General features: G+C 35.8%; 1 protein-coding gene, 1 non-coding gene and 2 pseudogenes across 2 annotated transcripts; 3 read left to right on the top strand and 1 right to left on the bottom strand.

Moving 5' to 3' along the window:
• Positions 1-211,077: 211,077 nt before the first annotated feature.
• On the bottom strand, positions 211,078-212,269 carry LOC104659923 (annotated as a pseudogene).
• Positions 212,270-323,467: 111,198 nt separating this feature from the next.
• Positions 323,468-929,012, top strand: GALNT13 (polypeptide N-acetylgalactosaminyltransferase 13). Its single transcript, XM_030917104.1, has 13 exons — positions 323,468-323,853; positions 351,787-351,858; positions 403,767-404,012; positions 611,183-611,351; positions 717,621-717,787; positions 718,273-718,480; positions 721,402-721,572; positions 734,797-734,914; positions 776,611-776,791; positions 874,411-874,550; positions 887,388-887,486; positions 913,644-913,778; positions 925,444-929,012. The coding sequence occupies exons 3-13, from the start codon at positions 403,871-403,873 to the stop codon at positions 925,582-925,584; spliced, it is 1,671 nt and encodes a 556-aa protein (XP_030772964.1). The 5' UTR covers positions 323,468-323,853; positions 351,787-351,858; positions 403,767-403,870; the 3' UTR covers positions 925,585-929,012.
• LOC115893426 lies at positions 378,831-378,937 on the top strand. The gene has a single exon (XR_004053423.1). It is a non-coding gene; the product is annotated as a U6 spliceosomal RNA (small nuclear RNA).
• Positions 762,831-771,429, top strand: LOC115893248 (annotated as a pseudogene).
• Positions 929,013-1,153,433: the final 224,421 nt, after the last annotated feature.

Here is a 1,153,433-nt window from a genome sequence, read left to right as displayed (position 1 = left end):
TGCAAAAATAAATTTATAAATATATTACAAGGTCATAAAGCTTTATTAAAGCATTTGTGACCTTGTAATGTAAATTATATAAATTTATAATTATACATAAGAACACATTCTGCATTCTTAATGGACTGTGTGTTTATACATGTTAGGGAGATGGAATGCTTCAGAAAGTTTCTCAGAAGAGGTGGTGGCTCAACTGAGCCTCCCAAGGTTGAGCAGGAGTTAGGTAGAGAAAGCTTAAGAAAACTCAGTAAATGCCTGTGACTCAGATCTTACAGGAAAACGAAATTGTCAAAACAGTACAAGAAACCATCTTCCTGCTATAGGCCACCTCACAAATACATGCAAGTACTGGCTCATTTATATTCCTGAGGGGTATTACATTATTGCAAATTGTTACAGATAACAGTACTCACATTTAAATGAGAACTTTTAAATACCTTTCTCTATTTATAGCAGGAAAATAGTTCCCCATTTCTGCTCCCTGGAGGCGTTCATTAGGTGAAGTGTAATGAAGCAGGCAAACAGGTGCTTTTTATGTGCCGTTTATAAAGGGCTGCAGCAGTGCTCTTACCATCCCTTCGGATTCCAACTAGGAGCACACGTCATCAGCTGAGCTAATAGCTCACAGCAGGGACCTTTCCTGTGCTCCACATAAATATTCAGTTTTATCTTCCTCTGCCTGGTGATCGATCATCAGCACAATGTACAGAGAAAGATGGAAAAAATAAATACAGAAATGTGTGATTTCTGGGTCATAAATCCAAAGAAGTTTTGGCATAGTAAGATTTAAGAAATAAACACTGAATATAGGGTTGCTGCATGAGTTATAAAACCTCTGCTGATTGTTATTATTAAGAATTTCCCTAAATCCTCAATATCTAGGGAAAAATAATTCTATCCAATGGCCATAGCTTTTTTCCATTGCTTCTTGATCTCTCCTTGCTAACAACTCATGTCTGTAGGAACTGGTAACATTTACACAACCATTCTTAACAGGTTGATCATAATATAAGCATTGCATGAAGTCTTTGTTCATTTCACTTGTCAGGAATTTAATGTTTTAACTACTTGAATACTTGAACACATTTCAATTTGGTATATTATTTCCTTCTAACATCCACAAAGTGGAGAATCAATTTAATTCTCAAAAGATCGCTTACAAAATGATCTGAATGAGGCAAATTGAGGGAAACTAAGAAAAATTATTGTCCGATTTAGATAGCAACCCATGATTCAGGTAAGAGTTCTCTATTTAGAATTGCCTTGGAAAACTATTCTTAACAATTTTTAATATGATACAAGAATACAGTGTTCTGTAGTTGAGAACTCAATGTTTTAATCATGGTAGAGATTATACAATACTGAAGTATGTAGTTATTCTTAAATGGTCAGCAATTGTTACCTTTTTGCAGAAAAGGAATGGAATCTTAAGTTAACAAAATCAGTTATAATCATTTTAAGTATGGTAAAATAAAGCCATGACAGAATGCAAACATTGAGGGACATCCTCTGCCAACAGCTTAAGAGCGAACATTCATAAGGGAGGGGTAGAAATGAAAAGAGGTCTTGGAGTTGGATCAATGATCTCTGAATAAGGACTAGTAGTGAGTGAAATAGCATAACATCAGATTATGTTTTTTCTCCTAATTTTAGGATTATGATTTGGCTTTGAGTAGCAAAGACTCAGGGAAAAAAAGGGAGAGCTTAACCCAGTTAAGATGTGTGTGTCTTTCTCTTAAGTCTGGTGGTGGCAGTCCACAGCTGGTGAGGCGAAAACTTAATTTGTTAAGCTTCTGCTCAACCATTTCTAAGATATGGCCCTTCTTCTGAAGGTTCAAATAACAACATCTGGAGCTCCAGATTTTACATCCGTGTTCTCCACAGCAGAAGGAAAGAGCAAGGAGAATAAGGTAGAGGATGTTCACACATGTTGATTCCATGTGTACATCTTAGCCATGACTCAATCACACAGCATACTCAGCTTGCAAGGCTGATGGAGAAAATGCCTGCTTTGTCTTGGTCCACAGCTGAAAGTTGAGAGTTCTATTATTATTAAACAAGAGGAGGGCAAGCCGCAGTCTGTACCCTGGCTGCTTCTACAGAAAGGATGTGTGAAGTAAGCAGGTCTAGGATATACGCAGTATGCAAGGCCCAGCAGCCCGAGGGACAGATTCTAGGCTATTAACTTTCCCATCACCTGGTACTCTGGACCCCACTTGACCACAGGGGCCACCTTGACCCCAGAGAGAGTGTGGGTATAGCAAGGGTTGAGGTTATACCCCAATATCTAGGGAGAGGGTCATAGTGGTATCCGTCCCAGCTCTGGTCTGGTCACGCTACAGAAGTCTCTTACCCACCCCCAATCCAGGCACCCAGCATGGAGGTTGCAATGCCCCTGGCAAGAGGATATGCCTAGCTCAACTTCTCCGCCCTGGTCAGGGCAAAGTATATGGAGCCAGTGGCTGACAGGAAATGGAACCCAGCTGTAGTCAGGTTCCAGAGCCCTGTGATGTGGGGAGGGCCCTCAGCAGCCCTGTGGTTCTGCACATGCCCTATGAGTATTCCAAGCTGACCTTGGAAGACACTATCTTCCTCATTCCCACCATCCGGAATCTGGGTTATGTTTTTCTCTGCTGGCCAGCTCCTTGCACCCTCAGGAGATAAGCTACAAAATACATAATCTCAATTTTTCAGTGATTCCTAATAGGATCTGATAATTGGATTTAAAACTGGCACTTCATCATATAAAGACAAATGATAGCATTCTTGCCAATTTAAAATTGATAAGTAATTATTTTCTTAGAATGAAATTAAATTAAAAACATAAAAAATTTGTGACAAGTTGGAAGAATGATTATAGAAGAGAGGAAAACATTGTATTTCTGTACTTTTAAAATCATTTTCATCCCTTGGATTCTGAAAAAGGCCTCACATTTTCATTTTGCACTGGGCCCTGCAAATTATGTAGCTGGTCTTGTAGGTGTTTTCCTACTGAAATATGAGCATATATTGTATTTGAGATATTGGAAGTAAGTTTGTAAAATTTTATGAAGGGATTAATTAGAATATCTACCTTTTGTGTGTACAAGTGTGCCCCCCTTCTTGTCAGGTGTCAAACAAGATTAGATGCTCTACTTCACCTCATTATCTACTTAGTCACCGTCCACAGTCAAGTATGATATCAATATGATATTAATGCCAATAAGACTGTGTGCAGATCAAGTTTTGTATTAGCATTAGATGCAAAATACCTTGTCAATAAATCTGTGTGTATATTGCCTCAATAACTACAATGTAATTTTCAGCATGTCTGATATAGATTTATATACTTCCACTGTATTAAAGAAATGCTGAAGGTCTTCTGTGTTTTCCTAAGTCTTTTTGAATAATTGCCCCTTTCCTACTTCTGTCTAATTCTGACAGTTCCTCTATATATAAATAGAAAAGGCAATTTCAACCCTAAAAGGTGAGATTATATAAATGAATGTATTCTCTTGTTTTCCTCTGGCTATGGCCCACCTACTCTGAGTTCTATTTATAAAGCTAGCTTGGCAAGTAATTTGGTTGCCTGATGGAATGGAGGTGAATAACAAGTGGTTCCACTGTAAAATAATCATGTACAAGATGGATGAAGTAGAATGTATGGTTTCAAGAATTTCCTGCACTATTAGCCCTTTGAGAAATACATCTTAACTTTTCTCAATGCATATTTTGCCACCATTATATCACACATTTTCAGTTCTTACAAAATGCACCCATGTGCTAGGCCCAAAATAATGTTTCCAGACCATTGTTTTCTAATAAAACAGCAACTGACAAGATACATTTTTAGCCACAAATACATCTCCTTCAAGGTTGTACTATGTCAAAACACTCTGTGATAAGATGGTATTCTGAGGAGTTACTGCTGATGTATAACACCATATTATTTCTATTTTCATTGAAGATAAATTCATCAGTGCCACAGCAAACCAGCCATTAGCATTCATATTACAGGTAAAATCCAAGGCTGAGAAATTGGAAGAGAAATCAGTAAAGATGAAATTTTATTCATTTTCATAAGCCACAGGTAGGATCTTAATATATAAACTAATTTTTTCATTCAATAAAATTAATGACAGCTTATTATGTATTGATCTAGATAGTGAAGATATACCAGTGAAAATGTCAAAAATTCCCACCCTCTTGGAGCTTATGTTCTCATGAATAGGTAAGAACCCATGTAATTAGTTAAGTAAGTTTAGATGTCATATAGAGTAGATCTTGTTTTCTTTTTCATGAATTAGATTATGAGGATGCTATTTGCAAATATTACTGGGCAAGATAAGATAGTGTTAAGGACCTTGGGCTCTAAAATTAGGCAAACTGGGGTTTGACTCCTGGCTCCTACTCTTAAAAGAGCTTACTCTTGACTTTTGGCAAATAGCTTGAGTTTTGAGTCCTGCTTTTGATATCCATAAGTGGGGCAAAAAATACTTGATTGCCATAAAAATGGAAAGAGATAATGCTTGGAAAGCACTTGGCATAGTTCCTGAAATGTAGTTGACATCCAATAATTGCTTTCTGTGTATTATTGGTGATAATATTATTTAGTGTCCATATTCTCACAGGAAGATTTTGATTAAATGTCTGATCCTCCAGCTTTAAATTCTGTAGCAGCTCGCTGAATTAAGATTGCTATATGGCATTGCCTTTCAAATTTTTCTGTGCACAAAAATCCTTGGGGAGTTTGTTAAAATGCATGTTCTTATTCAGTAGATCTGGAGTGGGGCCTGACACCCTGCATTTCTAAGAAGCTCACAGGTGATGCCAGCAATGTGGATCTGCTCTGTGGATCATAATAAAACACCATGCTTTGACAATAGCAAGCAAAATAGTAAGACTTGCCACTACCGGCCAATATTAAGCAAAATGCGTGTCTCCAAACAATAGGAGATGTTAGCTATCTCAATTGATGTGGTATATTAATAATCCAAAGGATAGTAAGGGAAATACTTTGTTTATTGTAAAATAAACTTACGTGAGTAGTAGAGTGTGCAGAGCTTTGAGAAACACCTGAACAGGAGTAACTGTCTTCCGGCTTTTTCATCCAGAGAATCTTTCTGACCTAACTACCTAGACTTACAGTGATGAATTTAAGCTTTTTGGTATAAAGGCCCCTGAAACTTGTCATCTGACCTACCCTACCAGAAACGTATACCAAAACTGACTTATTCTGGTCTCTTTATCCAAGTGTATGAAAAACACATTAGTATGGTTCCGTCAGACATGCACATCATGAAAAATCCTGGATATATAATAGTATATCAACACTCAGCGATCCCACTGCCAAGCGTATACCCATGAAAACTGAAAATGTATGTTCACATGAAAACTTGTACACAAATATTCATAAAAGAATCATTCATGACACCCCCAAAGTGGAAACAACCCAAATGTCTGTGGATTGAGTAGATTACAAGTTTGGTGTGTTCATACAGTGAAATATTACTCACAGAAATAAAGTACTTATACATGCTATAATATGAATGACCTTTGAAAATGAATGTGCCAAGTAAAAGAAGCCACACACAAGAGGCTACATAGTATACAACTTAATTTATATAAAATGTCCAGAAAAGGGAAATCCATAGAGACAGAAAATAGATTAGTGGTTGCCAGGGGTTAAGGAAAGAGGAGAATATGGAGTAACTGATAATGGGTAGGGATTTCTTTTTGGGGTGATAATAATGTTCTAAAATTAGATAGTGATGATGTTTGCACAATCATGTGATTATACTAAAAAACTACTGAACTGCACACGTTAAAATGGGAACTTCAAAAAAAGTATATCAAGTGCTCCATGCTTCAGTAGCTTGCAATCTTTAAACAAAATACTTGAGAATAGTAAAGTTCCTGTATTATTTAACTGCTTTTTAAAAGAATGCAGTTTTAAAGGATAGGTCAATGGTAGATTGAAAGCAGAAATAAATTATTTGTGATTCCTCACCTCGAGAGGTAGAGCCTATTTCCTTTCTCCTTGAAACTGAGATGGCCTCATGACTTTCTTTGACCCACAGAATTGGTAGATTGGATGCGTGAGAGCTCCAAGAAAAATTGTGGCTTGCATTCTCACTTTCTTATAAAACTATAGCCATATGACCAAGTATGGTAAGAGAGACCATGGTGAGTCTCAGCTTCCCTAATCCTCACAGTGTCTCAGCCAGAGGCCAAATACAAGAATGGACTTAGCAACAAGCTTTTCATGCAGAGCCTAGTATAAATTGCCTACCCACAGGATCCTGAGCAAATAAATGATTCTATTAAATGACTAAGTTCTGTGATTGCTGGTTATACAGTAAGGTCCTATTTAGTGGACTAGATGCCATTTTCAGTGGGATTTTGCTGATGACCACGTTAAAAATAAGGAAGAGTAAAATATCTGGCAGTATCTGATCAGAGCTTTCTTTTTATCTTCTTTATATCCTCCTTTTCATCTCCATTCTTGGTTTTTTTTTTTTTTTAAGATCTTTCTAGCTTGGTTTTCTTCTGAATTAATAAAAGCCTGGCCTCTAAGATACCGTAGCAATATCTAAGAGACTTTATGGGATAGGTCCAAACGCACACCTGATCTTGTGCCAGAGAGGAAGATACTGACTGAAAGACCTAGAGGTCTTCCTTTCTGTTCCCTGTTTCCTAGAATACCATTTAAGAGCCTGGCTTCACAAGATGGCAGCTATCTAGCAGCAAAGAGATTTCTTATTCTATTATCTGTATTGTTTCCTACATATTTGCATGTTGACATGTAAAAACAATCTTGGTAACTGAATGGTCACTTTTTATTTTTATTTTTTATTTTTATTTTTTGAGACGGAGTCTCGCTCTGTCACCCAGGCTGGAGTGCAGTGGCCGGATCTCAGCTCACTGCAAGCTCCACCTCCCGGGTTTACCCCATTCTCCTGCCTCAGCCTCCGGAGTAGCTGAGACTACAGGTACCCGCCACCTCGCCCGGCTAGTTTTTTGTATTTTTTTTTAGTAGAGACGGGGTTTCACCATGTTAGCCAGGATGGTCTCGATCTCCTGACCTCGTGATCTGCCCTTCTCGGCCTCCCAGAGTGCTGGGATTACAGGCTTGAGTCACTGTGCCTGGCCCACGTTTTATTTTTGATTTTTGGAAACAGTCTCACTCTGACATCCAGGCTGGAGTGTAGTGGCACCATCTCGCCTTACTACAACCTCTGCCTCCCAAGTTGAAGTGATTCTCATGCCTCAGCCTGCTGAGTAGCTGGGATTACAGACGTGCACCACCACACCCAGCTAATTTTTTTTTTTTTTTTTTTTTTTTTTTTTTTTTTAAGTAGAGATGAGGTTTCATCATGTTGGCCAGGCTGGTCTCAAACTCCTGGCTTCAAGTGACCCACCTACCCGGGCCTCCCAAAGTGCTGGGATTACAGGCTTGAGCCACCGTGCCCAGCCTTAAGTCTTGATTTAGCTGTCACAGTCTGGAGAGCACTGTTCCCTGGCCTCTGTGGCATTCTGTAGGTATCACTGTTCATCACTATTGCTATCACCAACAACAGCCACATCTTGTGTGCCTACTGAGTATAATGAGCCATATTTTATATCCAGACTAATCCTCAAATACTTGCCTGTTTGGTAATGCTTAACTTTATGCAATAGTAACAATGATTATTAGATAAGTAAGTTAAATAGTGATTCATTTCATATAATATTTATTGAATGGCTAATAGGTCTTAGCAATTTTCTAGACATTGGTGATACAGCAAACAAGTCCTGGCTTTATAGAGTATATATTTTAGTGGAGGGACAATAAAAACCTATAGATTATGAGGTGTGTCCAACAGTGATAAATACAATGGAGAAAAATTAAGCTGAGGGTGGTTTGAGAGGGCTGTTGTGTAGGACATTACTATTTAAATAGAGAAGTCAAATTGTAATTCAAGTCCAAAAAAAATCCTTAACCAATACAGTGGGGGGGTCTCTGGAGAAAATGTTGCCCTTTAAAGTTGTCCTACATCAGGAAAAATTGACTGGAAGTTTACACACCTGCCTTGTTTAGTCATTGGATGTAGGTTATCGCCTGGGGGGAGGTGGCTTTTATGCTCAAGGAAGATCCTGAGAAAGTGACAGTGTGAGACTCTGCTGACCACACTCCTACATTTGGGCAGCAATTTCTTATGAAAGAGGATCTGGATGGAGTATCTTCATGCCTACGACAGGAACCAATAGAGCATTTTGAGCTGAGGAGTGACATGATATGATGGACATTAGACAATCACTCTGGTTGCTGTGTCGTGAATAGACTATGGAGACCAGGGCAGGACTGAGGAAGACAAAGGCAACATTAATGGAGACAAAGGCAGAATGAAGGAGACACTGTAGAAGACTGTCTTAACACAGATAACAGATGATTATGGCTTGAACCAGAGTAGTGGCAATGGTGGTGGTAGAAAAGACAAATTCTGACCGTACTTTAAAGCTTAGACTAACAATTCTTATTGATGAATGTTGGATGTGAGAATAGGAGAGCAATAAACAATAACTTTAAATTTTGTGGGACTGAGCAACTAAAAATGTTGTTACTACTACTGAGATAAGGAAGTTTGTGAGAGGGATATCAGGAATTTGGTTTGAGATCTGTAAAATTGTGATGTCCATTCTATGTCAGAGCATAGATGTTGAATAGATAGTTGGAGGATACAAATCTGTAAGTCAGGGCATAATTCTAGGCTACAGATGTAAGTTTTAGAGTCATTAACATACAGATGACAAAAACCTGAATTGACTGAATCATTCAACTGTTAGTGTAGACAGGAAAGAAAAGTGAACTGAGCCCTGGGACTGCACCACAATGATTGTGGAGTGAGTAAAACAGCAATGGAACCTCAAAAGGACAGGTTGGTATGGTAAGAAAAAAATCCAGGAGAGCTGGGTGTCCTAAGGGCCAAACAAATTGTTTCAAGGAGGAGAAATGGTCAAATGTCACATGTTTCTGATAGGTCAAGATCAAAAATTGACCCCTGGATTTAGCAACATGCAGGCTATTTGTGGACACTGAAAAGAGAAGTTTCAGTGGAGTGGTAGACAAATAACTGTTTAAATGGATTCAGGAAAGACTGGGGTTAAAAGGCTTTAGTATAGTGAATGAGACAACTCTTCTGAGGAGATTTGCTATAAAGGATAGAAGAGAAACAGCATTAAGGAAGGGAAAAGTGGGTTTAAAAATATGTTGATGAGAATGATCCAGGAGAGAGGAACAAAAGTGAAGATGCAGAAGAGAGGACAATTGCAAGGGCGATGTTCTTGAGCAGGGTAGGAGAGATTGAATCAGATGCACAGTGTGGACGTTGAGAGTAGCCCTGCCAATTCCACCTTAATGTGAGGAGGGTAGTCAGGGTTTACAAACACAGATGTAGATAGGTGAGCAATTGTGGAATGAGACTGGTGAAGATTGTCTTCTGCCTGCTGCTGCTGCTTTTTTTTCTTTTTTTTGGCAGCACAATTGGAATCAAAGGCATCACTGAAAATTAGGAAAATAGGAAGGATGTGTTGGCAGTTGATAAAAGAAGCAATGGTATGAAATTGTTTTCTAGAACAGTGGTCCCCAACCTTTTTGGCACCAGGGACCAGTTTCATGGAAGACAAGTTTTTTTAAGAGATGGTGGTTGGGGGGATGGTTTTTGGATGAAACTGTTCCACCTCAGATCATCAGGCATTAGATTCTCATAAGGAGTGTGCAACCTAGATCCTTTGCATACACAGTTCATAACAGGGTTCCCCCTCCTAAGAGAATCTAATGCTGCCGCTGATCTGACAGGAGGTGGAGCTCAGGCAGTAATGCTTGCTTGCCTGCAGCTCACCTCCTGCTGTGTGACCCTCTTCCTAACAGGCCACAGACTGGTATCGGCATGTGGCTGGTGGGTTGGGGACCCCTTTTCTAGATCATAGAGAAACTATGGTTGAATAATTGTTGAACAGGAGTTATTAACAAGAGTGAACTAGAAAAATAAACAGTGGTCATCGAGTAGGATGTCAGAAACTAAGATATGGAGTGGATATATTTATTGGTAATATCAAATCTAGCTCATAATCATATGTATGAAATTAGATGTTGGCCACACGTGGTGGCTCACACCTGTAATCCCAGTCCTTTGAGAGGTTGAGGCGGGTGGATTATTTGTGCCAAGGAGTTCGTAATCAGCCTGGGCAACGTGGTGAAACTCCATCTCTACAGAAAAAAAACATAGCTGAGTGTGGTGGCCTGTGCCTGTACTCCCAGCTACTCAGGAGGCTGAGGTGGGAGGATTGCTTGAGCCTGGGAAGTTAAGGCTGCAGTGAGCCATGGTTGCACCACTGCACTCCAGCCTGGATGACAGAGTGAGATCCTATCTCAAAACAAAATGAATGTAAAGATTATTGGATGAGAGCAGGTCAATGAATGATTGAACCATTGGAACCATGTTAAAATCATCAAGAAATATGATAAGAACGTTTCTAAGAAGGAATATTCCTGCGGTAGTGTTTAAAGATAAAAAATTAAAAACTGTGAGTTTTAGAGAGTAGAAAGTGAAAAGGTCTAGAAATGGTGATGAGGAGCCAGCATGACAACTCCCCATCTCCAGGAATGAGGGAACGAGGGCTATGAGGACGAAGAGGCAACACTTGAGTGGGCTCAGGTGAAGCCAAGTCTTCAGGAGAGAAATAGACTTCAGACAGGGCGGGCAGCTGAAGGGAGTTTCCAAAGATGCTGAGGCTATAAGGGGCTCTGCAGAGGATGGGCTGTAAATTCCTTGGAGAGTTTTGAGTCTCCACAGGCTTTTCACGTGGAAGGGTGGTTGTGTGGATGTGAGTCCTGGGGATAAGGGTTCCCCTGAGTATCTTGAGTGTCTTGTGTTTGGCACAAACTGGGATACAGGAATAAAGAGAACTAGCTGCCTTGTATCATAACAAGTTTGCCCCAGCATTTTGGGAAGGCGAGGCGGGTGGATCATGAGGTCAGGAGATTGAGACTATCCTGGCTAATACGGTGAAACCCTGTCTCTACTAAAAATACAAAAAAAAAAAAAAAAAAAAAAAAAAAAAAAAAAAATGTTGGGCATGGTGGCAGGTGCTTGTAGGCCCAGCTACTTGGGAGGCTGAGGCAGGAGAATGGCGTGAACCCAGGAGGCGGAGCTTGCAGGGAGCCGAGATCTTGCCACTGTACTCCAGCATGGGCGACAGAGTGAGACTCTGTCTCAAGAAAAAAAAAAAAAAGAACAAGTTTGCAAATTCTAAGTTTTGTGATATGCTCTAGTTAAAAGGAAACAACACTTGGTCAGTTGCCTTAGATATGGCATTTGGTATTACACAAATGAGAAAGCCAGTAGTGACAGAAATATTTAGATCTGATTGTGTCATGCAGTTTCATCTCTCCTTAACTCAGCATTTTTCTGATGAATTTTTCCAAAGTATATTTGAAAGACATGCATCTGGAATTTAAACCAGTTTCTTAAGTTGTAGACCAAGCACTGTTGAATCAAATATTAGTGTCTCAGAAAAGTTCTGTTACCAAATTCAGAAACCTGGGATGCTGTGCACATGTGGGTGTGTATGTGTACATGCACATAAGTGTGCCACATAAACTTTGTACTTTCATTGTCCTTTTTGTGTGCCTTACTGGAGAATTGAAGTGACAATCATTTTTCACCCTATGTTAATGTCTAATTTAAGTTGGATTCTCCTAATATACTCACATATGCCCTTTACTTTCTTTTTATATCCTTTTAAAAAATACGAAAATTATTGTATGTGTATGAGAGAAACTTCTTTTAGTGTAATATCGCTTTGTCATTAGAATACAAACTGTCTCTTTTTTTTCTTTTTTTTTAATTATACTTTTATGTTCTAGGGTGCATGTGCAAAACGTGCAGGTTTGTTACATATGTATACATGTGCCATATTGGTGTGCTGCACACATTAACTCATCATTTACATTAGGTATATCTCCTAATGCTATCCCTCCGCACTCCCCTCACCCCACAACAGACCCTGGTGTGAGATGTTCCCCTTCCTGTGTCCAAGTGATCTCATTGTTCAGTTCCCACCTATGAGTGAGAACATGCAGTGTTTGGTTTTCTGTTCTTGCGATAGTTTGCTGAGAATGATGGTTTCCAGTTGCATCCATGTCCCTACAAAGGACATGAACTCATCCTTTTTTATGACTGCATAATATTCCATAGTGTATATGTGCTATATTTTCTTGATCCAGTTGGTCATTGATGGACATTTGGATTGGTTCCAAGTCTTTGCTATTGTGAATAATGCCACAATAAACATACGTGTGCATGTGTCTTTATAGCAGCATGATTTATAATCCTTTGGGTATATACCCAGTAATGGGATGGCCGGGTCAAATGATATTTCTAGTTGTAGATCCTTGAGGAATCGCCACACTGTCTTCCACAATGGTTGAACTAGTTTACATTCCCACCAACAGTGTAAAAGCGTTCCTATTTCTCCATATGCTCTCCAGCACCTGTTGTTTCCTGACTTTTTAATGATTGCCCTTCTAACTGGTGTGAGATGGTATCTCATTGTGGTTTTGATTTGCATTTCTCTGATGGCTAGTGATGATGAGCATTTTTTCATGCGTCTGTTTGCTGCATAAATGTCTTGTTTTGAGAAGTGTCTGTTCATATCCTTTGCCCACTTTTTGATAGGGTTGTTGCTATAAAGACACATGCACATATATGTTTATTGTGGCACTATTCACAATAGCAAAGACTTGGAATCAACCCAAATGACCATCAATGACCGACTGGATTAAGAAAATGTGGCACATATACACCATGGAATACTGTGTAGTCATAAAAATGGATGAGTTCATGTCCTTTGTAGGGACATGGATGCAACTGGAAACCATCATTCTCTGCAAACTATCGCAAGAACAGAAAACCAAATACTGCATGTTCTCACTCATAGGTGGGAATTGAACAATGAGATCACTTGGACACAGGAAGGGGATCATCACACACCAGATCCTATTGTGGGAAGGGGGTATGGAGGAGGGATAGCATTAGGAGATATACCTAATGTAAATGACGAGTTAATGGGTACAGCACACCAACATGGCACATGTATACATATGTAACAAACCTGCACGTTGTGCACATGTACCCTAGAACTTAAAGTATAATAAAAGAAATTGTTTACGTTCTTTGTAGGTTCTGAATATTAGCCCTTTGTCTGATGAGGAGACTGCAAAATTTTTCTCCCATTATGTATGTGGCCTGTTCACTCTGATGGTAGTTTCTTTTGCTGTGCAGAAGCTCTTTAGTTTAATTAGATCCCATTTGTCAATTCTGGCTTTTGTTGCCGTTGCTTTTGGTGTTTTAGACATGAAGTCCTTGCCCATGCCTATGTCCTGAATGGTATTGCCTAGGTTTTCTTCTAGGGTTTTATATGGCTTTAGGTCTATTATTTAAGTCTCTAATCCATCTTGAATTAATTTTTGTATAAGGTGTAAGGAAGGTATCCAGTTTCAGCTTTCTACTTGTGGCTAGCCAGTTTTCCCAGCACCTTTTCTTAAATAGGGAATGTTTTCCCCATTTCTTGTTTTTGTCAGGTTTGTCAAAGATCAGATGGTTGTAGATGTGTGGTATTATTTCTGAGGGCTCTGTTCTGTTCCATTGGTCTATATCTCTGTTTTGGTACCAGTACCATGCTGTTTCGGTTACTGTAGCCTTGTAGTATAGTTTGAAGTCAGGTAGCATGATGCCTCCAGCTTTGTTCTTTTGACTTAGGATTGTCTTGGCAATGCGGGCTCTTTTTTGGTTCCATATGAACTTTAAAGTAGGTTTTTTCCAATTCTGTAAAGAAAGTCATTGGTAGCTTAATGGGGATGGCAATGAATCTACAAATTACCTTGGGCAGTATGGCCATTTTCACGATATTGATTCTTCCTATCCATGAGCATGTAATGTTCTTCCATTTGTCTGTGTCCTCTTTTATTTCACTGAGCAGTGGTTTGTAGTTATCCTTGAAGAGGTCCTTCACATCCCTTGTAAGTTGGATTCCTAGGTATTTTATTCTCTTTGAAGCAATTGTGAATGGGAGTTCACTCATTATTTGGCTCTCTGTCCGTTATTGGTGTATAAGAATGCTTTTGATTTTTGCACATTGATTTTGTATCCTGAGACTTTGCTGAAGTTGCTTATCAGCTTAAGGAGATTTTGGGCTGAGAAAATGGGGTTTTCTGAATATACAATCATGTCATCTGCAAACAGGGACAATTCGAGGTCTTCTTTTCCTAACTGAATACCCTTGATTTCTTTCTCTTGCCTGATTGTCCTAGCCAGAACTTCCAACACTATGTTGAATAGGAGTGGTGAGAGAGGGCATCCCTGTCTTGTGCCAGTTTTCAAAGGGAATGCTTCCAGTTTTTGCCCATTCAGTATGATATTGGCTGTGGGTTTGTCATAAATAGCTCTTATTATTTTGAGATATTTTCCATCAATACCGAATTTATTGAGAGTTTTTAGCATGAAGGGCTGTTGAATTTGGTCAAAGGCCTTTTCTGTATCTATTGAGATAATCATGTGGTTTTTGTCTTTGGTTCTGTTTATATGCTCGATTATGTTTATTGATTTGCGTATATTGAACCAGCCTTGCATCCCAGGGATGAAGCCCACTTGATCATGGTGGATAAGCTTTTTGATGTGCTGCTGGTTTTGGTTTGCCAGTATTTTATTGAGGATTTTTGCATCGATGTTCATCAGGGATATTCGTCTAAAATTCTCTTTTTTTTGTTATGTCTCTGCCAGGCTTTGTATCAGGATGATGTTGGCCTCATAAAATGAGTTAGGAAGGGTTCCCTCTTTTTCTATTGATTGGAATAGTTTCAGAAGGAATGGTACCAGCTCCTCCTTGTACCTCTGGTAGAATTCAGCTGTGAGTCTGTCTGGTCCTGGACGTTTTTTGGTTGGTAGGCTATTAATTATTGCCTCAATTTCAGAGCCTGTTATTGGTCTATTCAGGGATTCAACTTCTTCCTGGTTTAGACACTGTATGTGTCTAGGAATTTATCCATTTCTTCTAGGTTTTCTAGTTTACTTGCATAGAGGTATTTATAGTATTCTCTAATGGTAGTTGGTATTTCTATGGGGTCAGTGGTGATATCCCCTTTCTCATTTTTTATTGAATCTATTTGATTCTTCTCTCTTTTCTTCTTTATTAGTCTTGCTAGTGGTCTATTTTGCTCATCTTCTCAAAAAACCAACTCCTGGATTCATTGATTTTTTGAAGGGTTTTTGTGTCTCTATCTCCTTCAGTTCTGCTCTGATCTTAGTTATTTGTTGCCTTCTGCTAGCTTTTGAATGTATTTGCTCTTGTTTCTCTAGTTCTTTTAATTGTGATGTTAGGCTGTCAATTTTAGATCTTTCCTGCTTTCTCTTGTGGGCATTTAGTGCTATAAATTTCCTCTACACGCTGCTTTAAATGTGTGCTAGAGATTCTGGTATATTGTATCTTTGTTCTCATTGGTTTCAAAGAACATCTTTATTTCTGCCTTCATTTCGTTATTTACCCAGTAGTCATTCAGGAGCAGGTTGTTCAGTTTCCATGTAGTTGAGCGGTTTTGATTGAATTTCTTTATCCTGAGTTCTCGTTTGATTGCACTGTGGTCTAGAGACAGTTTGTTATCATTTCTGTTCTTTTACATTTGCTGAGGAGTGCTTTACTTCCAACTATGTGGTTAATTTTGGAATAAGTTTGATGTGCTGAGAAGAATGTATATTCTGTTGATTTGGGGTGGAGAGTTCTGTATATGTCTATTAGGTCCGCTTGGTGCAGAGTTGAGTTCAATTCCTGGATATCCTTGTTAACCGTCTGTCTCGTTGATCTGTCTAATGTTGACAGTGGGGTGCTGAAATCTCTCGTTATTATTGTGTGGGAGTCTAAGTCTCTTTGTAGGTCTCTAAGGACTTGCTTTATGAATCTGGGTGCTCCTGTATTAGGTGCATATATATTTAGGATAGTTAGCTGTTCTTGTTGAATTGATCCCTTTTCCATTATGTAATGGCCTTCTTTGTCTCTTTTGATCTTTGTTGGTTTAAAGTCTGTTTTATCAGAGGCTAGGATTGCAACCCCTGCTTTTTTTTGTTTTCCATTTGCTTGGTAGATCTTCCTCCATCCCTTTATTTTGAGCCTATGTGTGTCTCTGCATGTGAGATGGGTCTCCTGAATACAGCAAACTGATGGGTCTTGACTCTATCCAATTTGCCAGTCTGTGTCTTTAAATTGGAGCATTTAGCCCATTTACATTTAAGGTTAATATTGTTATGTGTGAATTTGATCCTGTCATTATGATGTTACCTGGTTATTTTGCTCGTTAGTTGATGCAGTTTCTTCCTAGCCTCGATGGTCTTTACATTTTGGCATGTTTTTGCAATGACTGGTACCAGTTGTTCCTTTCCAGGTTTAGTGTTTCCTTCAGGAGTTCTTGTAGGGCAGGCCTGGTGGTGACAAAATCTCTAAGCATTTGCTTATCTGTAAAGGATTTTATTTTTCCTTCACTTATGAAACTTAGTTTGGCTGGATATGAAATTCTGGGTTTAAAATTCTTTTCTTTAAGAATGTTGAATATTGGCCCCCACTCTCTTCTGGCTTGTAGAGTTTCTGCCGAGAGATCTGCTGTTAGTCTGATGGGCTTCCCTTTGTGGGTAACCCAACCTTTCTCTCTGGCTGCCCTTAACATTTTTTCCTTCATTTCAACTTTGGTGAATTTGAAAACTATGTGTCTTGGAGTTGCGTGTGAAGTCTGTCTGCCCCTAGTCAGGGGTGTCTCCCAGTTAGGCTGCTCAGGGGTCAGAGACCCACTTGAGGAGGCAGTCTGTCCATTCTCAGATCTCGAACTCTGTGCTTGGAGAACCACTACTCTCTTCAAAGCTGTCAGACAGGGACATTTAAATCTGCAGAGGTTTCTGCTGCCTTTTGTTTGGCTGTGCCCTGTCCCCAGAGTTGGAGTCTACAGAGGCAGGCAGGCCTCCTTGAGCTTCATTTGGCTCCACCCACTTGGAGCTTCCAGGCCACTTTGTTTACCTACGCAAGCCTCAGCAATGGCGGGTGCCCCTCCCACAGCCTCCCTGCCACCTTGCAGTTAGATCTCAGACTGCTGTGCTAGCAATGAGGGAGGCTCTGTGGGTGTGGGACCATCCGAGCCAGGTGCGGGATATAATCTCCTGGCATGTCATTTGCTAAGACTCTTGGTAAAGTGCAGTACTAGGGTGGGAGTGACCTGATTTTCCAGGTGCTGTGTCACAGTCTCCCTTGGCTAGGAAAGGGAATTCCCTTCCCCCTTGTGCTTCCCAGGTGAGGCAATGTCTCGCCCTGCTTTGGCTCTCACTCGGTGGGCTGCACCCACTGTCCTGCGCCTACTGTCCGACACGCCCCAGTGAGATGAACCCGGTACCTCAGTTGGAAATGCAGAAATCACCCATCTTCTGTGTCGCTCATGCTGGGAGCTGGAGGCTGAAGCTGTTTCTATTCAGCCATCTTGGACAGAATACAAACTCTCTTAGAGCAGGTAGACAGAGTTTGGTCTGCATCCCCAGGCCTAATGTATCACCTAGCACATAATAGACACTCAAAACTATTTTGTTCGATAAATGAAAAAATTGAACTCTGAGGTACCTTTCAAAAAACAATTCATTTTCTGTTTCTATAACCTATATGAGTGGTGTGGAGAGAAACCTACATTGTTTCCCCCAAATACAATTTAGTATTATTTTGATTAGAATTTTGTTAATGTGAAACAGAAGCTTTACTTTTAAATAAAAATAAAAATAGTTATAAAAGCCTGGATAGGTGTTACGTGCTAGGCATTATTCTAACATCTTGTAGTGATTAATTTCATCCTCATGACAATCTTGTGAGGTAGTTACCCTTATCCCATTTTACACATGGGGAGACTGAAATGTAAAATATTAAGTGTCATACCATTGAAATGTGGCAGAATTGAACATCTAAATCCAGCCTGTCTGGACCCAGAGTCCATGCTTTTAATTGCTGTGTTATACTGCTTCTAAATGATTGTTCGTAAGAATATGATCTTTTAAAAAATATGTAATTTAGCCTATTAACGTATTGAAAGTAATGGAGAAAGATGACATTACAGAAGATTATGAGAAGATTATTAGCAAATAACTTATTTCAGTTTTCATTAATTTGATACATTAAACACAGCATCATGCTTTTGCCTAAAGCCAGGGAAAAACATTTGTTGTGAAAGGACAAACGCCACCGTAAGTTTTTATTATAATGGTTGCAAATGGATGATGATTTTTTTTGTCATCCTAAGATCTCTTTCTGCAATTATAGCAAAATAACTTTTTTCAGTCAAGTGCTTTCAGGCATTTTAAATATTTTTCATTCATTTTTCTTTTTTCATAGACGGTGATGCTTGAAATTATATAATGACTTCCACTTTTTCAAAATCAGACCTTGTAGGAATAAAGAATTACATATGATAGCCCAGTGAAACACTTTGTATCATATTTAAGGTTTGGACTATTTTAAAGAAAAAAATGCCAGTAAGATGCAGTTTAAATTAAGAGAAATTTTGTATATCATTTATATGTTTATTTCCACTTAAGTCTATAAACTTGACATCCTTTACACATCAGAAAAAATCTTATAAAATTAAAAACTGATATTGTATGTTCACAGACTATAAAACATATCTTTAAGTAAATTTTATTTTCACATACTTTTATAGATTTTCTATTGAAGATATAATACTTTAGAAAAAGATTTCCTTGCTAATCCTTAGCACATCAGCTGTTTTCACAATTTTCTGGCTTCATCTTTTGCTACCCAAATGTACAATACATAATGAAATTGCTCGAGTATCCTAAATTATCTTCTTTTTCAAGCCATATTCTGAAAACTCAAATGTCTTCAAAGCCAGCAGGTAATACAAATGTGTTAAGTAGCCTGGTAGAAAAGGGGGAAAATTGTTTAACTGGAAAATGCAAGCCATACCTAAATATTCTTAAATTCAAAACACTTGTCACAAACACTCAACCTTCCCTGCTAGCTTGATGCAGACTGAGGCCCTGTTCTCTGATGGATTCAGCTTGAAGTCCTTTAGGAAATCCCATCTACTTCACTGGCCTCATATCACCCGACTAAGGACTTATTATATTTCTATAACTTTCTTTGTGCTACATATTTTTACATTTATCTGCTCACCTGACATTTCCAATAGGATGTCCTAAATTCAGTGTATCTCAGGCCAAACATCTCCTTCAAATCTAGTTTACTTTAAATATTCCCCATCCCCACAAATTTGATGCCCACTTCCATTCAGTTACAGTCATGCATCGCATAATGACATTTCCATCAACAGCAGACCACATATATGATGGTGGTCACATAAGATTGTAAAACTGCATTTTTGCTGTACCTTTTCTATGTTCAGATATGTTTAGATCCACAGATACTTAGCATTGTGTTACAGCTGCCTGCAGTGTTCAGTACAGTAACATGTACAGATTTGTAGCCTAGGAGCAGCAAGTCATACCATAAAGCCGAGGTGTGTATTAGGCTGTGCCATCTAGGTTTGTGTAACTACACTCTATGATATTTTCACAAATACGAAATCACCTAACGATTCATCTATTTTTAAAGTGACTCATGACTGTACACAAACAAGAAATAAAGGGGTTTCCTTGACAACTCTCTCTGCCTTACCTCACTTCCATCCTCCCTCGTCCTTTAATTAATCCCTCACCAAGGCTATGAGTTACACCTTAACACATCTCAACCTTCTATTCACCTGCAGGTTACCAACATCGTTTCATTTACTATCGTCTCTTGCTTGAATATTTGCAACACCAGTTTGCAATCTTTCTATCTATTCAGCCTTGCCTACAATCTATTCTTCATACTAAAATTATAGTGTTCTAAAGACATAAATCATGTTACTCCTCTGCTTAACATCCTTCAATTGACTGTCAGTGGCTTCACTTGCTCTTAAAATTTGAACACCTTAATGTGGCTACAGAGTTCTTTAAGATCAGGCCTGCCTCATTCTCAAACTTCATCTGGCTTCATTCTCCCTCTAGTCTTTGTACTATAACCTATCTGACCTCCTTTAGCTGCGCCTTTATTTCCACAATCCCTTCTGCCTGGGAAATTTTTGCTCTACTAACTGTGCCCAGAGCATACCTTTTCTTCCTTCAAGCATCAGGTAAGTGGCATACCCTAGGAAAGCCTTTCCTGACCCTGCCAGACTAAAGAAACGATTCCTTTGATATAGACACAGGAAGAAACTGTTCCTTTCCTTATCACTATTTATAATTAGTGTTCATCACTGTGACTATGTGGTGAAAGTCTGCCTCCTTCTCTTGACTGGAAGCTCCTTTACAGCAGAGTTTTCTACTTTTGCTCAGAGATTACATGCATCGTAAATATTTTTAAGTGAACAGATGTTTAAATACATTAGAGTATAACCTAACTCTCAGGGCAAACAGCACTCTTCAATTTAGAAAGACTAAAGATACCTAACAAGCATCTGCACTCCTTGGGCATTTACTGTTTGGGGATGCTGTTATTTTCCACTGCTCTGCTTCAGCCTCAGGCCACTCCATATAACCTTAGTGGGCAGATCTAACTGGGGTGCACCGAGAACAGAGGCAGCAGCAGCTTAAGAAGAGTGGTTCTGTCATTTGAAATAGCCTCTCCAGCTGTATCCCACATATCTTAGCGATGGCATCATAAACATCTGCAGCTGACCTCCTCAGTGTGGTTTATAACAGTGGTTTGTACTTGAAGTAGCAAATTGAGCTTTGCTGTCTTCTCCTTTCCAAGGTCCTTTGTAGGCTGACATTTATAAGTCCATATATAGTGCTATTTTTTTTTTTTTTTTTTTTTTTTTTTTTACCAATAATCCTGAGACAGGAGCAGGAGTGATCAATTGCTTTCATTCACATAATGACCCTCCCCAAAGGGGAAAATAATTCTACAGTGTTCCCAGACATGGATAACTTCTGTTAAAATTTATTAGTTGGATGTTTCTCTGAAAGTGTTCAGATTATGTGCTATAGCTCCACTGAAAAATCATAAACTCTTATGGGTCAGAGGATAGTATCTTTCACTTTGTTTCTTTTCAACAGACAAATGCTGTGTTGCGGACACTGGAAATTTCATAAATATCACACTCTGGAAAGCCAGGAATATTGGCCAATTGCAAAAATAAGATATGGCAGTTTTTCTGGAAAGTTGGATACTTGGTGCATAGAAATGTTATTATATTTTGGTGATAAAAATGAATATTAGCAACTCTGAAAATCCAACATGTATTACCTTGTTTTTTGGGAGTATATTAAAGAAAATTCTAAAGATTATGTTATTTCAGCCATATATACATGAGTATGGACCACTAATAAAAACATTTATTTTTGTAATATAAGCATCGTTATAATAGCTAACAAAATTAGCAACAATTACCTAATTCTACATAATACCCAGTTTGTATTGAAAATTTCTAATTGTCTGAAAGAGTCTTTTTGTAGTTGATTTGAATAAGGATTGAAACAAAATACCACATTGCATTTGACATTTGTGTCTCTTAAATGTCTTGATGTCCTAACGGCCTCCCTTCTATTTTTCACCATACCACAGTTTAGTTGAAGAAATGGAATCTTTTAGCCTGCCGAATGTCAGTACCTTGGCTTTGGCTTATTATTTCCTTATGGTATCATTTACCTTGTCTCTCTATCCCCTATATTTCTTGAATAACTATAGTAATCTATATACAGAGAGGACTGGACTGATATCCAGTTCTTTGACATCCTGATTGTGCTCTGTACTTCCTAGTGTATCACATCAGGAGGCACATAATGTCTGCTTGTTTCACTTCTGTTAATTCTTCAATTGACCAGTGCATTTAAGTAGTATCAGCCTGATCCCTCTATTAAGAGATTTCTATTAACTTTTGACCTGATTAGTTAAAAGTTTATTGGTTATTATCCCTATCTGTTATTTAGAGTTTGGAAAATAGCAAATTTTATTTAGAATTTTATTCTAATTTTACCATTTTATCTGTACTTGTTCGCTGTAGCTCTTCTGTCAAGAGGAGTTTTATTTGGCTGACTTTTTCAGTAAGAAAAATAGGGTAAGTTTTTTTTAATTTTTCTCTTTTCTTAAAAAGATTTGTTTTAAAGATAATAAATTGTATTCTAGCACATGTTAATGGTATCTAATCAATGTTAAAAATATTATTTCTTACAGGTTGCACTATATCAGATGTTTCAGTGCATTGCAATCTCTATGCTCTTTGAAGTTCAATTTCATCTAATTTAGGCCAGTAGGAGTCCCATCAAATTGGTTCCAATAGCCTTTAGACATGGTATCCTAGGATCATCTTTTGCATTTTGCACCCCAGACCTGGTATCAGTCATGTCTCCATAAAGTACTGTCCCTTTAGTGGGAAATAATATTTAGAAACCATGATCTGGGCTCTAATGGTATTCTTTACCAGTGGGTTAACATTGTTTCTAGGCCTTTCCAATGGAACAGAGCTAGGAAATATATACATTTTTCAAGGAAATGTTTTTGAAGGTACATACATGTTTTATATTCGAATGTAAAATTACCAGGTTAATACTTCTATGATTTTTCTTATACCTGATTACTTAATGCTAGACGAATAGAGCAGTAGGAATGAAAGTGTTTTCCTCTCCCAGGTTAAAAGATAAATTTATCCATGTTTTCTACTTCTTTTAGAATTTTAATTTTTATATTTAAATCTTAGACTCATTTGCAATTTATCCTAGTACATGATAGAAAGAATGTATCAAATTCTATGCATTTCCACATGCTTATCCAGTTGTTCTGATATCATTTATTAAAAATGTATCTTTCTCTACTGATTTGAGATGACACTTTTATCATGACTGAATTCTATACATATTTGAGCCTATTTTTGATATTCTACTTATTTTCACTGCTCTTTCAGTTTATTAAATAATACTATGCTGTTTTAATTAGGGAGGCCTTAAAGTATTTTAATATGAGATATGATAGTTCCCCCACCACATACTCTTCAGCCTTTCTCTTGTTAATTTTTTCATACTTATTCTTTTTTAAAAACTTCATCACCAACTTGTCTTGTTCCAAGGAAGAACATTATGGGACTTTTATTTGAATTAATTACATTTACAAAATTAACTTAGAATTAACACCTTTATGAAGTTGAATATTCATATTCAAGCAATACATTTCCATTTGGTCACATATCCTTTGCACCTTTAATGAGTCTTTATATTTTTCCTTATATCTCTTATTGTAGTTTTTCAAGTTTATTGCTATATAATTTATTATTACTTTATTGTAAATAAAACCTTCCCTTCCATTATATCTTGCTAAGTCTATTGGTTTAGAGATGTTAATTATATTTCTAGCCAGTTTACTAAACTCTTACTGTTTGCAGTACACTCTTACTGATTTTCTGGGGTTTTCCAGTTATAATATCTCAGCATATGAAAATAATATTCTTTTAAAATTTTTTGCTATCTATATATGAATATGACATATATAAATATACAGGTTGACTATCCTATATATGAAATGCTTGGGACCAGACGTGTTTCAGATTTCAATTTTTTCTGATTTTTGAATAATGACATATATGTAATGAGATATCTTGGGAATGGGACCCAAATCTAAACATAAAATCCATTTATGTTTTATGTGCATCTTATACATATAGCCTGAAGGTAATTTTATACAATATTTTTAAATATTTTGGGCACAAAATAATATTTTTACCGTGGTTTGACTGTGACCCATCACGTGAGGTCAGGTGTAGAGTTTCCCACTTGTGATGTCACATTGGTGCTCAAAAATTTCAGATTTTGGAGCATTTTGCATTTCAGATTTTTGGATTCTGGATTAGAGATGTTCAACCTGTGTGTGTGTGTGGTGTGTATTAATCACCACTTAGGTAATACCTCCAATTTATTGTGAAATACAATTGAAGATGCTAGGTACATTTGTTTTGTTATAGACTTTAAAGGTAATGGTGCTAGGGTGCCCTCGTTAGTTAACTGTTGGCTTTTGAATTGGAGTAATACAAATTTTATTAAGAAAATTTCCATTTGTAAATGTTTTTATCCTAGAATTATTAATGTGTATTTTGTCAATAAATTTCCAAATTTAGAATTAAACATGCAGAATAATAGTTTCAGCAATTATTCAAGAAACTGTTATTTCTTCTTTACCAATTTTCATCAATGTTTCACACTTTTGCCCCTTTTGTTTACCATTCTCCCTCCCTCTCCTCTCTCTCTCTTTATCTCTCTCTCTCTCTCTCTCTCTCTCTCTCTCTCTCTCTCTCTGTGTGTGTGTGTGTGTGTGTGTGTGGTGTAGGCATGTGAGTGTGTCTTGTGGGGAAGAATACACATATATTTTTTTCTGAACCATTTGTGACTAAATTGGAGGTATTATGGCCATTTACTAAAAAAAAAAAAGTCCAGTGTGTACTGAAGGCTTGTGCTTTTTTCCTAATAGTTACTTTAACATACACTTAGTTCATTTTTTATCAGTACTGTCTACCACCCTTATAATGTAACAATAATAAAATTAGCTAGTAACATTTTCACTCTTTTATCCCTTTCCTCCAGGATTTTATTTGATATTTACAATCACACCAATTCACACCCTATGGAGGAGTGAACTTATATAATTCATACATTGTGTCTGTCTTATTTATTAGTTGTTGGCTGTAATAGACTTCTTTTGTAAAAAAAAAAAAAAATCCACCATGTTTATACTCTATTTTGTTATGTCATCTCCATTAATTGGTATTAGCTTTAAATTTATATAAATTCAATTTACTTTAGTCAAAGTTTTACAGCAAAGTTGCTAAAACTTACCTTGAATTCTTGGTGGTCTTCCTCTCTGATAGATTCTCAGAAAATGGACCTTGTGTTCAATATTCTTGCAAATTTATAACAGTAATTGAAAATTAATTTGGCTCAATTCAAAATCCTGAGTTCATACTTTTGAAGTATTTGTCTCTGTCATTCTATCTTATGAAGTGTTGCTGTGATGTTTGTTGCCAATGAAATTATCTTTTCCTTCCCTTTACACTGCTTTGGTATTTTTGCCTAGTGCTAAATAATTCTTTAAGTCCAGTAGTTTTACTAGAAATTGTCTTAGTGTGGCTATTCTCTGATACTTTTCCCAGTTGCATGATGTCCCTTTGCAAATGTGTAGGTTCAAGCCCTTTTAAAAATGTATTGTACGAATTATTGTTACTATTTATGCTGATCATATTTTTTTGTCTTCTTAGGATTACCTATTATATCTATGTTGTTCCTTCTTTTTTTTATTGTCCAAACTGTTTTTATCTATGTATCTATTTGTGTAATTTCTGTTTGATGTTTTTCCTCCTTGATATCCTTTGTTTTTCTTACCTTCCATAATATCTCTTCAAGTTTATTCCAGTTGAACTTTCCTTATTATTTTTTTCTCTTTAAAAGAAAATTCTGTCCTTAGTTCTGAAAGGTCTATTTTCCAGTATTTCTCTTATTTTGTAATCTCATTTTGAGATTTTTCTTTGCTTAGCACTTTTAATTAATCACTTTAGAGTTTTCTATATTGCATTTGCTGTTTTCTTATATTTATGCACTATATTACAGTTTACTTCTAATTTATCATCAGATTTTTAGTGGATCTTCAGGTTTTTGTATTAAGTTATTTTCTTCCAATATATATTTATATGAGGTTTGGTCACAATGCATTTCTTTTGTTCATATCGAATGAACAAAAGATTTTCTTATACTGTGAGGGGAACAGTCCTGCTGTGTGGAGTGGGTCAGGGTAGTTTCACTACTTGAGAGCTTCCTGTTTTGTTATAATTATAAAGTATTTTTATATAAAGTATATAAGTATTTTTATATAAAGTATATTTATATAACTTCTTTGTTTAGCCATGTCCAAAAGTTCTAAGATCTGCTCCCTTAGCACCTCCCCTCATCTACTACCCAGAATATGAAAATTATTTCTCCTTCACTCCTAGGGTTTTTTTCCTATTAAGCTTACCATTTATTCATAGAAGTTTTCCTCCCCCAGTTCAGAGGAGATCTCCATCTTTCCAAAACACGAGTTTTTGATCAATAATTCCAAAATCTTTCATGGGTCGACTTAACTAGTGCCCTCGAATATTTTCCCTAGTAGGTCTTCATGGGTTTTTGGCCCTCTCCTTCACATTGGAGCCAGTGTATCCTTATTCGATTTTCACAAATTGTTCTTAGCTCTGCAAGGTTGAGGATTTCAAAATGAGAGTACTCCACTTTTGTGTGTGAATTTGGTGGATTTTTGATACTTTTGGTATCACAGAGTGCTCCTTTCTCTACCCTACCCTATCTTTGTCTTGCGCAGGTCATCTTGCTAGTGGTGGTATGACATCACCAACTTCTATTCTCAAGAAGTTGATGGGATATTTCATCACTAGATTTTTTTGCAAATGTCCGTGGATTTTATATATATTTATGTATATATATGAATATGTATATATGTGTATGTATTTTTTTACTATTTTTATTTAATGAGAGAATTGAAGAGATTTTAAAAGTACACCTATACATTTCTTCCCAGCATACTACCTGCACTCTGAACTCTATCTTCTCCATTTTCACAATTTGCTGAAAATATTTATACTATACTAAAATTACAGTTATTTTGGCTTTTAAAAGACATAGAGGAGAAGTGTATTTTGAGTGTCATTATAAAGAAAACAAAATTTTCATTATGAATTTATAACACATATAGTAATATTGTCTTGAGAATCACACTGTTTTGACATCAATACTTTATAAAGTGCTTGTCAATTAAATATGTGAAAACAGCTCATATGAATGTTTAAATGACCCTGTGGAGATAAAGGTCAAGTGGGGTCAACATATGAGAATTAGTTTTGTTTTTGTTTTTGTTTTTTTGGAGTTAAAAACATTGTTGTTTCTGATTTATAAAAAATCTCAATGAAGTCTGAACCAAGCCTGAAGGTCATTAGTGTGGTAAATTTAAAGTGGTCTTTGGAGAATAATTCTTACAAAATTACTATCATACAGAATGGCAGACACATCCTAGCTTGACTGCCTGTGTTGAAAGTCACTCTCTTCATTCAGTTACATTGTGTTGCAAAGGTAATGGAATGTTGTTCCATTGCCTTATATTGTGTAAAGTTATGTTTTAGCAGAATAGAGTCAGAGGTTCTTCTGTGGGTCTTGAAGAAACAAAGAGCCAAGTTGTAAACTGCCTATGGAGCAGGCCACATGGTAGAAAACTATAGGCAGCCTTAGCACCTGAGGGTGTCTTCTTCAGCCAGGAGGAAATGCATTCTTCTAACATCCTAAATGGACTTAGGATGCAGATTTCTACTTCAGTGGGTCTTCAGATGAGGACATGGGAAAGCTGAAGCAGAGGACCCATCTGTCAGTTGTGCTTTGACTACTGACCTACAGAAGCCTGAGATTGTAGATGTGCATTGTTTTAAGCTGCTAAGTTTTGGGTTATTTATTGTGCATCCATAGAAAACAAATACAGCATTATAAAAAGAAAGTGAAGGTGCGGGGAGAGGAAAAAGGAGAAAAGGAAGGAAAAACATGTTGAGGCAGGTGCTTTGACTATGTGATCTCAGTAATGGCTGGAATCTTTCAAACTCACAGGCTTTTTTCCAAATACATTAAAAAATGACATTATACTTTTAGAATTAACATTTATTTCTGGGTGGTTGGCAAATCTTGTGTGTAATATCTTTTGTTCCCAAATTATCTTTTAGCAAGGCTTATTGTCTTAAAATCGTGTGTGTGTGTGTGTGTGTGTGTGTATATAAGAGCATACTGCATCTCCTCACTTAACGTCATCCACAAGTTCTTGGAAACTATGACTACAGGCAAAACAATGTGTTATGAAACCATTTTTTTCTCTTAAGTGTTATAAAGAAATAATGTTGGAGAAAATGATGTTATTTGAGGACCTGCTGTTTATAATTTCACTTAAAGTCACAGTTTCCAAGAATGTATTGATGACATTAAGTGAGGACTTACTGTATATTTATGCCTCTAAATATATACCCAGGTGTTCATGTACTTGTGCATACACATACCCCTCATGCATATACATAAACGGAAATTATTTGACATTAAATTCTTTCATGTCTTATAATGAAAATTCCCCTCTCTGTTTGATTTATTAATTACTTTCAGCAAAAATTAATGAAAAAAATATAAGTTCAAAATAACGACTGGTACATAAAAAATGTGTAGTGAAATAAATACAATCTCGTGTTCTACTGACGCTTTTGATATAGTTGTATTTCTGTCTTAGTTATGTAATATCTAAGGTAATAATGTAATTTTAATGAGAAGATAAATCTTTTAATTTAAATAAAAGCATTGAATCAACTTAGAAGAAAGGCATGGTAAATAGAAAATTCAAAATATGGTAAATAATATTTTTTTTTTTTTTTTTTTTTTTGAGACGGAGTCTCGCTCTGTCGCCCAGGCTGGAGTGCAGTGGCCAGATCTCAGCTCACTGCAAGAGCTCCGCCTCCCGGGTTCCCGCCATTCTCCTGCCTCAGCCTCCCTAGTAGCTGGGACTACAGGCGCCCGCCACCACGCCCGGCTAGTTTTTTTTGTATTTTTAGTAGAGACGGGGTTTCACCATGTTAGCCAGGATGGTCTCGATCTCCTGACCTCGTGATCTGCCCGTCTCGGCCTCCCAAAGTGCTGGGATTACAGGCTTGAGCCACCGCGCCCGGCCTGTAAGTAATATTTCAAAACAGAATTTTTTATTTGGAAAATATTTCATGATAACATTTGATCCTGGAGTTCTTATGATATGGCATGGTGTAAACTATAGTAAGGTAAGGCTCAGCTGGTATTGAGACCTACAGATATATAAAGACTTAAAAATATAATAGGTGTATTAGATGTTTGTTACATGTTAGAAATACCTTTAAAATCTTTTAATCACATTTTATCAGTGAGGAATGTCAGGTTAAGTCACTCATTCAAAGTACCATAGTAGGCAAATGGACAAACCAGGGTTTGAAACTATGCCCTGACTTATTTGTAGTTCATTGTTCTTCCCATTATTCTACAGTGCCAGTAGATCTTAAAGTATATGCCTATAGTGGCAAATATTTGAGTACTTTTTATGTTATGTATTGAGTCATAACAACCCTATGGAGTCAACCCTTTTGTTATCCACATTTTAAGGAAGAGGAGACTGAAGCTAATTTAATTTATGTAATTGCCCAATGTCATATTACTGGAAAATGGGGAAGTGAGAATTCGAACTCCATAACATAAACTATTGACATATCTTTCCTTTTATACTCTTCTTACTGGTTGATTCTTTCACTTTTCTTGGTTTTTCCCATCTCTTAAGTCCATCTCAATGCCCAAGTGGGGCAGGATATGGTAAAGATTGTCAAGGATGGGAAATTCCAGGCTGTTTCTCATCTCGTGGCATGCTGAGCATGACTGAGACCAAAAAATACATATTCTGTTCTTAATTTCCACCTTCTTCTCACTGGAGTTGTCAGAAGGGCCAGGTTGAGATGGTTAAGATGCAGAGATGAAAAAGATCCACCGAAGTTAGAATGCTCTTCAGAAATCAGCAGTGTGAGGAATTCTGGATAGACAGATGCATAATGAATGCCAGACTGAGAATATCTTCCCAAGGGAGGGGAGGTAGTTGGAAAGCAATTACCATTGGTGGAAGTTCAAGTAGGGACACAAAATCCTGGTGAGGAGTGAGTGACAGGTGAATACCCTGGTTTTCGGGCAGAGCATGGTTTCAGAAAATCTTAAGAGGAACAACCAACCGGCTATTGTCCAGAGAAATAGGCTAATAACACCAAGCAAATCTAGTGAGAATCAACCGACTAAAGTCCATGAGTAAATAGGAAAGAAACACAGATTTCTGTCCAGACAGTGCATGGAAGTGAGATAGGACACCAAACAGAATACTCCTGGAGAAATCACTCAAATAGAAACTTGGTAATGAGAACTGAGTGGTTGGGCAAAAATTGCGGAAAACGCAAGAGGTGATTATGAAAACAGGTTATGTACAAAAAAGAGCTGATTATTTAAAAAATAACATTAATCTACAGGAATCAGGTACTGCAGGACTAATGTTATCATACCACTGAATTCCTTGATATAATTTTTTTAAACGTTTTCCTAGCTATTTGATTCCAAAATCTGTGGTACGGCTGAGCATGTACATTAAGCTTACTTAACATTTGGTTTGAGATTCTGGGGAATGCAAGACAGAGAAACATGTTAGCTTCTTGAGGCTTCTTTTGAGTTCTTTTCCTCTCATTCTGGTCAGGTGATTTCTATTATTTCTGCCATTTCCTTTTATAAATTCACAGAAAGAAATTCTCAAATAATAGACTGAACCTGAAATTCTAGTTTTGGATTTATTCTTACAAAGGAAAAGTTTGTTTAACATTAAACTTCAAATGTTAACATATGAGGCCATAGTATCATGATTTTTTGTTTCTTTGAAGCTGCTATTTTTTGTTTGTTTGTTTTTTGAGACAGGGTCTCGCTCTGGCACCCAGGCTGGAGTACAGTGGGTCAAACATGGCTTGCTGCAACCTGGACCTCCTGTACTCACGTGATTCTCTCATGTCAACCTCCCAAAGTGCTAGGATTACAGGCATGAGCTACCACACCTGGCACAAAGCTGCTATTCTGTATATTGAAACTTAAATATTTCATCAGTTTTTATTAATGTCAGAAAACCTGAAACTGTTACTTAGATACATGGCCATCAAGTGATACTGGTTTGTTAGAATGAAATAGAAAGTATTTTTTAAAAAGATTTATATACGTCCTCTACAATAGTACAATTTTTATGCTTCACTGAATAAAAGTACAATTTTTTAATATACTCATTTTATAGATGACATTTTTTCTACCCATTAAGTTGTGATACACATGTGTAACAATGCAAATATCACAAGTATACAGCTCAATATATTTCCAAAAGTTGAATACACCTGCATAACCACAGCTCAAATTGTTATGAAAAAAGGGAAGCTCTAAATAATACCAGCCCCTAGCACATACACACCTCCCAAAAGTTACCATACTCCTAATTTGTGGTATTGTGGATTAGTTAATGGATTAGTTTTGTTGTGGGAAATATATGTAGATATGTATGAAATCATGGACACAGAGTATGTCTAAATTTATTTCCCAACATTGTTTTAAAATTCACCTGCGATATTAAAAGAGGTTTGTAGCCCATTTAATCTTGTGTCATATTTCATTTGGTATATATTCCACAGTGCATTTATCCTAATGAACATCTGGGTGGTTTCAGATTCAGGACTATTATCAATAGTGCTGCTATGAACGTTTTATTACATGTCTTTTGGAAAACAGGTATTTTTTTGGGGGGTGCAGTGGAATTTCTGGGCCATAGAGTATACTTATGTTAAACGTTAGTGGAAGCTGCCAAATAAGCAGGGCTTCAGAATTTAACTTACTCTATATTCTTGTCAATACTTATTACTTTCTATTATCATAATTTTAGCATTCCAGCCTTTACGTTCATGTTATTTTGGATTCCAACTTTCGTTTTTCTGATGGCTGATGAAGCTGAGCAGCTTTTGATATATTTATTAAATACTTGAATATACTCTTTTAAAAGTTAAAAATTATCTGCTCAGGCCTTTTGTGCGTTTTTCTGTTTTGTTTCCCGTTTTGTAAAATTGGTTTTGGGTTCTTGATGTAATTTTATAGAAGTCCTCAGTTGAATATATGTGACATGAACGTCTTCTCCAACTCTCTGGGTTTTCTTTTTATTCTTTTTCTTTAAAAAATTTTTATTTTTAATAATTGTGGATACATAGTAGGTGTATATATTTATGGAGTACATGAGATGTTTTGATGCAGGCATGTAATATGAAAATGGGATATCCATCCCTTCAAGCATTTATCCATCCTTTGTGTTACAAACAATCTAATATCATTCCTTTAGTTATTTGAAAATGAACAATGAAATTATTATTGACTATAGTTACCCTGTTGTATTATCAAATAGTAGGTCTTATTGATTCTTTTTAAATTTTTGCACCTATTAACCTTGCTCACCTTTCCACCAATCCCACACTACCCTTCCCAGCCTGCACTCTCTATGTCCTTCTGCTCTCTATGTCCATGAGTTCAACTGTTTTGATTTTTAGATCCCACAGATAAGTGAGAACACGCGATGTTTGTCTTTCTGTGTCTGCCTTATTTCACTTAACAAAATGTTTTTTGAAGAGCATCCCAACTATTATTCATAGTGGTTGTCCAAATTTGCATTCTTACAAATTTACATTCTTACCAACAGTGTGCAAGGGTTCCCTTTTCTCCACATCCTCAGCAGTATTAGTTATTGCCTGTCTTTTGGATAAAAGCCATTTTAACTGGGGAGATATGATATCTCATTTTAGTTTTGATTTGCATTTCTCTGATGATCAGTGATGTTGAGCACCTTTTTATAAGCCTGTTTGCCATTTGGATGTCTTCTTGTCTTGATAAATGTTTATGCAAGTCTTTGCCCATTTTTTATCAGATTATTACATTTTTCTCTATAGTGTTGTTTAAGCTGTTTAGATATTCTGGTTGTCAATCCCTTGTTAGACGGATAGTTTGTGAATATTTTCCCCATTCTGTGGGTTTATTTAAACAAGCAATAACTTTGTTTATTGTTTCCTTTGCTGTGCAGAAGCTTTTTTAAAGTGATGTGACCCATTTGTTCATTTGTGCTTTGGTTGCCTATGCTTGTGAAGTATTGCTCAAGACATTTTTACTCAGACCAATGTCCTGGAGATATTCCCCAGTGTTTTCTTGTAGTTCTTTCATAGGCTGAGGTCATAAATTTAAGTCTTTAATCATTTTGATTTGATTTTTGTATATGGCGAGAGATAGGGGTCCTGTTTAATTTTTCTCCATGTGGAGATCCAGTTTCCCCCAGTTTCCAGATCCAGTCTTTTCCTCAGTGTAGGTTATTGGCACCTTTGTGGAAAATGAGTTCATTGTAGGTATGTGGATTTGTTTTCGGGTTCTCTATTCTGTTCCATTGTTGTATGTGTTTTTATGCCAGTATCATGTTTTAGTTACTATAGCTCTGTAGTATAATTTGAAGTCAGGTAATGTCATTCCTCCAGTTTTGTTTTTTGCTTAGGGTAGTTTTGGCTATTCTGAGACTTTCGTGGTTGCATATAAATTTTAGCATTTTTTTCTATTTCTGTGAAGAATGTGATTGGTATTTTGATAGGAATTGCATTCAATTTGTAGATTGCCTTGGGTAGTATAGACATTTTAACAATATTGATTCTTCCAATTCATGAACATAGAATATTATTCCATTTTTTGGTGTCCCCTTCAACTTCTTTCATCAGTATTTTACAGTTTTAATTGTAGAGGTCTTTTATTTCTTTGGTTAACTTAATTTCTAGTATTTAATTTTATGTGTGGCTATTTTAAATGGGATTACTTTTTACATTTCTTTTTCAGATTGTTCACTGTTGGGATATAGAAATGCTACCAATTTTTGTATTTGGTACTGTATGCTGCAACTTTAATAAACTTGTTTATCAGATGTAATAGTTTTCTTGTGTAATCTTTAGGTTTTTCCAAATATAAGATCACATAATTTGCAAACAAGGGTAATTTGACTTCTTTCAAATTTGATGCCTTTTATTTCTTTTGTCTGAATTGCTCTTGCTAAAACTTCCAGAACTATGTTGAATAACAGTGATGAAAGTGAGCATCCTTGTCATGTTCCAGATATTAGAGGAAAGGCTTTCAGTTTTTCCCCATTCAGTGTGATACTACCTGTGGGTGTGCCATATATGGCTTTTATCATATTGAGATATGTTCCTTCTATACCCCGTTTTTTGAGGGTTTTTATCATGAAGGGATGTTCAATTTTATCAAGTGCTCTTTCAGCAATAATTGAACACATCATATAGTTTTTATCCTTCATTTTGTTGCTACAATGTATCACATTGACTAATTTGCAAATGTTGAAGCATCTTTGCATCCCAGGGACAAATCCCATTTAGTCATGATGAATGTTCTTTCTAATGCATTGTTGTATTTGGTTTGCTAGTATTTCGTTGAGGATTATGGCTTCAATATTCATCAGATATTGGCCTGTAGTTTTCTTTTTTTGATGTGTGTTTGTTAGGTTTTGGTATCAGGGTAATACTTGCCTCATAGAATGAGTTTGGAAATACTCTCTCCTTCTCTATTTTTTAGAACAGTTGAGTAGGATTAGTATTAGTTCTCTTTAAGATTTAGGTATAATTCAGCAGTGAAACCATTGAGTCCTAGGCTTTTCTTTACTGGGAGACTTTGTTATCCCTTCAATCTCACTACTAGAAATTGCTATTTTCAGGTTTCAGAGTTCTTCATGGTTCAATCCTTCTGGTTGTGTATTTCTAAGTATTTATTTCTTACTGATTTTCCAATTTGTTGACCTATAGTTGCTCATAGTAACCACTACTGATCCTTTGCATATCTGCGATATCAGTTGCAATGTCTCCTTTTTCTCTCTTTTATCAACTCTGATCTTATTTATTTGTCTTTTTTCTCTTTTTTTTTTAGTCTGGTTAAAGTTTTGTTAATATTGTTTAACGTTTCAAAAAAAACAACATTTTGTTTTATTGATCTTTTGTACTTTCAGTGTTATTTATTTCTGCCCTGGTCTTTATTATTTATTTTCTTCTCATAATTTTGGGATTTGATTTGCTCTCGCTTTTAAGTCCTTTAAGATGTATCATTAGATTGTCTATTCAAAGTTTCTCCCCCTCTTCGATGGAGGCAGTTATAACTCTAAGTTTCCCTCTCAGTATTGCTTTTGCTGTATCCCATAGGTTTTGGTATGTTGTGTGTCTATTGTCATTTGTTTCAAGAAATATTTCAGTTTTCTTCTTAATTTCTTCATTGACCCGCTGGTCATTCAGAAGCATATGTCTAATTTCTACGTATTTGTATCGTTTCCAAAACTCCTATTGTTATTGTGGACAAGTAAGGAGTTATTTCTGCCATTTTGTTACTCGTATTCTGGTTGTTTGGTCTTTGTTATTTCCTTCCTGTCTTTCATTAATGGAGATAATTTTCTCTGGTGATATGATTTAATTTCTCACGTTTTATTTTTTGTGTATCCATTGCATGTTGTTTGGTTTGAGGTTGCCATGAGGCTTTCAAATACTATCTGATAACCTGTCATTTTAACCTTGTGACAACTTAACACTATTTATATAAACAAGCAAAAAAGAGAACTATAACAACTCTATGCCTTAATTTCATCCCCCAACTTTTTAACTTTTTGTTATTTCTCTTAGTATTTTATTATACTGTCTATAACTTGAAAAGTCATTGTAGTTATTATTTTTGATTGGTTCATCGTTTTGTCTTTCTACTTACGATAAGTGTAGTTTACACACCACAGTTACAATGTTAATAATATTCTGTGTTTTTCTGTGTACTTAGCATTACCAATAAATTTTGTACTTTCAGGTGATTATTTATTGCTCATTAATGTACTTTTCTTTCTGATTAAAGTGCTCCCTTTAGTATTTCTTGCAGGATAGGTCTGGTGTTGATAAAATCTCTCAGCTTTTGTTTGTCTGGGAAAGTTTTTATTTCTCCTTCATATTTGAAGCATATCTTTGCTAGATATCCTTTGTAAGGTAAAGTTTTTTTTTTTTTACTTTAGCACTTTAAATATGTCAGGTCATTGTCTCCCGGCCTGTAAGATTTCCACTGAAAAGCATTTTTCCAAAGGTATTAGAAGTCTATTATATGTTATTTATTTCTTTTCTCTTGTTGCTTTTAATATCCTTTCTTTATCCTTGACCTTTATCCTTTAATAATCAAATGTCAAATGACCTTGACATTTGATTATTAAATGGTTGAGATAGTCTTCTTTGGGTGAAATCTACTTGGTGTTCTATAACCTTCTTGCAGATATTGATATCTGTCTCTAGATTTGGGGAGTTCTCTGTTATTCCTTTGAATAAACTTTCTACTTTCATCTCTTTCACTACCTCATCTTTAAGGCCATCTTTAAGACCTTACATTTGCCCTTTTAAGGCTATTTTTCTAGATTCTGTAGGCATGCTTCATTGCTTTTCATTCTTTTTTCCTTAACCTCCTATGTGTATTTGAAAATAGCCTGTCTTCAAGCTCAGTAATTCTTTCCTCTGCCTTATTGATGTCACCATTAACAGACTGAGGCATTCTTCAGTATGCCAATTGCATTCTTTTCGCTCCAGAATTTCTGTTTGATACTTTATAATTATTTCAACCTTTTTTTCCAGTTTGTCTGGTGAAATTCTGAATTCCTTCTATGTGTCATCTTGAATTTCTTTGAGTTTTTTCAACACAGCTATTTTAAAGCCTCTGTCTGAAGGGTTGCATATCTCTGTTTTGCTTGGATTGGGCCCTGCTGGCTTATTATTTTATCTGGTGAGTTTATGTTTTCCTGTATGGCATTGATGCTAGTAGTTGCTCCTTAATGTTGAGTATTAAAGGGTTAGTCATTTATTGTAGTCTTCACTGCCTGGGCTTGTATGTACCTGTCCTACTTAGGAAAGCTTTTCAGATATTTGAAAGGACTTGAGTGGTGTGAACTAAGCTGTAGTAATGCTGTGGTTCTTGTAACCTTGCAGAGGTACCACTTTGATGGTCTTTGACATAATCCGGGAGAAGTCTCTGGATTACCAGTCAGAGACTCTTGTTCTCTTTCTGTGCTTTCTGCCAAACAAACAACATCTCTTCGTCTCTTTACTGAGACACCTAAAGCTGCAGGTGAAATGGCAAAAACACTCCTGTGGTCCCCACCACTAGAACTGCGCTGGGTTAGACCTATAGCCAGCACAGCACTTGTCCTCACCCAAGACCTGCTGTAACCACGCCTTGACTACTACTATGTTTGCTCAGGGCCTTGGAGCTCTACAATCAGAATGTGTCACAGCCAGCTAGGCCTGTATCTTTCCCTTCAAGGTGGTGAGTTCCCCAAGGTCCCATGTAGGTCCAGAGGACCTGTGTGTGAGTCAAAGGCTATAGTCAAAAAACTTAGAAGTCTACCTGGTATTCTATTGTACTGCAGCTGAGTTGGTGTTCAAACCACAAGATGCAGTTTTTACCACTCTTCACTCCCCTTTCTAAAGGCAGGGAACCTTATCCAGTAGCCACTGTCACCACAGGCCACAGGGAGTACTGACAGACTACCACTAATATTTCCCTAAGGCCCAAGGTCTCTTAAGTTAGGGCCTGGGACTCACCCTTTGGGACAGTGGGCTCCCCTCTGGCCCAGGGCAGGTCCAGAAATGCCGTCTGAGTCAAGTTCTGGAATAGAGGACCCCAATAGCCTGCTTGGTGCTCTACTTTCCTGTGTCCATGCAGGTACTTGAAGGCAGCCCATCTCAACTGGTGCCTTATCCTGCTGTGGCTGAGTTGGTGTCCAAGATGCTAGACAGTGTCCCCCCGACTCTTTCCTCTCCTCTCCTCTCCTCAAGTGGAAAGAAGGGTCCTTTTTTGAAGCCTTGAGCTATGCAGCCTGTGATTAGGAGAGGAGTGATCCTAAGACTCCCTTAGCTGCCCCAGCTGGTGTCTCAGTAGGTTGAGTGCCCCCCATCCACAGTCTGTGGTCCCAGTTCAATACTAGGACTCACCTAAGAGCTGCAGTTCTTCTGTACTGCCTTTCAAGGTTTCTTCAAGACCCAGAGCACTTTGGCCCTTGTTGGTAAGGTTTGCAGAAGCTCAAGATCCAACAGCTGAGATCTGGGGATTTTCCTCTGGCTAGGACTAGTTTAAATGCTCCCTCCATGGGCAGTTGTTAGGTTAGTTTGGTTCATTTTTCCTCTTTCCTCTATTAGGACAGCAGTGAGTTTAATGCCTCATAATTGCTGTACTTTCCTTCACCCAGCACCCAGTGATGCTCTCTGCACCATGCAGCCCCTGGGAAAGGGGTGGCACCTGCAATTCAATACTTTTTCTCTATCTCTTCAGTGCCTCTTTCAGTGATAGGGGATAAAACTAGGTACTACAAGGGCTCCTCTGATTTTTAGTTCTTATGAAGGTGATTTTTCAGTGTAGATAGTTGTTAAATCAGTGCGGAGGTTACAATTAATGGATCCTTCTATTCTGACTCTTGTTCTACCATGCCTTTTTATTCTCAGTGGTCTCTTTTGATAAACAGAAGTAGCATAGATAAATGTAGAATTTCTTAAAGTCATTGTTAGTGTTTTTTATATCTTGTTTTAAAATCTTTATTTATTTCAAGCTGCAAAGATGTTCCCTGATTTTTCTCTATTTCATTGTTTTACCTTTCATATTTAAACCTGAAAACCATACAGAAGTGGAATTGATGTGTGTATGTGTGTCTGTGTATGGCATGTGAAGTAGGAGGTCAAGATATTTCCCTGCTCCTCTAATGGAAATGAATTGCCCTAGACCAAGTTTCTAAAGAGGCTATCTTTTCCCCTGTGCATTGTAGTCTTTTAGCATGACATTTTTAGAGAAATTTTCAAAAGAATGAAATGTTTAAAGTATAATTTATTACCTTTCTTTTTGATATATAAACTTTTCTTTGGCTTATACTAAATTTTAGATTGCAATTTTTAAAACAGTTTGCTAACAGTCTAAAATGTTTAGAAATTTTAAGACTAGGAGAGTCAGAGTGTTATTGGATTGTTTACCTTTTAGAAACCAAGCATCATCCCTTTCTCAAACAAAGGCAGTCTACTAATGCACCGCTTTTCCTCCAATTAATTAAAAAAATCCCCTTAGTTTGCCTTTCTGGCTTATAGAAGAGCTGTTTCCTTTATCGGAAGCAGAAAAATTAATAAATATATAAGTATCAAGGTTAGGCCCTTGAGAACATAAAATTCATCATATCTGTTTTCTCCATCAGAAAGAAAAGCTTGCTTTTTAAATGCTCCTTCTCTTAATTTTCTTTATTGGATTCTATAGGTTCATACACATATATTTACAAAAGGTACTCTTATTGTTTCAAAAGTCTCAGACAAAAATGGACTGTTGGCTTTAGTCCACTATTTCATGCAAAATATTTCTTTCACAAAACACTGTGTTCTTGTGATTAGAAAAAATATTCTGAATTATATAAAATATTTTAAGAATAAACATATTCTATTTCTATATATGAATAAAATATTTTAATTATATTCAATAAATGGCTATTGAATGAAATGTATTCTATATTTTAAACACTGACAGTTTATGTCTTTATATACATATATATTTTTAAACACATGTAGTCACACACAAACACATAAAAACTGTTTTATTCAAGGAGTTTTTAATCAAAATATCCATGTATATATTTAATTATACTTTTATGCACATGCATATTTTTTCTAAGTATTTATATGCCCTCAGAATTTTTTTAATGTCTTAAACTCTGCATTCCTAAGGAAACCTGTCTTTAAAACAGTTTCCTTTACATGATTACCATCACAACATGTATGTGATAAGTGATTTTTTTAGTTCAGTGCGTTAGGGTAAACTTCAAGGTAAAGTCTGTAACTATGTCAATAAAACATTCCTTGCTTTTGTGTTGGATTGTTATATTTCAATTTTATCTTAGGCAAAATAGCATATACAAAATGAATTTTAACCTTAAGGTTTCTCCTGGTATAGCCTAAAATTTAAAGGTATAAGCTATAGCTTCAACATATTTAGTATAGAGTCATAGTAATATTGGCCTAAGACAGTTGTTATCATTAGGCCGTGGAAAAATTAATTTACCCCGAGTAAAAAATGATGCTTTGCTTTTTAAGTCACACTTCTTCTCTGTGTTGAAAATTCACAAAAAGAAACTAATGTGCATGAAGACTGATTGGCAGCCACCTTGACTGTAGACCCATCAAAAGATGGAAATAAAGAGCTTAAGATCTGAAGGCACAAAGCCAGTAGCTTTGGTAGTTTAAATGTAGAGAGAAGACACAAAATGAGAACAAAACCTTCAAGGGCTATGATTTTTATCTCTGAAGGTGAGAACCATTTTGCCTGTAGAACTGCAGAGTTCCAGGGACTGAAAGTTGGCCGAGCAGTATGAATGTTCTGTGGTCTGTAGCAATGGTCAGTTAGCAATATTTTATGCAGTTAACCTCATAAATGCTAAGATTAATCAAGTGTGCAAAACACATTGGCATCACTCCTGGGATTGTTAGCAGTCACCTACAACTTAAAAAGGCATCGCACAGAGGACCATAAAAAAACTATAAATGCTGTAAGCACTTATGTAATCATGGCATTCAGACAATGAACACAGGGCTCTTGGTTGGGCTAGTTATCTGGCTAACAAATTCTAGGCAATTCCCAGTAAGAACTTTAACTTGACAAAGATTCTAATGTCTCCAAGGCATATTGATTTGCATTGCGGAAAACTAGCTTTCCCAGAAATTTAGCTCATCCAATGGGAAAACCTGAAACTCCTATTGTTGCATGGTGGATTTTTGTGTCCTTCTCTCTACCTAGAGATTAAAAACTATCCTGAGTAGCTGGTCCCAAGATTTATTGGCGGATCTAACCAGGACATCAAAGGGTTGCCCAGGAATCTTCTGGCCTAGAAACCAGGAAGACATGGCAGATTTTTTTCTAGCATGTATTCCAAATTTTCATTAGTTAATACCGGCTTTGAGGTCTTATGACATTTTATTTGTAACCAAGATGGCTATAAAACTTATTGTTAAGCCATCAGTCGAAGTGAAGTCAATCAGAGAAAGTCATATGTCTTTGGAGGAACATTTTGGGAAAGGAAAATGTTGTTGTGATTGTAATGTTATTTTGATTTAAAAAAATTTTTAATTTATAAAATAACCACACACTTGGTTTAATGATCCCTAAGGCATAATATGAAGATAATTGAGCATAATTTGAGAAAACAGAGAGAATAGCATGAATGTTTCCAAAAATATTCCTTACAGCAGGGGTCCCCAACCCCTGGGCTACAGACCAGTTACTGGTCTGTGCCCTGTTAGAAACCGGGTTGCACAGCAGGGGATGAGGAGGCACAAGGTGTTACTGCCTGAGCTCCATTTCACATCATCTCAGAAGTGGCATTACCTTCTCATAGGAGCATGAACTCTATTGTGAATTGAGCAAGTAAGGGATCTAGGTTGTGCATGCCTTATGATAATCTAATACCTGATGACCTGAGGTGGAACAGTTTCATCCCAAAACAATCCTTCACCCCTACCTTCTGTGGAAAAATTGTCTTCCACAAAACCGGTCCCTGGTGTCAAAAATGTTGGGGACCGGTGTCTTACAGATTTTGTGTAATTCAACGGCTTGAATATGGTGAATTGCAGCCTAATTCTATTTTTGTGATTTCACCAGATGAAGAAAACACCTAATCTAGAGCACCTAAAAAAAGTTTCCATGAGAGTTTGCCTAGCTTGGGTACTCTAATTTTTACTATTTTCTCCTCTTCTCGGGGAAACAAAGTGTCATAGTTATGCAAAACACTGGTCCGGAGGTAAAAATTCACCATTTATGTGGATCCTAGGTTTTTCTCCAAAGTAATGAATCTTTCATACAGTTTAGTCCTCTGCAGTTTACTTTTTCTGTAGAAAATTGCATGGTTATAGAGAAATTTCTAGAATACCCAACTTGAACATTTTCTATGCCAAAATCCATTTGACCAAAAAAAGTGATGCTAAGCCATGTCATGTCGTTTCCAGCTGTCTCTGAAGTGCTGAATGATAATCAATAGGCCCACCTGGAAACTCACTTTTTGCTGAGGGAGTTCAGAATATCTACTTGTATGCCAGGCGAGAATGCCAAGACAATGTAATATGAGAAGTAAGTTTTTTCTAGAAAAATCTACACTGCAGTGAACAAGTGATGCATTAGGATTGAGAGAGGACAGAAGAGAATATAATTTAGGGGACTACAGAGAAGAAAGAAATGAAAATTTATGAAAATAGGGGAAAGGAGTTTTGCTTTATCTTGTGAGGGAAACAAGCATGGATATAAAAACTATGAGTAAAAAAATGTTACTTGCCTCTATTATATAGATGTTTATAACAATTGCTTGAAAAGAAACAACTATTGGCAAAGAAATTACTCTTAATGTAAGGTCTAAAGTGAAATGTCCATTGTAGAAGTAATAGCAGTTGAAGTACCAACATATACTCCAGTCATCTCTCTCAGGTACATTCTTGGTTGTGTATAAAGGAATTATTTCAATTATTTTTTCCCCTGATCTTTAGATATTGGTGTTCATACGTAAAATTCCTATTCGTTTTTCAAGATGAAATTCCAGATGATACTTCTCTTGACTTCAGTGGTATAATCCAGATTCCTCCTGCTTAAAGATACTTATACATGTTCTATTATAGTGCTCAACTTATTGTGTTATATGTAATTGTAAGTCTCTATCTTTTTCATGTCTTATATCCTGTCTTCATGTCTTGCTTGTACCTTAGTTTTGGACAGTATGTGGTACATATACTCATTGCCCTATAAGTGAGTATTGGATTACTAAATATAGAGGAAAAGCACTCTTTCTCTAGACTGACACCTGAGTTATAAAATAATTCCCTTCTTGACCCCAGACTCCAACAAAATATTCATTTGTTCAGTCAATGAATATTGATTAAGTACCTAGAATGATCGAGCACACAGCTACTTCTAGTGTGTTCACCATTGTTATATTTTATTTTTTCTCATCTCATCTGTTTCTTTTTTTTCATGGTTACTTTATTAGCAAATATGGGGTGTTCATTTTTACTTTGTCTTCATCTTCATATTTATTTACAAGTTTGTAGAATGCAAATATTTTCGAAACGAAAATAAAAGCCACCTAATATATATTTTTTCAAATTGGCATTAGTTTATAAAATTTCCTTGCTATTATCTTCTGTGTGTGTGTATATATGTGTGCACATTTGTGTTTGCCTATTTTATCCTGTAGTACTCATAAGAACTGAATCTGCCTATTGTTATAAGGAAGTGTATGGATGTTCTTTTGATAAGAGTAAAACTTGATGTATAAGGGGAAAAAGACACATAGCCATTAATTAATTAATTAATCTATGTATTTACTTATTCAATAAAGATTTACTGATGTCTTACTGTTTATAGAGGAGTTTAAGCATGCAAAAGACCTAGATTTTGCTCTCAGAGAGCATTTTGATTCTCTGCCACTTCCTGTTTTTGCCAAAATGGGATATTCAATAATTTTGGTTACATTTATTTCTTTTCTTATTTGACTACACACTAATGATCAAGGTCCTTTGAACTTTATGCATCTCTTTGTAAATGGATGATGCTTATAATTTATTGTTTCCAAAACGCATTCCTGGATGTAACCTTATACCTTCTTTTCAACCATCACTTATAAGGCAAAGCAGAGATTCAAGCAATTCCTGTAAGAAGAGGGAAGTGCATTCTGTAAACCTTCTGTTACATGTCTATTTGGTAAGAACTTCTCGAATATCTGGGAAAATGCTTGTTGTTTCTGGATATTTATTTACCTAAATATTACTGATTTCATAGCATGTTTACCATGGAAATGCAGAATCAGACATTTTTCAGTTTAGTCGAGAAAATATTTGTAATTCCTAAGCCATTAATTGCATTCAATTTTCACTTGGCTTGATTAATGTTCTGTATTGATGACAATCTCAAGAGTAAATTCAGACTTGCTTTGTAATTTCTAAGGGATTTTTTATCCGTGTAAAAAATTATCCTGTTATATGTGTTATTGAATGTTGAATCATTCAAATACCTGAGCTGAATGTTTTTTATATTAGTTTATAAGAATTGATTATAACTTGGTAATGCGTAAAATTCTGGTTATACAGCAATTCAGTGATTTCAGGTGCCATAAGTCATTTAAACTTTTGGCCAAAAGATATATATCTCTCACATTTTAATTCAATGAAAACCTTATTTTAGGAACTAAAATTCTATTTAAATGTTTTTTGCTTTCTACCATTTTAATTATTTTTAAAATATCTATAAAATTATGGTTGCTTCTTTCAAAATTATTTGTCCCTGTAGAGCTCCTATCTTTGATAACAGGATCTATAATTCACCCACTATTATTCAAAGAGTCAGATCTGTTATACATCTCTTTGAAATAAAAATTAATGGCCTGAAAAATTAAGCATCCGTTTTCAAGGACTATGAGATTTTAGTCTATGGGATGCCTCTAGCTTTTTAAATGTTATATTGTAACATTACTGGCTGTAGGTTTGCAAGTGCAAAGTGCCCTTATTACATATGAAAACATTTTATTTTTTAGGCTCATTTACTTCATGTAGCACATAAATAATTATTTGGCATATAGATGTAGAGCTAGGTACTGGAGATAAAATGATAAGCAAAAACAGGCAAGTTTCTATTCTTGTGTTGCTTAGTCTGGTGGGTAAGTCAGGCATTAATTAATCACAAACATTGTAAATGCAACTGTGACACATACTATAAAGGAGGTGTACATGATAATCCACATGAGAGATTTCACCTGGCGTGGAGGTCAAGGAGGACTTCTAGGAGGAAGCATCACTTAAGCTGAGATGCCAGGAATAAATAAGATTTTAATCCATGAAGAAAGAAGAAAGAAAACTTACAGGCTGAGCAACAAATGTTTCAACATGTGTGCTAAGAAATAATGGAAATGAAATTATAATTGTCTATTAATGAAGGACGTGGTTTTCTTTTCCAAGATGGTTGACTAGAAGAATTTTCAGGATAAGTTATCCACTTAGAAGAACCAAAGTAATGTGTAGACAATCACACTTTTAATACATTATTCAAGCAGGAACATGGGAGCTCAACAGAAAAGCAAAAAGAAACTTTAAAATCTAGGAAGAAGGGGGGGCGGAGCAAGATGGCCGAATAGCAACAGCTCCAGTCTCCAACTCCCAGCACGAGTGACACAGAAGACCGGTGATTTCTGCATTTTCAACTGAGGTACTGGGGTCATCTCACTAGGGAGTGCCGGACAATCGGTGCTGGTCAGCTGCTGTAGCCTGACCAGCGAGAGCTGAAGCAGGGCGAGGCATCGCCTCACCTGGAAGCGCAAGGGGGAAGGGAATCCGTTTTCCTAGCCAGGGGAAATGAGACACACAACACCTGGAAAATCGGGTAACTCCCACCCCAATACTGTGCCTTAAGCAAACAGGCACACCAGGAGAATATATCCCACACATGGCCGGGAGGGTCCCACGCCCACGGAGCCTCCCTCACTGCTAACACAGCAGTCTGCGGCAATCTATCCGCAAGGCAGCAGCGAGGCTGGGGGAGGGGCGCCCCCCATTGCTGAGGCTTAAGTAGGTAAACAAAGCCGCTGGGAAGCTCGAACTGGGTGGAGCTCACAGCAGCGCAAGGAAGCCTGCCTGTCTCTGTAGACTCCACCTCTGGGGACAGCGCACAGCTGAAGACCAACAGGGGAAGCAGCGGGGGCCTGTGCAGACGCGATCGACTCTGTCTGACAGCTTTGGGGAGAGCCATGGATCTCCCAATGCAGAGGTTGAGATATGAGAACAGACAGACTGCCTGCTCAGGTGGGTCCCTGACCCCTGAGTAGCCTAGCTGGGAGACATCCCCCACTAGGGGCAGTCTGACACCCCACACCTCACAGGGTGGAGTACACCCCTGAGAGGAAACTTCCAAAGGAAGAATCAGACAGGTACACTCGCTGTTCAGCAATATTCTATCTTCTGCAACCTCTGCTGCTGATACCCAGGCAAACAGGGTCTGGAGTGAACCTCAAGCAATCTCCAACAGACCAACAGACAGTCCTTCTGACTGTCAGAAGGAAAACTATCAAACAGGAAGGACACCTATACTAAAACCCCATCAGTACGTCACCATCATCAAAGACCAGAGACAGATAAAACCACAAAGATGGGGAAGAAGCAGGGCAGAAAAGCTGGAAATTCAAAAAATAAGAGCACATCTCCCCCTGCAAAGGAGCGCAGCCCATCGCCAGCAACGGATCAAAGCTGGTCAGAGAATGACTTTGATGAGATGAGAGAAGAAGGCTTCAGTCCATCAGACTTCTCAGAGCTAAAGGAGGAATTACGTACCCAGCGCAAAGAAACTAAAAATCTTGAAAAAAGAGTGGAAGAATTGACAGCTAGAAAAATTAATGCAGAGAAGCTCATAAACGAAATGACAGAGATGAAAACCATGACATGAGAAATACGTGACAAATGCACAAGCTTCAGTAACCGACTCAATCAACTGGAAGAAAGAGTATCAGTGATTGAAGATCAAATGAATGAAATGAAGCGAGAAGAGAAACCAAAAGAAAAAAGAAGAAAAATAAATGAACAAAGCCTGCAAGAAGTATGGGATTATGTAAAAAGACCAAATCTACGTCTGATTGGGGTGCCTGAAAGTCAGGGGGAAAATGGAACCAAGTTGGAAAACACTCTTCAGGATATCATCCAGGAGAACTTCCCCAACCTAGTAGGGCAGGCCAACATTCAAATTCAGGAAATACAGAGAACACCACAAAGATACTCCTCGAGAAGAGCAACTCCAAGACACATAATTGCCAGATTCACCAAAGTTGAAATGAAGGAAAAAATCTTAAGGGCAGCCAGAGAGAAAGGTCGGGTTACCCACAAAGGGAAGCCCATCAGACTAACAGCAGATCTCTTGGCAGAAACTCTACAAGCCAGAAGAGAGTGGGGGCCAATATTCAACGTTCTTAAAGAAAAGAATTTTAAACCCAGAATTTCATATCCAGCCAAACTAAGTTTCATAAGTGAAGGAAAAATAAAATCTTTTACAGATAAGCAAATGCTTAGAGATTTTGTCACCACAGGCCTGCCTTACAAGAGACCCTGAAGGAAGCCCTAAACATGGAAAGGAACAACCGGTACCAGCCATTGCAAAAACATGCCAAAATGTAAAGACCATCGAGGCTAGGAAGAAACTGCATCAACTAACGAGCAAAATAACCAGTTAATATCATAATGACAGGATCAAGTTCACACATAACAATATTAACCTTAAATGTAAATGGACTAAATGCTCCAATTAAAAGACACAGACTGGCAAACTGGATAAAGAGTCAAGACCCATTAGTCTGCTGTATTCAGGAGACCCATCTCACATGCAGAGACATACATAGGCTCAAAATAAAGGGTTGGAGGAAGATCTACCAAGCAAATGGAGAACAAAAAAAAGCAGGGGTTGCAATCCTAGTCTCTGATAAAATAGACTTTAAACCATCAAAGATCAAAAGAGACAAAGAAGGCCATTACATAATGGTAAAGGGATCAATTCAACAGGAAGAGCTAACTCTCCTAAATATATATGCACCCAATACAGGAGCACCCAGATTCATAAAGCAAGTCCTTAGAGACTTACAAGGAGACTTAGACTCCCATACAATAATAATGGGAGACTTCAACACTCCACTGTCAACATTAGGCAGATCAACGAGACAGAAAGTTAACAAGGATATCCAGGAAATGAACTCATCTCTGCACCAAGCGGACCTAATATACATCTATAGAACTCTCCACCCCAAGTCAACAGAATATACATTCTTCTCAGCACCACATCGCACTTATTCCAAAATTGACCACATAATTGGAAGTAAAGCACTCCTCAGCAAATGTACAAGAACAGAAATTATAACAAACTGTCTCTCAGACCACAGTGCAATCAAACTAGAACTCAGGACTAAGAAACTCAATCAAAACCGCTCAACTACATGGAAACTGAACAACCTGCTCCTGAATGACTACTGGGTACATAACGAAATGAAAGCAGAAATAAAGATGTTCTTTGAAACCAATGAGAACAAAGATACAACATACCAGAATCTCTGGGACACATTTAAAGCAATGTGTAGAGGGAAATTTATAGCACTAAATGCCCACAAGAGAAAGCAGGAAAGATCTAAAATTGACACTCTAACATCACAATTAAAAGAACTAGAGAGGCAAGAGCAAACATATTCAAAAGCTAGCAGAAGGCAAGAAATAACTAAGATCAGAGCAGAACTGAAGGAGATAGAGACACAAAAAACCCTCCAAAAAATCAATGAATCCAGGAGTTGGTTTTTTGAAAAGATCAACAAAATTGACAGACCGCTAGCAAGGCTAATAAAGAAGAAAAGAGAGAGGAATCAAATAGATGCAATAAAAAATGATAAAGGGGATATCACCACTGACACCACAGAAATACAAACAACCATCAGAGAATAATATAAACGCCTCTACGCAAATCAACTAGAAAATCTAGAAGAAATGGATAATTTCCTGGACACTTACACTCTCCCAAGACTAAACCAGGAAGAAGTTGAATCCCTGAATAGACCAATAGCAGGCTCTGAAATTGAGGCAACAATTCATAGCCTACCCACCAAAAAAAGTCCAGGACCAGATGGATTCACAGTTGAATTCTACCAGAGGTACAAGGAGGAGCTGGTACCATTCCTTCTGAAACTATTCCAATCAATAGAAAAAGAGGGAATCCTCCCGAACTCATTTTATGAGGCCAACATCATCCTGATACCAAAGCCTGGCAGAAACACAACAAAAAAAGAGAATTTTAGACCAATATCCCTGATGAACATCGATGCAAAAATCCTCAATAAAATACTGGCAAACTGAAACCAGCAGCACATCAAAAAGCTTATCCACCATGATCAAGTGGGCTTCATCCCTGGGATGCAAGGCTGGTTCAACATTCGCAAATCAATAAACGTAATCCAGCATATAAACAGAACCAAAGACAAAAACCACATGATTATCTCAAGAGATGCGGAAAAGGCTTTTGACAAAATTCAACAGCCTTTCATGCTAAAAACGCTCAAAAAATTCGGTATTGATGGAACATACCTCAAAATAATAAGAGCTATTTATGACAAACCCACAGCTAATATCATACTGAATGGGCAAAAACTGGAAAAATTCCCTTTGAAAACTGGTACAAGACAGGGATGCCCTCTCTCACCACTCCTATTCAACATAGTGTTGGAAGTTCTGACTAGGGCAATCAGGCAAGAGAAAGAAATCAAGGGTATCCAGTTAGGAAAAGAAGAAGTCAAATTGTCCCTGTTTGCAGATGACATGATTGTATATTTAGAAAACCCCATCGTCTCAGCCCAAAATCTCCTTAAGCTGATAAGCAACTTCAGCAAAGTCTCAGGATACAAAATTAATGTGCAGAAATCACAAGCATTCTTATACACCAGTAACAGACAAGCAGAGAGCCAAATCAGGAACGAACTTCCATTCACAATTGCTTCAAAGAGAATAAAATACCTAGGAATCCAGCTTACAAGGGATGTAAAAGACCTCTTCAAGGAGAACTACAAACCACTGCTCAGTGAAATAAAAGAGGACACAAACAAATGGAAGAACATACCATGCTCATGGATAGGAAGAATCAATATCGTGAAAATGGCCATACTGCCCAAGGTTATTTATAGATTCAATGCCATTCCCATCAAGCTACCAATGAGTTTCTTCACAGAATTGGAAAAAACTGCTTTAAAGTTCATATGGAACCAAAAAAGAGCCCGCATTGCCAAGACAATCCTAAGCCAAAAGAACAAAGCTGGAGGCATCACGCTACCTGACTTCAAACTATACTACAAGGCTACAGTCACCAAAACAGCATGGTACTGGTACCAAAACAGAGCTATAGACCAATGGAACAGAACAGAGTCCTCAGAAATAATACCACACATCTACAGCCATCTGATCTTTGACAAACCTGAGAGAAACAAGAAATGGGGAAAGGATTCCCTATTTAATAAATGGTGCTGGGAAAATTGGCTAGCCATAAGTAGAAAGCTGAAACTGGATCCTTTCCTTACCCCTTATACGAAGATTAATTCAAGATGGATTAGAGACTTAAATGTTAGACCTAATACCATAGAAACCCTAGAAGAAAATCTAGGTAGTACCATTCAGGACATAGGCATGAGCAAGGACTTCATGTCTAAAACACCAAAAGCAACGGCAGCAAAAGCAAAAATTGACAAATGGGATCTAATTAAACTAAAGAGCTTTTGCACAGCAAAAGAAACTACCATCAGAGTGAACAGGCAACCTACAGAATGGGAGAAAATTTTGCAACCTACTCATCTGACAAAGGGCTAATATCCAGAATCTACAAAGAACTCAAACAAATATACAGGAAAAAAACAAACAACCCCATCAAAAAGTGGGCAAAGGATATGAACAGACATTTCTCAAAAGAAGACATTCATACAGCCAACAGACACATGAAAAAATGCTCATCATCACTCGCCATCAGAGAAATGCAAATCCAAACCACAATGAGATACCATCTCACACCAGTTAGAATGGCAATCATTAAGAAGTCAGGAAACAACAGGTGTTGGAGAGGATGTGGAGAAATAGGAACACTTTTACACTGTTGGTGGGATTGTAAACTAGTTCAACCATTATGGAAAACAGTATGGTAATTCCTCAAGGATCTAGAACTAGATGTACCATATGACCCAGCCATCCCACTACTGGGTATATACCCAAAGGATTATAAATTATTCTACTACAAAGACACATGCACACGTATGTTTATTGCAGCACTATTCACAATAGCAAAGACTTGGAATCAACCCAAATGTCCATCTGTGACAGACTGGATTAAGAAAATGTGGCACATATACACCATGGAATACTATGCAGCCATGAAAAAGGCTGCGTTTGCGTCCTTTGTAGGGACATGGATGCAGCTGGAAACCATCATTCTTAGCAAACTATCACAAGAACAGAAAACCAAACACCGCATGTTCTCACTCATAGGTGGGAACTGAACAATGAGATCACTTGGACTCGGGAGGGGGAACATCACACACTGGGGCCTATCATGGGGAGGGGGGAGGAGGCAGGGATTGCATTGGGGAGTTATACATGATATAAATGATGAATTGATGGGTGCTGACGAGTTGATGGGTGCAGCACACCAACATGGCATCAGTATACATATGTAACAAACCTGCACGTTATGCACACGTACCCTAGAACTTAAAGTATAAAAAAAAAAAAAAAAAATCTAGGAAGAAGAAAGTAAACAAGCAGCTTGTGTGTGGTCCAGGAACTGGGAATGGATTCCCGATATGGGAGAGGGTGAATGAATGCCTTTTTGTGGTCCACTTTCTCACTGGGGAGTCATGCAATCTGGGCCACTCTTCCTTATAAAAGCATCAAATCCCCAGGCACAGTGGCCACACCTGTAATCCCAGAACTTTGGGAGGCCAAGGCAGGTGGATCATGAGGTCAGGAGATCAAGACCATTCTGGCCAACATGGGGATACCCCGTCTCTACTAAAACTACAAAAAATTAGCCAGGCATGGTGGCGCACGCCTGCAGTCCCAGCTACGCGGGAGGCTGAGGCAGCAGAATGGCGTGAACCCGGGAGGCGGAGCTTGCAGTGAGCCGAGATTGCACCACTGCACTCCTGCCTGGGTGACACAGTGAGACTCCATCTCAAAAATAAATAAATAAATAAATAAATGAAACTGATAAATGGTTAACTAGAGTAACCAAGAAAAGACCCAAATAATTACAATGAGAAATAAAAAGGAGGCATTACAATTGTCAGTTTGGTTATAGAAAACATTATCAGAGACTATTATGAACATATATACACTTATAAACTAGAAAACTTAGAGGAAATTGATAAATTTCTGGGAACATACAACCTCTCAAGATTGAAACAAAAGTAAATAGAAAATTATAAGAGACTGATAACAAATAGTGAGACTGAATTAGTAATACATCTCCCAACAAAGTGAAGCCCATGACCAAATGGATTTACAGCCAAATTCTACCAGATATACAAAGGAGAACTAATACAAATCCTCTTGAGACTGCTCTAAGAAATCAAGGAAGAGAGAATTCTAATTCATTCTATGAGGCCAGTATTACACTGATACAAAAACCAGACAAGGACAGAGAAGCAACAACAAAAACTACAGACCAATATCACTGATGAACATATATGCAAACTTTCTCAAAAAAATACTAGAAAACCAAATTCAACAAAACATTTAAACACAATAAAGTAAGTTTTATACAGCAATGCAAGGATTGTTAAACATATGCAAATCAATAAATTTGGTACATACATCAATCAACAGAATGAAGGACAAACCCATGTAATCATCTCAATAGATGCAAAAAAGTATTTGATAAAATTCAACATCTCTTTGTGATAAAAACCCTTAGCAAACCAGATATAGAAGGATCGTATCTCAAAATAATAATTGCCGTATATGACAAACCCATAGCCAATATAACATTGAAGGGAGAAAAGTTGAAAACATTCCCTTTAGAAACTAGAATGAGACAAGGATACTAATTTTCACCACTCCTGTTCAACATTGTAGTAGAAGTCTTAGTCAGAGAAATGCAGTAAGGAAAACAAAAAAAAGGCATCCAAGTTGAAAAAGATAAGGTCAGATTATTCTTGTTTGCTGATGGTATAATCTTATGTCTAGAATACCCCTATGATTTCACCAAGAAAACTCTTGGCTTTGATCACTGAATTCAGTAAAGTTGCAAGATAAAAATTAACATATAGAAGTCAGTAATGTTTCTATATACCAGTAATCTAGCTGACAAGATCAAGAAAGCAATCACATTTACAACAGCTATGAAAAAATTACCTAGGAATATATTTAACCAAGGAGATAAAAGACCTCTAAGAGGAAAATTACAAAACATTGATGAAAGAAATAGTAGGTGACACAAACTGAAAAACATCCCAAGCTTATGAGTCAGAAGAGTTAGTATCATCAAAATGACCATAACATCCAAAGTAATAGCTTCAATGCAATCCCTGTCAAAATACTATCATTTTTCCTCAGAATTAGAAAAACAGAAATGTAACATTTATATGGAACCAAAAAGGATTCCAAATAGCCAAAGGAATCCCAAGCAAGAAAAACAAAGTTGGAGGCATTACATTACCTGACTTCAAGTTATATTGCAAAGCTATAATAACCAAAACAGCATGGCACTGCTATAAAATAAACACATATCGACAGAACAAAATAAATTGTCATGGGGAAAGAATAAAGCTATATTCCTGTCTCTCACCATATACAAAAATCAACTCAATATGGATTAAAGATTTAAATGTAAGACCCCAAACTATAAAAATGCTGGAAGTAAACACAGGGAAAACTCTTTTGGATATTAGGCAAACAATTTATGATGAAGATTTCAAAAGCACAGGCAATAAAAATAAAAATAGACAAATGGGACTTAAACTAAAAAAACTTCTGCACAGTAAAAGAAATAATCAACAGGGTAAACAGATAACCTGCAGAATGAGATAAAATATTTGCAAACTGTTCCCAAGATAGGTGACTAATATCCAGAATTTACAAGAAACTCAAACAACTCAACAACAACAACAAATAGTACCCTTAGAAAGTGGGCAAAGGACATGAATAGAATGTTTTCAAAAGCAAACTGACAAATGGTTAACAGATTATATATATATATATATATATATAAAATGCTCAACATTACTAACTACTAGAGTAAAGCAAATTAAAGCAAATTAAAGCTACAATTAAAGATCATCTTATAACAGTAAGAATGGCTAGCATTAAAGTCAAGAAACAACAGGTGTTGGTGAGGATGCAGAGAAAAGGGAACTCTCATATATTGTTGGGAGGAATGTGAATTAGTACAACCTCTATGCAAAACAGTATAGAGATTTCTCAAAGAATAAAAAAAATTAACTATAACTCAATCCAGCAATTTCACTACTTGTCTTCTACTCAAAGGAAAATAAATCAGTATATTAAAATGATACTTGCATTGGAATGTTTATCACAGCACTATTCACAGTAGGAAAGATATGAAGTCAATGAAATCAACCTAAGTGTTTATCAATGTATGATTGGATAAAGAAAATGTGGCATATATCCACTATGGATTACTATTCAGCCATAAAAGAATGAAATTATGTCTTTTGCAGCACCATGAGTGGAACTGGAGGTCATTATTTTAAGTGAAACAAGCCAGACACAGAAATACAAATATCCTATGTTCTCACTCATAAATGGGTGCTAGAAAATGTACAAACATGGATGTAAAGGGTGGAATGATAGACAATGGAGGAGGACCCACAGACCCTCTGAAGGAAATGGACTTTTCCTGAAGGACCTGGGAGAGACCCAAATACTGTGAGTGCCCCAACTGCAGAAGTGAGAAAGGGAGACCCTCCTCTCCCAAACACACACCCCCAGTGGAGAAAGTGAAGGTCTGTTTGCAAGAGAAACTTCTGACCTTACCTTGAGATGAGTAAATTTAGAGAGCTGAGTAAAATACAGGGGCAGAAGAAGCAGCAGAGAGGCCCTGGGAACTCACTGGTTCCCCCAGACAGTTCACTTCACTCCTGCCTGGCATCACAAGGATCCATCGGGAGGGAAGCCAGAGGAGCAGGGGGTAAAACTCCACAGGAAGAAGGAAATCTCTAGCTGAACTTCATAAAAATTTGAACAGGGTGAAAACGGGGTGAGAAACCTCATGGCCAGAACTCGGGGGAGGGTGCAAATCCGGTGTGCAGACTTTACAGCCCTTTTCTTTCGCAACTAGGAGGTGGGTAGCCTGGGGCAAGTTCTCAAGCCCATCTCACCCACTACCTGTAAACAGACTTGGGGCTGTTGGGGGTGCCCAGTGAGAGTGAGACCAGCCCTTCGGTTTGTGTGGGAGCTGAGTGAGGCCTGTAACTGCTGGCTTTCCCCACTTCCCTGACAACCTGCATGACTCAGCAGAGGCAGCCATAATCCTCCCAGGTACACAACTCCAGTGACCTGGGAATCTCACCCCTGTCCCCCACAGCAGCCACAGCAAGACCCATTCAAGGAGAGTCTGAGCTCAGACACACCTAGCCCTGCCCCAACCTGATGGTCCTTCCCTACCCACTCTGGTAGGGGAAGATAAAAGGCAACAATCGTAATAATCCTGTTGCTTTTCTTGAGATTCTTTGCTAAGTACTTCCTATCTCAACAAACTTGTTCATTTGCCATCTTTGTAAACAATCTCTACATGGTGGAATGAGGTGTACCAGTTTAGGAAAGATGGTATCAGGATTGGTGGGAGATACACTAGAGGAATCATATCTTTTATTCTTACACCATAAATTCCTAAGAAAAATTATGCTTCAGTGTTTTAATGTTCAATGTTCCACACCAAATGTTTACATTAAAATGTAGCATAAAATATCATTGGACTTGATAAACCACTGACCCATTTTTTGTGGTGTAAGAACCCTCCTAGGAGCTGGTGGCCTTTCTACTGTGAAATCTTGTGCAGAGAGTAATGTTCCAGATGTCAATGAAGACTGAAGCTTCATGAAAAGGGCTTATTTTTAACTCAATAACTTACCAGAAAATAATCTGACCCCATTGACAATATGCATCATAGATATTCTATACTTGGTAATTATCCAGTAATGATAGGCAATTTACATTAATTAGGGTAATTATTGTTAATTTTATAAAATCAAACCAAACTTTTTGTTTACCTTTTCTTTGGTAATTTTCTGAAATCTAAAAGTTAAATGAATGTTAAAAGCATTTCCCCTGAATGTTTATGTATTTTACTTTTCTCATGCTCTCTTATACACACAGCTGCTAGATATTAATTCCCATTATAAGCCACAATTTTGCCCACAGCACTCTTCTAAAACTGTTCTAATAAAGGTTACCAATGACTAAAACTAACCAAAGAAGGTTTATATTTTGATTAAAAATTCTAGGACTTAATTACTGTTTATATAATATTTGCCTTAGGTGATTGTACTTGGTTTTTGGAAACATTTTTTCTTGACTTGTCTTCCATGACACTGATATCTTCTGAATTTCTTCCTAGTTCTGATTATGTTTTCTAGTCATGATCTCCCTTTCACTTGCCTTTAAGTGATCATACTGCACTGAAATCTTTCAATTATCTTCATGGTTTTTTTTTTTTTTTTTGGTAATCTTATCTCTTTTAATACATTCAACGTGCACCTATATGCTGAAACTCTAATACCTTTACCTTTCAGTTCTGATATTTCTTAACTGAAGACCTATATTTCCCTTTGAACATATCAAGTATATGCTGAAGGTAAATATATTTGTTCAAAACTTATCTCATTATGTTTTTTTACTCAAGCTGGTCCCCTGACTGTTTTTCTAAGTACAAATTGTAAACACAATAGTTTTATAAGTTAAAAGCAACATGAAATGTAATCTTTCATTATCCGTTTTGCTAATCGCTTCTGCCCTCATCCAGCTAAGAATAAATACATTCTCAAGCATTAAAAATCTCAAGTATATAGCACTTATGCGTCCTTGGAAAATAAAACTATTTGGCTATAAATTTCAGCCAACCAATAAACAGATCAAAATCACAGTCTCAGGAACGATGAAGCCATGTGAAAGAACACTAAAATTCAATCTAAATCTAAGTAATTATTAAAAATCTTGGATGCATAAGAAATATAACTGACATAATTCTAGACAACATATAAAATGTTCATATAATGTGGCATGGAGAGAGTAAAAAAATAGGAGAAAATGTACTTTTTGTAGTATTATGTTTAAATATTTCAGAGTTGGTAATAAATACAGGTTTACTTATATGATTTGAAGTGTTAATAGTATCCATTACAAAATCAAAAGAAGAAAATAAAACTTCAATGTAATTTGATGGGGAAAAAAATCACACTCAAAGTAAATAATAGAGACCATGTGCCAAATAATAGGAAAAAATGAAGATTAAAAATTAAAAAAACAAAATGATCTAATTTAAATCAGATGTTTGTTTATAACAGTAAATGGAAATAAAATATTATCTGTTAAAAGAAAAAGGCACTCAGTTTGTATAACAAAACAAAATTTTATGCTATAAAAAACTCAGAAATAAAATTATTTCAATATAAGGAAGATCTTTAAAAATTTGTTAAATCTTTGTATTGATTCCTTATTTTATAAAGCCATTAAATTCTAATCAAAATAAGAATGAATGGAAATTTTGCTACAGCGATTTTTATAATAAAAACTAATTATATGTTATAAAAAGGTTCATCAGAAATAAAATTATTACAAAATGAGCAAGATGCTTAAAAAATTTGTTAAACTTTAATATCTATTACTTATTTTTAAAAAGGCCCTTGAAAAACTCTAAATAAAATATGAACAGATGAATATTGTCCTACCATGACTTTGTTTAAAAATCAGATGAACCACTAGAATCATTTTCATTAAAATCAGCCAAAATATGTGCCCAATATTGCCTCTGTAGTTTAATCTTGTTCTGAATGTTCCAAACAATGCAATTAGACATGTAACTAAAATAAGTGGTATAAATATTGAATGGCTTAAAAGAACACATTTCTTATTATATTTTGTGATCCTAAGTGGCTCGGCTGAGTGGTTCTTGCATGCATTTCTTCACCCAGGTAAGATTAGTTCTTGGCTGGGTGTATAACCATCTGAAGGCTCAGCTGGGCTGAAAGATGGCAAGACTCACAAGGCTGGCAGTTGAAGCTGACCATTGGTTGGAAGCCTAGCTGTGGCTAACAGCCAGAAAGCTTACATCTCAGATTTCATAAGCTTCTCACAGTGTCGTGGTTGAGTTCTGAGAGGGAGTGTCCTAAGTGTGAGTGTTCCAAATCACAGAGGTAGAAGCTGCTAAGCCAAATAATGTGTCTGTGCCTATAACCAACACAGTATGAATTTGTTACATTCTTTTGATGAAATCAGTCACAGAGCCTAACCAGCATCAGGAAGTGGAGACATAAACTCCACTTCTTAATGCAGACAACTTAATAAAGACAACTCACAGAAGAGCTTGTTATATAGAGATGTTTTTTGCAGCTTCCTTTGAAAACGCAATCTATTACTCTTAGTAATAAACCTAGCATGACATTTGCAACATCTAAATTATAAAATGTTGGAGACCATGCTGAGGATCACCAAAAAAATCTTTAAATGGAAAGATTTAAGTGGAAAGATATTTTCCTTAGATAGGAAAATTCAATATTATAAACATGGCAATAGTTTCTAAATTAATCTGTAACCTCAGTTTAATCTCTCTGTTTAATTAAAATAGCATATTTTCAACTTGACAGGATTAAAGTTCATGTAGAAAAATATGCACATAATAAATGCTGGAAAAAAACTCTAAAAGGAAGAAAACTGAGAATAAAATCAGTAATTAAAATGATTAACATATATACGCATATGTATGTATGTGTGTACATATGCATGCAAATAAAGACTGATCAGTGGGAAAATGATACAATTCTGTTTTAGAATTCTAGGATATATTGAAATCTAATTATTTCAAAGCAGTAGTTAAAATATGCTTTTCAACAAATGATGTAGGAAGACTAAAAAGCAAATTGGGGTACAAATTTTAATCATCTGTTATATGGAAAATATCCATAAACAAAATGCAATGACAAACAGAAAAATGAGAAAAATATTTGCTGTGCACAGGACAACAATCTAAATGTTAGAAAAATTCAAAGAATTCTTTTCTCATTTAGATTCTACAACAGTTTTTATTAAAAAGTTTCTAGGCTTCTACTCTGGCCTCCTTTGTTTTTCCCATAACAGACTGCCTACATAATTTTCAGGCACAGTGCAAAATGAAAATGTGGAACTTTTGTTAATAAATTATTTTGTATTTCAGTACAGCCACAGCAGAGCATTAAACCTAGTACAGGGCACTTCCAAGCACAGGACTCAGAGCAACTGCACAGATCACACAAGCATGAAGATGATCCTGTCCCACAATATCTTTTAAAAGTATAAATCATCTGACAAGTGTGTCGTGACATTAAATGGTAGAAAGCATGATCTTTTCAACAAATGGTACTGGACAACTGGATACCCACATGCAAAAAAAAAACAACAACAATAATAATAAAGTTAGACACTTGCCTTACATCTTTAAAAAAATTCACTCAAAATGAATTATAAAACTAAATGAAGAGCTAAACTTGGAAAATTCTTAGAAGAAACAGAGGAGTAAATCTTTATGAGCTTGAGTTAGAGTATGTTTTCTTAGATATGATACCAAAAGCACAAACAGCAAAAAAAGAATAAATTGGACTTTATCATAATTAAGAAAAAATATGCTGCAAATGATACTATCAAGAAAGTAAACAGACAGAATGGGAGAAAATGTTTGCAAATCATATATATGATAAGCACCTTGTATCCAGAATATATGTTCTTAAAGCTCACTAATAGAAAGACAACCCAATTTCAAAATGAGCAACTCTAAAAAAGTAAAGAAATGGCCAATAGGCACATGGAAGGATGTTTAACACATTATTCATTAGGGAAATTCAAATTAAATAAAGAGATATAACTTGATATCCACTAAGGTGGCTACAATAAAAAAAGACGATAGCAAGCATTGGCGAGGCTGTGGAAAAATTAGAACCCTCATATACTACTAGTATAAATGTAAAATAGTACAGCTACTTTAGAAAAACAGCTCCACAGTTCTTAAAATGTTAAATATAGAGTTTATAAATATGAAGTGTAAAACTGTTAAGTACCAGTACCTGTGCATGTGTGTGTATGTAGACCCAAAACAGATAATACCACTGTTGTGCTCAAAGCCCTCTAATGGCTTCCTATTGCACTTTGCATAAAATTCAAACTTTCCTTCTATAAATTTTAATATGACCAGATATCTGCCTAATTTCTCCAGTCCAATCTCCTACTATTCTCCATCTGGATCTGCTGCTGCAGCTACTCTGACATCCTTGTTTTCCCTTAAGACAGCAAGTTCTTTCCTGCCTCAGGGCCTTTGTATTTACATTTCCCCTTCTTCAAAAATCTTTTACCCAGATCTTTGCATGGCTCCATCTCTCCCTTTATTCAGGTAGGTCTCTTCTTCAATTATCATCCTATCTAAAGCAAACTCCTGTCTTATTCTTCTCCTGCTTTATTTTTTCTCATTGCACTTTTCACTACATGATGCTAAATGTTCTATTTTTATTTATATGATGCCTGCATTTCCACTAAAGGCAGTTTCATGAAGGCAAGGATTTTGTCTGTTTCTTCCACTGCTAACAATATCTACAGCTCCTGCAACAGTGCCTGGCACATTGTAAGTATACAGTACTACTGATTGAATCAGAGCAAAATCAGTTTTTATAAATTTTTAGGAAAAAAGACAAACTATACAATAATACTGTATTCCTGTGTGAGTTATGTCATTATGAGAATGTTAGCAATATCTATTTAAATTTCTTTGTTTTTAAATAGGCTGTGAGGACGCCAAGGGCAGAAAGAGGGTTTTATTCGATGATTTGCCCTCTGTGAGTGGCACATTGTGGTATCTCAAAAATTCTTTCAGTGAAAGGCAGGAAACTTTCATAGCCAGACTTAAAAAGTCACTGTTCTCTATCTAGTGGCTCAGGTTTGTGTCTTCTTTTTTTTTCCACACCCATTTCCCTTCTAAGCAATGTCTTTTTGAATAGTACTGTCAGTAGCCTGTAGGAAACTCAATCTTCTGTGATATTAGTTCTTAAAACTTAAAAGCAGCAAAAGCAGTGAGGCTTGAATCAATAGCAACTATGATAATGTTATAGCAAATAGTAATTGACTGTATGCCACGCATCTGGCAGAGTATAAAGCCTCAAAATTTGTTTCCAGCCTAGTTGGGATATCCATTATCTTAAATTAATTATTTATCTCTATGATAGCAACATTTGAATTTTTCTCTTCTAGCTATTTCAGAATGTATACTAGGTTAATGTTAGCTATAGTTATCCTACTGATCTAATGAAAACAGGTCTTATTTCTTCTATCTAACTGTATAATTGTAACCATTAATCAATCTCTCTTCATCTTTCCCTCCCGTTTCCTTTCTTGGTCTCTGGTAAGCACCATTTTGCTGTATATCTTCCTGAGATCCATGTTTATAGCAGCCACTTGTGAATGAGAACAATCACTTTGTATACGGTAAGTGCAAATTTTGTCCATTGTACTGCTTAACCCAAGAGGGTATATTTAGTAGATGGTGAGGCTGGGATTTGAACCCAAGGTCAGACCTTATAACTACTAATCTCTCAGGCCTCATAGCTGTTTCACCACATTCATTACCACATTTTGAGAAGATAAAGAGCAAGGCACAACTCCCCAAGAGACACCTGGATATAGTCAGAGAAAGGTTTGGAGTAGCTGGACGTATTATCATAATGTATGATATTTACATTATTGTGACTCTGTTGTTTTTAGTTCCTAGACTGGTATAAATGAGAAAGCATAATTTATGCATCTCCTTGTTATTCCATAAATCACTTGTATATATATTTTTGAGTAAGATATTTTTCCCCTCTTCTCAGAGCTGCCACTAAACCACCAAAGCTGTGTCAAGAACTTCCACATTATCAAGATGGCTGCTGGGTATGACTCCACCAGTCTTAACAAGGCAGCAGAACTGACTTCATGCAAATGTTCACCTATCCTCATCTTCACTCTACTGCCATCCAAATCTCCCGAGGCAGAGAGGATTAGAGAAACTGCCCTAGTTACTTAAAAATATATTTGCCTTTCAGCTAACTCTGGAAGACCAGAACCATAGAGGCCAGGGGGCAGAGCAGAGGTGTGTCATCCGTTTGCTTAGCTCATGCCATGTACATGCAGCCTCCGTTTGTCATTTCTCCCATTTTTTGTCTATCTTGGATTAACTGTTGAGTAAAACATTTCTTATTTCATGCTATCCGAACATGATATTTTGTTATTCAAATATAACATGCAATTTTATTATTTTTCAAAACCCCACTCTACCTTTTGCACCTAAGTTAGCTGAAAAATTATTCATTTTGCTTTTTGTAAATATCTAAACATATCAATTAGCACTTTTGTTGCAAATGTCAGAAAATCCAGCTGGAGTGGATGTAGGCTTAAAAGGAAGTGTTTGACTTATATAACTCAATATGACAGGATAGTGCCATATCGAGAGAGGGCATGATCTAAATACTTATGCAAGGGTTCATTTTCCAACTAGTGCAGTGGGTCTGCACTAGTGCATTTGTGCTTGCTTTCTATGAGATCCTGATTGATCAAGCTTTACATCCTCCCAACCCCATATTTTCCATAATTTCTCTTCCAGTCTTTCACAACTGAGATTCATTTCAGAGCTTTAAATCCTGATGCCTTAAGACATTCATAGATGCAGCTATGTAAAGAATTAACTTTCTCAGTATTTTGGGTGGTAAAATTTGGGTACTATCTTGGGGAAAGCAGTTGCTGAAATCATTTTCTGTGCTGTAATTCAGATGAGGATCCCTGGCTGAGATAGACTGAGAGAGTTCTAAATATATCTGTGTCTAGCACTTAATGGTTTGAATGATGTGAAATAATCCTCCCTAATTCAATCATTGTGGCCAGAAGGACAAAATGTACAGAGAGGCACGTCCTAACTCATAAACACACATGAGAATCAGGGAAAGAGTTAAATCTAATTTCATATGTATATTATGACTGGAGGAATAGTGGTTCCAGGAAAGAAATTCAAGACATTACTAACCAAAGATGTTCATGGTTAAAGAGAATAATAAATGTTTACCACAGTATATTCAAATATACATACATTGTTTTAATTTCATTATTTAGTATGCTTTTTTATGCCCTGTCAATTTAAGCACGGTATTGGTTAGAAACTTATTTTCTGAATTTATTTTCTATTTTAAGCGCCTTAATCATTGATGAGTTTTTCTTTCATAATTTGATGTTACATATTCGTGAAACAGAGTTTGTCCTAGTAATGATGGCAAAATATTGTCTTCAGTGATTTGAGACTTTACAACATAATGAACATAAACTATACAAAGCAAACTATAATAAGAAAGAACTTGTAAATGATGCCAATACTTTTAATTGGTAAGGAATATGATAATATTTTTCCCTGAGGAGAGAAGCAAAGAATGTTATTTTACCCTCTGACAAATTTCACCATTTTTCTTTTTTTTCAACATTCTCACGTATTTCCTTTTGTTTCATGTCAGATGCAATTTCTCAAGCTGAACAAGGGCAAACTCTTTTCATTTCCACATTGTCACTCCTGTTCAGTGTGGTTATAAATGAAATGAAAGCATATTGTACAATAGGACCCCACATGTACTGTAATACCAGAAAATGATTTTGATACACGGAAACAAATGTTATGTATATCTAGGCCTTCTATGACTTTTTAGTCTCACATGGACACACAAAAGAAGATGTTCCTCACGCTAAGGAAAATGCTAAAAAAGACACTACCAAATGGCAGGCAGAATTTAAATTCAAAGATAATATATACACCAAGAAATCTTAAATATCTAGAAAGAAAGAGTGCTAAAATACTGTATTATCCCCATGTAGTCAAATGGGATTTAGCCATGGTGAATCACTTGACTCATTCAGCCATGTGTAATAGGCCAATTAAAATGCTTAAACTGGCAAATTCTCAAAAGAGCAAATATTTAGTCCAATGTGGATTCTCATCCAACTTATCTGTGATACCGCATAAATAGAACAAAAATAGGAAAAATCTAAGAGCAAATGGGATGTAAAGATCAACAAGCCTCTATTGTGTATCTGGCTTAGCAAACAAAATAGCAGGTAAGAAGAGTTCACATGGATCATGCTTTATGTTTCCAGGCTTAGATATAACATGTTTTTAATTTATTTAACAAATACTTATTATGCATCTACTATATTGTTAGTACTATTTTAGGCACTAAGTTTGTAGTGAGCAAAAATGCTCCAAATCCCTGCTTTCACAGTGTTTGTGAAAGACAGAAATTAAAGCAAATATGTCATGTCAATAGTAGTGGTAGTTGGTGAAAAGGACTCTAGAGAAAAATAAAGCCAGAAAGCAAGATTTAGTTTGGTGTGTGTGTGTGGGCGGGGGTGGGTGGTTAAGTTTAACTAGGAGATCAGATAATACCCTACTGGGAAGGAGTGATTTGAGAGAGACATGAAAAAGATGAGGGAATTAGCCATGTGGACATATGGGCAAGACGTGTTAAGGAAGAAGAAACAAGTGCAGAATCCTTGGGTTAAGAGAGCTCTTGGTGTAAAAAAGGAATAGCAAATAAAATATTTCTGGCTTGCCTGAAGTGAGCAAAGGGAGACAGTTAGAAAATGAGGGCAACCAGATTTCATAAGACTTTGGAGATCATAGTAGGGAATGATTCTTTGAGCAAAAGAAGGAGGTATTGGAAAGTTTCCATCATAGGAGTGAATGATCTGCTTAGGTTTTAATAAATTTCTCTGGCACCATGTGAAGATAGACTCTGGCAGGGGTAATGGCAGAGAAATGGGAAAGGAAAAAAGTAAGCCGTAAAGGTCAGCAAGTTTTCCTAACTGTCCAGCAAACCAAAGTAGAAATGATAGTGACTTGGGAGAAGATACAAGATGGGTCTCAATTCAACACAACTTGATTGCAACAGCTGTGAGGTTAATATTTCTTCTGTACTTTTAACAACAGTATATATTGACTATTCATCTAAAAAATAATGTTGTGTTATAGTCCTCTACTATCCCACTGTATCCTATATATTGACAAGGATATATAGCTGCTTACAATAAAGACATTTTTCCATCTTCTCTTGCTGTCGGGTATCATCTCATAACTAAGTTTCAGTTATGGAACATGAGAAGTACTTGTGCATCTTCTGGGAAGTATGTTTTAAGGAGGGAAGTACTTTCTCTTTTCTTTCCATATGGGCATAATGACTAGAGCAAAAGAAGCCATTTGGGAACATCATGTAACCTCAGGAATAGCAGCCACTCATGTCAGAGAAACAACAGGAAAATAACTAGGCCCCAAAGGAATTTATAAATCAGAACTTCCATATGCAAACAGACTATATCAGGACTAATTCTAATTGAATTAGATTCATTCTGGAACAGATACCCAGATGTTACCATATACTTGTCTTTATCATTTGGTTTGGAAACAAACAGTGATTTGACTTAAGGTGATAATGCTCTATTCTTTTCATGTTGGAGAAGATGGGACCACAGTATTATCTACAGACTAATAATTTTCAAGGTTTCATTCACTTTCAGTGTTTGCTGTTTTAAGATACTATAGACTTTGCTGTGAAAATAATTAATCCTCAAATTTTCCTATTAGCACAGAGAGGAATGTGTCTTTTGTTATATTTTATTGAGGTTTTACAAACAAAATTCCCCTTTAGGGTATCTTAATATTTTGGACAATACAAGTTCAACATTAGATTTTCTTGATGATGTAGAAATGGTAAAACCCCATGAAAAGAGCCCAAGGCTTAGCTGTCAAGAAAGTTACTATGTGGCTTGAAGAGTCTTTGTTTTAACTTCTAGGCTCATATTGAAAACTCTGGCTATAGGAAAATTCAAAAGAAGTCCTTATGTTTTCTGTGTGTATGTCATTATCTGCTGTACCTTGGTTAGGAGAGCTTCTTCCCCACAAATACCTTCTGTGTTTGTTTTCAGTGTTCTGTTTCATTTATCAAATGGTTGACTGGTGAATGGTTGATTCACCAGGAAATGCATTACTTACCATGTAAAGATGGCTAGTCGAGATATTGGTAACCAGGGAAAGCACTTAAATGAAGCTGTGGCATTTCCAAAGATTTTTTCTTTTCTTACACCATAGTCTCCTCCTGCCAAGTTATATTCTGACAACTTCTGGGGCTATCACCCTCTGGCCACAACATTTTGGTTGATAGCCAGGTTCGTAAGTGTTTTCAACCATACCGTATCCCATCTCTTTGAAAGGGGTGTGAATGTAACCTGTAACTTCATGGAAAATAAATGGCATGGTAATCACAGGCATGTGGAAATTTTACGTAAATAGAGCTGTTGCCAATCTCCGTCTCTCTGTCTCTGTAGCTCTTTCTAGTGTCTAGATGAGGCCTTTAAAAAATGCAATTAGATTTCACTGCGGCCAATAATCTGGTCTCCTCCCTCAGTTATTTGGCTTTCAATCATTTTTATCATTAAGGTTTCAACTAAAACAAAACTTGCTTCCTGAGCAATATCCTATTTAAATTGCTATCTAGATAAACCTGCTGGAAAATATTGGACATACTTATTAGTTGGATTATATGTCAAAGTGCTATTTTAATTAAGCTTAATAGTTTGAGTTCTGTGTGGTTCCTTCAGTTATCTAACTAGATATTCTTATCACTCAATGTGTATCATTGTTATCTTTTATGAATTATTTTAGTCTCTATGCATATCTGTGAATATGACTTTATTTTATTAAGAGAAATTTAACCAATTGTTTTTCTATTTACATGAAGGAATACCTATTGGATGCTTTCTGTGTGCCATGCCCTCTGCTAGCTATTGAGGCTAACAAGAAACACATAGTTCTGATTTTCCTGAAGCTCACAGACTAGAGCATAGTGTCGATCTAGTTCAATTATTCAATTGATGGGTGAGAAATATAGGGCCCAGGGAAGGTAAATGCCTTTTTTGGGATCATGCAACTGAAATCCAGCCAGGACCAAAATTTGTATCTCCTGACCATCTGTCTGTCCAGTTTGATTTCCAGTTTGACAACTTTCTGACACCCCCTATCCAACCTGGTTATTTTAAAGGAAAGCACAGGAAATGAAAAGCCTATGTGCTCAGTCTATTTCCCTTCCTTCTGAAAATTCCAAATAGCTTTTTGGCGGCCTTCTATTCTAAGCCTAAATCCTGTTCTTTTTGCTATCAGTAGCAAGTAATAGATAGGCTCTTTACACAGAGCTGGTAATCACTTCTTGATTGACCCCAGACCAAAATTAAACTCACTCTTGCTAAGCAAGCTCATCGGCTTTATGAACAGAGACTTTTCAGTTATCCAAGACCATTATACCTGCTTCTAAAATGTCCTGTTTTCTCTGTTATTATGAACTGCTTCAGCATACTGCAGTGAACTATTAGCATTCAGGAAAAAAAAAAAAAAACACAACAATTCTTTAACTTCTTAAATGTAAGGATGTCTTTGAGAGACCATGGCATATTTGATGAAAATTTTTTTTGTAGAAATTTTTTCTTTTTCGTCCAGATTTAAACAGTCTAAAATCAATTCCTCTGGAGCTACTTGTCATTTCTTATCTTCATTTTTTGCAGTGTGTGTGAACTCATGTCAGACTTTACTTTTACCCAGAGTAAAAAGAAAATGGTTATCAGTTCTTGGTCTTGCTTCTACTGCTGTATAAAAATAAGCCGACTTGTTTCCATACATGTAAGCAAAACTGTCTCCAAAAGGGGTTGGTCAGAGTTTTGAAAATAATGTAAGCAAATACCATTGCTATGTTTGAAGAATCTGTGAAATGTTCTGAGTTAAACCATTTTGAAAGGAGAATCTCAGAAGAGAATAGGGAGTCGAATTAGCTTTCATACTGAGATTTCATGCAGTGTCTGTTGTGGACATCAGGAATTTTGGCAGGGAGCGTCTGTGAGATGCTGTGAGCGTCCTCATGATTAGAGCAATAGTGAGGAGAAGGAGGCCAGAAGGCTAGATTCCAAACTAGGCAATATTGAGTTCTCCATATTTATACTCTTTAGTATATCCATCTATAGAGGACAATGATAGTGAAGGAATTTCATGCAAGAGCAGCAAGTACCCATTAGGTCCAAAGCAGGGCAGGGTTAACAAACATATATCATCATCAAATATATATATGTATGTGTGTGTGTGTGTATCTATTTGTATGTATATATATTTGTATGTGTATATATATGTATATACACACACATACACATACATAGTGCTCTGCATGTGCTGAAAACTTGGGGGCCCATTGAAGATGTCATTTCTGTAGCCTATTTCTGGCTATTAGAAACATAGACTTTATGAGAACTCTGCAGCATTAGCTAATAAACCCTAAACAAAGATTGTCCAATCTGCGGACCACAGGATGCATGTGGCTCAGGACGGCTTTACATGCGACCCAATACAAATTCATAAACCTTCTTAAAACATTATTTTTTTGTCATTTTTAAATCTCATCAGCTATTGTTAGTGTTAGTGTATTTTATGTGTGGCTCAAGACAGTTCTCCTTCTTCCAGTGTGGCCCGGGGAGGCCAAAAGATTGGATATACCTGCCCTCAACCGTGATAATACTTAGGAGACCAAGAAGACATAACCTTGAACTCTGAGGCCAAATTATATGCCCCTGATGAATTTCCCATTTTGAAACTTAAAGTAGTGTGACAAGCCACATGGCCCAGAGTGAAGCCTTTTATGTCTTTCTAAAGGTGACATTCTGGCCCTGCTTGCCTCTCCTGTCTCTCCTCTCTCCTCCACATTCTCTTCCCCTGACTTACTGAGTTTCTCTCAGTTCCGTAAAAGCTCTGTGTCATGTCTTCAGGATTATTTTTGTCATGTACACTTTCCTCTGTTTGATGCTCTATCTCCACACTCCCTATCAATCACTTCCATTCTTCATCTCTTTTCACATTTCAGTATATAGATGCACTTTTCTTTGGGAAAATGTTCCTTAAAGTCCGCAGACCATGTGAGATACCCCTCAGCCTGATCCCACAGCCCTCAGTGTTATCTCAGTGTGAGCAGTCATTGAAGTTGTTTGTCAAAATTTCTTCTGCTAGGATCCCCAGCAACCCGAATACCATGACTTCTCTGCCACTGAAACCCTGGATTGATACATTGTATGTAGATGCCCAGTAATTACTTGGCGAGTGACACAAAAGTTAGGCAAGCTCCTCGGAAGAGATATAAGGGCGACTGCATTCCTTCATCCTTTCATTGTTGAATAATATTTATTGGTGCCTTCTACATGCAAAGAACCATTCTAGGCACTTGGTAAACAATAAACAAAAGTTAAAGTCAGACAGACACTAAGCTGACCACCATCATGATATAGGTAGTCTTGTTTTCTAAATGTGTTATCAGAGAAAATCCATATTGAATGAATTATTCTGTGGTTTAAGACAATATAAAAAATACAGTAAGGACTCAAGTGTCAGTAAAGGGAGGAAGTATTCAATTAAGAATCCTTTGTAATCATAACCTTTAATACCTCCAAAAGAAGACTAACACAATTATCAATATCTTCCATTTCAGTTGAAAGATTATAACTTTTACCTAAATCTTTTTTAAAAACTATAATTTTCATAGAAAGTACGAAAGTGAAGACAGAGGCTAAATTGAATGTATGTGTTTACCTTGAAATAAACAAGGTTCTATTTTTCTTTTTTTTTTTTTAAACTTAATAAACTCAGCCATAAAGTACTTTTAGTGAGAAGAGGTGATGGTGTTTGTCCCACCCTTAACAGAGTCTTCCGGAAATAGACAATCATGGACACTTACCAGAAAAAGAAGACAAGAAGAATTTAATGCCATTGTTTAATTTTCATCAGGATAAATTTTCATCTAGCCACACATAGTTAGCTAGATTCCCTACAGTTTTCTTTTGCTTGTAGCGTATATATGTGTGTGTGTATAAAAAATATATATATTTTTTCCCCTTTAAAAATGTTTCCCTTCAGTAGCCTACCACCAACTTTCTCTCTGTTTTTCAAGTGCCAAAACTGGCCACTGGAAGGATCAAGAATTTTTCTGAATACGCATCAGGGACTTTAATCTGAAATGTTTGCGGCAGAGGTGTCAGACTCTGAAAGCCTTCCAGATTGTTCTTTGTCAGTGACAACTCCCTGCAGAGGAGGTTAAGAGATTAATAGTGGATGAATCACATTTTAAATATCTTCTAACCAACTGTGTTTAAGCTTATATCTGATACAATAACATATTTAAAGGTGTTTCGTTTCTTTGAGGGCTTAATATAAGCCATGAGGACAAGTGTCATTTTTTTTAAGTCCCATAGCTTTTCTCTCTTATATCCCACCCACGGTGGCAGAGTGGGTTGAGAAAGCAATAAGATTGTGTGGCAATTTCAAAACAGATAGAAGATTAAAAAGAGAAATATTTTGTTGGTTTTCTTTTTTAAAATACACTCGCCACCGTGTATGGTTTAGTTAACAAAATTCTAAAATAGCACATGAGTATCCATCATGATAATATTGCTTTATGCTGTTAACAGCTGCTGTTGCCTGATAATATCAAAAGGATTTGGAGATGGTTGCTTTAGTGCCTTCTTATTCATTATATACACATATATACATATATATACACATATTGTTCTCTTTCATACATATATAGACAAACTAATATATAAATATATCATATATTTATAAAATATATTCATATATAAATATGTAAATGTATATATAAATTATATAAATGTTTTTATAAGTAAACAATTTTATATCTGATATATAAACTATGAATTATATATTTTATTACATATAATATATACCATACAGAATAAATTTATATAATTTTAAAAATATTTTAATATGATTTACATATATATATATGAGAGAAATAGTGGAAGCAAAAATTTAGAGTACAATTTTTTTTACTTCCTTTTTTTTTTTTTGGAAGTAGGATCTCCCTCTGTTGCCCAGGCTAGAGTGCAGTGGCGAAATCTTGGCTCACTGCAACTTCCGCCTTCAGGGCTCAGGCCAAGCTCCCCACTCAGTCACCAGAGTAGTTGGGACTATAGGTGTGCACCACCATGCCCAGCTAATTTTTTTTTTTTTTTTTTTTTTTTTTTTTAGTATTTTTTATAGAACTGGGGTTTCTGGGCATGTTGCCCAGGCTGGTCTTGAACTTGTGAGCTCAACCATGTTGCCCAGGCTGGTCTTGAACTTGTGAGCTCAAGTGATCTGCCTGCCTCAGCCCCCGCCAAAGTGCTGCAATTATAGGCATGAGCCACCATGCCTGGTCAATATTTTTTCCTTCTAATCTTGTATTTTGAAGTATAATTTTTTAAATCAACCTCTACCTTTTTCTGACAAAGGATGTTTGTATCTATGTTAAACTCTAAAATGCTTTAAACTATAATAATTATTTTAGTTCATAATGACTTCTGAACATATCTGACAATAACTATTTTAAGTGTTTGAGAGAACCCAGCCACCCCTGTTGACTTCCCTGCTCCTCTTACACCCGTTTCCCTCATTTCTCTGCTTAAAGGTAACTTTTAAAGTACATTTGTTCTGATACGAGAACTTACCCTGTATCAGGGCTTTCCTCAGCCAGTAAAATGTCTCCTTTTGTCTCCAGATCCTTTCCTCATGAAAGTAGCCCTTTGTTTCTCATTTAAACCACCCTATCAACTAGAGAGCAGTTTTAGGTATTCACTTGTTGAAGTAAGCCACTTCCTTTGACAGAGATACAAAACATGATAACAATGAAGCAAACCTTATTTGCTCTCAAATATAATTGCTTTAACTCTTCTGCCCTTTCTGATCACAGAGCCCTAATGCAAACATCTAGTATAACTGCACAGCAAATGAATAAGCAGATTCAAACCAGCTGGAGTCTTACACCATTATACTATCCAGGCATAAAACTGAGCCTTTACGTAGAAACCAAGTCACAATGCAGCACATGACATCCTAAGCTAGGAAAGTGAGCTAAAGGGACCTTGGCAGCCTTCTTGGTATGTTTATTTGTGCACTACACAGATAAGCTCAGAGGAAGGGTTGGCTCTGTGCTGGAGCTAGAAGTGTGGCCAACCTTCTGCTCTACTGGCTGTTGACTAATAGGAGTGGGAGGAAAGTCCCAGAGAATGTGCTCATATCCCATCATTCATAGAGAAGACATATCAACAGCCGTTACCAAAGGTGGTGAATACAGAAATTGGATTTTTAGCTTATTATATAAAGTTAGTGATATAGCCAGTAGAACTGAAACAACAAACTATCATATGCACATATATATACAAATACACAGAAAACAAAGCAAAAGCTTCATTTATTGAAAAAAGAATTAAAAACAGAAAACAGGATGCAAAATAGGAACCTCAAGGAAACATTTCAGTATTTGCAAATGGGTTATATGCATATATTTATTAAAATAAATAGATTGGGCTGGGCGCTGTGGCTCACACCTGTAATCTCAGCACTTTGGGAGGCCAAGGTGGGCGTATCACCTGATATCAAGAGTTGGAGACTAGTCTGTTCAACATGGCGAAACTCCGTATCTACTGAAAGTACAAAAATTAGCCGGGCTTGATGGCGGGCACCTGTAATCACAGCTACTTGGGAGGCTGAGGCAGGAGAATTGCTTGAACCCAGGAGCCAGAGGTTGCAGTGAGCCAAGATTGCACCACTGCACTCTAGCCTGGGGGATAGAACGAGATTCTGTCTCCAAAAATAAAAATAAAAAACAGATTGGGTTAAAAACCAAAGCCCAAGTTATAGGCTGTATATAATAAATGTAGCTATAATATTTCAGACATGTGGAAGGTAAAAAACTAAAGTGAGAACAAAGATATATTAGGAAAGTGCCAACAATAAGAAGATATGATTTGTATTAATATTAGAAAATTTTGATTGGCAAGGCAAATTGTTTCAATGAAAGAAAGAAGGAAAGAAATTTTTTAAAATATTAAAGTCCAACCGATAATTTCTTGGACCAAGAAGCACAGTATTAAAATAAAGATAAAATTAAAGGAAATACAAGGAAATGTGACAAAATAGAAAACCTAGGAACACACAAATCAGGTAAGAAATATAGTTATGATAAAGATCACATTTCAAATCAGCAAAAAAGAATTATTTGACTTAAATGGCTTTGAGCCAACTGGCTAACCATTTGAAAATTTAAAGTGCACTCTATAAGTTGTGATGTGTGAAATTAAATGCAAATGGTTTGAAATTTCAAAAAGTTAATATGTATAATAAAAGTATTAGACTAGTCAAGTATTTGGATTCTAAGTAATTTAAATGTATTGTCACAAAGAATTAATTAAATTGCCCAACTCAGCATACCTAATACATGACAGACTAGGATTTGAACCAAGTAAGCCTGCAAGGCCCCACCCTGCCTTTTTTTCTCTCTCTCTCTTTTTCTTTGAGACAGAGTCTTGCTTTGTAGTTCAGGCTGGAGTCCAGTGGTGTGATCTTGGCTCACAGCTACCTCTGACTCCCAGGTTCAAGCAATTCTCCGGCCTCAGCCTCCTGAATAGCTGCGACTACAGGCACCTGCCACCATGCCTGGCTAATTTTTAGTAACGATGGGGTTTCACCATATTGGCCAGGCTGGTCTTGAACTCGTGACCTCAAGTAATCTGCCCTCCTCAGCCTCCCAAAGTGCTGGGATTACAGGTGTGAGCCACCATGACTGACCAAGCAGCACATTTTTACCTTTTATTTTATTTAAGTTCTGGAATACATGTGCTGAATGTGCAGGTTTGTTACATAGGTATACACGTGCCGGTGGTTTGCTGCACCTATCAATCTGTCTTCTAGGTTTTAAGCCATTCATGTATTAGGTATTTGTCTTAATGCTCTCCCTCCCCTTGTCCCCGAACTCCCAACAGTCCCTGGTGTGTGATGTTCCCCTCCTTGTGTCCATGTTTTCTCATTGTTCAACTCCCACTTATGAGTGAGAGCATGTGGTGTTTGGTTTTCTGTTCCTGTGTTAGTTTGCTGAGGTTGTTGGTTTCCAGCTTTATCCATGTCCCTGCAAAGAACATGAACTCATCTTTTTTTATGGTGACATAGTATTCCATGGTGTCTATGTGCCACATTTTCTTTTTCCAGTCTGTCATTGATGGGCATTTGGGATGGTTCCAAGTCTTTGATATTGTTTCATGCCAGTCAGAATGGTGATCATTAAAAAGTCAGGAAACAACTGATATCATCAAGCATGTGGAGAAATTGGAATGTTTTACACTATTGATGGGAGTGTAAATTAGTTCAACCATTGTGGAAGACTGTGTGGCGATTCCTCAAGGATCTAGAACCAGAAATACCATTTGACCCAGCAATCCCATTACTGGGTATATACCCAAAGGATATGTTGTACTATTGTACTATGTAGACGCATGACACATATGTTTATTGCAGCAGTATTTACAAGCATTACATTTTGAAAGTAACAAAGATGAGTTCTAAAAGGAAAATTTGATGGATTTGACTACATGAAAATTACAATCCTTTCAATGTGAAAAAATGGAAACAAAATCTAAAGTCATCTGATAAACTGAGAAAATAGTTACAAGACATATATCATATAAACATTGTTGACATCTCTAGTACATTCGAGGTTTGTATCAATAAGAAAACAAAAAAAGGCAAAGAACACACAGGAAAATGTATAAGTGGTTAATTATTTTGACATCCACAAAATTAAGTACCATTCAATTAGTAAAAACAAGCTTTTAGAAATATATTCTTTATAATGGCTAAAGTGAGAACAACCTATTATCAAAATAAATTGACAGATTATAGAAACAATATGACAATATAACATTTGTGTATTAATACTTTTCATTACATATATATGGTAATGTATGATTCTTTGTAACCTTATTTCTCTTTATCTTTGTTTTGGTGTAAGAATATTTTTTGGAATTGTTTCAACCATTTCATTACCATAAAAGGAAAACAAACAAACAAAAAAATTACAGAATGACCAAACTGAAGGCCTCACTTTGTTAAGCTGCCAAATAACTGTCCTGGACTCACCTTGCCTTTACCTTTCTTATGTAAGAAGATAAACTCCTCATTATTCCTATGACTTTTGTTTGAACAGGCATTGTTTTACTTGTAGCTGAAAGCACCCTAACTGATACAGACAGGGAGATACTTGTGGAAAAAAATAATTTGACCATACAATGGAAGAGGAAATTTTAAAGAAGAAAATAGAATCAGTGCATATTTAAGATTTTTCTAAGGCATTTTGAGGGCAAGAGACCAAAGAGATTTTTGAGATGATTGCGAATTTGGCCTAGTATATCAACAGGGTATCCAGATTTTACAGACAATTTTGCTGTAAGTTAATATAATTACTCCTCGCTTGCTACCTATTTTAGAGAGCTCCATAAATATGTGCATTTTTTCTGGATATTATGTTTGAATTTGTCTTTCTGTCAGATGCAAATGTGCTATCCATATAACTGTATTGTATTAGAGCTTTATATGAGACAGGAAGAGAGTTTCCCCTTGAGTAATAAGACCAAAATATTTTCTAAAGAGGCAGATTCTGTGTGCAAATGTTCTCAGGAGCATAATATATACTACTAATTTCTCAGAATTATAAAATGTCAATATTTTAGAAAATAAAATGAAGAATCCTGATATAAGAAAAGTGTTTTGTTGAGTATTTCCCAAACTGAAGAATGCTATTACTGGAAGGAACTATAAACTGAGTGGCTTCTAGGTAGAGGCGGATTATAAATGAATGATATTTTCTTGACAGTGAACTCTAAAAACCCAATGTCTAGGAATACTCTAGGGATTACCCACACCAAATCAATAATAACATTAGAGTGAGTCACAGCTCATCTTTAAAGATATTATGAGTAAAATGGAGTTTATACAATACTTACCTTACAGTATTGTTGTAAGAATTAAATTGTAATACTGTAATGATTAAGGAAAATATTTCATTTTGAAGGTTCTTGGTATATTATTAGTATGATTATAATTATTATTAATATGACTTGCCATTATAATGATCATTATTTCATGAAGATTACAGTAGGAGAGGTAATGACTGGATTTCTCCACAGCATTGGGGAGGTGGTCTAACATCTCTAGCATAAGTGAGTCAACTCTTTGAGTCAGAGAAGGTGGGTCAGCTTCCTATCTTTAGCTGAGCTAAAGCACAGGTATAGAATTTGAACAGTGACTGGGGTACCAAAGACTCGTTGGAACTTTCTTTCTACTTTCCTATAGTTTTGTATTAATGATATTGCTATCTTCTCAAAATATGTTTAAAATTTCGATTGTGGAATTCATATTAATCTGTGAGACACACTGATTTTGGTTTTATGATTTATTTTTCATTTTTAATTATTGTGGGTACATGAGATGTTTTGATATAGGCATGCAATATAAAGTAAGCACACCATGGAGTATTGGGCATCCATCCCCTCAAGCACTTATCCTTTTAGTTAGAAACAATCCAATTACACTCTTTATTTTAAAATATACAATTATTATTGACTATAGTCAACCTGTTGTGTTATCAAATACTAGGTCTTATTCCTTCCAACTATTTTTTGTTGCCATTAACCATCACCACCTCCCTAACACCTTTTCACTATCAATCCCAGCATCTGGTAACTATCCTTCTACCCTCTCTCTCCATGAGTTCAGTTGCTTTAATTCCTAGAACCCACACATAAGTGAAAACACACCATGTTTGTCTTTCTGTGCTTGGCTTATTTGACTTAATAATCTTCAGTTCTATCCATGTTGTTGCAAATGACTGGATCTTATTCTTTTTTATGGCTGAGTAGTACTCCATTGTGTGTATGTACCACATTTTCTTCATTCCAATCCATTTTCTTAATCCGTAAGTGTCTATTGATAGACGCTTAGGCTGTTTTCAAATCTCAACTATTGTAAACAGTGCTGCAACAAACGTGGGAGTGCAGATAATCTCTTCCATATACGATTTTCCTTTATTTTGCATCTATACCCAGTAGTGAGATTCCTGGATCAAATGGTAGCTCAATTTTTAGTTTTTCGAGGAACCTTCAAACTGCTCTCTATAGAAGTTATACTAATTTACATTCCCACCAACCATGTACAAGGGTTGTCTTTTCTTTATGTCCTCACCAGCTTTCTTATTGCCTGTCTTTGGAATATAAGCCATTTTAACAGAGGTGAGACAATATTTCACTGTAGCTTTGATCTGCATTTATCTAATGACTAATGATGTTGAACACCTTTTCATATGCCTGTTTTCCATTTGTGAGTCTTTGTTTGAGAAATGTCTACTCAAATCTTTTGTCCATTAAAAATGTCAAATTATTAGATTTTTTTCTATAGAGTTGTTTGAGCTCCTTATATATTCTGGTTATTAATCCCTGTCAGATGACCAGTTTGCAAATATTTTCTCCCATTCTATGGGCTGTCTCATAACTTTGTTGTTTCCTTTGCTGTGCAGAAGCTTTTCAACTTGATGTGATTCCATTTGTCCATTTTTACTTTTGTTGCCTGTGCTTGTGGGGTATTTCAATAAATTCTTGCTCAGACCAATATCCTGGAGATAGTCCGCAGGGTTATCTTGTAGTATTTTCATAGGCTGAGGTCTTATATTTAAGTCTTTAATCCATTTTAATTAGATTTTTGTATATGGTGAGAGATAGGGGTCTAGTTTCCTCTTTTTTTTTTTTTTTTTTTTTTTTCCTGCATGTGGATATCCAGTTTTCTTAGCGCCATTTATTGAAGAGCCAGTCTTTTCCCAAGAGTATGTTCTTGGCACCTTCTTAGTTTACTGTAGGGATGTGAATTTGTTTCTGGGTTGTCTATTCTGTTCCATTGGTTTATGTGTCTGTTTTTATGCCACTACCTGCTATTTTGGTTACTATAGCTCTAGTATTATTTGAAGTCAGAGAATGGGATTTTTCCAGTTTTGTTCTTTTTGCTTAGGATTGTTTTGGCTATTCTGTGTCTTATGTGGTTCCATATACATTTTAGGATTCTTTTTCTATTTCTGTGAAGAATGTCATTGGTATTTTGATAGGGGTTTCATTGAATCTATAGAGTGCTTTGGGTATTAACATTTTAACAATATTGATTCTTCCAATTCATGAATAGGGAATATTTTTCCATTTTTTTGTTTTCTCTTCAATTAAAAGAGGATCTTTTATCAGTGTTTTATAGTTTTTATTGTAGAGATCTTTTACTTCTTTGCTTAATTTCTAGATATTTAATTATATTTGTGGCTATTGTAAATGGGATTACATTTTAAATTTATCTTTCTGATTGTTCACTATTGACATACAGAAATTCTACTGATCTTTGTATTTGGTATGATATTCTGCAATATGAATGAATTTGTTTATCAGTTCTAATAGTTTGCTTGTGGAGTCTTTAGATTTTTCCAAATATATTTCTATATCATCTACAAACAAGGATAATTTGACTTCTTTCTTTCCTATTTGGATGCCCTTTATATATGCACCCGATATATATGCACCCAACATGGGAGTACCCAGATATATAAAGCAAATATCATTACAGCGAAAGAGAGAGATAGGCCTCAAAACAATAATGGCTGAAGACTTAAACATGTCACTTTCAGCATTGGACAGATCTTCTGTAAAAAATATCTTATCTTTCTCTTTTCTGATTTCTCTAGCTAGGACTTCCAGTGCTACACTGAATAACAGTGGTGACGGTGGGCAAACTTGTCATGTTCCAGATTTTAAAGAAAAGACTTTCAGCTTTTCTCCCTTTAGTATGATACTACTGTGAGTGTGTCATAATTGGCTTTTATTATGTTGAGATATGTTCCTTCTGTACCCAGTTTTTTGAGGGTTTTCATTATGAAGGTATGATAAATTTTATCAACTGCTTTTCAGCATCTGTTGAAATGATCATATGGTTTTATCTTTCATTCTGTTGATATGATATATTACCTTGGTTGATTTGCATACATTGAACCATTGTTGCATCCCAGGGATAAATACCATTTGGTCATGATAAATGTTCTTTTAATGTATTGTTGGATTTGGCTTTCTAGTATTTTGTTGATGATTATTGCTTCAGTATTAATCAGATATTGGCTTGTAGTTTTCTTTTATTGATGTGTGTTTGTCTGGTTTTGGTATCAGAGTAATACTGGCCTCATACCAGTTTCGAAGTATTCCCTCCTCTTTTATTTTTGGAATAGTTTGGGTAGGATTGCTATTAATTCTTTAAATATTTGGTAAAATTCAGCAATAAAGCTATCGGGTCCCAGGCTTTTTATCCTGGGAGATTATTTATTAAAGCTTCAATCTTGTTACCTGTTACTGGTCAGTTCAAGTTTTGGATTTCTTCATAGTTCAATACTGGTAGGCTGTATGTGTCTAGAAAATTGTCTATTTCTTCTAGATTTTTCGATTTATTGGCATGTAGTTGCCATAGTAGCTAGTAACAATTCTTTGAATTTCTGTGATATCAATTGTAATGTCTCCTTATTCATCTTTTTTCATCTCTGATTTTAGTTATTTGGGTTTGTCAATTTTGTTTACATTTTTAAAAAACAACTTTTTGTTTAATTAATCCTCTGTATTATTTTCTTTATTTCAATGTCATTTATTTCTACTGTGATCTTTATTGTTTCTTTTCTTCCACTAACTCTGGGTTTGGTTTGCTTTTGATTTTCTAGTTCTTTAAGATATATTGTTGATTGTTTATTTGAAAGTTTTTCTCTTTTTTTGATGTAGGCTCTTTTACCTATAAACTTCCCTCTGAGTGCTGCTTTTGCTATATCCCATAGACTTTGGTATGTTGTGATCCCATTATCGTTTGTTTCAGGAATTTTTCAGTTTCCTTCTTAATTTCTTCATTGACCCACTGGTCACTCAGAAGCATGTGGTCTTATTTCCATGTATTTGTATAGTTTCCAAAGTTCCTCCTGTTATTAATTTCTAGTTTTATTACATTGTGGTCATAGAAGATGTTTGACATTATTCCTTTTTTTGAATGTTTTAAGACATATTTTATTACCTAACATATGATCTGTCCTTAAGAATAATCCATGTGTTGAGGAAAATAATGTGTATTCTGCAGCTCTTGGAAAAAATGCTCTGTAAATATCTCTTAGAGCCACTTAATCCATAGTGAAGATTAAGTCCAATGCGTGTTTGTTGATTTTCTGTCTGGAAGATCTGTCCTACGCTGAAAGTGGCATGTTGAAGTCTTCTGCAATTATTGTTCTGGTGCCTCTCTCTTTAGCTCTAATGATATTTCCTTTATATAGCTAAGTGCTCCAGTGTTGGGTGCATATATATTTAAAACTATTTTGTCTCTTTGCTGAATTGACCCTTTTATTATTATATAATGACCTTCTTTGTCGCTTTTTATAGTTTTTGTCTTGAAACTTATTTTATTTGATATAAGTGTAGCAACTTCTGCTCATTTCTTGGTTTCAATTGGCATGGAATATATTTTTCTGTTCCTTTATTTTTAGTCTATGGTGTGTCTTTATAGGTGAAGTGTGTTTCTTGTAGACAACAGATCAATGGTTCTTGTTTTTTCATCCATTTAGCCAGTCTATCTTTTGATTGGAGAGTTTAGTCCATTTACATTCAATATTTTTATTGGTAAATATGGAGCTAATCTTACCATTTTGTTATATTTCTGGTTATTTTGTGGTCTTCTCTTCCTTGTTTCTTTCCTTCCTGTCTTTTTTCTAGGGAAGGTGAATTTCTCTGGTGAAATGATTTCGTTTCTTGCTTTTTATTTTCTGTGTATCCATTGTATGTTTTTTGGTTTGAGGTTACCATGAGGCTTATTAATACTATTTTGTAACCCATTATTTTAACCAGATAATGAGCTAACACTATTTGCTTAAACAAACAAGCAAAAAGACTCTAGTAAAAACTCGATGCCTTAAATTCATCTTCCTGCTTTAAAACTATTTATTGTTTCTATTTATGTCTTCAAAAGTTGTTGCAGCTATTATTTTGCATTGGTTCATCAATTAGTCTTTCTAATTGGGGTATGAGTAGTTATATACCACAGTTACAGTGTTAGAATATTCTGAGCTTTTTTCTGTGTATTTACCATTACCAGTGATTTTACCTTCAAGTGATTATTTATTGTTCATTAATGTCCTTTTCTTTCTTATTAAAGTACCCCATTTAGCATTTCTTATAGGACAGGCCTTGTAGAATGACTTTGGAAGTATCCCATCTGGTATTAATGAAAGCCTTCAGCTTTTGTTTGTCTGGGAGTGTCTTTATTTCTTCTTCATGTTTGAAAGATATTTTCACCAGATATACTATTGTAAGGTAGAAATCTTTTTTCTTCAGCACTTTATATGTGTCATACCACCCTCTCCTGGCCTGTAAGATTTTTACTGAAAAGTCTGTTGCCAAACATATTGGATCTCTATTATAGGTTATTTCTTTCCTTTCTCTTGCTGCTTTTACAACCTTTTTTTTTTTTTTTTAAATCATTGATCTTTGGGGGAGTTTGATTATTAAATGCCTTCAGGTAGTTTTCTTTGGGTTAAATCTGCTTGGTGTTCTATAACCTTCTTGTAATTAGATATTGAAATCTTTCTCTAGATTTAGGAAGTTCTCTATTATTATCCCTTGGAATAAACTTCCTAGTCCTTTATCTTTATCTCTTCTTTAAGGGAAATCTCTCTTAGATTTTCCCCTTTGAAGCTATTTTTTTAATATCCTGTAGGCATTTATTTTTATTTTTTGAGACAGAGTCTCATTCTGTTACCCAAACTGGAGTGCAGTGGCATGATCTTGGCTTACTGAAACCTCCACCTCCCAGGTTCAAGTGATTCTTGTGCTTCAGCCTCCTGAGTAGCTGGGATTATAGGAGTGCACCACCACACCTGGCTACTTTTTGTATTTATAGTAGAGATAGAATCTCACCATGTTGGTCAGGCTGGTCTTGAACTCCTGGTATCAAGCGATCCACCCATCTCGGCCTCCCAAAATGCTGGGATTACAGGTGTGAACCACCGTGCCTAGCCCTGTAGGCATTCTTAATTGTTTTTTATTCTTTTTTCTTTTGTCTTCTCTGACTTTCTATTTTCAAATAGCCTGCATTCAAGCTTACGAATTATTTCTTCTGCTTGATCAATTCTGCTATTAAAAGACTCCGAGGCATTCTTCAGTTTGCCAATTGTATTTTTTAGCTCCAGAATTTCTGCTTGATTCTTTTTAATTATTTCAATTTCTGTTAAATTTATCTGATAAAATTTTGAATTCTGTGTAGGTTTTATCTTGAATTTTTTTCAGTTTCCTCAACACAGCTATTTTAAATTCTCTCTATGAAAAGTCATATATCTCTGTTTCTTCTGGATTGATCACTGGTGCCTTATTTAGTTCATTTGATGAGGTTAAGTTTTCCTGGATGTTGTTGATGTTATTAGATATTCTTCACTGTCTGGACTTTGAAGAGTTAGGCACTTAATGTAGTCTTCACTGTGGTGTGCTGATTTGTAGCCAACCTTCTTGGGAAGACTTTCCAGATATTTGAAAAGACTTGGGTGTTGCGATCTAAGCTATATTGCTTTATGGGACATTCCAAGCCAGTAACACTGTGTTTCTTGCAGACTTGTAGAGATATCATCTTGATGGTCTTAGATAAGATCCAAGAGAATTCTCTGGATTACCAGAGACTCTTATTCTCTTCTTGTACTTTATCCCAAACAAAAAGAGTCTGTCTCTCTTTCTCTGCCTCTCTCTCTCTCTCTCTTTTCTGAGCCACCTAATTTATAGCTAACATGCTCAAACCTACATATTTATGAAATGTTGTTACTCAGTTATCCCCATGGAAAACTTTAAGTGTATTCCAATGATGTTACCTCTCAAAACACTACAGCTATTAGTACAAATACTCACCAGTTTGGGACTTTCCTTATAGTCATACTTTACATTTAATAAAAATAATATGACCTGAAAAGATTATACAAGGACCATCTCAATGACTGTATTGAGTCAGATATGAAGCCAGCACAGCACGGGGTCCTGCCCAAGGTTTGCTGTAACCACTCCCTGGTTACTGCCAATGTTCATTCAAGTATCTGGAACCCTACAATCTGCAAATGGCAAAGCCAGCCATACCTGTGTCCTTCCCTCCAGGGCAGCAAGGCTCCCCAGACCCCGGATGGGCCCAAAGGTGCTGTCTGGGAGTCAGGGACAACAGTCAAAAACCTTAGAAGTCTATTTGGTATTCTGTTGTATTGCAGTTGAGGTGACACTCAAACCCCAACACAGTCCTTCCCACTCTTCCCTCACCTTTCTAAAGGCAGAGGGGCCCACCCAGTACCCACCACCACCTTAAGCCACAGAGAGTACTGCCAGATTACCAGCCAGTGTTATGACCCAAGCTCCTTCAAGTCAGCTTGTGTTGGATGCTTGCCTGGCCTGGGACTCACCCTTTAGGTCAGTGGCCTCCCCTCTGGCTGAGGGCAGGTCCAGAAGAAGGCACATTGATTTTGGATGGTAATACAGAGTGAAACTTGCAGAATGACCTCAATTTTTGGAAGCAGCTTTACATTAATTAGAAGTTAGTTCAGTAAAAAAAACGTGTAATCCTTTTGTGTCATATTATTTTTTCTTAAACATAAGGTATGACTATAAAGGAAGCCCCAAACTGGTAAGTATTTATGCTGACAGCTATGGTGTTTTGAGAGGTAACATCATTGGAATGCTCTTAAAGTGTTCCAAGGTGATAACTTTGAATAACAGCATTTCATAAATATGAAGGTTCTAGCATGTTAGCTATGAATAATTCTTACTATATTATAGTTCTCTCTCACACACACATACCCAGTGAACTTTATACTGATATTTTGTATAAAATATACTGATACTATATGTAATTTAAATTTCACAGAGATCAAAAGGTTTTATTTACAAAGATCTTAAGTGATATTGACAGGAAATTAGTCATATTCATTTATAACTAAGAGGCAGGAATAAGGTTATATTTTGAGATATTCCTGAGATCTGCTAAAGTAGTTTCTTGAATCATGAAGCATTAAAATAGCCACAATAGCACATTTTTGGCATTTCTTTAGAAATTGAGGGAGTCTGCCCTCTCAAGGTTGAGGTAAGGCAAAGATGATTTGTGTATTTAATTTATGGTCTGGCCAGAGGGCAAGGAACTGTGATTATTGGTTCCTCAGGCACACATAATAGATATGAAAATGGACATTTCATATTTTTTTCTAGAAAAAGAGTTCAGATATTTCAGTAAACTATAAACATTATATCCTTTATTACCCAGTTCGTGTTAATATTTATTATGTGTGTCCAGAATTGTACACAATTTTAAAAACAACCAAATTTGTATTAATAAAATTTAACTTTTAATAAGAAAGAAACATTTATCATTTTTACAAGCTTCCATAATGAGCTCACTGGTAACTGTGTTTTGCTTTTATCTTTATTACCAATATTATGATTACATTAAATGGTAGATAAATAATAATATGGATTATTAACCCTATATGTAAATGTAACACATATGTTCTCTGGACGGAGAATGATTTCTAGGTGAATAAACAAATGATTGTAGCCACCCTTGTTGAAAATAGAAGAGCTTAGGGTAGTCTTGTAAGGTCTGTGATAATACACATTTTCTAGTTTTTGTGCTTTGTGTGTGCATTGAAATGATATGGATATTGTGACTCTTCTTTATTAATTCTGATGCTTAGCTATTTATTTTTGTGTTCTCCATTGAAATAGACTCCTGAGACAGAGGCTGTTTTTCCTGCAGTAGAAATGCTATGATATGAGTGAGTGGTTTATAATTTCTATAATTCTCTTTTCACTGTAACCTATTAGGGCTGCATTCCAAGATCTACTTCTGACTCCTTTGACATTGGGAAAATTACTGTATACCCTTCCTAAACCTGCTTTCCCTCATCTGTAGAATGAGAATACTTAGCTCTACTTATCTCAATGGGAAATGTGTTTTATTAAAGGCCTATTAGCTTCCTGAAGTATACAATTGTAGTTTTGGTGGTGTTTCCTTTACTGTGGCACTTGGCATCAAATCTTCTTTTGAAATCTTTATAAATGCTGCTCTATATAAGTGTGCTTTGCAAGGACAAGTGGAAAGTAGTTTGCTCTGCTACAAAAGAAGAAACTGCCTTTATTCTAATAACAGCTAAACCCAAGCAAGTTCTTTCCAAATGATGGCAAATATTTTTTAAGCTTTTAAAATACAATAAAAATGGCATAACTATACATAGAGAATGGAACTAAATATAATTATTATGGGACTATTGTGAAATATTTATTTTATATATATAATGCTTCAGTTTATTTAAATTTTTTAGCTTGAGAATTTATATAAATGAAAACATTCAAATTTATAGGGACAAATATATCAGAGGTAAAATTTTACAAATTATTAAAAATGTTGAGTTTCCTCCTTTTTTTTTTTATACCTTCACCACTGAATTCCTATTTAAGTAAGCAGATACTTGTTTTACAAGTGAAGAATTAAAGAATGTTTTTTAGGGATGGTACACTCCATGGAGACAACAAATGAATTGGCTTAAATACCAAATTTTCTGCCCATCTCATGCACATGTTGTTTAGAAAAGCACTTTCCCATCATAGGCCCCAAACTTTTTGTTCTAACCATGAACATGCCTATATTTTCTTTAACAATAAAGATGGTGTACAGAGTGGGTGAGGGAGTTGGTTATGAGAGTGGAAGAAGAAAATGAGATATCCAGACTCTTTGTTGATTATTTGAATATATGATCCTTAAGGATTCCAAAGTTAACTGAAAAGTGGAAAGGCTTATTTGATTCCTTATATCCTACTTGAATGCTTATTATGATCTCAGAGTATCTGATTCATGAACTGTAATCTCTAGGAGACTATTTCTGTGTGACATTTGTCTTAAACTGCATTACTGGGCATGTGGTCACTCCCTCCATAGTAAGAGGTCTTTACCTCTCCACGCATTGTCCTGTGACCTGTAGTCCCTCTTTCTGGTGGAGGCTATTTTCCTGCCTTTTGGATAATGGAATACAAACAAATGTGACATATATCACATCCAAACAGAATATTTGAAGGAGATTGCTTGATACACCTTGGCCTCTTGCTTTTGACCCCACCATAAAAACAGCATGTCCCAGACAGCACCTTCACACTGCGTCCTAGAATGGGAAGACATGCAACAGAGCCAAGTAGAGTCCAACAGTGTCTCAGCAGCCACAGCCTGAGCACAGCTTACATGTAGTGTAAGAGAAATTTTTGAGGCAATTCACTAGCTATATGGGTTGTAACAGCAATAAAAGTACCCACTTTAGAAAATAGCTTTCAAGCCTTGTGGTCTGCTCTAACAAAGATATCTAATAAGATTTTGCTAGGCACCAGGAAGAAGAGAGACTTTTTTTTTTTTTTTGAAACTGGAAAACTGTTTTTATAGAGTGGCAAAACATTTTGCAATATTTTGTTTGAGATAGTTCAGAAGACAGTTGATATACTATAAAATGTGGCTTCAGACAAAAAAGTTTCAAGACAGTACAATACTGGCATTTTGAGTTGATTGTTATTTGTTGCACTTGAGAAGGCACTATGAGAAGACTGAGGTCAGAAAAGAATTGATGTATTTGAAAGTAGGAATGAAAGGAAATAGAGATCCTAGCAATTCTAAACTTTGCAAAATTAAAAAATGAAATGATTTTTCAATTTTAGTCAGTAAAAAATTAAATTAGAAAGGCTTTTGAACTACAGTCTCAAGGTAAATAGTAAACATAGCCATGCTATGCTCCAGATTTCCTCATAGATTAAGGTGGTCTTCCAGATGAACAAAATAGCTTGGAGGAGGGCGGGGGGAATGGGGCAATTCCGTAAAACCTGATAGATGAATTACCTAAAATTAAGAGTTATCTATGTTCAAATACAAACAATGGAGGTAATGATTGCATATGGTACTGACTATAATAAATATGACAAACAAATAAACACTTTTTTGAGAAATTTATGTTAGCAGAAGTAACAAAAGCCTGTAACATAAACACTGTGACGGTTTGAGATATCAGTAAGTCCTTGGACTCCCGTTACTGACAGAGAGAAGAAAGAATTTGAAGCTCAAAAAAGTCACACATGCCACAGAATTTGAAAATCGGGGAAAATGCTGTAAGAACTGCTTACCACAAAGTAGGCAATGATATTTTACGGAGTCTCTGTTCTGTTCTGTTCATTGTTCCCCATGCATTTTGGCTCCATGCTCCAAGAAGTTCTTTCTTTTCTATTATCCTCCTTGACTGTTGCTGAAGAGAAAAACGGAGAATCTTTATTATGGTTGCTTGATTCATCTCAGTCTTTTTTTTTTTTTTTTTTTTCCTGTTCTCTGCCATAAGAACAAAATACCCCAGACAGGGGATCATTCTTCGTTCTTCAGTCTGTGTTCAGAATGAGGAGACGTTGGAGGGCTGGTCAGACCCATATCAGCCATTGCTGACCTACAGCTTGCATGTAATACAAATGAGAAATAAGTTATTGTTCGTTTCAGCTCCCTGCTGAAATGTTTGAGTTGTTCAAAACTGATCAAGGCAGAATTTTTCTTTTAAATATTCACAAACTTGTTACTAGTTGCTATTACTCTTTCCATTTTATAAATCATGAAACTTGCACTAAAATTAATGTGTAATATTAGTTCTTTCAAGAATATAAGATGCATACCCCATACTGTAAAAGATATCACCTTCACTGCTCCAATTTAATAATCCAGTTTCTAACTTTCACATAAACCATTGGTTCCCAGATGCAGACAAGAAGCTTTGTCCAACTCAATGAAGAAATATAAATTTACTCATGGGGTACATATAAAGTGAAAGGTAGAAAGAGGAAGAACCCAACATAAAGAGGAGAAACTCAACCTAAATATTAAATAGCGACACAAAAATGTTCAAAAAATCTTGTATATGAAGATAATCAAGAAAAATAGTAATTCAAAAGGAGAGATGAATACAAAATGTATTTTTCTGAATATGGGCTTTTAAGAATGCAGGATTTCTGGATGCTATGTTGTGTTTTATAATGAAACTTTCTGTAAGGATTTACTATATCTTTTGACTGCCCCTGATTATATAATCTTTTCTCAGTTCACTTCTTCTCTGAATAGGAACATGCACTATTTATTTGTAGCTCTACTTTTCATGCTTGGCACATAAGAGGTGCTCAGTAAATATTTGTTGAATTGAACTGGACTTACGATACAAACTTTTAAATACTGTATAGTTTAGCATCATCACTGTTGCTGAAAAATAATTGGCTAAATCAGGGGTTGACAAGCTACTGCCTGCGTGCCAGTTTCAACATGCACCCAGTTTTTGTACAGCCCTTAAGCTAGGAATGATTAAAACAAAACAAAAACAAGAATGTGAAATAGAGACTCTATGATGCCTGCCAAACCTGAGATATGTCCTTGCTGGCATTGTATAGCCAATTTTTGTTGAGCCCTGGTTTGAATTCAAATAATATTTCCTGGACTTAATCCCAGACATGTGGAATTTATGCAATAACATATGTAATAGTATTTCAGATTAAAGAACAACATTATAAACAGGAAAATGCACATGGTAAGAGGAAATTTGCCGGGAACTTCTGGGAAAATTATTTTCGGTTTCAAAAAGGGATAAGAAAGAAGTGCAGCATTTTTCTCCTTTGTAGTCTTTGGGCATCGTTGTGTGGGAATGTAATGCCTGACGGTGCTTGCAGCTATCTTGAGACTATAAAGGGACAAGCCTGATTGTAAAAGCCAACACATTGAGGATTGTATACTGAAAAGGTGGAAAAAGCCTTGGTCCTTAGTGATGTCATTAAGCATCAGAATTTCCAAAACTAGAAGTATCATAATTATGTATCTTTCTATAAGTGATAATATTAAAATTTTCTGGTATTTTTAAGTCAATTGATTCAAATGTTATATTCCTTGCATGTGAAAACATCCTTAGAGTTTGATTGCAAAGTAGAATAAGTAGATATTCTTTGAAATATCTGTCTTGGGTTTGTAAACTGCTTAGAAAATGAGAGGACAACTGGACAAACGAGCTTCTTCTGTGGACTTGGCATGATTTATTTAATTGCTATATTATTATGGTAAACAAGTTAAAAAGAGTCTTAGAAAAATCTAAGCCATAATGTTCCCAACTCAACATAAATGAACATGAAGTAAAAGTATAAATTGGTGCAAAAATAATTGTGGTTTCTACCATCGAAAGTAATGGCATAAAACTGCAATTACTTTTGCACCAGCCGAATAATACTCAGACAATACGATTGTGCAGCCATGTTTGGGAAGACAGAAGGAGACTTTTCTCAACTATAAACATGCCTCAAACACTGTCTGACAAAATTTTAGGCTTTTAAACCAATCATATCAGTAGTCCTGCTTTAATCCCCCACCTCTTAGGATAAAAATTCAGATATTCATTGTTCTGACCTTTGACAGCATTCAAGGCAAAACAGCATCCCTCATCCCTCTTAAGAATTTTCAAGCTCAAATCTGAATCCTCTAAGAAACCTCTCCCAAGTCCCTCTTACCGATATGCTTCCAGAGTTCCTCTGGGTTATGTTTTTCCTGCTGTAAAAAGCTAAAGAAACCTAACATTCTTTACTACAAGTATTTTCCTGGTGATTAAAAAAATTTAATAGACATTAAAAAAATCAATTTTAAACTTATAGAACAATTCTGAAGAAAGTACAGAGTTCCCATATACTTTGTCCCTAGCCCGCCTCAGCTTCCCCATTACTAACAACTCACATTACTGTGGTAGATTTGTTACAATTGATAAACTAATATTGATAGACGGCTATTAACTAAAGTCTGTAGTTTACATTCCTTAGTGTCGTGGCATTTTATGGACTATGCCAAATGCAAAATGTCACAAATTCATCCATCATCGCAGTATCATATACAAGAGTTTCACTGCCTGAAAAATTCCCTGTGCTCCACCTGTTCATCCCTCCCAAACCCCACCCCTAATGCCCTGGAAACTACTGATTCTTGCACTCCCTCTGTAGTTTTACTGTCTCATATAGTTTTGCCTTTTTTATAAAATAAAATATATAGGATACAGTTTGAGTCATATAGTATGTAGCCTTTTCAGAATGGTTTCCTTTATTTGATAATATGCATTAAAGATTTCTGTGTTTTTTCATGATTTGATAACTCATTTATCTTTATTTATTTTTTATTTTATTTATTTATTTCTTTTTGAGATGGAGTCTCACTCTTTTTGCCCAGACTAGAGTGCAGTGGTGCAATCTCGGCTCATTGCAACCTCCACCTCCTGGGTTCAAGTAATTTTCCTGTCTCAGTCTCCCAAGTAGCTGGGATTACAGGTACGCATCAACATGCCCAGCTCATTTGTTTGGTACTTTTTTTAGTAGAGATGTGGTTTCACCATGTTGGCCAGGCTGGTCTCGAACTCCTGACCTCAAGTATTCCACCCACCTCGGCCTCCCAAAGTGCTGGGATTATAGGCGTGAGCCACCATACCCAGTGCCATTTATTTTTATATTAATAAATAATATTTCACTGCATGGTATACGATAGTTTGTTTATCCCTTTATACCTATACAAAGCATCTTGGTTGCTTCCCAGTTTGGGGAACTGAAATTCAAGGAAATGACTAAGCATACTTTTAATTTCCAACATATACGAAATAGAAAATATAATCTATATTTCCCCTATCCCTCAGGTTGTATTTGTGTACAGTTCAATTCATATTTCTGAATTACACAGCTGAGGATATAAAGTATTCTTCTTAGAAGAAATAAATATCTTAAGCTAGACATAAAATAAGACGTTATCTCACCAGGTAGTCTTTTTTTTTTTCCATTCAATTTATTCCCTTTCACCATTGTAGATGATAATAAAGTTGAGTAAATATTAGGTTTTTTCCTTTCGAGGTTTTAAGAATGTTTCATATAGATAGATTCTAGACATATATTATTTATAGACATTCTGAAACCATCACCTCTTCCAAGAAATGCCTTCTCTTTGTTTGTCTACTACAATATTTTTCACCATAGGACACATTTATCACCTGGTGATGAATTACCTGTTGTAGTTTACCAACTTGTTCCTCTTTGCCGTATTTTTAAGGAGTGGCTAGCTAAGGGGTCCAGTGAGTGATCTCTTTCCAAGGATAGTGTTCCTAGCATATTTTCAGAATTCCCCAATCTTTGGAACTCTGATGCTGGAGATTTATGAAAGCCTTTACCATGCCTTTGGCGTCCTGCATAAAAGCCTCTGAATTTTTCATAGTAAAACATTTATAGTGCTTTTTTCTCTAGCGTTATGGTTTTATAAATATCTTATTATAATCAATAAAGTCTGTGAACAGAACTGTCAATCTTTTCTTTTAATAATTTCCGATGTCTGACTTTTAAATTCTACAGACCCTAAAGATTTAAAAATCTGATTAGCTACCTTTTGAGTGCTGTTGACTTAAAGATCATCATTTTCCATCATCTCATTGAAAGATGTCAGCTGTAATGCAGAAGAATTTCCATAACTTTGTGTGACATATTGATGAATTGTCAGGAAAACAAACAGAAGTTATACAGGGACTCAGTAGTCCAGAACCACCAGGAAAATTATTTAGTAAATGAGTCACACATAATTTTAAGTTTTATGATTTTATGCAGAAAAAACACTTGAACATAACTAAAAAATAAGCATAAGTAATTAACCAAATTAGAACTCTTAACTTTTATGTAACCTACACATATATTCAGAAGAGCATTTTTGTTGAAAGTCATATGAATCATGAAAGTAATAGAATGTAGTACATGTCTATTCAACTCACACTGTTCTCTGATAATACACTGATGGGACATTTTATAATTGTTCTTGATGACATCGACTCTGAGAGGTAAAGACATGAAACCCTTACTCCTAGAGACTCTCTTCTTCATCCACACATCCTTGGGAGAAGTGGTTCATTATGTTACTACCTTTTGAGTTTGACTTAATTATTGAAAAAAAGAAGTTGAATTTTTTTTTTTTGAGATGGACTCTTGCTCTGTCACCCAGGCTGGAGTGCAGTGGCCTGATCTGCTCACTGCAACCTCCACCTCCTGGGTCCAAATGATTCTTCTGCCTCAGCCTCCCAAGTAGCTGGGACTACAGGTGTGCACCACCATACCCGGCTAATTTTTGTATTTTTAGTAGAGACGGGGTTTCACCATATTGGTCAGGCTGGTCTCAAACTCCTGACCTCATGATCCGCCTGCCTCGGCCTCCCAAAGTGCTGGGATTACAGGCGTGAACCACGATGCCCAGCTGAAAATCTTTATTGAGCACAAATTACACACTAAGCACTGCTATAGTTTTTTCTCTTTTTTTAATTGCTTGTCTCATCTTGTGGTTCTGTCTTACCTCTGGGAGGCAGGCATCTTGATCTCCAATCTGGGAATGTGAAAACTGAAGTTGAGAAAAATTAGGTGCTAAACAGAGTGATTTTACAAAGCAATAGTTTCTAAGAAGTGTGGAACTGACAACTACTTTAGAGGAAATTTGTTCTTGAAAGCAGGGGAAAAGAAAACACGTTCTAAGAAAGGGAAGTGGAGGTGAGACTCTTGAAGCAAAGCATATGCTTTATTATTTTCCTTTGTTCCTTTGGAAGACCCAGTTTAGGCTACCTGCCCAGCTGACACATATTTTTTTCCGAGAAATTTTGCCATCCCTCAAGTGACAATCATAAAAGATAGTATACTACCTTTCCACAATACATTTTCTTTTGCTTCAGGTAATTTGAAGGGAGTTCCTGGTATTTACAACCAAGAAACTTTAAACAGATTTTTTTCTAGAACTCTCTACTCATAGTACAGTAAATATATATATACACACACATATATATGTATATGTGTATATACATTTGTTTTTAACTTACCTTTCAGTCTTCAAGATTTAAGAAAACAATTATTTGGATGACTGTAAGAAATTTCATGATACTAAAGTAAATTAGGGCAAGAAGTTGGAAATGTAGATATTTAAAAGTTGATAGCAGGTGTTTAGCCTAGGATGAATTCTGCAGAGTTGAAGAGGCACCACCCATTGTCTTGGAACTCATTCATATCTTTGGATATGTGAAGGTCAGGTGGTTCTGTGTCCACAACTGCTTTGTGTAACTCTACTAATTTTATGCTATTGACTGGAAATATTCAAATATTGCACATCTGTGGTTTTCCTGTAGTGTAAGTCAGTAAACTTCAAAGACTTCACAGATTAGTTTGAGGTTTTAAGTTCTTTCTAGTATCATATGTTTTGTACATGTTTAAGAAAAGGGTTTTTGAAAGTTCAGATGCTTTGAGGCAGGGGTAAAAAGAAACAAGAGAAAATGCCTTGTTTGAATGATATATTCAATAGAAACTAAATGTGTAGACTTGAAGGATGTATGTCTGTTGATGTGGGATGGGGAGAACACTGAAGAGGAAATTCCAAACTCCATGCATTTCTATTTCACATTTGGTGATTACATTTTTAGCATGCTGGGAAAGAAATCAGACACAAAGCACCCGTTATATAAAAAGATGTTTTCTGTCTAATTCCCCTCTTCGCCAGGCTAACTACATACCCACTTCCACACATTTAATTCCACACATTCAAAATGCAGTCACATTTTGAAGGGGAAAACAGTTTAAACTAAGACCAACAATTACCTAGTTATTTTTTAATATTCCCCTCTGCTCCCTATTACTGACTTTAATGACAACCAGAACAGCACATTCTACATTTTAAAAAATTAAATATGTCCCAGTAAACAGGTGCAGAATCATACTTTATTTAATAGTTTTCAACTCTTTTGAAAACAGAAAGGCGGTATTCTCAATAGATATTAATGTGTAAAAAGGCTTCTTCTAGTTTTTATTTAATAGGCAGAATTTCGTTTTTGACTATGGTTAGCAGGAAATAAAACAATAATAGTTGTAGTTACAAAATGCTTTGAATTCAAACATTCTCCTACCCCAATCAAAGACCTTGTTAGATAAAATAGGATATTTCTGGTTTTTAAATTTGGAGAAATTGAAGCTCAGTTTTGTAATCTCAAGAAACCTCTGATCAATCATCAGAATAGTGCTGGAATCCAGGCTTCTCTTCCTTTCAGTAGGGCCAGGACTCTTGCTGCTTTCCTAATGCTGTGTACCATTTAAACCCTCTTAAATAACATGTTCAAATATTTGCTCCTACATTGCTAGGAATTTAGGGGAAAATAGAGAAGACTTAAAGAAATTATTACAGCAAGAAAGTAGAATCTGTGAAGGCAAGATAAATCAGTTGACATAGTTTAGCCTGGAGAGGATAAGGTTAGAAGGTGACTTGATACATGTCTTTAAGTAAAATGATCCTGTGAAGAGTTACTCTGTATCTCTGTCAAGGTGATAGTATGAATTACAGTGACGAACTACTGGGTCAAATATAAGATAACTTTTATTGACAGGGGCTGCATTAAATTCAATAACAGGCACCAAAAAAAGGTGAAATGTCCTTTTACAAAGAAATAAGGAAAATAAGCTCCGAGGCTCCATTTTACCTGATTTAATTATAACATCATTTATGGTTATTCAAGCTTGTAATTGTGTATCTCTGGTCATATACCAAACTCCTGAATTTCTAAAATGCTCAAATCTTATGAATGAGCATATCTATATGATGTGTTAATTCCCTTTGAAGTCCACATTGCCTCATTTCAATTGAATTGAATATTCTAACTGGAAGGAAGCACAAGATACTGCAATCTATCACATGATCTTTAATTAACTGACAATACCTCAGGGGAAATCCAAAAGCTGTTCTTATACAGTGGAAATTCCAATTCTGGCTTCCTTTTCCTGCCTTTTTTTTTCTTTTTTCTTCAGTTATTCTTCATCTACATTTTGTTACTGATAAGCACATCTCTGGATAGCAGGATAGAATAAAGAAGAACTGAGAATTCAAAGTTTCCTAACATTATTACTTCTTATCAGGCTTGTTTTTAAAAAAAGAACACAGGGAGGAGAGAGAAATACACTGGCAAGTTTGTTGCATTTTCTTGGAGCATTTAGATGCTTGCTATCAATGAGTATTTTATTCTATATGCAGAATTTTATGAACACCTGTCAGAAATTGTGTGCTATTAAAGTACTGTGTGGAGTGTGAAATAAATCTAGAATATAATCTGTATATGTGTGGAGTTTATAGTAGCCATTGATAAAAATAACTGTATGTAATTAGGTGCCAACTGACATGATACAGACTTTAAGTATTGTAGAAGCTCACAAGAGAAAATGATTGATTCAGTCATTCAACACAAATTGAGCAAATATTATGTTTATTCATTTATTTCTGCAGAAATAAAACTTTGTACAGTGCCTACCAAGTACCAGACATGGAAAACAGAGCTGTGAATTCTTCCCATTATGGAGCTGAAGTTTTAGCAAGGGTTGGGGATAAGAAGACAGACAATAAATAAATAGGCAAATAAATAGAGAGTCATATGTTGGTGAGTGCTATGAAGGCAATTAAACCAAATTAAGCACGGGAGGGATTAACATGAGATGTGGAAAAGGGTTTATTTGATGCAGGTGGCCAAGGAGGCCTCACTGATTTCCCAAAGAAGCTGAAGGAGTAAACCTTTCAGATACACTGGAAAGGGCATTCCAAGAAGAGGGAGGGGAATGGCAAAATCCTGGAGGTATAATGTACGTTTGGGGTGGCTGGAATAGAGTGAGTTGGGATCAGAGGAGATCGGAGAGGTAGTGATAGGCAGATCATTTGGCACCTTATATGTCATTGTAAAGATATTCATTGGATCTCCAGGAAAGCAAATCATTGGAGGAATTTCAACAGAAAATTAACATAATCTGACTTGCTTGTAAACAAAATTTCTTTGGATGCTCCCTTGAGAATGGGCAATATGAGGGCAATAGGGTAAGCAGAGGGACACAGGAGATATTGCAAAAATCCAGGCGGGATACACTGGTTGCCTGGATACCAGGGACAGTAATATAAATAGTAAAAAAGTATTACAGTTAAGGATATATTTTAAAGGTAGAACATGCAGCAGTGCTGATAAAGAACTGATGAAGTAGGGGTATAGAAGAATTGCTAGAATAGTATATCTTTGAATAGGTGAAGGGGGATGCAATCTAGTACACAAGGAGAGGGAGTGATTGTGAGTAGGAAAATGAAGAGTTTCTCCATAGTAACAATAGCCAAGGAATAGTACATAGCCCAACCCTAATCCTGACCTTAAATCTAATTTATATGGCCACAGTCACAGGTAGGTAGGTAGATACACTGATAGAAATTTGGTGGGGCGCGGAGGGTGTGTTCCCTTTTGATACCTCCATTTTCTCAGTGGAAGAGGAATAAATGTCATTGGCTAAGAGTGAAGATAGGCAAGAGAGCCTAGTGATTTAAAGAAAATGAAAAAAGTGTCAATTTTTATTAAAGAGAATAGGAGAGTAAATGGACTAAAACAATGAGGAAGGATTGCTGAGCAGGACTAAGAGTCCCTTGAGCTCATAAAATGTCAACCAGGGAACACATGTGGTTTTCTCCAGTCATGTTCAATTGTATAGGTCTAGATAAAGAATAGTTGGAGAATTAGATTCAATTAGAATTTTTTTTTGGTCAGGCACTGCTGTGAAGAGAGGGATGGTAAAGAGATCAATAAATACAAGAGGGTGATTGCAATGATGGTACATGTTTTTTAATGGATGAAGAGAGAAGGAAAGGTATGAGGTATGTTAGGTTCAGTGAAAAGGAGTTAAGATTAATTGTTTGATATATTGGTGTAATTAAACATTTATTGAAGTTAAAGAACAAAATGGGTGGGCTGGAAGGAAAGAAACTGGTGAGTGGAAGGATTAAGATGCAAGAAATTATAATTTTGGAGGGAATACAATAATTGATAATGCCAAGGTTTTTAAGAATATAATTATGAGTGTCTATGGCAAAATGAACATCAGAATTTTGGGAAAAGAGGAATTCAAGGAACTGGGTGGCCAAGAATTGGAAAGACCATGTACACAAACATGAAAGTCACCAAGAATAAAACAGGGGTATTGTTGACAAGAGTGATAGCAGTGTGCAATAATTCAGTGAGTGAAAGAACGTGACTATGATATCATTGGCAAAAGAGTCAAAGGTAGGATAAAGTAGGAAAGGAAGAATTCTCTGAAAGTGCCAATGAGGACCAATCCATTCCATCTCAAGAACTCATGATAGAGGAGGATGCAAGTGTAAACATTCTCCACTTGTGAAGACTATAGTTTTAAATTGATTTTAGTTAAAAAACTAAAGGGAAGGAAAATTGTATTGAGGAATTTGAGAATGTAGGACATTTTACTGATCACTGATCATGAGTTCAGAGCATACAGCTGTGAAAACGTTTCAGGAGCTGGACAGGTTTTGGAAATGGAGTCAGAAGAGTTCATGTAGAAGGCAATCTGAGGACGAGAGTCTTCATGATAAGGGATGACCTGGAAATTCTCGGCTTCCTGTAGTGATATGTTCAGGGATCAAGGGAATAATGGGATTTGTCCTGATAGTCTCTGTGCAAATGCTCATAGAGGGGCTGTGAGAGCTAGTAGGAAGGTAGGGTGAAGCAGTTGCCAATTCCATTCATTTCTGGAGGCCTGACTTGACCTAGTAATGGTGACATGGAGGTTGGAAAAAGAAGTTTGGTCTTAAATAAAGCACCAAGATCTCTGTGGATCCTTTTTGTCTCTACCTCTGGAAGATGAGTAAGCTGGAGAATGATAGTTTTTATGAAGCTCAAAGAATACCAGTATTCCATCCTGGCTCCTTCCAATGGAAACCTGGTTGTCAGCATAAGACTATTCATCCAGAGGTAATTGATTACTCCAAGTGTGGAGATTGGAGGCCGTATGAGAAGTATCTAAGAAAGAGTGGTGGTCCATACTGTCATTGAGAAAGATTTTATTGTGGAATTACAACTGAGCTCAAATGATCACTACATTTGGATCATAAAAATACAGTATAATTCAATGAGGAGACTAGAGTCAAAGACATTGCTTGGGGTATAAAAAGTTTGTCAGGGCCTGACATAGTGGCTCATACCTGTAATCCTAGCACTTTGAAAGGGTGAGTTGGGAGGATCACTTAAACCCATGAGTTCGAGAACTAGCCTGGGCAATATAATGAGACGTCATTTCTACAAAAAATTTAAAAATTAGCTGAATGTGGTGGCACATGACTGTAGTCTCAGCTTCTCAGGAGGCTGAGGTGGGAGGTTCACCTGAGCCTGGGAGGCAAAGGGTGCAGTGAGCCCAGATAATGACACAGCACTGCAGCCTAGGAGACAGAGTGAGACTGTGTTGTTGCAGGAAGTCAGGGACCCCGAACAGAGGGACCTTCTGAAGCTGTGGCAGAAGAACATAAATTGTGAAGATTTCATGGACATTTATTATTTCCCCAAATTAATACTTTTATAATTTCTTATGCCTGTCTTTACTGCAGTCTCTGAACATAAATTGTGAAGATTTCATGGACATTTATCACTTCCCCAGTCAATACTCTTATAATTTCCAATGCCTGTCTTTAATCTCTTAATCCCGTCATCTTCATAAACTGAGGATGTATGTCACCTCAGGATCCTGTGATGATTGTGTTATCTGCACAAATTGCACAAATTGTTTGTAGAGCATGTGTGTTTGAACAATATGAAATCTGGGCATCCAAAAGGAACAGGATGGCTGCGATTTTCAGGGAACAAGGGAGATAACCATTGGGCATGACTGCCTGCAGGGCCAGACAGAACAGAGTCATATTTCTCTTCTTACAAAAGTGAATAGGAGAAATATCGTTGAATTCTTTTTCTCAGCAAGGACAGCCCTGAGAAAGAGAATGCATTCCCGGGGTCTGTCTCTAAAATGGCCGATCTGGGAGTGTTTGTCTTATACGGTTGCAAATAAGGGAGGGATGAAATAAGCCCCTGTCTCCTGTAGCACCCCCAAGCTTATTAGGATTAGGAAATTCCTGCCTAGTAAATTTTAGTTGAACCAGTTGTCTGCTCTCAAACCCTGTCTCCTGATAAGATGTTATCAAGGATAATGTGTGCCCAGTGGGACATGAAACTTCATCAGCAATTCTAATTTCGCCCTGGTCCTGTGATCTCTCTCTGCCCCCATTTGCCTTGTGATATTTTATTGCCCTTGAAGCATGTGATCTTTGTGACCTACACCCTATTCGTACACTCCCTCCCCTTTGAAAATTGCTAATAAAAACTTGCTGGTTTTGCAGCTCAGGGGGCATGATGGAACCTGCCGACATGTGATGTCCCCCTGGACATCCAGCTTTAAAATTTCTCTCTTTTGTACTCTTTCCCTTTATTTCTCAGACTAGCCGACACTTAGGGAAAACAGAAAAGAACCTACATTGAATAGTGGGGGCTGGTTCCCTCATTACTGTGTCTCAAAAAAAAGTTTGTCAGATGGGAGGTGGTCTGCTGTAGTGGAGACACACATTGGGAAATAGTAGAGAATAATGTTAGCTTAAAAAGTGGCAACTTTCTTACTAATTTTGGGAAATTGTAAGGTACAAAGATAATAAAATAGAATTTTGTTTTCAGTTATTCATCTTGGCAGGAGACCAAAGACTGAAGGGGAAATCTCTTTGTGGAGTCTAAATGGTATGTCTTTCAGTAGTTTTAATATAGGAACTGAAATATATAAAACAGCAATCGTTCAGGCATTCTTTGGTGAAAAAATCTTTTCTTGTATCTAACTTTGTATTAAAGTAACTATTCCTTATGAAACTACTCAATGATAATAGGCACTTCAAACATTATTTCCTTTAAATCTCTCCCTAATTCTATGAGTTATTGTACAGGCTGGGAAATGAAGGATCTACTCTAATGTAAGCATAAGAGCCACCCTCTTGTTCATGATACCACATCCTGTATCAAACACTGTCTCACAGTTGGTAGGTCCTTTAGAAATATTTCTTAAGTGGTTATGTAGCAGGACGAGCCACAGACAAAACTCCTCAGACACGAAGTTAAAGAACAAAGGGGTTTATTGGGCCGGAAGCATTGACAAGACTCCTGTCTCAAGAGCCAAGCTCCCCAAGTGAGCAATTCCTGTCGCTTTTAAGGGCTCACAACTCTAAGGGGGTCCGTGTGAGAGGGTCGTGATCGATTGAGCAAGCAGGGGGTACGTGACTAGGGGCTGCAGGTACTGGTAATCAGAAGGAAACAGAACAGGACAGGGATTTTTACAATGCTTTTCCATACAATGTCTGGAATCTATAGATAACATAACCAATTAGGTCAGGGGTCGATCTTTAACTACCAGGCTTTTGGTATATATTTTCTATTTTCTTCAATAGATTAGGGTCCTGTGTCTGGGGGAAGTACTAAGCTATTTAAATTGTTTTATCTTCATACTCTACCTTAAAACCTGGATTTTCGAGCCCTCACTCATTGTCATTATTTTCTAATATGTTCTTTGCTATATTCGTCTATTTATTCTAGGCTACTTAAAAATGTGTTGATTTTTATTAATTCTTAATAAGTATTTAATTCTTTTCCAAGGTTCTTAATATATTCAGGTGGTCTTCTTTGCTTGTGTGTGTGCAGGTGCACTTGTGCACATGTGTGTGAGTTACTTTTCAAAGCATTTTATTCTAATACTATATTTTATTTGTAAGAGACATTTAATATATAAGAACATGGAAAAGTTTAAAAAAGAAAAAAATAGATACAACAGACAAATACTATGAAAATAGTAGGATGCACCTATTTTAATCAGACAAAATAAATATCAACAACAGTCATTTTACTACATATTGATGAAAGGTATAATTACCCAAAAAGATACAGAAATTCTAAAATTGTGTGTATCTATATTTTAAAAAACACATAAAGCAGAGCTTCACAAGACTACAGGTCTTGTGAAGGCAGAAAATACAAATTCACCATTATAAAGAGAGACTTCATAGCACTTTGCAATTTATTGACAGTGCAAAACTCAGCAATTATCGAGCAACAAAATAACAATCTTTCCTTAATTGAAAAATTATAAAATTTGAACCCACAATTAAAGCACATCTGATTTTATTGTAACCTTTACAAAACTTGTCCATGAACTAGGTAATAAAGCAATTTTCAACAAATTTAAAGTGTAGATGTGATTAGACCAGTTCTTCAATAAAATTTATTTATATTAGAACTTGAAACATTTATAAAAACCCATATATTTTAAATTAAGAAACACACATCTAAATAATTGATGTGTCAAGATAATTTAATAAAGAAAACAAAAATCATTATACTTGACTAGTTATTTAAATGCCACTTAATATAACCTGTGGGGTGTAGTATCCTTAGAAAAATGTACACATATTAAATTTTGTATCAGAAAAATAGTTAATATACAAAAGTTTGAAAAATATAAGTAAATGCAAAACTGAGAAGATATGCAAAATCAAGAGCAAGAATTAATAAAATGGAATATAACAATGTAAAGTGAATTCACAAAGAGAAAACATTTCTCTGTAATGACTAGTAAAATACACAAATTTCTAGTAAATGTGATGTACAAAACACGGAAAAAGCAAAAATAAGCAATACTTTAGGGTTTTAAACATGGCTATAACTGCATATACAGCAGAAAATAAAGGATCAATAAAAGAATATAATAAATAGCCACATGGCAACAAACATTAAAATAGTAAATAGAAAAATTTCTGAAAAATATAATTTAAGAAAACCAATTCTAGATTTGTAAAACTAAAAATAGTTCTATAAACACTAAATAAATGGAATTTCATTTAAAATCTGAGTTCAAATAAACCACCAGATTCATATTCTACCAAATTCTCAAAAAATAATTTAATACAATGTCCACAAAATTTCCATATTATAAAAATAGTAACAGTCTAAGAATTATTCTAAGATATTATCATCATCTAACAACAGTTAGAAAAAAAGAGTAGACGTGTAAGTCTGATCTCATTTAGCAATGTAGATGAAAAAATTTAAAAGTATTCACAAACTGTGTTCAGAGTATATCAGAAACTACATATATCACAATAAATTTTAGTTTACCCTAAAAATGGAGTGGTGGTTTGATATTATAAAACCATTTAATGTAACTTATTGTATTACCATATCACCTCAATCTATGCAGAAAATCTTTTTGATAAAGAGTCATTTGCTATAAAAAATTTTGGCGAAGTGGCAATGGAAATTTTCTTAACTTCATAAAGAATACCAAAAATCTGTAACAATCATTCTTAGCTATTCTCTTTAACATTCTCTTTAATATCAGGAAGAAAGCAAGGCTATCTAACTGTCATCATTTCTTTTCAACACTGCTCAGGAAATCTTACTAGTATAGTAAAACAAGAAAAGTAATAAAAACTATGATGAATAGAAAGGAGGGACACTATTTATAGGTGATATGATTGCTTAAATAGGAAACCAAAGTATCTACAAATATATTATTGAAATAAAAATGCTGGCTGTAAGAACAATATATAAAATAAATTACATTTGATATATAAGTAATGCAAATTTTTGTTCATTAAGGCTGAAAGCATCCTATCTAATAAATATAAAATACAGGAAATAAAATATATTCTGAATAAGAGAGTTCCTTAACTATTTTTCCTCCTGAATAATGAAAATGCATTCTTCTGTGGCCCTTTCACCATTCAGTTTGGTTTTGTTAAAATATTCCCCTCATCTCTGAAGTTTAACGGCTGGGTAATGTAAGATCATCAGACGAGTTCAGTTATTGCTGTCTCAGGACTGTGGGAAGGAAACTGGAGCTGTTAGCAGTACTAGTAGAGGGATCTCAGATTTTTGTTTTTTCTTGTGATTATTGATTCCCATGATTCAGGATATTCAACATACTACTTGTCCTGGCCCCTACTCTAGCTATAAGGTATGGAACTGTCTGACACTCCCCAGCCTCGCCCTACCCCTACCCCTCCACCAACCCACCCTACTTCTTGATTCACTGACTTTGACTATCAGTCTTATTGTAAATTTGTAAATTCCTACTACATTGGAATTCCGACAACTTATACAAATGCATTTTCAAGATCAAGTAAAGTGTATAAAAATTCTAGCTTCAGATAGGTCGGAGCTAATGATGGGACCTATTTGTCACCATTAAGATTCTCTTCTTTGGCTTTTTATATGTTCTTTCTGTCCATTATGCTTCACAAACTAATATGTCTATGGGGCAAAATCTGTCAGTATGATAGCCTACATATGCCTTCTCTGTGCTTACAGTCTTGTTTTTACTATTTCAACATTACGATGAAACATTTGTCAGTGTTTCTTCTTTTAAAATTCATATAAGAGAAAACTATCTGCATATGGCAAGTCCCCAGATCCTCACTATTGTGAAACATTTTCCCTAATTAAAAACATTCATAAAAATTAACTGCAAAGAGTTAGAGGCAAGGTTACTTAAGATTACATCTTATAAGAATATGAAGAAAAATGTGCACTTCATGGTATAACGCTCTCTGCTGAGCAAGAGACTGGATGTGGCTTTGCTCAAGGCTTGAGTTATATACTTAATTTTATACATTAAAATTTAATGACATTTTAAATGTAATATGCCTTTAACAAACAGCATTTTTTTCTTTTCCAATAGCATAATTTCCCAGTATTGTAGAAATAATAGTTTAGAACATAGTTGATTTTTTTCTGTATATATTTAACTATTTTTATTAATTTTAAAAAGGTTTTTCTTTAATGGCACTGTCGTTTTTTCCAGTTCTGACAAAATTCTGAGATAAAATGATTTAAAACATAATACATTTCTCTTGGCTTAGAGAAAAATTAAAATTATGCAAATAGAATATTTTTTATTGACTCGTTAAGTCTATCATTACATGTGCATACAGAGCTGTTTTTTCACTCATGATTTATGGATTTTGTATATTAAGATGAACTTGGATTAGAGAAAGTGTATTTTGAAATATGTCTCAAGAGGCTTTCAGGGACAACTAAAATAGAAAAAAAGCATTTTTTATGTGGGAGAAATGCTTGTTTCACAATGCACTTCTTCCCAAATATTCCTGGCAAGCTTTCACAGGATCTTAATTTTACATTCCTTTTTCCTGTGCAATTTTTTATTTCCCAGCCAAAAAATGAAGTAGTGAAAAGGGATTATAGAGCAGCAGGGAGACCTGTTGTTATACCAGGTAGCTAGGCAACCAGCACCCATTCTAGTATTTTACACAAAATGTTACTAAAATTTTACATCTGTGGAGAGTGTTTTACATTTTACAAAATGAGTTCATGCTTACATGATCTCACTTGACCCCTGCTTTGTGAGGTATGCAGAAAAACTAATATCATTATTTCTATTTTGGTGTAATAATGGCAAAGATAGAGTAGATTGAGGCTATTTTGGATATTATAGTAAATGGTGAAGATACAACTTAACTCAGAAATTCTGATTTTATATTTATTATTCTTCCTCTGTACCCTGCTACACACAGTGAAATTTCAAATAGCTGACTAACTGAACACAAACAATATTTTCCCAAAGTTCAAAAGCCTTTATAAGTAATCTTAAGAATATTAGAGACCCCTGAAAAATATTAATATTATTTACTAAGATTATAGTTTTAAGACCTTGAAGACATCTGTATCTGCATTTCTATTTCTAAATGGTGATTTACTCCAATTATGAAGGAAAAAGTTCAGCAACTAAGATAAAAAAAGTTGTGAACTCTGTGCAAGTATTAAAGTTACAATTTTTTTAACTAATGACTGTTTTAAATTACTTTAAACAAAATGCACTTTCATCCAAGTTTAGGAAGTATAAGATTGAAACTTGGCTGTAATGTACATTCATATCTTTTATAAATAAACCTGTAACTTTAGGACTAGCTTTACTGATGTCTGCAGTGGGAGTGTTTATCTGATTGCTGTGAGATAACAAAATCAAGGGTACAAGTAAGTGCAAAAGGTCGCAGACCAATGGGCATAAAGTCTAACTTATTCAAGATGAATAGCTTATAGAGATTTACTGTATGGCATTGTCCCTATAGTTGGCAATACTGCATTGTATACTTAAAGTTCTTTAAGAGGGTAGATCTCATTTTAAGTGTTCTTACCACAATAAAGTAACATTTGAAAAGGAGGGATTGGGGAAGAAGCAGAAGTGTTGAGGTATAGAATATTAAACAAGAGTCTGGGGAATTGATAGGGACCAGAAGAGAGAATCAAAGTCATAGAATAAAGTCTGAATCCAGGATGAGAAAATAATTGATAAATATGAATGAGAACAAATTTGGTGAAAGAAGCCAGAAGCCAGGGTTCATACCTAATTATATGAAGCAACTGTTGCTACTTGTAACATTGTGATTGAATGAACAAAAGTAGCTCAGTGGCCTGGGGCAGAATAGACAGTATCATGTCCATTGTTCTTTCAATATCTCAGCTGCATTCTCCTTCTCTAGTGGAAGATATCCTGAGCCCACCTGCACACAGCAATTAAATAATTTTTTTTATCATTCCTAAGTAGGCAATATTCTTGAAATACAAAGTATTCTAAGCATGGGAAGGACAAATCTTCATCACAGTAGTTGATTGGCACTGAAGCTGACCATAGTGCTGGTGGAATGTACAGTTTCTAATAATGTATTATTTTTTCTTATAGTAACAGATCTGGGCAGAGGTTGAGAAATGGTGATGTGTTAGGAATGCAGGATCCTGATAAGATTAGCAGAAAAGCAAAATGCCATTGGATTCACTATTCATTTCCTAAAATATATTAGGTGATGATCTTACAGTTTTCATCAAGCAAGAGGATGTGGTATATTTGTTCTATCTGTTATTTTTATATATAATTCTGGTTACCAACTTCAACACAACGTTTGCATGAATTTTTCAGTACCAGTGGATGTTTCTTAAGTGAATGAACTGTAAGCTTCCCGGGTACTATCTAGCTGGTGGAATTCTGAGTGGTAAATAAGTGACTGTTAGAACTCAGGATGGAGCAGCAAGAGTCATCATCATTTCCAAAGTTTTTTCCACCTAACCTTAATCTAGTCCGCTCTAATCTACATATAAATAAAACTATTTGTATATGTTGCATAGGTCATGCATAAAGTTTGGCTAATTAAATTTTTATTTCAGTAATGTATCTTAGGGTTTAAACAAATATATTTTATAATACATTAGTACATTCAACTAATATTTGAACCTATTCTAAACATTGTGAAAGTATTTTACAATTAACTTAAACTTGATAATTTTATGAAACAAATGGACTTTTAAATTTAGTGGCAGAGGCTGCAGACGGTGGCTCATGCCTGTAATCCCAGCACTTTGGGAGGCTGAGGCGGGAGGATCACCTGAGGTCAGGAGATCAGCCTGCCCAACATGACAAAACCCTGTCTCTACTAAAAATATAAAAATTAGTTGGGCGTGGTGGTGTCTGCCTGTAATCCCAGCTACTCGTGAGGCTGTGACAGGAGAATCGCTTGAACCCAGGAGGCGGAGGTTGCGGTGAGCTGAAATTGCACCACTGCACTCCAGTCTGGGCAACAGAGTGAGACTCTGTCTCAAAAAAAGAAAAAAATTTAGAGGCAGAAAGATCAGCAACCACGATTGACATTCATCTCTCCACCCTTGCCATTAGTTTGAAAATAAAACGCAAAATCTCACCAGTTTGTCCAAATGTAATTGTCTTCATATGTATTTAGAAATTCTTTCTAGTTTCTTCACCATCTGATGCAGAATTTCTGCCTCAGCTCTAAAATAAAAACAGCTATATTCAGATTATTACTAAATTATCAAATAATTTATAGGTGAATCAGTAAAAAGTTCATAGAAAATACAAAAATGTTCCCTTCTTTTCTTCCTTTTTAAAAAAACTTAGATGTAGCTCTTCATAATAAAAATGAGGTAGTATAAGATATATATATACACACACACACATATGTATATGAATATATATATGGATTTGTATAGAATAAATACATACCTTAGGTGGCAGATAATCTTGAGAGATTATGCTTGCAATTGAGTCAGGCAGTCAGGTAATTTGAGTTCCAAATTTATTTACTATTTTTGCTATAAGTTGGTTTCTCTGGAACAGATGCTGAAATAACAATTGGGATAAAATATGTTTGTTAGGGATCAACACATGTCAAGAGAAGGAAGGGAAGCAGAATTGGATAGAAGAAGTAGTCAAGTGATTCAAGCTCAACAAAGCTTCGGCTAATCCACTAGGGAGCTTTCGAGAGAGAACTGCCCTTTAGAGAGTCCTACCCTGAGATTAAAATGGCAAGACCTTCACAAACCTTTCTCATTCAATCATCAGGTATGGGCTTCCCTGGGAAAACCATGACCTTGAGTGAGAAATTATTGTAAGATTATTTAATTGTTCTAAGGGTTGTGCTTCTGTTTGAAAAGGAATCACATTTTTTAGAATACTTACTAAAATATTAATGGATATAATTAGATGTTGTGTGAGATAAAGTTAAAAAAACAAAAACAAGAAAAGGACCAAATTGTAAGTGGTATCCAATGACCAAAGATGGGACAATTTGAGTATGCTCTGGCTCCCCAGAAAAAGAATACAAAGTATCAAAACACCTAAAATATAGACTATACATGAGTTCATAATAACATTTGAAAATAACATCATATTAAGTGGTTGCTTTAACATCTAATTGGTTACTTTGAAAATAAATAAAAGGAACACCCTAGCACTTTTTCTGCCTATCTTATACAAATATATTTTGGAGTAATCAAATATTTGAAAAAAATTTATGCAAGAATTTCATGTATAAATAGAGAATAAATGTTAGAATAGAAAAATTTTAACAACCCTTAATAAAATAATGGATTTAGGCAATGATCATCAAAGGATGCTTAAACATTAGGTAAAATATTGATGTAAAAACTAATTGATGAACCAGGTTGAAGCTACTGAACCACTTGTCCCTTTGGGACATTCATATATATTATGTACCTTCTTGATAAGATGCATTAAGATACACATGGCCCCCCCCCCCCATGTAAATTAGTGTATCAAGCCTCTTGATCTAACTGTGAGTAGGAAATATGGCGGAGAAGAAATATGAATAGCTGCCAAATCCAAATCCTAAACAAATGCAGAAAACATTACAATACACAGTTTTTTTCAACAAATAATTGATGGGAAAAATATAAGGATGAAGAATTTAATTTATTTTAAATTTAAATAGTCTTATAAGACATACTAACCAAATGCAATTGTGTGGATCTTACTTGGATTCTGATTTGAGCAAATCAACTATATAGAAAAATCATATCATGGAAAAAGTATTAGATGATATTATGAAAATATCATGAATTTTGTAGGTGAGATAATGTCATTGTGGTTATGTTAAAAGGTTTTGTTTGGAATGTACACTGAGTTATTTGCGGGTGAAGTATTTACAATATACAGAAATCCACATTTTTAAATTGTGTACCACCTAAAATAATCTTGCTTACTTCTACCAGCAATACTTTAGTGTAGTATAGTTCTCTCCATCCACACAGTCCACATCTGAAGATTCAACCAACTGAGGATCAAAAATATTTGAAAAAAATTGACAATACAACAATAAAAATAATACAAATAAAAATACAACATAATTATTTATATAGTATTCACATTATATTCATTATTATAAGTAATCTAGATATTATTTAAAATATCCAGGAGCATGTATGTGAGTCATATGCAAATACTATGCCGTTTACAAAAAGGACTTGAGAATTTGTGGATATTGGTATAGGGAGCAGGTGATCTTGGAGCCAATTCTCCATGGATATCAAAGAATAACTCTGTCTATGTGGCACCTGAATCCTTGCCACTTCCACACTAGATATAAGTTCCTGATGTCAGAGAGATTTTGCTGTTCTGGTTCCTCATCCCCTAGCATAGCACCTAACTTATGTTAAGTATTAAGTAAATGTTTCTTAAATGAATAAACACATGTAACCAGTATAACTTGCAAATTCATATTATCAATTTTGATCAACTTTTAGATTAAGGAGTGGTATTATTGAAGTAACTGCCTTTTACACCAAATTCTCTGAATTCTGCATTAGTCAGCACTGCTCTGATTTTTCTTAAGGAAAAACACAGGTTTAGATTGTAGAGTTGATTTATTTATTACACATCATTTATCCACCCCCAAATGCTTGAGATATTAAACATTTTTCTGTTTTTTAGTTGATAGAATGTAACAGTGCTACCAAACAGATAATTTCATCATTATTAAAAATGTTTGATGTAAAACATGATTTTACAGGTGCATTCTCCCTGTATAAATTGTTCTTAAATTTTAGTGTCCCTGACAACCACTTTTGATCCTGTCAAAATAATGTTGAAATGCTCTAAACTGAGAGACATACATATTTGTGATTTCTAAAAAATAGATCCAAATCAATGAACATGAGAATCATGGATAGCTATCGGTTTGAAAACTGTTAACTATCAAGAAGAATGGTTCACATGATGACAGGGCAGGTCATGAAAGTCATTCAGAATTCTTGATAACTTGAAAATATGAGAATAGAGTATTTATGCATTTATGTTCAGAAGAAAACTGAAATCTGGCATTTTATAGAAGCTGGGACATATAGAAACTGATATACCTTGTATAGCTTATTTATTTCATGTAAGAAAAAATCTCACTATTATCACTAGAATATTTGAGAAATCCTTATTTCCTTGTTTGTTATTGCTTGGGAGGGGAAGAGTGGTTGAAAATTAGAAAGTGAGACTAAGTTAGATGTTACAAAGTGAGTAAATTTATAGCCAACAAACATAATATGATCTGAAACATATCTAAAAGTAAATCCTTTAATAGGTATAATGTCTTCACATATAAAAAATTCCTACTAGTATTTCACTTTTTATCATTTGAAAGCTTGCTCACTTTGTTATGCAAACAGTGAGTGGTATGTCTCCATAATGAAACATTTTAATTGGCTTTTGAATTAAGCTCAAAATGTCTTAGTCCTAACTAATTTTAAAATGCTGTCAATAGGCTTGTTAATTCTGCATGTATTTACTTAGCACCTATTCTGTAGAAGATGTACTGTCAGATAATGAGGAATAAAGTGAATAAAACAAAAGACAATGAGCACACATTTAAACTATGGTGATTATCCCAGTACATTGTGATTGCTTTGTTATATGTTTGATCACTTTTGGTTTACTTATAGAAGTGTGTGTGTATGTATATGTGTGTGTGTGTGTGTGTGTGCACATGCATGTGTGCGTGCATTCTAAATTACGATGTAGAAATTATTTCAATTGTGATAATAAAAAAAAGTTTGAAAAATACTACACTTAGCTGTGAGTCACCTGAGAATAGAGACTATTTCAGCTATTTTATCTGTTTTTCTTGAAACCAACACTAGAACTGGGATGTTGTAGGTACTCAGCATTTGTTGAATCTTAGGTAAAAGAAAGAAGGAAATGTTGTTGTTAGTATAGTGATAAAGTTCTTGTAGTCATTAAACCTCAAGACAAAGACGTTAGAGGAATAAGGTTGGGTTATTTTTGTTGTAAATGCCATCTATGTTATTTTCCCTTTAGGGAAAAGAAATGTCAAGAAAAAGTTCTATCATGGAGAGTTGTTATTGGGAGGTGCTAGGTGAGCATGTCAGCTAGAGCTGAGCAGGGGAACTGGGACATCAAATCTGGTTTGAAATTTTTTGAGGAAGTGGGAAACAGTCACACATTGGGATGAAGTCTAAAAAGTGAGGTTACAAGCACTAAGGTGCAAGAGGAATAGGAGGTGCAACCCAGCTTTTAGGAGTTGGGGGTTTGGCACGTATAGCAATGGGAAAGAAAAATTAAGAAGGCAAAAGCAGGATCCTAGATCTTCAGCTGGCTGAGTGACCAGATGATGATGAAAGAAATGGAAAAAAATGGAAAGAGGATGACTGAGTCTTACAGTGGGGTTAGGCATAGCAGTGAGTATCAGACAGATCTCTATGAAGTTTTGGGCTCTACCGTAGTAAACAAAGGGCATATTGCGATAATGTGAAATCCATTTAGTCTGGCTCAAACAAAGAGATAGTCTGGGACAATACAAAGAAAAGACAGTTTTTCAATAGGAAATCCGAGGTGAGGAAGGGAGGGTGTTATTTATAGGTATGGGGGAAGCTATTAAATTTTCTGAATGGGAGAGTTAGAAAATGATATGTATGCATTATGGCAGTGTCCAGAATGAGCAGAAGAGGGAAGAGAATGAAGATAGAAAACAGTAAGGAACTATTGCAACAGATAGTAGAAATGATAACCTTTGCTATATGACAGGCATAGTACTTAGCATTTATGTGCCTTACCCACATCTAATCTACAATAATCTTATGAATTAGATACTGATTTCACCCCCATTTTACAGTTGAAGGATCTGAAACACAGGAAGACTACATGACTTGTTAAGGTAAAAGAAGCTGGAAGGCAGGAGGGTAGAGTCAGGAAGTAATGCCTGAGGGTATAAACTGAGCCCTCAATTACCAGGCCACATTATCTCTATAGATATAATTCTACATCCAGTATTAAATTTCTCATACATTTTAGAACAAAATAGCTCTTTGAATGAAGTTTTTCAAGTTTAAGTTAACTTCTTTTTAAATCTCCAATTAGCCTCTTGTAGCATAAACCAATTAGGCATATGTTTGAGAATAACTTGGCAGATTTCACTACAATATAGCAAGCCTGGGCTCTTATTATCCCTTCCATGTGTGTCCTTTAGAGCCTTAGACACAGTCTTTGGCTGACTTTGGGTATTGATTCCATTTTGCTGCCAACATTCTTCAATTGATGTAGAAAATCCAGGCTGATCTATTAATATACCTAAGTCTGCCTTCTGCAGCACAGGGTTGAAGCAAATTTTTAAAGAACATGTTTATAGTCAGCTGTATTTCTAGGACCTTTTCACATAGGATCACCGACAATAAGGTCCAAAAAATAGATGTCTGACTCATTCAAGACCCCTCCTCAGGGTTCTGAATTCTCATTCAGAATTTTGTGTTATAAAACCTCTGCAGCCACAGCTTTCCTATTATTGTACATAAACCATTCATTCTACCTTCTGGCCAAGTTATCCTCTATTCTTTAAAATGCTTGACTTCCATGCTTCCTTTTTCATATATTTACTGCTTGTCTGAATTCTATTCATTGTTCAAAGCCAGCATCACATCCCACTTCTGCCAAGGGCCAATGACTGAGCTCTGGTGTTATTTCTTATTCACTTCCATAGCACTGATTAGAAGTAGCACTCATTAGTAAGCCTATCTTTGACTCCCTTATGTGGTTAAGTATATTTTTATGTGACCACGTTAGTTTTAGTTCAGTAGGTGATAGACACTCCCAAACTATAGCAAGGTCTTGGCCTTAGCATTAATTTATATTTCTCATTACCATATACCATTTTACTTCACACACTGCAAATATACCAGTACTTTTAATTTATTTAGCATTTTAAAAAATTATCAAATAATGCTTATTTTCTTATGATTAAGTACAATAGTATATATAACATATTATAGGAGTTCTAAACTCAGGGAAAAGATAGATAATAATTTAGCAAGTCATTTGGAGATTACATATGTTGTATAAAATGGAAAAAAACAATACTGCAGTGTAGGACTGCAGGTGTAAAACTGCCAGACTTTGCTTCCTTTTTTTTTTTTCTTTAAGACAATCCAGAAATTCACATTTTCTTGTAAAATTTCTTCAATGTTCAATATTTGCTGAAACAAGTTTTAAATACTATGCAAGAAAAAGTAAACACATCTGTTGACCCATTTATCAGCCCACGTTTGTGCCTTCTAATGTATATATATTTGTCATTTCAATATAATATTTAGAACATTGTACTCACAAGCATGAAAAAATAATTGAATGTATTAACATACACTATTTGTTTCTATAAACCATAATGTAATACAAAATAAAAAGAACTGAGAACTATTACAAAATTTTTATTCCATACATGTATTTCAACAAGATTTTATGAACAATTTTGTACTGCACAGAAATGCAGTACTTCTGGGAAATTCAACCATCAATTATAGCATGAATTACTGTCTCATTTATAGAAGTATTAATATAGACATTTTTCAGGGCCTAATAGCAGTTGCCAGATTCTATATCTGCAAGAATCGAACATTTCCGTGAAGACTCAAAGAAGTGTGATCATTGCATTTCCCCCCACCTCGTGAGATTAGATTTCAGTTCAATTCAACCAGCATATATTAAATGTCTGCTTTGAGTAAGACCTCCTGGTAGATGCTGCAGATAACACAAAAATGAGTAATATACTTTACCTTCTCTGTGCCTGTGTTCATATCTTTGCCTATCTAAATTCTTCCTGTTCCTTCAAAGCTTAAGTCTTATTTAAACTTTCCTAAATCTAGTTGATGGGCAAAACACATAATCAAATAAGTATAGTACGAAATACACTATGACAAGTTCTTTAAAGAAGACATCTAAAAAATTATCTGGGTGCACAAAAGTTGTAAAGTAAACCTCTACTAGTTTTACCACAATTCAAACTGACTCATTCAAATTATCAGTTGCAATCACATGCAAAGAAAGCATATCCCTACAAAGACAATGGAAAGCAGCTTTCTGCTGACTCTGAGCGCACTGCCTATGCGTTAGCCCTGCTCCACAACGAGCAGTAAATAATAATAAATGTTTTAAAAGAGAAGAAGAAAAGCAGCTTTCTACTAATGGGATGATGAGGCTTGTGATAGAATATGAATAACTAGGCCAACAACCAGCTCAGGAGATAGTCTAAAGTATTCTAATTGGCATTTCAATATGTTAGAGATGAAATATATTGTTATTCAATCATCTATTAAAAATACTGATTGTCTTCCATGGGCCTTACACTATTCTAGATGCTGAAGATGCAGCTGTAAATAATACTGTCAAGGTTCCCTCTTCCTGGTACTTATATTACAGTGACAAAGACAGATAAGCAAGAATGATAATTTCAGCTGGAAAGAAATGCTTTGGTGAAAATAACACAGCATAACGTAATAGAAAGTGACCAGTAGGAACGGAAAGCAAACTTAGTTAGTTGTCCTTAGGTATTTACGACAACCTTAGTTAGGTTGTCCATTAAATTTCTCTTTGAGGAAATGATATTTGATCAGAGTCCTAGTGATGAGAGGTAACAAGAATGTGACTATCAAGGGGCCAGGCAGACTTGACATTCTCTATGCAGAGAAGTGTGACAAGATCCAGAGTGAGAAAGAAGAGGAATCGTGGGAAAAGAAAGCACATCACACCTGGATTTGTTAACCAACATAAGGACTTCGGAACTCGTCTGAAATATAATGAGCAACCATTGAAAAATTTTGAGCAAGGAACTGATACTGTATGATTTCTGTATTGAAAGATTACTTTGGCCTAAGTGGACTGGGTTGATAGAAAAGCTTAGGAAGGGGAGCAATAGGATAGGAGGAGATAATATAATATATAATATATATTATTATATGATTATATTTTATTATGGATAATATAATAATATATAATTATAATTATATATAATATAGTATAATTATAGAAATATATAATATAATATATAATTATAATATAAAACATAGTATATTATATAAATTAAATTTATATTATATATTAAATATATATTATATTATATATTAAATATATATAATTATACATATTATATATGTAATAAGAATAGGAAGGGGAGCAATAGAATTGGAGGATATATATTGTATATGATAGAATAGAATATATATAATAGAATAGAATATATTATATATATTATAGAAATAGGAATATAAATAGGAATATAATATAAATAGGAAGGGGAGCAATAAGATTGGAGGATATGTAAAAAAATAGATTACATATATTATTTATATATTATTAATGTAATATATAATATATATAATAGTATATTTTATATGTATCCTCTAATCCTATTGTTCCCCTTCCTATTTACATATAATATATGATATGTATTATATTTATAATTATATAATATAATATATGATATATTTATAATTATATGATATTATATTTATAATTATTAATATAACATATATATATTATATTTATAATTATATAATATATAATTAAAATATATAAACATATATATTATATGTATTATATATATAAACAACCCCTGAAATATCTATGGCTTACAAGACCATTTTTCACTCAGGTTACCTGTCAGCTGCTACAGTTCAACCACTGTAGATGTGCTCTGTTTGTCATTTTAACCCAAGGCCACATTGAAGGAGCAGCCCCTATTTGGGATGTATTATCCTCATGGCAGAGACAAAAGAGCAAGAGATAGAGCCTTATGTTGAAATTGTTCTTAAAGTTTCTGCCAGATATGACATAGTCACATTTATTGCCATTGGCCAAGGCAAGTCACATGACCAAGCATAGCAATGGGACAGCATTGGAGGCACTGCCAGTGAAGCAGCAACATGCTAATGTGCACAGTACTTCACAGAGGAGGGAGTGCATAGCTGGAGGTGATATAATCTATCAGGATAGGTATAAATGGGGGAAAAATTGTTGATGAAAATGTCTTCAGCAGAGTACAAATATCCAGCACTGGATTCCGGTTACAGGTGAAAGAATTATCTAGTATCTAACCTGGCTTTGCCGCTAGCAAACTTGTAATCCTGTCCAGTTCACTTAACCTACTTGAGCATCCTTTTTATCAGTAAAATAATAAGTTTATACTAGAATAATGGAATATTATCTTGGCTTTCAAGAGTTCTTGGTTAACATTGGGTTCACCTAATGCTATATAAAAATTTTATATGATATCTGAGTAGGTACATTTTCTGGAGAAAGGATGCTTAGCTGCTCAAAATCACTGAGACCTGAAGATAACAAATAACTTAAAAACAATAAATGATTTCTAAGATTCACAGTGAGCTTTAAATGTCCAGAATCATACCTGCAAGGCATATCACATCCGCAAGTTTAATGAATCTTTTTTCCAATTCCATCTTTTTTTTTTTTTTAGTGAAAGTATACTAATTGTAAGAAGAAAAACAATACAAAGGAAAAATTAGTAGTCTCCAAACACCATCTAAATAATTGATATCAACTCCCTGGTATGATTTATTCTATGTTATTTTCCATGAACATACAGGCATATATGGCCACTTATATAATGCATAATTTAAATCTTGCTTGCTTCATACAAAATGGATAATGCAAATGAGTTTGGACCAGACATTATTTTCTGCAACTTATTTCTCCACATAATATATCATCAATATCCTTCCAACATAGTATATATAGATTGAATTTATCTTCAGTACCTTTATATTTGTTCATGGTGTGTATATTTGTAATACTTTTTGACCATTTACCTGTTAAAGGACATTAAGATTTTCTTCGTAACATTTTCATCATAAGCATGTTGATAGAAATACGTTTGCCCATGCATCTTTACACATGTCTCTGTATCTTATGATAGATTCTTTCAAGTGCGATTGCTGTGCCAAGAAAATGTGTACTCTTAGTTTTGTTGGCATAGTAGATGTAGATGGTGCACTGCACAGATCTTCCCTTTGGGTTTGTGGCATTCATTTCCAAACTGCTGGGAATGTTGACGTCCGACATCTCTCAGCTGAATTCTTCTCTGGTACTTGGGTTGTAATCTTTTCTTGGGGGCATCCCACTCCTAAAGATTGGTTGATGCAAGGGTACAAAGGTCTCATTTTTCCTCCAAATTGGGATAACTCTAAAGGGCTATCCCATCTCCAGATCTCCTGATATGATTGGCTAGGCTTTTGTTGCAACTGCAGCCAAACTCAACCTATCTTTCTGCCCACTTCCGTTTCCTTCATTCTCCCATATATGCTTATACAAAGATTATTTTCCAATAGACTTGTTGCACATTAATCCCAGTCATCGCCATCTCTGCTCCCCATCTCTGCTATCCAGTGACGGTGGCAGATTCATTTCGGTAATTACTGCTCAGACTTTCTCTGGCAATCAGGGAGTCAAACCTAACAGCATAAGTCTTGAGACTTATCAACATAGGATAGTTTCTATAGGATGAAGCATCCTATCACACAGATTTTCTCAGCACCAACTTGTCTGATTGAAATGAGTCTTCTATAATGAAAATCCACTACAGTGAATAATTTGTTTACAATCAAAGTTCCTCTCTCTAGGACATTTATATAATACTTGATATGAATTTTTTTCTTCAGTGAACTGTGGGTTTACTGTTTACTGTGAATGAAGCAAACATGCTTACAAAGTACTTACGAAGCCAGAAGTTCTGTTTACTAAGTATGGAAAACCAAAAGTCAATGTCTTTAAGATTACTCTCAATTTCTATGCACAGCTAGTTTTCCACCATTTTGTCTAAAACCTCAATCTATTCATTCATCAGTGTTAGACAATTAAGTAGAAACTTTCCAGGCAATCCATTCCTGTGGCAGCCTTTTCAAGGTGCTCCCCTACTCTTCTGTGAATGCAACATACAGACTCCACAAAGGAGACTTGTAAGAGGAAGGAAGAAGAAAGGAAAATAACAAGGATTGGAAGAAGAAACTCTTTTGAAAGCAGTAGTAAAAATAAACTCCAGTTGCTTTCTTTGTGAGTAGCTGAATATCCAGTGGTAAATTTGTCAGAATATTTGATGTTTCAGTAGACATACTTAATTTAAAAAACTTCTATAACTACAAAATATTACCTTTAAAAATGTAAAAAAAAAAAAATACAAAATAGACGTATCCAGAAGCATGTGAAATGTGCTCAGTAAAATCGACAAAGCAGTATGGCATAATAACTCTAATGTTATAAAACTAGGCTTTTTGAGATTTACTTTAAGTGGGTAAGAGGAGGCCAATGTTGAAAGAATGTACTTTAAGTTGATAAGCTTCCTTGTAATGGCTGTTAATAAATCACTATTTAATTTTGCCCATGTCAGAAAAAAAAGTGAAAAGAAAATCTTTACTGAGCTTTAAGCTATTCCATATGCTGCACAGAAATACAGTATATCGATTTCATTACCTTAAAGTCAGTGATTGACATTTTGTGTGTCAGTTTGAAATATGACTGTGACAAACCTCATCCAATTAAAGAATATTCCCACCCCCAAAGAACAATTTTCTGCAGCTCCATACTGGGGAACATCATGCGCTTATGATAAAGTCCATGGCAGTAGCTGACATTAGAGTTCTCCTTTATTGTCTACATAGTGCCTTGCTAATTAGCTCAACTTCACTCTGGGAAGAGCTGTCTATTCCAAGTAGGAGAAGTTATTCTTTCTCAGTGCCAGCTTGCTCCTAATTCCTTCCTGAAAAGAAAGTGTCAGTCATGCTTAATTGTATTAAATTAGGTGTGATGTTTTAAAACAGCACAGCCTCCTTAAAGCTCAGCTAAATCATGCAAATTCTCACTTCTTTCATGAGCCTGGGGATAGGGTTTTAAGTCATATCTGAGAAGTGTCACTGTAGGGAATTAAATGGCATGTGTGTCCAAGGTCACCTAACTTAATTTTCTGGCACAAGTTATAATCATTGTCAAGAGGAATTAAATGCTACCATGTGTATGGAGCTCTCCTAGGAACAAGCCAGAACAACAGAGGCTTGGCATGGTACTTTAGTAGAATTCTGAGGTAGACAATTTGGTTGATCAAACACATGAGTGTGGGGATTAAATGTAAAGTCTTTATTAATTTGAATTTGACCCATTTGGAATAGCTAGTAATTCATGCCATGGACTCATTTGGAATAGCTAGTAATTTATGTTCTTTCATGACCTGGCTTTGGAAATCACCTATCATTAATTCTATGTACTCTATTGATCAAAGCAGTCACAAGCTTTCCATGTTACTAGAAGATGGTGTATAGATTATAACTTTTGATGGAGGATTGTTGAAAGGCCTATGGTCATATTTTCTTTAACTGTCTTAATAGTCTTTGATTCCCCTCACATTTTCCATACTCCTATTAATCTAGACCATATACAGTTTCCTAATCACCTTGTATTTTCTTAGCTAAATATAAGGAGTACTGCTTACATTTATTTGTCTTCTTAAAATGTGTAAGTCTTCATCTGTTCCTATAAAGTTTCTCCTATTTTAAGATTTTCTGTTTAAGTTGTAACTCATTTATTTTTTATTCACTTATTCAAGAAATCTTTATTTTGATGATTTAGATTCTGTAAAGTATATAGAAATACCCTATCCTAGAGATGATTTTTTTTTTCTTTTCCTGGAAAGTCAAATTATAGGTATATTTTTAAAATGTATTTGACATGACCACAAACTCACCTTCCCTACCACCCCAGTTCATGCATGTGTGTGCACCCCACCATGACATTGCTTGCCAGTGTAAGTGCACTACTCCCCACAGACACACTGCTGTCTATTGTGTATTATGCTTATTACTTTGGCGATGAAATAATCTTTACACCAAACACTCATGACACAGAATTTACCTATATAGCAAACCTGCACATGTATCCCTAAAACCAAAATAGAAGTTAAAATAAATAAATTAAATTGAAAAAAGAAGACTAGGGGTTGTTTCCAAGATGGCGGAATAGGAAAAGCTCCAGTCTACAGCTCCCAGTGAGATTGATGCAGAAGACAGGTGATTTCTGCATTTCTAACTGCAGTACCTGGTTCATCTCACTGGGACTGGTAGGACAGCGGGTATAGCCCATGGAGGGAGAGCCAAAGCAGGGTGGGGCATTGCCTCACCCAGGAAGCACAAGGGGTCAGGGGATTTCCCTTTCATAGCCAAGGGAAGCCATGAGTGATTGTACCTGGAGGAATGGTACAATTCTGCCCAAATACTGCACTTTTCCCATGGTCTTTCCAACTAGCAGACCAGGAGATCCCTCCCGTGCCTGACTCAGCAGGTCCCCCATGCACAGAGCCTTGCTTGCTGCTAGCGCAGCAGTCTGAGATCAACCTGGGACTCTGGAGCTTGGGGAGGGGTGAGGGGTGTCTGCCATTGCTGAGGCTTGAATAGGTCATTCTACGCTCACAGAGTAAACAAAGTGGCAGGGGTACTCAAACTGGTCAGAGCCCACCGCAGTTCAGCAAGACGTAGTGCCACACTAGATTCCACCTCTGGGGGCAGGGCATATCTGAACAAAAGGCAGCAGACAGCTTCTGCAGACTTGAATGTCCCTGCCTGACAGTCCTGAAGAGAGCAGTGGTTCTTCCAGCATGGTGTTTGATCTCCGATAATGGACAAACTGCCTCCTCAAGTGGGTCCCTGACCCCCTGTGTAGCCTGGCTGGGAGACACCTCCCAGTAGGGCCTGACAGACACTTCATACAGGCGGGTTCCCCTCTGGGACGAAGCTTCCAGAGGAAGGGTCAGACAGCAATATTTGCTGTTTGGCAGCCTCTGCTGATGATACCCAGGCAAACAGATTATGGAGTGGACCTCCAGCAAACTCCAACAGACCTGCAGCTGAGGGATCTGTCTGTTAGAAGGAAAACTAACAAACAGAAAGGAATAGCATCAACATCAACAAAAAGGAGATCCACACCAAAACCCCATTCGTATGTCACCAACATCAAAGACCAAAGGTAGATAAAGCCACAAAGATGGGGAGAAACCAGAGCAGAAAGGCTGAAAATTCTAAAAAGCAGAATGCCTCTTCTCCAAAGGAACACAACTCCTCGCCAACAAAACGATGAAACTGGATGGAGAATGAGTTTGACGAGTTGACAGAAGTAGGCTTCAGAAGGTCTGTAATAACAAACTTCTCTGAGCTAAAGAAGCATGTTCTAACCCATTGCAAGGAAGCTAAAAACCTTGAAAGAAGGTTAGAGGAATGGCTAAATAGAATAACCAGTGTAGAGAAGAGCTTAAATGACCTGATGGAGCTGAATACCACAGTACAAGAAATTTGTGAAGCATACACAAGCTTCAATAGCTGATTCAATTAAGTGGAAGAAAGGATATCAGTGATTGAAGATCAAATTAATGAAATAAAGCAAGAAGACAAGAATAGAGAAAAAAGTGAAAAGAAATGAACAAAGCCTCCAAGAAATATGGGGCTATGTGAAAAGACCAAATCTGCATCTGATTGTTGTACCTGAAAGTGATGGGGAGAATGGAACCAAGTTGGAAAACACTCTTCAGGATATTATCCAGGAGAACTTCCCCAACCTAGCAAGGCAGGCCAACATTCAAATTCAGGAAATACAGGGAACACCACAAAGATACTCCTTGAGAAGAGCAACCCGAAGACACATAATTGTTAGCTTCACTGAGGCTGAAAAGAAGGAAAACATGTTAAAAGCAGCCAGAGAGAAAGGTTGGGTTACCCACAAAGGGAAGCCCATCAGACTAACAGTGGATCTCTCTGCAGAAAACCTACAAGGCAGAAGAGAGTGGGGGCCAATATTCAACATTCTTAAAGAAAGGAATTTTCAACCCAGAGTTTCATATCCAGCCAAACTAGGCTTCATAAGTGAAGGAGAAATAAAATCCTTTACAAACAAATGTTGAGAGATTTTGTCACCACCAGGCCTGCCCTACAAGAGCTCCTGAAGGAAGCACTAAACATGGAAAGGAACAACAGGTACCAGCCACTGCAAAAACATGCCAAATTGTAAAGACCATTGATGCTATGAAGAAACTGCATCAATTAATGGGAAAAATAAACAGCTAGCATCATAATGACAGGATCAAATTCACACATAACAATATTAACCTTAAATGTAAATGGGTTAAATGCCCCAATTAAAAGACACAGACTAGCAGATTGGAAGAGTCAAGATCCATTGGTGTGCTGTATTCAGAAGACCTATCTCACGTGCAGAGACACACATAGGCTCAAAATAAAGGAATGGAGGAAGATCTACCAAGCAAATGGAAAGCAAAAACAAACAAACAAACAAACAAAAAAAGCAGGGGTTGCAATCCTAGTCTCTGATAAAACAGACTTTAAACCAAGAAAGATCAAAAGAGACAAAGAAGGCCATTACATAATGGTAAAGGGACCAATTCAACAAGAACAGCTAACTATCCTAAATATATACGCACCCAATACAGGAGCACCCAGATTCATAAAGCAAATTCGTAGAGACCTACAAAAAGACTTAGAATCCCACACAATAATAATGGGAGACTTTAACACCCCACTGTCAATATCAGACAGATCAAAGAGACAGAAAATTAACAAGGATATCCAGGAGTTGAACTCAGCCATGGACCAAGCGGACCTAGTAGACATTTACAGAACTCTCTACCCCAAATCAATAGAATATACATTCTTCTCAGCACCACATTGCACTTATTCTAAAATTGACCACATAATTGGAAGTAAAACACTCCTCAGCAAATGTGAAAGAACAGAAATCACAACAAACTCTTTCTCAGACCACAGTGCAATCAAATTAGAACTCAGCATTAAGAAACTCACTCAAAACTGTACAACTACATGGAAACTGAACAACCTGCTCCTGAATGACTACTGGGTAAATAATGAAATTAAGGTGGAAATAAAGATGTTCTTTGAAACCAATGAGAACAAAGGCACAAAGTACCAGAATCTCTAGGACACAGCTAAAGCAGTGTGTAGTGGGAAATTTGTAGCACTAAATGCCCACAAGAGAAAGCTGGAAAGATCTAAAATTGGCACCCTAACATCATAATTAAAAGAAATAGAGAAGCAAGAGCAAACAAAGTCAACAGCTAGCAGAAGACAAGAAATAACTAAGATCAGAGCAGAACTGAAGGGGATAGAGACACAAAAAATTAATGAATTCAGGAGCTGTTTTTTTTTTTTTTTTTTTTTTTTGAAGAGATGAACAAAATTGATAGACCACTAGCAAGACTAATAAAGAAGAAAAGAGAGAAGAATCAAATAGAAACAATAAAAAATGATAAAGGGGATATCACTACTCATCCCACAGAAATATAAACTACCATCAGAGAATACTATAATCACCTCTACGAAAATAAACTAGAAAATATAGAAGAAATTGATAAATTCCTGGACACATACACCCTCCCAAGACTAAACCAGGAAGAAGTTGAATCCCTGAATAGACCAATAACAGGTTCTGAAATTGAGGCAATAATTAATGGCCTACCAACCAAAAAAAGTCCAGGATCAGGTGGATTCACAGCCAAATTCTACCAGAGGTACAAAGAAGAGCTGGTACCATTCCTTCTGAAACTACTCCAATGAATAGAAAAAGAGGGAACCCTCCCTAACTCATTTTATGAAGCCCGTATCATCCTGATACCAAAGCCTGGCAGAGGCACAACAAAAAAAGAGAATTTTAGAACAATATCCCTGATGAACATCAATGCAAAAATCCTCGATAAAATACTGGCAAAACAAAACAAATCCAGCAGAACAACAAAAAGCTTATCCACCATGATCAAGATAGCTTCATCTGTGGGATGCAAGGCTGGTTCAACATATGCAAATCAATAAACATAATCCATCACATAAACAGAAACAACAACAAAAACCACATGATTGTCTCAATAGATGCAGAAAAGACCTTTGACAAAATTCAACAGCCTTTCATGCTAAAAACTCTCAATAAACTAGGTATTGATGGAAGGAATCTCAAAACAATCATAGGTATTTAGGATGAACCGACAGCCAATATCATACTGTATGGGCAAAAACTAGAAGCATTCCCTTTGAAAACCAGCACAAGACAAGGATGCCCTCTCTCACCACTCGTATTCGACTTAGTGTTGGAAGTTCTGGCTAGGGCATTCAGGCAAGAGAAAGAAATAAAGGTTATTCAATTAGGAAAAGAGGAGGTCAAATTGTCCCTGTATGCAGATGACATGATTGTATATTTAGAAAACCCCATCATCTCAGCCTAAAATCTCAAGCTGATAAGCAACTTCAGCAAAGTCTCATGATACAAAATCACTGTGTAAAAATCAAAAGCATTGTTATACACCAAGAACAGACAAACAGAGAGCCAAGTCATGAGTGAACTCCCATTCACAATTACTATGAAGAGAATAAAATACCTAGGAATCCAACTTAAAAGGAATGTGAAGGTCCTCTTTAAGGAGAACTACAAACCACTGTTCAATGAAATAAAAGAGGATACAAACAAATAGAAGAACATTCCATGCTCATGGATAGGAAGAATCAATATCATGAAAATGGCCATACTGCCCAAAGTAATTTATAGATTCAATGCTATTCCCAACAAGCTACCACTGACTTTCTTCACAGAATTGGAAAAAACTAGCTTAAAATTCATATGGAACCAAAAAAGACCCCACATGTCCAAGACAATCCTAAGCCAAAGAACAAAGCTGAAGGCATCATGCTACCTGACTTCAAATTATACTACAAGACTACAGTAACCAAAACAGCATGGTACTGGTACCAAAACAGATATATAGACCAATGGAACAGAACAGAGGCCTAAGAAATAACACCACACATCTACAACCATCTGATCTTTGACAAACACGACAAAAAAGGCAATGGAGAAAGGATTCTCTATTTAATAAATGGTGCTGGAAAAACTGGCTAGCCAAATGTAGAAATCTGAAACTGGATCCATTCCTTACACTATACAAAAATTAACTCTAGATGGATTAAAGACTGAAATGTAAGACCTAAAACCACAAAACCCTAGAAGAAAACCTAGGCAATACCATTCAGGACATAGTTATGGGCAAAGACTTCATGACTAAAACACCAAAAGCAATGGCAACAAAAGCCAAAATTGACAAATAGGATCTAATTAAACTAAAGAGCTTCTGCACAGCAAAAGAAACTATCATGAGAGTGAACAGGCAACCTACAGAGTGGGAGAAAATTTTTACAATCTGTCCATCTGACAAAGGGCTAATATCCATAATCTACAAAGAACTTAAATAAATTTACAAGAAAAAAAAAGCAAATCCATCAAAAATTGAAAAGGATATGAACAGACACGTCTCAAAGAAGACATTTTTGCAGCCAACAGACATATGAAAAAATGCTTATTATCACTGGTCATCAGAGAAATGCAAATCCAAACCACAATGAGATACCATCTCACACCAGTTAGAATGGCAATCATTAAAAAGTCAGGAAACAACAGATGCTGGAGAGGATGTGGAGAAATAGGAACGCTTTTACACTGTTTGTGGGAGTGTAAATTAGTTCAACCATTGTGGAAGACTGTGTGGTGATTCCTCAAGGATCTAGAACTAGAAATACCATTTGACCCAGCCATCCCATTACTGGGTATATACCCAAAGGATTATAAATCATACTACTATGAAAACACATGCACATGTATGTTTATTGCTGGACTGTTCACAATAGCAAAGATTTGGAATCAACCCACATGTCCATCAGTGACAGACTGGATTAGGAAAATGTGGCACATATACACCATGGAATACTATGCAGCCATAAAGAAAGGATGAGTTCATGTCCTTTGCAGGGACATGGATGCGGCTGGAAACCATCATTCTCAGCAAACTATTACAAGGACAGAAAATCAAACACCTCGTTCTCATTCATTAGTGGGAGTTAGATAATGAGAACACATGGACACAGGGAGGGGAACATCATACACTGCGGGCTGTTGAGGGGTGCTGGGCTGGGGGAGGGATAGAGTTAGGAGAAATACCCAGTGTAAATGAGAGTTGATGGGTGGAGCAAAACAACATGGCACACGTATACCTATGTAACATACCTGCACGTTGTGCACATGTACCCTAGAACTTAAAGTATAATAATAATAAAAGAAGACTATATCTCAAAACTATACAATTACATGGAAATTAAACAAGCTGCTCCTGGATGACTGTTGGGTAAACAGTGAAATTAGGGCAGAAATCAAGAAATTCTTCAAAACTAATGAAATCAAAGACACAATTTACCAAAATATTTGGGACACGGTTAAAGCAGTGTTAAGAGGAAAATGTATAGTGCTAAACACCCACATCAAAAAGTTAGAAAGATCTCATATTAACAACCTAATATCACACCTAGAGGAACTAGAAAAACAGGAGCAAATCAGTCTCAAAGCTAACAGAAGAAAAGTAACAACTATAATCAGAGATGAACTGCATGAAACTGAGACCCAAAAAACTTGAAAAGATCAATGAAATCAAAAGTTAGTTTTTTGAAAGGTCAAATAAGATTGTAGACCATTATCTAGATTAATAATGAAAAAAGGTAAAAAGAACCAAGTAAACACAGTCATAAATGACCAAAAGGACATTACCATCAATCCACCAGAAATACAAAAAAACCTCAGAGATTATAATGAACATCTTTATGCATACAAATTAGAAAATCTAGAAGAAATGTATATATTCCTGGAAATATACAACCTCCCAAGATTGAACCAGGAAGAAATTGAAACCCTGAGCAGACCAATAATGAACTCCAAAATTGAATCAGTAAGACAAAGCAAACCAACCAAAAAAAGTCCAGGACCAGAAAGATTTATAACTGAATTCTACCAGATGTATAAAGAAGAGTAGATACCACTCTGACTGAAAGCATTCCAAAAAAATTGAAGAGGAGGAATTCCTCCCTAGCTCATTCTGTAAGGCCAGCATTATGCTGATACCAAAACCTGGCAGAAACACAACTGTGAAAAATATCAGGCCAATATTGCTGATAAACATAGAGGCAAAAATCCTCAACAAAATAGTAACAAACTGAATCCAGCAGCACATCAAAAAGCTAATCCACTGTGATCATAGTGGATACTTTATCAAGTAGGCTTCATCCATGGATGCAAGGATGGTTCCACATATGCAAATGAATAGATGTGATTCATCACATTAACAGAACTAGAAACAAAAACCACATCTTTATCTCAGTAGATGTAGAAAAGGCTTTAAATAAAAATTCAACATCCTTTCATATTAAATATCCTCAATGACCTAAGCATTGAAGGAACATAACTCAAAATAATAAAAACCATCTATGAAAAAAATACAGCTGTAATCATACTGAATGGGCAAAAGTCAGAGACATTTGCTGGAGTCTGGAACAAGACAAGTATGCCCACTCTCATCACTCCTATTTAACATAGCACTGGAAATCCTGGCCAGAGAATTCAGGCAAGATAAAGAAATAAAAGGCCTTTAAATTGGAAAAGAAGAAGTCAAACTATCTCTCTTCAAAAACAATATAATTCTATACCTAGAAAACCCTATAGTCTCTTCCCAAAGGCTCCTAGATGTGGTAAACAACTTCACCAAAGTTTCAGGCTACAAAATCAATGTATAAAAATAGGTAGCATTTCTACATATGAATAACGTTTGAGCTTGAAACCAAATCAAGGATGCAATCCCATTCACAATAGACATACAGACAGACAGACACACACACACACACACACACACACACACACAATATCTATGACTACAGCTAACTAAGGAGGCAAAAGATATCCACAGTGAGAATTTTAAAACACTGCTTAAATAAATCAGAATTGACTCAAACAAATGGAAAAACATTACATATTCATGAATAAAAAGAATCAATATTGTTAGAATGGTCATACTACCCAAAGCAATCTACAGATTCACTGCTATTCCTATAAAATGACCAATGGCATTCTTCACAGAATTAGAAAAGAAAAACTATTTTAAAATTTATATGGAATCAAAAAAATTCCTGAATATCCAAGACAATCCTAAACAAGTGGATGAAGCCGGAGATATCACGTTACTCAACTTCAGACTATGCTATGAGTCTACAGTAATCCAAACAGCATGGTACTCTTACAAAAATAGACACAGACCAATAAAGCTGCACACTTACAACCATCTGATCTTCAACAGAATCAAAAACAAACAATGTGGAAAGGACTTCCTGTTCAATAAATGGTGATAGTGTAACTGGATAGTCAAATACATAAGATTGAAACTGGACCCCTTCCTTTTGCCATATAAAACAATCAACTCAAGATGCATTAAAGCCTTAAACATAAAACCTAAAACTATAAAACCGTGGAAGAAAACCTAGAAAATACTATTCTGGACATAGGTCCTGACAAAGATTTAATGACAGGCTCCAAAATCACTTGCAACAAAAACGTTAATTGACAAATGGGAGCAAATTAAACTAAAGATCTTCTGTGAAGCATACAAACAAAAAAGAAACTCTGAACAGAGTAAACACACAACCTACAGAATGGGAGAAAATATTTGCATCTATGCATCTGACAAAGGAATATATATATATGTGTGTGTGTGTATATACACACACACACACACATATATATATTTATCTCCAATATATCAAAAGGAATATAAATGATTCTACCATAAAGGCACATGCACACATATGTTCATTGCAGCACTATACACAATAGCAAAGACATGGAATCAACATAGATGTCCATCAGTGGAAAAGTAGATAGATAAAATGTGGTACATATACCCATGGAATTCTATGTAGCTCTAAAAAAGAACAAGATCATGTCTTCCTCAGCAACATGAATGGAACTGGAGGCCATTATTGTACGTGAATTAATGCAAGAACAGAAAACCAAATACTGCATGTCCTAACTTATATGCAGGAGCTAAACATTGAGTACACATGGACACAAAGAAGGAAACAGTAGACATGGGGGCATACTTGAAGGTGAGGCATAGAAGGAGGGTGAGGATTGAAAAACTGATCAGGACTATGCTCATTACCTGGGTGACAAAATAATCTGTAGGCCAAACCTCCATGCAATTTACTCAGGTAACAAACCTACACGTGTACCTCTGAACCTAATATAAAAGTTGGAAAGGGGGAAAAAAGATGGAGAAACGGACTTGCATTGTGTCAAATGGAAGCACAGTTGGCTATTGTATTTATTTATAAGCTTTAAGGATGGTTAAAAGAGTATGGTTTAAATATGATTCAAGTAAGTTGTCAAGGGACGGACAGGGGTAGGTTTGTACTATGTCAACTTAGCTAAATTGGAACTATATATCCCAGAATTCCCTCCCTATATGCTTCCCAGTAGGCCACAGAAAACAATAATAGTTGAGAGCGTGGAAAATGGAAGTCATGTCTTTATTCCATTGGATCTCTCTTTCCTCAGCTTCTGTGGGCCAGAAGCATGAGCAGTCAGGTTATTGTGCCTCCTACCTATGTTACCATGATTGAGGCTGTGAGAGACAAGCATGAGTACTAGCTAGTTTTCAGGGGTTCTTGTTTGTCCTCATGGATTCCAGCTGTTCCTTGCTTCCTACTACATATTTCCTTCCCAACAGCCAGCCTATTGACTTCTGGAAAGTACCAGATACACAGATAACAGCATTACACTAGACTGCCTAAGCAGCTCCCACAAGTACATAAAGTCTAATTCCTATAATAAATTCCTTATTCTGTAATACTCACAGTGATTATGTTTCTCTGATCAAACCTTGACTGATACAACTTCAAAAATTTATAATAGTAGTTTGATAAAGAGAATTCTGGACTTATGTTTCTCCTCTGTCTGTCTAATTCACCCACTATATCATGGCAAATGTCTTTGCCTGAGTTTCTTCATTTTAAAAATGACAACATAAACTCAATCCATCTAAAAAATGTACATGCATTATGCATACTACATGTCATTCATTTTTTCTATCATGAGTTTTGACAAATCTGTCCAATTACAGTCCTTTTCTGGGGATGTCTTCACCTTATTATCCTTCCTGAATCTTAAATACATCATATCCAAAAATAAATTAAAAATTTCTCCCACAAATCTTCCACCTTTTAAAAAACTGCCAACTGTATCACACTTTTACCAGTAATTTAGACCTTAACAAATTACTTTCATTCTGCAAATTATTATGTGCATCCTTTGAATTTGGGACACGATATAACAAATTATCTCATGTGCATTCTTTCTCCATTTTCTCCTCTCTCCAGAGGCCATCCTTTAATCTCAGTCCAAAGTCAGTTTCTTCAATGAATCCTGCTTAAACTTTCCTTGGCACTATTTCATACCTGCAAAACAATTTCATTTCAATAACATTTTTCATTATTCTGAATTCCATAGCATAGTTTTATCTTCAGTATAAAATTTATAATCTTCTTTACATTATATTGTTTTGTATATTTGTCACTTGTCCTTCTACCTTCATCCCACAAGACTAGGGTAGAGAGCATGCTTCATCTTCCATTAGGAAGACACTAAATGAATATGTGTTGAATAAATAGATAAATGAATAAATGAATGAATATAGGAGATGTGAATAAAGAAGAGAAATTTTAAAAATGAGTGGAGTACATTGTAAAGTGGGTAAATATTGTGTAATGCCATATGACAAATGAAGAATGGAGTTATGTAAATATACTGGCTATCTTATCTGTGGTTCCACAGAGAGAGAAAATAAATGAGTCTATTTCTACTACCCTATGGGAAATAAAAAATAATTTCCTCTCCCCTACCTGGAGAAAAAAATGATTAGAGTTTACAAAAACAGAAGACAATAAATAACAGGCATCACTGTACAAAAATATGTGGGAACTAGGATCAAATTGGAGTTTGCATAAAAGAGAATAAAAATAAACTCAATTTATAAGCGATGAGATACAGAAATTTTAGATCCACTCCCCTCATAAACTTGCACAAACAAATATATACCTTTAAGAAATTTTGAATTGCTCATAGGCTGTCTTCAACTTGATCACATCTGATTTAAACATGAATAAATGCATTTCCTAACTCCTGCTTACAGAGTCAGTAAGAAAGACCATGAAAATTCACAGTTGCCTGTGGGTGTTATTTTGCTACCTCTCTGTCCATATGGCCCACATTCAGTATGTTCCTGTGCCACAGTCCCTTTCTCTTACTCAAGACTATAATATTTGTCCATACTATAAGAGCTCTAAGAGGTGACTGTGTGTGACTAGTTTACTATTTTGTTATTTTCATCACGAGTTCACATAACTAAAACCAAGATCAGAAGTACACTGTACATAAAACTCAGATACCAGTCACTATTAGTTTTTCAGGGATAGCCTTAAGGAAGTTAGATAATGCCTTATTTTCTATCTTCAGGGCCGTAGGCCAAGACCTACCTCTGGGTCTGAGAAGACAAAGTTATAGAGGAGTCCTCCAACAAAATGATGCCAAGTCTGCCAAATTCCCTAATGACACCTGCACACTGCAATAATTCCTCCATGAGGCTAGAAAAGATGCCCCAATTTGTCTGGCAAGGCTATGAAACATTGTAAATGGAGAAATGAGGATAAAGCCCCAGTCCTGCAGGAATTACACCTGCCATAAATTGATGAAATTTCCTTAACATGTGATACCTTCCAGTAGTTAGTCCAAACCAAATAGATATTAGATCCTATACTGAAATGACACAATTGTGACCTTGGATTATGTCAGGATAATATTAATCTCAAAGATATCTGGTAAACTGGACCATTTCTACAACTACTTCTCTGAAGTTTTCTTGTGAACATTAATCTTTTCTGGAAAATTATTTTAATATTTAATACCCATTTTCTCTGTTTAATATTTCCATCTTGAATACTAACATCCTTTAAGTCTACAAATATGTTTATCTCCTCACTCTCTATCATTAAAATATGTGAACAGAATTTTAAAAAGCAACAGAAAGACAACCAAACTTTTCTCTTTATGCTATCACACCATTCTCAATTTCCCATCAGTATCTCTCTCCTCAGAGAAGTCTTTTGCTGTCTCTATTTCCTCATTCTTCCCCTGTATCACCCATTATTTGACACTTTGCATGTATCTTGTTTTCAAAATCCTATTTAAAAACACTTTTTTATCAATCAACATTATTTTCCCCGCAGTGGCCATGGGGAATAGCCTCATTCAAATAGTTCTGATTTAAAACATAAGTACCAAAGGCATAGTGTTGAGTTTTGCTGCTCAAGAGAAAATGTTCTAGGCTTAATGTGCTACAGAGCATAGAGTTCCTACGAAAATACACACAAGAAATTTACTATCACTCAATACTCAGTTTCAGGAAATTATTCTTGATTACCATCTTTAAGCTGTTTCTCCTATGTACCAAGCATAGATGGTGTGAATCTTTCTAATGAGTAAAATTATCACAATTCTTGTGCTGGCAACTAGTATTGCCCTGAATGTTCAATGTCGTGACATACACTGTATACTACTATGCACCATGTGCTACTTGACTTTGGAGAATTTTGTTGAGATCACCTGAGTACATATTTGGTGGCTTGCCTATAGATGCCCCATAAATTATTTTTCCCTGTATACTTTGCTCTTCTGTCATATTTATGGCATTTTTCTATCAGTTGAAAGGGTTACAACTCCCTTTTTTGAGTCTCCAATTTCTTTTCTTTAAACCCCCATGTTAATTTTAATTACTCAGACATCTTCTATAATATCCTAGTCATATTTTCTTCTTATTTTACTGTCCTTCCCCTATCATGTAACTTTGGCCCTCAAGTTTACAGATTCCTAAATGAATATCTTACAACAGGCTTTATTCTTGAACTCCAGCTCAGGCTTCCAACTGTTTACTTAATTTATTCACATGCATATATCACTCCCTCTGCAAACTATGCACACTTTTCTATCCTCACAAGACAGTCATAACACCTGCCCTTACATAAACAAATCTAAAACAGATAATGTAGTTCTTTGGAAAAGAATATTCAACATTTCATCAATGATTACATAAGACCATAAGTGACTTTGTCACGAAATTTGCAGATGAATAGATAGTATAGCATACTTGATGGCTTAGTTGTTATCTTGAAATATTTAGTAGATCAAAATTATTTGATGTTTGTAGTAATATGAAATATATTTGGGCAAAAAGTTAAGTCCTCCTCTTGGTCCTAACACATACACCCAACTACAGAAAATGTTGTAATGGCTGAACTGCATGGCTTAAGTGTTCTAAAGTAACAAGATTTACTTGTTTTATTTAGTTTAATTAGAAATGAAGTGACTAGCAGACCAGGCATACCTTTCTGGGTGCTAAATGGATTAGAATGCATCTGGATTATTATAGTTATTGTTTCTAAACATAGAGATCTTTTACAAATTTAAAGAAGGATGTTATGAAATCCAGGTGAATGATTAAGAAAAAAAGGAAAAACAAAATTGAGAATACCTGAAGCAGGAATAGGATACGGCTCCATTGATTAAGATACTTAAAAGGATTTTGTGCAGATCAGGAAGATATGTGGCACATAACTAATGTTCGAACTCTGATGTCGGACAAACTTGGGTTCAAATCTTGGCCATTACGTTCCACAGTCATGTGAAATTTGAACAAGTGATTTAACTCTCATCCTTCCATTTCCAGCACTTCATAAAGTGATTGAAAGAATTAAAATGAATAATACAGGCAAAGTGCTAGACACAGTGCCTAGCACATAATAAAATGGCAATAATTGTAAGTTATTATTATCAGTGAATGGAAATTAGAAAAGCAGATTTTAACTTAACAAAATTTTTTATAAAAAATTGTGGTTTGCATATATCTAAGTGGAAAGCCTCTCTTTAAAAAATTTATCTTGAGAAAGTTCAAGGTTAACTTCATCTCAACAACTTTTCAGTGATTTTGAGGGGATTAATTGTACTACACAATGTCTGATGTTTGTTATAATTAAAATCTATTATGATTCTTAAGTGTTAGATATCTAAGACAGCATATTTTATTGGAAGAAATTAGTAGATGAGATTAACATGAAGGCTAGTGAGGGACATGCCCTTGGACTTTTGATGCCTCTCAAATTGTACTGATGTCCCAAGGAGTCTCTCTCTGCCCCTGGATACAATCTGCTAACATAGGCTTTGAACTAAATGGTAAAAATATCTTTTGCCAGTTTCCATCATTTCTAATCTTTTGGGAGTAACTACTTTTTCTAGGATCTGTCTAGCTTCAACAGTAAATGCTTCGGTATTTCCTAGGAACTTTTGTGTTTTCATTTTAAACCAGTGATGACAGAAAGAAGCAAATCAATGGATAAAAGTGTGTGACAGGAAACAATTACCTCTCATCGCCAGCTATCACTGTCCTTCCGCAACTAGAAGGCAGCATTAAAAACTCACCTGATGGGAATTTCAGGGAAATTAGCAGCTCTCACTAAAGTCCTGTATCAATATTTCCTCTTCGTGACGAGAATACATATATATCCCAGGCCATGGGAATAGTCAATGCATTTATTTAAAAGATCCTACATCGTTTTACAGGTTGTCTGGGAGAAATTAAAATTTGATGTGAATAATACATAACAAGTGAGATTAGTAGAAGAATGAAATTTGTTATGACGATTATTGGTATGAATTTTTATGTATTTTCTTTATGTTATTTCCATATTGTTCCTAGCCTATTTCCATAATAGTTTCCTGGGTTAAAGTGTCTACATTTTGCCTCCTCTAACTGTCATTATGTATGAGCTCTTCATTGCTTCTTAAGGAAAGACAGTTTTTTATTCCAGCTGTATGCTACAAAAGGGATAATGTAACTATTTTTTTCTGCCTGGAAATCACATCACATTGCATATTAAAATATTTAACTTGAATATCAGGGAGGTCCACTAAGCATTCAGCTGTTGGGAATGGTGTCAGGTGATGTGAAATACCAGTAGAATACACATTTATTTGGCCACAGTGATTCCCTCAAATTATTTGTTTATTCCTGATTGATTTCCTTGTTGATCGTGTCAGAAGAAGAATTTTTTTTCTGTTTTAATTTTTTTTTTAACTTTTAAGTTCAGGGGTACATGTACAGGCTTGTTATACAGCTAAACTTGTGTCTTGGGGACTTGTCGTACAGATTATTTCATCACCCAGGTATGAAGCCCCGTATCCATTAGTTATTTTTCCTCATCCTCTACTCTCTCCCACCCTGCATCTTCCAAAAGGCCCTATTGTGTGTTGTTCCCTATATGTGTCCATGTGTTCTCATCATTTGGCTCCCACTTGTGAATGTGGACACGCAGTATTTGTATTTCAGTTCCTGTGTTAGTTTGCTAAGGATAATGGCCTCCAGCTCCATCCATGTCCCTGCAAAGATGTGATCTCTTTTTATTAAGCCTGCATAGTACCCATGATGTTTATGTATCAGATTTTCTTTATCCAGTCTATCATTACTGGGCTATCATTTAGGTTGATTCATGTCTTTGCTATTGTGAATAGTGCTGTAACAAACATATGTATGCATATCTCTTTATAATAGAATGATTTATATTCCTTTGGGTATATACCCAGTAATGGGATAGTTGGGTCAAACAGTATTTCTATCTTTAGGTCTTTGAGGAATTGCCACACTGTCTTCCACCATGGTTGAACTAAATTACATTCCCACCAACAGTATAAAAGTTTTTTCTTGTATACTCCTTTTCCTCCACAACCTCAACAGCATCTGCTATCTTTTGACTTTTTAATAATAACCATTCTGACTAGTGTGAGATGATATCTCATTGTGGTTTTGATTTGCATTTCTCTAATGATCAGTGAGGTTGAGGTTTTTCCATATGATTGCTGGCCACATGTATGTCTTCTTTTGAAGAGTGACTGTTTATGTTTCTTGCTCATTTTAAATGGGGTTGTTTATATTTTTCTTGTAAATTTAAGTTCCTTATAGATGCTGGATATTAGACCTTTGTTGGATGCATAGTTTGCAAAAATTCTCTCCCATTATTTATGTTTCCTGGTTATTCTGTGGATAGTTTCTTTGCTGTGCAGAAGTTCTTCAGTTTAATTAGATTCCATTTGTCAATTTTTGCTTTCATTGCAACTGCTTTCGGCAGTTTCATCAGGATATCTTTGCCCATGCTTATGCCCTGAATGGTATTGCCTAGTTTGTCTTCTAAGGTTTGTATGGTTTGGGGTTTTACATTTCAGTTTTCAATTCATCTTTATAAGGTATAAGGAAGGGGACTGGTTTCCATTTTCTGCATATAGTTAGCCAGCAGCATTTGTTGAACAAGGAATACTTTCCTCATTGCTTGTTTTTGTCAGGTTTGTCAAAGATCAGACAGTTGTAAGGGTATGGTCTTATTTCTGGGTTCTCTGTTCTGCTCCATTGGTCTATGTGTCTGTTTTTGTATCAGTACCATGCTGTTTCGGTTACTGTAGCCCTGTAGTATAATTTGAAGTCAGTTAGCATGATGTCTCCAGCTTTATTCTTTTTGCTTAGGATTTTCTTGGCTGTTTGAGCTCTTTTTTTGGTTCCCTATGAATTTGAAAATGATTTTTTTTTTCTAGTTCTGTGAAGATTGTCAATGGTAGTTTAATAGTCATAGCATTACATCTACAAATTGCTTCGGGCAGTATGACCATTTTCACAATATTGATTCTTCCTATCTAGGAGCATGGAAAGTTTTTCCATTCGGTTGTGTCATCTATGATTTCTTCAAGCGGTGGTTTGTAGTTCTCCTTGAAGAGATCTTTCACCTCCCTAGTTAGCTGTAATCCTAGGTATTTTATTATTTTTGTGGCAACTGTGAATGCTAGTTCATTCCTAATTTGGCTGTCAACTTGACTGTTGTCAAGGCATGTTTGTGGTTTTTACACATTGATTTTATATCCTGAGAGTTTGCTGAAGTTGTTTATCAGCTTAAGAAGCTTTTGGCCTCAGACTATGGATTTTTCTAGACATAGGAACATGTTGTCCACAAACAAGAATAGTTTGACATTTTCTCTTCCTATTTGAATGCCCTTTATTTATTTCTCTTGTCTGATTGCCCTGGCCAGGACGTACAATACTATGTTGAATGGGAGTGGTGAGAGAGGGCATCCTGGTCTTGTGCAGGTTTTCAAGGGGAATGCTTCTGGCTTTTGCCCATTCAGTATGATGTTAGCTGCGAGTTTGTCATATATGGCTTATTATGTTGAGTTATGTTCCCTTCAATACCTAGCTTATTGAGAGTTTTTAACATGAATGGATGTTCAATTTTATCAAAAGCTTTTTCTGCATCTATTGAGATAATTGTATGATTTTTGTCTTTAGTTCTGTTTTTGTGATGAATCACATTTATTAATTTGCTATATGTTAAGCCAACCTTGCATCCAGGGATAAAGCCTACTTGATCATGGTGGATAAGCCTTTTGATGTGTTGTTGAATTTGGTTTGCCAGTATTTTGCACAGGATTTTCTACATTGAAGTTTATCAAGAATATTAGCCTGAAGTTTTATTTTGTGTGTGTGTGTCTCTGCAAGTTTGGTATCAGGATGATGCTTTCCTCATCAAATGAGTTAGGGAGGACTCTCTCCTCCTCAATTTTTTGAAATAGTTTCTGTAGCAATGGTACCAGTTCTTCTTTGTACACCTGATAGAATTCAGCTGTGAATCCATCTGGCCCTGGGCTTTTTTTGATTGTTAAGCTATTTAATACTGCTCAGTTTCAGAGCTCGTTATTGGTCTGTTCAGGGATTCAATTTCTTCCTGGTTCAGTCTAGGGAGGAATGTATATGTCCAGGAATTAAGCCATTTCTTCTAGATTTTCTAGTTTATATGCATGGAGGTGTTCATAATATCCTCTGATGGTATTTGTATTTATGTGGAATCAGTGGTAATATCCTCCTTGTCATTTCTGATTGTGTTTATTTGAATAGAAGAGTAAATATTTATCTCTTCTCTAGAATGCATTTAATTTCTTTCCCATCTGTTAAAATTTTTTATTTAGCCTGTCACTTATTCATGTCAGTACAGTGTTTTCACAAGTATAACAATTAATAGTAATTTACTAAATCTATGATCCTGAGGGAGCTTCAATAACTCTCTTGTACAATAATGTAGACCCAAGTGGAACACACCAACCCCATCAAAAGAAAATGATGATATAGCCTATATTGAAGAAGCCTTCTGTCAGCTCCCAAATGTAAGTACCTTCAGGAATTAAAGACTTCAGACTGCCTTAACAAGTTACCAAAAATAAAAAAAAAGAAAGTAGCAAGAAAAGACAGTTTGTGGTATTTTCTTTAGATCTAGCCTTTCACATTTTAATTTATGAAAATTAATAATATTCAATATTTCATATTTACAAAATACCATAGGAAACAAGTAAATACTAGCATTAACCTCAAATATTTATAATATGTTAATGTAACTACACAGTTATTGTTGCTGTTAATTTCAGTAAAATTCTCGAATTATTTTTAGGTTGTGAACTTTAACTTAGCATAGAGGTCAGCAAATCATGGCCCACTTCCTGTTTTTGCAAATAAATTTTTACTGGAACATAGCCATGTCTATTCATTTACATATGGTCTATGGCTGCTATAAACTACAGTGACAGAGTTGAGTACTCATAAGAGACTGCATGACCTACAAAGCCTAAAATATTTGCTACCTGGTCTTTTACAGAAAAAGTTTGCAAATCTGGTCTTAGAAACTTCTTTTGGGAGAACACTTTCATAGAATATGAATAGCTTCAGAGGCTACTAAGTTCTGTGTGACTTTTACAAGTTGTTAGATTCTCAATATCACTAAATACTTTTACTACTTAATATTTTAAAACAAGATATTTTAGTAAAACCTCTTTTGAAATGTTTCCAGAAAGTACACACATCATTAGTATATACTGTATAGTTCAGTGAAATTTTACTTAGTGAACATATCTGTGTATTCTTCAGATTAAGATATATAGTATTACAAAATAGGTTTTTCTCTTATTCTTTGAGTCATTATCACCCAAAGGTATTCCCTCTTCTAAAATTCTGCCTTGACTCTCCATGGATAAGGTTTGCCGATATCAAACTTCATATAAAAGGAATAACACATTATGTTACTTATTTATATCTGGCTTCTTCATTAAACATGATGTTTGTAACACGCATTCATGTTGTTACATGCAACAGTGGTTTGTTTACCTTTTACTGACTTGTGTTCAATTTTATAGATATAATACAATGTATTAATTGTTTTATCTTGATGAATATTTAGGTTGTTACCAGTTTTGGTGTCTATCATCAATATTATTGTTATTACCTTTCTTGAGCATGTATTCTAGTGAACTTCTGCCGAGTTCCTGTTGAGTGTATACCAAAAGTGCAACTGTTAGGTTATAGGTAGAGGGGTGTGTGTGTGTGTGTGTGTGCGCGCGCGTGTGTGTGTTTAGTATTAGTCGATATTGCTAAACCATTTTCTAACATTAATGAACCAATTAATCTTCCTATCAGTGGTAGAAATGTTACTGATATGAAATATCAGTTAATCCACATTCATGCCAAAACTTTGTATTTCCATTTTCATTCAGATGTGTATGTCAAATAATATGGATTTAATTTATATTTTCCACATGACATACAAGATTAAGCACATTGTCATATATGCTTAATGTGCATATAGGCTATTTGGATATATTCTATTACTTCGTCCTTTTTCCTATTATCTATATTTTTCTACTGGATTTGAAGGCATTCTTTATATAATCTATTCTAGATATAAGTACTTTGCTGGTTATAATTATTATAAATAGCATTTTCCATTCTGTGGTTTGCCCTTAATAAATCCCGTTTTATATGTGTTTGCCTAATTCAAAATCATGAAGATATACTTTTTTATCTTCTAGCAATATTACATATTTTGTTCTTCAAATTTAAATCTATAACACTATGGATTAGATTTTTGTTTGTGGTGTCAGGTATTTTCATATCTTTCAGTCTTTTAAATGCGATTCCAGTGATTCTTCCTTTATATAATTTCTAATGAAGTCAGCAGTCATGCTTAATTTTTTTTTCCTTTGTAGATAATATGTATTTTTTTCTCTTACTCTTTAAGACTTTCACTTTGTCTTTGATTTCTGCCAGTTTTTCCACAGTTTGCTTAGATGTGTGTCCATGAGGAGTGGGAATGGTGGTGGGCTTAGTTTTCATTGAGAATCTTGAATCTGCTTTTTTCTAAAAGGGACATTCATTTTGTATCTCTTCAGATTTTTTTTTCTTATTCCCTCTCTCTTTTGTTGTCCTTGTAATTAACAAGTACTGGGCCTTTTAAACCAATTTTTATCCTCTTTACTATTTATGTTTCAGCATGGATTTGTTAGATTGACCTGTCTTGCAGTTTTCTAATTCTGTTTTCTGATATGTAAAATCTACAATTAAAGCTATCTATTGAATCTTTTAATTTCATCAGTTGCATTTTTCAAATCTACTATGCTCATTTGATTATTTCCTTATGGATTTCATCGCTTTGAAATACTTCAAATTTTCACATAGTTCTTGAATATATTACTGAGATATTCTGTGCCTTTCAATTGTCTACTTGTATTCTTGTTATTTGTCACTTATACTATTTCCTGAAATACCTGATAACTGCTGGATATTGTTTTGAAAAACTCATAGAGGATTTGATGATGCTATCTTTCTTCAAAAATATTTAATTGTCTTCATGCTGGTATTTATAGTCAAGCCTCTCTGATCCAATATAGAATAAACACAGTTTGAAGCTGGGTTCAAGATTTGTGAGAGATGGTGTGTTTCTGGTTTCAAGAATCTCAATTTAAAGCTCGAAATTATGATCAGGAGGAACCCCAAATGCTACCCTGGTCTACCAGAGTGGTGGGGACTTACAAAGGTCAGATGATAGATTTATAGATTAACTTATCTTACAGTGGACTTAACACATCCACAAAACTGTGTGACTCTTTCTTTAGTTCCTGAATACTTAATGGATATCTTTGGTGCAGAAATCCCATGAAATAAGAGCTTTTAAAATACAGAGACAAATCTCTCATGGTGTTGTGGTGAATGAGAAACAAATATTCCCCTAAAAAAGGAACCCAGTCTCAAAAACAGGCTTGGCTTCCTTTCAAGACATTGCCAAAATGTGCAGACATATACTGCAGGATGCTAAAGACATAACATGAAAGCACTTGGAGGGCAGAATAATACCCTCCAGACCTGTAGGAGGGTCCTACAGTCATTCAGGGGTAAAGAGAGCAAACAATCCATTAAGTCTCAATCAAATGTCCAGGAGAGCCATGCCTGAGGAAGATGGGTAGACTAGAATTGGATAGTCTTACTGCACTTGTAACGCAGCCCTGATCCAGTTCAGTCATGACTGACCAGCTTTCCACTCTTTTGGTATATTTACATTCCATGGCTTGTAGTATTGCTTGTGGAGTACTGTAAGCAATGGAATTGACCAATCTGCAACTATGCCCAATTTTATGAATGAATCTCCAAACATAATGTTGAGGCAAATAAGTCCGAGAAAAAATATTATGTATTGTATATTTTCACTTATATAAAGTATAAAAACTGACAAAAATATTTTTTTGCTATAAATCAGAATTAATTTACCTTTGCTGGGGAGACAGACTGCAAGATAGTGTGAGGGATATGCAGGATGCTCTTTCTTGATCTAGGTACTATTTACATGGTCATATTCAGTATGTGCACAATTAGTAGGCTTTTGATGTATGCTTTTTTCCCTATGCATATGATACTTCATTAAAAGGTTTTAAGTCCACTGGCAGTGTGAAAATATATTTTGATCCCTTTTTTTGCTAATAAATAACTTGTAACAAGAATGTATAAAAATTCCTATGTGTCAATCCGAAAAAGACAGATAACCATTAATTTAAAAAATGGGCAAAAGGTTTAATAGCCACTTCATGAAAAAATTAGCCAGAAGGCCAATAAACACAAGAAAAAAAAAACCCTCGATTTTATTTGTTATCTGAAAACCACAATACGATACCACTATACACATACCAGAGGTCTATACACGAAAAAATAGAAAATAAATTTTGTTAAGGATGTGAAACAACTAGAACTCTCATACACTACTGCTGGTACTGAAAATGGGCACAGCCACTTTGGGAAATAATTTTTGGCAATAAATAAATGTGTATATATACATGCTTTGTAAAAAATGTTATTTCTGGGAATATGCTCAACAGAAATCATACTGGTATTCTTAAAAAACATGGATTATAATGTTCAAAGCAATATTGTGTGAACTGGGGAGAAATGGAAACAGCCCAAACACCAATTTGGAGAACACTGGCTAAATGACATGTAATGTATTTATGTAATGGAATACTATACCACATGTGTATGGAAATGAACAATCTGTATCTCCACACACAATGATAGGAATGAATCTCACAAATAAATATTGAGCAAATGAAACAAGCACAAGGGAGTAAATGCTACATTATTATTTTCAGATAAATTATATAAACATATTGTTAGAAATGAGGCTAGGGTTCACGCTTGGGGTTGGTAGTGACTAGAAGGGAGAGTAAAGGGGGTTTCTGAGACACTAGTACTGTTCTGTTTACTTGGAAGCTGGTTTAATTTTGTGTTTGTTCTTAAAATTTTATCAAGCTGTACACTTAAGAGCATTGAAATTATGTATAATTAAAAAAAATGAATCCCTAAAAATATCATAGAAATTGGTGCCATCTTCAAAGACTTGAAAGATACATGTGTGATTATTCCTTTTGGTCAGTAGAGAAGACAAACAGGTCTTGGAAACTGACAGTGTGTTATCATAAAATTAATCATGTGTTGACTTCAGTTGTTGTTATTCCAGATATTGTTTCTTTAGTTGGAGTAAATCAACTCAGGTTCTAGTTCCTGTTAGGCAGTTATTGATCTGGTGAAAGCTATTTTTTCTATTGATTAGCAATGACCACTAGAAGTGATTTGCTTTCACCTAGCAGTGCAGTAGCATACTTTCATTGCCTTACCTCTGGTTCTTTGTTTTAATCTAGTACACAGCAACCTTGATCAACTTGTCATTCCACATATATTGAGGGCATATGTATTGTGCACTATATTGATGTTATTTTGTTATTTGAAAACAAACAGGTTTCCTGGATGCCTTCATAAGACTCATGTACCAGAAGGTGGAGAAGAGTAAGACTCATGAAAACTCATGGGGTTGCTATTATGGGGAGATTTCTAGAAATCCAGATAAAAGGCTCATGTTGAGTTATTACTTCCAAATGAAAACCAATATTTCACATTGTTCTCCCACCATTAAAAAAAGGCTCAAAGCTTTGTGGGACTTTTTAATACTAGAGGTAATAAATAGCAGAACCAAGTGTGTTCTACAATACGTTTTGTATTTAATCCAGCTTTGAGAGCATCCCAGAGAAAGAAAAGACTCTGAAGCTGGTACTAGAGAGAGTATAGATTACTTGGCAGTGGAATAGTTTAATCCAGCAGATCTCTGGCACTTGAAATTTATGTGGCAGTTAGGAGTGTTGTCTATGATTTCTTGCAAGCCCCAAAGGTAGAATCACAGTACAGACCCTTTGAATTTTGAAAAAAAGTCATGGCTTCTTTGACGAACTACTCATTTTGTGAAACATATTTGGATTTACCCCTGGGTCTATTATCGATGGGTTTTACCCTTCTTATCAAATCATAAAAATAGGTATATATAGCAGTATTCCTTTATCACATCATCTTAAATTGGGCTAAGCAGGATCTAAAGGTTGTAAACCAAAAAGTGACTGAGGCAGATCTCAATTGATTTAAAGGTTTATTTTGCCAAGGTTAAGAATGTGACTCAGGGGAAAAAAACACACATTACAATAGAATCCGTGGCCTGTGCTTTTTCCGAAGAAGGATTTAGAAACTTCAGTATTTAGAGGGGAAAGAGCAAGCAGGAGGATAAGGGGGAAAATGGGGAGAGAGGGTAGGTGATGAGCCAGGTGGTTACATTCTTGTGAGGCTTTGATTAGCTCTGTTCAGTGAATCCACATTTTACATGTAGAAAGAAGGGAGTTTGGGGAAAAGGCAATTATGCATTCATCTCACACTCAGTAAATCTATCTTTTACATCTAATAAAGCAATTGTCTGGGCACGGTGGCTCACTCCTGTAATTTCAGCACTTTGGGAGGCCGAGGTGGGAGGATCACGAGGTCGGGAGATCAAGACCATCCTGGTGAAACCCCGTCTCTACTAAAAATACAAAAAAAAAAAAAAAAAAAAAAAAAAATTAGCCGGGCGTGGTGGCGGGGTCCTGTAGTTCCAGCTACTCGGGAGGCTGAGGCAGGAGAATGGCGTGAACCCGGGAGGCGGAGCTTGCTGTGAGCCGAGATCGCGCCACCGCACTCCAGCCGGGGTGACAGAGTGAGACTCCATCTCAAAAAAAAAAAAAAAAAAAAAAAAAAGAAAGAAATGATGTGAAATTACAGCTATCCCGTTTGGGAACAAATGGAAGGTAGTTTTTTTGTGTAACTCAGTTACGAAGTGTAACTTTCCCTTTGGCATAGTGAGTTTGGGGTCCTGAGATTTTATTTTTCTTTCACTAGGTACAAGGAGGCTGTACGCATAGGTGACTCTAGGAATCCATGAATCTATGTTCATTATTTTGCCTATTCTCTCAAACTACATGTATTACATCATGAAGAATTTCCTGTGATCAATGAATAGAACAACTAAAAAGTTCAGGACTGGTTCATTATGTATGATGAAATATAGCAATTGAAAAACTAGTACTATACATAATAACATAGATAAATCTCACAGATATAATGAATGAAAGAAGCAAGACACAAAACAGGACATATGTATGATTCAATTTTCATGACTTTTAGGAACAGACACAACTAAGTTACAGTATTAGAAATCAGAATAGTGTTTACCTTTGGAAGAGTCTTAATAGAATGATACATGAGAAAACCATCTACAGTGTTAGAAATATTCGATATTTTGTTCTGGGTGAGTTGCACATATTTGGTAGAAGACATTGAGTTGCAACTTCAAATTTGATTTGCTTAAGTAAAAAAATGTTTAAACAATAATGCAAGATGAGAGAATTTTTACAAATCTGTTCTCCACTTCTATGTGAAGGGAATGTCTAAGATACTATGTCTGGACAATAAAGTTTTAAAATGTATGTTTTAAAATAAGGAAAAATTACAGCTACTGGTATGGGAGCCCCCAAAACAACTCCCAGATTAAATAAATTGCTAGGAGAATATACAGGACTCAGCATATAGTTTTACTTACATTTATTATAACAAAATTACATTTATTATAACAAGGAAAAATCAGCAAAGCGGAAAAGGTACATGGAATGAAGTCCAAAGAAAACCAGGCACAAGTTTCCAAGTGACTTATCCCAGAAAGTCACGAAGATAAACTAAACTCTTCCAGTGACAAGTTATAACAACACCTGTAAAATATTGCCTACTGCAGAAGCTCAACAGAGACTCAGCGCCCAGGGTTTTAATTGGGAGCTTTTCACTTAGGCACCATGTAGGCATGTATCAAAATTCTGGACTCGCAGAGAAAATTAGATATTCAGCATAAACAACATTGTTTATACAAATAATTTAGGGAAAGTGACTCACTCTTATCAGGGAATGGTGGGAACCCTCTCAAAAATACAAGTTTCTAGATACTAGTCAAGGGCCTAACTTGCGAGTAGGCCTTTCTAAATGTAAATCTTTCTAAGTTTTAGGCCTAATAGGTTACCTTTCTTCTGCACAGCAGCCACATGTAGGCAGGTCCACAACAAGCTCTAATATTTCAGGAATGATTATTTGATTTGGCCCATTAAGTAAGAAGCATGACCAGCAGAATTGATGGATGAAAGATTAAGGACACCCTAAATACATGTAGAGGAGAGAAGATACAACTATCAATTATGGCTTTATGATGAGTTTCACTTTCAGAAAGGAGGAAATCAGTAGTGGGTATTCTCTCCCTAACATTTTAATAAAATTATTGTTGATTTAATCTATAGATGAAATTATATTTTTATAAATGTTGATTGTAACTAAATTGGAAGAAATAAACATTACACAGAGGATGAGATTGGAGTCTCCTTTTGAAGAAGTAAGCACATTTTTATTTTACAAGAGTTAACTGTATCATGTTAGGCAGAAACACATCGTTCTAGATAATTTTTGTTTTGCAAGGATAATGGAAAAATACCCCCTTATCCACAGAAGCTATGCTTTAAAACCCCCAGTGGATGCCTGAAACCACAGATAGTATTGAATCCTCTACCTACTATATTAGGGTTCTCCAGAGGGATAGAACTAATAGGATAGATGTATATATAAGGGGAATTTATTAAGGAGTATTGACTCACACAATTACAAGGTAAAGTCCCACAATAGGCCATCTGAAACCTGAGGAGCAAGGAAGTCAGTCCACGTCCCAAAACTTCGAAAGTAGGGAAGCCAACAGTGCAGCCTTCAGTCTGTCGCTGAAATGGGAGAAAGATGAAGCCCAGAAGACTTAGCAAGTCTTCCATCTTCTCCTGCCTGCTTTATTCTAGCCAACCTGGCAGCTGATTAGATGGTGCCCACCTAGAATGGGGATGAGTCTGCCTCTCTCAGTCCACTGACTCAAATATTAATCTCCTTTGGTAACACCCTCACAGACACACCCAGGAACAATACATTGTATTCGTCAATCCAATCAAATTAACACTCAATATTAACCATCACACCTACTAAGTTTTTTCCTATACATACATGTCTATAAAAAAGTTTAATTTATAAATTAGGCACAATAAGAGATTACCAATAGTACTAATAATAGAATAATTAAAACAATATATTGTAATGAAAGTTACTCATGTATTTTGTAGTATGTAGTCATACTCTGTCTTCTGTATCAAAATACATGTGGACTGCAGTTGACCATGAATAACTGAAACTGCAGAATGCAAAACTGCAGATAAGTGGAGGGGTGGGCACTATTTTATGGTTAGAATATAGATGCTGAGTAGCCAACATAGGGAACTATGCTACCTTTTCTTTCTGGGAAACCCTGTCCCTTTCTTGTCTTCCCTCTTTTGATGGGTTGTAAATGTGAGATCTACATTTCTTAGACTCTCTTGTTTCTAATCTAAATTCTGCCACATTTTGCCAAGAAAATACACTCTCAAAGGAACTTATAGAAAAACAGGAGTCAAAGCCATTTTCTAAAAGTAATAACAGTTTTGTGAGCTCCTGAAACTCTGAGGGTTTGCAGAAGACTTTTTGTGTTTCCCTGCAGGTAACCTGCCCCATTGCTGCAGGGCATCTGTGATTTCAGAGGTAGTTCCCCACAGCTCTGACTAGTACAGTTGCAGCAATTTCTTTCTTATTAATACCACAGTGACTGTGTTGAGCCTCAAAGCTAGCAGTGGTCTCTTCTGTCTGTTGATCCTCTAGCACCTAATCCCTGATATTGAATTCTATATACAATGCCTCTGTGGTGTCTGCTTTATAAGACATTTAGTCTGTGTTTTCTTTGGTTATGAATTCTGCAATCTTGTCACTTCCCCAGATGAACACATTTCCATATTTACCACAGCCAGATAAGAGAGAGACAAGAGCATCCTGGCTTATTCCATAAGTGACATCCCTTTTTGTTCCTATAACTAGTCACATGGCCCCCCAAAATTTCAAGGGCCCTGGGATGTGTCACTTCCATTGGCTCAGAAAAAAATGGAAAACTAGATATTTCTGAGTGTGATGTGTGAATATGTAAGAGAAAAATATTCTAAACAAGGAAAGAAGTTAAACTGTAGGTTCTTGAGGCAGAAGACTATCTGTAATATTCAAGAACCAGTGATAATGCTGTGTGTCTGGAGCTTAGCAATTGAGGCTATGAGTAATATGTGATAAAGTCAGAGGTAATGGGGTAGAAGGGGAAAGCTGATCACAAAGCAATTGAAAAGGTCCTAGTAAGAATGCTGCCTTTCAATCTGAATGACATGTGAATGTACTGGAGAGTTTTGAACCTAGGGGTGACATGATCTGACTTGTATTTTAACACTGACTTGCATTTGCCTCTCTGGCGTTGAGAGAAGCAGTTCAGAGTTTATTGGCATAATCCAGGTAAAAGATAATAATGACTTAGGCCCAAGAAGAAAGTAGAGGCCAATAGTCAACATTCTTAAAGGAAAGAATTTAAAAGCCAGAATTTCATATCCGGCCAAACTAAGCTTCATAAGTGAAGGAGAAATAAAATCCTTATCAGACAAGCAAATGCTGAGGGATTTTGTCACCACCAGCCTTGCAAGAGCTCCTGAAGAAAGCGCTAAATATGGAAAGGAAAATCCAATTCCAGCCACTGCAAAAACATACCAAAATATAAAGAGAGATGACACTATGAAGAAACTGCATCAACTGGTGTGCAAAACAACCAGATAACATTATGATGACAGAATAAAATTCACACATAACAATATTAACCTTAAATGTAAATGGGCTAAATGCCCCAATTAAAAGACACAGGCCAGCATATTGGACAAAGATTCAAGACCCATTGGTGTGCTGTATTCAGGAAACCCATCTCATGTACAAAGTCATACATAGGCTCAAAATAAATGGATGGGGAGGAAAATTTACCAAGCAAATGGAAAGAAACAAAAAAAGGTGTCACAATCCTAGTCTCTGATAAAAGAGACTTTAAACTAGCAAAGATCAAAAAAGACAAAGACTGGCATCACATAATGGTAAAGGGATCAATTCAACAAGAAGTGCTAACTATCCTAAATGTATATGCACCAAATACAGGAGCACCCAGATTCATAAAATAAGCTCTTAGAGACCTAAAAAGAGACTTAGACTCCCAAACAATAATAGTGGGAGACTTTAACAGCCCACTCTCAATGTTAGATCAGTGAGACAAAAAATTAACAAGGGTAATCAAGACTTGAACTCAGCTCTGGATCAAGTGGGCTTAATAGACATCTACAGCACTCTCCACCCCAATCAACAGAATATACGTTCTTCTCAGTGCCACATGGCACTTATTCTAAAATCAACTACAATTATAATTGGAAGTGAAACATTCCTCAGCAAATGCAAAAGAACTGAAATCATAACAAAAAGTCTCTCAGACCACAGTGCAATCAAATTAGTACTCAGGATTAAGAAATTCATTCAAGGGGCCAGGCATGGTGGCTACGCCTGTAATCCTAGCACTTTGGGAGGCCGTGGCAGGAGGATAACGAGGTCGAGAGATCAAGACCATCCTAGCCAACATGGTGAAACCCCATCTCTACTAAAAATTACAAAAATTAGCCAGGCATGGTGGTGTGTGCCTGTAGTCCCAGCTACTCAGGAGGCTGAGGCAGGAGAATCGCTTGAACCAGGAGGCAGAGGTTGCAAAAAAAAAAAAAAAAAAAAAAGAAAAGAAAGAAAAGAAAAAAGAAATTCACTCAAAAATACACAACTACATGGAAATTCAACAATCTGCACCTGAATGACTCCTGGATAAATAACGAAATTAAGGCAGAAATCAAAAAGTTCTTTGAAACGAATGAGAACAAAGAGGTAACATACCAGTATCTCCGGGACACAGCTAAAGCAGTGTGTAGAAGGACATTTGTAGCACTAAATGCTCATGTCAGAAATCTAGAAACATCATAATTCGACACCCAAACATCACAATTAAAAGAATTAGAGAAGCAAGAGCAAACAAATCCAGAAGCTAGCAGAAGACAAGAAATAACTAAGGTAAGAGCAGAACTCACAGAGATAGAGGCATGAAAAACCCTTTAAAAAATCAGTGAATCCAGGAGCTGGATTTTTGAAAAAATTAACAAAATAGATAGACCACAAGCTAGACTAATAAAGAAGAAAAGAGAGAAGAATCAAATAGACACAATAAAAAATGATAAAGGGGATATTACCACTGACTCCACAGAAATACAAACTAACATCAGAGAATACTATAAACACCTCTATGCAAATAAACTAGAAAATCTAGAAGAAATGGTAAATTCCTGGACAGACACACCCTCCCAAGACTAAACCAGGAAGAAGTTGAATCCCTGAATAGACCAATAACAGGTTCTGAAATTGAAGCAGTGTTTAATAGCCTACCAACCAAAAAAGCCGAAGACTAGATGGATTCACAGCCGAATTCTGCCAGAGGTACAAAGAGGAGCCAGTACCATTTCTTCTGAAACTATTCAAAACAATTGAAAAGGAGAGACTCCTTTCTAACTCATTTTATGAGGCCAGCATCATCCTGACACCAAAATTTGGCAGAGACACAACAAAAAACCCCAAAACTTTAGGCCAATAACACTGATGGACACCAATGCAAAAATCCTCAATAAAATACTGGCAAACTGAAACCAGCAGCACATCAAAATGCTCATCCACCACAATTAAGTTGGCTTCATCCCTGAGGTGCAAGGCTGGTTCAACATATGCAAATCTATAAATGTAATCCATCACATAAACAGAACCAATGACAAAATCCGTGTGATTATCTCAATAGATGCAGAAAAGGCTTTCAATAAAATTCAACATCTCTTCATGTTAAAAACTCTCAAACTAGGTATTGATGGAACACAACTCAAAATAATAACAGTTGTTTATGACAAACCCACAGCCAATATCATACTGAATGAGCAAAAGCTGGAAGCATTCCCTTTGAAAACTGGCACTAGACAAGGATGCCCTCTCTCACCACTCCTATTAGACATAGTACTGGAAGTTCTGGCCAGGGCAATCAAGCAAGGGAAAGAAATAAAGGGTGTTCATGTAGGAAGAGAGGAAGTCAAATTGTCTCTGTTTACAGATGATATGATTCTATATTTAGAAAACCCCATAATCTCAGCCCAAAAACTCCCTAAGCTGATATAAGCAACCCCAGCAAAGTCTCAGGATACAAAGTCAATGTGCAAAAATCACAAGCATTCCTATATACCAAAAATAGACGAGCAGAGAGCCAAATCATGAACGAACTCCTATTCACAATTGCTTCAAAGAGAATAAGTTACCTAGGAATACACCTAACAAGGGACACGAAGGACCTCTTCAAGGAGAACTACAAACCTCTGCTCAAGGAAATAGAACATAAACCAATGGAAAAACATTCCATCCTCATGGGTAGGAAGAATCAATATTGTGAAAATGACAATACTGCCCAAAGTAATTTATAGATTCAATGCTATTCTCATCAAACTGCCATTGACATGCTTAACAGAATTAGAAAAAAAAACTGCTATACATTTCATATGGAACAACAACAAAAAAAGCCCATATAGGGAAGACAATCCTAAGCAAAATTAACAAAGCTAAAGGCATCATGCTATCTGACTTCAAACTATACCTCAAGGCTACAGTAACCAAAACAGCATGACGCTGGTTACCCAAACAGACATAAACACCAATGGAACAGAAAAGAGACCTCAGAAATAACACCACACATCTACAACTAGCTGATCTTCAACAGATTTGACAAAAACAAGCAATGGGGAAAGGATTCCCTATTTAATAAATGGTGCGGGGAAAACTGGCTAGCCATATGCAGAAAACTGAAACTGGACCACTTCCTCACACTTTATACAAAATTTAATTCAAGATGTTTTAAAGACTTAAATGTAAAACCCAAAACTACAAAAACCCTAGAAGAAAACCTAGGCAGTGCCATTCAGGACATAGGCATGGGCAAGGATGTCATGAAGAAAATGCCAAAAGCAGTTGCAACAAAAGCTAAAATTGACAAATGGGATCTAATTAAACTAAAGAGCTTCTGCACAGCAAAAGAAACTATCAACAGAGGGAACAGGCTACCTACTGAACAGGAGAATATTTTTGCAAGCTGACAAAGGTCTAATACCCAGAATCTACAAGGAACTTAAATTTATGAGGAAAGGACAAACAACCCCATCAAAAAATGGGCAAAGGATATGAACAGACACTTCTCAAAAGACATGTATATGGTCAACAAACATATGAAAAAACCTCAACATCTCTAATCATTAGAGAAATGCAAATCAAAACCACAGTGAGATACCATCTCATGCCAGTCAAAATGGCAATTATTAAAAAGTCAAGAAACAAAAGATGCTGGCAAGGCTGTGGAGAAATAGGAATGCTTTTTATACTGATGGTGGGAATCTAAATTAGTTCAACCATTGTGGAAGATAATGTGGCTATTCCTCAAGGATCTAGAACAAGAAATACCATTTGACCCAGCAATCCCATTACCGGGTATATACCCAAGGGAATATAAATTATTCTACTATAAATACACATGCACATGTATGTTTATTGCAACACTATTCACAATAGCAAAGACATGGAAACAAATGCCGATCACTGATAGACTGCATAAAGAAAATATCGTAAATATGCACCATGGAATACTATGCAACTGTAAAAAGGAATGAGATCATGTTCTTTGCAGGGATGATTGGCAAAGCTGGATGGATGAAGCTGGAAATCATCATCATCAGCAAACTAACACAGGAACAGAAAACCAAACACCACATATTCTCACTCACAAGTGGGAGTTGAACAATGAGAACACATGAACACAGGGAGGGGAGCAACATACACTTTGGTGCAGATTCTTCACAGTAAAATAGAAATATAAAGTTTGGTTATTTCCCAGATGAAAATTTCTATGTTTCTAATAACATTAACTTACTCCTCAGTCCTACAGAATACTCTATTTTTCCAATTCCACAAATGTTTTATTATATTTTTCAATATATCTTGAAGACACCAGTACATTTTATTCTTGTTAAAAATCTACCCTATAGATTTGTTAATATGGTAAGAATTAGAAAAAAAAGAGTGACCTTTATATATAAGGCATTACATTATTCAAAACTTTCTTTTTCTCATTAGCAGAACATTAAAAAACAAATATCACTCAACATTTTGACTCATAGAGAACAACTTTTGGTCCAGTTACAAAAAATGTATGATTAAGTGCTAAAAAACAAAAATTATAATTAAGGAAAATAAACCATTCACTGATTGACACTAAGCAAGGCTACATTATTTGAGCATCATATTAACTTTTCCTGAAATACTTTCAAACTACCTCTAATTTTATTCTAATTTTCACTGCAAAGTGAGGGGCATAACTATAAATTTCTCATTGAAAATATACTATACTTCTCTCTCAATGTACAAATACACCTCAGTTTTCAATGCAACAGTGAAAACCTTTCTTCTTAAAGCTTTAGAGCTTATTGCAATTATAATGAAATAAGAAAAGTGGCTACTGTTTGAGGGTGCATGTAATTTTAGATAACTGTTTTGGAATGAATGATATTTTCATTTTTCTGCTTTCTAACAGCTGCCTTCTTTCTGAGTCATCTGAACCCATGACTTATTTCCAATCAGATAGAAAATGCAGGCTGAAATCTTGCAGTTAGGTTAATAGAAACCCAAATATTTTCACACAGATTAATAACACAAAGAATGTATTGCAGCATGAGAACAGAGCATTACATTTCCAATATTTTTAATAAATGTAATAAACAGATCCCAGAGGACTGACATCAAGTAAGTTCTTAGATGCACTCCTCAGTCCTATGGTAAATATTAACAGTAAAGCTAGAAATATGGGGAAAATTCAATAACCTCATTTATACTGATAGTTAATTTTGGAATAGTCATGTCAAACACCACAACATTGCATACCTCAGCGTTCTTTAGAGCAGCCAAGTATATTTGATTGTACTAAATATTTTGCTGTGTGTGTAGATTTAGCAGCAGCTGTTGATTTGGTGCAGAAACTTGTACCATATATATAATGCAGATAATTGACAAATAATAGGATTTAAAAGAAAAACTTGAAGACAAAAGTTGATTTTTGAAATATGGCTCCACTGACTAGTCTTGAGTAAGTCACTTTTCTTCCTGAGTTTCCATTTTTTTCCTGTAAAATAAAGATGATAATACTTTCTGCCCTCTCTAGGTCATAAGGCTTTTAATGAGAGACATAGCAGCATTTTCAAGAGATTTTATAAAGAAGTTTCTGTTCATTGATGGAGGTACCACTGTTAAAAAAAAGTGACGAAACGATTGCATTTGATAGCAAACTGCTAGAAAACTCAGTGAGTCACAAAAACAGTTATTTATTTCTCTCTTATGTATCTGCAGTTGGCTGGAGTTCAGCTGATCTAGGCTGGGTTTGTTGGGTTTGGCTCCAAACTATAGGTTAAGTTCAGGTCGGTTTCACATGTCTCTCATTGTCCTTCGACAAACAGCTATCTGAAACATACTGTTCTCAAGGGAAAAGTTAGGCACACAAGAATACAAATTCAGTTGCACAAACACATTTCAGGCCTTTGATCCTGGCACTTCTGCTAACATTGTATTGTCAAAGCAAGTCACATGTTCCAGACAATCCACAATGGAACAAAGAAGTATTTTCTACTTCTTATGGGAGGAAGTGCAGAGTCACATGATAAAGGGCATGGATACAGAGGAGAGGAAAGAATTGAGAACAATATGCAGGTAACAATTGCAGGAATTTTGCTTAGCACTATTTCTCTTCAACATTTTTCTTAGAAATCTGTTTAAAATAGCATTTGTCAGAGTATCTTCCTCTTCAATTACCTTTTGCAAAATGTATATGCTTTGTATTGAGGAGTGTGTGTGTATATATATATTTTTTTTTTTTCTTTTTTTTTTTTTTTGAGACGGAGCCTCACACTGTCACCAGGCTGCAGTGCAGTGATGCGATCTTGGCTTAGTGCAACCCCTGCCTCCTGGGTTCAAGCAGTTCTCCTGCCTCAGCCTCCACATTAGCTGGGACTACAGGCACACCCCACCATGCCCAGCTAATTTTTGTATTTTTAGTAGAGACGGGGTTTCACCGTGTCGGCCAGGATGGTCTGGATCTCCTCACCTCGTGATCCACCCACCTCGGCCTTCCAAAGTGCTGGGACCACAGGTGTGAGCTATCGCGCCAGGCTGAGGACTATATCTTTTACTGCGGCCAATTATTTAAATCTATTTCAAAAGGCTACTACCCCATCTCCAAGACCACTGTGAAGAATGACCTTTAAAAATGAAAACGCACCACAAAGTTGTCTTGAAATTAAAACTGTGGGAATATTTCAACCAGAGATTAATGTATTAGACAATTTAAATTTATCATATGACTTCATTTTAACATTACACGACCAGTGAAATGGACAGAGCAAGGCCCCACTCCTCAATCATTTCCAGTAAAGTATCCATGTATGCACATGAATATGCACATGCATATGCAGGAACAGACTCATTTGGTTGCATCATGAAATAGGCCTTCACATTTCTGGACATATATTTCATATCTGTCTAGCTGAACCCCTTTCTTTGTTCTCTTCCCTATTATTTTTACTGTGCTTATTTTCAACTTCCATTTCAAATTGCAATTGTTCCTTTCCAATATGGCATAGTGGAAAACAAGAAAGGTTGTAGAATCAAGTCCTCTGCCACTTACTATTTCTTCAAAACTGAATAAACTACCTAGACTTTCTGAATTGGTTTCCTTAAAGTAAGTTGAGGAAAACAAGACTGATATGATTTGGCTGTCTCCCCACCCAAATCTCATTTTGAATTTGTATGTGTTGAGGGAGGGACCCTGTGGGAGGTAATTGAACCATGGGGGCAAGTCTTTCCTGTGCTGTTTTCATGGTAGTGAAGAAGCCTCACGAGATTTGATGGTTTTAGAAAGAGGAGTTCCCTTACACAATTTCTCTTTCTTTGCTTACTGCCATCCATATAAGATGTGACTTGCTCCTCCTTGCTTTCCACCATGATTGTGAGGCTTCCCCAGCCACATGGAACTGTAAGTCCAATTAAACCCCTTTCTTTTGTACATTGCCCAGTCTCGGGTATGTCTTTATCAGCAGCATGAAAACGGACTAATACGAAGACCTGGATTGTAGAGTTGTAAGAATAAATGTCTTGGTTTCTAGAATAGTTCCATTGGTCAAAGGTAAAAATGCCATATGCTTGATCTTTATTATTATACACATCATTAATCATAATATTGAAAAAAACCAAACCAACCTATAGAGAATCTTGATTATATTTGTGGTTTCTATGAAACATCCATATTTGCAAAGATATTTTGATGCACACCTCCTCAGATAAAAGCCAGAATTCCATTTCCTAGCTTCCTTTGTACATGGATACAAGCATGTGACCTGCATTCTACCAATCAGATGGAATAGCACAGTAGTTCAATGTATGTGCTAACCCATCTGTGACCCCCCTTGCCTCTCCACTGCTGTACTGCCTTGTACAAGATCACTTGAGAGAGTCACTTTCAAAGAGAAGCAAGTTCTCTTCATGCTCCTCCTCTACCACCTCTCGTTATCTCCAAACCTATCACTAGAGTCATAGCCCATCATGTTCTGTGGGGCCAATTACAAATTCAAACTTGAGAGGGGAACATATCCATAAATAAAACCTAGATTATATGTGTGAGTATGGAATCTGTGGGTGTTAGACCAGGGAGGAATATAATTTAGATCACGCTGAGGTTATTGATCTGAGTGTAGTTCTAGAAGGCTTCTGGACGGAATGCATGACCTCAAGCAAGTGGGACTACTATACCTTATTTTCGTTAATTAGACTGAGAAAATTAATTTTCTATGAACTCCATTAAATGATATTAAGAGTCCATAAATTCTTTGGAAGAACAGGGAGAATGGATTCATCATGTTAAAACGGTTCTTTCCATCCCCCCTACCCACAAGTCTTCCCTCACAGAGTGAGCTCTGGTTCACTTTTATTTCCGTCACTAATTTCTGTATTCTATATAGGGCACACCTTTGGCAATCTTCATTTGGAAATAAAAAAAAAGTATTTTACATCATAAGAGAGATGTAGACTAGAAGAAAACTACTGGTGTATGTTCCCTTTACATAAAAAGTCTGGATAATTATAGTAATATGAATCTCATAGTCTTCATAGGGACCTCAAAGCAGCTTCCTTCTCCCAGACAATTCTACTTCTGTGGAGTGTGTATGTGAGAGAGCAAGTGAAAGTTTATGACAGGGTGTAAAATAAAACTACCCTCTATTCTTAACTGTTATACAGAATAGTCATAATTATGCATTTGATTGGCTGTGTATCAGGTTAGCTTTATTTTATAGATATGCATCTCGAAACCTATCATGGCAATCAGTCTTTAAACTTTATCAGATAAACTAATCACCTTATGATAATCTTAAAAAAATTGAAAGGACTGTGGCTTTAGTGTAAATCGGTGGTTGTCAGGATTCCCTTGCAGTCCTGAAATATTTTGAGGACTCAAAGAGATTTTGTTTATACAGATTTATCTATTTGTATTTAACAATTAAAAATAAAACTCAAAAACAACAAAGCTGGAGGCATCACACAACCTGATTTCAATCTACTGTATACTACAAAGCAATAGTAATTAAAACAGCATGGTACTGCTGTTTTATAAACACAGGCACGTTGACCAATGGAATATAATAGGGAACCCAGAAATAAACCCGTATATGTTCTGTCCATTGACTCTGGCAAAGATTCCAAAGGGGAAAGGACAATCTCTTCAATAATTGGTGTGGGAAACACTGGTTATCCAAATGCAGAAGACTGAAATTGGGCCTTATCATACACAATATGCAAAAAAATCAACCCAAAACGGATTAAAGACTTAACATAAAACTTGAACCTTTAAAGCTACTGGAAGAAATCAGGGGAAAAACTACATGACATAGGTCTGGGCAATAATTTTTTAAATTTGACCCTGAAAACACAGGGAATGAAAGGAAACCTAGAAAAAATGGATTATATAAAACTAAAAAGATTTGTACAACAAAGAAAACAGCAGGATCAAGAAACAATTTACAAATTGGGAGAAAATATTTTCTAACTACTTACATCTGAATGCAAAATATCTAAGGGACTCAAACAAATGAATAGAAAACAAACAAAAAAAATGAAACAAAGAAACAAAACCCATCTAAAAGAAGGGCAAAAGATATGAATAGACTTTTCTCAAAAGAAAACATATAAATGGCTAACAGATATATTAAAAAGTGTTCCACATCACTTATCATTAGTGAAATCAAAATTGAAACCACAAGATATCACCTCACATCTATCAGAATTAGCTATTATTAAAAAGTCAAGTTACAACAAGTGTTCGTCAGGAGGTGGAGGAAAGGGAATTCTTGTACACTGTTGGTGGGGATTAAATTAGTGCAGCCATTATGGAAAACTCTATGGAAGTAACTCAAAGAAATAAAAACAAGAATTACCATATGATTCAGCAATCTCACTTCTGGGTATTTACCCAAAAGATTTGAAATAAGTATGTCGAAGAGATGTCTGCACTCCCATGTTCATTGCAGCTCCATTCACCATAGCCATGTTATAAAATCAACTTAAGTGCCCATCAACAAATGGATAAAGAAAATGTGGTATATATATGTAATGAAATAATATTCAGCCTTAAATAAGTTCTGTCATTGTGACAACATGGATGAACCTGGAGGACAGTATGCTAAGTGAAATAGCCTAGGCACAGAAAGACAAATACCACATGTCCTCACTTATAAATGGAATCTAAAACAATCAAATTCACGGAAGCAGAGAGTAAATTAGTGATTACCCGAGGCTGTGGGGTGGATGGAATGTGGAAATGATGGTCATAGGGTAAAAGCCTCAGGCAGAAGAAATAATTTTTTTCTTAGATCTATTGCACAGCATGGTGAATATATTCAATAATAATGTATTATACATTTCAAAACTGTGATGAGAATAAATTTCAAATGCTGTCACCACAAGAGATGATATGTATGTGAGGTGATAGATACATTAGTTAAGTTGATTTAATTATTACACATTGTATTCAAAATCAACACATAATTTTGTACCTAAAAAATCCATACAACTACGATTTGTCAATAAAAATAAAGTAAGCTGAGAACTTTTAAAACATGAAAATACAAAAGTAAACATTCCATTAGCTGTCAAAGGGATGATGTCATCACACATAATGTAACTTCTGGAAAACGTCACAGACACTCAGAAAATGAGAGTGAAAAAGTAAAATAATATCTTGATACTATTATGAAAATATTTTTGACCCTGTGGATCCCCAGAAGGATCTCAGTAAGTTCCAAGAGTTCAGGAGTTCCTGAACCACATATTGAGAACAACTGGTGTAAGTAATTTTTCTTCTGAACCCAAATATAATTACCATCCAAACTGCATACATTAACCTTTAAAGGAGAAGGAATGTATATTTTGATTTCCTTATTAGAATATAGCTCCTAGAGAGCTTATCTTTAAGTTTTTTCTCTACTGAACAATCATACAACCATCCAACAATCCTTGTTTGTTTCCTCCATATGTTGTTTTTTATAATATTACCCAGTTGTCAGTAAAGTAATTACCATATACATTGGGAACTATTTAACTGATAAATGAATATGTCATTGACACTAACTAGTTGATATATTTTCTTTCTTACAGATATTGTGTATTTGATTATTTTTAAACATCAAGTGGTCTTTGACAGTACAAATTTACAAAAGCAATGTATAACACAAAAGGTCACTATCCTTCAGTATATTTTTATTATTAACCTATTTTTTATGAATAAAAATTTTGTATGATTTGATGTTTTTAAAAACATAAGCAAATAACACTTGCCCTCCAAGTAAAAACATTTGACTTTAAAACATTTTAAGCCCCTTTTCTTTGAGCCTTGCCATAGGAACTTTGTTGTACAATTACTTAGCTCTAAATTCAGCTCTCCAAACCATTTTCAGTTACTACTAAAGCCAAGTTTTTGAAAGAGTCATTTATCAAAATTACTAAGCTCAGAATGCTGAAATGAATTTATAAAAATTGCTATTGTAATTTGGCCTAAATCTATGACTTTATAACATGTATAGTATATATGGGTTTACATTAGTGGAAACATTAACTAAAACCTGGCCTCAAGTTAGAACTTAAAGTCATCATAAGTAACTTGAAATAGCTCAAGCTATAGGCTTCTCTAGGAGATAATTATAATAAAAGCTACTGTATATTGCATAGCTCAATACCATGTGCTAGGAACTATGCCCAGCCCTTTACGTCTCTCATTGTAATCCATGCGGCCACATCTAGAAGCAGCTATGATAATCCCCATTTCATAGGTAGCTAAATGGAAATTCAGATAAGCTAAGAATCTTGCCAATGTCACCTGGATTTGCACCCAGGTTTGACATTAAAGCTGTGTGTTCTAATGCCTTAATACAAAGAACTTAAGTAATTATATGGATCAGAAGTTTAGTTAGTAAATATAGCTGAATTCACAACAAAGATCTGTAGCTCACTTGTGCTACATGTCCATCATGGGTCAGCTGTGGGCTCTCTTCCATGTTTTCCTTACTCAAAAATGCAAGTTAATAAGGGTCCATCCTCTCTATTATCAGTTGTTGCTGCAACAGGGAAAGAGGACATGGAGAATTGTGTGCTGGCTGTTAAAAGCGTCACGTTTATTCACATTTAATTTGCCAAGTCAAATGGCTAGTCCTACCTTCAAGAGGGTGAATCCTACCACATTCTGAGAAGAAAACAAATGATAATCAAAGCAGTCTTTTCAAAACTTTGAGTAAAATATGCTATCTCTCCAGATGTTAGTTCTTTTGATACAACCTGAAATAAAGAATAAAATTGTTTTGGGTTTGTGATTTTTTTTAATGAAAATAGACAATTATACCTGAAATTGTAATCATATTCCTTCTTTGGAAACTTCAAGGGTAACTAGTCATAAAACACCTGGAAAAATTATGGAAACTTGTTCTTATATTTCTAATCCTTTTTAGCAAGGTTAAAAATGTGCTTCAATTAGAAGTATAATGTTTATATTATTTCAATATGACAGTTATGCTATTAGATGTGACATTCTTAGAGATTACAGCTTGCCTTTTGAAAGAAGCTACGTATTTATTAGTCTGTCAAAGAAATAGCTCACTGAGATTTAAGATATTATATATATTTTTTGTCTCCTTTCTCAACCCTTAGCCAACATCAGTCCCCTCTTGCCCTAGGTTCTTATCAACATTGGAGAATCAGTATAACAGGATAAGCTTGTCATCTGCAAGAAAAAGAACCTCAGTATATTCTTAAATTTTTAGCTCATTTTTTAAAAAAAGTTAGCAAATAAGTTACTGGGTTTCAAGTAAATAGGTAGGACATTATGCTAGCATAGAAAAGTCTAGGGCCTTTTTCCTGGTGATCTGTGTTAAAACCTGTTTCTCTTGGACTTGCAGAGGTGAGACTAGAAAAAAAAGGTCTGCTACTCCCTTAAATGGTTATTTTTCAAATTCACAAGCAACTTTGAGGTATACTACATGGAAATGATCTTTTTAAGTATCACAGAGACATCTTTCAAGCCATGGCCATCTCATCTACCATCATTATGAAAGCCATCACTGGAGCAGGTAGTCAGTATCTAACCACTGAAGCTGACCTGTAGAGTCAACCCAGGCAAAGCCACCTGTGCCCCATAGAGATCAAAGCACGTATCAGTCCACCATTTTGAAAATCTAGTCATACCCTGCCCTACATGGGAATATTGAATGAATGGCTCTATTTCAGCCATTGTATTTTTTTTTTTTTTTTTTTTTTTTTTTTTGAGACGGAGTCTCGCTCTGTAGCCCGGGCTGGAGTGCAGTGGCCAGATCTCAGCTCACTGCAAGCTCCGCCTCCCGGGTTCACGCCATTCTCCTGCCTCAGCCTCCCGAGTAGCTGGGACTACAGACGCCCGCCACCTCGCCCGGCCAGCTTTTTGTATTTTTTTTAGTAGAGACGGGGTTTCACCGTGTTAGCCAGCATGGTCTCGATCTCCTGACCTCGTGATCCGCCCGCCTCGGCCTCCCAAAGTGCTGGGATTACAGGCTTGAGCCACCGCGCCCGGCCTCTCAGCCATTGTAAAAGGATAAGTGGAGTCCAATCAAATAAGCAATCTGTGCTGTGGGAACCTGTTGTCCACCTGTATAAAAACTACTTCCAAAGCCAAAATATAGGTTAGTCACTTCAGGCATTCTGTTAATGCCCTGAAACAAAGCGTATGGCAGATATGGAATTTAAATTGTAGAGAAGTTTATATATATGTTAAATATTAGCTGGAATAGTAATATTATTCCTAAAACTAGTACAAGTACCTCCACAAATACTTCTATTTTTTAGGTAAAAGAGAAAATACATTATAACACTTCCCTTTGTATAAAAAATAATACCCTTTTTCATTTCTCCTGGACAAACTAGCTTGAGAGCCAAGAAAGCATAAACAGCTCTCATAGTGCTATCAGACACAGGAATATCACTAAAGCTACAAACATCCCTATTCCAGGGTTTCCTTCCTCTTCACTGATATCTCTTACATTATGATTTCGCTGAAGTCAGTTCTTTTCTACTGGTGACTCTCATGGTTCCATGTTCTGCCATAAGGAGACTATGTCTTTTTTTTTTTTTTTTCTGAGATGGAGTCTCGCCTGTTGCCCAGGCTGGGTTGTAGTGGCATAATCTTGGCTCGCTGCAGCCTCCGCCAAGCGATTCTCCTGCCTCAGCCTCCTGAGTAGCTGAGACTACAGATGGACGCCACCACATCCAACTAACTTTTGTATTTTAAGTAGTTACAGGGTTTTGCCATATTGGCCAGGTCAGTCTTGAACTCCTGACCTCAAGTGATCCACTTTCCTCGGCCTCCCAAAATGTTATGTTGGGATTATAGGCGTGAGCCACTGTGCCCAGCCAGGCTATGTCTTTTAATACCTATGGAGCATTAAAATCAAACAAAAATCAAACATCAATCAAATAAAAACTGTCATCGGACAACTATTCTACTGCCACTTAGATCTCAAACTCCCCATCCTCCCAAAATGATACAATTTGCTGCCATTTTCATACCCTGGGTACCAACATCCCTGAAGTGTATAAAGAGTGACCCCACCTTCTCTAGCAATGAATACGAAATGCTAAATATCCTAAAGTCTTAGGGAAAGTTCTCAGGAGCTATGCTGAGGGCATTGGATGACCCTAGTGTTGTACTGAAACATCACATCTCCCTGCACAAATTCCTCAAATCTTTCCTGCATCATGGTGAGTTCTTTCTAACTTGGGACATTCCAGGTCCAGAGATATAGACATGTTTGTTGTCTTTTTCATTTAGAATTGATAGTCCCACTGAGACAGAACACATTTATCATTGCCATAATCATCATTACTTTTTCTCCTAGGAGGAGAAAAATTTCCTCCACATGTAAGAAAAATAAGCTAGAGACCTGTTCTATGTCAAAGAGTTCTCAAAGTCAGTTTTTAAATATACAATTAAATAAAATAACACAAAAGGCACGTATATGGATATCATGTTTTTGATTTTAATAAAGTCTACCTCTTTCTCACGTATTTTACTGCATGCTTTCAAAAATGCTCCCCACATTCAAGAAAACCATCTTCTAATATGTACCTTTAGGCTCTACCAACCATATTTCTCACTGTTCTAAATTAAATGAATATATCATAGCTACAGACCAATTTTTTTAATGGTGAAACACTGGAACTGTTAAGCTTAAACAATTTGCAATGTTATAATTAAGGTAGAGAAAAATGAGCAATTATGAAGTGTTAAAAACACAAAGTACTCAATGTACCTATTCAAGCTTCCAAGAGCTCCCACCAGCCTAAATGAAGCCAGGCAAAATGGAAATGGCAAAAGCTAAAATCATAGGTTTACACCCTTTGGGTTCTAATGCTTGTGTGTTATGTCATTCTAATAATTAGTCTGAATCTAGAGTATAGAGAAAAAGAAAACAGAGTAATATTACTTCATACTTAGCCCTTACCTCCTTTTCATTCATTTGAGTCTCAAAGAGTCTGAAATACCCGTGTTAGGGAATACTGCCAATAAGCTGTTGAGAGCTAATTATAATTCAAATGCTACTTGGAAATTTTACAATCTTTTTCTTTAGTTTATCCATAAATGTAAAATATGTGTCTGAAGTAGTTCACTCTCTCTGTGTCTGTTGTTCCATTGCACCATGGCTCTGGGGGCGTCATTCTTAGTGAACTATCAGCTTGCAAAGAATAGGACGCATCAGGATTTCACATTGACCTCACCTCAAAATCCTGCTGGCCTTACACAGCTTGGTTATTAACTTCACTGGGACATGTAGAATTTATTATTTATACTGACCTATTAGGGCTAATTGTAATCAGGGGTATTTTTGTGTGCCTACTAAGTGTTAATTGCTACCAGTAGCTGAGGTGGTAAGTGGATCGGGGAATGAAGTCTAGAACAAACTGTTTTCAGAAATACCCAGAGCTTCAGAGGTAGTGGCTGATTGCTTTGCAGCCCTCCAGTCTCCTGAGCTCCCGAGGGTTTCAACTGGCTTTGGCCCTTCCACAGTGTGTCAGCAGCTCTCTCAACTGTGACTGGTGCATTGCCTTTTAGCAGCTTTAAATGGTAGATGCTAATGGCTTTGCAGCCTTGCAGTTCTCCCAGCAGGTTTCTGTGCCTTGTATTACTTTAAACACAAAGCACTTTGAAAACATACATAAATTAAGGCTATAATTCCATCTCTAGTCTTTGGCATGTACTACTTGTCAACTTTTCAAAAAGCAAATGGCTGATATAAAGCATTCCAACAGGCTTGGCTCAGAGTATGCCTTCTCTCTGCCTCCCATTTAGGCTCTGGCCCTTCCATCTTTAATCCACCCGTTGCTCTCTCCTTATCATATATTAACATTCTCAATTCTCAGTTCACTTTTCTTTTGGGTTTACATGCTAGCTCACTCTTATCTTCTTTTTCTTCTTCTTCTTTTTTTTTTTTTTTTTTTTTTTTCTGATTCATGGCTTGGATGTCAGCGCTGTAACCAGCCACAAAAGCAAACTGATGTCTTTTCATTTTACATACATATAGGGAAGAGGGCCAGAACACAGTTTTCTGGGTTAAGGATTTTGGGATCCTGAGCTCTGTTTTTGTTTTCATATTGTTGAAAGGGTAATGATAAATGTTTCATTGGTAACAAAAGTTTGAGAATGAAGAACTAAGAGAGATACAATAACAACAAAAACCTTGCTTGTCTGAGTATCAGTTGAGCTGATTATTTTCTCATCTGTAGCAGGGCCTATCACTATACAGTAAAAGAGTGAGTTTGGGAGCCAGAGAGAAAATCGGATGAAACTGAATTCCATGGAAGAGCTTTAGTCACACTGAATATCTCAGATACTTGCCAGCTTGTCCAACCCACGGCCCACAGGCCACATATGGCCCAGGATGGCTTTGAATGCAGCCCTAACAAATTTGTAAACTTTCTTAAAACATTATGTGATTTTTGTGTGTGTGATTCTTTTTGTTTTGTTTGTTCATCAGCTATCATCAGTGTTAGTGTATTTTATGAGTGACTCAAGACAATTCTTCTCCTTCCAGTGTGGCCCAAGGAAACCTGAGACTGGACATCCCTGAAAAGCTCACTCAGTGGGAAATGATAGCTCCCAAGCAGCCAAGGCGGCTAGTAATGACATTTCATTCTGAAGTTCAGAAAAACCTCTATGAGTAAGCAATAATCTGAATTGCACACATCTCAGAGTAAAAATTTTAATTGTGTTGTTGTAGTCATATTGTAATGTAATCTTGCATTTAGGGATCATTCCAATGACCACCAGAGACCTTTCAATGGTTCACTAATGATTTGCTGAGTTTTGAACTACTTAATGCTTCAAACTAACTAGTTATTTCTAATAAACAGGCCTGTGAATGGTAAAACTGCTCTTAATCCCATAGAAAGTAAGCTAAAAAATAAACAACTTTAAGCTTTTTGGTTCCTAAAGCAACCTAATGGAAAGGCCCCTACTCAAAGCATGAAACAGAAGGGAAATATTTTCATGTTCTTCTTAAAGAGAATCTGTTCCTTTCAAGAGGAATCCTGAATCTTCCTAAAACCACTGACTCTAAACAACGTTAGTTTGCTTGCCTGTCATCTAGCATGCTCTGAACCACACCCTTCTCACTTCATCTATAGCAGGAAGGACTAAGGGATAAGAGATGTTTTCATAACCACACCCTTCTCACTTCATCTATAGCAGGAAGGACTAAGGGATAAGAGATGTTTTCATAACCTTTCAATATTGCTGGGGTGCTTTGGAAGCACTGTAGCTTCCCTGTCTGGGTGGCAGTGTTTATTCCCCTGACATAAGAGCATTTCCTGATGAACATCTCAAAATAGTAAACATTCTGCTTTGCCATTTTTCCCCCTTTTGTTGGCTGTTTGTGGTTCCTAATTGCTAGCAGTGTTGCCACATAATGAAAATAAAAGTGTATATTAGCAAGTTTCACTTCCATTCTGCAGGGACTTCATTCCATTTTCGTATTTTTTTAGACAGTAAGTGAAGCAGACTTTCTGCTACTGCTGTGGCATTTTTAGTAGAGATTTAAGCATCTATGGAGGAAATAACTTCTAAACTCCTGCAGGATTCCAATTTATGTACTTGTAGGTGGAATATTTTCTGAGGTATCACTACTAATTTTTTTTTTCAGAAAAAAACCTTGTACAAGGTATTACGTAGAGAATGAACACAACTCAAAAATTATGTCAACTTTATTACTTATATAAGACAGCACAAATTGAGTTCTTGTATTTTATGTTTATAGTTAATTTTAAATCTTCTACATATTTTAATCCTTTCTGGACTGGTAGTACATTTCATGCAAAAAAGAAAGAAGCACAAATATTTAATATTTCAATAACATGCTGAATTTTTAAGGACTGAGGCTTTTGTAATGACTGTTAAACCAATCTAACAGTAGTTGGTTAACTAGATTACTTTGAGTAAAAATTTAAAAGGCTGTAAAGCAACTAGCCAGAAGTCTTATTCAACCATGAGGTCAGAATTTTCTCAGCATTTGGTGCTTGGTCATCAATTATTTACAGCTAAATTTGCTTACCAAGTTATCAAACCTAGTAGAGAAAATAAATAAAAATATCTAAAAATTAGTAAGTTTTTTTTTACTCAAAGCCACAGGATGTCCACAAACCCTCTCCTTTGATGTTGCTCTGGAACCATTTGAAAATTCTGAGAATATGGCTCACCTCTTCTTTTAATTTAACTATGTCAAAAAAGGATTCACTAGTGTTCTTACTTAATTAAAAAGTCCACACTTCTTAGAATTTTGAAGATAGATTAAAAATACAGTTTCATCATTGTTACTATTAGAACATAAACCAAAAACATGCTTAAAAAAGAAGCTAGGACCATAAGAGAGATGAAACTGCTTTTTAATGGTCCAATGCAAAACACAGAAAACAAACAAACAAGCAAACAGAATGAAGATTGATCCAAAGCCAGGACACAAAGTAAGGTAGTGAAATTTGTCTTGGGTGCCCTTTAGTGTCTCTCTTAATCACCTGTGTCTTTTCCTGCTCAAAGGTATTCTGGGGTAAGCTTAAAGGATTTTTTTTCATGTTTTTGTTTTCTTTGGTTTTCAATTTTACAAGTTATTCTTTAAACATTGGGACGCCTTTAAACTCAACAGGAATAAATCCCTATTCTGGAGTTTGAGGCTCATAAAAGTAATAGAGGTGAAATTTGCAGCTGATGGGCCTTCTGGTGGCCCACAAGTCACCCATAGCCATCTTCATATTCTTCTAACGCAGTGACATGAGGAAGCAGCAGGTGTCAGGACGGAGCATTAGAAGAATTCTTGGATTGAGGGCTTTTTTCTACCCTCACCAGCTGTGAGAAGTTACAGAGAATACTGCTATGAACTCTAGCTTTCTCATCTACGTATTGTTAAGAACAATTCACATTCTGCTGACCTCACAGTGTTGTGAAGGTCAGGTCTACAATACACTTTGAAAATTAAAAGGCATTTTAGAAGTACAATGTGCTGCTATTGAATGGAGCATTTAAAGTTTGTATCCAAACCATATGGTTTTATACTACATGTCTAATTAAACACGGGGGTTCTCTGTTTATATAAGAAGAAATGCCATGAATATTACCCTGAAAGTCCAGAGAAGGATTTTCTATTGGTCATTTCTATTGGGTTAACTCCCACTGAGACCCCTACTCTGCTCTTCAACCACTGAATCTCTGATGACGATGGCAAGGCACCTAAAGCCTTGGTTTTCTGTCTTCACATTTAATGTTGATACTGTTAAGTTCATTACAACAACCATCTGATCAATAGTGGCTTGAAGAAGCTGAGGATGTGCAGCTTGGAAAAGGGAAGACCAGGAAAATCAGGTAGAAATTATGGCTTGGGAGTTACCAACTGTTTGAATCCTACTACATAAAGAGACTTAACTTATCTATAGTCTCCTCTAACTCACTAAATTGTATGTTCAATTTACAAATAACCTTTTTCTGAGGGCTACATTGACACTGACTGAAAGGTACCACTTCAATTTGTAATTGATCAGGTGTTTGCTTCCATATTTGTTCAAAGTCCCTTTGAAAAAAGCTAATATGACTAAGATGCAGGAGTTCTTCTTTTAACGTCCAAAATAATATAAAATAATGGGAAGGTTTCAAATGATAAATGGATAGGGAATAGTTGAGAAAATTTTAAGATTTTTTGGAAAAATGTAAAGTTGATGATATTCTACCCCATAGTGTCCAAAAATCTGGTCCCATGCCGCCAGCTTCACAGATGCTACTTCTGAGGAAGATGGATGCCACTGGCAGCTGCTTCCAAAAGTATAATTTGAAACTTTAATTGGCATTCCTAATGTACTGCACAGCTTAATCATATGAAAAAGGAAGTGTTTCATGAGTTTCCACGTTATGGAATATTCACATTGTGCTGAATGTTTAAATGATTTTTCCCCCCTCTTTGTGAAATAAATTATAAAACATTCTTTATACTATCTTTTGTGTGTGTATACAGTTATCTTAATTAGTACAATCATTTTTAATTATACTTTTAATTTTTCATATGAAGTGTTACTAGGAAATTCATAGGGTAGCTATTTCTTCTTTAACAATGATATTTGATTATTATATAAGTTATTATTCCATTGATGAGTATTTTAATGCCAACATAATCTTAAAATAGGGACTTCTGAAAAAACTTTAACATTTTCATGTATATTTGGAATGGCTTTTATAGTCCTTTCTAGAGGTACAAATACACATATTCACATGCATATACAGAAAAATTACAGAAATGTGGTAGACACCACTATATAAATGAGCTTTATATATTAGTTATTCAAAATTATAATTTGATATATTTGGACAATTTAATTCAAATGATTGACTGAAATGTTAAGTCAATGCTGTCTTTAGTAACTCTCATAGATGCAACTTGTGTCTTTTTATAAAAATTGCAAGTTTTTTTTCATGTGTAATCAGTACCTTAGGTCAATTTTTCTTTAACCATTCCTTCATGTACCCATAATTTGAATGTAATAAAATATTGCTTTGAGAGGCACATTTTAATAAAATTCCTGCAAAGTAAATTTGATAAAAGATACTCCATTCTAGGTGTTGATAGGCAAATAAAACACTTTCAGGCAATGAATGCCTAAACTTCTACCTGCTTATTTTCCACATAAGAAATCTCTTTATTTCTAAGATATATATACATGAATAAACCACGTCATTTAGCTCATGTACCTTTTTTTCCTTGTTAAGAAACACGTATGGCTGGCGCAGTTGTTCACGCCTGTAATCCTAGCACTTTGGGAGGTCGAGGGGGCCGATCATGAGGTCAGGAGATCAAGACCATCCTGGCTAACACAGTGAAATCCCTTCTCTCCTAAAAATACAAAAAATTAGCTGGGCATGGTGGTGGGCGCCTGTAGTCCCAGCTACTCAGGGGGCTGAGGCAGGAGAGTGGCTTGAACCCGGGAGGCAGAGCTTGCAGTGAGCCGAGATTGTGCCACTGCACTCCAGCCTGGGGGACAGAGTGTCAGTAAACCATTGGGTCCAAACTGATTATCTGAAATCACACAATCATAACTTCACATAGTAATATTGAAACCTATAAAACATTAATTACTATATAATTTTCAGTTATTGGATATAGACTTTAAAGCTTACCTCTTTTGGAAAGTTGTAGTTAAAAATAACAAAATCAAGGTTTTTCTGATTTCTCACATAATATATTGGTTTCGCCTGTTTGGGAGCTTTGCATGAATAGAATTGTTTAGTGTGGTTTCTGATTTATTTTGTTTAATAAAAGGTTTGTGAGATTTGTCCACATTTTTGTTTGTAGTTGTACATCATTCATTCTCATTGTTGTATATTTTGTTTTGTTAATAGGCCACAATTTATCCACTCTACTGCTGATGCATTTGGTATAGTTTTTTTATTCTTTGCTATAATAAATAGTGCTTTCATGAACATTCAAGTGTACACATTTCTGTTAGAATTGAGTGAGGTAGAGTTGCTAGATCATATAGTGTATAAATGGTCATCTTTAGTAGCTACTGTCAAAGAGTCTTGTAAAGTGACTTTACCAATTGCCATCCATACCACTCATCCATAAGAGTTCTAGTTGGTCTAGGCCGGGCGTGGTGGCTCATGAATTCCAACACTTTGGGAGGCCGACGCGGGCGGATCATGAGGTCAGGAGATCAAGACCATCCTGGCTAAGATGGTGAAACCCCATCTCTACTAAAAATACAAAAAAATTGTCCAGGCGAAGTGGCTCACACCTGTAGTCCGAGCCAAGATCGCGCCACTGCACTCCAGCCTGGGCGACGGAGTGAGACTCCGTTTCAAAAAGAAAAGAAAAGAGTTCTAATTGGTCTATAGCTTAACACTGGCTATTTTCTCCATTTTCTATTTTAGCTAAATTTTTAGTGTATAAAACAATTGCCTGTGATTTCACCTTATGTTTCTTAACTGATGAAGTCAAACAAGTCAAGCACTTTTTTTTCTTTTTTTTTTTAATTGTCACTTTAAGTTCTGGGATAAATGTGCTGAACATGCAGGTTTGTTACATAGGTATACTTGTGCCACGGTGGTTTGCTGCACCAATCAATCTGTCATTCAGGTTTTAAGCCTGCATGCATTAGGTGTTTGTCCTAATGCTTTCCCTCTACTTTCCCCTCACCCACTGATGGGTCCCTGGTGTGATGTTCCCCTCCCTGTGTCCATGTGTTCTCATTGTTCAACTCCCTCTTATGAGTGAGAACATGTGGTGTTTGGTTTTCTGTTCCCGTGTTAGTTTGCTGAGGATGATGGCTTCCACTTCCATCCATGTCCCTGCAAAGGAGATGAACTCATTCTTTTTTTCTGGTTGCATAGTATTCCATGGTGTGTATATGCCACATTTTCTTTATTCAGTCTATTATTCATGGCCATTTGGGTTGGTTCCAAATCCTTGCTCTTCTAAATAGTGCTGCAATAAACATACGCGTGCATATGTCTGCATAGTAGAATGTTTTATAATCCTTTGAGTATATACCTAGTAATGGGATTGCTGAGTCAAATGGTATTTCTGGTTCTAGATCCTTGAGGAATCACCACACTGTCTTCCACAATGGTTGAACTAATTTACACTCCCACCAACTGTGTAAAAGTGTTTCTACTTCTCAACATCCTCATCAGCATGTGATATTTCCTGACTTTTTAAAAATAAGTTCTTTGAAACCAGTAAGAACAAAGAGACAATGTATCAGAAATCTGGAACACAACAAAAGCAGTGTTACCAGGGAAATCTGTAGGGCTAAATGCCCATATCAGAAAGCCAGAAAGATAAAAAATCAACACCCTGACATCACAATCAAAAGAACTGGAGAAACAAGGGCAAACAAATCCAAAAGCTAGCAGACGACAAGAAATAACTAAGATCAGAGCAGAACTGAAGGAGATAGAGACACGAAAAACCCTTCAAAAAATCAATGAATCCCAGAGCTGGTGTTTTGAAGATTACCAAAATGGATCACTAGTCAGACTAATAAGAAAAGAGGGAAGAATCGAATAGACATAATAATAGTGATAAAGGGGTTATTTAACACTGATCCCACAGAAATACAAACTACCGTCAGAGAATACTATAAACACCTCTATGCAAGTAAACTAGAAAATCTAGAATAAATTGATAAATTCCTGGACACATTCACCCTCCCAAGAATAAACCAGGAAGAAGTCAAATCCCTCAATAGACCAATAACAAGTTATGAAATTGAGGCAGTAATTAATAGCCTACCAACCAAAAAAAGGCCCAGGACCAGATGGATTCATAGCTGAATTCTCTGAGAGGTACAAAGAAGAGCTGGTACCATTCCTTCTGAAACTGTTCCCAAGAATAGAAAAAGACGGGCTACTCCCTAACTTATCGCCAATATTGTACTGAATGGGCAAAAGCTGGAAGCATTCCCTTTGAAAACCAGATCATTGAGATGTCCTCTTTGTTGAGTATCTTTAAAACCCCTTTTCCATTGGATTTCTGACTTTCATTGATTTGAAAGTTATTTGGATATTTTAGATATGAATAAATGTCTTTTTAGATGTACATATGTTTAATATTTTTTCTTCTGTGGATTAAATGTTCATTCTCTTAATGCTGTATGTTAATAAACACATGCTTTTAATTTTAATATAATTTAATTTATCATTTAAATTTTTTTAAGGTACTGATTATTGTGTCATGTTAAGAAATGCTTGCCTATTCCATCACAAAGTTATTGTGCTGCGTTTTTTTACTAAAAGCTTTCTACTGTTACTTTTGTATTTATATCTGTAATCCCTCTGGAGTCAATTTTGATATAAGGGTTCGAGTCAAGATTTTCTTTGCCCACTTTCACTATTCCTATTTAACATAGAACTGGAAATCCTAGCTAGAGCAATTAAAGAGGAGAAAATGTAAAAATCATCCAGATAGAAAAAACAGGAAGTATTCTGATGACATGATCTTATACCTAAAAAATCCTAAAGAGTCATCCAAAAGATAACTGGATGTGATAAATGACTTCAGTAAAACTTCAGTATGCAAAACCAGCATTCAAAAATCAGTAGCAATTCTATACACCAAAAACAATCAAGCTGAGAACCAAATTAAGAACTCAACCCCATTTACAATAGCTACAAAAATAGTAAAATATCCAGAAAGAGAACTACAAAACACCAATGAATGAAAGTATAGATGACACAAACACATGGGAAAAAAATCCCATGTTTGTGGAATGGGAGAATCAATATTGTTAAAATAACCACACTGCCCAAAGCAGTCTACGGATTCAGTGCAACGCCTATCAAATTACCAATGCCATTTTTCACATGATTAGAAAAAATAATTCTAAAATTCATTTGGAACCAGAAAAAAAGTCTGAATCATCAAAACAACCTTAAGCAGAAAGAGCAAAGTGGGAGACATCACATTACCTGACTTCAAATTATACTACAAGACTATATAGTACCCAAAGAGCATGGTACTGGTTTAAAAATAGATACATAGATCAATTGCAGAGTAGGGAATCTAGAAATAAAGTCACACATCTATAACCAACTGATTTTTGACAAAATTGACAAAATAATACAAATATACACTGGAGAAAGGACACTCTATTCAATAATTGGTACTAGAAAAATTGGATAGCCATAAGTAGAAGACTGAAACTGGACTGCTTTCTGTCACCATATACAAAAATCAACTCAAATGAATTAACAAGTTAAATATAAGACTTGAAACTTTAAACATCCTATAAGAAGTCATAGGAATAATTTATGACTAAGATCTCAAAAGCAAATGTAACAAAATAGACAAATGGAACCTAATTAAAAAGCTTCTTCACAACAAAAGAAATTATCAACAAATAAACCTACAGAAGGGATAAAATATTTGCAAACTATGTATCTGAAAAAGAACTGCTCTCCAGAATCTATAGGGAACTCCAATAACTCAATAAGAAAAAAAGCAAATAAGCCCATTAAAAAGTTGGCAAAAAACATAAACAGACATTTCTCAAAAGAAGACATACAAGTGACTAACAAATAAAAATGCTCACCATCACTAATCATCAGAGAAATGTAAGTTCAAACCACAATGAGACATTATCTTACACCAGTCTGAATGACTATTATTAAAAAGTCAAAAGACAACATATGTTGATGGGGATTCAGAGAAAAGGGCACTGTCGTACACTGTTGGTGAGAATGTAAATTATAATAGAACAACCTCTATAGAAAACAGTATGGAGATTGCTTAAAGAGCTAAAACTATAACTACTATTTGATCTAGAAATCTCACTATGGGGCATCTAGTCAAAGGAATGTGTATATATATATACACACACACATATATACAGGATATATATATATATATATATATATCCTGCATCTCACACATTTATTGCAGTACTATTCTCAATAGCAAAGTCATGAAATCAACCCAAATGTCCATTATTAGGTGATTGGATAAAGAAACTATGATATATATAAGGATATATAGGGGTGTGTATATGTTTGTGTCTGTGTGTGTCATATATATAGTGTATTTATATATGTCATTTATATTTCACATATATGATGTATTATATAAAATATATTGTCATATATATGTTGCCTTTTGAAGCAACATGGATGAAACTGGAGGCCATAATCCCAAATAGAATAACTCAGAAAATCAAATACTACATGTTTTCATGTATAAGTGGAAGCCTAGTGATCTGTACACGTGGACATCCAGAGTGGAATAATAGACATTGGAGATTGCAAAAAGTGGGACGTGGGTAAGGGATGAGAAATTATCTACTAGGTACAACGTACACCATTTGGATGATGGGTACTCTAAAAGCCCAGACTTTACCTCTACATGATATATCCTTGTAACAAAACTGTACTTGTGCACCCTGAATCTATTAATGATAATATAATAATAATGTGTAGTGTGCATGGCTCCATTAACTCATTTTGCCACATCCTCATCCAACAGTGAAGCAGGATATTACTGATGCATATTAACTATGGCACAGGACTATAAACATAGGATTCAAACTTTACCTTATAGGAGGCATTGGTTGATTAAATATACTTTTTAGATAAGTATTAATTGTTATTGAAAAACTAAGGTTTCAAGCAAAAAATTGGCATAGGAAATATTTTCTATTTGCCAATTTTGTATTTTGACATCATTTTTTTCTGCAGGGCAGAGCTGCTATAAACTACTGTTGAGAAAGACGCTCTCTAAATAAAACTGGAGAACAGATCCTTGCCAGATATAAGACTAAATGCAGACAAGTGTTTTGTGTTGTTTGTTTTATATAAAGTAATATGTTCTACTGTGCTGTGTAGCACAATGACTGATGCTCATTGTGCTACATACTGCATATACAGTCACAATGACTGACTTTACAGTGATAAAGTCATGTGCTGCTTTTTTGAAATAAATATAATCCTCTCTTTTCTCATTTTAGAAAAAGGAACTACACTGTGAGTTTTTGAATTATCGGGTACTCTACAGGAGCCACACAATGAGTAGTGGATCTCAGAAAATTTAACGTTCAGACAAATTTTCTGGACTAAAACTATCATTAGGTTATATGTAAATTTAGATAAATTTATACATCCTAAATCCATAGTAAATCATTAAGTGGGGTTCAAGGATACATCTCTAACGTTTTGAGATGGGTCTCACAGAAAAAAAATGATACCTTCTTGTTTCCGTGTCTTTTGAGTTCACATTTAATAGTTTTGAATCATTTGCCTAACTGATGTGATTTTTAGTATTTGCCTAATTCGTGAGCATGTGAGTGTATAATACTAATAATATTAAAAGAATGCGAACAGACATTATATATTATAATTTTGTTTTGGATCAATTACCACCACAGTTGATTTTCATACGTGTTTAATGAGGCAGAGGGCATGGATTTAATTTTTGGTTAGAACAGATAGCTTTTGTGTTGTAATATAACCATGAACTCTACCCTAGCACCTTTAAGACTTAAAAATGTGTACAACAGCTGAGTAAAGGTCAAGACCCATGTAAGAAGGTAAAAATGTATCTGTTATACTAAGCATATAATTTCAAGTAAAAACAAATAACATATTCATGTAAGTTGAAGAATCTGCAAATGAGCATTAAAACATGTACAGAAACTATGATTGGTTATCCAAGTATTGTCTTATTAACTAACCCAACTCTGATTATTTTTTAGATAACAAGTTGGAAGACTTTGGATCCCAAGAAAAGTGGATTTGGCCTCTACCCTAGAGCTAGGTATGTAATCCAATACTAGGCAATAAAATGTAAGGAAATGCTTGTTAGTAGGAACTTATGGGATGTTTTGTTTTGTTTTGTAATAAAAATAGAGGCAGAGAAGAACTGCTTACTCTCTTAGCTTTTCTTGCTGCCTTTGAAGGTATCTGTGTTTCTTTTTTTTTTTTTTTTTGAGACAGAGTCTCCCTCTGTCGCCCAGGCTGGAGTGCAGTGGCCGAATCTCAGCTCACTGCAAGCTCCGCCTCCCGGGTTCACGCCATTTTCCTGCCTCAGCCTCCGGAGTAGCTGGGACTACAGGCGCCCGCCACCTCGCCTGGCTAGTTTTTTTGTATTTTTTAGTAGAGACGGGGTTTCACCGTGTTAGCCAGGATGGTCTCGATCTCCTGACCTCGTGATCCGCCCGTCTCGGCCTCCCAAAGTGCTGGGATTACAGGCTTGAGCCACCGCGCCCAGCCCAAAGGTAGCTGTGTTTCTATGAGTTGAAATAACCATATTACAAAAATGAGGCAACATATCTAAGGATAAAAATTCAACATGTAAAAATGTCAGAGAGGAAAAGTAGAAAGATGTTGAGATCTTGATGAATCATTGAGAAGATAAGCTAAGCCAACTACTACTTACCTTCATATTTCTTGTAATGCAAGGAAAAATAAACCCTTGTTTGTTTGTTTGTTTGTTTGTTTGAAAAACAAACCCATGTGCTTGTTATTATGGGTGAAAGTATTTTTACCAAATAAAACATTGGCATAATTGGGTTATAGATAATCTCACTTCATTTAGCATGTGTCCATTGACCTAGATTAGAATATGGAAGAAATTAAGCTACTGAAGTTAGCCTGCCCCTCAAGTTGTTCTGAACACTTCAAGATGGCAGCTGTATTTGTTTATTCATATGCAGCTACTAGCAACGTTTCTTAAAGCCTCAATAAATATATGTAGAATGATTTTCTTTGTGCCATACTGATAAAAATCAGTTGGATACAGCCCCTATTTTTCCTAATTGTCTCTCGCAATACCCTAATGCACACATATTTGCACATTCATCATGCCATGTTTCATGATGAACTCTCTATAAAAGGGCTATTTCCGGCAACCTTGTAATTCTGCCCTTTTTAGCAAAGACTTAGAATGAATGTTATTAGATCTTAAAGTGGCTTCCTCTCTGTGTAAGGCATTTAAATCTGCTGTTGGGCAAATGGTTATTGGCAGTAGCGTGATGGTGGAAAGTGGAAGCCACTGCAGGCACGTAGTGGTAGTATTCATTTCATAGCAGGTGAACATGTGGAGTAAGACTTAATCTAAGTCAAATAATTTTGAATAAAGCAAGAGTATGAACTCAGGGTCTTTAATGGATTTTCCAGCAGACTGTCCTTTTAAAACACCTAAATCCCCTCTGCTATGCAACAGTGTTCTCTTTCAGACTGCTGAATTCATCTTAAAGCCATCCCCTTTTTATTTCTTCAGTGTCTACATTGTGTTTCTCAGGAAAGCAGTCAGTTTGCTTGATTGTCTCAGAAACACTGGTACAGCTCAGGACCATGTTGGTTGTCTATTTCATTGCTTAAATCATTATGTCAGGTGACTGCCCTAAGACACATATGGTCAGAAGCCATGCTCCATGCAACTCAATTAAGTTTTCTGGCTTATGGGGCCTGCCGTGTGCACTCAGATGTGCTTGTTTTTCATGTTGCACTTTGAGGTCCTCTCTTCTACACTGTGAGACGTTGACCAGAAGAGGTTTTGCTTTTCAGTTTTCATGTGTTATAATGAATATCTCACATGATTGTTTTGACCTTTTCTCTCATGTGTGAACTCTTTGTAATAGTATTTACTAAGTAAATCATAGCTTTCAGTGGAAAAACAAAGAGGCAGTCACCTGAATTGTAATTGTTTTGACTTGTTGACTTTTACCAAAACAGAGATCTGATAAGTCTAACCTGAATTTAGTGTAGGCAAACAAGAATGGAGTGGAATCTGAAGAAACATAAACAAGGGATCAGGGATAAATTTGCATATACAAGCAGCCTTCTTAAACTGCAGGCCCTCTAATTATTAAGTGTTATGCATATGTATTAGGTTGGTACAAACATAATTGCAGATTTGCTATTAAAAGTAATACTAATATTTTCAATTGGCTGCAAAAGGGGTGGATTCTGCCCTGTAACTCAGAGCTACTTTTCCTTTTAGGAGAAGCAATGTGGCTTAAACCTGCATGGCATTGATTCCTCCCTAGGCTGTGACGCTAGATGCAAGTGTATCCTGTGATACTTTTGAAGTTAGAAATTATATTCTGATCACACTGACATTTTGGCCTAATTCATAGTTAAATATCTTGAGATATAAGTTATATTATTTTCCCATAATTGTTGGCATTCTGTTTTTTAACTGGAAATACCAGCTTTTGCATTTTGAAGAGTAACCTCCTAGAGGGCCACAATCAAGAGGTAGAGCTATCTTTTCTCTTGCACCTCCCTGAGTACCTGACAATGCAGCCTTGAACAGTGACAACTCCTTCAAAACCTGCAGCTTCCTGGCTGCCAGGCAAAGTGAAAGAACCACTGCTTGATATTACCCGAAGGACAAAACCTAAGTCACAGCTACAGGGCTTCCACTCTGCAGTGTTCCATGTCTTGTTTGGAGTTGCATTTCTAAATTTTTATTTTCAGAGAGTTTAATTAAAATACATGGGCATGCTCTACCTTATTTTATTTCTAAGAGCCAGTCTTATTCAACTGAATTTTTAAAGTAAAAAAACTTTGAATTTTGTCTCTAGGGCTTACTGTTTTTTTTTTTAATGGTTTTAGTTTGTTGTTCAGCAGAGAGAATATACCTTTTCCCACAAGATTTCCTGCATCAAAGGCATTAAGTTGTCACATACATAGATTTTTAGTGAGTAACACACAAAATAAGCTGCCTTTTTAAGGGGTTGCAATGAAAAATAGGTAAAATTCATATTACTGAAAAAATTTGTAAATATTCTTTTTAGCATGTTATGATGATACTGTTAGGCCATCTTGATATGGACAGGCACAATGAATTTGCTTTTGTAATAACTATGGTAAGCTAGATTACCACTATAATTCCACAGATCTTGCTCAAGCTTCCCCAGTTGTCCTAACAAGGGTCTTTATAGGTAACATATCCAATCCGGGATCATGTGCCACATTCCGTTGTCATATTTGTTGAGGCTCCTTCAATCTAGAAGTTACTCCCAGTTCCTCATTGACATTTAAGATCCCATTGTTGTTTAAGATTACAGAGCAATAATTTTGCAGAATATCCCTCAACCTGGTTTGTCTGCTTTCCAGGATTAGATTTGGGCAATTTATTTTGGACAGGAATATCACAGAAGTGATGCTGGGTTCATTCCATTGCTTTCTACCAGGTAGCGCATGATTTTAATTTGTCCCATTACTGGTGATGTTAACTCTGATCACTGATCACTTGATTTAAGTTGGTAGTTACCAAGTTTATCCTCTGTAAGATTATTTTCTTTTCCTCTTTGGAATAAATGTTTTGTGAAAGGGTACTCTGAAACTATGTAAACATTCCATTCCTTATCAAACTTTTATCCACTAATTCCAGTATCAGATAATGTTTTTTTTAGTTAAAACAACAGTCACCATGACAGTTACTAAATGACAACGATTCTTCGTTTCCCTCATTATTTCTTCTACATTTTTTCAGTTGGCACTCCATTGTAGATAAAAGCTTTGTTTCTTCCCTATTTACTTATTCATCCATTCATTTAAATCAGCATGCACTCATGGATTCTCACTCTTTTCCATGGGTTTTAGTCTGTTGCTACTGTTATTTTTATGTCCAAATTATCTCATATTTGGCCAATGGGAGCCCTTCAGGATAGCTCCTGTGTCCTTTTGACATGCTGCTTCAATCTTTAAGATGTTGCAAGTTCACCTGTGCTTTCCCTACTTCCCCAATGTAATCAAGTATTTCTTCCTCTCAAGAACTTTGGTTCCTTTTAATGGTGAATTCTGTTTAAAAACAAAGATCTAGGCACTAGATTTGTTTATTGTTGTTGGTATATTGCAGTTCCTTATGCCCTGTCAATGCACCATACTTAGGAACATGTATATGTTCATGTATATTAGCACCCAAATATCCACATTTTCATATGTTTTTCTCTATATCATTATCTATCTATCTATCTATCTATCTATCTATCTATCTATCTATCTATCTATCTATCTATCATTTATCCATCTAGTTCTCTATCATCTATTGTTAAAACTTTAGGTTCACACTGATACATCCAGTCTGAACCTAATACCAGAGAATTCATTTTACATTTTACCTTCCCAGGTATTCTTGTTTCTTCTTTCCTTCTTTGACATTATATTCAGTCTATTTTCATTTTCTTCAGTCTCCCTGAATACAACCTAGCTCCTGTGACTGCTGCCACCACCTCCCACCCCCGCCAAATGAATGCCCTCCTCATGTTGCCACCCACTTCGAGTGCAGTTGCCCTTTTCCATCAACCTCTGACATTCTCTGTAGAATTGCTACTGCCTTTCCCACTGCCACCATCACTCTTCTGGGAGGGCAGTCCTCTGCAATCCCACTTGGGATCCAATATTCTATGTTGTTCTATTATCGGGCTGGCACACACATCCACTTCATCCTGTTTATGTTCCAGCAGTCTACACTGGGCCATGCTGGGCCTTTCAAGCATGTGTGCCTGGTGGTTTATGAACCTAATTATTCAGGGAGGAAGAAAGGAGCACAGGCAGGCGGAAAGGGAGACAGGGTAATAGCAAAAAAGAGAATTTTAAATGATCAAGAAAGTCGGAATCTAAGAGGTCTTTATGAAAGTGTTATTATATTTTTTAATGGTTTGATTTTGAGGCTTTTTTATTCTTGTTTTCTCTAGTCTTATTACCTTTGTTCAAATATGTTGTTTTCCAACCTGTCTTGTATATATTTATTGGAATTGTGTTTTTTTTCCAATTTTTTAAAATTTTTGTGGCCTTGTGTATTATCAATTTTTGGACATTCCTTATGTTATTTTTAAAATAAAGCACATTTTCTGTTTTCATTGTGTAATATATATAAATATCTCCTAGGTTGCATACATTCATTATAATATCCAGATTTTCTTCTTCCTTACTTATGTTATCTACTCTATTTTTAAAAACTTAGGAAATGTATCAAAGTCTTCCTTACATAACAATTCTATTTCGATATCTCCTTCATCATCTAGTAGTTTTGTTTCATATATTATGAAAATATATTATTTAGCACGTAAAGTTTGGCAAGAGTTTAGCATAGTGTTTAAGAGCAGAAAACAGGAGTCAGACTTACCTATTGTGTTACTTAAACTACAGTTTCCTCACCTGTAGAATAATAATTATAATTACCTCATGAGTTTTTTTATTTGTATCTAATTGTTTTAAAGTTCCTAGAATAATGTCCAAGTTCTAATATAGGCTACTTGAGTTCTATTACAGAAATAAATGTAAGTAATATGTTTATGGGAATTATATATTTAACAAATATGCCAAACCATGTTAATCGTTTGCTGGTCTACTTAATATAGTCTATCTTGTGTTTAACTGTATCTAATGTTACTCTTTCTCTCTTGTTCTGTTTTGTTTTCTCTTGGTTCTCATTTCTCCAGCATATCTTTGTGAATATTTTTATTTTTCTGAATCTTTTTTTCCTCTTACTTAGAACATTATGTGGGTTTGTTTACTAATCATGTTAAACTCTTTGCTTTTAATACATGAATTGAATATACCTGTGCTTATTTTTATAACAAACTTTGAACTTTCTATTTTCATTGTAATTTACAGTTTCTGTTTTTATTCTTACTAGGTCTTTCTTGCCATTTCAAACTTTTACTGTATTTTTCCATGTTTTATTGAAAGTAGCTCCACGCTCCCCAAGCCCCAACATGGAAATTTGCAAGTTGTATAGTTCACATCTGTTAATTTCATGATTACTTTTAAAGCCTTACATATTTGGGTGTAAACTTACACTTTTTATTTAGCAGCTTCTGAAATCTTGCCTCCCTTATGAACTATTTAAAAAATTAATTTATATTTCTTCCTACTCTCTCTATCTGTGCCACCTCTGATTTCTTCACAATAGACAATGAGCTTTTTGTTTTACTCTGTTAGTATTGCTCTTTTATTTACATAGGTTTATGTGAAAGAGATCAAATGAAAAGACTAAAAGGCAGAAATGAAGTCCACAGGCAAACAGCCCGGGCAGCGCCCTGAGCCTAGTTAAAGATCGACCCCGGACCTAACCAATTAGGTTATCTATAGATTCCAGACGTTGTAAGGACAAGCGTTGTGAAAGTCCCTGTCCTGCTCTGTTCTGTTCTAATTACCGGTGTCTGCCATATATCTCAGTCCTGGGCCCAGTACAAATACATTCCTCTATTTGTCTCAAATTCCTGAGCCCAACACAAACACATCCCCCCATATATCTCAGAAACACCACCTAGAGAGCCCCCGATAAGGTCACAACCGTTTGTAGTTTTACTAAATGCGTGGGAACAAATAGAAAACTGTTAAATGTATAACTTAAAATATTAACCAATTGTGATGTTGCGACCAAAAGAATTCCTTTGTTCCTCTGTAACCTTACATATCCTGTATACATCAGGCTATAAAAAGCGGGCACATGCATCGTTCGGGGCCCTCTTGTATGTTGTGGAACGGAGGGACCAAGTTCGAACTTGCAGTAAAGATCCTTGCCGCTTGGCTTTAACTCTGGACTCTGGTGGTCTTCTTTGGGGAATAAACGGTCTGGGCGTAACATCTGCTTTTCAAATATTTTAGTATGTATATGTTATTTTACAATAAAAAATGTAAAAAATATGATATCTACACAACTTCCTTTTTTTCTATTGGTTGAAATATGTCTTCGAGTTGATTTTTTAGGACAAACACATAAGCAATAGAGTTCTTGGGCTCTTTAATATTTGAGCATGTGTATCTACTGCCTATACATGTTATAATAAATTTATCTTAGTATACAATCCTGGAGTCACCCACTACCCTAAAACATTATAGAAATTGCTCCATTGTCTTCTTTTTCCTTCAGTATTTTTAAAATTATAAAAATGTCCATATGTAGAGCAAAGTCAAAAGAATTTTACAATGAACACCCCAAAACTAACCAGTTATATTCTGCCATTAGCACTTTACCATCTGTGCATGATCACACATGCATCCATCTATACATCTGTGTATCATTCATCCATTTTATTTTGTGATTCTTTTGAAATAAATTCAATAGTGCATTTCTCCCTCCAAATACTTTACATTTATATAACTAACTGGACTGTAATGTGTCTATAACTTTTAAATCAATAAATTACATTCAATGACATGTATAAATCTTAAATCTGTATTTGCAACATTTTGGCAAGTGGATTTATCTGTGTTACCCAAACTCCTCTTTAGACACAGATAACTATTACCATCACAAAGAGTTCCCTAATACCTCTCCCAAGTCAATTCACATCCTAGTCCCCTAAGCTTATAATTAACAACTGCTTTTTTGTATAAATATATATTAATGCTATTTTTTTAGATTCCATGAAAAATGGAATTATGTACTCTGTATCCTTGTGTGTGAGGTTTTCTTCATTTTCCATACTTTGAAGATGCAGCTAGTTGTGAGTATTACTATGTGCTTTCATCTTTGGTCTTCTTGAATTAGATTTTTATTTTATTTATTTATTTTTTGAGCTTTAGTCTTTAAATAATGTACATTACATTAATTGATTTATCAATGTTATCACATAAACTTACTTTGGATAAATTTTACTTGGTCATGATAAATGATAATTCATATATGTTGTTCATTTTGATTTCTTAATATTTTGTTAAAAATTTTTACACCTGTAGTCATGAGGCATATTGGTGTATAATTCTCTTGTGCGTAATGTCTTTATCAGGTTTTGATTATAGGTTTAAGCTAGATTTATCTTCTAATACAGTTTGAGTAATGTCATTTTTCATTTATTAAATATTTAATAGAACTCAGCAATGAGAATATTTGTACTTGGAATTTTATTTGTGGAAACGTTTTTTCTTCATAAAAATTGTATTTCTTCAATAGGATGTAGAAGTATTCAAATTTTCTATGTGATCTTGTGTCAGTTCTGGTATTTTGCAAAGAATTGTCTATTTTATTTAAGTTCTAAGAATTCTTTGTGTAGAATTCTTCAAGCTTTTTGAATCTTTAAATTTGTCTTTTGCTATACTCATGAAATTATCTTCAAATATATTTTCAACCTGGCTACTTTTTTTCTCTTCTACTCGGACTCTGATTACATCTACACTATGTGGTTTGATATTGATGACACAAGTCCCTGAGGCACTGTTCATTCTTTATCAATGTTGTTTCTATTTTATTCATATTGGACCAATATTCAAGGTCACTGGTTATTTTCTCTTCTACTCTATTCTGGTATTAAACCTATCCAGTGAATTTTAAATTTTAGATATATTTTTAAGCTCTAAAATTTTTATTACATATTTCTACTCATACCTTGAACATTCTTACTTTTTCATTAATTGCAAGCATGTTTCCTATTACTAAATGGCTGCTTTTAAATTTTTGTGTGCCAATTCCAACATTAGTTCATTTTGGCATTCATCTTTTCTCTCTAGCCTTATTAAAATTTTCTGAACCATTATATGTATAATTTTGGATTTTATCCTGTACCTTATGAATGTTTGTTTGTCTGTTTCCTTTTTTTGTGTGGAGACTTGGGTCTGGTAATATTCCTTTGGAGTTTTCTGTGGTTTTAAAAGGCAGTTAACTTCATAACTCAAACTGCAAACACTGATTTCTGGGCGACAGCTCAAAAGTTGGCTGACGGTTGGGCTAGTTTGTGAATGCTCTGCATATATGCTTTGTTCATTTTCCATTAGATAGTTGAGCAGAGTTTATGCATATCATTTGTGGCAGACCCCTTTCAGCTCTCTCCTTTGCAATATTCCTCTTTCACTTTCCAGTGACTCGCCTCTTAAACTGTGAATTTTCTAACAGTGTTTTAGCCTTTCTGTGTAGTGTCTGCACTTAAGCTAAAAGTTACAAAAGTGGGAGTGTTAGCCACACTAGAAGCAGAAGTCCTACTCCACTGTTTTCTGTCATTAAATGTTGGTTAATAAATGAATACAAGTATCCTTTTTATTTCTCCAGCTTCTTCTATCCATATTTCCTAAGATTCTTTCTTTGATTTTGAAATTTGGTAAATTCAACAATGTAAGTCTCACTATCACATTTTTTTTTTTCTGGATCACTGTGAGCTATTTCAATCTATTTATTTATAAATACTATCTGTATTTTCTATCAAATATACTTTTCTATTTCATTATTTCAATTTTCTTCTTCAGTCATATCAGCTATCCATATATTAATATGCTTTGCTTTTCCATCCTATTAGCTCCTTTCTAAATCTTTCATATCTGTCTTTTCCTCTGCTCTTTAAGAGATTTTTCTTCAATCGCTGTCATGTAAAATTATACTCTGATTCCTACAGTTTTTAAATCTATTTTTGACACAATGGTTTTGCATATAATCTATGTTTATTTCCTTCATTTCTTGGTATTTCTTGATTCCTAATTACCAGGGAATATAAGTACTTAATACATCTTAGTTGCTAATACTCAAGAGTGGGTTTCCTTAATTATTTAATTTTATTTTAGTTTTTTTAATTTCAATTTTAATTTTTTATTTTGAACTGACTTTATTTCAAGGGCACTTTTTTTGAAGCTTTTGATTTATTTATCTATTTTTATTTTTTGCAGGCATATTGTAGAGGTATATATTTATGAGGTACATAAGAGGTTTTGATACAGGCATGCAAAGATAATAATCACACCATAGAAAAGGGGGTATCCATCTCTTCTAATATTGACCCTCTGTGTTTCAAAATATTCAATTCAATTATTTTAGTTATTCTAAAATGTACAATTAAGTTATTGACTATAGTCACCCTGTTTTGCAATCAAATAGTAAATCTTAGTCATTCTTTCTATTTTTCGTACCCATTAACCTTCCCCACTTCCCACCCCCCACAACACTCCATGACCCTTTCCAGCCTCTGGTAAGCATCTTTCTACTCTCTATCTCCATGAGTTCAATTCCTTTGGTTTTTAGATCCCACAAATAAGTAAGAATATGCCATGTCTGTCTTCCTGTGCCTGGCTTATTTCACTTAGCATCATGACCTCCAGTTCCATCTATGTTGCTGTGAATAACAGGATTGTATTCATTTTTACGGCTGAAGAATACTCCAATCCATTATTTATGTGTACAATTTGTTTTTAATAGAGAAAGAAAAGTGATCCCAGGGGACTGGTACTCAGCATGTGGAGGACCCACTGGTCTCTGAGTTCCCTCAGTATTTATTGATCATTATCTCTACTGTCTCAGAGAGTGGGATGTGGCAGGACAATAGGGTAATAGTGGGGAGAGGTTCAGCAGGAAAACATGTGAACAAAGATCTCTGTGTCATAAATCAGTTTAAGGAAAGGTGCTGCACCTTGATGTGCACTTATGCAAACATCTCAAACATCTCCGTGCATTAAAGAGCAGTATTGCCGCTAGCATGTCTCACCTCCAGCCCTAAGGTAGTTTTCTCCTATCTCAGTAAATAGAACATACAATCGGGTTTTACACGGAGACATTCCATTGCCCAGGGAGGAGCAGGAGACAGATGCCTTCCTCTTATCTCAACTGCAAAGAGGCCTTCCTCTTTCACTAATCCTCCTCAGCACAGACCCTTTATGGGTGTAGAGCTGGGGGACGCTCAGGTCTTTCCCTTCCCAGGAGGCCATAGCTCAGTCTATCACACGGGGAGAAACTTGGACAACACCTGGCTTTCCTAGGCAGAGGTGCCTGCGGCCTTCCACAGTGTATTGTGTCCCTGGGTACTTGAGATTAGAGAATGGCGATGACTTTCAACAAGCAAACTGCCTTCAAGCACTTTTTTTAACAAAGCATATCCTGCATAGCCCTAAATCCATTAAACCTTGAGTCAACACAGCACAAGTCTCTGGGAGCACAGGGTTGGGGCTAGGGTTACAGATTAACAGCATCTCAAGGCAGAAGAACTTCTCTTAGTACAGAACAAAATGGAGTCTTTTATGTCTACTTCTTTCTACATAGACATAGTAACAGTCTGATCTCTCTTTCTTTTCCCCACATTTCCCCCTTTTCTTTTCGACAAAATTGCCATCGTCATCATGGCCCGTTCTCGATGGTCGCTGTCTCTTCGGAGCTGCTGGGTACACCTGCAGACTAACAACAGACGGAACAGGCACATGAGGATTAATATGAAATTTACAATAGTAGTACTTCCGATGGTCTTAACCCAAGTGACAGTGTTAAGATTTGTGAGACCGTCAGAACTCCTGCTATTGCCTCAGTTCCTGGTACCAAATTTTAATGGGCTTTTGATGCTTTGAAAATTTGTTCTTTTAATTTGGAAATGTCTAATGTGAGATTATCTTCTCTTCCCTGTAGATGGCATTGAACCATGTCCCACTGATGCTCAGACTCAGTATAAACTCAGGGTTTAATACAAAAATCTGATGTATTCCAGTCACACTGTAACTGGAAACAATGTTCTAAGCTCATGAGCCTATCTCCCATCCAAATGACAGTTTGTCTAAGATTTGCCAATTTTTGATCAATACCAGATTATGAATTCCACAATCTTGTAGAATTCTTTTGCCAATTGTTAACAAAGTTTACTGTCTGAAAAGAAGAGTGCAATGCAACTCCTGCCACAGCGGCCGTAGCTGTGACTGCAATTAATTCCATAATCACTGCAATTAAAGTAAAAATGAATCTTTTGGATCCATTTAAAATGTCTTTTAATACTTCAGTCAAAATATGGACAGATGGCGAAACCTCCCACGGTCAGTCCCTGGACACAGGGATCCACACGCCTTCTCTTGCTCTCACTGCAGAATACTGTGCTGCCAATTAGAAGTCGAATCAATACAAGTAAACAATCTGCAATTTTCACAGGTTATAGTTTAGGAGTCTCGTTTAATAACTATATTTCCTACAACTAGCATATAAGGGGGCTTTACACAACTTTGCAAAGGAACTGTGAGACTGGAATTTTGGACAATATGTAAATTAGTACAACCACTATAGAGAACAGTTTGGAGGTTTCTCAAAACAACTAAAAATTGAGTTACCATATGATCCAGCACTCTCATTGCTGGGTATATAGCCAAAAGAAAGAAAATCAGTATATTGAATAGATGTCTATACTCCCATGTTTATTGCAACACTATTCAAAATAACCAAGTATGGAAGCAACCTAAGTGCCCATCAACAAGTGAATGGATAAAAAAAAATTGCGCAGAAGTTTTCTTTTCCTCTTGTTCTTGGCAGGTAATTTTTATTATTTCTGCAATTTCCATTTCTAAATTCACTGAAAGAAATTCTCAAATGATTGATTGAGCCTGAAATTCTAGTTTGGATTCATTCTTATTAAGCAAAAGTTTATTTAACATTAAACTTCAAATATTAAGCATAGGTTAATATAGGCCAAAATATCACAATTATTTGTTTGTTTAAAGCTCCTATTTTTGGTTGTTTGTTTTTTGAAACATAGTCACACTCTGTCACCCGGACTGGAGTGCAGTGGGGCAAACATGGCTCACTGTAGCCTGGACTTCCTGGATAATCAAGTGATTGTTCCACCTCAACCTCCCGAAGTGCTGGGATTACAGGCTTGAGCCACCAGGCTTTGCCTGAAGGTACTGTTCTGTATATTTCAGTTTAAATATTTCATCAGAGTTGTTATTAACATCAGAAAACCTGAAACTGCTACTTATGATACATGGCCATAATATGGTACTGGTTTCCTAGAATGTAATAGAAAGTACATTTTTAAAGATGTATATACCTGCCTTACAATAGTGATATGCTATGCTTCACTGAATAAAAGTAAAATTTCTTAATACACTCATTGTATAGATGACATTTTTTACTCATTGAATTGTGATATACATGCATAGCAGTGCAAATATCATAAGTGTACCGTTCAATATATTTCCCAAATCTGAACACACCTATATAACCAAAGCTCAAATTATTTTTTAAAAACAAAAATACCAAATAATACCAGCCCCTAGTAAGTATATCTTAGGTTACCACTAAGATATCAAAGGTTATCAAAGGTTACCACTATCCTAATTTGTGGTATCATGGATTAGTTAGCTAATGGATTGGTTTTTTTGTGAAATATTAATGGTTTTGTTGTGAAATATATATGTAGACATGTATGCAATTATTGAATCGTGTAGTGTGTCCAAATATTTCTCCCAATATTGTTTTAAAAGTCATCCATAATATGAAAGAGATTCATAGTTCATTTAATCTTGTGTAATATTTTATTTGGTATATTTTCCACAGTTCGTTTACAGTAATGAATATCTGGATGGTTTCTGATTCAGCACTATTCTGAATGGTGCTGCTATGAACATTTTAGTACATGTCTTTTGGAGAACTCATGTATTTCTATTGGATACAAATATCTTCTCCAGCTTTCTGGGTTGCCTTTTAATTTTTTTGTAATTTTTAAAATTTTTAATCTTTGTGGGTTCATAGTAAGTGTATATATTTATGGGATACATGAGATGTTTTGATACAAGCATGAAATGTGAAATAATCACCTCATGGAGAATGGGGTAGCCATCTGCTCAACCCTTTATCCTTTGTATTACAAACTATCCAATTACATTTCTATAGTGATTTTAAAATGTACAATTATCATTGACTATAGTCAACCTGTTTTACTATCAAATAGTAGGTCATATTCATTCCTTCTATTTTTTTGTACCCATTAACTTTCACCACATCCCACCCTCTGAAGCCCCCACTACCCTTCCCAGCCTCTAGTAATCATTCTTCTATTCTCAAATCTCCAAAAGTGCATTTTTTTTTTTTTTTTTTTGAGATATAGTCTCACTCTCGTCCAGGCTGGAGTGCGGTGGAGCAATCTTGGGTCACTGCAACCTCCACCTTCCAGGTTCAAGCAATTCTTCTGCCTCACACTCACTAGAAGCTGGGATTACAGGTGTGCGCCACCATGCCCAGCTAATTTTTGTGTTTTTAGTAGAGGCAGGGTTTCACTGTGTTGGTCAGGCTGGTCTTGAACGGCGGACCTCAGGTCATTTCCTGCCTCGGCCTCCCAAAGTGCTGGGATTACAGGCGTAAGCCACTGCACCTTACCCAATTGTTTTGGTTATTAGATCCCACAAATAAGTAAGAACATGGCATGTTTGTCTTTCTGTGCCTGGCTTATCTCACTTAACATAATGATCACCAGTTCCATCTATGTTGTTGCAAATGACAGGATCTCACTCTTTTTGTGGCTGAATAGTATTCCATTTTATATATGTACCATTGCATCTATGTATCTGTTGTTAGACACTTAGATTGCTTCCAAATCCTAGCTAATGTAAATAGCGCTGCAATAAACATGGGAATGCAGATATCTTTTTGATATACTGATTTACTTTCTTTCGGGTATATACATTATAAGTATATATAAAATATTAGTTTGGTGCAAAAGTAATTGTGGTTTTTGCCGTTAAAAGTAATGGCAATTTAATCTTGTTGTGTAATATTTCATTTGGTATATATTCCATAGTTCATTTATCCTAAGGAACATCTGAGTGGTTTCTGATTCAACACTATTATGAATCTGGAGATTCCTCAAAGAACTAGTTTTCTTTCTTTAGAACTTGTGTGAGCAACTTTCAAAATGTTTATTAAATGTATTCAAAAATTGCTCATACCCAGCAGTGGTATTGCTCGATCATATAGTAGATACAGTTTTAGTTCCTTTAGGAATCTCCAAATTGGTTTCCATAGTAGATGTAATAATTTATATTCTCACCAAAAGTGTACAAGGGTTCCCTTTTCTCCATATCCTCACCAACATTTGTTATTATCTGTCTTTTGGACAAGTCATTTTAACTGAGGTGAGATGATGTCTCATTATAGTTTTGATTTGCATTTCTCTGATAATCAATGATAAGTATCTTTTTCTATACCAATATGATATTTGTATGTCTTCTTTTGAGAAATGTCTGTTCAAATATTTTGCCAATTTTTTATTGGATTATTAGATTTTTTTCTATAGAGTTGTTTGAGCTCCTTATATACTCTGGTTGTTAATCTCTTGTCAGATGACTAGTTTGTAAATATTTTCTTCCATTTTGTGAACTGTCTCTTCCCTTTGTTGATTGTATCCCCTGCTGTGCAGAAGCTTTTTAACTTGATATGATCCCATTTGTCCATTTATGTTTTGGTTGCCTGTGCTTGTGAGGCATTACTCAAGAAACTTTTTTCACCCTTATTACAATGATACCTGAAAAAAAGAAAAGAAAAAGAAAGGAACATTTGCCTAGACCAATGTTCTGGATATTCTCCCCAGGGTTTTCTTGTAGTAGTTTCATCGTTTGAGGTCTTAGACTTAAGGCTGTAATTCATTTTGATTTGATTTTTGTATATGGTGAGGGGGAGAATTCTAGTTTCATTCTTCTGCATATGAATATCCAGTTTTCATAGCATTATTTATTGAAAAGACTGACTTTTCCCTAGTTTATGTTCTTGACATCTTGGTCAAAAATGAGTTGACTGTAGGGTATATGGATTTTTTTTCTGAGTTGTCTATTATGTTCCATTGGTCTATGTGTCTTTTTTCATGAGAGTACCACACTGTGTTGATGACTATAACTCTGTAGCATAATTTGAAGTCAGGTAATATAATTCCTCCAGTTTTTTTTTTTTTTTTTTTTTTTTTTTTTTTTTTTTACTGTGAAAGGCTTTATTCCTTTATGTGCTAGTATGATATGTCAAATGAGCTTTGAAGTGAATTTTTTTTTACCTTTTGTAAAACATGCAGCAATATACTAATCCATTAGTAAATGGCACACTTATGTTAAGCTTGTGATTATTCAAAAGAGAATACACCAGAAAAAAAAAAGAAGAGTGACAAATAGAGCATAAACCTTTGTCATTCTACAGAAATAACTTTGGAGATGTTGGTGAATCCTGAGAGCTAACAATACTACTAATCTTGATACCATCCTCTAAGCTCTCTAATTAAACTGTCTCACATAATACTATGTGATAATCCTATATGGTAAACAGCTGGCAAATCCATGAAATATCAGATTCTAGAGAATCAAGAGTAGAAGTTAATGGCAAGAGTGAGAACCTATTCCATACAGTTTTCACAAATGATATTGAATATAAGAAGTGCAGTGTAAAAGTACTAAATTACATGCAAGTTTCCCTGAACTGCCCTATGGAATTCACCATTTCTAAGAAGTCAGAGCTTCTGTTTTATACTTGACTCAAGTCATTTTTTCACATAACCAAATTATTGAAAAATTACTTTACACAGAACATTTAGATTTTAAGAACAGGTCAAGAATTATTGTTCTTGGAGATTTCTGTTAACTTTGTAATTTTCCCTTTTGATATTGAAGCAATAAAGTAGAATTTGTGATTATATTAATAAAATTAAATAGAAAAACTAGTGATTTCTAGTTGTTAATTCCAAAGATATATTACTATAATTATTGACTATATGTCAAAATAAAAATATATCTTGTTATATAATCATGTATCACAATTAAATATTTGAATAGAAAATGTATGTATTTTAATCCAGATAACTATTTTGACGATTGTTGAAGACATATGCACTCTAAATTGTAAGAGTGTATACCATAATTCAGAAGAAAGTACTACATTTTCAGAATTCTCCATTTCCTTTTAGTATAATTTTATTTAACGGGGTAGTGGAAGAAGTAATTACCTAAAAAAAAAATGAAATAATGATATAGATATTAAGGCGAAGCCAATGTATGAACTTAACTATTATATTTTTCATGTGAAAAGTGGAATGTTTAACCATATTGAATAGCACTTAGGCTGTTATAGCTGCAAGCACAATGCTTTGGAGTTAGCCACTCAACACATTTCATCAACAAACAGAAAACTGTTTAAAAGTTTGGACAACCTATGCCATTTGAAGCCATAACTTAGAAGGAAAATTTATAAAGCAAAGATGTAATGGAAATAACAAGCAAAAAGCAATGCTTCTCATCTCGCTAAAAACTGTTTTATCTAAATTCTAATTTTATGAAATATTGTATAGCATTCAACACTAATATATGATAAGAGTAGGATTTCAGCCTGGGAAAATCAAAAACCTTAAAACCTTATTGACTCTATGTCTAGGCATTATCTTTTACCATCTGTAGCATGAGAAGATTACTTTCTACCCTCTTATATATTTATTTTTAAATTTATTTTTATTATACTTTAAGTTCTAGGGTACATGTGAATAACGTGCAGGTTTGTTACATATGTATATTTGTTCCATGTTGGTGTGCTGCACCCATCAACTCGTCAGCACCCATCAATTCATCATTTATATCATGTATAACTCCCCAATGCAATCCCTCCCCCCTCCGCCCTCCCCATGATAGGCCCCAGTGTGTGATGTTCCCCTTCCCGAGTCCAAGTGATCTCATTGTTCAGTTCCCACCTATGAGTGAGAACATGCAGTGTTTGGTTTTCTCTTCTTGAGATAGTTTGCTAAGAATGATGGTTTCCAGCTGCATCCATGTCCCTACAAAGGACGCAAACTCATCCTTTTTTATGGCTGCATAATATTCCATGGTGTATAAGTGCCACAATTTCTTAATCCAGTCTGTCACAGATGGACATTTGGGTTGATTCCAAGTCTTTGCTATTGTGAATAGTGCTGCAATAAACATACGTGTGCATGTGTCTTTGTAGTAGGATAATTTATAATCCTTTGGGTATATACTCAGTAGTGGGATGGCTGGGTCATATGGTACATCTACTTCTAGATCCTTGAGGAATTGCCATACTGTTTTCCGAAATGGTTGAACTAGTTTACAATCCCACCAACAGTGTCAAAGTGTTCCTATTTCTCCACATCCTCTCCAACAACTGTTGTTTCCTGATTTTTTAATGATTGCCATTCTAACTGGTGTGAGATGGTATCTCATTGTGGTTTTGATTTGCATTTCTCTGATGGCGAGTGATGATGAGCATTTTTTCATGTGTCTGTTGGCTGTATGAATGTCTTCTTTTGAGAAATGTCTGTTCATATCCTTTCCCCACTTTTTAATGGGGTTGTTTGTTTTTTCTTGTATATTTGTTTGAGCTCTTTGTAGATTCTGGATATTAGCCCTTTGTCGGATGAGTAGATTGCAAAAATTTTCTCCCATTCTGTAGGTTGCCTGTTCACTCTGATGGTAGTTTCTTTTGCTGTGCAGAAGCTCTTTAGTTTAATTAGATCCCACTTGTCAATTTTGGCTTTTGCTGCCGTTGCTTTTGGTGTTTTAGACATGAAGTCCTTGCCCATGTGTATGTCCTGAATGGTACTACCTAGATTTTCTTCTAGGGTTTTTATGGTATTAGGTCTAACATTTAAGTCTCTAATCCACCTTGAATTAATCTTCGTATAAGGAGTAAGGAAAGGATCCAGCTTCAGCTTTCTACTTATGGCTAGCCAATTTTCCCAGCACCATTTATTAAATAGGGAATCCTTTCCCCATTTCTTGTTTCTCTCAGGTTTATCAAACATCAGATGGCTGTAGATGTGTGGTATTATTTCTGAGGACTCTGTTCTGTTCCATTGATCTATATCTCTGTTTGGTACCAGTACCATGCTGTTTTGGTTACTGTAGCCTTGTAGTATAGTTTGAAGTCAGATAGCGTGACGCCTCCAGCTTTGTCCTTTTGACTTAGGATTGTCTTGGCAATGCGGGCTCTTTTTTGGTTCCATATGAACTTTAAAGCAGTTTTTTCCAATTCTGTGAAGAAACTCATTGGTAGCTTGATGGGGATGGCATTGAATCTATAAATAACCTTGGGCAGTATGGCCATTTTCACGATATTGATTCTTCCTATCCATGAGCATGGTATGTTCTTCCATTTGTTTGTGTCCTCTTTGATTTCACTGAGCAGTGGTTTGTAGTTCTCCTTGAAGAGGTCCTTTACATCCCTTGTAAGTTGGATTCCTAGGTATTTTATTCTCTTTGAAGCAATTGTGAATGGAAGTTCATTCCTGATTTGGCTCTCTGCTTGTCTGTTACTGGTGTATAAGAATGCTTGTGATTTTTGCACATTAATTTTATATCCTGAGACTTTGCTGAAGTTGCTTATCAGCTTAAGGAGATTTTGGGCTGAGACGATGGGGTTTTCTAAATATACAATCATGTCATCTGCAAACAGGGACAATTTGACTTCTTCTTTTCCTAACTGGATACTGCCTTGATTTCTTTCTCTTGCCTGATTGCCCTAGCCAGAACTTCCAACAATATGTTGAATAGGAGTGGTGAGAGAGGGCATCCCTGTCTTGTACCAGTTTTCAAAGGGAATTTTTCCAGTTTTTGCCCATTCAGTATGATATTAGCTGTGGGTTTGTCATAAATAGCTCCTATTATTTTGAGGTACGTTCCATCAATACCGAATTTATTGAGAGTTTTTAGCATGAAGGGCTGTTGAATTTTGTCAAATGCCTTTCCTGCATCTATTGAGATAATCATGTGGTTCTTGACTTTGGTTCTCTTTATATGCTGGATTACGTTTATTGATTTGTGAATGTTGAACCAGCCTTGCATCCCAGGGATGAAGCCCACTTGATCATGGTGGATAAGCTTTTTGATGTGCTGCTGAATCCGGTTTGCCAGTATTTTATTGAGGATTTTTGCATCGATGTTCATCAGGGATATTGGTCTAAAATTCTCTTTTTTTGTTGTGTCTCTGCCAGGCTTTGGTATCAGGATGATGTTGGCCTCATAAAATGAGTTAGGGAGGATTCCCTCTTTTTCTATTGATTGGAATAGTTTCAGAAGGAATGGTACCAGCTCCTCCTTGTACCTCTGGTAGAATTCAGCTGTGAATCCATCTGGTCCTGGACTTTTTTTGGTGGGTAGGCTATTAATTGTTGCCTCAATTTCAAAGCCTACTATTGGTCTATTCAGGGATTCAACTTCTTCCTGCTTTAGTCTTGGGAGAGTGTAAGTGTCCAGGAAATTATCCATTTCTTCTAGATTTTCTAGTTGATTTGCGTAGAGTTGTTTATAGTATTCTCTGATGGTAGTTTGTATTTCTGTTGGGTCGGTGGTGATATCCCCTTTATCATTTTTTATTGCGTCTATTTGATTCCTCTCTCTTTTGTTCTTTATTAATCTTGCTAGCGGTCTGTCAATTTTGTTGATCTTTTCAAAAAACCAACTCCTGGATTCATTGATTTTTTGGAGGGTTTTTTGTGTCTCTATCCCCTTCAGTTCTGCTCTGATCTTAGTTATTTCTTGCCTTCTGCTAGCTTTTGAATGTGTTTGCTCTTGCCTCTCTAGTTCTTTTAATTGTGATGTTAGAGTGTCAATTTTAGATCTTTCCTGCTTTCTCTTGTGGGCATTTAGTGCTATAAATTTCCCTCTACACACTGCTTTAAATGTGTCCCAGAGATTCTGGTATGTTGTATCTTTGTTCTCATTGGTTTCAAAGAACATCTTTATTTCTGCTTTCATTTCGTTATGTACCCAGTAGTCATTCAGGAGCAGGTTGTTCAGTTTCCATGTAGTTGAGCGGTTTTGATTGAGTTTCTTAGTCCTGAGTTCTAGTTTGATTGCACTGTGGTCTGAGAGACAGTTTGTTATAATTTCTGTTCTTTTACATTTGCTGAGGAGTGCTTTACTTCCAATTATGTGGTCAATTTTGGAATAAGTGTGATGTGGTGCTGAGAAGAATGTATATTCTGTTGATTTGGGGTGGAGAGTTCTATAGATGTCTATTAGGTCTGCTTGGTGCAGAGACGAGTTCAATTCCTGGATATCCTTGTTAACTTTCTGTCTCGTTGATCTGTCTAATGTTGACAGTGGAGTGTTGAAGTCTCCCATTATTATTGTATGGGAGTCTAAGTCTCTTTGTAAGTCTCTAAGGACTTGCTTTATGAATCTCGGTGCTCCTGTGTTGGGTGCATATATATTTAGGATAGTTAGCTCTTCCTGTTGAATTGGTCCCTTTACCATTATGTAATGGCCTTCTTTGTCTCTTTTGATCTTTGATGGTTTAAAGTCTGTTTTATCAGAGACTAGGATTGCAACCCCTCCATTTTTTTGTTCTCCATTTGCTTGGTAGATCTTCCTCCATCCCTTTATTTTGAGCCTATGTATGTCTCTGCATGTGAGATGGGTCTCCTGAATACAGCAGACTGATGGGTGTTGACTCTTTATCCAGTTTGCCAGTCTGTGTCTTTTAATTGGAGCATTTAGCTCATTTACATTTAAGGTTAATATTGTTATGTGTGAACTTGATCCTGCCATTATGATATTAACTGGTTGTTTTGCTTGTTAGTTGATGCAGTTTCTTCCTAGCCTCGTGGTCTTTACATTTTGGCATGTTTTTGCAATGGCTGGTACCGGTTGTGCCTTTCCACGTTTAGGGCTTCCTTCAGGGTCTCTTGTAAGGCAGGCCCGGTGGTGACAAAATCTCTAAGCATTTGCTTATCTGTAAAGGATTTTATTTCTCCTTCACTGATGAAACTTAGTTTGGCTGGATATGAAATTCTGGGTTTAAAATTCTTTTCTTTAAGAACGTTGAATATTGGCCCCCACTCTCTTCTGGCTTGTAGAGTTTCTGCCGAGAGATCTGCTGTTAGTCTGATGGGCTTCCCTTTGTGAGTAACCTGACCTTTCTCTCTGGCTGCCCTTAAGATTTTTTCCTTCATTTCAACTTTGGTGAATCTGGCAATTATGTGTCTTGGAGTTGCTCTTCTGGAGGAGTATCTTTGTGGCGTTCTCTGTATTTCCTGAATTTGAATGTTGGCCTGCCCTACTAGGTTGGGGAAGTTCTCCTGGATGATATCCTGAAGAGTGTTTTCCAACTTGGTTCCATTTTCCCCCTCACTTTCAGGCACCCCAATCAGATGTAGATTTGGTCTTTTTACATAATCCCATACTTCTTGCAGGCTTTGTTCATTTCTTTTTCTTCTTTTTTCTTTTGGTTTCTCTTCTCGCTTCATTTCATTCATTTGATCCTCAATTGCTGATACTCTTTCTTCCAGTTGATCGAGTCAGTTACTGAAGCTTGTGCATTTGTCACGTATTTCTCGTGTCATGGTTTTCATCTCTGTGATTTCGTTTATGACCTTCTCTGCATTAATTAGTGTAGCTGTCAATTCTTCCACTCTTTTTTCAAGATTTTTAGTTTCTTTGCGCTGGGTACGTAATTCCTCCTTTAGCTCTGAGAAGTTTGATGGACTGAAGCCTTCTTGTCTCATCTCATCAAAGTCATTCTCTGACCAGCTTTGATCCGTTGCTGGCGATGGGCTGCGCTCCTTTGCAGGGGGAGATGCGCTCTTATTTTTTGAATTTCCAGCTTTTCTGCCCTGCTTCTTCCCCATCTTCATGGTTTTATCTGCCTCTGGTCTTTGATGATGGGGACGTACTTATGGGGTTTTGGTATAGGTCTTCTTCCTGTTTGATAGTTTTCCTTCTGACAGTCAGGACCCTCAGCTGTAGGTCTGCTGGAGATTGCTTGAGGTCCACTGCAGACCCTGTTTGCCTGGGTATCAGCAGCAGAGGTTGCAGAAGATAGAATATTGCTGAACAGCGAGTGTACCTGTCTGATTCTTACTTTGGAAGCTTCCTCTCAGGGGTGTACTCCACCCTGTGAGGTGTGGGGTGTCAGACTGCCCCTAGTGGGGGATGTCTCCCAGTTAGGCCTCTCAGGGGTCAGTGACCCACTTGAGCAGGCAGTCTGTCCATTCTCAGATCTCAACCTCCGTGTTGGGAGATCCACTGCTCTCTTCAATGCTGTCAGACAGAGTCGTTTGTGTCTGCTCAGGCCTCTGCTGCTTCCCCTGTTGTTTTTTTAGCTGTGCCCTGCCCCCAGAGGTGGAGTCTATAGAGACAGGCACGTTTCCTTGAGCTGCTGTGAGCTCCACCCAGTTCGAGCTTCCCAGCGGCTTTGTTTACCTACTTAAGCCTCAGCAATGGCGGGCGCCCCTCCCCCAGCCTCGCTGCTGCCGTGCGGTTAGATCGCTGCAGACTGCTGTGTTAGCAATGAGGGAGGCTCCGTGGGCGTGGGACCCTCCAGGCCAGGTGAGGGATATATTCTTCTGGTGTGCCCGTTTGCTTAAAGCACGGTATTGGGGTGGGAGTTACCCGATTTTCCAGGTGTTGTGTGTCTCAGTTCCCCTGGCTAGGAAAAGGGATTCCCTTCCCCCTTGCGCTTCCCAGGTGAGGTGATGCCTCACCCTGCTTCAGCTCTCGCTGGTCAGGCTACAGCAGCTGACCAGCACCGATTGTCCGGCACTCCCTAGTGAGATGACCCCAGTACCTCAGTTGAAAATGCAGAAATCACCGGTCTTCTGTGTCGCTCGCGCTGGGAGTTGGAGACTCTAGCTGTTCCTATTCGGCCATCTTGCTCCGCCCCCCAATTCCTCCAGTTTTGTTCTTTTTGCTCAGGATTGCTTTTACTCAAATTATTCTGAGTCTTTTATGGTTCCATATAAATTTTGGCATTTGCTTTTTCTACTTTGAAGTATGTCCTTGATATTTTGATAGAGGCTGTATTGAATTTGTTGATTTCTTTGCATAATATGGACATTTTAACAATATTGATTCTTCCAATCCATGAACATGGAACATATTTTCATTTTTTGCTATCCTCTTCAATTTCTTTCTTCTGTGTTTTATACTTTTCATTATAGAGATTTTTCACTTCTTTGGTTAAGTTAATTGCTCGGTATTTAACTTTATATGTGGCTATTGTAAATGAGATTCCTTTTTTATTTCTTTTTCAGATTGTTCACTGTTGGCATTTAGAAATGCTACTTATTTTTGTATGTTGATTTTGTATCTGGCAACTTTGGCAAGTTTTTCAGTTCTAATGCTTTTTTTGTGGCATCTTTAGATTTTTCCAAATATAAGATCATATCATCTGCAAACAAGGATAATTGTACTTTGTCCATTGCAGTTTGGATGCCCTTATTTCTTTTATCTGATTGTTTTAGCTAGGACAATCAACACTACATTGAATAAGAATGGTGTGCATGCATTCTTGTCATGTCCCAGATCTTAGAGGAAAGGCTTTCAGTTTTTCCCCGTCTATGATACTAGCTGTGGGCCTCTTTTATATGGCTTTTATGTGGAGATATGTTCCTTCTATCTTCAGTTTTTTATTTAGGGTATTTTATCATGAAAGGAAGTTGAATTTTATCAAATGCTTTTAATGAGCAATGAAAGAATCATATGATTTTTATCCTTCTTTCACTTGATACAATGTATCACATTGATTGATTTGCATATGTTGAATCATCTTTGCATTACAGGAATAATCTCCCTTGTTTATGATGGAAGATCTTTCTAATGTATTGATGAATTGGTTTGCCAGTGTTTTCTTCAGGACTTTTACATCAATATTCACTAGAGATATTGGCCGGTAGTTTTCTTTTTTTGATGTGTGTTTGTCTGGTTTTGGTATCACAGTAATACTGGTCTCATAGAATGAGTTTTAAAGTGTTCTGTCCTCCTCTATATTTTGGAATAATTTAAGTAGGACTAGTATTAGTTTTTCTTTAAATGTTTCATGGAATTTCAGCATTGAAACTAAGTCCTGGGCTTTTGTTTACTGGGAGAATTTTTATTACATTTTGATATAGTTACTTGTTATTGGTGTGTTCACATTTTGGATTTTTTTTATGGTTTAGTCTTTGTAGGTTGTATGTGTCTAGCAATTTTACTATTTCTTCTAGATTTTTCACTTTGTGGACTTACATTGCTCATAGAGGCCACAAATAATCCTTTGAATTTCTGGGATAGCAGTTGTAACATCTCCATTTTCATTTCTGATTTTATTTATTTGGACATTTTTTTCATTTTTTCGTTGGCTAAAATTTGTCAATTTTGTTTAATTTTTTAAAAAACAACTTTGTGTTTCATTGATTTTTTTCTTTTTGTTTTTTATTTCAATTTCATTTATTTCTGCTCTGATCTTTATTATTTATTTTCTTCTAATTTTGGGTTAGGTTTGCTCTTGCTTTTATAATTCTTTAAGGTTTAGAATTAGGTGTTATTTGAGGTTTTTAATCTTATTTGTTGTAGGCACTTAAAGCTATAAGCTTCCCTCTGAGTACTGCTTTTGCTGTATTCCATAGGTTTTGGTATGTTTTGTTTCCATTGTCATTTATTTCAAGACATTTTTTAGTTTCCTTCTTAATTTCTTCATTGACCCACTGGTCATTCAGGAGCATATAGTCTAATTTCAATGTATTTGTATCATTTCGAAAACTCCTATTGTTATTAATTGCTAGTTTTATTCCATGGTGGTTAGAGAAAATGCTTGATGTTATTTCAATTTTTTGTGAGTTTTAGGACTTCTTTTGTGACCTAACATATGGTCTATCCTTGAGAATGATCCTTGTGCTGAGGAAAAGAATGCATATTGTGCAGCTGTTGGATGAAATGTTCCGTAAATATCTATTAGATCTATTTGGTCTCTAATGCAGTTTAAGTCTCATTTTTCTTTTTTTTTTCCTGATGTTCTGTTTGGAAGATCTATCCAGTTTTGAGTGTGGGGTGTTGAAGTCTCCAGCTATTATTGTACTGGGGCCTGTCTCTCTCCTTGGCTTTAGTAATATTTACTTTATATGTCTATGTGTTCCCATGTTGGGTGCATATATATTAAAAATTGTTATATCCTTTTGCTGAATTGACCCTATTATTATTATATAGTGACCTTCTTTGTCTCTTCTTACAATTTTGTCTTGAAATCTATAATGTCTGACATAAGTATACCTACTTCTGTTCTTTTTTAGTTTCTGTTGGCATGGAATATCTTTTTCCATCCCTTTACTTTTAGTCTGTGTGTGTCTTTTCATGTAAAGTGTGTTTACTGTAGGCAACAGATCAATGGGTCTTGTTTTCTTTCATTTGCTCAGCTAGTTGATATCTTTTGACTGGAAAGTTTAGTCCACTTACATTCAATGTTATTATATATATGTAAGAACTTACTCCTGCCATTTTTTTATTTGTTTTCTGGTTGTCATGTGATTTTCTTTTCCTTCTTTCTTTCCTTCCTGTCTTTTTTTTAGTAGAGGTGATTTTCTCTGGTAACATAGTTTTCTTTCCTGCTTTTCATTTTTTTCTGTATTCATTGTATGTTTTTTGGTTTCAGTTCATGTCAAGGGTTGTACATACTGTCTTATAACCCATTATTTTAACCACATAACAATTTAACACTATTTGCATAAAAAACAAACAAAACTAATAAAAACTCTATGCCTTAACTTCATCCCCTTGCTTTTAAATTATTATTTCTAGTCATATCTTATTTTACAGTTGTGTCTTGTCAAGATGTTACAATTATTATTCTTGATTGGTTCATCATTTAGTCTTTCTACTTAGGATAAGAGTAGTTTACACACCACAGTTACTTTATTATAATTTCTGTGTGTGTGTGTGTGTGTGTGTGTACTTGCTATTACCAGTGAGTTTTGTACCTTTAGGTAACTACTTATTGTTCATTAATGTCCTTTTCTTTATGATTAAAGTAATACCTGTAACATTTCTTACAGGCAGGTCTGGTGTTGATGAAATCCCTCAGATTTTGTTTGTCTGGGAAAGTTTTTACTTCTCCTTCATGTTTTAAAAATATTTTCACCAGATATACAATTGTAGGGTAAAAGATCTTTTTGCCTTCAGCAACTTAAATATATCACGCCACTCTCTCTCTTCTGACCAGTAAGATTTCCACTGAAAAGTCTGTTGCCACACATATTGGATCCTCATTGTATGTTATTTGTTTCTTTTCTCTTGCTATTTTTAGAATCTTCTCTTTATACTTTATTTTTGGGAGTTTGATTATTAAATGCTTTCAGTTAGTCTTCCTTGGGTGAAATCTGGTGTTCTATAAGCTTCTTGTACTAGGATATTGATATCTTTCTCTAGGTTTGGGTCCTTTGTTATTACACACTGGAACAAACTTTGTACCTCTATCTCTTTCTCTGCCTCCTCTTTAAGGCGGATAACTCTTAGATTTGCCTTTTGAGGACATTTTCTAGATCTTATAGGCATATTTCATTGTTTTTTATTATTTTTCCTTTGAATTCCTTTGTGTATTTTCAAATAACCTGTCTTCAAGCTCATTAATTCTTTCTTCTGCTTTATCAATTCTACTATTAAAGGACTCTGATGCATTCTTCAGTATGCTAGTTGCATTTTTCAGGTCCTGAATTTCTGTTTGTTTCTTGTTAATTATTTCAATCTCCTCCTTAAATTTATCTGATAGAATCCTGAATTTCTTTTTTGTTGTCCTGAATTTCTTTAACTTTCCTCAACACAAGTATCTTGAATTACCTATACAATTGGTCACATTATTCTGTTTCTCCAGGATTGGTGGCTGTTGCTGTATTTGGCTTATTTGATGAGGTCATGTTTTCCTGGATGGTCTTGATACTTATAGATGTTCATCTGTGACTGGGCATTGAAGAGTTAGGTGTTTATCATAGTCTTCACAGCCTGGGCTTGTTTGTACCTGTCCATCTTGGGAAAGCTTTCCAGATATTTGAAATGACTTGAGTTTTGTGACCGGTTTTATGTATCGGTTTTATGGTGCATCCAAAGCCCAGTAACACTGTGATTCTTGTAGATGTACTGAGGTCCTACCTTAATAGTCTTGGACTAGACCCAGGATCATTCTCTGGATTACCAGGCAGAGATTCTTGTTTTCTTCTCTTACCTCCTCTCAAACAAATGGAGTCTCTCCCTCTCCCTCTGTTCTGACCCACCTGATCCTGGGGGGTGGAGTGACATGAGCACCCCTGTGGCCATTACCAATAGGACTGGGTCTTGCCTAAGGCTTGCTGTAACCACTTCCTGGCTACTGCCTATGTTCACTCAAGGCCATGAGGCTCTACAGTCAGCAGGTGGCAAAGCCTACCATGCCTGTTTCCTTCTCTTTAGGGCTGTGAGGTCCTGCAGGACCCAGGCAGGTTTAGAGGTGTCATCCAGTAGTTAGGGACTAGAGTCAAAAACTTTAAACATGTATTTGGCATTCTATTTTACTGCAGCTGAACTTGTATGCAAACTACAAGATAGAGCATTTCCCAGTCTTCTCTCCCTTTTCTAAAAACAGAGGAGAGTCAGCTCATGGCCTATGACACCACAGTTCCACTGTAAGACTACCATCAATGTTTCCTTCAGTGCCAAGGGCTCTTCAGTCAGCTTGTGGTAAATGCTGATGGCTGGGACACTCCCTTCAGGGCAGTGGACTCCCCTCTGGCCCAGTGCAGATTCAGAAATGCCATTCAATACCAAGTCCTGGAATCACAGATCCCAAGAGCCAACTTGGTATCTACCGACTTGTGCCCAGGCTAGTACCTAAGGAGCAAGACAAAGTCTCTTTCACTATTCCCTCTGCTTTTCTCAAGCTGGAGTCTCACATCAAAGCCAGCACAGCTGGGAATGTGCTCAGTCTCACCTGAAACCAGCAAGTCTCTGACCCTCAATGTAGTACCTGGGTATTATTGCTGGTTATTCAGAGCCCAAGGTCTCTTCAGTTTGCAAGTGATGAATCCTACCAGGACTGGATCCTTCCCTTCAAGACACTGTGTTCCCTTCTGGCCCAGAGTGTCTAGAAATGTTGCACAAGAACTAAGGCCTGAAATGGTGGCCTTGCAACTCTTCACCAGTGCCTATCGTGCTGTGGCTGAGTTGGCATCCAAAGTCCAAGACAGTCCCCTCACTCTTCCTGCTGCTCTGCTCAAGCAGTAGGAAGGAGTCTGTTTTGGAGCTGTGAGCTGTGCAGCCTGGGGTTAGAGGAGGGATGATGTCAGCACCGCCTTACTTTCCCTGGCTGGTGTCTTAGTAGTTTGTGTGCCCCCTGAGTCCTCTAGCTCTAGGCCCAGTTCAACACTGGGACTCACTTAAAAGTTGTAATCCTTGTTGTCTAAGCTGCCTTTCAAGTTTATCAGAGCCCCAGAGGAGAGGGTTAGCCCACAGTGGCAAGGCTTTCAGGAAGTCAAATTTTGCCTGCTGGAATTGGCAATTTTCCTCTGTCTAGGGCTTGTTTAAATGCTTAAATGCTCCCTGCATGGGTGAATGCCAGCTGAGTTTGGTCCAGTTTTGCTTTCTTTTGTAACAGGATAGCACTGTGTTCAATGCCTCAAAGTTGCTGCACTATCCCTGTCTCTATTGTGCAGAAACACTCCACACCACACTGCTGCTGCCAGAGGGTGAGGGAGGAGTGGTGTCTGTAATTTGAGACTGTTTTCTCTACCTCTTCAGTACCTCTTTCAGTTATATGAAGTTAAAACCAAGTAGTACTGTGATTGCTCATCTGACTTTTTGTTCTTATAAAGGTTTTTGTTTGTTTGTGTTTGTTTGTTTTTTAGTGTAGACAGTTGTTAAATTGGTATCCTTGTGGTTGAGATGATCAGGAGAGGTTTCTCTCTGCAATCTCACTCCATCCCTCTCCTTCCTTTTTAGTTTTTTGCGGAACTCTATACAGTTTTCCATAATGGCTGTACTAATTTGTATTCCTATCAACTGAGTAATCAATTTCCCATTTGTCCACATCCTGGCCAACACTGTTATCTTTCATCTTTTTCAAAATACTCATTCTGACAGGTACTAGATAATAACTTGTGGTTTCAATGGGCATTTCTGTAATGATTAGTGATGCTGGGCATTTTTAAATTTATCTATTGACCACTTGTATGTTTTCTTTTGAAAAATACCTATTCAGGTCCCTTGTCCACTTTTAAATTATGTTGTTTTCTTTCTATAGAGTGTTTTGAGTTACTTATATATTTTGTATATTAACCCCTTATCTGATGCATGACTTTCAGAAATTTTTCCTGAATCTTGTTTGTCTCTTCACTCTATTAATTGTTTCTTTTGTTGTGTATTTTAATTTTTTCTTTAACTAGACTACATTATTGTAGTTGGTTATTTAAAATATCTCCTTCAACATATTCACTAGTCCTCCAAATTATCATTACGATAAGTACCCAAATCTTTATCTTGAACATACCCTCCTCACCAGGCAAAAAGTAATGGACATTTTCTGTAGTCTTAAGTGATTATTCCTGATTAATGTTTACGCCATATTGATTTTGCAAGAAGTTACTTCTGTCATTCTCGGCAACATTTTCAACAAATAATGCCATTAAGTGGGCTATTGGAAAAATATATTCCTACAAAAGTGCTTCATCTCTAAGGTAAAAATAATTTATAAGATTATATAGTACAATTGAAGAAGTTTGGTAAGTATACATTCTGTCTTTCTTACCTTCTCTGATTTGATTGGAAAATAAATAACATTTAAGCATGCAAATAAAAAATATTGTCTTCAGAGGGTAATTATGTATAAGATCACATTTATGAATACTATACTAGGATCAATTTGATATCGTTTGTGGAAAAGCCAATTATTAAAATAAACATTTTACCTTATTTAGATTAAAAAGAGAAAAATGCTTTAGTGACAAAGTAAACATATTTATAAACCAAGTAAATAAATATGTGAATATAAGTGCTTATAAATTGTGCATTGCTCTGCTAAATGAACTATTTAAAGGAGACAGAACTAGTTGTCATAGCTATTTTATAAATCAAACGTAGATTTCAGTTTACTTTTGTATCCTTGTAGTAGAACTTCATAAGACCAATAGCTCACATTTTATCAGTTCAATTGATTTAAACTGGATTTTTGCTTTTAAATCACATGTTAAAATTGCTCTTAAAAAAACAGATGAAACTTGCTTCAAATGCCTTGTTTTATTTCTACTCATGTTGGGCATGAGTGCCTTTATCTTCTAATTATGAGAAACTTTTTTTTTTTTTTTTTTGGTGTGTATTTCAACATCCTTTCTGCTTTCCAGGTTTACCATTTTAAAATGTTCCATTGACTAGACTTTCCACTCCAAACTAGTATCTTCAAAATCTTCAGTGAAATTTATCAGTTCTATATCTTCAGGAACTACAGCTGGGCTTTCCTTGGCCAAAATGTAAACTACCTGTTCCAGTTCTCTAGGCTTTTTTTCCTATTCTATTTTTTTCAGGTGTTCTTGTTTGTTTTCTCATCCAACCAGTATACCTTTCACCCACTGAACACTTGTGTCACAAATGTAGAATCTCTTCCTTTTTTAGACAGTATTTTTTAAAGAAAATTTATTTATTTTTGTTAGCTATTGACAAATTATAATTGTATGCAGTTATGGAATACAAAGTGATGCTATAATATCTGTATACAATGTGGAATGATTGAATTGAGCTAATTAACATAACCATCACCTCAAAAACTTATTTATTTCTCTTGTCTAAATGAAACACTGTACTCTTTTATCAACATCCACCTATCACCCTCCCCCACAGTCACTGGTTTCTGGTAACCACAGTTCTGCTTTCTCCCATGTTAGCTTCTTAGCTTCCACATACAAGAACATGTGGCATTTGTCTTTTTATAGCTGGCTTATTTTACTTAGCATAATGTCCTCCACGCTCATATATGTTGTTGCAAGTGATATAATTTCCCTCTTTGTGAAGGCTGAATAGAATTTTATTCTGTGTGTATACTACATTTTTTGTCCATTACTTGACTGATGAAGGTTTATTCCAAAACTTGACAATTATAAATAAAGCTACAATAAACATGGAAGTGCAGGCATCACCTTGACATATTGATTTCAAATCCTTTAGATATACTGCTGAAATTGTATTTTTACTTTTTTGAGGAACCTTCATACAGTGTTCACCAATGGTTGTACCAAATAACATTCCCAAAAATAGTATAGTAGGGTTCTCTTTCTCCACACCCTCCCTGACACTTGTTATCTTTCATCTTTTTGATAATAGCTATACTGATAAGTGAAAGGACATACCTATTTGTGGTTTTAATAGGCATTTCCCCAATGATTAGAGATGCTGAACATTTTTTAAATGTATCTGTTGGCCATTTGAATGTCTTCTTTTAGGAAATATCTGCTCTGATCATTTGCCCATTTTTAAAATCAGGTTATTTGTTTGCTTTCTGTTGAATTGTTTGCATTTCATACATATTTTGAATATTAATTCCTTATTAGATATATGGTTTGCAAATATTTTCTCTCAATTCATAGGCTGTGTCTTCATTCTGTTAATTTTTTTCTTTACCCTATATAAGTTTTAAGTGTGATATAATTCTATTTCTCTATTTTTGGTTTTGTTCCCTGAGCTATCATGGTCAAATTAAAAACAAATTGTCTAGACAATTATTGTATAGTTTTCCCGTGTTCTGTTTCTCTTTTAGTAGTTTTACAGTTTCACTTTTTACATCAGTTTTTAACCCATTTTGAGTCAATTTTTGTATATGGCATGAGATGAGGGTTCAGTTTTATTCTTCTGCATGTGAATCTCCAAATTTCCCCATTTCCTTTATTGAAGAGGCTTTTTTCTATATTGTGTTTTAGACAACTTTATCAAAAATCAATTGACAGTAAATGAATGTTTTGTTTTTTCTTTTTTGGCTCTCTATTCTGTTCCATTGGTTGATGGATGTGTCTATTCTTATGCCAGTACCATGCTGTTTTAATTACTATCATTTTGTAATATATTTTGAATTCAGATAGTGTAATGCCTCCAGCTTTGTTTGTTTTGGTGTGCAAGATTGTCTTGGAAATTTGTGCTTTTTTGTGGTTTTATATAAATTTTAGTTATTTTTCCATGTCTGTGAAAAATGAATTTGCATTTTGGTAGAATTTTCATTCAATATGTAAATCACTTTGGGAAATAGGGACAGTTTGTTTATTTATCTACTGAGACAGAGTCTCACTTTGTCACCCAGGCTGGAGTGCATTGGCATGATCTTGGCTCACTGCAACCTTCGCCTCCCAGGTTCAAGCAATTCTCATACCTCAGCCTCCCAAGTAGCTGGGATTACAGGCCTGTGCCACTGCACCCAGCTAATTTTTTGTATTTTTAGTAGAGACGGGGTTTAATATGTTGGCAAGGCTGGTCTTGAACTCCTGTCCTCAAGTGATCCACCTATCTCTGCCTCCCAAAGTTCTGGGATTACAGGCATGAACCATCACACCTGGCTAATAGTGACATTTTAACAATATTAATTCTTCCAACCTATGAACATAAAATATCTTTACATTTACTTGTGTCATCAATTTCATCAGTTTTGAAAATTTTAGTCTGCAAATCCTTCACATCCTTGGTTAAATGTATTCCTAAGTACTTTTTATTCTTAGTAATTGTTGTAAATGAATTTTTTTTTATTTCTGTTTCAGATTTTTCATTGTTAGTGCACAGAAACACTACTGACTTTTACATGTTGATTTTTTTTTTTATCCTGCAAGTTTACTGTATTCATTAATTAGTTCTAACAGTTTTTTTGTGGAGTCTTTAGGTTTTCATACGTAAGATCATGTCATCACCAAACATGAACAATTTTCTTAACCTTTTCCCATTTGGAAGTATTTTATTTCTTTCTCTTACCTAATTTTTCTGTCAAGGAGCGCTATAGTCACTTTCAGTACTATAGTGAATAGAAGAGATGAAATTAGACATTTATGTCTTGTTCCTGATCTTATGGGGAAAGTTGCCATTGTTTTCATCATTAAGTATAATGTTAACTGTGGGCTTGTCATGCATGGCTTTCATTGTATTGAGTTACATTCCTTCTGTAGCTAATCCATTGGGAGATTTTTATCACGAAAGGATGCTGAATTTTGTCAAATCATTTTTCTGCCTCTAATGAGATTGATTATATGGTTTTTGCCCTTCATTCTATTAATGAAGTGTATCACACTTATAAATTTGGATTATGTTGAATCATCCTTACATCCCTGGGATAAATTCTACTTGATCATATTAAATCATTAAATGATTCATTTAGTACACTGTTGATTAGATATTGCTAACATTTTGTTGAGGATTTTTTGCATTTATTTTCATTTGGGATATTGGCCTGTAATTTTTCTTTCTTATAATGTCCTTGTCTGGCTTTGGTACCAGGATGATTCTGCCCTCATAAAAAAAAAAATTGTGAATACTCATTTTTGTAAGAGTTTGAGATGGATTTATATTAGTTCTCCTTTAAGTGGTAGAATTAAGTAAAACCATCAGATCCTGAACATTTACTTCATGGGAGACTTTTTATTACTCATTCTCCCTTTAATGGTTATTTTTTATGTATTTTCTATTTCTTCATGATTCAGACTGAATAGGTTGTATGTATCTACAAATTTATCCATTTCTTCTAATTTATTCATTGGTTGGCATACAATTATTCAAAGTAATCTCTTATGATGCTTATATAGCTATACTATCAGTTGTAATTTTTCTCTTTTTTCTGATTTTGGTTATTTGAATTGTCTCTCTTTTTTGTTATCCTAGGTGAAGTTTCATTGACTATGTTTATCTTCTCAAAGAAATTCTTGATTTCATGTATTTTCTTCTATTGTTTTTCTAGTCTCTATTTTATTTATTTCTCTTCTAACCTTTAATTTCTTATTTCTTCTAACTTTGGGCTTGTTTTTTTTTTCTGTTTCTTTTCTTTGAGGTATAGCATTAAGTTTTTCATTTGAGATTTTTAAATGTAGAACTGATTTTGCTGTATCCTGTAAGTTTTGGTATGTTGTGCTTCCATTATTGTTTGTCGCAAATTTTTAAAAATGTTCCTTTTGATTTTTTCTTGACCCATTGATTGTTCAAGAGTATGTTGTTTAATTTCCACATATTTGTGAATTTTCCAAGATTTCTTCTGTTTTTGATTTATAATTGCATACACTTGTGATTAGAAAAAATATTTGATATATTTTCAATTTCTTCAATCTGTTCAGACTTGTTTTGTAGCCTAACATGTAATCTATCCTGGAGAATGTTCCATGTTCCCTTGAAAAGAACATGTATTCTGTTAAATGAAAGGTTCTGTATATGTCTATTACATCTGCTTGGTCTAAGAATATTTCAAAGCTAATGTTTTCTTACTAATTTTCTGTCTGAATGATTTGTCCATTGTTGAAAGTAGGGAACTGAAATCCTCACTCTGATTGTATTGCATTTAATATCTCCCTTCAGATCCTTTAAGATTTCCTTCATATATTTAGGTGTTCCAATGTTGGGTGTATTATGTATTTACACTTGTTACATCTTCTTGATAGATTTATCCTTAAACATTATGTAATAACCTTCTTTATCTTTTTTACTGTTTTTGATTTAAAGCCTACTTTAAGTGTAGCTAACCTTGGTCTCTCTCTTTTGGGTTTCATTTACATAGAATATTATTTTTCATCCCCTCACGTTCAGTCTATGTGTGGCCTGAAATGTGAGTTGAGTCTATTTGGGTAGCATATAGTTGGGTCTTGTTTTTTAAATCAAGTCAGTAATTCTATGTCTTTTTATTGGACAATTTAATTCATTGACATTCAGAGTAATTAGTGATAGGTAAGAACCTACTACTACTATTTTGTAATTTATTTTCTGATTTTTTGAGCTTTTATATTTGTTTATTATTTAATTTTAAAAACATTATTATAGTTGAATTCTAAAACAAAAACAATAGCAGGTAGTGAACACATTATGATTACAATCCTTCACTCACTCACTCACTACTGCTCATCAAGTGCCAGGAGTGAGTGTTACTCATTGGTCCTTTTACGAATTTTGGCACTGAACACCACCTCTGGGATGATGTTTATCATCCTCATATGTTTCTCCATTGTAACAGTGCTGTCTTTCCTGATTTGAATCAAAGTTCTAACTTGATCCATTTCATCAATCTCTTCTATTTCCTTCCTGTCAGGTAGAAGTTTACCCAACTGAGAGAGCTTATCATGAGAGAGAAAACCATTCTCAGGAAAGTTTACCTTGAATTTGATGATTAGGTGATGCTTTTCAAATGGTCTATGAAAAATTGGCATGACTTCATTTAGCACACATTTGATATCTCCATGTTTGACAATCTGACCTGGGTGAGAGGTGATGACTAGTTCAGTAGTCAAGAGTGGATATTGGTTTTTGGAAACCACACAATATTTTAACCAGTTGTCTGTCCATAGACATAAACTAGTCTTCTTGTCAAGTAAAAACAGCATGGTCCTTTTCATCTAACTCAATTATAGTATCTCCTGGTTCCAATCCTGGTTCTTTGTCTCCTTCACTATGAAATGTTATCTTCTGACCATCTTTCATGCCTTTGTCAACATGAACTTCTAGAATCTTTTTCCTTCAAACTATCTTTCTTCCATTTCAGTTTTTACATCTATCTTTAGGACTGATTCATTCTCCATGACCCTGGCACTCCGTGCATGCATACAGACTAAGCATGCTGAACCATCCCAGGCCCTATCGCATGAATTCTTATTTGCAGTCCAGTAACTTGGCAATTGGGACAACATTATATATACTTCTCTCCTCTTTTTTTCCCCACTTCTGCCTTCACATTAGTCACAAATTACATTCTTGTGAAGTGCCAATTTTCTTGTTGTACTATCACAAACATTTTCTAAGGTTTTTGAGAGCTGATGCACAACCATGTTACTCCTTTTTTCTCTCTGCATTCTTCTTCCTCCATAAATAATTATATCAAAGATGTCCATAGGGGACCCAGAACTGCCACTTGCTCGGTCCTCTTATTTACCTGTCATCTTCCTTTGTTATGTAATTCCCTTTTCTTGGCATCAGAAATAATTTTGTGAGCTTGAGAAATCTGTTTAAACTTCTCTCCATTTGGATTTTTATCAGGTGGTACTTCAAGGCCAGTTTCCTATAAGCCTTTTTCAATTCTTCCTTAGTGGTACTTTCTTTGACCCTCTAAAAAATCATGGAAAGTGGTTTATTTCACCATTTTCTACAGCTACAGCTAGTGAGGGGGATGAGGCCAGTGTGAGAAAGCAGAAAGGACTGTAGTAGCTTTTTGAAGCTCAGGCAGCTGCCACTTCTCTGCATCTTATTGAGTCTTCTGGAAAGTTCTGCCTGGTGAACTGAAGCCCTTGTCTTTTGTCTTCTGCTTGTTTTTCATACACTTTTTTTCTTCCTCTATTGCCATTTGTGACTTAATGGTTTTCTGTAGTGAATTGTTTATATGTTTATATTTATATTTTTAAAATCTAGTATAGATTTATGCCTTTTTGTTATAAGACTTACATAAAACATACTTATAACAAACTATTTCAAGCTGATAACAATTTAACTTTGATTGCATTTGATTTTGTAGAGTTACAAAACTCTACACTTTTATTCTACCCACTACATTTTATGTTTTTGATGTCAAAACTTACATCATTTTATAATTTGTATTCCTTGAAAATTAAATTTTACGTATTGCTGTTTTGATGCATTTTTATTAACTATCATACTGAGATAAAATTGGTTTAAACATCACCATATCAGAGTATATTGAATACGATTCTGTATTACTTATACCATGAATTTTTTGTGCTTTTGTATGTTTAAGTTAATAATTAGTGGTCTTTGGTGCATTTTAAAGAATGTCCTCTAGTCATTCCTGTAGGGCAGGCTTAGTGTTAGTGAACTATCTTAGTGATATGGTTTGACTATGTCTTCACCCAAATCTCACCTTGAAGTGTAATAATCCTCATGTGTCAAGAGCAGGGCCAGGTGGAGATAATTGAATCATGGGGGCAGTTTTCCCCATACTGTTCTCATGATAGTGAATAAGTCTCATGAGATCTGATTGTTTTATAAATGGGAGTTCCCCTGCACATGCTCTCTTGCCTGCCACCATGTAAGACATGATTTTGCTCCTCCTTTGCCTTCTGCCATGATTGTGAGGCCTCCCCAGCCATGTGGAACTGTGAGTCAATTAAATCTCTTTTCTTTATAAATTACCCAGTCCATCATATGTCTTTATTAGCAGTGTGAGAACAGACTTAATACAGTAAATTGGTACCAGGAAGTAGTGGGGTCCTACTATAAGGATACCCAAAAATGTGGAAGAGACTTTGGAACTGGGTAACAGGAAGAGGTTGGAATACATCAGAGGGCTTCGAAGAAGACAGGAAAATGTGGGAAAGTTTAGAGCTTCCTAGAGACTTGGAGGTCTCAGAAGAGGAGAGGAAGATGTGGGAAAGTTTGGAACTTCCTAGAGACTTGGAGGGCTCAGAAGAAAAGAGGAAGGTATGGGAAAGTTTAGAACTTCCTACAGACTTGTTGAATGCCTTTGACCAAAATGCTGATAGTAATATGAACAATGAAGTCCAGGCTGAGGTGTTCTCAGATGGAGATGAGGAACTTGTTGGGAACTGGAGTAAAAGGTCACTGTTGCTGTGCATAGAGATTGGTGGCATTTTCCCCATGCCCTACAAGTCTGTGGGACATTGAACTTGAGAGAGATGATTTAGGGTATCTGGTGGGAGAAATTTCTGAGCAGCAAAGCATTAAAAAAAAAAAGCAGAGGCCAGACACAGCAGCTCATACCTGTAATCCCAGCACTTTGGGAGGCCAAGGAGGGCAGATCACCTGAGATTAGGAGTTTGAGACCAGCCTGACCAACATGGAGAAACCCCATCTCTAGTAAAAATACAAAATTAGCCACGCGTGTTGACACATGCCTGTAATCCCAGCTACTCAGAAGGCTGAGGCAGGAGAATTGCTTGAATCTGGGAGGCGGAAGTTGCAGTGAGCTGAGATCACACCATTGCATTCCAGCCTGGACAACAAGAACAAAATTCCATCTCAAAAATAAAATAAAATAAAATAAAAGCATAAATGATAAAAGCTGGAAAATTTTGCAGCCTGACGATGTGATAGAAAAAAACCCATTTTCATGGGAGAAATTCAATCTGGCTGCAGAAATTGGCATAAGTAAGGAAGAGCCAAATGTTAATCATTCCAAGACAATGGGGAAAATGTCTCCAGGGCATGTCAGAGACCTTCACCTGCAGCCCCTCCCATCATAGGTCCAGAGGCCTAGAAGTAATAAATGGTTTTGTGGGTTGAGCCCAGGGTCCCCCTGCTGTGTGCAGCCTAGGGACTTGGTGTCCTGCATCCCAACTGCTTTACATCCAGCCATAGCAAAAAGGGGCCAACATATGGCTCAGACCATTGCTTTAGAGGGTGCAAGTGCAACACCCATGCCTTGGCAAGTTATACATGGTGTTGGGCCTGCAGGTGCACAGAAGTCAAGAATTGAGGTTTGGAAATCTCCACCTAGAGTGCAGAAGATGTATGGAAATCCTGGATGTCCAGGAAGAGATGTGCTGCAGGGACAGAGTCCTCATGAAGAACCTTTGTGAGGGCAGTGCAGAAGGGAAAGTGGGGTGGGAGCCCCCACACAGAGTCCCCATTGGTGCACTGCCTAATGGAGCTGTGAGAAGAGGGCCACTGTCCTCCAAACATCAGAATGGTAGAGCCACTGACAGCTTTCACTGTGCACCTGGAAAAGCTGCAGACAATGCCAGCCTGTGAAAGCAGCTGGGAGGTGACTGTACTCTGCAAAGCCACAGGGGTGGCACTGCCTAAGCCCATGGGAGCCCAACTCTTGCACCATTGTGACCTGGATGTAAGACAAAGAGTCAAAGTAGATAATTTTGGAACTTTAAGGTGTAATGACTGCCCCATTGGATTTTGGACTTGCATGGGACCTGTAGCCCCTTCATTTTGGCCAATTTCTCCTATTTGAAATAGGTGTAATTATCCAATGCCTATACCCCAGTTGTATCTAAGAAGTAAGTAATTTTTTTTTTTATTTTACAGGCTCATAGGCAGAAGGGACTTGCCTTATGTCAGATGAGACTTTGGACTGTGGACTTTTGAGTTAGTGTTGAAATGAGATAAGACTTTGGGGGACTGTTGGGAAGGCATGATTGTGTTTTTAAATGTGAAAAGGGACATGAAATTTGGGAACGGTCAGGGGCAAAATGATATGGTTAGGTTGTGTCCTCATCCAAATCTCACCTTGAATTGCAATAATCCCCTCATGTCAAGGGTGGGGCCAGATAGAGATAATTGAATCATAGGGGCGGTTTCCTCCATATTGTTCTAATTGTAGTCCATAAGTCTCATGAGAGCTGATGGTTTTATAAGTGTGAGTCCCCCTTGACAAATTATCTTGCCTGCCACCATGTAAGACATGACTTTGCTCCTCCTTTGCCTTCTGCCATAATTGTGAGGCCTCCCCAAGCATGTGGAACTGTGAGTCAGTTAAACCACCTTTCTTTATAAATTACCTAATCTCAGTTATGTCTTCATTAGCAGCATGAGAACAGACTAATACACTTGGCTTTTGTTTATCTGGAAGTCATTATTTTTGTCTTATTTCTGAAAGACAACTTTGTTGGATAAAATATTCTTTGTTGGCGTTTTTTTTTTTTTTTTTTTCTCTCCCTTTAGCTGTTTGAATATATTACTTCAGTTTTGCCGGGCTTTGAGGTTTCTGCTGAACCATTCTCTTATAACCATATTGAGACTCTTTTGTATGTGATATGTTTCTTATCTCTTGCTATTTTCATAACTTTTTTCTATGTCTTTGATAGTTGATAGTTGGTTATTATGTGCCATGACGATCTCCTCTTTTGTTTGAATTTAATTGGAGAATTTTGGGATTCTTGCACATAGTTGTTGGCATTGTCACTTAGATTTGGGAAATTTACAGCTATTATTTCTTTAAACATGCTTTCTGGCCCTTTTATCCATCTTCTCCTTCTTAAAGTCCTATTATGCATGGATAAGGCCTCTTAATGATGTTCAGTAATATTCACAGACTTTATTCATTCTTATTTTTTTCTTGGCTTATTTTAATGGTTAATTTCAGATATTCTGTCTTCTAACGTACTGATTCTTTTCTCTGCCTGATCAACCCTGTTGAAGCTTTCTATTGCACTTTTCCTTACATCCATTATATTATTTATCTCTAGGATTTCTATTTGTTAGTTTTTTAATTTTTGAAACTTCTTTGTTAGTGTTCTCATTTTGTTCATTTATAACTTTTGAAATTCACTTAATATTTTATTATTTTTTACATGTATTCTTGAAGTTATTTAAACTTCTTTAAGAGGATTATTCTTAATTCTTTGTCTGCCACTTCATAGAACTCCATTTCTTTAGAGTCGTTGGAGTTTTCTTGTTTCTTTTCACTTTTCTATTTACTTTATTGTTAAATTTCTCTCATTATTTTTTTAAATGTACTTTATTTTAGATTTATGGGCTATATCTGTATGCTTTTTTACATAGGTATATTGTGTACTGGTGGGGATTGGGCTTCTGGTACATTCATTAACCAAATATTGAACATTGTACCCAAAAGGTAATTTTTCAAAACTCACTCCATGTCTATTATTTTGGAGTCCCTAGTGTCTATTTTTCTATCTATCTATCTGTCTATCTATCTATCTATCTATCTATCTATCTATCTACCTACCTATCTATCTATCTATCTATCTATCTATCCATCAATCCATGTGTACCCATTGTTTAGCGTCTACTTATAAGTGAGAACATGAGATATTTGGTTTACTGTTTCTGCATTATTTTGTTTAGAATAATGGCCTCTAGCTCTATCCATGTTTCTGCAAAGGACATGATTTTATTCTTTTTATGACTGGGTAGTATTCCATGGTGTATAGATACAATCTTTTCTTTATCCAGTCAATCTTTGATGGACACTTAGATTGGCTTCATGACTTCACTATTGTAAGTTGTACTGCAACGAATGTATGAGTGCAGATGCCTTTTAATATAATTATTTCTCTTCTTTTAGGTGCATACACACTCATAGGTTTGCTGGGTCAAATGGAAGTTATATTTTTAGTTCTACAAAAAATCTCTGTACTGTTTTCCATAGAAGTTGAACCTATTTACATTCCCATGAACAGTGTATCAGTGTTCCCTTTTCTCCACATCCATAACAACATATGCTGTCTTTTTACAGTTTAGCAGTAGCCATTTTGAATGGCTTTACATGATATTTCATTGTTGACTTAATTTGCATTTAACTGATCATTACTAATGTTGAGCATATTTTTATATGGTTGTTAACCACTTGTATGTCTTCCTTTGAAAATAGTGTAGTTCATGTTCTTTGCCCACTTTTTAATGGAGTCGTTTTTTTTTGTTTTGTTTTGTTTTGTTTTCCTGTTTAGTTGTTTGAGCTCTTTGTGGATACTGGATATTAGTTCCTTGTCAAATGCATAGTTTGCAAATATTTTCTCTGATTATTTAAGTGGTCTATTTACTCTATTGATAATTTCTTTTGCTGTGCAGACACTTTTGGTTTAATTAAATCCCATTTGTCTATTTTTGTTTTTGTTGCATTTGCTTGTAGGGTGTCATCACAAATTGTTTGTCTAGGGCAGTGTCCAGAAGAGTTTTTCCCAGTTTTTCTTCTATGTTTTTATGGTTTCAGGTCTTACTTTTAAGTCTTTAATACATTTTGGGTTTCAATTTTTTTTATCCATCCAAAAGACCAACAACTTAGTCCAAGAAAATATTTGTTATAATTTAGAGCTTTCTGAATTTATTAAGACTTGCTTTATGGCCAAGTATATGGTTAATTTTGGAGAATGTCCCATGCACAGATGAAAAGAATGTATATTCTGTGGTCGTTGGATGCAATGTTCTGTAAATGTCTTATAGGTACATTTGTTCTATAGTCCAGTTTACATCCAGAATGTCACTGTTGATTTTCTGCCTTGATGATCTGTGTAGTGATATCACTGGGGTGTTGAAGTCCCGTACGGTTATTGTATTGCTATCAGTTTGTTTTCTTAGGTCTAGTAGTATTTGTTTTTTGAATCTGGGTGCCCCTGTATTAGATGCATACATATTTAGAATAGTTAAATCTTCCTGTTCTATTGAACCGTTTATCATTATATAATGCATTTTTTGGGTGTGTTTTTACTATTATTTAAAATCTGTTTTATCTAATGTAAGAATGGCTACTCTGCCTCACTTCTGTTCTTCATTTGTGTTATATATATTTTTCTTTCCTTTTACTTTGAATCTGTAGCTGTCGTTAGTCATCACGCCTTTCTCTTGTACACAGCAAATGGCGGAGACTTATTTTTTAACCCAATTTGCCACTCTGTATCTGTTAGGAGTATTGAGGCCATTTACATTCCAGGTTAATATTATTATGTGGGATTTTGTTCTTGTCGTAGTGTTGTTAGCTAGTTGTTTTGATGTGTCAGTTGTGTAATGTTTTCTAGGATTTGTGATTTTTATACTTTAGTGTTCTTTTATGATGGTGAATACTATCCCTTCATTTCCATCTTTACAACCTCTTTGAGCCAGTCATGTGGTGACAAATTCCCTTAGCTTTTGTTTGTCTGAAAAATACTTTAAATAATTTTTCATTTATGAAGGTTAGTGTAGCAGGATACAAAGTTGTTGGCTAGCTTCCCCCACCACCACCCAGTGCTAAAAATGGCCTTCTAAGCTCTTCTGGCTTATAGAGTTTCTGCTGAGAAACCTGCTATTAGTCCGATAGAATTTCCTTTACAGATGATGCTTCTCTATTGCCACTCTTAGCATTTTTTCCTTCCTGTTGACTTTGGATAGTTTGATTACCATTGTGTTGGTGTGGTTCTTCTTGGATTGTATCTTGCAGGAGTTCTCTGAGCTTCTTGTATCTGAATATTTAAATATTTCCAAAGATCAGAAGATTTTTCCTGAATTATTTTCTAAAATATATCTTCCATACTTTTTACTTTTTTCTTCCTCCCCATCTGGAATACCTATAACTCATAAGTTTGAATACTTTACACAATCCCATATTTCTCAAAAGATTTACTCAGTTTTTAAAATTCTTCTTCATTTTTGTCTGAGTGAGTTAACTCCAAATGCTTCTCTTTCAGCTCTGAAATTCTTTCACTCAAGTTAGCCTATTGTTAAATATTTCAATTGTATTTTGTAATTCCTTTAATGGATTTTTCATTTCTAGGAGTTCTGTTTAGTTTTTTTTGTAATGATGTCAATCTCTTCTTTATATCCTGAATTGCTGTTGTGATCTATTTGTATTGTTTTCAGCTTTCTATTTGATCTCATTTAGCTTCTTTAAAATGCACATTTTGAGTTTTTTATGTGATATTTCAAACATTTCATTTTGGTTAAGATTCATTGCTGGAGAATTAATGTAGTGCCTTGAGGGCATTGTGACACTTTATTTTTTTCCTACTTTTAGAGTCTCCCCCCATCCCCCCGGCTGCCTCTCCTCCGGATAATCTATCTTCCCTTATTTTTTGAATTTGATTTCGTTTGGATGAAATACCCACCCTACCGCCTATTGTGGAGGTGTCTATAATATATGTTGTCTATGGTCCTTTGACTTTGGTCTGGTCGCTTTCAGTGACCAAGAGTCTGTTTTTAAGGTCCTTGGTTATAGATAGCCTTTTAATAGTGCCTTTTCTAAATTCTGGTTGTAGTAGCCATGTTCTAGGAATGTGAGCAGATTCACTGGCACCTGTGGGACTGAGGTGATATTGGTATCAGGAAACTTACCTTGCTACCCAGTGCTATGCACTGGTTTCAAAAGATTTCCTATTGTGTTGTGCTGTTCCTCCTCCAGGCCAGTGGGTGGTGCTCATGGGTAAGAGCCAGAGAACTTCTCCCAGTAAACAAGGATCAAGTATATATTCATTTGCATCAAGGATCAAGTATATACCCATCTACATCATCAGTCACAGCTGATACATATAGGTATATATACTTATTCCTTGTTAACTGGGAGAAATTTTCTATTTCATCAGACAATGGGCTGATCTGTGTAATGCACAGTAGTCTGAGCTCCCTGCTCAGCCCTGGAGGGAAGGACCAAGATGACTGGGGCTGAGCTGGGCAGACCCACCTACAGGTTCTCAAATGGTAGGCATAGGCACCATCTTTGAGGTATGGTCTTGTGGATAGCCATCAAGCACTTAGAGGTGTGTCTAGGCATGGAATTGGAAAACACACACTTCCCTAAGTTCTCTTCATGGGAAGGGGGGTGGCCTAAACTTCTAATCTAGAAGAGCTGGTGCTCCAAACACCTGGAGATATGTCTGAGTGTCAAGCGGAGAGAATGCCACTGCACTAAGATCTCTGCAACTGAAAGGAAAGGTAGCTCAGGCTCCTAATCCATGCAAGTAGATGTGCCTAATGCATGGAAATATGCCCCAGCAATGATTGGAAAAACTGCTGTTACATGGTATTTGCAGGGGATGGGAGAAACTACTTAAGTTCCTAATCTGGTGTGGGGGGCAGATGTGTCTCAAGGTGGGTGATATGTCCAGAGAAGGAGCAGAGAAACTGCCACCATAAGATCTTTGTGTAGGAAGGGCAGGGCAGCTCAAACACCTAATATGTGAGAGTGAGTGTGCTAAATGCTTGGAGTTACATCCAGGTGTGGAGCAGAAGAAGTGCCACTGCACCAAGTCCTTTGCATGGGAAGGAAATGGTGCCTCAGGCTCCTATTCCAGGAAGGGATGTACACCAAAAGCCTGGAGATATGTCCGGGTATGGAGCAAAAGGTTTAGCTTTGCACCAAGATTTCTGCAAAGGGGATTGTATAGTCTCCTAATCTAGGGTAGCTCAGTCTCCCAATCCAGGTGAGTGATTACTTCGATTGCCTGGAAAAATGTCCCTCTGTGAGAAGGGAAGTAATCACTGCTACAACAAAGATTTTGTAGGAAAAAGGAGGGGCACTGCAGGCTGATAATCCAGGTGACCAGGTGTGTGCTGAATGCCTGGAAACGTCTAGGCATAAAGCAGAGAGGGCTCCAGTGCCCCAAAATCTCTGTACAGAAAAAGAGCAAAAACTTACTTATCCCAGTGAGTGGGTGATCCAAATGCCTGGGAATATGCCTGGGGGTGAGGTGGAGAGAGGTTCTCTGCACACAGATGCAAGGGAAGGATTGATTGGACCGTACTCCCAATTCAGGGGAGCAGGACTAGGGTCTGCCTCGCTCTTGCTCCTCAAGACTGATGGGGCACTCTCCCCTGGTTGACTAAGGGAGCAGTCCAGGATACCTAGCAATGGCATATGCAGGCTGGTTCCAAGTGACAAACCTGTCCCTGGCTGCAAATCCCAGATTAAATCTTGGCTTCAGCAACTCTTCCTGCTGCAGTCCTGTGACTGGAGAGAGCGGATTCCAGTGCTTACCGCTGAGGTGCTCTCCACACTTGCCATTCAATTCTGGCTGTCAGCATTATTCCTCCAATGCAGAGCAACTACTCCAATCTCTGGCCCTTGACCAAAATGCCTGCAGTGGCTGCCGCTTCCAGGTTACCAAACAATGACTGACTTTCTATAAGCCTGGATTAAAAATGGTTTCTTCCTCTCATTTCTGGGCATGGGAAAATGCCTACAGTTTTCTCAATATCTTTTCCTCTGGCTGTCTCCTCAAGTTTTCTCCCGGGCTTCAGAGGAACTAGGTGCTCTCTCTTGGCCTGGGTTGCATGGAATCCTAGTGGAAAGGTGAATCATAGCAGGAGACTCTCCTTCCTCATGTACTGGAGCTTCTCTCACTTTTATCAGCTGAATGCCATCATGGAGGCTGCTTGCCCACTTTCTCCTCCCTGAGATCTGGGTTGTTGTTCACTATTCCAGTGAATTCTCATTTTCCTTCTTGAATTAAAGTTCAGAGAGTTTATCTTTATGCACTGTTTTGCTATTTCCAAGTGGTTGAGACATGCTAAAAGCCTCTAGTACACCATCCTGGGGAAAAAAAAAAGACTTTATTAGCTTTTTTTGGAGCCGTTGTGGTCTCCTGATCCCTTATAGTCTTCACGTCCTTGTCGTAATGTCGCATTTGTAGAGACAGCCACTCCTCTGGCTTTTATAGGTATTCTTTGGCAGAGATAGACCTTGCCTATTTAGTCTAGCCTATGATTCTAGATGGGCCAGATGGTAACAACCCTGGGAAAGCAGGGCTTGTTTTAGGCTCTCTACATGGCTGGGCTGCTGCCCCTGCTCTGATTTTAGGTGAGACTGTTCGCTGGACTCCCTCTGCAGTGAAACCACTGGCTGAGTTCTGCAATTGAGGAGAGCTGCTGGATGGCCACTGCAGTTGCCTTTGATTGGGCCAGGCCACAGAATGTGGCTCTGCAATTGACCACAGCTGCTGGATGGCCACTGCAGTTGCCTTTGATTGGGCCAGGCCACAGAATGTGGCTCTGCAATTGACCACAGCTGCTGGATGGCCACTGCAGTTGCCTTTGATTGGGCCAGGCCACAGAATGTGGCTCTGCAATTGACCACAGCTGCTGGATGTCCACTGCAAATGCCCTTGATTGAACCTGGCCAATCAGATCTCACTGGGTCTGGCCTGGTATTCCTTGACCAGGTAGTACTGCTATTTGATATTTGTAATTGGACAAGGTTGCAGACTGGGCCCTGAAACTAGGCAGAGTCACTGCTTGGGATGGATGGGACCAGTTTCTATGCTCAGTAGAAATGATAGGTTGAGGTTTGCTTCCCTACCTAGGTAGGGTAGGATTTGAGACTGAGCTGAGTACTGTTTAAGCTCCCAGTGTAACAGAACTAGTTCTGGCACTTGCTGTAATGTGCTGTGGCAAGTTGTCTACCTCTCTGGGCAGGTGACACTCTTCATTTATCAGACTAATTCTACTACAGTATTGGATACCAAGCCAGTAACATGCCACTTTAATTTGAATAATTTAGATCAGTGAGATTTTTGTAGTATTGTGTATCTGCATTTAAGCTCTATGTGAAATAGAATATAGATATCCCTTATTGAAGTCATTTTGGATGTCAGGAGGAAAGGATTTCCCTTCTTTTTCTAGATTTTTTTTTCTCTTTCCCTTACTTTTCAAGAGAAGAATGGTTGTCATAGCATTTACAGTCAATGTAATATAAGAGATTAACCTCTCTGGAGAAACAACTCACAGTTTAAAACAACTATATGTGGTCTGTCTCTTTCCTTTAACTCTTATCCCAAGACAATTATATATAGCTCAATTTGTAAAACTGACCCTAATCTTAACTCTACCTACAAATTCAACTGTAACTCTAACCATGAACACTATATTAATGTACATTGATGTGCATTCATTTATTTCTGACTGATATATATTGATATAATCAATTGGTGATTGATTAGTATAGAATGAGTCATACTTTGCTGAGGGGTATAAATTGAATTTTAAGAAACTATTTTTCTGGAAAAGTAGTTGAAATACATATTCATGTTTTTATATTATAGAAACTATGGTATATTTACAGACTTTTAATCATGTATGTAAAGAATTTTTATTGATTAAAGTAATCAATAAATGTAATACATGATAAATATATAAATCATAAATATCTTGAAAAACTCAAGAATAAATGCTTAGTAAATATTGCTAGATATTTATGGGCTTATTAGTGACATTTCTTTTCTCTCTCCCTTTACTCTTTTTTCCATATTTTTCTAATATGTACAAATTAATTTCATAATCAGAAAAATAATAGGAGAAGATGACATTGCAATTATGAAAAAAGTCGAAGCTAAATTATATATCCATTGGGTTTTATATAAAGAGAGAATGCAGAGTTCAAGTAAATGCAGAGTTTACTTGATTCATCAAACCATTTATATAGGTAGAAAATCTATATTTATACTTCCCCATAATACTTTTGACAAGAAAACTTTTTTTTTTGTAAACTTATTTTTGTTGAAATTTAGTGAAGAACAAAGATAGGCTGGGCATGATGGCTCACACCTGTAATCATAGAAGTTTGAGAGGCTGAGGCAGGAGGAGTGTTTGACTCCAGGAGTTCAGACCAGCCTGGGTAACAATGAAACCTCATCTCTACAAACATTTAAAAACAAAACAAAACAAAACAAAACAAAACAAAACAAAACAAAACAAAACAAAAAGCAGGCATGGTGGCATGGACCTGTAATCCTAGTTACTCAAGTGACTGAGGCAGGAGGATTGCTTGAACCCAGGAGGTCGAGGCTGGAGTGAGCTATCATCATGCTGCTGTGCTCCTGCCTGGGAAACAGAACGAGATCCTGTCTCTAAAAATTAAAATTAGAACAATAATTTATGCTGTTGTACTTCCGATCAAATACTGCACATGTCAAGCACATTCTCTGATGGTAGAAAACATCCAAATCGTGTCATTATTACAGAAGTAAAAATTAATTTGTCTGTCACTTTATTATAGAAAGATAAATATTGCCTTGACTCAAAAAGTAATGCAAATTTTCCTTTTTTAAGAATAAGTAGATAGGAGAGGATGGGGGAGGGCTTAGAGACAGAGGAGGAGGAAGTTTCTTTGCTCTTTAGGACACCTAATATATCACTAAAATAATGTCATACTGACTTACAAAAATAGATCACAAACGCTTTCACTTTCTAAAACTTAGGGCATTCATTTGGATACAATACATTGATAGAAGCAAAACCAAGTCAAATATTAACACAAAATACATTATTAAAAATTTATTCACTTATTAAGTCAATTTTGAAATTTAGTTTTTCAATATATTGCCGGAATTGATATAGAGGTTGCATAGTAACTCCTAACTGCCTCATTCATATGTTGATATATTCTACTTACTTTTCAGATTTCTATTGAGGGCAAAATGCCAAGTTATTAAATGGAAATCAGTCATGTTATCATGCAAACTATTCTCTTACTAAAAGTAACTGAAATTTTCTATAAACTTTCTTAATTTTTTTCGTTATAAAAGATACATAATTCCCAAGCAAGATTAGGGACACTAAGTCTAGTATCTTTTTCATTACGTACTCAGCTTATGTAATTTAAGTAATCTAATATATGTAAATATAAGTAATATGTCTTTATGCTGCCTTAAAAATATTCAAAGTTGTGCACTTATTTAAGAGCAAGAATCACATCATCTTTCTAGAGCCTTCTTTGGACACAATGCAACACACTGAATAATATTGAATGACTATGTCTTGTATAATTACTAGAAATTGGGCTTATACTAAATATACTCCTCCAAGATTTGTTTGAAATTTCATTCTTTCTTTTTTTTAATCTGCTTTCTACTTGTACCTTTATTAAAATTCTAAGATTATTCATTAGAAAATTTGTCCATAATAAATTACAAAATCACCTTTGAAATTAGGTGGTGATCTTCTCATTGCAAATACAAATGAATCAATAGGAAACTTCGAAGAAATATTTTAATGCAGATACTATAATAAACAATAAGAAAAACCTATTATATCTGTTCAAGCACTCTTTTAACTCAGAGATTTGACATAGATGTGAAATATTATTGTAGAAATAGATCAAAAAAATAATGAAATCTGCTCTTTCCTTTGTGGTTCGTTTTAAAAAGTGGTTGAAAGTAAAATATTTTTGAAAATTTTATCCAGAATTGTTTTAAAAAACGAAGACACAAAAGAGGGAGAGTTGTTTATGCTTCACCCTTCACAGTTGGTTGTGAATACATCTGTACAAAGCTGGTGTTCTTACTCTAACTCAGCTTTGAGAGGCCATAAAATTTCCCTTGAAATGTGTTCAATAAGGCCAAAGAGCACAATGCTTTAGATTTCCCTGTTTATCCTTCCCATAGCACCCTAGCTCTCTCCAAGGACAAAACATCTTTGGTGCTTCACTATAGCTATTAAGTTATTTTTTATAGCTTCAAAATGTCAATTCCAACAAAGCGTTAACATCCTAAAGGAGCTTCTTTCAATTTCTCAGTTGCCCATGTCTTTCATTCCCGATGCTCTCTACCCCAAAGATTTTTGAACTAGCTACCTATAAAGCACACATTTATGAAAACATTTGTAAAGTGAATGTTTTTTTAAAAAAAGACTGTCACCTTCTATAACAATCTTTGTAGCTTCTCTTCTCTGTGCAGCTCTGACATTTCAGTAATTGCTTCAACCTTAGTGCAGCCGGGCTTTGTACTTTTCCTAGATGAAACATTTCCTTGACTCCTTATTTTAGAACTTCTCTACTTTGATTATTAAGGCACTAAGTTTCTCTCCATTGGCCAAGGCTGCTTTTAGCCTGTCAACGTGTCTGAATCAAGTTTTCCCTCAGTGAACACGGAAACCCATGGTGAAAAGTGGTTCTACCATTTCTTGTCTTTTAAGGCTCATTCTGGATGAACTAAACACACCTGTGGAAGTGTTTTTCCTTTTTTTTTTAACTTAATGAAGTAGATTGACATTTTGTAACATCTACAAAGCTACTGAAAAGATATAGTTATAATATGCAGATCAGATGTTAGTGTCTTCTGTATGGTTTGTGGACAGTCAAGATTGTTTCAAATTGAAATAAAATCCTGCAAGGAAATGTAGATGCTTGAGGAGGAAATAAACCAAAACAAAGCAAATGAATAAGTCACTTCTATTATCTTTGTTTAGGGCAGCAGACACTTTCCAGTGTTTCTGTTATCTGTTTGAGAGGTGGGATGGGGTGGAAGTAGAGAAGACTTAGATGCAGTGCATTTCAAAGAGGACGCTATGGTCTGAATGTTTGTGGTCCTCAAAAAGCCATATGTTGAAACTTAATCAGCAATGCGATAGTTTAAGGAGGTGGGGCTGTTGGTTGGTGATCAGGTCATGAGGGCTCCACCAATCATTATGGCAGAAAAGAGGGAGCTAGGGGATTGAACAGACAGTTCATTGTGCCCATGTACAAAACTGACACATTTCTCTTCTACTCACATTTTACTGGCCAATGCAGTAATGCTGAAATGGGAAAAGCTCCCTTGTCCCCCTCGCAGGGTGTGCAATGGGAGTGTGCTTGCTTCTTCAGTGCCCCACTGTTCACACCTCTAGGGGAGCATACAGACGGGCAGGCTTTGGGGCTTTGACCCCACAGCAGTATCTAGAGGTGGATGTTTACAGCTCCTGGAGCCCCAGTGAGTGTGTGTTACGGGGTGCTCTTTTAGTTTAACCATCTGTAGGTGGCTTGGCTTAGTCAGCTCAATTAGACCCTCTACCTTGTTGCAAGGATGGAGGGCTTTCTGCATCCCGGGTTCTTGCCTTGGTGTACTGGAAGACTTGGATCACACATGGGCTTGGAGAATGAATGCAAGGTTTTATTGAGTGGAAGTAGTTCTCAGCCAGAAGGGAGATGGTTTTCCCCTGGAGTTGGGCTGCTTGGCTGCCCAATCTCTCCTCCGACTGTTCCGGCCACACTCTTCCTTGTTTCACCAGTCAATGGCCTGGTGGCATGCCGGTATGCTCCTATGCTGGTGTGCTCCTATCCTGGTATGCTTCTATGCTGGTGTGTTCCTCTCGATGTCTTGCTGTCTGTGTGTTCCTCTGCTGATGTGCTCCTGTCGACGTCCAGCCACGTGTGTGTCTGCCTGTTAGAGTCTCAGAGTATTTATAGGTACAGGATGGGGACGTGGCAGGCCAGGGTGGTTTTGGGAAATGCAGCATTTGGGCGCCAAGGCAGGAATGCCTGTATTCACTTAGGTTTGTAGACACAGGCCTGGGGTGGAGCCCTAGCCAAGGACCCCGCCCTCCTCTACCCAGCACTTCCCTTCACCCCTTCTCCACCATTTTAAGGGACCATGCCCTTCCTTTCCCAGAACTTCTGTATCAACATGACAGGCTAAATTAAAGAGGTGAGGAACTGCAATTCTCCATTCATAAAGAGAAGAGATAATGGAAACAGTAGAATTGTCTACTTCTTTTATCTAACCTACTAAACTCTATTTCCAAGTATCTTATGACTCATAATAGAAGACACTTAATACAAAAATGATCACATTAAAAGACTTTTAGCCCTATTCTCTCTGCTAAATAATCCCAACTCTTCTCAATCTCTATTATAATCTCAACTTCTAAACTTCTAAAAAAATTTGTACAAATTTAAGTGGTACAAGTGCAATTTTGTTACATGGGCATATTGTGTATTAGTAAAGTCTGGGCTTTTAGTGTAACCATCACCCAAATAGTTTTTCTTCATTATTTTTCTGTACTCCTCTTTGAAAGTTAGATGTTAATTTATACAACAAACTGAGAAAGTAGAAAAGCAGAATAATAGGAAGTCGGTAAGATTCATATTCAAATCTCAGCTCTAAAACTGACTAGCTGTGTGGTCTTCGACCCATTACTTAATCTCTTCAAACTCAGCTTCCTCAGCTGAAATTTAGGGTGATCTATTAAGGTTTTGCAGAGAACAATTAATGTTTGTGAGCTCCTAATCCAGTGCCTAGTATATAATAAGTACTGAATAAATGAACTAACTTCAGAGATGGGCACATATCCAGGACAATATATTTTTCCTTTTTTTTTCTTTGAAGAACTCTTGTTCTAGATGCAAAACATGTAATTTCATTTATGCTATTTGTTGAAAGTTTGACTTTTATTCTGAGCCTGTGAAGAGATGCTAATAAGTAATTAAAGTATTGGAAGTTGTGTGGTGTTTCTATTAAAAGCAGAGCCAATGGCACTAACACAGTTTTCAAGTTACAGACTTGACACGGTTACTACAAAGACATTGATTCTGCTTCTCAGGCACCTCATTTAACAATGCACTGTCGTGGTTTAATTATTAAAGTGCATATTCCATATTATACTTGGATTTTAAAACTTTGGTAAAAGTAAGTAAGATAGAATTCATATAAACTCTTTTAACTTCAACTACTGTGATCTACAAGATTTTTAAAATAGTATATTTATTATTTCATATTCTTATAAGCAGGAATTTCAATGTTAGTCCCAAATGCATTGCTATGTCCCACTTTTATATTATAAAAATAATATGGAAGGCAAAGCAGATCTGTGTATTTCTAGACTCACAATAAAAAGGTAATTTCTCATGAGTGATGGTTTTACTAGAGACCACAGTTTTCATAAAACATCTGGATAACAATAGCTAAACTGGTTCCAATTTTCCTTAGATGTAAATACAATATCCATATGTAGCACAACATGAAGATTTTCAGCTTTTCTTTCTTTTTGTCAGTCTCTGAAGTCTCAGAATAAATCAAGAACTGTTTACATTTTCTTCACTGTTCAGCTTCATTTCCATCTAGTTTAACATGTGTGGTGAACGTAATGTATTCATTTATTCAAGAAAGTTCTCTATTTTTCTGACACCTTGCATGATTCAGCAAGACACCATCAGAGTCAATAATAGCTCGGGTGAACTGCCTTCTTATCTCAGTTAGACTTCCTGAATATACTCATAAAGTAGCCTGTGCGTTTTCTCTCTCATGCCAATGATCAATTATATAATGGTTCCATACAGCTTATATCTTAAATCATCCCATCCTAGGTAACATAATCTTCTTTTGGAAAGAATTTGAAGATATACACACACACACACACACACACGTATATGTATGTGTATATATGTATATATATGTGTATGTATGTATATATGTGTGTGTGTATGTATATCTCAGAAGCTATCATTCTGTACATTTGACCTTAATATAATTCCTCTTAAGCCTCAGTTTAACCTACTTCTGGAAACACTAAAGTCCTTTAAACTATCAGGGTGGGCTGCTGATCCCTCAATGCCGTTCACTGTAATCACACAGGACAGTCCTTGCTTATGCCTAATCTCTGATTACTACAAATCTTGCTCAACTTCAAACCCTTGGTTGTGTATTTCCAAGTTTAATCATGTTTCTGGTTCTAAGGATTTAGTAGAAATCTTTGCTTTTGCTAGCAGACTCATATGAAAGAAACTCTTGCTCTATCTACCCATAATATCTTCTTGATGTTTACACAGTCATGCTCTAACACTAACCACTAGATCGTACCATGCAGGTATTACAAAATAAGACATCCACATGGGAGAACTACAGAATACACAATGAATATTTTTTGGGGGGAGATATGCCCCAAAATATATGATATGCCCAAAATAGTAGCCTACTTTCCACTCAAATTTGAGAACAGCAAAAATATTGCCTGCTCATTACGGCAATAAATTGAGGTATTATTATGTGCCAAGCACTGAGTTAAGTGCCAGGGATACAGTGATGGCTAAGAGAGATATGATTCCTGCCTCCCCAGGACTTACTTACAGTTTAATGGGTAAGATGGATAATTAAACATGCGGTTACAATGCTGTGTGATAAACTCTATGATAATTTGTTGGTGAATGCATGGAATGGTCGTGTGCCTGTTTCTAAAGGACAATTACATAAACTTGGACCTGAGAGGCAATTAGGTATTAACAGAGTGAAGTGGTGGGCTTATGGGAGAGGGTGACAGACGTGAACAATCCAGGCAGAGGGAACATCATTATGCGAAGGCACTAAAGATTTTGGTTCATCTGCTTCCATTGAATTGAAGTTTTGTTGCATAAGATACTGAAATTATCACATAGTCTTAATATTACATTTTGCCACTTTAAGATGTAGCATATTGGATTGAAAACAATTGTGATGTCAGAATCTATAAAATTGTTAGATTAGCTTTGCCACTGAGCAGGTACAGAGATGTGAAGTGACCTTCTATTGCCTCATTTTGCTCATCCTCACCCTGCCATCTTGTCCTGTTACAAGAAAATGCGCTTACATACTTTTTGGTGTCACAGAATTAGAATGAACACATCTGTTGAGAACTGATTTGTTTTCTTTCTAGTTGAGATGTACACCATGCACTGGATGATGAAGCTTTGATATGCATGCTGGACAAGAATAAGTAGTCAGCTACTCCCTGAAGTGTGAATTCCCCTCTCCATGGCAAGAAAAACTCTCTGCCATTAGAAGAGTGGGCTTTTGTGTATACAACATATAAATATTCTTTATTTTTACGTATCTCAGAAAAAGTACTAAAGATGAGGTACTTTTTAAAATTAAAAACTTGTCTTTGAGTTAAAAAAAAACACTGATATCTAAATATAGCAGATTTAACATTTTCTGTTGTTCCAGAATTAGTCAACAAAAATCAAAGTTGAGGAAAAGAGATGAGAATTACTCTAAATTCTATACAGAATTGCAAATGATTTGGATTAGATATCACTTCCAATTAATAAAATATGGAAAATGTCACTTCCAAGATTAGGTTATGAAAAAGTGCTGACTTTGTGTGCTTGCTCTCCTCATTATTTCTCTTACTTACTCTAAGCGAAACCAGCCACCATGTTTTGACCTGCCCTGTGGTCAGGCCCACGTAATAAAGAACTAATGTCTATAGTCAACAGCTCAAGAGAGAACTTGAGGCCTGCTATTGTGGGTTGAATTTCATCCCACCACCCCCTAAATTCATATGTTGAAGACTTAACTGCTAGTACCTCAGAATGTGACTGAATTTGGAGACTGAGTATTTACTGAGATATAGTCGTATATGGCTTAATGGTAGAGACACATCTGAGAAATGCCTTCGTTAGGTGATTTTGTCATTTTGTAAATATCATAGATCTTTCTATGTATCATAGATCAAATATTTCTCAGATATATCTTACACAAGCTAGATGATATAGCCTACTACACACCCGGGCTATATGGTATATCTTATTCCTCCTAGGGTACAAACTTGTACAGCCTCCTGTTCAGTTCCTGTAATGAGTACTGTAGGAAATTGTAACACAATGGTATTTGTGTATCTATACACATCTAAACATAAAAAAGATACCATAAAATACAATATTATAATTGTGTGGAACCTCTGTTGCTTATGTGGTCTGTTGTTGACCAAAATGTAGTTATGCAGTGAATGACCAATTAAGTTAAAATGAGGTTATTAGGGTGGGTTTAATCTAATATACCTGGTGTTTTTATAAGAAGAGAAAATTTGGACACAGACAAAGAGAAGACAATGTGAAGATATAGGAAGACAATGGCCATCTACAAGCCATGGAGCCTTGGAACAAATGCCTCTCTTATGGCTCTCAGAAGAAACCAATCCTACCAGCACCTTGATCATGGTCTTCTAGCCTTTGGGAATCATTAGAAAATAAATTTCTGTTGTTTAGACTACCCAGTCTGTGGACCTTGTTATAGCAACCCAAGCAGACTAATATATCTGCCAACAACCATGTGAGTGAGCTTGTTAGTGGTTCTTTTGAGGCCTGTCAACACCCAGGTGAGTGCGCTTGAAAGAAATTTCTCTCCCAAGTCGAACCTTGGGAAATGGTTACAGACATACTGGAAACAGGTAGGCCCCAAAAGGGAATCTAGAGTGAGTGAAAATTGAGGATGGTTTGGGCTTACTGTAAAGGTAGAAGTGAATTCATCCAAATATTTAAGATATTTAAGTCTAAAGTTTAAGAGTGAAGCCAGTTCATATTGATATAAAAATCTAAATTATGAGAATACATTACATTTCTGAGCCAGAAAATACATATCATGAAAATCAATGTGGCAGTAATAAAGCTTTGGAAAATATGCAGTTTGCAGTTTTAGTATTATACTGGGAGAGAGGAACCAGCAGGAAGCCAAGGAAAGAAAACTCCCAGAGGTTACTTATATCTTGAAACCAAGAGAAAATGACTTCATCTTAAAATTAACAAAATAAAAGAATCATCTAAGATATTTCTGTTTTTGATTTTTGTTTGTTTTTCCTAGATGAGAATGTATACCAGAAATAAACCTCATTTTCCTCACCTTCCATGTTTCATCAGTCACCTTCAATGGTACCATATTTCTTTCAGACTCCATTTTAATCTCAACCTGGACTTCAAACTCCTTTATCAGTTGTCCAAGGCCAAGCTGATAGGGTTTGACTGTGTCTCCACCCAGAATCTCATCTTGAATTTTAATAATCCCCATGTGTGAAGGGCGGGACCAGGTGGAGATAATTCCTTCTTGGGAACAGTTTCCTCCACACTGTTCTCATGATAGCGAGTGAGTTCTCATGAGATCTGATGGCTTTATAACGCGTTTTCCCCTTCATTCAGCTCTCATTCTTCTCCTTGATGCCTCTATTTGAAGAAGGACATGTTTGCTTCCCCTTCTACTGTGTTTGTAAGTTTCCTGAGGCCTTCCCAGCCATGCTGGACTGTGAGTCAATTAAACCTCTTTTCTTTATAAATTACCCAGTCTCAGGTATGTCTTTATTAGCAGCATGAGAATGGACTCATACAGTAAACTGGTACTGCAGAGAGTAGGGTGCTGCTATAAGGCTACTCAAAATGTGACCCAAAAATGTTCCAAAGCAACTTTGGAACTGGGTAACAGGCAGAGATTTTAAGAGTTTGGAGGGCTTAGAAGAAGATAGGAAGATGTGGGAAAGTTTGGAACTTCCTAGAGACTTTTTGAATGGCTTTGAGCAAAATGCTGATAGTAATGTGTCCAGGCTAAGGTGGTCTCATATGGAGATGAGGAACTTGTTGAGAACTGGAATAAAGGTAGCTCTTGCTATGCTTTAGTGAAGAGACTGGTGGCATTTTGCCCCTGCCCTAGAGATCTGTGGAACTTTGAACTTCAAAGTGATGATTTAGGGTATCTGGCAGAAGAAATTTCTAAGCAGCAAAGCATTCAAGAGGAAGCAGAGCAGAAAAGTTTAGAAAATTTGCAGGTTAATGATGCAATAGAAAAGAAAAACCCATTCTGGGGGTAGAAATCAAGCTGGCTGCAGAAATTTCACAAGTAATGAGAAGCCAAATGTTAATCACCAAGACAATGGGGACAATGTCTCCAGGGAATGTCAGAGACCTTCACAACAGCTCCTCTCATTACAAGCCCAGAGGCCTAGGAGGGAAACATGGTTTTGTGGGTTAGCCCCAGGGTCTCCCTAGTCTATGCAGCCTTGGGACATGATCCCCAGAGTCCTAGCTGCTTCAGCTCCAGCCAAGGCTAAAAGGAGCCAAGATACAGCTCAGGCCATTGCTTCCGAGGGTACAAGCCCTAAGCCTTGGCAGCTTCTACATAGTGTTGGGCCTGTGGGTTAACAGAAGTCAAGAATCAAGGTTTCGGAACCTCTGCTTAGATTTCAGAGGATGTATAGAAACACCTGGATGTACAGGTGGAAGCCTGTTGCATGCACAGAGGCCCCTTGGAGAACCTTTGCTAAGGCAGTGCAGAAGGGGAATGTAGGATTGGAGCCCCCATGCAGAGTCTCCACTAGGGCACTGCCTAGTAGAGGTGTGAGAAGAGAGCCACCATTTTCCAGACCCCAGAATAGTAGATTCACCAAAAACTTGCACCGTGCACCTGGATTATCCACAGACACTCAACATCAGCCTGTGAAAGCCAGGAGGCGGGCTGTACCCTGCAAAGCCACAGGGGTGGAGCTTCCCAAGGCCATGGGAACATACCTCTTGCATCAGCATGACCTGGATGTGACACGCAGAGTCAAAGGACATCATTTTGGAGCTTTAAGATTGGGCTGCCCCACTGGATTTTGGACTTGCATGGAGCCTGTAGCCCCTTTCGTTTAGGCCAGTTTTTCCCATTTGGAACAGGTGTATTTACCCAATGCCTGTACCTCCATTGTATTTAGGAAGTAACTAATTTGCTTTTGATTTTACAGGCTTATAGGTAGAAAGGACTTGTCTCAGATGAGACTTTGGACTGTGGACTTTTCAGTTAATGCTGAAATAAGACTTTGGGGGACTGTTGAATTGTGATTTGAAATGTGAGGACATGAAATTTGGGAGGGGTCAGAGGTGGAATGATATGTTTGGCTGTGTCCTCACCCAATATCTCATCTTTAATTGTAATAATCCCCACTTGTTAAAGGCAGGACCAGGTGGAGACAATTGAATCATGGGGTCCTGTGTTAAAGGCAGGAATAGGTGGAGATAATTGAATCATGAGGGCAGTTTCCCTCATACTGTTCTCATAAGAGTGAGTTCTCACAAGATCTGATGGCTCTATAAGGGGCTTCCCCCTTTGCTCGGCTCTCATTCTTCTTGCTGCTGCCATTTGAACAGGAACATGTTTGTTTCCCCTACTGCCATGATTGTAAGTTTCCTGAGGCATCCTCAGCTGAACTATGAGTCAATTAAACTTCTTTTCTTTATAAATCACCTGGTCTCCTGTATGTCTTTATTAGCAGCCTGAGAACTAACATACCAGCCTTATACCTGTCAAGCGTATATCATCTTCTCAGGGTAAGTCTTCTTCTTTGGCACCTCCTATCTCCTATCACAGCTTTCATACAGTTTGCTCTTCCTAATTCCTATCCCAAAAACCTAATATATGTTACATTTGAGTGGTATGCCATTTGTATTATTTTCTGTAATATCTATGTTTGAAATATTTCTTAACTTATAAACTAAACCAAAATAAAAGAATATTCAAAAGCCACATAACATTTTTTTTTTTTTAGTAAAAATTGTGGGCTGGCCAAAATGGCTGACTAGAAGCAGTTAGTGTGTACCACTCTCACAGAGGGAAATAGAAGGGGCAAGAAAATATAGCACCTCCAACTGAAACATCCAGTTACAAGCATTGGGATACATCAAGTAAACAACTTGAACCAGGAGAATGGAAGAAAGCAAGGCAGGATGACCACCACCCACCAGGAGGAGCCATCCCAACCCAGGGAATTCATGAGTGGGTGAATGACCCTGGGGACCCACACTTTTCCCATGAGTCTTTGTGACGCTCAGGTCAGGGGATCCCCTCATGAACCCACTCCACCAGGGCCTTCAGTCTGACATGCAGAGCTATGTGAAGTCTAGGCAGAGCAGCTACTCAGGCACACCCAGAGCCCCAGGAGCTTTAGATACCCAGGCTTCCCAGCAAAAGAGACTGCAACTTTGGCAAAGTAGAAGACTAAACCCACGTATAAACCCGTCGGGCTGAATCCAGGGGGCTGCACAGTGACGTCTATAGGTCCCACTTCCACAACACCTTGCGAGATAAGACACACTGGCTTGGAACTCCAACCAGCCATGGGTAGCTGCATTACACCTCCCTGAGGTGGTGCTCCAAGAGGGACAGGTGTTTTTTTTTTTTTCCTTTTGCTGTTTAACTGACAGCCATTGTTGCCCTGGGGCTCTGGGGAATATGAGACAACTAGGGACTGAAGTGGTCCCCTGTCACAGTACAGCAGCTCTGTGGAGAGACAGTCAGACTGCTTTTTAACTCTAGTCCTGGATCTTGGCTTTCTTCACTGAGTGAAGTCTCTAGACTGAGGTGAGGTCTACAACCACCCTCATCAATTTTTTCCAGCTAGCAGCAGTTCCAAACCCACCTTGGAATGGAGCTTCCAGAGGGAATGGCCAAGCTCCATCTTTGCTGTTTCTTAGCCTTAGATGCTGTTGCTTTAAGGCTTTGGAGAGTCTGAGGCAACTAGGGGCTGGAATGGACCCTCAACATAGCACAACTGCTCTCTAAAAAGTGGCCAGACTGCTTTTCTATGCAAGTCCCTGATCCTGTTTCTCCTCATTGGGCAGGACCTGCCAAATGGGGTCCCCAACCACCCTGGGCAGTGGATTCAGGTGGGTGACAGATTTGTGCCTCCCTGGAGTGGAGCTCCCAGAGGAAGGGGCAGGCTGCCATCTTTGCTGTTTCATAGCCATCACTGTAGATATAGCCTTTAGGTACTGGAAAATCTGAGGTGACTATGGACTGGAGCAGACTCCCAGTGTACTGCAGCAGCCCTAAGGAAGTGGCCAGACTCTTTGTTATGTGGGTCCCCAATCCAGTATCTCCTTACTGGGTGAGTTCTACCAGCCTGGGTCTCCAGCCACCCACTCCGGGGCTATTGAGCCTGTAGCAGTTCTGCAACTCCCTGTGACAGAGCTCCCAGTGTGGGCGTGGGGGATGCCATCTTTGCTGTTTCATAGCCCTGGTCCTTGCTGTCTCCAGGCTCCAGAGATCCAGGCTTTGGGGATCTCCAGGCTTTGGGGATCAGGCGTTGGTCCTGACCTCCAGCACAGAGCACCCACCTCACAGAAAAGTGGTCAGATTGTTCCCCACGCAGGCCTGAGTCCTCACTTCTCACTGGGCAGAGCTGCCTGATGTGGGACTCCATCACAACCACCCTGCTTGTAACTCAGCACTTCAATCAGAGGCAGCCCAGTATTTCTCTAAAGAGGAAACCCAGAGTCAACCAACAACCCTTCTGGCACTGCAGTTGCAGTGGTATTACCCTAATAGTCCTTGGGCTGGGGAAGGAACAAAGAACAAAGGGCCTAGTAACTATGCTGATACCTCCAGCACACTGCAGCCACCATGTGGAGAGGAGTCCAGCCCCTCCTCACCAGTTGGGACTCCTGGCTCATGACTGTGGAACAGTCACCCTACACAGCTGAGCATACTCACTTCTAGTGGCCCAGAGTTTTCCTGGGAAGAGACTCCCAGAGGCATTTGACAACTCCTCTGCCACTGCCATAGCAGCACTTTAATCCCTGCTGCCCTTGGGGAAGAAACAAAGAACCTAGGGCTACACTGAGCTTACAGCAACCCACAATTATGATATTGAGAGGAGATGAGTCTCTCCTCCTGGTGAGCCTTTGATCCCCTGCTCCCCAACAAGCAGGACCCCAAGCTTATGCCAGCAGTGTGGCTGCCCCACCCCACTGGTTGAACACTCCCAGTAACAGCAGCTCCAAATTCCTCGAAGGTGGAGCCCCCAGCGGCAATTGAAAGCCCCCCTTCCACTGCCACTGCAGTGGTACTACCCGTGCTACCCTCAGACTAACAAAGGAGCGAAGACCATGAGTATCTGTCCACACTTCCAACAAGTAGCAGTTGATCCAAGGAGAGGAGGCCGGTCCATCTTCCATGGGTAACACCCTCTCCCACTGTTCATAAATAGGCAGGGAACTGCTGGCTGTGTCCAAAGCACAGGAACCCCGTCTTGGGCTAATCACACTGAGTGATTGCTAACCTGAGTTTCCTGGGGTGGAACTCCCAGGAGACAAGTAAAAGACCTTCAGCCACAACCACTGCTAAGGTCCCTTCCTCTGCTGCCTCAAAGTTGGGGAGAAAACATAAACACCGAGATTATACCAGAGATATGATGGGAAGCCCAGGAGTACTAAGCTGTGATCTATGTCCAGCACTCAAATGAGAGGAGAGCTCACACTGTCAGAGCATCAAGAGGGAGAACAGCTGCAAATGTGAGGAAATATAGGGGAGCCACACAACTGAGCAAGAGCCTACCAACTGACCGCTACACTTAAGTGCCACCTACTGGATCACGGCCCAAAGCTTCAACACCAAAACTACCTCATTAGCATAACCCCCTGTGAAACCAAATATAAGTCAGCTACATGTAAAGACCCTGTACAAAGTCTCAGTCCTGTGAAGATTCAGAAAATAAGTCTACTGACTGTGCTCAATGTATACAACAGTTAAAGAAATACCCAAATTCAGAGATAAGAAACAAACCAATGCAAGAACTCCAGCAACTAATTGGCCAGAGTGTCTTATGTCCTCCAAACAACTGCACTAGTTCTCCAACAAGCATTCTTAACTAGGGTAAGTTTGCTGAAAATACAGAAATGGAATTCAGAATATGGATAAGAATAAAAATCATCAAAATTTGGGAGAATACTATAACATACTCCAAGGAAACTAAGAATCACAATAAAACAATACAGGAGCTGACAGACAAAATAGGTAGTATGAAAAAGAACCTAAATTATCTGATAGAACCGAAAACACACTACAAGAATTTTGCAATGCAACTGCAAATATTAACAGCAGAGTGAACCAAGCTGAGGAAGAATCTCAGAACTTGAAAGTTGGCTCTCTGAAATAATACAGTCAACAAAAATAAAGAAAAAAGAACAAAAGGGAACAAGCAAAACCTCTGAGAAATAGGAGATTATGTAAAGAAGCCAAATCTACAAATCATTAGCATCCCTGAAAGTGACAGGGAGAAAGCAAACAACTTGAAAAATGCATTTCAGGATATTATCCATGAAAACTTCCCAAACCTAGCTAGGGAGGCCAATATTCAAATTCAGGAAATGCAGAAAACCCCTGACTTGGGTCCATTAAAAAATAGATCATCCTGAAGACACATAATCATCAAATTCCCCAAGGTCAAAATGAAAGAAAAAAAAATAAAGGCAGCAAGAGAGAAAGGACAGGTCATCTGTAAAGGGAAGCTCATCGAACTAAAAGCAGACCTCTCAGCAGAAACCCTGTAAGACAGAAGAGATTGCAGGCCTATATTCAGCACTCTTAAAAAGAAAAGTAACTCCCACCAAAACTTTCATATCCAGCCAAACTAAACTTCATAACTGAAGAAAAAATTAGATCCTTTTCAGCCAAGTAAATGCTGAGGGAATTGTTTTTTATCACCAGATCTGCCTTATAAGAGCTTCTAAAAAATTACTAAATCTTGAAAGTAAGGACCATTACCAACCACTACAAAAACACACTTAAGTACACAGACCAGTGATACTATAAAGCAACCACACAAACAAGTTGGCATAATAAACAGCTAATAACACAATGACAGGATCAAATCCATACATATCAATATTAACCTTTAATGTAAACATGCTAAAAGCCCCAATTAATAGGTAGAGAATGGCAAGCTGGATAAAGAAGCAAGACCCAGTGGTAAGATGTCTTCAAGAGATCTAACTCACATGCAATGACACCCAGGCTCAAAACAAAGGGATAGAGGAAAATCTGCCAAGGAATGGGAATCAGAAAAAAAGCAGAGGTTGCAATCCTAACTTCAGACAAAACAGACTTGAAACTAACAAAGATCAAAAAAAGGCAAAAAGGGCATTACATAATGGTAAAGGATTCAATTCAACAGGAAGAGCTAACTATCCAAAATACATATATACCCAACACAAGAGCACCCAGATTCATAAAGTAAGTTCTAAGGACCTTCAAAGACACTTATATTCTCACACAATAATAGCAGGAGACTTTAACACCCCAATGACAATATTAGATCACTGAAGCAGAAAATTAACAAAGATATTCAGGATCTGAACTCAACATTGGACCAAATGGATATGATAGATGTCTACAGAACTCTCCACCCCAAGACAACAGAATATATATTCTTCTTATTGCCACATGACACGTACTCTAAAATTGACCACACAATGAAACATAAAACAATCCTCAACAAATGCAAAAGAACCAAACTGACACCAAACACACTCTCATATCACAGCAGAATGAAAATAAATTCAAGACTAAAAAATTAATCAAAACCATACAACTACAGGAAATTAAACAACCTGATCCAGATGAGTTTTGGGTAAATAATTAAATTAAGGCAGAAATCAAGAAGTTATTTGAAACTTATAGAACAAAAATGCAACCTGCCAGAATCTCTGGGATATAGCTAAGGCAGTATTAGTAGGAAAATTTACAGCACTAAATGCCCACATCAAAAAATCAGATCTCAAATTAACAGCCTACTATCACAAGTAGAAGAACTAGAGAACCAAGATCAAACCAACTCCAAAGCTAACAGAAGATGACAAATAACCCAAATCAGAGCTGAACCAAAGATCAAGGCACAAAAGTGTATTCAAAAATTCACCAAATCTAGGAGATGGTATTTTGAAAAAAATTAATAGATAGGCCACTTGCTAGACTAACGAAGAAAAGAGAGAAGATCCAAATAAACACAATCAGAAATGATAAAGGAGATTTTACCACTAACCTCCCAGAAAAATGCATAACCATTAAAGGCTGATATGAACACCTTCATGCACACAAACTAGAAAACCTAGCAAAGAAGGATAAATACCTGGACACATACACCCTCCTGAGACTGAAGCAAAAAGAAATTGATTCCCTGAGCAGAACAATAATGAGCTCCAAAATTGACTCAATTATAAATAGTCTACCAACCAAAAAAAGGTCCAGGACTAGGCAGATTAACAGTCAACTTCTACCAGATGTACAAAGAAGAGCTGGTAATATTCCTACTAAAACTTTTTCAAAAAATTGATGAGGAGGGACTGCTTCCCAACTCATTCTATGAGGCCAGCATCACCTTGATACCCAAACCTGGCAGAGACACAACAAAAAGGAAAACTTCAAGCCAATATACTTGATGAACATCTGTGCAAAAACTCTCAAGAAAATACTTGCAAACTGAATCCAGCAACACAACAAAATGCTAATCCACCACAATCAATTAGACTATCCCTGGGATGCAAGGTTGGTTCAACATACACAAATCGATAATGTGATTTATCACATGAACAGAACTAAAGATAAATATTACATGATCATCTCAATAGATGCAGAAAAGGCTTTCAATAAAATTGAACGCCCTTTATGTTAAAAAACTCTCAATAAACTAGGTATTGAAGGAACATACCTCAAAATAATAAAAGCCATTTATTAAAAACCCACAACCAACATCATACTGAATGCACAAAGGCTGGAAGTATTCCCTTTGAAAACTGGCACAAGACAAGGACGCTGTCTGTCACCACTCCTTTTCAACATAATATTGGAAGCCCTCGCCAGAGCAATCAGGCAAGAGGAAGAAATAAAAGGAATCTAAATAGGAAGAAAGGATGCCAAACTATATCCCTGTTTGCAGATGACATGATTCTCTAACTAGAAAACACAATAGTCTCAGTCCAAAAGCTCCTTAAAATGATAAACATGTCAACAAGGTTTCAGGAAACAAAATCAACACACAAAAATCACTGGCATTCCTAAACATCCACAAAAATAAATCTGAGTGCCAAATAAGGAATGCAATACCATTCACAATTGCCACAAAAAGAAATAAAATACCTAGGAATACAGCTAACTAGGGAGGTGAAATATCTCTAAAATGAGAATTACAAAACACTGCTCGAAGAAATAAGAGATGAGATAAACAAATGGAAAGATTTCGTGATGAAGACACCAAAAGAATGGCAACAAAAGCAAAAATTGGGGATCTAATTAAACCTAATTGTTTTCTGCATGGCAAAATAACTTATCAACAGAGTAAACAGGCATACTACAGAATGGAGAAAACATTTGCAAACTATCCATCTGACAATGGTCTAATAACCAGCATTTATAAGAAACAAACAATTTTACAAGAAAAAAAGCAAACAACCCTATTAAAACGTGGACATCCACTTCTCAAAAGAAGACATACCTGTGGCCAACAATATTATGAAATAAAAGCTCAACATCCCTGATCATTAGAGAAGTGCAAATCAAAACCATAATGTGATACCATCTCACACCAGTCTTAATGGCTATTAAGTTGGTGCAAAAGTACTTGCGGTTTTTGCCGTTATTTTTGCACCAACCTAATATTAAAAAGTCAAAAATTAACAGATGCTAGTGAGGTTGCGGAGAAAGGGAACACTTATACACTGTTGGTTGGAGTGTAAATTTGTTCAACCATTGTGGAAACCAACGTGGCAATTCCTCAAAGAGTTAGAACTATTCTACCCAGCAATCCTATTGCTGAGTATATACACAAAGGAGTATCAATTTTTCTACCATAAAGACACATACATGTGTATGTTCATTCTGGCACTATTTACGATAGCAAAGTATGGAATCAACCTAAATGCCCATCAGTGGTAGAGTGGATAAAGAAAATATGGTATGTCTACACCATGGAATACTATGCAGCCATAAAAAAGGACAAGCTCATATCTTCTGCAGGAACATGAATGGAGCTGAAGGCCATCATTTTTAGCAAACTAACACAGGAATAGAAAATCAAATATTGCATGTTCTCATTTATAAGTGGGAGCCAAATGATGAAAACACATGGACACAAAGTGATACTGGAGCCTACTTGAGGGTGGAAGGTGGAGGAGGGGGAGGATTAGAAAAAATAGGTATTGAGTATTAAGCTTAGTACCTGGGTGATGAAATAATCTACACAACTAACCCCAGTGACAAGAATTTATCTATATAACAAACGTTCACATGTACCCCTAAACCTAAAATAAAAGTTAAAAATAGAAAAAAAATATATTGTTTATAATCCTACTACATGTTGGTAACCGCCATAAACTTTTGGCCTTTATCTTTGCAGTAGTTTTCTATATGTATGTAATCACCATCAGTTCTCTGTATTTGGTGGGTTCTACACCCATGTATTCAGCCAACTGAGGATTGAAAGTATTTTAAAAAAAGATAGTTCCATGGTTGCATTTATACTGAAAATGTACAGGCTTTTTTTCTTGTCATTCTCCAAACAATATAACAACTATTTATATAGCATTTACATTGTTTTGTGTATTATAAATAATCTAGAGACAACTGAAAGTATACAAGAGAATGTGGTTGGGTTATATGCAAATACTACACAATTTTACATAAGGGACTTGAGCATTTATAGATTTTGGTATTCATAGGGGTTCCTGGAACCACTCCCTAAAGAAACTAATGACCAATGCTCTTGATTTTTTAAAATTATTTAATTTGGGATTATATTTTATATTGTATGATAACCTGCTTTTATCACTTAAAATTCATGCTGAAAATTTTACACCTTTTCACCTTTTTCCAGGCATGATTTTTAGCAGCTATGTAATAAATACTTGTACGGGTATATTCTAAATGATGTAATCTGTCTGCCACTATTGGCCACGAAGGTGATTTTCCTATATCATAGAAACCCTCATTTGTATTTTACCCTCTGTCACTGAGAGAAATTCCTAGAAGAGAATAGGAATATTCTTAAGGCATTTGATTTGTATTATCAAATTGTTCTCCTAAAAAGTTGTATTATCAATTTGGGAAGAACTGGGATATTTACAAAATGCATGTTTCCTAACAGAAACATACTAGGTCTCTCCATTTATTTAATTCAACTTTGGTGTTCTGAGGTAACTTTTTTTTTTTTTTTTTTTTGAGATGGAGTCTCACTCTGTCACCCAGGCTAGAGTGCAGTGGTGCTATCTCAGCTCACTGCAACCTCTGCCTCCTGGGTTCAAGTGATTCTCCTGCCTCAGCCTCCAGGGTAGCTGAGACTATAGGCGTGTGCCACCATGCCCAGCTGATTATTTTGTATTTTTAGTAGAGACAGGGTTTCACCATGTTGGCCGGGATGGTCTGGATTTCTTGACCTTGTGATCTGCCTGCCTCGGCCTCCCAAAGTGCTGGGATTACAGGTGTGAGCCACCATGCCCAGCCCTTTGGTAACATTTTATAGCTCTTATATGCTTTTAAAAAAATACAGGTTTTTCTACCTTTTGTGATAAGCTATGCATTTTTTATATTGTTCTTTGAGATAAAAATGTTCTTGCACTTTGTCTTTACAGTCCAAACCTAGGACATCTTTTAAAAACTGAGCATAATATTAGATACTCTAAAACTTAGCTTCTTAATCCTTTAATGGTTCAGTAGAGTTTCTCAACCCACAGCTCCTCAAATGACATGGGCAAACTGTATTATTTCTTACTGCTCCTTGTCTCTGTTCTCTCACTTCAGAAATCAGAGTTATAGAACTGAAACCTAATATTTTCAGTTAGAAAACACTCTTCTAAAGTTAGATAACACTGTTGTTATTTTGCTTTTTTTTAAAAAAAAAAAAAAACACTAGAAAACACCCTTCCCATACTACATGTTATGTATCAAAGGAAAATTCAAATCTTTGGATTTAAGGACTAGTAATCCACCCTGAAAGAGTAAAATGAAAGGAAAAGAGCATTTTCTTATACTTTATCCACACAATATTTCATTTTCCTCTATAATACCTATAATACTGCAAGCAAAACAGAAACACATGTTAAATGAATAAATACTCTAGAAAGTTGGTGGTCACAATGATGTAATCTCCCACAGTGTATGTAGATTTTCTCTTATAAGGGGGTTGGTCTTGTTAATGCTATATACAATATATTGTAGTTCCTCTTAGGGCAGGCTACTTTGAGTTTTCAGAAGGTAGAAGGATTGTTCTGTTTGCTATAAAGTATCTATTTTAGCTTTTAATATCAAAGAGTTTAGTTCCATTTTAAGTCTGAAAGCCAAGAAACAAAGCATGGGCAGTTTTAATCTTGAAATTCAAAACTATTCATCACAAATAACTTAAGTCTATTTTTGAGATCTAGGTTAATAAACTTTTAAATTAAACTTCACCTAAAATTTAAAAAATAGAAAAATTTTGATTTAAAAATTATAAACATTAAGTCATTACGTAAAGTCTGAAAGCCAAGAAACAAAGCATGGGCAGTTTTAATCTTGAAATTCAAAACTATTCATCACAAATAACTTAAGTCTATTTTTGAGATCTAGGTTAATAAACTTTTAAATTAAACTTCACCTAAAATTTAAAAAATAGAAAAATTTTGATTTAAAAATTATAAACATTAAGTCATTACGTAAGGTATTATTTTAGCGTTCTACTTTTTTTTTTAATTTAGGAAATTTTACCAGTGGTTCCCTTAAAATGTCTTTCTCCCAAGTCATTATCTTTTAGAGTTAGTTTATTATTAGTTATTCAGAAAAATGTACAGCACCATAAAAGAGCATTTCATATAGCAACCTGCAGCTAAACACAATTGTGGTTAACAATTTTAAAACAAATGAGTGTTGGCTTATTTTCCAAGAATACACTATGTTTGGTCGATTAGGATAATTTTTTTTTTTTTGAGATGGGATCTTGCTCTGTCACCCAGGCTAGAATGCAGTGGTGTGGTCTCAACTCACTGCAACCTCCACCTCCTGGGTTCAATTGATTCTCCTGCCTCAGCATCCCGAGTAGCTGGAATTACAGGCGCCCACCACTGCGCCTGACTAATTTTTGTATTTTTAGCACAGATGAGGTTTCACCATCTTGGCCAGGCCTGGTCTCAAACTCCTGACGTTGTGATCCACCCACCTCGGCCTCCCAAAGTGCTGGGATTACAGGCATGAGCCACCGCACCCAGCCTGGATAACTGTTTTATTAATGTGATACTTCAGCAATTTTTTGTAGCAGAAATAAAACAAATTTAAGCAATGATAAATATGGTTAGAAGAACTGTCATTCATATCTGGTAAAGAGATATTTTATTTATAGACAAAATAATGCTCCAGTAGAGTTAGTTCCATTTGTTTCTTTGCCATAGTTTCAAAACAAAAGTGACAGTTAATTAAAAAGAAAGAAACAAAAAGCTAAACAGGCCTCACAGGTTTGGCTTTCAGCTGAGCCAGGAAGGGTGGTTGTGGGTGCTCCAGATTTGTGACTTTTTCCTCACCATGTTAGTTTGCACTCATTTCTCTTTAAAATAATTGCACTAGAAATATCTTGCTAGCGACTGACAATTCATTTATAATATTCTAATTTTATAGACAAAATAATGCTCTCACATTATTTAAAGCATTTAATTTGATTGGAAATCTGCTGAAAATTGAGTCAAGTTTTGGAAAATAATTGTACCGTACATGATTTTGTAGACATTCCTTGACTAAGGTAGTGGAACATTCGCTCCCTGTTTACTTCCATCAAAGCTAAAAGGGACATTCTCAGTGGTGAAAACAGAGCTCAATTACTGGACCTTGGATCTCATACATACTTGCCAATGACCACATGAAAATACCTGATGACCTCCTGGGCCCAAATCAAGTGATTTATTTCGAAAAACAAATCCCAGCTAGGTACTTTTTTTGTTCCTTTTCTTTAGCTTTTGGAGGGAAAAATGTATCCTGTTTAAAAATAAAAAAGCTTTGTAAGTTTACTTTATGACCTCTACATAAAAGATGCTTAATTTACTCTTGGATTCTAATCAACTTTAGGTTACAATTGATTCCTTGAAGACAGATATTCATGAAAATTCACTGTTGAAAAAGATTATTTCACATTTTTACCATTAGTTCTGTTGACTTGTTTGTGTTTTCAATGGTAAAAGATTACTCTCAATTTGATAAGCTTCATACATGCTCCTACTATATCAAGGAAGAGAGAGCTGTGAACACAGGCAGTCCATTTACAATTATTTACTTAAGCTATCTGTGGCATATTTTACACCCATAATATGGTATGTATCTTGGAGTATTCTCTTAGATTTAGTACATGCTCTTGCCTCCATTCTTGAGTGTTTTCACCTGCAGATCAAATTGTGCCAGAATGCAAGTCGAGAAGAATGCCCTCACCTGCACCCTGTAGAGTGTTCTTAGTCCAGGTCAGAGAGTTCAAGCGTTCACTTCTACTTCTTTTCCACGCACTTGCTACTTTTGCAATGATGGTCTTTGTGTGCAGATGATGGGTTTTATATAGATGAAGTATTTAATACAGGAAAAGACCCATTATAATGCAACCACATCAGTATTGTCCACTTGACTCATTGCCCATGGTCAGGCTTCTGGGATGGCACAGACTGGGAGAATGTGGTGTCAATTATTGCAAGAAGAGAGAAGAGAAAACACAGAGTGGGGAGCATTTTCTCCCTACTGCAGTGTGTGCCACGCACAAAACATGCAAAAGGTGACCTGTGCTGGGATCCTGCATTATGCATTATTTAATAAAATGTATTATATCTGTCATAACTCAAATATTTAAATTCCAAAAGCAATCAGATGACTTAGTAAAAATGATCATGTCATATTGGAATAACTAATTTGAAGCTCTATTTTATCAATTGCCATGGTAAATAATCTTTTATAAAAATAAATATTACAGTAACATATAACAAAAATTATATCACAAATTTACTACATTGAGATTTAAAGAAAGCATTCTTGGCAGTATAGAATGTTTGAAATTCAATACATGTATCCAAGAAATAAACAATATTGCTATAAAATATGTTCTTTGGTCAAAATATTCTCTGTTTCTAATGTGGTAAAGTACCTATCCATAGAAGTTTATGTAGCATCTTAGGAAGGCAAAAGTAGACGTGTTGTTTCACAATACTTCCTTTGGTGTCATAAATTTAAAAATATATATAATGGCAGGTCTTCTCCTGCCAGTTTAGAGTTAACTCAGCTTTCCCATTATGGACAAAAAAACTGTATTTTATAATTTCCACGGATAAATGTAAATCATTAATGGGAGAAAATTAGAAAATTTATCTTCTCCCACATGTTTGATGCAGTAAGTTAAAGAGTTTATTTTTATCATGAATTTCACTTTAGTCACATTTTTTGGCAAATGGAAAAGAATGTTTAAAGCTTTAATTTTGTATGATCTGTATTATCAAAGGAAGAGTTAATAATGCATTTGATGAGTATTAACATGAAAGCTAGCACTCGGGCCACAATTAATGCCGATCATCAGCAGATGTAGAAGACAAGTAAATAACAGAGAGCCTAATGGCAAGTCTGTTAGATGTGTCATGGGCAGAAGCTTTTTGAAATTCAGTAAAAGCATCTAGTACTCAATTTCAATCTGAAAGAACAAATATCCGGAAGCATTGCAATTAGGCTATAAATAACTATTGGAAAGAGGTATGCCATATTTCCATAAATGGTTACAAAGAATGACTTGGTGATGCTCTTAGTCTTCTTTAAGGTGTTGTATTGTAATGTGAGCAAAGGCCCTTTTTGAACTACTCTCTGCACTGACAAAATAACATTCACTTTATATGGGTCATAGAAGCTCAACCATTCTAGAAATTAATCACATTGGCTCAACATGTTTAATCTCAAGGGATCCCTCGAGGACTCCTCCTGTCACTCTGCTTCCTATGTCACCTCCAGTCTGCATGGGTAGAGATCAGAGGCTTAATGTGTTTCCCTGAAGAACCCATCAACTACGTTTCTTTTGGTCACTGGAAGTGTGTTGTAAAAGAATTAGAAACCTCCCCTTGCGATCAGAGGCTGGTACTCCTGTGGGATTCAGTTACATCTTTAGACAAGAAGCTTTGAAGTAAAGATAAAATTATGATAAAGACAGGCAGTGCAGAAGCCTGCTGTTTGACCTTGCTGAGACTCACACTCCATGCTATTGCTGGCCTATGCCCACTGAAGTATACCCATAAGCAGGCTGGAAATACAATGACTTTTTGTCCAAAGGTGATGTGGAATGCCTTCTATATTTTACTGTGTTTTTCTGGAGTAACTCTGACATAAGCCCTACCATCATCTAGCACCCAGCTTTTCATGGGCCACAGCATCAGCATTACTTGGAAGCTTGTTAGAAATTAAGAATCTCAAGTTATTTCAGACCTACTGAAGCAGAATCTGCATTTTAAAAATATCCCCAGAATATATGTGTGCACGCTGAAATTTTAGAAGCCCTGCTCTACATTGCCCCTATTTGATTGAAGTCAACACACAACTTCTTTTGTGCTAGCCGGTAGCTTCTCTTGATCTTACAGTTCAGGATTTGCTGTGCTTACTCCCCTACTACCTTTTTCCTCTTCACTGGATAAATAGAAAATATTTGATGAGGGAACAGTTTAGCTTTTACTTAAACAAGTTATTTAGTTTCCAATTAAATATTTGAATAAATTTTACTATTGTATGTATAATATAGTTTGAGTAGGGCAATTAGAGGTAAAAAGAAATGTATAAGTGAATTGAATACTTTCTGAGTTTATTACTATATATGTTTGTGTTTGCATCACTGTCCAATCCTTGATGTTTTATGTGAGTGCTTCTACTAAGATAAATGCAATGTTGACTTATACTGACACAATAATTGCAAATTGAATTACAAAATATTTATATGCAAACTAGGAATTTTAACAGGTACAGCATAAAAATGTCCTGGTAAAGATACAACCAATTACCTCCTGTTTCCTAATGAATAGGGAATAATTAAAATAAAAACTCCCATGAAGAACCAGTTTTAATAAGAAAAGCTCATTCTAGTGTTGTATGTGGAGAAATTATTTTATCTAAGTTGTTATAACAGATGCATTAATTTTCAAATTGAACTCTTAAAAAAGTTGTCATACTTCTGGTATCTTTCCATGTTATAGTTTAATTAATTGCCAAGTTTTACTACCCTTTACTTAAAAGTAGTTAAACTGTTTTCCCCACATTTCTATCTGCATAACATTGAGCACTATTATTGCTGATATTTTCTAGGTGATGTTACAAATGTTTGTGTATAAGCATGTGTACCTGAGAAATACTGACATATTATTTTCACATCATCTAGATACAAACTCTGTATTTGTTTACTAGTTCTAATAGATTTTAAGGATTAAAATTTTACAGGAGATGAAATGCAAGCTCACAGGCTGCCTAACTGGGTGACTTAACAGGTGTTCATATGAAGAAAAAGTGGGCATTGTGACCCCCATAAGAAGAAACACAGATATAAATAAAAATCATGCCTTTTGGATATTTTCCATTAAGATTTAGTATTTGTTTTTTCTGTGGTTAGTGTTAAGTTTGTTCTCTTTGTGTGTTCTTGCTAAATGTAAAACATTCATCTTGCTTCATTGACCTGGAAAAAATGAAAAGGACAGCTGCATAGAGCAGGGATTCTTGGAACTTCTGAACACTTCTTCAAGTGCCTTCAGGCCCTGTCTACCTTCCCTAGCCTCCTCAACCAGAATGGCTCCTATAGTTGATAGAAATTGTATTCATTTATCTACATGCATACCCTGATAGTGTTTGTATATGCTAATAAAGCTGGGAGTAATGCAAAGGAATTGGACAAATACTCAGGAGTCTCAGCAATCACCATGTCAGGTCTCAGAGGCTGGAAAATCATCCAGAGCACAAGAATTGTCAAGTAGGTGTCCATTGCTTCCTATTCAAATGCTCTGCCATTAGAGTAACTATAGTCAGTTATATTATTGTCAGAAGTTATTTGCTATCCATCCCTATGAAATAATTGCATTGTCTTGGCCTATATCACCCTATCAGGTATGATTCTATGACTTAGTTTGGCCTATTAAATGTGTCAAAACACGTGACAAACAGCATTTCCAAACACAACCTCTAAGTGCTACCTGTCTTTTTCCTTAGCCATGGGAATGATATGTACCATAGAGTCCTGTCATTCAGTCGGCGTCCTGAAATGCAGGAATGGAACAAAGCTACAACTGAGCCACATTGGTATATATTTGAGGGAGAAATAAGCATTTGTTCTTGTTAGACATTGAACATTTGTGCCATTGGTTACTGCAGCATTATCTTGCCTAGAATGACTGGCGTGGTCATCAGCTATTCTATGTTGCTATCAACTGATTTCTTTTATGCTTATTCCATTTAGTTTGCTCGCTCTCTCTCTCTCTCTCTCTCTCTCTCTCTCTCTCTCTCTCTCTCTCTCTGTCTACACCCCACCCCACCACACACACACGCATATCTCAGAGAAATTGCAGATTTGTTTCCAGACCACTGCACACTGCAATAAAGCAAATATTGCAATAAATCAAGTCACACAAATTAGGGGGGCTTTCTCAGTACATATAAAAATTATATTTACCCTACACTGTATTCTCTTATGTGTGTGGTACTATGTCTATAAATGCACATACCTTAAAAAAATTTAATAAAATTTCTAATGATCATCTGAGCCTTCATTGAGTTGTAATCATACTGCTGGCAGAGGATCTTGCCTTGATATTGATGGCTGCTGACTGATCAGGGTGGTGGCTATGAAGCTTGGAGTGGCTGTGAAAATTTCTTAAAATAAGACAATAATGACGTTTGCCACATGGATTGACACTTTCTTTCATGAAAGATTTATCTGTAACAGGAGATGCTGTTTAAAAGCCTTTTACTCACAGTAGAATTTCCTTCAAACTTGGGTCAATCTTCTCAAAACCTGTAGCTACATTATCACGTAAGTTTATATAATATTAGGACATCATTTGTTGTCATTTCAATGATATTCACAAGTATCTTCACCAGAAGTAGAACCTAACTCAAGAAACCGCTTTCTTTGCTCATCCAAAAGAAGCAACTCATTCATTGAAGTTTTATTGTGACATTGCATCAATCCAGTCAGATCTTCAAGGTCTACTCCTAATTCTACTTGCTATTTCCATTACATCTGCAGTTACTTCCTCCACTGAGGTCTTGAATCGCTCAAAGTCACAATGCTATTACTTCTACATTGACAATCTGTTGTTAAGTATGTCCACTTTTACAAATTATTTTAGCTATATATTCCAGATAACTTGCTATGGCTTCTCCATCAGCACTTGCTACTTCACCATGTACTTTTATGTTATGGAGATGGCTTCTTTCCTTAAATCTCATGAACCAGTCTCTGCTAGCTTCCAACTTTTCTTTGGCAGCCTTCTCATCTCTCTCAGCTTTCATAGAATTAAGAAGAGTTAGGGGTGTGTTCTGGATTAAGCTTTGGCTTAAAGGAATGTTGTGTCTGGTTTGATCTTCTATCCAGATCACTCAAATTTTCTTGATATTAGCAAAAAGGCTGTTGTGCTTTCTTATCATTCCTGTGTTCTCTGGAGTAGATGTTTTAATTTTCTTCCATTTTTTTTTTCCTTTACATTCACATCTTGGCTGTTTGGCTCAAGATGCGTAGTTTTTGGCCTACCTTGCTTTTGACATGCTTTTTTTTTTCCTATGCTTAATCATTTCTCTCTTTTGATTTAAAGTGAGAGATGTGTGACACTTCCTTTCACTTGAACACTAAGAGGCCATTGTAGAGATATTAATTGGACTAATTTCAGTATTGTTTTACTCAGAGAATAGGGAGGCCTGAGGAGAGTGAGAGAGATGAATGAACAGCTGGTTGGTGGAGCAGTCAGAACACACACACATTTATCAATTAAGTTTTTCTCTTGCGTGGGCACAATTCATGGCACCCCAAAAGAGTTATGATAGTAACATCAAAGATTACTAATCACAGATCACCATTACAGATATAATAATGATGAAAAGTTTCAAATATTGTGAGAATAAACAAAATGTGACACAGAGACATGAACTGAGCACATATTGTTGGAAAATTAGTGCCAATAGGCTTGTTGGACTCAGGGTTGCCACAAACTGTCAATTTATAAAACACTCAATATCTGAAAAGCATAATAAACAAAGGTATGCTTGTATATGGCTTTTTTGTATTCATTGTTTCCACTTATGTATGGTATCGATTGCTTCGTGTATTCTTTCATGTGATTTTATTATTTTTGGTCTCCTATGTCTTTCTGCTTCTAATTCGTACTGTCTGTGCTCTAAATTTCTCATTAATATTCTCAAGAAAATTAGTCATTTTATCATCCTGGCTGAGCAGAGTGTTCATGCCTGTCCAGTTTATTGGCCATTAGTCAGCCATTATAGTTGTATATCTGAGGACTCTGTTGTGGCATGTCATTTACTACATGGAGAATATTTTGGTAACAATTTTCATGATAGGTAAAATGTCACATGCTCTTAAGTTTTCTTAGAAATCACGAATAGTATTAAAATATCTTTCTTCAAGACTTTCTCAAAATGTTAGCACCTATAAATGGAATAATTGTATTAGTGCCATGGATTCTATTCAGGAAATCAGATGCAATCAGAAGTTAAAATACAATTAAAAGAAAACTGAGTGTTTCTAATAAGCTTTCTCTTTATTACCTAAAATACATATTATAATGAAAATCACATTGACCTCTCATTTTAGGATATTTGGTTTGGTTCATTGTACTATTAGTCACTGTCTTAGTCATAGGAGATGAATGATGTCATTCTTTTCCATTTTCTCTGTTATCATTTTCTTGCAAACCTTATAGTAGAGAAAAAGAGTTCTATATAATCTCAAGGCTCTGCTCACTCTGCTGTGTTTATGAGTCCATCTAATCCTTACAACCACATTTCAGGTTGACAATTGTTAAGACATCAGTGGATATGGATGCCAATTTCATGAAATATCCCTGAGAATAATACACCCTGAGTTATTTTTGAAACTTAAGGTATTCATCCTGCAGAGGAGGAATAGCTTCAACATTCTTTCATTTCTGTTCAATCAATTTCCACAAATTTGTATTCCAATGCAAGCCTCTTTCATTTAGTCACAGCATTACGGAAACCAAAAGCTCAAAATACCTCTAAAACTACTGAATGGAATCCTGTCAAAATAGAAGCTCAGGCTCATGCCTTAGCATCTGCCCTCAGAAAAACTGTGAAGTTTTTAGTGGCAACAGAGGAAGAGAGGATGCATTAGAAATAGCATTTGGCCTCACATATTTTTAGAGGAAATCTTGATTCTGCTACTTTCTGGCTGTGTGATCTTCACAACTCAGTGCCCTTAACAAGAACACAAATTAGATTTAATATTCATTACATCCAACTGAAGATTCTTATTTTGATGCCATCCTGGATTCCTCTATTTTAATGCCTGTAATTTCAGGGTGGCACTGGTAAGCTCAGTATTCCCCTCAGGACCACAGTCTATGAGCCTCAAGCTCGTCTTACCCCATGTCCCAAATTCAGATGGATATTTTTATTGTTTTATTTCAAATAGTTTATTTCAGTGTATTAATGCTACAGACTGAATTGTGTCACCCAAAATTTATATGTTGAAGCCCTGGTCCCCAATATGATTACATTTGAAGATAGAGCTTTTCAGGAAGTAATTAAGCTTAAATGAGGTCAATAAGGGTCTGGTCATAATCCAATAGAATTGGTGGCCTTATAAGAAAAGGAACAGAGAGAGATTGATCTCTCTCTCCATGAGCACAAAGAGGTCATATGAGCACACAGCACAATGGGGGCCACCTGTAAGCCAAGAAAAAAGGCTTCAGAATGAAACCTATCTTGCTAGCACCTTAATCTTAGACTTCCAGCCTTTATAACTGTGAGAAATAAATTTCTGTTGTTTAAGCCATCCAGACCGTGGTATTCATTATGGCAGTCAAAATGAACAAATACAATTAATCCCTACCCTTTCATCCCTCAAACACTTAACCTGCTGCTGGAGTGACCACACCTGCATTTGTCAAGAGCCTCTTTAGACATTCTGAAACCAATGAAATGACATTAAAAGAAGAAAAGGAATGTTGGGATTGAGACATGACAATGCAATAGAAATTAGGGCTAATAAAAAGAAAAGACAGATATAAGTAAGATTTTTGTTGTTGATGTTTCTTTTTGAGATAGGGTCTGGCCCTGTGGCCGAGGCTCGAGTGGAGCAGTGTGGTCATGGCCCACTGTAGCTTTAACCTTCCTGGCTCGAGTGATCTTCCTACCTCAGCCTTTCCAGTAGCTGGATCACAGTCATGTACCATCATCAGCTAATTTTCTTTTTATGTTTTAATTTTTTGGTAGAGATGGAGTTTCACTAGGCTGCCCAGATTGGTCTCAAATTCCTAGGCTCAAACTATCCTCCCAAGTCAGCACCCCAAAGTGTCGGGATTGTAAGCATGAGCCACAGCACCTGGCCGGTAAAATTCTAGCAAAGGGGAATGAGTGGAAGGTGACAGAAGTTATTAGCGAAAACATTATATCTGATGGCTTTCCTGTTCTCTTTCCTTCATTTTCATAATAAAAACCTCATGACTAATTAAAAGGGAAAAGGAAGAGTGCATTTATTTTTCACCTCTTTAATTATTTTTTCTTTGCTCTGAAGAAGTTCAGAGTAAATAACATGGAAATCACTACACAAACAAATTGTAACTGATTTCATGTAAAAATGAATGACACTTAAGTGTAATGTAAAATCCTATACAGTTTATTACAATTAAAGAAAATAAAGAGCAGAATGATGTCTACATAAAATGAAAGCACACCAGACATGCTTACATAAAATACGCAATTTTACATTTTCTTTCTAAATTAGTAAGAAGGCAAAAAGGTTGTAAAATAAAGGAAATAATGTTAATAAGAATTAGAAAAGTTTAGAACATAAGTGGCAGAGCCTAAAAATTTATTACATAGAAAGTATTACTTAGAAATTAAATAAAACACAAGAGTAAATGAGCATAAATTATGAAATATATATGTAATTATGGTATACATAGATTGATATATATGAATTATTAGGTGGAATATAAATAATGTAAATTTTGAAATAGAATATTAAAATGAGAAAAATTAAAAATAAAGAAATGAAAAGGTTTGAGGAGGAAATGAGAACTATTGATAGTCAAAGAAAAGTCAACATTTGGATAATATGAATCTCTGAAGACAAAAAAAATCAAAGCAAGGGTATAGAAAAATACTAAAATACATTAAGTAACATATAATGAAAAGAATTATATTCTCATCAAAAATTTTAACACCAATAATTTATTCCAAAAGAAAATTGAGTAATAAAATACTCAAGAAATTAAAATGTGAGCCACTAATTTTGTGTCTAGGAAAGTTGATTTTCAAACATAAAGGTCACAGACAAACTTTTTGTGACATGTAAAAACTCAGTAAATTGTTTCCTTTTCTGAGGAATCTACTAAAGGGAATAAGTAGACAATCAAAATGACTAGAGAGACATTGACATAACTAGTGATGAACATTAACTATATAGTTACTTGTAGAATGAATCCTACGTCAGAGTTATGTTGGAGAGAATATAATATGCTGAGACCCTGTAGATATAGTTTAACTATAGCAAAAAGCAAGGTGGGGATTATAGGAATAATATATGTAAAAATAGTTTTGAGAGTTCTCAGTGGATGTGGTGGTATTAATATTGTTAGTCTAAAACTATGGTATTTGTAATGTGTGAAAAACTAGTACTTAGGAGATTTACTAATTCTGTAATTCATTGTCCTTTGAAAGTAGGATTCTGATTCTTTATGAAGAAGAAAGCAGATACAAGTGTAATACATGTGATTAATTTGAAAAGCCTCTAGTACTAAATTTGAAATGGAAGTATAAATATGGAATTAAGAGTATCCTGATTTATACCTATATAAACATATATAATATAGTGTGTGTATGTGTATATACAGTGTATGTATGTGTATATATTCCTAGCTTTCCTATCAAAGAGCCTAGAAACAATGACCAGCTCAGAAACAATGTATTTCCCTAGCATCTGACATCCAGGTAGTCTTAAAATACTATTTCTCATGAACATACTAGGGTTGCTTAAAAAAAGTCTGATGATATATCTGTGGCAGCAAATGTCCAAGCTAAGTCTAAAATATCTTGTTATACCAATCGGTAATAAAGCTATCAAAGTTTGCTAGAGTAATGTTAAAAATTACTAGATTTATGTCAGAAGGAGACCATTTGAAGAAGCTTCCACTAGCTAAAGATACAATAATTTGTACTTTAATAAGGATAATTGCAATTGACTTAAATCTATTACTATACTATATTGACAACAGATCAATAAGGGGAAATAAAAAGCATTTAGCTTATGCTACTGGGTGACTAAATAGTAGAGGAGAAGCGTGTCTCTTTATAATAATATTCTAACTAAAATATAGGCAAGAAATTATATAAATGAAATATCACTAATTTGCAATCCCCATTGAATTAATCAATTCAAGCATTGAATATCAACAGCTGCTAATGTCACAGAAAGAAAGGCAACCACACATTATGAGGGTCTCTAGGAAAGAAATCAGTATCATTATCATGATGTCAAAGGGGTTGAACATGAGTCTGATAAAGAGCCTGGATTTACCTGTCAACTTGTAAAAAAAAAAAAAATAGGCAGAAGAACATACAAAGCTTTACCATGAGTATAAAATCAGTAAACTTTAGACTCCTTAATGCTGTAGGCCAAATGATTCAGATTCTTCAACAGATAAATTGTAAGGGAAAGGAATAGAAGGGAACCTGTAGATTAAAGAACTTAACAACACACCAAATTTTAAAAAGTTAGTGCCACAGAGCTACAGTGTTTCAAGATGTACATGTTGGTGAAAAAAAAAAAAAAAACAACTATAATGAAACAAAGAAATGATTATCATAAAAGTTAAAAGCATAATTACTTTATGGGGAAGGGGGAAAAGTGATGGGGATTGGGAAGCAATAGGATTTCGGAGGTGGCTGGCAATGTTCTTGATCTGGGTGTTGGTTACAGGGGTACTTACCATCATCATTATTCATGCCCAATCTGTATATTAACAGCACAAAATAAAAAGTTAATTTCCTCTTTTAGCAACCCCATCCCTCTTCTCTCATAAGTTATCACTTATGACATACTCATGTATATCCTCCCAGATATTTTTCTAACCTTTTATATTAGATAGACATATATATATATACATGTACATATGCAATAATGTATAAATATAAACTTGAATAAAGTTTTTATGTATTTTTATAGAAATGCAATCAGCCTATATATATTATCCTTTGACTTCCTTTTCTCACTGAAAAATATATCTAAGCTACATTTTCTATTAGATAACTACCTTTGCCTCATCCTTTTGAATGGCTATATGATATTTCTTAGAATGGCCATAAAATTATTTAACTGTTTTATTAGATATTTTATATATATAAAATGTTTATAAAAATATGAAAAATATAAAGATCAGTGATAAAATGGAAACTCCCATCACATAGTTTAAAATACAGCTCAATATCTTTGAAGTTTGCTGTGTATACCTGACATTATCCCATCATCTTTCCTGAGTTATTTTACAGTATCAGGTTGATTATCCTCAAAGTTTCTTGTTTTGTATTCATATCTTCAAGCTTTTATTAATTTTTAAAAATGTGTTATATTTATTTTAATTCCACGTTTGATAATTTTGATATCCACAGTCTTGAGACCCTGGGATATTGTCTTGTATTTCATTTGTCCATGAAACTTTGTTTCCTTGTGCATTTTGTGACTTTCTGTTCACTGTGAGTTCATAACTTTTTGGATCTTTATTTATAGGAATTCAGTTTTAGGTATGGGTTAAAGCCTTCGGTTATTTTATTAGTGGTAATTTTCATGTGCTTTTGATAGATGCCTAGCTAAGTTACTAACCTGAAACCACTTTCAACTGAATTATCAGCTTCAGTTCAAACTTTGTAATCACTGGCTCTTTCATGTGTACTTAGGAGCACATGGAACAAAGTGCAAAGTCAGTGCAATAGACCAAAGCACTGTAGTTAATACTGTGATAGGCAGTTTAAAATATACGTTACAGAAATGTGACTATGTTTTCTCTTCTATAATACTGGCAGCTTTTGGGGGTTTTCTGTATTATTTCATTTTATACTCAAACTACACTAAAAAGTCAATATTAGCAATATTCTATAGTTCAGCAAACTGAAGTAAGTAAAATTAAGCTATTTTTTCCCCACGACATTTTCAACTGGTGCCTGTTTTATATACCACATTCCATACCCATACCATAAGCCTAGAGGTAGTATAATTGTCTTTCTTATTTCTCATTACCATTTTCAGCCCTTTTTTACTTTCTACTCTTCAAATCTTGGGTTCTTTGAAGTACCTGCTTGCAGACTAGATCTGCTATTAGTTCTCCTTTTTGCTGTCATCTAATCTCCAGGGTTCTCCCCTGGGTTTTTAGCTATCTTAATATCCAGCTCATTCCCTTTCTAACTTTATTCTTGTCATTATTTCTTGTGACTTCAGTCTCTTTTGTTGATGTTTCAGTACTTAGCTTCTCAGAAAATCTCATATATAAGATCCCTACTCTGACCACTACATGCTGTCTTTCAAATTCACATTAGCTTCTTCTCTCCATCAACTCTTTTGCCCGCATTGAAACATCCAGTGCTTTGGCCCAACCCATTTTTCACTGTCATCTGCCTTATCTTTTTTCTTAATTTTCTCTTTACTTATATTAGCCTCCATAATTAATCACTTTAACCACTCTCTTGCAGAGGTCCTCAATTCCTTGCCTTTCTTTAATGCTGTCAAAACTTGCCTGGCAAAATGCCAAGCCTGCTTAAACTCATAATTCTGCTTATTCTGTGCATATACCTGAATATCTGAACATTGGGTAGAGAGAAAGCACAACCACCCTGACTGTTTTACCCTTAAATTTATAGTCACTAATCTTTAGTGGGCACTCAGTAATGCTAAGCATTCGTTTTATATTTCCCTAGTAAATTGACTTGCTTTGTCATCAGAATTACTCTCATATTTTCTCTCTCTCAATCACTTTAAGCTCTCTTCACTGACAGTAAAATCTATTCTTGCTTCACTGATAACACAGATGCCACCAGGATAGAATGCTCTTGTCTTTTTATCATCAAATCTTTCAGCCTCCATTAATATGCACACATTATTCATTGAACCATTTAGGATGTTTTATCCAACAATCAGCAAAATACACTATGAAAATTGGTTTTAAAATGAGTTTTAAAATATCACATTAAAGAAAAACAGAGATGTGTGGTTTCAGTATTGATTAGTTCCATGCTTAAAAATATTACGGCTCTAGGTGGCTTCTCTGTGATTCTCTTGGCTATAAGATAGTTGCCACAACTCCAACATCATGTCCTAATACATCAAAACATAGATAGTAGGAATTTCTCTTTGCATGTGTCTCCTTTTAATCAAAGAACAAAACAATTTCCCAAACTTTTGAACAAACTATTGCCTATATATCTTTGAGCAATTTTAATCATATGCCCACCCCTAAACCAATCATAATCAAAAAGGAAATACGATTGGTTAGGTCCAGTCCATTGAAGTGGGTCTATTAATCCTAGGCATATATTAACATAATTTGAATCATTTTAGAAAAGATAAAGGAAGAAATAGCAATTTTGGAGACAGCCAATATTATATACTATACCTTTATATTTTGCTTTCTCTATTGTTATAATGGATGACTTGTCTCTATACTTTATTAAAGATCAACTTCACTTATGCACTCGATTCCATCTTCTCTTGCTTGCGCAACGATTTTGTCTCTCAACCCCTGTTTTCTCTGTATCAACAATTTCTCCCTTTCCAAACAATTGTTGCCATTAACATACAAATATGCTGCAACATTTATCTTTTTTTTTCTTTTTTTTTTTTTTGAGATGGAGTCTCACTCTGCAGCCCAGACTGGAGTGCAGTGGCGCTATCTCGGCTCACTGCAAGCTCCGCCTCCCGGGTTCATGCCATTCTCCTGTCTTAGCCTCCTGAGTAGCTGGGACTACAGGCACCTGCCACCACGCCTGGCTTTTTTTTTTTTTTTTTTTTTTTTTTTTTTGTATTTTTTTAGTAGAGACGGAGTTTAACCGTGTTAGCCAGGATGGTCTCAATCTCCTGACCTCGTGATCCACCCATCTTGGCCTCCCAAAGTACTGGGATTACAGCCGTGAGCCACCACTCCAGGCCAACATTTCTTAGCTAATTCTTTTGACTTGAAAATACCCTACAATTACGCCAGAGAAACAAAATTTTTTCAAAGTATTGTGTGTAATCATTGTCTACTTTTCCTTATTCTCCATAGTCAGATTAAATTACTGGTATCTATATTACATATTAAGAGGTTTTGTCTAATTAAAGTTATTATAATTATTGTGGTTTACTCTCATCACAAGTTCACTGAATGAATGTGTTTTTTTAGGTTCCATCAACTTTATTTTGTTGCTTATACATTTGTTATTTTACAATTGTACCCATTCTTTCAATTAATACCAAATAGAAAAAAATAAAGCTGGGGAGAGAGAATTGAAGAATAAAGAGATAAAGCAGCTCTAAACAATAGTAGCAAAAGGTTTGGAAAAGTATAGGAAAGGATGGGCTAAAGCGAAGACATATTTATTTGAAGATCTGTCAGGGCCATTGGCCTTAGAGAGTGGTAGTCTTTTATTAAATCAAGGAAGAATACCATATACGTTTTTGTGGATCCTCATTTATCTAACAAAATGCTGTGCTTATTAGTAAGTACAAGACACTTATTTGTCAAATTTAAGTTTTCAAATTGTAGAGTATTTTCAGAAAAACTAACAAAACATCACATGTGATTTGTACAATCACTTCGTGAGATAAAATAAAAAGGAATAATTATCATTGTTTTACTGTATTTGTGATTTCAGGCCAGTCATTTAACCTTTTTTAGACCAATGCCCCTATTACTAAGGCTGTAGTGAGAATTGAATTAATTCAGTACCCAGCACATAGCAAGCGTATTTGTGTTAGCTATTATTATTATTGTTATCATTATTATTTTAAAAACAGGGAAACCGAGGTTTAGAAAGGTTAGAACTACCTAACTGGAGAATGATGAGTTCTTGAGATCAAAATCCAGGTCTTTTTATTTCAATCTAATGATCTCTCTACCATATTGTTGGACAAAGTGGGTATCACTTAGTGTGGACTATAACATAAATTCAATTCCAGACAAATTTATTTCCCTTGGGAGACTGACATTTGTCTTCTCTTCGGACAATGGGAATTAAAACACTGATTAGCTTTACCTCTGTTTACTGGCTGCTGAGAAACTGAATCAAATTTAAAATATAATCATAGCAATTATCTGTCTTTATTGACTTTATCTTCATTTCCTTTATATATGTCTTATTTGTATTCTGATTTGTCTTGGTAATTACTTTTTACATATATTTTTGTATTAACTGTCCTCAATTTCTTAGGCGAATTGCTCAGCATTGTTGAACAAATAAATCTCCGCTACTACTGTTGTTGGGACTTGCAACATAGAGTTTGCCCATGTGAGAAGTAGAGAAATTGCAAGCCAAAGCCTACAGTTTGGAGCTTCCACCCTTGTGGCTCCTTATTTAGAGCTCACAATTGAAACCACTATTTGTTTTCTCTGTGATGTCTTAATATATGCAGAATGATTCTTTCAATTGTCAGTCACACAAGCCTCTTTTGATTTCTAAGCCTCAGCTGCTCTGGGGGACAACAGTCTTTCTTTTGAAGTGTTCACACTAGAGTTCTCCAAAATTAACACGTTTGCCTCAGAGCTTATATGTTGTCTCAATCTCTATCTCTTTCTAAATTGAGATATAATAAACATATAGCAAACTGTATAAAGTACATTACTCTTACTGAGGCAGTTTAAGAATTATTTGTATATGTTTGCATTCTTTTAACCATCACCTAGATCAAGATATAGAACATTTCCAGCATGCAATAAGGCTGTTTTGTGCCCTATCTTGTCCATACAACCTCCTCCAGGAGGTAACTTGTATTGTGACTTCTGTCATCAACAATTAGTTTTGCCTGTTCTTAAATTTTCTGTAAATAAAATCATGCATATTGTATGAACATTTTTGTGTGTCTCACTGACCTCTTCTTTTATTATTCAATACATCTAAGATTTATCCATGTTTTCTCTTGTACCTGTATTTTGCTGTTTTTTACTTTGTACATTCTATAATGGACATAAATCTACATGATGCAAGAAAAGGCAAAATTATGGAAGCAATTTGTTTTTGTTTCCTTCATTCCTAGGTTTCTATTGTTAATTTCCTTAATCCTTTATGTAAAATATGTGATAAATATGGAGGCCTTGCAAGGGAAAGAGAATGGAAACTAAAATACTTAAAATACCAGAGTTAGAGGATAGAAGAATTTCACTTACTATTAAAAAATACTTCTCTACACATTTATTCATAATAACAAAACTAGTAGAAATTTTAGTTTTTCTTTACGGCCCATTCTTACCTTATGTATTTTTCACCCACAACACAATAGAGGGAAGAGAATGCTTATTTAGCTGTGGCCATTCCCTCAGATTATATTTCTCCCAAATTCTAATTTATATTCCATTCCCTTTAATATTTTCCTCTCTTTCCTTTGTTTATCTCAGGTGGAGGGAAAGGATACCCAGAGCTCTTCCAACACTGATATTATCTGAACCACACTGGTGATTTCTCTCTACATAAATATCCTGCTTTCCCTATGCACACAAACTGTTTTCTTTCTAATCTTATGTAAATGGTGATATCTCATAGGAATGTTGACTGTAAAAGATCCTCCAGGGTTTCTTCTCTTACAAAATTATCTGAACCATTCTACATACAGGTTTTGTGTTATCTTTTTCACTGATATTGCTGAGAGATTAAAATGTATAAAAATCATCAAAGTGGTTTTGCCTTCACTTTATCTTTTATTTTTATCTATAGGCTTCATTTCTTATCAATTTTAGTAAAAATCCGATTTCTTGTTGGGTTCATCATTTCATTATCATTTCTCACTTAGGTTTGAGACCGTACATGAGTTTTGAATTCTTATCTGTTTTCAGTGATTCAGAATCTAAGTATACACTTTTCTATTAGAAATGAAAAATGAGTAAGCTAATATTACTGAGGTGGAGGTAGGGGTTTGGGGAAGAGTGAGCAAGTACAACATACTCTTGTTTAGGATTCCCTGGGACTGAATTTGCATGATTAAACAATCCTAAGATATAAAATATTTGCATTGGTAAGTTATTTAAATTATATTTTAAATATTGCTAGGCTATCAAAACAACTACAGATTGATGCATGTCGTTAATTTTCCTAAGTCTTGTAGCTATGCAGCTATAGGTCTCTTCTAGAATCAGAAAGTAGCAGATCACCCAGACCAATTCCCCATTATGAGTTATGGAGAGGATGGGAGGAAGACATACCTTATCTCATATTTTTTCTGTAATCAGAGGACCTGGAAAGGTATTCCTATAGTATTCAATTATTAGAAAAGACCTCAGAGGCCATCTGACCTGACCTGACCTATCCTATACTCATTTATTTTCTACAACTTCCCACAAATGATTACAGAATCTCTTCTTCAATACTGCCAGTGGCTGGAAATCTCAATCTGATATGACACATATGCTGATCATAAGCAGCTAGCATTTCAGAAATCTATTGATGTAGCATAAGACCATATCATGACTTTTAACAACTATAATTTATTATTTCTTGCAATTATATAGGTTAGGAATTTGGGCAAGAATTAATAGGGCTGTTTTTCTAGTTTGCATATTGCCAATAGGATCACTCGCTCAGCCAAATAGGGCCCAAAGATTCAAGATGGCTTTATACCTGGCACTTTGGTGCTACCCGATATAATCTCTCTCTTTCTCTGTAGTGTCTTATCCTTCAAGCTCTATGTGGCTCTATCTTCAGCATGAGAATCTGTAACTCCTTGTAGCATGACAGCTGGCTTCCAAGAGAGAACAAGAAAGTAGCAGGCATCTGAAAATCTAGGTTCAGATCAGTCACCTCATCACTGATCACTTATTTCATACTCTATTAGTTAAAACAATTCATGACCATCCCTGATTCGAGGCGTGATGAAACAGAAATAGACTCCACATTTTGAATAGTGTAGCCACAAAGCCTCACTGCCAAAAGTTGTAGGACGGGAGCTACAATTGCAGCTACCTTTGGAAATACGCTACCACATCCAGAAAGTAATGTATCACACAACACTGCCTCCTCTCCCTTACCTACTGCCAATCAATGCTCCTGATTGTTTTCATGCTGATGCTCCCTCCACCCATTTCAGCTATCTTCCAACTCAGGCCTTATAAACTGTAATCCTGATTTCTAATTCTAGCCTAACTGAATTTGATATACAGGTGTATTATTCTGAAATACAGTTTTGCTCATTCTTTTAAGTGTTGGAGGTAGAAAATTCCATATCCTAGAGCGAGGCAGGGAGGAAAATAATGCTCTTCATGTCATGTTGAGACATCTTTAACTGTCCAAAATTTTTTCTACACAGAGAACTACAATTCAAACCCCTGCAAATGTTATTGTTTCCTAGTTCCATGTGTAAGAGCTATTTAAATGCTAAATACAGCTACAGTGTTCTCAGACAAGCTATTGCCTACTTTTTGCTAAATATCCCTGTCTTCTGTCATTGTTTCCAAACCTTTTGCTAGTATAACAATTCTTTTTCAGATGGACTTCATTTGGCTAATATACATCTTAAAGCAGACACAGTTTACTTGGAGAGATGATGTCATTTATATTCTAGTTCTGGACACTATAAATCTGTTGCCACTGCTGTCTTATTTTGAGCCTGTGATGAAACAAAATCTTTAAATTTTGTTCATACTTTCTGTTCACTCATTTATCTCTCATTCTATAGTTAATATACTCACATGGTTGCATATAAACCTGATGTGTATGAACTCAGGTGAAGTCCCTGGAACATCTGGGGAATGTAAACTCACTTTATTCCATGCAGGTACAGCTCAATTACCAAATTAAGAAATATGCATATCTTCAGATGAAAATTTCTAGATGATACAATTACAATTTTTGATTTTCCTAAGATATACTCCTTTGGTATCCTTACTCTCCAAACATATAAATGTTGAACACTTTTAGGTTGTAGCTGTAAGCTACTTCATAATGGGAGGGGAGGTGCAGGTCTAGTCATTAGGCAGGATCATTAACTGCATGTCTTACAGTAAGAGTTTTTCCATTCTTAATATTTTTTTCTAAAAGTAATAAATCATTTAGAAAATGGTCTCAAATACTCACTTGTCATAATATCTTGAGGAAAGGTTTTCTTATAGGTCTCAATTTCTATTGTTTGGTTTCATTAAAATGTGCTCAAGATTTATTCTTTTGTGTTAAGAAGTCTTCACATCAGAAATTCTTCATTCTAATACTCACCCAAGGTTTTAAACCTACATCCTAGGATATGTATATTTATTCAGCTAACATGTCAGTCTCTTCTTTCTACAAGATGACTAACTGTGATTATTCCTTCAGTTTCTCAATTCACTCACTCAGCAAGTATGCTTGATGGAGGGTCTATACCTGAGAGTCAGAAAGGTCAGTTTCATGTTCTGTGAGGTTTACATTCTTATGGAAGAAAATAAATATGTAAACAAATAAATATGTACTGTGATTGTAGTTATAAGTTCTATAGAGAAACATAATTATAATAAGTAATCAAAAGCAAGGAAAAGTGAATGGGGTAGGAACTACTTTAAAGGCAGTCAGGGAGAAGAGCCCTCTGAATCTGAGGTCATGATGTTTGGACAGATATCTGACTCCTGGGCAGGAGTCAGTCTGAGGAGATGTGTGAGTGGAGTATTCAGCTCAGAGGTGCAGAAGGTGACATGGCTTCAGGATGGATCAACTTTTGTGTGTTACAGAAGCACCAGGAAAGTTATGGTAAGCAATGAGAAGTGGTAAGACATAAAGCAGAAGAAATAAGTGGGGAAGGGCAGTTCATGGAATAATTTTCATGCCATTGGACATATTTAGCTTTTAGCTTGAATGCAGTGAAAACTGTAGCAGGCACTGCTGCTGCCACATTTAGAAATATCTTCTGGAGTCTCCAGCTCCCAGTGTGAGCAACACAGAAGATGGGTGACTTCTGCATTTTCAACTGAGGTACTGGGTTCATCTCACTAGGGAGTGTCACAATCAGTGCTGGTCAGCTGCTGCAGCCCGAACAGCGAGAGCTGAAGCAGGGCAAGGCATCACCTCACCTGGGAAGTGCAAGGAGGAAGGGAATCCCTTTTCCTAGCCAGGGGAACTGAGACACAAAACACCTGGAAAATCGGGTAACTCCCACCCCCAATATTGTGCTTTACCAAGGGTCTTAGCAAATGGCACACCAGGAGATTATATCCCACACCTGGCCGGGAGGGTCCCATGCCCATGGAGCCTCCCTCATTGCTAGCACAGCAGTCTGCAATCTAACTGCAAGGCAGCAGTGAGGCTGGGGGAGGGGCGCCGACCATTGCTGAGGCTTAAGTAGGCAAACAAAGCCACTGGGAAGCTCAAACTGGGTGGAGCCCACAGCAGCTCAAGGAGGCTTGCCTGTCTCTGTAGACTCCACCTCTGGGGACAGGACACAGCTAAACAAAAAGCAGCAGAAACCTCTGCAGATGCAAACGACCATGTCTGACAGTTTGAAAGAGCAGTGGATCTCCCAACACGGAGGTTGATATCTGAGAACGGACAGACTGCCTGCTCAAGTGGGTCCCTGACCCCTGAGTAGCCTAACTGGGAGACATCCCCCACCAGGGGCAGACTGACACCCCACACCTCACATGGCGGGGTACACCGCTGAGATGAAGCTTCCAAAGCAAGAATAAGACAGGTACACTCGCTGTTCAGCAATATTCTATCTCCTGCAGCCTCTGCTGCTGATACCCAGACTCAATTGCTTGAGTCTGGAGTGGACCTCAAGCAATCTCCAACAGACCTACAGCTGAGGGTCCTGACTGTTAGAAGGAAAACTAACAAACAGGAAGGACACCCACACCAAAACCACATCAGTACATCACCATCATCAAAGACTAAAGGCAGATAAAACCACAAAGATGGGGAAAAAGCAGGACAGAAAAGCTGGAAATTCAAAAAATAAGAGCGCATTTCCCCCTCTAAAGGAACGCAGCTCATCACCAGCAACGGATCAAAGATGGACGGAGAATGACTGACGAGTTGAGAGAAGAAGCCTTCAGTCCATCAAACTTCTCAGAGCTAAAGGAGGAATTACGTACCCAGCACAAAGAAACTAAAAATCTTGAAAAAAGAATGGAAGAATGGATAACTAGAATAATCAATGCAGAGAAGGCCATAAATGAACTGACAGAGATAAGAACCATGACACGAGAAATACGTGACAAATGCACAAGCTTCAGTAACCGACTCGATCAACTGGAAGAAAGAGTATCAGCGATTGAGGATCAAATGAATGAAATGAGGCGAGAAGAGAAATCTAAAGAAAAAAGAAGAAAAAGAAATGAACAAAGCCTGCAAGAAGTATGGGATTATGTAAAAAGACCAAATCTGCGTATGATTGGGGTGCCTGAAAGTGAGGGGGAAAATGGAACCAAGTTGGAAAACACTTTTCAGAATATCATCCAGGAGAACTTCCCCAACCTAGTAAGGCAGGACAACATTCAAATTCAGGAAATACAGAGAAGGCCACAAAGATACTCCTCGAGAAGAGCAACTCCAAGACACATAATTGTCAGATTCACTAAAGTTGAAATGAAGGAAAAAATCTTAAGGGCAGTCAGAGAGAAAGGTCAGGTTACGCACAAAGGGAAGTCCATCAGACTAACAGCAGATCTCTCGGCAGAAACTCTACAAGCCAGAAGAGAGTGGGGGCCAATATTCAACATTCTTAAAGAAAAGAATTTTCAAGACAGAATTTCATATCCAGCCAAACTAAGTTTCATCAGTGAAGGAGAAATAAAATCCTTTACAGACAAGCAAATACTTAGAGATTTTGTCACCACCAGGCCTGCCCTACAAGAGACCCTGAAGGAAGCCCTAAACCTGGAAAGGAACAACCCGTACCAGCCATTGCAAAAACATGCCAAAATGTAAAGACCATTGATGCTAGGAAGAAACTGCATCAACTAACGAGCAAAATAACCAGCTAATATCATAATGACAGGATCAAGTTCACACATAACAATATTAACCTTAAATGTAAATGAACTAAATGGTCCAATTAAAAGACACAGACTGGCAAATTGGATAAAGAGTCAAGACCCATCAGTTTGCTGTATTCAGGAGACCCATCTCATATGCAGCGACACATGTAGGCTCAAAATAAAGGGATGGAGGAAGATCTACCAAGCAAATGGAGAACAAAAAAAAGGAGGGGTTGCAATCCTAGTCTCTGATAAAACAGGCTTTAAACCAGCAAAGATCAAAAGAGACAAAGAAGGTCATTACATAATGGTAAAAGGATCAATTCAACAGGAAGAGTTAACTATCCTAACTATATATGCACCCAATACAGGAGCACCCAGATTCATAAAGCAAGTCCTTAGAGACTTACAAAGAGACTTAGACTCCCATACAATAATAATGGGAGAATTCAAAACCCCACTGTCAACATTAGACAGATCAACGAGACAGACGGTTAACAAGGATATCCAGGAATTGAACTCAACTCTGCACCAAGCAGACCTAATAGACATCTACAGAACTCTTCACCCCAAATCAACAGAATATACATTCTTCTCAGCACCATATCGCACTTATTCCAAAATTGACCACATAATTGGAAGTAAAGCACTCCTCAGCAAATGTACAAGAACAGAAATTATAACAAACTGTCTCTCAGACCACAATGCAATCAAACTAGAACTCAGGACTAAAAACTCAATCAAAACTGCTCAACTACATGGAAACTGAATAACCTGCTCCTGAATGACTACTGGGTACATAACGAAATGAAGGCAGAAATAAAGATGTTCTTTGAAACCAATGAGAACAAAGATACAACATACCAGAATCTCTGGGATACATTTAAAGCAGTGTGTAGAGGGAAATTTATAGCACTAAATGCCCACAGGAGAAAGCTGGAAAGATCTAAAATGGACACTCTAACATCACAATTAAAAGAACTAGAGAAGCAAGAGCAAAGACATTCAAAAGCTGGCAGAAGGCAAGAAATAACTAAGATCAGAGCAGAACTGAAGGAGATAGAGACACAAAAACCCTCCAAAAAATCAATGAATCCAGGAGTTGGTTTTTTGAAAAGATCAACAAAATTGATAGACCGCTAGCAAGACTAATAAAGAAGAAAAAAGAGAAGAATCAAATAGAAGCAATAAAAAATGATAAAGGGGATATCACCACTGACCCCACAGAAATACAAACTACCATCAGGTGTTTATAGTAATAAACACCTCTATGCAAATAACCTAGAAAATCTAGAAGAAATGGATAATTTTCTGGACCCTTACACTCTCCCAAGACTAAACCAGGAAGAAGTTGAATCCCTGAATAGGGCAATAGCAGGCTCTGAAATTGAAGCAATAATTAATAGCCTACCAACCAAAAAAAGTCCAGGACCAGATGGATTCACAGCTGAATTCTACCAGAAGTATAAGGATGAACTAGTACCACTCCTTCTGAAACTATTCCAATCAGCAGAAAAAAAGGAAATCCTCCCTAACTCATTTTATGAGGCCAACATCATCCTGATACCAAAGCCTGGCAGAGACACAACAAAAAAAGAGAATTTTAGACCAATATCCCTGATGAACATCGATGCAAAAATCCTCAATAAAATACTGGCAAACTGAATCCAGCAGCACATCAAAAAGTTTATCCACCATGATCAAGTGGGCTTCATCCCTGGGATGCAAGGCGGGTTCAACATATGCAAATCAATAAATGTAATCCAGCATATAAACAGAACCAAAGACAAAAACCACATGATTATCTCAATAGATGCAGAAAAGGCATTTGACAAAATTCAACAGCCCGTCATGCTAAAAACTCTCAGTATACTAGGTATTGATGGAACGTATCTCAAAATAATAAGAGCTATTTATGGCAAACCCACAGCCAATATCATACTGAATGGGCAAAAACTGGAAGCATTCACCTTGAAAACGGGCACAAGACAGGGATGCCCTGTCTTACCGCTCCTATTCAACATAGTGTTGGAAGTTCTGGCTAGGGCAATCAGGCAAGAGAAAGAAATCAAGGTATTCAGTTAGGAAAAGAAGAAGTCAAATTGTCCCTGCTTGCAGATGACATGATTGTATATTTAGAAAACCCCATCATCTCAGCCCAAAATCTCCTTAAGCTGATAAGCAACTTCAGCAAAGTCTCAGGATACAAAATTAATGTGCAAAAATCACAAGCATTCTTATACACCAGTAACAGACAAACAGAGAGCCAAATCACGAATGAACTTCCATTCACAATTGCTTCAAAGAGAATAAAATACCTAGGAATCCAACTTACAAGGGATGTAAAGGACCTCTTCAAGGAGAACTACAAACCACTGCTCAGTGAAATCAAAGAGGACACAAACAAATGGAAGAACATACCATGCTCATGGATAGGAAGAATCAATATCGTGAAAATGGCCATACTGCTCAAGGTAATTTATAGATTCAATGCCGTCCCCATCAAGATACCAATGAGTTTCTTCACAGAATTCGAAAAAACTGCTTTAAAGTTTATATGGAACCAAAGAAGAGCCCGCATTGCCAAGACAATCCTAAGTCAAAAGAACAAAGCTGGAGGCATCATGCTACCTGACTTCAAACTATACTACAGGCTACAGTAACCAAAACAGCATGGTACTGGTACCAAAACAGAGATATAGACCAATGGAACAGAACAGAGTCCTCAGAAATAATATCACACATTTACAGCCATCTGATCCTTGACAAACCTGAGAAAAACAAGAAATGGGGAAAGGATTCCCTATTTAATAAATGGTGCTGGGAAAATTGGCTAGCCATAAGTAGAAAGCTGAAACTGGATCCTTTCCTTACCCCTTATACGAAAATTAATTCAAGATGGATTAGAGACTTAAATGTTAGACCTAATACCATAAAAACCCTAGAAGAAAACCTAGGAAATACCATTTAGGACCTAGGCATGGACAAGGGCTTCATGTGTAAAACACCAAAAGCAACAGCAACAAAAACCAAAATTGACAAATGGGATCTAATTAAACTAAAACTAACGAGCTTCTGCACAGCAAAAGAAACTACCATCAAAGTGAACCGGCAACCTACAGAATGGGAGAAAATGTTTGCAATCTACTCATCTGACAAAGGGCTAATATCCAGAACCTACAAAGAACTCAAACAAATTTACAAAAAAAAAAAAAACAACCCCATCAAAAAGTGGGCAAAGGATATGAACAGGAACAGGCATTTCTCAAAAGAAGACATGCATACAGCCTACAGACACATGAAAAAATGCTCATCATCACTGGCCATCAGAGAAATGCAAATCAAAACCACAATGAGATACCATCTCACACCAGTTAGAATGGCAATCATTAAAAAGTAAGGAAACAACAGCTGCTGGAGAGGATGTGGAGAAACAGGAACACTTTTACACTGTTGGTGGGACTGTAAACTAGTTCAACCATTATGGAAAACAGTATGGTGATTCCTCAAGGATCTAGAACTAGAAGTACCATATGACCCAGCCATCCCATTACTGGGTATATACCCAAAGGATTATAAATCATGCTGCTATAAAGACACATGCACACGTATGTTCATTGCGGCGCTATTCACAATAGCAAAGCCTTGGAATCAACCCAATTGTCCATCAGTGACAGACTGGATTAAGAAAATGTGGTACATATACACCATGGAATACTCTGCAGCCATAAAATATATGAGTTTGTGTCCTTTGTAGGGACATGGATGCAGCTAGAAACCATCATTCTCAGCAATCTATCGCAAGAACAGAAAACCAAACACCGCATGTTCTCACTCATAGGTGGGAATTGAACAATGAGATCACTTGGACTGGGGACGGGGAATATCACACACTGGGGCCTATTATGGGGAGGGGGGAGTGGGGAGGGATGGCACTGGGAGTTATACCTGATGTAAATGATGAGTTGATGGGTGCAGCACACCAATATGGCAGAAGTATACATATGTAACAACCCTGCACGTTGTGCACATGTACCCTAGAACTTAAAGTATAAAAAAAAAAAGAAATATTTTCTGATCCGTTTATCAGGTGTATTAGGGTTCTCCACAGAGACAGAACCAATAGGACGGATGGATGGATAGATTAGATAGATAGATTAGAAATGATTGATAATTAACTATCACATCAGATTACTTAGAAGGCTGCTACTTTTGAGTAGGATCTATAGCAAGAGACAAATTTGTGGCAAGGTCAGATCATAGGTCAGTCTTACTGCTTGGTCCGTATGACCCAGCAAATTCCAGAATTCTAAAAGTATCCATAGTAAATAATGGCAATACGTCACATCTCAGGCCAGCACCAATATGTGAGTTTCAGTTCAGACTCTTTGGGTTCTGAAACAAGGTCACACGTTATGCAGAAGAGAAATGTTCACTGTTTAAAAAGCTCTCTTGGAATGGCATTGGGCCCCCGTAGAGACAGTGCCTGACCATGGAACATCAAATGTCTCTGTAACCAGAGCCACCCATTTTAAGCTATTTTCATCCACCAAGTAATAAGGTGTGGTAGAAACAGCAACAGTGCATCATATAAAAGAAGTGCTACATTTACGATCAGCCCTAAGCAAACGGCTCAGAACTTCATGACATCTGTTGCACCAGTCGCTCTTCCTCAGTGTAATTACATGTGAGTTTTCATGGGATGTTCATCAGGACCATCTGATAGAGGAGGAAAAACCTGACCAAGTTCAGAGGTGGGTTTACCCACTGACAAAGACTGTTTGCTTGGCCAAACTTTAGTCAGGCTTTTGAACCTTCTAGGCCTATCTGCATACTTTCTCATAAAATTCAGTTTTAGCAAAGAACCCTGATAAATCAGTTTAGCTAGAAATCTCCACCCTTGATAACTGATAATCTTTCGTATCTGACTGGGTTTCTCATCCCCCACCATTTCCCAGGTGATGTCTGATCACCCTGACCTGTCTTCAGCAAAAATCCTGTTAGTATGGTTTAGCCAGAATCTCCCTTATTCCTGATGTTTCCTCTTAGTAATTTTCCATCCACTGACCCCTCCTGCTCTTTGGCTGTAAATTCCCACTTGCTGATACTGTTTTTGGAGTTGGACTGCACCTTTTTCCCCCATTGAAATATCTCTGTTACAGTGGTCCCTAAATTTATTACAAAGGTCCTGAGTAAAGTCTTCCTTAACATGCTTTAACAAGTGTCATTGAATTTTCTTTAACACCACATAAAATTTTGTACATAAATATTCATAGTAGCATTATTTATAATACCCAAAAAGTATAAGCAACCCAAATTTACACCAATTGATTAATAAGGAAAACGTGGTATAACCATAAATGGAATATTATTCAACTATGAAAATAAATTAAGGAGGGGGAGGTTCAAGCTGGCTGACTAAAAGCAGTTAATGTGCACTGCTCTCATGGAAAGGCAACAACGACCTTGAGTAAATACCACCTCTTCAGGTGTATCATCTAAGAGATCATGCTGGGATTTACCAAGGAAGTGACAGGACCTACAGAGAATGGAGAGGAATAAAGCTGGGCAGCTGCCCACTCAGAACTGGCATGGAACCAGGGGAAGCTCCCTAATACAGGGAAAAGGTTAGGCGAGTGAGAGACCCCAGAATATCCACACTTCCACCATGGATCTTCACAATTTTGGGAATGGGAGGACCCATGGTTTCCCCTGAGGGACTCCAGATCGACAAAGAAAGTCACCTAGAGGCTTTGTACAGTCTCTGCTATGTGGAGCCCCACAGGCCTTGGATCCCTGAGCAGCCTGGTGCCAGCTGCTGTAGCCCCAATAGAGGCCACAGCCACAGTGCTGAAGAGTGGCCAGATTGCCCTGACTACCCCACTGTTTCTCACCAGGCAAGGCTCCCTGTGCAGCAACCCTACCTCTGTCTGAACACTGGGGGGCAGTTCTGGCCCTGTGCTCCTCCAGGAAGTGCCCAGACAGCAGACTGTGTGACCCCTGTCCCAGCTTCACCTCGCCAGGCAGGGCTCGTAGGCTTGGGCTCCCAGCATAGTGACTCTGCCCCTGCCTGAACACTGTGGTCAGTCGTGGCTCTGCTTTCCTCTGGTACAAAACTCCAAGATAACAGGCAAGGCTTGGCACCTCCTTTGTGCGTCCACAACAGTGAAGTGGGAGAGAAATGCAAGTGTGTCACATGCCTAGCAGCCACTAGTCTCTATTAGCATAGCTAAAGGCCCACAGCACAGTCACCCTACCCCATCTGAGCATTTTACCTGCATCCCAGAGCCCCTCTGAAAACTCAACCCCATCGGTCTGTAATATTCCCTCAGGTTCCCACTACCTAAGTATCCTACTTAACAGTGCTTGAAAGTTCAGCCAGTGACCTGAGGACAAGTCCACCCCTCCCCATCATAGCCAGCACCTGAACTTTGAACCAGCCAGACTTGGTTCCAGCTCCTTCAGCACATATATACATTGCCCAGTGGGCCATATAGTGTGCTAGGGACTGAGAATCTCTCTACCCCATTCTAACTCTGCTAGCACCTGATCATTTCTCCCAGGGCCTGAGCTCAGGCCGACTCAACCATCCAATATCACCACACCATTACCAACCTATATGGATGCAAAGGTGGAGCCCCCCTTTAAAGAAGCAGTAGTACTGCTACATTTGAGAACAGATAAACCATAAAGCTATCTGTATCGGGCTGAGTGATGAGGTAATGCCCTAAAACCACAGCCATGGAGAGTTGCAAATTAGTCATTTCCCATGGCTCTCAATCACATTGTGGTCCAGGGATATGCTACAATGTGCATATGAACTAGGAGTTACAAGCCCTAGAACAAGGATGTGATAGGGAAACATCAAGTTGCTGCCTATCAAGGAAGGGGAACCAGTGCAGCTCCCTCACTCCCCACAGAGACTTCAGTGCACTTCACCAAGGCCTCCTCCAAGCCACCCTTGTCAGGGCTGGTACCTGCACTTGCCATCAGGACATTTGTTCTGCCCAGCTCTGTCCCCTCACCCACATGGTACAACACTGTCTAGCCCTTCACCTGAAACAGCAGAGAGCACCTCACAGTAAAAAAAAAAAGATCAGATACATACCCACCTGCTGTCCCACAGCTAGTTATTTCCTGCAAGCACCATCTACTGGCCTGTCCATCTAACCACACAGCCTAATATAAATCCTGCCAGCAGAAGTGCATAGGACTTTACAAGCAAAGTCAAAGATGCTGTCCAACACATTCCTCTCCAGATGGGAAGAAACCAGTATACGAATTATGTTATCATGAAGAATCTGAATGTTGCAACACCACCAAAGGATCACTGTAGCTCTTCAGCAATGGATCCTAATCAAAATGGAAACTCAGAAATGACAGATACAAAATTCAAAGCATGGATTGCAAGAAAGCTCAATGAGATCAAAGAAAAGGTTGAAAATTACACAAAGAAACTTCTGAAGCAATCCAGGAAATGAAGAAAGAGATAAACATTTTAAAAAGAAGCTGATTAGAGCTAGAGTTACTGGAATTGAAAAACTTACTTAAGGAATTTCAAAATACAGTTGAAAGCTAGACTAAGCAGAAGAAGCAATTTCAGAGCTTGAAGGCTGGTCTCTTTGAAAAACAAATATTCAAGAAAAAAATTTTAAAAAATGAACAAAGTCTTCAAGAAATATGGAATTAGTTAAAGTGCCAAACATACAAATCATTGGCATCCCTGGGAGAGGAGAAAAAGTAAACAACTTGAAAAACATATCTGAGAGAATAATTCAAGAAAATTTCCCTAATATGGTTAGAGAGATAGATATCAAGATACAAGAAACCTAGAGAACACCTGCCTGATAATATACAAAAGGGACATCACTAATGCAAATAGTCACTAGACTAAGGTCAATGCCAAAGAAAAAATCTTAAGGACAGTTGGAAAAAAGATCAGATCCCATATAAAGGCAACACCCTTAGACTAACGGCAGACTTCTCAGCAGATACCTGACAAAACAGAAGAGATTAAGGCCCTATTCTCAGCATTCACACACACACAAAAGAAATTTATATCCTACCAAACTAAGCTTCATAAGTGAAGAAGAAATAGAATCCTTTCTAGGCAAGCAAACACTTAGAAAATATGTTACCACTACACCAGCCTTACAAGAAATTCTTAAGGGAGTTCTAAACATAAAAGCAAAATAATAATACCTGCTACCACAAAAACACACTTAAGTACATAGCCAACATACCCTATAAAACATCTACACAATCAAGTCTACAAAACAACCAGCTACAAATATGACAAAAGGATCAAAACCTTATATATCAATATTAACCTTGAATGTAAACAGTCTTAACATCCCACTTAAAATGCACAAAGTAGTGAGTCAGATAGAAAAACAAGAGCCACCCATTCACTGTCTTCAAGACACCCATCTGACATGTAATGACACCCATATGATCAAAGTAAAGAGTTGGAGAAAGATCTATCATGCAAACAGAAGACTTAACTATCCTAAATATATATGAACCCAATATTGGAGCACCCAGATTCTTAAATACTTCTAGACTTATGAAAAGATTCATACAGCCACACAGTGGTAGTGGGGAGCTTCAGCACCCTACTGACAGCATTAGACAGATCATCAAGGCAAAAACCTAACAAGAAATTCTGAACTTAAATTCAACACTTTACCAGTTGGACCTCAGATATCTACAGAACACCCCACCCATTAACCACAGAATATAAATCTTCTCATCTGCACCTGGAAAATACTCTAAGATCAACCACATGCTTGGCCATAAATCAAGTGTCAATGAGTTCAAAAAAGTCAAAATCATACAAACCATACTTTTAGATCGCTATAGAATAAATAATACAAATCAATACCAAGAAGATATATCAAAACCACACAATTATGTGGAAATTAAACTTCTCCTGAATGACTTTTGGGTAAGCAAAAAAATTAAGGCAGAAATCAAAAATTTCGTCAAAGTTAATGAAAATAGAGACACAGCATACCAAAATCTCTGGGATGCAGCAAAAGCAATGTTAAGAGGAAACTTATAAATGCTAAATGCCTATGTCAAGAGGTTAGAAAGATGTCTGACAATCTAACATTATACCTAGAAGAAATAATAAAACAAGAACAAACTAACCCCAGAGCTAGTAGAAGAAAAGAAATAACTAAAATCAGAGCAGAGCTGAACAGAATTGTGACCCAAAAATCCATACAAAGGATGAATGAAACCAAAAGCTGATTCTCTTAAAGGCTAAATAAGACTGACAGACCACGATCTAAATTAACCATGAAAAAGAGAGAGAAAATGAACATAAGAACAACCAGAAATGACAAAGGTGACATCACAACTGATTCAACAGTAATACAAAAGATCCTCAGAGGCTAAGGAACTCAACTCTGTTCACACAAACTAGAAAATCTACAGAAAATGGATACATTTCTGGAAACACACAACCTCTCAAGACTGAATCAGGAAGAAATTGAAACCCTGAACAGACCAGTATCAGCTCCAAAATAGAATCAGTGACAAAAACAAAACAAAACAAAACAAACAAACAAACAAAAAAAAAAAACAGCCAAACAGAGCTCTGGATCAGATGGATTCACAGCCAAATTCTATCAGACATACAATCCTACTGAAACTCTTCTAAGAAACTGAGGAGGAGAGGCTCTTCTGTAACCCATTCTACAAAGCCATCATCCCTCTAGTATCAAAATCTGGCAAAGACACAACAATAAAAGAAAACAGGCAAATATCATTGATTAACATAGATGCCAAAATGCTCAACAAAATACTAGCAAGCCAAATCTAGCAGCACACCAATAAGTTAATTCACCATAATAAAGTAGGCTTTATTCTGGGGATATAGGGTTAGTTCAACATATACAAATAAATACATATGACTCACCACATAAACAGAATTAAAAATAAAGGCCATATGATTATTTCAATAGACATATAAAAAACTTTTGATAAAATCTCAAATCCCTTCATGATAAAAATCCTGAACAAACTAGGCATTAAAGGAACATACCTAAAATAATAAAAGTCATATATGACATACTCAAGCCAGCATGTACTGAATGGACAAAAGCTGGAGGCATTCCTCTTAAGGACTGGAACACTGAATGGGCAAAAGCTGGAAGCATTTCCCTTAAGGACTGAAACAATACAAGGATACTCTCTCTCACCACTCCTATTCAACATCATATGGGAAGTCTCAGCCAAGCAATCAGGCAATAGAAATAAGTAAAAGGCACCCAAATAGGAAAACAAGAAGTCAAATTATCTCTCTTCGTTGATATGATGCTATATCTAGAAAACCCTACAGACTCTGCCAAAAGGCTCTTAGAACTGATGAACAACTTCAGTAAAGTTTCTGATCACAAAATAAATGAGAAAAAATTAGTAGTATTTATATACATCAATAATGTTCAAGCTGAGAGTCAATTCAAGAACATATTCCCATTTACAATTGGCGCATACACAAAATAAAATACTTAGGGATACATCTAACCAAGGAAGTGAAAGTTCTGTACAAGGATAATTATAAAACACTGCTGAAAGAAATCATAAATGGCACAAACAAACGGAAAACCACTCCAAACTCATGAATTGGAAAAATCAGTATCTTTAAAATAGCCATATTGCCCAGGACAATATACAGATTCAAAGCTATTCCTATCAAGCTAACAATATCATTTTTCACAGAAATAGAAAAAATATGCCAAAATTCATATGGAACTCAAAAAGTGCCTGAATAGCCAAAGCAATCCAAAGTGAAAAGACCAAAACCAGAGATAGCAGATTACCAAACTTCAAGCTATGCTACAATGCTACAGTAATCAAAACAGCATGGTACTGGTACAAAACAGACACATAGACCTGTGAAAAAGGATAATGAACCCAGATACAAACCCTCACACTTACAACCATCTGATCCTTGACAGAGTTGACAAAAACAAACAATGGGGAAAAGACTCCCTATTCAATAAATGATGCTGGGATAACTGGCTAGCCATATGCAGAAAAATCAAATTAGACCGCCACCTTTCACGATATACATAAATTAACACAATATGGATTAAATACTTAAATGTAAGACATACCACTATAAAAATTTTTGAGAATACCTAGTTAATATCATTCTGGACATTTGATTTGCCACAAATGTATGACTAAGTCCTCAAAAGAAATTATGACAAAAACAAAAATTGACAAGTGGGATCTAATTAAACCAAAGAGCTTCTGTGCAGCCAAATAAACCATCACCAGAGTAAAAAGACAGCCTACACCATTGTAGAAAATTTCACAAACTATGAACCCAACAAGTTTTAATATCTTGAATCAGTAAGAACCTTAAACAATTCAACAAACAAAAACCAAATAATCCCATTAAAAAGTGGGCAAAGGATATAAAAAGATGCTTCTCAAAAGAAGGCATGCAAGTGAATAACAAACATGAAAAGAACGCTCCACATCACTAATCATCAGAAAAATGTAAGTCAAAACCACAATGAGACATTATCTGACACCAGTCAGAATGGCTGTTATTAAAAAGCCAAAAACAACAGATGCTAGTGAGGCTGCAGAGAAAAGGGAAGGCTTATTCACTGTTGGTGTATAACAGACACACAGTTGGTGAGTAACTAGTATAAATTTGTTCAATCACTGTGGAAGCAGTTTGGAGATTTCTCAAAGAACTTAAAAGAGGACTACCATTTTACCTAGCAATCCCATTACTGGGTATATACCCAAACAAAATAAATCATTTTACCAAAAAGACACATGCCCTTGTCTTTTTGGTAATTATATCCAGCATAATATCACCTTGGACCAAGGAATCCACATTTGTTCAGGGAGTTTTGACAATGGGCATATGACCATGGGGTCCACCACTCCTGTCTTCTAGGATATAATGAAAAAGCTAGTGGACCGACAGAGTAAACATTGGGATGATGTGGGAGGCAAAATTCTAAGATGGATCCCCAAGATTTCCAGTCCCTGGTGTTTTTTCATATCTGATATTATTTGAATCTGTATTCTTATCCAAATCTCATGTTCAGTTGTAATTCCTAATGTTGAAAGTGGGGCCTGGTGGGAGGCAATTGGATTGTGGGGGCAGATTTCCCCCTATTAGTGCTGTTCTTGTGATAGACTTCTCAAGAGATCTGATTGTTTAAAATCGTGTGGAACCTCCTCTACCTCTCTGTCCCTCCTACTCCAGCCATGTAAGATGTGCTTGCTTCTCCTTTGCTTTCGGCCATGATTGAGAGTTTCCTGAGGCCTCCCCAGCCATGCCTTCTATACAGCCTGTGGAAATATATAAATTACCAGTCTCAGATAGTTCTTTATAAATTACCCAGTTCTTTTCTTTATAAACTACCCAGTCTCAGGTAGTTCTTTATAGCAGTGTGAGAATGGACTAATATAACATCTTCCCCCAGGTATCCAACCAAACACTAATCTGGGTATTGCTGTGAAGGGGTATTACATATTTGGCAATATTTGAAGATGTTTTTGGTGATCAGAACTTAATGAGAACTGTGCTACTCACATCAGTGGGTTGAGGTCAAAGATGCTGCTTAATGCTCTATAATGCACAGGACATCCCTAATAATAAAGAATTTTATGGCTTAAAATGTTAATAGTACTGAGGTTGAATAACTTTTAGATCAACATAAATGCTAACCAGTTTTAAAGGGAATATACAAACAGTGGTAGGAAGGAGATTATAAGTAACAATTTCAGTGTTAGAATCAATTACAGCAATGGCTCCTGTTGTATGTGTGTATATAAAGGCTACGACAAGCCACTATCTTGAAATTAAGTAAGTTATTAATAGATTAGCACAGTGCAAAAGTTATACTGTCAGTTAGCTCTCAATGTCTCATCCTTGGTCTCTGGCCACTTAACTTTTTTAGGAATGCAGGTATGACTTGCAATTGCTAGTACCTGTGACTCTTTCCATGAGTGCTCTGTGTGTGTATGTGTGTGTGTGTGTGTGTGTGTGTATCCACTGAAGCCTGCTACACCTCAGTGTTGGGCAGACCAGAAATGTCAGGGAATTAACCCTGGCATTATATCCTATAATCCCCCAATGAAACCCTTTGCAAGAACAGCCTAAAAAACAACTAACAAGATCTGGCTTCTTTGCTCCTCCAGTGAGATGACTGAGATAACATATTCTACACTGCTTCTAGAATTTTGTATGAAATTCATTTCCACTTCCTCAAAGTGGTGGCTTGTTTGGTGTCTTAGTCTACTTTCTGTTGCTTATCGCAGATACTTGAAATTAGATAATGTATTTATCCTAGCCTCCTGGTACCTCTGCATCAGCAGCTTTCTCCTTCTCATTTTCTCTAGAACATGTCTAATTACTCATGCCAAATTCTGACACCCTTCTCTATCCCCAACTCTTTCATTAGTGTACTCAGTTTCTATCCAACACTACCAAATACATAAAATGTATTTTTTATACTTCTAGAGGCTGGGACGACCCAGGTCAAGGGCTTGCATCTGGTGAGGGCCTTCTTTCTGGTATAGACTCCTTGCAGAGTCCCAAGGTGGTGCATGGTATCACATGATGAGGGGACTGAACATAGTCTCTCAGGCCTCTCTTCCTCTTCTTATAAGTCCACCAATCCTACTGCCATGATTATAGCCCAGTAAGCCATTAAGTCAGTAAGCCATTAACCTATTACTACCTTATTGAGGGCAGAGTCATGTCTTCTCATGACCCAGTTATTAACACCTCTTGAGTGCCTCACCTCTCAATGCTGTCTCATTGTGGATTAAGTTTTAACATGAGTTTTGGAGAGGACAAACATTCAAACTCTAGCACTTGGTAATGTACAATTTATGACTTTATTCCTTTTACTGTCTTACTTCCCCTACAAGTGTTCCCTGGGATTACCTGTCGAATAAAGTCTTATACTTTAATCCTTATCAAGTCTGCCTCTGGAGAAACCCAAAGTAAGACAGAAAACTTTAAAGAGTTTTAAACCAGGAAATGACATGATCTAGTTGATATTTTTAATGACCCGTATAGCCATTTTATGACACCTGAATGTCTGGGAAAGAGTGTAATCAGAGAAACTAGACAAAACATTCTTTCAAATATTCAAGAGAGATACAGAGGGCTTGGACTCAGGTAGAAGCATCCGATGGGGTAGTAACTAGATATACTAATGCAAAAGTTGGGGATACAGAAAAGTGTCAGATTTTGGCAGTAGTAATTAGGTGTGTTCTAGAGAAAATAAGGAGGAGAAAGTTGCTGATGCAGAGTACCAGAGAGAGAGAATGAAATAGAAGGAAAACAAAAATTTTTTTTTGACGTGTTCATTTTGTGAACTCAGACTTTGTATTAGTCTGTTTTCACACTGCTGATAAAAACATACCCAAGACTGGACAATTTACAAAAGAAAGAGGTTTAATGGACTTAGAATCTCACATGATTGTAGAGGCCTTAAAATCATGGTGGAAGGCAAACAGAGGCAAGTCATATCTTACGTGGATATCAGCAGGCAAAGAGAGAGAGCTTGTGCAGGGGAACTCCCGCTTTTAAAACCATCAGATCTCCTGAGACTTATTCACTATCAAGAGAACAGCAAGGGAAAGACACACTGCCATGATTCAGTTACCCCCCACTGGGTTCCTCTGATGACACATGGGAATTGTGGGAGTTACAATTTAAGATAAGATTTGGGTGGGGGCCGGGCACAGTGGCTAATGCCCGTAATCCCAGCACTTCGGGAGGCCGAGGCTGGCGGACCACGAGGTCAGGAGATCGAGACCATCCTGGCTAACATGGTGAAACCCTGTCTCTACTAAAAATACAAAAAAATTAGCCAGGCGTGGTAGCAGGCGCCTGTAGTCCCAGCTACTCGTGACGCTGAAGTGGGAGAATGGCGTGAACCCGGGAGGCAGAGCTTACAGTGAGAGGAGATCGTGCCACGGCACTCCAGCCTGGGTGACAGAGCAAGACTCCATCGTAAAATAAAATAAAATAATAAAATAAAATAAAATAAAATAAAAATTTGGGTGAGAACACAGCCAAACTATATCATTCTGCCCCAGCTCCTCCCAAATCTCATGTCCTCACATTTCAAAACCAATCATTCCTTCCCAGGAGTCCTCAAAATTCTTAACTCATTTCAGCATTAAATCAAAGGTCCAAAGTCCAAAGTCCAATCTGACAAAGCAGAGTTCCTTTGTGAGCATAGGTGACAAAGCAGAGCATAGGTGACAAAGCAAGTTCCTTTCACCTATGAGCTGTAAAATCAAAAGCAAGTTAGTTATCTTCTAGATACAATGGGTATACAGGCACTGGGTAAATACATCTTTTCCAAATGGGAGAAATTGACCAAAACAAGGGGGCTACAGGCCCAGTGCAAGTCTGAAATCCAACAGGGCAGTCAAATCTTAAATCTCCAAAAGAATCTCATCTGACTCCATGTCTCACATCCAGGTCACGCTGATGCAAGAGGCAGGTTCCCATAGTCTTGGGAAGCCCCACCCCTGTCACTTTGCAGGGTACAGCCTCCTTCCCAGCTGACTTCATGTGCTGGCATTGAGAGTCTGCAGCTTTTCCAGGCATGCAGTGCAAGTTCTCAGTGGATCTACCATTCTGGGGTCTGAAGAATGGCGATGGGCCTCTTCTCACAGCCCCGCTGTGCCCCAGTAGGGACTCTGTGTTGGGGTTCCAACCCCACAGTTCCGTTCTGCACTGCCCTAGTAAAGGTTCTCCATGAGAGCCCCACCCCTGCAGCAAACTTCTGCCTGGGCATCCAGGAGTTTCCATACATCCTCTGAAATCCAGGTGTAGGTTCCCAAAGCTCAAATCTTAGCTTCCATGCATCCACAGGCTCAATACAATGTGAAAGCTGCCAAGGCTTGGGGCTTGCACCCTCTGAAGCCAGGGCCCAAGCTGTACCTTGGTCCCTTATAGCCATGGCTGGAGTGTCTGGGACACAGGGTACCAAGTCCCTAGACCACACACAGCATGGAGACCTTGAACCTGGTCAAAAAAACCATGTTTTCCTCCTAGGCCTCCAGGTGTGTGAAGGAAGGGGCTGCTGTGAAGAGCTGTGATATGCCCTGGAGATATTTTCCCCATTGTTTGGGGATTAATATTGGGCTCCTCGTTACTTACGCAAATTTCTGCAGCTGGGCTTGACTTTCTCCTCAGATAATGGAATTTTCTATTCTATTGTATTTTCAGGCCTCAATTTTTCTGAATTTTTATGCTCTGCTTCATTATAAAACTGAATGCCTTTAACAGCACCCAAGTCATCTCTTTAATGCTTTGCTGCTTAGAAATTTCTTCCACCAGATACCCTAAATCATCCCTCTCAAGTTTGAAGTTCCACAAATCCCTTGGGCAGGGCCAAAATGTCACCAGTCTCTTTGCTAAAACATAACAAGAGTCACCTTTCTCCAGTTCCCAGCAAGTTCCTCATCTCCATCTGAGACAACCTCAGCCTGGAATTCATTGTCCATATCATTATCAACACTTTGGTCAAAGCCATTCAACAAGTATCTAGGGAGTTCCAAACTTTCCCACATTTTCCTGTCTTTTTCTGAGCCCTCTAAACTGTTCCAACCTCTGCCTGTTACCCAATTCAAAAGTCACTTCCACATTTTAGTGTATCTTTTCAGCAGCATCCCACTCTACTGGTACCAATTTACTGTATTAGTCTTTTTTCATACTGCAGATAAAGACATACCCAAGACTGGGCCATTTACAAAAGAAAGAGGTTTAATGGACTTACAGTTCCACATGGCTGGGGAGGCCTCACAATCATGGCAGAAGGCAAGAAGGAGTAAGTCTCATCTTACATAGATAGCAGCTGGCAAAGAGATAGCTTGTGCAGGGAAACTTTCATTTTTAAAATGATCACATCTCATGAGACTTATTCACTATCACGAGAACAGCACCAAAAAGACCTGCCCCCATGATTCAATTACTTCCCACTGGGTTCTTCCCATGACACATGAGAATTGTGGGAGTTACAATTCAAGATGAGATTTGGGTGGGAACACAGTCAAACCATATCTGACTTCCATGGTTAGATGCCAAGTAGACAGTTAATTGTGTGTATATGGAGCTCAGGAAAGAGGTCAGAAAATATAGTTTAGAATAATTAACCTATAAATGGCATTTAACTGATTATTTAACCTAAAAAATGAAGTTTCAAAATTAATATTTGGCAAATTCTATTTGCTGTAAAATGCTTGCATGTTGAATTGAACAGAACTAGAAGCTGATATTTAGAAAAGACTTAATTCTTTTATTTTATTTGTTATTGCTATGGAAGTCTCAGTCTTTACATTTTGTTTTTGGGGAATAGTGGGAAGATCTATTTGCTCTGAGAATGATTTTCAAGTTCTGAGTATGTATGTCCTTTAAACAGATGTGCACTACAAATTGTATATCTTAGTGTTTCACTTTATGAACGGAAAATTTTAAAAGTATTTTTAGAAGTAAAACAATCATTCACTATTCTGAAATGATTATTATTTTTATATATTACCTAGACTCATACGAGAAACATTATTTTGTATTTTGCGTTTTAAAATTTTCATGTTTTGAAAAGTTTCCAAGTTTATCAGATGTACATTTTTAGAACATGATTTCAAAACCTGCATAATATTTCATCACATGGCTCTCCATATCTTTCTTATTGTTAGATATGTAATAAATTGACAATTTTCTTTATTATTATACAGACATTGAATTTCACATCCTCAAGACTTTGACTGTACCTTTGTTCATTTTCTTAGGTTAGATTCCTAGAAATGGGGAAATTCTTTAATTCTCAAAAATTTTTAAGGGTTTAGGACATATATTGCTATTTTGTCTACTAAACAAGCTGTGCACACTTACTACTGTCAGCTGAGCATGGGAATGCCTTTAATATTGCCAATATTAAGTAGTATTGCCTTTGTCAATTTCATACCAAAAAGGATGAATTTTTATTTTATTGATATCTCTCTAATTGCTAAAGAGGCTTAATTTTTATATGTTTTCTATCTTTAACTTTCTCTTTTACTGTTTGCTCCAATCTTTTGCTCATTTTTCTAAGGAGAAAGATTTGCATTTGTATTCATTTATAATTTTTTTGGCTGCTGAGAACTGTTATCTCTATTCGCACAAATTTGCAAAACTTGTTCCTAGGTATCATTATCCCTTTCATTTTTGCTTTAATAACGTTGCTTTCAGAATTATACATTATATCTAATCAATGTAACTCTTCCTTTAATGTTTCTCTTTATATGTGTTTTCATATTCTTTCCTCATGCTGAATTCAGTAAATAATAACCATTATTAATTTTTTATATTTTATTGTCTTCATTTTACACACTTGAAATCTTAATTCACTGAAAATAAAATTGGTTTGAAGCGTTACACCTAAGAAAAGAATGTCTCAAATTTCTAGCAGCATTGGTTGAAAATTATTTTACAATTTAAAGACATGATCGTCTGTTTCAATAATTTAATTAATTTACAGTACAATCCTGTTATGATTTGGAGTATCATTTCTCATACATTTTCATGTCCTTAATATAAAACTACTGTTATTATACTTGTTGACAAACTTTGCCTCTTTTTTTCCTTCAAATTTCAGTTCAAATTAAGTTATCATTATTCTATCACCCCAATCCACTTATATCTATTAACGTACTTAGGAAAAGTGGACGTTTAATATGCTATGCTACTGTTTCTCGGCCCCCAATTCTGCTCTTCTGTGCCCTGCTCTGAAAACTACATTTCCTTTAATAGTGTCTCTGTCTGAGTCTGCCAGTAAGGAGTGCTAGAAGGAGGCGGCAAGGACAGGATCATGGGGCTTGCTTCTTCTTATCGGCTTCCTGTGGGAGATGTGCTCTTCTGTTCCCATATCTTCCTAGAATGCTTGTTCCCTTTGGTAGCAGCAATTCCTTCTTGTAGCAGTCACTGTATCCATTTTGCAGATTTCCCAACCCTCACAGAATCAGCCTCATCATGCCTCAGCACCCAGAAACCCAGCACCATTGCCAATGCCCTCTCTTCACTCTGTGGGAGGCCCTCCTCGACTTCAAATTAACAATAAATCCAGCGTCTTCCCTCAGTTTCCTAAGCCTTAGCAGTGTTAACTGCTTCCGTTGTTGCTATCTCTGTGATTCTATAGTTCTCTTTTGAGTCACCCAGTTGGCAGTTTCCTACTTCTGCGTCCTGATTGGGTTCATTTGCTTTTCTGAGTGGACTCTCGCTAATAACTGGAAGCACAGCATCTCTCTTGATTTATTGTCTTCTTTGAACTTTGTTAATAGAAATTTATAGTTCTGGTTCTATATTCGTGTGACATATTTCTAGTTAATTATGAGGTACTTTATGTTTTGTTGTTTGTGAGTATGGGCTAGCTTTGTCATATATCTTCGAGCAGGTCGTTGCTGGAATAAAGGAAAACTTTTAATTTTCATGTTGATTTTAAGTAATTAATTTTTTCAGAAGTTTAATGATAGAAGAGAGCTGTATATTTGGGAGCATAATCACCGGAGATGTTTTTAACTATGTTAAAAGCTTATGCTAATAGCATAAATGAAGCCTACCTGTTCCATCAATGACTGAATAATCGGACTGTATCACAATTGACTTTCACTGGGAAAAAATGAAGAAGGCATAGTGGAGACTAACAAAGGACAGGGAAGATCACAGCAGACATTGCTAAAAATAAAAATTATTTCCAAAAGAAATGCTATTCATAGGGAATTACATATGTTATGGGTGATGATCTGTGAAGGCATAAAATAAAATTTCATTATTTTAGTATGAGAGTCTTGATAGGTCAATTTTGCCATAATCAAAACAAGTTCAAAAATAAATGGAGTTACTATGGGATTTAAGTTGTTCAGAGAATTAGGTATGTAGTTGTAAAAGATCTTTATTTTGACTCTAATGCTAATCCTGGGAGTGTGACCAACATAAAATAAAAGTTAGTAGTTTTAGTTACAAAATGGCAGAGTTGATTGTTTGCTAACAGATTTCAATATGAATAAATAAATATTATTAATGATATTGTTTTGTAGTACTTCATTTCAACCAAGGTCAAAATGAAGTAATTAAATTAAAGCTGCAGCAGGAGATTTTAGATCAGGTAGAAGGAGCACTTCTGCTACAAGGGCCATTTTGTAATGTATTTTGGGTACCTAGTTATGTTTTTCTTTAGAAAAGGGATAGACAAACTTTTTCTGTAAAGTGTCAGTAAATATTTTAGGCTCTAAAGCTGGTCAGTCTCTGTCACAGCTATGCAGTTCTGACTTTTTAATGCAAAAGCAGCCACAGGTAATACTAAACAAATAGGCATGGATGTGTCCCAACAAGGCTTTATATAGTAGTCCCCTTTTATCCTCTGTTTTGCTTTCCATGGCTTCAATTGCCCGTGGTCAAGCTTGGTCTGAAAATATTAAAAGGGAAATTCCAGAAATAAACAATTCATGAGTTTTAAGTTGCCCACCATTCTGAGTAGCCTGATGAAATCTTACATTGTCCCTCTCCATATTGTTCAGGATGCGAATTATTTCTCCAGCATCTCCACTGCTGACTACGCTCGCTGCCCCCTTGTCATTTAGTAGCTCTTTTGGTTATCAGATCACCTATCCTGGTATTGCAGTGTTTGAATTCATGTAATTCTTATTTTACTTAATAATGTTGCCAAAGCGCAAGCATAGTGATGGTGGCAATTCTGATACGATAAGTAGAAGTTATAATATACTTTTTAAAAAGCAGAAACATGAAAGTTCTAGACTTAATAAGAACAAAAATTGTATGCTGAGGTTGCTAAGATCTACAGTAAGAACAAATCTTCTATCTGTGAAATTGTGAAGAAATCTTACAGTGTAATGTTTTGTTCTATTTTATTATTAGTAATTGTTGATACATCTCTTAGTGTATCAAATTTGACTGAAACATTATCACAAGCATGTATGTATTGGGAAAAACATGATGTACATATGGTTCAGTACTACCAATGTTCTTAGGCATCCACTAGGCATCTTGAAATGAATGTTTCATAGATAAGGAAAAATTACTTTATATGAAACAAGCAGCCGGCCAGATTTGGGTCATAGATTGAATATTGCCAACCCCTGTTTCAGAAGACTGGAAACAGAAATTGTAAAATCAGTTCTCCAGGTAGAACCATTTGGGGAGATTTATATTTTTGCAGGTGTCAAAATACAGTGGTAGCTTAGGGATTCTATGCCACTAAGCTTTCTATTCCTTTTTGATTCCTTTCTTAGTATAATATTGGACAGCCATACCTTTCAGTCTTCAGAGTTATCACTCCGGAAAGAGTGGTGTGATTTCTTAGCAATGTTACTGATAAAAAATTAAATTTTGGTATTTTTCTTTGTGATTTAGGCATACTCAATTTTGTTTTTATCATATTAAATTGAAAAAGTTAATATACTGGCCTGCCTGTCCTCACCCCCTTGTAAGAAAATTTGGACCACTTGTAGTTGTTTGTAGTTAGGTAGATATATTTTCTGTTCTAAGGCCCTCTCACTCACAGGACCCAGAGAATGTGCTTAATTTAGGGAAGCCCTACCACAGGCTGGTCACCATGCTAAAATGAGACTGGAAGATATGCAAACTGGAAAGATAATATAAAAGACTGAAGGAGGCCAGATTAAACAGTAGTTCACTTTCTTCTGCTTAAAAGCTCTTCTCTAAAATATGCCAGGTCATAAAGACAAAGATAAAAGTCAAAGAATCTCAGCCTTATTGTAGGACAGAGTTGGGAATGGTGGCAACCTGGACAGCACAGGCTTTGTCCAGGGGACTGTAGCTAATTAGCGCCAAGTAATTGTTAGCATGAACAAAACGCCAAGTGTTGCCAGCTCTTGTTTCTTTCAAGGGATGGCAAAAATTAGGATTTTTGGTAAAAGTTACCAATTTATAAATATTGGGAGTTAATTCAGTTTTTAAAACTTTAGTGGAGGGGGGCAACAGTATGTATGCTTAAAACATATCTGAAAGTTTAAAATGACTATTAAGTCACCATTTACAACTTCTGTAGTACACATTGATTTTCTTTTTGGGGAACTTGAATTTGGAAAGATAATGAGGCATATAATAGGCTTATATAACAGGCATAATAAGAGGAAAGGAACTGACAAAAAATGAGGTGGAGTTGCAGCCATGGCAAGATGAAGCTCTCTGTACCTAGAACCTAGTCCTTGCCTTGTAAATATTTGCTTTTCAATGGGGATAAACATATTTTCAGCTTAAATATTTGAACTACCATAAAGTATGAGTAAGCAGAGTTAAGTCAATTGGCAGAAAATCAATTCAGAGAACAGCAGAAAAGACATGCAAAGAAAAATAGAAACTCAAGAAGAGGTAATTAAGTCTGTGAAAAAGAAGAGAAGAGAGTCTGGTCCTTGGAGTTGCCTCCTTTCATGGTACTTTTTCATTCTAGTTCTAGACTTTTTCCTCTTGTCACCTTAGAGCAGAACTTCTTATCCTGAGCTGACTTGGATGGATTTTTTTTTTTTTTTTTTTTTGATAATTAAAAGAACCCAAACCAAGCATATAACATTATAGCATATATCTGGTTGCTTTAGATAGTGAATACAGGGTCATTCATGGTGGTTAATCTTACATGTTGTGTCCCAAGAAAACTCACATGCAAGATAGATACAATTGCAAAACATAAGAATTATTTATGTCTAACAATGTAATTTCTTATTAATTCATTTAAGATTAAAATATTTGTTACCTGTCATTCAAAGCATCTGATTGAATATTTGGTACCAGTGATAGTTTGAGTAATAAAAAATAATTAGAATAAAGAATGCAGTAATTTAAAAAATACAAATTTAATGAAAGGGGTTTTGGTCCTATGATGAAATGGTTTTAATGTTATAGTTTCTGGGAAACTGGAATCTTGAGGGTTTTGCTTTAAAAAAATTCCTTTAAATTGAAATTAATAAATTTAAAACTTACTTTTAAAATAATAGAAATACTTTGATAAAACCCAATTTGTCTATGTTTCATAATATAAAGAGTGAATTTTATCTGCTTATCACATACATTTACATGATTATTTTAGTGCCATCACTTCATGTCATATTACAATACTTTAAATATACATTTCAATAACAAATTTTGGATTTATGGAAAACAGCAGATTAACTCTTATATTTTGATGGGTAATAAGTTCACTTGCTCCATATGACTTGAGTGATTTGGCCACTCTAAGACTGATTATCAGATTACTCTTCTCTAAGTAATATGTCCATTTTAGCTGTGCCATTTTGGGGGGAATAGTGAACCTATCAAAAGCATTGAGTTTGCCTTAATGTGCTGTATATTATGAAGCTAATATGAATTTATCTTGTCCCCTGATCTATGGTTAAGATAAAATAATTTTAGGAGTCCTTAATCCTAGACTGTCAATCCCAAATTGGCAAATTACCTAAATATATCTGGAAAAGATGCAATCTAGCTATGTCTTTGACATCTGAATGCAATGAAGGTGAAATAACACATGGGGCAATTTATTGATGTAATAAGACAAGGAGAAAATATTTTTATTGTATATATTTAAAATGTACAACCTGATATTTTGATATACCTATATCTAGGAAACATTATGCTAAGTGGAACAAGCCAAAAACAGAAAGGCAAATACTGCATAATCTCATTTAAATACATGGAATCTAAAAATGCTGAACTCATAGAAACAGAATAGAACAATGGTTGCCAGGTTATGGGACAGGAGAGGAAATAAGAGAATTTCTGTTGTACAGTACAAATTTTCTGTTATAAGATGAATATATTCTGAAGATCGTATGTGTGGCATGATGACAATAGTTAATAATGTATTGTGTACTTGAAATTTGCTAAAAGTAGATTTTAAGTATTCTAACCACAAGAAAATGCAATTGTATTAGATGATAGATGCTATTGAGGTTGATTCTACATCTCGGCTATTGGCAATAATGCTGCAATGCACATGGGAATGCAGAAATCTCTTCTAGATACTAATTTTACTTTCTTTGCATATATTCCCAGAAATAGGTTTGCTGGATCATATGGTAGTGATAATTTTAGTGTTTTAAGGAATCTCCATACTTTTTTCCATAATGGTTATACCAATTTATATAATAGTTTCAATAATGCACAAGTGTTCCCTTTTCTCCAATCCTCACCAACACTTACTATCATTTGACTTTTTAATAATAACCATACAGGTTAATAATAACCTGACTTAGAACATTTTTTTCAAAAGGTAATAGGATAGGAGATCTAGAAAGGTCCTCCTAGTAGGGAACTATACTTATTTTTCTTACTGCCAATTAATGTGGTTGGCACGTTGTAGTTATTGCATATTTTTCTATGTAATGTTGCTCCGATGCATTGAAGAACTTTGTTTACAAATAGAAAAATGAACAAACTAATACATAGTTCAACATAAAATTCATTGGCAATAGTATGTCATTGAACAGGTTTTGTTACACTGTTTTTCCTCTGGGTTTTGAAAATATTTGGTGTTATATTCCTATAATCTTAAAATATTCATTTATATAATTTGCTTTTACATTTAAAACTACATTTTAAGAGACAAAATGTTAATATATGACATGATGGCAAGCATGATAGACTTTATGAACATACTTGAGAAACAGGTCATTCTGTTTTAATCTACATAATAATGCAATAACCTTCTGGGCAGCAACAATATATTTATCATATTGAGAAGGAGAAAATGTTGACTAATAAACTACAAAATTCTGAGCTCCTTTAGTTTTTCCCATAGTAAAGATACGGTTTCTGTGTGCCTCAGGGTCCTGGCAGAAAAAAAGATGGCACATGCAATTGGGTAATTTAAGAAATGCATTATAAAAGGCAGAGCATAAGTAAACCACAAAGGATAGTAGAAAATACCCTCATGATTATAAAAGCATCTTTAAAAGCTATGTGGTTAGAATTGCCTGGCAGAAAATACAACCTTAAGCAAAAAAAGGGAATAAGCTAGAATGACCCTGGAGAGAGGCAACAGGGGGACTATATGCCCTATGCCCTAACTTGCCTGTAATCTCCTGCTAATGTTGCTCATTGGACAAACCCAACCAGAAATCTTTTTGAGCACAGCGTAGGATGCAAAGGTATGGCAAGTGCAATTGAAGACGTAAATTGAAGATATTCAGCACATATTCTAATCAGGTATTTCTCAGGCTTTTTTTTTTTTTTTTTTTTTTTTGGTATGTAACCTTGGAATGTTACTTAAGTATTCCAGATGTAAGAATTCTAAGATTTTAAATAAGATCTCTTACAGTTCTAAACCCCCCGATTCTCTGAAAAATATATTAGAGTCAGTCTTGTCAAAATTGGCAAGGTTTTATATTACTTAATGGAAAATATTTTAGTCTCATAACAATTTAAATATTTACTTTCAATTACTCTTAATTTTTAGATGCTCTTCAAAAAGAACTTTAGTTATTTAATATTTTTCTTTCTATAGAGGAATTCTTTTGAACTTCATATTATTGCACTATAGAAATTCATCATGTTTTATTTGTAAAAAAATTGCCACCTTTAAAAATATGTAGCTATTCAACTGAATCTATTCCTTTATAATTTTATAGCCAAACATTCCAGCATAATTTGAATTTATTTTTAGAAACTTTTACTTCACTGAGGAAATTACTGATAAAGAACATGAATGGGTGGCTGATACTGACTAAGCACTTTGGGTAAAGTTGACTTCGAGTTAAATATTTTATATACATATTTCATTAAAACATACACAATCATCATAATATATAAATATTATGATTTAACAGAAAAGAAAATTGAGGAGGAAAGATACTACATTCTTGTCACATAGCAAGTGGTCAAACCAGGATTTAAGCACATATCCATCTCATCTCAAAACTGAAGTACTTCCTGAAATAGACAGCATAATATTTCTGCTCTTCCCCTACTCTCATAGTTTTTATTATACAAAATGTACCTATGTTTTGAGAAAAATCACACTAGCATCTGTATTATGGTTAGATCTCAAGTTTAATGTATAACATCTGAAAGTATATAATTATTATAAGATCCTTCTTTATTAAGTGGTCTGTTTATAACAATATATTTTTGGTATCCAAAAGTAAAAGTCAACACTCAAGCAAAGTGCACAAAAGATGATGTTTACATTTCTGATTTGCACTGTTAGCAGTTATCATTGTTAGAGTTCAAGCTTGTTGGTCAAAAGGAAGACAAATGAGGCTAGTGCTAAAATTTTAGGGGTGTTCTTTCCTATACAAAACAAAGTACAGTGGGTGTTGGGAAGCATGGTGGAGGGTTGGGAGAGATCCTGTTTCCCATAATGGTGAAATTGTGTATTGTGGAACAATTCTGCTACCAAAAAAAAGTATAAAACTGGGGGTAGGGGGGTGGGGGTTGGGGGGCGGGAATAATCTCTCCTACAGCATCAGAGAACTACCAAGAGAGCCAGAATATGATGAAAAGGAAGTATACTGAAAAGAACCCAACGTTTTTTATCCCTTTCTTTTCAAAATTATTTGCCAACTAATGTCACTCAGAGTTGAGAGGCTAAAACATTGAACAAAAGAGAGGCACTTGATAAATAAGAAACAGTAGACATTTTGACAGCCCCACAGGCTGGTGACAAAAATATTGGTGATTAGGGAGTATCAAAGAGCAGAGGTCCTGGATGATTCTCAAGATGTACATTTAAGAACCTAGAAGTGCCATCACCTAAGAGTAAGGGTGAACTAGAAACACACAGTCTCTTACAAAAGACTAAAAAACAACTTCAAACCAACTCAGTCCTAAACTAAATGAAGGTCATCTATTTCTACACACACTGTCTGCTAAAGAGTAAAAATAGTTTTTTTTTTCCTGAAGAAAAATTAAACTATCCAGAATCTCAGTTTATCCTTCATTTTTTTAAAAAACACAAGAGCTAGAATGTAAAAATAAAAACTAAAGCATGCTGACAATGGGGCAAATTACAAAAGTATAACACACATACACACACACACTCACACACACACACACACGCCTACACCAGACCAACAGGTAATCCAGATGCTGTAATGACCACATATGAACTTTAAGATTAATATGTCTTAGAACAAATATGACAAGATTGAAGCATATCTGACAAGATTCCAGTTTTATCAAGAAACTGGCCTATATAAAATAGTATATACCTGACATTCTAGAACTCGAGAAAAAGATAATAGTTTCAGATTAAATGAAGAATTTAATACATGTGTTTAGCAGCAAATTAAATATAGTGAAAGAGAAGATTTGCAAACTGGAAAAATATATTATAGGAAATATCCTTACTGAAGCATAGGGGATTAAAAAAGACGGAAAATATATTTTTAAGAAGCTTAAGAGACATATTAGGCTATTTTTGCATTGCTACAAAGAAATACCTGACTGGGTAATTTAAAGAAGTATAATTGGCTCATGGGTCTGCAGGTTTTACAGGAAACATGGTGCTGACATCTTCTGGGCTTCTAGAAAGGCCTGAGGAAGCTTGTAATAATGGTAGAAGGTGAAGAAGGAGCAGGTTTGTCACATCAGAAATGTAAGAGCAAGAGAGGTGGGGAGTACCACACACTTTTAAATGACCAGATGTTGTGTGAACTCAGAGATAGAGTTCACTTATCACCAAAGGGATGGCCCAAGCCATTCATGAGGGATCTGCCACCGTGATCCAAACACCTCCCACCAGGCTACACCTCTAACACTGGTGATTACATCTCAACATGAGATTTATACAGAGACAAATATCCAAATGACATCATTCTACCCCTGCCCCTCCCCACAAATCTCGTGTCCTTCTCACACTGCAAAATACAATCATGCCTTCCCAATAGTCACCCAAAGTCTTAACTTAGTCCAGCATTAACTCAAAAAACATAAAATCCAAGGTTTCATGTGTAACAAGGCAAGTTTCTTCCACCTATAAGCCTGCAAAATCAGATGCAAGATACATACTTCCAAGATACAATGTGGTATAGGCATTGGGTAAACATCCCATTCCAAAAGTAAGAAATTGGCCAAAAGAAAAGGGCTACAGGCCCCATGCAAGTTTTATGGCTGACCCAGAAGGGCAATCATTAAACCTTAATGCTCCTAAATAATTTGCTTAGGCTCCATGTCCCACATCCAGAGCATACCAGTGTAAAGTGAGGGCTCCCAAGGCCTTGGGCAGCTGTACCCCTGTGGCTTTGCAGGGGCCCCCTATAACCTGTGGTTGCCCTCACAGGTTGTTTAGTGCCTACAGCTTTTCTAGGAACAAGTGCAACCTCCCTTTGGATCTACCATTCTAGTGTCTGGAGGGTAGCAGTCCCCTTCATACAGCTCCACTAGGCAGTGCTCCACTGGGGACTCTGTGGGGGCTCCAATCCCACATGTTCCCTCCACATTGCCCTTGTAGAGTGTCTCTGTGGGGGCTTCTCCCCTGCAGCATGCTTCTGCCTGGACACCCAGACTTTTTCATACATCCTGTAAAATCTAGGCAGAGGCTGTTCCTTCACTTTTGCATTCTGTGTACCTGCAGACTTAACACCACATGGAAGCTGCTAAGGCTTACAGCTTGCACCCTCTGAAGCTGAAGTGGCAGTTCGAGCTGTACACAGACCCCTTTAAGCCAAGGCTGGAGTCAGAGCAGCCAGAATGTGGAGAGCATTGTCCTGAGGCTGCAAAGGGTAGCAGGGCCCTGGGCCAGGGCAACAAAATCATTCTTCCCCACCGAGGCCTTTGGGTCTGTAATGGAAGGGGCTGCAGTGAAGGTCTCTGAAAGGCCTTCAAAGCCTTTTCCCATATTCTTGGATAAGAGTATTGGTTCCTTTTTAGTTGTACAAATTTCTCTATCAAGTGGTTGTTTTATAGCCTGCTTGTATTCTTCTGAAAAAGCTTTTCCTTTCTTTGTACATGGCTAGGCTGCAACTTTTCCAAACCTTCCTCTCTGCTTCCTGTTTAAACACAAATTCTAGCCTTATGTCATTTCTTTCCTCCCACATCTGAGCTTAGGCTGTTAGAAGCAGCCAGCCACATCCTGAATGCTTTGCTACTTAGAAATATTTTCCACCAGGTACGCTTGGTCATCACTATCAACTGCAAACTTTCAAATATCTCTAGGCATGAACACGTGTGCAGCCAACTCTTTGCTAAGGCATAACATATGTGACACTTGCTCCAGTTCCCAGTAAGTTCCTCATTTCTATCTGAGATCTTGTCAGCCTGGATTTTACTGACCATATTATTATCAGCATTTTGGTCACAGTCATTTAACCAGTCTCTAAGAATTTCAAACTTTTCCTCATCTTCCTGTCTTCTTCCAAGCCCTCGAAAGTCTTTCAACTTTGGCATGTTACCAAGTTTCAAAGTCGCTTCCATATTTTCAGGCATCTTTGTAGCAAGAACCTCCCCCCCCCCAGTACCATTTTTCTGTATTAAGTCATTCTTGCATTGGTATAAAGAAATACATGAAGAAATATCTGAGAATGGGTAATTTATGATGAATAGGGGATTAATTGGCTCATGGTTCTGCAAGCTTTACAGGAAGCATGCTGCTGATATCTGCTCAGCTTCTAGGGAGGCCTCAGAAAGCTTACAATCATGGTGGAAAGTGAAGGGGAGCAGGCATATCACATGGTAAAAGCAGGAGAGAGAGAGAGAGAGAGAAATAAGGAATGGGGGAAGGTGCCACACTCTTTTAAATCACCTGATCTTATGTGACTGAACTCAGACTGAGAACTCACTTATCACCAAGGGGACGGCCCAAGCCATTCATAAGGGATCTATCCCCATGATCCAAACACCTCTCACCAGGCTCCACCTGGTGATTATATTTTAACACGAGATTTGGATGGGAACAGATATTTAAACTATATCAAGAGACATGAAGAAAGATAAAACTTCAGTATTTTAGGGGTTCCCAGAAGGAGAAGAAAGAAAATGAGCAGAAGCAATATTTGAAGACATGGTGATACATATTTTCCAAAAGTGACAATAGATGTCAAACCACAAATTTATGAATTTCTTCAAAAATGAAGCAGGGTAAATGTAAAGTACCATACTTTTGTATATTACAAAAGTATATACCAAACACAAATTGTAAAAGTAAACAGGAAAAATGTGTATTATTTTCAAAAAAATAATAATAAGAGCAAGAGCTGGTTTCTCAACAGACATGAAGGAAAAACTAAGATAGTGAAATGACATCTTTAAAGTTCTGAGAGAAACTGCTAACCTAGGATTTTATGTCCAACAAAAGTAAAGTCAAAGTAATGTGAAGTATTTTCCAGAATAACAACAATTTGATACTTTTCTATTAGCAAATAAGCAGTAAACAGTAAAAAGAAGTACCAAAGAAAGTAGTTAGGCAGAAGCAAAATGATTCCTTATGAAAACATAAGAATACAAAAATAAATTTGAATACACAGAAAGGATAAATATATGGAAAATCAAAGTGGATTGTTCTTAAAACATTAATATTACTTAAAACATTAATACTACTTAAAACATTAATACTAATTGTTTCTGGTGTTTAAATATATGTAGAATTTAAATAGAGGACTGTAATATACACAAGGGAGAAAGTAAAGGGAGAAAAGTTTCCAAAAATACTGCCACTGCCATTTTCAGGAAAGAGACAAAGGTAGAATGTATACTGAATGTGTATAGGTATTCAAGAAATACTGAGCACATTTTTAAGCCAATGAGGGTTAAAAATAATGATAAATATTGTTGGTTCAATTAAAAGAAAAGGCAAACAAGTTGGGGGAATTAGGAAACATTTGTAAGATGTTAGATTTAAACTTAAGCAGAAATCACATTTAAATGTAAATGCTCTAACTAATATAATTTAAAGATCACATTAAAAGATAATATTCAGAGCAAGCAGATTTGTGACTCTCATAAAGATATGAAAATATACACTTGTTAAACTGTTTAACTCATGAGTGAACTTGACATATGTTACAAATTAGTTCAAAAGAAAATCCAAAAAACAGACTCATTTATAATTCAGGAATAATGAAATGAATATGTAGATAGAGGCAAAAATTTTTCCTACAGCGTATGAAGGAAGACAATTGCATCTGCACCAAACCAAGCAGGGCATAATTTGTATGTCTATAAATTTACAGTTACAACATAGCCTAAAGGAAAAAGGCTAGAATCAGATAACCTGAAGAGGTGTCCAAATTAAAACATATTTTTTCTCCAATAAATATTTCTAGAATGAACATACAAATAAAATGTAATTTAAGTTGTTTATAAGAGACACATCTTAAATATAAGATGTGTCTTATATTTAAATATAAGGACACCTAAAAGTTGAAAGTAAAAGGGTGGAAAAATGTATTCCCTACAAAAACTAATGGAAAAAGCTAGTGAAGTCAAATTAATAACGAAAAAAGCAGATTTCTAGGATAAACAACGTTACTCATGACAAAAAACACCTTTCACAATGACAAAGGGGTCTGTTTATCAGGATATATTATATAACAATTATAATTTTAATGCATCTAATATTACCTTCTCTTCAAATTATGTAAAAAGAATTATGAGATTTGAGTAAGTAGATAAAACTATGGGCAGTAATAAAGGATTCTGAATACAAATCTTTCAGTAACTCATATAAGAGACAAAAAGGTCATTCAGAATATAGAGATTGGAATAACATGTTTGACAAATATACATGCTCATACACACACACACACACACCATAATATTTCACCCTAAGCTAAAAAAGAGTGGAAATATAACATATTGCAATGTCTCAGCAAATTCTAAAACAAAACCAGAAAAAATGCATGCAGAGTTAATTATCTAATCAAATTGGGAATAAGTTTGGAATCAATTGCAAAGAGACAACATGAAAATTCCTAAATATTTGGAAATTAAAGAACACACATCTAAATAACCCAGGAGTAAAAAAAAAGTAATTATAATGGAAATTAGAAAATATTTTGAGTTAAGTGGTAATAAAAATAAGACATATGTCAAAATAATGTTACCCAGCTAGAGCAGTGCTTAGAGGAAAACATGTAGAATGTTCTAAGTTGGTTTATTCCAGAAGCACTCCTTAATTCAACAATGTATTGAGAAATGCTTCAGAAAGAAAGAACTAAAATATTGGAGATAACAGTTGGTGAAGTGTGAAAGTACAAAAAATATGGAATTTTACCGAAAGGTTCAGCTAAAATTTGATCCCATGGAGAGCTCTAGAACTAAAATTGCATCTCAATTTGAGTTCCATCTTGAGGCAAGAGAGCTGGCTTATGGAACTCTGAATCAGTCAGTAATTGATTATGGTCTGTTCCAGGGAGATGGAAATGTTCAGGCACTTCGAGCTCTCTCCAAATAATCAAGGCCATTCAAGTATTCCCAAGACAACTCTCTGAAAAAGCCCCAACTACAAGTTAGAAGCTGGAGGATGGGCCAAAGATACTGGAAAACAAGTATTTGGGGGAATCTGTGTGCCATACTGGGGGGATTTCAGCTTCCAAGCACTTACAGATTTTCATATTGGTGAGGCAGTTTTAGTGCCCTGTGGGTAATACTCTGAAGAAGTTTGAAGTTGCACACTGTTAGTAGCAAAGAACACAGAAACTGGGAATTAAGCACATAGCATGCTAAAAAGGGTACAAGGGAATTTACACAAGGCTTCAAAGGTGTTCACTTGGTAGTGTTAGGCTTGAATCAGTCTCTAAGATTCTGTCTCGAGAAGTCATAAAAATAAAAGTAAATTAAATGCAAAGAAGTACAAAGCAGAAAATAATAAATATGAGTAGAAATGAATGACTCAGAGGTAAACACAAAATAGAGAAAACCAACAATATCAAAAGTTGCATCTTTGAAAATACTAATTACTGTAGTAAAGTTGTCTGTCAAGAAATTAAAAGAAATACAAATTTCTCAAATCAGAAATTTTAGAAAAGGTGAATATCACTATAGATCTTCAGGTAATAGAAAGATAATATGAAAAATCAATGAAAAAATGTATGTTATTGATATGAAAATTTATAAAAATATACAAACTTTAAAAAAATCCAAATATGGAGACAAGACAAAATAGGCAATATGAAGCATTTATAGCTAATTAAGTAATTGAATCTATATTTGATTCAATATTGAAAACCTTTCCACAAATTATAAATCCAGATGGTTTTACTGGTGAATTCTACAATGTATGTATAAAGTAAATTGCACTAACATTGAAAACTCTTCCAGAGAATAGAAAATTATTTTATAATACAGTGATATCTTGATCCCAAAAAATGACAAGGACTTTACAAAAAAAAAAAAAAAAAAAAAAAAAAAAAAAGAAAATTACAGATCAACCTCTCTCATTAATCTAGCTGCAAAAGCATTTAAATAGAATTAATCCAAATTAATAAAACATGGAAAGATACTACATTAAGACTAAGTTGGATTTACCTCAGAAATGTAAGGAAGTTTTAATACTCAACAATGTAATTTACAAAACTAATAATAAGAGAGTAAAAACCACATTATCATTTCAATACATGCAAAAAACACATTTGAGAAAAGTTAAAGCATTTTAATGATAAAACTAGGAATAGAAGAAACTATCTTAAACTGAAAGATAAAATCCTACCAAAAAACATACTTAATAGTGAAATATCTAGTTTTTCCTTAGAGAATAGAAATAAGACTATAATGTCTGCTTTTGTACTTCTAATACTTGATAACGAACGGAATTCAATATTGTATTCTTGCCTAGCAAGGTGCAGCAATGACGCAGCAAAACAGAATAAAAAGAATTAAAATTCTTCTTCTAAAAAGTGTATGAAACAACAATTTTCAGATAATGATTATTCAGATAATAATTATTGGTCAATGGAATACAATGATTCTGAAAAAGGGGAAACAAACAAGATAATTCCTGCAATTGCCCCAGTTTGTGGCCATGAGAATATAGGGAGGGATAACCTAGGTGTCTCCCTGAGTTGAGGGGATTGAACCAGGAGTTCTCTCTGCAGTAGAACCCAGCAGTCTCCCTGAATAGAGGGGACAGAAGAAGAAGTCCAGGAAGGGCATGGTGGTACAGTTTGAAAAGCAGAGATGTGGACAGTAGAGAGCTGCAAACAAATCTTCAGAAATTTGCAGTGGGTTCCTAAGTATTCAGGTGAGTTACGTATGAGCATATGTGGCTGAGAAACTATCTGATGCTGGGATAAGAACCACTAAAAAGAAACATAGAGAACAACACTTGGCACTCACACCAGTCCAGGAATAGTTCCTGTTCCTACCCGTAAACACTGGATAGAATAATCAGAATGGTGGTTTCATCTCAGTAATAAAGAGAAAACCCTAGAATAAAGACTGATTTGTTCCTGCCTATTGAAGCCTACAAGCAGCTCTCAAAAAGATCAAACTATTTCCAAACAAATTAACTGTGTCTCAGAATATAGCCCAAGGCAATTTATAAAAACACAAGAAGTTTTCAGAACTCAAAAGGTAGAATTAACAATGTCTGCCAATCAATCAAAAATTATCAAGAAAGAATCAGAAAAATATAATTTAAATGTGTTGAACAATCGATCAGTTAAAACAAGTATAGAAAAGACATGAATGATAGTTACTAAACATGGGCACTGAAACAATTTTTAGAACTATATTCTATATATTTAAGATGGTAAAGATTGCGCATGCTTAATAAACACATAGAATATATAATAGACATCCCATCTAGAGACGGAAGCTAAAAGTTCTGGGATGAGAAAGGCACTGGATGAGATTAGCTGCAGACAATATAGAAGAAAAGATTAGTTAAGATGAAGAATAGCAACAGAAACTAAAAGTAATGATACCGAGAGGTAAAAGGGTGAGAAAACTGAAAAGAGCATTAGGATATGTGAGACATCTTCAAGTAGCCTTGCTGTAATTAGAAACTGAATAAGAGTGATAGTTCCAACACCCTTTTTTTCTGTCACCTCCAGAGAAATAAGGTGACAAAGAAAACGTTGAAGAAATAATGAAAGATTAACCAAATTTGATGAAAACTATAAGCCCATAGTTTAAGAATCTCAAAAACCTCAAGCACAAGGGAGAAGAAAACTATACCATAACTTATCATAATCAAATTGTTTAAGTGATAGAAAAATCTCAAATGTATCTGGAAAAAGAGGCCATATTACAAAGAAGGATAAAGATCAAACTTTCAACACAATTGTTGTCAGCAACAATTCAAGTCATAAGAAAGTGAAGCAACATATTAAAAATACTTACAACAGTCATTCTTGAATTCTACAAGGAAAATGCCTTTTAAAAAAGTAGGCAAAATAAGAATTTTTAGAGACACAGAAAAGCTAAAACAATTAGTTACCAGAAGACCTTCACTAAAGAAAATGGTATTGAAAGTCCTTTAGGTAGAAGGAAAATGATATCAGATAGAATTTTGCATTTACCTGTAACCCCTATGTTTTGGAAGGCTAAGGTTGAAGGATCACTTGAGGCCAGGAGTTCCTAGGCCATCCTGGAAAACATAGTGAGACCTAATGTTTCCAAGAAAAAAAAAGTAGCTTGTTGTGATGGCATGCACCTGTAATCCCAGCTACTTGGGAGGCTGAGGCAGGAGGATTGCTTGAGGCCAGGAGTTTGAAGCTATAGTGAGATCTGATTGCACCCCTGCACTTTAGCCTCCTTGACAGAGCACAACCCTGTCTCAAAGACAGAAGAAGAACAGAAAGAAATTACATCTATACAAATGAATGAATAGCACCAGAATTTGTAAATATATAGGTAAATATTGAAGATCATTTTCTCAGTTAAAAAAACTCTTAATAGACTGTTTAAAGGAACAAAAATGTATTGTGAAGTTAACAGCATTGAGGAAACAAAATGTATGACAAGACTAGCACAAAGGCTGGGAGGGGGAAATGAAGTATACTTTTGTAAGCTGTATACCATATGTGAATTGGTATAATATTACTTGAAGGTGAGACATGATAAGTTAATGATGTATGCTATTAACCTTAAATCATTTGCCAAAATAACAGAGCGTTGCAGTTAATAATCCAAAAAATGAGAAAAAATGGAGGCATAAAACTATGGAAATTGAAAGTAGACAGAAATAGAAGTAAAAAAAAAAACCATAATAGACTTGACAAATAGTAAACAAAAAAGATAGTACATTTAAACCCATATCTATAATTACATTAAATGTAAATGGCCTGAATGATTAAAGGCAGAGATTGCCAGATTGGATTTAAAAATATCACGAAACCCAACAATGTATACTGCCTACAAGAAACCACTTTAAATATATGCCAATCAAAAGAAGGCTACATTGCCTACATCAGGATTAGATAAAGTGGATTACCTAGTAAATGATATTTTCAAAGATAATAAGTAACAATTCTTAGTTAATGATATTTTCAAGAATAGTAAGTGATATAATGAGGTTAATTCATCTATAGGACATAATCCTAAAATGTTTATGTATTTAATAACAGAGATTCAAAATATATAAAGCAAAAATATATAGAACTAAATGAGAAAGAGACAAATTTACAAATAGTTGTATATTTCAATAATGCTCTCTCAATAACTGATAGAACATATGGAAAATCAGTAAGTGTATAAAAGACTTAAAGAACACTATCAAGCAGGGTGGGTTAAAAAAATCAAACACTCCATACAACAACAGCATAATACACAATGTAAGTGGTATAACCACTGAAGAAAACAATGTGACAGTTTCTTAAAGCTTTAAACATATAACAGCCATATAACCTAGCTATTTAACTGCTAGGTATTTAGTCAAGAGAAGTGAAAGTATATATCCATACAAACACTTGTTGTATTTGGGTTCTCTTGAGGGACAGGACTAATAGGATAGATGTATAAATGAAAGGGAGTTTATTACGGAGTATTGACTCACAGGATCACAAGGTAAAGGCCCACAATAGGCCATCTCTAAGCTGAGGAGCAAGGAAGTCAGTTTGAGTGCCAACATCTCAAAAGTGGGGAAGCCAGCAATGCTGCCTTCAGTCAGTGGCTGAAGGCTCAAGAGTCCCTGGCAAACCACTGGTGTAGGTCCAAGAGTTCAAAAGCTGAAGAACTTGGAGTCTGATCTTTGAGGGCAGGAAGCATCTAGCACAGGAGAAAGATGGAGGCCAAAAGTTTCAGGCAGTCTAGTCCTTCCATGTTCTTCTGCCTGCTTTATTCTAGACATGCTGACAGCTGATTAGATTGTGCCCACCCAGACTGGGGGTGGGTCTGTGTCTCACAGTTCACTGACTCAAACGTTATCTCCTTTGGCAACACCCTCACAGACACACCCAGAAACAATACTTTGTATCCTTCAATCTAATCAAGTCAACACTCAATATTAACCACCACACTTGTACACAAGTGTTAACAGCACCCTTATTTATAATAGTCAAAAACTGGAAACAACTCAAGTATCCAGCAACATGTGAATAAATAAATTGTCATATAAATTATATAGCTGAATATATGGATTAGATAGCTAGCTAGCTAGAAATAGAGATGATGGAATATCTCTAAGAAATTAAAAGAAATGAACATGCAGAGATACATAGATACATGCAACAACATGAGTGAATGTCAAAAAAATTATGCTGAGTAAAATAGGTTGGACAAAAGTAATATACATTGTGTGATTCAATTATATAAATATAATTATACAATTGCATAATATTGTATAATTGTATATTATACAATATAGTTACAAATTGTATAGTTACAAACTATACAATTGCATAATATAGTTATACAATTATATAAATATAATATACACTCTGTGATTCAATTATATAAAACTCTAGAACATACAGTTCTAGTGACAGGAAGCAGAATAATGGTTTCCTAGGAATGTAAATAGGGTTAGAAAAAGGGTATAAGAGAGGAATTATGAAAACACATGAGGAAATTTTGTGGGCTGATGGATTGGAGTAATGAACATATCCATCCATCACCCCACAGAATTTACCATCCATCAGCCCATAGGTATATACATATGCCAGATTCATCAAGTTATATACTTTAAATCTGTGAAGTCCATAGTATGTTAATTATACCTCAATATAACTGTAAAATGTAAGCATTGTAAAGAAATACAATTGTCATTATTGCTAATAACAAAATTAAGAACCTAAAAAACCCAAAGTAACCATGGATGAGCTATTAGAGATATGTTGCTAGACACAATGTTGCCAGATACAAAAATTCATATATAAAAAGCAAATCTTTCTGTAAATCAGAAATAATTAAGATATTATATATAAAAAGTATAATTTATATTATTTAAAAATCAGGCCGGGTGCAGAGGCCGAAGTGGGTGGATCACCTGAGTTCAGGAGTTCGACACCAGCCTGGCTAACATGGTGAAATCCTGTTTCTACTAAAAATACAAAAAATTAGCCAGGCGTGGGGGTGCACACCTGTAATCCCAGCTAGTTGGGAGGCTGAGACAGGAGAATTGCTTGAACCCAGGAGTTGGAGGTTGCAGTGAGCTGAGATCGCACCATTGCCATCCAGCTTGGGCAACAAGAGCAACACTCCATCTCAAAAAAAACCCCAAAATGTATCAGAATGTAACAAAAAAAATGACATCTTTTCAAAGACAACTTCAAATATAATTAATTTAAGGCAAGGAAACATAATAAATGGAAACGTATACTATGTGAAGTTAAAAGAGTCAATATTTTAAATATATCAACTCTCTACAAATTAATTTATGGTTTCAATATAAATAAAATCAAGCAAATTTTGTGGTGGAAACTGACACACTGCTTCTAAAATGTATACATAAATGCAAAGGGCCAAAATAGTCAGTTCAATTTTGGAGAAGAAGAGAAATGAACAACTTCCATTACAGAAACAAAAACATTATCATTCTACATTAATTTTGACAATGTGATATTGCAGCAAGCATAGAAAATTGATCTTGAAATGATATAAATTCCATAAATGAGCTGTTTATAAACAAGCCTACATGTATATAAATGTTATAGATTCCATAAACAAGCCTACATGTATATACATACTAGATTTGTGACAAAGTTGGAAATGTGGAACAGTAAGAAATAGAATAGTTTCCTAATGATGCTGCTGAATTAATTAAATATTCATGTGGAAAAAGTTAATCTTAACACACACCATACACAAAAATTAATTGCAAATTATTACAGATTCAAGTGTCAAAGGTAAATAAGTAATCTTTCTAGAAATTTAACATGGGAGAACATATTTATAACCTATAGGTAGGGGAAATATTATTTAAAGGACACCTACTGCATTAAACATAAAACAAAGAATTGAGAACTTTTATAACTCAATAATGAAAAGTAATCTGATTAAAAACAGGCAAAGTAAAAAACAAAACAACAATAAAAATGGGCAAAATACCTGGCTAGGCATTTCTCCAAAGAAGATTGCAAACGTCAATAAGCACATGGAAAAATGCTCAAATGCTTAACATTAGTCGTCAGAGAAATGCACATCAAAGCCAAATGAGACACCACTTTTCATCCATTAGGATGGCTATAGTCAAAAAGACATCATAATAAGTATTGTCCAGGATGTAAACAAATTGTAAACCTCATACATTGCTGGTGGGACTATAAAATGACACAGCTGCTTTGGAAATGAGTCTGGCAATTCTTCAGAATGTTAAATGAAGTTACCATATAACCCAGCAATTTCACTCCTAGGCAGTTACCCAAGAAAAATGAAGACATACGTCCACACAAATACTTATATGTGAATGTTCATAGCAGCATTTTTCATAACAACCAAAACAGTGGAAATAACCTAAATGTTGAATGAATGAATAAAATGTGGTATATTTATCTGATTAAATATTTTTCATCTATAAATGGAATAAGTGCTGATGCATAGTGCAACATGGATGAACCTTGAAAACATTATATTAAAGAAACCTCACAAATGACCGCATAGTGTTATGATTCCATTTATATGAAAAGTGCAGAATAGGCAAATATGTAGAGACAGAAAAAATATTTGTTGTTGTCTAAGCCTTGTGAGGCATGGAGGATATAGGGAGGGATTACAGATGAATATGGAATTTATTTGGGGGTGATGAAATGTTCTAGACATAGTTATGGTGATGGTTACACAGCTCAGTGAATATATTAAAAACTATTTTGCTATACAGTTTAAATGGGTGAGTTGCAAGTGTTATAAATTGTATCTCAATAAAGCTGTGATACGTAGGTAGACAGAAATACAGATGGATTGGTAGGCAGGTAGGTAAATAGATAGACAGTTGTTTTAAAGTGGGAAACTTCTGTTCATTAAGGATTTCCACTAAGAACATTAAAATACAAGGCCCAGAGTGGAAGATATTTTTAACACACGTCATCAATAAAGGTCTAGTATTCAGAATATATAAAAAACTGCAAACAACCAACATTAAAACATGGATCTAAGATTTGAATAGACCATTTTACAAAAGAGACTATCCAAATGTTTCAATAAGCATGTGAAAATACACTCAATCTCACCAGTCATCAGGAAAATGCAAATTGAAATCAAAATTAGGTAAATCAGAACTGAATGCATAAAATCTGAAAAGACAAAATTTCTTGTCTAGGTGAAGATATAGAGAAACTAGAATTTCCATGCACTCTGAACAATAGTAAACATTTATGCAATTACTTTTGAACAATAGTTGACAGTTTCTAATAACATTGATTTATCCTTTGATTGGGCAGGTCTTTTCCTAGGAATCTACACCACATAAATGAGTACATGTGTTAAAATAAGGACAAGCATAAGAATTTTTATAACAATATCATTGATAATAACCAATACTAGAAACAATCCAAATGATTGTCAACTCTAATGTGGATCTATAAATTATAGTACTGTATGGGATAGTATACTGCACTGAAAATGAACTACTGCAACATATGGATATATCTCATGAACACAGAATTGAGCAAAAAACAAGTATATGCAAAGGACTGTGAATAATTCCTTTATATTAAGTTCAAAATAGGTTTAGAAATTGGGATACTGTTACCTTTGGGAAACTGTGAAGGGAATTTTACGGTGGGACTTGGTTTTTAGTGATACGCTATAGCCAGCTTGCATCAATGTGTAAGGATTGTTGTTTTCAAATTTTGCAGGCTGATCGATGTCAACTTGGTAACTTGAAATTAGCCATACTGGGAGTATTCACACTGTGAAAATTGATTTTTTTCAATGCGGTGTGTTTTTCTTTTCCAGTGGAGGAGCTGGTTGTTATATATTTACCAGAGTACCACTGATACAAGGATTTATGCACATGTGATTTGTGAACTTTTCTCTATTTATGTTATAGTTCAAGACATAGGTTAATTCATGTTTTAAGGAAAGAAATAATGAAAGTCACTGTAATTTCAAAAAAAATCTGTATCTCATCATCTAACCCAAATCCAGGGAAAAAAGGGGCAGCACAACCAAGTAGGCAGCTATAAGATAAGCAACAGGGCCAAAGCACTCATAAAAAACCATTGATTCAATCTCTGCTTTAACCATTTAGATCAAAGGTCATGATCTTTTGTTTTTACAGAGGTCAGATGAGTTATAGAAACATCTTTGCATATTTATTCGCATAGGAATATTCTGCACTTCCATACATATATATTTTTTAATTTTTTCTTGAAAATCACATACCTCTTCTTGATATATTTGAAACTTGGTGATTAAAAGATTGAGAACTAGTGTTAGACTACCAGCGTTTAAATATAGGATTTTAATTTTTTTAGGTATATAATCCTGAGCAAACTATATAACTCTTGCTTCCAGTTTCCTCATTAGCCAAATGGGGAAAATAATCATGCCCATAACTTATTCATTGAGACCAATTTTCAGAGTAAGACTTATGTGCCAGGTATGAGTCTTAGAGCAGGGGATGTAGTAAGAAGTATAATATATGAAGATCTATTATGTTAATATAAAACTGTCTCTGTAATAGGGGGAACACAGAGAATAAATAGGATATATAAGTAAAATCTATAGGAGGTAATAACCATGGAGGAAAATCAACTAGGAAGGAGAGATAGGCATATCAAGGTATAAATTAGGTGATATTAAGTGGTTAGGTTTTACTGAGAAGATGACATTTAAGTCAAGTCTTGTATGAAGAGCAACTATGTGGGATAAGTGTGTCATAGGAAGAGGTGACAGAAAATGCAAAGGCCCTAAGGCACAAGTAGGCCCCAATGATTTGATAACTAGCATGGAGGCCTGTGTGATTGAAGCAGAGTAAGAAAGGGTCAGAGATAGGCCACTGATAGGACTCTGGTATTTACTCAGACTGAAATGTGGAGGTGTTCAGGGTTTTAAGCAGAGTGGTAACAAGATCTAACTTGGGTTTAAGAATAGATTCAAGGAGGGCAAATAGATTCAAGGAGAGAAACAAGGTGATTACAGTAGTCCCCTCTTATTTTTGGTTTCTGTTGCACATGCTTTCAGTTACCTCTGGTTCACTGCAGTCCAAAAGTAGATGAGTACAGTAAAATAAGACCATTCTGAGAGACAGAGAGAGATCATATTTATATAACTTTTATTTCAGTGTATTTTCATAAGTGTTCTAGTTATCAGTTTCTGCTGTTAATCACTTAATGTTCTTAATTTATAAATTAAACTTTATCATTGGTATGCATGTATAGAAAAAAACCTAGTTTATAGGTTATTTATTTATTAATATCATTTGAGACAGAGTCTCGCTTTGATGCCCAGGCTGGAGTGCTGTGGTGTGATCTCGGCTCACTGCAACCTCTGACTCCTGGGTTCAAAGCAATTCTCCTGCCTCAGCCTCCCTAGTAGCTGGGATTACAGGTGCCGGCCACCATGCCCAACTAATTTTTGTATTTTTTAGTAGAGATGGGATTTCGTCATGTTGGCCAGGCTGGTCTCGAACTCCTGGTCTCAGGTGATTTGCCCACCTCGGCCTCCCAAAGTGCTGGGATTACAGGCATGAGCCACGTGTCTGGTCAAGATCATGGGTTTTTATATGGCATAGGGTTAAGTACTACCTGCAGTTTCATGCATCCATTGGAGGTCTTGGAACTTCTTCCCTGGGAAGTGGGTGTACTACTATAGAATAATCCATGTGAGAAATGATGGCCCCTTGGTCCAGTTAGCTTCTTTTGCATTTGGCAAAGTAGGTTCAATTTTTCTAGATCTAATTTTAAGAGAAACCAAATATGTAGTTTATTTTAAAAATAAATATCCTAATTTTCTGATGTTGGATTAATTTTGTTTTCTAACACGCGAAGATACTCATATACACAATCTGTATCTACAGATTTTTAACTGGAATCAATTATGTTACTAGAATTCTGTTCCTAAGCCTTTTGACTGGTCTTTGTATTAAGCCTTTTCTTCATAAACAAATGAGTCTCAAACCAGGGTCTGGCTTGATTTCTCTCCTTACTTACTTCATACCTTTTGGTGCTGGCTTTCATTTTTCTGTCCTGAGTCTTAAAATATAACAAATTGTTTGATAAATATATCCCTTAGTAGAAAAGACAAATAGGAAACAAATAAGAAAAATAAGAAAAATAAATAGACAAGTATTACATTGTCCAACTTTTCTTTAACATTAGGAGGAAAAAAGTAAAAACATGTATTCACCCTGAACCACAGATGGTGGCTACGAAATACAAATTGGAGACAACTTTCTAGATGTAATTGAAATATCCACCTAAATTTTGATGTAAAGAATATATATTTACTTAAAAATCTAGAAGTCATCACTTCTATACTTTTTAATGGAAGACTTTACAAAGACTTATAGTAAATACTATAATAAATTCAGCATTAATAGTCACAATAATTGGCTGAGAATCCTATCCAAATAACTTTATAGGAAGGTATATCACAAGTGAGATTCAAAATTTACATGTATAATATTGGTTCCTCTTTTCACTGGTACTAATAACAAAAATGTCAATCATTAAAAGGTAGATTTTTTTTAAAGTTGAATAAAGAAGTCCTATATAATCCACTTCTCAATGAAGTAAGATAATTTGAAGTAAATTACTTTCATGTATTCATGTGTTTGAAAGTAAGTTACTTTCAAACACATGAATTTATTCAGACGTTTTGTACTTTCTTTTGAAACTCTGGAAATTGGGTTGCCAAAAGGCAAAATATTACGATAAGATAATGCTTTGTAAAGAAGAATTCTGAATTTTCAAACTGTTGAAGTTATTATCAAAGTGCTTTGAGTCCTGACGAACAGATCATGGTTCTATTCCTGTTCCTTCTTTTCCTTCTCTTTCATATATTAGGCACTTTAGGACATCTTTGTACTTGCCCTAGTGAGCTAAGCAAAGTTCAGAACAATCAAGGGATAGGGGATATAGTTGCTTGACTATTTAGGACCAAATTAGTTGACTTCTATCCTCTTTTACTATTTAGGACCAAATCAGTTGACTTCTATCCTCTTTTACTATACGCAAAACTTAAGGAGGGTTCAGCAGGTAGTTGTTGGGAAGACGGTCTTCTCCACAGAGAGGAGCATTCACTTCCTAACTATAAAATCATTAAAAATCTTGATAATGAAAATACTGCTTGAAAAAAGTCAGTTTCTTCTGATATTGAAGTGGTTATTTAGGAGACAAAAATATAGAACTATGTGATGACCCATGCTATTTATTGGGCTCTCATTATGTGGTAGGTACTCCATTCTATTAGGGATATTTCCATGACCAATGACAAAAATCCCTGGGGCTTACATTTTTAAGTGGGAATCTGTGTGCATATGTGTGCTGATGCATGATTGTGTGTATGATACTCACACAGAGGACAAATGCGAATGACAGGAGTAGTAATTAGGTCTAGGAGCAGGAGAAGGAGCTCTCATAGTACCAATGTTTATTCTGATTTTAAGTTAGGATCATTACTGAGTTTAAGGATTTGAGGAGGCATAAAGCAATGAGAGCAGTGATATGTATCCAAAGAGTTTTGATCACCTGGACTGCTATTTCTAAATTTTCCCCACAGCAAGGAGCATGAAACCTTCCTGGATCCAACTTAAGCCTCTTTTATATTTTAGAAATGACAGCAGTGCCTTTTAAAAATGCAAGGACTTAGAAATAGCTACCATTTACTGAGTACTTAGTCTAAGCAAGGTAACATACTAGGGAACCTCCATATACTGCATCATTTAATTCTCAAAACATCTATTATGCAGTGTATACTTATTTTACCAACAAAGTAACTACTTCTCAGAGGGGTACATACCCAATGTTGAATAGCTGTGAAATGGCAGAACTGGATATTTATTCCATGTCTGTTTTAAAGTCTACAGTTAGTTTGCGGACCCTTGACCTGAGAAGGAATGTGGTATTTAGACAATAAAATGACAACTTTGTGTAGACTGGTGAATGAAAATTAGAATAATTGTTCATTTACTATTTTCTATGCTTTGTGATGAAAATAAAAGTAGAAGATCTGCTTTTTAAAAGCTGATTCTAATACAGTTTACCTTTTTCTATGCTTTCCTTTTTTTTTTTTTTTTTCGATATGGAGTTTTGCTCTTGTTGCCCAGGCTGGGGTGCAATCATACGATCTTGGCTCACTGCAATCTCTGCCTCCCAGATTCAAGCGATTCTCCTGCCTCAGCTTCCTGAGTTGCTGGGATTACAGGTGCCTGCCACCAGGCCCGGCTAATTTTTGTGATTTTAGTAGAGATGGGGTTTCGCCATGTTGGCCAGGCTGGTCACGAACTCCAGACCTCAAGTGATCTGCCCGCCTCAACATCCCAAAGCACTGGGATTACAGGTGTGAGCCACTGTGCCCAGCCTCCTTTCTTTAATGGATGCCTAGAGGCCGTGACACTAGATCTTATATCAATTTTTAAAATTTAGCAAATGGTGGCTCACATGGTTTGCAGATTGGTGGGGAGGAAGTACTATTTTCAGATTTTACTTTTGACCACTCTAATCCCAAAAGATAATATAATAACATATGTGTCACATGACATATTTAGTCCTATTGTATGTTTTATGAGAGGTGGTTATAAAAGCGAACTTTTCAAATTCAATAATCTTATAGCAATTACACACTTAAAAAGATAGCTCTGGGTATTTGCTTAAAAATAAATTGTACTACAATTTAAAGATTCACACACACTTACACACATGCTTATATAATAACCTTTTGTTCAGAGAAGCAGCACAAAGGTGTCATTCAAGTTGATATAACTAAAGGCCTGGGAAAAAATCTTGCAGAACTGTTTCATATATCCTGGAGCAAAAATACACTTAAATGTTTTCAGTTCTATTTCTTTATAAATTTGAGTAACTCTGAATATCCTATACTATAAATTGTGAAGGGTGAATTCCCATGTTTATGGAATTCTTCATGGAGAGAATAATACTATGTTCTTTATGGCTAATAGATTTCATTGCTTTTGGATTATACTGATTACTATTTCAAGGCAATAGTACTTCAAAATACTGCTACATATTCCACCCTAATATTTCTTTCCTAACACTAATAAATGAGGCATATCATTTAAATATTTTATAATTTTTCCTTTTTTATGTGTTAAATTTTAATACTGTTCTTATTTTACTACACCTTACATTTGTAAAATGCTTTATATTTTCTAAAGAATTATACATATGATGTATTTTATAGCATATATATATTTGTATGGTTCTTTTTCATATACATATCAGATAATTACTACATACATCTGAATTAATGAACTCTTATGCATTCTAGGCCAATGAAAAATTCTAATATATTATATTATTATATTTAATCTGTACTATAATATGAACTTCTAATATTTTAAAATAAAGAATATCCCTTTATTTATTTAGCTAAGTTTCACAAAATTCTTCATAGTTAATGGTAGTCAACTTTTCCTGCTGGATGAGTCATTCCTTTTTCATTTAATATTGAGAAAATTGCCTCTTCACATCAATTTGGCCACATAGGTGAATTTAAAGTGAAACAGATGTTCTCCTTTTTATCCATATCCTAACCAGATATTTAGATGGGATGCAGGACCAAAATTTGTGACACTCCACTTAATACCTTCTACTTCCTCTTCTCTGTTAAAATTGAATAATGTATTAGTTTGTCTACTTAAAATGTTCTTGTCTGGTACACATAAGTTTTGTTTAGTACATTATGTTACGTATAAATAATTACTTTGAATGAGATAGGTGAAGCAAAATGAGGTTAATGATGAAAATCCAATATGATTCTTGGAATCCTTTTAAATATTTAAATTTAAAAAGAGGCTTTCATACTTTTCTTTGTTCCCCATATCTGACTCACTTTAACTCTATAAGTCATCAATGCACAAATGTAAAATTATTGTCTTAGGAAGTTAGAATGAGTCAGATATAAGCTATCTGTTGGATAGAAGATGTGGTTGTTACAGTTAGTATGCTGGAATTAAGAGTAAAGCCTCAAACAACTCATTAAAACACACTAGAAAGTCCTTCATATAATAGGGACATATTTTAAGTGTAGCTTTAAAATAAAGTCCAAATGAAAACCAATAAAATGTAGTATCTATTGAGCTATTTTTGATAAACATTCATGTTTAAAATTTAAATAGAGAAGTATTGGATTCTTAAACATGAAAACAGTTTTGCCATTCTAATGAATTATTCATAAGCTTTAATAAGCAATTGAAATGTGCTTGACATAATTATGCAATTTTATATATATATATATATATATATATATATATATATATATATATATATTTAATGAAAGAATAACCAGGTACTATGTGCCAGATATTGTACTCAGTCCTGTGAAGCAATGATACAGTCTTTGCCTTCCAAGGATTCACATTCAAAAAGAGGTATGACCATATGGTATATGTAAGTGAAAAAATCTTGAGAGACTGTGTATGTGTAATTGCTTCTTACATTGATTACTGATGGCACTTAACATTTTACTTCATATTTGCCTTCTGATTTGCAGAAATACATGGAAGTTACAAAGCAGCAAATCCACATTGCCATAACTGAATGCCAATACTTTTCCACATTGTCCCGATTTCTGCCTACTTACTTATCTCTGTTTATGAATTCTGGACTTATTATACATAAGTCTTTTCCATATTATCCTACTTTCTATGTAGTTACTTTTCTCTGTCAACGAATACTAAATAGCATACATAGTCAGGCTGGCAGTACCACAACTTTTGTTGGCAGTGATTTGTTGCTCTCCGCGGTACTGAAATATCATTGTGGGCTGAAAATTAGTTGTTTTTTACTAATTCTTTGACAGGAGTGATTACTGCCCAATCAAGAATTCAAAATATGGAGAGAAAAGGTCTGTTGGGGGAAAGGAAAGATCAAAAACAGAAAGTCTTAAAGGAAAGATTTAACTGTTCATGAATAAATGGTTGGATTCATTTATCCATTCAACAAGAGTTTACTGTACGAAAGGCACTGTGCTTTGAATAAAGGTACAATAACCACCTCCCCATATAAACAAATAAACCTATTTTTTTTGCTCTCATATATCCTACTGTATAGTGGAGAAAATATATACAAATCACCGTTATGGAAAAATGCAAATTTGCCACTGTGTTTGGTGCAAATGACAAATGATATAAGGCTTTATGGATCATAAGATAAACTAGAGCAAATTTGAGTGTATTAGTAGAAGGTTTAGCTTAAAACTATACTTTCTTCACATTATGAAATTATTATTACAAACCTATAGTAATAAGAAGATATATTGAATCATAAGACTTCCAAATAAAACTTTAAAACTTTTAATGAGATCTTGCTTTCATAAACTAAACAGTTTAACAAAAGATTTTATGCTTGAAGTAGCTATATTATTTACTGATTGTGACATTTTAAATGATTGCATAATAGTTTATCATCATAAATGATGAGAAAATTTGTTTGCACAAGTATAGGTGAGAAAGATTGTAAACATTTGCGTCTATGACCAAATATTTACAACAATTAAAATCTTACTTAAAATATATCATCTCTACTTTTCTTTCATTAATTGATTCACATTTTTTGTGGCTATACATGGATTTTATCATATCTATTCAACATAATGATAAAGCTGGAATATGAAGAATGCCCATGCATTATAAGAACAGCCAATCTGCAGCTGACATGGCTACCACTAAAATAACAAATCAACTATATATGAAATAGAATTACTTAATCTTTATGTTGCTAAATCTTTGGGTTATTAGCTGGAGCTATACCCACTAGCAGTTCCTGCCCAACCTCCTTGCTTTCCCACCCACAATGGGCTATACTTTGAACTGAACATGCAGGCCATTCTCTAAGAAGCCCTTATCAAATTTCTTATGACCAAGGCTATCTAATTATGGGCCCTAGCAACTTGAAGCTACACTAGTTGGCACTGCTGATGGGTGTAGTGATCGATATATTATGGCATATCTATAAACTATTTGTGGTACATGAGTTGAAAAGCTCAACTCTTAGCGTGTTTCAATTTTCATCTAGAATTTATTAGCACCTGACATAAATACACACCTACCTATTTATTTGGTTAGGACAGCACTCCCCAACCTTTTTGGCCCCAGGGACCAGTTTTGTGGAAGACATTTTCCACAGACTGGGAGAGGGGATGGTTTCAGGATGATTTAAGCACATTACATTTATTGGGTACTTTATTTCTATTATTATTACATTGAAATATATTATGAAATAATTATCTAACTCACCATAATGTAGAATCAGTGGGAGTCCTCGCCCTCAGCTTGTTTTCCTGCAACTAGATGGTCCCATCTGGGGGTGATGGGAGATAGTGACAGATCATCAGGCATTGGATTCTTATAAGGAGCACAACCTGGGTCCCTCACATGTGCAGTTCACAATAGGGTTCACACTCCTAAGAGAATCTAATGCTGCTGCTGATCTTACAGGAGATGGAGCTCAGGAAGTAATGTGAGCAACGAGGAGTGGCTATAAATACAGATGAAGCTTCACTGGCTTACCCGCCCCTCACCTCCTGCTGCGAGGCCCAGTTCCTAACAGGCCATGGACCAGTATAGGTCTGTGGTCCAGGGTCTGCAGACCTTTAGGTTAGGACATACCTCAGCAAAATGTAGTATTCATGAAGGCAGGATCTATATTTTTTTTCTTACTGCTAGACAGTGCTAGGCATTTTCTTCTACTCTCTGGTAGGCACTGGAAATACAGCAGTGAACCTTAGCCTTAGTTCACTGCTGTATTCCCAGTGCCTAGTAAATAACTGTCATTCTGTAAGCGCTCAATGTATATTCATGGGATGAATGACTGAACCCTAAGTTTTGTGCAGGCTGTCTTTACTTTCCTCTTTGTCTTCAACACCTACTGCAGTGCTTAGCTCACTGTAAGTACAAAGGAGGTAAGCAGAGCCCCAGAGTATAAAGGTTCTTATAGGGCATGTTACAGATTTTAGACAATTTCTTAAAATCAATGAAATGTTATAATTAGAAGAAATAATTAGATGAAAATATTACTAGATTTCATTTTAGAAATTAAAGTTATTGCTTTCAGTTTCCCTTAATAATGACATCTTCATCATCCTACTCATCCAATCTTAATCTCTTCAAGTTATATAATACATTTTCCTTTATCCATCATTCCTAATAATTTGCCAAAACCTGGTAATTTAATTTCAGCAAGATAAAACTATCTCACCCTTTATTTCCCTTTAGAATGAGGGCCTTGGTTAATCACATAATAGACAATTGTAGCTACTAAACTCATATCCCTGTCTTTAGTATACTCTGTAGCTAAGTCCTTTTGGCCTTGAATTGGCCAATAGACATTACTGGCCTGGTAGCCATTATATTGACCTTATAGCCAAGAATTGTACAATATTGGTCTTCCATTTATCTAAGCAAATACTTGCAATAGCTCCACTTTGATTAAAGATAAATTTCTAACTTTCTATTTGAAAAAATATGGCTTTTTAATAACTTTCAACACTCATTCAGATAAATTGTTATGGTTATTATTCTTGCGAGGTAAGTAATTATAACTACTTGATTTTTGAAAAAGTATTGAAACTTCAAGAAATATTGCAAAATTACTACGAAGAATTAACATATACCCTTCACCAAAATTTACCAATAGTGTTACAAAAGGTTGCCACATTTGCTTCATCATTCTCTCTAGAGGATTTCTGGACCTTACAACCTCTATGTTCTTTTTATTTCAAAATATTTTATTATTCTTTTTAAAGATCAAGGGCTTTCTCATGTATGATCACAGTACAATTAAATTAGGACATTTAATATTGATATAAAACTAATTTTATTATAAATAAAAGTCCTACAGTTCAGATGTTACAGTTTTTATTAATATTTTGAATTAGATTATCTCAATAATGCTCTTCATATTAATAGATATTATTCCCAGTTTGCTATCCAATTCTGGATTACACATTGCATTTAGTAGTCATAGTTTTTAAATCTCCATTAGTCTGGAATACTTCCTCAGCTTTTCTTTGACCTTCATCACAGTGACATTTTTGAAAAGTATAGGCAAGATATTTTGTAGAATTTTCCTTAATTTGAGCCTGTCTTTGCTTTCTCACGATTACATTCAATTATCTATTTTTTTGGTCTGGAATCCTAAATTCCAGATAATGTTACATACTTCTCAGTACATCATATCATGAGGTTCATGATATCACTTGGTCCCATTATTGGTGACTTTAACCTTGGTCAGTTGGTTAAGGTGATGTTTACCAGATTTATTCACTACATGCAATTTATTATTCCCTTGTAATTAAGGATCTATAGTATGTTATAAAAATGGCCTCAAGTTATTTTTATTTGTGTATGCATTCTCCTTGAAATATGGCATTATAGTTTCTCCCATCAAGACATGGACTATATTATCTATGTTTGGGTCATGTAACTTCCATGGCTAATGAGACAATAGCAAATGTACGTCCACAGATTCTCAGAGTGCTCCACATTGGAGCTTGCACTTCCTTGTTGCTTTTTGGAGCCCTGCAACTACGACTACCGCTAGCCTATTGAAGGATGATGGCCTAGATTAAACAAAAGACAAAGCATTGCAGCTGAGTCCCATACCCTCAAGACTAATAAGTATGCCACATCAGACAAGTGAGTGAGGCCATCCTAGGTCTCTAAACCCAACTGAGCTAGCCAGGGAAGACACCAACCTGACAACCCATAGAGCTTTGAGAAATTATAGATGTTTATGGGTTGGGGCTAATAAGTTTTGGAATGGTGTGTTATGCACCAAAAGCCAATACTTTCTAGGGTGATACTTTGGGACTATGTAAATATCCAATTACCCAAATAACTTCTACCAAGTTTATGATTCTTGCCTAAGTTAAATATTATCACAAAGATTGCAACATGGAATTGGGCCTTTTTTTTTTCTTTTTTTGGCGGAGTCTCACTCTGTCGCCCAGGCTGGAGTGCAGTGGCGCGATCTCGGCTCACTGCAAGCTCCGTCTCCTGGGTTCACGCCATTCTCCTGCCTCAGCCTCCTGAGTAGCTGGGACTACAGGCGCCCGCCACCACGCCCGGCTAATTTTTTTGTATTTTTAGTAGAGACGGGGTTTCACCGTGTTAGCCCGAGACCATCGAGGATGGTCTCGATCTCTTGACGTCGTGATTCACCCGCCTCGGCCTCCCAAAGTGCTGGGATTACAGGCGTGAGCCACCGCGCGCGGCCGCCTTTTTTTAAGAGATGAAAAACGTAAGAATGGGGGCTTGTCTTCAAAAAACATATGACTAGTAAGTAGCTGTATCAGCATTAGAACCTCAATCTTTTACCTGCTTCACAGTTTTTCTCAGTATGCCATGTAGAGGTAAGTGACCTGATGTTAGGACTGTCATTCACTAGAGGGAGCAGTAGAGAGAAATTCCAGAGTGTTGTGAGTGGGACCTTGTGTACTCACACATGCACAGAAGCATCTCTGGTAAATGCTCCATAATTGACAGTACGGCAGGATGGACAATGTAGGAGGAGACATTAATACAGTTATTAACATAGAAATTTAAATGATAATTGACTCATGAAAAGATATAAAGATAATATCTCTGGAAATTGCCTTTCATGAGTATCATCAAGAATGCCACTGACATACTAGATTATGATTAATAGTATCATATGTTTGTCAAATGTGGCTCTTAATATTTTTATGTAGCCGTTATATCCTCCCCCAATTCTGCCAAAAACATCCTATAAGACATGTGAAGTGACACTGTGAGAAGAAAGGACCCCTGTCAGCCGTTCTTACAGACAAGAAAACTGACACCCGAAGGGCCAAAACTAGCCAAGAGCCACAGCGAATAAAATGCCAAGCAGGCACTTGAACTCGGCAATCCCAATTTCCTAGAAAAGTTCCTCTCCCATGGCAGTGGGGGACAGGTCCCAAGTCTTTCAGATGCTGATAATGCCTGTGTCTTAGGTCTCTGCCTTGTGCCAGGCACTGTTCCAAAATCTTCACATGTATTTAAACTCAGTACCATGGGGGTGCTGGTACTACACATTAACTTAGACATGCAAATGTCCAGGTACTTCGGAGTGAGTGTGTGTTTAATACCATACCTAACTGCCTGAGAAAGGAATTCAAAGCCCCACTTTTTGCTTTACCGCTTCATAAAAATTTGAGAGCTACAAGGAAGCGCTCTGTGTTCCCAGTACTCTTACAGTGCGTTCGGTGGCAGTAGCCACCGCCAACCAGAACACTAGGATCCCCCCAGGGTGTAGATACTGTAACCAACAAGGGGCCAACCTCCGTCCTTTCTGCGGAGGGCGCGGAAGCCTCAAGTACCCCGCAGCATCTCTCCGCTGGAGAGCCGACGGCAAGGGTGGGGTTGCCGGCGCTTTCCCCGAGGGCAATCTCTGATCCTCCAGCTCCCCTCTAAGAGGCTTCCTGGTGCTTTGGGCGAACGCGGTGCACGCAGGCCGGCTTAGACGTTGTGCGGCCCCAAGGCGGCCAGGGGTCGCGAGGCGCCCTCCGGAGAGAGGAGTTGACCCCACGGTTGCTCTTGGGGGCCGTGCCTGCCAAGTATCGCGGGACTTGTGCACATCGCAGAAGCTCCTGCTCCAGGAGCAGCTGGAGCGCGCTCGGTGCGCACCGCCCCAGCCCGGGGAGGAGCGGGAGCAGGGAGGGAGGAGGCTGGGGGTGCTGGTTACGTAAATGATACTAGCCCAGTGAGAGGCCTCCAGGCTGGGGCTACGAGAGGGGGAGGGACCACGCGAGGAGGAGGGACCGGGAGGCGGCGGGCTGGGGTGGGAGGGGGGCGGGGGCCGGGGCGAAGTGACCAGGCGGCGGCGGCGGCGGCTCTGCTGAGGTGACAACGTGCTAGCAGCCCTCGCTCGCTCTCGGCGCCTCCTCGGCCTCGGCGTCCGCTCTGGCCGCGCTCGAGGAGCCTTTCAGCTCGCCGCTGCGCTATGAGGGCCCCTCTCTGGGGCTGGCCGAGGCCGGAGCCGGCTCCCTCTGCTCACGGGGAAGTGTGAAGAGAGGCGCGAGCGGGAGCCGGGGCTGAGCGCGGCGCTCGCGGACCGGCGCGGGTTCCAGGTGAGCGCGGGCTTGGCGCGCCCCGCACTCGGCGCGGCCGGCCGGCGCCTGCTGGGCTTGATCGGAGGCTGAATCCCGTGCGTGGACCGCCGTTCCCTCTTCGCGGGATCGTTGGCCACGATAGCAGGTCTCCGTCTCTTTCTCGCTTCCTCTCTTTTCCTCTTGATTGTCTGGGAGGAGCTCCCTCTGGGCTGCCGGAGTCCCGGGGCTAGGTACCGCAAAGTCCAGGCGGCGAGTGCCAGGGCGCGGAGGCGAGCGACCCGGGCCGGTCCCAGGGCAAAGGCAGGGGCGCGGGCGGACCTGGCGAGGCGGCCTCCCGGGAGCTCCGAGTGCTCTCGCCCTCGGCTGCAGGTGTTGCGGGAGGACCTCGTGGCGCGGAACTTTCTGCCTCCGCCCACCTTCTGCTCTGCTTTTCCGGCTACCCCGCTGAGTTGGGGGGGGCTTTGGCCCCCTCTGCGTTCTGGTGACGCTCCGCGGCGGAGGTGACTCGGCCCTCCAAGCCCAGGCAACTTTCTCGCACCAGCTGCAGGCAGCCCCGGTTGCGTTTCGGGCGTTTCTCCTCGACCCGACACCAGGCGCTCCCTAGGTCTTGGGTGTCTTCCTCGACGGTTGCCTTCCTATCTTGCCCCCTTTGCCTCGCTTTTTCAGAGTCCTCCTGCCTCTCATTCTCACCAAGTGTGTCTCTGCCTCTGTTTCTCTTTCTGAGCCTTGGTCCCCTCAGTCCACACTCTCCGGCCATGTAGCTGTTTTTTTTTTTTTTTTTTTCTCCCTTATTCTATATTTCCCCCTTTCTTAGGATGTCTGTGTCCCTGTTAATCTGTCTTTCCGCTTATCTCTCCGTCTTGCAGCATTTGTTCTCTTTCTGTGTCTGCTTCTCGCAGCTTGTCTCTGTCTCCCTCTGTCATCTCCCTGCCCCGTCTTCCCGAGCACGAGCCCCCTGATCCTGAAGCGTCTTGGTTAGGGGAGCATGCTCTGACCCAGCTAATGGGCATCTCCAGGTGCAGAGACTTTCCTGTTTGGGGTCAGCGGGGACGCGGAGGAGACGGCCTGCCCTTGTCTGGGCTGTTGTGGACCTGAATGAGGGACGCAAGGCGTAGAGTGGAGGGTGCCGCGGGAGGCTCCCCTCGCCGGGTCTGAGGGCGCTGCGCTGCAGGGAACCTGAGCGCACTGAGGCTGCTACTCCGGACAGCGAAAGCTGCGCAAGCCCCTCCCGCATACCCGATTCTTTGACTATGGTTAGTTGAATTTCCAGAAGCAGAGTCTACCTCCCCAACCTTTATAGCCAGCTGCAGGAGAACGGACAGTGGACAGGCTAACATAGATGCTCGAAAGGGTGGGAGCTTTCTTCAGGCAAAGGTGTTGCTAGCAGAGGAGAGGAGCTTTTGGGGACTGAGGTATGCCTGCCTTAAACTACTATGTATTCAGTGCTTAGGAAAGCGGTTTCCTTGGAGAGATCGTGGTCAGCCTTCCCTGAAACAGCATAACAACATAGAGGTTTTATTCGCAAGGCTAAAGGAACTTGGCTGCCAAAGTCCCCTTGAAATTTCAGATTTCCTTGAGTATTTTCAGCTTTATGTGAAAGCTGCCTTTCATCAGTCTGTCTCTCTCTCTCTCTCTCTCTCTCTCTCTCTCTCCCTCTTTCTGTGTCTCTCTTTCGCTGTCTCCCTGTCTCTCTCTCTGTCTCATTAGCGTTCATGCCCTCTAGTGTTAAAGAAACCTGCTGGTTCAAGAATATTGAAAAGTAAGGTCTACCTATTCGTTAATTACTTTTGGACCTCTCACCTTCCGGGATCATTCTCCTTGTGTTACCCGCATCCTTTCCTTTTCCTCAATGAATGACTTTTGCATTACGTTACTAATCTTTATTCCCCCCGCACCACCCTCCCGCGATCTCTATGTTTTTTTTTTCCCCTCGTTTCCTGCAGAGTAAGAACCTTCATATTGAAACCCTGTTCCTTTGATTTAGGAATTGGATAGATTTGGAGAATTTGCATAGCCTAAGGCAGACTTTGAACATTAAAAAGGTGCATTTTTCTGCACTGTTTGCTACAAACCAGGATTTCACGTCTTTCCTTTAGCCACTATCCACCTTCAATTCCATGGAGAATTTTCGTGACTGCTCCTGCTAGTTTAAATAAATGCTTTTATTTCACCATTTCTGTGATGCTTATCCCATTCCAGGGCTTAAGCTACTTGCTTAAGTAGCGGCACTATATCTCAGATCCGCTTTGGAGAGGAAGAATAGAAAGCTTTTCCAAAGGAATTATAGGGTGCTGTTGGTATAGATTAATTCTAGTTCAGAAAGTCCCGAGTGGGAATGTGAGAATGGAGGCTGTCTCAGATATGTAGTCCCTAGGACAGTGTCGGGAAACTAGTAAGCGCTTAATAAAAACTTGTTGGTTGATTGATTAGCATGCAGTGAATCATAGGCTTCCAAGTTACCAGCTGTGCTAAGGAGCCGACAGTTGAATTCCACGTCCCCACTCCTTTTTTGGGAAGTTTCATTTAGATTTTTTATGAATGATAATTGAGAACTAGTAGAAGGGTTCTTGAAACAGGAGTCTTCTGTTTCTTTGTAGTTCATGTTATTGCTTGAATTTGCCCCTTTTTGCAAGTTTACAACTTGGCTGGTGTTCTTTAACACAGTCATCGCGGAATTGAAGAAATGAGTGTAGAGACCCTGAAATGTGGCATCTCTCAACCTCCTTACCTGAAAGTAAATTGGGACATGGCATCATTTTTGGGTGAATACTTTCATGTGGTTTCTAACAAGTGAAAAGTTCTCTCTTTTAATATGAAGAACAGATATATCAGCTTAAAATACTTCGGGGCTATATTGATTTGTAAGCTGAATCACTTACCCTAAGTAGTTTATGGATTCCCCTACTGCTTCATATATGTGTGTGTGTGTGTGTGTGTGTGTGTGTATATATATATATATATATATGAGATGTGTGATACGCACGAATATGAGAATTTCCGAAAGTACCTGGAAACATAATGCCTCCTAATTCAAAGTAATAATAGGAATTCATGGGCAGCAGTACTACTTTTTTGATGATATGCTAGTCACCTCTTAAAATAGTTGGTAATTTACCATGAGTATGGTGCAGGAGCATGTTCAAAGCAATTTTCCTTTAAAAATATTATTTACAAATCATCTGATACTCTACCCAATTTTTATATTTAAAAATAGTAAAGATGTAGTGAAGGTGGAAAATCTGATACTGTTTGAGATACCTTCTATTTGTTTTACAGGTTTAACTTAATGCGTTTAACTTTTTAACTTACTGGGCAGTCATTTCAACTTGAATGGTTATGTCAGAGTGAAATGTTTTTATCATGCCAACTTGATTTCTAGAAATAGTAGTTGTAACAGGAACATTTTCATGTAGTAGAGCTAGAGCTTGTACAGCTTATAAAAACTTTGGGATTTTAGGAAAGGGGTGAGATAAGAAGTAACAAATGGGTATTTTTATTCTTTCTGAATGGGCAGATGAAGAGAATCCTGGTGTTTGTGAATAATAAGAATAGTTGAGAAAATGATTGGGAATGAAGTATGAATAGAATTAAGTCTTACTGTGTAAAATAAATTATGATGCTACATATCTCTGTTAGGTGTTCATTGTCCTTTTAAAAATGGACACTTCATATAGTTATGACCTTTAACTAATTTGCCTTATTAGACGTGATATTCTCAATAGAAACCTCTTGCAACAAACAACACATACTTGACAGCGACTCTTAGTACATTACCTTCTTGTATTTGTGTCCCTATTGGTAGGAACATGTGGACATCTTAAATCTAATGGGATCTAACAGGATCACTGCTTTGAAGTCTGAATGACCATATGCCTAATTATCAAAGGATTTAAACTGGGCTTTGGTTCTAAATCCTTCCGTCTGCTCTTGTCATCAAAATAAACACATGTGAAACATCAAATCAAGACCTACATATATATACTCATGTTTATTTTGACAACCTATTTAATGACATTTCTAACAGCACCCCCCCACACACACTACACACACACACACACACACACACACACACACACACACACACACACAGTGGCTAAGCATATGTTTGAAAACATAAATCACGTTTAAAGATCTGGCACTGTCTGCTTTGATAAACCATTTATTATTTTATCAGATTAGACTTCTGTTTACAATTTCTATCTGAAGGCACATTGTTGAAGGACTTCTGCCATTCAAATATATGCATACCTGTGTTTGAAAAGTCTGGTTTTTCATTGTGAAATTTAGCTTTTCAAGGAAATTTATGAAAATGAATACATTTAATTCAGTAATAGTCATCCATCTGAGGCATTATAAACAATTATCTCTAGTCTTTAGGAGGAGCAGTACAAACTGAACAGACTTTAATCACTTGATATTTGTTTCTTCTTGATTTCATATTTAGACCTGGTCTGTGTTTTCAGTGTAGTATATCTATTATAATACATTTAATTGGTCTTAGCTTGATTACCAAGAAATGATTACAGGTGGCTAAAGACATCTGTGTGATTCTGATTACTGTGTGCTCTCATGTCCCTAAATTCATTTTTAGCTATGAGCTTTTCAAGCTGTTTTTAGTATGTCTTTAGACTTATACATTTAAATGAAATTCTTAATTTTTAAAAGTTGTCACTACAGAGATTGATGGGATCTAAAATTTAAATTGTAAGTTAAAGTTGGGAGACATGCTTTTCCTTTAAGGGCTCAACTTCATTCAATGTTCTTGTAATTAGAGTCCTCATGAACTGTCAGGCCCTCTCTTAATGTCTACAGTACCATAATTACCTGCCCTTCAGAAATGAACTCAAATGCAATTCAAAATATCAGTTATTAAAAATTGTTCCAGGTTAATGGTTAATCCTATCGAGATAGTTTGAGAGGGATGTAGGGAGAAGAATGACTATTGTTATCATAGATATGAATATATTTGTTATCGTCTTGTAGACTATGTGAGAAAATTAAATACAATGTCCATAATAAATACTTAGATTTCTTTCATATTTTTTAAAGATGTGGTCATTGTTAAGATAGATGGGGGCTGTCCAAGATATATCATGTTAAGGTTTTAACATGAAGAGAAATTAATTGGGACTCTGTTTCATATATTCCGCTACACTGAATTGTCACTTAAATCTTATTTAAGCTCTTACACAACATTTTCGGGAGAGTGTGATTAATCTGCTTGTTGACACTTTGGTGAACATAATGCATGTGGTGAGTAGCCACTGTAAACAGAAAGAAGAATTTAAAAGCATAGCACAATCAAAAATCATCCAAATAACATCTCGAAGATAGTAGTAAATGTCAACTTGGTCTCTTGTCTTATATTAATTGCCTTGATATTACAAGCAAAGCACATCTTTTTGGTTAATAAAGTGGATTTTGACATATTAGGAGGATTATGTAGCTTAGAAGCATAATAACTGACTTAATTTCCTCTTAAGATTATTATTATTATATAATTAGTTTCAGATAGAGAGGGTGAGATTTATATGACTATCAAGACCGCAATGAAATACAACCATTAGTTTAAAGAAAGAAAAATGGAATGAAATATATATAAAGGTATATCCATTCCAACTTATTTATGAAGAAGTTAAGATGGTGTATTGGGTTGTAAATTGGTAAAGTGGCTAAAATTTATTGGCTGTTTACTTTGTACTTGTACTGTGGTAAGTAAACATCTGGCAGGTCTTAACATGTTTTATCTTTGTAACAACAATATGAGTAATAGTATGTTACTGTTCCCATTGTATAAATGAGGCCTTACCTTCTCAGAATCACATAGCTCATATGTGTGAGAGTCAAGGATGACACTAGTTTATTCTGCCTTGAAGCCAATAATCTAATAGTTCTCAGTCTAACATTTTCACTGACTAATAATTTAAAAAAATCAAATGGTAAACTTTATGTGATTATTTTCTTTTGTACAGTAAGAATGATTTAAAAAGTCTACTTCGATCATCACAATTTTATAAGAGTGGACATTTTAACACCAAATAACATGGAAGAACGGAATCTCAAAATAAAAGTTATTTAAAGAGGATAAATTAAGCTCCCTGTACATTTTTCCACATTGTACTCATTTTCATAATGGGATGACTTGTTCCTAGGGATGACTTGTTCGTAGGGATGACTTGTTCCTTCTGGGTAGCTAACCACCATTTACTGACACTAAGATGGTGCCACTGTGTGTCCTGGGATTGGAAATGAATATTGGGCAATGACAAAAAGAGCTTGTCAGAGCTAATTTCTCCATCCTTCCTCCAAAATACACATCCCAACCTGTAGGGATCAGTTTGCTCCATTTTTACTTTGCCTTGGCGAAAGCAAAGCAAGTTTACTTAGTGCTTTTGTAAAACTGGCGGTTGCTTTTATATCCCAGGTTGCTTTAGATAGTTTCTATTTGGGCCATCAAAGAGGAAAAGAATACTGGTGGAGTGTGTGAAATGTGGCTAAATTGACCTAAGACATTAATTTCATTTCTACCAAAGCAGTTTGTAAATCCAAATTACCTTGAGCTTATTTATTTATTTTAGTTACAGGTGTTCAGGTCCCACTGATACAGAGTCTCATTTAACTGGGATAGATCCACAGAATCTATTTATACACATTTTCCTATGTGATACTGAGGTGCAGTGACATTTCAAGCAACTAATCTGCTTGTAGTATATCACTTAACAGATGTATTTAACAAAACATGGCAATTACTATGCTCCAGAGCTGTTCTAAGTGCTTTGCAGATACTGATTCATTTAATCATAAAGACCTTCAAAAGTTGATTTTATTAGTATCCTTATTTTAGAGACAAGGAAAGTGAGGCACAGAAAGGTTAAGTAAGTTGGCCAGTGTAAGAAGATCAGTGGAAGGGCAAGGATGATGCCAATTTTGATGAAATAATTAAAACTACCTACGTGTGTGTGTGTATGTGTGTGTGTGTGTATGTGTGTTTTGAGACAGAGTCTCCCTCTGTCACCCATGCTGGAGTGCAGTTGCAAAATTATAGCTCACTGCAGCCTTGAGCCCCTTGGCGCAGCCTCCCAAGTAACTAGGACTACGGGATTGTGCTGCCATGTCTGGATAATTATTATTTTTTATTTTTTTGGTAGAGACAGAGTCTCACTATGTTGCCCAGGCTGATCTTAAACTCCTGGCCTCAAGTAATCCTCCTGCCTCAGCCTCCCGACGTGCTGGGATTACAGGCATCAGCCACTGATCCCAGCCGTGCTTTAAGTCACAAAACTTGAAGTAGCAGAATTGAAAATAGAATACAGATTTCTGTGTCTTTTCCCTATTTGAGTAAGTTTTGCTTTTGAAAGTGAAGGAATAAAAGCTGGTATTTCTAGAGTTGGAAATGTTTTTACAAGTTTATGTTTTAGAAGTTGTGGCACCAGATGAAGAAATAAATATAATTATGAATGGGATAATAAACACGGAAAAATCAGAGTGGTTTTCCTCAGGTAGTGTCATCATTGACTTGGCCTCTAATTAGACATAGACCAAACCAGTATTAATAATCACTACTACATAGTGTTGCAGACAAGAATATTAACAGATTTGGAAAAGAAATAGCTGTTTGTTTCAACCCATAACAGAATAACCATATATACTTCAATACATAACTAAGATTTACATCTGTAACTATACTAAATAAGAAACATTTTATTTCCCTATAATGCTCCTCATAAGATCTTTAAATTACATTAGGAAATACTCATGTTTATGGCAGGATTGGGGAAATTCTACCTAAATTTATGGATTTTTTCTTAATAATTTTGTAAGCTTTGTATAAAATGGAATATTTGTAATTTATAATCACTTGTGAAAACCAATGTATTAATCTTTAAGAAAGTACATTTTCTCCTTTTCTGTTATTTAATATTTTTGTTTAATGCACTAAAATAATCTTGTAATATGGCTTTTCTTTAGTGTTTTTTAAAATAAATTTTATTTTAGACCGATGTTTGATTAAATTATGTAGATTATTTGAATTCTAAACCGCCAATAATGAGTCATTCCACTTGTGTGGTTTAAAAAAAAGTTAAAAATCAGCATTTAGAAACAATGCAATTTCCAATTCTGTAAATGAGTTAAGGGTTTATGGGGTTACTAACTATTTTACTTTCAAGACTCAATACCATCTTTTCTCTTTTTCTTGTAGCAAATTTCACCAGGATTCCTGAGGCTTATATTTCTTTGATTCTCTTGATCATTAAGTCTCAAATAGGATTATATATCACTTGTCCTGAAAAATATTAGACACAGTCTGTCACTGAATATGGTGCAGATTTTATTCATATATTATAGATTTTAAGCATACCTTTTTATTTTTTTCTTAAGGTAAATACTGTGTTTATTATTTTTCAGTGTTCTTTTTCTTTGCCCCATATCTTTTTCTTTGTTCTTCTTTCCATTCTTCTTCATGGTGCTTTTCACTTTAAGTTGTCTTTCTTTTATGACTTAATAAATCTTCATGTAGCCAGACTGAACTATGTATTGATGTCCTTGATTCTGGTAAAACAAAACAAAACAAAACAAACAACAAAAAAGGAAATAAAAAAAGGCTGTTCATCATTTAGTTTCTGAAAAGGTAAGCGATACTATAGCTCTTGCATCTAGGTCATTTAACAGGAGGATGGGGATACTAAATTTGCATCTCATTACTTTTGTCTCCTTTTAGATTTGTGTGTTTGGGCCCAGTGGTCAGTTGACAGGTGGCAGGCCATAGCTCCAAAGGAGTGCCGTGTTATTTGAGGGGATGCCAATTTCAGTTGCCACACGATTCTCACATTACTTGGTCAGACTTTTTAAAAATAAAACAACGTATGTTTCATTATTAACGCTAGATTACTGACTTCACATCAAAAATCATTGTGATATTGATAGACTGTGATAAATAATTTTAACAATTTATATTCTGTGGTACCCACTGTCAGACTTACGGATAGTATTTCCCCTATTTTCATGACCTGGAGTAGACATTTTGTCAAAGATTTTTAAAATACTTTTATTGTTGTACACTAATGTTGAGATGAATTGTAGGTAATTGGATGGCACAGCTGAATTAACACATTGAATTGCTAGTTATGAGACACATCATTTGCTGTTGCAGACAACAATAGTCCCATTTTTGCTTCTACAATGCACAAATTCCTATTATCTGTATAAAATTCTAATTCAAGTGGGATAACATATACATCATTTCCATTCCTTTCGTAAGGAAAACTAACTTCCACAAATGTAAAATATTTGCAGCTATCTCAAATAATTTTGAACTTCAATTAATCTTTTTTTGCAAATGTTCATCAGTTTTCTCATTTCCCACAAACAGAACAGAATATAAGGCATTTTGAACATGAAATCAGTAGCATCAATTTTACCCTGTGGACCTTAAGGTCTGTGCAGATGGGCAATTCATATCTATCTCAACAGAGATCCTTATTTGAATCATTCTGAAGAACATTATTACTGTCGTGATTATGGTGATAGGCAACAGTGTAATAATTTTGTTGGCTCTTGGGTTTTTTTCATTTTAGACATTTTAAAGTATAGCTTCTTAGTTTTCAATAGATGAGTATCCATTTTAAGAGGAAGGAATAAGAACTATTTTTATCTAAACTACCTCCTGAAAACTCATTAATTCAAGCATTAAACTGAGGGATTAAAAATTATAAAGCTGTTACAAATTGTAGAGAATAAAGCAAGGCAAAGGAAACTGCCTAGTATGTAGTGGGAGGTCGGCGGAGTGGGGGAAGTGGGTTGGTGGCTTGAAGTTGAGGAGATTCACTCTGCCCATATTAAGGCCCCAAAGGCTTGATGAGGTTCAATAATGTTGAAAAAAGTAGAGAACAGAAATGAGAGTCTGGGGCTAAAACAAAATAATTTATCAAACATGTATAGATGAAATAGCCTTGTATTCACAACTCTACTTTCTGTGTAAACATCTCTATAGTAAGTTTTTCTTACTCGCTCACCTAACTATCCACTCTTAACATATACTAACTGCCAAGGGACAGCAAGGGCAACTAAGGATGGGTCTTAGAAAAACAATGCCCCTTTTATTTTGGCACTTACAGCCTGTAAGCCTGATGGGTCAGCTTTTTGCTTGCCCTAAAGCAAAGTCTTCTAGTCCACAAGACCCACTCAGGTTCACAGAGATCTGCATTTTCTATTCCTTTATATTCTTTACTTTTTTTTCCTTGAACCAGGGTCTCTTGCCCAGGCTGGAATACAGTGGCATGATCATAGCTCACTACATGTAACCTCAAACTCCTGGGCTAAAGCAATCCTCCTGCCTCAACCTCCAAAGTAAGTAGGGCTACAGAAACGTCTCACCACACCCAGTTAACTTTTATATTTTTGTAGAAATGGGGGATCTTACTATGCTGCCCAGGCTGGTATTCCTTCATTCTTAAATATATAAAACAGCAATCAAGGATCACAGACATTTAAGAAATAACGTAAGAACAAAAATGTTAAAATGTCTGCAACATGAAAAAAAAAAGACCAAGTTAAAGAAACCAGTAACAACAAAATGACTTTGCAAGAAACACACAATTAGAAGACCATGAAAGAGACAAATGTTATATAATATATATAATATACATATATATAATATATATATAATTCTTGAAAAGATCCAGGAAAATATTGCATTCATAAAACAAGTGGATAATACAGAAAAGGAACACTAAATGAGCAGGCAAAACTTTTGGAAATTGAATATTTTCAAATATTTTAAGGGAAAATTTGTAAATTAAATGGAGAAAAATCTGTCAATTCTAACAAAAATGAAACAAGATGGAAAATATGAGTCACAGTGAGTCTCCATGAAGCATGACTTCCAACTAATTGAAAGTCTGGTAAGAAAGCAAAAAATACAGTTAGAGCAAGCATTAATGAATTGAGGATAATTATCAAATTTCTGAGGAAAGATGATTTACAACTCAGCATACCATACCCAGTCAAAATATCCAGTGTCAGGGTAGAATTAAGACATTTTAAGACATAAAAAGACAAAGGTTATCTTCCTTAAATATAACCTTTCTTGAAAAGTTACTTGAGGTTGAACCCCAGCAAACTATGGTTAAGAAAAAGAGAAAGACATGGCATAATAGCTATGTGAAGTAGTCCAAGAAGGTGAATAAATTGTATTGTTTCAACCTGGTGTAGGATTGGTATAAGGAAATGGAGGGTTTGGTTGGTGGGAGGATTTGGGACAAAAAGGAGAAATTACAGAATATGTAATGTTTAAGGAGTATTTAAAAAGACAAAAAATGTACAAAGAAAAAAGTAGAAATGTCAGGAAAAACAAAAGAATATGCAAAAAAGCAAAATAACCATAGGACTTTAGTTGGCTCCAACATGAATAATATTTTTGAATTAAATATACATGGTATTTACTGACTTTCATCTTTTGATTGATTTTCAGTCAATCTTACTTAAAATGTGGAAGATAATTTTGGTGATAGAACAAAATGCAGTTATTATCAAGACTGACAATATCACGATAAACATACAGGTGGCTGAGGTTAGGAATTAGATATGGGGACTGGAGAGAGTTGAAGGAAATGTTAGGGATTGGAAGAGTAGCATATAACAAAATAGGAGTCAAGAGATAATGTCTATAGTTGATATAAGAAATAGCACTGATACAGTCCTTAAAGTTACAACGATAACCAACACGAGGAATAATGACTACATTAGGAGGAAAGATACAGAGAAGTTCTGAATATGATGTGAAGTGACTTAGATAATGGCTAAACTACTTTGAGTCTGCTTGGTCAAAGTATGCTTTAATTTTTTTGAGGAAAAAAATGCAATTATGCTTTGATGAGTGTGTACTTCCCAGATTTCCACATATTCCAGCCACTCTCTGTGGAGTCATCATGATCCATAAAGATACTGGGATTTAAATGTTCTATTATAGAGCTAATAAACAATTAAAAGTGAGTTCCTCTGGGGAGAGGAACTGGTTGGGGTTGAGGGGCTTTACTATATAAAGAAATATAAATTCTTGGCACTTCTGTCACTGAACGTCATAGCAATAATTCCCTATAGTACTACATTATGGGACTGAGGGGAGCATTGGATTTAGTCCTGATAAAGCCATTAATAAAAGTCTGTAACATGTCATTTAAGTTCTCTGAATGTCAGCTTCCTCATCTTTAAAGCAACTGGTGCTGGGCATGTAATCCCAGGACTTTGGGAGGCTGAGGCGGGTGGATCATCTGAGGTCAGGAGTTCAAGACCAGCCTGACCAACATGGTGAAACCCCGTCTCTACTAAAAATACAAATAAATAAATAAATAAATAAATAACCGAGCATTGTGGCACATGCTTGTAGTCCCAGCTACTCAGGCGGCCGGGGCGAAGGAGGAGAATCTCTTGAACCCAGGAGGTGGAGGTTACAGTGGGCCGAGATTGCGCCATTGCACTCCAGCCTGGCAACAAGAGCAAAACTTTGTCTCAAGAAAAAGAAAATAAATAAAAATAAAGCAACTGGTATTTAAAAATACCCAGTACCACTTTGTAGTCTGTTTATTTTGTGAAGATAGGTCTATCATTTTATTGAGAATAAAGTGAATTAGAATTTTTCTAGGTATAAATCCTGAGACTGATATAGAGCTCTTACTTGCCCTGGGTCTTCATTAGAGTAAAGGTGTTCATTGCCTTCTTAACAATGGTCTTCAGTCTCTGTCCTGTGTCCTTTAAGTTTGATTCTTTACTTTGTGTCTAACTGACTTTACCAATCAAATCAGAATAATACATCTTTAGTTTTATGAATGTGTATACACGGAACCTAAATATAATTGTTTTAATATAACTTTTTTCATTTTTTAAGGCCTTGTTTTCCTATGGCTTATTTATTTATTTATTTGCTGATGTAAAGATGCACGTTAGAAGATGATTCTTTAAAAGATCGTATCACCATTTCACCTCTGTTTTCCTAAACACTTTCAAAGCACTGAGGAATAATTTGAAACAACATTTAGTAGTGGATTCCAGATAGAGGCAGTAAATTTTACAGTTCTCTCTGTTATTGCATTGTACCAGTTACTGTGATTACCTGATGTGCCTGCAGATTTACAGAAGAATTGGTAAATGAAGGATGGCCATTTCAACGTTCACAGATGTGAAGATATTGCCACCTTAGATCAGCGGCTGCTCTCGAAATGTTCACTCCTTAGTATCCTTGGGCTAACACTAATTTTGTAGCTGATCAGAATAGTTGCTGTAAAGATACTAGCTATTCCTAATTAATGTGAGCATATGGGTAGTTCCCACAAAAAATTTACTAACCTGCTGGTTGTTGCTGTGTAACATGTTCATGCTTTAGCATTCTTAACTATGAACATGAATCAGCTAACTAAAAAATAATCATAGTTAGCTTTCTATAGACAGAAATGGAGAGAGAGAGAGAGAGAGAGAGAGAGAGAGAGAGAGAGAGAGAAATGAGGAAGGTTCCCAGTTTCCCCCCATAGTGTAGGATACATATACCACAAAAAGGTATTGTGGAAAACTGAGGAAAAAAATAATTAATTCATATGGTAAAACCTAGTCTTTTATAGTATGAAAGGATAGGGGATCCTGAACTGAGAAAGAAAAAAATTAACAATGAGGCAGTCTTTAAAGCTGTGAATATCTGGTTTCTGTTGACAGTTTGTGATTACAGTCTCTCTTGGTCACCTCATTTTACCATTTTCTGGGTGATCTTGATTTGAGGACAGTAACTTGTGGGCAGTTAGAGCTCTTTTGTCCTGTTATTTCATGTGGTTGATGAATCTGGGGTCCATTAAGTTACATATTAAAGTTGCAGTTCTTGGCAATTATTTAGGACCTTTTAGCATATTAACTTCCTCTTCATTCTAAAATAAGATAAATATAGAGATTCAAGTTAGGAGGAGACAGTAAAACACAATTAAGTGTTAAAGGCACAAGTTTAATTTTGTGGTACCGGGAATCACATAAATGTAGTTTAAAAATTCCTATATCTAATTACTAGAAGTATGACAGAAGACAGTTACATAGCCTGCATGGAACTTAGTTACTTCTTCTTTAAAATGGAGATGATAGTCATAGTAGCTAACAAGAATACAACCCAGGTCTCTTACTGGGCAAGAAGGTCTCTTTTAAGTGGTTTACATAATATTAACTCGTTTAATTCTCACAGCACTATGAGCTAGATTTCTCATCCACCTTATAATTGTAATGACATGAGGGTTGAGGTGGCAATGCATGTAATGTACTGATTGTTGTGCGTGGCGCTTAACAGGTGCTCAATAAATGTGAGCTGTTATTTGTGTATCTCCTCTTCGATGGTTCTCTCTTGGTATCTAGTGTGACAGATGCCTAGTAAAGTTGGCCTGCTTAACCGATTTTCGAAATAAAATCTCAGACCTGGAAGAGTTATTGTAAGGAGTTACTGCAAAATTGGGCCCCGAGTGCCAATAAATAAATAGGAGTTAAAGATAGGACTGAAGCCAAGTGAAGTAGAAACAGTAAAACTGTGTTAGTGAAATGCTGAGAAATCTTATTTAAGAGAGAAGGGAAGGTAAATGTGTGAAGGCAAAGGTGCGTTCATTTCATGATAAGTATTATAATATTATACACATTATACACAATGCTAAACAATGACAAACCACTTTGCAAAAAAAGTGTATCTAGCTGAGAACAAGGATGGTAAGCATCTTCTATTTGGGAATTTCCAATATCGCTGTTGAGTTTTGTTAGGTGTTCTGCGTTAAGTGACAGCCATCTTGCATTTCCCCCTTAGTTATTTGATCTGCTTTGACTATGTTGTTTTTCTTGTGGAAGAGCCTTAGAGAAATTGAAAGATCAATGCTTTTTGTGTGTGTTAAGTAAGGAACATAGAGAACATTTTAAAACATTGCCATCCCACCCTTCATTTCTGAATGAAAAAGATGAAACATTGTATACTTTTTATGCTTTAAAGACACAGATTTTATTTTCAGTATGTGATGTCTAGTTCTTAATTATTTTTATACATACTTATTTGGAGATTTTCTACTTTTTTAATGTGGAAGAAAGCATAATTTGAAATAACAAATTGTAATTGATTTCCCATTTAGAAATATTTGAATTACAGTTCTCTTTTCTTATCAGGTAAGGAGAATATGTTTTGAGCACTGGTAGTTTGTCATTTCCTTCATAATAATTTGTGCAAATGATAATTATACATAAATTAATAAACTGCTGGTGGGAATCTAATGATGCATCATACTCTTTTTGATTTATTTCCAAATCATTTGCAGAATGTTGAAATGTACAAAGACTAATTTTTAAATGTAACTTACAACTTCCTCAGCTCCAAAAACATATTCAGTAAGATAAAATAGTTATTTTAAAAATTGCTGGTACAGGAATAAATTGCATTATGTTTTGTGAGTTTATTATATGAGGACATTATAGGTTATTAAATAGTATTGTGTTTATCTGTGTTTAAAAAATGTTTCATATTGCAAGTAAATACATTATTTTTAAAACTTATTAGAACTTGTCCCATGGGATTCTAGCAATTTTCTAGTGCTGCCTAAAATAATGTTGGGTCCTCAGTTTGTATTTCCTTAGTGTTCCGGTTTTATTCCATCTTGAAGTTTTGTGTGCTACTTGAATACATTGTAAAAGTAATTAAAAACAAAATTTTGTTACAAGCTTCAATAACTATGTAAGCAATTTCTATATAAAATATTTTTAGAATCATATACTAACTCCTGCCAATTCTGGGGACCATGAGGTTAGCCATTTTCAGCCAAGGTTACATGTAGCCACAGACAGACAGTTGATTCATTTTCTTGTATTGTTGCATCTATCTGCCAACATATTACACCAATTATAATTATTTTATTTATAGAGTGATAGTCAATTGATAATTAATCCTGTAGGTTCACTTTCAGACCAGTCTTCATTTTATTCAACACCAAGCACCTTGAAAGTTAGTAAGTCACTAAAGATATTTTCCATAGTTATGAAATATTTAGCAATATGATTAATTTTGCAATGTATTTTCCACGAGCATGAAATCAAAGATATAGTTTCCTAGCACAGGGCAGAGCTGATGCAAACTACCTGTGTGTGTGCTTTTCTCCAAAGCACTCCTATGGAAAGTTGATTTTTCATTTTTGTAAGTTTCCTGGCAGTTTTTAAGTGTGGTCCTCCAAGATACTGGCCTTGGATACCACTAAAGCTAAGTATAAATTACTGATCTTATTTTATAATTCAGATTCATTCTTGACTTTCAGTTACTTCATTAACTCTAGAGTTTATTTTGACCTTATATTAGATCAAATTAAATTTTGCCAGGTGGAATTTTTTTAAAAAAACACTCCTTATCCCAAAACTTAACGTTCAATATAACTTTCTTGTTAGGTTCTACTAAGTTGTTTTGAGTTTTTAACCAACCTCAAAGCCTTCGTGACACCCTTTTATCCTTCCTCACCCCACACTAACACACTCTAAAACTCCCACATGTAGTGGGAGTTACTTTCTGTCTGTTTGCTTTTTATAAAATCTCTTATGTATTTATTACTTGCCATGGAAAAATTTTATTATGTGATTTTAATCATGTTGTATTATATGCACTTGTCATTTTATTATAATTCACTAAATACCGATGCACTTTTATTTGGCCAGAGGGCTACATCTCACAGTAACTGGGTGTTATATAAAATTGTGGGCCAATAAAATGCTGCTACATTTTGATACAGAAATGACTGTACTTCATTGGTGCATGAAATGATTCCTGCTTAAGCAATCAGTATACATAATCAATAAATTTGGCCAGTGATTTTGAGATCTGCATAGTTTAAGGCACTATGTAAATGCAAGATCAGGCACTTCCAATTTATTGATACATACTTACCAGTGGGTTTTCAGCAGTGGGTTCATGCTCATGGCATGCAATTATCAAATGCTTTTTGCAATTCTAAAACCCTGGGGGTTGACTAGCCAAAATGTAGTTTTGTCTGCACTTCTGCTTGCTTCCTGTGAAGCGTCTGCCCTACTGAAGTCTCATACTATCAAGAGAATTGTTCCCTTATTCCTGCTTCTGTTAATTATTTTCTTAATCAGGAAAGAATAACATCTGCAAAATAGAGCTACATGTTTTCATAAGGGTATTCTATCACAAAAGGGCCTCTTTGTCCCATAAACAAATGTAAAAATCATTTGTCTATATGAACCATGTTCCAAATGTATGAATCACGAATTACAAATGTATAAATTACATGTTGTTATTTTGTAGAATTTTTATTTTTCCTGTTCTGTGTTTTTTAGTAAATGTGTTCATATTGTTATTTGCGGCTGTGTTTTATGGGAAAATATGTGCCTCACTGATTCACTTACCACTGTGCAGGGGCTCAAGGACAGGGAGTTCTGTTAGTATCGACAGTTCTGATCGCATGCTATACTTGGCTGATTGTCATCAAACCAATCACTCAGGGGACTTAAGAATTCTGATCTCATATACCATGTACTTGGTCTCAGGGATAAAATTCACACTGCACCCCAACTTAAAACTTTTTCACGTGTTGCTTCCTCAATCCAGATTCACACCTTCTATTTAGTAGAAATTGTATGAGTTCCTGCCTTTTAGCTGACACCTATATCTGGGTCTCCCTCTGTAAGGCTAAATGCTCTTGTTAGAATGGCACAAAAACAACAGCAACAAAAACAGAGGAGAAAACAAAAGGAAAGGAAAGGAGCTTGTATCCCCAGATTCATGCTGTGCCGTGGCTGGTTTGTTTCTTCTTTCTTCAGCACATCACTCCTGTGACATGCTGTGCCTCAGACTGCTTGAGTCGACCTTGCCGTTTAGAGCTGTCAAACCTGAATAGAGCAAACCTTTTCTTTACCCTTCCAGTAGGTCTCAGGAGTGAGATCTGGTCACTGGCATTTATTCTCTGACCCTTAGCTGTGGTTCCCCTTGAAATAGAGCTAATCGAGGTGTTGTTCCACTTATTGATTGATGCTCATGAAGCATTCATTGTTGGTACATATAATTTTGCCTATTCCTATGCTTGAATACATTCTTTCTTCTACCTCAACTAGATGTATATCTACATCTATTTGCTATTTGTGGATTAGAAAATCCAGGAAGGCAGTCTAACAGGATTCTTTTAGTGCTGTACCTAGCAAAATGCTCTACACAATTAAGTCCTTACTACATGCATTTAACTACATGCATTTAATTAGATTGCATATGCACAGATAGGTCCCTTGGGCCTTCCAGAGCAGTAGAGGCTACTTTGCGAAATGATGCAGGCTAAAAAGGATTTAGGTCAGTCAAATTTTTATCTGGCTTTCCCAGTAGGATAGTTGAAACTGCCTTTTCACTTGCTATAAGAATGTCTTCCATGTGACTTTTTTTTTTTTTTTTTTCTTCTCAAATTCCGTTGTTAGCTAGTAAGGGATTGTGCACTTTATATGCTTCTTGTCAAACTCATTTGGTATTTGAAATCACAATGCCTTTATGATTTTCACCCAAGTGGCTTTAGAGTTCTGCCACTTCTGTCATTTATAAGAATTTGCCTGGAACTTGTTTCCTTTGACGGAGACATAAGTCACAGGGTTTAAGATTGAAAAGGATCTGAAGGGCTGATCCTGTCACTCCTGCCAGCCCTCAGTCAAGGTTAATCTAAACCCAAGACTAACATGTTTCTCTAAAATAAAACTACGCCTCATCATGTGGTTTGTTAAATACTCTACATTGTCAATAGAAGGATCTCTCTGAATTAGCATGTAACTCCTGGGTGTTAAAAACCTTCAAAAGCTCTACAAGTTAAATTTCAAATTCTTTAGCATATCATTAAGGTCCTTCTTAGAGATCTATTTCAAATGACCTTTTTGGTCTTGCATCTCATTTTTTACCCCTTCTTAATCTATTTTCAGGATTCACTGAATTGTTTCTCTGTTACCTGGACTTATCATAGAAGTCCATGATTGTTTCTTTGCTCACATTGCTTTGCAGCCTTTGATTACCTAGCTGCTCATTTCAGAGATAAATTCACATGAGCAAATCCTTTTTAAAGGGTTTCTCCAAATCTCCAAGTCAAATTTATTCTATTTTCTCTGTTCCCATAGAACCTTGTTCCTATTGCTGTTGCTAACTTTCAACCTGTTATCATAGTGGTGCCCTCATGTGTCTACCATTTTAGATGATAAGCTTTTTCACAATGGAGACATCATGTTTTTCATTGTTCCTCTGAGACCTACCAAAGTCCATAATATAACCATTCATTCAATAAATGTCTTGAAAAATTGTTAAATATTAATGCAGTAGGATGAAGGGCTATGAATTTAATGATGCTCTATTGAATGAATCTTTGTGACATGCCTTGTATCTTTTTCTGGAATATGATGAGGATATAAAAATATTAACATAATCCCTTACAATGATAATCACTACAAATTTATCAAAATCATGGGTCCAAAAGTACGCTAAAAAAAAATTTCTTCCATCCCATATTTATTGTACACTTCTAGTTGGATCTTTGTTTTAAAGGCCCCAGACTTAAAGTTAGGTTTAAAGATCTTCAAAAATGTCTTCACTTAAAACACAAAAAGACAAAATTAATATTTAAGCAATTTTTAATTTCTAGAAATTTATTTTTACAGTGTAGTATAAGCTCTCCTGGTACTGTTAAAGCTGTTTCTTATAATTTTAAAAATAATTTTTCACATTACTAAAAATAAACTAAACATTTCTTTTTATGAAATATAAATTTATTTATCTGGGTCAGTTTTAATGTATCCTAATTTTCCAGCTGTTAATTCTTTCTATTTCTGTCCTCTGTCTTCATATTAAATATGATTTGACATGTGAACCCTATTATTTAGTAATATATGCTAGCCAAATACTTATTAAACCCATGACAAAATTTTTTCTTTAATCTTATGTGCAAATTTTTAGATAATGTGTATCATTTAGGAATTGTGCTCAGTGTGTATCCAGAGTGGCCCAAAAAAATTGGTACTTTATTTTTCCCTCACAAAATATGAAGTCTTGACGTTGGTAGTCTACTAAGATGACCTTTGTAATGTTACCAGAGATCTTGGATTCTTGCATTCATTCTAGGATTCTTGCACTCAAAAGAGCTGTCAGAGTTCCAATCATTGTAACTACATTTTGAACAGGCAAAGGTCAAAAAGCATAAATGTGCCAACAGCAGCTAAGAAAGGAGAGATTAGACACGGACGAGGCACCTTTCAGGTTCAACCACATTCGTCAAAAAATCATGTTTTCTTAACTTTTGGAAAATTGATTTTGTTTCTTACTTGTGTTGCAACTTTGTACTATTTTTCAACTCTTTTAATGTTGAAATTCTGCCTAGTTTATAGCTGTGTAATTGGTTCTTACCTATGCACTTTGTTGCTTTTGTTCACTTTCAGCTTTTAAACTAGTATTTTTTTGGATTATAACATGATATGTATTTTTTGTAGAAGATTTGGAAAATTAGAAAAAGCATTAAAATATGACAATTACTTACATTTTTACACCATTTAGACATAACAACGTTAACATTTCACTGTATAGTGAGTTGTTATACTGAATTTATATACATATATAGACACATATATTTACATATATGTAAATTATGTAATTATTTACAAAACAACTTTATTCTCCATATTATTTTAGAAATTATTGATATTGTTTTGAAGATTAAATTTCTACATATAAGTAAATATTATTTGGGACATTATTTTTATCACTATATGGCATTTCATCATATGGACAAGCCATAATTTACTTAGTTGATCCCTAATTGTTGCTTTTATGGATTTAAAATTATACCAATGTAAATGACACTGATTAAGTACTTTGAACATGAAATTTTGGCTGTATATCTAATTATGTCTTAGAATAACTTGATGGAAGTGGAATGGGTCAAAAAGTAAGGATATGCAAAGGAAAAGGCCACATTTCTTCAGAAACTAGGAAATAATGAAGCAAAGGGTATAAAATATGCCACGCTTTAATGTCTGTTTACTGGGAATGGAGTACAGTGAATAAAGCACAAATGTTCCAGTTTTCATCCCAAAAGGGGGAAGAGCCAATATTTTCTCCTGTTTCTTCAGGTAGAGAGGGGCCAGTGGTGAAGGAGCTGTCATTGAACACTCTTCACGTAAGCTGTTGACTGCTTGGAACAATCATTTGGCTACTTCTTTTAACAATCAAGAAAAAAAGTGAAATAAAACAAAGGGAACAAAGAATTGACAGAGAATCCACTTGAATCTCTGGAGACCCCACTTGAGAACCCACACGTCTCTGGCATCTCCTCAATTGGATGAATAAAAAAAGAGGAATGGATGATACAGTGTTCAGTTAGGAAATGCAACAACATGGCATCTAACCATGGTGTAGAGACTGGATATAGAATTATGCAGTGATATAAATTGGCTGATGGACTACAGAGAGGTTATGTTTAAATATTGGTTGTGTATAAATCAGGGGATCCTGATTTGTTATGCCTATGATCGAAAATATCATGAGGTCATTATCAAGTAGTATTTACAATAAGAAAATGTGCAAGGGAGTTAGTGGTCTTGAAGGTCAAATTAGAGAGAGAGATGGGGGTGACAGGGAGGGAGGAGAAGAGGGAGGACATACTAGGGATGACTTTAGAAGTTACAGATTAATCAGTTTACTTTGATATGTATGAAAATAAAAGACAAAGTGATGATTGATTTCCATACACTTCAAAGAGCAAAAAAAAAAAAAAAAAAATGGGGTAACAGCCAACATGTTTGAGAGAAGTAAATCACTCAGAGTTAATGTAATCTTCTCTGACACAATAACAGAACTTAAATATGAGAGAACAAAAAGTTCATGTATCTTTACTTCGGTAAGGTTTAGTTTTTGTCTGACATGATGTTCTGATCAACCAGCAAAGAATATGTAGTCCTGTATAAAGGGAGGCATAGCTTGTTACTTGTCGCTGAATCAGTGACCTGGTAGGGCAAACAAAGCAAGACTCTAAAAGTGTTTGTTGGAGACTTATACTGAATGATATTTGTAATAATCTCTATAATTTAATAATACAAAATGTGGAATCTGCAGACTAGGAAAATTGCTAAATCTGTGTGAATTTGCAGGAATCTAAAGTGAATATGGTAATTAAAAAAGAGGGACTGAAATAAGTTGGTCATCTATGAGAACCTTTGATTAAAATGGCATTAAAAATGGTAATATCTGGTGTCGCTGAGGTGTTTTGAAATATTGTTGCTATAAAATAGAGATGAGACCTGGAATAGTTGTTTGTGTTGTTCAGGGGGATCTGTAGTGTTTCCTTCCTTAATTACATCCCTTAACCTGGAATGACCATTTTTTTTCTATGTTCTGAGTTTCAAGATCATAACACATCTTCCTCTATTCATGGGCATTTTTCTTTTATTAGTTCAACAAAACGAATAATTGTTTTACTAAAGTTGTTTTGTTTCCATGCCTTTCCATCTAAACAATTTTTTCATTTCAATATTACCTTTTTGTGTAATCTTTTAGAAGACATTTTAAAAGGTAATTAAACTCCATATGTAAAATACCTCGAGTGCATACAACTCAAATGAACGCATGACAATATGCAGAACTAGGGTCAAATTGGGGCATCAGCAGGCAACAAACACTTTGTCATGATTGCAACTATATTTTACAGTAATTGTAAAATATAACCTGATTTGGGAGATGGTCAAATAGGAAAGTTGGGTATATCAGTTTAATAAAATATGGCTTAACAAGTTTTAACAGTCTCATGCTACTTGACCCAGAAATCCCAGTTCTCGGCATTTTATCCTAAGGAAACAATCATGCTGTGGCAGAAGATATATGCCCAAGGACCTTCACAGTATCTTATTTTTGCCACAAATATTTGATGATAATTTATATGCAGAAAATAAATAAATGATGGCATGCCATAGCAATAGGATATTAATCAGTGAAGTGATCTTGCAGTGTGATGAAAAAATGATGATATTGTCACACAAAGAAATTCACAATTAAGTAAAAAGAATATAATCGTAAAATAGTTTATATAATTCTTTAAATAATAGTCTTCAAGTAAGAGCAGGATAGTTGTTTCTGGAATTAAGGATGATTTTATATTTTTATATTTTTTTCCTAAATTAAAAAAACTTGCAACTTTTGATTTAGAAAACTAATTGTATAAGGAAAAACCACTTATATTGGTAATCTTTAAAGACTGATAACCTTTTGTCTTTTTTCTTTAAGTCCTAACTACTTTCACTTATTTTTTGATTATCATTTCATTATTTAACTTTATATTGCTTAATTTGCTGACTATAATATAATGTTTGTGTGGTTTATTTTAAAACTCTAAAGTAGATTTTGCATTTTTTCTCATTCTCCTGTATTTTATATATTTAATGGGTATATATCAATATATAAATTATGAATAAATATATCTTTCATTTAATCTAAATATATAAATATTAAATATATATAAAGATGTAAATTATATATACATAAACACTATATGATATATAGTATGTAAGCTATCACTCTGGATTTCTTACTATACTAATCATACAAAAACATTGATCATTTTGAATTATTTTTAACCTTTAAATATTTTTCTGATTTATTTATTTAGTTAGTTATTATTTATTTTTTACTTTTATTTTAGCTTCAAGTGTATATGTGCAGATTTGTTATATAGGCTAATTATGTGTCACAGGGGTTTGGTGTACAGATTATTTTGTCACCAGGTAATAAGCATAGTACCCAATAGGTAGTTTTTCGATTCTCACCTTCTTCCCACCTTTCAGCCTCAAGTAGGGCCCAGTGTCTGTTGTTCTCTTCTGAAAAAGACTTTCTTGATGTATGTTTGACTATTATTCTGTGATTCCCAAATATAAATGTCTAGATTAAAATAAAACATTTTATTTTTATTTATTTTTACCTTGTTGCATAATTTTAAATTTTGACATACTTTCAAATGTACAGAAAATGTACAAGAATTGTATTTAAGAATACCTTTTGTCCAGATTCAACAGTTGTTTACGATTTTGCCTCTTTTGCTTCATTTCTGTGTGTATTTTCTCTCTATATTCCTGTGTGTGCATGCACACACCACACACACACACACACACACACACACACATTTTTTTCTGAATCATTTGAGAATAAGTTACAGACATCATGCTTCCTTAGCTGAAGTGTGTAAGGGTACATTTCCTAAGAATAAGGACATTGTCCTCTATAACAAGAGTATAATTTTTAAAGATATCCAATATTGACACAATATTAGTTGTATTGTGTAACTCACAGTATGTATCTAGGATCCCAGGTGTAGTTTTTGGTCTTATCTTTAAAAGTCCTTTTATCTGGAACATCTCCTCAGTCTAATTACTTGGACATTTGAAGAGTTCAGATCAGATATGGAGTGCAGTATTCTCAATTTGGCTTTACTGAATGTTTCCTAATGGTTAATTCTGGTTTTGCATTTTTGACAGGCATACCACAAAAGTGATGTGTTCTTCTCAAGTGCATCATACTTGGAGACATGTTGTATTTGTCTGATAATTGATGATGTTGTCTTTGATCAATTTGTTAAGGTGGTCTCTGCCAAGTTTCTCCACAACTAGTTACTATTTTCTCCATTGTAATTAATAAGTAATTTGTGGGAAGATACTTTTCGACTGGAAATACCTGTTTATCATCACACTTTTGTGCACTGGTGCTGATCCACTAATGTTTTCTTTACTGAATCAGGTACCTAAAATATTATGGTGGTTTTCTAACTCCATCAGTCCGTTTATACTTTTTAGGTGATATTATACTCGAAGAAAGAGTTTTCCCTTCTTAATTTCATACTTTATTATATTTTCTGTAATAAATTTTAATCCATTACAATAATTATTTATTTTTATTTCCTAATTGTCTCAGATTAAACCAGTAAAAGCCTCTTAAAGCTAGGACCTGTGTCCTTTTGACATATCCCCATCATTTTATAAATGCCTTACTTGCTTTTCTTCCAAAAAAAAAAAGTCACCTCAAATTTTATGCTTTTTTGTCTTTTCTCTGTGTCCATATTCTAATATGCCAGAATAGGTTTTCAGAATTTCCATAGTTTGAGTGGATTTTCTGTGAATGATTTTCATGTCACTCTTAGGAATTCTGGTTTCCTTTACCTTCTTTCTCACAGTTTTTCTGGACCCCATATATCTCTGTATATAGGGGCAGCTTGAAAGATAGCTGCATTAGAAATTGATGTCTAATTTTCTATTTACATATAATCTGACATGTTTATTATTCTCCAGCTTCCAGTTGTGCTGAAGGATTTGGATTCGTGTGTTTTAATTTGTTTTGGTTAGGTGTATGTATTTTTTACCATATGTGAACAGTTTGAGATTTAGGTGGCTCTTACTACCCGAGTTCCTCAGAATGCCAGTCCATATTTCTATGCATTCTGCAAAATGTATTGATATTTGAAGACAATTGCAATATGCCATTATTTAACCAAAATTTGTGGATTGCATAGCTTTACCTTTAGCTGTTAGTGTTCTGTTAATCCAGTTTATCCAATTAAATTGAAGTGTTTAATGTATCATAATTATTTTATTACATAGTATACCTATCAATCCAGGAAATAACTCACTGGAAGACATACATGTTCATGGTAAATGTAAAATTATTCTTTGAGGTTACTCATTCTTTCACTTGATGATGTACTAATCAATTATGTTTGTAATATTTTCCCTTAGCTATGAAAATTATCAAATATATATTTAAAAATAAAAAATATTCAAACCCACAAAATTTTAAAACATGTATATAGATTAAAATAAGATAACTAATCAATAGCACCTGATTATAGGAATCCAGTGAAATGTAGTATTTTAAGTGGTTATTTCAATTGACAAAATACATTTTTTGAGACTAATAAAGGTAAATCCTTCCTCCAGTTTCACAGCAAAAAAAAAAAAAAAAAAAGATGGCAATTCTTAATAAAGGAGAGCTTGGATCTGGTGCAAAACACTCCAGTATTTAAAATTGTCAGAGTGAAAGATGGTTTGTAAAAGTAGGAAGTAGATGAGTATGAAAACTCGTGCTAAGAGGGGCAACCATTTTTCTGTTCCATGCCTGAATCCAGCCTTATAGAAAATTTCACTTTTTCAAAAAAGCTAGATATGAGGATTTTTAATGAGAAATCTTCTGCTTTTGAATATTGTGTAATATTTTAAAAACCATGGTGTGGGACAAACGAAATGTATCAGTAAGCCAGATTTGGTTTTCACACCCCCAGTTTTCAATCTCTGCTCTGGATGCAACCTAGAAATTAGCAGATATTGTAGTAAGATGAAATCCAGGTCAGAAAAGCTGGTTTTGAGCCCAGGCTTACCTCCTATTGGCTGTGTCAGATTGAGCAAGTCATGTAATTAGTGTTCATCTCAGTATTCTTGTCTATGAGGATGAATATGCTAAAGTATGAAGAAATACAGAGATTTGCTAATTGTTATAACTTTATAATTCTACTGAATTATATGTGAAGAAGAATATATGTATCTTTTATTATGTTTTAAGTTTTAAACTTAGAAAATACAAAATTTCTTGGACATTTCTTGATTTACTTTTTCCATTTAACTATAAACTTGCTAACTATATCCAGTTTTCTCTGTTTGAGAGGTTCTGTGTAAAACATTAGTAAAATCATTTATTCATGGGCCAGCTAGAGACCTGTGCATTCCTAGTGTCTTTAACATACTAGAGGAAGATAAATTAGATTTTCTATTCAAAATGCTTATTCTGAATGTTGAATTGTTGATTTGGTTACAGTTGGTTTTGGTGAACACAAAAGCACAACTTCTGTATTATTAAACTGCTACTTCTGCTTAGTACCGTCAAGACGCAGATCTCTCTGAGCAGAAATTCTGTTTGTTGCTGAGAACTAATATTCCTTTAAAGATGTTTGGTACTTAAGGGAATTTTTATTTGTATTGTTTATAGTGTGTCTGAGCTGTCTGAAAGAACACATTGTATTTTTAAAGGGATATATATATATATTTTATATCTATCTATATTTTATTTTTTTGTTTTTTGAGATGGAGTCTCATTCTGTCTCCCAGACTGGGGTGCAGTGGCATCTCAGCTCACTGCAACTTCCGCCTCCTGGGTTCAGTGATGGTCCTGCCTTAGCCTCCTGAGTAGCTGGGGCTACAGGCACTCACTACCATGCCTGGCTAATTTTTATATTTTTATTAAAGACAGGGTTTCACCATGTTGGCCAGGTGATAATTTTCATTAGGTTGTATTTTATTATATTTCTTTGAACGGTTCTTTTATAACACTGTATATACTCAGTAGCATAAAACCCATTTAAGTTGAAATATTTTGAGATTCAAAATCAATATGCTCCTTCAAAACCCTACTCTAAAACAAACAAATTAATTAATAATGCTTGATTAAATCACTTTCTCCTTATAATCACATTGATATTCTGAAACACAGAGAATGGATCTGTTTGTGTATTTTTGTGAGGTATGCAGGTCGCATGCCTGCATTTTTCTCAGTGCATGGTTTTCAATTAGAATTGAAATGCAATTACAAAGTGAATTGGTGCAACTCTCTGGATAAATCAAGCAAAATTCTTTTCTAACTCAGTGATCCTCACATATCAGATAATAGTACCTTTTAAAAACTTGAAATATTTGAATAATCACCTCAACTCTCCAAGTATATTTGAACATCTCATATTTTTGAATTTCTTTTATGCCCTTCTGCCAACTGTGTTTCTTGCATATAATTATGAAGCTAGTATGCAGACTTCTCTTACCTCTTTCTTCAGAGTGTCCTCCCTGATTGATGTTTTGGAATACTTGCATATAGTTGGGAATATTTCTGTTCATCAGCCTATTATACTTTGCTAGATGTATAGTCTACATTTTGCAAAACCTATTTTAGTACGTTACAGTGTATTGTGTTTAAGTGTGTGTTGGTCTGTGTTAGTTTTTCTGTGACCTTGACAAATTGTTTACTCTTTTGGATGTTTTTCTTCCTCCACAGATGCATTTTTGTAGAAGCATTTTGAGGATGAATGTTTGCAAATCATTTTGAAATTGCCAAGTGCAACATACAGTAAGTAATATTTTTATTGTTCTACTCAATTGCAGTCATGCTCGATTAATTTGGCAGACAGTCATAAAAGAACCCATTTCCATTTACAGTCTTTGATATTTTTTGTCAGCATTGTTAAAGATCAGAAGGTTGTATGTGTGCAGCATTATCTCTGGGGTCTTTATTCTGTTCCATTGTTCTGTGTGTCTCTTTTTGTATCAGTGCCTTGCTGTTTTGGTTACTACAACCCTGTGGTATAGTTTGAAGACAGGTAATATGATACTTCTAGTTTTTTCTTTATGTTTAGGATTGCCTTGTCTATTTTGGCTCTTTTTTGGTTTATGAATTATAAAATAGTTTTTCCTAATTATATGAATGATAACATTTGTAGTTTGATTGCAGTAGTATTGAACCTGTAAATTGCTTTGGACATCATGGCCATTTTATCAACCTTGATTCTTCCTGTCCATGAGCAGGGGATGTTTTTCTATTTGTGTCATGTCTAACTTCTTTGACCAGTGTTTTGTAGAGAACTTTCTCCTCCTTGGTTAGCTGTATTCCTAGGCATTTTATTCTTTTGGGGGCTATTGTGAGTGGGATTGTGTTCTTGTTTGGCTGTCGGGCTGGAAATTGTTGTAGAGAAATATGCCTCTGCCCTGATGAAGTGCTCTGGCCAACACTACTCATCAGAGTAAATGAGTATTTTATGACTGAATTTCAAATTAAAAAAATAATAATTGCCTTATATTAAGTATCAGTAGAACCAATCAGCAACCCAAAATGAGTTGCCTTGAACAAAATGCTATTTGATTAGAGAAAACTTAAAAATATATAACAATTCCTCCCCTAATGGCAGAGACAATATCTTACTCTTCTATTATACTTTTCAGGATTGGCAGTGGCTGACCACACCCTTTTCTTGTGGTCCTTTTAAGTTGCTTTCTGCAGTGAAGAAAAGATTGGAATGAAAGGTTGAGCTTGACTTACCAATCTCTTCCCTCCTTATTATCTTCAGATGTGTAATGTTCATAGTACTATCCTTTACATCACACTGGCCACATTCATGCTTTCCCTTTTGGACTCTGGTGATCTTCAAATTCTTTCACGTTAGCCACCCATTGGTCCTAACCCTGTACACTTTATTTCTTGAAACAAACCATCAGCGACATTTTATCTGGGACATTTTTGAAATTCCTGGTATTTAAAAGACTATTGCTCTAAAATTGAATGGATCAAATCGTTCATGCTCCCACACTACTTTTGGTTTTGAGATTGAAGGATTTACAGAGGAGTGAGAATGAAGGGATGAAGTCTCCATTTCTAGATTTGACCTCTGGAAGACAAAACTAGTGATTTTGTTTAGTAATTTTATTTCATTTGGTTCAATTAATAGTTGATGCTCCTAAATTGAGAGGTACTGTGTTAGTTAGGACTAGAGCAAGTGGGAGAGAAAGACAAAAAGAACTTTCAAGGAAACTTTGTCCTTAGTTTGAGGAAATAAGCGATTCCCTCATATAAATAAAGCAGAGGCTGTGGTAAGTTACATCATGAGAATGATATAAACTAATACAATTTAAAGGCCATTTAAAATAATTTGAGAAACAATAAAATGCACAGATGTGTGAAAAAAGAAGCCATTATAGGAGACCTCAGAAAGGAGATACAATTCTGAACCATATTGGTCCAAGGTTTTATGGAAATTGAATTTGCGCTAGATCTTGATGCAGATGGAGAATGTTAACAGAATAGTCAAGAAAATGGCATACTAACATTTAGAAGTAAAGAGGCATACTTCACACTCAATGAATGACAAATTAATTAGTTTTGCACAAGAATACATTTCTTATGTTGGACTAAAAACAGATAACTGGAAAATAAGGCTGGTGCCAGGTTGTGGGAAATACTGATAACCCTTCAAGACATTTGAATTTAATTGGTATGTAATTAAAAATAGAGAGCTAATATTTCATGAGGGCTAATCCTGTGAACAGAAAGGTATTTTTAAATGTTATTCTGGTAATATCTTCAAAGTGGATGGCAGTTGGAAGACTTGTTGCAGAAAGATCAATTTTTAAGCATTTGTGGAGGAATAAGAATGAAGGGATGAGGGCAAGACCTAAAGTCATAGCAGTGGGGAGGGACTGGCAGGGATTGGAGCATGTGAGATTTATTTGGAAGTAAATAGGTTCATGGAGTAATAGTTATACTTAATGCTTGTGCAGGATTTACTGAGTGCCAGGGTTGTTTTAAATGTTAATGACTAATGTCATCCCCATTTGCAAGAGGAAACTGAGAGAGGCATCATTTAAGCAAATGGTCCCAGGTCACAAAAGTAAAACATACCATGCCTGACATTTGGGGCCATTTAGTCAAGCTCCAGAGTCATTGCAGTTTACCACTGTACCATCATTTCTCTAAAAAAATAACTGAAGCGGCCGGGCACGGTGGCTCAAGCCTGTAATCCCAGCACTTTGGGAGGCGGAGGCGGGTGGATCACGAGGTCAGGAGATCAAGACCATCCTGGCTAACATGGTGAAACCTCGTCTCTACTAAAAATACAAAAAAATTAGCTGCACGTGGTGACGGGCGCCTGTAGTCCCAGCTACTCGAAGGCTGAGGTGGGAGAATGGCGTGAACCCGGGAGGCGGAGCTTGCAGTGAGCTGAGATCCGGCCATTGCACTCCAGCCTGGGCGACAAAGCGAGACTCCGTCTCAAAAAAAAAAAAAATAAAATAAAACAACAACTGAAGCTTCCAGGTTGACTGAGCTGGAAAATGATGTTGCCAATAATCAGCGAAACATATTTTTTTCCAGAGTTTACCCTTTCTTTAGGTAGGTTTTTGGGTATGCAGGAAAATCTTGACCTTTAGGGAGAAATGTCCCTTATGGTTAGTGATGAATCTCTTGTATGCATTCACTTGTGTGTTGGGCAATAGGAACAGTAATTTATTACATTATTCAATTGTAAGTTATGATAGTAAATATATCGTCTTAATCAGATTTGTCTTCCTTCCTTAGCAGAACTTAAAGATGAAACAAGGATAGAGTGATAAGTAAAAGATTTCATATCTTGGGTCCCTAAAAGACCACTATTTTAGACTTAGTTTACCTATCTTGCAAAACTAATTTTGACAAGAGAAAAACATAACTCTCAGCATGTGGAGTATCTTTTTTTCTGTTAGGTTGATGCAAAAGTAATTGCACTTTTGCCATTACTTTGTAAAACCGCAATTACTTTTGTATCAATCTAATATACTGGAGAAGTAGAATAATGTACTGCCTAAGACCATGGGCTCCAGGACCATTCTGCTTCATTGATTCATGTTCCAAGTAAGGCCCATTTGCTGTGTGGCTTTCTGTCAATTATTTAAGCTCTCTGTGCCTCAGCCTCTGTACCTTCAAAATGTGATATTAGTAGTACTGTGTCTTCTGGATATTGTAAAGCTCAAATGAGATAAAGCACCTACAATGGCTCTTGGTACCAGTAAGTTTTAAGTAAAAGTTATGTTTATTAAAATTTATCTCAGGTAACAGTTTTCTATTTTTTAATTTCATTACATAATTATTGCTCTTTTAAGCTTTTTGCTTTGAATTTTTACGCATTAAGGAGACAGAGCAGTGATTTTCAGAAGCAAAGACCCATGCAACCATCACACAGGTGAAGAAATAGAACAATTGCTGCATCTCCAATCCTACTTTTTCTGCCTGCCAGCCATTACCTCCTTTCTATCAGTTTCCCGTGGATGACATTATTCCTGATATTTGTGGGAATTACTTCCTTGTTTTCATTATAGTTTTAACATTAAATAATGTATTCTTATATGCAAAATATTGGTTTAGCCTGATTTTTAAATTAATGTACATAATATTCATATTACACACATTCTTCTATGCATGGTGTCCTTTTCTGAGTGTATGTTTGTAAATTTCCTTAATGTTTTTATGTGGTTCATTAATTTTCATTCCTATATCATATTCCATCATATAGAAATACTACAGAATATTTGTTCATTGTATTGTTGATGGACATTCGTGCTGTTTCTAGGTTTGAGCCATTATAAATAATGCTGCCATAAACATTCTTTTAAATGTTTTTAGCCAAATATATACATATATTTCTCTTGAATATATACTTACCAATGGAATTTCTTAGTCATATTGCATGCAATCTTTCAACTTTAGTAGATACTGCCAGATGGTATTCCAAAGTAAATATACTAATTTCACTTCATTCCTTAGTGTATAAGAGTTTCCATTGTTTCATCTTTACCAAAGATTAGTATAATCAGTTCTTTTAATTATAGCCATTCTGGTGAGAGTTTGGTTTACATTGTCTTGATGAATAATATAATTGTGTCATGTGGCTTAATAGCCATGTGCATATTATTGTCTATAAATTTCCTCTTCATATGTGTATTTTTCTATTGTGTTGATTTTTAAAATTGTTAATATCCACAAGTTAGGTACACTGGATTAAGAGCCTCCCACTAGTTAAATATGCTGCAAAGGTCTTCTCCCTTTCTATGATTTGCTTTTTCAATTTCTTAATGAGGTTTCTCTGATGTTCCTAATTTTAATTTTAATCATTGTATCACCTCTTTATGTTTATATCTTTCCACTTGCCTTTGGTTTTTGTGAGTGATGTGAGGTAGAAGTCAAATTCTAGATATCCAGTTGTTATAGAATCATACTGGACAATTCCCTCCTTTGCCCACGGTTCTTTAATGTCATGTTTACTACAAATTAAATTTCTGTATGTGTTTGGGTCTTTTAGGAGCCAATGATTCTATTTAATTGGTTTATTAGTCTCTTCTTACCACTTATAACACTAATTTAACTACAGCTACTTTTTAAATATTCTTAATATCTATTAAAACAAGTTTTTCTACCACATGTTATTCAAAGGCCTCTTGACTTTGCCGTCTTTCATGTAAATTTTAGAATTACTTTGTCAAGTTAACAAAAATAATTGTTTAGATTTTAGTTAGAATTGCATTCAATCTATTGTTAAGTAAATTTTTAAAGAACTGGTGTAATTACAATATTAACTTATTTCGTTTATGAACGTAATATATACCGCATTTCCTCCTTATTAACTGGGGACACATTCCAAGATCCCCAGTTGATGCCTGAAACTGCAAATAGTACCAAACCTTATATAGACTATGTTTTTTTCTATACATACATACCTATGATAAAGTTTAATTTAAACTTAGGCACAGGATGAGATTAAGAACAACTAATAATGAAATAGAACAATTATAACAATATACTGTAATAAAAGTTGTGTGAATATAGTCTCTTTGTCTCTCAAAGTATGTTATTGTACTGTACTTAACCTGCTTCTTGTGATAATGTGAGATGATACAATGCCTACATGATGAGATGAAGTCTTGTGAATGATTTTGGTCGTAACTTTCATAGTGTGAGGTGCAACAGCAAAAGTAACATAAATCTCTTGTTCTTTCTTCACAATTTCAAGGATAGAAGAAGCATTCTTACCATAGAGCTTAGCAACCTGAGCAAACAACTTTTTCTCTTTATTCTTTTCTTAAAGGAAACACTTTATGGCTTCTCTTTGGCATATTCAAATTGCCAACATTATTACTCTTGTAATTTGGGTCAATTATTAAGTAACATAAGGGAGACTTGAACACAAGCACTGTGATACTTTGGCAATCAATTTGATAACCAAGATGGCTACTAAGTGACTATAGGGTGGGTTGTGAATGTAGCGTGAGGTTGCTGGACAAAGGAATGATTAAAGTCCTAGGAGGAACAGAGCAGAGTGGTGGGAAATTTCATCAAGCTACACAGAACAGCACACCATTTAAAATTATAAATTGTTTATTTCTGGAATTTTCCATTTAATATTTTTGGACCACAGTTGATGATGAGTAACTGGAACCATGGAAGGAAAAACCATAAGTAAGGGGGACTACTGTACTTTATTTATTTTGATCTTTTAATTTCTCTCAATCACATGTATGGTTTTTTGTTTAGAGGTCTTATGTATTTTGGTTAATTTGTGCCTAGAAGTTTAATGCAGTTTAATATTAAGATTATATATATACACATATAATTGTATACATATGTATCATATGTACATATAATTACATACATAATAACACATGCATATTATATACACTTTTTAAACTTTTATTTTAGGTTTAGGGGTACATGAGCAGGTTTTTTATGTAGGGAAACTTGTGTCATGGGGGTTTGTTGTACAGATTATTTTGTCCCTCAAATACTAAGCCTAGTACCCAATGGTTATTTTTTCCTGTTCCTCTACCTCCTGCCGCCCTCTACCCTAAGGTAGACTTCAGTGTCTCTTGTTCCCTTCTTTGTGTCCATGTGTTCTAATCATTTAACCTCTACTTATAAATGAGAACATGTGGTATTTGTTTTCTATTCCTGCCTTGGTTTGCTAAGGATGATGGCCTCCTGCTCCATCCATGTTACTGCAAAGGATATGATCTTGTTTTTGTGTGTGTGTGGCTGCATAGTTTTCCATAGTGTATATGTGCCATGTTTTCTTTATCCATTCTACCATTGATGGGCATTTAGGTTGATTCCATATCTTTGTCATTGTGAATAGTGCTGCAATTAACATACATGTGCATGTGTCTTTATGGTTTATAAAGGATGGTTTATATTCCTTTATGTATATACCCAGTAATAGGATTGCTGAATTAAATGGTAATTCTGTTTTTAATTCTTTGAGGAATCATGACATTGCTGTCCACAATAGTTGAACTAATTTACACTCCCACCATCAGTGTAAAAGCATTCCCTTTCTCCACAACCTTGCCTGTATCTGTTATTATTTGACTTTTTCACAATAGCCATTCTGACTGGTATAAGATGGTATCTCATGGTGGTTTTGGTTTCCATTTCTCTAACGATCAGTGATGGTGAGCTTTTTCATGTGATTGCTGGCCATATATATGAAAAGTGTTGGTTCATGTCCTCTGCCCATTGTTTAATGGGTTTGTTTGCTTTTTCATTGTAATTTGTTTAAGTTCCTTATAGATGCTGAATATTGGAGCTTTGTCAGATGTATAGTTTGCATATATTTTTCCCATTCTGTAGGTTGTCTGTTTACTCTGTTGATAGTTTCTTTTGCTGCACAGAAGCTCTTTAGTTGAGTTATATCCCATTTGTCAATTTTTGCTTTTGTTGGAATTGCTTTTGGTGTTTTTGTCATGAAACCTTTAACAGGTTCTACATCCAGAATGGTATTTTCTAGATTGTCTTCCAGGGTTTTTATAGTTTTGAGTTTTACATTTAAGTCTTTAATCCATCTTGAGTTGATTTTTCTATGTGGTATAAGGAAGGAGTCCAGTTTCAGTCTTCTGCGTATGGCTAGCCAGTTATCCAAGCACACTCCCATTGAATAGGGAGTCCATTCTTCATTGCTTGCTTTTGTTGACTTTGTGGAAGACCAGATGGTTGTAGGTGTGCCGCCTTAATTCTGGGGTCTCTATTCTATTCCATTGGCCTATATATCTACCTTTGTACCAGTACCATGCCATTTTGTCTATTGTAGCTCTGTAGTATAGTTTGAAGTTGGTAACATAATGCATCCAACTTTGTTCTTTTTGCTTAGAATTGCCTTGGATATTCGGGCTCTTTTTTGGTTCCATATGAATTTTAAAATAGATTTTTCTAGTTCTATGAATAATATTATTTATAGTTGGATAGGGATAGCATTGAATCTATAAATTGCTTTGGGCAGTATGGCCATTTTAACAATATTGATTTCTCCTATCCATGAGATCCATGAGCATGGAATATTTTTCTATTTGTTTGTGTCATCTCTGATTGCTTTGAGCATGTTTTGTGATTCTCATTGTAGAGATCTTTCACCTCCCTGGTTAACTGTATTCCTAGGTATTTTATTCATTTTATGGCAGTTTTGAATGGGATTGTGTTCCTGACTTGGTTCTCAGCTTGGCTCTCATTGCCATATAGGATTTTTTTAAATGTGATTTTTGTACATTTTTTGCTAGTTTGTACATATATTGCTAGTAAATTTGTACATTGACTCTTTATCCGGAAACTTTGCTGAAGTTTATCAGTTTAAGGAGTTTTCAAGCTGAGATTGTGATTTTTTCTAGATACAGAAACATGTCATCTGCAAACAGGAATAGTTTGACTCCCTGTCTTTCTATATGTATATGCTTTATTTCTTTTTCTTGCTGGATGTCTGTGGCCAGGATTTTCAATACTATGTTTAATAGGAGTGGTGAGAGCGGGCATCCTTGTCTTGTGTGGCTTTTCAAGGGTAATGCTTTTGCTTTTGCTCATTTATTATGATGTTTGCTGTGGTTTTGTCATAGATAGCTTTTACTATTTTGAGGTATGTTCCTTCAATATGTAGCTTGTTGAGAGTTTTTAACATGAAGGGATGTTGAATTTTGTCAAACATCTTTTCAGCTTCTATTGAGATAAACATGTGGTTTTGACTTTACTTCTGTTTTTGTAATGAATTGCATTTATTGATTTGCATATGTTGAACCAACCTTGCTTTCCAGGAATAAAGCCTACTTGATCATGGTATATTAGCTTTTTGATGGCACTGCTGGATTTGGTTTGCTGATATTTCGTTGAGGATTTTTAAATCCATCTTCATCAAGAATATTGGCCTGAAGTTTTCTTTTTTGGTTGTGTCACTGCAAGGTTTTGGTATCAGGATGATGCTGGCCTCATACAGTGAGTTGGGGAGGAGTCCCTGTTCCTCATTTTTTTGGAAATAATTACAGTAAGAATGGTACTAGCTCTTATTTGTATGTCTGGTAGACATTGCCTATGAATCCATCTGGTCCTGGCTGGGCTTTTTTTTTGGTTGGTAGACTATTTATTACTGATTCAATTTCAGAAATCATTATTGGTCTGTTCATGGATTCAGCTTCTTCCTGGTTTAGTCTTGGGTGGGTATATGTGCTCAGGTATCTATCTATTTCATGTTGATTTTTGAGTTGTGTGAATAGAGGTCTTCATAGTAGTCTCTGGTGGTTATATATGTATGCTTCTGTGGGGTTAGTGGTTATTGCCTTTGTCATTTCTGATTGTGTTTATCTTCTGTCTTTTTCTGTTTATTAATCTAGCTAGTTTCTATCCATCTTTTTAATTTTTTAAAAATGCCAACTTCTGGATTCATTGATCTTTGAAATGGTTTTTTTATGTCAATCTCTTTCAGTTCAGCGTTGATTATGGTTATTTCTCGTCTTCTGCTAGCTTTGGAGTTGATTTCTTCTTGCTTCTCCAGTTCTTTTATTTGTGATTCTAGGTTATTAATTTGAGATCCTTCTAAGTTTTTGATGTGGGCATTTTTGTGCTTCAAATTTGCCTCTTAACACTGCCTTATCTGTGTCCCAGAGATTCTAATATGTTGTAGCTTTGTTCTCATCAGTTTCAAAGAACTTCCTGATTTCTGTCTTAATTTCAATATTTACCCCAAAATCATTCTGAGGCAGGTTAATTTCCATATAATTGTATAACTTTGAGTGATTATCTTGAATTCTCTTTTTATTGTGCTGTTGTCTGAGAGAGTAGTTGCTATGATTTCAGTTCTTTTGCATTTGCTAATTGTTATATGCCATATTGTGTGGGTGATTTTAGTGTATGTGCCATGTGGTAATGAGAAGAATGTATATTCTGTTGTTTTTGGATGGAGAGTCCTATAGATATCTATCAGACCATTTGGTCTTTTTGAGGTCAAGTCCTAAATGTCTTTGCTAACTTTCTGCCTTGATGATCTGTCCAATACTGTCAGTGGAGTGTTAAAATTTCTCACTATTATCATATGGAAGTCAAAGTTTCCTTGAAGGTCACTAAGAACTTGCTTTGTGAATCTGGGTGCTTCTGAGTTGGGTGTATGTATGTTTAGAAGAGTCAGGTCTTGTTGACCTAAATCCTTTGACTTTACTTCTGTTTTTGTAATGAATTGCATTTATTGCCCTTTTTTGTCTTTTTTGATCTTCGTTGATTTAAAGTCTGTTTTGCCTAAAATTGGGATTGTAACCCTTGTGTTTTTTATGTTTTCCATTTGCTTGATAGACGTTTTCCCATTCCTTAAGTTTGAGCCTGTGTCACTGTATGTGTGATAGGTCTCTTGAAGACAGCATACCACTGAGTCTTGCTTCTTTTTTCACCTTGCCACTCTGTGCCTTTTAATTGGAGCATTTAGCCTTCTTACATTTAATATTAGCATTGATATATGTGAATTTGATCCTGTCACTGTGTTGTTAGCCAGTTATTATGCTGATTTGTTTTTATGGTTACTTTATAGTGCCACTGGTCTGTGTACTTAAATGTGTTTTTGTAGTGGCTGGTAACAGTGTTTCCTTTTTATATTCAGTGCTTTTTTCAGGAGGTCTTATGTGCATGTTTGGTGGTAATGATTTCCCTTAGCATTTGACTGTCTGAAAGCATCTTATTTCTCCTTTGCTTATGAAGCTTAGTTTGTTTGTATATGAAATTCTTGGTCAGAATTTATCTTTTTGTAAGAATGTTGTATATAGACCCCCAATCTCTTCTTGCTTGTAGGGTTCTTTCTGAGAAGTTGGCTGTTAGTCTGATGGGCTTCCCTTTGTGGGTGACCTGTCCTTTGTCTCTCGCTGCCTTTATCATTTTTTCTTTCATTTCAGCCTTGGAGAATATGCTGATTATGTATCTTGGGGATGGTCTTGTGAAGTATTTTGTGGGGGTTCTCTGCATTTCCTGAATTTGAATGTTGGCCTTCTTGGCTAGATAGGGGAAATTCTTATGGATGATAACCTGCATCATGCTTTCCAAGTTGCTTTCATTCTCCTTATCTCTTTCAGGGATGTCAATAAGTCATAGATTTGGTCTCTTTATAGAATCCCATGTTTCTCTGAGGTTTGGTTTGTTCCTTTTTATTCTGTTTTCTTTATTCTTGTCTGACTGTATTGTTTCAGAAAGTCAGTATTCAGACTCTGAAATTCTTTACTCAGCTTGGTCTAATCTGTTGCTTTTACTTGTTATTGCATTATGAAATTCTTGTAGTGTTTTTTTTTTTCAGCTCTATAAGGTCAGCTTCTTGCTTTTCTATACTGGCTATTTTGTCTGTCAGATTCTGTATCATTTTATTATGATTCTTAGTTTCCTTAGATTGGGTTTCAGTGTTTTCATGAATCTTGAAAATCTTCATTCTTACCTTTATTCTGAATTCTATTTCTGTCATTTCAGCCATCTGAGCTCAGTTAACAACCCTTCTTGGAGAACTAGCATGGTCATTTGGACAAAAGAAGACACTCTTGCTTTTTTGAGTTGTCAGAGTTCTTGTGCTGGTTCTTTCTCATTTTTTTGGGTCTGCTGTTCCTTCAATATTTGAATTTCCTATCATTTAGATTTTTTTTCTTTTATCCTGTTTAATGACCTTGGAGGTTTAATTGTGGTATAAGGTGTATTCAGTCAATTAGATTCATTTCTGGAAGATTTTAGGGAGTCAAGGCTTAGCTCAGGACTCCTGGACTGTGTTTTTCTAATTCTGAGCAACTCTTATTGGGCGCTGGCTTTGTTTTCTGGCCCCTCATGGTTAGGAACCTGTTGTGAAGGATAGGCTGAAATGCTCCTGGACTTCTGGTCACAATACTTGTATGCATGGTGCTAGGCAAAGCTCTTTGTAGGGCAGTGGCAGTGGAATCTATACTCATTTACATGTGCTAGCAACTGTGGCAGTGGCAGCATGGCCAAGTGCACACTTGTCAGCTGTGGCAGGGTGGTAGTGGGTGCTGGGTAGCCAGCAGGTGTTTGCAGCAATGGTGATGGCAGTGTTACTCAGGGAGGCAGGGGTCCTCCACTGGCAACTATCCATGTGTTTATGCCAGTGTTGGTGTTAGCATGGTGGTGGGGGTGCTGGTGGGCTCAGGACTGTGCATGCCCTCTATGCACGTTCACACTGGTGGTTGTGGCTGCCTAGGTTGTGGGCAAGCTGTCTGTTTTCCCTGCCTAGTTTCACTTTGGCAGCAGTGTCAGTGCAAGGGGTGGGTGCTGGTGGTGGCAGGGTAGGTGGGTTTCATGCCTGCTGATGCTCTGATGCAATGGCAATGTGACAGGTGGGGTTGGGGGCAGCATGCACCCACACCAACAACAGTGGCACAGCAGGGTGCATGCACACACATGTGGTGGCAGGGAAGGGAAAGGAAGGTTTGTCTGTGTGCACATGTCCTGTCTTATGGGCAAAACAGCCCTTCAGAGTTCAGGTTGGACAGTTCCCCTAAGGCTAAAGTCTCCTATGGAAACAAGTTGAGCCCAGGTAAATGGGCATCCCTGGCCATGTTCCACTACAGACACTCCAAAGCCAAACCCTCTGGGCTCTGCACTGGCTGGAGTTCTGCCCCTAACACTTTTCTAAGTTACTCTTCCTGCCAACTGAAGGGTCCGTGGTGGTTGAGGGGTTTCCTACTGCTGGGATTCCAGAGGACTGTGATGAGAGCAGCTTGCTCCTTGTGTGATCAACTCCTAGTTTCTGCAGGGGTTCTTTGGGGCCAGGAATAAATCCTGGTGAACAGTAGTCCTATGCAGGGTGCCCAGTGTCTTCTCCCTTCAGTACAGCATCTGTGTCTTCCCTCCATCTGTTCTCAATACCTTGCCTCTGAAGATATGCTCAGAGGACTCCAGCCTTTCTGATGTTCTGGTTCCTTGGAGGGAGATGTTCCTCCTAGCTGTGTCTAGTTGGCCATTTTGAGGCAGGCAAGATATATCTTAAAAATTATTTTCTCTTAGTTCCTTGTATAAAAATACATGTTTAAATATCGACCTTGCATATAGTAGATTGTAAACTCATTAATTCTAGTATTTTTATGGTGCATTATTTTGAATTTTCCATGTAAATATCCATGTTGTCTGTGAAGAAAGATAGTATTACTTAACACTTTCAAAATCTTATAGCTTTATTGTATGTTATGTGTCTTTTTTTTTTTTTTTTTTTTTTTTTTTATTATACTTTAAGTTCTAGGGTACATGTGCATAACGTGCAGGTTTGTTACATATGTATACTTATGCCATGTTGGTGTGCTGCACCCATCAACTCGTCAGCACCCATCAATTCATCATTTATATCATGTATAACTCCCCAATGCAATCCCTCCCTCCTCCCCCCTCCCCCCTCCCCATGATAGACCCCAGTGCGTGATGTTCCCCTTCCCGAGTCCAAGTGATCTCATTGTTCAGTTCCCACCTATGAGTGAGAACATGCGGTGTTTGGTTTTCTCTTCTTGTGATAGTTTGCTAAGAATGATGGTTTCCAGCTGCATCCATGTCCCTACAAAGGACGCAAACTCATCCTTTTTTATGGCTGCATAGTATTCCATGGTGTATATGTGCCACATTTTCTTAATCCAGTCTGTCACAGATGGACATTTGGGTTGATTCCAAGTCTTTGCTATTGTGAATAGTGCCGCAATAAACATACGTGTACATGTGTCTTTGTAGTAGACTAATTTATAATCCTTTGGGTATATACCCAGTAGTGGGATGGCTGGGTCATATGGTACATCTAGTTCTAGATCCTTGAGGAATTGCCATACTGTTTTCCATAATGGTTGAACTAGTTTACAATCCCACCAACAGTGTAAAAGTGTTCCTATTTCTCCACATCCTCTCCAACACCTGTTGTTTCCTGACTTCTTAATGATTGCCATTCTAACTGGTGTGAGATGGTATCTCATTGTGGTTTTGATTTGCATTTCTCTGATGGCCAGTGATGATGAGCATTTTTTCATGTGTCTGTTGGCTGTATGAATATCTTCTTTTGAGAAATGTCTGTTCATATCCTTTCCCCACTTTTTGATGGGGTTGTTTGTTTTTTTCTCGTATATTTGTTTGAGTTCTTTGTAGATTCTGGATATTAGCCCTTTGTCAGATGAGTAGGTTGCAAAAATTTTCTCCCATTCTGTAGGTTGCCTGTTCACTCTGATGGTAGTTTCTTTTGCTGTGCAAAAGCTCTTTAGTTTAATTAGATCCCATTTGTCAATTATGGCTTTTGCTGCCGTTGCTTTTGGTGTTTTAGACATGAAGTCCTTGCCCATGCCTATGTCCTGAATGGTACTACCTAGATTTTCTTCTAGGGTTTTTATGGTATTAGGTCTAACATTTAAGTCTCTAATCCATCTTGAATTAATCTTCGTATAAGGGGTAAGGAAAGGATCCAGTTTCAGCTTTCTACTTATGGCTAGCCAATTTTCCCAGCACCATTTATTAAATAGGGAATCCTTTCCCCATTTCTTGTTTCTCTCAGGTTTGTCAAAGATCAGATGGCTGTAGATGTGCGGTATTATTTCTGAGGACTCTGTTCTGTTCCATTGGTCTATATCTCTGTTTTGGTACCAGTACCATGCTGTTTTGGTTACTGTAGCCTTGTAGTATAGTTTGAAGTCAGGTAGCGTGACGCCTCCAGCTTTGTCCTTTTGACTTAGGATTGTCTTGGCAATGCGGGCTCTTTTTTGGTTCCATATGAACTTTAAAGCAGTTTTTTCCAATTCCGTGAAGAAAGTCATTGGTAGCTTGATGGGGATGGCATTGAATCTATAAATAACCTTGGGGAGTATGGCCATTTTCACGATATTGATTCTTCCTATCCATGAGCATGGTATGTTCTTCCATTTGTTTGTGTCCTCTTTGATTTCACTGAGCAGTGGTTTGTAGTTCTCCTTGAAGAGGTCCTTTACATCCCTTGTAAGCTGGATTCCTAGGTATTTTATTCTCTTTGAAGCAATTGTGAATGGAAGTTCATTCCTGATTTGGCTCTCTGCTTGTCTGTTGCTGGTGTATAAGAATGCTTGTGATTTTTGCACATTAATTTTGTATCCTGAGACTTTGCTGAAGTTGCTTATCAGCTTAAGGAGATTTTGGGCTGAGACGATGGGGTTTTCTAAATATACAATCATGTCATCTGCAAACAGGGACAATTTGACTTCTTCTTTTCCTATCTGGATACCCTTGATTTCTTTCTCTTGCCTGATTGCCCTAGCCAGAACTTCCAACACTATGTTGAATAGGAGTGGTGAGAGAGGGCATCCCTGTCTTGTGCCAGTTTTCAAAGGGAATTTTTCCAGTTTTTGCCCATTCAGTATGATATTAGCTGTGGGTTTGTCATAAATAGCTCTTATTATTTTGAGGTACGTTCCATCAATACCGAATTTATTGAGCGTTTTTAGCATGAAGGGCTGTTGAATTTTGTCAAAAGCCTTTTCTGCATCTATTGAGACAATCATGTGGTTCTTGTCTTTGGTTCTGTTTATATGCTGGATTACGTTTATTGATTTGCGAATGTTGAACCAGCCTTGCATCCCAGGGATGAAGCCCACTTGATCATGGTGGATAAGCTTTTTGATGTGCTGCTGAATCCGGTTTGCCAGTATTTTATTGAGTATTTTTGCATCAATGTTCATCAGGGATATTGGTCTAAAATTCTCTTTTTTTGTTGTGTCTCTGCCAGGCTTTGGTATCAGGATGATGTTGGCCTCATAAAATGAGTTAGGGAGGATTCCCTCTTTTTCTATTGATTGGAATAGTTTCAGAAGGAATGGTACCAGCTCCTCCTTGTACCTCTGGTAGAATTCAGCTGTGAATCCATCTGGTCCTGGACTTTTTTTGGTGGGTAGGCTATTAATTGTTGCCTCAATTTCAGAGCCTGCTATTGGTCTATTCAGGGATTCAACTTCTTCCTGGTTTAGCCTTGGGAGAGTGTAAGTGTCCAGGAAATTATCCATTTCTTCTAGATTTTCTAGTTGATTTGCGTAGAGGCGTTTATAGTATTCTCTGATGGTAGTTTGTATTTCTGTGGGGTCAGTGGTGATATCCCCTTTATCATTTTTTATTGCATCTATTTGATTCCTCTCTCTTTTTTTCTTTATTAGCCTTGCTAGCGGTCTGTCAATTTTGTTGATCTTTTCAAAAAACCAACTCCTGGATTCATTGATTTTTTGGAGGGTTTTTTGTGTCTCTATCTCCTTCAGTTCTGCTCTGATCTTAGTTATTTCTTGCCTTCTGCTAGCTTTTGAATGTGATTGCTCTTGCCTCTCTAGTTCTTTTAATTGTGATGTTAGAGTGTCAATTTTAGATCTTTCCTGCTTTCTCTTGTGGGCATTTAGTGCTATAAATTTCCCTCTACACACTGCTTTAAATGTGTCCCAGAGATTCTGGTATGTTGTATCTTTGTTCTCATTGGTTTCAAAGAACATCTTTATTTCCGCTTTCATTTCGTTATGTACCCAGTAGTCATTCAGGAGCAGGTTGTTCAGTTTCCATGTAGTTGAGCGGTTTTGATTGAGTTTCTTAGTCCTGAGTTCTAGTTTGATTGCACTGTGGTCTGAGAGACAGTTTGTTATAATTTCTGTTCTTTTACATTTGCTGAGGAGTACTTTACTTCCAATTATGTGGTCAATTTTGGAATAAGTGCGATGTGGTGCTGAGAAGAATGTATATTCTGTTGATTTGGGGTGGAGAGTTCTATAGATGTCTATTAGGTCCGCTTGGTGCAGAGATGAGTTCAATTCCTGGATATCCTTGTTAACTTTCTGTCTCGTTGATCTGTCTAATGTTGACAGCGGAGTGTTGAAGTCCCCCATTATTATTGTATGGGAGTCTAAGTCTCTTTGTAAGTCTCTAAGGACTTGCTTTATGAATCTGGGTGCTCCTGTATTGGGTGCATATATATTTAGGAGAGTTAGCTCTTCCTGTTGAATTGATCCCTTTACCATTATGTAATGGCCTTCTTTGTCTCTTTTGATCTTTGATGGTTTAAAGTCTGTTTTATCAGAGACTAGGATTGCAACCCCTGCTTTTTTTTGTTCTCCATTTGCTTGGTAGATCTTCCTCCATCCCTTTATTTTGAGCCTATGTATGTCTCTGCATGTGAGATGGGTCTCCTGAATACAGCAGACTGATGGGTCTTGACTCTTTATCCAGTTTGCCAGTCTGTGTCTTTTAATTGGAGCATTTAGTCCATTAACATTTAAGGTTAATATTGTTATGTGTGAACTTGATCCTGCCATTATGATATTAACTGGTTATTTTGCTCGTTAGTTGATGCAGTTTCTTCCTAGCCTCGATGGTCTTTACATTTTGCCAAGTTTTTGCGATGGCTGGTACCGGTTGTTCCTTTCCATGTTTAGGGCTTCCTTCAGGGTCTCTTGTAAGGCAGGCCTGGTGGTGACAAAATCTCTAAGCATTTGCTTATCTGTAAAGGATTTTATTTCTCCTTCACTTATGAAACTTAGTTTGGCTGGATATGAAATTCTGGGTTTAAAATTCTTTTCTTTAAGAACGTTGAATATTGGCCCCCACTCTCTTCTGGCTTGTAGAGTTTCTGCCGAGAGATCTGCTGTTAGTCTGATGGGCTTCCCTTTGTGGGTGACCCGACCTTTCTCTCTGGCTGCCCTTAAGATTTTTTCCTTCATTTCAACTTTGGTGAATCTGGCAATTATGTGTCTTGGAGTTGCTCTTCTGGAGGAGTATCTTTGTGGCGTTCTCTGTATTTCCTGAATTTGAATGTTGGCCTGCCCTACTAGGTTGGGGAAGTTCTCCTGGATGATATCCTGAAGAGTGTTTTCCAACTTGGTTCCATTTTCCCCCTCACTTTCAGGCACCCCAATCAGACGTAGATTTGGTCTTTTTACGTAATCCCATACTTCTTGCAGGCTTTGCTCATTTCTTTTTCTTCTTTTTTCTTTTGGTTTCTCTTCTCGCTTCATTTCATTCATTTGATCTTCAATCGCTGATACTCTTTCTTCCAGTTGATCGAGTCGGTTACTGAAGCTTGTGCATTTGTCACGTATTTCTCGTGTCATGGTTTTCATCTCTGTCATTTCGTTTATGATCTTCTCTGCATTAATGAGTCTAGCTGTCAATTCTTCCACTCTTTTTTCAAGATTTTTAGTTTCTTTGCGCTGGGTACGTAATTCCTCCTTTAGCTCTGATAAGTTTGATGGACTGAAGCCTTCTTCTCTCCTCTCGTTCAAGTCATTCTCTGACCAGCTTTGATCCGTTGCTGGTGATGGGCTGCGCTCCTTTGCAGGGGGAGATGCGCTCTTATTTTTTGAATTTCCAGCTTTTCTGCCCTGCTTCTTCCCCATCTTTGTGGTTTTATCTGTCTCTGGTCTTTGATGGTGGTGACGAACTGATGGGGTTTTGGTATAGGTGTCCTTCCTGTTTGATAGTTTTCCTTCTGACAGTCAGAAGGACTCTCTGTTGGTCTGTTGGAGATTGCTTGAGGTCCACTCCAGACCCTGTTTGCCTGGGTATCAGCAGCAGAGGTTGCCGAAGATAGAATATTGCTGAACAGCGAGTGTACCTGTCTGATTCTTCCTTTGGAAGTGTCCTCTCAGGGGTGTACTCCACCCTGTGAGGTGTGGGGTGTCAGACTGCCCCTAGTGGGGGATTTCTCCCAGCTAGGCTACTCAGGGGTCAGGGACACACCTGAGCAGGCAGTCTGTCCGTTCTCAGATCTCAACCTCCGCGTTGGGAGATCCGCGGCTCTCCCCAAAGCTGTCAGACAGAGTCGTTCGCGTCTGCACCGGCTCCCGCTACTTCCCCTGTTGGTCTTCAGCTGTGCGCTGTCCCCAGAGGTGGAGACTACAGAGACAGGCAGGCTTCCTTGAGCTGCTGTGAGCTCCACCCAGTTCGAGCTTCCCAGCGGCTTTGTTTACCTACTTAAGCCTCAGCAATGGCGGGCGCCCCTCCCCCAGCCTCGCTGCTGCCTTGCGGATAGATCGCGGCAGACTGCTGTGTTAGCAGTGAGGGAGGCTTCGTGGGCGTGGGACCCTCCCGGCCAGGTGTGGGATATATTCTCCTGGAATGCCTGTATGCTTACAGCGCAGTATTGGGGTGGGAGTTACCCGATTTTCCAGGTGTTGTGTGTCTCAGTTCCCCTGGCTAGGAAAACGGATCCCCTTCCCCCTTGCGCTTCCAGGTGAGGCGATGCCTCGCCCTGCTTCAGCTCTCGCTGGTCAGGCTGCAGCAGCTGACCAGCACCGATTGTCCGGCACTCCCTAGTGAGATGACCCCAGTACCTCAGTTGAAAATGCAGAAATCACCGGTCTTCTGTGTCGCTCGCGCTGGGAGTTGGAGACTGGAGTTGTTCCTATTCGGCCATCTTGCTCCGCCCCGTATGTTATGTGTCTTATTGACTTGACTAGAATGTCCAGAACAATGCTGAATGAACATAGGAGGAATGAACATTCTGCTCTTATTCACGAATCAAAGAAAACACTTTCCATCATTTTACTATTAAGAATGATGTCCATGAGGTCAGGAGTTCGATACCAGTCTGGCCAACACAGTGAAACACCGTCTCTACTAAAAATACAAAAACTAGCCAGGTATGGTGGTATGTGCCTGTAATCCCAGTTACTTGGGAGGCTGGGAAATGGTATGTCTAGTTTACCTATCTTATATTAGCATAAATTCAGTTATTTAAGAGAGGACGGTGTCTATAAATGACTAATAAAGGTTGATAGAGTACAAAAGCAACTAAACTTGTTTCTCTTGAGTAGCGCTTTACCTTTTAGATGGGATTGAGTCTCAATTTCTGTTCTTTGATGTATAATTTCTATACTTTGAACTAAACTGAAAGATTGCTCAAAGTTAAAGTTTATGATAGGAGCACTTTATATAATGTCAAACTAAGAAATAGATAAGAATTTAAAGGTTTCTCTTTAACCTTTGCCATTGGCAGGTTGTGAAACTTATGAAAGAAATTATATGCCTCTGGGCCTCAGTTTATTCAGTTGACAAATCAATTGGTTGATGAGATGACCTCTACTACTTATTTACAGCTTTAAAACACCATAATTCTGTGCATTTCTTTTTGCCCAAGACAGATTCTTTTGCCAAAAGAAATATCCTAGTCTCTGTTTGTGTCTGTGTGTATATATTTATTCATATTGCCATCATCTTTAGAATATCGTGAAATATATCATATATGTATTAAGATGTGTATAGTACACTAATATTAAATATATGGATTGATGAGTTTTTACATAGTTATATGCCTGAATTACTGCTATCTAGATCAAGAACATATAGAATATATCTCACCCCCAATAACTTCCCTTTACATCTCTTTCCCATCAATATCCTTCTGGTTTTTATTATTTTTTTATTTTGACTTATGATAATATAATTCGAAAAAGGTATGTAGTATTTTGAGGGATAATTCAAACTTCAAGAATATTCTAGAAGTATTAACAATTATGACAAAACCAAAACCTCTAAATAATACTGAGAAGTGCAATAAACTATAACGATAATGTTATAAGTAATAAATTTAATTATACATCCACTGAAACAAAACAGAATTGCAATGTGAAAAATCTCTTAAAATTCTATCCAAATCTCCCACCTGTAAGCCAAAAAATAGAGCTACCACACAGGCTTGTGAGTATTCTATCAGTCATGTTGCCAGGCAACCTTAGTCAGTATGAGAGACACCCAATTGAGCAGCCTTAGAGTCAAACTAAAAGGTATCTTGGAAACAAAAGGGTTCAACTGATAGAGAGGGAGGAAAGAAGGAGAGAGAGAGAGAGGGAGAAAAGAGACAGAATGTCAATTAGGCAGTTATCTTGTTAATCATGACCACAAACAGTTTTTTTTTCTAGTAAAATGCAGCTAACTTACAGCAAAATTACTTGGATTTCTAGTTCCTTCACTGTTTTTCTCCTGCATGTACACATGTGTGAGTGCAAAGGTTTGGCAAGATGTATCATCATTACTTTTTTGGAGAGAAGGACGTTAAAAAGCATTTTTAGCTTACTCAAAACATGCTAACTAGGAGTTCATTGCGATTCTATTAATTCAGGATTATGTTTGATTCAACCATGTTTAAAAACATCTGATTTTTAAATTGAAATACTGTGTTTGAAAAATTGGGAATATGAAGTAAAAATATCTACCACTTGAACTGAAATCCTTGGAGGCTAAAAGGAATGGAAAGGGAGAGGCTCCTAATTCTCTCTGGGTGAACTTCGGTGGAGATAATATACACCAATTAAACAGTGTGAGAATTTGTGATGACAAAGTCAAGTAAGCCCTTGACTCTGCAAAGCAACTCTTAATGTGGTTTTCTAGAGAGGTATCTTCCATTTCCCACAGTTTCATTTTCATATCCAACCTCTGCTGCTCCCTTATGCTCTAACCCACCACCACTCTTCTCCCTTCCTTCTTAACAGATCATGTAAAGAGAAAATAGCATCTGTGAGACAGAAACTTTTGAGATTCCTACTAACTTACCAGTGTCCATAAATCCTTTTATTATCCCCTTCTATTGATGCCTCTTCCTCTATAAAGCAATTCCTTCATCAGTGCTCTGGATCCTACAGCTATCTGTGCATGTTCTAAGGGCGCTAGTTCAAATGAATATTTTCATTTTGCATATTCAACCTTATCCCTTTCTCCTGATTCCTTCCTCTTGGCATTAAACGTCAAAATATCTTTCCCCTTAAAACCACAAATGCATTTATGCATAAATCTTCACCTTATTTTAAGTCAATTTTTAGCTACACTGTAACTATTACCTCTATTCATAGCTAAATGTCTCCAAGATTTGTCAATATTCGGTGTCACATTTATTCACACCTCAACACACTGAGGCTTTCCTTGTCTGCTTGTCTGAAGCTGCTCCAAGGTCACCACAGTTAGTTGCGTGACTTATATTGCATATAGAATATACTTCTTGGCTCTCTTAGCACAATTGTGTACTATTGATCATTCCTTCTATTTCAGAATATTACTTTTTGATGAAATCGATATTATTTGCACTTGTTTTTCTCCTCCCTTGATAGCATTGCCTAATCTCATTTGTGTGCTTATCTTTCTTAAAATACATATTCTACAAGATTCTTTATGGCACCCTCGTTTCTCTCATACTTAGATTCTCACTGAACAAATTTTATCAATTTCCATGTCTTCCATTTCCACTGACTTGCTGACTCCCTCATCTTTACCTCTTCTGATATTCAGTCCCTATACTCACCTGCCTTCTAGGCAGCTCTGCTTCTATATCCCATAGGAGATTCAAAAAGTATTAACATCTACCAGCAAATTTGTGAATACCACTATTTTTCCATTATAAACTTGATTAAAATATGTGATATTGATGTGTATATAAACAACAAAATGAAAATAATAAAATTAATATTCTTAACAATGATGCAGACCCCAGAAATTTTAATCTTGAGCAGGCCTTTGATTTTATGTAGAACTTCTAGATTATAAACTGTGAAGTAAGGTGTCTCAAGCACCTAATTTGGGCTAGGGTTGGGAGCATATTATGTACTCAAAAATTATTTGTGAAATAAATAAAATAAATAGCTTAATATTTGAATGAATCTGAAAGGATTTTCTTTTTCCAAGTTGCTCATCCTAATATTGATTACAAATTATTTTGCTCATCCTAATACTGATTACAGTAATAGTAATGGCTAACATGTACTGATTAATTACATTGTGCCAGTTCCTCTGATTCTCATTTCATATATATAATCTTTACCATAATTCTATTAGTAGATATAATTCTTATTACTATTTTATAAACATGGAAACAACTGAAGTTAACTGGGCAAATTAACCTCTTCAATATCTTCAAACTGATTGTTTATAGGGGTTGGACTTGAATCAAAGTTGTCTAATACTCCATTATATATATTATACAGTTATATATATTATAATATATGTTATGTATATTATATATATAACTAAATATAATAAAATATATATATATGAATTTTTAAAAAAATAGTACCTTCTATATTCCTGGTTCTTTGATACAGACATTCATGTTCTGATGTTTTTGCTATTAGTAGGCCTCTTCGGATTCTCAGTAGGTGCACATGACTTAGGTGTCATCAATTATGATTAAAGTTTAAGTTGTCTTGAAAAAATAACTTAGAATATGCCTTCAGAGGCTACAGTAATCAAAACAGGATGGTACTAGTACAAAGACCAACACATCGACCAATGGAACAGAATAGACAACCCAGAAATAAGGCACTTCACCTACAACCATCTGATATTCCACAAAGCTCACAAAAACAAGCATTGGGGAAGGAATCTATTCAATAAATGGTGCTGGCACAACTGGCTAGCTATATTCAGAAGATTAAAACTGGACCCTTTCTTTACACTACATAAAAATATCAACTCAAGATGGATGAAAGACTTTAATATAAAACCCAAAACTATAAAAACCCTGGAAGACAACATAGGAAATACTATGCTGGACGCAGAAACTGGCAAAGATTTTATGACAAAGATACCAAAGCCACTGCAACAAAAGTGAAAATTGACAAATGGGACCTAATTAAACTAAAGAACTTCTGCAAAGCAAAGGAAACTATTAACAGAACAAACAGACCATCTATAGAATATGAGAAAATATTTGCCAACCATGCATCGAACAAAGGTAGAATATCCAGAATCTTTAAGGAACTTAAATTTATAAGTAAAAAACAACCCATTAAAAAGTGGGCAAAGGACATGAACTGACAATTTTCAAAAGAAGATATATATGTGACCAACAAGAATATGAAAACATGCTCAACATCACTGATGATTAGCGAAATGCAGATCAAAACCACAATGAGATCCCATCTTACAACAGTCAGAATGACTATTATTAAAAAGTGAAAAAATAACAGATGCTGGAAGGTTGTGGGGAAAAGGGAACACTTATACATTGCTGATGAGCATGTAAATTAGTTCAACCATTGTGGAAAACAGTAATGATTTGTCAAATAACTTGAAACAGAATTAGCATTCACCCCAGCAATCCCATTTTTGAGTATATATCCAAAAGAATATAAATCACTGTACCATAAAGACACATGGGCGTATATATTCATTGCAGCACCATTCACAATAGCAGACATGAAATCAACCTACATTCCCATCAATGGTAGACTGAATAAATAAAATATGAAACATATACACTATGAAATACTGTACAGTCATAAAGAAGAAGATCATATCCTTATCAATAACATGGATGGAGCTGGAGGCTTCTATAGTAAGTAAAATAACACAAGAACAGGAAACCAAATACTGCATGTTCTCACTTGTAAGTGGGTGCTAAACAAGAACACGTGGACACAAAGAGGGGAACAACAGGCACCAAGACCTACTTGAGAGTGGAGTCTTGGAGGAGGGAGAGGATCAGAAAAATACCTATTGAGTACTGTGTTTATTCTTGGGTGATGAAATAATCTGTACACCAGTCCCCTGTGACAAGCAGTTTACCTGTATAACAAACCTGCACGTGTACCCCTGAACCTAACATAGAAGTTATAATAATAATAAAGAAAGAATGCCTTAAGAGTTCATGTAAGAGTAAGGGAGATAGAATGCAAGTGGAAATTGCAAGGAAATATTGGGATGGCCAAGAGATACAGTGTTTTCTCTATAGTAGAGGAAGAAAATACAGTAAATTTGAAAAAAATGGCAGAAACAATGGACAAACAACTAACAAATATATCCTGCAGAGCCAATTAAAAACTGAAATAAAAAATCCAGGTCAGATGATATTTATAATTGAAAAAAGACTATGGACAGGAAATAAGATGAATAAAAAGGGATATTAGAACTATCATAAGGATAAACATAATTTAAATATGTTAAAATACATCTATAATTTTGAAAATACATATAGAAAAAAATCCATGTATCGGGTTAGTGGGCTTTATTAATTTAGATTGCTGTCTTTGTACATATCTTTTCCAGAAATGTGAAGCAAAAAGGAAAATAAAAGTTGATTGCTGTTCTGCTGGAGTGGAGCTGAATGGATGTGGGAAATCAGAGAATTTTTGTACTGATTACAGTTTTTTGCAGGAAGGGGAATCGTAAAAATATTTTCTTCTCAGTTTGAACACTGTTTCATTTCACAGAAATTAATAGATAAGAGACTTTGAACTGGAGTACACCTACTGATTTGTTCTGATGTCAGTCGTTAGAATGTATTTACTATGCTTTTCAAAACCAAAAGAAAATATCATAATCATTCAGCCACAAAAATAGTGGAAGCTTTTCCTTGGACTAAACAGATCTTTTGATCTTGAAGCTTTATACCTTTCCCATTTAAGTTATAAAAATATATAATCTTTACAGAAAATGTATAGACTGTTTCCTTTTAGAATTTTACCCTTGTCTCAAAAATAAACTAGAATTAGAAAAGCTGTCTGTTAATAACTAATCACTTCTCCTGCTATCATACCAATTATAAAGACTCATTTTAAGAAAGGAAACTTTATAGTTGAGGTAAACTTAGGTAGGTGATAATCATTCCTCCCCCAACCCTTACTTTCCACCCTCTCCCAGTCCACTACCATGTTCTGCACAGCTAACTTCTGGTGGATAATGTGTAAAGAAAAACTGTTTTCAGAAATCACTTTAATTAGCAATGACTGCCATGAATTGATATATGGCAATGAATATTTTAGAGACTCAGAGATATATTATTTAATAATTATATCGAAGTAATAAGGTCATTTGCAGTAGTGTTTTTATTTTTATTTTTTATTTTTTAATTTTAATTTTTTTATTTTTTGAGACAGAGTCTCCCTCTGTCGCCCAGGCTGGAGTGCAGTGGCATGATCTGGGCTCACTGCAACCTCCGCAGTTCCCCTGCCTCAGCCTCCTGAGTAGCTGGGATTACAGGCGCCTGCCACCATGCTCGGCTAATTTTTGTATTTTTAATAGAGATGGGGTTTCACTGTGTTCACCAGGCTGGTCTCAACAGGCTGGTCTCAAACTCCTGACTTCAGGTGATCCTCCCACATCAGCCTCCCAAAGTGCTAGAATTACAGGCATGAGCCACCGGGCCTGGCCTGAAATACCATTTTTAGATTAGACATTTAAAAACAGAAAAAAAAATTTATGTGTAAGTTAATAGCCTTCATTAATTCAGACTGCTGCTTTTGTACATATCTTTGCCAGAAATGTGAAGCGAAAAGGAAAATAAAATATTGATTGCTGTTCTGCTGGATTAATAGCAAATTATAATAGAACCGATTACATCAGTTATATACTGCTACTATATTTGTTAAGTACTTTTTTGGCTTTTGAATAAAATCATACTCTACCTTGCTCACTTTTAACAGGGAAAGTATTTTCTTCATATTGATTTGATTTTGGAATCTGATTTTTTGTTAAATCTCAATCATGATTTTTAAAAATTTCCAACTTTTATTTTTAAATTCAGGGGCACATGCGCAGGATATACAGGTTTGTTACATAGGTAAATGTGTTCCATGGTGGTTTGGTGCACAGATCACCCCATCACCTATGTATTAAGCCCAGCATCCATTAGCTGTTCTTCCTGATGCACTCCCTCTTCCCACCCCCTAGCCTCAGATAGGCCCTACTGTGTTTTGTTTGCCACCATGTGTCTATGTGTTCTCATCCTTCAGCTCCCACTTATAAATGAGAACACATGGTACTTGGTTTTCTGTTCTGCATTAGTTTGCTAAGGATAATGGCCTCCAGCTCCATCCGTATTCCTGCGCAGGACATGATCTCATTCTTTTTTATGGCTGCATAATATTCTATGGTGTATATATACCACATTTTCTTTATCCAGTCTGTTGTTGATGGACATTTAGATTGATTCCATGTCGTTCTGCAATGAGCATATGTCTGTACGTATATTTATAATAGAACAGTTTATATTCCTTTGGGTACATACCCCGTAATGAGATTGCTGGAGCGAATGGCATTTCTGCCCTCTAGGTCTTAGTGGAATTGCCACACTGTCTTCCACAATGGTTGAACTAATTTACATTCTCACCAACAGTGTATAAGTGATCCTTTTTCTCCACAACCTCGTCAGCATGTGTTGTTATTTTACTTTTTAATAATGGCTATTCTTATTGGTGGGACATGGTATCTCATTGTGGTTTTGATTTGCATTTCTCTAGTGATCAATGATGTTGAGCTGTTTGTTGGCCATGTGTATGTTTTCTTTTGAAAATGTCGTGCTCACTTCGGCAGCACATATACTAAAATTGGAACGATACAGAGAAGATTAGCATGGCCCCTGCACAAGGATGACACGCAAACTCGTGAAGCGTTCCATATTTTTTCAGCAATATTCTATCTTCTGTAGCCTCTGCTGCTGATACTCAGGCAAACAGGGTCTGGAGTGGACCTCAAGCAATCTCCAACAGACCTACAGCTGAGGGTTCTGACTGTTAGAAGGAAAACTAAGAAACAGAAAGGACACGCACACCAAAACCCCATCAGTACGTCACCAGCATCAAAGACCAAAGGCAGATAAAACCACAAAGACGGGGAAAAAGCAGGGCAGAAAAGCTGGAAATTCAAAAAATCAGAGCACATCTCCCCCTCCAAAGGAATGCAGCTCATCGCCAGCAATGGATCAAAGCTGGACAGAGAATGACTTCGACGAGTTGAGAGGAGAAGGCTTCAGTTGATCAAACTTCTAGACCTAAAGGAGGAACTATGTAGCCAGTGAAAAGAAACTAAAAATCTTGAAAAAAGAATGGAAGAATGGATAACTAGAATAATCAATGCAGAGAAGGCCATAAACGAACTGACAGAGATAAAAACCGTGACACGAGAGAAACGTGACAAATGCACAAGCTTCAGTAACCGACTTGATCAACTGGAGGAAAGAGTATCAATGATTGAAGATCAAATGAATGAAATGAAGTGAGAAGAGAAGTCTACAGAAAAAAAAAAAAGGAAAAAGAAATGAACAAAGCCTCCAAGAATATGGGATTATGTGAAAAGACCAAATCTATGTCTGATTGGTGTGCCTGAAAGTGAGGGGGAAAATGGAACCAAGTTGGAAAACACTTTAGAATATCATCCAGGAGAATTTCCCCAACCTAATAAGGCAGGCCAACATTCAAATTCAGGAAATACAAAGAATGCCACAAAGATGCTCTTTGAGAAGAGCAACACCAAGACACATAATTGTCAGATTCACCAAAGTTGAAATGAAGGAAAAATTGTTAAGGGCAGCCAGAGAGAAAGGTCGGGTTACGCACAAAGGGAAGCCCATCAGACTAACAGCAGATCTCTCGGCAGAAACTCTACAAGCCAGAAGAGAGTGGGGGCCAATATTCAACATTCTTTTTTTTTTTTTTTTTTTTTTTTAAGAAAAGAATTTTCAACAGAGAATTTCATATCCAGCCAAACTAAGTTTCATCAGTGAAGGAGAAATAAAATCCTTTACAGATAAGCAAACGCTTAGAGATTTTGTCACCACCAGGCCTGCCCTACAAGAGATCCTAAAGGAAGTACTAAACATGGAAAAGAACGACCGGTACCAGCCATTGCAAAAACATGCCAAAATGTAAAGACCATTGAGGCTAGGAAGAAACTGCATCAACTAACGAGCAAAATAACCAACTAATATCACAATGATAGGATCAAGTTCACACATATCAATATTAACCTTAAATGTAAATGGGCTAAATGGTCCAATTAAAAGACACAGACTGGCAAATTGGATAAAGAGTCAAGACCTATCAGTTTGCTGTATTCAGGAGACCCATCTCACATGCAGAGACACACATAGGCTCAAAATAAAGGGATGACGGAAGATCTACCAAGCAAATGGAGAACAAAAAAAAAGCAGGGGTTGCAATCTTAGTCTCTGATAAAACAGACTTTAAACCATCAAAGATCAAAAGAGACAAGGCCATTACATAATGGTAAAGGGATCAATTCAACAGGAAGAGCTAACTATCCTAAATATATATGCGCCAAATACAGGAGCACCCAGATTCATAAAGCAAGTCCTTAGAGACTTACAAAGAGACTTAGACTCCCATACAATAATAATGGGAGAATTCAACACCCCACTGTCAACGTTAGACAGATCAACGAGACAGAAAGTTGACAAGGATATCCAGGAATTGAACTCAACTCTGCACCAAGCGGACCTAATAGACATCTACAGAACTCTCCACTCCAAATCAACAGAATATACTTTCTTCTCAGCACCACATCACACTTATTCCAAAATTGACCACATAGTTGGAAGTAAAGCACTCCTCAGCAAATATAAAAGAACAGAAATTATAACAAACTCTCAGACCACAGTGCAATCAAACTAGAACTCAGGACTAAGAAAATCAATCAAAACCGCTCAACTACATGGGAACTGAACAACCTGCTCCTGAATGACTACTGGGCACATAATGAAATGAAGGCAGAAATAAAGATGTTCTTTGAAACTAATGAGAACAAAGATACAACATACCAGAATCTCTGGGACACATTTAAAGCAGTGTGTAGAGGGAAATTTATAGCACTAAATGCCCACAAGAGAAAGCTGGAAAGATCTAAAATTGACACCCTAACATCACAGTTAAAAGAACTAGAGAAGCAAGAGCAAAGACATTCAAAAGCTAGCAGAAGGCAAGAAATAACTAAGATCAGAGCAGAACTGAAGGAGATAGAGACACAAAAAACCCTCCAAAAATCAATGAATCCAGGAGCTGGTTTTTTGAAAAGATCAACAAAATTGATAGACCGCTAGCAAGACTAATAAAGAAGAAAAGAGAGAAGAATCAAATAGACACAATAAAAAATGAAAAAGGGGATATCACCACCGACCCCACAGAAATACAGACTGCCATCAGAGAATACTGTAAACACCTCTATGCAAATAAACTAGAAAAACTAGAAGAAATGGATAATTTCCTGGACACTTCCACTCTCCGAAGACTAAACCAAGAAGAAATTGAATCCCTGAATAGACCAATATCAGGCTCTGAAATTGAGGCAATAATTAATAGCCTACCAACCAAAAGAAGTCCAGGACCAGATGGATTCACAGCCAAATTCTACCAGAGGTACAAGGAGGAGCTGGTACCCTTCCTTCTGAAACTATTCCAATCAATAAAAAAAGAGGGAATCCTCCCTAACTCATTTTATGAGGCCAACATCATCCTGATACCAAAGCCTGGCACACCAATATCCCTGATGAACGTCGATGCAAAAATCCTCAATAAAATACTGGCCAACTGAATCCAGCAGCACATCAAAAAGTTTATCCACCATGATCTAGTGGGCTTCATCCCTGGGATGCAAGGCTGGTTCAACATACACAAATCAATAAATGTAATCCAGCATATAAACAGAACCAAAGACAAAAACCACATGATTATCTCAATAGATGCAGCAAAGGCCTTTGACAAAATTCAACAGCCCTTCATACTAAAAACTCTCAGTAAACTAGGTATTGATGGAACGTATCTCAAAATAATAAGAGCTATTTATGACAAACCCACAGCCAATATCATACTGAATGGACAAAAACTGGAAGCATTCCCTTTGAAAACTGGCCCAAGACAGGGATGCCCTCTCTCACCACTTGTATTCAACATAATGTTGGAAGTTCTGGCTAGGGCAATCAGGCAAGAGAAAGAAATAAAGGGTATTCAGTTAGGAAAAGAAGAAGTCAAATTGTCCCTGCTTGCAGATGACACGATTGTATATTTAGAAAACCCCATCCTCTCAGCCCAAAATCTCCTTAAACTGGTAAGCAACGTCAGCAATGTCTCAGGATACAAAATTAATGTGCAAAAATCACAAGCATTCTTATACACCAGTAACAGACAAACAGAGAGCCAAATCATGAATGAACTTCCATTCACAATTGCTTCAAAGAGAATAAAATACCTAGGAATCCAACTTACAAGGGATGTACAGGACCTCTTCAAGGAGGACTACAAACCACTGCTCAGTGAAATCAAAGAGGACACAAACAAATGGAAGAACATACCATGCTCATGGATAGGAAGAATCAATACTGTGAAAATAGCCATACTGCCCAAGGTAATTTATAGATTCAATGCCATTGCCATCAAGCTACCAATGACTTTCTTCATAGAATTGGAAAAACTGCTTTAAAGTTCATGTGGTACCAAAAAAAGCCCGCATTGCCAAGACAATCCTAAGTCAAAAGAACAAAGCTGGAGGCATCATGCTACCTGACTTCAAACTATACTACAGGCTACAGTAACCAAAACAGCATGGTACTGGTACCAAAACAGAGATATAGACCAATGGAACAGAACAGAGCCCTCAGAAATAATACCACACATCTACAGCCATCTGATCTTTGACAAACCTGAGAAAAACAAGAAATGGGGAAAGGATTCCCTGTTTAATAAATGGTGCTGGGAAAACTGGCTAGCCATAAGTAAAAAGCTGAAACTGGATCCTTTCCTTACTCCTTATACGAAAATTAATTCTAGATGGATTAGAGACTTAAATGTTAGACCTAAAACCATAAAAACCCTAGACGAAAACCTAAGTAATACGATTCAGGACATAGGCATGGACAAGGACTTCATGTCTAAAACACCAAAAGCAGCAGCAACAAAAGCCAAAATTGACAAATGGGATCTAATTAAACTAAAGAGCTTCTGCACAGCAAAAGAAACTACCATCAGAGTGAACAGTCAACCTACAGAATGGGAAAAAATGTTTGCAATCTACTCATCTGACAAAGGGCTAATATCCAGAACCTACAAAGAACTCAAACAAATTTACAAGAAAAAAACAACCCCATCACAAAGTGGGCAAGTGATATGAACAGACATTTCTCAAAAGAAGACATGCACACACCAACGTATACATGAAAAAATGCTCGTCATCACTCGCCATCAGAGAAATGCCAATCAAAACCAGAATGAGATACCATCTCACACCAGTTAGAATGGCAATCATTAAAAACTCAGGAAACAATAGGTGCTGGAGAGGTGTGGAGAAATAGGAACACTTTTACACTGTTGGTGGGATTGTAAAGTGGTTCAACCATTGTGGAAAACAGTATGGCAATTCCTCAAGGATTTAGAGCTAGAAATACCGTATGACCCAGCCATCCCATTACTGGGTATGTACCCAAAGGATTATAAATCATGCTGCTATAAAGACACATGCACACGTATGTTTATTGTGGTACTATTTGCAATAGCAAAGACTTGGAATCAACCCAAATGTCCATCAGTGACAGACTGGATTAAGAAAATGTGGCATATATACACTGTGGAATACTATGCAGCCATAAAAAAGGATGAGTTCGCGTCCTTTGTAGGGACATAGATGCAGCTGGAAACCATCATTCTCAGCAAACTATCGCAAGAACAGAAAACCAAACACTGCATATTCTCACTCATAGTTGGGAATTGAACGATGAGATCACTTAGATTCTGGAACGGGAACATCACAGACTGGGGCCCATTATGGGGAGGGGGAAGGGGGGAGGGATGGCATTGAGAGTTATACCTGATGTAAATGATGAGTTGATGGGTGCTGACGAGTTGATGGGTGCAGCACACCAACATGGCACAAGTAAACATGTGTAACAAACCTGCACGTTGTGCACATGTTCCCTAGAACTTAAAGTATAATAGAAAAAAAAGAAAATGTCTATTCATGTCCTTTGTGCAATTTTTGATGGTGTTGTTTTTGACTTGTAAATTTGCTTAAGTTCCTTATAGATGTTAGGTATTAGGCTTTTGTCAGATGGCTAGATTACAAAAATTTTTTCCCATTCTGTAGGTTGTCTGTTTATTTTGTTGATAATTTATTTTTTTGTGCAGAAGCTCTTTAGTTTAATTTGATCCCATTTGTCAATTTTTGCTTTTGTTGCAATTGCTTTGGAATGGAATCTTGGCCTGTGCCTACATCCTGAATGGTATTGCCTAGATTTTCTCCTAGGGGTTTTATAGTTTTGGGTTTGTATTCAAATCTTTAATCCATCTTGAATTGATTATTATATATGGTGTAAGGAAGGGGTCCAGTTTCAGTTTTCTGCATATGACTAACCAGTTCTCCCAGCACTATTTATTAAATAGGGAATGCTTTCCCCATTGATCGTTTTTGTCAGGTTTGTCAAAGATCGGATAGTTGTAGGTGTGCAGTCTTATTTCTGGTGTCTGTTCTTGTGCCAGTACCATGCTGTTTTGGTTACTTGAGCTGTGTAGTATAGTTTGGCATCAGGTAGCATGAAGCCTCCAGCTTTTTTTTTTTTTTTGGTTAGGATTGTCTTGGCTATTCGGGCTCTTTTTTTCGTTCCATATGAATTTTAAAATTCTTTTTCCTAATTCTGTGAGGAATGTCAACGGTAGTTTAATGAAAATAGCATTGAATCTATAAATTGCTTTAGGCAGGATGACCATTTTCACGATATTGATTCTTCCTATCTGTGAGCATGGAATGTTTCTCCATTTGTTTGTGTCATCTCTGATTTATTTTAGCAGTGCTTTGTAGTTCTCCTTGAAGAGGTCCTTCACTTCCCTTGTTGGTTGTATTTCTAAGTATTTTATTCTTTTTGTGGCAGTTGTGAATGGAAGTTCATTCGTGATTAGGTTGTATGCCTGTTGTTGGTGTATAGGATTGCTAGCAATTTTTGCACATTGATTTTGTATCCTTAAACTTTGCTAAAGTTGCTTATCAGATTAAGAAGCTTTTGGGCTGAGATGATGGAGTTTTCTAGATATAGGATCATGTTACCTGCGAATGAAGATAGTTTGACTTCCTCTCTTCCTATTCTAATACCTTTATTACTTTCTCTTGCCTGTCAATCATGATTTTTTTCAAATTGTTGTACACCATTGATAGGAGACAATGCTTTTCTAATGCAAAAATCACTAAGGGTTTCAGATACCTCAAGTTGCATGTGATTTTAATCTAAATCATATTAAAAAAATAATGTTCTGGGGTTCAAGTATGTATGATTTTAATACATTAAAGTTTATTTACATGAGATGATTATACGATTTATTGGTGTTTTTTCTTTTCTAAAGATTTAACTGGATTTGAGGGAAATACAGGCGGCAATGGTGAGAATAGTTAGAAGTGAGTAGTCTTTTCCACTTTCAATAATCACTTTTAAATATGGTCCTGATGGATTTAAGGTTGTATTTGTTTGAAACAAAAGCCACATATACAACTGGAAAGAGATAGTTCCTGAATTTTGGTTACGAGTCCAGGTTTGAAAAGTTAGCCATTTTCTTCAAAAGAATGTGAAGTTTTAAAATAATTTCACATTTGAGGCAAACTTTTATCTTTCCGGAGTCTGTAATACTAGAGACTAGTGAAAGTTAGAATTTTGGAAGCAGATTACTTAAATCAGGCTTCGTTTTAACGGGGAATTCTGTCTTCCTTTTCTTTCTCATTTATTTTGTTTTATGAATAACCCTTGACAGTTCTTTGGGTCTGTTGGTCTATGTTTGCGTGGTTTTCATGACTGTGTGGGTGCCATATACTCACATGCACATCAACACAAATAGCAAATGAGTCAGAAATTTAGTCTGTATCACTATTATTGGTGATTTTCTTATTACTTTAAATTAAAACACATATCTTCCCCATTATTCAGATAATAGATACTATTTCTAGCTACTGTGTAAAAATCACAAAACGAATTAGAGAAACACAACAAAAGTTCCCACATTTGCACATTTTTTTCCAGTGCTTGTATATGAATAATTTAAAAACCAGTTAAAATCATAGTGCATATATAAGTAGACATTGTAATTTTAAAAAATAGTGTCATAATATCTCTTACCTAAAGCCTTTTCTCAATATGGGGTATTTAAAAGAGTGTCCAGTGGAGAAATTACTAGTTCAAAGTATATGATAATTTTTATGAAAATAGGTCAAAAATCTTATTTTTAATAAATGCTATTTCTTTCCAAAAACGTTTTTACCAATTTATATTTCCATCTGCAAAGAAAGAAAGGACCCATTTATCCCATCTTTGCCAAAATATAATTTTGTTACAAATAGTGTTTAATTTTAATTTATAGTCCTTTAATATGCACAATTATTAATTAAATGAATTAGAAGTTTTGCCAGATGATAGGGGAAATGTTGCTTTGTTTACAGGTTGGATTTTCATGACTTGTACACATAATGGTAATCTCTCCTTACCTGTTACATCTTGCATTACATTTTTCCTTTTCTCCTGTATTTGTGGCAGATTTTCTTACTTTATAGCTTCTCTGTGCTTTCTATTAATGGATTATACACTCCATTATATTAGTTGCTTTATATTGATTAACAAATTATCATCTTTAGCAATGTTATATGACAAGTTTGCTTTGCTAATAAGAATATGAATTTTAAGTCCATGGTGACTTGATACTTTTACTTTACTGTTAATTAATTGGCGAGTGTTCAATATTTGGAATATTTAGTTCTTTATGTAATTATTTACTTCTTTCCTCTAATTGCCTGTCTTTTAAGGCACTTAACTTATGGATAATAACTTTACCAGGAAGTTTGCAGGAAAAAAACCAAAGCTGCAAGTCAAATTATGAAGTACGTTCATATAAGCTTTAATGAGTTGTTTTGTTTTTTTCCCCAGAGGGAGAGGATGACTATTTCACCTATTAATACTTTATTATCTAGTTTAAGAAAAGAGTGCATTTATTCCGTGGATAAGATGTGATTAAAAATCAATCATTAAAATATAGGAGCAGACAAATAAAACTTTGTTTACATTTGTGCAATTGTAGTATGCCTCTAGAGTACCCTGTAAAAGCCCCTTCTTCATCTCTCTTGTGTGCTACTAGGGGTTCTTTTGTGTCTAGGGTTCTGTGCTTTTGTTTGACTTTATTTCACTTTCTATCCCCCATTAATTGTCAACCAGACTAGTCGGAGTGACTCTGACATAATTTTACAAGATAATATAATATTATTCCTCATTATTTTCTACAAATAAATGCCCCTGTTTTGAAATAGAAGCCTACATAAGAAATAACCACATTATTCTACACATTTCAAAGAAAGAACGCTTGTAATACATTCCTTACATATTTTGTCATGAAGAATTCAGAAGCCTTAAGACCAACTAGGAAGCTGAGGTTTAGATTTTCTAATGGTTTGATGTCTCAGTGGAAACATTTATTTTCTTTTTAATCAGGAGATTTATGGCAGAAGATAGCCAGCTAGCTGACAGATGTCTGCTGGGAACCGTCTAGATGCTCTAGTGTTATTTTAAATCTCTAGTTTTATATCTACTTGAACATTCTGAATTTTTCCCTTCCCCTCTTGGCGACTATTAATGAACAAGCTTGAACCATTGGTTTGCCATGTTATAAGATGAATACTGAACAGTCATTAAATGCTATATCAAATGAACCATGAGAAATTTTTAGGTTGATGAACAGGATTTTTAAAATCACTTAATTTCATTATGTTTTTGAGGCTCATATATTCCTTTTTAAAAGCTTTCTTTATGAGGACTTCTTAATTTCATTATATTTTAATAATTATCTATTCCTTTTAAAGCCCCACTATCATATATTTTAGGTTTTGACAGCCATAGCATCTTCATAGAGTGAATATCCCTAAATTCAAGCATGGCTGAAGGGAGCTATGTGTAACAAATTGCCTTGATATACAAGGCATCTGCCTTTTAAAAATGTTACTGCTTTCTAAACATTCTCTGTAAATTTAACTCCACCCTTATTTCACTCACTCTGTAGCTAAGTATTGTTTGCCACTTCATTCTCTCAACATTAGTAGTTATGTATAAAAACTATCTGTTAAGAGTTTTACATATTGGAATTACTCCATGTTTCATACATCATTTTCTTATCCCTGATCCACTGCTTTTGTCTATCTCCCATCCTGGATCCTAAGACAGAAGGCAGGAATTGTGTCTTGTTGTCTGTTTTATTTCATTCCCATATTTATATTTATTTTTATTTAATTCAAGAGAAAAGTTGAAAATACATCACAGAACTTGCCTATCAGATATGGTGAGGTCGAGTGGGCCACAGCACTGGCATCACCCCAGGTTGTTAGACATGCCAGCCCTACTCTATTGAAATCTGCATTTTATTTTATTTTTCTTTCCAACATTTATTTTAGGTTTACGGGGGCAGGTAGAGATTTGTTACATGGGTAAATTACATGTTGTGGAGGTTTGGTGTGCAGATTATTTCATCACCCAGGTAATGAGAATAGTACCCAAAAGGTAGTTTTTCAGTTCTTAACCTCCTCATACCCTCCACCTTCAGGCAGGCCCTTGTGTCTATTTTTTCTCCTTTATGTCTATGTGTACTCAATGTTTAGCTTACGCTTATAAGTGACAACATGCTGTATTTGGTTTTTCTGTTCCTGTGTTAATTCTCTTAGGACAATGGCCTCCAGCTCCATCCATGTTGCTGCAAAAGACATGGTTTCATTCTTTTTATGGCTGTATAGTATTCCATGGTGTATATGTAGCACATTTTCTTTATTTAGTCTACCAGTGATGGGCATCTAGGTTGATTCCATGTCATTGCTCTTGTGAGTAGTGCTGCAATGGACATACACATATATATATGTCTTAATAGTAAAATGATTTATATTCCTTTGGGTGTATACCTACTGATGAAATTGCTATGTCAAATGGTAGTTCTGTTTTAAACTCCTTGAGTAATCTTCAAAATGTTTTCCCCACTGGCAGAACTAATTTACATTCTCATTAGCAGTGTGTAAACGTTCCCTTTTCTTTGCAACTTCACCAGCATCTGTTATTTTTGAATTGTTAATAGCCATTCTGACTGGTGTAAGGTGGTATCTCATTGTGGTTTTGATTTGCATTTCTCTAATTATTAGTGATGTTTATCATTTTTTCTTATGTTTGTGGGTCACATGCATGCCTTTTTTTGAGAAGTGTCTGTTCATGTCCTTTGTCCACTTTTTAATGGGGTTTGTTTTTTGCTTGTTTATTTAAGTTCCTTATAGATTCTGAATATTAGACCTCTGATGCATGCGTAGTTTGTAGATATGTTCTTCATTTCTGAGGGTTGTGAAGGTTGTCTGTTTGTTGTCTGCTTTGCAGAGGCTCTTTAGTTAAGTCCCACTTGGCAATTTTTGTTTTTGTTGCAATTGCTTTTGGCATCTTCGTCATGAAATCTTTGCCAGGACCTATGTCCAGAGTAGTATTTCCTAGGTTATCTTCTAGAGTTTTTATAGTTTTAGGTTTTGCATTTAAGTCTATAGTCTATCTTGAGTTGACTTTTACATATGGTGAAAGGAATTTCAATTTTCTGCATATGACTAGCCAGTTATCTCAGCATCATTTATTGAATAGGAAGTCCATTCCTCATTGCTAGTTTTTTTGACTTTGTTGACGATCAGATGACTGTAAGTGTAAGGCTTTATTCCTGGGTTCTTTCTTCTGTTCCACTGGTCTATGTCTGTTTTCCTACCAGTAAGTACCACGCTGTTTTAGTCTTGTGGTGTAGTTTGAAGTCAGGTAGTGTGATTCCTCTGGCTTTGTTTTACTTGCTTATTATTGCTTTGGCTATCTGGGCTCTTATTTGGTTCCATATGAACTTTAGAATAGGTTTTTTTTCTAATTCTGTGATGAATGTCCTTGCTGGTTTGATGGGATTGGTATTGAATCTGTACATGACTTTGGGCAGTATGGCCATTTTATCAGTATTGATTCTTCCTATTCATGAGCATAGACTGTTTAACCATTATGTCATCTCTGATTTCTTTCAGCAGTGTTTTGTAATTCTCAATGTAGAGATATTTCATTGCCTTGGGTAGCTGTACTGCTGTATTCCTGAGTGTGTGTGTGTGTGTGTGTGTGTGTGTGTGTGTGTCTGTTGTGGGGATTGCCTCTTTGATTTAGATCTCAGCTCTGACATTATTGGTATATAAAAGTGCTACTGATTTTTGTACATTGATTTTGTATGCTGAAGCTTTGCTGAAGTTGTTCATCAGACCTAGTAGCCTTTTAGCAGAGACTGTAGGGTTTTCTAGTATAAAATCCTATTGTCCACAAACAGAGATGTTTTATTTCCTGTCTTTCTATTTGGATAGTTTATTTCTCTCTCTTGCTTGGTTATTCTCACTAGGACTCCAGTATGATGCTGAATATGAGTAGTGAGAGTGGGCTTCCTTGTCTTCTTTTAGAACTTAAGGAGAACGTTTCCAACTTTTGCCTATTCAGCGTGGTTTTGTCATAGGTGGCGCTTATTTTAAGGTGCATTCATTTCATGCCTAGTTTGTTGAAGGTTTTTAACATGAAGGCATATTGAATTTTATTGAAAGCCTTTTTTGTGTCTATCAAGATGATCATGTGGTTTTTATTTTTTGTTCTGTTTATGTGTTGAAGCACATTTATTGATTCACGTATGTTGAACCAACCTTGCATCCTAGGGATAAAGCCTGCTTGATCACAGTGCATTAACTTTTCGATGTGCTGCTGGATTCAGTTTGCTAGTATGTTGTTTTTAAACCTCTATGAAGATTTTTACATCTATGGTCATCATGGATATTGGCCTGATGTTTTCTCTTTTCATTGTGTTTGTTTTTAGGTTTTGGTATGATAATGATACTGGCCTCACAGAGTAAGTTAGGGAGGGTTTCTTCCCCCTCAATTTTTGGGAAGAGATTCAGTAAGATTGGCACGAGTTCTTTATATGTCTGGTAGAATTTGACTGTTAATCCCTCTCATCCAGGGCTTTATTTGGTTGGTAGGTTTTTTATTACTTACTCAATTTTGGAACTCAACCAGGAATTTATCCATTTCTTCTGTTTTCTAGTTTGTGTTAGTAGAGGTGTTTACAATAGTGTCTGAGGGTTTTTTGTATTTCTGTGCATTCAGTGATAATGTCTCCTTTGTCACTTATGATTGTGTTTAATTTTCTCTCCCTTTTTATTATTCTAATTAGTGGTTTATTAATCTTATTTATTTTTTCAAAGAACCAACTTTTGGCTTCATTGATCTTTTCTATGGTTTTTCACATCTAAATTTAGTTTAGTTTAGCTCTGTTTCTGGTTATTTCCTTCCTTCTGCTTGCTTTGAAGTCAGTTTGCCCTTGTTTTACTCATTCCTTTAGGAGTGATGTTATGTTGTTAATTTGAGATCTTTTAAACTTTTTCATGTGTGTTATAAACTTTCTTCTTAATACTGCTTTAGCTGTGTCCCAGAGATTCTGGTGTGTTACATCTTTGTTTTTCATAGTTTCCAAGAATTTCTTGATTTCTACCTTAATTTCATTGTTTGCCCAAAAGTCATTTAAGAGCAGGTTAATTTCCATGTAACTGTATGCTTTTGACAGATCTTCGTTTTTTTTTTTTTTTTTTTTTCTTTTTTTGAGATGGAGTCTTGCTCTTGTCGCCCAGCCTCGAGTGCAATGGCACAATCTTGGCTCACTGCAACCTCTGCTTCCTGGGTTCAAGTGATTCTCCTGCCTCAGCCTTCCCAGTAGCTGAGATTACAGGGTCCTGCCACCATGCCTGACTGATTTTTGTGTTTTTAGTAGAGATGGGGTTTCACCATATTGGCCAGGCTGGTCTCAAACTCCTGACTCAGGTGATCCCCTCACGCTGGCTTCCCAAAATGCTGGGATTACAGGCATGAGCCAGTGTGCCTGGCCCAATTGATGTCTATTTTTATTGCTCTGTGTTTTGAGAGTGTGGTTGGTATGATTTCAGCTTTTAAAAAATTTGTTTATAATTGGTTTATGGGTGAACATGTGATTGATTTTGGAGTATTTGCCATGTGCAGATGAAAAGGATATATCTTCTGTTTTTAAGGGGTGAAGAGTTCTGTATATATCTGTTAGGTACATTTGGTCAAATGTTGAGTTCAGGTCCTAAATTTCTTTGTTAGTTTTCTGCCTAAATGATCTGTCTAATACTGTTGGTTGAGTGTTGAAATCTCCCATTGTTATTGTGTGGTTATCTAAGTCTCTTTGTAGGTTCAAGAGAATTTCTGTGTCCCAGTGTTGGTAACAAATATAATGTCCTTCTTTTGTCTTTTTTGATCTTTGTTGCTTTAAAGTCTGTTTTGTCTGAAATTAGAATAGCAGCTCAATATTTTTTTGACTTTCCATTTGCTTGGTAGATTATTGTCCATACCTTTACTTTGAGCCTATGAGTATCATTGCATGTAAGATGAGTCTCCTGAAGTCAGCATATGCTTGAGTCTTGCTTCTTTATCCAAATCTTCACTTTGTGCCTGTTTAGTGGGGTGTTTATCCTGTTAAGTGGGAATGTTTAGCCTCTTTATGTTTAAGGTAAATACTGATATGTGTAGTTTTGATCCTGTCATCATGTTGTTATAGTAGCTTGTTGTTATGTAAACTTGATCATGGTAGGTATTTTATAGTGTCAGTGGGTTATAGTTAAGTGGGTTTGTGTGTGTGTGTGTGTGTGTGTGTGAAGTAATGGTCTTTCATTTTCATGTTTAGCACTCCCTTAAAGACCTCTTGTAAGGTGAGTCTGGTGATGACAAATTCCACGAGCTTGTCTGAAAAGGATTTTATTTTTCTTTCTCTTACGAAGCTTCATTTGGCTGGATAGGAAATTCTTAGTTGGACTTTCTTTTCTTTAAGAATGCTGAATATAGGTCCCACAATCTCTTCTGGCTTACAAAGTTTCTACTGAAAGATCCATTATTAACCTGATGGTGTTCCATTTGTAGGTGACCTGCCCCTCCTCTCTAGTTGCCTTTAACGTTTTTTTGTGTGTGTTGACCTTGGAGAATCTGATGACTGCATGTCTTGGGGATGGTCATCTTTTGTAGTATCTCAGAGGATTTTTCTGAATTTATCTTTAGTGCCTTAGCACAGTGTTGGCACTTATGTGGGCACTAAATTGTATCTGTAGGATAAATGAAAGGAATATTTTAGTTTTTATAATTAAAGTGGTTGTTTTATTCTTAAAGTAATACATGCTTATAGTAAAAATTCAAGCTTACAGAAGACTGCAAATTCTGTTGTTCAGAGATTACTAAGTTTAGTGAGTGTATCTTTCTAGAAGTTTTCTGGAAATATGAAAATTTACACAGACACACATACATATATCCTGCTTTTTCTGTGTGTGATTATTTCAGGTCTGTGAAGGGTCTGGAATTTGATTTCACCTCACATAAAAGCTAAAAGTTAGCTTGTTATTATTTCATGGATTTTGGCAGAATAGACTTCTGTATTAGAGCAAAGGACATTTTTTACTCATGGCACAGGAAGTACATGAGCCATTAGATGTCACGTGTCAATGCAGTTTGTCACATATTGGTCCTTTCACACATGCTTGCGTATAGGGATATCCATTCTATGAAGATGGTATGACTATAGAAGTACAATATGTATTTGTGTGAGTTCCACTTGCTTCCTGTGTTTGTCCCAGATGGGACAAACAGTAGCCGTTTTTTCTCACCTCCTTTTTCAATATTCCTTACTGCAAACACAATTATGAAAAGTGGCCTGGAGTGTTTGGGGCGTTACATTGTTGGCATCCCCAGCAGGAAGTATTAGGAATTGATGAGAGTGAAGGAATGTCTCTCAATGATATCCACTGTTGATCTTCTATAATGTTGGCTTCTGGTGAATTTTCATGTGAGTATGGCACTCCATTGAACACCCTAAATAATGTGACAGTGGCTGGGGTCAGATTCACTTAGTTTTTCCTCATACAGTATTTACATAAGGCTATTACGAACAGAACTTCTAACAACAGGATTAGGCCAACCTGGAGTTTTGACTTTACTCATGTTTCCCCATGGTTCTGTACTCAGTCACCGTAAATAAGTCTAAGAGGATATCAATAGGTTTTATTCTATAAAGCCAAACTGTAGTAGTCTAAGAACAATGTATTATCCAGCACAACTGATACAAGGGAGTTTACATATAACTGCTTATCTTTGTTCACCATTGCAATAGATGATTTAATAGAATCTGAATTTCCATGGAGAGATAGTCCATGGCTCACTCTGCCCATGTACAAACATATAGCCCAAAGGGATACAAGTCTGTCCAATCAGGATTGTTTATTAAACTTTATTTGGATCATCATTACATTGGTCTGATTAAGCATGTGCCATGTTACTGAAGAGTTGTAGCCTGGATTGTATACATGGCATAAGCCAAAGTGCTCAGATATCAGGAGAAGCAAGTGAATTTCTGTCAGCCAGATAGAAAAAATGTTATGCAAGTTCTTGTGTTTGCTTAGGTGGGAGGAAGGGTATCTTTTTGGGAGCAGCCATTTATGGCATCAGGCACAGCAGAGCAGTTTAGGACTGGCCATGCCCACATGAGTTTTTCTGTTTCATAGCACTTGGAAGAGATGACAAATGGAACAGCAGGCTGGATTGTCAGCCACAGATGCTACTTCACTCAGGCAGGCCATATGATTATTTTGCCAGGCTCTGATTCTGGATCTAGGTGACAAACACAGCATTAATTAACCCATCCTCTTCCCCACAACTCTTGGTGTACAAGCCATTTCTTCCCCAGATGTCAGAATTATTGCTTTCTGCACAGCCATGAAATTTTGTGTGCCCTATTTCAGTATAACTTTGCTTTTCTTCTCTCCAGTCCTCTATTAATCTAACCCAGAGCTTTCATATGAAAGTGTTAAATGCAAGTGGAACAGAGACATTTTTACAAAATATATAGAGACCCATTATACCTCCCATGTTTGCCCACATAGGCCATGGTAGAGGGATTTAGTTAGCAGTAATGTTAGCCATCTGTGTTTGCAGTTTCTGCATTCGCAGATTCAAGTAACCTTGGATTGAAAATATTTGCAAACGAACACAGTAAAAGTAGAAACACAACAATAAAATCACAGATAAAAACAATTTAGCATAACAACTATTTGCATAGCACTTACATTGTATTAGGTGTTATGAATAATCTAGAAATGACTTAAGGACTACAGGAATATGTGCATAGGTTATATAAAAATACTATGCCATTTTATATAATAGACTTGAGCATTGAGTTTGGAAACTCTAATACCTTGACTATCATTATATTATTAGGTGGCCTTTGCAACAAACGGCACAACATTGCCAGACTGTAGATGGGTCTGGAAACCAGCAAATATGACCCAGTTTAGTTGCATGGGCCATAGTGGTATGGCTGGAAGTGACTGATTGGCCTGAAACAGCAGCCCTGTAACCTGAAACCAGGTAGGATGGTGATGTAGGCACCTTTATCAAAGAGAGCCATAAATATTCTTATTCCTGCCATCCCTTCTTAGTGTTGACCAATACATGTGTTTCAGGCCAAGGATAGGATTTACAATTTATTTTAAATGTGATAAAAGCTGTTGATCAATAATGAGCAGAACAGGGAAGATAACTAATTAAATTAAATTAAAAAATTTTTTTTTTTTTGAGACAGAGTCTCACTCTGTCACCCAGGCTGGAGTGCAGTGGCATGATCTCGGCTCACTGCAACCTGCACCTACAACGTGCAACTGCACGTTCAAGCGATTCTCCTGCCTCAGCCTCCTGAGTAGCTGGGACTACAGGCGTGCGCCACCAGGCCCAGCTAATTTTTTGCATTTTCAGTAGAGATGTGGTTTCACTGTGTTAGACAGGATGGTCTCAATCTCCTGACCTTGTGAACTGCCCACCTTGGCCTCCTTGGCCTCCTAAAGTGCTGGGATTATAGGTGTGAGCAACTACTCCCGGCCATTAAATTTAAATTTTAACAGGAACCACCTGCCTTTTGTGTGAAGAATAGATTATAATGAGGGTACATTTAAGATGCTAAGGCATAGCAGATGATCAAGCAATTCTACACCTAGGTATATACCCAAGAACAATGAAAACATGTCTACAGAAAATTTGTATGTAAATGTTCACAGCTTAAATTTTTCATGATAGTCAAAATGTAGAAACAACATAAATGTGCATCCACTGATGAATGGATAAATAAAATGTATATAGCTGTATAATGGAATATTATTTGGCAATAAAAAGAAATGAAGTACTCGTATATGCTACAACGTGAATGAACATTGAAAACATTGTGCTGAGAGAAGACAGTCATGAAGGCAACATATTGTATGATTCAATTTATATGAAACATTCAAAATAGGAAAATTCATAGACAATAAATCAGATTAGTGATTACCTATGTCTATGGATGATGCTAGGATCTAGGGTTCTAGCAAAGGGGAGTGGTTTACTTTTTGAGGAAAGGAAATGCTCTAAAATTGATTGTGGTAATAGACACACAACTGTGTGACTATATTGCATTGTATACTTTGAATGATACAATGAGTGAATTATCAGATATATGAATTATATCTCAATAAAACTTTTTTAAAAACAATCTAAGGCAGCATTTCAGAATCCTGGTGGCTGCTTGGTCTATAGTTGTAGTGGTGGAATTGGTGAAAAGTGGCACAAATCTGAAAGTGGAGCCAACAGAATTTGCTGCACAATCAAATATGCAATGTGAAAGAAACAAGTTGCTAGAAAGGAGTACACGGTTTTTGGCCAACCCGTACCAAATGTTGCTGAGGATTTTTGTAAGATAATGATTAAGAATTGATCATTGGATTTGACCCTGACCTTGTCACATAAGATTTCCACATAGTGGCAGGACCTAAAGCCTGTGAAGTTTAAGAGAGAATGGGAGGATAGGGATATATAGACATACATAATTATTTTCAAAAGTTTTACATTACACGTGAATAGATGGATGTAGGGGTACCTGAAGAGATATGTGTGGTGAAATTACTTTATTTAAAGATTATTATAAATATAACATCTTTGCATGTTGGTAATAATGACTTGTTAGAAAAGATAAACTAATGCAGAAAAGTCAAATCCTTGAATATGTGAGGGCAGGGGGCTTAAAGGGACAGTTCACCATGGTAACAGCTGGACTTGCCAAATTTGGTATGGTGGTAATAGAAACAAGCAAGCGATACATTTGACATGGTAGTATGCAAAATTCTCTCCTGATTGTTTGTATGTTCTCTGTTAAATGTAGATGCATAGTGATCAGCCATGAGAAAAAGCAAGTGTGGAGATGACAGTATGAGGAAGTCAAATAAACTGCAAAATTGTTGTCTGAAAGATGGAGATTGATTTGGACTCCACTGCAATGTGGGCATAGATTTAAAATGAGAAGAGGTGGAATAATTTGGGAGTTTCGTGCCAGCCATGTTCACCTGTTTGCATGTAGAAGTGGAGTACAGGAAAGTGGGTTTAACTAGCCAGTGTATTCCTTTGCTGGGACTGCTATAATTAATACCACAGACTGGGTGCCTTAAACAACAAAAATGTATTTTCTCTCACAGTTCTGGAGGCTAGAAGTCCAAAATCAAGATGTCAGCAGTGTTGATTTTATTCTGAGGCCTCTTTTTATGATTGACAAATGGTTGCCTTCTCTCTGTATCTTCACGTGGTTTTCCTGTGTCCTAATCTCCTCCTTGAAGGGTACCAGTCAGATTAGATGAGGGTCCACCCATCTCACCTCATTTCATCTAATTACCTTTTTAAATCCCCTATTTCCAAATATGGTTCCATTCTAAGATACTTGAACCTATGAAGGGGGTTAGGACTTGAACCCATGAAGTTTTGGAATGTGGCAGGCAAGGGCAATTCAGCCCATAACAACAAATGCTGTAGTTTTAAAATTTAAATATATTGGAGTTAGAGAGGGTGTATGTAAGAGAAGTGTAATCCTGTTCTCATATAGCTTACCACTTAAGAAAGGGGGACAATAAGAAACAAAAAACCCACAATTTTTCAGTAAATTGGGGGTGATAATTGCTAAGAAGGAAAGTTAAGTGGGGTGAGAAGATAAGAGAGTGAGTAAGGTGTGTGTGCTGTTTTATATAGGCTGATAGGAAAGCTCTTGGTGATGTGACATTTGAACAGGAAGGAAGGAAGATCTGAAGGAAACATGAGCAGGGAGCCATGAACCTACGACTGGGCAGAGAAAGCACAATCACACATGCGCTGAGGCAAGCTAGTAATTGGCATATTTAAGGAACAGCCAGGAGACCTAAGTGACTGATGTGAACATGGTAGGAAATGAGATCAGAAAGGCATTAAGTAGAAGCTCTCTTATCTGGTGAACTTATGACTACAATTTATTTAATTCAAAAGTTGATGATATCAGGGAATCGTATGGTACCTATTTACCTTTAAAAGGGAGGTACAATTTACACAGAGTGAAACGCATTGATCTTAAGTGCACAGTTTAATAGGTTTTTGCTATTGTAAAGCCTTGTGTAACTCATACCACGTTAGAAACTACATCTAAAATAGTTCTGCTATGTGGTGCTCTTGTTCTCCAATTCCCTGAACGCCTACACACTGAGCATGCAATGTTTCCTCAAGGGTGGGCAGGGAGAATCCTCATTATTTTCTCTGGCTCTTTCAATGATGTTTCTGATGATAACAATATAAATGTTACTACTAGTAATAATAACTAATGTATAATGAGTTCTTGTGTGCCAGGCACAGTTATAAGAGGTTACATGTTACATCCCTGTACTCATCCTAGTCTTACAAGGTAACTACTACTATTCACATTTTGTGAATAGGAAAACCAAGGCCTTAAACATTTAAGGAACTTGAATCAAGTTGCACAATTAGTGAGTGTTGGAACCCAGACTCAAATTATGACAAAATAACTGAAACGTTTTCTTTTAAAGCCTATGTTAGGTTCCCTCCTAAGAATTGAACTTTATGTTATCAATATTCTGCCTTTCCTTAGTTGATATACAAATGAGGACATTTTTTGTTGTTTTTCTTCAGTTTTGTTTATTTCTTCTCTTCTGCTATCTTTCAGTAAAAAGCATTTATTTAGCACTATATTTGTTGGCTTCTTTGTCTCTTAGTTTAACCTTTAGTGTGAAGTGGTTATTACAGTGGACACTTTGGTTTCGGCTGTGAGTGGATTTCCTGGGTTTAACTTAAGTTTTTGTCTTTTTTGTTTGTTTGTTTGTTTGTTTTGACAGAGTCTTGCTCTGTTGCCTAGGCTGGGGTGCAATGGCACACTCTCGGCTCACTGCAGCCTCCGCCCCACAGGTTCAAGTGATTCTCCTGCCTCTGCCTCCTGAGTAGTTGGGATTACAGGAGTCCGCCACCATGCCCAGCTAATTTTTACATTTTTAATAGAGACAGGGTTTCGCCATGTTGATCAGGCTGGTTTCGAACTCCTTACTTTAGGTGATCTACATGCCTCGGCCTCCCACATTGGTGGGATTATAGGTGTGAGCCACCGTGCCCAGCCAATTTTTTCTCTTTATTCATGCAAAGATCTGTTTCCCTATCAGTCAGACCTGAAGCTAATTTATGGTATTTTTTCAGGGCTTACTCACTACATTTATCAGCCTATAAACCAAACTCTGCAAAATTATTTGGTCATTAGCTCACAGAAGCTCATGCCTATTTAAAACATTTAAAGTATGCTGAGTGCCTGAAACTTCTGGAAGGATTACCAGCAGCCTTACACTAGTTTCCAGAATCCCTTGGCAGCCTCAAGGATAGCCTCGTAAAATAGACTGAAAAAATTTGCTCCCATTGCACAATTTTCTACAAAAGAAAGTTTATGACTATAGATAAAAATATGTCTAATAGCAAGTAGATTCCCTAAGTAATAACTTCCTAATTAAAAAAGAACAACAAATAACAAACCAAAGCAAAAACAAAAACTTTTTTATTTTTAACAACATAGTGACAAAGCCCTAAACTTTATCTAGATTTATTTCTTATATTTAAAATCAATTTTTTTTTTTTTTTTTTTTTTTGAGATGGAGCTTCTCTCTTGTTGCCCAGGCTGGAGTACAGTGGTGTGATCTCTGTTCATTGCAGCCTCTGCCTCCTAGGTTCAAGCCATTCTGCTGCTTCAGCCTGCTGAGTAGATGGGATTACAGGCACACACCACCATGCCCGGCTAATTTTTGTATTTTTAGTAGAGACAGGGTTTCAGTATGTTGGCCAGGCTGGTCTCCAACTTCTGACCTCAGATGATCCGCCCGTCTCGGCTTTCCAGAGTTCTGGGATTACAGGCATGAGCCACTGTGCCCAGCCTTAAAATCAATTTTTAATAAAGATAGGAAATACGGTACACATTTTCAAGTAAAAGTCCTATAATATAGACAATCTTGCTGATACCATTACTTAATGTTTTTGAAACAATTAGGAAAAGGGTAATAGTATTGGATAGAAAAGGCTGTAGTTGAGGCAAGTTGCTCATGCACTACATTGGCTTGGCAAGCCAGGGATATTGAAGAACTTGGATTTTCTGACTGTTTGAGAAACAGAACAGTATTTGCAAATAAATAGGGGTTTCCTGGAATAGAAACATAATGCAGATGCTGATTCTCTTAAATAAACCTGGGCCACCAACTGTGCTTATGTTGGTTAGTATTCTGTGTTTAAAGTACCATTTTTCTGCTCAGTTTTCTTCTCTTAAGAGGAATATTGAAATACAATATACAAGATTATTATTTTATAAGTGAAGGGGATTAGATCTCTGTGAATGATAAAGCTTAGCCTGTTTTCAAGGCTTAGATGTTTTCAAGATGTAGATAAAATTTTAAAACTTAAAAAAATAAGGAGAATCTGTTTCGTAATTAGATAAGAAGTTTAAACAGCAACTTACTTTTTCACATGAAATGGTATAGTTAGAATTCTTTCAGTGCTAATGTCTTAATATATAGTGCTACCAGGCTATGAAATCAGGATAATTTGAATACTGCTTGAAGTGGCAATAATATGTAATTTTGACTTTTTATCATAACTAAAGTTTAAATTAAATTCTCAATAACCTCAGCTGTTAGGCTCTTATTAGGAAATGACTTAGCTTAGACATTTTAATATTTAATTAATACTGAGTGATTTCAAATTTTCTATTATAATAATATTCTTCATCTTTTCTTAAACAATATTTTAAATTCTTTATCTTGCTTAAGCTTCACAATATTTTGTGAGATTGATGGGACAGAAAATATGTTAAAAACAAATGAAGCACTGAAAAGCAAGATACCTACCTAAGGTCATCCCTTTATTTGATGACAGAGCCAGGCATGGTGCTGTTTACATCTTCCAGGATCATTTATGTATAAGGTACTCCTTATAAACTTGGGGATGGCTGTGTAGTGACCATCAATGTTATATGTACTTCTCCATGGAATTATTTTCTACGATAAACTGAAAGGATCTACCCTATCTTAAGACTGAATACAGAAAATTTGATAGCTTGAATTGTTTCATATCTCAAATTTAGAAAAGAATATACACAGTAACAGGAAATAAGTATGGGACAATAATTCCTTTATTATCAGGTTTAGAGGCTGATTTCCAATATTTAGCTATCATTTTTATAGAAAATTAAAGTGGAAATGAAACAAAGTAGATAATAATGTGTTACTTTTTCTAAGAAAAAAACACCCAAATGTCATGTATTCTTTGGATTTACATATATCTCTCCATTTTATATGTGTGTATATATATATATATTCTGAATAAATGTAAATGTAATTTTTTTGTAGTTACTAAAATAAAATCTGTTACAATAATTATTTTGTAACTGGCACTTTATGTGAATTTTGCATTTGTTGCTAGTTTAGGTTGGTTATAACAGGCAACAGAATTTCTGTTGCTTTATGGTGCTGTCAGCTGCTGTTAATTTAAAGAGCTTGTGCTCATCAAATTATACTTTGATGTTTTTATTCTGAGACACACATTTATGAAGTATTTCAAGTGTCTTTGTATTTAATACTGTTCACCCCAAATAGGTCTGTCAAAACTTCATCACTTACCTTATTCACATCAATAAGTTTATATTTTACTTGATATTATTTGAAATGTAACAAATGGCATCAGATTATGTTTTGTCTGATTACTTACTTTATAGATAAAAGTTGGTTAACCAGGTAAACAAATGTAGTAGTATACATAAAATGCTCAATGTAGTATAAATAAAACAAATATGTGTAAGGTATTCATTCTGCACTTACCTTGGAAAATGTCTCTTAATAATTATGTGTCTATCTTTGTTATAGCCGTTAGAATTCTTGCTCTGATTATTTTAAATCATTTATATTAATATGTTTTTTCCTCTGATAAATTGGATGCATGCTATCTATTCTAAATACACATTTGTTGTAGATACTTTCTATGCAGATCAGCTGGGATTTTGGAGGCTATGTAATTATTAATCGTGTCTTGTAATTGCTCTACTTAAGAATATGAGAACATGTTTTGCTATTTTATATGTTTATTTTATTTTATTTTTATGTGTGTATGTATTTTTTCTTTTGAGACAGAGTTTCGCTCTTGTCACCCAGACTGGAGTGCAGGGGTGCAGTCTCGGCTCACTGCACCCTCCACCTCCCAGGTTCAAGTGATTCTCCTGCCTCAGCCTCCCGAGTAGCCGGGAATACAGGCGTGTGCCACCATGCCTGGCTAATTTTTGTATTTTTAGTACAGACGTGGTTTTACCATGTTGGCCAGACTGGTCTCAAACTCCTGACCTCAGGTGATCCACCTGCCTCGATATCCCAAAGCGCTGGGATTACAGGTGTGAGCCACCATGCCCAGCTCTGTTTTATGTTTTAATAATTATCTGTTCTGCAAGATGCTTTATAAGTATGATTCTACGTAATCTTCATAACAAATGAGGTTTAAGTTTGGCATTTCTATCCACATTATACATATGAGGAAACTGTGGCTTAGAAAGTCTTCTGTTCCCAGGAGGTGTATGGACCTAGACGTGTCTGTCTATAAAGGCCAGATCTTAGATGCTATAATATAATGTATCCTAGGATGATTTCTATTTCAGTATTGTTGACTAGTCGGAAGTACTGAATTAGAGTAAACTCAGAATTGCACTATTTGACAACCCGGTGCTATAAAGAATATCATGATATGACTTTAAGGTCATTACAATACAACTTAAAGGAATCAAATAGTTTGTCAAGGGCCTAGCAGAGTAGTGGCAGATCTAGTATTAGGTATTAAAATGTTAGCCAACTAGCTTGCTAGCAACTTTCATTTATTTAGGCTTTTAATTTTAGATTCGAAGGCTTGAGTGCTGATATATTTGAGAGCATTAAATAAGTCCTACATTTCATGTTATATGTTCTTCATCCAAAAATCTATGTGTACAGTTAATGAAATTTTCTTCTTCTTTTTTTTAATACAGTGGAATGTATCCTGCTTTTATCTTGGAGTTCACCTGTGTGGCTTGGATTTATCACAGTAGCATTTGTCTTCAATCTGTGTGTTAACTAGAAATCAAAGAAAGACATGAGGAGATTTGTTTACTGCAAGGTGGTTCTAGCCACTTCATTGATGTGGGTTCTTGTTGATGTCTTCTTACTGCTGTACTTCAGTGAATGTAACAAATGTGATGATAAGAAGGAGAGATCTCTGCTGCCTGCATTGAGGGGTAAGTGCTTATGAAGCAAATATTTTTGTAGAGATGCCTTGACAAAATAAGAAACTTCAGAATCAGAAGAGTTTTGCCTTAGTGAGTTAGAAGAGCATTTTGGCAGCACTATTAATGCATGTTTAACCATGGGGAAGTTACTTTACTTTTCCTGGTCTTAGATGTCTTCTTGGAAGAAATGAGAACAGTTAGCTAACCTCTAAGATAGCGTTCAACCTAATAAATTCTGGTGTTCTATGACTGTATGAAAAGAACAGTTTAGTGAACATTCAAACTGGGCAGAATTTTAAATCTAGGCTCCTAGAAGCCAAAAGCCTTTAAAGACCAAGCACATAACATAAAACGGAAAAACCACTAAAGTGAGACAGGTGGCAATTTTAGCAAACGAACTGTACATGAATGACACCACTAAAGACTTCCAAAACAGTTGAAATAAAACAACCAGTTTTTAAAACAAAACACATGGTGGTATGCAGATTTACCAGATTGCAGGCTGTATGTTAAGCGAAAAAGATAATTTCAAGTATACTATAAAATTACTTTAATTCAGTATTTTCCTCTTGAGGGACCAGTTTCAAAGACTAAATATGAATGTAAACATAATAATTTGTATGAATGGTTATTTATCAAGTAAAGCCACAGAAATTTGTTTTCTGTGAAGTTATTCCAAACAATTTTCTCTATGCTTTCTTTTTTGTTGACTTCAAGATCTATAAATATGTTTCTGAAGTATTCCTAGAAAATTCAATACTTCTAAAATATGTAAGAGTACTCAAAATTAGTTTTGTTCTCATTGAATGAACATATTCTCTGTTTGGCAAAAGTTTTATGCATAAATATGACAAAAAGCAAGCTTCAATTGAAGTTTGATGAAATGTTTGTACCTTTTGGAAAAGTGAATCTAAATTATCAAGTTGAGATTTACATTTATTTAATGAATGTGATCTGCTTTTAATGTTATAGATATTTTTGGGATATTTATTGAACAAAATATTTTAATAAGCAGAATTTCATTAACACTCTCAGTTTATATGAAGTTTAGGGAAACAGAAGAGCTTTTCCAAAATTTAATTTTTGTTCAAAGAGTATTTTAGATATATTGAGTTTGCTTTATATTACAAAAATACTCTTGTTCATTTAGGGAAATCCTGAATCGCTTCCTTGTCTTTTAAAATGGAGCTTTCATTTTAGATTTTGACTAATATAAATAATTAAAAAAATTTTGGGAGTGACTGATGCTAGACCCATTTAGCTAGTTTACATGCATTTTTTGTGCCTTTATACTACAGTTATTCTGAGAGGGGAACGTTATAAGTCCGTGTTTTTGACAAATGAACATGGGGAATGATTTGCTGATCTTTAGTTAAAACCCCAGAATTAATCAGCCTTTTCAGCTTCTTTGTCGGAATCAGTTGAGTTGCTGCTTGGCTGAATGTAGAAAAGTGTTTTTGATGGATTACATCAGTTTGGAATGATCACTCTGTCATTTGTTGAAGGAAACCATCTAGGTTGGTCACACACACACAAAAATGTTACAATCTGATTCAGCAAAACTTTGATAGGCTTTTCTGCAAGTAACAAAAAGGTACAGTTTTGCTGATTTATGTCCTTAATGCTCCTTAAGTCTTAAATCTCAAAATGTGAAGTTTAACAATGCAAGGCAAAAATAACTTTTCCTTGTACTTAAATTGTAATTAAACTGTTGTTCTCTTTGTTTATAAGACCTGTTGTTTTACTTCATTCAGGTTGTTAAAAAAAATATAGACTTGGTGGCTAACAAAGAATAGGCATTTATTTCTTACAATTTTGGAGACTGGGGATTCCAAGATGAAAGTGCTAGCAGATGCAATTTCTGATAAGGGCCTGTTCCTTATAAACAGCTGTCTTCTCACTAACCTCACTAGGCAGAATAGTTGAGAAATCTCTCTGGGGCATATTTTGTAAGGGCACTAATCGCATTCGTGAAGGTTCCACCTTCATGTCTTAACCACCCTGCAAAGGCCCTGTCTCCTAATATCACTTTGAGATTAGCATTTCACTATATGAATTTTGCAGAGACACAAACATTCAGTACATTGTACTACTTTCAAGTTTTATATTGATACTATTTGTCTTGAATAAATGGAAAATAGACTTGAGGGTTTTAATTTCATTTTCAATTGTCACTTATTTCAAAATTTTACTTTAGGAATGTGTATCTTGTTTTCAAAATATTTTATTTGTAAGCAGATGATGCTATGCAAAGTGTATGTAACTGAATTTTTCATGTTTTAAGTCTGCTAAAAACAAGCTTTTTTACTTATAAAAAGATCCTTCTGAACCTGTGCATCTCCATTATTAAAGCAAAGGTTTTGGAGTAGGCAGTTTCTAAGATCACTTATACGTCTAAATTTTAAACAATTCATAAGGACCCAATTTTAGCATACACTATTAGTTAATTTTTGAGATATTTTCATTCATTCCTTCATTCATCAATTAATTAATTATTTATTAAGTTCTTACTGTAGGCAAATTCTGGGGATATAACTGAGGTCCCTGACGTTTGGGACATAAGGGAACAAGGCTCCCACCTGTCATGGAGCTTAAAGTCAAATATATAGTAAACATTTTTCTCTTTCTATATGTATTTATGTGACTGTGTGTGTGTGTGTGTGCAATCATGTGACATATAATGATTTTTTGGTCAACAACTGACTACATATATGATAGTGATCCTATAATATTTTAGTAATGATCACCGACATTGAGTTAGTTTTTTTCATATGATTTTTGGCCACATGTATGTCTTCTTTTGAGGAGTGTCTGTTCATGTCTTTTGCCCACATTTTAGTGTTTTTTTTCTTGTAAATTTATTTTAAGTTCCTTATAGATGCAGGATATTAGACCTTTGTCAGATGCATAGAGTGCAAAAATTTTCTCCCATTCTGTAGGTTGTCTGTTTACTCTGTTGTTAGTTTCTTTTGCTGTGCAGAAGCTTTTTAGTTTAATTAGATCACATTTGTCAATTTTTGCTTTTGTTGCAATTGCTTTTGGTGTCTTCATCATGAAATCTTTGTCTGTGTCCATGTCCTGAATGGTATTGCCTAGGTTGTCTTCCAGGGTTATTACAGTTTTGGGTTTTACTATATTCAAGTCTTTAATCCATCTTGAGTTAATTTTCTATATAATGTAAGGAAGGTGTCCAGTTTCCATTTTCTGCATATGGCTAGCCAGTTCTCCCAGCACCATTTATTGAATAGGGAATCCTTTCCCAATTGCCTATTTTGGTCAGGTTTGTCAAAGATAAGATAGTTGTAGGTGTGCAATCTTATTTCTGGGTTCTGTATTCTGTTCCATCGGTCTGTATGTCTGTTTTTGAACCAGTACCATGCTGTTTTCATTACTGTAGCCCTGTAGTATAGTTTGGTGTCGAGTAGCATGATGCTTCTAGCTTTGTTCTTTTTGCTTAGGATTGCTTTGGCTTTTGGGCTTTTTTTTTGGCTTCATATGAATTTTAAAATAGTCTTTTCTGTTTCTGTGAAGAATGTTAATGGCATTTTAATGGGACTAGAAAAAAAGCTCAACATCACTGATTATTAGATAATTGCAAATCAGAACCACAATGAGATTCCATCTCATGCCAATCAGAATGGCTACTATTAAAAAGTCAAAAAACAACATATGCTGGCAAGGTTGTGCATAAAAAGGAACACTTATTTCCTGTTGGTGGGAGTGTAAATTAGTTCAGCTATTGTGGAAGACAGTGTGGCGATTGATCCATCAGAGACCTAAAGACAGAAATACTATTCAACCCAGCAATCCCATTAGTGTATAATACCCTAAGGAATATAAATTGTTCTATTATAAAGAGACATTCATGCATATGTTCATTGCAACACTATTCATATTAGCAAAGACATGGAATCAACCTAAATGCCCATCAATGATAGGCTAGATAAAGAAAATGTGGTACATATATACCATGGAATACTATGTAGCCATAAAAAAGAATGAGATCATGTCCTTTGCAGGGACGTGGATGGAGCTGGAGGCAATTAGCCTTAGCAAACTAATGCAGGAACAGAAAACCAAATAGCTCATGTTCTCATTTATAAGTGGGAGCTAAACAATGAGGACACATAGACACGTAGACAGGAACAACACACACTAGGGTTGAGGGCAGGAGGAGAGAGAAGATCAGGAAAAATAACTAATGAGTAATGAGTATTAGGCCTAATACCTGGGTGATGAACAAGTGTGTACAACAAACCCACATGACACATGTTTACTGATGGAACAAACCTGCACATGTGCCCCTGAACTTAAAATAAAAGTTAAACAAATTATAACATTTTACTGTACCTTTTCTATGTTTGGATATGTTTAGATACACAAATACTTACAATTGTGCTATAATTTCCGATAGTATTGAGCGTAGTAACATGTTAAACATGTTTGTAGCCTAGGAGCAATAGACTATACCATACAGCCTAAGTGTGCAGTAGGCTATACTATTTAGTCTTGTGTAAGTACATTCTATGATGTTTGCACAGTGATAACATCATCTAGTGATGCTCTTCTCAGAACACTTCCCCATCATTATGCAATGAATGACTGAATATATATTCAACTAAAAAGGTAAAATAAGTTAGAAATGATTACAAAACATAATTGATATTGGGATCAGGAAGAAGAGGACACTGGATCTGGAGTACTGGATAACATTTCTCAAGCCAGGCATGGTGGTGTGTGCCTGTAATCCCAGGTACTCAGAAAGCTGAGGTGGGAGGATTGCTTGAGTTCAGGAGTTTGAGTCCAGGCTGGGCAATATAGTGAGACTTCATCTCAAAAAAGTGAAAAAAAAAATGAACCTTCACAAAGGCTGTAACATTAAAATTGAGGTTTACAGCATAAGAGTAGGAAATAACTAGTAAAAAGCAAAAAAATACTAAAATTCTAATGGAATGACAAAGATTCCAGAAAGCCCAGGGTACTTCTAAAGGGGAAAAATACAGAGTGGGGATGTGACAAGTCTTAAAATTTAGAGTAATTAAGGCTATATAATTGGAACAGAGAAGCACGGGGGAGACAAATTGTCCAAAGGAAGAGAATTAGCCCTCTGATGGCGAACCATATATGTACCTATGTTTGGAACATTCTGTATATGACAGAAGGGGCACTGCAGATCAGTGTGGAAAAGAGAGGCTGTTCAATAAATGGAACTGAGAATAAAGTGGCAATCCATGTGGAAAGAGACGAAATTGGATGCCTAACTCATGTCATGAAGTTTGGATTTAGGACTTAAATGTCAAAAACAAAGCTAAAACTTTAGCAGAAAAATATTTAGACATCTATAAGACCTTGGAATAAAAAATTCTTAAAACATAAAAAAATTACCACAAAGTATTGAGAATTTGACTAGGTTAAACTTGAGAAAGTTAGTTCATTCAAATGTACTTTAAAGAAGGTAAAAAGAGAAGTTAAAAATCGTAGAATATATATAAAGAAAACGCAATTGACAAGTTATTAAGTACATACAAGTAACTTGATTGTTATATGTATCAAGTATATATAAAAAATTTCTGTAACTAATAAGAAAAACCCAAATAATCCAATAGAAAAAGTGGGCAACAGAACTGAAGTGACACTTCATAGAAAATGAAACACATATAGCAAATAAATTTGTGAAGAAATAATTAACATGAACTTTACTTGGAAAACTGCAGATCAAGGCTACAGTGATATATCACTTGTATTTAGTCAGTTGGCAAACACTATAAATGGCTGATAATACCAATTGCTAAAGGTGATGTGTCTCTACATTTTTATAATAACTTCAGATAACAGTTGGGCATTAGCTCTGAAATCTGAGCATTCATATGTAACTCAGCACTTAAAGTCATATACCCAAGATAATTTATTTCACATAAACAAAATATCCATAGCACTACAATTCATAAAAATAAAGCCTGAAAATAACCCATAGATCTATTAGTGGAAAAGTTGACGAATAAATGTTGGTATATCAATACAAAGAAATCTTATATGGTAGTTTAGTAGTTAAAATTAATGCAGTTCATTTTGAATTCCATCAACATGATTGAATCTTGAACATATAATAGTAAATTATGTACAAAAACTACCTATTGGGTACTATGTTCACAGCCTGAATGATGGGATAATTTGTACCCCAAACCTGAGCATCACACGGTATATCCATGTAACAAACTTGCACATATACCCCGAATCTAAAATAAAATTATAAAAAAAGAAAAAAGTTATATCCTTCAAAGATTATATACAATATAATACTGCTTAAAACACTAAAAATAACTAAAATTTTAAAAATGTAGACTTTAAAAATATAGAAAAATACAACAAAACTTTTCAAAAGCCAAACAATGCTAATTATGAATATGGGAATTAGGATGTTGTCTGTCATGTGTGCGGGAGATTGGGGTATGAGATGGGGGTGAACATTTTGACTGAATGTAGGGTATTACTACAGTCCTAGATTTGATTTGGATATGGGTTTGATGTGTCTTTTTCATCATATGGATAACTAAATGAGTGAATAAGATACACTGAATGGATTAAAAGTGGGAAGCCACTGAATGAACTTAAAAATCAAAGCAAACAGGATACGAGTTGTGTCACAGAAGGATTGCTGTGGATACAATGTAGAAAATGGAATAGAGAAGAGCTGTTCTTTCCAGGAGGTCTGGGTAGGAGTCTGTGGCATTATTCCATGTAGTCTGTGTAGGAAATGATGTCTGCTTAGAGCCAAATAGTGCACAGTGAGGTGTGAGAGGAGTAGGTAATACCAAGAGGCATTTCATATATGAGATTAAGAGAGTTGGATTGCGTGCTTGATTCTGGCAGGTGTAGGAGAGGGGAGTGTCAAGGTCAAGTCTCTGGATTTTTGCAGGAATTTGTTTGATCCAATTTCCTGAGAGAAGGAAGGATGTAGGAGATGATTTGAGGGTGGACATTGAGTTTATTTTGGACACGATGAATTTAGGATGCCTGTTAGGGCTCTGAAAGGAACTGTTCAGTAGGAAGTTGGCTACATCATTACACTCTAAATATCAAACTTGAGAAAACAGTCACTTTAATGGACATTTTTCTAAAATGGATTACATTCTCATCTCCTTTTTTAAAAGTGAAGTTTATGGGCTATAATGGAATCTTTGTTACAAAGTCAGTATTATCATTTTACACATCAATTATTGAATGATGCTGTAAAAAAATAAATGATTTCAGGGACTTTATGGGAACATGTAGACCGATTCCAATATTAGATACAGACCCATGAACACTATTTGTTTTTCTGTTTTTTAAAGGATTGCTCTTGGGTAACATAAATACTTGTTAGGGGATGATATTAACCCTTTCGTGACACTCTGATGCCACCTGGAATTAAAGTGCAGTAAAAATATTTCTGACTCCTAAATGGTATGGAATACTAAGTGCTGCTACTCTCAATTTGGCAAAGTTAGAATAGGTATTTGAGAGAATAGGTGTTTTAAAAGCAGGGTGATGCCACAGTGCGCCTGCAAACACTTTGTGGAAATTTGAGGACGTGTGGTAGGTTTGCATGGGCATTATGCAAGGTAAGTTTGCAAGGATCCATGCATAGTGGATCCTTGTCCTGGCTTCCCACTCATGGCCTATATTCTCAGGCAAGTAGATTAGTCTCTCTGGGCCTCAGTAGTAATATGAAATGAATATGAGTCATGATTTTTAAAATCATGCCAGTCTGAAGTGAATGATTATATGTTTCTAGTTTTAAGAAAATAAACCTATAGAAAACCAGCTATTTTATTATCTAGCTTTTGGTTCGTCTGTAGATAATATTTAGTTTGAGATGAGAAATGGTCATACAGAGAATACAAAATGGGAAAGGATCTGCTTAGAAACTCCAGAGGTTTCTTATCATCACAGAGGGCAAAAGCGATATGATGTTATGATATCTATTAGAGTTATCTAGAGGGACAGAACTAATAGGATAGATGTATATATGAAGGGGATTTTATTAAGGAGTATTTACTGACACAGTCACAAGGTGAAGTCCTACAATAGACTGTCTGCAAGCTGAGGAGCAAGGAAGCCAGTCCAATTCCCCGAACCTCAAAAGTTGGAAAGTCGACAGTGCAGCCTTCAATCTGTGGTTGAAGTTCTAACAGCCTCTGGCAAACCACTGGTGTAAGTCCAAGAGTCCAAAAGCTGAAGAACTTGGAGTTCAATGTTCGAGGGCAGGGATCATCCAGCACAGAAGAAAGATGAAGGACAGAAGACTTAGCCCATCTAGTCCTTCCATGTTCCTCTGCCTGCTTTTATCCTAATCATGCTGGCAGCTGATTAGATGGTACCTACTCAGATTGAGGGTGGGTCTACCTCTCCCAGTCCACTGACTCAAATATTAATCTCCTTTGACCACACCCTCACAGATACACCCAGGATCAATACCTTTAAGTTGACACTCAATATTAACTATCACATGATATTCTAGAAGGGAAGGAAAGCTACCTTTCTTTGTCTTATTCTGAACTTTAAACATATGACATATGCATAGGAAATGAAATGAAATTTACTTGAAAAAAGGGAAAAATAGCAAAGCAAGAATTTCTGATTCTATGGAAAAAAGATACATACATTAGTCAATAATAATAATAACACAATAATAATTTTAAGTATTAACTGTTCTAAATTATTTACAAGTGCTACGTTAGTAAATTCTCACAAAAAATCTGTAAAGTTGGCATTATTATTATTATTATTATTATTATTATTATTTTACATGTGAGGAACTGAGACAAAGAGAGGGTAAAGAGATCTGCCAGAACTTTTACAACCAATGGAACAAGCTTTGGTTATTATAGTATAAGTTCACAAAATGATTCTGTCATCAGTAAATACCAGTTTGCATTGGAATTCAAGTACTGTGTTTTCATTTGGATACCAGTGTGACGATGCACATTCTGAAAACTCCACGTTTTGTCTTTACTCTCAGAGACATTCTACACCCTCCAGGTCTCCCTAGCCTGTAGGATGTGTAAATCTCAGCCAGGAAAATATTTACTAGTGATCATTCTGCTTGCAGATAATTAGTAAGACAGTTTTCACCTTCTCTGGCATTTTAAGTTGCTCTTACTCACTTTTGTCCCTCCCCAATACTGCTCTGAATTGGGGGAAATCAAGAAAATGAGTGGAATTGCTGATCAATGATTTCAGTTCAAAATCTCTACATTCTTCTTGGTGCTGCCAGGGAGGCTAAGGTTTCTTCTCTTAAATACAGGGAGACATATGGCCTTGCTCTCTTACATGTTTGGCAAAGGCTGTTGTGTCAGCCTTTTCTTTTTTAGCTTTTTAAATTATCTCCTCCTTATAGCCATGCACTCATTTATTAAACAGCAAATATTTGTTGATTTTGTCTGATTAATCTTTGGTGCTTTGGGGGAGAATTCCTGTGTTTACATAGGGGAGAACTGAAGACTGGTGAATTAAATCAATAAAACTAACAGCAAAGTTTTAAAATATATGGCTTCATCTTTTGCAAGATAGGCAGAGGGTATGATTGATTAAAATGCATTGTCAGTATTGGAATTGCCCTGAATAAATTATAATGACCACTGGAATGTTCAGATTATAATATTTATAATTATAGAACAGTGGAATATAACAACACAATTGATTTGGATTAAGGGCATATATGTCCTGGATAATTTTCAATCAGTTCTATATACAGTTTCTAAAAATTAATAGGCCTTATAAAATTTTGACCTCTGATATTTGCTTTGCTCCTTCATGCTCTTATCCACAATTCACGCTGACCCTTCTGCTCTTCTACACGGGCATAGGAAAGTCAGGAATAACAATTAATTTTAATCAATATCATAATTCGTTTATTTTAATAAATATAGTTATAATAATAATTTATTATAATAAATAGCAACAAATTATTAGGTTTACTGTGCTAGGTACTTTACAAGCATTATTTTGAGTAACTTTAAAAGCAGCATTAAAAGGAGGTACTATTATTATACCCATTTACAAATGAGAAACTGGGCTATGGAAAAGTTATTTAAATTCCCTAAGGTTACAAACCTCTAGTAAGAAGGAAGAAAGGACTCACAGCTGGTTTGTCAGATTTTGAGCCCATATGTTGAAACAGTAGACTGTGTTGTGCCTCTGACCCAGGCATGCCTAGACTCCTTTTAGCCAAAGTAATCATAACATTTATATACTATGTATGAACTATTTATACAAACAGGAGTATTTCTGGAGGATGTAGAAAGAGGTGGCCACTGACTTTGGCTAAAAAAAAATCTTATTTAATAGAAAAGTGAAAAGTACCTTTGCCAGGCTCACCTAGTCTTATTTTAGACTAGCAATTTTGCATTTATTGAGTCTCTAGAGCACACTGATTAATTTAGACTGCAGTTTTTCTCAGCGGTGAGTTGTGGGGTCAACTTAACAAGTCTCAGAAAAAAATAGTTAAAAATGGAAAGCAATAGTGAAACACCAATTTTTCTCCAAAGCTTAATAAAAATATTTGATACCATTCATTCATTCAGTAGATGTACTAGAGTTATGATGTGTTCATAAATAATACATTACAAAACAGAAAGTGGTACCTGCTCTAAGAGAAGCACCACATAAACTTGCATAAGAGTTAAGAGGCCTTGAAATATATGAGTTTTATGGACATGTGAAAATTGGGAGGGAAGAGATAGCAGAAGGAAGTGAAGTACCAGGAGAAGCAGGTGGCCTTTCCCAAAATACGGATATAAGAAATCAGAGAATTCATTGATAGGAGCAGAATCAGTCATAAAAGAGTTTCTAGATTTTAGGTTGAACATCAGGAGAAATATTTTAAAGGAATGAATACTAGGGAAAGGAATTTTAACCTTGTTCTTTAGGAACAGGGATCATTGATGGTTTTCTTAAAAAAGTGTGGATTTGATGCAGGACTGGCAAGCCACAGAGTGGGTCTTAGCCTGTAAAGGTTCTCAGTTTTGCCCAGGAAAGAATTCAAGGGCAAGCCAGAGGTGGAAGAAAACAGTTTTATTGAACAGTGTTACAGCTCTGGTGGGGTTACAGCTCTGTGACTGCCAAGGAGCGCTTGCCCACCTCCACTCTCATCTGGCTGAGAACATCTAGCTGACTACAATTCCCCTGACTTGAAGTCCTCTGGCTCTGGGGGCCCTACCAAGGGACACGATGGACCCAAAGCCAGCAGTGTACTACCCTAGCATTGGTACAGGACAAAATAACAGCTTGGCCATTGACACTGCCTTCAGCACACCCTGACAAAAAAAGGTGGGATACAAAACTAAACCCAAAATCCATAGGCCAAAGGGAATGGAGTTGGGCAAGCACCTGCCAATCTCAAAACACTTCTAAGCAAAAACCAAAAGCCTAAATGAGGTTACACATTGAAGAACACCAATAGCATAGAATTAAGCTATGTTGGGAGAAAACACTGTTCCCACAGACGTCTAAGACAAAACACTTTAGCATTAGGCCACAACAGCAGTCATAATCAGAGGAGAAAAACTCAAAGGAGCTGACAGAAAAGCTAACGGAGAGAGCTACATGAATCTGAGAAGCGTTTCAAAAGAAGTAGATCACAGGATTGAACATAAAAGTTTCTGATAATTTGCAAATTAATACCTTAAGAAAATTTGGTTCAGATATAGAGACCATTTTCTAAAAAGCCTGTTACACACAATTTCATTTTAATACATCCATATATTCTCCTTTACAAACTTTTCAAAACTTATGCAGATCATCTATAACATGCTAGAATGTTCTGACTTGTTCTATGCTACCTATTTCTTAAATAACCAGTCATTTTACTCTAGGGCAAGAATTTACTATACGAGATCCCTTCTCTTACAAAATTACTCTTTCTTTATATCCTTCCTAATAATAATAATAATAATAAATCCTCTATTCATGATGTTCTTTACATCTCTCTTTTTTACTCGCGGGTTCCCTCATGTTTTGAACCTCCCTTTTAATAACTACCAAATTAGACAAAATTATTTTTCCCAATGAAGAATACATTTCTTTGGCACATTTTATGTAAACCTAGCAAGGAAGAAATCCTAAACTGCCCACCAGACACTGGCATTCTACAGATAAGAATTGTTCTATCATTTTAAGACTTTAAACCACATAATAAACTATTTAAGCATCTATTCCATTCTTTCACTTTTAACAGTTTTATGTAGACTATCTCCAAGAACCAAGTTGCTGTGCAAATCTAGTCACCATTTAAAGCCATTTTAACCATTTCAAAGCCTATTAACAGTTATTTGCCAAGGTAAAAATCTTAATGTCAAATTTCAGAAGACATAACATTATTTTCAAACTAATAAATTTTGACTAGTCTTATTTAATTTATGAAGATTATTTATAAACCAATTTGATAGCATGCTAGACAAGACACGTATCACAATACATGTTTATATGCCTAAACAAACACACTAGATAACGTTAACTACACAAGACAACTGGATTCAAGTTATTTACAAAATTGGGACCATCAACTTGGCCAAATTTTGTTTGCCCCAATAGGTATGAAAACAGGAAGAAGCAGGTAAGGGGATCCAATAGCATCAGATAAGAAAGGGAGGTAGCGAACAGCATTGCTCAAGGGGAGACCCTGAGCTACCAAAGAGGGCAGCCAGCAGTGGAGTCACTGAAGAAAAATGTTCAGGCAGCTGCTTGTCTGCCACTGTGGGAAGCCATCTGCAGGGACAACGGTCCAAGACTCCCAGTAAACTTACTTGAACAAGGCAGTTTGTTGGGGCTAGTGGAAGAAGGTTAGCTCTAGAATTGATGGAGGGCTTTTTTTTCTATCTCTTACCAGGGACAGTTAGGACATGCTTATTGCCAAGGGCCCTCTTGCTTATAGTAGGTACACTGATTCTGGCCCAGGGGCTGGCAAGTTGGGGGCTCTTGTCTGGGCATCCCATCCCAGATGCCAATTTCATAACATTTTCTCATGATAGGTAACCATTAGGGGGCAGGGGACTTAGGCAACCGTTAACAATTGTACTTCTTGGCTATTTCTTTTTTTTTTCCTATTGCCCTGAGATAGTTCTCTAACTGTGTCATAATTGACTGACTTAACCGTATACTTTTTCCTTTCCTTTTTTCCCACTGCAGAGCAAGTAGGTAACACTATTTGTAAGTCATGATGAGTTAAATCAAAGAACATGGTTAACTTAACAAACTCCTCTATACACTTTTCTGGATTCTCCGAAAACTTTCCACCTTTCTCCTCATATAAAGTCAAATTAGACATAGAAAATGGCGCTTGTACTCTAAGTATTCCCTCACTTCTATTAGGTACCTCCTGCAATGGACACAGGTTTGACTTTAGGAGCTGGTATGGGGCTGACTCCTGGTGGTACTGGTTGGGCTTACTTTCTAGGGCAGCAAGGGCTATAGGCTGAGGTTAGTTGGATAAGGATGAGGTGTGCCTGATGTCCTTGGGGTACAGTCCTTCGTTAGAAACTGGTGGTACCCCCCAACCCACTCAGAGTTGGTGGACTGAGGAGACCCTGGGGAAGGAGTAGTCCTCCTAGGGGAAGCAGCTGGGAGGGGATCCTTTAGGCGTGGATTTCTGGTGCCTGGAAGTAACATGAGCCAGTAAAGGTCCATAACAGCCTGTATATAAGGGACCTCTTCCCGTTTTCTTTCTGTTTTAGGAAAGAAGTCTAATTGTAAAGTATCATTATAACATATAGAACCATGTTTAGGTCAAATGTGTTGGCTTGTCAATTTGTGTTGAATGCAAATATTATTGCCATACTAAATGAGTTTCTTCTTCTTTTAGCCAAATTTGAATTTGCTCCATTGGCCTAAAAGATACCCCAGTGGTGGGTCCTCTGGGATGCTTGCTGTTGTACCCATGTCTAGTAAGGATCTCTACAGAGGGTTTTGGTTAGCCTAAGTTTAGTAAATACCAAGTTGCTTTTTCCCTTTTACATTCCCACTTTTCATAGGTAGCAAGGTGTTACAAATTAGATTACAAGCTACAAAAAGGCAGTGGGATGTTGAACTTAAATTCTAGAGAGAGGGTTACACAGAAAGGGAGGATAAACAAATGGTTGTGGAAGAGAGAAAGGAAAGGGTAAACAACATTGCCCAAGGGGAGACCTCAGAGGCCCTGAATTGCAGGTGTGTCCTCCAATAGTGGAGAAACCAAAACCAAAAATATTTGGATAGCCTCTTGTCTACTGCTGTAAGTGGCTGTCCATCAGGCCAGGAGCCTAGGAAATCCCAGTTCCTTTGACCAAGAGAGGCTTGAGCAAGGCACTTGTTAGCACACAGGAAGGGACGTGCAGCTGGCTGTTAGGAAAATAATACTTCCAACTCTAGGGCAGAAAAAGGCAAGACCAATATTCCCCTAGGGGGAGGGGCTATAACCAACCATACCAGAGAGAATGTCAGTGCTGAAAATCCCAGAGCATCTCGAGGGTGGCCAAAAATACTAATGCTGAAAACCCAGAGTTACTGATTGTCAACCAACGAGGGTCCCCTCAGCAAATGCTGAAAACTTTGGGACAGCCAGGGGGCAGCCAACAGTGAACCCAAGACCAAGCTGGGGTCACAGAACAGTGTGACTCTGGCATCCCAGAGTCAACACAACAGGGAACCTCTAACAACCAAGTGTCCTGCCTTAATTGTCCACTCACAATTAACAGAAAGTTTAAAGCAAATTTAAGATGGCACATGAAACACACATTTTAAGGCATAAATCATTGAAGAAAAAAAAACAAATGGTGGAACAATAAAATGGAGTTAGAAGACAAAGGACTTGGAGAAGGGGTGACAAGGATGTGTTTCAAGGCACCAAAACTGTGAGGAACTGACAGCTTAGCCAAAGGCTTTTATTCCCTAACTTTACCAAATACTATGAAAGGAAGGGCAGAGGGGATACCACCCATTCAGCAGAAATGGCACAGACTGTGGGACCTGATGAAGAGCTCTCCAGGATACCAAAGCTTGGGGGAGTTCAGCAGGGCTGCCTCAGGGGGAGAGGCCGGCACCAGTTTGGTAACCCGCCCATTACTAGTCAGAGAGGCAGGCTCCACAGAAGCCAGAGGGCACTATGGCTGCCCCCCCCCACCAATGGGCTTGGCTGCTGAGGTGTGAGAGGCCTGTATAGGCAGGTAACTGACAGGGCTGCCTGTCAGAGATTTGGGCCCCACGCAAAGCAGACAGCATCACAGCCATCTTACCAGTGGGCTCAACTGCCACAGTGGGAGGGGCCTGCATGGCCAGTAACCCACTGGATTTCTGGTCAGAGAGGCAGGTGTCACATGAGGCAGCACACTATGGCTGCTTGTTCATCTGATCAGCTCTGCTGCCTGCCAGGGAAAATAATGGCTCTGGAAAGAGCCTTTGGTAGTGCCAGAACTCAAGCGTTACAACTCTGTTTTGCTGCCTCTCCCATCCTCAGTCTTCTGATGACTTTTTGCCACCACTGGCTCTGCTGATCACTGTTCCCTTAATCCTGCCAATTGCTGCTTTGCTGATTGCTGACTGCTGCCTCATTTAGTCACCCATTGCCATCTTCTGTCTTTGCCCCATGTTGGGTGCCAAGCTGATGCAGGGAAGGAAAGCCCCAAAGTTGAGCTTAATCCATGAGGATTCTTGACTTTGCCCAGGAAAGAATTCAAGGGCAAGCCAGAGGTAGAAGGAAACAGCTTTATTGAACAGGCAGTGTTATAGCTCTGGTGGTGTTTCAGTTCTGTGACTGCTCCTGCAGAGCAGGCCCATCCCATAGGCAGAGAGTAGCAGTCAGGGCAGTTTTGCAGTCACATTTATACCCATTTTTAATTGCATGCAGATTAAGAGATTAAGGGGCAGTTTATTCAGGGAAGGGGTAGTAATCATTGGGTCATTGCCGTGGAAAGGGTCAGCAACTCTGGGGGTATCACCATGTCAATGGTAAATTGACATTGGCAGTGGTGGGAATGTCTGAGTGAAAGCTGCTTTTTCCCTGGCTTGTTTTAGCTAGTCCTCAATCTGCTGTGGTGTCCGAGGATAGGAGGTAAGTTGAGTCTTACCTCCTATCTCAGATTGATTATTTGCTGATGTTTATGATACAATAGCACTAAAACATTTTAGTATTTATTTAAATAAAACTTCATACTGAAGTTTATTTCATTAATTAAAACCACTCAAATTAATAACTAAATGGAATACTGTCATTTAAAGTTTTTACTTTACAAATTAATTGGTGAGAGAAATAAAGATTTTCATTCTGTAAAACTGAGTTTAGATATTATTTTTAAAGGTAACTACTCAAGTCCAAATTCATCAAATTGTATACATCAATACGTATATTTTTGTATATCAATGATACCTCAATAAAGTATAAAAAAGTAACTACTCAAAAATCTTTACTCATGTAGTATAAGGTGAGACAACTTATCCAAGAGACATTACTTGAATACTGATTGTGACAGAGCCTGGAGATAGAAAGAGAAAGAATACATATTCTTGTTTTCATGTTTAGCAGGGAAGAAAGGAATTCGGAATTAAGTGAATGAAATGTCAACACATCAGTGCTGTACTATTAGGAGGAGAGAGACTATATGAAATTAAGACCAAAAAATAAATAGGATGCTATCTGTCCATTGAAGGCAATGTCTGATACTGTTTTTTTGTGTGTGATATTGAACAACATATTCTATGCAAATACTTAATAAGTTAATATGGCAATGTAAATATCAGGCAGATATTTTCATTCATGTTTATATAAGGCAAATGTATTAGTTAGTGTGAAGGGAGGTACTACATAATAATAAAGGTAACAGTCTGTCAAGAGGACAGAACAATTATAGACATGTATATACAACAGCCTTTATATCAAATTAGGAAAAAAAAGAATTACAATGAAAAAATTAGCAGACCCAACTTTGTAGTTGAGTATTTAGCAAAATGCTTTCAAAAATTAATAGATAATCTTGAACAAATGGAAATAAAAGTTATAGAAAACAAAATTTACAAGCTTGAAGATCAAATTTTCAATTCCACAAATACTTGAATTGATTGATTAGAGAGTGGGTAGCAAAACTGTTTACCAAATTGTCTACCAATAAAATGGGAATGGACAAATTTTATCTCTATTCAGTAGAAATTATTTTAATTAAAGGACTATGTTGTACAGAGACAACTGGCTATAATAAAATTTTGTCCACTTCTATCTTCATCACCTAAAACAGTGTCTGGCTTATAGTGGGTGCTCACTTAACAACTGCTGATTGAATAAGGAATGCATGATAAGTTTGGTACTCTGTTTTCATGATCATAGAGTAGCCAGTTTATGTATATAATTAAGAAACTTGATGTAACTTCAAATAGGCTTAAAAAATTGTAGAATATTTTCTTGTGTCTCTTCTTGGTGCATATAATTTGATTTGTAGCCCAAATTGGGCAAATTTATAGCCTGGAGACGATATTTTTTCCTTCAGAACCTGTTTTATGTTACATTGTATATACTTTCACTGTCTCCACGATATACAGAGGTTTTCATAAGATCACTGCATATTGACATTGTAGGAGTCAGTAAGTCAAGAGAGTAAAATGAATTCTAGATGGAATAGATGTATCATGTGGAGTATGTGGAATGAATCAGTACGTGGAGGACTCAGCGGGAGCACTCATGAAAATAAGATTGAGGAACTTGGAAAAAGATGGAGATAGGTGGTATATTTGACTTATGTGTAAAAAGCAGCTAATAAATGGAGACAATAGCAAAGAGTAAAGTAATAAGTAAAGTAAAAGAGTAAAGTAAAGTAAAATAATAAAGTAATAATAAAGTAATAAGTAAAGTTTTAAGAGTGAAAAATTCAATCAAAAAGGAAAACTACTGACAGTAAGGTGATCACACTGTAGGGCAGAACTCATGGTTTGTTAGCCAGTAAGTAAAACTCCATGTAAGTATAGCTTTGGGAATAATTAAGGAACTTATTTCCCAAATCAACTTTATTAAGGTATATTATAAAATGCTCCATTTTACTTTTACAGTTTGATGAGTTTGGATAAATGCATCCCAGATTTAATCTCACAATCATGACTCCCCCTGCACAATGTCCCTCATACCTCTAGGCAACCCATTCCTCCACGTGAGGCCTGGTAACCACTGATCTGGTTTTTGTGATTATTGATTACTTTTATCTATTCTAGCAAATCTGAAAAATTGAATTGTACTACTCAGCATAAGTGTTTTGAGATTGATCATATTATTGGGTGTATCAGTGGTTCTATTGCATAAAAATATTCTGTGGTATGGTTTCTTTGTTTCATGCTGCTATAACAGAACACGTGGGACTGGGGAATTATTAAAGAACAGAAATTTATTTCTTACACTTTTGGAGGCTTAGAAAGCCAAGATCAAGGTGCAAGCAGGATTGTTCTCTGGTTCCAAGTTGGTGCTTTGTTGCTTTGTTCTCCAAAGAGGAGGAGCATTGTTGTCTTTATGTGCCACAATAAATCCTTTTAGTAGTAGCATTAATTCTATTAATTAGGACAGAGGTCTCACTACGTAAACACCTAAAAGTCTTCACCTCCCTATACCTCCATACTGGGGGTCAAGTTTCCAACATATGAATTTTGGGGAAACATTTAGACCATACCATATGGATGGAGTACAATTATCTTTATTTTTGCGCTGGCTGGTGGACATTTAGGTCGTTTCCATCTTTTCATTATTATGAATAAAGCTGCTACATTCATACACAAGTCTTTGTGTGGACATATGTTTTCACAACTCTTGGGAAAATACCAAAGGATAGAAGTGCTGAGTCATATGCCAAGTGTATGTTTAATTTTGTGAGATACTGCCAGTCTGTTTTCCCAAGTTGTTAGACTATTTTCTATTCCCATCGGCAATGTAGGAAATATCTAGTTACTTAACATCCTTGCCAACACATCATAGCCAGAATTTTAAATTTTAGCCATTTTACTGAGTTCATCGTGGTATCTCATTGTGACTTTAAATTGGATTTCCTGATAACTATTGATACTGAGCATCAATTTCTCTCTTTCTGTCTCTCTCTCTCTCTTTCTCTGTGTGTGTGGGGTGTGTGTGTGTGTGTGTGTGTGTGTGTGTGTGTGTGTGTGTGTGTGTTTGGCCAGACTTGTTTTATGAACTATCTGTTCAATCTTTTATTCATTTTTTAAACTGGATTGCCTGTGGCTTGCCTTTTTACTTTTCTGAATGGGGTCTATGAAAGAGCAGACATTTTTAACTCTGATGAAATCTAACGTATTTTTATGCTTCTTTATTGTTCTAGCTAAGAAATCTTTTCCTATGCCAAGGCCATGAAAATTCTTTCTGGAAGATTTATGGTTTTAGATTTTAAGATTTGATTTAATTTTGGTGTAGAGGGTGAGGAGAGTCAAAGTTCCTTTTTTTTTTTCCCAAAAGAAACCCTCCATTCATTCAAAAATATATGTCCCTTGAAGATAAGAAAGACATGAGTTTTAGAAATAAGAACAGCATTTTTGGCTGGGTCCCAGTGACTCACGCCTGTAATCCTAGCACTTTGGGAGGCCAAGGCAAGGGGATTGCTTGAGCTCAGGAGTTTGAGACCAGCCTGGGTCAGCAACATGGCAAAAACCCATCTCTACAAAAAATACAAAAATTAGCCAGCCATGGTGGCACGTGCCTGTAATCCCAGATACTTGGGAGCCTGAGGCACAGGAATCACTTGAACCTGGGAAGTGGAGGTTGCAGTGAGCCAAGATCATGCCACTGCACTCCTGCCTGGGCTACAGACCAAGACTCTGTCTCAAAGCAAAAAAAGGAACAGCATTTTCATATATTTCTCAGTACTCTCTTATACGTTTTTCTATTGCTAATATGGATAATTTAGTTACGAATACTGAGGTTTATTTTTAAAAATTCATTATGTATTATATGTAATGATATAAAATTCATTAGATAACTTGAAAAATATGTAATTGTTACAGACTGAATCTTCTCTAGATATTTCATTGAAGGATAATGAAAAATATATTTTGTTGAATTTCTTTAAAAAATAGTACTATTTATTTTTCCTAATAAAATTAATAAATATTCATTGTAAAAAAATTAAAATATAAATAAAAATAAAGGAGGAAATTAAATTTGAATTCCACCTAGATATTGCCCTCACAGTAAAATGAAATTTAGTTTTTAAATTAATATATTATGGGCATTTTGCCTTTCATAAGGTATTCTTTAAAATATAGTTTTAATGGTCACATAATATTTTATCATATGTCTATATGGTAGTATTCATAACTATTTGTCATGAATTTTCATGTAGATTGCACCCAACTTTTTGCCACTAAATGATGTTATTATAAATATTTTTATGAAGTTATCTTTGAAAATGTGACTCATTTTTTATGTAATGGAAAGTATATTTCACGATTTTTATGGATACATAACAGTTTTACATGTTTATGAGATACATGTGATAGTTTGATACAAGTATACAACGTGTAGTGATGAAATCAGGGTAATGGAGATATGTATCACCTCAAGTATTTATAATTTCTTTGTGTTAGGACCATCCCAATTCTTCTTTTCTAGTTATTTTTAAATTTGTAATAAATTATTACTAACTATAGTTGTCCTATTGTGCTATCAAACACTACTCCTTCTATCAAAAGTGTATTTTTGTATTCATTAACCAATTATTCTTTTCTACCCCTACCACATTACCCTTTCCAGCTTCTGATAACCATCATTCTACTCTATCTTCATGGAATCAATTGTTTTTTAAACTCCCAAATGTGAGTGAGAAAATTTAATACTTGTTTTTCTGTGCCTGGCTTGTTTTATTTAACAGAATCTCCTCCTGTCAGAGGAGAATCTGCGAAGGGACAAATGACAAATTCCGCCGTTTGTGATTACATGTATAGAACAGGAGGGTCTTGTTTTTTGGTTGTTTCATAAATCCTTTCTTTTCTTCTTAATATTTTTTATGGATACGTAATTTTATTTGGTAGAAAGTTTTAATTTACTGCTATTTGTTTTTTGTGTATCTATTTTATGTTATGCTTTGTAGTAGTTACCATAAGACTTGTAGATAATATCTTATAATCAGTGATTTTAAAGCAATGACAACTTTACTTTGGTCACAATGAAAAGGAAAAAATAAGCAAAAAGAAAACTAAAAAACGCTACACTTTCATTCCATCCCCCCAACTTTAAGACTTCTGTTATCTCTACTTATATATTTTATATTATCGATCTCATAACAAATTGTTGTTGTTACTATTTTTAATAGGTTGGTTTTTAGCTTTCCTACTACATATATGAGTGGTTCACAGTCTGAAGTTACAGTTTCAGGGTATTCTGTATTTTTTTGTGAACTTACTTTTGCCAGTGAGTTTTATACCTTCATATCATATTGTGTTGTCCATTAGTGTTCTTTTGTTTCAGATTGAAGAACTTATTTTAACTTTTTTTTTTTTTTCTGACACGGAGTCTTGCTCAGTCACCCAGGCTGGAGTGCAGTGGCGTGATCTTGACTCATTGCAAGCTCCGCCTCCTGGGTTCAAGCCATTCTCCTGCCTCAGCCTCCCGAGTAGCTGGGACTACAGGTGCCCGCCACCGTGCCCCGCTAATTTTTTTTTTTTTTTGGTATTTTTAGTAGAGACAGGGTTTCACCATGTTAGCCAGGATGGTCTCCATCTCCTGACCTCGTGATCCGCCCATCTCGGCCTCCCAAAGTGTTGGGATTACAGGCGTGAGCCACCGTGCCCAGCCGCATGTCTTGTAAGAAGTGTTGATGTTGAAATTCCTCAGCTTTTGTTTGTCTGGGAAAGTCTTCATTTCTCCTAACTTTTCTGGAAACGATACTTGATATTCTAGGTTGGATTTTTTTTTTTTTTTTTTTTTTTTTTTTTACTTTAGCGTGTTGAATATGTCATCCCATTCCCTCCTGGCTTATACGGTTTATACTGAGAAGTCTGCTCCTAGATGTATCAGAGTTTCTTAATATGCTATTTGCTTTTTTTGTTACTGTTATTGGGATTCTTTTTATCCTTGACCTTTGAGAATTTGAATATTATATGCTTTAAGGTAATCTTATTTGTTTTGAACCTTCTTGGTGTTCTTTGATGTTCTTCTACCTGGTTATTCACGTTTTTTCCAGGTTTGGGAAGGTCTCTGTTGTCATTTCTTTGAATAAACTTTCTACCTTGATCCCTTTCTCTATATCCTCTTTAATCAATAACTCTTAGATTATCCCTTTTGAGGCTATTGTCTAGATCTGGTGGGATTACTTCATTCTTTTTTTTCACCTCTGACTGTGTGTTTTCATACAGTCTATCTTCAGGTTTACCAATTCTTTATTCTGCTTGATCAATTCTGCTTTTGAGAGACTCCGAGGCATTTTTCAGTTTGTCACTTGAATTCTTCATCTCTAGAATTTTTGCTTGATTTAAAAAAAATTATTTCAATCACTTTGTTAAATTTCTCTGAGAGGAGAGGATTCTGAATTCCTTCTCTGTGTTATCTTGAAATTTGCTGAACTTCCTAAAGACAGGTATTTTGAATTTTCTGTCTGACCAGTCACACATCTTTGCCACTCAAGGATTGGTCACTGGTGCCTTATTTAGTTAATTTGGTGAGGCTATGTTTTCCTAATGTCCTTGATGCTTGTAGATGTTTGTTGATATCTGGGCATTGAAAAGTTAGGTATTTATCACAATCTTTGCAGTCTGAGCATATTTGTGCTCATCCTTCTTTAGAAGGTTTTCCAGGAATTCAAAGGGGATCGAGTGTTTTTACTTAAACTTGTCGTCCCTGCAGCTGTTTTAGCGGTAGGTGGCCCCCACAAGCCCAGGAACATTGTGGCTCTTCACTTAGTTACATACACCATCTTGGTGGATTTGGGGAAGACAGAGTATTCCTTGTGTTCCCAGGAAAGGCCTCTTCTTTTCTCCCCTGTCTTTTCCCCAAGCAAAAGGAGTTTTTCTCCATGTGGCACTGCCTGGAATTGAGGGAGGGGTGGTGTGGGTACTGCCATGGCTATCACAGCTGGTATCATGAGGAGTCACACCTGAAACCCCTGCCTTCCAGAGCAGCACACTAGTGGTGCTCACCTGTGGAACACATCTACTACTGTCTCTCTGCCACGGGTATTTTTGTCAAGGCCCAAGGCCACTTTAGGCAACAGATGGTGATTCCTGCTGATACTCAGTCCAACCCGTCAGTGCAGTGGATTCCCTTCTGGCCCCTGATGGGTCTAGAAATGCCCTTCAGGAGCAAAGGTCTGGAATTGGGCATTTCAGAAATCTTCCTGATGCTTTGCTTTGCTGTGAGTGAGCCGGTATCCATGTTGCAAGACAAAGTCCTCTGTACTATCTCCCCTCCTGACCCAAGCCGAAAGAGTCTCTCCCAGTGCTGCACTGCCTACTGTTAGGAATGATATGACACAGGCACTCACTTGGCCACCAGAGCTGGTGTTGCTCTGGGCCGTACCTCAAGTCCACTGCCTCTGAGACCAGCCTAGCACCAGAGCTGGACCAAGGACTGCAGTTACTGTGGCCTGTATGCCACTGAAAGTTATTTGGAGCCCTAGACCATTTTAGTCAGTCACTGGTAGAGCTGACTAGAATTCAATTTCCTTCCACTTGGGCAGGGGATACCTCTCAGTCCCAGTGGTGGTCTAAGTGCTCCCTCTGTGAGCACCAGCAGAATTTTTCCCTGTGTTGTGCTTTACTGTGACAGAGTGGCCCTGACCTTCAATGCAAAGTCCCACACTTTCTTCGCTGTCCCTTCTCCAAGCACCCAGGTTTTCTCCAGGCTGTGCGTCCTGGGGTTAGAAGAGGGGTGTTGTAGGCAATGCAAAACTGTTCTTCCCATCCTCTCAATGCCTCTTTCTTTGTTACTACGCTGAACTCAGGTATGTGGTCCTTACCTGCTTATCTGATTTTTATGAATGTACTTCCTTGCGTAGATAGTTGTTGAATTTGATGTTCCTGTGGACAACAATCTCTAGAGGGTTATTTTGGTCATTTTGTTCCACCTTCCTCTGAAAAGTAGTTTCTGATTATATTCTTAGACTGGATTATTGGTATTGGATTAAATTTTTAAAGACATGAATATTCTCTTAATTCTCTTGATAGAAACTTTCACTGCTTTAAATAGCCTTGTTTGTAATAGTTTAAAACAATAATTTGTTTTAATAGTTTAAAAACAAGGCTATTGATCTTCTTATCTCATCATCAGTATAGGTGTATACATCTTACCACAATAGTTATAATTTCATTTAAACACATTTGTGAGCTAAGTTAGTTTATAATCACAAATTCTTTGAGTTTTTCTGTTTTCAGTTTTTTTCACATTGAATAATTTGATCTGCATATATTTTGATTTACAGTAATGAGGATGTATTTTAATTTTTTGATAATGATTCACTTGTAACATATATTGGATTGTGTTTGCTCTCATTACTTATTTGTAATGTTAAAATTAACTTGTAGAAAATCTTTATATATATGCCAGGGTCTGTATACTTCAAAGTCTAATCCAGATATAATCTCACTTCCTCCATTTTCTGAGGATTAAAGATGTAAACTAAAAAAATGCATTAGACATCACAAAGGCCTCTAGAGAAACATATTAATATACAAGCCCCATAATTTACTTGAAGTTAATAGTTTAAAAATAAAGCTAATTCCTTTAATTAGAAAAACTTAAATTTTTTTTAAATGAAAAATTACCTAAATAAAATATGTGATTTCCTTTTTAGAAGATTTATTCTGCTTTTAGGTTACAATAACACATGATCTCTATTTAAACATTTTTTTTCAATGTAGAAAAATAGAAGAAGAATATAAAAGAACTTATAAGCCCAATATATATAGATTGTTACAATTATAATCTTGGTTTATTTTTTATATTTATAATAGAGATCTTGCTTTATTTCATTTTTACATTCTGCTTTTATTGTCTGAATTTATATTTTAGACATTTTCTTACAGTATTAAATCTTTCTTAAATCACAGTTTTACTGACTGTACATTATTCCACCTATCATAATTTGCTTAAACATTTTCCTCTGGATTTTCCAAGGGGTGATAAAAATTTAAAAATCTTTTTTTACTAGTTCCTCATTCATAACTATAATTATTTTCTGCCACATAGTATGGTTCCATGTGTTTTCCTTTTCTTCTTTAATCTGTGTTATAATTTATTTCATTATTATTTTACTTATTTGGGGCATGCCCAATCCTACTTACTATTTATTATTCAAGATGTGAGCTGGATCTGAAAAGATAGATTACTGAAGGTGAGAGATTGTTCTTAAGGAAATTGGCACTCGTGTTGAATTTGAAGGTTTATGTGCATTATAAACATATTCACCATTATTAGAGCTACCACTTATTAGGTGTTTACTACGTACCATGCCATGAATTCAAAGCACAAGTGCTATATCACTTAGTTTTCAAACATCACTATGGAGAAGTTCAGAGAGAATCATCTTGACAAAATTTTCTGTACTCATGGTCTCTGAATTCAGTTCATAGTTTCTTTCATAAAGATACTACAATCAGCTTCTTTTTCACCATGACTTCACCAGAAATGCTTTTATTAAGACCACTTATTGTTTTCATATTGCTAAGTCCAGTGATTCTCAACCTTTATTTTACTTGACTATCAATAACATCTGAAACAGTTCATCATCCCTTCCTCCTTGTATTGCTTTTGTTACTTATCTTAGAGGCTGTCACACCCTCCTGGTTTTCTACCTCACTGACAACTCCTTCACAATATCCTTTGCAGGTTCCCTGTCTTCACTTTACCTCCTAAAGTTGACATAGGCCAAGAAGCAGAATTAGATTTACCTGTTGTTTTTCTGTACTTATTCCTTTAATGATCTCTTTGAATATATTGTTCATTTATATTCCTTATCAGAAATTTATCACTTCAAACTTTCCATAGCCATTAGACACTTGTGACTAAGGCTTACTTGATAGATCTTTTTGGATTCTAAGAAACATCTAAACTTACAATATCCAAAACTGAATTTCTCTCTTTGTCATCTTTTCTATGTTGATTTTTAGCAGTTTCATCACTCCAACTGCTTCAATCCCAAATTTCAGATATTCTCAACTTTTCCTTTTCTCTCCCATTTCACATTAGCACATCCTGTTTGCATTATTATATGCAAACTTTCTTTAAAGTATATTTAGAATTCAAACTTAAGTCAGATCATGCCATTCCTCTGCTCCAACCTTTCTGCTAGCTCCCCAGTACTCAGAGTAGAAACATAAGTTCTTATGATGGCTTCCTCAAGTTCTGTGCCTTGAGCACTGGAGTCACATTGACTTTAAGTCTTGGTATTCTCCCCTTATTCATTCTGTTCCAGTCACATTGGCTTTCTTGCTATTCTTGTAATATGGCAGGTATCTTTCTTCCTCAGGACCTTTGTCTTGCTAACTCTTCTGTGTGTAATGTTCTTTCCCTAGTTTACTTCATGTCTTAATTTTCTACCTCACCTTTTTCAGGCATTATCTCAAATGTCACAGTAGACTTTGACTTTAGAAGAAATAAGTCTTGTAAAATAAAAATATAGCCCACATGGCCACACTCACAGTCCTGTAACTCTGTTTTACTGCTGTATCCCCAGTATCTAGAAGTGCCTGACACATCAGATGTATGAATGAGGGAATACTGAGTGAATATTTACTTAACACTGTCATGATAGAAGAATCAGCAGAGCAATAATTCAACTTTTGTTCCGATAATAATTTACCACTAGAGAGACTCATTTCAAGACTTTAACTTGAAATCTATATACAATATAAACACGCAAAATTTATAAAGAAAGCATGAGGTTTTCAAATATATGTTTTCCAACAACTGAAAGCATCATAAAATTTGCTTTTATGATACAATTTTATAGTAGTGATAAAAATGCATGCATTCTTATAACTTGTAAATCTTTTCATATTTTATACAAATTGATAAAATATATCGTAACCATTATAATGGGTTGAATAGTGTCCCAGAAAAAAAATCATGTTACATGGACTCTCAGAATGTAGCATTATTTGGAAATAATGTCTTCGCAGATGTAATTAGTCAAGGATTGAGATGAGATCGTACACAATTAGAGTAGGCCCTAAATCCAGTGACCAGTGTCCTCATAAGAGGAGAGAATGCAAAGAAATACATAGAAGGGAGAAATTTATGTCAAAATGAAGGCAGAGAGTATAGTTATGTTGTCACATACCAAGGAATGCTTGGGTTCATCAGAGAAGATGAACGAGACAAGGAAGGAGTTTCTCCTACTGCCTTTGGAGGGAGTGCGGCCCTGCCGACTTCCTGATTTTGCACTTCTAGCCTCCAGAACTGTGTGAGAGAATATGTTTCTGTTGTTTTTTGCCACCAAGTTTGTGGTAATTTGTTGTGGCAGCCCTAGGAAACACATATAGCAACTAATAACAATTTTTCAAATGTTCCACAGTCATAAAAATACAGGAAGAGTGAAAACATGGCTTGTCCCAAATCGCAAAGTGATTCAGTCAGGATATTCATGTGACATTAAGAAGTCTTTATTCCTGGTTCAAGATGCTACCACAAATATCCTTCTCCATCTTTTTAACTTTAATATTAGGATAAACAATATATAGTTCTATAAAAATGTAATGCATTTTTATGGAAGTCCCCTTATTAGAAAAACAATAACTACATATTGAGAATATATAACATTTACCAACTTATATGTAGGCTGCTGGTTATATTTCATAATTTGCAGTCATTACTTCTCATGACAAAAATGCTACAAATGAATTGGGGATGATGTCATAATATGGGCATATAACTCTATATTAGGTACTTGCTGTACCTAATATAAAATAGTGTATTAATGTTAACATAAGGACGTTTATTGCTTTAGCTTATGATGCAGATACTTCCTGCACCTAACATGGAGTTATATGCCTATATTATGACATATATGTCCAGGAATTCCTTCCTTTAATGAAGTAGAGCTTACTAATTTAGATAATTGAGGATAACCTATGAAGTGGCCTCATTGATAGAATTTGTATTATGTAACACTTTAGAGTTAGTACTCATGTGACAAAGAATAAATGAAAATAATGATATAAAGGTAGTCATTGAGTTTTAGAACTGGTCACAGTCTTAGAATTCATCTAAGCTATTTTCAAACTTCTGAAAATTCTCAATGACATAGAATACATTTTCAAATAAAATCTCATGTAAATACAATTTATTAATTGATAAAATATTTAACTCTTCTATGTAAAGAGGGGTTAGTGGTTCATAGCCCCTTTTTTTTCCTAACAAGGAAATGGAAATCCGAGGAAAGTACATCAAACATCAAAGTTAGAGAAGTAGTAGAGGCCAAGCTAAAACTACTGAGAGCTTTGAGGATTCTGACCTAGAGCTCTATTTAAAAATTACAGTGATTGTGAAAATACCTCTATAATTTAAAACCCTGCTTTTGGTCTTGTTAATTTTATATCTTTTTCTGAAATATATCAACATCATCCTATCTGCTGTACCAGCTATCATTAAGAGTTACTGATGTTTACCAAGCATTACCACAAATCCATTGATACACTATTTTTGATGTACTTTGGTGGAATATATTTTATAATTAAATTACTAGCTACTCATCGAAGGCTTCTGCAATGCCAAATTTACAGTAACCGATTTCTCTTCTCAACTCATATAGTACCTTATCTAAACGTCTCCCATTATAATCTTATTATTTTCAGCTATTTGTGTGCTTTTTTTGCCTTACTGAAGGCAGTTTGAGTTCAGAACCTATGATTGATCTGTGATTTAAGGAAAGCATCTAACAAAGTGTCTTTCATATAGCAGGTACAGAACCAACATGAATGAATAAACTTTGATGTAGTTTGGACATCCTTTCCTCCTTTTATTTTTTATACGTTCTTTGAAGATATCTAAGTAAGTTTTTTATGTTATTCACATGCGTACCTCATGGAATGAGATGAGCATGACCATATACAGAGATCTTGTCTTACCAATTGACATGCAGTGTCTGGTAGAGTCTGTTGATGATGGCTATGAACATTGCATGCCCTCAATAAATATTTCCTGAATGATCATTTGTAATAGGTCCACATCTCAAGCTGAAGAACAATTTGATGTTACCAATGATTTATAGACTTTTACTTTGGACTAGTTCCTGAAATTATCTTGACATTGTGCGTTTTTCTTTGAACCTTCTTGCTGCCTTGATGTTCTTCCCTTACCAATCTCTTCTCCACACTGATGGCAGATAAATCTTCCTGAAACACTATTTTGTGGCTGTTGCTTGCCTGCTCAGTGTCCTTCAATAATTTCCAACTAATGGCAGCTCTAAGTCATAACTCCTTACTTTGGCACCAGAAACTGTCTATGGTCTGGCTAGACATAGTCTTAGCTTCAAATACTTTCCTAAATATTTACTGTATAGTGGTTAACAAATGCACTTTTGTATGAGCCAGATTTGTATTTTAATCAGTCTGTCATTCCCTGAAGGTGTGACCTTGTTAAATTCATTTGCTATTGTGAGCCTCAGCTTTTTCATCTTGAAAATAAGAATGACCACATGGATTTTTTATTCCTTCCTTCAATATAAATAGCTATTGAGTGTTTTTTATGTGCTAGTCACTTCTTAGGTATTTGAATGAGTCAATAAAGAAAGTAGACAAAATTATTTTGGAGCTTGCATGCTGGTGGAGGAGATAATAAATATAACAAATAAATAACCTATAGAGTAGGCTAAAAAGCAGTAAATGCTATGAAAAAAATAAGTGGATATAGGGGTATTAGGAATGGAGGAAGAGTTCTGGAGAAGGGGAAGGATGGAAATCAGTCTTAGCATAAATGAGATATTCTTCCTGCCTTGATTTCCAGAAGTCATGGTTACCAGAAGAATTAAGATTTTTAGATATAGACTAATTCGAGCTTCCTATTATTTGTTCTGTCAGTAGATCCTAGGAGATTGGAGTCATGTGTAAGGAAAAGAAAGTTAGTTTTGACAGTCTGGTCTTCCTATGTCTTTGTGATGTAAAATAGTCTAGAGGAAGGAAATCTAAATTTTATTTTTCTTAAGTGATAAGTGGGAAACTTTCAGAATCTTGGTTAGTGTATTATATGGATATCACCATTAAAAATAATGGAAATTATTTTATACCCATTCATTGATTTGCCTATGACTGTCTTTTTTGTTTTATTTATGTTTGTCTGGGTAAGCAAATTAGGTAGGAAAAAATGTAAAAGAATTTCAGCAAAGCTTTTATTCTTAATTCAAGGAAATGAATTTTGACATTAATGTTTTTAACTCTCATTATTAACCCTATGGTGGCATCTCTTGGCCTTCTTATCGTACCTTCAAGTATGTGATCATTCATTCCTAACAATGGGTACATGTTACATTTACCTGGAGGATTTGAAAACGTGCTTTTTCTTAGATACCATCCACCCCTGCTCCTTTTATATTGGTGCTTTGTCAAATTTCTCAGTTGATTCTGATATGCAACCTGACCTGAGAACTACTGACTTAGGTGGTCTGGCACATGCCTCTCTCTCTAACCTTATCACCTACCATTCTCTTCACCACTTGCCTTTCTCAGCACTCAGGCGCTTCTTTTCGTTGCCGAAATTGCAAGTTATGCTCATATCAGGCCCTTTGCATTTTCTACTCTTAACTACTCAAAATGCGTTTCCACAGAGGCATTCATTTAACACTTCAACACTTATTTGTTAATTAATCACCTATTCACTCTACCATGGATGAAACTGAAAAAAAATAACAATTCCTCTTAATTTGGCTGCTTCTCTCTCATCATTACAGGAGTCAATGGAGGGATGTTGGCCAAAGAAACAAAGTTTGGGGAGATGATGTATAGCTTGGTGGCTACAGTTCAGAAAATTGTGTTGCATACTTGAAATTTGCTAAGAGAGTAGGTCTTAAATGTTCTCACAGCACCACACACACACAAAAATGGTAACTGTAAAGTGATGAATATGTTAATTAATTAAATTGTCATAATGATTTCACAATGTATACCTATATTAAAACATCACATTGCACCTCCTAAATATATGCAATTTTCTCTGTCATTTATACTTCAATAAAGCTGGAGGAAAAAAGAAAAATAAATAAATATCACATCCCAACATACCTCACCTGGCCATTCCAGCTGACACTGCCACTTCAAAATTATTCTCTATCTTCCTTATTTTATCACAGCTCTTGTTATATATTTTGATTTTGTCTTACGTATGTATGTGTTACTGTGTTTACAACCTTTAAAAGGTATGTTCTATAAAGGTGAAAATTTGTGTATCTCATTAGCCATTTTACCCTGAGTGCTTAGATTAGCATTGGCTGGAACATAATCGGTACTCAATAATCAATCAATTAATTAATCTATCTGTTTTATAATGTAACTAAATATGGTTTCTATAGTTCCTCAACTGAATCTTATCTACCATGAAGATATTGAAGTTTAACGTTTAGCACCCATTTTAATCATGAACCATTTTCAATCAATTTTATCTTTATAAAGCAGTCCTTCAAAATTCACAAATCTCAAGCCTTATAATAAAATTTGAATGTCTTCTGTTCCTAAACTAAATTTTCTTCCAACCCAATTACATATTAGTTTATCAGAATAACATTTGTTTTATTTCAGTTAAAGTAGTAAAATAATTCTGCTCTAAAGGACAAGCTATATTGGAATCATGGGTTGAGTGAATAAAACATTTGGAAACAATAATAAATGGTTGAGGTAATAGCTCATTTTGGAAAACAAAAGCCGTTCATTTAGCTTTTCTTGTAGAAACAGAATTTTTTGTCAATCTATTATGTTGGGTTACTTATATAATAAGTAACATAGTAAATATATTTAATTCCATATTACTAAGTGATTAATTCCCACAGCACATTTGATATTTTTAGAAAATTTGCATATTTTTGTAACAATTGGCAAAAAATTAGTGATATGGGCATGCATTTAAAATAAATTTGTGCTTAGTTAGGAAACAATAATTGAAATAATTCCATTTAAAGATTTTTTAAAGCACTTGCACTATACCTCCTCTAATAATAGAGGGCATACTAGTCATGATTGAACTGATAAATCACTTTAAGTTATTTTTAACATTGCTCTTGTCAATGAGGGAATATTTTTCTTTGAGAAAGCAATGAAAGCAACTTATGTGCTTGAAATAAAATCTAGATGTAGTAAGTTGTCATTCAAAACCCTTTATAATTTGACTTAAATAAATCTTTCCATCGATTGCCTCTCAAGGAAAGAGTGTTACTGACTTATTCAAAGCATAGATGATTCTTTTATGCCTATATACTTGCTCATATTATTTTATATGTCTAGCATTACCATGCTACTTGTTCTCATGCTGGTAATAAAGACATACCTGAGACTGGACAATTTATAAAGGAAAGAGGTTTAATTGACTCACAGTTCTGCAATGCTGGGGAAACTTCAGGAAACTTAAGGCAGAAAGGGAAGCAAACACATCCTTCTTCACATGGTGGCAGGAAGGGAGAGTGCTCAGCAAAGGGGGAAGCCCCATGTAAAACCATCAGATCCTGTGAAATCACTAACTCATTATTATAAGAAAAGGATAGGGGAAACCACCACCATGATTCAATGACCTCCACCTGGTCCCTCCCACAACATGTGGGGATTATGGGAACTATAATTCAAGATGAGATTTGGGTGGAGACACAGCCAAACCATATCACTATTCAAAGTGTGGTTCTGAAACCAGCATCATCATCATTATCTCAGAGCATTTTAGAGAAAGGCAAAATCTCAAGTCCCACTCAAACCCACTTAATTAGAATCTGTATTTTAACAATATCTGAGTTATTCATATGACCATTCAAATTTTAGAAGGTCCAAAATGCCCTTTTCATTAACTTTTTAATTTTTGAAATTCTAACTTTTTCTCAAGACCATACTCATATCCACTACCTATTGAAGTCTTCCTTGAATATGCTAGAGAAATACGTTATCTTTCAATCCTGGGAATTACTGCATTAAAAACAAAAAGTGCCTTCAATTACAGCTATTTGTAGATTATCTTCCTCTTTGGGGATGCTGTACATGCCTCAGCTATCACCTAGAAAAATAGATTTAATAGCTTTTCCAAAAATGTTGTTTCATTAATTATAGTCATCCTTTCCCAAACATTACAAATGAGGTACTGAATTTAATGCAAAGTAAATTTCTCAGAGATAAGAAGATAGAATATTGTCTATTTACTCCCTAAACTACAGCTTTCATGCTGGGATTGCAGGTCCTCAGGGTCAGAAACTTTCTTTCTACTTCCTGCATGACTAAGATAGTAGCATAAGAACAGAAAATTGAAGAGGTTTCCTACATTTTCATTATGATTGAAACCCAATAGGGTATACTTGAATCATCATCTCTACTTGCATTCAGCCTGGGTATGAATTCTTGCTTTCCTCTTTGTTTTGTGTGACCTTTGTCAAGTATCATAGTTTTCTAAGTCTGATATGGTTTGACTGTGTCCCCACCAAAATCTCAACTTGAATTGTATCTCCTTGAATTACCATGTGTTGTGGGAGGGATCCCAGGGAGGTAATTGAATCATGGGGGCTGGTCTTTCCCATGCTATTCTCGTGATAGTGAATAAGCCTCATGAGATCTGATGGGTTTATCAGGGGTTTCCTCATTTGCCTCTCTCTCATTTTTCTCTTGCCACCACCATGTAAGAAGTGCCTTTTACCTCCTGCCAGGATTCTGTGGCTTCCCTAGCCATGTGGAACTATAAGTCCAATTAAACCTCTTTCTCTTTGCAGTTTCGGGTATGTCTTTATTGGCAGCATGAAAACGGACTAATAAAATGTCTTGTTTCTTTATCTATTAAATTGAGCTGGGTGTGGTGGCTCACATAGGCAGTCCCAGCTACTTGGGAGGCTGGGGTAGGAGGATCCTGTGAGTCCAGGAGTTTGAGGCTGCAGTGAGCTCTCATTGCACCACTGCACTCCAGCCTGGGTGACAGGGCAGCTGAGCTAGACTCTGTTTCTTAAAAAAATAAATAATAAGGAAAGATAGTAATAATACAGTAATATGCTCCTTGCATCATAGGTTTGTTATTAGGATTAAATTATGTTACATCTACAGAAAATTTTCCATGGTTCTTAATATATAAGAAATACCCTGAAAGGTTAATAATAATATTATTATTATTTGATTATTTTAAATCTAGATTACTTTTATTGTAGCTATCCGAGGAAAGCTCACACACAATTTCTTAAAATAAACTATTTAATTTACATTTATTTATAATGAATTACCCCAAATCAATAGTTTTGTACTTTGAGGATGGGTATTTTTCATAAATCTTAGTGATTCAGCTAGCCACACTTATTTAAATAATATGCTGGGTTGCTGAGGAGCAGAGGATCAAAAATTAATGTGGCAATAAAGGCTTCCTTGCTTTTGAACAGATCAATATCTGTAAGTGAACTAGAGGCACTTACAACTAAATATCCAGGAATGAATTAAAAATAGATTCACTGATGCTTGATGGAGTTAAGGATCTGAGATTATGTTCTCTGGCAAACTTAGTGACCTGAATACATATTCCTCTTCTACCATCCTCCTTTTCTGCAATGCTCATCAATTGCAATAGATATTGATATGCCTGGTTGCATAAAAGGACATTGAAGAGTTGATCTCTTTATTCTAATAGCTTTTAAAATACACATGTGAATCATAATTATTCTCTAGTAGAATCTTTGTATATAACATCATATTCACAAATAAAACATTTGTAAGTATGATTATAAACATTCTTCAACCTCATTACAGATCTAAGGAAGCTGACAAAGAGTAGAGAAGGGCAGATTCAACATCTACGTGAGGCTGATATGTATGCTTTTTGCTGAGACAAAAAAAGATGAAAATGTTTAAGCCTCGTCAAAAGTCTATGAGAACCAAATGAAAGGTAGATTATATTCTTCCTCATATTCCAGATTATTATTTACTAATTCAATGGATAGAGGCTGATGGAGCTCTATTCAGTGCGATACATTAAGTTATGTGCTGTGATATGAGAGTAATCCAGAGAGTTCAGCTAATATTAAACATAAATGTTAAACACAGAATTGCATGTTGAATTACAATTGTGATATATATGACAGCATGACTATGATCTCCTTTGTGAAGGCCCTAGACAAGGAGGAATTAACAGTATTTCAGAGACAGGGAGAATGCTAATACTGCTGGAGCATAGGTGGACCAAGGAGGCTAGTGACATGATCAAATCATTGTAGACAATATTAAGAGTTTTGTTTTTAATTCTAAAAGCAGTGGAGCACCACCGAATGATTATAAACAGGGAACCTTAAACACTAAGGTCAGATATGCACTAAAAAGGATTACTAATTGCTATGTGAAAAAATATGTTGGAGAACATGAAAAGTGGGTGGGAAGGAAGACCTGTTAGGAGGTATTAGAGTAGCTTGGAAATGTACATAATGGTACCCTGAATAAGGTTAGTGAAAAAGAGATGGGGAATAGGAAGAGTAGATTGAATTGAGAAAGAAAGATTTAGGAGGAGTAATAGGCATAGTTTAGGGATCTTTGGAAATTGTTTATGAGGTATCGTGTGGGTGATAATGATCTTTGCTAAGAAAATGAGTGTAGTCTTGGATAGGTTGCACTTGATGTTCCCTTTAGAGATTCATGTAAGAGTTTTGAGTAGGCAATTGGATACATATTTCTGAATCTTAGAGAACTAAGGGGCAACTTTAAAAACTGAAAATTCTTATTTTAAGACAGATGAATGGAAAAACTTCTCTACTCATATAAACCTATTAAATTTGTCTTCTCATGTTTATTGAAATCTGAGTATGAAATAGAAGTAGGCTTCCAGATAATTTAGTCATGCACTGGTTTGCAAGCTTTGTTTCTTAAAGCCATATGGTATCATCAAGGTGGCTGCAGAATACCTTGTATATTGAGGAGGTATCTGTGTATAGGAAGCCAAGCTCTTCCTTTTCAACTAAAGGAGCTTTACTTTTATATAAGTTGCAATATCAAGTGATATTTTATTCATTTAAAAAGTTTTAAAATCTCTTTATTCACGACCAGAAGCTCTCTGGTCCATTATTAAATAATGAGATGTCTCAGTTCACACTCTAATTATTTGAGAATGAAGCCATGAAAGTTTTATCTCCAAAATTATTTCTTTAAAGACTAAATACTAGATTGCAACTACTACTCATTTGGTCTCATGCAAAATTATGTTCATCCTTGTGATATTTTAGAAATATAACTTTTAGAAACAGTAAGGCAAAAGTTGCTTATATTCACAGTTTAACACTTTGAATTTTGCCTTGTCACCTGAGTTCAGCAATTCATTGAACCAGGTTATCTCCTTTGGCTTTCACAATTTTTTCTAGCTCATGGTATACAGATCTGTTGTCTATATCCAACAGTCCTCTCCCTGACATAGAATAGCCTGATATGTATATTTTTTGCTAGTTATTTTTTCTCCATTATTATTATTTATTTACTATATATATTATCGTGTCTATTACTATAATGTCAGTTGTAGCATTAGTGAGTAGTCTTGTCCTTTTTCTTGCTATGAGGGGCAAGTAATTACCACACACAGAATGCCCTTCTGCTACAGAAACTGAAAGGTGTAATTTCAGCTTTCTGATGGTCTTTCAAACTGACACTTAACTGAAACAGATGTGTGTTAGGAGAAATTAACATTTTTTTCTCTCATATTTCACTGCAACCCACAAGAACAAACAGAGTGCCAACATTTATCATTTTAGTTAAGTGAAACACTAGGAATCAAAGTGACAGGCTCCGAAGAAGTTATACTGTGGAATAAAACTTTATGATCCATTTGCAAGGATGGAAATGTACTTGGCTCATCTTAGTGAGTAAATAATGCTAAATTTATTTAAATATTGATCTGTTTTCAGTGGAAGAGTGAAATGAATTTCAAAATGTAGAGGTTATAAATGTATACAAAGCATTTTCTACTATAATACCAGTATTATGCTATGTCACTTTACAAATCTGTGACTAGGTTGCTGAAAACTGCAAATTTTGTTGTAAGTTGTAGTAGTCACCTATCACCAAGTTTGTATGTTGAAGTCAGTGTAGGTAAGGAAAATTAGTGACAGAGACAGATTAGTTTCTGCATAGCATCTGTCAGCGTAGATAGCTACCTCGTTTTATAGGTGAGAAGTTTAACTATCTTTAACAGGTAATATAGGGTCTATTCTAAGATCCACCCTATTTCCTTTAACAAGTGCCATGATGAAGGTCTAACTTCTAACTTGACGTTTGGATACATGTTCAATAATGTTAAGCAAACATGATACTTTATTTTTATTTTTCAAAAGATTTATAAATTATCAAAGAAAATTTTTTTTGTTTTTTATTATACTTTAAGTTCTAGGGTACATGTGCACAACATGAAAGTTTGTTACATATCTATACATGTGCCATGTTGGTGTGCTGCACCCATTAACTCGTCATTTGCATTAGGTATATCTCCTAATGCTATCCCTCCCACCTCCCTCCACGCCACGACAAGCCCCGGTGTATGATGTTCCCCTTCCTGTGTCCAAGTGTTCTTATTGTTCAATTCCTACCTATGCGTGAGAACATGTGGTGTTTGGTTTTCTGTCCTTGCGATAGTTTGCTGAGAATGATGGTTTCCAGCTTCATCCATGTTCCTACAAACGCCATGAACCCATCCTTTTTTATGGCTGCATAGTATTCCATGGTGTGTATGTGCCACATTTTCTTAAGCCAGTCTGTCATTGATGGGCATATTTTATACAAAAACAATCCCAAATGACAGACATATTTAATCTGTCTGGGGGAAAAAAAGAATATGCAATAAGAAGTTTTGGTATTTTCTCTGCCATTGTGCTGAGAATATTTAAGTTACCAGGTACTGAAAATTTTTGTTAGAATTTGAAGAGAAAAACACAAAAGGACTGAACTTTCTTAATGTATTGAAACAAGAACCATTTCTATCTGGAGATAAATTAGACAGTAATAACAATTTTATAAAGTTAATCTATCAGAAAACTAAAAAGCAATATTGAAATAAGTCTGTTCTGTTTATAAACTATTTCTCTCTTACATAGAGAGTGAAATTTGGTGTGAATAGCAAGTAGCAGAATTTGCTATAGTTTCTTCAACGTTTGCTGAATTTTTCTTTTAAAGTAAATATAAATGTTATTTTAATCTTTACGAATTCTGGGCTGAGATAGAATTTTCAAAGAAATCCAATGCAGGCTCTTATAGTAGCTTAGAAAAATATAATTACTTATGGTATGAAAATATTATCATCAATTGGTTCAATTTTTTTATTTTAAAAAACATATCTCAGTAGTTTCTACCTAGAAGTTGTGATAAATGGTAATTGATATTTACTTATAAACTCTTTAAGTATTAGAAACTACAACTTAAATTATGCATTTAAAATAATGTAATTTAATTCTCTTCCACCTCTTTTCTTTCTTTAATTTTTGGGTTGGTTGGCGTTATCTGATAAAGTGAATCTGTGACATATACTGAAATGTTAAATGGGTCGTTTTTTGTTTGCGGTAATGAAAGATTTAAGCTTTAAATATTCTCTCAGACTCTGATTTCCAAAAATGAAAAACTAAAATGAGATTCCATTTGCATAATAAAGTAGTGAGAAAGAATTTGAGTGTAATTTATTTCATCGCAACCCTTTATGTCCTTGGCATTCTATCTCATTACATAAACATGCTGTTTAACAGGTGGCAATGTGTATTGGTCTAAATGGAATGAACATATTTCATTCTGTGCCCTTCGTGTTGTGCCATACCTGCATTTTCAATAAAGGTGTCACTTACCTTGTTCCTTCTAGAGAATATACTATGCTTCTTCCTAAAAGAAAGCAAAGATAATGTGAGAACAAGACAGGTAAATGTTTAATGATATCACAGAACTGCAATAAATTTTGCTCATTAGCTTAAGGAAAGATCTATCATACTTGATTATACCTGTCATCTTTAATTTTAAAGTCTTTTTCTATAATAAAATTCTTCTTATGTGAAATCCATTCAGTGCTTTTTTTATTTATAGAAGCTACAACTTTAGAAGTTTAATGAAATACCCAATTCTTAAGTTATATTGTCATTATAGAGGTTTTACAATAATATAATCTCTTTTTGAGTTCTTGTGTCTTAACATTTATTTGGAATTTGAAATGAAAAAATCATAGGTTGGGTTTATTGCAAGCTTAAATTATTTTTATAATTGACTAGATTATTGGCAATAGTTAACATCTTCAACACAATCATTATGTGTGCAATCTTGTCCTGGTATTTGAAAGTATATTTAGGAGCTATATAGTAAAGGATACTAGCTCCAGAAGACTGTGGTATGCTAAAGGTATCCAGAGAAGTTAACATTCAAATACATCCTAACAGTGAAATTTGGAGAGACCAGATTTCTATTACTTTTAATATTATTTAAATATTATTGGAATTATATAAATTTTTTATTTTTATGTTGTATCAACCATCTCTTAAGCCAAATTGTGAGTTATCCATTTGGTTATTTTTTCCTTTAATCAATTGTATTGAAGTGTAATTTACAAACAATCATATTCACCAATTTTAAATGTGCATTATGATGTGTTTTGACAAGCATATACAGTTGTATAAGCAACATGACGCCCTCCTCTCACCCCAAGTCCAGGAATTTACTGATATATTTTTAGTAACTATAGCTTATTGTTCTACATATTCCTGATGCTTCTCTTTACTATTTGTTTTATATTTCCTCTATTTTTTTCATTTTGGATAGTTTTCAACACTATTAGGTTCACTGATGTTACCTTCTGCGGTATCAAATCTGCTGTGAATTCTATCTAGTTCTTTACTTCTATTGTATTTTTCGTCTCTACAAAGAGTTCTATGATAAAATATGCATACTTTTTCAAATGACTGGGGGGTCAAATCCTGTTGCTGATGTTTTCATTTGAGGAAGTTCCTTAATTATGCAGTGCCTTGCAATCTTTTATCTGAAAAATGGGAAAACAGTTCCATGTGTGTTGTAAGATCAACTACAACTATCTATATGTAACACTTGAAAGTAAAAAGTAAACTTTCTGTAAGTACCAACTATTATTTTTATTATCAGTTAGCATTTATGACTTATTAAATGCCAATTCTTAGAAAAACTAAATAGGCCTATTATTTATAATTCTCAGCTAAGCACATCACGTTCCTAAGTAAAAGACCCTTACATCTTACTTAATTCCTCTTCCCTCCAAAATTTAAATGTCCATTTCTCTTGAAGTCCATTTGGGTGCATCGTGCCCAGACTCTTCTCCTCACTGTAATACATAGAACATACCTTTTCTGTTGTTAGTTGAGTTGTGTCAAGAATTTCCTTCCTGTTCAGTTGTATTCCTCTTTTTTTTATTTTTATTTTTATTTTTATTTTTTTATTATACTTTAAGTTCTAGGGTACATGTGCATAACGTGCAGGTTTGTTACATATGTATACTTATGCCATGTTGGTGTGCTGCACCCATCAACTCGTCAGCACCCATCAATTCATCATTTATATCATGTATAACTCCCCAATGCAATCCCTCCCTCCTCCCCCCTCCCCATGATAGGCCCCAGTGTGTGATGTTCCCCTTCCCGAGTCCAAGTGATCTCATTGTTCAGTTCCCACCTATGAGTGAGAACATGCGGTGTTTGGTTTTCTGTTCTTGTGATAGTTTGCTAAGAATGATGGTTTCCAGCTGCATCCATGTCCCTACAAAGGACGCAAACTCATCCTTTTTTATGGCTGCATAGTATTCCATGGTGTATATGTGCCACATTTTCTTAATCCAGTCTGTCACAGATGGACATTTCGGACACATGAAAAAATGCTCATCATCACTCGCCATCAGAGAAATGCAAATCAAAACCACAATGAGATACCATCTCACACCAGTTAGAATGGCAATCATTAAGAAGTCAGGAAACAACAGGTGCTGGAGAGGATGTGGAGAAATAGGAACACTTTTACACTGTTGGTGGGATTGTAAACTAGTTCAACCATTATGGAAAACAGTATGGCAATTCCTCAAGGATCTAGAACTAGATGTACCATATGACCCAGCCATCCCACTACTGGGTATATACCCAAAGGATTATAAATTATTCTACTACAAAGACACATGCACACGTATGTTTATTGCAGCACTATTCACAATAGCAAAGACTTGGAATCAACCCAAATGTCCATCTGTGACAGTTGTATTCCTCTTGTACATCAAGCTTTCCATTCTACTTTGATAATTTACATATGGATTCCTTTTCATAGGACTGTGAGTGACTGGAGAGAATAGATTTTCATATCATTTGTTCTATTTTCAGCACCAAACTCAGTACCTGGCATAATAGTTACCTAATACTGAAAGGCAAAATACAAAAATAAATAAATAAATAAATAAATAAATAAATAAATAAATAAATAAATAAATTCAAGGGAAAAAAAAACACATTATGACAGTTTTAGTGGACTCCTTCAGCTTAACACATTAATGGGCTTGCTTCTTAAGTATCTTGGCCAACTATGGAAATGAAGAGCTGATCCCGACCACTGCTTGACATCACATGAAAACAAGTCTTGACTGAAGGTCTCCCAGAGGAGTTCCAGGCCTATTTGCCTGATGAATTTTCCTGTTTCATTATTTATTAAAATGCTATTCAGTAGGAAGCTGAATTTGATGATAGTTTGCAGTGTTGCATTTTTATTGGAAATCTTTGGCTGTATTTAGTTTCCTTGGTGTAAGTTGTTACGTGATCCCAGCAGAATTGTTCAGGTCAGAGCACTTTTGTCCTTTTGTGGTAGTTCTGAAACTGGCCCTTAGCCAGATTTATAAGCGTATCTACAAGAAACGTGAAATTGCTAGATAGTATTACCAGCGATGAGGTACGGAAATACCAGGCATGAAACTATCTGACTGTAGCAGTAAAAAGACTGTAACTTTACTTCCTTTTCAAATCATTACCTCATATTTACTTTATATACTAAAAAGCTGGCTTCAAACCATTAAATGCTACATGCATTAACATGGAGATGGTTTATTCTGGAAGAATCTCACATAGAAAATGCAACACTTTCTTTTAAAATTTAGACTTCCAAATCAGAAGAAAAATGTGTCATACTCAAAAATATATATCCCTCATTTAAAACAAAAGAGATTTCACTGAGCAGTGGTTTGTAGTTCAATCAAAGAGGACACAAACAAATGGAAGAACATACCATGCTCATGGATAGGAAGAATCAATATCGTGAAAATGGCCATACTGCCCAAGGTTATTTATAGATTCAATGCCATCCCCATCAAGCTACCAATGACTTTCTTCACAGAATTGGAAAAAACTGCTTTAAAGTTCATATGGAACCAAAAAAGAGCCCGCATTGCCAAGACAATCCTAAGTCAAAAGGACAAAGCTGGAGGCATCACGCTACCTGACTTCAAACTATACTACAAGGCTACAGTAACCAAAACAGCATGGTACTGGTACCAAAACAGAGATATAGACCAATGGAACAGAACAGAGTCCTCAGAAATAATACCGCACATCTACAGCCATCTGATCTTTGACAAACCTGAGAGAAACAAGAAATGGGGAAAGGATTCCCTATTTAATAAATGGTGCTGGGAAAATTGGCTAGCCATAAGTAGAAAGCTGAAACTGGATCCTTTCCTTACCCCTTATACGAAGATTAATTCAAGATGGATTAGAGACTTAAATGTTAGACCTAATACCATCAAAACCCTAGAAGAAAATCCAGGTAGTACCATTCAGGACATAGGCATGGGCAAGGACTTCATGTCTAAAACACCAAAAGCAACGGCAGCAAAAGCCAAAATTGACAAATGGGATCTAATTAAACTAAAGAGCTTTTGCACAGCAAAAGAAACTACCATCAGAGTGAACAGGCAACCTACAGAATGGGAGAAAATTTTTGCAACCTACTCATCTGACAAAGGGCTAATATCCAGAATCTACAAAGAACTCAAACAAATATACGAGAAAAAAACAAACAACCCCATCAAAAAGTGGGGAAAGGATATGAACAGACATTTCTCAAAAGAAGATATTCATACAGCCAACAGACACATGAAAAAATGCTCATCATCACTGGCCATCAGAGAAATGCAAATCAAAACCACAATGAGATACCATCTCACACCAGTTAGAATGGCAATCATTAAGAAGTCAGGAAACAACAGGTGTTGGAGAGGATGTGGAGAAATAGGAACACTTTTACACTGTTGGTGGGATTGTAAACTAGTTCAACCATTATGGAAAACAGTATGGCAATTCCTCAAGGATCTAGAACTAGATGTACCATATGACCCAGCCATCCCACTACTGGGTATATACCCAAAGGATTATAAATTAGTCTACTACAAAGACACATGCACACGTATGTTTATTGCGGCACTATTCACAATAGCAAAGACTTGGAATCAACCCAAATGTCCATCTGTGACAGACTGGATTAAGAAAATGTGGCACATATACACCATGGAATACTATGCAGCCATAAAAAAGGATGAGTTTGCGTCCTTTGTAGGGACATGGATGCAGCTGGAAACCATCATTCTTAGCAAACTATCACAAGAAGAGAAAACCAAACACCGCATGTTCTCACTCATAGGTGGGAACTGAACAATGAGATCACTTGGACTCGGGAAGGGGAACATCACACACTGGGGTCTATCATGGGGAGGGGGGAGGAGGGAGGGATTGCATTGGGGAGTTATACATGATATAAATGATGAATTGATGGGTGCTGACGAGTTGATGGGTGCAGCACACCAACATGGCATAAGTATACATATGTAACAAACCTGCACGTTATGCACATGTACCCTAGAACTTAAAGTATAATAAAAAAAAAAAAAAAAAAAAAAAAAAAAAAAAACAAAAGAGAAAGACAGATATTGTTCTCAATGAGATGTTCCTAGGTAAATCAGATATCACACAGTAATCAGTAAGTGCTAGGATTACAACAGTATACTTGGTCATATAATACACATCCACAATATTGATACTGGGATGTGATCGTTATGCTTTTGAAAATCACTACCTGGAGTTACGATTTGGGCAACAGTTTCTCAATTCGAATTTATGGACTTCATAATTGTGAAGTTGCTTTGAGTAGTTATTTTTTAATCCCCTGCCCTCAAATCCTTTTAGCCCAAGATTATCCCAATCACTGTGACAAGATTTTCATGTCACTGTAGAAGACTCTTTTCTCTACTAGTGCTTTAACTAGCAAAACAGCCTTTGTTTGTTGAAAGCCTCTGAAAGAGCTCAGAATGCCTAAGGAAATGAGTCATGTTGGATGTAACAAAGTGGATGAAGGGGAGAATTATAAGAGAGAACTATGAAAAGCTGGGCAAAAGGCTGCTCGTGCAGGGTCTTCTACATCCTAGTAAAACTTGTATTTCATCTGAAGTACAGTGGGAAGCCACTGAAAAATACTAACAATAGAGGAAGGGAATGAAAATAAATAATATAATCAGATAAACATTTTAGAAATTTTCCTGCTGGATGTTGTTTGGCAGTTAGTTTAGAGGGAAATAAGAGAAGCATAAGAGCCAGTAAATAGGGTATCACAGTAGTCCAAAGAGGAGAGACGAAGGTGGTTTGAACGTAGGAGCAGGGAATTCAAATGCCTAGAGTTGATATCCATTTATACACACAATAATATGTCTTAGTATTAGATTGGATCTAAAGGATAAAGGAGTAGGAAGAATCAAGATGAGAGCCAGGTCTCTGGCCTAAGCAAATGTATAAATGCTGATTTCATTTAAATAAAATCGGGCAAGTCTGTAGGAAGAATTGGCTGGGAGTAAAAAGAGATAGAGTTCTTGTGAAACTCAAGTTCACTGTTGTCTGTTGGATTTGAGAGGCTCATAATTCATCTTGGTGGTTAAATTCTAGTCTGGGCTTAAGGGCTTTTACTGCCTCTATCTTGGAAACAAGACAACTGTTAAGCAAGAAGAAGGTACCTCTTTAGACACAATGTAGATAAATATTATTAGACTCAATCATTGTATTGAATGATCTCACACTTCAATGGGAGAAATTAAATATGTATACACATGTCAAATGTTCCCATAGTAAAGCCTAATCTTATGTTTATTGTAGTGAATTTGGGCATATTAACTCATGAAAGAGCAAGAAGCTAGGGATTATATTAGTGTAAGGTATCTTTGGAGGAGTTATACTACAAAATTAGGTGCTGACAATTGACTTCAGAGACTTGACCACATAGACAAAAAAAGGAAGATAGTTTGCCTCTTAACTTCCTGGGCATGGCACTAGATAGGATGATAACTCACCCTGAGTTGGGAGATAATTGACTTCAAGCATCTTGGCAGAGAACGATGCTATGAAATGATTTATTTAGTTTTCTGACCAAAATTATTGCATTATTTGCAACAGTATTAATAGTATTGATCAAATAAAAATAGTTACAATATTAAAAGGTCTAAAACTATTCCTACAGTTAGGATTAATCCCATAAGTATTCAGGGGTGAAGAGCACCATAGAACAGGATGTTTTAAAAACTATTTTTAAATTAATATTGTTTTGACAAATAATTATATACATTTGGGGGTAGAAGGTGACCTTTTAATATATATATGTGTATGTGTGTATATACACACATACACATATACAATTTAGAATGATTAAATCAAGTTAATTAACATATTCATTGCCTCTTTGATCTATCATGTTTTATGGTGAAACATTTATAATTTATTCACCTAGTTATTTTGCAATATACTGTGCATTGTCATTGACTATAGTCATCCTGCTGTGCAATAGATCTAAAACTTATTCCTCCTATCAGAAACTGTGTATCCTTTGCTCAATAACTTTTCATTCCCTCTCACCAGCTTCCACCTGCCCAGTCCCTAGTAACCACCATTCTACTCTCTACTTCCATGAGTTCACCTTTTTTAGATTCTACATGTTAGTGAAATGATGCAGTATTTGTCTTTTTGTGCCTTGCTTATGTCACTTAACATAATGTCCTCCAGGTTAACCCACATTATCAAAAATAGTAAAATTTTCTTTTTCTGAGGCTGAATAGTATTCCATTGTGTATATACACTGTGCTTTCCTTATCCATTTATCTTTTGATGGGCACATAGGTTGATCGTGGACCATAAGTTTTAAAATATGAGCAACATTGGAATAAAGCATTAGCAGTGATTATAAGCAACTGATGTTATGCAGTTGTAGGAAGCAAGGGCCTTGATAGCCCTCTTGAGTAGTATGCATCTACCTAAACCCTTGGTGAAAATTTAAGAGGATGATGAGGACCTAAATATGCAATAAAAGTGACATATTTTTAAGTCTTTGGAGTATTTATTTATACTAAATTCAGGTGACTACAGTATGATTTTTTGCATAACTCAGGAAATAAATTGAGCCAAGTAAACAGTAAATGCCAGAGATGGTAGTAAAAACAGAGAATTCCTTCTCTCATTGAGGTTCATCATGTTGAATTTAAATTGAACCTTAAAAGTGGGATAGTTTATGTCAAATATTGTTAATCTTGGCCATGCCACGTACTTGTAATAATAGATAGAGGTGCAATTAAGGAGTAAAGTTACATATTATTGTTACAACATTTTTTCCAAGGTCTTAAGAATGCTTGTATCCTCTCCTAGTCGAACTTTTTAAGGGCATTTCTAAAGAATTAATACATAATGATGTAAAACCGAGTAAAGCAATACTTTATGCAGCTACATTTAATCTTGTTAAACTTGCATTAACTTATTTTTTTGCCTTAATAATCTAGAATCAACATACAATCATAGATCTGCATTGTATGTGTTTCAAACTCTTAAGTATAAACCTAAATCTAAAATCATATCCCTCTACTGCTTGAAAAGGCTACATCCTTTATGGCCAAAAATTAAGAGAGAGTGGAGAGTTCTTAGTTTGCCTGGTTAATTATCTATATTCCCTCCTTTAAAGCACCAGTCATGATACAGATGTGGTCTAAATACGGTGATAAAAGCCAGCCAATACAATTTTCCTCCTTTGGGTTTGTGTGCAAGGAATCCTGGAGATTAAGTGAAGAGTACTTCTTTATCTTTGACACTAACTTATAGGCAAAATTTAGAAATCTGCAAAGATGTGAAAGAGTACTCTTGGCAAGGTGGATTATGTAAGGAAAGGTATATGGGTGTAGCAAGGTACAGAGCAATTCCAGGAAGAAAGTGAATATCACAGATAACTGTTGAGCATTTGCCATATTTATGCACACTACAAAATACTATAGCAGTCAAATACGCACATTCCTTTTCCTGCTCTCGTATGACAGAGATTTAGTTGGAAATGCTAGGAAGTAAAATATTTTGATTGAAATGATGTTTTAAGGCATGTTGATATGATCTCAGAATGCATGGTGTTTTTGGTATAGAAAAGTCCAGAGGTAAATAAATTTGTCAGAAGACAATGGAATTAACTCCAATATGAAATGGGTGATATTTACTTTCAGAGATAAAACAAAACTAAAAGGATCAACAATATATGGCAATATGCTGGTTGAAATGGAACAACATATCAAAGTAATTTTTCTTGTCCCAGAGGAGTCATAGAGTAACATAAGTAGCATTTATTGGAGGCAGCTTATGAATAATAGTTCTATATAGTATTAGTATTTTTTCATTTAATCTCTCTGTAGGTTGGTGCTTTTTTTCATTTCTGTTCATCAGATGTGAAAAATGAAGACCTGAAGAAATTAAATAACTTGCTCAAAATCAGACAATTAGTAAATGGTAGGGTTGGCATTCTGAGTCAGGCAGCTATCATTTTAAAAATGACGAGGAAGAGAAAAAGATGTAAGAAAGGTGATAAGTTGTCACAGAAGAGCAACAGAGAAGATATATTTGCCAATGGTGTGTTCTTTGTGTTATTATTTGTATTTAGAAGACTTTCCCACACTTAATTATGTGGAATGCCAACGTTAACATCCTGTCTCTGTGGTATAAGGTCTACGTGTAATAAATAAGTGAGTAACGAATATGCACTTTCAGTTTTTTAGAATAAAGTCTTTCCACATTTAATGCAGAAATGAAAATAAGTCATTGGAGAATGATAAAGTTTAGAAATCCTTGTTAAAAGGGAATTAGTTTCTTTAAATCATATTTTGAGAATGTGTTTCAGAGTCTGGCATAACATTCAGTACGTAGAATGGTGCTCTGTGACTTTGAAAATAAAACAAAAGGGTAGGTTTGAGAATATGGAATGATAAATATCCCAAAGCAGTGTTAGCAACAAGTCTAAATGAATAGTTTAATATGCACTTTCCTAGACACACAGCTTACAAAGCAAAACTAAAATCTTTCTTCTGCAAATGTGAACTAGTTGAGATGAATATTTTAGAAAATTGGTGTACAAATGGTGATAGCTGTTGTTTCAACATTTGAGGAGCAGATTGAAACACAAAATTAGCTATTAGCCTAAAGCTTAAGTACTCTCTAGGAAGGGGAAAACAACTGAAGCTAGCAAATTGGCTTTCATTTGGGATGGGTGCCCATGGTTCTGATGGAACTCGCATGTGGTAACTTCTGAATCTCTGGGGACATATGTTTAACTGACCTTTGGGAAGTAGAGCAAAGAGAAGCTGGGCAGCTTTATACAAAACCACACTTAGCATTTCACTCAGCAAAACTTCTCCACCAGAACACAGCATTGCATAAATTTCAAAGAAATCGAAGCCTAACTTGGAGAAGAACAGAATAATTCACTCATAATGTTAGGAATGCTGTTTAACACATCCCAGTAAAGCTCTGGCTGGGCAGGGCTAGATTGTGATGGAGCAAAAAACGTGAGAATGAGCTGACACCTGGTCAAATCGAAGGACTGAGGATGCAGGGGCCTAAAGATAAGCCTGAATAGACAGCTGGAGTGAGAGACTAGGAGTCTGGAAATTTGGTCCGAGTCGGATAGGTTATGAGAGGTGAGGCTGTGCTGGAGGATGGAAGCAAGATTTGGAGGAGAAAACATTAAACACTGTCCAGAGGTCCCAGTGAGGGAGGAGTGTATGGGCAGGAGGATACACAACATGTCTTCTTTAGGGATTCGGCCTTGATTCTTAAAAATATATAATGAACCATCATTAGAACACTCTTTGGCCACTTCACAAGAAAAGAATGAACTTAGTGTAGGGATGGTGGTGAGGGGCTTATTAACTACTGGTAAATATAGACATCCAAGCAAATAATTATACTATATTTTCTTAAACAGAGACAATAGTATGAAATGGTTTAAGGGGATAGGCTTGACTATATTTAATTCTCATTTCTGCCATTCCTGGTTGTGTCATCGTCAAGAAATTGTTTGGTTTTTTTTTTAACATCTATTTATACTTACTTAAAAGGGGGAAATAATATTACCAATGTTACTGGGCTGTTGTTTTGGATCAGGGTGTTGAAGGTCGTCATCATCTGATGATCACTCCTATTTTACTGAGGACAAGCTCATACTTAATGCCAAAGAGAGAAATAAATAATGTGGAAGGCTGCTGCTGGTATCAACAATGTGTTTTGAAATCATGGGAGAGTGGATCATGAAAATGAGACATTAATCTGATAATTGTTACCCTTTTAAAGGTGGAATAAACCTTTCGGGGAAATAATAATATCTGATAATTTTGTCCTAGGGTTTTACAATACAGTGACTTATCATTGTTATGTTTTTATGTTATGTTTTCAATCCATAAGTTCTTCAAATCACTAGAAAAATAACAACCATTGTTTTGATTTAAATATTTCAGTATTGTGAAGTAAAATAATAAGAAATGCAATGGTAATTAATAGTTCAATGTGTTTTAATATATCATATGCATGTTAATAATTAGTGTGCTAAGATTATATACACTTGATCATTTAATTTCTAAGGGAGACGTTCAGATACAAATTGTGCTTTGATGAAAATAAAATAAAAGTGAATGTTAGGAATGTTTAATGCTATTTATAATGCATGTGGGCACTTAACTTTAGTGTATGGAAAACATATCTGGACCTAAAATGGAACAGGACCCAGTAATTTAATGCTAAATATTTCATTTTACATACAATTCATTGAAAAATACATGTATGGACAAAGTTCAACCTGAACACTGAATGATCTGATTGCATAACTTGCTTCTGGGCATCTAGATTCATGAAGCTGATTCCCTAGTAATGGTAAGTCATTCAGGAATAAGTGTATCCCCTTCTAGTAATTTCTAAACAACAAATTTCATTTGTGATATTTTGCCATGGGTTATAACTTTAGTCTGTGAAAACAATACCATAATGATAACTTTTAAAAAAAATTTAGAAAATAAAATGGAACAAAAAAGCAGAAAACTAATGGCAGCACTAACAGTGAAAAAGTCGATCTGCTAGTAAGTGCTGCCTCATCACCCATGCCTATTAGGCAAATTATTTTTCTGGATGCTTATAGAAGTAAACTAATATTCATTTTATTTGCACATCTTATATCTAATACCCAATTTTCTTTCATCATTAAAACTTTAAAATCCTACAAATGTTTACTTTAATAGAAAATTTACTGTGAAATTAGACATGATAGACTCCGGGGAAGCATTTATTTGATTAGGAAAGGTTAGTTCAAGCTGTTTTTTATGAAGGAATATTAAAAAATTCAGAAGATGATATATTTAGGACTAATATATTTTATATTTTTACCAAGTATGTGAAATCAACTTATAAATCACAGAAAATTATCAAGATAAACACCAATCATTTACAACTATTGTATATATTAAGTTTTTAAGTGCTAAGTTTGACAACTGTAGATATTTACTATAAATTAAAAATCCAGTTCATTCTGAATAGATGTGTAAAAATAAAGTGACTGTAAATTCATTGAATAAAGCGGAATAAAGTAGTAGTAGTATTTAGAATAATATACTCAATTAAAAAATGATTTCTTCCAACATTCATACTAGAAAGCATTATTAATATGATAAATTCGGCCAAGCGTGGTGACTCATGCCTGTAATCCCAGCGCTTTGGGAGGCTGAGGCGGGCAGATCACGAGGTCAGGAGATCAAGACCATCCTGGCTAACACAGTGAAACCCCGTCTCTACTAAAAATACAAAAAAATTAGCCGGGCGTTGTGGTGGGCACCTGTAATCTCAGCTACCCGGGAGGCTGAGGCAGGAGAATGATATGAACTTGGGAGGCAAAGCTTGCAGTGAGCCGAGATCACACCACTGCTCTCCAGCCTGGATGACAGAGTGAGACTCCGTTTCCAAAAAAAAAAAGATAAATTCTAATGACAGATGATTTGCAAAAGGATGCCAAATTTGGATGATAATGACTTTTATTCTTTTACTTTTCAAAAAATGTATGTAAGCCCCCTGTGCAACCATGATCATGCTTCAACTACTTAGATCGTTTTTCTTTTGAATTAACTCTTGTATATTCAACAGAACACTTAATTGCTTTCTTAGTTGTATTATAACATATGAAATCATCTAAGAAAGCTTAAATCTTTAATAAAATGGTGATATATATTTCTAAATCAGATAAAAAATATTGTCATGGATATTCTTATATTAGTATAGACACAAATTATTTGCATATACATAAATTGTTGATCAACTCTAAAATAGTTTAGTTATAAACATTTGCATATCTATATTAAATACTTTCCATGTTTTCAGCTTCTTTTTGTATTTAATGTAAAACCCACATATTGATAACTTGTTTAAAATGCATAAAATCAGTGCCTTTGATTTGCTTATTTAATAAAGAAAATTGAACTGTCTGTTCATTTTAATTAGAACATTTATTTTATGTTTAATTTTCTAGACTCAGTGCTGTGTTATACATAAAAATAAATACCACAGCCTGTTCATTTTGGAACCAAAGAAGGATTGTATGTAAATTAATAAGAATAAGACATTGTCATTGCTCTCGGGAGCTTAGGGACAACTTAAAGATATTTTCAGTTATTTCATGACCATCATTTAAATTTTCTTTTTAAATTTTTTGTTTATATTTGGCACATAATTTTACATGTTTATAGGGTACAGTGTGTTGTTTCAGTATGTGTATACATTGCATGATGATCAGATCAGTGTAGTTTTGATCTATCCTTCAATGTCTATCCCTCAGTCCTTGATCATTTCTCTGTGCTGATAACTTTCAAGATTTTTTTTCTAGCTACTTTGAAATATGCAATACATTGCTATTAGCTAAAGTTACCCTATTATGTAATAGAACATCAGAACTTATTCTTCCTATCTAACTATAACTTTGATAAACCAACCTCTACCCTACCACCCCCACCTTTTCCCTTTCCTCCTCAGCCTCTTCCTAAACACTATTCAACTCTCCACTTCTATGAGATCAACTTTTAGAAATTCCGTCTATGAGTGAAATCGTGCAGTATTTGCCTTTCTGTACCTGGCTTATTTCACTTGACATTATATCCTCTAGATTTATCTGTGTTGCCACAAATGACAGGATTTCCTTCTGGTTTTAATAGCCGAATAGCATTCCAGTGTGTAAATATACCACATTTTCTTTATCCATTCATTGTTTGATGGATGCTTAAATTGCTTCCATCTCTTGACTATTGTGACCAGTGCTGCAATAAACATGAGAATGCAGTTATCTCTTCATACTGATTTCATTTTCTTTGGATAAATACCTAGTGGTGAAATTGCTGAATCATACAGTACTTCCATGTTTAATTTTTTGAGGAACTTCTATACTATTTCTCTGTAATGGCTGTACTATTTTATATTCTAACAGTGTAAAAGAGCTCTTCTTTTTCCACACCCTTGCCAACATTTGTTATTTTTCGTATTTTTGATAATAGCTATTCTAACTAGGATAAGGTGATACCTTATTATGGTTTTGATTTGCATTTCCCTTGATGATGAGTGTTAAGCATTTTTATCCTATATCTACTGGTCATTTGCATGTCTTCTTTTGATAAATGTCTATTCATGCCCTTTGCCCATTTTTGGATGGGAATTTTTTTTTCTTTTTTGCTATTTAATTGTGTGAGTTCTTTATATATTCTGGATGTTAACCGTTTGTCAGTTGCATAGTTTGCAAATATTGTCTCTCATCATGTAGGTTGTAATTTCAGTATGTTGACTGTTTCCTTTGCTTTGCAGAAGTTTCTTAGTTTTACATAATTTCATCTGCCCATTTTTCTTTTATTGCCTGTGCTTTTCAGGATCTATCTGAAAAATTCTTCTTGAATCAGTTTTGTGAAGTGTTTCCCATATGCTTTTTTATAATAGTTTTGTAGTTACAGGTCTTATATTTGAGTCTTTAATCCATTTTGAGTTCATTTTTGTTTATGTGAGATAGGGCTCCAATTTCATTCTTCTGCATGTGGATATTTAGTTTTCCTGGGACCAATTTTCTTTGATTGAATAGCCTGTCCTTTCTCTAATGTGTGTTCTCAGCACCTTTGTAAAAAGACAGTATACTGAGATGCATGGATTTGTTTCTGGGCTCTCTATTCTGTTCTGTTGGTCTTTGTGTCTGTTTTTATGTCAGTACCATGCTGTTTTGATTACTGTGGGTTTGTAGTATATTTTGAAATCAGGTAATTGGATACCTCTACCTTTTCTTTTTGCTCAAGATTGCTTTGACTATTCAGGGTCTTTTGTGGTTTCATACAAATTTAGGATTGCTTTTTCTGTTTTTTGAATGAATGACATTGGTATTTTGATAAAGATTGCATTGAAATTGTATATCACCTTGGGTAATATGGACATTTTAATAATATTAAGTCTTCCAATCTATGAATTCGTAATATCTTTTTATTTGTGTCTGCTTCATTTTTTCATTAGCATTTTTTCATTACTGTTTTATAGTTTTTATTGTAGCGATCCTTTACCCCCTTGATTGACTTTATTCTTAGGGGGATATTTTTGGCTATTATAAATGGGGTTACTTTCTTGATTTCTTTTTTACATAGTTTGCTATTGCCTTAGAAAAAATGCTTCTGGATTTTTTGTGTTTATTTTGTACTGAAACTTTACTTAATTCACTTATTAGTTCTGACAGATTTGTAGTGGTATTGTTAGTATTTTCTATACATATGGTTATGTCACCTGCAAATAGGGACAATTTAGCTTCCTTTTTAAAAAAAATTTTTTAACTGTACTTTAAGTTCCGGGATACATATGCAGAACGTGCAGGTTTGTAATGTAGGTATACACGTGCCATGGTGGGTTGTGCACCCATCAACCCATCATCTACATTAGATCTTTCTCCAAATGCTATCCCTTCCCTAGCCCCCGACCCCCCGACAGACCCTGGTGTGTGATGTTCCCCTCCCTGTGTCCATGTGTTCTCATTGTTCAGCTCCCACTTATTTGTGAGAAGATGTGGTGTTTGGTTTTCTTTTCTTGTGTTAGTTTGCTGAGAATGATGGTTTCCAGCTTCATCCATGTCCCTGCAAAGGACATGAACCCAAACTTTTTTATGTCTGCATAGTATTCCATGGTATATACGTGCCACATTTTCTTTATCAAGTCTATCATTGATGGGCATTTGGGTTGGTTCCAAGTCTTTGCTATTGTGAACAGTGTCTCAATAAACATAATGTGTGCATGTGTCTTTATAGTAGAATGATTTATAATCCTTTGGGTAAATACCCAGTAATGGGATCTCTGGGTCAAATAGTATTTTTGGTTCTAGATCCTTGAGGAATCACCACACTGTCGTCCACAATGGTTGAAGTAATTTACACTCCCACCAACAGTGTAAAAGTGTTCCTATTTCTCCACATCCTCTCCAGCATCTGTTGTTTCCTGACCTTAATGATCGCCATTCTAACTGCCATGAGATGGCATCTTATTGTAGTTTTGATTTACATTTCTCTAATACCAGTGATGATGAGCTTTTTTTCGTATGTTTGTTGGCAGTATAAATGTCTTCTTTTGAGAAGTGTCTGTTCATATCCTTCGCCCACTTTTTGATGGGGTGGTTTGTTTTATTCTTGTAAATTTGTTTAAGTTCTTTATAGATTCTGGAGATTAGCCCTTTGTCAGATGGATAGATTGCAAAAATTTTCACCCGTTCTGTATGTTGCCTGTTCACTCTGTTGATAGTTACTTTTGCTGTGTGGAAGCTCCTTAGTTTAATTAGATCCCATTTGTCAATTTTGGCTTTTGTTGCCATTGCTTTTGGTGTTTAGTCATGAAGTCTTTGCCCATACCTATGTCCTGGATGGTATTGCTTAGGATTTCTTCTAGGGTTTATATGGTTTTAGGTCTTATGTTTAAGTCTGTAATCCATCTCGAGTTAATTTTTTGTTAAGTTGTAAGGTAAGGGTCCAGTTTCAGTTTCTGCATGTGGCTAGCAAGTTTTCCCAACACCATTTATTAAATAGGGAATCCTTAACACAAACAAATGGAAAATCATTCCATACTCATGGATAGGAAGAATCAATATTGTGAAAATGGCCAAACTGCCCTAAGTAATTTATAGAATCAATGCTATCGCCATCAAGCTACCATTGATTTTCTTCACAGAATTAGAAAAAACTACTTTAAATTTCATAGAGAACCATAAAAGAGCCCACATAGGCAGGACAATCCTAAGCAAAAAGAACAAAACTTGAGGCATCATCCTCCTTGACTTCAAACTATACTACAAATTTACAGTAAGCAAAACAGCATGGCACTGGTACAAAAACAAATATATAGACTAATGGAACAGAACAGAGGCCTCAGAAATAACACAACACATCTACAACCATGTGAACTTCTTTTTTTTTTCCAATTTGAATGCCATTTATTTCTTTCTCTGGCCAAATTGCTGTGGCTAGGACTCCCAATGGTATGTTAACCAAAAGTGGTGAAAGTGGGCACCTTTGTCCTGTTCCAGATCTTAGAGGAAAAACTATAAACTTTTCTCTATTCAGTATGTTATTAGCTGTGGGTTTATCATATAAAGCCCTTACTGTTTTGAGGTATGATATTTCTATGTCTAATTCATTGGGAATTTTTATTATGAGGGGATGTTGAATTTTGGTGTTTGCTTTTTCTGAATGTATCATAATATGTCTATGATTCTTTTGCCTTGATTTTGTTAATGTGATTTATAATGTTTATTGCTTTGTGTACGTTGAACCACCCTTTCATCCCTGGGATGAATCCCACTTGATCATGGAGTATGTTCTTTGTAATATATTGTTGATTCTGGTTTGCCAGCATTTTGTTGAGGATTTTTGCATTTATACTTATTAGTGATACTAACCTGTAGTTTGTTTTGTTGTTGTATTGTTGTCTGGTTTTGGTATCAGAGTAATGATGACCTTGTAGAATGAGCTTGAAAATATTCCCTCCTTTTAAAGTTTTTGCATGAGTTTAAGAAGAATTAGTATTAGTTCTTTTTTTTTTTTTTTTTTTTTTTAATGTTTGTTAGAATTCAACACTGAAGCCGTTATGTCCTGGGCTTTTCTTTGATAGGAGAGTCTTTCAGACTGCCCTAATCTTGTTATTTGTTATTAATTGGCTCAGGTCTTCCATTACTTCATGATTTGATCTTGGTAGCAGTTAGGCAAGAGAAAGGTTGTATGTATCCAGGAATTTATCCATTTCTTCTAAATTTTCCAATTTGTCGGTATATAGTTGTTTATAATTATCTCATAATTCTGTATATTGGTTATAATTCTGTATATTGGTTATAGTACCTTCTTTTTTGTCTCTGATTTTTATTTAGTTGAGTTTTTACTCCTTATTTTCTAGTCTAGCTAAAATTGTATCTGTTCATATTTTCAAAAAATACACCATTCATCAGTCTCTTTTACTTTTTATTTTCTATCTCATTTATTTCTGCTCTGATATTTGTTATTTCTTCCTTTCTACTAATTTTGGGCTTACTATGTTCTTTTTCCTTTTTCTTGAGCTATAACATTAAGTTGTTTATTTGAAACTTTTCTTCTTTTTTGATGTAGGATTATATTGCTCTAAAATTTTCTTTTAAAGCTATTTTTGCTGTATCTCATAGGTTTTGGTATGTTGTGTTTCCATGTTCATTTCTCTTAAAGAATTTTTACACTAAAAATAATTCTTCATTGATTGATTCATGTTGTTGAACGTCTGTGTATTAGAGTTTCTAACGTTTCTTTTGTCATTTAATCCTAGTTTTACTCTATTGTGGTGAGAAAATATAATTGATATGAATTTAGTTTTTTAAAAAAATTGCTAAAACTTGTTCTGTGACCTAAAATATGGTCTATACTGGAGAATGTTCCATGTGCTGTTAAGAAGAACGTATATTTCATAGCTGATGGATGGAATATTCTGTAAATGTCTGTTAAGTCAATTTGGAAAACAGCACAGTTTAATTCCAATGTTTCTTTGTTGATTTTCTACCTGAATGATCTTTACATTGCTAAAAATGGGGAGTTGACATCTTCTAGTATTAATATGTTGCATCCAATCTCTCCCTTTAGGTCTATGTGTATTTGCTGTATATATTTGGGTGCTCTGGTGTAGGATGCATACATGTTTACAATTGTTATATTTTCTCGCTATATGGATACCTTTATTATTATATAATGGCTTAAGTTTGATATTGTTGTCATTCCTGTCTTAAATTTTATCTGAAACACATGTAGCGACTCACACTCTTTTTTTTAGTTTCAGTTTGTGCAGCATATCTTTTTCTGTCACTTCACTTTCTGTCTTTGTGCATCTTTAAAGGTGAAGTAGATTTCTTTTTTTTTTTTTTTTTTTGAGACGGAGTCTCGCTCTGTGGCCCGGGCTGGAGTGCAATGGCCGGATCTCAGCTCACTGCAAGCTCCGCCTCCCGGGTTTACGCCATTCTCCTGCCTCAGCCTCCCGAGTAGCTGGGAATACAGGCGCCCGCCACCTCGCCCGGCTAGTTTTTTGTATTTTTTTAGTAGAGACGGGGTTTCACAGTGTTAGCCAGGATGGTCTCGATCTTCTGACCTCGTGATCCGCCCGTCTCGGCCTCCCAAAGTGCTGGGATTACAGGCTTGAGCCACCGCGCCCGGCCTAAAGGTGAAGTAGATTTCTTGCAGGAATCATTTATCTGCACCTTTTAAAAAAAGTTATATTGTCACTCTATCTTTTAATTGGACAATTTAATTCATCCACATTCAAGGTCGTTGTTGACAGGTAAGGGTTTATTACTAGCATATTTTTACTCGTTTTCTGTTCTTTTTTTGATTCTTACTATCTTTTTGGTTAAATGATTATCTGTATTAGCACATCTTGATTCTATGTTATTTTTCATGCATCTATTATAAGTTTTTGCTTTGTGGTTATCATGAAGCTTACAAAAACTCATATAGTTATAACAGTTCATTTTAGACTGATACCTTCTTAGCTTTAATTGCAAAGAGAAGAAACTGAAACACACTCTACAGTTCAAACACCATACCCCACTCTTTTACTTTTTGGTGTTTTATTTACATAATTTTGTATTACATATCTCTTAAACAATTATTGTAGTTATTATAATACTTTTTTTTTTGTTTTAGTCTTCATACTAATGATATTAGTGGTTTACAGGCCACAATTACAGTATTGGTGTATTCTTATTTTATATACTTTTACCACAGAGTTTTATGCTTTCAGGTTTTTTTTTTGATGCATGTTAGAATTTTTTCCTTTCAAATGAAAGGACTCCTTTTAGCATTTATTGAAAGACTTATCTGTTAGTGATATATTTCCTTAGCTTTTGCTTTTCTGGTAAAATATCTCCCCTTCATGTTTGAAGGATAGTTTTTGTGGGTAAAATATTCTTTGTTGAAAGGTTGTTTGTTTTTTTGAGTTTTGTTCTAGCACTTCTAAAATATTATCCCATTCTCTCTTGGAAGGTAGGGTTTCTGCTGAGAAATCTGCTGGAAGCTTTATTGGGGCTCTATTGTATTTGGTATACTTCTTTTCTCTTGCTGCTTTTAGTATTCTTTCTTTGTCTTCAATTTTAAATAATTTAATTTTGCTGCACCTTGGTGAATTTCTCTTTGGATTGAATTTAATTGTTGACTTCTGAGCTTCCCATACCTGGATGTTGTTGTTATTCTCCTTATTTGGAAAGTTTTCAGCCATTATTTTCTTAAATAATCTTTTTAGGCTGTTTTCTCTTTTGTCTCCTTCGGTAATAAAAAGCTTTATTCCCTTTATGGTGTTTCATAATGTTCGTAGGCCTTCTTCACTCTTTCTTGGTCTTTCTTTTCTTCTTCTCATTGGATAAATTTGTATGTTCTGTCTTCAAGCTCACTGATTCTTTTCTCTTTTGATCAAGTCTGCTGTTGAAGACTTCTGGTGAGGTTTTTTGTATTTATTGTATTCTATAATATTGTATTTATTGTATTCTATACATTTATACATTTATTATATTCTATAATATAAAATTTCTATTGTTATTGTTTTTGTCAAATTTCTCTTTTTATTCCTAGGCAGTTTTTCTTAATTTTCCATACATGTTTTCCTGTGATTCTCTGCATTTTTTGGGCATTATTCTGAATTCTTTGTTAGATATGTTATATATCTTTAATTCTTCTGGCTCCATTACTGGAGCTTTGTTGATTTCTTTTGGTGAAGTCATGTTTCCCTGATTTTCCCTTGTGTCTTTATATTCATTCCTGTGCATTTGCTGAAATAGCCACCTCTTCCATCTATTGCAGTTGTTCTTTGGTGGTTTTAGACTTTCACCAGTTGTTACCACAATTTAATCATGGGCCCATTTGTTGCTTTGAATTCTAGGGAGGCCTTATAGTGAGCATCAGAACTAAAATATGGCACCAGAACTTACTCACTGCCCTTTCACTGTTTCCCATGCTGAGGATGACTTATTGCAGTCTGAAGAAAACTTAAGCACACATCAGAATTTAATTGGTAACTTTTCAGGTTTTGCAGGTTAGGGGATTGCTTGACACACTTAGGCTTTGAGAGGAACCCAGCCAGGGTTTTGGGCCTTCACATATACTAGGCTTCCTTTAGCACCAACACACGAGGCAGCATTCTCAGTATGGCTTCCCAACTGATGGGAAAATAGAGCAGATACCAAGATTTTCATGCTTGCAATCAGTGTCCCCAGTCTTATTTCCAATTTACCCCACATCATTGAGCCCTGTTGGCCCTCCCATTGCTTCCTGTGGAATGAAATCAGTGTGGGCCCCCGTGAAGATTCCCAGACTGGTGAGGAGATTAAACATCCACCTTTATTTCTTCCCAAGAAACCGTGAGTCTAAGAAAATTCTCTGAGAGTAGTGTTATGCCTGCTTGGGAGAGGTGAGTGTTTACCAGCTGTGGCTTCCGCCATTTCTGTGGCTCAGGGTATTTTTGTGCTTCTTTTCCAAGTTCTGGTGAACTCAAGGTGGCATTCTTGCCTTTGAATAGTTTCTAGTTGTACTTTTGTTAAGGGGAGTAATGCTGAGGGATCTTCTATCCTGCTATCTTCCTGACATCACTCCTCTTAATTTTCTTTTAATTATTGTTGAATACAAAGTCTTGTTGCCTACTGATGTGGTTTGTATCTGTGCCCTTACCCAAATCTCATGTTCCATTGTAATCCCCAGTATTGGAGATTGGGCCTGGTGGGAGGTGACCGGATCATAAGGGAGGTTTCTCATGAATGGTTTAGCAATATCTCTCGATGCTTTTCTCATGATAGTGAGTGGGAGAATTGTGAGATCTGGTTGTTTAAAAGTGTATAGCACCTTCCCCCTCCTCTTCCTCCTTCTGTGACCATGTAAGATGTGCCTGCTTCCTCTTCACCTTCCACCATTATTGTAAGTTTCCTGAGGCCTCCCCAGAAGCAGAAGTCACTATGCTTCCTGTACAACCTGTAGAACCCTGAGCCAGTTAAACTTTTCTTTATAAATTACCAGTCTCAGATAATTTTTATAGCAATGAAAAAAGAGACTAATACATACCTTTAATTTTTCTAATTAAAGGACTAATACTAATAACTTTCATTAGATCTTTAATGAATTATAGACTAATTCTAATACATTTAATTTTTCTCCATAGAATTATTACTAATTGTTACTACTTTGCTATAGAATATCCAAATAAAGTGTTTAATTCCCTTTACATTATTTTTTCTTTTTTTGAGACGGAGACTTGCTCTGCCTTCAGGCTGGTGTGTAGTGGCGTGATCTCAGCTCACTGCAACTTCCACCTCCTGGGCTCAAGGGATCCTCCTGCCTCAGCCTCCCGAGTAGCTGGGCTACAGACACACACTACCACGCCCAGCTAATTTTTGTATTTTTAGTAGAGACGGGGTTTCACCATGTTGTCCAGGATGGTCTCGTTCTCTTGACCTCGTGATCTGCCTGCTTTGGCCTCTCAAAGTGCTGGGATTGCAGGTGTGAGTCACCGTGTCTAGCCAGTGCTAAATTTAGTACATTGAAGGAGAGGGTCACTTCTGACAGAACATGGAACTTAAAATGAATATGAGTCAGTCTTTCTTACTACATGTGGTAGATTGATCTCTCAGCATTTTGATTGACAGCTAGTATCTCAGTTGTACCATAGATCAGCACTCATCTCTTATGTCACCAGTGGCATAAAAATTGATCTGCCATTACTCTGTTACCTCCAATCTTTGAAGTGGTAGGGTAATAAACTTTTCTATTGGTGAGAAACCTAATTTTAGCACAGTTATGTTTCAAATATATGTTATTGATTACTAAGAGAATGAATCTTTACACAATGCTAAGCAAACAAATACACTGTAAAGCCCACTTGATCAGGGTGGATTAGCTTTTTGATGTGCTGCTATTTGGTTTGCTAGTATTTTATTGAGGACTTTTGTGTGTATGTTCATCAAGGTTATTGGCCTGAAGTCTTCTCTTTTTGTTGTGTCTCTTCCGGCATTTGGTATCAAGATGATGTTAGCCTCTTGGAATGAATTAGGTTAGAATTCCTTCTCCTCAGTTTTTTGGAACAATTTCTGCAGGAATGGTACCAGCTCTGGTTCATACGTCTGGTAGAATACAGCTGTCAATCAGTCTGGTCCAGGACTTTTTCTGTTTGTTCGGCTTTTTACTACTCATTTATTTTTGATGTTTATTACTGATCTCTTCAGGGTTTCAATTTCTTCCTGGTTCAATCTTGAAAATATATTTTTCAATGGAATATTATATATTTTATCTTTTTTAGTTTGCAACTATAGAAGTATTCATAGTAGTCTCTGAGAGTTTGTGTGTGTGTGTGTGTGTGTGTGTGTGTGTGTGTGTGTGTGTGTATTTCTGTGGGGTCAGTGATAATGTCCCCTATCTCATTTCTGATTGTGTTTATTTGGATCTTCTCTATTTTTTTCTTTATTAATATAGCTAGTAGTCTAGTAATCTTATTTATTTTGCAAAAACAAACTTTTCATTATGTGATCTTTTGTATTTTTTTCTCAATTTCATTCAGTTCAGATCTGATTTTTTAAAATTTCTTTTCTTCTGCTAGTTTTTGGGTTGGTTTGCTGTTGTTTTTCCAGTTCCTCGAGCTGTTAGGTTAGGTTGTTAATTTGAGATCTTTCTAACTTTTTGATGTAGTGATTATTACTGTAAACATTCCTCTTAATGCTGTTTTAGCTGTGACCCAGAGATTCTGGTATGTTGTGTATTTGTTCTCACTGTTTTCAAAAAAATTCTTGATTGCTGCCTTAATTTCATTGTTTACCCAAATGTCATTTAGGAACAGGTTGTTTAATTTTCATGTAATTGTATGGTTCTGAGCGATCTTCATAGCTATTTTTATAGCATTGTGGTCTGAGAGTGTGGTTGGTATGATTTCAGTTTGTTTGAATTTGCTGAGGATTGTTTCATGGCTGATTATGTGTTTGATTTTATAGTACATTTCATTTGCGGATGAGAAGAATGTATATTCTGTTGTTTTGGAAGAGTTTTAGAAGAGTTCTATAGATATCTGTTAGGTGCATGTGGTCAAGTGTTGAGTTCAGTTCCTGGATATTTTTGTTAGTTTTCTCCCTTGATGATCTGTCTAATATTGGCAGTGGGGTGTTGAAGTATCTGACTGTTACTGTGTGGTTATCTAAGTCTTTTGTAGGTCTCTAAAAACTTGTTTTATGAATCCGTCTACTCCTGTGTTGGGTGCATATATATTTAGGATAGTTAGGTCTTCTTGTTGAATTGAACTATATGTAATTATGTAATGTGCTTACTTGTCTTTTTGATCATTCTTGGTTTAATGTTTGTTTTGTCTTAAATTAGAACAGCAACTTCTGATATTTTTAATTTTACATTTACTTGGTAGATTTTTCTTCATTTCTTTACTTTGAGCCTCTGGGTCTCCTTGCCTGTGAGATAGGTCTCTTTAAGACAGTACTGTATAGTTGGGTGTTTGTTTTTTGTCCAGCTTGCTACTTTATGCCTTTTAATTGGGGCATTTACCCAGTTTGCATTCAAGATTAATGTTGGTAAGTGGGTATTTGATTCTGTCATCATGTTGTTAGCTTAGTATTATGCAGACTGGATTGTGTAAGTGCTTTATGGTGTGAGTGGACTATGTACTTAGTTGTGTTTTTGTGGTAGCCAGTAATGGTGTTTTATTTCCCTATTTAGGACTTTCTTAGGGACCTCATGTAAGGCAGGTCTAGTGCTACTGAATTCTCTTAGTACTTGCTTGTCTGAAAAGAATTTTATTTTTCCTTCACTTATGAGGCTTAGTGTGGCTGGATCTGAAATTTTTGGTTGGAATTTCTTTAAGAATGCTGATGGCCCCCCATCTTTTCTGGTTTGAAGGGTTTCTGCTGAAAGTTTCGTTGTTAGCCTGATGGGGTTTCCTTTGTAGGTGACCTGCCCCTTCTCTCTAGCTGCCTTTATTTTTTATTTCATTACGAACCTGGAAAACCTGATAAGTATGTGTCTTGGGGGTGGTTGTCTTGCATAGTATGTTGCAGGAGTTCTCTGTATTTTTTGAATATGAATATTGGCCCATCTGGTGACATGAGAGAAATTTTTATGGACTGTATCCTCAAATATGTTTTCCAGGTTGCTTGCTCTCTATTTCTCCCTCTCTCTCTCTCTCTGCCATGTCAATGTGTTACAGATTTGGTCTCTTCACATAATCTCATATTTCTCTGAGGTTTTGTTCGTTCTTTTTTATTTGTTTATATGTCTGATTGAGTTAATTTGGAGAACTAGTCTTTGAGCTCTGAGATTGTTTCCTCAGCTTGGTCTGTTCTGCTGTTTATACTTTGTGATTGTATTATGGAATTATTTGTATTGTTTTTCAACTCTTATCAGATTCGTTTGTATCTATCTTAAAACAGCCTGTATCATTCAGCTCCTGTATCTTTTTATTGTATTTCCTGGATTCTTTGGCTTGGGTTTTGACTTTCTCCAGGATCTTGATGACCTTCATTCCTATGTATATTCTGTATTCTATGTCTGTCATTTCAGCCTGGTGCAGAACCATTGCTGGGGATCTAGTATGGGCATTTGGAGGTAAGAAGACACTGGCTTTTTGTGTTACCAGACTTTTTATGCTGTTTGTTTCTCATCTTTCTGGGCTGATGTTCCTTTAATCTTTGAAGCCGCTGTCCTTTGAATGAAGCCTTTTGCTTTTATTTTCTTTGAAGCCCTTTAGTGTTTGATTGTGGTATAGGGTGCTTTAGTCGACTGGTTTTGATTATGGAAGATTCCAGGGGGCCAGGAAGCCCCCAGCTGTATCTTCTGGCCCCTTGAGGTTATGACCCTGACCGCTAGAGGTGCTGAAGTGTTCCTAATAAGCTAGCCCCAAAACTTTAATGGGAATGCTAGCTGAAGCGCTCCATAGGGTTGTTGGCAGTGGTATCAGCACTCATTTGTGCTTGCCAGTCACTGTGGCCTTGCAGCGGAGTGCTTTTGTGTCAGTGGGGTGGTGCACTAGTGGGGGTGAGATGCTAACAGGGGTGGGCGCGCCGGTGTACACTGCGCTCACTAGGGTCAGAGTAGAACCTGCACAGCAGGGGTGGGCTGCTGGTGGACGCGAGGTTCTGGAATCTGTGCACGCAGTCGCACCCACCGCTGTGCGGTGGGCTGCCCACACTTCAGCGAGGGCTGGCAGGGGTGGGCAAGGCAGCAGAGTGTGCTCATGACAGCAGCGGTGGGGCAGTGGGGTGCACACTCACATGCCTGGTAGGAAGAGGGTTGGCGAGGTCGTTCGGCCCTTGCGCACACACTGGCAAAGCAGTGAGGGGAGGTTGCAAGTGAGAAGAGGTTGTGGGTGGGCTGGTTTTGTAGACAGAGTCCAGTCTGCTGGACTTCTCTGATGGTTAGACATGGACTGCGAGCGAAGAAGCTATCATGAAGGCATCTGGGAAGTGCCCTGGTTGGGCATTTGATGCTGCATTGCAAGCGGGAGCGATCACACTGGGGCTCCAGGAGAAGCCGGCAGCAGGAGAGGCTGCTCAGATAGAAATGGCTCTGAAACATGGGCAGGACCGCCCTGGTCCCAATCTGACTGTCACCCAAATGCAAAAGTCTAAATTATAGGAGCTTGTTGAGCCTTGGGGGATAGACATTCTTGGCCGTGCTCCACTGCAGCCATTTCCCCGACAAACCTTCTGAGCTGTGCCCAGATTGGAGTCCAGGCACTGGCATCTCTCAAAGCAGCTCTTGCTGCCGGATCAAGTTGTTCCTGGGGGTCCTGAGGTCTCCTGCAACTAGGATTATGGGGGACTGTGGCAAGGATGGGCCACTCCTCACCTGTTAAACTCACCTCTTCCCCAATATTCACTGGGGACCAGGAGTGGGTCCCAGGGCTCAACAGCCCCATGCAGGATTTCCAGATTCCTCCCGCTTCAGTCCAGTATCTTCGCCCTCCTTCCATCCACTCTTAATGCCTTCCCTCTGAAGGTCGGCTTGAAGTGTGCTAGTATTCCCAATCCCTGAATCTCTCTGTGAGAGATGTTTAGCCTGGCTGTGTCAGGTCAGCCATCTTGGCTTTTTCCTCTTTTTCTTTTTTTAACTACTTTTTGTCTTCCTGATAATTCTCTTTATCTACCTCACCCAAAATATACCCATAGAGAAAATGTACAATTTCCCTTATTGACATATACATTGAATAGAAAAATAAAACAAAACATGCATATTATCTTCTGAAAAATATGTATCAATTTTCTATAGCTAAATATTTAATGGAAGAAACAATGCCTTATATGTGTGGGCACAAGTTAAAAAAGGAAAATAAAAAGATATAGTACTTCTTTTCTAATACCGGAGTTTGAAGTGCTTCCATTCTTATTTTACTTTGTTTTGGTTAGCAAATTAAAATATGAATTTCTGCCATCAGAATAAATCTGATTTAGTGAATTTATTTTAAGTTGTATTTGAAAAAAATACCAATATTTGTTATAAATTTAACAATAAAAAATTAAATTAGTTACTTCCCGGTCCTTGATAAGTCCTAAAGCATGACATCATTGTTGAACTTAGAAAATCTCTTTGCCGATGTAGGTATATCCAATCAATAGGTAGGATTCTGCCACTATATCAAAAAGATGTGTCTGGTACACTGATATTTGTTGATGTCACTGATTCCTAGTCCTCTCAGGAATCTCTGTGGCTTTCCAATATTCTCCTGGGAGAAAACGCAGCTATTAGTGGACAGCTTTTCCCATTTTATTCTGAGTTTTTAAACTATTTTCTGTCCACTTGAAAATTTATATTACTCACTACATTGCCTTCTCCTGCATTAATTATACTATATTTGGAAGAAATGAACAAAAACTTAAATGTAAAACAGATGATAATATCTACATGATGCATCTTACTGTCACATATTTTGAATGTTCCTAATTGCAATTAGTTTTCACCCCCCAATATTTATCTTGTCAATGTCATGATTTTGTACTCTCCTGCCTAAAAAGAAAATCTGTGTTCTTTCTTTAAATTTTAAAATTATTTTTATCCTAATATTTTACATAGCTAAGAACACATGACTGTAATCACTTAAAAGGTATTGTGAAAATATGAATATTTTAGGTACAAACTCAGAGGTGCCAGACAAAATGAAATTAATCAGTATCTACTTGTGTTGAGCAGTTACCAGCACAGATGGTAGCAAATAAGCTTATTCTTTGTCTCACTATATTAATGATGCACAATCACATGTATTTCACTTTGGACAAATATCTGTCAGACTAGCAAGCAATATTTTGGAAACATGACCCCTTGATTGATAATGGAGAGAAGTATTTAATATTTAATGTCTAACTTAAGTTTAATACATTCTGTATCATTTTAGAAGCCTCCATCCAAACTTTTTAAATTGGGACATGACACAAAGTAATCAAAATAGAGGTTCAGTGACTTTGTGGAGTATAAAATTAGAATTTTGAATTCTTCATTCATAAATGTAGGGGTGATTTTTAAAGGTTATGTTTGAAACTTAAGTCTTGATGGTTGCCCCCTCAGTAGCCTCTAATCTCTATTTGAAAGATTTATAGGGTGCTAGATTTTTATTTATTTATTTTGGCAGTGTCTGGCTCTGTCACCCAGGCTGGAGTGCAGTCGTGCGATCTCGGCTCACTGCAACTTCCACCTCCCAGGTTCAAGTGATTCTCCTGCCTCAGCCTCCCAAGTAGGTGGGACTACAGTCACGTGCCACCATGCCTGGCTAACTTTTGTATTTTTAGTAGAGACGGGGGTCTCACCATATTGGCCAGGCTGGTCTCGAACTCCTGACCTCATGATCCACCTGCCTCGGCCTCCAAAAGTGCTGGGATTGCAGGCATGAGCCACCGTGCCTGGCCTAGATTGTTGAATCAACAAATCAAGCCAACAGGATGATTTGAGGATTTATATAAAACAACTAGAAAACTGAACAATAATAATTTTTATTTTTAAAGAAATATATCAATAATTGAATGTTAAAAGGTGTGATGTAAATGATCATTGTTGAAAAGAAAGAGTGATCAGTCAAGTGATTTTTATTGTTATTGCTGTGGGCTTAAGAAATCAAGAATGTGGAATTAATAAGAAGTGGAGAATTTTCTGAGGGGTTGGGTAAGAAAGTACAAGAGATATAGAGAAGTACAGTACGTGGGCAGAAAGCAGTCTTTTTTCCCTCTAGAAGATTAACACATAGACAAAAGAAGACCAATGAGGAACCCACAATCTTGGGAAGAACAAATAACAGAGTATCCACAGGGAGCTGTATCCCAGAAAGGGCACTAGATGAGAAATTCAGACTTCATTTTTTCATCTATAAAATGAGAATTGTTCATTCTCTTTAAGCTGACTAATATGAGCTTCATGAAGATATTTTAAAATTGTAAATGATATAAAATATAATAATAGATAATATTGGCATTATATTAGTTATAAAATAAAATCATATCCACATATAACTCTTAACATCCTCACATGAGTCGGAATGGGCAGTACTAACTTCGGAGCTATAATGTACTCACTATTTGAAAAAACTGTCAAAATCCACTCTCTTTCTAAATAATTGGTTAATATGATATTAAAATGTAAAATGAAGAATACTCTTTGAAAATTACATGATAAGTGCACCACTTTAGTACTTATTTAAAATTTTGTTTTTTATAGATTACTAGGGTGTTATTCATAAGTGCAACATTCAGAAACTTACATATTTTCTCAAGAATTTGGGAAGGATGTAATGAATGTTCTTTTCTTGCTTAAAAACACTCACAAATTAATTTACAACTTATTATTAACTATAAAGTTATTCATATTTCCCTGCCAAATGAGTAAACCCAGTTCATATCTGAAATATAACACTTTTTCTTTAGAAATAAAGATCAATTTTTACTATTTTTGAAACATCCTATTTATGGCTTATCACTACAAGTTAATATGAACATTGTGGAGTTTATTTTTGTTATTCGTATGGAGGATTTTAGGTATTATAGCCACCTTCTAAAGATCTGAAATGAGTTTTAGTTGTGACATGTATTGTCTTTAGGTTCTATTTATATTTTCAGTTTAGGTGGAAATAGTTCCCTGTTGACATGTCCACTGCTTACTTTTTGTTACTATCCTTTGCTTACTTTTATGCCTTCAAAAGCTTGTGGCTTTATAATCGATTCACCTTTAATTCACTATAATCTTCATCACAGTAGAATGAAGTAAGCTTGTCAGATGTGATTCCTAGCTCTTTTTATATTTAGGAATTCAAAGGCAATAGCAACTTGAGAATCATCTTTTCAGAAATCTCAGTACATTCCCAACTTCAATCTCATATACTAAGTAAATATATGAATGGAAACATTTTTTACATTTCCATTTATTTTGTTACTATTCCAATTGCTACTTATTGTCAGGGTTTATTCCATCCTGTAAACTGCCACTCCAAACCATAGGAGAAGGAACCACCTTTGCAAAATGCAATTAAAGTAGCCACTTCCTCCAGCTACCTGGACATAGTGATTGTCCACACCTTGTCTAAGCTGGGCCAATTAGATTCTCTCAGAATTTGGAATTGGGTCTCACAGATATCAGTCTCTGCAGTCATTTGAATTAAGTTATTGTAAACTCAAGATGAAAGAGTTCAACCTTGTTTAGCTTGTGTGTATAGGAAGAGAAACAGAGAATGCCAAACCAGCGAGAAGATAAGAGGACGGGGGAGAGGGAGACAGAATGAAGAAAAGGGTGAGGGGATAAGAGAGAGGGAGAGTGAATGATGAAGAGGGTGGGGGGCTGAGGGAGAGGGAGAGAGAATGATGGATAGGGTGAGAGGATGAGGGAGAGAAAATGATGAAGAGGGCAAGGGGATGAAGGAGAAGGACAGGGAATGAGGAAGGGTGAGATGGAGGATAAAGAAAGGATGAGAGAGGAGGAGGAGGAGGAGGAGGAGAGTGACAAGATGAGGAGAGAGGAAATAGAGGAAGAGGGAAGCCTGAAAAGAGGAGAAGAAAGGAACAGGAGAGATGAAGGGAGGGAAGAGAGAGAAATAACAGGGAGTAGGAAGGAAGAAAGATAAATGAGAGAGAGAGAGATTGACTGTAGGAAAGAGATGCATGAAGAGCAGAATCAAGAGATTAGTTGTCTTCAGAGAAATAGAAAGAAGCTGAGGCTTCATGCCTCTTTTTATTCCTTGATGCTAGTGTCAGAATCTTGACTTCACTCTCTGCTCTTGGTTTCCTTGAGGTCCACCCATATCGTTTATTTATTTTGCCTCACTCCTTCAACCTGAAGAACCTTGACCAAGATACAAATTAAATCAAAGCTTTACTAATATCATAATTTAAAAATCAAATGGATTGTTTTGATTTTTGAACATTTAAAGCCATTTAATATCTTGTTTTGCGATAGAAATAATAATTTCTTTAGCGTATTTGAAAAATGCACACATGACCGGGCGCAGTGGCTCACACCTGTAATCCCAGCACTTTGGGAGGCCAAGGCAGGCAAATCACGAGGTCAAGAGATCGAGACCATTCTGGCCAACATGGGGAAACCCCGTCTCTACTAAAAATGCAAAAAATTAGCTTGGTGTGGTGATGTGCGCCTATAGTCCCAGCTACTCAGGAGGCTAAGGCAGGAGGATCGCTTGAACTTGGGAGGCGGAGGTTGCAGTGAGCCAAGATTGCGCCACTGCATTCCAGCCTGGCCAGAGTAAGACTCCACCAAAAATAAATAAATAAATACATAAATAAATAAATAACCACAAGAGAAATGCACATATTTAACAAAAAGTAAATAAAATTTACCTCTGATCTCACCATCTGGAAGTAGCTTTCACTAATGTTTTGGTACATTTTCTTATAATCTTCTGTGCATGCCAGTACATACACACACACACACACACAACATTCATTCTTTCTGGACACTAATCAACAGTATGTACAGTTTTACATTATGTTATTTTTATTGAACAAAATGAAGTTTCGAAGACATGGCTTTTATTCAGTATTATCCCACTTAATTAACCATTATTGTATTTATAATCATTCTGGATTTTTAATTTACACAGTGCTAATTATAGCTTCATTAGTGCTATGATTTTTTATTTCTTCATTTAGTCAACAAATCTTTATTAAGTACTCACTCTGTACCAAACATTTTGACACAACTAACCAGGAAGATGTGTGTCTTGAGGGGATTGTAGCTTTACAGTGAGAAAGACTAGTAAGCAATACCTTCATTCAATTCAGGTCACTCAATTCTTTGAGGGAAAGGGGGTAAGCAGCTACTTCCTAGGGGGAAACTGGATCTTGAACTGAGTCTCAATATATGAATAAATGAGAGGAGGATACATGTGAAGTAGCAGGAGATAAATTAGAAAGGCAGGCAGGACTCAGATCATGGGGAGGGAGGAGAGAGAAGGGGAGTGAAGGCTTACTTGCCATTATATAACGAATGGATATCACTGAACATTTCAAATATGCATGTTGATGGTGGGAAGGAGAGTAAGAATGTAGTAGATTTGCATTTTTAAATGATTATATGACAGTAGAAGATTGATTTCTCAGGCATAAAACTTGAAGTGGGAAAGTTACTTGAAGTGAGAAATCTACTGAAATGTTCCACATAGGAAATGAGATCTAATATTACACTACTAGAGGAGAGAGATTAAGTTATGGCTATATTGAGAAGACAGTTTATGATATTTGACAACTAGTTGGCTGTCAGAAGGTGAAGGGTAAGGACAAACTCAAATTGCTCTCTATCTTCTGGCTTGCTATTATTTTATGAGGTATAGAATATAAGAGGAGAGACAAGTTCAGTAGAAAGTATGGATTTAGGTGTGTTTGGCTTGTGTTCCCTGTTGATCATCCAGGTAGAGGTGACTAGTTGTCAGCTAGTGCTGCCATCACAGAATATCACAGACTGAGGACACAAACAAATGGAATAACATACCATGCTCATGGATAGGAGGAATCATTATCGTGAAAATGGCCATACTGCCCAAGGTAATTTATAGATTCAATGCCATCCCCATCAAGCTACCAATGAGTTTCTTCACAGAATTGGAAAAAACTGCTTCAAAGTTCATATGGAACCAAAAAAGAGCCCGCATTGCCAAGACAATCCTAAGTCAAAAGAACAAAGCTGGAGGCATCACAATACCTGACTTCAAACTATACTACAAGGCTACAGTAACCAAAACAACATGGTACTGGTACCAAAACAGAGATATAGACCAATGGAACAGAACAGAGTCCCCAGAAATAATACCACACATCTACAGCCATCTGATCTTTGACAAACCTGAGAGAAACAAGAAATGGGGAAAGGATTCCCTATTTAATAAATGGTGCTAGGAAAATTGGCTAGCCATAAGTAGAAAGCTGAAACTGGATCCTTTCCTTACTCCTTATATGAACATTAATTCAAGATGGATTAGGGACTTAAATGTTAGACCTAATACTATAAAAACCCTAGAAGAAAACCTAGGTAATACCATTCAGGACATAGGCATGGGCAAGAACTTCATGTCTAATACACCAAAAGCAATGGCAACAAAAGCCAAAATTGACAAATGGGATCTAATTAAACTAAAACTAAAGAGCTTCTGCACAGCAAAAGAAACTACCATCAGAGTGAACAGGCAACCTACAGAATGGGAGAAAATGTTTGCAATCTACTCATCTGACAAAGGGCTAACATCCAGAACCTACAAAGAACTCAAACAAATTTACAAAAAAAAAAAAAAAAAAAAAAAAAAAAAAAAACCATCTAAAAGTGGGCAAAGGATATGAACACACATTTCTCAAAAGAAGACATTTCTCAAAAAGTCAGGAAACAACAGGTGCTGGAGAGGATGTGGAGAAATAGGAACACTTTTACACTCTTGGTGGGACTGTAAACTAGTTCCACCATTGTGGAAAGCAGTGTGGCGATTCCTCAAGGATCTAGAACTAGAAATACCATTTGACCCAGCCATCCCATTACTGGGTATATACCCAAAGGATTATAAATCATGCTGCTATAAAGACACATGCACACGTGTTTATTGCGGCACTATTCACAATAGCAAAGCCTTGGAATCAACCCAAATGTCCATCAGTGACAGACTGGATTAAGAAAATGTGGCACATATACACCATGAAATACTATGCAGCCATAAAAAAGGATGAGTTTGTGTCCTTTCTGGGGACATGGATGCAGCTGGAAACCATCATTCTCAGCAAACTATTGCAAGAACAGAAAACCAAACACTGCATGTTCTCACTCATAGGTGGGAACTGAACAATGAGATCACTTGGACTTGGGAAGGGGAACATCACACTCCGGGGCCTGTTATGGGCAGGGGGGAGGGGAGAGGGATTGCATTGGGAGTTATACCTGATGTAAATGATGAGTTGATGGGTGCTGACGAGTTGATGGGTGCAGCACACCAACATGGCACAAGTATACATAAGTAACAAACCTGCACGTTATGCACATGTACCCTAGAACTTAAAGTGTAATAATAATAATAATAATAATAATAATAATAAAAAGAATATCACAGACTGGGTGGTATAAACAATAGAAATTTGTTTTCTCAATTTCTCAATTTTAGGATCTGGAAGTCTGAGATTAGAGTGCCAGCTTGGGCAGGTTCTGGTCAGTCTTTTTCCTGACTTGCAGTGGCCACTTTCTCTTTGTGTTCTCACATGTAGGAGAGAGTGTAAGTTATCATTCCACCTTTCTCTTCTTATGATGTAACAGTCCTATTGTATTAGGGCCCCACTCTTATGACCTCATTTAACCTTAATTATCTCCTACAAACCCTAGCTCCAAATACATTTAGAATGTTTAGAGCTTCAACCTATGAATGAATTTGGGAGAGTAGGGATATTTCAGTTCGTAACAGCTAGACATAAATCTAGAATTTAGTGACACCTAGAAATTGGAAGTATAGTTGGGTATGCCTCATCATGAGATTGGATAGGTACACCCAATCAAGCATCTGGAGAAAGAGTGGAAAAGGGTCCAGAACTGAAGCATTTATGTTGTTCTCGGGAGAAGAGAAGATAGCAAAAAAGACTGAAAAGGTAGGGTCAGGGAGTTGGAGGACAAGCAGGAAGCAGGATGCCTCTGCATGTAAGGAAGCAGATAATTTCATCTAGAGTGGAAGATTCAACAGCATCAAATGATATGTAGAAGTCAAAGAAAATTAGTGAGCAACTATTTTACCTATCTAAACAAGTCAGATCCCAGTCTTTTGTTCTTGACAGCATATAGTATTGGGGATATTCACTCATTCCTCACCTCTTCCTTGTTTCTAGTTTCTTTTTAGCTATTCCATCTGTCTTGTTTACCACTGTTCTGTGTTACATTGCTTGTAGTGAACAATGTCAATAACATAACATTGGCCTACTTAACAATATAGAAATATTACTTTGTGTCTGCTTTTCCATAGTCAGTAGATTGATATTTTTAATGTTTGATCATATTTTAAAAATGATCCCTGACTGCTAATCTCATAGCATGAGATTAGCAGGGCAAACTGCTAAATGGACAACATATACCTAATCAATGAAAATATGTCATAGATGAGTAACACGTCAGACACTAATCCATAATGGATCTCTATTTGGAGTTATTTGAATGACATGTGAGATATATAATCCAAAAGAAATAAGCTTAGAACTGTTTAAGCATGACCTTTCCTAGGAGAAATAAAAAATAAATTAAAAAGTTATTTTCAGAAGGAAAGAAATTAAACTCATTCCTAGAGTTAAGAAAAGAATGTTAGGAAAAGATTCACAAAATAAATTGTATAATATCTATAAATATCATGGGGGATAAATAAATAGGAACTGGGAATACATCTCCAGGTATTTTCACAGAATAGCTTAATGACAAAGACGTTTCCTAAGGCTTAAATGTAGCATTATTTTGAATTGTAAAAATACAAGTTAAACAATATTTGTTGTAAAAATGTTTCTCATATATTATTGCATATTGCACATCAATAATATTTTTAAATAAAGTTAATATTATATACGTGCTTTTTTGGTGAACATTGCCTAAGGAAAATATGCAATTTTGGCTTTTACTCTCAAAAACAAGCCTTGATGTTCACATAGTTAGAGCTGCAACTGTAGAGCACTGTTGCCAAAGGAGGATGGTAAAGTTTTTGGTAATGCTGAACCTACTAGCAGGTGAGGGCATTTAGCATACTGATGGTGATATGAACTAAAGGAAATGTTGACACTGTCCTAAACAATATTCCTTTTATTTTTAAAGTTGTTTCCTTGAGGGCAAAATCATAACCTGTATAAGCTCATAGCACATTATGGCTTATTATTTTGCCTTTGCTATATTGCTAAGAAAATAAATTTGCTTATCCTGATAAATTTATTCTTCACAAGGCCATGAATATTATTTTTTCCCAATAGCTTGTAATTTCATTATATCTTGCAAGTCGATTTTGTCTTTTGTTATTTGCTTCGGTATTTCGCCAAGCATAAAATTTTAGATAAATATTCCACTTGGGGGATTATTGTGCCATTCTCTTCTTTCTACTTAAAAGATGCACTTTTTAAAAAAACTATGTATTTGTCCTTCTCATCTTCCAAAATCTCAAAAATATTCAATGAATTCTAATAAATAATAATTTTTCTGTGATTATTTTAGCCAGTTCATTATGGAATTCGGGTGTTGCAGAAGTATATAAATTTTTAAATTGTTTAACTTGGCTCATATTTTTATTAGAAGTTGTTTATATTTTAATCAAGGCTTTTCATTCTGCTGCATTTTGTGGGGCATAATTGTGTATTCTTAAGGAAATATATGATACAACCTATGAATTAATAACAAAACAGGAGACTTAGACTTACTTCCAACTCCTGTTTGGCGATTAAAAAAAATGGGAAGGAGCATCACTTCCAGCTGTAGAACAGCAAGCAAAAAAACTAGAGAGTTTGCAGATTCACAACTTTTCTTGAACTAATCAGAGAACTAAGGTCATAGGGCAACCAACTAACCTGAAACTTAGGAGGAGACACAAGCACTTGTTTTCCTGGAGCAGATATCTCCAGATAGCAGTAAGAATTTAGCTGAATTTTTAAATCGAATGGATAAAGCCAGTTGTGCACTAGAAAGATAATATAGTAACCCTATTGACTGCAGATATGAGGGGAATTTGCACTGCAGGCTTTTCTCCATAGACTTCAATGTATACTCAAAAAAAAAAAAAAAAAAAACTGTCTTGAGTCCTCTGAAAGCATCTCTTCTGATACAGGCATAGCATAAGAAGTACAGGAATCACTCTGAGAAAGGCAGGAATCATCACCAGGATCCTTCTCCCCTTCCCCCTACAGAAGAACGTGGATCCTTCTCCCCTTCCCCCTGCAGAAGAAAAGCCTTAAACTGCTAAGTGTAGGACAGCTGTTCTCTGAAATACAGTGTAAAAGGAAGACCTAAAGTTGAGAGTGGAGCAGATACTGAGAAAAGAAATGGCTATCCATGTATTACCCATCCTAAACACAAGAGAATACTAGAGGAATTTGCAGACTCTGATGCCAGGTAACCTTGGTAACAACAAATCCCAAACCTAGCTTAACTCCTGAGTAGAATGATTCAAACCCCAGACCTAGCAGAAGGACAGTCATTCTCATTTAAAGACATAAACGCTATTTACTCATTCTTTAATGTCCTACACAAGATATTTAGTTTTAAACAAAATGTACAAGATGTGTACAATGGCAACAACAAATTGGCACATTGCCAAAACAAAAAGGATTTAACAAAACCAAGGATATGACTTACATAATAAAACTATCAGACAGAAAACTTTTAATTACTGTCATTAATATTTTAAGGACTCAAATGGGAAAAGTGAACAATATGCACATCACATAGGTAATTTTAGCAGGCAACTGTAAACCATAAGAAAGAGTCAAATGGAAATACTAGAACTGAAAAACATAGCAACAAAAGTGAAGAATGCATTTGATGGGCTCATCAATATGCTTGGTACACCTGAGGAAAGAATTATCGTACTTGAAAACAGGTAAATTGAGAGCTGAGGTACAATAGTGTATTTGCAATCTTCTGGGAAGTAATCTTAAATATGTGTACTTGTAATCCCAGATGGAGAAAAAGAGAACAAGACCAAAGAAATATTTGAGGAAATAATAGCAAATAATTCTCTGAAATTAATGATAAAGAAATTAATAAGGATTTAATGAGAAAAACAATCAATGAGAGACACCAAAACAGATTGAAGAAGCTCAGAGAACAGTACACACATAAACACATATATAAAAAGGAAACCATACTCAAATTGCTAAAAACCAGAGATAAAAAGAGAATTTGGAAGACATCCCAAGAAAAAGACATATTAGGTACAGTGAACTTGTTATCAGAAACAAGACAAGTCAGAAGACAAAAGGATGACATCTTGAAACTGATGGAAGATAGCTACTCTCAACCCAGAATTTTATAACCACTGAAAGTTATCATGATGAAGGAGAAATGAAGATGTTGTTTGACATATAAAAATGGGGAGAATTTATTGTCAGCAGAGCTTCTATATAAGAAATATTAAAGGAGGTTCTTTAGGGATATGGGATGTAATACCAGAGTTAAACTTTGTCATTGATATGGTTTGGTTTTGTGTCCCCACTGAAATCTCACATCAAATTGTAATTCCCACATGTCAGGGGAGGGACCTGGTGGAAAGTTATTGAATCATGGGGGCAGATTTGCCCCTTGCTATTCCCGTGATAGTGAGTGAGATCTCATGAGATCTGGCTTTTAAAAGTTTGTAGCACTCCCACCTTCACTTGCCCTCTCTCCTGCTGTGCTGTGGGAAGATGTACCTTGCTTCCCCTTCACCTTCTGCCATGATTATAAGTTTCAGTCATGCTTCTTGTTAAGCCTGTGGAACTGTGAGTCAATTAAGCCTCTTTTCTTCATAAATTATCCAGTCTCAGTTTGTCCTTTACAGCAGTGTGTAAACAGTCTTGTATAGCTATACAGAAAGAAGTGAAGGGTGCTGAAAATAAAATGAATGAAGGTAAAAATAACACATGTTTCTCATATTTTTATTTGCTCTAGAAGATAACTGACCACTTATTAAAAAATAATAGCAATGTGATATTTATTTATCTTATATGTAAAAATAAAATATATGACAAAATACTACAAATGTTGTGTAGGAGAAGTATTGGGATGTAGTGTTACAACATTCTTATAATACATATTAAACAATATAACATTTGGGAGTTGACTAAAGATATATAACTTAAACTAGGGTAAACATTAGACACATTTTGAAAAATTATGTATTGTAAGTGAATACCAGAGGTAATATGGTATCATAAAATATATATATATTTATTTATTTTTTATAAAATATATTTAATCAAAAAAAGAGAAGAGGAAAAAATAAACAACATATGGAACAAGTAGAGAACAGACAGAAAGATGGTAGATTTTTAATTTAACAATGTTAATAATTACATTAAATGAAAATAGTCTAAACACATTCATTTAAAAACTGAATGACAGATTGGATAATAAAAGCAAGATCCAAATGTATACTATGTACAAGAAACCCACTTCATATGTATGGATATGTATAGAAAAGTAAAAGAATAGAGAAAGAGAGATTATGAAAACATCAACCAAAAAAACTGGAATTGCTATATTAATATCATTAGAGCTCAAATTAATTATATTAACAAGGTTAAAGATGAACATTAAATAATGACAAAGAAGTCAATTTTCCAAGAAGACATCTTCAGTCCCAAAAAAGTGTTTAGATATATATGTACTTAACAACATACATTCAAAATATATAAGGCAAAAATGAATAGACTTGAAAGGATAAATAGGTAAATCAATAATTATATTGGAAGGCTGTAACAGTCCTTTCTCACTAATTAATAAAACAACCAAATAGAAAATGAGTAAGTATAAAGAAGACCTGAGCAACACAATAAACTCAATCAACCAATTTGACTTAATTTAGATTTATATAACAGTCTAAGCAACAATGGAGCTAAAGCAACTCTTCAATTTGATGCTTATATAGTATTAGAACAGAAAAAAATTCAAATTCATGATCTAATCTACCATTCTAAGATACTATAAAAGTAAGTGCAAATTAAACCCAGGGCAAGCAGGAGGAAAAACTAATAGACGCAGCAACCAAATGAATTGGAAACAGACTAATCAAGAGAATGAATGAAATTAAAAGCTGATATTTGAAAGAAAAAGGCATTAAAATATAATAAACCTATTTTTGAAAGATATAAAACACTAACTTTCTCTAAAAATATAGTTTTGCGAGTAGTCCTGTTTATATTTAAAAGTCATTTAATGAAGACACCTCTAGGCTCAGATAGATTACTAGTGAAGTCTGTTAGCCTGTTAAGAAAAACATAATATAAATTCTACCCAGTCACTTCCAGAAAGGAGAAGAAGCACTTTTAATTTATCTCATACTGAAACTAGACACAGACATCACCAAGAAAAGAAATTGCCAGCCAACACACCAATACCTCTCATGAATATAGATACAAGAATGTTCAATAAAATTTTAAGAAAAAATCATCTAGTAGTATATTAAAAGGATATTATATTAGAAAATTGTATATCTCCAGAAAATCCAAAATTGATTTAACATTAGAAAATCAAACAATGTAATTAATTGTATTAATAGAATAAAGAAGAAAATTCATATGATGATCTCATAAATGCAGAAAAAGCATTTGACAAAATTCAAAATCTATTCCTGGTAAACTTCTGAAAACACTAAAAATAGGAAGATAATTAGTTAACCTTAAATAAGACACTTATAGAAATAACTGGCATCATATTTATTAGTGAAAGAGTGCATTTCCGCTAAGATCAGGAACGAGGTGGTGAACATATAGCATATTATAGTTCCTTTTTTCCTTTTCTTTTTTTTTACATTGTCCTTGTGGTGTGCAACCTTACTAAAATCTCTTACTAGTTTTAGGATTTGTTTTATAGATTGTTGGGGATTTTCTACATAGAAACCATTATTGCATGTAAATAGATATTGGTGGGAAATATACAGTCGCAGAACAAACCTATACCATTACTATTAATTCATTTTCTTTAAAAGGTGCAGAAAATTCAATAGAGAAAGGTATTTTCAATAAATTGTGCAGAAAGCAATTGGACGTCTATATCTAAAAAATGAACATAGACCCATGTTTCACACCTTATATAAAATTTAATTCAAAATGTATTATAAGTCTGAATGTAAAACAAAATGTAAAACTTTTGAAGAAATACAATTTTTGTAACTTGGAGTTCAACAAATTCTCAGATATGATACCAAAGTCGACCGGGTGCAGTGGCTCACGCCTGTAATCCCAGCACTTTGGGAGACCGAGGCAGGCGGACTACGAGGTCAGGAGATCGAGACCATCCTGGCTAACATGGTGAAACCCTGTCTCTACTGAAAATACAAAAAATTAGCCAGACGTGGTGGCGGGCGCCTGTAGTCCCAGCTACTCGGGAGGTTGAGGCAGGGGAATGGCGTGAACCCCGGAGGCAGAGCTTGCAGTGAGCTGAAATGGTGCCACTGCACTGCAGCCTGGGCAACAGGGTGAGACTCCGTTTCAAAAAAAAAAAAAAAAATTCTTAGATATGATACCAAAGGCATCATCCATAAAAGAAAATATAAATATATTTAACTTTAACAATATAAATTTTTGGTTTTGAGAAAACATTAAGACAATGGAAAGAGAAACTGCAGACGGGGAGAACGTATTTATTTACAAGTCAACTAATTGACAAAGGATTTATATTCAGAATATATAAAGAACTCATACAACTCAATAATAATAAAAACTATCTAATGAAAACAAATGAGTAAAAGATTAACAGGTACTTCACCACAAAAGACATATGGATGGCAAATAAGCACATGAAAATATGCTTAACCTCGTTACTTGTTAGGAAATGGAAATATAAAACAAAATGAGATACAACTACACACCTATTATAACTTTAAAAAAACGGAAAGAGGCCGGGTGAAGTGGCTTACGCCTGTAATTCCAGCACTTTTGGATGCTGAAGCGGGTGGATCATGAGGTCAGGAGTTCGAGACCAGCCTGACAAACATAGTGAAATCCCGTCTCTACTAAAAATACAAAAAATTAGCCGGGCATGGTGGCAGGCGCCTGTAATCCCAGCTACTCGGGAGGCTGAGGCAAGATAATCGCTTGAACCCAGGGATTGGAGATTGCAGTGAGCCGAGATCACACCACTGCACTCCAGCCCTGGCAACAGTGCAAGATTCCGTTAAAAAACAAAACAAAACAAAAAAACCTGAAAGGAATGAGTGCTGGGGAGAATCTGGAGTGACTGGAACCCTCAGACATTGCTGGTGAGAATGCAAATGGCTGTCATGACACTTTGGGAAACAGCTTGGTAGTTTCTTATGAAGTTGAACTTGCTTTATGACTCAGCCATCATGCTACGAGGTATATACTCAAGAGAAATGAAAACTTAGTTTCACACAAAATCTTGTACGTAAATATTTTAGTAGCTTTATTTATAATCACCAAAAATTGGAAGCAATTAAGATCCGTTCAACCAGTGAATGCATAAACAAACGGTGATATAACCTTACAATGGACACTCAACCCTAAAAACTGAATGAACTATTGATATACACACACACACACACACATTACATGTTTCCATTTGTATGATATATTGGAAAATATCTTGTAAATAAAATATTTTGAATAAAATTAGATTCAATAGGTACAGTTTTGGTTTTACTTGGTTTTCTTTTTTTATTATTTGTATAAATTTAAGGCATGCAAGAGCAATTTTGTTACGTGGATATACTGCATAATGGTAAAGTCTGAGCTTTTAGTATAACCATCACTTGAATAGTGTACGTTGTACTCATTAAGTAATTTCTCATCCCTCACTACGCTCTCACCCTCCCATCCTTTTCAGCTTTTCCACTGTCCATTATCCACACTCTGTGTCCATTTAATAATGTACACATGCTTAGTTCTGACTTATAAGTGAGAAAATGTGGCATTTGTCTTCCTGTTTCTGAGTTATTTCACTTAAGAAGTTGGCTTCTAGTTCATCTGTGTTGATACAAAAGATATGATTTCAATCTTTTTATGGCTAAATAGTAGTCCATTGAAAAAATGCTCAACACCGCTAATCACAGATAACTACAAGTTAAAACCGTCATGAGGAATCATCTTACACTAGTCAGAATGGCTATTATTAAAAAGTCAAAAAAGAACAGAAGTTAGCAAAGATAAGGAGGAAATGGAATACTTATACACACTTAGTGGGAATGTAAATTAATACAACCTCTGTGGAAAAAAATATGATGCCGTCTCAGAGAACTAAAAAATAGAATTATCATTTGCTACAGCAATCTAGTACTGGGTATATTCACTTGTATATTTATCACAGCACTATTCACAATAGTAAAGATATGGAGCTGACTAAGTGTTTATCAGTGGATGATTGGATAAAGTAAATGTGGAGTATACACACACACATACATACACACTTGGATTTCTTATTGCTCATCTCTTACAGTATGTGTGTTTGTATGTTTGTGTGATGCTTTTATTAGTAAGCATTTTAGATTAAAATATTATTTGCCATATAAATAAATCCAAATAACCTGTAGCTTAATTATTTTTATGTGGTGTAAGTATTTATTAGAAATCAAATGGATGGTGGAATTTAGTATACTATAGAACTTTAACCCCGGAAGTAAGTTATATTTTCTCCACACTGGTTCATGTCACTGCAAGTTGTTTTTCCATCACAGAACTACAAATGGGAGTATGTAGCAAATGTCTAGCATGCTGTCTACAGTGAATAATGTATGATTAATTAGTCATTTTTTAAGTGGAAAATTATTTCAAAGTAGAGTAGTTTTAACTATTATTTGATTTTCAAATACATTTAAAGAGTATGTTAGATTAGCAAGGGCAGAAATATTTTCATCACTGTGTTATGTATTAATGCCTGGACCAATGTTTGGAACATAGTAGACCTCTGATTAATATTTTGTGAATTATTTATTAAATACCTTTGGAATAATAATACATCATAACTAAATATTACAAAACCATTTTTCTAAGATACACTTTAGGAAAATCTAGAATAAACATGAATTTTGGGCTTGTAGCATTGTTATATTATGAATATGAATTGAACATTCAGTAATAGGAGAGAGAGGAATAAAGAATAAATAATCTTTGAGATGAAGATATTTCCATGGCTAATATAGTAGGCAACAAAAAGATATACTTATAAACCTGGCTTTCTATTATGTACTGCTTTTCTGATGATTTCATTGCTTTAGTATTTTTAACTGGTTTCTAATAAGAGCTGAATGGTTATTTTTCCCCATGGTATATATAAATGTGTATATTCTGAATAATCATTTATTAAGACAAATTAAAATTTTGTTTCATTTATTGATACAGTTTGCCAGCAATTAGTGTCCAAGTTAAGAAATACTGTTATAGGAACAGTGATTTCCCTAGATGACTTCTTAAATCATAAAGTGAGAGTATTTCACATTATATCTGCTTTGTTTAAATATATCTGTTCTGAAAATAGCAACATTGATCCCATGATATACCTGATATATTCTAATTGCCTAGAATGTAAACCACAAATTCTGCATTGCAGATACTATCATAGTAAATGCTGTTTAACTTATGCAAAATTTATAGAATGATGACAAAACAAAGCTTCTGAGAGAATAATTGTTTCACCACAAGCGTTTTATGTATCTGACTCCATTTCTAAACTGTAAATCAGCCTTGAATTATCATTGAGTCCTATGATACACACTATTAATGGTAAGAAAATATCCCATTTTAAGCTATATTCTTATTGACCTGTATGTTTATATGAATGTGAATGTGTGTGTACCTGTGGGTACATGTTTATGTATGCACACCTTTTTTTAACATACTTTTATTTTTTAACTAAAATGTTTTTTCTTTACTTAACACCATCATGTATTGTTACTTTGACCTGTACAACCTAACAAATATCTGCCCTTTCATCCAATGGTAAGGAACAAAACCCTGTAAGAGTGTAGGAAAACTTAGGATGGCCTGTCTACAAGTGTGGCTGCCCATTGGAAACACTTGTGGAATTTTAAGGATATATTGATACCTTTGTTCCACCCCAGAAATTCTGATTAAAAATTTATTATATGTACATTGGATATCAGGATTTTAAAATAATCTCCCCAAAAGATCCTAATATGCAGTAAAATCTGAAAATCCTTCCTCTAGAATACAACAATAAAAGTGCCTAATAAACAATGATTAGTGTGTGTTTTGAAACCAGAAACAACCATTTTCTTAACCTTTTATGGTTTAAAAAATGTATGGTAGGGAAGTTATTTTAAAAGGAATTAAAGGTGATTTTATGTGCCGTATATATATATATATATATTTAACTGCAATCTTCAACATAATGGTTTTGAATTAAGGTATAACCTGTTCTTCTTGTGGAGTGTGTGCAATAGAAAATCACCCAACTTAAGGGTCAGAAAATATGAGTGTGTGTGGTGGTTCTGCCACTTCTTAAATATATTGCCTTGGCTGGGTCTCCTATAAGACTTACTTTCTTATTGCCCATGGTAATGTAGGTGTTATGTCATTTCAAAAGTTAAATGGTGTGTTTGTAATAAAGGCTGTATGTAACAAACCCATAGCTAACATGGGTTTCCAATACTGAACAGGAAAAGTTGAAAGCATTCCCTCTAAAAGCTGGAGCTAGACAGTTTTCTGTTTAGTTCTTATTCACTGTTCTTATTCAACATAGCACTGAAAGTCCTAGTCAGAGCAATTAGGCAACAGAAAGAAATAAAGGTATCCAGATTGGGAAAGAGGAAGTCAAATTGTCCATTTTTGAGCATGACATGATATTAGATACAGAAAAACATAAAGATTCAACCAAGAAACTCTTGGAACTGATACACGAATTCAGTAAAGTTGTAGGATACAAAATCAACATATAAAAATTGCCGAGACCAGCTTGGTTTTGGAGACCCTAACCCAGTGGCGCTAGAGGAATTAAAGACCCACACACAGAAATATAGCGGGTGGAGTGGGAAATCAGGGGTCTCTCAGCCTTCAGAGCTGACAGCCTAGAACAGAGATTTACCCACATTATTTATTGACAGCAAGCCAGTGATAAGCATTGTTTCTATAGACTGTAGATTAACTAAAAGTATTCCTTATGGGAAACAAAAGGATAGTCCTAAAGAAAAGGATAGGTTTGGCTAGTTATCTGCAGCAGGAGCATGTCCTTAAGGCACAGATCACTTATGCTATTGTTTGTGGTTTAAGAACGCCTTTAAGTGGTTTTCTGCCCTGGGCGGGCCAGGTGTTCCTTGCCCTCATTCTGGTAAACCCACAGCCTTCTAGCATGGACATTATGGCCATCACGAGCATGACCCAGTGCTGCAGAGATTTTGTTTATGGCCAGTTTTGGGGCCAGTTTATGGCCAGATTTGAGGACCTGTTCCCAACAAAAAAATCATTATCATTCATATATATCAACAATGAATTAGCTGGAAAAGAAGTCAAGAAAGTAATCTTTTTTATAATAGCCATAGCAAAAAATTACGTACTTAGGAACACATTTAACCATAGAGGTGAAAGATCTCTACAGTTAAATCTATAAAACGCTGGTGAAAGAGGACACAAAAATATTGTTAGATGGCTAGGCATAGTGGCTCATGCCTGTTACCTCAGCACTTTGGGAAGCTGAAGCAGGGAGATTGCTAAAGCTCAGGAGTTCAAGACCACACAACATAGCAAGGCCCCAACTCTACAACAATTTTAAAAAATTAGGCCTGGTGTCATGCACCTATAGTCTCAGCCACTGAGGTGGGAGGATTGATTGAACCTGGGAGGTTGAGGCTTCAGTGAGCCATGATTGTGCCACCTCACTCCAGCCTGATAATAAGAAAAGAAAGAAAACATAGTAAGACAACCCATGCTCATGTATTGAAAGAATTAATATTGTTACAATGACCATACTACCCAAAGCAATTTCAGATTCAGTGCAATCCCTATTAAAATACCAATGACAGGCCGGGTGCGGTGGCTCACACCTGTAATCCCAGCACTTTGGGAGGCCAAGGCAGGCGGATCACGATGTCAGGAGATTGAGGCCATTCTGACTAACGTGGTGAAACCCGTCTCTACTAAAAATACAAAAAATTAGCTGGGCGTGGTGGTGGGCGCCTGTAGTCCCAGCTACTCGGGAGGCTGAGGCAGGAGAATGGTGTGAACCTGGGAGACGGAGCTTGCAGTGAGCCGAGATTGTGCCACTGCACTCCAACCTGGGGGACAGAGCGAGACTCCATCTCAAGCAAATAAATAAATAAGAAAAATAAAAAAATAAAATATCAATGACATACTTCACAGAATTAGAAAAACTATTAACATTTGAATCGAACCACAAAACACTTTGAATGGCCAATACCAAGCAAAAATAACAAAGTCAGATATATCACATTACCTGAATTCAAAATATATGACAAAGGGATAAGTAACCAAGCAGCATGATATTGGTATAAAAACAGACACATAGACCAATAGAACACAATAGAAAACCCAGAAATAAATTCATGTATTTATAGCTAACTGAATTACAAGAAAGGTGCCAACAATGTGCGTTGAGGAATAGACTCTGTTTTCAATAAAAGCTAGGAAAACTAGATATCTATATGCAGGACAATGTAAGTAGACTCCTGCCACTTGTCAAATACAAATATCAACTCAAAATGTATTATATATTTAAATATAAGGCCTAAAAATATAAAATCACTGGAAGAAAACATAGGAGTAATGCTTCAAGACATGAGTCCAGGCAAATATTTTATGGGTAGGACTATTAAAGCATAGACATCAAAACAAAAAGGACATTATAAAGCTAAAACCCTTCTGCACAGCAAAGGAAACAACCAAGTCAAGACACAACCTGCAGAATAGGAGAAAATATTTGCAAATCATTAATCCAAGGAGGGACTAATATCCAGAATATATAAGGAACTCAAACAACTCAATATTCCCCCAAATAAATGATTCTATTAAAAATGGACAGAAAATCAGAGTAGACATTTCTCAATAGAAGATATACAGATGGCCAATAGGCATATGAATAAATGTTCAAAATCACTCATCATCAAGAAAATGCGAATCAAAACCACAATGAGATATCACCTAACCTCAGTTAGAATAGCTATTATCAAAAAGACAAATAATAACAAAGGCTGACGAGGATGCAGAGAAAAATGAAGTTTTATACTCCATTCTTGGGAACATCAATTAGTACAGCCATTATGGAAAACAGTATGGAAGTTCCTCAGAAAAACTAAGAATAGAACTACCATATGGTCCAGTAATCCCACTAATGGATATTTATCCAAATGAAAAGAAATCAGTAGATCAAAGAGTTATCTTTACCTCCATGGTTATTGCAGCACTATTCACAATAGTCAAGACATAGAATCAACCTAAGTACTCCTCAACAGATAAATGGATCAAGAAAAATGTGGTATGTATACACAATGGAATATTATTCAGCCATTAAAAGAAGGAAATTAGGTCATCCTCAGCTACATGGGTGAATCTGGAAGACCTTATGTTAAGTTAAAAAAATCAGGCACATAAAGATAAATACTACGTGTTCTCACTCAAGTGGAAGCTAAAAAAAATGAGTTTATAGAAATAGAGAGTAGAATTATGGTTGCTAGAAGTGGGGAGGAGAGGATAGGGAGAAGTTACTTAATGGATGAGGAATTACAACTAGATGGGAGGAATAAGTTCTAGTGTTCTGCAGCACTGTGGGGAGAATATACCTAACAATAATTTATTGTATATGTTAAAAATCCTAGAAGAGAGGATTTTAAATGCTTCCTACAAAGGAAATGAGAAATGTTTGAGGTGATGGATATGCTAATACTATTCTGTGCTCCATAAATATGTACAATTATTATGTGTCAACTAAAAATAAAAGAGAAAAATAGTGTCTATAATTATTCAGGTATAATTTTGTACTGTTATCTGTAGCCTGCTCTGGCCTCTTACGTTTACAAAGTATGTTTTTTAAGTTCACTTTACTGAATGACATATTTACTGTTAACTCATTTCATGTATTTTTTATTAAATAATTATTCAATGCTTACTACATGCCTGTCAGACACTTACTAAATATTGAATGTACAGTGTCATGTGAGACATGATTCCTGTCTCCAGTGAGTTATTGTCCAATGCAGAAGAAAGCTACACACACACATGCACATGTGTATTTTGAAGGGTGGGGTGAACTAAAAGTCCAGGATTACCTAAGTAAAATGTGAAAATGCTCAATTGAGAAGGTCGTTGTGTAGTTCTTTAAAGTCCAAACCAAATTTGTTCAAATCTAAGGCATCTTTCTGATGTATCTTAGGCATTGAAGTTTTGGTGCAGTGAGTAGAATACATCGTGATTATGAAATGTTTTCATTTGGAGGTAGTATAAATTAATTGATAATGGTAGAAGCTTTGAAATCATATTGTCTTGGTTCAATTTTTTGCCCCTCAACAAATAAGCTGTATGATTATGGATAGGTTTTTATCCTTTGGGTTTCGGTGTCCTCATATGTAAAGTAAGCAAATAGCGCTAATCCTTCTTGGACTTGTTATGAGAATGAATAGGTAATACCTACAAAATGTTTTGAGTGTGGTCCTTACATATAGGGATTAGACAATATTCACTATTATTTTAAAGTTACTTTAATAATATTGCGTATTTGGGAAGAAGATATTTTTCTGCCTTTTATATGTCAGAATGGTTAGTTGAAAATATTTTACTCTTAAGGTAATTATTGAACTGGGAAAATGATATCATCAGCAAGATATAGAAAAAAGTTGGCAAAGGTAAAAATACTTTTATTTTGCATCAAAGTATTAATATATTATTTTTCTGATTTATGGCTCAGACCTATTCATTATTATTCCTTAGATTCTTGAATCCTCTATTTAATACCATGTGGTACTTTTAAAGAGAACATCTGTTTTTGTACGAAATGTTGCTATGAAACCTCAGTAGAAAAACATAGCAAACACATATAAAAAGTTTGGTACTGCAGTTAAGGCATGGGATTATACTGGTTTCGTCTGACTGTTCATTAAAAAAAGGAAACAATTATTAGCTAAACCACACATTTCAGATGAATAAGTATATGAAATTCAGGGATTATATTATTCTTTGGTAAAAATCTTTGTGTTATAGATTTCAGTGCCTTGAAGACTCATAGGAAATATAGGTTCTTTTATGTTTAAATATGTTATATTACAGAAATTACTCAACCTATCTTAAATGAAGAACTCATTGAAGTTTTTAGACTATATTATTTTTCTTGTATTCCACAATAACTATGTTATTACTTCCAATCTTTGATTCTAAGAAATCTGGCCTTTATCTTCTCTTTATCTTTTAGAGACAGAAAATCTCTTGATAGTTTGAGATATGGGGTAGAAATATGCAATTTTTGATTCCTTTTAAACTTCAATCTTTTATATTAGAAGATATTCTGTGAGGTTTTTTCCTGGACAAATATTAAGACAGAATCAAGCAAAACTAATGTAAACACACTGTTACATTTACACACAAGAAAATAGGTGTGTCATCAATTAATGTACATAAATTATCTAGCTGGCTTTGAAACCTATTGACATGTGAGAAGTTCAGAGTTCCTTCAGCATAGGGCATTCTGTTAAGAATATACATGTTTAAACAGACAAAATAATTTATATAGATACTATAGAAATTTTCTTTAATGATATGAAGTGTAATTTGTATTTACTTTCTTCAAATATGGGAACTTCTAATGCCTTTCAAAATTGCCATGATGTTGAAGACAGTGTTTATAATGATACCATATACAAGTATATATTTTACTGCTCTTTCTTCTTTGTTTCTGTGCAGTCTGTTACACCAACCAAAAATAAGATTGAACTGAGATATGATTTTTAGTAAACTTAGTGCTTAGTAAATTTATTTAGATGCTTAGTAAATTAACTATAATTAATTTAGGTGTTTAGTATATTTATTGAATGGAATCTCACCTAATATTTATAACCGAAATGTTTTATAATTGATTTATAAAAATCACAAGCGATGTTCTTTTTATACAGTATCTATGTCTTTATCAAGTCATAGAGATTGTATGCTTAGTATAAAGAGCAACATCAAGATTTTGATGGCTGGAAAGAACACTAGAGGAGGAACCCTGAATATCCATTTTCACTTAACTTATCTGAGTCTGATACCTTGTGCATAAAATGGAAACGATGACATTACCCCCGTAATCATAGTTTTTAATTTTTTTCCAATCACCTTAGAAATATGTACTGAGTACCTCATTGTGTGCTGCTCATAATTTTAAATACTGTACTGAGGATTTACTCCCTACTTTCAAAGAAATACCTTATAGTCAGTGGGAAAAAACAACAACAACAACAACAAACTAGCAGACTCTTTCATTACAAGGTAATATGTTATGACATTATAATTTGGTTTTATTTGTTGATTACAGCTTAAATATCACCTCTTCAGAGGAATTTCGTGATCACCCACTTTAAAGCAGCCTTCCGGGCAATATCATAATCTTTTTTAAAGTGCACAACATTATCTGCATTTTCTTTCTTGTTTATTATTTTTCTGTCTCCCCTCAAATAAAATATCAGTCTTATGGCTGCAGATACTATGTTGTTCAGTTCTTTAGTTCTAATCATTATGCCTATACATATATATATATATATGGTTTTCATTAAATATTTATTGAATAAATGAATGAAAAGAAACTTACAAATACTTGTGCCATGGCAGTATAGATAAGGAGATTTTATTTAAATGATGTTTGTTTCTACTGTGTTCCAGAGACATACTATTTGCCCCTAGGAGTACTTTGTTGATCTTAGTCTGGTGGGAAGACATTGATCAGCTTTATAATTTCAAACAATTATAAGTGCTATGGAGAAATAGTGAAGGGTGGCGTATGACTATGTTAAAGAATAAGGTTTCTTCCTAATATGGGAAATTAGAAGACTTTCAAGGAAGTTTCTCTTGAGCTGAAATTTGAACTGTTTGAATTAACCAAGCAAAAGCATTGAGAACATCATGTGCAAAGGCCCTGTGGTGATGGCAGCAGGAGTCTTTTAAGAAAGTGAAAGAAAACCAGTATGGATTAACTGTAATGGGTGGGCACTTGGTAGAGTGGGAGAGATATGGCTGAAATGCTGGACAAAGAACTTGTAAGTCACTGTGCTGACTTACACTGTGCTGGTCTGTATTAATAGTTGATATCAGAAAGCAAAATGTATACAGGAGAAACAGTGTAAACAAAAGGAAAAGAGTAAAAAAAAGTTAGTGATACATATAGTCTTTGTCCTCTGATGTAACTGGATTACTTTGAAATATCAACATTTTCAAAATCTCTTCTGTTAACACTACTATAAGGATGTTATACATACATATATACATACATACATAAAAACGTGTATTGCAAATAGAAATAAGGTCTCTATTTAAAAATCTAACAGTTATTTGCTAATCACTTGTTTTTATACATATAGGACTTAGAGAAAGAAATAAATATTCATCAAAGTGAATTAAAAACACATCTACAGTATAATCAGTAGAGAATAGGTCACATTAAATACAAAATGTATAATGAAGTCAAAATATTCATTGAATGTATGACTCGCATAGGAAGAGACACAAGGTCTAGGACTATTTTCAAAAAATCAGCTGATACTTATACATTTGAAAAGCATCATAACAAACATATGACCTACACAAATATAAAAGGGAATAGCTGAGTAAGATATAGGCTTGGCCAGGTGCGGTGGCTTATGCCTATAACCCCGGCACGTTAAGAGGCCCAGGTGGGTAGAGGGAGGTGAAATCCAGTCTTTACAAAAAATACAAAAATTAGCCAGGCGTGGTGGTGATGGCATGTTCCTGTAGTCCCAACTACTCACGAGGCTGAGGCAGAATATCACTTGAACCCAGAAGGTGGAGGTTGCAGTGAGCAGAGATGGCGCCACTGCACTCCAGCCTGGGTGACAGAGTTAGACTCTGTCTCAAAAAAAAAAAAGGAAAAAAAAAAAAAAAAAAAAGAAGATCTGGGCTTAGTTAAATATAAAAGGCTTTGTAGAGGATCAGGTTTGAATTGAATTTTGAGAAAAGAAAATGATGAATATTAATAAACAAGTGAAGTGAATGGGAGAGCTGCTAATAATCAAAGGCATGAAGCCCAAGCCATAGAAGTAAGAACTAATGAAATGTGGAAAATTGACAAAGATATAAATTTTATGGAAAGATAAAGCTCAAGAGCAGAGACCTTGCTTAAAAAGATACCTTGACAATTATCTGCCGGATAAGGGAAGAAAGAGCATTTCAGATGGAGGCACTCCCTGTGTGAAAGTGTGGATCATTCAGTGTCAGTCATGTAGCAAGATGATGTTAGCTTGGAGATGTAGCTATGGTAGAGGCTGACCACTACTAAAGGAGCTAGATCAGGATAGGTCTGGTTGTCTCACTATGGAGTTGTAGTCTGGTGCATTGAAAATGTACTGAGTGACACAGAAGGGAGCTAGGACATGATTACAGAGGGCTTGGAGGGAGATGATGAATATAAAGGAAAAGGGAAGTGAGGAGAGAAACTAGATTTTAGAGGTATTTAGTCAATTCAATAGGATGTAATGATTTATTGGAGGTAGAATGAAGGGGAAGGAGAATGAAATATCATTCTTATGTCTGTCTTAGCTAATTGAACACCTAAGGGGAACCCTGGGCCAACAAGGTTTTTCTTTTTTTAATTTTTATTTTTTTAGAAGAGATAATGAATTAATTGTTATTTGCATTTAATCCAAATTAATCGAGATACACAGGATGAGATATCTAGAGGGTAGTCAGGCCCAGCCTTGGTGTTACCCAGTTGGAAGCCATAGCATCGTAATGGATTAGATTTTAGCTGGACCTAGGAAGATGAGGTGTGTTACAGTCAGTACTAGGGAAAAAGAGAGGGCTTCTGAGCTGCATGGTGACATGTCCATGGAATAAGGAGAAAACAGGTATCACTGAACTCAGCATGTGCTGGAGTAATGTGTGATAAGGATGAATCATGGATCAGTAAGGTGAGGCAAATTTATAGATGGAAGTAACAGAATAAGAGATGCTACACTTTTTAATTGAAGCAACTTTTAGAAAAGGAAGATGAAATTGCACAATGAACGAACTGCTTAAGGTTGAATAATTGGGTAGACATTGGAGGACAGGACTTTATTTCAGTCAAGTTATGTGAATTTTGGTTACTGTGGTTGGAAGACATAGGAGACGTACATGATAACTGTGATATAAGAGACAAAGAATAAGAGCAACATGGAAATGTAGGCTCAAATTAGATCAATAATTGTATTCGTGATTTATTGACACAAAATGCTCTTTATTGCTTGTATCCCGGATCTTACCTTGTTTCCAGTTAGCTGTGAAGAAGATACTCCTTTGTGACCCTTGCTTTAGTCATCTTTCCATTTGTTTCTTTTCTCTTTGTTTCTGCTGACCTACTGAGGAGGCTGACAGCTCTGAACGCAAGTGTTTTTGCTTCAGGAGTAGATGGGAGAAAAGCATGTCCTGTAGTTATAATGCTGCATTTTTCTAGGCAAGGAGAAGCAGCCTCTAAATTCTAGATAAATAACTTCCTTAATTCAATGTAGCAGTTCTGATGCTCCTGTGAGTTTAAGAAAACACAAACAAACGCTTCCTCTACTCACTAAGCCAAGCAATAACAAACCAGCAAACCAGAAACCTAACTTAAAGCAGAGGAAATCCAGATTGTACTTACTCTCACTCACAAAGGAAACGATTCAGCACATTTTTACTATCATGGCATGATTGCCATTAAAGTCTTTTTCTTTCTCTATCTAGTAAGTCTTTTCTTCTTGTTCAATACAGTTTTTTCTCGGCTTGTTTGTTTGTTTGTTTGTTTGTTTTTCTGATCTAGTGGAGAGAACATTGCAGGACTATGAATGAGACCCTGAGCTGGATGTCGTGGTTCATGCCTGTAATCCCAGTGTTTTGGGAGGATGAGGCAGGTGGAGCACTTGTGACCAGGAGTTGGAGAGCAGCCTGGGCAAAATAGTGAGACCCCATCTCTACCAAAAGTTAAAAAAAAAAGAAAAAAAAAAGAAGATGGGCATGGTCGTACATGCCTGTAGTCCTAGCTACTTTGGAGGCTGAAGCAGGAGGATTGATTTAGCCAAAGAGTTTGAGGCTTCAGTGAGCCCTGATCATGCCACTGAGGACAGCCTAGATGACAGACTTTAAAAAATTAAAATTGAAAAGGACCCTGATAACCATTTGTAGATACGAACAAATTTCAAGTTGGGTCTGGTGGGCCGTTTTCCTTTAGGGTTCACCACTTGTGGTGCCACGTTGCAAAGACACGGTGCTATTTATTATGTAGCTATCTTACAGATCTTTTGTCTAATACCTAACAAACTGCTCTTTCAGTCCTCCAGAAAAAAGTTCTGGGCACTTTAAGCCCCATGTCTTGTGCAGAATTGTCCTTCCTATAAGTTGTGGTCTAAATTGTGATTCTCCAAAATTCATATCACGAAGCCCCAAAGCATAGTACCTTAGAATGTAACCATACTTGGATATAAGTCTTTAAAGATGTGACTACTTTACTGTGAGCCCAACAGGGTGGGGCCCTAATTCAGTGCAACTGGTGTTCTTATAAGAGGAAAAGGCACTGTGGAGGAAAGAAAGAAGAAAAGGAAGATTAAAAGCCATCTGATGCTACAGGAAGAAGGTGGCCTTCTGCAAGCCAAGGAGAGATGCCTGAGAAGAAACCAAACCTGCTGACACCTGTATCTTGACCGTCTAGTTTCCAAAACTGTGATAGAATATATTTCTGTCATTTAGGCCACTTAGTCTGTTTTTTATTTTTCTGTCTGTCATAGAAAACTTAATATACAGTACTTTCTGGTGAGTAAGTTTTTATTTTCCCTGCGTGAATTTTTAGTAGCACAAAACTTTTCTGTGCTGAAAATGTGAGACCTCTGATAATTTGATGAGCCCTTCTCTTACCCTAACTTGCTTTTACACTTGTAATATTATACCAAAGCTAGGTGCTTTCTATTCTTATTTTCTTGTTAGTGTGATCTGTTTCACTTAGATACACTTTTCATTTTTCTAGAAATTTTGAATACATTTGCTAAAGCTGGAATGAAAATCTCAATAAATGAATAAATAATGATTTAGTGACATCTGCTGTGTGCTTGAACATTCGATGATCTTTAAAAATGAAATTTTCCAAAAGAGACTGATCATTAGGGGTTTCTGTAGATCTTAAGTATGATGCTTTTTAAAATCTTTTATCAGAAACAGGCTTCTTTAATCAACATGAATATAATATAGTGATGTAGTTAAGAGTATATGGTCTTTAGTTAATATGCTATGGTTTAAATCCTGGCTCAGCATCTTGGAAGCTGGGTAACAATGAGTGAGATAATTAATTAAATTACAGCCTCTTTTTCCTCATCTGTAGAACAAGAGTAATAATAGTTGTGTTCAACTCATAGTACTGCGATGAAGATTGAGTAAGTTAATAAATACAACAGCACCTGGTTCATGGTAAATCCTCCCGAAATCTGGGCTATTGTTATTATTTTTCTGAATTCTATTGCTTGCTGGCCTGAACATCATCTTGGGTTAATATTGTTACTACTGGAACTTTATTGTGATATTAAAGCGGGTTTCTCACCTTTGGCTCTATTGACATTTGGGGCTGGGTAATTCTTTGTTGTGAGTGTTCTCCTGTGTATGTAGCATGTTTAGCATCTGTGGAGTTTAACAGCATCTATAAAGTCTACCTACCAGATGCTAGTAACACACTGCCTCCCCACCCAAGTTGTGACAACTGAAGGTGTCTGCAGATGTATTCATCCATTTTTCACATTGCTATAAAGAAATGCTGGAGACTGGGTAATTTATAAAGAAAAGAGATGTTTGTTGTTGTTGTTGTGTCTCTGCCAGGCTTTGGTATCAGATGATGCTGGCCTCATAAAATGAGTTAGAGAGGATTCCCACTTTTTCTATTGACTGGAGTAGTTTCAGAAGGAATGGTATCAGCTCCTCCTTGTACCTCTAGTAGAATTCGGCTGTGAATCTGTCTGGTCCTGCACTTTTTTTGGTTGCTAGGCTATTAATTATTGCCTCAATTTCAGAGCCTTTTATTGGTCTATTCAGGGATTCAACTTCTTCCTGGTTTAGTCTTGGGATGGTGTATGTGTCCAAGAATTTATCCATTTCTTCTAGAGTTTCTACTTTATTTGAGTAGAGGTGTTTATAGTATTCTGTGATGGTAGTTTGTATTTCTGTGGGGTCAGTGGTGATATCCCCTTTATCATTTTTTATTGCATCTATTTGATTCTTCTCTCTTTTCTTCTTTATTAGTCTTGCTAGTGGTCTATCAATTTTGTTGATGTTTTCAAAAAAGCAGCTCCTGGATTCATTGATTTTTTGAAGGGTTTTTTGTGTCTCTATCTCCTTCAGTTCTGCTCTGATCTTAGTTATTTCTTGTCTTCTGCTAGCTTTTGATTGTGTTTGCTCTTGCTTCTCTGGTTCTTTTAATTGTGATGTTAGGGTGTCCATTTTAGATCTTTCCTGCTTTCTCTTGTGGGCATTTAGTGCTATTAATTTCCTCTACACACTGCTTTAAATGTGTCCCAGAGATTCTGGTATGCTGTGACTTTGTTCTCATTGGTTTCAAAGAACATCTTTATTTCTGCCTTCATTTCGTTATGTACCCAGTAGTCATTCAGGAGCAGGTTGTTCAGTTTCTATGTAGTTGAGCGATTTTGATTGAATTTCTTAATCCTGAGTTCTAGTTTGATGGCACTGTGGTCTGAGAGACAGTTTGTTATAATTTCTGTTCTTTTACATTTGCTGAGGAGTGCTTTACTCCCAACTATGTGGTCAGTTTTGGAGTAAGTGTGGTGTGGTGCTGAGAAGAATGTATATTCTGTTGATTTGGGGTGGAGAGTTCTGTAGATGTCTATTAGGTCTCCGTGGTGCAGAGTTGAGTTCAATTCCTGGATATCCTTGTTAACTTTCTGTCTCGTTGATCTGTCTAATGTTGACAGTGGGGTGTTGAATTCTCCCATTATTATTGTATGGGAGTCTAAGTCTCTTTGTAAGTCTCTAAGGACTTGCTTTATGAATCTGGGTGCTCCTGTATTGGGTGCATATATATTTAGGATAGTTAGCTCTTGTTGAATTGATCCCTTTACCATTATGTAATGGCCTTGTCTCTTTTAATCTTTGTTGGTTTAAAGTCTGTTTTATCAGAGACTAAGATTGCAACCCCTGCCTTTTTTTGTTTTCCATTTGCTTAGTAGATCTCCATCTCTTTATTTTGAGCCTATTTGTGTCTCTGCACGTGAGATGGGTCCCCTGTCACACCAGTTAGAATGGCAATCATTAAAAAGTCAGGAAACAACAGGTGCTGGAGAGGATGTGGAGAAATAGGAACACTTTTACACTGTTGGTGGGACTGTAAACTAGTTCAACCATTGTGAAAGACAGTGTGGTGATTCCTCAAGGATCTAGAACTAGAAATACTGTTTGACCCAGCCATCCCATTACTGGGTATATAACCAAAGGATTATAAATCATGCTGCTATAAAGACACATGCATACGTATGTTTATTGCGGGAGTATTCACAATAGCAAAGCCTTGGAACCAACCCAAATGTCCATCAATGATAGACTGGATTAAGAAAATGTGGCACATATACACCATGGAATATTATGTGGCCATAAAAAAAGGATGAATCCATGTCCTTTGTAGTGACATGGATGAAGCTGGAAACCATCATTCTGAGCAAACTATCGCAAGGACAGAAAACAAAATACCGCATGTTCTCACTCATAGGTGGGAATTGAACAATGAGAACACTTGGACACAGGAAGGGGAACATCACGTACTGGGGCCTGTTGTGGGGTTGGGGGGGGGAGGGATAGCATTAGGAGATATATCTAATGCAAATAACGAGTTAATGGGTGCAGCACACCAACATGGCACATGTATACATATGTAACAAAGCTGTACGTTGTGCACATGTACCCTAGAACTTAAAGTATAATAAAAATAAATATAAACCAAAAAAAAAAAAGGAAAAGAGTTTTAATTGGCTCATGATTCAGCAGGCTGTACAGGGAGCACAGTAGCTTCTACTTCTAGGGAGACCTCAGGAAAGTTTTAATCATGGCAGAAGGCGAAGGGGGAGCAAACACTTCACATGGCTAGAGCAGCAGGAAGAGAGAGATTGGAGAGTTGCTACACAATTTTAAAAAACCAGATCTCACAATAACTCACTGTCACAAGAACAGCACTAAGGGATGGTGTTAAACCATTGGACCTCCATGATCCAATCACCTCCCATGGGGTAGGGGCCGCCCACCTCTGTCACTGGGGATTACAATTCTGTATAAGACTTGGTGGGGACTCTGAACAAAACCATATCACCAGACGTTGCCAAATGTACTCTGGGGGCAAAACTACCCCCAGTTGAGAATCCCTAAAAAAATTTGACTAACGAATAAAATACTGTTTGGGAAAATATATCTGAAATCTGCTTCTTACATGAGCTATACCTGATGCTCCATTTATTTTGACTGATAGTCTTGGGATTTTGTAAGACAGCTTTTCTGTAAAAATATTGTTAGAAGAGGTCATCTACAGTGTAAATCATAATTTCTCTCACTGTGTCATAAGGCCAGAATATCTTGATATGTCTAATTCTCTAAAATAGAATGCATAGCCATGAAAAACACAATTGACTTAAAAACTGATCAAATATGTTTTCATTAAAACATCTAGTAGCTGAAATAAGTTATACCTGCAGCTTATTGTAGATAACTCAGATGTTATCAGAAATGGAATTGTAATTACTTACTTATATTTCTCATGGTGCTGTAGAGATTTGTCTAAAGTAGAATTGGGAGTAGGAGGGAGAAATTTAAATATTCATGAAGGTGTGATGTCATATTTCATGATTAAAGATACAGAAAGATTAAGTATATGGATAATTTTTAAAGTACCATAGAGGTATTTCCTAGAGAAATAAGACACATCACTGTCAAGTACATGTGGATGTATATTATCTTTATAAATTAAGGTATTACATGGGACTTACTGTGGTTCAAGAACTCAGTAGGAAATTTTTAAAAAAATAAGTATGTTTACATAAATTCCAAAGTATAATGACATCTTGTCTCTGTCATCCCTTTGTAGTACATCAAAATGATTAACGCCTGTCAGTTGCTATTCATTACTCTTTTGCTGCTTGGAAGTTGCAGTGCCTCATCTGATACACTGATACACTGATCAGTGTGGAATATGCTTAAAGTACGTTTTGTCAGCCTCTGGAATTTGTCTTAATACTTACCCTAAAGTATTTAAATACTTAAATAATTAGTATTTATTTTATTTTACAATAAATACTGTTTTATACTTAATATGTGTGCATATGTATATATGGATATATGTAATTTAAAGAATATATATCACTGTATGATATATAGATATATGAATATATGGATATAATGGTATATATCACTGTAATATGAAATATATAAATATATTTTAAATATTTATTAATATATATATTTTAAATATTAATTAATATATAAATATATTTTAAATATTTATTTATATATTCTTATATTATATTATTATATATAATAATATATAAATATATTCATATTTAAAAATATGTACATGATATATAAATTTTATATAATATATATAATAATATAAATATGATATATTATATATAAATGTATTTATTGATATCATATTTATATTTATGATTCTATATCTGATATATATTGTATATTATATTTATAATATATATTATATATCTTTTATATATTATATATACAAAATATATAAATATAATATATATAATAATTATAAGTATCATATATAATATATACTTAATATATATTAATGTATAAATATATGTTTAACACTGTAGTGATATATAATATATTTATATATAATTATATATTTACATATTATTAAATATATAAATGTATTTATATTTGAAATATATAATATAAAACATAAAATATATAATGTTATATATTATGATATATATTTTTATATATTTATTACATATTTCTATATATATTATTTAATATAAATATATAAATGTATATATGAATATATATTATGACTACAGTATATTATATATACTGTATTATATTTATATATATCTCACTACAGTGTGAAAGTCAAGAATTGTAGGAAGCAAACAGATCCAGAATTCAGGGAATATACCACATATAATAAATGATATCTAGCCATCTTTCTCCACTAAAAAATACAGTTATAGTAATTTAATAGCCTAATGGGATTTTCCATATACTTAATAGTTACCACATCATGTTTTCATGCTAAGGGCAGGTTTTCTATAACCCTTTATTGGCAAGGTGAGAAGCTGGAAAAGAATGGGTTATCTGTTATTGATTATGTAGTCTCTAAGAAATCGTTTTCTTTTGTTGACAATTTGAATGCCATGTCTTACAGTTTTCGTCAGTGTGAGAATTTTAAAAATTATTTATTTTATTTTTATTTTTTGGATGCTTTTTCTGTTTGACCAATACCAGCAAGTCTTTCCAAAATCAGAATATAGCTAAGCATATCTTCCTTTCTCAATTGTATTAAATGTTTATTATACTATTAATTGGGCTAATTTTTGTGTTAATATGTTATTTTAAATACACCATTTAAAATTAGATTGAATATTTATGTCATTTATACTTTCTTTCTCTTTGTCCTGATTGTTTTATACAGTCAACATTAAAATTTAGAATGGAGAGAAAGAGAAACAAGGGATTTTAAAGCATAATAGTAATGAACCTTTGAATACTTTTTTCATACATAACTTTTTTAAATTTCATAGTAATAGGGTGATGTGGATGTACCTTCTAACATCATCACATTTTGGCGGTGAGGAAAGTGAGACTGTGAATGGGAAAAAATGTGGCTGAGTACGTGAAGCAATAAAGTGGAAATAGTTCTTTGTTCTAGCCCCTCTGACCCCAGACCCTGTGGTCTCATGCTACGTCGCAGTGTCTGTGGAATAAACTTTTATCACTTTTGTTGTTGAGAAAATGAACTTGAGGTTTCTTATTATGATGTGTAATTTCCCCTGGGAAAGTCCTTGATAGCTTGATAAAGACAGCCAAGAGTTTTGGAGAATGATTAAATACCACTCTTCAATTTTTTTTTTTTTTCTTTTAAGAAGGCTTTAAGGATCTCTTCTTCTGATGCTGAAAAACAGTAGCCAACTTAAGGGGGGAAATAATATTAAAATATAAATACATATTTTAACATATTTTAAGTATCAGATGTTGTAGAGTACTCAAAGAGTGTTTTTGCCCTGTTTTAGCATATGCATATCTGTATTTTTGTTTATAAAACAAATATAGTAAAATAGTGTAATGCCGAATATTTTGTTACCTTTTTCTACCTACTCATCATCTTCAAAATCAATCAGCCTTCACTTCAGGCATACTGTCTGTGGTCTTATACTAGAAAATACATAAATATATTGCTTAAAAGATTAAAAGAAATTAACCACATGCTGTTTGTTTCACGAACCAAAGCTGAGTAGCTTATGTCTGTTTTATAGCACATACACAATACTTGACCTCCCCCTCCCAGGACTTAGGACAATATAAACTCTGAAATAGAAAGTCTTCTTGGAAACTTTGGGAGCATTGTGTCATACGGAGAGATAGTGCTCAGATGAGAGCCAGCGGTAGTTGTAACTCTCAGTAATAATATCCATCTTATCATCTCGTGGATCAGTGGTTGTCTTAGTGGAAATCAGAAGAGAATGCCAAGGAGACATCAAACGTTCAGAATATCCTGCACTGTAGAGTATAACTTGTTAAATTTCACCCCTGTTTAAATCTCAATTACTGGAAGAAGCAGGTGGTAATAATTATCTTTCTCCTTCTTGGATTTTAAGCCATTTAACAATTAATTATTAACCAGGGTTAGAATCAAGTTAAATAATCTCATTCATTTAGATTTTTCCTTCTAAACTGAATATAAATTTCTGTTGGTACAACTATGATTAAATGGAGCAATGACATGATCTATAGATACTTTCCTTTCTAGGTGAACACGTGTAAATTCACTCCTGATGTCAGCTATATGTTCTCTCTAAGTAAACAATGTGATTCTCCTATTCAGCAAGATATTTCATTCAGTGTACTGTCTTATCCTAACTCTGAGCTTTCCAATGTATATTCAGAAATGATATTCCTTTGTAAAAGACTGTATTTCTCAGCGTGCAAACTTGTTAGCAAAATCAAATATAGGGTGCAAGAAAAAGCGGTGAATTTTTTTTAACTTGTTCCTGTGGTTATATTCATACTCCGCTGCTCATGTAAACATTTAAGCTCCCCGAATTCAAACTGACTGCTTGAAAATCTTTACTAATAATCATTACCTCTTGAATAAAGTCCAAATTCCTAATCCTTAGACTAACCTCTATGAGAGCAGACACTTTGCGATTATGCTTGTGGCTAATATCATCAGTGCTTGCTATTGTGCCTGTCCTACAGTAGGTAATCAGGAAATATTTGTGAAAGAAAAAAATATCATAACCAAGGTACTATATTATCTGTCTTCAGTGTACTTTCCTGAGGTCATCTTACACAACTTATCTCGATACATTCTGTGTTTTAGTCCAATGAGACTATTTTTCTTGCACCTGCAGATGACCCCATTATCTCCATGTATGAATCACCAGTTCGAGTGTACTCTCTTCCTAAAGTTTTTCTTATCACCTCATTTAGATTTTTTCTTCTCAAACTCTCTTAGAATTTTGTGTTTCTTTTACTAATTTTTTTCGTTTTTCATTGAATCACAGATACTAAATGTATCCTTTTTCAACTCCTTGAGGTGAGTGAGTGTAAGAGAGAGGAGAGTATCTTACCTCTTCTTTCTTCAACAGTGCTCAGCATAGGACCCTCAAGTGTGTTGGTGTACAGTACATGTTGGTGTGTTGTGTTGGTGTTCAATATATGGTTGTTGACTGAATGGACACTTCTTTGTTCACTCTACTACTGAATTGAATTTTTGTTTGTTTGTTTGTTTTTGTTTGACACGAAGTCTCACTCTCTCGCCCAGGCTGGAGTGAGTGGAGTAGTGCGATCTCGGCTCACTGCAAGCTCTGCCTCCCGGGTTCGCGCCATTCTCCTGCCTCAGCCTCCCATGTAGCTGGGACTACAGGCGTCCACCACCACGCCTCGCTAATTTTTTGTTTTTATTTTTAGTAGAGACGGAGTTTCACCATGTTAGCCAGGAGAGGTCTTGATCTCCTGACTTTGTGATCCGCCCGCCTTGGCCTCCCAAAGTGCAGGGCTTATAGGCGTGAGCCACCTCTCCTAGCCAGAAATGACTGTTTTTTAGTTGTCACTTTTCCCTCTAGATATCTTAAAAAACTTCCCACAGCTGATGTAATTTGATAGAAATCCAGTAGAACTTAGTTCTTAAAGATATCTGACAAACAACTTTTGATTTGTAATATTATAATAAGAAAGAACACTGAACTTGGAGGAAGAGTCTTGAGTTCCAAAACTGGATTTCTGTGAACTGGTTGAGTAAATTTGACATCAAAATCAATTCTTCACATTAACATCATATGCAAAAGAATATAATATGGTATGTGGTGATAGCTAGACCTCAATAAAGCCTCCTTTCATCCTTTTCCTATTATTATTTCCCTTCACTTAAGTTTTGTTTTTCTTTTTCCTTTTCCTCCTTGCCCTCTCCTTTAAAAATAATAAATTTATTAAATGACTTTTAACCTTTTATGACCTAAAACTTTTCTGACCTGGATTTTATATTAAATCAGTTCAGCCTGCTTTATTAGTTTCTTTGATTTCCCATATACAAAAATTGGAAAGAAATTGTATTTGCTTTATATTGAAAAACAGAAGACTAAGCAATAGTGCCTTAAGCTCCTATGATGAAATATATAGAGTATTTTTAAAAACATCATTGGTTAGCAATATCTAGGTATGTTGCTAGCATCTACCTGCCAAATCCACTTTGGAATGGCTCTGTTGCTTAGATTTTAAAGAAGCAAAATTTAAAGAAACTTATAGAATCTGGGCTGACGATGGGTGAAAGGCCAGGACTGAGCACCTTTTGCAGGGTGAGTCAATCTTCTTAATTGTGAAATGTCCCTTTTATGTTGATTTTTATTTTCCTTTCAAGTGCATCTGTTCTGTGTTTTACGTGGTGGTTAAACACTTTTAACAGAATGGATAGATTTTCCTATTATTTTATCTACAAATAAACACCAGGTTCTTGATACTTCTCTTTCTCCTTTTATCACCCTTTGCCTAAGGAAATCTAATTTATTCATTTTGCCTGTATTTTATACTCACAATATTTTCTTTTTTGCTTTTACCTTCTGCATATAAATATAAAACGTTATTCTTGCACAGAATAACACATTTTTTTTTTGCAAACACATTTACTGTTAATATTTTATCTTTTGAGTCTACATTATGCTGATGGGAAGTTTTTCATATATGAGTGTTTCATTTTTATGATACAGGTTCACTTCTTTCTCTTGATTACCTTGTTTGTAGTTTTTTCCCCTGCAGAATGTTTTGTATGCTACCTTTCTCTTTACTTTTTCCAGACTACTTTCTGAACAAGCAGATTGTGAATTTCAAATAATTCATTTTTATTTTTATGTTGTGAATGACATTCTTTTCCTCTGCTATTATTCAGATGAGGAAGAAAGATAAAACTGATAAAAGGAACATAAATTCTGCCATAGAAGTTACTGCCAAGTGAATATGTATTCTAGTATGTAGGAGTTTTACTCATGAAATGTTTGGCCTTTACTTAAGAAATCTATGTTAAATAGGAAAATGCTTATTTTCATTAAAAAAAATTAAGGTATAAATTGTGTGTGCAAGTATATGCACAGTCTCACCAAATTATATTTTTCTGTATAAATATGTACAAAATTGAATATCCTCCTTTTTAAATGACTCCTTCTTCTATGCAAACAGGAGGGAGGGTACTTCATAATTTTGGTTCATAACATCCCTTAAGGAATTCATTCTAGTGGCCAAAAGAGCAACACCTTTGTAGGAGGGAAAAAGGATCAATCAAGTTAACAAAATTATTGGTATAAGTTTCTTCACAGGAAGCTTTATGAAATAAAGTTTATAGTCATAGTAAAATGAGAAATTATGAGTTATGAACTCACCTTAAAACAGTCTTTAAATGTTCTGTATGATGTCAGTGGGCTACACAACTTGTTCAGTGCCTAATTATGTTGGTAAAATAAGGTTATGGGACTTTTCTTTAGGTGAAAGAATTTCCATTGTAACTTTTTGCATATGTATGACAAATTATTCTCTTTACGCAAAGTTAATTGGAGGTTTGATCAAGAATCTAGGCTCTCTGGTTCAATAAATCGTACATAATTATTTATTCATATTATTTCCCTCATAAGTAGGAATTTTTATCCTATCATTGTTATTTTGCTATGTTGCCTATGTAGATACAGCTATCAGTTTGATGCAGCAGTTCTGTCAATGAGAAGATAGAATAATATCTTCGATGGGTTTCTCCATGTCAGGGTTCCTTCACCTTCAGCCATGTTTTCCAACATGTAGTTCTTTTTTTTTCTTCTTAATTGAATCAGTATTGCTCATAAATTACAATTGAGTGCAGATTGAAGTAAATGCAATGTCTTCTTATGAGAGTGTGTCACCTAGTATTTATAATGTAATCACAGTGTTCACAGAAATTTAAACATATTCCTTCTCCTACAACATTTACACTTTTACAGAGACAAAACAAATACATAATCATTAAAACTGTTAGAGGTAAGCAGGTTATTATAAGATTGCATTGAATTTCAGCTATAAGAATGGGAGTGACTAACTGGAGAAAGTATCCTACAGCTATAATTTTAGGGGAGAAAGCCATGTGGATAGAGGATAGATGCTGTTCTAGGTAAATAAAAGAGTCTGAGTAAAGCCAAGGAGGTTCACTCTTAAAAATATAAAAAGCTAGTACAGATAAATTTCAAAGGCAAGCTAGTATCCATATTCAAAAACATCTTCTTCTTAAATTATATGGTTTTCTTGCCACAGATTTAGATTCATTCTCATTAGGAATACTGCATTTTTAAGTATGGCTTTTAGAGGCTTATGGCTTAACCAGAGCAAAGGCAGTAGGGTATGATCTAAAGGTCACTCTCCAATTTTAGCACAGAGTATAACTGTCTCCTGGGTCAAGATTTGGCTATTCTCTCAAGCAAAGGAGGTTAAATGAAATCTAGATTTTATTGTTAAGTAAACCAATAAGAAGTTTTATCTTTTTAGTTATAATTCTCTGACAGGCTTTTCTTCATGTCGGAATTACTGATCTCTCATAAAGATAAAAGCTTAGGTAAGAAAATGTTTTCATCTGATTTAGTTTTATTGCTTAGAGCTGTGCAATTTTTATATGCCCATTTAAAAAGGAAAAAAGAAACTCGATAAGTTATTTTTTTTCTGGATAAAAGATAATTGGAAAGCATTTCAACCAAAAGTCAATGTCAGTCTATTCTCCAAATATGCCCTCCATTTACTTTTTAAAAATCTTAAGTCGACAATGCATTTTATTTGGCTATAATAATTTAAGTAATATTAGACATCTAGGCTTATCATATTCATCATAGAAATACTTTGGTAGCATCCTTATATTTTTAATCTAAAGCACAATATTGATCAGCCTATCCTAGGATATAGTTAATACATTAGCTGATCAATTTAAATGCCCTGATAACTTCAGACTCACGGATGAAGTGCTTTTTATAGTACTTTGGAAACCCTTGAGTTTTTGATTCTTTGACTTGAATTAATTTTCAGTCTTTTTACTGTACTTAAAGTTATTGACAGTAGAGCCATCATTAAATGAATGGGAGTTTGACCTCAAACTTATAGCTGATATTGGTAACAACTGCTTAAATTTTAGTCAGACAGTGAAATGTCTGATAAAACATCATGACCTAGGTTCCCTGAGTATGTTAGTAACTCCAATTTGTTAGAGTTTATATGTATCATGGTGTTCCATGGGTGATAGAGTGCCAAAACAATACAAACATTTACATATTTATGGACATTTTGGAAACAGTCAATTACCTACTTGTAATAAAATATTTAATATTAGAAAAATTGAAGAATAATATAAATTAATTTATTTTAATTTTAGGTTGAGTTTCTTTGACTCAAGAATTTCTACTTATGTTTTTTCATTTCTCTTACTACCTACAACTAAAGAAAACATTAAGAATAAGGCAAGAAGGAAACCTAATTCTTTTTTTAAACTTTTTATTTTTATTTTATTTTATATTTTGAGATGGAGTCTTGCTCTGTCACCCAGGCTGGAGTACAGTGGCGCCTGCAACCTCCACCTCTCGGGGAGGCGGTATTTGGCTCACTGCAACCTCCGCCTCTCGGGTTCAAGCGATTCTCCTGCCTCAGCTTCCTGAGTAGCTGGGACTATAGGCGTGTGACACCGCATCTGGCTAATTTTTTGTATTTTTAGTAGAGATGTGGTTTCACCGTGTTAGCCAGGATGATCTCGATCTCCTGACCTTGTTATCTGCCCACCTCGGCCTCCCAAAGTGCTGGGCTTGTAGGCATGAGCCACCGCGCCCGGCCCTAAACCTTTTATTTTAAAACAATTTTAGATTGGAAATATAAGTATAACCATTCAAAGAAGCAAAAACAAAATGTACTGTGAGATTCAAGGCACTGTCTTATTCCCTTTTTTTCCTACTTTTTATGCATTAAATATTTATGTAGTACTGACTTTAAGTGTTGGGGAAACTAAGGTGAATATAATAGCCGTTGCCCTGGAAAATTTCATAATCGATTGCGGAATAGAGACACATTAAGAAATAACCCAAATTGACTGTATTAAATGTAAAGGCAGAGCAAAGAGAAGTAGAATCACATAGTCCAGCTCTACAGCTGAGGTGAGGGTGGAGAGCCGCAACAAAAGGCAGCAATGGCAAAGGAATTCCTTACATTTTTGCACATGTGAAATGTTTGTGTAGACATATTTGACTAAGATTTACTCAGAAATTAGAAATCGTTTGGTTTGTGCCTATATAATTGTATCATGTTATGAATTCAATATCATTTAGACTTCATGGATAATCTACACACTAAATGTTTATTAGGGAAGGAAAAGTACTTCTAGAATATGCAACAATTCTGGTGACACTCAATACATTTTTGTTAAATATATTTATTTATCAATTTATTCAACAAATATTTATTGAACAGCTGCATGGTGCTAGTTATTGCACTTGAGTCCCAGGAATATATTGTTATGGACTGAATGTTTATGACCTTCCAAAATTCTATGTAGGCTCCTGCCCCCAATGTTTTAGTATTTGGAGATAGGACCTTTATGAAGATAATTAAGGTTAAATGAGATTATAAGTGTGGGGTCTTGATCTAATAGGAGTCGTGTGCTTATAAGAAGAGGCACCAGAGAGCTCATACTCTTTCTTTTTCAACCAGGTGAGGACATCAGAAGCTGGCTTTCTGCAAGTCAGGAAGAGAGCTCTTACCAGAACCCAATCATACTGCCATTCTGATCTCTAACTTCCAGACTCCAGATCTGTGGCAAAACAAATTTCTGTTATAAAAGCCACCAAGTCTGTGGTATTTTGTTATAACAACCTGAGCTGATTAAAACAGTCGTAAATAATAAGTGAATACATAAATAAGGTTAATATAACAATTGCATTATTAACATAAAGTGTAATACAGGTAGAATATTATAAGGCAATGACTTGTGGAACACAGGAAAAGTGGAAAAAAGATAGGGAATAGGAAGTGGCGGGATAAAGGGCATCTTACAACATTAAGTAGGAGGTCTGAGTAGGCCTAATTGAAAATGTGACATTTGAGCAAACACATGAAATTTGTCCTGTGGATATTTGGGAAGTACACATTCTAGGCAGTGAGACCAGCCAGGGTCCTGGCCCTAAGGTGGCATCATGTCGGCTGTGTTTGAAGAGTTGCAAGGGGCCAGTTTGGCTGGAGAAGAGGGATATTGGAAATTAGTAGGCAATCAGTTTGGAAATTTAATAGGAGTGAGATACCTCAGGGCCTTTTAAGCTATTATAGATTTTAAGTTTTACTTTGAGTGAAGAGAGGAACCACTGTAGGATTTTAAGGAGAAAGGTAACATAGTGAAGGGATTTCTCTGACTGTGTTATGAATAGATTCTAGGAGGGGGCCAGGCAGAAGCAATACCAATTAAAAGGCTATTATAGTAATCCAGGCAAAAGAAGATGGTGGTAGTGACTAGGGTGCAACAGTAGAGGTGATAAGTGATTAAATTCTGTATTTTGAAATCAGAACCAAGTGTTTTTACTGATGGTTAAGATTTTTTTTTTTTTTTTTATTTTTATTTTTATTTTTATTTTTATTTTTTTTATTTTATTTTTTTTTTATTTTATTATACTTTAAGTTCTAGGGTACATGTGCATAACGTGCAGGTTTGTTACATATGTATACTTATGCCATGTTGGTGTGCTGCACCCATCAACTCGTCAGCACCCATCAATTCATCATTTATATCATGTATAACTCCCCAATGCAATCCCTCCCTCCTCCCCCCTCCCCCCTCCCCATGATAGACCCCAGTGTGTGATGTTCCCCTTCCCGAGTCCAAGTGATCTCATTGTTCAGTTCCCACCTATGAGTGAGAACATGCGGTGTTTGGTTTTCTGTTCTTGTGATAGTTTGCTAAGAATGATGGTTTCCAGCTGCATCCATGTCCCTACAAAGGACACAAACTCATCCTTTTTTATGGCTGCATAGTATTCCATGGTGTATATGTGCCACATTTTCTTAATCCAGTCTGTCACAGATGGACATTTGGGTTGATTCCAAGTCTTTGCTATTGTGAATAGTGCCGCAATAAACATACGTGTACATGTGTCTTTGTAGTAGACTAATTTATAATCCTTTGGGTATATACCCAGTAGTGGGATGGCTGGGTCATATGGTACATCTAGTTCTAGATCCTTGAGGAATTGCCATACTGTTTTCCATAATGGTTGAACTAGTTTACAATCCCACCAACAGTGTAAAAGTGTTCCTATTTCTCCACATCCTCTCCAACACCTGTTGTTTCCTGACTTCTTAATGATTGCCATTCTAACTGGTGTGAGATGGTATCTCATTGTGGTTTTGATTTGCATTTCTCTGATGGCCAGTGATGATGAGCATTTTTTCATGTGTCTGTTGGCTGTATGAATATCTTCTTTTGAGAAATGTCTGTTCATATCCTTTCCCCACTTTTTGATGGGGTTGTTTGTTTTTTTCTCGTATATTTGTTTGAGTTCTTTGTAGATTCTGGATATTAGCCCTTTGTCAGATGAGTAGGTTGCAAAAATTTTCTCCCATTCTGTAGGTTGCCTGTTCACTCTGATGGTAGTTTCTTTTGCTGTGCAAAAGCTCTTAAGTTTAATTAGATCCCATTTGTCAATTTTGGCTTTTGCTGCCGTTGCTTTTGGTGTTTTAGACATGAAGTCCTTGCCCATGCCTATGTCCTGAATGGTACTACCTAGATTTTCTTCTAGGGTTTTTATGGTATTAGGTCTAACATTTAAGTCTCTAATCCATCTTGAATTAATCTTCGTATAAGGGGTAAGGAAAGGATCCAGTTTCAGCTTTCTACTTATGGCTAGCCAATTTTCCCAGCACCATTTATTAAATAGGGAATCCTTTCCCCATTTCTTGTTTCTCTCAGGTTTGTCAAAGATCAGATGGCTGTAGATGTGCGGTATTATTTCTGAGGACTCTGTTCTGTTCCATTGGTCTATATCTCTGTTTTGGTACCAGTACCATGCTGTTTTGGTTACTGTAGCCTTGTAGTATAGTTTGAAGTCAGGTAGTGTGACGCCTCCAGCTTTGTCCTTTTGACTTAGGATTGTCTTGGCAATGCGGGCTCTTTTTTGGTTCCATATGAACTTTAAAGCAGTTTTTTCCAATTCTGTGAAGAAACTCATTGGTAGCTTGATGGGGATGGCATTGAATCTATAAATAACCTTCGGGAGTATGGCCATTTTCACGATATTGATTCTTCCTATCCATGAGCATGGTATGTTCTTCCATTTGTTTGTGTCCTCTTTGATTTCACTGAGCAGTGGTTTGTAGTTCTCCTTGAAGAGGTCCTTTACATCCCTTGTAAGCTGGATTCCTAGGTATTTTATTCTCTTTGAAGCAATTGTGAATGGAAGTTCATTCCTGATTTGGCTCTCTGCTTGTCTGTTGCTGGTGTATAAGAATGCTTGTGATTTTTGCACATTAATTTTGTATCCTGAGACTTTGCTGAAGTTGCTTATCAGCTTAAGGAGATTTTGGGCTGAGACGATGGGGTTTTCTAAATATACAATCATGTCATCTGCAAACAGGGACAATTTGACTTCTTCTTTTCCTAACTGGATACCCTTGATTTCTTTCTCTTGCCTGATTGCCCTAGCCAGAACTTCCAACACTATGTTGAATAGGAGTGGTGAGAGAGGGCATCCCTGTCTTGTGCCAGTTTTCAAAGGGAATTTTTCCAGTTTTTGCCCATTCAGTATGATATTAGCTGTGGGTTTGTCATAAATAGCTCTTATTATTTTGAGGTACGTTCCATCAATACCGAATTTATTGAGCGTTTTTAGCATGAAGGGCTGTTGAATTTTGTCAAAAGCCTTTTCTGCATCTATTGAGATGATCATGTGGTTCTTGTCTTTGGTTCTGTTTATATGCTGGATTACGTTTATTGATTTGCGAATGTTGAACCAGCCTTGCATCCCAGGGATGAAGCCCACTTGATCATGGTGGATAAGCTTTTTGATGTGCTGCTGAATCCGGTTTGCCAGTATTTTATTGAGGATTTTTGCATCAATATTCATCAGGGATATTGGTCTAAAATTCTCTTTTTTTGTTGTGTCTCTGCCAGGCTTTGGTATCAGGATGATGTTGGCCTCATAAAATGAGTTAGGGAGGATTCCCTCTTTTTCTATTGATTGGAATAGTTTCAGAAGGAATGGTACCAGCTCCTCCTTGTACCTCTGGTAGAATTCAGCTGTGAATCCATCTGGTCCTGGACTTTTTTTGGTGGGTAGGCTATTAATTGTTGCCTCAATTTCAGAGCCTGCTATTGGTCTATTCAGGGATTCAACTTCTTCCTGGTTTAGCCTTGGGAGATTGTAAGTGTCCAGGAAATTATCCATTTCTTCTAGATTTTCTAGTTGATTTGCGTAGAGGCGTTTATAGTATTCTCTGATGGTAGTTTGTATTTCTGTGGGGTCAGTGGTGATATCCCCTTTATCATTTTTTATTGCATCGATTTGATTCCTCTCTCTTTTTTTCTTTATTAGCCTTGCTAGCGGTCTGTCAATTTTGTTGATCTTTTCAAAAAACCAACTCCTGGATTCATTGATTTTTTGGAGGGTTTTTTGTGTCTCTATCTCCTTCAGTTCTGCTCTGATCTTAGTTATTTCTTGCCTTCTGCTAGCTTTTGAATGTGATTGCTCTTGCCTCTCTAGTTCTTTTAATTGTGATGTTAGAGTGTCCATTTTAGATCTTTCCTGTTTTCTCTTGTGGGCATTTAGTGCTATAAATTTCCCTCTACACACTGCTTTAAATGTGTCCCAGAGATTCTGGTATGTTGTATCTTTGTTCTCATTGGTTTCAAAGAACATCTTTATTTCCGCTTTCATTTCGTTATGTACCCAGTAGTCATTCAGGAGCAGGTTGTTCAGTTTCCATGTAGTTGAGCGGTTTTGATTGAGTTTCTTAGTCCTGAGTTCTAGTTTGATTGCACTGTGGTCTGAGAGACAGTTTGTTATAATTTCTGTTCTTTTACATTTGCTGAGGAATACTTTACTTCCAATTATGTGGTCAATTTTGGAATAAGTGCGATGTGGTGCTGAGAAGAATGTATATTCTGTTGATTTGGGGTGGAGAGTTCTATAGATGTCTATTAGGTCCGCTTGGTGCAGAGATGAGTTCAATTCCTGGATATCCTTGTTAACTTTCTGTCTCGTTGATCTGTCTAATGTTGACAGCGGAGTGTTGAAGTCTCCCATTATTATTGTATGGGAGTCTAAGTCTCTTTGTAAGTCTCTAAGGACTTGCTTTATGAATCTGGGTGCTCCTGTATTGGGTGCATATATATTTAGGAGAGTTAGCTCTTCCTGTTGAATTGATCCCTTTACCATTATGTAATGGCCTTCTTTGTCTCTTTTGATCTTTGATGGTTTAAAGTCTGTTTTATCAGAGACTAGGATTGCAACCCCTGCTTTTTTTTGTTCTCCATTTGCTTGGTAGATCTTCCTCCATCCCTTTATTTTGAGCCTATGTATGTCTCTGCATGTGAGATGGGTCTCCTGAATACAGCAGACTGATGGGTCTTGACTCTTTATCCAGTTTGCCAGTCTGTGTCTTTTAATTGGAGCATTTAGTCCATTAACATTTAAGGTTAATATTGTTATGTGTGAACTTGATCCTGCCATTATGATATTAACTGGTTATTTTGCTCGTTAGTTGATGCAGTTTCTTCCTAGCCTCGATGGTCTTTACATTTTGCCATGTTTTTGCGATGGCTGGTACCGGTTGTTCCTTTCCATGTTTAGGGCTTCCTTCAGGGTCTCTTGTAAGGCAGGCCTGGTGGTGACAAAATCTCTAAGCATTTGCTTATCTGTAAAGGATTTTATTTCTCCTTCACTTATGAAACTTAGTTTGGCTGGATATGAAATTCTGGGTTTAAAATTCTTTTCTTGAAGAACGTTGAATATTGGCCCCCACTCTCTTCTGGCTTGTAGAGTTTCTGCCGAGAGATCTGCTGTTAGTCTGATGGGCTTCCCTTTGTGGGTGACCCGACCTTTCTCTCTGGCTGCCCTTAAGATTTTTTCCTTCATTTCAACTTTGGTGAATCTGGCAATTATGTGTCTTGGAGTTGCTCTTCTGGAGGAGTATCTTTGTGGCGTTCTCTGTATTTCCTGAATTTGAATGTTGGCCTGCCCTACTAGGTTGGGGAAGTTCTCCTGGATGATATCCTGAAGAGTGTTTTCCAACTTGGTTCCATTTTCCCCCTCACTTTCAGGCACCCCAATCAGACGTAGATTTGGTCTTTTTACGTAATCCCATACTTCTTGCAGGCTTTGCTCATTTCTTTTTCTTCTTTTTTCTTTTGGTTTCTCTTCTCGCTTCATTTCATTCATTTGATCTTCAATCGCTGATACTCTTTCTTCCAGTTGATCGAGTCGGTTACTGAAGCTTGTGCATTTGTCACGTATTTCTCGTGTCATGGTTTTCATCTCTGTCATTTCGTTTATGATCTTCTCTGCATTAATGAGTCTAGCTGTCAATTCTTCCACTCTTTTTTCAAGATTTTTAGTTTCTTTGCGCTGGGTACGTAATTCCTCCTTTAGCTCTGATAAGTTTGATGGACTGAAGCCTTCTTCTCTCCTCTCGTCCAAGTCATTCTCTGACCAGCTTTGATCCGTTGCTGGTGATGGGCTGCGCTCCTTTGCAGGGGGAGATGCGCTCTTATTTTTTGAATTTCCAGCTTTTCTGCCCTGCTTCTTCCCCATCTTTGTGGTTTTATCTGTCTCTGGTCTTTGATGGTGGTGACGAACTGATGGGGTTTTGGTATAGGTGTCCTTCCTGTTTGATAGTTTTCCTTCTGACAGTCAGAAGGACTGTCTGTTGGTCTGTTGGAGATTGCTTGAGGTCCACTCCAGACCCTGTTTGCCTGGGTATCAGCAGCAGAGGTTGCCGAAGATAGAATATTGCTGAACAGCGAGTGTACCTGTCTGATTCTTCCTTTGGAAGTGTCCTCTCAGGGGTGTACTCCACCCTGTGAGGTGTGGGGTGTCAGACTGCCCCTAGTGGGGGATTTCTCCCAGCTAGGCTACTCAGGGGTCAGGGACACACCTGAGCAGGCAGTCTGTCCGTTCTCAGATCTCAACCTCCGCGTTGGGAGATCCGCGGCTCTCCCCAAAGCTGTCAGACAGAGTCGTTCGCGTCTGCACCGGCTCCCGCTACTTCCCCTGTTCGGTTAAGATTTGAGGTATGAGACAAATAGAAGAATCAAAGATGACTCCAGGATTTGGAGCCTAAGCAACTGAAAAACTGCAGTTACCGCAAACTGAATGAAGGAAAATATTTGTCTCTGTTCGCCTATCCTGCTGTTGTTAATCACTGGTAGAATTCAGGTGGCTTTGGTTGTAGAATATGAACAGAATATTTTGAGAAAAATGAAGGGAAGATAAAAATAATTAGGGAAAATAGCCATGTTATGGTATTTAAGTTGCTTTTAGCTATTTTAATCTTCATTTCTCTTGAATGAATGTTAAGTTCTTGACCATGGCTGCAAGGAGAGTGATAAAATTCAAGTGATAATAATTTATAATATAAAGGCTTGATCAGAAATAGCATGGACTTCATTTTGTTTTTAAGGCTATGCTTCCTGTATCTATATATAAATATTTAATTCCTACCAAATTGTATATGCACCATTATGTTAAGCTACTCTACAAAAATCTTTTGAGAAAATGTGTGATGGTATCTTCACACAATTAAATTAGTTTCATCCATTTTTCATCTGCGAAACAGCCCATGGAGGTATTTCAAAATGATTAATTTTTCATACTTATTCACAAAGCAGTTCTACTAATAGTTGGATTTTTGTAATACATAGTTTTAAAAATATTTCCAGTATGTAAATACATTACATTTTTCATAGTGTTTTCCTTCTTATTAGCATTATGTACCAGACAAGATGCCTGAGGGAAAGAGATAACACATTCAAAAAGAGTAACTAAGGAAGGTTTAATAAAGGTAATATTTACCAAGGTGTGGGCCAGGTTAAGAAAAGTCAGCAAGGGATGGTGAAGCTTGGGGAGCTGGTAGGGACTGAATTTTTGGGTCCTCCAAAATTCATATGTTGAAATCCTAATCCCTATTGTGATGGTATTTCGAGATGGGGGTTTTGGAATATAATTAGTTTAGATGAAGTTATAAAGGTAGGGACCCTATAGTGGGATTAGTGTTCTTATAACAAGAGGAAGACAAAACAGAGCTCCCCTGCTGCCCTCCACCTATATGAGTGAACATTTGCAAACCAGGAAGAGGGCTGCCACTAGGAATTGAATCGCTAGCTACTTGATCCTGGATTTTCCAGCCTCCAGAACTTTGGAAAATAAATATCTGTTGTTTAAGCCACTCAGGCTATGCTACTTTGTTATAACAGTGTGAGCTGACTAAGATAGCGAGTAGGCTCACAAGACCAAGATTGCTGTCTTGGTTTTTCAGGTACCTGGAGAGAGAGTTATATCTTTATTTTTAATTTTAATTTTTTTTTTTTTTTTTTTTTTTTGAGGATAGAGTTTCGCTCTGTCTCTCAGGCTGAAGTGCAGTGGCGTGATCTCAGCTCATTGCAACCTCCACCTCCCAGATTCAAACGCTTCTCCTGCCTCAGCCACCTGGGTAGCTGGGACTATGGGCGCATGCCACTACGCCTGGCTAATTTTTGTATTTTTAATAGAGACAGAGTTTCACTATGTTGCTCAGGCTGGTCTCGAACTTCTGAGCTCAAGTGATCCCCCAGCACTTTGGGAGCAAAGTGCTAGGACCACAGATGTGAGCCACCACACCAGGCCAGTTACACCTTTAAATGTAGCTGTATCTGTATTAGAAGACCATTGAAAAGAAGCAGTAAACTTCGGTAGAGGAACAAATCCTGGAACAGAGTTTGACCTAACGGGGCTCACACATGCTGATTCTGCTTGCATTTCTCATTGGCTAAACACAAGAAAGTACCTTAGGAAAAGTAACCCAATTAATATAGTTCCTACAGGTCAGCCTCCAGGGGGACACAGCAAGCTGTAGAGACCTAAAGAGTAGATTTGGAGAGACACACAGAAATATCTAGCCAACATGAACTTATAATTTGTAAAGGGAAAATTGATTTACATCAAGATCAACAAATATATCAAACGTTATGAACCAACACCCCTAATTGTGCTCCTAAGTAGTCTTCTTAGCTTATATATATATATGTATATATATATATATATATGAAGTTTTTATTAGAAAATATTTTCAAACTTACAAAAAAATGGCAGAATAAGAATATTACAAAGAGTATCCATATCCCTTTTAACCAGATTCACCTATTGTTAGCATTTTACTCCATATACTTTATTATATGCTCTGTGTCTCTTTTTATCTTACTAATATATTTTATGTTATTGTTCTATTATAAAAACATTGTCAGTTGAGGCATTGGGCTGAGTCTCTGACTGCAGCTCAGTAATTGCAATGCGTTGGCTATAAATACCAAGTCTAGTGTGGGGATGGTAGCTTTCCGCCACGTGACCTGCCAGGTAAAAGCCTTTGTAATTGCCTATAGTTAGGCCTGAAAGATCTCATATAGGATTTTGGGTCAGAGCTGGACTCTTCAATCCTTTGTCAGAAATTATAATTTTATGCTTATTATTTTTTAGTCATCATTCTTCCTCTGTTTTAGCTTTAATTCTAAAAATAAACATGGAATGCTCACCATCAGTCCTTTTTTAAGTTTTTTCATTCCTCCCTTGGTTGGATGAAGCTCATGCTCTAGTAGGTTCCTCACTAAGAGTATATGTGTACAATATCTCTGGGCCTTTGTATATTCTGCTTTTTATAGACTTGATACATGAAAGACAGTTTGACTGAATGTATCTTTGTCTCATACTTTCATTTTTTTAACTTTCTTGAAAATATCACCCTACTTGTACCTTGCTTTGTATGTTGTTTTTCAGAGAAGTTTGATGAAATTCAAATTATTTTGCATTTGTAAGATATTTTCTCTCTTTGCCTAACAGTGCTGAGGATGGTATCTTCAAACTCTAATAGTTTTGCCAGACATGCGCCAGAGTTTAGTGTTCTGAGTCAATAGAAATGGTGTGTCATTCCTATGGGTGGAATCCGGTCTTCTTTTATTTTGGGAATGTATTTCATTATAGTTGTAATAAATTTTTATTTGATTCTATTTTCCCTTGGTAATATTTTCCTTTTATTTTTATTTCTGATATGAGTTATTCTTTTTCTTCTATTTCTTTCTGAAGTCCATTACATTCTCTTATGTTTTCTAACTATTTGATCATTTGTATTAGTCTGTTCTCACTCCGCTAAAAAGAACTACCCGAGACTGGGTAATTTATGAAGAAAAGAAGTTAAATTGACTCACAGTTCTGCAGACTCTATAGGAAGCATGTCTGGGAGACCTCTAGAAACTTAAAATCATGTGGAAGGCAAAGGGGAACCAAACACCTCTTACCCTGCAGGAAATAGAGAGAGAGAACGAAGTGGGAAGTGCTACACACTTTGAAACAACCAGATCTCATGAGAGCTCACTCAGTATCATGAGAACAGCAAGGGGAAAATCTGCCCCCATGATCTAATCACCTCCTACCAGATTTGTCCCCCAACAGAATTACAACTCGACATGAGATTTGAATGGGGACACAGAGCCAAACCATCTCAACATTTCTAGTGTTAGTTTTGATACTTCCAATTGAAAGTGTTTTTAATGTCCTCAAATGTTTCAGGATATTTAATTCAACATGGAATTTTTTTCTCCTTTTTTTAACTTTATGTTTGTTTTTAGGATAGTTTTCATTAGGAGGAATTGTTTTAGTCATAATTTTAACATTCATTTAGCATCAGTGTGATCTGCTTTTTCTAGCATTATTTATATTATAAACAGGGTTCCTAATTCAAGAGTATTCTTTTTTGTTATTGTTGCTGTTTTCTTTTTTCTTATTTTTTTTTAAAGAAGAGTGTTGGGGAGAGGAAAGAGTTGATGTGTTTTTGTCACCCTTTTTGTATCTGCAGCAAATATGTATTTCCTTATTTTTCTTCACTGGCTCATTTCAATCCCTTATATATATCACATTCTCTTAAGGAAGCAGTGGTCTTAGAAGGCGCCACTTTGATCCTGCATACCATCAAGGCTCTTCTGCATAGCCATTGTTATAACCAAACAAATGCTGACCCATGTTTAGTATTTTAGCATTTAATGCTGCAGTTTTTCTTTTAGGGACTGATTTGGTCTATATTTCATTGATAACTTCTACTGTCCTCACATTTTTCATGACATCTCTTGTGCCTTCTCTTTCACAACTTCCATACCTACAGATTTATAGTACTAGGTGACTTGGTAGAAATTCTGCTGGAAGTTTCTTCTTCCCTTTTGTAAAGATCATATTTTTCTTGGTCTCCTAGTTAAATTGAAGTCCTGGGTTATGCTTGGATTATTTTGCTATTATTGATTTTATAATTTATTTGGAAGGGTGTGAAGGAGATTCAGAATCAATGGCCCCATCATTATTGTCCAACACCAGAGGTTGCCACTTATCTGTATTTTGAACTAGAGCCATCAAAAATTAATTTAAAGCTATTTTGTTTAAATAATCATGCAATTTTATGCTCATAAATGATGAATATTAAATGAGAGGTCTAGTTTCAAAAGCAAGAGTTTTTTTGCAGTAAAATATGAAAAATAACAACTTTTATGGGAAGCAGAGCAACTTGGCTGCACAGATGCATCCACTGATTTTCCTTCCTTCAACGACACCAAATTTAACAACTATCTGCACAAAAAAGCGGCACTTTCATAAGAACCACAAGTCAGGTAAGCCATTATAGTACTTCATTTTAACTTCATATCATTGAACGAGGCACAGAAGAGGGTAGGAAAGAAAGTCTTGAATTGTGGACACCACTCTACCCCCATCTGCTGGCAGCAGTCCAGTGGCAGTGAGAATCTGTGTGCTTGCAGGAGGGAGAGCCCAGTGATTATAGGACATTGCATTAGAACCCAGCACTTCCCTGTCACAACAGAAAGCAAAAACTTGCAGAACTTAGCCGACGCTAATGGAAGGAGCATGTACACCAGCCCTAGACAGAGGAGAATCATCCATCCCAGTGGTTGGAACTTGGGTTTGGCAAACCTCACTACTGTGGTCTAAGGTGCTCTTTATTCCTAAATAAGCCTGAAAAGCAGTCTAGGCAAAAATAACTGCAATTCCTAGGCAAGTTCTAGTGCTGTGCTGGGCTGAGAGCAAGTGGAATTGGGGAGCATGTGATCTAATGAGACACTAGCCAGGGTGACCTTGGGAGTGCTTGCACCACTCCTTTCATAACTCCAGGCAGCACAGCTCACAGTTCTGAAAGAGACTTCTTTCTTCCACTTAAGAGAGGAGAGGGAAGAGTAAAGAGTGCTTTATCTTGCAACTTGGATACCAGCTCAGCCAGAGTCCCATTCTAGACCCTAGAACCCAGTGGCATTTCTAGACACACCGTGGGCCAGAAGATTACCCACTGCCTATAAAGGAAGGACCCAGTCGTGGTAGGATCCATCACTTGCTGACCAAAGAACTGTGGAACCCTGAAAATCAGCAGTTGTAGCCAGGTAATACACCCAGTAGGCCTTGGGTAAGACTGCTACATGTTGGCTTCAGATGTGATCCAGCAATTCCCAGCAGTGGTGACTATGAGGAAAGATTCCTTCTGCTTGAGAAACGCAGAGTGAAGAGTTAAGGGGACTTTGTCTTGCATCTTAGGTACCGGTTCAGCCACAGTGGGGTAGAACACCAATCAGGATCTTGTAGTCCTCACTTCTAGGCTTTGGCTCTTGGATGGCATTTCTGGACCTGCCTTGAGCCAGAGGGGAACCCAGTGCCCTGAAGGGTGAGTCCTAAGACTGGCATTCAACACAAGCTGACTGAAGATCCCTTGGGCTTTCAGTGAACGTTGGTGGTAGCCTGGCACTACTCCTTGTGGGTCTGTGGCAGTGGGGACAACAGGGAGAGACTACTTTGCTTGTTGAAAGGACAGGGAAGACTGGAGGGATTCGTCTTGTGGTGTGGGTGCCAGCTCAGCTGCAGTAGAATGCAGCACCAGGTAGATTTCTATGATATCTGACTCCAGACCCTGGTTTCTGGATGTCATTTCTGAACCTACTCAGGGCCTGGGGAACTCACCAGGCACAAGCGTGGCTGGCTTTGCTGTCTGCTGATTGTGGATCCTTTGGACCTTGAGCAAACATAGGTGATAACCAGATAGTTGTTATAGTGGAGCTTAACTGAGATCCAGTGCTGTGCTGACTTCAAGTCTGACCTAATACATTGCCAGTGGCGGTACCCACAGGGGTGCCTGTGCCACCCCTCACCCAGCTCCAGGCAGCTTAGTACAGAGAGAGATTCCATTTGCTTGGTAGAAAGTAATGGAAGAGAACAAGCATCTCTGCCCAGTAATCCAGAGAATTCTTATGGATCTTATGCAGTATCACCAAGGTGGTACCCCTGTGAGTCCACAAGAGCCATAGCATTCCTGGGTTTGGGGTCTCCCTAATGCAGATATGGCTGCTGTGACCAAAACTCAGATCATGACACACAAGTCCATTCAAAATCATAGGAAGTCTTCCCTAGAAGGACAGGTATGAACAAGCCCAGACTGTGAAGGCTACAATTAATTCTGGATTCTTGCATGCACAGACACTGACAAATATCCACAAGAATCAAGACCATCCAGGAAAACATGACCTCCTCAGATGAACTAAGTAAGCCACCAGTGACCAATCCCAGAGAGAGAGAGATATGTGATTTTTCAGATAGAGAATTTAAAAGAGCTTTTTTGAGGAAACACAACACAATTCAAGATAACAAAGAGAAAAGATTTAAAATCCTATGAGATAAATTTAACAAGGAGATTGAAATAATTAAAAAGAATCAAGTAGAAAATCTGGAGTTGAATAATGCAATTGATATGCTGAAGAATTCATCAGCATCTTTTAATAGAATTGATCAAACAGCAGAAATGATTAGCATGAAGGCAGGCTATTTGAAAAATACACAATCACAGGAGACAAAAAAAAAAGAAAAATAAAAAGATTGAAACACATCTACAGGATCTAGAAAATAGCCTTAGAAGGAAAAATCTAAGAGTTACTGGCTTTAAAGATAAGGTAGAAAGAAGTAGAAAGAGTTTTTAAAGGTATAATAACAGAGAACTTCCAAAACATGGAAAAAGATATCAATATTCAAGTACAAAAATGTTGTAGAAAACCAAACAGAGTTAGTCCCAAAAGGACTACCTCAAGACATTTAATAATCAAAGTCCCAAAGGTGAAAGATAAAGAAAGGATCCTAAATACAGCAAGAGAAAAGAAACAAATAACATACAATGGAGTTCCAAGTCTGGCAGCTGACTTTTCAGTGGAAACCTTACAGGCCAGGAGAGAATGAAATGGCATATTTAAAGTGCTGAAGGAAAAAGCATTTTACTCTAGAATAGTATATCCAGCAAAAAATATTATTCAAACATGAAGGAGAAATAAAGATTTTTCAATACAAACAAAAGTTGAGGAATTTCATCAACACCAGTCCTACAAGAAATGCTAAAGGGAGTTATTTAATGTGAAAGAAAAAGATGTTAATGATCAAGAAAAAATCATCTGAAGATATAAAACTCACTGGTAATAGTAAGCATACAGAAAAACACAGACTATGATAACACTTTAATTGTGGTATATCAACAATGCATATCTTAAGTAGAAAAATAAAAAATAAATCAGTCAAAAGTAATAACAACAACTTTTCAAGACATAACCAGTATAATAAGATATAAAGAGAAACAATAAAAAGTTAAAAAGGTAGGAGACAAAGTTAAAGTACAGTGTTTTTATTAGTTATTGCTTTTCCTGTTTGTTTGTTTGCTTGTTTTTGTTAATGTAAGCAGTATCAAGTGGGTTGTTAGATATTACTTGCAAGCCTAATGGTAACCTCAAATCTATAAACATGCAACAGACACATAAAAAGTAAGCAAGAAATTAAACATATCACCAGAGAAAATCATCTTCACTAGTAAGGAAGGATGGAAGAAAGAAGACCACAAAACCACTATAAAAAAAATGGCAAAATGGTGGGATTACATCCTACTTATCAATAATAACATTAAATATAAATGGACTAAACTCTCCAATCAAAAGGCATAGCATGGCTGAATGGATTTTAAAAAATGACCCAACAATCTGTTGCCTACAGGAAACACACTTCTCCTATAAAGACACATAGACTGAAAATAAATAGATAAAAAATGATATTCCATGCAAAGTATAACTAAGAAAGAGCAGGAGTAGCTAACTTATATCAGACAAAGTAGATTTCAAACGAAAGTATAAGAAGAGACAAAGAAGGTTATTATTTAATGATAAACAGGTCATCAGCCAGAGGATATAACATTTGTAAATTTGCATGCAAGCAACACTGGCACAGCCAGATATATAAAGGAAGTATTATTAGAGCTAAGGAGAGACAAAGAAACATTGAACTTAATCTGCATTATGTCTCAGCATATACAAAAATCAACTCAAAATAGATTAAAGATTTAAAGCTAAGACCTGAAACTATGAAATTGCTAAAAGAAAAATTTAGGGAAACTCTCCAGGATGTTGGTCTGAGCTAAGATTTCTTGAGTAATATACCACAAGCACATGCAACCTAAGCAAAAGGGGACAAGTGGGATGTGTCAAGTTAAAATCTTCTGCACAGCAAAGAAAATAATCAACAAAGTGGGAAGACAATCCACAGAATGGGAGGAAGTATTTCCAAACTATTCATCTGACAAGGGGTTATAAACCAAAGTATATAAGGAACACAAACAACTACATAGAAAGAAATATCATAATCCAATTAACAAATGGGCCAAAGATCTGAATTAATGTTTCTGAAAAGAAAACATACAAATGGCAAACAAGTACATGAAAAAGTGCACAATCATTGATCATCAGAGAAATACAAATCACAATTGCAACGAGATGTCATCTCATCTTAGTTAAAATTACTTTTATCTAAAAGACAGGCAATAGTAAATTCTGATGAGGATGAGGACAAAAGACAGCCCTCATACCCTGTTGGTCAGAATGTAAATTAATACAAGCACTGTGGAGAACACTTTGAAGATTCTTCAAAATACTGAAAATGGATCTGCCATATGATCCTGCAATCCCACTTCTAGGTATATACCCAGAAGAAAGGCAATCAGTATATCTAAGATATAGACACACTCCCATGTTTATTGCAGCACTATTCACAACAGCCAGGGTTTGGAAGCAACCTAAGTGCTCACGAACAGATGAATGGATAAAGAAAATGTGGTATATATACACAATGGAGTAATATTCATCCATAAAAAAAGAGTGAAATCTTTTCATTTGTAAATGAGGTTATTATGCAAATGAACTGGAGATCATTATGTTAAGTGAAATAAGCCAGGCAATGAAAGAAAAGCTTCCCATATTCTTACTTAGCTAGAAATTACAACAATGGAACTTATAGAGAGAGTGGAATGATGATTACCAGCAGCTGGGAAGGGTAGTGGGGCTGGTGGGAAGTGGGGATGATTAATGAGTACAAAAATATAGTTAGTTAGAATGAATAATCTCTAGTATTTGATAACAAAACAGGGTGACTACAGTCAACAATAATTTATTGTACATTTTAAAATAACTTTTAGTTATTTAGTATTCAGTATTTTAGTTATTTAGTATAATCGGTTTGTTTGTAATATAAAGAAAAGATAAATGCTTGAGGTACTGGATACTCCATTTACGCTGTTGTGATTATTATGCATTGTGTGCCTATATCAAACTAGTTCATGTGCCCCATAAACATATACTCCTACTAAATACTTACAAAAAAATTTAAAAAGCAGAAAGAAAAAACAATGAAATTATGTCTTTAGAGGACCAAAAGGAAAAAAAAAGTCAATGTAGAATTCTATAATGGATAAAAATATTCTTCAAAAGTAAATATTATTTAGACAAAACTGAATGCATGTATAGCAATCTTCATTACAAGAAACATGAAGAAAGTTCTTTGGCTTGAAGGAAAATATTTGTAAATGGAAGCACATAGTATACAGAAAGAAGAGAAGAGTTCCAGAATGTTCACCCATAGATACAAAGTTAATAGTAAAAAAAAAAACTGTACTGTTAGAGACTATCTACAAACGATTGCAAAAACGAACCCTTAAAAATGCTATTTATAATAGCATAAAATTATGAAACACCAAGAGAGATTTTAATAGATGTTTGAGACCTCTATTTTGAAAATATTAAAATACTGCTTAGAGAATTTAATGAACAGAGAAATAAATGAAGATCATCTATAAATTTATTATGATTCTAATCTGTATCTAAGCATGTTTCTTTTCTTTTGGTGGACATTAAATAATTTTAATATTTATATGAAATTCAAAAGACATAACATAGCTGGAATAATGTTTAAGAAGAAGAACACATATTACCAGTTATTAGGATTCATTATAAAATTAGAATAGTTAAATGACTGGGATTGGCACAAGGATCACATCAAGAGGTGGGATAAACTAGAGTATAGAATAGACCAACACCTATACATTGAGGAAAGGATAATGTTTACATGAAAATAGTAATTTATTCTTTCCATACATACAAATTAACTTGAAATTTACAAAATACATGTCTATGGTAGCATTCGTGTTTGTTCCCAAGTAACTAGCACATTTCAAGGCACATGATGGATATTGGATAAATAGTTGATGAATCAGTAACAACATAAACTTCATTACTGAGAAAGTTTTATTAGAATGCACTGCTAAAATAAAGAAAAATTAAATTTAAAGAATGCACTACTAATAACAGCAATAAGACTGATCCACAGTTTAGGATCCTGCAAGTTTTCTTTTTGAGGACTGAAGAAATATAAATGGCTGATCCTACTGATGGTTGATATGTGGCCCTAGACTTAAATTTAAGGGGATTTACAACTGACCTCCAGTCTAGGAATTCATAGTTACTCATTTATTGAGCCTATCACAAAGTAGAGTTCTCTATTTGCTGTTGAAGGGGCCAGGGAAAAAAAGAAATGGAAAAGTGGTATTTCATGTTGCTTCCTTGTTACTAAACATGATAAACTGCATTATATAAAGTGATTTCTAAAATTTCTGTAGTTTCAAATTTCTATAGTTCCACATATTATCAGTATTAACATATCATACTGTCATATGGTTCCATGTATTGATAATACCATTCTAAATAGTTAACTCGAGAAGTTTTAATCTAAATTAGTGTAAAAAGCAGATATAGAAGAAACACATATGGATGAAATATTATAGAACTAGTGTCTTTTAGTGAAGAACAGAAGGGAACCTGAAAAAATAAATAAACAAAATATGTTAAAATTTGCTAAAAAGAAAAATAATAAAATGGTCTACTATCTTCTCCTCTTTTATATTGTGATAAATAGAGATTCAAGTTTTTAAAAAGAAAAATTGGCCCAGGTGTGGTGGCTCACACCCTTTAATCCCAGCACTTTAGGAGGCCGAGGCAGGCAGATCACTTGAGGTCAGGAGTTCAAGACCAGCCTGCACAACATGGTGAAACCCCATCTCTACTGAAAATACAAAATTAGCTGGGTGTGGTGGTGGACACCTCTAATCCCAGCTCCTTGGGAGGCTGAGGCAAGAGAATTGCTTGAACCCAGGAGATGGAGGTTGCAGTGAGCCGAGGTTGCACCGCTGCACTCCAGCCTGGTTGACCCTGTTAAAAAAAGCAGAGTGAGACCCTGTTAAAAGAAAAAAAAAGAAAAAAGAAAAAGAAAAAAAAAAAAAAAGAAGAAGAAAAGAAAAGTTGGATCCCTTAGCTATATATAAGGACACAATAAAATACAGGTGATTTAAAATGGATAACAATAAGGTTTTCCTATAAGTTGTATTTCTGTATTTGATTGTCTTTTCTAAAACTTCTGGAACTAATCAATCAGGCCATACTAATTTGCTAAAAATGAACTTTCAAAATAATATTGAAAGTTTCAAAAATCTTTTCTGATTCATGACTTATTTCTTGCAAGTTGGTGCTTTCCCTTTATTAATTCAAGCATCATGGCTTCTTTGCCAATATTTTATTTAATCCTGAAAACTAGCATAACTGACATCTATTTATTTTCATGAGATTGATATTGGGGGTTGATGCCATTTGGATAAAGAGCTCAGAATTAAAATTTTCCAGAATTTCTGGGTCTTTATGTTACAGCATGTGTAACAACTACTTCAATATCCTTAATCCAAAATAGGGTCACATGACCTTAAATGTAGGAAATTTATAAGCGAATGCTCTTACTGCAGACAGAAAAAACATACCTGCAATTTCATCTTTCTGTTGTGGATTGTATTTTTATAATTCTAAAGATGTTTGAACTTTAAATACTATGTTAGCACAGTTAGTCCTCATTATTCATGGATTTCATATTTGTGAATTTAAATACTCACTATGAAATGTGTTGATAATCCCCAAGTCAATACTCATGGTGTCTTTGCTGTAATTCATGGACATGTGCAGAACATTGAAAAATGTGAATTGTTTAAACCACATATTCCAGTCATGTGAGAACAAGGCAAAACAGCACTCTGCCTTCTTGTTTCAGTTCTCATGTTATAAACAAGTGTCCCTTTTGCGGTCTAGTTAGTGCCAAGAGCTTTGAATTTTTGTCCTTTTTCTTGGTGATTTTACTTTTAAGATGGTCCCAACCAGTGCTGAAGTGAGGTTTATGCTGAAATAGACAAGAAGCACAGGAAGGCTATGATGTGCCTTACAATGAGAAAATATGAGTGTTGGACAAGCTTTGTTTAGCATGAGTTATAGTGCTTTTGGCTGTGAGTTCAATGTTAATGAATCAACAACACAAATATCCAGAAAAAGGAAGGGGAAATTTGCTGAGCTATATATGAAGTTGCTTTGTAAAGTACAAAACTAACATCTAGACTACATGATAAAACTGTGGAAAACATGGAAAAGTGGCTAAATCTGTGGATTCATGAAATGACAGCCAAACGTGGAGAACAGCATTATTTTTATGCTGATAGCCAAAGCGATTTATGCTCATGTTATTCAGGATTTTAAAGATGCTATGCTAAGTCTTTCTGGACTAGTGCTACATAGCCCACATATTTCAAAGGGTGATAGCATGAACATGATAAACTTGCAGGTGAGACATATTCTGCATATAGGAGGCTACAAAAAACATTTAAAAAAGAATTCTGAATTTTGTATAATTATGTTTATGATGGAACACATTTATGTTTAGCTTATAGTTTGTTTTTTTTATGATCAAAGAGATTGGAACTAATTGCAACTTACTCTCTTTTCATTATAGTGTATTTAAGATTTGACTCAAAACATCAATCTAACCCTATAGCTCATAACTATTACTGATTTTCCAGAGTCCATACTAATACCTCCCTGTTTCATGCTCTTTCCTTTACAATGTGTCACCCAAAAGATTACAAAATGTTTTGAAAAAACCCCTAGGACATTGCTGCGTAATTATATGTAATAGAGTACTGATGGTACCTATCTTTCTACTCCTTATAGCAACTGGTGGTAGGGCTGCAAATACAAGAATTAGATAAAATTGACTGATGGTACTGTGATCTGCTACCAAATTTGCTATTGGAAAATAGTTCACTGATTGTAAGGAACACAAAGAATTAAATGAAAACAGGAGAAATTTCTTCTAAAATAATAAAACAAAGTGTAATAATTTCTACCTACCTCAGGAGGGTAGGGATATGCAAACATTTTCATGACTTCAGGATATTAATATGGCCTATGTCAGTGATTCTCAAATTTGGTCCCTGGTTCTCTGAGTATCCTTTAAACCCTTTCTGAAGGTCTAATAGGTGAAAACTTTTTAAAAATAATAATAGTTTGATGGTTTTGTCTTGTTCACTTTGTTGACATGTGCACTGATTGAGACAGGAACTAGTGGTTAAAATTTCTGATGCCTTCATTTGAAGGAAGACAGTGACTACACATCATTTATAATGGAATGGAAAGTAACTGTAAACAATACTGGCTTCATCCTGATATGTGATGAATGTCTAGAGTAAAAGCACTTGTGTGATTGTTTGAGTTGCAAGATAAAGTAGCTAGATTTTTGTAGAACATCATTTTTAACTGAAAGAATTACTATGGGTAATTTAACTGAAAGAGAATCTATGGATGTTAAAACTTGGGTATTTTGCAGACATTTTCTGTGAAAATATAGGAAGTGAGTCATTCAAATAAAACAAGTAACTATTGCCAATGGTAAGTCAAACTTTCAAGCTACAATTTGAATTTTAGAAAACTTGTATCCATGTTCACTGTGACCCTGATAGTTTTCCAATAAAGATTTTTCTGAGAAAAGTTATAAACAAATGTATTTTCATATTGCATTTGAAATGGGTCAAAATTTGCAAAATCTGCATAGCCCAAATAACCAGTATTTTCCAAATGACTAAGGCAGAATGTTACAAAATCATGAAGACATTTAAAAATTCATTCAAAATGCAAGATAAATCAACAGATTTAACCTATTAGAGTATGAAATATTTATTGTTAGGGTTTTTATTTTTACATTGCAAGTAAACTGTAAGGAACTACTACTTGCTGAGTTTTGATGTAGTATCAAAGCAGAATATCTCAATTATCTGAAAAATCTGCCAGAATACTATTCCAATTTCTAACTGAATATATGTGTGAAACAAAATAACATAACAAAAACGACATACTATAGCAAATTGAATTCAAAGGCAGATTTGAGAATCCGGCTAGTTTCTAATAAGGCAGATATTAATTTTTTTAAGGAGCAAAATGCCATTTTCCTTACTGGTTTTTAGATACTAAAAGTGTTTGATACTTATATATTTTATGTATATTTATATTTTAGGTTTATTATTTTTACATTCAAAATTCAGAAATATTTTTAAATTTTACTGTTAAATTTAATACAATAAAATGTTTATAGATTTAGCCCAAATAAATGCTCTTATAGGCCTTAATCATTTTTTTATTATTATTATACTTTAAGTTCTAGGGTACATGTGCATAACGTGCAGGTTTGTTACATATGTATACTTGTGCCATGTTGGTGTGCTGCACCCATCAACTCGTCAGTACCCTTAATCATTTTTAAGAGGGTAAAAGTGTCCTAAGATAAAAAATTTTGAGAGCTGCTATGCAACATTTTGAAAATATCTCAATTGTATAAATTTCATTATTATCTTAAATAAGTTATGCTTAAAAGTGAAATGGTAGTTAAAAAGGATAATCGAAAGGAAGATCTCAGAACTTGCTTGAGATTTGGAGAGCCAGTTGACTGGTATAACATGATACAAGGACTCATTTTCAAGTGTGGATTAAAATGGTAAAATTTATTGAGGACAATTAGGTTTTTACAAACATGATTTTGCTTTCTTTTCACACAACTTGTTGAGGTAGATACTGTTACCATAATTTTGTAGATTTCAAGAACATAGCTCACTGAATTTTGGTAATTTTATTGAACATAGAAGGAGAGATTTGAAAATAAGATAAGGGACACCTCCCTAACTAATTCATTCTATGAGGCCAGCATTCTCTTGATACTAAAATCTGGTAAAGATACAACAAAAACAGAAAGCTCAGGCCAATATCCTTGAGGAACATATATGTAAAAATCCTCAGTGAAATACTGGCAAATTGAATCCAGCAGCACATCAAAAAGCTAATCCACCTTGATTAAGTTGGCTTTATCCCTAGGATGTAAGGTTGGTTCAATGCAGAAAAGGCTTTTGATAAAATTCAACATCACTTCATATTAAAAACCCTCAACATACTAGCCATTGAAGGAACATACCTCAAGTAGTAAGAGCCATCTATGACAAACCCATGGCCAACATCATACTGAATGGGCAAAAACTGAAAACATTCCCCTTGAGAACTGGAGCGAAACAAGTATGCTCACTCTCGCCACTTCTATTCAACGTAGTACTGGAGATCCTAGCCAGAACAATCAGGCAAGAGAAAGAAAAAATGCAAACAAATAGGAAGAAAGGAAGACAAGATATCTGTCTTCATGGATGAAATGAGAGGTGAGAGGATCAAAAAACCACCTTTTGGGTACTATGCTTATTACTTGAGTGACAAAATAATTGGTACTGAACCCATGTGACATGTAATGTACCTATATTAGAAACCTTCACATGTACCTCTCAACCTAAAATAAGAGTTAAAAAAAGATACTGTGAAAACAGCACAGTTCTTGCTATTTCTATTGTGCCACTTTGTAATATCAAAGATTCCTTTCTTTTCTTCTTTAGGTTTCAAGCTATATCTATACCTTACAAGAAACCAAGTGTAGTTGGTTTTTATATTACTTTTTCATTGTAAAATTAATGCATGTAAAAAAGTATCATTAAATATTCCTCTATAACAGTTTTAGTTACTAAGTAGAATTTAACTGCATGGCTATACCATAAGTTATTTAACTAATTCCTGTTATTGTTGATCAAATATATTTTCAACATTTTGTTATTGTAAATGATGTAGCAATATACACTATTCAATTATAAATTTTGAATATATCCATAATTACTTCCTTCACAAAATTATTAAAACTAGAATTATTAAAGTGTACCTCTAGATTGTACTGCAGAGATATTGGTGCTGTTAATATGAATCGAATTTGATATTTATTGTCAGTTCACTACTGGGGTTAAAACTTCTGTTTTAATGTTTCTTTTTTTTATCTCTAGTATCACTAACTTTACATTGCTTCATGTGATCATAGGCTATTTGCTTTTTAAAAGTTATTCACTATTGAAATGGTATGTGTCAGTCATTGCTCTGTTTTATATATATATATGTATACACATGTATATATATATACACATTACATATATACACATATATATTTATATTGACACATTTAATTCTGAAAACAACCCTTTGAAATAATGTACTGGTCAGATTAGGTGAAGATATGCTGATATAACGAGCAACACTCAAATCTCAGAGGCCTACAACAACAAGATTTTGTTATTGCTCACATTACATATTTGCTGTGGGCCAACAGCAGCTCTGTTCTCCCTCTTCTTCATTATAGTACCCAATTTGAAAAATTCATCCCTATTGGAATTTTAAAAATCTTATGGCAAATGGAAAAGGGGGAGGGTTAACCGCAAGATGACCCTTATAATTTCTGTGTGTAAGTGGTTCCCATCATTTTAGTGCACATTGCTTTTACCAAAAGAATTCAAATAAACACACCTTAATGGGATTATGATTTTTAGTTCCTTCATATGGAGGAGGATCGGAAATCACAGACTCATGGTATCAGTGAGCAACAGAAAGTATTATTCTTCTGCAAAGAGGGTGGCAAACATTTGAGAACAAAGATATAATCTGTAACACTAGATCCTATTATTTTCCACATTTTGTAGATGAGAAAACTGAGATGCAGAGAGTTTGAATAACTTACCCATACTGAGAGATTTAATAAATGGTGCAGCTGGGATGCAAGTCCAAGCACTCTGGTTTCAAATATTGTGCTCTGGTCCAATGATAGAAGATAAAATTTATACAGAAAAAGTTACCTAGCACCTCATAGTATTTTATAAGTATGAAAACCCTGGAAATTATTGTCCAAGGAAAAATTGTTGGACCCTTTTCCTTGGATAAATGCTAAACTCAGTGGGATATATTAACAAGTTTTAACCTGGGATTGTCCCAATTAAACCCAAATGTGAGGTAAATCTTGAGGCAAATTATATAAAACATTATACTATTGTGTAGTAATTAAGGGTTTTGGCAAGCTTGTTTAAGGAGTATCAACCAAGGAAACACTTATAATAGAGGCTTCACTGCAAAATACGTTACATAATACCCTCCAATGCACACTAAACTTCTGAGTTGGTTTTGCTCCTTTGCTATATTCTGTAAGTGAAACTTATTAATGTTTACAGCATTTCCCAAGATGGTCTCTAAAATCTGCTCTATTTTTACACTTTTAAACTACCATTTGAAGTAACAAATATTTCTAAAGGAGGCCAAATAATAGTTGTAAAGTTTGAATAAAGCAGCATAAATAATAAAACACCCTAGGAACTTATTAGTATAACAATGAAAAGAAGCAAGACTTCTAGACTTGAGCTTATATGCCTATTGTTTTGTGTGATTAGTGGAGGAATTTATAAATGCAGCTGAGTATACAAACTATAAAATCTCTGTAATTTTAACATTGCTTGTTTGTATACTAGGAACTTTTAGGGGAGTTTCATTTTGCAAGCTTTTATAGGTTTACCAGACTCATTAATTGCCTGGAAAGAACTTTTCTCTACAGAATTTCCTTTGGTTTATATCTAATCTTTGAAATTGGAAAACTTAAAAAAGTGAAATGTAAATTTCCCATAGAGAAGTGATCATGATGTCTGAATATAATCAGGTAATTCCCAAGAGACATACAAGATAATAATAAAGACACAAAAACATATTCCATATCATTTGTGACCTTATTTGTGAGTTAAAGGGTGGAAAATAAAATAGGATGACATTTTCATCTATCAAATTGGCAAAGATTTTAAAATATAATATTGAATGGTTGTAAGGGAATGGTCAAATGAGCATTCTTTTATATGACTGGTGAGAATTTAAATAGAAACACATATTGTGAAAAGTAGTTTAAAATAAAAAACAAACAAGAATTTATACATGTTCCTAGTCATTGACATCAAGGAATTTATGCTTTGGAAATACTCACAGATTTTAATGCAATATTTATCTTCTAGAATTATTTTTAGTGTTGAAAAACTAGAAGTAATAGTGAAAGGTTAAGTGAATTATGTCTGTCGACATGGGGGAAAGTTACACAGCATTGTTTTTAAATCATGCTTTCAAATAATATATCTTAGGAAATTTTAATTATTCAATCTTAGATGAAAATAGCAGTCTGCAAAATTGTTAAACAGAGAATGGTCACAATTTTTAAAAACAAAAGGAAATATAAACATGTATCAGATTAGCAGCAGTTGTAAACTGTGTTGTAGAAAAATGAGTAATGTTTCCTTTTCAAAACTATGGATATTTTCCAAATACTCTGCAATTTTATAATTATAATCAGAAAACAGTTATTAAACAAAGTGAAATAAATTAAAGTTTAAATTTACCAGAAGTTGCTTCTTTGGAGGAGTATATTTTAACTTATTGACTACCATCAGATTTACTAAATACCATAGCACATAATTTCATTTAAATTCTCCACACATTACTTTTCTATGTAGTTCATTTACCACAGGTATGATATTGGCATTTGTATTACTAGTAGAAATTGTACTTAATACATTGAATTTATGCCATAGGAAAAAGAAAATTAAAATTATTTGCTTATTGTATATGTACATATTTTCTTCTTGATAAAGGATTTCTCTCAGATTGTAATGACAGATGATAGATATAGATAGATAGATAGATAGATAGATAGATAGATAGATAGATAGATAGATAGATAGAGTAAATATGTAAGCCACTACAAGAATCCAATTAGAGTGAATTTAGGTTGGAAGAAGGTTCTTCCTTCATCTTTCTTTATCTCTGAATAATTTCAAAGTTGCCAGACCATGGTTGCTGACATCTTCATTGAGAAAACAAGAGTTTTGCCTATGGTTATTTAAATGTACTTATATTTTCCTGTTTGCTTTACATATTAAATATGATGAACTTTTTGAGGATGGGGTCATAATTTCCTTTTTTCTATCTTTCTAAACTAAAATATATATGTAAGAACTCAATAAATGGCCGGGCGCGGTGGCTCAAGCCTGTAATCCCAGCACTTTGGGAGGCCGAGACAGGCGGATCACGAGGTCAGCAGATCGAGACCATCCTGGTGAACACGGTGAAATCCCGTCTCTACTAAAAAATACAAAAAACTAGCCGGGCGACGAGGCGGGCGCCTGTAGTCCCAGCTACTCGGGAGGCTGAGACAGGAGAATGGCGTGAACCCGGGAGGCGGAGCTTGCAGTGAGCTGAGAGCCGGCCACTGCACTCCAGCCTGGGCGGCAGAGCAAGACTCCGTCTCAAAAAAAATAAAAAATAAAGAAAAAAGAACTCAATAAATGATGGAGAAGAAATTACTGAACGTATGTTTGTGTTCACACAGAAAGGCAGTAAGTGTAGAAGTTGACAGGAAGCTTCTAGAGCCAGATTACTTGTGTTTAAATCCCAGCTTTGCTATGTGGCTTCAAGAAAGTTACTCAATTTCTCTGTGCCTCAATGACTTCAATTCAAGTGTAACACGAAGAAAATAATGCTATTCATCTTTGGAGTGGTGAAGTGAGTTAATGGTTACAAAACACTTAGAATATGCTGGCACACGGCACATTTAGCAATTATTATTTCAAGATAATTTCCTTGCTAAGTGACTATAGTGATTACAACACATAACTGTAGCTCTGAGGAATATGTTCACATACTCAAACCTGGGAATCGTTTGTTGGCAGCTCTACTGGTATAAGGAGGGATATAGAAGAAAATCGTCATATGTACAGATAATCATCAAGAGATTTATGGATATAGAGAAATACATGATAACAAGAATGTTTATTGATAAATTTATAATTCGTGAGATAAAATTTACAAATGGTATGGGATATCATTAAAAAGCTTTTAGAAAAGGAAATTCTTATGGGGTACACAAAACAATATGAAGATAAATATTTGTGAACTGGAAAAAAATCTGGCCTTTCGTTCTAGACAGGATATATTATGCAAGTAGTCTCTTAATTGAATGCTTCCTTTTTCTAATTTAGATAATTGATAAACATATTTTTTTATTTCAGAGCAGGATGGAAGTTTATTTAAAAGTTTTATAACAGGAAACAAAGGAAGGTACACTTGGAAGAGACCCACACAGGCACCTTGGAGGTCAAGTGACCTGTTTAACCTTGAACCTCAAATTTTATATGCTGGCCTTCTTTCATCTTGTACCCCTTTCTCTTCATTCTTTCCTCATGGTGAGTCACCCACATGCACGGTGCCCTCCTTACACTCCAGAGATGAGCATGCAGAGTGTGATTAAGAAGTTGCATGCATGCTCATCTCAGGCTTTATTCCATGATACAAAGGATATTTTTGAAATACAAAAAAAAACCTTTTAAGTAATTTGCAAATGTAACGCATTATGATGACTACTACTTTTCTTATTAATAATCATCATTGAACATAGAAAATTAAAGCAAAGTAAAATTATATTACTTTAACCCTCCATTTGAGAAGGAATATTAAGGAAAATTTACATTTTACTCTCAAGAGAATAAAACTTTGATACAGTTTTTGGGAATGCATTTTTGAAGTTGAGTATATTTGTGTATAATGTGATTTAATACGTTGAACTTCTTCCACCCCTTTGTTTTCTAAAGGATTTTTTGTTTAATTTTAAAGGAGATTTAGATTTTTAAAAACCCAACATTTTTGTTAATAGAGTTGAAGATATGGCATGTGTTATTTCAACAAAGGCTGCTGGGAGGAATGTATACCGTGGAAACCTTTATTTAGGCAATTTTGATTCTTTAGTTGCATCCTTTATTCATTCTGCAAAAAATTCACTGACCATGAGCTGGAGTACAGCTACTCTTTTCCCATTCTCCCTACTGTTGATCAAACGAAGCTATGGAAAAAGAAGGAGGAGAGGGTTTTGATTTGCATTTCTCTGATGGCTAGTGATGATGAGTATTTTTACATGTGTCTGTTGGCTACATAAATGTCTTCTTCTGAGAAGTGTCTTCGTATCCTTTGCCCGGGACTGTAAACTAGTTCAACCATTGTGGAAGACAGTGTGGTGATTCCTCAAGGATCTAGAACTAGAAATACCATTGGACCCAGCCATCCCATTACTGGGTATATACCCAAAGGATTATAAATCATGCTGCTATAAAGACACATGCACACATGTGTTTATTGCGGCACTATTCACAATAGCAAAGACTTGGAACCAACCCAAATGTCCATCAGTGACAGACTGGATGAAGAAAATGTGGCACATATACACCATGGAATACTATGCAGCCATAAAAAAGGATGAGTTCATGTCCTTTGTAGAAACATGGATGCAGCTGGAAACCATCATTCTCAGCAAACTATTGCAAGAACAGAAAACCAAACACCGCATGTTCTCACTCATAGGTGGGAATTGAACAATGAGATCACTTGGACATAGGAAGGGGAACATCAGACACTGGGGCCTATTGTGGGGAGGGGGCAGGGAGAGGAATAGCATTAGGAGATATACCTAATGTAAATGACGAGTTAATGGGTGCAGCACACCAACATGGCACATGTATATATATGTAACAAACCTGCATGTTGTGCACATGTACCCTAGAACTTAAAGTATAATAAAAAACAAATACATAAAGTTAGTCTGCCAATTAAATATTATGTGTAACTACTCAGTGCTAAATTAAATATAAAAATTTGTTTGGAAGGAGACAAAAACAGAAAAAGAGAAGGATTAATTAGAATATTGAATATACATCAATTAAATGGTAAATCTTAAATTTTATTTGGATAAATACTTTTTTCTCACCAAAATATGTATTTAGAATTCATCTGAATTGTCCAATTTAAGGCAAGGATTAGAACATAAAGTGTAATGAAAAAAAAATCCAAAAAAAAAAAAAAAAAAAAAAAAAAAACAAGAAGAAGAAGGAGAAGGAGAAGTAAAAGGAAAGAGAAGAAAGAAGAAGGATTAAGTATTACCTTCAGGACCAAAGAGTTGAAGTGTTTTCTTTAACATTTAATGAAGTAAATAAAGGGAGTAGAAAGTCAAGTAGCAATAAGAAAAACTTGAAATGCACTTGGGCAGGAAATTACTCTGTAAATATGATTAAATTCTACACCCAACATTCAGTGGAAATAAGTTTTAGAATTTTTCCATTAGCGATCTTTAAAAACATTATTTCTTTCAAACAAAGTGACAAGTTGAAGAGTGTAAACTTGATTTCTGTATTGCCACACTCCTTAGATTCTTCTGACATACTAGCAGTGGCCAAATTCTAGTATACATTCAGAGTTCAATGCACCTTTTCATACTCTGGAGGCACCTGCATATCCACTTTCTCCCTAATCCTTTGACTATTCAAATAGTATTGTCAATGCACAATTATGTCAGTGATTTCTCTTCATGAATTGTAACCCTATGCTAGCTAAAGTATGCCATCATCATGTCAGTGCTAGTAAATATTATGTTTCCTTGGGTGGAACTCAAAGACTTGTATTCAGGATTCTTAAACATGCTATCCATCTAGCTTCTAGGAGGGAGGACAGGAAATGTTTAGTTTTAAAGAAAGTTTTGTTTTTTGTGTTTTTCATGGCCTGTAGTATAAGTCCCCATGTTGCGTAGTCACATTGAAACTTGCTGTATTTGGTGGTTGCTATGCATCTAAGATTCCTTTGTACTGCTCACAGATAAACTGAGTTTTATGTCCTTAGTGCCTGAATTTTCCTTAGAAGTCCTGGAATCCAAATGATTTTAGCATAAACTCCACAGAGAAGTCATGAAGCTTGTAGACCGTACTCTATGTAAATCTCTGGTTCATTTCTGGACTAATCTCCACCCTAGTACCCTTCCCTTAACTTTTTCACTTGTATTTTTCTTTTAAACTCTTTCCATATTTAAAATGCCACAACATTGACATGTGAGCCATCTTCTTGAGAGAGAATCAGGTATTCTCTTAGCCTTCTACCTTCTGTTGCCGTTCCAAAGCTACTACTGTTTAGAGCTTAACTTCTTGTAATAACTTGCATCACTCCCCTTGTGTCCTCTTAACAAACAATCACATCACTCCTTACTCATCATTTCCCTCAATGTGACAATATGAAGAATTCAATTTTAGTCCTTTCTATAAGGGAGTGACAGTAGAAAACTGGGCCATGATGGATCAAGCATTATCAATTCTACAGATGCTCTTACCCAAAACTCAGGACATAAATACTGTGAACATACCCTGAAAATAGTTTCTACTGGTATTTCCACCTAAATTATACCCATTTATGCCATAGCACAATATATTCCCCCATACTACTGAGGAAATTCCTATATCTATGAATGCTACAAGAGATCCAAATGTAGTTTGCTTTGAAGGTAGACCATTGTCAAATGACCATTGATTAATCTTATGCTTTGATAATGTGTATAATGTTTAACAGCTTGAAGTAGCCTCAATCTTTAATGGACAATTGTGGTCAAACCACAATAAAACAGTGCTTGAGCCTTGGGTTTTCATAGTCTCTAGGCTCTAATTCAAGCAATTTCCTATCCATACAACCAATAGATTCCTCAAATATCTTGTGAATATGACAAATTTTTTCTAAAATAGCATAGCTTTTAGTTCCTAGCTTCTGTTTAAAATCTAGAAACCAATTTATTATTCCCTATCCAAATAGATTCCCTAGATACATAACCCTATATCCAAAGGTTACAGTGTAAATATAAAGATAACTTTATCAATGGTTTTATGATGTATATTTTTAAATGAATTATCTCCTTTGTTTTTTAAAACAATATAATCTGTATGAATTTTGTTTTCATCTTAAACCAAATGAAACTGAAGTAATTTATCTTACCTAGGGTCAGAAAACAAAGATACAATGGAGTTGAGATTTGGCTTGGTGGTGGTGTCTTCACAGTAGGTATTTTCCTCTGTCTTATGTGCCAGAGCAGTTGAGAATTCTGTATGACAATAAAAATCTCTTAATTTTTAGTTCATAAATATTGAAAATTAATTGGATTATTGATTCTTTTGATTAAGGTTGTTGCACATAAAGGTGTCTAAAATTCCTTAGTGCTCCTACTTTCTGAGTTAGCAGGAATGCTGGTGTTTTGGGCATACCTTATGTGCAACTCTATTGTGATGAATATTATGAAATGTAACTGTTTCTTCACTGAAAGGAACAAATGACAAATATTTCATCTAATAAATAAGTACTATTTTTGTTAAGCTTTCTGAATTGGAGAAAGAGCAGTCTTTCTCGAGGAAGTGGTTTTGAATCAGAACTAGAAGGATGAGAAAGACATCTTCCTTCCATTTTCCATGGCTACCTCTGCTTCAGACTCACCTTTTTTCTGTTCATATCCTTTGCCCACTTTTTTATGGGTTTTTTTTTCTTTTTTCCTTGAAAATTTGTTTAAGTTCTATGTAGATTCTGGATACTAGCCCTTTGTTAGATGGATAGATTGCAAAAATTTTCTCCTATTCTGTAGGTTGCCTGTTCACTCTGATGACAGTTTCTTTTGCTGTGCAGAAGCTCTTTAGTTTAATTAGATCCTATTTGCCGATTGTGGCTTTTGTTACCATTGCTGTTAGTGTTTTAGTCATGAAGTCTTTGCCCATGCCCATGTCATGAATGATATGGCTTAGGTTTTCTTCTAGGGTTTTTGTGGTTTTAGGTCTTACGTTTAAGTCTTTAATCCATCCTGAGTTAATTTTTGTATAAGGTGTAAGGAAGGGGTCCGTTTTCAGTTTTCTGCATATGGCTAGCCAGTTTTCCCAACACCATTTATTAAATAGGGAGTCCTTTTTCCATTGCCTGTTTTTTTCAGGTTTGTCAAAGAGCAGATGGTTGTAGATGTGTGGCATTGTTTCTGAGGCCTCTTGTCTGTTCCATTGGTCTATATATCTGTTTTGGTACCAGTACCATGCTGTTTTGGTAACTGTAGGTTTGTAGTAGAGTTTGCAGTCAGGTAGCGTGGAGCTTTGTTCTTTTTGCTTGGGATTGTCTTGGCTATATGGGCTCTTTTTGGTGCCATATGAAATTTAAAGTAGTTTTTTCTAATTGTGTGAAGAAAGACAATGGTGGCTTGATGGGGATGGCATTGAATCTATAAATTACTTTGGGCAGTATATTCGTTTTCATGCTGTTGATTCTTCCTATCCATGAGCATCAAATGTTTTTTCATCTGTTTGGGTCCTCTGTTATTTCCTTGAACAGTGGTTTGCAGTTCTTGAAGAGGTCCTTCACATCCCTTGTAAGGTGTATTCCTAGGTAGTTGATTTTCTTTGTAGCAACTAACCTTTTTATGACTTGCACCACTGATAATTAAATGAAGTCTTTGTGTCTTCACACCAGATAACCATGTCCCTGCCTGACCTTTCCTTTTATATGGCAGTAGTAGCAGTTCTATTTTAGTTCCTGCTGAAGTGAAGAAAGTGAAGTTTTGAGGAAAGTAATGGTTTGTGAATTGGGTGATAATGACAGACTTTAGTAATAAGAGTAGTTTGCCACTGTTGGGGAATCCTAGAAAATGAGTATCAACTGTCATGAAGAATTATTCAAACTTAACTGTTTTCATTGATAGGAAGAGAGAATGATCATATCTGCAACCCAAGGACTGAAAGAGCTCATGTCTTGGGCTCCGTATCCACATAGGCTACCTCTGGAATACTAAAATAAATGTACTTCTCAATTGTTACTGGAGAAGAGATGCAGCTTAAACACTACCACTGAGTTGCTACTTTTAGAGTCCCAAACAGTAATGGTCCAGATGTATTATTTCAACTCTAAATGTCACTTTTTATTGTAAAAGGTTAAAGAACTTTACAAAATAATTTTTTATTAAGTTTCTTATATTTATTTTTCTGGCCATTCTCTCTACAGTTTTCTAATTATAAATTAATGATGGGAAATTTGTTACCAAACTGGTTAACAAGATTATTTGTTTATATAGTTTCTACTATACCAGTTTGACCTGAATTATAAAAATTAGGCTGCTATATCTCGAGTATGAAAAGACCCTTTAAAACTCAATTGTGAGCCATAAAACAATATTACAACTCTAAGGTAAACCTACTAAATTTTAGGAAATTGATTTTAAGTAGAGTATAATGTAATCCCTAAATTATTTAAGTCTACTTGGAGAGATATTTTATACTGTAAAACTGCTTATGACAATACTAATGCTTTCACTTGCCTCTATTACAAATGCTGAAAAACTCATATTAAATCCATCTTTCATGCCAACTATAATACAGATACTGTGTCTTAGTTAAAATAACAGGGAAGCTTGTTAGTGCCCAGATAAGATTTCATGCTAACAGTGCTGCCTAAGAATAACTTTATATTTTTATATATTATATATATCTTTAAATATTATATAAAGATTTCCTTCTTCTTTCTGAAAGTTATTTTTTAATTGCCCAACACAGACCAATCCTTAGTGACATTGTATTTGAAATTGTTTAAGAATCTTTTTAGGCTGGACGCGGTGGCTCAAGCCTGTAATCCCAGCACTCTGGGAGGCCGAGACAGGCGGATCACGAGGTCAGGAGATCGAGACCATCCTGGCTAACACGGTGAAACCCCGTCTCTACTAAAAATACAAAAAAAAAAAAAAAAAAACTAGCCGGGCTAGGTGGCGGCGCCTGTAGTCCCAGCTACTCGGGAGGCTGAGGCAGGAGAATGGCGTGAACCCGGGAGGCGGAGCTTGCAGTGAGCTGAGATCTGGCCACTGCACTCCAGCCTGGGTGACAGAGCGAGACTCCATCTCAAAAAAAAAAAAAAAATCTTTTTATATTTTGAGTAACTTATCATGATTAATAAAAGTTTGAACATTTGCCTCTAATTTCTTAAGAATGAAATTGCTGTAGTCTCTTTCACTGTTTACTTTTTTCTTGCTCAGTAAGGCAATTTAATTGCTTTCAAGTAATTTCAAGGTCGTGCTTAGTTATTGGTCTTGTGCATGTTCTATGGAAGATTTTCTATAATGAATATGCCAGATAACCCAAGTCTACACAACTGATCTATATTTATGTTCCTACTGAGTCATGGTAGGCCTCCTTCCCCACACTTGCCTGCCCATGAAATCAAAATACATAATTATATATTACACATATTATATAGCAATTATATATATCACATAATTATCTTTATATATCATTAATTATATTTTAATTATATAAAAATATCAGTTGATATACTTTGCTTTAGTAAATATCATTTAGTTACCAAGTTGTAATTTATAATTGGTTTTCTGAATGTTAACCTATGATTTATATAATATGTAAATATATTGATATATTATATTATACTATATCAATATAATTACATATTCTATATTTACATATTATATGTTATAATATATAATATTTGTTTTTTATAATATAATATATAATATATAATTATATATTACATTTGTATAATATATAAATATATGATATGTAAATAATATGTAAATATTTTATATACATATAAATATATAATATGTAAATATATTTACATATTATATTATACATATGTAATATATATTTATATATAAATATAAATATATTTTATATAAATCTTTTAATATAAATCTTAAGATATATGTATGGGTAATTATGATTTTACAAACTTTTGCAGGGTTCTGTATATTCATCTGCATAAACTTTTGATTGTATGCATTTTTATATGGGGCACTGACTTATTTTTCTTCCAATAAATGTAAATTTCTGTCCATAAGAGGATTTATCTTTGATTTCATTTTGGTGATACTTTAAATCATAGGTTAACTTTTAGAAAACCAATTACAAATTACAACTTGGTAACTAAATGATATTTAGTTACTCAAAGCATATCAATTGATATTTTTAGGTTATATGTAAGCATATACTTATATATATATATATACACATACACAAACACACACACACACACACACAAGATAGGATCCAGATTGATGACCTAATAAAGTAACACGTTAGTTAAAGATGAAGTGAATTTATAAACATACCATTATATATAACTTTCTAGATGGAACAGACAAATATCACTTGTGATGAAATACATGAAATTTAGTTCACCACATGCACTGTTGTCATCATTTGCTTTTTATGAGATGATTCAGCTATTGTATCAAATGTTTGCAAGGGTGAATTCAGATTTTTGGTAGGAAAAGGTAAAAGACAAATTTCTATCTTCCGAAAGGAGTTGTGAATTGTTCCTATGCTCAGATTTTACATTAACGAGAAACCTTAACTGTTTCTCAAAAGAAGAAAGGCATTTCCAGCAATGTTACATATAGCATATTTTTGTTCTTCTGAAAACTTGTGTTTCATTTTCTTTCAGGAAAAAGAAAGAACAGGTTCCTAGACCAATTTTTCAGACTCTTCTATAGATTACTTGAGCAGATATGAAATCAATAAGACTTTAGGTAAACAGTATGATACTTATTTTTTTAAAGTCACTGATACATTGAGTCTCAAAATATGTTGCACATTAACTGAAGATATGTTTGTAGAATTCATAGCACTTATTATATCTTGATTATACTGAAACGTTTTTAACTTTGACAATTACAAATCCATCTTGCAGTTTCTCCAAATTCATTTTCTTTTAATTAGCTATGATTTGACATCATAGTCCATTATACACTTACTTGACTAAGTCTGTGCTATCAATTTGTCTACCACCACCACTTCCTATCAGTAAATAATTGAAAGGCTTTATTCTTATAAAGCACAATTATGTTAGCTTGATCAGTAGACTTCAACTATATCTGCTCATGTGTCCCCTAAAATAATTGAGAAAAACGGTATAAAATCAATAACTTTTGAATTCGATACATTCAAGCAATGGTGTCATTATATATGTGGTTCATCTTCCTGACACATGAGCAGTGTTTCTCTTAGACCTCAGTGCCAGAATAGTATAATTTCAGAGCAACAATACTATTTTCTTGGAATATAAATGGGAAGCTCACAACTATTCATATTTCTCTCTTTGTCAAAAAAAAAGCTATGAGGTTTAACACAATTATGAAAGCCAGAATACAAATGTATTTTTGTAGCAATTCCTGACTTTATGTTACTGTGTCTCACTTTCCAATAATGCTTTTTTTAAATAATAGAATTTGTTATGTGTTTCCGCAAATTGCATGATACCCTTTGTGAATGAAGTAGATACTAATTAAATATTTCTAAATAGACCGCTATAATACAGTGGGAAAATTTTACCATAACTGAAAATGTGTTAATAAAGAAGTGGCTACAGGCTGTGTCTCATACACTGTAATTCTTTTCAGTAGCCTTGAATTTCTAATTGATTTTGGAAAACTAAGGCCTTCATTTCTTCTGCTACATTCCAATGTTCTTTTCTCTTGTTTTATCTTTAGCATTAATCGATATGAAGAAAAAATCTATCCTGTACTTTAACTAGATTCAGATGCGATTTCCTTTTGTTCATTAATCCTACTCTAACTCTCCATATTCTGTATTTTAAAAAATATTCGTACATGCTTTCTAGAAAAGTGCTATATATCCAGCTAATCGTTTCTATGTACAGTTGAAAAGTAGAGGTAACAGTGCTTATTTACTTATTTATGTAGAGACGGAGTTTCGCTCTTGTTGCGCAGGCTGGAGTGCAATGGCGCGATCTTGGCTCACTGCAGCCTCCGCCTCCCAGGTTCAAGTGAGTCTCCCACTTCAGCCTCCCAAGTAGTTGGGATTACAGATGCCCGCCACCATACCGAGCTAATTTTTTGTATTTTTGGTAGAGATGGGGTTTCCCCATGTTGGCCAGGCTGGTCTCGAACTCCTGACCTCAGGCAATTCACCCACCTTGGCCTCCCAAAATGCTGGGATTACAGGTGTAAACCACGGCATCCAGTCAGTGCTTATTTTAAAAGGAAACATCAGGACCATTTTGAAAAACATGTTTGCACTAAAGTATCAGGGCTATGTTTTTGTTCTTGATACCAGTTGCCAGCTGATTGCATTATTGTGTTTAAAATTGTCCTGGGGCATCCAAATCTCACCATTATTGCAGCTCCCATAATTCCCAAGTGTTGTGGGAGGGACCCAGCGGGAGATAACTGAATCATGGGGGGGATGGTAGTGAATAAGCCTCATGAGATCTGATCGTTTTATAAGGCATTTCCCCTTTCACCTGGCTCTCATTCTCTCTTTGCTTGCTGCCATGCAAGACATGACTTTGCTCCTCCCTTGCCTTCTGCCACGATTGTGAAGCCTCCCCAGCCATGTGAAACTGTGAGTTAATTAAACCTCTTTCCTTTATAAATTACCCAGAAAAAAAAAAAAAATTGTCCTGGGGCATCAATTTATCCAGAGTCTGATCTAATTAATTTTAGGCTCCTTTGCAGATAGTTTTAGGGACCAATCACTTCTGAGATTTTTTGTGAACACAGGAGGGCTCATCTTGACTTTCTCTTCACCTGATTCTCTATGGTGAATGAATAACTGGCCTACAGTTTAGCTTGATACTCTCATGGAGCTACTATCCTATCTTAATCTCACTTCCAAAATCGCTATTATTATTCAGAGTGCCTTCAAGTTTAACCTTCCCCAGACTTTGTTCCAAACAAATGAGTTCCTTTGAAGAGAGCTTTGGAGCTCTGTTCTTATGGCCTGCCTAGTCCACTGGCAAAATGCCTGTGTCTCCCTGCTCTGTAGTTGACTTCTGGACAGTGGTCTACTTCTCTCAGAGTGATATTCTGGCTTTACAAGCAGGGTACTGGGTGCAGTCATAGCATCTCGTCTTCCTTTTATAGCTTGAAACTTTCCTCTTATAGCATGAAACTTTTGCCCTGTGAGTGAGTAGAGGCAGGGTGATCAGGGCCTGCCCATTCGTTTTCTTGGCTTGCCATACCTGGAGTAGAGCTTTCACCATAGAAGTGAGGGTCAGACAAAGGAAAAAAGCCTAGACCTCTCAGCCGTTGTTGCCTGGAAAAGATTCTGAAACAGAGATTTGGGAACGGGGGCTGGGAAGCACTGGTGCTCTGCCCTTGAAGAGGAGATACCACCCTTCTTGACTAGGAATGGATGGATAGGGAGCCCTATGTTCTTGGCTGCACCCATCTGGAGTGGAGCTTCTCTCATGCTCAGCTGTGGGTGAGCTGTGGGTGTTTGTGGCTCAAATTCCACAGACTCTTGCTGCTCTTACTAAGATTTAGCAGAATTTCTAAAATAAATGTTTCTTCCTTTACTGTCTGCTCTTAGGACAATTTCCAAAGTGCTTTTTTTTTTTTTTTTAAGTATGACCTTCACCACTTATGGTTGTTTTGCTGTGGAGAAGGTCCACAGATTCTAGATTCTGCCATCATTCTAGAAACCATCTCTTTGCTGCCTACATTATGAAGATCATTTATTGTATCTTGTTTAAATGAATACATACATTTATGTGTCAATAACTGGGCCAGTTACTAAGAGGAGAAAGATGATTTTGTCATGAATGTTCCTTGCAAGAAGCACAAATTGAAACTGGAAAAGTGTAAACAATATTATCACTTGTGTAACATACAAAATGATGTGAGTACACAGTATCATTGTGAAAGATAACTATGAATAACAAGATAAACACTGGGTGGTAACTGACTCTGTGTATTTTACTACTAGGGCTATATTTGAAGTCTAGCGCTCAGATATTTGATGAAGGCTCTTCCAATATTCTTTTTGAGAAGATCTCCATTTGGGAGTGGAGACAATGCAGTATAAGCTGGATGATGTTAGGTTATGAAATTTTATTTTTAATATGTATAAATTTATGTAATTTTATAGCTATATAAGGAAATTTGATTTATATTTAATTTTTAATGTTCTATTCTTATTACTGACTTGAATGAAGGCAAAGGGCATGTTTATTACGTACGTGTAAAACATGGTCCATTTAGAAAGGATATTGATTATAATGGCTAAAAACTCAAGACTCAAAATAATTTTCACAAGATAAAGAAAATAACCTTACCAATATAAATAATTTATATTAACCATTATAAAATATACTAAATTAAAAGGATGAGTTATTATCTTTTATTATTTTTATAGCATACATCATACTTTCTGAATATATTTCATTCTTAAATGTATGCCTTTGATAGTTCTCAATACTAGAAATGAAGGTATTTATCAAATTGTGTATGTCATTTTAAATGTCTTCTGTAATAGGGGATTATTGTATTAAATTGCTTATTTAATTCATTTATAAAAATGTTAGTAAACTACTTATTCAGAATTAGTCATTTCTGTTAGAAGATAACATATAATAGTTAAACTGAAAGGCCTTTTATTTTTTCCACTATACTGAGGTAATTTAACTATTCATTGAGATAAGAGATATTAACTAACGACTTTGATGAAATGAACCCAATGACTAGTTAAGGTAGGCTCTATAGTCAAAAACTAAATAGAGCATTTAAATTACAGAACTGCTTTAAACTAATCAGATATTTTATTGTACCCTGAGAGTTTATTATAAAAATTTAGATAGGCAAAAGCCCCGTCTGGCAACCCTGTTACTTCAAGCTAAGTACAGAGAATCTTGCTGCCAGCAAAGGCATTTCATGCTTCATGTCTGGGAAAAAAAAAAAAAAAAAAAAAAAAAGCTATAATTTAGTTGTGTATGCTTGTTCAGACGATTTCAAGTTGATGCTTTTGATAATACAAGTTCTAGCTTCTCAAACCTATGAGTCCTCTTGTGAAAAATTATGAAAATCCCAGCCAAGTTAACTGTAGTTATTTGATAGATCTCATGTATATTGATAGGAATTACTGTACATTGCTTTCTTTAAAGCTAATGTTATTTTAAAATAAGAACTATTTAAAATCATTAAGAAGAAAATCTGAGGCAAATGTTTGACACTTTGTATGCATTAAATGGCTCTGTCATTTTTGAAGGTATTTTGCTAGACTAAATGAGATATGCAAAATGCCTGTTATAATATGGATCTTTTGGAATTTAAAAGCAGCTACCCAATTTGAAATGTGTACTCCATGTAGGATATAGCTCCTTTAATGCTGAAAATATCTTCCCCAATTAACTTAATTAACTGGAAATTGTCACTGTTGGCACCGCACTGGCATAGCCAAATACTTAAAAATGTGCAATTATTCTTGCTAGAATAAGAAGTGGCTTTAAGTGTACCCAGGAATGTACTTAGGGGCTAGTTAACAGTATCAAGCCTAAGAGAAATTTACATTTGCAGAGAAACATTTACACCATCATCAACATGAACAGTGGTGACCGATGTGAGATCAGGTGAAGGAGCACGCTATTTACAATAGGAAAAATATATTGAGTGTTCTTGTGAAGTTAAGAGGCATGAAGTATGACTACAGGGAATATTGTGGGGTGAAGGCAGCTGAAGGTAATTCTTTGCTTTAAAGGATTTCATACAGAGAAAAATGACTCTAGATTCTGTGCCATGCCCAAGGAAGAAGCTGGATTGCATCCCAGTGCTTGTTCAAAAAATAAATGTAAAACGCACAACATGTCTACTTTTAAAGCACTAAGTAGAAAAAGAATTAAAATATAAATTTAAGTACTTAGAGTGAAATACTCAAGATTCCATGTACCATTAAATGAAAATAATGTAGCCCTACTTATGTCTCAATAGAATCTCAATTGTAGGAGAAATAAAATAATTTGAGTAAAGAAAATGAGATGGGAAATACGTAGTAAATGGTGAATATTCGTTTTAAACTGTATCTTTTTATAAATTATTTAATTATAGGGGAGTCTCTTTTACTTTCTTCTTCTATGATTATTTTTTGTAATATCTGTAACGGAAATGCCAATGATTGCTAAGTGTTTAAAGAAATTCAAACATATGATTAATGTTTGGAGTAAAGAGTAATTAATGCCCATAAGTATTTTTTTCAATTTTCAATTTGAGCTAAGTACAGTTCAACAGTATTCATGTAGCATCTCTAATGTACCTGCACTACACTCTACCTTCACAAAAATGAATCGAGCATAGTTGTGATGTGTGTTTGGTGAGTGCCCAGCACGCTGTGACACCACAAAGCAGGAAAACAGTTTAAACTGAGAGTTTAGGGGAAACTTCCTGCAACAGTTGCCACATTAAAGATAAAAAAGCTAAACAAAAAATAATAAGTTAAACTATTAACTAAGTGACCCAAAATGTTTAAAGCATTTTGCCACACCTTATTTCTTTTTTTTTTTCCACTGGACTCTTATGGGAATCCCAGATGCTTCACAGGATAGTTGTTTTTCTCATTTTGCAAATGAGAGAATTGGTAGTAATGCAGTGAACACTCTTGTCTAATGTTCATATAATTCAGTGTACAACTAGTATATTAAAGAACATAACTCAAAACCAGGTTTGAATATACTTGCTCTAAGTATATTCTCCCTCCTCCCCATCCCCCATCAATCTGCTTGTTAAACTCGATAAAAGCTGTCATGTAATAGGCAGTTGCCTACTGACTTCTCATACAAGTAAGATCTTTTGGTATGATGGTTTTGGTTCCTGTTTCTATCTGTGGAGACTGTCATTGTTTAGAGTTTTGCATTTAATTTTCACAAGATATTGCATAGTTGTCTCAGAGTTTATAAATATAAAGTACTTTTAAAACATGGTTTATGCAGATAAGTTGTTATCACTGTTTTTCCCAGGCCTGTTTCTTATGTTTAATGCTTAGTGTAGTTGAGCAGCCCATTAAAGCCAACTGGACAAGGTCCTATGAAACTAGGCCACCAGGCAGTTTCCAGGGTAGCAAAGTGTAGTTCCTGTCCAATGAGTAAAGCAATAGGTGCAGATCATGAAAGGAAATATTTGGGTCATGTCCTGTTCACCTCTCAGGTTGCTTGCTCAGCTGTAAGCTTTGGTGCAATGCTATACAGATTCAACATATATTCTCATCTATCCTTTATTACTCCAAACTCTTATAGTTACTAAGGCAGTCATTTTATAACACAATAGGATATAAAATAAATAAAAATTATTTGCCAGAAGTAATCCTTGCCTTAAATTGGACAATTCAGATGAATTCTAAATACATATTTTGGTGAGAAAAAAGTATTTGTCCAAATAAAAATTAAGATTTACCATTTAATTGATGTATATTCAATATTCTAATTAATCATCCTTCTCTTTTCCTATTTTTGTCTCCTTCCAAACAAATTTTTATATTTAATTTAGCACTGAGTACTTACACATAATATTTAATTGGCAGACTAACTTTATTTTTGAAGGCAGATATTATTCATTTAACACATTCTCTTTGTTTAAATATCAACTACTCATCTCCCAGTTAGTTATCTTGCTTACCTTCATCTTGAGTATTTCCACTTTCAGATTTCTTAATCTTATGCAACCTACTTCATAAAGTCCTAAATCAGGTATTCAATTAAGGAGAAAACATGAATAAATTAATTTTTGAACATAATATAATGTATATTATTATTCTTGTCACCATATAATGCCTTCTATTGATTAAGTTCCCAATACCTATATTTTTGTATTGAATCCAGGTCCAATTTAAAAAACTGAACTGTTTTTTTAATAGAGAAAATACTTACATATGAAAGATGAATGTCTTCATCAGCTGTACTTGATACATAATTGACTAATGTTAGAAATGTTTTCAAAGGAAGAATTCCTACTGCAAATATCCATGGCTTAATAAATCTGGCATGTGTTGTTCACATACAACCAGTTAAATGGTGTCCTGACACGTAGCTTCTGTGTAATTCCTTCAGGTGTTAGTTCATTGTCCAGATGATTTAATAGCTTTGAGTATCATTCAGTCTCATCCCTACTTTAAAATAACTGGAATTATTCGATCTGCTACTAGATGATGCTATAGGAGATATTTACATAGAATAATTTGTATTACTGTATCACAAATTTGTGTTTAAAAAATGTTTTTTATAGCTGTAGTTCAATGTGATTGGGTGTTTTTTGCAACCCTACACATTTTCACTGGAATGCCCAAGGGATCTGTAGAACAAAGAAAGGTCAAGAACCCCTATTTTAAAATTGCCAATAACAAGCTAATGTTCATACATCACCCCCAATTCATTCTTATTCTTAACTCTTTTTTTATTATGCTTAATGCCTATGGTTTCCCTACAGAAGAGAAAAAGGAAACAATAGTTTTTTTCTTAATATGTGAATAGAATGTACTTCTATATTTATTCAGTCTTCCAAATATACTAGTTATTAAACTTAATAAATAACATGGATTGCTTCTAGGTTAACTGAGAATTGCATAGTTTTATCTGGATGAATTTTAGGGCATTAAATAATTCACACATTATAAAATATACTGGCTTTAATATTTAAATCTTGAATACACTGATTTTGATTTTGTCCTATGTTAAAGATTTCAGTATTGATAATGAACTTCTGTAAGTTCAATATTGTCATTTTTAAAGTGTGCTCATCAGCTCCTGTAAACCACAAAATACGTAGATTAAAGTAATCTCTTGATACCACACCTATAAAATATGATCTTGTCATCTTATTAGCAAAGTGCTAGATAAAATAGCAATTTGAAGTTTCTTTCAACTCTGACAACAGGTATTCTATATAATGCCAATGTATATGTATGTATAACAAGGAAGATATTTATATTTATTCTTAATATATCACTTTTAATATGATACATATTTTTACACAAACAAATTGAATTTGAAGTCTTCCAGTGGAATGTACCTAACACATTCAAATAAAGTAAAATCTCAAGTCCTGGCAAGTGTTTCTTCATCCCAATCACCAACTCTGTTACTGATATTTGGTATTAGATATTAGGTACATATCCACTCCTCTTCGGGCTTCTGGCTCTGGGACATACCCAGCTGGCATAATTGGTAGGGTGGGGAAAAGAGACAAATAGTCTTCCTACAAGCCAGAAGAGGTTCATAAGAGGCATTCCACCTTTCCAACCACCATGACATTGAGATGGCTTACAGGAATCTCATGCTCAGTTAAAAATGACAAAAATATTTCTCAACACTAAAATGATTCTCAAAGCCTTCTCATTTCTTGTATACACAGACTCAGAGACTTGCATGCATAGATAAATTTATCATCTCTTACAGAATCTTCTCAACTGATGTTCTTGCTTTTTTGATTTCTATCATAAACAACAATTTCCCTTGCTATTACTGATTAGTTATAAAATGCCATCCTTTCACCATGTAGTCCAGATACTATTAATAACTTCTTGTTGGCTCCAGGACAAATTCAACATTAGTAGCATAGTTATCAAATCCTTGGTAGTAATGACTATGAGGAGCACCAATAAATAGCACCCTTCTTCCCTGTACAGGTTCTAAAAAATTAAAATATCTGAAAAGGTCTTAATAAAATGTGACTTTTATTAATGATAAAGAGTAAGTTGGAAGATATAGCTTATTAAGAGGGCAAAATTGCCCTGTTAATTGAATCAGAGAATCAGGCAGATTTTAGCCAATATCACATAGGTTTTTTTTGTACTTTGGGAGGGAAAATTCTATATCTAAAATATATCTAAAATATAAAATAAAAGTTCTATATCTAAAATAAACTATTAAGTGAATAAGAAAATAAGTAAGTAAATATTTTAAAGCCTTAAAAGACATAACATCACATTCTGAATTTATTGCCAATTTTAAGAAATCTTTATTTTTATAGAGGATTTGCCATAAATGTATACAATTTTTTCCTTCAAATTAATACAGGCTATTGTTTCAATGAAGTGTTATTGAGTGCTTACTATGTTCAAAGCATTAGCCTAGGTTTTAATGGAGAAACAAAGACCAGGAACGTCTCTGTCCTCACTTAATTCATAATCTAGTGGGTAAGATGAACACATGAATAAAACCCACAATAATACAAAACCTCTAGAATTATGCCAGATATCAGGTTAATGATATGCTACACCAATAGGTGGGAAGAAAAGTTAATTTTCTGTTCAGCAATGGATCCTGCTTAAAAGAAATATGTTAAAATAAATTGTAATTAAGATGAGGACTGTTTCGTATTTATCTTGATAAACCTAGCATAAAGATAATAAACACTGTTTATTAAAACAAAATTGTTAAAACATCTCTCCAGAAATATTTTGCAACTTAAAACTTGAGTAATGATTTAATTATGACACTTCATCCGATAATGTGGTACTCATAATTTTTAGTGAATATACATGATCCAATAACCATTAGACTCTGAAAGCACCTTTGAAACTAGACCTTGGCTCAGAAAAAAAATATATATATAAGGAGTTTAACAAAATGTTTTCTGAAAAATAACTTTTCACTTCTCCTTAAGAAAAATCCATTACTAGAATATGAAAGACAAAACAAATATTTTATTTTACATCGTAAGAAAGAACAATAACCCCAGTAAATTTTTTCATCTCCCTCAGTTTTTTCATTAGCAATTTCTTTACCATATGTAATTTAAAAATAGGAAGGTAACCTAAGGAAAGCAACTAATTTAATCCTGCATTTTTAAAGCTGAGAAATCTGGTGCTCAGAGGGGGTCACAGCTAGTCAGTGGCAGAGTGGAGACGTGACCAAACTCTGGAGTCTCCCTTGAGTACCCTTCCTAGGAGGCAATAGTGCTCTAGGGCTCAGTGTGTTTCTCTGCTTGTCTTTTTTGTCAGCAGCTTTTACTTTGAACCTTAATGTATCTGGAATGTGGTCAAGCATTATTAAATATTTTGAACTGCACTGACATGCCATTACCATATGATGGTGTTACCAGTTGAGTGAGGATTCAGATTTGGCACGTGGTTATGAGGTTAACATCTCTTCAAGATATGACATGTAAACTAAGATATGTTTTGTCCCCTGATTATCTCCCTCCTCCTTCTATTATAAAACCTTTTGAATGGATTACTTTTTTATTCGTACCCTTTTCTCACCTTTTAAATTGACTTTATTCAACTTCTTAGAACTTGTTTAAGCCCTCTTATTTTGTAATTAAAATGGTTTTGTTTACTTATTTTTAGCATTATTTTATATTCAGGGGTCCATGTGCATGTTCATTACATGGATCTATTATTTAATGGTGAGATTTGAGCTTCTAGTGTACCCATCTACAATAGTGAGCATTGTACCCAATAGGTAATTTTTCAACCCTTATTCTCCTTCCATGCTCTCCTCCTTTGGACTTTTCAGTACCTATTATTTCTGTCTTTATATCTGTGTGTACCCATTGTTTAGCTTCACTTATAACTGAGATCATGTGGTATTTGATTTTGTGTTTGAGATATTCCATTTAGGATAATGACTTTCATTTCCATTCATGTTGCTGCAAAGGACATGATTTTCTTTTTTATGGCTGTGTAGTGTTCCATGGGATTTCTTCATCTAGTAATCCCTTGAAGGACGGATTGATTCCATGACTTTGGTGTTGTGAGTAGCACTGTGATAAACAAATGAGTGCAGGTGTCATTATTTATACAATGATTTTTTTTTCCTTTGGGTAGATACACAATAGTGGAATTTCTGAGTCAAATGGAAGTTCTCTTTTTAGTTCTTTGAGAAATCTGCATGCTCTTTCCCATAGAGGTTATGCTAATTTACATTCCCACCTACAATGAAAAACGTCCCATTTTCTCTGCATTCATACCCACATCTGTTGTTTTTTGACTTTTTAATAATAGCTGTTCTGACTGGTATAATATGTATTTCATTGTGGTTTTAATTTGCATTTGTCTAACAATTAGTGATGTTGAGCATTTTCTCATGTTTCTTGGCTGCTTACATGTCTTACTTTGAGAAATGTTGGTTTATGTTCTTTGCCTACTTGTTAATGGGATTACTTGTTTTTTCTTGTTGTGTTATTTTAGTTCCTTGTAAATTCTGGATATTACTTTTTAGTCAGAGGCATAATTTGCAAATATTTTCTCCTATTCTGTAGATTGTCAGTTTACTCTGTTGATTATTTCTTTTGCTGTGCAGAAGCATTTTAGTTTACTTAAGTGCCATCTGTCTATTTCTGCTTTTGTTGCTTGTGCTATCAAGATCTTCATCATAAATTATTTACCTAGTCCAACACCCAGAAGAGTTTTTCCTAGGCTTTCTTCTAAGATTTTTAGTTTCAGGTCTTACCATTAAGCCCTTAATCCACCTTGGTTAATTTTTCTATATGGTGAAAAACGGGGGTCAACTTTTATTCTTGTGCATATGGCTAGTGAATTTTCCCAGCACCGGTCAGGCATAGAGGCTCATACCTGTAATACCAGCACTTTGGGAAGCCAAAGCAAGAGGATTGCTTGAGCCCAAAAGTTGAAGACCAGCTTGGGAAACACAGTGAAACCCCCTCTCTGCAAAAAATTTTAAGAAATTAGCCAAGCATGATGGTTCATGCCTGTGGTCCCAGCTACAAGGGGAGGTGAGGCTAGAGAATCACTTGAGCCTGGTGGGTTGAGGCTGCAGTGAGCTATGTTTTCCACTGCACTCCAGCCTGGGTAACACAGTGAGATCTTCAAAAAAATTTCCAGCACTATTAATTGAGAAAGGAGTTTTTGCCCCTTTGTTCATTTTTGTTGACTTCGTTGAAGAGCAGTTGACTATAGTTATGTGGCTTTATTTCTGGGTTCTTTATTCTGTTTTGTTGATCTCTGTGTCACTTTTTGTACCAATACCATGCAGTTTTGGTAACTATAGCCTTGAAGTATAATTTTAACTTAAGGAATGATATGCCTCTAGCTTTTTCTTTTTTCTTACAATTTCTTTGGCTATTTGGGTACTTTTTTTGGTTCCATATGAACTTTAGCATTGTTTTCCCGACTTCTGTGAAAAATGCCATTGGTAACTGGATATGAATTTAATTGGATCTGTAGATTTCTTTGGGCAGTGTGGTCATTTTAATATTGATTCTTGAAATCTTTGGAGATGGGATGTTTATCCATTTGTTTGTATCATCTATGATTTCTTTCAGCAGTAGAGATTATTCTCCTTATAGAGATTATTCACTTCCTTGGTTAAATATATTCCTGGGTATTTTGTTTTGTTTTATTTTATTTTATTTTATTGTAAATGAGATTGAGTTTTGAATTTGGTTGGTAGCTTGAATGTTATTAGTGTACAGAAATGCTGCTGATTTTTGTATGTTGATTTTGTACCCTGAAACTTTACTGTAGTCGTTTATCTAGCCTAGGAGTCTTTTGGAGGAGTCTTTTGGGTTTCTAGGTATAAGTTCATGTCGTAAGTGAAGAGAGATAATTTCACTTGCCGTTTCCGAGTATGAATGCTTTTTATTTCTTCCTCTTACCTGATTGCTCTGGTTAGGACTTCCAGTACTATGTTGAACAGGAGAGGTGAAAGTGGGCCTCTTTGTCTCTTTCCAGTTCTTAAGGGTAAAAGTTTTCAACCTTTCCTCGTTCAGTCTGATATTGGCTGTGGGTTTGTGATACATGGCTGGTAATATTTTGAGATATTTTCTTTCAATGCCTAGTTTGTTGAGGATTTTTAGTTATGAAAGTATGTTGGAGTTCATTAAGTGATTTTTTTATATCTATTAAGGTGGTCGTATGGTTTTTGTTTTTAATTTTATTTATGTGGCGAATCACATTCGTTGATTTATGTATGCTGAACCACCCTTGCATCATGCAGTATAAGCAAATTGATCAGGATGAATTATCTTTTCCATGTGTTGTTAAATTCTGTTTGCTAGTATTTTGGTGAGGATTTTTGCATCTGTTTTTATCAGGGATGTTTTTGTTGTTGTTGTTGTATCCTTCCCTGATTCATCATGGTGATACTGATTTGCAGACTGAGTTAGGAAGGAATGTTTCCTCCTCAAATTTTTGGAATAGTTTCTGTAAGATTGGTACTATTTCTTTTTGGTTGTAATAATTTTATTACAAGTTCAATTATAATGCTCATTATTGGTCTTTTTAAGGTTTCTATTCCTTCTGCATTCTATCTAGGAAGGTTGTATGTTTATAAGAAAGTATCTATTTCTTAAATTTTCTAGTTTGTGCACATGGAAATGTTCATAGTAGTCTTTCATGATGTTTTGCATTTCTGTGCTATCAACTGTACTGTGATTTTTGTCATTTTTGATGGGGCTTATTTGAATTTTGTCTATCTTTAATCTAGCTTGTAGTCCATTAATTTTGCTTATCCTTTCAAAAAATTAACTTTCAATTTCATTGATCTTAGTATCATTTCTTTATTCTCCTTGTTATTTAGTTTTGATCTGATGTTTGTTACTCCTTGTCTTCTTACCTTGGTTTTGGTTTGTTCTTGCTTTCTATTTTCTTGAGGTGTGACATTAAATTATTAATTTGGTATCTTTCTTTTATATGTAGACATTTAATGCTGTAAATTATTAGTATTGCTTTTGCTGTATCCCAGAGGTTTTGATATGTTGTTTCTCTATTTTTACTCATTTCAAAAGATGTTTTGATATCTACCTTAATTTCCTTGTTCACCCAAAAGTAAATCAGGAGCAAGTTGTTTAGGTTGTATGTATTTTTTTTGAATTTTAAGAGTTCTTCTTGCTATTGATTTCTCATTTTAGTCCACCCTGCTTCAGTAAGGTACTTGATATGATTTTGATTTTTAAAAATTTATCGAGACTTACTTTATTGCTACGTATATGGTCAATTTTGAAAACTGTTAAACACATGACAAAAATGTTTATTCTGCAGTTTTGGGGTAGAATGCTTTATAAATGTCCATTAATTAGTTCCTTTTGGTCTAAAGTGCAATTTGAATCCAGAATTTCTTTGTGGATTTTCTATCTCTCTGTGGTAATCTATCTGGATATCCCCCTTCTACAACCACAGCTAGTGCTTTCTTGAAAGCACCACTGCCTGGCTGAAGGTCAACCAACTCAATCCATTACAGCAACTCAGAAAAGAACAACCCTGCTCCAAAGAAGGAGAAAACAACAGCTAATTCAACTTCCTGTAACACCCTGGCTAACCAGAGGTCCTGAGTCTGTCTACATGACAACTTCACTCTAGCATAATTAGCATTCAAGAAAACCAGTGCACTAAACATGAGGACACAAAGGCATAAGAATGATATAATGGACTCTGGAGACTTGGAGAAAAGGGTGGGAGTGGGGTGAGGGATAAAATACTACACATTGGGTGCAGCGTCCACTGCCTGGTGATGGGTACACCAAAATCTCAGAAATCACCACTAAAGAACTTATCCAGACATTGTAACCAAACATCACATGTTCCCCCAAAAACTTAAAATTAAAAAAGACTAAATATTGATTTAACAAAAAAAAATCTAGTGAGATTAATGAAGTGTTGAAATCTCCCCCTAATACTGTCTTGCTGTCTCTCTTCTTAAGTTTAGGAATATTTGCTTTATGAATCTGAGTGCTTGGGTGTAGAGTGCATATGTATCTAAGGTAGTTAAAGTTTGTTGTATTGAATGCTTTATTATTTTATAATATCAGTTTATGATTTTTGTACTGTTGTTGGCTTAAAGTCTGTTTTATCTACTATAATAATAGGTACTCGTGTTTGCTTTGGTTTTCCATTTCTGATTATTGCCTTGTTGATGTTTCTTTTTTATAGTATCTTCCAGGTGTTCTCTGTCTTTCTTGTATTTGATATCTGCATCTCTAGCAAGATCAAGTATTTTTTTCATTATTCCTTCAAATATATTTTTCAAATTTCTTTTTCTTATTATCCCTCAGGAATGCCTATAAATCATAGGTTTGATCACATTACATAATCCTCCAAGGTTTTGTTCATTAAAAATATTTTTTTTCTCTATTTTTGTATGACCGGGTCATTTCAAAAGACTGGTCTTCAAGTTCATAAATTCTTTCTTCTTCTTTTTCTAATCTATTGTGAAAGCTTTGAACTGTATTTTGAAATTCCTATAGTGAATTTTTCACTTACAAAAATTCTGTTTTTTAAATATATCTGTCTCATCCTGTATATCACAAAATTATTTATTGATTATTTTGTGTTGGTTTTCAACTTTTTCTTGGATGTCTTGAGCTTTCTTATAATCCATGTTGTCAATTCTTTTTTTTTTTTTTTTTTTTTTTTGAGATGGAGTCTCGCTCTGTCGCCCAGGCTAGAGTGCAGTGGCCGGATCTCAGCTCACTGCAAGCTCCGCCTCCCAGGTTTACGCCATTCTCCTGCCTCAGCCTCCCGAGTAGCTGGGACTACAGGCGCCCGCCACCTCACCCGGCTAGTTTTTCTTATTTTTTTTTTTTAGTAGAGACGGGGTTTCACCGTGTTAGCCAGGATGGTCTCGATCTCCTGACCTCGTGATCCGCCCGCCTTGGCCTCCCAAAGTGCTGGGATTACAGGCTTGAGCCACCGCGCCTGGCCTTGTCTATTCTTTATCTATCATTTCAGAATTTATATTTTGGTTGGGATCCATTGCTATGCAGCTTGCATCATCCTTGGAGATATTGAAACACTCGGCCTTTTTGTACTGCTGGAGTTCCTTGGACTGACTGTATTTCATCTGAAGAAGCAATCACCTATTTTTGAAATTGGTATTGATTTGATAGGACTTTTAAATTTATTATTCTTTTCTCCCCTGTGGATATCACCGTAGGGTATGTTATAGATGAGCATTTGTCGTTGTTTCTAGGAGCTTTCAGAGAGCCAATGTTCTGTTTGGGTTCCTTGGTTATTATCTTGTGCGGTGGTTTTCTCAAATCTGGTTGTTGTGGCAATGTATTTGGTGTGTGAACCTACTCGCCTGCTGTGGGGATGAGAGTGTGGATGTCTCACAAAGCTTCTTTCATACTCTAGCACGATTCCCTTCTGTCATGAGGTTTTTTTATTTTATGTTCCCATTTAGTCTCCAGTTCAGTTGTTGGCAATAAAGATTAAGAGCTGTCTCACCCTTGGGTAACCCAATGATGAATAAAAGCACCTGCCCGACCCCTGATGGGAGTAGTGTAGGAAGTTCATGGTGAGATGTGCTGGAGTCTGGGTGGCAGAGGAGACTACACCAGCTTGGGAGCAGACAGACACATGATCCACTTCTCTATCATGCTCCTGTATAAGGGCTTGCCATCTTCCATTCACAGAGACACTGTCCTTTATCTTCAGGACACGATGCAACTGAGTTCCATGGGTGGGGGATGGCAGGGAGGGGAACGCATCTGGCAGCACTAAAATGACCAGGGGAAGAACCTCTTCAGGCAGTCCAAAACAGATAGGTTTGCAGCTGGTGTGCCCTCTGATGCGAGGACACTTCTGCTCTGTATAGAGAGGGAGAGGTGAACCTTGCCCTCTGTGTGAGCACAGGCAGTGGACACACTTTTAGTGAATGTGCAGCTATTGTGAATAGCACTGGGAAGATTGTTTTCAAGTGCAGTCATGCCAGCCTCCAGAGGGAAGAAACTTGGCTACATCCATAGCATGGATAGGGGAAGAGGGGGTGACCCTCCTTCACCTCCTTTTCCAGGCAGCCAGTGCTGCCTATCCTCTGGGACAAAACAATGCTCCCCTCTTTCGAAGACCTGGACTGCATCTGTGTTTCCTCTGTGTTAGGTGGTGCTTTGGCAGCTTGCCTTCTCATTTTCCATAGGGGTGGCACATGCCATGCACTAGATCTTTCGGGATCCCACAGCTCTCCAGGACCTACTGGTCCCCGTGTTTGCCAAAGTCAGAGTGTGTTCTAGGGTGTGTTTGTGGGAGATTTAGTGATGCAGTAACACAAAGGCCAAGATTCTCTGTTCAAAGCAGTGGCCCAGAATGGGTACACAACCAGTATGGCACCCACTGCCTCAGTTCAGACTTGTGTAGAGTGTAACCACACGTGTGCAAGCAGGCCATCTGGTGCTCTGCCCCCAAGAAGTTCTCAAACTGCCACAGTGTTGCCCAGACTTGAGAGGGCAGAGGGGTTCTCTGACAATTTGCTACTCAGCAAGCTGTTGCAGGGTGAGGGGGCCAAAGAATCACTTCCACCTACCCTTTTTGAGGCACTCCATGTTCCTTGGGGATCAGTCTCTGCCATATTCTTGCTGCCTTCCTTTTCTGCACCACAGATGCTTCTTGTGGGTGTTCCAACTGGTTTTGGCACTCTGCCCCCAGCTTTCCAGTAGGGCCATGATTCTTCACCTATGATCTTGACATTTTTCTGAGGAGAGTTTGTATCTGGTGTCTGTAGCTAGCGATTTTGAATTCAAAAAACTTTATTTTTGAAAACAGTTATGTACCACATAAGGACATTTCAGTCAAGAATGGTCTGCATATATGACACTGGTCCCATTAGATTATAATACCATAGTTTTTCTGAAACTTTCATTATGATTATATATGTTTGTGTACATAAATACCATTTCTTACAATATCCTACAGTGTTCAGTAAAGTAACATGATTGTAGTAAAGTACAGGCTGGTAGCCTAGTTGTGACAGGTTATACCATACAGCCATGATGTGTAGTAGTCTATCCCATCTAGATTTATGTAAGTACACTCTATGATGTTCCTAGAATGATAAAATTGCCTAATGACACATTTCTCAGAATGCATCCTCATTGTTAAGTGGTGCATGACTCTACTTATAATAAACTTTGACAGGAAAACAGAAGTTTGTTTGGACCACATTAGAGAATCAAGACAGCGCTATCCTTAGAATATTTTGCATTGATAGAAATGTTCTAACACTTGTATTTTCCAATACAGTAGCCACTAGCCCCATGTGAATATTGAGTACTTGAAATATGCAGTGAAGACACTAAATTTTTATTTTATTTCAATTAATTTAAATTAAAATAGTTTGACTAGTACCTACCATAGCAGACAACAACTGGATAGTGTATTTCTGAAAATTAGCTGTGGCACTCTTATATAATTGGTAAGTCAAGGAAGCAAAAAAATGACAAACCGAGAGAAACTAAAGAGACTTCTGTTAGTCTCTGCCACTCACTCAGCTCTCATTTTCCCCTTTCAGTGCTAATTGAATCATTCATTGTATATTTTGGGTAGATGTCCTTTGTCAGATATAGGTTTTGCAGTTATGTCCTCACTGTCAGTGGCCTATCTTTTTATTCTTTTAGCATATGATATTTTTGTAGCGCAAAAGTTTTTAATTGTGATAAAGTGCAACTTACTTCTTATTTCATGGATCATGCTTTGTTGGTATATTCACAAACTCATGACCAAATGAAACATCATAACGCTTTTACCTTATTTTTTGAGAAAATTTTTAGTTTTGCATTTTTATATTTAAGTTTATGATACATTTTGAATTCATTTGGTAAAACATGTCAGATCTTTATCTAGGTTTATTTTCTTTTGCATATGTATGTTCAAGTTCTGTAGCACCATTTGTGAAATGACTATCTTTTTTTCCATTGAATTCATATGACTTCTTTGTAAAAAATCTGTTGAATATATTTACATGAGTATATTTGGCATTCCATATTTCTTTCTTTAACCTATGTGTCTCTTCTGCCTAATACTACAGTGCATTGATTATTAAAGATTTATAGTAACTCTTGAAATCAGGTAGTGTGAGTCTTACATTCTATTTCCTTTAATATTGTGTTCCTTTTTGTGGGCCTTTCCATGTAATCATGTTTAAATTTCTAGAAGTTTTACTATAAATTGACAATTTATAATTATATATATGTATGGAGTACAATGTGATGTTATGCTTCATTAGTTCAATGGGATACATAAGTTAAGCTAGTTAACATGTGGTTTGGAGATCCCTTTCAAACCTCATGTTGAAATTTGATCCCCCAATGTTTTAGGTGAGGACTAATGGAAGGTGTTTTGGTCAAGGATGCAGATCCTTCATGAATAGATTAATATCTTACCTTAGGGAGTGAGTGAGTTCTCACTCTATTAGTTCCCGGGAGAGCTGGTTGTTAAAAAAAAACCTGGCACTTTTCCATCTCTTGATTCTTCTTTTACCATGTGACCTCTGCACATGTCTACTCCCCTTTGCCTTTGACTGCGAGTGGAAGCAGCCTAAGGCATCACCATAAGCTGAGCAGATGCTAACACCATGTATCTTGTGCAGCCTACAGAATCATGAACCTAATAAAACTCTTTTCTTCGTAAATTATTCATCTTTGGGTATTTCTGTATAACAACATAAAATAGATTAAGGCTAATATCTGTTAACTGAAATACATTTGTTGTGTTAAAAAATTGAAATAGCTGGGTGCTGTGGCTCACGCCTGTGATCCCAGCACTATGGGAGGCTGAGGCGGGCACACGCTTGTTGTTCCAGCTACTCGGAAGGCTGAGGCAGGAGAATCGCTTGAACCCAGGAGGTGGAGGTTGCAGTGAGCCGAGATCATGCCACTCCACTCCAGCTCGGCAACAGAGTGAGACTACATCTCAAAAAAAAAAAAAAAAGAAGGAAAGAAATATACTCTCTCATGAGTTTCCAAATATGTAATACTCTATAATTAACCATATTTATCATGAGGTGCAATAGATATTCTTTAAAAACCCACATATTCCTTCTGTTCATCTGAGATTTTCTACCCTTTGACCATCAACTCCAGTTCCCTCCATGCTCCAATGTTTTCTTGTTTTTTTGTTTTTTTTCTGTAAAAACATTCTGTTCTCTGCCTCTATGAGTTTTATTTCTATAGATTCCATATGTTAGAGAGAACATGTAGTAATTGTATATCTATGCCTGGCTTATTTTACTTAGCATAATGTTCTCCGATTTTATGTAGTCAAAAATAACAAAATTTATTTCCTTTTAAGCATGAATATTTTGTCATTGTATATATATACCACATTTCTTTATTCATTTATGTGTTGATGTACACTTGGGTTGATTTCATTACTTGTCTATTGTTAATAGTGCTGCAACATACATGGGGGTGCTGACATTCCTTTGACAAATTCACATCTTTTGGATAAATACTCAGAAGTAGGATTGCTTGATCATTTGTAATTCTATTTTTTTTGTGGAGGAATCTCTGTAAAGTTTTCCATAATAACTGTAATAATTTACATTCCCACCAAGAGCATGTAAGGGTTCCCTTTTCTCCACATCCCTGCAATGCTTGTTATTTTTTAACTTTGGTAGTTGCCAGTTCTGAAACGTGTGAGATAATATCTTATTGTGGTTTTAATTTGCATTTTTCATAATTAGTGATATTGAGCAGTTTTTGTATTTCTGTTTGCTATTTGTATTTCTTTTTTTGTGAGGTGTCAATTCAACTTTCTTGCCCATGTTTAATTTTTTTTGTTTTTGTGCTATTGAATTGTTTCAATTTCTTACATATTTTAGATATTGAATCCTTCTCAGATATATGCCTTGCACAAATTAACAGTGTGATTTTCACACTGTTAATTTTTTTCTATACTGTTCAGTAGCTTTGTAATGTGATGTAATCTTATTTGTCTGTTTTTATTTGGTTGCCTGTGATTTTGGAGTCAAATCCAAGAAAAATAATTGGCCAGCTCTTCCTCATGTAGTTTTTCCCTCATGTTTTGTTTGTTTGTTTGTTTGTTTTTTGTTTTTTTCTTCTTGTAGTTGAACAATTTCTGGTCTTACATTTAAATCTTCTATCCATTTTAGGGTATGAGTTTTGTTGAGTTTTGTATACAGTATGAGGTAAGGATCCAATTTCATTTCTCTGAATGTGGATATTCAACTTTTCCAACACCATTTATTGAAGAAACATTTTCTTTCCATTGAGTATTCTTGGCATGTTTGTTGAAAGGCAATAGATCATACATGTGTGGGTTCATTTCTGGTGTTTTAATTATCATAGTTCTGTGGTATACAGTAGTTTGTAATTAGGTAGTGTAATAAATTCAGCTTTCTTTTTTTAACTCATGATTACCTTGGTTATTTGAGCGTTTTATTGGTTTCCTATGTAATTTAGGAATTGTATTTATATGAAATATGATATTAGAATTTTGATAGAGATTGCATTAAGTGTTTAGATCACTTTGGGTAGTATGTGCATTTTAATAATATTAACTCTTCCAATTCCTGAACATCAAATATGTTTTCATATATTTGTGTCATCAATATCTTTCATCAAAGTATTTTAAGTTTCAGTATACTGATTTTTTATCTCCTTAATTGTTTCTTGATTTCTTTTTTAGGTAGTTTGTTCTTAGTGTCTAGAAATGCTACTGATTTTTGCCTGTTGAATTTGTATCCTGTAACTTTACAGTATTCACATACTATTTCTAACAATGTTTTTGGTGGTCATTTCCTATGCATAAGATCATGTCATCAGCAAACATCAACAATTTTACTTCTTCCTTTTCTATCCAGATAACTTATTTTTCTCTTATTTTATTGCTCTGGCAAGGGTTTAGAGTATTTTATTTAATAGAAATGGTAATAGTGATTATTATTGTCTTGTTCCAGATCTTAGAGGAAGGATTTCAATTATTCATCATTGAATATAAATGTTAGCTGTCAGCTTCTTATATATGGGCTTCATTGTTGTGTTGAAATGCATTTCTTCTATACCTAATTTAGTGAGGTTTTGGTGATGAAAGCTTGTTGAATTTTGTCAAATGCTTTTTCTACATTTAATTAAATAATCATATGTTTTTTGTTCTTTATTCTGTTCATTTGATATAACATATCTGTTGATTTGTGTGAGCTGAACCATCTTTGCATCCCATGGATAAATTTCACATAATCTTGGTGGATGATCCTTTTAGTGTGTTGTTGATTTGATTTACATTTATTTTGATGACATTTTTGCATCTATATTCTTCAAATACATTAGCCTGTAATTTGTGCACATGTGTGTCTATTTTGTCCTTGTTCTGGCTTTGGTAACAGACAATTCTTGCCTCTTAAAAAGAGTTTGGATGTATTACTTTCTTTTCAATTTTTTTGGAAGAATTTGAGAAAGATTGATATTATTTCTTCTTTAAATGTTTGGTAGAATTCAGCAGTGAAGGCATCAGGTCCTGGAGTTTTCTTTGATGGATGAACTGATTCAATCTCATTTGTTATTGATATGTTTGTATTTTGTATGTCTTCATGATTTTGTCTTTTTGTTGTTGTTGTTGTTTTAGTTTTTATTTCCAAAGGACTGGGGAAGCAGATGTGGATTAGTGAGGGTTCTCTAGAGGGACAGAAGTAATAGGAGATATGTATCTATATATCTATGTATCTATATCTATATCTATATCTGTATCTATAGAGAGAGGGAGGAGTTTCTTAAGTATTAACTCACGTGGTCACAAGGTCCCACAATAGGCTGTCTGCAAGCTGAGGAAGGAGAGCCAGTCTGAGTCTCAAAACTGAAGAACTAGGAGTCTGATGTTCAAGGGCAGAAAGCATCCAGCACAGGAGAAAGATGTAGGCTGGGAGGCTAAGCCAGTCTAGTCTTTCCACATTTTTCTGCCAGTTTTATATTTTAGCTGGCAGCTAATCATATGGTGCTCACCCTGATTAAGGATGGGTCTGCCTTGGACCAGCCCACTGACTCAAATGTTAATCTCCTTTGGCAACACCCTTATAGACACACCCAGGATCAATACTTTGCATCCTTCAATCCAATCAAGTAGACACTCAGTATTAACCATCACAAGTCTACCCCTTTTCAAGGTGAATTCATACACGTCTCCTGAGGTTATACATAATCTTCAAATAAAGAAAATAGTAAGGTCATAATTACTCCTAACATACTACCTTGTACAACCAGAAATGCATCAATCCTGAACCCAAATACTATTACAGAAAGTTAGCAATACTTAAATGCCAATATGAAGTCAATAAATCTTATATCACATGATAAAGGAGAAAGAACATAAAATGAAAATATTTTCCTTGTACGAGTATACACAAACATGTTTTTAACAAAAGGAGGAAATATTCATGACAATTACAGTCCTTGTTTTTGTAGCTGGTCATGGGTTTGTAGTTGGTTTTGATGACTACCTCCTCCTACTACTCATTCTGTATTCCATTTGCCTTCAGCAAGTACCTCAGCAGGTCGTGTTTTTTTTTTTCCTGGTGGAGTAACCGAAACTTTCATTCTTGAAGGGTCTGGGACATTTGTAGTCCTGCCTGGATTGGGCTGTTGTAGTTTCCTATTGACCTTAATCACAGGGCATGTTAATACTAAGAGACACCCTGATGGATCTCCTGTATACCATGCATATACTTCCTTACCTCTGCTGTGGAGTAGTAAACTGATTTCATCTTGATAGTCTGGGTCAGTCACCCCAGCCAACATTGTAACTCTCTTCTTAGCCTGTTGACCTAAAGGTAGGAGGAGCCCAAAGTGTTCAGGTGCCAATGTTAACTTCCAGTTTAATGGAATCATTGTGTTTCCTGGTGGCAGCATTCCTCCCTCTGGAACTAAGACCTCTAGTCCAGCAGAACGTAAGTTCACAGGAACAGGAAGCAAAGATTTTGCTAGTAGATCACTAGGGGTGATGGTCAGTGGTGCCACTTCCACTTCCACCCCTTGATTTCTGGACCCATGAATCCCAGGTATGGGAGAAAGAGCACCATATATTGGACGCTGATTCAGAGCATACACAGCCTTCTGGAGAACTCTGCCCCAGCCCTGCAAAGTATTGTCACCTAGTTGGCATTGTAATTGTGACTTCAAAAGGCCATTCCACTGTTCTATAAATCCAGGTGCCTCAGGATGATGGGAAACATGGTAAGACCAGTGAATTTCTTGAGTATGAGCCCACTGCCACACTTCTTCAGCAGTAAAGTGAGTGTCTTGGTCAGAGGCAATGCTGGGTGGAATACCGTAATGGTGGATAAGGCATTCCATGTGTCCAGGGATGGTAGTCTTGGCAGAAGCATTGCATGTAGAATAGGCAAACCCATATCTGGAGTAAGTATCTATTCCAGTGAGGACAAACCTCTGCCCTTTCCATGATGGAAGAGGTCCAATATAATCAACCCACCACCAGGTAGCTGGCTGATCACCCCGAGTAATGGTGCCATATGGAAATCTCAGTTTTGGTCTCTGCTGCTGGCAAATTAGGCACTCAGCAGTCGCTGTAGCTAGGTCAGCCTTGGTGAGTGGAAGTCCATGTTGCTGAGCCCATGCATGACCTCAGTACCTGCCACCATGACTACTTTGTTCATGGGCCCATTGGGCAATGTCAGGAGTGGCTGGGGAAGGAGGCTGAGTGGTGTCCACAGAATGGGTCATCCTATTCACTTGATTATTAAAATCCTCCTCTGCTGAAGTCACCCATTGGTGAGCACTCACATGGCATACAAATATCTTAACAGTTTTTGATCAATCAGAGAGGTCCATCCACATACCTCTTCCCCAAATTTCTTTGTCACCAATTTTCCAATCATGCTTCTTCCGTGTCCTTGACCATCCAGCCAAACCATTAATGACAGCCCATGATTCAGTATATAATCATACATCTGGCCATTTCTCTTTCCATGCAAAGTGTATAATCAGGTGCACTGCTTAATATTCTGCCCACTGGGAAGATTTCCCTTCACCACTGTCCTTCAAGGATGTTGTAGAAAGAGGCTGTAGTGCTGCAGCTGTCCACTTTCAGGTGGTGCCTGAATATTGTGCAGAATCATCTGTGAAGCAGGTCCTAGTTTTCGCTTCCTCTGTCAGCTGATCATAGGGAACTTCCCATAAGGCCATTGGTGTAGGCTTGGGGAGAGAAGGCAGGGTGGCCAGAGTACAGACCATGGGCATTTGAGCCACTTCCTTATGTAACTTACTTGTGCCTTCAGGACCTGCTTGAGCCCGATCACATATATACCACTTCTATTTAATGATGGAATGCTGCTGCACACAACCCACTTTATGGCTAAATGGGTCAGAAAGCACCCAGTTCATGATAGGCAGTTCAGGTGGCATGGTGCCTTGAGGACCCGTAGGCAAACATTCAGTTTCCACCAAAGCCCAGTAATAGGCCTAGAGCTGTCTCTCAAAAGGAGAATAGTTATCTGCAGAAGATGTCATGGCCTTGCTCTAAAATCCTAGAGGACTCTGCTCTGATCTACCTATGGAGGCCTGCCAAAGGCTCCATTAAGCATCCCTATCTGCCACTGACACCTCAGGAACCACTGGATCTGCGGGTGGTATGGCCCAAGTGGCAGAGCAGCTTGCACAGCAGCCTAGACCTGTTGCAGAGCCTTCTCCTGCATGGATTCCACTCCAAACTGGCAGCCTTTCAGGTCACTTGATAAGTGGTCCAGAGTAACAAAGCCAAGTGACAAATGTGTTGCCTCTAAAATACAAATAGACTCACTGGGCGTTGTGCCTCTTTCTTGCTTGTAGGAGGGGCCAAATGCAGCAACTTATCTTCACCTTACGAGGAGTATCTCAAGAGGCCCCACACCACTGGTCTGCTAGAAATTACTGAGGTAGAAGGTTCCTGAAATTCAGTTGGATTTATTTCCCATCCTCTGGCACTCAAATGTCTCACCAATAAATCTAGTGTGTTTGCTACTTCTTGCCCACTGGATCCAGTCAGCATAATGTCATCAACATAATGGACAAGTGTGATATCTTGCAGAAGTGAAGTGATCATGGTCTTTCTAAATAGGAGTATGACACAAAGCCAGAGAGTTGATATACCCCTGAAGTAGGACAGTAAAAGTAGGACATTGCTGGCCTTGCCGGCTGAAGGTCAATTGCTTCTGGTGGGCCTATGGACAGGAATGGAGAAAAAGGCATTTGCCAAGTCAATGGCTGCATACCAGGAGATGTGTTAATTTGCTCAAGCAATAAAACCACTTCTGGTACAGCAGCTGCAATCGGAATCACTACTTGTTTAAGCTTACAGTAATCCACTGTCACTCTCCAAGATCCATCTGTCTTCTGCACAGGCCAAATGGGAGAGTTGAACGGGGATGTGCTGGGAATCACCACCCCTGCATCTTTCAAGTCATTGATGGTGGCGCTAATCTCTGCAATCCCTCCAGAGGTGCAATATTGGTTTTTTTTATTTACTATTTTTCTAGGTAGAGGCAGCTCTAATAGCTTCCATTTGGCCTTTCCCACCATAACATCCCTCACTCTACCAGTTAGTGGGCCAATGTGGGTGTTCTGCCAGCTGCTAAATATGTCCATGCCAATTATGTATTCTGGCACTGGAGAAATGACCACAGGATGAGTTCAGGGACCCACTGGACCCACTGCAAGTCAGACCTGAGCTAAAACTCCATTAATTACCTGATGTCCCCAAGTTTCTACTTTAAATGGAGGCCCACAATGACGTTTTGGGTCTTCTGGAATCAACATCAGCTCAGAGCCAGTGTCCAGTAGTCCCTGAAATGCCTGATCATTTCTCTTTCACCAGCGATCTCCTTAGGGAAGAATGGGAAAAATATTAACAGCAAAAATTGTCAGTAGTGTAGTGGGGTCCTTCCTCAAGGGGTCCCAGCCTCCCCTTCATTCAAGGGGTTCTGGGTCTGTAAACTGGATCAAGTCTGGAAATTGATTGAGGAGCCATGATTCTCTTGTTTTTATAATTCAAATTTGTCTTTTGTCCATTTGACCTAGAAGTTTCCTGCTTATATAAATTAAGTAGGAATGCAGTAGGATTCCTATTAATTTTACTTCTAAGAACACTGCAATTAGCCAATGCCCGAACTCTACACAAGTCGGAGTATTTTAATTGCTGCTTTGCCTCTGCTGTTTGTTACAGTAGCTATACTCACCTTGATTTTGATGGTTGAGTGCCACCACTTGGCTTCTGCTGCCTGGGATCCAATTATTCCCATTGTATTTAAATTTTGTAATTGAGTGACTGTGGTTCCAACCCTTAGATCTGACATACAGAGAAGAGCAATTACAGGTCTTTTTAAAGATGCAGGTGCTGCCCTCACAAACTTATTTCACAAGACATTGGTCAAGGGTATATCTTCTAGACACTCCCAGCTGGGATGAGTATGTCTAAAGTGACTATGCCACTTCATCATCTCAGTCTCCCTAAGTCTTGGGAACCCTTCCTCTACATTAAAACAAGGGAGATCAGGCATTTCCAGCTCACTCAGTGTGGGATATCTTTTAATCTATATTTTAGCTAACTAAGCAAATAAACTATTAGGATTTTTATTTTATTTTATTTATTTTATTTTATATTATTTTTGAGATAGAGTCTCACTCTGTCGCCCAGGCTAGAGTCCAGTGGCACAATCTCAGCTTACTGTAACTTCCACCTCCCAGCTTTAAGTGATTCTCCTGCCTTAACCTCCTGAGTAGCTGGGATTACAGGCACCTGCCATTGACACATAGCTACTTTTTGTATTTTTAGTAGAGATGGCATTTTGCCATGTTGGTTAGTCTGGTCTTGAACTCCTGACCTCAGGTGATCTGCCCATCTCAGCCTTCCAAAGTGCTGGGATTACAGGTGTGAGCCACCATGCCCGGCCTATTAGAATTTTTTTTTTAACTCCCCAATCTGCAATATTAAATGCAGAGTCCCTACTTAGTGGGTCCAAATAAATCAATTCAGCCAGATCCAACTCAATGTTCCATCCACCATTATCCCACACCCTTAATATTCATTCCCATACTTGTTCTCCGGATTTCTGCTTATATATATTAGAAAACTCAAGCAGTTGTTTTCAAGTGTAGCATACCTCCTCATGGGTCATAATCTGAACCTCACTTCTAGGAGCCCCCTGGGACTCCAGTCTAGTTACAGGTCTAGAGGCAAACAGGGGTAATAAGGTTGATGTGTGAAGAGAATCAACATAATCTTGTCTGGCAACTGCCTCAGGGGAGGCCATCACTGTTGCCTCGGGCAGAACAGGGTTTATCTCCTTAGACAAAGGTAGAAAGACTGATGGCAGCATGGGTCTGGGAGGGGATGTTGCCACTACTAGGGATGGGGAAGCTGTTTCTTCTGGCAAAAAAAAAGGTTCATCATATTTATAAACTCAGTGTTCCCAGCTTCATCAGGGTCCTCCCACACATCCTCATTCCAAGTTTTAGGGTTCCATTCTTTTCCAATCAATGCCCTCACTTTAACAGTAAACACCTGGTGAGGCTGTGCATGCATCTTTTGCTGCAGGTCAGCCACTCACATGATAAGAGCTTGTGTCCTGTTTTCCACAATTGCAGCTCTTTCTCTATAGGAGCTAAGACTCTCACTCAGGGCAATCTAAGCAGATTTGAGGCTTAGTATCTGCTTCTGAAACAGGGAGCTGGAATCCCTGAGTTCATAATTTTCTTTCATCACTTTGTCCACTGAACTGGGGGCAACCAACCAGCTTCATTGTTTAGAGTCACTAAACTCCTTGCCTCTCATGAGCAGTGAATCAGGACTGTCAGATGCATTTAGTTTGTATAACTCTCTAAACAGTTTACACAAAAACTATCAGTGTTCTCCTTACTATTAGAAGTAGAGTCCTTAGCATTTTTGGGTTTAATTCATATTAAGCAGTCAACTCCAGAAACCCCCAAACCAATGAAAGAATGCCATCCTTAATATTCTGTTTCTCTAGAACCACTCCTGGTACCAAAATCTATATTAGTCAGTGTCCTCTAGAGGAAAAGAACTAATAAGATAGATAGATATAAAGAGGAGTTTATTAAGTATTCACTCACACAATCACAATGTCCCACAATAGGCCAACTGCAAGCTGAGGAGCAATGAGAGCCTATCCAAGTCCCAAAACTGAAGAACTTGGAGTCCAGTGTTCAAGGGGAGGAAGCATCCAGCACAGGAGAAAAATGTAAGCTGGGAGGCTAGGCCAGTTTATTCTTTTCACATGTTTCTGCCTGCTTTATATTCTAGCCACACTTGCAACTGATTAGATGGTGCCCACCGAGATTAAGTTTGGTTCGCCTTTCCCAGCCCACTGACTCAAATGTTAATCTCCTTTGGCAGTACCCTCACAGACATACCCAGGATCAATACTTTGCATCCTTCAATCCAATCAACTTGACATTCAGTCAACCTTAATCACCTCAAGGTGGTATTTGGTTACATGAGTAAGTTATTTAGTGGTGATTCATGAGATTTTGGTGCACCCATCTCTGGAGCAGTATATGCTGAACCTAATTTGTAGTCTTTATGCCTCACCCTCCTCTCACCCTTTACCCTGCATCTCCAAAGTTCATTGTATCATTCTTATGCCTTTCCATCTTCATAGCTTACCTCCAACATATGAGTGAGAACGTATGATGTTTGGTTTTCCATTCCTGAGTTACTTCACTTAGAATAATAGTCTCCAGTTTCATTTAGGTTGCTGCAAATGCCATTAATTTGTACCTTTTTATGGCTGAGTAGTATTCCATCGTAAATAGGCACACTGACCAATGGAACAGAATAGAGAACCCAGAAATAAACCCAAATATTTACAGCCAACTGATGCTCGACAAAGCAAACAAAATCATAAAGTGGGGAAAGGACTCCCTGTTCAAAAAATGGTGCTGGGATCAAAGCAAGCCACATGTAAGAGAAAGAAACTAGATCCTTGTCTGTCACCTTATTTGAAATCAACTCAAAATGGATCAAGGACTTAAATCTAAGACCTGAAACTATAATGTCTTCATTTAATCTTCTGAAATTTGCTGAGGCTTGTTTTATTTCATGATGTATTATTTATTTTGGAGAATGTTCCCTGTTGTTTTTAAAATAATTTGTATTCTGTTGTTATCTGTTGGTTGGAAGATTCTATATATGTCCGTTAGATCCATTTTGTCTACAGTGTTTTTGAGACAATTACTCCCTTATTAATTTTCTGTTTGTAAGTAGGATATTGAAAGTAGGGTACTGAAGTCCCAGACTGTTATTTGATTGTGATTTATCTCTCTCTTCAGCTCTTTTAATGTTTGTTGTATATATATTTAGGTTTTCCAGTTTTGGGTGCATATATATTTACAACTGATATAACTTTTTGATGAATTGACCTCTTATCATTATATTATGTCCTTCTTTATCTTTTTGTTTGTTTGTTTGTTTTTACAGTTTTTGACTTAAAGTCTATTTTTTTAAGTATAACTATTCTGTCTCTCTTTTGAGTTTCATTTGTGTGGAATATCTTTTTATATTCCTTCACTTTCAGTTATGTGTGCCCTTAATAATAAAGTCAATTCTTTTTAGTAGCAAGTAGGTATTTTTTTAAATACATTCAGTAACTCTATTTCTTTTTGTTGAAGAATGTAATAAATTTACACTCCAGGTAATTACTGATGAGTAAGGACTTACTACTGTCATTTTGTTTTCTGATTATTTTGGAGGATTTTTTTTTTTTCTCTCTTGCTGTCTTTCTTTGTGGTTTGATGGTTTTCTGTAGTAGTTCATGCTTTAAATCATGTGTGTAATTCCTGCTTTGAATGCAGGGATTCATGCTTTGAATTCATTCTGGTTTTTTGTTGTTGTTGTTGTTTGTGCTCTACTAAAGATATTTGCTTTTTTATTACCATGTTGTTTTTCTAGAACATCCTGTACTTAACTGCATTCTATTTCAGTCTGATAACAACTTAAATTTTATTGTAAACAACAACTCTGGACTGCTACTCCTCCCTTCACAGTTTATGTTTTTGATGCCAGAATTGATAACATTTTTATTATGTATCCCTTGATAATTTATTTTTGCTATAGTTGTTGTTTTGAATTTTAATCCCTATACTAGGAATAAAATTGCATTACCCACCTTACACACACACATCAGTAAAATCCTAGAGTACTCTGAAAATGCTGTTTTAGTTATACCATTAGGTTTTGTGCTTTTGTATGTTATTGTTGCAATTTAAATATTAATAACTACCATTAAGATTCCTGTAAGGCAGGTCTAGTGGTGTTAAACTCCCTTAGCTTTCCTTTGCCTACAAAAGTTCTTATTTCCTCATGACTCTAAAAAGGCAGTTTTACTGGATAAAGTATTCCTCATTAGCAGTTTTTTTTTTCTTCAGCACTTTGAATATATTATCCAAACGTCTCCTGGCCTGTAGGGTTTCTTCTAAGAAATATGTTGATAGTTCTATTGTCATTCATTTGAGTGAAATGTTTGTCTTGCTTCTTGCTACTCTCAGAATAGTTTCTTTGTTTTTGACAGTTTGATTATTATGCATCTTGTTGTAGTCCTCTCTGGGTTGACTTTGAGCTCTGTGCTTCTTCTACCTGGGAGTTTACATCTGTCCTTAGATTAGGGATGTTTTCAACCATTATTTCTCTAAATATAGTTTCTGGCTGCTCTTCCCTTTCTTCTCCTCCTGCAACTCATTATGCAAAGACTTGTACTATTGAAGGTGTCTGAATTTTTAATGGGCTTTCTTTATTCTTTTTTATTATTTTGTCTTTTTGCTCCTCTGACTGTATTATTTGAAATTGTCTGTTTTCCGCTTACTGATCCTTTCATTTGTTTGATCTATTCCACTGTTTGAGCTTTCTGTTGAGTTTTTCAGTTCCGGTGTATTTTTTATCTCTAGGATTTCTATCTGATTCTTTTTTATTGATTCTATTTCTTTGTCAAACTAATTATTTTTGTGTATTGTTTTCCAAACTTTATGACATTTTTCATCCATATATTCTTATACTTTACTGAGCTTTTTAAATGAGCATAATTTTGACTTCTTTTCCAGTCATTTCATTGATATTTATTTCTTTTGGATTTATTATTGTAGTTTGATTATACATTTGGAGATGTTATGACTCCCTAATTCCTCATAATTCTTGTTTCTTTGCATTGTTGTCTGTATGTTTGAGGAGACATCTCTCATCTCTCCTTTGTTTGTAGGTTTTTTTTTTTTTTTTTTTCTGTCAGGGATAAATCTTAACTATTTAATATAGCCTGTGATTCTGGAAGGGCAGTCTGGTAATAACCGTGGCCTGGTAGAGCTTGCTGTCAGTTTTCCAGTTGGTTTGGCTGCTACTTTTGCTGTGATGTCAGGTGGAGCTTCTGGTTGGGCTCTACTATCAGGCATAGCTTCTGTCTTGGTACTGCAATGTCCTTTGGCCAGGCTGGTCACAGGTTGTATTCCCTGGCTGGGCAGTTCTGCTCTTTGCTATCCACAGTTAGGCAGGACTGCAGGCTGGGCTTTGAGTTAGGTGCCGCTGCTGCTTGGAGGGACAAATAGGACCAGAGTCTATGCTCATTAGAACTGGAAGACTGAGAATGGTTTTCCTGTTAGGTTGAAGCCATGGGGTGAGCTTTTGGCTAAATTGAGTGGCTGTTTGACTTTCCAGGTCAAACCAGTGTAGCCCCTTTATTTCTCTGGAATGTATGGAGGTGGAAGTCTCCCTAGCTAGGCAAGGTCATTGGGTGGGCTTTTGTGCTGAGTGGAGCTACTGCATAACTTCCCAGGTCAAATCAGTTTAGCCTTTGTGCTTTTTAAAAAATGTACAGAGGTAGGAGTCTTCCTGTCTTGGTCAATCCAAGAGCATGGGCACTAGCTGCCTAGGGGCCCAAGGTAAGTTAAACTTCCCACCATACTTTTGAAGGCAACTAGGTCAGTTTATTAAGTGGGCTGAGAAGTTGACTTGCAACTCTAATCTGGTGCCACAACTGGCAGGAAAAGAGAGCAATCACCAAGATTCATGTGCTAGTCACTAGGACCTGTACCTCCTTTCTTTGTTTCTGTCTGAGTCTGTGTATTCTTGCCATTCTGTTTTCCCTAGTGTTCTCCATGAGGTGAATTTAGCATGGACTTCCTGGGAAATATCTTGGAATTCTAGGCAAGCTGGATGACTGCCTGTTGTTTTCTTCTTCCTTTGTAGAAACTGTGGGTCAGGAAAATCCTGTCTGTCTGGTATTGTACCAACTTGGGGAAGGAAATAAAGTGGGTCAGTTGAACTAAGACCATTCTTCTTACCCTTCTAATTCAGATTTAATTCTGTTCTATGGAACACATGGATGTTTCAGACATATTTCCAAGTATTGAAATTTTCAGAAGTTTGTTTTGGTCTGTGGAAAGTTGCTAGTTGAACTTTCTGTTGTGGGTGGGGAAGTGGAACTTGAGACGTTCTATTTTGCCATCTTGCTGATGTCACTCTTTATTTAATCTTTTGTATCAGTATTAATGTATCTACAATAGTACACTGGCATTTTGATTGGAATTGTGTTGAATTTATAGATCAAGTTGGGAATCATTTATTCAACAGTATTTTCTTTCAATCCATGAAAACATAGTATTTCTCAACTTATTTGGATGTTTGACTTGTTTTATCTGCATTTTGTAGTTTACTACATACACGTTTTATACATATTGTATAAGATTTACACCTAAATGTTTAATTTTTGGTGCTATTGTAAATTTAATTGTTAAATATTAAGAGTACATTTCCTAAATGTTTATTGCCATATTTTGAGTTTTGTATATTAACCTTGTATCTTATGACTTTGGTATAGTCATTTATTGGTTTCAGGAATTTTTTTTTTCTATTGTAGACACATGGTGATTTTATTCATAGGCAATATGTCATGTGCAAGTAATGACAATTTTCTTTCTTTCCTTCCAATCCATTAAACCGGTCTTTTTTTTTCTTGCCTTGTTGATCTGAGATCCAGTACAATGTTGACTAGAAGTGGTAGGAGAGGAATTTCTTGCCTTCTTTCCAATCTTTTGGAGAAAACCTTCTAGTCTTTTAATGTTCATTTTGTTGATTTAGGTTTTTGTAAACATTTTTATCAAGTCAAGGAATTTCTACAATAGTAATTCTTGATTTCTATTGTCTGAAAGATTTTATGGTGAATTGCTGTTGGATTTTGAAGTTTTATGCATTAGTTGATATATTTATATGAGAATTTTTTTTGCCTGCTTATTTGGTGGGTTTCATTGATGTTTCAAATATTGAATCAGCCATACATACCTAGATTAAATGTGTGCTACATGCTTATTTATTTATTTTTGTTATGGATACATTTAAATAATCTTTTTTATTATAAATAAACCTAAGTAGTCTATTTAAGTTAAAAATAGCTTCAATTTTTATTCAAATTGGTTTAGATCACTGTTTTAGTACCATTTTGTCGAGGATTTCTGTGTCTATATTCATAAGAGGTATTGATCCATAATTTTTCTTTTTGTACTATTTTTTTCTGGTTTGGTATTAAGGTAATGATGATATAAAATATTTTAGGAAGTATTTCCTCTACTTCTACTTTCTGAAAAAATTGTGGGGAATTGGTATTCTTTTTCTTAAATATTTGGTAGAATTCACCAATGAAACTACATGGGCCTGGTGCTTTCTTTGTTCGAAGTATAATTATTGATTCAACTTCTAAACTAGGTATAGGATTATTCAGGTTATGTATTTGTCCTTGTGTGGGCTTTGATAGTTCGTGTATTTCAAGAAGTTTTATTCATTGTAACTAAGTTATAAACCTGATAGATATGGCCTTGTTCATACTATTTCTTTATTGTCCTTTTCATGTTTATAACATCAGTAGAAATAATGATTGTCTCAAACTACAGATCTAAGTAGTGCAAGAAACACTAACAAGATAAATACTAAAAATGTGCATTTAGTCACTTCATATTCAAACTGCAGAAAACTAAAGACAAATTGAAAATCTTTAAGGCATCCAGGGGTGGGGGATAAATGAAAAGGTAACCTCACCTGTACATGGATAAGAAATACAGCAACTTTCTCAATGGTAACTATGTGAGCAAGAAGAATTGACGTATAGAAGGAAAAATGAATAATTTTATATCTAATAAAATTAGCTTTCAAAATGAAGAAGTAATAAACAGTTTTAAACAAAAAGCTGAAGGAATTTTTTTTTCACTCATTACCTTTTTTTTTTAATATACTTTAAGTTCTAGGGTACATGTGCACAACGTGCAGGTTTGTTACATATGTACAGGTGCCATGTTGGTGTGCTGCACCCATTAACTCGTCATTTACGTTAGGTATATCTCCTAATGCTATCCCTCCTCCCTCCCCCCTCCCCACAATAGGCCCTGGTGTGTGATGTTCCCCTTCCGGTGTCCAAGTGATCTTATTGTTCAATTCCCACTTATGAGTGAGAACATGCGGTGTTTGGTTTTCTGTTCTTGCAATAGTTTGCTGAGAATGATGGTTTCCAGCTGCATCCATGTCCTTGCAAAGGACACAAACTCATCTTTTTTATGGCTGCATAGTATTCTATGGTGTATATGTGACACATTTTCTTAATCCAGTCTGTCACTGATGGACATTTGGGTTGATTCCAAGTCTTTGCTATTGTGAATAGTGCTGCAATAAACATACATGTGCATGTGTTTTTATAGCAGCATGATTTATAATCCTTTGGGTATATACCCAGTAATGGGATGGCTGGGTCAAACGGTATTTCTAGTTCTAGATCCTTGAGGAATCACCACACTGTTTTCCACAGTGGTTGAACTAGTTTACGGTGGCACCAACAGTGTAAAAGTGTTCCCATTTCTCCACATCCTTTCCAGCACCTGTTGTTTCCTGATTTTTTAATGATTGCCTTTCTAAGTGGTGTGAGATGGTATCCCATTGTGGTTTTGATTTGCATTTCTCTGATGGCCAGTGATGATGAGCATTTTTTCATGTGTCTGTTGGCTGTATGAATGTCTTCTTTTGAGAAATGTCTGTTCATATCCTTTCCCCACTTTTTGATGAGGTTGTTTGTTTTTTTCTTGTAAATTTGTTTGAGTTCTTTGTAGGTTCTGGATATTAGCCCTTTGTCAGATGAGTAGATTGCAAAAATGTTCTCCCATTCTGTAGGTTGCCTGTTCACTCTGATTGTATTTTCTTTTGCTGTGCAGAAGCTCTTTAGTTTAATTAGATCCCATTTGTCAATTTTGGCTTTTGTTGCCATTGCTTTTGGTGTTTTAGATATGAAGTCCTTGCCCATGCCTATGTCCTGAATGGTATTACCTGGGTTTTCCTCTAGGATTTTTCTGGTTTTAGGTCTAACATTTCAGTCTCTAATCCATCTAGAATTAATTTTCGTATAAGGAGTAAGGAAAGGATCTAGTTTCAGCCTTCTACTTATGGCTAGCCAATTTTCCCAGCACTATTTATTAAATAGGGAATCCTTTCCCCATTTCTTGTTTTTGTCAGGTTTGTCAAAAATCAGATGGCTGTAGATGTGTGGTAATATTTCTGAGGACTCTGTTCTGTTCCATTGGTCTGTTTTGGTACCAGTACCATGCTGTTTTGGTTACTGTAGCCTTCTAGTATAGTTTGAAGTCAGGTAGTGTGATGCCTCCAGCTTTGTTCTTTTGGCTTAGGATTGTCTTGGCAATGTGGGATCTTTTTTGGTTCCATATGAACTTTAAAGCAGTTTTTTCCAATTCTGTGAAGAAAGTCATTGGTAGCTTAATGGGGATGGCATTGAATCTATAAATTACCTTGGGCAGTATGGCCATTTTCACAGTATTGATTCTTCCTATCCATGAGCATGGTATGTTCTTCCATTTGTTTGTGTCTTCTTTTCTTTCACTGAGCAGTGGTTTGTAGTTCTCCTTGAAGAGGTGCTTTACACCCCTTGTAAGTTGGATTCCTAGGTATTTTATCCTCTTTGAAGGTATTGTGAATGGGAGTTCATTCATGATTTGGCTCTCTGTTTGTCTGTTACTGGGGTATAAGAATGCTTGTGATTTTTGCACATTGATTTTGTATCCTGAGACTTTGCTGAAGTTGCTTATCAGCTTAAGGAGATTTTGGGCTGAGACAATGGGGTTTTCTAAATATACAATCATGTCATCTGCAAACAGGGACAATGTGACTTCTTCTTTTCCTAACTGAATACCCTTCATTTCTTTCTTTTGCCTGATTGCCCTAGCCAGAACTTCCAACACTCTGTTGAATAGGAGTGATGAGAGTAGGCATCCCTGTCTTGTGCCAGTTTTCAAAGGGAATGCTTCCAGTTTTTGCCCATTCAGTATGATATTGGCTGTGGGTTTGTCATAAATAGCTCTTATTATTTTGAGATATGTTTCATCAATACCGAATTTATTGAGAGATTTTAGCATGAAGGGCTGTTTAATTGTGTCAAAGGCCTTTTCTGCATCTATTGAGATAATCATGTGGTTTTTGTCTTTGGTTCTGTTTATATGCTGGATTATGTTTATTGATTTGCATATGTTGAACCAGCCTTGCATCCCAGGGATGAAGCCCACTTGATCATGGTGGATAAGTTTTTTGATGTGCTGCTGGATTCAGTTTTTCAATATTTTATTGAGGATTTTTGCATCGATGTTCATCAGGGATATTGGTCTAAAATTCTCTTTTTTTGTTGTGTTTCTGCCAGGCTTTAGTATCAGGATGATGGTGGCCTCATAAAATGGGTTAGGGAGGATTCCCTCTTTTTCTATTGATTGAAATAGTTTCAGAAGGAATGGTACCAGCTCCTCCTCATACCTCTGCTAGAATTCGGCTGTGAGTCCGTCTGGTCCTGGACTTTTTTTGGTTTTTAGGCTATTAATTATTGCCTCAATTTCAGAGCCTGCTATTGGTCTATTCAGGGATTCAACTTCTTCCTGGTTTAGTCTTGGGAGAGTGTAAGTGTCCAGGAATTTATCCATTTCTTCTAGATTTTCTTGTTTATTTGCATAGAGGTGTTTATAGTATTCTCTGATGTTAGTTTGTATTTCTGTAGGGTCAGTGGTGATATCCCCTTTAACATTTTTTATTGCATCTATTTGATTCTTCTCTCTTTTCTTCTTTATTACTCTTGCTAGCGGTCTATCAATTTTGTTGATCTTTTCAAAAAACCAGCTCCTGGATTCACTGATTTTTTGGAGGGTTTTTTGTGTCTGTATCTTCTTCAGTTCAGCCCTGATCTTTGTTATTTCTTGCCTTCTGCTAGTTTTTGAATGTGTTGCTCTTGCTTCTCTAGTTCTTTTAATTGTGATGCTAGGGTGTCAATTTTAGATCTTTCCTGTTTTCTCTTGTGGGCATTTAGTGCTATAAATTTCCCTCCACCCACTGCTTTAAATGTGTCCCAGAGATTCTGGTATGTTGTATCTTTGTTCTCATTGGTTTCAAAGAACATCTTTATTTCTGCCTTCATTTCGTTATGTACCCAGTAGTCATTCAGGAGCAGGTTGTTCAGTTTCCATGTAGTTGAGCGGTTTTGATTGAGTTTCTTAGTCCTGAGTTCTAGTTTGATTGCACTGTGGTCTGAGAGACAGTTTGTTATAATTTCTGTTCTTGTACATTTGCTGAGGAGTGCTTTACTTCCAACTATGTGGTCAATTTTGGAATAAGTGTGATGTGGTGCTGAGAATTATGTATATTCTGTTGATTTGGGGTGGAGAGTTCTGTAGATGTCTATAAGGTCTGCTTGGTGCAGAGTTGAGTTCAATTCCTGGATATCCTTGTTAACTTTCTGTCTGGTTGATCTGTCTAATGTTGACAGTGGGGCGTTGAAGTCTCCCGTTATTATTGTATGGGAGTCTAAGTCTCTTTGTTAGTCTCTAAGGACTTGCTTGATGAATCTGGGTGCTCCTGTATTGGGTGCATATATATTTAGCATAGTTAGCTCTTCCTGATTAATTGATCCCTTTACTAAACATTATGTAATGGCCTTCTTTGTCTCTTTTGATCTTTGATGGTTTAAAGTCTCTTTTATTAGAGACTAGGATTGCAACCCCTGCTTTTTGTTTGTTTTCCATTTGCTTGGTAGGTCTTCCTCCATCCCTGTATTTTGAGCCTATGTGTGTCTCTGCATGTGAGATGGGTCTCCTGAATACAGCAAACTGATGGGTCTTGACTCTTTATCCAATTTGCCAGTCTGTGTCTTTTAATTGGACCATTTAATCCATTTACATTTAAGGTTGATATTGTTAGGTGTGAACTTGATCCTGTCATTGTGATATTAGCTGGTTATTTTGCTCATTAGTTGATGCAGTTTCTTCCTAGCATCAATGTACTTTACATTTTGGCATGTTTTTGCAATGACTGGTACCAGTTGTTCCTTTCCATGTTTAGTGCTTCTGAAGGAATTTTTTCTAGCAGACTTGTCTATAAGAAATTTTGTAATCTATAGAAACTTCTGAGATCAAGGAAATTGGGAACGGGACGATGGTGAACCGAAACACAGAGATGCATAGGTATGCTACCATGATGTCAGCATTGAGAAATATTTTTTTTGTTCATGTGGACATAGTGTGTATGTCTATAAAGTTATATCTAAAGCTGTTCAATTAATGTTTCCCTGTTGATGCTACTACTATGGTTCAGTCTAGGATGACCTTCAAATATTTGCAGGATGGGGATCAAGATGACAAATATAGACACTCCAATTATTTGTCTAAATATTTCCTATTTATAAAATCAATAGAAAATTATTAAATATATATTAGACCTTTTTAAAAAGGCACAAGGGAATATACACACTCAGTAACATGTCTAAAATTAGAATGAATGATAATATCTTGCCCTGTAAAAGGTGTGTGGAGCAGCTGGAACTCTGACACATTTCTAGTGAAAAAGTGACTTAGAGAAGAGTTTGTCATTTCTTAGAAAGTTAAGAAATGTACTAGCATTTAATCCAGAAAATGACTACTGATACACTCAAAATATAGATGAATCTCAAAAAACATTATGGTGAGGGAAGGGAATCAGGCACAAAAAGGCCATATAATTATATTTGTACAAATGCTAGAATAAAAAAATACAACTTATAGTGATGAAAGGCACATATCAGCAGGTCTGAGAATTTGCATGGGCTTCACACAGAAGGAGCACAAGGGGTCCTTTAGAGTACAATGTGTATTTTCTACATTTTAATTGGAGCAGTGTTTACATGAGTATATACATTTTTCTAAACTCATTGAACTGCAAACATAAAATATGTTTTATTTTATTGCATTTGAAGAATACTTTAAATAAATGTAGTTTGTAAAAATGTTTCTTAACTAAGAGGGCCAAGAGTAAGCATTAAATTATTGACATATCTGGGTTCTATATTTTCCCCTATATCGCTTCAAGGTGCACATAAGTAGAAGCTACATCATTTTATCTTAAAAGGGATTTAATCATCCAGATGAGACCAATCTGGTTTCCATGGATGATAAGGAAGTTGTATATCTATTATACAGATGCGATTAAAAAAAAAAAAGAAATTAAAAAGAGAGATAATTGTCCTTAGGTTTCTAGCCAGAAGGAATATGTTGACACTCTTTGAACAATGGATTCAGAATTTGAATTGAATATATTTCCTATTTTATATTAAATTGACTTACTCTGATGTAGTAATGTTTGCTCATTTATATTTTGTTATAGATCTGTGTACAAGTAATACTGCAAATAAAGCCAGTATTTAATGGACTTCATTTCCTACAGAAATAATTATACAGTTATTAAAAAATGACTTGTTTTCATTTAATGAAATATTTTGATTTTTTGATACCTAGACCACCTGTTTTCTATTCCAACCAAGGAAAGTCATGGAATTAAAAAGTAGTAAAATATATACACTATTCTTGTAATATTATATACCTCTCACTTGTAGGGAAAATTTAATTATTTTTAATAGATATGGATTCTTTGATTTAATATGAAAAATAATCAGTTCAGTATTAAAGAGACGTTTTAAACCAATGACCATGAGGTTAAGTTAAATTCATTAAGAATATATTGTGCTCTGAAAATTCTTTGATGAAATGTGATACCCTTAAATTAATTTTAAATGTATACCATAGTTTTGATTAGATGAGATTCTGAATTGAGTTTTAGGTTGCTGTAGAACAAATAATGAAAGTAACCACATCAAAAGGAATACTACATAAGCCTTTCTGGAGAGATTTTGAACATTTAGTGGTAAATATTAATAACACAAACTCTGAAGGTAAGCTGCCTGGGTTTCATTAGAATGTAACTTAGTAACTGGGAAAGCTTGGAATATGACTGAGTTCAAGGGGCTTTCTCTTTTATCACATTGAGATGATTATAAATAATGCCCATCCCATAGACTTGTTATATAGCTTAAATGAGTTAATATATGGAACCTTTTAGAATGGTGTCTAGCTCATGAGCACAGCATAAGTGTTACCTTTTTCGTTATTATATATGTTGGATAGTAACGCAATTGGCTATTGAAATTTTCTAGTGGTACTAGGGAGAAAGGATATCAGAGAAGAAAATGAAAACTTTTGGTAGGTGAAGTAGAACTCTGTAGTATGTTAATATTTAGGCTAAGATGCAAGAAATAAAGGTAAAGGTTTTGTCAGTTTTCTTACGAGCATACTCCAAGAATCCCAAATAGAGGCAGGCAAATAGTAGATAGTCAACAAACACTTGTTCAATTGAATTGAATTACTCTTTCCCAAAACTAAATGTTCTGTTATATCTGAACAGTTATAATAAAATGTATAATTTACATAAAAGTAGAACTTGGAACTATTTACTGAAAGGATACTGCAAACTTAAAAGGAAATTATTAATTAGATAATCTGCATGTACAAAAACGCAAAAAAGTGACTTGATAAGTCATTGGAATCCGACAGAGCAAAGAGAAGGTAACAATAAGTCATTCTCATTAGGAAAAATAGGAAGGGATGGAAAAACTCTAAAGAAAAATATTTTTTTATCAATCTTGAATTAACTGTTAAATTTGACGAAGTTTGGTTTCATCTTCCATTTCCTTTTTGAAATTTGAATCACTAAAAGATGACCAGTAAGAATGGAAGTTGGTAAATAACAACAGGAAAACTAAATTTTATAACTCTGCCTTCGACCCCCACTCATAGCTTGCTTTGAAGTCCCAGGAAAAAATCTTTTTATAAGAGTAGATGACCTTCATTTAATGACCTCAGATTCTTTCTTACAAGGGATACAATCTACTTTCTGTAATACCTCAGCCTGGGAATTCATGAGTGTTTTACAGTGGGTGAATATCCATTCCAGAGGGAGCACATGAGGTCTGTTAATAGCCAAAACTATACTAAGTTGCTACTATCATGTGGTTCTGTTTAGTTGGGTACCGTTACTCAAGACACAAAGGCAATTTACTGCATCACTCTCCCTTCCCTGTTCTTTCATCAATCTACTTTTTCCCAACACCACATAATTTTACTTTTTGAATTATCATAAATGATTACTAAAATCATGGAGATGAATTTGCAGTACTGAATTGCAAGGTAAACTCAACTTTATTTTGTAACTAAAGGACAACTAGGGTAAAAAAAAAATACTGGTGCCAAACAATTCTTTATTTATTTATTTATTTATTTATTTATTTTTGAGATGGAGTCTTGCTCTGTCGCCCGGGCTGGAGTGCAGTGGCCGGACCTCAGCTCACTGCAAGCTCCGCCTCCTGGGTTTACGCCATTCTCCTGCCTCAGCCTCCGGAGTAGCTGGGACTACAGGCGCCCGCCACCTCGCCCGGCTAGTTTTTTGTATTTTTAGTAGAGACGGGGTTTCACCATGTTAGCCAGGATGGTCTCGATCTCCTGACCTCGTGATCCACCCGTCTCGGCCTCCCAAAGTGCTGGGATTACAGGCTTGAGCCACCGCGCCCGGCCAACAATTCTATATTTAAAACATGTTTGGGCAATAGAAATAAATTAATGGGCTGGGCGCAGTTCCTCACGCCTGTAATCCCAGCACTTTGGGAGGCCGAGGCGGGCGGATCACGAGGTGAGGAGATCGAGGCCATCCTGGCTAACACGGTGATACCCCGTCTCTACTAAAATTACAAAAAATTAGCCAGGTGTGGTGGTCGGCGCCTGTAGTCCCAGCTACTCTGGAGGCTGCGGCAGGAAGATCGCGTGAATCCAGGAGGCGGAGCTTGTAGTGAACCCAGATCAAGCCACTGCTCTCCAGCCTCAGCGACAGTGGGAGACTCCGTCTCAAAAAAGAAAAAGAGAAAGAAAGAAATTAATGACTGATAAATCCACAATCTTGAGATTTTATGATTTTCTAGTACTGTAAGATTTACTTGTATGTCGTTTTTGAAGAGTGCAAGGTAATGTGGGCTTGACATGCAATGCATATACCAATTCAGGTTGATTTTTTTATACACTTGGGGGTCTCCCATATGGGAGTGCATGAAATACCATAGTATATGGGAAAAAAGAGGCCATAGTGAAGAAATAGAGATATGAGGCAAAAAAACAATATCTGAGAGATAATGATAATGTTTTTATTATGCTGCAATGGAGTAAGAACCCAAATTTGATCAATAAGCAATCTTAAAGGTGATTTCTAAAAGAATACTCAGCTGCACTTTAAAAGATAATTTTTAGTAGCTATTTTTACCTATCTGGACTATAAAATTTTTTAAGAAATCAAATTAGTTTAGTGATGCAAGGAGGAAATACTAAATAACTGAAAATATAACAATATAATGATATGTATTAGAGTTTATCCTCCCCAGTAGCATGAATAAAGAGCCACTAAGCATAAATTACAATGGTACCTAATGGGTAGTATTAACCCATAACATAAAGAAATATTAAAGCTATTTTAAAAAGTGACCACTGATACATATTTCTGTAGAGATCTCAACTGATTTCTAGACATTGAAAGGCTGCTGTGCCATAGTAAAGTACTTTTTTTCTTGTTTGAATAAATTCACACTAAACATTCCTCAGAAGGTTCATAGTTATCTTGAAAGTCAAACATTATTGCATAATCTTCAGAAGTAAATTGAAACCACATTGATTTTGTTTAAAGTAGCACAGGATTTAAACTAGCAGTGTTTATGTAAGGAAAATTAAGTACCTCCATAAGTAGTTGTGAAGAGGTGAAGAGGAAATATCGAATATTATAAAACAAAAAGAGGAGTATCAATAAAGATATTTTAGAACCTCTAAAAATATAGGAAGAAGTTTGGGGGGGTGTGTGTATATATGGATATATATAGTCATATATATATATATATATATATATATATATATATATATATGTCCATATATAAACAGCGTGTGTGTGGATATGGATATGTGTGTATATATGCATATATGTATATGGATATATATACACATATACACACACAAACTTTTGGATTTGCATATATTTCTGCATAAATATGCATGCATATGTGTATATACATAGATATATATTTGTTATATATAATTGGGTAAAATTTTAAGGATTTTAAAAGGAAACTATAAATAGGGGAAGTTTATTACTTATCCTTAGAGCACTGTGTTATTTCATATTGGTTTACTATTCTGTAATGTAATCTTAACTTTTCTGTGTAAGTAAGCATGCACAATATACCCTTGACCTTATGATGTAACCAAAATTATTTTATTAAAGCAATACTTACATAATAAAGGCCAGGGTATGTTTGACAATTTTCTCTATAGGTCTGATGACTTGTAAGGAAGAGCATGTTCATTTAAAGATGTACCTACTGGTAATTTAGCCTTGTGTTGATGTTTATAACAGCATTTAAGTTTTAGAACTAGCATATTTCTTTGGCATACTCAGTAAATACTTATTAAATAAGTGTTGACTTATTGTTCTGAATTTTTTAGTTCCTAGAATATTTAAATACTTGAAAAAGGATCAGGAATAGTATATGGCCAACTTCTTAATTTTTAATGGCATGCTTGCATTATTTACTTAGCACATTCAATTTAATTATTTTGATTGTTAAAGTAGGCTTTCCTTTTTATAGTGTATTATTAGTATCCTGGTTCTTTTTATTAGTGTTAACTAACAGAAAATGTCCAGAGGCAATGAAAAACACAAACCCAGTATAAATTAATCATGAACAGCAAGATTTATAATGACGGTGAGTAAATACAAAGATCAGCAGCTGGTTTATACAGATGGTCAATAAAATGTTGGAATGCCCAAAACATAAACATAAGGGGTGATGGTAGGAGGCAGGTAGTGATTAGATATGTGATCACTGACGTTAACTGTTAGTTTTCGTAGAACATTGAACTCTTCTTTTGCACTAGAAATTTTCTTCATGAAAGAAATTATCAAAATGCTGCAATTCAAATTACAATGCCTCTTGCAGCATATATACATCAGTTTATTTTGATAACCTGAAATGGCTGCTAGGGCATCTGAAAAATATCTGATTTAAAAATCAAGTAATCATTTAGGTCATGAGACATTTAGGCCTATTATTTGACAGCTAAATTGAATAATTGATATAATTTCATATTTCTGAAATTTACTGGTGAAATATGTGGACTTCCTCTCACAATTACATCTAGTCATTCAGAAATGCAAATCTTACATTTATTAGCCTTATTTTTATTTATTTTTTTTTTTAGCTTCATGAAGATCAGTGATATTTTTACCCTACCTTGAGCAATAGATTCTGGTTAACATACAAAATTAAACAATCAAATTGTACTTTTAGGATTCCACTATATGTGCCTCACCATCCTAAACTACCTTTTATAGTTTTTGTATCCTCGCCATCCCAATTACCACACACACCAGTGTAGACACATAGATACAGTACCTTAGCAAACCATATTCTATGAAAACTGACAATGTGATTATCAGGAAAGAAAGCAAAGCCTACTGGTCATTTGAACTTTATCCCTATTTTGGCCCTCAGAAATGTCATCCAGTAATTTTTTCTTCTTCTTGATATTGTGCCAGTAATAGTAATCCATGAGAAAGTCAACCCCATGCCCACCATGAATAGATGAGTACTAAAATAAAATAATACCTATATAACTATCAATGCAATCTAACAGCAAAATGTCTTGAGACATGTAAAAGTGCATGTTACCATCACTTTACCTATAGCAATTTTCAAAGTATGGGGTTTGCAACCCAGGAAATGGGGAAGATGCTTCATTGAAGTGGAAAAAATGAAACACTATTTTATTTTTATATCCTTATATATTATATATAATATGTAAAGATATATATCATCTTTATATTTATTTTTATATTTTACCTTACTTTTAATTTTCTATTTTTGATTTAAAGTGATACCTATGTTAATTCCCAACAAACATAATTTATTCCAAATTCATACTCCAACATTTTTAATTGATTAATGAACACAGGGACTGTTGTGAGAGGGTTGCTAATGTACTCCTGCATGTGATCTCCTGATCATCAATTTTCCAATCGTGTTGTTTGCAGTTCCCTTACCAGCTGGCCAACCTGTTAGCTGCTGCTCATGGGTTAGTTCAGGTCCCTACCTCAAGCCATCTCTCTCCCTTCACACAGTGCTCAAATTTCGCCTCTGAATTTCTGCCTGATGGAAGGATTTCCTTTCACTCACTGACTTGCAGGACTATGCATGAGTAGGGTTATAAAGAAGCAGCTGCTAGCAGTTGCTAGCATATCAGTGAATTCTTATTTAATCTAAGCTTGCAATTTCTTCCTTTGTTAACTGGTCATAAGGTACTCCCTATGAAATTATAGTTGTGGTTGAGAGAGCCAACCTCAGCAACCCCATAGAGAAGAACTATGGAAATAAACGCCTTGACCTCATTCATCTTCTGTCCCCTAATACTCTGTCATTGCCTTACCAACCAGGAGTCAAAGGGAAAGGGACCCTGGCTGGTATGGACATAGAGGTCAGCAACCCAGAGCACAGAGCTGGAGATGGTGCGGTCAGGCCCGTGGAGCCAAATAAATAGCATTCAGCACAACTGCCCTCAACAAAGTTTCACAGTCCAGCAGTAAATTTAATTTTATAACTTAAAATACTTGAGAGTATTTGAGGTGATCCATTTTTCTGTTCACACTTAGTCTAGTATTATTTTATTGATAATTTGTAATTGCAAACTTTTGTGAAAGATATATATATATATTTACTTCCCAAAAGGACTTGTTAGAGCCTGCTAATACTTGCCTCATGTTTTCTGTGACTAAATTAATGTTTGGAGCTTTGTTAGATATTTTATGAAGGTTTATAATATGCAAAATGTTACATCCAGAAATTATTTTAAAAATATATGTCCACTTCCTAACTAGATGTATAGTCAATGAATGCAGTACTCTTTTCTTTATGACAAAAGTGAGTATGTTTTTCAAACATGATGATATGCTGTATGATGCTCAAAGCTTACTATTTTCTATCTGCAGAAGAACTCATAATGAATATTGGATTATGTAAACAGCTTGTTTTAAATGGCCCTTGTTTTACTTGAGATGTCCTCTTCTAAAGGGCTTCTGAAAACATCCGGCTGCCAGATTGGTGCTTTTTGTTTCCAAAAAATTCATGGTTATTTCAAAAAATTTTTTTTTGGCAAAATGGGAAGAATGGGGAAGATAAGGAAATTTCCTGTATAAAGCTGAAACTAAGGCTGTTACTCGAACCATTGCAAGATAAGGGCCTTTTAAATATTTTTATTGAGGAAGCTTATTCTTAATGCATAAGAAAATAATTTCATATTTCAGCATAATTTTATTACCTTAGTGAACACTTCAAAAGTTGGATCAATGGTTTCCAGGAAACATTTGTGATTGTAGCATGTGCCAAATAACCTCTTACTGTATATAAGAAGAGTATGAACTTAATGTGTTTTAGTAGAATATGTTGTAAAGATGATTGTGAAAGGAGTGGTAAAAATTTTTATAATAATATAGGAGTGTGCTTTTTCCTGAAAAGGAAACAAGGACCTTGCTACATGTTTTTGCTCAGCTACTAAATATTTTCCTTATGTGTAAATTGTAATGAATTTCCTGTGAGAAACTTATCTCCTAGAACAAATCGTATTTCTTTATGAGTACTCCTCTCCCCGTTTCTCATCATATGTCCATTAAGAAACTGTCTTTCCATAGAACTCTGATCCTTTGTTTTTCATACCCCAACAATCTACTGATTCCACTTTGTACCTGTCACTATAAAAGCCAGGTTATATTCATTTTCACTGAAGCCCGATTTTTTATTAATTCATAGTTAAAATTACCCTCGTGGATGCATTAGTCAGGGTTCTTTAGAGGGACAGCATTAATAGGATAGATGCATATATAAGAAGGAGTTTATTAAGGAATATTGACTCACATAATCAGAAGATGAAGTCCCACAATAGGCTGTCTGTAAGCTGAGGAGCATGGAATCCAGTCTGAGTCCCAAAACCTCAAAAGTAGGGAAGCCAACAGTGCAGCCTTCAGTCTGTGGCCAAAGGGCCGAGAGCCTCTTGCAAACCACTGATGTAAGTCCAAGAGTCCAAAAGCTGGAGAGCTTGGAGTACCATGTTCGAGGGCAGCAAGCATCCAGTACAGGAGAAAGATGAAAGCTGGAAGACTCAGCCAGTATAGTCCTTCCACATTTCTCTGCCTACTTTTACCTAACCACGCCGACAGCTGATTAAATGGTGCCCACACAGATTGAGGGTGGGTCTGCCTCTCCCAGTCCACTGATTCAAAAGTTAATCTCCTTTGGCCACACCCTCACAGACACACCCAGGACCAATAATTTGCATTCTTCATCCAAACAAATCAAGTTGACACTCAATATTAACCATCATAGTAGGTAATGTACTGATTTAGAAAATATAGATAATGTATAAGAAAGATGTAAAAGACCCTTTAATTAAATGAACCACTGCTAATCTTCATTGTTGATATATGCATATACTTCATTTAACTTTTGTTTTTCCAAAAATAGGCTTATTTTATAACATTGTTTTATAATCTTTTTTTTACTTACTATAACATGAACATCTTCCACATCATTAAACATTCTTCTATGCATCATTTTAATCACTGTATAGTTTTCTTATACGAATGCAACACAATTTATACAGTACTATATGTAAGATATTTGTGGGGGTGATGATATATACATTTATAATGGGATCCATGTGCAAACACACATGCCTACACAAGCTACTTTAATCATGTATGCAGACCTGGGTGCAGTAGCTCACGCCTGTAATCCCAGCACTTTAGGAGGCTGAGGTGGGTGGGTCACCTGAGGTCAGGAGTTCAAGACCAAGCTGGCCAGCATGACGAAACCCTGTCTGTACTAAAAATACAAAAAAAAAAAATCCCAGCTACTTGGGAGGCTGAGGCAGGAGAATTGCTTGAACCAGGGAGGTGGAGATTGCAGTGAGCAAGATTATGCCATTGCACTCCAGCCTGGGCGACAGAGCAAGACTGTCTACAAAAAAAAAAAAAAAAAATCTATGCAGGTAAATCTTTGGACGGATCTATATATATTTTAGAATATGTTTTTAAAAGGAATTTCTGAGTCATAAGTTACAAGCTATGATTCATTTGCTTGTATAGAATAGTATGGGAAGGTGTGATATGGGCATCTACTGTAGTGCCTATTGGCTTTGACATATAACCTTCCATCTAAACTAAATGGTGAAATTATTTAAATATCTTATTTAGGAAGAGATTGTGAGCAAGAAAGGCAGAATAAGTAGTCAATGATTGTACAGCAAATAGCTGACAATATTTAATAAGCCCCAGTTTATGTTGAGGTATTGTTGAGACTCCTTTGTAGTAGTTATACAAAATGTTGTTTTTATTAAAAGTTACTATTGGAGCATTGAAATAAGTTAATCATGGACTTTTTAAATTTAAATGGTGATTTGTTAACTCTCTGCTTATGATCTAATTTGTGATCTAATTAAACCCATTAAGACCATAGTCTCCACACATTTTCATTGTGAGTTGCTGCGATTACAGATTTTTGAGCTTGTATTAACACATATCAATTTATTTATAATGTCTATACATATGGTAATCTCAACTCAATTCATCTAACTTTTTTTCAATAACATAACAGACCATTTTATATATATCTGAGATGGGGAAAACCCACATTAAAAACCTCTATTCTAATTGCTTTTTCATCAGTCTTTTGATAATAGAACTAGATTGTCTAAAAATTGCCTTCTGCTTTAAAAAAATTATTCACTGATTGAATGAACAGTGCCAAGTATTGGGATGAGCCAAAATTGATGCACAATGCTTTGGTGAGCTTCACAGACTAATGGGGGAATGAAATCATTACATTAGTAAAAATAACACTGACAAGTATAACAAATAGACCCCAAAATTCTAATGTTTTAGCAAAATATATTTGTTATTTTGTTTTGTTTTCTCATGTAAATTTTGCAATCGATATTTTTCATGAGCAAGCGGCTGTCTTCCAAGCAGTGATTCAGACTTCTAGGTTACTGCTGGTAGTGTCGACTGCTGTTTTCCGCACATGGCTTCTGAAGTTGCTACGGCAGGGGAAAGTACGTAGAGAACCACACATGGGAAGTTTTCATGAGCCTGGCCTTGAATTGGCACATATCATTTCTTTTCTTGGTTAAGGACCACACCTAACTGTGGGGCAGGCTGGAAAATGTTGCATAGCTATGTGTCCAGGAGGAACAACAACTACATTAGTTCAACAGTTAGAATCTCTGTGATAACATGCAAAAAATGGCATTGCAACATTATGAAAAGTATAATGGAATAATGTAAAAGAGCTATAAAATTATAAAAGAGAGAGTTATCTGAAAGTTGAAATTGGTCTTCAGAGATGAACAGGGATTATTTGAGTGAGCAGCAGTTGAAGGAACTTTCTGGCAAAAGAAATACACAGAAAGTCCAAGAGATGAGAAAAGGAATAATTCTAATACAGCATGTTTAATTTGCAATTCACCCATTAAATTTCCACCACTTTTTCAAAAGGTATTTTCAGGCAATTTTACAAAGATGTATACATAAGGAAGAATATTAATTGCATTGCTGTTTATGATAGAGGTGATTGAAAACAACGTAAATATTCAAAGAAAAAGCATTGATTAAATAAATCATGATATATTCAAACTTTGGAATATTTTGCAGCCTTTAGAAAATAAGTATGGATTCACGTATTTATTTGGAAAGGTTTCCACAAATGTTTTTTAAATGATAAAAATTAGCATGTATAACCTGCGCGTGGTGGCTCATGCCTGTAATCCCGGCACTCTGGGAGACGGAGGCGGGAAGATCACATGAGGTCACCAGTTGGAGACCAGCCTGGCCAACATGGCGAAACCCGGCTAAACAAAATTAGCTGGGCATGGTGGCGGGCACCTGTAATTCCAGCTACTCAAGAGGCTGAGGCACAAGAATCGCTTGAACCCAGGAGGTGGAGGTTGCAGCAAGCTGAGATCAGGCCACTGCTCTCCAGCCTGGGTAACAGAGGGAGACTCCATCTCAAAAAACAAACAAACAACAAATTGGCATGTACAATGATGTTGAATAAAATTATAAAATTCAGCACGTATGAATGGTCCTATTTTAAATACATATGTATGTTTGTATACAGATCATTGCTGACTGTTCATTCAAGCAGTAGTTTAATTGATTTTTCACTATTTTTCTATAGTGGCTTTTTCCTTTGCTTTCTTCCTTCCTGCCTGCCTGCCTTCCTGCCTACCTTCATTAAATGAGCATGCATTATTTTTATCATAAAAATAATATATTTTGAGTAAAAACAGAAGTTGGTGATCAGTGTTCTCTTGTTTCTGTGGATAATCTCTCTTAGCTAACTGATGTAAAGTGCTACCTTATTGATTATCTAATAGACGACACCCTTCTGAGAAGTAGTAACTAATATATGCTAGACTTGATGCAGCCAGGGCTTGCTATTTACAACTTTCTACATAAAAATGAAAAACAAATCTTATTGTCAGATGTGTCAGATTTATAAAAATTGTATATAGTTTATTTTCAAAGGGATACTAAATGAATTGCTACTTGTCATACATTAAATACAATAAATTTAGTTGTTTATAGGTTAACTATCATATTGATATGTAAAGTCTATTTTTGTTTCTAAGAGAAATGGGCCAAAGCAAGTGTATACTGAATCCCCTTATTTTATTAAGAATTAACCCTGAGTCACGTGTGATAGTGGATTCTTGTAGTGTCAGCTACTGAAGGAGGCTAAGGAGGGAGGATCCCTTGAGCCCAGAAGTTCAAGGTTGCAGTGAGCTGTGATCGTGAAACTACACTTCAGTCTAGGTGACATAAAGAAATCCCCATCTCTTTTAAAACAATGAAAAAAGCAATTACTCAAATAATTATCCTTGATAAACTAGAGCCTTTGGACTGGCAAAAGAGCATGATCTGGGGAACGGTGAGTGGAGAGTAAAGTGTTTTTTGTGGTGGAGGGATGGTGGAAAAAACAGTGTGGTTTTCTTATCTTCTGCATCCTCTATAAACAGATGATTGATTGACAAGACCAAAAGCATTGTTTTAGGGAAATTGATTTATTGGTAGCAGAGCATGAATATTCAAATATGAGAAGGACTAAAAATCAGTGTTTCTAATTTATCACAATTGTAAAATTGGAAGTAATGAAAGTGAAAGATCTGCAATGCCAATGAAAAGAAAGATTTTAAAGGAAAATATATAGAAATTAACAACTAAGTAGATCTAAGAATAGAAATAAAATTTGAAAGATTTGTTTTGACAAGCAAGGCATATAGGATATTATTTAGATTTTGATTCAATGTTATGCTTGTACCGTTATTCATCACATATTACTATGTTCTCTAACAGAATAAAATCATTACTTTAAAATCAATCAACTTGAAATGTTTTTTGTTTGTTTTTGCTTCAAGCTTTTTCCTAGATATAAACTAGTTCATTTCTCTTTTTTCAAAGAGACACTGCTCATTAATAAAGGGCTAATTCTGCAAATAAGAAAATGTTCATAATGTAATATACATAAGCAAATAATGCAATTGATAGATAGTGTTCTTTTTGGTAGATTTATCAGTTGGTTTGTTTATAATATGATCGTCTTTATCATTGGGAATTCTAAGATTAAAATAAATGTAAATTAAAGTTTTAAAGTGGGTTCTGTGTTAAAGAAAATGAAAGATATAAAATGATTCTGGTTTTATCATAATTCTACCAGCTTTATAATGTCATTTTGAGTCAAATTAATTATTTTTTAAAATAATTTCACTATATAATTAGGAAGAAAATAGCTCGTAGCATAATATATTAATCTCTCTTTGCAGTCTACACCAGCTTTGGTATTTGAACATTTCATCCATATTCAAAACAACAATAAAAAAACCACAATGTAGATTTACTTGCCTTCTGCATTACATTTGCCTGTTAGAGTGGATAAGTAGCACACATATTTAAATGGCAAGTGTTTTTTTTTTTTCTCTGACTATGAGGAAGCATGGTATTTTGTGAGTACATGAGTTTCTTTGTGTGTGTGCTTTGTAGAGCAAATCAACAGGTGAGGAAAATGGATAGAAATTGCTATTTAAAGGTGCTTAAGCGATAAGTCACAAAACCCAACTGCTTATTCTGTCCCATTTGTTATTTATGCTATTTGAAGAATTAGAAAAGTGTTTTCTTCTGGTAAGATGCCTTCCTCCAGGTAAAAGCCAGAAGAAGTAAAAGGCTGGCTCCCCACTATAATTACTTAGCATTCTTTTTGCTTGAGCAAAGTGAAAAACACCAGTAGGTCTGCTTATACACAGGAAACACACACACACACACACACACACACACACACACACATTTTTAAAATGTCAAATATATATTCATTAGAAGCTGTTACAGAAAAATGTATTTAACTTTGGGGAGAAGACACTTAACCTGATATTCTTTAAGTTGTTACCTATTCTCCAGAAAGAAACTGAGAATAATTAGGAGAATGACTACATGTTGTTTCAAGTAGTCCTAGGTATATGGCCACTGTTTGTGACCATTTTAATTTTATTGATTATGATACCAAAACATGGCACAATTACTCCTGCTACCACTGACAAAACTATAACTTACATAATGTGAAAATAAAATGGTCATGCCTTTGAATATATTGCAAATATCAAATACATCTGTGTGCTTTCAGTTGACCTTCATACCTTAAGATGTTAGAGTTGAGCCCATGTCTTTTCCACAGAGTGAAATTTTAATCCCATCTGCTTCCTAGTCTTGGAAGCATTGTGTTGATTATGGTAACTTTCTCTGCAGCATGTCTTTTTACCAGTTTACAGACAGTGAAACGGATCAGAACATGTACCCCCAAATATGCCACTTTAGCATATGGGTTATTTTAAGCTGCAGGCTCGTTCTTAAGAAAGAGCACATGGAGGAAGCTGTTTCTGATCTCCCCCTTTCTACCTAAAAGAAGGTCATAAAGTCTCCCATGATGCAAATCTCCCCCACCCCTTCCCACTGTATTAGAAAGCAAAAATTGTTCTCATCACCAGAAGTTAGGAGTCAACACTGGAATGGACCTATGCAAACAAGCTTACTAAAATAACCCTAATCTCCTCATAGTTTTCCCTATTTATTTCCTAGTTACTAACCCACAATTTACTGCCCCTAGCTCCCTACCTAAATCTCCTTTGTATTGCCACTTACTGCCAATTTATTATTCTTTGTTTAAAATGATATATAATCTTTTGGGCTTAAAAGGTTCTTTGACTTTCATTTTCCTTCTGAAGACTCCTGTGTGCACATAAAAATACAATTGTATGCTCTTCTTCTATTAATCTGTATTATGCCAGTTTAATTCGTAGATCACCACAGAATGTAAGAGGATAAAGAAGGTTTTGTTCCCCTAATAAGGTATTGTAAACAACTGTAAACGGAGAATTGCTTTCTTAATTTCTAAAAATTATTTTTAAAAATGTACCCCAAATTATTTAACCATTCAAAAGAATCACAAATTTTCAAAATGTTAAAAATCAGGATATTTTTTATACCAGGGAAAAGTTATCTCTTTTTTATGGAATTAAAGTTACAGTAAAAAATGTGTTAAAAAAAAAAAAAAAAACCCTAAACTGAATATTTATGGTTAATATGAGCACCCATGTGACCTGATTATGTTCTTATTTCAGAATCAGAAAGACTCCCAAAGGAGCCACATATAAATTCATTTAACACTTTCTGTAGACTAAACATTTTTTTAATCTTAGAAATGAAAGATACCTTGATGTTATTGTCTCACCAACATCACAAATTCATCCAAAGCCAAATCCAATAACGTCATCTGAGTTCAGGAATATTACATGTACTGACACCCAAAGAAAATTATTTTTATTGGGATTTTATTTCTTAAATTTAGAAAAATATATCTTCTCATAACATTTCTGCCATTATTTCTATTTTTGCTTTTTAAAGTGAGTTATAATCTTTGTAAACTTTATTTTGATGACTACTTTTTAAATAGTTTGAAATTGAGTATATACTTTTTTTTATATACAATGTTTCCTGTTCTAACTATTTTTATATATGTGAGAGGATTTCAAGGCCAATCACCTTTCTTAAACCCATATCTGAAGGTCCTTAGAGATGCCTATTCTCTTATATAGTTTGACTCATGCCATTACAAAGTCATCAACGGGATGGTCAACTATGTATTCATACCAATAATACCAGCTTTGATGTTTTGTGATGGTCGGCTCAGAGGAACATTTGCTGGGTGTGTTCTATCCTAGATTTTACCCTATTCACACATTATTTTAGAATTTATATTTTTAATGAAATGTTCTAACTTAAAAATTATTTTCATATGCATTATAGTCTTTTCAGTATTTCAGGGTATGCTGTGCCTAAATATGTGCCTTTTAATTTATATGGAAATTAAACTCAGTAAGATTAATGTGTCAGGAACTATAATATAGCAAAACATTGGGAGAGTCAAGACCAGAACCACATTCCTTTCATTTTAACCTAATTTTTTTTTTTTTTTTATACTTTAAGTTCTAGGGTACATGTGCATAACGTGCAGGTTTGTTACATATGTATACTTGTGCCATGTTGGTGTGCTGCACCCATCAACTCGTCAGCACCCATCAATTCGTCATTTATATCAGGTATAACTCCCAATGCAATCCCTCCCCACGCCCCGTGATAGGCCCCGATGTGTGATGTTCCCCTTCCCGAGTCCAAGTGATCTCATTGTTCAGTTCCCACCTATGAGTGAGAACATGCGGTGTTTGGTTTTCTGTTCTTGTGATAGTTTGCTAAGAATGATGGTTTCCAGCTGCATCCATGTCCCTACAAAGGATGCAAACTCATCCTTTTTTATGGCTGCATAATACTCCATGGTGTATATGTGCCACATTTTCTTAATCCAGTCTGTCACAGATGGACATTTGGGTTGATTCCAAGTGTTTGCTATTGTGAATAGTGCCACAATAAACATACGTGTGCATGTGTCTTTATAGCAGCATGATTTACAATCCTTTGGGTATATACCCAGTAGTGGGATGGCTGGGTCATATGGTACATCTAGTTCTAGATCCTTGAGGAATTGCCATACTGTTTTCCATAATGGTTGAACTAGTTTACAATCCCAAGAACAGTGTAAAAGTGTTCCTATTTCTCCACATCCTCTCCAGCACCTGTTGTTTCCTGACTTTTTAATGATTGCCATTCAAACTGGTGTGAGATGGTATCTCATTGTGGTTTTGATTTGCATTTCTCTGATGGCCAGTGATGATGAGCATTTTTTCATGTGTCTGTTGGCTGTATAAAAGTCTTCTTTTGAGACATATCCTTTGCCCACTTTTTGATGGGGTTGTTTGTTTTTTTCTTGTGAATTTGTTTGAGTTCTTTGTAGATTCTGGATATTAGCCCTTTGTCAGATGAGTAGATTGCAAAAAATTTCTCCCATTTTGTAGGTTGCCTGTTCACTCTGATGGTATTTTCTTTTGCTGTGCAGAAGCTCTTTAGTTTAATTAGATCCCATTTGTCAATTTTGGCTTTTGCTGCCGTTGCTTTTGGTGTTTTAGACATGAAGTCCTTGCCCATGCCTATGTCCTGAATGGTACTACCTAGGTTTTCTTCTAGGGTTTTTATGATATTAGGTCTAACATTTAAGTCTCTAATCCATCTTGAATTAATTTTCGTATAAGGAGTAAGGAAAGGATCCAGTTTCAGCTTTCTACTTATGGCTAGCCAATTTTCCCAGCACCATTTATTAAATAGGGAGTCCTTTCCCCATTTCTTGTTTCTCTCAGGTTTGTCAAAGATCAGATGGCTGTAGATGTGTGGTATTATTTCTGAGGACTCTGTTCTGTTTCATTGGTCTATATCTCTGTTTTGGTACCAGTACCATGCTGATTTGGTTACTGTAGCCTTGTAGTATAGTTTGAAGTCAGGTAGCGTGATGCCTCCAGCTTTGTTCTTTTGACTTAGGATTGTCTTGGCAATGCGGGCTCTTTTTTGGTTCCACATGAACTTTAAAGCCGTTTTTTCCAGTTCTGTGAAGAAACTCATTGGTAGCTTGATGGGGATGGCATTGAATCTATAAATAACCTTGGGCAGTATGGCCATTTTCATGATATTGATTCTTCCTATCCATGAGCATGGTATGTTCTTTCATTTGTTAGTGTCCTCTTTTATTTCACTGAGTAGTGGTTTGTAGTTCTCCTTGAAGAGGTCCTTTACATCCCTTGTAAGTTGGATTCCTAGGTATTTTATTCTCTTTGAAGCAATTGTGAATGGAAGTTCATTCCTGATTTGGCTGTTTGTCTGTCACTGGTGTATAAGAATGCTTGTGATTTTTGCACATGAATTTTGTATCCTGAGACTTTGCTGAAGTTGCTTATCAACTTAAGGAGATTTTGGGCTGAGACGATGGGGTTTTCTAAATATACAATCATGTCATCTGCAAACAGGGACAATTTGACTTCTTCTTTTCCTAACTGAATACCCTTGATTTCTTTCTCTTGCCTGATTGCCCTAGCCAGAACTTCCAACACTATGTTGAATAGGAGTGGTGAGAGAGGGCATCCCTGTCTTGTGCCAGTTTTCAAAGGGAATTTTTCCAGTTTTTGCCCATTCAGTATGATATTGGCTGTGGGTTTGTCATAAATAGCTCTTATTATTTTGAGGTACGTTCCATCAATACCGAATTTATTGAGCGTTTTTAGCATGAAGGGCTGTTGAATTTTGTCAAAAGCCTTTTCTGCATCTATTGAGATAATCATGTGGTTTTTGTCTTTGGTTCTGTTTATATGCTGGATTACGTTTATTGATTTGCGAATGTTGAACCAGCCTTGCATCCCAGGGATGAAGCCCACTTGATCATGGTGGATAAGCTTTTTGATGTGCTGCTGAATCTGGTTTGCCAGTATTTTATTGAGGATTTTTGCATCGATGTTCATCAGGGATATTGGTCTAAAATTTTCTTTTTTTGTTGTGTCTCTGCCAGGCTTTAGTATCAGGATGATGTTGGCCTCATAAAATGAGTTAGGGAGGATTCCCTCTTTTTCTATTGATTGGAATAGTTTCAGAAGGAATGGTACCAGCTCCTCTTTGTACCTGTGGTAGAATTCAACTGTGAATCCATCTGGTCCTGGACTTCTTTTGGTTGGTAGGCTATTAATTATTGCCTCAATTTCAGAGCCTGCTATTGGTTTATTCAGGGATTCAACTTCTTCCTGGTTTAGTCTTGGAAGAGTGTAAGTGTCCAGGAAATTATCCATTTCTTCTAGATTTTCTAGTTTATTTGCATAGAGGTGTTTATAGTATTCTCTGATGGTAGTTTGTATTTCTGTGGGGTCCATGGTGATATCCCCTTTATCATTTTTTATTGCGTCTATTTGATTCTTCTCTTTTTTCTTCTTTATTAGTCTTGGTAGCGGTCTGTCAATTTTGTTGATTTTTTCAAAAAACCAACTCTTGGATTCATTGTTTTTTTGGAGGGTTTTTTGTGTCTCTATTTCCTTCAGTTCTGCTCTGATCTTAGTCATATCTTGCCTTCTGCTAGCTTTTGAATGTGTTTGCTCTTGCTTCTCCAGTTCTTTTAATTGTGATATTAGAGCGTCAATTTTAGATCTTTCCAGCTTTCTCTTGTGGGCATTTAGTGCTATAAATTTCCCTCTACACACTGCTTTAAATGTGTCCCAGAGATTCTGGTATGTTGTATCTTTGTTCTCATTGGTTTCAAAGAGCATCTTTATTTCTGCCTTCATTTCGTTATGTACCCAGTAGTCATTCAGGAGCAGGTTGTTCAGTTTCCATGTAGTTGAGCGGTTTTGATTGAGTTTCTTAGTCCTGCGTTCTAGTTTGATTGCACTGTGGTCTAAGAGATAGTTTGTTATAATTTCTGTTCTTTTACATTTGCTGAGGAGTGCTTTACTTCCAATTATGTGGTCAATTTTGGGATAAGTGCGATGTGGTGCTGAGAAGAATGTATATTCTGTTGATTTGGGGTGGAGAGTTCTATAGATGTCTATTAGGTCTGCTTGGTGCAGAGATGAGTTCAATTCCTGGATATCCTTGTTAACTTTCTGTCTCGTTGATCTGTCTAATGTTGACAGTGGAGTGTTGAAGTCTCCCATTATTATTGTATGGGAGTCTAAGTCTCTTTGTAAGTCTCTAAGGACTTGCTTTATGAATCTGGGTGCTCCTGTATTGGGTGCATATATATTTAGGATAGTTCGCTCTTCCTGTTGAATTGATCCCTTTACCATTATGTAATGGCTTTGTCTCTTTTGATCTTTGATGGTTTAAAGTCTATTTTATCAGAGACTAGGATTGCAACCCCTGCTTTTTTTTGTTCTCCATTTGCTTGGTACATCTTCCGCCATCCCTTTATTTTGAGCCTATGTATGTCTCTGCATGTGAGATGGGTCTCCTGAATACAGCAGACTGATGGGTCTTGACTCTTTATCCAGTTTGCCAGTCTGTGTCTTTTAATTGGAGCATTTAGTCCATTAACATTTAAGGTTAATATTTTTATGTGTGAAATTGATCCTGCCATTATGATATTACCTGTTTATTTTGCTCGTTAGTTGATGCAGTTTCTTCCTAGCCTCGATGGTCTTTACATTTTGGCATGTTTTTGCAATGGCTGGTACTGGTTGTTCCTTTCCACATTTAGTGCTTCCTTCAGGGTCTCTTGTGAGGCAGGCCTGGTGGTGACAAAATCTCTAAGCATTTGCTTATTTGTAAAGGATTTTATTTCTCCTTCACTTATGAAACTTAGTTTGGCTGGATATGAAATTCTGGGTTTAAAATTCTTTTCTTTAAGAATGTTGAATATTGGCCCCCACTCTCTTCTGGCTTGTACAGTTTCTGCCAAGAGGTTTGCTGTTAGTCTGATGGGCTTCCCTTTGTGGGTAACCCGACCTTTCTGTCTGGCTGCCCTTAAGATTTTTTCCTTCATTTCAACTTTGGTGAATCTGGCAATTATGTGTCTTGGAGTTGCTCTTCTCGAGGAGTATATTTGTAGCGTTCTCTGTATTTCCTGAATTTGAATGTTGGCCTGCCCTACTAGGTTGGGGAAGTTCTCCTGGATGATATCCTGAAGAGTGTTTTCCAACTTGGTTCCATTTTCCCCCTCACTTTCAGGCACCCCAATGAGACGTAGATTTGGTCTTTTTACATAATCCCATACTTCTTGTAGGCTTTGTTCATTTCTTTTTCTTCTTTTTTCTTTTGGTTTCTCTTCTCGCTTCATTTCATTCATGTGATCCTCAATCACTGATACTTTTCTTCCCGTTGATCAAGTCAGTTACTGAAGCTTGTGGATTTGTCACGTATTTCTCGTGTCATGGTTTTCATCTCTGTCATTTCATTTATGACCTTCTCTGCATTAATTATTCTAGTTATCAATTCTTCCACCCTTTTTTCAAGATTTTTAGTGTCTTTGCACTGGGTACGTAATTCCTCCTTTAGCTCTGAGAAGTTTGATGGACTGAAGCCTTCTTCTCTCATCTCATCAAAGTCATTCTCTGACCAGCTTTGATCCATTGCTGGCGATGAGCTGCGCTCCTTTGCAGGGGGAGATGTGCTCTTATTTTTTGAATTTCCAGCTTTTCTGCCCTGCTTCTTCCCCATCTTTGTGGTTTTATCTGCCTCTGGTCTTTGATGATGGGGACGTACTGATGGGGTTTTGGTATAGGTGTTCTTCCTGTTTGATAGTTTTCCTTCTGATAGTCAGGACCCTCAGCTATAGGTCTGTTGGAGATTGCTTGAGGTCCACTGCAGACCCTGTTTGCCTGGGTATCAGCAGCAGAGGTTGCAGAAGATAGAATATTGCTGAACAGCGAGTGTACCTGTCTGAGTCTTACTTTGGAAGCTTCCTCTCAGGGGTGTACTCCACCCTGTGAGGTGTGTGGTGTCAGACTGCCCCTAGTGGGGGATGTCTCCCAGTTAGGCTACTCAGGGTCAGGGACCCACTTGAGCAGGCAGTCTGTCCGTTCTCAGATCTCAACCTCCGTGTTGGGAGATCCACTGCTGTCTTCAAAGCTGTCAGACAGAGTCGTTCGGTTCTGCACAGGCCTCTGCTGCTTCCCCTGTTGTTTTTTAGCTGTGCCCTGTCCCCAGAGGTGGAGTCTACAGAGACAGGCAGGTTTCCTTGAGCTGCTGTGAGCTCCACCCAGTTCGAGCTTCCCAGCGGCTTTGTTTACCTTCTTAAGCCTCAGCAATGGCAGGCACCCCTCCCCCAGCCTCACTGCTGCCTTGCGGTTAGATCGCAGACTGCTGTGCTATCAATGAGGGAGGCTCCGTGGGCGTGGGACCCTCCCGGCCAGGTGTGGGTATAATCTCCTGGTGTGCCCGTTTGCTTAAAGTGCAGTATTGGGGTGGGAATTACCCAGTTTTCCAGGTGTTGTGTGTCTCAGTTCGCCTGGCTAGGAAAAGGGATTCCCTTCCTCCTTGCACTTCCCCAGGTGAGGCAATGCCTCACCCTGCTTCAGCTCTTGCTGGTTGGGCTGCAGCAGCCGACCAGCACCGATTGTGTGACCCTCCCCGGTGAGATGACCCCAGTACCTCAGTTGAAAATGCAGAAATCACCGGTCTTCTGTGTCGCTCGCGCCGGGAGTTGGAGACTGGAGCTGTTCCTATTCGGCCATCTTGCTCCGCCCCCCCTCCATTTTAACCTAATTTGATATCACTGTGAAGAGGAAGTACAGGATATATTTGGGCCAACTGGAACTTTGTCTTATTACTATATATTAGCATGCATACAGGTATGTGTAGACAACACAGACACGCACACACACTTTGAAACATATACTTTAGATCTAGAAGGGACTTCAGTGTAGTGATAACTTGGGAGAAGTGGTGAGAAAATTAGCTTATATATCAAATCCTGCATTCTCTTAATGAATATTCATCCCAGAATATTATTGTGGAGTTTCAGTTGTAGAGCACACAGTATCCAAATTCAACTTGACATTTGAAGTTATGTGTCATCACTGTGAAGCTTCTTTTGACACAATTCAAAATGTTTTGACAAAGGAATTAAATTATTATGGGATTAAGCCTTATCAATTTTGTTTGCTTTTATAAAGATGTAATGGCAGTAGATATGTGAGATATCAAAACATTTAATTGGATGTGAAAAGAAATTAATCTTAATATTATTTAAAGTTCTCTTATTTTGCATTATTTTGTCTGCCTAGTGTTCAACTTCATTTTTCTCTAATAAGTGTATTAAATATATGACAGAAGTTTTAAGATTTGGTATTTTGTACTGTTTAGAATTATTGTCTTAATGTTTAGTCATCATATAATTTACCTAAACTTGGAAGACAACATGCAGAATTGATGTTTTTCTTTAGCATAGTGTGTGGTTTATAAGCAGTAAAATCTCAATCATTATATTATAAAACCTGAATGTAAATAATATGCTTCAGAATCTAATCAGACACACAAGTTTATTTATTTAGTTCATTATCTGTGTGTTTGTACGTATGTCTGTATCTCTGTATGTCTTACAGCTGTTATTTCAAGAAACCAAGAAGGGCCAGGAGAAATGGGAAAAGCTGTGTTAATTCCTAAAGATGACCAGGAGAAAATGAAAGAGCTGTTTAAAATCAATCAGTTTAACCTGATGGCCAGTGATTTGATTGCCCTTAATAGAAGTCTGCCAGATGTAAGATTAGAAGGGTAAGTTTACATTTGTTGTATACTCTTTTATATTCATAATCACCATATTTCAGAATCTCAGAATTTCCAGTAACTCAGATTATATCAATTCTAGAAATGTGTGGTTCTGAGTACCTATCACATAGCAGGAATTTATTGTGCATGCATCCGCTGAAAATGATGAGCTATTTTCTTTTCTGGCAAAGCAAAATATGTTACTTACAAAGACGCTGCAAAATACTCAGACCAAACAGGTTTTTATTTGTGAGATGTTTTTTGTTGTTGCCATTTTGTTTTGCTTTCTTTATCTTCCAGATGTAGAGCAAATATGCTCTTTAATAGATTACAGTTGTATATTGCTTAACACTGCAGTAATGTCCCGGAAAATCTGTCATTAGGCAATTTTGTCATTGCATAAGCATCATAGGTGTATTTACACAAACCTACTATGGTATAGACTACTACACTTCTAGGTTGTATAATGTAGCCTATTGTTTCTAGGCTGTAACGCTATACAGCATATTACTGTATTGAACACTGTAGATAAATGTAATATTATGTTAAGTATTTTTGTATCTAAACATAAAAAAAGGTATAGTAAAAACATGATGTAACACATAAAAATTTGTATACTTGTATAGGTCATGTAGCATGAATGGAGCTTGCAGGACTGAAAGTTGCTCTGGGTGAGTCAGTGAGTGTGCAGTGAGTGTGAAGGCTTAGGTCATTACTGTACCCTACTGTAGACTTTATAAACACTATACACTTAGGTTATGCTAAATTTATTTTTAAAATTTCTTTCTTCAATAATGAATTAACCTTACATTACTGTGATGTTGTTACTTCATAAAGTCTTTAATTTTTTTCACTTTTAAACTATTTAGTATTAATACTTAGCTTAAAACACAAGCATATTATACAGCTGTATAAAATATTTTCTTTATATCCTTATTCTATTAGTTTTTTTCTGTTTTTAATGTAATTTTTAATTTTTTCTGTTAAAAACAAAGACACAAACACACACATTAGCCTAGATATATTCAGGGTCAGTATCATCAAAACATCATTAGGCAATAGGAATCTTTCTGATTCATTATAGTCTTAAAAGAGACCATCATCATATATGTGATCTGTCATTGTGCAATGCATAGCTGTATTTGCCTTACTGCATAAAAAGGTCCATATACCTGCATTGTTATTCCAGCATAAAAATAGCTAATTGTCTATATGACTCTTTGACCCTATAAAAGTGGTTTATTATGGTTTCCAGCAATTTATACTGCTGTTTATAATTAGAATGCTTGATTATCAGCTATAGAAGAAATATGCACTTGGAAAATAATATTACATGAAAAATGATGTTGAAAAATTCAATTTTTATGTGATTAACTGTAAGCTATGCTCTAGATAGTTGAACATATTTTAAACAGATGTAATAAAATGAAATTTAGTGGCAGAATTGTAATTCTAGTATATAGTCCCTGTAAAGCAAACTCTTGGCATTAATAAAAGATGTGTCTTGAGATTTTAGAAAATCTCTAAGTTTACAAATATACTCCAGGACACACTTCCATGTAAATATAAATTGTTCTTTTGAGCACTTAATGATTTTTCTCTACATGCAACAGAACATAATTAATGCAAATAAAAATTGCCACCTCTAATGGGCTACATTACATACTGTGTCATGATATTAGCATCATATTTACTAACTCTTACTGTTTTCTTTCCGAATTACTTCATATAATATGAAAACCTTCGCTGGGCTCGGAGGCTCATGCCTGTAATCCTAGCACTTTGGGAGGCCAAGGCAGGCAGATCACCTGAGGTCAGGAGTTCAAGACCAACCTGACCAATATGGTGAAACCCCATCTCTACTAAAAATACAAAATTAGCTGAGCGTGGTGGTGCACGCCTGTAATCCCAGCTACTTGGGAGGCTGAGACAGGAGAATGGCTTGAACCTGAGAGGCAGAGGTTGCAGTGGGCCGAGATTTTGCCATTGCACTCCAGCCTGGGCAACAAGAGCGAAACTCTGTCTCAAAAGAAAAAAAAAAAGAAAATCTTGTTGAGATTCCAGGGCTCGTAATTGTCAGAGGTTTATTTGGTAGCTTAGTAACTGCTTTGTCACAACCATTGTATACTTTTGAAATGTCTCTCTCAACAAAATCACAAGTAATTACATATTGTGGACATTTTTGGCCCCTGGAAAATAGTTCAACATTTAATATTAAATTTGTGCATTGCAAATTACTATGTAAAAATAGTTTTACGTGTAGTCCTGTGCATGTATATATATTTGTTTGTATATAGATACATTTAAAAGTATATACAATAAGCATATGCAAAAAATATGTACAATAAGCGTAGTCTTCAAAGCAATTTTGAGCATTTTGGATGCTAAGTTTATAATGTTTTAACGTTGCATTTATTACTTTGTTTTATATGCTGTAGTATGCTTTAGTGCAGTGGTCCCCAACCTTTTGGTACTGGGGACCAGTTTTGTGGAAGACAATTTTTCTACAGATTTGGAGGTGGCGGGTTGAGGGTTGGGAGTGATTTCAGGATGAAACTGTTCTAACTCAGTTCATCAGGCATTAGATTCTCATAAGGAGCACACAGCCTAGATCCCTTGCATGTGTATTTCACAATAGGGTTTGTGCTCCTATGAAAATCTAATGCAGTGGCTGATCTGACAGGAGACTGAGTTCAGGTGATAGTGCTTGCTCTCGGGCAGCTCACCTCCTGCTGTGTGGCTGGGTTCCTATAACAGGCCAGGACCAGTACTGGTCCTTAGCCCCAGGGACCTCTGCTGTAGTGTGATAAAATGGATGGATATGATACTTATATATTCCAGAAAACTAGGTAAACACTATTTCAAGTTTTTAAAAATTCTTGACTTTCAATCGTCAGAATACAAATAAATCAGAACCATGAATTCAAAAAAACAAAATAAACAAAAAAACTCCATTGAGCTAGTGTTTAAAATATTCACAGCCAGTGATATTTTTTTCTTTTAAGAATCTCTGCCAGGCACAGTGGCTCATGCCTGTAATTCCAGCACTTTGGGAGGCTGAGGTGGGCAGATCACCTGAGGTCACGGGTTTGAGACCAGCCTGGCCAACATGTGAAACCCCGTCTCTACTACAAATACAAAAATTACCCAGGTGTGGTGGCCCATGCCTGTAATCCCAGCTACTCGGGTGGCTGAAGCAGGAGAATCCCTTGAACCCAGGAGGCAGAGGTTGCGGTGAGCCATGATTGTGCCACTGCACTCCAGCCTGGGTGACAGAGTGAGTCTCTGTCTCAAAAAAAAAAAAAAAAAAGAGAATATCTTAGCTCTAGTTTGTTATCTTAATCTAAAAAAAAAAAAAAAAAAAAAAAAGATCCCTTACCATACTAAGTTTATGAGTAAGTCATAAACTGTGGAGAGATCCAACATTATAAATGAGTAAGTCAAGTTGCTTAGCATGAAAAGTACATAAAATCCTGTATTTATTGTGGTTACTATTGCTTGAATTCTCATATTTTACAGTTTCTGAAATAATATTAATGAAATATTTTTTTTATTTTATTTTTATATAAAACTACAGTGTATGTTGTAAGAAAGAAAACAGAAATACCATGCAAAATTCCTAGACAAGTCACAGTGTATGAGGTTTACCAAGGACATTTGCAAGTCATCTTGAATGACTCAGTTGTGGGACTGCCTTGGAACAACTAATGTTGAAAAACTTACCATGAGTCACATAGCCAAACTGTTATTTAAAAGATGTAGAAATGTTAATACTTATTTGATCTAGAAAATATTTTTATAATTTGGTTGTATGTCAGTTACAGTTCAGTTTTTGGATAATTATATCCTAAAAAGATATAGATATATTAAGCTAGCACAAATGATGACTGATATAAATTATATAAAGATGTAAAAAGAATAGGATTCTAAAATAATTTAAGAAGAAGCTGAATTTATTTTAGTGGAAAACTTGAGTTGATACTTAGAAAGTGTCTGAGTCATCCAAACTGTGAATTCATTCAAATATTTAATCATATTTTACTGCATTATACCTTTAAACTATTTTGGCTAAATTCAGAAAATTGTCCAAAAAGTTTAATGTTATGTTTGATGTTAATATCAATTTGCAAATATTGGAAAATGTATTCAGGGAATAAATCTAAGCATATATCCTATGTTTACACAGGAACAGACTAGGTAAAAATATTTTTTTTTGGAGGCAGTTGTGAATAACCATTAGGACAAACTGAAGTTCTGTTCTGTAATATCTATCCCTAGGAATGTTTAAATATTTATAAAAAATTACTTAAAGTATGTAATTTTTTAATACATGCAACACATTTGTATGTAATCCTATATGATATATATAATATATATACACACACACTCACAGAGAGAGAGACTACATAATCGCAGAAATGAAGGGCCTTCAAGAAGGTAAAACATTTCATAAAGAGGCATCTGCCCTTTATTGTACTTAAAATATAAAAGTAACATAATTTTTTTTGTAACTAGCATCTTATATAAAAAAAATTAGGATTGCATACAAATGTGTATTATATATATAATATATAATATATAACATAAATTATATTTATATATACATAGAGACTAAAAATTTACATATAAGTTTACATAGAAATTTTATTTATCTGGGTAAATAAAATTTAAGACAACTGTAACCAGCCCTCTCTCCTTTGTCCATTCCCCCACAAATAAAGTTTTAAAAAGTGAATGTCTTAATGTTCTATCTGATTCAGAATGTTGGGAAAAATGACTATTAACTAGTGGCTCAGCATTAGAGATTTGTTAGCATGTTTCTCATCAACTATGGGGCTAATATTTGTAAATTTATATATTTTGGATTTCATAAGAGCAGGGTTTAAATACTTCTGTTGTCAGAAAGTAAATAAATGGATGTCATTTTGTTTGGTTTTTAACCTAAAGTTATTTAACATTTACTTGAATTCAGTCATTTAATAACACTTCAAGGGCTGGTATTGAGTTTTTGAAGGTTATAATGCAGCCAGCATTTAAATATTTTTCATCAGGAAAAAAATTGAGAAAATAGAAATTTTATTTTAGCTTTTTATGTCCTAGGCTAAATAACTGCTTCTTATGTATGCACACTTTCAAATCGATAAAGAGGAAAAGACTCTAGCAGCCTTACATTATTAGTGGAAGAGGAGCTGTAGCATACGAATTTTGAATAAGTTGCTCTCAAAGGACAAAGAATTTATTTACTACGTAAAGTAGGAATAAGATATAGTATATATTTTTTCTGTGCTCAAACTCATGAGTACATGTTCATTTATAAGGTTTGCCTTTCCCATAAATTAAAATATGATAAATGTAGCATTGATTGCACAAAGGAGAAATAGAAAATGAGAATATTAATTGGATTTCCAATCTCTGTTCCACATCTTTTCTTTTTAATTTGAGAATTATTGCAACATTTATATGCTGGTAAAAGTCTTCCCTATGAAGATAATAATAATTTCTTTAATAATTTGATTTATGTAATGTGCTCATGTGTAGAATTTCACTCTCCAGATTAAAACTGGTATGTTAGAATGCCTGCACGTTTACATATGCACGAGGTATGTGTGTGTATATATATACACACACACACGAATACATACATACACACATATTTACACACCCATACATACACATACACACACATATATACACACACTTGAGGCATGTGAATATAAGTATTATCATTTGGGGAATAATAATACTGTTACACTGTAAGTTTTCTTTCAAATAAGAAAGTAGAGTAACACATGTCTAGGCATGTTCTCAGGGACACATTTAAGTACATCATATGCAGAAAACATGCCACATAACCTTTATTTACACTTGAACTACCCCTCCATGGTTTCCTTATGTAATTTAATTTTCTGACACTACTACCTTCAACTTCTGAGAAAAATGCAGTACTATATGCATAACATAAAATTTACCATTTTAACTATTTTAAAGCACATAGTTAAGTAGTGTTAAGTATAAAGGGCATCAGAATATGCTACCCTAAAATATGCCAATTTAGCATAAAGATTCTTTTGAGCTGAAGGCAATGAAGGAAAAGCAGGCACAGGAAACCTCTCTGCTCTTCCCCATCTACCTAAAGTAGGGCATACATTTGACTTATAAAAGTATCCCCCACTCTCATACCAGGAGGAGAAGAGCAAGCTTTATTAGCAGAGATAGAAATGCTGCCAAGATAAGCCAGCATAAACAAATTTCACTAAATAACCTTTATTATCCATTAGTTTCCCTACTACATTACAGAGTTTCCCACCCTAGAAGCTCCCAAACCTTTTCCTTTGTCTTGCCACTTCTCCACAATTTATCACCATTTTTTAAAAGGCCGTATAAACCCACCGAGTTTAACTACTTGTTTGGGTCTTCATTTCTTTTCTATGAAGGTCTCTGTTATGTGAAAATCAAATGATTATAATCAAATAAAATGTGTATACCTTTTTTTCCTGTTAATCTGTTTTTTTGTTAGTGTAATTCACAAGCCCCAGTTATAGACCCTAAGAAGGTAGAGGGAAGGTTTTTCTGTTCCCTATAAGTGAATTTACATTGTTGTGCAATGGATCTTTAGCATTATTATTGTTACTATTATTATTATTATTTTTTTTTTTTTTTTTTTTTTTTTTTTTTTTTTTTTTTGAGACGGAGTCTCACTCTGTCGCCCAGGCTGGAGTGCAGTGGCGGGATCTCGGCTCACTGCCAGCTCCACCTTCCTGGTTCACGCCATTCTCCTGCCTCAGCCTCCAGAGTAGCTGGGACTACAGGCGCCCACCACCTCGCCCAGCTAATGTTTTATATTTTTAGTAGAGACGGGGTTTCACCATGTCAGCCAGGATGGTCTCGATCTCCTGACCTTGTGATCCACCCGCCATGGCCTCCCAAAGTGCTGGGATTGCAGGCTTGAGCCACCGCGCCCGGCCAGCATTATTTTTATTTTGTAAAACTGAAACTCTATAGCCGTTAAAGAGCAACTCGACATTTTCCCAGCCCCTAGCAACCACCATTCTATGTTCTGATTTTCTGAGTTGATATTTTCAGCATTTATCAGGACCTAATTGTGTACCCATGAAAACTAAGAGATACGGTTTTACATTAGAGAATGGAATATATATATATATTTGAATGATATATATATAATATATATTATATATAATATGTATTTTTAAAATGATATATATAAATCAAAATGATATATATATATAATTCAAATATATATTTATATATCTCCTAGCATGTAGCAGTGTGAATTTAGAAGTGCCGTTGTGTCAAGGTGTGATGAAGGACAGTTTTACAGGAAGGTGTATTTGGAACCAAGCTTTGTAAGACGAATTTGTGTAGAACCAGGCTGACAGAAACGAGACAGCAGAAAGGATAGTATAGACAAGAAAGCCAGTTCTGGGTAGAGGAGGGTCAATGAAACTGTTTGTTAGGAACATGGATCATAGGTAAACAGGTATGGAGCCTGGCTATCATTTTATTTATACTCAATAATTTATATATTCACATTTACCAAATACCTATTAGTTTGTTTGTTTTTGCAAATTCTAATTGAGAAAGCAGAAAATCTATTTTTCATTTTCTAAATCTACATGGTAATCATGTTTTTGCTTATGTTTTTCCTACTTGAGTTATGTAGGCCTGAAAGGGATTTTAAAATATTATCCACTATCATGGTTTTTATTGTGTTCTCACATTTCTAGTATTTTGTTTTGTTCCCTATATTTTTGTTCTATGTGGCTTAAGGCGACGTACTCAATTATTTAAACCTCAGTAAAAATTAGAGTTCACAGCAATTAAATCAGACAGATTTTCTCCAAAAAAATAAGAAAATTTAAAAAAGAAATAATTTTTAAAATGCAGAAGGTTTGGATAACCAAGGAATAGAAAATGATGATACAGTTTAGACAGAAAGTATGTGAGGCCTTGTGAGAAGACAAAACAACTCAATTAGAAAGTTGTTAACTATTCATCCAAGGTCATTGGCCTGCAGAGGATGATGAAGAGTCTTAAAAATAATTTTATTTAGACATATGATAGTAGGCAACAAGGAGGTTTTAGAACAAAAACATGCTGTGATGGAAATTATATTTAGGAAGAGTTATTCTTGCAGTAATATATAAAAGGTATTATAGATAAGAGAAGCCTGAATTTAGTAAGATTCCTTATTGGCTATTATAGTCACATAGATCTGATTGGATGAGGAACTTGTCTAGGATAACGGCCTTAGAAACATAAAGCAATATGTAGTAATTAATTAAAATGAAGAGAAAGAAAACACACCAAATTTAAGATAGCTTCAGGAGGGATGGGAATGTGGTTGAATTTTCAACTTTATTTGTATGTGTAAGTATTGGTGTATGTGCATTTATAGGAAAGAGAGATAGGAACTGTAAGTAAAAATTATCCTAAGTATATTTTCAAGTGGTTTTCCAGAACTGGTGACTTACTAGATACAAGGGAAGTCAAAATATGACTTTAATGTTTCAAATTGGGTGACTAGGAGATTTGTGGTATTGCTGATTGTTTATGTTTGTGTATGTGTGTGTGTGTGTGTGTATAAACATACATATACAAAGAGTCACATAAATGCCACTTTTAATATGAATAGTAGAATTTACTTCACATTCACACATAAGAACATTAGATAAATCAAAATATTATGGAAACTATTATTGTTATCTTTAGAGGCAAGATTTTTACTAGCATATGAAAGATGTAGTAATTCTCAACTTAAAAATAAAAGATGTGTACCAGAGATCAGAAATTCAATTAATGTCCTTGTTTCTATTTCACCTTTATGAAATCAATGCTGCCTTTATCTGTATATTATTACAGTAATTGTTCAAAATATAATTTTTAAAATCAGGTATTTGAAAGTCAGTCTTTATGGTTAAAATGTGTATTTTTGGCCGGGCGCGGTGGCTCAAGCCTGTAATCCCAGCACTTTGGGAGGCCGAGATGGGCGGATCACGAGGTCAGGAGATCGAGACCATCCTGGCTAACCCGGTGAAACCCCGTCTCTACTAAAAAAATACAAAAAACTAGCCTGGCGAAGTGGCAGGCGCCTGTAGTCCCAGCTACTCTGGAGGCTGAGGCAGGAGAATGGCGGGAACCCGGGAGGCGGAGCTTGCAGTGAGCTGAGATCCAGCCACTGCATTCCAGCCTGGGGGACAGAGCGAGATTCCGTCTCAAAAAAAAAAAAAGGTGGGGGGTGGAGCAAGATGGCCCAATAGGAACAACTCCAGTCTCCAGCTCCCAGCGTGAGCAACACAAAAGACAGGTGATTTCTGCATTTTCAACTGAGGTACTGGGTTCATCTCACTAGGGAGTGCCGGGCAATCGGTGCTGGTCAGCTGCTGCAGCCCGACCAGCCAGAGCTGAAGCAGGGCAAGGCATCCCTCACCTGGGAAGTGCAAGGGGGAAGGGAATCCCTTTTCCTAGCCAGGGGAACTGAGACACATAACACCTGGAAAATCGGGTAACTCCCACCCAAATACTGCGCTTTACCAAGGGTCTTAGCAAATGGACACACCAGGAGATTATATCCCACACCTGGCCGGGAGGGTCCCACCCCCAGGAAGCCTCCCTCATTGCTAGCACAGCAGTCTGCAATCTAACAGCAAGGCAGCAGCCAGGCTGGGGGAGGGGCACCCACCATTGCTAAGGCTTAAGTAGGTAAACAAAGCCACTGGGAAGCTCCAACTGGGTGGAGCTCACAGCAGCTCAAAGAGGCCTGCCTGTCTCTGTAGACTCCACCTCTGGGGACAGGGCACAGCTAAACAACAACAACAATAACAACAACAAAAAGCAGCAGAAACCTCTACAGACACAAACAACTCTGACAGCTTAGAAGAGAGCAGTGGATCTCCAAACATGGAGGGTGAGATCTGAGAAGGGACAGACTGTCTGCTCAAGTGGGTCCCTTACCCCTGAGTAGCCTAACTGGGAGACATCCCCCAATAGGGGCAGACCGACACCCCACACCTCACACGGTGGAGTACACCCCTGAGAGGAAGCTTCCAAAGCAAGAATCAGACAGGTACACTCGCTGTTCAGCAATATTCTATCTTCTGCAGCCTCTGCTGCTGATACGCAGGCAAACAGAGTCTGGAGTGGACCTCAAGCAATCGCCAACAGACCTATAGCTGAGGGTCCTGACTGTTAGAAGGAAAACTAACAAACAGGAAGGACACCCACACCAAAACCCCATCGGTACGTCACCATCATCAAAGAGCAGAGGCAGATAAAACCACGAAGATGGGTAAAAAGCAGGGTAGAAAAGCTGGAAATTCAAAAAGTAAGAGCACATCTCCCCCTGCAAAGGAACGCAGCTCATTGCCAGCAACGGATCAAAGCTGGTCAGAGATTGACTTTGACGAGATGAGAGAAGAAGGCTTCCGTCCATCAAACTTCTTAGAGCTAAAGGAGGAATTACGTACCCAGCGCAAAGAAACTAAGAATCTTGAAAAAAGAGTGGAAGAATTGATTACTAGAATAATTATTGCAGAGAAGGCCATAAACGAACTGACAGATGAAAACCATGATGCGAGAAATACGGGCCCAATGCACAAGCTTCAGTAACCGACTCGATCAACTGGAAGAAAGAGTATCAGCGATTGAGGATCAAATGAATGAAATGAAGCAAGAAGAGAAATCTAAAGAAAAAAGAAGAAAAAGAAATGAACAAAGCCTACAAGAAGTATGGGATTATGTAAAAAGACCAAATCTACGTCTCATTGGGGTGCCTGAAAGTGAGGGGGAAAATGGAACCAAGTTGGAAAACACTCTTCAGGATATCATCCAGGAGAACTTCCCCAACCTAGTAGGGCAGGCCAACATTCAAATTCAGGAAATACAGAGAATGCCACAAAGGTATTCCTCGAGAAGAGCAACTCCAAGACACATAATTGCCAGATTCACCAAAGTTGAAATGAAGGAAAAAATCTTAAGGGCAGCCAGAGAGAAAGGTCGGGTTACCACAAAGGGAAGCCCATCAGACTAACAGCAGATCTCTCGGCAGAAACTCTACAAGCCAGAAGAGAGTGGGGACCAGTATTCAACATTCTTAAAGAAAAGAATTTTCAACCCAGAATTTCATATCCAGCCAAACTAAGTTTCATAAGTGAAGGAGAAATAAAATCCTTTACAGATGAGCAAATGCTTAGAGATTTTGTCACCACCAGGCCTGCCTTACAAGAGACCCTGAAGGAAGCACTAAACATGGAAAGGAACAACCGGTACCAGCCACTGCAAAAACATGCGAAATTGTAAAGACCATCGAGACTAGGAAGAATCTGCATCGACTAACGAGCAAAATAACCAGTTAATATCATAATGGCAGGATCAATTTCACACATAAAAATATTAACCTTAAATGTAAATGGACTAAATGCTCCGATTAAAAGACATAGACTGGCGAACTGGATAAAGAGTCAAGCCCCATCAGTTTGCTGTATTCAGGAGACCCATCTCACATGCAGAGACATACATAGGCTCAAAATGAAGGGATGGAGGAAGACCTACCAAGCAAATGGAGAACAAAAAAAAGCAGGGGTTGCAATCCTAGTCTCTGATAAAACAGACTTTAAACCATTAACAATCAAAAGAGACAAAGAAGGCCATTACATAATGGTAAGGGGATCAATTCCACTGGAAGAGCTAACTATCCTAAATATATATGCACCCAATACAGGAGCACCCAGATTCATAAAGCAAGTCCTTAGAGACTTATATAGAGAAATAGACTCCCATAAAATAATAAGGGGAGATTTCAACACCCCACTGTCAACATCAGACAGATCAACGAGACAGAAAGTTAACAAGGATATCCAGGAATTGAACTCATCTCTGGACCAAGCAGACCTAATAGACATCTACAGAACTCTCCACCCCAAATCAACAGAATATACATTCTTCTCAGCACCACATCACACTTATTCCAAAATTGACCACATAATTGGAAGTAAAGCACTCCTCAGCAAATGTAAAAGAACAGAAATTATAACAAACTATCTCTCAGACCACAGTGCAATCAAACTAGAACTCAGGACTGTGAAACTTAATCAAAACTGCTCAACTACATGGAAACTGAATAACCTGCTCCTGAATGACTACTGGGTACATAACGAAATGAAGGCAGAAATAAAGATGTTCTTTGAAACCAATGATAAAGAAGACTCAACATACCAGAATCTTTGTGACACATTTAAAGCAGTGTGTAGCGGGAAATTTGTAGCACTAAATGCCCACAAGAGAAAGATCCCAAATGGACACTCTAACATCACAATTAAAAGTACTAGAGAAGCAAGAGCAAACACATTCAAAAACTAGCAGAAGACAAGAAATAACTAAGATCAGAGCAGAACTGAAGGAAATAGAAACACAAAAAAACCTTCCAAAAAAAGAAACTACCATCAGAGTTTACAGGTAACCTAGAGAATGAGAGAAAATGTTTGCAATCTACTCATGTGACAAAGGGCTTATATCCAGAACCTACAAAGAACTCAAACAAATTCACAAGAAAAAAACAAACAACCCCATCAAAAAGTGGGCAAAGGATATATCTCAAAAGAAGACTTTCATACAGCCAACAGACACATGAAAAAATGTTCATCATCACTCGCCATCAGAGAAATGCCAATCAAAACCACAATGAGATACCATTTCACACCACTTAGAATGGCAATCATTAAAAAGTCAGGAAACAACAGGTGCTGGAGAGGATTTGGAGAAATAGGAACACCTTTACACTCTTGATGGGACTTTAAATTAGTTCCACCATTGTGGAAAACCGTATGGTGATTCTAGTTCTAGATTCCTCAAGGATCTAGAACTAGAAGTCCCATATGACCCAGCCATCCCACTGCTGGGTATATACCCAAAGGATTACAAATCATGCTGCTATAAAGACACATGCACACATATGTTCATTGCGGCACTATTCACAATAGCAAAGACTTGGAATCAACCCAAATGTCCATCTGTGACAGATTGGATTAAGAAAATGTGGCACATATACACCATGGAATACTATGCAGCCATAAAATGTATGAGTTTGTGTCCTTTGTAGGGACATGGATGCAGCTGGAAACCACCATTCTCAGCAAACGATCACAAGAACAGAAAACCAAACACCGCATGTTCTCAGTCATAGGTGGGAACTGAACAATGAGATCACTTGGACTCAGAAAGGGGAACATCACACACCGGGGCCTATCATGGGGAGGGTGGAGGGGGGAGGGATTGCATTGGCAATTATGCCTTATGTAAATGACGAGTTGATGGGTGCTGACAAGTTGATGAGTGCAGCACACCAACATGGCACAAGTATACATATGTAACAAACCTGCATGTTATGCCCATGTACCGTAGAACTTAAAGTATAATAATAATAATAGTAACAATAATAAAGTGTTGTTTTTTTTACTCGTCTCATGGAAAAAAATCTAATTTATAAAGCAAAGATTTTTTTAGTAAACATTTGCAGATCGATTCAACTTAAGAAAGCAGATAGTTTTGTTATTCCTAGAAAAATCCTATGTGGAAGGAATATTTGACTTTGTATTAAATTACCTCTCACTATTTTTTGCCCCCGATGTTTTCTGTGCACATATCAGTTTCTTATGGGAAGGGTAAATTGTTCTAATGCCAGCTTACACTAATATTTTTCTGAGGAAGAATGTGATTTTATATTTAAATTAGCTCATGATGGTAAGACATAGTTTTGTTGACATGAGAGATGTTAGCATCTGTCTAAAAATTCTCATTGTATATTATAATTAATATTCTCATCAGCTTGCAAAGTCTCCCCTTAGAAGCCAGTATACTTTCTGTATAGTAATTGCTGTTTAAATTAGAAAATTTATATTTGGACTTTGAATTTTAATATTTAATGTTGCTATGTAATTTTGTTCATTACGAATATTGAAAACAAGGCCAAAAATAAGTTGCATTTTGTTACATTCCAAGTCTAACTTGAAATAAATGGGACATAAGTAATGGTTATACTTTTAGGATAAACCTATATATGTACAAATACATTTTCTGCATATTCTTATGTATTACATAATACATATATATTCTACATATATTTATGTATTGCATTTATAGTGTCGTATTTTGTTTTTTCCTTAGCATAAAGCACTTTCTATTATTTTTTATTTCTTTTTATTTATGAGTTATTATATAGATACAGATAGACACATTGTCCCTAAAATGTCACAGGAGACTTTCTGGTTATATTTGACCAGATAGTTAATTTTCTAAAATAGTGTTCCATCTTCAAATAGAAATGGAAAGATCAAATATAATGTGATTGTTTTATCATCATACTATATAAAATGGTGTTGAATTCCACAATATAAATTCTTTTATTTTTTATTTTTAAACTAAATCTTCAAAAATTGTCCTGATATAATAAGAAAATACAGCATCCCAAAACATAATATTAATATTTGTCATCTTTAGTTGCACAGATTCTTTAGTTCTTTGTAAAGAACATTATTAAGTCTTCATAAGAAATGAAGTATTGCTGTTTAGAAGTTTAATGCACATGTGTAACCTGTAATTCTGTATGAAACTTTTACAATCCCTTAAGAAATGTCCTGCAAATTTGTTAATTTTTTTTATTTTTATTTTTTATTTTTATTATTATACTTTAAGTTCTAGGGTACATGTGCACAATGTACAGGTTTGTTACATATGTATACAGGTGCCATGCTGGTGTTCTGCACCCATTAACTCATCATTTACATTAGGTATATCTCCTAATGCTATCCCTTCCCCCGTCCCCTCCCCACAATAGGCCCCAGTGTGTGATGTTCTCCTTCCTGTGTCTAAGTGAACTTATTGTTCAATTCCCACCTATGAGTGAGAACATGCGGTGTTTGGTTTTCTGTTCTTGCGATAGTTTGCTGAGAATGATGGTTTCCAGCTGAATCTATGTCCTTACAAAGGACACAAACTCATTTTTTTATGGCCGCATAGTATTCAACGGTGTATATGTGCCACATTTTCTTACTCCAGTCTGTCACAGATGGACATTTGGGTTGATTCCAAGTCTTTGCTATTGTGAATAGTGCCGCAATAAACATACGTGTGCATGTGTCTTTATAGCAGCATGATTTATAATCCTTTGGGTATATACCCAGTAGTGGGATGGCTGGGTCATATGGTACATCTAGTTCTAGATCCTTGAGGAATCGCCATACTGTTTTCCATAATGGTTGAACTAGTTTACAATCCCACCAACAGTGCAAAAGTCTTCCTATTTCTCCACATCCTCTCCAACACCTGTTGTTTCCTGACTTCTTAATGATTGCCATTCTAACTGGTGTGAGATGGTATCTCATTGTGGTTTTGATTTGCATTTCTCTGATGGCCAGTGATGATGAGCATTTTTTCATGTGTCTGTTGGCTGTATGAAAGTCTTCTTTTGAGATATATCCTTTGCCCACTTTTTGATGGGGTTGTTTGTTTTTTTCTTGTAAATTTGTTTGAGTTCTTTGTAGGTTCTGGATATTAGCCCTTTGTCAGATGAGTAGATTGCAAACATTTTCTCCCAGTCTGTAGATTGCCTGTTCACTCTGATGGTAGTTTCTTTTGCTGTGCAGAAGCTCTTTAGTTTAATTAGATCCCATTTGTCAATTTTGGCTTTTGTTGCTGCTGCTTTTGGTGTTTTAGACATGAAGTCCTTGCCAAGCCTATGTCCTGAATGGTATTACCTAGGTTTTCCTGTAGGGTTTTTATGATATTAGGTCTAACATTTAAGTCTCTAATCCATCTTGAATTAATTTTCGTATAAGGAGTAAGGAAAGGATCCAGTTTCAGCTTTCTACTTATGGCTAGCCAATTTTCCCAGCACCATTTATTAAATAGGGAATCCTTTCCCCATTTCTTGTTTTTCTCAGGTTTGTCAAAGATTAGATGATTGTAGATGTGTGGTATTATTTCTGAGTACTCTGTTCTGTTTCATTGGTCTATATCTCTGTTTTGGTTCCAGTACCATGCTGTTTTGGTTACTGTAGCCTTGTTGTATAGTTTGAAGTCAGGTAGCATGATGTCTCCAGCTTTATTCTTTTGGCTTAGGATTGTCTTGGCAATGTGGGCTCTTTTTTGGTTCCATATGAACTTTAAAGCAGTTTTTTCCAATTCTGTGAAGAAACTCATTGGTAGCTTGATGGGGATGGCATTGAATCTATAAATTACCTTGGGCAGTATGGCCGTTTTCACAATATTGATTCTTCCTATCCATGAGCATGTATGCTCTTCCATTTGTTTGTGTTCTCTTTTATTTCACTGAGCAGTGGTTTGTAGTTCTCCTTGAAGAGGTGCTTTGCATCCCTTGTAAGTTGGATTCCTAGGTATTTTATTCTCTTTGAAGCAATTGTGAATATAAGTTCATTCATGATTTGACTCTCTGCTTGTCTGTTACTGGTGTATAAAAATGCTCGTGATTTTTGTACATTGATTTTGCATCCTGAGACTTTGCTGAAGTTTCTTATCAACTTAAGGAGATTTTGGGCTGAGACGATGGGGTTTTCTAAATATACAATCATGTCATCTGCAAACAGGGACAATTTGACTTCTTCTTTTCCTAACTGAATACTCTTGATTTCTTTCTCTTGCCTGATTGCCCTAGCCAGAACTTCCAACACTATGTTGAATAGGAGTGGTGAGAGTGGGCATCACTGTCTTGTGCCAGTTTTCAAGGGGAATGCTTCCAGTTTTTGCCCATTCAGTATGATATTGGCTGTGGGTTTGTCATAAATAGCTCTTATTCTTTTGAGATATGTTCCATCAGTACCGAATTTATTGAGAGTTTTTAGCATGAAGGGCTGTTGAATTGTGTCAAAGGCCTTTTCTGCATCTATTGAGATAATCCTGTGTTTTTTGTCTTTGGTTCTGTTTATATGCTGGATAATGTTTATTGATTTGCATATGTTGAACCAGCCTTGCATCCCAGAGATGAAGCCCACTTGATCATGGTCGATAAGCTTTTTGATGTGCTGCTGGATCCGGTTTGCCAGTATTTTATTGAGGATTTTTGCATCGATGTTCATCAGGGATATTGGTCTAAAATTCTCCTTTTTTTTTTTTTTGTTTCTCTACCAGGCTTTGGTATCAGGATGATGTTGGCTTCATAAAATGGGTTAGGGAGGATTCCCTCTTTTTCTATTGATTGGAATAGTTTCAGAGGGAATGGTACCAGCTCCTCCTTGTACCTCTGATAGAATTGGGCTGTGAATCTGTCTGATCCTGGACTTTTCATGGTTGTTAGGCTATTAATTATTACCTCAATTTCAGAGCCTGCTGTTGGTCTATTCACGGATTCAACTTCTTCCTGGTGTAGTCTTGGGAGAGTGTAAGTGTCCAGTAAATTATCCATTTCTTCTAGGTTTTCTAGTTTACTTGCATAGAGGTATTTATAGTATTCTCTGATGGTAGTTTGTATTTCTGTTGGGTTGGTGGTGATATCCCCTTTATCATTTTTATTGTGTCTATTTGATTCTTCTGTCTTTTCTTCTTTATTAATCTTGCTAGTGGTCTATCAATTTTGTTGATCTTTTCAAAAAACCAATTCCTGGATTCATTGATTTTTTGGAGGGTTTTTTTGTGTCTCTATCTCCTTCAGTTCTGCTCTGATCTTAGTTATTTCTTGCCTTCTACTAGTTTTTGAATGTGTTTGCTCTTGCTTCTTGATGTTAGGGTGTCCATTTTAAATCTTTCCAGCTTTCCTTGTGGGCTATATTTAGTACTATAAATTTCCCTCCACACACTCCTTTAAATGTGTCCCAGAGATTCTGTTATGTTGTATCTTTTTTCTCATTGATTTCAAAGAACATCTTTATTTCTGCTTTCATTTTGTTATGTACCCGATAGTCATTCAGAAGCAGGTTGTTCAGTTTCCATATAGTTAAGCAGTTTTGAGTGAGATTCTCTATCCTGAGTTCTAGTTTGATTGCACTGTGGTCTGAGAGACCGTTTGTTATAATTTCTGTTCTTTTACATTTGCTGAGGAGTGCTTTACTTCCAATTATGTGGTCAATTTTGGAATAAGCACGATGTGGTGCTGAGAAGAATGTATATTCTGTTGATTTGGGGTGAAGAGTCTGTAGATGTCTATTAGGTCTGCTTGGTGCAGAGATGAGTTCAATTCCTGGATATCCTTGTTAACTTTCTGTGTCATTGATCTAATGTTGACAGTGGGGTGTTGAAGTCTCCCAGTGTTATTTTATGGGATTCTAAGTCTCTTTGTAAGTCTCTAAGGACTTGTTGTATGAATCTGGGTTCTCCTGTATTGGTTGCATATGTATTTAGGATAGTTAGCTCTTCCTGATGAATTAATCCCTTTACTAAACATTATGTAATGGCCTTCTTTGTCTCTTTTGATCTTTAATGGTTTAAAGTCTGTTTTATCAGAGACTAGGATTGCAACCCCTGCTTGTTTTTTCTTTTCCATTTGCTTGGTAGATCTTTCTCCATCCCTTTATTTTGAGCGTATGTGTGTCTCTTCATGTGAGATGGTCTCCTGAATACCGCAAACTGATGGATCTTGACTCTTTATCCAATTTGCCAGTCTGTGTCTTTTAATTGGAGCATTTAGTCCATTTACATTTAAGGTTAATATTGTTATGTGTGACCTTGATCCTGTCATTATGATATTAGCTAGTTATTTTGCTCATTAGTTGATGCAGTTTCTTCCTAGCATCGATGGACTTTACATTTTGGCATGTTTTTGCAGTGGCTGGTACCTGTTGTTCCTTTCCATGTTTAGTGCTTTCTTCAGGATCCCTTGTAGGGCAGGCCTGGTGGTGACAAAAAGTCTAAGCATTTGCTTGTCTCTAAAGGATTTTATTTCTCCTTCACTTATGAAATTTAGTTTGGCTAGATATGAAATTCTGGGTTGAAAATTCTTCTCTTTAAGAACATTGGATATTGGCCCCCACTCTCTTCTGACTTGTAGAGTTTCTGCTGAGAGATCTGCTGTTAGTCTGATGGGCTTCCCTTTGCGGGTAACCTGACCTTTCTCTCTGGCTGCCTTTAACATTTTTTCCTTCATTTCAACTTTGGTGAATCTGACAATTATGTGTCTTGGAGTTGCTCTTCTCGAGGAATATCTTTGTGGCGTTCTCTGTATTTCCTGAATTTGAATGTTGGCTTGCCTTACAGGAAGTTCTCCTGGATGATATCCTGCAAAGTGTTTTCCAACTTGGTTCCATTTTCCCCATCACTTTCAGGCACACCAATCAGACGTATATTTGGTCTTTTCACATAATCCCATATTTCTTGGAGGCTTTGTTCATTTCTTTTCACTCTTTTTTCTTTACATTTCTCTTCTCGTTTCATTTCATTCATTTGATCTTCAATCACTGATAATCTTTCTCCAGTTGATGGAGTTGGTTACTGAAGCTTGTGCATTGGTCACGTAGTTCTCATACTGATATCATCTCTATCAGTTCTTTTAAGGTCTTCTCTGCACTGATTATTCCAGTTATCCATTCATCCATTCTTTTTTCAAGGTTTTTAGTTTCTTTGCACTAGTTACATAGTTCCTCCTTTAGCTCTGAGAAGTTTGATCGACTGAAGGCTTCTTCTCTCAACTCATCAAAGTCATTCTCTGTCCAGCTTTGATCCATTGCTGGCGATGAGCTGTGTTCCTTTGTAGGGGGAGATGCCCTCTGATTTTTTGGATTTCTTGCTTTTCTGCACTGCTTTTCCCCATCTTTGTGGTTTTATCTGCCTTTGGTCTTTGATGATGGTGATGTACTGATGGGGTTTTGGTGTGGGTGTCCTTTCTGTTTGTTAGTTTTCCTTCTAACAGTCAGGACCCTCAGCTGCAGGTCTGTTGGAGTTTGTTTGGAGTCCACTCCAGACCCTGTTTGCCTGGTATCAGCAGCGGAGGCTGCAGAAGATAGAATATTGCTGAACAGCAAGTGTTGCTGTCTGATTCTTGCTCTGGAAGCTTCGTCTCAGGGTGTACCCAGCTGTGTGAGGTGTGATGTGTCGGTCTGCACCTAGTCGGGGATGTCTCCCAACTAGGCTACTCAGGGATCAGGGACCCACTTGAGCAAGTAGTCTGTCCGTTCTCAGATCTCAGCCTCCATGCTGGGAGAACCACTGCTCTCCACAATATAAATTCTTAAGTAAAATTTACATTTTATATTCATCCAGTGTCTCATTTCTAAGCTATATTTTATGAAAAATTTAAAAGCAAATGTAGCACATAGTTCCTATCCTTGATAAGCTTACATAGCATAATGATTAGGAAGATATATTTTCCCCCATGACACAGCTTAAACATATTAATTAATAAATTGTGTGATAATAGTAAATGTAGCTAAATATCAATATTTTTTGAACTTTTAGTATGTATTGGCTATATATTAAGTGGTTGAGCTGAATTATGATATGGAATTTTCAATCAAAGCCCAATGAAGTATATCATATGCTTTAATGTATTTGTTTATAGATTAGGAAACATAGAAAGGTTAAGGAACTTCCTCAGGGTCGTGCAGCTGACATTTGAAGTAAGGCTGTCTAATTCTGAGTATTTTCTCTCAACCACTACAGAACACGAAAGAATATAAAAGGGGAAAAGACAAGATAGAGAGTTACATTACTAGGAACTTCATGGAAAAGATGAGGCATTGGTTTGTCCTTGAATAAAGGCTGGAACTTATATAGATATAAGGGAGAACACAAAAGTTCCAAGTTGAAGGACAAAAGTCCCTCTGTTATTCCATCTCCTCATGCACAGAATAGAATGATTAAATAGTGTGTTGAAGAGACTGATCTAATAGAATAATGAGTTTATTTGGGAGATGGTTCATATAGTCATGCTGAGTTTTCTTAAGTTAAATACTTAAATCACTACTCTCAGGCAGGCTTTAATGCTGTCCGTCAGTCATATGGTATTTCCCTTGTCTATCCTTTTTTCCACTTTGTAAATTATTATTTTATAAATTCATCACTCCCCTCCCTCACACCAACAATACTTCCTCTCAGTCCTCATTCTCATTATCTTACCTTCTGTTTCACTGAGAAAAATAGATGCAAAGAAAACTCCCCCTAGTCTCACCATGGCGTCTACCCATCTACCCAGTTACTTGAATTTGTACCCCTTAGCTCAGCCTTCTACACTATTACTATGAATACATTGTCCATGTTTCCAATTACAACCAGCCCATCCTCTAGGTGTTCTTTCCTCTTACCTCTTAACTACTTAAGCTCAAATGCACTGTTCACACAATTATACCTACTTTTTTTTTAAGAAATGGTGTCTCACTATGTTGCCCAGGCTGGATTTAAACTCCTGGACTCAAGCAATCCTCCTACCTCAGCCTCCCACATAACTAGGACTACAGAATCCTGCTTACTTCTTTAATCAGTTTTCTCTCTTGGGTTATTCTTACCAGAATGCAAACATGCTGTTTATGCATGTTTATGCAAACATGTCCCTTAAAAACAAATGTATAAACAAAATACTTCTCTAGCGAATACTTATCATGGATTTGTTCATTTTTCTTTTCTTATTCCAAAAAGTTCTTGAAAGAGTTGGCTGTCACTCTCTTGAGCCAGCTCCCCACCACCATTTTGTTTTGAGTTCCCTGCAGTTGACTTTTATCCTCACAATACAACAAAATTGTTGTTGCCGAGGTCACTAATGATTCCTGTGGTGCTATATTTAACAGTCAGTTCTCAGTTCTCATGTTTCTTGACTTATCAGCATAATTTGACACAGTTGATTATGATCTCCTTTTTGAAATAAATTTTTCACCTGGCTTTTAAGTTACTACACTGGAATATAATTTTCTCCTACTTTTCTGGCAATCCCTTCCCTTTGTTATTTGCTGGTGCCTTTTCACCCTAAACCCAAGTGTGGGTATGTCCTAAGGGTAAGGCCTAAGAGTAATGAACTGGCCAATTTTCTGTTGGCAATCATTCCCATGGTAATTTCATGTAGTGTGTCAATGTTCAATATCATTTTAATCTGCAGCCCAGACGTCTCCCCTGATAACCAGAATTGAACATCTAATGGTATTCTGGATATCTTCCCTTGACTATCCAACACTCATCTAAATCTTAAGATGTCCAAACTCAGCGCCAGATAGTCCCCACAAAGCCTCATCTTTTCAGGAAGTTAATCCTCTTAGAAAACAAAAACTCCATTCTTTCATTTGCTCAGGCCAAACCAGGAAGTCTCATTGCACCATTTCTTTCTCTTACTATCAACATCTGACTCATCATCTCATTAAAAATATTAACACTTATCATCATCTTCCCTGCTACTGTTAATATTTTAGTCTAAGCTGCTGATATTTTTACCTGAATCATTGTAGCAATCTACTAAGTGTTTTTGTTTGTTTTGGTTTTGTTTTTATTTGTTGTTGTTGTTGTTTTAAATTTTCTTTATCACCCTTCCATCTCTGATCAACATAACAGTCAGAGTGAGCCTATTAAAATATAAAGTCCTGTTAAATTGTAAATCAGTTTTGTGCTTATTTCTCTCTCTCCAAGGCACAGGTGAACCATACCAAGAACAATTCTACTTTAGGACCTTTCTACTTCCTATTCTCTCTGCCTGGCAGTTTCTCCTGAATATCCACATGGTTTGCTCCCTTACCTTCAATCTCTTTAATTATGCCTGAGGTTGCAATTTTTTCGAATTTGAAAAATCAGACCTTGGCAATGACCTTGAGCAGTAGGATATAGATAACTCCCACATGCTTAGCATTCCTATAATGGAACAGTAGGCATAAATGGGTTAACCCATTTGCCATCTCTCTAAGTTCTTCTTTGGTCATATTAGATAAAATTACTTCAACCTGTGACACTTTCTACTCCCTTATTCTGCTATATTTTTCTGCTTTGTACTACTGACTACCTAATATAATGAATGTTTTACTTCTTTATTATGAATAAGGAAATAAAACATATTTCTTTTCTCACTAAACATAAGTTTATTGATTTCAGTGGTTTTTCTTTTTATTATTTATTTATTTTTGAGACAGTCTCACTCTGTTGCCCAGGCTGGAATGCAATGGCACAATCTTGACTCACAGCAACCTCCTCCTCCCAGGTTCAAGAAATTCTCCTGCCTCAACCTCGCAGTAGCTGGGGTTACAGGCACGTGCCACCATGTCAGGCTAATTTTTGTATTTTTAGTAGAGACGAGATTTCACCATGTTGTCCAGGCTGGTCTCGAACTCCTAACCTCAAGTGATCCACCCACCTTGGCCTCCCAAAGTGCTGGAATTACGGGCATGAGACCCCGTGCCCAACCAATTGCAGAGGTCTTTCTAGGGGACTTTAATCTGTATGGTGGGCACTCTATAAATATTTGTTGGGTGAATTTATAAATTAATAAATGACGATATATATTCTGATTGCACACAGAAGATGTGACAGGCAGAAAAACTTGACTTTGATTTTGTAATCAAAAGATAATGGGTTTTTGGAGACATACTAAGATGATGAAAGAGGTATAGATCTGTATTGAGATGAGTTAGTGTTTTTTTAATCTATTTTTTTTTTTCCCAGCAGGACAGTTTAGCCTGGAGCAGAATAAGAAAAAAAGAGAAATTGAAAATAGTCTAATGTTGAGGATTACTACAGTGTGCACTATAAAAAATCAGAGTGTAATTGACATAGTCGGAATTTATTGATAGCTAAAAGAAGACTAACAAATTGTTACAATTAAAGTTGGAAGTCCTTTTAATAGCTTCCATTTATTGAGCAACTACTGAGTGCCCTAGGTACTAAGTCTTCTACCTTAAGTCTTCCTCTTCAATCCTTAAATTATGCTTAAAAAGTAAATTCCATTATTCCCATTTTATAATTAAGGGAACTGAGGAAAGAGAGATATTTTTATTTGGGCTGAACTACTGGAAATGATTTCTCTTGTAATTTCCTCTAAATTTGCTGCCAGACTTCTCTTCCCAGGCTTTATTTGATTTATCTGAGGTTTTTCACCCAGCTATTTTAAAAGTCTCATTTTTAGATACTATGGTGCAGCCTAGTTTTTAGCTAATACTGGTTGGCCTTCACACTCTCCAATGCGGCATGCATTTATATTTTCATTTTTTGTGAGAAGCATTTTGGAGACTACTTTACTGTAAAATTTCCAAAAGACCAATGACTCCCACCTAATTTCTTTCACTATCTCTCAGTTCCTTCTTCAGACAGAACACCATGCAAGAACTCGCTTCTGAGGCTTTCTTACCTCATCAGACAGCCCTATAGAGGAGAGACTTGAGTGCAATAATTCTTACCATATCCACTTCGCTGTAGGAATTCATGACTCCTTACCACATCCAAATTTGCAGAGGTACTTCTTCAACCACTGACTTATTTTCCCCACTCAGCCCTTACAATCTCTTTCAAGATGATTCCTGCCTTACATGTCTCCAAACATTAAAGAAACTAAGTCATGTTACTATCCCATTACATTCTGTCATAACCCAAAGCATTATTTGAGATTATAATTTTATGACCATTAAATATTTTTGCAAGAGTGAGATGCTAATCTCTTAAAAGCAGCTACAACCTCTGAAAATAGATATTTTAAGATTCCTGTCACTTGACTCAAGAGATAAGAAGCACACTACTTCCCTTTCCTAGACATAGGAAATACCACCATGTACCCAATGCCTTTAAATTCCCTTGCTTCATTGAACTCGTCTTCAAATTTCTTATCTTCTCCCATAGAAATTAGAGATGTATGATAGATTCACTGTTACAGTATCAGTACTGCTATCTTACCAATAGCTTCTTTTAGAATTTGGTGATAACTTATCACTGACTAGCCTCACTTTTCATACTTGCTAAAATTCCAAGAAAATGAATTTTTCTTATCCCGATACTTACCACATGTATCTGTTATCACATAGTATACAAGCCTCAAAGTCAGGAATTGAACAAGTCTCTCTGAATCCAAAGTTGTACTCTTTCTTCTGTTGCCTACTTGAATTTCTTGAGGGGGTAAAAGACACTGAAATATGCATGCAATGAGGAGGAAATGGCCAGGATACTAAGGCCATAAAAGTGAACGTAAATCTGTGAAATGCTGGAGTGTTCTTGGTTCAACAGCTGTATTCCCATTGTCTAATAAATGTGTTCTATATTATTAATGAATATTCTGCTAGAATGGATATTTCTTCATTTAAGAGATCTGAAAGTTCATGCCAGTTGCATCAAGATGATTGAAGCAGTCTAGAGTAGAAAAAATAAATAAATGTGAGTCCCACACTGGTATCATTTTAGGGAGTTCAGAATTGGTATGCATTGTGGTAGGAGTGAGGACAGGAGAGAACAACAGGAATGATTAAGTGGGTGGCTGAGACAGATGGTGTGGACCTCAAATAAAGAAACTCAGAGGGTGGTGGATAAATAATGATGAGAGTAGCATCGGTGAGTAAGGAAAAATTAGACAATTCTATCTCAAGAACGCAGGGAATAAAGGATGAAATCAGACCTTTAAATGTTCACTAACTTTAATTATTTAAATGATATGACAACAAATAACACTTGGAAAATCATTTTTAAATGTTTTTGTTATAACCTCTTATAAACAAGAGGGTTAGTTTATAGGAAAAGATAAGGCTGAGCAACATAAGAAAATCAAGTGTATTTTTTTTTTTTTTTTTTTTTTTTTTTTTTTTGGAGACAGTCTTGCTCTGTTGCCCAGGCTGGAGTGCAGTGGTAAGATCTCCGCTCACTGCAAGCTCCGCCTCCCGGGTTCACGCCATTCTCCTGCCTCAGCCTCCCGAGTAGCTGGGACTACAGGCACCCGCCACTACGCCCGGCTAACTTTTTTTTTTTTTTTTTTTTTGTATTTTTAGTAGAGACAGGGTATCACCGTGTTTGCCAGGATAGTCTTGATCTCCTGACCTCGTGATCTGCCCACCTCGTCATCCCAAAGTGCTGGGATTACAGGCGTGAGCCATCGCACCCGGCCAATCAAGTGTATTTTTTCTTTTGAAAAATTATGTTGTGATTTTACATTCTAACATAAATACTCTGTATCAGAAACGAACAAACAACCACTAGAATGAGAAACAAAATGTCATTACACTGGAATGTGGTAAGAAAAGAAATTGTTGTTGATAAAAGAGCCACCAATTTGTATATGTGGGGAAATATCTATTTAACTGTTAAATATTTGTGTCATGTAGAATTCTTAAATAACATAATAATTTTTTAAAAGTCATCGAGTGCCTTTCATAAACAGTTTTGATAATCTGAGAGCCTATTCAGCTGTGAGTGATTTTAATCAAAGTAATTGCTTCAACTCTGTGCTTAATAGATGGTGTCACAAGATTGCAGCCCAGGAAACAGAATGCTGAAAGACATGAGATGTACATGAGATACACAAGTTTCAGTCATAGCCTGAGTGTGGTAGATGTAGTCTAGAAGAACTTGGCTGGGAACACAACACCATGTCTTCATATTCATTTTGAATGAAATAGGGGGTAAAGAGAGATAGGGTCTTTCTAAAAAAGTGTGTTAGTTTCTTTTCTTATATGCACTGAATATTTGTGTCTTATAAAAAACAATGTTAGATAGAAACAGAGTTAAATACCGTAAGATTTTTATTCTCACTGTGCTTAAAAATAGCAACCAAAAATATTTGTTGGCAGAATTAAGAATATTATTGTCAGTTTTACCGTTATAAAATGGTACTAACTAGAGTGTTAGTTGGTGCCACTTTTAAAAATATAAATGTATTTTACACCTTCTTTTTGTGTAGATGAAGTAGTGGAAGTCTTAATAGTGAGCTGAGTTTTCTGAAGTCACTTACGAAAAAGAACAAAACTCTGTCTCAATCCACATTCTTTAGTATGGTGTTCTGTTATTCATCTCACTGCTGTTGTCCATTTGACACCCAGACTATGGCAGCTGTGCTGATTGGAGCAGTTTTCTATTTGGCTATTTGGCATACAGTAGCGAGGATGGCTGTGTGTCCCTTCATATTCTTTAGCATAATCAGAATCATATCTGTACGGTAACAACCTCGAAGCTGTTATAGGACAGGGATAGTGAATATAGATGAACATCCTAAGGAATAAGTAAATAACAACGTGAAGTTAGTGGAAATGGTGGAGTTTAAGTAGGGCCACATAGAAATATCTGTTGTAAACTGGGTTTAAAAAAAAAAAAAAGGACAAGAATTCAGGATGACATTTCTAAAAATGGCTTCTCTGTCATGAGCTATTTTCCTTAGTGCTCACTCTATATTTTATAGGTCTTAGTTTTTTTATTTATAAAATAATAGTATTGACTGATATCATCCAAGATTTCTTCTAGCTGTAGGATTTCATCTTAAAATGAAGATGTCTTAATATGTAAACTCTTCCCAATTAAGATTACTGAACCATTTGGCATGCCAAATAGTGCAAAGCTTTAGATCATACTGAATCACAGATGCTGAAGTATTTATAAAACATTTTAGTAGGCATCAATGTAGGCATAGTGTAGGCATTACATAGAATTATTCTAATGTCCCAACATAATGAGACAGAAAAAGTAGTTCAGAATTGAACACAGAAAAAAAAGGGGTGAATCTAGAAATTCACAATCTTTATCAGGCAAAACTGGTAATAGGGGTAAATTACCATGTAGATGATCACCCAAAAGGTGATCTTTGGGCAATTAATGGCTTAAATATAAGTGAAATATACACAGATCATCTGTAGCATTCTATTTCTGTGTAACATTAATTATATTTGAAAATTGGAGTTATAGCTTAAATTCTTAAAATATTTATATGATTTCAACACTAGACACATTTTTTGACAAGAGGTGATAGAAGCATGATATACTTGTCTTTCAAGGAAAGATATGATAGATTTATTACAAAACACACAAAATCTACAGTTGGTATCCAGAGAAACAACATATATACGATGTGAGATTCAGGAGAACAAACTCTGTTGACTAAACAGAGAATTGTTAAGTCAAAAGGTTTTTTCAATTATCTACTCAAAACGTTTATTTAGTTTTAATATTGAAAAGTTCTTTATAAGGAACATAAGAAAGCACGTGATGTGGCGGCCTCAAATACTAGCAATTTAAATTTAGAACTTGATTATAGGATGGATATTTGAATTTGAGGACACACACATGCACAATCTATACAAATTTAGAATTCAGAATATCAAAAAATCAACCATGTTTATAAAAACTAAAAAACGCCTTTTTGGTTTGTAGTAAGTCTTAAGTTTAAGGATGATAGCAGTTGGGTCTGTTTCCCTCCCCCCCTTAATATAATTCTAATATCTAGCAAAGTATCTGAAAGATAGTCTCTACTGAATAATGATATCTTTATATACATTAATAAACACACTGAAAAACTGAAATCCAAGTGAAACTGTAACACAAAATGCAAAATGTGTCCACTGTTCCAAGAGCATTTCAAAAACATTTCAAAGGAGAAAATCACAGGGAAATAGTTAAGATGCTACTTTCTCATTTTTAAGTGAGTGTTAATGTGAGAGAAAAATCAACAAAATATTTCTCTAAAGAATAGAATAATATAATCTAACAGACGTCAATTAGAAGATTGATATTTTTGCATGGGGAACTTTTACCTGCTTCACTGTCTTTTAAGACAAAATTAATCAATAATTTGAAGGAACCATCCTGTTTGTCTGTTTTCCTTTGAGGAAAGTCCTTTCCTTTTAAAGTTTCTTTTTTAAAATTTTTCTTGTTTTCTTCACACATTAGGTAATTATCACCATTTTCAGAGATTGGTAATTAACTGAGACATATGTACATGCTTACACTTACAACCTCATTATATTATCAAAATACAAATAAAATTAGCTTTAGAAAGGATGAACCACTGATTTGGGAATTTAGTCATCTTAAGATGTGCTTGAATGTTTATCAACATTTTATTATTTGTGTTTATATTAAAATTGGTTTTCATTAACACTTAGAATTCTTGCAATTTAACTTAATAGGAATAGATGCAACATAACATTCTGATTCCTCATAGTGAAAGAATTTAAAGGATATGCTGGATCTTTCTATTAGAAGAAGAGGAAGTCTAAAAGAAGGGTTACCAAAGGGCACTGATTGTGGTTTTGAGTTGGAGAAAGTGAAATTAGACCAAGATCTGGACTCCAAGCTGAGAAGAAAATTACACGAAGAGAAAGCTATTAGCTGAACTCAGTAGAAAGGATATCACTGGGTCAAACTCCACAGGTGGAAAAGATTTTCGATTGATTATGAATTCAAGAGAGTATTGAACAGAGTCACTTTTTGCTTGGCATCTTTGAGCACAAGGTGTTTATTTAAAGCTCTGTGTAAGAAGTTTGGATGTCATGATCTGTGTCTGGTACACTGGTCAATTTTTCTTAAGGTCTCACATGTCTAAACAAAATAACTTTTTATTTGTTCCAAAAGACATGTCTAGAGGAACTCAATTCAGTCATTAAATAAATATTGTTGGCTGGGCACTGTGTTTAACGCCTGTAATCTTAGCACTTTGGGAGGCCGAGGCAGGTGGATCACCTGAGGTCGGGAGTTGGAGACCAGCCTGACCAACATGGTGAAACCCCGTCTCTACTGAAAACACAAAAATTAACTGGGCGTGGTGGTGCGTGCCTGTAATCCCAGCTACTCAGGAGGCTGAGGCAGGAGAATTGTTTGAACCCAGGAGGCGGAGATTGCAGTGAGCCGAGATCACGCCACTGCACTCCAGTCTGGGCAACGAAGTGAGACTCCATCTCAATAAATCAAAACCACAATGAGATACCATCTCACACCAGTTAGAATGGTGATCATTAAAAAGTCAGGAAACAACAGGTGCTGGAGAGGATGTGGAGAAATAGGAACACTTTTATACTGTTGATGGGACTGTAAACTAGTTCAACCATTGTGGAAGACAGTGTGGTGATTCCTCAAGGATCTAGAACTAGAAATACCATTTGACCCAGCCATCCCATTACTGGGTATATACCCAAAGGATTACAAATCATGCTGCTATAAAGACACATGCACACGTATGTTTATTGTGGCACTATTCACAATAGCAAATACTTGGAACCAACCCAAATGCCCATCAATGATAGACTGGCTTAAGAAAATGTGGCACATATACACCATGGAATACTATGCAGCCATAAAAGAGGATGAGTTCATGTCTTTTGTAGGGACATGGATGCAGCTGGAAACCATCATTCTCAGCAAACTATCGCAAAGACAGAAAACCAAACACCACACGTTCTCACTCATAGGTGGGAATTGAACAATGAGAACATTTGGACACAGGATGGGGAACATCACACACTGGGGCCTGTTGTGGGGTGGGGGATGAGGGAGGGATAGTGATATACCTAACATAAATGAAGAGTTGATGGGTGGAGCACACCAACATGGCACATGTATACATATGTAACAAACCTGCACGTTGTGCACATGTACCCTAGAACTTAAAGTATAATAATAAAAATAAAAATATAATAATAAAAATAAATAAATAAATAAATAAATAAATATTCTTAGGGCCTATCAGGTTCCAGGAATTGTGCCAGATCCCTGTGATTGCAAATGTGAGGAAGGCATATTCCCTGCCATTGCAGAATTTAGCTTGTATTTGAGGAAAAGTGAAAAGTACACAAAAAACACCTGGAATATTAGAAAACATAACGTGGTCAATTGATCTGTTTCTCCAATAGGCACATGTAGCACTTTTAAAATTGTATCCTTCTAGGGTTGATAGAGGAATTCTATTACTAAGTGAGCTTTGCTGATTAAGCAACTTTCAGATATTCAAATATTTGAAAGGCTAAAAAAAGGCACCCTCTTCTTTGAATGAGCTTTTGGGAGTGATCACTCTAACAGCAAACATCTCCTTTGCATGTAAAATTAAGCAAAAGCCTTTCTTTTATTCCTTTCCTTTCCATTCCCCTTTTTTCCTACCACTTCAGCCCAAAACCCTTAGGTGGCACTGAACACAGAGGGAGAGCAATGGTCAGTGTGAGTAGAGTGACAGAACTTAATGTAGGGAGAGAAAGGCATCCATGTGTGACCACATATGTGGGTATAAATAGGGCAACGACATGGGCCTCAGGGCCCAAGCAGGTTGAGAATAGAGTCCTGGTAGAAAGGCATCCTTGCTTGAAGAGTTAGAACCTCTGCAGATTGGTACCGGCAATCCTATGGATGGTATGGCATGTCAGAACCTGAGCAGGGTAAAGAAGGCATTCTTGTAGGAGGACTTTTCAAAATGCAATGTAAGAGCCTGACCAGAGTAAAGGGTACTTTCACATGGGAAAGGTACTTTCACCCAGCGAAGTTGGAGTGCCAAAGCCAAGTCAGGTAGGGAGGGCCTCAGTGCATGAAAAGAAAGCAGTTTGGCCTGAGGATCTGGAATCCAAGTGGGGTGGGTGTGTTGTCCATACAGTATCTGATCCAGGCAGAGTGTGGTATGGAGCCTAGCCAATATGAAGTGGTCCAGTGGCAAGGTAGTACAGAGCAGCATGTCAGAGAGAGATTTATTTTAAGGAACTGGTTCACATGATTGTAGAGGCTGACAGCTGCAGAATCTGCAGGGTATATTGGCAGACTGGAGACCCAGGGAAGACATGATGCTGCACTTTAAATTCAAAGGCAGCCTACCAGCAGAATTCCCTCTTCTTCAGAAGAGGTTAGTCTTTATCTATTAAAGCCTTCAACTTATTTGGATGAGATGAACCTACATTATAGAAAGTAATCTGCTTTACTCAAAGTCTGGTAATCAACCTAATTTCATCTAAAAAATACCACTATAGAAACATCTTAAATAATGTTTGACCAAATGTTTTGGCCCATTAGTGTTGCTACAAAGGAAAACTTGAGACTAGGTAATTTGTAAGGAAAGAGATTTGGCCAGGTGTAGTGGCTCACACCTGTAATCCCAGCCTTTGGGAGGCTGAGGCAGGCAGATCACAAGGTCAGGAGCTCGAGGCCAGCCTGGCCAACAAAGTGAAACCTCATCTCTACAAAAAAAAAAAAAAAAAAGAGAAAGAAATAGCCGAGCATAGTGGCAGGCACCTGTAATCCCAGATACTCAGGAGGATAAGGCAGGAGAATCACTTGAACCCAGGAGGCAGAGGTTGCAGTGAGCTGAGATCGAACCACTACACTCCAGCCTGGGTGTTAGTGTGAGACTCTGTCTAAAAAAAAAAAAAAAGGAAGAAAAGAGATTTATTGGCTCATGGTACTGTAGTCCATACAAAAAGCATGGTGCCAGCATATGCATCTGGAGAGGGCCTCAGGCTACCTCTACTCAATGTGCAAGGGGGAGGGGAGCCAGTCTGTGCAGAGATCACATCATGAGAGAAAAGACAGAGAGAAAGGAGGGAGGTGCTAGGCTCCTTTTAACAACCTGTTCTCTTAGGAACTGATACTGCAACAACTCCCTCACTCCCCGCTAACACCACAGGGGACATTAATAATGAGGGATCCACCCCCATGACCCAAATATCTCCCATTAGGCCTACCTCCAACACTGGAAATCAAATCTCAACATGAGTTTTGGAGGGGAGGGGTCAAACCATATCCACACTATAGCAACAAATATCTGAGTATTTTAGCCTACTCAAGTTGATACATAAAATTAGCCATCACATTTGGGAAGTAGGCTCTGAGATATATGTAGTCTCACTATGGCTGATTTTAAGCTATCAACTTCATATCACTGGATGTAAAGTACAGAAGAATTGTATGAACACAACCAGCTCTTGTGAGCAGGTATTAGCCAGCAGCAGCATACCACTGAGTTGACTTGAGTTATGATAAAGTCTGAATGGAATCTTCTTCCAGCCCGATGGAGGGTTTTGAGAATGGGACACAACACCCTTCAAAACTGTCCCATACTGGCACTAGTGAGTCAGATTACTATGCCCTGAATCTATTATCATTGAATACAGGCTGCCTTCAGAAGGGGGCAAGGCTTTGAGAAAGGCAACTCTCTTCAATTTAGGCAGTTTTCAAAGCTGGACTGATAACTGGAGCTGTTCCCCGGCAGCACCCCGGTAAGTTTGGTAATAAGTTACTTATTGGTGGATGAGGATCTAGGCAGCACATCATAGCATCATAGCACCCACCATATTCATATTCTCTCTTAGAGAGAGAGAGTAAGAGAACCCAGTTACATGCGGAGTTCTAGGGAGCAGAAGCACAGTGCTGCAAGGAAGGAACTTCAACTGAATTTCAGGCAGACCAAAGCTCAAATTCTAAAAGTATTATTTTCTTATTATCAGCTTAGTTGAGTCATGGAACTAGTCCTTCATCATAGAAAGTGTATACTTTTAATTGATAGGCCTACTGTTTTAGTCAGTGTTTCCGGCTGCAGACAAGAAAGATAATTTGCCTTTTTCCTGCCTTCCTGTTCTATCTGGGACCTTAGCCAATTGGATGGTGCCTGCCCACATTGGATGAGGGCGGATCTTCCTTACTCAGTCCACTGAGTCAAATGCTAATTTCTTCCAGAAACACCCTCACAGATATGCCCAGAAATAATGCTTTTCCAGCTATTTGAGTTTACCTTAATTCAGTAAAGTTGACACATAAAATTAACCATCACACCCACCAAAACTGTATTCAATAAGGGAAAGGTAGGAGATTTGATGCTGGACTGCTATCTACTTTGTTTACAGTGACTATATATATGATTTATTCAGGTCTACACCTGCTGCCTGGAATAACTATAATAACTGCTCTTTTACTCCCCAAAGAGCCCAATTTGAGCAATAAATTACGTTATTATCCTAACACGATTGCTTCTACAAAAGAGGCAGAATAGCAAGCATAGTGCCAGATGTCACAAACTTTCACTGCCATCTGAAACCTGGGAATAATCATAATAATACCTTTTAAGACTGTCATGGGAATTAAATAGGATAAAATATGCAAAAATATACATACTAAATTATTGGAATAGCACCTAAGTATTATTATATTTTCCTTGTGATGGCATTTTATATTGCCCCCAGTTGAGTAAATATTAAAATGTCCCTACGGTAGAATTCCAACATGAAAATTTCCAATTCCGATAAAAAAAAGAAAGAAATGACTGATTTTTAAACAAATAAATTCTCTGGAACAACTTGTGTAGTTTGCTGGAGAAGCTTTCAGTGCGGAGTCTTGGGTCAAACCCAAAATCTTATAAGCAGTAGTTGTTTTTGAGTAATTTGCTTGAACTTTCTAAGCCTTGGGTCTCTCAATTATTGGTTGTAAATTATCAAAAGAACATCTTTAAAGCCCATAGTGTCTTACCGGCCTTCTTAGACACTCAGCAATGTTAATTACCCTCTCCTGGCTGAAGAAAGTGACTGAGGTTAGGAATATTTTTGAGACCAAACAACTACATGGAAGACTTGGAAGGAGTCTTGTCTTCCAAACTCCTCAAAGCAGAGAACCTTCCATCCTCAAACTCTCCTTATCAAATAATAAAATGCTCATTTATGGGGAAGGATGGGAGGGGATTAATACCACCTACTATTCTAGAAACTTGTTCTCAATTCCACTTGCCTTCTACCTATTCCACCAGCAACATTTCCTCCTCATGGCTTGGATGACAATATGTACAAAAGCATACTATAAATTTGTGTGTTTTCAGTTTATAGAAATGGTTTCATATATTACACCTCACTTGAAAATCAAGACAGTGCATGAGTTGTCAATTCAGATATCAGTCCCATTTTGCAGATGGGAAATATGAAATCCCAAGAGGTTAGTTGACTTGCCTGAATAATACAGTTAATAACTGGAAGAGACAGGCAGGATATGAACACAGTTTTCTTAGCTCTAAAGTGAATGCTTTGTCTACTTTGGAATACTCTGAAGTCCCTGACTCTGAAATAGGAGCTCCTGGATGTGTTATTAAGACAGGCACAGTGAAGCGTGAAAGCATAAGTGCTAAACTGTTTCTCAGCTTCACAACTTGTTTTATCAGCTATTTCAAGGCTATTTCCACTTGAGAGTTTTGTACTTCCTGCCTGCTGTGAGTCACTAATGATGTAATCCATTTTGGAAATGGCGGTAAATTATGGGTTGTGATAACTCTGTTATGAGCTTATTATTATTAATTATTTGCCATCACTTACCATCCCAATTGTGTTTTGTTCAGTAAACATAGTATCTGTGCTTGATGCAAAAATTAAATCTCTCTCTCTCTCTCTCTCTCTGTCACACACACACACACACACACACACACACACACACACACGGCTAAGCCAATAATGAAGTTTTACTTTTACTTGACCTTCAGTTTGAGCCTCAAATATGAATCTGGATTCCTGAAAAACTGAGTTTCTAACTATCTTTGCCAAATAAATATTTTTGAGGGTGAATTTCAAATGACCATGTCTGATAAAAATGTTATTTTAAAATTTATTTTTGTTTTTTACAAATGCATAATAGATGTACATAGTTTGGGGGTACATGTGATAATTTAATACATTCATATAATTTGTAAAGGTCAATCCATCACCTTATATATTTGTCTTTTCTTTGTGCTATAAACTTTCAAATAGTTCTCTACTAGCTATTTTGAAATCTACTATAAATTATTTTAAACTATTGTTACCCTACTAGTGTATCTAACACTGGGTGTTGTTCCTTTGATCATACTGCTTTTTGTACCCATTAATCAACTTTTCTTTATCCTCCCTCCCCACTATCCTTTCTGGCCTCTGGTAACCACCAGTCTTTTCTCTGTCTTCATGACATCCACATTTTTAGCTCCTACTTATGAGTGAGAACACGTGGTATTTATCTTTTTGTTATTGGCCTATTTCATTTAACATAATGACGTCAAGTTCCATTCACATTGCTGCAAATGATAGGATTTCATTCCTTTATATGGATGAATAATATTCTAGTGTGTGTGTGTATGTGTGTGTGTGTGCATACATACAGAGCACATTTTCTTCATTCATTTATCTGTTGATGGACACTTACATTGATTCTGTATTTTGGCTATTGTGAATAGTTCAGCAATAAACATGGGCATACAGAGATCTATACAAGAAAAAACTATGTTATATTGATGAAAGAAATTGAAGAGTACACAAAGAATTGATAGATATTCTATGCTCGTGGATTGGAATAATTAATATTGTTAAAATAACAACACTACCCAAAGCAATTTATGGATTCACTGCAATCCCTATCGAAATACCAATGGCATTATTCATGGGAAAAAAATCCTAAAATGTATATAGAACTACAAAGACCCCAAATAGACAAAGCAATCATAAGCAAAAAAGAACATGAGTAAAGCTATAGGCATCACATTATTTGACTTCAAAAGTTACTGTAAAACTATAGTAACCAAATCAGCATGCTATTGGCATTAAAACAGACATATGGACAAATTGAACAGAATAGAGGACCCAGATATAAATCCACATATTTACAACCAACTTATTTTCAACAAAGGTGTTGAGAACATTCATTGGGGAACGAACAGTCTCTTTGATAAATGGCGCTGGGGAAACTGGTTAACTGTCTGCAGAAGAATGAAACTAGACCCCGACTTCTCACTATAGACAAGAATCAAATCAAAATGGATTAAAGACTTAAATCTAAGATCAAAACAATGAAAGTACTAAATAAAGCATTTGAGAAATGATCCAGGATATTGGTCTGGACGATATTTTCTGGGTAAGACTTTGGAAGCTCGAGTAACCAAAGAAAAATAGACAAATGAGATAACAAAGCTAAAATACTTCTGCACAGCAAATACAACAATCAACAAATTGAAGTGACAATCCACAGAATGGGAGAAACTGTTAGCAAACAATTCATCTGACAAGGAATTCATAACCAGAATATATAAGGAGCTCAAACAACTCAATAACAACAACAACAAAAATTATCTGACAAAGGGTCTGAAGAGACATTTCTCTAAAGAAGACATACAAAAGGCCCTCAGGTATGTGAAAAAATGTTCAACATCACTAATCATCAGAGAAATGTGAAGCAAAACTATAATGAGACATTATCTAACTCTAGTTAAAATTGCCTTTGTCAAAAGACAAGCAATAATAGAAGCTGGAAGCTGACATAGATGTGGAGAAAAGGGAATGCTCTCACTGTTGGTGAGAATGTAAATTAGTACAGCCGCTGTGGATGATAGTATGGAGGTTCACCAAAAAACTAAAAGGAAAACCAGCATATGATCCAGTAAGTTTTCTACTGGGTATATATCCAAAAGAAAGGAAATCAATGTTCTTTGAACTTAAATTAGATATAGATAATTTAATTGTGATGAGTTTGCAATTTATGATTTTCTCGATTTGTTATGTTTGCAAAGATAATTTAAGATACATTAAAATTATGCAGTCTCTAACCCCTTCACTGATTGGCTGGATGGTCTAAGTGGATTTAGCTAGACAGTACCTCAGAGTGTTTGCAAATGCTTAATCAAATACTGGTATTCCTGTTAAGGGAATGTGAATAGGGCAGATGCAATTATAGTTTCAGCTGGGGTGAGCAGCTCTACTCCAGGGCGCTACGTCTATGAAACTACATAAAAAGCGGATACTGATCTATATAGTCAAAGACTCTAAGAAACAAGTGAATTCTGGGGTGTAGAGGGTGATATTAAATAAGAAATTCAGGGAGATAAATCTGAAGACTTTTTAAGCTAACATAACAATTTCATGAGCAAGTTGGAAAGCATTTAATGAAATAGATACACGACCTTTGAAAAGTGAACATTAACTTGTCTAAAATAATCCTTTCCAGTCAAAGAAGGTTTTTAAGTAAGATGAGTTTTGGAGTGTTTGAGTTTATTGGGTTTACTTAATGATATAACCTTTATTTCTTTTCTTCTATGTAAGGATATACAGGAAACTTGACATTTGGTTAATTGACTTTTTATATTTCTCATTGGGAAATAAGACTGAAGCTTTATGAAAATTCAAATCAATTGCATATATGGGATTTTTGTTTCTGCTATGTCTCATTTTTCATTGATGACTACAATAGAATATTATCACGTTTTTCTAGCTGCATGTCTATTATAATAAAAAATGTTTTCAGTCTTGGGAAATGAGGAAAATCTTCTTGTCAACATAACTATATTGCTTTCCATATACTTGATTAGAAAGCCTTTGCATATTAAAAAGAGATTTACCAGAAGTTCTTATGAAAACTTGAGCTGATATTTCATTTCAATGTGGTTATGATAACCAGTATATTTTTCTTGAGCAAATAATGTGTAATATTCCCTATCATTTTGTTAATTTGATTAGACGGGTTGTAAATTCAGGTTTTCTAATCTTCAAAAGAACCAGTGAGCCAAACATCTGCATATTCTTACCCAATGAATACACACCTCTGTTAGGAACTTAACTCATAATTGGAGGAATTCTGGCATCCTTGTTTCATTTTCTAAAACATTTTAGTTAATCCCGTAAACACATCAGTACGTGACATAGTTAATCTGTTCTTTTCAGATGTTCTCCTGATCGATACTGTGATCAAATCAATTTATAAACATCCACATAGATCACATAACATGACACTTTCAATGTAGTGAGATTCACTCATTCTGTGGAGAAAGACATGAGCCTTTCTACTGTCTGAAAAGCCACATTTCCATACAGATATTCAATATCAAAGATGTTAGTCAGGTGGCAGAACTGAAAACTGTTCTGGAGGGAATAATTGAAGCTAAATGGGATTCTTAGCGCCAATTGGGAACAAGCAGGATATTTTTACCAAGCTGTTTGGGGATTCTTAACCTTTAAATGCCACAGGCTCCTTGGAAAATCTTATTGAAACTATAGATACCCTCTGAGAATTAGTTTTTAAATGTACAAAATACCAAAAAATATATAAATTGAAGTATGGTCACCAAAATAGTTTAAAATAAATGTGTAGTAGGGTAATATATACTGGAAAATTATCTCTATCTTGAGGTACTTCCAATAACTATCATAATTTCAAAATAGTAACAAGCATAGCTGATAATCCCAGATACTTGCAATTATAATGTGCTTATGAAAAAATCTATGATTTATATTATGGATAAAGTACAGTTATTGCAGTATGTCTATGGTTTGCTGCTTATAGTCATAATTAAAGTAAATGCCATTTCTTAGAAATTAAGGAAATATGTTTTCCCCCATCCAAGTTTATGAATTCTAAACATGAACCACTGTCAAGGTAGTAGAAAAAAGGATAAGAAACCCTGTGTTAATGATTTCTCTGAGAGGCGGAAGTGATAACAATAACATTAGACTATGCTACATAGATCAAATATACACACAGACATAAAAGATGGAACACAACCCATTTTGTACTAGAATTTCTGGTTCTTCATTATGGAAATCTGTGCCTCTTAGAAGTCAGCACGATGCAGAGTATTTTCGTTTATGGTCTAGTAGAACATATATATTTTATTTATTTATTTATTTATTTTTGAGACAGAGTCTTGCTCTGTCGCCCAGGCTGGAGTGCAATGGCGTGATCTCGGCTCACTGAAACCTCCACTTCCTGGGTTCTCCTGAGTAGCGGGGACTACAGGCGCCCACCACCATGCCTGGCTAATTTTTTGTATTTTTAGTAGAGACGGGGTTTCACCGTGTTAGCCAGGATGGTCTCGATCTCCTGACCTCTTGATCTGCCTGCCTCAGCCTCCCAAAGTGCTGGGATTACAGGCATGAGCCGCTGCACCCGGCCTAGAACATATAATTTAATTAATAAATATTCATTTTAAGAATTCTTGATATCAAAAGAATAAAAAGGCAGCTATTTGGTTTAAGGTACATATTTATTATGGATAATGGTATGAATGATGTTACATAAAACCAGGAAGAGGAAAACGGTGATTAAGATGTTCATTTAGTTTGTAGTGTTTCTGTTATGGCTATTGTGCTATCCATATTCCCCTAAAATGCTGATTTTGAAAAGGTGTCTAATATATCTCATTTAACATGTCAAATAAAGCAAAGGGAAAATTCTTAATAAAAATACTTAGTGACTTCATTTTATTTAAATATTTTCTTAGCCCAAATTTATGGTTTTGGTTATCTAAACTATTGTTACTTAAATTGTGGGCCAGGGAGCAGCAGCAGCAGCAACTGCCTGGGAACTTATTAGATATGCGAATTCATGAGACCCCTCTCCACTCCAAATTTACTGAGTCATCATTTGGAGGAGTATGTCTAAGGAATCAGTCTTTTAAGAACCGTACATAAATGTTAAACAACAATAACTTGAATTAACTGCCAATATTTAAACTTAGAAAGATTTTGTATTAGAAGAATTCAGAATTCTAATCTCAAGAAAAAAGAAACAGACAAAACAAGGAGCTGCTCTGGTACATCCAGACAATGGCATATCATGCAATGATAAAAAGAAATGAGCTCTCAAACCTCAAAAAGACATGGAGGAACCTAAAAGGCATATTGCTAAATTAAAGAAGACAGGCTTAGAAAGGCTATATATATATATACTCTATGGTTTCAACTATATGACATTCTGGAAAAGGCAAGTTACAGAGACAGTGAAAAAGCCATGGTTGCCAGGAACTGGGGAGGGGGGAATGAATAGGTAGAACACAGGATTTTAGGACATTGAAAATACTCTTTTGATACTATAATGGTGGATACATGTCATTATCCAACAGTGAATCCATACATTTGCCAAAACCCAAAGAAAGTATACCATCAAGAGTGAACCTGATTGTAAACTATGGACTTTATAATAATGCATCACTATTGGCTCAACCGTTGTAACTAATGTGGCACATTAATGCAAGATGTTAGTAACAGGGATACTGTGCAGTAGGAGTAGTGGGCTAGGGGAAAGGGAATATATGGGAGTGCTTTCAATTTTTCTGTAAACCTAAAACTCTAAAAATAATGCTATTTAATATATATGTACATACATATATGTGTGTCTACATACATCCGTATGAGGCAGAGAGAGACCAGACTTGAAAAGAGATCTGGCAACACAGGACTATATTTTTTTGTAATAGCATTCTGCAGCTGAGTAGTAGTTACCCCCTTTTGAAGGGCCAAGGACACACCAACTTGCCTCAGTGCCCAACTTGCCATTTTAAGAATTTGATTTATGTACTCCTGTCTTCTGAACCTTTATGACTCAAGTAATGCAAAAGCAAGTTTTAAGAGCAGAATTGGCATTAATTCATTCAGTAATTACAAATTATTTGCTCTTGAGAACTCTGGGAGAGGATACCACTGCCACCGTCTTCTGTTACCACTGTGCTTACTTGTGGTTATTGCTGCAGTTGGGCCAGGAACCATGCCAACCCTTATTCACCACTATGAGATAGGTGCTAAGATAAGGTAGCAACTTGCTGGAGGTCATACAAGTGCACTGAATGGAAGAAGGTACTCAGAATCACCAGGCAATGCCAAATTGTTTCTGGTTACTTTTTCATTTGATAGATTTGGCAGGTATTTTTCAAATGGAAATTACAATTTAGTGTGAAGAAACATTATCTAAAACATGGGAACTGCTTAGTGAGAAAATACTAAGAATTAAGGATGTTTTCCTCTCACGCAATCTGCATATGGAGTTGGTCACCAAGTCCTTAACTGTATCAATTAACATATTCTTCAAGTCTGCTCTCACTCTTCCAGTACCATTGTCCTCATCATTTGTTGCCTGACGGTTTGCAGTAGCTTCTTAATTTATCTCCCTGTTGCCAGTATTATGGTCAATGTCCTTTCCCATTCAGCCAGCTCCAATTTCTTTCACGAGTCTGCCAGAATTGTCTTCTAAATGCAAATAGTAATCCTGTGGCTCCCTTCCTAACATTTTTCACTGATATTCTAGACTAATGGCTTTAGCATCATTTACGACTCCTTCAGACAGCCTTTCTAAGTTTGTCTGCAGCCTCAATCCCAAAGGTGACTGGGATCCAATCACAGAACCAGCCTGAGATTTTTAGAGCTCTCTGTTTTTTTCTTACTGATAAAATTATTTTACCATGGTGTTCCCTTTGCTAAAATTTCCTTTCTTGCCACATCTACCTGATAAACTCTCACTTATCCTTCATATCCCAACAAAATTATCCCTTTCTCTGAAACTCCTTCTGTTCTCTTAACTCTACCCCAGGTATGGTAAGTAGTAATCATTACCAGAACATTCTGTTTATACCAATATTATACAGTTTATTATGATTAATTTTACATGTCTGTTTCCCTCATCTAGAGAATAAATCAGAGACTATTTTTTGTCTATTTTCTTAGCATATAGTAAATATTCAAAAAGTGTTCCATGAACAAATAGATATGAGTAATGAGTGAATGAATCTGTATGTGAAATATATAATGCTGTTTTACTGATTTCATTACAATTAAATTATGAAAAGGAAAATTTGCTGGTAAATTGCATGAATGATTTAACTATTTATTCTCTCATACTCATTTTAAAATTAAAAGTATACACGAAATGTTCTTAAAGTCAGGAAGTGTGACGTGAAACTGTCAAATGTGGAATATCAACTCTGAAAGCAGGCTGATTTTTGCAGGGTTGTATCTTTGAGTATTAAAGAACTTTACTAGCATTCATTTGAAATATAATGTCTTGGGTTTTCATTTTTATTATGAAACAGACCACAAAGACATACTAAATGCTCATCTTTAAGGGCTTTCGTTTTTTCATCTGACCTTTATAACTGAAAGAAGCTTCAGGTACAATTTCATAAGCAGACAAAGCAGCTTCTCAAGAAATGAAATTTAAGTGTCAGTATTTCTGGTTTGGGGAACCTCTTCCAAGAAAAAAAAAAAAAAAATCTTAAAATGAGTGTTTTCAGCTAACTCAAACATAATTCTGTTTGTTACTTGAGTGCATATCCAATCAGATACTCAGGGAGGCAGATGTTTTGGACACACGTTTCTCTATAGCTGACTTAGAGTGCATTTTATTATGTGCTTGGTTTTAAAACAAATTTCACAGGAAACTTTACAGAAATATGCTGCTTAGTTTGTAATGCAGTTCACACACTCAGCATGAATACCAATTTATGAAGGTGTCATCAAGTTGTTTAAACCAACCCAAACTCACATAATACAGATGGCATTGTAGGCATCAGTGCCTGAAAAATAATTTGTGACATCTGTAGCCTTCTCTAATCATTTCAGACTTTTTGTGCTTTTTGTTCAGTGACTCTTTTATGCCATTTCAAAATATAAATAGACTCAACAGTATAGAAATTGTTTTTGAGTATTAAAATGAAAATTTTATTGTATATAATTTTTGTTATTTTATTTCATTTACTTTAACATAGCTAGTATGTTAAACATTTTGGTAGGTCTTTTTTTCCCTTGCCTTTTATAGATCTTTTTGTCAGGCAGTTAACCAAACCATTTATTTTTTCAAAATTACAAATATTGCTATTTAAATTTACATTTACAATTTCTTACTGAAAGATGTACATTTCTACAGTTATAAGTACTATTAAAACAAATAGATTTGTTTTTTCTGATTATAAATGTAATTAATGCATTTTAGAAACTTTTTTAAAAATCCATAACCATGTATAAGAATTCTAAAAATCACCATGCATAATAAAGTAAAATGTTGCTGTTCATAATTCTCACCTTCTTTTTCTAAATTCAAGTCCTCACAGAGGTATCTCTATCTGTGTATCTAAATTAACCTGTGTGTTAAATATTTTATGGTAGCTGTTTTATTTTTTTTTTTTTTTTCCTAATCTGGTGTATATGCTTAATTTCATTGCTGTTTTTTAATGTCATTAACTTGAGATCTTTATAAGCATGTTAGTGATAAACCAAGTGTTAACTGAAAATATAGCTGACCCTTGAACAACATGAGTTTGAATTGCACTGGTCCACACATATGCAAGGATATTTAAAAAAATAAAAAAATAAAAACCATCAGCCCTTCCCCTTGGTGGTTTCCACATCCACAGCCACGGGTGAGTGGTATTGTCAGGGTGCAAAACCTGCCATAGGAAAGAGCCAACTTTTCGTATCCATGGTTTTCACAGAGCCAACCGATGGACTTGAATATGTGCAGATTTTGGTATCCACTACATTCCTAGAATCAATTTCCCACTGATACCAAGGGATGACTATATTGCTTTGAATTTAATAAATGCTTTATTGTTGTATATTTAGTCATTTTTATGATTTGTAGACCATATTGACAGTAAAGTGTTGATTATCAGTAACACGTCGGGGAATATATTTTAGCACTAGGATAAGAATTTACAAGGAAATTAACAAAATAAAAATGCATCACTTAAAAGAAATACTTTGTTCTTGAAGATAAAACAAATAAGGCATTTATTTAATACTTATATTTATAGCATTTCTCATATTTACATTAAAATTTTTTCTCCCTGGCAGAACACTTGATTTAAAGTGAGTATGTATTTTCCCCAATAATTTAAAGTTGAAATGAAGCAATGCCATTTTGCTTTTTGAAAAACAAGTTTGATAAATTTTTACAAGATTATATATATGTATAGCCTTTTACGTTTTAACTATAAAATACATTCTTTTTCTGATCAGATATGTCTGAGCTGTACAATAATATTGGTTCTATTTTTTGGTCATTAAGGATCTTTCTTTCCCCCATCCATGTGGAATAATAAGCCAAGAGTTCTCAAACATTCATCTTAAAAATTATTGAGGAAATCAAACACTGTTTATGTAGGTTATAACTAATTATATTTGTTTTATAAGAAATTAAAGCAGAAAAAATATATATGTATTTATTATATGGTATCTAATATTTATATAATATAGAATAATATATTTATTATATTTGTATAACATATGAAAATATATTTATTGATATTGGTGTTGACCCCTTTTTAAAATAAGAGTAGGCCTGGCAGAGTAGCTCATGACTAATCACAGCACTTTGGAAGGCCCAAAGCCAGGGTAACAACTGAGCCTAAGATAACAATACCAGTCTGGGCCATTTGTTTCTCAGGGACAAATCCCACTTGATCATTGTGTATGATCTTCTTAATGTGCTGTTGAATCCAGTTGGCTAGCATTTTGTTCAGAATATTTGCTTTCATATTTATTAGCAATATTGGTCTGTAATTTTCTTTTCCTGTAATATCATTGTTTTGGTTTGGTATCAGAATAATGCTGGTCTTGTGGAGTGAGTTTATAATTGTTCCCCCTATTTAATTTTTTGGAAGAGATTGAGAAGCATTGGCATTGAATCTTCTTTAAATATTTGTTTGAATTCATCAGTTAAGCCATTAGTTCCTAGACTTTTATTTGTTGGGAATAAATACCAAATCAATGTTTTTAGTTGTAATTAGTATGTTGAGATTTTCTATTCTTCCTGGTTCAGTCTTTGTGAATTGTATGTTTATAGAAATTTATCTCTTTCTTTTAGGTTATCCAATTTGTTTGAGTATAATTGGTCGTAGTAGTTTCTTATGATCCTTTTTACTTGTGTGCTATCTGTTGTAATATATTCTCTTTCATTTATAATTGTGTTTATTTGAGTCCTCACTCTTTTTCTCTTGTTTAGTCTATCTAAAAGCTTGCAGACTGAGCATGGTGGCTCACGCCTGTAATCCCAGCACTTTGGAAGGTTGAGATGGTTGATTGCTTGAGCGTAGAAGTTCAAGACAAACCTGGGCAACATAGCAAAACCCCACCTCTACAAAAAAATAAAAACATTAGCTTGGTATGGTAGTGCATGCCTCTAGTCCCAGATACTTGGGGGACTGAGGCAGGAGAATCACTTGAGCCCAGGAAATAAAGGCTGCAGTGAGCCATGATCATGCCACTGCACTCCAGCCTTGGCAACAGAGTGAGAGCCTGTCTCAAACAAACAAACAAATTTTAAAAACTTGTCAATTTTGATTCTGTTTTCAAAAAGAAAACAATTCTTAGTTTCATTGTTCTTTTGATTGTTTTTCTAATCTATTTTGTTTATTTCTGCTATTATCTTTATTATGTTTTTTCTTCTGCTAATTTTGGAATTAGTATTCTTTTTCCAGTTCTTTGAAATGAAAAGTTTATTTGAAATTTTTCTTTATTCTTAATATAGACATTAATTGTTACAGCCTCTGCATTTTTTAATAAATGCAGGGTCTTGCTGTGTTGCCAAGGCTGCCCTCAAAGTCCAAGGCTCAAGAGATTCTCACTTGATCAGGAATTAACCCATATATTATTTGAATTTATAAATTTATAATATATTTGAACTTATAAATTTTTAATAATATGTGGGTAAAATATATTATATTAACTTACCCATAGATTATTATGGAATAAACTTCTTTATCTCAGTTGTGACAGGTTTTGACCTATAATCTATTTTTTATATACATATACCTGCCTCTTCTCACTTTTTGTAACTCATAGAATATTCTGTTTTACCTTTTCCTTTCAACCTTTGTGTGTCCTTAAGAGTAAAGTGAGTCTCCTGGATACTGTTTTTAATCCATTCAGTGACTCTCTGTGTTTTGGCTGAATAATTTAATTTCTTTATACTTGAAATAATTATTGATTGAGAAGGATTTATTATTATCATGTTAATTGCTTTTCTGTTTTTTAATTCCTTTGTTATTTTTTCCTATCTTGTTGTCTTCTTTTGTGATTTTTTTTATTTTCATAGTGATATACTTTGTTTCCTATCCTATATCATTTACAGTTTCTTCTTTGTGGTTACCATGTGTCTTAGTCTGTTCAGTGTTGCTAAGAATACCTGAGGTATGGTAATTTGTAAAGAAAAGAGATTTATTTGGCTCATGATTATGCAGGCTATATAAGATGTGTGGCAAGAGAGAAAACAAGAGTAGGAAGTAGAAGTGCCAGGCCCTTTTTAACAGTGAGTTCTTACCAGAGCTAATAGAGCAAGAACTCACTTACTACTGCAAGTACAGTGCCAAACCATTCATCAGTGATTTGCTCCCGTAACTCAAACATCTCCCTTTTGGATTAGGTCCCACCTTCAATGTAGAGGATCAAATTTTAACATGAGTTTTGAAGGGGACAAACATCAGAACTATAGTACCATGAGGCTTATATAAAATATCCTATAGTTATGACATTCTATTTTAAGGTGATAACAACTTAATTTCAATCATATATAAAAATTAAACACTCTGAATTTTATGTTATTGACATCACAATTTACATTTTTTCATGTAGTATATCATTTATAAAGTTATGGCAGCTCTAGTTATTTGTAATACTTTTATCTTAACTTTTATATTAGAATTAAAAGTGATTTATATACTACCATTACAGTATTAGAATTTTCTTAATTTGATGATTTACTTACCTTTGCCAGTGAGTTTTATGCCTGCATATGATTTCATGTTGCTAATTAGTATCTTTTCATTTTAACTTGAAGAACTTTCTTTAGCATTTCTAGTAAGGCAGGTCCAGCGATGATAAACTCCCTTAGATTTTGTTTGTTGAAGAAAATCATTATCTTTTGATTTGACAGCTTTAGTGGTTATCATTTTCCTAGTGGGCAGTTATTTTATTTAAGCACTTTGAATATGTCATTCCACTTTCACCTGACATGCAGAGTGTTTGCTGAAAAATTTACAGATAATTTTATGAAGTTTCCTTTGTTTGTGATAAATTGCTTTTCTATCACTGCTCTCAAAAATTCTCCTTGTCCTTGACTTTTGACAATTTGATTATCATATGTTTCAGTGAAGATGTCTTTTTTCTTAACTAATTGAATTCTTTGGGCCTTATCAAATCATATGTTCATTTCCCTATTTGTATTTGAAAGTTTTTTGTCATTAATTATTTAAATAAGTTTTCTACACCTTTCTCTTTCTCTACCCCTTCCGAGATTCTCATAGTATACATATTAATTTAATTTGATAGTGTACCATAAGCCCTATAGGTTTTCTTCACTTTTTCGTGGTTTTTACTTTTTGTTTTTTTGACTGAATAATTTTAATTTATCTGTCTTTGTGTTCTCTGATTCTTATATTTGATTAAATCTGCTGTTAAAGTTATCCATTGACTTTTTTCAGTTCGGACATTATATTTTTTAGCTTCAGAATCTCTATTTTTTAAATAATTTTTATCTCCTTGTTGAAATTATGTTGTTCACTTATTGTTTTCCTGATTTTGGTTAGTAATCTATAAGTTATAATTTCTACATGATTACCTACAATGAAGAATCTGACTCTATATCAAGGTACTTTCTATACTCTGCCATATTAAAATGTATTGCCTAGCTTGTAGTTCAAGTGGATATTTTCACTTATGCTAACCTTTGTAGCATTATTTACTGTTCATTTGGAAAATATTTTTTACTTAATTATTATAGTCTTCCAAAGATAGCATATTTTATATTACACTAGTTGGTAGATTTAGGTCATAAAATTACATTCGCTAATAGCATCACCAATCTCATCAGATAATTTTTTTTTACACATTGTAATGCTGTCAAGCTCAAGGTAAATGATACAAGTATTCTAAAATTGTAATTTTTGTTTAAAATCTTGAATTTTTATTATTTTTAAAAATCGACTGGCAGCCGTTTACATGAATAGCAGCATTATTTTGTTAATTTTGAAGAAAAATATTAGACAAATTCCCAGTTGTTAAATGATAGTTTGTCTGTCATCCATCCTTTCCAGTAACAATGTCATTAGATGAACAAAACAGATATATTAAATTGCAATTTAAACAATCTCATGATTGCTTATTTGAGGCAGCCATTATAATTATGTATGTAGCAGAAGTTCTTTGGGCATGCTCTCCATTTCATCTTACAGAATTTTCAAAAGTTATGTGTTGTTGCTGCTCACATTATTTTTACTGGGAGGTGAAGAATGTAATGATCACTAGTACAGTTTGCTGCCAACTGAATTTCTCTAAGAGGCTAGCAACTTACCCACCATTGATTTTACATCATCAGTACAAATGTCAACTCTGTGACAAAGGCAAATATCTTAGTTTTGCTTTGAAGAAACTCTACAATAATCCATCAACACTTCTTTGCTTGGTTCTACTTGAAACCGTATGCCTATATTGTTGAGCTAAAGTAAAATTGTTTTCTCACAATCCTAGTAGACTTACAGGTCAAGCCCATGACTTTGACCCTGAGCGCACAAAACGACTAATTTAGAAGAATGTGTTGCATTAATTGTGATTATACTCTGCCTTCACACTTAAACCAAATCATATAGGAAGCCAGATGTCAAAGAAGCATTCCGTCATTGCTTCAAGTTTATATATGGTAACAAACTATGGATTGAGAAAGTATCTTTCTCATCAGATGCCATTAAGTCTGAGTAGAAATAAGAAGCAGGATAAAATAACAGAACCAAAAATAAAAAAAAGTTTATTATGAAAATAAAATACTATCAAAGTAGTCTTACAACGTTTTTAGTTTTATCACTCTTGTAGACTCAGTCTGAATTGGTGAGTTTATTACTCTATAGAAAACTATCATGGTTATATGAAGAAAAGTAAATTCTGGATTACCAGTTCATATTGCTTAATCAAGATCTGATAAAGCTCTTCAACCTGGTGCTTTTTGTCAAACATATCTGATTTCACTGTATTTTAAATTAAATTTAAAATATTTTAAACACATAAATGCACTTTTAAAATTATGTCTAGTATAATTTTGGAAACTTTTTTGTTTAAATATTCTCCAGAAACTTCTTGGAATAGCTAAGTGATGAGTAAGAAAGAGATAGGAAACACACACACACACACACACACACACACACACCCCTTCTAAACATGTTTGGAAATCTCAGGTGGAATCCACTCTGAGAGGCATCAGCCAGAACAAGCATGTTAATATATCACTGTTCACCTCATGATGGTTTCAAACATTTCCTTTTTTTGAATATGCAGATTTGGGCTAGTCAGCTCAATGGTACATTTATTAACATGTAAGCTTAAGTAATTGTTTTATTACTTATCCTTATTACACTGCATAACTCATTAAAGTTATAGGCATTCTAGGAAGTTAGAGAGACATGTGAGCTCAAAACTGGGTGTAGACTGAAACAACTACCCGAGATAACAGAAAATAAAAACTAGGGATGGGGAAAAGAAAGGCAACTAATTTACTGCATACATAAAAGATATTAAAATGGCATTTTTAAATGTTATAATTAAAATAGGTTTTTGTTGTTTCTGTGACATTTTATTAGGGTATTTTTTATCATAAGTAACAGAAATACAAACCCTACTAGTTCATCAAGAATAGATATGTAATGGAGATTATTCTTTTATATTAGTATTGATGAGAAGAATTCCCTTGGTGATTTCACATAAAAAGTAAGCCAAGAAAAGAGTAGTGATGTAGCTGGGCATCAGGCATTCTCTCTCTCTCTCTCTCTCTCTCTCTCTCTCTCTCTGTCTCTATCTCTATCTCTATCTATCTCTATCTCTATCTCTGTTTTTGTGTCTATATTAGCTTCATTCTTTTCTCACAGCAGTGCAGCTTTCCCCAAATGGTGGAAATATGACCTCCAAGATTTCCATCTCTGGTAACATGACTCCTCTGAACAGATGTCCAAATGTCAGGAACGGAACTCATTTGCCTTTGGTCAGATGAGTTCTCTGTGGCACACGGAATAATGATAAAGAGGTCAAAGTAAGGGCAGTCCCTACTTGAACTATATGGACTCAGTACAAGATGTCAACAATCCCCAAATAAAGAGTGGTTATTGTAGCTGAAGAAGGGATGGCTACTAGGCAGACAAAATAAAAGTTTGCACTATATAGAGATTCATTGTTACAAGATTTTAAAAATCAGTTCAATTAAGTTATTATAAATTACAGTTATAAGATGTATCCATGTTGAATAAAAATGAAATCCATTACTAGGCCAACTGCCAGCTGGGGAAAACAAAACGCAAAAAGATGCTATGATTGTGAGCCCAGCAGAAGCTTTGCATGTAAATTAATTAGTATTTATTAACGTTAAAGCAAAAAAAGATAAGCATATTAATCTCCAAGCAGCAAAGAATATTTGATGAACAGCAGACCATTTTTAAATTAGATTGCTGAATATTTCATTTGTCCTTGTTTATAACAAATGGAGTAGGATGTGACCTTTTTTTTAACTTTAATGTTATTTTGGAAATAAAAATTATCATGGGGAAAAGTATATGCTATTTCATTCTTAAAGTTCAAAGCATATCTCATACTCAAAATACAGTGTTTCATTTTTTCTGCACATTTCTCTAGGTAATATTTTTAAGACTGTAGTTTGACAGCTTACTATTAGGTTGGTACAAAAGGGATTGCCATTACTTTTAATGGCAAAAACTGCAATCACTTTTGCAACAACCTAATAACTGTAATAGTCTTGAGTCAATTATTTAAATTTACTATGCCTCAGTTTCCTAACATAAAAAGCCTTAATAATCCAATCTAAAACAATTAAAAATTTTGAATTAGGTGATTTAAGGAAAACATTTGGAACTAAGATAATTAAAAAGCTGTTCTTATTCACATAGTTGTACTCTGACCATTCAGACTAGCATATAGAGATGGAATGGAGAGGCTTTTAATTATAAATAGGACATATAAAATTTAAAAGTTGGATAATGTTATGGACTGAATGTTTATGTCCCCAAAATTCATATGTGGAAGCCCTAACTTCCAATGTCACTGTATTTGGAGATGGAACCTTTGAAAAGTAATTAGGTTATTAGGGCAGGACCTTGGTCTGATGAGGTTAACAGCCTTATGAGAAGATGCACCACAGTGGTTGTTCAGTTTCTCTCTTCTCATGTGCACACCAAAAAAAAAAAAAAAAAAAAAAAAAAAAAAAAAATGAATGTGAGCATGCAGCAACAAGGAAGAGAGTCCTCACCTGACCAGCCATGTTGGCACCCTGATCTTGGATTTCGAGAACTGTGAGAAAATACATTTCTGTTTTCTATGGTATTTTATTATGGCAGTTGAAGCTAAGACAGATGAAAATTAGAAGTTAATATAGAAAAAAAAAGAATGATTTGAAATGGTAAACATAACAGTGTTGTCAGCTTCCATCTCAATAAATATGTCACCACATTTTATTCCTCCATCCACTCCTACTATGGTGGGGTAGGATAAGAATGAATTAGTAATAAGTGAAGCTATTTGATCTACATTAGTAAAAATAGCCTCACCTCATAGAAAAAAAATGGAAAAAATTCACATTTTAAACCTGTAACAGTGCTACTTAAATTGTTCTATTATCAGCTTTGATATGTAAAATACAGTTGGTTGTTAAAACCAAATAAAATCCTGAATTTAAAACTTTTTGTAAAGCTAAAATGTCAGGTCATAAAAGACACCGTATTTGGTATCCTTCTTGTGTGTGGTTTTTTTTCGGTGTCTTGTTCTCAATGAAATTCCCTCAAATGCTCCTTAGAGGCAGGTTTGCTTGCAGCAGGATCCATGATGTGAGAGGACTGTAACTCAATTTTCTGATTTAGTAGTGCAGGGTTATTCAAGCATGAAATTACCTATTCATGTAGAGCAATCCCCTTTGCCTGGCAAGTCAAGCCTCAAAAACTTGATGTCTACTGTGATTACAGCTGTTGACCCAACCAATTGTTGCTAGGATCAGAGTTAAGTTTTTCTGTGTGCCCCACTGAGGAAAATATGTCCCTGTGAACAGCTAAAAGATGAAAATAGGTATGTAGCTCTTCTTAGAATTGCAGCACTATGTAATTAACATGCTGGGTTAAAAAGAACAAAGTATGATTATAGCACAGATGAAAAGTGTATTTTTTGAACTTTTATTTTAGGTCAGGGGCACTTGAAAAGTGTATTTCTTTAATTGACATTCAGTTTAAACAAGTTTCTTTTAACAAAAATTCTACCAGGTTTAAGAATTACAGAGACGGCAAAGTCCAACTCAGCTTTGTCTGTGACCATCTATCTGCTCTGTGGGAAACAATGAAAAACAATTTGGTTTTCCTCATTAACCTAATCAAACACCGTAAGTGCGGTTGTTTAGCATTGCAACCTCTGAAGTATGAAAATTCAAATAGTGCAAACCTGTCCAGGAGTAATTTTGAGCCAGAAATTTTAGTTACATATGTAATTGTATTTTTTCCTAGTAATCACTTCAAAAAAGAAAACAGGTGAACCTAATTGTATTAATATATGTTTAATTTACCCAATATATCAAAAATATGATTGCTTTGAACACTTAACAAAAAACATGTCTGATGAGATACTTTATATTCTTTTATTCGTACTAAATCTTTGAAATCTGATGTGAATTTTATACTTAATGGACATCTCAGTTTGAAATAGTCATATTTCAAATGCTCAATAGCCACATATTTTCTATCATATTGAACAGTGCAGATCTACCATCCTTAACATCATAAAATATTCTCTCTGAATTCAAGGATTTTCAGAACCTTTAAGTGGCAAACAGTAGAGTATGTGAAATGATTGAGAAGAACAGACAAGGCTACCTGCTTTAATGAGGTGTTTTCAATAGGATAAGGCTATCTAAAAAATAGGTTTTCTTTTTTTATGCAATGGGAAAAGTCACAAATATTCTCTCTCACACTCACACATATGTGCGTGCGACACGCACACACACGCCACTTAAATTTTTGGCTCACTGACTTCTCTTTTCCTGAGCAGAGTAATGGATTAAGAAAAGATCTTGGAAAGCTGCAGTTAGAAGCAAGAAAATTGTCATTTTTGGATGAGATTTAACGGAGTGATAGGAGAGACTGAAAACATCAACTTTAGGAAGAGAAATTCAGAGGGGTAACATTTTGTTGTGCGATATGAATGTAATCAACCTGAATAATCCACTCCATAGTTTTTGGTAAAGTTTAAACCACTTTTCAACTTGGAAAGATGTTTAATTGATGGTTTTCTGAATATAACGTGATACCTATGAAACGGGAAAAGTTCCCTTATCCCCCTCATAGGTCGTGCAGTGGGGTGTGGCTTGCTTCTTCAGTGCCCCGCCACTCAAAACCCCTTGGGAGAGCAGGCAGATGGACAAGTTGTGAGGCTCTGACCCACGGCAGTGTCTAGGGGTGAATGTTACAGCTCCTGAGGCCCCGGTGGGCGTGTGTTACCGTGCGCAGGCAGCTTGTGTTTATCAGCTCAGTTAGACACCTCCTGCCTTATACCAAGAACAGAGGACTTTCTGTATCCCAGAGGTTCTTGCCTTGGTGTGCCAGAAGAATCGGATCACATGTGGACTTGGAGAAGGAGTGCAAGGTTTTACTGCGTGGAGGTAGCTCTCAGCAGATGGGGGAAGCCAGGAGGGAGATGGAGTGGGAAAGGTGGTTTTCCCCTGGAGTCGGGCTGCTCAGCAGCCGGGCTCTCCTCCTCCAAGGGCCCCGGCCAAACTGTGCATCGTTTCGACAGTCAATGGCTTGAAGGTGCCTGTCAGTATGCCCTTAGGCCAGTGCGTTTCCCTGTACGTCCAGCCACTTATCTTCTTCCATCAGTGTGTTCTTCTCCATGTCCAGCCACTTATGTGCCTGCCCGCTAGGGTCTCAGGATTTTTATAGGCACAGAATGGGTGTGTGACAGGCCAGGGTGGTCTTGGGAAATCCAACATTTGCGTGTGGAGCCAGGAGTGCCTGTCCTCACCTAGGTCTGCCGGTACCCAAGGACTCGCCCTTCTCCTCCCAGCACTTTCCTGCCCCACTCCTGTATCACCTACATGGGTCACAAAGTCCCCAGGTTTATTTTGGTTATATTTACATTCACATAGATTGAATAACAAACAATATAGCTTTATTTTTAAAAAACTTTTAATCTGCCTGGGGCCAATTATATAGCATACACTTTATATATATATACACACACACTCATATTATATATATACACACATGTACACTTAACAGCATTATGAAATAAATTAACTTGTCCTTTTGTGTATGCAAACAAACATGGTATAAAACTTCAGATTTATCTTTATAAAATTTGTTTTTTATCTTTGTTAGCCAGCAATTAGGTCCATTTTTATAGATGTTTCTAGTAATTTGTTTATTTTAGTCACATATATGAAATTTTTAGAAATATTATTTAGTTATTTAAAGACTGATCTTGAAGGACAAAGGTTTTCAAAGTAAAAATCTAAAAGTTTTAAGGTTGTTATCTTGTGATTTACTTAATTAAGGCTTATGTGTAGCTTGAAAAAGATGTTAAATCTCTTTGCTGTCAAGAGCTAGTTTCAATATTTCAGAAGCACATGACTTAAAAATCTACACTAATAATTCTCATTCACAACATTGAAAGTTGAGATTTGTTGAGTTCTTTAAATTGGCTATAAGTTCCATTTCTTGAGTAAAAAGCTATTAAAAAATAATTAGAATAGTAAGAGTAAATGTCACGTAAATTAAAACATTTTGACTAAACTAGTAGTGTGTGTTTGCATGTCAGATCAACACAGTCATGTGTTTCTTAGCAAGGAACTATACACAGGCATATGTTTTGCTTCTGCTCAGGATAAGAGTGCAAATCCCCCTGGCTCTTTCTGAACAATTACAACAGATAATTTTATTTGAAAATATTCCATAAATAATATATAACTGTTGTATGCACAAATATTATATGTGTTTATTCTTATGATTCACTTCAACTTTCTCTCAAATGATACTGATATCTCTAGCTGCTTTGTTTTTCATTCTTATTAAATAGAACTCATGGACTCAGGTCTGGAGGCATCCAAGTTGTGTTGTTCAGTTGCATCTCCAGAATTAGGTCATCTCTCCTTGGGGAACAGTAGATGACCTCCCTCAGAACTGACCAGTCTGCAGTTTTGTTTTGTGAAGAACCATGACCATAACTAAACATCACTTGAATATTGAAGGTTTTTCTTTCTCTATAACTTTTCTTCAGCACCCTGATTCCCTCCAGATTCCTGGCCTGATCAGTGACAGCCCTTGTCCTGACAGGGGCTGATGAAACCCACCACCATGTCCCAAGAAACTCTTGATTCAGTGCTGCACCCTTGTACCACAGCAATAATAACACATCTAATTTACCTTCTCTTGTTGCTTGAGAGTGACTGTCAAAAGTTTACTTTGCTTTCAATATTTATAGGTAATAAGTGTCACCAAGCTTCTTGGGTTTTAATACCAGCTCCACTTCTGACTATCTATACTGTTTTGGGAAAATTACCTAGCCTCCATAACCTCAATTTCCTAGTCTGTAAAATGGGAATAATAATAGCAGCCTATTTGGGAGGATTACTATGAAGATTAGATGACTTGAGGGCAAGATGTGTTAATTCCTGTAAACCAAGTTGAATAGGACCTGGCAAATGGTAAACAACCAATAGATACCAGTTATTATTACCATCGTAAGTTAATTGTATTTTTACAGCAGTGGCTCTAGACTGCACAGCAGAATCACCCAATGAAAATTTTAAAAATCAAGCTACTTGTGTCCCAGCCTAAACTTACTGAATTAGAACATCAAGAGGTAAGTCTCATCATATGCTTTTTTTTTTCTTTTAAAGTTCCAAAGATGATTCTGATATTGCAGCAAAGTTTAAGTCTTACTGCTGCAAGAAGATATTATCATTCTAATTGGTGTCCAGTTTTTATTAATTACAAGTTAATCATATACTAACAGTGACCATTCTGTGCTTTACTGACTCTAGACCATTATTCAATGTCATTATTTATGTAGAGATCTCAAATGAGAGGTTGAGACCAATTCTTTTCCTATGCCATTTACATGCCATTTTTAAAAAGTGGAGGTTAGGAAGAAGAGCCCACTGGGTTGAAGTTTAACTATGAAAATACAGTGTAGACAGAAAGGGAAATCTAGATTTTAGTTCAGCCTTAGAGTGAACAGTCTGGGGGATTGTTGGTGAAATGTTGAGTTTACATGAACAGATGGTAGATCTGAATTTTGTTGTATCTTTGTTTTCCCCAATATTTCCATTGCACCTTTAGAGCACAGTTGCACTATAGTCAGGGTAAACTTTTTCAGGTTTGTCCCAATATTGTTATTAGCTAAGATTTATTAAAGCCCCTCTGGGAATTAAAAACTGTTTTAGGGGCTTTACATGATTTTATCTCAATAATGCCATTAATTAGGAACTAACTAATATCATCATTTTACCTATAAGGAGGCTGAAGTCAGAGAGATTAAGCAACTTGCCTAAAGCTGCAAAGTTTATAAATGGTATAGCCAGGATTTCAGCCTGGACTCCAGAGCCATATATATATATATATTTTTTTTTAATTTTAAGTTCTGGGATTCATGTGCGGAATGTATAGGTTTGTTACATAGGTATACATACGCCATGGTGGTTTACTGCACCAATCAACCCATCATCTAGGTTTTAAGCCCTGCGTGCATTAGGTATTTGTCATAATGCTCTCCCTCCCCTTGCCCTCCACTCTCCGACAGGTCCTGATGTGTGATGTTTCTCTCCCTGTGTCCATGTGTCCTCGAGAGCAGTATTCTTAACCACTGCTCTGTACTGCTACCTCCCGCAACTGCAGCTCTTCAGTATCTATTCACTTTAGAATAAATACATCCTCTTAAAGACGACTATTTTGGGTAAACATAAATATTCTTCTTCTGGGCATTTCTTTCTCTCTCCTGACTTTTGTCCTGAGCTGCAGGTTTTGGCCACTACTCTACCTTCTTCATTAAATTTGCTTTTCTTAGCATTTCCAGTTACAGTGCTATTAAAAACAGTTTTTCATTTTCTTTTAAAAATGTACCATGGGAAAAATGCAGCCATCTTTCCTTCAGGCCTCTTTCCTCTAGACATAATTAAACAATCCACATCAATAAATGACTCAACCAGGTGAAACAGAGAATTCCTAAGAAACCATAAATCTCGCAAGTTTCAAAGGCTGCTGCTCATTTCACATTGTTCAGATGAAATATATCACCCTAAATTCAACTTTAATCATATTATCCTGATTGTCTTTGCTCCTTATACTTTTTCAGATTTTCAACACTTTGGTCTTTCTAATTTTAGTCAAGGCCTTCCACACATATAGGAACTCACAGCTTCTTTGTGGTAATTAAAGATGAGCCTCTTCAAATTTTGAAAAAAAAATAAAATAAAATAAAAATCTCAGCTCTGGGGCTTAAATGAACTCCTCAGTCTCAGGTTTCAAACCATTGGATAGTGATATTTTCCAAACACCCTGCACAGCCAAGCACTTGCAGTGAAGTGATTTTGCTACTGGGGAGCTTCTATTCTGGTGCCCCAACCCCTGCTCATGGTACCAGAACCCTAACTCCACTCTACAGAACTGTACTGCTCCTATTGATAGATCTATGATTAGGATGATATTGACCCACCCAAGCTAGAAACAGAAACTGTGAAGTCCGGTCTTTTGTTCACCTTAATTGCATGAGGCCTGGGCCTGTGAGTCAGTTCAAACCAATGTGACATCGCGAATATTTGTGATGTCTTCTGGGTAAAAAGCTTGTCTTTCCACTGAGACCTATGAACACCGTGTTACCCCTTTACTTCCGGACATTGAAATACGAGATTGTAAAGCCTAGAACTGTTGCAGCTTTTTCTGATAAAAAGAGAAAAGCCAGTCTTAGAAACGATCTGATACTCAAAAAAAAAAAAAAAAGTCTCATGAATTATGTGTGAGAATTCAGTCAAACCATAGTCAGAGAACTCTGAGCTTTTTAATTCCTTTTTATGCTTAAGTCTGTGTCATCTGTGATTTTTGGCTACATACAACATAAAGAGTTCTAAATTATATTCCAAGAGAGAAACGGAAGAGTTCATGCTTGAATTATAAGTCTTTATAGAAGTTCTTTTATTTGTTTTCTTTAATTTTTTAATTAATCTACTGGTGTTAGTCATACCAAAGACACAGAAAAGTGAAATAATTAGGTAATCACAGATACAGAGGCAGCATAAAGATAGAAATAAAAAACAAACTGTAACAAAATTTAATTCCTATTTAAAGGCTTTGATTCAATCAACATGATCATTAATATGTATTTGAATATGTAGGTGATTCTAATAGGAATTTACTACCGGTCACTGTTAAGTGAGTTTATTTTCAGTTGTATAAACTTTGTGATAATTATATAGTCAACCATATTTCAATAGTCACAATGTAATTATAGATGTGGACTTTCACAATCCAAAGCTCTTTGGTTGTTCTTTGAATTCATATTTCCAAGAATTAGGTTCTACTAAAATTATCATTTCATGACCTCTTTGTTGAATGCCCTTTGGCAATATCTTTGCTAGGTGGTCATATATCCAATGCTTAAGCATCATGGGTTCTAATTTTGATTAGATTTTACTATTATTATATGCTTCCTTACTCTCAAGAGATGAATCATCTTATTGCTATCTCATTCCCTAAGTGCCATATAGAAATTATGTGTACACATGAAAGCCTTTTCGATGTTCAAAGATGTCCTTTATAACTTTTATGTATTTTTAAATAATCTCCAATATCTTCTCAGGATAAGTTCCCCCAACATCCTCAAGTTATTTGATTTTTTAAAAATGTCAGGCAGAGGTTGTGGTGAGCCGAGATCACGTCATTGCACTCCCGCCTGGGCAACAAGAGCGAAACTCCATCTCAAAAAAACAAAACAAAACAAAAAAAACTGTCTATTAGACATTTTCTTTAGGCCAAAGACATGAATGACAGTAAAATATGTAAAAGAAAGGTGGATAAGGACCAGAAACATTCATTATTTGTAGATAATATGTTTCTCCAAACAAAAAAGCCCAAAGAAGCCTAGGGCAATGACCACGCATTGCATTCCAGGTGGTAAAGAATGGACTTTTCAATCAACTGAACTGGTAAAGTTGACTTTCCCTATTCCAAAAGGGTCTATTAGAAGAAAATAAATGAGTACATCTACGTCATTTATTGATACACATAATCAATTCCAGATGATTAAAGACTTCAAACTAAAAAGTAGAACACTAAAACGATTATTAATATATTTAGGAGAATGTTTTATCATTTCAGGATAAAAGAGAAAAACTTTTAAAGAACTCAGAAGAGAACATAAGCTCTGAAGAAAAAGACTGGTATTTTAAATTAATTGAAAATTAAGCACATCTATTCACTGGACAGCATCCAGTAAAAAACGAAAACAAAAAACAAAACAAAACAAAAACAAAAAGCAAACAAAAAAAACTAGCGACGAATACGCAGAAGATATGTGTAGCATATACAACTGATGACAGATTAATCCAGACCATAAAAAGTGTAGTAAGTAATTCTTAAAAGACACTCATCTAGTGTAAAAGTATCTAGATAACAGAAACACAAATGGTCAAAAAATATATGAAAAGAAGCTTAACTTCATTGTAATCAAAGAAATGCAACTAAAAACCGTAATGAAACCCAATTTTATATTCATCAGATTTGCACAAATTAAAACAGAGAAAAATAGCAAGTGTTGGCAAGGATGCAAATCAATAGATATCCCCAGACATAACATTGAAGAAAAAAACAGCAGCAGATATATACATGTAAAATAAATTAAATTACATTTTTAAGAAATTACCTTTTGAAGAAATTAAAAAGCTAAAATGATTTTACATGTTGTTTAGGAGTATATGCATATGTATTCAAAGTAGAAACAATGCCTAGAAAAAACACATTTAATTCAGAACAGTGAATAACTATTGAGACAGTGAAATGGGGCCATCAGAATAAGTGACCAGGAGGTTTAATTGTACCTCACATGTTTTAAATCTTTTATTTTCTTTTTCTTTGTCATTTTTTGTTTTGTTTTGTTTTGTTTTTGCTTGGTGACTTTTTTACTGTATTATAGTATATATGCACAACATAAAATTTACTATTTTGGTCATTTTATGTGTACAATTCAGTGGCATTAGGTACATTCATAATGATTATGTTTTCAATAGTTAAAATAAGTTTCTTCCCCTTATGGAAGTAACTACTGTCCTGGAACAGAAAATTTGGTTGGACAGGGTACTGAAAATCATTGGAACTTCTTTAACTTACAGGGAACAAGACTTGGAGTCCCTATAGGTACCCTATAAGGGGTACTTTCAGCATATAATCTCCTTCTGGCTGAGATTACAGAACAGAATATAAATGTTATTAACTTTCTGAAAAAATCAATAGTAACATGACCCAGTAACAAATTAGAATATGGGTAGGAGGGAACTGAAGGGTCAAGGAGTTAATAAGGTTATCTTACAAAGTGGAGAATTAAGATATACTGTCTGTGGTTGTTGTAATACAAAATAGAGGTTTAGATATGCTACCTAAAAATTTACAAATACAATTACTAGAGTAATATAGCCTTAGTATTATAAATATATCAGGAAAAGGAGTAGGATATAACTAAACTAAATCTAGCATAGCAGAATGTCAGTGGTTAATGCTGACTTTTCCAACAAAAATGTTATGTATGTGTTCAAAATAAAAAGTTAATAGTATATGATTTACAGCTATGGAGAAGTAAGAGCAGAAAGAGCTCCAAGTGCTTGCACCTAAGGAGCTGGACTCGGGGTGGGGAAGTTGATCAGGAAATTGTGGCTTTTAATGATAATTTCTTCTGTTTTTTTTTAAAGTAACTTGCTTGTATTCTTTGATTAAAAATAATTATCATGGTATGTTTAGAAAACTGATTCTGTTCTGCTCTGAATATCTCTCTCAAATTTGTATCTAAATTTTAATTATTATTGACAGTAGTATACTTATAGTATTACTGTAAAAAATGGAATGCAGGAAGAAAGGGGAAGCATTTTAAGTCTAGGAAGTAGAATAAAATATGCTGCAAAAAATGTTTTAGGTTTAGTATTCCTTGAAACATAATTCAATCTTGATTTTCAGGAGAAGTTTTCACTGTATAAGTCTTTCTGTATAATCAAACAGAACACAAAATGGGTACAATCAACCTTAGGAAACTTGAGGTTTAGTAAATTTTCCTTTTTTAATACCTCACCAAAAATGGTTGTGTTAATTTAATTTTTTATATTCATGCAATTCACTTCCAAGACAAGGTAATTAACGAGGGTTTTATAGTTCTTTGACAGTGGAAACTAAACAAGATATGTATCAGTGGAGTAATTATTGCTTATGAATGTATTAGAATTTCTCTATTAGTAAAAAAATTCATCAGTCTTATAATTATGTCATAAAATTTGATTAGGGACATAAAACTGGAGATTGTAATACTATTAGAGTGCAGGGAATCTGCAATTTTCTAAAAATCTAATTTTGGAATGTGTCTCTTTTGGATACCAAATACAGAATTTTTTGACCCTAGGGTAAGTAAGCTTTTATCTGAACTCTTTCTTGAATTTTCTAAGACTTATAGTAATCAAGGCTTGGATTGAAAGCATAATAAATTATTCAGAGATGCATTATATCCTTGATTTTATAATTACCAAGCAAGAATTCCAGAGATAGTCATAGTTTCACATTCCACATAGACTCCTCAGAAATCATATCTTCAACATAAGTAAAATAACTTCCACTAGTAATTTATTTATTTTTTTGTCAGGGATGGGGGGATTAATTCTTAAATATTAAGGCATTAAAGTTTCTACAAATTGTTATCCCTGTAAGATTTTATTTTAGGAGTCATGAAGATATATTGGGTAGTGAACACAGAATTAGATTTTGTCTTTGCATATTCAAGTCAATCCTCTAGGTATGATTATCATTTAACTTGTGTAATATATAATTTTTCTTATCTCTTTTGAGATAAGAAAAGAATTTCGATAGAATTACAGCATTAACTATGGAGATGGGGTAGTGAGTAAGGGGAATAGCCCACCAAAGGTGTGAACTGTGGTCTGTTAAGAGTATAGCAAGAGGAATGGAAGAAATGCTACTACATTACTTTTAATGAATTTCCCATGAAGAATGTCTTAGTCTGTTTGTAAAGCTATAACAAAATATCACAGACTAATTTATAAATAACAGACATTTATTTCTCACATTTGGAACTTGGGAAGTCAAAGACCAAGGCACTGGCAGGTTCAATGTCTTGTGAAGCTCCTGGTCTCCACTTCCAAGATGGCAACTTGTTACTGCATTATCTGGAAGAAAAGAATGCTGTGTCCTCACATGGCAGGGGGTAGAAGGGCAAGAGGGCCAAGTATTTTGTGAAGTCTCTTTTACCAGAGCCTTAATCCCATTCACAAGGGAGGAGCCCTCATTCCCGATCACTTCTTACACGCCTCACCTCTTGCTACTATCACATTGGCCATTAAATTTTAATACCTGAATTTTGGAGAGGACACATTCTGACTATGGCAGAGTTTAAGCTGTAAAACTTGACTAACATACATGATGAAACAGTTCATCTATTAAGATTTATTTTGAATTAAAGAGGTTTTGGAAGCTAGCCTAGAAAATGTTTATCTTATATAATTTTGTTTTTCCAAGAAAATGCAATTCTATTTTACAGCAATTAAATGAATTTTAAGAAAATACTTTGGGAATAGTATCAGTTCCTACATTTGAAGTCTCTTTATATGTATATGTGTGTGTAGTCACATCAGGTGGTATATATAATATTCTTTGTATTAGTTTGTAAGAGCTATTATCAAGTTCAGCTAGCTAACTGAAGAGATTGTGGTCAGCCTACAAAGAGTTGTCTTGTGTATTAATAATGTAATCTGAATGACTGCACAGTGATGAAATTATACTGTTGGTAGTTAATAAAGACAATAGAAAGTCTTGCATGAACGTGTATTGATGACAGCATGGGAGAATAATTCTGTCTAGTTACACTTTGAAATCCTGGCATGTCATAGAAGCTTTGTTTGATTTGTTGCTGTTGCTTTCTTAACAAAAATTCAATTTAGGGAGGAATTCTGAGACCAACGCATCTGTTACCTGCTTTGTGAAGCATGGCATTGAAGACTGTCTTATACCTATTAGTAATCATGGCAAGAAGACATTAGTAACAGTAACATACATGCATAGCATCACCTTCTTACTTTATTTAAAGTGTCATGGGATTGGGTCCCTTAGATAACTATTTTAAATAGGTTTAGATAATTTTGCAGTTTAAATATGCAGAGGCTACCAAAACCACGGACCATAAAATGTTGTTCTTTAGATCACATTTTTTAAAAAGTATCCTTGGTTATCTCCTCTTTTCAACGGCTTCTTTTATCTTCATTTTGTTTTGATAATGGTAAGAGTTAATTTTAAATGTTTTTGCCATAAGCATGTGTTTTTGGGAATTATTTGCTTAAAAAATAGGCATCTAGTTGAGCAAGTATGTCCCAAAAGATTGATGTGTGTCTGGTAGTGCTTGCCCTTCACCTAAGTCCTTGTTCCATTAGAGTGACTATTATTGACAGAGCACCATCTTTGATTCTTCCTTGACACCTAAAGACTCAGCGAGAGTCACCTAATTTTATTATTGCTATTTATAGCTTGTCCCTTGACAATCACATTTTTACAACTAAGACACATTGATCAAAGTAACTTTCTTGCATTTATACTGCTTACCCTTAGATTTAATTCAATCTGAAATACTTTCGTGAAACATCTACTTTGTGCCTGGCTGCAGGCAAGGTTGCTCTGTCTAGCATGGGAGAAAAATAACTATATTATAGAAGAATAATATATAAGATGTTAATAGAGCATCTATTGTGGAAAAGATAAAAACTTTTGCTTTCATGGGAAGGGGCTAGATTGGGGTAGTCAGGAAAACCCCTGTAAGGTAATATTTGATCTAGATTTTGAATTATATATGTAATTTAATTACATATAGTAAGTACTGTATGTTCCCTGATGAAGTTCTGTTTTTCAGCGAATGCTGCTGCACTTAGAGTCCTTGAGAGCGCACTTCTACTTTTAGACTAGTAGAAACATGAATGGAGGTTTTTTTAAGGCACATATTCTTAAGTAGACACTTTACAAATTATGATTATGATTCTCAGTATCCTCTTTCTTCAGCCATGGGCCAGGGAGCCAGGGTCACTTAAAACAGTATAGGAAAATAATACATTTGAAGACTGGAGAAAATTTAGGAGATTTTACTTGTTACCTGATGGCCAACACCAAGATCCAAGCTTTCTTCACTATGAAGATTTTATAAACATATATTTATTAATCTCCTCATAGCTTCGCCCATCTTTCGCCACCATGGCATTCTGTTAAAAAATATTAAGAAGCTTTGTTTATGTTTAGGTCCAGTCTCTTTTGATATTCCAAACAGGCTAAAACCATATACTTCAGCATTTCAGCGTATGTAACAATTATCCAAAATGACTACCATCGGTGATTCCAAGGTAACTGTGCATCACGTTATCTCAGAGAAATTAATAACACAGAATTCTGAGCCTAATATTGGATGTTTCGCTGCAATAGGCCTGGGCTAGGAAAATATAATAAAGATTTTTAATATGTAATTTAGGCAAATCTGATTCAGTCATTTTATGAAGTGGGTCCTAGAAGCCGTTAATCTAGATTTTATACACCTGCTAATGAAAACATACTTTTTAAAGTTCTGGTCTGTACTTGTGTTTTCGGGGGCTATAACTGGCCCCCAAGCAGAAGTATCCCAGAATGTAAAACTTATTGTAACCCAGTGTGAGGCACGGGGAGGAGGAAGATACAAATTAATGAAATTCATTATGAGCACTCATAACTAGTTAGCCATTTTCGCCTTGAGCAACCCTGGCAGAAAATTATGGGAGAATAAATGTCAGTGTTTTGTATTCCTCTTATTCAATTCCAGTTCTCTTTTCATGTTTAACATCTGGATGATTAATAACTTATTGATATTCTGCAATAGGAAGCTCTCAATTTATCAATGTTGAAAGACTTACTGTCAAGCTATCAGAATTGGCATCCCCAGTTGTAACAGAATTGTCTTTTCTATGAACTGGCTCATGTCGCTTTTTCTCTCTCTCACTCTCTCTCTCTCTCTGTCTCTCTCTCGACAGATAGATAGATAGATAGATAGATAGATAGATAGATAGATAGATAGATAGATAGATTTTTAATGGCAGTTTTTTTCCACTATAAAACCTCTTCCTAGTCGTGTAATTCCTTTCAAAGCCATTCAGACCAAAAGATTGGAGGCTCTCCCTAACTCCTGATTTCCAGGGAACCCCCCATTCGTCCATTCCACCTCCAGTCTTCCCTGTATCAGTAAATGATGACTCCTTCCACCTGGTGCTTTGGAGAAAATTCCAGGAGTCTTTCTTGACTTTTCTTTGATTTATACCACACTTTGCAATTTCCGCTACATGAAAGCCCTATTCATCCAGCTCTATAATGTAGCCTGAATTAATTCCTTCTCTTCCTTTCCTGTAACAAATCACTGCCATTACCTGTGTTTCTGCTGTTGTCTACCTACGACCCATTATTTATGCAGTAGCAAGAGGAGACTATATAAAAACTAAGTGGGAGAGGATCACTCCTTCAATAGTGATTCTCCAATAGATTCAAATTGCTTTAAATAAGATGCAAAATCTTTACCTTACCTACTATGCCATTAATCTCTGACTTCTGCTCTCCTCTTACTATACCTCTAGTATCACATTCCCACAAGCCCATTTTGATCCGAACACACAGGCCATAATTCTGTTCTTTGGACATTGGGACTCATTCACTCTGGACCATCGCCCTCCTTCCTCTGACACATTTTATCCCAGACTGCCTCCTCATTAATAAAGTGTAAGTTCAAACATCAGCCATCTCAGATAGTCTTTCACTGCTCAGCCTAACTGTAGTGCCACCACTCTATTCCCTCTCAATATATTACCCTATTTAATTGTTTCATAGAACTTATTTTTTAATTGTATAGTGATTTAATCCAAGTTTTTCACTCTAAAATATAAGATGTGTCTGTCTTATACTATATTTCTAACTCTAGAGAAGTCCCTTATATATTGTAAGTATGCAATAAATATTAACTGAATAAATAAAGTAATGCATTTCAAGGCACAATAACTTGAATCATTGATTTTCATTTTTGCAATTTGAAAGTTCCTGCATTATGAGAGGACCTTAATATTTTTTAAGACTCACAATTATTCTAACAATTCTCCTTTTCCCAGTTGAATCTCACCACATTCCACCTTCCACAGAGTTGCCAGAGTTAAATTTCTAAACCAATAAGGTGATGGACTTCTTACCATTCTCCAAATCCATAAGATAAAGTCAAAAGTCCTGAGCAATGTCTAAAGGCTTTTTATAGTTTATTCCCCATCTGTATTTTTAGCTTTATTTTCTGCCTCTTCCCTTTGTACTCTACTGTCTAACCACATAAAACTTGAGTAGTCTCAGACATATCATGTTATGTTGTGATCCATGCCTTTGCCAGTACTAGTACATTATTCCTTTTGAAGTTCACATCAAGTGTCAGTTCTCCACTCTTCATTGGCAGTTAGTTGTTTTCACAAGTCTCTGTCTTAGTGTTTAATACAGCATATGGTAATTATTTATTTATATGCTATGCTAGCCCTGACTACTAACATAGTGTGCTCAGCATACGTCCCATATGTGTAAATTGAATGAGTGGATGAATGGGTGGATGCGTAGATGAATATATGAAAGATGTCTTCTACTAATTCATAATCATCATGTGAATAGGATCCTTTCCCATTCATCTAAGTGTTCCCTTGACACTGGGCTTTAAACATGGTAAATACCTTTATTACTTATTAAGGCAGTGGAGAAAATAACTGTACTTATTTATCCACTGTACCATGATAAAAGTACTATTAAGAGAGTGGCTAAAGTAGGAGTATTCACATACTTTTACCTAAAGAAACATTGTCTTCGTCTTAAAAAGTTTTTTATTTGTGTGTCTTCTACACCTTTGTTCTCTAACACACACCTGTGTAACTAGTAGTCACTAGTTATTTGAGGGTACTGAGCACTTGAAATGTTTCTAGCCCAAGCCAAAGTGTGCTGTAAGTATAAAATATATACACTTAGCAGAAAAAAAGAATGTAAATTAGCTAGGCAATAACTTAACATGAATTATATATTGAAATGTTAATAATTTGGGTATGTTGTCACATAGACACTGTATTAGTTCATTTTCATACAACTGATAAAGACATACCCAAGACTGGACAACTTACAAAAGAAAGGTTTGTTGGACTTACATTTCCATATGACTGGGGAGGCCTCACAATCAAGGAGGAAGGCAAGCAGAAGCAAGTCACATCTTATGGAGATGATGGCAGGCAAAGAGAGAGCTCATGCAGGGAAACTCCCATTTTTAAAACTGTCAGATCTCATGAGACTCATTCACTATCACAAGAACAGCACAGGAAAGACCCTTCCTATAATTCAACCGCCTCCCACTGGATTCCAAAAGATAATTTATTTTTAATTTTGGAATAGGTCCAACTTTAGTATCAGGGAAAAAAAATTCTCTGGTTTTCTTTATTTGACTTCATTCAGCTTTATTTAGATGTTTTATTTTGCATTGTATTTTATTTACAGGCTCTGACATACATGTTTTGAAACGATTATGATTTTACTTTTATTTCTGTAGGAAAAATTTTGTTTTTGAAATCATATATCCATCTATTTATCTATCTATCTATCTATAGAGAGAGAGACAAAGACACTTTAATTTTTAGTTGGAAGTTGTGGTTTTCAATGAATCTGCTTACTTACAAATATTTACCTAGTAAACATTCTAGGTTTGGAATCAGTTATCTAGGGGTACAAGAGGAAGGGGGGCCGGGCACAGTGGCTCACACCTGAAATCCTAGAGGCCAAGGCGGGTGGATCAGCTGAAGGCAGGAGTTGGAGACCAGCCTGACCAACATAGTGAAACCCCATCTCTACTAAGAATACAAAAACATTAGCCGGGTGTGGTAGTGGGTGCCTGTAATCCCAGCTACTCAGGAGGCTGAGGCAGGAGAATTGCTTGAACCCAGGAGGCGGAGCTTGCAGTGAGCCAAGATTGCGCCATTACACTCCAGCCTAGGTGACAGAGGGAGTCTCAAAAAAAAAAAAAAAAAAGAAAAGAAAGAAAGAAAGAAAACAAGAAAAAAACAGGAAGGGGATTTAGGGGATTTGAGAGGTTAAGGAATAAGTCTAAGGTCAAGAACATGGTCATTTCATCATGCATTTCACCATGCAAATCAGCAATCAGGATTTATATATCAAATTTTATCATCTTTTTCATCTCTGATATCATACCCTGTTCTAGAGCTTTACTACTTTTTACCATGATAATTTCAACAATCTCCTGTTATCCTTCTCTCCAGTATTGTCTGCTTTAAATCCATGTTCCACACTGCTACCAGAGAGATGATTAAATATTTATAATTTAAAACTATCACTTTCCTAAGTGAGAGCCTTTGTTAATCACTAACTATGACCCCATTAAATACAGAGATAAAGTCTAAATCCCTATCTAGGGTATACATGCCCCTGTGCAATTGAAATCTGGCTACCTCCAATATCATGTCTTGTTTGATGCCTCCCCTACCTCCTGCTACGTGTTCTAGCAACACCAGTCTTGTGTTCCTCATTCTCATCTCCATAACCTGCTCTTCTCCGCTTTCCTTTGCTGACTCTTTTTGTTGCTCTTCCATTAATAATCTGTTGAATTATGTATCATTTCCATACCCGATTTTATTATAAATCTGTTTATTATAAATTACCCGACAAGACTGCTTGTTCTGTAAGGCAGAGATCTTGCCTTACTCTCTGTGGCTTGTTTTCCTCATCAGAAAAATGAGAATGACTCATTACTTACATTGTAGGAGGAGTGAGTTAATACATGCTCCTGGCAAATAATCAGTAGTCATTAAATGTTACTTATATCACTTAATATAATTATTATAATTATCAATATTAATAGCAATTTATTACCACACTGTTAAGCGCTAGTAATGTTTATATAGTAAATAAAGATCAGGTGATTAATTATATTTAGAATCCCAGGAAAAAGGGACAGGGAAGAACTGAGTTGAATTAAGAAGGAAAAAATTCAAAAAGCAAGCTTGAGACCAGAAGTCTCTAACTGGAACTACTGATTCCTCTACCCTGGTCTAAACCTTGATCATTCAATTAGCTTACATACTGTCTCCTGAGGAGTCATTTTTCATATATTCATTGCAAGTTCCCTCAGAGATCATAGTAAGTATTAGATGATGTCAGATAGGACAAAGGGAACATATGTGGCTTTGGAATAGGACTTTTCAATGTACCCCCTTCAGCATTATCCTGATTTACTTCCTGTAATTCTGTACTGCTAATTTGGCTTTTTTCTATTTCGATAATGAATGCCTAGGGGATTTGTTTTAAGCAACTAATAAGGATGTTAGCAATTTTTCATCAGTTCAAGTTAGATCAAAGAGGAAATCTATCATGTAGTTGGTAAAAACAAAATTAACCAAAAGGTCATTCTAGAAAAAGCTGTAAAAAGAGCAAGAAAAATCTCATATCACTTAATTGGTTATGATTTAAGTAATTGACTTGTTCTCACTTTTTGTCTGACACTAATGATATTATTTAGTAAGCATAATATATTGTTATAGAATAGACCTAGTTCCTGGTTTTTTGAGTCATTATGAGAAAATCAGAATTTAGAGTCAGAAACTAATTGAACTAGTCATTATGAGAAAAGCAGAATTTAGAGTCAGAAAACTAATATGTATACAAATAAATATATTTTACATTAAAATAAGTATAAAATCACTTCATACATGTTGCTGCAAATATGTAATGTAATGTGTGAAATCTAATATTAGGTAATAGTTACTGAGAATCTATTTTTTCACATCTAATTGTCATAATGATCTGGAGCTCAGGTTGTTTCCTGGAGTCATGCAGTGGCAGAATCACAAAATTCAACAGAGATCTGTTTGACCCTGGAGTCTGATATCTGAAGCACTGCCTTGTCTTATTTTAATCACGTTTGTGTGTGTGTGTGTGTGTGTGTGTGTGTGTTCTCACAAAAAGTGAGAACAAGTCAATTACTTAAATCATAACCAATTAAGTGATATGAGATTTTTCTTGCTCTTTTTACAGCTTTTTCTAGAATGACCTTTTGGTTAATTTTGGTTAACTGAACTTTTATGCCTAGAACAGTGCTGGTCTAACATTAGATAAGGATCATATACTTTTATTACCTCAAATGCCCATGAGTATCATATTTTTTAAATCAGTTATCCTACTTCAGCTACCCAATCTCTAAAACTATATATATTTTAATCCTGTAGACTGTTTTTATAATGAGATCCATGTCTATTACCTTCATTGAAGCACAAATAAGTAGAAATTTTTTTTATTTCAATTAACTTTGTCTCTGTCTTGCTGCAAGAGATACCTACAATCATAGTATTTAAGGATTTAATAAGTAGGTCTGTATTTCCCCTTTACAATTTCTGTATGGCTTTATAAACATGGAAGACATCCCTTCTATACTGTCCTAATTCCAGATCAAAGACTCATCTTCAGTGTGTTTGGTTATAACAACAAAAACAGGAAGAATTATAATTTTCTTTTTTAAAAAAAAGTGTTTGTTAAAATTCAGGGGAAAAAAGAGAAAGAGTACCAATAAATGAGATCAAATGATGTTTCCAACTAGAAAAAATGAGAATATCCAAATCCGTCTTAAAAGCAAATTTAATTAAATCTGAGGATACAGTGGGGTTTTGTGATGGTGGTAGTTGTTGACCTATTTTTAGGTCACAAATCTCAGCGGAGAATGTAATGAAAGCTAAGGATTTTTTCTTCCAAGCAAAATGCTTGCATGCAAATAAATACAAACTTTTTTCATAAAATTTCAGGGAATAGGGCCCAAAGGATGGACCTTAGGTTAATAACTTCTGTCTGAATCTATAAATTAGGATTCACTTTACTGAACTGAATTCAGTTTTCACTATCTCCTGCTAAAGATTTGTATCTTCTAAAGCTATAACATGTTTTACTGCTTAACCGCTTGATGTCTCCTCCTGTCATTTACATAATGCTGATGGTATTTCATCTCTCCAACTCTGCTAGACATTTTTTTCATTAAAAGTTTTAGAAAGCATCCAGCCTTTTAAAAATTGTCCCACATGCCTACTATTTTATTTGAACATTATCTCAGAGGGATTATTTCATGTTCCCTTTTTAAATTGTTAATTGACAAATTATCATGTATATTTTTGTGAGGTAAATTGTGATTTTTGATATATGTACCTATGTGGAATAATTAAATCAATCTAATTAACATATAAATCACCTAAAATACTTGTCATTTTTGTGTTAAGAACATTTGAAATTTACTCTCCTAGCATTTTTAAAATATATGCTATTTAACTGTAGTCACCATGCTGTGCAACAGATCTCACAAAAACTATCCCTCCTGTCTAATTGCAACTTTGTAGCATTTGTCCATCATCTCCCCTTTTCCACCACCTCTCAGCCCCTGGAGACCACTGTTCTCCTCTCTGAGTTTGAATGTTTTAGATTCCACTCATAAGCAAGATCATGTGGTATTTGTCTTTCTGTGCTTTGCTAATTTCACTAGCATAATGTCCTCCAGTTTCATTCATGTTGTCACAAATGACAGAATTTATTTTTTTTAAGTCTGAATAGTATTCCACTGTACATTTATACCACATTTTCCTTATCCACTTATCTATTAATGGACACTTTGGTTGATCCCGTATGTTAACTGTTGTGAATAGTGAGGCAGTGAATAAGGGAATACAGATATATCTTCAGCATGCTAATTTCAAATCTTTTGGATATATACCCAGAAGTGGGATTGCTGGATTATATGGTAGTTCTGTATGTAACTTTTGAGAAACCTTTATACAATTTCTCATAATGGCTGTATTAATGTACATTCCCACCAATACTGTAGGGACAACAATGTTGTGTTCCCTTTTCTCTACCATCCTAGTAACACTTGTTACCATTCATTTTTTTCATAGTAGCCATTCTGACACGTGTGAGGTGATATGTTATTGTGGCTTTAATTTACATTTCCCTAATGTTGGGTGATGTAGAGCATATTTTTATATAGGTGTTGGCCATTAGTATGTCTTCTTTGAGAAATGTCTATTAAATTCCTTTGCTCCTTTTTTAATCAGGTTGTTTATTTGCTACTGGGTTGTTTGAGTTTCTTATGTATTTTGGATATTAGTGACTTGTCAGATGTATGATTTGCAAATATTTTCTTCTGATTCACAGATTGTCTCTTCACTCTATCATTTTCTTTGCTGAGCAGAAGCTTAAAAAGCTATCTTTTGGGGGGGGGGTACAGAATCTTACTCTGTCACCCAGGCTGTAGTGCAGTGGCGTGAACTCACTGCAGGATCCACCTCCCTGGTTCGAGCAATTCTGGTGCCTCAACTTCCTGAGAAACTGGGATTACAAGCGTGTGCCACCACACCTGGCTAATTTTTGTATATTTAGTAGAGACGGGGTTTCACCAGGCTGTCCAAGCTGGTCTCAAACTCCTGGACTCAAGTGATCCTCCCACCTTGGCCTCCCAAAGTGCTGGGATTACAGGCATGAGCCACCTTGCCTGGCCACGAAGCTATCTTAGTAATAGTATTTCCTAGTCTTGTTTCTCTTTTTTGTGTGTTTCCCCATATTTTATGAATTTTTAGTTATTGGGAGATGCCACATACATTTGGTGATAAAGTGTACAGTGCATTTTAAACTATGACATTTATGCATTAATTTTTTTATTGAATGTATGTGCCCAGCAACTTACTAGGTGCTTGGAATATGATGTGATTGATCTAGAACGGTCTCTGTTCCAGTGAGGCCTACAGTTTAGAATAAGATTGACAGTAAACCATTAAGCCATAGATAGAGCTGTAATAATAATTTATGATAAGTGGAATGGAAGAAGAGACAGGGCATTGTGAGAAACAGTAATTTGTGCAGGGGCCCACCTATGTGAGGAATATATATTTGGGATATTATATGCTTATGATGTTTTGGAGAAGTTAACCTGATGTCAATAGAATGACTAGCAGCTAGTCAGATGAGAATGGAGCATAAAATTCCAGTCAACGAGAAAAATATGCCTTGAAGCCAGAAAGATCCTGATGCACTTAAGGAACTAAATGAAGCCAATGTGCCTACTCATATAAATTATTGGGAGAATGTCAGACAATGTAGTTTGATAGAAAGGCATGGTCCATATTACACAAAATCACAAAATCTACAGGGTCCTATTTAAGAGCTGTCTTTCATTTCAATATAATGGGGGACACTTAATGGTCTTACACTGGAGATTGATATGATCATAATTTTATTTTTAAAATACCATTTTGAAGGGGTTAGGAAAAACGAAATGGAACTGGCAAATATGGTAGCAGATAAACCATTTAGGAGATGACTTTTCTAGTTTTGATAAGAGAATTATGGTGGTTTTAGCTAAGAAAGTATAGTAATGATGGATAAAAGAAGATGGAATCAAGATATATTTAGGGAGTAGATTTGATAGTTGGGAGGTGGAAGCAATGTTGGAAATGACTCTTAGTTGTCTAGCTTAAATAATTTAATGAATGTGTGTATTATTGTTAGAGATGTTGAAAACATGAAGAGAGGCAGAATTGGTAGTTCAATTTCGGCAATGTGAACTTTGAGATGCCTGTGAGACATTTAAGTGGATATATCTAATTGATAGTTCAGAGTAGAGACTATATATAGAAATGTGTGTTTTCAATATCTACACTCATGCATTGCTTAACAGTGGGAAATGTGTCTTTAGGTTATTTTGTCGTGCAAACATCAGAGAGTGTACTTACCATACAGCCTATTACACATCTAGGCTATATACTATAGCCTATTGCTCCTAGGCTACAGATCTGTATAGTATGTTACTGTAGTGACTACTGTAGGCAACTGTAACACAGTGGTGACTATTTGTGTATCTAAACATATCTACACATAGAAAAAGGTACAGTAGGCCTGGCTCAGTGGCTCACTCCGGTAATCCCAGTGTGTCCGGAATTGGTGGGTTCTTGGTCTTGCTGACTTCAAGAATGAAGCTACAGACCTCTGTGAGTATTACAGCTCTATAAATGATGAATTGATGGGTGCTGACGAGTTGATGGGTGCAGCACACCAACATGGCACAAATATACATATGTAACAAACCTGCACGTTATGCACATGTACCCTAGAACTTAAAGTATAATAAAAAATAAAAAATAAAAAAAAAAGATTTCAGAAAAAAAAAAAGGTGGTGTATTGTCTCACTGGCCTCAGGAGTGAAGCTGCAGACCTTCGCAGTGAGTGTTACAGTTCATAAAGGTGGAGCATCTGGAGTTGTTCTTTCCGAGCATCTGGAGTTGTTTGCCCCTCTCAGTGGGTTGTGGTCTTGCTGGCTTCAGGAGTGAAGCTGCAAACCTTCGTGGTGAGTGTTACACCTCATCAGGGTAGCACAGACCCAAAGAGTAAGCAGCAGTAAGATTTATTGCAAAGAGCAAAAGAACAAAACTTCCACAGCTTGCAAGTCCATCAGACCCCATTACTGCTGCTGGCTGGGGTAGCTGGCTTTTATTCTGTTATCTGGTCCCACCCACATCCTGCTGATTGGCCCACTTTATAGACAGCTGATTGGTCTGTTTTACAGAGAGCTGATTGGTCCGTTTTGACAGTGCTGATTGGTGTGTTTACAAAGCTTTAGCTAGACACAGAGTGCTGATTGGTGTGTTCACAATCCTTTAGCTACACACAAAAGTTCTCCCAGTCTCCACCCATCCCAGAAACCCAGCCAGCTTCACCTCTGAGTGGCACTCCCTTCTGGACTTTGTGGCATCTAGCCTGGGCATTCTGGCAGCGCAGAGGGAGCTCCTCCCAGACAACCAAGAGAAAAGAGGGGAAGTGAAGAAGAGACGGAGACCTGCCATCCTGGCCAACGACCCCGCAAAGTGGGAACTGCGGTCCACGCACCGGACCCAGCCTCCCATCAAGCCCAGCAGGCTCCTTCTGCCGTGCTGAGTGCAGGCGATGGAGCCCGTGCCCACCCTGAACCCGCACCTGCCGCGAGCGCCTCGCGCAGCCCAGGCTCCTGCCTGCGCCTCTCCCTCCACACCTCACGGCGAGCAGAGGGAGGGGGCTCCTGCCCTGGGAGCCCCAGAGAGGGGCCCCACACAGCGATGGGCTGAAAGGCTCCTCCAGCGCGGCCAGAGGGGACACCGAAGCTGAGGAGGCGCCAAGAGCGAGTGAGAGCTGCTAGTACCTTGTCATCTCTCACTAGTACTTTGGAAGGCCGAGGCGGTAAGATCACTTGAGATCGGGAGTTCGACACCAGCCTGACCAACATGGAAAAACCCTGTCTCTACTAAAAATACAAAAAATTAGCCAGGCATGGTGGTGCATGCCTGTAATCTCAGCTACTCGGGAGGCTGAGGCAGGATAATCGCTTGAACCCGGGAGGCAGAGGTTGCAGTGAGCCAAGATTGAGCCATTGCACTCCAGCCTGGACACCAAGAGTGAAACTCCATCTTAAAAAAAAAAAAAAAAAAAAAAAAAAGAAAGAAAAAAGTACAGTAAAAATAAGGTATTAAAATCCTATGAGACCACTATCCTATATACAGTTTGTCCTTGATAGAAACGCTGTTATGCGGTACATGACTGGAAATGGCATTTAAAGCTATGGTCCTAGATAAGATATCCCAAGAAGTGAGTATGAAAGTAGAAAAGATAATTCAATATTAGCCTTGAAGAGGTTTAGCGCATGGGTCAAGAAAGACAAAACAAAAGAGTAAACTAAGAAATGAGGGTAGATCAAGAAGGCTGTGAGAAAGGAGTGACAATCTGTGAGATATGTACCAAATAAAAAACTAAGACTATTGTCACTTGAGTTTGGAAAATTGCGTCTTTGGTGATACTCTCCAAAGAAACTTTACTAGCATATTAAGTTGAGAAGCCAGATTGAATTGTGTTGGAAAGAGAATGAGAAGTTAAGAAGTGGAGATAGCAACTGTAGGCAACTTTTCAAGAATCTTTGTTCTGAATGTGTACAAAATGTTTTGTGGTGGGGGTGCAGGGGGTGGAGGGTAGCGTTTTGAAGAAATACAATCAGGCTTTTTTTTTTTTTCTTTTGTTTTCTTTTCTTTTTTTTCTTTCTTTTTTTTTTTTTTTTTTTTTGTTGTTGTTGTTTTGTTTTGTTTTTGTGATGGAGTCTTGCTCTGTCGCCTAGGCTGAACTGCAATGGCAAAATCTCGGCTTACTTCAGCCTCTGCCCCCTGAGTTCAAGCGATTCTCCTACCTCAGCCCCCAAGTAGCTGAGACTACAGGTGCTCACCACCATGCCCGGCTAATTTTTGTATTTTTAGTAGAGACGGGTTTCACTGTGTTGGTCGGGCTGGTCTTGAACTCCTGACCTCAGATGATCCACGCGCTTCAGCCTCCCAAAGTGCTGGGATTACAAGTGTGAGCCACAGCGCCCAGCCCAGGCAATTTAAATGTACATTCTTTCTCTCTTTCTCTTCCTCTTGCTCCTTTTTCTTCCTATTCTTTTTCTCCTTTTCTTTCTCCTCCTCCTATCCCTCTTCCTCACCTTCTCTTCTCCTCCCACTTTCCTTTCTCCTTCCTCTCCCTGTTCCCCTCCTTCCCCCCATCCTTCTTCTCCTTTTAAGACAATGGTTACTAAAGCAAGTTTAAATGCCTAGAGAAATAATCTGGTGGAATAAAAGGACGTTGCCAGTGAAGGTAATATAATCCCTTTAATAAATTTATTTTTCCGACTTGTGCATTTTTTTCACTTTGATACACACATTTTATTAATCACAATGGTAGAAATAGAATAGGATAGATCTCTAAGTGTTATGTGGCCTTAAAATATACAGAAAATGTAACATTCATTTGGGATATTGAGATCAAAGGACTGAGTTAGTATTTGAAGGTCACTTTTAGAATTCGACTTAAAGAGGAAGAGTGGCTGTATTTGCCGAAAAGATGAAGTATGAACTTAGCAGAAAAGGAAGTCAGGTTTTTGTTTGTCCATTTGATTTTGAGAAGGCTCTGGCTCTGTCACCCAGGCTGGAGTGTAGTGGCACAAGCTCAGCTCACTGCAACCTCCACCCCCAAACTCAGCCTCAGTGGCTGGACTACTGGTGCATGCCACAACGCCCCAGTAATTTTTGTATCTTTTGTAGAGACAGGGTTTTACCATGTTGCCCAGGCTGGTCTTGAACTCCTGGGCTCAAGCAGTGTGCTCGCCCCAGCCTCCCAAATTGCTGGGACTACAAGTGTGAGCCACTCTGCCCAGCCCAGTTTTCTTTATATTGCAGTTAAGGTGATCAAATTACTTTGAATTTGAAAGCAAATGTTGCAGACAGACTAATGGAAAGCAGATTGTATATATGAATTTATAAACCATATTTATGAAGTCAGTTCCAAATTAATATAACAGATATCTGGAAGATAGCAGATCAGAAAATAGAAAGGACTGGATGGGTATGAGGAACACGTAAGAGAGAAAGAAGAGAATTCTGCTTAGAGAGTGAAAAAAAAATGGAATAGACACAGGCAGACAATAAGATTTTGGATGTGTATATCACAAGAGGAGATGGTGGCTGAAACTAAATCTGGGAAGCCATTTTTCTGAAAGAAGGAAGTGGGAAATCATGTTTTTATAGCAGGGTAGATAATGCTTCAATAACAGGATAGATGAGACCAATACGTATTTATTCATTATTGTTAATTTTATATTTACCTAAAATCAATTATCATGTTAGAGTTTATTTATAATTATCTGAGAAGAGTTAGAGCAATAGTCATTCTCATGTACTTCTCTTCATCTGTTCTGCTCCTCAGTATTTTTCCTCTTAACTACACAAACTTTTCATTACATTCTCATTTAAACTATTTTAACATCCACTTTTCCAGATCTGTTTCTGAGGTCCACCTGCTTACTAGAATATTCCACTAACGTCATTATATAACTCACCAATGATGTAATGAATAATTGATAAATTATCATAATTGATAAGAATTTATAAATTTCACTTGTGAATTCACTGTAAGATCCTTTCTTAGTGACTAACTCTACCATTGTCTACTCACTAACACAAAGCACCAACAGTCAATCCTTTCCTCTTTCTTACAACCAATAACCAATCCTTCATCAGATGCTCTCCAGTCTTCCTCTTTGTTCTAAACTTGTGTTGAATCCAAATGGATTTTCCATCTCCTTAGTTTCCACCCTCATTTATTACATGGTATATTAAAACATTCTACCTAGTGATCCACCTTTGCTTGTTGTGCTATTGTTGTATTTGCCTCTCATTCTCATTCCCATCTTATTTAAACAACATCATTCAAGTTCATAATTAGGGGAATCAGCCTTTCCCTATTGATATGGTTTGGCTCTGGGTCCCCATCCAAATCTCACCTTGATTGTAATAATCCCCATGTGTCAAGGGTGGGATCAGGTGGAGATAATTGAATCATGGAGGTGGTTTTTCCTCTGATGTTCTCATGATAGTGAGTGAGTTCTCATGATAGTGAGTGAGTTCTCATGAGATCTGATGGTTTTATAAGGGGCTTCCCCCTTCACTCGGCACTTCTTCCTGCCGCCATGTGTGAAGGACATGTTTGCTTCCCTTTCTGCCTTAATTGTAAGTTTCCCAAGACCTCCTCAGCCCTGTGGAACTGAGTAAATTAAGCCTCTTGCCTTTCTAAATTACCAGTCTTAGGCAGTTATTTATAGCAGTGTGAGAACAGACTAATACACCTATTATCAGTGTGTGTAATTGGAGTGGACTTGTGCTGGCTGTACCCTTAAGAGCCGTCTGTTTCTCTAGCACAATGCTGGATTCACAGATGACATGAATAAGATGATCTATGACAGCACTCACTCAAACTTTGATTTGGGCTGTTGGGGAAAACAATATTTTTCAGAGCTATTGCTGAGCTGTGTAGTATATGTAAGCCAAAAGTTTCTGGTGGTTAATTCTGCAACCACATGTGAAGAGAAAAGTCAACATAGAAGAAAATCAAACCTAGATGAGAAGACAGGCACTTGGCACCATTGTTTGCACACATGGATCCAGCTGTGTACAGAGCTCTCACTCTCCCCTGACTTGGGAAGTTATATGCGCTAATAATTTCCCCCTTTTGTGCCTGAACTAATTTGAACTGAATCTCTGTCATATGTAGCCAAAATGTTTAATATACCACTTCTATATATTGACCTTCCAATCTAATTTTTACTGCCACCAGATAAATGTTTCTAACATAGAAACCTGGTTATCAAATCCCTCTGCTTTATTAAAGCATAATAGAGCCCTTGGGATAAACACAGTGCCTCACTATGACCTGACAGATACCTTCATGATCTAACCTTTGACCTACCTTTCCAACTTTGTCTCTTGGCACTCTCCCTCCACCAAATTTGTCCACTCATGCTTCTAAGTATTCTTATATTTATTTGCTCTGCCTGAAATGTCTTTCTTTTCCCGCCTATTAATAGGTAGTAACTATTTGCTTTCCTTTACTCATCAGGTTTTATGTTTAAAACCCTTCTTCGTATCTGGTAGCTCTTAGTACATTCCTTTATGAGACCCCATAGAATTTATTTCTCTTTCTTTCATTTAAACTTCCTTCCATAAAGGGAAGAATTTTTTTCTGAATCTCCAGCTCTTACCAGATCATTTGGTCTATTAATAAATGTTTACCTAATGAATGCTTGGAGGAGTAAATGAATAACAATCTTTAAAAGGCTAAAATAATAAATTTACAGTGCCTTTTCAATGGGAGCATGTTAGAATATTTTGCTCTGCTACAGAAGCCTTGCTCATTTAACCTTAGGCATCAGAGTCTACAGTTTTGGGGAAAACAAACTCTTATACATTTTGTAGGTAGAATAAATTTTTAAATATTTATATGAAAAAATTGATTATATTTTAGAAATATAAAACAAATTAATTATTTTACATTTGATATTTTCTTTACCATTTGTTAACTTACATTACAGTGAATTTAGGCATCTTTCTGACATATTATTTTATTTCTGATATATACACACATACCCTTTTGAGCTTCCTGTACAACACTGTCTTACATGTAGTGATGTCTAAAATATTAATGCTTTATTTAGGTTTGAAAAGTCCCCAGGAAGATTTGACATTTAAGACTAAATTCAGAGTGTATTATCATGAACTTTGACAGCTGAGAGTGTGACTGAAGGGTCTTTGTCCTTACAAACTAAAAACCTATTTATAATGCATAATGAAACACTAGAAAGCCATCTTCCTTATATGCTTCTATATCCACCATTCTCTACATATAAAATTTGATTGGTTTTGAGTATTTTTATTTAACAAAATTTAAGATGTTGGTGAAGATGTAGTTGTTTTATAGATCCCATTTTCTCAATACGAAGCAAATGTCTTATTAATTTTTTATCAATTATAACAAATTATGAATTTGAAGTGTACATGGCTCCCACTCGAAAAATGCTTCAGATATTGCCCATCTTTTTATTAAAATGAGATTAAACCAAGATGGTCTAAAACATTGTAAGTTTACTTTTCTTTGTTCTTAATTTAAGACAAGTTAGAACTTTCAAAATAACCACTTTACATATATTTATATTCATGTCCATCTGTCTGCATATAATAATTAAGAAAAAATATTAAAATGATTCAATTTCCCTTCTTTAAAATTATTTTAAAAGGCAAACACTTTTCATTTACTTTCATTTCTTTCTCTCTCTCTCTCTCTCTTTTTTTTTTTTTTTTTTTTTTTTTTTTTTTTGAGACAGGTTCTTTCTCTGTTACCCAGGCCCAAGTGCAGTGGCATGATTATAGCTCATTGCTGCCTCAAAATCCTGGGCACAGCCTCCCAGGTAACTAGGACTGGAGGCATGGACCACCACATCTAGCTATTTTATATATATATATTTTTAGAGGTGGGATCTTGCTGTGTTGCCCAGGCTTGTGTCAAACCTTTGATTTCAAGTAATCCTTCCGCCCAGCTTCCAAAAGCACTAAGATAACAGGCTGAGCCACCTCACTTGCTTCATTTCTCTTTTTATTAAACTATTCAAGTTGCTTCTTACAAAAAGACTTTTATATTCTCTATTATTGGGGGTTTTAAAAATGTACCCTATCATTTGCCTTACCTCTTATGAATAAGATTCCTGAAGAACATGACAAATAACAAATAAAATGTAAACTCCAGATTCCAGCGATGAAATTATCTTTACTCAGTATATAATTCACATTTAACTTCTTATTTTGAAACATATGAATGAGCAAAGTACTATTTCTGGAGGGGACTACATCTGGCCATTCATTTAGAAACCTGCCTAATGTGTTTGAAGGGAAAATAAAATTGTGTAAATTAGTGGAAAGAAAGGTTATCAACAACATTTTTTTTAAGTTTATGTTTTAACTTTATGTATCATATGTTCTATTCTAATTTACATACTTTTTGTTTTCAATGACATCAAATGATGTTATGTACATCTTCTGGCACTTGTTAGCCTCATGAGTTTTGTAGACCATGCTGATGTTGTTGATCCCCTTATGTATACAAAGCTTTGGAAATATTTATCAAAAAAGGAATAAATCTTCACTGAGGAATTAGCATTCCAGTGATATAAGAATTATGCAATGTTAAGATTAAAATAATTTTCTTTTTTCATGAGTAATGCATGCTCATAGTTATAAAAAGAAAATAAATTAAAACTGCATAGAAGTATATAAAGTGGAAAGTAAAACGAAAAATATGCTGTCCTCACAGAAAATATTTTAAGATGTATTTTCAAAAGAGGGTGTGTGAACAGAATTTATATGCACTTAATCACCTCTGAACTTAGTTGACAATCTAAAAAGTTGTCCGGAATAAGATCTAGGTAAGCAGTAGGGGTCTAGGAGGCTTAAATGACAGGAAAAGATCAGGATTATCTTCTACAAGATATCCAACAAGTCTGTACTTATGAGATCATGAGGACATTTCAGTTTCCAGGAGACCAATATATCACATTAGCTTTGGATTGATATCAGATTTCAGGAAATAATAATAGAAATTTGACAAAACAGCTAGTCAATAAAAGGACAAATATGCAGATAAATGAACCCAGAGAATGGTCTGACTTTTATCAGTTTCTTAGCAGTCAGCCTGAGCATTAGCATTCAATCAGTGTTACATTTACTGTTTCCTCAAAGGCTTTGAACAGATATTTCCTATATGTCCTAGAATCAGTCATTGACAGAGATGTAACAGTAGCTACATTTCCTCAGTCTCCAAACCCTCCTTCGCTCCCGACTCGGCCTGTGAACATTCTCCCATTGTTTCAGCCATCTAAAGAGGCAAACAAACTTACATACAAGAAATATGCCCTCCCTTCACCTCCAATCCTCCTCCAGATGTTCTACTATTCTTCACCTTTTCTTAAGAGCCAAAATTATAGAAGTAGCTCTTCACTGATTGTCTTTACTCACTCATTTCCAATTTATTACTCTACCCACTGTAATCTGGTGCCTGTTTTCCAAAATCATTATTGGTGCTTCTCTCCCAAGTGTCACAGAGGGCCTCCATGTTGGGAAATCCAGCAGGCCTTTCAGTCTTTCTCTTATTGTGTACTTCTGACTAAGCCTCCATCAAATCACTTTATCTTCAATCTTAGCCGTATTTTCTCAGCATTACTTTTCAAGCTCCTCCATAAGTTCCTCTTTTGCCTTTCATACCTTAAACATTAGTACTCATTTCAGATACATGTTTCTTATCTATTATGCCTAATTTTGTGAACAATTGTCTGTTGATTTTCCATTATCTGTCTCAACATTTGACTAACTCCAGAGCTTCAAAGTCAAACATTTTATCTTTTGTATGACATATTGTCTTGCATCTATCCAAGTCAGGGTGTGCCCTGCAATTATGCATAAGTGCTCTCTTTGACTCTCCCATACCAATTCCTCTTTAAATATCTCTTATCTCTATTAATTATACTTTAAAATCTGGAGTAATCTCAACTCCTCCATATCTTGCACCAGAGGTCAAAATTAATCACCAAGAATCTAATATCTCTTAAATATTTTCTTAATTTTTATATGCTTCCTAGCCTATTTTAATAATGATAATAAATAAGAACGATTTTAATAATATTAGCTAACATTTATTGAGTGCTGACTACAGTGCAGGCACTGTGACAAGTGCTTTACATGTATTCATTCATTTGATCTCCCTACATTCTTATGAGGAAGGTGTTATTAGTGATTACATTTTAAAGATGAGGAAATTAGTCAAAAGATGATTAAGTCACTCTACCAATGTTCCACCCTAAGTAAATTAGAGTCAAGATTTGAATTCAGACAAATCTGGTGCCAAAGCCTGCCTCTTTATCTCCTTACCTCTCTCCATTTTCCCGATCTTACCATTCTTCAATCCTAAATCTACATGTAAATCTTTCTACCCATATTATTTTCAAGCAATATTCATACTATCTGGAAATCACATTAATAGTATATTGTGCATCACTGGCATGCTTCAAGTTCTGTTTTTTAATTTCAAAGGTGTCTTACAAATTCACCACTTCAGCTCTTTGCTTATGATGAAGTAATAACTTATCAACCCAATCCTGCTCCCAGTTGAGCAGTCTTCAGAAGGCCTGGGCCAGGGGTACTTTTTGGGAACTGGAGCTATTAAAGTACCAGAATATCTTTGTGATTTCTAGTCCTTAATGTGCCATGGTTAGGTCCTATTCTCTGATGATGAAAAATGCCAGTCTCCACCTGGGAAGTGATCATTCATAGCAGAGCTTATGATTTGCAGAAACTTTAAGGGCTGAAACCTTCAGTCTGTGGATATATATGACCTCAGATGTCTGATGCATAGAAACAGGGAGACCCTCAGCAGGGAGCAACCTAATTTCTGATAAATGAAGAATAAGGACGCATCTCATATATATCATACATGACTTCCAGGGCAGATCCAGGTATGTCGTGCCTCATACTTAAACTAATTGGGGATATTCTTTAAGAAAACTATCAACTCTGAATACAAAATTGGATACAGGGTACTGAATGGGCTATGCAAGCAATGGGCCCTAATGATTGAGATTCCTTGGCTTTATGGACATCTACCTCTGTCCACTTCAATGAGTACTAGATTTATGTTGGTGCAATTTCCCTCATGAGTAAATGTTCCCATATATTCCAAGCACAAATTTTATCCATGAGCCATAAATGAAATATTTAGATGTATAGTAAAAGAAAAGCTTAAAGTCATTTGTAGAGATTAGAAAGTAGAGAAAGAACCTGTAAATAGTTGTTAAGATTAGTAAAAATCTTAGATTTCAAAAGACTGAAGAGAAATTAGTTATTCTGATGACATACCAAAGAACTAATTGCTTACTTTTCAGTATATTCATTCTCAGCAATTTTAAAGTCATTTTCTACTAGATCTTAAGCTCTTAAATTAATTTCCTGACTTTCTGTTCATTTTCATTTCAAATCTTAAAAATACATGTGCACATATGCATACACATATTTCTGAAGAAAAGAAAAGTTATTTTAACTTAAATATTTACATTATGAGCTTGGGATAGAAGCTGTTAAAATCTTGATCTTGTACAATTTTTTTTTTTATGATGAGTTATATTATTTTGCAATGCCAGTAATAAAGCAAGTTGTAATATAAGTAGTCAACAGTGAATCATCTTATAACAATGAAGGGAGTAGGTGATACTTATTAAATCCTAGTTTTTAAAGACATCGTGCTAAGAAGGCCCATTGTTTATCAAATTTAATTAATGAAAGATTGCAGAAGTTTGTAAAGTTTAAATAAGAAACTTATGCTTTAGTTTCTGGCCCAAATACTTGTCCTAATTCTCCAAACTATCACCTTTTTGTTTTAGATGAGCACAAAGAAATAATGGCATTTTATAGACAGACCAAATTGAATTATATTAATTTGTTTACTCACATTTTAAGCACATAGCACACTGGGGCTTAGAAAGATAAAGGAATCATTTTCTCTGGACTCCAAAAGCATCTAATAGGTTTTTACCACTTACCAGTATATTAACCAGTTCTTTCCACCTGCCAGAATATTCTAGTAATAAAATGCACAAATTAGTATTGTCAGTCAATTAACTTAGCTTTCTTGAATAAAGGCTGTTACAGTACTTGTTGATGCAAACAGAAAAATGAAAAATGAGAGCCCGCTTTCCTTATCATACAAATAATTAATAGAAATAGTAATGTTTACTTTTCATTGTTGTATCATGTATATTGTATTAGACAATAATAATTTTTTAAAGTGAATGATCCTCACCACCGTGTTCAAAGCCAGCATCTATTATTATTAGAATTCTTATTTGAATAACTCTTTGACTTAGTAATTCAACTAATTACATTGTTTTGTTTTGTAGGTAGGTATTTCTTTTGACTGTTGGCTTGAGGTTGATTTTGTTCCCTATAATTAGAATCTATAATTATAGAGTAACATTTGAGATCTGAGAGAGCAGTGACCTTGAATTTGTAATAATTTGACAATCACAAGTGCAGTATGTTCTCCTTAGAGAATGAAAGGCAATTCTATTTGAGGTTTCTAGTAACAGATTCCAATGACAACTCATTCCTTTCTGCAGGATATGGAAAAAGGAGTTAGAGTTCAGATACTAACCCTATTCATTACTGTTGAAAACTTCCTTCTCACATGGAAATTCTCTTTTAGAGCACAGATATTGACAGTAAAATGAAGTTTGTTCTTTTCCTCAAAGAAAACATTACTTGTTTATCTTATTATGAAAATTCATTTGTTTTACCGTTTATTAATGTTTGAAGTGGGGCACAGAGTAGGCTTTCCTTTTTCCCAAGACACCACACCACTGAAATTCTCAGAGAGAAATGGTGAAACCACCCCAACATTCCTCCAAAATAGTTTTCATTTCTTTTATGGTTGCTTGAATTCCAGCTCTATTTGTTATATTAGAAAAAACTTAAAATGCTATATGTGGGTGCATTTTTCTAGCATTTCAGAAAATGCACCTTTTTAAAAATCTTTTTTTCTCACCATTTATTCTCTACATACCTTTGTTCCATTTCTCCTTGCTCTTTTTGCACAATTTACAGATTGATCGTACTCTCCTTAGAAAAGAAAGCATTGGGTATTTTGTCTACAAATCCTATGTAAGAAATCTTGCTGAAATCAAATAATCTAGATGAAATTTAAATTCCTAAAAGAAAGTTATAGTATCTTCCACAATTAATAATACAGATTATTAGTCAATGAGGCAGATCTTTGAAATGTTTCCCTACTTTTCCTCATAAGTACTATTTTATTTTCAATGAAATTATATTCTGATCAGCCAATATCATGAAAGATAAAGAGGCTTTTATAAGAAAACTGAATAGACCTCACAAAAAAATAAAACAAAGTACCTTATATTATTTTAATCCCTAAAATTATTATTGATAAAACACAGAATGAATTTTGACCTGGCCTATTCCTTTTGTTTTTAATCTGTTTTTTGTTTCATAAAAGGTGAACTATATAGAATCTTTGCATTTTATGAGTACATTTCCCCTGCAGTAGCTCCTAGACACTCTGAAGAGGCAAGGTCCCTGTTTAGAGAATTCAAAGACTTGATTTCTGGTCAAAGCACAGCCTCCAGCTATTTACAATACTTTTGTCCCATTATTTTCCCTGTTTGTGATGCACTTTCCCCATATGTTGCCTCCTCAATCATGGACTGGTTGGGGATTTATGAATGAGTTCATGGAGTAAGTTGGATTAGAAAGAGAAGCATCATTGAAGTAGTAGTTGTGATTGGTGTCAACAAAAGAGAGACATTCTTTTAAAATTCTACTTTGTTTCAAAAAGATTTAAGGACAATGTAAGAAATGCGGTTTAAATAAATCATAAAGAAGACTAAATTAAGAAAAAAAATGCCAGCTCTAGTTTAGAGTTTACTTGTAGCAAGAGAGGAATACTTGATTTAAACATGTAACTTCTATTTATTAAGCCAAAAATATAGCTCTTGTTTAAATTATTTGAAGATAGAATCTGGGATTTCTTTAGCATATAAAACTATAAAAGGGTCCACCTTTAGGTATGTAATCAAGTGATCTTAAATCTTCAATATGATTTTAAGGGAGAAATCTATTATTTTGATATTCAATTTGTTTTTCAGCCCTTTTCATAGAATACAGATGTGAAATTATTTAATAATACAATTAAATAAACACATGCCATGTTTCATACAGCTAAATGTAAGAGACAGCAGTAACATATAAGGGATTCTGGATAGATACTGTATCTATTTGGGAGTGATTAAGCTCACTATTTCTTTTCACTATGTTATTGTAGATGGAAAGCTGATCCATTTTGTTGATTTTCATTTATTTATTTTTTCTTTTCTTTTCTTCTTTTTTTTTTTTTTTGAGATGGAGTTTCGCTCTTGTTGCCCAGGCTAGAGTGCAATGGCAGGATCTCAGCTCACTGCAACCTCTGCCTCCTGGGTTCAAGCGATTGTCCTGCCTCAGCCTTCTGAGTAGCAGGGATTACAGACATGTGCCATCATGCCTGGCTAATTTTCTGTTTTCAGTAGAGACAGCGTTTCTCCATGTTGGTCAGGCTGGTCTTGAATAAATTTGTTATTTTATTTTTAATAAATCATTTGGAAATTATCACAGGCAAAAGTATTTATCACCCGGGATTTTCATTCTTCAATGGTAATAGCTGCTCTTAACTAGTATTACATTGAAATTAAGGATAGCTATATTTAACATTTTGGTATTGCTTGCAGTCAGTGAGGCATGATATTTTATATTACATTTAGCAATTACAATTGAAGCTCAGGGCATTTATGAGGTGTTCATGATGGGAAGGGAGGAATTGATATATGAAGATTGCTTTGACTTTAGTTATTCATTACACTTCAAAAATGCTCAGTAATAAGGTCATTCTTCAGAATTTTAGGAAAAAAGAGAAGTTTACATTATTTATTTATTTATTCATTTATTTATTTGTATGGTGTATGTGTGTAGACAGAAATAGAGAAAACTATAAAAGCCCTATATAAAAGTGTATATACCTTGTGATATCATGGCAAAATAATTATGTGGTGATAAAAAGCAAATAAGTGGTTGATTTGTAGGACAGAAAATTTCTTGTGAAGAAATGTAGCTATGATAATTCTTCACATTTTGATAGGAGTTTAGGTTACACAAGTGTATGCATTTATCAAAACTTAGGAAATACACATTTAAGCTATGTGCATTTCATGGTATATAAATTTTACTTAAAAATACTCAAATGGAAATCAAACTCTAGTTAATAAAGCACATGGCAACATTTAGGGAGGAGTGTGCCTATACTCTGATAAGCATAAAACATTTGATGAATCAGAATGAATAAAGGGGCTCACAAGAAAAAATATGCTAAAATAGCCAGGAAAGCAAAGAAAAAAAACTACAAGGGAGAACTAGTCTTGCTGGATATTAAAACATAGTATAAAGTTTTATATTTAAAACAATGTAATAGTGGAGCATAGATAGACAGACAAAATGAATGAATAGAAAATATACAGATAAATAAAAAAATAAATTGAGGTTTAATATGTGATTAAAAATGACAAATCACTCTCCTATCACTAATAATTGATGCTGAAACAACTGGTTCGTCATTTGATAAAAGATATAATTTGACACAAATCTCACATCAGAAGAAAAGAATAAGCTCCACATAAATCAGCCTTCTAATGTTTTTGAAAAACTAGCTAAATTCCTCTTAATGTCGGTGAAGGGAAATGCTCTCTGTGGTGATACTGCATATGCAACGGAAGAAAATATTGATACATACAACATTTTACATAGCAAAGCAATAAGTTAAATGAAAGGACAAACATCAAACTGATAGAAAATATTTCCAGATATATCACAGCTAAAGTGCTAATAACACTATAAAGATGTCTAAAGAATTGATAGTGTTAAAAGCTAGACAAGCAAATAAACAAAAACCTTCCACCACAATAATGAATGGAAGACCAGAATAAACATTCACAATACATATGGGGGGGGGGAGAGAGAGAGAGAGAGAGAGAGAGAGAGAGAGAGAGAGAGAGAGAGAGAGAGAGAGAGAGAGACTGAGAGAAAATTGACGTTACACATATTCAAAGATGTTTGACTTCATTCTTAATTTTTAAAAATGCAAGTTAAAACTATACTGAGTTGACCTTTATTCACCTAGCAATCTGCTGGAAACTTAAATGTATGATAGCACATTCTGCTTGCAAGTCTATGGAAAAACCAAAACTGTTCACACATTGACAATGTGAAAGTAAACTGCAACAACCCTTATAGTGAGAGATTTGGCGATACCTAATAAAACTGTATATGCATTTACCTTTGATTCAGCAATTCAACTTCTAGGAATTTACCCTCAAGATACAGCTCCAAGTATGTGAAAAAATACATGCACAAGATATATGTTAAAGGAAATAGTTATCAATAGATGATGTAGGTACAAGAGAAAAACTTCTTTGTCCTCTTGATGGTTTGCTGGAAATCACTGACAAAGGCAGATTAATATGAAAAAAAAGTCACACAGTTTTATTTTATCATAGTTTTACGTGACATGGAAGCCTTCAGGATAAAATCCCAAAGATATGAGGGAAATTGTCCATTTTTATGCTTAGATTCAACAAAGTATGAACAGCTGTGTAGAGTATTACTGGACAAAAAAGGGTATGATACAATGCTAATACACTGAGTGGGGAAACCCAACAAGGGCTGTCTGTCTAGATTTTTACCTCTCTGTGCAACAGTCCTTCCTTATGGGTGTGGGGCAGGACCCTCTCCAGAATGGGAATCTTATGACCTGTAGTTAAACAAGGTAGGTGAAATATTTTCTTGATGGACAATTTTTATACAGAAAGTTTGACGGTGGTGAGTTAGAGTAATATTTTTAGGTTTTGTGAATGGCTTTAGGGAACAGGGTTCTGTTTGTTATGACCCACCTTGGAAAAGAGGGATTCTGGCTAGCCTTGGGGGAGAATGAGTGAACAGAGACACGAGGGCAGGAGAAGGTCAGAGAAAAACTTTTCTTATGAAGCCTTTATTTTGGTGTATCATTTTCTGAGCTCCAATAATGATATAACTAGTGAGTGAAATTTTGATAAAAATTGAAAAGTTAGCAAATTCTCACCTTAAGTGATCAAAGTTAACATTAGTAATGGCACAAATCAACATTCTCTGTCAACTTCTCTGATGCACTAAGTACACAATATTACTTCTGTTGCATTCTTGTCAAAAAATGCTTCCCTGAATGTAATAAAAAATCTCCCTTCCTCCCAAAATGATGTGTCTATAATTGTCATTTATAACAATGATTGTACTTAATGAGAATAAAATACAAACAGAAAAAATAATGTGTTTGTTCTTTAAAACGGTGCATGGAGAAATATGCAAGAAGAGAAATTTATGATGCATATAGTCTTTTAATTAATACTTAATTTAGCAGCAATTAAACCTTGCGATTACTATTTAATATTTTTAAAACTCTATTTTAGTAGGTAAAACAACATGATTTCTCTGCTTTAATTTTTTTAACTTATTTTACACACAACACCGATATTAATTGTTCTTAATGATGGATTTAAAACATTTTTGTAAATATATCAATTAGTATTTAAGTTTCTATGCCACAAGAATAAAATATAGTTGTTCCTTAAAACATTTCTTTAGTATCAGAAATTCATGATATTCAATTTCAGTGTATTATGAAACACCATTTATATTGACTTTATATTTATTGGCATTAGTATATAGTACTATATAGTTAAAAAAGATAGAAATAAATGGAAAAAGTATCTTAGCCAAAAGAAAAATTAAATTCTCACAAAGCCCACATTTTTTTGCTGTGTATAGAGAGACTCTCCTCATTGACCCTGCTCAAATAAAGTGCAATTATCTGCCTGACTTTCTGCTCCACTTCATCTAAAGACGCAACTGTTCCTCTGGCAACAGAACATATCACTTCTCGTAGTCAGGGTGATTTAAGGACTCCTAGGCTCAGTACATCCATGCAGAGTGATCCAGTGTGTTTACTGCACAAAGACACCAGCTGAAGAAATGAGTGGGTGCACTCTGCTGATGATGCGGGGAGGGGCTGTCTCACTGAGAAAAGGGTGCCTTTTTCTGGATACAAAGGCTTCATTTGCTTTTAGGTTTTGGAAGCAGGACTCCACTGGCTACCTGGGGCACATTTTTCTAATCACACAAAAATAGGCTGGTTGTGGCCTTCATTCTAGCTTAACCCATTTCCCAATTGCCCCTACAATACTCACCAGTGGCACTTGTGGCTGTAGCATTTACCCTGAGATAACTTTGCCATGAAATATCTCACTTTTATTATTAATATTTGCATGGCTCTAGTATATTGACTTTGGAAACAATAGACATCATTCTATTTATTGCATTCTGTTTTTAGTAGTGGTATTTCCATTTACAAAATATAGTAATTCTCAATCACTGTAAATGTCAAATCCTAGAAAACATAACATTCGTATGTATGATGTTAACATTGTTCTCAAACAGTTTGTTGGCTGAAGATTCATTTGATGAATCCAATTTTTCTGAAATAGATGATTCTTATGATTCATATGATTCTGATGTTAGTTCTGTTTAGAAATAACTCCAAGAACAGTTTTTATATTTCATTTTCACGTTGAAAATCAGTCAGATTTGCCTCAGCCTCAAAGAGCGTGTTTATGTAAAATTAAGTGAGCACTGGCAGAGATCTGCACTTTTTTTTTCCTAAACGGGAAAGGGTTAACAAGCCCTTTTTGCACCTTAATTGACCCTATCTCTTTAGGTTACTACTTTGGTCTTGAGCTCTAGTTCGCATGTTGTACTGTGATCCATGAACTGATTCTGTGTCATACACTTTTGTATGAATATCTTGCTGCAACCAAATCAGAAGCCCTGTTTCTCCATGAAGGAATTATTTTCTCTGGGACTGTGATCTATTTCTGAAATCGTCCCCTGGATGTGGTCCCTGCTATTGTTACTGAAAAACTAGAGTTTTGCTGTAGGACCTGCTGCTCACCATGCAGAAAGCCAATGACTGAAAAGATGAATATTGCCAAGGAAGAAGGCTTTAATCGGGTGTTGCCACCAAGGAGCTCAGTCTCAGATCTACCTCTATAACTGACTAAAACTAGGGGTTTATATAGCTGGGAAGAAATATAACAATGTGTGAGAAAACAAGAACTAGGGAGGGCCAAGCAAACAAGCATGATGAATGAGAGTTCTGGAATCTCATTTTCAGGATGTGGTGATCTGCTGTGTTTCAGTTCTTCGATGCTTTTTTTTTTTTTTTTTTTTTTTTGGAGGCCTGAAGGTCCTTTCCTGAGGAAGGAACTTAAATAAAACAAATATAAGTTTCAAGCTTTAAGATCAGAAAGGTCAATTTCTATGTTTATCAAATAGAACAGTTTATGGGACTCTTGGGTCAGTTTCACTACCTGCTACCAAACTCTACAAATACCATCAATTTATCTGATAGTATCCCTTCATTGTGCTCATTGCTGTATACCACAGGCAAGACTCTTGTCCTTTGCCAACACTGGGCTGTTCTTAACCTAGTATTTTTCTTGGTACTAAGGACACAACATCAGTTCTGAATCTAATGATGTGTAAATACCAGACACATCTCTCTTCCTTCCAGTCATATCTCATCCTAATATACTCTGAATACAGAGCTTCAATTGACAATTCGAGTTTCATTATCAATAACTAAATTCTCAAACTTTTGCTGAGTGTGTGCGTGTGTATGTGTATATATATAATTTTAAAATTTCTATGGGTGAAAAGTCTCATTAGAAGCATATTAAGAGGAAACAGATCTTTTCAGAGAATCGTTCAGATTTTGCACTGAAAACAGTAGTTACAGTATGATCAGGAATTTTCTACACACTTCAGAATGACTTTATCCTCTCAGTGGGTTTAATTGGCCAATATCCTATTTATATAAGAAGGAAAGGTGAATAAATTTATAAAATATACTGAGAGACTTTGATCAAGAGAAGAGAGAATGCCCTGGACAATGCCCAAGGCTGGGTCCTTTATAAAAGGAAGAGTTTGTTCCCAAAGTACTGTAGCCACTTAATATAATAATTCACCAAAAAAAAAAAAAAAATTCACCGACTTAAAAGGATGAATATGTACATATATATTCATCATTTCAACTCAATAAAGAAGACATATATATTTGTAACTTTAATATATACATATCTTCTTTATTGACTTGAAAAATAATATCATTGTTTGACTATTTACTAAGGACATTTGCTTTTAATGTCATTAGGCTCACTATCAACTCAATAGACATCCTCACCCCCTTTTCTTCAAAGTTGCTGATGTTCTCAAAGACACAAATGATTTATTTGTTACCAACAGACCTTTTTTCTTCAGTAATGAATCAAGCTCTTAGCAGTAAAGAAATGGGCATGATTAAGTGTGATAAGCAAACACAACTTCATGTACCCCCAATTCTATCAATCATTCATTACTCAAACCTTTATTGCAGCTTCCCAGAGGAGAAAATCCTGAAACTAGACTGCTAGACTCAAATTCCAGCTCTGCCACTTTCTAACTTGGAGAAGTGCTATTAGCCAGCTATGCCTATTTCCTTATCTGTGAAAACACTGGATAGTAATAAAGTCTTGGTGTTGTTCTCAAAAAAAAAAAAAAAAAAAAAAAAAAAATATACTGAGAGATGAGGAGAGGGAATAGTTGAATGCCACTGGAGAAAAAGGATTTCTGAGAGGAAGAGTGACTTGAGGCCTATCTTGGGTAGTATATATGAGTTCTGCATGAAAGAAAGCATTCCAGATAGAAGGCATTCTACAGCTAGAAAGAGTTAAAAGCATGAGAGGGCTTTGTTCCCTGAAGAAGCATTGATATGTTCAACATTTCTGAAGAGTTAAAGGCAATAGGGAAAGGAATAGAAAACATGAAGTGAAGCTGATGCAGATCCTGTGGAGCTTTTAGACTTTATCATTAGGAAAGAAGAGTCATCAAAAACGTTTGAATAAAGGAGTGGATGTTTTAGATTTCCATTTTTGTCTGCCATGAGGAGAATATATTTTGAGGATCAAGAATACTCCATAGATGCACTGTACTGACTCCATGCAATAATTTAAGGATTTGTTGATTCGTGATGTCAACATCATCATTGTAATGTCAACATCAAAGTTTCTGGCTTTTAACCTGGGTGGATGGCGGTTTCATTGTCTCAGAGAGGTAAAAATCATGAGCACCTAGGTGGTCAGTTGACTGGGATAAGACCATAAATGAGAGCAGAAGCAAAGCCCAGACCAGAGTCCAGACCTGCTGACAACAAAATCCAGTGTTATTTTTACTAACAAAAGTAAAAATTTAACTTATGAATTGCAGGAGGAAGTTTGTTGCAAAGTCATTTTAATTATAGTTATCACAGGCAATAAACTTGTTTATTCTAGGCAACTAATTGTTAACTACTTCCAATAGCATGAAATAATTATATTCAGAGGTTACATAAAGGGAACAATCCCATAAATTCATGTTCCAAAACAACAAAGGCCACAACATTTACTTGAATGGTGTTCTTTTACTTTTATTGTCATTTATTTCCAAAATTTGAGAGAGTTCTTCACAATAGAAAGAATATAAAACTTGCTTGCATAATACTGTAAGTTATCTCCTTCATTTTTATATCCTAGATAAACAGGCTATTTTAAAATTATTGACATTATGGAAATAACTCCAGTGGTAATATATGATTGTTGTTTATTTAATAGAAATTATATTCATGACATTTTATTTTTAAAAATAACTTAGACATCAGCCTAGTGTACCCTCTGTTAAAATCCAGATGAGGTCCACTGAAACCCCAGAAGAATTATCTATGGATGTTCAGAGAGCCGTGCAAGATTTATTCAATTCCCTGGTAGACCTAAGTGTTTTGTGACTGCTTTTGTTACTGCTTTCTCTGCTCCTCACAGTTCAATCCAGATACTAAATTTGGCTTTTTTCTCAAATTAATGACATTGCCATGACATTACTAATATAATGCATTTATTAATAGGCTAAACTTAGTAGACAATAAGAGAGGAGATGGGCTTGTATTGCAAAATCGTAGTGAAACCTTAACTTTAGACACACTCATTTTTCGATTTCCTCCAGCTATCACACCAGCACTGAGGAGCTCATTGGCCTTTTTAGCTTCACGTCATTTGACTTACTCCTTTCCTCATCATAGTCTCTTTTTACTCTTTTCTTTAGTTTTCCCCACCTTAAGCCCCTACCCTTCTGGAATGAAGCAAATATTCCCCTTATCTCATTCAAAGCAGCTATTTCCTCGGTTTCCTGGCAATACATACCTCCCTAAAAGAAATTCTTCCTGTCAAAGGCAGTTTCTTTCATAAGTGGGTTGCCAGTGCTAGTTGTTAAAATAATAATATGTTTACTTTCTTAAATAACCTATCTGTACTTATGATTTAAAGACATGGGGGCCTCTTCAAAACACTCACCTTAGAAGATGGCATGTTTCTATTGATGATGTTGCTCTTATAAATGGATTTTGTTTTGTTTTGTTTTTATTTTGGGTTGCTCTTTCATTACTACTCTGGTGAGGCACTTAATTTATTCAAAAATGATAAAAAAATGTTTTATTATTTTAAAGAACTTCAATTAGCACCAAAATACTTTTCAAAACAAGTCTGTAAGGGGTGACTGTTCCTTTTGAAGTTCTATTTCTACAATTTTAGTAAAAACCACAAGGTGCAGTGGAAGATAAAATGCTTTTCCTCCCAATAGTGTTGAATTCACCAAGCCATATGCTGTTAGGTTGGTGCAAAAGTTATCACAGTTTTTGCTATTGAAAGTAATGGCATTGAAAGTAATGGCAAAAACTGTGATAACTTTTGCACTAACCTAATATCTAACCTATTTTGTTTGGTTTTATTTTTCTATAGATTTTTAAAAATTCAAATAAGAAAATTATGGCTATATACAATAAAAAAGCACCATGTCATAAATTTACATATATGTTATACTATATTCTAGGCACTGGCCTACTTTATATTTACTGCCTCCTGTCTCACAACTCTGCGAGGTAGTTAATATTATTATTCCAATTTTACAACCAAAGAAACTGAAGCACAGAGTGTTAAAGAAAGAAAAGAAAAGAGAGAGAGAGAGAGAGGCCCAGTCTAACTCTAGGCCTATGCTGCCCTGGACCATCTCAGATAACATTCCAATTATAACAATGCTGAAATGTGATTGGTGAGTTGTTGATCTAATAATTCATGCAATGCCTGCCTCACTGTGAAGCTTTCATTCTTTCACACTCTAATTAAATATATTTTGTGATATGAACATACAACTACTAAATATGTAGTAGCACATTTACAGTCTCTAAAGTTAATAGTATTGATCCTAATTGTCAATGTTCTACTCTGTTCTGCTTCTCTCATGGTGTTCATAAGTTTATTCCCATTTGTTAACCTTCATGCTTTTAAGGCACCAAGCCTTGATGGACAGTTACTGCTTTAGACTTTAAAATCATCATCACTCTAATAATCACTGTAGACTTCTTTATATCTAAGTCCTATTTATTTCCATTAAAGTATACTGCGACAAAAATAATGTACCATCTTTATTTACCGTGTGGCTTAGTTAAGATGGTGATATAACTACCATTGTTATCAGAAACACTATCTGAACTAGTAAAAAACTTTATCCCATCAGGAAAGAACATTTTAAATCAGACTGCATGGGTTTGAAACCCAGCTCCGCTACATAGAAGCAAGTTACTTAACTGATTGGAACATCAGGTTCTTTATTTATCAAGTGGGAGTAATAGTATAATTAGGTTTAGTGCAGTGGCCTGTAATACTAGTATTTTGGGAAGCCAAGTTGGGCAGATTGCTTGAACTCAGGAGTTTGAGACAAGCCTGGGCAACATGGTCAGACTTTGTCTCTACCAAAAAATACAAAAATAAGTCGGGAGTGGTGGCGTGTGCCTGTAGTTCCAGCTACTTAGGTGGCTGAGATGGAAGGATGCTTGAGCCCAGGAGGCGGAGGTGGCAGTGAACCAATATCATGCCACTGCACTGCAGCCTGGATGACAGAGTGACCCCATCTCAAAAAAAAAAAAAAAAAAAAAAAAGAAAAAAAGAAAAGAAAAGAAAAAAAGAACAATTGGTTCTTAAGGAATATTATAAGGATTATCTTTTCTGTGAACCCCACAAAAGACCACCAGAATAACCTGATGAAGAAGAAAACTGAGTTTATTTCCTGATCACCACCTTAACAGATGTCTTAGTAGTCACAGAAAGGAGAGGCCAAGGTGCGTATTTGTAGCCATTAGGAATCTGGACTTAAGCAGTTTAAGGAGGTCTTTTAATGTATTGGGTGAAGTACATAATATAATAGTTTGGAATGGGTAGACATAATAAGGAGGTTCTGGAGGTTAATTGATAAGCAACCAGCTTGTCTAGTTAGGCAATATATAATTGTCCTAGGAAACAGGCTCTTTACCCACGTGAGCAACCTCCCTCCTGAGAATGGGGCTATTTGAACAGTTTTATTGTTTGAATAAATTTATTTCTTAGTAGTTCTTGATGCATGAAATGAAGTTATTTATTACTTTTAAGCCTTATCATAGTTCTGATAGGTAATCTGTGTGGTTGCTGGAAGTCTCCATTCTCAGGAACAAATGACATGATCCATATAGAACACATAGCACAATGCCTGCTATATAATTAGCATATCCATAAATATTAGCCATTTACAACTGCCTCTTGTATTATGATGTTTCTTAAATCAGGGCTTGATAGATGGGAGACCTAGCCTAACTCTGGCAAGATGCAAAATTTGGTAACCAGACAGACCAATAGAGTGGAGAAAGTGGTCAAGGACAATCCCAGTTGTGCTTAGTAGGAGGGGTGCAATATGGCAGATAGCTCATGGATGGTCAGGAGCAGGCAAGAAACAGAGATCTCAACAAGCAGGCAAAATATGATCCTCTGGGTTCTTCCAGCTGAAAATATTAAACAGAGATTAAGGTAAGTAAGCAGAGATTAAGGTAAGTAAGCAGAAAGTTCTACCAGCAGGCCAGATAAATTTAGGATTAGGAGCTATACATGATTTAAAAGAGCTGAAAGGGAAAGAGGCAGGACCCTAACTCCATATTGCTACACTGGACAAACAGATAAAGCTTCCCTCGAGCCTAGATGGTCTAGTCACCAGATCTATTACTGAAATGTATGGGGAAATAGTGAGTATAAAATGAAAGTTTGACCACAGAAATTAAAGATAAAATACAAGATATTAGAACCATGGCAATGATCAGAGTCCTACCAGCAGCATGGCTGACCCAAATAATTTTAGAGACCTTATCTATAATATTCTGTACAGTGCTTCATACTATAAAAATATTATAATAATAAATTTCATTCATATCATTTCATTATAATTTCATACATTCTCCTCCAAACTTCTGCAATGTAGATATCTGAGCAGTTTTACTCTAATTTAGGTGATGACAAAACTGAAGCTTAGAAAGTTTAGTCACAGATTTTAAATGGCAGAATGGGGAGGCAACTACAGGTTTTCCAGACACAGATCTTTCTCCAATATGTCCAAATAGTAATTATGTTACTGAGGTTTGAGGGGAATGTGTTATAATTGGATGACTAACAAACTCATTTTCATATACTCTTTCCCTTTCCCTTCTCTGTCTTTTGCTCATTTCTGGTTATAGAAAAACAAAATCAATTGAAGATATGAAAAAAAATGTTTTTTAAAAAGATATTTCTACACCTCTATTTCATCTTGTAATAATGCAGAGATATGACTGGGGAGTTGATCTGATAATTCATACAATATGACCCCTCATTGTGAAACTTTCATCCATTCAACCACTTATTAACGATATTTTTGTAACATGCAGAATGCTAGATTCTGGAGAGGCAGAGATAAATAAGGTGAACCTTCCTTCTGTTCTACTCTTTAAGAATCCCCTAGTCGACTGGATTCAATAGATTTATTGTGAAAGAGTATAAAAAAGTAAAAGATTATGGTATATACAAGGTACAAGGCCAGGGAAGGGGGCTGTATATTCTAATACGGGATTAGGGAAGAGTAGAGAAATTCCTTGGCTTCCAGTTCCTATTTTGTCCAGCACTGCTATGTCCCACCTGAGATTCCTATGACATATTTCCATTAGAAGCCAGGAAGTATGGGAGCATTGGAAGTACATCCTGCCCAATGACCCTCTCACTCCATCCCCACCAATAATTAGAAGAAAACAGAAGAAGCAAAGAATTGATCAGATATCAAATACACCAAAGATAAGTACAGCATCTCCCTGGATTTTAAAATAAAGATGTTTGTAGCAGAAGAATACCAATCTGATTTTTAAAAAAAATTTAATTACTCAAGTAATTATGACACAGGAACTTACTTTTGGAAGATTTAACACATTGTAAATATAAACCAACACATAGTAACCCATGCAAAATTTAGTGTTTTATTTTACTTCAGGCCCCAAGCTGCTCAATTGTTATGAAAGAACCACTTTTTGGTTGCACAAGTTTTCTTTGCATGGATGCATGGGAGAATGATGAAATTTCTCTCTGTGAATATGAATGTTAATGATTGGGAAACACAGAAACCACACAGAATTCTGCAATTCTCATAGCTCTTAAAAATATATGGAGGACTTGTATTGCAAGTATTTATTTTAATTACTGTTATTAATCATCATTGACTGAGGTAGTAAAAGGCAACCACTGACTCAATGAGCAGCAATCCAACAAGTCATGCAAACTCCAGTGTTAACAGCCTTTGTCTGGAGTCCTGAATGGACTGTGTCTAACTAAATCACTGTGTAATCATAGATCCTTTGTGATTTCACATTCTCATCTTACAGTCAATTTTTATTTCTCTGATGTGGCATGTTGTGTTCAGTAGCTTATCTGAAAACATCAATACTGTTTTGAAAGGATAAAATCAAATTGTAACAGTTTATGTTTCCATAATGTGTTCATAGCCTAGGGAAAAAGTGATAAATAGGAATACTATTTCACTGTATTGCCATGTTATAGACATTGGAAACATGATTCTGCCTCCATATTCTCTCCAAAGTAGCTCAGCTGGATTTATTTTTATATATTTATAAATCAACAGCTAATAGACCATTAGAACAGCATTAGTGTACATCCAGATGACAGAAGAGATTGTAAAATAAGTGGAGAAGATTTTATGACTTTCCCTGCTTTCATGACAGTAAATAATGTCTTCTTGCTTTTATATGACATAAAAGTAATCTTACTTTTATACGATAGAAACACAAAGAGAGATGTTAACTTCATGCATCATATTTTAAAATGTTGACATAAGCCTAAAGGTTTTACACATTTCAAAAAGTCTATCCTTGTGGTAAAGTACTTGAGTAACCATTCTCAACTTTGGCTACACATTTGAATTTCCAAAGATTTTTTAAAAGTATCTTCATCTGTAGACACATTCAGACACTTTAATCAGAATCTCTGTGACAGAAACTCTCACACCTATAGTTTTTTGAGCTCGTGAGATAATTCCAATGTCCAGCCAAGATGAAGAACCACAGATATATTATCATAGAATTAAAAAAAAATAAACTTTCGCTTCCTTGCAAGTATTACAAATTCAGCATGTCAATATAGTGTTAACTGTTGCCATGATAAAGCTTATGATTTCACTGGAATACCAGATTTCAGGTTCTTGATTCGGACATCAAATATTCCTTTCAAATTGATGAAAATTTCTATTGCCATCTGCTACTTTTACTCTCAAAGTTAATTACATATACATTGTGCACCACAATAATGTCAATTCTTGCTAATCCCATTTAGATGTTTATGTAAAAGAAAACAAATAATAACTTCATAAGACATGTTGCTAAAAGAGTTATTTGGTCTAAATGTACATAATTTCAATTAAAGCTGACATTCTATGCTTAGTTTTAATGAAGTGATCCTAGAGAAATTGATATTTCCTTATCTGATATAATGATATATATATTTGAATGCAAGATTTTGGCACATTTTAATATGCTTTATTTTTTCCTAATTTTTCCAATTAATTTTTTTACAATTAATGTTATTTAAAACTTTTGATACAGCATATAAAAGAATTTCAGGCAGAAATCATTAGTATTACTAAATTATTTTTGTTGCATTATTATTACTTTATTATAGTACTGAAAGAAGTATGCAGCTTGAGACTTGTGTTCTGTGAAATGAAACTTTGAAATAGCCAACTTTGAAAGTCCTTTCCAGTTCCACCATGTGGAGATTATGAGCTTTACTTTGCAGTGTATACCAAGCAATATCTACCATACATTTCAGATAAGACCTTTGAGCTTGCCTACCTTAATCTTATTATGCAAAAGGTATAAAAACTGAGGTGAAAAGTGGTGAAATTATCCTTCTAATATCACAAAGAACAAATTGTCTTGTATCAGGGGGAATAGATTATTAGCCAAGTTCTATCTATTTGTTCTATTTGAAGTACTTATCCCCACTTCCATCATTTGTTCCTTGTTTATGTTGTTCTTGCTTGTTTTGAATTGTTTCTGGAAATATCAGTGAGTTAAAAACTCTGCCAGCTTTATATATATATATATATATATATATATATATATATATAAAATATTATAACATTAGATATTATTTATGTTATGTAGTGTAACATATAGTTTATTTTAAAGGTTTTTTAACTATACAAAACTTTAAATGCATTTTCTTATCTAAACAAAAGAAATTATTGTATTCACATGTGCTAAGATGTGCAGTTTTTTCATTTTAAGTGTCTGAAATTAGCATGAGTTTTACAAACATGGTCATAGCTGTTCATATAGCTGTTGTTTCAACTAAATTATGTGTACTCTTTGTACTGTGTGTATTGAGTTTAATTGTCATTCACTATTTTTTCAAAAAGATTACGTTATGGTTCACTATTAGAACCAAAAGTTATTGTCTGAAAAGAACAAGATACAAAAGAACATCAGGAATTAAATTTCATATGATTAAACAAAGATTTGTTACTGGAGGCATCATTACAATCCTACATTTGCCTGCTAATCAACAGCTGACTGATTTATATGGCTTTTTTCTTATCATGTCAACCAAGGACCAGGAGTGTTGGCACCACCAAGGATGGTGTTATAAATATTCATTGCAGTTCATTGCACCACAGATTCCTCAGAAGTAATGAAGATCATAACTCTTGCTTACATAAATCTATGCATTTAGGATAACTGGATAAACTGACATAGAAAATAACTAATTTGTATCACTTTAGATTAATAGTACAGGAGTCTTTGCTGAATGACTTTTTTCAACTTTATTGAGGCATATTTGACAACTAAAAGTTATATATACTTAAAGTATACAACTTGATGTTTTGATACACATAAACATTGCAAAATGATCAAGTTAACATGTCTATCACCTCACATTTTATGATTTTTTTTGATGTGGTGAGAACTCTTAAGAACAATTGTCTTAGTATATTTCAACTACAGTATACAATACGGTATTATTAATTATAGTCACCATGCTGTGCATTAGATCTCCAGAACTTATTCATCCCCCATAACTGAACCTTTTTACCCTTTGATGAATGATTGTTTACATAGGAAGAAGAGGAATAATTAATTAAAATATTAGCCCTATTTTATTTTTATGCTACATTAAATAGTGGAAGTTTTCTGTCATTAACAGCAAACTAATTCACTAGCTGCATTAACAGCAAACTAATTCACTATAAGTTTGACACATAAAATGAATACTAACTTTGTATTCATTTGTGAGTGGATTTTTTTTTTTTTTTTTTTTTTTTGAGACGGAGTCTCGCTGTATTGCCCAGGCTGGAGTACAGTGGTGCGATCTCAGCTCACTGCAAACTCCATCTGCTGGGTTCACGCCATTCTCCTGCGTCAGCCTCCCGAGTAGTAGCTGGGACTACAGGCGCCTGCCACCGGGCCCGGCTAATTTTTTTTTTTTTTTTTTTTTTTTTTTTTGTATTTTTAGTAGAGACGGGGTTTCACCGTGTTAGCCAAGATGGTCTCAATCTCCTGACCTTGTGATCCGCCTGTCTTGGCCTCCCAAAGTGCTGGGATTACAAGCGTGAGCTACCGCGCCCGGCCTGTGAGTGAATTTTTTTAATCACAAAGTAAAGCTTGATAAAAATACTTTAAGATGCTAGATCTAAATATCTGCTTTTAGTTTGACATTTTAAATCATTTATTTAATTGTTGGCATTTAGTGTAACATACAAAAAATGTTGATTGAAAAAATATTTTTTAAAAAACGATGCTGAGTAGACTTTATTGACTGTAATCCTTGAGTGAAGCCACTGGCTGTTGGCTGTTAGACTGCTTTGAGCCTGTTTTTTCCAGCTATACTTCTTTGAGGAGGAGGATGATCTTTACCTTACTCTTGACTTTGCATACTGAAAGTGATTAGGTTTTTTAATGAGGCAGAAGAATAGAAATTTGAGAAAAATGGTAGAGAAAACCCTCTCATTTACCAAGACGACTTTCTAAGTTTATTTAGTGATGAGCTACTTGGAGATACAAGTCAAATGATAAAGTTCTTGGAAATCTTTTGAATCTTGCCACCAGAAGGGAAAAAAATGGCAATAAATCCAACCACTTTTCTCATGCCTTACATGTTTATTTTCCTATATGCACAGTATCTTTTGTATTCTAGATGCTTAATAAATCTTTTTCAAGTAAATGTATGCTGGAAAATGTTGTAATTGAGGTAAATGGACATTTTTAGCTGTCTGTATTACAGAAGACTTTATTGACTAGGTGATCTTTTAGATGGTTTTAAAAGATAATGAAGATCTTAACTGGCACACAATCAAATATTTATTATATGCCTTCATCTTCCACATTTTATTGTATTTTTTTTCACTCCCTTGTGAAGGAAACTAATTTCAACAATGCCGTATTGTGTCATGCATTAAGCCAGTCATAAGTAGCAAGAGGTATCTGATTCAGTTTATATTATTGTGTTAATTATCTAGCTCTTCAGAATATTTTACATGAAAAATAACCTCAGGTAATACACTTCTGTTACTGCTCCAGAAACCTTTTGAGGATTTTTTATATATATATATAATCTGTAATCACATTGATTTAAAATGACATGACAGAAATGCCTGAATGTTGACAAGGTGATGGGAGCAACAAACACCTGCCTGTTAAATTTGGGCTCACCACCTACAGCACCATACATATCACTTATCCAAGTGTACCCTGACTGATTACTTGAAAAGAAAAATCTGGACTTCTCTGGATTTATAAGCAAAGTCAAAAACATTTTCCAAAATATAAGTTCTAAAACTAGTAATAATTATGGCGTAGCCCCTTACTAATTACTGTGCACCAGGGACCAGCAGCCTCTAAATCATCTCGGAGCTTTTCAGAAATGCAGAAACTTCACCCAAGACCTAGTGAATTAGAATCTGCATTTGAATGAATCTCTAGGTGATGCTGAAATGGAGGGGGTGGGGGCTGGTTATAGGCACAGGATGGCAGGCCAGGGTGGTCTTGGGAAATGCAACATTTGGTCAGAAAATGCCATCCTCACACAGGGTCTGTCGGGGTGGATCCCTAGCCAGGGACCACACCTTCCTCTACCCAGCACTTCCCTTCCCCACTTCCATGTCATTTAAAGGGAACACGCTCTTACCTTCCCAGCACTTCCATATCCATGACTGTGCACATTAAAGTTTGAGAAATGCTGGTAGTTCATTCCCTTTCCTGATCTCCAAAACATAAGGAAATTTTAGATGCCAGGATGCATTTAGTAGATTCTGAATCTAAAGGAAACCTAAATCTTTCCCTGGAAGTAGATATTGTTTATAGCATCCTCAAACGGAATTGAAAGCATACATGACTAGATTTAGGACAGAAAAATCTGTTTTACATACTTCAAAATCCTTTGGGCCCGTGTCTGTTTATGTTCCTATGAGTTCTTGAGTTATACATTTTTATTAACAAAGAATAAAATTATATTCACTAAATGAACTCCTTTGTACCTGTTGTACCAGGTCTTTTATCAAAAGTTTCAGAATGTTATTTTATATTTCTTAGGTTTTTCTTAGACTTGTAGAAATCATGCTGCTTTGTTCCCTGCAGGAGTTAAAATAAAAATATTAGTAATTATGCATATTTAATTTTCAGAATGCCAACTCATAGCACTTATAAAAGGGAAATGATTTTAGATATTCATAAAACATTTCCTTAGTAAGGGGCTTTCAAGTTTGAAGTTGTGCTATTATGGATATTTCTTTTTATAATAATCAGGATAAAAAATGCATTTATTAAGATCCCCCTTCTTTCCTCTTTTTCAGATGTAAGACAAAAGTCTACCCTGATGAACTTCCAAACACAAGTGTAGTCATTGTGTTTCATAATGAAGCTTGGAGCACTCTCCTTAGAACTGTTTACAGTGTGATAAATCGTTCCCCACACTATCTACTCTCTGAGGTCATCTTGGTAGATGATGCCAGTGAAAGAGGTACAAGCTGTTTTTTTTTTTGTTTGTTTTTTTTTTTTTTTGTATTAGAAAGCTTTGTTATAGCCAAAAAGATAACTAGGCAATTATCTATATTTGCATTATAACTTTACTAGCCCTGCCACAGCCTATCAAATTCTCATCAATAACCTCATTAATGCCAACTCTAGAAGCAAATAACTAATTCTTTCACTTTCTCTCATGATTCTATATGGTTCTTACTAACCTAAAAATTCAGCCAAAATGACTTTCAAAAATATATCTTTTTTTCCAACTCAATTGATTATATTATTGAGTATTCATATGGTTTTATGGATACACGACATTAATTAACTAGTGAAATCTCTATTATTTTATATCTAAGGCAAAAAATACTGATAGGAGTTGGCCACCATTTCTGTGTGTTGAATTTCCATCTTGGTAGTATCTCTGCTGTTTCTTAAAACAGTTTCAAAAATGTTTCTTATAAATTCTTTTACATGTTACAGATTTTCTCAAGTTGACATTAGAGAATTACGTGAAAAATTTAGAAGTGCCAGTAAAAATTATTAGGATGGAAGAACGCTCTGGGTTAATACGTGCCCGTCTTCGAGGAGCAGCCGCTTCAAAAGGGCAGGTCATAACTTTTCTTGATGCACACTGTGAATGCACGTTAGGATGGCTGGAGCCTTTGCTGGCAAGAATAAAGGAAGACAGGTAAGAATTTATGTGTTATGTCTCCCTGGGTTATGACTGAACCTCTTAGGACAGTTCCAGATGTCCATCAGAATTTGTCTTCCAAGTTCCTATTTTTAGAAGGCTTATTTTATAGCTTTTCTTAAAAGCAGGTTTTCCCACTTGCTTGGTAAATAAGACTGCTGTATTCATGCTGGACATAGATAGTTGATTAAGAAATAGTGAAACAATTCAAGTTATAAAAAACATGTTAAATTACTTTTTAGGTGAAGGAATTAAATATAATCTAAAATAGTATAATTGTGTTACAAAGCACATTTTCAAAGCACCTTTTCGTGTTCTCACAACTACCCTGTGAGGTAAGTACTGTAGATATTCTTATCTATAACTCATAATGGGGAGGAACTAAGAAACTACATCTAACTTGCTCCAGTCAATGGAAGTGCTGGGAACAATTCAGCTCTTTCCAGTTCTCTGCCAGTGTTCTCTAAACTACACCAGCACCCTTAGTCAGTCTAGTTCAAATTCACCTGGAATGTCTTAAAAATGCACACACATACATGCACACACACAGCACTGAAAAAAAATTATAATTAAAAAAAGGAAACATGAGAGCACAGCTATAAGAATATGTTTAATTATTTCAACAATATTGTCACCTTATACATACACATTTTGAAATCTGGAAAATTGAATAAATAGCACTTTATAGAAATTAAGAATCCTTATACATACCTGCAATTCCTTCTGTTGTTGATGAAGTACAAGTGTTTTTTTGCAATTATTTATAAACACTGGTGATAAGAGAGTATAATTTCTAAATACCTAATGAAGATAACTAACACTGAATGTTATCTGATACAATAACAACACATTACATAACACCTTATTTGCATAGTCATTTCGTCTATAGTAGAAAAGTCCTTCTAGAATTGACGTTTTTAATTAGACACTCAAGATAGGAACTACTTAGTATGAGCTAGTCCAGCCACATCACTTAAACAGCAGGATTTGGTACTTGCCAGAAAGATGGATGGAAGCTGTCAGTAAAATGAAGCACAACAGTTGAAGAAAGCGGTAGGAACCTTTTAGTCCATAGAGTGTCGTACATGGCTAATAACATTTTTCCACTCTGTGTATTGTGCAGTACCCACAGGACAATTTAAGACTGGCAAAGTGAAATGAACTTAAAAATGAATTTCCTGGCAAATTTTGGTATATTATGCTGTTTTTTTTTACACACGTGTTTTATATTCAACTCAATGCGCTTTTAATATTTCAATACGGTTATGCATAGGCTATTTATTTTTTTGATCTAACAACATAATTACACTGTATTTGCATATGATGAACCCTATTATCTTGTCCTGATTATAAATTTTAAAACTACCATAAATAGATAGTCTGTTCAAGGTTTTTAGACCTAATTTCTTCTCCTCACAAGTTAGATCATTAAATCTAATAAAGGAAGTGAGAAAAATATTGATTTTTCTGGAGTCCAGAGTCACCAAGAAGCTTTCCAAAGGCTACAGGAGTCTTGTTGATTGCAGATAAGTTGAAGCTCTGGTCAATTTTGTGGAATATAAGACCTCAATTGAAAATGAGTATTGGTGAAACTGGTGTTACAAAACAAGTAAATAATGGACATTTATGTGCTTTTCATATCTGGAGATGATTCAGAAGCCTATTTGTATATTTACCTTCTACCAAATATGAAAAACCAACTCTGGTCTTCAGAATTAGCTACAACCAGTATAATTTGAGTAGGACTGAATGTTTACTTGTGGAAATCACAGAAGTTTGATCCCATAATAAAATAAATGAACAGGGGTTAGATCAAGAATTAGAGAAGGCACAACATGGATTAAAAGTGTACCTAATGATTTTCCCAAATGAAATTTTCTACCATAGAAAGCTACCATTAAGAACACCAACCTTTTGGCTCTTACTTTAAGAAAAATGGGATAGGCCAGGTGCGGTGGCTCGCATCTGTAATCCCAGCATTTGGGACGCCAAGGCGGGTGGATCACCTGAGGTCAGGAGTTCGAGACCAACCTGGCCAACATGGTGAAACTCCGTCTCTACTAAAAATACGAAAATTAGCCAGGTGTGATAGCAGGCGCCTCGGGAGGCTGAGGCAGGAGAATCGCTTGAACCTGGGAGGCAGAGTTTGCACTGAGCTGACATCTCCCCACTGCACTCCAGACTGGGTGATAGGGCAAGGCTCTGTCTCAAAAAGAAAAACAAAAAAAAGGATAAAACACCAGAGATTGAAGTTGCTTATCTTTCCCTATCTTAAGCTATCGTCTAGATTATAAATGTAAACTCTCAATTTGAGGACATTTTACTCAGAAATTGTCATGACCCTATCATTTTTCTTAGGAATCATTTACTTATACTGACAGATTATGATTTTATTGTTGCTGTTTGTTGATTTTTGTTTGTTTTTCCTAGTAGGTGTTTTCTCCATGAAGATGTCCTCAGAACTCTCTAAACTAACACACCCTACTTGAAATGCAAACTACCAGATCTAATTTGCCGTCATCCCTTCCTCCCTCCCTGAATGCTATTGCGTTTCAATGGGTTATAGCTAAAATGATACCTAATCTCAAAGCAGCTCTACTAATCATGCTGTGGGTGGAGGTTTGATGAAAAGTAGACCCTGCTCATCTTGCTAAGTTAGTGCTTAGAATGCATTTGGAAATAGACTTGAAGGTCAATTAGGGTATTTGATTAGATTTCAAATGATAGCACAAAGTAAACTGTAAGGAATATATGTTCAAAGGAAATAATTCCATGGACTAATAGGATAAAATGAAGCTAAGGCATATTAAAGTAACAAAATAATTACATTTCATCATATCAACTATAATCAGTTTGGAGAAGATAATGTAACATTTTAATTATCATGTGTCTATAAATTGGTTTTAATTTTTCTGCAGGAAAACGGTTGTCTGCCCTATCATTGATGTGATTAGTGATGATACTTTTGAATATATGGCTGGGTCAGACATGACTTATGGGGGTTTTAACTGGAAACTGAATTTCCGCTGGTATCCTGTTCCCCAAAGAGAAATGGACAGGAGGAAAGGAGACAGAACATTACCTGTCAGGTATGTATATCATCTCTCTTGAAGATTATGTATATTCCCATAAAAATTAAGGAATATTATAAATTTCTGTTCTAATGTTTAATTATTTAATCGTATCCTTATTATTCAATATACATATACATTATGACCCTTTACATAATCATATAAGGATCAATGACAATATTAAATCTAATTTAAATTAGTATAAGCAAACTTAAGTATTGGCAAAAATGCTAAATATCTTTTGAAGGTTTATGCATTCTTATATTCAAAATATATTTACTGTGAATTTTCTATGTGATAGAAATGTGCTAGCCTTGACATTTCAAGTAGATGTATGTCTTACCTTAAAGTATATGGCTTACAATAGAAATGTTCTCAAAACTGAAATAGCCAAAAATGTTTTGCTGAATATTCTAAATATATCACCTTTAAACAGCTATCTTCCTTATAGATTCCATGGGTCCATTTGGAAAATGTTAATGTATTCAAAATTTCAAAGGGTTTAGTGCCCCAAATTACTTCAAATACTACTTAAGTTGAAATATTGATTAGTGAAATATGGGCTTACTTGTAATAAAAAATATGATATACATCTTGAATTGTCTGTATAAGCATTACCCACTTTATTAGCACAAAAGTATCATCTTCATACTTAAACACATTGTGGACCTCTTACCTGAAACTAAAAATTGATTTCCTGAAAAATACTTGGGGAAGTATTCACTAGTTTAGTTCTTTAAAGATGAATTTGGCAAATCATCCTTTCTTTGGAATGTGAGAGAAATACCCTGACATTCTAAAACCATACACTTTAAGTCCTCACTTAGCATTGTAAATGGGTTCTTGGAAACTGCAACTTTAAACAAAATAACAAAAAACACTGTCATCAATTTTATAATGGAGGAACATTGAATTAAAGGATGTTACTTGAGGACCTTTTGTTTGTCATTTCACTTAAAGTCACAATAGCATTAAGTGAAGATTTACTGTATGTAAAATCCATGATCTGAACAAGAATGCCTGGTAACCTACTGAAGGGATGACTTATCTATTGTCACCTACTTAATTATATAATGAATTAATTAAAATTAAACTCTAAAAATTGGCTAATGGAAGAGAGTGGCTAAAGTTGTTTGTTACTGAACAATTAAATATTAGAGATGTTAACTTCTAAAGGAGCTCTATTACATCAAAGAGAAAAATAAAATGTGACTTCTAACATTTGTATAAAGTCATGTAAGTTATCATGTCAATATTTAAAATGTAACTTAGTAGTCTTAAGTCTTGTATGATCTTCAAATTCACCAAGTCTTATTGATACTTAACCTTTAACAAACTGGGAAAATATAGTGGCTCATGTTACCATCATTTATTAGATATTCTGTTTTCCCAAATTGTTTTCATTTAGTGTTAGCTGATATTTAAACTTTAGATCCCATGTGAAAACTATCAGAATGCTACACTTACATATAGATAATGTTTTTATTCATTTGAAAATGCTGTTTATAAGAAGGCATGTTTATACTCATTTAAAAAAACACATTGGCAAAAGACATGCTTTATTTATGTTCTCACAGAGTCAAACAGAAGATAACTAAGAGGTAGCCAACATTCATAGTAAGAAATTACTGATCTCATTCATAAAATAAAGATCTATGTAGAAATCAATCATTATTACTCATCTTTCATTAACTAAAACAAAAGCTGAATCATCTAACTTGCTATATTTTAAACATAATTTATGTGGTTGTATTACAGTAGCATGAGAACTGATAAAATCTCAGTATATTTTGTTTGCTTCAGTAACTGCACATCATTTTATTTTCTAACACGCTGAGGAAGCTGAAGCAAGAGAAACAGAAACCTCAGTCTTTGCTGAAGTTTCTAGCTTTTTGTGGCAAAAGGTTAATTAATTCATGGGCTCGGTTGTAACAGCCTGCAGGTAATTTTCATCAGCATAGCTCTAATGTGAACCTTCCTTCTACTTGTAATCTATTGCTTGAAGCTGTGATCATTTTGCTCACAGTCATACAAACAGATAAATCATTCTAGATGTTGAAGACAATTTTTTTCCTACTTGATTAACAGAATTCTGAATAGCTAAAGTGATGAAAATGAAACTGAAATTTTAGTTTTCTTAGTGGTATGCTTTATTTAAAATGTCAGTGATGACAGAACTTTGTAGTCACCATAATTGGCTAGTTATCATTTAGAAATACAATCATGCAACTGCTTATGTTGAAAGCCAAGTTGAACTTGTGACCTAAATCGGTTATACTACATCTAAAGTAAAGCTTAACGTGGTGGTTCTTATTTTTCTGTTGCCAACTTCTGGGCTTTGGTATTTTCATTTTCATAATAAATGGAGTTTGTGAAATATTTGTTAATGTTCATATTATAACTATGGAATGATATACATAATTGTGAATATATCATTTTCTGTAATCAGTAAACTTTTCTTGACATTTAATAATCAAATTATATTACTTTTCAAGAATATTTCAATTATGTGTGCAACAAATAGTACCTTTTAAACTGGAGGTCATAAACTAGGAGCTTTTGTGCCAAATATTCTCTATAGAAGTGTTTTATTTGGCATACGTAGTGTTTTACATTTTCAAAAATTACCAACACTTTAAAATGAGATATTTTAAATAAAAATCTGTATTTCCATCTACTAATAAGTCAGAAGGTCTTACTACAATGGACCAGGATTCTTACCTGGCACCATCAGGTGGACTTTAGTAGAAACTGCCCATGTAGAAATGGCATGAAAACTTATCCCAATCTCCACAACTTCTTCTAATTATGTTCCTGACTCTGAGGCTGAGGGTCATTTGGTATTTGTCATCATTCTTGAAATTGAAGAAATATTTATCTGCACCTGTGTCTTGAGGAAAGGGGGAAAATATATTTATTGCAACAAATCCACTTTATATAATTATCTTTATTTGGCTATAATCTTTTAAAGTTTTGACGCTGGTCTTAGAGGCTACTGCCTGGGATATGGCTGAGTTTGAAACTCATCAAGCATATCACCCCTGTATAACTATGCATATACATTACCTAATGGAATAGGCAGCTAGTAGTAAAGTAACCTGATAATGCAAATAATACTCTAGATCATTTAATTAATTTGGGGATGAGTTATGCATTTTTTCCTAACACATGTAAATGGGAGGTGATTTGGTTTAGGCTATTGAAATAAGTTTGATTCCATACAAAAACAAACATACAAACTGTTCTATTTGTATTCCATGCGTACAAACTGTTAGGCACTGTGCTAAGTTCTGCACATACAAACATGGATAAGGCAACCTATGCTGTCAAGTTGCTCACTGTCTGGCACTGGCCACAGGTATGCTGGATGAGGGAAAGAGTCTAGTGTAAATGGTCCAAGTATGGATGTACAGGAATAATTATGTCTACTACTAAAGTGGTGTGAACCTCTAGAAATGAGCCTGGCTTAAGTCTTATTGATTGCTTTAGTCTCTTAATTATGCCCTGTAAGTGAACCTCAAATAATTATAAAGATATTCATTTCCACTTTAATTTCACCCTGATTAAAATAGATTTTTTAAATTAAAAACCTACCGGTAATTTCCAAGTGAATTTACCTTTTTTTACCCTTCACATCTTACCTTATGGACTTTTTTACATTTAATCATCATTAATATTTTTAATATGACTGCCTTCATTTTTACTTCGAGTGCCATGTTGAGTATATTTCTAAAGTAAAACAAAAGAGTTTTAGATGTTCTTTTAATTCTGATATAGTAGTAAATCAAATGTAAATGTTATTGGTTTTTATTTCAGACCTATTATACCTAATATTATATTCCTTTTTGTTAGCATTCACTTTATTTCATGCATTTATTTTTCACTCAATTAGAATTAGGAGTTTATGAAGATCAAATAAATCAAGTAACATCATTAGTATCTCTGAATATAATTGTGAAAAACTCATGGAATGTTCACATATATTATCTCCTCTGTCATTCTAGTGTGATCATATAAGAAGCATTGAAGCTAGCCTTGGAGGATCTGGTTTTATTTCAAGCTCTTCCAATTAAGAAATTACCTAGTCTTCACAACTATAAAATGGAAAATTATTCTCCCTACTTTGCTTAACTCATGAAGTGCTATAAAATATTGAAATGAGCAATGTCCTTGATATGAATTAGATTTTAAATTTATATCTGATAATGTAACATATATATATTGCAAAATAAATGTGACAAGTACCTAAAAGGATAAAGAAGCAGAACACCAATGAGCCACCTCTTTTAGAATTTGGTTGTATTTTCTTCGAAGGCTTTTCTATTCAATTTTTCTACAATGTAAAAGTTGATATATCATCAATATTTTTCTATGCCATTAATTTTTTCCCCACATAGGTTTTAATGGCTGCTAATGTCTCAATTACTTATGATGTTTCCCTATATTTTTGTTGACTAAAGTTCATCAAGAGTTTGTTTGCACTTTATTTTTTTTACCAATTATTTCTTCTTCACCTAGTTTTTGCATACAAAGTGATTGCTTTAGAATTATGCATTTGAACATGAAATTTATTTTAATATTCTCGATACCTTCTGCCAATTTAATTCCTTCCCAAAAATATTATCACTGAATCAATTTATAATTTAACTAGTAAGTATAATAAATTAAAAACACAAATGTTACTCTTTAAAATCTTACACAAATATAAGATGAAGTTTCTTATGTTTAATAGTAATATAAAATTTACTTCTTAATTTTTATCAGATTGTATTACACTTTTCTCAATCCAACCATAATATACGTTTGAATTGGGGGAAAGAAACAGAAATAGATACCACAAAAGCCTTTAAAACACTTCTATAAAATGAAAGATACGAAAACAACAGCACAGGGAAAGGTCAACATTGTCAGCAGAACAAAGACTGAAAGAAAGAACTAACTTTGGAATGCTCAACTAGTAACGCTCTTGCTTACTCCTGTTAAAATCTATTGCATGTTGATTGAGAGAAGTAAAAAATTCTCTCCTCAAATAAAAATATTTGAATCTATATTCTATGAAAAAGAAGAGTACTTTTATATTATATTACTTTCTAATAGCCTAGGGGATAATTTGCAAGACTTTCTTAGCAACATGTTGGGATAAGAAAACTAGGGTAATAGAGTGGTAAGTTAAATATTACATTTATATACTGAATAATTTTATCACGTTAACCAAAATATTTTATGACATCTGATCCCAGCTGGCCCCATTGTTTATTTTGATCCCTCGTGAGCATGAAATGAAAGTAAAATGAAAGATTAAAATTTGCACCAATTGCTGTACATCGTTGTGGAAGCTTAGGGTTTTATCAGGTCCTAGGAATTATTAAAAAGGACTTAGGGGAAAAAAATAACTACTCCTTTATTGGAAATATAGATTAAAGCAGGCACAGGTTAAAGTATTTGATTCCCATGCTTATTGGTAAGTGGGTTCTTTGGCAGCAAAACAAATCATTTGCCCATACTAAGCAGAACATTATATTTTTCTTATTCCTTAAAAATAACACAAATTGTTTGTGTTCCATAGACTCTGCAGGATTTTAGTAAGCTTCCATGTCCAGAACCTAAGCCAGCATAAACTCTTAAAGTAAGTTTCTTCTCTACAGAAAACCACATCTTCATACCCAAACATAGGTTCAGATGATTGTAATAGTGTGTGGTATCCACCAAACTTCCCATTTTTAGCTGTAAAAACTTTAATTACATTCAGCATTTAATTATTCATCACTCTGATAGAAGAGCATTTGTGCCTCTGCTTCCTTTCTCTTTCCTCTGCTTTCTATTTTGGTTATACTGCATAGAATATGCAATAAAGAAGAGAAACTCTTAGCATTTCATTTCCTTTAGGTTCCTAAACCTGCAAAATGGTTAACCCAATAAAGCCATTCGGTTTTATAGTTAAAAAAAAAAATCAGACGTATGTGAAGATTTCAGCTATTCATGCTCATATTTGTAAATGTAAAAAAAAAAAAAACCTCATTTTTATTACTTATCTTTATTAATTTTGTAATCTATGGAAAATGTAATTAACACAGATCTAAATACTAACAGTGTAGATATTGTGTTATTTGAACATATAAATAATAGCCTAGAACGCACCTGTAGTCTCTCAAACATTCTTAGGAGTTTTTCTCCAAGGCCCTTGATTATTTGCAAGTAAGATTAAACAGAATCCTGATGTATCAAAAGAAAAAAATAGAAGGAATGATGTTTCAAAACTTTAAGAGAAATTGTTTCTGAAGGGCATGTCCAAAAATTCACGGGAAAACATGGTACATAAACATGGAGCCTGAAATCAGGAAAAATGTATTATTTTATGTTGTTGTTGTTGTTGTTGTTGTTGTTGTTTTGAGATGGAGTCTCGCTCTGTCCCCCAGGCTGGAGTGCAGTGGCGCGACCTCGGCTCACTGCAAACTCCGCCTCCCGGGTTCCCACCATTCTCCTGCCTCAGCCTCCGGAGTTGCTGGTACCACAGGCGCCCGCCACCATGCCAGACTAATTTTTTGTATTTTTAATACAGACGGGGTTTCACCATGTTAGCTAGGATGGTCTTGATCTCCTGACCTCGTGATCCGCCCGCCTCGGCCTCTCAAAGTGCTGGGATTACAGGCGTGAGCTACCCTACCCAGCCAGGAAAAATGTATTTCTAGTTACCCCAAATCTTTTGCTGTATAAGGTATATGGATGAATGGAAAGATGATAGATAGATAGATAGATAGATAGATAGATAGATAGATAGATAGATAGACAGACAGATAGATAGTTAGATAGATAGGAAAGAAAATAAAAGAAAGATGACTTTTTTATCCATGCTACCAATTAGTTAGGGGTCCTTGAACAAGTCACTTAAACACATTGCAACTACATTTTTTGACCAAAACTGTAGGGATTTTAGAGCTCTGAAATATTACATATCTGAAAATTATTTGGACCCGGAAAACAATAAAAATGAATCAACTTATAATCTTGGTAAACAGAGATGTTTCCCCTGTTTTTATAGATAATATCTAAAATGTATACTATAAGCTTTGTGCTGGTATTGTTTCAAGAGTGTTACATATATCTAGCTATGAAATCCAGACTTCTAACAACTAAATTTGGCTGCCTCTTGGGGTCTCCTTCCCTCTATACAGGGTGATTATCCCAGCGTGAAATACAGGATATATTGTCTTCTTGATGAAAATGCAGACATTACATTTTAGCATTACTGAATAATTAAATGTATTCTGTCACAATTTCTATTGATTTGCCAACTTCTGGTGAAAAACTCCAGCATTTTTTCATGTCAAATGCATACTTTTTTGAGACCTTTACTATTTTACATAGTTACAAATCTTCATATCTTAAATTCTAAAATACTATCAGAAACTGGGCACTGTGGCATGCACCTGTCATCCTATCTGAGACAGGAAGATTGCTGGAGGTCAAGAGTTCAAGATTATTCTGGGCAATATAGTGAGACCCAGTCTCAAAGTATAACTAAGTACATAAATAAATAAAATGCTATCAAACTCAACCCCTAAAACTCCTATTAAATGATAGAGCCTTTGAAAATCTTGGAATTAGTGAAGTCATCTTTGTTACTCATCAATTTCGCAGGTGCGAGCAAAGAACATTTTTGGAATTTCAGAAATAAAATTGCAGATAATTTTAACTTTCAAATAGATTGTTCTGTGGCTATAGGGATACATTACTCATTTGTTTATTTATTCAGTAAATATCCATCAATAGTCTCATACTATTATTATTGTGTTATTTATTTATTATTATTATATATTTTTTGAGACAGAGTCTCCCTCTGTCACCCAGGCTGGAGTGCAGTGGCGCAATCTCGGCTCACTGCAAGCTCTGCCTCCCGGGTTCAAGCTGTTCTCCTGCCTCAGCCTCCCGAGTAGCCGGGACTACAGTCATCAGCCACCAGGTCCGGCTAATTTTTTTTTTTTTTTTTTGGTATTTTTTAGTAGAGATGGAGTTTCACCGTGTTAGCAAGGATGGTGTTGATCTCCTGACCTCATAATCCACCTGCCTTGGCCTCCCAAAGTGCTGGGATTCCAGGCATGAGCCACCGCGCCTGGCAAATAGTCTAATACTATTAAACTAATGTATTGGATATGCTTATAGAAGTGGAGAAATGTACACAGAATTAAATATAATACTATATACAATAAGAATTGGCCGGTTCCTTGAGATAGACAGTGATAAGGGCTTATAGAAGAAAGTGGAAGGAGAAGAATATGTCTTGACTGAGGGAGCGGGGGGCAGGGGCAGTGTTGTTGAAGGTAGGCTGCCTAGAGTGTATAACATTTGTATTAGCCTAAGAATAATCAAGTTTGAACATACAAGGGGAGTTTTCAAAGAAAAATCCAGGTGACCAATGGATGTGAACAAATATACCGAGGTACAAAAACGTAAAGCAGTTACCAGTAACAGCTAAACAGTTTACATGCAGGCAAATAGTTAAAAGGGATTGGGAGGAGCTCATTGGGTAGTGCTAGATTAATGATGCCAGGATAAGAAGCTAGAATTTATTTCCTTAACATAGATTTTTGAACATCTGGTTAACATTTTTAGAGGAGCATTGATTTAGAGAAATTATTCTGGCTATGATTTTTAGGACAAATTTCAGAAGCAGAAGAATCTAGAGGCATCCAGATCCTCTCAGCATCTAAGCATCTTAGCATCTAAGAGGACCCCATTATTAGCAAACATAGAAGATAAAAGTAGTCACTATGATAACAGAGATGACTCAAAAATACTTCAGAAGAAAAAGAAGTCTTTCGGAAATAATTGAATTAGGCGCAAAAAATGTGGTTTTTCATTTTATATTAAGAGACTGGAAAGAAATACAAGACATTAAAAGAGAAGCAGATGAGTAGCAAATTTTCAGGTCTATGATATATACACTGAACAGAGTCAATGGAGTTTTTTGAAGGAATCATCTAGTGAGTAACTGCAAAAGCACAACTTATGCAGAGGAAACAAGTATGAAAGCACAGATTAAGAGTGAACCACACAGGTGACAGTGAAAGGTATGTGATGAGTGATCTGATCTTACCCAGACAAAGAGCATAGACAGAGAAAAGTGCCTCTGAGAGAACCTTGGGAGGACTACATTTCAGATGAGAGAAGAAATTATTAAATGCATATATCCACAAAATAATATTATGATGGTATATTGGACCCACCTGATAGATACGAAATTAAGAGCTTGTCCAAAGTCTGATAGGAAGGAAAAAGGAGAGGAAGGGAGTATCAATAAGAATCATAAAATTAACAGTCAAATTAGTAGAAGGGAAACCTCTACAGAACAACGCAATGGGAACTAGAAATGAAAATAATTTCAAGCAGGAAGGCTGATGAATTGTACTGTATACTTTCAGAAGAAAAAGTTAAAGACAGGTTATTGGAGTTCAGAATCAATGGGGACCTTTCAGAAAGAAGTTATTGTAGAGGTGGGAGCAGGATCTAGCTTTTAGTTAGAAGGTCAAAAGTTGTTAAGGGAGTGTGTAGAAATTATCCTTTCAAGAAGGTTACCAGTGAAGGGAATAGAAAATATATGTCCCTAGTTTGAAAGAGTAGTAAGGTGGAATGAAAATGTTTTTTGGTTTAGGATAGAACTTAATTCAGCAGGCTTGTAAGCTCAAGGGAACAATCTAGAAATCAAAGGCATAAAACATAAATGTTAATAGTCAATGAGCAAGGGCCTGAAAGAGCAGTCAGGAGAGAGTCTGTTGAGGCTACAAGCATGAATGCTAGCCGACAAGGAGAGGAAAGGAGGTATTCTTTTCCATGAGACAAGAGGAGAGAGGAGGCTATGAGGAAGACACATTTTTAAACACATTGAGCTAGAGATTGAAGGAGTTTAGATTTCATGATTGAAAGAGTTTGGATTTCCTGCATTTCCTTCATCCCCAGGTTGTTGAGAAGAGTCCAAAACTTTTGGAAAAGACTCAGGCCAAGTGTGGTGACTAACACCTGTAATCCCAGCACTTTGAGAGGCCAAGGTGGGCAGGTCATTTGAGCCCAAGAGTTCAAGAACAGCCTGAGCAACACAGCAAAACTCAGTCTCTACAAAAAATACAAAAAGATAGCTCAGTGTGGTGGTGCATGCCTGTAGTCCCAGCTACTCTGGAGGCTGAGGTTGGAGAATCACCTGAGCCTGGGAAGTCGAGGCTGCACCACTCACTCTAGCCTGGGTGTCAGAGTGAGACCCTGTCTCAAAAAAAAAAAACTCAGTTAAAAATAAGACAGGTAAACAAATAAACATAGATAGCAGGATTGTTAGCAGTTTGTGAATTAAGCAGAGAATCAATAATGTGGACTTGTCCTATAACCAGTTAACCACATCTTATTACTTTTCCAGTGTCTTAATAGCAGAAGTAAATGAAGTGAAAGGTAAATTCACCCAAGCACCAAAATTAAAAGAAAAAAAAAAAAAGAGAGATAATTGGAAACTGCAGAAAAGCAAGCACAGAGAACCAAGATTCCTAAGCTAGTGTTTTGCTGACATGGCAGAGCCTTGGAAATGGGTTGGGAGAAGGGAAGAAGAAATTCCTGAAAGTTGTTATTAATGTGAGACTAGTGCTTAACTAAGGAACCATAATCACCGATGAAGAATAAAATGACTTCTTATGAAAACAGGAGGAGTTAAAGAGTAAGAAATTAATGCTCTGAGGCAGATTTCAGTCAGTATCTTGGATATGAGGTAGTTCCAAATGGTTTTGAAACCTAAAGTGAGGGTATATATAGACAGAGGAGCCCAAGTTAAGTGAAGGACAGCAAGGATTTTGCTTAAATGATTAACATCAATAACAACAACAAAGATGAATTACCTACCCTGTTGATTAGGTGTTGGGAACTGTGTTAAGTGCTTTACTTCTGTTAACTCAGTTCATCTTTCCTACTTACCATGTGTGGTAGGTAGTGTTCACAGTCATTGAGCTGACTATTTCCCTCTTGTTCAATTGACTAAATTGGTTGTTTGGTTTGACATTGTATAGACACAACCTTGAAAAGCAAATAATTTCAGCGAATTAAACCATAATCAAGATTTTTCATTTTCTAGATGCTCTGAACACTTAAGGTTTACATAGGCATATATAAATATTTTATTAAGCATATTACAGGGCAGTTAACTTAGAACAGAACGTGTTGTATAACATTGGCTATGGCTATAGGTATTAAATATTATAAGGCACAATCTCCTTTCTGAGAGAGCTAACTGATACTGCAAACCCAAAAATCTGTCCAGGAGTATCTGTCTTCAGAAAATACAGGAGTTTCTTGAAGAATTGTAATTTTATCTTATTATTTTTATTATTTTCAAGCATAAGTAAAAATTATTTGAGTCATTGTCAATAGTATAAAAATAAACTATTAAGCATAGTTTATTTTTAGCCACTTACACATTTATCACATATAAGAATTATGACCAACTGTAAGATGAAATTCAATACATGTTATTTAAATCAAAATGTGCCAGTACTTTATCAGTAAGTAGATAAGTAGATAGGCACTCTGAACTGATCATTAAAAATGCATCACTTAACAATATTAAGCATTTGGTTGCATTATGATAGGATAATTGCAGCAATTTTGATTCCTAATTTTATCAAATAGACTCTCCAGCACTGTAATATCTTATATAGTTATTGCCATAGTGTTCCAAAACCCCCATCAGGTGAGAGTCATGGCTACTTCCTGATTACCATCTGCTTAGCTTTGTTAGTGTTTCTCATTATAACTCAGAAGGTCAGTGATACTGTTCATGATAGGAACCCAGCAAGATGAAAAGTAATAAAATAGCTCTGAGACTAAGCAAGGCTCTGCTACTCCAACTGATGGACAGTTAATTACCTGAGCATAAAACAGTGAGAGCACTGGGAGAAACAGAGAACTCTGCAATATGGTAGATGTCCAAGTACAATATTATTTGGTGGTTTTTCAGTGAACAATTCTGTTTAATTAAAACATGAGCATAACCTTTGGCAGAGGAGAATATAATTTTGACAAAAGCAAAATATTTGGTTTTTAACAGCCTCACAGACTGCTTAGATGAGCATTCCAAATCTCAGTTTCTATAGCAGTTTCTCACCCTTGGCAGTGCATTAGAATTACATAGAAACTTTACATAATACCACCGTCAGGCCCCCACCCCCAGCCAATTAAATCTAAATCTGTAGAGGGTGGTACTTAAGCATGCCCATCTTTTTTTTAGAGGTGCCTCAGGTCCTGCTATTGTGCTTTGAAGGTTGCAAACCACTATATTACAACTAACGTTCAAAAGTCATCATTGCCAGTATGGATCTATTTTGTGAACAACTACAATCTTCTTTTTAACTTTTAATATACACTGCTTATATATAGAAAGACTTGTGTAGTTCACTCATTATCTATTGTCTTTAATTCATCTTTTAAATTGACAATTAACTAATCCTTTAAAAAATTCACATCTGACTTCTCAGCTCTTATAGAAGAATTAAGAACGTGAAACCAAAAGGCATTTATTCCTAGGAAAAAGTTTTAGTAGAATCCCTTCGAAGTATCCTTTCAAACCTCTGAATAACAGAAATTCCATAAATCCTATGGGATTTATGTTTATCCATACAATTAGATGATTAATTCTATCATTTTAATTAGTAAAGAGAAGAATAAACAATTAGATGTAAAGCCCTTATGTTAAAAAATACCTTTGTAACTATCACTAGATACTTATTTTCTATAAACATTTTATAGAATTTATTTTTTTTTTCATTTTTAAATAGGCTATGGATCTCTTCAGGGTAAAACCATGTCCAAAGTTTTCTAGAGTTTACATAAAAATGATTTATATTGTGTGACCTAAGTTCACAACTGGTAGTTTCATGACCAGCTAACCACTTCAAGGACAGTGCAAAGGGCAGAAACTTCTCTTCACTATGATTTTCAGAGGGAATATAGAAGTCCCAGTCTTCCATGGCCAGTGTCACTTTCATGTATCTATTTGATCACCTGTAAGAAAAACAAAAACTAATTTGAATTTTACAGAAAATGTGAAAAAAATGCTATTTATTAATTTTAAAACTTCTTACACCTTGACTTTATGTTTCTAGTTTGAGATTTTTTTAATATTTAGAATGTCTCAAAAATATGTTCTACAGTCTCATTAAACTCCACACATTGTTTTCAAAAGATATTCTTTTCTTTTTGTTTTTTTTCAACTAGGACCCCTACTATGGCTGGTGGCCTATTTTCTATTGACAGAAACTACTTTGAAGAGATAGGAACTTACGATGCAGGAATGGATATCTGGGGTGGAGAGAATCTTGAAATGTCTTTTAGGGTAATTGCATTTTATTTTATTTTTTGACGCTGAACATACTATGCTGTAGCATGCACATACCAGACCCAGTAATTTACTGTCAAATCATTTTTGCTAAGTGATACAAATTACTGATCAATTGGTCATCTTAATACATATTTAGAAGATTTGACAGAGTCCTATTGCATGCAATATTTACTGTTAAATGGAAAATTATAGGTAATTTTTGTTTTCAAAAATAATGTTTTTATTCGCAGTAAAAATACATTAGGACTTTCAATTGCTGAAATAAAGAAGGGTTTTATTTTTTAATAATGTGTTACTCTATAAAATCACTTTGTGTTTTTGAACTGAAACTTGGAAGTATTTATGTAATCTGAATTTGCAACTACTGCCTGAGATTGTTTTCAGAAAACTTTAAGAATGAACTGTGGTCAAAGGAATTTGGATAATTCTGCAAGTAGTATGACCATTTTCACTAACATTATTGTTGGATAAATCAGTTTGAATAAAGCAAATTCATTTAATAAATGACCTTCCAAGTAAATAAAAATTGAGGAGTAAGTCTTTACAAATATGTTATTAGGAAATGTTTCATAATAATTTAAATAATATTTAAATAATTTTTTATATTCAAAAAATTTAAAAATGAAGACATAAGTTTGCTTTCATGCTAAGAAATTGATAAGCACTAACATAGTGGTTTTGTTTTTTCAAATCACTGCTTTTTTTCTACCTAAAATTCAGTGTAAACTATTTGTGTGTGTTTTTTGTTGTTGTTGTTGTTTTTGTTTTATGAGACAGAGTCTCCGTCACCTAGGCGGGAGTGGTACAGTGGCGCAATCAGGACTCACTGCAGCCTAGACCTCCAGGGCTCAGGTGATCTCCCCACCTCAGCTGCCCTGGCTGGGACTACAGGTGCGCAACACTACTCCTAGCTAGTTTTTTTCTTTCTTTTTTTTTTTTGTTTTTTCTATTTTTTGTAGAGACAGGGTTTTGCCATGTTGCCCAGCATGGTCTCAAATTCCTGGGCTCAAGCAATCCACCCCCCTCTGGCTCTCAAAGTGTTGGGATTACAGGCATGAGCCAGCACACCCAGCTTCAGTGTAAAATATACGAAACATTCCATCATTTTGCCCAAAATATTTGTACAATAAAATTATAAGAGTTTAGATATATTTATCTATGAAGTTTAAAATTTATGCCTTTTAATTTCTCATTTCAAAAGTAAAGTTTGTTTTTCATTATCATAATATAAATATGTGTGATGTTGTGTAAGAAAATGTTAAAATTTGAGAATGAATTACCTTGAATTTCTCTACTGTAGAATTCACTGGATCTTGGATAAATTATTTTAAAATCAGTAAGATGGCCGAGTTATATTACTATTTTGCCTGTAAACTTTCCTTTTAGCCAGATGTCTGAAACAAACCTTAGTTAATGGAATTTTATTATTTTTGCATTTGCCTATCTGCTTATATTCTCATGAAACTTGCCAAACCAAACTCAGCACCACACTCAGGAATATCTTCTTGCCTTCAGGTCCATGGACAGTAAATCTTTGCGGAAATTTTGAAGACATTTGAGAATCCAAAATTATTACCTGGTATAGTTCTCACAGTGAAAGAAGTAAGAGGTGACAGAAAAAGAAAAGAAAATCAGTATATTCAAAAGTTTAAAAACAATTTGCTTCTATTCTTAGATGTAATAATGAAAGAATTTACTCATTCATTAACCGATATTCTTTGGGTGCTATGCTGGGTTATGTAAGAAATAAAATCAACACAGAAATATTGCTACTATATAGGATCCTCTTGCTACTTTTTCTCTTGTCTTCCTAAAATTCGAATTCACCTCTTTCCTCCCTACCTATTAAGCTTGATTTTCTGCCAATGGACTCCTTTTACTTTTATCACATATGTCCCAGATTGGAGGGATGCTCTTTATCTAACTGATTGAGAGTAGAATTCAGAAAGAATTTAGTGGAATAATATGATAAACGAGGAGGACCTGATCATTAAATGTAACAGAGGTATAAATGTATAAAAAGGAAGACTTGAGGATATGATAGGTGAGGCAGATACCAGGGGTACAGAAGGAATGCAGCTAGGGGCCATAAGAATAATCAAATCCCTCAAAAATGACACAGGAGGGTTTCTGTAATTGATTTTTGTGATTATTAAGAAATAAAATACGTATCAATGACTGTTTTAAAACAATATCAAGTGTTTTAAAATGTATTATCTTTAGTTTCCATATGACTTTAATAGAAACAAAAGATGTATTTTGCTTTTTATTAGACTCTTATGTTTTACTTTCTTCTCTGTGACATGAATATGTTTGCTTAATAGTTTGTGCTGTAGCTGAGGAAGACATTGAATAAGGAAAAATGCTAGAATAGCACATTAGCAAAAGATTGAGACCCCTCATCTCTCTTTAGACTAATTTCATGACTTGATGAAATGAGAATATGTTGAGCATTTATAATCAGAGGGTTTGAATCTAATATCCAGCTCAATCATTACACAACAAATATACATTGAGCAAGTTATACGTTTCCAGGGGATGAGGCAACAAAGATGAATAAAGCATGATGCTTCTTTGCTCTCAAAGAACTACATTCCTGTGACAGAGATGCATAGGTGTTATTGTCAAGAAAATGTGATAATTTTCTTTATAAATTTTTATGTGAGTTTTTTTGGTCTCTGTCATGTGAGTATAGGTGAACGTAAACTCAACTGTAAAAAGGTGATTACAATAATAGTGAAGTTATTGTGGTTTTGAAGCTGTGGTCTACATAGGTTCTAGTCTAAGTAAAAAAGATAGAAATATTTAGGGCTTGCAAAATGTTAAGATTCTGACTGACCCCAAGGGATTTTAAGCCAAACTAAAGGAATACATTGCAAAGATTTATTTGTAACATATCACTTGATCATTGTACTTAAAGACATTTGAAAATTTTATGAGAGCTGTAGATTTCCTAAGAAAGATGTTTCCAACCTTTTAAAGACGACAGATTTAAATACAGTTTCAAAGGGTTTAAAAATCTCTTGAAACCTTAGGAGAAAGATCCTCAGCATATCATAATAGTGACTATTAGTATTTATACTAGGTAATAAGTGGAATAGCTAAGGGTTGACCCACAGCATTCTGACACCAAGGACTGTGCTGTTAAATACTGTACTCTTACCTCCTCATTAAAGTTCATCTCTCCATAACATAACAAACTTAACAGCTGATGGTATGATTAAGAGAAAGAAAGAAGCTAACATGCAAATACAAGCTTCCTCCACAATTCTGAGATGGTTCTCTCATCTATAATCTTATCTTCCTCTTATAGGCTATAGCCTCTAATGGAAGATGATACACATTCAATAGCAGTGAGAATATCAGGTATATCTACCAGAGAACAGGAGGTAGATCTTAATGCTTCTGAAAGTTGTTTCAAATATTTCTCCTTACTGCATTACACAACAATCACTGCAATAACATAAATTTTAACAGCACTGTCTAAACATAAGTGTTAATTAGTTATGTTTAGACAGTGTTATGTATGTGCTGGGGATACAGTAATGAACAGAACAGAGAAAACTTTGTGCTCTTATGGAACTTATATTTTAGAAAAAGAGACAGACAATAAACAAAATAAGTAAAATTTATTAAAATATCAATTATAAGTGTTAAAGAAAAATATGTAAGGAAGGTAAGATTATATGAAATGTTAGATTTTGGAGGATACATAGGGGTTGAAATTTTAGACAGGAACTGAGAAATTGATACTGAAATAAAATAGTGATAAAATGAACCAAGAAAATTATGAATTATCATCAAAAAGTATCCTCTATATTTATTTAATAACCCTGTTTCAGGATAAGTATCAACCAACAAGGACACCAAAAGTCCTTGTCTTTTATAAGCAATATCATGGGGGGCAGCATTCCCAAGGGTACAGATCATTTTGCCCATTCTAAAATGAAGAAAACTGCTACTGTCCAATCAACTGAGAGCATGGGAAAAAATAAATAAAAGAGCTTGATGACAGCAAAGGAAACAGAAATCTGCCTCACTGCCATGAATGGTTACAAGTATGGACTAGGATTCAGATAGCCTGCATTCAGCACCCAGCTCTGGCACTTACCATCTGTGTAAGCTTAGGTAAGATAGCATATCTTCTAAGCTTTAGTGTGTCCATCTCTAAAACAGGAGAGATTACAGCACTTTCCTCATATTTTTAGGGAAAGAGTAAATGAGACTATGTATATAGTGCTGAGTACTCCACTCAACACATAAAGTGTGTCATAAATGGCAGCTGTTGTGGTGATTGTTATAAGCTGTGCAACTCAGGGCAAGTCATAACATTCCTGGGAATCACCTAAAAACAATCTTACCTTTAATAATTCGGCTTTGATCATGGTTAATCACAAGAGAGAATGTACATAGAAAGTCATTTAAACCCAGAAATGCAATATGCATAAAAGTATAATTATACTAAGTGCTAGTTGAGATGTACTTCTAAGGCTCCCCTGCTCAAAAAAAAAAATACTAAATTTTTAAAAAGAAAAGAAAAAACACACACAAAAAATACTTTTTTGTATTTGGTGTATGCTTCCACAACATCCTTGGAGTTAATTACTGACATCCAGTAATCTAGGGTGGAAAACATTTTTCTACACTCATAAATCAGTTGGAATGAAACAGTTGTTGAGTTAATTTTTAAAAGTATGTATCATCTAGACTTGGAGTAACAAGTACTAGAGTTACCATTCTCCCCATCATTTACCTGAATAAATTAAAAAATGAACAAAAATACATGAAATAACACTTTCAAGACATTGAACAGCAGGTCACCCTGAGAGATGGGAAACAAAGAAGGAAAGCCCCACAATTGCCTCAGCGTACTGCTTTGTGAAAGTTTCTAGGCCTTAGTGATAAAAGGGCTAGATCCTAACAGACTCCATGACTTGAGGAGATGAAGCTGAGTGTCTGGGGAAACCAAGCCTGCTGGAATTTGGTGAACAGAGTAATGGAATTCTGGGCAGAGCATTCAAGAGATGTACAGAGGTTCCTGTGGGATTATTCAGCTGTGTCTTCACACATGTGTGAGGAAACAATCCAAGTCTGAGGAAAGAACTTTCAGAAAGGATTAGAGGTCTCATTGCCCAGTGATGACTCAGGACAGTCAATTGTACCTGTATCCTCAAGACAGATTGATTCATGAGGTAAGGGATAGAGTAAATATTGAGAAACTACATAACATACTTCTTAAAAATCCATGGATAGGCTGGACATGGTGGCTCATGCCTGTAATCTCAGCATTTTGAGAGGTCGAGCAGGTGGATCACCTGAGGTTAGGAGTTTGAGACCAGCCTTGTCAACATGGTGAAACCCTGTCTTTACTAAAAATACAAAAAAAAAAAAAAAAAAAAAAAAAATTAGCCGGGCATGGTGGTGAACACCTGTAGTGCCAGCTACTCCAGAGGCTGAGGCAGAAGAATCATTTGAACCTGGGAGGTGGAGGTTGCAGTGAGCTGAGACCACAACATTGCACTGCAGCCTGGACAACAGAGGGAGACTCTGTCAAAACAAACAAACAAACAAAACCCGTAGATTAAAGAACAAGTAAAACTACCACTATTTGGAATGTAATGAAAATGAAAACTAGCATATAAAAATGTGTAGTGACACTAAAGCAAACTTAGGAATTATTTATAGCACCAAACATCTATATTAGAAAAGAAAAAAACTACATAAAAAAAGAGATATAAAATCAATGACCTTAGCTTCCACCTTCAGAAACTAAAAAAAGAAGAGTTTTAATGCCAAAATACCTAAGGAAAAGGAAATAATAAAGATAACAGCAGAAATAAATGAAATATAAAAGGAATATATATAATATTCCATATATATGATACATATATGATATATATATACATCTATGGAAAAGCAATGAAGCCAAAATTTTTTTCCTTGAGATCAATAAAATAGATGATATTTTAGCCAAATTGGGGAAAGATAGAGAGATAGCACAAATTATCAATGTTGGGAATCAGAGAGGTGACATGACCACCATGGATTCTACAGATGACTAAAAGGATTGGAATGGAACGTCATCACTCTCATTATGCCAATAAACTTGACAACTTAGATAAAATGGACAACTTCATTAAAAGATAGAAATTATCAAAACTCAAAGAAAGAAAAAAATAAACCAAACAGCCCTGTATCTAGTAAATAAATGAAATTTATTCTAAAAATTTATAATTTTTAATACTTTAAAAATACTTTTTACAAAGGAAACTCCATGGCCAGATAACTTAACTGGTGAATTCTACCAAATGTTTTGGGTAGAAATAAGAAGAGTTCAGGCCAAGCTCAGTGGCTCATGCCTGTACTCCCAAAACTTTGTGAGACCGAGGTGGGCAGATCACCTGAGGTCAGGAGTTTGAGAATAGCCTAGCCAACATGGTGAAACCCTGTCTCTACTAAAAATACAAAAATTAACTGGGTGTGGTGGCGGGCACCTGTAATGCCAGCTACTTGGGAGGCTGAGACAGGAGAATTGCTTGAACCCAAGAGGGAGAGGTTACAGTGAGCCAAGAGTGCACCATTGCACTCCAGCCTAGGCAAGAAGAGCAAAACTCTATCTCAAAGCAAACAAACAGACAAACAAAAATGCTTCCACAAAATTGAAAGGAGGTAGTACCTCCCAATTCATTCTATGAGGTCAGCATTAATTACACAGATACCAAAACTTGACAAAGTCGTTACAAGAATAGAAAACTAAAAATTAATATTCCTGGTAAATAGAGATGCAGAAATTCTAAATAAAATTAGCAAATCAAGTTTCTCCATATGTCAAATAAATAATATATCTGATTAAGTAGAGTTCATTGAAGAAATGCAAGGTTGGTTTAGCATTCAAAAATCCATCAAGGTAATTCACCATATCAAGAAACTAAAAAAAAAAATTGACTGGTCATCTGAATAGAGTAAAGAAAAGTATATAACAAACTCAGTCTACTCCTGAATTTATGAAGAAAAAAGAAAAAAAAGCCCTGACAAAGGGCTTGAACAAAAAAAACTTGCACATACTTAATGTTGAAACATTGAATGTTTTCCCACTAAGATCCAGGAATAAATAAAGATTTTGGATCTTACTACATCTACTTAACATTATACTGGAGGTTTTAGGCACAGCAATAAGGTCAGAAGAATAAATTAAGCCATCCATATTAGGGAGGAAAAATTAAGACTATAATTCAAGAAGACAAGATTATCTACAAAATCCAATGGAATCTACACAAATATTGCTAAAACAAATAAGTCAGTCTTCTTATCAAGGTTGTAGAATATAAGAACAATGTATGAAAGTCAACTTTATTTCTTTACACTAGCAACAAACAGCAGAAAACTGATATTAGCATCTAAAATAATGTAAAAAATATGAAAAAGTTATAAATCTGACAAAAGACGTGCAAGACATCTACGCTAAAAACTACTGTATATTACTGAGAGAAATTAAAGAAGACCTAAATGAATGAGGATAAATACTATTATTTATTAATAGTAGGCTCAATATGATATTAAGATGACAATTCTCCCTCAGATCAATATAGATTCACTGCAATATCAAGTATATTGTATTTACTTACTGTTGCATTGAATCTATAATGATATGCAATAGTAAATAAAACTTATTTTATTAGGTAGAAATTGACAAGTTGATGCTATTAATATAGATATACAAGGGATGTATAATAGCTAAACATGCATTAATAAAGAAAAAAGAATTAACCAAATAGGATTTAGAATTTATTATAAAGCTGTAATAATCAAGACTGTGTGTTATTGACATAAAGACAGACAAAGCAACAAAATGAAAATCTGGAAATAAACTTACACATATATGGACCACTGATTTCTAATAAATATGCAAAGGCTGTTTAGTAGAGAAAGAATAGTAGTTTCAATAAATATTATTAGAACAACTGAATATGTGGGGGGAAAGACAACTCCAATCCATAAGTTATACCATGAAAATATTAATTCAAAATGTAAAAATATAAAATTATCAAAGAAAACATAGAAGAACTTGTGTGACCATTGATTAGACAAATATTTCTTAGATATGACACCAAAAGTATGAGTCATAAGAGAATGGATTGGTAAATTAGATATCATCAAAATTTAAAAACTTGTGCTTTTCAGGCTGGGCATGGTGGCTCATGCCTGTAATCCCAGCACTTTGGAAGGCCAAAGTGGTCAGATCACTTAAGGTCAGGAGTTTGAGACTAGCCTGGCCCACATGGTGTAGCCCATCTCTACTAAAAATACAAAAATTAGTCAAGTGTGGTCGCGGGTGCCTGTAATCCCAGCTTGGTAAATTAGATATCATCAAAATTTAAAAACTTGTGCTTTTCAGGCTGGGCATGGTGGCTCATGCCTGTAATCCCAGCACTTTGGAAGGCCAAAGTGGTCAGATCACTTAAGGTCAGGAGTTTGAGACTAGCCTGGCCCACATGGTGCAGCCCATCTCTACTAAAAATACAAAAATTAGTCAAGTGTGGTCGCGGGTGCCTGTAATCCCAGCTACTCAGGAGGCTAAGGCAGGAGAATCACTTGAACCCAGGAGGGGGAGGTTGCAGTGAGCCGAGATAGCGCCACTGCACTCCAGCCTGGGCAACAGAGTGAGACATCATCTCAGGAAAAAAAAAACAAGAAACAACTTGTGCTTTTCAAAGCCACTAACTATTAAGAGAATGAAAAGTCAAAGCACTGACAGAAAAAAAGAAGTTAGCAAATTATATATCTGATAATGGATTTTTATCTAGAAAAAAAAAACTCTCAAAACTCAGTAATAAGAAAACACTCAACTCAATAAAAAATGGCCAAAATAACTAGAATAGACACTTCACTAAGAAAGGTCTACAAATGGCCAATAAGCAAATGAGTAAATCCTCAGCAGTTAGTGGGGAAATGAAATTTAAACAACGATGAGATTACACTACACATTTATTAAAAAAAGAAAGGTTAAGAGGTGGACCATGTTGGTGATGATATGGAAGAACTGCACCTGCAATGCTGGTGAGAATGTACAAATACTACACTAAACTCCAAAAACTAGTTTTAGTACTTTTTAAACACTCTTGAGTATTTACTCAGTGGAAAGAAAAAGGCATATTCATACAAAGAGTTGTATGCTAATATTCATAACAGCTTTATTTGTAACACAAAAGCCAGAAACAATCCAAATGTCCATCAGTGGGTCAATGAATAAACTATGCTTTGTCCGTACAAAGAATGTGTGCAAACTATTAATGCACCCTACAACTTTGGTGAATGTTGTAATAATTATGCTGAATGAAACAGCCAGGCAAAAAGATTATATACTGTATGACTTCATTTGTATAAAATTTTAGTAAATGCAAACTAATCTATGAAATCAGATAACTTGTCTGTGGACATGAAATTGAGGTGGCAAAGGGAGGATTGCAGGGAGAGACTACCAAGGGGCGCATGAAAACTTTTAGGGGTAATGTATCTATTCATTATCTTGATTGTGGTGACAGCCTCACAAGTTTCACATATGACAAAACTTCTTATTGAGTGGTATAATTTAAATATATGCTGTTCATTATATGTTAATTATACTTTAATAAAGCTATTAAGAATTAAAACACAGAGAGAGAGGAGAGAGAGAGAGAGAGAGACTCCAAAGAGAAACAAATGAAGGAAAAATGTAGTTCAAAATATCTACTTAACAGTAAACCTCTATACTTTAGATTAGATTCTCAATATATCATAATCCAGCTACTTTTAAATACCCCTGTTGATCTGATTATAGCAGTCTACCTCTCAGGACAACTGTATTCATTAAATGAGGTAGTACTTATTAAAGCTGTTTAGAAACTGTATGGCAATATTTTTTATTATCATTACCCTTAAAATAAGCTCTTTTGTCAGTAACTATTATTTTAATTAACAAGATGGAATTTACTTCAAATACCTCAGTTTTCTTTTGCTTGCAAATCACAAACAATAGTATATATTACCTGAAAAATATAGCCAAGTGAAGTGTCTTCCCATGTGAAATCCATTTATTTCCAACTTGTACAAGCAATTAAGTGGAAAAGAAATGAGAGCTGACATAATAGTGGAAAAATGAAAAGCAGGGGTTTCCATTGAACAGAATAGTATGGTAAATGAGGCAAAGAAATTTGTCAACCTTTAGGGGCTTATAGTATCCAGACTTTTTTAAGTACTAAAAGAAAGTAAAGAATTTTCTAAGCAATGTCCACACAATTCAAATTTTGACAAGTGAAAATATCAGACATAATAATTTATTAGAAATCATTTTAGACAAAAGTCCAACTGATTTCTTTCTTTTAGAGTTCTTTGCCTTTTTGTAAACTTAATCATACAAATCTGATGAAAGTAGGTTATTTGTCAGTGTGTAAAACTTGACTGTTTTTTGGGGGACCAGTCATAGAAACCAAACTATAATAGAAATATGGAGATGGTTTTGTGGGATACTTTTCTTTACATATGATAAATCACTCTCTTAATGATAATATAGAGATTTGTTAGCCTTTTAAAAAAATCCTATGAAATCGTAAACTGATATCATGTGTGCATAGTCTCCACAAAGAATACAAACCAATCTTAATGATTTGGTTCAGCAAATGTTTCTCTTGTTCCCTATTTGGTGCAGGCTAAACCTTAAACATATTGAAAAATAGCTTAAATTTTTAACTTCTGTGTCTCCAACTAGTTTTTCTGTCATCTGGCCACCACTTTGCTTTGAACCATTGTTTAAACATATATTTTCATTCAAAGAAGGGCTTTTTAAATTTAAACCACAGAATAAAATATTTCTAGATAAGGTACAATGAGACAGTGCTACTAAAATCTATTATACATATTTCTAAAGCACAGGCGAATAGGTGTCACAGAATAATATTTCATTATGTTTCCTAATAGAAATCTGTTTATCCAAAACAAATGTGTTAGAATTTTATTTTGAATATTAACTGCTATAAATAACTGGCTTCATATGCTCCTTTAGAAAAAGTAAGTGAGCAATAGGTAAATTAGACATTAATCAAACTTTAGAAGAACATTAGCAAACATTAACAAAACTTGTATAGCTCTTAAAATTATAATAGCTTAAGGCATCATAATTTGAATAACTACATTCCTCCATTAACATTTTTGGTACAGAAAACTGGAATATGAGAAGAGTTTTATATTAGCCTTTGATATGATGCTTTACCTTGTAAACATTCAATTTGGAGACATGCTTATAGTTTTAGAAACATAAAGCATTTTAAGTTATTTAGATACACTAAAACTTGGTGTTAATCTCTGGTTTTCTTTTATATTCATTTAATTATTTCTTAAACTAATTGTTTGAAAATAATTTTGAGGTGGTCAGTACCACCCATAATTTATTTTTAGAGCATAACCAGTTATTTACACCTTTTCTGTTATTTCTATAATCATCCTAAGAGATTACTAACATAAAAATTCACATTGAAATGATTCAAAACAAAGCAACTGAGAGGAAAGATGAAAATGAAGGGCAAGAGAAATAAAGTAACAGGAAAATGGGATAAACTAGTCACATTGAATAATCAATAATTTTATTCAAATATTCCTACAGCTAAAGTGAAAATAAATAAGTTAGCAAATAAAATTGCACTGAACCTTTTTTTTTTCTTCAGATGAAAGGAACTAGATTCTGAAAGACATTGTCCAGTAGACACAAAATAGTTGATATTTTAGACCATGTTTTAGCAAACATCCAGTAATGCCTTTAAATGAATGGTGAGTTTTTTGGGTACACTAAGATAAAATTATCAATTTTATTGCTTTCCAGTGATTTGATTTCATAAAGGAATATATCTTGAAGATAGAGTGTCATTTGGGGTTTTTCTCTAAATAAAACTTACCTAAATTCAGTCAAGCTTAACTGTTGGTGAATTCACATTTGAATTATCTTAGCATTCTTTCCTCTTGATAAAAATAGAACTCACATACACAAGATGCAGGGATGTAGATACTAACATTAGTGGCTGGCCATGAAAACTATGATACAAACTTTTTCTCCTACTCAGACCCATCACATTTCTTCACAGGTTTGGTTCACAGAGTTGCTTGTGAATAATGTTATTAGAGAATGGATTTGCTTGGATACAACTTGGTAAAGAGATTAAAATGTGATAAAGATACAAATTGTCTAGATAGTTTTGGTTATGCTATTTGTTATCTGTGCAACCCATAGAATAATTGGCCATTACTATTTCCAATGAAATATGTATGCCAGCTTGTAACAGCTGTCTTGGAACTAAACAAACTAAAAATTTTGGAGACGTTAAATATGAGCTTTGTTAGACAATTTCATGAGGGTTTAGAAGATGGTAAGACAAATCCTAATTAGAGTTATGAGAAGATAGGTGATGTTTGAACTGAGTGTTAAGGAACTGACAGAAGTTAGCTATTTCAGGAATAATAAGAAAGACATTAGAGGAACAGAATACCACATCTATGAGGAATTAGAATATGGATCATAAACCTAGCCCTCTTGCATTAATAACTTTCATTTCTTCTCTTTTATGACCTCACAAAATCTCATCATATGAGTGTTTCTCTGGGGAACTGTAAGCATAAACTGTATTGGTAAACCAGCAAAAATACTCATCTGCTATCTAACCAATCATGAATACTATCTGTTTATTTTATTCATCTATCTATATCTATCTAATTTATGTGTATGTGAGTCTATGTTAGTGTAAAAACTCAATATTTATGAGGTCCCAAAATGTAAGTCTCTAGTGGTAGTTACTGTAGAAGCTATAATGTAACAATGATATATGGATAAAAATATTACAGTATTAGTTGTCTCTATAAAAATAAATGCGGAATGGTACTCACAAGGCATCCTGAATGAGTTGGAACTAGGATAGTAAAGGGAATTATAAAATTATGGAACCCCGAAAGATGGACAGGAATTAAATGCATAAAAAGAAAAAGAAATTGAATGAAAATTATACAAAAATAGTAATGTATAAAATATACATTTTCATTTCCATTAATAAATAAAGAAGAAGTGAATGATATTTTATAGGGCTTATCCAGAAATACACAATGGAAATAAGTTTTGTTGGAAAAGCAATCTAATTGAGAAAGTTTTTCTGCCTTCTTGAATAATACCATTAGATAGAAATAAAAGTACACACAAGAAAAATAAACAATTAACTTCTGAAGTATGATAAAAGCATTTTTGAAAATATTGTTCTTTAATAAATACAAGGATATTTTAAACATGCTAAGCAGAATGTCCCTGTATATAGCAATAAGACAGGAATACCTGGCTTTTTAGTGAGTTTCAGTACATTAAGTAACCAATACTCTTATTAGAGACAAATGTCTAAAATGTCAACTTTGAGAAACATACTTCATTGCTTTGGCTTTCTGACCCTTCTCTGCTCATATGAACAGATATTCCATGTGCATGTTACCCTTAAAAATGTTTATAATCTTTCTGATCCCAAACATAAAGGACTTAAATTCAGCCATTTGAATTTATGGCAATAAAAACAGCTATATGAAGAATGTTAATGTGCTCAGAATTATTGAACAGAAAAGTTTGATATCCTCTTAAGGCCAAATTTCACTAGAGCCTCCCATTAAGCGTGCTTAATCAAACAAAATGGTGCTGAAAATTAAGGCAATTATCCTGCTGATTTAAATGTGAAATGTCCCTGAAATATTCTAATAAAGAAATGTTTAACTTTCTTTTAAATCTAAATATATGCTGCCATGAATTGACTTTTAGCTATTTATTTTACAAATTAGGGTTTCATTTTTCTTACATGGAAAGGAAAAGTTACATAACTTGTAAAAAATTAGCTTTAAAATCTTAAAAAACATTTATATAGATTGGGTTTGATTAATGAGCTACAACTGCCATTAAATTCAAATGAAATGTGCAAATAAGTTTAACTCAGGGAATTTACTGGTTAATTTTAAAATGTTTGCCAGTTCTTGGGCATACTCAGTCCCTGGTCTCCTAGAACTTATGCTAGAGGGAGACCATAGACAATAAATGAGTAAGCAGAAATATTATTCTGTTAATTTCAGATGAAGACAAGTGCCTAGAAGAAAATAAAATTAGGTAAAATGTTGTGAATGACAGAGGTGGAGAGTGAGGGGTAGAGAACTACATTACCTAGAGTGGTCAGAGAAACCCTCCTAGAGGACATTTGGGCTGATACCAAGATGACAGGAAGCATCTGTCTATGCAAGGATTTGCAGGGGGGAACATTCAGCATAGAAAAAAATGATAAATGCAAAAGGCCTTATGCAGCTCAATTCTCCTGTTCCAAGTCTATAGGATCACAAATATCCTAAAGAACTCAGAGGGTTAAGAGAGAAGTCATCCTCTCAGAATAATGCTTAAGTTGACTGATGTTCAGCATGCAATTAATGTGTACCTATTTGCCACATAAAATCACACACTACATAATGATGTTTTGGTCAACAACGACACATATACAATGGTGGTCCCATAGTATACTACTGTATTTTTACCAAACCTTTTCTATATGTAGATATTTTTGGATACACAAATACTTACCATTGTGTTACAGTTGCACACAGCATTCATTACAGACACATGCTTTTCAAGTTTGTAAGCTATACCATCTAGGTTTGTATAAGAACATTCTGTAATGTTCCCATGATAATGAAATCACCTAATGGTGCATTCCCCAAACTGTATCCCAGTCTTTCACTGTTGCATGTACACCGAATACAGTTACAAAAGATATACAAGAGATGTTTTCTTAGAGTTTATATTTTGATGAAGCCTTACATTTGAATAATACATAATAAATAAATAATAAAATCATTTTACAAATATTGTTATAATGGATCTAGTATAGATTAAATATATGAGGTTTTTTCTCATTATTTTATTTTTTTATCTTGAATGCATTTTGTAATATTTGCATTATACTTCAGATCACCTCTAAGTATCAGCCAGCTTGCTATAAATCAACCCTCGTTTTACCTATCAATCAGTATAAATAGATACACACCTAAACCTGCAATAGACCCTGTGGATGGCAAATATGCAAGGTGTGGTTCTTGATTTCATTCAGTGTGTGGTTATGTAAGACAGCAGGTAGCACCTGATAATGTACTAAGTTCTAGGTATCATTTGAACATGCAGATATAGAGTGCATTAAGTTCAAAGGAGGGAAAGATTGCTGTGGTGTACAACATTCATGGAAGAATTTATAAATAAAAAATGTAAGGGTATATGTAGTCTTGTGAAAAGAAGCAGAAAAGCAGGGCCTGGAAATCTGTGTACTCTCAGTTTACAAAGTTCTCGCTCCTGTGCTCCTTGATATAGTTTGGCTGTGTCCCCACCCAAATTTCATCTTGAATTGTAGTTCCTGTAGTCCCCATGTGTCCTGGAAGGGATCCAGTGGGAAGTAATTTAATCCTGGGGGTGGTTACCCCCATGCTGCTCTTGGCACTTCTCCTTGCTTGGCACTTCTCCTTGCTGCCACCATGTGAAGAAGGTCATGTTTGTTTCCCCTTCCACCATGATTGTAAGTTTCTTGAAGCCTTACAAGCCTTGCTGAAAAAGTGAGTTAACTAAACCTCTTTCTTTATAAATTACCCAGTCTTGGGTATGTCTTTATTAGCAGCATGAGAATGGACTAATACAGTAAATTGGTACTGGGAGTGGGACACTTCTGTAAAGATACGCAAAAATGTAGAAATGACTTTGGAACTGGGTAACATGCAGAGGTTGGGAGAGTTTGGAGAGCTCAGAAGACAGGAGGATGTGGGAAAGTTTGGAAGTTCCTAGAGACTTGTTGAATGGCTTTGACCAAAATGCTAATAGTGATATGGGCAATAAAGTCCAGGCTGAGGTGGTCTCAGAGATGGGAAACTTGTTGGGAACTATAGTATAGGTCACTCTTGCTATGCAAAGAGTGTGGCAGCATTTTGTGCGTGCCCTAGAGATCTGTGGAACTTTGTATTTGAGAGAGACAATTTAGGGTATCTGGCAGAAGAAATTTCTAAGCAGCAAAGCATTTAAGAGGAAGCAGAGCATAAAAGTTTGGAAAATTTGTAGCCTGTTGATGCAATAGAAAAGAAAAACCCATTTTCTATGGAGAAATTCAAGCCTGTTGTAGAAATTTGCATAAGTAACAAGGAGCCAAATATTAACCTCCAAGACAATGGGGAAAAGGTTTCCAGGTCATGTTGGAGACCTTCACAGCAGCCCTTCCCATCACAGGCCTGGAGACCTAGGAAGGAAAAATAGTTTAGTGAGCTGAGCCCAGGGCCTTCCTTGCTGTGTGCAGCCTTGGGACTTGGTGCCCTCCATCCCAGATGCTCTAACTATGGGTAAAAGGAGCCAATATACATTTCAGGCCATTTTTTACGGGGTGCAAGCCCCAAGCCTTGGCAACTTCCACATGGTGTTAGACCTGTGGGTTCACAGAAGTCAAGAATTGAGGTTGGGGGACTTCTGCCTAGATTTCAGACATTGTATGAAAATGCCTGGATGTCCAGGCAGAAGTTTGCTGCAGGGGCTGAGCCATCATGCTGAACCTGTTGCTAGGGCAGTATGGAAGGGAAATGTGGGGTGCAAGCCCCCACACAGAGTCCCCCCTGGACATTGTCTAGTGGATCTGTGAGAAGAGGGCTGCCATCCTCTAGACCCCAGAATGGTAGCTCCACCGTGTACCTGGAAAATTCACAGACATTCAACCCCAACCCATGAAAGCAGACAGGAGAGGGGCTGTGCCCTGCAAAGCCACAGGGATGGAGCTACCCAAGGCCTTAGGAGCCCACCTCTTGTATCAGTTTGACCTGGATGTGAGACATGGAGTCAGAGAAGATCATTTTGTAACCTTAAGGTTTAATGACTGCCCTGTTGGATTTTGGACTTGCATGGGGCCTGTCGCTTCTTTGTTTTGGCCAATTTTTCCCATTTGGAATGAGTGTATTTACCCAATGCCTATACCCCCATTGTATCTAGGAGGTAACTAACTTGCTTTTGATTTTACAGGCTCATAGGCAGAAAGGACTTGCCTTGTCTCAGATAAGACTGTGGACTATGGATGCTTTTCTTTTTCTTTTCTTTTCTTTGTTTTCTTTTGTTTCCTTTTCTTTTCTCTCTTCTTTTATTTTCTCTCTCTTTTTTTTTGACAGAGTCTCACTCTGTTGCACAGGTTGGCGTACAGTGGCACAATCTCAGCTCACTGCAACCTCCTCCTCCTGGGTTCAAGCAATTGTCATGACTCAGCCTCCCAAGTAGCTGGGACTACAGGTGTGGGCCACCACATCTGGTTACTTTTTGTATTTTGAGTAGAAATGGAAAATGCAACATCTGCATCTTCACCATATTGGCCAGGCTGGTCTTGAACTCCTGACCTCAGGTGATCCACCCACCATTGCCTCCCAAAGTGGTGGTATTAAAGGCATGAACCACCGGACCCTGCCGGACTGTGGACTTTTGAGTTAACGCTGAAATAGGTTAAGATTTTGAGTTAATGCTGAAATGAGTTAAGATGCCTCCTCACTGGGAAGGCATGATTGCTTTTGAAATGTGATGATATGAGATTTGAAAAGGTGGAATGATAAGATATGGGTGTGTCCCCACCCAGATCTCATCTTGAATTGTAGTTCCCATAATCCCCACCTGTTGGAGAGATCTGGTGGGAGGTAATTTAATCATGGGGGTGGTTCGTTGAGTGCTGCTGTTCTCATGATGGTGAGTGATTCTCACAAGATCTGATGGTTTTACAAAGGGCTTTTCACCTTTTTGCTGGATGCTTTTTGCTGCTACCATGTGAAGAAGGATGTGTTTGCTTCCCCTTCCACCACAATTGTACATTTCCTAACGCCTTCCCAGTCATGCTGAACTGAGTCAATTAAACCTCTTTCCTTTATAAATTACCCAGTCTTGGGCATGTCTTTATTAGCAGCATGAGAACAGACTAATACACTCCTACTTTGTGCTTTGAGACATAATCCAAGTTTAGAGTGGAACATCTGATTTCCTACCTTTTGTTTTCCCTATGGAAGATTATATGAATGAAGTATTACTAAAGCATTACATGTGTATCTTATAAAACTAAGATTTAAATGGCAGAATTAATAAAGTATTTATTAAAAATTCAATAAACTGAACCTATTATTTTTGTATACCTATATCTGATCCCTTAAAGACATCTAAGACAAAATTCCAAATCTGTTGTTTTTGTGTATGTTTAGTTAGGAAACCTACTGCACCTTGCTTGCTAAAATTAATGCATTCAAAATCAAATCTATGTATTTTTTATTAAAGAGCCAAATTTAAATCTCTATGGTAACGACTGCAATAAATGTGCAACATCTTAAGCTATGATTATATTGTCACACTTAGTGATGTCTATCTTCAGTACATGACTACCAATCGTTTCACTGTTGTTCTAGTCAACCAGAAATGTAGTTAAAAAAGGAAACCAATTATGAAATTTATTTAAATAAGACTGAACAAATTCTGCAATAACAGATTCTAGATAGTAGAACTTACTCTGAGTGTGTGAGATAATGTTGAGGGAAGAATTTCATCCGACTGTACAAAAATTGAGTGGTAAGTACCAATACTTAATTACTACTGAGAAATTAAGTATAACTGAAAAGCTAGTTGTTGATTTTCAATAGATATTTTAAATTACCCTTAAAAAATATATTCAACCAAACAATATTTACAACATCTGCTAAATTCCAAATTTGATGCATTATAAATTCTAAAAATATTTTATAATTGCCAAGCTAACCATGTGGTTACACTGCAAATATGCCAAAATTGAAATAAACATTCTTGGTGTGGAATTATTAGCATTTCTCTACTGCCACCATGATGCACCTGCATGTGATAATATATTTCTGCATGCCCTACTCTATTATGAAAGTTCTGGCAACATTTTCCCACTTACTTACTTACCCTATAGCCTAGTGATATGTGATCCTTGACCAAAATATATTTTTCTCTATTTTAATTGGTCAACCAAATTCTATATTTACTTTTTAAAATCCTATATTTTAGTTGGTCAACCAACTTTATATTCCATATTATTAATTGGCCAATAAAAGCTATTTGCGTTTGAGAAAAACATCATAACTTATGGATTTCCTAAATTAAGATAAAAATCTGTACAAAACTTTAAGCCTACCGTGTCCCACACTAATCCTGTAATGGTCAATTTGGATTTAAATGGTCAATTAGACCTGATGGAAGACTACTGCTCCTTGATCATTTCTCTGACCCTACAAGAGAAGACCTCAGGAACTGCAAGATTTATTTTCATATTTCGGGAACAAAATGGAAGTTCTTGATTCTATAAAGTTATGGAAAGTTCAAGATGTACCTGAAGCAGCTGGAAATGTGTTGCAGAGTTGAGGCAAAGGATAAGGAATTAAATAGGTGTATGAGGATTGATTAATTTGCCAAGGAAGAAAATAGGGAGAGCAAAAGAACAAGGCATGTCCTTAGGTAGCACCTACTTTAGGGGTGGGAGAAAGAAGAAAAAGTGATTGCTAAGTCAAAACTGTCAGTGAAGAACAAATAAAATGTCACAAAAACTTAGAAAGTTATGGTGATTGTCAACAGTGTCAAATGCTACAGAGAAGTCAGGAAGTAAGAATAATATAAGCTCATAAAAAGTTTCATGAGCAGTTTCAGATGATGGATTCAAGATAGTGGAATATAAAATGTTAAGATAATTGGATTGTGAAAACATGTAGTGGGGGAATAATCTTTTTAAGACATTTGCCAGCAAATAAGAAGGAAAAGTCATAGTAACTTTAAGGTTAAATATGAACAAAGTAATTATTTTGTATTTTCTATCATTTCATTTTATCATAAATTTAAAATATCCTCTATATTTTAGATAGGTAATATATCTAAAAATGAATAAGGAAGTATTTTTAAATATGAGGTGATATCTAAAAAGAAAAAGGAAGGGATAATCGATGAGATAAATACCTGCAGGTATTGGACGAAAGGTATAGCAATAAAGAATATCTGCGTAACACTTAGTTTACAGTGCAGTTTCACACTCATTATTTTACTATGTCCTTACCAGAACACAGTGGATGAGTTCTTATTATCATCTTATTCTATAGTTGAAAGTTCTGAGCCTCAGATAAATTGTCATGTGCCTAGAAATTGGCAGGGCTAAATATTAAACTCACATCTCTTGACTCCAAGTCTAGTGCTCCCTTCATATGAGTTCAGGAGACCAAGGGCAAGGGTGAACTTTAGAGAAGAGGATTGACTTTCTTTCCTAAAATGGAAAGAAGACACTAAGGATATTTGAGACATTTAAAGGTAGAAATGAGTAGCAAATCGGGTCAGCTTTTCTTAATCTCAAGGAAAGTGGAGGCAAAAGATTATTTTCAGAGAAGATGGAATTTATGGAGCTTGATAAGAGGTGAAAAGTTTGGATTAATCACAGCTTCTTCAACAAGCATTTGAATGAACATTTGATGTTCTCTATGGAGAAACTTTTAAATTTCACAAGAATAGCATTTTGAAATACTAGTGTACCAAGGAAATTATCTTTACTGGACTTTAAGCATCATATCTAGAGAAATAAACTTTGCACTCTACTCTCCTTGTTTGTGACTGATAAGTTAGCAAAGTAATATACCAAATGTTGCTATTTCAGGGTTACTTATTTACTCTTCTAAAGTGTAATGTAACCTCCATTGACTAGTACCAATTAATTTTTTAATAATAAACTGTCAAAAGTAGAGTATTAGTTTCCTTCTTAGGAGTTTTGTGGGTTTCTTGAATAAGTACTTGAAGTGACGTTAACATGGATATTTTTAGGTGTTTCACATTGGTTCTTGCCAAACGCTATATAGAAAAAAAGAAAAAAGAAAAAAGAAGTGCCTGTAAGATGAGTTTTGAGAAGTACTCATAGTTTTCCATTGACAGCATTAGAATTTTAGATATGCCCCCTAGGGAAAGTACTCATCTGAAGCAAAACTTACAGCTTTAAAAAATAATGTCTAGGTTCTTGACAAGAAACAAAATGACTCTAGCTGATTAAAAGCCGGGAGAAAGGCATCCTGTCTATGATGATGGTGGGGGTGAGAACCTCTCAAGTCCCCTTCTTGTAGGCATGAGAGACTATTTATTTATTTATTTCACTGTCAAACGCAAACTGATGACTAGACTTTAACCTTAATATGCCCAGTTTTGACATTCACAACTAGATTGGCCTGTGAGCTACTAGAGAGCTATGTATTATTATTATTATTTTTCTATGCCCCAGAGCCCAGCATTGTGCTTGACAAAGCACAAAGTAATTGACTAATATATATTTGCTGAATATATGCCAGCCAGGATCTTAGAAAAAATTCTTGAGAGGAGACAGGTTTTCCTATTTCCTCAAATTTATCACAATTCTCTGCCTTTGGGACACATGTGACCACTTTACAAATTACACAGGAAATTTATTTGAAACTGAAATTCTGTAACTCCAGTTAGGAGAGGTGGACATTTACAGATGGAGAGACTGAAGGAAAACTTTTTCTGAGCTACTAGGTTTTCTTTTCCACTCAAGTTCTTTTTATGTATTGCTGGCATCTGTGAAAGAGCAGGAGATGCCATATATTGCAGCTGGGTACCCAGGTGGTCTACTGATATTCAAAGGGGACTGGTTTGGCATGAATTCTAGGGCAGCGTCACGCAGCTGTCATGAGCCACTCTGTGGCTAGAAGCAGCAGATGTTACTGATATCTGAAAGGCAGTCATATCATCAGATATGGGAGAAGACCAATGTAAAATGCAAAGTATCTGACCCAAATATCATTTAAGAAATCACACACATTTTCCATTCAGTTTTCAAATTTACATCCACATACTATTTTTTTCAGTTGAGAGTAATTGATAGGCTTAATTATACAACAAGGAAAACAAAAATTCCAATATTTCTACTTTTGTTTTAATAATCACTTAAATGTACTGAAAGTACTTTCAGAGCCTCCAGGATGTATTATACCTTAAAATTGTTAATTATCGAGAGATGAAAAAGTGTTACTGTATCATATTTTTGTTTCCTTTTTTCATGAGTTACTGTTTGAAACAATCTGTGCTCATTAAAAAGCAATACTTGTTTATAATGCAAAAACCTAAACATTAATTTCTTAAGCAGAAACATCTTATATTGTGCAGGACTTTTAATATCTGACAGATGGCTTTACATTTTTTATTTCTTGCCTGTTGCATTCATACATTTTGTTTATTATGGAAGATTTGCCATAATACAATCAGAACCATGTGGCGTATTGTTGATCTAAAGGACAATTGGGATTTTCTGAAATAGCAGCAGCCCTAATAAGCTGTGGAGTAATGACATATAACAATTTTTCTGATCCCAGAAAATACAGAAGGCATCAAGTGTGGTGATCAACCCTAAAAATCAGAAAACTCCAAGGCAAAGAAAGTTGTTGAAAGGCAAAAAGTGACAGTAGATTGTACATTATGAAATGTTGGCATGTGTGTTTTGGGGGTAGCTTCACTATGTTTTTGAGCTGCTAGGAATGGGTTTCTGGTTTTGAGAGGGGTAGGAGATGAGATTAAAGTCTCCATCCATGATCAACACCACTTCACCATACCTCTCATACACACCGATTTGTGCACATTTTGTTCTTAAACACATCCTCTCCTTCAATTCTACATTCAGTATATACATACCTTTGCATTCTTTCACTCTACATTTTTCTCTCCCTTTCCATGCCCCTACTCTGCCCCCACCTGCTGCTCCCTCAAAAGTCAGTTGCTAGGCCTTTGGAAAAGCAAAAGATAAACTGTGATTGAGAGACATCCTTTAAAAAAACCTACTTCAAGGTCAATTTGCTAATTCCTTTAGAAAATGAGTAAGTATGTAGCCGGGCGAGGTGGCTGGCGCCTGTAGTCCCAGCTACTTGGGAGGCTGAGGCAGGAGAATGGCGTAAACCCGGGAGGCGGAGCTTGCAGTGAGCTGAGATCCGGCCACTGCACTCCAGCCCAGGGCGACAGAGCGAGACTCCGTCTCAAAAAAAAATAAAATAAAATAAAAAAGAAAATGAGTAAGTATGAAAAGGACTATTTTGAATTTGGGGCTTTCAGGAACTTCATTACTAAATTAAGACAGAAAGTACTTGATAAGGGAAAATACTTGTTAATTGGACATTTTAGAAGCAAACTGACATTGGTGGGATAAATACATGGGATGGATTCAACTCCCCATTGTCTCCGTTTAATGCCAACTTTAACATCTCCAAATTATCCTAATATGGTTATGACCTGGAAAATTATCCTAAAGGGAACAAAAGTGTTCTTCTGTTTTTTCTTGTTGTTAAAACATCTGCGAGCTTTCTAAACGAGAGGAATTCCCGTATTTCAAGGGGAAAAACACATTTATTGGCCGGGCGTGGTGGCTCATGCCTGTAATCGCAGCACTTTGGGAGGCCGAGGCGGGTGGATCATGAGGTCAGGAGATTGAAACCATCCTGGCTAACACAGTGAAACCCCGTCTCTACTAAAAATACAAAAAATTAGCCAGGTGTGGTGGTGGGCACCTGTAGTCCCAGCTACTCGGGAGGCTGAGGCAGGAGAATGGCGGGAACCTGGGAGGTGGAGCTTGTAGTGAGCTGAGATCGTGCCACCTCACTCCAGCCTGGGCAACAGAGTGAGACTCTATCTCAAAAAAAAAAAAAAAATGTATTGCCTCATAATAAGTTTTATAGTGTCAGCTCCTTTATGCTTTCACTTTTTCACAAAATCACAATTTTATTATGTTCTTTTAATACAGCTAAAGTAAAATAAGCTTGCCTAAGTAGGAAAAGTTTTATTTAAATTTTGGAGGGTTTTTATCATTCCCATCATTCCCCTGTACCCTATGTAAAAAGACTAATCTAAATCATAAATACACGGCAAAAAAACACAAAACCATCGTCAACCTCATTCCTTCTTCTGCATGTGAGTTTTCTAAGGACTCTCCAGATTAAATGACTTGTTCCAAATTCTACAATCAGTTTGTGTCTATTTCAAGAACAGAATCCAGCTTTCCAATTTTAAATGTGATGCTTTATTTTCCATGCAAAATATTTTGTTTAAAAAAACATTAAATTATCAAGTATTGGACAGAATCCTCAGGTGTGTTGAATCTCCCTGTGGCTTCTGGCAGGTGACCACTTAAAGGCCACAATAACTTGATGTAGAAAAATCTTCATCTTGAGATGTTATCATCACATCAGGCTTCAACTCTAGCCACCACTCCCAAGTAACATAAATCTACATTACACTGTGAAGTTAAAAGTAGGTCAAGTGTCAACCAAATAACTCAAGAAGGTATTCGCTCAATCAAAATGACAATGAAGAAAAAGTGGCAAGTTTCCTATCAAGAATGCAGAGAAAATGCCTACTATAACCTTTATGCCTGTTCCATTTGAATGACTTTCATGCCTTTTGTGTTTGTGCATGCCAGTTTATCAAGGATCATAGTGCCTTCAGCATCTCAATGAAGGCCTTTTTAGGCTTTGTTTCAATTCTAAGATTTATGGGATTTGTCATCAGGCTACTTGAATATATGGAAAGTGGAGAGTTGATATACTGACAGGGATTTTTATTTATTATTTTTGAAGCAAACAGGAATGTGGAACAAAATATTTTGAAAATTAAGTCACCAGTATCTTCAAGTTTTCCCTTTACCAAAATTGAGAAAATAACAGCTGTTTTTCCTGATTCCACTACATGGTAGATACATTTTGTGTGCCTTGTGCAATTTTTCTGATTTTTCTTTATCAATATTAATAGATCAATGATCAATTATTATTGAGCACTGATATGAGCTAAACTTTTTAAAGACTTAGCTAACAATGAGAGAATGGTATCTTTAATTTCTGATTTTTTTACTATATATAAATTATACTTCAGTTTCATAATGTAGAAACCTGATGCTTTTTCTTGAAGAGATAATGTGAGTGGGGCTGTAAGGCTAATATATACAAAATACACACACACATACACACACCTATATATGTGTATGTGTATATACACACAAACACATACACACATCCTCACATCCACATACATATACATGAACATTTGTCTAGATGACAAACTGTAGAATTGAGAACTCAATGGGGTGATATAGAGGTAGATAGATAGTAAGTTCTATAAATCATTGAGATCAATGAAAACTATCATAGTCAGAAACTGTTTATAGGAAGAAAACAAATGTGGGCTGTGCCTAATAGGGAGGACATAATAGGTAAGGAAAAGTACATATATTCTTTTGTTTTTATGTTTATTTGTAATTAACACATAACTGTGTATATTTGTAAGATACATTGTATTGTTACATCTGTGTATACATTATAGAAAGAGCCAATCAAGTCAATTAACATATCCATCACCTCCCAAACGTATTTTTATACGTGTGGTGAGATGTTAAAATTATACTATTTAAGCAATTTTGAAATACACAATACATCGTCATTAACTGTGGTCACCCTGCAGTGCAACAGATCACTAAAATTTATCCTGCCAGTCTAACTGAAATTTTTTATCCTTTAACCAACATCTTCTCTTTCCCCATCTCTCCCTGATTCCCTGTAATCTACTTTCTCTTTCTATAAGATTGACTCTTCTAGATTCCTCACTTACAATTCATTGTAAGTGAATTTATAAAATATTTATCTTTCGGTGCCTGGCTTATTTCATTTAGCATAATGTGCTCCAGTTACATCCATATTATCACAAATAACATAATTCCCTTCCTTTTTTCAGCTGTATAACATGCCATTGTGTGTGTTTGTGTGTGTGTGTGTGTGTGTGTGTGTGTGTGTGTGTATTTTCTTTATCCATCCAGCCATTGATGGGTACTTTGGTTGCATCCGTATCTTGGCTATTCTGAATAATGCTGAAATCCACATGAGAATGCAGATATCTCCTTCCTATATGAATTTCAATTCCTTTGAATATATACCCAGAAGTGGGATTGCTGGATCATATGGTAATTCCAGTTTTAGCTTATTGAGGAACCGTCAAACTATCTCCCAAAATAGCTGTACAAATTTACATTTCCGCAACAGTGTACAAGGGTTCCCTTTTCTCCACATCCTCATGTGGAGAATGAGGATTCGGAGAATTACTGTGAAATATAACACTTATTATCATTCTTCTTTTTATAATAGCCTTTCTAATAGATGTGAGGTGGTACCTCATGTGGTTTTAATTTCCATGTCTTTAATGATTAGTGATGTTGCACATTTTTTCACATATGTTAGCGATTCCTATCTTTTTTTGAGAATCATCTGTTCAGATCACTTGCCTATTTTTAAATTGGGTTATTAGTATATTTGCTATTAAGTTTTTTGAAGTCCTTATTTTTGATACTAGCTCTTTATCAGACATACGGTTTGCATATACCTTCTCCCAATCCATGAGTTGTCTCCTCACTCTGTTGCTTCCTTTGTTATGGAAGAGCGTTTTAGTTTGATGCAATTTAATTTGTCTCTTTTTGCTTTTGTTGCCTATACTTTTGGAGTCCTAGCCAAGATGTCATTGCCCAGACTAATATCATGGAGTTTATTCCCCATGTTTTCTTTGAGTAACTTTACAGTTTCAAGTCTTATATTTAAGTCTATATTTTATCCAGTTTGAGTTGATGTTTGTGTACGGTGTGAAACAGTGCAGTTTCATTATTCTGCATGTGGATATCAAGTTTTCCCAATGTCACATATTAAAGACACTCTCTTTCCCTCATTATGTGTTCTTGCCACCTCTGTTGAAAATCAATTTGTAAATACTTGGGTTTATTTCTGGGCTTTTGATTCTGTTCTACTGGTCTATGTGTTTGTTTTTATGCCAGTCCCATGCTTTTTTGATTTATAATAGCTTTATAGTATATTTTGAAATCAGGAAATGTGATGCTCCAACTTTGCTCTTTTTGTTCAAAATTGCTTTGGATATTCAGTCTTCTCTGCTTCCATATGAACTTGAGGATTATCTTTTATATTCCTGTGAAAATAACATTGCAATTTTGATAGGTTTTGCATGAAATCTGTAGATCACTTTAGGTAGTATGAACATTCTACCAACATTACCTGACCATGAGATATATTTTTATTTATCTATGTCTTCAGTTTTTTAATCAATGTTTTATAATTTTCAATAAACACATCTTTCACCTCTGTGGCTAACTTTACTCCTAAGTATTTTTTATGTTATTGTATATGGGATTGTTATTTTCCATTTCTTTTTAAGATAGCTCATTATTAGTGTGTAGAAATACTAGTGATTTTTGTATTTTGATTTTGTAACCTACAAATTTGTTTATCAGTTCTAACAGTTTTTTTGGTGGAGCTTTTACGGTTTTCTCCATATAAGATCATATCATCGCAAACAGAGATAATTTCACTTCTTCCTTTCATATATGATATCTTTAGCTTATTCTTGCCTAAATGCTCTGGCTAGGACTTCAAGTACTATGCCGAATATAAGTGGCAAGATTGGGCATTCTTGTTGCTGACCTTACAGTACAAGCTTTCAGCATTTCACTGTTGAGTCTGATGTTAGCTGTGACCTTATTATACACGGCTTTTATTGCATTGAGGTACATTTATTCTACACCTAGTTTTTTGAGAGTTTTTAACATAAAGGGATATTGAATTTGTTGAATTTTTTTTCTGCTTCTACTCAGATGATCATGTGCTTTGGGTTATTCATTTTGTTAGACATGCCTTACAAGAAATACTAAAAGGAGTTCTTCAACCTGAAGGAAAAAGTACCACTAGGTAGAAACAAAAATATATAAAAATATGGTCAGAGTGGAAGCAGGTGTGAGAGGGTCCAGCAGAAGGAAACATGGCTGCCAGTGTGTTTGAGTCCATTAGCAAGTTTGGCCTGCCCTTAGCTGTTGTAGGAGGCATGGTGAACTCTGCCTTGTACAGTGTGGATGCTGGACACAGAGCTGCCATCTTTGACTGATTCTGTGGCATACAGGACATTGTGGTAGGGGAAGGGACTCACTTTCTCATCCCATGGGTACAGAAACCAATTTTCTTTAACTGCTGTTCTCGACCATGTGATGTGCCAGTCATCACTGGTAGCAAAGATTTACAGAATGTCAACATCACACTTTGTATCCTCTTCTGGCCTGTTGCTAGCCAGTTTGCTCACATCTTCACCAGCATCGGAGAGGACTACAATGACTGTGTGCTTCTGTCCATCACTACCAAAACCCTCAAGTTAGTGGTGGCTCACTTTGTTGCAGGAGAACTGACCACCCAAAGAGAGCTGGTCTCCAGGTAGGTGAGTGGTGACCTTACAGGGCAAGCAGACACCTTTGGGCTCATCCTGGATGATGTGTCCTTCACACATCTGACTTTTGAGAAGGAGTTTGCAGAAGCAGTGGAAGCCAAACACGTGGCTCAGCAGGAAGCAGAGAGGGCCAGATTTGTGGTGGAAAAGGCTGAGCATCAGAAAAAGGCAGCCATCATCTCTGCTGATGACAACTCCAAGGCAGCAGAGCTGATCCCCAACTCACTGGCCACGGCGGGGACAGCCTGATTGAGCTGTGTAAGCTGGAAACTGCGAGACATTACATACCAGCTCTCATACTCTGGGAACGTCACCTACCTACCTGTGGGGCAGTCCGTGCTCTGTGCTCCTCCAACTGTTGCAGTGAGGGCCCACCCTGTCTTTACCCCTGAGGGTCAACTGGGCCACAGCCCAGTGATTCTTAACAATGCCTTCCTTTTGCCCCAACCCAGATTGGATTATTTCCAATGACCTGTTTTCTAGTTCATCAATTCTTCTTCTGCTTGTTCTACTTGCCTGTTGAACCCCTCTTTTGAATTGTTATTATTGTATTCTTCAGCTCAATAATTCCTGTTTGGTGTTATCTAATATTTCCTATCTCCATTTTAAAGTTCAGTTTGTTCATACGTTTCTCTCCACACCTCAGTGATCATCTTTATTACTGTTCTTTTGAACTGCCTATCGAGTAAATTCTGTCTCCATTTCATCAGGGTTGGCTTCTAGAGATTTATCTTATCATTTATTTGAAATATGTTTTCATATTTCTTCATTTTCCTTGACTTTATGTGGGATTCAGTACTTTAGATAAAAGAACCATCTCTCCCAGTCTTGGTAGATTGGTCTTGTGTTGGAGATATTCCTCCCAATTAGCATGGCTGGAGATTCTAGGTGCCTCAAAAGACTTTGTCTAATCCATTTTGCTTTCATTGGCCCCTGTGTTATTCCATTCTCCATTCTCACACTACTAGTAAAGATATACCCAAGACTGGGTAATTTATAAAGGAAAGAGATTCAATTGACTCACAGTTCCACATGACTGGGGAGGCCTCACAATCATGATGGAAGGCAAAGGAGGAGGAAAGTGATCTCTTACATGGAGGCAGGCAAGAGAGCTTGTGTAGGATAATGCCCCTTTATAAAACATCAGATCTCATGAGAATTACTCACTATCACAAGAATAGCAGCATGAGGGTAACCACCCCCATGATTCAAGTACCTCCCACCAGGTTCCTCCCACAACATGTGGAAATCATGGGAGCTACAGTTCAAGATGATATTTGTGGGGAGACAGAGCCAAACCATATTGTTCCACCCCGGCCCCTCCCAAATCTCATGTTCTCACATTTCAAAACCAGTCATGCCTTCCCAACAGTCCCCCAAAGTCTTAACTCATTTCAACATTAATTCAAAAGTCCACAGTCCAAAGTCTCATCTGAGACAAGCCAAGTCCTTTCTGCCTATGAGCCTGTAAAATCAAAAGCAAGTTAGATACTTCTTAAATACAGTGGGGGTACAGTCATTCAGAAAATACAGCTGTTCCAAATAGGAGAAAATGGCCCAAATGAATAGGCCTACAGGCTTCATGCAAGTCTGAGATCCAGTGGGGCAGTCAAATCTTAAAGCTCCAAAATTATTCCCTTTGACTCCATGTCTCACATCCAGGTCTTGCTGATGCAAAAGGTAGGTTCCCTTGGTCTTGCGCAGCTCCACTATTGTAATTTTACACATCCTTTGAAACCTACTCAGAGGTTCCCAAACCTCAATTCTTGACTTCTGTGCACCCACAAGCCCAACACCATGTGTAAGCCACCAAAGCTTGGGGCTTACGCCCTCTAAAGCAACAGTCTGAACTCTACACTGGCCCCTTTTAGCCATGGCTGGGATGCAGAGCACCAAGTCTCAAGACTGCACAAAGCAACAAGGCCCTGGGCTGGCCTATGAAAAAAAAATTTTGTCCTAAGTCTCCAGGCTTGTGATGGTACCAATTTACTATATTAGTCCATTCTCATGCTGCTAATAAAGAAATACCCAAGACTAGATAATTTATAAAGGAAAGGGGTTTCATTAACTCACAGTTCCACATGACTGGGAGGCCTCACAAAATGGCAGAAGGCAAAGGAGGAGCAAAAGCACATCTTACAAGGCAGCAGGCAAGAGAGTTTGTGCAGGGCAACTCCCCTTGATAAAACCATCAGATCTCATGAGACTTATTCACTTTCAAGAGAACAGCATGAGAAAGACCCAACCCCATGATTCAGTTACTTCCCACTGGGTTCTTCCCACAACACATGGGAATCATGGGAGCTGCAATTCAAAATGTGATTTGGGTGGGGACACAGCCAAAGCATATAAATCCCCAAGAAATTAATGATTGCCAAGTCGTGCTATTGCCTTGAGAGAGTTGGAATAGGAGACAGTCTCTTGGGATTCAGCTAGAGAGGCTAGGGTGTTAGATGTGTGTTCCAGTTTCTTCTTTTCTTGCAGAGAAGCTGAGAGCCAAAGTTTATGTCCCACTTATTCTGTCCTTCACCAAGGAGACAGTCTGAAGCAGCTGCCTCTGCTCATAATCAGAATGCTCACTTTGAGTTTAGTGAGAGATGCTGAACATTTTCAAGTTTAAAAGTCTTTTCTTGTTCCCTGTGGTCTAGGAGCCTTAGGAATGCAGAGCTCTGTCAACTCCTATAACTAGGTGATTTAGGAGCCAGTCCCTTGGGTAAAGGCTATAAAAGTTGGGGCACTCAATGAATGCAGAAGCCACTCCCAGTGAGAGTGTGCATATCTAGATTTACTGCTGGGGCAAACCAGGGAAAAATATGCAGGGAGAGCCCACTCTCCCATTCAAACAAGTGGAAGTCTCACACCCTTCTAGTAGGGGAAGAATGTAGTCCAGAATTATCACTGAAACAAAGCAGGGAAGAAGGTGCAGAGAATGTCTAGTTTTCCAGTCAGGAATGAAGAGGTCCCCCAGTCTCTCTCTAATGAGAGATTGCAGAAATTTATCTTAAAAGCAAGCCAAGGAAGGAAGCAAGGGGAGTGCCCACTCTGCTATTAAAGCAAGCAGAACTTTTACACCTCTCTTGTAGGAGTAGACTGAGATTACAGGAATTTATCTTAGGAGCAAGCCCGAGAAGAAGGTACATACAGGACATGCCTTGCTCTCTGTTTAAGCTGGAGAAGGTTTATTCTTCATTTGCTATGTAGGTTCCCAGATACTGGCTTGTTAAAAGGCCAGAACCACAGGAAGCTGATGGGAAAGCCTGAGACCAAATTTGGGGGAATTTAGAAGCTGGGCCAATCATGTGGTTCAAAACTTTTTTTTTTTTTTTCTTTTATGCTTGAGATAAATCTTCTGATGCTCTCTCCCTGTGGTTCATCAAGCATGGGGATTGAAGAGCCAAGCCCTCTGTAGAGACTGCAAAAGTTGGCACTTTATGTGTGGTACAAGCCCCTTACCCCTCAGGAAGAAGCTGGTAGTTGAGATTTTTCTTCTCATTGTAAGGCTCTGTGGTCAGGGTGGAGCTAGTGTATGAGTGTATTTCTGCTTTCAGTATCCATTTTGATGTGACTATTTCTCAGTAGTCTGGCATGTAGGGTTCTTTCATTTGGATTTTGGCTTTCTCTTGGAGAGAATTGACTCATGTTTAGATGTATACTAGATGTGCCTGTGGGATGAGGAGTAGCCCAGAGCCTGCTCTTTCACCATGTTGCTGACATACCCTCATATATTATTTCTTAATTTTAATTTCCCAAATTGTGTCAAGTTATTAAATTCCTATTTCATTGCCATCACCTTGGGCAAAGTCATTATCATCTCTATTCTAGATTGTTGTCATAACTCCTCAATAAATCACTCGTTTACTCCATTCCAATTCATTTGCCAAATAAAAGTTAAGTATCTTTATGTGAATTAGGTTGCCTTAATCCTCATAACAATGTTCTTTTACTAGGATTGCTGGGCTAGATTCTTCTAGTTTAATTTTATTATCTGAGACCCAAATCATAGAAAAATGACATAACTGAAGTCACCCAGCTAGTAAGTTGCAGAACTAGGATATAATATCAGGAGCTATAGCCTTTACTCATAATCATTGTACTATATGGTCTCCATTGTATATTATTGTTGTTTGTTTTCATTATGACTATATTAAAGAATGACTTTGGGCTGGGCGCGGTGGCTCATGCCTGTAATCCTAGCACTTTGGGAGGCTGAGGCAGGTGGATCACGAGGTCAGGTGATCAAGACCACGGTGAAACCCTGTCTCTACTAAAAATACAAAAAAAATTAGCTGAGCATGGTGCATGGTGGTGGGCACCCGTAGTCCCAGCTACTCGGGAGGCTGAGGCAGGAGAATGGCGTGAACCCAGGAGGCAGAGATTGCAGTGAGCGGTGATCATGCCACTGTACTCCAGCCTGGGTGACAGAGCGAGACTCCGTCTCCAAAAAAAAAACAAAAAAAAGAATGACTTTGTGCCAGACATAGTATGTTTATGGGTTAGGGGAAAGATAAAGATTAATATAAAAACAAGCAGCTGCATGAATTTGGTACAACAGCTGTAAAATTAGAAACAATAGTAGCACTAGAACGGAGATTGCAAAGTGGAGCTTATGAAGTTTATGAACTTTAATTAAAATGTCACTGATGTAGGTGCCAAAAACCATGAAAAGGATAAAGTATGTTAGTTAATTGTCTCCTAGCAGGGGAAGGAAAATAGAGTAGATTATCAAATGAGCAATGGGCATTTTACATTTTGATTAAGAACCTTCTCCATCATAAGACATTTATAAAAATATCTGGGAACAAAGACAAGTTTTAATTCCCTGTGGATGATAGGATAGTTTATATTGTATACATGGTCAAATTTACTTGAAAGAGATAAAATATAAAATATTAATCTGTTGAAAGCCTAGAAAATAACAATCAGATATACTCAGTGATACAAAGTAATTCAGATGTCACTTGTTCATGTGAATGAGACATCATGTTTTATTCAGCTTATAGTGTTTGTTCAGACATTGTAAAATAATTTCAGGGAATAAAATGCAGTATTCTAATTAGAAGCTAATAGACTATTCTTTTAGACTCCACACAGTGTACATAACTCCTGGACACTGATGTTGTAATTTTAAAGAAACACAACATTTTTAAGACCTGAATAAAATTCTTTTTAAAAAGCAAGAATGAGCTATTAATCTATAGATGTTGATTTCCCTGAGAAATTATGGCAATAAAAGTTAAATAATATCCAAGTATCATTTTACTTCATCCCATATCAAGTGCCAGACATAGTTCCTTGTTCCTTTACACATAAAATCTTATTAGGGTCTTGGAAGTAGTCATTATTATTCCCACTTTCCATTGGGAAAGTTAAGGCCTTAAAGACTTCAATAACAATTTTCACAAATATACATAGTACGTGACAGAGCCAGTAGAAAAATTCTGTTTGCTTATTTCATAGCCCAAGTTTTTAATGACTGGGTCATAATGTTCCTTCTTTCTTTTCTCACTTCCTTTTAAAATGTTGAGGGTACACTAAAGGAAATTATTGAGGTAGTCATTGTGGACTCCACTCAATTTGAGTTCTTTCTGCTTTAACATTTATTTTTTTCACATTACCCCGGAGTCTAAATATATGACATTTATCTGGTCAATATTTCATAAATTAAATGTTTTATTCTTATATTAACTTAGTATTACTATGAGTAGATATTAGCCTAATTAATGCACAGTGTTATGCATTTCTACCTCAATCTTTTTATTTTTGTACAAATTTTGAGGAGAGGCTTTACCTAGGAAATACAATATCAGCATTTATCTGCACATTCTGTGAGCACAGATGGCTGATGGGAGAAGCACTCACATTAGTTCAAGAGTCAGTAGCCTATGGCATACAGGCAAAACATGAGCCAGTGTTCATTGAGTTGTGGAACAGTTGCCACCACTTCTTTGTATCTATCCTCAATATATTTAAGAAATGCCTTTATCTGTGAGAATCAAAGTCAGACAGGTTTTTCTTGTCTTATAAATATCAACCCTTGCAGCATTATACCTGTGTATGTACATACAAAATGTCATTACATGTCAGGAGTATAAAATCAGTATAAAATCTGCACTTTCATATCGTTATCTTTGCCAATTAAGATGGAAAGGAGTGAGACCATTAGAACCCTACTTTAAAAGATTTCAAACCAGATTTCATTTCCTGTTCTGTGTGCACGTTCAGGATATAGGGGAAAACAAAACAATATCTTTTCCCTGCCTGTCACAAGGTTTATAACTGACACCCTTATACAAAAGACAGACAGATTCACAAAAGGAAATCATGACAAATTTATTTAACCCAAGTTTTATGTCAAATGAGAGCCTTCAGAAATGAAGACCTAAAGATCCAAGAATTTTTATCCTTAGGCATCTGTTTCATAAGTCAATGATGCTTTTATCCTTAGGATCCAAGAAGAATGGACAGTCATATAGAAGTATGATTGGACAAAAATTAAGTGTGATCTAATGGAATTAAAGGAAGCAGGGCACTTAGCAAGGTTGGTTTGTTCAGATTCTTCTTGGCCTGCAGGTATAGGGCAGAACCCCTCTAAAATTAGAGTCTTATGATCTTATTTCAGGCAGAGTAAGTCAGAGAATTTCTTTATGGCCATACTTCAGGGTAGAAAGGCGGGAGAAGGTCAGAGTGGCCTCCTGGCTACTGCAGTTTTTTCAATTGCCAACTTAACATATTTTGGAGTATTATGTTCAGAGCCCTGATATTGGCAGAGAACCAATAAACCCACAAGCTATGGGAGGACCAAGAAGCAACAGGGTGGAAATAAAGAGCCCTGTGCATCTAACTCACACAACCACAGTACTAATTCATATTTGTAAAAAGGCAAATGGAGAGTCCTGAGGACAACAATCAGTCACTAGTTTATATTAAACAGGGCTTAGTCTGAATTTAGTGGAGTGCAGATTTAAAATGTTTTTTTTTTCCCCAATTATTCCTTTTATGCTCTGAAGAATACTCATTTTCAGTCCTTAATGTTATTTAGCACTGATTTTATAGCTTTGTAATAACTTTTAGTTATTGAAAATTCTTTTTATTTTATTTTATTTTTTATGTTTGCAATGGAGTCTCTGTCACCCAGACTGGAGTGCAGTGGCGCGACCTCGGCTCACTGCAACCTCTGCCTCCCGGGTTCAAGTGATTCTCCTCCCTCAGCCTTCCAAGTAGCTGCGATTATAGGCACCTGCCACCATGCCCAGCTAATTTTTTATATTTTTTAAATTTTAGTAGAGGCGAGGTTTCACCATGTTAGTTAGGCTGGTTTCAAACTCCTGACCTCAGGTGATTGGCCCATCTGGGCCTCCCAAGGCCCAGGCTGTGAGGAACCATGCCCAGCCATTAGAGAAAACTCTAACGTCCACTGTAAAGCCTTGATTTTTGTAGGCACATATCGCTTACATTCTCTTCTCTCCCTAGGCCCATGATGAAAGAGGAGATTGGAATGAAAGAGGGCAGGGGTTTGTGGGTTGCCTTCCCCAGTGGGTAGGGTCAAATAGGAAGGCTAGAAAAATGGCAGGTCTTTTGTGGTAAGTTTGATGATGACTTGCCATTGTTGGCTCCATATGGTTCCACTTGCTATTGGTGGCCTTACCCAGGTGATTATCTTCCATACATAGTTTTATTGTTTTCTTAAAACTGTGCTTAGCTTCAACCTTTATTTCTTCTCTTTATCAAGGGCCTTTTTGGAGAGGGAGATCTTAGTCTCTATTTCACCCAACTGCCTTTCTCAAAGTGTGCCTCCTTGCTGATCTGCCATATTGTTAGTCCCATAACTCATTCTTTCTTTTCTATGTTCCATGCTCTATAGAGCCCAGAAATGACTGTGGTCTTGTCCAGATGCTATTAAAGACCACTTGCTCCAGGTTCGCTGTATCACTGGACCTATCAATTCTGCTGAAACAACCTGTACAATAAACCCCAATCATAGCTTCAGAATTCACTAGATTGGGAGTGGACTCTTTTCCTAGGGTCACGTAGCTCTCTGAACACATTCTTCTCTGTTCTAAAGGCAGCACCAGGACAGCGTGCTAATTTGCTGTGCAACTATCCAGCTGGGAAAGAAATGCCAGTCTCTTCTTCATTCCGTTAGCTCCCTTGTTTGGGTGAAGGAGGAAAGAAGCTCTTCATTTATGCATATTCCATAGGAAGGGAGGGAAAAGCCTCTTTACCAAACACCTTGTGTTCCTCACAATAAAGAGAAGACCTTAAATTCCTTCTCATGTATAACAAGTCATGTGTCATTTCTTCTGAAATTGGAGCACCTTTTACAAAAGCCTGGTCATGGAATGAATGTTGAGTACTTTACTAAATCATGTCTGAGAGAGAGAGAGATTTGTGTGATCTTAGTTAAATAGATTTCATAGCACATTAAAAATTAAGATTGTATCATTGAGCAATCTCATTTGCCATAAACTATCAACCATTTCTAATTTTTCTTCGTTATGCTGTGACCTCCGAAGAACTTCCTCAGTTCCCAAGACATGTGGAAAAGCAGTTGCATATCATTTGACTAGATTACTTTACCTAGTCTTTTAAAGATATTGCCTACAACAATGCCATTTAAAATTGCCAAAAAAAAAAAAAAGTTTAAACCTCATCACTGTGCCAGGAATGTCTTTTATTTTTAATGTTAACCTTGGTAGTTAATTTTGAATTGTCCATTTGTCCGTTCAACCAACGTAGAATAACATCTACTATGTATGTAGCACTGGGCTTAGCTCTAGGGTTACAAAAATGACCAGACATCTCCACTGTCCTTTTTAGAGCCTACATTCTAGTTGAGGAAAGAAAGTATATAGGAATACAAACAAGTTACAGATTGTGGTAAGCAAAGAGGGAACTAAACAGGGTTCTCTTAGAGAAAATAACTGGGGTGGGGCTACTTTAAATATAGCAACTGGAGAAGACCTCTCTGATGAAGTGATGTTTCAGGTGAGATGACAAGTATGGGAAAGAGGTAGCCAAGGTGAAGGGCTGACAGAATTGTATTCCAGGTACAGGGGAAGGAGATTTGAGAATCTGGTGTGTGAAAAGCTATGTGGTATGCTATTCTAGAATGTGGCAGGGGGCCAGTATCACCAGTGTTTTTTGACAGAGAGGGAAAATCAGGTATGGTCTTAGAGGCCCTGCAAAGAATTGTGTTTACATTCACAGTGCAATGAGAAACCATTCAAGGATTTAAGCAGGGAAGTAAAATTAAGTAATTAAATTTTTAAAAGATCACTTTGATTTCTCAGTACAAAACAAATTGTAGAAAGCAACAGTGAAAGCAGCAAGACAATTAAGAGTCTGTTGAATTGACAGACAAGAGATGCTGGTGATTAGGACAAGGATGGTGGCAGTGGAAACAGAAGGCTTCCACAAAATTCATGTATTGAAGCCTTCAATTACCTCCTCACCTATGGCCTGTGAGGAGGGAATTGAAGATAAATGAGGTCATAAGGGTGGGGTCCTAATTTGATAGGACTGGTATCCTTACAAGAAGACAAAGAAAAACCAGTGTGCTCTCTCCATGATGGAAGGACACAGCAAAAAGATAGTCATCTACAAGTCAGGAAGGACACCTTTATGAGGAATTGACCATGCTGGCACCTTGGTCTTTAACTTCCCAGCCCCTAGAACTGTGAGAAAGAGATTTCTGTTGTTTAAGCCTCCCAGGATTTTGTTATGGCAGCCCAAGCAAACGAAGACAGATGGCCATATGGAGAATTATTTTACAGATGGCACTACTAGGATTTAATAATGGATTACATATGCATACAGGTGATGAAAGAAATAAGTCAATGATATGCTCTAGTTTTATTTATTTATTTTACTTATGTATTTATTGGTTTGACTATCTGGGTGAATGTTGGCACCATATACTATCAATTGGAAAAAAATAATAATAATTAGAAAAAATAAGACCTGGCTGACAGAACAGGGGTGAATCAGCAAACCAAGTTTGAACATTTCTGTTTGTATGTTTCTGGGACATACAAGAGGAGGTATCAGGTAGATGTATGGATACACAAGTCTGGATCCCAGAGAAGAGGTCTGGACTGAGATATAAATGTTGAGATTGTTAGCATGCAGGTCCTATGCAAATTAATAGTAACAAATGAGACCACCCATTAAATGTATAAAGAAAGATGAAGGCCAGCATTGAAATATAAATTTAAAGTAAAACTGGATAAACATATAAGAAGAGGAAAATCAGGAGACTCCAAGAAAAGAGTCAACAAGATCATAAATGCATCAAGGGATATTTGTTATTTTGACCAGAGGAATTGTGAGGAGCTACACAAATAAACAGCAATTTTTACAGTAGGTCAAAAACAAATGAAAATTGAGGAAAGGAAAGAACATGTATCACTAAATATATATATATAATATATATAATATGATATATTTATATAAATATATAAACATAATATATAAACATAATATATTTATATAAATATATACATATATTTATATTATATATTTATTATATGTTACATATTATAATATATAAATATAATATATTTTATATTATAATATATAAGTATAATACATAAGTTATATTTATATATTTATGTATTATATATATATATTAATATTTTGTTGTTATTGTTGTTGTTGTTGAGATGGAGTCTCACTCTGTCGCCCAGGCTGGAGTGCAGTGGCGCAATCTCGGCTCCCTGCAAGCACCGCCTCCTGGGTTCATGACATTCTCCTGCCTCAGCCTCCCAAGTAGCTGGAACTACAGGCGCCCACCACCACACCCGGCTAATTTTTTTGTATTTTTGGTAGAGACGGGGTTTCACTGTGTTAGCCAGGACGGTCTCGATCTCCTGACCTCGTGATCTGCCCACCTCGGCCTCCCAAAATGCTGGGACTACAGGCGTGAGCCACCGCGCCTTGCCACTAAAATATATTTTTACCATATTAGTGATACATGTTCTTTAGGAACATGGCACCATCTCTCTCTGTTTCCACTGCCACCATCCTTGTCCTAATCCCCAGCATCTCTTGTCTGTCAACTCAATAGAATCTTAATTGTCTTTCTGCTTTCACTGTTGTTTCCTAAGAACATGTATCACTAATACACTAAAATTACATAATTCATAATTTTACCATGACAAAAATATAAAATATATATTAGAGATACAAATGTATTATATATAAAATATAAAACGTAGATTAAATATATATTTTATATTATTTAATGGTAAAAGGAAACAATGAGATATCTAGGATGTAGATATTAAGCAATTGACTTTTTGTTGTGTTTTATAAATTTTTGAAGCTATTTGAAAGATAGACAACTTTAGAGGGTATTATACAAAGATAGGCATAATCTAATAATGAGAAACATGATTAATATTTCAGGAGAAAAGCAAGGGGAATGACTAAATTAGTGACATCCTTAACAAAGATACAAGGGATATAATAAGGGATATAATGGGGGGCTGAAAAAGAAGTATTGATTTATCTTTGATAGGATAGGGATTAACTGCCTCTATTTTAACAGGAAGGAAGAATGTAAAAATATGCATAATGACAAGAAGGTTCATGTATTTCATGAAGCTAGAAAGATGAAGTTATCAATCAATGAAATACTTTGATTATTTAAGAATGATCTTCCGTGTCTTTTAAGGGGGAAGAAGGTTTCTATTCTCTCATATTCATCTGTATTTCAGTGTTTTTTGGACCTATTTTTCTGCTAGCATCACACTGTTTAAAAATTATAAAATAAAAAAGAAGAGATTTACATGAAATGCACAAACCATTATTGATTATTATGACTTGTTATTTATAATCTTTTATCTTCTGATAAAAAAGTGAATGTCTCTTACTGCTACCCAAGTCCAGTAGCAGCTCTCTTCTAAGCTAAATGTTATCTGAAGGGCCAGGTGGAAGGATATTTTTCTTTTTTCTTTCTTTCTCTTTTTTTTTTCTTTTCTTTTCTCTCTTTTTTTTAATTTTTTTTATTTGAGATAGAGTTTTGTTCTTGTCACCCAGGCTGGAGTGCAATGGCGCATGATCTTGGCTCACTGCAACCTCTGCCTCCCGAGTTCAAGCAATTCTTTTGCCTCAGCCTCCTGAGTAGCTGGGATTACAGGTGTGTGCCACCACATCCGGCTAATTTTTGTATTTTTAGTAGAGACAGGGTTTTCCCATGTTGGCCAGGCTGGTCTTAAACTCCTGACCTCACGTGATCCACCCACCTCAGCCTCCCAAAGTGGTGGGATTACAGGTGTGAACCACCGCACCTGGCCAGAAATGGCCAGAAAGATATTTTTCTTTCAAAAAAAGTCACTCTACTTAAATCAGATGTATCAAATAAAAACAATGTTAGTTACAATATAAAACCATGTCTTCCAAATTTTGTAGAGCAGTAACTATGACTTCTATTTATTGTGACAAGAAAACATGTAGCATATATGTAAGAAATATATATATATATATAATTGTATGTATAGTATTGTGTGTGTAAACACATATATAGAGAGAAACAGTATAAGTTATGGCTATACAATGTAATTTCATAGAAATAAGTATTTTATGGATAGTTTACATAATACTTAGCCTCAAATACATAGTGAATTCTAGGATACTAAGAAATATATGGTATATTTTCTAAGAATTTATAGTTTTAAAGGAGCGATAAGGAAGTGAATAATTGTGTTCAGTCCTTCAGTAAAAAATGCTTAAAATACAAAAGGTACACATTACTAAATCTCCCCCCAGAGCTTTCTAGAAGAAATGATCTTGGTGAAGATGAGTTTTGAAGGATATGTAGATGCTGAGCACCTATAAAGGCATCCTAACACATCTTAATAATAAATCCAAAGCCTGAAGATGCAAGGTATATGAACAGCTTAGAATGAACGGTCATTTGTAATTCCAGGTGGATAGAGAATAACTAACTGATTTTTCTCCAAATCAAATTTAGTTTTTGATAACAGCATATAACATGTACAAATTCATTAATAGCAGATTTGAGTAACAAATCTACTAACTACCAATTAGGTTAACTACTAGAAACTAGAAATTAGGTATTCTAATAAAGAGATATAAATTAATTCTATCTTACCTCCATAATTCCAATGCTTCAAGTATTTTAATATATCAAGATCTTCCACATTCGCATCCTTTGCCAAAAGTAAGTATAGCGTACTAGTTCTAAATTTGGCGTCAGGTATTTGCTTGAAACATGTAAGATCTGAAGATTTAGCCTAAGTTTCAGTTGCTTCGTGTCATAGAATATTATTGCATTATTTACAATGATTGTTCCTTTTCCCAGATTTGGCAATGTGGAGGCTCCTTGGAGATTGTTACTTGCTCCCATGTTGGTCATGTTTTTCGGAAGGCAACTCCATACACTTTTCCTGGTGGCACTGGTCATGTCATCAACAAGAACAACAGGAGACTGGCAGAAGTTTGGATGGATGAATTTAAAGATTTCTTCTACATCATATCCCCAGGTACACAATTCTGACATTTTTCTTTCTCTACAGGAGAAAATAAAATTGAAACATACTGAACATGTGTTTCATTATTGCTGTTATTCTACTAGTTAAAATATTGTTTATTTCCATAATATTGCAGAAAACTGTATATGAGACAGTTGTACTATGAAGTAAATTTTGATGTAAAATAAGAACCATATTTCAAACACCTAAATGTTGTATTTTTTGTCTCAACCTGAGTATTATGTTGGAAAAATGGAGCAAGCTGTACAGAGAGATCTATATTTATTATTAACTCAAATTAAGAATAGTTTAAAAAATATCTTAGTAGGGGAAGGTTAAATGACTTCATACAGAAACAAGATAGAAAATTAGGCAGATATTCAAATTTATATTTCTGAAGAACATAGTAAATTATTCATCAATAAATATGTGTGGAAAATAATATAAGACTAAAATGTTTTCATACTTTAGTTACAGAGAAGTGTATGTATTGAAATAGAAGTAAATATAGGCTATCAGTGGGTGGTAAGATTATAGGTAATTCTTTTCCTTATATTTTTATATATTTTCTAAATTCTCTCAATATTCGTACATGACTTATTTTAAGAATTGAAAGTCATTAAAAAGGAAAAAATGAGAAAATCCTATTACTGGGTGGTGGGATTATTAGTAATTACATTCGTTATGGTTTTCTAGATATCTGCAATAGCCACATTACAAAAAAAAAGAAAGAAAGAAAAAAGCTGAAGCATTTAAAAAGGGAGAAAAATAAGGATACAGATGGACTCAGTTTTTATATATGCCTTATGGTCATTAGCATCATTATTGTCATTATTATGTAACCCATAAGGACAACAACAAAAATCCAGGCCTGCATACTCTTTCTGTAATATAATCTATTAGCTGGCTTAGAAAAGCCTATTTGATTTTAATTGGCATGCTCTGATTTTTGAAGGTAAATTTAAGTGTCAATGAAAAGAGTCAAACTCTGTAAAACATTTAGAGCTTTATTCTGAACCAAATTTGAGTGAACCTGACCCAAGGCACAGTGTCAAGAGTTCCAGAGAACATGTGCCCAAGACGGTTGGGTTATAGGTTGATGTTATACATTTTAGAGAGACATAAGACACATCGGTGAATGCATATGAGGGATATATTGGTTTGGTCAAGTTATTATCTAAAGACCTAGAATCAATGGGAGAGTGACTGGGTTAAGATAGGAGGTTGTGGAAACAAAGGTTCTTATTATGCAGATGAAGTATCATAGGTGGCCACCTTAGAGGCAATAGTTGGCAAGTGCTTCCTATTCAAACCTTTAAAAGGTAGCTAAACTCTCAGTTAATCTCCTCAGGTTTGGGAGGGACTGGAAGGGAAAGGTCTAGATGCAGATTTTCCCCCACAAAAGATGTCTTTGCAGGGTCATTTCAAAACATGGCAAAGAAATATACTTTGGAGTTCCTTCTTTATCTGTCATATATTTTTATGCCAGAATCAGATTGGCAATGAAGCGGCTACGCTGTCTGGGGTAAATACTAGGGGTTTGTCCCCTCATGCCAAGAAAATTTAGGACAGGGACACGCAGGAGGAGTTTAGGAGCAGAGGTTAAATAGGCAGAAGAGAGAGAAAGGAGGACAGCCCTCTCTCTGGTGAGAAAGAGGACTTCCGAAAGGGAAAGACCACCAGAGTCGGATGCACAGGATTTTATAGGCAGCCTTGAGGAGGCTGATTTACCAGGGTCCAAGAATGGTTCGATCAGGTATGCCCTTTACGTCCGGGGTGCGGCAAGGCTGGCCACCCCACCCTAATCTTATTATGCAAATGGACTTGCCACTCCACTGGCGCCATCTTGTCTGCTCCTTACTGTACATGTGGCTGCCAAAGAGAAAAGGGAAGATGGAGTCGCTGTTTTGAACATGATTGGCCCAGCTGCGGGCATCTATATCTGCAGTTCAATTTTACAGACTGCTCTTTGTTAGAAAATGATTTGGGGGCTGCTTTTCATTAAAAAGGAAAACCTTACCAAGAACTCCTGTACCCTCACTGTCTGCCTAAGTAATTTCGTCTTAACTCCTATATCAGCAACTAACCCACATTACACAGGATTAAATAAACCCATCTGTTGAGATTGTATGGTCTATAGGGCGTGATAGAAACTTGGACAAGAGAGGAAAAGGTCCAAGTTTAGTCCACATAAGGAAATTCAAACTTTTTTTTTTTTTTTTTTTTTTTTTTTTTTTGAGACGGAACCTTACTCTGTTGCCCAGGCTGGAGTGCAGGGGCATGATCTCAGTTCACTGCAACCTCTGCCTCCCGGTTCAAGTGATTCTCCTGCCTCAGCCTCTCCAGTAGCTGGGACTACAGGTGGCCATCACCATGCCTGGCTAATTTTTGTATTTTTAGTAGAGACAAGGTTTCACCATGTTGACCAGGTTGGTCACCAACTCCTGACCTCCAGTGCTCCGCCCCTCAGCCTCCCAAAGTGCTGCGATTACTGGCTTGATCCACCGCACCGGCCAAAACTTTTTTATATACAAGTACCTAGAAGACAAGGAGCGGAAGGAGCAGTATGAAGTTTCTGATTAAGATCCAGCATCCTATATAGAGAAGAAGAATGAGGGCATTGTATGTTTAAGTGTGTGATTAGGAAAAGGACTTTTTCACACGTTTTCAAGCCTCTTCTATGTTAAAAAGCTATTATTACCAGGAACACCATTTCACGCATAGATGTATTTCTCTTTACAGTAGAAATCTAGTCCAGATGTTCAGAGTTGAATTCAGCAAGAGCGTGTAATATTCACAGCAAGGCAGTAACATTTATATAACCTTTTCATTTTCTTTTGATGATACTTTTTGAATTCAAATCATTGCTTGTAGAAATATATAAGTTCAAATATGAATAAAGGAGTAATGGAGGGAAAAAGTGTGTTATGTGCGATTGCATGCAACGTACACTCAGGAATATGAGTAATTGAGAATAATTGTAATCACGTGTATTATATTCGTCCATGATGAATATTTGTGAAAAGTACTGTGCTAGTCTTTTGTATAATTTTCCACTGAATGAAAAAGGCAGATAAATGATGGAACCATCTCTCAAACTGTAATGAAATGACTAACTTTAGAATGTAAAGGGTGGAAAAAAATGCCTGCTATCTGGAACTAATGACTTTATGTTGCACAATAGGGACTGCTTGTATATCCTGGTAAGTGCAGATTTTACATTACAATAAATATTATTTGGGGTTATTGTTCTTATAAAATGGATTTATTTAACTCTAGAAAAGTAGTTTGGGAGGCAGAACAAGGACTTTTGGGGAATGTGTTGAAGATATCTAAGAACTTCTAAAGGGCATTTATGCTTACGTGTGTCTCAGAGACAGTCAGTGCAGCTAAGCAATGGTAGAATCTCATTTGTTTTTCTGAGACCACCAGAGCGAGGACAAAAGAACCAGCGAGTAGGCAAGGCTAGGAGCAAAACTGCAAATTTATTTTTTGGTCACCTAGCTTCAGGGAAGAAGGTGTGGAGGGTGAGGTCTGTCGGCCTCTGGCAAAGGAGGCCGAGAGAGTCACCCGGTGGAGCTCTTGGAGGAAGTTCCTGATGCAGTCCCGACAGGAGTGGGGGCTGAGGAAGTTGGCGCTTGCCAGGAGCGGCTTTTCTAGGAGTGGGAGGGCAATAGGCGGGACAAGGGCATGTGGGGGGCGCATTCCGTAGGTGCGGCCAGGTAAATCTCGGTCTCTTCGGATGGACGTCACCTGGCGCATGCCCGGTTGATCTGCACCTTCCCGGGCGCCCCTACATTTTCGCGTGTGCAGGAAAAGTTGGTGATGAAGAACCTGGAAGTGCACCATCTTGCCTCCGTTCATCCAAACAGAATCTACCAGCAATAGTGTGGGCAGAGGGAGGAAACCCCAAACCTGAAACATAAAACAATGAATTGCTTCTCCCTGAAAAAGGAAGAATGGACGCAGACTGGAAACTAGAGCTGGATGTCTAAAACAATTTGAGCCCTGGGAGGATTTCAGATCATCCAAAAACAAATAAAACAGGTTGTATTCAGGAAGTCAGAAATCTATTATTTTTATGATAACAATTTCAACCATTGTTAATTTAGGCTAAGAGAGTGGTGGTCATTTTAATTTAAAGTCAAAATCATACACTTCTTTGCTATCCTATGGAATTTTTTATTTTCTATTTTTCATCCCTTGGGGAATGGGTGAGTTTGTAAAGAGAGAATCTGGTGTATGTGTTCAGGAAGAAGGGGTGGGAACTACATGCATTCACATCCACAGTTAGAAACTATATCCTTTACTATAATACACATGCATGCACACACACACACACACACACACACACATGCATATTTATGAAAAACTGTAAAGAGTTTATGAGTTTATATTGAGCTTCCCAGAACTTCCTTAACATGGTGAAATAAATAATACTTGTTCTTTCTAGAAATTCCTCTATATATTTGTTAATTTTTCCAATATGTTTTGTGAGATTTCCGCTTTTTACATGTGGGCTTCTACTCTGAAATTGTATTCTTCATGTAGACAGTTTCTCAAACTTCAGTCTAAGTGCTGAGCCTTTATAACTTTAATTCTGACAATAACTTACTTCCAATATACTCTATAAAATCTCACCTGCCTACTTTATTGGTTAGCTTCAGGAATGTTTCAGCTCTATCTGTCTTGAACTATCTGGGTATTCTTTCTCTTTGTATTCCCTGAAGTTTGATAACATGGGCAAACCATCGTCACTTCTTACCATATTGTTTTAATTTTTATTACTTTTCTCTATATCCAAAGTAGTTCAGAGACAACTATTTACAGTGCCTAGCAACTTTCCTGTCATTTTGTTTAAAAAAAATTTGTTGAATAACTAGAAGAATGAATGAATGAATAACTTTTTAAAAAGAGCCACTTTTCTTTCTTTCTTTTTGCTGAATTATCCATGGGTGTCTGGTTTATACCAGGGAAACTCTTCACAAGAATTGTGACAAATAAGCCTTTATCCCACCTCTCTGATCCAGCCCTGGATAAGGACCCACTGTTAAAAAAGAAGTGAAGGGCCTTCCTCACAAATCTCTTTTATTCTTATTATTACACTTTAAGTTCTGGGATACATGTGCAGAATGTGCAGGTTTACATAGGTATACACGTGCCATGGTGGTTTGCTGCGCTCATCAACCCATCATCTACATTAGGCATTTCTCCTAATGCTATCCCTCCCCTAGCCCCCAACCCCCCAACAGGCCCTGGTGTGTGATGTTCCCCTCCCCCTGTCCGTATATTCTCATTGTTCACCTCCGACTCATGAGTGAGAACATGCACTGTTTGGTTTTCTGTTCCTGTGTTATATCATTCTGTAACCACACAGCAGGTTCTCCTTGCCCACTGCCCAGACATAGCTGATTTATCAAGACAGGGGAATTGCAATAGATAAACAGTTTAAGCCACATAAAGCTGGCTGTACAGAAGATCAGAGTTTCATTATTACTCCAATCAGTCTCCCTAAAAATTCAGGGATCAAGATTTTTAAGGATAATTTGGTAGGGGCGGGGGGAGTCAAGAAATGGGGAGTGCCGATTGGTCAGAGATGAAATCATAGGGTATTGATTGCAGTCTTCTGTCCCTGAGTGGGATCACAGAGCTGTTTGAGCCAGATTACCTGTCTGAGTGGTATCAGCTGGTGCATCAAAATGCAGGGTCTGCAAAATATCTACAGCTATGATCTTAGGTTTTACATCACAACAGTGATGTAATCCCCAGGAGCAATTTGGAGAGGTTCAGAATCTTGTGGCCTCTGGCTGCATGACTCCTAAACCATAATTTTTAATCTTGTGGCTAATTTAGGCAGACTAGTCCCTAGGCAAGAAGGTGGTTTGTTTCAGAAAGGGCTGTTTTTTTTTTTTTTTTTTCAACATTACACTAAATTCACTCCCAAAATTAGTTTGGCCTGCACCCAGGAATGAACAAGGACAGTTTGGAGGTTAGAAGCAAGATGGTGTTGGGTAGGTCAGATCCTTTTCACTGTTACAATTTTCTCAGTTATAATTTTCGCAAAGGCTGTTTCAATTCCTCTGAGTTTTCCATAGAAAAAGAAAATTCCTTTGGTTTACGTATGTGCTTAGGGTTTTATGATTTCACCATAATCATAGGTGCACATTGTAATATAATCTTACCCTCCAGGGCTAATACAAAAGTCTAACAGGCACAATAAAAGCAGACAATAAAATTGTCTAACAGAGCAACATAATACAAGAGCCCACAAACTAAAATAAGGTTATTTTTGTACATCTTGGTTTTTATATTTCTTGTGATTCCCAATTAATTTAAAGTGAAAAATGAGATGTATAAATGGCTACATGTGTGAATACCTTTATCTGAGTTTTTTCACAATGTTTACTGTATATCCTAACAGTCCTGGCCTATGCTCATTAGCCATTTGGTAATATTGACCAAGTTGGTAGGGTCTACTTATGTCTTCTAAATAGGTGTGTAAATGAAGAATAGACATACTTTGAAATAGTGTTCAAGAATAGAGTTTTGTTTTTTTTTTTTTTTTTGCATTTGTTTAGTTTGATTTCTGGCTGTCTTCTTAAGGATGCAAATACTATAGTATCATTGATTTTTAAAGCCCTGTAGGCTGTTAAAGCCTAAGGCAGTTTTTACAAGTAATTGAGCTGTTTCAGCTTGAACCAATCTGATTGTCCTAGCAAATCCTTTGAAATGAAGTTATGTAAGCAAAAACTGCGATTCGCAGAATACCACATTATAAAAAGCAACATTTTCTTTTCCTCTTGGTCACAGGTAAAAAGCTTAAGAACTTTAAGATAAACTATAGTCATAATACTTTCTGTATATTTGATATGCTGTGGCTGTTTTATAAATAGTGATTTTCTTTTGGGGGAGAAAGTAGATCTCTAGCTGTATATCCACAGGCATGGTGATTAGAATCAGTGGTTTTATATAACACCCAGGTTCTTCTTCCTTTACTTGATGCACATTCTTGTTTTGAGCAGAAACATATTAAAATTAAATTTAAAGGCTCCCAAAACATACTTTTAAAGATATTTATATGTAACTAGGAAAAATAGATTATTTTTTCTTTGGCAATATTGTAGTTTGATCTTTCTTCCAGTTAAACACAAACACGCAATTACAGACTCCTTGAACTTACTTTGAAGGTTAACTCCCTATTCGTTAACCTTTTAAAAATGCTTAAGAAAAATCAACTCACCAAAGGCAGGCTTTGTTAGCAGCATCTTTGCATTGTTATTAAAGTTTAAAGCCTATATTCATTTCCATCTCTTGAAATTTCTATGAAATACTAGTGTTTTTGACATGCTGATTTTTTGAAAAGTACAATATTTAATAACCAGCTCTTTGAATGCGGGGCCTGATTTCTTCTGTAAGTCATGAAAATGTTCCAGGCTGATTTCGCAACCACATTTTGTTTCCAGCAAAATGTGCAGTGTGAATATTTTTGTAATGATCTAGGAATATTAGTTTTTGATTGGATTAACAGGAATTCATCTAAAAAGAGTGCAGCACTTCTAAAAATAAAGTACATTTGTACCTATGAGTTTTGAACTTTTATTTTTTAATAAATGCTTTTTCAGCAGCAGCAACAATAGTACCAATGAGGAAATGTGGTATGATGAGGAGAAAATTCTAAATTATTTTAATGTGCCATGTTATAATAACACATAATGCATTATTTGTGTGATGCCCTAAAATGCTAAATATTGAAAATAAAGAATGACAGTTATATTCATCAACTGCTTTTCATTGCTACAATCAATTAAAACAGTTTTGGATTCTTTAATTCTTTAAGGCATTAGGTCAACATTTATTATTGGTCCTTTTATTGGTATTTTATGGGTTTTTATTTGTATTTTTATAATAAGGATTCTGCCTTGCTTCTGTCTTCACTTGTTAAGTGCTTGTTAAATACTTGTTTGTCATTATGTCAAGTAGGAGGGACTATGAACACTTTTAAAATGTTGTCTTTGCCATTAAAGAGTGAACTGTCTACATGAGCACATGTAATTAGTTTAAATGAAAAATAAGATTAAATGTTTAATACATGGGAAACACATTTTCAAGAATTAATATGATTCTTATGTGAACTGCCTACATTTTCCTAGATTCTTCCTTCTCACTCAAAGTCTTCAAGTGAATCTCCAACTCCTTTCTTTTCTACCTTCTAATTGCTCTCAAATCCATTCATTTGTCTTCATTTCCAGACTCACCTTCATCCACACAACCTCCGGATTATCCTGATGGGGCTCTGTTCTAGTCTGTTTTGTGTTGCTATAACAGAATATCTGATGCTGGGTAGTTTATAAAGATAAGAAGTTTGGCTCACAATTCTGCAGACTGGGAAGTCCAAGATCAGGCAGCCCATCTGGTGAGGGCCTTGTGCCACTTCAACTCATGGCAGAAGGTGGAAGGGGAAATGGGTATGTACAAGGAGACCAAACATGAGAAGAAGGCACAACCCACTTTCGAAGTAACTCATCCAGAGATGGCATTGATCTATTCATGAGGAATCCACTCCCATGACCCAAACACCTCCCACTAGGTCCTGCCTTTCAACACTGCAACACTGGGAATCAAATTCAACATAAATTTGGGCAGGAACACCACCTCATCCAAACCACAGCAGTCTCCCTGTCTCAAAGCTTGCCTACACCTCACCCATCCTTACAGCGCTGCTGGAGGACCTTCCCAAACCAAATTATCACTGGTTTCTTATTTTCCTAACAACTTTTGAATGACTTAACACAAAGTCAAAAGCCATGAACGTGGCCAACAAGGCCCTGTGAGATCCAATCCTTGCCCAACTTTCCAGTCTTTTCTTGTACACTTTCTTCCCAAGACTTCCACATACCTGCCATGTGGAACTACATTCATTGGGTCTCCAAGCTTAACATGCTCCCTTTTACTGTGAAGTTTTTCTGTATGTCTAAAAGAGTATTTGAGTGGTTAATGAATGCTGCCACCTTTGCTTAAAGTACCATAATCATCCACCCCTGTCAATCAGGTTTGATGTAATTCCCCCCAGGGACTCCAGTGGTTCCTGTAATTTCCCTAATGTAGCATTTATGCATGTTTCAAGTATTTCTTAACCCCACTAAATGATGTGAATAAAGGGGCTATATCTGTTTTATTGTTTTTTGTTTGATTTTGTCTTTAGAGCTTACTGAGCTCCAATCTATTATATTTGTACTATTTTATAACCTATGTCAGAGGCAAATGAAATATATAAGTCCCAATCACCATTACCATGTATCCTTCAAATCTTTTTCTTATGCCTTTACATACATATGTGGATACATATTCATATATTTAAAAATCAGTACTGTTGTAACTCCTTTACTTCTACCTTAATATTATGCCCTGCAGTGTTTTATATACTATTTGCTTAGAATTGTTATTCCATTTTGTAGAGAAATAGTTTCACATTGCATGGATATATCAAAACTTATTTAATCATACCAATATTGACAAGCAGTTAGGTAGGTTTCAGTTGTCCCTTACTACAAAAGAGTTACAGAAACCCTCCTGTGACAACTTCTTTGTGAACCTGAGAGGATATTTCTGAGGGATGTGCAAGCACTAAGAATGAGAGCACTGGAGGCAGACTACCTGAGTTAATTCAAATCCTGACTCTACTTAATCTTTCTTTACTTAATCTCTGCACTTAGTTTATTTACTATAAAATGGGGATTAGAAAAATATGGCCTTCCACATAAAGTTTTTTGAGAGTTAAGTGAAATAAGATATATAAATCACTTAAGACAATGTCTGGCAAGTATCAAACAATTAGCTGTTATTATTATTCATATATATTCATAGAATATTCTATAAACAAAGTTTACTTAAATTTATTAGATCAATGGATATGTAGATTTATATCTTGGTAGATATTGTCAAAAATTCTTAACTTCTTGAAGTACTTTATTATCACTCCCACCAACAATGCTTGAGCACTTACTGTATACTATCAACATTCTAGATTATCAATCTTTTTGTTTTTGCATATATATGTGTATAGACATATATGTACATATTTATTTATAGTTATATAGATAATTGCACAGATAATCTGTTTTTTCCCCCAATTGCTGCTAGCAATGAACATATTTTGCAAGTTTCTATTGACATTGGGATTTCTTCTGTAAATAAACTAGTCATCCTTTTTATTCATATGCTTTGTTCATTTTACCATTGAATATTTTTGCCTTTCTTTTATGTATTCATAGATCTTCAAGTATTCCGGTGACAAATTATTTGCCTCTTATATACATTGTCAAGGATTTTCTCTGAGGTTATTACATGTATGTTGTAATTTAACTGATATACAAAAAGATATTTTAAAATAATCTAATTGTTGAAGTAAAGTCTATCTTAGACTTTATGGCTTTTTTGGTTTATACATTGTTAAAACAATCTCTCCTAAGTATAGCACATTTCATATGCCCCAGAAATATCTGTTAAATGATTTAGACTTGAGTTGAACGAAATTAATGTTTTGCTTGTTTGTTTGATTTTCGTGAAGTCAGTGGTCTCTCTGGGCAATAAGCATGAACAGAATACCAGAATCAGATATATTTCCTTATGAAAAGGGGGTTTGTTTGTATACATGGAACAAAAATAAAATTATTAGCTTAACAGTTAAAATTAAAGTTTTAAGTAAATCTATTAATGTGATTATATTATAGAAATTCTTCCTAAATATCTTGAGTCGTATTCATGGAATAGAACTAATAAGCAGATGGTATAAATATTATTTGTTGAATATTACAAAAATATTGAATTGCAGAAGGGTAGACCATTGCATCCTCATTGACTTTGATTAGCATTTCAACAATTATTTTGAATAATTAGGTTCTCAAAATAATTTTATCATAATGAAATCTGGATAGTTTCCAACTATTTCTAAAGTGAATAGAACTTAAGTTCTAGTGTGTGTATGTATATACACACACACACACTAGATATATATATATATTTATATGTGTCTATATACACATATCTGTATACACTATATATATTTATATACTGTATATATATACACACACACTAGAGATATATATACACTATATATATAAACACATATGTTTAGATGGAGTCTCATTCTGACACCAGGCTGAAGAGCAGTGGTGTGATCTCGGCTCACTACAACCTCCACCTCCCGGGTTCAAGCAATTCTTCTGCCTCAGCCTCCCAAGTAGCTGGGATTACAGGCACACACCACCACGCCCAGCTAATTTTTGTATTTTTAGTAGAGATGGGGTTTCACCATGTTGGCCAGGATGGTGTTGATTTCCTGGGCTCGTGATCTGCCCACCTCGGCCTCCCCATGTGCTGGGATAACAGGCGTGAGCCACTACACCCAGACCTAGTGTATGTTGATTCACAGAATAAGTACTACCTTCTAGGGTTCAGATACCATGATCATTTGTATATCTTGTTTCTGATTCTCCTTCAAATAAAACATGGATGCCTCTAGTCTAATCATTTTTTTTGTATATGCAACTAAGTCTGAAATTTTATAATGATAAATTCTACCCCAATTAGATTGGATGGGTCATGATTACCTTCCATTACCCTAAACCTGCTGAATTAGTCAAGATAGGAAATTATAAAATTTTTCAAATTGGTGCAAATGATCAAGAACACTTACGAAAAATGCATGGATTTTTGGTCAGTAGTTGGCTGAGTTTTTGTTTGATGTAAGAGTACTACATCTGAATTAAATATTATTCAAGTACACATGGAGGCTTTATTATAACTCCTTTCATCTTGCAACCTGTTCTTCAGATTATCTCAATTTTACTAGTTAAATCTAATGTAACTGAAATTGAATAGCTTAAAATTATATGAGTAATTACACTAAATTTCAATTCTAATTTCTTAACAAAATTGAGGAGATCACTCTGACACTTAGCTGCAGTCATATATATAATGTTATTGGCGTAGGTGGTTACACATTGCAGATTTCTTATCTCTAATACTCTCAGTTAAGTCCCCCAAATTAGATATTCTGGTGGTTTGCATTTGCTTGGATAATACTCACTGTTTTAGTCTGATTGTGTTGCTATAAAGGAATACCTGAGGATGAGTAATTTAAAAAGAAAAAAGATTTATTTGGCTCACAGCTCTGCAGGCTGTACAAGAAGCATGGCATCAGAATCTGCTTGGTTTCTAGTAAGGGGCTCAGGCTGCTTCGACTCAGGGTGGAAGGTGAAGGGGAGTCAGCATGAGCAGAAATCTTGCAGGGAAAGAAAGGAAGCAAGAGTGAGGGAGATGGAAAGTGCCAGTTTCCTTTTAACAACTGGCTCTCAGGGAAACTATTTTGGAAACCAATAGAGCGAGAAGTCAGTCATTACTGCAAGGATGGCACCAAGCCATTCATGAAGGATATACCTTCACTTCCCTTTAGGCCCCTACCTCCAACACTGGGGATCAAATTTCAGTATAAGGTTTGGAGTGCCAAATATCCAAACTATAGCACTCATCTTTGCCTGGATTCCAATGTTGAAACTACTCTTCTTTGCCTAAATTCCTATGTTATACTCATTTTTTTTGGCTGTTTTAAATATAATTTGAGTTCACATCTGGAATAACCCAGCTACATAAACTCTTAGGAAAGTGATCCAAGAATGGCTTAAAGAATTAAGAAACCTAGTCTTTTCTCTACCAAAAAATAATATAAGATTGATAAACTTCTCAGATGTGCTAAATTGTCTCTTTAAAATAGTCACTTATAAAAACAAAATAAACACACCACAAACTTTCTTACAGGACATTACACTCTCAGTGACAGATTATCTCATGACCCTAATAATTTACATTCCCTTAGGAGCAGTTCTTCCTCAGGATATTAATACAAATTGTCTAGAAAATAAAAATTCTATATTTATTAGATATCTTTATCAAGTGGGATTATGAGTTTGAGAGCATTGCAGTAAATCTTCAATAGGAAAGAATGCTAGACAATGGATCCAAGCTGCGATGAAAAGGTGGATCAGGAAGGCTGGGCTATGGCTTTAAAAACAGAAGGGGAAACGATTTCTGAAATAGGAAGTTTATTTAACAAATAAGCCTTCTGCCTGATTTTATCAGAAGCACTATTAATGTGGAATTCTTGGTGCCTAAAGGCTGGTGGCTATCATGATGATACTGCCTTGCTATGAAATATCTGGTGTGAAAGGTCTACTTAAGAACACATACACACACATATACATGATTCGTTAACACATCCTCAGTGTGGTAGGTACAAATTGTATATCAATTGCCTAAAGATGTTTATGTTTTAATTGCAGGAAACATGCACCAAAATTAAATGATTGTTATATTTTACAAATTGATTTAACTGAAGTTTCAAAATAATGAAGGACTTATTGTTGGTTACTTCAGTTCAGCAAGTGAATTGTAAATTACATATAATATTTGCACACTGAATTAAGTTATATTCTAAGCACACAGGGACACTGATAAAAAGTATCAAACCAGATCACAAGGTCAGGAGTTCGAGACCAGACTGACCAACATAGTGAACCATATCTCTACTAAAAATACAAAAATTAGCTGGGCGTGGTGGCACACGCCTGTAATCCCAGCTACTCAGGAGGCTGAGGCAGTAGAATCGCTTGAACCCTGGAGGCAGGTGTTGCAGTGAGCTGAGACTGCACCACTGCACTCCAGACTGAGCGACTGAGTGAGATTCCATCTCAAAAAAAAAAAAAAAAAAAAAAAAAAATCAGTTAAATGTTTCTAATTTATATGGTTGAAAATAAGATAAATGAAGTTAGAATGATACTATTATTATTACTGAAAGGTATTCTGTCAGAATTGTCATTAGTAAGTGAGCTGTATTATGCCATTTTGGCTTTTTAATTGTTTTTATAAACTTTGCACATTCTTAGTGTAACATCTCTGTTGTTAACAAAAACAGAACAATACATTTGAAAATTGTGATCAACTAGGAATTTTGTACAACTTAATAATTTAGAAAATTTTGTCATTTTAGCATGATTTAATTATGTTTTCACAAAAATTTTTTTTCAAATTAAGGAATATAGATTCCAAGTTCCTGAATAAGTTTTCAATTTTTCAAAGTGAACACAAAATCAAATATAACTAAATATAAAACTAGCTGTCTCAGTCCATTTTCTTTTGCTATAACACAAAACCCGAGAGTGGGTAAATTATAAAGAAATGAAGTTTATTTAGCTCATGGTTATGGAGATTCTGGGAAGTCCAAAAGCATAGTGTTGGCCTCTGTCGAGGGCCTTCTTGCTGTGTCATAGCATGGCAGAGGGCAACGACATGCTTGTCAGCTCAGGTCTCTTTTCTTCTTCTTTTGCCACAAGTACCAATGTGAGGGGGTCTCACCCTGATGACTTTATTTAATCATATTTAACTACCACAGGCCTCCCACCAATCAGCATATAAATTTGTGGATTAATTTTCCAACAGATGAAATTTGGGTGACACATTTAACACATTCAGCCTTTGCCTATGTTATATAAATAACAGTGAAAGGAATGGAGCTTTGACTTGGAAATATAGGTGGACCAGGCTCAGTGGCTCATGCCTGTAATCCCAGCACTTTGGGAGGTCAAGGCAGGCAGATCAATTGAGGTCAGGAGTTTAAGAGCAGTCTGACCAACATGGTGAAACTCCGTCTCTACTAAAAATACAAAAATTAGCTGGGCATGGTGGCATGCACCTGTAGTCCCAGCTACTCAGGAGGCTGAGGCAGGAGAATCTCTTGAACCTGTGAGGTGGAGGTTGTAGTAAGCTGAGACTGTGCCACTGCACTCCAGCATGGGTGACAAAGCGAGACGTCTTCTAAGAAAAAAAAAGGAAAAAAAAAGAACGGTGTAGTGTTTTTATTAAAAGGAGCTGTTATGGAGAAGAGCTTATACGTTTGTACAGACTGAGAAGATAAGAAAATAGATACAATTTTAAATTCTAGATCAATAAGCTTTCCAGAAAACGCTGTATATGGGTTGATTTTTAGTGTGGTAAGCTACAAATCTAGTAATATCTAGAAATGTTCAAAGGCTAGATGTTGATCTTTTAGGGATGTTCTAGTGAGAATTGAATAAGAAGCTGGCTTTGATTTCTTATTCAAACTTTCTAACTCTAAAATTCTACCATCATAGAAACTTATATATCAATGAATAAAATCACATTATATTTTTTCTAATAGACTGTATTAAAATGGAAAGAAAATGGATTTTGACTCAGCATAAGAATCTTCTAATAAAAAGCTTTCAGCCATGGGACAGGAATCTTTGAAAGAAGGTGGCTATACATCCCTGTTTCCCTGGGACTCCTGGTTTATGCTTGTTTAGAGATAATTATATATAGCACCTCCATTCACTCACCACAGCATCCTGATTTTTGAACAATAAATTACATAGTCATTCTACTTATAAGGCATAGAGCACACTGACCCTGGAGGTAACTCTCTCTAGAATGGACTAAGTGGACTGCCAAGGATAACAATCATTCTGACACTGAACAGGACATAGACTCTTATTCATCCAAATTCTTGTCCTACCAAAATCTAAATATCTATATATGTCATTTAGGCTTTTGTGGACTATCAGTTTGTAGATAACTGCTCTACCTCAATAAATTTCTTGATACCCAAGACAAATGCCCTCTTTAAAATACTACCCAAAAAGAGGTAACTAATTAAAAATAAGCTATCTCTTTGAAGATAAAATTATATCACTGAGTTTTGAAATTTTTTTTGGAAATGCGTTTGCTCTCACTTTCTTATTAATTTGTGTGATTGATTATCCCTGGCTTTATGATAATAAAAACTCAAGTTCTAAATGAATGCTAATGTTTCTAAGTTTAAAGCTTGTGACACCTCAAAGTATCTACAAACATTTCTACAGGAATTTAAATATTCCAAAACACCTTAAAAAACTTAATGAATATTACAATGCAATTTAGTTCGTGATATACCATTAGAAAGAAGGAAGGAGTGATGAATTGGTAATTTCACAGATTAAACCACAGGATGTGGTAGCTTAAAGAAATTTAGAAATTATTAGATTAGGCTGGGTGCAGTGGCTCACACCTATAATCCCAGCACTTTGGGAGGCCCAGGCCAGTGGATCACCTGAGGTCAGGAGTTCGAGACCAACCTGGCCAACATAGTAAAACTCCATCTCTACTAAAATACACAGATTAGCCAGGCATGGTGTCATACGCCTGTAATCCCAGCTACTTAGGAAGCTGAGGCAGGAGAATCGCTTGAACCTAGGAGGCAGAGGTTGCAGTGAGCCAAGATCACGCCATTGCACTCCAGTCTGGGTGACAGAATGAAACTACATCTCAAAAAAAAAAGTAATCATTAGATTAAATTGGATTAAAATATAATACGAAAAATAGAAAAGGGCCAAGATTAGTGGATTCAGTTATTCATGGAATCACCCAATGGTTAAACATGGTTGTACATGCCTCTATATTTTATCTGTATTTTAAGTATATACACACACACACACACACATATATATCATATGATAATCATCCAATGAACTGGTAGGTAAAGACTAATTGAATATTCATTATACTGGTAAAGTTCAAAATGAAGGCTCAATAGAGCTATTTCTTTTTACCACAGTTTTTGTTTACTGAAGTACAAGTGAGGTACATTAAAAAAATAAAAACTCAATGGAAACCACACATAACCCATGTTAATTGTTTATATTTAAACAACTTATCTGTGTAAAGTATGGGGAAATTAAGAGAATAGGAACCTGAGAAGTTAACAGTACATAAAATAAATGTATATGGACATTTGAACAAGAGCTTTTTCTCTTTTAAAAGTATGGGGAAAATGAATACTAATACATAATTCAAACAAATGAGTATACAAATTACTGAATAATTCTATAGTGAATGTTACTGGAAGAAATGACTAGCATTCCTTTTGATCAATCCTTAATATAGCCCAGGTATAGTGGCTTACACCTGTAATCCCAGCATTTTGGGAGGCCGAGGTGGGTGGATCACTTGAGATCATCAGTAAAAGACCAGTCTGGGCAACATGGTGAAACTCCGTCTACACTAAACATAAAAAATTAGCTGGGCATGGTGGCACGTGCCTGTAATCCCAGCTACTTGGGAGGCTGAGGCAGGAGAATCGCTTGAACCCAGGAGGCAGAAGTTGCAGTGAGCCGAGATCACACAACTGCACTCCAGCCTGGGTGACAAAGCAAGACTCTGTCTGAAAAACAAGCACAAAAATTCTTAATAATGTGATCCCATTTTAACTGAAATGTTGCTTTGGTGATACTTTATTCTAGAAATATCAGTTAAATTGAGCATTAACAATAAGCATTATATTGAACTAGAAATATTACTCTTTTCATTCAGTAACATATTTTGATTTATTTTGTTTGTAGTTAGTTTTTCATCATTTTTATATATAGTAATCTAAACTTTCACTTCATAAAAAATGTAATCTTATCTGACTTTAGTTATAGCAGACATAAAAGAAAAACTAAAACTAAGTGCTAATATATATCCCTATATATTATATATATTATGTGTATATATATATTTCCCTCATATATCATGAGTCCTAATTTTGAGTAACTTATGTAATAACAGACTATTGTTTCTGTTGATACTGTGGATCTGACTCTTTAAAAATGGACATTTTTAAGGGTAGCTATTTGCCAAGGTTAGGTTTTACTCTGCCAAATGATTAAAGTGTACAATCAGAACATATTTATCTTTTGAAGTTAAAGTTAATGGCTTACCAATAAAATATCATTTCTTCATTGTCAAGGGAAAATAAGGAAACTTGGAAGTCAGTATTAATGGGCTAAAGAACCACCTACTAAGACATTACATTTGCTAAGTTCTATTTTCTTCCATTATACTTTCCCATGTTAAGAGTCCTTATGTATTATTAACATGGAAGTAAACAGAAAAAGTAAGCAATTAATTGATGGGCTTCTTATCAGTCTTCTGAGTATGTGTTCAGTAGGGATGTTGCCCAGAAATGTTTATTTTTGTTAGGGGCTACATTGTGCCCACAGAAGTCTTTTTTTTCCATTGCTGTCAGTAAAGAGTAGTAAAGGGTGGTGGCTGTGTGGGAAAAATTTCCAATGCATGATGTATATGAATGATAGCATAAAAGTTGTGCTTTATTGTAGAGTCACTGATGTCCTCCATGACTGACCTCCATTCTCGCACTCCCAGGCCTTCTTAATCATCTTCAGGGACCACTCTAGCCTGCCTTACACATGGACCAGAGAGGCTGAAGAAGGCTCTTTCTTTTTTCTACTTTCAGATGCCATCTTATTCTGGTATTGACAGCCAAATCTTTCTCTGTAAAAACCTAATCATCCAAAATGCTAATTGACAATGAACTTTATCCCAAATCTGACTCCTAGGTACAGTAACATTGAAAAGATCTTCTTTTCACCCTGTAGTAACTTTTCCAATTAGAGTTACTTGTTCAGATTTTTTATTTATTGACCTCATTCTGGAAAATCCTCAAATATAGGTGGGAAAGGCAATACATAGGAAACATCTTGGGAAATGTGTTAGCAACTGGCATCACAAGGGTACTTTGCTGAGTTGCCCAGGAAAATGGAAAGATGAGAGGGGATACAAGGATCTGCAGTAGGCAGTTAAGGGAAAGTAGAACAGGGAGGAATGGAGGTACAGGAGGAAAAAGAGACCATGGTGTTGTAATTCAGGGGTCAGCCTGGCTACATCATGATGGACACTAAACCTAGATGAACTAAGATTTGGAACAATAGTAGCTGTCTTTCGCAGGTGGAGCTTTGGTCATGTGACTCATTGTCTTTCTTTCTCCTATCCTATAATCTTTGTCAAGTGATCCCTATATTCCCATAGCTGCTTCCAATGATTTGCATTCTACTATCTTTTAAAAATGATGTTTATTCAAATATACCCACTAACTGCTATTCCTTTTCATCCTTTTGTCTGTAAATTAAGACTTTAACAGAAAAAAAATTAAACTTAACTTTTTTGATCAAGCATGTATTAATACAGAAATAAAGTAATAATTCAATACTAGCAATGTAACCTTGGACAAGTAAACTCTAGTTTCTACCTCTGCAAAGTAGGAATTTTAATATTTGCCACAGAGAACATTTGTGAGTATTAATGAAATAAAGTATGTAAAGATATTGAAACTGTATCTGAGATACACTGAAGACTTACTGAATTGCAAATAATAATATTAAAAATATCTGGAGAGGCCGGGCGCGGTGGCTCAAGCCTGTAATCCCAGCACTTTGGGAGGCCGAGACGGGCGGATCACGAGGTCAAGAGATCGAGACCATCCTGGCTAACACGGTGAAACCCCGTCTCTACTAAAAATACAAAAACTAGCCGGGCGAGGTGGCGGGCGCCTGTAGTCCCAGCTACTCGGGAGGCTGAGGCAGGAGAATGGCGTAAACCCAGGAGGCGGAACTTGCAGTGAGCTGAGATCCAGCCACTGCACTCCAGTCCGGGCGACAGAGCGAGACTCCGCCTCAAAAAAAAAAAAAAAAAAAAAAAAAAAAAAAAAAAAATCTGGAGAAAATAAGGAAGCACTGGCTAAGGACCAAATATTTGATACATATATATGTATATATTGTATTATGTTTAAAAGCCATTATTTAAAATGTTATTGATAAGTAACAGATATGTTACATTATTGTGCATAATAAAATGGCAAATTCATTTATATAAGCCTATATTTCTGGACTTCTTTAAGGTAGTGTTTCTTAACCTGGGGCAGGGATAACAAACTGAAAATCTGATAAAGTCTGTGAAATTATTCCTACATATATACATATATGCACAACTTGATTCACACAAATTCGGCATTCATGGAAGCTTTGGTTCCCATTTATGGAATTCATAGGAGTCTAAGACCAAAGGTCTAGAACTCTAAAGGCAAGAAAGTAATTGAGAAATTTTGGTTTTGAGTTTACTTTCTAAAAGATGTATTTTTTATTATTATTATTCTGGGATACTGACTCACAGGCATTAAATATTTTCATTTAAATTGGCAAGGATTGTAAAGGATTATTCTAATTCCAACTTTTCACCTTCTATATTCTTATGAAATAACTAACTTCTCCAATCCTTTTGAAATACAAGACCATTTTCTCCCACTTGATCATGCTAGTATGAGTGGGATGATTCAGGAGCACTCACTAAAGAAGTGCATCTTCCTCTGACTCTGGCCGTTTAAATTGGGACATGGCACTAGGGGCAAGAGCCAAAAGTAGAAAAGACAAGAGACTTGCTCACAGAGACTAAAAGGACAATTAAATTAGGATGTAACTGTATAACTACATATCAGTGGCAGCCTTGGTTTGAAGGAATCTGACTCAAGAGTGGGAAACAGCTTTGAAATGTATTAACATCATTTTGTTTATATTTGACTTTTAGTCTTTTGTATTTTTAATCCCCGGCTCCTTGTCTTTAAAACTGGTGGTAGTCAGGTTCTGTTGTTTGTCTTGGTTCTAGTTTTCTATTACTATATAACAAATTACTCCAAAACTTAGTGGCTTAAAATAACATTTTACTATATGGCAGGATTCTGTGCATAAGGAGCTTAGCCTGGACTTGACCAGATGATTCCTCTGAAGCCATTGACTAAAGTCCCTCAGTGGTATTCAGCTGGCAAATGGGCTGCTCTGCAGGATCCAAGATGGCTTTACTTACTTGTCTGGCATTTTGATGTGATGGCTGGAAGACTTGGCTGACCTAGGATGGTCAACTGAAATGTTTATCTGTGACCTCTCCAGAATCGTTATCTCAGGGTACTCAGATAACTTTCAAGGAACCTGGCTTCCCTTAGAGCAAATGTTTCAAGGGGCCTGCACAGGAGCTACAAGAATTCTTTATGAGCTCATCTCGGAAATTCTAAAATGACTCAGATTCAAGGAGATGGATTATAAACCCCATGTTTCAAAGGAAGGAGTAGCAGCTGAGCGTAATGACTTCTGCCTGTCATCCTAGATACTTGAGAGGCTAAGGCAGGAGGATTTCTGGAGCTCAGGAGCTTGAGGCTACGGTGAGCTGTAATTGTGCCACTGCACCTCACTGCCTAGTCTTTAAAAAATAAAAATAAGAAAGAGGATTAGCAAAGTATTTGTGTCCATCTTTAACCTACCAGGGTTTTTCCCCCAAAACTTTGAGTAAAGAGGGTTGAGTTAATCATACATCCCAGTTTATTGCACATTAACATTTTGGTCCTTAAATAGCTCACTTTTTTGTTTTATCCCCCATCATAGACAACTATTGCATTTCATTTAATATGTATATTTTGTTTGAATGTTTTACTGAAAAATGTGTATTATTTGGGGTTAATTTATTCTGGATTAACATGAATGGCATTGAGTTATATATCTTATTACTTTTCTTCTCTTTATCATACAACTTTATGTAGTTAAAATTAATTCCTTGTTTCTAAGTGTGCATCTTTGTGTTGCAAAGTCCTCAGTAGTGGGAATCCACTGCATTGTAACTATTCACCCTTCCAGTGATAGTTACCCAGAGTATCTCCAACTTCCTGTTACCATTAGTTTCTTCAACAAATAACATCAATAATTTTCTGTGTTCAGGCACTATTCTAGGTAAAAGCAACATACATATTCTTATGGACGTACGTCCATAAGAATGGGGAGGAGGATTTCTTTCTATGAGCAAAATTTCTGAGTTACAGAAGTTTGTCAGACAGTTTTGTAGCATCCCAGCAAGTATCATCTCCCAGGTGCCAATTAACTTTGTCAATGGTGTTTCTTTTATTAAACAAGATTCATTTTAAAACATTTTAAATACCTATCTTATTTTGGATATATAATACATTCACATGATGCCAAAGTAAAAACAATATAGCAAGGTCAATATTTAGAAATCTTGGTCCCATCCTATCTCTACCTACTGGACTGTTTTCCCACACCCTGTATTTGTTTCTTCTGTATTGTTACAATGGGAATTCCTCGATTTTGTTGAAATTGATTTTTTGTCTTTTGGTTCATGCTCTTGAAGTTTTTTTAGAACATATTTTTAGAGTTTTTAAATTATTTTGTTTAATATTTTGGTTATTTTTTATTATTTCATTGTCTTTAATAGCCTCAACTATGTCTCATTTCTAAGAATTTGAAAATTACATATAAAGGGTATAATTTTGTTTTATTATTTTTTTACTAGATAAAATCTCAACTTTGTCCACTGAAGGATATTCACCAATACAACATGTGGCGATTTTGTATATGTATATTGTGATATATTTAAATTACTAATTTTGAGAAGCTTCTTGTGAATTAGTTGGCAAATGCTACCTCCACCTCTTTTATGAAGCTTTGGTCTATGGGGATAGGGTAGGTTGATTTACATGAGGAGTCCATGGTTTTCCTGAAAAGAAGGAATCATTTCTCTCCAAGTTCCAGGTTTAAGAGGTTAAATTTAGGTGGCTACAAGCAAAGTAGGTTGCAGAGAAAATACGGAGAACCAGTGGGCCAATCTTGCCTCTAAATCAGAAAAGTGGAAATAGAAAGAGTGGTCCTGGTGCACAGAGCAGAAGATGAGGTCACTGATTATAACTGAGAGCCTCCAGGACCAGATGCTTACCGGCAGGAGTGTGGTTGCTTGGCACCAGCCAGTGGGTCTATTTATAATAGGTGGAAATTCTTCTGCCTCACCACAGTGGTCTGGAGATGGTCCTGAGAAGCTCCGGAAGTAGTATGTGTTTTTCAGTGAAGAGACAACCTTATTTGTAAGATGTCTCACCCTGTTAAAAAGTTTGCCTCGTTTTATTTTCTGTTTGTTCACGGGAGACCCAGCCTTCATTCTTCCCTGAGCTCTGCATGCAGTGGCACTGTTTCACTGTAGCTGGAATCTCTATCATCTCATCTCCATGAGGCCGAACCTTGGCGCATCTTAGTTGCCTGTGTGAGTGGCTCAGTGAGAAAGTAAGAAAATCTTCATATTAGAGAGCCGGAGCCAGTTTGAACAGGAACATCCTTATCCCTGAACCGAAACCTATGCCTAAAAAATGATGAGGGCCTCCTCTCAGGAGAGGAAAATACCACCAGTTTTCATGGTCATCCCAAACAGAAAACTTTGCTTCTGTTCTCAATGTGAAATGATTATTCAAAGCCATCTTAAGCTCTGTTACCAGAATTCTCCACCACTTCCACATTAAAATAACTAGATCGGGTTCCTCCAGATTAAGGCCCTCAAATACACTAGAATATGTTAAGGTAAATGAGGTGAGGCCTTGGAATGGGATAGATCTTGCTACTACTGCTACTGGGGTACTACAATCTAGGAACTGAGTTATATCATTTGTACTTGTACTTTTTACTTATATTAATCATGTATTCTGCTCCCTCCATTATAGGTATTTAGATTTTTCTTTTACCTTTTTTCTTTTTTTAATTTTAATTATTATGGACACATAATAATTGTATATATTTATGGGGTACGTGTGATGCTTTAACATAGTCATACAATGTATGTCACAAACAAAAAAGAGTAATTGAGGCATCCATCACCTCATGCATTGTAACTCATTTTTAAAACTAGATACTTTTATTTAATTACGTATAATCAAGCTTATATTTCATTTTTTAATTTTACTCTTTCAATATGGTACATAACTAGCTTAGGCATATAGAGATCAGCTGTGAGGGTAACTCATTCACTGATTCTGTGTTCTCACATTAGCAAAATGAGCACCACTTGGGAACTTATTAGACCCACACTCCGAGGGCGGGGCACAGGAAGCTGTGTTTAATGAGCCCACCAGGTGATTCCACAAGTGCACTAAATTTGGAGAACCACTGTGCTCATCCCCTTCTATTCAGTGTTTATTGTCATCATCTGTGCTTATTAGTCAGGCACAGTCTACGGCCCCATTCCAGGCCCACAGTATCAGAATCTACATTTTAACAAGATCTCTGGTGATTCTTGTGGACAGTTGAGAAAAACTAATCTGATAAAAATTGCTTGTTCTCATTTTCTATCTGCCCTGGTTGGCCCGGTCTGGTATTGCCCTTCTGGCCTCTGTAATAAATGCACAGGTTTGTCCAACATTGAATCCTTTAATTCTAAAATCACTGAGCTTCAAAATATGATTACTTTATATAGAAGGGGATTCCTGCAAAAAAAAAAAAAAAAATTAAATCTGAATGTCAGATCAACAACAAATAATATTTTAATGTATGTATGTTTCATGTAACATTTGATACTTGGAACATAGTTATATAAATAAATTATTACTTGATGTGAAATCCAAATTTAACTGGGAATTCTATATTTTCATTTGCTACGTCTGGAAATTCTACATATATATATATATATATATATATATATAATGTGTGTATATATATATTATATATGTTATATATATATATATATATATGTATATATATATATATATATATATGTATATATATATATATATATATGTATATATATATATATCTATATGTATATATATATATATATATGTATATATATATATATATATATATATGTATATATAATATATATATAATATCCTAGGAGAACCGGTAATTTCTGCCAACATCAAATGAATATTTTCTAAAACAGCCCTGTCTTGTTACATAACAATTTTTCAGTTCCTTTGGAAAAAATGGAATCTGAAATTCTGATCTCTACTTCTAATAAGCCGGAATCTATATCCCTTTTTATACTTAAAAAGATAAAATCGAGCTTAGTCTTATTATCTTAAACAAGAACTGACCTTAAGAATCAAAACAGTCTGCTATCTGAAGCTAGTAAGAGGGAAGGACAAAAACAAAATTCATTTTTGAAAAGCATTGTCTAACACATAAAAATTAGTATCAACTAATTCTCTTCTAGTAAGTTAAATTGTTCAGGTGTTGAGGGCACATTTTGCAACTAAGTCATTTTGGTTTGTCCATGAGGAGTTCCTATGGATGCAAAGTTGATACTTTCTGCTGGATTATTTCTAAAGGTCTGATATGGTTAGGTTTGTCTCCCCACCTAGATCTCATCTTGAATTGTAATCCCTATAATCCCCACAGGTCACGGAAGGGACCAGGTGGAGGTAATTGAATCATGGGGGTAGTTTCCCCCATGCTGTTCTCACTATCACTATCCTGTAATAGTGAGTGAGTTCTCACGAGATCGACGGTTTTATAAGGGGCTCTTCCTCCTTCGTACGGCATTTCTCCCTCCTGTCATCTTGTGAAAGCAGCCTTTGCCTTCCACCATGATTGAAAGTTTCCTGATGCATGCCCAGAATGCTGAACTGTGAGTCAACTAAACCTCTTTCCTTTGCAAATTACCCAGTCTTGAGTAGTTCCTTATAGTAGTATGGAAACGGACTAATACAAGGTCCCTCTGGTCTTGGAGGTTAACTGGTAACACCTGCTCTGAGTTTCTGTTTTTAAGATAAAATTTGTCTGCTATGATCCAAGTTGGGGATTTGCAGTTAAACACAGATTTGGTGCCAGAGGGGGACTAATTCACTTCCCTGAAGAAACCTCTTATTGGTCATCCTTGGGCCCAACTCTATGTGGATATGAAGTGCACTTTTATTTTGATGGAGCACTCTTTAATTTTAATAATATATTCTGAAGGCTGTCCCGCTTATCTGGTTTCCAGAACTTGCATAAATGACCTTAATCAACAATATCACATTACTGCAATTTAAACTCTTACACAGGAATACTACTGATATTTGATTTGTATTTGCTACCAAAAGTCTTATAGAAGAGTTTAAGGGATATACTGCTAACAATGTACTCCTGTACATTTAAAGACAATCATTGAATCAAATTAGAATACCAGAGAGCTGTAAATTTGATATTCCCTTGGAAGAATCTTCCTTTCTAAATTAGCTTTTTAAGTTTTCCCTTCAAATTTTATCAATTGCCATACAAGATATAATTTCATACATTTTGCTTTTCACTTTATATTTTGTTAACCTCCCTTTCCTATTTTATACACTTGTATTTTTTATATTATATTTTTAAGAGGAGCATAGTGCATAGCACTTCTGTTTTCTATTATAAAACCATTCATATGATAAAATGCAGTTTAAAGAATTACACGAAATGAATATCTTTGTACCCAGCATGCTGTTTTAAAAACTAGGTACTGATTGTACCTTAAAAGCACCTTGTCTGCATCTTAATTGTATCATGTTGATCATCCTGCTGCTAGGGTTAAGTGCTATCTTGAAGATTGTAATAAACTTTCTTTTGCTTTCTTTCCTTATTGAGTTCATCACGCATATGTTTGCTTGCTTTTGATCTTTTATATAACTGGTCTTATATATTGCACTGAGATTTATTTTTTACTCAATATTTTTGATACTCATCCACACTGATTCATTTTCACTGGCATGTAATGTTCTGTGGTGTTACTGTATCATAATTTATTTTTCCGTGCTACCAATTATGGATATTTGCATTGTCTCAAACTATGTTGTAAATGATGCTGCTATGATCATTATTTTTCATGTTTTCTGGTGCATAGCTACCAGAGATTCTCTGGGGCGTGGTACTGAAAGTGTGTAGTCCAGGGACTAGCAACATCAGCATCACCTGGATCTTGTTAAAAAATGCCCCACCCTACAACTACTGAATCAAAATCTGTATTTCAATCAATCATTCCATGGCATATACCTACAGGTGGAATTGCTGAACATGTTTGATTTCACAAGATAGTGCCCAGTGTTTTTGTAAAGTTATGCCAGCATTACTACCCACAAAGTCCTCCTTGCTCCAACATTTTCTCCCACAGTGGCATTGTCAGGCTTTAAAAGTGTAATGAGAAAATGATCTTTTTAAAAATGTTTGTATCAATTCTGTCTGTAATTGATGTGCTTCTGTGCAGTCATCTTGTTCATGACATTAAGCATCAATTATTTTTCAGACCATCAATATTTCTCCCTCTCTTAAAAGACTGCTCATAATTTTGTTCACGTTTTATTTGTATTTTGTCTTTTCCTTATTGACTTTAAGGTATTCTTTATATATTCTTTGTACTACTACTTTGTTGGCTATACGTGTTGAAAGAGTTAGGCCGGGCGCGGTGGCTCAAGCCTGTAATCCCAGCACTTTGGGAGGCCGAGACGGGAGGATCACGAGGTCAGGAGATCGAGACCATCCTGGCTAACACGGTGAAACCCCGTCTCTACTAAAAAATACAAAAAACTAGCGGGGCGAGGTGGCGGCGCCTGTAGTCCCAGCTACTTGGGAGGCTGAGGCAGGAGAATGGCGTGAACCCGGGAGGCGGAGCTTGCAGTGAGCTGAGATCTGGCCACAGCACTCCAGCCTGGGTGACAGAGCGAGACTCCATCTCAAAAAAAAAAAAAAAAAAAGTGTTTCTACCCAGTTTGTGGTTTGCAATTTGATTCTTTTTTTCTTTTTGTTGAGATGAGTCTAGCTCTGTCACCCAGGCTGAAGTGCAATGGCGCAATCTTGGCTCACTACAACCTTTGCCTCCTGGGCTCAAGTGATTCTCCTGCCTCAACCTCCCAAGTAGTTGGGACTACAGGTGTTTGCCACCATGCCAGGCTAATTTTTGTATTAGTAGAGACAGGGTTTCACCATATTGGTCAGGCTGGTCTTGAACTCCTGACCTCAGGTGATCTACCCACGTCAGCCTCACAAAGTGCTGGGATTACAGGCGTGAGCCACCGCGCCCAGCCTGAAATTTTATTCTTTAGAATGTTGTTCATTAAAGTTATTTTAAAAATATAGTCAAATTTATCAGTTTTTTACATGGTTATCAGTGTTTTGGGTTTTTGAATGTGCTTTGCTTTTGCCAGTTTGGTTTCTCTGGACATCTAGTTTTTCACATTTTGGAAACAGAAGACATGGTGAATTTCTTATACTGCAACCCACTTCATATCCAAGCTGCTATAGTTGGGATATTTGTCCCCTCAAACTTCATCTTAAAATTTGATCCCAGTGTTGGAGGTAGAGCCTAATGGGAGGTGTTTGGGTCATGGGGGTGTATCCCTCAAGAATGGATGAATGTCCTTCCTAGGGGAGGGGTGTGAGTGAGTTCTTACTCTTAGTTCCTGAGAGAGCTGGTTGTTAAAAAGGGCCTGGCACCACACCTTTGCCTCTTGCTTTCTCTCTTTCATGTGATCTCTGTACAGAATGGCTCCCTTTCACCTTCTGCTGTGGTCGAAAACAGCCTGAGGCCCTCACCAGAAAGATTCTGGTGTAATGCTCTGGTACAGCCCACAGAACCATGAGCCAAGTAAACCTCTTTTCTTTATAAATTACCCAGCCTCAGGTATTTCTTTATAGAAACATTAAATAGACTAAGACATCAGCCAATTAGTTCCCAGTGGAAGTCCTATACACACAAGAAAATAATAGCCAAATGGGAAATACACATCACCTTATGATAGCCAAGCAGATGATATGCACCCATCCTCAAAGCAAGGAGACACAATCTCATCTAGGAACCCAGGCTAGTAAATTTTAAAAATGCATTTTAAGTAGAGAATGACCAGCACATGTTTTCTAACCACAAGGGAGCAGAAAGTGCTGGAGAGACTAAAGCCTCCATTCCTGATTGTCTAGTCCAGGAAATCCATTCGTTAGTATAACACTCTCAAGGAGTATTTGGGAACTGAGACCAGTCAAATTTGCAATGCCTTCTTCCACAGCCAGGGAAGGGGAGAACCACAAAGACAATGAAACAAATATGTGTTCTCATGTTCCTTTACCTGTTGGCCAAAGCTAAATATGGTAAAACAGACAGATAGTAATCACCTTGCGCCCTAATTTATATACAGCTGATTTCTCTTTTCTCTCTTAACTGACTAGGCTGTGGTTAACTAAGAGAAGCTTCTCTGATTCCCAGCTTGATAATGCTCCTCCCCTGCTCCCTCTGATTATCCAGGGACCAGTGATTTGGCCATTCAGCACTTTCTTCCAGAAATCTCTGAAACAGATCTTAATAGGATATTAACATTTCACTCAGACCATGCTATGCCAAGGATCAAAAATTCATAGTTTATTCTAAACCCAAGTTTACAGTGGGTTCCATTATGCTGTCCAATATCGTGAACCTGAAACTGTACAGGTTCAAATAACTAAATCATGTTCTAAATTTAAACAACATAACCCTTCCTCACGTTAATAAGTTTCTACTATTTTTAAATCCCCTTTGATATGTAAAGTCAAAGGAATTGTAGTACAACTTAATTTTCATTCATAATTTATGATTTCCCTAGTCTCAGCTGGAAGAGTGATAAGGACAAAAGATATAGAAGGAGTAGACCTGGAGTAATTAATATGCCTGGACACTGTTTCATATGTTTATAAACATGAGGACTTCAAAAAAAAACTTACATCTTATTATAAATATTCCCTTTATAACATCTCCTTCACAATATTATGCCATATTCTTATTAAAATGCTATGCAAAATAAAAATTTAATCAAGGCAGTGGCTATACATGAGATAAAAGTAATACAAGCTTTAGAGAAGGGGGAAATATGTGGCAACAAGTTGAAAAGATTATCATCTGAAATAATCTCCACTGAAAAAAGTCTATTCAGTAACTCCTTTTTTTTTTTTTTTTTTTTTAAACTGTTCCCCTATATTCTATTAAAAGCACTCTTCATTGCAAGTAACACGTTGCCTGGTTTGGAGTGCGGTAGAATTATCATAGCTCACTGCAGTCTTCAACTCCTGGGCTCAAGCCATCCTCCCACCTTAGCCTCCCCAGTAGCTGGGAACACAGGTGTATGCCACCATGCCCACAATTTTTTTTTTTAATGTAGAGCCAGGGTCTTGCCATATTGCTCAGGCTGGTCTCAAACTCCTAGTCATGAGTTCTACCTCAGCCTTCCAAAATGCTAGGATGACAGGTGTGACGCACTGTGCCTGTCATGAAATTTTCATGAAAATAAATTTCTAGGGAGTTAGTTCAGAGGAAGCTAAAGGTATCTAATTTTGACAAAGTAACGTTAATATACTATTTTATGTAGTTTTGATATGTGAGTTTATTAACTAGGATACATTACATGTGGGCATCTGTCTCAGAGTAGTGAGTACTAATTTTAAATGGTTTTTTAAACTTTTTTTTCTCCACAACCCCATACATCTAGCTCTTGGAATAAGCTGATAGCCACTTCTTGCTACAGAAATAGAAAACTGTAAATGTGTTATTTGTGAAAGACACAAGAGCTCTGGAAGCAAATGCCCAAGGCAATCTTCATTAAGCAATAAATTCATTTGACTGGTTTGAATAATCTGAATAGCAATGTGCTGTCTCCATGTGATCTATTTCAGGCTTGAATGCTGTTGTACTGGGTTGAATAATTTATGGAAAATATTTGAAGCTATTACCTCTGGCATTCAAAATACCATGCTTCTCACACATGGATAGCAATCCAGACACACTTAGCCTCTGTATCTTTATATACCCTTATGACCTTTTCTTTTATCTCAAAAAAGTAAAAAGGAAAAACTGAAGGAGAAAAGAACTGAGGTTGTCATTGAGTACATATGTTTTATAAGAGACAGAGAGATTGTGTTTTCTACCTCTGCTGAGCCTAAAAATAACAAACATAAATGCTGACCTTGAGGCCAGAATGTCCAAAGCTTGGTTGTTAGAAGAGTTCCCTAGTTTTGATAAATTCTTGAATCTGAGTCTCCTCAGCAACCTCTATCTGTAAAATGGAAACCAATTCTGCCCCTTGCTATTCCACATAAAAAACTGAGTATCTAATCAGGTAAGATGTTAAAAAGACATGATATGTGGTCTATAAAGCCCTCCTGCATGGTTTTAAAATGAAATTTTAAAAAATAATCTTTATGGGACCCATTTGTCTATGCACTGAATGCTCAAACCAACAAGTTGAGGAGCCTCTTTATAAGACACCTACCTCTTACAGTTTTCTACCCAGCAACAGATCTCTCCAGAACTTGAATCTCTCTTCTGGCTATCTGAGCTGGTTGCCCTGTTTGCAATTTTGCCAGTAGCTGTGGCCAGTGCCTCCTCTTTCCCAGAGAAATGTTACTGGTTGAAATTGAGCAGAGTTATGAAATGATATTTAACTCAATCCTAAAGGCAAATGCTAAAAAGCCATCAGTTTTCTTATGTGATAAAAGCAAATGAAGAATAAGAAATCTATCTTCTCATATACGTATTCTCACTGCTTTCAGTTATCTGAATGTTTTGTAGTAATACAAAAAGCCCATAGGTGTATGCCTCTTGGAAGCTTCCCTACATATCATATCTCCTTTTCCTAAGTAGAATTAATCACTTCATTCTCAATGCTTCTGGAGAATGCTTCTGTAGTTACCTTGGTTTTCAAATGTCACATGACTTTATAATGACCTTTTTATGAGCCTACCTTCCCCCTAAACAAGGAAAGATTTCTAGGCTCCCCGTCTTTTCCTTTCTGTATTGCCAGGACGCCCCTAGCTCTGCACCTGTGACTCAGTAGAGCCTAAGGAAACCTAGAGGTTAGAAAATAAATGCAAGAATTTTCAGTGATTATCACTGATATTGGAGTTATAGTTGTATTTGTAACTATATATAAATAACTATATACATACATGTAAAAATACATAAATATTTTCTAAATAGATACATGTTCATTTTATAAAATAAATATGAATTATTAAAACAGTTATTTTATTGATTATACAAAGTGATTCTGTAGCCAGGGATTCTAGTCCTGCATTAAAGAACATGTATAACTGTTTTATCTAGAAAGCTTTATTCTTTGAAAGTAGGAAATTCAATTACATTATTGGGTTTGAAATAATGTTTCTCATATGCCATTTGTTGAACAAAATAATTGATGAAAGCAAAAACAAATTGCACATCTTCAATTGTGCAAAACATTTTCAATGACTTGTCTTTCCCCTATTTTATATTAACTTTTAATTCACTTGAAATAGCAATGAATTCTTTATACCTGTTTAACTATAAAAGAAATGGTGAAAAATGTTTCAAAGTATCAGTTGGGCAATGACTAATAGCAGTTATAAATGCACAGCTCCTGCTATTGTAAAGGGAGTTGGCAGCTTATCCCTCCTCCTAGACAAATTAAAATGATGGCTATTTCTCCCTGTTAAGAGAAAATGATAGTTGTTCTACTAAATCTGCAAGTGGCAGCTCATGCTTCATTTGAGACTAGGCTTTTATTTTAACAAATGAAAATAATCCAGTGTCTTTGCTTGGATACTAATCATGGAAGATTATATCAAACTGGCCTATTTCTACAATTGTAGTAACTTGCAAAGCTTCACAGACAGCTGAGTTCATTATGTTGAAGTTGTCAATCACACAGGCAGTCATTTATATTCCTTTTGAACTCTGTTATGTTTCCTCACGGATGACTTTTTTTTTTCTCTGTTGTATGATGTTAAAACGTTCCATTCTATCTCCTTTACAATTGACATTCTAGAAGATACCCCATAAGATTTTCTTTGCCGTAACAGAGAAATACAATACTTTGTTCATTCAAATAATGTGAGAGATATGATTCCTTAGGCTAGTCTGAAAAAAATTTTGAACTCACGTTTTACTATTACATTGATAATTTCTTTCTACCTGCCTTATGAAAAACTATAGGATGCAATAGCATTAGACACCCTATAAGTTCATTATAAATTCACGTAGCATCCACCAAGATAACTCCTTTATGTCTATGAAATCAATAGACAACCTTTAAACTAAATTGGAACTGAAAGTATTATCAATACTACAGAAATTTTAAGCTGTAAATATGATGGAGAGAGCAATGTTGAATAGCTGATGTGGTTTTAAGTTCTGATCATCCAACCTCCACTACATCAAGAGTTTTGTGGGGTACCCATTTCGGACAAAGGCAGTAACTACTTATTTGCTTGCATCAGAAAACTTGCCATCATTCTTCTCAATTACAGACTTTCTAGAAATCACTACAGTTTGTTTTTTCTAACTCCAAAATATGCCTGGACTTTGTGTATATCTCTCCATTCTCACTACACAGATTGGGGCAATCAACATTTTATGCTTGGTTTATTATAATATACCTTGCATCCTCTAATCTTCTCTCCACTCCAATTCCTTTTCCATATAACAGCCAGAGTGATTCATTTTCCACCTGCTTCCTTAACTCACACCCAGTTGCCCTTTGAGATAAATTTCAGGATGCTGCTTAATTCTTCCAATGATACTAAATTTCTCAGTTTTGGTTCCTAGACAGCATCATACTCTTAATTCTCTGCAGGGACAAACTGTGATCCTTCTGGCAGAAAAACTACATTTTCCCAATAGTCTTCTTTTACTCTAGCTAACTTCTGCTCAGTATAAAAGTCACTTCACTCAGAAAAACTATTATGAGCTCCTATCAAGTATTTTCAGAAGACTTCCTATATGTTCTCTTGCACATTTTCATTCTATACCCTACTTTTCAACTGCATCCTAATTGCTTATTTACTTGACTTTATTTACTTCTATGTGGTAGCATTAAAGAAGATGTGGGGGTATAAACTTTTGTTCAACAACTGTTGAAGATAAAAAAGAATGGAGTCACGATTTGACAGCAAAAGGCATTATTAATATACATTTCATCATAACTCAAATTTATTGACAAGTGAGCAGAGCTATCTAATTTTATTCCAGCTCAGGATTTTCAACTCCTTAGCCTTAACCAATTATCTAAAATAATGTCACTATTACAAAGGCAGTGTAATTCTTTTACATTGTTCCAAATGTGTTTTCTCCCCTTTTCAGGGGCTGGAGAATTTTCTGCTTTCTGGAAAAATAAAATCCACTTTTCTCTCACAAGTAAGTTTCCTGTTATATAGGTGAGTTTTTACACTGCCAAAACACTAAGGATATTAAATACAATAGACTCCTGGGACCCGTCTCTGTAATGGCCCTTTGTTGTTCCTCTAGGTAGAGGAAAAAACAACTTATATACATTGAACATTTTTTGTTAGAAGTTATATTTATGCTTCATTAATTAATTATTTATTTATTTATCCAAACCCTCATTACTAGGATTCTCAGCTATGTAAATCTGTTATAAACAGCAAAACAATGCCTTTTTTTTTTTTTTTTTTTTTTTTTTTTTTTTTTTTTTTTTGAGACGTACTCTCGCTCTGTCGCCCAGACTGGAGTGCAGTGGCCGGATCTCAGCTCACTGCAAGCGCCACCTCCCGAGTTTACGCCATTCTCCTGCCTCAGCCTCCCGAGTAGCTGAGACTACAGGCGCCCGCCACCTCGCCCGGCTAGTTTTTTTGTATTTTTTAGTAGAGATGGGGTTTCTCTGTGTTAGCCAGGATGGTCTCGATCTCCTGACCTTGTGATCCGCCCGTCTCGGCCTCCCAAAGTGCTGGGATTACAGGCTTGAGCCTCCGCGCCCTGCCAACAATGAATATTTTTAAAGTAAATGTTTGTCCATTCTTAATATGTAAATTACTAGAAGTTAAACTGCTGGAATAAGTAACAAATATAACCAGAAGAAGCAAGTTTCCTCTTGATTTGGCAACTTTATCTCTTATATTTCCACTAAGTCTAAATTTATGTATTTTTTTTTTTTTTTTTTTTTTTTTTTTTTAGTGTTTACACATTAGGTATTGGTACTTCGTTAGAAATCTTTTAGGAATTAAAAAGTGACTAATATATAGGCCGGGCGCGGTGGCTCAAGCCTGTAATCCCAGCACTTTTGGGAGGCCGAGACGGGCGGATCACGAGGTCAGGAGATCGAGACCATTCTGGCTAACACGGTGAAACCCCGTCTCTACTAAAAAATACAAAAAACTAGCGGGGCGAGGTGGCGGGCGCCTGTAGTCTCAGCTACTCCGGAGGCTGAGGCAGGAGAATGGCGTAAACCCGGGAGGCGGAGCTTGCAGTGAGCTGAGATCCGGCCACCGCACTCCAGCCTGGGCTACAGAGCGAGACTCTGTCTCAAAAAAAAAAAAAAAAAAAAAAAGTGACTAATATATAAAAATGCATATAACTGTTAGGATTAGTGACAAATACAGAATACCAAAAGACCGAATCCACATGAATTGTGGATTAGAGAAAGAATCCAGTGTCATCCACATATAAAACTTTCTAGCACACCTACAAGTCTAGTTGATTAAATAAGCTCCTTGCTTTGTTTGGGATTAAAAGAACAGATTGTGTGGGGCAATCCAAATGGTTAATGGTAGAGATATTTTAAATAATCAATGCAGTTTATGAAGACCAGAGCCACAGACTGGTCTTTTGAAAGTGGTCCTAGCCTAACCTACTTAGTGATCATCAGGAACACCACAGGGCTTTCCCAATCCAGACAATTAGAAACCAGTGCCCATCAGTGAAGATTACTGCATTCACATCAGAGATATTCTTGGCTTCCAGCTCATTCATGAGACCACAGGGGCCAATTTAAATTTCAAATCAATAGTACTCATTTCATTTAGAATCTCTTATTAAGCACGGAAAGAAACGCAAAGTTACTGTGTTGGCAAAGCATTTTATTTAAAGTATGGTTCTATTTAAATAATGCTTTTAGAATTTAATTTTGAATTCAGAAATCCTGGAAAATGTCCTTTTAAGCAAATAATAAAACCACAAGTCTTTTTTACTATAATTATAAAATTAGTTTCACAATGGTCAAATTTATTTTCTGAGTAAAAGCTCTTTGTAGTAATAGTAATTATAACTTGGAATTTGGTTGTGGTTGTTTAAAGTTTTAATGTCCTAACACTTATTATTAAGGAAATCTACAGTGAAATTACTTCTAGTTAACTTAGCACTCTGCAGTGGTATTTCTTGACTACAAGGTCCTTTTGGTACTCAACTGGGTAAACCACTGAGATAAGAATCCTATTTTGTCTGGAATATTAGATTTTTTTCTGGTTCAATTTTCTGAATAACATCTAAGCAGAAATTATAATCATAGTAACTTTTCAAATATACCTTCTCCAATTATTAATATAATTTTTAAATTGTTAAATTATTTCTCTACAAAAAATATACATGTATGCCTGTTAAAATATGCCTGATATGCCTGGCAGTCTCTGGTAGAGTGCCAGGCCCCACATAACAGGCATTCCAAGTTAAGGGCAAGGTTTAAATTGAAGTGCTGAGTTAATAATTTGTAAAATGGAATATAGTGATTCAGGCTAATGTTAGTTCAGTATGAAGAGACGTTGTAATACCACACCAGGTAAACTTAAAATGTGGTCTTACTGATTACAGAATAATATATGTTCACTGTAGAAACCTTTCTAAAAAGTGCATATAAATGATAATTGCTTTATTGGTAAATTATGAGGAAGGAAAAGGATTAAGTGAAGCTTTTAGCTATATTTCAAATGTTTTATTTTTTAAAAAGACAGAAAACTCTGAAGTTAATATGTTCAAACGATTGACTTTGTTACATCTAGATCTTGGGTATATAGTTTAATTTCTCCATTTTTGAAATGTTTTAAAATTTAAAATAAAATATTTTAAACCCATAAGCATAACACATAGCGATAATTAACATTTTAGTGCCTAGCATTTCAGCTTTTGTTGTATTAATATTTAAATGTACATTTTGTTATAAATATGGAATTATAATTTTTAAATATTTTTGAGCAATATATAAGCCATATATAACATATATAGTATATATTAATTGCCCAAGTCAAAATAAAAATGTAAACACAAATCTAAATTTAACATTCTTTTTGGGAAGAAAGAATTGCAATTTGAGGCATACGTAGAGGCCAGGTGGTCTGAAGAACAAGAGAAAATTGGAGGTATTATAAAAAAGAATGTTGGTGGTGATCTGAGAGAAAGCTCATTTGTATTAGTAAAGTTTTAGGGGAACTGGCAAGCTTAATTGGTGGGTGACGACAGCAAGCAAAATTAGTCCTAGACTTGTAGCAAGTTGTCTCAGTAGTTATAGATAAAACTGGTCTCAGGTTATAACAGGCAGTTTCCACAGCCAGACTTGCAGAGAATTTCTTTGCTAGAGCAATGCTGTGTGCCCTGAGTGCCTTGTCCCTCTGGCCTCTAGACTCTGATTTAGTTGAGTATGATAAAAATAATCTAGTTTGCGTGATCAACTTTCACATAATATATTTTTAACAGCACACTATTCCATTAGGCATTTTAGCTAGGTTTTTTTTTTTTTAATTAGAAGCTGTGTTAATTGCTGCAATATTGGTTTAAGTATTACCAAAGTGTTCTATAGAGAGTTTGTACCAAATTATATACAGAATAACCAATTTAAAATTTTAGTCAACTTTATAGGTGAAAAGTCTTTTTTTTCCATCCTTTTTCCCATATGTGGAGTTGTTTCGTTGCCAGCATTATGAATAGAAACATTTTCACTGAGGAATTATGTTTTAAGGCTACCTAGGATTTGTTTCAATTAGGGATGGCCAGACAGGCAGACATGGAAATTACTGTCTTGAAGGAGGAGTTTTACTGTACTCAGATTCCTGGAAACAGGAGGAATGGCACACCATGCAGGGCCACATGGAGCAGCCCCAGGGTCAGTCAGGAGGCAGAGAGAGGTGGTAAAATGTGGGCAAGAGCCTCTATTATGGTTTCCATGAGAAGAAATGAGTAATAACCAGGTTTAAGATCAACTAGTTTGGAATAATTTCTGTAGGCATAAGGACAGTTCCTAGTTGTCTGGTACCAGGCCCTGGGAAATTTAGGTCTGGTGGATAATGGCCCAGAATTTGAAAGCCCTATAGAGAAGGTAGTTAAGGTGTGGCCTCTGTCATGGTTGGTTTGCATTTGAAAGACAGGCTCCCTCATGAGTTTTCTACTATATCTAGGAATTGGCTAAAAAGGGTCTGCAGGGCCTTATACCTCAAAGTATCAGAACATAGAAAATAGAAAGACATGGTTAATGCAAATTGGTTTTAAATATGATATTTTTAAATACTGAGCAGAGGTGCATAATGCACTTTGGAGAAAAGAAATTAGACCAAAGGTAATACGGTTGTAAAAATTGTTTATTAACTCATTAGGCAAATGTTTACCAAGCATCTACTACATACTAGGCATTTAATCATGGGCAAAATCAGACCCACATCCTCCTTTTATTTAACTGACACTCTGAATTTCATTTTCAAATACATTATACTGGTGTGGATTTCTCAGTTTCTATTAAAATATTTCAAAATCAAAAGTAACTAATATGCAGTTGCTATATCTATCATTATTTTCTGTCTTCTATATAGGATGGTTTCTCCACTTTCAGGTTTCCCTTAGTCTTAACTATAATAATACTGTTGTATCATTGGTTGTTTCTAATTTGGAGGAACTTGGGATAAGTAACAGATTTTTCTTTGGGTGACTCAAAAAAATAATGAGTGTACTTTAGGCTAGAATTAAGAACTCTATGATGTATTTTAGTACTTACCACCCTCTGTTAATAAGGACTGTGTTGGCCAAATGTGGTGTTTGAAATATATTCATTATTTGGAAGGAAACTGCAGGAATTTTAAAATATAATTCTTCTTATAGAAGTATGTTTGATTGGAAATAATTAAATGAATATAAGGAATAGCATTTGCTATGAAGTTTTACAAAGAGTTTTAATATTGACTTGGGTTGAGTTCACACACAGAAATGGGTATCTACTTTAGTGACAATGGATATTAAATCATTAGGTTTTTTAAATTATTGATTTAAATTCTGATTTCCAAGGAATCATTTGAACTGCTTTTAGTAGTAAAAAATTTTATTTTGATCAGTTTTGGTACCTGAGCTTTCTCTTTGTATATGCCAGATTTTCTCAAATTGATGACTTGTTTTGCAGTGAGTGGCTGGAAAGGATTTTATGTTCAAACTACTAGAGGTTTATCAGCAGGTGAAATATACTCTCAGCTGCAATGCATGTTTTGTAAATATATATTTTATGTTTTTTACCACAGAGGTATTTTGCAGTCATATTATATTGTATAATATACAGTATTTGGTCATATTATACAAACTGATTTTCAAAAGTGTCTATTCTAATATTCTAATTCTGTCTTCAAAATGGTAAACATGGAAAGAATCAGAATGTTGTATATGGCCTTCAAATAATAGACTCTGACATTTCTTAGGACATCTAGGCATAGTATTTCCATTGGCTGTGCAGATCTCTATTGCTCCAACTCTCTAACTTGGTTAAAATAAGTTTCCCTCATTCTTTATGTTCTACTTGCATCTTCCTTAATCCTCTTTTCTCATCCCTCTTCATTTATTTACCTATTTACCTTTTAGAGACAAGGTCTCACTATGTTACGCAGAAGGATTAGAACTCCTGAGCTCAAATGATCATCCCACTTCAGCCTTTCGTGTAGCTGGGAACTACAGTGCATGCCACTGCGCCTGGCCCTTCTCATTGATAAAACATACATATATTCTCCAAATGCAATGCAGGAAAATTGTTTGGCTCTTAATGTCACTTCACACTGAGTTTTCTTGATGATGACTTCAATTTAATAAAATGGTTTTTTGATTCATTTCTTTATTATTCCTTGTGTTCCCTGATGTAATATATTGCTATTGATGGTAAGAAGGATTTTTTTTCAAGTCTCTTCTTCCTTTTCTTCCATAGCTGAAGAAAAAATCATACCATTATCCTAAATTTAGATTGAGAACTAGTCCCACATTAAATTCACATTACAAAGTCCATGGGACAAAAATAAATATGTAAATGTAATTGAGTTATTGCTTAGCCTAAAATGATTAGTGTAAAAATATATAGTATCCTCCCTTGGTAATAATCTAACATTGAACAACTAATAGTTTACCAAATATCCTTAACACATTTATCAGATTTTATCCTTCCAATAATAGGTAAGTTAGGCAGTCATAGATATCTTTGTTCTTGTGTGTGTGTGTGTGTGTGTGCATGTATGTGTGTGTAGTATGTGCATGTATATGTGTACATTTATGCATATATTCATATATAATACATAGATATTTTAGTTACAGAGATAAAAATTTCAAGTCATAGACTTTTGAACCGATCCAAGAAGACACACATATAAAGTAACATATCAAGGGCTAGAACCTAACATTTGTGTATCTTGATTTTAAAGTCTGCACTAGCTTTTTTTCCCCTTTCTAATAAAAGATGCAGGCATATACAAAGGAAAAAACGATCACCCACAATGCCAGTAACAAAAGATGTTCACTTATCCAGCAAACGTATTTTAAATTCTTACTGTGTCAGGTACCTTTCTTTGTTACTAGAGAGAGCCACAGTGAAACAGGTAAAAAAAAAAAAAAAAAAAAAAAAAAATCTGCTCTTATATAGAGTTTACATTCTAGTGGCAATGATTTAAATAGCTAAAAGGTGCAATATACATTAAGTGATGACAACATGATGGAGAAAAATGAAGCTGCTGAGATGGAGGTGTGGAATGCAGTGTTAAAAGATCCATAATCAGGGAATGCCTCATTGGGAAAATAATGGTTAAACAAAAAACTTTGTTACAAAAAAAGATAGTGTATTCCAGACATAGGTGGGACTGTCATGCCTGAAAAATATCAAGGAGACCCATGTGGCTGCAGCAAAGTAAGAAGTTGTGGAACATGAGGTCAGACAAGTTGAGAAAGGAGGAGAGGAAAAGAAGCACATAGGCCACTGATATAGGGCTTTGTAGGACACAGCAAGTACTCTGGCATATTTTTCTGAGAAAATCATTTCCTATTCTGGACAAAGGAGTGACATGATCTAACTTGTAAGAAATCACTCTGAATCTTCTATGGAAAATAGACTGTAAATAGCTGAGGGTATAACATCAAGAGCAGTTGGTAGTTTATTGCAAAAATCTAAGTGAGAGATTATAATAGTAACAGATGTCTTGAAATGATTGTATTTGAGATATATTTCCCAAAGATAGAGCCAAGAGTGTTTGCAGGTGGAATGGATATGTGTTATAAGACAAACGTATAAATATGACTCAAACTTTTGAGCCTGAACAAATAGAAGGAAGATTGGGATGGAAAGACTTGGGGAAGAGACTGGTTTAGGAAGAAGATTGAGTTTAGTTTTGGATATGTTCAGTTTGAGATGTAATTGTATAATAAAAACTCAACATCTTCATTCAAATGGAGTCCAGGTTTTAGGAAAAAAGTTCAGGCTGGAGATACACATTTGGAATCCATCAATGTTTACATAATTTTAAGATCAGGGCACAATAGATGAGCTCACCAAGAGAATGGAGGTAGGAAAAAATGATCTAATAAGGGTTGAGTACTCAGGTAATTCAAAGATACTAACAATAAAAGAGTTAATTCACCTCTCAAAAGGTGATTGAGTTCTTAAGTCAGCACATAAGACAAACTGTAAACATTAAACTCCTTAAAATACCTCTAAATTTCAGTATATGTGGCTTGGTTTATACCAGAGGTTAACTATGGCTGTAGAACAAATCCAGGCTGCTGTCTGTTTTTGTTTGTTTTGTTTTATGGCCTATGAACTGAGAACTTTTCACATTGTACATTTCTAAATGACTTTTTAAAATCAACTGAAATTATCAAAATTCTATCAAATTCAGATTTCAGTGTTCATAAAAACCTTTAATTACAACACACATGTTTATTTGTTTCTGTGTTATGTATGACTGTCTCAGCTCTACAACAGCAAAGTTGAATAGGTACAATAGAGACTGTATGTCTCACAAAGGCTATTTACTCTCTGGTCCTTCACAGACAAATTTGCCAACCACTGGTTTATACAATTTTATACAGTTGTATCTATATATACAGTAAAGTATATTATATAATTAAGAGTGTGTATGTGTGTGTGTACACGTGTGAGATTTCTTAGGGCATTTAAGTTTTAAAATATTTAAAGCATTTTTTCTTATGGAGCTCACTGCTTCATTTGCCTGAGATAAGCTCACTGTTCTTAGGACCATATTTGAACATCTGTTTACCAAGTACACTGCAAGCATTATATTTAGTATTAATTTGCCACGCCCATTTTAGAGACAAAGAAGTCAAGGATCACAGAGAGCAAAGACATTATGAGAATACAAACTTGGGTGGATCTGGGTTTTACGTCTGGGATCTCTTTTACTTTACCACAAACCCTGCCCTGCACTGTAGAGCTAAACGTGGGGCATCAACTCTCTTTCCAGCCAGGTCTCAAGGAAGATACCAGAGACTTGGAGGATATTCTGAGATTTAGATTTGAAAACTCAGTGAAATTAGTTTTAAAAAGAAAATGTTAAGGAATTGTTACCTGCCTCAAGAGATTGGAGCTATCTGTTGAGGGAAGGGGAACGACTTAGTAAATACATAGATTTGCTCATTCATAAACTTATTTTAAGAAAGTGGTTGTTACTGGAGATAAAACGGTGAATGCCACATTAAGAAATTTTCCAACTGGCAAGCAAGCAACTTCATTATGCAATAGATACAATTAGCCTGTGATCTCATAAGCCTACTGTTATACAATAGAGTGGTAGAGCTTTTATTTTTTTAAAGCGTATATTTGAGTATTCATTACTAATGTTTGCAACTTACATCAAGTCAGTCAGTAAACTACAGGCATGCCCCTGCCCAGCATGCCTTTTGTTGCACAGTTTTTTGACTTGAATGAAACTTACCTATGTTGAGATCTTGAAGATCCCAGATCTTCTTGAATATGTGATCTCAAATCATGGCTATAACATTGATATGTACAGTGAATCAAGTTCATCCCTAATTACTGACAATCAGAAAAGGACAGGAGTCCTTCCAGGCATTTTGGTTGCATGAAATGAGGTAATACATTATGAAAATATTTTTTTAAAAAAACTTTATGAGCTATTCAAGCTTAGGAAGATAGCTGCTCTGACTGTTTTTACTGTGACTAATTGAACCCCTGAGAAGAACATTTTGCATTTTGAGAGGATATGTGATTCTGTCACTTCTATCTATTTATAGATAGAATATTTCAGCGAGTGGCACCTTAGTGGCTTGGAATATGAATACAGCTCAAAACACTGTTTTCTCTCTCCTTGTGAGTCTTATGACCCATTACTTGATAGAATATGTTTCTTTTTTTTTTTTTTTTTTTTTTTTGAGACGGAGTCTCGCTCTGTCGCCCAGGCTGGAGTGCAGTGGCCGGATCTCAGCTCACTGCCAGCTCCGCCTCCCGGGTTTACGCCATTCTCCTGCCTCAGCCTCCCGAGTAGCTGGGATTACAGGCGCCCGCCACCTCGCCCGGCTAGTTTTTTTGTATTTTTTTAGTAGAGACGGGGTTTCACCATGTTCGCCAGGATGGTCTCGATCTCCTGACCTCGTGATCCGCCCGTCTCGGCCTCCCAAAGTGCTGGGATTACAGGCTTGAGCCACCGCGCCCGGCCTAGAATATGTTTCTAAGAAGAATTTTATATATTCTGTCTCTATGATCTTTACAAATTCCTTACTAGGTAGTGTCATTAAGCTCAGATCTAAAATTGTCTGCTTTTTAAACACAAAAGACTGTTTGCAAATTGCATAATCACATAGTGGGGATTTTCAAAATTTAAAGAAAATTAATACTCCATCGTTAACAAGTAGGAGTTCTTGCTTGTTGACTGGCCTGACAAAGACTTCCAGCAAACCATTATGATGTTGTTCTGTCATCCTTTTTTCTTCCAACTAACAAATAACAGTCTGACAGTGTTAAAGGACATCAGAATTTTTCTGCAGAAAACAGCCCTGAGCTGACATCAGTGCCTTCACAAAGGAATAAAATAAAACTGGTGAAGATATTACCTTGACATCATGGGAAAAAATTGTTGAATGGATTTACATCTAAATCCATTATCCCATTTAATCTTTGCAAAAAACCCTGTGATGTAAGTGTTGTCTTAATTTTTCCTATGAAGATTCTGGCTCAAGGTGGTTTAATAATGCCTGTGGATACATAATTAAGAAATTGTGGAGAAACAACCAGACCTGGGTCTTATTCTAGTTTTTGTTCCCTTTAAATGATACAATCTTGCAATACTACCACCCCCACAAACAGAAAATCTAAATTCTATTATTTCTAGAGCATCTCATTATGCCACCACTATTAATCACAAATTGCACAGATAAGAATTAGTGCAATTTGCTAGAGAGAATATAATTTGGGAAAGGTATATTTTGAATTCGAGATGGAGGGAGAGAGAAGGAAAGATTAATTATGAGCTTTTAGAAGAGTTAACTGGAAATTGTTGATGGGATCCGTGACCACTGGAGGACACTTTAGGACTCCAAGCACTGTGTGGCTAAAAATAGGGGCAAAAATACAAGAAACTCAGAATATGTGGCTGTTGCTAAACAAACTCCACATGCTTTACAACTTTATCTCTAATTAGAAATGCCTTAGGAGCCACTATATGGAGAATTGAGACACAAGGGCAGAAATTCTTAGCAGCTTTTGTACATCTCCTGAAATAAGGCTTTCAAAAAGACCTTAGATAAACGGGTGTTTCACTCCTAAAGATACCGCTGATTAATGAGTGATACATTCTTGCCACTGCTGTTCTTTCTTGACCTCTTGGTAGCTGGAAAGTTAATAACAATCCTGAAACACCTGGAGCAAAGACAGATGGTCCCTGAGATCAAGAATAACCTCCCAAAAGGATTCAAGCTCACCAAACGGTTCAGCTGTTTTCCATGTTCCCCAGGTTAAGATTTCCTCCTTAGAAAAAGCAGCCATAATCTAGGAAAGTTGTTGCTCAAGAGAACATTCTGTGATAATGAAAATGTTCTATAAATTTACACTATTCTATATAGTAGTTATTAGCTACACTTGAATTCTCAAGAGAATAAAAACTAAAGAAAACATTTGTAGATATTATTTTTCCTCTCTCTACCCCATCCAAATTTTCCTAAACCTCTATTCAAAATTTCCATTTTAGCCTATAGTAACACTCTGTCCTCTATAATTAAAGCTCATATATTATTTTTTCCTACAGTCCAGCATCATACAAAGCATAGAACCTTTAGTCCTGAGACTCAGGTTCAAGCCTAGCTCAAGTCTTTACTGGCCATCTGAATTTAGGGAAACCATTTAACCTCGGTCAGTCTTAATATTCTCATCTGTAAAAGAGAAATGAGATATATATATATGTGTGTGTTTTATAGAATTATTGAAGGAATTTAAGATATATATTTATGTGTTTGTTTTAAATAAGAGAAATAAATGCTTTCCAAAAACTAAATAAATAAAATGCTAGGAAAATATCAACAAATATAATTACTCTGTCAGCCATCTGTCCTTTCTCTCACAGACTGACCCTTCTTCCCATTTCTAAAGTTATTTTCTTATATAGTTTGGCTGTGTCCCTACCCAAATCTCATCTTGAATTGTAGCTCCCATAATTCCCCCATGTTGTGGGAGGGAGCCAGTGGGAAATAATTCAATCATAGACATGGTTCTTACGATAGTAAGTCTCATCAGATCTGATGATTTTATAAGGAGTTTCCTCTTTTGCTTGGCTCTCATTTTCCCTTGTCTGCCACCATGTAAGGTGTGCCTTTTGCCTTCCTCCATGATTGTGAGGCCTCCCCCGCCATGTGGAACTGTGAGTCCATTAAATGTCTTTCCTTTATAAATTACCCAGTCGCAGGTATGTCTTTATTAGCAGCATGAGAACAGACTAATACATATCACTAATAATAGCCTATATTCACATAGAACACTATATTTACAATCTGCTTTTAAATATAATACTGCATGTATTTACTGCCTAATGCCACCTAGATTCTCTCCTAGACCCTCGTCAAATAGCCATGCAAATTACATCTTCTAGAAATATTATCAAAATAGATCTGATACATAATTGTTGTGCACAGTAACCAACCATGGGTTTCATGTGTTCTCATCCTGGTATGAAAATTTTTGTCAGCTACTCCAAAGCTGTTAATCTAATATCTAATTATTTTAAGTAGCAATTCCAGTTAAAAATAATGTAACCTTATACAGAAAATTTGAAAGTTAGGGAAAATACAATGCTAGCAAGTTAGCATTTCGTTGGGTATCATCACCAGCAATAATAATTATTAATTATTAAAATAATTAACAAGTAATTAATGCTATTATAATTTCTATGCTTGGATTAATAAGTTCTAGAGATTTTGCTTTGTTCAGTAGTTGTATTTCCTCTTCTATACACTCTGTATCCTTGCTATTGCCCATTTATTTGTCAGGACCTTAGTGTATTGATTATCAATTCATGGGAGCACATACTGTATAAAAGATGACGATACCACTTGATCTTTCGTGCTTGTTATAATATTTTATTCCCAATGCCTTTTTAAAGTTTTTAACATAATTTGAGGATCTAATTTTTAAATTTTTATGTACTTAAATCTACAATTATGTTTCTCTCTAATTTTTTTTATTTTGTAAATTATCTGATCTCCAGTAATTTGACCAGTTGTCAGATTTGGTCTCTCCATATCAATATGTCACCTATAGATTTTGTTTTTTCTCAACTGTCTTTGCTCATAATGTTGGAGCAAATACGATTAAGAGCTCAAATTGTCAGACAAAGTCATAGAAGGAAAATGTTTGGTCTTTTCAATTCTGCCCAACTTGAAATCATGGACAAAGTTTCTATTCATAGATTTTCAGTGAAGGCAAAAGGGACTAGCCACATAGTGCTGTAGGCATGTGGTATGTGTGACCTTCTTTCATGTCCAGCACAACTCTCAGAAGTAGGTAGTATTCTTATTTACATGGTAAGAAACTGAGGCTATGGGGGCTAAGTAACGTCCTAAGATCACACTGCTAGAAATTAGTGGATCTGGCTTCCCTATCCAAAGTCAGTATGCTCTTCCCTGGACTATGATATTTGGAAAGCCACTTACCTTATCAAAAGTGTTTTTAAAAAATCAAGTACATTCATATTAATAATAATGATTCTGTAATAACCACTAATTATCAAACTTTAAGAAGCAGTTCCTGCTTAATACCTGTCATGCTTTATCTTATTTGAGATTGACTATAATTCTATAGCATTGTGTTATATCCCTGTGTTAAAGATTAGGAAACAGAGGCCCAAGGTCACAGAATTATCAAGCATTGGAGAGAGGCTTATAACCTTGGTCTTGGTTCTAACTCCTGGCCCTTAACCACTGTACAATCCTGCCTCAAACTACTGTGTACTGTATCATACTGTAAATGACTTCCCAGTCATTTGAAAGTGGAAAGGACCTACCCAAATGAATGGCTACCAAAACAGCTTCTTTAGCATATTTGTTAAATTAGGCACTTGTTATATAATCACTTCCATTTGAATAGTGTTAATAGTGCTTAATAGTTTCTCGGTGTTAAAGTGTGCTTGGTTGCTTGGTTGGTTGGTTGGTTGGTTGGTTTGCTTGTTTTAAGTATACTTTCTATTAGTCAGAGATTAGAGTGAAAAGGGAAGAAACACCCACACAATCTTAGGTTTCCTGGCATGTCCTACAACTCCTTTGAAAAACGTGTTCATTGCCTCCTGACAGGAGCACTGACCCTGAAGTCTGTCATATTCATAACAAAGCTACAGCATCTATTTTATGTTTGGGCCTGGCCCATCTCTAATGTGCTATGACTTGCTTCCCAAAGGTGCGTCCCAGCAGGGGAATCTATTTGAGGAAGTCTCAATGTCATTTTATACTAGATGGTAGGAAAACCTTCACAAAGCCCTCTTTGTCACTGTGATTCTACAAGGTCCTGGAAATTCACTTGAATATCTAGAGCTCCGGAGTTTGCACGTTATTCAGAGGTGAACATTCAGGATGAAAGCGCATAGTCAGAATCAAACAGACTTTCCAGAACTTTTTAAAGGGTCATGGAAATGAAAAGACGAGTGAATTCTTTCAGATAATTCTGCCTTTCTACGTTTCTCACTAGCTTTTTAGAAATGAATACTGAAATTTCAAGATAACATTTGTTGCAGGTTCACTAAAATACCTTAAATACCAAATTATTTAAAATTACCACAACATTTAAAAGATTATCACAACTCATGTGTGCTGTATTAATCAAATGTAATTTTAGAGAGTACCAAGAATGTCTTCACAAATGTCCACATGAGCAATTGTCAGTAAACAGGCACGTATAATCCAAGGAGAGAACTATAAAGCAAGAACCTAAGGATCTACATTTGATTGTCATCATCATTAATAATTAGACACATAATTAATGGGATATGTCATTAGATTTACCCTGTTACGTTTTCGTATCCATGAAATGTGGATAAAATCCAGCTGTTTTAACTGGCTTACAAGAACATTGCAAGGATCATCTAAGTATCACCTAAAAGAGTTTAAAACACTTTTTAATGAAAGAAACTAATTTCTAGGTTTTTCTCCTCCCTGACCAAAGCTGTAAGTCTTGAATCATAAATATATTCCTTAGAAACTAGAAAAGTCAGAATGTTCTATTGCATAAAATCAAATTATTCACCAACAACATTGCTGTTAGGTCAAACATTAAAGCTGCCACAAGTCATCTTTTAGTATGTGGATGAGCATGGCAATTTACTATGATATCATTCAAATTGGGAAAGGCCCTAAAATGGAGGTAAATCCAAACCCTAGGTTGACACAGGTGCAGAGAGAGAAACCAGGAAGGGAGGAGATGGGCATATCCAGAATCAGATGCTGGGATGATGTCCAAGCCAGTAAACAGGCTTAATAACCTAAATCTCTGGACACTGATAAATAAGTGCCATCCAGGCCCACAGGCAATGTAAATTGAGTCCAGTGTTAAGTAACTCACTGGTTTGCACATGTTTGCTGAGCTTGGCAATGCTGTATGGAAAGCAGAAGTAGGACCATATTAGAGGAGTCCAATGGAAGTATCAGGAATCTGGCCATTAGACTGTGCAGTTCAAAAATAGACGTCAATTCTAAGTGTTGCTAAGAGCAAGGCAGGGTTTTGATAACCTAAAGTCTATGGCATTCAAGGACAAAAGAATAAACCAGAAGCAATTTTTATCAAAAATAAAATGTTAGTTCAGAGTAAGAATAGTAAGTATGACTAATTTATTCATTTGTGCATTCAACAAATATCCATTAACTCCCTGTGATGGTTAATATTGAGTGTCAACTTGATCGATTGAAGGATGCAAAGTATTGTTCCTGGTTATGTCTGTGAGGGTGTTGCCAAAGGAGATTAACATTTGAGTCAGTGAACGGGGAGAGGCAGACCCACCCTCAATCTGAGCACCATTTCGATCAGCTGCCAGCACAGCTAGAATAAAGCAGGCAGAAGAACGTGGAAAGACTAGACTGGCTGATTCTTCTGGACTTCATCTTTCTCCTGTGCTGGATACTTCCTGCCCTCCAATGTTGGACTCCCAAGTTCTTCAGCTTCTGTATTCTTGGACTTACACCAGTCGTTTGCCAGGGGGTCTCAGGCCTTCAGCCACAGATTGAAGGCTGCACTGTCAGCTTCCCTACTTTTGAGGTTTTGGGACTTGGACTGGCTTAGTTGATCCTCAGCTTACAGACAGCCTATTGTGGAACTTCACCTTGTGACTGTGTCAGTCAATCCTCCTTAATTAACTCACTTTCCTGTATACATCTATCCTGTTAGTCCTGTCCCTCTAGAGAACTCTGACTAATATACTCCCTGCTATGTGCAAATGAATATGCTAGTTTCAGGAATGTATGGCGGGGGAAGGTACAGTAGCCCTCATATGCTCATATTCTAGCTAGGAGACAAATGGGTGAACAGAGGGCAATTAGCATTGTGTAGCAGCAGTGGAAGGCAGTGGGGACCAGGCAAAAACTTTCCAGAGAACTTCACACTTGAGGTATGTCTTCAGTGATAAGTAGAAACTAGCAGTTCTACTTTGAGAAGAATATTTAGAGCAGAGAAAATGTGTGTTTTAAAATGCCTGTTTTATTGGAGAAAAGTAAATAGTTTGATACTGATGAAGATTAAGGTAGATATGGGAAATGCAGTGGAGCTGGTGCCAAGGTAGTTGGGGACACAGGATTTGCAGCTGCAGAGACAGGAAGCTTACAGGTTCGCGTGTGCCACGTAAGGGCTCTAGTCTGCATCATGAAGCACATCAGGAGGCCCTGAAGGACTTGAAACAACAAGAAATGACATCACTTTGGCTCTTATTCAGTCAAAGCTTTGACGGTGAGACTATGGAATATCTTTTGGAAATGGTGTCTTAAAGCTTGATTTTATTATGTTGAAGGATCTGAGTGAGTAAAGCTGAATTTCTCCTTTGGAAATATGAATTAACTTTACCACAGTCTTCTTGCATCTTGTAGATGTTTCCATTTGTGAGCTTCAAGAACTGAATTGAAAAAAAAAACGCAGTAAAGACCAGAGCTCTATTTTATGAGATCACTCTGTCACTTGTACACAATAAATTTTGTATAAGACCATATTGATCTGTGTATCTATCACAAGGAAAAGTATAGGTTCTAAACACTTTGATCAATAAAACAAGTAGTTTTATATATGCATGTAAAAATGAAGAAATAAAGCATATTAATCAAACATAGATTATAAAAACTTCATAGGGTTCATTTTTCTTTGAAACAAACTACTAGATGTGCCATCTTTTAGGAAGTCTAATTTCATGTGAAGTTTTGCTACATTTTAGTTCCATGAGGAAAATTTTTCATTCATACTTTTTCAGTGTCATTTGATAATAATACAAACTAGTTCATATATTCTTTTAGTGTACTTACACAATTTTATTTGGTTGCAATGTTGATAATACACTACCAAAAATTTAGTATCTCTTTTAATAAGCTGAAGTTCAAGGAAATAGAAATACCCAGTATTGCTGCACCTGCCTCAATCTCATTTCTTTACATGAACCGGCCTCATCTATGCACTAATAATAAAGCTGACATGCCACTGCAGTTGACCCTCCCACAGCTCTGCACTACCTGTTTCTGTTCTGGGACAGTTTATAAGATTATGCCAAGACTGGTTTCTTCCAAACTTGTCTTTGAGTCTAAGGTAGATAAAACAGGTATTTACTTTTACTTCAGAAAAGTAAAGTCCATAGCTATTTATTGAATGCTTGCTAATATTGTTAGTCAGACATAGTTCTAGGTGCTGTTTGTGCATTATCGTATGTAAGGCTCATAACCCATGAGGTAGGTACTTTCATTACTCCCAGATTACAGAGGAGAAATTTGAGGCTCAGAGGTGAAATAACTTTTCAAAGTCACCCATGGAAGAAGCAGTTGTACAGAGCGAGCTTGAATTGAATGCAAGTTAGTCAGGCTCCATGGCTCATAACCTTGCCAACACCACATTCCTCTTACAGTGTGGTCAATATTATGAGATATGTTTCCCACACTACATAAGTTTCTTCAGTGTACCTCCTAGGGTAAGTACTTTCGATGTGCCTCCCACTTAGGGTACCTAGTTAGTGGCCTCACTTACTGTCTTTCAGCTCTGACTACTGAAATTTAGCCTCTCCTTGGGTTTTGTGGAATTTGGCAGGTCCGGTGCAGTGTCTGAGAGCATCTACTTTTGGCAGCATGAAGTTAGGCTTACTGTTAGTATTCTCCAAACTTGTTGCTGTGGTTTGCTGGAAGCTGGAGTCTAACCTGACAGTTACTGAGAAGTGGAGCACTGGCATTTTTTCTCTAGTGACTCGGTAGTTCTTTGAAGAAAATCATAGGAAGGTTATGAGCTTTACACTACAATGACCTGAATGCAAACATTAGCTCAGCCATTTACTGTTGTACAGCTTTTATCAAGTGATTTGATCTCTTTGAGCCTCAGTTTATCATCTGTATAATGGATATTAAAATATATACCGCATTAGGCTTTTTGTCAATTTAAATTACATAATGAATATAGAGAATCTCTATATTCATGGAACCCCTGTATAGTTAGCACTCAATGAACCTGTCTTCTTATAACTTTAAAAACATTATATTCACTTAAAAAATAAATTGGGTATATCTGAGGTTTACACATGATGTTATGGGATACATATAGATAGTTTGCTTCACTGTAATAACCATTTTACTAACATATCCATCACCTCACATAGTTACCTGTGTGTGGTGTGACAAAAGCAGCTAAAATCTAGGTATTTAAGAAAGATCCCTAATACAATACAAATTTATTAATAATCCTCATGTTGTACATTACATCTCTAGACTTGTTCATCCTACACATCTGCTACTTTATATTCTTTGAATGGTATCTCCTCATTTTCTGTCCTCTACCCTGGACCCTGGTAACCCCAGGTATTTTTTCTGTATGTTTGACCTTTTTATTTTAATTTCACATGTAATTGAGATCATACAATATTTTTTCTTTCAGTGTCTGGCTTATTTCACTTAGCACAATGCCCTCCGTGTCCATCCATGTTGTGGCGGATGGCAGGATATCCTTTATTATTGCTGAATAATATTCCATTGTGTAGGATGTATATATATACACCACATCTCCTTTATCCAGTTGACTTTGGTTGTTTCCATATCTTGGCTATTGTGAACAATGCTGCAGTGAACATGGTAATTCAGATTTCTTTATAAGGTGGTGATTTCATCTCCTTCAGGTATATATCAAGAAGATAGGTTGCTGGGTCATATGGTAATCTATTTTTAACATATTTAGGAACCATCATACTGACTTCCGTAATAGCTACACCAATCTACATTTTCACCAACAGTGTATAAGGGTTCTCTTTCCTCTCTACCCTCACCACCTTATGCTCTCACTTGTCTCATTGATAATAGCCGTACTAATGAGTGTGAGGTGATATTTTATAGTGGTTTTCATTTGCATATCCTTGATGATTAAACATACATTTTCATATACCTGTTGGCATTTTTATGTCTTCTTTGGAGAAGTTTCTGTTCAGGTCTTTTGCACATTTTTTATTGGGTTGTTTCTCTGCTATTGAGTTGTGAGGGTTTTAAGTTTTGGATATCAATCCCTTATCAGATATGTGGATTGCAAATATTTTTCCCACTCCACAGGTTGCCTTTTAATTTTGTTATTTCCTTTGCCAAACAGATGCCTTTTAGTTTGAGGTAGTCCAATTTTTTTTTATTTTTTGCTGTTCTGGCTGAGCTTTTGGTGTGATATCTAAAAAATCATTGCCATGGCCATGTCAGAGTTTTTCCTCTATGTTCCCTTCTAAGACTTTTATGGTTTCAGATCTTACATCTAGGTCCTTTGTTCATTTTGAGTTATTCTTTGTGGGTGATGTAAAATGATGGTTCAACCTTATTTTTTTTTTTTTTTTTTTTTTTGGAATGTGGAAACTCACTTTTCTAAGCACCGTTTGTCGAATTTTCCCCATTGTGTTCTTTTGGTGCCCTTGTTGAAAATTAGCTGATCATAAATGTCTGGATTTATTTCTAGGTTCTCTTCTATTCCATTGGTCGATGTTTCTGTTTATCTGCCAGACATCATACTTCGTGATTTTAAATTATTATAATTTGTAACCTTAGTTTCTCACAGCAATTCTCTGTACTGTTTCTTCATGTTGGGATTCTACTACTTGAATGCCAGTGTTTCTATATATGGAATTTCCCACTGTTTTCTCTGACACTAACTTTCTACTTGTCTGGATTTCTACCTTGCCTGCCATAACCCTTCCCAGTCAGAAATTAGATTCAGTTGGAATTGAATCATAATCCATTTAATTTTTACCTTGTCTTTTGTGGACTGATTTTGGACTTGCAAATGACCTTAAGCTTTAGACCTCACTCAACTGCTATTAGAATAATACACAGCAGCTTTGTGCCCACACTCAGCCACGTTTTCCCTTTTCACAAGCTCAGGTTGTATAGCCTGTAGATATTCATACCTGACCAAGTACTTTTGGATGTGCCATCTCATTTAATTTTTGCAGTAATTCTGTTGAAGAACTGTGAAAGGTCACATGAGATAATGGAGACTTGCCTTTTAAAAATAATATTTAGTTAAACCACATGACATGGCTGATATTTGGATATCTTTGACCTACAAAAACAATTTCTTAGGATTCAATCTAATCCTTCCTTGAATATACAAGATATGAGTTCTTAAATAGTTTTAGTTCACGAAGTGCATCAGCACAGGTACATATAAATGTCACACTTCATTCTGATATTGTATTTGCCACACTAAAATGAGGAAAGGCATCTTACGTTTTCTTCTGGCACAAAGCACAGGATTCCAAGGGACTAATGGTGTCTTGATTTCAACTGGCACAGCATGAATCCAGTTCAGCTTGTTATTTCTCTTATAGAACTCTAAAGGTAAACTCCTGGTCATGCTCAAAAGCTTCTTAGATCTTCTTATATAGTCTTATTTCCATTAATACTTATTCAGCTGCTCGTTCAATATGAGGACTGGTAACATTTTGTGAAAACATATAGAACTTTGTACTGTAGTAACCTATATATCCTTAGTACAAGGCCTGACACATAGTAGCTGCTTAATAAATCTTATGACTTGTTACATAAATTAAAAGAACCAATGAATCAGGCACTACTTAATGGGTAGTATATATGTATTGTACTTTTATTATGTAAAATACTTGTATATCTACTATACTGATAAAAATAGGAACCTGAAAGTAAGGATTCCCAAATATCAGTTGTGTCTATTCAACTCTGTGGTTATTTCCTCTGAGATTTCATGTCACCTAGGGCTTTAATTTTCTCAAAACAGGTAAAGTGACAAATACATCAATGACATCTTGTGCCTGGGACACTTTATTTAAAAGTTTTGGCTGGGTGCAGTGGCTCATGCCTGTAATCCCAGCACTTTGGGAGACCGAGGTGGGTGGATCACCTGAGGTCAGGAATTCGAATCAAGTCTGGCCAACATGGCAAAACTCCATCTCTACTAAAAATATAAAACTTAGTCAGGTGTAGTGGCAGGTACTTGTAGTTCCAGGTACTGGGGAAGCTGAGGTAGAAGAATCGCTTGAACCCGGGATGCGGAGGTTGCAGTGGGCCAAGATCATGCCACTTTACTCCAGCCTGGAGAACAGAGTGAAACCCTGTCTCAAAAAAAAAAAAAAAAAAAAGAAGTTTTAAAGTATTTTTATTGACTCTGATAATACTTCCTAGAAGTTCTTAAATATTACTGAGAGTCTCAAAAGGTTTTCTTCCTAAATGCAAGAAATTATGATTATATTTTAATTAAGTTCAAAGCTCACTTTTAACATGAAAGAAAAGTAGTTTTTGTACAAACACATTTTCACTGAAGTTGTGATCAAAGATGCATGGAAAAGTACGACACAAATAGTGTTCATGCTTTAATTTACGAAAAACACTGGGTGCCTTTAACCTTCCTTTTAGGATGTCATTACAGAATTCAAATAATTTCTAAAACCTGGTCGGTAAGTGTGATGTTTGAGGAAAACAGAAGTTTGTAATCTGTATCAAACCAACTGTCCATATATTCTCCATATTGAGAAGAAACGCCCTAAATGATTTTCAGATTTTTGAAGATCTCTTAAATATTTTTCTAAGCATCCTAACAGTGATGTTACCTTTCTGCTATCCTATCTGTGTATAAAACTACATTTTCCTCAAACTTTTCTTGAAAATTTTCAAACAGCAGTTGACTGAACTTCACAGTGAACAACTGTATACCCAAGCACCTATATTCTGCTATTAATATTGTATATAGATTTCAAAGCAAATTGTAGACATCAATATACTTCAATACATTTAATACTTAAATATCTATAGCACCAACTAGAGTTAACATTTCTATAGAAGTTTCTTCAAGTGAAATTTATATACAATGAAATATATAAATCTTAAGCGAATATTTGCTGAGTTCTGACAAATGTATACAATTGTATAAACACCCTGTTCAGAATACAATATATTACCATCACTCCTGAACATTTCCCCATGCCCTTTAACTGATAATTTCACCTTCTCAAGGGCAGCCATAACTCTGATGCTTTTGCACCATTGATTAGTTTTGCCTGGTCTAGAACTTCATGCAAATAGAATCATACAGTAGGTACTCTATATTGTAAGGCCTGTTCTACTCACCAATGTTTTTGAGACTTATCTGTGACACTGTATGTTTCAGTAGTCTTTTTCTCTCTATTCCATAGTAGCATGCCATTGTACAAATATACCGTAGTTTATCCATTTTGTCTTTAATATTTATTTTATCATTATTTTTGATCCATCTTGTCATTAATGAATTGAGCAACTTAAAATAACATGTATTTCAGATATTTTCCTAGAAGTTAAAAATCCCTCAAATTCCTAATAAAATGCATTTCAATTATTTAAACATAATTTAAAGTAATAAAGTATGTAAGAATTCCCAAAGATTGTGAAGGTACCATGATTTCTGCATAGGAATGGATACAAGAGACTTCTGGTTACATAAATGTAGATAAACTGATCATTCTTTATTATAATGCTGATTCTCGAAATGTTCATATGTATTTGGACTATGTTTTATTCATCTCTGTATTCTGATAACCCTTGAAATACAGTAATTACTAGTCGATCATGGACTTAATTTTTTGGCTTAGTTGGTTATTTATATTATTGTTCCTGGAAGAAAATACCATATCTTCCTTAATTAAAAACTTGATGGTGGTGGGGAGGGATTCCAAGATTTTAGGTAAGACATGTCTAATTGTAGGTACCTAATAGGTATTTAGGATTCATTTATCGGTACTATTGACAAAGGCTGCAAATACCTTGAAACTGCATCATTCATATAGATTGACAGTAAATCCCGACTATTTTATGTAATGTCAATTATCTTTTCTCTTTAGGCAAGGTAATTTATCTCAAGCCATGTGAGATGAATTGCAACTCTAGTTGGCATTGTTTGAGTATAAACATAAGAGATATATTTCAGATTTTGCTGAATGATACCCCAGGATGTATTTCAAATATTACAGTGCAATCCACCTTTTAAAATATCATATATGTATGTGTGTGTATATATATATGCATATATGATATAATAAAAGCTTATTGTAGACCTGGGAAAAGTAAGTCATTCATTATCATTACTGCTAATATGTGTAACTGATAACCTCAGAGTTTATTTATAAATGCACTAAGTATTTCTCACAGCATCCATAAGACAGTTTTTAGTTTGAGAGGCTGCATAAAATGAGTACTTTTCCAACACCCATTTAGGCAAAATTATCCACTCAATAATAATGTTCTAGAACTTTGGACACTGTGTTCTGAGGTCGGATTGTTTTTGATAATGGACTGTGAGGTCATGTTTTTGTCTTGCTACCAGTGTACCAAGAAAGAGGATTTAAAATTTTCTTAGTGACAGGAATCTCAGTCTGTGCCTTCTGACTTTCTTCCTGCCAGTATCTTTAATTGCCATGTGTTCTTATTGAGAACAAAATTTGTCATCAGGTACTCTTTGATATTAAAATAGCTTCAAACACCTCAATTTGATTTAATTTAGGCCTGATATTACTAAGCCTGTGCTAAACACAATTTCAAATGATTCCTCTTTGATCGCTATTCTATTACTATTGGTGAGATAAACTTCTCAGAAGTGGCTTAAAACCTGTTTGCTTTATTTTTTGACAAAGTTATCTACATATTTGCCCATTAGCTTTTTCCTATTAAGTAAATTTAAATCTAACTGTTAAGTAGGTTTTCCTTAGAACTCTTTTTTAAAAAACTGTTGAAGAAATGTCTCTGGTGGATTATTCCAATTTCCTAAACTCAGACTCTAAAATTGTGTGTTTTCATTTAAGATTCTGAGAATTGCTAGTGTTCAGTTTGCTCAGATTGGATTTTAGTTATGAGAAGTCTAGACACATGGAAAAAGTGCTTTTTAATCAGTTCTTGAGATCAATATAGCAATAAAGCAATACATGAGAAATAGTTTTGAAAATTGTACAGGGTGGATGTCACAGAGTATTCTACGTGAATACTCATTTCATATCATACATGAGGTACTTTATCATGTACTAAATTATTCTACTTAGGAAACTTCATCACTGAGGCATCTTTTTGTAAATAACTACCTCTCCTCAATTTTATATGTCCAATCTATTCTACTTTAGGTCAGTTTTTCCCAAACCTCTGCCATTAATTTACTTACCTTTTTATTACCTTTGCCATATTGTAATCCATATTTGTTTCTTTAAATTGATTTTCAATCTTCTTACACTTTTAACTGAGCCTTAAACTATGAAACTATATGTTGATGCATATTTTTCAAATGCACATTAAATAAATACTTTCCTGTTAACACATAAATTCGTAACCATGTACTACCTGTAGTTATGTCTTCCACTAGACTAGATACCACAGATATCTGTTTAGGAAAAGCTTTTGGTTGTCTTATATGATCTATATAAATATAGATATTTGATAATACCTGTTTTTATTAACCTGAAGATTGATTGAAATGAAATAAAACTGTGGGAGCTTAGTGTATCAAAAAGAACATTATATTTAGTATTACATGAATTAGAAGATCTATCTTCTAATTGCTTTTGTACCTCTTGCTTGCAATACAGGTTTGGAGACATACATTCCCAAGGTCAGATCGGTTGCTTCATCTACACATTAAAGACACAGAATCATTAAAATAATCTCTAAGATCTCTTTTAGCTCTTAACTTTCTAGGAGAGTCAAAAATTCTTTGTAGCACTCTTGGATGACTTATTTGGGGCAATATGTATTCTAACCTGCATTACTGTTATATTTTGTAACAAAAATATATTTTGCATTACTGATGAGTATTAACCTTTAATTTTCATATTTCATGTGAGTTGTCTTCTCTTTGAGTTTGATGTTTGGCCTGGTGTCCCTGTTCTATTTGTGCTTTCTCATTCAGCTACATGCACAGTGTAAGAAGTGGGGTGCTGCTGACATTTAAGGCATGTAAAAAGGCATGCAAATATTTAGCTAGCTGAGTTTAGTCACTAGCAGGTAGTAATCAGGAGGCATTGTGCATAGTGGATGACGACTACAAAAATACCTGATTTGTATCTTTCCTATGACATTAGGCAAGCTACTCAAATACTCTGATTCTCCATGTTGTCACCTGAAACAAAGCTTCATTTAGTGAAGGATATGGGTCAAGGGATGACTGGTCATTCACTGGGATAGTCATGATACTCATTAATACCCCAGTATCAGTCACATTTGACATTCAGCTGGAGTGATGGCAGAAGTAGGTAACATCGGTCTTTCAGTGTATGTTTCATGGAGGATAATGATGGTTTGCAGCTATTATGTTCAAATGGGCCTTAGAAAATAGCCTACTAATTAAATGACTAAGTCAGATAAAACTACACATTTAAAATTTTTTCTCCTTTATTTAAACTCAGCAAATTATCTCTTTTGATCTTCTATACTGAGTTTCTAACTTACTCATCTCAGCACAATTTGTATATATCCAAACTTTGAGTGGACTATGCCCTTCTAAACTATAATACCTCTATAGAATGTGAATATTTTTACACATTGCTTATGGAACACTTGACTTCTTGAAATTCTCATCCGGTTTGCTTTGCTCTTACACAAATCACATGTGCTATACATACCTACATTGAAACAAAGCCACTTTGCCAACAGCAAGTTCTCTGACCATGGAAGTGTGATCCAGTTATCTTTGATATTTCATTTCTCTTAAATATCTGTTAGCAAATCACACATCTTAGAAAGTGTTGTCATTTTTATAAGGTGATATATTTTTGATGAATTTTTGTATTTCCAGAAATCTATTTTTTCCACTCTTCACTATGTGAACTCAGAGTTGGTTACAAATACTAAATGCTCTGGCTAAACATCAACGAACAGAAATCATGTATCAGTCTAAACCAACTTTAAATGCATTTATAGAATATATTCACTTTCATATAAAATTTTAGAATTCCTTATATGTTAAAGCACTATCTAGACTCAAAATCACTTAATTTGAAGTTTTTATGCAATATAATAACTTACTCCTAAAATGAGAGGTCTTTACAATACTACAAAGGAAAATCATAATTGAACCTTATGGGTTTTATTTGCTTTTTTGATTTTTTTTCTTTTCAGGATTACAAACAATAAGTCTTACTGTTTTTCAAATTATATCCTTATTTGCTAATTGATTTACAAATGCACATGATCTTTCAGCCAAAATGCTTGCCCATTTTCTTTGCATCATTCCAATGTTTATGCACCTAACTTAAATACTCAGATACTTGCCACGTACAGTCTCTAGCTCTTTTAGTTTATGAGAAACTACAATGGAAGAAATGTGTGACTTGCATTCATAGTACTGTGAATTTGTTCACTCACTGAAATTCACTAAAAATAGAACCTGTTTTCAGCCATTCTTTATTTCAATCTGCATTCCTTGTCTGAATAACTAATAAAATAGGACAAAACAAATTTTGATGGGCAATTTCATCTCAGCCCATCTGTTCAGTTATGCTGGGAGGCAGGAACCTAGTCTTATCTGTCCTGCTGTTTGTAGGGCTGTCTTAATAAAGCTTGGTGAATCAGAACTACAAGGTATTTCATTTACTTCTATGTGTATTCCTGTGTTTTGACTTTTCTTCCTGTGCCCTTCATAGTGGAGTTAAAGCAGGGATTTAGTGGCATCAGAGATAGGAGTCTAAATGAGGTTGGAACTAGACTGGGTGTCCTATTCAAGGTAGTCTTGAAAATAGAGCACCAGCGGGACCAGTCCCAGGTATCCACTAGGGAAAACTGAGATTCAAACACTAGGAAACCAAATATATACTCCAAGTTCAAATGACAAGAGAAAATTAAAATGAAGGTTCAGAGCCAAGAGTGAACAGGTGGGCAGAGACCAGATCAGCACTGGAGCTGATCATAATCCAGCAGGGAGGATTGCTGCCTGCAGCCATGGTTCCTGGAACTACTGTTCACCAACTGGAGGCTTCCTAGAATTGAAAGATCATGAAAATGTGGACAACTACCTTACTTAAGAGGTAAAACAAGGCAAAGGTTAGACTTATGGTCATCTCTTACCTTCCTGGTAAAATTTCTCAGATCGTCTGATACAATGTAAGACAATCTGCCTGTGATCCATAGGCCACTTGTTCTTCCTCCAAAATGGCCTTGTATATTTTATTATATTTTCCTTGAATATAAACACAATTACCAAGCAGTAAATGATTTTCCTTACTCATTGATTAGTGCATGTTGATGCTGGAGATGCATTGATTTGTACAAGCTTTGCTTGAAATGGAGCAGATTGGTATGTAAAGGTTTACTCGAAATCAATGTGAATTAGATTGCTACTCCTCAGTAAAACGAATTATAAGTTAGAATGGCTATTTTCTTTAACTTAATGTAATAGAATCCTGTCTAAGGCAATCTGTTAAGGTAGACTGACTGAAAATGCAGCGTTTGATCTCAAAAAGAAACATTCCCAAAGCAACATGACTTAATGAGCAAAGACAATATTATGTCTAAGAAAATGGAGTTAAGGCATTTTAGCAAATGTCCTAGAAAAAATGTTTGACAATAGACTTTTCTTTTTTTTCTAAAAAAAAAAAAAAAAAAAAAAGTTATTTCGAGTTATACAGTATTACACTGACTGCTTTTCTTCCTTGTTTGTAAATATACACATATACATATGTTACAGTAGTTTAATCACTGCACTGCTCACAATGCAACAGTGCTGATGGATAGCTTTTCTTTTTTTTTTTTTTTTTTTTTTTTGAGGTGGAGTCTCGCTCTGTTGCCCAGGCCGGAGTGCAGTGGTGTGATCTCGGCTCACTGCAAGCTCCGGCTCCCGGGTTCACGCCATTCTCCTGCCTCAGCCTCCCGAGTAGCTGGGACTACAGGCGCCAGCCACCTCGCCCGGCTAATTTTTTTTTTTTTTTTTTGTATTTTCAGTAGAGACGGAGTTTCACTGTGTTAGCCAGGATGGTCTTGATCTCCTGACCTCGTGATCCACCCGTCTTGGCCTCCCAAAGTGCTGGGGTTACAGGCGTGAGCAATCGCTCCCGGCCAGATAGCTTTTCTTAAAGAAATATCATTAACATTTATATACTTGCTTACTGCTGTTGCTTACAATGTAAAGAAAACTATAATCCATCTATAGTCCACTGGCTGTATATTCAGTCTTTGTTCCTTCCTTTAAAAAGAAATAGTCCAACCATTCATGTTCCTGAAATATTAAGGGAATAGGCAATTCTTTGTTCAACTTCTTAAAAAGATCTTGGAGTTTCGGAAAAACCATGGGGAGAGAAAGGTGTCGGAGGAAGTACCACAGACTGTTTTATCCCAATATAGGGTGCTGCTGTCACAGAAAAGTGAAAAATATTCCCAATAAGAGTATGCTTTTGTTTTTCCACTGGAATTGTTCCTCAGATAGTTTGTGCCTGTTTTTAGAGTGATACAAATTTGCAACAGTATACCTATGTGTGGATGGATGTCTCATAAGTCTATAGTCATAAATGTGACTATGCAGTATATCTTTATTGAGCACATATTTTGTACCAAGTAGTATACTGTGTACTAGACATTTAAAGAAATAGAAAGAAGAGCTCCTGCTTTCAAGGAACTCCGTTTGATGTGGCACCATGATAGCTTTCAGGCAATATAAGTCCTATACAAGAATTCAGAGAAGGAAGGATGAGATTAATCCAGCCAAGAAGGGTTGAAGCATTTGACTTGGGATTATAAAGATAAATCATACTTTAGAAGCATGGGGAAGTGGGGTGAAGATGGGGTTGGTTAAAAACCTAGGAAATTTGAAAACAAAAAATAAAAATTCAAAGCACAATTTGGAAAGATGGGTTATGTAAAACAATTGGAGCATGGAGTGAGTGGTGGGGAAGAAAAGTGATCTTGCATAGACAGCCTAATTTCCCTACATATTTTTCAGACTAAGCACCCAAAAGAACACCTTATTTGTTTTTGTCTGATATTTAAGTTATGTATATAAAGATTTTATTGAGCAGAATGTGATCAACACTGCTAGTATTACAAAGCATAGGGGCATATTGTAGTCTAATTTTTATAATGTATCCATATATGGTTTATATGCATATATAGCATAAACATTTCCTTCAAGATTGGTATATGTGTAACCTAAATTAGTCTGTAGTTCCAATTCTGATACTAAGTATATAACATTGGCTAAGTTACAACTTTTCTAAAATGTAACTAGATGGTCTATAATTCTTTCAGCCAAAACTTGTGGAGTGATCTTATGACTTTGTGATTCAAAGCAGAATATTTGGAATCAGACTCTCCTGGATTGAAATCCTAGCTCTCCTGATTGCCTATTGTATAAACTATCATTTTGCTGTAATACAGAAGTGTACTCTCTAATCCTCAAATCCCTGTTATATAAAACTAAAAATAGTGTCTATCTCATAGGATTGCTTTTAGATTTAGTGTAAAGCGCTTAGCCCATTTCTGTCACATAGTGAGTATTTAACAGATGCTGCCTATTACTGTTGTGCGATTCCATACTGATTAGTAAAAGAATCATATCCACTTAATTTCTGGGCCTTTGAATGTCAAAAACCAGGCCTGTATTATTCTAATAAGCATGACTCAGCTTTTTAAATCAACATTATTCACCTCAGCCTTGGCCAGTGATTCCTCATGCTTGAATTTTAGTTCTGGCTTTCCTAAGACTGCATAGTTTAGCTTCTGGCACTCTTTCCAAGCCTTATTTATTTTGGAAAACTAATATGATTCATCTCTCAAGGTAACTGGCCCTTGACTGCTATACTTGATTTAGTTTGCCCACAGTTCTTGATAAGAGATCCTGCTACTACTAAGCCCAGTCCCATGGAGTCAGCACTAACGAAGCTATCACTTCAGACGTAGAGGAGTAAATAAACGAAGAGTAAAGTAGGCAATTAAGCTAGATAAACAACTGAGTGTCCACAGGAACTGGTGGCACCCTATTTTCACAAAAGAACAGGCATTAAGAATTGGAATGGTCCTTGGAAGCTTCTATTCTAACACATATTTTCAGAGTGCAAAAAATATCACAAATTCTACCCCCGCCCCTACGCACATCAAGAAGTGAGTCTATCTAGTTTCTCACTTCTTAAGTCTGGACTAGTCTTATTACTTGCTTTTCTGACATACATGACATAGAATAAAATAGAGTAAGTTTTGATCCTCAGACTGAAGATTTTTATATTTCATCTCTTTCTCCCCCGCCCCCTCTCCTTTCATCTTTTCTTTTCTCTTTCTCGGAGAATGTTTACCATATGAACAAGCCAATTTAACCTATTGGTGGGTGAAAGACCATGTGTAGAGAGGTCTCATTCATCCCAGTCTTTCTGGTCAAAGTCATTTTAAATTAGCCAACCCCCACCAACCCAAAAGCTCTTGCCAAGTGCAAGAGGAAACTTGATATACAAGAAGAAAAAATAAAGCCCAGCTAAGCCCAGCTAAATTGTTGACTTACAGAATTGTGAGCTAAAAAAAAAAAAAAAAAAAACTGGTCATTGTTTTATGCACTAAGTTTTGGGTAACTGCTATACTTAGCAATGCATGAATCACCTCTAAAATATTGCCTACAAGTGGTCAACTAGCTATTGCATTAAGGAAGAAATTATTTCTCCCCACTTTCATTTTCATGACTGAGGATACTATATGGCTCAGTAATTAGTGTAGGTCAACCTTTCACACCCTTTAAAGTATTAGTCATTATGTGAGTTTTCATTATAACAGATTTAAATCACAAATGAAATTGTCAGTTTATTTTTGAGTTAACAAATTCCTTACACAGCTTTTAAAGTTTCATTGTCCACTACTGTTTTACTTCCTCATTTACTTTAACCCAGAAATATTTTCTAAGCTTAAGTGCATTCAAAACTTTTTTCTCACCTGATTTTACTGATCTCTGGGATTTGTTATTTTCAGAATCCATTGTTTGTTTTTCTAAGTTTTTCTCACACTATATTACCTTTGTTGACTTAAAAACCCAATAGGCTTGGTAAGCCAGATGTATGCCTGTCCAACCAGCTCACCCCAGTTTGAATCACTACTCTTTCATCCTCCCTGCCTTCCCAGTATGGCTTAGATGTTCCCAAGCCTTGACTTACCGCCAGCCTTTTCAGAACAGTATTCTGAATTATGTCTATAGCATTTGTTTTAACTTTTGTGTGTGTGTGTGTGTGGAGTGGGGGGCGGGGAGCAGCAAATGTTCTGATTATTTATTCTGTGGATTTCTGCAGTGGACCAGTGAGGATTCTGCCTGTCAGTTATCTCCATCAATCCGTCAGCTAATTGTATGACCTTTTCTTAAAAATGCAGTTTTGCTGCAATCACTATTCTGCACACTCTGACCCATTATGGTGATGAAAGAAAATTAAACCACACTCCAAAATATGAAAAAAAGCAAAAAGCAGTATGATGAAATGAAATGGTTATGTCTATATGCTGAAATGTAAATGTGGGCAAATTCTTTTTCTGTAGGGAGTTTTTATGTGAAGCTCTTTTGGAATAAATATAAAAGATAAAGACTGGAGTTAAATAGAAGTGTTGAATTGACTCCCCAGACCTATGCCTTCCACATCATGTTTATGCAATTGTGTTTTTAAGTCATTGTCTTTATTCATCTGAAAATATCACCCAAGTGCTTTATCCCATCTACAAAAGAATCATATTTGAGAACTGCTCAGTGGGTAGGCATAGACGTCTCAATTCCTGTATAACCATGAGATGAAACTATCTAGGGGGTCTAAAAAGTGTAAGTCTCCATCATATACTTTTCAATAATTATCTTTTGGTGTTAACATTAAAAATCCATCATCTTTGAATTAAAAATTGAATGAGCTAAAAAATCACACAGGTTATATATTGAATGGAATAAAATGAGAAGTATATTACATTGACCAGAGATAAGATACTGTTGTATTATCCTTATAGAATTTAAATGAAATCATAATTTCTATTTGTAGGCAAGCTATATGGTACTGATACAAGGAAATAATTTAAAACTCTTATAGTTATAGAAAGGTTATTTCTATTTTTATCTCATGGAGGTAAAATAGAAACTTAATTTTAAATTAATCTCACTTTTGGGAGTGTAATAGTGCAATCTTTTGTTAGCAAGAATATATTTAACCTAACTGTATAAAGCATTAACATATTGTGTATTATCACTTATCCTGTAGGAAATCATCAAAATTTGATGATTATGGAAGACTGGCTTTACAAGTTCAAGGGAGAATATCTCGACTCCAGTGAATTCCATCAAGACTGAGAATAGTGTGATGGGCAGTTAGAAAGTATAGCAAATTAATATCCTTAGGTTGCTTTCTAAGAATATCAGTGAAAATGAAATCAGACCTTTCTTAAAATGCTATTTTCTAACACAGCATTTTAGAAATAAACTTTTAATCTGTTTTCTTCTAAGGCTGTTGAGTATTGTTACCTTTCACTTTCGTTGTTGTTATTGTTGTTGTTGTTGTTGTCGTTGTTTTGTTTTGAGATGGAGTCTTGCCCTCTCGCCCAGGCTGGAATGCAATGGCACGGATCTCAGCTCACCACAACCTCCACCTCCTGGGTTGAAGCGATTTCTTGCATCAACCTCCCAAGTAGTTGGAATTACAAGCTCCCGCCACCATACCTGGCTAATTTTTGTATATTTAGTAGAGACAGGGTTTCGCCATGTTGGGTAGGCTGGTCTTGAACTCCTGACCCCAAGTGATCCGCCTGCCGCAGCCTTCCAAAGTGCTGGGATTACAGGCATGAGCCACCTCACCAGGCAGTTATCCTTCACTTTTTATGTACATTTGCATTCTTATATTTTTTGCAAAAATTAAGTGCCAGTTTAGCCACTACTAGACAAACTAGTTCAACGTTGTTCAATTTTCACATGAAAATTAGAATCCCACCTAGTTGGGGTGATCTTCCCATTCTGCTTTTTTCTTTTCAAATGAGTAAAATCATTAACTTCATAGAGGCTTTATTTATCCACTTATCCTAGTCACTGAACACCTTTACCAAGTATGTTGCTACTTTAGTCTCTGGGTTTCTAAGAATAGATAAGTTTTTTCCTAAGCAGGTCACAATCAATTGTTGGATATAAATGATTTTCATACAACTAATTCCCAAGTATACCCTTCAATTTAAACCAGAGAAATACAGCTACCTACCATCAAAGACAAAAGGAAAAATACATTTGTGCTCTATTTATAAATTGCCAATATTTTAAAAGGAGAATGAAAAACTTTGACCTTATGCTAGAATGTGCCATTTTTATTATAAAAAGTTCCCACAATTTCATCTGTGCATTACTATGATTCATCCCAAAATTGTTTTAAAGGGTAAGTTTTCCCACTAAAATTAAGATTCAATTTGGAAACTATATCTATTTCATAAAATAGGGTGGACTTCTGTGACAGGATCATCCTATAGATGAATTGAGACTTGACTAAAGTAAGGAAATGTTTCTTCAGCTTTATTCAGAGAAAGTAGAAACAGTCATCGAGTTAGGGTTCCATTGTCTGCATTCTTTCCTGTTAGATACTCAGTAAGTGTAATTAGATTGATTAACTGACTAAACAAGTCTTACTTACTGCATAAGAGGAACTATCTCTGTAAAAGGATATCTCCCTTAGCAGCCAAATTTTCTGAATGATGTCTTCAATGTGAAGAGTAATAAGTATTTTCCTCTACAGAAACCTGAACCAATATCAGCCTGGTGAAGAGACCTAGACCTCTGGCCATTAGTGTGAAGTCAATGCTATTGACAATCATCAAAGACTTTCATCCTTTCCACTAGAGTACTTAAGAACTAAATATCATTGATGAGAACTAAAGCCTGTTCATGTGTTCCTGTAATTTTAATTAATAATACATTATTTTTTTTTTCTGATTGTGTGCACATACATCATTTAACATTGATTTATGCCACAGCCATTAGGAAAGATTTAGTATCATATCACAGCCAAAGTTACTCTTTTCTTCCTTACCCCTAAAAAATGTCCCAGATGCAGAAAGTCATAATCTGATATTCAGATATTTACATTTAAAAGGTTCCTATCTTTTAAAGAGTTTTCAAAGTTCTGTATCTTTGTCTAAAATATATAGTTTAGAAAATATAATATATATGTATATTGCATATATGTATATTATAAATTAAGGATGTATGTCACTCGCTATATATATGATTAACATATTTAATCATGAGCACCATGCCTCGCATATATAGCACAACCTCAGACATAAGTCATGTCTAGAGAAGAATGTGACAGAAATGACCAGAACCTCGTAACAAGATTGAGTAAACCAACTAACATCTCTCTTTTAGACTGAGATATCAAGTACAATGAGTTAAACCGTTAAAGCAAATTCAAATCTTCTCCAAGTGAGTGTTAATTTCTAACATGTGTCACACATGTCACAACTTCTGAGCAGTGTTAATCAGGTGAGAATTCTTGGGTGAGAGCTAAGGTTATCTGTCAAGTGAGCAGGAATTGCTGCACCATGGGAAGAATTCCTCTGTATGATGGACAGAAACAGAGTTGGAGTCCAGCAATGATTACCGTGTGGAAAGTGATCACCGGAGAAGAGGGAAGGAGGAAAGAATAGTTATACAAAAAAGCAAGTCCAAGTTTTAATCAGGTGATTGCAAATAAGTCAATTCCAGATGTCACTTAAGGTACAGGGACTCCAACAAACTGTGTCAAACATTTAAGGTCAGCATATAAGGACTGATCAGACTGGATTATGAATGATGTAAAGGAAGAAATACCATAGAATACTCTCCCTTAGACCAGGTTAAACACTGTGAAATGAACAGGTTTCATTGTTGCTACTGTTTATGTTCATTTATTTTAGTTAAATAAACTCCTTTTTTAAAAAAATTGAAATTATATAACAGGGCAAAAATAGAATTCACTTTTTACAGTATAGAGAGTTTCTGGTTATAAAACAGCTGAGATGTAAACCATAAATGAAGAGATAAAACATAAGTGATACAAACATAAGCAAGATCATTCTAAAAATAACTACCAGGGAACAAGGGAGTTCAAGATATTAAGAGCCCTTATCTATGTGGAAAAATTGATAACTATCAATCCCCTTTCTAGATTCAGTTCCTAGAAATGAAAAAGAAAAATGAACGATTAAAAAATGAAAAGGATGATGTGAGCAAATGGTCCAGAAGTAGGCCAGGCAGTAGAAAGCATAATTTTGTTAGCCATTAGTTACATAGAACAGGTTATGTATGTCCTTGCCTGGGAAGTCATAAAACATACTTGAAAATCCTAGCTGGCATTTCCAGCAAATTGTGAGAGAGCACAATTTTACATTCTGAAGCCCAAGAAACATTGTTTCTCTAATCTTATACACCATTTCATTACTTACCAATTCAAGAGTATAAAATAACAATAGAATTGGCCTTCTCATTCTGATATTTTAGAAAATTCCACATTTTCACAGTTCCTATTGCAAACAAGAATAAAATCTTTTGGCAGAGCCTGACTCTAAAAAGATCTAGAAGCTATTAATTCTTATCATACTGTAAAAAAAGACGTTTTTTATGATCTTGCCAATTTCTCTATTGATAAAGAGTAGGAAGTGTGGATATGATCTATAAGCATATTTTTAAATGACAAGCATAGATAAAAAAATTCTCCAAAGCAGAATAATTTATGGAACAAAAGCAGTTAAGGATGAAAACATTTATCATGGGAAATGGGAATACTGTGAGGAAAAAAAGTTCAAGATAAAGTACAGTGATTTATGATAATAGAGATTCTCACAGTATTTTCAGAGCTATAGTTTAATAAAAATATGTAGTAGTTGATTGAAAACCAAAACAATGAATTAATGCAACTAGAAAAGTTTGGGTTTGGGCACAACAACGGACATTGAAATGTGAGTATTTTTTTTTTAGAATAAACCTTTCTATATAGCTCCAGTGAATTCACTTCAATTAAAAGATAATTCAATGATAAGTTTGATAAAATATGTAAAAAAAAAAAAAAAAACAACTCTGGCTCTGATGACAAAAAGGCAGTTTCACAGATTTGCTATCAGAAATTACTTTTTCATAGAAACCTACATATTTTTCCTTTTCCTTTATTCTGATATTCTAACTGAATTTCTCATGTGAGATGAGGCAGTACAAAGGCCAGTATGGCTCAGACAAAGCTCACCACAGCATAGAAACCCCTGCCAACACTGAGGAAAGCAAATCCCTCTCTGGGGGTGTGACTGACCAGATGCAGGCCTGTCTTTCCCAAACAACCACGGGTGCCACTTCTGTGGCATGAAGGCCTTTTTTAATAGAGAATATCTGGTCAAATGTCTCCCTAATATTACCTTCATTGTTTGTAGAGGAAAACGTAAAGGGTTTTAACTTCAGAGGAATTGTGCACAGGTAGGGAGGTGGGTGGAATTGACCTCATGAAGAGATGGGGAGCCACAGCTCACCGGTCAGGTATGTCATCTCTCAATTCTATTTATGCCATTGCCTTGTTATTGGATGGTGCACAGGCAATTGATTTATCTGGCTAAGTTTTCTCATTACTGAAATGAAGTTAACATCTGCATCATGCAGTTATAGGAACGGCCTGGGACAGAGGAAACCCTTGGTAAATGTTGACTACTGTAATTATTACCTTAGTATGACATCCTCCCAAATTCTTCATAACTTTTTGGTAACTGGTAAGAGATGTTAAGGGGCAACAAGATCCTTCTGGGGTACCATTCTCCTTGACTTCCTTCAAAGGTCAGATTTTGCCGGCCTTAAACCACAAGTCATCAGTAAATGCACCATTGTGTTCCGGAATTGTAAAGTATCTAGTAGAGGCTTTAAGAAGACACCAAGTTTTGTTTTTTGGTTTTTTGGGGGTTTTTGTTTTTTTTGTTTGTTTGGTTGGTTGGTTGGTTTTTCCTTCCAGGATTATACTTAATTTAGTCAAGACAGATTTCTTGTGATGTAGGCTCCCCATGTTGTGAATAAATAAGTATAATCCTGGGGGGAAAAAGGTTTCAAATAATGATGGTAATATTAGGGAGACATAAAAAATTTATGGAGCCCTAAAAGCCTGAGATAGAATTGGTTTCAGATGACACTAAGTATCTTGTATTTCCAGGGTACTTTGGGAGAGGCAGCATGGCACTATAGAAAGACCACAAACCTTGTAAGCAGACTGAGCTAAGTCCTGCTCACTTACATGTAACCTGGGGCAAGGTTCATTTATAGAACTTCAGTTTTGACTGACATAATACATATGTGCCTGATTTCTGTGAAAATTAAGAAATGCATGTACAATACCAAAATACTTTTATTCAGTGTCAGCTCTCAGGAAAGGAAAGGAAAATCAAAGACCCCTGTTTAAGCATTGCATGTTTGCTGATAACCATGTCAGTACCACACATAGCTTCCTCAAGCCATTTGAGTAATTCTTAGGTCCTGGGTTCTCTTGGGTTCTATGGTTTGAATATTTGGCCCTTCCAAAGTTCATGTTGAAATTTAGTCCGTCCATAAGGGCAAAGCCCTCATGAGCCAGTCTCTTCTTAAAGTGCCATACAACGGAGATTAAGTTTCAACATGAGGTTTAGTGGGGGCAGATATTCAAAGGAGAAAGAGTTAGATATTTAAATTCCTGCCCAATCTCTTGAAAGATCACCTTGCCTTTCATCTCATAATTCTCACCTGATTCATACTATTAGAAGTCTTAACATATATAATGCATTTTAGAAATGATATGGCCATGAATCCTATTGGATTCGAGCCCCACCCTGAGATTTCATTTTTTAATTTTCCTCTGAAAGGCTCTAGTTTCAAATATAGTCATATTGAGGGTTAGTGTTTCAACATACAAAATTTAGTGGGGGACACAAATCAGTGTCATTGAAGCTAATAAGGCATAATTACTGAGGGCTGATTTATATATAGGTAGAAATGTAGTGTGGGAACAGATTTTGAAGGTCTTCTAGACTAGTCTAAGGAGTTTGATTTTTATCCTAAGAGATCCAAAAATCATTGAACAGGTTTAAAACATTAACAAAATCTGATTTGCATTTTTCAAAATAATTACCATGGTGGCTATGTGGAATATTAGATGTAAAGAGGAAGAAGCATAAACAGGAAAACCAGTTAAGACTATTTCACAGTCAGAAAATAACTTGGGTGAGAACAGCAGTAGGAGAGATGGCATAAGTGAAATGGGCTAGGATATGACATAGAGTCAACAGGGTTTGTGAGTAGAGTTAATGGAAGGGAATGTTGAAATAAATAGAAGCACAAAGTCTTCTAAGTTTTAGTTATGAGCTGCTGGTTGGTTAGAGGTGCCATTTGCTAAAATGGAGAAGATTGAAGGAAGAACATTTTGGGGTTGGGTTGGGCTAAATCCAGAGTTTTGTTTTTAGATTTGTTGAGGTGCCCTTCTAGATTTTCAAGTGTAGGTGTAAAATAGGCAGACTTATAAATCTTGAGTTAAGTCAGGCTTAGTGTTAACAACTTAAGAGTTATAGATCATATTTAAATCCATATAACAATTTGAAAGTTATAGCTAGTATTTAAATCCATTGGACTAAATGAGATACCCTAGGGAGAAAGTTTCCATTAAAACAGTCTCAGAATTGAGTCTCACTCAGGGCACAACATTTAGAAGTCCAACATAAGAGGGAGGCACCAACAAAGAGAACCAAAGATGGCTATAAAAATAGAAAACCAGAAGAATGTGGTGTTATGGAAGCCAAGAAAAGATAAGCTGACAAGAAGGAAATAGGCACCTGTGTGAAATGTTGCTAGAAGGTAAGATAAGACAAAGAGACTGTGAGATCAGGTTACATGGAAGCCATTGGTAACTTTGCTTAGAGGAGTTTCATTGGAGTGGTGTTGATGGAAGCCACCTGAGTGTAGATTGAAGGCAGAATAGGAAGTGTGGAAATGAAAAATGACAACATAGACTAGTGTACCTTAACCCTAGATCCACCCATGGAACTTTAGAGAATTTCCAATGCCTGATCCCATACCAGAAGTAGAGGGATGAGCTTGAAAGTATTTTTGAAGCTGCAATATTATTAATGAATTTCCAGGTAATTATAGTATTGCTGCCAACATTAAGAATCACTATTATTATAGACAAAGGTTTCTAGAAGTTTTTGAGTGTATGTGACAGAAAGCAAAGAGGTGACAATGTGGCAAGAAAAGTATATGTTATTACTGTACTTTCGACTGTGTTTCTCTTAGGAAATACAAGAGGATGTTATGAATTCATGAGGAAAATCCTATATAGAGGAAGAGAAACTGATGATTCAGGATTAGCAGGAAACGATAGCAAAAGGAAATTCCTTGAGGAGGGCAGGGGGGACAGAAACTATGCGTAATTTTAGAAATCATATCTGATGGTAACAGGGGTAGGCATTTTCATTTTCACCACTGAAAGAACTCATCTTGCCTGGTTTGCACCTATATTCTGATTCTGAGTAGGGAAAGGTAGAAAACGAGGCCTTAAGCTTTTTTTTTTTTTTTTTTTTTTTAGTGCTTTAATTAAATCTTAATTTCCCATAGAAACATTAGTCTTTTGGAGTCATGATCAGGAGGTAAGTCAACATGCACATAAAAATACTCACCTATCCTTTATTTAGTTAAATAAGAATGAACAATCCATTAATCTATTTAATACAGAACTTTCCAATGTTTAAGAACACAAGTTTAACCACTTATACCTGACATAGACAAATACATAAGTAAAATGAAAATTCATTGCCTAAACTGATACTCAATGAGTTATTACAACATATTAGAGAAGAAGAGATGCTGTCATCAAGAATGGGAAATAAATGTTACTTTTCAGTGAATAGTACAGAAAGCTTTGAAGATTCTAAAGCTTAATGGCTTTATAAAAAATTAGTCTTTTTTTCAAATTGTAAAGAAGTTACCTGGATTTGTAAAGAAAAAAAGTGGTTTAAGTCAACTTCCAAAATCCACCAAATTGAGTGAGATTTTATTGTCACACTATTTTGAAATGTGTCTAGTTCAAGAGAGGAATAGAATTTGCTAAAGTTGGTAATCCAAATAAGTCAAGACCTCAGCATATGGAAGAATCCTCTAATCCCCCTGATGTACTGATTGATTGGTGTGGCTGCAAATTTTTCTTAACAACTAGAGGCAATAGAAAATAGATTTCTGGTCCCTGGAGCCCTATTAAGAAATAAGTTTGCATTCATCCCGATGTCATTTGTAATAATGCTTGCACAGGGATAAATCTAACAACGATAGGGGACTAATCAACTAAATCATGATACTTCTATTAGATCGATTATGATACAGCCACTGAAATATTTACACATTTATTTTATTAAGAAATTTCTTAGGAAGTGAGGTAAAATATAAACACACAAAATATAGTATGTTTTCAGCTAGCTGAAAAATACATACAAAATAAATATCAAAAAAGGTAATGTTATGTATGCTTATTTTTGGGTAGTGAAATTGTGATTATTACTTTTTATTTTTCCCCTTCAGCATATTTGAGTGTTCAAAGTGTGCATACGTTGCTCTGTTTGAAAAAAAAAAATCATTCCTTTTACAGATAAACTTAAATCATGAAAATTGTATAAACTCCATTTACTTTTGTCCCTTTTCAATATGATAATTTTAAAATAAGTTAAAAGATAAACTCTTTTTTATTTAATCATTAATCTGTCAGAAAAATTTTTAGAACACTTTCCTTTTTAAAGAACACTATTCCTAGGAGCTAAGATAACTGAAATTATATTTTGGTTTTAAAAAGTCAAAATGTTTTAATAAGTATTTTAATGTCAAAATCAATTAGAGTAATGGAAACATATAAAAAATGAATCATATGCAAAAATATTTCCTCAGTTTTCATACATTTTATGGTAAACCTTCAACACTTATTTATTCCAGATGCTGAGATTAAGACATCTGGTACACTATTAAAAAAGAAAAAATACATTGAGTTTAGTTGTGCTAGTAACCAAATTAAGTATAAGAAATATTATAACAAAACTGAGGTTGTATTATATATATGTACTGACCATTTAAATTGAGGCTTGAATCATAATGGCACCAGGATTTTCTGTTCCCTTCATCTTTGATTCTGTCTGTCCATGTCTTGATCATTCAAAACCTTGAAGATAATTTTAAATTCAAAAACTTGAGAGCTGATTGTCTAGTTCAGACTTTCAATCTGCTAAGAAAAATGATGTCCAAAAAGATGTATTATTTGTTGAAGACCATATAGACAGTAAGGGATAGAACAGATAACTTCATCACTGGACTTTTTGCCCTCAAAAGATCTTGTATAAAAAACAGACCTGCTTTTAAAATAAAACAGCATCCCATGTTTCCACTGCTTTTTTATATTGCCTTTACTTATATCATCATTAAGTCAAATGACAAACAAGTTTTGACTGCAGAATAGTAACAACAAACATTTTCCCATATTGGGCACAAGTCTTCCCTTGGACTTGTAATAGCCGCTTACAGGTGTGGCAGGAGTACTGTTTTAAGGGCTTTTAAAGATTCTTACAGAGTGTGAACAATTACAAAGATACTCAGAGCTCTGTGGGTTTTGTTTGTTTTGCTTTATTTCATTTAAGATTTCATAGTTGAGTGCCATTTTTTGGTCTCAAGATGTGAAGGTCAAGTTGTGTTCAAAATTTGCTACAATTCCTCAAAGCCTGCTTCAGACTTGTGAGTGCCTCCTTCAGACTTGTCAACTGAAACAGTTCACCAAGTGTAACACGAAGTACTGTCTTTACTCCCAGCCTTCTTCCTTTCCCGACTTCCTTCCTTCTTCACTCTTGTGCAGTATAGAATTGATGTGACTGGGAGACTGAAAGCTCCATTTTGCAAATTGGTAATATGATTTTATTACCTGTATTGCTGAAAGCCATTGAGATATAGGGTGAATTTCTAATATTTAGTAAACATCATTCAGATATTTTATCTAGATCTCCTTTTATTGAAGAAGGAATACTTATATATTAATCTGGAGAAGTTGTGGTAGTTGTTGTTTTTCAAATCTTAATTGAGCATTATTGCCTTTTATTCCTTAAAAGCATATGGGGAGACAGTTAAATGAGTTTTCAATGAAACGTGAGCTGATGGCTCTTGTTTAGTACAAGGAAAACCAATGAGCTGTTGGAAGAGTTAGAAGCCATTACCAGAGATAAGGCTCTAAATTAAAGCTGAACTATAAACTTCAGAATTGAGTAAGGAAAAAAAGGATGGGAGAACCATTACCTACCTAATTATAATGCAGTTCAGTGGCAAGTATGTAAAGTTGATTTCAAGTACTCTAGCTATACCAGCAGAGGTTGTCATTGCACATTGTTTCATTAGTTACGACTTGTAAACACATGCAAACATCATTCAACTGCCCCTTTTGCAGTTAAAGAGAAGTGTGGCTTCCCTGATGGAGTGTTGATTCCATATTGAGGTTTGAACTGACAAAACCAGCTTATACTGTACTTTGAAATGCTATGAGCCCAGATTTTTGTTTTTTTAACTACCCTTGTTTTAAATATCTTTCAAAAAGACAATGAGCTAAATAACCAATCACATAGATAGTGATTTAATTAACCGCAATGATTAAGTCTGATCAGTTATTTAGAATACAGTCATTCATTTCCTGGACAGGGAAATGTAAATACAATCTCTAGTTGTTCACAGAAATAATTTTTTTGTTTGTTTTGGTTTTGTTTTGTTTTTTTGAGAAGGAGTCTTGCTCTGTCGCCAAGGATAGAGTGTGGTGGCATGATCTCAGCTCACTGCAAGCTCTGCCTCCCGGGTGCACGCCATTCTCCTGCCTCAGCCTCCCAAGTAGCTGGGACTACAGGTGCCCGCCACCACGCCCGGCTAATTTTTTGTATTTTTTAGTAGAGGCGGGGTTTCACCATGTTAGCCAGGATGGTCTCGATCTCCTGGCCTCGTGATCTGCCAGCCTCGGCCTCCCAAAGTGCTGGAATTGCAGGCGTGAGCCACCGCGCCCGGCCAGAAAAAATTCTTAAGACTGGTAAGAAGACAGAGAGGACAGGCTCAACATAAAAAGATAGAACTATACATAGGAACAAGGAGGAAACAGTCAGTCTGCACTTTAGCATCACCCTCCGGAAAAACCCTGGGCTACTTTCCTTTGCTCATTCCAGGAGGATCTAATTTAGAATGTTCTTCTCTGCTCATTGGGCACTTGCTGCCAAGGAACAATAATGGACGGATAGAGATGTAACCACTAGCCTGGGAAATTTATCACTGAAAAAGGGGAACAAGGACGTGGACACTAATGCAGGAAGACAAACAAACCCATGCAGCCACCAAGAGACTAGATTCAGGAATCAATTTATTCTTCCCATTCTCATTCACTTCATGGGGGTCAAAACAACTTGACTTTAATAATGCAATTTTCAAACCACTTACAAGTCACGCAAATTGTGGTCTTTCTGATATACTCTTAGGAGAGCGACTGTTTTTTTCCACCGAGGGAAGAGCAAATCCGACTGCATGCATGGTTTTGAAGCAGCTTTAAGTTTTAAAAGGGAAAGGCTTCCATCTACTGGATGCTTTGAGTAATAAAGACTATGAGAATCCACATCAGATTTCCTTTTGTGCTGGCAATGCATAACCGCATAACCTGATATGTTCATTTAGATGTTTTGCAATTCTTTTAAAATACATTTTATTGGAAGAATCTAGTTGTTACTGAATACATTCAGCTTTTACAAAATACAAAACCCACATTATATCACAAAAGGGAGTCGAAAGGAATATATAATTTGCCCTTCTTTTCATTTGGAAACAATTACATGGAGCAGTTAAATACCCAACAAAGACATTCTGTTTGTTAAGAAAATCCATAATAAACATAGCTTTAACTGGAATATGAAGATGGTTGAAAAAGAATGGGGTGTTTCAGTCACCTCACTTTTTTTCCTTTCTAAAAATTGTTTTAATGAACAAATCTCATCCTTTTTTTTTTTTTTTTTTTGAGAGGGAATCTCACTCTGTGGCCCAGGCTGGAGTGCAGTGGTGCCATCTCGGCTCACTGCAAGCTCCGCCTCCTAGGTTCACGCCATTCTCCTGCCTCAGCCTCCCAAATAGCTGGGACTACAGGCGCCCACCACCATGCCCAGCTAATTTTTTTGTATTTTTAGTAGAGATGGGGTTTACCGTGTTAGCCAGGATGGTCTCTATCTCCTCTCCTCATGATATGCCTGCCTCGGCCTCCCAAAGTGCTGGGATTCCAGGCATGAGCCACCGCGCCCGGCCGCAAATCTCATCTTCATTAGAGTCCCCCTATTTTGAGTTCAGCTAATTCTGTTTAATGACATATATTTTTGCTAATATGTTGTATTAGATAGTCAGATAAGAATACGGGTCTGTTCCTGGGCATATTTTGTAGACGGGATACATTCGAGCTAAATCTTGTATTTCTTTCCTATAATGTTTTTTCAAGTCAGCACATAAAAAATCTTTTTTTCCAGCAGGTAGATGTTTTAAAAGAATGTAAGAATTTAATGCTTTTATTTAAAACAAATTTAGTTAATAAAAATTTTAAAAGTACACAGAGTACAATATTTTAGTGTCTGAGTCTTAGTGAAATCTCTTAAATTTATATAAAAGTCAAAATATCAAAATTATACTGACTACCTTTTATACCAAAGAAAACAAGCAAATTACATGTTAATAGTGTCAACTTATAACTATGAGAATATTACTGGCAAAAAGGACAAAATTTAAAAATCACGAGAATTTTTTTTTTAATTCAAACTCAATATCTAGGACAGTAATATTCGTGGGTTTTCCATGTTTCTATAAAGTGAGGTTGAAGAAATAAAGCAGAAAAATCTTAAGACTTGCCCCCTAAACTATAAAATATCTAAGGATTTGCAGATGCGTTCTCTACAGCTTTATTCCTTCCTTTATAAATTAGTAAATATATAATCCCACACCTAGAAAAGATGGTCTTGCTAAAGCAGATTTTTGTCAGGGTTACTGTAGAATTTATTTTGAATATTCTTAGCAGCAGGACCTGGAATATAATACAATGTTAGGATCTACCTAGCTCAGATATATATTTATAATTCTACCTGCAGGATTACCTAAAATAGTACTTTTGAAAACAGTGAAATGATGTGCTGAGAATAATAGGCAATGTAAATTGTTCATATTTAAATATATATTAGCTTGGTAAGTATATACAACAAATAGTAAATTACAGAAGATAATATGATAATTCCTCTTTGATAAGGACCTAAATATTTTCACTCAGTGGTATCTTCTCTTTGGGTTGTCTGGGTTCTGTTTATTGTCTTTTTTGTGACCAACCTTTTTCACATATTTATGGCCCATGATGATTGACAATGGAAATGTTTATTTCATTTTTACAAGTGAAAATTTCTTGGTGTTTACAGAAGAAAGAAGGATAAGAGAGGATGGAAAGAAGGCAGGCAGGCTAGGAGGGAGGGAAGGAGGAATTAGCCTTTTCTTTGCATTTGTTCCTCTAGCTAAACCAAGCCCAGAACTTCTAAATATAACAATAAAGGAATAACCACTCATAGGCTTTAGTCCATACATTCACCTCAAATTATTGAAATGAGACTTTACTAAAGCCTAGGGGAGAGCACAAAGGAAATAAAAATGAAAAGTTACATAGGTGTAGTTAATCTGACTTAAAAATAATAGTTCATTCATTCATCATTTATTATCTAATATATCCCAGGCACTCCTGTAGGTCCTAGAGATCTAGAAGTACATGAAACAGATAAAATATTTTTTCTTCATTGTACTTACCTTCTAGTATGAAGACAGACAATAAATAAGATAGATTATGATAGTAGCTGAGGAAATTAATAGATCATGAATAGGAACTGGGTGAAGAAGCAAAGTCATTTTAGATAGGGTAGTCAGAGAAGGCTTCACAGAAAGAGTTTAGTGTTTTGATCATATGCTGTGACCTAGAGGAAATCAAAGCTCAATCTCTAAAGACATGCCACCCTTTTGGAGTGCATTCTTTTTTGGCCGTATTATCTTGGCCGCCTTCTTGTGACTACATTTGTATGACCCCTGTCCTTATGGAGGGCCCCCAACCTCATACATGCTATTCAAATTTCAGACGCACAGATTATTTTACCTTAAGTTCCCTATCTGGAGAACGAACACAGAAAATGCCAATTCTCTATAAGGGAGACCCACACTTACACACCACATTTAAGTACAACCCACATTCAAAAGTTTCACTGGGATCGCAGAAGGAGGTTGTTCTGCTATACTTGCTCAATATTCAGATTAAGAATTGATCATTTATCACAAACGTTACTGAGACTCCTTGGCTGACTATCTTAGGAATGATTTGAGATGTGCAGCCTTGTGCCTTCACTTGAGACAATAAGGAAATATGTAACTAATATTTTAAGTTAGAGAGAATGACTTATTTCCACACCTCCTGCTCTTACGAAATGCTTGAGCTCTAGGAAATATATTTCAAAACCATTATCCATCTTCTCTGTTGTAGGCAACTAATTTAATATAGTTTACACATGTACACAATTGCATTTTATTCTGCCTATGTTTAACAATGCAGACCACAGATTGGTTGCAACAATGTGCTATCTTACAAAAGTGTGTATCAAATATGAATGTTTAAGTCACAGATAATTTTTCTTTGTACCCATTGACCAACCTCTCACATTCCTCCCCTCCTGATCCTCTGGTATCAACTCTTCGGCTCTGCTTCTATTATATTAAATCTTTTTTTTTTTAATTCCACATATGAGTGAGATTAACCCTGATTTGATCATTATACCACATATATAGTATCAAAACATCAAATAGTACCTCATAAGTATTTACAATTACAATGTGTCAATGGAAATAATATAAACATTTTTAAAGATAATTTTCTCTGAACAATTGATCTGTACCATTTTGTCATGATGCCTGTACTTTGGCTTGGATTGTCAAGACTCTTCTCTTCATTTAAAATTTGATAAACTGTGACTTTAAAATGTTTCAGGCCCATTCTCAAGGAAATTTCCTGTTATGCTACGTAAAATGAAACCATAATAACGGCAGTAATTTCAGAGGACATAGAATATGTGGCTAGAAATACGTAATGTGTGCTTAATAAATGATGCCTAGCCCTTTTAAAGCAGAAAACAAAACTACATTAACTATGATATTTAAAAAAAAAAAACCCTAAATGTTATGTCATTCGCTCATCTTAGTAAAACGGTTAAAAATTTTGTATTTTCATATGATAAAGACATGTCATATTGACTAAGGACTAACAATATGTCTTAATAAAATAAACTCACCTTGCAAAATACTATGTAGCTTTCTCTACTTTTTTTTAGAGCCTTAAACTAGATTTCATAAACCAGGTTTTTTCAAATATTCTTAACATTTTCTTAATCTTACTACAGACTGTCTTTAATAGTAGGGATCATGGTTATGAAGCTGTGAGTGAAAATTAAGATATTGCTTTAGTGCAAATAATTTCAAAGTGATTCATTTTTGGTCTGTTAACATTGTCTAATAGTCTCCTACCTATTCAATTCCTTAGAAGGCCATTGAATTCTCATGTTACGTATTTAAAATAAACTTTAAAAGTAAATTATCTAGAAACTACTTAAAATGTAAAAACATACTGATGTTTTAATAATTAATGAGTAGTCCTATAATGTCTGTTTTCTTAAATATTGAAACTCTGCATTGGTTTATTGTCAAACAGAAATCTATATACTATGTAGTAACTGTACAGTTTTAATGCTGTTAAAATTTACGATGAATTCTGCAACACTGCCCTGCAGAGTAACTCTTAACTCAGTAAATACTGAATCCTGGGCAGGAAAAATATTCAAAATTAAGTATTACATTTAAAAAGATTAAAGGAATTAAGATTACTGAACCCCATGAAAATATTAATAAAACACTTACCTTAATGACTGTTATGTGAAGTAGCAAATATCTTAATCCATGACTAAAATCAGTGAAAATTACTTTCAAATTTTTTTAATCTAGCAGAAGGAATAAAATTAAACTTATATATTTCTATTTATATCTAAAAATTCAAAAAGTGGAATAAGTAAGACAGTAACCGGTTATTAGATTATGAAATACTTTACTGTAAAGTTTATATAACTGAACAAAATGTATTAGTTTTTGGACACAAGAGTTAACATTCTTTAACTGTCACTGTGCCAAATACTTTGTATACATCATTCTATTTATTTCCTCATAATAATCCCATGAAGTATTAAAAATTATATCTGTTTTACCCTTCAAGAGTAAAGCAACTTATTAAGGGGTCATATAGCTAGCATATGATGTACCTGAAATTCATACTCAGAGGGATCATTCACATGAATGAAATGAAGAATCTAAGTCTCCATTGCTTCATGGTTTTCTGCCTAATGCTTTTTAGACTCTAGGATGACATTTTGGTAAAAGGTGATAGCATATTATTTTTTATGTAGCCTTAAATAGTTGTGTTAATATTTCCAAAAGTTCAACTCTTAAAATATTTTTGATATATAAAGAAATTAAATGATGATTTAAACAACTTTATAGTCATACTTCCAGAATTTTTATCTTCATTTTCTGAGATTTTCATAAGATGAAAAAGGACTTAATGCTATCAGCATCAAGACATTCCAGATGAAATCTGAAGACACAAAGGGGCAACGTATTATCTATCAGTATCTACAAATATGTGTACTAAATTGCCACAAACTTAGTGGCTGAAATCCAGACATATTTATTATTTCTCAAGAGTCCAGGGATGGCCTAGCTGTGGCCCCTGCTTCAGGGTCTCTTACATGCCTGCAATTAATGTGTTGACAGGGGCTGCAATCTCATCTCGTGGCTCAACTGGGGAAGAGTCTGCTTCCAATTTTACATGTCAGAATTTAGTTCCTTGAAGATTATCAGGCTGAAACCTGTAGTTCCTTGTCTGTTTGCCAGCATTTTCTTATGTGGCCCTCTCCATAGGGTAGCCTACAACATGGCAGTTTGCTTCACCAATGCCAGAAATGCAGAGAGTAAATAGAGTTCCTGCTAACAAGATGTAATGTAATCATCAAAGTGACACCTCATCATTTTTGTCCTATTTTCTGGATTAGAAGCAAGTCATAGGTTCTACCTACACGCAAGGGCAAGGAGTCACACCTAGACGTGAATATCAGGAAGTAGGGGTAATAGTAAGCCTTTTTAGAGTCTGCTTTTAGAGTTTTCTTATTTAGTCAGAAAATAATGCGGAACCAAACAAGTAAACAGTCTTTGGAAACAGCCAAATAAAAACCACTTTTTATCAATATATTCCCAAACAATTAAACCAGGAGGCACTTCCTGTAATGCCCACCCACTCTTCTCTATCTCATCTCTCCTACCTTTATATCTCAGCTCAAAGATCACTTTCCTCAGAGAAGTCTTCCCTGTCCACCCCTTCCTGACCACCAGTGAATCAGTTGCCTGTTCTTTGCATTTATTCTCTATACATCAATCAAATACACTTGTAATCTCACATTTGTTAATTTTTGTGTTGGCTATTTTATTACATCTCAATTAAGCTGATGAGGAAAGAAACTGTATAGAGGTTTTGTGGAAAATTATATCCCCATCACCTAGGACAGTGTGTAACACAAGATGCACGACAAAACATGAGTGAAGGAGCAGATGTTAAGGACACTAACCTGGAAGTCAGGAAACCTAGGTTCCAGTGTGGACTCTTTCACTTCTTAGCTTTTCTGTTTCACCCAAGTCCAATCATATTTCCATATTTCCATGTGTGAAAGGTCATTTTCTAATGCAAATGGTTAGAATTTTGATGCAATTTTTTGATTTTATACTGTTGTTAATAAAGTTTTACTGTATTGAAATTTTTTCCCCAGAATCTTTTGGCAGCTGCTGCCTTCATCTTTTGACCAGTGATTTTGAAGTATGCCCAAATAGTTTGCAACAGGCAAAGTTAGAGTATAAGAGAAGTAATGTGAAAAGCTGAAATCAACATTTGTAAATTACATATATTTTAAGAAACACTCCTGATGCTCTTCAGAGTTTGTGCATTTGAATGCCACAGCTATGATATAATTCAAAATGTTTTCCTTTCCCCTAGACAAATGAAAACCTCACCAGAAAACAAACTACATTACACACATGTTGTTTCCTTTCAAGATGTTGGCATCCTGCCTTCCCCTTCAGCTGCCCAATCCCCTCTATGGACACAGAGGGTTTGTTAAATTAAATGGTAGCATAGTCCTAGACCAATGATATCTTGAGACAAATATAAAGCTCTAAAAAAGAAGAGGCATGTTAGAATTCTCTATGTAATAGAGAACTAGACTATTATGTAGAAGAATATTTTAGCATCACAATAGTACAGCTGACATGCTTGGCCTGCTTTCATCATGACTGAATGTTACCCTTATTTAGTGGTTACTGAGAAGTTCTCATACCAAGCAGTGTTAAGTTCAGTTTTTGAAGTGCAACTTAGGTATGCAATAAATAACTTTACATTGTTTTCAGTATCAATTCTTTGACATGAGCAGTGCTAGAGGATAAATACTGCATGGGAAACCCAGAAGCAGTATGTTACTCTACCATTCTCCGAAGTCATATGTCAAACTCACGGTTATTGAAATTTTGCTCATGGATTGTTCCACAGTTAACAGTGCACAGTGTCCCGGGGGTGACTAATGATCCTCCTGTAGCCTGTTCCAGCTTACTCATTTATAGTAGTTTAGGACAGAAGGGGAAAATCGGTTCACGATCCAGGCCATGAATAATTCTTACAACTGTTCTTTCAATCCACAAATTAACATGTTCTCTTAAAACAGTTTTTTTTTTTTTTGTTTTGTTTTTGTTTTTTTTTTTAATATCAGTTTCTACTGTTCTTAGTAGTGTGTCTTAACTGAGAGACTATGGTTATGGAATTTGTATTTTTCTTTGTTACTATGTGGCGTTATGCGTCAAAATCACCCTGGTACACAAATGTAGATAGGAGAAATGGCAAGCGCAGAGACGTGTGGTGCATAAGTGTTGTGTTTATTAGTACTTTGGGGTTAGAAAAATCCTTGGGCCAAGACCTTAAGTGATACCTGTAGGAGTGCAATTGTGAGACATGTTGGAGGTGATGTATGGTATGCTTCTCATTAAAAAGGCATCTGAGCCAGAGTAAGTGGTTGATTTCCCACTTCATTCATCTGATACACAGCAGAAGTACACGATCCCAGAAAATAGCTAGCCTACTCTTCTGTTAGGAGATGATGTGCTTCTTGAGGTACATATCCACAAGAAAACAATAGACATAATGGGTAACATTTAGTGAGCATTTACTATGCATGATGTACTGTTTGAGTGTTTTATATGTTAACTCATTTCATAATCATAGTAGCACTCAGAAAAAGGTGCTATTATTAGCACCACTGTATAAATAGAAATCTATACATGTTATAAAGAACATTCCTGCTGAAAAAGAAATTGTATGCCCTATGTTTACAGTCTGTCTAGATAGTCAACAATTGACTATTTTGTAGTTATTATTTCCTTGGTTTGAGTTAACATGTACCATAATATAATCTCCGATGCTCCTTGAGTTACTAAATTGTACCAACAATTCACGGTAGTCTTCCTGGGTCATACTGTGTTTCTTCTTTACTAACTCATAATTTTAAAACATAATTAGATTTTCTTACTGCTTTGCAAAACAGAATGCTGACTAAATACAGACTAGACCAATGCACTTTAATAAATATTAAAAATTACTTTTATGATATTCTTTTATTAATGAGACCAACTAATACTTTGAAGCCGATTTTTCATAAACTTATTGCTATCTATATAGCTATATTTATATATTACAAGAGTAATATAAAATGTATATCTAAAGAAGTCCAAATCACTTTTTAATAAGTATAAGTAGTAATTCTAAGAAATAAAAGAAAATATATAGAGATATATTTCTAAAACATACATGTATGTGAGAGAGAGAGAATAAGACAGAAGAGAGGGCACATGACAGAGCTCTGCAAATAGTAGCTCAGCTAATATTTAGAGAATGTCTACTGGCATCAGATACTATTCTAGGAACTGAATGTAAATACACATATCAACAAATATGTGTTTGCTACCATTGCCTTGGTTTAATTAAAACTTTGTGATTAAAACTTACTAATGGAAGAATTTGAAAAGTACATGGAAGGGATTATGTTTTGTTCAAAAAGATTGTTCTCTAATGGGATCAATTTATAATTTGCTAGTAACTAATATTTTTGGTTAAATATAGAAAATACAACAAAAGTGCATTTCTCAAAATGTTTTCAATGGAGCACTGTTGTCTCAAATTCTGGAAAGGGGAAAATAAGTCTAGAAAATGCTTTAGTTATTCATAATGCACTTTACCATAGTAAAAGTTCTAAGTCCTGTTTAAAGACACCTATTTAACTTTTACTCATTCTTTCCATTAAAATATAAGCAGATCAGAAATGATTAAGGAATAAATATATTTCATCTAATTTAGGCTGCCATCAATTGAAAGATCACCATTATACACCTCTAAGAAAAAATTGTTAAACTATAATGCAAAACTTCCTTTTACCTAGAATTATTTTGTCCCTATTAAAGAAACTCATTTAGACCTAACTAATTCAAAACCAGCTTTTAAATCATACGTCATTCAGGTATATATATAAAAATAAAAATATAAGCAAATGAATTGATCAAGCAGCTTTATATTTGCAGGTTAACTCTTTTGAATCACTTTTCAATGCAAATTAACTGATGTTCGTGTGTTTCCTACCCACTGTCATTCTCAGTGCCATCAAGATGATTGACAATCCAGGCTTTCTTAAAATCATGTTTCATTATTATGCCTGGGATATTTTTTCAAGTCCCTGAAACCATTCAGGAAATTTTTATCTTGGTGCTTTTTTAATTTTACCAGAAGGGATCAAAGGAAGCTTTTTCAAACAATAATTAAGATGCATTAAAATGTCCCTTAATTTAAATGGACATAATTATCTACTGAAACTGCAATTGGCTACTGATTTTAGAGATGGGAAAACATATCTGCACATGCTAAAGCAGTGACGACTACAATAAAGTTGCTTTCTCACCAACAGCAATGGTAAGATATCATTGATTATAAAACAGCACTATTTCAGAAAGGTTCAAATAAGAGAGTATGTGACATATAACTGAAGAAACAGTTATATCTAACTAGCTTCCTGCAGTACTAGTGATGGATGGGACACAATTTGTAAAGCACTTTAGGAAATATTTTGGTTTATCAGTCAATTGTACACTGAAATCTTCTGGTTTGTATTTAATTGTCAAATCAATAAAGTAACTCATTGTATATCATTATTGATTTTTTATTTCTATGAATTCAAGTTTGTTTGGGATCTTGGATCAATCACATTGATGTCAGATCAGGGAGAATTTGCCATGTGAGTCCTGTCATTCAAGGGATGATAATTACCATGTTCTGTACCCAGGAAAATATTTCTCTTTATAGGTTTTTCAAACTTTCTCCAGTTTAATGACCTCATTATAGTAGAGTGAACAAAAGCATGGATTTTGATATTAGAAAAAAGTGAACAACATCTGATCCTACTTCTGCTATTTTCTTAAGTATACTTAATAAAGTTATTTAACCATTCAAAGTCTTAATTCTTTCCTCCTTCAAACAAGAAACAATGATAACAGATAGAAATGCTATATTGACTTAATGAGACTGTGTATCCGAAAGTGCTTACTGTGTAGTCTGGAACACGAAGTCCCTTAAGTAATACTTTATCTGTTGTTCCAATACTTCTGGTGCCTAGCTAAACCATACTACTCCATGGTTGGATAGATGAGTGTCCTCTTTCAGTAATGATTCAGTATGGCTTTCTACATTCTAAATTCTTATGATACATGGGAAGAATATACAGGGATACCTCATCAATTATAAAGTTAGCAATGTTTGTCAGATATAGCGAGTCAGTTGCTAAGGACAAACACAGCTTTTCCTGCTTCTGAGTCCACAAAAGAAATTACTCTTGAGATTTCTAATAAAAACAAAATGCAAACAATAGCAACAACATGTATGATAAGATAGTCAAAGGCCTCAGCATAGCACAAAATGCTAGTACAGTAACAAGTTTGGTGTCACTATTTTTTTGTACTGACTCTCAATGTCTTACCAAGACACCAGAAATTCAGTCTTAGGTCCTGCTGCTCGCTGCACAGAAATTCAATCACCGAGACAATTAGTATTGCCAGGAAAGAAGACTTGAAATCAGTGATGCAGCTGAGGAGATGGGAGATAGTCTCAAATTCATCTCCTCAACTGACTAAAATCAGGGATTTATATAGCAGGCAAAAAAAATGTAACCGTGTGTGGGAAAACAGAATGAGGAAGGGATAAAGAGGAGTCGATCCAAAGGAAGCAGGTGATAAATGAGGCAATCATGATGGGTCAGTTGTCTGTCATCTCATTGTCCACATGTGGTGATCTGGTAAGTTTCAGTTCCTTGATACTATCTGGGTGGCCTGATGGTTGGTTTTCTGAGAAAGGACTCAGATAAGACAAATATAACTTTCTCAAGTTTCAAGACTGGGAGGGTCAGTTTTTATGCTTATTCAGAAGAAATGATAAGCATCAGTTCTGTGGGACAATTGAGCCAGTTTCAAATGAACACCAATATCATAATTCCAAATCCTCATTTAGACTTGATAGAGGTCAAAATAATGCTGAAATATACAGCTATGTATTAGACTAAGTTAATTCTAGATAGAATTTTGATAGCCTACAAACTGTTCAGTCTATGTTTGCCTCAATGGATATCAAATTGTTCTTTATTTTAAAAGGCTACTGCAAATATTCACTTTTGTTTTCCATGTTCTCATTGATCTTGGACCAAGCATTTGAATACGAGATCTTTATTGTCAAATCGAACTGAAGTTTGAGGTAATTGCCTAGAAAACTCAGTCTCAAGACCTGCTCTAACTTTTGACTGTGGATATTAGAGTTAAATAAATTGAAAGTTGTCTGATAATCCACTTCCTGTGTGACAGCTCTGTGCAGAAGCTATGATTTTGTAAAATTCATTATCTCATTTTTATGCCATTAAAATAAAATTGCAGTAATAATAGTAAATGATAAATTCAACAGATAATCACTATATATTATTAGCTGGAATGGGCCATCAGCCAGTTAATGTAGTTATGTCCACTGACATTCTAATGAGAAGTTATGAGCTTGGGTAATTTGTATGCACATAGGGAATAGATAAAAAGGTAGATTAAGGGAATAGTTTTAAATTTAAAAACAGCAATGATAATTCCAAGAAATCTCCTAAACCTCTGAAACAATACAGTATTTATTTATGTACTTACGGACTTACTCATATTTTTAATTGAGAAGTTTTAGCAGTAATCATAAGGCAGAATGTGATTTTTTGAGATTATATATACAGACCCAAACAGTATGGAATAAATAAATCAAGCTAATTAACATATCCATAACCTTGTTTACCTATTATTTTTAGTGATAAAACATTAGAAATTAATGTCCTACTTATTTTAAAATGCACAATGCATCATTGTTGACTATAGTCACCCGATGAGCAATAGATCCCAAAACCTATTTCTCCTATCTGAAATTTTGTACTCTTTGATTAACAACTCCCCATTCCTCCCTCCTCATGCCTATAGCCTCTGGTAACCATAATTCTATTCTTTACTTCTGTGAGTACAACTGTATTAGATTCTACACATAAGTGAGGTCATGTGGTATTTGTTTTTCTGTGCCTGGTTTATTTCACTTAGCATAATGTCCGCCAGCTTCATTCATATGATCAAAATGATGGGATTTTCTTCCTTTTTAAGGCTAAATAGTGCTTCATTGTGTAGAATACAACATTCTCTTTTTTCATCTGTTGATATATATTTAGGTTGATTCCATTTCTTGGCTATTGTGAATAATGCTGCAGTGAACAAGTGACTGCAGATATCCCTTTGACGTATTGATTTCATTTCCTTTATATAAACCCAGAAGAGGAATTACAGCATCATGTGGTAGTTCTATTTTTAGTTTTACAAGGAAGCTCCATACCGTTTTTATAATGGCTGTACTAATTTATATTTCCATCAACAGTATCTAAGAATTCCCATTTCTCCACATCGTCTCCAAAACATATTTTATATTTTTGATAAAAGTCACTCTAACAGGTGTGAGGCGATACCTTATTGTGGTTTTAATTTGCACTTTCCTAATGATTAATAATATAAGCATTTTTTTTTTCACGTATTTATGGGCCATTTGAATGTCTTCTTTTGACGCATGTTTGTTCACAACCTTTGCCCATTTTTAATCAGGTGTTCTCTTGTTTTTGAGTTGTTTGAGTTTCTCACATATTTTAGATTTTAATCCCTTATCAGATCCATGGCTTACAAATATTTTCTTCCATTTAGTAGGCTTTCTCTTCACTTTGTTAATTGTTTCCTTTGCTGTGCAGAAGCTTTTTATTTGAAGCTATCACACTTGTCCATTTTTGCTTTTGTTGCCTGTGCTTTTACGGTCAAATTGAAACAATTTTTGTTCAGACAAATATGAACCATTTTCCCTGTGTTTTCTTTTAGTATTTTTACAGTTTTAGATCTTAAAATTTAAAATGTTAATACATTTTGATTTGATTTTTTATATTTGGTGTAAGATAAGAATAAGATCTAATTTCTTCTTTTGCATGTGGATCTCCAGCTTTCCCAATACCATTTATGATTTGGTATTTAGATGCAATAGAATACAATAATTGCTAGCTGGATTAACAATGGCTTATGATGTTATTATTATTTTAAAAAGGAGAAAAATGCAGATTCTTATTCATGAAGTTCTTAATTACCATTATTGAGAGTAAATAACAAAGTTCACTTTCTATTTGGAATTTAGAAAATATCACAAAAAATAAATTATTAGCTTAAACTGTATATACTGGTCTGCTCCTGTAATGTGAATATATATCATTAATATGACATACATAACAGAATTTATATTCAACTGCATTGTTTTGACTGTTAAAGGAAAAAGGACTTTATCTCAATTTTCTTATTATTTCACATATTTTAATTATTCTGTATAATAAACATACATTTGGCTTATTAATATTTTTCCATATTCTTATACAGACATAATTATTTTAATACAAGAGTTGTACTTTGTCAACCAGATATAACTTGAATTTACTTAAGCGTTCTTTTTGTTTTGTTTTATTTTTGTTTTGGGGGTGTGGTTTTTTGAGATGTGGTCTTGCTCTGTCACCCAGGCTGGAGTATAGTAGTACCATCTCGGCTCACTGAAACCTCCACCTCCTGGGTTCAAGCGATTCTCCTGCCTCAGCCTCCCAAATAGCTGGGATTACAGGCACCCACCACCATGGCCAGCTAATTTTTTGGTGTTTTTAGCACAGATAGGATTTCACCATCTTGACCACGCTGGTCTTGAACTACTGGCCTCAAGTGAACTGCCCACCTCAGCCTCCCAAAGTACTGGGATTACAGACATGAGCCACCGTGCCCACTTAAGCATTATTTATTGAAGAAAAATTTCCCCTTTAAGTTACACTGCAATATGTATTCTTGTACATGAAATTGTAAGCTTTAGCATGCAATTAGAGTATTCTTTCTTCAGGTACTTTGATTTTAGAGAGACAGAACTATTAGACTTAGTAGGCATCTACTAGGGGAAGAATTTAACTGAAATAATTATAGTCATTGAAATGCCAGGGGTTTGGTCTAAGGCTTGCCTCACAGAAATCCAATCCTGAGACAATGAGTATTGACAGGAAAGAAGGTTTTAATTGGGTGCTGCAACCAAGCAGATGGGAGAGCAGTCTCAAATCCATATTCTCAAGTGACTAAAATTAGAGATTTGTATAGCAGCAAAAAAAAATGTAATTATGTGTAGGGAAAACAGGAATTAGTGAGGGGTATTAGAGAGGAGCTAGTCAACAGGAAGCAGTTGGCTGGTTTAGGCAACATGATGGGTGAGGGGGTCTGGTGTCTCACTGTCCATATGCAGTGATCTGGTAAGTTTCAGTTCTTTGAAAATGTCTGAGTGGCCTGATAGTTGGTTTCCTAAGAAAAGAACTCAGATAAGACAAATACAATTTTCTCAAGTTTTAAGACTGGGAGAGTGACTTTCTATTTTTATATAAAAATACATAAATATCAGTTCTATGTGACAATTGGGCCAGTTTCATTATGATCTTCCATCTAATATCTATTTAAAATTTAAAACATGATTTCTCTAAAGAGTGAATTTAATACTATAGTGCAATAGACTTATGAATAAAAGCTTCTTTTTTTTTTTTTACTTTTCAGGGGTACATGTACAAATTTGTTACATGAGTAAACTTGTGTCAAAGAGGTTTCTTTTACAGATTATTTTATCACCCAGGTATTAACCCTAGTACCCATTAGTTATTTTTCCTGATCCTCTCTCTCCTCCCACCCTCCATCCTCCAATAGACTACAGTGTGTATTGTTCCCCTCTATGTGTCCACATGGTCTCATGAGTTAGCTCCCACTTATAAGTGAAAGCACGTAGTATGTGGTTTTCTGTTCTTGTATTAATTTGCCAAGGATAATGGCTTTCAGCTCCATCCATGTTCCTGCAAAGGACATGATCTCGTTCTTTTTTGTGGCTGCCTAGTATTCCATGGTGTATATATATCACATTTTCTTTATCCAGTCTATCATTGATGGGCATTTAGCTGGATTCCGTTAAAAGACAGCTTATTTTAAAAAATATAGCAACCCATAAATTTTATCATTTAGCTATTAATGAAAACTGCAAATCTGGAGTTAATTAAAATACTCTTTTGTTGGTACTTATTATGAATCTTTACTTCATTGTCAAAACCTTTACATGAGTTTTGCAAGTCCCATTGAAAGACTTGCCTTAAAAACTTATAAATTTTTGCCACAGCGTGTATCACCTTCTAATGTACGTACTGTTTATTTAGGTCTTTCTCTAGTAGAATTTAAACTCCATGGAGGAAGATAATTTTGTTTTGTTCACAGATATATCCCAAGTGCCTAGAAAAGTCCCTTGTACAGAGCTTGACCAGAATAAATATCTATTACTAATCTTGGCTTGGCCTATGCTTTCTATCTTTAGTCAGTCTTCTGTTTTACTCTCACACTTTATATCTTTCCATATGTGAATTTATCTTACTTCTATATTGGTGTCACTTTCATAGGCCTTTGTTGTATGGTAGTCCCAAAAACTCCAGGCTTAACTCATCTATACAGCTACCCAGTTCCACAGGAAATAGTTTCAACTTTCTAATAGTCCTAGTATATTCTCAAGGGTATGCTTTTATTAGGCTGACTGGTTTATTTGCCCATTCCTGAGTCAGTCATTGTTTTCTGGGTTATGTGTAAAGTTGAGAAAGAGAATGCTCTTGTTATTTTGGGTGCTAATCAAAATCTGGACTGAGCATAAGCAGGATCCCTTGGAGCTTGTTAGAAATATGGGCCCTAAGGCCCTCACTCAAGACCAACAGAATCAGTTTGCATTTTAACTAGATTTTCTGGTGATGTGCCTTAGTCTGTGCCCACAGATGGAACTGGAAGAGTGGGGAAGGCAATGAAACCAGCCCCACCCAAGCTGGAAGTGAAGTGGGAGTGATTTCCCAGAGAAAATTCAAGTGCTTTTACCAGAGGACAGAATGGATGTCAGGCATGCAAAACAACAGCTATCCAATGCAATATATAGTGTGTATTAAGTAATTATTATATTCTAGTCATTGTACTAAGCATTTTCCAGGCATTAGTTATTTAGTAGTCACAATATCTTGTAAGATATTATCAGGTAGGATACCTTATGTTTCAAAAAAGGAGATAACACATCCAAAGTTTTTGTTGAGAAGGCAATGAGCAAAGTGATCTATAATATGATATCAGATAATAATAAGTGCCATGGAAAAAAATTAAGCATGATAGAGGGATAAAGACCCAGGAAGATGAGAGAAAGGGATCAATTTTGATAGTAAGGTCAGAATAAACCTGAAGAAGTAAAATTTGAGCAAAGACTTGGACCAAGTGAAGGACAACTCATGAAAGTTGCAGGGTAACACCATTACAGACAGAAAAAAGAGAAGTATAAAGCCTTGAATTGTTGAATTATGATGAATTATGAATTTGGAATGTTTGAAGAAATGTAAAGAATGAAATATGGGGCTAGAATGAAGATGTTACTGAAACACAGGGGTTCTGTCTACATCCTGCTGCTTGCTGCACCAGAAGCCAATCACCAAGACAATCAGTATTGACATGGAAGAAGGCTTTAATAGGTTGCTGCAGCCAAGGAGATGGGAAATCAGTCTCAAATTCATCTCCTCAACTGACTAAAATTAGGGGTTGATGTAGCAGGAAAAAATGTAACCATGTATGAGAAACCAGGAATTAGGGAGGGGTAAGGAAGATAAATTGATCAACAAGAAACAGGTGGTTAGGCAGTCATGACAGGTGAGGGGGTCTGGTGCCTCACTGTCCAGACGTGGTCATCTGGTAAGTTTCCGTTCCTTTATATTATCTGGTTGGTTTCCTGAGAAAGGAACTTAGATAAGACAAATGTAATTTACTCAAGTTTCAAGACCAGGAGGGCCATTCTTTCATGTTTATTAAAAAACAAAAACAAAAAAACATAAACATCACTTCTATGGGACAATTGGGCGGGTTTCAATGTGAGTATAAATGAATTCAAAAAGCTAGTCAAGAGCTATTTTCTGAAGGATCTTCAGGCAATGGTTAAGAGACATTCAATTATTCTTAGTATTATGGAAAATCACGGTACACTTTTGAGCAGGGGAGTAACATGATTTGATTTGTATTTTAAATATATTGACTAAGGAACAGGCAATAGTGAATAAAATATAGGTAGAGGAATTTAAAATGTTTCCAAGCTAGTTAGGAGACTATTGCAATGCTAGTGTAAGCAAGACATGGGAGAAGTTAGGACCAGGATGGTAACAGTAGAGTGGCTGAGGATATATTGTGAAGGAGAGCCAACAGGAATTCCTATGAGTTAAAAATGTATATGTGTGAGGGAAAGAAAATTACTTGTTTTTCCTTGAGAAAATCAGTGGATATTTGTGCTAGATGCCAAAATGAAGAACCTTGGAGATGGAGCAAGTTGGAGAATCAAATTTTTGACTTGTCAAATTTGAGATGCCTAGTATAGATCCCAATAAAATTGTTGGGTAAACAATGTGAGTAACCTACTTTGAAGAGGTTTGAATTGGAGATAACAGTTTGGGGAACAAGTAAGATTACGTATCAAACCATGGATCTGAATAATCTAATTCAGGCTCTACAGTCACTAAATCATACAGGATAAGAAAAGTCTCTCCATTTTGTAGCTGCACCCACTGGGATACAAGTCCTCTTCAGTCCCTGTGGTAAAGGAAAAGAAAGCTCTCATACTTCCTTTCCTATCTTTAAAATCAGAAGTGACATAACCCCTTTTTCTCACAGTGTATTGGCCAGGACCAGTTAGATGTCCCTGCCTAACTGCAGCGACCTGAGAAATATGGGGGAGTACATAGAGTGTTTGTGAGGACTGTTGTCTCTTGATATGTCTCACTTCTAAGAAGAAAAATATGGATGCAGAGAGAAAAAGCCATCCTCACCAAAATGTTAAGATAGCCCACAGTATTTCTTTGTGCATTTCTAAAGGTAATTTAGCATAATTATCTAGGAATAGAACAAAAGCAAGTTGCGGTGGAAATGACAAGGGGTGGCTTAGAGGTGACAGGATAAGAAGGCTTTTGCTTTATTCAATCATCTCTATAATTCTCCGCTAGCCACTTTTTGCCAAATCCTAAGTGGACAATTAATGTTTTCTCTGACCTTATGTAAAATGGTATGCAAATGAAACTTTAAATTTTCATTTCAATCAGATAACTGCTCATAAAAACCTTCTAGGACTTTATCTTTTAGAGCAGGGGTTGGCTACTATGACCCATGTGCCAAAACCAGCTCGCTGTTCCCTTTTTAAATACCCAAGATCTAATTTTAAGTAGTTGGGGAGAAGTCAAAAGAGTAATATATCATTACGTGAAAATTGTGTGAAATTCATATTTCATTGTCCATAAATAAATTTTTATTGGAAAACACATGCACAAAGAAACCCTTCTAGGAAGATATTACGGAGCCAGAACTACCAAATCTTAACATGATGAAAAAGGGAGGATGTTGGTATTAAATAAGCCACCTCAATTAAATCCACCCACCTCAAAAATGAAAACAGAACAGTAAAATTGACTGTTGAATTAAGTTCTCTGAAGATCAGTGTTTCGCCTCCCCGCCAGGCACAATGACATCTCTTTATATGATTTTGAGGATTATGTATTCAGTTATTTCAACTGCAATAATACTTAACATAATGAGAAATTCTTCTAGTGATTTACTTTGTAAATACTAAATTGTTTTAAGCCTCTTATTTTGAAGGTTGCATTCCTGATTGGAAGTTCTGAATAGAATTATTTTGAAAGCAAATATTTATCTGTTTAAAAACCTCAAAGACCTTGTTGTTTTCTATCCAAACACCAGCTAGGAAAATCAATATTTTCTCTTGGAAGGAAATGGTTTGGCTGCTTCAGGATCAGAATGCTTTCTAATAATACTATGGTATTTAATTTTGAAATCACAAAAATTCTTAAGAGCCAAGGGGGTTGGAACTAGTGAGTGATGAGTTTTGAGAGTGTTGCTGCTTTGGAAAATAGTGTCTTGGTAATGGCATTAGTTACAGACATTTAGATTGTCTAAACACTTGGTCTTATTTTAGAGAACAACTGATTGTCTTTGTTACTTGGTTGGGATAGAATATCCTAAATACTAGGCCATTTTGTGCCAGCATGTTGCATAGTGGCCTTAAGGAAGAGAGTTAAACATTGAAATATTTTCAGAATAATCTAAGAAATAATTGCTGTATTGTCACAGTTATTAGTTTTTTCAATCAAATGCCAGTTTTAATATAAGGAGCAAATCAAGTTGTCATATGTTTTTATATAAAAATTAGTAGCATTATTATTTCTGAACTAGAAAACATTCTTTTATGATTTTCAGTGGAAATATTCATTTAAATGTCAAATATTCTATTATGTGAAATAAAATTAATCATTTTTCATATATACATGTGAATATATTCCTGTTCATTTATTTGTTAGTTTCTTTACACTTACATGTTTACTAGCTTTTCAAGGACTGGGGTAGCTTAGAATAACTCAATAAATCAATAAAACATAAGTTTATGGTAACTAGATAGAAGTTCAAGAAAAAGAATACATGTGCAGTCTATTATGTGAATATTTTATATAAATTTCTCATAAAATCTACAGGTGGTGAATAAGTGACTCTAGGGAAAGTATGAATATTAACAAAAACATTGGAGCTACTAGAATTTTTTATTAAGGAGAAACAGACATATTACACAGTTCAGTTAAGCTTTATGAGATACTAAATACCAATTTACATTTAGTTAATTATTCAATCTAAGTAGTACAAGTACTTGGTGATAAATATTTACATTTGAAAAGTCATAACCAATGGGAGAAGTGTTATTTATATCTATTTAATGTACTAATTCTATGGTAGTAAAAATCCAGTGTAGTAGCAGCTGCATATGCAATTGAATTTGCTGGAATTATAAAGAAAAAAACTGAGAGCAAAGTAAATGGAGTAAAACAGTACTAAAACAAAAATAGCACAAACTGATTTGTGTTTCTCTGAAAAATTCCAGGTGTTGTCAAAGTGGATTATGGAGATGTGTCAGTCAGAAAAACACTAAGAGAAAATCTGAAGTGTAAGCCCTTTTCTTGGTACCTAGAAAACATCTATCCGGACTCCCAGATCCCAAGACGTTATTACTCACTTGGTGAGGTATGAATTATTTATTTCGGTTAAGTTATAAATATATTTTGCAAATGGAGCAATTTCTAAGGAGCTCAGTATTTTTTATGTTATGAAAAAGCTGTAAGGGAGTTTTAATTAGATCTATTTTAAGTAACTTCTCATATTTCAAGGACCATAAAGTCTTCATCATAAGGAATCATAAAAATGAGCAGAAATTTTAAGATTGAACAAAAAAATATTTTTTGTTCCAACAGTACTAAAACTTTTGGTCATTTACACTCTTAAAATTTACTGTGTACTCCAAACACCTTTTGTTCATGTGGGTTAGAACTATGATTAATATTTACTGTATTTAAATTAAAATTGAGAACTTTAAAACCCATTTTTTACTAAACATTATGTAATAAGCAATTACATGTTAATGTAAATAACATATTTTTGAAAAGTAAATATATTTTTTCCAAGCAAAATCAAGTAATTATAAGAGACTACCATTGATTACATTTTTGTAAATTGCATTTATGTCTGTACTTAATAGAAGATAGCTGGATTGTCATATGTGCTTCAGTATTCAATCTATTGCAGTACAAGGCAGTCTATTACAATAGCCTCTAGAAAACTCTTGTATACTCAGGAGAATGTGAAAGTGAAAAGTGAAAGTAATATCTTGGTACTATAACAAAAGTGGTGTTGACTTTTTAGACACTCTGAGAACCATTGATCTGCACCATTCTTTTCTACATATATATTTTATCTCAAAATACAAAAGTGACTTCATTATAACTATACAAACATATATATAATGTATGTATAAGATATTTATAATATTTTCATACATACAGATACATATATAATCCTGCATTCATCTCGTAGATTGATTATATATAATATATATAATATATTTCTATATATCATATATATATATCTCAACTGGTCAAAATAAGAATTATATTTCCTTTATGAATTATATCCTCCATATGGATAATTTTCCACTTAATAGGAATCAAAGCTACTTTAATATTGGTTGTGATTAAAGCATTTCAAGAGCAATAAATAGATGGGGCGCGGTGGCTCTCGCCTGGAATCCCAGCACGTTGGGAGGCCAAGGTAGGCGGATCACAAGGTCAGGAGATCGAGACCATCCTGGCTAACACAGTGAAACCCCGTCTCTAGTAAAAATACCAAAAAAAAAAAACAGCCGGGCGTGGTGGCGGGTGCATGTAGTCCCAGCTAGTCAAGAGGCTGAGGCAGGAGAATGGCGTGAACTCGATAGGCGGAGCTTGCAGTGAGCTGAGAGAGCACCACTGCACTCCAGCCTGGGCTACAGTGAGATTCCATCTAAAAAAAGAAAACCAATAAATAATGCACTTCGGAAATAATTATCAAGTAATCATGTTCTTAGATTTAAAATTCCATTGTTGTAGGTCATAATGGTAGACTATCTGAAAATTTATATGGCACAATCTAATACTTTTTTGGGTCATCTGCCTTAATGCTCTGTAACTTTATAAACATACCTTACTTACAATTAACTAGAAAAAAGTAAAGAAAAAATATATTTGAAGTGACTGGAGCCCTAGCTGAATCGTTTTTAATGACTGATTTATGTGCCATCTTCATGCCCTATTGTCCAAGTCTCCACTTCCTTATTAGCCATGTAAATATCTCTCTATAGAGCTTGATTTACATATATTTAACTTTAATCTGAATAACGTAGTGAAAAATTTCATGTGTAGTAACATTGATGTTACCACTTTCTAAGTGTATGACTTTAGTCACTTAGTCCTGTGCCTCAAAGTATTTTTTTTTTAATTGGACAAGGGGGTATTGTTGGTATCATTTTCAAATATGTAACATCCTCATGTTGGCACTGATCTCACAGGGATTTACATTTAATGCAGAAAACATATGACAGTGCTTTTTAAAATAGAACAGTCCTTGCATGTTAGTTATTATAAACCACTGAAGATCTCTGATAAAATATTGTAGTATCCTTATCACTTTATTGAAAATTTGTTTGAACATTGATGAACCTGACTGTATCCTCAGAAGAAAGGAAGTTTTATATTCTTATTATAAAATGTTTCTTTCACTGTCGCCAGTGGACCCAAATCATTAGTAAACATCGATTTCTTTTTCTAAAAGGAGGAATGACCAAGGGCTGTAACAGGACAGAAATGAGCAAAGAAGACTTTTGGAAATTCTCTGGGGCCACCAAGGTGACTCCTGAGAAAGACTCAGGGCTCTGTAACAGAACTAGATGTTTACTTCCAAGTTAAAAATCCAATTTTATGCTGTCCCTCACTACATCAAGGAAACCTAATTCACTTTCTAAATTGTAAAAATAAAATATAGTGTGGGCAAATTCCTTTGTACAAACTACTAATTTCCAATTAGTTATCTTCTACAATGGATCAGGTGACCATATTTTAATCTGTAGAAATACGTTATGGAAAGATTTTAAAGAGAGGAATTGAGCCTTTCGTAGTATCTAAAAGAGGCAGTATGGCGTATTGAAAACATTCCAGCCCCTGAAGCCAAGAATAGGAGGGTTCAAATCCTAGCCTTACAGTTTTCATTTCGAGTGGTGTTAAGTATCCTCTCTACTACCTCTGTCAACAGAATAAAGATAATAATACTGGGTTATAGTGATGACTGAAGACATAAAACATATAGCCCAATGCCTAGCAAGAAAAGTAGCACACCAGTAGTTACAGTTATAATTATTATAGCTACCGTTTATTGATTTCCTATGCCAACAGTTATTCTAGGTGCTTTAGATGAATTACGTAAAAATTAGAACAACTTTCATGACTTAGGTTTTATTATTGCAGGATTAGTAAGGAAACTGACACACAGAAAATTTATATGCTTGGCCTGTAGGTCACATAGCTAGTTAACTATTGAAGTTAGGAAAAATTACATGCTAGTCCAACACTAAGGCTCACTTTTTCTTATAACTAGAAGGAGAAATAGATGATTTTATTATATTTTAATCATTCAAAATGTTTTTATTAAATAAGAGCATGAAGCTGAGTGTGTTGGCATGTGCCTGTGGTCCCAGCTAGTCAGGTGGCTGAGGCAGTAGTATGATTTGAGCCAGGAGTTCAAGACCAGCTGGGTAACATAGTGAGAACCCATCTCTATTTAATACAAATAAAAAAAGAACTTGAGCTATGTCTTAGTCCCTTAGGGCTGCTATACCAAAATACCTTAGATTGGGTAATTTATAAATAATTTATTTCTCACAGTTCTGGAGATTAGGAAGTCCAAGATCAAGGTGCCAGCCAATTTAGTGTCTGGGAAAGGCTGGCTGCTTCCAGGATGGCACATTGTCACTAAGTCCTCATATGGAAAAAGAGGCAAATGATATATCATCACATGGACAAGGGGCAAGACAGCTCACTTCAACCTCTTTTATAAGGGCACTAACTCTATTCATAAGGATGAAGCCCTCATGACTTAAACACTTCCCAAAAGGCTCCACCTCTTGAATCTTATGATTCATAGTTAGACATGTTATCTCTTGGGCCACCATTCCTCTTGGCTCCGCCTCTTAATACCACTACAATGGGGATTAGATTTCAACATGAATTTTGGATAAATGCATTCAGACCATATCAAACTAAACCTTTTGTTATATGTTGAAAATGCAAAGTCAAATAAGGAAAGACCTTTACTCTTAAGCCTTTCTACCAAACTAGGGATGCGGAGGTGGGTAGGGCAAGAGAGAATCAAACAAGTAAAGAAATTCAGTAGAAGTAAAAGATGCCCTGCATGAGTTACATGATATGCTGTAACGGCTGTTTAAAAAACCTGATACATTTAAAAAATACAGTAAGTTCTGTGCTTTTTGAAGTATTAATGTACTGTAGTTTTCCACTTTAAAACTAGCCTTAAAGAAATGCAATCCAGCATCTGTTTCCATGGAAACAGAAGGACAAATTCACCAAGCACTACCTCCTAATTCAATTTTGCATGGCCATGTATGCATAATTTAAGATGGACATTTTGATAATGAGTTAGAGTTGAACTGTTAATGAACAACAGTCATTTACTTAAAGCCTTTTCCTTCTTACTGCCTGTTATTAACCTTTATTGGAAGAATGTAAAAAGATATTTTTCCTTATGTATAAGGCACTTTCTCTTAAATAATTAGAGTCCCAAAGCAATATCAAGTGTTCAAGCTACTTGTCATCAAAGCAAGAACAGTATTTCTTTGCAGTATATTCATTTGTACTTCTCACTGAATTTGAAATGAAATTGTGTGGCTTTAACAATTCATATATTTTTCACTTCAATGTTTCTCAAAGTCTATTTAATATTGCTGTGTATTGGTGAATATAAATGTTTCCTTGTCAATTTCTTTTTATAACTTTCCTTGCTGTGTAGGAATATATATAGGCAAATATGGTATTCAGTTTCTCCATTATATACCATCACCAAAGTCAATAGTTATTGATATCAGATATCTGTATCTTAATTTATTTTATGTTTGCATCTTACTCAAGCAATTGAAATATTACTTTATCCAGCCCACGAATTACATGCAGTTTCCAATGTGAAGTTAAAAGCTGTGCAATTGCTTTGAACTAAAGCCTTTAAGTAAGTTAATGAAGCATGTGTCTTTTAGACTCAGTAAGCAGATCATAATGGAATAAGGAAGTTGAGCTCTTTGCAGCATTAAATTCTCTCTTAACTAGCCCTGAAGCTTATGTAGATTTAACAGGCTGGGTTCTGATCTTGTAAATGTAAGTGTAAGACTGAAAGAAATGGCATTCTAAAATAGAATGTCTCAGCCCAAATTTTTGGGTTATGACAGGCTTTCTGAAAAAAAAAATACATTGTGAACTAAAATTGAACACAATCTGAGGGCAAATGAAGGAGATGAGGATTTCAGGAGCCAAGTGACAACTCTTGGTGCTTAAAATTTCATTTGCATGTTGCTTTGAAGATGTTTTGACATTAGTGTATGCATTTTGTATTGTGTACTTGACCTCAGAATTTCTTTTTCCTCTTGTATCCTTTAGCCATAGTAAGTAGTTAAAGTTCTTGCATATATTGTTATTGTATTCCTTAAATATTGCTGAAGGGCAAATTTAAGTAATGAAAAATAGACATCCATGCTGCTAGGCTGCAGAGATTAAGGGTAAAATCAGTTACTGCCAAATGCAGAAGCTAAAACGCTTAAACGTTTACCTTTCTGTTGGTAATCAGATCTATTTATAGATTCACAGTCTTCTTGGCCCTTTAATAGGATGACCAGCAAGAAAGCCTTATTAGGTGACTTATATAAATATGGACATTTTTCTGTTCATTTTATTTCCAAAATCTTGGGGACTCAGTAGCTAATTTTTATACCAGGATTTCTGAATATGTGTATGTTTAGGGAGAATATGTCATCCTTTATTGGATGTCTACCTTAAAATATGTTGGGCTAGGTAACTCACCTATGAACAAAGCACGCTATTTTTATTACCTGAAAATATTGTATTTTTTTAACTTCATATTTCTAATAAACTAAAATTCATTCTAATTTTATTACTTAAATGTGTATTGGTGCAAACAGCTGCAACAAACCATATGCCAGTTTGTCATGTACTGAATTCTCTCAGGATTTTGGTTGTCGCTGTTTTTGTTACCAACCAAATAAATTAAATTGTTTATTTTTCTATGTTCTTTACTTTTGGGGGGAAGGGATTTCACGTATCAGATAAGAATAATTTTTAAATCTCACAGTCATTAATCAAAGACCTTCTAAATCCAGGTCTGCATAAGTGAAGTCAATTTGAATTGTTTCAATATACAGATTTTGTTCTCATCTTTCTGATTTATTCACAATTAGATTAAACAGAAATATACTTTAAATGCATATCCACAAGAGCAATCATATTATGGAAATATTAACATTAAGCTGTGGAATTCACTGCAAATGTGCTTATTTCCATCTTTACAAAGAAAAGAGAAAACAAATGAGGTTGACATTTGTGAAACAGTGATAAAAAGTAACAACGTGCAATTGAAGAATAAGCATATGTTGGGGTAATTAAAGTAAAATAATGCTAGTTTGACAGTCTTTAGAATGGATTTAAAAGAGTTTTTAAAATGCAAAGATTGGTGGCGGGGGCGTGGGGAGTATGTATCTCTCTTTTAGAAATGGAGTTCTCATTGCTACTTGCTTTTACATTCCAGCAGAGGGAGCAAAAGCTAATGAACAAATTATATAAGTGGTAAGAACATTACCAATGATGCTGCAATGCACAGAAACATTTAGAAAGTCTTGCTGATTTCAAATATCAAAACACAAGTGGGAAAAATGCCCTGAAGTTTATGTCACTAAGAATTGTTTTCAAGCAATAAAAGATTATGTGTAAACACAGAAATCTCAAAGCAGACAGCCAATTAAAGTTAAAACTATCTTGGCCTTGTGCCATACATTCAAAGCTCTACCATAACATAAAGAATGAGTCAAAAGAGCTTACCAGATCTTAGAGCTACCAGTGTGCTCTACTATTTTGATTCAAGTTCTAGAACAGACTTTGTAAAGAATTTTTAATAAAGTTCTTTAGTTGTTGGTTGCTTTGATTTTTCTCAGGATTAATGACATGACCAAACCATTGCTACTGTCAGGTAATGTGGTACCAGCGATAGAATTGCATCTTTTCTGAAATTTCACTTCTTCCCTTGAACAACATTCTTTGTGAGTATATATTTGAGGTCTCAAGGCGTTCTTAGAAAAGTTCTGATTTTAGAATTATACATGATCATCCTAAATTTGATTATCCTTTACATCTCAAAAGATGAGATGCATAGTTTCAACTCTCCCATATGCTAGTATTGAGATACACATTAAGATTTGTTTGCTGAGAATCGTTAGAAAACACCAGTGACCATTTTTGTATTTTGAAGACAATACAGCAGATGCCTACAGGGTTGGGCTCGCTCACTTGAGAACAATCTATGTGCTTCTATCTGCCCTGTAGGTGCGCATGACTTTAAAAACATCTGAATGTTATAGGCCTAGTAGTGATAAAAACCTTTCAGATTTTTAGGCTGGACATGGTGGCTTACGCCTGTAACCCAGCGCTTTGGGAGGCCGAGTCAGGCGGATCACTTGAGGTCAGGAGTTTAGACAGCCAGCATTGTAAAACCCCATTTCTACCATAAATACAAAACTTAGCCAGTTGTGATGTAATTCCATGCCTGTAGTCCCAGCTACTTGAGAGGCTGAGGCATGAAAATCACTTGAACCTGGGAGTTGGAGTTTGCAGTGAGCCGAGATCACACTACTGCATTCCAGCCTGGGTGACAGAGCTAGACTCCGTCTCAAAAAAGGAAAAACAAACAAACAAAAAAAACCTTTCAGATATTGGCTGTATCCCGGGTGATATGTCCCTCTTATTTGTTTAAGATGGCAATTGATATCCTGATTTCCTGACACTCTGTCCTCCACACTGCTAATCTCTCAGGTTACCCTGGACATAGACAGAAATTATTTGCCTGACCTCAGCTCGTCAGGCTGGCACTAAGCATAAAGAATATTTTGTTTTTAGGCTTTTTGACCTGGTCCCCCAGGGCTAATTCCAGGCTGCCTTTGTGTATCTTGTTTCATATGTCTTCACCAGTTGTCTAGATAACCTCTAGTTAGCTCTGTTCAAGCAGAATTGAGTCCTCCCTTGCTCCTTCCAGGCCTCCTTTCTAAAACACACTGCCTGCCTGTCTGGAAGTCAGGACTGGAAATTCCCAGACTCAATAGAATACCTTTACATTCCTTGTTTTGGCAAATTAGTTAACCTCTCTGTCTCTTAATGTTTTTGTTTGTAAAATGGGAGTAATAGGTTGGCACAAACAATTCAAATAGTTTCTAATTTATATTGTTATTATCATCATAGTGGAGGTGGTAGTGGTTGTCTCTCTTTTCTCCCTGTGGCAGGTTTCCTAAACCATTGACTCCTGTATATTGCTATTCTCCCAGACTCTACATCCAGCCAGACTTGACTTCAATTCCTATTTTGTATCCACTTAGCACCTGCTGCATTCTGAAGGACAAGTAATATTACACATCCACAAACTACAAAACCACATTGAATGTGGAGTAGTTAGAATGTGCCAGAAATAGGATAGGCTTCTTTTCATGCAGTCCCCAAGAGAAGTCTATTCTGGAATTCTGGAAAAATTGGTGGCAGCAATGACATAGTGTGTGAATCTCTGAATTTTCCCATTAACACAGAAAAGAACAAATAGGGCAGCAAAACTTAAAAAAATGATGAACAATTTTGACAACAAAATTAGGTGGCAAAGTGTTCTCACAAATTCTCAAATATGAGCTGACATTGTCATGACCCAGATGATACTACAATTTTTGCGGGAGACAACAGAGGAAAGCAATGAGGTATCGGATAGAAATGAGGTCAGGATAACACCAATTTTCTAAGAGATACTCATGAGAAATTGTTTCAGGCCAATTGGATAATAGTAGCTGAAAATGGGAGAAGTACCTTGCAGGTGAGCAAAAAAAACTCCTCTCTAATATCTAAAGGGTCTGAACAGTGTGCAGTCTGTGAATTCTTGAAACTCACTAGCCGAAGCTCCTTCTCAGAAGACACTTCAGAGAATAAAGCCCAACTAGAGTGGGAGGAAAAGGAAATGAATGGTTCAGATTAAAATGGATGAGGTAAATGGGTCAGGAGGTCTCAAGAAATAGAAGGGTAATTTTTTTAACACTTCAAAAAATACAGGAAAAAGTGTTCTATATTTGTGAAATTAGAAATGGTCTCTTGATCAACCCTTTCCCCTTAAAAGACTAGGAAAATTGATCTTATGCAGAAAAGGAAAGAAGGAAGAAAGAAAAAAAGGAAGAGAGAAAAGAACTAGAAGAGCATGACTGATGTAAGAAAAAGATAGAAGTAGAGTGGTATCTCTGCAAACTATGCAAGCACACCAATGCTTTATGCTCATAAGACAGAGGAAAAATGTAATCTAATATTTCAAAAGATGCTAAAATAAATGCTCTAAATGATAGAATATAGGAAAGAACAACATAAATCAAATTTAGAAAAACTGAAATGAGGGACTAGAATGCAGGAAAGAATTAGAAATCAAAGACTAAATCATTTCAGAAATGAAGGTCAAACTTGTAAGAACACATGAGTGAGTAATACCAAGAGAGTATGCGATATGAATTTCAGAAAGGAAAAGGAACAACCAAAAAAAATAAAAATTGGAAACTAAATTGTTCAATTGAAAGTGACACACATAGAAGATAAGCAACAAGACCCAAAATAATAGGATTTCCTAAACAGAAAAACCAATGAAATAAAATGAACATTAATAACTATAGGCCAGGTGCAGTGGCTCACACCTGTAATCCCAGCACTTTGGGAGGATGAGGCTGGTGGATTACCTGAGGTCAGGAGTTCGAGACCAGCCTGACCAATATGGTATAACTCCATCTCTTCTAAAAATAAAAATAAAAAATGAAAATTGGCCAGGTGTGATGGTGAGCACCTGTAATCCCGCTACCTGGGAAGCTGAGGCAGAAGAATTGCCACCACTGCACTCCAGCCTGGGCGACAGAGTGAGACTCTGTCTTGAAAAATAAAATAGTAACTATAATTCCGGGAAACTTTCCTGAAAATAAAATTGAAATGATATTGTGAAAAGGAGCACTACATCCCTGCGAGAGTGATCCTTAATGAGTAATGTCAAGATATATTTTAGTAAATCTCCCAAACTTGAAAGATAAAAAAATCAGTTTGGTTTCCAGGGAAATAGATACTTGTAAGAATTAAGGGCGGCGGGGCGGGGGGGGGGGGGGGAACCCAGATTGTAATCAGAGTTTTCAAACGAATCCTTTACTCTGGAAGTAAATGGAGTAACATTGAAAAGGTATTCAAGTTTGGTGAGCCATGGACTTCAGACCTATCGAAGTGATTTTCAAGTATAGCAGCCACAGATATAATTATCAACATGCAAGAACTCAAGACTGTTGTTCCTGGGAAATAGAAATAGCATTTGCCCACTTGTTCAGGCCCAAAGCTTGACATGTTTCTTGATGTCTTTATTTGTGTCATAACTCACATTCAATTCAATGGAAAGTTCCAATGGCTGTACCTTCAAAATATATCCAAAATTGGACCTTCCACCCGCATTGTTGGTCTCTTAATCAACCATCATCTCTTGCTGGCATGACTACAGTGGCCTTCTTCCTTGTTTCTCTGCTTCCAGTCTTTCCTCCCTCTAATCTACTTTCTGCACAACAGCCACAGTAAGCTATTATACCATGCCTATGCTAAAAAATCTCATGATTCCTTACTATTACTTAGTCTGGAATACCTCTCTAACCTGCCCCTTGCTCACTGCAGTGCTGGCACAATGCTAGCCCATTATTTCACTCAAGTATTGTCCAGCTTACAGGGAGCATCCATTTGCTGTTCCCCTGCCCAAAATGTCCTTCCATAGATGAAAATATGGTTGCTCTCCTCTTCATTAAGCATCTTTTCAAGTGTATTTGTTCAAATTGACCTTTTCTTTCTAAAACAATACTATCGCCTTTGCTTTATCTACCCTTACTATTCTTTATATTTCTCACAGGATTTCTTGATTTTCTGACATATTACAAATCTATTTATTTGTTGTTCTCTTCCCTTCTAAAACATAAGCGACTGTTATGAAGGAAGCGACTGTGTTTATTTTGTTGCTTTCTGTATCCTCAGCACCTCAGGTAGTACCTGGTATGAGATATACATTTTCCTGATACTACTTCTCAATTGAATAAATGAATTCACAAGAGGTGTTACATACTAAAACATAAAGTGTTATCTTTTGTAGAAAATAAATCAATAATAGGTTGTTACTGGAGGCAAAATATTTTGGGGTCATTCTTAAATATTTTTCTTAATTTGTCAAAGAGTAAGATGGCATGCATCTCCAAGAAGTCCCTTTCCAATACCACTATCAGAGTATGTACTAGGCTGAATATGGCTTTGAATTTTCTGTTTTCCAGCAAAGAGAAAAAGCCTTACAAACAATTCAAGCTGTAACCCCTATAATTATTAATTAGTGTCTATGCAAGTACCATGCATCTAGCAGAGATTCTTCTAATCAGATTGCATACCTTATGTCTAAAAATCAATTAGTCATTTTGTGAGATGTTTATTTCTCTAAGTATTATGGCATTATACTGTTCTATACTCTTTTAGGAAGCTAAATAGCAATAATGTATCATCTTACTATTTTCAAGAAATCTTCCTTTTATGAAAAGTTAAGAAAATCTGATGTAAGGGATTTAAAAATAATTCAGCTTATGTAATTTGATCAGACTATGTGCAACCTACACCGACCTATTTACTACATCATATGACAATTTATCAATTGTTACTGCCCTTAATCCTCTCCAGCTGCAGCTCCTAAAAGGTCTTTTGCTTATAGGTTCAATCCCTTCCAGTGCCTGAACCACCTGAAATCAGATTGAGAATATATTTCAGCCCTATATGAACCGGTACAGGTTTTGCTTCTGGAAGCCCGTGCCCTTTCCTTGTAATACTCAGTGTGTGTTTTGTCTTTTTAATGGGTTCCTGCTCAGATTTTTTTTATGAAAGCACATATAACTCTGCTCTAAATTTCGGCCCCTTGAAACAGCGCTTGATGACTATGTCCAGTTTTTTCTAACGTTTACCAAGTGGGAATTCTGATCTATACTATTCTCAGTTACTGATGGGGGCCTTAATGCAAGTCATACCACTTTCCCCAATTCCAGGTACTAGTACTTGGCCATGAGGTTCTGCACCACAGAAAAAGTGAATTGTGTAAACCAAATTCATCCTCTGTATGTTTATGTAATAAGTTTCCCATCTTACCCATTTGCCAATGTGAGGAAACATGTACTCAAAGCATAGATAACTAAATAGACGTGTCCAATAATTCTCCCAAGTGAACAGTAAAATATGCATGTCTATGGCTCAGAGATACAAACTTTTCAAAAGCAGAGTGGACAGGCATAAATACATATTTGGGGTTGAGACTAAGTAAAAATCTGAAGTATCCCATTTATTAGAAGGTTTTTTCTTTTCTGCTTTCATTTGTTCTTGATTCAGTCAGATTAGTATCTTTAAAGTCAATTAATGGTTTTGTAATTACATTTGGCACAAATATGTATTAACTTTATGTTAATTATGGGATTAATGCCATGTTTGAATGTAAACCAAGAACTTTATGTCTGTAGTCAGCAATTTAATCTTGCTTTTGAGGAATTTGTAATGTGAAATCATTGTTTAGCCTTGTAATAGCTTTCCTTAGGGTTAAGCACTTCTCAATAAGTTTGGCATTAGGCATAAAAGAAGATGCATGAATATGTTTTAGTCACAGATATAAACAATGTAATCTTTATTAACAGAATAGAACATACAGTAATGAAGCAATCTAAAAGAACATAAATTTTAATATTTAGCCAATTTGTTTTTATTTCCTTCCATGCAATAGTATAGGAGTTCAAGAATAGTCAATGGTTATTTGAGTGGAATATGAAAACTGTGTCCTAATTTTAGAGGATTTGGGGAAGAACTCCTAATTCATAATACGTAGCTGCTTCCTTCTTCTATGATACTATGCTATAAACAGGGAATGTCTCTTGATTAGATGCCAATGTCAATTCTGTTCAAAAACTTCAGGAGGAGTTTAGAAATGTATACAGGTTAAGAATGGACACAGAAAAAGAAAAATATATAAGCAGTATGTTTTTCTTGGAGAAATTTTCATATGAAGTTGTATTATTCAGTTAACAATAGACAGTAACATAAGAAGGATTTGATGACTTAAATAACTGTTTGATTTATGTCCCCCCCCCCTTTTGTGTGTTTCCTTTAGATAAGAAATGTTGAAAACAATCAGTGTTTAGACAACATGGGCCGCAAAGAAAATGAAAAAGTGGGTATATTCAACTGTCATGGTATGGGAGGAAATCAGGTAAACTCTCCCTTTTTATCAGCTTCATATTTTAGAGGAAAAATATTGTTAAAACTATCAGTGGAGACCATGGCTCACATGTTAATAACTATAAACTGAACTTAGTAAATAAGTGTGTATTCAAATCTATAACTAATTTGGCTATTTAATTGTCCCAAGGATCTTAAAAGAGCCCTGAAAAATTAAATAAAAAGAGCAACACTTTCAGTGTGCCTACAGTTAATGAAGATATCCAAATATTTTAGACAATCTCATTTTATCATGTATGAGCAAATGAGGAGTACATTGTATTCTATTAACTGAATATATACAAGAATTCCTCCACATCTGTGATGCTTTCCCAATGGTTATTATTCTCTATTTCTTTTCAAATTTTTATGTATATTATGGTTTTTGTTTTTGTTTTTTTTTTTTTTTTTTGAGACAGAGTCTCACTCTGTCGCCCAAGCTGGAGTGCAGTGGCCGTATCAAAGCTCACTGCAAGCTCCGCCTCCCGGGTTTACGCCATTCTCCTGCCTCAGCCTCCCGAGTAGCTGGGACTACAGGTGCCCGCCACCTCGCCCGGCGAGTTTTTTTTTTTTTTTTTTTTTTTGTATTTTTTCGTAGAGACAGGGTTTCACCGAGTTAGCCAGGATGGTCTCAATCTCCTGACCTTGTGATCTGCCCGTCTCGGCCTCCCAAAGTGCTGGGATTACAGGCTTGAGCCACCGCGACCGGCGTATTTATGATTTTTAAGAGCTTTTGAAGTTTAATAAAATGTTTAAGTGCATACTTCAATGTTGAAGGCTGACTAAAACTCTTGGACAGCTTTTCTTGTGTATGACAAGTTCTTGTGCTCTCCTTAAGCATTGGAAAAGAACTTTGCAAGGTGGGCCACATGGAGGCTATTTGACTGTGAGTCTTCAGGCCAGAGCTATTTTACTGCCATGGCCACATTGAGAGGTAGAATTTGGAGTTCCTGGGAACTATACCAACAAAGCAGAGTTTGAGGTAGCTGATCCTCTGTAAACAAGTTATCTACAGAAGTTTAGGGGAACCGCAAGATTTTTATTCAGAGGTAGAATTTCTGAGTTAGTGTGAACCGAGGTTGCAAAAGTTATCCTGTCTAGCACAATTATAGTTATATTTGTGTCAAGATTTATAAATGTCAAGATTTATTACAAAAATATTTGTTGATTCTTGTACTATAAGGAAGAAAATGAACTCTTGAGTTTTGGCACCATATTTCAAACATGGTCTGTGTTATGAGAACATTAAAAGAAAGTTTCTCTCTTAAAAATTCTTAATTTAAAAAATCCTAATTAGTGTTCCAAACTGTCAATTTGAGAAAGAAAATATTTAAACAAAATTTCTAAATTACAGCATGGGAAATTGACCTTATGGAGGAAGAGGATAGAAACAACATAGGCAGACTAGTAGCAAAGCATTCAGAAATGATTCCATTTATTGTTTCACTGATTCATAATGAATATGACGGGCCTCTACTGCCAAAAACCAACGGAGTCTGGATGAATTCAGCTGGAAACAACAAAATGCTTAACTATAAGAGGACTAAATGTGTGAGAGTTTAATTTTCTCACATAATAAGAATTCTAACATTTGTTTAGGACCTCAATGATTTCATAAAGAAACCCAAAACTTTGTATCTTTCCATTCTTTGGTGTTTAGAGTTAACTTTTATCATCAGCTAGTCAGAAGAGGACTGCTGAAATTCCAGACATCATTTCCACATTCAAGGCAGGAATATCAAAGTCAGGGAAGAACTGCAATAGCCATGTCTGTTTATCTTTTAGGAAAAGCAAAAGCCTTCCTAGAGGCTCAACACATGTCAATGTATCTCTCTTTGGGTAGAAATGTGTTACTTGGACATCCCTAGTACAACAAAACACCTCACACTCACAATTAACTGCTTCTCACAGTTCATTTGCCAAGATATTGGGGGGACATTTAGAAATGTCAGCCATAATCTCTTTCAATAACTTATGGCAAAAAAAATCAACTAATTATCTGCTCCATAATGTCATACAGAATTTAAAGAAACACTACTTATGAAATTTCTCTCATTCTATTGCTTATGAAAATGAGAAAGGTACCCCAGATGAATTATCTACATAGAATCATTACAGTGCCATGTTAAAAATTACTTTATTCATCTACACGTTTTCAAATACCCAGAAATAAGCTATCCCACTCTACTGCAAACTTCTTGTTGGCAGTCCTAGATCTTATTCCTGTTTTCATACCCAGCACTTGGTACAGTCTTGGGACATGGTAGGCACCTAACGAATACTGGGCAAGTAAGTAGATGAAAGATTGTATGGTCAGAACAGTAGATTTGTACCTTAGAACTTTGTGGACATTGCCAAGAAATAATGAGCTGTTATTTTCATAGTAACTAAAAGTATATAAAAACAGCTCAGGGATTCATAAAGAAAGTGATCAAATAATAATAAGCATAAAATCTATCCCTACTTTTATTCTAATGTGCTTTACAAGATCAATTTAATGACAAGATAAAAATTAAAACCATTATTTTTCCATCTACATACTTAATTGCACATACACACACACACATACAAATGTTTTTGGAGCCCTTTTTGTTATAACACAAACAATGGAAACAATTCAGTATTTACCAAGAGGGGAATGGTTAAATAAAGCATGGTGTACGCATAGTATAGAAAGCTATATACCGTCAAAATGACTGAGGGAGGTCTGCATGTTTGTCATTAGAACTTCAAAAGGGAAAAACAATCCAGACAACTTATTTTCAATAATCTCATTTATGAAAAAATATGTGAACATTTTCTGTATAGTATCTATATATTTATATGGATGCTGTGTAATCTATTATAAATCTATAAAAATCTATCTGGAATATAGATCGTATCTGATGAGTAGATATCTGGAAAGAAGACTGAGTTGGAAAAGAAATTTTCCTTTTTATCCCACATTTTTCTGCATACAGTAGTACATGTATTTCCTTCATAATTAAATAAGAATGGAGAAATTTAAACTATTGAGACTAGAAGAACATTGTTGTGTTGCATTACCCCAATCTGCTTAATTGGGTAACTTATGGCAAGTTACATAATATTTTTGAGTTTTGGTATTGATAGTCCATAAAATGAACAAAATACTTCAAATTTTTTCTAAGACTAGGAAAATTCATTTAAAAAAATTAACACTAAACATGGCACATACTAGACATGCCATATGTATTGGTCCATTGCCATTAATTAGCCCCTTATTATTTCTATTGATGTTGTTAATTCTCTTATTTCTGAAGTTAAAAAATGTTCATTTGGTGGCTAATGTTAAAAGCAAGATAAACGCACAACACTTCATTTGGTATTGTTGATCTCAAAACAATGAACAACCTCTCCTGTAACTCTAACAAATATATATTACGGAAAAATTTAACCATCACATAAAACTCAATTATTGTGAATTCTGCTCTGATAGAATTCAATATTTCTAAGGTAATTAATACTAGGAACCTGTGTCACTTTTTGTCTTTCTCACTTTAATAAAAAACAGATTTAGAATTTTATTCTCAGAACTACCCTCCCTGGTTTTTTTGCTCTTCTTTTATGTTACCATGGAAGCAGCATTTATTTTTATGGTTATTTGGTTTTGGATGTTTTATAAGTAGCCCCCAACCCATAAAAATTACTCAAGCTTCTCTCTCTTGCTTTTACACAAAAATCACAACAAATGTGAAAATCCTTTTTTAACTTACTTTTCTTAAAAAAGGTATTTTTTTTGTTTGTGGACAATTATACCTTAACCATTTCTCCTTGCACAGGAGTTTTGATAGTTTGGGGGTTTTTTAAGGCCTTGCAGACATCAGGAGGAAAGTTACTTTTCAGTAGTTGTTAGAAATAATTTTCTTAAACACTCAGATTTCCAGCAAAATCTAAATGGAGTCAATGAAAGTTTTTGTAGCAGGAGTACTGCAAAAGATAACAACTGGAGTATTATTATTAAATTCAACATGACCATTTTGAAGTGTTCTTTTTAAAGCCTTATAAATAAAAACCGTCTTACTCAAAGAATAACAAAATTCAACACTCCATTTATATCTATTCTTGCATTGATTTATTTTCCTTATCATGGAAGTTCATCATGATCATTAACACTTTGAAAAGAATAAGAAGAATTTGATTAACTTGAATATAAACTTTTACAAGTGAAAGAACTTACAATTTACTGAAATAAAGTATAGAAGTTAGGAGATTGTCTTCTCTGTACTTCTGAAAGATGACATGGATTCTTGGAAGCACTTCTGTGTCCCCTACAATGTTAATGACTCAAATTTACATATACAGCCCCAACCTCTCTCCTAAGCTCTAGAATCTATAGCCAGTTAATTATCGTTACTGTCTGCGGACATCTCAAACCCACCTATTTCCAAACTGAACTCATTTCCTTCCCTTTCACACAGCATCCAAAATGGAAACCTAACATAGAAACTTACTTCTGAAGTCTGATTAGTCACCAAATCCCAACATTTCTACGGAAAAACGTCCCTACCTCTTGGTCCTTTTATAACCAGGATCTCTGCCTTTGTTCTAGCCTATATCTACTTTTACCCATATGGATTTAAAACCTTATTATTTTCATGACTCATAATTCATGCTACCTTAGTTTAACATCTCATTAAATTTTCAGCAGCTTTCCACTGCCCAAAGAATAAAAGACAAATTATTTTGTATGGTATACAAACCCCTCATAATTGTATCGCCATCTGGCTTTCCAGCCTGATCTACCTTGATGTCCCATCAGTCTCCTGTGCTCTAGACATATGTCTGATAGTTTCCCTTTCCTTGCATGCTTTCAGTGTTTTCCTATCCTAGCAGTTCATTTACACTGTTCTCTGAAATTGAGCTGTTGGCTACACTCTGCTCCACTAAAAAACTTTAAGACACACTCACTGTTGAAAACTCAGTAATTTGGCTTCTCTTTTGCTAGCTATTCACTAGCAACTCCTTAACTTAAACAGGAGACATTTTAATGGATAAACTATAATTTATTTATTCATTTTTTTTTGTTTAACATACAGTATTTGTAAATGTTCATTATTATAAACCAGGCCCATCAATTTCCTTGTAGCTAAAATCTGGTGATCACTAATATTTACTTCTTTAGAAATATGTCTGGAAGTACATTTGCTCAATCAAAGGTTATGCAAAATTAGAAGGCTTTTAAGGTATAGTGACAAATTTTTCTTTTTTCTTAAAGATTTCAGCAAATTAATAAGACTAATAGCTAAAATAAAAAGGACTGATAAACATTTAATATAAATTACCCTCTTTGAGTCTGACAATGATCTTTGAAGTAGATAGTGTTATTATCTTGATTTTACTTATGAATTTAATGGAAATCTTGAGTGATTAGTATCATGACTGAAATGGTAAAGCCAGTGTGAACCTAAGTCTGATTCCAAACCAGGTTTATAGTCACTGTATTTGCATTGATTTCCAACCACACTTTCCAGGATTATAATCACAGTGGCCAACCGTGTGTATTATTGTTTTTGTTTTTTATCTTTGCTGTTTTAGTATGGGAGAAACATTTTAACTTGTTTCAACCACATTTCTAGCATGATCAATTCATTTAATGATTTGAAAAACTGGCATTTAAGCATTTCAAAAATTGTTATTGCAAATTTTCTAGTGATACTGTTGCTTATGTTTCCATTGAGGTTTGAAGGGGTTCTTTCTTCTCTTGTCATGTATAAGAGTACTTTGTTAAATATTATTACCCTTGTCATGCATGTTGCAAACATTTTTCTGACTTTTTGTTTACAGTTTGTTTTTATATACAGACTTTTAAGCAGTTCATATACTGCAAACAATGTTTGTCTTAATATTTTCTCTTTTTGGTGTAGAAATGCCATTCATTTTTAAAGTGCTTTGAAACAACATTTATATCATCATAAAGGCATAAATACCAAAATTGATAACTAGATTACAGTCTCATTAGGAATATGTTATATCGACTCAAACTGACACTAATTGTTTTTTAAAATTTACATAAAATAGCTGGGCATGGTGGCATGCATCTGTAGTACCATCTATTCAGAAGGATAGGGCAGGAAGATCTCTTGTACATAGGAGTTTGAGTCCAGCCTGGGAAATGCAGCAAAACTCCATCTCTAGAAAAAAAAAAACTCTGATACATAAAATATATTTATAATTAGGTAAAAATTAAATTAATGTAACATTTATAAAATAAACATTTTACTTTAAAATTAATCGCTATAAAATTTAAAAATCCAATGCTGTTTTCCTTTGAATAGCAGCACATCTTTAATTAAAAATGAATAAAAATAGCCCCATACACATTGTACCTTTTCCTTTTAAAGGCAAATAATGTAAAGTAATGGAAAAATATTCACAACCTAGTGAATGCATTTATAATGTTTCTTTTTCTCCCTAGAGCCACTCATTTGGAGAGAGCAAGAAAGCACATGGAAACATTCCATATAATTTATTGCAGTAAATGATTCAGAGCTATTTTTCAAGGTAGCAAGCCTTTAAGGAAGCTTATGCTAGCCATTTATTAAAATGCTATTTTCTGCCAAGATTAAAGAAGAGATCATTAGGTGTTATCTACACTTTTATACAAATGTCTCCTCCTCCTCTAACATCTGATTACTTAAATTGAATCTAACCTTATGACAGGTGTATTAAAAATTTAGAGAGTAAACAAATACTTTGTATCATTACAGATACTCTCCTAGAGAAAGCTTAATTATTTTAGTAATGTGTTCTAATGTAGTCACAGACTGTAATGAATACATTCATTCAACAGATACGTATTCATTTTAAAGTTTGCATTTTATACATACTGTAATTATTAGAAGCCATTTCAATACTAATTTGGTCTTTTCTTTGGATATTTTCCCCTTAGTCATATGCTACCTAGAGTGTTTATTATCGAGTAGGATAATCAGGTTTTGTTGGATGAATGATTGACTGAAATTATCATTTGTTGTGGTCTAAATGCTTGGGTCCCCCCTCCCAAATTAATGCATTGAAATCCAGTCCCCAGTGTGACAGTCTTAGAAGTCTGGGCCCTTAGAAGATGATCAAGTCACGAAGTCTCTACCCTGAGGAATGAGACTAGTGTCCTCATGAGAGAAACCCCAGAGATCTAGCTCTTCTCTTTCACCATGTGAGCAGGCAACAAGAAGGTTCAATGAACTTTGCCTTCATCAGACACCAAATCTGCTGGTGTCTTGATCTTAGACTTCTCAGCCTCCAGAACGTTAAATATGTCACGTTTGACCCTTTTTTTTCCCTGACAAGAGTTACTCAAAAATCGTAACTTTTTTTTCTTAACGTCTCCTAAAAATTGAAAACTAGTATTGGCTGTTTTTCAGATTTATCTTTTAAGTATTGTACAGTCTAATTTTATGTTTCTACCTATTGATTGTTGACATCTACCATGTAAGACATTTTTTCAAAAGTCTTAGAAAAATTGTCAATTCAAGTCAATCTAGAAAACATCTTTTCCATTTTCATAAAGTATTTAAAATCAATTTCATGGAATCCTACATTCATTTAAGTAAGTCACAACTTTGGTTCTTTGCTTTCTAGCTATGAGTACAAAGTTGGTTATATGATTCCTTGTGTCAATAACATTAAAAAACAGTTTCATAAAAGTTCAGATATTCCTGGTGTTAAAATCATAAGGATGTCTACTATGATTCTTGATAAGAAAAAGCAGTACATGGAAAAGGGACTATGGCACCAACAAGGGAAGGACACCAGACCAAATTGGAGAAGACAGTGTCTAAGAAGGCATCTTAGAAAATAACAAAGTATGTCAGTGCAAATAGTAGGACAAAAAAAATTTATTCTGTTGATTAATTGGTTAAAGTATATCACCATCATCCAATGCATAACAGAGATTAATATTACATTTCTATAAGGCTTAAACACTAAAATGATATTCTTTTTTTAATGTACATAAATGTGTATCAGTTTTATGAATGGGATTCTAAGAATATTTGGAAAAACTGCCCTTAAAGTGAAATATCACAGAAAGTGTATAAAGCAGAAAGTTTACTACCCTGGTTTAATAAAACCCCAATACGTACACAGACACATACACATAAACACAAAGGCGTGCCTCACCCGTCAAGACAGCTTTTCTTACTGAAAATGGAAAGCTGTTACCTGAAAATTTTACTAAAAGGAAAATGTTTTGCTACTAACAGCATCCACTTTGTACCCATTACCCACCAATTTATCTCCTCTACAGCTCCTGTTATTTACAGATGGACTGTAAGCTCTCTGCTAACTTTACCAAGATGGACTTGTCTCCATTAAACTAGATATTTATTCCCAGCAGAACTTATTACTCCTGTGTGCTCTTTTAATCTTCTGACCCTTATTCTTTCTCTACCTTGTCTTCAAATATTTTTCTCCTGTTTTATGCCTAATTCCTTTTGACTTGAGGCTATAACCTTACTCATTACTGTGAAATGTATTCTTGTTCAAGTAACCTTCTGGCCAACATTTTATCATATTTAATATTTTTTAATTAAATGATTTGAATTCATGAGTCTATGTGAAGAATATTAAGGTCTTTTGAAATACTCTCCTATTCCCCATCACCCTTCGACTAGCTGTGTGCTTATTTTTCATTGAGGACATAATTATTTTCACCATAACCATTTTAAGCATTTTATAATAGATAATATAACTTTATCTTGGCTTAATCCATGTAGTAACAGTTTATTATTTTCTAGGTAAGATAAATAATGTCTATGATTTCTAAATTAACAGTGTTGCCTAGCCCACTTTTATATTCTTGAGAAGGCAAGCAGAATCCATACTTATGATTAGTTGCTTTACTGTACCTGTGATTGTCTTCATCTTAATGCATTTGCAATTCCATCCTAGTATGACAGTTTTGGAAGAAATTAGGCAAGCGTATTCCTAGTTTTTTGCTTTTTAAATATGAAAACCGATTTTTTTCAGAAATGAAAAGATAGCACAATAAAGCCAAGATGACATAAAACTAGACAAGAAATTCATATTCGAATATTTGACTAGGCAATGCTAATACTTTATTTCAGGAAGAAAAACATTAAGTTTAGAAAAAGAAAACATCTGAAAAAATATGCAAGTGAAATGAAAATATTTGATATAATATTTTATAGCACAAAATACATTTTATATTGTGTATAAGATTTTTAAAGGATTCCTTGCTTAAAACTTACCAATTTTTAAAAGGAGTCATCAAATATAAAATACTATTGAAAGCAGCCCAATGTGAGGAGACTAATCAAATGTAAGCTACACATCAATATGGCTAAAAAAAATGTTTTGGATATGTCATTTAAAGTTAACTATCCCGTATATATTTTGCCTTGCTATGAATATAGACATAGTGGTCATACTATGTCAGCAAAGTATCTTCTATTATATATTTTACTTGCCCTAATTATATACTCATGTCAAGTAAAAAGGAATTGGATCTGAGAGATGAGATTGTCATTTTTCTATATAAATGATGAAAAATTATTTCTAATTTTTATTTTCCAAATCTATTCTTACCATTAAAAGTTATCTTTATACTGAAATATGTCTAATATATTTTTCTTTGCACAAGAAATTTTTATATATGTTTTCTAGGATTTTATTGCATTCTACACTAATTTGAAGCATGTATTAGTATGAGATGGTTTTTTCTTTTTAATTACTTACATCATATATAATTAAACATATAAAATATATATATATATATATATATATATATATATATATATATATATATACTTGTTTTAGAGAGATAGATATCCCTGGTTAAATCCACTTGGACACAAGATTTAATATAAATAGGCACACAAACCATATACTCGATCTCATAGGGAATACAAAAGAATCATTAGCAATACACCAAGCATTCGTAATGCTCTACAGGACACATTCAAAGAAAGGTCTGATAAGGACAGGAATGGAATGGGTCTAAAAGACTCCACAAAGCACTTGGTGTGCACAGAGAGCAGAGGGTGAATAAGGACAGCAAGGACACTGCGATAAATGGAATTGAAAGTCTGGAGTGGGACAGTGGAAAAATAAGTTTTATAAGTAGAGGAGCTAAGATTACAATAGACGGTAAATGTCAAGCAAGGGAATTTTGACTTGAGGGGACAAAAGCAATGAGCTTTCAGACTACAAAGGTTGTCAAAGGATAGTGTGTAATAAGCATCATGAAAATACTTGGACATTCACTTTTGTTATTAAAAATGACACAGTGAATTCAGCCAAATATGAAAAGGACTTTTTATTCATGTTATTTAGTATTGAAGTGTAATTTCACAGCAAGCAGGGGCAGACTGTAGAACCTTTTTCAATTCATTTCTTTTATTCTGCTGTCAAAGGATTTGATCCAATACAAAGCATGAAGCTGCATGTGGTGTATACAGAAATGATACCTTTCCATTAAAGGAAAAAGGCTTCAGTAGGTAACCATGGAAACAGCCTAGTGTCCATTCCAATTTCTAATAGAAATCTTGGTCTTCTAATGAAAACCTACCAGATAAACATATTTCTACTCCAACTCTCTAGTTCTAACTCTCTAAAAGGGTTTGGAATGTTCATTTAATTTAAAAAAGTAAAATATGTGTTTATGATTGTAACATGCAAAATTTGATTTTCTTTTAACCAAAAAATTCAAACGTGCATTTTAAGATCATAACACCAAGGAATCATCAAAGCGGTCTTGATAGCTCACTGTGGCCAGTGTCCAATTCATGATTTACACATTACTGAGAGCAACTGCCACTTCTGGGTGGCAGAAATTGTCATGTTCCAATCCACCTAACAAAGAGACCTGATTTTTTTTTTCTTCAGTCAGTGAGTAAACCAAGTGACGCATGAGCTGGGCTTATTTTTTATTGTTATACTTTAAGTGCTAGGGTACATGTGCACAATGTGCAGGTTTGTTACATAGGTATACATGTGCCATGTTGGTGTGCTGCACCCATCAACTCATCATTTACATTAGGTATTTCTCCTAATGCTATCCCTCCCCCAGCTCCCCAGCCCATGACAGCCCCCAGTGTGTGATGTTCCCTGCCCTGTGTCCAAGTGTTCTCATTGTTCAATTCCCACCTATGAGTGAGAACATGTGGTGTTTGGTTTTCTGTCCTTGTGATAGTTTCCTGAGAATGATGGTTTCCAGCTTCATCCATGTCCCTGCAAAGGCCACTGAACTCATCCTTTTTTATGGCTGCATTGTATTCCATGGTATGTATGTGCCACATTTTCTTAATCTGGTCTATCATTGATGGACATTTGGGTTGGTTCCAAGTCTTTGCTATTGTGAATAGTGCCACAATAAACATACGTGTACATGTGTCTTCATAGTAGCATGACTTATAATCCTTTGGGTGTATACCCAGTAATGGGATGGCTGGGTCAAATGGTATTTCTAGTTCTAGAACCTTGAGGAATCGCCACACTGTCTTCCACAATGATTGAGCTAGTGTACGCTCCCACCAACAGTGTAAAAGCATTCCTATTTCTCCACTTCCTCTCCAAGCTGCACTTATTTTTTAAATATAGGAATCTTATATGGTATTACATATAAATCTAACATAAGGACATGGCCCCCAATTTCCGACTTAAGCTTTTAGAGACAAGTTAAAATTGATCTCTAGTATCCCTTGTACAGAGGAATTTCATATAATTTTTGTAGCTCATGCCAGCTCTAGGAGGTACAACATAACCTTGGACCCTCCCCTGGCATGTGTGCTATGTTGACTTTCTTCCAAAGATTACAATGTGGAAGAGGATAGTGGCAACTTTACAATGGAGAACTATTGGCAAATACTACCTTGAGTATGTAATCAAGATTCTATAATGTGAGTCATAGTGATACCATACACCCTTGATATGATGTGATGAGAATGGCACTGTACCCTTGTGGTCTTCCACCCCCAACTCTAGACCCCTAATCCAACCATGAGATAAACATTAGAAAAATTCAAACTGAGAGATATTCTATAAAGTGCCTGATAAGTATTTCTCAAAACCATCATCAAAAAGATAAAAGTCTGAGCATCTATCAGAGTAGGCTGAGGGGATATGATGACTAAAAATGTATTGTGGGATGGGATCTTGGAAAAAAAGGAGCATGGATTGAATTTGTAGGGGAACATGATGGAAAAACCTAATGAAATCTGAATAAATGCTGGAGTTTATAAAAGTATCACCAAGAAGTGAAATGCTAAGTGGATGGAAAGAACATGGGACTTGGAGCCTGACAGACCATGGTTCCAAGACTGGCTCTCCCACTTGCAAACGGAGTGACTTTGTAGAGCTTCTTTAACCTTTGCAAACCTCATAATCCTAATTTTCAAAAGAGGAATAACACTGTATGTGCTATATCATATTTAATATACAGTGTATTTTAAATGGCAGCTGTCTTTCCTAACACACAACAGTTGCTCCCAAAATGTTCTTTCTCCCCTTGCTTCCAGCCCAACATCAAAAGGCTAGCAACTCTGACCCTCTGTCTGGAGGTTTGCACGCCAAAGGCTGCTTTGCCCATCAGTCACATTAAATTCTGCTCCCTGGAAGCTCACCTCAAGCAAAAGGTGAGGGCAGATGATGTATAAATATCTCAGCCCTGTCACTCTTTGAGGGACTAATTCTGACATGCTTATTCTATAGTGGTTGCCAGGGATCCCCAACAGAATTAAGCTCTAGTTATCCATAGTGTAAACAATTAGAAAATTTACCATGTATTAGCCTTTTTCTCTTCCCTACCACCACACTTGTCTTTTCTGAGATAGTATTCCTAATAAACTACTTGCACTTGAATTACTGTCTCAGTGTCTGCATTTGGGGGAACCCAAACTAAATAGATCCTGCTCTTAGTTTGCAGCAATACTGAATGCTGTAAGTAAATAAGATTTCTTTAAACTTGAAACCATCTAGAAAACTTTGGTATTATTTGCACCCAATGCAAGCATTGTGGTAATAACTGCAAGGTAAATTTTGAATATTGTATCTGGTAAAGAGTACTTTCCCTTTACAGATAGAGAGTTGTAAACGATACATAAGTATATCATTATGTCATTTAGTACATTATGATTTGGCTTTCCAGTCTTTTTATATATGTAACAATTTTATCTAATTACATGCTTGAATATATCTGGTATAGTATATATCAGAGTTTTAGGAAGTGTCTAAAGATATAAGCAAAAACTTTTAAAATTATATGAAATGTTACAAAAACACCTGTAAAAGACATTCAGATGGGAGAGCAAAAAGTCTTTTATTATTTTTCAGCTATTAAACCGAACACTAAAATTAATATAATAGTTTATATAGGAATCATGTGAATGATATATATTATTGTTGTTATGTCTATTTTAAATTCACAGGCTTAGATCAGTAAGAACCTCAAAGACCAGATATGTTGCTGCACAATGGTACCAACTAATGAGACAGGCATAAAGAAAAACTATGTATGTATGTATGTATGTTACCCATTGCTAAAGAAGAATATCTCATTTAGGAGTCAACATTCTTCCCTTGAAATATATGTTCAAGAGCCAGTTCTTCATAGAATAAATATTTAAGGAATGATACAGTTGAAAAAACATAGACAAATATACCATCAAGAGAAAGATAAGTTGCTAGAAGACCATTATGAAAAGAATGGAGTTCAAATGAGGTTGGAATAGTAGGAGAAATTCTTACAGAAATGATAGCACTGGGTTAGATGTATGTGTATTGAATTTAGCAGTTCATGAAGGTCATGTGTAATTTGGATAAACCAGACACATTTAACACACAGAAAAATATGTTGAATAAATAGATGATTGAATAGCTGAGAAATAGAATGATGGAGATGCATCGTGGAAAATGTTGTTTCACATGGTGAGAACCATTCTAGCTTTTGCATGTTTCCTTTTTCCTGATGGTCCCGTATTAGTTTTCTATTGTTTCATAACAAATTGCTACAAATTTAGTGGCTTAAAACAACACAAAATTATTATTTCACAGTTTGTAAGAGGAATTCAGGCACAATGTGGCTGGGTTGTCTGCTCAGGGCCTCACACAGCTGAAACTCAGGTGTTGGCCAGAGCTGTGATCTCAGTTGAGCCCCAGGGGATTCCTCTTCCAACCTCCCTGGTTCCTGGCAAAATTCAGTTCCTTGCAGCTGTAAGATTGACTTCCTATCTTTGTTTGTTGTCTGGTTCTCTGCCAGGGTTGCTCTCTGCCAGCAGCTAGAGACTGCCCTCAGTTATGTGCCATGTAGCTCTCTCTAAATCATGGCAGTTTTCATCATCAGGCCAGCTGGAGATTCCCTCTCTTCAGTGCTAACCCAAGGTTGTATCTAATATCTTTGTAATATAATGTAATGTGATCTCGAAATGACCGTCCTGTCATGGCCACAGTCTGTCCCACACTTAAGGGAAGGAAGTTATATAGGGCATGTATACCAGGGGACAGAAACCTTGGATCATCTGCAAATTATACATCAGTCACAAAAAAAGCAACCTCTGTACATTCAAGCATAATTCGTGGGATATATTTTGGAAGGGATTCCCAACTCAGCTTAAATTTGCAATTTATATTCTTTAATATTGCAATAGTAAAATATGAGTATCTGCAGCATAATATTTATAAATTAGATTTCCCAAATTGTAGACTTCCTTTAAAACCCTTCAGGGCAGAGTCAAGTATTAAAAAAAATACATAAAATTTAACATCGGTAATGTTTAAAATGGGAAGATTTAACAATGAAGTAGAAAAGAGACATGTCAGTCACATTTTGTTATTATATTACTGCATATTGCTTATTGTATTATCTTGCACTCTTGCTCTGTTTCCCATAAAGACTAGGGAATTTCAAAGACAAATTGTTTTCATTTCAATTCAGTTAGTAATTATTGGACACTACTCTCCTACTAGAACAGTTTGCACAGGGATTCAAAATATATCCTTAGCATTGTTACTGAATCCATGAGATTTTTTTTAAAAGAACCTAAAAACTGATAGGAAAAGACGAGATAGAATATAATCAAATGTAGATATTATGCATGGATATTGCACAGAAAATCACTAATATTTAGATATTACTTGAGGCAAATGCTTTGTTCAGAGCTTACAGGAATTTGTGTTATTCAATCTGTAAAATAGCCCATGAAAGAGGAGGCATATATTTATCTCTTTTCTCAGATGAGGAATCCAACATTTTGACAGAGACTCCCAGTAACTCTGGTCCTGAGTCATAGCTCTCAAACTTAGGTTTGTGTAATCTTCCAGAGCTCATTTTTCCAGTATTATCCAATTCCAAATATATACAGATATGATATCTGCAGTACAATGGCAGATAAGCCATCTGGGTAAAAATGCTAAGAGAGTGCTAAATGAAGAAAGTGAAGAATGTATGAAGACTTTAAGGAGACTAGTCTTTTGCTTGGCAAAGTGGAGTGGGAAGGATAGTCCTAGTGATGTGATCAGCACATACCTGGTCAGGGATGGAAGAATGAGATGGCTTGCTGAGTGCAAATCAAAAAAGCATCACTTTGTTATATTGAGGTGAAAGCAGAAAGAGTTAATGCTTTACAGAAGATATCGAAGACAAGATGAGAATAGTGAACATAAGGTGCATACCCACATGCTGTTTTTAGTTATAGAATTTTAGAGCATTAAAGCTATAAAAAATAAGTGATACCATCTAGATGTGTAAGAGTAAGTTAAGAGTATACAGCCAGATGCTACTTACTCCTCCTGACCCTCCTCTGCACAAACCACTGAGCTAACAGCCTATAGATGAAACCTGAAATCAATTCATGCATAGGAAAAGGTGCTGTCTGGGAATAAACTTGGCAGCTCCACTGGTGAATTCAATTCCATCTATGAATTCTCCACGCTGACTTCAGGATGATGTGACATGTGGAGGAAGATAATATTTAAAAAATAATTTGCATTGCTAAAGGTATAATTTTTGTTGCTAAACAGTTTTCCCTTTGATTTCAATACAAATTTTCTTGGGTTATTTTTACAGATGAGAGAAAATCATTATGACAAGTTTATTTTCTTATAAGTTATATATCTTGATTTTTTTTGACATACTTTTCAAATTGACTACGTTCCAAATACCTAAAGAGATCTCCCAGAGGATGCAAAGGTCCAAAATGACTAAATAATGGGTGTGTAAAGAGAATTTGAAGCACGTGGAACAAGTAGTGGCAAATAGCAGAGCTTCAGGTTCAGAGAGACGTCTGTCATTAAGCGGCTTGGACATACTGGGTGAATCCTGTAACTTCTTTGGCTTCAGTTTCATTTAGAAAGTGAAGCTGTTGGCATAATTTGATATATATCAAACTGTGAGCTTTTATAGTAAATATTGTCCTGAGGAACTCAAACAAAAGTATTTTATAATTTAAAACTAAATGTAAGAAAATCAAAACCTATATGATAAAGCTGCACCAAATATACATGTAGACATTTTGAATTCAAATATCTATTCATTTGTAAACTATACCTTAATAAAAAATAAAACAAAAATGAATACGTGTATTTGTATCTAGGAATACATTGTTTTATTACTCTTTGCTTCATTGTGCTTCACAGATATTGCACTTTTTAACAAATGGAATGTTTGTGGCAACCCTACATGGAGCATGTCTATTGGCCTCATTTTTCCAACAGCATGTGCTCACTTGATGTCTTGGTGTCATACTTTGGTAATTCTCCCAATATGTTAAACTTTTTCATCATTATTTTATCTGTTATGATTATGATCAGTGATTTTTTATGTGACTATTGTAATTGTTTTGGGGTGCTACAAATCGTACCCATGTAACAACAGCAAACTTAACTGATGAATGTTGTGTGTATTCTGACTGCTCCACAGACTGGCCATTCCCTCTCTCTTGCTCTTCAGGCCTTCCTGTTCCTAAAACACAACAATATTGAAATTAGGCCGGTTAATAACCCTACAATGGCATCTGTGTTCAAGTGAAAGGAAAAGTCACATGTTTCTCACTTAAAATCAAAAGCTATAAAAGATTAAGCTTAGTGAGAAGGTATGTCAAAAGCCGACATAGGCCAAAAAGTAGGCTTCTTGCACCGAACAGCTGGCAAAATAGTGAAGGCAAACAAAAAATTCTTGAAGGAAATTGAAAATGTTACTCTAGTAAACACATACATGAAAAGAGAGCAGACAGCCTTATTCCTTATATAGAGACAGTTTTAGTGGTTTGGATAGAAGATCAAACAAGCTATGAAATGTCTTTACGCCAAAGCTTCACCACAGCAGGGCCCTAACTCTAATTCTATGACGGGCGAGAAAGCTGCAGAAGAAAAGTTGGAAGCTAGCAGAGGTTGGTTTATGAGTTTTAAAGAAAGAAGTTCTCTCTATAACTTTAAAGTGCAAAGTGAAGTAGCAAGTTATCCAGAAGATCCAGCTGAGATCATTGATAAATGTGAATACAGTAAACAACAGATTTTCAACATAGACGAAACAGCACTCGATTGGAAGAAGATGCCATCTGGGACTTCCATAGCTAGAAAAGCGAAGTCAATGCCTGGTTTCAAAGCTTCAAAAGACAGGCTGATTCTCTTGTTAGGAAAAATATAGCGAGTGACTTTCAGTCAAAACCAATGTTCATTTACCATTCCCCAAATCCTAGGGCCCTTAACAATTATGCTGAATCTACTCTGCCTGTGCTCTGTAAATGGAACGACAAGGCCTGGATTACAGCACATCTGTTTACAACATGGTGTACTAAATATTTTAAGCTCACTGTTGAGACCTATTTCTCGGGGAAAAAGAAAAAGATTCCTTTTAAAATATTACTCTTCATTGATAATTTACTCGGTCACTCAAGACCTCTGATGGAGATGTACAAGGAGATTAATGTTTTAATGTCTGCTAACACAATATTCATTCTGCAGACCATAGATCAAGGAGTAAGTTCAACTTTCAAGTCTTACTATTTAAGAAATACATTTTCTAAGACTCTAACTGCCATAGTGATTCCTGTAATAGATCTGGGCAAAGTAAATTGAAAACTTTATGGAAAGTATTCACAATTCTAGATACCACAAATAACATTTGTGATTCATGGGAAGAGGTCAACATATCAACAATAACAGGAGTTTGGAAAAAGCTAATCCCAACCCTCTTAGATGACTTTGAGGGGTTCAAGACATCAGTGGAGGAAGTAATTGCAGATAGGGTAGAAATAGCAGGAGAACTAGAATTAGGAGTGGAGCCTGAAGATGTGACTGAATTGCTGCACTCTCATGCTAAAACTTTAATGAATGAGCATTGCTTCTTATTAATGATCAAGGAAAGTGGTTTCTTGAGATATAATCTCCTATTGAAGATGCCGTGAACACTGTTGAAATGACAACAAAGTATTTAGAATATTACATAAACTCAAGTTGATAAAGCAGTGGCAGGTTTTGAGAGGATTAATTAAAATTTTAAAAGAAGTTCTACTGTGGGTAAAATGCTATCAATTAGCATCACATGCTACAGAAAAATCTTTAGTGAAAGGAACAGTTGATTTATGTCATAAACTTCATTGTTGTCTTATTTTTTAAAATTACTACATCCACCTAAATTTCATCAGTCACCACTCTGGTCAACCTGCAGCCATCAGCACTGAGGCAAGACTCTCCATCAGCAGAAAGATTACCACTCACCGAAGGCTAGGATAATTGTTAGCATTTTTAGCAATAAAGTATTTTTAATTAAGGAATATACATTGTTTTTTGAGACAATACTATTGCACACTTAATATGGCTACTATATAGTGTAAACATAACTCATAGGCACGGGGAAACAAAAACGTGTCTTGCTTTAAATTTGATACTTGTTTTATTGTAGTGATCTGAAACTGAACCCACAGAAACTCTGAAGTATGCCTGTGTATACGCATGTACATACATACACACTCACACCCCCTTCATCTATGGATAAAAAAAGGAAAGAAAGAAACCCTGTGGCAAGATAGAGCAAGTAGAGGGTGTTTAATTCCTGAGCCCTTTGCAGAAAGAGACAAGATTCAGGTCCCAATAATACAGCAATGCCTTTCCTTTCTTGCTTTGTAACTTGTACTGCTGGAACAAGGTTTCATTAGCACTCGCTCACGGTAGAGATTTGAGCAAACTTTTGTTTGTAGTTTTTCTAAAAGGTCATGAAAAAAGAGTATTTTAAAAGAAGTAACTATATATACATTAGGATTTTAAACATAATGCAATTGGTTAAAAAAAAATGTGGACACCTACTCTTTCATTATGTTAAATTAATTTAACAGAATATTTTAGATCCTTCTCACAGAAGTCCTTGAAATTATTTAGATGTTGTTTTAGGTATTTGAAGAATCTTAAAATGTCTTTGGACATTCTCCCTAAAAAGAAAAATCTAGAACAAACCATACATGTAGGTGAAAAATAAAGAATGCTTACCATCTGATATGAATGTGTCTCCACCAAAATCTCATCTTGAATTGTAGCTCCCATAATCCCCACATGTCATGGGAGGGACCTGGTGGGAGATAATTGAATCATGGGGGCAGGTTTTTCCCATGCTGTTCTCATGATAGTGAATAAGTCTCACGAGATTTGATGGTTTTACAAAGGGCAGTTTCCCTGCACACGCTCTCTTGCCTGCCACCATATAAGATGTGCCTTTGCTCCTCCTCCAACTTCCACCACAATTGTGAGCTTCCCCAGCCATGTGGAACTGTGAATCCATTAAACCTCTTTCCTTCATAAATTACCCAGTTTTGGTTATGTCCTTATAGCACTGTGAGAATGAACAAAAACATCATCTATGAAAAGAAAAATATCGAGATTAAAAGGAATTGAGATTTGAATTGGCTTTATATATAGTATCATCCATTATAGATAGTACTCATTTGATTACAAGATAAATTCAGAGGCAGAAATCATTATGACCCCAATAAAGTATATATAAAATCAGTAAAATCACCTAGTCACGTTATAAAACACTTTTATGAAGATATAGCTATAATAGAAAAGTATTTTGAAAATGGTTGATTTTATGCTGTTGGAAAGTATAACTGGATGTTAAAATTTCAGCCCAGATACCAAGATACAATAAATATGAAATGTAAAATCAGATTTCCCTATGCAAAATTTGCAATGGCAATCAAAAATCAGATTTTCCTGTGCAAAATTTGAAAAAACACTTTGGAAATCTGATTCTGTGACATTAGACACTTCAACCAGCATGAGGAGGAAAAGGATGTATGTTAGTTTGCTGGAGCTTTTGTACAAAATTACTGCAAACTAGGTTTCTTAAAACCATAGAAATTTATTGTCTTACAGTTCTGGAGGCTAGAAGTCTGAAATCAAGGTGTCAGAAGTGCCATACTCCCTCTGATACCTAAGGGAGAATCATCTTTTTCCGCTTCTAGCTTCCAGTGTTTGCCAACAATCCTTGGTGTCCCATGGCTTGTAGATGCATCATTCCAGTCTCTAATTCCATCATCACATGGCTGTCTTTTCTCTGTCTCTATTCTCTTACAAGGACACCAGTCCTTTTAGATTAAGGGCCCATCTTACTCCAGTATGACTTCATCATAAGGACTATCTCCGTAAGTGTACACATTTTGCGGTACTAGTGGTTAGGACTTCAATCTATCATCTGGGGAGCCACAGTTCAACCCATAATGGAAGGTATCAGAATATGGAGAAGATTGTAAGATTTTGCCTGGAGAGAATAGTTGCCCTGCCTCTAGAGAAGATGGGCTGGGATTCTAGCTTCCAGTAAGAAGAGGATTCAAGGCAGGGAAGTTCTTGAGTGTGCAACCCATGCAATCAAACAGAGCCCTACAATCTTGGAATTCCTGATAATTTTATAAAAATAAGTTCTGCATTTTCATTTTGCACTGGGACCTGCAAATTATGTAGGATGCCAGTTGGAGAGCTTGCTATATGCTTCTGGTATATGGCAGGCTGTGACCTGACTCACACACGATAAGGCTGGCTTGTGACAACTGAATACAGGGAACTGACTACACTGCCTAATGTTAGCCTGCCTCCCAGAGTTTTCACAAAAAGTGGCTCACTTGTAAAATATGCATTGTCCTCTTTCTTTGCACTTCAGTTAAGAGGTGCTCAGAGATGGGAATCTCTAAGAAAATCCAAATGATCTCAGAACAGGGAGCTTTAAATCTCTGGCAGGCCAGAGAACAGGAAGGAGTTATACACAACAGTTCAAGTAAGACCTCTCTTACAGCTTTGCCACTCTGGAAGAATAAAAAAATTAAAAAAAAAAACAAACTGATTAGCAGACTGGGTGAATTTGGGAGTGGGCAGGAACAGTGAGGGAAAAAAAAAAAAAAGCTTAAGACATAAAACAGAAAAAGCCTTTGCCTCTGCAGGCTGCCAACATAAACTAAGGCCAATGTGGAGAAGGGGGAATTATTTGATATTGCATTACATTTAGAGTTTTGATTAGTGATACTAAACAGTATATTCTAATTTCAGAATTGAATCCCAAGGTGACCTAAACAGGTTAGCCAAAAAAAAAAAAAAAAAAATCATGCACACCATATTTTTCACTTAGGAATAAGGAAAGATACGTTATCTACTCCAATACATTGTAAAGGGTTAGTGGTGGTGTGGCCTGAATTGTGTTCTTCTAGAAATTCATATGTTGAAGTCTTAACCCCCAGTTCCTTAGAATGTAACCATATTAGAGATGAGTCTTTAAAGAGATAAAGTTAAAATGGCGTCATTAGGGTGCCCTAATCCAAGGTAACTGGTATTTTTATAAAAAGAGATTAGGACACATGCAAACAGAGAAGGAAGACCGTGTGAAGACACATGGAGAAGGTCCCTCTTAGAAGCCAAAGAGAGCGGCCTCAGCAGAAACCAACTCTGCTAAGATCGTGATCTTGGACTTCCAGCCTCCAAACCTGTCAGGAAATAAATTTCTGTTGCTTAGGCCACCCAGTCCATAGTACTTTGTTATGGCAGCCGTAGTGAACTAATACAACAGTAAACAATAAAAACTGAGTTATTACAGTGAGTAATTAGTTTTGAAAGGCATAATAATCAACAAGGTCCATAAACTGGAGCATAGACATTATTACCTGTATCATTATCATCATCTTATAGCTGAGATTAAAAGAGTTGACTTAAAAAATGGCCATGTTAGTGGTTGTTTGTAGACCTAGCTTGACTGAAGGACTACATAAGAATATATGTGATACTAGATAGCTCATAATTTTACAGATTAGACAACATGAACATTAAGTGTGAAACAGAATTTTAAAAGCACTATAAATTACTAAATCCATAGGATTCATGCAAAGAGCTCTACTTGTTACATTTTGCAATACTGTAAGTTGGTATACATTCATAGAAATATAAACGCAATTGCACAATAGAAGAATAGAGCAAATTTATTTAATGTAATATATATGAAGCATAGAACACATTTTTTTTTAAAAAAGGTAGTGTTCAATTAATGTTAACTTCCTCCCTGTTTCCTCTTTTATAATGGAAGGAAAGCCACAGAGATTGATTGTTTTTCCCTGCTTCTAGTCACCTTAGCTTAATTAAAGTGATTAGACTTTGGACCAATTAATTGTCATTAAAGTCAGGCTGGCACTGGAACAAATGGAAACATATGCTAAATCTATGGTTCATGTAACTCGGTTCTGCTTTTACTAAGTATTGGTAACCGATGATAAAGCAATTTGAGTGATAATCAGAAAAGGAAGAAGAATAGTTTCCATTATTTTAAGAGAATGTACAATGAGATTTTACTAATGAATGAATCAATCTTGTATAGTGTAGTTATCAACATACCTGATAGTTTAAAGTAAAGTGCTTCATTGGTGTTCAGGTTTGAAATATTTTAACTCACATAGGCATAAAGGTTTCAACCATAGCAAGGACAGGCTGGGCCTTACACATACTGAGAGTGTCTGTGGAGTAGTGAGACGGAAAAACAAGCAACAGCTGTAGGGAATAGCTGCTCCTAGGAAATCCAGCATGAGATTTGGAGATTATCCCCAAAGTCATAAAGGAACTCATAAGTAGTTAATCTAGAGGGTCATAATACAATGCTTAAATTATCAGAAATATCTGTCATCAGGTATTATAAACTCTCCCTCGGGACTTGTACAGCAGCCAAGGGCTCAGCTCAGACAGGCAAGAGCAAACATTGCTGGGCCCTTATACTAAAATTTCTTGGTAGTGTTGGATAGAAATCCTCAATTTGGGATTAACTCCAACACTGGGAATAATAACTCTAAATATCAGCTACTGAATTTTGTCTGTGTGCCAGAATCTCTGCAAAGTATTTCACATATAATGTTTTCAGTATACCCAAAGTGAATTCCATGAACCTTTTACAGTAGTAGATATGAAAAAAAATTAATAATGACAATTATGGGTTCAGAAACTAATGGATATAAATGATAAATAATTGAGTTCAAACCTAATAATTTCCAGATTAGGTTTCAAGAATGATATGTATATACTGACATGCACTGATTTTTATTATTGTAAAGAGTAAAAAAATCCTAGAAACAAGCATAAAAATGAGATTATTAGGTACAAAAACAAATTAATCCTGATTTTACATTAATCCAAGAAAAACAAGGAAGCATTATCAACAGATTGTTTTTAACAAAAATTGCTTGTGAGCCAAATATTTTAACATCCGTTAATTTTTTTCAAGTACAAAGGCCAAAAAATAATTAACAGACATATAATTTATATACACGTATAAGTACATAAACTATTCTACAAATATATCTTTCTTAAATGTAAATTACTTAAGATAGCTCTAATGACCACAAAATGAATCTAAATTAGAAATTGAGGATCAAGGGATGTGGTAGACTGCTCTCTAAAACTTTCAACAGGTACTATTTCCAAACTATCTTAAGAGACTCGAGAAGAATATACTGTATAAAAATGGCCTGAGCCATTAGAAAATTAAGGCTGAAATGGAGGTTATGAGATTTCCTTTTACACTGGCATTTGTACACTTTAAAAGGAAGCAATTTTAATGTAGAAGGCTATCCTTGAGTATTGAAATAATCCTATCATGAACAAAAGAAATTTCTCTAGAAATTTCCTTCTCTCAGCTTAAGATTCTCACTTGTGTAATTAAATAAGTTTGTAATTGTGTTTAAAATAATACTGTTTGGGGAGTATATTAATATTTCTGTTTGATGGGTTTTTATGTTATTCTTCTTAGGTGACCAGATGTTCTTCATAAAAACATATGAGCATGAAAAAGTAATGAAGCTAGAAAATATATTTGTGAATTGAATACATGAAGTCTGTGATATATTTTACATAATGTACTTCACATTTCTCAAAATGTACTTCACATTTCTCAAAATTGTATATTAAGTAAATGTATAACCTTTGTGAAGAATTTTCTAGTTTTTTTTGTTGTTGTTGTTATTGTTGTTGCTGCTGCTGTTGTTGTTTTGAGACTGGGTCTTGCTCTGTCATCCAGACAGAGTGCAGTGGTGTGATCATGGCTCAAGTAATCTGCCAGCCTCAGCCTCTCCCACCTCAGCCTCCCAAGTAGTGGGGACAACAGGCATGTACCTGTTGTCCTATTTTAAGAGAAAATAATTTTCTCTTAATTATTGTTTGTAGAGATGAGATCTCTGTATGTTTCCCTGGCTGGTCTTAAACTCCTGGGCTCAAGCAGTCCTCTCACCTTGGCCTCCCAAAGTGTTGGGATTACAGGCATGGGTCACCGACCCAGTCCCCAATAATTTCCTTTTAAGCGGTTGACAGAAGAGGGTATTTGTGTTCCATCATTGATTTTTCCACTTCCTCTCACCACTTCTTGTGATTTTCATAGAAGTCCTGAGAAGCAGTGCTGCAGAGGCAACTCTGCCAAGACTTAACTCGTTCAGCTTACGAAGCTCCAGAGTTTATATTATTTGTAAAGCTGACTTCCTCCAATTTCATCAGATATCTTTGAGAAACAAAAAGACCTTGACATGACCTTTCTCATTATTCTGTTGACATAGCAAAGAGAAAGAAAAACCCACAGAATACTGAACAATGCTTATCATAGCTAAAAGAAGAAAACACATTCTATAATTATGTGCTTAATAACCCTTATGAGGCTGGGCACGGTGGCTCACACCTGTAATCCCAGCACTTTGGGAGGCCGAGGCAGGAGGATCATGAGATCAGGAGATTGAGACCATCCTGGCCAACATAGTGAAACCTCATCTCTACTAAAATACAAAACGTTAGCCTGGCATGGTGGCGCATGCCTGTAATACCAACTACTCAGGAGGCTGAGGCAGGAGAATCGCTTTAACCTGGGAGGCAGAGTTGCAGTAAGCTGAAATTGCACCACTGCACTCCAGCCTGATGACAGAGCAAGACTCCATCTTTAAAAAAAAAAAAAAAAAAAAACATGAAACTTCAATAATCAATGTTGTAAATAAATTATTCACACCAGGAACAAAATAATAAAGATTATTATAGTTCAATTGAATTATCTAACAAAGAGTCCATAATCCACCATGACATTTCTTGGATATTTTCAGAAGAATTGATGTAGTTAAGCCTAGGCAAACCATATTAAAGAGATAAGTGTAGAGCCTACCTTTAATGAGATCTCTAGAGAAGATAATTCTACAACCTTCAGAAGCTCACTGACAATATTAAATAAAATTTACACAATGTACTTATGTTATCAGAAGAAAGATTTAAACTTCTATATGAAAAAATTACATTGTAGAATTGGAGAACTGGTCATAAGATGGTAGGAAGAGGGACTGTCCTTCATTGAGCTCCGTGCAGTTTGCAAACTATATTTTCTTTAACCTATTGTGAGCTTTATAGTGCAAGTACCATGCAAGAAATACAGTGCCAGCAAATAGTGGGTATTTTAAAGTTTGTTTTGTTCAACTGAGCTCTCACCAAAACATCATAAAACAGATGACTTTGCCCTACTTTACAGTGGAGGAAAAAGACTCAAAGAGATGGATTAGCTTTCTCAAGATAACATACCAGCAATCATTTGAAAACACAAGTTTATCTGATATGAAAGCTTCCATGGGTAGATCTGCTCTATTGTAACGTTTTAAAACGTACATATTGTTTTATTAGCTGAATTTTATATTTTCAGGTATTTTCTTACACTGCTGACAAAGAAATTCGAACCGATGACTTGTGCTTGGATGTTTCTAGACTCAATGGACCTGTAATCATGTTAAAATGCCACCATATGAGAGGAAATCAGTTATGGGAATATGATGCTGAGGTATAGTATTTTCCTTAATTTACTTATTATTTGATGCTTGAGCTCAGTTATTTATTTCAACATTCGACATTTAAATCTTAAGCTGGTTTTTAACTACATTGGCAGAATTAGATTTTAAGCATGCAGGTTCATATCTGGTAACATTAGGATGGCATATCATATAAACAGGTTTTGCCAAATTGGTCCATTAATATAAAATATGAATGAGGATGATAAATTCAGTTTTGTATATGATAACTTGTTATCTCCATGTACATGCCAAACATAAATTAGGCAAGGGGTAAGCTAAGGCTATCTGAGAGGTTTGTATGAAGATGTGTATACAGGATAATATTGACAATATGTTTATATTTTCAAATTTTAAATTTTATGCCACCAATCACTGACATTTATGTTCCTCAACTGGAAGGAACAATATCTGACAAGATTAACAAGATTTCTTTACTGTTTACAATTATAAATATTTCACAGAATTCAGTAAACTAATTAGTCACCTAAAAAGCTGAGTAGCCTCTTCTCAATATAGCACACCTTTCTGACAGAGGAGAGGGAGAGAAAACAACAAAATTGCTGTTGGAAATTTATCTCCAGACAGTGTGTAAAAACCAGATCAGCCATCAGATGGAGCTAATAAAAAAGAAATATTTTCCTTTGCATAAAGAAGCTTACTCTCGAAAACAGCTTCATTTCTTTCAGTTTTCTTTTATGATTAACAAAATGAATTGGTCGTCTGTGTTACATTTCCCACATTATTAAGTGGTAGGTGATTTATTTAAGAGGAAAACTAAAGTTCATTCTGCTTAAGATAAATGCTACTATAGAGGTAAATGGGTTTCACAGATGCAGTATTCCATGGAAGCCTAAAATTTTCTACAAGAATAACATTTTAAAAACCAATCTACAGAGTTTTGGCATTGTTGATATTTTAACAAGACCTTTTAAAAACCTTTTTGAATGTCATTTTAATATTTACATGATTCTGTAGTTTCTTAAGTTGAATATTAGAAAAACTTACTGAATTCTCATAGGATTTGAAACTGGTTATGTAGGGTTAATTTGGGGTCTAAAACTTATACAATGTTACCAGGATCTTAGGACACAAAATCATCTTCTGGGCCATAATTGAGGACAAACACTGAGAATTCTTCCTATGTTGTACCAATATGTTCTGTTAAGATGCTATTGCCTTCGCTATATCTTACTCACCTTGTCTGACCACCAATCTTTTTTTCTCTTCAACTATTATTTATTGGTGCCATCCTTGGTATTAAGCCTACAGAAAACAGTGCCTTTGCAAAATACATGTAGGTAAATACTTCATCAGTACTCTATCTCTTCTATGAGGAAAAATGCAGTAAAATGTACAGATACAGTAGAAATCCTATAAGTGATACTTATTTTTAAATAAAACTTGTTGTTGTTACTGTTTAGTTTCTACCAGGGACCTGGGACTCTACTGAGCTTATGCTAAAAATAAGAAAATCTAGAATATATTTATTAAGAAAGGGGAATGATCATATACATTTTTATAAAATGAAGCAGTGTGGAATTTTAGAATACCACTTGTAATCTTTAAACTTTTCCATAACTCTTGAGTGAACAATATCATAACTCAAATTCTTTCATTTCTCAAATAACTACTGTCAGTAATTACGTGTATATTTTTGTTTACATTTTCTGTCAGCTAGTAGCAATGCTATTGAATACTAAGGAATTTTAAGTAAAAAGTAAAAAAATAGATAGCTTCACCTAAGATAAATAAATGATTTCTATAAATTTACTCTTTTGGATGACTAGTAGTTATCTGTTGTAGTATTTCAGAGCACTATAACATTTTGTGTCATGTTTACTTTGACTTTGGAACACACACACAGAAAAGCTTATAAAATGCCATAAATATTGAGAAATTTTTATTTTAAATACTTTGATCATCTGAATTATATAGCTTAACTAAATTCTCATATATGTTTATGTTTTCAAAATTAACTAGTGATGTTTACATTATCTAATGACACCACTTGGCTAAATTAAAAAATGAATGGATCATAGTCTAGTAAATGACATGAGGATAGAGCAATTGTCGGAATAATACATTGCCTTTCTGGAAATTTCAGCTTTGAAATGTGATTATATTTTTGAGAAGGTTGTTAAAAAGGATTTTTTTAAACGAAATTGAAATATAACATATATTACTATGCTTTTAAGTTTTACATTTAGGGTTTCTTTAGGTCACAGAAGAGTTCCACCCCTTGCTACCCACAGGGTGATTCCAGGAGTAGTAGCATCAACTGGGAACTTGTTAGAAATGCAGGATCCGAGCCCATACTAAACACACTGAATCCAAATCTGTATTTTAACAAAATCTCCGATCATTCATATACACATTTACATTTGAAAAGGACGGGGTCAAATATCTATGTATGTTCCATAGTCTTTTTATACACTGATTGAAGAATATGACAAATTTAGGAAAAGGCATGGATACAATTTGGAAAATGGCAAGGCCTCCAGAGGGGAGCGAAGAGAGGGAAAGGGAGCAAAAGGATAAGAGGTGTTGAGATGAGAAGGAGGAATAATTGCTCAGTGGTTCTATTCTTCTCATATTCCAACCTGTGGAAAGTAAATGCATGCTGCTTACTACTTTAACTCAATTCTTTATCTTTTGCTAGCAAGGACAAAAGTTTTCTTTGAAAAATCTCTGAGGTGGTGCAGGTTCAAGGCAGAATAAAAATTGTCGGAGTTCACAGAATTACAGAACTGAAATGTACCTTGCAGTTCTCTCCTTTAAGCCTTTATCAGGAGGAAACTAAAGCACAAATATTACACTGCTAGCAGCAGATCTAGAATTCAGGTCCTAATAAAGTATTCCAAGCAAGCTAGCTATCAGTATAATTGTGAATCTCACCATGTGAACAGCAGAAATATTCCGTCACCTTATCTCCCATAGTCCTTTCTATCTTAGAAAAGAAAGTCATAAATAGGAGCAGGATTGTTGGAATATCCAGAGAAAAATGGAAACAGTGTCATGAAGCCTCAAAACCTAGAATCTATCCAGCTACTTTGGTTTTGTTTACTTCTTAGGCGAGTGGGGGAAAAGAGAAGGAATAAAGTTCATTACATATTTATCTGTTTTCTCGTGCAATTCTTACAATAGTCATAAGACAGATATTCTATTTTTCACATTAGTAAAATGAAGCATAGGGTAAATGCCTCATTTAAGTTTGCACAGCCAGATTCTTACAGTAAATCCAGCAATTTTTCTACTACACTACATTGCCTCTCAATGTTATCGAAAAACTAGAAATAATTTGATTCTTTCAATGGTTATGATATAATAAGCGTAATATACAGTATTTCAAATGGAATAACTAAATGCTATCAGTTATTTGTTATACCAAATTTTATTGACATAAAATTTCTCATTTTTTTAATAGTGGGAAAGATGTTCTACAATAAATATAGTCTATTTAGCTAAATAAGCAGTCATAAAACTACTTTGTCATTTTGCTCTAATTGCTTACAAACTTCAGCTATACATACTCATAATTGCTTATCCTTGTAATTGAATGGAACTAAGCACATGTTAGTGATAAATGCACTTCTTTGGTCAACTTTGATTTCAAATGTAGTTTCTCACACCCCTAACTAAATAGTTCTTAAATAACCATGAATTTAGTTCACTGTCATCTTATGTATGGCCTAACCTGTTTGAATTGAGGGCATCCTGGGCATCATTAGCAAAATTGTAGGATACCTATGTGGTCTAGAAGCTTAAATAAATTGCACAAACCCTTCTATGCCATGAAATGCCTATTGCCAGGATTAAATGAAAAGAAAAAAATTCATCTCACTGAAACATTTTAAGAACTATTTTTATAATGTTCTGTCATCCATTCATTCTGTTTTATTCAGGTGTTCTGATGTTTGAACATTACAATTGTGTTCCAATCAATTTAGAATATTTTCCTATGATATGTGCACATAATTACATTTCTTTTTGAATAACTAGGCAGCTACATACAGTGTGAGAATCTAATTTTAGATCAGAACACTTACGTTCAACAAACACTATGCAACAAAGAAAAAAAGGGAGAAAAATATGATGCTAAAAATAACTCTTATTTTTCATGTGACTGAGCAAGTGGACTTAGAAAATACTTGTTGTGAATTCTATATATATCTGTATCAAATAATTTCCAGAGTCACAATATAATGAATGCTTTTCCATAGGTAAAATGTGTTAGATTAATATTTAGACTTGACTTACACTACCATCTTTTATTTACCTTTATTAGAGAGCAGGTAAATGGGATTATAATTTCAAGGTAAGTGATCTTTAAGTGCTTTAAGATCTTTAACCATTCCCCTGTGTAGCATTCCTAAGAAAAACAATGGCTTAATTTACCTTTTGAAGGCTGTGTGCATTACACAGGTATCACCTTTCCATATTCCTATTGACCCATAGCTGTGATTTCTTATTAGAAGTAGTGAGTAGGAATTTCAATAGATTAGTGTCACATTTGTAGTTCCTATATGTTAAATGATTACACTTCATATTTTATAATATTTCTATTTGACTGAATGCATAGATTACCTTGTCTGGAGATCATAACTAATGTTTTGAGTAATAACTTTTTAATATTAATTTTTAATTGTTATTCTATGCTTGATTAACAGGAGAAATCCTATTATCTTTGCTATTAAATTAAATATCTATAATAGTCCAAATTTATACTTATTTTGTGTATTATTATATGTAATAACCTAATTGATTGGGTTTTATTTTAATCTTTTAGTATACCAACTTTTAAACTGAGACCTGTGCGATTGGCTCTTAAATTAACTATGCAGTCAGTTCATTAAAGTATCTATTTTTTTAATTAGTACTTTTAATGCCAAGGTATGGCCTAATTTTACAATATTAATGGCTCTTATTTTGTCACCAAAATTGTTTAGCCTGATTCCAGTTGGCTTTAAGTAGGAATTATATATTTGGAAGGGTAAATTTAGATGCTCCATGCCACATTTTATGTTAGTCAAACAAGCAAATATATATAAAGGCAGGAATCATTCATGTTTTTCTTATGTATTTTTACGTTATGATTGAAATATCGTACATCGCAGGAAATACCAAGGCTTTACATTCTAGAGGAGAACAATAAAGTAATGCCATATTATAAGCAAAACTCAATACTAGCTTAGGGTTTAGATCCTATTTTCTAGTCAATATTTTAAATAAAGCTATAGGAAAATATATTTGGCAGTAAGTTGCATGTCGGCCTGGATGTCACATTGTCTTCAAAATTGAGTTAATATAGCTGGATGCGGTGGCATGGGCCTGTAATACCAGCTACTTGGCAAGTTGAGATGGGAGGATTGCTGGAGTCCAGGAGTTTGAGGCCAACCTGGGCAATATAGTGAGACCATTTCTCTAAAACAAAACAAAAGTAGACTAATTAGGCATGTGCAATAAAAACAGATATAACTAAGGGTTGATATGCCTAATAAAGAGCATATCAACCCTTAGTTACTGTACTTTTTGAAGGGAAAATAGTATACCACATATAGAAATGTGCAAGAACTTGAATAAACAACATAGTAGAAACATAGCCAAAGAAAATGGAAAAAAGTTTTTAAAAAAATACATAAATAAAAATCATTTTATGTGTTATTGTATTCATTTCTTGTTTATCTTATCAATACGGCAAGAAATGTTTTTAGCAGCAACTTGTAATATTGGTGAAGATGCAGTGATACCCATACAGTATCCTGACATATAGCAAGCACAAGAAGTGTTAGCTGCTGCTGCTGTTATTACAAAATTACTGTTATAGATATATTTTAAAGAACTTTGCTAATATGTCTTAAAGTGTTCATGTATTTGACCTTGCAATTTCACTTCTAAGAATCATTTCCAAAGAAATAATGACAGATATAGACATTGATGTTCAGAGATATTTGCCATTATTTCTAATACATACATATCAACCCTTAGTTATATCTGTATGTATTATAAATAATGGCAAAATCTCTGAACATCAATATATTGATCAAATATCTCTGAAATACAATATATTTTTGTTATTTGCAATAGCTCCAAATTGGAAAGATACTCCCTGCAAATAAAAAGGTTAAATAGATTTTGGCAAATTCATTTTAGAGAAATAGTTTGTTTCTTAATAGTATGTTTTTAGATTATTTTAATGATAGACAAAATGCTCACAACATGAATAAAGGCATATTTGATTATATGACCTCAATTATATAAATACATAAAATTATTAGAAGATACATACAATATTAATAATTGTTATCATTTCAAACAGTATACTCAGAAAAAAATGAACTATGCTTTGTTCAAGCAAATGAAGACACTAAATAATTTTGTGTGTTTTTAAATGAAAAATAATTTTTGTCTCAATAAGGACAAGATTTGTAATTTGTCTTCTGGGCTATGGCTTTTTATAAATACCTGGAATTAAAGTTCTTTGACTATTTTTTCATGGCCATTCATTTGATAAACCCTTTCGGGAAGTATGTTACAGTCATGTTTTTAATGAAAATTCTATATTGTATTTATGCCCTGGGGTCATGTTTCCAGAGGGTAAGCAAAATCATTTTGTTTTTGTTTTATGTCATAAAAATTAATTTTTATATTACAAATGAAATTAACATCATTTACACTAATATCTTTGATGTTAAAATGGCATTTTCCAAGAAAAGTTCACTTCAAGAAGAAATATCACTGAGGGTAGAGGATGATCTAGCCTAGCAGTATTAAACAGTATGGATGGAAAAATTCATGTTTGGTTAAAAAAAGAAACAAAAATATAAACTAGTCTTCTTAAAAAAAAAATCAAGCTATATAGTTAACAATATTATTTATAGTTACAGTTTTAATATCAACTATGTAGTTAACAATTCTATGAATAAAATGTTATTTTTTCTTTCTTTACAAATTATATACTATTTTACTATAGAAGATAAATCCTTGAAAACATTAATCCAATAATTTGTGTTCATTAAGCTGCCTGAGAGAAGTAGCTTAATTTTAACAGAATGTATTGTCTGCACTGGTCTTGTACTAAGTGTTTGAATCACCAGACTTACTTAGTGTATCCCATGGGCAGGCACTGAGCTTCAAGATATAGGTGGCCATAGTCTGTGGCTTTCCTGGAGCTTATGTTCCTATGGAGGAAATAGATGGAGAGCAAGAAACGGACAGATAAATTAATTAATTGAAACTGTTTGGAAAATTAGATTAAGAGTTGATCTTTTTCTTTTTCCTCCCTTCATTACCTGCCTTTCTAATTGACATCTAACGAAGGTGGCAATGTACATGTGGAACACAACCAGGTTAGCCCTGTAAAGACACAAGTGGGAGCAATTTGAGTACCATACTGTTCAAAGTAAAGCCTTAAAGCTAAATTATCCTCCAAATTTGTCCCTAATATTATTTAATTTTAGGGTGTAAGAATGAGGAGGCCGAGGACCATAGTTGGACTAATCAACTATTTTGAATATCCACTCGCAAATAACTCATCTGGTACTAAAAAGCATTGTATTACTAGGATGAAGGCTGAGAATATAATCTTTTATATCTAAAATAACCTTTTGCCAAAAATATTTCATCATTTAATCTTAAGCCCCTCTCCATATTCTCAGTCTTATCTTCATTTACTCCTTCCTTATAGGGTTGATATTAAAGCCATCTAAAAAAATGTGACTCACAGCTCCATGGATGCAATTATTGTGACATGTGCCTTCCATCTTTATCCAGTAGAAATTGCATGCTGCCTAGGATGATTGATTTATTACCGTCTTTGTACTTGATTTCGTCATTATTCATTATTTTCTTTGTCAAACAGACCCACACTCTTCTTCATATAATCACCCAGTCTTGTCTCTCAGTGAACAAAGTAGCTGATGGCTCCCAGCATCCTACTGTGGAAACCTGTAATGATAGCACTTTGCAAAAATGGCTACTAAGAAACTATACAAGAATGGAAATTTTTAGAAATATTTTTGGGAATTCTACTGATTACATTCTCTAATGATTTTTGGAGGTTTGTGTTGCAGATTTTATTAATTTTAGTATTTTTGTTATGTTCAGTTATTGAAATCTGGAAACTCCTTTAAAATGTGGTTAAGAAAAATTTTTATGTACCTTTTCTCCATGGAGTTAACTCTCTGTCTTTTACTTCTTAGTTACTCATTAATTTGGGGACTGCATATATTAAGTTGTGTTTAGTCTATCCTTAATGAGTAGGTATGTTTTTGATTTTTTATTTTAAACACATATGTGCACAAATATACTTGATGAACTGTATTATGACATATTAACTCTCTTTGAGGCGAACTATAGCCATGTTTATATGACAACAGGTTCTGCATCATCAGATCTGAAAAAAATCAATTAAAAACTAACAGGGTCAAAAAAGGATTGTTTCTAAAACAACAAAATCATTTATTTTTGTTTCTTTTTATTCAGATACTTTGGTTAAATGCAAATATGGCATATCCTTTCTAAAGTATCTTATCATTTTAATTAAAACACTAAGCAAGCGCATTATTAAAGACTAAGATGTGATTTTTCAATACCTTTATAAAGAAAATTATTTCTAAGCATTTCTTTGTGGTTGCCTAAGTGAAATAATACTTTTTTAAGTTGTATCTTTTATCTCTCACTTGTATGATTTGTGACTATCTTTTCAGTAAGCAATAAAATGAATCATTATTAAAGTCAACTGATAGGGAATTCTTCTAAAGAGTGCAAATAAGAACATGTCCTACCTTTTTAGTTTTAAGGGGTTTATTATCCAAAAAATAAAGGATTTTACTTTGACCCTTACCTTACAATGAGAACACAGGAAGATTGGGGCATTTTTCTGGTTCAGATGAACCACTTAAATATTGTTAGTGGAGGAAACAATTGAGCTCAGAAGTCTTGTAACAAGGCTGGGAATGAAATTATGGAGAGGGGACAACACATGGGGTGCTATTTTAATTAGAACTATATTCCAGTCAAAGACATTCCAAATGTAAGAGTTGGTAAAGCTGGAAAAGTCTAGGTCTTTTGCACAAAGAGAACCTATGTACAAAACAATTTATGTGTATTATCTTAGTTGCTTTCAAAGCAATCAAACCTGATATATGCAGTGCCAAAAAAGGAGGTTTAGGTTTAACTAAATATTTATTCTCACAAGTCTACTATAGAGTGCTAGAGCAGAGACCACAGAGTGCTTCTCTCCATAGGAGAAATTGTGGCAGTTCCCTTAGCAGTTCTTATAGCCTTCTCCACAGGTGACAGTCTGTTGCAAGGAGATGAGATCCACATCAGGCAAATGTCAAAACCATCCTGGCTTACTGGCCTCACAGAAGATGATCTCTCCTTGTAACAACTGCATAGGTCTAGCTTCCAGGAACCAAATAAAACATACAGAATTAGAAGTCTGCACTTAGAAAAGCCCAAAGTTTGCTTTTCTGTTAGTATATATATGCAATTTATCAGTTGCAGATGCAGTTTATCAATCAGAATTCATTTTTACCATAAACAATGTAGGCTAGAAACGTAGTTAACATTTTTACCCCTTCGAGGTTGCCAGGGGATTACAGTGAGATAGTTGACTGAAGGTCAAATGTTTTTAAAAAAAGGTAAAAAGGATATTTGTAAGCATGTTTAAGTATTTTCTGACAAAGAATATGATTCCTCAGAATAATTCAAAGCATACCTGAGTGTTCACAGCTAGTAAATAAAGGACAGGAATTTACCTGAGCCTAAAAGGTCTGGTTTTCTACTGCACTACATTATAAAGAAGTGTTTAGTTGTTTCTTTGTCTCTGCAGCAGTGGGTTTTCACTACTAGTGAATTCCTTCAAACAAATCATGTATTGTTTAGAAAGAACAATAAAAACTATTGTTTTTAAAATTATTATTTGTGCAGTTGACAACATCTATTCACATGATCCTTAAAGAAAAATCTCAAGTCTGTGCTATATTTTGAACTAAGGTAACTGATAATTGATCAAAGCGTTCAGCTACTATGATACGTGATCGACTGCAATAAGATACTTACAGTGCTTTCTGGGGTAGCTTAATGGGCAATAACATATTTGATATATGAAAAATTGTACTTTTTAAAAAAAGGGATCTAATAGAAGTATGCAATGGTAAGTTATATTTTTGAAAGAGAATACATACGCGAAGGACCACAGGTACGTAACAAAAATTAAACCATTTTGTTGATTTTTAACTAGAACTGTTTAGAAAAAATATATATTGTTTTTGTTATGTATCTTTATTTTTTCAAGCTGGCTACTGGGTGAATTTCTGGCATCATAAGTGTAAATCAGCCATCTTCTTGCCTATCTTTGGCCATTTATTCCTTTCTTTGTTTTTTAGTGTAAATAACTTAATTCCATGTTTTAAAAGAGCAGCAACAAAGGTCTCAATCTTGAAATCTCCTTTGCATCTAATTGCCTTGCTCTTTTAATTTCCTGCTTGCTGTTTCTTAGGCCTCCTCCACCACAAACCTATTCTCCCTTCCATCGTTTCTTAAAACGGTGCAGGCCACGATGTTTTCAGTCCTAATCTAAACAAATTACAATTGTCTGGCTGCTATTTCTCTACCATTTTTATTGCCCACCCCTTATGTTTACTTTCATCCCATTTTCAATGTAGTATCAAGAGCCAAAAAAAAAAAAAAAAAACATTTTGTTTACCTTTAATTTTGGTAATTTGCAAAAAAAAAAGTAGAGTGCTATTTTCAAGATATATTTGCAAATCATCTCTCATACATTCAAATACTTCGCTTCTGGTTGGAGAGGTTTTCATATGATATGGTCCTAGGTATTGCCCATGAAATAGCAGAAATATATATAATTAGTATGTATAAATCATGTTGATTTAAAATGTATATCTGAAAAGTCCAAAAATGTGAATTCCAATGTACGTAAAGATGCCAAAGAAAAGATATATAATGACTGGTTAATATACAATTATTGGAATTTATGAAGAAACCAAAATATAAATATAATGTTTAAAAATATATGATCATCATGCCCCTGTTTTTATTTGTTATATTTTTAAGACTCTTAAAAATACAGACCAAACTATTGTAAAGATTTTATCAAGTAAGACAGATTAATTTTTGCTCTGATAATCACTTTCTACAATGAATGTCTTACAGTCACAGATACTATAGCTTGTTTAGTATTTTGAAATGGGAACATCTCTAGCAGTTTTGTTCATTTGGGTCACAGCTGTGCCATCTATTTGCATGTTTACCAAATGGTTACTGAATAACACATGCCTAAGAAAACTAAGCTTTTACAAAAGCTTGTTAATATTTGCAGTCCTCAACTGAACTCAGAGCTCACAAATGGGCTTTTTGCAAAGGAGCCTGAATTCTTGGCAACGCTTGATAAATGTCAGCCAGTTTCTTTAACCATCTGCAAATAAAGGTATATTAGACAATGATGACTTCATAACAAAGTTGTATAATAATTAATCCAGGGACACCTGTGCACAGTTCCTTTTACAAACCTATCACAGCGTATTATACTAAAAAAATCATAAAGGATTTTTTAGAGAACAGATTTCATCTGATGTGCTAGTGAAGCTAAAGATGAAATAAGCTGCACTGATTATTGGTTATCTTTTACAGAGACTCACGTTGCGACATGTTAACAGTAACCAATGTCTCGATGAACCTTCTGAAGAAGACAAAATGGTGCCTACAATGCAGGACTGTAGTGGAAGCAGATCCCAACAGTGGCTGCTAAGGAACATGACCTTGGGCACATGAAGACCATGTCCTCCAAGCCATGAAAGTGTCTACACTTTTGTTTTTCCATTATTTCAATTGAGGGAAAATATTGACTTTGCTGAATTGAAAGTTTTAAAAATCCTTTTAGTATTCTAAAACACAATTGTTTCTAATTCGTTTCTAGAAATGTTTGCTTATTTCCCTACTAAAATTTGTATCTGATCAAAGCACATAAAAATATAAATAATAGCAAACTATTATTAAACAACAGAACAACTTGTAAAACAAACTGCTTTAAGAAAAATCTTTATTGCACTCATGTCATAGGGTCAATTGGAGGTTATTTTAATTTTGGTTGTCATGGTGATTGAAAGAGATCATGTAAATGCCTTATAAAATCATCTTCATTATGAAATATTATCAGTTGCTTTATAAACTCACCCTTTTTACTGATCCTTCATGGAAACATGTTTGAATTCTATGTCTACAACAGGGCCACATATTAAATTATTTCTGAATGGTGAATTCATCCTACAAAATGTTCCAAGTTTTGGACAAAGAAAAACATTACATTGGATATTAAATTCATAGAGCCTTTACATAAGCATCACATTTAAACCAATGTGAATCCAAAAAAGAGAAGGAAATGTTTAAATTCAATTTAAAGTACATAAAAAAAAGAAATCCGTGAAGCACTGAGGGGAACAAGACGAGTCTAATCCACAGCGCTTCAATCATTGTGAGAGAACTCAAAGTGGGTTGCAATTATTCCTAACACAAGCTGAAGCTAAACAATCTTGCTTCCAGAGTTTATGTTGGAAACTCAATTCTTAACCAAAATCTTGGTCTCCACAAACTCTACCATCCCTTTTCTCTTTACTCCATAGACAGTGGCATGCCACTGATGCTGTACAGAATTGTAGGTGAAAGGGAGAATTTTAGACTTAATTTTTAACTCTATTGCACGTAAAGATTTTAGTTAGGTCACCACCGTCATTTTCATTTTCTATGTTAAAGAATACCTTTCAGTGCTATGCTCCAATATCTAAAAATTTTATCACCAGGGGAATAAACTCAACACACATTCATTAAACTTTTATTGTAATTAAACTGCTATATATTGTTTGCCATATATTATGGCCCGAGGAGCATAGTTATAATTAGGCTAGATTCACATTTTCTTTTCTCATCTTAAAACCCTTTATGTTCAAAATACATTAACAGAGGCCATGAAAAGGAAAAAAAAATCGGAATTTTGCTAATAAGTTTTTGTATTTGACAGCATTTAAAATGCTCATAGAGTTACCCTATATATGTATGTTATTCATTATAAATGCACTCAGCAGCTAAGAGAAATTCGAGAGGAAAAATGGAAGAAGTGTTTTCTGGAGCAGAAGATTCCACTTCTTTGGTCCTCATCTTTACTTAAAAAGCTCTTATAGAAAGAATTAATCATTCTGACTGCATACAAACTCTCTATGTCTGTGACTTGCACATACACTGCTTTATAATGAAAATGAGGACGCTTTCTGATCGTCAGTAAAATCTTAAATGATTTTTGCAACTGGTATTCCTTCCTCTTTTGACTTTTTATTGGTACAACTCTAGGGAAGAATCTGCAACCTGGAGCATTTCAGGTTTGCTCTTTAAGTATAGACACCCCTCACCATGAGCTCTCTGGGAATCCGTGACTTTCCTAAAATTGTAAGCAAAATGTTGAATATCAGGGCATTTTTTTCTGAGGTGGGAGTATGTCACTCACAGCAAACTTGGAAAGAAGGCTATGACTCACAAGAGGCAGTGAACCATTGCCTTAAATTATTAGCAGCCTCTCAAGTCCATTGAGGCCTCATGTAAAATTCCCATCTTTCATTTTTACACTCCTCTTCTCCCCTCAATTCCTTTTCTCCTGACTAAGGTAAAAAGACCCTGCACAGCATTATTACTTAAGTTGAAAAAGCTTCAACTCTCAAGGACTCATGTATACCATATGTTCCACTTATTGATTTGTCAGTCAAAATGCATGTTATGTAGAAAATGGTCAATGGCAAATTTTTATAAATACAGCTACCCCATCAAAGCTGAACTTAAAACATTTTAGCAGCATTTTAAATATGTGAAAGTTCGTTATGGTCATGGTGAGAAAACTAAAACTACATGAGTTTCATGCTAGAAAAGAATTTTTAAAGAATCTTCAGATGGCTTGAACGCATGCCATTATAGTATCTAACAAAAAGTGGCATAAAATATAAAACACCCAACACTAGAAAGCAATGACTAACATATAATTCGTTTTCAAAAATGTTTATTGTCTTTAGTACAAAAAGTTAAAACCATGACTGGATTCATAATGCATTTGTCTTATAGATCCCTTATTTATGGAGCTAGACTGACATATTTCAAACCAATCTCTTCTGTGATCTTCTCCATCTCAGTTAATGCAACTTCAGCCTTCCAGATGCTCAGGTCAAAAACTGAAAGTTGCTTTTGACTCCTCTATTTCTGTTTCAACTTTCATCTAATCCAACAGCAAATTCCCTTGATGCTACCTTTGAAATATAACTAGAAAAGAATGACTTGCCGCCACATCCACTAGGTGTCACTACCTCTAACCTTTTTCATCGCAATATGCTTATTATTTAGTTCCCTAATTTCCTAGCCCTTGTCTTGAACAATCTTTTCTCAATACACCAGCCATAGTGATTCTGTTAACCATGAATTTGATTGTGTCATTTCCCTGCTCACAATCTTCCAATGACTTCTCCCTCCAGTGGCCTTCAAGGTCCTTCATGAGTGTTACCCCTCTACACATCCACACCACTCACCACACATACATAAACATGCACACACACACAGATACAATTCCACATTTTTCTAACGCCATCTCTTATCTCTTATTATTCTGCCTCTTACTTACCCCACTATGGCTCCCAAGAAAGTTCCCACTTGAGTGTTTTGTTCCCTCTGCCCCAGAGAGCTCCCCTTAGTGGTCTCAGTTAGAACATTATCTTATCAGTAAGACAAACCCTTCTCCCATCTGCCCTCCCTATCCCCTGTACCTGACAATCTAAAAGTTTGCTTCTTTATTTCTGTCTACACTTCCCCCTCCCCAGCCCCAAACATGCCCATCACATGCCCTAGAAGGTAAGTCCCATGAAGGCAGGGGCTTTGTCAGTTTTGTTCATTTGGTATTTCTGGCATATGTATTCTTTAAATATTTCTTGAATTAATGAACTGAAAAATGTGTGTTAAAGTTGCTAAGTGTTACTGTATCATACTTTTTTTGTATTTTAAAATTTAAAATAAAGGCTAATATATTTAGACAGGATTTCCAATAACTTTGTCTTCAAGTTATAATTTTCTTCGTAATATTCTTCACATTAAACTGTGGACTATATATTTTCTGGATAAAATATCCTGCCTTATGGAAATGAAATATGATATTTTATTAAAATGCTGCTATATTATATAAGTTGCTTCATTAAGCTAAAAATAGTTTTAATTTTTATTTTTTGTGTCCAATGGCCACTTGAAGGTATAAGATTTTGATTTTTAAAGAAGAGATATCATTGTCTTAAAAAGTATGTATTTTCTTGATTTCATAAGAACTATTACTAAATTTATCTTCTAAGTGCAGTCAATGGAATAAACACAATTACAGAGATTTTTAAAGGAGTTTACATATGACGTTGTCTTAGTTTCTCTGTTTATAGATAATAAGACTGAAACCCAGATACGTGATATAACTTTTCTAAAGATCATATATCTATAAGTTGTGTTGCCTGGACCCCTTATTGTTAATGTAAACTAATACTGTCACTCAAAAAATTACAGAAATGGAACAATAATGAGAAAAATATCTTCATTAGACATGTTATGGGGCCAGGCACGGTGGCTTACACCTGTAATCCCAGCACTTTGGGAGGCTGAGGTGGGCGGATCACTTGAGTTCAGAAGTTGGAGACCAGCCTGGCCAACATGACGAAACTCTGTCTCTACTAAAAATACAAAAATTAGCTGGATGTGGTGGCACACGCCTGTAATCCCAACTACTAAGGAGGCTGATGTGGAGAATTGCTTGAACCTGGGAGGCAGAGGCTGCAGTGAGCCAGGATCACACCAGTGCACTTCAGCCTCAAGACTCTGTCTCAAAAAAAAAAAAAAAAAAAGTTTCTAACTAGTACATTGATTCTTTAGAAATATTTAAATTCTTACTACTAATTTAAATAAAATTAGTTCTTTAAAATAATACAAGCACTAAGACCTACAGCAGAAATAAACTACCAAGAAACAGCATGATTACAGGAACATCCAATCATTATTTGGCAAACTGGGTTTCAGGGAAGCAAAGCCTCTTCAGTAGTAACTAATGGACCATACTCACTTTCATTTTTCCTTCTAATTATCTTCAAATTAAAAGTAAGGTTTGGCCTACAGCTTGCACAGAGAATTAGACCATCTATTACTGTGAAGATTGGGTAGGTTCTATGATATGGAGCTTCAAAGACTGCAGCGAAATCAGCAGAGAAGTCTAGGCTTCCCAGTGGAGCTCTGTAAACTCTAGTAAACACAATGCATAAATTTGATTTTGCCACGGTGCTGAGAAACAGTCTAATAAATAAAAGGGGAAAAAGTGTACAGAGAGAGAAAAAATAACTACACTAAAACAGAACTGTTTTTACCTTTTAAAAAATTTGGTGGGAGGTTAGGAACATATTCTGAATTGGTTCAGTAAACCTCAAAATACTGTCTCCCCCCACACATGGTTTCACCACTTAAGAAATGATGATTGTATCTGCTCACAACCATTTTACTTGCATCTCATTTACAGATGCTAAATCTAGTCTCAGAGGAGGCAAAACATGTATGCATTCTTAAGTTATAAAGTGTACTGATTTCACAAATTGAAGAATTTTAGAAATTCAGATTTTTCATGGATGTGTCACCATCCATAGCTGTCATCCTGCATAGCTGATACCTGCTGCAAATCTTGAATAAATTTCCAATTCAGTTGGGCAGCAAAAATTCAATTAGATCTTAAGGCAGTTTGCGTTTCAGGATTCCACCACTGCCCATTTTCCCCAATATGTAAAAATATGGAATAGGTGAAATCAGCCCCTCTTATGTACAGTACATGGACACATCTGTTGTGACTACACCATGTTCAAACTGCTACTAAATATCAGCTGTGTATGAATTTACGGTGTTGAATGAGCACCAGCAATGTGTTTTAAATAATTTGTGTATATTTGTAGCCCAGTTTCTTTTATATTGGTCAATAAATTCTAAAGACACTTTTCATTGTATGTGTTTTAAAAGAAAAATCCCTCTGAAATACTAGTGAATTCAGGGCAACTCTTTTCTTAAGGATCCTTTAAGATAAAGACCACTTCTGCGATACTTGTGTTACATTATGTAAAGTTATTTTGTGTTTGTTTTTAGCTGGGGAGAACAAATCACTCAATATTTTGTTTTTAAGGAGTTAGAATGAGAATGGAAAATTAGATGATTAAGGCTATAACACTTTTTTAAAATGAGATTTTCGTCATGCATTCAATTGGTGTGAAAATGAAAGTAAGCCGCTGCTTGGTTCCAGTTGTACTGAAATTTCAGCTAAAAATAGCACAAGGGGGAAAAATGATAATTACATGTGTTTTTTTGTTTCTTGTTTTTTTTTTCTATTTCAGCTTTTGTTGTTGTTGTTGTTGTTGTTGTTGTTGTTGTTTTGGTCAGTGTAGCCACAGCTAGAAAGGAGTAATTTCAAAAATGTTTTAGATATATGCTTGGCACCTAGTGCTTTAACATTTATAAAAGTAGATTGTGCATAATGACACATTTTAAATACTGTAAGCATTACTAGATGATATAATTGTTCTTTTGCTGTAAATTTAAATATTTATACATTTTTGTAGAATTAAGATATGCCAATTTAGTTTTCCTTTGGTATATATTGCCTTTTTTGAAAATAAATGGGTAACATTTCAAATAGATAAACATCAGTATTTTATGCTTAACTTCCATGTTTGTAGATTATTTAAATAAATGATTAAGTGCCTATGAATATCTCCTAGCACCAAGAAAATGTTGTGTTCCCAGCATAATTTTGTTACCAAAATATATAAAATAGAAACACTAAAATATGCATGATTTAAAGTATTTATTTTTATTTATTTTTGATTCTGAAATGATTTGAGGTGGATTTTTTCTTTCTGTTTTATAAAAATGACTAATAATAGAAAAATTTAAAAGTCTCATATCAATGATAAAAACTATTTTTCAGAATATAGGCCATACCTAATACCTGGGTTCTGAGACTGAAATCCTAAAAGACAGTCTGTCTGGTGAGAGGAAGACGGAGAGAAGCGGCCCACTGCACAGCACAGTGATTACCCAGGATCAACTCTTCAGTCTTAACCACTAAGATAATCAAAAAGAGCATTTAATTTTCTAAGGTGGAGAAAGGAAGGAAGGGAAGGAAGAGAGAAGCAAGAATAGAGAAGAAAAGAAGGAAAGGAAAGGAGAGGGAAGGGGGGGGTGGAGAGGGAAGGGAAGAGAGAAGATTCTAATATCTGTTTTCATAATTTTATTCTGAAGAGACTCATCTGAAATTTCCTGTTCAGACGTCCATTGATTTGCAAACATGAACGCCTTGTTAGTTTTCCACAACTTATAACTGTCAGCAAGTGTAAAGGACATTTCTAGATTTTGTGTCTTACACACAAAATGTCCCTTCTTGGCTTTCTGGAAACCAAGTGTGACTCCAGATACCCGACTCTGTTACTCTCTTTTTGGTTACTCTTGTCCACGCACAGCATATATTTCCAGCAGTAACTAGGTACTCAGGTATAACCTAGTAAAAGAGCCCCACCCACTTCAGGTTTTGATAGATCCATAACTTACCCTGTCTTGCTTTTCATCAGCACCTGGTAGAAACAGCATGTGAGCTCTTATGCTCAGAACTGTGCTTTTCCTCTTCCTCCTCAGCTAAGGAGACTATCAGGTAGACTTTCTGCTGACTCACTCATTTTCCGACATAATGAATTTTTTTCCCCTGCAAGACAGAGGATATTAATCACCAATCTCTGCTTCCACTGTGGGAAAGAGTTGGTAGGTAGCCTACTGAAATTCTTTTGACAGAAGTCTCTTCACCAATTTTTTGAAGCAAAAACCTAGGTAAACATGCAAACATCTGAAACAGATTTTACAGTTTTCTCTGCAACACAAAACACATGAACTTGGTGCAGCAAGCACTCTATCTACTACATGATAATATATATAAGGTGGAGGCTGTGAGATCAACATTGTCTAAACAATCGAGGTCAGAATTTAGCTTATGCTTCCTTAAGACTAACAGGACCTGTGTTCTGTACCTGTGAAACGTTTTGACTTTTAAACAATGACATGAAGTTAAGTTGCATATATAAAAGCACTTCAAATGGGTGGAGAATCCATTTCTTCCTACATACTTAGCTTTTTAAAACTCTAGTTTCCATTAGTGGATTTAGAATCATTTGACTCAGCAGCTCACCAACTCCTCCTTTGGATATACTTTCTTCACTTTTTTGGTTTTCCTTCCACCTCATTGGCCAATGATTTCCTGTTTCCTTGGCTAAACTTTCCCTTCTTTCTCCCTGACTTAATGTTGGAGTGCCTCGAGGTGCAGTCCTTGGACTTCTCAATTTGCATTGACATCTGAAACTTGGTGTGTCCAAAACTGACCTTTTTGCCTTCTCCTACAAATCTGTTCAACCCAGAGATTTTCCATCTCAGTTGATGGCAACTCCATTTTGCCAGTTGCTCGGGCCAATAATCTTAGTATCCTTGAAATCTCTCTCCTTTTAGAAAATCTCCTTGATCCCACCTTGACAGTGTTTGCTGAATCTGACCACTACTTAACACCTCAACTATTCCCATACTGGTCTGAACCACCAACCAAACTATAGCCGGAGTCTCCTGACTGGTTTCCCAGTTGCTTGCACACTTGCCTCCTCCATAATCTATTCTCAAAGAGAGCCTTAAATTTATATTTAAAAAAAAAAAAAGTTTAAAAGAGAGCCAGAATAATGCTATAAAATGTAACCCAGATATGTCTCTCTTCTGCTCAAAATCATCCAGTGGCTTCCTGTTTTGCATAAAGTAAAAAGCTATGTCCTTATAAGAGCCAAAAACACTGCATGCTGATCTGGCCCCTATTAACTCTCTGACTTTCTCCCACACAATGTTTCCCCTTATTCACTTCATCCCAAGCACTCTGTCCTTGCTGTGGATCTGAACAAGCCAGGCGTGTCCTTGGTTTAGGGCCTCTACCGGAATACTTGTTCTTAGATATCTACATGGGAACTCATTAGCTTTGATCACAACTAAATTCTCCGTGAGATCCCCTATCTGCTCTTTGTCATACTGTAGCCTAATTTACTTATTTATCATTTTTAATGCTTAGTTGTTTAGTGCCTCTTTCTCTCTACTCCTCACCCCTACCAAGCACCCTCGCCCCTTGAATAAAAGGTACCGCAAAACAGGAATCTTGATTTCATTGTGATATAATGCAAGTATCTAAAATAATACCTGGCACATTCTAGGCACCCAATACACATCTGTTGAGTATCAAATGAATTTCCATCCTTCCATTCTATTGGTGCATTGTATTCCACGCAAAGGACTTGGGAGTTGGTAGGAAAAGGGTTGGAGGCAGAGAGAGAACTTTAACATTTTTCTTGTTCTTCTTTATATTGATACAGTTTAACCTCCACTAGTTACACTTTTTTTTTTTTTTTTTTTTTTGAGACAGAATCTCGCTTTATCGCCCAGGCTGGAGTACAGTGGCCGGATCTCAGCTCACTGCAAGCTCCGCCTCCCCAGTTTACGCCATTCTCCCGCCTCAGCCTCCCCAGTAGCTGGGACTACAGGCGCCCGCCACCTCGCCCCGCTAGTTTTTTGTATTTTTTAGTAGAGACGGGGTTTCACCGTGTTAGCCAGAATGGTCTCGATCTCCTGACCTCGTGATCCGCCCGTCTCGGCCTCCCAAAGTGCTGGGATTACAGGCTTGAGCCACCGCGCCCGGCCCCTCCACTACACTTTTTAATGTCCTCCTACTAATAGGATTATGTCATTTATCTTCATTGCAAGGCTATTAATTTTTAAGGGAATGGATGCATTTGGAATTTGAGACAATTCCATAATCATACAACTATTAGGCTAATTATATTTGGTATCACCCAGATGAGCATTTTTTTCTCTAACAGAAGCATGATTTTGGGGGATAGAATAATGGAATGTTAGCATGACAAGGCAGCTGGAGATGTGATCATAAAAACAAAAAAAGTTGCGGTAGACTATTTGTACAAATTTATTGTAATATCTTTCTAAGGCTTATTTCTGAAAACTATGTACTTAGACATTCCTAAGGATACATATAAAAGAAATGTATAGTATAAATTTATAGATTCCAAGTTAAAATAAAATACTGAAAATTACATTCTCCCTCCTGTGTCTTTTATTAGGGTCACCATTTATGTGCCCAACTCTCTGGTGATAGGTGTGGAGATGGGTTTCTCTCTCTGATGTTTGTCAAAATCTTAGGTGGTGTTAGCTGTACACTAAACATGACATTCTCTTATCGTCCATATACTATGGACAGATCCATGAGGTGCTAACTATCCTATCATGATTGGCAAGAGGTGGAAGTACAGGTTCTTTTTAACTGCACTGCAGGACCAGGCTCTGAAGAGAGCTGCTTAGATCTAACAGAGATTTCTTTCAGTAACAATCAAGTAGGAGAAGAGCCATGTTTGCTAAGGTAACTGCTCAGGTCAGTTTTATTTACCTTGAAATAGAATCTGACCTTTTTATCCTGTGGTTAGAGTATCATAGGAAGAGTATGGATTTTGAAGCTAGGTAACTAAGGTTGTCATCTCACATGGGCCACATACCATCTAAGCTGACAGTTGTACTTGTCCATATCAATGCCAGTGCCCACCTCAGGCCCACCTTGAAGGGCTTTTTTGAGGGTTAGCAATGATTCAGGTAAAGTGCCTCTTGCACCAAATGTTAGCTACGTAAGTTTACTTCAGTCTTCTACGTTCATTGTAATTCTTCCATGTAGAAGAATAACTGACACAAAAACTGCTTTTAATGAATGAGAAATGTCCAGGCATTTTGTTTTTCTTTTCCCTTATTTTCCCATCATGTATAGAAATTGGCTTCTGTTTTGCATCATAAGCAGACTAAACACCCTGTGTTTTGTCCCTCTAGGCCTGCAAGTCAGTGGAGGAGACAGAACCCTATAGCAGATACATTTTGGAACTTCAGATATTTATGTAAGAAGCTCTTGAAATCAGCTTTTCTGAAAAGTAGCACCTTAGATTTACAGAAGTAAGCCCAGAATGCAAACAGTTTTAACCGTTCTTCAGTAGCTACCATACTGACATCCAAAACTTTGTTTATGATACGCTATGTTGATCCTTAAAGCTGTGCTTTATAGAAAAATATTTTGAAAGGATTTCCAATGCTGTTTGACTTATCGCTGCTTTGTTTTTCAAAAGATGCAAGTAACAGCAGAACTCAAATTAATGTACATGTGCCAGTACATGAGTCATGACGTAACTTGCTTTTGACTTTAAGAGCTGAAGTTGCCCATGGCATTGAACTAGTTGATATTTTTATCCTTAATTATTCTCAAGGACTCAAAATTAGAACTATTTATTTTTCACATAGTGCTTTATTAGCATATTTTCTATTTTTTAAAAATGTTTAACCTATTTATAGAGAAAATCGCTAAGTCAGAAACATTTGCCAACAGATGAATAGTACATCTTAGGTAAAGTTCATGCTTTCAAAACTCTTATTGGGTTCAAGTAAAACTCTGGATTCTCTTTTTAATTTTTATTTATTTATGTATTTTAACTTACATTTAAAGTTCAGGGGTACTTGAGCAGGTTTGTTACATAAATAAACTTGTGTCATGGGGCTTTGTTGTACAGATTATTTCATCACCCAGGTACATTCTTTTACAAGGAAAGAAATTCTTAATTTTTAATAATCTGAATATTGCCACAAGGCTCAGTATAGAAACAATTTCCATGCAAGTTGGGGATGACAATGCAGGATATGAGGATTTGTTGTTGTTCTTGTGATGTGCATTATGATTAAACGTCAAATATTGGTTATTATGTGATTAGTTATCTAATGTCAACATGTAAGAATTAAAGAAAGATGAAGACAACAATCTATTTGCATTTTAACAGTTAAATTCAAATTAACTAATCACATTGTAATCTTCAAATAGAATAAGGGAGCCAGTCAGGCAAAAGAGCTTTCTTCATTCCCTACTAAGGCAGAATATTTCAACCCCAATTTCCCTCCTCGGTGCCGACATCTCTCTCCACCTATATGCCAACCAGATACATGTTTAGGGAGGCCGTGTACTTTTGGCATTCTCTGGAAATTTGCCAAGATCTGAGGCAAAAGGAATTGGGTTTAATGGGAAATAATTAGAAAAGTGAGATCTTTTTTAAAAAATGAAATTACCATAAATCTCAGTGAAGAAATGTTATCCTGACTAAAATAACACGCATTGCTTTTAAAAGATTATCATCAGCTAATCTGAGTGCATTGAAACCAAGCAGGATATATTAACATATATCCTTATGCTTACATGCTATGTTTTGTGATTAGAGAATATGGTTTGAAAAAAGTCTTTTTCAAATTAAAGCTCTTGGGCCAACAGCAATTAGATAAATCTAGTTTCTGACTGGTGCTCTGTAATCAGATTGCTGCTTGGATATTAAGGTGGAGATCAGACGGGTAGACAGATCGAAAGGCGCATACATTTGTTATAATGTTGACTCATTTTGTGACTTCCTGCCTATTACATCCACAATTTATTCTTCCAAAATAAGAAGTCTGTCTTCTAGGTTCAAGTGTGACAGTCAAAAGAGAATGTCTGTAATATTCCTTCAAAGTGTGATTTAATTCAATGGTAACCTAAAACCTCCACATTTATAGCAAATATGTTTTACAATAACAAGGTGTATTAGAAAGGGCAGGCTTGAAATGGGTGAATCAGGATCCAACTGACAATTCTAGCAATGAGAAAGTTCTTGAAAGCTGTGATTTTCATGTGCTAACCATTGCACCCGTCCCCACCTCCTTCCTTCTGGGAACACATGATCAGGAATGAGCCAACCATGGACCCCTTTGCGCCTCTGACTCTAGTGATTGCTCCAGAGATGGACCTATGATAGAAGGAGGCTAATTAGATTTCTGTTTTTTTCTGCTTTATAAGTGTCTTATTTGGAACTGGAGGATAATCTTCCCATTTCCTCTCATGGTGAATTAAAGAAAAAAGACTATTTCCCAAACTCAAGCATGTGAGGTTTCCTATTCACAAAGAGAAATTGAAAGAAAAAAAAAAAAAAAAAACGAGAATTAAAGTTTAGGTCCCTAGAACTAAATGCAGTGCAGTTCTGCCCTCATCCTTTCTTTTGTTTAGATAGTTTTTCAAAAAACTCCTCTCTTGCTTAAACTGGTTCAAGGTTGGGTTTAAGCACACACAGATGAAAGCGTACTGGGTAATCAATTATTTAAGCTAGTTGAACATTTTTCATCACTTGAAAAACGTAAATAATAAAAAGGTGATCATAGATGTCTTGTACAAGTGTAATCTATGCAGAGAGTCTAATTGTGCATGAGTCAAGGGGATGCTCAGTGGAAATTAGTTTCCTGATGTCAGTTTTATTTCCAACATGCCATAGTAAAAGAACATGTCTAGCAGACCTTATATGCTCAAGTGAAATCTTTACACACCCCTAATATACCTAGAGTTTAAGCTAACTGGCTGTGGCTTTTTTGGAAGTGAGGGGCCTTAATTTTTAATACTTTATTATAGTAAAAAAATAAGTAGGCCTAGTGACACAGTCCTTCTCAATTGAGGTTATTTTTTAAGTTTTAATACAGGAAAAAAAATACAGATTATATTAGTTACTTTTCAAGTATAATGTATTAAAGTGTGAAAGTGTGCTTATTGAATAGCATCTATGTTACAGTGATTATGCACTACTATTCCCCCTATGGACTTTACCTCCCTGTTAAAGGATTGCCTTGGCTAAGAAAACCGATATATTTCTAACTCTCATAAAATAAGTTTTCAAATGGTAGCATGTGAAACAAGTATTTGTAGAGGCAGGACAAAGCTAGAAATGCATTTTAGCAATGACTGACAAAGGATATGATTGAATCAGAGGGATGATGGGACCTATATTTGAAAAGAAAAAGTTAATTACTTTGCATTTGATTAAAATTCATTGAATATATTCATCATAATCAAAATTATTTGTAAGTACCTATATTCTAGAGACTAAAGCTACATTTTCTATGCATGATTTGAATAGACTGAGACCCTACTTTTTTGGGAACTTATGAGTTAAGATGGTAAAATAATGACATTAGAAACAAACATCAACACCATCAACACCTGTGCCTATCTTGATGTGCCATTTGAAAATATATTAACTTAACTGTAATTTTATTTAGTATAATGGACTATAGGCAACATTGGAATAGTGTAATATCATTTGGTAGAATGCCCTCAAGAAGGAGTGGCACTGGGTCAGTGTTTAAAAGATGAAACAGAAGTAATTTTGTGATAGCAAGAATGGAAAATCTCAAAGATAATCCCTCAGATACAAAAAGCAATAAGCTAGTGTTTTTGTGGCTGATGTTTCTGGTAAATATTTAAAATCAAGATTGCTAATAGTAATAAAATGTAGGCCTAAAATCAATTAAAGAAGTTATAAGCTGTAAAACATTCTTAACTCCTTTTGACGGAAAACCTTTCAAAATCACTCATCCATTATTGTGTATACGTGTTGGGGTGTGTGTGTGTGTGTGTGTGTGTGCGCGCGCGCGCGCGCCTGTATGTGTGTATGTGGAGTATTCTTATTTAAAACATGATAAATAGGCATCTTACTGGCTTGGAAGCAAGCTAAAAATATCCTGCTAAACTCCCCTAGGTTTCATGGCAGAGGCATAGAGCTCAGAGTTAGATAACTGAATTCTGTTTTCAGTTAAACCCCTGACTTCTGAGAGTAAGGCTTCAAGGAGCTGTTGTTATTTGCTAAAGGCAGAGCAGAAGGCATGAAGAAGAACAGTGGTGCTTGCTGTGAAGATTTTCTAATGGAGGTGGTCCAACCCTGCTGTTTTCCAAGCCTACTGTTCACTCTCAAGCTGCCTTCATGATGCTTTCTCTGTGTATTAATTTCCTAGGGTTGTTGTAACAGGGTAATGAAAACAAGGAGGCTTACAACAACAGAAGTTAACGGTCTCACAGTTCTAGAGGCTAGATGTCTGAAATCAGAGTGTCAACAGGGCTATGCTCTCCCTGATGATTCTAGGGGAGAATCCTATGCCTCTTTCAGCTTTTGGCATTTGCTGGCAGTCCTTGACATTCCTTGACTTGTATGAATGTATCATTCTAGTCATGTAGCCGTCTCCTCTCTGTGATGTTGTCACATCATCTTCCCTCTGTGTCTGTCCATCTGTGCATCCAAATTACCCCTTTTATGAGGATATCAATCATAGTGGATTAGAGTCCACACTAATGACTTCATTTTAACTTGATTACTCCTATAAAGACCTTCTTTCCTTCTTTCCAATAATGTTACCTCCTGAGGTACTAGAGGTTAGAACCTCAATACACATTTTTAGGGACACAATTCAACTCATAACATTTGGGGCTTATGCCTTCCTTTAAGGTTGACCCACAAAAATAGAAGTCTAAAGGGATTCTTGGAGCAATTTTCAGCACCTTCACTTTGCACCATTCTTATTCATGTTTCTACACTTTATACATTTCTAGCCTTCTCACACCACACTCCCTTTTCTTCTAAAATCATAAATATTGCATTATATTCAGAGTTTATTTTTCTTTGTAATACTCTCCCCTACTGCCCACCCCCTTGATAGAAATACTAATGATCTGCAATAAGAGCTTCCTATAAAGAGACATAAGAGGGAGATGATGTTATTTTTAAATGTCTTTCTTTCCACTCCACCTAACTCTCACCTATGCAGTTTCAACTTCCACATGGACAGGAGTCTACTAATAGATGGGCAAGTCATGTCAAAATAAGAAACACTATAATATTTTGCAGTGGAGAAGCTTCTCTGGGAAAGTGTTAAGATGAAGAAAGCTGTCCTTTTCACTCCTCATTCTAGGAGAGAACCATTTGTTGGATCCAAGAAATACATTAATAGAGAACAAGGCATTGGTGAATAGAATAGGATGGACCGCCTACCCAGTTGTATATTGGTTTCTTGACAAAAATACTTTTCTTTTTCCACTTTGTCATCATGCACCCTAAATCCCTTACTAGAACCTCTCAAACCAAATATTGTGTTAGTTATGCTGAGATGTTGATATCCTTCAATCTTTGGAAGACAGGTGACACCACCTGCTGACAAATGGTGTCCAAGCAGCATCCTACTTTGCCCAGCATGCCTTATAAACCATATTTTAATTATCCATGTGTGCTGTCACATGAAGCATTGCTCTACACTGATAAAGAACAGTGCCCAGAGACTACCAGAAACATACCCATAGTCAACCAAAATTAGGTTTATTAACTGCTGCAGCAAAGAACACATATTGTAGTGAACACTAAGATGTGTCAGAAGTTAGTAAGCAAGGAGGGAGAACTTTCTGAGCAGAAGAAGCAAGAGATGCAAGCCATAAAGTTATGAATCATGATGATGTGGTTAAGGAACTGTATGAAGTTTGCTATGCCATAAACTGGCTCACATGGAGGTAGACAGAAATGAGAAATAAGCAAGAAATAAGCTGTCGGGGACAGCTTTGTATGCCAGATAAGGGCCTGGGACTTTTTTCCATAGGTAATGGAGTATCATTGAAGAATTAGAAGCTTGCTGGTGATATAATTATATTTCGATGTTGGAAATTGCCCTTTAAAATCAGAAGGAAGCACGGGTTTGAGGGCTTGAGACTTTCATAATAGTTTAGGATAGAAAGAATGAGACCTTGAAATAGAGCTGTGGCTTTAGGAATGATTTTTGAGTTATGTCAGACAGAGATGAAATTGTACGGCTTAATAGGTGATGAGGATGAACTAGAAAGAAGAATCTAGGGTAGGAATACTAAATAGATTTCAACACAGAATGATAACTGATGAATTCAAAGTGCCTGCTTGGAGTGCTCAGTCCAGACTCATTTTGTGGCTATGTGAGTACATATTAGGAAAGTGATGAATTAATCACAGTTGCCATGGCATGAGGAGGGAGAAGGAACACACTCATCATGTGAAAATGGCATTGTGGCTGCATAACTAGACACCATTTCATAATTTTCTCTTCCTTCCAGATCTCCAGTTTCTTTTCAGCCAGCCACTTTTATATTTTATGTTCTTTAGGAAAAGGGATCATCTAGGGCAACTTCAATGGATATTCATAAAATGTCACTCATCTCCTTTGCAGAGGGATTGTCCAAGAGCTTGGGCCTAAGCCCATCAGCCCCTGTCACTTCCACAAACAAAGAGGTTGGTTTAGAAGTGGGCATGTGATGCCATTCAGGCCAATGAGATGCCAAGAGAGTTTTTCCAGAGGCTTCTGGGAAATAAAGTTTCTTGCTCGTAAGAGTAAGCTGGGAGAAAAAAATAAGGGTAAGCTAGGACTAAGCCAACTATGGTACACCAATAAATATCCATATTGTTTAAAGCAGTTTGAGCTGAGATTTCCATTACTTGTAATCAAAACACATTACGATGCCTTTGTTGTCCTTCCTGTAGCACAACTCCCAAGTTCTTATTTTCAGTGACTAGGTGGATGTCGGTTCTATTCATCAAGCTGGACAACAGAGGAGGTAAAGATTTTAATCCTAGGTTGGTTGGATTTGTGACACATATAAGACATCCAGAGAGAAATAACTAATAAATAATGTACATGTTCATCTATACTTCAAGAATGAGATCTAGCATGGAGTTTTAGACTTGAAAATTACTCATGTTCAATAGGGGCTTTAAACCATTGTGCAAAATGAGACAGAATATTAACTTACAAGATAAAGGGCAGTATTTGTGTTTTTTCAGTGACATAGAACACAGTACTTAGAGTTGAACAGCAGATAAAATATCGATGTATATTGAATGTAACAGGGGAAAATATTGTTTTTTAAAACTTTCATTTAGTTATATAGCTGTGTGCTCTGGATCATAATATAGGATATATTTTTTAGTTTAAGTAGAAGTCAAAATATCTTTCAAAACACTGATAGAGAGTGAGAAATTTAGAAAGCTAAGAACAAAACCTGGGGACCACGTAAGGAGAGAGTATGAGAAAATAATTCTAAACAGGGGAGACTGAGAAGGTAAAATCCACATAGAATGGTCTCACCATTTTAAATTCATCTGTATTTATCTTTTTTTTTTTTTTTTTTTTTTTTTTTTTTTTTTTTGAGAGGGATTCTCGCCCTGTTGCCCAGGCTGGAGTGCCGTGGCGCAATCTCAGCTCACTGCAAGCCCCTCCCTGATTCACGCCATTCTCCCACCTCAGCCTCCCAAGTAGTTGGGACTACAGGCGCCCGCCACCACGCCCAGCTAATTTTTTTGTATTGTTAGTAGAGACGGAGTTTCACCGTGTTAGTCAGGATGATCTGGATCTCCTGATCTCGCTATCTGCCCGCCTTGGCCTCCCAAAGTGCTGGGATTACAGGTGTGAACCACTGCTCCCGGCCCTGTATTTATCTTTAGGAAGAAATCTCTGATGCAACAAGAGTGATGGAGAGTCAAATTTGCGTAGGAACAACATTAGGTTTAGTAACCACTCTGTCTTAACTATCTTGCACCTAGAATATGTCTTTCTTTCATGCACACTGATCCTTTACAGTTTGGACTCCTACAGTGTCCTATCCTCCTAAAACTCTATCTTTTCTCAACAGCCATTTCTTTTTCCCTAGTAATGTTTGAATTTTCAATTGCTCCAAAATTTTATATTCAGCTTACTTTCATATCAACTTAAGAATTCTCTACTTGTAAAGTATTGTGAACTTCTTATATGACAACACCATGGGGTGACTAGGAGTGTAAAAAAAAGCAAGGAAAAATCATAAGTTTTAGTTAGCTGAATTATCTTATATAAATGATATTTTTAACAGAATTGGCCCATGTGAACCTAGATTAGACAGACTGAATCAGTTTTTAACTTGAATCATAGCAAAAACCTCATTCTCACCTAGGAAGTGAGAGTGTGAGTTATAGGAGATCCCCGGAGGCTCAGTTGGATCAAAATTCAATTCTGTTTTTAAATAGACCTGAAAAGTGTGGATCACTGTTTTCAGCAGCATCCCACGTAATCATAAAAATTTCATGCTGGCATCTAACAAATCAATGGTGTTTTTCAAGACTTTCTTTTTTTTGTACGTTTGCTTGAGTGGCTAGAAGGATTAATTTGCTCTCATCAGGGTACACACCACACAATGCTGCAGAATGAACATTCTAATACAGTTGTCTATTTAATGATTGCTTCTTTGTTGTGTAATGTGTATTATAATTTTGAAATATATGTGAGATGTTTGATTTTTATTGTATGTTAATTTACATTTCACATGCATTCATCTAAGAATCTCTGAAGAAAAGGGGCTCTTCTCAAGGAAAGAATGTAATATTTCCTTATTTAAATTGTATCTGAATCACAAAAGCAAAAATAGAATATTTAAAAATGCATATTTTTACCCTGAAGATACAAAAAGTAAAAATAAAAAGGAACAATTTATAAACAAGTCTACTTATTACAGCATTATTTGTATAACAAATAATTTGGTAAAGCAAAATTGCTTTATAGAATAATTCAAATGACCTTCATCAAGGAGCAGGCTGATTGAGCTATGATATAATCCCACAATAGAATATTATTCAGCTATAAAAGTAATGAGAAAGATGTGTGATTATATGACTCTGTAGTAATCTCCAAGACATATTACTAGATAAAAACATTAAGTCGCAAAATGACAGATTACATTTTCCAGGAGTTGTGTAACATTTTTTTCATCCAACATTCAACATGTTATTCAGAACCCAGTTACTTCCCCTTTAATAAATGGAGTATATGTCCCCTCCCTTTGAAACATGGGAGACTTTTTGACTGTCTCAACTAAAACAATAGTGATAAATGCTACTTCCAAGACTAGGTTATAAACAGTGATTTAGCTTCTGCCAGCCACCATGTCAATTACTTTAGACTACATTCATCATGCAAAGAGTGCACTTTATTTTCACTAGAATAGACACTCATTCTGTACATGGAATTGCTTTTTCACAATTCTTGTTCCAATATCGCCATCCTTGCATTTACAACATGCTTTATTCTCCTTCACAATGTTTCACATAGCATCACTTCTGACAAAGAAACTCACTTTGTAGAAAATGTTTCAATGGGTTCATGTTTATGGGATTCATTGGTCTTACCATGTTCCTTTTTACCCTGATGTATCTGGCCTGTGGGAAGGGTGGATTAGTCTTTTGAAGACTCAGTTATGGAGCCAGTTGGTTGGCCACACCTTGTGGGTGAGGTGTATAGTCTTCAGGATGCAGTATAGACTCTGAATAAGTGACTATGGGTACTGTTTCTCCCATATTTAGGACTTATGAGTCTGAGAATCAAGGAGTGGAAATGAGAGTGGCTAATCTCCCTGTAAACCCACAGATGTGTAGTTGCTTCTGCTGTCTGTAACACTAGCTTCTGCTGGTACAGAGGTCTTAGATTAGAAAAGAAGAAATGTGTCTTCTAGGACATACAGTAATAAATCATCAAATAGAAAGCGACAGGCAAAAATGAGATTTATTGTATTTGCTGGATTGATTGATCCTGAATATCAATGAAAAATTGAGTTACTGCTACACATTAGGGATAAGGAAGGGTATTCCTGAATTCAGGATATTCCATAGGGTATTACTTCGAACTCCCATGTCCAGTCATTGAAGTCAGTAGAAACTATAATGACTCAATAGAGGCAGCAATTCTAATGACTATACCTTCAAAAATAAAGATTTAGGTCACCCTACCAAGCAAGGAAGCATCACCCATCAAGGTGCTTACCCAGGTCATAGGGGATATAAAAGGTATACTGGAAGATGGTTATGATAAGTATCAGCTATGATAATTTTTCAAGTTGTAGAAAAGAAGTGATAATTATTAATATTTCTTCCTTATTTTGATATGAATATAAATACCTATATATGTGTATACACATGTGTAACTCATTTTCTTTCTGACTTATACATATGTAAGTCATTTTTTTCATTCTCTCTCCCGTACCTCTACCATCTAACATGTGTTCATAGTAACAAGCATTATATCTTAGCATTTGAGAAAGCATGGTTCATTAAGAAGAGGAATAAACATCAGCCAAAGATGGCTAAAAAGACTCTGAATCCTCTTTTGGGAAAGGGGTGTGAGTTTTGGTTATACAAAGTATGGTTGAATCCTGTTAGGCAGATTCATGATTTTGCCATTGTATTTATTTGGGAGTTAAGTATAATTAAAAGAGGGATATATATTGGACGACGACCTCAAAAAAGATAGACTGTGGTGGCTTTGTAAAGTGTCAGGTTAGTTGGAACTAAGTTTCTCAGTATTCTCTTCCATGTTCAGTTCTAAGTTAAGATTTGCCACAAGTGAAATTTGCGTGGAATTTAAAGTCTAACTGGAATCAGCTGCCAGGATTACACTCAGACCTGTGTGGGGTCACACACTGTTGCAGCTCACACCGTTTATGACATTGTGGTGGATCTGCATAGTGCAGCAGCTTGGTTGGCAGCTTCTCAAACTGCCCATGGATCTCCTTCTTCAGCTTTTCTGAAAGCTGCTCATGTCAGAGGCTAATGTTTTGGCAATTTGTTCCAGCTCTTTTGCAGGTTACCCACATCATCAAAGTTGGAGGCTTGAAGGTGCTGAGATACTACTGCCAGTTCAAATGAGAGACAGATATGGATGCCAAGTTTATCTTCACAGGTTCCATTTTGGTCCTACCCTCTTCATTCCTTCCTAGTTTTAGAGACTTCAAGGTCAGCTCCAGCTCTTGGGGTAGCAGGCTCACATAGCTTAACTGGCTCTCTCAATTGTGTAAGGGGTGTTCCAATAATAAATTCTTAACATTGCTTGTAGTGGTTCTGCTTCTCTGATCAAATTCTAATAGATTCAAGAAGAGTTTCTATTGTGTGCTGTTTTTAAAATAAAAAGTGAAAGATAATCTAAAAATTAGTGAAAATAGTTACCTAGTATAAAGAGAATAATAAGAAACAGAGAATACAAACTTTGAAACTCTGAAAGTATTTTAGTTCATAGTTTTGACTTTCGAATTACGTAAATATGCTTCATGAATTAATAACCCAAATTAAAAGTAAACAAAAATCAAAGTATTCTGTTATAATGGAACAGTATATAAAAAGTCTGTATATGTGTAAATATATATATATAAACACATGTACATATACCCACATATATAGCATATTCAAAGAATATAGTATAAATTCATATATAAGCAGTTTCTATAGTGTATAAAATATGTAAAATTTGCCAGCCGTGGTGGCTTATGCATGTAATCCTAGCACTTTGGGAAGCCAAGGTGGGCAGATCACCTGAGGCTGGGAGTTCAAGACCAGCCTGACCAACATGGAGAAGCCCCATCTCTACTAAAAATACAAAATTAACCAGGTGTGGTGGCACACGCCTGTAATCCCAGCTACTCAGGAGGCTGAGGCAAGAGAATCACTTGAACCCGGGGGGTGGAGGTTGCAGTGACCCGTGATTGCACCATTGCACTCCAGCCTGGGCAACAAGAGTGACGCTCTGTCTCAAAAAACAAACAAATAAATAAATAAAATATGGAAAATTGATGAAATAAACCGACATAGAACTGTTCTTTCAAATGACCTTAAAAAACACAATGTTTTGACTCAAAAGGTGGAAGTACATATTCCTCAGTTTGGGATATTTAAAAATAAAGTGGAAGTACATATTCTAAACTCCAAAAAAGAAAAATCAGATCTGATTTTATTTTAACTAAAATGTAAATAATTTTATTTTGAAACTAATGCACATAGATAAACTTATGCAAAGGTGAAATTTGGTTTTCTCTCTTGATCAAGATTTTCACGTAATATTAAAGGATAATGAAAGATTTTTGTTTGCCTTTTGAATAAACTCAGGAAAAAGAAGAAAAAGACAAGAGATAGATTGTTTGGAAAGCTAAGTCTTCCCTCTACCAATGAGTAAGTGTTTTTGCCTGTGTAAAACTTTCCGGTTATCATTTTGGCTGAAGGAATGACTTACTGTGACCTGGAATTCTATTTGATAATGTCAAGTGTTTTAAACCTTTAACGTATTTGATAGGCTTCCCAAAATCAAATTTCAACTTTAGAACGGTCTTTTCTGACCTCTAACTTTGGTACAATACAGAGGGACCCTGAAGCATCCAAAAGAGAGGTGAACAGGATTATTTGACATGTTAAGTTACATGGGAAGCATTGTCAAAATAAAAAATAATGTTTAATCTTCTTCAGGTTATATTTTAGTGAATGATATTAATATATGTTCCAAAATTGCATGGAATTTCTAATAATAAAACCTTATAGACAAATCAATTTAATATTAATCAGTTTGGCCATAAAGTGAGATTCTCATAAACCCTTTATAAACCTTTACAAAAATCTTTGTTTAAGAGCAGATCAGTGCTCAAAGAAAACCCTGTTATGCTGTTATTCCAATGTTCAATTCCTGGAAAAACTTAATAATACCCTTTAAATTTAGCCAATATATTCACACACAGAATTTTTTTTACAAGATTATTTTTAAAAAATCTTCCTCAATTTGTTTAAAGCTTCAGCTTTATCCTAATGTAAAACAATCCTTTAACTGTCTAAACTAGGCAAAAATGTACATTCCTATGCCTTACAGTCAGTCTTTTACTAAAAGCACATTTTGCTTTCCTCACACACCTGGCATGTAAAACTGTTTTTTTTTCAGTGATCTCAATTATATGTTACAATGTTAATTCTTAGCAATTTTTATTTTTGGTGAAAAACCTAGTAACTGATTTTAACTATCTATTAGGTGTGGAGCCTAAGATACCAGACAGAAGTACAGATAAAGTCTGACTCTTTCCAGCAAAACCAAGGGGTTTGGCTAACTCTACATGTCTCCAAGCCTTACCTAGAACTGAATAGCTCCAAAGCAGTTAAGTTGAAAATTTTTCAAAAGTCAAAGAAGCAGTTTATTACCTTAAAGCATTTGGTAAACCTAATATCTGACCTGCCTAATTTAGACCAAGTGTCTTTATTTTACCAATAATCTTTAAAACTCTTTATTTCTCAAAGCTTACTAAAGTCACATGAACTAAAAGGCATTAGAGGTTTTATTTTTCTGATAATATATTTAAGTGCTTATTATTTTCAAGCCAATTAATAAGAGCTCTTTCATATCTAAACTGTGTACACATAACACACATGAATACACAGAATGACTAAAGGAGATCCAATAGTTGTAAGATTTTTAATTGGTCAGTTTTTAAATTTCTTAATCCAGCTACTGGCTTCAGGGTAGAGTCTTTGGAGGAACAGGGCTAGGAAAACATGCAGTTACAGCTGTAAAGCAAAATAGTACCCCTGAAATTCAGGGTAGCATTTTTATACTGGATCCTGGATCCCCAAAAGAGAAACACTATGGAACAAGACAGTGCAATGATTTTACCCTGCATTTCATTGCAAAGCAACTCAAAGCTGATCAGCCCATTTTGAGATTAACCCACCCCCACGGAAGTCTTATTGCAGTGAGGGGTAGAGACATTTCCATATTTTCTAGGTGACCAAGAGCATGCTTCTCTGATCCAAACATGCAAAGAACTGAGTCCCCATAACTGCCATTTGTCATCCCTAAATGTATATTTGCCTTAGATTTTGAGAGGGATCTGTCTGCTTTCAATTCCTGGGGTTTCATAAGGAAAACAAAGATTTTTCCCAAAACAGGCTCTGTGGCATTTCCTCTGTTTTTCCCAAGAAATCCAGGCTGTTAAAGCTTGAAATTTCACTTTCGATTAAGCTGGCTTTTAACCATAACACTCTTTAAAAAATATTTTAAATCTCTTATTATCCAACTTTAGCCAGGCCAAATGGCCAATATTTCTGGCTTTTGAACTTTACCAAAGATAACTTCCCAGATGCTCAGAGAAAGGAAAACTCAAGAAGGGAAGCCAGAAATTGTATATGGAGGGGAATAGTATTGAGAAATGGAAAAAGTCACACAGCTATCACCCAGAAAGCACTTACACCCGAAGCCAAGACTGAACCTGGACTGCCTTTGTAAAATGGCAGAGCCTTGGCTGCTGAGCTGCAGCATGGGGTGGTTTCCATTGCCCTTTCCAGAAGGAGCATAGAGCAGTCAATTGTGAGCTTGCAGTGGCTTTTAACTGATCTATATAATTTTTAGAGCTAACTATGGTATGAGCCCCCAAATTCCTGTTTCCTGGATGTAAGAGACCAAGAAAAAGTACCATCATGTGATTACAAGGTCAAGCTCCCAAAGACATAAAACAAAACAAGATGGAAATCTCTTCCAGTTTTGTTTGTTTGTTTGTTTGTTTGTTTGGTTACTGACCACCTTGCTGAGCTGTCTTGAACAGCCAGCTTAGGGAGCCCGGGCCTACATTCCACCTTATGGTACACCTTTTTATGACAGAAGGATGTAGAAAGACCAGTTCATAGCATACAGTACACCAGATTTGCTACAGCTTCAGACTAGCCTCACAAATCCTTTTTCTCATTAATTAAACATTGTAAGAGATAGTAATTTTTACTAGTCCTACAACCACTTTGCACAGAGGAAAGGGAAGTGAGAAAAGCAAGGCCTGCAGCAGGCTGGGAAAGAGAAAGAGCTCAGGGAGGCCACAGAAAGACCCACCCTTTGCAGCAACATGGAATCAAAATTTCAGGCGGCCGCTTGTCAGTTGCAAAGGAATCTTTTCCAGGAGTCCCATTAGCTCTCAAGTTTCTCCCTTCACGGAGAAAAAATTCCTCATGTCCTGTGATCCTATACATACCTAATCCTGTCACCCACAACCATCAGCAAAGAGTGCAAGGCAGATTAATCCAAAGAGAATAGCAGTTAACATCCCATAGTGCCGAATCAATTTTTAACCAAGAGGTACTTTTCTGAGGGGAGGGCATCTAACCCAATCTCATCCTTTACCCAGGTAAAATGTACCCCATTACTTATTCAAAGTCAGTCAATTGGTGCTGCAGTATATATCCTTTGAATCAGGATAGTAACTAAGCTAATAGGTTAGCAGATTTAATGTTTTTAATCAATTTGTCATTTATGCTTTCTATTTGCCTTCTGTAAAGTCTTTAAATAAAAATACTGAAATTTTCTTAGATGTTTCTGCATATCAATAGGTATCCCTAGATGAGACTAATTTGGGAGCCCTCATTTTTAAATGCATGTCTGTGCAGTGTTGTTCATTTGGTACTTTCCACTGTAAGTTATCTTTAGTAAGATTTCACCAGTTCTGTAAGAGTTTGCTGCTTAGTTCATCAGAAATTAAGGACCTCATTTTAACCTCAAATATTAGTTTTGCTCTCAGGTTTCCTGGATCACCTCAGTCAGTGAGTTTTTTCCTATCTAAGCACACAAGAAAAGTGAAAAAAAAAAGGAATGGGACACAAAAATCCCCATGAATTCCCAAAAGCCAAATTGTATACCCCCTGCAATATTGGCATTTATTATCAGTTTTTTTCTGACTCAGTCAGATGTAAGAGGCCTCTAGTTGGATCCAAGCCAGTTAATGACTGGAACCAATCCAATCCTAGACCCACTCCAGTTTCTGTTAGGACTCCCAAACCCAGTTTGAATCAGAGATTTGCTCAAAGAAACTTGGAGGACTCAAAACACAAATCCGTGGAGCTTCAGAATCTGACAGAGAACTTACTACGATCCCCAGCAGCTCCAAGAGAGCAATGGGCACAATGGGCCAAGTGGGAAGCACACTCAGCACTCCTGGGGGGTGTTAGAAGCTCTTCTTTGGATTCCACTTCTGACACCATCTGACAAAAGAAAAACTTCAACTGAATTAAAATTAAAGGAGTTTAATTGAGCACGGACAATTCACAAATTGGGCAGCCTCCTGAGCCAAAACAGGCTCTGAGTCCCCAGCACAGCCACGTGATGAAAAAAAGATTTATGGAAAGAAAAGAAAAGTGACGTACAGAAAATGGAAGTGAGGTAGAGAAACAGCTGGATTGGTTACAGCTCGGTGTTGGTCTTATTTGAACATGGTTCAAACAGTTGGCTGCCTTTGATTAACCGAAAGTTGGTTATTTAACAAGTCCTAGAAGCAAGGAGCAGTCCTCGTGCCCAGACTGTCATCTCTAAATGCAACTTTTCAGTGTAAAGAACCAGGACTCCTTGGACAAATGGCTAATCCAGAGTCTGGAGTAGAAAATGCACAAGATGAAATATCCTGTTGTATTTGAAAGCAAGAAATCCATCTAAAAAGGGGGGGCACAACAAGTCATTGGCCAAATACGGGAAAGCCTGAGAATCACCAGTAATAATGACTGCCATGGACTGAAACTGTCAACTATGTTAACATCTGTGGGTGCCTAAAACACAAGGAAAATAAAACAGACAACAAAACAGAGCACAAATTATAGGTCTCCTTAGGGGTTTACTAAGGCACAAACTAATTATTTTAAAAATCAAAAAAAGAAAAAAAAAGAGAGAGAGAGAGAAAGAATCAAGCATTTATTTAGCTTTTCTTCAATCGACTTTCAGAATCACCAAACTGTTGACGAAGAAAAGATCTTTATGTAAGAATCAAAGCAAGTAAATGCAGGAGAATGATAAAACTAGATAAAACTAGAAGGCCACTTTTTTGCAATATCTAATTGATATAGTTTGGATTTGTGTCCCCACCCAAATTTCATGTTTAATTGTAATCCCCATATGTCTGTGGAGGGGACCAGCAGGAGGTGATTGGATCTTGGGGGCGGATCTCCCCTTGCTGTTCTAGCGACAGTGAGTTCTAATGAGATCTAATGGTTTAAAAGTGTGGCACTTTCCCCTTTGCTATTTCTCTCTCTCACCTGCTCTACCATGGTGAAATGTGCCTTGCTTCACCTTCATCTTCTGACGTGATTATATAAGTTTCCTGAGGCCTCCCCAGTCATGTGGAACTGTGAGTCAATTAAACCTCTTTTCTTTATAAATTATCCAGTCTCGGATAGTTCTTAATAGCAGTGTGAGAACAGACTAATACAGAAAATTGGTACTGGGAGTGGGGCACTGCTATAAAGATACCTGAAAATGTAAAAGCAACTTTGGAACTGGGTAATGGGCAGTGATTGGAACAGTTTGGAGGGCTCAGAAGAAGACAGAAAGATGAGTGAAAGTTTGGAACTTTCTAGAGACTTGTTGAATGACCAAATTCCTGATAGTGAGATGGACAGTGAAGTCCGGGCTGAGATGGTCTCAGATGGAGATGAGGAACTTATTGGGAAATGGAGTAAAGATCACTCCCTCTATCCTTTAGCAAAGAGACTGGCAGCATTTTGCCCCTGCCCTAGAGATCAGTGGAACTTTGAACTTGAGAGAAATGATTTAGGGTATCTGGCAAAAGACATTTGTAAGCATCAAAGCATTCAAGAAGTGACCTGGTTGTTTGTAAAACTGTATGCTTATATGTATGAACAAAGAGATTATGTGAAACGGAACTTATGTTTAAAAGGGAAGCAGAATATAAAACTTTGGAAAATTTGTAACCCAGCTATGTGGTAGAAAAGAAAAACCAATTTTCTAGGTAGGAATTCAATCCAGCTGCAGAAACTTGCATAAGTAATGAGCAGCCAAAACCATGGGGAAAATATCCCCAGGGTATTTCAGAGATGTTCACCCATTACAGGCCTAGAGGACTAGGAGAATAAAAGTGGTTTTGCTACTAGGTCCCAGGGCCCTCGGCTCTGTGCAGCCTCAGGACATGGCACCTGAATCCCAGTCACTTCAGCTCTAGCCATGGCTAAAAGGGACAAAGATACAGCTCAGACCATGGCTTCAGAGAGGGCAAGCCCCAACCCTTGGCAGCTTCCATGTGATGTTTTGGGAACTGAGTTTTGGGAACCTCTGGCTAGATTTCAGAGGATGTATGGAAATGCCCGTAAGCCCAGGCATTTCCTATGCTGCATGGGCGGAGCCCTCGTGGAGAACCTCTAATAGGGAAATGCAGAAGGGAAATGCGGGATTGGAGCCCACACACAGAGTTCACAGAGTCCTCACTGGGACACTGCCTGGTGGAGCTGTGAGAAGAGGGTCACCATCCTCCAAACCCCAGAAGGGTAGATCTACTGACAGCTTGCACCTGCCTAAGAACTTGAGAGTCTGCCCCTTATGTCAGTATGGCCTGGACGTGAGATGTGGAGTCAAATGAGATTTTGCAGCTTTAAGATTTAATGGCTGCCCTGCCTGGTTTTGTACTTCCATGGAGCCTGTAGCCCCTTTGTTTTGGCTAATTTCTCCCTTTTGGAATGGGAGCATTTATTTAAGGCCTGTTCCCCCAAGTTAGTTACTTTTAAGTAACTTAGTTCGTTACTTCTAAGTAACTAACTTGTTTTTGATTTTACAGCCTCATAGGCAGAGGGACTTACCTTGTCTCAGATAAGCCTTGGGACTTGGACTTTTGAGTTAATGCTAGAATGAGTTAAGACTTTGGGGGACTGTTGGGAAGGCATGATTGGTTTTGAAATGTGAGGAGGTCATGAGATTTTCGAGGGGCCTGAGGTAGAATGATATAGTATGGATTTGAGTCCCCGCCCAAACCTCATGTCAAATCGTGATCCCCACGTGTCAGGGGAGCTGACTGGTAGGAAGTGATCGAATCATGGGGGCAGATTTTCCCCTTGCTGTTCTCATGACACTGAATGAGTTCTCTCGAGATCTGATCGTTTAATAGTTTGGCACTTCCTCCTCCTGTCTCTTTCTCTCTCCTGCTTTGCAATTGTGAAGATGTGCATACTCCCACTTCACCATCCACTGTGATTGTTAAGTTTCCTGAGGCCTCCAGTCATGCTTCCTATTAAGCCAGTGGAACTGTGAGTCAATTAATTCTCTCTTTTTTTTCTAAGTAACTAGACAGTTACATCAACAAATGCTAAATCCTTTAGGTGAATATTTGAAACTCTGTAAGGGCCGAATGACATTAAAGATTTTCTATTACCGTTACTATTGATCAATCTTTTCAATTCTAAAGTCAAACAATCAGACACGATGTATCTCTTTGTAAATGCAGTGAGATGCTTAATTGGAGTTCATTAGTTACCTATTTACAGAACATTCAGAAATACAATAAGAGAGAGAAACATGTTAAACAATACCAAAGGGAGATAAGCTATCCAATCCAGAATGTGTTGACATTTTCATAGGACAAATGGCTCACTTTTGTAAACATATAAATGGGAGAGAGTGTATGAATGAGAGAGAATAAGAATGAAAAATTATACCATTAAAAGTGATGTAAGAAACATATCAGCCACATGCAATATGTGGGTAGACCTTGTTTGGACCACAGTCTTAATAAACCAATTGTAAAAAGATGTATCTGATATTGCTATAAAATTTTTCTTAATTATATTGTCATAATATATATAAAATTCCCTTATCTGTAATATATATTACGTGAAGTATTTATAGGGAAAGATATGTGATGTCTAGGATTTGGTTTAAAATATTCCAGAAAAACATAATGTTTTTTGAGGATTGATAAAACATTTAGGACAGAAAGTTGATCATTATTAAAACTTGGTTAGGGGCACATGGGAGTTTATTTGATTAGTCTCTCTACTTCTACATATATTTGCAAATTTCCATAATAAAAAGCTGCACATTTGTAAAACACACACACACACACACACACACACACAATGGTATATTTCAGTTTCTTAAAAAATTGAAGCAAAATTATTGCTGAAGAAATAATTCTTTTAGGAGCTTTCTAATTAAAGCTTTTTGAAAACCTAAAAATTGCATGGTTCCCTATTTCTCTTTCTTTATTATCATATCACAAAAAACGGTAAGTATGTTACTCTATAGTGCAAGTTTGGAATAAGGAGGATGTTGCGCTTGCAATGAGAATAGAACTCAGCAATAATATTTCTAATATGTGTCCAATGTACAGTTACTTTAAGGAAGGGCAAGACATTCTTCTGTTTCAAGATATTGTTTCTAAAATTCATATTTTATAACAAACTATAAAATGGAAGACTTTTGCTTTATCTTGCTTTCCAAAAATCTTTTAAAAGCTTACTTGTAAACACTACTTATTTTTCAGGTATAACACTATAGTTAATTTTGTTTTTTGTTTTAGCAAAAAAATCAGATTTTTACTATTTCCCCTTTTTTGGTAATTTCTTTTAGCAATTAATTTCTGAGGATCTGTGTCTTCTTAACGAGTGCATTTTATTTCATGAGCTTGAAACTGCCTTAGCAAAAGCCTTATCAGTGAGAAAACTGTAACAGTAAACTAAGCTAACCCAACTCCCATCTTGCCTTTTCCTTAATTATTCCTGGGCTATTGGGCCAAGCCAACTTTGGCAGACATTTAGTTTACAATTTAAATGATAATAGACTTTGCCCACCACTCAGCCACTTTTGTAAAGCCAATAGGAGGCCATCAGGCTGAGGGGAGGAGAGGAGCCTTAGTCCTGCTAAGGTCAGCTATTATTTCAGAGGTTATAAAATATGCAACTTCCTCAATTACTCCTGTGAATAACACCACTGTTGTAGACTGGCCTTTTGAGATATCTTTTCAGGTTTTTTGTATGTCTGACTCCCATGGCTCCACCTGGACCCACAACACCCCCACAAATCCCCGCTCCTGTGGCCCCACCTAGAAGCAATTCCACCTGCAAGAGAACAGCTTCAATCCCCTATGATTTCACCTCTGCCCCAACATATCAGCAGCAAGCACCTGTTACCTGGCCACTCGCACCCTTCCCTCCAAACTGCCCTTGAAAAACCGCTAACCCAGGAGCTTTGAAGGTGATGATTTGAGTACAAACTCCTTCTCTTATATATGGCATGGCCATCCTCGTCTATTAAACTCTTTCTCTACTACAGTGCCATGGTCTTTCTATATGCAGAGGCAGGAATAACGTTTCAGGTGGTTACAAGCTTAGAATAGTAGGAATATTCTATAATGATTTCAAGATTGATTGAGTTTGGGAAACTCTTCCTAAAATTTTGAGTTTCCACTTTATATGTGATAGGTAATGGGAGACCAGATCAAACCTCTTAACAGAGCCAACTGCAAACCCATTTTTCTAAAAAGAGACTGTATCCTAATGATTTATTTTTAAGTACAGGATTCGTGCCTTGCTAATTGCTCTTTTTGTTCTCCAACCAACCTGAAAGCATTGTACTTAATGGGTGAGGAATTAATGAATGAATAAACTAGTGTGGGAAAAATTAGCCATCAGAATGCATAGTACTGCTCTAAAAGGTTAAGCAACTAACACTTAAAAGAAATAAATGCTGAAAAAGTGAAGCACTATTCACTAGAGCCACATCAGGGAATGTTTTCCGAGGCAGCTGCACAAATACAGTATACCCATAGGGGTGGGGCAGTTTTCACCCTGCAAATGTTTGGAAAATACATCCTGCAGGCTTCTGCTTCCTGCTGTGGATCCGTAGGTTATATTAATGGCTGGCAAAGAGTAGCATGCTGTGTCTGATTGCTCAGGGCATTATTTTTTTTCTCGAAAGTTTGCATCAAGGAATATTTTTCAAAATGTTTCTAAAGGTCACTTGGAATCTTCTTGAAACTAAGAAAATAATGAGACGCCTGGAAATGCTGAGACACTTCCTTTCTAATTCATAGCTGAAAACACAATAAGCCTTTATGTATATGTCATTTTCAAGACAGCCTTCATTTTCTGCAGATGCTCACGTACCTGAGACTAAGAGTTCAGTATAATCAGTAATGAAATGGTTAGAATATATGTTTCTAAACTCCTATCCAAAGCATTTTACATATTTCCAATAATGTAACTTCATTCCTGCCAAGGGAGATTTCTAATAATTAAAAAAGAGTTACTAAAATGCAGAAGATGGCTGGGCATGGTGGCTTCTGCCTGTACTCCCAACATTTTGGAAGGCTGAGGTGGGAAGACCGCTTGAGGTCACAAAGTCCTCACAAAGGTGCAGCTAACATTCACCCTATGTTGACTTTAAACATCTCATTCCCCCTACCCCCCGCCGCCAGTAAACAGCAATATCATTTAATGTAAAAATCCCTTCAAGCAATGCTTTTGAATTCTAATGAAATCAGTAAAGATGATGCAGATGATTAAAATAATGATTTTGCTTCCATTTGTGAAGTATATTTACTTATGAGCAAGTAAGTTGGTGCTATTTACTGCTTATAAATTAACACAAAATATTTACTGTGCTAGTTTGAAATTATTTTTTTTAAAAGCCAAAAGTTTGACTTAATAAATTTAACCTGTTAAAAATTGTGTCAAAGTATTCCATTCTGAGGAAAGTGTGAGAGGGAAGACATAAAAGCAACTTTATAGCTGAAATGAACCACTGAGCTGATTTCATCTACCCTCTTACAGGAGGTCCAGAGAAGGGAATTTATTTGTTCGAAGCAATTAATCTCAATATAGGGACTGGAACCCCTTAAACAACGAAAACAGAAAAACAGTAAGGTTGAGAGAAGGTGAGTCTATTAACATCTCTTAGGGCGTGTGAATCTGGCTTTCCAACTTAGGTAGAGCAGTAGCCATTCCTCTCCTCTTAAATTTGCATTTGTTCCTTCTCTATATATTTACTCTTTATGCCATTTCTAAACTCATGGGAAATGCAAGAGTTGAAAAAGGACTGAGGCAGGGGCACTTAGATCCAAGGTGATACAGGGCTATTTGAGCCAATTAATTTAGGTTGGACCTGCTTTGTCAGTATTCACAGTAAACACTAATTCCTCTATGCAAATAAGAACATAAGATGGGCAAGACATAATGTAGATAACAGCTTCCTATGGATCAGATGCTGTTCCAAAGCCCTTTACATGGATAATCTTATTTAAACTGCTAAACTCCATGAAGCACTTAGCATACATGATAAAAGAAAAGCACATACAATTTTAATTGAATTACACAAATCACCTAGGTAATTAATGATTGAGTCAGAACTTCAATGCAAACCGGGTGATTCTAGAGCCAGTATTCTTGGCAATTATTCCATGCCAGATCTAAAAATTATGCCAATTCTATCATTAAATGTTGTACTCACAGTACATTTTCTATTGTTTTATTTGGGTTAATAATTTCAACTACATGCAGCATGTATTTTAACATAATTCATAAGAAGTAAATGTCGCTGATAGGATTTTTAGTTCCTTTGTCTTGGGGGTGGGAGGTGATTCCTGTGGAAATGAAATTCATCAGTCTATTCAGCAAATAGTACCTGTTTTACATATAACATATCAGTCGTGGAGATACAACGGGGAGGAAGAGAGATATACGGAAGACCGAGGGTATAATGAAGAATCAGTGACAATTAAAAATCCAAGATAATTTTATCTATTTATGTTATATTGAGATAATTTTCGTAAAGTAGAAGTAGAAGAGATAGTAATGTGAATAAAAAGGAAAACAAGGTCATCTCTAGAAGCTGAATTATGAAGAATAATTTCCAAGGAACACTGAGTGCTACAAACAGTGAATGTTGAACATCTCCATTCTTCAATATTGATTAGAGTAGAAGGAAGACGGAAACTCTTTCTGAAGGTATAATCTTTAGAGAGATTTCACTGGGACAGTTAGTAAGTAGAAAAAGAATGTCTCTTTCTTTAGCTCTCAAAAGGACATTTTACCCATTTTTATTTCTTACTCTTCCCTGAACTAACAATGAAAAGGTCAAGAAAAATTTTTTAAACCTCCGCTATACAGCATATAAGAAGTTTCTGCAGCATTTGTTAAGGAATGACAACATGATTAACAGACAGTATGACCTTCTAGAACATACAGCATGAAATGTGATTTTAAAACTTTTTTTCTCCCAAGATAAATCACAAGAGGGGGAAATGAAACTTCCTATTAACCCTAAAATGGCAACAGCAGGGAACTTGGCACTGATTTTCATTTACCTTATTCCTCTAACCCAGTGTACTTTTCCTTCATCAAATTGGAAGTAAACACGTTCATGTTCATATAGTCTCTGTATAAAATTGATTGAGAAATTCTGAACTGTTTTCTAAAAAGGTATGTGTACATGTCCATACTAGCATATTAGACTTAGATAGAAAAAAACTGCCGCATTAATTCTCTTTGTTCTATTCTAGGACAACACATGTAATTATCCTTTAACTAAAGCTTGCTGAGGAGGGTGACTCATATTCAAATATGTCTCTGCTTCCAGAGTGCAGCAGTGAAAAGAGTGATTATCACCTCCAGTCTCTGCCTACTGCTTTAAATCTCAGCTCCCAAAAAGTGGAGGAACTTAAAATTTTCTCTTTCTTTTAGTCCTTTGGGATTGAGCCATTGTTAATTTAATCTTTATAAAAGAAACCACCCTTAAGGACATAGAATTGGATTCATTTGCTGTGATTTGATTGGTACTGAATGCCAATTGGGCTTTAATACAAAAAAAAAAAAAAAATTCTAACAGTCTGTGTCATGCACAGGGTTTTCATATTTAACACAGCTCCTGTACATGGCAGGCGCTTCACAAATATTTGTTTAATGAATGGATGAATCCCTTTCGGTCCAATAGTTCAGAAGTATCCTATCAAAGTGCAGCTAGAGCTAGTTAAAATCAAGATCCTTAGTGAACTGATCAGGTTAGGCCTCTATAGGGGCAACGGCAGGTGAGCTGAGTCCTTCAAAGTTATCCATAGGCCAGTGAATTCAGAAGAGATTTCAATGATGAAGCACTCTTAAATTAACTGCTTTGCACAGCACCTTGGATAGAAGGCCGTAAAATCATAAAATTATGTCTGTGAACTTTATAAATTATAATTATTGGTTGGTGATGCTGGTTTTCATGTTATATAAATAGGAACTATGCCAATGATGAAATTATTGCTCTGAGAACAACACTAGCATGAGTTATTAGCAATGACAGTTGAGGGCTGGGCGCCGTGGCTCACACCTGTAATCCCATCGCTTTGGGAGGCCGAGGCAGGTGGATCACGAGGTCAGGAGTTCGAGACCAGCCTGGCCAATATAGTGAAACCCCATCTCTACTGAAAATACAAAAATTAGCCGGGCATGGTGGGTCATGCCTGTAGTCCCAGCAGCTGGGGAGGTGGAAGTTGTAGTGAGCTGGGATCACGCCACTGCACTCCAGCCTGGGCGACAGAGTAAGACTCTGTTTCAAAAAAAAAAAAATGACAGTTAATGATTTGATGATCTCGGGGACAAAATAGAAAGTTATTGTGCTTAAGGCACTGCAGAGAATACAAAGAAATACAAGGAGGCGAGAGGGTTTCTCTCCTGTGTAATGTACATTACCTTTTTTAATGCTTGATAACAACACTGAAAGTGGGTGCTATTTGCCCTTATATTACAGATGGGCAGATGAGGCTCAGACAGGTTAATTACCTTGTTTGAAGTAACATAAATAGCAAGAAAATGAATTGACAAGCCAGATGCACATTCTTTGTTATTCCACTCTGGAAACCCATACTAAGCACCAATACTCTTGTAGATATCTGAGTATGGAGAAAATTCAAGGACTGTGCCGAATATTAGCAGCATCTAGACACGTAATAGGCTCACCTAAGAAGTTTGTGAATGAGGATGAGAAACACATTTTACAAATTGGTTTTTGAAATACTTTTCACTTGTTTGTGTTACTGAGTTAGTACTATCGGAATACTCCTCCTCCTCCCAGTTTTGCCTAAATTAGCTAAATGGTTACTTTCAGCTCTAGTTTCATATCACCTGAAAGGATTTGGTGTTCAGAGTCTTACTTTGTCATTGTGGAATCTGCATACTTTAGCTACCAAGGAATGAACTGTTTAAGGTCAAATTAAAAAATTATCTTCTTATGCTCTGATACGGTTTGGCTATGTTCCCACCCAAATCTCATCTTAAATTGTAGCTTCCATAATTCCCACGTGTTGTGGGAGAGGAGACCCAGTGAGAGGTAATTGAATCATGGGGGTGGGTCTTTCCCATGCTGTTCTTGTGATAGAGAATAAGTCTCACAAGATCTGACAGTTTTATAAAGGGGAGTTCCCCTGCACAAGCGCTCTTGCCTGCTGCCATGTAAAATAGGACTTTGCTCCTCTTTCACCTTCTGCCATAATTGTGAGGCCTCCCCAGCCATGTGGAACTGTGAGTCAATTAAACCTCTTTTTCTTTATAAATTACCCAGTCTTGAGTATGTTTTTACCAGCCCGATAACAGACTAACACATACTCTATCCTTTAAACAATTTTGGGTTTGAATTTTCAGACACAGAAACCAAGTTTTGTTATTTCCAAAGTTACACAAGAGCATGAAATGCAGTCTTTGAAAGACAAAACTAAAAAGAAAATGCATTCTCACTCTCAGAACATTCTCAAGTTTATTAATACGTCTCATAGCAAGCTGAAACTATGGTTTCAAATGCCCTTGAGGAAGTTTGTTTAAAAAGCAGGAAAGGGGGTGTGGACTTTGGGATATTTTTATGCCTCCCTAGAAATTCTCTATGGTTTTCTCACAAAGTGCTGATAACGATGGCACTACTAATTTCTTTCTGGTTTATGAATTTATTCGTCCCTGCAGGATGCTATATTGAATTTTGGGAGAGAAAGTGAAACACGTCTGGGTCTAAGCGAGAAGTGAATATCTGCTTGGAGATTCTATACAAGATGGCGGGGCTGGAGGAATAACCTAGAAAGCAGGTGGGTTGACTTGTTACCTGAAGTACTTCATGACTCCTAGAGAGGGGAGGGCATTAAAGAATGATACCTGGGAAGTTTGCTGCTGCAAATATTTGAGTTTATAAATAGAGAAAAAGAGTACACTAAGAATTTACCTTCCAATTCAGCATGCTTAATCACCTTTTTCAAAATGCAACCATCGGTAAAGAGTTACATGCTTTGTGCATAGGTAGGAGGAAATTCAGAGCACACACTCAAGATGAAAATCCCATTCTGACTCTTACTAACTATACCACCTTGAGAAGTTACTTAGTCTCTTCAGGCCTCAGTGTTTTCCTCTGTAAAATGGAGATAGTAATAATACCTACTTCATATAATTGTTTTGAAGGTTAAATTAGATAATTCATGTTTACTAATAAAGTCTGAAACACGAGTGCTCAAAATGATGATTATTACATTCTCGTAGAACTCAAATTGTTTATAATTATACCTATCATCTTATTTTTTCCTCAAATTGGTACAAAATAGTAGCTTCACTTTCTGATATGGTTGGGGAATAAGAGTTCATGAAACTAAGAAGGAAGTACTATATTATTTTTTCAAAAACTATAAAATTAGAACAGAGCAAATAAGGTCTTCTTGCATTGGTGCATTTAAGGTTGTGTTGTTCTACCCTTAAAAGCTAGAGGAAGGCCATGTGCAGTGGCTCACACCTGAAATCTCAACGCTTTGGGAGACTGAGGCTGGCGGATCACTTGAACCCACGAGATTGAGAACTGCCTGGGCAACACTGCAAAACTCTGTCTCTACAAAAAATACAAAAATTAGCCAGGGGTGGTGGCGTGTGCCTGTAGTCCCAGTTACTCAGGAGGTTGAGGTGGGAGGATCACTTGAGCCCAGGAAATAGATGCTACAGTGAACTGAAAACTTTTTTTCAAGATAAATCACAATACTAGAGGGGAAAATAAAACTTCCTATTAACCCTAAAATGGGAAACAGCAGGGAACTTGGCCCTGGTTTTTATCACTATCACCTGGACGGCTAGTGAAACCTTGTCTTTAAAAAAAAAAAAAAAAAAAACCTGGAAGAAGGGCTAAATAACAACCCCCTCTTGTTATATTTGATAGTAATGTTTAGTAAACTGTGAATAAGTGACTTCTCAGGGTCACAGAAACTTAGTAACTGGTGAAGACAAAAGCCTCATGTATGTTAAATCCCCAAGGTCAAGTCTGTATCTTTTTTTTAATTTTTACGTTGCTCTTTCTACTTCTTGACAGTTGGCTCTTTAAATACACTAATGAAATTTTGAGGCCAAGAATACTTCAAATTGCACTACATACTTATGGGGAATTATCTGTCACTACACGTAATGGCAACATAGATGATAAATAATGGGGCTCACGATCTTTGTGGCACTGCAGGTATATGAGCCAGACTAGTGCTGTATGCATTGAGTATCTGGCTGAGACTCTAAACCTAACAGACTTCACAACAGGGGGAAAATGTGCATTTAATATAAAAGATTGGACTGTAAGCAAAATTTGTAAGATTGTGTCTGCCACTTTAAAAACATTTTACTTCTCCCTATCCTTGTGACTGTGGTCTTGCACATTTTATGTGATTGTAAAGATCACACTGGCTGAAGGCTAAGCTGCCTCTCTTGCCATGGATTTTTATTTTCAAATTACAGGGGTTCTAATGTGTTATTTAGTCACCTCGGCTTAAGTTAACGTTGAGTTAATCTTACCTGGTTAACTCAATCTTTCAGACCTCTCTCTCTACCTGTCACCTCTTAGGGATTTCGTGCTTGGTCCCCAGTCAAGGTCGGGTAACTTGCTCTAAGTGCCCCTCTCCATCAATGAATGAACTAGGAGCCTTTTCTTTCAGGGCACTTTTCTTCACTAGTAATTCACATTTGTTACTGTGGTTATTTCATTACTGTCCAACTACCCATTAAACTATCATTTCTGTCAGAGCATTAACTGTGTTCCTTGGCTCACAAATATTTCTCCAGTCCATTATAGTGCTGGGCACCAAGTAGACACCCAGTAAATATTTGATGAATGAACACTTGCTTTGGATTTGATGGAGACATAGCTCCTGGGTTCATCATCAGTAATTTACCCATGTTCATTTGGAGATAAAAGTTTATATGGAAATAGTATTGGTTCTATGTTTTAGTCTTCAGGAAACTTCTCATCACTGAAATTTTTCAGCCCTTTGCTCTAAAAACAGATCTTTTATTTTGGGTACAGGATGTCACTGAGTTTGTGTTTATAGTGGTACTCAATGAATGGTACTCAATAAATTCAAGTGACAGACTGGTGATTAGCCACCAGTCTTTTGGTCATGGTTAAAAACTTATGTGATACTGGAAGTTGCCTCATGAGTTTTATGTGTAAGTGCAGTCCTATTACAACCTAATCTACTCTGCCCACAGTTCCATGGAGAACATCTTGATGACTCAACCAGGCATAGATATCTGAGAAATAGTAGTACTAGCAGAAAATCAATGGTCTATGCACTGCCTATGAAATGTGAGCCCTTAACTATCTTTGTTTTTGCTGGCTTATTTTGGTAATTTAATTACTGTTTTATCCCAGAATCTGCTGACTTGACAGACCCTCAGAAGTTCCAGGGCACAACTGGGAACTCCCCGGTTATTTCTAGGCCATTACCAAAGTGATACCTCTTGTGTACCTTCAACTATGTCTGCTGGCTTCTGTACCAATGTAGCTTCTTCCCATTCTGCTCTGACTCCCTCTTGGATCATTTTTCCTGTTGGAGAAATTTCACTATTGTGGTGACCTAAATGAGAATGTCACTACCGTGCCAAGGGCTGCCCTCTCCACCTACCTTCCCTCACTCTCTCTGTACCAGTAGTCAAAATGCTGGAACAGTGTTGATTTCCATACAGGACTAGGTAGATGTTTACTCCAACTTCTTGACATACATTCCTATCTGGGACATGAACTTTCCCAGTCTCCAGGGAATCATTCCTATAGATTTGGCCCATATTCCTACCTATAGGCACCCAGTTCTATTGAACACATATGCTAGACATACTGTCCTCACACTGACTAAAAAAGGAAGGCTCATGCATGCTAGTGTCTTGTCAGTTGTTTCCCTTTTACCCCTCCTCCTTTCTGCTACAAAGAGGGAGTGAATGGGATATAAATACAGAAAACTGGCACTTAAGCAATTGACTTATTTAAAACTAATTTTAATGTCTTACCTTAGACAACAGTGCCTGTAGCAAGAATTTTCAGGAGTACCCTAAAAATAGACTAATTTTACCTGTCACTCCCTTTCCTCCTGCTGTTATTTTTCTTCCTTGTTAAAATTTGGACTGTCTTAGTGCCCAGTGTTTAAACATTGTTCCCTGCATCTTTCTGGCTGTTCATGTAGCTGCATATTATTTTTTAACCTTTAAAAGTTAAACCTTCTCTTCAGTCCTTAGCAAGCTAGGTGTGAATCTGATGTTAATAATTCACAGTAAGCAATAAAGAAAGGTAGACGGTGCCAGGAGACATTTCCATTTGAAACATTTGCTAGCTTAAATGTATTTCAGATAGAAGAATAAGTGAAAATGGTGTTATTGAGAAAAGTCATTTGCTCATTTCTTCTAGGAAGTGACACATACAGAATCAAAACTTGAGTCACACAGTCTCCTTCCAAACTAGGATCTCATCATTTCACCTGATTGTGCAACACTGAGGTCATTCAGTAAAGGGAATAAGATAGGTGTTAGTTATGAGGGGTGGGATCCAGTAAAATGTTATATTTTGAAACCTAGCATCATAATTTTTTTTTAATATAAAAGCACCAGGGCAAAGGAAAGTAAATTTGAGCAAAATTTAAGGAAACAAACATCTGGTTATCTTTATCAATTCTTAATTACTAGTAACTTTTTATTTTAAGCCTAATTTTATTTTGGGGAGGTTTAGTGTTTTTCATGCAGTAAAAAGATGTATTTCGTTAAATATTAAATTTCTTTTACACCACCTCTTAAGATTTTCTGTAAGTGGAATTGCTTTTACTCAGATTCCCTTGAGGAGTAAATCATTTGTGTCCTTTAATTGCTGGAGGTCCATGATGGAGACTTCGATTTCCATCAGAAGGCAAACTTCCTCTCTCATTTTTGGGCTTGGCCATGAAAAAGATGGTTTGGACAGGACTGTGGCAAGTCCATCACAATATTCATCCCCCTATTTTTTTTTTTTTTTTTTTTTTTGTCAGCCAGGAAAGCTTTTCTATGGCAATTGAATTTATCCAGTCCTTATATGCCTCTATCACAGATTATAACATGTCCAAATTTGGAGTTAAGCTTTAAAACAAAGATACAGGTAAGAAGAAAAAAAAAAAAAACCCAGGTAGGCTTTGTTATGTAGGAGGCAGGCCGCCACAATGTTGAATATTGGAAACCTTTCAGCCAAGCAGGTGGACCAGAACTGGCAGAGTCCAGCAATAACTTAGTCTAATTAAGAGTTTTCTTCAGTGATATTTAAAAAGTATAAATTCAGTTAATAGGCAACAAACAGTACTAAGAACATTCAGGAATTCAGTCAGGCAGTTAGCTTAAAGAAGAGAAGTGAATAAGCCATAGGAGCTAAAATATTATTTTATTTCATGATTGACAAAATTGTATATATTTATCATGTACATGTTTTTATTTGAAACATGTATATATTTTGACATGGCTAAATAGAGCTCATTTACATATACATTATCTCACACACTTAACATTTTCTGTGGTGAGAGCATTTAAAATTTACTCTCCCCAATTTCCATGAATATATTGTTCTTAACTATAGTCACAATGTCGTATAATAGACTCTTCGAATTTATTTCTTCAATCTAACTGAAATCTTGTGTCCTTTGATTAACATTTCCCTTTTACCACCCCAGCCACTTTTACCATTATTCTACTCTACTTCAAGTTCACCTTCTTTAGATTCCTCATGTGAGACCAAGCAGCATTTGTTCTTTTGTGCCTTATTTCTCTCAATATAATGTCCTCCAGGTTCATGTATGTTGTCACAAATGACGGGATTCTCTTCTTTCTAAAGGCTGAATAGTATTCCATTGTGTATAGATCACATTTTCTTTATCTACTCATCCAGTGACTGACACTTATGTTGTTTCCATATCTTGGTTCTTATGAAGCAAGGAGCCAGGAGTGCAAATATCTCTTTAATATAGTAATTTCTTTCTTTCTTTGGGGTATATACCCAATAGTGGAATTGCTGTATCATGTGATTGTCCTATTTTTAATATTTTGAGGCGTTTCCATACTGTTGTCCATAATGGTTGGACTAATTTACATTCCAACCAACAGTGCATAAGGGTTTTTTCTTTATCTATTTGCCAACACTTGCTATTTTTTGTCTTTGACAATGGCTTTGACAGCCATTCTAAGAGGTTTGAAGTGATATGTGATTGTGACTTTAATTTGCATTTATCTGATGAGTAGTTGAACATTTCATATACCTGTTGGCCATTTGTGTGTCTTTTCTTGAGTAATGTCTATTTAGATCCTTTGCCCATTTGTAAATTGAGTTTTTTATTTTCTTACTATTGAGTTCAGTGAAAGAACTCAGATATCTATACTTTAATATTTTAATGAAAATTCAACATATAAAAGTATATATACTCTCATATTTTATATTATACACTATATATCCTAAAATATGTCACATGGTCACATAGAAAATATACTGAACTTAGATTTAAATGGGGAATTTTGTCTTGTTTCCTCCAATTACCATCTACCTGGGTAATGGAACGCATTTCTTTTCCAGTGTAGTTATCTATGAAAGGGGTTTGTGTGGCCTGCCTTCCTCATAGGGTTAGTATGAAGCTCAAATGAGAGGATGCAAAAAACATGCATTTAAAATTAAGTAGTAAGAAGAAGAGTAAATAAGAGTCCAGAACCAGTAATAAGGTGGGCCGCAGGTGTAGTGGAGTAGAGGAAGAAGTCCACAGAAAGAATTCAATTCTATATTCAGACATAGAGAAATGTAAGTTAGAGCAGGGTGTCCCCCCACAGTACCAGTCTGGAACGTGGCCTGTTAGGAGCCAGGCCACACAGCAGGAGGTGAGCAGCAGGTGAGCGAGCATTATTGCCTGAACGCCACCTTCTGTCAGATCAACAGTGGACATTAGATTCTCACTGGAGTGCGAATCCTATTGTGAACCATGAATGTGAGGTATCTAGGTTGTGGCTCCTTATGAGAATCTAACTAATGTCTGAGGTTCTGAGGTGGAACAGTTTAATCCTGAAACCATCTCCCCCTACCCACGAACATGGAAAAATTGTCTTCCTTGAAACCATTCCTTGGTGCCAAAAAAGTAGAGGACTGCTGGGTTAGAGAGATGTGATGAAAAAGATGATAAGCCTACATGAACATTCTTTTGTTGGCTTGAGAGATGAAACCCCGATTACAATCACCTCTTCTCATTGTCCTGAAAATGTAAATCAATTCTTGGTTTCAGTACTTCGTCTACTCTGTACTCTTAAAACATAATTAACGTCTCTAGATTAGTTAGAGCAGTCCACATGAAGTGAAATTATTTTCTGGATGATTGTATTAACACATAGACCACTGTAACACTGTAGACCTATAATAAATAAAATGAAGCTTCTTGAAGTCAGGTTGTTTATCCTTTATCTGTGCACATATTGTCCCTTGGGGGAAGAAAGAAACAAGCAACTACTGGGTGCCCACCATCTTAGGTCAGGAAGTGTGCCTATCTCAATGAGTCCTCATGCCCAATTCATAAGGAAGGTCTATTAACAGAGGGGAAGATGAAGGTCTGTTGAGGTTAAGTAGACTGACAGTAGGTCCTCTAGAGACATTTGGAAATTCTTAATTGTGATTATGATAAAAAAAATTACACTGGACAGGATGAGCAAACATTGATTTTATTCCAATACTATTGCCTGATATAGGGCAGAGAGTATAGATCAAGTATCCATACCCAACTCTGCTGAGGCAAAGGGTAGGAGGGTTTTTAAGTGTTTAGCGCTGAACTCTGAGCTGGGGAAAAAGTACTGGAGGACCTCAGGGAAGATGTTGATCAATGGGATATATTGAACACGTTGAGTTATAACTGAGTTTGCAAATGTTTGCTCTGTGATTAGGCCCTCTGTGTTGGCTAATTGGTGACTATTCCATGAAGATATGCTGCTACTCTCCCAAAATGTCTGAGATTCTATCTCCTCCTATGTTCAGGTTTCAAAGAGATGGTTCCCAGATTCTTGAGGATGACATTTTCTGAATTATAAAACTAGCAAAAGATTTACATACATTTCAAACAGAGAAAAATTTACATTTGTAAGTATTCTAAAGTAAATGCTCAAGAAAAGAGTTTGGCCGCCTATCGTCAAAAAAAACCTGTTTAATGTAGTCAAGCTTAGGCTTTTTGGGTCAATTACGTTAAAAAAATTGCCTAGGAAATGTAAAATGAACAAACCTGCCAAAAAACAAAACAAACAAACATAAATTCCAGGTCTTACCGTGGACCAATTAAATCTGAAAATTCGAATCTCTAGGAACCTGGGCATCAATATTTTGAAAAGCTACTCAGGCGATTGGAATATGGACTGAGCATCATATATCTATATGCCTGTCCCATAACATACTCTAATACCTGTCCCCTAACTGGGCCATGATGGTCTTTGGCCCCATAATTGGCTTATTGGCTAGGATTATTTTAGATGTATTTTTAGATGTAGTGAAGGTTTGTGGGGGCAAAGGGGAAGTTTTCTCTTTGCCCTCTGAAGGCCTCTGAAAATCAAAGGCAGATTAATCTGACAAAAGGCAGATTAATAGGAGAAATGGCATGCAAATTTATTAATGTGCAGGGGGAGAAATCACAGAGTAATTGCCCCATCACAAAAAGGGGTACAGATGATTAATGCACCCTTCTTCTTAGGCTAAAGGGAGATGGGGAAGTATGGATGATTTTAGGGAAGGGAGTAAGTGATTTTTAGGGGAATCCAATGGGCTTGAAGAACATTCAATGGCTTAGGACAAAGTCTGTTGGGCCCACAGAGCAGGCAATGGTTTGTGACAAGCCTGTGTGTTGACAGACTTCAGTCTTTCTTTCAGGGATATGAGTTCAGTTAATGAAAATTCAGAGAAGGTACCAGGGTTAATTGTTTTCTTCTGTGGTAGGCCCAGACTTTAATCATATAAGGGAACTTCAGAGAACAGCTTCATTCTGTGCTTTAGGAGATAAATGAGAGACAAGAAAAGAGAAGATCAGACAGACTTTTTTTTCAGTTCAGTGAGTTAAAGCACCATATTTTGGAGTATTAGTTCTGAGCTCAACCTTGTAGTCATTTCAGTTTGGGTGATTGCATAATCTAAGTACTTAGTTACATGAATGTGAATGTGTTCGCACAGACACTGTTGGTTGTCAACTGTCTCCCTTCTATAAACTCCTTTAATTTATAGATTCTCAGTTTTGTTTGAGCAGTAACGCTCTCAGGGAAAGCATGAACCTCCACAGCTTCAGAAAATGTATAATGATTGGCCAAAGACAGGGAAAGTGAATGTTTTTCCATTTGCTAAATGCTCATTTATAAGTAAAGGTGGCCTGGTACTGACAAATGAGATGTAAGAGAAGTATTCTGGGGACCTACTGGGCAGAATATTTTCCCTGGATATAAAGAAATACTGAGAAATCTTGCCCCTTTCTTCTTACTTTGGATGGGTTGTATAGCACGTAATGCTTGAGGCAGGCATCTTGCAACCAGGAGGTAACAAGTTATAATAAATGATTAAAAGTCAAGTTCTCCAACAGAGTGGAGACTTAGAGTCTGGATTCTTAATGATATCATGATGTTCTGTACAACAATTAGAACCACTTACTTCCAGATTATCTTTTGTGTGTGTGAGATTTCTTTCTCTCATTTAAGCCAGTGTTAATTATTATTGTGCTTGCAACTGAAAGCATTCTACTTGATAATGTGTCATAACATAATGAGCAAAAGCTGAGATTTATAAAGAGGTGGCAGAAGTCATCAATAATGGAAAAGAGAGTGCTTGTTCTATGTTTCTGCACATAGCCAGAATTCATCTCTCCTACAACTTAATAATAGAAATACCAGTTTCCCATGTTTCAAAATTGTGATTGTGTATTTCTCTTCCCTATTGGACTGTGGCTCTCTGGAGAATGAAGACTATGTGCAATTTATCTTGGAGTCTCCTCCAGTTCCAACTTAATCTTTGCACATGCTATTTGCCCAGTAAGTGTTGAATCAAGTGAATTGAAGTTTGAGTTTGACAGCTTAGTGATTGATGAGGAACTGAATGATATGTGAGTTGAATAAAGTTCTCACAGAGATAAATATGTTGGTAGGATTGAACATGTCTTCTGTGAAATTAGTCTTCCTTAAATTAGTCTTTGCACTATCACCATTAAACATCAGCATTTGAATTATCAGGTGTGGGCTGAATAATCTAGAATTAGATAGAATTCATCTAAAATAATCCCTTTAACTTTTCATTTTCTCAGTAGTAAACATCTGGTATGCCTGAATAGTTCACTAAAATCACTGTTTTTTTTTTTTTGTTGTTGTTGTTGTTACCATTCTTTTTGAAAAGCTATCCACTATCCTTAAGGATCATGTGAAACTAAGACTGCACCTCAATTCCTTTCACCTCAGCAATAGAATCATGTCATTTTGGCTCATTTTCCCTGCAAGGACAGTCATGTGCACTGGTAGCAAAGTTAAAAATAAATCTCTCTGTTTGGAATTCAGGATGGGTAGAAACCTCATCAGCCTACAAGGCCACAGCCTTTCAGAACTGTCAACTGCCACTCAAGGGAGTTAACATAGCTGCAAGGCATTTTAATACCAATATTTTCCTCACAGTCTAAAATGATTCAGGATTGTGCAAGAGGGAAAGAAATGCACGAAGCATGTGAACTCAAATGGTCTTCTTTGTTAAAGTCATGTGAATTTTTATTTAACATTATTATCTAGTTGCACATAGAGCCCTAAGGTCTCACAGGAAGTTCTAAAGTCATGTAGCTTTTTGACTCTAGGGAGGTCAGTGCCTATACCATCCTCTACGAATTATTGACTGTTCAGTTTTTAAGGGTTGCCAGACAGTGAATTTTGCTAATATTAAACAGAACCTGACTTTATGTCAATTAGCATTAAAGAAGTTATTTCATCTAATCAGTTGAGCTCTGTGATACTGAAATAAATAATATATCATTATGACTTTGTTAAGGGCAAGGAAGTAGCCATTTTAGGTAAGTCTAAAAATAAAGTTTTAAATTTCACTACAAAAAGCTTAGCAGATTCTTAGACTTCATTCTCTCTGAGAATGTTAGTCTCACCCTAAGTCCTTCTTAAGACAGCTCACAACAACCATGATCCTACTACGACCCATCATTCCTACCCTTAGCAACCATGTCAACATGAACCACAGGAGATTGCATCATTTAATACACAACTGTTTGTATGAGGGATTAAGTGTGTTTCCTTCCTCTCTATGAAATGAAGTGTATAGTTCTTGTGTCTCAGAAAATTTGTTTATGTGGTCTCTCAGTCAGAGACGGACAAATCTAACTAATGTCCCAGCTCTGTACACGAAAATCTACAGAAATTTGCTGGGATAATTTTATAAGACCCAAATATAAGGAGTAAGGAAAGGATCCAGTTTCAGCTTTCTACTTATGGCTAGCCAATTTTCCCAGCACCATTTATTAAATAGGGAATCCTTTCCCCATTTCTTGTTTTTCTCAGGTTTATCAAAGATCAGATGGCTGTAGATGTGTGGTATTATCTCTGAGGACTCTGTTCTGTTCCATTGGTCTATATCTCTGTTTTGGTACCAGTACCATGCTGTTTTGGTTACTGCAGCCTTATAGTATAGTTTGAAGTCAGGTAGCATGATGCCTCCAGCTTTGTTCTTTTGACTTAGGATTGTCTTGGCAATGCGGGCTCTTTTTTGGTTCCATATGAACTTTAAAGCAGTTTTTTCGAATTCTGTGAAGAAACTCATTGGTAGCTTGATGGGGATGGCATTGAATCTATAAATGACCTTGGGCAGTATGGCCATTTTCACGATATTGATTCTTCCTATCCATGAGCATGATATGTTCTTCCATTTGTTTGTGCCCTCTTTTATTTCACTGAGCAGTGGTTTGTAGTTCTCCTTGAAGAGGTCCTTCACATCCAACATGTAAGTTGGATTCCTAGGCATTTTATTCTCTTTGAAGCAATTGTGAGTGGAAGTTCATTCCTGATTTGGCTCTCTGTTTGTCTGTTACTGGTGTATAAGAATGCTTGTGATTTTTGCACATTAATTTTGTATCCTGAGACTTTGCTGATGTTTCTTATCAGCTTAAGGAGATTTTGGGCTGAGACGATGGGGTTTTCTAAATATACAATCATGTCATCTGCAAACAGGGACAATTTGACTTCTTTTCCTAACTGAATACCCTTTATTTCTTTCTCTGACCTAATACCATAAAAACCCTAGAAGAAAACCTTGGCAATACCCTTCAGGACATAGGCTTGGGCAAGGACTTCATGTCTAAAACACCAAAAGCAATGGCAACAAAAGCCAAAATTGACAAATGGGATCTAATTAAACTAAAGAGCTTCTGCACAGCAAAAGAAACTACCATCAGAGTGAACAGGCAACCTACAGAATGGTAGAAAATTTTTGCAATCTACTCATCAGACAAAGGGCTAATATCCAGAACCTACAAAGAACTCAAACAAATTTACAAGAAAAAAGCAAACAACCCCATCAAAAAGTGGTCAAAGGATATGAACAGACATTTCTCAAAAGAAGACATTCATACAGCCAACAGACACATGAAAAAATGCTCATCATCACTCGCCATCAGAGAAATGCAAATCAAAACCACAATGAGACACCATCTCACACCAGTTAGAATGGCAATCATTAACAAGTCGGGAAACAACAGGTGCTGGAGAGGATGTGGAGAAATAGGAACACTTTTACATTGTTGGTGGGATTGTAAAGTAGTTCAACCATTGTGGAAAACAGTATGGCAATTCCTCAAGGACCTAGAACTAGAAGTACCATATGACCCAGCCATCCCATTACTGGGTATATACTCAAAGGATTATAAATCATGCTGCTATAAAGACACATGCACACGTATGTTTATTTGCGGCACTATTCACAATAACGAAGACTTGGAATCAACCCAAATGTCCATCTGTGACAGACTGGATGAAGAAAATGTGGCACATATACACCATGGAATACTATGCAGCCATAAAAAAGGATGAGTTTGTGTCCTTTGTAAGGACATGCATGCAGCTAGAAACCATCATTCTCAGCAAACTATCGCAAGAACAGAAAACCAAACACCGCATGTTCTCACTCATAGGTGGGAACTGAACAATGAGATCACTTGGACTCGGGAAGGGGAACATCACACACTGGGGCCTATCACGGGGAGGGGGGAGGGATTGCATTGGGAGTTATACCTGATGTAAATGACGAGTTGATGGGTGCTGACAAGTTGATGGGTGCAGCACACCAACATGGCACAAGTATACATATGTAACAAACCTGCACGTTATGCACATGTGCCCTAGAACTTAAAGTATAATAAAAAACAAAACAAAAACAAAAAAAAAGACCCAAATAAATGGTCTTTGCATTGAGTCCAATGACTCAGTATTCTTAAGGTGTCAGTTCTCCTCAAATAAATCTGCAGATTCAAAGCAATTTCAGTTAAAATTCAAGCAGACTTTTTTGTAGAAATTGACAAATGGATTCTAAAATTTTTATAAATTTTATAACGTTTTTTAAAAAGAATGACAAAGTTGGAGGACTGACCCTATCTAATTTCAAGACATTCTAAAATGACAGAAATCATGAGTACGGTGTCAAAGCTGATAAGTAGATTAATAAAACAGAATAGAAAATCTAGAAATAAATCCATATGTATTTGGACAACTGATACTTGTTTCAAAGACAATTTGGAGAAAGAATATTCTTTTTAACAAAGGGTGCAGCAACAATTGTAGCTCTATATGCAAAAAGAGGATAAAAAGCACAGCTCACATCATTTACAAAAATTTAGATTAAAAAGTGAAGTCTAAAACTTGAATTTCTAGGAATAAGCAAAAGAGAATGATTTGTGATCTAGGCTAGGCAAAGATTTCTTAGCTATGACCCTGAAAGTATAATTTACTAAAGAAAAAATGATGAATTGTACTTCATCCAAACTAAAATCTTCTGCTCTCAGAAAAACACTATTAAGAGAATCAAGAAAGAAGCAACAGATTAGAAGAAAATATTTGCTAATTATAAAACATGAATTACATCCAGAATATAAGAAGGATGTTCAAACTCACAAATACGAAAACAAAAGGGCTAATAAAAATAATCAAAAAAACTTAAATATACTTTTAACTAAAGATATTTGGATTGGAAAATCCAATTTCATTTGTTATTAGACAAATTCATGTTAAAAGTCACTCTGTATTATCCTGAAAAGCTTATTGGGATAATTGAAATAAAAAAACTGGTTATATCAAATATTAGCAAGGATATGGAGAAAATGGAACTCTCGTAAGCTGCTGATAGGAATATGAGATGGTACAACCACTTTGGAAAACAGGTTGACAGTTTCTTATAAATAAATAAATATACAACTACTATATTGTCCAGCCATTCCACTCCTAGATATTTATCAAAGAGGGTATTCACCCACAGACTTTCCAAAAAATATTTATAGAAGCTTTATTTGTAATAGCCCGAAACAACCCAATGGCCTTCAACACAAGAACAGATGAGCAAAAGCTACAATAGTACTAACCCACAAAAACAAACACACTATTGATACACACAACATTGTGAATGAATTGGCCCCAAATCATGCCATGTATTAGAAGCCAAGAAAAGAAAGAGAATATACTATATGATTCTATTTTTGCAAAATGCTAGAATATGCAAATTAATCAACAGTAACAAAATGTAGATTAGTTCTTGTCTGGGAAGAAGGTTAGAAGGTATAGGAGGATGGGATTGGTCAGGAGAAAATGAATGGGTTTGATGGATGTTAATTATCTTTATTGTGGTGACGATTTCTTAGATACATATTTCAAAATGTATCAAAGTGTGCATTTAAGTTTGTGTGGTTTATTCTGTGTAAATTAGACATTGGTAAAGCAGTTTCACAACAAAAAGAATCAGGAGATTTTCACTAGTTGTATGTGGGCAGTAAGATTATCCACCTAAGTTTCTACTTAGGAGTAGAATAGTTGAGTTAGCAGAGGTATATTTAGACTAAAACTTAAATGACCATCACCACAGCAAGGATAGAGAAACGGGGTAGTTGGTAGTTATGAATGAATTAATGAATGGGTGACTCTCTAATCTACTTATCCCTGGCAAGTTCCATTTGAGAGCAAAGAGCAGAGGAAAGAATGCTAACGAGAAGTCTTGCCTTGTTGGTGGTAGTTATCCAGCATTGGGTAAGAAAGTTCACATTTTTTTAGCCTTAGTTTTCTCACCTCAATAGAAGAAATCCATGATGTCTGCTCTGGTATAGGCAAGTTTTTGGTGATGGTCAAATTTGATAATTATAGAAAATTATTCCATAAGCTATGAAATGCCATACAAACATGAGCAGCTAAAAATGTATAACCAATTTACCAAATGAAAAGGACACAGTCTGGACCCAACAGAAAATGAATTTGTTACTTTTTTCCCCATTACTCTTCTTAAAAGCTTGATCAAATCCTTTTCCTATTTTCTGGATCTCTCAGATGCCTTAGGTTTTCTAGACTTTCTCAAGAGTTAACAAATAATCTCATTTTTCCAGGTGTTAAAACATTAACCACATCAGTATACAAACTCCACTCTCTCATTTGATTGAAGGCTTGGTCCTCCTCCAGTCCCTCCCCAAACACCTAGGCTTGTTGAGATCAGAACCCTGCATGGGAAAGGCCATAAAAGGTTGCCTCACTATTTATTTCTCTCTGTCTTCTTTGCTACTAGGGAGTTCTCTGTCTCTTACCACAACAGTTGGAAGTGGAAGTTTAGCCAATTTTGATTTGTCTGGTGTTCTTTAAATTTGTGTTTGGAGTTCTCTATTTGTGAGTGCTCAAATGCTACTTTTCTCACGTGGTAATTTTGTAGTTTGTTAGAAGATGTACTCCCATTTCCACACTTTACCTCCAATAGCAGCTTTTCGTGTTTTCAGTGACACATTCATCCAACTGGCTGTTTATAGCTTCTTCCTCAGCTCCTGGCTTCCATGCAGGAAGGCTTTTTCTGTTGGGTTGACCTAACCATCCAGTCAGGTCTTGCATGTTAGCATGAGCTAGGTAATTCAATTCTAGCTCACTTCTGCAGGTAGCACAGCTGACTTTTAGAAAACAGTCACCTCTGCCCTCCCAGGTAGAAGGCTGACATGTTTCTATTACAGATATATTGCTTCTCTTCATTACAGTGGCAACTCCCACCAGAATTTAACCTTTAAAAATTGTGTACATATGAGTCAGGTATCAGTTGTTGTGGCCACCCAATTTCAAGAAATACATACCAAGTTCTCTTAGGGGTTCTCTTTTGAACACCACCCAACTTAACTGAGGAAGACAATAATAATTCCATTCTCTGAGCAGAAAGGCAGGAAGAAAGAAATAACCCTTTGACAATCTTCACAAAGCAATTTCCCCAGACATTTTCATTCCTGATGACTCTGAGCCTTTCTGCAGCTGGAGGGTGGAAAGAGGGCTAGTTTTAACTATTGCTTTACAAAGTGAGGGTTCATATGTTTATTGGCTGTTTGGTTGTCTTCTTTTGAGAAGTGTGTGTTCACATCCATTGCCCACATTTTAATAGGGTCATGTGTTTTTTTCTTGTTGACTTTTTTAAGTTCCTTATTGATTCTGGATAGATAGTTTATTTTTGTCAGCTTTGTCGAAGATCAGTTGGTTGTGGTGTGCGGTTTTATTTTTGGCTTCTCTATTCTGTTTCTTTCGTCTATGTGTCTGTTTTTATACCCGAACCATGCTGTTTTGGTTACTGAAGCCTGTACCATAGTTTGAATTCAGGTAATGCAATGCCTCCCACATTGTTCTTTTCACTTGGGATTGCTTTGGCAATTCAGGCTCTTTTTTGGTTCCAGAGACATGCAAATCAAAACCACAATGAGACACCAACTCACACCAGTCATAATAGCTATAATTAAAAAGTCAAAAAATAACAGATGTTGGCGAGGTTGTGGAGAACAGGGAATACTTATATACTGTCAGTAGCAATGCAAATTTATTCAGCTTCTGTGGAAAGCAGTTTGAAGAACTAAAAGTAGAGCTACCATTTGACCCATTACTGTATATCTACCAAAAAGACACCTGCACTCGTATGTTTATTGCAGCACTGTTCACAATAGCAAAGACATCGAATCAACCGAGGTGCCCACTAATGATGGGATGGATAAAGAAAATGTGGTACATATACACCATGGAATACTGTGCAGTCCTAAAGAAGAGTAAAGTCATGTCCGTTGTAACAACATGAATGGAACTAGGTCATTATCCTAAGTGAATTAATGCAGAAACAACAAACCAAATACAGCATATTCTCACTTATAAGTGGGAGCTAAACCTTGGGTACACAAGGACGTCAAGCTGGGAACAACAGACACAGGGAACTCTAAAAGGGGGAAGAGAGGGAGGCAAGGATTGAAAAACTACCTGTTGAGTACTATGCATGCTATTTGGGCGACGGGTTCAATACAAGCCCAAATCTCACCATTATGCAATATATCCATGTAACAAACTTGCACATGTACCCCCGAATCTAAAATAAAATAAAAAAAAAAAAAAAACAAAAAGAATGTAAGGGTTCTTTGGCATATCTGTTCTAAATTTACCTTAGCCAGAAACCACAAACAGTACCTCCTTTTTAAAAGACTAACATTTGATTAAAGAATGAAGCAGAAAAATACAATAACTTATCTGTTGCAAATTTGTGTTAATGTAGTTTATATGTGTTGGTAACAAAACCAAAAAATCATCCCTTTGCATACTCTAATAATTTATAAGACAGAATATTATATAAAGACTTGAGTATGCAATTTTTTGACTCAAAAATATAAAGTGAAAGGAAAATAATGATTATGGGAAAAGATGGAGAATTAAGCCACTGTTTTAGTTTTCAGACTAATTCTGGGTAGTGGAGCCTTTTTCATAACATTTAAAATTATAAAGATAGTTTTGCTTACCCTCGTAATTACTATTTTAAAAGCATAAACTAGCCAGGTACCTGTAATCTCAGCACTTTGGTAGACCGACGTGGGAGGATCCTGGGCTTGAGCCCAGGAGTCCAAGAGCAGCCTGGGTGACACAATGGGACTCCATCTGTACAAAAAAGTTTTTTTTTTAAATTAGGCAATCATGATGGTGCACACCTGTAAGTCCTAGCTACTAAGGAGGCTGAGGTGGGAGGATCACTTGATCCCAGGAGGTTGAGGCTGTAGTGAGCTGCAGTTGTACCATTGCACTGCACCCTAGGTGACAGAGTGGGATTTGTCTCAAAAATAAGAACAAAACTCAATATATAAAAGCAGGAGCTAATGGGATTGATGTCAACATCATCAACAATAATCATTATTTTAAAATATTCATCTTATCCATTTTATGTGCTATGATCAGAAAGTTTCCATATAAATTTAATACATCAGAGAGATATACCTATGATTGAAAGAAATGACTTACATCTGATACGGTTTGGCTGTGTCCCCACCCAAATCTCAACTTGAATTGTATCTCCCAGAAATCCCACTTATTGTGGGAGGGACCCAGGTGCAGGTAATTGAATCATGGGGCGAGTCTTTCCTGTGTTATTCTCTTGATAGTGAATAAATCTCATGAGATCTGATGGGTTTATCAGGGGTTTCAGCTTTTGCTTCTTCCTCATCTTCTCTTGCTGCCACCATGTAAGAAGTGCCTTTCACCTCCCACCATAATTCTGAGGCCTCCCCAGCCATGTGGAGCTGTAAGTCCAGTTAAACCTCATTTTCTTCCCAGTCTTGGGTATGACTTTATCAGCAGCCTGAAAACAGACTAATACAACATCCGATATCTCAAAATCACTGGTGTATATACATAATATTTAATAAACTCAATAAACAAAGCAGAGAATGGTTGTGTTTAACATTATTTGTAAATACTTTAAAACATGAGTTATCCTGCCTTGATTATACATCATAGAAACAGTATTTAAGATCACGTTATATAAAATAAATAGATAATAGAAACAGTATTGAAGATCACTTTATATAAAATAAATAGATAAGTTTGGACGCTGTTCTTCAAATCTGCTAATGTGAAAGCTGTGACTTAATTGTTTACTTTCATCACTAGTCAAGGAAGAAATGTTTACAGTTACTTACTAAGAAACTGTCATTCTGTATTCTTAGGTGGCCACCTCTTGTCAGACAACTAATGCTAGGAGGATAAAACACATGCTGGAAAAATGACACCTAAACAGCATATTTGTGTTATCCTTTCCACAAATTAAATTAGGTGGTACTAACATCTAATAGCTTTTATTTCACTACAGGCAGTGTTTTAATGTCTTTTTGTCTTAATTTTTAATGTCTTCTATAAACAAAGACAAGAAGGGAATTATAAAACATGTTACATATGATGGTAATTATTTTATATCTGGATCTAGACTTGGATCAAATACAGAGCACTCTTGGTCCCCACATCCTACAAATGTGGGGTTATATAGTATTTGGCTTGACTTGGTCAATGAACAGTTAGGTAAAAACAGACAATTTCAAATGCTTCAAAAAAATTAAAAAATTGCAGATTATTTTTAAATGGTTACATTATTCATATACCAATTTCATCTTTCACATTTCCCCATTATACAGAATTGGAGTTGTCTGCATTAGCTAGCCCCAAACACTCCATTCTATGGTTTTTGTTTGTTCTACCTGCATCTTTTGCTTCTCCTTTGAAGTCCACTTCCTCATCTCCTTCACATTTTAGATGTTAAAATCCTTGTGTTCTCTTTGTGGCTCCTCCTCCTTTCAAAACTGGGAAAGCATTTATTTCATCTTTTTAACCTTGTTAATCAATAGTCTGGTCATTTTTTTCATTTCAAGGAGTTCAACCAATGCTTTAGCTCAACCAATCACTTGTCTTTTAAACCTTTCATTTCTAATCAGAAATGTGGATATATCTTCAAGCATATGGCAAAGTATTTTGAGGAGCCAGTAGGTCCCTGAAAGTATACGACAGCAATTTAAAAGAATCTTGTTGAGGATTAGGATGACTACCAATGTGTGGATTGGCAAGGAAGTAGGAAGGCAGAAAGACTTGTCTCCCAGATAATCTCCTCAGAAATTTTGGAATTGAGACCAACTGCATCCACAGAGCTTAATGTGGAATAAAACCACCTCTGTCAGTTTGACTCCAGCATTTATTTGAGGAGAAAGAAATGTTGGGTTTCTTTTTTATGCAGAAAAAATTCTTTTGAATTTCTCTTTTATGCAGGAAAATGACAATATAAAATAATGACTTTAGAAAATTCCTGAAAATCAGTTTTTCCAGACAAATAATTTCCTCATCTGAGTAAACAGGTTTAATAAACTTTTGTCCAGCAAAAGTTTAATAAACTTAAACCACTGAGACCAAACCCAAAACCCTATAAAAATCTTTATTTGCCCTCCCTTTCTGAGGTACTATTGACATTATCAAGATGTTGTTCATCCTTTTTGAAAAAACTTTAATAAACTTTGCTTTGCTTGATCAACAGGGTAATTTGGTGGTCGTTTGAGAGTGGGGTAGCAGTAAGGTAGCTGACTAGTCTTAAGTACATTTGTAATGGGGATTGTTTCTGCTGTTATTTTTTTCTGATATTGACTTGTTCTAGTACAGATGGCCCTGTAGGGGCCTCCAGGGCCTCTCTTCTCTGCACTAAAAACACTAGGGAAATATTCTGTTTCTAAAGCTATTGCAATTTTGTTTTTTACAAACCTGCCCTAATTATAAACAGAAACATCTACTTCTTGGAACACTTTCCCATTTCCGATTTCTATTTCTAGAAACTACATTTCTGATAGAGTTGTCTAAATTTACGTAATTGAAATAATGATTTCTAGCAAGGGATTTTAGGAATAGAGAACAACTGAGGTTTCTTTGAATGCAAATATTTCAAGATTCTCTGAGCTTGTATTTGGATTTGTTCTCTTTTTGAATAGGCAAGACACTTGGACAAAAATATCTGTCACTCAACTAATAATCGTGGTTGATTTAGCTGATTTGCCTGACATAGATTTACTTTTCTTCTCACAAGAGCTACATGGAATCTTCCTGAATCTGAGAGTTTATTTAAAATAATAACTTTTTAGTAGAGATTTATCACATTGTAGAGTTCAAAGAACAGAACAACAAAAGCATGTACTCCAGATTAGAGATCTGTGAACACAATGCAATTACTTCTTTACTTTATAGTTTCTAAGGCCTAGATGAAATTATGAGAAGGCGCTCACTTCAAAATAACTTCCAACAAAAAAATTAGAAAGTTATCATTATTCATATGACCTAATTAGTGAGGAATGGACAGGCTTCAATAAATAAAAACTTTTCTACCTACATTCAGAATGATCAGAAATTACATGAAGCCATTGGGCTGTAATTTTTGGCTTACGAATGCATATGTGATATTTTTCAGAAATGAAATGAATCGCAGCATATGGTACCTTGGGTTTTTCTTTTTTTCTTTTTTTTTTTTTTTTTTTTTTTTTTTTTTTTACAGAGTCTTGCTCTGTTGCCCAGGCTGGAGTGCAGTGGCACGATCTCGGCTCACTGCAAGCACTGCCTCCCAGGTTCACGCTATTCTCCTGCCTCAGCCTCCCTAGTAGCTGGGACTACAGGTGCCCGCCACCATGCCCGGCTAATTTTTTCGTATTTTTAGTAGAGAAGGGGTTTCACCGTGTTAGCCAGGATGGTCTCCATCTCCTGACACATGACCTCATGATCCGCCTGCCTCAGCCTCCCAAAGTGCTGGACTTACAGGCCTGAGCCACTGCACCCAGTCGGTACCTTGGGTTTTAAGAGAACAGAAAATATTTACAGATTAATATTTTCTGAGATTTAAAGTATTTTTATAAGATATATACTGTTAACAAATGGGTAAGAAGCCGGGAGCGGTGGCTCAAGCCTGTAATCCCAGCACTTTGGGAGGCCGAGGCGGGCGGATCACGAGGTCAGGAGATCGAAACCATCTTGGCTAACACGGTGAAACCCCGTCTCTACTAAAAATACAAAAACATTATCCGGGCGTGGTGGCGGGCGCCTATAGTTCCGGCTACTCGGGAGGCTGAGGCAGGAGAATGGCGTGAACCTGGGAATCGGAGCTTGCAGTGAGCCGAGACTGCGCCACTGCACTCCAGCCTGGGTGACAGAGCGAGACTCTGTCTCAAAAAAAAAAAAAAAAAAAAAAAAAAAAAAAAAAAAAGAGAGAGAACGTAACATATTTTAGAGAAAAGAATATTCAATACACAATGAATCCTACAAATAATATGAACATTTAAATGGAAAACAGGGAAAAATAGTTAATTATAGACATGAAAATACAAATGGTTAATAATTATATGAAAACATTTAATTTTGCTGGTAGCTACATAAATAAAAAAAATCAATCAGATAAAACTTTTCAGCCGTCATATTGGTAAAAATTTTAAAAGTGCAATTATAAAATTTTAGTGTGCACATAAATACCTGGGAATGTTTTTAAAGTACAGATTATTGTTTGCTAGGTCTGGGAAGGGACCTGAGCGTCTGTATTTCTAACAAGCTTCCAAAAGATGCTGATGTTAGTTTGAGGTCCACACACTGAGAAGAAAAGACTTAACAGACACTCAACCACACTGAGAAGAAAAGACTTAACAGACACTCAACCCACTGACTTAAAAAAGTAAAATAAAATCCTCCCTTAAGCCTGAAAATAGTGTCTAAAATCTCGTATGCAATAGACATTCCTTAAGTTAATTCATTGTTCTTAAGGGCAACATTAGGTTTTACCATAGCTAGATGACATTTTACAATGGAATCTCATGAACCAATTAGCATTGGAGTTCATCAGATTAGCTAGTTTTTAATGAAGCATGACATTGAAAGAATGGGATACAGAAAAGTTATGTTCCCATTGGAAACTGAAAAAAGAGGCAAAGATATAGAACACAAAGAGATGGCTAGGTGGAGGACTAGCGGGGCCTGTGTGGCAAAATGACAATGTCCTTCCTGTCTGTACAGGGGATCTCTTAAAAGAACAAGGAGCAGTATTAGGAAAGGAAAGGGTGTTGGAGATGGATTTTCATCCTAGACATCAGCACAGAGGGAACCCTGAAAAATGTGAGTATAGTATGAACAGTGGGAATTAAAAAGGTAAACACTTTCTGGTTGTATCTGTTTTTAAAGACAGTGACAACTACTATATAATGTTGGGGTTTAAAAAGAAGCATTTGGAATATAAAATCATTCTTTGGTTTAAAAATACTGAATTTAATAGAATTGATTATTTTCACACCAGAAATAACCTACTTGCCTACCCTAGTGAAAAACTAAGAAATACAAGGAATTAAAAGCATGAATCAGGTTGTTTATTACAGCTTTATTCTCAAAAACCTTGTGATTACAAGCAGATTCTAAAAATTAAGTTTAAATCCACTATGTATTGCTCAGTCCAGATTCTAAAAATTAAGTTTTAATCCACAGTGTATTGCTGTACTCAACAAAGCCAGTTTAGTAGATACTGTGATTTTCTGTAATGTTCAGCATCAGTCCTCCTCATGGGTAATTCTGTTCAGGGCCTGGCATCCCGGGGAAGTTAAAGCAGCAGAGCAATGTCCACTTCCTGGTTTTGTGTACATTACACTCCTCAGAACGCCCTTAGAATTCTGACTTTCCTGTCGAGAGAGGACTATACTCGCAACAAGGGTCTACTGACTGGCCTAATATCTGAATAAGAAACACAACATAAAAAGATTCAACAGGGCTGTGGTGTTTGTATTTGTATGACATCTACATAATGCGTTTTTAAGAGGGATTGTACAGTAGATACAAAGATGTTAAACAGTCTCATTATCTTTCAAAGGAGTCCTGTCAATACTCCTTTGAAACAGAGCTATGGATTAAAAGCTAACTAAGGGATAAAGAAAAGTTAAAGTGTAATCATTTTTGATGAATGAAGGGGAGCTATCAAGTGGAGTGCTAAAGAAATCCATGTGAGACCTCACATTTAACATTTCTCACATTAATCACCCAAAAGAGAAGGTAAACATACATTAAATTAAATCAGCAGATGATACTAAAGCTCATCATTAACTCCAATAGAGGGCAATATTTTCATAAAAGAGACTATTTGAGTTGGGAAATGAGATCATAAAATTCCTAAGTCAGATGTCATCTTAAAACAATCTGTTTATCAAGTTATTAGCATCTTGTAATAGAAAAAGAAAAAACTACAATGTCTTTTCCTTCTCTTCCTCCACCTCCTCCTTTCTTAACTGTTTATTATGCAATGTACACTATGGACAAAACTGAAAATATATGTAATTAAAAAGAACAAATATTAATAGCTACCATCAACAGTTTGCTTTTTATTTTCCAGACAATTTCCTTTATGTATATAGCACATTCACTTACATTTTTTAAAGTTTCTCTAAATTTAAACTTTTTAATGGCAATGTCTTTCTCTATTAAGAAAATTTATTTAGGTATTTTGTATCCTGTCTTAAAGATTTATCCTTGTTAGTATGTGTCAGAATGTTCTTCCTTTTAAAGTCTGAATAATATTTCATTGTATGTATATACCGTATTTCTTTATCCATTCACCCATTGATGAACACTTGGGTTGCCACCTTTTGGCTATTTTGAATAATGCTGCTGTGAACCTGGATGTAGTCCCTGGTTTCAGCACTTTTGAAGATATAGCCAGAAGTAGAATTGTTGCATTACATAATAAATTCTGTTTATAATTTCTTGAGGAACTACTATACTGATTTCAAAAAAAGCTGCACCATTTTACATTCTCACCAGCAGTACACAAGGATTCCAAATACTTTTCTTTGAAAGATAGGCGATTCCATTTTTTTTTCCACTAATATGTGGTGGAAAGCTTTCTTCCTAACATCTGATACCCTCTGTTAAAATACTACATTTGCTTTAGTAGAACACTTTGCCTTTTTATATAAATAGAAAGGAATTTATAGATGATAAAAAGGTGCAAATGTGATATCTGTCAACTCACCACTGCTTTGATATTGACCTGGTATTCTCTGTTTTTCAGTCTGCCAAAAATATCCCAGATGTTTCTGTCAGCCATGAAGAATACAAAACTTTGTGATTAAGTATTTTTAGTCTTTTAAGAAAAAGAATTCATAAGAAATTTTAGATATAGAAAATGCACTTTGTTGTGTTTTTTACTCACTGCCAAAGAGGCAAAAAAAAAAAAAAAAAAAAGTGAGAGAAATAAATAATACTCCGGAAATTAAATCAATAGCTTAATGAAATATATTTTGGTTCCATCTATTATTGTATAACACATAAGAGTAACTATCTCTCAACTGCTTAAACATTTCTTTCTTTCAAGGCCTCTTCATAATGATCATATATGCTTCTGAGGGTATTGAATGCATGCCATTGAACAAAGGAATACATAGAACACTAATCTGTTTGATATTTTTACCTAGTACACATGTTATTTCAAATTATTTCAATTCTTAGGGCACGTTAGTAGGGCGTAACATTAATAGATGGTCAAGCACACAAAACCTCTCATCCATTTCAGTGGTTGTAAGCCATTTCAACAGATATCTGTAATTGCTGACTGCAGGGTATGAAGCAAAAAAAATAAGAATCAAATGGGAAGTTTTAAACAGAACTGTGGTCAATGAACACATCAATAAAGCGAAAGTATCAATTGTCCTATTACTGCCTACAATTAAGAAGGCTTCAAAAGATCTTGACTTCTGCTCCTTATCTAAAAATTGATATTTGACTTGATTTACCTGATTTACTAGTTTTTTATTCTAAGCTCTCAAATCAGGGTAAAATTACAGACTCCTAGTTTTGTCTGCAATAGGACTAACATATGTGGAGCATGTGGGATTTGTGAATAGTGTGTTTTGCTGGGCCAACAGCCTCAATGCCAGCCTAATTGTTCCAAGTAGTAGTTTGTTCCTTAATGAAGATTCCACAACGTAATTGTTGTAGAAAAATAATGATTACTTTAGGACAGATGGCAAAGTGGCAAGATGGGGAAATTGTCCATATAATTCTGACTTTAAATCCTGAGCTTGATGAAGAATAAGTGTTTAAATACTCCAGGAGAGGTATTTATAACAGCTCTGAATCACCCACTTACTGCTCAGCTCTTCATTCTCTTTTCCTTAAATAATGTAAGCTTTGCCTGCAGGGCTGAAAAACTGAAAGACAATATTCATCTTTAAACTAATTAAATACTTTGAGTAATGCCAAAGCATTGTTATATTTGTGCCTGTGTATTCTCAATTCCAAAATGCAAAAATATAAAATTTAATGTCCAGAAAAATATATTTTAAAAATTAAAGCACAAATGGCTCACTCAACCATCTGGATTATTTTAGATTAAATGTGGATAACCCCCTCTTTTGGCTTTTATATTTGTTTCAGCAGTTGTAGGTCTATATTCAAACATCATCTAGTTCAGCACATACGTCTCCAGAACTATGAGCATACAGACACATATTTAATTTAATAAGGGAAATATTTTGTACATTGCATCAAAAACTAATTTTTAAATGATCCGTTACTATTCTTAAACCAGTAATTTTACTTTTTGGCTATATCATCTACTCTAATAGAATATATAATATTGTCAAAATTTTTCTTGATGTAACTTTAAAACCCACTTAACCAAGCACAAAGGAAATTAGAGATTGATTATAGCAGAAATTTTTAAGCTAAACTCAGTAAAATACTGAAATATTATATACAAATTTATAAATGTAAGTTTATATACACATTATTTTTCTAAAAGTGGTTTTAACATTCATTTAATTGCCATAAGAGTGGTCTGTAATTCAGATCAGATTAGGACTACCAAAATACGTACAATGTTATGGTATATGTGCTTTTCAAAGGATTTTGCCTAATTGTTTCTGAGGTTCCTTTGTTTTCATGTATCTGTCCTAGAGTGGACATATATAAATCGGAGTACACAAAAATTATCTCATTGGTTCAGTACATGTGTTTCAATTGCTGTATCAGTCATTTTTATTAACCACCACTACTGCTTAGCTATTGACAATGTAGGTACTTTACTTCACAACCTCCCTTTGTGTTGATAGATCTGTCTAGTCATGAATAATATATTACAACACATTTCTAGCATTCATTCATTCATTCATTTTGGAACACTTTTTGAGCACCACTAAATACTATACAAAGTGCATCATGAGCCATTTAAGTGAAGATAAGATCTAATATTAGAAAGGTAATAAGAGGTCCTACCTTCAAAAATATGCATAACAGGCTAAGGATTTGGGCATTTATTTGTAGAAAATAAGAAGGTATTGGAGGGTTTTTAGCTGAGGAATGACACATTGAATTTGCATTTTCCATGGATCCTTCTGGCAGTAGAATGAAAATGAATTTGAGTTCAGAAGCAAAAGTGTGAGAGATAGAGACAGAAAACTCACTTCTGCCAAGTGGAGGCTGGAATCTAAGATAGTGGACTGATTTCAGGAATACTTGGGAGAAAAAATTCACAGGACATAAATCAATTTAGCTATATTTGAGATAGAGAAGATAGAGGAAGCAATGACATTGGAAGAAAAACTAAGATTTCAGTTTAGGGTTTTTGTTTTGCTTTTTGTTTTTTAATTTTATTTCCAGTTGGAACTTTACAGCAGATATCTGAAGATGCAAATTTTAAATCTGGAGAATAAGTTTATGATTAAATGAAATTTGAAAATGATCATTTTTGTAGTGGGTAAATCATACACATATGTGAAATTATGAGAATACTTAGAATGAGAAGAGTAACAGGACAAGATCTGAGTCTTGAATTGTATGACTTCGTAAATTTTCAAGGGTGGGCACATGAAGAAGGGTCCTTGAAAGAGAAAGAAAAGGAATGGTCAGAAGAGTTGCAGATCAACCAGAAGATAGACTGTTATTATGGCAAGAGAATAGAGAACTTAAAGGAGGAGGGAAACTTAAATAGTGTCAAGTGATGTAGGAATGAACAGAAAAACACTCACTTTTACATTTAGTAGTTTATGAATTGTTACTGATCAGTGAAACCATCTTCACAAATCTCCTTGCTGCTTTCAACAGACTTGACAAATTATACTAAAAAAACTAATGATCTTATTGATATTATACTATTTCCATTTCATGAGGAGGGAAATCAGTATACATGTGTATATGTTATTATATAGTCTATATTTTTCTAATTATGTTTACTCAGTTCCATGGCTAAAATTAGCATGATGAGCTCATTCAATGAGAGATTTTATATAACAATATATCATAATTTTCCTGGTGTTTTCACTTCACCATAGAAGAGCAGTTGGGGCCAGCAGAGGGGAATGATGGGATATTTACACAAGCAAAATCCAGTTATTGGATGAGGGTTGCCTTAGAGAGTGGTGTAATTTAGGACAGGCATAATTTCCCTTGACTGTTTTGGTCAAAGGAAATTCATGGGGAGGTACTAGCCTTCCCGTCAGTGAGCAACACTCCCAGCACCTAGGACAATGGTGCTCAGTCCTAAAACTAGGGTTCTGGGCAACACCAGAGCATTTCCTCGTCATTCTTGTAAAATAATCACACAGAACCTGGCATATAGTATATACTTAGTAAATGTTAACTGATCTTATTACGTATTTGAATAAAATACCTAAAGACTTTACATGGCTACAAGACTTTGCATTGCCTAGCCCCTACAAAACTCTTCATCTTCAATTCATACACTTGTTCAAGTCTCCCTCACCTCCATCTACATTTTATATTTCCTAAACTTGTCATCCTCCTAGTCTGCAAATGTAAGGTTTCCTTTAGCTAGAATCCACCCCTACCTCCCAAATTCTTAATTAGTTTCTCTTAATTCACAACTCAAAACCAAATATCCCCTCCAGGGAATTTCTGTTACTCTCAAAACATGGGGTTTCTCCTGCTTGATATTCTTATGGAAGTTATGTGACTTTTGCTTCAAAGCACAAATGACCATTGAAACTAGACTGATATTTGGTTGACTGTTGATTAATATAATAGCTATTACTTCTGCTAGATAGGAAGCACCATGAGGGCAGGAAATATGTTTGTTTCTTGCCTCAATACCTAGCAATAAATATTGTCCTTAGTACCTAGCAAGAAATAATTATTTGAAGAAATGAGTTAATGAATAAACCCATGTTGATTAAATGCTCTGAAATGAATAAACATTTTCTATAATATATACAATAAAATTACAATAATATTATTAATAGAATCCAAATTTCAGGATTTTGTTTCCTCTATCCGGTCTCTTTTACAACACTGTATTTAAAAAAATAACACTAATGTGTGTGTGTGTATATATATATATATATATATATATATATATATATACATGTAAACAGGGAACTGATCCTAATTAGTTGTGATCTACTTAACTATAGGAAAGATTCATTTAGTGAAGTGAGGGGTTCCATTAAATAGCAGTAGCATTTTTTCTTCGTTTTCTATAGTGAATTAGGAAAAGTCCGCAGCTATGAGTAGGTAATTCTTGCACACCTAACTGTAATCTGGACCATCATGACAATAAGGGTGTGTTATTCTCTTGTTAAATCTTTTTATCTTCACAACTGAAAACATGTTTCTGACTCTAGGATGAAATATCTCCCTTTGATCCAATTTACTGAAAAACGCTCAAACTAAATTGAGTATATATTTTCAATTACAATTAAACTCTAGTGTAATAATTAGCACACTAAGCTAAAAGTCCTTCCTGACTAAATTTAATGAGCTAGAAATGCTATAGTAGCTTGGCCTGTGAAGGGGATTCTGGGAGGCTTTGGATGTGGGTACTAACATGAACACCAGCTTGACCCACTTCTAGAGTAGAAATATAAACAGCATGAGTTAACTCTCAGCATGAAAACTTCCTGAAAAGTTTTCTCTTCCTGCTGTATAATAGTCTGACTGTGGGCTCTCAATGTTTACTATGCTTAAGAATCACCTGGAGAGTTTGATAAAAATGCATATTCTTAGTTAAAAATGCAGACTCTTAACCCCACATCCAGATATTTTAATTTGGTTGCGTTGACAAGCACCTTAGGTAATTCTGATACAGATTTCCAGAACAAAGGGATTATGTCCCAGCTCCTCAGATTAATGCCTGTGGAGCTCCCTAGCCTGGCACCCACCCTGCTTCCTTCCCAACCAACTTCACACTTATAGGAAGCACTGACCACAACACTTAGGTTACTTCGTGATCTGTGCCTTTCTTCATACTTTCCCCTCGACTTTGACTGCTCATTACCACCCACCTTCTTCATATTTAGGTCCAGTTTCAAGGGTCTTCAGAAATGTCAATGATCCTTTGAAAACCTCTGCCTCCTATTGTGCACCTGTTCTGCACCACACAGCAGAGACAGCAAATAGACAACATGCAGACTGACTCTCTCCATCCCAGACAGTCATCACCAGTTGATCATGTTGCAGACTCCTTTTCAAATCCTTCTAAATCATGCTCTAGAAGCTACCATCAACCTATGAAGTTTGGCAGATGAAATAAAACCTATTGGCCATTCCAGTTAATTATTTTATTATTAATATAATACCTATAGTATTCTATTACATTCATTTGTTTACATATGTGTCTTCTATTAGAGATAGCTGGCACAAAGTTGACCCATAATCAAGATTTGATTGATTAATTTATACCTGAATAATACTGCTTTCTTGCATAAAACAACATACATTTTCCATGTTCACCTACACTTTAGAAATAGCTTCTCCTGGGGGTGGAGCAAGATGGCCGAATAGGAACAGCTCCAGTCTCCAACTCCCAGCGCGAGTGACACAGAAGACCGGTGATTTCTGCATTTTCAACTGAGGTACTGGGGTCATCTCACTAGGGAGTGCCGGACAATCGGTGCTGGTCAGCTGCTGCAGCCTGACCAGCGAGAGCTGAAGCAGGGCGAGGCATCGCCTCACCTGGAAGCACAAGGGGGAAGGGGATCCGTTTTCCTAGCCAGGGGAACTGAGACACACAACACCTGGAAAATCGGGTAACTCCCACCCCAATACTGCGCTGTAAGCATACAGGCACACCAGGAGAATATATCCCACACCTGGCCGGGAGGGTCCCACGCCCACGAAGCCTCCCTCACTGCTAACACAGCAGTCTGCCGCGATCTATCCCCAAGGCAGCAGCGAGGCTGGGGGAGGGGCGCCCGCCATTGCTGAGGCTTAAGTAGGTAAACAAAGCCGCTGGGAAGCTCGAACTGGGTGGAGCTCACAGCAGCTCAAGGAAGCCTGCCTGTCTCTGTAGTCTCCACCTCTGGGGACAGCGCACAGCTGAAGACCAACAGGGGAAGCAGCGGGAGCCGGTGCAGACGCGAACGACTCTGTCTGACAGCTTTGGGGAGAGCCGTGGATCTCCCAACGCGGAGGTTGAGATCTGAGAACGGACAGACTGCCTGCTCAGGTGTGTCCCTGACCCCTGAGTAGCCTAGCTGGGAGACATCCCCCACTAGGGGCAGTCTGACACCCCACACCTCACAGGGTGGAGTACACCCCTGAGAGGAAACTTCCAAAGGAAGAATCAGACAGGTACACTCGCTGTTCAGCAATATTCTATCTTCGGCAACCTCTGCTGCTGATACCCAGGCAAACAGGGTCTGGAGTGGACCTCAAGCAATCTCCAACAGACCAACAGACAGTCCTTCTGACTATCAGAAGGAAAACTATCAAACAGGAAGGACACCTATACCAAAACCCCATCAGTACGTCACCACCATCAAAGACCAGAGACAGATAAAACCACAAAGATGGGGAAGAAGCAGGGCAGAAAAGCTGGAAATTCAAAAAATAAGAGCGCATCTCCTCCTGCAAAGGAGCGCAGCCCATCACCAGCAACGGATCAAAGCTGGTCAGAGAATGACTTGGACGAGAGGAGAGAAGAAGGCTTCAGTCCATCAAACTTCTCAGAGCTAAAGGAGGAATTACGTACCCAGCGCAAAGAAACTAAAAATCTTGAAAAAAGAGTGGAAGAATTGACAGCTAGACTAATTAATGCAGAGAAGATCATAAACGAAATGACAGAGATGAAAACCATGACACGAGAAATACGTGACAAATGCACAAGCTTCAGTAACCGACTCGATCAACTGGAAGAAAGAGTATCAGCGATTGAGGATCAAATGAATGAAATGAAGCGAGAAGAGAAACCAAAAGAAAAAAGAAGAAAAAGAAATGAGCAAAGCCTGCAAGAAGTATGGGATTACGTAAAAAGACCAAATCTACGTCTGATTGGGGTGCCTGAAAGTGAGGGGGAAAATGGAACCAAGTTGGAAAACACTCTTCAGGATATCATCCAGGAGAACTTCCCCAACCTAGTAGGGCAGGCCAACATTCAAATTCAGGAAATACAGAGAACACCACAAAGATACTCCTCCAGAAGAGCAACTCCAAGACACATAATTGCCAGATTCACCAAAGTTGAAATGAAGGAAAAAATCTTAAGGGCAGCCAGAGAGAAAGGTCGGGTCACCCACAAAGGGAAGCCCATCAGACTAACAGCAGATCTCTCGGCAGAAACTCTACAAGCCAGAAGAGAGTGGGGGCCAATATTCAACGTTCTTAAAGAAAAGAATTTTCAACCCAGAATTTCATATCCAGCCAAACTAAGTTTCATAAGTGAAGGAGAAATAAAATCCTTTACAGATAAGCAAATGCTTAGAGATTTTGTCACCACCAGGCCTGCCTTACAAGAGACCCTGAAGGAAGCCCTAAACATGGAAAGGAACAACCGGTACCAGCCATTGCAAAAACATGCCAAAATGTAAAGACCATCGAGGCTAGGAAGAAACTGCATCAACTAACGAGCAAAATAACCAGTTAATATCATAATGGCAGGATCAAGTTCACACATAACAATATTAACCTTAAATGTTAATGGACTAAATGCTCCAATTAAAAGACACAGACTGGCAAACTGGATAAAGAGTCAAGACCCATCAGTCTGCTGTATTCAGGAGACCCATCTCACATGCAGAGACATACATAGGCTCAAAATAAAGGGATGGAGGAAGATCTACCAAGCAAATGGAGATCAAAAAGAAGCAGGGGTTGCAATCCTAGTCTCTGATAAAACAGACTTTAAACCATCAAAGATCAAAAGAGACAAAGAAGGCCATTACATAATGGTAAAGGGATCAATTCAACAGGAAGAGCTAACTCTCCTAAATATATATGCACCCAATACAGGAGCACCCAGATTCATCAAGCAAGTCCTTAGAGACTTACAAAGAGACTTAGACTCCCATACAATAATAATGGGAGACTTCAACACTCCACTGTCAACATTAGACAGATCAACGAGACAGAAAGTTAACAAGGATATCCAGGAATTGAACTCATCTCTGCACCAAGCGGACCTAATAGACATCTATAGAACTCTCCACCCCAAATCAACAGAATATACATTCTTCTCAGCACCACATCGCACTTATTCCAAAATTGACCACATAATTGGAAGTAAAGCACTCCTCAGCAAATGTAAAAGAACAGAAATTATAACAAACTGTCTCTCAGACCACAGTGCAATCAAACTAGAACTCAGGACTAAGAAACTCAATCAAAACCACTCAACTACATGGAAACTGAACAACCTGCTCCTGAATGACTACTGGGTACATAACGAAATGAAAGCAGAAATAAAGATGTTCTTTGAAACCAATGAGAACAAATAAACAACATACCAGAATCTCTGGGACACATTTAAAGCAGTGTGTAGAGGGAAATTTATAGCACTAAATGCCCACAAGAGAAAGCAGGAAAGATCTAAAATTGACACTCTAACATCACAATTAAAAGAACTAGAGAGGCAAGAGCAAACACATTCAAAACCTAGAAGAAGGCAAGAAATAACTAAGATCAGAGCAGAACTGAAGGAGATAGAGACACAAAAAACCCTCCAAAAAATCAATGAATCCAGGAGTTGGTTTTTTGAAAAGATCAACAAAATTGACAGACCGCTAGCAAGGCTAATAAAGAAGAAAAGAGAGAGGAATCAAATAGATGCAATAAAAAATGATAAAGGGGATATCACCAATGACCCCACAGAAATACAAACTACCATCAGAGAATACTATAAACGCCTCTACACAAATCAACTAGAAAATCTAGAAGAAATGGATAATTTCCTGGACACTTACACTCTCCCACGGCTAAACCAGGAAGAAGTTAAATCCCTGAATAGACCAATAGCAGGCTCTGAAATTGAGGCAACAATTAATAGCCTACCCAACAAAAAAAGTCCAGGACCAGATGGATTCACAGCTGAATTCTACCAGAGGTACAAGGAGGAGCTGGTACCATTCCTTCTGAAACTATTCCAATCAATAGAAAAAGAGGGAATCCTCCCTAACTCATTTTATGAGGCCAACATCATCCTGATACCAAAGCCTGGCAGAGACACAACAAAAAAAGAGAATTTTAGACCAATATCCCTGATGAACATTGATGCAAAAATCCTCAATAAAATACTGGCAAACCGGATTCAGCAGCACATCAAAAAGCTTATCCACCATGATCAAGTGGGCTTCATCCCTGGGATGCAAGGCTGGTTCAACATTCGCAAATCAATAAACGTAATCCAGCATATAAACAGAACCAAAGACAAGAACCACATGATTGTCTCAATAGATGCAGAAAAGGCTTTTGACAAAATTCAACAGCCCTTCATGCTAAAAACGCTCAATAAATTCGGTATTGATGGAACGTACCTCAAAATAATAAGAGCTATTTATGACAAACCCACAGCTAATATCATACTGAATGGGCAAAAACTGGAAAAATTCCCTTTGAAAACTGGCACAAGACAGGGATGCCCTCTCTCACCACTCCTATTCAACATAGTGTTGGAAGTTCTGGCTAGGGCAATCAGGCAAGAGAAAGAAATCAAGGGTATCCAGTTAGGAAAAGAAGAAGTCAAATTGTCCCTGTTTGCAGATGACATGATTGTATATTTAGAAAACCCCATCGTCTCAGCCCAAAATCTCCTTAAGCTGATAAGCAACTTCAGCAAAGTCTCAGGATACAAAATTAATGTGCAAAAATCACAAGCATTCTTATACACCAGTAACAGACAAGCAGAGAGCCAAATCATGAATGAACTTCCATTCACAATTGCTTCAAAGAGAATCAAATACCTAGGAATCCAGCTTACAAGGGATGTAAAGGACCTCTTCAAGGAGAACTACAAACCACTGCTCAGTGAAATAAAAGAGGACACAAACAAATGGAAGAACATACCATGCTCATGGATAGGAAGAATCAATATCGTGAAAATGGCCATACTGCCCAAGGTTATTTATAGATTCAATGCCATCCCCATCAAGCTACCAATGAGTTTCTTCACAGAATTGGAAAAAACTGCTTTAAAGTTCATATGGATCCAAAAAAGAGCCCGCATTGCCAAGACAATCCTAAGTCAAAAGGACAAAGCTGGAGGCGTCACGCTACCTGACTTCAAACTATACTACAAGGCTACAGTAACCAAAACAGCATGGTACTGGTACCAAAACAGAGATATAGACCAATGGAACAGAACAGAGTCCTCAGAAATAATACCGCACATCTACAGCCATCTGATCTTTGACAAACCTGAGAGAAACAAGAAATGGGGAAAGGATTCCCTATTTAATAAATGGTGCTGGGAAAATTGGCTAGCCATAAGTAGAAAGCTGAAACTGGATCCTTTCCTTACCCCTTATACGAAGATTAATTCAAGATGGATTAGAGACTTAAATGTTAGACCTAATACCATAAAAACCCTAGAAGAAAATCTAGGGTAGTACCATTCAGGACATAGGCATGGGCAAGGACTTCATGTCGAAAACACCAAAAGCAACAGCAGCAAAAGCAAAAATTGACAAATGGGATCTAATTAAACTAAAGAGCTTTTGCACAGCAAAAGAAACTACCATCAGAGTGAACAGGCAACCTACAGAATGGGAGAAAATTTTTGCAACCTACTCATCTGACAAAGGGCTAATATCCAGAATCTACAAAGAACTCCAACAAATATATGAGAAAAAAACAAACAACCCCATCAAAAAGTGGGGAAAGGATATGAACAGACATTTCTCAAAAGAAGATATTCATACAGCCAACAGACACATGAAAAAATGCTCATCATCACTCGCCATCAGAGAAATGCAAATCAAAACCACAATGAGATACCATCTCACACCAGTTAGAATGGCAATCATTAAGAAGTCAGGAAACAACAGGTGTTGGAGAGGATGTGGAGAAATAGGAACACTTTTACACTGTTGGTGGGATTGTAAACTAGTTCAACCATTATGGAAAACAGTATGGCAATTCCTCAAGAATCTAGAACTAGATGTACCATATGACCCAGCCATCCCACTACTGGGTATATACCCAAAGGATTATAAATTATTCTACTACAAAGACACATGTACACGTATGTTTATTGCAGCACTATTCACAATAGCAAAGACTTGGAATCAACCCAAATGTCCATCTGTGACAGACTGGATTAAGAAAATGTGGCACATATACACCATGGAATACTATGCAGCCATAAAAAAAAAAGGATGAGTTTGCGTCCTTTGTAGGGACATGGATGCAGCTGGAAACCATCATTCTTAGCAAACTATCACAAGAAGAGAAAACCAAACACCGCATGTTCTCACTCATAGGTGGGAACTGAACAATGAGATCACTTGGACTCGGGAAGGGGAACATCACGCACTGGGGCCTACCATGGGGAGGGGGGAGGAGGGAGGGATTGCATTGGGGAGTTATACATGATATAAATGATGAATTGATGGGTGCTGACGAGTTGATGGGTGCAGCACACCAACATGGCATAAGTATACATATGTAACAAACCTGCACGTTATGCACATGTACCCTAGAACTTAAAGTATAAAAAAAAAAAATAAAAAGAAATAGCTTCTCCTTTTATTCCTTTGTTTATAGCTTCACTCAGTCAATGTCTTCATAATCATTCAATTGAATTCAATAGCTAGATGCAAATGGGTCTCTCTGACAGATATTTTTGTAATGTCATTTGTATGTCATGAAGATCTCTAAACCAAAATATACAACAATGAACTCTTTATTACTGGTGGTTTGAGTAAAGAATTTAGACTGCTCAACTCACAAGCATCAGGAATTAAAAGAAGATGAGAAATCTGAGGCTAAAGGCTCCTGTGTCTTAATTCCCACTTATCTTTGGGTAAATGTCATTTTATCATCATTACAGCGATAACATTTATTGAATATCTTCTAGGCCTCTGACTTTTAATATATGAAGGTTTCACACTACTGACCTGCCCTTAAAGAATTTTAATAATGTTTATTCTTTTTAATGAAGTGAGATAAGATTGCATTGGAATAGAATATGCATAATCAGGAAAAAGGAATCAGGAGGAGCAAATGTTCAGAGCATAACAGGTACAGTTAATAAATATCTTCACAGAAGCATTAAAATTTCTATAGACCTTGTTAATAACAAGAACAGTACCATTTATAATATCACCGTGGATTTATAAAACAAGTATCCTTCAAAAAGCTTGAAATAAAATGAATTTGCTAAAGTTGTTCGGTTGATGAGTTGTCTCTCCAAATAAGTAAAGTGGGTGAGGGAAACACACACACACACACACACACACACACACACACACACACACAACCAGTAGCTTCCTGAGCTCTCAACTATGACTAGGCATCAGACAAATATTTAGTGAGAGAATTAGCTAGCAAAACATGCGCTGGTTTATACATTTCTGGGATGTTTCTTTTTTTTCTTTTTTTGAGACGGAGTTCTGCTCTTATTGCCCAAGCTGGAGTGCAATGGCGCGATCCCGGCTCACTGCACCTGCCAGCTTCTGGGTTCAAGTGATTCTCCTGCCTCAGCCTCCTGAGTAACTGGGATTATAGATGCGCGCCTCCACACCTGGCTAATTTTTTGTATTTTTAGTAGAAATGAAGTTTCACCATGTTAGCCAGGCTGGTCTCAAGCTCCTGACCTCAGGTGATCCGCGTGCCTCAGCCTCCCAAAGTGCTGGGATTACAGACATGAGCCACCATGCCCGGCTGTGGGATGTTAGTTTCTAAAGAGTAATGCTGCAGTCGTTCTAAAACATCAAGAGCTTCATTACAAAATAAAGGCTCTTGAAGGCTGTTCTTGATTGCCACTTTAATTGTCTTCACATCCTGTTCACCCTTCTTTCTAACATCAGACCCTATTCATTTTGTCAGTTTAAGAATTGCTCTGAGCTGAACATTCAGGTTTAGACCACTTTGCCTAATGGAAAATACCATAGTGAGAAATTGATGTGTTTCAGAATGCTCTTTTGTCTTTAAAGAAAAAAAGATCTGAAAGTTACAATTGCCAAGAATGATTATTTGTGTCCCTGAGAGAGATAGTATGGAGAATGAATAAATCAACAGGGTTTGAGACAAATGCAGGGTGGGGTAAGTACAAGGCTATTAGTCAGAGCATTGGTTATGATCACAAATGATTGGGCATAACCTAAATTATTAATTTCTAAATTAATAATCTATTGATTTCCAACTAATAACCTAAATGCCCATCAGTAGTGGACTGGCTAACAAATTATGATACATCAATATTATGCAAGAGTAGGTAGCCACAAAAGAAAGTTTTTTCTAAGCTTATGTTGAAAAGTAGTTACAAAAACAAGTTATAGAGGACTATATATTATATGATACTTTGTATTTAGAAAGGAGAGATTATATATGCCCATAGATATACATATTTGCTTATTTATGCATTTTTTTTTCTTTTAGGACACATAAGAATCTGCTAACATTATTAGGATGAATACCTAATGCATGCAGGGCTTAAAACCTAGATGACAGGTTGATAGGTGCAGTGAACCACCATGGCACATGTGTACCTATGTAACAAACCTGCAAGTTCTGCACATGTATCCCGGAACTTAAAGTAAAAAAATAAAATACTCAATATAAACTGCAAAAAATCTGCTAACATTGATTGCTAACATTTGCAATTTGAACCATATGACTATAAAACTTTTTTCAAAAAACTAAGCAAATACATTTTTAAAACATTAAATTATAAATATAAGGATACAGATGCCAGAATTTTGCCTGGGTTTGAAACTTGGATCGCCTAATCCCAGTTGCGTAAATCTGAGTAATTTTATGTAACCCTTGTAAGTCACAGCCCTCATCTGCAAAATGAGGTTAATATAGTCCCTGCTCTACCTCTTTTGGGAGAGATTAAATGAGATGGTATATGGAAAGCATTTTCTGACAAATTATAGCACTTGAATGATATTGTCATTATTTTCATAGCATTTCAATGGGCTCATTTTCCTGGTTTAAATAATCCTTTCTTTTTCAAAAGTGGCCCAGAATTCTAACTGGGAAATTTAAAGATTTGTCCATTTCCCACCAGTCAGAAATTATAAGGAAACTGGAAAATGAAAAAGCTGCTTATGTTGAATTCCAAAATCCTTTTTTAAGAGATTTTACTGTGGTTAGTAGGTTACATACTCCTTGAAATGGAATTTCTCACTCTACGAATTTGAAATCTTGAAAGTTTCATGTGACCTCCTAACTGTTAAATGTAATTTCTTTCTCTCTTTTCATTCTTTAACGATTTTTTTTTCAGTTTTTAATTTTGGTGGGCACATAGTAGGTATACATATTTATGGGGTACATGAGATATTTGGGTCTGGGCATGCCATACATAATAATCACATCATGGAAAATGGCGTATCCATCACCTATGTATTATTTGTGTTACAAACAATTCAGTTACACTGTTCTAGTTACTGTTAAAACAGTGCAATAAATTATTGACTGTAGTCCCTGTTGTGCTGTCAAATATTAGGTCTTATTCATTCTTTCTAATATTTTGTTTTTGGACCTGTTAACCATCTCCACCTATCCTTTCCCACCCCAACTAACCCTCCCAGCCTCTGATAACCATTCTTCTATTCTCTATTTCTGTAAGTTCAACTGTTTTGATTTTTTGATCCCACAAATAAGTGAGAACATGGGATGTTTGTCTTTCTGTGCCTGGCTTATTTCACTTAACATAATGATCTCCAGTTCCATTCATGTTATTGTAAATGACAGTACCTCATTCTTTTTTATTATTGAATAGTACTCCATTGTGTATAAATACCAGTTTTTAAGCCATTCATCTGTTGATGGACACTTGGCTGTTATGAACAGTGCTGCCACAAACATGGGAGTGCAGATATCTCTTTGAAACACAGATTTCTTTTCTTTGGGGTATGTACCCAGCAGTGGAATTGCTGGATCATATGATAGTTCCATTTTTAGGTTTTGTGAGGAACCTCCAAATTGTTCTTGATGGTGGTTGTAATAATTTACATTCCCACTAACAGTGTACCATGGTTCCCTTTTCTCCACATCCTCGCCAGCATTAGATATTACCTGTCTTTTAGATATAAGTCATTTTAGCTAGGGTGATATGATATCTCATTGTAGATTTGATTTATCTAATGGTCAGTGATGTTGAGCATCTTTTCATAAGCCTATTTGCCACTTGTATGTCTTTTGAGAAATGTCTATTCAAATCTTTAGCCCATTTTTAAATCAAATTATGAGATTTTTTCCTACAGAGTTGTTTGAGCCTTTTATATATTCTGGCGATTAATCCTTATCACAATGGGTAGTTTGCACATATTTTCTCCCATTCTGTGAGTTTTTGCTTCACTTTGTTGGCGATTTCCTTTGCTGTGCAGAAGCTTTTTAACTTGATGTGATTTCATATGTCTATTTTTGCTTTGGATGCCTGTGGTTGTGATGTATTACTCAAGAAATTTTTGCCCAGACCAATGTCCTAGAGAGTTTCCTCAATGTTTTCTTTTGGTAGTTTCATAGTTTGAGGTCATAGATTTAAGTATTTTATCCATTTTGTTTTGATTTTTGCATATGGTGAGAGGTAGTTTTATTCTTTTGGATATGGATATCCAGTTTTCCCAGCAACATTTATTGAAGAGACTATCTTTTCCCTAGTGTATGTTCTTGGCACCTTTGTCAAAAATGAGTTCATTATATGTGTGTGGATTTGTTTCCAGGTTATCTATTCTGTTCCATGGGTCTATGTGTCTCTTTTTATGCCAGTATCATGCTGCTTTAGTTAATATAGACCTGGAGTATAATTTGAAGTCAGATAATGTGATTCCTCCAATTTTGTTTTTTTGTTTAGGATAGCTTTGGTTATGCTGAGTTTTTTGTGGCTTTATATAAATTTTAGGATTTTTTTTTCTATTTCTATGAACAATGTCATTGCTATTTTGATAGGGGTTCCATTGAATCTGTAAATTGTTTTGGGTAATATTGGCTTTCCAATCTATGAACATGGAGTATCTTTCCAATTTTTTGTATCTTATTCAATTTCTTTTGTCAGTGTTTTATAGTTTTTATTACAACCGTCTTTCACTTCTTTGGTTAAAATAATTCCTAGGTTATTAACTTCAACTGTGGCTGTTGTAAACAGGTTTATTTTTTATTTCTTTTTCAGGTTTTTCAGTGTTGGCATATAGAAATGCTATTGGTTTTTGTACGTTGATCTTGTATTTTGCAACTTTACTGATTTTCTTTATCTGATAGGCTTTTGGTGGAGTCTTTCAGTTTTTCCATATATAAGATCGTATTATCTGCCAACAAGGATAATTTGACTTCTTCCTTTCCAGTCAGTTTGGATGCTCTTCATTTCTTTCTCTTGTCTGGTTGCTCTAGCTAGGACTTCTAGTACTATGTTCATTAACAATGGTGAAAGTGGACATCCTTGTCATGTTACAGATCTTAGAAGAAAGGCTTTCAGTTTTTTCCCCCATTTGGTATGATACTAGCTGTGGGTCTTTCATATATGGCTTTTAATATGTTGAGGTATATTCCTTCTATACTCAGTTTTTTGAGGGTTTTAATCAAGAAGGGATGTTGAATTTGGTCAAATGATTTTCAGCATCAATTGAAATAATCATATGGTTTTTGTCCTTCATTCTGTTAATATGATGTATCATGTTAATTGAATTGCATATGCTGAACCTTTTTTGCATCCCTGGGATAAACCCCACTTGGTTGTTATGAATGATCTTTTTAAAGTATTATTGAATTCAATTTGCTGTTTTGTTGAGTTTTTCATCGTTTTTCGTCAGAGATATTAGCCTTTTTTTTTTTTTTTTTTTTTTTTTTTTTTTTTTTGTGGTGTGTCTTTAATTTTGGTACCAGAATAATACTGGCCACATAGAATAAGTTTGGAATTACTCCCTTCTCCTCTACTTTTCAGAATAGTTTGAGTAGGTTTGGTATTAGGTGTTCTTTAAATGTTTGGTAGAATTCAGCCGTGAAGGCACCAGGCCTTGGGCTTGCCTTTACTGAGAGAGTTTTAATTACAGCTTTGATTTCATTACTTGTTATTAGTCTGTTCAGGTTTTGGATTTCTTCACAGTTCAACCTTGGTAGATTATATATGCCTAGGAACTTCTCCATTTCTTCTAGATTTTTCAATTTATTGGCATATAGTTGCTCATAGTAGCCACTAATAATTCTTTGAATTTCTGCAGTATCAGTCGTTATGTCTGTTTTTTCATCTCTGATTTTATTTGGATTGTCTTGCTTTTTTTCTTAGCCTGGCTAAGGGTTTGCCAATTTTGTTTGACTTTTAGAAACCAGCCTTGTGTTTCATTGATCTCTTGTGTTGTTTTCTTCATTTCAATTTCATTTATTTCTGCTCTGATCTTTATTCTTTCTTTTCTTCTACTAATTTGGGTTTAGTTTGCTCTTGTTTTTCTAGTTCTTTAAAATGCATTGTTAGGTTGTTTATTTGCAGTTTTTTTTTTTTCTTTTTTGACATAGGAACTTTTAGTTGTAAACATCCCTCTTAGTACTGCCTTTGCTGTATCCCAATAGGTTTTGATATGTTGTATTTCCATTGTCATGTCATTTGTTTCAAGAAAATTTTCAATTTCCACCTTAATTACTTCATTGATCCACTGGTCATTTAGGAGCATATATTTAATTTTCATACATTTGTATACTTTCCTCAGTTCTTCTTGTTATTAATTTCTAGTTTTATTCTATCATGGTCAGAGAAGATGCTTGATATCATTTTAATTTTTTTTGAATGTTTTAAAACTTGTTTTGTGACTTAATATATGGTCTGTCCTTGAGAATGATCCATGTGCCGAGGAAAAGAATGTGTATTCTGCAGCTGTTAGATGAACTGTTCTGTAAATATCTATTAGGTTAATTTGGTCTATGGTATAGATTACATCTGATATTTCTTTGTTGATTTTCTTTTTTTTGTCTTTTTTTTTTTTTTCCTTTTTGTGGAGAACGGGGTCTCGCTATATTACTCAGGCAGGTCTCGAACTCCTGGGCTCAAGCTATCCTCCCGCCTCTGCCTCCCTGAGAGCTGGGATTACAGGCGTGAGCCACCGCGCCCGGCTCTTGTTGATTTTCTATCTGGAAGACCTGTCCAATGGTAAATATTGGCTATTGAAGTCTCCAACTATTCTTACATTAAGGTCTATCTCTTTAGCTCTAATAATATTTGCTTTATATACCTGGGTGCTCCAGTATTGGATGCATGGTTATTTAAAATTATTATATCCTCTTACTGAACTGACTCCTTTATTATTATATGGTGACTTTTTTCTCTTCTTATAGTTTTGGTCTTGAAATCTATTTTGTCTGATACAAGTATAGCTACTTCTTTTTTTGATTTCCATTGGCATAGAATATTTTTTCTCTCCCTTTATTTTCAGTCTGTGTGTGTCTTCATAGGTGAAGTGTTTCTTGTGATAACAGATCATTGTGTCTTTTTAAAAAATTCATTCAACCACTCTGTCTTTTTAATGCAGAGTTTAGTTCACTTACATTCAATGTTATTGTTGATAAGCAGGGGCTTACTCCGAGCCATTTAAAAATTTGTTTTCTGGTTGTTTTGTTGTCTTCCTTTGTTCTTTTTTTTCTGTCTTCCTTTTAGTGAAGGTGATTTTCTCCGGTGATATGATTTACTTTCTTGTTTTTTATTTTTTGTTTATGTATTGTTTGTGTTTTGACTTGAGTGTAAGATGATGCTTGCAAATACTACCTTATAGTCTCTGCATTTAAGCTGATAATAACACTTTTTACATAAACAAGGAAACAAAAACTAATGAAAGCTCCATGCCTTAATTTCATCTCCCTGCTTTTTAAATTTTTGTTGTGTGTATTTATCTTATGTTACTGTCTGTCTTGAAAAGCTGTTGTAGTTGTGATCTTTGATTGGTTCATCATTTAGTCTTTGTATATAAGATAAGAGTAGTTCATACAACACAGTTACAGCATTGTAATTTTCTGTGTACTTACTATCACCAATAAGTTTTGTACTTTGGGATGATTTCTTATTGCTCATTAACATCCTTTTCTTGTAGGGCAGGTCTGGTGTTGAGGAAATGCCTCAAGTTTTGTTTATATGAGAGAGTCTCTATTTCTTCTTTATGTTTGAAGGACATTTTCACCAGGTATACTATTCTAGGGTAAAATATTTTTTTTCCCTCAGCACTTTATTTTATTTTATTTTTGGAGACAGCGTTTCACTCCTGTTGCCCAGGCTAGAGTGCAGTGATGCAATCATGGCTCTCTGCAACCGCTACCTCAAGAGCTCAAGCAATTCTCCTGCCTCTGCCTCCCGAGTAGCTGGGACTACAGGTGTTTGCCACCACACCCAGCTAATTTTTGTATTTTTTGTAGAGACGGGATTTCACCATGTTACCCAGGCCGGTCTCTAATTGCAGAGTTCAGGTGACCCACCCGTCTTGGCCTCCCAAAGTGCGGGGATTGCAGACTCTTTCAGCATTTTAATTATGTCACACAACTCTCTTGGTCTGTAAGGTTTCCACTGTGAAAAGTCTGCTGCCAGATATATTGAAGTTTCATAGTATATTATTTGTTTCTTTTCTCTTGCTGCTTTTAGAATTATTTATTTATCCTTGACCTCTGGGAGTTTGAATATTTAATCCCTTGAGGTAGTCTTCTTTGGGTTAGATCTGCTTCGTGTTCCATAACCTTCTTCCACTTGTTGATATCTTTCTCTGGGTTTGGAAAGTTTTGTATTATTTTCCCTTTGAATAAACTTTCTACCCCTATTTCTTTTTCTACCACCTCTTTAAGGGCAATAACTCTTAGATTTGCCATTTGGGGGCTATTAACTTCAACTGTGGCTGTTGTAAACAGGTTTATTTACAACATGTAGGCATGCTTCATTGTTTTTTATTCTTTTTTTTTTTCTGCTCTATGTATTTTCAGATAGCCTTTCTTCAAGGTCACTAATTCTTTATTCTGCTTGGTCAATTCTGCTATTAAAAGACTGATGCATTCTTCAGTATGCCAACTGTATTTTTCAGCTCCAGAGTTTCTGCTTGATTCTTTTAAATATTTCAACCTCTTAAATTTATCTGATAGAATTCTGAATTCCTTCCCTGTGTTATCTTGAATTTCTTTGAGTTTCCTCAAAACAACTATTTTGAATTCTCTTCCTGCAAGGTGACATGTCATTGTTTCTCTGGGATTGGTCCCTGATGCCTTACTTAGTTCATTTGGTGATGTCATGTTTTCCTGGATGGTCTGGATATTTGTAGATTTTCTTCTGTGTCTCAGCATTGAAGAGTTAGGTTGTTTATTGCAGTTTTCACAGTCTGGACCTGTTTTGTACCCGTCCTTCTTAGGAAGGCTTTTCAGATATTCAAAAAGACTTGGGTGTTGTGATATAAGTTGTATCTGCTTTAGTGGGGCACCCTAACCCCAATAATGCTGTGATTTTTACAGACTCATAGAGGTACCACCTTGATGGTCTCGGACAAGATCCCAAAGTATTCTCTGGATTACCAGGTAGAGACTCTGGTTTTATTCCCTTGCTTTCTCCAAAACAGAGTCTCTCTCCCTCTGTTCTGTGCCACCTGGACCTGGGGTTGGAGTGGCAGAAACACTCCTGTGGCCACCAGCACTAGGGCTGCACTGGATCTCACCTAAGGTCTACTGTAACCACTCCCTAGCTATTGCCTATGTTCACTCAGGGCTCTGAAGCTCTAGAGTCTGCAGATGGCAAAACCAGCCAGGCCTTCCTTTCAGGGAGACAAGTTCTCCCTGGCCCCAGAGTGGGTCCAGAGGTGCTGTCTGGGTGCCAGAGACTAGAGTCAAAATCCTTAAAAGTCTACGTGGTGTTATATTTTACTGCAGCTGGGCTGGCATTGAAACCACAAGGCCTAGTCCTTCCCACTGTTACCTCCCCTTTCCAAAGGCAAAGAAGCTTTACCCCGTGGCCACCCCCACCATAGGCCCAAGGGGAGTACTGCCAGACTACGGCTGATGCTCCTTTTAAGGCCCAAGGTCTCAAATCATCAGTCAGCTTGTGGTGAATGGTGCCTAGCCTGGGACTCATCCTTCAGAGCAGGGGGCTCTCCTCTAGCCCAGGGAAGGTCCAGAAATGCTGTTCAAGAGCCAAGTCCTGGAACTGGGGACCCCAAGAGCCTGCTTGGTGCTCTACCACTCTTGGCCTCAAGCTGGTATCTTAGCTGCACCTTAGGGGCCAAGCTAGTATCTAAGGTACAATACAAAGTCCCTTTACTTTTCCTTCTGCTTTTCTCAAGCTGAAGGAGTATTGTCCCAGTATCCACCACAGCTGGGAATGTGCTTAGTCTCACCTGAAGCCAGAAAATCTCAGTCTCACCCAATGCATTTGATGTAGTACTTGGGTATCACATCAGGTTATTCAGGACCTAAGGGCTCTTCAGTTTGCAGGCAATTAATCCTGTGAGGACTGGGTCCTTCCCTTCTAGGCAGTGGTTTCCCTTCTGGCCCAAGGTATGTCTGGACTTGTTGTCCAGGAGGTAGAGCCTGGAAAGGGGGCCTCACAGCTCTGACCAATGCCCTCTCCTGCTGTGGCTGTGCTGGTATCCAACATGCAAGCCCAAGTCCTCCCCACTTTTCTTTCTCCTCTCCTTGAACAGAAGGAAGGGGTCTCTTTTGGAACCACAAGCTGTGCAGCTTGGGTTTAGGGGAAGGTAAGGCCAGCCCTCCCTCACCTGCCACAGCTGGTATCTCAGTAAGTCCTCTAGTCCACTCTCTCTGGGCTCAGGTCAGCTCTAGGAGTTACCTAGATTTTGCAGCCCTTGTGGCCTAGACTACCTTTCAAGTTTATTTAGAGCCCAAGAGCACTTTAGCCCATGGTGGTGAAGTTGTGGGAACTCCAGTTCAGATGCTGGGGTCAGGGATTCCCCTCTGACTAAGGCTCGCTTAAATGTTCCCTTTGTGGGTGGACATCAGCTGAGTTTGGTCTGGTTTTGTTTTCTGCTATAACAGAGCAGCACTATGTTCAGGGTCTCACAACTGCTGCACTCTCCCTGTCCTCAGTGCACAGAAATGTTGCCTGCACCACCCTGCAGCTGCAAGGGGATGGGGGAGGGGGTCACATCAGTGATTCGAGACTGGTTTTCCTATCTCTCAGGGTCTCCTTCAGTGACATGAAGTTAAAACCAGGTACTGTGAGTGTTCACTTGATTTTTGGTTCTTATAAAGGTGGTTTTTCAGTGTGTAGATAATTGTTAAATTGGTGTCCTTGTGGGAGGGACATTCAGTGGAGCCTGCTCTTCTGCATCTTGCTTGTCCCCTAATTCCTAAAAAGATTGAACATTAATATTAAAAATACACTAATACGAAACTAAAAATTTTGGTCCCTTATGTTAGAACAACAAGGTTTTCTTAAATTGATTGGCTTTTAATAAAATTACATTTTAATTAAAAATAAAAAAATTACATCTTTAAATTTTGTAATCTGTTGCTTTTTGAAACTTCTCGGGTACGTATCTCAGAAGTTCAATTTTTGCTGTACCTTACTGCATGTGATTTGTAGGCATACATCATTGCCTTCTGTTCTTTCTCCTCTTAAAAAGATACGTTCTTTTGTTTGTTTGCTTGACTGGGAGGATAACTCTCTCCTTCAACGTTTTTGTCAGTTCCTATAGTTTTTTCCCTCTGGTTCTAACTTTGCTGTCATGGCCTGATGCTGAAATGTTTATTTTGAAGGTCTAGAAAAGCAATGTTTTCTTCACATGTAACTTGATCTGTGCACCTGGCTTTGCTTGGTATGTCTAAATTGGTCAATGAAACCAGGAAACTTCCCGAGCTATTACTAAGAGCCATATATTTCCCATTTCAAGGTACTAGTTTTCTTGTTTACATTCCTTTAAAATATAATGTGTACTAGTAACCCTGAACCTGGTCTTTCTATGTCTAATTAAATTCAAGTATCCTTTTCGTCAGTCTTGACTGCCAGGTTATCCAAATGGGCTTCACTTAAGGAGCCGTAATCCCCATACAGGAAGTTTTCTTGACCTTTTTGATACTGGCATAAAAAACAAAGATTTTACATTTTATCAAGATAATTCCTGTGTTGTCTTATTTAGATTTTTTGATTATTTAGGATAACTGAGCTTTTAAAGGTTGAGGTTTTTGTGTCTTTTGATTATTGCTCTAGTTAAATAAATAGCTATTATTTTACGATGACCTGTGATTCTGTTTTGATTAAGTGTTTTATACCTTTTGACATTTTTGGCAGCTTTCTCCAGGATTAATATCCTAAATTAAGTCTTTTGGGTCAAAAATTAATGTTTGGATTTTCCAGTTGGGTTTCTGAGAAACCTCACTAAATGTATCTCATCTTGTAGAGATATTAAATGATTAACTTATTAAATTGTATGTAAAATATTATCAAATGATAGATTATAGTAAATATATATATAAGCTTTTGTTATCCATAGTTATTGTTCTAAATTTTTCTTAAAAACATTTGCAGTCAGCTTCAGTCTAAAGTTGCTTTTCATGAAAAGGAATCTAATAAGTATAGGTAAAAAGAGGAGACAAAAAAGAATAATACAATTAATGAAAGAATATGCAAATGTATGTCCTGGTTTTATCGGATGATTATCATGTTTTTTTTTCAATCCTTAATTCACTTTGATTTTATTAAGTATATTCTGCTGTATATAATTTGTAGTATCTTTGTAGTAGTTCTCTTGAATATTATGTTAAGTGCAGGAAAAGACAATGTTATGTTTGGTGCAGAAAAAAGGTGAATAGGCAAAACTTCACTCCTGCTGAAAACCAAAGCACATTTCAAAGCCAATTCAGATTCAGCAGAAGAGGAGATAGTCTCCATTCATTGATGGAGAAGCAGTACAGAATTTGTGGTAGTCTCTAACTTACTACTCTTTCCTTTCAGGCTGACTACTCTCACTTAAACTTCTCTCATTTGACAGACCCAGCCCCCTGCTGCTTATCAAATCCTCTCCTTTGTATGGTTTTGGTTTTGTTAGCGAAATGGGAAATTGCATGAAGTTTGGAAGGTGGAAATGAAGTAGTAATCTTTACTTTCCGAAGATCTCTGTTATTAGCTGTGGTTACAAGACAGACTCATGAATGGCAAGATTCCTGCTGTCCTCACTCTCTTCCACTCCACGTTCAGCTCCTACACAACTGCTGATCCTTCTAACCAAGAGTGGCCCCAAGTCCCTTACTAGACACCTGGTTGAAGACCCATAGAGTCAACAGTTTCTTAAGAACTTCTCCACCAGCTCACCCTTTGTAGTTCCACCTCAGTGCCTGCACTTGCTCACTTCTTACATTGACTGATGGGTGTCTCCTCTGATTCTTCTATTCTCTCTTTCAATACTGTCCTTATCCATTGCCTCCTCCAATTGTGTAAGGCCTAATTTCTATAACAAATCCCTTATTCCATAACTCTTCAGAGCTCAGCTTCTCTGATTAATCCCTGACAGATACACCCAGATAACGATCTTCTTTAAAAACTTTATAACTGATTTTTAAAATAGCTGAAATGCAACATTTAGAATGATATAAGGAAGAGTTGTAGAGCATTATCATTGATTTTTATTTCTATTGCAATAAAATTCTGGGGCCAATTATATTTAGGGAAAAATAAATCTAAAACAATATAGGCAAAAGTATTTATTGACTACAATGCTTCTATAGAGACTACACTGTATACTGAGGTGAAAACTATAAAATCAACTGAATAAGTAATCCCGTACCAAAAGTCTCTTGACTAACTTTGAAGACTCTATTATTGATAACCTCAGCACCTTAACACATAAAGGTTTGCTTTTGCTCTCACTATGTGTCCAGCGTAGGCCACTTTGAAGATTTGCTGTATAGCATCACTTGGGTGCCCACACCAACAGAGGCTCTACCATCTTGAAGCTGTGCCATCTGGCACAGGAAGCCTTATAGTGGTAGAGACAACTTATGAGTTGAGCTCCCACTCTTCTATACTTTTGCTCAGAAGTGACACATTTCACTTATTTTCCAGCCAAAACTATTCACATGGGTCTATCCAACTGCAAAGAGGCAGGGATATGTGAGGCTGAAGATGGAATGTTTGATGAGGGCAACTCACTTTGCCGTAGAGAAGGAACAAACATTAAAACCTGAAAGACATTTTCACAAAATGTCTTAAAGTAAGAACAAATAAATAATAAAAGAAACTCTGGGAAGACTGATGGGAAGAGTGATTTAAATTAGTTGATGAATTATTATGGCTAGAAGCTTTCTTGAAAAATGAGGACCATTGAGGCAAGACGCAAAGAATATGTTGAGTATGGATTAGTGTTCATAGATAGACCCCCTGGTAAAAGCAGAACGTTAGAGGTTGATTATTAAATGCTGCAAATTAAGTTCCTGTGGGAAAAGATTCTCATACAGGTAAGAAAATAATGAGAAAAGTAGCTTAAAATCAGTCACCTAACAGTTAAGGTAGGATGGTTGATGAGAAGGGCTTTAACTGTATGTATTAGTAGTTTGACTCTTCAGTTTAAAAAATTCCTAGTGGATTCTGAAGTTGTGTACATGGCCAAACTCAAAAAAAAAAAAAAAAAAAAAAAAAAAAGAAAGAAAAATTAGTCTAGTCTAGCAACCATGTGAAGAGTAGAGAGAGAAGGCTGACAGTCATAACAGTCGTATACATTAGTATGTTCTTACTGGATATTAAAATTTCATATCTGGTTGGGTGTGATCGTTCACACCTGTAATCTCAGTACTTTGGGAGGCCAAGGCAGGCGGATCACTTGAAGTCAGGGTTTCGAGACCAGGTTGGTCTATATGGCAAAACCCCGTCTCTACAAAAAATACAAAAATTAGCTGGGCATGGTGGCACGCACCTGTATTCTCAGCTACTCGTGAGGCTGAGGCAGAATTGCTTGAACTTGGAAAAAAAAATATCACTATGAAACAATTTCTTACTGAAACTAACTATAAAGTTGTCTGCTGGGTTATATATAGTCTTATGTTCTTGGGCAAGTATTTCCTTGAACAAACAGCTAAGTCTTGTTGACATAGGTGGCCTCAGTTCTCAGTCCTAATAGTTGAGTTGTTGATAAAAGTGGTTTCAAATCTCAAAAGGAAAGTTTGTAGACAGAATAATAAGACTTAGCTGCAAATTGACTGGAAAAGGGTTGAAAGAGTCTAAATTGACTCCAAGAGTCAATTTAAGAACTTGGAGGATCAGATAATGCTTTATTGGAAGAGTCTGCGATCTTTATTGCTGATATAAATGACCTAGCAAAATTATATGGCCTCATGGTTATGAAACAGGAAACTGAAAATTTGGTTTTCAGTCTCTAATAATTGACCGTTGAAATCCTGTGAATGAGTGAATATAGAAGGAAAAAGAATGGGAGTAAAAATAGTGCAAAAATAAAGACTTAAAAATTACCTCAGGGATGATAGTAGCTAATAGCCAGTAATGAATAATAAATTAATGCTAGAAAGGAAAAGAAGATAAGAAGGAGAGTGCTATTATGGAAGCTATGCACGATAGGTAGATTCATGGTATAAAATTAAAGAGTTAAATGCTTGGCTGTGGTCTAGTATAAGACTTTTATTTCACAAATTAGAAAACTGAGGTTAAGAATGACTGATTTAGGCAAGACCATTCCACTGGTTACCAGCAAAGCTAGGATTTAAAGCAGGCCTTAGTTTTTGGCTGGCCTATGTAACACACCGGCTGGCCACTTCTGTGCAAATAAGACATCAACATGTATAAGCACTTAGAAGAGAGTGCTGGCTTTGCCCTGGAGGAAAGTAATAAATGACTCTCAACTTAACACTTGCTGAAAAGTTATGACAAAACAGACCAGAAAGTGCTTGCCTTGAGGAGTGAAATTGGTGAGAAGAATAAGAGGTAGTGGATAGAAACTACCTATCTGCATAGCTTAGGCAGGCTGGCCTGATAATTAAGAGGCATTTGTTTGTATTTAGGTCATCTTAGCTGAATTAAGGCTTAAGCTTTTTTAAATCAACAATGTATGTATTTCATATTTTTAGAACTCTCCAGTTTTATTTCTTCCAGATTTTCTGTGGCATAGCCTGTCAAAAAATTCAACCTTAAAAAGGTCAAACCTATTATAGAGCAAGAGTGTATGAAAATTTTCCTTGTACCTTCTTTATACTTTGTCTTAATTTTGAATGGTTAATTGGAAACCAAATTCAACTTCTAATGCCCAATTCTAGTTGAAGACAAATGCCCCTTGTAACGTGGCTAGCTGACTGTCAAATCTGCTCAGCAAAGTTGTCCTTACTTATTTGGGAGACCTTGAGAGTGAATTTAACCAATAAAATATTTAACCAATAATACCTAGTTCATCAGTGTAAGGGAGGGCAGGTTTGCTTTCAGCTTTCCTGTCAGTAGATCAAGTAGGAAGTAGTCCTTTAACAGTTTCCTCTGTTAGTGTTAAAAATTTCTTTGAGCTAAGGTGCCTGATTTTTACATAATTATGAAGGTCCCACTACTGTTAGCTTCCAAATAACCCTGAAATTTGTTTTGCCTGCAGGTATAAGGCCAGGCACTCATACACTCAACAGTCTTTTGGGGGCAAGTTTACACTTCTCTCTGACTAATACCAGGGCTTGTGTTCTTAGGGAAATCCTGGATCCTTTATTTACCAGCCACTATCCTTAGTGTGACACATTTTACTGGGGAGGGGGGGCATTGTTTTCAGCTGAGCTCCTGCACCAGGCCCAGCAGACCAGACAAAACTAAATAGGGTTTACTTGTGCAAAATGCTACATAATCGAACTGAAACTTTATAAAGCTGCTAAATCCCTGAACAGACTGGTTTACCCTAAAAACAGGAGATTCAAAGCAACCAATTAGAAAAGGCACAGTCAACCTGAGTTATCATAATAAGAAAATTCTCTCTGCTCTAACCCTTACAAGAAAAGTAACCTGAAGTAAACTGATGTTAACCAATCCAATTTGTTCTATTATTCTGTTTCCGTGTTTCCATCTTACAAAAACCAACTGTTCTGCCATGACCAGTGGAGCACTCATTCTATTTTGTAGAATAAAATGCTGCCCAATTCTAGAATTGCAAATAAAAACCAATTAGATCTCTAAGTTTGTTGCAATTTTGTTTTTTGACATTAGGTAAAACTGTCTAGTCTTCACTTGTTTCCATTGTAAAATTGAGCTAGGAATAGAACTTGTTGTGCAAGATTATGTTGAAGATAAATGAGAACACATTTGTGAAGCCTTCAATATATTGACTAACTTGATGAAAGCTTCAAAACTAATACATGGTGGAAATTGGATTCACACTCAGTTCTACATCTTCCCTCCACAGTAAGTATAATATCTGGTTCATAAATGTAGCTGGTTACTATGACTATAATTGTTGTGTGCAAAAAATCTGCAATTCTTGTGGAATTGCAAAGTTAAGTAGACCTTGCACTGGCGTGGCGCCATCTTGGTTCACTGCAACCTCTGCCTCCTGGGTTCACACCATTCTCCTGTCTCAGCCTCCTGAGTAGCTGGGACTACAGGCACCCACCACCACGTCTGGCTAATTTCTTTTTGTATTTTTAGTAGAGACGGGGTTTCACCATGTTAGCCAGGATGGTCTCCATCTCCTGACCTCATGATTTACCCGTCTTGGCCTCCCAAAGTGCTGAGATTACAGGTGTGAGCCACCTTGCCTGGTCCTTCTGCTAGTTTTCTATAGATTCTAACTTTGTTAACATTATAGGTGATTCATAAAACTAATCATAGATATCACTTGATCAAACAAAATTAACACTACTCCTAAACCTACACACTCACACGCTTTCTATCATATTGTATAATTCTTTTCTTCTCTATTTTAACAAACCAAACAATCATCTAGAATTTTTTTTTTTAAAGTCTAGTAAGTGTTTACAGGAATACATTCAGCTCTGTATTTAAAGTTCACCAACAATTTGTCTTTATAAGTCTCTATTTTTAAAGGTTTATCACTTAGCAAAATACAAATACTGTTATAGTTTAAAATATGGTGTACATGAACTCTGTCAAGAGAAGATGGTCACACAAGCTTTTGTTTCTCTTTAAAACAGGTTATTTTGACTACATGTTAGATTCAGAAAAGCTGAACTAAAATGGGAGATTGTCATTTTTACACTTACTCTTTCACAGCTACTAAAATAGCTCCACTTAATTGAGTAAAACCATTTTAGGTCACTATGCTGTTAGGTAGTGGGAAATATATATAGCAGCAACAAGAAGTTGACATTTTAAATATAGATAAATTCTGAAGAGTAATAGGTTGCCGATTGACTACAAACATACATATACTAAGAAGAGTTTCAATAAGGGTTATTTCTTGAATATATTTTGTACCATATCAGAGTCATACTCTTTTATTCAAAATTCACTATATTCATCTATATGTGCATATGCCTTTTAATATATTTTTATTTTTTTAATTCACAGAGGCTTACATTTATTTAAAGGGAATTAAAAGGATATTGTTTGGTTATCAGATTTAATATAAACATTTTTGTTATTCAAAGGAGAAAGGTCAGTGTTAAAAATCTTATGACAAAAAGCAGTTTATTAGTAAATTGTGGATATTTGGTCACTTAAATTCTATTGATAATGTTATTTATAGTTTATAAAGCTTAATAGCTCTTAAATCACATTCTAAGAAGATTTTGTAATCTTACTCTCACAATAATAAGGAAAACAGAAGAAATGATATTTCTGTTTTACAGTAAATACAAATAGAAGCTTCAAAATTCGTACTTCTTTTATTCAGTCACTCTTACCTTTCCCAGTAGTCTATTATGAAATCAGAGTCTATTTCTGGATATAAATACTTCATTGCTTTGTTTCTGGCATCAATAGTTCTCTCTCCTCACATCATCCATCGCCCTAATATTAGCTGGGAAATGAGGTTGAGACATTGCTTCTCTGAAAATGGGAGCATCTTGCTATCCCCCAGCCAAGAGAGCTAGGTAGCCAGAAGCAGAAGGTGGGAGCTACCCTAGCTGTTTAGTCAATTTCCTCTGTCCTTATTTTGTTTAAACTTGCTTCCTGGATTAATATTCTATTTTCAAGTTCCTGTCATTTTCTTCCTTATATTACTGTCGATTTCTAAATTACCTGATTATGCTGTGAACACAAAAACATTCAACAGTTTAAGGCAGGTTTTGTTTTTGTGTATGTAGTTAGTTATACTGCTGCAGCGGTTGTTATAGTAACCAGTTCTCTTCAGCAGGGAAAGGACTGTGGACATTTGACAATGCTTAAGATTTAATAGAATGAGATAAAGTTTCTAAATTTCATATTTTATTAGGAGATGAATCCAGGGCAAATGCTATCTTTTAAAGTCTCTATTTTTAAGTAAACAGTAAGTTAAACGCAGGTGCTATCTATTTTTCCTAAATTAACCTGGATAAATTCAGCCTCCTTCAGGTACTTAAATTGGTTTATGTGGTTATTCCCCAAATGCATATTCAGATATTTCACACAGAAGTGCCCAAGTGCTATGGTTTGAATATTTGTCCCCTCCAAAACTCATGTGGACATTTAATCCTTAATGTAGCAGTATTGAGAGGTGAAGCCTTTAAGAGGTAATTGGGTCATGAGGACTCTACCTTCATGAATGCATTAAGCCATTGGGAGTGGGACTGATGGCTTTAGAAGAAGTAGAAGTAGAAGAAGAAAAAGAGAGACCTGAGTTAGCACACTCAGCCCCTTTGCCATGTGATGACCTGCCCCACCTTGGGACTCTGCAGAGTCCACAACAGCAAGAAGGCACTCACCAGATGTAAATCCTCAACCTTGATATTAACACTAAAGCAGCTCCGCTTTGCATGCTAACCTGCCGTGTTTGTTTTTGATTAACCCCTGTTTCAGGAAGCCTGTAAGATTCCAGTTTGTGTATTGCTCCTTCTGTGAGAGCACATATGTACCATAAACCTTGCCCTCAGATCAAACAACATTTGATGTTATCATACTTCAGTTGTCTTACACATCCCTTCGGAGTCACCCTTTCCCTGTGGTAGATAAGCCCTGGGTCTGGGGGCATAATGGCATGGGGATCCACCATCTCTCTCTGCTGCCCAAGACACAAGCATGACTTCTGTTCATAAATTCCTATTAAATGTTTATTTCTAAGAAACTGGATTTGTCAGCTTCTTTCTTCAGCCTCTCAGCTTTCCTAGACTTATCATATTTATTTGGACTTTGGGGGTGGGTTTATTATATTTATTTGGACTTTGAGGGTAGGTTTACATAGGCCTACATACTATAGAACATTTGGATTTCTCAACCTCTGTAACTGTATTAAATAAATTCCTTTTTGTTACAAATTATGGTTTCAGATATTCTGTTATAAGCAACGGAAGACAAACTAAAGTACCAAGTTACCCAGAAAAATGAGCATATATCATAAAGTCAATTTTGTATGACATAGCCACTCAGAGCATACAATTTACCAAGAAGAGCAAGCTTTGCAGTGAGCACTTCCCTCTTTTGCTTCTTTATATTTTATTTCAGTGATATTTTCTACTTGTTTGAAAAGTTCTTTACTCTCTCTTTATTCTCAATTGTCTCCCAGAAGTAGCACCATTAACAGATCTATTTTTATGCAATTATAAGAATATGAATATTTAGGCCAGGCGTCCCAGCACTTTGGGCGACCAAGGCAGGTGGATCACAAGGTCAGGAGATGGAGACCATCCTGGCTAACATGGTGAAACCCCATCTCTACTAAATATATAAAAAAAATTTGCCAGGCGTGGTGGCTGGCGCCTTTAGTCCCAGCTACTAGGGAGGCTGAGGCAGGAGAATGGCATGAACCTGGGAGGCGGAGTTTGCACTGAGCCTAGATCATGCCACTGCAGGCCAGCCTGGGCAACAGAGCGAGACTCTGTCTCAAAAAAAAAGAAAAAAAGAGGAATATGAATATTTATAGCTGTGTTGTGCTTAAATCAATGTTTATACAAAAAATAGGCCTAAAAAATATTTATATTTGATCATAGGGACTTTTTATTCATCTAATATGTCATGAAATAATTTCTATGTTTAAAGCTATACCTTATTAAAATAAAAATTGTATGGTATGTTTTGCTGTAATTTATGTAAGAAGTGCCTATTAATGAAGAGTTAGGTACTTTCTAACTTATTGCCCTGATGACTCAGTGTTCTGAGTGTTCTCATCCCCAGAATATGTATTGATACAGGAATTGCTTGATCATAAGAAATCTCATATTTTATAGAAATATTTATAAGTTGCAGTGAGCCGAGATCGTGTCACTGCACTCCAGGTTGGGCTACAGAGTGTGAGACTCAGTCTCAGAAAAAAAAAGAAATATTTACAAGTTAAAATTACAAATGACTCAACTGCCATCCAAAGTATGTCACAATTCACAGTGCTATTGCTATTGATTATATATAAATATGCTAATTTCTTCATACCTTTATCAATGACAGATACCATCTCTCTTTCAAAAATATATTCCCTATCTAGTAGGAAAAAAAAAAAGTTAATGCCTCTACTTACACTTCCCCTTTTTAGGTTTGTTTTTAGCGGGGCGTGGTGGTTCATGGTTCACACCTATAATTCCAGCTACCTGAGAGGCTGAGACTAGAGAGTTGCTTGAACTCAGGAAGCAGAGGTTGCGGTGAACCAAGATCTTGCCACTGCACTCCAGCCTGGGTGACAGAGGAGGACTCTGTTTCAATAATAATAATAATAATAATAATATTTTCTAAGGTGTTATATCTGTTCACATAACAGAAAATTTAATATTTTTGTTAGCTGGTCCTCTATCCAAATAACTTACTAAATGACTATGTTAGCTATTGTTATATTTTACAAAGCACTCTTTAATGAAAATGTTTCTTATATTTTACCAGTTAAAAGCATGCTGCCATAAGTTTCTATGTGATATATTTTATCAAGCAAGTTGTTTTTCTTATACTAAAATACTTAAAAGCACTTGTTTGGTGTTAAGAGTGGAATCGTATGAACTTCTTTTCAAGTGAAAGCTGATTATATTAAAATTCTCGTTCCAGCAACATAGAGAAGCTTATGTTGGACTAATTCTCCCACACAAAAAGAGCATAAACTGTGAATGAGTATGTAACTTTTTGAGGACACTGAACAATGTAAAAACAGATAGAAACTACAGGAGTTGGTTCCTTCAAAGATGGGCAGAGCACTTAGTGAGATCTTTTACATTTATATGGCTTTTACCCTACAGCACTCTGTAGTCTCCAAGAAGGGAGATTTAGAAATGATTTTTAAAAAAAGTCACTCTTTGCCTGACCCCTAAGTATACATATGTAGGCACAACTCCAGGGAGCTCAACAGAAAGCAGTAGCTTGAGGGTTAAAAAAAAACTTAGACATATATTTCATGTTTTGCATAATTAAAGGGACATAGAGTTCAGAATATGACTTCAGCCAAGTTAGAGACTGTGTGTAAATGTCTTGGTTTTGCAATGAAAACTTATGAAAAGTCACAAGTTAATAGTAAACACTGTGTAACAGAACAAAGGGATTTACCTTGGACTAAGGGCTAAACTGAAATAGACAAGCATTAATAAAATATAAAATCAAGTCTCCAAAATTTCAACGTGGTCTGTACATAATTTAATAGAGCAGAATTTATACATTTCAGATGACAATAATGTAATATAGCCTGTACAATATATCATCCACCATAATTAGGATACAGCAAGGAGAAAATTACTAAACATGCCAGGAACAAGGTTATGTGACCCATAATATTCAAGGGGAAAAACAGTGGGTAGAAAAACAGCCACTGTGACTCAGAATTGTAATTGGAAAATAAGAAATTGCAGGCAAGGATTGTCTTCATAAGTGAACATGAGGATTGGGAAATGTCAGGAGAGAAATAGAAATTATTAATCAAATGAAAATTTTATCACTGAAAAGTACATTAACTGTGATGAAAAATTAACTGAATTAGATATTGGAGATAGAAAAAAGAGTTGGCAAACTTAGAAACAGATTATTATACTTTATTCTACCTGAGGAATGGAGAGAAAAAGGAAAAACAAATCTTAAAAGACATGAGGGGTAATAAGGAGCAATTTACTAATAACATACATATGATTTAAATCACAGGAGGAAAAGAGAATGGTACAGAAAAATATTTGAAGAAACAGTGGTCTAAAATTTCCTAAATTTGGTGAAGAATATCAAAAAGCTTAATGAATCCCAATCATGATAAATGCTAGGAAAACACACCTAGTTGCTTCAATTCCATTCCAAATCAAAGAGGAAATCTTTAATGCAGCTACAGGAAATAAACAGGACATATTGCATGTAAGGGAACAGCTATAGAAATGATGCTGACGGCCGGGCACGGTGGCTCAAGCCTGTAATCCCAGCACTTTGGGAGGCCGAGACGGGCGGATCACGAGGTCAGGAGATCGAGACCATCCTGGCTAACACGGTGAAACCCCGTCTCTACTAAAAATACAAAAAAACTAGCCGGGCGAGGTGGCGGGCGCCTGTAGTCCCAGCTACTCAGGAGGCTGAGGCAGGAGAATGGCGTAAACCCGGGAGGCAGAGCTTGCAGTGAGCTGAGATCTGGCCACTGCACTGCAGTCCGGGTGACAGAGCGAGACTCCGCCTCAAAAAAAAAAAAAAAAAAAAAAAAAAAAAGAAATGATGCTGACTTCCCATAAGAAAAGTGTGGGGCCAGATTGGAATGGAGCACCTTTCAAATACTGGAGGAAAAAAAAATCCTGTTATACTAGAATTCTATGTTCAATAAAAATATTATTCACAAATGAATAATAAAGTTGTTTCAGATAATAGTTGAAAAAAATTATCAAAAGCAGGGTTGTTCTATACAAAGTACTTAAGGAAGTTTTTCAGGATAAAGGGGAATGATAGATGGAAAACAAGTTCTACTCGAACAAAGATGACTAAAAATAGTATATATGTTATCCAGACAGCTTTTATTCTATTTCTATATACACATATTAATCTCATGAAAGACATTTGTTTTAAAGTAATAACAAGTACTGTAATGTATTTGAGTAATGTATTTGAGAGGAGGTATAGAATTAAAATATATAAAATAAAGTGGGGGAATGCTAATTGGACATATAACACCATTTCTACATTGTTACATTATTTGTGAAGTAACAGAATAATTTTCTAATGTAGACTGTGGGAAGTTACAGAGCCATGTTCTAAATAAACACCCCAAAATACAAAAAGGTATGGCTAATATGTGATTAGAGGAGATAAAATGGAATATTAAAAATATTTTCTTTCCATACAATGGCAGGGGCATGGAAACAGAAGAGAAAAAGCAGTTGTGACAAATAGAAATCAAATGCTAAAATGCTGAAATTATATCCAAACTCATCAATATTTAAATTAAATGTAAGGAGACTGAATACTTCAAGGAAAAGCTTTTCATATTGGATTTATAAAAAACAAGAACCACCTATTTGTGGTCTACAAAAAACACATGCAAAACACAAAAAACACATACAGGTTGAAAGTAAAGTAATGGAAAGTATTAAGAAAACTGTTGTGACTGCCAATATCAAAGAAGACTTCAAGAGGAATGCCAAGTAAAGGGTTCTATGACAGTGAAGAGAGTCAACTAATCGAGAAAATATAAATATTAAATGGGTATGAAACCAATAACAAAACTTTACAATTCATGAAGAAAATTATGTCAGAACAGAAGTGAAATATCTACAGATTTATATTAATATCAGAGATGTACTCCATTTTCAAATAGAAAAGGTAGATCCTCCCAAAACATGTAGATCTATATGACTTGAACAATACTATCAATTAACTTTTTTCTAACAAACTTGCCCTAATTGACATTTTTAGATCACTACACCCAACAAAAATACTATCTGTGGCTCATTCACCAAGATTGACCAAGTGCTGAGCCAGAGTAGAATTAAATTAGAAATCAATAACAAGAAGACACTTACACAATTCTAGAGATTTTGAAATATGGAGATTTGAAAATGAGCTACTAAATGATCCATGGACTGAAGAAAAATTATGAGGTAAATGTGAAAAAATATTTTGTGATTAAAAAAATGAGAACACAACATAAAAAGTATGTGAGATACAGGCAAAGCAGTCCTTAGAGTGACATTTAAGTTTGAAATGCTTAAAAGATAAAAGGCTTAAAACTAATGCACTGTGCTTCCACCTTAAGAATCTCAAAAGAAGAGCAAAGTAAACAAAATTAATTTTAAAAGGAAATGATAAAAATCAGAACATAAATCAATGAAGTAGAAACAATAGACTAAATCAAAGAAATCATGTGATTCTTTGAAAGACTTCTAAACATGATAAAAGTTTAATGAGAGTTATAAGATAAAAAGAAAAATTTAGCAAGATAAATTATGAATGAGAAGATATAAACAACTTTATAACTTAAATGATTTTCCTTGAATAGCAGAAATTATAAGAATTTAATAAAACTTTAAAATGTAATAGTTCTCTCTCTATATATATTTAGAAATGGAATTTACAGGCCAGGCGCGGTGGCTTATGCCCATAATCCCAGCACTTTGGGAGGTTGAGGCCAGCAGATCACGAGGTCAGGAGTTCGAGACCAGTCTGGCCAACATGGTGAAACTCCATCTCTACTAAAACTACAAAAATTAGCCTTAGCCAGGTGTCGTAGCAGACACCTGTAATACTAGCTAGTTGGGAGGCTGAGGCAGGGAGAATCACTTGAAACCAGAAGGCGGAGATTGCAGTGAGCCGAGATCATGCCATGGCACTCCACCCTGGGCAACAAGAACAAAACTCTGCCTCAAAACAAAAACAAAAACTAAATTTATAATTAAACTTTCTACAAATAAAATCCTTGGCACATTTGACTTCATTGATGAATCTTTAAAAGCATTTAAGGAAGACAAAATATCATTCCTACACAAACTCAGACAAAAGAGGCCGAAAGAATACTTCCTAATTCATATTAGGAAACCGCTACAGCTCTGATACCAAAACAAATCAAAAACATCCCAAGAAGAAAAAGAAATTAAGACTAATATCTTTCATGAATATAGACATAAAAATTTTAAAATATCAAATTGTCCAACAATATGTAAAAAAGATAGTACACCTGATAAAATTGCATTCACAATAGCAATGCAGGGTTTAATATAGAAAAATTAATATAACTCATGTATTTACAGATTAAAGGAGAAAGTTCATATGGTCGTTTAGTTAGAAGCAAAAATAAGCTTTCTAAAAAAATACATAAAATGCCTCAGCAAACTCTGGATAGAAGAAAACCTGCTGAAGAACATTTACCAAAATCTTATAGCTAATATTGTATTTAATGATGAAATATTAAATGTCATCCTCCTAAGAGAGAAGGACAAGATTGTTCTATTTCTATTAATTTTGTACCGGTCATACTAACAGTGTAGGGGACAAGATAAATAAATACAATTTAATATACAGACAGGATGAAGTAAAATAGCCTAATCTCACAAATGACATAATTTTGTAGGCAGAAAATCCTTAACCATGTACAAAGACAACTACCAGTAAAACTCAAAGCATCCCACCTGTCCATCAACAGAGGAATGTAAAAACAAAATATGTTATTGATATGACAGGATGACAATAGTAAGCAAGAATGTACTGCTGACACAAAAATAACATGGATAAATCTCAAAAACATAATGCTGAGTTGAGTAAAAGTCCCATATTAGAGAATCCATTGGCAGGATACTGTTTCTACGATGATGAAGAACCAGCAAATAGAAGTCAGAGCAGCGGTTGTTAATGAGTGGCAGTGTTTGAAAGGGAACATAAGGAAACTTACTGGGGTGATGGAAATTTTCCTGATTTTGATGGATTAATAGGTTGCATGAGAAATTACATGTATCAAAACTCATTGAAATTCTTAAGATCTGTGCATTTCATTGTGATATGGTTTGGCTGCGACCCCACCTAAATCTCTTTTTGAACTGTAGCTCCCATAATCCCCATGTATCATGGGAGGGACCCAGTGAAAGGTTTTTCCTGTGCTGTTCTTGTGATAGTAAATAAGTCTCACCAGATATGATGGTTTTATAAAGGGCAGTTCCACTGCACACACTCTCTTGCCTGCCACCATGTAACATGTACCTTTGCAACTCCTTCACCTTCCTCCATGATTGTGAGGCCTCCCCAGACGTGTGGAACTGAGTCCATTAAACTTTTTTCTGTATAAATCCAGTCTTGGGTATTCTTCACAGCAGTATGAAAATGGACTAAAACAGTAAATTGGTATTAGTAGAGTAAGGTACTGCTATTAAGATACCTGAAAATTTGGAAGCAACTTTGAATTTGGTAACAGACAGAGGTTAGAACAGTTTGCAGGGCTCAGAAGAAGACAGGAAGATGTAGGAAAGTTTGGAGCTTCCTAGAGGCTTGTTTGAATGGTTTTAACCAAAAAGTCTAGGCTCAGGTGGTCTCAGATGGAGATGAGGAACTTGTAGCAACTGGAGTAAAGATCACTCTTGCTATGCAAAGAGACTGGTGACATTCTGCTGCTGCCCCAGAGATCTGTGGAACTTTGAACTTGAGAGAGATGACTTAGGGTATATAGTGGAAAAAATTTCTAAGTGACAAAACATTCCAGACGAAAGACAGCATAAAAGTTTGAAAAATGTGTAGCGTGACGGCTGGCTGCATAAATGTACATAAGTAACGAGAATCTGAATGTTAATCACCAAGACAATGGGGGGAAATGTCTCCAGGGCATGTCAGAGACCTTCACAGCAGCTCCTGCCATCACAGACCTGGAGGCCTAGAAGGAAAAAATGGTTTCATGGGCTGGACCTAGGTACACCCTGCTGTGTGCAGCCTAGGGACTCAGTGCTCTGTGTCCTAGCCACTTCAGCCATGCCTAAAAGTTGTCAAGGTATAGCTCAGGCCATGACTTCAGAGTGTGCCAGCCCCAAGCCTTAGCAGCTTCCATGTGGTGTTGAGCCTATGGGTACACAGAAATCAAGAACTGAGTTTGGGGAACCCTTACCTAGATTTCAGAGGATGTATTTCCATATAATACATAGATGTCCAGACAGAATTTCACTGCAGGGGCAAAGCCCTCATGGAGAACCACTACTAGGGCAGTGCAGAAGTGAAATGTGGGGTCAGAGTCCCCACACACAATCCACACAGGGGAACTGCCTAGTAGAGCTGTGAGAAGAGGGCCACCGTCCTCCAGACCCCAGAATGGTAGATCCACCAACACCTTGCACCATGCGCCTGGAGAAGTTGCAGGCACTCAATGTGTAAAAGCAGCTGGAAGGCAGGCTGTATCGTGCAAAGCCACAGGGGCAGATCTACCTAAAGCCATGGGAGCCCACCTCTTTCATCAGCGTGACCTGGATATAAGATATGGATTGAAAGCAGATCATTTTGTAATTGTAAGGTTTGATGACTGTCCTATTAGATTTCAGACTTACATGGGACTGGTAGCTCCTTTGTTTTGGCCAATTTCTCTAATTTGGAATGGATGTATTTACCCATTTCCTGTACCCCCACTGCATATAGGAAGTAACTAACTTGCTTTTGATTTTACATGATCATAGGTAGAAGGGACTTGCCTTGTCTCAGATGAGACCTTGGACTCTGGACTTTTGAGTTAATGCTGAAATGAGTTAAGACTTTGGGGGACTGTTGGGAAGGCATAATTGGTTTTGAAATGTGAGGACATGAGATTTGGAAGGGGTCAGGGGTGGAATGATATGATTCTGCTGTCTCGCCACCCAAATCTCATCTTGAATTGTAGCTCCCATAATCCCCACATGTCATGAGAGGGACCTGGTGGGAGGTAATTGAATCATGGGAGTGGGTTTTTCCCATGTTGTTCTCTTGATAGTGAATGTCTCATGAAATCTGATGGTTTTATAAAGGGCAGTTCCCCTGCACATGCTCTCTTCCTTGCTGCCATGTAAGACATGGTACCTTTGCTCTTCCTTCACCTTCTGCTATGATTGTGAGGCCTCCCCAGCCATGTGGAACTGCAAGTTCATTAAACTTCTTTTTTCTTTCCTTTTTCTTTTTTTTTTTTTTGAGATGGAGTTTTTGCTCTTGTTGCTCAGGCTAGAGTGCAATGGCACAATCTAGACTCACCACAACCTCCACCTCCTAGGTTCAAGTGATTCTCCTGTCTCAGTCTCCTGAGTAGCTGGGATTACAGGCGTGTGCCACCACACCTGGCTAATTTCGTATTTTTAGTAGAGACAGGGTTTTTCTATGTTGGTCAGGCTGGTCTTGAACTCCCAATCTCATGTGGTCTACCTGCCTTGGCCTCCCAAAGTGCTGGGGTTACAGGCATGAGTCACTGCACCTGGCTAAATCTCTTTTTTCTTTATAAATTACCCCGTCTTGGGTATTTCTTCATAGCAGTATGAAAATGGACCAAAACGCACTATATGTACATTTTATACATATGAATATGTTTATTATTTATTCTTTCAATGCTCTAATCTATACAAATTAGAAATTGTGGAATGAATTCCTGTCAGGGTTCATTTTACAGTTTCCTAGGATTTTTGTTATAATTCTTCTCCCTTTATTGAATCTTGGTATCAAAATTCATTGGAAATTCTTGGGAAGAAGCTCACACGTGTGTGTATGTGTGCATGTGTGTGACAGAGAGAGAGAGAAAGAGAAATAGAGAATCCATTTGTATGTGCTGTTTATTTTTTAGAAATTCCTCTATTTCTATCTCATTCTGACAATGCTTTCTGGTTTATATAGTTGCTCTGGATTGATTTGGTGCTTTAGAGCAGCAGTTAGGTAGGAGAAAGCAGGTCTTGAGAAGATACTGCCTTTATCAAAATGCCTACCTAACTTGTGTATCACTTATTCATGTAGGATATTTTGGAAATCAGGTTTAGAAATTCCCTAGTGCTATTTTAATAACATTCTTATTGGATCAAATGTATTTTAGAAATGTAAATCAAGGAAGGAGGTCAGTTTTATTTTCCTGTACTAATTTTATTATTTTTATTTTTACCCTTTCAGCACATTCCAGTTACTTTGGTTCAGGAGACTATGTTGCCTTGGCAACATTTCATATTTTGGGCAAAATTTATTGCTAAAAATTAAGCAATTTAACAAGCTTGTAAAATATTACTTTGACCAAATGCTTTTTTATAGCATGCCAAGGAAAAAACGAGTGATGAACGAGACTATTATTCTTTTGTGACTATTTAAAGTACTGAAGTGAGAAATCTGCAGCTTGAAATAGAAAACAAATAAATGTAATCAATGTTCTCATAGCAACAAATGCTCGAGCCATTGTGTTCGCTCATAAGCTGCCATGGTATGGGAATGGTGTTGTGGGGTGATATTCATTGAAATAAGTGACAACTACCCTTGTTTAGTTAGAAATACCATTCTGGAAATATTAATTCTCCTACCTCTTTGATTCTTACTGAATATAATGTAGTCTTTCCAAGTCTAAGTATTTTGGAGTTCGCAGACCCATTATTTAACAGTGATAATTTCATCCAAAATCATTCATTTTCATTTGCCATGGATTTTGGATTTTGCTGGGGATTGAGAGTAAGTATTTTGAATCATTAAACACAGTCCCAATATTGGCTGCTCACTTTGGGATCTTAAGGTGAATCAGTGTATTTGGAGCTATTATAAGACTAAATTGTGTGTGTGTGTGTGTATGTGTGTGTGGCCTAGATTTGGTAGGGGTACAATAAATGTTGCTTACTTTTTATTTTGTTTATATGCTTTATATGAAGTATCAAGTAATCCTGCATTATTCATTCAATTATTTATTAATTAACTGAATTACCTCTTCAGAACTGAAGAGAAAAATAATATCATGGAGAAAGAGAGAAAAATGAGGGAAAATGGAAAGAAAGAAAGAAGTATCAATTTGTGAAAGAAGGTCATGTGTATTCACAAAGGTTTTTATAATCTTACATACTAACAGATTCACAATTGCTTGTAAATTATAAAAAAAGAAAAAATGTTTTTAGATAAATTTTAGCTTTGGAAATAAATTCTAGGACTTCTAGTATAAACAAAGTTGACTGATCCCAAGGATTTATTTCCATTCCTTTCCCAAATCCCACTGAGAGTACAGGAAAAAATGTGATTTGAGAAAAAATTAAAAATAGCACCAGCAAGCTGGAAAGGTGCCATCAGCAAGCTAGAATAGATGGGAATTCAGAAAGTTACAAAGCAGATGCTATCAACTTGAGAGAGAAACCCAAGAGAACTGAGAAATCTGCTACCTCATAAAAATGAAAATGGAAATCTCCTAAAAAGCTGCATTTCCCTGGCAGAACATCATCAGAGGTGCTGTAGGCTGACCAAAGGGGTAGAACAAGTGGAAGAACTTCAATATTTGTTGTCATTCTCCAATTAAATTTGTGCATATAATTCTCCCAATAACCAGGGTGTTGTTACCAAGGAGACTTGCAGAGTTGGCACTGAGGCCAAAGTGGAAGAACAGTGAGAGCCACAGATTACTTAGGCCACCAGAAAGCAAGTTATCATACCTAGAGTGAAAGATAAGCTATCCCCAATACTGGAAGAAAGGTTTCCTTGTGGCAAGCCTCACTTTCCCATATGGGGAAAAGGCCACTGGCTTTGGGCTTCCTGTGAGGCTCTGTTTTCTCTCATATACAACCAACACTATTCTCCTGATTAGTTCTTCTGTAATTCAACATCTCAGTTAGAGTCATATTTTGGGGGAAGACTTCCATGACTACCCTACTTAGAGTAGCCTCCTCTTTGTTATTCTCTAGCTCAGTTCTTGTTTGTTTTTTAAGTGCTTGTTATGAATTGAGATTATTTTATTTTACTGCTTACTTATTTTACTGCAAACAGTTTGTCTGTCTTCTATAACCAAAATGTGAGCTGTATCACTGTGACCTTGTTTTATGTTCATGGTGCTATTCCCTTTCTTTCCCAGAGCTTGGCACAAAAAAAAAAAAAAAAAAAAAAAAAAAACTGCTCAACAAAAGTTTTCTGAATGAATGAGTGAATGAATAAAGCACTCATAGAACATTTCAAAATAAATCATGTTTTTATCTACAAGAAAAGTATTTCCTTAGAAATAATATAAAACGTGTTTTAGTAAGCAATGTAATACTCTAGAAATTATCTCAAAAAGATAATGAGAAATGAAACAAACAAAATCCATCTCTATCCAACTAAGGCCCTTATAAGTTAACTCTAAAGGTAAAAACAATTTCCACTGAAATTACAGATTTTAGAAATAAATGGAAAACACTGCATACATAAACTGAAGGAATGAGCCTTGTACATGTTTTTGAAAATATGAGTTCAAAAAAAAAGTTCAATTTGAGAAGCTAAGGTAGATTAAATAAAATTTAAAATATAAGAAACAACAAAAAAAACCTAAAGATTAAAAATGTAAAAATAGATTTTATAAATAAAACTAAAAGTTGGTTTTAGGGAAAGGAACAATAAAATAACAAGGCTTTGGTATGTCTGATCAATACAGATATATTAGCTTGCTAGGACTACCATAAGAGAATATCACAGAGTGGGTGGTTTAAACAATAGAAATTTGTTTTCTCACAGTTCTGGAGGCTGGAAGTTCCAAGATCAGTGTGTTACTAGTTTTGGTTTCTCCTGAGGCTCCTCTTCTTGCTTTGCAAATGGCTGTCTTCTCACTGCATCCTCACATGGCCTCTTCTCTGTGTGCCCATATTCCTGGTGTCTCTTCCTATATATACGAATCTTCCCTTTTCACAAGGATTCCAGTCAGATTGGATTATGGCCCACTTGAATGGCCTCATTGATACGGTTTGGCTCTGTGTACCCTCCCGAATCTCATGTCAAATTGTAATCCCCATGTGTTGGAGGAGGGACCTGGTGAGAGGTGATTGAATCATGGTGTGGGAGTGTGGGACTTCCCCCTTGCTGTTCTCATGATAGTGAATGAATTCTCACGAGATCTGATGGTTTAAAAGTGTTTGGCACTTCCCCTTTCACTCTCTCTCCTGTACTGCCATGGTAAGACATGCTTGTTTCCCCTTTGCCTTCTACCATGATTGTAAGTCAGGACTGTGAGCCAATTAAACCTCTTTTCTTCATAAATTACCCAGTCTCAAGTAGTTCTTTATAGCAGTGTGAGAATGGACTAATATACTCATTTTAACTTAATTGCTTCTTTAAAGTGACAATATGCAAATATAGTTATACTATTAAGTACTAGGGGTTGGAACTTCAACATGTGAATTTTTGGGGGAGGAAGGGACACATTTCAGTCCCTAGCATGAGGCAACAGATGTTAGGAAACTATATTAAGTGTTAGAGGAGGGTTAGAACCACATATGTGGATAATTTAAATATCTTATAAAATTACATTAAAATTTGTTATTTTTTGAATGATTCACTAAATCTCATAAAATGAATATGTCCAAACTTGATTAGTAAAACAGCATAAAACTTGAATTCTCTGCTAGTTTCAAACAAAACATAAATGGTAGCCAAATCTAACACACCATCCCTAGTTTTGCCCTTAAGAGTTGCTAGACTCGGGCAACATCAAGTAACACTGGTTTCTATGTATATATATATTTTTTTCTGAAACAAAGAAAGTATAGTTTCTCAACATGCTCTATCAATCAGTGTAATATCCTTGACTCCTCACAATAAAACAAGAATGTTAGAAATATAATATCCCAAATTAATTCAAAATAATTATAAATATTCCAAATACACAATTGCTTATGCAATCTAGCAGAGGACTAGAGGACAAGTACAACATACCTATGCAGTTATTCTAGAAAATGCAAGGAGATTTAGCACTAGGTAATATGGTAAACTTAATTATATTAATAAAGTACACGCAAAAATATATCAAAAGATAAAAATATATTTGATATAACCTAGTAAGTCAGAAAAAGAAAATCATGTCCTAACTCAATAGACTGAAATATATGAGAAATATTACACTTAGAGTCACAATGTTAGGATCATTTTCTCTAAAGTAAATTAGTGAGTCTGGAAAAAGTCTAAGTGTCCTAGCCAATTCAGTAAAGTAAGGAAAAGTGCGTATACAGTAGATTTCTCTTTGAACAATATTATCTCTGTGGTATTGTTCTTTTAGCATTGTAACCTTGACTACCTTGACTTTAATATACCTAAGTATTTGGGTATGTGTAGACAGACACACACATGTATGTGTAAACATCCTTACAACATATTAATATTTATATACACACGTATATACTTTCGCGCATACACAAGTTGTCTACTCAAATATGTAAATATTATTTGAAGTAGTTTATTTGGAAATTCATGAATCTAGTGACCATTTCATCATACACAAGTGTTTACTGCTTTAGAAACTACTACAGTATAAAGCACAAGCAGGGATCAAAAAGCTATTTTTGATATAAGACCTTAATGGAAGTACCATTAACAGTTTATATTACAGGTCCTATTTGTGCCTGTGGCAGCCTCAAACCAAATAGTGATGAGATATTTAAGGATCAGTCAAACGCTTATTACTGGACCTATATTTGCTCATGGTATCATTTGCTGTTTTAAATGTGTAAAATTATTCCAGTATAAAATATAAGCTGGTGAAAGGGCCTGGGGGTTCATCAACAACAATCTAACCCTACTCTTCTCAGAATGCTGCTTCTGATAACCATACTAGTGTAGCACACACTTCTCATGTTATATAACATGCCTACATATCTTAATATTTTTTCCAGGCTGGACCCAGTGGCTCACACCTATATCCCGAGCACTTTGGGAGGCCAAGGCTGGTGGATCACCTAAGGTCAGGAGTTCAAGACCAGCCTGGTCAGCATGGTGAAACCCCCTGTCTACTAAAAATACAAAAAATGATCCAGGATGGTGGTGGGTGCCTGTAATCCCACCTACTTGGGAGGCTGAGGCAGGATAATTGCTTGAACCCGGGAGGCGGAGGTTGCAGTGAGCTGAGATTTGCAACAATGCATTCCAACCAGGGTGACCGAGTGAGACTATGGCTCAGATATATATATACATATACCAAAATAAACCCGAAAACATAATTGCACAGTATCTCTTTAGAAATACTGCATAAAGAAATGTGCCAAATATTTATCTGACTTCAATCTCATACTCTCCTGTGTTATAAGTGGTTAGAATTTTAAATTAGATTTCTTGGACTCCCTTGTGAACTGTTTGCTGGTTAGATTCTGCCAAAACAAGGCATTTGTTTTAGACTGAAACTTTATAAAAAGTGTAGGCCATATTGTTTCTGCGTAGCAGAATACTGGAGGTAGCCATTTGCTCCAACAGTGGGGAAAGCCAGCAGCATCTCCAGGAGACTGGACTTCACGCTCCTGCAGTATCATGGTGTGGGCTCACAGCTGCCTGCTAGGAAGCAGTCTGATGGCAAGGAAGCCACAAAAAAGAGCTGTAGGTAATACTACTTTCTATTTCACTCTCTAAACCTCCTAACACTTTTATAGTCAATTCTTCTATTAACTATCTTTTTGTTGGAAATACCTAGAGTGGTTTCTTTTCCCCAGCCTGGACTGATATAACACAAGATAAAAAAGGAATTTGAAGACTTAGGAGTTATATAAAACAGATGTGAAATCTGAATAATGACATACAGTGTTGTTAAGGCCTTGAGAATTACTCTCAAACAGAACTTGCTGCAGATAGCTGTTAGTTTTAGGAGATGTCTTAGTCTGTTTTCTGTTGCTATAACAGAATACCTGAGATAGGGTAATTTATAAGAAAAGAGTATTTTTTTCTTATAGTTCTAGGGGCTGGAAAATCCAAGATCAGAAAGCCACATCTGGTAGGCTTCTTGTAAGGGCCTTGTGCTCTGTCATAACATGATAAGAGGCATCACAGGATGAGAAGACAGGAGGCCTGCCACTTCGGATTTCTCTTCCTTTACTTATAAAGCCATCAGTCTCATTATGGGAGCTCCACCTTGATGACTTTATCTAACTCGAATTATCTCCCAAAGGCCCCACCTTTTAACGTCATTATAATGGGGATTAAGTTTCCCACACATGAAATTTGGAATGCATATTCAAACCGTAGCAGGAATTATAATAATTGGAATTTCTAACTCCCTGTATATAGGCGTTTCTTATGCTTTTTTTTTATTATTATTATATAACAAGTTGGTTTGGGACAGCCCTAGTAAGTTATCACATTCTTGTCTACAGCTTGCATGGCTTTGCTAGAAAACTATGTTTCACTTTGGCATGTAAAATTTTCAAAAAATGGGACTTTATAAACACCATCCTAAAATTAGCTATAAAAAGGAAAATCTTCTTGCCAAACTATTTACCAAGAATATATGACTCAAGATCAATATTCATCTCAGCAATGATATTTTTGTAGTTGATATCAACTTGTATTAAAGTGCATTCCATGTGGAGCTTCAGAAATCATTTTATTTGCTTTCAAAAACTCCATTAATTCTAAGGAGTTTTATGTTTTCCCAAAATTTGTATAAACTTGCTTTGTTTTTGTTATTTTCAGATTATACCAGAAGCCAAAAGAAGGTCAGGGATGAGTGTGGAGTGAGGTAGGGAAGATTTCTGTACAAGAGTTTAAATTGAGGAATTACAGTATGGAGTTTTATGTGAGTTAGATGGCATAAAGGTGATGAAATTCATAGATTTTTATAACTGGAAAGCTTATTATTTGAAACTGTATATCATTTTCCCAAAATATGTACTCCATATATACAGATCTGTTTCAAATGTATAGTGTTTGTTAAAATATGTGCAGAACTATAATATCATACACATTACCCAAAGAACCATATACTTCAACCTAAAGTGTTAGAATTATCCTACTGAGCAAATGACTCCTAGCAGAAGAAATAATGTTATAAGAGCTATTTTTAAATAGTCGGATGTGTCACAGAAGCTCTTCAAGAAATATATATTTTAAAACCTGAGTTATATGTATATATAAAGTGTGTGCTAGTCCTCTAAATAGCATATCTTATACATAAAATAGAAACTAGTTAATTTAAGCCCTTAAAATTTCATATAACAAGTCTGCTGGAAATTTTTGTAGAGTTTGGTGATGAGAACTTGGCACAGGGATTGGGAATTTATGTTCTAAAGATGTCTTGGATTGCTTTATATGGATCAAACCAATTGTGGTGGCTCCCTTTGCTTATTCAGGCAATGAGAAAAAAATATCAGCCTTTCATTTTCTGGATGCAATTTGAAAAACAAAACAAACTCTTTTATTGATGTTTTATAAGACTCAATTTTTAAATTGAAAAAAATAAATGCAAATAACTCCGTTAAAAAAAACCCTAAAGATTGAAATATGAAAAACCCAAGTCTTACAGTATTATAACAGCTCATAATTAAGGGTGCTATCTTAATCCATTCACAGTTGTTTTTCTGGGCTACATGAGGCACAGGCAGTAAGAAGTACCTGTTAATAGGTTACCTAGGTTACCTCTACTCTAGTCATGAGCAAGTGAACTTGCAGGAGCTCTTTCGGTTTGGCCTGAGATGTCTTGAGCCGTGCTCAACAGCAGACACAGTCTCTGGAAAATGACCTCTTCACTGGAAGACAGGCCTCCCATTTGGTTTTCCCACCATTAAGGAAAATTAAACAATATGCAGAACTTTAACAATAACAGATTTTGGGGAAAGGATGTTTAACTTTCCTGTCTCTGATATACAAAAATATAAAAGAAATGCAAACGAAGATACTAAACGATTTTATACAGCATGTATGTAGAATAAAAGCAATGTATAAACTTACTTTTAATCATAAAGAGTTGACTATACACTGTAAATTCTCCTCCATTTTTCACAGTTGATTTTTTTTGCCTCATTTGCTTTTTAGCTAATAGGAAGTTTGTGATGCAGAGCTCTTGGGGGAAATATCTGTGGAAAGTAAGGAAAGTGAACATGATTGGGCAGTGGAGTAATTTTGCTAAGGGAGTAAAAAGTGGCACCTAAAGTGGTTCACTTGAGTGTGAACCATGTTCTTTCATGTTCCCATTGTGTAATAGTAGCCAGATGTTCTCCAAGTATCAACATCAGTACATCATTTCAGAATGATGACTTTTCTACCTGCTAGTCCCTTGACATGAAGAGTGAAGTGCTCCTGTGATATTTATAGTTTATAGTCCAATGAGATTCTTGCCAAATCTCTGGCTAAAGCATCCCCCAGCAGAATCATTTATTGTTTTGTTAGAAATTTGAGAGTTTTTGAAAGAATTTTCCTAACCAGAATATTTTGAGTAAAAAGGGGTAAATAATAACAGGCAAACTCTGCTATCTGGTTACTATAATCATGTATGACAGTGTAAATAATTATGCAACTGTTGCTAGAGAAGTAAATCTGGTTTAATATAATAACACATAACGTTGTATTTTAATGGAGTCAAGTTGATTTTTCTATACTTCCGTTATGTTATGCATGATTATGAATGGCAAATTAACATGAGGTATAGATCTTTTTGTGTATTATGTCAGAACATCTATGCAAAACAAATATTTTGGTAGATAGGTAAGCACTCAGGCCTTCTCAATTTTCACCATAATTCAAAAACATCATTTTAGAGTATGACTAATTTCATTTTCTCCAACTTACAAAAGAGCAAAACAAAGACAAAACAAAAGAAATAATCCACTACAAATAAAGATATTCTTGCTTGAGAATGTGATCTGAATGACTGCAAAGACAGAATATTTTCCATGGAATAGAGGACTTTTTATATTGCTCATCTGAATATTAATTGTCCTAATGCTTTGGAACATCTCAAAATGCTGAATGAATCAAAATTCCTCATTTGTGCAATGGAGGAATAAGAAGGAAAATTAAAAGATTATTATATTAAGAAATCATGAAGTTTATTGACATTAAAGCTTTTATGAAAGTTACATAATTATGCATATATAGGTGAAAAGAAATTGTTATTGTCTAAAAGTGTGGATGTAGTTGAAGTTATACTCACTGTTGACTGGGTATACAAGAGAAACCAATGACTGATTGGAATTTTCTGGGTATGATCAAGCACTAAGTACACTTGCACTCTTGCACTTTAAAGACCAAAGTCTATAATTTTTGACTACTGAATTGCCTTTATAATTCTAATTTTCTCATATGTTCTCTATTCCTTTCCAGTGTGTTTATTTTCTTAGGTTTTCTTTTCAATACAGCATCAAGTTAACTGTCTCCAGTTCTTCTAGCTTCTGGTGCAAATAAGGAAACTTGCCCCCAAATTAGTTTATTTGGAGTTATGTTTATAGGATATTGGCAAGTTGCCAGCATCTGCATGATAAATGTGAATGTTATACTCTCCTGACATTTCTTACAAATGACTTGTTTTAACTATAAAAGACAGATGTATTCATATGATTGAGTAGTCTACATTTTGCATAATTTGGGGGAATGAATATTCCTCTTCTGCCAGAAAAATAGTCACAGAATTTTCTGTGTGTGAGATTTGAAAAACCTTGTGTTTTGCTCTTATTGATAGATGCACTAAGTAACTGCAACAAAAAAGTAACCCTATGATAATTACCACTTGTTTTGGATTCCAAATATTATTGTAGAAGAGTTACATCATCTCTACTGTCAGATATTAAATCATCATTATTTTTTCTTATTGTAACTTTGATATAATTTAATATACTTTTTCAAATAGGCTGCATCTCTGATTATTTATAAGAGAATCTTCATTAAGGAGTTGTACTAGGAAATTTTAAACTTTCAAACAATATTTTCCCAATTATTGAGTCTCAATCCAAAGTGCTTATTTAGTTTTGCCCTTATTGATAGATGAACTAAGTAACTGCAATAAAAAAGTAGCCCAATGATAATTACCACTTGTTTTGGATTCCAAATATTATTGTAGAAAAGTAATATCATCTCTACTGTCTGCTATTAAATTATCATTATTTTTTCTTATTTTAACTTTTATATAATTTAATACATTTTTTTCAAATAGGCTGCATCTCTAATTATGTATTTATAAGAGAATCTTCATTAAGGAGTTGTAATAGAAAATTTTAAACATTCCAACAATTTTTCCCAATTATTGAGTCTCAATAACAAAGTGCTTATTTGGTACTAAGAGCATTTGAAAGGCCTTATCAAAAAATGTATCATTTCGCCAGGCGCAGTGGCTCATGCCTGTATGGGAGGCCAAGGCAGATGGATCACCTGAGGTCAGGAGTTGGAGACCTGCCTGACCAACATGGAGAAACCCCATCTCTACTAAAAATACAAAATTAGCCAGGTGTAGTGATGCATGCCTGTAATCCCAGCTACTTGGGAGGGTGAGGCAGGAGAATCGCTTGAACCTGGGAGGCAGAGGTTGCAGTTAGCTGAGATCACGCCATTGCACTCCAGTCTGGGCAACAAGAATGAAATTCCATCTCAAGTAAAATAAATAAGATAAGATAAGATAAGATAAGATAAGATAAAATAGTCTGGTACCTGCTCCTCTTTGTACCTCAGGTAGAGTTCGTCTGTAAATCCGTCTGGTCCCGGGCTCTTTTTGGTTGGTAGGCTATTAATTACTGCCTCAATTTCAGAACTTGTTATTTGTCTATTCAGGGATTCAACTTCTTCCTGGTTCAGTCTTGTGAGGGTGTATGTGTTCAGGAATTTGTCCATTTCTTCTAGATTTTCTAGTTTATTTGCATACAGGTGTTTATAGTACTCTCTGATGGTAGTTTGTATTTCTGTGGGATCAGTGGTGATATCCCCTTTACCATTTTTTATTGTGTCTATTTGATTCTTCTCTGTTTTCTTCTTTATTAGGCTGGCTAGTGGTCTATCTATTTTGTTAATCTTTTCAAAAACCAGCTCCTGGATTCACTGATTTTTTTTGAAGGGATTTTTCATGTCTTTGTCTCCTTCAGTTCTGCTCTGATCTTAGTTATTTCTTGTCTTTGGCTAGCTTTTGAATTTGTTTGATCTTGCTTCTGGACACAGGGAGGGGAAAATCACATACTGGGGCCTGTCAGGGCATTGGGGTCTATGGGAGGGATAGCATTAGGAGAAATACCTAATGTAGATGAGAGGTTGGTGGATGCAGCAAACCACCATGGCACGTGTATACCTACGTAACAAATCTTCAAGTTCTGCACAGGTATCCCAGAACTTAAAGTACAATAATACAAAAAACTATTATTCCTATTTGATAAAAATGCAGGAGATAGTTTTAGATGATAAAGGTAGGTCAAGGTCAGAGGTAGCTAGCACTTCTTCAAAAGCATAGGTGACAAGTACTTTCAGATGGAATGATACACCTACTGTAGCATTATACCTGGGATTCTCTTGAAAATTAAGGTTCATGTCTGTTATATAATTGCTTTGTGATCAGGAAAGAATATATTATGAGATGTTTGGATTCTGCTAAAGTTATTAAATCAAAGATAACTGATTACATCATTGGTGATGTAATAGGAAGTCAATTATTTAATATTGGATAATTCTTTGATTATTTCAATAGTATGTTCCTTTCCACAGTACCACACCATCTTTTAAAGATAGCAAAAAATAAAGGGAAACTTAGCTGTTTTGTACAATTTGATATAGATCTATACATACAATGTGTAATGAATCAGGGTAATTGGAGTATCTATCACCTCAAACATTTATCATTTCTTTGTGTTAGGAGCATTCCAAATCTTCTCTTCTAGCTATCTTGAAATATACAGTAACTTATTGTTAAGTATAGTCACCCTACTGTGCTATTGAACCCTAGAGTGTATTTCTTCTATCTAACTGTATTTTTGGGTCAATTAATCAACCTCTATTTATCTCCCTGTCCCCCCTTACTTTTCTCAGCCTCTGGTAACCTTCATTCTACTTTCTACCTGCATGAGGTCAGCCTTTTTAGCTCTCACATGTGAGTGAGAGCATGCAAAATTTGTCTTTCTGTGCTCGGTTTATTTCACTTAACACAATGTGCTCTAGTTCCATCCATGTTGCTGCAAATGACAGAATTTCATTTCTTTTCTTATAGTGGAATAACATTCCATTATGTATATGTACCATATTTTCTTTGTCCGTTTATTCACTGGTGGACACTTAAGGTTGATTTCATATTTTGGTTGTTGTGAATAGTACTGCAACATAACAATGCAGATATCTTTTCAAATACTCATTGTCTTTCTTTGGAATATATACCCAACAATGTGATTGCTAGATCATATGGTAGGTATATTTCTATTTCTTTGAGTAACTCCATACTGTTCTATATAGTGACTGTATGAATTTACATTCCCACCAACAGTGTGAGTGTTCCCCCTGTCTGCATCCCCATCACCAACTGTTATTTTCTTTCTTTTTGATACCATTTTAACTGGGGTGAGAAGATATGTCACAGATTTTGATTTGCATTTCCCTGATGATTAGTGATGTTGAGCATTGTTAAATGTTCCTGTTGGTCATCTGTATGTCTTCTTTTGAGAAATGTCAATTCAGATCATTTGCCCATTTTAAAATTAGATTATTCGGGGTTTTTTTGTTTTGTTTTGTTTGGAATTGAGTTGAGTTTCTTGTATATTCTGGTTACTAATGCCTTGCCAGTGGATAGTTTGCAAATATTTTCTCCCATTCTCTACATGCTCTAGGTTGTTTCTCATTCTGACCTGCCTGCCTTCCTGCCTCCCTCCCTTCGTCCCTCCTGTGCAAAAGCATTTTATCTTGATGTAGTGTTATTTGTATATATTTACTTTTGTTGTCTGTGCTTTCAAGGTCTTACTGAAAAAAATCTTTGACCAGAACCGTGTCCTTAAGCATTTCTCCAAAGTTTTCATCTAGTAGTTTCATAGCTTCAAGTCTTACATTTAAGTCTTTAATTCATTTCGATGTGATTTTTTGGGTATATTTTGAGAAATATGGGTCTAGTTTCATTCTTCTGCATATGGATAGTCAGGTTTCCCCGCACCATTTATGGATTAGACTACCATTTTTTCCAGTGTATGCTGTTTGCATCTTTGTTGAAAATGAATTGGCAATAAATACGTGGATTTAGTTCTGGAGTCTCTATTCTGTTCCATTGGTTTATACATCTCCTTTTATAACAGTATCATACTGTTTTAGTTACTATAGCTTTGTAGTGTATTTTGAAGCTAAAATGTGATACCTCCAGCTTTGTTCATTTTTCTCAGGATTGCTTTAGCTATTCTGGGTCTTTTGCGTTTCTATATGAATTTTCTATTTTTTTTCTATGTCTATGAATAATGTTATTGGTCTTTTGACAGAGATTGCATTGAGTTTGCAGATTGCTTTGGATAGTGAGAACATTTAAAAAATATTAATTCTTCCAATCCATGAGCATAGGATATCTTTCAATTGTTTCATGTCCTTTTCAATTCTTCATCAGTGTTCAATAGTTTTCATTGTAGAGATCTTTACATTTTTAGTTGAATATATTCCTAGGTATTTTTCGTACCTATTGTAAATGAGATTGCTTTCTTGATTCATTTTGCAGATTGTTTGTTGTTCGTGTATACACATGCTACTGGCTTTTGTATGTTGACTTTGTATCCTGCAAATGTACTGAATTCATTTATCAGTTTTAACAGGTTTTTGGTGCCATCTTTAGATTTTTCTAAATATAGGCTCATGACATCTATGAACAAGAATAATCTGACTTCCTTTGCAATTTGGATGCCCTTTATTTCCATTGCTTGCCTATTTTCTCTGGGTAGGCCTTCCAGTACTGTGTTGAATAAAAATGGTGAAAGTGTGCAAACTTCTCTTGTTCAAGAATTTAAAGGAAATAATTTTAATTTCTTCTCATTTAGTGCATTACTCTGAGTTCATCACATATGGCCTTATTATTTTGCGGTACGTTCTTTCTATGCTGAGTTTGTTGAGAGTTTTTATCATGAAGGGATATTAAACTGTACTGAATGCTTTCTTAGCATACATTGAAATAAAATTATATGGTTTTTCTTCTGATTCTGATAATGTGATATTTCATGCTTATTGATAGCATATGTTGTACCATCCTTGTATTCCTGGGATGAATCCCACTTGATCATGATGAATGATATTTTTAATGTTGTGTTGAATTTTGTTTGCTAATATATTGCTGAGAAAGTTTGCTTTTATGTTCATCAGGAATATTTGTAGTTTTCTTTTTTTAAAAATTCATCCTTGTCTAGCTTTTGTTTCAGAGTAATGCTGGCCTCATAGAAAGAATTTCAAAGTAGTCCCTTCTCTTCAAATTTTGAAACAGTTTGAGTAGATTTGGTATTAGTTCTTCTTTAAATGTTAAGTAGAATTAATTAGTAAAATTATCTGGTCCTTCCCTAGGCTTTTCTTTGATGGGAGACTTTTTATAACTTCTTCAAACTTATAATTATTGATCTGTTCAGGTTTTCTATTTGTGGTTCAAATTTGATAGGTTCTATGTATTCAGGAATTTATTCATTTCTTCTAGGTTTTTCTAATTTGTGGGTGTATAGTTGTTTATAATAATATCTAATGATCTTTATATATCTGTTGTTTCATTGTAATATATTTTTATATTTCTAATTTTATTTATTTGGGTCTTCTCTCTTTTCTCTGAGTCTAATATTTTGTCGATTTTATCTCTTTTTAAGAAAACAACTTTTTGTTTTGTTGATCTTTTGTATTTTTTTGACTTAATTTTATTCATTTCTGCTCTGATCTTTATTGTTTCCTTCTACTAATATTGGGTTTGGTTTATTCTTGCTTTTCTAGTTTCTTGAGGTGCATTGTTAGGCTTTTTGTTAGAAGTCTTTCTAATTTTTAATATAGGCATTTATTGCTGTAAACTTCCCTTTTATAACTGTTTTTTTTTTTTTTTTCTGTATCCTATAGGTTTCAGTAGCTTTTGTGTCCATGTTCTCTTGTCTCAAGAAATTTTTAAAAATATTTTTAAATGTCTTTATTAACTCATTTGTTGTTCAGGAACAAGTTATTTAATACCTATGAATTCATACAATTTCCAACTATTTTTTATTGATTTCCAGTTTTATTTCATTGTTGTCAGAAAGATACATGATATTATTTTGTTTTTTCAAAATTTGTTAAGACATGTTTTGAAGACAAACATATGGTCTATTCCTGGAAAGGTTTCATTGTGACATGGAGAAAAATGTTTGTTCTGCAGCTATTGGATGGAATGTTCTATAAATGTCTGTTAGGTCCATTTGTTATAGAGTACAGTTGTATAGAGTCCAATGTTTTGTTGTTGATTTTCTTTGTAAATGATCTGTCCATTGCTGGAAATGCTGAAAATGGGGTTTTGAAGTTCCCTATTATACTGCAGTCAATTTATCCCTTTAGGTCTATTGATATTTGTTTTATGTATTTGGGTGTATTGATGTTACGGTTGTGTGTGTGTGTGTGTGTGTGTGTGTGTGTGTGTATTTGCAATTGTTACATTCTTTTGCTGTATTTATCTGTTATTATATAATGGGCTTATTTTTCCTTTTTTATTCTTGAATTAAAGTCTATTTTATCTGTTATAAGTATAGCTACTTCTGTCATTTTGTTTTTCATTTACATGGCTATCTTTTTCCATCTCTTCACTTTCAATCTGTATGTGTCTTTATAGGTGACGTGAGTTTCTTGAAGAAAGCACATACTTGGGCCTTCCTTTTTTAAGAAATCCTTTCAGCCTTCATATATATTTTAATTGAATTATTTATTTCATTTGTATCCAAAGTTATTTTTGGTAGGTAAGGATTTACTACTGCCATTGTGTTACTTGTTTTCTGGTTGCTTTGTGGATCCTTTCTTCTTTTTTCCTTTCTTACTATATTCCTTTGCAGTTAAGTAATTTTCTGTAGTAGTATGTTTTGATTACATGCCATTATTTTTGTGTCTATTATAGGTTTTTGCCTCATGGTTATTATATGGTTACAAAAAAGTACATAGTTATAACAAGTTATTTTAAACTGAAAATGACTTAACTTTGATTGCAAAGAAAAGTAACACAAATTCTATGCTTTAACACTAGTTTATCCCCACCTTTTGCCTTTGTGATGTTTTTATTTACATTTTTATATTGCCTCTTTTTTAACCAATGTAGTTATTATTGCTTTTAATAATTTTGTATTTTAGTCTTTAAGATACAAGTTATTTACTTACCCCAATTACAGTATTAGAATTTTACAAAGTTATCTGTTTTCTTTCTTTTACCAGTGGGTTTAATACCTTCAGCTATTTTCTTGTTACACTTCAGTATTCATTTCTTTCAGAATGACGAACTCACATTGGTATTGCTTGTAAGACAGTGTTGGTGCTGATGAGTTCCCTCAGTTTTTGTTTTTCTGCGAAAGTTTTTAGCTCTCCTTCATATTTGAAGGATTGGTTTTTTTTGCACAGACTATTCTTTGTTGGCAGTTATTTTCCTTCAGCCCTTTAAATATAGCAATCCACTCTCTCCTGGTCAGCAAATTGTCTGGTAAGAAATCTACTGAAAGCCATATTGGTGCTCTGTTGAATACCATGTTTCTTTTCTGTTGCCCTTTTGAGTATTCTTTGCCTTCAAATTTTGCTACTTTGATTATGATGTGTCTTGGAGAATTATTCTTTGAGTTGAATTTAATAGATGACCTAGGAGCTTTCTGTACTTGTATGCTGCTGTGTTTTTCTACATTTGGGAAATGTTCTGCACTATTTCCTTAAGTATGTTTCTAGGCCATTTTTGCTCTAATCTGTGAAAATTACTGTTATGCAGAGGTTAATTTGCTTGACAATGTCCCATAATTCTCGTAGGCCTTCACTTTTTTAAATTCTTTTTTTTTTTTTTTTGAGATGGAGTCTCTGTCACCCAGGCTGGAGTTCGGTGGCACGATCTCAGCTCACTGCAACCTCCACCTTCCAGGTTCAAGCAATTCTCTGCCTCAGACTCCCGAGTAGCTGGGATTACAGGCATCCTCCACCATGCCTGGCTAATATTTGTATTTTTAGTAGAGACAGGGTTTCACCACCTTGGCCATGTTGGTCTTGATCTCTTGCCCTAGTGATCTACCTTCCTCTGTCTCCCAAAGTGCTGAGATTACAGGTGTGAGCCACCTACTTTTCATGCCCGGCCTACTTTTCACTTCTATGGTTGATTAATTTTATATGTTCTGATTGAAAGATGCCAATTCTTTCCTCTGTTTAACCAAGTATGCTATTGAAGCTTTCTAATGAGTTTTTCAGTTCAGTTATTTTATTCTTTATTTTTATGATTTCTATTTTTTTTGAAAATTATTTGTATTTATTTACCAAAGTTTTCATTTTGCTCCTGAATTGCATTCTAAATTTTATTTTGTTTTCTAATTCTATTTCCTGTGATTCCCTGATCTTCTATAAGAGGATTATTCTGAATTTTCTGTCAGATATTTCATGCATCTTCAATTCTTCTGGGTCTATTGCTAGAGCTTTGTTGGCTTCTTTTGGTGGTATAATTATTTCCCTGAGTTTTCATAATCCTTGAATTTTTACATTAATGCCTATGCATTTGAGAAAAGAGCCATTTTTCCCAGTTTTTGAAGGTGTTCTTGGGTGGTGTTAGAGCTTTACTGCTTAGTATGAGAACTTAAACACTGATCTGTTCTTGCTTCCTGTTATGGGCAGGACTTATGGTGAGTGCTGGAACTAAACCCTACTACACTGGAATTAACTTGCTGCCATGATGTTGTTTTCCAATATGAGGAAGACTTATAGGGAACTCTGGAACTTAAATACTTCTCCAGAACAAAATTACTGTATCTCTGTTGTTTCCCATTCTGGGAAAGACTTAAAAGTGAGCACCAGAACCTAAATGTTGTCTTAGAACTATATTGCTGCCCTGCCATTGTTTCCAGTCTTGGGAAGACTTAAGTGGACACTAGAACTTTATCCGGACCTTTCAGTTGTTTCCAGGCCTGAGAAGGCTCCATGTGAGCACCTGGGAATTGTGGAAAATCCTATTAGGTATTTTCATGGATTGTGACCCTGGAGTGCTATAGCACTGGCCAGTCTCTTCAAAGAGTTGTATCTCCATTGATTAGAGTGCAAGTAGCCATCAACATCTTTGTGCCAGTCACTTAGCTCAGCACCCCACTCTTTGTCCCCAATTCACCCCACTTGGTTCAGCCCTCCTGACACTTTCAATGGTTCAAATGGAATAGGACTGAAGTAGGCTTCCTGTGAATATTCCGAGAACAGAGGGGAGATTAAACATTCACCTCTAATTCTCTCCTCTTGCTTAGAAACTATCAGTCTAGGAAAATCTGAGTGGAATTATGCCAGTTTTGAGGAAGGGTGACACAGTCTAAAATAACCATTTCTCTTACTCCTCATGGCTTCTCTTGATTCTGTGGGCCCAGGGATTTCTTCACTTCTCCCCAAATTCCAGTGAATTCCCATGGTAGTCTTATATTTGAATAGTTTCTTTTTTTTTTTTTTTTTTTTTTGAGGTGGAGTCTCGTTCTGTCACCCGGGCTGGAGCACAGTGGCCGGATCTCAGCTCACTGCAAGCTCCGCCTCCCGGGTTCACGCCATTCTCCTGCCTCAGCCTCCCGAGTAGCTGGGAGTACAGGCGCCCGCCACCTCGCCCGGCTAGTTTTTTTTGTATTTTTTAGTAGAGACGGGGTTTCACCGTGTTAGCCAGGATGGTCTCGATCTCCTGACCTCGTGATCCACCCGTCTCAGCCTCCCAAAGTGCTGGGATTACAGGCTTGAGCCACCGCGCCCGGCCTGAATAGTTTCTAATTGTATTTTTGTAGGAGGGAGTGATCCGGGGTATCTTTTAAATTGAAATCTTGCTGACTAACTCCTTGCACTATGCAATTTTTTATCTCAGGTCAACTACTAATAACTCAGAAAACATTTACCTAACATAAGATGCCAATTCAGCTATCTAAATGTTATATTATAGCTTCAATGATGTTCACTTCTTAATACTTATGAAGTTGTAATTTTACATTTTATGAAATTATTTGATAGCTGGCTCTCCCACCAGATTGTGAGCTACACCACAGGCATTTTGTTCTTTGGTTTTCTTTTCTTTTTTTGGTGGGAGTTGGGAGGCAAGATGGTGATTTTATCATCCTACAACTAGTGACTAGTAGAGTACACAATAAATAGGAAAAAAAGGTATTTATTACCTCAATGACTGAATAATAAATAAGGGTTGAAAATCATTACTGATTTTAATTATCTAGGTAGTTGTTATGTTTAACAACGAAGAGGACCCAGTCAACATAGCATCCTGCAGTTATTTTAGTATCTCTCCATAAAACATCAGGAAAAAAAAACTGAAATGTAAAGCATATAAACAATAAAAAGGATTAGTGGTCTAAACAAAAATCAATAATACAACAAGTTAAACACTTACATAGACCAAAAGTAGAAAAAGACATATATCAGTAATCTTGGCCAATGTTTTAGACTTACTCCAAGCTTAAAAGAAGATGGAGGTGGGTGGTAAAAGGGAGCTCAAAAGCAACATTTTGGTGGCAATGTCCAAACCCAAGAGGAAATTTACAGAAAACAGGGCAGTAATGGCCTGTGCAAGAAATATGAAAAGATTGTGATTATTATGTGAGATCAACAGCGTTGAGCATTGATAGCTTTTAACGTTTCCTAAATTAATCTATTGTTTTAATATTACCAAGGTTGAGAACCATGGGACTAGCAGAAGTTATTTTTAATATATTTAAGTAAATATGTAACATACATGTAAAACACCTTCTACAAATAGAAACATGGACTCTTCATGCTAACATTTCAGAGAAAAGAAAATGTGTAAGTTCATAAAGTGAAAGTATATAAAAATATATTCCAATTTACCAGTAATCAGAGAAATGAAAATTAAAACACTGTTGAAATATTCATTTTCAAGGACTCATAAGTAGGAAAAAAAAACAGGTTAAAATTGGAAAGTTTGAAGAAATAGAAATTTTATGCATTATTGGTGTTAATGTAATGAAATTATGGGAGCCAATGTAAGTATATATAGTGAAATTGAAATTTTTTTAGAACTTCTCAGTTTTCTTTCTAAGCATATACTTCAGAGAAGTTCTTATTCATGTACTCAAAGGAGTCATGCTCATTGCATTATTTAGAGGTGACAAATTGGACACAGCTTAATATCCATCAATAAGGAAATAAATACCTACATAGTCATATATGGATCTGATTCTTATCTGTATTAGCTTTTGCTGCATCATAATACAGCAATGATTAAAATTTAATCATTGAAAACAATGCCTATTTATTTAATTCATGTTTCTGTGGGTAGGCATTTTAAACTGGGTTCACCTGAAAAGTTCTTTTTGGTTGTGACTGGGCTCAACCATGCATCTGCAGGCAGCTGCTGGTATGTGACCTTATTCACAAGTCTGGAAGTTGGCAGGCTGCTAGCTCTGGAGAGAGAATAGCAGAGTCCATGTGTCTCTGTCAGCAATCAGGCAAGCCCAGGCTTTTTGTCATGGTGGTAGTCACAGGATTTCTATGAACAGCTACTAATCAAGATCCAATATGGGGGCACCTTTCAAGCTTCTGCTTGTGATCCATCACTAACATGCTACTGGCCAAAGCAATCAAATAGCCAATCCAGACTCAAGTTGTAGATAAATACACACTGCCTTCTCATATGAGAAGTTGCAAATTATTGCGGCTATTTTTTTCAATCTACCCTACACTACCCTGAAGTGTCTTCAAATTCAGAAATTTTTCATTTTAGAAAAGTGATGAAATGCATATATTAAATATTCCCTGAGACCTCAAGCAGAATCTGGAATAGCTCTCTATAATCAAGCTCATTAATATACAGTAAAATATATAACTATTGATAAAGGTAATAAATTACATCAATGTAATTCAGGAGTTTTGTTAAAAAATTAGTTTTGATATCAAATTTACAAACATACAACAAAATAGCAAACTTTTGGATTTAGAACTTTTGAGGTTTCAGAATTGTGAATAAGTGATTTTGGACCTTCTAAACATGAGTTAAAAATAAATGAAGTTGATCATATATACCAACTTTGATAGAGCCTAAAACCATAGTTTAGATGAAAGAAAGCAAGTCACATAAAGATACTTATCACAGTTTAACATTTATATATAATCTTAAAATCAGACAAAATAATTTATACATATAAGTGCATTAAAATATAAAAATACAAATTGAAATAATATATACAAATTTCAAAGGGGTACTTAGTTCTGAAAAGAAAAACAATGAGAAATCAGACTGTGGTAAATAGAAAAGGAAAATTATTTTAAAACAATCTAAAGCAATACAAATAAGTAGAGATGGAAGCTTATTATATAATATATCATGTATGATATGTGAATCTCAAACCACTAGGGAAAAGTCATACTTTTACATAAATGGAGTGAGGAATTTGATGGCCATTGGAAAAAAATTGGAAAATTAGATCCTTACTTCAGACTACACACATACCTCATACCACACACTAGAATACAACCCAATTAAGTCAGAAATTCCACTTGTAATAATCAAGCCAAACAATTACTTCAAAAATGGATTATTTTATAGACTGAGAGTGGATAAAAGCTTTTAACTGTGATTAAATGCAGCCATGAGAATTATGAAGAAAGATCTTATATATTGAATGTGTGAGATCTTTAAGACATATTGCTGGGAGAGAAAGAAAAGTGTAGAATAATATATGCACCATACTTCCTTTTGGATAACAGAAGAAAAGGAAACAATGAAATCTATAGACCCACATAATTCACTTAGTTTCAAAAAGGAACACCTGTCTATGGCATGGGAGGGGGTAGGCAAAGTGGAATAACAATGGATGCAATACTTCTTTTTATAGACTTAAATATAGCTTTGACTACAACCACTTAAATGTTTTTTTCAGTTAAATAATAAACTTAGTTTAAAAAGAAAACAGATAAAACCCCATACTATTGAATACAAGAGGAAGCAAATCACTAGTTTTGATCTCAAATTTATAAATAACAAAATAGCAAACTTTTGGATTTAGAGCTTTTGAGGTTTCAGAATTGTGAATAAGTGAATAGCCTATTTACCATGTGATATAGTTAGGATATTTGTCCCTGTCAAATCTAGTGTTGAATGGTAATTCCCTATGCTGGAGGCCGGGGGCCTTGTGGGAAGTGTTTGGATCATGGAGGGGACCCCTCATGGCTTGGTGCTTGCTGTCTTTGTGATAGTGAGTTCTTGTGAGATGTGATAATTTAAAAGTATGTGGCACCTCCCCCAGCACTCTCTCTCTTGCTCCTGCTTTCTCTATGTGATGTGCTTGCTCCCAACTTGCCTTCTGCTGTGATTGTAAGCTTCCTGAGCACTCCCCAGAAGCAGATGCTGCTATGCTTCCAATATAGCCTGCAGAACCATAAGTCAATTAAACCTCAGTCTCAGATATTTCTTTATGGCAGTGTAAGAATGGCCTAATACACCACATTTGTAACATAACCACACAGAGAAAAAATTTCAAGACTGCACTCTGTACATTCTTAGAGGAATATATCCTGAAGACATAAACAACAAAGAAATCTTAAACCTCAGATAGTATCTTATTTTTAATATGACTAATATCATAGAGTTAAACCATTTGATTCATATATTGTAGGCAAATTGCAGAAATTATGTTGTGATATTTTGGAAACAATGTTTTCAGAGAAAGAGAAAATACATATTAATATACTAGTACACTAATATATCATTGTGCTAACATATGTTTATACATATATGCTAATATAAAATCAATAAAATTCAGAAAAATCATTCTGATGTTTGAAAGTGAATTGGAAATACTGATCTGATGTAAACTCATTATTCTATTTTTAAAAATATATATTCTAGTTTTGTCACTGACAGGGCCTAGAAACAGTAAAGCATCCCTAGGGCCCCAATCTTGTTTTTTTAAATGTAATATTCCATTGAAAACAATTAGAACTCCTTCAAGAAATAGTTGATTCCAGATCTAGAGAAGGAAAGGTACAGATATATGTGGATAACTTATGCCAAAAAGCAAGGAAATGCTCAAAGAATAAGGGATTATATCAAAAGCATATAGAAGTAAGTTTAACTACATGTTAATTGCTTTAAGTGTTGGATCCTGAAAAGACTCCCAGGACTCCAGTGGTTTCACTCATGGAATAGCCTTTATAGGCAAAGGAGGCAGCACAATGACTGTAGGGGAAGGATATGGATTGAAAAGGGATATGGAGATCTCAGGGTTAGGCTTCTTTGTTTTTCCACCACTGGGTTGCGGAGGAAGCACTGTCAAATCAAGACAAATCTTCAACTTTGGATCATGAGTGGCATGCTTGAGAAGCAGCTTGGTAGCAGGAAACCCAGTTCTGCTTGTGAGAAGAATCTCTTATATCAAGTAAGTCTTATATGTACATTCCAATTCTATAATCAACCTTAACCATCAAAACCCCTGAGTCTCTACTAAAACCATGTGCAAAACATGAGTCCAATTATCATTGCCGAATTATGCTGACAGACAGGTATGTCCTGCAGACCTGTAGTTAAAGGGCATCACTTATCTGTGGTTAATGTAATTCATAGATTGGCCAAGGGATTATCATATCCCAGGCTTTTCTGGAGCAAAGCCCATGATTAATCCAAATCAGCTGAGTTTAACTCATGCTATGCAAAGGGATTCTCATTAGCTCAAATCAGGGCATTTCAAGCACTAAAAGAAACAGTGATAGGTAACACAAAAAACGTTTTTCTAAAATTATACATTACTCAAAATGAAAGCTTTTATTTTTTTCAGTATTTTGAAAAATTTATTTTTTCAGTATTTTCTAAATATTTTAATATTAATATTCAAAAACATTTATTTACATAATAAAACAATAGTGTAATGAACACCCATACATCCAATTTTTAACAGTTTGCCACGTTTGCTTTATTTATATCTATAATTTTTTCTGAAACATTTCAAAGCAAGTTGCAAACATCACACTTAATTTCTAAAATTACATTTTGCCACTCCTAAAATAAGAACTTGCTCTTATATGATCATATGTCATTATGTCACATAAGATAATCTTAATTGATTACAATATCATTTAAATCATGGTTTATATTCAAATTTTCCCCATTGCACAAAAAATTTTTATTAGTTTTTTTCAATAAATCTTATAAGTTTCATGCATTTAATTTGGCCATGATTTTGCTTCCATTTCTATCATTTTAGAATGGCTCTCACTTTTTTTTTTCATGATCATAATTTTTTAAGAGAACAGGTCAATTATCTTGCAGTGATAATATTATTGGAATCGTGATTGTTTGCACATGGCTTCATTTAGCTTACATCTGTAATATATTACACAGGCATCGTAAATTAGAATTGAAAGCTTGATTTTTTAAAATATATTTTTGGCAAGAATATTTCATAGGTCATACTGTATATTTCATATTATATCATATCAGATAGCAGACAATGTTAGGTGACCCCGCTATTAGTGGTAACAGATTTGATCACTTGACTATGATAGTGATAGCCAGATTATTATTTTTTTGGAAAGATTTTTTTTTTTTTTGCATTTAGAACATAATCTGCTGGATAATCTGCAAATATCCACTTTCACTCAACCTTTCACCTAATGGTTTTAGCGTCCATTAATGATCTTTGTATGAATCGGTTATTTCACTGGGTGTTACAAAATTGTGATTTTTCTAATTCTGTCATTTTCCCCCTTCATTTTAGCTGACATTGTTACCTGATAGAGTTTGATCATCAGCTGCTGTGGTGAACTCCAAAGTCTTATGAAAATGCAGACTAAATAGTTGATTTTGTTTCTTTAATTTTCAATTTCAGTGTAAGGAGATCCTGTAATAATCAATTTCATTAATGGCATATGAATTTTTTCCTTTTTCTTCCTGACTTTCATTATGAGTTTTTAAGGATCGAGTGTATAAATATCAATTGTAGATGCTATTTATTTGATATTTATATTGTACCTACATTGGCCAGTGACAATTCCAGTAATAATTCCACCTGGGTCCTGGTTCCATTTGATATAGTATCAGCAGTCTTTGAACTTTTCCTTGTTTTCTGGCATAACAAGATGTCCTACAATTAAGGTATTTTTTTCCCCCTTACATGGAATACTAATAATTTCTCCAGGAAGCTCTGATTTGTTTTAGTTAAGAATAATATTTAAAACCAAGATTTCATCCTAGCTAACATGGTGAAACCCTGTCTCTACTAAAAATACAAAAGAATTAGCTGGGCATGGTGGCGGGCGCCTGTATTCCCAGCTACTTGGGAGGCTGAGGCAGGAGACTGGCATGAACTGGGAGGCAGAGCTTGCAGTGAGTCGAAATCACGTCACTGCACTCCAGCCTGGGCAGCAGAGCAAGACTCCATCAAAAAACAAAAAACAAACAAAACAAGATTTATGTACAAGGAGTGCTCATTGCTATTGAGATAACTTCAATTTTTACATTCAGAGACCAGAGCTAGAAAAAATTTTAAATCAATACCTTGTGATCATATTGATATTTTTTTACTTAATTTGGTTGATTTTATATTTGCATTTTTTTTTTTTTTTTTTTTTTTTTTTTTTGAGATGGAGTCTTGCTCTGACACCCAGGCTGGAGTACAGTGGTGTAATCTTGGCTCATTGCAACCTCTGCCTCCTGGGTTTAAATGATTCTTTTGCTTCAGCCTCCTGAGTAGGTGGCAGTACAGGCATGTGCTACCATACCCAGCTAATTTTTGTATTTTTAGTTGAGATGGGGGTTCACCATGTTGGCCAGGCTGGTTTCGAACTCCTGACCTCAAGTGATCCGCCCACCTCAGCCTCCCAAAATGCTGGGATTACAGGCGTGAGCCACCATGCCCAGCCTGCATTATTTTTTATTGCACTGAAAACCTTGGTTACTAATATAATTAATATATTAACATAATTATTTGTTTTCTTTATCTTACACAGGTAGTATATTTGGAATAGTTTTAAAGTTACCATGGTAATAATATTATTAGCATTATACCTATTGAGTTAGATTAAAGACTTCTTTGCTGGATTTTCTTTTCTTTTTTTTTTTTTTTTTTAATCCTTAACATATGTGTCACCAAGAATATACAGACTACAGTATTTTAAAGTCTCTTGAAATAATGTTTCTGAGATTGCACCTCTGTATTAATGTGTCCAAGTTGATAAGTAGCTGGGATTGTTTATTTCCATTCATTTTTCTTATTTTTAGCATTTGGTTTTTCATATAACTTTGTATTTTTGAGTACATAAGACATACACGTGTGTCAAAATTATATAAAACCTTGTATTTAGGAAAGTCTCTTTTCCTTTCTTATCTTTACCACACGCTTCCTCCTGCCCTCTGTAGTTGTCTATTTTAGCTTCTGGTGTATACTTCCAGTGTGTGTGTGTGTGTGTGTGTGAGTGTGTGTTTGCAAAAATGGACAAGTATGCCTATATTTTGTATACTTATAATTATTATATTCTTAATTTATATAATTTTTTTAATATGGAATATGTAACTACCATATGAACTGTTCAGTTCTTTGCTTTTTTAAATTTGAAACATTGAAAATTACTAGAAATTGTCTTCTAGAAAGCAAACAAAAATAAGCTCATTTATTATTGCTCTTATTTTATTATATTTATACAAAGCAGGTAAATTTACAATGTAAATTATTCTTTTCATCTTAGTCATTGTCTTCAAAATCTTCTCACACATTAAGGCTGTCTTTCATCCCACCCTCAAAGGTAGTAGTAGTTTTTCCACTATCGTTAGTGCCCATGTATGAGAAATAGCTTGCTTTACTGAAATAGTCATTCTACCTATCTTTCAACAGCTGATATCATATTACTGTCTTTTGGGAACTAACTGCCTTCATAAAAGTTTAAGCAAGAATCTTTAAAAAATTCTATAAAAGTAGTATTAATTAATCAAGGCAAGAAAAAGAAAATTAGTATTGCTCTGTTAAACATTAGCATCTGAGAAAATTCCTTAATAACTCTATATCAAAAATTTTAATTTATATATTCAAAATATGACAACATTCCATATACTATTCATTTACTTTTTTTTTTAGCATGTTATGGAAATTAAATAAAATTCATATGATTATACTCAATTTGCAGTCAAATTTCAAAATGAAAGCAAACAATTTTTTTCAATTTTTTGAAATTACGTCTTTTTAAAAAATCAGTTTCTTTCTGAAAGTTAAGCTTATAGCCCCAGGTATAATGATATTTTTTGAAAACCGTTTTTCCCTAAAATTTAGTATATAGGCTATTTCTTTAGTGAATTTAATTTCCTGATCTACATTTTCCTTGTATTTGAAAATTGATTGATATTCAGATCTAGTTATAATTTTGTGATGCAAAAAAAAAATACAAAGCAATCAAATGAATATTAATAATTATAATTTATTGAAATGATATGTTTTTCAAAAACTAATCCACATTTTATTTGCAATGCAGATGGGTATTTTATTAATTTGCTATCTGTTTGCAATTTGTTTCAACGATTCACCTTTTGATTCATACAATACAATGATCCATATAAGGTCCGAACACATAAACCAAATTGGTAATTGCTGAACTTTTTACCCTTTCTCACTGTAGTCTGAATTTTTTTTTCACAAAGAAAGAAATGTAATTGAGAGAGAAGTTACCACTTCACTTAAAGGTCAAAACTTTTGGCTTTAAGGAAGATATAAGTAAAGCTAATATTTTAAATTAAAGAGAAATTAAAAGTACAAGAACATATATGTCATTTGCATTATGTTAATACATATTATATAACATGAAATATATAATAATATTTTATATTAGTAATGCCATTCCAAAATTCCAGAGGAGAACAAAAAAGCCCAGATACGGGAGCTGGAAAAACCCTCACCAAATTCTGCCATATTTCTCATATGAACACATTTCTTAACTTTTCTTTCTTTTTTTTTTTTTTTATAAAATTGGAGTGGAATATACCTAATTGATAGAGCTCCAAAAAGGATGGTCTGAAATAATATATGCAAATAAAAAAATAGCTGGCATCTCTGCACTGGGAGAGTGACATGTGTTTTAGATTTACCAATTTTCCAAAATCCTTTAAGGCAAACTGCATTTATTATTCCCAGTCTACACATGAGGAGGAAAAACGACGTACTGAGAGAGTAAACTCATAGCCTGAATTCACACAGCATGTGTGATCAAGGATCCAAATCCAAGTTAGCTTGCCTTGCCATCTACTTCCCTCTAACATGCATCCACTTCTACTGAGCTAGGTATATTGCAGGTGCTCAAGAAATGCTGGGTGCCTTCCTCATTCCTTTCCAACGCTAAATGTTTATTGGTCAATTAAGTTATCTACCCAGTGTTATTACCAAAATGTAGTCTATGAGCATTTTCTGCCTATAGTCTTTTTGGTTGGATTTACTGCTAAAGGAAAAGACATACTGTCAAGCCAGGAACATAAGTTGTCTATTGGTCTGGCCAACAGACATGGTAATATGTGCTGGGATTCCCCACTTCCCTATATTAGCCACCAACAAGAGTATGCTATCATAGAGACAATTAAGTCTCCTTATTTAGTTAACTTTTCTGAGAAACTGGGCACTCGGTTGCTTATTTTGATGAGCCTTATTGGTCATCCTACACTTGCTTATGCACCACTTATTTTTCTCACCAGAGTCATCTAGGCTTTGTTGCCCAGCTGAAGGCAAGAGAGTCAAGAATATAAAACCTGTGTCCCCTTTCTCTCTGCGTTCTGTTCTGTTTGGCCTCTCAATTTACTCATTCTTAACATGAATGTGGTCTGAGAATGGGGTTTCTTTCAGCCAGTAGTAGAAACTCTCTGCTCCTTTTAATTGACCACACTTGGGTGGATGTACATGGGAGTTATTAATGTTTCCTTTCTACATTTCTGTAGTGTTTGGCAAAATTAAGTTTCACACGCCCTTTCACAGTCCTAACTACCCTGAAAGTTAGATAGGCAAGTATGATTATCCAAAATCACATGCTGAGAAATTTGGGTGTGAACTACTTTTAAAGAGATCCAGCTGGTAATTAATGATCAGTATGCAAATCTGCATCTCAAATACCTAGTCCAGTGCTTTTGGTCACATACAACAACAGAAGAAGTTACTGTAGTATGGGGTCATTTCTTTCTTAGTTGCCCTAAATAATGTTTAAATAACTAATTTATTAGGGAGAATAATTTCTTTTTTTTTTTTTTTTTTTTTTTTGAGACGGAGTCTCGCTCTGTCGCCCAGGCTGGAGTGCAGTGGCCGGATCTCAGCTCACTGCAAGCTCCGCCTCCCGGGTTCCCGCCATTCTCCTGCCTCAGCCTCCCGAGTAGCTGGGGCTACAGGCGCCCGCCACCTCACCCGGCTAATTTTTTTGTATTTTTTAGTAGAGACGGGGTTTCACCGTGTAGGCCAGGATGGGGGAGAATAATTTCCTGGCAGTTTCCTTTAAAAAGTAAACATAAGATAATATTTATCTATTGTTTTATCTTAAATCTTAAAGCAAAATAAAAGCACATGGTACCAGAGGAATAAACCACCTGTCATCCCAGTCTTAGGCTCAGCAAAAATGTTCATTAGAATAATTTTCTCAGAGTAATTCCTTAGAATCTGGAAGCTACTGCAAATATTTTAGGTTTGGCATAGAACTAAAATCAACAGAACAATTAAAAATTGATTGGAGCCTTCTGGATTTACTTCTGACATGTAACAAGCTTAGAAGTCATCACGCCCAAAGAAAAACCTGAACAAACTGAAAATAACATCTTTTACTGGACGTGTCAGGGGACTGTGGTCAAGGGAAAATCGCCACCCTGAAATCTGGAAAGACAGGTGAATAGAGTCACAGCTGAGGTTGGCTTGCTCTGGACCCATATGTTTTTATTGTCTGTATTCTGATTCTTTGACATCTGGGGCCTTGCTGGCCATGGAGGGACTGCCACCCTCAGGGTTCATCAATTCCTAGAGACAGTTAACAACTCGCATGTGACTGCACTTTTTAAACACAAAACAACCAATCCAGAGCCCACGCCCCAACCACTCCCTTTAATTGAAGTCTCTTACACAGAATGACTATCCTCCTGCCCTGTTTGCCACAGCGTGGATACCAGACAGGAAAGAACAGCCTTTATGTTCAGAGTTTGCTGAAATTATTCAAACTAGCCAATCCTAAAACTGCTTGCTCTGTGTTTCCTGTTCCTTTCCACAGAAAAAACACAGTAAGTCTTTTGCCAATAGTTTCCTCCTCTCCCGCTACCCCTTGACTGACCCTAATTCTTCTTCATGTGGCCCCTATGGCATGGCACACTCTCTCTTCTTGGGAACTGTAACTGTCTTGTCAGTGGCAAACATCTCCTGATACGTTACTGTACCTCATTTAAAAAATTAATACTGTGTGTTTTAAAACAAGCCACGAACTGGTAACAACACTTAAACGGATACTAGACTCCTAGAGGCTAAGTGTGGACTAGACTGACGGTGACAAACTGCTGGGGGCACCTGATGAAGCAGCCACAGTGGCTTCTTGTGGGGAGGAACGGAGAATCCCACAGTGACTCTGGCAGGTGGAGTGGAAAAGTAACCATTAGAAATAGACCAAAGCATTCTCAATAACAGTTCTACTTGCCGGGGAAAAAGACCTGGCCAGGGCCTTATCCATTGCTGCAGAAGAGAATTTCTCCAACTCCAGTGCCCTTTAGCCTTCTTGTCTCCCCAAAATGGGAGGGAGAACGGGAAGGGGAGAAGACAAAGCTGAAAAACACTTGTGAAGGTCATAACCAAGGGGGATAAGCCCATTGAAAGAGTCAAATTTAACTGTAAGATTATAGTGTGCTTCCCCACTCCCATACCTTACTGCTATACTAAGAGGCCTTCAGTATGAAAACAGTAGATTACAACTGAAAGTACTTTACACATATACTCTATTTGAGCAGGACTTCCAAGGAAAGCCCAGAAACAATAGGGAAGATAAGAACAAGGACATTACAGGTATTTGAAGTCTCTTATTATTGGCACCGACAGCTACAGAAAACATTAGCCATAGGCTGTCTCTTTGTCAGATTAACATAAGAACCTCATGCTGAATACTTATTTATCTTAGTCTAATTACCCAGTTTATTATATCCAGCTTTCAACCAATAATTACAAGCCATTTTTAAAGGTAAGGAAAATAGTCTGGAGAGAAAAGCAACATCAGAAACAGACTTGAATAGGAAACAAATCTGGAATTATCAAACAGTGAATTTAAATTATGAGGTATATGGTAAGGGCTTTAATGGAAAGAGTGAACAACATGCAAGAACACATGGGTCATGTGAGAAGAGACATGATGGAAACTAAGAATCAAAAGGAAATGCTAGAAATTTAAAAATACTGTAATAGAAATGAAGAATGTATTTGACAGGTTTATCAATAGCTTGGACACGAACAAGACAAAAAGTCAGTGAGCTGGAAGATATGCCAATAGAGGCTGGGCGCGGTGGCTCCAGCCTGTAATCCCAGCACTTTGGGAGGCTGAGATGGGCGGATCACGAGGTCAGGAGATCGAGACCATCCTGGCTAACACGGTGAAACCCCATCTCTACTAAAAAAATACAAAAAACTAGCCGGGCGAGGTGGCGGGCTCCTGTACTCCCAGCTACTCGGGAGGCTGAGGCAGGAGAATGGCATAAACCCGGGAGGTGGAGCTTGCAGTGAGCTGAGATCTGGCCACTGCACTCCAGCCCAGGCAACATAGTGAGACGCCGTCTCAAAAAAAAAAAAAAAAAAAAAAAAAAGAAAAAAAAAAAATGCCAACAGAAACTCTCCAAACTGAAATGCAAAGGGAAGAATGAAAATAACAGAACAGTATATTCAAGCACTATGGAACATTTACAAAAGGTATAACATATATGAATCAAGAAATAAATATTCTGAATAGACCCATATCTGTTAAATTGATGTCAAAAATTAATAACTTTTCAAAACTGGAAGCAACAGGCCCATATGGTTTCACTGGTGATTTCTACCATACACTTAAGGATTAAATAATACCAATTCTCCAAATCTCTTCCAGAAGTTAGAAGTGGGGGGAACATATTCACATTCATTCTATGAGGCCAACATTATCCTAATACTAAAACCTAATAGAGATATTCTGAGAAAAGGAAAGACAATATTTACATCTGATAAATATGGATGTAAAAATCCTTGATAACATATCAGAACATTTATCTAGCAATGTATCAAAATAGCTGGTTAGTATTCTTCAAATGTTTCAAGATCATAAAAAACATGGGAAGTCTGAGAAACCATCACAGTCTAAAGGAGTCTAGAGACATGATGACTAATGTCTTGTGGCATCTTGGATGGAATCATGGAGCTGACAAAGGAGAGCAGGGAAAAATTGGGAAAATCCGAATAACATAAGGACTTTAGTAATAAAATTCAATATTGTTCTTTAATTGTAATACACATATACACTAAGGTTCTAGATGTTAATAATAGGGAAACTGTGGAAATTGGAATTCTGAATTATTGTAATTTTTCTGTAAATCTAAAACTTTTCTAAAAGGAAAGTTTATTTTAGAAAATATATCAAAGGTATCAGATATTAACCTCAATATTTTTCAGTGTTGTGCTTGTGTAGCAGTACGAGCCGCAGACAAAACCTGTCAGACACCGAGTTGTAGAAGGAAGGGCTTTTTTCAGCTGGGAGCATCGGCAAGCTACTGCCTTAAAATCCGAGTTCCCCGAGTGCATAATTTCTGTCCCTTTTAAGGGCTCACAACACTAAAGATTTCACATGAAAGGGTTGTGATTGAGTAAGCAATCTAGGGAATACGTGATAGGTTTCATGCACTGCTAGTCAGAAACAGAACAGGGCAGGGAGTTGCACAATGTCCTTCTATACAATGTCAGGAACATCGGTGTCTAAGTCATGGGTTGATTTTTAACTACTGGGTTTAGGCCAGGCAGACCCAGGCCTGGTTCCGGGCTTGGCGCTGGGCTGCCTGTCTTTGGTTTTACTTCAGTGACTTTTTTTTCTTAAAACAGGTACTGAGTATAAAACGATATTAAACAATATGAGTGTCTCTCTCTTTCCTCACCTGTAAGTCTTTATCGCAGATTATGCCTTTGCTTGCTAGTAAATTTTCTATCAACTTTGGTCCATGCTCAGAGGTTCTCTACCTTCAAGGTGCTGTGCTTCTTTGTTTATCACTTTTGGGTAGAGAGGAGGTGAACAGTTTAGGAAACCCTGTTGGTATTTGTATTCTACTGAAAGCTTATCTTGTTTTATTAGAAAATCTGTTATAAAATTTCACCCCCGTTTTCAAAAAGCAAGAAACCTTTCTTAATAGTGAAAAAGCACTTTAAAAAAAAATAGACCAGAATGTTTCTTTATATCCATTTCTTTCATATTAGGCCTTGCCATTTCTAGCTGTGTTCAGTCACAGGCACTGAGGCCGAGTGCTAGATTCAGTACTGCCTCATTTCTGAGCCAGTCCTAATTTGTTAGTCTTCTGATATCAGCAAGGTAAAGTGCAAGTTATGGAGCCTTGGGCATGGTTAGATAGCGAGTCAGTTCCCATAGACTTGATTCCCACAAGTACTGTCTTCTTTCTCTTTCCAAAATTAATTGCCCATATGACCAAAATACCATAATGCTTTCAGGCTTAGTGGAAGTAATGACAAAAATAGAGAGCAAAGTATTTTGTCACAGATAATAATCTAATATCAGTTTCCCACGAGGGTTGTTCAATATTTGAAAATATTTTTCAAGTCATTATCCAGCAATGGCTTTTCCTCCAGATTAATTCTGTGCATTTCTGGACTTCCACAGCCTTGATTGTACTTCCATAAAGGACATCTCTTTCACTCGTGTCCATGTGAAGAGACCACCAAACAGGCTTTGTGTGAGCAACAAGGCTGTTTATTTCACCTGGGTGAAGGTGGGCTGAGTCCGAAAAGAGAGTCAGCAAAGGGAGATAGGAGTGGGGCCGTTTTATAGGATTTGGGTAGGTAAAGGAAAATTACAGTCAAAGGGGGTTTTTCTCTGGCGGGCAGGGGCGGGGGTCTCAAGGTGCTCAGCGGGGAAGCTTTTGAGCCAGGATGAGCCACGAGAAGGAATTTCACAAGGTAATGTCATCAGTTAAGGCAGGAAATGGCCATCTGGATGTGTACATGCAGATCACAGGGGATATGATGACTTAGCTTGGGTTCAGAGACCTGAAATTCCTGTCTTCTTATATTAATAAGAAAAATAAAATAGTGGTAAAGTGTTGAGGCGGTGAAAATTTTGCAGGGTGGTATGGAGAGATAATGGGTGATGTTTCTCAGGGCTGCTTTGAGCAGGATTAGGGGTGGTGTGGGAGCCTAGAGTGGGAGAGATTAAGCTGAAGGAAGATTTTGTGGTAAGGGGTGATATTGTGGCATTGTTAGAAGAAACATTTGTTGTATAGAATTATTGGTGATGGCCTGGATATGGTTTTGTATGATATGAATTGAAAAACTAAACAGAATAAGAGCAGGAGAAAAACAGGTATTAAAGGACTAAGAATTGGGAGGACCCAGGACATCTAATTAGAGAGTGCCTGAGGAGGTTCAACATAGCCCTGCCAGCAAAGATTATGTATTTACTTTAAGAGTTAAGAGTGGCGGGGCCAGGTGCAGTGGCTCACGCCTGTAATCCCAGCACTTTGGGAGGTCAAGGCAGGCGAATCACGAGGTCAGGAGATCGAGACCATCCTGGCTGACACGGTGAAATCCCATCTCTACTAAAAATATCAAAAAATTGGCCGGGAGTGGTGGTGGGTGCCTGTAGTCCCAGCTGTTCAGGAGGCTGAGGCGGGAGAATGGCATGAACCCGGGAGGCGGAGGTTGAAGTGAGCAGAGATTGCACCACTGCACTCCAGCCTGGATGACAGAGCGAGACCCCGTCTCAAAACAGAAAAAAAAAAAAAGTTAAGAGTGGCAGTTTGGGGATAGCACCAGGAGATATCAGCTGTGATGGCTTGGAGAAACAGTGTAAACCGGCAGTGTAAACAACAGCAGGGCATTTATGAGTAGTTGAGAACGGTGGATAGGAGTATGACTAGACAGAAGATAGTAGGGATGACAAGATTTTGGGGCACAGTCCAAGTTGGTCTGGTGTCTGGAATCAGACTGGGGTCTAATAAAAAGGAGTGTCTATACAGGAGCTTAAATGGACTGTATCCTGTAGCATTCCAAGAACAGACCTGAATTCTGAGAAGGGCAAGTGGTAAAAGTATTGTCTAGTCCTTTTTAAGTTGGTGGCTGAGTTTGGTGAGGTGTGTTTTTAAAAGACCATTAGTCTGTTCTACCTTTCCTGAAGATTGAGGACCGACTGTAAGGGGTATGAAGGTTTCACTGAATACCAAGAGCCTGAAAAACTGCTTGGGTGATTTGACTAGTAAAGGCCAGTCCGTTACTGGACTGTATAGAGGTGGGAAGGCCAAACCGAGGAATGATGTCTGACAGAAGGCAAGAAATGACCACGGTGGCCTTCTCAGAACCTGTGGGAAAGGCCTGTCCATCCAGTGAAAGTGTCTACCCAGACCAAGAGATATTTTAGTTTCCTGACTCAAGACATGTAGTAAAGTAGATTTGCCAGATCTGGGCAGGGGCAAATCCCCAAGCTTAATGTGTAGGGAATGGAGGGGGCCTGAACAATTCCTGGGGGGTAGTAGAATAGCAGATAGAACACTGAGAAATGATTTCCTTGAGGATAGATTGCCATGATGGAAAGGAAATGAGAGGTTCTAAGAGATGGGCTATCGGCTTGTAACCTACATGGAAGAGGTTATGAAATGACCACAGAATAGAATGGGTCTGTGAGGCTGGAAGGAGATATTTTCCTTGGCCCAAGAACCATTTGCCTTCTGTGGGAAGAAATTGATAGGTGGAAATTTTAGTGGGGGAGTAGGTGGGAGTGGCCAAATGAGAAGGAGAAAAACTGCCACAAGGGATAGAAGTTGGAATGCTAGCTGCTTTAGCTAACTTATCAGCATAAGCATTGTCCTGAGTGATGGGATCTGATGCCTTTTGATGACTGCTTTTTTAGCTACCTTATCAGCATAAGTGTTGCCCTGAGTGATGGGATCTGATGCCTTTTGATGGCCCTTGCAGTGAATGACTCCAGCTTCCTTTGGAAGTAAAGTGACTTTGAGAAGCATTTTTAATAAAGAGGCATTAATGATGGAGGACCCTTGCATAGTGAGGAAACCTCTTTCTGTCCATATAACAGCATGGTGGTGCAGAATATGGAAGGCATAGTTAGAGTCAGTGTAAATATTGATGCTTAGTCCTTTTGTAAGAGTGAGGGCTCGAGTTAAGGCAATGAGTTTGGCTTGCCAAGAGGTATGGGGGGGGGGGGCGGGCGGGCAGAAAGCATAAGCATCAGGTGTGAGGAAGAAAATAGATTTTGGAAGTTATGAGAACTATAGAGAGTGAATTGAGCACAGTTTGTGATTTTGAGGGCCTCTAAAAGTATTAAAGCAGTGGCAGCCGCTGCACGCAAACATGAGGGCTCTGCTAAAACAGTAAGGTCAAGTTGTTTGGACAAAAAGGCTACAGTGTGCAGTCCTGGCTCTTGTGTAAGAATTCTGACCACACTAACCATGCCTAGGAAGGAAAGGAGTTGTTGTTTTGTAGAAGGATTGGGATTTGGGAGATTAGCCAGACAAGATCAGCAGGGAGAACACGAATTATGCTGAGACAGGTAACAGACGAGGAAGAAATTTGGGCTTGACTGAAGTAATGGGGACTGTCTGTGAAGCCTTGTGGCAGTACAGCCCAGGTAATTTGCTGAGCCTAATGGGTGTCAGGGTCAGTCCAAGTAAAAGCAAAGAGAAGCCAGGATGAAGGTTGCAAAGGAATACTAAGGAAAGCATATTTGAGATCCAGAACAGAATAATGGGTTGTGGAGGGAAGTATTGAGGATAGGAGAGTATATGGGTTTGACAACATGGGGTGGATAGGCAAAACAATTTGGTTGATAAGGTGCAGATCCTGAACTAACCAGTAAGGCTGGTTTTAGGACAGGTAAAATGGGGGAATTGTCAGGGGAGTTTATAGGCTTTAAAAGGCCATGCTGTAACAGGCGAGTGATAACAGGCTTTAATCCTTTTAAAGCATGCTGTGGGATGGGATACTGGCATTGAGCAGAGTAAGGATGATTAAGTTTTAATGGGATAGCAAGGGGTGCATGATCAGTCACCAACGAGGGAGTAGAGGTGTTCCATACTTGTGGGTTAAGGTGAGGGGATACTAGAGGAAGACATGAAGGAGGCTTTGGGTTGGGAAGAAGGGGGGCAGTGAGATGTGGCTGTAGTCCAGGAATAATCAGGGAAGCAGATAATTTGGTTAAAATGTCTCAGTCTAATAAGGGAATTGGGCAGGTGGGGATAACTAAAAAAGAGTATATAAAATAATATTGTCCACGTTGGCACCAGAGTTGGGGAGTTTTAAGAGGTTTAGAAGCCTGGCCATCAATACCCACAATAGTTATGGAAGCAAGGGAAACAGGCCCTTAAAAAGAAGGTAATGTGGAGTTGGTAGCCTCCATATCGATTAAGAAAGGGACGAACTTACCTTCCACTGTGAGAGTTACCCAGAGCATCCGTGATGGTCCAGGAGGGTTCTGAGGCGATCAGACAGTGTTAGTCTTCAGCCACTAAGCTGAGAAGATCTGGGAAGAAGGCAATCAGAGAGCCTTGGCCCAGAGTTCCAGGGACTCTGGGAGTGGCTGCCAGGTGAGTTGAACAGTCCGATTTTCAGTGGGGTCCCGCACAGATGGGACATGGCTTAGGTGGAATCCCAGGCTGCGGGCATTCCTTGGCTCAGTGGCCAGATTTCCAGCACTTGTAGCAATCTCCTGGGGGAGAAGGTTCTGGAGGAACCCCTGGCAGCTGCGGTTCAGGCGTTTGGAGTTCTTGTGTGCTGGAGTTGTGGCTGGGGTTTGTCTCACAGTGGAGGCAAGGAATTGCAACTCAGAAACACATTGCTACTTGGCTGCCTCTACTCTATTATTGTACACCTTGAAGGCGAGGTTAATTAAGTCCTGTTGTGGGGTTTGAGGGCCGGAATTTAATTTTTGGAGCTTTATTTAATGTCAGGAGCGGATTGGGTAATAAAATGTATATTGAGAATAAGATAGCCTTTTGACTTTTTAGGATCTAGGGCTGTAAAGTGTCTCAGGGTTGCTGCCAAATGAGCCATGAACTGGGCTGGGTTTTTATATTTGATGAAAAAGAGCCTAAATGCTATCTGATTTGGGATAAAGGAAAAGGAACATTAACTTTGACTAAGCCTTTAGCTCCAGCCACCTTTTTAAGGGAAGTTACTGAGCAGGTGTAGGAGGGCTAGTCATGGAATAAAACTGTAAGCTGGACCAGGTGTGAGGAGGGGAGGTGATAAAAGGATTATAGAGTGGGGGAGCAGAGGCTGAGGAAGAATTGAGACCTAGCTCAGCCTGGCAAGGAGCAGCCTGGGGAGGTGAGAGGTCAGATGGGTCTGCAGAAAAGGAAGATTGGAAAGACTCAGTGAGGCTTGGGGTTGGGACTGAGGGGGACAGGCAGGAGGGAAAGAAGGAAGGTTTGGGACAAGTTGCATTGGGAACAGAGACTAGGGAGGGACTGATGTGTAAAAGAATGCCTGGACGTCAGATACCTCAGACCGTTTGCCCATTTTACGACAAGAATTATCTAGATCTTGTAGGATGGAAAAATTGAAAGTGCCATTTTCTGGCTATTTGGAACCACTGTCAAGTTTGTATTGGGGTCAAGTGGTGTTGCAGAAGAAAATAAGATGCTTAGATTTTAGGTCAGGTGAGAGTTGAAGAGGTTTTAAGTTCTTGAGAACACAAGCTGAGGGAGAAGAAGGAGGAATGGAGGGTGGAAGGATGCCCACAGTGAATGAGGCAAGTTTAAAGAGAAGGGTAGAGACATGGAGAGAAGGGGTGGGCGTTCTTTGCCCTCCAGGAAAGTGGAGAAGGGTGGGGGGTGCTTGCCCATCAGGAAAGTGGAGAGAAGAGAGAGTAGAGACATGGAGAGAAGGGGTTGGGTGAGCAGCCCTGGGCTGTGTTATGCTCAGACCATTTATTCCCCAAAGAAGACCACCAGAGTCCAGAGTCAAAGCCAAGCGGCGAGGATCTTTACTGCAAGTTCGAACTTGGTCCCTCTGTTCCACAACATACAAGAGGGCCCCGAACAATGCGTGCGCTCGCTTTTTATAGCCCGATGTAAATAGGACTTGTAAGGTTACAGAGGAACAAGGGAATTCTTTAGGTTACAGCATTACAATTGGTTAACATATTAAGTTATACATTTAGCGGTGATCTATTGGTTCCCGTGCTTTCAGTAAAACTACAAACGGCTGTGTCGTTATCAGGGATTTTTCCAGGTGGTGTTTTTCTAAAGTTGAGATATATGGTGGGACGTGTTTGTACTGGGATCAGGAAGTTGAGAGATATGAGAGATATATGGTGTTTGTACTGGGCCCAGGAAATTGAGAGATATATGGTGTTTGTACTGGGCGCAGGACTGAGGAATGTGCCTGATTTCTTTCAGCTGCAGTGTGGGTGAGCAGCCAAAGCAGGCATCCCTGCAATTGACTTGCCGCCAGGGGAATGTGGGTGAATGACCAAGGCAGGCATCCCGGTGCTGATCACCAATTGAAGTGTGGGTGAATAATCAGGCAGGCATCCCCACGTGATTAAACACCAAGGGAAGACTGTCTTCCTGAGTCCCTGAGTGGTGCTGGAGTTTTGGGTCCACGGATAAAACGCGTCTCCTTTGTCTCTACCAGAAAAGGAAAGGAACTGAAATTAAGAGAAGGGAGAGATTGAAGCGTGGCACCAAGATTGAAAGGAGAAAGAAGTTGAGGGATAGTGAGAGAGGTTGTGGAGAAGAGAGTAAAGAGAGGCCGTTTACCTTAGTCTGAAGACCAGAGGTCGTAGGTGGATCTTTCTCACGGAGCAAAGAGCAGAAGGAGAGGCAATTGATCTCCCAAGAAAGGTCCCCTGATCTGAGTCACAACACCAAAAGCTCACTCGTGTCCGTGTGAAGAGACCACCAAACAGGCTTTGTGTGAACAACAAGGCTGTTTATTTCACCTGGGTGCAGGTGGGCTGAGTCCGAAAAGAGAGTCAGCAAAGGGAGATAGGAGTGGGGCCGTTTTATAGGATTTGGGTAGGTAAAGGAAAATTACAGTCAAAAGGGGTTGTTCTCTGGTGGGCAGGGGTGGGGGTCACAAGGTGCTCAGCAGGGAAGCTTTTGAGCCAGGAGGAGCCAGGAGAAGGAATTTCACAAGGTAATGGCATCAGTTAAGGCGGGAACGGGCCATTTTCACTTATTTTGTGGAGGAATGTCATCAGTTAAGGCAGGAACTGGCCATCTGGATGTGTACATGCAGGTCACAGGGGATATGATGGCTTAGCTTGGGCTCAGAAGCCTGACAATCTCCCATTTGCATATGGTCTCTAAAGGCAAGACCTTATCCCATTGCTGACCCCCATAATTATCATCTTCATCAATAAGTAAGTGCTTATTAATTTGCTAACTTGATTGCAATGCTTGTAAAATACTAACTAGCATATGGAGGGTTTGCAGATTACATAAAAATGTCAAAAATATCTTTGCTTTTTATATTCTAAAAACTTCATAAAACCATTTTAAAATAATGAGACATGTGATAAACTCCCATTGAATGTCTAGCCATATAATCCTCTGGGAATTAAGAAGAACCAGTGGTCACTTCAAAACCTGATATAAATAGAGAAGGCTTTATGGAGAAATTGGTTTAAAGCTAGACATTGAAGGACATGTAAAATTTTGGGGGGGTAATGAAAGCTATTTTCTGTAGCAGAAAACTTATGCTCAAGTCATTATCAGGGGTTCATGTATATAATATGAAATAAGTGGCTTCAACTATGAGAAGCTTGAGAAATAGAACGATGATTCTGTACACAGAAGTTCTCCACCTGTTCAGTGACCATATTACACTTTGCAGAACATTCGGGGCATTCAGGGAAACTCATCTTGTCCACCTATTAGCAATCAAATGCCACACTGTTAGTACCGCAGAAACATGGGTTGAATAACCAACATGGACACCAAAGAGTTCTAAATATCCCTTGTGGTCTAAGGTAGCAAAGCATGAATCCTTTAAGCTTCATGGCCATCCATCCTAAATGTGGGTCCAAGCTGGCATAAAAGGTTGTGGAAAATGAGAAGTCTTAATCATAATCACTGAAGACTCTTAGGGTTCTAACCTGACCTTCTACAGCATTCACTCTGACCACTAACTTTGTGAACAGATGATTTGGAATCTTGGTTTCTCTGAGCTGTCTTTCTGATAACAATAATAACTAATTGTATAAATCAGGGTTTTCCAGGGAAACAGAACAATAAGAAACAGAACCCAATAAGAAATGTGTTGTAGGGAAGGGGCATGTGGTGTCGGTGTATATACATATATTATAGAAAGAGATTTACAATAAGAAATTGATACATGTGATTCCAGCTCCAGTAAGCTGAAAACCTAGAAAAACCAATGGTATAGTTCCAGTCACAGTCCAAAGGCCTAGTAAGCAAGAGAGCTGATGTTGAAAGTTCTAGTCTGAGTCTGAGTCTGAAGGTCAGAGAAAACTGATTTCTCAGCTCAAAGACTGCAAATTCTCCCTTAGTCTTTTGGCCTTTTCAGACCTTCAACAGATTGGGTGAGGCACATCCACATTGAGGGAGATAATTTGCTGTACTTAGCCTATTGATTCAAATGTTAATCTCACCCAGACACACCCTCATAGACATACCCAGAATTACATTTAATCAAATACCCAGGTACCTTGTGGCCTAGTCAAGTAGCCAAAACAATCAACTATCATACTAATATTTACTGAGAACCCTATATATCCCTGTCACTTAGGCTGGACTTTAGTCCTATTATATTTGATTTAATCATTTCAGAAACTCTGAAAGATAAGGTACAATTACTGTCCCCACTTTTTCAGTGACAAATAGTAAGTACAATGTTGTTAAATATTGTTGTGGACTGAATGTTCCCCCAAACCCCCACCTAAAATTTATATGCTGAAATCCTAACCCACAATGTGTTAGGATTAGCTCTTGTGAATTGGATTAGCACTCTCTTAAGAGGAGACATGAGAGAGATGATTTTGTTTGTTTGGTTGGTTGGTTCATGTGAGGATAAAAGAAGACAGCCATCTGCAAAGCAGGAAGAAGGCCGTCACCAGACACTGGATCTTGCATTTCCAGCTTCCAGATCTTTAAGAAATAAATATTTAAGCTACCTAGTCTATGGTATTCTTTTTTATAGCAGTGCAAGCTGACTTAAATCTTTTCCAAAGATCACACTTCCAAGTAGAGGAACATCTGTCTAGCTCCAGAGCTGACTCAACTATTATGGACTAACTGACCGTATTACGCTTGTTTTTTTGAGTGCAGCTGAGCCAGCTGAAAGGACAACAATCCCAGCTTTGGTAGCAATGGTTGCTCTAATAAAAGTGAACTTCAATCACACTATTGTTTATATACTTTGTCCAGTTAGCATGGCTGAGGACCTAGTATCCCTACTTTTCTAAGGTGACTGTGGGGAAGAAAAATCACAAGACTTTTTGAAGGTCTAGAATGTTTATATTATTAAAAAAATCTTAAATAACGACAACCGAATTTATACTCCATATTCTATTGCACCGAACTACTACCTGCTCACCTTTCCACATTATTACATATCTCTACTCAGTGATACGCTGCAGTCCACCTGCTTGCAAGAGCCAACTGTGCACATTCCTTTCCCAGAGCCCATTGTTAGACATTTAGCAGCCCACCACTGACTTTATTCCTTTGTTCACTTTTCTTCCATGATCTTCCTTGCCATTTTCACTGGGTTTAATTTTCAAAGGTCCTCATTCATCCTGTAAAAGTAATGTGTTGCCTATGTAAGCAATTCCTAAACTCCTTTTCTTGATGCTTTTGCAGTATTTCATGGTATGTATGTACTATTGCCTTTTTTATTGTTTTAAAATTATTTAGTTCTTTGAGCCTTTCAAAGATAGAGTCAATATTTTATTTATGTTTATATTCCCAGGATATAACAGAGCTCCCAACATGTGGTTGATGTTCAGTACATGAATCTTAGGCAGTGGATCTACTGAAAGTTTTTGAACACAGGAGAAATGTGATCAAAACACTGCTTGGAAAAAAATGACTTTGGCAGTGGTAGGACAGGTGAATTAAAGTGAGGAAGATTGAAGAACAGAAGCATGGTTAAGTGTCTGAACCAGGATGGCAACGAAGAAATGTGGAAAAGTTCATGAAGAAAGACTCAACAGGATTTGTTAATAATCAGCTGTGATATAAATCCTTGCTACAGCATGTGTGGAAGTTGAGCTACCAGTATCAGCATCTCTTGGAAGCTTGTTAGACGTGTAGAATTACTAGCCTTACTGGAAACCCAGTAAATCAAAATTTGCATTTGAATGAGATCCCCAGGTGAGTTGTATACATATTCAAGTTTAAGAATCCTTGGTCAAAGAAGAGGAAAGAGTATAACATGACAAGCTTCAATCCTTTGTTTTTTAATCAAAGGCTTTCTCAATATTTCCTTCTTTTACAGATTCCTTTACTGATTCCTGTGAAGTGACTGTAGGCCAGGGACAGGTGAACCATTGGTTCTCACAAAGAAAAATGGAAATAATTGAGATTATTGGTGCATGTGTGGAAAATAAAGGCCCTTATCCATAGAATGGATGCATAACCTTAAACAGCTCATGGAAAAATGTGCTGCAATGAAACTTGTTTTCTACTGCATTTTTGTGGCAAATATATCAACTAGTATGTGCAGAGATCCCTAAGTCCATGAGTAGCCTTAATTCTCAGGTATTACAGTGTGTCCTTCGACTGAAGTTTATCTTCCTCATGGGAACCTTTTTCAAATAATGTTTTAACCCATCATTTCTAGCAGTCTTGTTCCTCAAGGCCATTTTGAAGCTAAATTCCAATTAGCTAAACTGGTAGATTAGTTGTCATGTGACAATGTTAATAGTAAGAGTGATCATACACATAAATCTTATGATATGCCAAGCCCTGTTCTGAGTGTAGCAGGATGAGTGGCAGACAAAACTCCTCAGACACCAAGTTAAAGAAGGAAGGGGTTTATTCGACCGGGGGCGTCTGCAAGACTTCTGTCTCAAGAGCTCCCCCCAGTGAGCAATTCCTGTCCCTTTTAAGGGCTCACAACTCTAAGGGGGTGTGTGTGAGGGGGTCGTGATTGATTGAGCAAGCAGGGGGTACTTGACTGGGGGCTGCATGCACCGGTAATTAGATCAGAACAAAACAAGATAGGGATTTTCACAGTGCATGTCTATACAATGTCTGTAATCTACAGATAACAGAACCAATTAGGTCAGGGGTCGATCTTTAACTACCAGGCCCACGGTGCGGCACCGGGCTGTCTGCCTGTGGATTTCATTTCTGCCTTTTAGTTTTTGCTGCTTCTTTCTTTGGAGGCAGAAATTGGGCATAAGGCAATATGAGGGGTGGTCTCCTCCCTTAAGCACTTTATGTATATCAACTCGCTAAATCTTCATAACAATATTATGAAATACGTTATGCAGCCATACTACCCTGAATGTGCTTGATCTCCTCTGACTTTGGAAGCTAACCATAGTTGGGGCTGGTTAGTACTTGGATGGGAGACAACACTATGAAAATGTAGCCTACATTTTACAAAAGAAGAAACTGAAGAATAGAAAAATTAAGTGATGTGCTTATAGTCAGTCACACACCTAAGTAGCAGGCTTGGATTCAAACTCAGTGACTTAAGAGACAGTTTTCTTAATGACTCTGCCAATTGTTCTGAAACTGTAGCATGCATCAAAATCACCAGGAGAACTTGTTAAAACACAGGTATCTGCCTTCCCAAGAATTTCAGATTCAATAGGGCTGAATAATTTGCATTTCCGTAAATTTTCAAGGTGATCCTGTGGCTGCTGGTCCAGGCATCACACTTTGAGGATCACTTAATTATGCTACATATGACCTCTCTATGTTTGATAAATTTTAGCTTACCTAATTATGTTTTAAAATAGCCTTTTTGTAGAAAAATAAAAACTAGACCCAAATAAATGATATGCAATGAGAATTTCCAGATGCTTTGAAGAAAACATTTTCTTTTTTTGTTTGTTTGTTTTTTTTTTTTTTGAGACGGAGTCTCGCTCTAAGATCGCCCAGTCTGGAGTGCAGTGGCACCATCTCGGCTCACTGCAAGCTCCGCCTCCCGTGTTCACACCATTCTTCTGCCTCAGCCTCCCCAGCAGCTGGGACTATGGGCGCTTGCCACTACACCCGGCTAATTTTTTGTATTTTTAGTAGAGATGGAGTTTCACCGTGTTAGCCAGGACGGTCTTGATCTCCCGACCTCGTGATCCGCCCGCCTTGGCCTCCCAAAGTGCTGGGATTATAGGAATGAGCCATGGCGCCCGGCCTAACATTTTCTAATTAAGCAAATCTTTTGGAGTGGCTTGTACCATGAACAATTCATTGCCTTTTCTTTACAGCTAACCCTTTTTTTGGTGATTCTATTCAGGCAATTCTGTTCTGAATTTTTTTCTTTTATCCCAGAAAGAAGAATTTGACTATTTGATATATACAAAGTTTAATTTCTGGTTCTGAAATATTAGGGAGTATAACGATTTCAGTATGATGAGTTAGAAGTAGCAGGCAACCTTGACACTCTACTTGTTTCTGTTTTGTCATGAATTATCTTCATGCCCGTGCAAGATCACATGACCTCTATTTCTTTATCTGTTACATGAGAGTCTTGGACTAAGTTTACTCGTTCCCTTTGTCTTAATCCCATAAATGAACAATTCAGGATTGAGGACCAACAATCTCTCATCAGAAGGAGATTAGAGACCCTACTGCAGAGTTACTTTATGATGTTGCAATGATGCCTATGGCTTTCTTGTTGCCAAAAAGGAGGCAATAAAAGAGAGCTCTGTCAACAGTGTACTAATCATGAATCTATGCAACAGCGACAGTTAATCTTCTTTTCCTATTAATAGATGCAGGTGCCTAAGGGCTTAACATTTTCCTGCTAGTTTAACAAGGAGAAAAAGATTGAAGGGGAAGCAGAGATGCCTAATTGCATAGCCAGCAGCTATTACAGTGTTGCTCAAAGGAAGAAACTCAAAAAGAAGAGAAAGAGGCAAGATGGAAATTCAGCATTGGCCATGCCAGCAAGCTGTCCCCTCAGGAAATTAAAAGCAAGTCATTTTGATCTGTTTTGGTGCATCTCTAGGAGAATATTCAATTAAGAACCCAGATGAGATTTCACTCACCATTGCGCCTGCACAGCTGTATAAAACAAAGCTGAAGATATATTGATCTCCCTGAGTATGCCATGGAATACTTACTGCAAGTTTACAAAAGAAAAAGCTAAGTCTTCCTGGCTTTGCAAAACCATTTTGATTTTTAATTCAGGAAGTCATCTTACTGTGCTTAGATGTTTCACTGGCATTTGAACATAGGAAGGTTGTGACAGGGAAAGGGCCATGTATGCTTATAAAATGGAAAAAAAAAAATTCACATGTGTGACTCTTTGAATTTTTTCTAGTTTCATTTACAAATTAAATGAATTTCTGTTACATCTCTAAATAACATATTCTGACAGTCACTCTGTATTCCTCAAATAATGTGTTCCCAATAGAGGAAAAATAGTACCTTAATAATAACATATTAAGAAATAGACAGTTACATAAAAAAGCTAAGTCTCACACATTGAATATACTTACCTTTAAACAACTTCCTCACTAACAAATAGCCACTATATAGACTATTAAAATGATGTTTAGTAAGCTCCTATTCTGAGATTATAAGTAATGTCTTGATGGATCACATTGAGTAGCAATTAATCAAATTAAAATTAAAATTAAATTTAAATTAAATTTAAATTAAAATTAAATAATCATGCTTGAGTGCTTACTGTTGATATTGGTGGGCTTGGAAAGGTCCCCAAATGCCAGTGGGACCTCGACCCCAGTTAGTGTTCAGGCTTTTGACACAATTATGGGAACGAATTCCAGGCTGAGTCAAAAAGTAGTGAAACTATGAAGATTTATTGCAAAGTGAAAAGTACACACTCAAGAAAAGGGAGTGAGGGTATACTCAGAGAGAGTCTCATACAAGGGGGTTTGGGACTTCCTACCTTTATGGGTTTCTTCAACCCAGGGGTGGAATATTGATGAAGATTCTTAGAAAAAGGTGAAGATTTTTTGGAACTGTGGTGCCGCCCATTTTTACATCAACTATAGATGTTTCCAGAACTGTTATGATGCTGGTGAGTGTGGTAATTTAGCATAAAAATGACTGTGTAATGAGGTCCTAGATGAAACCTAGGTCTAATGCAACGCCATGTTGGGTCCAGTGGGTGTTAGCCAGCTTGGCCCATATCTTGTTTTTCAGGATCTTATAGGCCCCTAGCTTATGAATCTATTTCAACAGTTTCCTTTTGCTAGTCATGTGAAACTGCTGCCTAGAATTTTCTATTCTCTGGCGATCACCCTGTATTATTCCTGTCTCACTATGAGCCAAGTCTTCTGCTAGATGTTGAGCACACAGATACGAAAAAGAAAATTGCCTAGCATCCAGTAAGTTAGTGAGGAAGCAATTCTATTTAGAAATAAGAAAACCTTTGAAACCACCTTTGCACAAATTATAGGCACGAGAAAAGGATGACAGTGGAATATACCTGATCTAACCAGCCCTCAACTTACCTATAGCCTCCAAACTGCCCTTAATCATTACTAGACTTGGGCCAAGCTAGCTTTGGGAGAAATTTAGTTTATAGTTTAAATAACAGCCCTTCCCCAAAACTAAACCACCTTTGAAAAGCTAATGAAAGGCCTCCCAAGTTAGGAGGATGAGAGGAGCCTGAATTGTGCTAAGGTGTAGACATAAAGGATTACCAGCCATTATTCCAGAAGTTGTCAGACTTGCAACTTCCCTAATTACTCCTGCAGATAATACCATTATTGTAGAACTTAAGATTGGCCTTTTGAGATGTCTTTTCAGGATTTTGCATTTCTGATGATCAATGACTCCACCCAGACCGCCAGCAAATCCTGTGACCCCACCCAGAGGCTGATTCAGTGCACATGCGGACTGTTTTCCACACCCCTATGATTGCATTGCCAACCAATCAGACACAGATATTCTCTTGCCCACCAAATTATTCTTGAAACCTCTAGCCTCTGATTTTTGTGGGAGTCTGATTTGAGTAATAATAAGGTCTCTCATTCAGCCTACCGTGCGTGAATTAAACTCTTTCTCTGTTGCAATTTTCTTGTCTTGATAAATGCCTCTATCTGGGCAGTGGGCAAAATAAACTCACCGTGCAGTTACACTTTATCTACTTCTCATATTTCTCCAACGTGGGAAAGGTGTGTTTGAATTCTGGGAAGCCTGAAGTGACTCATATTTGTTACAACACAAAAAATTTGTGAATTTTCATTATTCTGTTATTAATTTCTGTTCATGTTTTAATCTGTTTTGTCTAATGTCTTACATTACTATGTCCATAATAATCTGTACCATAGTGTCTTGTACATATAAGCTCCTTGTTCTATCCAAAGTTTAGGTTCCTCATCTCTAATATAAAGATTATATAATGTATTTAAGAGAGTTTTATGAGAATTCAATAACATCATAAAAAAAGATTTTTTTAGAAAACCAAAAAACACCTTAAAATGCAGGTTTTTAATACAAGTGTCTTGTACTATGGGCAACAATTTAAGCTCACAGATGAATACATTAGGATCTTGATAGTTTAATATTTATTTGTTATTGTGTTATATCCGAAAGGCTGTCAACATGGAGATGAGTATTTCATCACTTTTTGTGGAAAAATGAATTTTATCAGAGTGATCACACCTTGACTATAATTTATAAATATTTACTTACAACTCCCCCTTTTCATTGTAACAATAACTAATCATGCATCATTTAAGATGGATTATATGAGTGATTTAAGGAACATTGAATCATGTAACCTGATTGAGGGTTTAGATATTCAACAGAGTTGAAATTGTCAAAAGAGGTACTTGTGAATAGGAGAGACGGCATTGTTCATATTTAAATTGTGGAACCTAAGATACAGATTTTTTTTTTTGAGATGGAGTTTCCCTCTTGTTGCCCAGGCGGGAGTGCAATGGCACAATCTCGGCTCACCACAACCTCTGCCTCCTGGGTTTAAGCAACTCTCCTGCCTCAGCCTCTTGAGAAGCTGGGTTACAAGCAGTGTGCCAGCACACCTAACTAATGTATTTTTAGTAGAGATGGGGTTTCTCCATGTTGGTCAGGCTGGTCTTCCCCGACCTCAGGTAGTCCACCCGCCTTGGCCTCCCGAAGTCCTGAGAGTACAGTCGTGAGCCACAGTGCCCAGCCAGAAACAGATATTTTAAACTAAATTTCTCATTCTAGTCTTGTTGATTTTGTATTCATTGCAACTTGTACAGATACTCCTTTGCAGTAAGAAAGAAACTTGGGGAAGTACACTCTCATGTGTCATAACCAGCTCATGGGGAAAAATGACTTTGGACATTATTTAAACCAAAATACATCTATTGTTTGAATAAAAGTATATAATAGGAATGAATTTCAAATTGAGATTAACATAAATCTTTTTATTCAGATACTATAAAAATGATCTATAATATATACTATATTATTTCATTTTTTAAAATGACATTTTGATAAGCTCACATAAAGTAGATTTCACCTCAACTCTTCAGTTTGCATTAACAAGTCAATTATTATTGTGTTTAGCTGTAGGGAAACCATTAGGACATTGATAAGACATCTTAACTATGATGAGAACAGTTGTGAATGTAAGGGGTAGCAGATTGTAGAATGCAGTGAGATTAATCTCTAGTACACTTCATAGGGAATGGTAAAATCAGGCAAGTCACTGGGACACAGTAACTTTCCTAAATGACTCATTTCTCTCAGAAAATAGTTTAAAAATATACTTTGTAAGAATTAGTTTCTTTAAGAGTAGAGACAACATATAAACTGAAAACTTGATGCCTTTCTCTGCTCTTTTGTTTGCACTTTCTTCTTGTGGTGGTGTATTCTCCTTGTCCTTCCAGTGTGTGAGTAATCTGTTTCCCAAAGACGTATGGTAATAAAAGGTAAAGAGGGTTTTTGAAAGTATAACAGTGTATTTAAGCTATCTTTTTCTTCCTGTGCAAAGTTATTTACCTTTTTAAAAAAATTGAATGACCTTAGGTATTTCACATGATTTAATGCCATTTCCCTATTAATAAACTTTTAAGCTATCTCTGTATTTTTACTACTGGAAACAATGTGACAAGGAGCACACTTGTATTATTGTGCACAATTGACTATTTGTGTAGAATATATTCCTAAATAATCTTTCTGGGACAAAGACATGTATATACAGAATTTCACAGATATTGCTAACTTTCCCTCCAAAAAGCTTATGGCAGTTTATACAAACATAAACAATTGAACAAGGGCGACTTAGCTTCCCAATATTTTCAATCCTCTTTAAGAACTTTTTAAATATGTGGCCTATTTCTTTTAAAGCTGTGAAGTCATTATTTTACTTGACAGTTTTACACTTAACATTATATATTTCTATAATGAAGAATTTTCTTTCTAGATAAGTTTCTTTCTAGATAGGCAATTTCTGAAGGGGAATGAGAATAACATTGGAATTCTCCAAAAAGCCAAGTTTGTGGTTTTCAGAAAAAAATTCAATTGTGATATACTAACTTTGTTAAATAAAAGGTAATTTAAGTTGTGCGATTGTCATTATGATGTGTATATATGAAGGATGTCTAGGCTTGTGTTTGAAGCATTGTATAATATTGCAATTTGACTTGTCGCTCAAGAAACAAAGAAATAAAAATCTATGTTGGTTGAACAAAATATAGTGCTTACATTTATTAGTCAGACACACACAAAAAAGTTATTAATTAAAATGGCAAATTCAAAATTGACCTCATTTTTATACTTAAATCTTTGTATGTACATATATTTTTGCATAAAGAAAGACTTTCTTTGAAAGAAGAGGAATAACACAAAAGGGTAGATACTGTGTGATTCCATTTATATGGTATCCTAGAAAAGGCAAAATAATGAGACAGAAATTAAATCAGTAGTTGCCAGAGGCTGGGATGGGGGAAGGAGATTGACTGCACAGTGGCCTAAGGGAACTTTTGAGGTAATGGAGATATTCTATGTCTTGATTCTGGTGTGGTTACCTAACTGTCTGTGTGTCAAAACCAATCTAACTGTATACTTTAAAAGGGGGAATTTTACTGTATATATCATATCTCAATAAACCTCCCTTAAAATTTTTTTAAAAGTTTTAAAAAAAGACTTCCTTACCAAGTTCCTGGGTATAAATGATGAAACAACATTTACATAAGAAGAGTGAGGAGAAGGCTGGTTTTCAGTACATTAAAATGATTTTTTTTTTTTTTATCCCCAGAGTAGCTCCTGGCCTTATAAATTGAGACATTTATAAAACAAATGATTCTCTATCCTTGGTGCTTGACTAATGTTATAACACTAAAGACCAGTTGACACTGCATAATGATTACATGTGACAATGGCTTTCTAAATGTGTCCCTGATTTTTCCTTGAAAACCACTTTACATTTTGGAAACACCAGCTCTGAATAAATGTTTCTGTAATATACTTTTACTTTCAGGTTTTGAGATTTATTCATCACAACTTGCTGTACTGAAAGTTCTTACAATTGCAAGTCGCTAAACATTACACAAGTTGCTAAATAATTTTATGCAGTATTAGTTCTTCTAAATAAATTTTCAATGTGCTTAAATTAAAAATGGAGTGTTTTGAGTGTGTTAATGAGATTACTTAATGTCTCATAAGATATTAAAATGTTATTGTAGAAATTATAGCACTAAATATTATAAGTAAAACACCCATTCCCTTCAGAAGCTATTGTTAATATTTGGTGACTTTTTTTTTTTTTTTTTGAGATGGAGTCTTGCTCTGTCCTCCAGGTTGGTGTGCAGTGGTGCAATCTTGACACACTGCAACCTCCAGCTCCCAGGTTCAAGTGATTCTCCTGCCTCAGCCTCCTGAGTAGCTGGGACTACAGGCATACGCCACCATGCCGGCTAATTTTTGTATTTTTAGTAGAGACGGGGTTTCAGCATGTCGGCCAGGATAGCCTCAATCTCCTGACCTTATGATCCATCCACCTCAGTGACATTTAAATCTAGTATTTTATTCTAGAAGAAATAAAACTATGTTTACACAAAAGATTGAATTGTCAAAACAGACTGATATGAATCACATTTAACCAAAAAAAAACAAAAAACAAAAAAACCTCTCACTGTTACTACGCAGAATACTTGTGGGCAATGACTAGAATAGTGACTAGCTATTGTTCTGTAAATCCTTGATTTCTTCAAGATTTCTATTTGTCTTTAAGTCAGTTTTTATATGTTGGATATTTCTGGAAATTTGTCCATTTCACTCATATACATTTTCAAATTTCTTTGTATAATGTTCATTCAAATCATATTTTGATATGTTTGTAATCCATATATAATCTGTAATATATGTATATATAAATATGTATAAACATATTCTATATAATATGTAATCCATAGTAATGTACTCATTTCCTTTCTGAAATGGTTTTGTAATGTTTCCCTTTTTTTCTCCTTGCTTTCCTTTTCTCTCTCTTTTTTTTTTTGGTTGCGATGGAGTCTCACTCTGTGACCCAGGCTGGAATGCAACCGTGTGATCTCAGCTTACTGCACCCTCCACCTCTTGGACTCAAGTGATTCTCCTGCATCAACCTCTGGAGTAGCTGGGATTATAGGCACGTGCCACCATGCCTGGCTAATTTTTGTATTTTTAGTAGAAATGGGGTTTCACTGTCTTGGGCAGGGTGGTCTCAATCTCCTGATCTCAAGTGATCTGCCTGCCTTGGCCTCTCAAGGTACTGGGATTACAGGAGTGAAGCACCGCAACTGGCCCCTTGTTTCACCACAGGGGTGTGAATCTTATTTATAACGTCAAAAAAATAAACTTTTAGCTTTGTGGATTCTTCATTATATGTTTGTTTCCATTTTATTATTTTCTACTTTCATTTTTATTATGTCCTTCCTTCTAGTTTCTTTTAGGATTTGTGTGCTGGGAGTTTTCTTCTCCTTTAACACTTGAGATGAATGCTTTATTAATATATATATATATATATATTTTTTGCCTGTCATAAAAAGTCAAAAAAAAAAAAAGATGCTGACAGGGCTGCAGAGAAAAGGGAATGCTTATACACTATTGGTAGAAATGTAAAATAGCTTAGCCACTTGGAAAGCATTTTGGAGATTTTTCAAAGAACTTAAAACAGAGCTACCGTTAGACCCAGCAATGCCATCACTGGATATATACCCAAGGGAAAATAGACTATTATACCAAAATGACACTTGCAGGCATAGGTTCATTGCCACAATATTTACAACAACAAAGACATGGAATCAACCTAGGTGCCCATCAATGGTAGATTGAATAAAGAACATGTGGTTCACTCCTATAATCCCAGCACTTTGGGAGGCCGAGGGGGACTGATCACTTGAGGTTAGGAGTTTGAGAATAGCCTGGCCAACATGGTGAAACGCTGTCTCTACTAAAAATACAAAAATTAGCCAGGCATGGTGGTATACGCCTATAATCCCAGCTACTAGGGAAGCTGGGGCAGGAAAATAGCTTGAACCTAGAAGGTGGAGGTTGCAGTGAGCTGAAATTGCCCCACTGCACTTCAGCCTGGGTGACAGAGTGATAGTCCATCTCAAAAAAAAAAAAAAAAAAAAAAAAAAACCAAACCATGTGGTACATATTCTACCACATAAATATACAAATCTGTTTACTCTTTCTATGGGTAGCATTTGGGTATTCACAGATTTGTGGTTGTGTGTTATGTGTTTATTCAGTAATTTTGTGGATTTGTTTTTAAGCTTTATATGACTGTGGCCTTATAGACTTTGTATAATTTATATAGCTTTGTATATAACATAAATTTATGGGTAACATTTCTTTAGACTTATAGTACTGTAAACTGCTTCATTGATTTTGAAACTATTTTATTATGTTTATATACATTTAGCAATGTTATATCTCTTTGGTGAACTGAAAGTTTTTTAAATTAGTATCATTCTAAACTCTATGCTTTTTGGGATCAAACCTATTTTTCTTTTTTACTAATATAACTAAAAAAGCTTTAATTTGAGCAGTCTTTGAATGTTATTTTCTATTTCTTCACATTAAACTTCTCTGTATGAAAATGTTTCATATATATTTCTCACAAAGGACATGTAATTTTGTTTTTAAATTAAATATTCTGTGCTTTTTTAGCTAGTCCATTCATTCTTATCTTTGAGATGGGTGGCATTAATGACCTATTTCCATTTGAGTTACCCATCTTATTATATGTTCCCTATTTGTCCCTGTAGCTGTGCTTGTCTCCATTCAAAATTTTTCTTTTATATTGAGTTTTACTTTTTTTCTTCTGCTGCTTGTACAAAGTTATAATATCTCCTTTTATTTTTGTTTTTATTGTAGAAATTAAAACATGCATGCTTAACTTAATATTTTCTCACGGTAGTTAATATATATTACTCTTCTCAGATGTTACAAATATCTTTGAATATTTTAACATCATTCCCAGAGCTTTCAACATTCTCTACCATTGGTTATTCAATCAAACACTAATCTAGGCATTACTGTGAAGAGATTTTGCAGATATAATGCAAATCCCAAGTCAATTGACTTTCAGGTGATGAGATGATCGGGGTGAACCTGACCCAACCAGGTAAGCGCTTTAAAACCGAGAATTTTTGCTGGCTAGTGGTAGAAAGGGAAGGTAGATTCCTAATACCAAAATGATTTAATATGCTATTGCTAGCTTTAAGATGGAGAGGCCCCATGTGACAAGAAATGAAAATGACCTCAATAAGCTGAGAGCAGCTTGTGCTGTTAGCTAGCAAAAAACCTCAATCATAAACCTGCCAGGAACGGAATTCTGCCAACAATCTGAATGAACTGGATTAATCCCCACTTATTCATGGTTTTCTGTATCCTTATGTAACTGATTATACTTTTGTGTTGCCTATGCAAAAGAATATAGGAGATGTTTTTTAAGGTTGCTGCCTGGATGACTGGGGGGCTCAATTGGACCCTTTCTTAGGCAGGCCTTGGACTTTGGCTTCTGTCATGCATTGGCCCTGGAGCTCATCAGCATCAAAGCTCAAGTTCACCACTCTGTTTCACCAATATTGCTCTGCTAAAGTATATTATTTAATATTTTCTCAACAAATGTCTGGGTTACTAAGTGCTTGCAGCTCTTAATTGTCTGAAAATATCTTTATAGTAGCCTTATTCTTGATGTTAGTTTAGCTTGACATAAAATTTCAGTTCAGAATTATTTTTCCTCGGCATTTGAGGCTTTTTTTTTTCTGGGATGTAGGCTATTAACTATGAGGTTTTTCCCTTCTAAGTAATCTGGCTTTTCTGATCAATAGTTTTCATGTTTTATTTCCTTTTGTACAATATTTTATTTACTTTTATATTTATGCCCTAAATATAAATATGTTTCCGCTAGGCATATTTATATTTTTGAATATAATATATTTTGTTGAATCATTTCAATTTGAACATTAATATTCTCAGTTCTGTAAAATGATCACTCATTACCTTTTCAAGTTTCTCTTTGTGCTATACTCTTTCTTTCAATCTAAAACTCATGACAGAAGTTTGAAATTTCTTCATTTCAAAATATTCATAGAGATTGTTTTGTCTTTTGCTATTTTAAGGTGGAAATTTATAACATTTCTAACATCTAAATGGTACATTTTCTTTTATTGTTTTTATTTTTATCTTTTTGAGATGGAGTCTCACTCTGTCGCCCAGGCTAGAGTGCAGTGGTGCAATCTCGACTCATTGCAACCTCCACCTCCCAGATTCAAGCCATTCTCCTGCCTCAGCCTCCAGAGTAGGTGGGACTACAGGCATGCACCACCACAACCAGCTAATTTTTGTATTTTTAATAGAGGCAGGGTTTTGCCATGTTGGTCAGGCTGGTCTTGAACTCCTGACCTTAGGTTATTCACCCCCTTCAGCCTCCCAAACTGCTGGGATTACAGGCGTGAGCCACCATGCTCGACTCTAAATGGTACATTTTCAATGCCTATTCTATTCTTGTTTCTCTAGATTTTTAAACCTTCTACTCTTATTTTGAGAATATCTTTCCATTATTAATCTCTTTGAAGGTTTGTGCCATAATCACATCTCCACAGTCACTTTTGACATATATGGTACTAATCTCAGGAATTAAAATGTGGACAGAGTGGTTGGGGGGCATAATCTAGTATATGAACTCCATTTTATCTTATTGATCTATTTCTCCATCATAGTGTCTTATTTACTAGAGCTTTATAATAGATCTCAATATTCAAGAGTGATAAAACTGTTCTTATTCAAGATTGTGTTATTTTTTGCTCTACCTACTGAGATATTTGTTTTGAATGCATAACATTCATATATTAATTTCACAAACTTTAGCACCTACACATTTTTGTCTTTAATAATTGCATGGATTTAGAAGGTACCTTTAAATTTCTCAATAATTACATCTATTTTGAAAACCAAATTCTCTTAAAGCAGGCTAGCCTTGGGGAGGTCAGACTTGTTCAGAACATGCACGATTTGTTTTAGAACATTAAATATATCTGACTCCAGTTACACATGCACTTACTGATTCAATGTTAACTTGAAATAGTTCCTGCTGGTAAACTTGCATCATCATCTTTTCTATTCACCAACTTGCTGAGGTCAACTTTCTTCCTTGGATCTTGGTTGTCTAACTTTATTCTTTTCATTTATATTTATTCCTAGCTTTTTTGTATGTGCTCCTGATGAGTATAAAGGAAACCAAAGGCTCTCAGCAAAGTAGCAAAACAAGAAAAGACTGATTTGTAAAGACATAATGCAGACATATTTTCTAGAGCATAAGTGCAGAATCTCTGCAGCTTCACTACCTGTACTAAATATGTTTACAGATGCCAGAGACTTAAAAAATATTTTTTAAATGATTTATTCTCTTAGAAACAGACTGAAGTGAGAATTTGTGTGCATGAAAGGTATCTATTAAGGGTGATCTTAGGCAAAATCGGCAAGGAAGTGAGGGGAACTAGAGAGGATTGGGAAATAGCAGTACAAGAGCAAGGTGTCAGGGGACGTCTAGCTTCCATCTGATTTATCCAGAAACTTTGATGCTCACATTGCAATGCAGGTTATGTTCTAACTGTAGGCAAGGAGGCTGGACTTTTGTAATTCCTACTACTCGGTCATTGAATATACCCTTGGCTGTGTAACCCTAAGACAACTCCCAGAGAAGTGGCACCAAATGCCCAAGGGTGAACCTCTGAAGTTGCTGGGTAGTTACAGGTATGAGCCTTGTGACCACTGTGGGGATGGACACTCAGCAAGTACAAAGGTTCCCAGTTGATTTATCCTGGAGCCAATATCATATGTTACATCTTTTATTCCCTTGTGAGCTCTCTTTTACATGAACACTGCTTATAGCAAATACTGATCTTATTGTTAACCATGATTTCTCATAGTATTTAATATTTTTTAATTGTATGAATTGATTTATAAGAAATTTATTAATCTGAAGGTATACATAATTTTAGAAGGATATTCTTTGGTTTCTTACATGGGTTTAAAAATTACGCCTTGGGTGCAAACATTTTTAAAGAAACATACATTGAAATTATAATGTAAATTAATAGGGTATTAATGGAATTAAGAGGCTACAAATGACACTGGCTAGCTATTTACCAGAACTATTTTCCTGTTCTTTCTTTTCTTCTTAGACTGCATTTCCCAGCCTACCTCTATTGAGAGAGTTGTTACGAGGTTATGCCAATAAAATGTTCATGGATATTATGTATGTGACTACCAAGCCTGATCTCCCATACAATCCTCAGGCTTGCTCTTTCTCCGTGGGCGGCTTGGATGTCAATGCCCGGGTTGACCAACGGATGGGGGATGGGGAGATGTGTTTAAGATGGCAAAGCCTCCAGCCATCTGAGTTCCTGAATTACTAACAGAGCATGTCACATACCTTGTCTCTAAGTGAACTCTAAAATGAGCAAGTAATAAACTGTAATAATACTAAGCTGTGGAGATTTGAAGCTCTGTAGCTAATGCAATTACTAGTACTGTCTTATTTAACATATATACCAGAATATATGCAAAAACACACTTTCAGGAGAGTATAGATCCCAAAAATTGTTAAACACACTTGTGTGTGTATATCATTAGTATATGAGGGTAAATAGTAAAATCTTAAGATTAAAATCCTTTTCTTTTCTTTTCTTTTTTTTTTTTTTTTGCTGTTTTGTACATTTTTCTTTATTTTTTTATTATACTTTAAGTTCTAGGGTACATGTGCATAACGTGCAGGTTTGTTACATTTGTATACTTGTGCCATGTTGGTGTGCTGCACCCATCAACTCATCAGCACCCATCAATTCGTCATTTATATCAGGTATAACTCCCAATGCAATCCCTCCCCGCCCCCCAAAATGATAGGCCCCGATGTGTGATGTTCCCCTTCCCGAGTCCAAGTGATCTCATTGTTCAGTTCCCACCTATAAGTGAGAACATGCGGTGTTTGGTTTTCTGTTCTTGTGATAGTTTGCTAAGAATGATGGTTTCCAGCTGCATCCATGTCCCTACAAAGGACGCAAACTCATCCTTTTTTATGGCTGCATAGTATTCCATGGTGTATATGTGCCACATTTTCTTAATCCAGTCTGTCACTGATGGACATTTGGGTTGATTCCAAGTCTTTGCTATTGTGAATAGTGCCACAATAAACATATGTGTTCATGTGTCTTTATAGCAGCATGATTTATAATCCTTTGGGTATATACCCAGTAGTGGGATGGCTGGGTCATATGGTACATCTAGTTCTAGATCCTTGAGGAATCACCATACTGTTTTCCATAATGGTTGAACTAGTTTACAATCCCACCAACAGTGTAAAAGTGTTCCTATTTCTCCACATCCTCTCCAACAACTGTTGTTTCCTGATTTTTTAATGATTGCCATTCTAACTGGTGTGAGATGGTATCTCATTGTGGTTTTGATTTGCATTTCTCTGATGGCGAGTGATGATGAGCATTTTTTCATGTGTCTGTTGGCTGTATGAATGTCTTTTTTGAGAAATGTCTGTTCATATCCTTTGCCCACTTTTTGATGGGGTTGTTTGGTTTTTTCTTGTAAATTTGTTTGAGTTCTTTGTAGGTTCTGGATATCAGCCCTTTGTCAGATGAGCAGATTGCAAAAATGTTCTCCCATTCTGTAGGTTGCCAGTTCACTCTGATGGTAGTTTCTTTTGCTGTGCAGAAGCTCTTTAGTTTAATTACATCCCATTTGTCAATTTTGGCTTTTGCTGCCATTGCTTTTGGTGTTTTAGACATGAAGTCCTTGCCCATGCCTATGTCCTGAATGGTACTACCTAGGTTTTCTTCTAGGGTTTTTATGGTATTAGGTCTATCATTTCAGTCTCTAATCCATCTTGAATTAATTTTCGTATAAGGAGTAAGGAAAGGATCCAATTTCAGCTTTCTACTTATGGCTAGCCAATTTTCCCAGCACCATTTATTAAATAGGGAATCCTTTCCCCATTTCTTGTTTCTCTCAGGTTTCTCAAAGATCAGATGGCTGTAGATGTGTGGTATTATTTCTGAGGACTCTGTTCTGTTCCATTGGTCTATATCTCTGTTTTGGTACCAGTACCATGCTGTTTTGGTTACTGTAGCCTTGTAGTATAGTTTGAAGTCAGGTAGCGTGACGCCTCCAGCTTTGTCCTTTTGACTTAGGATTGTCTTGGCAATGCGGGCTCTTTTTTGGTTCCATATGAACTTTAAAGCAGTTTTTTCCAGTTCTGTGAAGAAAGTCATTGGTAGCTTGATGGGGATGGCATTGAATCTATAAATAACCTTGGGCAGTATGGCCATTTTCACGATATTGATTCTTCCTATCCATGAGCATGGTATGTTCTTCCATTTGTTAGTGTCCTCTTTGATTTCACTGAGCAGTGGTTTGTAGTTCTCCTTGAAGAGGTCCTTTACATCCCTTGTAAGTTGGATTCCTAGGTATTTTATTCTCTTTGAAGCAACTGTGAATGGAAGTTCATTCCTGATTTGGCTCTCTGCTTGTCTGTTACTGGTGTATAAGAATGCTTGTGATTTTTGCACATTAATTTTGTATCCTGAGACTTTGCTGAAGTTGCTTATCAGCTTAAGGAGATTTTGGGCTGAGACAATGGGGTTTTCTAAATATACAATCATGTCATCTGCAAACAGGGACAATTTGACTTCTTCTTTTCCTAATTGGATACCCTTTATTTCCTTCTCTTGCCTGATTGCCCTAGCCAGAACTTCCAACACTATGTTGAATAGGAGTGGTGAGAGAAGGCATCCCTGTCTTGTGCCAATTTTCAAAGGGAATTTTTCCAGTTTTTGCCCATTCAGTATGATATTGGCTGTGGGTTTGTCATAAATAGCTCTTATTATTTTGAGGTACGTTCCATCAATACGGAATTTATTGAGCGTTTTTAGCATGAAGGGCTATTGAATTTTGTCAAAAGCCTTTTCTGCATCTATTGAGATAATCATGTGGTTCTTGTCTTTGGTTCTGTTTATATGCTGGATTACGTTTATTGATTTGCGAATGTTGAACCAGCCATGCATCCCAGGGATGAAGCCCACTTGATCATGGTGGATAAGCTTTTTGATGTGCTGCTGAATCTGGTTTGCCAGTATTTTATTGAAGATTTTTGCATCGATGTTCATCAGGGATATTGGTCTAAAATTTTCTTTTTTTGTTGTGTCTCTGCCAGGCTTTGGTATAAGGATGATGTTGGCCTGATAAAATGAGTTAGGGAGGATTCCCTCTTTTCCTATTGATTGGAATAGTTTCAGAAGGAATGGTACCAGCTCCTCCTTGTACCTCTGGTAGAATTCAGCTGTGAATCCATCTGGTCCTGGACTTTTTTTGGTAGGTAGGCTATTAATTATTGCCTCAATTTCAGAGCCTCCTATTGGTCTATTCAGGGATTCAACTTCTTCCTGGTTTAGTCTTGGAAGAGTGTAAGTGTCCAGGAAATTATCCATTTCTTCTAGATTTTCTAGTTGATTTGTGTAGAGGTGTTTATAGTATTCTCTGATGGTAGTTTGTATTTCTGTGGGGTCGGTGGTGATATCCCCTTTGTCATTTCTTATTGCATCTGTTTGATTCTTCTCTCTTTTCTTCTTTATTAGTCTTGCTAGCGGTCTGTCAATTTTGTTGATTTTTTTCAAAAAACCAACTCCTGGATTCATTGATTTTTTGGAGGGTTTTTGGTGTCTCTATCTCCTTCAGTTCTTCTCTGATCTTAGTTATTTCTTGCCTTCTGCTAGCTTTTGAATGTATTTGCTCTTGCTTCTCCAGTTCTTTTAATTGTGATGTTAGAGTGTCAATTTTAGATCTTTCCAGCTTTCACTTGTGGGCATTTAGTGCTATAAATTTCCCTCTACACACTGCTTTAAATGTGTCCCAGAGATTCTGGTATGTTGTATCTTTGTTCTCATTGGTTTCAAAGAACATCTTTATTTCTGCCTTCATTTCGTTATGTACCCAGTAGTCATTCAGGAGCAGGTTGTTCAGTTTCCATGTAGTTGAGCGGTTTTGATTGAGTTTCTTAGTCCTGAGTTCTAGTTTGATTGCACTGTGGTCTGAGAGACAGTTTGTTATAATTTCTGTTCTTTTATATTTGCTGAGGAGTGCTTTACTTCCAATTATGTAATCAATTTTGGAATAAGTGCGATGTGGTGCTGAGAAGAATATATATTCTGTTGATTTGGGGTGGAGAGTTCTATAGATGTCTATTAGGTCCGCTTGGTGCAGAGATGAGTTCAATTCCTGGATATCCTTGTTAACTTTCTGTCTCGTTGATCTGTCTAATGTTGACAGTGGGTGTTGACTTCTCCCATTATTATTGTATGGGAGTCTAAGTCTCTTTGTAAGTCTCTGAGGACTTGCTTTATGAATTTGGGTGCTCCTGTATTGGGTGCATATATATTTAGGATAGTTAGCTCTTCCTGTTGAATTGATCCCTTTACCATTATGTAATGGCTTTCTTTGTCTCTTTTGATCTTTGATGGTTTAAAGTCTATTTTATCAGAGACTAGGATTGCAACCCCTGCTTTTTTTTTGTTCTCCATTTGCTTGGTAGATCTTCCTCCATCCCTTTAGTTTGAGCCTATGTATGTCTCTGCATGTGAGATGGGTCTCCTGAATACAGCAGACTGATGGGTCTTGACTCTTTATCCAGTTTGCCAGTCTGTGTCTTTTAATTGGAGCATTTAGTCCATTAACATTTAAAGTTAATATTGTTATGTGTGAACTTGATCCTGCCATTGTGATAATAACTGGTTATTTTGCTCGTTAGTTGATGCAGTTTCCTCAATGGTCTTTACATTTTGGCATGTTTTTGCAATGGCTGGTACCGGTTGTTCCTTTCCATGTTTAGGGCTTCCTTCAGGGTCTCTTGTAAGGCAGGCCTGGTGGTGACAAAATCTCTAAGCATTTGCTTATCTGTAAAGGATTTTATTTCTCCTTCACTTGTGAAACTTAGTTTGGCTGGGTATGAAATTCTGGGTTGAAAATTCTTTTCTTGAAGAACGTTGAATATTGGCCCCCACTCTCTTCTGGCGTGTAGAGTTTCTGCCGAGAGATCTGCTGTTAGTCTGATGGGCTTCCCTTTGTGGGTAACCCGACCTTTCTCTCTGGCTGCCCTTAAGATTTTTTCCTTCATTTCAACTTTGGTGAATCTGGCAATTATGTGTCTTGGAGTTGCTCTTCTTGAGGAGTATCTTTGTGGTGTTCTCTGTATTTCCTGAATTTGAATGTTGGCCTGCACTGCTAGGTTGAGGAAGTTCTCCTTGATGATATCCTGAAGAGTGTTTTCCAACTTGGTTCCATTTTCCCCCTCACTTTCAGGCACCCCAATCAGATGTAGATTTGGTCTTTTTACATAATCCCATACTTCTTGCAGGCTTTGTTCATTTCTTTTTCTTCTTTTTTCTTTTGGTTTCTCTTCTCGGTTCATTTCATTCATTTGATCGTCAATCGCTGATACTCTTTCTTCCAGTTGATCGAGTCGGTTACTGAAGCTTGTGGATTTGTCACGTCTTTCTCGTGTCATGTTTTTCATGTCTGTCATTTCGTTTATGACCTTCTCTGCATTAATTAGTCTAGCTATCAATTCTTCCACTCTTTTTTCAAGATTTTTAGTTTCTTTGTGCTGGGTACATAATTCTTCCTTTAGCTCTGAGAAGTTTGATGGACTGAAGCCTTCTCTCATCTCGTCAAAGTCATTCTCTGACCAGCTTTGAGCCATTGCTGGTGATGAGCTGCGCTCCTTTGCAGGGGGACATGTGCTCTTATTTTTTGAATTTCCAGCTTTTCTGCCCTGCTTTTTCCCCATCTTTGTGGTTTTATCTGCCTCTGGTCTTTGATGATGGTGACGTACTGATGGGGTTTTGGTATAGGTCTCCTTCCAGTTTGATAGTTTTCCTTCTAATAGTCAGGACCCTCAGCTGTAGGTCTGTTGGAGATTGCTTGAGGTCCACTCCAGACCTGTTTGCCTGATTATCACAGCAGAGGTTGCAGAAGATAGAATATTGCTGAACAGCGAGTGTACCTGTCTGATTCTTACTTTGGAAGCTTCCTCTCAGGGGTGTACTCCACCCTGTGAGGTGTGGGGTATCAGACTGCCCCTAGTGGGGGATGTCTCCCAGTTAGGCTACTCAGGGGTGAGGGACCCACTTGAGCAGGCAGTCTGTCCGTTCTTAGGTCTCAACCTCCGTGTTGGGAGATCCACTGCTCTCTTCAAAGCTGTCAGACAGAGTCGTTTGCGTCTGCACAGGTTTCTGCTGCTTTTTTTGTTGTTGTTATTTAGCTGTGCCCTGTCCCCAGAGGTGGATTCTACAGGGACAGGCAGGTTTCCTTGAGCTGCTGTGAGCTCCACCCAGTTCGAGCTTCCCAGCAGCTTTGTTTACCTATTTAAGCCTCAGCAATGGCAGGCACCCCTCCCCCAGCCTCGCTGCTGCCTTGCGGTTAGATCGCAGACTGCTGTGCTAGCAATGAGGGAGGCTCAGTGGCCGTGGGACCCTCCCGGCCAGGTGTGGGTATAATCCCCTGGTGTGCCCATTTGCTTAAAGCGCAGTATTGGGGTGGGAGTTACCCGATTTTCCAGGTGTTGTGTGTCTCAGTTCCCCTGGCTAGGAAAAGGGATTCCCTTCCCCCTTGCGCTTCCCAGGTGAGGCGATGCCTCGCCCTGCTTCAGCTCTCACTGGTCGGGCTGCTGCAGCTGACCAGCACCGATTGTCCGGCACTCCCTAGTGAGATGACCCCAGTACCTCAGTTGAAAATGCAGAAATCACCGGTCTTCTTTGTCGCTTGTGCTGGGAGTTGGAGACTGGAGCTGTTCCTATTCGGCCATCTTGCTCCGCCTCCCCTAAAATCCTTTTCTATTTTGTTGTCTTTATTGGAAATGTATTTTAGAATTCTTTCCACTGTAAATACTATTGCTTAATATCTTGAAGCCAGAATCTCCCTTAGACTTATATATTCTACCTAATGCTTAAAATAATTGTTGAAGAACAAGAATAGTAGTAGTTTTAGAGGTCAAATGAAAAACATTTTAAGAATGACTGTAAAATTTCCCATGAAGTTTTGTTTTGTTTGAATTTGTCTATGCTTGATTTTTTTTTTTTTTTTTTTTCTGGTATGGAACCCTGAGCCACAGTAGGCATTGGATCATTTGTTTTTCTACTCTCAGCTTATATAGCTAAGCAGCAAACCAGCTCCCCAAGGAAAATCAGAGAAATATCCATTCTTTCAACTACAAATTTGACTACAGTGAACTCGCCAGGCACTTTAGGTGACCATGATTAATGGGAAGTCAGTCAGCTCAGACACAGTATCTTATATTATTGATATCCCACTAATTAAAATAATTTGAGGGATAGCAAATAATTTGAGGTAGAATTTCTGGAAATATCATATGAAAATAGGATGATTAGCTGGTAACTAAATAATATTCATTGACACAGTAGCTTGGTTTACCAGATAAATTATCATCAATGAATAGGGTATGAGATGAGATTTAGAGAGGTTTTGAGAAAGGGAACATAAAAGTGAAGGTCTGTGTTCAGTTTTTTTTTTCCTTGATCTCTTAGGAATAATTTGTGCTGCTTGTGTCCTAATTGTGGAAAAGAATGAGTCCAGGGACTGTGGAGGACAGGACAACACCACAACTTGCTGCTACAGAATTATAGCTAGGACTGATCTTTTTTCTTTTTTCTTTTTTTTTTTTTTTTTTTTTTGAGACGGAGTCTCACTCTGTCACCCAGGCTGGAGTGCTGTGGCCGGATCTCAGCTCACTGCAAGCTCCGCCTCCTGGGTTCACGCCATTCTCCTGCCTCAGCCTTCCGGGTAGCTGGGACTACAGGCGCCGCCACATCGCCCGGCTAATTTTTTGTAGTTTTTCGTAGAGACGGGGTTTCAGCGTGTTAGCCAGGATGGTCTCGATCTCCTGACCTCGTGATCCGCCTGTCTCAGCCTCCCAAAGTGCTGGGATTACAGGCTTGAGCCACCGCGCCCGGCCCTAATCTTTTTCCAAAAGAAATACAGAACTTGGTTGGGTTTGGCATTACATTATCTCTAAGGCATTTTTATCCATGTGGCCATGCTTGGAAATCAAAACATTTTTTCAGTAAAAATCTACTTAATATGATAAATGGTGTGTTGCTAGTACCTGGGTCATCGTGACTTCAAAAAGAACATTATTTGAGGAGTAATACAGTTCTTCCTTTCCAAGATACGGCCCCCAGAAACATAATTTTATTCATAATTATACTTAGAAATTATGTATGATGTTCAGGAAATTAAATGTATGCTTTATTTTGAAAGGTCAAAACATTGTTTCCAACACTAAGTATTTATTAAATATCCCATTTAATTCATGACAAAGAATAAGAACATTCTAGAATTATAAATGTGTTTGATTTCATTTCCTACATTTAAATATGAATGTGGTGATTTGCATGATTTATTCAAAGGTCACTATAATAAATCTTTCTTCAATGGAATACTTCTAAAGAGCTAAATTATGGTGATTTTTGTTGTTGTGTTTTGAGAAGTAGTAATTGGCTTTGCTGCCCTTTTAAGTGAATTATGTGGAAGGAATCTCTACATGTTTTCTGAGATCTAGAAACAATCAGACAGCAGTTGTCATGTCTCTCTTTAGCATCACTGAGATTGTATAAAATAAAACGAAAGCCCACTTATAATTATTTTTATTTCATTGGTGAAAGGGTCACAGAGTATAGTTTTAATAATTTAAGCTTTTTTAAATCCTTAAGGTCATAAAAATTGCTTAGCAAATTCCTAAGCTGAGAATAAAAGATCCCAGATTGTCACTTAGGTCTAAGCAGTGTCTGCTCTCTTAAGTAAAATAACACCTTTTCTGATAATGTACAGGATATTTATCCAGTATCTACTGGATATTAAATGTAAAATATTCTTTCTTTCTTTCTTTTTTTTTTTTTTGAGAAAGAGTCTCGCTCTGTCACCCAGGCTGGAGTGCAGTGGCAAGATCTCAGCTCACTGCAAGCTCCGCCCGCCTGGGTTCACGCCATTCTCCTGCCTCAGCCTCCTGAGTAGCTGGGACTACAGACGTCCACCACTACGCCTGGCTAATTTTTTGTATTTTTAGTAGAGGCAGGATTTCACTGTGTCAACCAGGATGGTCTCGATTTCCTGACCCCGTGATCTGCCTGCCTCAGACTTCCAAAGTGCTGGGATTATAGGCATGAGCCACCGCACCTGGCCAATGCAAGGTATTCTTTCAAAGGTGGCTATGAGATATGGTATGGTTTAGATACTAACCCAAAGATTTTATTCTGGATAACTGGATAATTTGAAGGAGGGCCATAGAGATTCATTTGCTCTCCTAAACCCATAGCCTTATTTAGATACAGTTTAGATGTGGAGATGTAAGTCAAGATGCAGAGAGTGCTTTGAACATGTACAGGAGAAAGAAAAACTTATACATATTTAACTGATAGTATTTACCAAGATTTGAGGCAGGTACTTTATATACCACATTTATGGAATCTCCATAGTAGCCATGTGAATTAAACACTAGTTTTCCTATTATACAATAGATGATTTTCTAGACTTACCTGTAAGAGAAATTCAGGGATATAAATTACAATGGGCTCTTTTACTTGGGACCATGCCAGCCTCCTTACTTAGTGTCTTCTACCCATCTCCTGGAGGGAAAGAACTTCTCTCTTGATCATTCTTAGGCTCTTCTTCCCTGAAATTTTCTTGCAGTGAGAGAAGAGCAAATATTTATGGGAACACTGACTAAGGCCTCCTTGTTTCTTTGTGAAGTTATTTACCACCCGAGGAATTCTCACAGTTGTGTAACCACAGAGAAACAAACGTATCTGTGGGCTGTATGACCCAAGTAGTTCCTATCAGGTGGCCAAGCCAGGAGGAACACTTCTGACACCCAAATTTCCCAGATGAGTAGGGTTCTAGAATAGCAGGTTTCTCATATTAGTAAGGCCCAACTATTGATCATAAAGCTCAAGGTTTTCCAACTTGATTGGGTCCCCGCTGCCAAATCCAACTCTTTGTAAACATGTGTTTCTAAACATAAGAGGCAGCAGGGTATGAGATCCCCCTCTAGTGAGTCCAGTTGTGGCTGAGCCACGTATGTCTCTCCATGTTGTGCTAGAACCTGGGGAACCCTGTCATTCATCAGCCCTGTGCCTGAGGATGTCTGAGAATTTCCTGTGGATTATTTGTGCTGCTTAGCTTAATTCTCAATTCAAAAATAGCTAAATGGAAATTATTTTCCCCATCCTGTTTTTTTGTATAACTGTAGGCGTGGCTTGGGGCAGAAATGATATTGGCAGAATTTAGGAGTCAAAACTCAATATTGAACTCTACCTGTGTAAAAAAGACAGAAATATTTCCTTTATGCTATTTGTTTTACCATTTCTCAGCTTAGCACTTCACATTTTAAAGGGAAATATTTCAAAGCAAATAAAATACCTAAAAAGTAGTCATGACATTCTATGTAGTAAAAAATAAACCTGTCAGCAGAAAGGTGGGATTTATGTTTCTGCGGAGTGTACCTTCTGAGTTATGTGAGCATTAAAAAGATGGGGGAAGAGAAAGAGCTACTTCAATTATACAGGGATAAGTGTCACAGTGTTTTTAATTAAGAAAAATAAAACTGACTAAGGAACAAAAGGGAGAGCTCTTGTTTTGGTAGTATCAGACTATTGATGAGAGTAGAAAATAGTCTGCTTATGCCCATTAAGTTATTTTTTCTGCACTCTGCATCAATTCATATTATAGCTGTCAGAGTTGGTGCAGGTTTTCAAGCAAATTCAGGTAATGCATTCACTTTTCTTTTCCCCCATTTATTCTTCTCTCTAACATAGGGCCTTAAGTTGCCCTCAGATTTGCATCCTGCCTTATCATAACTAACCATGATATTTCTAGCAAAACTGGTGTCAACCTACTTGAAAGTACATTTCCATTTTTTCAGCAGACTAATTGTCTCCTTCAGTCCAACATCTGCTTGCAGAGATTTTAAATTAAGCCCCAGAAGATTAAATAAGTTATATAGTTATTAGCAAAAAGAGACAGCACCAGAATATATCAAGAATTTAGCAAAATGCAAATGCTATACCAATATCAAGTATAGCAAAGTAAGTCTTCCAAATGCAAAAGCCTAACAGAAATCTATATATTTATTTTATTGTGTAGATGTCAATATAACACTTGTTAGTATGTATGAAATGGTGATTTAGAATCTTTCCTAAAGCAGCAAATGATAACTTATCCATGGATGTCTACACTATTTCCCTATTGACTGGCAATCTAATATTTAACTAAGCTAGCTTAAATTGAAGTACATTTCAATTGCATAATTTCCTTTGAGAGTAGATTGAAGTTTTAAAATTCAGTAGGCTGAGGTATATCAGATATGACCATGCTAAGGGAGAAGACTGATTTTCTGTAACCGATTGCCTCCTAAGAAAGTGAAATAATGAAGAAATAACCTTGCGCTTTCAAACTGTAGAAACATAATATTTGTTTCAAAAATAACAAAATAACAATAGCAATTAAAAAGCTGAACCCTTATGAAAAAGTGTATTAAGATCTATCTAAAAAAACCTATTAGACTTTGCTAGAAAATTCTTAGAGAATACCTGAGGCTGTTATTTCTATGGCAAAACGATGAAGATTTGGGTATTCAGTTATTTGCCTATAGACTCTTTATTCATTAATAAACATGTATTAAGCATTAATTCCTGAAACCCAGTATAAAAGGTAAAAGAAAATTACTGGCAATTAGTTGTGTCAGGACATAGGCATGGGCAAGGACTTCATGTCTAAAACACCAAAAGCAACGGCAGCAAAAGCCAAAATTGACAAATGGGATCTAATTAAACTAAAGAGCTTTTGCACAGCAAAAGAAACTACCATCAGAGTGAACAGGCAACCTACAGAATGGGAGAAAATTTTTGCAACCTACTCATCTGACAAAGGGCTAATATCCAGAATCTACAAAGAACTCCAACAAATATATGAGAAAAAAACAAACAACCCCATCAAAAAGTGGGGAAAGGATATGAACAGACATTTCTCAAAAGAAGATATTCATACAGCCAACAGACACATGAAAAAATGCTCATCATCACTCGCCATCAGAGAAATGCAAATCAAAACCACAATGAGATACCATCTCACACCAGTTAGAATGGCAATCATTAAGAAGTCAGGAAACAACAGGTGTTGGAGAGGATGTGGAGAAATAGGAACACTTTTACACTGTTGGTGGGATTGTAAACTAGTTCAACCATTATGGAAAACAGTATGGCAATTCCTCAAGGATCTAGAACTAGATGTACCATATGACCCAGCCATCCCACTACTGGGTATATACCCAAAGGATTATAAATTATTCTACTACAAAGACACATGCACACGTATGTTTATTGCGGCACTATTCACAATAGCAAAGACTTGGAATCAACCCAAATGTCCATCAGTGACAGACTGGATTAAGAAAATGTGGCACATATACACCATGGAATACTATGCAGCCATAAAAAAGGATGAGTTTGCGTCCTTTGTAGGGACATGGATGCAGCTGGAAACCATCATTCTTAGCAAACTATCACAAGAACAGAAAACCAAACACCGCATGTTCTCACTCATAGGTGGGAACTGAACGATGAGATCACTTGGACTCGGGAAGGGGAACATCACGCACTGGGGCCTATTATGGGGAGGGGGGAGGGGGGAGGAGGGAGGGATTGCATTGGGGATTTATACATGATATAAATGATGAATTGATGGGTGCTGACGAGTTGATGGGTGCAGCACACCAACATGGCATAAGTATACATATGTAACAAACCTGCACGTTATGCACATGTACCCTAGAACTTAAAGTATAATAAAAAAATAAATAAATAAATAAATAAATAAAATAAAATGGTGGGAATCATAAAATAATCAAATAATAAAAAATAACTTGTATTTTAAATTTACAAAACAGTTTAATGAATTGTTTTTATTAAATATGTTTGTAACCATAACATTCATATCAATATAAATAGATACATGGCAGTGCTTGACAAGTTGTACCAAGTATTACAATTTTACATTTAATTTGGCCAGAAATTGTTTCTAATATATGCTCAGAATGCTTTAAGCAACAAATGCCATCACCAGTGTTTAGGCCCCCAGAAGTGGGGTTTGAAACACTAAGCTATAAAATATATTGGGCTTCTTTTTCTTTTTCTCATGTTATGAACATCCTAAGACTCTTTGAAATTGAATGTTGCTCTTTTCAGAAGACAGTAAATGTGTGCCTTTTCAAAATCTTTTGGTAGTTTATGCCATTTTTTTTTTTTACCACAATAATACTTTTAGAGCATTTTGGTATTTTTCAACTAATATATTTCTTCTTTTCTACTGCACAGTCTTGAAATCCTGTCAGATTTCCTCATATGATCAACTCACTCCACATTCAGATGAATAGGTATAAGATCCATGCTGCCCAATTCTTCTATATGTCCAGCATACATAAATAAGGAGCTATCATTAAGAGCTTCACTGCTATACCACTTGTTCATATAAGTTATTAAAAACAGGAGCAACTCTGCTCCCAAAAATGTTTCCACTGACGGCTCTAGGGAAACTAAAAAGCAGTAGCTGATATGCATTGAAAAACTTCAGTAGTTATTTTTAACAACATTTTTTTATTCTTTCCAATACATACTGGTTGAAAATAAAATTAATCAAATTATTTCATTATATTGTTTTTCAGAGTTAATGAAATAAAAGTTTGATAACTTGTCTTTTTTATTCTTTCCCCCTTCTTTAGCTACTTCAGGAATATTAGCTTCCTTTACAGCTTTTTAAAAATTTTAAATTTATGAGTAATACATTTCTCTGTCTTTTCTAAGAGATTTGCATCTTATACTACTTTTTTGAGTAGACATGGTCAAGTATCATTGAAGGGGCAGCCAATTCCTGCTCTGTGAGGCCATTTTAACATCGCTGCCCCTAACCCGGAAATGCTTGTGTTACCACAGATATTAATTATCAGGTCCTTCAGCAACATGATGTCAAAATATGCACTTGGCATATTCAAATAACTCATTGAAAAATAAATCGACAAATTTCTTGGCTTCAGTGGCCGGGCTATTAAATATTCTTTTTTTTTGGATGGAGTTTCACTCTTGTCACCCAGGCTGGCGTGCAATGTTGCGATCTCAGCTCACTGCAACCTCTGCCTACCGGGTTCAAGCCATTCTCCTGCCTCAGCCTCCTAAGTAACTGAGATGACAGGCGTCTATTGCCACGCCCAGCTAATTTTTGTATTTTTAGTAAAGACGGAGTTTTGCCATGATAGCCAGGCTGGTTTTGAACTCCTGACCTTAAGAAAGTGAAATAATAAAGAAATAACTTTGGGCTTTCACACTTTAGACACAGAATATTTGTGTGTGATCCACCCGCCTTGACCTCTCAAAGTGCTGGGATTACAGGCATGAGCTACCGTGCCTGCCCATAAATATTTAATTCTTTAGCATCTCACTTTTGTATTCTTGGATTCATATTTATGACCAAGTCTTGACACTGTGTCTTCAAGTAGCCTCTTGACTCCTGCCACAAATTACAGCTGTATATTGTGTTATCTGAATTACCTAAAATCATGACTATTTTCCTTTTTTAAGAAAAATCAGACTTTGAGTACTTAGGTATAGGTTTTAAACAAAACACAGTAATGAGAGCCTTTACATATTCAATAATTTAGCAGTCCAATTATATCCTTCTGTCCTCTTAAGTCAACATGTTTCAATAGTGAGAGCATAGTAATTTTAAATCTACCTATATGGAAACCATGTTCTTTTTTAAACAAAAAAGCAACCTTTTAGCTTTGATATGAGGCAATTATGCTTCTCAGTAATATCTGGGATCTATTCTACCTGTTACAATTCTGTATGTCGTAATAAACCACATAAAACTGTTGCAGGAATTGAAGGGCTTGGGAAGTAATGCCTTTGACTCTTTGCTTACATAACTCCCTGGCAGAAATTTTTCCTTCCAGTAAAAATATAATTTGAAAAGCTGGTTACTGCTCAAATCAGGTGTACCTGGGAGCTCGCTAGATAAAGGAGATTTTTTTTTTTTTTTTTTTTTTTTTTGAGATCTAGTCTTGCTCTGCCGCCCAGGCTGGAGTGCAGTAGCGTGATCTAGGCTCACTGCAAGCTCCGCCTCCTGGGTTCACACCATTCTCCTGCCTCAGCCTCCCGAGTAGCTAGGACTACAGGCACAGGCCACCATGCCTGGCTAATTTTTTGTATTTTTAGTAGAGGCGGGGTTTCACCATGTTAGCCAGGATGGTCTGGATCTCTTCACCTTGTGATCTGGCCCCCTTGACCTCCCAGAGTGCTGGGATTACAGGCGTGAGCCACCCGCGCCCAGCCTAAAGGAGATTTGTGATAACAATGGAAAGAATGAAAAAAAGGCAAAAAGATAGTAGTTTAAAAGGTAAGTAGAATAATAATTATATGATTTCAGCTTTGTTTTTAAGAAAAAAGGACTCATTCCAAATTAAATGTGGTTCCTGTTATCTGTGAAAACATTGAAAAGTTTAATGTTTTTATTTCTGAAGTTTTTATATTCTACTTATATTATTTCCAAGTTAAAAACCCCAAATAAGTCTTTTAAGACAAAGTATGCATATCATTTACTTTAAATAAAACTATTGCAGCTAAGAAACAAAAAAAGATATTTCTTGAAAAATTTTAATTATCTTACCCTCAAATATCTTGTGATTACATGCTGGAATCAAATACACAATATTTTTAAAGATCCTAAAGCGGTATACTTAATTCTATCAAGGAAAAACTATTCAACATATATACCCTTCATATCTAAGTTTCCCTGAATCAGAAGGTTTCTAATTCAGGAGGTTGCTTGGAAAGGCTAATATATGAAGTGCTCTAATTTCCACTTGCATTAGAATGCTGAGGTCCATTCCTTCTAAACATTTTCAAAAAACATTTTTGAGTATATCATTTATTCATTCATCCTTTCAATTGATCTGACAGATGTTTTTTGAGCTCCAGCTACATCCTATGTTCTGTGTATGGGATGTCGCGGTAAACAAGAAAGGCAAAATCAGTTTGCTCTCAAGGGATTTATACTCTAATCAGGGAAATCCACACTTGTTTATATGTTTATATAAACAAATATGTTTATATCTTTATGTGCTTATATATGTTATAATCATGTATACAAATTAATAAGTAAAATAATTTTAGATATTAAAAAAAATCCTGGATGACATTAGCCAGGATAATCTGGCAAGGCCATTTTAAGAAGAATGCATTTCAGCTGCGTCGTGAATAAGAAAATAAGCCAGCCAAGCAAATGTCTGATGTAAGATGTCTTCAGATAGAGGAAACTACAAGAACTAAATTGAGACTGGTGCAAGGTAAGAGATAGATGTAGATAGTAGTGGTCAGATGGAAAAAGATCTTATAGGCCTTAGAAGGAAGGAAGGGAATTTTTGTTTATTTTCTTTTCTAATAATATTATAATAAGGATTTTTATCATAGGAAATATGGGATCTGATGTATACTTTAAAAGATCAAATGGAAAGCGAGCTCTAATTAAACTAAATGGAAAATGGACTAACTCTGGTAAGGTGTAGATTTAACTATGTTAATCTATCCTAGCATTGTTTCAGTTTAAAAGACAATGTGCTGTGTTAGTATGATTCTTTGTACAGTCTTTCATACTAGAGGTAAGAAAAAGAAGTTTCAGTCAGAAACCTCCAAGAGTGTTCCTTATCTCTTGGCTTTACTAAGATACCCTTTTCATTTCTCTCTAGCCTTTCATGCCAGAACAGGGAGAGGCTTTCACCCAGTGGCACAGGGACCAGTTAGTTGGTTTATGTCTCTAGCAAACTTTCCTCTTATTCCACCACCAATTCCAGTCAACAAATTGGGAATCTATGGGCATTTGTTTCGAAGAGTTCACAGCCTCATTCACAACCAAAAATATTGCAGAGTGTACTCTGCAGTAAGAGCTATACCATAGTGTGAACACATTGCAAAAGAAGACAGACAGAAGAGAGAGAACACTTCTGTCTTGGGGAAGTTAGGGAAGATTGTATAGGGAAGATTGTGTTTGAGTGAGACCTAAAGACATCTAAAGTGGTTTTAGGAAGAGAAAATATGAATATAAAATTTTCTCTAAATTACAAGGAAAAGTAGCATGAATTAGAGCATGTAAGTATGATCATATATGATTTTTAAATAAATGGAAAAGCATATGACTTCATCAGAAAAAGTGAAGATTTTTATGTCACTGGCAGTGGTAGCAAATAAAATGAAACAATTTATTGTTTGTACCCGTGGTAAGGCATATGAGCATTAATTTTTCAGGCCTTTAATGGAGAGTCAGCAAATAATTTTTGAGCATCAGGGTGACCACCAAATTGCTAAGGAAGAGTGTAAAGAATGGATTGAAGGAGCAAAAGGTTAAGAAACTAGCAGCAGGAAAACCTGTTAGAAGTCTTTGAAGTGATCTAGGTTAGATCAGCTAATGGGCTGGACAATGAGAGATGGAATCCAATAGGGAAGAGGGATGAATTAAAGAATGATGTTGGTGTAGAAATGATAGGGTTCATATGTGAATCAGGTTTATCTGCAAGAATAAGTGACGTTAATGAAATTTATAAAGCTTCAGGCTTAGACTACTTTAGACTGCGACACAGTCTCAGGAATTTGAACTGGGCATTGGCAAATTTCAATATTGGCCCTTGTTCAACTGCCCTTCCAGTGCCATCCATCATGCTATTAGGAATCTGGTCCATACATGCTGTTCTGTGGCTGCTCAGAAACTCCCTAGGAGAACTTTAAGTATTTTCTTCCGATTAGTAGCTTTCTCTTTCAAACTCATCTATTTTGACCAAAGTGTAACTGGCTTCTAGTCTCAGAAGCATTTCTGATTCATATAAGAAGCTAAGCTCTATCTTTGTATTCACTGGAAGTAATGTTTTAAAAACATTCATTTCTCAAGCAATAGAAATGTATTTTGACAACGATCTGAAGGTTCTAAAGAGTATTCAAAAGAGCACACTGTTTGAAGCAGCATTTTCTAGTTTGCTGCCTATTTGACATTTGACCATGCACTGACTATATCACATCTCAAAAGTAGCACTTTCCCACCTCCATTTCTGTACTATCCCATTGAAATAATACACACGAGAGGGCACTGACATTGTGAGGGGCTGCTCCAAGAAGTTCTTAGGACCTGGGGCAGAAGCTACAGATTAGAAGACCATGAAAATGATGAGTATTGTTTCAGACACTAGCTAGCTTCCATTTTTGGAGGAACCAAAGTGTTGAAATTCCAGGTAGTCAAGAGTGGTGAAAATTTTAAATTATGGAGTGATCATCCTCTTTACATCTCCCAGAAGCCATGGAGTAAATATTTCACAAACAATTAATTTTTGATCTCCAGTTACCCAAGAATGATCTGATTACTTTCTATGAGTGAAAAGTTGTGGTATAGTGATAACAATAAAAAAAAAGAATATTCTAGTGATTACTGCAAATGTCATCTCTTCATGCAGGAATATAGCATTAAAACAATTGGGACTTACCAGCTCTGTATATGTGTGGGGCCACAAAGAAATTCTAATGAAATCTCACGCTAGTGTAACAAATGTTTTAGTTTTACAATCTATGTATTTCCTGAAATTCAACAGAAAGCATGTCTTCTGTGTCCTGAGCATTTAAAACAAGAAGAAAACTTTATTTAAAAGGGTTTTGATGGCAGAAGAGAAAAGTTAAAGTTTTCATTTCTTTCATCCTTTTATCTACCTTAGTTTTTCTGCATTTCACATCTGTCTTTCTTCTCCGAATACCAAAAGTAATTGATGTTAACTTGATAGGGTCTCACAAATAATTTAAATTATTAAAATGTAGTTCCTGCAGGTATAAAGAATGTATCTATGCCATTTTATTCTTCACTATTTCAGAATGACGTCCTGCCCTCCTACCCATGGTGTAGCCTTCTCCACTTATCTGAACATGAATGACATCTTTTATGTATAAAGACTAAAGTGAAGTGCCATGAATCATTTCTTTTTTAATGTTTCCCATGGAGCATTTTCTCTCCCTGTCAAATAGAAATCCACTTTATTCTCTTTTAGAGTTAAATCTTAATGTATTTTCTTTTTGCTTGGAGTATATTTCTATTTTACTTGGTTTCCGCATTGCTTCTTACATCAGGTTCATTTGCTCCATCACTCTAGGTGCCCATGCTATCTTTTTGGAACCTGGCCTTGTTCAGGGAAATAGGTCTCTCAAAAGCACTAAGTGTCTGAAACCATGACTATTTATAATAGGATGGTATAGTACACAGTAAGGATCCCCAAACCCTGGGCCTACTGGTACTGGTGCGTGGCCTGTTAGCAACTGGGCTGCACAGCAGGAGGTGTGGTGAGCAGGCAAGATAGTGTTACTGCCTGAGCTCCGCCTCCTGTCAGACCAGCCGTGGCATTCGATTCTAGGAGGATCACAAACTCCACTGTGAACTGTGCGTGTGAAGAATCTAAGTTGCGTGCACCTTATGAGAATCTACCTAATTCCTGATGATGTGGGATGGAACAGTTTCATCCCAAAACCATCTCCCCTGCCCACTCAGACCATTGTGGAAAAAATTGTCTTCCACAAAACCAGTTCCTGATATCAAAAAGTTTGGGGACCGCTGGCACAGAGAGTCAAAACATGATTATGAATTATAAAGTTTTATAAAATTAAATAAATGAAACCTGAGAAGTAACCATTACAATTACCAAAAACAGAATAGAGTTGTACATTTTTTAATCAACCATATGTATAGTGTAATAGAAGAAATGTTTACCATAGAGTCAGAAGATGCCCCTAACAAGCTCTATAAACTTATACAAGGCTTTTCTCAGCCTCGTCATCTGCTTCCACTTTTATAAGTATATGGAAATATATGAATCTTGAACTAAATGATCACTGTGACCCCTTCCAGGTCAAATGATCTTGATTATCAATATAATAATAGGTTATTTTATTTTTATCTCAATTAACTGGAAATGGACTTTTTAATAAAAGCATTAACGTGGAATGCTTCCTCCTCTTATGTGGAAACAAATCCTAAAGCACAAACTTGTAATTATGGTGCAGAGGAATCTTATCATAGGTTGCAGATTTTTAGGCAGTTTTCCATAATGAGTTAGAAATTATATTAGGAAGCTTATGATGGGGTCAGTTACTTACAATGTTTATTTTGTTAGAGAATATAGTACACATTTTGATGGAATAAAAGCTATTTGGGAGGATATTGCCCTGTTCTCTCACTCAATTTTTACATGTCTTTTATTCTACAGTTGCTGTATAAGTCTTAATATCAAAATTTGCTCCCTATGCGGAAAATCTATTTGGTAACTATCCATTTGCTACCTAATCTGGGTAATGTTGTAGAACAGGTCTGTTCTCCATCATATATCCCTGTCTATCCAAATCAATGTTATCTTTAGTGTGAATAATGAATATTTAGATAAACAATTTGAATAGAAATGGATATAACTAAAACTATTCAGTTCTAGGGTTTGGGATAGTAAGAGTTCAAAGAGCAAGAGTTTGAATGTGAAGGAGGGGTTGGGTAATATTTTCTTGGGGAAGCAGAATGCCTTAGTGAAAAGGGTACAAGAGTTCATATAAGGAAAGATAGACTCACTCAATTTCTTTTTCTTCTACTTGCTATCTGGGTGACCTGAAACAAAGGAATTGGCCAGATAGGTATGTTAGGATTCACAGTTGTAGGTAGAAGAAACAAACTCTGGCTGATAAGTACAACTTGATTTATTAGAAGGATTTATATATGGCTCAGAGAAGCAGAAGAATGAGTGTTGCATTTCCATTATAATTATAATTATATTATAATTACATAGAATAGTAATGATGGTATGTGGTAAATATACAATTTTTGAAGCTGGTGTTATACTGATATTGTTTGACATTTAGTACTAATACTCCAAAAATGGCTATTTGATAAGAACATGAAGAACTTAAATTGGACATTAGCTAGTGAATGACTAGAAATTCTATCACAATCTGTTCATTTAATTTTGTCTCGTCCTTTCTGAAAATGAATCTATAATTTGTAACTCTCAGGTAAAAAAACAATATCGAAATCTTCATGTAGTTCTATTGATTAAAATTTTATTTGAGAGATATAGATGTTAAAACAATCTTATAATAAAATTATCACACCATTAAGATGGTTACCATAAAGACTTCAGCATTTTTACTAGTTCTTTGTTTTACTTTTTTCTTCGTGTTTTTTTTTTTTTCCAATCTTTCTAATTATCACCTACTCTACCTATAGGCATCTTAGTCAGTTTTGGCCATATACATTTACTCAGAATTCCAGAAGAAAATTCGATTGTATAGTATATGGTTGATTTCCCTTTATGTTAGCTTGACAAATAGCAAGTGGCAAGATTAGCCATCCAGGAACCCACAATTAAAGAATATGGTTTAATCATAACCATGTTAATCAGACTGGCAGAATTTTTTGCTCAGTCCTCTGATAAACCAGTAACAAAAATTACCAAAGTCCTCGTTGGTATAAAGGGAGGCAAGGATAATTTGTGAAAATGATAGCTTTTGCTGGAAAGATACAGAGGTTTACTTATTATGTTTTCTAGAATATTTTCATTTTATTTTCTAAAATAAGAGAATTAGCTTATGGTGTGAGATTCGGGGTCCTGGAGCTTTAGAATTTTAACTGCTTTCAATGAAAAAGAAACATTCATTACCCACAATACTGTTGTTATGACCATTTTACTTTTTAAAAAAATAATTTACAAACAAGGACAGCACGTGTTTTAAGTTATGCTTCCTTGCACTATCCATGACCTGTGAAACTGTTATTACCATCAGTGAAAGGATGAAAGAAATCATCTGACCTTGGAAAATAGTAACCATTTACCTTTAGTCACCAACACTTTCTTGTGATGAGATGTTCTGTCAGTGGCTATATTTATACTTATTATCTCAGTGTAAATGACTATGTACTGTTTCCTTCATATACTGATTTGCAGATGCGCAAATTAGAGACGTCTACTAGCTAACATTCCTTTTCACCCAAACTGCAGAGGAGAGATGCTTTCACTCTATTAGTTATATGATTACTTTGCTGAGACCATTTAATGCTAATACGCGCTTTTGTTTGCATTCATCTTTTTGCTTTTAGTTCTGCCAGCATAGTCAGTTGTTACGCCCCTCCTCATGTGCCTCAGCCTTGCTATTGGAGCCATCTACCTAGCTGACTTAGTCTCTATTTCCATAGAAAATAGACATGTACAAGTTTAATAATTCCCTATGACTTGGCAAAAAAAAAAAAAAAAAAAAAAAAAGCCCTGTAGAGACTTATAAATTATTCTTTACAGGCACCTAAGAATGAAATATCACATTGCATGATAAGAATAGTGATGTGACACAATTAATGGTCTGTGCTAGAACTGCCATAGTGAGGCTTTTCATATTTTTAGTCATCAGTCATTCATTGAATATGTATTAATACATGTGTGTATTAGAGTTTTCCAGAGAAACAGAACCCGTAATATATATATAATATATATATATAATATATATATCTTATATATATATATAATATAATAATTATATATATATATATAAAGATATAAAGAAAGAGACGTATTAGGAGGAACTGGCTCATGAAAGATTACAGAGGCTGAGAAGTCCCACAATTTTCTGCAAGCTGGAGGCTCAGGAAAGCTGGTGATGTAGTTCCAGTTAAAACCTGAGGCCTGAGAAGCAGTGGAGCTGATGATGTACTCCCAGTTTTGAAGGCCAAAATCCTGAGAAGCAGGGAGCTGGAGTCTGAAGGCCCAAGAACCAAGAGCACTGATGTCTGAGGGCAGGAGAATATGAATGTCTCAGTTTAAGCAGAGAGAGCAACTTTGCCCTTTCTCTGCCTTTTTATTCTTTTCAGGCCCTCAATAGGTTGAATGGTGCCCATTGGTGAGGGCAGATCTTCTTCACTCAGTCCACTGATTCAAATGCTAATCTCTTCCAGAACACCCTCTTAGACACACCCAGAAATAATGTTTTACCAGCCATGTGGGCATCTCTTAGCTCATCCAAACTGACACAAAAGCTTAACTCTCACAACACCACATCTTTCTCTCTTCCTTTCTCCCTTTTTTTTTTTTTTTTTTTTTGAGATGGAGTCTTGCTCATCACCCAGGCTGGAGTGCAGTGGCGCGATCTCGGCTCACTGCAAGCTCCGCCTCCCGGGTTCACGCCATTCTCCTGTCTCAGCCTCCCGAGTAGCTGGGACTACAGGCGCCTGCCAACGCGTCCGGCTAATTTTTTTGTATTTTTAGCAGAAACAGGGTTTCACCATGTTAGCCAAGATGGTCTCGATCTCCTGACCTTGTGATCCGCCCGCCTCGGCCTCCCAAAGTGCTGGGATTACAGGCGTGAGCCACCGCGCCCCGGCTCCTTCGTCTTTCCCTTCCTTCCTTCCTTACCGAACTACCGACCCCAAGAACTAATTCTGACTACATTCGTTAGGATTCAATCATTCAGTAAGGAAGTCATTCCTTAGGATTAGAGGGGAGGTTTTCTTTCTTCTCTTCTTTTCTTTTTTCGCTCCCTCTCCTCCTCCTCCCTCCTTCCCTCCCTCCTTCCTTCCTTCCCCCCTCTCCCCCTCCCTTCCCTACCCTCCCTCCCTCCTTTCTTTCTTTCCTTTTCGTTCTTCTTTCTTTCTTTCGTTCTTTCTTTCTTTCTTTCTTATTTCTTTCTTTCTTTCTTTCTTTTCTTCTCTTTCGTTCTTTCTTTCTTTCTTTCTTTCTTTCTTTCATACCATTAGCTGTTCAGGCAGAAAGTAAAAGTCATAATAAAGTATTTTGATAGTAGTATACTCTAAATTCAGACAGACCTATGTTTGAATCCTGACCCATTCTCTTACTAGCAAGTTTACTTAGTTTCCATGAAATGGGTTTTACCTTTTGGGATTATTCTAAGGATATGATAAATTGATAAGCTTAAAGTGGCAAACAGGGTCTTACCGAATCTGGGTCCCACTCTTAGGTGTGTAGTTTTGGGAAATAAACTGCTTCATGATGCTCTAATGCAGACACATTTATGTTGTAGATTCCCTGAGGACTGTAAATCACATTGCTATGATGAAGGTGTTTGGTGACAAGGACATAGCAGTACAGTGATTGTGATGCCATGGAGCTAATATAAGTAGGATAAGTGGTTTTATTCTATATATAGCCATGGGCAGGAGGAGATGGGTATCCCTTTGGATATTTGTATTTTGTCATTCCTTAAAAAATTACATTGCTTCAAAAATAATTTTCACTTTATAATTCATTTATACTTATTTTTTTATTAAGCAACTTTCAGTCATATAAAATAAAATTTATAATGGTAATGATTCAAGAGAATCCCAAAATGTGTTTAATAAAAGTTTTACAAATAGCTTTTCTACATTCCTTTATCTGTCGTTACATTTGATTTGTTTTTAATTGTCTTTGATTGTCTCCCTTTCTCATTCTTGGAGCATCTCTCTCTGTACTCTCTCCATAACCCTCAGTGATTACCTAGGTCCTACTCCTTAGTAGATCAGGCCTGTGTTCTTTAGTTCATCAATTGCTTACACTTCTAACTACAAACTTATCTGATTCTCAACTATCTCTCTCTCCTTGCCTTTAATCACAAATGGTGCAGGGTACTTCTCTTTCTTTTTTTTTTTTTTTTAATTGTTTTTTTTTTATTTTTTTTATTATACTTTAAGTTCTAGGGTACATGTGCATAATGTGCAGGTTTGTTACATATGTATACTTGTGCCATGTTGGTGTGCTGCACCCATCAACTCGTCAGCACCCATCAGGTCATCATTTATATCATGTATAACTCCCCAATGCAATTCCTCCCCCCTCCCCCCTCCCCATGATAGGCCCCAATGTGTGATGTTCCCCTTCCCGAGTCCAAGTTTCCTCATTGTTCAGTTCCCACCTATGAGTGAGAACATGCGGTGTTTGGTTTTCTGTTCTTGTGATAGTTTGCTAAGAATGATGGTTTCCAGCTGCATCCATGTCCCTACAAAGGATGCAAACTCATCCTTTTTTATGGCTGCATAGTATTCCATCGTGTATATGTGTCACATTTTCTTAATCCAGTCTGTCACAGATGGACATTTGGGTTGATTCCAAGTCTTTGCTATTGTGAATAGTGCCGCAATAAACATACGTGTGCATGTGTCTTTGTAGTAGAATAATTTATAATCCTTTGGGTATATACCCAGTAGTGGGATGGCTGGGTCATATGGTACATCTAGTTCTAGATCCTTGAGGAATTGCCATACTGTTTTCCATAATGGTTGAACTAGTTTACAATCCCACCAACAGTGTCAAAGTGTTCCTATTTCTCCACATCCTCTCCAACACCTGTTGTTTCCTGACTTCTTAATGATTGCCATTCTAACTGGTGTGAGATGGTATCTCATTGTGGTTTTGATTTGCATTTCTCTGATGGCGAGTGATGATGAGCATTTTTTCATGTGTCTGTTGGCTGTATGAATGTCCTCTTTTGAGAAATGTCTGTTCATATCCTTTGCCCACTTTTTGATGGGGTTGTCTGTTTTTTTCTCGTATATTTGTTTGAGTTCTTTGTAGATTCTGGATATTAGCCCTTTGTCAGATGAGTAGGTTGCAAAAATTTTCTCCCATTCTGTAGGTTGCCTGTTCACTCTGATGGTAGTTTCTTTTGCTGTGCAGAAGCTCTTTAGTTTAATTAGATCCCATTTGTCAATTTTGGCTTTTGCTGCTGTTGCTTTTGGTGTTTTCGACATGAAGTCCTTGCCCATGCCTATGTCCTGAACGGTACTACCTAGATTTTCTTCTAGGGTTTTTATGGTATTAGGTCTAACATTTAAGGCTCTAATCCATCTTGAATTAATCTTCGTATAAGGAGTAAGGAAAGGATCCAGTTTCAGCTTTCTACTTATGGCTAGCCAATTTTCCCAGCACCATTTATTAAATAGGGAATCCTTTCCCCATTTCTTGTTTCTCTCAGGTTTGTCAAAGATCAGATGGCTGTGGATGTGTGGTATTATTTCCGAGGACTCTGTTCTGTTCCATTGGTCTATATCTCTGTTTTGGTACCAGTACCATGCTGTTTTGGTTACTGTAGCCTTGTAGTATAGTTTGAAGTCAGGTAGCGTGACGCCTCCAGCTTTGTCCTTTTGACTTAGGATTGTCTTGGCAATGCGGGCTCTTTTTTGGTTCCATATGAACTTTAAAGCAGTTTTTTCCAATTCTGTGAAGAAAGTCATTGGTAGCTTGATGGGGATGGCATTGAATCTATAAATAACCTTCAGCAGTATGGCCATTTTCACGATATTGATTCTTCCTATCCATGAGCATGGTATGTTCTTCCATTTGTTTGTGTCCTCTTTGATTTCACTGAGCAGTGGTTTGTAGTTCTCCTTGAAGAGGTCCTTTACATCCCTTGTAAGTTGGATTCCTAGGTATTTGATTCTCTTTGAAGCAATTGTGAATGGAAGTTCATTCCTGATTTGGCTCTCTGTTTGTCTGTTACTGGTGTGTAAGAATGCTTGTGATTTTTACACATTAATTTTGTATCCTGAGACTTTGCTGAAGTTGCTTATCAGCTTAAGGAGATTTTGGGCTGAGACAATGGGGTTTTCTAAATATACAATCATGTCATCTGCAAACAGGGACAATTTGACTTCTTCTTTTCCTAACTGGATACCCTTGATTTCTTTCTCTTGCCTGATTGCCCTAGCCAGAACTTCCAAGACTATGTTGAATAGGAGTGGTGAGAGAGGGCATCCCTGTCTTGTGCCAATTTTCAAAGGGAATTTTTCCAGTTTTTGCCCATTCAGTATGATATTAGCTGTGGGTTTGTCATAAATAGCTCTTATTATTTTGAGGTATGTTCCATCAATACTGAATTTATTGAGTGTTTTTAGCATGAAGGGCTGTTGAATTTTTTTGAAAGCCTTTTCTGCATCTATTGAGATAATCATGTGGTTCTTGTCTTTGGTTCTGTTTATATGCTGGATTACGTTTATTGATTTGTGAATGTTGAACCAGCCTTGCATCCCAGGGATGAAGCCCACTTGATCATGGTGGATAAGCTTTTTGATGTGCTGCTGAATCTGGTTTGCCAGTATTTTATTGAGAATTTTTGCATTGATGCTCATCAGGGATATTGGTCTAAAATTCTCTTTTTTTGTTGTGTCTCTGCCAGGCTTTGGTATCAGGATGATGTTGGCCTCATAAAATGAGTTAGGAAGGATTCCCTCTTTTTCTATTGATTGGAATAGTTTCAGAAGGAATGGTACCAGCTCCTCCTTGTACCTCTGGTAGAATTCAGCTGTGAATCCATCTGGTCCTGGACTTTTTTTGGTGGGTAGGCTATTAATTGTTGCCTCAATTTCAGAGCCTGCTATTGGTCTATTCAGGGATTCAACTTCTTCCTGGTTTAGTCTTGGAAGAGTGTAAGTGTCCAGGAAATTATCCATTTCTTCTAGATTTTCTAGTTGATTTGCGTAGAGGTGTTTATAGTATTCTCTGATGGTAGTTTGTATTTCTGTTGGGTCAGTGGTGATATCCCCTTTATCATTTTTTATTGCGTCTATTTGATTCTTCTCTCTTTTCTTCTTTATTAGTCTTGCTAGTGGTCTGTCAATTTTGTTGATCTTTTCAAAAAACCAACTCCTGGATTCATTGATTTTTTGGAGGGTTTTTGGTGTCTCTATCTCCTTCAGTTCTTCTCTGATCTTAGTTATTTCTTGCCTTCTGCTAGCTTTTGAATGTGTTTGCTCTTGCCTCTCTAGTTCTTTTAATTGTGATGTTAGAGTGTCAATTTTAGATCTTTCCTGCTTTCTCTTGTGGGCATTTAGTGCTATAAATTTCCCTCTACACACTGCTTTAAATGTGTCCCAGAGATTCTGGTATGTTGTATCTTTGTTCTCATTGGTTTCAAAGAACATCTTTATTTCTGCTTTCATTTCGTTATGTACCCAGTAGTCATTCAGGAGCAGGTTGTTCAGTTTCCATGTAGTTGAGCGGTTTTGATTGAGTTTCTTAGTCCTGAGTTCTAGTTTGATTGCACTGTGGTCTGAGAGACAGTTTGTTATAATTTCTGTTCTTTTACATTTGCTGAGGAGTGCTTTACTTCCAATTATGTGGTCAATTTTGGAATAAGTGCGATGTGGTGCTGAGAAGAATGTATATTCTGTTGATTTGGGGTGGAGAGTTCTATAGATGTCTATTAGGTCCGCTTGGTGCAGAGATGAGTTCAATTCCTGGATATCCTTGTTAACTTTCTGTCTCGTTGATCTGTCTAATGTTGACAGTGGAGTGTTGAAGTCTCCCATTCTTATTGTATGGGAGTCTAAGTCCCTTTGTAAGTCTCTAAGGACTTGCTTTATGAATCTGGGTGCTCCTGTATTGGGTGCATATATATTTAGGATAGTTAGCTCTTCCTGTTGAATTGATCCCTTTACCATTATGTAATGGCCTTCTTTGTCTCTTTTGATCTTTGATGGTTTAAAGTCTGTTTTATCAGAGACTAGGATTGCAACCCCTGCTTTTTTTTGTTCTCCATTTGCTTGGTAGATCTTCCTCCATCCCTTTATTTTGAGCCTATGTATGTCTCTGCATGTGAGATGGGTCTCCTGAATACAGCAGACTGATGGGTCTTGACTCTTTATCCAGTTTGCCAGTCTGTGTCTTTTAATTGGAGCATTTAGTCCATTAACATTTAAGGTTAATATTGTTATGTGTGAACTTGATCCTGCCATTATGATATTAACTGGTTATTTTGCTCGTTAGTTGATGCAGTTTCTTCCTAGCCTCGATGGTCTTTACATTTTGGCATGTTTTTGCAATGGCTGGTACCGGTTGTTCCTTTCCATGTTTAGGGCTTCCTTCAGGGTCTCTTGTAAGGCAGGCCTGGTGGTGACAAAATCTCTAAGCATTTGCTTATCTGTAAAGGATTTTATTTCTCCTTCACTGATGAAACTTAGTTTGGCTGGATATGAAATTCTGGGTTGAAAATTCTTTTCTTTAAGAACGTTGAATATTGGCCCCCACTCTCTTCTGGCTTGTAGAGTTTCTGCCGAGAGATCTGCTGTTAGCCTGATGGGCTTCCCTTTGTGGGTAACCCGACCTTTCTCTCTGGCTGCCCTTAAGATTTTTTCCTTCATTTCAACTTTGGTGAATCTGGCTATTACGTGTCTTGGAGTTGCTCTTCTTGAGGAGTATCTTTGTGGCGTTCTCTGTATTTCCTGAATTTGAATGTTGGCCTGCCCTACTAGGTTGGGGAAGTTCTCCTGGATGATATCCTGAAGAGTGTTTTCCAACTTGGTTCCATTTTCCCCCTCACTTTCAGGCACCCCAATCAGACGTAGATTTGGTCTTTTTACATAATCCCATACTTCTTGCAGGCTTTGTTCATTTCTTTTTCTTCTTTTTTCTTTTGGTTTCTCTTCTCGGTTCATTTCATTCATTTGATCCTCAATCGCTGATACTCTTTCTTCCAGTTGATCGAGTCGGTTACTGAAGCTTGTGCATTTGTCACGTATTTCTCGTGTTATGGTTTTCATCTCTGTCATTTTGTTTATGACCTTCTCTGCATTCATTAGTCTAGCTGTCCATTCTTCCACTCTTTTTTCAAGATTTTTAGTTTCTTTGCGCTGGGTACGTAACTCCTCCTTTAGCTCTGAGAAGTTTGATGGACTGAAGCCTTCTTCTCCCATCTCGTCAAAGTCATTCTCTGACCAGCTTCGATCCATTGCTGGCGATGGGCTGAGCTCCTTTGCAGGGGGAGATGCACTCTTATTTTTTGAATTTCCAGCTTTTCTGCCCTGCTTTTTCCCCATCTTTGTGGTTTTATCTGTCTCTGGTCTTTGATGATTGTGACGTACTGATGGGGTTTTGGTATAGGTGTCCTTCCTGTTTGATACTTTTCCTTCTGACAGTCAGGACCCTCAGCTATAGGTCTGTTGGAGATTGCTTGCGGTTCACTCCAGACCCTGTTTGCCTGGTTATCAGCAGCAGAGGTTGCAGAAGATAGAATATTGCTGAACAGCGAGTGTACCTGTCTGATTCTTACTTTGGAAGCTTCCTTTCAGGGGTGTACTCCACCCTGTGAGGTGTGGGGTGTCAGACTGCCCCTAGTGGGGGATGTCTCCCAGTTAGGCTACTCAGGGGTCAGGGACCCACTTGAGCAGGCAGTCTGTCCGTTCTCAGATCTCAACCTCCTTGTTGGGAGATCCACTGCTCTCTTCAAAGCTGTCAGACAGAGTTGTTTGCGTCTGCACAGGCCTCTGCTGCTTCCCCTGTTGCGCCCTGTCCCCAGAGGTGGAGTCTACAGAGACAGGCAGGTTTCCTTGAGCTGCTGTGAGCTCCACCCAGTTCGAGCTTCCCAGCGGCTTTGTTTACCTACTTAAGCCTCAGCAATGGCGGGCGCTCCTTCCCCAGCCTCCCTGCTGCCTTGCGGATAGATCATCGCAGACTGCTGTGTTAGCAATGAGGGAGGCTCCGTGGGCATGGGACCCTCCCGGCCAGGTGTGGGATATATTCTCCTGGTGTGCCAATCGGCTTAAAGCACAGTATTGGGGTGGGAGTTACCCGATTTTCCAGGTGTTGTGTGTCTCAGTTCCCCTGGCTAGGAAAAGGGATTCCCTTCCCCCTTGCGCTTCTCAGGTGAGGCGATGCCTCGTCCTGCTTCAGCTCTCGCTGGTCAGGCTGCAGCAGCTGACCAGCACCGATTGTCCGGCACTCCCTAGTGAGATGACCCCAGTACTCAGTTGAAAATGCAGAAATCACCGGTCTTCTGTCTCGCTCACGCTGGGAGTTGGAGACTGGAGCTGTTCCTATTCGGCCATCTTGCTCCGCCCATGGGTACTTCTCTTTCTTCAGGTCAAACCAGGTCAACCCAGGTCAATCTCCTGTGTTCCTGACTTCCATCTCTTAAGAGACTGTGAGCTCTTCAAGGTCAGTTATTATGTCCTAACCACTTTGGTCTTCTCTAGCAGGTGTGTAGATGGCCTCCTTATATCCCCTGGGCCTTACCATTTGAATGACTAAACTGGACGTTCTTTGCTTGGGCTTGCTCTAGCACCCCAAGTACCTCACTCTACTGACATGCACTGCATGTGGAGATCCTAGATGATTAATCCCTCCCTTCCCCAACCCAGGTTCCGCTCTCAAATGATGACTTCTAAAAATTGGTATATAAATATTCCAGCCCTCTTGCTCCTCAGGCAGGATAACTAGGATGAACGTGCTCTACATTGGCTACCAGAATTCATCAGTCTGATTCAATTCTAGTTGACCTACAGTAATGCTTAATAATGTACCTTTCATCAGTTGTTATCTTTTCCCTGTTTCTCTTTGCTTTCCACTTCCCCTACCCAGGTGCTTCCCTGGATCACTTCCCAAGGAAATAACTGGCAAACAAATCTCAGTGTCAGGGTTTGCTTTCAGGGATATGTAAAAAAAAACAAAAATGTTTTCTACACCCAACTCTGAGACTATCACATAGAACATTATAAGTGTTTGTTGAATGAATAAATGAATAAAATTAACAAATCATGAATCTTGCCATGTTACTTGAATTCATGTGAGCTAAACTGTATTTTAAGGTTTTAAATAACTCAGCTACTACTCTTGCCATATTTTTGCACTACATGTTATTCAGTATCTTGTCTATATTGTAGTAAACTTAGATTATCTTTGCTATAAATTGCTTTACCGTGTCAGTACATATTCTTTCATGTTAATATTTTTCTAGATTGTAAAAACATTTCCAGGAGATTAAAGCACGTGCAGTCTACATGCCAGGAATGGTTCACAAATAGCAGAAGTTTAGGCTAGTAATGCCAGCTTTATCTGCAAAACAGATCACAATGACAATTGCAAGCTTCTGCTGTTGATGTTGAAAACATACATTTGCTGTGCCTCCTACATAAAAATAAAACCTAGTCACAGAAGACATATTTGTGCTAGGCAGAGACCTCATTGGAATCCCTTATTACTTCTCAGCTATCTGGGGCCAAAATACCCTTGAATATTTTTTTTTTGATCATTGCCTCTCTTAATTTTTCCATAATTATAAAGTAAGTTAGGCACCATGTAAAACTTTAGGATTTGAAGATGCTTTTTTCTTTGTCCTCCACAGTCCAGCAGAGGGAGCAGTATGTCACCCAGAAAAGCTTCAGCCACACACAGACCTGAGCACTGGATTCTATGAGACAGACAGATGCTTGGATTTCAGTGAGAGGTATCCTTGACATAAGCTGAGAGCAGAGACTCAAAAATGCTAGTGAAAATGGAAAGGACAGTCACATACACAGTGAAATTTGAGAGACTGAGTCAAACACATCTCAATCAACATCTGCTTTATAATCAGTTCTCTCTATTGATGCACTGAAGATTTCTCTGAAAAAAAGAAAATATTGTTCAGAAGAAGAGAAAGCCACCCTTGGGAATTACAACTGATGAAAATCTTCAAATGGGTTAGTCAGTAGGAAGCAGTGAGTATGAAGACTAGCAAATTAAACTTTGGAGTCATGCTGTGGACTCAATTCCTGACTTTCACATATTAACTATGTGACTTTATTCAAGTGATATAATACCTTGAACACTCACACTCCACTCTTTACCTTAAAAGTGGGGATAATAACATCAACATCATAGTAAAGTTGTAAGTATTAAATACCATAAAAGGGCTTAGCATAAATCATCAATAGTATCTCAGTAAATGTTAGCCCTTCTTGTTCGATTGATTAAAGTTATTTACCATGACCCTCAGGAAAAGAAACAGACTAATGTGAAATCCAGGGCAAATAATGAAAAACGGAAAATTACACAGGTAGAAAATGATAGGGAGTAGATAAAATGATAGATCTTGAATTTTGGAGGCTGCCCAGTGTGCATCCACTGATATTAGGCACCAGAGAGTAGAAATATGAGGGCAGGAGAGGTCACCAGAAGCAGCAGGAAGTAATAGTATTTAAGTCAAGTACTGCCTCATTTACACATTTAATCTGGCTTGATTGTGCCACAAAAGTCTTCTTTCACTAGGGACAAAGGGTTCAAAAAGAGGGTGAAATAACTAAACTCAATGCAGAGCTTTCTTCAAGTCAAATTTTCTGGAGTGTACAAAACATTAAAATGTTGGCAAAGGCATATGAATACTTGGCATCAACGGCAACTAGGAATAAATGTAGATTGAGCTTCCTTTTTTTGTGTGTATCAATCTTATTTTAGCTCTGTTTGGATATGGGCCAGCCCTTGGGACGCAATTTTTCCCCTGCTCTTACCTCAAAAATCATCATTGTGTCCATTAGCCTTGCCTATCTTTCAGGAATATCATTCCTCTGTGTTAGATTTTTTGGAGGTGTATCCACATCTGTATGGAACCAGAAACGACCAATGCTAAAATAGTTTATCCATGCTGCAATCTGATCCTTTCCTCTTTCTCCATCTCCCTCTGACTTCTTATTCCTCCCTTGAAAATCAACTTTTATTTCGTAGTCCATTGCATTTTACCTGTATTTTTCCCCTCAATTTTTGTGCATGTATATCGAAGGGTTGTTGCTGTGGCAACCTTCTGTGAGGAAGCTTTTGAGCTGTTCTATTACTATATATTGAGGTAGATTATAGAAGCCATCATTTTTAAAATAGAAAGAAATTTAACCAAATTTATATCTAAAAATGTTAGAGCACCAGGACTCTGAGTGTAAAAATATTCTGTAATTGAGTTCATTATTTACAAGTATTATTAGTGTTGTTACTCTTTGTGTTCACTTTTACCTTGGGTTTGGAGAACCATTTTCATTTTTTTTTTTTTTCCTTTTTACCCTAGAGCATACTGCAGGTCGGCATCTGGTACAATTATTCTCAAGTGTATTTCTCAATATGTGCTATATAATAAATGTCTCTCTCTTTATTTTCTTTAGTCTTCAATAAATATTTGCTCATAATTTTTCTTTTCCTCTTCTGAATTACTCTTTGTGAAGCAAAACTTCCATGTATAGAACGTGTACTGGATCCTCTCTTAGACGAATCTGTCATGTAACACTCTGCATGGTCTGAGACCATCATGCTCTCAGAGTGTTGTGGAACAGCTGTGATTTCTGACCGTGACTCTCAGGTAGGTATCAAGAAATAGGAATATGGAAAGTGAAGTCTAGCCTTCTGTAGTTTCTGTAGTTTTTCCTTTTCCTTCATTTCCACAGCTTCTACTTATGAACTGGAATTCTCTTGTTCTTCCACCAGTGGTGTTTATGGCACATGCAAACACACAAACACACAATCCTCATTCAGAGAATTGTAGAGCTTACTAAGGAATTTACATATTGCTTTTGGTGGGAAAGGTTTAAAGTGCATCTTCCTTATGGTTTCTTTTTCATGGCTCTGTTTTACCCTCATGGTCTACATTTTTCAAGCCTGTGTCTTTAGAGTCTCATAACTTTTAGGTGCACTAGACCAAGAATTCCTGAGAAGAGAAGTTATAGCTTTCTCATTTTTAACATACCATAGCACAGGATCTGGCACATTAAAGGCACCTGGTAAATGCTTTGTTGTGTGTTGTAATGAAGGTAATACAGATACTATATATACATATATACATAATTTTATCTTTTTTTTTTTTTTTTTTTTTTTTGAGATGGAGTCTTGCTCTGTCGCCCAGGTTGGAGTGCAGTGGCAGCACCTAGATTCATTGCAAGCTCCACCTCCCAGGTTCACGCCATTCTCCTGCCTCAGCCTCCCGAGTAGCTGGGACTACAGGCGTCCGCCACCACGCCTGGCTAATTTTTTGTATTTTTCTTGGAGACGGGGTTTCACCGTGTTAGCCAGGATGGTCTCCGTCTCCTGACCTCGTGATCCGCCCCCTCCCCGGCCTCCCAAAGTGCTGGGATTGCAGGTGTGAGCCACCACGCCCGGCTATACACATAATTTTAAAGAATCATAACCATTGTATTATGTCCATTGGAATTAACAATGTGCAATACAGTGTGTCTGCCATGTAGCAGTGGCATCAAATGCACTGCTACATAGGGGACACAGGTGTGGTGACTTACCCTTGTAAAGCATAATCCCAGCACTTTGGGAGGCAAAGGCAGAAGGGAAGCTTGAGCCCAAGAGTTTGAGACCAGCGTGGGAAACATGGCAAAACCGCGTCTCTTGGCAAAACCCCCCAAAATACAAAATTAGCTGGGTGTGGTGACACACGCCTGTAGTCCCAGCTACTTGAGAGGCTGAGGTAGGAAGATCACCTGAGCCTGGAAAGATTTAGGCTGAAATGAGCTGTGATTACACCACTGCACTCCAGCCTGGGTGACAGAGTGAGCAGAGTGAGACATTTTTTCTCTCATATATATATATATATATATATATATATATATATATATAATTCATATAAATGAATATAATATATAATATATACATTTTTATAATACATATTTATTTACGTATACTATATATTTATAATATATATTTATATATTATATATAAATATGTAGACAGAAAATTCATATATGAGAGAAAATTCATATATATGAATATAATATACATATTTTTAATATATATTTACATATATAATATATATTTATATATTATATATAAATATGTAGACAGAACATATATATATGAGAGAAAATTCATATATATATGGAAGTTAATTCAGTTCATCTTAATATTTGTTCTACATTTTTGGACTGATTGAATGGCTATCCTAAATAATTTGTCTTTGCTGGCACTTGTATAATAGATCCCTGCCAGTGTAAACTTCACTTTTTCAATTCTTTTGAGTTTCATATAACAAAAAGCTTTAAAATATCTCAATATATATTAAAAAATAAACTTTGTGTTGATGTTCTAATATTAACTAACCATTTAAATTATAAAGTAAGCCATTTCCCTTCAAACTTTATCAATATCAGGATTATACAATTGCTATTTTAATTGTGTAGTTTTAATTTTAAATTTATCTTTTTGAGACAGAGTCTTGGTCTATCACCCAACTGGGAGTGCAGTGGTGTGATCCCAGCTCCCAGGTTCAGGTGATTCTCCCACCTCAGTCCCCCAGGTAACTGGGACTACAGGCAGGCACTACCATACCTGGCTAATATTTTAATTTTTTTTTTAGAGATGGGGCCTCACTATGTTGCTCAGGCTGGTCTCGAGCTCCTGGCCTCAAATAGTCCTCTAACCTTCGTCTTTCAAAATGCTGGGATTGTAGACCTGAGCCACCATGCCTGGCTTCAATTTTGATTTCAGAAAATATAAATTTAGTGCTTGCTGTTCAAAAATATCTTCCATTGGAATATTCTTGATGTGTTGGCTATCTAAGCAGTGTTGTCCTATGTGCTGGCAATTGATAGCTAGCGGGAAAATGAGCTTTATAATTCTGTAATTTATAATTTTTATTTCTCCTTCATCCATTTTTCAATAATTATTAAATTTGGGGTTGTGATGTTTGTTTTCCCATTACACATTTTTTCCAGGAAATTATATAAACATCATAAATTGTTTCTTTGATCATGAATTTTCAAATATTACAGAATAACAGATTATGGGTACATATTCATTCTAAAGTGGACAATTTGGTAATATGATTCTAGGTTTTTGCAAATATATGTACATATGTATTCATATTTTATATAATGCTTAAAAAGCCATACTTTTATCATCTCTGGCCCTCACCTCCTTACCTGCAAAGTGAGGGATTCAACTGAATTGTTTTTGCACAACAGCTTCTGGACTTTAATTGCCATATTCTGAGTATAAATTCATCTTAAACTTATGATTACCTTTTAGTTTGACTCTCGATGCTCTTCCATTACTCGTTCTTTCACTGATTATCCTCACCATTCACAGTGTCTCATCAGTCAGAAAAAGAGTATTTCTTGAAACCGTCCTCTCTTTCTCATCTTTAATATGTTATTGACTCTTGTTTGAGTTTATTCCTCAATGTCTTACCTATGGTCTATATCCATTTCTCCATAATAGTCCAATCCATAATCATATATTGCTTGGAAAATTGCAGTAGCATCCTAAGGGGGTCTCCTTGAATCTGTTACTCTCTTCCAATCTCCTCTTAAACGGTACTCAGAGATATCCTCTACAATTCCAATTGCTCATGTCGTTTTCTGCTTGAAACACTGCATTGGGAAAAAAAAAAAACAGCTATGTTAACCGGTCGTGCTAGACTCTAATTAATCTATTCCTACTCCTATCTGTTTCTCCACTTCTATCTTGGTACATTTAGTCATCTTTTTTTCTTCATTTTTCCATATTGGATGTCTTTCAGTTCTTCAAACATGCAATGTTTTCATATGTCTCGAGTCTTTTGGTATTCTCTTCTCTGTCAGCATCACATTAGCTCATCCCATTCTACTTTTACTACTCAACTTCTGCTTATTTTCTGCTGTCCACACCAGGAACACTTAGCTAGGGGAGACTATTGAGACTCTGTATTAGAGCAAGATGCTGTTATACACGCTGCTTGTTTCATATAATATCTTAATCTGCCAGAACTCATCAAAGTGCTAAATATTTTATAATTCATAAACATATTACTTCCATTAGATGAGAAGCTCTCTGAAGAGGGAATTGTGTCCATTTCATTCACCAACAGGCATTAACTATTAAGTCCACTGTAGAAGTAGAGAAGAACCACCTATTGGTAAGCTGGTAATGTGTACTGCATTATAGACGACAAGTCTCAACACAGGATACAATCATCCATCCCTGTAAAAGAGAGCTTTATAAAAATAGACTTATACAGTACATACCATTTATAACCTGTTGTATTCACCTGCAAATTCAAAAAATTGTCAATATGTACATATTCTCACAAAAATCTGCATCGATTTTTATAAACTATATAGAAGTTAATCATAGGAATTGAATACTCTTACTTTTTTTAACCTGTTTTATTTTGTGTGTTTTTTTATTAAAACAATTGCATAATCATTCAGAAAACTATGTATTTGTGTACTACCTTGATCATTTCCAAGGGCAGTGTTCTACAGGTTGTTTACTTGGTGTATCCCTAAAGCAGAGGAGAATAGAAGAATGCCAGCCACACCTGAAGTGGCTCTTATGATAATGGAGGATTTTATACACACATACATAATATACCTATATTATATTTACATTATATGCATGTTATATGTGCATACATATGTAATATTTTCTTTAAATAAAAGCAGATAAATTTGAAATACAATTTATAATCTGTGTGTTCTGACAATACATTTGAAACTGTTTACAAAAAATACTAATGATTGCCTGTGGCTTCACTGTGTAATTAGTAAGATATTATTGCATTGAGTCTATAAATTTTTGAAAACAGAACCAAATTACATGGCCTATAAAATCCAACATCCTGCTAACTTTTGTATTCTTCTTTGTGTTATGATATTTCAAGAAACTAAACTCATATGTATGTGTATGTACAAATGACAATAATATTTTCATTACTTTATTCTTCTTTTATAATAATTCATGAAGGGAAATGGCAGATTGCTGCTGAAGGACAAAGTACGATCTTTTCGGTTTACTCTTTGAGAACATTGATAGGTCTCATCTTGGTTGGATGTGAAGACACTTGGGTATTGTGGTGGATTAAAAGAATATCTGATCTACTTGTCAGTCTATTTCAAAATCCAAAGTCTTCTCTCTTTTTTTTCCCTATGCAAATAAGCCAAAATTCACTAATAATTCATGATATCCATCTGCAAGATTTATCACTTATAAATCAAACTTGCTTTCATTGTGTTTTGTCGTGTGTAGTAAAAACAGCCACCCATTTGTCACTTTTAACATGCACAATTTCAACAAAAAAAACTTTAAAATTTATGAAATAAGTTAATTCAATACTTATAATTTATTAAGGTTGGTGAAATGCTTATTGATCTTAAGTAGGTGTTTTCTCTCTTTTTTTAAATGTTCTTTTCTTTCTTTCATAAAAAAATCAATACAACAGATAATTTAACATTTTTATCAGAACGTTCTTTCACATTACATCAGCATATAGCTTCCTAGGAGAAATTATTCTTAAACGTTTTCTCCATTTAATTAAATATTACTTTAAAATAAATATTCAAGACTTTTTACCCCAAAGAAAAAGCATATTTTTTTCATTGTGTTTATTTCTATTGAGCACAATTAAAAAAAAAAAAAACTTTGATGCAACATATATTTGATGAAACATTAGGAGGTGGATTCTGATACATAAAGGTTTGGATAAAAACGATCACTCCACAGTTCTTTAGTGTCAAGTTCATTATCTAGAAGCCTCAGGTCAAGACAATGATGAACAAGATTTATGATTTTATGTACTGCATTTTCCTACCTATCTTTTCCGTCAGAGGTTTCAGTTATATATCCAATTTTTATTTTTAACCACAAATCTACTTTCTCGATTAAATCATACTTTTAAAATGGATATAAATATTGATATTAAAATTGCTAACCTCACATGTTTTAATCTTTGCCATTAGTAAGTAACTCAAAGATAAAGTGTAACTAGGCTGGGTGCAGTGGCTCAGGCCTGTAATACCAGCACTTGGGAAGGCCAAGGTGGGATGCAGTGAGGAGATAAAGAACAGCCAAGGCAACATGGCAAGACCATATCTAACAACAACAACAAAAGGTCAGGTGTGGTGGTGCACATCTAAAGTCTCAGCTACTCAGGAGCTGAGGTCTGAGGATGACTTGAGTCTAGGAGTTCTAGGCTGCCATGACCTATCAACGCCACTGCACTCCAGCGCAGACAACAGAGCTAGACCCTGTCTCTAAGAAAATAAAATCAAAAAGTAAAAACTGTAAAAAATTGCAACATTCACAAGGGGTTGAATTGGTTTACTGGAATATATGATTCTTTGGCGGCGGGGCCAGGGGGAGGTGAATCAGAACACAGAGAAAAATTATAAATGACAGGGATATATAAAAATATGAATTTTAGTAAATTCTTAGTACTCACTAAGAAATCACACAGTCTAGAGTAATTGCGCAAAGAAGGGGAGACTAGCCATTAGCCCAATTCATATTGACTGCATTTTGCAGGTTCACTAATATGAAAGTGCCACATTTGTCAATCTATGTTTATAGAAATGCTACTTTTTTGATGTCAAGAAAAGAAATGAATTCTATATCAAATCAAGATGCTGATAATTTGAATGTATTTTAGTATGCCATCTCACTGTCTTGTAGATAGGCAGGAAAGTCAAGTTTGAGAAGACAATCTTAGGATACATTTTTAGAAGTGGTTTTCATCACTGGGTCAAAAGATACTTCTAAGTAAGCATTTTATTCATTTTCTGAAACTGCCCATTTGAAAGGTAGTACAATTTTATACTTTCACCACTAATCAATATGTGTTTGTTTTCCTTCTTGTAACAGCATCAGTGGGTTCTTCTGCTTAATTATTTTATGTGAAACAATCTCTTATTATGAAGGGAAAGCTAAGGATAAAAACAGAAACAATATTGCAATTGACAATATGAATACCATACTAAGGGTCTTTAACTTGGGTATGATAATTAAGTGGACAAAATGTACATTGTAATCCTCTAGACCTTTTCAACAATTCCCACCCACCTGTCATGGTCAGATCGTCAAAAGGCTGTTCAAATCAGCAGCAGAGTCTTGTTGTCAGCACACAAATTTATTCTGGAAAGACAAAGGAGTTATTCCTTCTACACAAAGACAATCAGGAAGTGCCACACACTCAGCATGGCCTAGTGAGATTATACCACATCTCATCTCAGCTCCACCAGTACACCCAAAAGCTAGCATAATATATGGCAGAAAACACACACTTAATATTAGAATATGTGGATGGATAAATGAAGGAGTTTGTATATGGATGGAAGTCAGAGGTCCTGAAAAATGTTATATTGATTTAAAAACTTGAGTATCTTGGGTATACAATGAAGAAAAGAGCAAATTTTGAAAACCTGTGTATATTTTGTCTGATTCTTTTATTATGACTTTTCAAAATTTGAAATATATGAAAAATAAATTTTAATAGTTTTTTGTTCCTGAATAGAATGACCTACGTAGTCTTGAAAAATAATAAAGGTAATTTATAATATTTCACTTTTCTCTTCCAGGTCAAGGAATTCTATTTTGAGGGAAAATATCCAAGGAGACATTCTAAAATTACCAGTAACAATATCAGAGAAGCAAAACCACATATTTAAATGTCCATAATTTTTTTAAACATTTAATATCAGATATTTTACTGAAAGTCTTGACAAATAGGTCTTCAGGTTTTCTCAATGTGGACAGATCTAATGTCACTTATTTTCACTTTGTGAGTATCTCTAATGTTACATTTTATACTCAAGATGTTTTCATTCATTTAAGCAGCATTTCTTTTTATTTCAGTTTATAATTAGCCTTAATCTACACTTTCATTCTTATTAAGTAGTTGAACAGATGACAATTTCTGGAGGGATTTCATAATACACTGCACAAAAGAAGACAGAGTTTCAGAAGGGAAATTTCTGGCAAAAGTAAAAGCTTGGGTAAGGATAAAAATATGTGTCATTGCTTTTCTTGGAGCAAGTATGGTTTAAAATTGTTTCTGAAATGTCTGGAGATTAATCCTGAAATGTTGTCTACATCTCCTCCCATCAACATTTAAATCTGAGTTTCATATAACTCTATCTAGAGATGAATCTCTTGATTAAATTACTAATAATAAAAGTCAGGTATAAATAAACCATCATCAAATAAAAAAGGATAAGTTAAACATCATGAAATATTCAGCTTCCAAAAATCAAATGCATTAGCTATTTTGGTTTGTAAGAGAATAGTGATTAAGGGTATTAATCATATTAATTTTGAAAGCTGTTTCCAGATTTGTTTTCAAAAGTAGGAATGTCTCTCATTGGATTGAAAAACATTCAAATTCAAATTAAAAACACTTTCCCTCTTAGGAAAAAACAGAATTCTATAGCTTCAAAGAATATATTATTTTTTGCATTTCTATTCTATTTTCTCCATATGCGATATTATTTCCATATAAATATGTATTTAAACTACTATTGGCATTTTTTTTTTCTATTTCGAAACTGATTTTATCAAATAAATTTGGGAAATTTGGAAAAGCATACAACGGAGCAGTTACAATTCTTTGTGTATATGCGTTTCTTGCTCTCTCTCCCTCTTTTTCCAGTCTACACTGTACTATATTTATGACTTAATACCCTACTTATTTTCACCTGAGCAATAAGATTAGCAATTTCTCATGATCTCATAGTCGTTTACAATTGAATAAGTGGTAGCATAATATTCCATCAACTGGAAATTCTATTTAGATTGCTTCCAACTTTGCTCTTACAAACAAAACTTGCATATTTTCATAAACATATTTATGCACAAATTTCTGATTATTTTCTAGGTATATTTGTAGAATAAGGTATACGATCATTTTTTAAAAGTCTGTGTTATTTGGCAAATTGCTTTCCAGAAATATTCTGATTTATGATTATACCAACATTTGAGAGAATGCTTATCTCACAATGTGCTCATATTATCAATTGCAAACTAAAAACTATACCTCATTTTGTTTTAGTTATCATTTAAGCTGTTTATTTTGTATATTTATGAATATGAATTCCATAAATTGAATTTTTATGTTTTTGATCCTCATAGTGTTATACTGAATGATATATATATTTTAATATAACAAGATATATATGTTTTAATAGATCAAAATTATGCATACATTTTAATGTGTATATATTATAAATAATATGTGAATATATACTTTGTGAAAATACATTAATTTTAATCATCAAAGGATTATATGTATACATACATCTATCATTACAAATCTTTACACAGATTAAAGTTACATAATATCTGTGTTTTACTTATTTTCATCTAATAGTGTAACATTAATAATTTCTTATGGTTTTTCACATTGTTTGAAACAATGAAAAGAGGCAGCATAATATTCTATCAATTGGAAATTTATAGTGAGATTGAGTGAAATGTAAAACTTAAAATAATAAAATGAAAAACTGAAAAGCTATCCAAATATAAAAACAAAAACCTTTTTGTATTCTCACTTCCCTGACTGCCTTTTTTTTGAGTCTCTGGCAAAGGCTGGCTCTTTTGATACAGGACGCTCTGAATAAATAGGTTCTCTTCCCATTTTGTGATCTTCATTTCTTTTCATTGTAACATGTGTCTTGAACCTGAATACTTTGTGGAGTTTTGAAATTAGAACCATATAAAATTATCATTATATGTCCGGCTATAGATTGGTCTTTTATCGTTAGTTTTGTGTGGAATTCTGATTCCTCTTGATTTGTATACATTTTTTTTCCATAGCATGTCACATATTGTTGCTTCTCTTTCTGTTTTTAGATTTCTTACTTGCAAGCAAGTGTTGTTCTTGTTTAGGTCTTAAATCTCAGAATTCTGTATCTTTTATCTTCTCTGTCATAGTTTCAACATGTCCTTTACTTTTATATTCTTTTCTGTTTTCTCTCTGAAACAGTTTGTGTACTTTTATTCTACTCTTATTAAGGTAAATTTAATTCTGTCACTGTCTTTTGGGATGTCCTATACCCTTGCTTCATCACCCATTCTTTTAGTCTCCCTAATCCCATTTAATTTTGTTTTCATCTTACCATTACCTAGACTATGTGCTTTACAATGGTTTTGAGAGCATCATGCAGAAATCTCCCTTTTTTTTTTTTCCTATTTACTTCATGTAAGTACTTTTAAAACTACTAGCTACAACACTAAGGAAACATTATAAAACCATGGTTAAGAAAGAGATGGTCTTCAAGGTCAAATAACTAAAACATGACCTCTGACTCTTCCTAATTGTGCTGGGTTGGGTCAAATTTCTTAATTTTCTCACCTGAAAGTGGGAATAATAATACTTATCTGCTTGGGACCACTGTAAAGTTTTCTTTTGAAGTTTTTTCATAAGGTGGGCAGCAATCAAAATATTTTTCCCATCTTCTGTTAGTTTGTCTGTGACAGTGATTCTCAAATGTTTGCAGGCATAAGGACCACTTGGACCACTTGTTAGACCACCACCCACCCCAGGTGGCTGGGCCCCACCAACAGTTTCTAATTCAGCGGGTTTGAAGTGGGCTGGTGAATTTGCATTTCTAACAAGTTCCCAGGAGATGGTGCTGCTGGTGGTCCTGTGATTCTAGGTGCACACTCTAAGAACCTCTGGGGTGTGATTTTTTGTTACTGTTGTTTTTTTGTTTCCCAAAGATGGGATACTTGATACATAACTCAAGCCACTGCTTCTCAATACATTATCAACAATGAAGTTAGTGAACTTCCTTCTGCCTATTGTTACAAGGTTTTAATTTTATCTTTCATTACAGTGCTACTATTTGGTTTTGCCTTTTGGATATATTCACAGACATTTTAAAGGAAGTGTAGAGGACAAGTAATAAAACTGGAAAATCTTGCTACCATATTAACTAGGGAATCAATATTTCTGTACAAAAATACACCATATATACAGGTAATTTGTTTTTTCTGATTATAAATTCATTGTTAAAAAGCCATGTTTTACACCCAGGTAGTGATGTCTTATAAGTTACAACTGACAAATGGTAACCAAAAAGTAGTTTTATTCTTATTTCTTTGCATAGCGTTTTATAGTTTACAAGTTGGTTTCACACATGCAATCTCACTTAACTATCACCACAAACATGTTGTTTTTGTTCTATTTTCCCCATTTAAAATTAAAAATACCCTGTTGGTAAATGATAGAACGTGGCAAAGCAGAGCTTATGTCCATGATTTCCAATTCCAAGGCTCTCTCAACCACAGAGCAGGTAGTGTGTTACAACGTTCATATAAAGACCGTAGGTGAACAATACTCTTGAAAAAATAGGTAACAAAATATGCCAATCTGTAAAATATTGAGGCACAGATTTGTCACATCACATTTGGCTCCTGCCTCATGAGCTATCACAGCATACAAAGCCAATTTCACCTTGAATCTCATATTTATGGTGATGGGTACTACAAAACCTGAAAGCCTTAGTGAACAATTTGGCATTCTTTATATGACTTTTAAAATAGCAGTTAAAACTGTATGGACTATGCGCACATATGTAAAATGTATACATATTATTTGTATAGTATATGTAACCATATAGTACTATATACTATCTTTTATACATATTACAATATAAGTAATACAGATTACAATTTAAGTAATATGTATAAAAAGGAAAAGAAATACACATAATATATATGGCATATACATATAAGTATATACATATGACTTATGTAGTATATATAAGTATATAGTACTATATACTATATTTTATACATATTACTATATGTCTTATGTATAAAAAGGTAAAGAAATACACACATTATATATGCCTATTATATATGCCATAAATATATATATATAATGTGCATATTTCTTTTCCGTTTTTCTTCTGAAAATGTCCAGATTGCCTGCATGTATTATATAAATATATATACTTATATATGCCTAATAGCATATATTAATATATAGGCATATTATATATATAGGCATATATATTTACACACACATAGTTTCTCTCTCTGTGTGTGTGTGTGTGTGTGTATTTCTTTTCCTTTTCTTTTCTTCTGAAACAGTCCAGATTGCCTCCTTTGGTGGTTTAGCCAAATCAAAGGGGAGAGATTATAGCGTATTAAACAGTTCTAAAATGTGTCTGTATTTCCCATAATTTTTGGACCTACTTAAGTTTCTGTGGTACAGTGCCTTCTCCTCTTGCTTGCAGTGTTGGTGAGGAGATTCAATTTCTAGCCTCTCTTCTTTTGTATCAAGCTTTCTATTGTATGGATGTTTCATTCTCTTCTGTAGCATGACTCACATAAAGAGGTTTTCCCTACCTAATATGTTAACTGAAGGTGGAAGTTGGACTTGATAAATTATGAAAGCATTAAGCGTTGGATTTCTGAACTTGTTTTTACTGATAAATGGGATTTTCAAACTTTAATGGAATGTTTTCTATCTTAAGTTCCTGGGATTTTTACTATTTAGCTTTTGAGATTGGATGAGGATATGTGGTTTTTATTTGCCAACGAAAGATTAATTTTTGTTGCTAAGAGGTTGATTTCATTCTGCCTTCTGAACATATTTTACTTCTCAGCTCCTGTAGGAAGTTGAAAACTGGGTAGCATTCCCTCTCATGGTGAGTTGGCAAGGATTCCTTCACTTGATACGGAGATATTCTAGCAGTGAAAGCATAGTGTTTTAATTCATACCCCCTACGATGAAATTTTCTGCTTACTCCTCAGAGTAACCTCTTCATTGCTCATATAAATCGGGGCAAACTGATCATTAAAAAACATTAATTATACTTTTAATTAGATGATTCAATCACATATAAATCTCTTCCAGGCTCCCTTGTGTGGTGACTGTATAACCTACTTCTGCCTTCTCTGGGAACTACTCCTTGCAGTTTCATTTGTATCATGAAATATTGTCGACCTGACCATGACTTACTGATGAAGTTGGATTTCTGTTGGACTTCAAAATAACCTTTGATAACTTACTCATGTATCATTTTTAGGAAGTGCAAAATTTTACTGTTTTAGACATTCAGGTCTTTGTTCTTGTGTATTTTTAAAATTCATTTCGAATATATAATACAATGATCAGATCATGTTAAATTAATAGAAATTAGGTAAATATAATTTACATGTAGATAGTTTCTGAATATTTAAGATGGTTATGCACAAGTGCAAACGGTATGAGTAAAGGCTAAAATACATTGCATAATTGGAGACCATGTGTTGACTTCAGCAATGGACAATGAATTTTTTCACCTTTTTCAGAATGTCAATAGTTCTCCTTGGATAATAGTAAAGAAGAGGCAATTTGCATAGTGGTCAAATCAGTAGGCTCTGAAGCCAGATTGAATTCTATTACTAGTTCTGTCACACACTATCTGCGTGTCCTTGGATGAGTTGTTTACATATTCCATAATTCCCTTTCTCTAAAATATCTATAGTAGCAGTGTTTTATTTCTGAAGATTCTTATGACATTTAACATTCAAACATTACCATTCAAAGTGCTTAAAATAATACATTACTGGACACATAGGAAGCATTTAATAAGTTATTATTACTATTATTATTATTAATGCAGAAAGAATCTAGTCTAGATTTTCCAAATTATTTTTCTTACTAAAAGTGTTTAGAATTTAGCTACAATATATAAATATGCCTCATATAGGCTATGGAGTTTTACAGCTGTATTCTAACATCAATTCATGAGGGAACATGTGTTTTATTCAGAACTGTCTCGTGATAACAATTTGGGTTTCATTTCCATCAGGCTAATTTCATCATTTTCATAAATGTGCCAGGCCTACATGGAACTCACAAATTATATTCTCATAAACCATAAAAAGGCTCCCGATCCTTGTGCCAAGACCTTCATGCAAGAAAGGGCAAAGCAACACTTCAAAAGAATTTAGCACCATTACAGAGCTACTTAGAAGTACAGCGAGTAATATTTGGCTGCAAACCATCATCTCTGTTAGGAAGCTTAGAAGCAGAATTATCACTGTGTCCCACAAAGTGTTATAGCACATATGGTAACTGTTCTTTATGAAGGCTCCTGAGAGGTGATCTGTGTTTGGGTCAAGATAAGTTTGGCTCTGCCTTCTCTACTCTGCTCTGGCAAACAGTCCCCATTATTGTAAAATAATTTTATTCTGGGAAAAAGATATCCCAATACAGCTGTAACAGAGAGACATAAAAGGCATTTTATCCATTTATATTTTTATTGATTTTATTTCACCCTTCATTGCATTTCATAGATATGCTGACTTATTTTCACCTCTAACAGCCTTAGGATGTGATAGTTTATTTTTTAGAAATGAGTTCATGATTATCTTTATTTTTTCCTTTAGATGTAGGAGATAGCTATGTACTTTTTGAGGTTTTGGCTGGAAGAGAAGTTTCCAAGTTATTTGTCCTTGGGGATAACCTGGAGGGTGAAGTAGGATTGCCAGGTCTTATAGAGTGATGATAAAGTACCAGTGTAGTCCACAAACTAAAATCAATACAAAGTCTGAGTCTTTCCTGAAAAAGTGTGGGTCTCCCTCTGGATAGTGCCCTGAGAGATTCTGTAACTCCTTTCTTTCACAAACTTTTATTAAAACACTATTGTGTTAACTGGTGTGAGAGATTCATGGGTGAATAATGCATTCTGTCTTTTTCAGAGCATTCATGATTTAAGAACAGATCTAGAATCACAAACCTAAATAATAGTATGATACAGAACGATGTGATTTGAATGCAATACAAGGAGAGATGAATTCTGCCTGGGAGGTGAAGTTGTTGCTGTGGAGAGGTTTTCAGAGAAGCTACTGAGCTAGGTGTTGAAAATGAGTAATTGTTTTCTAGGCAAAAGAATGGAACTGTTTTCCAGGCCAACTAAAGCAGAGGAAGAAACATATTGCATGGAGTCAAGAGGAAACATGGCATGCTTGTAACAACAGTGAGACATTCAAAGTGGTCAGAATCTAGAAACGTGTGAAAGAATAGTAGTAGAAGAAAATCAGCTTGGACAGGTGGAACAGGTTCTGGTTATGAAGAGCTGTGGAAGACATACTGAGCAGTATGATTATCCTGTAGGCAAAAAGAGTGAATAACATTTTGATTTAGAAAGATCACTGCAGCAATTGTGACTGAAAGATAGATAGAAGGGGAAAAAAAAATCACGGTTAGGTGTTCAAACAACAGGTCATTGCCACACTCCATGTGATTGATGACAAAGATCTTGGCATATAGAGTTACATAATACAAGGCAGAGAGGAAATTCAGAAATATTTTCGGAAGTAGAAAAAACAAATATTTTTGGAAGTAGAAAAGACAAATAAGAATTCGGTGCTCAGTAGTGACACCTGACATGGATATGTCAACACAAAGAGGGTCATTAGAGTGGGGAGGAATATATGATATCAACCAAGGAGGTACTTAGATCAAGAACAAAATAATGACTGTGAACAGAATGATCTGATCTAATCATATGATTAGAAAGAAATGCAGAGAATGGTTTTCTTAACTGAGGTGTTTTTGTATCCAATGAACAAAAACCCTGATTTAACCTGGCTTAATCATGAGAGGAATTATCTATAATGGGAGAGAGTCCCTACCTAAACTTCCCAATTTTTGTCACAATGATTTTTCAACTTTAAACTCTTTCCCAGTCTGGCTTCCCTTATCAGTAAAAAATGGCTGCTAGAAGCAATTGGGATTGTATGCGTGAGAAGAGAGAGATACAGAAACACTCCCATAGGCATGAAAATAAAATCTTCCCTTCAGATGGATAGAAACAATTAAACAATCCAGTCATCCTTGGTCAAATAACAATCACTAGGGAAAGGCCATTTCAGCTCATTGACAGGTGGTATAGGATTAACATAATTGGGAATAATTAGGACCTACTGAAAATAACGTACAGTAGAGGTGAAAATGATGTCAACTTTTCTTGAGTCACATAGGACGAACTGGGAGGGGTAGATTCCTGGATAAAATGTTGATTATATTAGAAAGGAGTAATAAAGGCAATGGTTTTTAGATAAGCAAACAACAGTCTCTACCATACTGGTTTTGTAAAGAGTAGAATGTGCACTTTATGCTTACCAACAGTTACTAAAATGCAGTTGTGTTGGTGTGCACTCTATATATAGCATTAGGGATTCTTTAAGGGATTAAAAAATGTTAGGGCAGAAAGGAAATAGGACTGTATGTGGGACAATAGCATCATGACACCACATTGGTTTTCTGAGAGCAAGACTTCAAGCACTATTTGTAGATAATATTTCACATTTGTTAAGTGCTGTCTCAATCCTAGATATTTTGCAAAGTTCTTTACATGGGTTATCATAGTTAATCGTTTTAACACTACGATGCAACAGATACTCAACTTTGCATAGGACCATATCGCCAGCATATGATAAAATCAAGATTCGAACTCAGTCCAGATCAAAGAATTAGGGTCTGTTCTTATTTCTGACACTCCTGTCATCGTGTTCCACCACCATTCACCGCCAATGAAACAGGGGTTTAAAAACTATGTGAGTTATTGGATACCCCAACAAATGGGTTGAAGTTTAAGATGGTTTGGACAGAACCCCAGCTGACAAAAGGAGTAGCAGCCAACATGGCTGAGGTTAAGAGAAAGACACTGTGTGACCTGCAGAGAGATTTCCAGGGTTTAGCCCCATATTTGAGGTCAGTAGTTGATAACAGTAATGTCAAACCCACCTGCTGAGGGATGGAAGTTCCAGTCTGAGCTTGGATTGATTCAAGGACTTGGAGAGAACTTACATGTAAAGAACATAAATATGTGTGTATGATTGCAAAGATGTAGGGAAGATGAGTTTTGATAATGCACGCAGTCACCAGTTGCACCAACACTGACTAATTGCCAGTCACCAGCCTCTATCCTCCCCTATAGAGGAATTTACTGATAACCTCACCAACAGGTTCAAAACCATGCCAGTTCCCAAATCAAGCCTTTTAACACACTAACTTTTTCTCAGCCTCTTAACTCCCTTACTTCAAGTAAGATGAGCCCTTTTTCAATCCCATAGTAAGGATTTTTTTTTTTTTTGGTGTAATTCTGACTTGTAACTTAATATGCTAATGCTATCCACTGAGTCCTCCATCGTTACCTGAGTTACAAATTCAGGCTAGGAACATGAAGGAGGGGCCAAGATAGGCTCCTCTGGCATCCTTGCCCCTCCTTCATGTTCCCAGCCTGAATTTTTCTATATCCTCTAGTCCATGGTTCAGACTTTATTTTGAGATTCTGTTTCAAAAACTTCTATTGTTCCTCAAACTCCTTTAAGAACTAGACTTCTTCTGGCCCTCTCCCTAGGAACTTGAATCCTGATTCCTACCACAGTCATGTGTTGCTTAGCAACAGAGATACATTCTGAGAAATGTGTCTTTAGGTGATTTTGTTGTTGTGTGAACACCGTAAAGTGTACTTACACAAACCAAGATGGTGTAACCTACTACATACCTAGGTAAAGTATCTTGCTCCTAAGCTACAGATCTGTACAGTATGTTACTGTACTATATAGGCAATTGTAACATAATGGGAAGTATTTGTGTATCTAAACATAGAAAATGTACAGTAAAAATACAATATTATAATCGTATAGTACCACTGCATATGTGATCCATCATTAACAGAAAGATAGTTATGGGTACATAAGTGTATTTCAATTTGCCCCTGGTCTGAATAGCTAATGGAGGTTACCAAACAGCTCACCTGCTATATTGAATATTCATTACCCCTCAGGACCTTTCTAAGTACCCCTATTATCTCAGTGGGCAATTCTAAGGCTAAGCCTAGGCTCTTCTCTGTATCTGAGATATCTGACAATAAATAAACTACTCTGCATCATAGATGAACCCTAAGAGAAAGCACATGTCATTGTCAACCCCACTGCCTCTGTAACCATAAACAGATTTTCACAGAGTTCTATGATTCAAAAATGTGTCTATATCACTGATTTTAAAGAATATATATTATTTGGCATATACTAGTGGCTTAATATTTTATTTATGTTTTGCATAGAATTGAATTGATTTTTAAATCAAAGGCAGGAAATATATAAAAATAACTGAGAAGAAATTAATGTATTACTTAAACTCAATCTATTAGTTAATTTTACTTTATGTAGTTGAAAACGGAGTAATTATGCAATTTTTAGAGCTAACACAAAATTCAGCCTACCTAGTACTATTGAAGAATCATGACTATTCATATCTAGCAGCTAGCAGATGTTAAAAAAAAAAAAAAAAGCAAGTTAAAAACTCTAGATGCCATCGATAAAGAAAAAGATACATTTTCCAAACCAATCTGCAAATTAGTATTTCCAATCTGCAAATCTGAATTTATGTCACTAACTTGGTTACAGATGAATCTATATTGCCTCTGGCTTGACAGGAACTCTGATTGCAATAACTTCAGCTTTTCTGTGATTCTGAGGCTGTCAGGAAGCCAATTATTTGTGAAACATTTTAGAGAAATTATGTTTATATCAAATAGGGACATTGTTCTTACTATTGATTGTGCTTGATTTATGTTTTTTAAGCCAGGTAAATGTCTTAAACTACTCTTTTTAATAATTTTCTTCTCCCTATTCCACCTTATATACAGATGGTTCAAAAAGAATCAAACACTTCAAAACATGTATTACTCAGTAAGTTGGCCATATGTGAGCATGTAGTAACAAACAATTTGAAAAGAACTAACACAGATATTGTTATACATGTTCAATATTTGTTCTTCATTTCATAGGCACACATCAATTTTTGTGGCCTAATTCTTCCCATATCCCTTTTATTACACATTGCCTTTTATATTGTAATAGAATCCACTGTGTGTTTTTTGCCTTCTCTAAAGTTTTGAGAAAGAAGTGGAAGAATATTAATGTTATTAATTTATCCCTCTCATAAAGTCTTGTGGTTTGCTATCTCGGGATCCAAGTGGCAACTCTGTAAGTACTTACTGCATGCGATTGTACATATACATTTTTATTTTCAGGTGTATTACTCATCATAATTAGAGGTGATTATGTCTTATTACAGTAGAATAAAAGTGAAAATCGTTATATTTCTTGACCACTGTGAGAAGATATTGAACAAGTGTTTATCTTTCTGATTTGGCAGACAAAGTGAATAATTTTTTGAATATTGAAGGTAGGTAATAAAATAAATTAGTTTATTCTAGTTGTAAATGTATTACATATAGCAAGAATAAAGGAAATTGTGAAACTGTAAAAAGTGATAATTTTTGAGATGCTATGAGAAATTAGCACTTTTTATCATATGTTGATGTACCTAAGAAGTCTTGAAAATGACCTTTCTCAGTAAGCAGTCCTAATCCAAAAATGCATTACAAAAGTGAATTATAAGAGTAGCAAGAAAAACAGTGCGTTATTTTATATAACATAGATCATTAATTAGTTTGTCACCCACAGACATAATGCCGATGAAAAATAGAAGTTAGCAATACAAAGATAACTAGGAGAATCAAATTTGTTATTAAAATACAAAAAAAGTAGGTGCACTTTATCATAATTTATAAGGAAGACTTGAATAATGGCGACCCCTCAGAATTGCTAATTTCATGGAACTATGTACTATATTTTTACATCGGAGTTTTGATATAGTAGATAAACACACGGATTGTTGTATCAAAACCATAAGAGAAGATGTCTTTCACTCAGCTTCAACTTTACAATGTAATCTCTAATTTTTATATATGCTATACTTTTTATTTGATGTTTTCCTTAAACCAACCAGATTTAGTCTTTGAACTCCAATATCTCACGATTGGAAGTCTTAAAATTATTTAGCAAATGTTTCCATTCATGTGATAATAAGCATGTAGTTACAGTATTGATTTCTGTTCAATATTATAATACAGAAACATAAGATACTTTAAAAAAGTCATAATGCGGCCGGGTGCAGTAGCTCACGCCTGTAATCCCAGCACTTTGGGAAGCCGAGGTGGGCGGATCACAAGGTCAGGAGGTCGAGGCCATCCTGGCTAACACGATGAAACCCCGTCTCTACTGAAAACACAAAAATTAGCCGGGCGTGGTGGCGGGCACCTGTAGTCTCAGCTACTCGGGAGGCTGAGCCAGGAGAATGGCGTAAAAACCCAGGAGGCGGAGCTTGCAGTGAGCCGAGATCGTGCCACTGCACTCCAGCCTGGGTGACAGAGCAAGACTCCATCTCAAAAGAAAAAAAAAAAAAAAAAAAAAAAAAAAAAAAAAAAAAAGTCATAATGCGTATGTTAAAAGAAAACAACTATAAAGTCAGAATAGTCTCTAAAAGTCAAATGAATGCATTTAGCTTTGCTTCATGTTCTGTGCAAGATGCAAATTTTTAAAGGTTTCTTTTCCAAGATACGAAATTCACTATAACTATTAGAGAACAGAAGGGAAGAGACACATTAATATTTAGAGATTGATTTTAAACACACATGAGGTAATTATTATAAACCAAAGCCACCAACCTTGGAGAACTTGGAAAACTAAAATGTTATCTGGAAGATTAGAATAAATGAATGGTTATTGAAGTGCTATGGTGGAAGATGAAAATATCATTTTAGTATGGTAGAAAGATAGTAATGAGAACAATTACAACTACTGAAATAAAAGCCAATACTTCATACTTGCAGAATTGCTTTTTCTGTCATTTCTCCTCTCCTAGGAATAGATTCCAAGTATATGCTGTATATAAGGTTACCCAAAATTATCATGTATACCAGGACACATCTGATCATGAATTGAAGTACTATTAACAGTTACTACAGACAAACTGGCATGTATGTTCATCCTAGGTGGCAAAGGTATTTTCAAAGACTGCCTAGGCTAAAGTTCCATTCCAACTGTTTCCAGTGGTATAACCTGTCTGGAAATGTTGCTTAGTCTCTATACGCCTCAGTTTTCTCCCCAGTGTAATGGAAATAATAATAACATGTTGGGTTGTTGTGTGGAAGTCTGCTAAAATTACTATATTTTTCCTAATTTACTTTGTTTCACTGCTGCTTTGTGTTCTACTAATAAATGCACATAAGTTATTCACCCAGTTTAGATTATTTCCAATATTTTATTATCATAAACAATTCATCAGTGTTATTGCATTATGTCATTTCACACATGTGAATATAAAGATGTTTAATTTTCTCGATATGGCATTGCTGTGTCAAAGGGAATATGCATCAAAGATGTTTAATGAACAAACTCTAAAGTTTGTTCTTTGTTTTGAAATACATAAAGATATACATTTAGTTATGTCAGAGGTAATCTACTCAAGGAATCATGTCATGTACATATTGAGTTCTGAACATTTCCTGTTATAATGATTATTGAATTTTTACATGTAGAGAATTTCACTATGGCTTTAATATTGCACTGCCAACTGATGATGTCTCATTACATATTTTTCCCAGTTTCTTTTTTCTACTTGTTCAACTTTCATTTTAAGCTTTTACTTTAAAGAAATATCTGATAAAATTTTGTGTTTGAGATGGGGAACAAGGAGTAGAAAAGGAAGGTAAAAGAACATGGAAAATTGGTTGTAGTAGAGGAAAGGTAATTTTATAACAGTAACTGCTTTTTTAATTCACATCTTTGAGATGGAGCTCAGAAACAATTCATTTTCTTCATGCTTGGCAGAATCACTTACATTTATTAAGTGGTTTCTTGAGCCTTGTTGCTCATATTACTCCTAAGATGGCACACTCATCCCCATAGTGTGCTTTTCATACTAAGTACCAATTTCCAGGAGCTCACAGTAATTAATGTTTGTTAATTATATAAAATGAAGTAAATGCATTGAGGCAAAAATCAATATGTCACTATTATTGCTCAAGTAAACTTTAAAAAGCTGGGCAGGCAGAGGCCCTGGAAAGATCTGGGTCCAGTCCACCTGGCCTTTATGGTCAGATTCTTTGTTATGGATGTCATGCTTTCAACCTTTGTTTTTAAGAGTTTTAGTAGACTCTAGAGTAGCCTTTACTCTAAGACTGGTTTAAGTCCCCAAGGAACGACCCTAATCAAATCTTTACTGGATGTCCCAGGTGTCCAACAAGATCTCTTCACTCTGATTGGTGGAAACTTGAATGACTCTTAACCTTATGTGAGTTCTTGAAATTATTTGACTTACATTAGTTTTCTTTCTCTTGAAGTTCTTTTCTACTCAGGCTTGTAGGCTTTCACTCTATATGTAAGAAGGTTAATATTCATCCATGAACTACAGAATACTCTGTGGTCCTAATGATCTCTGTTTCTTGGTGTTAAGCCCTTATTATCCCCTGTCCTTGAGCTTGGGCAGGACTTGTGACTGGATTCTAGCCAATAAAATATGACAAAGGTGATGAGATGTCAAACCCACAAATATTTATGCTACATAAGACTTTCTCTTAGCAGGCTAGAGAAGAGACTCATTCTCCTACTGCTCTTAAAGAAGGCTACAACTGTTCTGGGGAACTCCTTATCCACAGAGCCATCAGGAAGGGAACTATGGGTGGCTTCTAGGGCCTGAGAGTAACTTCTAGCCAACATCCTGTAAGAGGCCAGGGTCCTCAGTTCTATGGCCACAAGGTAATAAATTCTGCCAACAACCTGAGACCCATTTGAAGCATGTCTTTCCCCAGTTGAGCTTTGGATGAGGCCACAGGCCCAGTAGTCCCTGATTGCAGCCTGGTAACACCATGAAGCAGGCCCTGCATTTCCTACCTAAAAAACCTGTGAGATAATAAATGTGCATAGTTGTAAGCCACTATATTTGTGGTAATTCATTATGTAGAATAGAAAACAAATATAAATCCAAATGTAGATTTCTGGAGCTCTGTGTCTGACTAGCTACCTCCTTTCTAGTACACTGCCCTGCAAATTTTAACCACCTCTAGTGCTCCAACCTCTGTCTCTGCAAAACGTCAAGATTGCCTAGTTCTGTTTTGGTTCCCCTAGACTATTCTGCATCGCAGAAATTGCCACCAGGTCGAAAACTGAAACAAATAGAAGATTCATTACATTTGTGTCTCTTCCTGCAAGGATCGCAGTTCTGTGCTGTGTGTTGCTTGGTGTTTTAAAATAGTTGTTTATGTATTTTTCCCACTTTTTTGTTTATGTCTAGCTCTGTTATCCCATCATTTCAATGAGCAGAACTTATCTTCATTTTTGAAAACTACATTCTCTGAGTACCAGTTTCTAGGTTGCAAGTTCTTTTCTTTCAGTGCTTTGAAGATAAATCTATACTATTCTAGCTTCCATTTTATCTGCTGACAACTCAGCTATCACTTTTGTGGTTGCCCCTTTGAAGATAGTGTCTCTTTTTACATACAATTCTTTTTAAGATTCTCCCCTTGGCATTTATGTTCAGTTATTTTGCTGTGCTGTTAATGTGATTTTATTTATTGTGCTTGTGGTTATATTGCTTCTTAAGTCTGTGGTTTCATGTTTTTCACCAGTTTGAGAAAATTATTAGACATTATCACTTCGTCTATTTCTCCAGCATTGTGTTTTATCTCCTTTCTGGGACCTCAGTCGCACTTATGTTAGACATTTTCACTTACTCTCATACTTTATTGTTATTATTATTTTGGTATTCTTCATCCTTTTGTCACTTTGGACATCATTATGAGTATTTTCTTCTGCTCTGTATTTTAGTTCAATAATCTCTTTACAGCCATTGGAGTTCACTGTTAAACCAGTAGTTTTGAGACCTTAATTTCAGTTAATGTGGTTTTTTTGGTTATGCACTTCGCATTTGGTTATGTTTTATGGCCCAGCTTCTTCCAGACATCTAAATCTTATATTTTATTTCCTTGAGCATATTAAGTAAAGTTATGGTAACTCCATTATATGTCTTTCTTGTGTGGCAGGTGCTATCAATACCCTGCCCATATCCCCTAGGTATTTATCTCTAAATATCCAAGCACTCTTCAAACATCTCTTCCTCCAGGCTTTTCACCTTTGTTTTGCCAGTTGGTATATGCTTGGCTTATACACAGTGCAAGCTGCAAACATTGGAGAGGGAATGCCTGTAGCAGTAGCCCTCATCCAATGATGGTTGGGAAGTTGATGGACAAATACAACAGCTTTCTCATCCCTTGGTTGGGATGACTCTGAGACATGTTTTAAAATATCTCCTTCAGTTTCCCAGAGAGATTGAACTCCAGTTATCCTTAAAGGGAATTGTTTCAGTAATGCATCTGGCATGAGTTTTCTTTTTTCCCTCTTTCTTACCTTTTCAGTACTCTAAAAAAGTTTTCTAGGAACAGGTGGGTGCTCTCAAAAATATTTGTGCTTGATGCACTTTCTCAGGATCTGGTTCTGAGAGAAACCCATACAACTTTGCTTCCTCTTCCTTTGTACTTTGTTAATTTTGATTGAGAGTTAGACATTATATATTTAAAAATACAAGAAAAAAAAAAAACTGAGGTTGTGAATGATGTTACCTTCCTTTAAAGATGATCTAAGTTATTTGCTGGCAAGGAAACTTGTCTAAAGCAGATACTGCCAAACTTTTTCAGTGTAGGCCTAGGTAGTAAGTATTTTAGTCTTTGAAGTCCATGTGGTCAATTCTACAACTCTACCAATAACACAGCCATAGACAATACAAAAAAAAAAAAAAAAAAAAATGAATATGGCTGTTATCCAGTGAAACATTATGTATTTATTTTATTATTATTTTTTGAGACAAAATTTTGCTCTTGTTGCCCAGGCTAGAGTGCAATGGCCTGATCTCAGCTCACTATAACCTCTGCCTCCCGGGTTCAAGCAATTCTCCTGTCTCAACCTCCCAAGTAGCTGGGATAACAGGCACCTGCCACTACGCCTGGCTAACTTTTGTATTTTTTAGTAGAGATGGGGTTTTGCCATGTTGGCCGGGCTCGTCCTGAACTGACCTCGGCTAATCCACCTGCCTCAGCCTCCCAAAGTGCTGGGATTACAGGCGTAAGCCACTGCATACATAATTTTTAAAGACAGGTAGAAGGCCAGAATCTACCTGTAGACAAATCTGTAGTGTCCTGACATCTGGTCTACAGGAACTTGCAATCCAAGATAATTTTAATCAGATCAGGGATTGAGATAATTTAAAGCTGAGCATCTGTCTCTGTGAGAGCCAATATAGTTCTGATAGGAGACTCGGAAATCTCCTATCCAAAGCCTGGGAAGTTTTTCAGTACCTCCTCCAATCCTTAGTGGAATTTAATTTTAAATTTGTAACCTACGACAAAGGTTACAAATACTTATACTCCCAAATACTCTTGGGAGTATTATAAGTCCTTACTCATCCTCTTAGGATTTCTTTTTTCATTTTTTCAAATATTGATGGTATCTCTTTGAGAAAAGCAATCCCAAGTTCCGGGTTACGTCTTGGTTTTCTTCCTACCTCTGGTGGTCTTGGCTCACAATTCTTCACTGTCTTTGTAGCTCTCTAACGCTTTTTAAGAAGTTTTGTTGTTGTTGTTTTTAAATATTTTGAGCAGTTCTAACTCTTCTCAGTGAGAGAGTTATTCCGTATTCCCCCATCTTTCCTTATTGAAATTGGAACACCTCTACTCCCCTGTAGTCATCTGTGGTCAGGATCTCTCATTCCTTGAAGATTTCTTGGCTCACTGTCAATAATTCTTGTACTGCAAAATTCATATATATTATTTTTCCAATATACTGGCCTCTCAGACACTTGCCCTTGTTTTTGCCAGTGATTGTGTCCTCCACCATGAATCCACTGATCACTTTTATGATTGTATCTTACCTAGATATTGTCATTACTAAGAATTGCATTTCAACCTCAGACCAATATCCCTTCTCTTTCTAGTTTATTACTTCTGGAATCCTTTCTTGACCTTTAATGGTCTGTTTTGCTAGTTCTTTCTTATTTCCCAAATCTCTAAGTACTCTGTGGTCTCAGAGCTCAGTGACCTGGTTTTTATGTACACTCACTACCTTCATGACCATTTCTAGTCTCACCATTTCCCCTCAAAGAAAGGCAGGAATCCACAGGAGGGTGTATTCAGAGCAAGTCAAGAGACTTGTCCACAAGCCAGGAACTTGGAATTAAATTTAGAGTTGTGGATATAAGTCTAGGTCAAAAAATGCTCAGAAACAAAGACAGCAAAGAAAAGCAAAGTCTTGAAAATGGAGGAAATCTTGCCTCAGATAGAAAGCTTTCTAGGCAAATTTTTGTTTCTGTGGGAGCAAATTAATGAAATCTTGGGGCATTATTCTAGGGTATGAATAGTGTAAATGCATTGGGAAAATAATAAATAAATTTAAGTAAAATAAAAATACTTCTAAAGGCTTGCAAACAAATTTCCTTTTTCTCCCCCGAACTCTGTAAACAAACCAACTAATTAGAAACAATCCTCTTTTGTAATTTCAGTCCTTGGGATTACCAGTTATCATATTGAGGACAAAGAAAAACTGCATATATTACCTCCACGAAGTCACCTAGCTACATTGGATTAGGTGCAGAGTTTTCTCTAAGTTCTAAACAATTCTTTCACAGTAACACTTGAAAACCTTTGTCCTAGTTTAGTCCCTTTCCACTACCATAATAATAAAAAATACCAACCTATAATTGTCACTGTCTGGAGGCAAATAAAGAGCCCTTCATTTCACCTTGTGCCATCACGGGTATCTACTCTTGTAGTTCTCAGTGAAGAATCTTGCCTTATTCTTGTGAAAGTTTGAAATGTTATGACACACAGTGCTATTCCTTCCACCCTGGAAAATGTTCTAGGTCTATCTGGGGTCTCTGATACCTTGGCTCCAAGGGTGTTCCCAGGGTGGAATACTAGGTTAATAATTCCTGCACATCAAGGTGAAGATTCTTAAAACAAACAAAATCTAGATTATCGTCTTTTAATTCTGTTTATTAGAAAGTAGGGTTATACAAAAATGCCTACATTCTTATTTCTATGAAGATAGGGAAAAGTACTATTTAAATAATATTTGACATCAGAAATCTCCCTCTCCACCCATCATATTCTAGTGGTTAGTGGCTTCCGCTAGGTCTCCATAGCAAGTTTTCATTATTTAGGAAATTCTCGGATAACAGCATGGAGAATCTACCTGGTATAAAGGCCTGGTTTACATCACATAATAGGACTATACTGGAACAAATATTTTATGTTTCTGCCTAGATAAGCCCATCTTCAAATGGGTTGTAAGGATTAAATAAGATAAACACTGTAAAATGTTTCCAACAGTGCCTGGCATATAAGGAGCACTCAATTGATATAATTGATCCTCATCACCGTCTTCATGTTTGTAATTTTTTATAATCATTATATTATCACACACTTTTGTAAAGAACAGATAAAAATTCACAAAATGGTTATAATAACTGGGAAAAATTACAATGTAATATACTTAATGCAACTATATAAAACATGTTAGCAGGTAAAAAACCATATAGCTATTTGCAATCATGAACACAGTTTTATTACCATGGAGTTTTCCTAATTATAATATTTTATACATTATTGTCTTAATTGTAAAAAGTCATAGTCTCTCCTTGCTTTTAAATGAATCTTCCTCACCTACCAATAAATTAAGCCCAACTTCATTTTCAGTTTGTTCAGTGAAAATGTGCAGTGAAATTCCCCTTAGGAGAACTCTAGATTAGTGTTACTGCACTAATCCTCTCTCGACCATCCTTAAAAGGTATTTCAATCTCCTGGTGAATGCTTCCAAGTTACTCATCCTAGGTCAGAGAGTTCTAATGGTTAGAAAATGTCTCCTGCCAAACTTAAATCTCTCTCCCAGTTATGGGCATCGATTGATTCCAGTTCTGCCTTCTGAAGCTGCACCAGTAATTCTAACATGTCCTGAGAAAAATATCCCTTCACTCTTACCATAGGGGATTTTAAACAAGCCTAATCAAACAATGTGTCTATGGATGTGCATGTCTGTTTTATTTGTAACTTCAACCATGAGGAAATGATCTAGTATTTACACACAATGTTATGACTACCTTTTATACATCTTAGGATTCTAATTTTAATGTGCTTCATATTATGTAAAGAAATTATTTCAATGAATGTTATTAATAAATACATTTTTTCTGTTTTAAAATTTAAATGTAAATTCAAAACTAAACTTAAGTTTGCAGTTGAAATATCTTGAAAGCACTTTCTGTCATTAACTACATATGATGTGCATATTAGGGAGTGTTACAAGCTTCCAATTTATAGAAAATGAGGTTTTTATCTTCTCTTTTGTATCTGTAAAATTTATGTTTAATTTTTTTGAACTTCTGAGTGGAGAAATGCTTTTTGTTTCACTAACCTTGCAAATGTCAGCCCAGCAGGAGAATTTTTGGAGAGCTCTGAATAATAGAAAACACAGTTTACTAATCATAGTTATCTTGCTGGTAGGTTTGCTTTTGCAAACACTGTTATACACAGTGGTTCCAAAGATTACTAAACTGCCAAAAATGGTCAGAAATGGAATCTGAAGTAGTTCTCCTAAATATTTGGCAGTTTATCTTTAACCTGATTTTTATTTTGGAATGTACTAAAAGTATAACACTACCTGAACTGAACATGCCTATTTTATAAATATAGTGTTTAGCTGGAGGTTAGTGTATTTGTTATTTTAGAAAGAGGACATTTTATTTAGTTACCCATTTTTACAGTTTTTAAAATTTACAGTTAAATAAATGGAGTAAAAATGGTACTCCTGCAGCATGGTAATTTTACTTCTTGCCAAGATTCTATGATCCTTAAGTCATATTTAGAGATTTAGGATTTTTTTTTTTTCCTTCCTTGAACATATAAAGACAAAACAGAGTAGAGAAAAGATGCAATTCTAAAACTACATTCTGTAACAGTTAATTTATGTCACCCTTGATGTGACAACATGAAAGGTCAACACCGCCAGTCTCATGCAAGAATCATCAGGTGGGAAGTTTTTGTTTTTTTCTAAGCATTTTTTTCTCCTAATTTGCTCTCTTATGTATAGGTTGAAATGAGAGTTATTAAATTAACCAAGAAAGAGATTTTTATGTGTTTTTATAAAGCAAGTAATGTTTTATTCAATAGACCACTAGATACAACCAATATTTTTTAAGCATCTGCTTTCTGGTAAGCTAGGTATTTTTTATAAACACATTTAATGATATGAATGAAAATTATCATATCCATTATCAAACAAAGAAACTTAAGCTAAAGTACTATACAATGTGTGTAAAATTGTATAATGAATTTGGAGCTTCAGTGTTAATACATGAAAGTCCTAGCTCTAGAGTTGTGACATTTCCCTTTCAGCTATGCTCCTGCTACAATAAGATACCAGATAATCAAATCAGTATGTCCAAAACCAGAGTTCCTATTAAGACGTTCCTGATGTAAAGCCTTTGAAAACTGTACATCCTGAACCTGTCTGACACTCTTCTAAACAATTATAATATGACATAATATTTAATGTGTTATATGGATGCAAAATTTCTTTGTACATAGAATAAACACTCATTATTGCAATAATACCGTTAATTGAATGGGATGGTTATATACTGACCACATAATTAATAGATGAGAAAATGAATGCAAAGAAGGCTTAGGGTTATCAGTATAGAATGAAAGGGTAAGAACATTAAGAGATTCTCGGAACATCCCCTGTTCTCCATCCCTGTTTGAAGAATCTAGATATTTCTGCATTACCACCACTTACCCTTACTAATATAGGCCCCTCTCTCTCTCCTCTCTCTCTCTCTCTCTTTCTGTCTCTGTCTCTCTCTCTCTCTCTCTCTCTCACACACACACACACACACACACACACACACAAATATAGGGTTTTCTTGACCTCATAACTTGGATTTGGACATGGTACCAGATGGTACTGAGCTCTTTTAGTTTTGGTAAGGATCCGTAGAGAATATGTAAAACTTCTTCAGAAGTTGTTTAAAGTATTTACAGGAAGTATTATAAGCAAATTTGTGTTTATTATGGCTGACATTTTAACTTTCAATTTGTATGACCATACACACTTCTAAAAGTTCATAATTTTCTTAAAATAATAAAAACTTGTAGTAGTTCACCGTTGATTAATTATTACAGTACATGCAAAAAGATAAGTGCTTGGAGATATTGTGGATTGATTGGTGATAATTTTGTTCAAGTGTTCTCTTTTTTTATATAGTTCTGAATTTTGTTGCCTCTGCCATAATATGACACGGGCATAATGTTTAACAATGAAGGACATTTAGGTCAACAGGTCCAAGAGCCCTGAGATAAAACTGGATAACACTTAAAAAGGATTCTTTCTTTTACCTTCATTAGCAAGCTATGAAATGCAAAACAACAAATGTGCCTTAGGGATAATTTTAATGTTTATCTTTCTTCCTTTAAGAACTATTTTTTCTGAATATGCATTCTCAGCAAATATCCCGTTCTTGTAGACACGGCTAAGCAATTCAGTTTTTTACTTGGTTGGGTAATTTCCTAAAATGCCTCTATAATCCAAATGTAAGTTTTAGTATGGCTTATATCAGAGGTATTGAGCCTTAGGATCTCATGCAGCAATGAATGGAATTTAGTATATTCTGATAGAGCACACAATATTACAGTTCTAATAGACATAAAGAATTTCATATTGCTTCAGACTTATAAAATTATACTCTAGCAGCCCACTATTGTTCCCTCACCCTTTCTTAATATTCAGGGAACAGAACATTATTTTGAGATTTAAGAGTGGAGTGAACCCTATTTTCTTGAATATCAAGAAATGCAGCTAAAAAGAGTGGTTGAAGACAATGCTTAAACAGCAGTGACACACATACATTTTCTCTTGGTACCTGATCCTCTTTGTCTACTGGAGTAAAAATAAAATAATCACATTTTACTTGTGGATTTTAAATTACATTTTATGTAGTTTTATTTTTTGAGACAGAGTCTTGCTTTGTCTCCCAGGCTGGAGTGCAGTGTCACGATCTCGGCTCACCGCAACCTCTGCCTCTGGGGTTCAAGTAATTCTCATGCCTCAGCCTGCTGAGTAGCTGAGACTACAGGCACACGCCACCATGCCTGGCTGATTTTTTGTATTTTATTAGAGATGAGATTTCGCCATGTTGCCCAGGCTGGTCTCAAACTCCTGAGCTCAGGTAATCCGCCTGCCTCAGCCTCCCAAAGTGGTAGGATTACAAGCATGAGCCACCACACCCGGCCTTAAATAACATTTTAAATATTAAACTTTTAATAAAGAAATCTTATCTATCATTTATCTGTAGAGAATTGAACCACCATAGGTAGAGAGAGCCATTTTCCTATTTTACAGACAAGTGAAATAAAACCATTTACTATACCTAAAGTTAACATTAAAGGGTACCAGCTGAACAGTGGTATCACAAAAGGAAAAAGACAATCTGGTAAATGCTTGCCACATAATTTTAATAGCTAACACATGCTTTGGGCCAAAATACATTGAGATGATACATACCTTACATGTATCATCTTATTTAATAGAAGAATCATAAGATAGGTACTACTATTGTTCTGATTTTCAGCTAAGACAATGAAAGCTTAGAAAGATTAACTGTATTGCTCCAGATTTTTTAGTACTTGCAGATCTACATCTCCAAATTTCTCTCCCATTCCCGAGCCTATGCACTTAACCATTCAAATGTAAACTTGGGTATCCCTCCACTCTAGCTGACACCGTTTTGTTCCAGTTCCCAGGATAGAAAAAAGATGAGAAGGGATAAATGAGAACAACTGTTCATTAGTCCACCTTATTTCTGGGTCATTCGAGAAGACTCCAAGTGTTTGGCACTTTTGTACTTTATTCTGAGATTTTGTAGGTCCTAAGGCTTTGCTTCTCGGCCTTCCCAGAATTAAGGTTTTACCAGACCGCTAGTTTTCCAAATAAAATTATTTATAGGACTGTATAGAATCCCTCATTAGAGATGCTTAGTATTAAATTTAAAATGAAATTAATAAGGTGGCCTTGGTCAGAAATATAGCTATAACATTTATTAGAGGATAAAACACAGATATTAAGTCAGATGCAATTATATGTCATTGCAGTTAGAGTCATCCTGGATGAATTAACCAGTTAATTTAGAATGTTGGTAAATGTATATTCTTGTTTTGAGTGGATCCAATTTGTATATGCATTCATTTGTAACTCATTAGATTAAAAAATATTTAATGGGCTCCTACTATATTCAATAGATTGTGTCCATCATGAGAATGCAGATATGACTACTAATGAATTTAAGAGAAAAATAAATATCAATGTCATGAGTTTTACAAATGAGCGATCTTTTGGATATCTTTGGAAAGATGGGACAAAAACGATAAAAAATGAGAATATAACTTCTGAAAAATTCGATGTTTCATTTTAGTTGTAAAAATCCTCCTTTTCACATAAATGCTTACTAGCTCTGCTATAATGCTACACATATATTTGATCTGAATTTCAAATTTTGTGCACCTTCTCATGAATATTAATGTGAATATCACTAAAAAATTTCCAAAATGGGCAACAGTAGAAAAAAAGGAAAGAAAAGAAGTTACTGGCTTGAATAAATCTCAGATTTACCAATAGAGTGAAACAAGTCAAAGAGCAGAAGTCAGATTCTGATTTGTGGGGTAACCTTTCAAGGAGCTCACCAACCAATGAAAGAGGATACGAGATGGTTTAAAATTCTCTTTACAGTGTAATGATACATCAGAAATTTTACTGGTGCCTTGAGTCTCAAAGCTCTAACTGGCAAAAAAAAAGAGTTTTTCTGTTATTTCTTTCTTTCTTTCTTTTTTTTTTTTTTTTTTTTTTTATGAGATGGAGTCTCCTTCTGTCACCCAGGCTGGAGTACAGTGATGCGATCTCGGCCCACTGCAACCTCCACCTCCCGGGTTCAAGTGATTCTCCTGCCTCAGCCTCCCAAGTAGCTGGGATTACAGGTGCCCACCACCATTCTTTTCTTTATTTTATGTTTTAAATTGACAGATAAAATTGTATGGATTTATCATGTGCAGCATTATGTTGAAGTCTATATACATAGTGGAATGGTTACATCTAGCTAATTAATAAATGTATTAACTCTCACAGTTATTCTTGTGGTGAGAAGGTTTAACATCTACTCCCTTTGCATTTCTAAAGAATACAATATATCATCATTACTATAGCCACCATGCTGTACAATAAATCTCTTTAATTTATTCCTCTCATCTAACGGTAATTATATATCCTTTGACCACTATTTCCTCACCCTGCCTTCCCTGTAATCGTCAGACTCTGATAACCACCATCCTGATCTCTACTTCTATCAGACCAATTTTTTTTCAGATTCCACATAAAAGTGAAATTATGTGATATTTGTCTTCCTGGGCCTGGCTTGTTTCACTTAACATAATGTCTTCCAGGTTCATCCATGCTGTTACACATAAGATTTTTTTCTTTTTCATGTCTGAATAGTATTCAATTGTGTATATATAACATATTTTCTTTATCCAATCATCTGTTGATCATTTGTTGATGATTTCATATTTTGGCTGTTGTGAATAGAGGGAAAGGTATGTCAAGCAAACATTAGGGATCTGTCATTAGCAATTGTGGGGATGGGGTTTAGATATCTGATCTTGTTAATCAGATACTCATGTGCATTTAGCCTTATTGTCTTTAAGTGTTTTTGTAATGAGGAGGAACCAGGAGAGGGAGAGTTTTACTGCTGTACACTCATCTTCACTACATTGACAATGCACTCTAATCCCACACATGGAAATCACAATTACACAACATGGTGCCACTCCCACTAAAAACTAGCTCTGGGGATTGCAGATCTGTTTATTACTGTAGTCTCATTGCTTTACTTCGATTTCTTATCATCTTTTTCTCTATTCCTGTGTCTAACTGAATGGTGAACCTAAGACTCTGTGTCTCATTCTTTACCCTGGGAACAGCTTTCTGCTTTTGATCTCTTAAACTCTTATCTAT

Source organism: Rhinopithecus roxellana, chromosome 14 (assembly GCF_007565055.1).
Source record: "Rhinopithecus roxellana isolate Shanxi Qingling chromosome 14, ASM756505v1, whole genome shotgun sequence".
Lineage (NCBI taxonomy): Eukaryota > Metazoa > Chordata > Mammalia > Primates > Cercopithecidae > Rhinopithecus > Rhinopithecus roxellana.
This window is presented reverse-complemented; position numbering and strand designations above follow the sequence as displayed.

Coding starts and splice junctions, on each gene's coding strand:
- GALNT13 (XM_030917104.1), top strand. CDS start 403,871: ATGAGGAGATTTGTTTACTGCAAGGTGGTTCTAGCCACTTCATTGATG. Junction 776,792..874,410: donor CTTCTACATCATATCCCCAG/GTACACAATTCT, acceptor GAAAAATTCCAG/GTGTTGTCAAAGTGGATTAT. Junction 874,551..887,387: donor GTTATTACTCACTTGGTGAG/GTATGAATTATT, acceptor TGTTTCCTTTAG/ATAAGAAATGTTGAAAACAA.